This window comes from Castor canadensis, chromosome 7 (assembly GCF_047511655.1).
Source record: "Castor canadensis chromosome 7, mCasCan1.hap1v2, whole genome shotgun sequence".
In the NCBI taxonomy this organism is placed as follows: domain Eukaryota; kingdom Metazoa; phylum Chordata; class Mammalia; order Rodentia; family Castoridae; genus Castor; species Castor canadensis.
This window is the reverse complement of record NC_133392.1, coordinates 30,069,522-31,124,257: the sequence shown is the minus strand read 5'-3', so window position 1 is coordinate 31,124,257 and position 1,054,736 is coordinate 30,069,522. Positions and strand designations below refer to the sequence as shown.

Here is a 1,054,736-nt window from a genome sequence, read left to right as displayed (position 1 = left end):
CAGGAGAGAACGTAAACCCTCCAATACACCTTTCATAATGTCAGGCTCAGGGGAGAGGGTGTGAATGGAGGGAAGCTGGGTTGGTGGGACTGAAGAATAAAACAAATGTGGAAATGGCTGCGAGAGGGGGTGTCCCAGCAGTGGGAGGAGCGCCTAGGTGCCTGAATCCCAGCCCCAGCCCTCTGTTCTTTCCCACAGTCCTGGTCCCCCTCAGTGCATTCATGTTTCTGTCTGTGAAATGGGCACAGGGTTCTTGCCTCCCAGTTTCCTCCCTAGGCCCAGAGCAGCCAGTCCAGGAGGGTTCCCCATCTTGGCCCTGTGCCAGAATGTCCTGCAAAGGCTCATTCATTCAGCAAACCATTATTGATTTTCCCCTATGTGCTAGACAGGGGGCTGGAGTGCTAGACACTGGTAGGGGGCCTTCCCAGTCTGGTGGGAGAGACAGATGTGCAAACAAGTGCACCTCAAGGCAGAGTGTGATAAGGGCAGGGATGGCAGGGTCTACCTTTGTGATCCCTGGGTGAGGGCCAGGGCACACTGAGTCTGGTGCCAAGGACCTGCTGTCTGCCTCTGGCTGCTCATATCTGAGATGTCCCCCTCAGTGGCCCTGCCCCACCCCAGCTGGGCCCAAAACATTCCTAGTGATGAATCAACAGGAAAGAATGCTCCTAGCGTCAGTCAGTGGCCGTAGCAGCAGCCCAGCTCCTCCCCAAGGGACAATGAGGCAGCTGTGGACCAGGGGTGCAAGGTATTCCCGGGCCCCCTCTCCTTGCCTAGCCACCTCTTATGCTGAGCCAGGAGCAACACAGAGGGCTCCGCTTGCTGCCAGTCACCAACTGGGCCTGGCCACCAAGAGCTAAAAATACCCTGGAGCTCAGGGGCTCCTGATGGCCCAGTGAATGAATGTATAGATGTTGCCTGGAAATTCTTAACTTACAAGACAGGGCAGAGACAGAGGCTGGTGAGCAGTGGAGTTGGGGATCTCTGAGGGGCTTGCTGTGAGCCCCTTCCTTGAAAAGTGAGGGGCTTGGGCTCAGGCCCCGCCACATGACTTATTGACCATGGGATTTTCTCAGGTACTGCCGCCTCATCTTTGAATGATGTTGTCATGGGGGTCAGATGGGACAAGTCAGTTCATCTCAGCTGGCTGTGATTTGATTGAGATATTCTGATTTGACTGAGACCACCACTTCCTTCTACGGTACTCTTGGGATCTCAGCCCCAATCCTCTACCGCATCTCCAGGGGCCCCTTGACTTTATTTATCCCTCCACCCAGATTCTGCTACAGGGCTTGGCATGCAGCAAGTGCTATTATTCATGGAACTCATAAACAAATGAGCCTAGTGGGCGCTGGTCCCCGCGTTGGTCCCCTGGAGACACAGACAAGCCAGATGTGACTGATCCTGTCCTGCTGTCAGGGAATTTGCAGGGAGACAGCCTCTCACTCAGGAGAAGGCCTGCTGGGCTCTGGATACCCCCCTCATTCGATCCTCTCAAAAGCCCCATGGGAAATACTTTCATCACTTTGATCCCAGAGGATAAAACTTGGCCCCACAGGGGTTACATGACAAGGCCAAATTCACAGCTATTATCTGTGAATGTATTGACTGATAACCTGTCCATGGAGGTGCAGAGGAGGGAAGAGGGAGAGTGGGAGGCTTCATGGAAGAAGAGCTCATACTTGGACAGATAGGTCTGATTCCCTGGATAGAGAAGGTGGGGTGGTTAGAAGCCCTGATCTGATCCATGTAGTCTTGGGCAAGTCGTTTTACCTGGTCAAAGTACTGCCTCCTGCATCAGTCTGTCTGCCTTCATATCCTACCCTGAGACATCTAGTGCCTCATACCTGTGTCATGACAACAGCTTCCTTTCCTCCTTGCACTTGCTGTCTTTCACTCCATTACAGCCTGCACAGATTGACTTTCCTAAAATGTTGTCATGCCCTAGATCAAGAATCTTCAATAGCTCACTCTTGCCCACAGGACATGGGGAAGGGGAACCTACTATTGCTCCTCCTTTTGCCTCTACTTGGAGCTCCTTTGTTCTTCTGACTTTATTTTTCCTATTCTACCTATTTTGGGCCAACTCAGTTTCCAACTTCTCCATGAATTCTTTCATGAAAATTCCTTGCATGAATGTTCTCAAAGAAGAAGGCTCTGGAAGAGTCACAAAGCTGACCCAGACACAATCTTTGTCCTCAAGTTGCTCACTGTCTAGTGGCAGGGATGGTTCAAAGACATAGGCAGCTGTGTAGAAAGCATTCTGTGATGGCAGAAAGTAGGATGAATGGAGGAGAGCAAGCCATTTTGGCAAGATAGCTGTTTAGCCAGATGTGGGGCTTTCATTCAGCAAGGATGGGACTCCTGGGGGGATTTGCAGAGGTAGCAGGGACAGTGCAGTGAGGAGGAGAGACCAAGCAAGGGAATGAGCGGGCTGTAGGAAGGAGAGAAACTGAGGGGCAGAGGTGGCTAAATAGAACTTTTATGAAGTTTTGCTTTGTGACATGCAATGTTTTCCCCCCTCTTCCTCTGGGATAGCTTCAGAGAAATCTCCATTACTCAGTAAGTGTGGCGTTGGGCAGGCCTGGGACAAGAGTCGAAGGAGTCCTCATACCACACGTGCGTCCAATTATTTAAAAGTCACGGATCAGACTAAATCACTGTTAAGTAGAACGTGGTCTATCTTCCCACCTTGACAAATACCCATTTGGAAAGACCTGGAAGGCCAGGTTGAATTCAGACCTTTTCCACCCTTTAGAGTTCTGTGTGGAACATGTTGTGGCCTCAGGCCCCCACGTGGTCCACCGCCTCCCTCTCCCACCCCTGCTGCATCCCACACAGCAACATAGACAACCACAGAACCCCAAACTCTGTGTAGAGCTCCATCTGAGCACTGTAGGCTCAGGGGAAGGGCTAGAGGGAGGCTCTGGCAAGGAATTCCTAGAGTTTGAAAATGGGATGAGGCTTTGTGGGGGGTTACATCCCCTTGGCCCTGTGGTGTGGGGCATGATTGGACAAGAGCTATGGTGATGTCCTTTGAGGCATAGAGGAGCATAGTGGGACCCCATGCCCAGGTCGAAGGGCAACAGGTGGATTGGATTGTGTGTAGGGCCATGAGGATGTGACATGAAGAGGGATGTGGCTTAGAAATAGGCCCTGGGGGAGGTTGGGGGTGCGGAATCATTCAGCCTCCTTTGGGTCCTACATGATGCTTCGTGGCTAAAAGAGGGAGCAAGATGACTCTAGGTAGAGTAGATAGAGAGACCTTTGATCTACAGTGAAATCCAAGATTTTGGCTGGTAGAGAGGACTGAAGAGGGAATTGCAGAAGTTCAGGATGTAGGAAGGGAACAGGAGCAGCCTAGGATTGGAAGCTGTTGGGCCACCAGCCCCAGAGCCAAGTGGGGGCTATGTCAGATGGGGGCAGCCTGCAGCTTTCTGAGGAGGGTGAGCTGGGATAGGATTGGACTGTGGATCAAGGATTGAATTTCTCACAGGCAAACGTATTGGGGGTGGGCAGGGACTGGTAAATGGGTGGAGAGACAGGAAGGAATATACCTCTGTTTAGGCTGCTAAAGGCTGGGAACGTGATACAGGATCCCCCCCCCCAACACACACACACACACACACTTTCCGCTTCCGCCTCCACATCCGGGATTCCCAGCACAAATCTCATGAGTTCTTACAGATGTTTGGATTTTGAATTTGATTTGCTCCCAGCAGCTTAATGCTCATCTGTCCCCCAGAGCCTTTTTCCAGTCCCTCAGGAAGACACATGTTCTCACTTCACTACCACCCCGCCTCCATTTCCCATATTTAACTCCCCCTTCCCCAAGGAAGGCTGCACCATTCCCTCTCCATCATTACTTCCTCCTCCCTCCTTCCCTTCAGACCTTTCAGTCCCTGCTCACTCTCCTTCTCCCTCTTAGCCACACGCCCTCCTTAACTCCCCTTCAACTCCTCTCCAACTCCTCTCCAGCTCCCACCCACCCCACACACCAGTGCCACCTGCAACCCTCTGACTGTCTTTCTGAGCAGCTAAACACAGGCACAGCACAATGCTGGGGCATTCTTCTGTTCAGGTAAATTAAAGTCGTAAGTTCTGGAGGGAAATGAGAATGAACACAGTGCTCCAGCCTTAAAGCCCCTGAGGCCCCTTCAAAACCTCACCCTAGTCTGTACTGACCTTCTCACCCGTCAGTAATTGAACCCCTTTTTCCTCAAACAGCGCCAGACAAGTTAAATTAAAAGACATTTCTTATTCCATGATGTTTTCCTGGACCGGTTACAGCAACAAGTATAGTAACAGCATTGCTTCCTCCAATCTCTCATGGTAGATGAGCTCAGCAGGCCTTAGTGGGCTAGCCTGGGAACTTCACTGTCTTCATCGTGTCTCTCCGTGCCCAGAGTCTTGCCTCTTCTCCACCCATTTGGGAAAATCATTGACTATTTCTGGGCAGAGTCAAGTGGAATGCAAGGTTTTAGGAGCTACCAGCAGCACTGGGCCAAACGCTTATGAATTACCTCTGGAACTGACTGAGGTATTCCGTAGGAACTATGAGTTCAAGAAGAGAGCTACTGAGTGAAGAGCACTACACCTAATCTCAACGCAAGTATCTGAAGCTTTACCTTCTCTTGCACTGGAGTTTGTTGATCTAGACCTTTGCAAGCATTTTACAGATTCTTTACGAGGAATTGATTTTATCTTCTCAGCTAGAATGTGAGATTATTTAAAGTTGACTCTGAAGTGTTCATTTTTTTTTGGGTAATCAGTCCATATTCAATGTCCAGGAACCAGGAGGGGGCAGCAAGGAGCTGTCCTGGTGGGAATTTCCCTGACCTGGCTTGTTAGGGGCTTAGGTAGAGAACCTGCCAGAACAGAGGTCAAGGGAGACCTTTGGATCAAGCAGGAGCTGAGCCAAGATACCCACCAGAGAGCCCGGGAGAGATACCGAACCATTGGCATTAAAGAGTAATCCAAGACCCATCCAGATATCAGGCCAGAGGCAAAGGAGAGAGAGACAAGCCCCATCAGAAACCAGGACTGAATCCAATAGGCCTGTTCAGACAACACCAGGTAGAGCAGGAGGCACATCTGGAAATTTTATATCCTAGTCCAGCAGTTCTGCAAGGGTGATCCTGGACCAGTAACATCAGCATTTCCTGGGATTGTGTTAGAAATGCCAATTACCAGGCCCCAACCCAGGCACACTGAATCAGACACTCTAGGGATAGAGCTCAGCATTTATGTTTCAGCAAGTCCTCAAGACAATTCAATGCCTGCTGAGATTGGAGAGCCTCTTCTCTAGGCCACACTCTTGGGAAATGTTTGCTCTGGCAGAATCAAGAGGCCTGTGGATGCATTTCCACTGGAGTCCCAGACTTGTTTGGTGGACTCAGTCCCCTCAGGGTCCTCTTGTATTCTGAGAGGTCTTCTTCATATACATATGATGGGCTGAGTCTTTGTGAATCACAGCCTTCTATATCCCAGTATTTCAAATGGATTTCAATCTCTTCTGAGAGTTCTTTAAGGACCTCTGTGTCCCCAAGGTGTTCACTATGTGGTGGTAGTGGTGATTCCTCACTGTTGTCCCCAGAGGCACGATCTTTGCTGAGCCAGGAATGGAGGGGGGGGGTGTCAGGCCAATATCTAGATTCTGACAAAAATCTTCCAGCAATAGGAAATTAAATCTACTCAATACTATAAGAATCAAGGCCACTGTGACCTGCAGGCTGAAGTCTGAGGTCTTCCTGGAGACCGGTTGGCCAACAGGTGTCATTGATACCCACCAGCTGGGCAAGCAGAAGGGACTTGAAGCCTGTTCTAAACTCCCTCCTTCCTGTTGGGGTTGGTCCTGACATTCATAGCTCACAGTTGACCCAAAGTTGTAGAATAATTCTTATTCCAGAAACCCTTATGGCTGAAGAAGAGTTAATAGTTGTGAGAGTGTTACTTTCTCACTGAAGAAAACTGCCCAGAAAGGACAAGAAAAGCTTCCTTTCCCAGCCACTAACTGAAAACCACTTTTCTTAGGACAGTTTGACCTCTAACATGTTGACTGAACTATCCAGAAAAAAATGTAGATAAATGATGTCCCCTTTTAGCATTGAGTGCTAGTAAACAAGGTGGGAGATAGGAATTCCATCAACATATCAGCAGAAATGTAGCTTGTGAGGGGAAATAGTTTCCTTTCTTCATTACCAATTAATGAGTGTAAGCTTCTGCCCACCACAATTTGAATTACTGTCACTGTGGTGAGTGAGGTGGTGTGATGAGAACTTGATACAATGCCTTATGCTTTCGGTAAAGATTTGCAAGTCAGAGCTGATAGGTGAGTGTGTCTCATTCAAGTCAGTGGTTGTCTTGTATTAAGTGCTGGGCATGGATTCATCATTTTTGTAAAGACAGTACTTTGCTAGGCACTGTGGAGACACAAAGAGGTGAAGGCTGTGTTCCTGCCTTCAGTGTAAGGCATGTAAGTCATGAAAAATGTGAGTCATAGCAGTCAGTGGCATCTGTTGGCATAGGTGAGATCATACATTTACTTATTCATTCAGTAGATATTTATTGAACACTATTTTCTTTTAAAAAAGGAGAATAAATTTATTTTGGATCATGGTTTCAGAGGTTTCAGTCCATAGTCACTTGACTCCGTTGTTTCTATGCCTGAGGTGAGGCCGAGCATCATGGCAGGGAGTGCATGGAAGATCAAAACTGCTCATGGCATGGCAACCAGGAAGGAGGCAAGGGGGGGGGAGGAGGAGGGGGGAAGAGGAGTAGGGGGAAGGGGGGGAGGAGGAGGAAGAGAAGAAGAAGAAGAAGAAGAAGAAGAAGAAGAAGAAGAAGAAGAAGAAGAAGAAGAAGAAGAAGAAGAAGAAAAGAGAAAGAAAGAAAGAAAGAGAAAGAAAGAAAGAAAGGAAAAAAAGAAAGAAGTACTATTTTGGGGACCTAAAAAAGAAAATATATCCCTAGTTTCTCAGGTTCCAAGCCTGGGAATAAATGAATGATAATGGCCACACTTTTCTCTGATTCTTGTCTCTGTCATTTAGGTAGCACTTTCAGTCCCTGCCCCCACCCCTAATTAGGTGCTTACCCAGTTTACACCTAGGAGTTTTGGGGGTGGTCAACATACATGTACCATAAATAGGCTGTGAGTAACAGTTCAAATGTAGCACCTTCCCTAATCTTTCTCCACCTCTCCAGCTTTGCACTGTCCCTCTGCCATTGATGTTCAGTTCCTGAGGGGATTCTTGGACAATGTCTTCAGGTCTTTGTGACTAGTATGCACTGCAAAAAAAAAAAAAAATGCCAAGGTCCAGGCCAGAGGGACTAGCTCATGATGATCCTAAAGCTGCAAACTCTCCAGGCACAGAAGTGAGGGAAATGCCTCCTCATTGTGTGCTCATGTGTCACTCCATTCTGTTCCAGGAACCCATGCCTGTCTTTCACCAACCACACTGTGTTGATTAGCATTGTGTGTAGTGAGTCTTACATCACGTAGTGCAAACCCTCCAACGTGGTTCTCTTTCCAAACTGCTTTGATTATTTGTAGTTCTTTTGTATTTCCATACTTTAAAATTTCTTTTTGGTGATCTGGGGTTTGAATTAAGGGCCATGGGCTTGCTAGGTGGGCACTCTCCCAATTGATCCACTCCCCCAGCCCATATATGCTTTAGAATCTGCTTGTTATTTTCCAAAAGTAAAAATATAAAATCTGCTTGTTAATATAAAAATAAAAATATAAAATAAAATATATTTCATAAAAATATTTTTAAAATCCTGCTGGGACTTTAATTGAGATTGCACTAGATTTGTAGATCATCTTGAGGAGAGATGACATTTTAAGAAAATTAGGCCTTCCAATGCATGAACAAAGTGTAGTTCTCCATTTGTTTTGGTCTTCTGTGGTTTATTTTATCAGTGATTTGTAGTTTTCAGCATAAAGATCCCACATCTGACATAATTTTGTTAGATTTATGCCTAAGTATTACATATTTTGGAAAAATTATAAAAGATATTTAAAATTTTGAAAAAAAAATTTACAATTAGTCATTGCTGGTGTATAAAATACAATCAGTTTTTATGTATTGACCTTGTATCCTGTGAAATTGGCCAAGTTCTAGTAACTTGAATATTTCTTGGACTTTTTACATAGAAAAGCATGTCACCCATAAATATACACAACTTTTATTCACCTTTCCAATTTCATGCGTTTCAGTTCTCGTTCTTACTCTATTGTATTTCTTGCATCTCCTGTGTGAGGACGAGGAGGGACAAGGCTGAACATCCTTAACTTGTTCTCGGCCCTCAGGGAAAAGCATTCAGTCCTCCATCCTTAAAACGATGTTGCCTACGGTTCCATTTCATCTCGGTTGTCAAATTTACGTGTGTAGAGCTGATCTTGTATTCCCTCTTGTCCTTTTGATGTCTGTAGGGTCCATAGTGATGGCCCCTCCTTTGTTCCTGATATTGACACTGCATTTTCCCAGTTACAGTGGACTGTAGAAGCCCTGTCTCCCTTTACATCTCTTTCCCCTCCCCAATTTATAATATAATGTCCTATGTATTTATGACTACCTCAGACTGTGCTATAACTTTTGCTTTGACCATCAAACATAATTTAGAAAACTCAAGGACAGAATGAAAATAGATGTTTACCCATCTTTTCAGCTTTCTGCTTCTCTTCCTTCCTTCCTGATATTCCAAAGTTCTTTCTCTTTCTCTTTTCCTTTCTGTTTAGAGAACTTCTGCTAGCCTTTCTTTTACGGTAGATTTCCAAGCGACAAATTCTTAGTTTTCCTTTATCCGAAAATGTCTTCAGCCTCCTTCATTCCTAAAGGATTTCCCCCTGGAGATAGAATTCTGGGTTAACAAAAGTGGCATTTCTTTTGGTCTCTGTGGTTTCTGGAATCTGCTTTTGTTCAAATTGTTTCCCTTTAGTCAAGATGGTGTTTCACTCTTGCTGCTTTCACAGTTCTTCTTGACCTTTGGTTTTCAGAAGTTTGACTACAATGAGTTTGACTAAGAAGAGTTTATCCTGTTCAGGCTTTGTTCATCTTTGTTAATTCATAGGCTTATGCATTTTGTAAAATTTAGAAAAATTTTAGTCATTATTTCTTCAAGTACTTTTTCAATCCTTCCCCCTTTTTTCTCTGCTCTAGGACTCCAGAGACTTGAATGTTACGTTAGATCTTTTTGTTAGTGTCTACAATTCCCTGAGGTTCTGTTCATTCTCAGATCAGATAATCTCCAGTTTTCTATTCTTGAATCTACTTGTTCTTTCCTTTGTCCTCTTTATTCTATTCTTCAGATTATTTATTGAGATTTCAAATTTTGTTTGTTGCCCTTTTCTGTTCTAAGATTTCCTTTTTGTTTTTTATATCTTCTAGGCTTTTTGTTTTTTGTAAATTGTACTTCAACTCCCACTTGAGTGGGATTGGAGAAAGTACTTCTATTTTCTCTTCCTGGAAGCAGAAATTCACATCTTTTCCTGTTTTATTTTGAAGAGTTTGTATAGCTTCCTTAATATTATTGCTTCCTTAAGTGTTTGGTAGAATTTTCCAGTGAAGCCAGAATTTTCCACTTAGCTGGAGGTTTTCTTTGTTGGAAGATTTTCTACTGTGAATTTCTTTAATATATCTAGCATTATTTGGATTATCTATCTCTCATTGAGAGGGCTTGATGGTTTCAAATATATAGGCTAAATATTTTTCCACATTTCTCTCATTTTAGTTTTGGTATCTTAGAGTCTGTAGTGATAACTATTTTTTCATTCTTAATATTGGTAGTTTGTGTGTTCTTTCTTTTTTTCCTGATCAGTCAGTGAAGTTCCAGGAGGACACACATGATCTCGTCTGGAGACTTTGGTATCCATTCAGTGGGCTGGATCTTTTCCATGGGATGCTCTCTTCCCCTAGTAAGGGGCAGAGGATGCTTGTGCCAGCCTAGAGGGTCCAGGTAAATCTGAGGACTCACAGTTCTCATATGCATCCACCTCTGTGCCCCACACCTTGCCTCAGGGTTCTGACTTTAGCGTAAGAAACCTACTGAAACTGTGCATGTATATCCTTTGTTATTTTGTTCCCTTATGATTAAATGCTATGCCTAATTTTTGGCATTCTGCCATGCGGCTACAGGGTATTTGGGTCTCTTTAAATGTTTATAAGGAGGCCCAGAATTTACTGGTTCACACAGCAAAAAGAAATGATCTGGTTCCAGAATCTATCCTGAGGGTGTGTTTTAAGGACCACCTTTGGTACCAATAGAATTAGTTTGGGGTCCCCTGAAAGCAGTGTCTTTGACAAGAATCAAGATGAAAACTGTTTACATGGGACATCCTCTCAGAGAGCAGAAGGAAAGGAACCAAAGATTGATACTGGCAAGAGAGAAGAGCCAGTAGGGCAAGTTGGGCTGTTCCCATGGTGATCAATGAGGGTGCTACCTGATGAGGACCTTCTCTCCATGGATGCATTTAAGAATTCCCTCACGAAGGATGGGAGACTGGGACATCCATTTATCAGCTTTTTCTCCCTTTGTGCCCTATGTTTGCCACAGGGCATCACTCATCCCAGCACACTCTTCATGCTGAGAGTGTGAAGTCTGGATGTTGTGGTAGCCATAACCATAGTTTTGAGCTACAGTGTATTTGACCTTGTGTCATGACCCCTACCATTGTGTCTAGGTTTCTCCTAACCTGACCGTAACTCTGCTGGTCTCATGGTTAACCAAGCTTCTCTAGTGCTGATTCTCTCCTGTAAGGTGGCAGTGTTTTCCTTGTGTTGATGCCCTGCCTCCCTCTGAGAAGGGGTGAAGATGGGAGGGGTAGGCATAAGCTGGTTTTGATTCCACATTCCAGTTGTACCAGTGAGTTAAATAGCAGGCCCAAATAAGATATGTCCAAGTCTCAGCTCCTGGAATCAGTGAAGATTAACTTATTTGATAAAGGCGTTTTTGCAAATGCAATTAGGTTAAGGACTCATCTTGAGATGAGTTCATTCTGTATTTAAGGTGGGACTTAAATTCAATGATTAGTGTATTTGTACGGGACAGAGAGAGAGACTTGAGACACATGAACATAAGGAAGAAGGTCAGGTGGAGATTAGAGTGCTGTTGCCACCAGACAGGGAACTCCTGGAGCCAGTAGAACCTGGAAAAATCAAGGGAGGATTCTCCCCTAGAGCCTTCAGGCAGAGTACAGCCCTACTGACACCTCCATTTTGGACCTCTGGCCTCCAAACTGTGTGAGAATAAATTTCTGTTGTTTTACATTATCTACCCAGTTTGCAGCAATTTCTTGTGGCCACCCTAGGAAACTAGTACAATAGCCATAGCTGGAAGCTTTTGCTGTGAGAGGATCAAGTACCCCCATAACTGCTCCAATGCTGCGTCATCTCTGACTTCGAGGGTGGGGGGACAGCAACTCCTGTGGTCCTTCCTCCACTGACCTCATGGACCTGACCTCTGATACATCTGGAACTTGGTCGTATCTGAGGACTTTCTATCCCTCAGTTTTGCTGTGACCAACATGATGCCTCCACTTAGCCCTAAAATAGCTTTGCTGTTCAGGTCCAGCTTTGCCTGAAAACATGGAGCACAGTCTTCTTACTCCTTACTCTGCAGACCTCCCCTGCTGAGAGTCTTTGGGGTGTCATGGATCAGTTAACTTGGGTTGTTTAGAAACAATAGGATCCAACTTTGGCTAACTGACACAAAAAGGAATTCCTGGGAGGGATCTAGGAAAAGGCGAATAATGTAGTCTGGTGAGGCAGGCTATAAAGTTCAGGAGAACTGGCCATTAGCTGAAACTAAATAAGGCACGTGATTCAGGAGAAATGGCCTTGACTCATCCCACCCTGGTCTAAATTCCCAACAGAGAAGTTCTGATTGGGCCAGCTGACATCCGTGCACAGCGGCAAGACTTCATGGAATAGAAGAGGAGTTCCTCAAAGGGGGCATGAAGTGCAGGTGCCAAGAAAAGGGGAAGAGATGCCAGGCAGAAACACCAGCTGCCCAGCCAAGGATGAGAACTCATTTTGTCACTCCTCTTCTTGCCCCAGGTTCTCTTCCCTGATTACTGTCTTCTCTCTGTTCCTCAAAAGGCTGTGAGGATGCTGAGAGTGTGAGGTCTGGATGTTGTGTGTACACATGTGTGTATATCTATATCTATAGCTACATATGTAGATAGATATATTGTATAACTATCTATCTATCTATCCATCTTAAGAGGATACCTTGAGTCAGCGATAAGCAATAATTAGACTGTGATTGTCCTATTTAAGCGTCTCACTTAATTACAATGGCCCATGCTGTCTCCTAGTATTGATTATAGAGTTCCTCATTCTGAAAATCTTTAAAGTTCTCTCCTGGGATGCAGCCACCGCCACAGAGATTCTGTAGGTCTGTCAGTGCCCTGTGCTGGAGCAGACCTTTCCATGTGGTTGCTTGGGGTCCTTTCTCATCTTAATTGTTTCTGAAGACACTTCAGAATAGCAGCTCCTTCTATGGCTAATCTGAACCTGAGTGGGAAGGAGCAGCTCAGTTAATGGGGCATACAGCTGCTCCCAGGTGGGAAGGATGGGGATGGCTGCACCAGATGCCCTCTGAGAGAGGACATGGGATTCAGTCTAGGGACTGCCTGTGGACCCTTTCGAGGATGATAATTGAGGAGAGGTGACCCTGGACAGACATCACGCCACCCCATCTACCTGTAATCACCATGGTGGCAACAGTGGCTCGGACCTGGCCAGGAGACCAAGGAGGTGGAAATGGCCGTGAGCTATCTCAGTCTAAGCAATGTGGAAAGGAAGAAGGGGCTGGATGTCAAAGATAAGGAGGCAAGGTGTAGTGGTCTTCAACCTTCTGTCTTACCCCCTCACCTGTGGTATCAGAATCTCTGTGGTTGGAGCTCTGGGCATCTGTATTATTTAAATTCCCAGGTAATCTTGTCACATGGTAAGGTTGGGAATAACCAAGTGAAAGCAGGCTTCTTAAACAGAGAGCTTGGGCCTTGGGAGAACTTTGATGTCCCCTGAAATTATTCTTATATACCTTTACAGCGAGAGGATCATCAAATCCAGAGAGGTCCATGACTCTCCACAGTATACACAGCTCTGACGTCAAGGGGACAAAGGGTCTTGCACTGGAGCCAGTGGTCCCTGAATCACTCCTGTTGCAACTCCATAAATCTGCCCCTTCCCCCTGCACTCAGCAGCCAGATGACCTACTACCAGCCTTGCTGGGGAAGTAGGTAGGCACCTCTCCTGTGAGCTGCATGAAACCATCTGCATGGGGGAGGGGAGAGAGAGAGGAGATTTGGATGTGAGGGAACTAGGAATGAGACTCGTCTCATCCCAAATTTGGGCAGTAGGAGCTACTTCCAAATCCTGCAAAGCGTATGGTTTCTAGACTACCATCACCTGAGAACTTTCTAGAAATGGTAGCTAACAGGTTCTACCCCAGACCTCCTGAATCAGAGTCTCTGATGGAACCCAGTCAATATCTGTGTTCTAACTGACTCCCTGTATGAATATATCTCGTACTTGCTGAAATATAGAATCACAGCTCTAAGAGAGTGGGCACCTCCTTATTATGGACAGGTTTGTTCTAGGTTAGCTGAGGGACTGTGTGAGCTTATCCAGCAGATAGATCTTACTCTACACTGACAGCTGGGAATAGCCCAGCAAAGTCTGAGAGTTGAAGATGCTTCAGAGGCATGTGACCAGGGTGAGAGGAAGGATCCAATGGTCACTTTCCATTGCTGGATTAGGCTGAACTCTTCTTTTTTGGCAGTACTAGGGTTTGAACTTAGGGTCTCATGCTTGCTAGACAGGCGCTTTGCCACTTGAGCCACTCTGCCAGCCCTCATGGCTGGATTAGAGAGCACAAAGGCTAGGGCAGAGACAGGCTTTCTATTCTGTTTCAGATCTACAGAGACCTCAGCATGGATAGTTCAAGCACTCAGCTAAGAGGTGTCCTCTGGACTTTGGGGGAAGGGGTGGACCAGATTTGTAACAATCAGTAAGCAAGTTGTCACCTGGGGAAGTACAAAAGGGTAAAGAAGGGAGCTGAGGACAGAATCTGTGTCCTTGAGTGTGCTCTACACAGAGGCGGTACATATTGTGGCCTCTGATGTCCACAGCATATGGGGAGGGGGCCTCAAGGAGCTGAACTCCCCCACCCCCCATAGGGAGGTGTAGCCCTGCATGAGAGAAGAACTTCAGCATGTGGATGCTTTGGGGGAGCAGAGCACTGAAGAAGGCTTGCATCAGAGGTGAGCACTGAGGGGGTTCACTGAGGGGTGGTTGTGCATGGGGCTTCAAGGAGCAGGCAGGAAACTTCATGGAGAAGGATCCCCAATAATAGCAGCCTGCCCATAGAACTCATCCAAGGAGGGGGGAATCCTGCTAGTTGGGGCAAAAGACCAATGAAAGGACCAAAGGACCTGCTAGGGCCATCACTGCTGGATGGAGGGAGCAGTGATGCTGGGAGAAGGAGCTGGGCCCTGCCTAATTTGATTTGTTCCTAATCAAATGGTGGGTTAGGAACAGCAGGCTGATAGTGAAGAACTGAGACACCTGGGAGATTATCCCAGGTGTGAAGTGATGAAGCCCCTCAATTAAAGTGTAGGCAAGTTAGGAGAAATGCTAATGTCTGATCGCATGACCTAGTAATTGTTTAAAGTACAGTGGGCCTGAGAAGAGCTGCCTACCCCATTATGAATCACCTTCAGGACTGTTTGCTTTCTTCTCTCAGCCCTTAGCCCAGTTCCTGGGCATAGAAGTGCCTGACAGATGGTAAATGAACACAAGGACCTGTGCAAAAAAAAAAAAAGCCCAATACTAGGGATTTAAATGTTTCTTAGTAGGGGAGTGATTGAATAACCCATGGTATGGCCCTGTTATGGTGTATGTTATAACAGAGAAAAAGAATAAAGAAAATATGGAATGGTTTCCAAGAATTTTAGGAAGTTTTTAAAAAAAAAAAAAAAGAAAAAGAAAGACCAGGTTGGGGATATGGCCCAATGGTAGAGCACTTGCCTAGCATGTGTGAGGCCTTGGGTTCCATCCCTACCCACAAAAAGAAAAAAAAACAAAACAAAGCAAGCACCACCCTAATACAAGTACAAGAACACCATTTATGTTAACAATGAGAAGTTCAAATTACATATGAGTGTGCAAGTGCATTTTAGAAAGATGAACAAGCAACAGCTGATAAGCCATCCCTCCTTGGGAGAGAGAGTGAGGATCGAGAAGGGGAAAAGAAGGGAGCACATTCACCTGGTAGGCTCTGCACTTTGGTTTTTGTTCTGCTTATTTTTTGGACAACTAATGTGCATGCTTATGTTACTTGTGTAATTAAGACAACTTTTACAAATTAGAAGGAAGGCCATAATACTTAGTTTTGTTGTGCAGTTGAGGGAATGGTGGTAGCTGGTCACATATGGCCCGGAGTGGGTAAGATGAGAATTAACTCCACTGCGGGGATTCTCAACCCTGGTGTGCACCAGAATTACCAAGGGGCTGGTTACAATGCAGGTTTCCTCAGCCCTGTGGCAGTCATACTGAAGTGGGATGGATGACAGAGTGTGGTCCAGGCTTCAATATGGTTGCCAACTTCCCATGATTCTGATGCCACAGCATCTTTAAAGTACTTCTGTAACAACTCATAAAACTGCCTCTCTCCCTTGGCTTGGTGTGGAGTTGGGCCAGCACCAGCTCTGCTGGGTAACTGGGCAGGTAACTTCCCTCCATTTGTGTAAAGCAAACACAATGGGAGAGGTGACGGGAGCATTGCATGGGCAGCTCCCAAACGTGCTGTACTGTGGGTTAACATCGTCCATAACAACCACTAGTTGCTGCACTGAACCTAAAGCCTCTACTCCTCTCTGGGACCTTCATTTACTGAGGGACAAAGGTGGCAACTCAGATCTCCCTGGGAAGTTTTAAAAAGAGACCTGACTACCCTAAGCATCCATCCCAAATTCGTTTTGAATTCTAAGCAAGTAGGGAAACCAGACGTTAATTAAATATTTAATTCACATCCATTAAGTCTAGGATATTGGTTTTAGTTCAAATTTATGACATGGTTGTATTTTTTATAGCTGCTCATGTATTGCCTGTAGGCCATTGGCTCCTCACATGTCATAAAGTGTTCAGTGTATTTATGCCCACTTTATGGGATTTGGAGCATAACTTGGGTATTCTAAGTGATTATAGAGACATCCAGAATTTGTTTTTATGGCATTGTTGGTTGTAAATCATGATAAATTTGCTGTTGAGTCACTACTGATCAGCCTGTGACCATAATTATAACCCTGGGTTTGTGGAAAATCCATTTTATTATGCAGTTTTCAAAAATCTATGGAGGCAAATGTGAGGCCATTTGTACATTGACAAGGTGGGGGTGGAGGTCAGGAGTCACATGACCAAGGCAACATCCAGGAGCAAAGTTCTGTGATTTCAGATACAAGTTTAGAGATTCCTTGTAGGAACAAGGGGCTGTGAGTGATGATTTATGCAGGTGGGGGGAGGAACACGCAGGTTTCTTCTTGTTCCTTTGCAGGAAGCAGACCTTTGATGTGATTCTTTCATCAACTTGGGGAAACTCTAGAACTTCAGGTCATTTACCATCAACAAAACTGATGTTGGTTCAGTGGTAGAACTTGAGCAAAAGTCTACTTCTTCCATGGTAGTCCTTGCTTCCAGTAAGTCAGCTTTGCATAACTTTAAATTTCTAGAAAGGATGAGGTAGACCCCACTCTATTTTACGTAATGACAGATCTGGGCGAGAGCTGAGGGATCTGAGGTCCAGTGTTGTTTGAAGATTAAAAACAAACACACCCAGCAACAAACAAAACTGACTTTCCTGAAAACATACCATGTGCCAATCTGCCTGCAGAAGAGCCAATGAAGGGTACATTTTTATTATCCCCATTTATAGATGAGAAAAAGCGAGGCCCAATTAAACTGGGTAACTTGTCCATGGTCACCAACGCAGAAAGTAGCTCAGCTTTGAGCAAGGTTTCCCTGATTCAAAGCCCAGGCTCTTGGGTTGGGGACTCTCTGAGTGGGAAGCTGAGGGTTAGCTCCTACAGATGCAAACTTAGGAAGATGAGGAAGAACAGATGGCACAGGAATGGTCTTTAGAGAAAGCTCAGAGATACCCACAAATTCATTTGGCCATCTTTGCCAGAATGGACGTCTATCCTCTGGGTCAGAGTTGTTTCCTGGCCTTTAAGTCTGAAAACAGTTCCCATGCAACTGGAAACTTCTCTACTGTGAAGCAAAGCATTTTCTAATTTTTCATGACTATAAATAAGGTGTGTTCTCAATATTTCTGGAAGGCTTCTTCTGTGGCCACACATGGGTCCTAAGCTTTTATTTAGAGCTTTTTCTGATGTTCTACATAGACTGACCGTGTAATAATTGAGATACCACAAATTGTAGCCTCATCAAACTTATAGGAATCAATCCCAGTAGGGTCTTGAGGTTCAGAGAAGCAGAGAAGCCTGCCACAGGCACACAGCAGAGTCCCGATAAGCCCAGTTCTCCTTTGGCCCAGCCTGCGATCCTCTCCCAGTGTATGTGTTCCAGGGCATTCCTCTGAAGCCTTGCCGAGGTGTTGTCAGCCTTAGGCACACCTGGTGTTTGGAGAAAGCCTGGGGTTTGGGTTTTATTTTAGTTTCTTGGGTTCCTTTCCTCCTCCTTGGCAGGGAAGATGACTTTCTTTTCAGGTGAAAGTCAAAAAGAAAGGATGTACACTGCTGGTGAGAATGCAAAACAGTAAAGTCACTCTGGAAACAGTTTGGCTATTCGTTATAGAATTAAACATCTTAGTACCAGAAGACCCAACTCATTCCTGGGTATTTTCCCTAAAGAAATAAAAATTTATGTTCACACAAAAGCCTATATATGAAAAAAAAAGGAAAAACCTCTGTGTAGGAATGTTTCCAGACGTTCTATTCATAATCACCAAAACCCCTCAAAACAGCCCAAACCTTGGCACATCCATGGGGTGAAATGCTGCTTAGCCCCACAGATATGTGAATGGCCCAGGTGAATCTGAAGGTACTAGGCAGGGTGAAGAAGCTGGTCCCAAAGGCTGCAGTCTAATCTGTTTATAGAACATTGTGGAAAAGGCGAGGGGGTTTATGGGTAGGGGAGAGTGTGACTTCAAAGTACAGCATGAAATTCTGGGGTGATGGGACCAACGGCATCCTAATTGTGGGGGACATGAATCTCTTCAATTTGTAGCCTGCTAGCTACAAATAAACTATTAGTGAAGAGCAAAAAGAGATACAATTATTATACGGTAATCAAAATAACAGTAGGACAAGGGGTGTAGGTCAGCAGTAGAGGCTTGCCTAGCATGATTAAGGCCTTGGGTTCCATTGCCAGCACAGCAAAGGAAAAAAAAAATCTACCTTCCCCATAAATATGTATACATCAAATAAAATAAAATAAGATAAAAACCAAAAAGGATCTGTGTTTGCTAGAACAATCCAGTTCTGGCTGCCAGAGAAGGGCTTCCAGGGGAGGAGGGCCAGACGCTGAAGACAGTGCCTCTGTTCTGCAGAGCTGCGAAACAAAGTCTGCCTAAGCAGTCTGTGTGCTGGTCTCTGGACAGCAGTTCCCTCACTCTGAAGGAAGGCCCACCTGCTGACAGCCTACCTCTTCCTCCGGTAAGCTGGGAAAGGGAACCAGCTCCAAGCCTTTCTCTGCATTCCTCTGAGACTTAACAGGAGGTTTCAAACCCCTTTTCCCTTTGTTGCTGGGGAGCAGCTGGCTGGCTCTGGGGACAGAGTTATGACACATGGTTTTTCCTTGGACCTGTGCTCTACCCCCTGGGATTCCAGAGAAAGGAAGCCCACCCTCCACTTCCGCCCCAAATCATACCCTAGCCAGTAGTCACTCCACCCTGTTACTAGGAAAGTCTCTGGAAGGATTTAGCTTGAGGTGGTCAAGCTAGCCAGGAGCCCAGGGCATGCAGGCAGGAATAATCCAAGGATGCTGGGAAGAGGAACAGGATGACAGCTGATACTGGCAGTGCTTCTGCCCCTCTCTGGAATGCAGCCTATGGCTGAGGCTGGGGCTTTGTGATGATCCACATGCCACAGGATTGTATCAGGAGGCAGGAGGAGAAAAGGTATGAGTCATGGCTTTAGCCGTTTGTGGTTCTGAGGGGGAGTTCTCGGTGTGGCCTCTCATAGCACGAGTGACTGGCAAGGTGTTGGGCAGAATTGGGCCATCCTGGGCACGTCTAGGGCTGCCAGTACTTTTCCCCACTTACTCATCTGGCTCAAAACAACTCCACCCACTTGCGGTGGAGGCTGCCCTGCATTTTTCACCTTTGGGCTATCATACCAAGCAAGAAATATCAGCCTAGGAGGAAGGTATTGGCCAAGTTTAAAGGGAAGGGCTCAAGGAATGGAAAGTCCTTTGAAACCTGGCTTGGATGATGACTGCCTGACCCAAATTTTCCCTTTTCAAAAATATGCTCAGAACTCAAAGGCCCTGGTGTCAGCAGACATGGGTGTGACAGAGTTGCAGGGAAAACACAAACCAAAACCCAGCTGAAGCTTTGCTCAGAAAAACCTCAAGTCTGAGGTAGGCCAGATTCCATAGGTCAGTGTGCCATGGCACGTTCCTGTGGGGCCTCTGGGAACACCTGCAGGAAGTGACACTGAGCCCACCCAGTGTACCTGGCTGGCTCTTCTTATGAGGCTCCCCTGCCTGGTTCCCACATCCTGGGTTTTTAGTTCTCCAGACACGGAAGCTGAGAGACAAGTGGTAACCCCAGAGCTACTCAGTGAGACTGCTCCACTGGGCTATGTCTGCAGCCTGGTCTATGCAGGCAGGTGCTTCCTACACTCTGTAGTCCTAGGCTTTGGAGCTAGCGAAAGTGGCAAATGCATTTTGTATGTTCTTATCCCATGCACGGCACTTTGCTGGCATCTCTATGACAAGTGAAAGAGCTCCCATCCTTCCTCCTTGCAGCAGGGTAAGTGGGTTTGACCCAGCAGGGACAATCCTTGGTTCCATCCACATCGGATGGCTCCCATTCCCCTATAGAAGGAGAGTGGGAGGAAATGCTGAGGCTGAGAGGGCAGGCAGCTCTCACAGCAGCCTTTTCTTGGTTTCAGGTCGAGTGGGGTTCTTGAGTCCAGAATTACTTGGGTACCCAATCCCACCGCCACAACAAGTTTGGGTGTCACCCCAAACCCAGCTCCCAGAGCCCTTGCGGTTCTGTGAGTCCCAAAGCATCACATCAAAGCAAGCTCCAGCCCAGATTTCCCATGACACCCCAGACTTCCTTGACTCTCCCCCACCTGCCATGAACCCTGTGGCTACAGACTGCCTGAGGGTTTCTTTCAGTCCAACCACTGCTCTATATTTTGCTTTGTGATGCCACCCGGACTCTGCAAACCACATGTTCCCTGTGCCAGCTACTTCTGGTTAGGTTCTGCCAATGGAGGAGACTACAGGAGATTAGAAGGCAGGAGGAGGGAGCTGGACTTTGCTTGACTCCTTGATTCATTTCTTGCTCCTCACCAAAGATGCTTCCCCATCCTGTTAGAAGAAGCTAGTTCCAGTGTCTAGCTTTTATGCATACTTCTAGAATCAGCCTTTCCATGTCCCTCAGTTATGCCAGCCAGGCAGCACCCTCCTCAGAAGCTTGAATCCCAGACTGCTCTCCCCAGTTTCTAGGATCTTGGAACCCCGGCCCTTACACTGATTCCCACCCTGCAGCTGACATCTGCTTTAGTTACCTACTGTATTATCTCAATGTATCTTCCCCTTTTTCCCCTTTCAGTCATCCAATACCAGTTTAATCAAGTCTCTAGATTAAATTCTCTCTGTTGAAATAACTACTGTGGTTTCTGTTTTCCTGACTAGACACTGGCTGACACACACCCCACAGCTGCCAACCAGACTGAATAAGGAAGCTGTAATTTACCATCTGTTTTTCATCCATTTAAGGACTAGGTGGCTGTTAGCTACCCAGTTACCACACTGTTTCGAGGCCATTTCAGCCCAAAGCAGTAACCTGATCAGTTACTGATAAGGACTTCTGTCTTTAGAAGTAGCAAGAGGTTTGAGCAGTCTTTTGAGCTCACTGGAGGAGGAGGAGCCATTGTCTGGCTTCAGGTCTCCTTAGGCTTGCAGACATGAACCCCACCCCACAAGGGTGTGAGATAGGTTCCTAACTTCTATGGCTATCTCCCAGGTTGCCACCCTGTCCTCAGTGTCCATTTCTCTGCTCCTAGCTGGTTGTCAGGAGATAGTCCCCATAGTGTCATTGGATCCCTCAGTGTCCAAACAGAGTGAGAAAGAGGTACCAGCACACAGAAGCCACAGTTGAGCTTTGCCCAGTGCAGGGGCAACAGAGACTCAGAGTTGGAAGAGAACCCAGGGATCTACAGTCTCCGGGCTGCCATTTTATTAATGGAGAAACCAAGACTCAGAGAGGTTGTGTAGATTGTCCAAGGTTACATAGCTGTTAGAAGAAAGCCATGGCTAAGGTGAAATTTTCTGCTTCTGGAGCTCTCTCAGCAACTCCCACAGGCCACACTGAAGTTACTCAGTCTCCAAATTGCAGGTCAGCTGAGGTCAGCCTGTTTCTGCCCAGTGTCCTCTTCTCTGAGGTTTCCTGTGAAGTCAGAAGTGCTCTCTGCTAAATGTTGATGTAACCTGCGCTTCCTCGGAGCTCCTTGCCCCCCTCAAGTTCTTTCTTCCTCTCTACTTCTGGTCTAGTTCCCTTGGTTCTCTCTGCCCATCCCCACCTGCTGGTGGGGACCAGCTCCAAAGCCTTTCTGTTCATCTAAGGGGGGCCAAGGGCTCTCACTTTTCCATTACCAATGAGCTCTTAACAATTAGTCCTGGCTGGGGTTCTGTAAACAGTGGCTTTCAAAACATACCCCAGGAATACAGGAAGTCCCTGCTCCACGGCTTCATGGGCATCCATTTAGCTGCCTTTCAGTAAAACAGTATTTTTCTTAAACTGCAGGCTTGTGGTTATTCTTCTAAGCATCTATCAGTCAGTCCAGGTTACTTTCCAAGGCATTTTCTTTGGGGGCTTGCAGAAAAGAAAGGTGTTGCTTCCCTCTGAGCCATGAAAGTACAGGCTGCTCTTAAAAAAATCACATCTAGACTTTGTCCCCAGTCATGAAGTCATGGAACCTCAGTTTTATGTTTGTGGTATAAGACTTTTAACCCTATTTCAGGGGCTTTTAATTCTAATGGAAATCAAAACCACCTATGAAGCTGTTTAAAAACATGCTTCTAACCCTTCCCCCACTGAACTTGCAGAACAGTCCCTGGAGGTGGATTCTAAGTATCTTCCTATTTTAAATCACTCTCTAAATGATTTTGATGCTTGACCAAGTTAAGAAGCACTGCCTAGACAGATGACAACCTCCAGGCTGTCAGCGCGTTTTGGTGGAAAAAGAGGATACAGAGGTGTCTGAAGTGCATGGAGAAAAGAGAAAACTTCCTCAACTTCCATGATGAGGGAGAGAATTAAGATTCAAACCCAAATCTGTGTGACCTCAATATCTATTTTCTTTCAACTAGGCCACACTGCCTTCTCATGTGATGTAAGATTGGAGAGGCTGCAGCAAGCATCTCATGTTAGATGTAGCTGGTGTATGGAGAGAAAAATCTAGGAAAGAAGAGGCGGACCCAGCTTAAGGCCTGAGGGTCTACTGGGTCAGAGTTCCAAATAGAGGCTGTCCAGTACCCTGGAGAGCTCCCCGGGAGCAACAAGATGGAATCCATTTGCTCCTGTAGACAGGTTCCACCTGACAGTTCAGTCCGTTGGGATGTTGAAGGCTGCTCATTGGTATAGGTGGTGAGAGTTTACCCCCAGGGGATCCTGGATCATCCTCTGCACCTCCATCTGTAAGCTTTCCTCTGCACCAGCTTTGGAAAGGAATGCTGACTGAGGGTGCCCATAACTCCATGTCCAAAGAGTTGAAAATAAACAATCTCTTTTGAGCTAGCCCACCTTTTCATAGGTGAAGAGACTGGCAAGTGTGACTGGTTAATCATGCCAAGCCTCCTTTGGCGATATAAAACCAAACTGGCTGTTTTGCATAATAAAAGGTTGAAATTATGAGCCGTACAGGGAACAAATAAAGCTTGATCATTCAGGCTCAAAATTTGTGACTGAACATCTTGCACTTGCCTTTCACATTTGCTCCATCATCAACACGTCCGCCCTCCACTACAGCTGTTTATTTTAATCCACATTTCCCCAAAATAGATACTAATAATTTTCCTGCAGCTTCTTTGGCAGTACCCCCCGAATCGACCAAGAGCAGCAATATTTCCTTGACTGTGCACATGTGGGGTTTTATTTGATGCTGTAAATGGATCTTTTGCTTGGTATTTAAGTTGGTTCTTTGTGGGAAGCTCTGGCCAGTTCAGATTTCCTTAATAAGTTCTTCATGACTGCATTTGTGATGACATTAATGAGATCATTCTGAATATTAGTGGGCAGATAAAGAGCCCAGAGGCAGGGATCAGGGTGAGGGGCCAGGTGGAGGGAGGGGCAGGTGACTGATGGAGAGTGTGGGCAAAACTGTCTTTCTGACTCTTAAAGGAAGGGGAAGGGGGATTTTTAAGAACGCCAGCATCTGCCTTTCTCCCTCCATTTAGAGAGAATGGGAAGCATCCAGGAGTTGAATGGTTCTGTCCTTTTATGGTTTGCATAGGAAATGTCCCCCACAGGCACATGTGTTGAACATTTGGTCATCAGCTGCCGGCGTTCTTCTGGGAAGCTCTGAAAACTTTAGGAGGTGGGCCTAGTTAAAGGAAGTAGGTCACTGGGAACATACCTTTGAAGATTATACCTGGTCCTCAGTCCCTTCCTTTCTCTCTGCCTCCTGTCCACCATGAGGTGAAGAACCTCTTCCACCATAACTCCTGCTGCCATGATGGCCTGCTCAAGAGCCTGGGACAAGCAACCATGGACTGAACCCTCTGAGTTCATGAGTCAAAATAAGTCTTTCCTCCTTTAAGTCATTCTGTGGTACAGAGTTGCAAAAGTAACTAATAGGTGTCCCCAGATACCTGGGTAGAACAATGAGATGCAGAACCTACTCTTCTGAAAGAAGAGTAAGCTAGGGTTTTCCTTTCTGGGCTTGGAGAGAGACTGGAGGCAGGATCTTGATGCTTCTGGGATGCATTTGGCTTCACATCCCTCCTTACTGCTCTCCCTACAGACCCCATCTCCTAGCATCCCACATCCCCTAGCATCCCACATCTACGCTGCTGGGAGCAGCTCCCGATCCCTTGGCCCGCTTCCTTTTCCAATTGGAGGTTAGCCTGGGCTCTGATCTCTACCCTGGGGCTATTTTCTTGGGCTGGGGCTGGTGGAGGAGGCTCTGGAGGACCAGCTCAGGGCTCCATCAGTTTCCTTCCTGAGCTAATGGATCATCATGGGCTGTCAGTTCTAGGCTAAGCCAACAATTCAGAGAACAGGAAAGGAGTACCAAAAGTCTCAATGGAACCATATCTAAGATGAAGCAGAAGGAAGTGGTGCCATCAGTCCAGGCCACATACCACTGTGGGGATTGTGCAGATGACACTTTGCAGAGTTCTGGAGGTCCTATCCATGTCTTATATATTGCGTATTTGTAGACAAAGTACAACAAGGTTCTGGAAATCAGGTATCTTACACTAACAAAATCAATATATTCCAACATTGTTTCAACAACTGGCAGTAAAATGTGCTGTGCAGGGGAGGGGGAACTTCTCACCTTGCACTAAGATGCTGAATAGACATTGTGAGGGACTTTCGATATCGTGCCTGAAGTAAATCTCATTCTGCTAGTTGTGCTGTGCCCCAGGAATGTCAGACTAAACTGGTTACTAAAACTTCCATTGGGAATAAAAGCATGGAGGCTATTGACAGGGCAGCTGGGTGCTCTGGAAAGGCCCAGGTGACTCCTCAAATACCAGCTGATCCTCTGTGGACTGTGGTAGCTGTAAAGCCAAGTCCTTACATCTCAGCACGTCAGGGGGTGCGGGCTTGAAAATGACGCACACGTGTTTTGGAATCTGGGACTTGGAGTTGTTTAAAAACTCTGACCCCATAATATACACAGGACTGGGGCAGAGGCCAGATCTCTCCATCCACCCTTGCAAACAGACGTTCTGTTTCATCCCTCTAGACATTCCAGAGCTGCTGAAATAACAGTTGCCCTTCAGAAGGGCCATTCAATAGCTATGGCCCTGCCTGGCCCCTCTAGCTCTTCCCGTAAGAAAACAAGCAGAGAGGCAATGCTGGCAGTAGCAGAATGGGACCAAGGCCCAACCAGGCAGCTGCAGAGGGCATAAGGTGAGCCAGCTATGGAACTCTTACTCTGGGCAAAAGATGTTCCAGGTGAACAGCCAGCCAGCAAGTCCCTCAGGGAGGTCACTGAGAGGCCAGGAGCTGTGGTTTTGTCTCACCCTGGACTCAGAGAGCGCCTTTTTTTGGGGCCTCAGTTTCCAGCAGATCAATGCAAGGGATGAGACAGATGATCTCTGAGTGCCCCGTCAACTCAGATAGCTGCGGTTCTGAGCATCTCACCTCCTAACATGGCTTGTAGGTGCCTGGGAACAAGATGGTTGACATGTGGGCTTGTGGACACAAGCTACCTTGGCCTTGTTCCTAGAGCCTGGATCTCAGACCACCCCCAGTCAGCATGGTTGGAGGAAAATACTTTCCTTTCCCATCTGGGAGCCCACTCTGCCCCAGCCTAGGTCTGTGGCCCCAGCTTCTAGACAGCTGGTCTCCCAGCTGGAGCACACAGAAGTGCCAGAGCAGCAGAACCACTCATGCAATTGATTTTGCAGAGAGACTTGGAGGTTATGTGTGTGTTCCCTTTCCCTGGAGAAGAGCTGTAGCCAAACAGCTCAGGGGAGTGCAAAGCTGGTGAAAACAGATTTTAACCAACAGAAATGGGAAGAGGGGCAAGGCTCAGTCCCACTCCTTCTTGAAAAATCAGCATAGACCATGAGCTCTAGCTAAAGAAGAGGGTATTGCTCCTTCCCTCTCTGAGTCCCTGAATGGCAGTTTGGACCATGTTCTCACTCAGGAAAGGACACCAGGGTTCAGATCAGGAGGAAGCTCTATGTCATCATTAAATAGAGAAGTGGGAGCTTGGTTATCAGCAAATCACACTTGACCAGGTATACTAACCAGGTTAGTATATTACCAGGTGATCATGGCAATGACAGTAATAACAACTAACCCCTATTGAGCCTTGCCTATACACTGGGCACTGCAACTTGTATTATTTTGCTTAGTTCTCAGACCAAAAGTATAAGACATCTAGTGTTACAGTCAGTGTGTGCTGCTGTAACAAAATACCATAGACCGGGAGGTGAGTGGGTTATAAATAACAGAAATTTATTTCTTACCGTTCTAGAGACTGAAAGTTCAAGATTAGAGTGCCGTAGCATGGCTGGGTCTGGTAAGGGCCCTCTTCCATTTTGCAGACTTCTGACTGCATCCCTATTGATGGACAGAGAGACAGAGAGAGAGAGAGAGAGAGAACTCTGGGATCTCTTTTATAAGTCACTAATCCCACTCATGAGAGCTCTGCCCTTGTGACCCTCATGTTCACTCCCTGAAGGCCCCACCTCTTAATGCCATCACATGGGGGGTTAGGATTTCAGCAGATGCATTTTGGGGGAATGTAAAATTCAGTCCATTGCATATTATTATTTCCACTTTCAAGATAGGAAACTGGATCTCTAAGAGAGTACGTAACTTGCCTAAAGCCACCCAGCAGCTCTGTAGCCATGCCAGGATTCCTGCTGATGCCTGTCCAGTTATAAAGCTCAGGTGCTTAGCCATAGGATGGTGTGGGCTGGACACCTGCCTACGGGGCTTGTGGAGCCAAGCTAATAGGATATGAAGTGGCCCAGCTAGGAATTCTTGGGAGACAGACACACTGGCAGGCAGAAGTTGGTGGCTTAGACAGATGTTTAGTAACTCAAGATGTTCTAGGTAAGAGATAGCTAGGGCATGGACCTGGCAGATGGGCCAAAGCTTCCAGGAGCCTGGGTGGTTAGGGAACACTGGGCATGTGGTCTCTGTCTGGATGTCTAGCAAAAGGGCAGAAGAAGTGACTCAGAAAGCAGGTAGTCATTCTGGGGGAGAGATGCCAGTGAGAAGACCCTAGCCCCATACTCAAGGGTTCTTCTGAGGTCTTCAGTAACTTCACAGGCTTAGCACCCCTGGCCTGCCCATGAGTCTCTCTGGGGAAGAGCTCAGGAGCTGATCTTATAGGCTCCCTGGGTGATTCTGAGTCAGATGCTCCAAGGACTGCACTGCAGGAACCTTCAGCCCAGGAGGTACCAGGGGGGCAAGGCAGACTCCAATCTCAGAGAAAATGAGCTGTGAGGTGAGTGGTCCAGGCTGGAGACTGTGCACCAGGACATGAGATGAAGGCCAGCTGCCACCAGGACAGACACTGTCCCCCTCCAAAGGAGTCCCCAGTCCCTCCAAAGGAGTCCCCAGTTGGTAGAGTGAGGTCCTCAGATCCCTCCATGTGGGGTTGATGGAGCAGGAGTTAAGATTCAGACTTGAAGTGATGGGAATGGAAATGACCTTACCAGTCCCCTGCTTAAAACTTCATAGGGCCTCCCACGCCCTTAGAATAACCCCAAACTCCCTCCATGGCCCACCAGACCCTGTGCGATGGAGCCCTTGGTTACTCTTCTGGCCCTGCCTCCATCCTTATTTTGCCCTATCCATATTGTCCTTCCTTCCATTTCCATAATGTCCGAGCCCCTCCCACCTCTGAGTATCTGAGTACACAGGTTCTTCTGCCCTGAGGACGTTGTTGTTGCTTTTGGCACTCTCTTTCCTCTCCAGTTCTTAGAGAAGGCCTCTTCTTCAAACAGGTATTGGACACCCTCATTTCTGTTCCCAGTCACTGTGGCCTTCTTTCACAGCTCACCCTACTGTTTGTGATGTCTGATCTTGTGCTGCCAATGGATCATTGACTCCTTGAGGTCAGGGGAACCATCACTTACCTGTATATCCCCAGGACCTACCACCCTGTTGGCATCTGATCAGTATTTGGAGGTGGTGAGGAATGTGAGGAAACTGCAGACTTGCAGAAAAATCTCTATGGAAACTTTCAGAAATGTTTTCTTTAACATTAATTTCATCTTCAGATATGGCAAAGTAGGGAAAATCCACATTACCTTCTGACTTTGATTTCCCAGTCTGAAGAGGTAGGTGTGGGGAAAGTATATATGTCTATTCTGGTTGGTGCCTGGAAAGGTAAAATAAATAAGTACAACAGTCACTGACAGGTTGTTCCCCCTCAAGGCTTTGCTTCTAATGCTACCTCCCCCAGGAAGCCCTTCCTGATCACTGCCTGCCTTAGCCAGTCCGTCATGATTGCTCTCTCAGTGTATTTCTGCTGCTTTGGCATACATCTTTGAGGTGTTAATCAAATGCCTAGATTGTACCAAAGCTGGGTGTGCATGTCTGTGTTAACTGTGCACATCTGGATTCATCAGGATGCTTTTGATTGCTATGATGGAAAATGAACTCAAGGAATTTATTGGTTCACGTTTCTAAGAGGAAAGAGGTGGTACTAGTGTTGGAGAAGACTGGGTGAAACAACATCCAAAGCCTGTGATGAACTCCTCCCTCTCTGTCTTTTCTCCTGACTCCCTTCTGGTCATCCCATCTCCTGGCTCTTCTCTTTCTGTAGGGACTTTATTATCTTCCATTGAACTTTCCTCTACATGATAGGGCACATGTCCACTGCCAGCTCCAGGTTTATGGCATCTCTGGTCACTACCCATGGATGATGAGCCTCTCCCTATTGTCCTTATAGCAAATCCCACAGAAGCATCCTGACTTGCCTGCCTGCAGGATATGCCCAGCCTTTTGACCAGTCCTTGTGAGTAGGACAGGAATTGATGAGCCTTTGTTTCCATGCCCACCCTTCATCTAGGGCACAGGCAACCTTGCTTAGAGTAGAAAGGGAGAGGATTAGGTTACCAAAAGCAAGGACATGAGAAAGCCCAGAAGACAGAATTTTGCCAGCTATCTTATGTGGCTTGTGTTTTAAAATGTCCATGTGTCAGATATGGTGTAATACCTTTTTCATACGCTAGTTCGAATTCTTTTAATAGCCAATCAAGGTGGGTGTTATGCATGTAATTTTTCAAGATGAAGCAACTAAGTCCAGAGGGGGTAAGTAATTTGTCCAAATCACATAGCTACTAAGTGCCTACTCCAGGATTCAACATAGGTCTGTTTATCACAAGGTTCAACCTTGTCCCATGATACTATACTTCTGGTGAAAGAGATAATCTGTGTAGATTTAATTCACTAAGACTTAGGGACTATTTGTTACTGCATCTTAACCAAGCCTGTCCTGACTGATACAATTCCCAAGTGAGAATATGTGAGTTTATCTATCAGTTTATTCCTAGTCAGGAACCAGGCTGGTTAAGATACAGAAACAAATATATCAGTGGCTTAAACCTACAAGGTTTTCTTTCTTTCTTGCCCTCAACATGTCCATGATGGGTCAGCAAGAGAGCTGTGTTCATTATAGCGACTCAGGGCACTGGACTGTGTTGTAGCCACCATCTCAAATGTTGTCAGCCACTATGAGAGGGAAAAGTTACTCTCCAGGGTCTACAAACTTCCATGTACAACTCTTTGGCCAGAAGTAGTTGTTCACAATCTCATCCAAGCACAGTGATCCAAAACGTGCAACTCCACCACAGTGTCTACAAAGAGGAAACCGGAATGTTTATAGAGCAGCACTAATGAATTTTAAAAATTACTTTGCAATTTTTTTGAGACAGGGTCTGACTATGTAGCCCAGTCTGACCTCAAACTTGTGATTCTCCTGACTCAGTCTCTTGAGCACTGGGATTATAGGTGAGTACCTTCGTGCCCAGCTCATTTTGTAATTTCTATGTAGTCTATAAAGAGGTTTTAAAATATAATAATTTTATTTTATATCAATATATTATTGAAAAGTATATCATAAAGTTTATTTTAATCACTCTATAGTCATAATGTATAAAAATGAATTTGGGCATTTTCCTCATTTAGTAAGTGATAAATGTTTAATTTGCTTTAATTATGCAGACTGGCAACTTGCTGACAAATTTTAATTTGATATATGCTTCATTTGAGTATGAAATGTGTTTTAAAACACAGATTGTAATTATAAGTTACAGCATAAAAAGCTGCTTTTAGGACCTCGTATTTGGAATTACTGAAATTTTTGTTTTGAAAAATCAACTTTTTTAAATGGAAAGGATTTTCTTCTATTAGATATTGAGATTAAAGGAACAGTTTAAGGCTGCTACTTGCAAGCACTTCTTATAAACCATTATAGGAATGGATCATTTTTATTCTTAATAAATAAAAAAGCCAAATTGACTCTAATTGCTGCTGTGTTTTCCCTTTCTAGTATTGGTTTATGGAGTACTAGGAAAAAATTTAAAATTATTCTATTTTTTATGGACCTATTAACTTGATATTGTATTTCCATCTCATTGTTCCTTATGTTTCTTGTCTTAAACCAATAGCCCATGCTGGGTGTAAATTAAACTGAGAATGACTAAACATAAGAAGAACTTAATATGGCGCGATGGCGAAGTCCCTGAGATGGTTAGGGATGCTCCATTGAGAGATGAGCCAGTGGACTGGAAACTGAGTCACCACCAAACCTGATCTCCAGCCCAGACGGGGCAGTGCAGCTCTGGCTGCCTGCCTCTGGAGAGATCATGGCCTTCAGTTCAAAAAGGTAACTATTTCATTACTGATTTAGAAAAGAAATGGAAACATGCTATCATTTTGAGCAAGACTATCAGAAGCCTTTGGGAAATGTCTCCCGGCACAACTTTCTACCAGACTGCCAGTGTCTGGGCCACATCCGGGTTTCAGGTTGTTCTGCAGGGTGCAACTTCCTATTTCCATCCAATATAGGCCTAGAGGGTTGCTATTTGCAGGTAATTGTTGATATTTCCATGATTTCTGGAGGAAGTGAAAGAAAGAAAGAAAGAAAGAAAGGAAGGAAGGAAGGAAGGAAGAAAGAGAAAGAAGAAAAAGGAATACCCCTTCTTGAGTATATTCTGCTTTCCAGTTTATAAGGGGTTCAACCACAGTGCTCAGGTCTAGGTTATGTCACAGTCCAGGGCAGGAAAGGGGTGGTTGGGCAGAAGGACCAGGCAGCTGGAGAAAGGCAGGCATCAGTAACCAGTGTGTGAACTCCTAGGCCGTGCCCTCCCTGCCAAGAAGGGCTGAGATAATGAAGATGGAGCAAGTTCAGAGAAGGACGGCAGAAGCCAGGCAGCAGACATGACTTACGGGAGGAGAGTTTAATTGGTTTAGCCTAAAAAGCCCATTACGCTCTCTGGTGGACACGATAATGCTATAAATACCCACAAGGTGACAACAAGGGAGAGAGGGTGAAATCTGTCTTGCTGGGTATGACTGTTAAGACCGGCTCAGAGGGAACACAAAACCTGCTGAGGGTTAGAGCCCATCTCAGATGCTAGGGAACTTTTTAACAGTCAGAATTCTGGATTCCATGAAAGCATACATGGAACTCTGCTTTGCGAAACAGAACCACAGCTGAGTGTCTCTAGTCCAAGTGCAAGATGTGCTCAGGACCTCTCTCCGCACCCTCCCCAGGAGACCAGCCAGGCCACCCCAGGTACCTTGGCAGGGCTTGGTTGGAAACCTCCATGTTGAGGTCCCCAGCTCTGACATCCCATGAGGAGGAGTGGCTGGGTACCAGCAGGAGCTGGAGAGAGGGGCACAGGAAAAGACTGGGCAGGTCAGTGGAATGTGGCTCGAAACAGGGCTGTGGGTGGAATGGCATTTGGATGAGCTCTTGGTGCTGTGAGATAGGCCCAGTCAAGCCTTGGAAGAACTGAGCTCACTAAATCCTGAGCACACAGCTGCCATCTTGGAGGCAGGAGTTGGAGAAGTTGCTGATGACCTTGTGTGTATGTGGGAGCCCATGGAGTTATCTTGGCAGATAATTAGAGACGGCAGGACAGAATTGGGAGACACTTCAGCGGAAGAACAAAAATGTCTTTGTGATGGAGTGGAGACTAGGGAGGAACCTGGGCTTCCAACCTGTGTAGCCGTGGTATTCCTAGAGACAGGGAATTTGGGAGACTGGGGAATGGGGCCAGGGATACTGTCCTTTGATGTTTTAGATGAGATGCTCGGGCTCTCTTCAAGGTTAGGGACTGCACAGCTCCCAAAGTCTAGAAGGGAGGTGGACTCTCAGACACCTAAATTTTATGCTTCTGATTTGCATACTTACCCACTTGATCCTAAAACAGTTTAATAATTCAGCTAGATGTGATAGTGCACACCTGTAATCCCAGCTACTCTGGAGGCTAGCCCAGCTAAAGTTAGCAAAAGCTTATCTCAGAAACAAAATACAAAAGAAAGGGCTGGGGGTGAGCTCAAGTGCTAGGCCTCTTGCTTAGCCCAGGGGTCCCCTAAGGCTAAGGGGATTCAGGAAGGGTTGCCCATACCTGGTGAACTGCAGGTCAGAGGCTAGATTCCTAGTGTTCAAGAGATGGGGTTGGAGTTTCAAGTGTTGCTGGGAAAATGATAGAAATAGGGGAGAGAAGAGGGGGAGGGGAGTTTGGTCCACCAGCAGACAGCGTCCCTGCCTCCCACCTGTGTTCCTATACAGGCGAGAGAAGCTCCCCTCCCTGGTCACACTAACACCTGGGTTGATGCAAATATACTCACTGGCTGGGCCATGGGGCCAATATGGGACTGTTTCTTGCCTTCTTTTGTGTGAACAGTACCATAGGTTTGCTATTGACATCTCCCACTTTGACAAGGGGAATATTAGACACAGGTCAATTAACCCACTCCATCTCTCACAGCCAGGAAGAAGCTGAGCTGGGAATCTCACTCACCATTCAATTTGCATCATGGCAGAGGCGTTTATTCCCAAGGACAGTGTTAGTCTCACAGCTCATCCCTCTTCCTTCCTCCTACCCGCTCTCTAGCTAAACATAGGCTCCTTTCAGGGGGCCTTTTAAAACCACCATTGGCTGCTCTGCGTGCCGCACATTGGCAAAGCTTCTGTGGCCCATTACCAGCCCTCTCCTGCCCTCTTCTGGCCACCCCTGAACCAGCCTCTGCTGGCCTTTCGTGCCTGTGGCAGGGTATTCTGGGCCTGGATCCTGAGTGAGAGACAGAAGGTGGGATTCCACTCTGAGTAAAGCTGAGAGAGCTACTTTCCCAAGGTCCACCCTGCAGGCCATGCTTGTGTTCTACCAGGAAAAAAGACAGCTCCACAGGTCATCCTCTGCTCAGAAACACAGCTCTCAGCTGCTGGGCAATCAGAGATACCGAGTGTTGGACTCTTCTATGCTCTGGTGACTTCCACCTCTTTCTTCCCAATTTCTCTTTTCAAACTCTTCTTAACCTCATGCTCTCCTTCCGCATGCTCCATTTACCTCTCTGGACTTGGCAGTCCACACATCTCTGCTCTGTTAGTCCCCTTCCCTGAAATGCTGGTCTCTGCAGGGGGCACTTCCTTAGCAGGGGCCTTGCTTGGGTTTTCATCTTTCTATAGTCATCTTATTCTGCGCCTCATAATCCTTGTGATAATTTAGCAGCTGTGGGAACCATTTCATATATGCTGGGGGTTCTTCGTGTGAGTGCGGGGCCATCCAGGGGATGATATCAACTGCCATTCGACCACAGGGACTGTATTCCGTATTCCACTCTTACTTTTCTCACAGTCTCATTATTGCTATTGTAAGACAGTGGGGGTTTTAGGAAAGACTTTATTTGGAAAAAAATTCTGTATTTATTTTATTTAAGTGACCTTGAATTTACAATCTTCCTTGTCTCAGCCTCCTGAGTGTACACCACCATGCCTGGCTCTGTACTTTAAAACACTTAAAAAAATCACGAGATAAGTTCTCAAATACACCCATAACCAAATGTGCTATTTTGAAGAATGATTTTGTGCACATAGGCTTTTCTTCTTTTAAAAGTGTTTCCTTCTCCATGTTTCTCTCCTTCTGCCTGATGCTATTGTTCTCTGAAGATGCACTTGCCTGGTCTGTGTATTAGAATGGGGCTTCCCAAGAGTCAGAGGCTGGATCCTGCCAATCTCCAAATCTGCCAAGGTGTCTTGTCCACAGTCGGTGCTCACTTGTGGAACTGAATGTAAAGATTGTTCCGCAGGGGAACTGGGATGTGTCTGGGTTGGATGGGCGAGTTCAAGTTCAGAAATCCTCAGCACATCAGGGAATGGCAGACGTTCTCCAAATAAGTTTTGTTGGCCGGGCAGGGCTGAGACCTCCTCCCTGGCCCAGGTCTGAGGGCTCAGAGAGTGGTTGCCTTGGGCAGGGCTTTGTAATGAGCACCAGGATGAAGCAGGCCATGGCTGCCCTCCCTCCAAGTCTCAGTGGAATGGGGTAGATGGTCCTTTCCCACAGCCCCCACTGCCACTGTCACCGACGATCCCCACTGCTGAGAAAACTCCCATCAGAACCTTGAGTTTTTATGGCGATGTACGGTAAGGGCCCCCAGGCATGGTGCCAGCACATGGTGACTTCTGAAGAGGAAGGCTGGGTAGTGTTCATGAAAGAACTCTGCACTTGGAATCAAGGGACTTGGACTTGAATCCTAGTCTTCTCATTTCTGAGATGTGTGACTTTGGACAGATCACTTAGCTTCTCTATCTCACTCTTTTCTGGGTGATAAAATGAAGATACTACAAGTCACTCCTCCGAGATCAGCGACACTGCAGTCCAAGCATGCTAGGGTCAGCAGATATTGATTTTTTTTACACTCAGAATTTTTATTTCAAAACAAAGAACCACAGTAATATTAACAGAAAACCCATATGCAGATATTCACATCTGGTCACTGAGAAATGGGGAAAAATTCCACCTTGCATTACTGTCAACTCACTAAGGAGCCACAAGAGTGGTTAGGAGAAAGTCACCTTCCAGCAAAGCCCCCTCTATAGCTATGTGAGTTTTTATCAAAGGTTCAATACCAGAGGGAATGGTGACAATTGAGGACTAAAATACTATTGTATGCGAGGGCTTGGCTAAAGTGTCTGAAATGTGTAAGCACCAAGGAGGAATAGGGAGATCAGGCAACCTCTGGAAAAGTGAGGGGAGGAGAGAGTGTCTTAAGGGTCCAATCTCCATTTATAAAAGACCCTGGAACGAAGAGATGGCTGTGGAGGTGTCTGTGACCTGCAGAAGGAGTAAGTCTTGTCATTTCCTCTAACCTCTCTTTCTTCTCAGTGAGAAGAAAGTCTTCATGTGTTTCTTATCCCCTTTAACAAAAAGACTCTGTCTTCCTACATCAGGGTTTCCAAAAGCCACATGCCCTCATAGGGTCTGCTAATATTGATTGGAAAGTCTAACTGTTTCCATCTCTCTTCTTTCCTCTTTCCCTCCCATGGCAATTTTCTGGCTCAGCTTCATTTCCAAATAGTCATTGACCCTTCTGGAAAACTGATGACTTTTCTTTTCTTTTTTTTTTTTTTTGCCTCTTTCACTCACTTTCCAACATGGTCTCTACAACTTTGCCTTCTTCATGATAGAGACTATAGTGTAACTCATAGGACTTTGTGAAGACAGGGATGATGAATAGTACCTGGTGTCAGGCTCAAAAGAGGGCATTTTTGTTCAAAGAAGGGTTGTAAGAGTGCTGGTCTGGAGATCAGCCAAATCTCAGAGAGGAGGTAACAGTTGAGCTTCCCCATAAAGAGTGGCCAGAACTGGGTGATGGGGACTAGAGAAAGGACTTTATTCTGCATGAGCAGCTTGACTCCATGATGCCTGCTCTGTGCTAGTGCCTGCCTGGTCCCTGGTCCCTGTCTGTTGTCAGAGTCCTGGCAAGGTTCACTCAAGTCTATTCGAATCTCCCAGGCATGCTCACATGCTCGGTGCTCTTCATTGCCTTGAATGACCTGCTGGTGAGGCACTTCTGGCTGTGCGACACGGTTCAACTTGGAGCCTGACCCCATCTCAGGTGTGTGGTGACCCTCTACACCTGCCTCAAGTGATGCCCACAGGAGGAGACCACTGGCCAGTCCCCAGCAAGGGAGGCAGTGAATCAGAGCACAGAGGGGCTTTAGGAGCTGTCCATGCCCCATTTATTAATGAGATGGAGCAGGATCCAAGGTCACAAGCCCCTCACCAGCATCATGGAACCCATAGTTCAGGAACGCTTGATTGGGTGTGACTTGAGTCCCTGTGGGCTCTTGTCACCTTTGTGTCTCCCACTAGACAGAACACATAGGAGGGAAACACCAGTGTAGGAATCTGGAGACTTGTTTCTGGGGCTCACTGGCTGGAGAACTTGGGGAGGGGAGCTGTGCCTCTCCAGCCTTAGTTGGTTTGACTGCAAGACTGGTGAGTTGCAGAGAGACTGGCAAGGGTCCTCCAGGTGTGACAGATGATCTTTTCCTGTAGGAGCAGGATTGGGAGGTAGCTGTATTTCCTTTGCTGTGGCCCTAGGAAAATGTCCTAAGTCAGGGGACTATATAAGTTACCATCTAAACTGGGAACTTCTGAGAGGAAAAGGGAACTTTGTTTCTAACTGTGTGGGGACAACAGGTTTAACCCATGCAAACTGGAGTCAAGGTTTCCTGAGCCTGAAGCTGTGGGTGAAGACTGTTGACATGGGGTCTAGGTAAGCCACAGACACTCACGGTCAGCCCCTCCCAAGCACCCTGCACACTGGCTGGCAGGTACAATGCCGTGAAGCAGCAGCACTAGTGATGCCAATGACCACACCGTGCCTCCCTCCCCCCTTTCAAGCTGTCCACACTGCAGGATCCATCACGGAGAGATGAGCTTTGGTCCACAGGGGATTCCATGTGACACTGGTTGCCTGAGGACATCCTTGGGCTTCTTCCAAGAAACCGCATTGGACTGGCTATTTGAATAGAGAGCGCTATGTTTATAAAGCCCTTTGCTCTAGCTCGTTTGATCTTCCTGACCTTCTCAGGAGGTGGGCATCAGCATTACCATTTCAGAGATGAGGAAACAGATTCAAAGACATTAGCTTGTCTTAAATCCCACACCAATTAAATAGCCGACCTGGGACTCCATGCTGGCATGTCCCCAAGTGTCCACCCTTCTCTGCTGGCTGGAGCTGCGAGCTGTGCAGCCTGAGCTGAGTGCTCTGAACGGAAGCAGAGTTTGGTGGTGAGGGTTATGAATTATTTGCTGAAACCTCAGGCTATGTACAAGGTGCACTGTGGTTTGACTCAGTGCAAATACCTCCCCTCAAGGAGAGGGCCTCTGTGCACTGGGTTGGCTCCGCCATAAATTCACACCTAGGATTCCCAAGGGAAGTGAACTAAATTTACTGTCACCAGAGCCACGTTCATGAATCTTGGCATGTGTCATGATTGTCTGTTAAAGGTTTACATTGTCCCCCCTCTGCAAGGATTCTTCCCCAATGTTTTAGGTTGAACCTGTCTCTACCTTGTCCAGGTTTTTGCAGGTGTTACAAGGAAAGGGATTATACTCTTCAACACGAGTCCAGGAAATTGAAGCTCATGTTCCAGGTGAGGAAACACAGTCTGTGACTTGCTTAGGCCACACACACGCAAGGGAGGACAAGGGTCCTGAGCTCAGTGTGACTGTTTTTCCCTTGCCTCTGAGTGGAAGGATCCCAGGAAGCCATTCTCAGGGCAGCTACATCCAGGGCAGGAATTTAAGCCATGTATAATTGAGGCAAAGATAGAAACTGTCCCCAGAAATGAGGAACACTTGGGAGCATTAAAATCTTCTAGCTGGGGGTGCCAGTACTCAAGCCTAGAATCCTAGCTACTCAGTAGGCAGAGATCAGGAGGATCACTGTTGGAAGCCAGTGTGGACAAATAGTTCACAAGACCCTATCTCGAAAACATCCAACACAAAAACGGCTGGCAGAGTGGCTCAAGTGGTAGAGTGCCTGCTTAGCAAGTGTGAGGCCCTGAGTTCAAGCCCCAGTACTGAAAAAAAACCACAAAACCGAAAAACCTCTTTCTAGCCAGTGGTGTGTGTGACTCAAGTAGTGGAGTGTTTGTTTAGCATGCACAAGGGCCTATCCCCAATGCCACAAAAAAGATAAGTAAGGCAGCTCCTGTCTTTGTGGAACTCTCTGGATGGAACTAGGGCATTTCTGGTGGTCACCACCCTGAATTGCTTCTTGCCACCATGTGAGAGAAAGGAGAGTCCCCTGGTGAAGTTGCCAAACACACCTGGGAAGCATTGCTTCTGGACCTGCTTTTGTAGCTCACCTGCACCAGCATTTTTCAGTCTTGAGAAAGAAGGATGCTGGCTTCACTTTTTGAACTTGTTTGGCAATGGGTTTCCCTCCCCCAACACCATCTGGCCCCCAGTGGAATATTTAATAACATCCTTGGAGTAGTTCAAGTCCATTTTGGCCAGGAGGCAGCTCCATGGTGGGCCTGGCAGGCTAAGGAACATTCTCTTCTTTTAGTAAACCGTCAGGTCCACTGTCGCGGAGATGGTATTTCTCAATGTGTTTGCTAGCGCTAGGATTTAGCATGGCTGCTTTCTAAAAGGGTGTCTTTCCAAATTGGGGAATTACTCAGGCCTTTCAGGCTTTGAACCAGAGGGATCCCTTGGGTCAGCAAACAAGTGTTCAGGGCACGTGAGTCCAGTCACAGCTTCCCTAACATATGCGAGAACACAGGTTCCAGCAGGAGTCTCACGCAGCCTGAATTTTAATAGGAAGAACACACCGGAAAACATCAGAGGAGGGGCTCTGTGTCTCCACTTGGGGAGTTTGATGCATAGGGCCCTGCTTTCATCTCTGCTGAGGTCACCCTGCCACGCGCCAGTCTCCAGGCATTTATTTACTGAATGAAGGGAGTGGGCAACTGTTTATAGCATCACAACATCCAAGCCCAGGCCTCATGACTGTGGCCTCTTTTCAGAGGTGACACGTAGCCAGGGTTGTTTACCCAGCAGAGCCAGTGTGAGGAAGTCACTTGGCCTGCCAGGACTGTGGTAAAATTAAATGTTTTCATGGGTGTGGTGACATTTTTCCATGGTTGGGAAATAGCCTGGCACTGTGACGAAGAGGATGCTGTCTTGTGTTCTGCAGGTCTGGCCTTGCCTTGGGCCTATCGCATCAGCTTTCTGAGCCTTGGGCTCTTCTGTGAGACAGGGCTAATTCCTACCTTGGAATGTCTTGATTATGTAAAGTCCTCCTGGGTTCTGCTTTTAGAATTTCATTGTTAAGAATATGTGAGAATGCTTTGTTAACTGTAAAGTGTTGTACAAATGGAAAGGGTTGTAGATAAACTGTAACAAGAGGTCACTACCAGTCTGTTCTGAGTTACGAGCATCGTCTTATTTAAGTCTCACACCACTGTGAGGTAGGATACTAGGATTCTCCCCATCTTACAGATGAGGAAAGCGAGGCTCAGAGAGGTGAAGTAGCTTGTCTGGGGTTTCTGTGACTGAAGTGAGATTTCTGCAGAGTCCCAGACCTTGGTTCCTTATTCCCTGCTAAAGCACTTTCCATTGGAGGAAGCCGAAGGGAGGGTGTTAGGCTCTAGGGGTTCTGAATTCTTTCCTGGGGTGTTTCTATTAGGTGCTTGAGTGAGAGGTATGAGGAAGGAGGAGTGGACATTGGCCCTGCAGGAGACCTGTCCTCCCTTCTGTCCCAGTGATGAGGCTAGGAGGTAGGGGGTTCTTGGTAAAGGTCTAGCCACTCTGCTACTGTGATATTACTATTGCTAGTGACATTTATCATACCCTCTATCAAATTTCATCCTTACAATAGCTATCAGGGAGGGACAGCCAAACACCTCATTTCACAGTTGAAGAAATCAAGGCACAGGGAAAATTGTGGAAAGTTATACAGTCAGTAAGTTTCAGAGCTGAGGCCCAGATCCAGAATGGCTGGCCTGGAAGACTCGCTACTGTGTGTCCTGCTGATGTTTCAGGTCCTAAAGGGCCGAAGGGGGAATGGTGGGCCTTTCATAAGCTTGCATCTTATGAATCCTCATAATCTAGAGAGGCCTCACCCTCCTGCTTTTATAGCTGGAGAAAGTCGGATTGAGAGGGTTGAGAAAGACCTGCCCCAGTCACCAGCTGGGAAGGAGCTCTCTGAGGTTCTGGTTTTTGGAACAATCCTGCCACACTGTGTCCTTCTCAAGATGGGAAGGGGACAGGACTCTGCTTATCTTAGGCCTCTTTCTTCCATAACCCAACCCCAAAGACAGGTGGTAGGAAGAGTAGGATGTGTTAATGGAGTGAATCGACTCACCTGTCTCTCCAAGGTGTGGCCACACCTGCATGAGTCTCTGCAGAGAACTTTGGCCTCTGGCCACTGCTCTGTTTAGAAGCCAGTGCTGCTTGTCTTTGCCCAGACTCTCATACTCGTAGCTGCTCAAGAGGTACCAGGACCAGGATTTTGGGGCAGACGGGCCACAAGCTCTGGGCATGGCTGGAAAGAGGGACAGAGCCAAGATGTTTGCACAGTCAGGCTGGGGCAGCAGGGAGAAGGTATCCATTTATCTGCTGGTTTCTTTAGGCTCATTTTATTAGCACCTGCGGTGTGCCAGGCACTGCAGTTGGTGTTAGGGTTAAGAACAGAGGCTTTGGAGCTCATTGGACTGAATTCAAATTTCACCACCATCCCCAGGCTAGTCACTGAACCTCTGCACATTAGTGTCCCTTTCTCCAAAGTGAAGTTGGAGGTGGCACCCGGCTGCCAAGCTGTGATGATGACTCGATGAGGTCATGTATATTAAATACTTAGGATAGTGCAGGAACATAGTAAGGGCTGAATAAACGAAGGCTATTAGTGCTATTGTTATCTCTGTCCTTGGGAGTTCACTGTGTGGTAAGACACAGACATTAAAAGAAGCAGATGATTTCCTAATGACTCGGACCGAGAATTGATGCTGAGTTACCCCAAGTAATAGGGTCAGCATTCCTGCCTCCCTGTTCTCTATGAAATGTCCTGAGGTCAATTCTCTTTGCTCAGGAGCTGGGGTACATCCACACTCGCTCCACCCTGGGCCTGTAAAGGGCCCGGACCCCAACAAGACAGGAACCCTCACCACTTCTCTCCTGTTCTCTTTCACCTTCCGAGAGGAGAGAAACACTGCTGGGATTGGGTAGAGCAGTCCAGGCTACTTTGCAATTCTGTGCTGTAAACAGCAGACAATGAGATGGAAAATCCAAAACGTCCCAGATGAATATAGAAGAGCAGGACGTTTCATGGCATGATGACAAGCCACACATGAACTGATCATCCCCAGCAGGTGATAAGTATTGCTGAAGCAACAAAGCAGGAAAGGACTAGTGGGGGGGTGGGATCTTGTCAGCTATGGAGACTGGGTTGGAGCGGGGTTCATCCCCTGAAAGAATCACGGAGTCAGTACTCTGTTCCCATGTAAGTAAGCCTGTTTTATTGTATTCATGGTCTTAGGGACAATATTTACCCAGGGGTGGAGGGGACTGTAGTTTCCAGTGGCTCAAGAAATTCTCAGCTTTCACCAACCTGTGGTCATTTTTTACCCTCTGATCTTACTTGTAGAAAATAAACAATATGAATTTTAACTTTAGTATTGTCAATTTCATACCCCAAAGATCACCTTCAGGAGCTACCTTTGGAAAGATTAAAAAGAAAAATTGAGAGCCAGATGTGGTGGTGCATGCCTATAATCAGCAGCTACTCGGGAAGTGGAGGTAGGAAGATCTCAGTCCGAGACCCTATCTGAAACAGCAAACTGGTCCTATCTGAAAAAAAACCTTAAAAAAAGCAAAAGAACTGGGGGCGTGGCTCAAGTGCCAAGCAAGCACAAGATGAGTTCTATCTCCAATACTGCCAAAACAAACAAAAACATTGAAGAATCATCTTGGAGTAATGACAGTCTGTTTGGAAAACCCTCCCTTCTGGACAGAACTTCAACCCAGCTTTCAGGCTTCAAGACAGTGCTGATGGCTCTAGGAAATTGTCCAAGACCCCTGTGGCACTTCTGACACCAGAGCCCAATGCCTGGGCAGCAGGAAAGGTCTTTCTGAATCCCTAAGGACTGACTCCTAGTCACAACTGCTCGGTCATCTCACCTTCGACCCGATTTTCTCATAAAGCTCTGACATGCACTGGTGGCCTTAGACGTTAACAGTACAAGCGAACAGCAGCAAACAAATTCCAGCGAGGTTTGCCATGGTCTCTTTAGCTCGGGGGCTTTTTTTCTTTTCTAGAACATGTGTGTTTGTGGTTGTGATATTATATTGCACATATTAATATAGTCATATTTTCTGCTAGCAAAATTGTTCCTGGCTCCCTAATGGGATTAAATATATCAGTATTTCATGGTGTTCCGCAAAGAGCCCCATGACTTCCAGGTGCTCAGCCACACATACAAGTTTGAGAACCACTGATCTATAATGAAGGGTAAAATCATCGAACACAGGAGTAAGCAGGAAGTTTGAAAGAAGCCATTTGGTACTAATCCATCAGCATTCTGGGAGGTTGTAACTGCAAGTGTACAGGCAATCTGATAAATGTAAATTATTTGAATTTTTCAAAAAGTATTTCCTTATACTTCACATCTAATAGAGTTGACACAAGACTCTCCCAAGAATCTCTGTTGGCCTTCAGAGACAGAAAATCAACCTCCTTACATCACGAGCCAAACATAGCCTCATTACTTCAATGACCACCCTTTGATTTGTCTGCCTCAGCTTCTCTATGCAAACAGATGCTGGGCGTGTGAAAGCCCCGGACCCCGGATTTCATGTGACCTGCCTCTCATCAGCTGACTTGGGAGGATCTCAGCAGAAGAGAGCATCCCGGACCATTGTCTCCCTAACATGCACTGCATCTTACTGAGCAATCCCATGAAGCCCAGGAGGGAACCTTGAGGCCCTGCCAACTCTTCTCTGTAGTTATTAACATTCTGCAAAGGGCAAGAAGCCTGAACATTGGCCTCCTGACAAAAAACCTTGTTCTGCCTCTCAACTCAGCGATGGGCTCGCCATAGCTGGAGGCCAACATGCTTCTTGGCCAACTGGACATTCCCAAATTGAGGACAATTCAGAGAAGTTTGCTGGAGACCAACAGGGTGGTGATTTGGGATAAGAAAAAGAGAACTAAAGAATCTATAGAACTCTTTTAATAATAACATAATACTGTCTTAAGATGAGGACTACAAAGAAAAAGTAAGCAAGGAAGGATACGCCCTAGACCTGGAAAGGTGACCTCAAATCAATCATAAAGAAATGTCTCTGTAAATGGAATATATTATAGAAAAGCACACATGGAACACTGAGCTAGACAGAGAATAAAAAAGATTTTGCAGAATTCCTTTTTGATGGCTCTTAAGAAAATGGTGTACTTGGGGGCCTAGGACCCATTCGGCAACAATTTATCCAGTTCCCACCAGGTATCAGGCTCTGTTCTAGGCCCTGCAGAAACAGCTGCTCTGAAGATAGGCCCTGTCTTGTTCTTTGAGGATGGAGTGGAGCTCTTTGGGTGCAGAATGCAGGCAGCAGGTGGAAATCAGAATATTGGGTGATAACACAGGCTGGGTTGGGAAATCCAGATGAGGGGAGGAGAAGAAGAGGGATGGACATCCTTGTGGTCATTGGAGAGAAGGGACCCTGGCTCACTCAGCCCTGGGCAGTGGATCCCATGCTAGGACACCCCCTCCTCTGTCCCTGAGAGGAACTATCAGGAGCACAAATGGTTTTGAAAGCATTTTAATGACTGGGCCCATTGATAATGCAGAGGCTGCAGCCCCAGAAACTCAGACACGGGCAATACGATGGAGTCAACCCTGTTATAAATATTTGATCTTCTGAAACAGCATGCCCGTAAATATTATTTGCTGCCCTGAAAAGTTTTGAGCTCATAATTTTAATTTCCCACATTAGGAGCGTAATAAAGTGGATATGGGAGCATGCTCTCTGGTGATAGTGTTACCAGCAGGTTAAGGGCAGAGCCCTGGGGGAAAGGGTGAATACAGATCAGGTGGTGGAGGCTCAGGGAGCAAGTCAGGCAGCAGGAAGCAGGAGTGCTTAGATGCAGGCAGAAAGAGACTCTTTTGGGAGTTCCCAGGAGACAGAGTGAGGAGTCTGCACTTCATGAGGGCTCCCAGAGAGGTGGGAGACCACTTAGGTGAACATCAGGGATCTGGAACCAGCTCTGCTTCTGATTCATTGACTGGCCTAGGGTTTGGTACAAAGTTGGTCTCACTTGCAAAGGGAACCTACCTTCCAGCAAGTGTGTGGCAGGAGCTGCATAGTGGGTGCAGGGCCTGGGCATGAGGATGCTCAGAAAAGGCTGACTGTGAGCCCATGTGGGCTCTTGCCATAGCAGAAGGGGCTGCTGCTGCCAACTGCCCCCCCACCCACATCCCTCAGCAAGCCCTCCAGATTTTCTAAGGCTGGCTCTTATCCTCCTCCATCCTGACCTGTCCACTGCTGGTACAGACCTCAGCGGAAGCTTACAGTAGCCCATCATAGCCATGCGGTCCTCCTTATTCCTCCCCAATAAGGGGAGTAATGTCTCCCTCAATTTTGACCTGGCTGGCTCCTTCAGGTCTGTTCTGGCCTCTGCCTTGGCGCCCCCCAGCACTCTGAAGCCCTGTCCCTTCCCAGAGATGCTTGTTGGCACCTCCTTCTCCAGGAACCTGGGGATCAGAAATGATGCCTCACTCTTCTCCCTGCCCCCAGAGCCTGGAGAGTGCTTGGGATTTAGTAAAGCACTTTGTTGCTTGTTGAATGAGTAAATGTATCAGAATGAGATTTAAAATTACTAGAGGATTTTCAAATCTGATGTGCAATTCATTCCACTGAAGTCTCTAGGAGCTGTGTGATATGTCTCAGAGGCTCAGGGAGGATGGATGACTTGTTCAGAGTCACTCAGCAAGTTAGGAGCTGAAGCTCACCTACCATTCCCTGGGCCCAAGGATTACAGAGTATTCTGGATCTGGGTTGTCTGAGCTGACTCGGAGCATCTCTTTCTGACTCTGGCTGATTCACCAGCTGAGGGCTTCTACAGAAACATGAGTCCTGGTCTCCTGCAGTCTGGAGTCACTGGGGATGAGGTGGGAGTGGGAGTGGGGGGCTTCCTGGAGCTAAAAGCCGTAGGGAGCCCCCAGGAGCATTGGATCCTATAACAGATCTCTTGAACATCTTGAGTTGTCCTTCCTTCCTTCCGTCCTTCCTTCTTTCCTCCCTTCCTCCCTGCCTCCCCTTCCCACACTCCATCACATGAGCCACACACTCAGCCCAAGGCATTCTCTTTGGATTGCTGACAACCCTTTGTACAAAAGAGGGGACTGAGATACAGAGACATTGGGTCACCTGTTCAAGGTCACATAGCCACTCAGTGGCAGAACTTGGCAAGGAACTCAACACTGCTCATCTCCCTGGGTCTTTGACACAGATATCATGGCAGAGCCTAAACAAATCTATCCCCAGGATGATTGGCGCTGATGATTTAGAGGGCCTGACAGTGCTAAATCTTCCTGCTGGGCTCCCTCATTTTAGAAAATGTTGAGATTTAAGGGCCCATAAAACGGAACCATAACATGTCCTGCCAAGAGCTGTGCATGGGGCACTCCAGCTTGGGCTGGCCCAGGAGTCCCAGTCTTGTCCCAAATCACCCTGGGACATTTCTGCAGTTGATTAAAGCTGCTGGGCTCCTAGCATCCTCAAGGGGCCTGTGAGGCTGTCATGTCCTCACCAGGGCTGTGATGATGGGTGGAGCGGCAATGTGCAGTCTCTGGTAGAATTCCCACAGTGTTCAGAATTCTGGCAGTAGCCACAATGCTTGGCATCAGGGTACAGCCTGGTCACAAAACCAAATGAGCACTGATGAGTCTCTGCACAGAGATTATCTTCCTGTGGCCACTGCAGACACTGATGCCCATGGAAGTAGTTCTGTAGCCACCAGAACTCTCCTAATCTGTTTGAACTGTATCTTTCTTCTGGTCAGAGCCCCCATCCAAAATCAAGAGCTCACGTCCCACTCACACATTGTCCAAGCCATACCCCAAACCTAGCATGGCCTTATCCTGTAGTAGGTATCAGTTCATTGTGTATTAGATGGAAGGATGAATGAATAGATGGACTGATGAGAGGAAGAAGGGGAGGAGAGGAGGAAAATGGACAGGGTATATTGACTATTAAATGACCCATTTCCATTTCTTCATTTCTCCCTGGATCCACAATCCACACCTTTTCTTCCCTCCCTCCCTCCCTCCCTTCCTTCTCAATGTGACTTTTCAGCTCCTTGCATAAAGAGGTGGAATTCTGTTTCCTGCCTCTCCCTTAAACCTAGGTTGTGCTTGTGACTTGCTTTGGCTGATGGAGTAGAGAGGAAGTGACAATGTGCCAATTCTGAGCCAAGGCACAAGATCTTTTGGAAATTCTGCTTTTTCTCTTGGGTCTATGTTGAATTGCCAAGTGAATAAGCCTGAGCTGGTTTGATGATGGTGACCGATACATGGCCTTATCACCCCACTACTCTTCCTGCAGCCAGCCAACACTACACATGTGATGTGACATGCCTCAAGCTGTCCCCAGTTGACCTGTAGATTCAGAGTGAGCTCAGTCCAGTTGGTCCACACTTAACTTAAATCTTCCCCAGGGAACTCCAGTCTTATGTAGTAGTGATACCTAACTGACACAGAGTAGAAATCATGAGAAGCCATGTCCTGCAGCACAGCCTGGCCCCAACACCTCATCTTTAGAGGCCCCTTCCTTGTCCCCCTGCCCTCTTCCTGCCACACCCTTCCTTGAACCTTCCACCTCACATTTGAACTTTCTCCAAGTCCATACCCACAATGTTGTTTCAGCCCCTTCAAATAAGTTCAGCCAACACTTAAGGAGAACCTGCTGTGTAAAAGACATCACACCTAGGTTCTACATAGGTAGACAAAAAGAACACGACTCTAGCCTTCAGTCCACTTGGTAATAATAATAATTAACAATAATTGATGTCTTCACAGTATTTAAAGAGATTTCACATGCATCATGTATTTGAATTTTGATGTAGGGTTGAGGCAGCAGTTCAGATGCAACTATTCCTGAGTACCTGCTGTGTACATAGCATCACAGTAGATGCTGGGGAAGCATAAATAACAGTCACAGGGTCCCAGCAAAGATTCACACTTCACCAAGTGCTGTGGGGTTACGTCCACGCCCTTTAGTCTCTTTCCCTGTTTCGTAGAGGAAGTGGAAGTGTTGAACCAAAGGCTGCAAAGGACAAAGGTAAAGTTTCACTTTCAGGTTCAAAAGTGAGATCTGTAAGAGTGGGTGAGGATAGCTCAGTACCCAAGAGAGCCTGTGGTTATCAGAGCTACTGCACAGCCAGTTCTGTTCTAGGTTACAGAGTGAGCACTCTGGTTTCATGTCAGGGATGTGAGATCCTGGGCTGATGGAACAGGTCCAGGCCAAGGTCTTCCAGGCCCAGTTCCAGGTTCTGAGGAGCAGATTCCAGACCAGGTAGTATTCAGGGAAAGCACTGGAGTGGTGAGGAGCTGGGGAACAGACCCGTGTGTCTGAGGAAATTTGAGAGGTCTTGAAGAAGAAGAGGCTAAAGAGAGCTGGAAAAGTGACTGGGATGTCCGAGAAACCCACTGGGGTTACTTTGTCACCATTGACTGAGAGACAAGAATGAACAGGGCAAGGGGTGGAGAAGCTGGAAAGCGATTACCTTCTGCCCTACTTAAGAAGTGGCTTTCTAGCACCTGAGCCCCATGGCGGAACAGGCTTGTCCTCCACAGCCTCGGGCTGCTGCGACAACCTCAATTGCTGGGCTGGGGATGAGTGATTTCTTTGGTCTCTTCTTAAGGAGAGCTCTGCAAAAGTGGCTTCTGAGCCTTGGGTCCTGCCACAGTCTTTTGGAAAGAGTTGAAAGGAAAGGTAGTTGTAAGAATGGTGCTTCCTGGGAAGGAGAGGGAGGGGGTGGAGGGCGTGGGTAAGGGGGGGGGAGAAATGACCCAAACATTGTATGCACATATGAATAAAATAAAATTAAATTAAAAAAAAAGAATGGTGCTTCCTGGTGGCTGCTGAGAACACTAAGTGGTCCATGCTGAGGGTGGGGGGTGCACATCAGCCTGCCTATTGGGATGTATATAAAGGTTTTATTTATATAAACACCCACAGGTCTGTGTTATAAAGATGTTGCTATAATTATATGCCTCCATGGAATCTATAGAAATATACTGTGTAATTTATAATTTACAATTCTGCTCCTTAAGATGAGAGGCTCTTCCTTCCCAATGAAAGGGTGCAAGAGTATGAAGCCCCTGCATCAACCCGAGCGAGCCGCCATGGCAGGCAAGCAAGGGAGGGGACTAAGGAGGAACACAAGCCAAAGAAGTGGTCAGAAGACAGTGCCATAGCACAGAGAGACATGACCAGGAGAGAGAGGAAGGACCATGATGTTGCTGGTGGTTATAGTGACCATGATTGATGTTTACTGAGTGCTTAGTATATGCTGGAGACTAGGGTTTGCATATATTACCTCATTTAAACTTCTCGTTAGCTCTGTTTTATAGAACAATTAAATGAGTTCAGAGAGAATAAGTAACTTGGCCAAGGTCACATAGCCAGCAAGTGGCAGAGCTTGCATTTGAGCCTAGATCATCTGACACAAGCCTGTACTTTTAGCCTCTTCTCAGCCACATGTTGTCTGTCTTTTTTGTAGTGCCCATGGAGGGCCGTCTGTTTGTCTTTCAGTCATCTGTAGTCCCTAGGGGTGATCGTGTCAAGAAACATTTCAAGAAAACTGAGTGGTCCCACTACCTCAATATATTGATTCCTCCTCTGGAAGGAGACAGGAGAGAAAGATGAGTTCTGTCTGGTGGCATAAATTAGCTCTGTGCCCTTGGCTTTTGTATCACCGTGCTACCTCCTAGCCATTCAGGTGGCAGGCCTGCCTGCAGAAGAGCTGCTGTTTTGGAGCGATTCATGACTAGCACATGGCAAGTGTGGGGACAACAGCTTCCACGCTGAGCCTGGACAAATGGCAGAACAGAGCAGAGGGCAAGGCAATTTACAAGGAATCTTAGCAACTAGGCAACAGGCAATAAACCAGAAAATCGCCGAGGAAACTCAGTGGAGCATGAGCTAAATGAATTGCAGGATTTGTGAGCCAATTTACACCGGCGGCTCCAAAAGCCTGGGCCAGACAACCATGGGACTGTCACCTCCAGCAGACTTGTTGAAGGACAGTGAGGACACACAGTCTCTGCCGAGGGACAGATGGGCATCAGTTTCTGAGGCATTACTGAGTGAAGACCCTTTCTGCGAGGGTCTGGGGCATCCACCCATTCCGCTCCCAGGGAATCAGTAAGAGATAAATGACACATTGTTGACCAGAACTGGAGCCCATCTTTGGTGTTCATTCCAAGAAGACAACCTCTTAAGAAGTGGACACCATTGCTCACGTGAGGTACCTTATCAGGCGGCAGAAGGGGCTCATGAGGACATGGAAAACAAGCAGAAATGAGATGACACAGGCACATGTTCCCCTCTTGGGAACCTCTGGGAAGGACTGATTCACCTGTCCCAGGGACACTGTAGAAAGTGTGGGGACAGGTTTTCACAACATAAACACATGTACCTTGTTGAACAAAAGCTCCACAAGGGAAACTTGTCACTTTCAGTCTCCCAGCCTCTAGAACAGTGTCTGCCTCACTGTTAATTCATTAACACATGTGCAAGACACATCTCAAGTTAAGTTAAACAAACACTGTATAAACATTTTTAATAAGGGCACTGTGAGAGATACTTTTACATCACTACCTCAGACACTTAAATTAGAAGGGCTTTATTTTGACGTCCATGCTTGGGACGCCTCTTGCTTTTAGGCGTCTGGTGGGGTTGCTGCATGGCAAGGGCAGGGAGCACATGGCAGAGAAACTGCTCACCTCATAGCCAGGAATCAAAAAAGTGAGAGGAAGGAGCTGGGGTCCCACAATCCCCTGTCACCTCAGAAGCCTTTCCTCCTAAAGGCTCCGCCGCTGCCCAACCTGGGGACTGAGCCCTTAACACTTGGCCTTTGGGAGACATTCAACATCCAAATGATAGCAGCGACTGATGTGCTGCTGTCCTAGCAGTGTCACTCTTGCTGATACTCCTGAAAAGTGGTGAGCAATGGGCCTCAGTTTCCCCATCTGAAAAAGGAGGGATTCAGAACCAAAGTTCTCTAGGGCCAAATACAGCTCTTCCTTGCTGGTTCAGTGATTTTTGGCAGTACTGGGAAGCTCAGACTTTGCCTTAGAGAAACAGTGTTACTAAATTTCCCACAAGCCACACAGAGTTCCTCACAGAGGCTTCTGGAAGGCCTCCCTGATGATTTCATTGCTCCCTCGTCTTTGAGTTCTCCAGTTCCCCAGTGCTTCACTTCTACTCTACAGGACATACCACAGGGAACCTGGCCTCTGCAGCAGCTCTTGCCACAAGTCTTGTCTAGGAAGCCACCTGCAATGGGGGGCTGAGGTGAGGGTGGGAGCAATGGCAGAGCTCAGCTTCCTGGCCCTGAGTACAGAAATGGAGAGACCCTAGCTGTTATTGGAATCCCTTTGTTTGCCACCCTCGTTGGTGAGGGTCAGAGTGATTCCTACAGTTGAGAAAAACAAAAGGGTGGAACTATGGTACAGTCTTTGGAGTTGAACAGCTGAGCTCAAGTTCTCCTTCCACACAGCAGTGAGACTTGGGTAAATCCTTTGAGTGTATCAGTCCCCTTGTACATATAGCAAAGGTAACAAGAACACCTGCCACATAATTCTGGGGAGTCCCTGCAATAACACATATAATGTAAGCACTTAGTTCAAGGCCTGGAGTGTCATTGGCTCATGCTCAGTAAGTGCTGGCTATTTTTAGTATCAAGAACTCAAATTCCAGGCACTCAGGGTGTACACAGTCTACACCTACCCATTATTAGGACATCCTGGATATTCTAGTCCTATGTGACAAGCTAGAGGCCCAGGACTGTCCTAAACTGGGGTCCTTTGGACAGTCTGGGAATGCAACAAGAGTGGATTCTAATTTCTAGGGGACTTGGGAGTTAGCTGAGTGCTCTGAAGAATCAAGGCCAAAAGGACAAGGACAGCATAAGAAGCAGCTCTTCCAGGTGAGCTGTTTTAGAGTATCAGCCAGCTTTTTCTGCCTAACAAAGAGCCATAACATCTCAGGGGCCGGCAACACTAAGCATTTGTTTTACTCATGAATCTATATGAGTCATCAGGGGTCATTCTGCTTCACAATGGATGCAGGGTGAAAGAGAAGCCGCTCTCAGGAAAGGCTGTGCTCATGGCCTAGGCAGACGCACAAGGGAGAAGCAGAAGCTCACCAGACCTCTTAAGGCTGAGGCTCGTGGCTGGTCCATGGTCTCTTTTGTCCCATTCTACAGAGCAATTCACAGAGCCAAGCTTCGGGTGAAGAAGCAGGGACGTCTGCTTTGCCCAGGGTGAGGCCACAGCAAGCATGTAGCTGCAGGGAGCGGTGGAGAACTGTGGTCTTTAATTTGATCTGTTGCTTAAAGAGTAGGCTCTTTGGATTGTTCTGGGTGAGGTTAGGAGGAAGAGAGATGCCCAAGGGGACACACATTGAAGTGGGGAGGCACACAACAAAGGAGATCCAGATGGGGCTGAAGGAGGAAGGAAATGTTCAGGGAAAACCTGCTTCAGCAAGAAGCAGTGGTATCCACTCCTGTGGGTTCCAGGACACTGTCAGAAAACCTCACTGGGCCAGGTGTAGTGGTATGTACCTGTCATCCCAGCTACATGTGAGATGGAGATGGGGAGGATCACCATTCAAGGCTAGTGGGGCAAACAGTAAGACCCTCATCTCAATCACTAAACTGGGCGTGGAGGTGTCCGTTTATCATCCCAACTACATGGGAGGCCCTAGGAAAGGGAACTGTGGTCCAAGTTGGCCTGTGCAAGAATTGAGATCCTATTTTAAAAAATAACAAATGTAAAGGAATGGCTCAAGTGATAGAGTGCCTGCCTAGCAATGTCAGGCCCTGAGTTCAACCCTCAGTACTGCTCCCCACTCCATCAAAAGCCCTACTGGTCAAACCCTCTCCATTTGACTTTATCAATTACCAAACATACTGGCTGTAAGGAAATATAGGCCCGAAAGTGACCACGTGGAGAGGAGTGATCTGGTCAAGAGATTCTTTATTGCCGGGTGGGAGAGGGAGAGAGCAGAGAGAGCCAAGAGAGAGAAACAGGAGGGGCAAGGGCTTAAATACCCCTCAGTGGGACTCAGCATGATCTGATTGGTTAGGATCTTATGGTTCATGCTGATTGGAGGTTGGGGCAGAAGGAGGATTCAAGCTAGACTTGAGGCAGGACTGTGACCCTGGGAGGCAGGACTGTGACCCTGGAAAACAGAAGCTTAAGGGTGCAGTAAGAACTGAAACCTATTGGCGCCATTATTGCCAACATTCCTCCCTTTTTTGTTTGTTAAGGAAGGGGGGTGTTGTGTTCGCTCTGGCTTCTTTGAGCTGGCAAGGGGCAGCATAGGGGAAGGGAGGGTTAGTTGGCAAATGGCGTTGGGGTAGTGAGTCTCAGGCTCCAAAAATGATTTCCTCTTCCCTGAAGTTGGTGAAGGTCCCTTGTAGCCATAGGTCGTAAAGACTCTCGAGCCAATCCTCTGATCTCCGCATGATGGGTACCAGCCAACTATCCTCGCGTTTGGAGAGGTTGGTATCCCTGGAGGTGCAACTGGTTAAAGTTTTGATTAGCAAGAGCAGACATGTGGTATGATACAAGGGAGGAAGCTTAAGAATAGGAGAGCAGAACATAGGCATTAGGATGGGCATTGGCCAGGAGAACCACTGTGAAATGTTGTTCCCTAGACAATTTCAAGAGTCCTCCAACTACAGAGAGAGAAATGGGTGGCCATACATTATCTAAGACCCAAATAGGAATATTAGGAGGAGCATAAAAAGATCTGCTCAGGGACTGCATACCTAGGAATCTAAATTCTGCAAAATCCCGTAACTGCCAGGAAAGCTGTAAGCTGTCTTATGGTATGGGGTCGGGAAACGGAAGATTGGGTTGATGTATTTATGACTCAGGGAGTGAGTCTGTCCCTTTAAGGCCACACCTAGGTAGGTGACCTGTGGGAGGCAGGGACTGTCAGGATTTAAAATGTAACACTCTTGGATAAAAGAGAGCTTTAGCTCATTATTTTATAAAGATTGACACCTTTAACTTTTAAGTGTTTGTACCATATTTAGATAAAGTATAATATAACACTGTTTCAAGGTGGTCATTTAAGACACATAAGCAAATATGTAAATGAACTCTGATTTAGTAGTACTTAAAAGCTTGACAAGATCAGCAGAAAACACGAATAATTTCTTTGATAAAATCTTTCTCTGTAATGGTTTTTTGTAGATGTTACTCAGAGCAGAACAATATTAAGATAACCTTGTTATTTTATAGACATAGAGGATTTGATTTTAGTTTGACATGACCCTAAAAATCTTTTAGGCAACTCTTAGATTATATTCAACTTTAACTTTATCACACACTGAAGCTTTTATTATACACTTTTCAAACTTACTCAGACCTTCATACAACATACTAAACCTTTGATGGTTTGTCCTTATCCTTCCTATTTGAAACAATCTTTAGGACAAACCCTTCTTTACAAAATCCCTTCTCATCCAAAAAACCATTCCTTTTTCCTTTAACTTCTCAAAAATACATTTATTACCTATCTATATCCTTTCCAGTTGTTTACTTTGTAACTTGTATTTTAAAATTAACTTTTATAAGAATTTTAAATTTATTATATTATAGGGGCTGGAGCAACTAATTAGTAGCCCTTGTTGTTTTTAGGAATAGGCATAAAGCCTCATCTCCCTCAGGCTTGAGGGGATTTTGTTTTAGGTGTGGAAACTGTGAGGGATTTTTGAGTTTTATTTGAATAGGGAGGGCCATCCTGGCTCACCCTACACTTGTCTCATCAGTCCACACTGTGGAATCTCTTTGTTCCTGAAGGAGGGGGCAGCAGAAATGGCTGCCTGGGGGGAGGAGAATTTGAGCTTTTAATTGAGATAGTAAATCCCATCCCAGCAGGGACACTGGAGTTTTAGGTACTATGAGGAAAGAGTGACAGAAGAGCAGGTCTCCCCAAGAGCAGGCCAGAGGCCAAGTAAACTAGCGCTCTAGCGGCTAGCCAGATTTTCCCTGAACGATAACTTTTGTCATTGGACCGGGGACCAGGAGAAAAAGGTAAAACAGAGAAACGGGCTCCACTGTCTAGGAAGAAAATGACCTTTTGTTTTCCTGCCATTATGGCTCCTTAACATTGATGCCAAGAAGTGGAGTGTGGACAGGAGGCTTGGACCCATCAATCCATAGAAGGTGGCACCTCGTCTTCCATCTGGTGATGGGGGGCACTTAGACCTCCAGTGGTTACCCTTGCAGAGGGGAGGGTCCTGATTGGGGGTGGGGCTGTCTCCTGGGCTGTCCCCCTTAAGCACTCTCTGCAGAAGTGCCCCTCCTGTCCACCATGGTAGCAGGTTCAGGATACAGGCCCCAGTCGAGTGGGGCCCTCTCTGAGAGCAGCAATGAGGCCATGGTCTCTTATCTTTTTCTCTCCTGTTAGGAAGGTCCCGGACATACAGACTTAGCCGTAAATACAGACATGGCTAGCTGTATTACTTGCTTCAATGACTTTTCCCTTCAGCCACAGTCTGAGTTTTGACGAATATCTGGGACTGACTTAAATTTATCTTTGAGGAGAACCTCTCTCACCTGTGACTCTGAGTCCATCGTGGTATGCTTTCTGCTAGGTTGTTGCTGTAAAGTAAAACTGTTATTTTACATTGACACCTGACACTCTGGAGAGCAAATCTCTGAACTGTTCTGGGCCTCAGTTTCCTCGCTTGAAGAATAGGGGATCTGGTCTAGGTTAAACTACGTTTTTCTACTATGAGATGGCTGAAGTGACATTAATGCCACTTACCTTCTTTACCATTTTTCATTTTTATTTTTTAGTAATGCTGGGGAATTGAACCCAGGGCTTTGCACATGCTGGGCAGACATTCTCCCACTGAGCTACTTCCACAGCCCCAAATATTATTATTATTATTTCTTACTTTGGCTGTACTGGGCTTGAACTCAGGACTTTATGCGTGTAAGTGGCACTCTACTGCTTGAGCCATGTAATCATTTCCAACCTGAGTGGCCTGGGCCCAAACCCATTGCTTTTCTAATGAGAGAAATTTGTATAGGGGACCTCAGTTTACTTTTTTTTTTTTTCCCCTTTTGTAAAAAAGGTCTAATTGGAGTATGGTATTGTAATTTAAGGAACCCTGTGAAGGCCACTTCTCTTGGTCACCCAAGGCATACTGAGGCCAACCTCAGTACAAAGCTTCCAACATCTACCAGCCAAAGACTGGAAGGTGCAGGTCCCATCCAGAAAGAACAAAACGTTAGGATCCTGTCGTTTAGCTAACAGCAGGCGGCCTCTTTAATAAAGGCTACTTTTTAACAAGGAAATCATTTGTAAAGTTACAGAAGGGCATTCAGAGGGCATTTCAGGCAATAACAGTGCCATACGGGACAACTAGTGTTAATATTTGGAGGGAAAAATTTATGCTGAGGCCAAAGGTATAGAAAATTCTAAATGAGAAATTTAGAGACCACAGTAATGTCTATTTAGTTATTTCTGGAACTATAAGCTTTGCTAACAATTGACTTACAAGGGTCTGATGCCCTGAGGTGTGAGGTAGGGCTAGGAGCAGGACTTGTGCAAGGCCACTCCCTCCACACACACCTGGGACAAATGACCCTGACTGCCTAGGCCTGATCCTGCAGCCTGTCACCCCTCCCCCCTTCCAGTGTACTCTGCGCGCATTTATTCTAGGGGAAGTGGCGGTGGGCCGCAGCCATCACCACATGTGGCTGGTGGCCTGGGATTTGCTGGGTCCTCTGTATGGATTTTCTTAGCTATGGCAGGCGTTTTTGCTGTGTCCAGAAGCCGGCATCCTGTGCACAGGTGCACCTGTTTGCTTTCCCTCCTCCCCTTGTGGGGGTGGAGTTACAGCGTAAGCATGGCAGCTGCAGGTTTTTGCAAGCGCTTTTGTAAAGCAGCTGATTTAAAGTTACATTAGACTGAGAGGCCTGGCAAACTAGTTGGAATAGCTGAAGTCATAAGGTACCATGCTACAGGTTTTTCATGGGAGGCAGGGTCCCAGTAAGCCCAGGGAAGGGAAGGCAGACAGAGACAGAGGACACGTGGGAGGAGATAGGTATGGTAAGCAGTGCAAGAAGTCTGTTTACATGGGGAAGGAGGAGGTTTGGAGAGGAATTGGCTGATTTAGAAACTGGTTTACAGGCTGATAGAATCTGCGCAGGGGAACAGAAAGTACAGAGGGAGGATTTGAAGTCAGAGAGCCGGATTTAGACGGAGGTATGAAAAGGTTTGGACATAATGGAATCTCTCCCCATTGTCCCGATCGCTCACAGTAGTTATATGTCCCGTAAAAGGTTGGGATTTAAAGACCTGAAAAGGGGCCAGTGATTTTGGTTGTCTAAAGGATAAGTGAGCCATATTTGAGTGCAAAAGCAGATCATATTTTTGGTTTTATATCTGGGGTCAAACCCAAGGTGTCTAAATTATTGAGGAGGCATCTCAATGGGGAGTCAGACGGCAGAGAAGACATAGAAGCACCCATTATGAGGGACCTGGTCCCGGAATGGGAGAGGAGGATATTATGTACTGTGGAGTGTCCTTGCGCAGCACAAATATCCGAGAAAATGCAAAGTGCACGAGAATCGGCCGTTGCTGAGTTCAGGTGGTTTGCAGGCCAGAGGCCAGCGGCTTGGATTACCTACGCCTAGGTTTTGTAGGGTCCCGGACCCTGTAAAATCCAAACCCTGCAGAGAAGGGGATCCCTCTACCGTCTGAGCTGCCCAGAGATAGCCCAAAGCATGGGAAGTGTTCTAAAACCCAGAGACACCGAAGGGAGAGATGGTAAAGGGAGCCCAAGAAGGGTAGGTGGACTCACCAAAGAATGTCCGGTGTTGGATGCGAGCAAGGGCGATTGGGAGGATGAGTCCTGGCCAGTCACGTCCTCAGGGTGGTTGTGGGGCAAGTAGGAATGGGGGTCCCACCAGGATTAGTGGGGAGCCTCCATCCGAGTCATGGTACCAAATGTAAGGAAATATAGGCCCCAAAGTGACCCCGTGGAGAGGAGTGATCTGGCCAAGAGATTCTTTATTGCCAGGTGGGAGAGGGAGAGAGCAGAGAGAGCCAAGAGAGAGAAGCAGGAAGGGCAGGGGCTTAAATACCCCTCAGTGGGACTCAGCATGATCTGATTGGTTAGGATCTTATGGTTCATGCTGATTGGAGGTTGGGGCAGAAAGAGGATTCAAGCTAGACTTGAGGCAGGACTGTGACCCTGGGAGGCAGGACCGTGACCCTGGAAAACAGAAGCTTAAGGGTGCAGTAAGAACTGAAACCTATCAGCACCATTATTGCCAACACTGGCATGAACATAAGGTGGCTATCATCCTTGGAGGGAAATAGCCCACTGTCACATCAGAAAGAGTACATTTGGCCAGAAAGATTTACAGGAAAATGACAAAATGACACTAATCTATGACAGTTCATTCCTAAAAATCCCATCCTTCCCTGTCAATCCTGATGTCCCCAGTGTATCTTACAATGGCTCCTTGAGGGCAGTTGCCTGGAAATGGCTGGAGGGACTATGGAGTTAATAATAAAGGGAATTATTAGTTAACAAGGCAGGCATGACTTTAAAGAGATGGTCGAGGGGATCAAGATGAGTGTTCATGATTTGTGTTTCTGCTCATTTCCAAACAACTTTGAGATGACTAGCAATTAAAAATATAGTTAGATTAAAGGTAAAATATCCAAAGTACTACGGATGAAGGGAGGAAATGATTAAACCAGAAACCTAGCAGAAGATGGTTATTGCAATTGCACATTAAATTGAGCTAAAGCGAAAGGGGAAATACGATGAGTTACTGGATAAAAGAAAGCATAGCCATTTGTCAGGCAAGCGAAACTTTTCCCGTCCACTCCATGTGAGCACAAATTTATCATAAGAATCTTGATGGAAGAGACAGAGAATCACGTAATAGGCACCCTCTGCAAAGACTTTTGCAGAAGATGCAGAAACATTCTTCAGACAGTCGTTTATTATATCGACCCTGGATAAAAGCTGAGGACTAAGGGATGAATCCTTCTGGATTTAATATAGCCCCAGCTAATGGCTTATAGATTGTCACAGAGCAGACCTTGTCTGGAAGGTTCAGAAGTCCAGCACTGGAGCCACCAGTTAGCACCTTGAGAAAGGTGTGTGTGGCTCTTCTCCTGGGAGCCAAGCTGAGTGTGGACTCCCCAGCCATACACCATGTGGCTTGTGTCCTGTCAAAATGAGAGCCAAGCAAGGTAGCATCCCAAGTGAGCGGAGGGCAGGAAAGCCCTCTGTGTAGGAAGAGATGTGAAAAATCAAAGTGCAGAGTGGACTGTTGCTGTATTTTGCTCATTTATATGAACAAAACATACGTCCCAGGAAAGAAGCAAAGGCAATCAGCTATGTTCATAGAGGTTATATGTCTGGGTTGGGGCAAATTTGGAGGATTCTTTTCGTGTATTTAAATGGGAAGTAAAATTGATCAATATAAAAAATTTAAATCTTTCTTTTCTAAGTCCTGACTTCTGAATCTTTAGGTTGCATAGCAGAATTACAATGGCAGCCCATATTTTCCTGAAACTTTCCAAGGTGGAAAGACTTTCAGATGCCCCTCTTTGTTCCTGTTCCTGCTTCTTTTATAAGCTTCTAAACCTAACCCAATTTACACAATTTTCCAAATTGTGTAAATAAGTCATGTCATTCATTTCACAGAGGAATAAAGATAATAATGGCAGATCGTGGCAGGTGTGACCAGCCAAATATAACCCCTCATTATTGCATTGGTACAACTTCTCTGGCAGAAAACTGCCATTTTTTGGGCAAAGTCTTAAAAATGCTCATCTTCTTACAACATGAGCTTTACTAGCAGGGACTTATTCTAAAGACATAATCGTGGCTATATGGAAGGACTGAGCTATAAAGCGTTCCTCACAGTGTGATCCATGGGATAAAATGGGGAACGAGCTAAGTATTCACCATCGCAGATGTGCTTAATAAACTGAGTCCTACAGAAGACGATATGACCACCCCAAAAGACAGCATGGAAGGCTTCTTAGGGTGAGGGGCCAGGCTTTATGCTCTTCTACTAAATGAAAAGTATGGATTGAAAAAGTTCATGCATAGGAACACTCTATTTTTGGGAAAAGAAAGAATGCATAAATCGGTAAGATTATAGATGATTTCCCTCTTATTTTGGCTTCTTGGTGTTTACTAAAGCTGCTGACTATGAATTTCTTTGGTAATAAGAAAAAAAGAGCATTTTTCCTAAAGCAGTAAGCAGTATTCACATCTCTGCCTTCTGGAGGACACCCTTAGTGTGGAGGATCATTAAGGAGCTTTTTCTGTTTGTTTTGTTTTGTTTTGGGGACAGGGTCTTGCTATTTAGCCCAGGCTGGCCTTGAACTCACAATCCTCTTGCTTCAGTCTCCCAAGTGCTGGGATTATAGGTATGCACCATCATACCTGGCTCTAAGTAGCCTATTTAGAATAGGCTTGACTTGGTTTCAGGACAGAAAGTAGAGCTAAATAGAATAAGGACACCTCTAGGCCATTTGTCTCCTCTGTCCTTTCCTTCCTGTCCTTCCCTGGGTATGAAGCAATTCATGAAAGAGCCCAAAGCCCCAGCGATCCATCCTTCTCCTTCTCTCCTGTGCCAATGGGCATGGTAGTGCAGGATTAGCTATGGGTGATTATAGGGCTTTCTCTGAAACAATGGCTCATGGTGACGCACCCCACTGGATGTGAGAAATGATGAAGGTAAGAGTGAGAATTGCTGGCCTGACATCAGGCTGGCTTTTAAAAGATGACGCATGCTTCTCAGGATAAACCAGCCTCTAAGCGACATGGCCCCAAAGTAGTGCCCTGTGCCTTGTGTATACACTCCGTGAGATTTATTTGGCTTTTTTGCTATTAAGCTCAGCCCTTCAAAAATTCATCTCAGTCCAATTTCTTCCTGTGTTGCTCCTCTTTGCAGACAGGCTGAGACAGAAGAACATTTTTTCTCCTGGTTTCCCTAGCTTATAAAGCCCCGAGAAGTGAAGGGACATGTCTTCAAAGGGGAAGAATAAATTTGGACATGTCACAAATGTTGCCTGGACTTTGTGCTATGAGATTAAGGGGTGGCTGGTTGAAATGAAGACAGGCAGAAAAAAATGTCATTAGAGCAAAGGAGAGAAACTTCAGACTCTAGGAGTCCTGGGCTTGGAGATGCCCAAACAAAGCTGGCAAAGTGCCTCATCATTAGAGTGGTTCTTACAGAAGAACCACTGCAAATTCTTGCGGGCAGAATTTTAAGGTTCTCCATGTTCACAGAAAGCAAGAAGACAGGTATAGACTGAGGACTCCAAAAGCTGGATTATCTGTGGATGATGTACTAGCAAGCCTCACACAACCATAAGAAGTAGCTGTCTTTATTCACCTCCTATAGGTAAAGAGATCAAAGTTCAGAGGAGTTGAGTAAGTTGCCTAAAGCCACACTGCTGGAAAGCAGAGGAGTTGAATTTGAGCCTAGGACTGTCTGATCTGATTTTTTTTTGGTGGTAGCAGTACTAAGGATTCAACTTAGGACCTCATGCTTGTGAGGCAATGGCTCTACCATTTGAGCCACATTTTTAGTCCTTTTCCTTTTAGTTTGTTTTTCAGATGGGGTCTTGAGCTAACTTTGCATGACCCTTCTACTTCCACTTCCTAAGTAGCTGAGACTACAAGTGTATGTCACTATGCCCATCCCCAAGAATGACCTCTTAATATTCTACCGTGCCAATCTCATTCAGTGTCAGTTTCATTATTAATAAATTAAGTAAATTATAAGGACAGTGCTTTTGCCTTGGCACTGATCAAACAGCACCAACTGTTTGCCAGAGACATTTAATTTAAAATATTAAATGCTTTCTGATTCTGGCAGGAGTCAGTTGGCTTTGGAGGGTGTGAACAAAGGGTTACTTCTAGTGTCTTATCAAAGCAGTACCAGTTGCTCTTTGTTCTCATGAGAGATTTTAAATTTTATTTTATTTTGCTTCGGTGTTTTGCAGTGGTCAGCAGAAGATGCACTTGGCTTGCTGAAGTGGATAATGGAAGGAACTTTTTAAGAGGTGCTGCTTCAATGGGGAAAAAGAGCTCCCTCCCCTGCGCCAAGTCTGGGGGCACGGAGAGCAATTTCAGCACGTGGTTGTTTTATAAACAAACTTTAATAATTTATTTTGAAGTACTTTCACACTTACAGGAATGTTGCAAGAACTCCCATTATCCCTCTACCCACATTCCCCAAAGGTCAACATTTTGCTTTCTTTGCTTCATTACCTTCTCTCTCAGTATATCCAGCTATCCATTATCATTCTTCTTTTTCTGGACTATTTGAAGACAAGTTGCAGGCCTGATACCCCATAATCCCTAAATACTTCAGTGAGCCTGCTTTCCCAAATCAAGGACGTTGTTCTACACAACCACAAATCCTGCAATGAGGAAATGGCATTGATACAATTACTCAATTCACAGGCCTCCTCCAAACTTACCAATTGTCCCCAATCCTCCCTCCCTCTCTCCCTCCCATTTTCTTCCTGGTTGAAGATCCAATGCAAGATCTCTTGTTGCTTTTCGTTATCATGTTTCCCTATTTCTTTTCAGATGGAACAGTTTCTCACTCTTTCCTTGGACCATTCTCATTGTCTTCTTTGACCGTTTATGAAGAGTACATATCCCTCACTGGGTTTGTCCAGTGCTTCTTTGGCCATGCATATTGACAGGAAAACCACAGAAATGAGGCTGAGCTCTTTTCAGTACATCTCATCAGGGGCACATGAGTCAGACCTTTCCACCCCTAGTGATGTGAACCTTGATTATCTGCCTGGTTAAGGTGTCTGCTAGAATTCTGAAGTATAAACTCACCATTTCTTCCTTGGTGACTAACAAGGAGGAGATTTTGTGGGGAGCTATCCAAAGGTTCTGGCACCATTACCTTCCTCTCCCCAGCCTTAGTGTTCATCATTGTCTTTATTCATACCCCCTACAATGGTTGTCAAATGCTGATAATTGATTTCCATCATTTCTTCTTCATGTATTTATTGACATTTTATGGTAGAAAGGACCTATCTCTTCTGACTCACTTACACACCTACTTTTTACCTGTCTATTCATGCCATTATAGACATTGAGTTATAAACCATTTATATTACAGTTTTTTTAAACTCTACATTTGGTTAGTGAATCTATTCAGGTTAGCTCCTGTGTCCTTTTTACAGGTCTATATTGTACTTTCGCACAAAGGATATCAAACAGTTTTCTGGAACAACAAGACATTTCACCCTTGTCTGTCCTTCTCTTGCTTCAGGACTCAGCCATTTCTCCAGGAAGCCCTGGTTCCTTTAGTGGAGGGTGGTGTTCAGAAACCAAACATGTGGTGTCTTCCTCCTGAGGTGGAGCATTTTCTAGGCCCTCTTGGCAGACAAAGCTAGAAATGATATGTATGTGTGTGTACATATCCACTATATATTTATATCTACATGTGTATATATTGAGACACACATCTATCCATCACCATCTATTTGCTCACAGTTCATTCTGACTCTTCTAATTATAATCTGTCACCTCTGAATTCTATCTTTCCCTCTCCAGCAGCGAAACACCTGCCTCCAATTAGCATTAATTTATTTAGTCCCCTTATATAACAATGTTCTGACAATGCCAACTGACTCCAAGGTCTCAGACCTGACACTCCCATCTTGGCCCACTGCAACTTCCTGGGCCCTGGTCACGTATGACCTCCTTGCTGCCTTTGAGCCCCTCATGACCACCTCCAAAGGAAGGAAAGAGAAAAGAAGGGGAGACACAGAGGAAAAACAACTTAAGGATTTGATCATTTTCTTCAGGGTCTTTCTGCCTTGCTTTCTGCTGTAGTTAACCCGATCTGGATCCAGCCTTGCTCACAGGCTGGTAAAAGGAGGGCCCTGTTTTTATAGCAGAGGATTTCCTTCCCTCCACTCCTGCAGGTCACTGGGTGGGGTCACCAAGGGTACTGACTGCCCAGCAACTGCTGTGATTCTTTCTTTCAAGCGCCTGAGCAGAAGGTGACAGGAACTCAGGCAATGAAGCTGGGACTGGAGTGGCATGGGGCTGGAGTGTAGAACCTGGCCTGTGACAACTCCTGCAGCACACTGGTGGTGTTGAGGGTGGGGGTGGGGGAAAAGATTGGTCAGCAGGGGCCAGTCTGCAGAGAGAAGAGCAGGGGATGGATCCAGCTTTATTGTTTGGGGTCCAGAGCTTGTACAACTTGGGGATCTTCTTTAAGAAAAATAATGTGACTGCAAGTGTCTTAGCTTTATTTTATTCTGCTATAATATAACTGAACATTGCAGACTGGGAAGTTCATAAAGAATAAAAGTTTACCAGCACATGTTTCTGAAGGCTGTGAGGTTGAAGGCCTGTATCTGGTGGGGACTTTACAGAGACTCAGGTACTACAGGATATATAATGGCAAAAGACCAGCTAAACTGGCTGACTGACTGTCTTCAGATAACCCATTAACCTACTAATCCATTGGTTCATGAGTGACTTCTTCAAGGCCACAACTATTCTCATCTCCTAGTACCTCAAAACGGGCATTAAATTTTAACATGAGTTGATATTGGGGACAGTAATGCCATAGCAATGAGTATATAAACCTGCCCCTTGCCCTTGGACCAGGCATAGTGGCTCGTATCTGCAATCCCAGCTATTCAGGAAGCAGAGATTGGGAGAATTGAGTTTCCAGGCCAGCCCCTCCACGCCCCGCCCCAAAAAATTAGCAAGACCTCATCTCAACAAATAAGCCAGGTATGGTGGTCGTTGTGGTCTGAGGCCAGCTCAGGCAAAAACTCGAGGCCCTTTCTGAAAAATAACGTAAAGCAAAAAGGTCTGGGGGTGCGGCTTAAGAACTCCTGCCTTGCACTCGTGAGGTCATAAGTTCAAACTCCAGTAACACCAAAAAGAAAACAAGAAGTCCCTTGCTCTTTTCTTCACTGTTTTATTTAAATTAGCCCACATGGCTATACACTGCTTGCACTAAGAAGCCAGCACTCTGAGTATCAAGGCCCAGAGGACACTAGTTTTCCTCCTTTTTATTCTGAAGTCAAACTCGGTTCAACATTTTTGTCCCTGAAAAATGTCTCATAATCAGACCACTGGATTGCTAGACAAGGTTTGGGGTTTTGCAGCAGTAAATAAGAAAAGATGAGAAGTTATTGTTTTGGTATTGCCGTCCCAGGGTTTTTGTCTAACTGCTCAGCTGCCCTCTAAATCAAGAGTTCCAGGTGTCCTTCAGGCCTGCTGTTGAGTCAATGTTGCTGGAGACAGTTTTCATCCATATCCAGAGCATTTCGGAGTTCAAGTCTGAAGTTTGTACAGCTCCCTGGACTTGTACTGGGGATACATTGTGGCATTTACATATGTGCTTACACATATCTTAATTAGATTCACCCCCTCTATCCTTGTTCTCCCTCTTCCCCACTCCCCACTTCTTAGAACAACTTCAACAGGTTTTATTATTCTATTTTCATACATGAATACAAAATACATCTACCATATTCACACTCTTTCACCTTTTCTTATGCCCTCCTCCCTCCCTCTGTTTCCCATTCCTGGAAAGGATCTGTTTTACCTTCCTGTCCTTCATTTTTTAAAAAAGTGTATGTTGATAGTCCAAGGGGTTTCACCTTGACATTTCAGACATGTATATATCATGTTTTAATCAGATTAAACCCCACCCCATTACTTACTCTCTATCACCCTGCTCCCCTATTATTCAACATCTTACAACAGGTACTTTTGAAAGTGAAAGTGAACCCTTCTGTAGGGGATGGTGGGTACCAGGTGAGCAAAGACTCTGAGTAGGGGATTAGTGGGTTTGCCAGCAAGAGGCGGTGTGCACTGGGGGCCACCTCTGCACACCCACCTCCTCAGCCTTGTCAACAGGGAAGAGTGGCAGAAGAGTACTCCCTGCCTCCTCCCCTGTCCCCTCCACTTGACAATCCAAGGGATGTAAATGACTTTGGGGGCCTTTTATAACGAATGTTACAACAGTGCACTCAAAAAGGAGAAAATTCACAGAGTTCTAGGGAGGGAGGGACCTTTTACCAACCAGTCAGTTCCTGGTTGGTAAATATAATACAACTTCTATGTATTCTCTAAGCAAGTTACTTAGTTTTCTTGAACATCGGGTTCCTCTTCTGTAAAATGGGTGCAAAACACCTAAAGCTCTTTGCAACAATACAATGATGACACAAGGACAGTTAATAAGACACAAGGATAGCTGGTGTTGTCTTCTGAGCAGTTACTCCATTCTTCCACTTAGACCTTTCAGCAACCACGTGAAATTAGGTACTATTTTTATCTCATTTTACAGAAGGGTTAGGTGATTTGTCCAATGCCACAAAACAAATTATTATTTTTGTTACATCTGAAGAACTTCACAGCAAGTTCTTTTCTCTTTAACTGGGGAAAGCAGAGAGTTGGAGAGACTGGAGACTTGGGCATTGTGGGTAACACAAGCTCATGCTAAGAGAAGATTCTTGATCCTCAGACAGGGCAAGAACACCTGGACATGATACTGGTGAAGGGCTCTAAGATTCTGCCACCTTCTCTGGTGGGACAGGAGTGCCCATGGGCTCAGGTCAGCCTCTGCAGCTATGACCTTGTGGGCAGCCTGTGACCTCAGTGGTGATGAGAGATGGCCCCACAAACTCACTGGAAAGGGCTGGGCTGCCCAGACACAAGTAACCCCACAGCCTTTGGGTCAAACGTACTTTACGTTTCAAGCCTAGCAGTGACTCTGAAATTCAAACTGGGGGGTGATCAGGACCCTAGAAGAAAATTTGTTTGACTCAGACTCAAGGCCATTGAGTGGCAGAGGCAGAAGTAAATACCTCACTGGATTTGAAAGCTGTGGCTGAGGAGTCATTTTGAAGTGGGGCCCATCCCAGATCACTGCCTACTCACAGGGGGAGTGAGTCCCACACCTCCTGTCTTCTTAGGGTCTCATGAGGGTTAGACGAGGTAACGTGGATGCAGGCCTAGCACTCTGGCATAGCATGAAGATGAACTGTTAGTGCAGGCCAGCACTCAGGACTATTACTGCCTAGTCAATTCTTTGGAATCCTGCTCCCGACTTTGCTAAGATATAGCTGGTGTACGATGCCCTGCACACTTTTGACTCATGTGCACACCTGTGAAGCTACCATCACAATCAGGATGATGGACAGATCCGTCACCTGCAATGTTCCCTCCTGCTTTTTTATACTGACCCTCGGTTGCCCTCTTCTCCCCCACAAACCCTGATCAGCTTTTTGTCACAGTAGAGGAGCTTGCGTTTTTTGAGAACTTTTATAAATGGAATCATATGCACTTGGTTTGGGTCTGGAGTCTTTGACTCAACATAATTATTTTGAGATTCACCCATTCTATCTACTATTGATGTAGCTTTTAAAAAAATAATGTCCTTTTTCTGCACATGGTGGACAGAGTATTTCCAAGTGAGCACCACACAGGCCAGCAGGTGCTTCTCCAGGCTCTTGCTGGGCTTTCTAGGCACAATCACGGCTGTCTGGGTGCACTGTGACTGCTCCAACACTCTCGTGTCCCAGAATGTGCAAGTAGAGCTGCAGGACTTAGCAGGGTGCCTGGTAGGAGCTTGCCACAGTGTTTCCACATTGTACATGCACAGCTCCTTCCCTAGGGGTTCAAAGGCCTGAGGTGTGGCCTGGTTGAAGATCGCTATTCCGAAGTCATATCACTAACTTTCAAAAGACACCTGGCAGTGACACTAAAGCAAAAGAAAAGGAATTCCTACAGCATCAGATGGTAAGAGGTACAGTTGAGCAGGGTACTCCGTGGTCTGAGCACCTTGAAAGACATCTGTGGCCTGGTGTGTGAGGTTAAGCCTCCTTAATCCAAAAATCCAAACCTGAAACACTTTGAGTGCCAATATGACACCACAAGTGGAAAATTCCACACCTAACTTCATGTAATGAACAGGTTATTACACGAACCAAACACTGGTGTGTGAAAAATATTGTGTAAAATTCTCTTCAGGTCATGTCTATAAGGTGTATATGAAACATAAATGAATTTCATGGGTAGATTTGTGCCCCATTCCCAAGATATCTCATGTATATGCAAAGATTCCAAAATCTGAAAAAATCCGAAATCTGAAACACCTCTGGTCCCAAGCACATTGAATTAGTGATACCTGATCCATATCCACAGCCTTAATGACCACACATGACAATAAGCCTGATCCCTGGGTTTATTTCAGCCTTCTAAACCCACATGACCAGACAGTCCCCACATGTTGTGCATCAGGAAATACACAAGGGCGGTGCCGTCACCTGCCTCCAGAAAACCACACTGAAGAGGGCGCGGAAATCAATATCAAAAATGAGACACTCAGGTTACCACAAAGAGCTATTTTTGCTTATTCCAAATTGCTCTGTTTCTCTAAGTAGCTATTTTCAGTTGGTCGCTTCCCTGGCTATGTATAGGGATGGCTCAGCAATTTAAACACCAGTGGGAAGAGAAAAGAAAATCTGCAAATAGGCTCGCACCCCAGGGGTAAATCTGGGGCAATTGGAACGGTGGTGGGAGTCAGTTATTTTCGCAAATATCTGGCCTCTTCAAATTCCACTCATGGGTTGGAAACCGTCAAGAAATGAATTTCCATGGATGCTGGAGGGTCACTTTCCAGTAAGCGCTCAGGGTTTAAAAATAGGGATTTCAAAGGCAGCATCTCCTCTGTACTTGGGGGCTGTCTTCTTGCTCTGCCACCCAGGGACATGTTTAGATGGCAGGTGAAGGGAAGCTGGGTCTATTTTTAAAGCTTTCTGGTTTTCCGGTTGTTGCAAGGGAGCATGGACAGAAAAGGAGTACAGAGCTGGGGAGGTGGCCTCACACATTGGCCCAGTGAGTCACTCAGTAATTATTTACTGGTCCTACTGCCCCCAAATACACTGAACCTGCCCACTTGGCTCCATCCCCTCTGTGCCACCTTGTCTCAGCTGCCCTTATTTTTCATATTAGCCAGGGACTTCCTGTTTTCGCTCATGGCTCCTCTAGTTCACCCTCCCACCCTCCAGCCAGAGAGCCTTTTAAGAGTATAAATTGGACTGACCCACGGCCCTGATTAACATAAATGCATAATAAAAAAAACTCCGAAGCTATTAGTAGTGGGTGTCTCTGGGGAAAGGGTGAAGAGAGACCCCAGTGGTTTGTTATGGTTGTTGTTGTTGTTTTGCTGTGCCTGTTTCCCTGTGGTTTGAGTTTTACACAGTGAGCTTATATTTCTTTCATAATTTTAAAAGGCTGTCAAACATTCAATTTGATCCCTACACTGCAGGAGCTCTTCATCTTGCATTACAGTCCCAGGCAGTAAAAATTCTAGTAATTATGGTTGTCATGAGGTCCTCAAGGGGCTGTGGCCATTTGCTGGGAGTCGTTGGAGGAAGGAATATTCAGGAAGAGGCTGCTGGTGGGCACAGATGCCCAAAGATTGGGTTGGAGGACTAGCATTGGCAGCGACCGATGGTCAGTGCAGGTGCCCAGGCTTGGGTTGGGTGTCATTTGCTGGGAACTGGTGTCAAAGACTTAGGACTCCTGTGCAGTTTTGTGAGTCCATGTGATGTTCCAGCAGGAGCATGTTTTTAGTGGAATGGCTGAAGTGATACTCTGGAGGAGGCTAAGACACTCTGCTCTCTTTCTTTTCTACCTCTAACTTCAATCAGAAGGATACAGTCTGAAAAGTCTTGCACAAATTTCCTACTTTCATGTGGCCAGAACATCTGAATAGAAAGTTCTGTGAGAAAAAAAGAACACATGAGATATACGTGGGGTCAAATTCAGTATTAAAAGTAGAAGAAGGAAGAGACACAGGTAAGGTGGCCAAGGAACAACAACCAGCCCAGGCCTTCCCAGCTAACCTTGACCTTGGGGCTTCACCCCTGGATGTCAATTCACTTGGAACTCAGCCCTAGGATACACCTGCCAGTCCATCTGCTGGTGGCTTGCTTTCTCCCCACCCAGCTCATTCCCTCCGGCACAGTGCCACTTCTTGATATAGCTCATCGTTTGGCTTCGGGAAGAGAAGTCATATTACTGTCCAGGGAGATGACATATCCTTCAAGTTACCATTATTCTTATTGTGAAATAAATAGAGATATTGGTCTGATTGGACACACACTTTATGGAGCCTACCTTGTTCCAAGCTCTCTCTCAGACACTTACAAATTGGTTGGACCATGTTTTTATTTTTTCCACCACCTCAAGGCCCTACCATTTCTCTTTTTAATATATAGACCATGCCTCACACAGAGTAAGTGCTGATAAATATTTGTTGAATTGATTTTCCTGTTCAGAGACATGGCAGAAAGACCCTCCTGCCTTATGAGCCTAATTCTTTTGTGTGGCTGTTGTTGAATTCCTTCCTCATGGATACCGGACACATCAGCCAGTACTGGTAAGTCTCAGGGTCTGAACTGAGCATCACCTGGGTCAAGGAAAACAAATGCAGACTCAAGCTGAGTGCTGATTGTGATGGGGAAGGAAACCCAGAGGTCTGATTACAGTTCTGATCTAAAATGCCCCCCAAAGGCCAAACACTAAAGGCTTGTTTGCCAGCCGATGGGCTTTTGGGAAGTGGTCAAGAGGTGGGACCTAGTTGGAGGAAGTAGGTCACTGTAGGGGAGGGGTGCTCTGGAAAGGCATATCTTCTTCTGGGTGCTCTCTCTCTCTTGCTTTCTGCTTCCCAGCTGGCATGAAGGTGAGTAGATTTGCTCTACCTCATGCTCCCTTGCTGATATTCTACCTCAGTAGACCCAGAAATGTCATTGACAAAAATAAATCTTTCCTCCTTTAGGTTGATTTTTCTCAGGGATCTTGTTACAGTGATGAAAAGCAATTAACACAGATGGTAAAGGAGCAAGTCTAGACCCATGTGGATGAAGTAGAATATGAGCCAGAGGCAGGCATCAAGGTTAAGATGAAGAAGTGATAAAGGAATGGAGAACAAAGTGGGATGATGTGACAGGTTCAAGACCTAGCTGGTGAAAAACCAGGGCAGCCTCGTCGGTCATCCTGGGCTTTCATCCTGGTGTTATGTAAGATGCCATGCCACCTTGGATAGTTCAACTCCACTCAGCCACATGAGAAACCAGGTGGCTCATAGTCGCTGTGAGGATTAAACGAGGGAACTAATATTGGTGAAACTTTGTAAACTGGGAAATGGAAGGCAAAAAAGAAGGCAAATTAGCAGTCTTGGAAATCCCGAGTAGCCTATGAAATTCTTCACAAGTTTTCCTTGGCCTTCTTGCTCCTCCTGCAGGTTTGTTCACCAAGCCCAGTGTCTCTAAGGTCGGTGGGAAGGCTTATTTGGCCCATCCTAGTCATTCTATGGACTAGAAAGCAGGCTCAGAGGGCTAGCTAAAGTCACACAAATGCTAGTTAAAGTGCAAATCAAGTGCCACCCAGCAAATCAAAGGTTATCTGAATTCGACACCCTAGTTTACATTTTTACTGTTGTACTCCCTTGGTTTTTATTTACTTTCATCCCATGTGTCCTTTTAACGGCAACTCACGCTGGTCACTGTAGAAAATTGTCCAACTATTGAGTGTGTGGCAGATGCTCACTCAGCTGTCCCCAGACTGTAATATCACTAATTACCACAGCTCAGATCCCTTGAGTCTCTGCTTCTGTGATCACGCTGCTGTGGAAAGGATGACCTTCCACAGGTGAAGGTGGGAGGGATAAAGATTAACAGGCTCTGCTCTCCATCTTGGTGCAGCATCTATCTCCTTTCCCTTGATAACTTAGCTGCCTTTGATTCCATGTGGTTGCCTGTGTAGAGCTTGCTTCCTGCCACTCCTCCATTTTATCTGCTGAATTAACAGAGCCCTTCACCATGTCAGTGGCAGTCCACTGAGCTTCCCTGGTTGGCCCTGGTTTAGGTACCTGAACAGAACCTGCAAATACAAGGGATTGATACAGATCCATGTGCGTGCACGGCATAAAGAAGTTACCTAGCAGAATGATTAAAAGAACAGACTGGAGAAAGAATACACCATGTTCTATGCAGAAACTTCAAAAAGGATTAATAATGAGAAATCCTATGAAAAGTGGGTGCATTCCTTTTGGGCTTGTCCCTTCATGAGTGAGCAGAGGAGGAAGCAAAGGCCCAGAGTCCCAGCAAGGGCTAAGCAGCCAGGGGAGGTTGCTCAGCAAATAAAGGAAGCTTTATTTGCCACCTCATTAACAGACTTCCAAACACTACCACCTCCTCAATTGCTGAGAGACCACTTCCCCAAATCCCCCATGATCTGCTGGTCCAGTATGGTTATTCCCCCACAGCTGTGCCCTGTGACCTCCTGCTGAGGTTCCCTGCCTGCGCCTGGCCATATCTTCCCACCACCAAATCCTAGCTATTAACTGAGGGGCCCACTTGACCTCCCCAGGTGTCTCCCTTGCACCTCCTGATGGGAAAACCAGCCTGTGCTCTGCGGTGGTCTCCTGATGCTGGTCAGACTCTTCCTGCCTCCCCACAGTAAGGTCCTCCTTACAAATCTGATGATGACAGCAAGTTGCAAGATATGTTTTCCAAACCACCAAAGGCATCACATAAATCTATGAATGCTCCCATATGTTAAAAACTGACAGACAACACTGCTAATGACTGGACTAGAGCTGGCTTGGGAAACAAGGATAAGCCAGCAGTAGTCTTGTTAATTTGAGCAGTGGCTCCATGAACAGAGTGCTGCTGTCAGAGGGTTGCGAATTCCTGCACACTCACTTGCTCACTGGCTGTGTCATTATTAAATAAGTCTCAGTTTCCTCATTTGCAAAATGGGCTCAATACTCAAAATAATGCCTGTCCTATTTACTTAATGAGTTTCTTGTGTGGATTAGAGAACACAAAGCCCTGTGAAACCTATTAGGAAAAAAAAATGTATACTTGCCTACAAGATTATTAGTTTCATAATTAGTGATTGCTTTGCTCAAAACAAATGCTCATTAGACTTTAGAACTGTAGTTAGATTGTGAAAAGAAATGTTATTATTTCATGGCATTTCCTATGTGGCATTCTTATTTGTTTGCCTGTCCGTTACCTGTCTCTCCCATTAGACTGTAAACCCTAAGTGATCAGCAACTCTGTCCGTGTTCCTCAGAACTGGGCTCCTTGTGATCTTGGTACAAACACCATGCTCGTTAAGTAGTTTGTGAGGATAGGAACGGCAGCTTTGTGCCTCAGAAGAAAGCAATGTAAGTATGGGCTTCATTCTGGTGAATGCAAACTTAATTTAATCAGTATTTGCTGCTGGTATGGAAATAAAATATATGATAGAAAGTGGCCGGGTCATCTTAGAGATAGAAGTATGGAAGGGAATATGGGAAAAGGGATCTGTGAATTTTGAGTAGGGAGAGATTTGTTCTCAGACAGCTGTTTGTGTTACCCCACAATATGGAACTAGGACGAGGTGGGGTTTGTGTCAAAGATATTTGAAAACAGAACGGACTGGCTCAGGAGGTGATGTTTCTTGACAGAGGAGGTGTTCAAGAAGAGGTGTTTAAATTCACTAGATGAATTTGTGACACTAATGTTGTAGGCAGCTGAGAAACTATGGTGTTAGATGAGATAGGCGATGGTCTCCATGGTCCCATTTAATCCTAACCTGTAGGGCTCTGGAGACAAGGTCCAAAATAAAGAAAGACATAAGGAGAAGAGAAAGAATGGGAAGGGGGAAGGGAAAGGAAAGAGGAGATTTGAGAACCTCTGCCATTTTGCTCCTTCGAGAATTCTTTTCATCAAATCCAAGTCCCCTGTTGAGAACCTCAACTATAGACTGCTCTTAACTCAGAACATCTTGTGACCCACATGATCCTCCAGTCAGACCTAGACCTCCCAGTGGACACATGGCCTGGGCCTAGCCCTCTACTTGTCACCTCCCTTCAGCCAGCTATTCTCCTATAAGGAAGACAACTGCTTACATCATGCTGAGCTGCTTACTAGGGGCTCTTCATGTATGACCTCAAAATATCCACACCAAATAGGAATGGGGAGCTCTCTGTTGTGTCTTCCCTCACACAAGTCATATGTTGAAATCCTACCCTCAGAGTGACTGTATTTGGGGATGGGGCCTCTAAGCATGAAACTAAGCTTAAATGATCTCAAAGAGTATGGCCCTGACCTAGTAGGATTAGAGGCACCAGATTACCAGGTCTCTCTCTCTTTTTTTTTTCTTTTATTCATATGTGCATACAATGTTTGGGTCATTTCTCCCCGCTTTCCCCCCACTTCCCTTACCTCCCCTGCCCCCTCCCTCTGTCCCCCTACCCCTCCTCACTACCAGGCAGAAACTATTTTGCCCTTATCTCTTATTTTGTGGAAGAAAGAGTATAAGCAATAATAGGAAGGACCAAGGGTTTTTGCTAGTTGAGATAAGGATAGCTATACAGGGAGTTAACTTGCATTGTTTTCCTGTACATGTGTGTTACTTTCTAAATTAATTCTTCTCAAACTAACCTTTTCTCTAGTTCACCAGGTCTCTCTTCTCTCTAGTTCTCTCTCTCCTCCCTCCCTGTCCCTCCTTGACCATACACTAAGGAAAGGTCATGTGAGGACATAACAAGAAGCTAGCCATGTAAGCCAGGAAAAGACCCTCACTGGGAGCAGAACTGACCAGCACCTTGATCTTGGACTTCCAGCTTCCAGAATTATGAGAAAGTAAGTGTCTGTCCATTCAGACCCAGTCTGTGGTATTTTGCTGTGTAGCTCAAGCATACTTGACTAAGACACCTTCTACAGGAAAGGTATAGCCAGGAGAAGGAAAAATTTCAACTTCCATTCTGTTATGTACTAGCTCAGGGGTCTTGAACATGTTATTTTTTTCTCTCTGAGCCTATGCAGAGCCATTAGTAAAATGTGGATCATAGCACCTACATAGAAGCTATGAGAGGAACAAGTGAGAAGTATAGGGTGTCTGGGCACAGTGAAACATTTAGGAAATAGATTTAAAGGGAGATAACCTCCCTCATCTCGAGACCAGACCATTTCTGGGTGTGATCGCTTAAAAACACTGTTAATAGCTCCTAACATAACCTTGCCCTACATCAAGGCCACCTCCTCTGTACATTGCAATTGAAGTTCCTGCTGGTTTATCAATTACCTTTTGGCTCGGCAGCAAAATGCTCATCTACCAACACCAGTGTCTCCTAGGTCGCCAGCATTTACATACAAGAACTTCTGTGTTCTTTTTCTGTCAAGTTTTGGGATCATAGCTAAGCAGATCAACCAGTTTGCTGAAGATTGAATTCTTCTGCTTCCCTGGGACTGGTAGACATAGGTAATAATTCCACGTGCAAAATTCCAAGTAAGGATGGATTCCATAACACTATAATTCGTGCCCTGTGGTCACCCCCCTGAAGGGTAGCTGGAGCCACCCCACAGAGGAGCCAACCTACTGGCTAATCCCATGAATGTGACCAGCTTGTTAGATCAAATCAGAGGCAGGAGAGATTTACGGCTTATCTCAAAACATCCTGAAGAGCAATGTCAATTCCAGATGAACAGCAGGAGAGGGTACTTGGTGCCAAATTACAGGCCTTGTTTCTAAAGAGCAGCTGCCCCGGTGTTTGCCTTGAACACCTCGCAGCATGCTGCCTGTTTCCTGTGTGCACATCTGCAATTGCAACTCAGAGTGAGAACCATACATTTTTCTTGCTGTTGAAATGTGGCTCCCCGGGACCCAGCAGGTTGGGCCAACACAGACACTTCCCGCATCCTCACCTCAGAAAGCCCACATTCTCGAGGATAACAGAAGGGAAAGCTTCCAAGTTTGCAAGCTGCTGTCAACTAAGAATTCAGGCATCCTTGCTTCGTGCTGAGCAGGGAACAGAACCACTGCCTGGCTGAGCTTAGCTGAGAAGGAATTAGGAAATGTGATAAACATGTAACTATCAAATGCTGCAGCCATAAATGGCATGAATGGTCACATCAAGCCACTTCTCAAAGCCCCGTCTCACTAAACAGCAGTCATCTTGCTCCATTGCCTAAGACATTTCAAAATTAGTGACATTCTCCAAACGGCCATGCTAATTGCACTAGAGATCCTGACCAGGATCAACCTGCCCCAGTCTCAAACAACCGCCGGGGTAGGGGACGGAGTGGGGGCGGGCTGGTTCTCAGGGGCAGGGTAGACATCAGGTGCGATTGTGTTACAATTAATTTGTTTCTAAGGTTAAAAAGTCATACTTTGAAGAAAAGGAAAACAGGAGATTATTTCTACAATAAACATTATCTCTCCTGTCATCTCATTGGGAGAGAAAAAGATTGTTAAAGAAAAGACAAAGATCACACATTGATCCATCCAAGAGCTGAGATCACCTGCTCACTTTGCCTTGCTGGGAAGTCACACCAGAGAACAGACTCAGAAAGCAGCACTGGGGTGGCAATGAGCTGTGGATTTTATGTTCTAGAAAGAAGAGTTTCACTGTGGTTGTGCTAAAGACTGAAGCTTACAGCCTGGGTAGAGTGGAATGAATCCATAAGTCTGTCCATTATGAGTTAAAACAAATCCCAAGTTTCAGTGTTGCAGAGAATTTTCATTAGATTCAGCAGGCCTGGATTGCTCATAGTTCATGGTCCTTTCTCAGCTTGGGCTGATTGGAATTAGCAGGTGTGATGCACAATATCCAGTTTTGATATCTCTGAGGCAAATTCTGCTGCGAGTGGAAAGTTCTTCTATAGCATGGAACAGGTGAGGCAGGAATGGAGGCAGGTACCCCAAAAGTCTGCTCTGAACAGCATCGTCACTGTTCCTTCCTACACCTGTGTTCCAGGTGCTTCGACTCTTCCATACTCCTCAGAAATTATTTTGGTAATGCTCTTTCCAAGCTTGGTACTGTGTGGCACTTAGGCTTTTCCTTCTTCTATACGTGTTTCTGGCTCACGCTATCCTGGAGAGAATGTTCTTGCTCGATTTTGTTCTCTTACAGATTCATCTTCTTGTTTGGGGTTGCCACTCCAGCCTTCTCCACAAAAAATTATGAACCAGAAGAGCCTTCAAGTTGCAAGGATGATGCTCTCCTGAGAGTATCGAGCCCAACTCGATCCAACCAACCTAGACTAACTAAAGGGGTCTCTAGACCCACACCTGGCAGTATGCTTGGCTATGTGATGGAGTCCCCAAGACTTCGAGTCCTCTGTTACTTACTAACTGCGAGACGTGGCTGAGAACTGTGGCATCTGGAGCATCCATCTTCTGGTGTGTAGAGACGATTGTAGAACCTGCTTGGGAAGGTGTAGAAAATGAAAACAATCACATTTAACTTAGTACTTGGAACACTTTTAGGACCCAATAAAAAGAGCAGCTATATTCTTTGTAGTAATGGGATAGTTCTGTGTCTGTATTGCAGTGGTGACTACACAGATCTACACGTGTGAGGAAATGGTGTAGAACACACACTGACCTAATGTCAGTTTCCTGGTTCTGATTTGTACCATAGTTATAGCCTTAACTATTGGGTGAAGGGTGCAAGGGACATTTTTGTCTTATCTTTTCAACTTCCTGTAAACCTGTAATTATTTCAAGATTGAAAAAGAAGTCTGGCACTGGTGGCTAATGCCTGTAATCCTATTTACTTGGGAGGTTGAGATTAGGAGGATCATGGTTCTAGGCCAATCCAGGCAAATAGTCTGTGAGACCCCCATCTCCAAAAGAACCAGAGCAAAATGGACTGGAGGTGTGACTCAAGCAGTAGAGTACCGGTTTTCCACTTGCAAACCCTAGTCCAGCCAAAAAAAAAAAACAAGACCTTGCTGAGCGCAGTGGCTCATGCCTGTAATCCTAGCTATTCAGAAAGCAGAGATTGCAAGGATCATGGTTTGAAGCCAGCCTGGGCAAAAAGTTCATGAGACCCTAGGTTCAGGGGTCTCAGGAAGCAACCATTAAAGCTTGCAAAGATCAAAGTGGAAAACCAGAAATTGTGCAAGCCAGGCTATAGGGACTGTGATTAAGTGGATTAAATCAGAATGAAAGTTTTGTTTGTTTGTTTGTTTTATTGGTACTAGGGTTTGAACTCAGGGCCTTGTGCTTGCTAGGCAAGCCCTCTACAACTTAAGCCATACTCCAGCCTTTTTGCTTTAGTTTAGTTTCTAAGCTAGGGTCTCAAACTTTTGCCTGGTCTGGTTGAACTAAGACTGTGATCCTCCTACCTCTGCTTCTGACATAGCTAAGATTATAGGTGTCCACCACCATGCTGGGCAAGAAAATGAAAGTTGAAGGAGCAAGACCAGGTCTCCCTGAAAGTCCCTTTCTCACTAGGGAGGCAGCAGTTAGCATACAGAGCTAGGGGGATTTAAATCAACACCAATCTCTAGGACTGGTGGTGTTGTTCAGGGGTAGAGTGCTCACTAAGCTTGCACAAGGGCCTGGGTTCAATCGCCAATGCTGCAAAATGAAACAACAAAAACCACCAAGTCACTCAGGAGATAAAGAGAGGGAAAGAAGAGCAATTTCCACATCTGTCAGTGAACACAGATATGACTAAGACTACAACACAATTTGGGGAGGGGGTTCCCTCTAACATGCTATAGACAGAAGGGGAAATGGGGGATTTCAGAATTAGAAACACTGCCCAGGGACACACAAGCCCTGGAGGGAACTGCCAGTTCCTAAAGGGGTGAGTCAATTCAACAACTTTGTTAGTGATTGCCTCATAGTCCAGAGAGGAACAGAGCTGCAGAGAGAGCAAATGCTGCCCAAGTAGCAGTGGTAGGTGTGACCCCGTATTCCCCTCCTGCGATGGGTTACCTGCCTGTCAAGTCCGGGTCCCCTGTCCACACTATATTATATTTGCAAGAATTTTTATTTGACACCAGGGCAGGTGTCTGAGCTGCATTACTGTTAGTGGTGAGAGCCGATAGAATGATTCAAGGCACAAAGATGTCATTTGAGGAAGATAGGAGACTAATTGCTTTAAGGAGGGAGTGAAAGATGAGACATATGGTCGTATTTGTTCCTGGGCTTCTCAGCAAGTCAGACCTGGCTTCTGAGCCCAGGACCGCTTACCTGCCAAGCATGTCTCCTTAGGACAAGGGACTTGCCTACCCTTAGTATACTCGCTGCGTCTCAACAGTCTCAGTTATTAAACCAGAGCAGTGTTACCTTGGAGGATGATAATGAAGGTCACCTGAGAGAGCAGGGGAGTACTGGGGTCAGACCTAGGACTGCCCTCAGGAAGCTTTTCCTCAATGGTGTGTGAAGGATGAGCAAGGTTTCCAGATGGGCAAGTGCAATTGTCCTTTCCAGCTGCCCAAACCATCCCTGCCATTGTCATTTAGATTTCAGAGTAAGCTCAGGAAAACTGCCCTGTTCACTTTTATCCTTCTCTCATCTTGTCAAGCCCAAGGGTGCCTTTTAAAAAAAACAGGAAAGGCCAAACCCTTTAAAGGAAATACCAAGTGAAGGAAAATGCTGAGGTGCATGGGTGGGGGACTAGCAGCCTCTTCTGGTCCTGTCATTGTTCCTGATTGAGCCTGTGTTCTCTCCTCTGGGGCCTGGAAGCTTCTTCCCTGGTTTCAGCCATTCTGTTTGCCCTTGACCTCCTGGGCAGGGCCTTCCCTTTTGTCGTTTTTCTGTAGTCTCTTGGGCTGTCTCCTGGATATCTGAAGTCCCCCATCTCACACTAGCCAATAGGCTGCACTAATTCACACTGAGGGGTGACTGAGGCTTCACCCAGGGGACTATGTTTATTGCCCTGGAGCACAGAAAGAGTAAAGGTGGCGGGCTATGGTGGGGAGTAGCTGTGGGTGTGTAGGCCAGCTCATATCTTCAGGAGCAGGACTATTGCCACTTACCCATGAGGATACCCACCCCACCCTACAGGCACATTCCCTGGGGCTGTCAGGGGAGAAAATAAAATACCAGATGTGAGAGTCAAAGGGCTCCCATTCTGTCAGCCTTCACTTATTAGCTGAGGCCAAGGACGGAGTCCCTGTGGGCTGAGGTTGTTTAGGCTACTGACCTGGCAGTGGCCCCACCTCCAGCTCTGCCACCCCGGGGCACAGACTCCTCATCTAACAAATGTGACCAAAGACCTAGCTGTGGTGAGCTCAGCATTTTGTTCCCCTGTGCTGATATATTGGGAATATTAGTATTTGAGCTGCAAGATTCCATTAGCTCTCCCCTGACCCTGGGGCTTTAAATTTTCCATTGAATTCATTTTAAACAACATTTATTGGCTGTGTATAATTCTTTGGGCTCAGCATAGAAAACAGTGACTAGGTCTCATGGATACTTGTGATGTAACAGGAGCAAACTTGCAAGGCTGGGCTTTTAGTACCCATGGGACAGGCCCGGCTGGTTAATAAACTGGTGTGTGTGGGGGGGGTCATTCCTGGGGTTGAGGACCAGGACTATGGGTGTGCTGCTGGCTAGGGAGAATATAAAGTGGAGGTGACATTTAGTGTGGCCTTAGGAAAGGTCTTCAGACAGAGGGACCCTCATGAGTGGAGGTGCAGGTGTGGGCTGAGTCTGATGTGGGTAGTGGAGAAAAAATGGGGAGGTGATTGGCCCAGACCACAAAAGGCATTGGCTCTCAAGGCCAGAGGTCTGAGGGTGTGTATGTAAATACTGACTGTATGTGAGTTTTTAAGGGAAGGGTCTATGTATTTCACTGAGGTATCAATAAGATCCAGAACCATCACTGCTGATACAGACCATTGTAGACCCGTCAGAACATTGGTTTTCATTAAGAAATCAGGTATTGTAGAGATTTTCCAATCATATCAAGAGTAGAATAGAAATAATGAAAGATATAATGGACTCAGTGTCCTACTCTTGGCTACTCTTATTTTTTCTTCGCCTCTTCCCACCACTCCTGTATTAATCTGATGCTGGTCTCAGAGAGCATATAATTCAACTGGAAATATTCTGCATGTTTCTGATGAAATAGGCATAGGTTTTTTTGGGGGCTGGAGCATGGCTCAATTGGTACAGTGCCTGCCTAGAAACCTGAGTTTAAACCTCAGTATGGCCAAAAAATAAAAACAGATAAAGGCTTTTAAGAAAATATCCATACTTCCCTAATTGTCTTTCCTTCTCCTCCTCTCCTCTTCCTATCCCTCCTCCTCCCTCTCTCCATTCTTTTTCTATAGTTTGTTAATTTGATTTAGGATATACACAAAGTACAACCTCTTAATTCACAGGTTCCTCTCTCTCTAAAATCTCTTAACTCCTCTCTCTCTCTCTCTCCTGGTCATTTGTCCTGTAGAGTTTCCCATGTCTGGACGTGGTAGAGTGTATGCTCATTGTGCAATTCAACACATGCCTCTATCTGTGAGTTTCCTGTAAATTGGGAGTTTGAGCTACAGAAGTCATTAGATTCAGATTTGATTTTTCTTTTTTTACCCAAGACTACTTCAGGAGGTTTGCAATGCCTGTTGCCTCCCTGTGTTGCCCCATTTGAGTGGTTTTAAGCTGGACATAGAAGTGTGGGCATTTCAGAAAAGCCTGCCTGTGGTGTGGACTCAGAGTGGAAGCACGGTGACTTGGAGGCAGGAAAGCCAGTAAGGAAGATCCTGCTGTTCCGCCGATGCCTCACTACGCCCTTCCAGCCTGTATAAACCCTGGTGGCCCTGTGCTCGAATTTGAAGAAGGCCCCTGGAGCTGCAGGCATCCTCTGACTCTAGAGCTTGTTTTTGTGACCTGGAGGAACTTGACAGTCAAGTGAAGGCTAATGAAGTAGCTAAATACGGCAAAGTAAATGAGGTACTTTCACGGATCTATTTGCTTTTTCTGTGTCTGCCCAACACTTTGCTAGGCGAATTGGGTTTGCAATGTGTTGCTCCTCCCTAGAAACATAACATCCCCAGGGTTAGGAGGTGGGTTGCAAATGAGGACAGCACAAGGAGAACTCCTGGCCTGTGTGGTTTTCTATGTGTGTTTAAAGGAGAATAACAGTAGCTTTTAATGCTTAAATTATGAAAAAAAAAAAAAAAAGACCCAGACTGCAAAAATCTCACTCTCTCCAAAAGATACAAAGAATTTAATGTTTGAAAATGCCTTTAAGTTTCTTTGAGGGCCAAAAATATTTCCTCCTTGTCTGTTTGCCCATCAGCTAGTGTGTAACTCTCCTTGAAATTCAGGGGGTGGGGGGGTGGGACAGGAATTACACTTCTTTTTGGAATGAGTACACATAAAAGTATCCAATAATGTAATTTTCGAATGTGTAACCAGGTTTATTTTCTGAGATTTGAGTCAAAAAATTGACATTAATTTCAGAAAGCATTTTGATTCCATGATGTAATAAAATATGTTTGAAGCTGTGAAACATTTTAAAATGTGTTTTTAAAGGAAAATGATACATTTTGGGCAACTATTAAGGAGCTTAGCTATTCAAAATGAACTACAAAATGCAAATAAAAACATTCCTGGGTTTTATTTTGAGCTTTGGTACAATGCCTTAGAAATGTACTGTAGCAGTAATGATAACTGAACAGCACAGGTCCCTCACAGGCCAGCCACTGTCATGGAGTCTGCTCCTCAAATACTGCAGCTGGACCCAATGCAAGTTCACACCCATGACTCCTCAGTACATGTTTCTCAGTGTTTTCAGGAAGCTGATTTTAAGAGCAAGCAGGTTGATGTGGCATAGAGAGCAGGGGAGGCCCAGCACCAATGTGCATTTCGAGAACATTGTTGGATGGCAGTTGGGGAAGGAAAGGTAGACTCTGAGTTCTGATGAACCAAAAGTTTTTAGCTTGACTATCCCTTCTTGAAGAATGACCTTGGGTGGGCTGAGTGAGGCTTTGTCTGATATGCCCCAGTGCTTCCTGGGAGTAAATTAAGTTAATTGGGATGGTGGTCTCTAAGGTAATGTCACCATGTGCTTTCCTAAGGGAATTGAAGGTATAGAAGCCTGAGATGAACATCTTCTAAAGGGAAAAGTCACAAATGCCTAGTTTCTGGGAGTCCTAGGTCCCAGGTTAGTCATTTGTATAGGGACAAAAGATGTGTTGACAATCTCCAGAGAAGGAAGTCCCTTCTTTGATAGCCCAAGGTGGCTGAAGACAAAGCTTCTGTTGAGAAAGCAGCTCCCTGGTTCGATCAGAAAAAGAAAAATCAGTCTTCATCTGATGACTGTCATACCAGAAACTTTGAAGTAAACTGGACATCAGGAGGCTTGAAGAATGCACAGGAGTCACTGAAGCACATCATTGGAGTCTTAGAGATAGTGGTCATAACCCATGTGGGAAACCATTATAAAATACAGAACTTTCTAGAACATTGGCATTCATCATCACCTTTTATCCTCATGCCAAAACTTTAATAAGGTAGGCAATTTCTACCCCCATTTTATAGATGAGAATACAATAACATCAACTTAAATACAATGTGGCATAGCTAGTGAGTAGCAAAGCAGGTCTTCCAACTCCAAGCCTGGGGTTGTCACCACCACATAGCAACAGAAGTACTAGATTCACTTAGTGAACAGGTTGTTCAACCAGTAACTAGGTGTGCTGAGGCTCTGGAGGAACAGGGTTGATTTAGACATACCTGATGTCAGATATTGTGTGTGACTAGTCTGTTTCTCTTATTTGACTTAATAATTTGTGTGTGTATGTCTGTGCTTGCGTGTGTGTCTATGTATATCTAAAATATACATTAAAAGGTGACTATCAGGTGGGTGCTCGTAACTCACGCCTGTAATCCTAGCTACTCAGGAGCAGCGATCAGGAGGATCACAGTTTGAAGACAGCCTGGGAAAATAATTCACAAGGCCCTATCTTGAAAAAACCCATCACAAAAAAGGGCTGGTGGAGTGGCTCAAGGTGTAGGCCCTGAGTTCAAGCATCAGTACCTTAAAAAAAAAAAAAAAGGTGAGTATGAAGTTTATACAAAATAAAAGGATTGGCGGAATGGCTCAGGTGGTAAGAGTGCCTGCCTGGCAAGCATGAGGTGCTGAGTTCAAAAACAAAATAAACACTCAAATACTTACCAACCAGCTTTAAAAAAAACCCCGAATATTATCAGTAATTTAGCCTCTCTTATAAGCCCTTCTTAGTGGAATTCTGCTTCCTAAAGCAATTCTGAATTTTATGTTGATCATTTCCTTACTTTTTGGTACTGGAGGTTTGAACTCAGTGCCTCCTGTTTGCTATTGTTTTGTAAGGTTTCTGTTTGTTTCTTTGCTCATAGTGTCTAGCATGTTTGCAATTGGGAAAATTCTAGACCAAACTAACAAAGTTTCCCAGTTTTCTGGGTGAGAAATCCAGACAAGAAAAGTGTAAATACCAGACTGAGAATGTAGCTCAGTGGCAGAGTGCCTTACACATGTGCTAGGCCCTAAGTTTGATCTTTAGCACATAAAACAAAACAAAATAAAATAAAACAAAACAAAAAGGCAATAGCCCACCTCTCCCCTTCCCTGACCACTGGAAGTAACTTGGACTCAGGTTGTATGGCTGTACCTAAAAACAAATGTCATTAGTCATGGACTATTAAAGATTAAAAGGACTGTAAATATCACCTAAGCAATAGATGGTGAGTCGACAGCCTGCACTCATACAGACATGACTGATCAGTCATGGTACTTTCATGCTGAGTTGTCTTGATCCAGGTCAGAAAGGTTTTGTTCTTGTTGTTCAATTCTAGCCATTCTTCTTGGACTAACTTAAGCATTTCTCCTCCAGAAATCTACACACAGTTATTTAGCTCCCACTTATTTCTTCATTTATTGCACTGTTCTTACTTCTTTGGGTCTGGTTGGCAGGGTTTCTAAGAGATAGTTCATAAGCCACTTGAGGATAAGAGTCCTAGCCCGCTCTTATGTCTGTCATAGGGCCTAGTCCAGTCTTGGATGTATAGTTGGTGTTTCATTAGAACACAATGACTGAGGGGAATGCTGAGATGATATTCAGCCAAGCCTAGAGGAGATCTCTGGTTATTTGGAAGCCAATAATCAACTGTTCCAGCACCACACGGTGAGGCTGCATCAAGAGAAGCCTCTAATGCACTCACAGTGTCTACAGTTCTTGTTTTAAAACCATTTATTCTGATCTACATGGTTCTTTATATCTCAAGTAATTTTCCCATTTGCTACTGTCCCATTGACTAAAGAAAGCCACATGGTAAAGCTCAGAACCAGCATGGAAGGGTACTATCAAAGGGGTGGCAGCAAGGAATCGACTGTGGCCATTACTATCACCAATCAACCCTGGAAAGGGTGTAGCAGGGAGGAGGGGAACAGCATAGCAGGGAGATAAAACTTAGAGAGAATGTGAACGTGAGGAAGTTCACATAGCACTGAGGGTAAAGTAGGCAATAGAGAGGCCTACAACCATATATGGGTTAAACCTTGCTTCTTGCTTCTGTAACCTGCTTGCAAAGGTATATAAGGCAAAGCCCCTTTGTTCTCAGGGCTCAGCCTTTGGCTGGGACTCCTCTGAGCCGCTGCCGGCATGCTAATAAATATTGCTTCCTGAAAAGCCTTGGTGTTCTGAGTCCCTGCTTGAATATCCCGCAACAAGGGTACTAATGCTAGTTAGGACCTACTAGGGACTGTACCATAGGCTTTAATTTTTTTCTTCTTTCGTCTTCACACCCACTCTCTGAAGCATTAGCTCCCCCACTTACATACTCGAGACACTGAATCCCTTGCCTATGCAATTAGCCGATGTTGGAGGGGAAGTCAAACCTATGGAGTTTGGGAGCTGGGGAGACCCTGATTCCCTGACAGAAATGTATGTGCTAATTAGCCATGAGACAAGCAGAAGTCCATCTGAAAGGAGCCACCAAGTGGCTCCTGCTCTTTACTTAAGAGTACACAGTCCTTTTGGGGGCAGATATCACTAGCCATGATATCCAAGGGTCCCCATGGTTCCCTGTTCTTATCATTGAGAATGAAGAGAGAAAGGAGGGGAGAAGGGAAGCCACTTGTCCTATGGGACCAGCATCACAGATGCTGATGGCCTCTGTAACAGGGCATCTGGAGATGAGCGTATCACTTTTTTTTTTCCTTTTACAATGCTGCGCTTTGCTGTCTGAGAACTCATAGGGCATCAAAACTCTTTTTTGTTATTGTTTTGGAAGCACTGGACTCATGCTTTTTAGGCAGGCGCTCTACCACTTGAACCACTCCACCAGTCAGCCCAAACTCTTTCCCACACATTTGGACATAGGTTTCTAACAATTCTGAAAGTGCTAGGTTAGACATAACTCTGGAAGGGCCACACCAAGGGCTCAGAAAGCCTATTGGCATGGCCCAAGCTGCAGGGCTCACTTGGCACATGCATCCAAACAGCACCAAATCACTTGATGAAGAGTTAGCTGAACAGAATTCTGGCTCCGAACACAGGAGGAGGTCAGGCCAACCCTCATTAGAACTCTTACATTCTGGCATAAAAGCCTCCTGCTTCCAAGGCTGTGGGAAGCTGTATGGAGCCAAGTCAAAGGCTAATTATCATTTTTTTTTAAATGCTGTTTTCAAGTTCAGTAAAAAGGGACTCAGATGGAAGGAGGTGGAAGTAGAGATCACAGAGCCAGGATGCTCACAGCAACCAAAACAGTGAGGACCAAATCCAACACAACCTTGGAATTTGTCTCCACATTTCAAATGCCAGTGGCAAGGCTTACAACTACCTGCTTATGTTCTGAGGCCTGATCACAGCCCAGATACCCAAGTCCCTCTGGGTAACACAGAGCAGCCTGCACACAGTCCTGATGACCTTTGATACTCACCTTGGAATGGGGGACAGATACACAACAGGGAAGGCTTGTTCAGCCCCAAACATGTCAGCTGACTCAGAGCCAGCCTGATGTAGCTGGGGTTTCCGACTTTACCTCAACCCACCTTCAGCCTAGTCACAAACTCAGTGCCCTCTTTATTCTCAGATGAAAGGGGGTGGTTGTCTTGCTTGGGGCCAGTGTGTCCGGGTGTTTATTCTTTGCAAGGTATATTTCTGAGCACAAAGAACCCAGCAATCTCCCTCATAGGTCATGAAGGACCATAAATCCTGCTCTAGTTCTGTCTTATTCCCCCTAGAACAAGCAGCTTTACCCCAGCTTTATGAATTCCTTCCTTCTTCTTATTTGCTTAGAAGCTATTTATAACTGACCTGATGTCTCATGGTCCACTCATGAAACAACTATTAAAAATGTCTTGTGTGAGCCAGGAGCACTGGCTCATGCTTGTAATCCTAACTACTTAGGAGACAGAGATTGAGAGGATCGTGGTTCAAGATGAAACTGGGCAAAAATTTCATGAGACCCTCATCTCAACCAATAAAAGCTGGGTGTGGTGTGTGCCTGTCGTCCCAGATAGGTAAGAACTGCAAACAGGAGAATCCTGGTCCAGGCATAAACGTGAGGCCCTATTTGTAAAATATCAAAGGAAAAAGGGTATGGCTCAAGTGGTAGAGCACCTGCACAGCAAGTCCAAGGCCCTGAGTTCAAACCTTAATTTGAACTCAGGGCCTTGAGTGTCCTCCCGAAATGTGTCCTGTACTCTGTGTGCATGTAACTTGTTGTTAACTTGCTGTTAAGTCAGGGCCTTGCCCCCAGTGTTACCATTGTGCTGGTAACTTAGTGAGAACAGGAGAGGGAAGAGAAGAGTTGGAGACCAATGATGAGAAAGATGGAGGGGAGGAGATGGATGAAGGGGTTGGTTTAGCAGAGGAAGGAGATGCAGAAGAAGACAAATGAGGATAGGAGACAGAAGGTAGAGAAGGAGGAAGTTGTTGGTGGAAGCAATTAGGAAGGAAATGGAACTGAAAGGAGGGAAGAAGAAAAGTACCTACTGTGTGTCAGGCACTACACTAGGGCCTTTACATGTTTTCTCATGCAGTCCTTACAACAAACAGATGAAATGCTTACCATTCATATTTATTTTTTGTGAGAAGACTGAGGTTTCGGAGAGGGTAAATGGCTTGCCTGATATTCAGCTATGAGGTGGCAGTAGGAAAGATCTGACCCTCCTTAAGGATACTTAGGTGGGAGTGAGGCATTGTTGGATGAAGGTTTACTGGAGGAGAAGGTTAATTTCATGCTGGATCTTTATGCAAGCACTCCTTATATATTTTTTTCCTTTTAGATGACTGAAGCTGTCAGGCCTGAGCAGTTTGACTACTTGATGACAGCTGTCAAAAAACTTACCTGTGTTCAGCCATAATGGCAGCTGCTCCAGAGCAGAATGGCACAACTTCTCCAGGCTGAACAGGAAGGAAGGCTTGTCTCTGCTGTTGCTGAGTCTGGTGGTGGGGCTGTGAATGATATTGCAGCTGCTCTTGAAGGTCCAACTTAGTCGTGGCAACCACAACTTCAGCCCTGCCATTTTCACAGAGACCTTGGGAACTGTCAATCAAACAGCTGCTTCTCCAGCAATTCCTGGAACTGCCATCACGACATTGGTGGCTGTGGCTACTTTTAGTATCTCCCTGCTGCTTTGGGAGATTTCCATCCAGGTATCAACATCCAGCGGACACTTCAAAACAGCCGGGGATGCCTGGAAGAGACTGAGTTCCAGTCTCGGAACACCACGACTCTCACAGCCATCCCTGACCACAGCTTTGCTTTGGGAGACTGCCACTCCAGATGCCCCACCATGGCTCTGGGAGTCTTCGTTTCGGCTATGACAGCTTCAGATAACCCTTGGATAGCCCTGCCTACTGCTGTTCCAGGAGACTCTGCCCACAGCTTCTCTGTCCGTCCTTGAAGCTATCCTCAGTCTGGTCTGGGAGGAGCACTTCCCCCACACATAACAGCTAGTGCACATGTGTGACTGTCTATATAAGCAGCCCTCCCTCCCTCTCCTCTGGGGGAACTCCCTGCTGTGCACTATGCCCTGTGCCACAATACAAAGCTCCAATAAAGCCTCCTCTGAATGGCCTTATTGTCTACTTGTGGTTTTTATCACAGGTAGAGTGGGCTGATTGTTACACAAAGAGCAGATAACTCCCAGGGCTGCTAGCCTCAGGCACATCCAGCAGCAGCTAGGAAGCTCTGAAGAGTTTCAGAGAGCAAGACTATGGAGAACTGAGACTATGCAGGAATGTGAAAGTACTGAGAAGGCAAAAGATAGTGGAAAGCCAAGAATGCAGAAGGCAAAGAGATGTGAACAGCCAACAAGAGGAAGGCAAAAGTTGCAAAGAGGTGAGAGTTGCAAGCCTTCCACTGGAAAAGTTCCAGAAAGCCACTGAGAATTACTAGCTTTGGCTGCTGAGGAACTGTAACCCTAAGCTCAGATCTGTAGCACTAGCTGCTGGGTGTTGGGCAACTGGCACTTAAAGCCCAGAGCTGTAACACTAAAGAACAGATGGTTTTGACACCCTAAGCATGGAGTTGCTGACACTAAAGGAGCTGCACGATGCCTGTTTGCAATTTTCATCCAAACCGAGCAAAAAGAGCCCTTAGCTAACTGGTGACAGCAGAGACTGGATTCTCACAGATTTTTGGCTTCAACCTAGGGCTCTTTCTTTCTACTCTTCTGCTTTCCATTAAAGAAGGAAGATAAAGGAAATAGAAGAAAGATGATGATGACCAACTTTTCTCTGGTTGCAAGCAACACAAATGGATTCTAACTAGCTGGGAGAGTTTTACTAAGAGGACACCAGGTGGCTTTCAGAATCCAATGCATGAAGAAGAAAAAGGCTTCAAGAAGGACAAGAACCAGAGTGTTCTGGAGTCTGGGCAGGAGAAACTAACTAACAGCCTCCTTGGGTTTCTGCCCCTGGAATAAATATGCCCCAAACATTTCCCTCCACTCTGTGCAAGAGTCAAAGTTCCAGGAAGGTATGTGATTGGTTGCCCAGGTGTCACATGTGTACTTTAAGCCAGAGAGATAACAGCACCAAGATGACATCAATGGAGGACAAAGCACTGACTCTCCAAATGCTGTTAAAAATGGAGGGAAAAATGTGTTGAATGCCCCAAAACAAGTGACTTCTATGCCAGAGCTTTTTAGGTGCTGGTATCAGGGGTTAAGATTCTGGTCTGGGGCACAAAGTCTGGGGCAGAGTCTGGCAGGTTGAGTTTTACTCATGCCATCAGGGTTACCACCATCATTACCTCCATCCCAATCTTGCCAGGATAGGCAGGATCACCACATTCTCCAAATCTGGGGCTGGGATGGAACATTTCCTGTCAGGAATTAGTCCTCATGCAGTCAGGTTGCAGCTTGCAATCCACTATGTGGACACACTGCTTATGAAGAACACTCATCGTGCACTGACTGAAAATACCCATTATCTGTGCTTGGGTCCTCACTGTGTTCTGCTGGAAAAAATGTGTGTGTGTGTGTGTGTGTGTGTGTGTGTGTGTGTGTGTGTGTGTGTGTAATAATGGTACTGTGCCTCTATCCCCATGTTCTAGCAAATGAAATAAAAATTGTTAACAAGCATGTACACTGAGATTGATTCTGACACAAGGAGGCATCGTTACAATTTTCATGGTCATCAAGGGAGGCCAGGCTGCTGGTGATAAGTAGAAGGGAGGATAGGGCTGCTGCAATCTTTAGTAACAAGGTGGGAGGTGGGAGGTGGGAGTCTAGGAAATACAATCATTGGGACTTCCTGCTTGTTTTTCACTTACAGCCTTGGGAAGAAACAAGGCACCCTCAACTCACATCCCTTCATATACCTCAAGGCCAAATGGCCAGAGGGCAGTATAAATTCAACAAGCACCTTTAAAGGCTCTGATTAGTCATGTCTGAGCTGTCTTCTTTACTGAGGACCCAACTGCTCAGCCCTTCCTGGGAATTATGCTTCCTGAGGCTGAGCGCTCACAAAGCTGGGCTGTCTCCATGTTTTCCCCTCACTGGTTAGCTGCACGCAGGGTGGAGCCTGATGAAATGCTCCTTTCCTATTGCCACCTGCATCTTGTTGGCTGTGCTTCATGCAGCTGTGCATTTCAGTCATCACTCTCTAATAGCTGCATCATGCCCTAGTCCCAGAGGACGTGATTTCTTCCCCTTGCTCACATGCCCTACTTCAAGCCATCTGCACACACTACAGGTTACTTCCTAATATCCCAATAGTCAGACCCATCCAGGTCCTCCAGAATCTCATTTTTTGCACTGTTTATGCCCTCCGAGTATGAAACAGAAAGATCAGCACTCTCATCTTTTTGTTCTAAATGTTTCATACAGAGCCCAGGGACCCGAACTGTAGCAATATGGCTTGGGTTTATATCAGCCCTTTTACTAATCTCTCACGGTCTTCCTCATCCATGTCCTTTAGTAATGATTCCTGACCATTTCCTCTTAAGATCCTAGTCCCACTCACATCTTCCTTGCTTATTTACTTCCAGGAGCCTCATGAGGTTATGGACTTTATTTTCTGCTGTATCCCTGACACCCAGCGCAGTGCCTGCTGAATTGTAAGTTCTCAATAAATGCTTGTGAAATGATGAATTGCTGCATAGAGGAGTCTTCTAATGGCTGCTGTAACATATAGGACCCCAATCAAAAATAAGCATTACTTTTTTTTTTTTTTTGCTTTTTAAAAATTTTTTATTATTCATTTATTCACATGTGCATACATTGTTTGGGTCATTTCTCCTCCCTCCCCGACCCTCTCCCCCCCTCTCCCTCGCTTCCAGGAAGAACCTGTTCTGCTCTTATCTCTAATTTTGTTGAAGAGAAGACATAAGCATAATAAGGAAGACAAAGCATTTTTGCTAGTTGAGTTAAGGAGAACTATACAGAGATATTCCTAGCATTGCTTTCATGTATAAATGTGTTATAAGCCAAGTTGATTCATCTGTAACTGATCTTTATACTGGTTCCTGATCCCCTTCTCCTATTGACCTCTGTCGCTTTAAGGTTTCTGTATTAGTTTTTCTGGAGTGGGGACATTAAACGCTTTCATGTTTTGGGTTTCCTACCTATCCCTGCACCTCCCGTATGTGCTCTCCCCGTGTCATGTGATCCAAGTCCAACCACATTGCTGCATTTGCCTTAGATCTAAAGTACACATATGAGGGACAATTTTTGGTCTTCTGAGCCTGCTCAGGATGGTGTTCTCCAGTTCCATCCATTTACCTGCAAATAATAGATTTTGTTCTTCTTCATGGCTCCATAAAATTCCATTGTGTATAGATACCACATTTTCTTGATCCATTCATCAGTGGTGGGGCATCTTGGCTGTTTCCATAACTTAGCTATTGTGAATAGTGCTGCAATAACGTAAGTATTATTAAAGCAAAATTCTGGAAAGGGTTTTATTTACCTGCCCACCCACTATGGGAATGGATATCTTATTTCTCCCACTCACTTGGGGAACTTCCAGTACAGATTTACCATTATTATAATATCCAGTGAGGTTTTTTAAACCTAGGACTTCTAAGAACAATAGTAGACTTATTTAAGCTGATCTGATTCTACTCTATAGAGCAGAATGATACACATTTTACTATAAACTTAACACACTTCTATTTTTTTTGTTTTGTTTTGTTTTTTTGCAGAGGTCGGAAAGATTTTATTTGTAGAGAATTTAGTTGGAGAAAAGAGAAGAGAAAGACTGCATATTGGAGAATGCAGGGGGACCCGGAAACGGGTGATCCCCTTAACACACTTCTATATTTGAACTACAGATACACAGTAGCGTTCTGGTGTTGGTTTCTAATTATTCCTCACTAAAGACTGGGGAAAATTCTTAGCCAGTGTGGTTAAAGAAGAGTCTCTGTTGCCACCTGGTTGGATTCATCATCTCTGTGTTGCTGGTGTCTGCCTCCCCCCTTAGGCTGTTCCTGCCCTACACTGGTCAGTACCAGGATGTTCTGGGATTCTTCTGTTAGTCATTGCAGAAACTTCTTAGGCTCTGTTTGGAATCAAACATAATTCAGACTTTAAATTAAAAAGATGAAAATAGAAAGATTTGAACAAAGGTACATAATATCAGAGTTAGAAGAGATATTAAACATTATTGAGTTTAATGGAACACAAATGGTTTTCCATCTCAGGTGGCAACACCACTCAATGCTGTGTCCAGGCTTTGCCAGAAAGAATGCAGTCATCATGTGGTGATGGCCACAAGCAAGGGACGAGGAGTCTGCGGCACAGGCCACGTGTTTGTCCTTCTTGAAGAGAGGCATGGGGATGTCTTACAGGTAAAGGGTAGGCAGAATTCAAGTTGAAAATAGCACTGGTATTTTAGGAAAATGGAAGCATAGTTACATAAACAGTGTTTCTTTTTCTCAATATCAACTGATATTCAACATCACTTTTGAAACAACAAGGCTGGTAGCAAACTGGAAAACAGAAATAAGAATGCTTACTGCAGGCACAGCTCAATGGTAGAGCAACCACTTAGCAAGCAGGACACCCTGAGTTCTAATCCTAGTACTGCCAATTTTAAAAAATGCCTGGCTATGACATGACTGGTTTGAGGCAAAACAGGTCTAAATCCAACCATCAGCAAAACAACCAACTGGGATTCTAGTTGATTTCTGTCCTGTGATGTCAGCTGGAGCAATGGAGCCAGAAAAGTGATAAACCACCCTTTCCCCTCCCTTGGACCACGTACAGTGAAATTTCTGGTCATACATGTTACTAGAATCTTGCTCAAGACAGATTTCTGCAAACCCTCTCTCCACTTCAGCAGAAGGGAAATTGCTGTCTCGTGAAGACAAATCAAATTGGATCCTGGGACACAAAATATTGGAGTCACGTAAAAAACTATAATTTAAAGAAAAATTGTAATGAAGAAAAGAACGCTGTGATGACATAGATATACACATACATGTACACTACAGAGAGTTACAAAGTAAGTCACTGTTCATTAATCAGAATAAACCAATGGTTTAAAAGAGATAATACAACTTGCAAATTGCCTGGCCCTCTAAATTTTAATGTTCAAAGTAAAACAAAACTTCTAACTTTAAAATTCCAAATCTAAGACTAAAGTGTCCAATTATAGGAATTATTTTCGTACATGAAGGCTTTTATGCCTAATGGGCCACTGTACACCTGTTAGAGTTGATTGTTGTGAATGGAGTATCTAGAACAACATGGGAAAAGCTTGTCATGACGGCAAGTGACGCTATAGCATTGTAAACACAGGATAATCAAAACTAGAGGACAAAGTGTCTCATTGGAAAAAGCCACTTTCCTTTCTGTAGTATGAAAGGGTAAATATATATTTTATGTAGTTACATCCCCTCTCTTTTGTGCTTTTACTTATCCACCAGGCATCAGAATACTATCATTTGTGCTCAAGAGCTGTAACCATCAGTGATTTGATTTTTTTTCTTTTGTTAGTTTTTTTTTAATTGCATCAGTCCTTCTTGTTTATTATAACAAAAGTAAAGTAAAATAACATTCATAATTCTACCCTGGATAGAAAACATTTTTGGTGTTTTCTTTCAAGATATTTTAATATGTAGACAGACGTGTGGCTATATTGATTTTGTAAAATTGGGGTCACACTCTGTTCCTGGTGACTATGAGCATTGCACTGCTGGCACATCCTGTCCTAGGGAGGCTGCCCTCTCCTCTGGATGCAAGTCTATGTGCAGTTAAACCACGGAGTACTTTGTAACCCAACCTAGTCTCTCTGTTGCATCTGTAGGAAGATGCTGGAGGTGAAAGCCAGGTAATGTGGCCAGGTGCTGGTGGCTCACCCCTGTAATCCTAGCTACTCAGGAGGCCAAGATCAGGATGAATGCAGTTCGAAGCCTGCCCGGGGCAAACAGTTTATGAGAACCTATCTCAAAAATATCCAACATGAAACAGGGCTGGTGGAGTGGCTCAAGTGGAAGAGTGCCTGCCTAGCAAGTGTGAGACCCCGAGTTCAAACTCCAATACTACCCCCACCCCCAACAAAAAAGCAAGCTACGTATTGTAACCCAGTTTCTGCAGAGGCAGGCCTTCCCTGTCACCTGATGAGCTCTGTTCTTTTGTCCTAGAACAAAAGAATGAAGGAGGACAGCTCATTGAAGTCCCTGACCTTTCCAAATGGCGTGTGGATCCACAAATGTCAAGTAGTCCTGTAGGAAGCACTTGAGTGGGAGCAGGTGCTCATCTTCCCAGCACCCATCCCGGGAGAGGGGGTTTCCCACCCCCTGAACATGATATAAACACTGATACCATGCCACCCACACCAGCCAGGAGTCCTTCCATGGGAGGGAAGCCCCAAAGCTGTGGATGTGGCTAGACTGGGACAGGAGAGACTCAGTGAGGACAAGCAGTGAGGACCCTCTTCCCCTTCCTCCAAGCTTTTTTGTTGTTCTCAACCAGCTGCAGAGAGTGTGAGAGGGAGAAACAGCCAGGGGCTGTGAGCCACTTAGAGACTCTATGCATTTTCTGAGCTATTGTAAGCCGCCCACCGCAAGCTGGGTGGCTTAAAACAACACAAATTTATTCTCTCACAGTTTTGAAAGCCAGAAGTCCAAAATTAAGGTGTCAGCAGGGCCAGGCTTCTTCTGCAACCTCTGGGGGAGAATCCTTCCATGCCTCTTGCAGCTTCTGGTAATCCTGGGCATCAGCACTGCTCCTTTCTCTGCCTCCATCTCCACATGGCTGGCTTTCCTCTGGGTCTGTGTCTTCACATGGCAGTATGTGTGTGTCTCTCTTCTTGTTAAGACAGCAATCATTAGTGCATCAGGGCCCACCTGCACAACTCCATTTAAACGTGATTACCAGTGCAAAGATCCTATTTCTCAAGAAGGTCCCATTCACAGGTACTGGGGCTTAAAACTTCAATGTGTCCTTTTAGGGAACACAATTCAACCCATAACAGGACCAACAAGGAGCCAACAGAACTGATCCTCTTTCATTATTTCAGATGTAATCTGGAGGGATTAACTAAACAGGACAGACGAGATATCTGAAAATCTTACAAATTTCCTCCCCAACACAGCTCTGGAGTCCTCAGAAAATCTTTTTTTCTTTTCTTCTGAGACATGTAGCCCAGGTTGGCCTCAAACTCACTATCCTCCTACCTCAGCCTCCTGAGTGCTGGGATAACAGGTGCGTATCAGCATGCCAAGCTAGAAAATCTTTTTCTTTTTTTGGGGGGAGGAGGGTGTTTGTCCATGACAACTATAGCTCTGGACAAGTCACTTTCCTGGGCCCTGTGAGTGAATCACACACACTGTCCACGGACTCTCCCTCTTAGACACAATTACAGGCGACTTGCCAGTAATCCATTAAAAAATGGTATTCATAAACTAAAATTAGTGTTCCCAGAGCTTATTAAGGACTCAAATTTGTTTTCCTACATTATACTTTACATAGGTGTAATGTTTTTGCTTTTTAGTTGGCTCTTCAGCAGTTGTTTTGAAGTGCTGTGGTTTTGGTAGCTGTTACTCACACTTTTTATTTATAAATTGCTATTGGTTTTGTGCCCTCATTATCCATTCAGCCCGATGAAAGTTGTTAGTTTGTCCTAGAGTAGATAGTAGTGAGGATTTACTCCAAGAGAATTTTGGCCTATAAAATTGTCCAATATTTAGATATTATATGTAAATAGATAGAAGTGTAATAATTCACCACTCTGCTGTCTATTGCTGAGGAGATGTTATTGCATATAATCCCTTTGTGGTTTCCTTGGGGGCGGGATGACCATGGGTCTCAGTTTGCCCAGTCTGAAGGGTTTGCCGGGTTGTGGAACTTTCAGTGCTAAAACCAGGAAAGTTCTGGGCAAACTGCCATGTTTAGTCACCCTATTATATAGGGACATTTCACTGATGGCTTGCTTGCCTGTGGATGTGAGCTATTTTAATAACTTTCATCTTACAATCAAGGTTAGCATAATAAAATGAATAGAGTTATTTTTGAGATCAGAGGGAATTCATCTACAGTAGAAAACCAAGTGCAAATTGTATGCTCAATGAATTTAGTGCAATATCTTCTTTTGGTTTCTCTGAAGTTCTCATCTGCTTCCTCTAAGACTCTCCTTATTTCCAAACTCAGGAGAGACAGGTAATAGAGGGGTTACTGGTATTCTTTGACCCCACATGAGTGGATGTAGTCAAAAAAGTTTAGGAACCCTGGTTAAAGCAACAGGAGTGTTCTTTCCTCCTCACCCCCCTGCAGACCCACATTGACCTAGCTCAAGATTCTATGCAGAAGCAGAGAGTAAGAAATCAGCCTCCTGCGGCATCCTTGGAGGTCCTTACTGAGAGTGAGCTAAAGGGTAGGCAGCCCTTCCTGCCTGAGGAAGATTTCAAGTAGGGCCTCCGTTGGGTGGTGCGCTGACCTGGGTCCATTGTCTTATAGGAAGGAGGGAGAGGAGATAATTATTTACACGTGTATCTTCAGCATGTCAGAACTTGAACTAGGGGATTTTTGCTTTTGAGTTCATTTAACTTAGTCCTCACAACCATGCTATGAAGTATTCCTGACCCCACTTTGTAGGTCAGGAGCCTTAGCTGAATCCAGCCTCAGTTTTCCTAACCTGGCTTATCTCAAGTCCTGGTCTCCCCACTGTGCTCAGCCACCTCTGATCCTAAGGAACCCAGGACTGCACTCACCTGAGCAGGAAGGTCACTTTCAAACTGAGAAAGGGACAGAAGCCTAAACAAATAAGCAAACAAACAAGAGGTTGACAAATTAAAAATAAAACCAACACATACTCAGCCTGGAATGGAAGTTCCTGACAGACCCACCCTTAGAATTGTTGCCCCCAATTTACCTCAAATTCTGGGTGGCCCCAAGCCCACAGTTTAGTCTGCTCTTAAGGCAGAGCATGCCGGTCACCATAAAAGGTGGCGCCATCAGTGGGAGGCAGCTTATCCACTTACCATCTCCTCTTCCCAACTTGCAATGTCTGTTTTAACATAAGAATGTTTCTCCTTAGCTGTGGGTAGGTGACCCTGTTGCGACCTGACTCCTGCTCAGCCAAAAGAGCTTTTTCTGTCCCCTGGCAGGGGACAGACACAGCATTCCAGACAGGGTCTGCCGTTTATTAGCATTGGGACTGCCGTTTATTTAACTGCTAATCCCACTTATGTGAAATTAATTTACTCCATCATTATAACTCACCGAGCTTCCTGTCCTGACGGGATCCTATAATTCACACCTGACTGCTCCATTATGCTCCTGCTTCCTGGGCTAAGGGGCAGCGGCTGAAAACCGAGTCTCGGGGTGACTCACATTAGGAGTCTGCTCTATAGAGAAGAGAGGTTTTCTCATTATAGGAGGAGGAGGGTTATTATAAAAACAGTGCTGGTTTTTCCCCTCCTAATAGCCAGTTCCCCTGTATGCCCTCCCTTTCCAAGGAAGTCTGTGTCCTATTATTAAACTTCTTTCCAACTCCAAATATGGGCTGCCCCAGTTTCTGCAGCGTGCAGATGAGTCTCTGGTTTCTGTAGTAGAAACCCAGCCTCTGGGTCCATCTGCCCCAGTCCTGGATGACATGTTGGTGGGCCACACAGTCCCAATGCGGGCACTCACTGTAGAGGTGGCAGTTGCTCTAGGCAGCATTACTCACAAGGTGCTACAACCTCTCTAACAAAAAGTAGGGGCCGCCAACTACACCTTCCCAAAGCCAGACCCTAGGCTAGAGTCGCTCACCTGTTTTGGGCAGAAGCAAACAAGGAACTGCTTGCATGGAGCTGCTGGTGGCAGGACTCTTACAGCAATGACACTGAGCCCTCTGGCCACCTGTGACGCCCTTACGTTCAGCTCCTGGCTGGGGCAGACGGTGGTGGGAGTGATAGGCCAAAGGTCGGTTCTAGTGTCCTGGTGACATGCTTCCATTCCTAAAGTTCACTTCTTCCTCTGGGCAGTTCATTTGGGTTCTCGGCCTCTGCCAACACTAAATAGGACACTTAAACCTGTCAAGGGACTGGACATCATCCAACACATGTAAAATCCCCAAATTCCCAACCTCTTTTCCAGCAAACTGCATGTTGTCTGTACAACGAAGCCCCGTGTCAGTCAGGCTCAGGTTCTCCAGAGCTTGGCCCTCTTGCCTGGCCATTTCTCTCTCCATGCTGTTTCATCCAACTGTGTGCTCCTGAGTTTTTGCTCATTCCCACCTTCCTGACTTTCTCACAGCCCCAGCTGAGTTCAATGCCCTCCATGATGAGTGCTTTAAATGCATCAACCCTCACTTTCCACCCCTGAGCTCCTTCCAGCTCCATCCTTTCTGCCATAAGAAACAACTTCCTGGCCCTGCCAACTGATGGGCAGCTCCGTCTGGTCCCACGAGTGTGTCTATACAGATGCACACGGCACTGGAGTCCTTCATAATCCTTATATCTGTGCTCTTTGTCTTCCCCAATATACTGTAAATAAATGCTCTGAGCCTCAGGACCACTGCTTCACAGCCATGGTCAGCCCCACACAGATGGCAGTCAACAACCATGGGACCACCTTGGTGACCACACAACCAGTTGTCTCCTATTTGGATCATACAGTAGCTTCTTGCTTTGAACATGGATTTTGGTGCCAGAAAAACCTTGGTTCAAATCTTGACTGTGTCAACGAGCAGCTCTTTGAATAGACAATTTAATCTCATTGTGCTGCTTTCTCATCTGTGACACTGACACATTGTTAAAGGACCCTGGTTTGTTGTGGAATTTAGTGAAGTAACACAAGTGACATGCTTGGTTGGTGCTGTGCCTGGCAGACAATCAGTCTTGAACTAGCAGCCACTATTAGATTCTTTTGTGGCTGGTGTCTCTGCTATATGGATCAACCAATAGCAAGTGAATGGACATGCTGGCTTCAGGGGAGGCATCCCTGGGATAAGATCAAAGAGAGTTTTGGAAATCCACCAAGGAGAACAATCAAGAGGTTAACCACATCTCATTTCTCCCAGCCTCTCAACAGCTCACTCAACAGACATACTTGTCTGTAGCTGTTCTCCACATAGTACAGAGCAGTGCCTGGGGGTGGGTGAAGAGTGACTGTACTCAACTCAGAAAACCAGTGCTTGTCTCCTGACCTTGAACGTGAAAAACAGCCCCTGAGGAAGGTAGTTCCAATTACAGTCACAGAGTTGGAGGAGTCCTTCCAAGCCAGATTGATTTATTGGACCAGAAATATAGCACAACAGCTCACACAGATGTCTGTCTTTGGCAAACTGCTGTGCCTGCTTCCCTCTCTCCTGACCTGGCGTATTGATCTGTGTGTGTGAGTCAGTGTAGTTTACTGAAGAGGTGCCCGTGTGTATGTGCATGTGTGTGTGTGTACTGAGGTCCCACACCAGAAGCTCCCAGCGTGGGGAACTCTCACATGGAAAGATGTCCAGTGCCTTTCATGGAAGGGAACCTTGCTCATTTTTTCTTATTATGATGGTTTTAATTTCATTCTCCTGCTCTAGCTGGGTCCAGAATGTTCCAAAATGTCTCTCACTCTATCTGAATCCCTCTGAGTTCGTAATATGTTATTTTGTAAGGAAGGAAGAAAACTCAAATTTGTTGTGTGCCTTATGCCTGACTAAATATCACCATCTCCATTAATCATAGAAGAAATGGAGACACAGAAGAGCAAAGGAACTCATCCAAGGTCCAATGATGGGCCTATGATCCAACCCAGATGGTCTGACTGGTGCTCTTGGTGGTGGCTTCACCCTTCTGGGGAACAGATGGTCAGCCACCATGAGGGCAAAGTCCACATCACAGGGTCATTGTAAATGGGAGTACTTTAGAATTTGGGGCACAATTTCAATTCTCATCATAAGATATTTTACACCCATTGTGTGCATGGCTGTGTGGCCTTCTCCCTTGTGTTAGTTATTTAGTGCTATGGTGTCAGACAACACATGTTTGTTATCTCACAGTTTCCCTGGCTCAAGAATCCAGAGATTAGCTGAACTCTCTGGAGTCTCTCAGCCCGTCACCAAGGAGCTGGCCAGGCTGTGTTCCCATCTGGAGTGTCTGCTGGAGAAGTGTCCATGTCCCTGCTCACATGGTTGTTGGCAGCATTCGGGTCTCTGAGGCTGCAGGACTGAGAACTTCAGTCATCTGGAGGCGGATACAGCTACTTGCACAAGGGGTTTTCCATTGTGGCAACTTGCTTCCTCACAAAAAAACCAGAGAAAGAGCAAGAGCGAGAGAGAGAGAGAGAGAGAGAGAGAGAGAGAGACAGAGACAGAGACAGAGAGACAGAGACTGCTGCAAGATAGGTGCTATCATCTTATGTGACATAGGAGAGATCACACAAGGACAAGAACTCAGTGGGGATCGTGGGTCGGAGGCACAAAGGGTCCCTCCACCGTGTCCTTCTTTCTCCTTTCCTTTCTTCTCTCTTAAGCTCCTCCTTTGTTTTTCCTTCTGAGTCTAGCACAGTGATTTGCTAGTAGCCAAGAGCTCTGCAGTAAGGATGCTAATAAGTAATATTGCCGTGCTTCAGACACCAGGTTGATTTTTTTCTTTATTAACTTTCTGTTGAAGAGTAATGTACATTCACAAAGCTGCAATGTCCTGTACAGAAAGCTCAATCATTTTTTTCAGAAACTGAACATACCCTGGTTAACTACCACACAGGCCAAACTGCAGACATCACAGCACCTAGAAGCTCTCCTCAGGCTGTGTCCTGGGCCCTAGCACCCACAAAGGTGAACTTCTAACAGATTAGATTTCTGTAACCTGTCTTTGTCTGTTTTATAATGAACTATTTTGTGTATGGCTTCTTTGACTCAGTGTAGTATGGTTACATGTGGTTCTAGATTGTTTGTTCTCATTGCCAAGTGCTATTTTACCATGTAAATACACCACAATTTACTTAGCTACTCTACAGTTGATGAGCACTTGGGTGGTTTTCCAGCTTAGAGATGTTACAAATAGTGCTACTATAGGAGCTAAAATTTAAAGTACTCTGAAACCTTTTTCTTTTTGGTTTTTTGTTTGTTTGAGACATGGTATCATGCTATGTTTCTCAGGCTACCCCGGAACTCTCTATGTATCTCAGTTGGCTTGAGGCGATCCTCCTGTCTCAGTCTCCAGAGTGCTAGAATTATAGGCATAGACCACTATCCCTGGCTTGAAATCCAACATTTTTGAGTGCTGATGCTCAAGGTTTCAGATTTGAGAAAATTTGGATTTTCAGATTAGGGATGCTCAGCCAGTATAGTCTACACACATATTCCAAAATCCAAAACACTCTGAAATCTGAAACACTTTAGTCCTGTGCATTTCCCAAAAGGGATACTCAAGCCCTATGTGTCTTCTGGTGAACACACATAGCATTTCCACTGGAGACCTGTCTGGAAGTGAAACTGCTGGGTCATATAGTCATATGGTATGCACATTGTGGTGAGTTATGTTAGGCATATCCCCTCACATCCCCTCTGCAAGGAAGGGACCATCATCCCTTTCCACACAACAACATCTGAACCACCTACACTTTCTTTGGAGGTCCTGAAAGATCCATCAGGAGGAAAAGCCAAATGGCTCAGAAGATCGAAGAGAGGTCTGGCTCAAACTTCTTGCTACTGAGGCCTCCTTTGCTGCTTTTTCTTAAGGGAAGCACTGTTTTGGAAGATGTCTGTATACTAAGCAAATGCCCTTTGCTCAGTATCATTTAATTCATCTTCCAATTCTCTTATTAGTCAAAAACCTATCTAAACAGCTGTAAAGCTGCTGATCTGACAACTTGCATTAAAGAGCTGATAAAATTCAAATAAAACCAGAGGAGTCTGTTTGTTGGTTCACCTCTGCAGGTGAACACAGGATTCCTGCTTGACATCCAAACTCCGCCAGCTTCCCTTTTGTGGTGTTATGGGAACTTCCCGTGATTAAGATTCCACACTCCACTGAGGGTCTCAAAGGCCTGTCTGAAATCCTCTGGTTTATGACCAATAAATAGACATCAAGGCACGCAGAATTCACAAAAATCATTTGGAACATGTCTAGATACTCATTTAAACAAAGTGTTGGAGCCCCATCCATTTACTTTGGGTTTGTTTTTAAGCCAAGAGAGTAGTGAGGACCATTTTCCAAACTCCACCAAGTGGCCAGAAAGACTTCAGGCTACTGCTGACACTGGGTGTGCTTGGCTGTCTCCCAGATTCTTCTCTGTTTCTGTTCTTTTTTTGTCTTTGTCAGGCTTGCTCCTTGTTTCTGTCTTTTCCTCTGTGTACTCGATATGTATATTTTATATGTATATAAATTACGTTACGAGACATCTATCTCTATCATGTCAGTCAATAACATAAGATCCCACTCCATCTTTCTTTTTATTAGCATTTTCCCATGTGATTAAAAAAGCATTTTCAAAAATCTAACTTTTAAGTTGCTGTTTGATATTCTATCACCTTCAGACATCATTATTAATTTAACTAGTTCTCTATTTTGGGGCAGTTAGACTGCTTCCAAAACTTTGGCATTGCAAATAACACTGCATGCATATCCTTGTATCTAAATTCTTGGGGCCATCACTGGTATTTTCTTTAGGCAAAGTGGTAAGATGCAGAATAGCCCATCAAAGCACATGGTTGCTGGCTTTTAAGTCCAGTTGCCAAATACAAACTTGTGCCACTATTAACACCACCTAAGAGTGCTTTTTTTTTTTTTTTTTTGCCCACACTGGTAATTTTCTATTATTTCTCGGTTTATTATTTCTCAGTTTTATAGGTCAAATATAACCAAAGTTGTATTTGCATTCCGTGTGAGGTTAAGTATTTTTTTCAGACTGTTCATGTGCATTTCTCTTTCTCTCTCTTTTTCAAATTTGTGTTTCTTATAACTTTCCATGCTCTACCCCCACCCCCCATGCCATCCTGTGCTCAGTTGGTGTCACTATGCATCCCAATCTTCATTGTGAGAGAGGTACCATGTCCCACAGAGGAACTCAACAGTTGTCAACTGCTTTGCAACTCAGAAAGCCCACAGCTGCTCAGCCTCACTCCCCCACTAGGACAGCCAAATTCCTGGTAGAACTGCAAACCTCAGTGTTACTAAGCCACTGGTCACCATCACCCAGGGCCTTCACGGCAGGAGTGCCACTGCACGACATAATGACTTAGCCAGGTGAAGTTCCTGCACACTTGAGGCTCTTCCAGGACTGCACCTCCAAGGAAGTGTTCCCTCCCGTCTGGGGAAACCGGAGACTGTAAATCAGCTAAGGACAGGGCCCTGACTTGTTTATCTTGGTAAGAGTTTTGTGTTGGAGTCAGCGAGGGACCTGTTTGCCTGATTCATGGCCAATTTGTGGAGTCATCACTTTGGGTAAGACTAACCTGCCTTGCTCAGTGGGTTGGCATGAGCTGGGACCTTGTAGGGGCTCAGGCCCCCCATAGTGCTGAGGCTTTATCTGCTCTCTCCATCTGGACCAAATGTTACCTTTCAGAGATGGAGACATCCTGTGGGAAGTCTCTGAACAGTGGGAAGTTCTTCCTCCCAGTGCTAAACCTACTCTCTTCCTCTCCCCGCCTCCTCCACATTCCTCCTCTGTTAGAAGGAATGTTTGCCCTGACAGCAGCTCCATCTTGTCTTCCAAGATAGGCAGAGAAGCTTTATGGGGGGAGGGGGACAATCGTCCTAAAGTGGCTGTTAGGCCTCTGGGTGTGCTAATTAGTAATCGAGGCTGAGGCAGGGCCCAAGGTCCCATAATAAATTGTGGTTTATTGTTATAAGAGAATATTAGGAGGGCTGGTGGAGTGGCTCAAGTGGTAGAGCACCTGCCTAGCAATCCTGAGGCCCTGAGTTCAAACCCCAGTACCACCAAAAAGAAAAAAAAAATGTTTTCAAAGAATTTTTATGACTGAAAAGTTTATGACATGAAATAAAATAAAAGAAAGACAGATGTATAGCCCACATATAGAATAGCCCAACTATGCAAAAGACTAACTGAAAATATTGTAAAATGGTAACCATGATTATCTCTGTGGGTAAGATCAGGTGTAAGTTGTATGTCTCTTTCTTGTTATATTTAAGAAATTTCCTACATTAGGTGTTTGTGACATTTGTTCATTAGAAAAAAAAAAAATCACTAACCTTTTTAAAGACCTGGTTTGATATGAGCTCTCCCAGCCCCTACGGATTTCCCAAGTTCCTATTTGTTATTCACTTCTACCTAATTCTATGGGGAGGGTCAGAGACTCATCTGCTGTCAAGGCCAAGGGCGATATGAATGAGGTGAAGCTGGAATGTGAAGACACATCTAATTAGCAATATTTGTCAGCTTGTGGACCTTGGAATTCCTCAGGCTTGCCTTCTCTCCCTGCCTCCCTCCCTCCTCTTTTTTCTTCTCTCTTCCTTCTTTGCCTTGCTCCTACCCCTCTTTCTCCCTCCTTCCTTCTAAGCATTTGTTTCTTTTGGCCCTGGGAAGTCTTCTGAGAAAAACTCAATTTTCAAAAACTCAGGAAGCCAGTTGCATCTGTGCGGAATGGGGGGAGGGCCCTGGTTTGGAAAAAGCCTGGTGGCCCCACTGTTTTGCACAGTGCTGCAGGTGGGCAGGTTTCAATGCAGAATGCCTGCCTTCTGCAGAATACAAAGATGGTCACACCTTCACCATTGGGATCAGCAGCAACACCTCCACTGTGGGCTGGATGCTCCTTATCTTCCAGATGCTGGACTGAAACATGACCTGTTATGTTATTTGATCTTTAAAACAACTCCAGGCTTATCAACATCAAGCATGGCTATAGCTCCCCTTTGTCAGTTTGCCTGGGGAAAGAAAGGAGGTGATGCCCAGGGAAGGTCCTACTTCATCTGCAGAGGGGTCTACTCCACACAGTGGCCTTGGCTTGGAGAAGCTCGTTGGGAAGGTGGCATTGCCAAGAAAATATTTCTGTGACCACCCAACCCACTTTAGATTAACAGAGGTTTATGCTGACGGGTTTCACTGTCTCAGCAGGTTTAGCCCATGGGTGGTAGCATGCAGGATGCTCTGGAATCGGGAGGTGGCTCTCAACAGCCTCATTTGAGCCCACTTTGCAGTTCCCTTTGGCTGGTGTGTCCTGACTGGAGATTTTTTTGTTTTGTTTTGTATTTTTAGATAGCCCAGGCTGGCATGGAACTTGTGATCCCTCTGACTTTGCTTCCCGAGTGCTAGGATTACAGGCATGTATCACCATGCCTCTTGACTGGAGGTTTTGATGGCTTGAGATGCCAAACCTTGTTCAGGTCTATGATCCTACTAGTGACTTTGTGGGTCACTGGGAATGTAGGGTCATTCTTATAGTGACAAGTATGTTACAACAGTTGGCTGGGTCTCAGCAGGGCAGCCCAATCAGCTGGTAGTGGGGGGCAGGGCAGCCAATGAGAAGGGGGGGCTTGCACCAGACTCTTCTGTTGATTATATGGACTGCTCCAAGATGATATGAGAATATAGACAATTCCAGATAAGTTCCTCCCCCCAGTATGATACAGTCCTACTAATACATAGAAAAAATACAAGCAAACTATCTATATAAAACATTGTTTTTAATAAAGCAAACCCGGGGTCCTTCATGGAGGCCTGTGACACAGGTTAACTTGTGCTAAACGTAACTCGAACCCTGCTTCAAATAATAGCTTGAGCCTTGGAACATGGTTGCCTCAAGCAGCATCCTTTGGAGCACAGCAGAACGTCCTGGGCTGCTGACCCTGTGGGGGACTTAGAAGCTCAGGGGTGAGATCTCTTTCCTCAGTCAGAGTTGGTCCAGCTTCACAGGCTCTTGAGGTCCCTAAAGACCACGTGGGCTGCATTACGTCCAGCAGCACCCATGACACCTCCTCCTAGAATCAAAACTCTACTCAGAAACAGGTCAGCAAGGGACAGGAGTGCAGCTTACAACTAGAACAGCTGCCAAAGAGATCTGGGCCTTCTGCAGGATTCCACCCACAGCTGAGGGACGGCAGGCCACAGTACACGTTGGCCTTCAGAGTCCCAATCTGCGAGCCCATCTACTACAAGGGAAGACACTCAGCAGGAGAAGCTGAAATGCAAGAGTAAGGGTTAGTGAGGAAGACGGGGAGGCCTACAGCTCAGAGAGGGTGTCTATAGGAAACGTGGCCCCAGGGAGGTCACTTAGGCCTGGAGTCAGCATAGGGAAGACATTTAATGTTGAGAAACTTTACTGATCCTTTCTGATCTCAAATGTGCATGTGGATTTAGGGATGTGCATTTCCCCCAACCCCAAAGTGAAATTGAGAGAGCTCTCTCCGCAGGATGTAGTCCTCACACCAGTGGAGAGGAGGTGTCTGCTAAGCTGAAGCTTTGGAGCCTGGCAGAGGTGCCCTGCACTTGCCGTGCACTAAGGCTGCTCAGGGATGGCTCATTGCAGGAAGGTCCACACCCTGACCAGTGAGTATCCTTCTCCTCTGTCTCCAGACCTCTACCCTCCTCCAAGCCCTCACAGCCCCTGCAAGAAGTAAAACCACGGGTCACTTACCAGGATGGGCCCCACTTCCACAGAGGTACAGGCCTGGGAGAGGGCAGCGGTAGCTGGAGTGCAGTGGCACTGGGCGGGCAAAATAGAGCTGGTCCAGAGACATGGCACAGTGGAATATGTTCTGGGGAGGCAGGGTCACAATCATCAACATAGGAGTGCTATAGTCTTTACTGCCTAGGAGGGTTTTTCCCATTCCCTGGTCTCTATAGGAGGCCCTTCTCCTTCCAGGTTATTTTCTTGGGTTCTTAAAATGCAGAAAAGGAAGAGGATGAGAAAGAATAGGAACATGTCCTGGGTTGAGGTGAAGTTTTCAGAAAGAAAGAAGGATGGGGCATCTTCAGACAGCAGGGAGACAGAGTAGGGAAGATAAGAGGGCATTGTGGGGGTTTTGCTGTGGACTGAGTAGCCCTCTCAGTCTGTTTGAAAAGCAGGAGAGTTGGCCTTGCTCTGGCTGCCTGTGCACACGTCTGCAGGAATGTGTGCACTGGCCAAGCAGTCCACCTGAGTGTGGCCTCTGGAGTCCAAGGTCCAGTGGGATCATGGTCAATGGTGGGACTCTGTCAATGGCAGAGACCTGAGTGTGGTTCTGCTCCACGGGCCTAGGTCAGACCACTCCAGGCTGAGCCAGGAGGCAGGGTGGGATGAGGGAAGGTCAGATCTGGGAGGGTGTCCTGGACAAGGAGAACAGCATCTCTCCATCTGTCCCCTCACCAGGTCCCAAACTGAGCCACCTCTTCCCCAAACCTGTTCTTCTCCACCCTCCTAGCTCCATGATGACACCGCAATCCTGTCATCTACCTCTGGGCTCATTCTGTTCATCACCTCCATTGGCCTTCATGTGCACTCTGCGCCAAGATTTCTTACTCCCACCACCCTCTTCCTTCCTGTTGCTGGCCTTCCTCTCTCTGTCTGGACCAGCCCTGTCCAATAAAAATGACCAGAGCTACACAGGCAATTTTAAGTTTACTAAAAACTAAAAATTTTACAGTATACTGAACAAGTAAAAGCAAACTGGCAAAATTAAAGTTAATAATATATTTTATATAACCCACTAGACCCATGGGATAGTAATCTCAACATGTAATCAACAGAAAATTACTAATGTGACGGGTCACACTTGTCTCTGGGCCTTTTCCCACTGTGGTGAATTGCACATCTGTGACTCGTTCCATGCTTGCCCCCTTCCCTTGTCAGGGCTCAGTAGCCACTGAGGCTGGTAGCTGCTAGGCTGGAGCTGCCTCTTAACTGGGTGCCTGGCCTCTGGTGTCCTGTGTTTGATAAAGTGAGGAGCAGTGTGGGTGGAAAGCACTCCCTTTGGGAGAGGCTAAGAGGGATATGGAGAAGATACCACAGGCCTGGTGACCTTCTCCCCCCATCCCCTGCCCCCCAGAGTCTCTATGTCTGGGTTTCTATGTCTCGTCTCCTCTTCTGTTCCCTGGATTTGACCACTGCTCTGTCCCCTCTCAGTTCTGGTTTCTGCCACTGTCAAAAGCCAAGTAAAGCTGGAACGCTCAGCCAGGGAAGGGGGTGAAGAAGAATGTGAGGAGTGACCCCAAGTCTATACTCACCCCTCCAGGAAGCCCAAAGATTCTCTCCAGGTCAGGTGGTGTGAGGATATCTCTGCCCACTACAGAGCCCTTGAAGCCGGGGGCATAGGCTTCGATGCAGTCAAACACTGGGTGTCCCGGACAGGGAAAGGAGATGGTATTGGGAAGAAGAGGAGGTGTTATTGTTGTACAACTTGTAAATTTACCAGAATTCATTAGGGTATATGCCTAAAAGGGTTGATTTTACCCTATGCAAATTATGACTCAATACATAAAAAACAAACAAACAAAACTAACAGTCCACATTCAAATAAACAATTCATCATAGAGGCCTGTGGGTCTTAGGTCAGCCCAGGCCCCACTCTTTGCCAATCTTAAACACACAACAACTGGTCTCCTCCTTTTCTCCTCATTGCTTTGTTCAAGCTATTTCTTTTGCTTAGAATGCCCTTTGCTGTCTGGCCAACTCCTATTTATCCTTTAAAGCCCAACTCAAATGCCACTTCCTATGAAAGCCTTCCTTATCTCTCTGATTTATGGCTTCCTTCTTCGGTTCCATAAAATATGTCGTGGGGTAGTGACTGGTTTCCCCCTTTAGACTGTGAACAACGTGAGGATAGGAATGGGGTCTTTAGCCCAGTGCCTGATCCTAGCAGAAGTTGTCCTGTTGACCTAAGTTTCCCTTGGGCACTTCTTTCCCCTTGGGATAGCACCTGTGGGTGCCCATCCTGTGTGTATGTGGGGTGGTCCCCCACAGGTCACATGGCCAGCTGTCACCCTGGAGATCAGACAGTGTAGCATTCTTTACCTTTGTCTGCATAGGCATTTCTCTCCTGCTCATCCCAGGCCTTGCCTCCTGCCAGCGTGTAGGGGGTGTACTGAGTGAAGAGGGAGACCACATGGCAGCCAGGGGGAGCCAGGGTGGGGTCCAGTGAGGAAGGGATGCAGAGCTCAATCATAGGCCTGAGGTACACAGGGAATAGAGAGGGTCAGGTCTGAAGGGAAGGGACTGGGAGCCACTCTGAGATGACCTGGAACGAAAGGAAGGCCCTGAGATGGCATCAACACTGGGCTAGTTGTCACTGTGAGGCCATGTGATTATTTACCTGCATGGGCTTAGCCTCCATGCAGACCACCTGAAGACAGTCCAGACCACCCTGAGCAGTTCCCCTCACCCCTAACCTCAGCCTCTCTGGTCCAGTCCTTCCCTACACACTTCTTTCCCCATGTTCTAGACAGGTCTCCCAACTCAAAAGTCCCTAGGGTCCAGACACTTAACCTAGGACAGCAGGTACTCAGGTGCTCAGGTTTCAACCAACCTTGTCCCTCCAAGCCTGGGCACCTTCTCCTGAGCAGACCAAACAACAGAGAGATGCCTGACACCCAGTAGAACTGTGCACTGTGTCTAGCCTCTGCCACCTTTGTCTATAACCAACACCTTTTTACCTCTGATCTCCAGATACAGTCAGCCCTCCAAGTCTGGGGGTTCTGTGCACTCACCAACCTCAGACTGAAAATATTACAAAGTTCAGTACAGAAATAGCATCTGTACTGAACACGTACAGACTTTTCTCCTTGTAATTATTCTATGAACAGTACAGCATGGCAATTATTTACATAGCATTGACATTGTGTTGGATGTGATAAGTTATCTAGAGATGATTTAAACTATGTGGAAGAATGTGTGTAGGTTACTTGCAAATACCATTCTGTTTTTAAGGCACTTGAGCCTCTGTGGGTTTTTGTAACCACAGGGTTTGAGGGGTCCTAGGACCAATCCCCACAAATACCTAAACTATATGAGTGTCCTTCAAGGCCATGTGAAATGCCCCTGCTCCTACATCCCTCAGTTGCAACTTTCCCTCTGAACTTGGATGTCAGTTCTCTAAATCTCAGCGCCTGATATTCTCTAAAACTTACTTTCCCCTCAAAGCTTCTTCCTCTTCTCAACAAATGCATCCATCATTTTCCTCGTACTGCTCTCCTTCACTCAACTCCACTTCCTGTCCAACAGCAAATCTCCTTAGCTTTGAATTATGCCCTTCTGCTGCCTCTACTCTGGTCTAAGCCACCTGGTCCTCTCTCCCATAGATTCTGCCTCAGTATCCAATTGCAACGGATGCCCCAAATTTTTCTCCACAGTGGCCAGGGAGGTCTTTCTAAAGGATAAGGCCCTGCAAGAATTTCTCTGGAGTGAAAGCCAGGAACAGTGGCTGTTGGGGACCAGGCATGACCCTGGACTGGGAATAATGGAGTTTGCACAGCCTCTCCATGTAGAAGTTTGCACAGCCTCTTCTACCATAATTTTCCCAATACCTAGGTGTCTTGACCTTTGTTCTCACTTCTCCTTGAAGAATACAACCTGCTGTGTCTGCATACCAGCCCCTTGATGCAAAACTAGATAAAGTACCAGAACTGTTAGGAGACTCCCTGATGCCAGATTAATCAATACTTTAGAAAGGTGTCCTGGGTGCCTTGATGATTCCAGAACTGATGTGTTGTAATTAAGCTTCATTAGCCTTAGGAAAATTAGCCCACCAAACCTCATTCCTTTCACCTTGCATCAAGAATTGTTAAAGTTTGATTTTTACCTGAGTCTTTTCCTTGTACTGACCTAATAAAATAAACACTCTGACTTAGGTAGACACTCATGTCTTTCCACTAGGAACATGTAGTCCTCCCGACACCAGTGTTCTGTTTTATGTTCTATGTCTGTATATGTGTGTGTGTTTTATTTCTCATTCCCCATTGCTCTTAGTCAGGCTCACGTAGCAAACCCATGCAGGCCAGGGCAAGTGGCCAAGCACCCAGCGGGATCTGGCTGCTGTGGTTCTTAGAACCTTCACTCCAGGCTCACTTTCTTCAGCCATTCTGGCCTCGTCCCTCTGCCTCCAATACAACAGAACACTCTTTCCCCAGGGCCTTTGCACCTGACCTTTCCTGTGCCTGGATGTTCTTTCCCAGATTTCCCAGCTCTGTGTTTTTGCTCCCTTCTCTTCTCTGCTCAAATGAAACATTATCAGAGAGGACTTTCCTGATCTTCTTTCAAACAGAAAACTCCTGTCCTTGCCTTATTTTTCTCCTTAGTGCTTATCAGCAGGGCCTGCTTGTTGACTGTCTTGTCTCTCCCACCTAAGAAAGGAAGGTCAGTGACTGTGGAAGAGGCCTTGCTGACTTTGCTTGCCGCTCTGTAACTGGGTCCCTGAACCAATCCTGACACAGAGTAAGGGCCCAAAACATTTGTAAATGGCTAAATAAACTTTGCCCTGTCCCCTTCTCTCTAGACTGCCATCTTCTTTACCTTATGCTATGAGTGTTTGTGTGCCTGACTTATCATAAGCTTTGTGTCTGTTTCACACCCCACGTTCTCCAATCCATGGCCAGTGCAGAGCCTGGCTGGATAGGTTTTCAGTGTCTGTTGAATAATGGACAGGATGGAAAGGGGTGGCCCCACTGTGTTCTGCATGCTCTCAAAAGACAGAGGCCCAGCTGTGCAGGAGGTGGGAAGGCACGAAGGGGCTTGTCAGACATGAGAGAGAATACGGACTGGGGCTCCATGAGCATGCGCCCTCTGTGGCTGCTGACTTAGAGAACCTCCTCTCTCCCAGATAGCATTTTCTACTCTTCTTCCAATACCAGCGCTGTCCTCTGCAGGGCCCTGCCCTTCCTCTCATCCATGACCCTTCCTGTTCATCCCCCCTCTGCATCTCTGACTTCCCTGGCCCACAGATTTCTTACCTGGGATGCACTTCCTGTTCTTGGAATAGAAGTGTGAATTTAGGCAGATTCCAGGTCACTATGAAGGTTTAGTGCCAGGTGGAAGATGCTGGTCCCTGCTATGTCTGGACAGCCACCACTTCCCCTGCGTCAGAACATCCATGGGATACAAAGCCCAGGATCCACCCACCTGTGGGACGGCAGGCCACCCATGGAGTCTTCAAAGGCCTGATGGAGGAGGAAGGTGTCTTCGCAGTTCAGGTGGATGGAGCACTGGTGATGAGGCAGTGGCTGGCCCCTGGGAGCATTGGGGGCTGCCAGGAAGTTGGGGAGCCTGTCCACAGCCACTGAAGGACCAAAGGGAAGGGTAAGGTCCCAGCCCTCCATGGTCCTCTCTCTATAATCCTCACCCTACTCACTCAGATGGTGGACTAGGGGTCTGAAAGCACTGGGGGGTAGGCTGGAGGCCAGGTGATGGAGGGGATGGTGTGGGCAGGTTTTCCCAGACACAGCTCTGCAAGCAGACACCTCATACCATTGATCTTGGTAACAGGAGACTGGGTGTCCAGCAGGGAGATTCTCTTCACGAAGGCCTCTGGAAGCCATTCCTGGAAGGAGAAGCCTTTGTGAAAGCCTAGTGTGGCTAAAGCCCCAAGGAAGTTGCTTAGGCAGGTCTTCTAACTTCTGCCTCCAGAAATTCTCAGCCCAAACTGTCTCTGCTGGGAAGCCTTCCTAGTCTTCCCACTCCAGACTAACCACTCTTTCCTCTGTACTCTGCAGCTGTCCTGACTGTAAAGCACCCTGCAGCTCATTCTGCTTGGGACAGGGCCAGAAGTTCACATGCCTTGTTTCTCTCCTGGTTTCTAAGCTCTTGGGAATCTTACTGTCTCAGAATCTAATGCTTTGCACTGATATGTGTTAAGTTTCATTAGTGGAAACATTTAGGGAAAGTGGTGCTTTGCCCCCAAGAATGGAGGGGAGCCAGTGCTTATACACACATTATCTTATCATCTGGGAACAGAAAGATGTAGTCAATGAAATAATTGTCCCATATCCTCAGCCTTCCATGAGTGTATACCCCTTTCCAAGCACCTCTGTAGTGCTCTCCCACTCTGTCCTTTGGCTTGGCCTTCAGACTTATTTTCGCCAATGTTGGCAGATACGATGCAAACCGATCCAACAATATGACTTGCATGATTGGGCTTGCTGGCTTTTGCCCTCTGCCAGACCCTGAGAATGTGCCAGGACCACTGTGCTGGAGGCTGAAAGGGACATAGAATAGGGACCAGTCACTCTGGTCTTCCCAGCAGGAACTGCCCTGGACCACCTACAGCCGGCCAACTCCCAGACACACGAATATGACCAGCCAAGACCAGCAGAACCCCTTTGCTGCCTCACAGCTGACCTTAGGTGAAGTGCAAGCCCAGAGTAGCCAAATTCAGAAGTTTTGTGCTTGTTTTGCGGTATTAATACAGCAACAGTTTCTTGACCCCTGATCTCCCCATTTTTCAGCCCATGTCTTGGCAGACATCTCATCTCTATACCCTGCTTACCTGTGGTACCAGCTTCAGGAAGGTGACCTGTGGAGATGCACTGGACAGCACCACTCTGCTCCTGACCTCCAGGCTATCTTCTAGCACGACTCCTTGAACATGGCCTTCTCTGCTCACCTGCACCTTAGCCACTGGCTGGAGCCACCAGTGAGAGGCCCCAGAATACCCCGGAAGAAAAGTCCATGTTGAATCTGGTGGCTCTCCCACTGTCTGCACTGCTTCTAGCCACCCCCACTTCCTCGTCCCAAACCCAGTCTCCAAACTCTGCAGCTTCTCAGGGAAGCCTTGTCCCAGCCCCTCTATCTTGAAGCCTCGGCTCAAATGTAGCTTAGCACCTGGCAAATTCAAAGGGGGTGGTCAGAAGAACTGGCCTTGCTGATAATTGCTCAGCCACCAACAGGCTGTCCCTGGATTCTAAGCCCTGTCTTGTTCATCAGTTATACATGGAACCTCCCAAATCTGACACCAAATTCTATCCTGGATCTTAGCCAATAATCAGGGTAGGGAGAAAGGGTCCTCACCTTTTCAGTGAAGATACTTGCTCCGTGGGCAGTGGCTGAGCTTGCGATGGCATCCGACAGGGCACCCATGCCACCCTGGACATAGCCCCAGGCACCCTGAGTCCCCTCCAGCCCCCCCATCACATGATGCAGCAGCACGTACCTGAGGGCAGAGCATAGCATGATTGGTTGGGGTGGACTCCATCTCTGCCTTGTGCCTCCAGCCTCTCCCTTCCCCATCCAGCCCTCTCCATAAGCCTTTATATGAGCTCAAGGCTCTTGTAGAGCCCTTTGCCTTCTCATTCTACACTCTCCCTATGCAAACATATCTGTGCAGAGTTTGTTACCAACACGGTGGAGGCCATGCTCACACCTGCTGAGCGCTCTCCTGAGCTCCAGTCCAGCTGCCCATAGGCACCTCTATTTAGAGGCTTTTTTTTGACAGACAACTTACACCCATCACCTTTCACCATTCACCAAGCTGTTTCTTCTTCAACTTTCCCCATCCTCTTGAATGGTATTTTAAGTTTCCAATAGAAACCCAGGTATCAACCTTGACCTAGACCACCTACGTCCAATCTAGCCTGTCCGCTCTACCTTCTAAGGAATACTCAGCTGTACTGTTTCTGCTGCCCATCTTCTCTCTTCCTTACACTGCCAGAGGAGGCCTCTCCCCCAGAGCCACCTTCTCTGCACTTGACCCAAAGGTGATTGTTCTTCCATGAGCCCCAGAGCCTGAATCTCAGAACCCAGCAAGCTCCTGCCACCTTCCTCCTTCCAAAGCCTTCACCAGTTCAGTGTTACTCTCTGTCTTATCAGTATCAGGTAGCCTCAGAGTCCCACCTCCAGAGTGTCAGCCTCGTCCCATGCTCCCCTCATGTGCCATACTGCTAATGAACTGAGCATCTTTTGGTTTCTTGAATGGCACACTCACCCGTGCTCTCTATTCCAGCCTTTGCACCCACTGTGCTGCCAGCCTGGAGCCTCTTTCTCCCTCATCTTTTTGTTCAGCAAATTTCTCTTCTTCCTCAGGTCTCAGATCAAGCATCTCTTCCTTTGAGGCCTTCTTTAGATCAGTGTAAGCTTCCCTACTGGGCCTGCTATCATAACATTCTTGGCACTTCCATATCACTACTTGCTCCGGCTTTGTCCTTCCTGCTAGGATTTCTGGTCTATTCAGTACAGCATCCCAAGCACCTAGCACAGGCTAGTGTTCATCAGTAGTTGTTGAAAGAGTGAAGAAACAAATTCCCTAAAGACACATTTCATAAACTGAGCAGTAGTGTGGCTTCCCAGAGACCCAAAGAGAAAAGGACTGGGGCCCCAGCTGGAAGATCCAGATTGGCTGGTTGATCACAGAGCTTGGCCAAGGTGCAGGAACCATAGCCAACCCTTCTCCACAGCCCTGGGGAATTCGGGGTTCCCTCAATATGTGCTGAAAAGCCACTTCCAAGGGGAGCTCTCATCCCTTCAGAGACGAGTCACACTGTCAGCTTCTTACTGCATTTCCCAAGTACACTGGCAGTACCTTCCATCCCAACACACACACACGCCCCTCCATTGCTACAAGTGGCTCATCGACCTCACTGTGCCTGACTGTTCCTCTTGGATTGAGTTGTAAGCACACAGCCTGCCCACAGAGAAAGGCAGCTTCCTTTCCATAGGAGGCATCTGTATGAGTCTGTGCTGGGGCCCAGGAAAAGGAGAGTGGGACAGGAGAGACCTGGGTTCTTTGCAGGAACAGGGGAGGGAAAGGGTGGGACTCTGATGGGAGGGCAGAAGGGGAGAGGGGAGAGGAGGGAGGAAAGAGGACATGGATGGTGGGGAGTTTTTCACAGTGAAGCATGAGTATTAGCTAAGAAGCAAGATTTGGAGGGTTCAGAAAACTTGGGCTGGAAACTCTGCTATTTACTAGCTGTGTAACTTTGGGCTAGACACTTTTCTTCTCCGAACTCTAGCTCTCAGATGTGGCTCTGTGAGTTCACTGTGTATCACGTGCTGGCTTGGTACTCAGCATGTTGGGTGAGCTCAATAAATGACAGTTTTGTGGTTCCTGTCTTTGTTCTCCTTGGGGAATATGCCCCACTCCAGCTGCCCCTCCTTGGTGCCCTCACTCACCCACTCCCTGGAGTGAAGGGACTTGTCATAGCTCCAATCACAGCATCTGTTGCTAGAGTGGCTTTTAGAGGCTCAGACTCAAACCAGTGGTCCAGCACCTGGAAAACAAGGCCACAGGAGCAGGGCTCAGGGGCCTGGGTGGCTGGAGAGGTTCCAGGTTACCCTAGGCTGGGACTGGGCATCACTTACTTTGGTAATCGGGGCTGTGAGGACCTGGTAGTACTGGGGAAGCTGGGCTCCGAGGGTGTGACCTGCAAGAGAACAACAAGCATCAATGGAAACAGGCTGTGAGCAAATACACTGTTGTGGTCCCTGGGGATGAAAGAGTGGGAGGGGGTGGGGACCTTCTAGTGTGGCATGGCAGGGGCAAACTATGATTCTCACACCTTCCTAGGTTTTGGGCATATGTTTAACACCTCTGAACCTGGTTCTTTGTAAAATGGGAGACATCTTTCATACCCTCAAGACAATAACCTTTGAGGATTAAATGAGATATGTCAGCATTTGCAAGTTCATGGGCACTGATTCTATTTTGCCATTAGCATGATTTGGGGAAAATTTTAACTTGCACTTTACACTCTTATTTTCAACTCTGTAAAGTCCACCTCCTGGAGGGGTCCATTGCTTTGACACTGATGCAGACCACTGCAGAGGGTAACTGGGCAGTAGACTGAGAGGGCAGAGATCGTGGTCTCTGGTCATTGGGGCCCCTGGGTACCTTGATATTTGGCAATAGTAGTTGCCCAGTAAATGTTTCTCATATGAATGTTTATTGCACAAAGCTCCTGGAACTGATAATCTGAAAGGCAGTGTCTGTTTTTGATGTTCATGATGGAGTCCACTGGCTCTGATTTTTCACCCTCCCCCATATTCACACTGTTTGCCCGATAACTCTGAAGTGCTTCCCACCCGCTGTAGCTGGATTGACCTGCTCTGCTCCTTGACTCTAGGCTCATCCATGTGACTTGTTTGGCCAACAGAATGTTTGCAAATGTGACACAAACAGAGGCTTGTAATAGGCCTGGACATGAAGGACTGCCCTCTGGACTTCCTCCACTGATGTTAGAAGCACATGTTTAGACCGCATACTGCTCCCAAGAGGAGGAGGAGAGACACCTGGAGTAGAGCTGCTCCTACTCATCTCCCCAGCCACAATGTGTATGGGAGGCCAGATCAGATCAGCCAAGCCAGCTTGGATTGGTTGAACCACATAGACTCATAGGAAATAAATGTTCGTTTTTAGATGCTATGGAGTTTTGTGGTGTTTTTTCTTATGAACATAGCTAACTGATTCAGTAATTTTCTAGAATTTAGAAACTAAATTGATCTGTACACCCGAGGGTGGTAGAAAATAATAGCATGCTTCATGAAATTTCCCTTCTCACGCCCATGGCACACATCACTAATTGATCACAGGACTTTTCCTGGATGAGACCAAACCTACCATCTTTGTATGGAGGTAGTTCTTCAAATTCTCTTGTTTTCTATATCTTGTTTTAGCTGTGGCCATGGTGATGAGCTCAATGCAGGTCTCCCACACCGAAATTCTGACAGTGTCACACTTTAGCCCTGTAAAATGTGCCTCTTCCTTTCTTCCCTGGCCTTCCTTTGCTGGCACAATGACAGGTTACTCACAGATGCATGGCCCATTAGTGTGAGAGCTAATACCCTATGGAGAAACCCTTGACCAGCAGGGGACAGGGCCTAATGGATAAATCTCTCTCTTCCTTTTCCTGGGAATGGTCCTTAAGTGCACTTCATAAGACTTCTCAGAGAGTCCAAGCAAGATCTGGTACCTTGTCACCCAAGTGGTGGCCAGTGCAGTCATACACCCCGGCACTAGCTCTCCTCCATCTGATTTTTCAACTCCTTTCCCCTGCTTCCCTAGTTTGGTGCCCTGGAGGTTGTTCTCCTCCTTCTCTTCCTCTTTTTCCTCCTTCTTCTTTTCCACTTGAGCCATGCCCCCATCCCTTTCTGCTTTAGCTCACTTTTTCAGATAGGGTCTTGAGTTTTTGCCCAGAGCCAGTGTTTGACCTGGATCCTCCTACCTCTACCTCCCAAGTAACAGATTATAGGCATGTACAGTATGGGTAAGCTCTCTGGGTTTACCCTTTCAAATAAATTACTTATCCACAAGTCTTTGTCTCAGGTTCTATTTTTAGGGCAGGCCAGGCCGAGACCTTCTCAGTGCAGTGCCCCAGAAGTCTGAAGGGAACATATTTAATAAACTGACCACATCTGGCAGCTGCCTTGGAGCTTTAGGCTTGGATTCAGGCATTGAGAAAATGGTTCACCTCTTTGAAGGTCACTCTTTGAGCTCTCACAATTGCCCTTGGGACTCACCTGCCTTCAGCAGGGGCTTGAGGGTGGACAGCAGCTTGAATCTTTGCAGTAGGGAGCCACGTTGGAAGGCTGCCATATCCACTGGGGCTGCATCCAGCAGGGGGTCGATGGCTAACACCAAGCGTTTCATGAACACCTCATACCTGGGGAAGGCCTGGAACACAAGGCCCCATTGTCCAGAATCCCACAAGGACACTGTTCCCATTCCCTGACCCCCAATGCTGTCCCCATGGCTGCTATACCCCACAGTGCAGTCCTAATAGTTCCTTAGGCCTCATCCCTGGTCTTGGTTCAGCTTAGCTCTTCTGAGTCCTCCCCATTCAGCATTTGTGTGTCTCCATCAGCAGCAGGAAGAGAGCATGCGGAGAGTCCTGGGCAACAGGACAGCCACCAGGGACGAGGGAATCTATGTAGGCCAACACCAGCCACAGGAAATTGGCAAGTATTTGAGGGTGTGGGCTCTGCGATAAATCTACCTACAAGTTTCTCTCTGGGTCCTTCTATATATGACTGGTAGAAATTATATCTCTTCCCTAAAGCCCCAGCATGCTGACTGCTCTTTCTTGGTCTATCTGTCTGATGTGTGGCCTCGTCACATGCAGTGACAGAAATCTGTATCCTCTCACCCTGCCAGTGTCCACAGTACAGCCAATTTTCCACAGCCAGTTTCTAATACCTGCCATCCCTTCATGGGACAGGTAACAGGGTCAGGGATGGAAGCCTGCACCACTGGAGGCCCTCATTTCATTCTCAGCCCACAGCATTTAATCTGGGCTCAGCTTCACCCATAGATATATCTAGGAGATTACAATAAGTATTACATAAAATTCTGTGTTAAAGGACATTCGAGAAGTCTTATGTAAAAATAAAATTCAATAGCTTTCTCTAGAGCAGGCCTGTAAAGTGACAACCTGCAAAGACAAAACCAGAGATCAGGCTCCTTAGGTTCTACAATGGACCCAGGACTATGGTTGTTGTTCATAGGTGCAGGGTTCTGGCTTTGAGCTGACTCCCATCTGGTGTGTCTGAGACAGGCAGGATTGTGGGGAGGGAGAAGGCAGTGGTCCCTAGACCACTACAGAAGACAATCTATGAGAATCATTTGGAAAAACCTCAACTCTCAGGTGATACTGCTCACTAGACAGGCTTGTAAAGTTCCAGGTGAAGAGACGAATGCATGTGACTGTGGTTCTCTTGGTTTCGCCTAATGTTAGGTAAAACAACATGCACAGATGCATTAATCTCAGTTCTTGTAAAAATGTCTCCACCAGGATATGATTCAATGCTGTTTCTTCAGCTGTTCAAGCTTGGTACAAAAATGGTCTTTCAAAGAATCCTTCCATATCTACAGAACCCACCACACCAGGCCTACTTCACCACTCAGGGTCTCATCCGGACAAAGCTACCCAGAAACAAATTTCTGGACTGCAGTCCCAAGAAAACAGCATGGACTCTCCACTCTGCATGTGTGTTCTTCCTTTCTCAGGCCTGCATGTTATCACGACACTTTCTTGACTTGGGTGTCAGGGGAACATGCCAAATTCAATGAATGAATATTTTCTCCTCCTAAGTTCTGGATCCAGTTCATTCTGTCCTTGTCTTTGATCTGCACTTTGCTCTCTTTTGGGCTTTCATGTGGATGACCACTTGGGATTCTGTCTGAAGGCAGGAGGGATAGAAGACACACAGTACAAGTGCAGAATGAAGATTCCTTTTGAAACTCATGTGGAGACTTCTGGACAGAGGCCTCACGTGAACACACACAGGCTTGGGGCCTCCATTGTCCACTGGTCTTAACCACCCTTGCCATCCCTTTTCCTCAGAGTGCCTATGGTCAAAGGCTAGAGAAGGTTGGAGCCCTCCAGGGAGGGACTGGGCCTGTGCAATGTGGACATTGCAGTTCCCACCAGGCCCATTTCCCTTCAAGAGCCCCTCCAGGCTGGTGAGGGAGGAAGAGCTCAGTCCACAGTCACTTTCCCTACCTGGGCATCCTTCTGTGAGAACTGGGCAATTTGCTCCTGGTTTTCTGCCATGTCTGTGCCTAGCAGAAGTGACCTGGGCACCTTGCCACCTGTGCCCTCTTCCAGCATGGGGGTGAAGGAGTAGGGGTTCCGGAGATGAAGCCTCAGCCCATGTTTCTGCAGAACACAAACAGCACAGACAATGTGTTAGGATCTGTACTGTCTGCCCTGGCCCTTTTCTCAGTTGTGCTCATGTGACCTGTTAGGTACCTGTGTGCAGGTTCCTAAGGTGTATGATCCTGGTTTATAAAACGTTGTCTTGTCCAGGCACTCAATGATAGACCATACTGTATTATATCATACCACACATACCAAGTCACACCATGCCATGTCATGTAACAACATACTGTATCATGCCATGTCACACCATAACACACCATGCATGCCATGCTTATCCTGTGCCAGAGATGGTACTAGGGATTACAATCACTCACAATTGCCCTACAAGTATCATTATCCTCTCTGTACGAATGCCATAATGGAGGTCAAAAGAAGTTAAATGGCTTATTGCATGGCACTTTAGGAGCTGGATATGGGTTTCAAAACCACATTTCTGTGACTCCCAGGCCTTGGTTCACAGCCCTAATCTATAATTGCCCCACTTCAGAAAATAAATAATTAATCTTTAGAAAGACACAATAAAGCAACGGTTATGTGAAAATCCATATATACAAGAAAGATAAATTATTTGTATCAAAAAATTTTATTTACTTTGTAGACTCATTTACTCCAGGGTCACTTTAAATGGAAGTTCCCTTGATATATTTAAAATGTGATTCAATTTACAGATGTTTGGCCAGCACACAGGACTTTACAAGAGCATGTATACTTCTCCAAAGGAGCACAGATCCAACAGAGGGGCCTGTGCTACCAATACCAGTAAGGCTTACAGTGGCCACTTTCTATAGATTTCTCCCAACTCCTGGCCTGAGGTCTCTTCTTGAATGCAGAAAGGCCTTCCTGATCACACCAGCACTTGCTGCCCACTGCCCTGCATTATTTTTCCCCGAAGTACTTGTCACTATATAGCTAACTACATCTTTAGTTTTAACTTCACCTCATTCCAGTAGAAGGAAAGCTTTGTGAGGTCAGTGACATCAGGGCTTGTTCTGCTCAATGATGTGCCTACATATACATTCAGCACCATCACTAAGCACTCTGTTGGCTGCACAGATGAATGCTACCTTGCAAGCAAGGTATGACTCCAGAGCACAGAAAGGAGATCTGTGACTAGAAGAATTAGGACAGCAAATGGAAACCAAAACCAGACCTTTCCAACAATTACAGCCAGAGTTGTCCCAAACCAGAGACATTCCAGACAGGCAGAATCACCAGGACAACAGGCATATGACAGAGGAGATTCTAAACATGGTAGTGATGGTGGGGGGTCTGGGCTGGGAGACCTTTGGGTCCTTTCTAACATTAAGATGGAGAAATCAGGTAGGCTGGTGGAGTGGCTTAAGTAGTAGTTACCTACCTAGCAAGCACAAGGCCCTAAGTTCAAACCCCAGTATTGCCAAAAAAAAGAGATGGAGAAATCTAATTGCAAGTTGGAGGAGCTTCCAGATTGATTCCTTTTAATACAATGAACTTCAACTTTATGGGGCATCCTTAGTTCTTCTATTCTCTCACCCTTGACACCTTGACATCTCTTCTACTGTGAACTCCTGTCAGCTCTGTCTGTAGAAGTTGTCCACTGCCCTCAGTCCAGGCTACCATCTTGTGATCCACTGTAGCAGTTGCCACACGAATGTATCTGTAACCATTCTTTCCTCCACCATGATCCAGGAGGACTGATCTTTCCTGAAGCCATGAATCCCACATCCCACTTCCTGATTAAATATCTCTGTTGGTTTTCCACTGCACTGGGATAAAGTGCAATCCCTTCATCGTGGCTTGCAAAGCCTGACACTAAGCTGACACTGTCCCCTTGCCCATCATCTGTGGCTCCTTTGCCTGTCACCTGTCTGCTCTAGTCATACTGACCTGCCTTCTGCTCATGTCTGCCTCTGCCTGTTCACCTCTACTTCCCCCTGACTGGAACTCTCTGCTCAGATGTCCACCTGGCTGGTGACTTCTTCACATTTCAACATCAGCTCACATGGCACCTCAAGGGGGATTTCTTGGTTACCAGTCTAGGCTGGGACTGTAGTCTCTTTCTATCATATTTCCTTGCTTTCTTTTTTTCCTGCCACTTCCCTCTACCTCAAGTTCTCTTACTGCTTCCTTGTTCACTGCCTACCCCCCAAGGGTTTTGTCCCAGGGTCTGGCAAAGAGTAAGTGCTCAGGAACATTGACTGAATGCAGAAGTCAAGTCAATAAGCAGTAGAGAGGAACCTAAGAGGTATTTCAAGTATAACTAATTGAACATGAATCAGTTTTTGATTGATTCCGAGGACTTTCTCTTATAAATGGCACCTTTGTCATTCTTGCTGGTTTAATTAGGAGGAGTCAGAAGAACGTAAATGTTAAAACAGCCACTAGATCCTCTCCAGGAGGTCTGTCAGAGCATGAAGTTCTCTTTAAAAACAAAACAAAGCAGTCTTTCCTCTCATTGCCTGTGAGACTTCTTAGCTGCACAGCCATCCAAGGTGGAAGTTGTTGGGAAGGGATGAGGTGTGTTTGAAGGACCAGAAACATGGGGGTTTTAAGGAGTGTGGTTTTCAAAGTTATGACTGGAGCCGCCTGTTTCAGAATGACCAAGAATGCCATAAAATGCTGCTGCCAGACCAAACCACTCCTACAGAATCACATCTCCATGCAAGAACCTTGGAAATCTCTGCTTCCCCGCCTGGTCCCAGGTTACTCTTATAGTCCTACAGGTTTGTGAGCCCCACTTCAGGGAGATTTCCCCAGTAAAGCATGAGTGGAAGGACTACAGCTGAGACCCGGAAGATCATTGTGGGAGGCAAGGGGGCTAGGGGTGAGCAGGGGCTGCCTCTGGCCACCAACATCTACCACTGTGAACTGGTGCTTTACCAATTGCCTTCAGCTATAGTGTGGTATGAACCGAAAACCACAGACCCACTCTAAATTCTATCCAGTCCTATACCAGGATCTCTTTTTGTCTCTGTCTCTCTTAAATAATAATTTTCTAACTTGAGCTTCTGTAGTCATTTACTTTAGGAAATCCCTATACATGAACCTGCTGGCACATCCAAAGAACTGTAAACAGTGGACAAACAGCTTATTCATTTCAGACTTTGAATTAAGAGCAAGGTGCACACTTGTATAAGGGTGCTTATACAGGTGGCACCAGGAACCTTTTTTCTGAGAGGGAGTGACAGAGGCACCAGTGGGTAGGAAGTAAGTCAGCCTTGGGAATGAAGTAGCAGTTTGTGAAAAAATCACAGGTAAGGCAATGTGGCAGGTGCAGGGTAGAGGTGAGCAAGCCAGTGGACAGAGGTTAGTGGACAAAGAAGAGAACAGGGGCAGATGGAGAGTTCTCATGATCCTCTCAAAACAGCCCTGGAGCTGGAGGAGGTAAAAGTCTGGGTCTAGCTTTCTGTTTGGGCTTCCAAGAATGGCAATAGGCTTCAAAGTTTAATGAGGGCAGATTTGCCTTGTGTCTAAGGCAGCTTTGCAAACTCAGGTGCTCAAGGTTCTAGACAGGTATCCTATGAGGGCCAGATAAGATGTCAGAAGGTAATGGGGACAGGGAATAGCATGGAGCCCTGCCCATGCAAGGCACCAGTCAGGTGCCACTATGTGAAATGAGGGTTGATGCTGATTAAGCTCAATGTTCAAAAGGGCTATGATTTTTATGCAACTTCCTAGTTTTTAAGACACTGGGTGGGCAGGAGGAAATCAATCTGTGAAATGCAGATAGAAATCCATGAATGAAGGAAAGACGGGAAGGGAGGGGCATTTGCCTTGGACACAGTAAAGGTGCCTTCACTCACATCGGAAGGATGGAACTGCTGTCCCACCTAACCACAGGGCCATGGGGACTGCTCTACCTTCAGCTCCAGGTCCGTGTAAATCTGCGGCCTCAGCAGGCTGAGGAGGTAGGATGCACGGGAGAACTTAAACCCTGGAACAGAATCAGAGGAATCAGTTGCCAGTGATCATTGCCTTACTCTCCCTGCCCAACCTCTTATAACTCACCTGGGATGATCTCCTCAGTGACAGCTGCACCCCCGATCACGTGGCGTTTCTCAAAGACCACTGTATTCACCCCCAGTCTCTGCAGGTAGGCCGCCTGGGGAACATAGGGCCCTCCCTTTATCTCTGGGGACTGGCCTCCTGACTTAGGGCCTTCACTGCAGGGTCAGTGGGCATCCTTGGCTCATGAGTCCAGATGTCTTCCAAGATCAACATGTCTGCTCCTGCCCCTCCACCTCCCCACTGAAGGTGACCTTCCCTCCTTAGAGGCCTGGTGCCCAAGGGACTCATATTGCACTCTGCCCACTGTGCCCTAGCTGTCCCTCTCCTCCTGATGTCCCTCTCCTCCAGGCAGGAGCAGTCTCAAGTCTTATAAGCACAATGAAGCGGTAGCATGGTGAGGTGGAACTTGAGAATGCAGGGCCAGACTCCCCAGGTTCAACTCCTCAATCTCTCTTTTTTCTGGTACTTGATACATCCAGCCTCAGTTTCCTCATGGAAAAAAACAAGACCCACAATAACATGCCTGTTTTATCTACTACCTAGGATTGCTGTGAGGGTCATCTGAGCTGGTCCCTAGCAAGGACTTACATACCATGAATGTGGCTCTGACAGAACTTCATTTTGGGGAACAATTGATTCAGGGGGTTCTATTTATTTTTCTGCAGCAATCAGTAGGAGAAATCAATACATATTTATTGAATTGAACTAGTCTTGAGACTACAGTCCCACAAGGAGGGTCTTCCCACCACCACTGTACATCAATGTGATAACAGGGATGGTGAAAATTCAGATGGCACTTTTTAAAAAGTCGACAATTTCTACCATGGAATATTACTCAGCCACAAAGAAAAATGGATTCATGTCATTTATAGGAAAATGGATGGAACTGGAGATCATCATGTTGAATGAGATAAGCCAAGTTCAAAAAATATGATCTTCCTCATTTGTGGATCCTAGACCTAAAATGATGACGATAAGGGGAAAAGAATGTGAAAGGACTGGGAGGTCAAAAGGAGGGGGAGGGGAAAAGGGAATGATATTGAGGGGTAAAGAGGATAGAAGTATGCTACATATGTATATGCATATGTACATACATATATGTGTATACTTATGTTTATATGAAGACTGCAAATGAAACCCACCAAACACTGTTTGAAAAGGGGAGGAGAGACAGAGGGAATGGGAGTATAATGGAGGGAGTGAACTTGTTCAAAGTACACTGTTCTCATGTATGGAATTATCACAATGGAATCCCCTTGTATTATTCATGTACACAAATACAAAAATATAATAAAACTATTTTAAATAAAAGCACTGTTATGTGCCAGACACTGTGGGTATATCTCATTTAATCCACCCCACTATCCTAGAGCTAGGTGTCATGTTTCCCCCCATTTTGCAGATGGAAAAAGTGAGGCTCAATGAGAGTAACAGCTTGTCTTAGGCTTCCAGAGCTGATGAGTAGAGGCTGGGAATTGAACCCAGCCTGTTTGAACACAGGATCTAGCTCCCTAACATATCCTACAGACACACACAGATACACACACACACACACACACACACAGCCGTAAACTGTATAATATTTGTAAACTGGCATGATATTTGTAAACTGGCATGATATGAAGAGGTAAGCCATATTGCTCTCCCATGAGTCATAAACTACGTCATGGAGTGACAACCTCAAACAAGGGTACTGTGAGACAGTGATAAAATGACACCAAGCAAGCCCACTGCACAATTCTAAGTACACAAAAAAAGACAGTTTCTGTGTCATCTACAAAATACCAAACACTCCTCTTGATCAGAAAAAGTGGCTTCTACTTCTTTACCAGTCCTCAGTGGTCCTCATTTTAGTCTCCACTCCCTACAGATAAGATTTACTGCTTCTCAGGTTGTCCTTACTTTCTGGAAGTGTCTAATCTAAAGCAAATTCCTGTCTTCTCAGGCACTCTCCAGATCCTCCCACCAAAGCTCAGACCCTACATTAGTTTCTTTCTCACACGTTCTTATCAGATACCCCACCATGGCACGTGTTCTTGTTTGCTGCAATGAGCAACAAACCCAATGTGGCCAACCCTGCCATGCTCTTGGTGGTCTTTGGCTGAAGGGCATTGATGGTGGCCTTCCCTGAGCTGGCACTTGAAATCGTAAGAGCCACTGGTGTGTCAAGCTGTACGTGCCAGGTCCTTGTGGTATGTTATTTTTTACCACATCGCAGTGAGGGTGGACACTTGCTCTTACTTTACTGTGGCTCAGAGAGGCAGGGTGACTTCATCTTAGCCTTTAAGATAGACAGATGATGGCGGAGATGGAACACTAATCTGCATTTACATTAATAAAAAATCAGTGTTTAAATCACCAATTGAATGAGTCACAAGATTCCCTTATAGAATGATCAGTAAAACCAATGTGTCAGGTGAGGTACTAAGGTTTAACAGGAGCTCCTTCGCACTCCGTGTTTCCCTAAGCCCCCTATATTGATACCCTTGAGTTGCTACTGCTTCAATATGTTCCTTGTTTGTTTTGTGGCCTTGAAGAGCCTCAGTGGCCTAGAGGTAGAGGGACTCAGGACCATGAAGCACAGTCTGCGGGTGCCTCTGCCTGGCTCAGCTTCGGATCTAGAAGCCAGCTGTGCTGGGGATAGGAGTCCTGGCCCCTCTGATAGGGGAGATGCCTCAGGGTCACCAGAGAATACTCTGGACATATAGCAGCTGTGCCCTCCAGGTGGTACATCAGTGGCCTGAACCTCACTGGAGAGTATGAGGCTCTCTACATAGCACTGGCCCTAAGCTGGAGTCAGAGCCCAACCCAACTCCAGGCACCTGACCCCCAGGTTCCAACCTGCTCCTTCTATGACAATGACATGCTTTCCCACTTTCTCAGAGGCTTGCTTCTGTACACTTCTGACTCTCCCACAGGCCATGGAGGACCCTGTGCACGAGGGAAGACAGTCCGTTTTATCCAACCTAACTGGCTACAGGTACACATTCAACCCAGCCCTTGGTCAGCACTGGGAGAGTGAACAGTCTGCCTTTTTCTTCTCTTCTGTGACCTTTATCCTGCCAGCTCCCTTAAGCTCCTCCCCACAGCTGCTGAGAGCCACTTGCCCAGGGGCCGAGAGGTGGGGCCGCAGGGGGAGGTACTCACAGCCACCAGCCCATTGTGTCCTGCAATGAGACAGGAAGAGGGAAGAAAGCATCACTGGCCAGCAGACAAACACAAATTCCTTGAGGAATGAGGTCTCCATCCCTATCCCCCTCCCCTGTTCACACTTGGATACGGAAATAGCATCTCAAGCAGGAGTCAGAAAACCCCAGTTCTTGCCCTGGCTTCAGTGAAGAGCTGTCAACTTTGTTCCATGCTGGAGCGAGGAGCAGGGTCCATGGTCACTGGGGCTTCAATCACTCACGAGGAGCAGGTGACTGATCACAGTTTACGTGGCAGGGGATGGAAGGTGGCCATCTGAGTGCTGCTCAGATGGCTTGCTTGGCCCAAGGGTGGCTCACACTGGGCACGACAATGCCTGAGAAGGCTTTATCTAAAGAGGGGTGTCTCTATCAAACTGCAGTGCTCCAAGAACGAAATAGGAGTACTTCAAAATGAAGTAATCAAACACGAAGAGCTTCAAGGTATGTTAGAGTGACCAGGTGTGCTTTAAGGGTGAGCTGATGGGGCAAGTGTATCAGGAGGGTTGCCCCTGGGCTGGGATCCCTAAATCAGGCTTTGGGGCACCAAGCTTGTGAGTAGCAAGAACCTTTCCCCTGCGACAAGCTTGGAATCACTGGGGAAGGCAGGCGAATGGTGAAGCCCAGACACGTCCCCAGAGGGTCCGTCTGGTGGGTTGGGGGTGTGTGCTGGAACCGACTCCTCACAAGCTCTGAGTAATTCTCATGCAGGTGGTCTCAAAGCCACATGCTGATCTCCAGGCTCCAGGGCCACGCCAGTCTTCTCTGTTTCTCACTCTCAGGAGGAAATGCAGCTGATGTGGAGAAGCATGTCAGCCAGTCCTAGAGACCTGGGTCCTTTTTCTCCTTGGTGACAGATGCCCTGCTGAGTATTTTAGAAGTCACTAGATGGCCTTGATCTCTGAGCACTGACCTGAACCCAGTGTTGACTCAAATGAAATGCTTAACTGTTAATTTGACAAATTATAGTGGAACAGCGATGACCCTGTGATGAATTTCTTCATGGCTGAGTTGGTTTTGTTTTAAATTTCCTACATGGAGACGTTCCAGAAAAAAGAGGTCACTGAGCCAACTTCTCATCCATTAATTGAATCTCTCAAAGTGGGGTTTTCAACCCCCTTTGCCCACGATCCACAGGGAGAAATGCATCTTACACTGTGACCTGGCACACACCATATGAATAAATGTATTTCACAGAAAAAAGTTTCATGAACTAACATTAATTCTTACCATGTGATAATATATTTGGTTCTATTTCATTTAAAAAGTGCTTAAGATTTTTCATAAGAAAGTTTTAAAAATATGGTGTTAGGGACTCATGACCAACTTGAACCTGCAGTTTGAGAAGTGCTACTCTGAATACAAATCCCAGGCAGGCATTTCTGGGCTCCACCTGGCTCTGTTATTTACCTGACTTGGCTCTCAGAGAGCTATTTAACAGCCATGAACCTCTATATGTAAGGCAGAGAGGATGCTGGGACCTTGCATGTTGCAGGGGGAACCAGTGGTAATCTGTAGAGCACCTGACCCTTTGCAAGGATAGAATAAACATGGTGGACATTTGTCTTAATTAGTGGTGCTCATCAGTCTTGGAAAATGAATGCAGTCTTCCAGGCAACAGGATGCAGTTCAGTCACAAAGCCCATAAATGTGCAAATGGATCTCAAGTGACAAAAGTTGACGATCCAATACCCCCAAGTCCTGGCTGCCTCTCCTGTGGCTTCTGGTGACTTGCCCCCTTGTAGGGTCTTCTGCTGCAGGCTCCACTAATCCCCAGGTGGCCTCCAGGGATCCTCAAGCAGCAGCACATGGTCTGAGAGGTGCTCTCAGCCACCGCCAGCCTCAGATTCACTGCAGTGCTGGTTGCAGGGTAGATGTAACTCCCTCAAAATCCTGATTCCAGGGTCAGGACCCAGGAATCTGCATCTTAACAAGCTCTTTAGGTCTTTCTTAGCATATTTAGTGAAATGACAAAATCAGGGTCTCCTCAGGTGGCTGTCAGGTACTGGTGTGACTCCAGGGACAGTTTTAACTTTTACCTTGGAGGATGCCACTCTGTTCCTCATTCAGGCTTGGATGCCTCTAACCCAGGCTGTAGTCATGTTGGTAACAGAAGCCATGAGTGGCTAAAGCGCAGGCTGAGGCACACACAACCCTGTGGGCAACTCTCACCAAGGCAGCCGGTGGCCCGGCAGCAGGTGGCTGTGGCCAAGAGTGGAGACAGGCAGATGTGTCTATGAGGCTGAGGCCTGTGTGCTTCCATTTCCGAGGCCAGTCAGTGGTGTTCCCACTGCCACTTGTCAAACACAGCCGTCGTTAACAACTAAATTATATAACCTTCCCACTAAGTAAATTACACTTAAACCAAAGGTATTAAGAACTCAAAGTAGGCTGCTTTCTACTTACTTTACAACATTTGCCTTTTACCTGTGCTCTTGTGGTCACCTGCCTCTAGGTACCTGCATGGGGGACACAGTAATATGACACCGTGTCTCTCCCAGATCCCATTCTGTGACCTTACTGCTATGGGACAGCCGCGGTGGGAGTCAGCACAGGAAACCTCAGTGCTTCGCCTACTGTTCTGCTGTTAGACTTGAAAAAGTGAGGGAACACACAAACAACATGGATTACATTTAACCCAGTACCTGGAGTATGGAGATGTGAATACACAGTACCAAAAATAGAGAAAATATTCTTCCAATATCACAAAAATACTATCTCACTGAGCAGTCATTGCTGTCATTGGAGAAGGAATGAAGTTGGGACATAAATCTTTTTTTCACTCTTGTCCTATTCTTTAAAGTGAATGAAAATTCTAAGCATTCCTTCTGAACTTATGCACACTGGTGAACTGCAACCACAGGTTGGCTACTGAGTTTGGCAAAAACCCAAGAAAGCATGGCATAAGTATCAACTGGTGACATGGAATTTAAATTAATAGTAGTATATATTTGATTTGTAAGATCATGTTGTACACCTTTAATATTGATAATGTGTGTGTCTATGCACACATTTGTTCCAGCTCATGACGGCACACAAAAAATGAAAAAGCTAAGCCAGGGTGGCATCTGAAGCTGTGTGAGGAGCATTATCTTTAAGGCCTGTCACCTATGTGTGAGCCCAGTTGGGTGCTCTGAGTGTGGATGGAGGGCTGGAGTGGAGTGAACGGCCCTGGACTGGCTGTCTCACCCAGGCACCCTGAAGACTTGTGTGCTCTGAGCTTGGGGTTCAACAAAGAGTTGCAGGACCCCTGTAGCAGATCCTAATATCTGAGAGGACCACCACCCTTTGAGAACACACAGTAGGGTTTCTGGGACTCAGATCTATTATTTCCCAACTCCTATGTATGAAAAGATTCTGGTTTCCTTTGGGGATGGGTGACCTCAGTGGTGGTGATCAGAACTCGGGGCACAGGGTGGGTGGAATTCATTTCTGTTGTCCCAGGGTTCTCTTTCCAACCCTTCCGTACTATATGCTTTCCAAGAACATGGAAGGAACTAGCTTATTTTGCAAGAGAAACAGAGCAGCCCCTGGGCTCTCCTAGTCCTTTCTTCCTGTTCTAGAGGGGGAGACTCAGATTCAGAGAAGGCAAGAATTTGCCCACATAGCAATCCAGATGGCAGAAATAGCACCAGAAACACGGCTCCTGATGCCCAAACCAGAATACCTTCTGTACCAACCCCTGTTCCCACCCAAACTCCTGGCCAAGTTGTGCTGAGTACAGGGAGCAGTGGGGCTCAGTGAACCGCCCCTCCAGGCCTCTCAGCAGGGCTACCTTCCTGCCCTGGGCTCTGGCTCCCGGGTTTACCTGCTCCTATCACCACAGCATCGTACTCATTCTTCAGGCGTGCCCCAGCTTCTGAGGAAGCCCGTTTCCAAGCAGGGCTGGAAGAGGAGCCCAAGGCCCTGCTGAGCCCTAGGCCGCGGGCAGCCATTGCTGCCCCCAGGAATTTGCTTACAGTCAGCGTTTTGTGCTGCCCCAGCAGGGGGAGGGGCTGGGAGGACGCAGGGAGGGGGTGGAGCTGCTGCCCAGACGCAGCTTTGGCCTTGGGCCAAGACTAGCCAGGGTGTGTGTGCAAGCCTGCAGAGGGCCCTATTAACCAGCAGCGCCATGCCACCTCCAGGACTGTGAGTAAGGGCCAAACTGACAGTTCACTGGGTGTGAGCAGGTGGCAGAGCCAGAGCAGGGGGCCTTCTTCCCCATGGGGCTTATTCTCATTAAAGGGTCAGTGCCTGGGATGTGCTGTGCTGGGTGGGAATCCTGTCAAGTGGGAGAGGGACTGCCAAGTCAGGCCCTGCTCTGGCTTGCAGAGTGGAGTCTGATAGTCCAAGATGGTCACTGCTCCTTACCACAGGAGGCTCACACAGCCACAGCAGAAGTCTCCAGAGTCACCCTTCAGCATGACCAAGGCCAGGGCCTTCAGTCACCTGCAGAGAGGACCATGTTTGTCACTGGGAGCCCTGTGTTCTCTCCTGAACACTGCCCGCTTACCAGGAGACTGTGCTTAGGGATTAGTTCATTGTCTCTAATTCTTGGGATTCACTCTTTTCTTTGAAAACCTGGATATTTCTGTCTTTTGGTACCATTCCCATTTTCCAAGAATCTTCAAGGATTACAAATCACACCTGTAAGTAACCTTAGCTAATGTGCTTCCTTACTGTCGCTATGGCCTATCTGGACCCAGGAGTCTCTGTTCCTGCCCACTCCCCAGCAGCCAATCAGTCCTCCATAGAAGAAAGGTGCCAGGAGTGGAAAGGACAGTGCAGCTCAGAACCTGCCAGTGTCCTAGGAGAGGACTCAGAAAAGATGGCTCTGAGAGGGCTGAGTGAGGACCCTCTACTCTGGATGCAGGCATCCCTCTACACACCAGGCAAGACTCACACCATGCATGACATCTCCACTAAAATCTGACTCAGGGTTTTCACCTATGTCATCTGTAACAGCCGCAGGTTACACATCTGTGGATTCAATCAACTGCAGATCAAAATATTTTTAAAATACTGTGTCTGTACTCAGCATGTACGTACTACCTTTCTCTGGGGGTCCTAGAATCAACCCTACTGATACACAGGGATGATTGGATAGGAAAGTGAGGAGGACTGGTTAGACACCTCACATCATAAAGCTACTAAGAATTAAGGGAAAACATTAATTTTTTAAAAAGTGGGTGTCCTGAACAGTAGTAAGCTTAAAGGCCTACTTTTTTCCTTTGTGCTTTTCTGTATTTTCTACACTAGGTATTTGTCTTTTTAATTTCTACCCATAAAATCATGATAGTAAGGAGGAACACAGATCTGGTCATCTCCAGGGACATATGCCTCACTGCCACCTTCTGAGGACTCTAGCCCTCAGGACCTGCTTTCTCCATAGCCAGCCCCTGCAGGGGAGACCAGTCTTCTCTCTCTCTCTTTTTGTGGTACTGGGGTTTGAACTCAGGGTCTCATACTTGCGACGCACTCTACCACTTCAGCCACTTTGCCAGCTCAAGAGACCAGTCTCTTCACGTGAATTTCAGCCCAAGACAGACACAGATGGCCAGGCTCTGGTACGCTGGCCAGGGCACTCATTTCTTTTTTTGATGGATGTACATTTCTGGCACACTACTTCCCTCCACCCCAGTATCACGTCTTGATCTGAGAGGAGCAGACAATGTTCCAGTGCTTTGGCAGTCTCTTGTCCTTACGTCCATTCTGGGATAGGAACCTCTTGGTTAGGAGAGAGGAGCTGTACCCTTGCAAGTACACACCAGGTGGCATGGGAGCCTTTTAAAAACATAGAATCTGGGCTGCCATCCACATGAATCTGAATCTTTGGGCTAGGGTTTGAGCTCAGAACCACAGCCCTAGGGCAGAGGTAGGGGCTAGGATCTAGCTAGGCTTCTTAGGGCCAAAAAAAAGATCCAGAAGGACAGGCACTTTGGGCTTGATGACAACCGGTATTTACTGAGTACCTACTATGCTTGCTAATCCTCCTGACCACTCTGAGAGGTCATCAGTTTAAATGTGGGGAAACAGATTTATCAATTAATAAGTGACCAGAGCTGCAGAGAGGAAATGTCAGTGCTGGAATTCAAAGCAGCCAGAGAAGCACCTTTCATCTGGGGTAGGAAAATTGCTTTCTCCACTCAGAACAGCAGGAAAGGGGTATCTTTGGACAGTCTGAGCACTAAGGACTTCCTCCCTCTCTCCTGGGGACCAACAGAAATAGCTCTCAAAGAGGAGCCTCTGCCATCTCCAACCTCACAGCCACTGCTGTTTTAAGGAGACCAACAGAAGACCATGGTATCCCATTGTCTCCAGAGGTCAAGATCTGGGGGGACTTACTTATCACCCCATGTGAAGGGTGGTCCAGGTGGGCTTTGAGAAACCCCGGGGCTGCCTTAGGACTCCTGTGCATCCTCAGGAGGCCACCAGGGACAGGAAGAAGCTCTTGCTGTGGGGAACTTTTGCAAGTAGAGGTTGGAGATCAGGTACCGAGGCCGGCACATCCTGGCCTAGGGCAAGGGCACACGGGAGGCCTCCCCCAGGCGCCGTGCCAGCTGGCTGGCCTGATGCACCAGCAGGTCAGTGGGAATGACTGAGAGATGCAGGGTCAGTAGCTCATAGCACCTGACAGCCTCAGCAGGGCGGCTTTTGCTGTAGTAGCGTAGGAGCTTCCTGGGGACACAGAAGGACAGGTCTCAGGTGCAAGACCACAGTACCCCTCCCAGGCCAGAGGCCTCTCTGGCTTTGCAGGCACCCAAAGACCCATCCTGCGGTCTTCTCACTAGTTATCTCCTGCACCTTACTGCCCTAAGCTCTGGGTTCAGTCCCTCCCATGGGGCTCTCCCACTTCCCAGATGAAGAAACAAGATAAAAAGAGGTGCATGCCTTTTCCCCAGCACCAAGTACCCTCTAGGGACATGCCCTGTGCATCTGCCATGGGGTCACAGTCCCTCCCATGGGGCTCTCATTCTCATACAGTGGTGTCCTAGCTAAGAGGCGCTAGCAGGGAAGTTCTGGGCCTCGCAGAGGTCTCCCCATACTACCAAGACCATGTTGACTGCTTCCCCTACATGCTCGGCCAGCCTGTGAGGGGCTCACAGAAGCGAGGGACAGCACTTAAATTTCTAGCTTCTCTTTCCTGGAGGAGCTGCTCTCCATGGTGATGCTGGCCCTTGTCACTGACATCTGGGGAGTATGGGGCTTCTGTGAGTCAGCATCACCTGTAGTAGTCACCTCCCAGCACACCGATGGGGACTGAGTCATCGGAGAGGACAGGCACTTCAATCATCTGGAGTTTGCAGCCCTTTGGGAAGAGGAGAGGGGTCTTAAGAACAGGGAGGCAGGGGCAAAGACCCATACGCTTGAGGCACATGCACAGGGCATGTCCCTGGAGTGTGCTTGGTGCTGGGGAAAAGGGATGCACCTCTTTTTATCTTGTTTCTTCATCTGGGAAGTGGGAGAGAATGTCCACAAGGTTTCGAGCATGGTGCCAGGCCTGCAAGAGCTCTTACAAGTGGGCCTGGGTCAGCGAAGCACTTGGAGGGTAGAGGGAAGGCAACATGGAAGTGGGGTGGGATGTCAGGTAGGATCTTAGTAAGCAAAGTATTCCCAAAGGTCCCACATCTCTGCTTTGAAAGAAAGGTGAATTCTCAGAGTAGGATAAAATGAGGATGGGAACTGAGATCCACTGGACATGTACAGCATGCCAGGCATGATTGTGGTGTTCCTATAGATGTGCTCACCTGATGCTCAGGTAGCACCAACAGGCCTGCCCTGTGGGGAGGATGTGGACTCGGTAGTATTAAGGGACCAACCACCTCTGAAAGGGCTGAAGTGCTGTGGCCAGTATTCAAACCTAGGTTTCCTACCCCACGGCTTTGCTGCATTGGGCCATTCACATGCACAAGTTCGTGACTCTCCCTAGAAGTTCAGGTAAAGGTCAAAGGAACTTTGTAGCACTTTGGAGGGCAAAGAGCAAAGATGGGAGCCTGCAGGTGAGCAGAACTGAGCTTGGGTTCTGGCTCTATCACATGGACCTATATGGCCCTTGCCACAGTGTTTGAGTTCTAGACCGTTGGCATTCCTACCTGCAAAATGGAGTCAATAAAACCTGCCCCAACTACTACATGGGGTTGTGAGGGATGAATGAGGGAACCGTGGCAAAGGAACTGATAACTACACTGCACAATGGAAAGGGTGGGGTGCTACCCTCAATGAGCAGAAAGTGCAGGGCAGGAGCTAGGGAGGGCACAGGAGCAAAAAGGCAAAAGACCAAGGTGCTGTGGAGCAGAGGGAATAACCCTTAGAGCTGGAATAATGGTAACAGACAACAAGCAAGGAAAAGACATTAAGAGAAACAGAAGAAAGGAAAAGATAGAAGGGACACAGAAGAAGAGAGGGAGAGAGGCAGTAGACAGTGGATTCTCATGACCTGTAACACTGCAGTGACAGGAGACTTGAGTCCTGCTGGCAGCTTCTCCCAGGCAGGCTGGTTAACCTCTTTGAACCTGGGTTCATCTGCCCAAAGTGAATGACCACACAACCACTTTATTCAGGTGACAACACTGCAGTACTAAAGATGAAAAAGGACATCTGAGGATCAGGCTCTGTGCTCACCTGTTCACATCTTCCTGGGCACCGTCTGAACAACTGCATGAGTTTGTCAGGCAGTGAGCAGAGGAAAAGCAAAGTTAGATGATGGTCTGACAATATGACCTATGTTCTAGGTTCCCGTACTGTGCTCACCTATTGATCCACCAGGGACAAGAGATGACAGACAGACAGACTGAAGACAGAGCAGAAGAAATGAATCCGAGGGTTACAGGAGTGGCCAGTGCTCAGAACAGTCTTGCCTAGGGACTTGGAACACCTACCGTGTCATTCTCAAACCATAGGAAGTAGGAGCAACGGAAGTCTCCTTCCTGGAACAGCAGCGTGGTACAGCCCTTCTGCAGGTATCTGCGTGCCAGGTGGACCAGAGCCCAAACCTGGGGAAAGAGAGAGCACTTAGAGCCGCTCTTGCAGCTGGAGCTTGCCAGACAACCCCTCTGAGCTACCAAGGAAGCAAAGCACTGGGTTGTGGAGCTCCCAGGAGTCCAAGGACTCTCCTTAGATTGTACTATGCTTGGGTTCAGAGCAGGAGCTCAGGAACAAATCATTACTGAATGGATGGATGGATAGGTGGGCTGCTCCTCCAGTCACTGTGGGGGATATATGTAAAAATACTTAGACAATTTCACTTTTTTTTTTTTTTTGCGGTACTGATGTTTGAACTCAGGACCTCAGGCATGCTAGGCAGGTGCTCTATCACTTGAGACACTCCTATACAAATTTATCAGCCCTATACAAGTTTACTATACCCATAAACCAAATTAGGACACTGCTCATTCAGACCAGGAGTTCAAGGTATGGCCACCTGGAAACCCTCTCTCACCCAAGTCCCCTCCAGGGCTGGGAGGTGATGGTATAGGTTCCAACCTAGGGGGTGCTGGCAAACATTTGAAGGTACAGTATTCCCTGAGCTGGGCACATTATCCTGTGGTCAAGACCAAACAAAGGCTCAGCGTGGGGTGGATGACAAAAGGGGGACCTGCCTTAGCTCCCTCTCCTGATGGGATGTTCTGCCTAAAGCAGTGGCTGTCATTAAGGATGTCTTAGGAAAAGTGGCTGTACCGCTGGACCACGTAGCCCTCCTACTTCATGCCAGGTCTGGGAAAGACCCTGTTGCTAAGAGCTGTAGTAGAAGGGATGCAGGACTCACTCCACACCAAATCACGTACTACCTAATTCAATCTGCAAAGAGATACATAGGTTGGCTACACTTTCCACAAAGGCAACTTGACAACACGCATCAATAACCTTAATAACATTCCTCCTATCTGACTCAGTATTTCCATTTCTAGGAATCCATATTGAGGAAACAATCAAAGATGAGGACTCAGATGTGTGCACCAAAGATGTGTACTGCAGAACTGTTTATAACAGTGAATGTCCCGAAACAATCTAAAAGTTCAAACAGTGGGAAATGGTTACGTGAACGATGTTACATTCACACGACAGAGTATTACGGAGTTAAAATCATCACGTGTATGAAGAACAGCATGAGGAAAGGCATCCAGCACAATGTGAAAGTAAAAATGAGGCAGGCACACCTGCACACGCAGTGAGCTCAACACCAGCAAAACAATGAAGAACAACATGCCAGAGCCCCGGCTGTCCAGAGGCTCGGTGGAGGAAGCTGGCGGTGAAGAGCGCAGCAGCCGGGTCCTGTCCTGGGTTCTGTCTGTGTTCTGTGCTACATGCTGTGCTGAGTAATTTACACGTATCATTTCTCCCGCTCCTTACAGGAAGCCTGTGAGCTAAATTGTGTTGTTTCCTCCTTTTACAGAAGGGGAAACAGAATCTTGGACCGTGTCACACCCCAGGCCACACAGCTAGTGGCAGCAGAGCTGGGGTCTCTAACAACAGGCCTTTTGTCACCCAGCTTATTTCATCCATTACAATAACTTTATTTGGCGAGAAGTTTCCCTTCCCCACCAAAAAAAAAAAAAAAAAAAAAAAAAGGATTGTCAGTTATATTAGGAGAATGAAAGAACTCCCAGACTCCCAGAGAATACATCCATAGTCAAAACCACCTACTTCCAAATTCTGATTGGGCTGGGGGTGTAGTTCAGTGACATGTGTGAGGTCCTCAGTTCTATCCCTAGCGTGGCACAAAATTTAAAAAAAAAAATAAATAAAATTCTTATGCTCAAATTGGCCCCACATTTCTTTCCATTTCAGCTCATTTAACAAATTCTTGTTGAGTGTTCACACACGTTGGGCACTGGCTGTCTCCTCCTCTGACCTGGCCCCCCAGCATTCGGGAAAGCCAGGCACGTAACACACCAGGAGGTGTGCCCACCATGCACTGGGCCCTGCGCCCCTCAGGTCTGGGGGACAAGTTGCTTTTCCTAAGATGCTTGGCAGTGAGCGTTATCTGGCGTGGACACTGGCAGACCAACACACTAAGGGTCAGGGCAGGGGTGACCAGAGCCTCACAGAGCCAGAGAGGCCTATTCTTCCTGGGCAGAGGTCAGGCCTCAGTACACCCCACTCAACTGGCAGTAAAGAGTACCCAGGGTCAGAGAAGCTGTTACCTTGGCTTTGACGAAGGCAGCCAGGGGACCTTTGCCCAACTCAGATGAAGTCTTTTCACTGCTGCTGAGGGAAGGAGCCACCATCTGTCCGGTCGTGCGGTCCACGTAGATGAAATGCACCAGGCCTGGGAAATCCTCCAGATAGGTGAGGGCTTGCGTTAAGGGGCTTACAGAGCCAGGCACTAGGGAGGGCACCTCTTTTGCCTTGGAAGCCTAGGGACTTCCTGCTCTGCTGAGTAGAGGGCTGGGGAGGACCACACTGCCTCTCCCCACAGACTTTTTCTTCAGCCAAGTCCCAGGATTCCTAATTCCTAGAGAGCTCTCCACTTCCCACCTCCCCAGTCTTAAGAAGCTCTAAAAGCCACACATTTAAGACAGGCACTTCTGGCCATATAGGAGGGAATAAGGATTATTCACAATTGGTCACTTTTGGGGATGAATTTAGACACACACGCTTCCAGGCTGGTGTGTAAGTAGAACCATTAAGCAAACAAGTGCATATGGCCAGCTGCCCATCCTCACCACAATCTTGCTTACTACTCACGGGGACACTGTGGGGCTCCCATCCGAGAGAGGAACAGATTCCCATGGAAGGGCAGTAGCTGCTGGATGAGAGGCCCCTAGTCTCCCTCTCACCTGTATCTACTGAAGACCAAAGTTCCGGGAGACCGAGGCCTGAAACTTGGGATATTCTAATATAGGAAAAGCTGCTTGAAGTACCCTGAAAAAAATCAGTATTCAATAAAACTTGTCCTCCATAACGTAAGAGCCAAATAAGTCTTGGAAATGGTTCTCTAAATGGGGCTATACCTTTATGGCAGACCTCCTCGGAGGCTTTATACACCACGGCGCACTGTGAGAATCTAAGGATGGTGACTAACACTTCCCAAAGCAATCGACTCCAGGACTCTGTTGAAGCAGTATTACCATTCTGCTACCTGGACAAAACTGTTACAATGGATCTTTAAGGCTTCTGAGTTAACTTTGGGAAGCAGGAATTTCTGAAATTTCACCCTTGGGGTGGTCCTATCGATGGGGCACAGGGGACACCTCTTGTAGTATTTTTCTGCAGAGGAAAGAAGCCAAGGCAGTGGAATAGTGGAATACAAGTCTGCTCTTCCCCAGGGCCTGCAGTATAGAAAGCTTAGGCTTTCCAGTGTTGGCAGGCCAAGTACCAGGATATGATACCATGGTGACATTCCTTCTGCTCTTCACCAATAGGAACTCCTTCCAGTCCAGCAGCTTCTCCCTGCCAAAAGAAACCCAGGAGCATGGGATGCTGTGAGTGGACCCTGTCCTCCAGCCCCCAGGCCATCTGCCCCTACATACATGCACACTCACCGCATGAGCCTCTGGACTTGGTCCTGCAAGCGCTGGGGCAGGTGCGGGCCTCCCCTGCTGGGCGCAGTGGCCAAGAAGCTGAGACGGTAGATGGCACAGAGCTGCTGCTTCAGCCTCCCACACACCTGGAGCAGCCTGGGTGTGGGAAGTGAGAGCATCACCTTGGGAAAGGCAGAGGGACTGTGCCCATGAAGCACAACATGCATCCTCGCTGTAGCAGGAGGCAGCTCTGGTTTTCTGTATGCGGTACTCCTTGCTACACCTCATTTTGCTAATTCTCGTAGGGAAGTGACTTGCCTGAGTGGTACACAGTCAGTGCTGCAGCTATGCCCAGGCTTTTGGATCCCTGCTGTTGAATCCCAGAGCCCCTGGCTTCCACTCCTGCCACCCTCCTATGGGCCTCCCCCCACTTCCCTGGGATGCTGGTCTCTATGACTCCCCTGTATTCTAGGACCCCACTTACTCCCAGGATGATCCGGGTTCACTTCTGGAGAAGGCCTTGGTTTTAAATTCCAGCCAGGTGCTCTGTAAGGACAGGTGTCAGGTCAGTTTTCAGACTACGCTCTGCAGTGAGGTTTCATGTCAGACCCGGCGAGGGCAGCAAGCCTCAAGCACACCTGCTGGCTTCCCTGGCAGCACCCTCCCTCAGCACTCTGTGCATTGCATTCTAGTCATTTTTTATTTTTTGGCAGTGCTGGGGATGGAAACCACGGTTTTGCACATGCTAGGCAAGCACTCTACCTGCCCTTGAATTCTAGCCACTCAGCAAGTGTTGGTGTAAACAGTGGTTTCTGCGGGCCACATGTGGGACTCCCGGCGTTGATGGGTACAGACGCTGACACTAATGCCATTCAGGTGACTAGGCGAGTCCCTCCAGGGGCACACATAGGGCTAGGGGGTTAGGTTGAGGAGCAGTGGCTGCTGCAGGCGGCTGGGGGATGGCATTGGGGTGGCCTTGTGGGGGACCTTGGGTGGCTCTCCCTAAACACAATGCCTGAGGCATTGTCAGATGCTGTGCTTTCTGATGACTCTACCATGATGCATTTGGAGCTTTGGCTGCTTGCTCTGCCTTCTGCAATCCTTCTGCTTCTTTCTAGACCAACATGCATTCTAGCCATGATGAATCTCAGCTCTTAACGGACCCAGGCACAGCCAGCTGCACCAGCAGCCCCCAGCTGCTAAACTCAGAAACCCCTCCTCCATCTACCCTTCAACTCTGCACTGGATGTGCTGAGCTGCACTGTGATAGCCTGCTCGCTGCTGCTCACGTGCTGTCCCCACAGTTGGTCTTGGCCCCCATTTGACTCTACGCTCCATGAGGCAGAAGTAGAACCATGACCTGTGTTTCTCTGCTGTGTCTGTGCCCAGGTGACTGGTCACTCTGTACGGAGGATGCCCTGTAATGGGCAGGTCACTGGCCTTCACTGAGTCACTGGCTCTGGCTCTGGCTCAGCTGTCCATGAGGCAGCTAGTTTTGGCTATGTCAGGACTTATCCAAACTCCAGTTTCTTCGTCTAAAATATGCAAATTACAATTTGTGTTCTGCCAAACTCACAGAAAAAGGTGCTGAAAACACAAAGTGCAGCCATTCAGTTTTTGTTATCATTTCATACTGGGGAAAACAAGGATCACAGATCCAAGTAGTAGCATGCACAGGGACCAGAACTGCCAGCCCCTCATCTGCTGGAGATGACCCAGCACTGTCACCCCAGCCCTGCCTCTTCTCCTGGGAGGCCAAGTACAGGCGGGTCCGGGTCCCACCTGAATCTCCTGGCCCCCTCGATTCTTGACGAACTTGTCCATCCTCTGACGCAGGTCTCCCATGAGGGGCTGGGATCGCAGGGAGCTCCCGGCTTCCTGGCCCTCCTTTAGCTTCTTCTCCAGCAGGGAGAAGCCGTCGAGCAGCTGGTATAGGACCAGGGCCAGTGGGGTGTTAGGGCACTACAGGAAAGAGGAGAGGCCAGGGTGAAATAGTGCAGGCAGTGAGAAGCTGTGCAGGCCCCAAGATTGCCCGGGCAGGAGGAGGGGCTCCATACCTTGGTTAGGAGGACCATGTTGATACCTGGCCACAGGGGCAGGCAGTACATGGTATGGGGCACCAAGGGGCAATAGCTTTCCTTTACATTGGCATCCAGAAAGATCCTTCTGGGGCTGGAAGATGCTGGTGAGTGAGGAACCAGTGCCTGAAGGGTATCCTTGCCTATCTGCAGAGGAAGAAGAGCTGTCAGAGAGGGAGGGGAGAACCCCCTAGACTCCTCTCCAGCTCAGATACACCCATGGTTGTCCATTCCCTGCCCTAACTGTGAAAACAAAGGATGAAAATATTTAGCTCTGAGAAATCCCAGTCCTCAGGTCCCTGTATGGTTGGAACTGCCCTAGCTGCCCCTGTCCTCTGCTGTCTGTATGTCCATCTCTCAGCTTCTCAGCTAGGCCTTTCTGCCCAGACTCAGAACTAGATGCTGTGCAGGGCAGTGGAAAGGGTGTGGGAGGCAGGGCGGGTGTTCAAGGAGTAACCAAGAAGGCAGGACAGACAGACACCAGGGATGGGTGAAGAGGCTCCTGCCTGCTTGCAATTAAGAGGAAGGTATTTAGTGTTCAATCACTCTCAAAATGTCCTGGCAGCTCTCCATTCTGAGGAAACTGAGGCCTAAAATGACTCAATCAGCAAGTCTCCAGTCTTAGGCTGGGACTCTGAGTAAAAAAAGCTTTTAGTGGAAAAAATGAGAGAATGAAGAAAATCATTAGAGATGTCATAAAACTCTCTTTATAAGGATGTCACTCCAGTTATATGTAACGGTCAAAAAAACTGGAAACAATGCACTGCTTGTTCTGGGGATTTGCTAAATAAATAGTAACATATGCACCGGATGGATTGTGGAATAATTCTTAAAATCCATACTGTTGGAGAGTGCTTGGTAAATGGAAAAATGCCTAAGTAGGAAAGTATAACGAAATCCATTAGAATCCAAACGTGATACAAGAAAAAAACCATACAGTGTGTGCACAAATATGCAGTGTGTGTAAAATCACAGAATGACGAGAAGGAAACACCCAAAAACATTAATCTCACTTTGAGGATGGGATCGGGAATTCTACTCCATTTTCTATACTTGACTTTTTTATGTTTCATTTTTGTTGTACTAAATGCTTATTCTTTTTTTTTTTTTTAATATCAAAACTTAAGTTGGATTTTCACTCCTGAGAGCACCTGAGGGACAGATTACCTCTTCACCCTTCCTCCTTAAGGCTCAACTCTGCCCTGACCAGTATTAAGGAGGCCCAGCAGGGCTGGTGCTGGTGCAGAGTCACTCTGGGGGGAACCCCTGGAGCCCCCAGATCTCAGATCAGCGGTGCCAGGCAGACCCAGGGACTCACCTGAGGAACATCAGTAGGAGGTGTGCCCCCGTCCAGCCAGATGATGCTACCTGCAGGCCACATGTGAAAACACAATATGTCAGCACAGCAAGAATGTAAGTAATTGCCAGACAGCATGTCAGAGGGGCTGAGGCCCAGGGGACATATCCCATGGACGGCTCAGCTCCAAGCAGGAAGCTGTGATAAAAGGTGCTTTACCATGGTTGCAGCCCCACCTTCCCCAAGGCGACCAGTGCCAGGTGAGCCCTGCTGTACCACAGCTGAGCTGTGTTTGGGGGAACAGGAGTTTTCCACAGAGCAGAACCAGCTTCTGGGAATGGAGCCCTGAAGCACGCATCTGATGTTTTCCTCAGACCCCTCCCTTTCCCCCTTGTTTCTGTCCTCGCTATTCCTTTAGGTCCCCCCTTCTGAGCAATCAGCCTACACATCCTACATTTCCCCCTTCAGTTATTCAATCAACAATCTTACTGTGTACCTACTATGAGCTGGGAAGTGAGCTGGATTTCCTTTCTGGTATAGCTCACAAAAGCCTATAGAACTCACTACATTTTTTTCCTTACAAGTTCTGCTTCTCTTACGACTAGATTTCTGATTATATTATGTGTTTATCTTTGGCAACCTGGACTTCTCAACACATATTTGAAATATTACATGTTTGTAATAATTCTGTTCTCTTATATTTCATTGCGAATAGCCCTCATTTATAATCACTTTTCCCTGGGGAAGTGTGTTCCTAGGTTTCAAATACCTGATTTACAAATGGATGAGTGCAAATCAAGCCATTTGTAAGTGCGAGTTTTGTACACACTGGAACAACACTGTTTACAGCTGAGGCATGAAAAACTAAGCCAGCACCAGAGAGAAGGGCCAGGGGCAGGGTTGTGATGAATGAGGACAGGATGTAAGAAGGAACGTCGGTGATCATCCAAACACCTTGCTTCACACTGTGCCTTAGAGAGCTTAGAGATCTGAAGGTGGTTTTGGACTTTCACCCCAGAAAAAGGCATGAGCACATGCATCAGTACACAATCTTAGGACTCCCAGACACCCTGAAGTCCACACATAGACCTAAAGTTAAGAACATCTAACCCAGTGCATTCAACCTTGGCTGCCATAAAAATTATTTGGAGACTTTTAAAAAAGTACCTGTAATGTAGTTACTTGGGAAGCTGAGATTGGGGGGACTGAGGTGGAGGCCAGACTGGGCAAATAGTTTGAGAGACTTCATCTCCAAAATAACTACAAGAAAATGAGCTATAGGTATTGCTCAAGAGGTAGAGCATCTGCTTTGTACGCATGAAACCCCAGTCCTATCCCCATCAAGAAAAAAAAATCTGGGGCTATGGCCCCAGCCATAGCTAAGCCTAATTAAGTTAGAATCTCTGGAGCAGGCTCAGCTTCAGGGTATGTAAAGATTTCCGGGCGACTTCTACTGCAGCAGGGGCAAGAATTACTGCTCTTGGCACAGCAATGGGCCCCACGTGAGGCACAATGGACTCACCTGGACCCAAGGACTAATTAAGGTGGTCTGGCTAAAGCTGCCCAGGCATACTACGTGCAGCCCAGCCTGAGAGCCCCTGCTATAAGGAAGCCACATGGCAAACTTCTTCCAAAACACAGTCCCAACACCTTTCTCCTTCTGCAAGGCTGGACTTCTCTCTTCTATCAGATGAGGGAACCAAAGGACCCTTCCTTTTACCCTAAGATCTTCTGAATTCATTCATGGTGCTAGATTTTGATTAATATGCTTCTATAATCAATGCTGTATATTTTAAAGTAACATTTTGACTATTAATTTATTGCTTACCCACATAACTTTGGAAAAACAGGTAAGATATAAACTACAGAGTGAATATATTTTAAAATGTACTTGAAATCAAATAACTATTACTTAATTTTACTTAATGACTTAATTATTAATTATGAAGAAGAAAGTTGAGGCTAAGAGTACATCTGCAGGTGAATTTTTGAATGAAATAAACTTGTCATGAAAAGCTTTGGGGGTCATTTGAGTGGTCTTAGCAGTCCTTGAATTCAAGCTGGGGCTGTCAGGGAAGTGAGGGGGTTACAGCCAGCATCCTGCTCCCTAGGAATCTGAGGATCCACACTTGGGCCCTTACAATGCATGGGGCCCACTGACCCTAGGACAGACTCCCAGGGCACTGGGTTGGCATTTGCTACTTTTGACCATTATGACTCCACCCCCAGGTCTCACCTGAGCTCCTTTCAGCAGGGGAAGGAGCTGGTGTGAAGTACTCCTCAGGGAGGGAGAAGCTATCAGTGTCCTGGAGGAGAAGAGCATGGCTCAGAACCCAGACCAACGGTCAAGAAAATGAGCCTCTCCCAGCTAGCTCAGCTGCAGCCCTCCTCTCCTTCACGCAGGGACCGCCACACACCGTCTCTGCAGAACTCCCTCCAGAGGGGCCCACAGTACACAGACTCCAGGCCTGCTGCACAGGGATGTTCTCGCTGCTCTGGGGTGTTCTCCTTGGGGAAGGCTGTGAAAGGGTGGGGGAGACACTCATTAGCGCACATCCAACTCAGTCCCTCTCCATCCATTCCCCAGCACTTCACAGAGAAGTCATCCATCTCTCCACCCTGCTCCCACATGCTACCTGGGTGTAAGGTCCCTAGACTTTCCAGGGATGTTTAAATTCTCCAGAACCACTGAAATTCCAGAAAACCAACACACCAGTATCCAGACCAGCACAACACTACCATCAGTGACAACCACAATGTTCATGGGGAGGCTGACACTGGCTGAGTGCGCATTGTGCCCAGGCACTGTTGGGTCTTAGGTGACCTGTTTCCTTTAACCCTTGTAACACCCCTGTAAGGACAACACCATCACACCCGTTTTACAGATAAGGGTGCGAGGCTCAGAGGGGGCAAGCACTGGATCGGCTCATACAACTAAGTGAGAAGCTGTGTTTCAAAACTTGATTCCACAAATCTTCACTTTTAAGCCCCCCAGCTCCCGTGCATTCCAGAACTCCCTTCCAGCTGAAGCAGCAGGAAAAACGCCATATGCAACCTCATGCCCAGATGTGACCTGGGGAGCACCTGCCACTCTCTAGGCAGGTTTCCTGAGCCATTTCGCTGATGATCTCTCACTGCCCCCAAGACCTGGGCATCATTGTCCTCCTCGTCTGCTGTGCTCTGGCAGGGGTGGAGGTCCTGAACCAGGAGGATGAGAGCCAGGAGGTCAGCAGGGCGCAGGGAGCTGGTGCCATGGCTGTAGAGATAGGAGCAGGCAGCTCATTAGCTTGTGACTTAATCTCTCCTGGAGATACACAAGGTTTACAAAAAATAAACTGATCAGTTTTTAAGATAAAACCTGTTTGTGTAAAAAGAATTACTATTGGGAAAGTTTCAGGGACCAGTAACAGTATAAAAGGAGGTTCTCTCTCCTCAGTGCAGACTCTAAGAAGAGCTCAGTTGAAATAACTCATAGAAATGATTGGGTTCGGAGGGCTTCGAAATAAGAGATGGGTCTGGAAGGGTTTCTTGTCCAGGACCCCAAGCTTTTCAGGTAGAGGGAATAAGAAGGGTGAGGGCAGGACGCAACCACACTGGCCCTAAGGCTCACCTGGAGTAGAAAGCCAGCAACTTGGAATGCACAAGCAGGAAAGCATGCAGGGCCTCCTCGCCACCCCGCTCTGAGCTGGAGTTGACAGCCTGGACAACGTGCCGCTCCAGGGTCTCTATGCACAACTCGCAGAGCTGGGGGTGAATCAGTCGTTCCACAGCCTGGCCAGGGGTGGGCAGGGGAAGAAGCACATTAGCCACTACCCTCCTGCTCCAGGCTCTGGGGTGCTGGGCACACTCTTGTAGCCCAAATGGAGCTCACACTAGACACCAGGTGCTGGAGAGTAGACAGACTAATGCAGGTACAGGGGCTTTGGGTCTGGTCACAGCTCTAGGGGATAAGGCAGATGATACACAAGGAAACAGATAAAAATCAGTGCCAACCACAAAGGTGCAGAGTAGGAAACACATGGGACGAGACTAGAGAGTAAGAGCAGAGTCCTACCTGGGCAGTGTGCTCAAAGAAATGTCCCTGAGGAGGTGACTTTGAAACTGGTATCTAAGGAACTGGAAAGTCTGCCAGAGAAAGAGGAAGAGGGAGAACACGGCAAGCCAAGGAAGGAGTGAATGCAAAGGCCCTGAGGTGTGGAGAGTTAGAGCGGTGCTCTCCAACTGAAACAGAAGACGAGTCCCATGAATGAAAACATTTTATGGTAAAAAAAAGAAACAAGTAAAATCAACTTTATGTTTTATTTTACCCAGTTTCTCTAAAATACTACTAGTATATAATCCAAAAGTATTATTAATTGGATGTTTTTACACGTACAGCAGAATTCCATCTGGACTAGTCAAATCTCAAGTGTTCAAAGGTCAAATGCAACTAGTGAGTGGTGTACTGGCACAGGATTCCTGAGATTGGAAGGCCCGGTCACCATGGCATGAGTGAGGACAAGAGAAGTAGCAAGGGAGCATTCAGGACTTGGTGGGCTGGGGGAGAGGGGAAGCGAGTCTGAATCTCAACTGCATCAGGTCACCTCCTTCAGAAGCCTTTCTAATGTCCCAGAAAGAGACAACCACTCTATCTTTTGCCACCATGAATTTTGATGAGGAACCTAGTATGGCAGCCAGAATGTTTTCTTGTACTTTTAGTCTAGCTGTATGGCTAATTTCTTCTCCAGGGCAGGGAGTGTGTTTTTATGCATTAGTCCAAGTTCACATCCTAGTGTACGGCAGGTATTTACTACACATTTATTGGAAGAGAAAGTAGGGGTGAGTGAGCAAATTCCTTCAGATCCATTTCCAAGTTCATTAATTCTCTCTTTAGCTACATCTTGTGTGCTATTTAACCCATCTCTTGAGTTTTCACCTTATCAATTATGCTTTTATTTCTAAAATATCTACATGAGTTCTTTTCCAAATCTACCTGGTCATTTTTGAGTCTTTTTCTATTTGTTCATTTTTGTGATACGATCTTTTATGTCTTTAAATATTTCAGTTATTTTATACTCTATACCTAATAATTCTAATAAATCAAGTGCCTCAGGATCTAAATATGTTGGTAATTGATTCCTTGACTTCCCCCGACTCTCACTCATGGTGACTTACTTTCTTGTGCATCTGACCTTCTTTAACTATGAACTCACTTCTGCTTTACAATGTCCTCTAATGGAGTGGTTTTCAAAGTGTGGTTCTTAGATCAGCTCACTCAGCATCACCTAGGCCCTAATGCCAGGATCCAGTGAATGGAAAACCGAGGGTGAGGCCCAGCAACCTGTATGTAACATGCCCTCCAGATGATTTGGATGTGCAGTGAGTGTGAGATCCACTGCTGAGAAAGAGTCTGTGTTTGCCTCCAAAAGAGCCAGGGAGAGTTACAGTCCAAAGCCCCCTTGACTACATGGGCCTGGGCTTAACCTAGGAGGGGCAGGTTCAGCTCATGCTGGTGCTGCTGGCTGACGGCTGTTTGCTTGTTTTGTTTGTATCATTTGTACAGGGTATCCTGCGATAAATGCCACTTTTGTTCACTGTTTTCCCCTCTAGTTTTAGCCCAATTACGTTTTTATTTGTGGGGGGAGCAGTATGAAGAGGCAGATTCCTGTAATTTACAATGAGCTCCAAAGCTGCACTGAAAAATCTCTTCTGCCCAGAATCCAAATATCTGCTATGGGAAGGCCCATTAAAGTACCAGCTCACCATGTGGCCAGAAAGAACAGTGGAAAAGCGCTTGGCCTTCAGGGTTGGCCTGTCCCTTACTCATCAGGGTCAAAACATGGTCTTACAGCTGGAAGCCCTCTGATTCGATGCCCCAAAGCCTCCCATGCTCCTTAAGTCACCTCTACAGCGAAGCTCTGTTCTTGCTCCCGCAGGCGGCTGTAGGTCCTCAGCAGGCCCTGGAAGTACTCCCACACCCGGACACGCCGCTCCAGGTCAGGGGGTCGCAGCCTACGGGGCAGAGTCGGTGTAGGGGTGTAGGGACTGTGAAAAAGTCAGTCATCTCTAGTCAACCCAAGGGCCCTGCCTCAGGTTAGCACCAGAGACCTACCTAACTGGAAGGGCCCACAGAGCACAGACAGGGTGTTTTTGGCAAAGCCCTGGCTGCTGAATGGTGTGGCAAGGGCAGGGAATCAGGAGTCAGTCCCCTGAGCAAATGACTTTGCTCCTAGTCTTTTTCACACAGAGGTATGAAAGACAGCTAGGAGGAATCAGGAAGGTGTCTGTTTCTTATGCCCCTACACAGGCCCCTAAAAACAGACAGTCTGGTCTATTATCAGGGGTGTGGCTCTCGAATGATGATCAGATCTGCACTGCAACCATGGCTGTGACACAGGCATTCATGGCCTGCATCCTGTGCCAACATTGTGACCACCAGGGCTAAAACAACCCATGCAATGGTGCCTGTGGATGTAGCAATCACCTCAATATGGGCACTTGGTCACTTGACTTCAAAACTCAAATGATCCAGGGTTTCAAACTCTGATTTCCCAATCCATGATGGAAAAGCAGGGGTGATCCACTCTGAACCTCTCTCATTTGGGTCCACTCTTTCCTGGTGCCCTTCCTACCTTCATGCACTCTGAACCACCATTCTCATTCACTGAGCTCTTTTCCTGCAGGCCCAGAAGCAGGCTTTGGGGCCTCACCTCTCGGACACACAGATGTGCACAAGTACACATTTATTTGGAGGGAGAGGTGAAAGCTTCTTTGAGGATCCAGAGAGGTTAAGCTCAGGCCAGGTTGGAAAAGATAAACCACTGATGGTGAGGAAGTAAGCTAGGAGTGTGGAGTTGAGAGTTCTAGGCTGGATGCTGCCACCAATAACCGGGTTAGCTCTGGCTAGGTTTCTGCCCTCAGTTTCCCCATATGTAAAACAAGAGGGTCAGACCAGATGGTCTTCAAGGTTCTTCTGAGCTCCTTGTGTCTGACCCAGAGATCCATTCAGGGAGGAGTGAAGAACAGCAGAACTCTTCATGAAAGACGGGCATATTCTTCTGGCCCTGTGAGAGTGCTTAGCAGAGGACACAGAGGGGACCAGCTGCAAGGACTTACTCCTTTCGGATGAGCTGGCTGTCCACAGTAACCAGCCCGAAGTGCACCTCGAACAGGTACTTGAGCACGCATAGCTTCCGCCGAAGGTCCCCTTCGCTCTCGGTGTGGTCTCCATTGATGGCAATGAACAGGCATTCTCCAAACTGTAGGTACAGCCATGTGGTGTCAGCCAGCTCTCAGGACACTCCTATCACCTGCCCTTATCTTGGCAAACAAGTGAAGAGAGGCCCAGGCCCCAAGGGGATTCTGACAGGATACAGTTTCTGCCTTCCTAATGAGGCTACATGGGAGAAGCTGTGAACTCTCGATGGAGCAGAGGGAAGAGGACAGGGCCATAGGACCACATACTTACCAAGTGAAGGACATACAAGTGGTTGTTATTTTCTGTGGAGAAGCAAGTGTATGTGTCTGACAGCTTCTCCAGCATGGTCACAGAAGAGATGATGATTGGGGCCAGGAGAGTGCTCAGCTGGTCCTCCAGCGCAGGGAGCTGCAAGAGGGGAGAAAACAGCACTGCTTAGTATGTGTCAGGTGCTGGATTTCACAGCAAGGGCTCCATGGTGTTACACCTGCCTGGGAGACTGCCCCCACCGTTGGGTTATGGCGAGGAAGGCAGAGTTCAGGCTGGTAACTGTGTGGCTCGGGTCCTGAATTTGGAAGGAATGCCGGGGGCAATTAATAAGAATTTGCTAATTCTAAGGAATTCTGCTATACAGACCATGTTGTTCATTGGCACAGACTTCTTTGGGGGAATTGATCCTGAAGAAAATGATCAGAGATGGAAATAAAGATATGTACACAAAGATGTTTATGACAGCAAAAGGTATAGTTTCAAGTAACTGGAAAAAGTGTAAATGTCCTACGCCATGGAAATAATTAAATAAGTAAATAACAGTACATGTAGGGGCTGGTGGTGTGGCTCAAGTGGTAAAGGGCCTCCCTAGCAAGTGCTAGTTCAAAGCCTAGTACTGCCCAAAAAACAATACTAAAGAAAATGAAAACCCCAGTACATCTAAGTAATAGAAGAATCTATATAGCTCCTTAAAACATTAGTGCTTTAGTGCTATGGGAAATTTCTCTGACACAATGTTTCTTTTTAAAAATATGCATAAAGTAAGTGAACATTCTGTATTTGAGAATGCATAGAATAAGCATGATGTTGCTTGCACACCTGTAATTTCAGCTACTTGGGAAGTGGGGGTCAGGAGGCTAGAAGATCAAGGCCAGTCTGGGCAAAATGACAGAGATACTCCTATCTCAACCAACAAGCCAGGTGTGGTGACATGCCTCTGTAATCCCAGCTACTGAAAGGTCCAAGGCCAGCCCAGGCAACAATGCAAGACCCTATCTGAAAAATGAAAGCAAAAAAAGGGCAGAGGGTGTGGCTTAAGTGGTAGAGCACCTGCCTAGCAAGTGTAAGGCCGTGAGTTCAAAACCCAGTACTGCCAAAAAAAAAAAAAAAAAAGCATAGAACAAAGTATTGAAAAATATTAAGAAAGCCAACATTGTTCAAATTATTAATTCTAGACAGAAGATTTATGAGTACACTTCTCTATTTTTGTTTCTGTACTTTCCCTATTTTTTGTAACAAGCATGCATTGACTTTGATACTTTTCCCCCATCCATTCTTGCTGCACTCCAAAAGAAGGAATAACTAAGCAAAAACAAAAGGGAGCTGTGCAAAAGCACTGAGAACCTGTGAGAGCAGACACGGGAGAAAGCTGTGAACAGCTACAATTCCAACTCTCATAATGGAGTGGAAAGAGAGGAGACCACAGCTGATCTTCCCAGACTAGTTGCAGGAGACTCGAATGGAACATGGGGAAACTGAGTCCATGTTGGGAGCTGGTGAAATCCACAAGGAGCTGAGTAAGCCCTTGGCTTGAAGAGAGAACCAGCTGGTTGGTTAAGAACATGAGAGGGACACAGCAGAGCAGCGCACGTGCTCTTGCCAACATTCTCCACGCTCAGGAAGCCGGGTCTGTGTCCAGCCCTGCGGTCAGTCTGTCAGTCCTGCTCTCATAGTGGTTCTATTATTCTTGCCCCAGCTCAGAAGGCTCATTTCCCAACCACTCCCATCCCATGGTCTCCAGCCCATGTGTTGTGGCTGAGCTCAGGGATTTTACTTGCCAATGGGGTCACAGTACATTGTCCCTCCTTGGACTCTAAGTTTCACAAGAACAGGGTCACAATGCTGTGCTCAGAGCTTTACCCTCAGAGACCAGTGCATAAGAGGTTCTTGGTTAGTGTCTGTCAAATGAATATCCCCCACACAGGCAAGAGCCAATGCTTGTGGAATGTTCTATGGTTTCCTTGAATGGTCACAAATTCTATTAATTGAAAAGTTACTTTAAAAATCTAGATTTTGTACAGCAACTCAGGTTAAAGTAGTAGTCTTTTCTGCAAGCAGAGTGAGAATCTTCTGGTGGGGTAGATGACGACAGTGTTTGGTATATGAAGAGTATAAAGGGGCCTTCTTACATATTTCCTGGTGAAATTATCTATCTTTGAATGGCTTTTGACTCAGTTCTATTTTTAGGAATAATTATAATATCAAATAATTATGAGGGCTAAAATTCAAGCACAAATGTTCCCTAGAGCAATAGTGATAGCTAACTAGAAGCAATATTATCTGTCCAGTATTAGGGAAATGGTTAAAGGATGGCACATTTATTAATAAACTCGAATGTAACAATGCCATTAAGAATTACGCTTTTGAGAATGTTTAACAAAATGGAGGAATGATTTTCATAGAATGGTAACTGAAAAATCAGGAAATAAAGCTGTAAATATGGTGTGATCCCCACTATATAAAAGATGAAGACCCAAAGCAAGTACACTAAAGAACTAATAGCTCTGGGTAGTGGAATTATGAGTCTCTTAAAAACTCTTTCTCTGCATTTCCAAATTTCCTACAATTACCTTATGTTATTTATGTGATTACAGAAAAGTGAGTGTGGCATATATCAAAAGTACAACTTCAAGAGCCTCTCTGCGTGAGGGAGGGGGTGCTCTTTTCTCCCTGATTTGCCTTGCTTTCCTCCCCTTTGTCCTCCCTCCACTTCCCTGCTCCCTACACAGGAAATGGGAATAGACTCCAAAGCTTTCAATAAATAAATCTTCAAAGACTTTTTCCCCTTTATCCTAGTTATTTCAGAGCCAAAAAAGTCAGGAGTTTATTCCTATACCTTTTTTTTTTAAATCTAAGCTGTTTTTTTAAAAAATATTTTTATTAGTATATAATAGTTATACTAATTGTGACATTTCCATATATGTGTACAATGTACCCCAATTAGGTTTATCCCCTCTGTTATTCTCCTTCCTTCCCCCTTTCTTAAAATGACTTTGGCAGGTTTCAGTGCTTCATATCCATACATGTATAGAAAGTACACTGACCACATTCACCCTCCTTTACCCTCCCCTCCCCCTGCAACCCTCTCCTGAACATGACCTGCTTCACATTCCTGTCTTTCATTGTTTTTTTTTTTTTTTTTTTAGAGGCATAAGACACTTGAGTTTGACTTGTATGGTACTGGGATTTGAACTCAGGGTCTGCACCTTGAGCTGCTCCACCAGCCCTTTTTTTGGTGGGTTTTTTTGAGATAGGGTCTTTTTTTTTTGTTTGTTTTATTATTCATATGTGTATACAAGGCTTGGGTCATTTCTCCCCCCTGCCCCCTCCCTCACCCCCCCACCCCCTCAGTACTGGGCAGAAACTATTTCATTGTTTAAGTGTCTGTTCATTGTTCAGTGGGGTCTTGCCTGCAGCTTAATAAAGAGGACAGCAAAGGCAGCCAAATAGTTTGCTTCTTCCTCTTTTTTCCCTGCCTTTGGCAGTATGGGGGTTTGAACTCAGGGCCTTGAGCTTAATAGGAAGGTGTGCTACCACTTGAGCCACACCGCCAGTTCTTTCTGCTTTAGTTATTTTTCAGACAGGGTCTTGTGCTATTAACTTGGGCCAGCCTTGAACTGCTTTTTAAATTACCCTAGTTGAATCAGTAATTTTAGAACTGAAATACTTACTACAAATTCTTAATTTAAAAATTAGATGTACTGACTGCTAAAAAATAAAAGTGCTCAAGTGATAGACCTGATTTTTAGCTTAAATAAAATCACTTGAATATCTATGATCTTAGATAGCTTGTTTTCTCTTATATTAGTGATGGTGACAGTGAATTAACTGATGAAGGGGAGCAGGTTCAGCTGAGGGTTAGGCACATTACAGCAGGAAGAACATGAGGCAGCTAGCCTGTACTGTGGTGGAAATGCAAGAACTCCCATTACTGCATCCCTAATTTTAAAATAATTTAACTCTTTTGATGATTTTGAAACACCTAATTCCCCTTACTAAATCTTCCTAATAAAAAATTTTAACAGAAAATGATCTAGAAAAAAAATTCAAAATAAATTACTCTTTTAGAATGTAGAGTGGAAATTACAAGTGAAAATGACAACTATTTCTACGTAATAGTAAAGTAGCAAACTGAATGTCCCTGTGCAAAAGGAAAATAACTTCAATCCATATTTCTCACCATATTCAAAAGTTCAAAGTGGATCTTTAGGCCTAATACAAAACTTAAAACTAAACCAGGAGTGGTGGCACATCCCTGTGCTCCAAGCACTTGGGAGGCAGAGGCAGGAGGTCATGAGTTTGAGGCCATCCTGGGCTACATAATGAGACCACTGTCTCAAAGAACCAAAACCACAACCCCCCCCCACCTCCTTGCCTTTTAGTAATTTTACATTATTCCCTCCGGATGGCCTCCGATGCACTCACCTCCTCTTCCTCATTTTCTGATGGCCCAAACTTTAGCCGGAGATTCTCTTCAAACTCCTCATCTGTCCAGTAGAAGAGGACCTCTGCACTTTTAGTGGCCACCAAAACACACTTCATCTGCCAGGGAAAAGGCCAAGGTCACTCCTAGCTCCCATATTCATGAGCTCAGCCCAAGGAACAAAGAGGATCCTCACCCCTGTTGCATGCTAGCCACCAAACAAGGGCTTTCCTGGTTATTTCTCTGCACCCTAACGAAGTTCACCTTCAGTAACTTTTACAGAGCAGGACACAGGCACAACCTGATATGATAGAGTTGTCTGATGCCCAGGCTGGGGCTCTTTCCTGTTGTATCCAGGAAACCCTCTCCTTATAGTGTCAGGCCCATCACAGGGCTACTGGAACCGACTTGACCCAGTTCTTTGCATGGACACAGAGCGGATGCCCAAGGGGGCCACGCTGCTTGCAGCAGATCATCGGTGCCAGGTCTGGAGTGGAGGCAGCCAGGGTACCTGCAGCTCTGAGCAGCCCAGACATGGCTTTCCCTTCTATAAAATGGCTCACAAGTGGAGCCTCAAAGCCCATGAGGAGTTTATTTCAACACTAGACACTTCATTCAGAAGTTCCTGCTGTTGGTGACAGTTTGCCTGAGGACCCTGGCCACAGTTCCTACTCAAATGTGTTCAGCTGTAGCTTCTTCAGCCACGCCCATTACTGTCTTGACCCCTTCTGAACCCCATTCCCTATCACCCACACTTGTACCCTCTGTGCCACACATTTTAATGCCCGAGTATGGGAACTAGGTTTTATTATTCACCAACTCTGTTGGCACAGAGCTCCCCACACTGTGGCCTAGCCCCAGGGTGCTGTGAGACATTGATTCTCTCAACCCTTAGGGCAGGATGACCAACACTGGTGTGGTCAGAGCTCCGGGCCAGCTGCCTGCAGCCAGAGAGGCCTCGTGGACCTTAGTGCACTCTGCACATGCTAAGCCATGATAACAACTAGAAAGTTCTGCTCTAACTCTTGCACAGGAGGGTGTCCAGCTTCCCAGGGGGCTCACAGCATCTCAGGCACGTTCTCCAGAATCCCCTATTGGACCTGCTGAGTGGTTCTCATTGAGTTCCTCCCAAAGCTTCAGAGGGCTTATCAACTAGAACACAGAGCACAGGCCCTAAGGCCTTTACAGAGTACTGTGGGGAGCATGGCCTATTCCACAGGCTTGCCAGATACCACGCCAGAGACTAGGGGAGGAAAGAGGTATGCAGAAGAGGTTGCTGGGAATGGGTGGAAGGCCCAGAAGCGCCACTCTAGGACTTCCAGGTAAGTGTGACAAAGTTGGAGGTTTGTGGAGTCAACCTCAGCAGAGTCTGAGCTATATGGATGGAGGCTATGGTTGTCAGCAGGGGAGCCCTTTAGGGCCTTGATGACACCTGGATGCAGAGGATAAAGCAGAGGTGGCACCAGGAGGGCTTAGTCCACTGATCACTTTATTTTGTCTGTTTCCCATAGCTGCAGAGTGGGTGCTGCCCACCTTCCCATCTGTCCTAGGAAGGGAAAATCATCTACCTTGGCAAAAAGCACAGCAGGGCTTCCAGGGAGCCAGACTCAGTGATCAGCTCAGGGTACAACAGCACAGCATCCTGGCTCCTGCAAATGCTTAAGACAGAGAGAGCATGAGGGCATGCAGAACCTCTGGCCCCCAATGCCGAGAGGGGACAACTGGGGAGGGGCTGAGAGGTCACAAGTCTTCCCTGATTCCCCCCCGCCAACCAGGGAAACCATGAACCCAACCAGCAGGGCCTTTTGTGCAGAACAGGTGCTCACACACTTTAGTTCCCACCTCCTCTGTTTCCTCCAGACAGCTCATCGCACTGTGAGTCCTTCAGGCAAGGTGTGGTCAGCAAACTGGCCCTGAGCCGTCCCAAGGAGCTTGCTGTGTCTGACAGGAGACAGCACAGCACACCTCGTCCCAGGCTGGTGTGAAGCAGTCTCACAAGAAGGGAAAAAAGTAGGTATCCTGGGAGGATGCCATAAACGGCAAATTAACAGAAAAGGCATCGGAGACCTGGTTCTAGTACTACCTTTGCCAGGTCACTTGAACTTTTCTTAACCTCACACTGGGAAAGGAGGGAATTTATCTCTATTCTGCCTCAGAGCAAGCAGCCAAGCTGCTACCTAAGCTTAGCAAACAGCTTTCTACATAAACGGAGGCGGGAAAGGCATTATTATTCTTATATCCCAGCTTCCCTTCTTCAAATAACAGGACAAACTAAACTTGTCCCCTGATCTTTCTTATTTCCATAAACTCCACAAAGAGTCTGAAGCTTAATAGGAAAACAAACACTGAAGGCAAGAGATCCTAGCAAAGAGGAAGGGGCTCTTGGGGGCTCAGTATCTTTAGCAACTGAACTCTGAGACTGGCTACAGCAGCAGAGGCCACAATCCTGAAAACCTGCATGCTTTTCAGTGGGCATTAAGTTTTTAACTTTTTCTTCCCCAAAGCTCACTTTGTGATTTCCGGGTTCTCCTCTAGCAAAGAGAGCTCCAGATGGCGCGGGGCCAACTTGGGAGCTCCCCAGTACCCTCTTTCACCATCTGGATCCCGGTGCTCCTCCCCTCCCCAGCAAACTGCCCCTATGGCCTGTCCTGTCTTCCAGCAGCTCGGTCCCAGGGCCCCGCCTCGGAGCCAGCCTGCTGGGGACCGTGAGGCCCGCAGAGCACGTCAGCAGCCGCGCGGCCCGAGCCCAGTGGCAACCTCCCTGTCTGTACGGCAGTCCACTTTACATAGCGGCGTTACCCCAAATCCTCAGGTCCCCCTCGAACCTCATAGCGACCAGGGAAGGAGGCCTGGCTTATGGCAACCGCCCCCGGGTAGGTGAGTCTTGGGCTTGCACCTGGGGACCCCAAGGCTTCCTTCATTCCCGGGAGGGCTGCGCCCCACAAGAGTGGGGCAAGGAAGGGCGGCGTTCACACGGCCGCGATACCCACGTACCGGATCGTAGTTCACAACATCCAGCCTGCTGCGAGCTGGCCGGATAGTTCCGGGTGGTCCACGTGACCGCGCATGTGACCGCTCCGCAAGTTCGAGCCCCGCCCCTGCCTGGCGCCGGCCGCTGCACGAGTGCCCCGGCTCTTCCTGCCACACTAGATGTGGGTCCTGCTATGCCCCGCCACCTTCCTCCTGACTGTAAAGGGGACCGAAGCCCACAGCGCCAGAGGCACCTGCTGCATTTCCCGCACTGTGCTAGGCCCTCTCACTTACCTTTGCGCCCCCCAGGGCACTCAGACCGCCCATTTTGGCCCAATTTTTACAGAAGGGGAAACTAAAGGCTCACAGTGAACTAACTTGCTTGAGGAACCAAACTAGAAACCACCCAGATTTCCTGGCTCTGGCTGGGGCCTTTTCTACCTTTGGTTTTGCCAGAACCCCAAATCTGGCTGGGGGTGAGAGCTGCCCCTTTGTGACTTCGGTCCCTGACCTCCTGGGGAGGGGACAGCCTGCAGAAGAGCCAAGTGCCCAGGGTGCCAATGCTGGAATTTCTTTACAAAGGTTCTCAATCCATTTTGGCTGTGGGGTGCACATTATAGGGCTTTTGTCTTGAACCTGTGTTTGCAACTTAAGTTTTATGTATATTTGGGAGGTTGAAAGGGTGAGGGGAGCTGATGTAGACCATGGAAGAGACTCAATTCCCAGCCAAAACACCTTTCTGTGTCTTGGTGCCACCAGGGAGCATTGAGTCCAGCCCAGCAGTAAGGGGGTGCAAGCAGATTGGGAGTCCTTTGGGGGAAAGGCAGAGACCAAGAGTGAATACCTCCATCACCTCCAGATTTGGTTCTATCAAAGAAAACATCACCCCTCCTCTCCCAGCCAGGCGGGCTTCACTACCCACCTCCCCTCCCAGCCTGCATGAGGAGGGGGCTGTAGCGGAGTCCTCCAGCTACCACTGGCTCTCTCTCTCAAGAGCTGCCTGTCTGTACACTCCTTATCCTGCTCTGTTCACTCACCATGTTTCTTTGTTACCTTGAATACTTTTTACTGTTCACTTTTTAAAATTACAGCCTTCCTAGTGAGTGTGGAGTGGTGTCTTGTGAATTTGACTTGCTTTTCCCTAATGACTAATGATACCAGTATTTCTTCATGTGATTTTTTTTTTTTGGCCATTTGTACATCTTCTTTGGTAAAGTATCTATTCAAGTCCTTTATCCATTTTTAAATTGCATTTTATTATTGGGTTGTAAGAATTCTTTATGTTCTATGAGTAAGTCTCTTAATAGATATATGACTTGTAAAAGGTTTTTTTTCCCCCCCATTATATGGCTTTTCTTCTCTCTCTTTTCTTTTCCTTCTTTTTTGGTGGTCTTGCTTGGCACTCTACTACTTGAGCCCCCTCCCCCCATTCCTTTTTGCTTTGGTTGTTTTTGAGAGCGGTCTCACGTTTATGTCCAGGACAGTCTGGACTCCAGTCTTTCTATTTATGTTTCCCACTGAGCTGGGATGACAGGTTTGAGCCTCCATGCCCAGTTTTTATTGCTTGAGATGGGGGGGCAGGGGGGCGGGTGGGTCTCTGGAACTTTTTGCAGATGATGACCTTAAACAGAGAACTTCCTGATCGCTGCTTCTCAAGCAAGGATTACTAGCCTGAGCCACCACACAAGACTTCTTCCACTTTCTTAATGGTGTCATTTGCAGCACCAAAGAGTTAAATTTTGATGTAATCCAGTATGATCTGTTTTTAGATACTTAAGAGATTTTTGTGTCAACATAAATTCCATTTTCCTTGTTGTGGTAAAATACACATATAACAAAATTTTACATCTTAACCATTTTTTTTTCCTTACAGTACTAGGGTTTGAATTCAGGGCCTCACACTTGCTAGGTAGGCTCTCTACCACTTGAGCCACTCCCACAGCCCCATTTTAACCATTTTTAAGTGTACAGTTCAGTGGTATTGAATAAACCCATAATGTGTAACCATCACCACCGTCTGTCTGTCTGCATACTCTTTTCCTCTTGTAAAATTGGAACCCTGTACCCATTAAACAATAATTCCCCATTCCCTGGCCAGGAAGCCCTGAGTTCAAAACTCAAGTACCACCAAAAATTTATTAAAATAAATTTCCCATTTCCTCCTCTCCCTAGCCCTAGGCAACCACTCTGCATCTTTCTGTGTCTGTGATCTTGACTAAGTACCTGATATAAGTGAACACACGCACTATTTGTCTTTTTGTGACTGGCTTATTTCATTATGTGTAATATCCTCAAAGTTCATTCTTGTTGCACATGTCAGAATATCTCTTTCAAAACCTAAGTCGTATTCATTGTATGTGTATATCACATTTTGTTCATCTAGTCATATTGTGAACATGGGTATACCAGTATCTCTTTGAGGCCTGTGTTACAGTGGTTGTATTTTTAGGTTTTTGAGGACCCTCCATGCCATTTTCCTCAGCAGTAGCATCATTTTACATCCCCATCAACAGTGCACAGAGGATCACATTTCTCCACATACTCAACACTCATTTTCTGTTTTCTTATTTTTACAATAGCCCTCCTAATGGGTATGAGTAGTTCTGTTTAAGATTTTATTTCATTTGGGTAAGTGTGTAGGAGTGGAATTACTGCGCTATATGGTAAGTCTCTGCTTAAATTTATACTCAGCTGTAGAACCATTTTTCAAAGTGGCTCTGCCCTCTCCCCCGGCAACACTGGGAGTTTCAGTTGCTCTGAGTCTCTGAGGCCCTGTGTCACCCATTTTACCGTTAGCTGGTCTCACTGTGCTTTTACCCATTTTCCTAATGCTTAATGACACTGACGTCTTTTCATGTGCTTATGTGTCACATGTATCTCTTCCCCAGTAACGTGTTTGAATCTTTTGCCCACTTTAAACATAGGATTCTTTCCTTTTTAAAGAATTTATGTATTTGGATACAAGATCCTTTGTCAGATATGTTTTTCTTTTTTTTTTGCCATTCTGCAGCTTTCTTTTCATTTTTATACAGTGACTTACTTTATATATAACATATAGATACAAACACGGAGGAGGAAATAGAAAAACATCTGCAGCCCAAGCAGGGATCATCTGACCTAGAACTGGACAACAGGGAGGCTCAGGTGACCTTGAGTTCACTTAATCCAAAGTCCTTATTTTACAAATGAGGACAATGAGGTCCAGAAAGGCCGAGGGACTTTTCTTCTGAGGTGGACAGGCTAGCAGGATAGCATTGCTGTGATAGTGGGGTGTACGTGCTCATTTGTTTTGGAGTTGTGGCCTCTGATTCTCCAGTGACCCTTTAATCCCCTTTGCTATTTGAGGTTTAGATAGTTTTTGACATGTCCAGTAGAGGGCGCAACATTAAGTACTAGGTGCATCCTAACAGGATAGCATTGAGTGACAGAGATGGTTTTCTGATAAAATTCAGCCAGGTAAGTAGAGGAGAGACAGGACTTAAAAGCATGTGAGAGATGGAAAAGAAAGATCTTTTCAGGACGTTAGGAATGTGCTGATAGTCCTGTGGATTTAGATATCACTACATACAAACTGTTTCTAGAAGTCACTTGATGTCAACAGACCTAGACATTGATTCATTCTTCAGCCTCCCAGCATCCATCAGTGTTGTGCTCCTATGAAATGTTGTTGTGGTTGGAAAGTGGCTACCCAGCTAAAGACTTCATTCAGACCCATAGTATAGAGGTGGACCCACGTGACTGATTTCTGGCCAATGGAATTGCATGGAAGGGATTTATTTACAGATCCAGTTTAGGCTCCTAGCTATTCCCATTGCAACCCACTCATTTTCTCTTATTGTCTCCTTGTTGCATGTTGATGCCCACAGCAGCCTTGGAGGAAAGTGTCAAAGATGGCAGAGTGTCTAGATCTAGATCCATCTAAATCCCTAAGTGATTATATGGCCCCTTCCCCATTACCACCAACTGAGCTTTATATGATTTATGAGCAAGAAATAAACTGCAATTGTGTTAAGCTGTTGAAACTCTGGGGTTTACCCATTACCTTGTTAACAGTTACCAACATAATCAAGGACATCTAGATTGAATTATAAAATTTAATTTCTCCTTAGAAGAGTTGAAGCAAAGATTGTGGGGAAAAGAGGAGGATAACACACCACAAAATCAAAGATCCTTAGCAAGTATTGATTCATCAAGCAATCAACATTAAGGTCAAGGTGTAGTGTGGACAACAGTTGCCTCCCTCTCCCCACAGAACACTCTGAGAGCAGAAAGTTAGAGTAGTCATATTGTATTATTTACAAAATATTACCTTGAAATATAAACTATCTCATGGGTCCAAATTCTCTGCAATTACCAAGTTCATGTAAATCATAATCTAATCTGTTTTCTGAAAGGAAACATTAACACCTGCAAAAATCCCCTTCTCAGAGACAAAACTTTTCCTGGGAGGTATTCCTGAATTCATTTTGCCAACTTCCAGATAAATAAAACTAAAGTTTCTTTTTGCTTCTTCCAAAAATATAATTTATTATACAACATTTACAACTTGAACCCTAGGACATTTTCCTGAACAATAATTAAAAGACATGGGCTTAATAATACTTCCTGATGTGGGCTGTGAGAAGGGCCTCTCTGCTGGCTCACGGACTGCAGACTGATTCAGTCTTATGGAACTTTATCAGCTCCTTCCAAGTGCTTCCTGCAGGGAGCTGCCGGGGCTGCTCTGGGGTATGGACGGAAGGATGCAGTTGGTTTGTTGTATTTTTACTTTCTCATTTTGGAGTGGATACTTATGAAAACTACCTCTAGGATGATGGCTTGTGGATTTGTTGTTTGGTAAGTGAAGATGAAGAGACTTCCAAATCTCTGAGTGGCCATGAAGGGGAGAGGTACTGGTTGGCGTTTCCCCTTAACTTCTAGAACCTAGAAGTACCGAAATCATCACTATGGTGGTGGGAGTGGGCCTAGATTATTCTAAAAACATAGAGAAGCAGAACAGAGGTCACTGGTGGGCCAGTGACAGCCTCAGCTGTCACAGCCCTACTTATACTCATCAGAGTTGCTAGTTGGCTTCCTCAAACCAGAAATTGTGTGGTGGGTGCAGGTATGGTGGATACTGTCAGTCAGATGAAAGGTAACACAGTGTAATCAGAAAATTTGGAATTTAATGGACCTTGGTCCATATTCCAGTTCTGCCATTCTGTTTTGTCTGGAAGGCTGTAGACAGGTTCCCTTTCTAATCTTCCCCATCTGTAATAGGGTCTAACATTCACTGCACCACTTAGAACAGCCTCGAGGATTAAATAAGATGTTTGATGAGAAGCCTGGAGGGCAGTTACACAAACATTCATGTCATTGTTATTGGAACTTAGAGAAGGCATAGTCTAAGTGCTTCAGCTGTTTGAGCCTTCTAATAAGGATAAAATTCTTCATCTTAGCATTGTTTCTGTTTGGAGTGCTTTTTGCAATCTTCTTTTAGATTCTTGTACATCCTAAGAAAAGAGTGCAAGCAATCCTAAAATTGAAGGTTTGCTCTACCTCAGTACAGCGGATTTCCCTGGACTCCCTGTTGGAGCTAGAGTGATTGGCAGAGGGCAGGCTGTGGAACCGGAGAGTAAGTTAGTGGGAAGGAGCAATCAGCAGTGTCCAGATGGGGTCAGTGGAGCTGAGGCTGGAGAGAGATGGATGTGGAGGAAGATGTGATAGATAAGTATGTATGCCCTACCTTCCCTTGCCTTCTCAGAACATACATATAGCTATTATTTTTGTTTGCTCTGTTGGTATTCCAATACATTAAAGTCCTTCCCTGTCCTGGTGGGTTGTTTTTTTTTTAATTATCACAGGGATCTACCTAGTTTGCTGTTGCTTCTGTAAAGATTAAACATTGACCTTTTATTTTCAGAAAGAAAGCCACTTTCAATGGATTTCCAAGGTGAAGCCTGCAGTCTGATCCATTCCAGACATGGGGGCCTGAGCTCATATGGGGCACACCTGCAGATGCTGGCCTGGCTGACCCCACTGCTTGCAGCTACTCAGTGGTGCTGGGAGTGGATGGAGGACCTTCAAGTAGAGCCCATTGGCGACCTCTAACCTGCCTGAGAGTGCAGGGGTCTGGGCCCACCTGCTTGGGGGTTGCCCAAATGCTTTGGGGGTGGGGGTAGGGGGAGACTGGAACTGCAGAAGGAATTGTGGCTCTGAGAGTCCAAGGCCTTAGACTCTTAATAGTCTAGTTGTGGTATGTTCCAGCCTTTCTCCAGCCAGAGATAATGCTAATATTCCACAGTGGCAGCTTTTGTCAGGGAACTAGAAGAATGGAGACTTTCTCTCCAAATAACAATGAGAATTTATTCTGAGCCTTTGTGATAAGAAATGAGAAAGAAAATCATTCCTAGAGACAAGAGGAATAGAAAACCATCTCAACAAAAGGCACAGACTTCTTATTATGTGTTATTACTCTTTCAATAAGCATCTCCACGAGCCCATTCTTTGGTTTAAAATAAAGCAGTGCTTAAGTCTCAGATGTTTTGGCTGTGTGAGGAAGGAAAACTGACCTGGATGAGCTCTTTGCTCTTTCTTCTCTGGCCAGCTGAGCCAACTGTTCCCCTTCTCTGGGTTCTGATGCTTTGTTTGTCACAGGCTGTCTTTTGGGGTGAATGTGACAGGTGAATCCCTACAAAAAGCAATCCCCACTGGTTTAGTAACTGCTTCTATCCTCCCCCCTGCACCCCCTCCCCCAAAGGGCATCAGGGAAGATTCCCTATGCTAAAATTGCTATGGGGTGTGAGGTTATAGTGGGTGTTTTGGTGTCCTTTGAGCAATGTAAATACTTCCATGAGATAGTTGTGAAGTTAGAACTGCAAGACTTCAAAGATAAATTTCAGTGCTTCCCTCTTCTCCTTTTATTAACTAAAAATAAACAAAACTTAAGCCTCTTAGGTGTAGCATTTAATACACAAAGACAAAAGAAGCAGGAATTACCTATATTCTATAAGGCTTAGTGAAGAATCAACACTTATTTACAGAAAGTGTGTTTTAAATGGAGCTCTGGAAGTTCTGACTGTGCTGAGTGAGCAGCCTTCCAGGGCGTAAAGGGGTGAGTCTGTGACTTGGGGTAGCCACTGCTCTTAGTGGTTAAGTTTGGCAGTTTCTGGATTATTCCTCAACCAGCAACCCATTCCCTTGGGCATGCTAAAGACCCTCTCCATGACTCACAGGAAAAAAAAGTGGGATGACAACAGTAACTCAATCGTGGATCTTGTATGTATGAAAAGCAAACTAGTCCAGAACCTGGCTGCCTCTGGTACTCTCAGGGTCCTACAGCTGTACCTGTGCTAGTATAGAGACAAAGCTTTGGCATCTGTACCAAGTTTGAGAAACAATCTTTTTGTTTCCTTTCTCTTTTCTGCATTTTTCCTCACCTTGGCCTGTCTACTTGTCTCTTCTTTTCCCCTCCTTCTTATCTCTGGTGATGGCACTTCTCTCTCCTGTCCTCTTATAGCTGAAGCTTCCGCAGGAGGAGCCTAGTTCCTGAAAAGGAACACCCTCTGGGAAACCTTGCTGGGAGGGGGAAACCTTGGGGGCTACTCCGCTCTCTTCAGATGCTTTCATGCTGAGCACAGCCACTGACCAGGTCTAGCCCAGCTTCGGTCTCCCTTTTTCTTGCGCTCTTTAGGACACAACTGCATGCTGCTCCTCTGTATCTAATAAGTATGCCAAACCCACCGTTCTTATACATAAAATTAGCTAGTTGGTGTTCCTCTCTCAAATTCCCAGTTCTCCAAGCTGAGAATCCTTTACCGCCTTGCCTAACTTCCTCCCATCATGCCTCTCACTTTGCAGACTTGGCCCAAATCCTCTGTCCTTGAGCATCTTCCCTGGTGGCTGTCTTCAGCAACTCTAACCCCTTTCCTCAGTTCTGTTCTTTCATAACAACAAGGTTGTGGAACCCAGCATAGTTAAGTATCTCCTCCTTTGCAAGTAAAATCATTCATGTCATTTATCCTGTGAAGAACAATCACATCACAGACAAGAAAGTCATTGCAGTTATAGCTTATTTGCAAAGACCCTCCTCCCTCTTGAATCATAGAAAGGTCCTTGTCCTGAACCTTAAATCATTCCACTCTCAGAAGATTCCCATCTACCAGTCTGTCTCCAGATTCCCCGTTGTTTCCCAGTAGGGCTAACTGAAAGCTCCGTTTTATGCTCACATAAGCTGGTCTGGGATTGGATGAACCCGGTCATCTTTAATGACAGATTGGATTTCTGCCTAATAAATGAGAGGCTCTGCTACATAGGAAGAGGCAGAAAGGTTAGATTCAAAGTGATGACCTTTGATTCACTCCTTCTTCTAAATGCTTTTGGTCAGCCTCAAGCCCTTAGTTGGTGTGTGTGTGTGTGTTTGTGTGTGTGTGTGTGTGCACTTGGTGTTTCCATGTGCTTACTCTTTGTACTACAACTCTCTTCCTTCTGGCAACATGAAGGATGATGATTGCTTTTTTGTGGTGCCTAATACATTGCTCTCCACTCAATGAATGTTGTTACCTGACTCCCATTCGAAGCCTCAGGGAATCTGGATTCACAGAGGAATAGAACCTTCTTAAAAAATCTGGAGTATGATTGTAATTCTACTTTTGAAGCACCCGCGTCCCAGAGGAATAGCTGTGATGGATGCCACTGTCAGAAACCCAGATGCACACACTCATACATCAGCCAGGAAATTACATAAACAGCTCACCCAGCAGGCCAGAGCTGACTCACCCATTTGCTCCCCTATGGGAAGAGAGGTGTCAGGAAACCCAGGGCAGCAGCAGGAAACAGACAAAGGAGAGGGAGTTAGAAGATTGGGTTCTTGCAGGTCCTCCCAGGTTTCTCTTTCCTCTTCTGTGGAGAGCAGCAACACCGGGCTAAGGTGTGGGGTTTGCAGTTACACTGCTGTGTGACCGGGACAGTGGGGAGCATGTGCTGTCAGCCTGTTTTCATGGTGCACGTAAATGGACACATACAGCTCTAGACACATACTTTTTATCCTATACAGGTACAGCTGATGTCCTACATTTTCCTTAGGGACCTACCTAGGCTAAGCTCACACTATGACATTCAGCCTCTTTGGAGAGAAAGTCTATGTTGACTCCAGCAGGATGGGGAAGCAGAGGCTGGTGCTAAGATGTCTGCAGAACAAGGGTACCATTAGGGTGGAAGAGTAGAGGGCAGTCCGGCAGGCTCGCCAGTGGCTTGTGAGTGGAGGGTGACTTATCGGTAGCGGCAGGCCAAAGCGTTGACATTCTTAACCACATAAAAGCCCATGGTGACTGGAGGGATGACCAATGTCCGGCCGGCCCGCAGGGGGCGAGGCTTCAATTCTGGGAGGGTCCCGTCGTCCACCATCACTAAGGGCTGGCCATTCAGCTGCACTGACCTACAGTGGGGGGAAAAACCAGTTTGGGGTTCATTAAAGCATTCTCCAGGTGCCAAGGCAACAAAGCCCAGCTGGCCCTGGCTTGCCTGCATCTGTCTGATGTATGCCTAGTTAGCACTTCTTGACACTGGCTCTGCCCAGGTGCTGACCTATGTGCCTTACTGTCATAGCCCAACAAACATCATGCCAGCCCTCTGAGGATTATTTTACCCTGAGTAGCTAAGTGACTTGCCCAAGGTTATACAGCCTACAGGGCCAGGATACAGGCTTTGAACCCAAAGAATCAGCTCTATAGGTGTGTAGTTTAGATCAGTAGAAAGACTGACATAGAAACTGGAAATGTTTGATGCTGTTTTTAAAAATCATAATTGCAGCTCAGCTTGACTTTTCTACCTAAAGAGTTTTCTCTTGTGGAATGATGCATAGGTTTAAGATGATTTCAGAAGTCTTTCATTTACTTGCATCTTTCATTGATTTATTTGACAGATTAGAGACCTGGCATCATGTAACCTGTCTAGGGTTATTCTGAAGAGGGGACAGAGACATATCTAACAAGTCTACTTTTTCAAATCTAACAGTGAGTTTCATATTCAATATTTAACAGATGTTTCCATTTTAGCAACATAACATAGTAGAAGTAGGTATTTCTGATCACAATTCACCCACCCTTCTTGCTTTCATTCGTTTTGTATAACTAGACATTTTCAGCCAAGAGAGGGGTAACCAAACCCATAGCAAACAGAGATAGAGGACAGAGAAACAGTTAGGCTGGATGGAAGGGAAATGTCACCTATCATTGGCCTATGGTACAGAATCCAGGTGATTTGTACTCAGATGAAAGCTGTTTTATGGGTCAGTAGAAAAGGCCAGAATCAAGCCACCCCCTGGAAATAAGGTCATGAGTCACCCTCAGAAAATTAGCATTGCATAATGATGATTGTCTTTGGGCCTTGCCCAACCTCCAAGTTGATAACATTACAATGATGTAATTTGAGGTGTAAGGAGAGTAAAATGTCATAGATTGATAAAGAGGCCTTTGTTTTGTATTCCTTCTGTGCTATGAATGATTGACAGGTTTAGAGAGAGATAATCAGACCTATACTCAATAGAGCAGTGAATTCCCAGAGATAAGTGTGTTGTAAATTGTTCCCAACGGAGAGCTAGTCAGAGAAGAGCTCCACATGGATGTTTGGGCTGGGTCCAGATCTGACAGGCTAGAGGTAGCAGCCCTCCTCTTGCTGGAATGATTGAGGAATGAATGAGCAAGCAGGAGACTTCCTGGATGAGTACACAGGCTTGCCTCTGGAAGTGTGGGGGGTGGGAGAATTGACCTCATCAAATATTCAAGGAACTTTTGCTTCCAAATGTCAGGAAGCTTTTGCTGTTTCGTTGTGAGGATAGCCTGCTTATTGGAGCGGGAGACAGGGGGAAGAGAGGAGTTTAGTTGCGAGAAAAGCCCCAGGCAGGTTGTGTCTTCATAGTGTATTTTTCATTATGTTGCTTCAGATGATGTGAGTCTCCAAAAACCAAACATAAGCACGATCAAATAGAAGTTCAAGAATACTAATTAACCTTTCCAAAACATACTTGAATTTGTATCATTCCTCTGCTTGCAAACCTTCAAGCAGAATTAGGAGCAAGGGATAGGTAATGTCCTTTTGACTCAGATGGCCCTGAACTCTTTGGGTTCTGGGGAGTGCAAAACAAAGCATGATAATCAATCCTTTAAAAATTTATGCTAACAACAAATAGCTATTTTGGAACAGGCCCCACTCTGATTTTCTCATTGGTTGGTTAAAAAGCTAATTGGAGTGTCAGTGGAGCCAGAGTAAAGTCAAGACCCTGGGCTGAAACCTCTAATTCCAGGAGCCAGGTCACTAACTTCCTAGGTGCTTTGGCAAATCCCTTAACCTCACTGCCCTACAGCTTTTGCATCTGTAAGAATGTTACATAGGCTACATGTAATGAAATGAGCCAAAAAAATATGAAAGTGCTTTGCAAGCTTTAAGAGCCAGGTAAGCAAGAGACAATGTTTTTGTCATTCTTTTCATTGTGTGGACAGATACACTTTGGGTCCTTATCATATTTGACTGCTCTGTGGAACTGATGCTTTTCATGGCTCCCTTCTGAAAACCTCTCCTCTTGGCTCTCGTGACCATTTTTCTCTTCAGGTTTGCCTCCATTCTGGATGTGGTTTTTCTACCTGTGTCTCAGATGCAGGGATTCCCATGTTTGTCCTTGGATTCTCCTTACTATTGAAAGGAATAGGAGGTCTCAGCGGGCCCCAACCCCCTTGTTGGAGAAACCAGTACCAAACATCCCATGTAGATAAGATAAGCAACGCGGCAGGGCTCAGTTAGGGCATATAGAATGTGGGGAATGTGAGTGGGGGTACATGCAAGATGTGAAGTACGTGCAAGATGTGAGGTACGCGCAAGATGTGCTCTGCCTGCTTGCCCAATGTTGATAACGAAAATATGCATGCCACCGCAGTCTATATAAGATTTCCCCTAAAGAGGCTCAGGGTCGTGTTTTCCTAACCGGTCCTGCGTGTCCGTGTGGGAGCTCGACCCTGGCTAGCCAGCCCAATAAACTCTGCTTTGTTGATTGCATTCTCGCCTGGCTCTCTGTCTCTCGGGGGAATAGGATTCCGGGTCCTAACATTTGGAGGTCCCACCGAGATTTCATTTTCTCGAGAGACAGAACCTGCCTGCGAGAAAGCAGGGGCGATCCCAAGTCCTAGGCGTTGGGAGGGGATCCCAGACCCTCATTTGGAGGAACTTGAGTGTTCCATTTGGGCTGCGGCGGGGATTCGGCCAATCCCCAGGGAGATTCATTCTGGGAATCTCGCAAGGAGGACCACAGGGTCCTATTGGGAGAGGCTTTCCTCTCATTTGGGCTCGAGCATTTTAGGAACCCTGGCGCCAGGTGAAGAACTAATTGAGCTAGTCGACCGACCACCCGTCAAGTGGACGCCTTTCGGCCTGATATCCCAGTTGGACGGTGAGGAGGTTGAATGGGGTGCGCACCAGTGTGAGAGAAGGACCGGTCCGAGCGAGTGCTGGAGAGTGTTGTGTGTGTGTGGAATTATTGTTGCCTTTACCCTTTTTGTTCTATCTCTCTTGGTGTTTGAGTCTCCTTCCACAATGGGACAGGGACAAACAACCCCAAAGTCTCTGATCCTTTCTCACTTTCCAGAAGTTAAAGAAAGGGCCTTAAATGCGGGTCTGGTCATCAAGAAAGGTAAGTTCGACACCTTTTGTTCTGCAGAGTGGCCCACCTTTGGAGTCGGGTGGCCCATTCAAGGTTCCCTCTCCCTAGACCTGATCACTAAGGTTAAAGCAGTCATTTTTCAGCCAGACAATCGAGGCCATCCAGACCAAGTTCCTTACATTTTGGTTTGGGAGGATCTGGTGAGGAACCCTCCCCCTTGGTTAACAGTTTTTCTGACCCACCCCTCCAGTTCGGCCCCCGGGGCTAAAACCCCAGTCACGCCCGCCTTGGTCATAAAGGAGGAGGAAAAACTTCCTCTTCCCACCTTGACCGGTCCTCAAATTAGGGCATCTCCTTCACCATCTCCGGTCTTACCAGAGAGTTCCCCCCTTTACCCATCCCTCGCAGGGGCAGAGGAAGATCGGCCGCCTCCATACGTGACTCCCCCTGGCCAAGCCAGTGCCCCGGAGGAGGAAATTTCCTCATCCTCCTCAACAGGACTGGCAGCAGGAGGAGGAATGGGTCGAAGACTTCGCCCCCGAGGGATCCAGGAAAGGGAGGGGGAAGACGGGCCCCCCTCATCAACACAGGGGGAGGAAACTGTCCCTACACTTCCAGTCCGGATGGTGGGCCAAGGGGGACTGGGAGGAGGGCAACAGTTTCAGTACTGGCCCTTCTCCTCCAGTGATCTATATAACTGGAGGACGCAGAACCCGCCCTTTTCTGAAGACCCCAAGTGTCTCATAGATCTCCTGGAGTCCATCATGCATACACACCGTCCCACTTGGGATGACTGTCATCAGCTGCTCAATACTCTTTTTACGACGGAGGAACGAGAGTGCATCCTCAACGAAGCGAGGAAGAACGTCTTGGGGGATAATGGGAGACCCACAACTCTCCAACCGGCCATAGACGAGGCTTTTCCCCTACGCCGCCCTAATTGGGATTTCGGGACCGCAGAAGGTAGGGAGCGTCTTCGGATCTACCGCCAGACTCTTAAGGCCGGTCTCCGAGCGGCCGCCAGAAGGCCCACCAATTTTGCAAAAGTGAAAGCAGTCGTTCAAAGGGAAAACGAAAGCCCAGCCGGTTTCTTAGAGCGCCTCTATGAGGCATACCGTCAGTACACCCCTATTGACCCTGAGGCGGACCTCCACCGGTCTGCTGTGGTACTCTCATTCATTAATCAGGCAGCTCCAGACATTAGGAGAAAACTCAATAAACAGGAAAACTTAGGGGAGATGACTATAAGGGAAATGCTGCAGGTAGCAGAAAAGGTCTTTACCGCTAGGGAAACTCCAGAAGAAAGGGAGGAAAGACAGAGAAAGGAAGACAGGGAGGCCCAGGAGAAATTGAGAAAGGAGGACCGGGAGTTCCAGGCTAAGGAAAACCGAAAGCAACAGAGAGAAATGGCTCGTATTTTCCTAGCGGGTGTCCGGGACCAACCCAGGGGAGGGGGCCACGCCAGGACCCCGGATAAGGAACACTGTTTTTACTGTAAGGAAACGGGGCATTGGAAGAGAGAATGTCCTAAGTTAAAGGGAAGAAGAGGGTTTGGAAGGAGACCGGGGGAAAACAGGGAAAGGGAACGAGCAGTAGAGCAGGCCAGAGTCCTCCTAGCCGGAGAAGAGGACTGAAGGAGACGGGGCTCAGACCCCCTCCCCGAGTCCTGGGTAACAATGCATGTGGAGGGGAAGCCGATGGGGTTCATGGTGGATACCGGCGCCCAATATTCGGTTTTAAACAAGGCACATGGACCTTTGAACAAGGCACGAACAAGTGTTGTTCAGGGGGCCACCGGTACGCAGTTATGTACATGGACTACCAAAAGAAAGGTGAACTTAGGAAAACACCAGGTCACACACTCCTTCTTGGTCGTCCCTGAGAGCCCCGCTCCCCTGCTCGGACGGGACCTACTCACCAAAATAGGGGCCCATATCCATTTTGAACCAGATGGAATAATTGTGACTGATCGAGAAGGGAGCCCGATTCATGTCTTGTCCCTATCATTGGCTGACGAGCATCGTCTGTTTGAGAGTCAACAGGAACCAGGAGGGGACATGACTCATTGGGTAAAAAGATTTCCCACGGCCTGGGCGGAGACTGCGGGAACCGGCCTCGCCAAACACCTCCCGCCCGTAGTTATACAATTGAAGGCTTCTGCTCTCCCCATTCGGGTGAAACAGTATCCTATGCCTGAGGAGGCCCGAAGAGGCATAGCCCCTCATATCCACAGGCTAATAAAGGAAGGAGTACTGCGACCTTGTTAGTCCGCCTGGAATACTCCTCTGCTCCCCGTCCGAAAGCCGGGAAGCGGGGACTATAGGCCTGTGCAAGACCTACGAAAGGTAAACGAGTGGACGGAGGACATTCATCCCACCGTTCCGAATCCCTATACCTTGCTCAGCCACCTACCCCCCTCGCAAGTATGGTATACAACCCTTGATTTGAAAGATGCTTTCTTCAGCATTCCATTGTCAGAAATTAGTCAGCCGCTATTTGCTTTCGAATGGCAAGAAGATGGGGGCCAATCCGGACAGCTCACTTGGACCAGACTGCCGCAAGGATTTAAAAACTCTCCCACCCTGTTTAATGAGGCCCTGAGCCAGGACCTGGAACCTTTTCGTCGGAGCCACCCACGAGTCACTCTATTACAGTATGTTGATGACTTACTGTTAGCGGCAGAAACCCGAGAGGAGTGCATCAAGGCTACTGAACACCTGCTAACGGAATTAGGTGAGCTGGGGTATCGGGCAAGTGCCAAGAAAACTCACATCTGTAAAAGGTCAGTGACATATTTGGGTTATCGGATTGCAGATGGGGCAAGATGGCTGACTGATGCCATGAAACAGACTATTCTGGCTATCCCATCCCCGACATCCACTAGGGGGGTGAGAGAATTCCTGGGCTCCGCGGGGTTCTGTAGACTCTGGATTCCAGGATTTGCGGAAATAGCCAGACCCCTATATGAGGCCACCAAAGAAGCTCCAGATTGGAGTTGGGGAGAGAGAGAACAACAGGCCTTTGATCAGCTAAAAGACGCTCTTTTGCAGGCCCCTGCCTTAGCCTTGCCAGATCCTACAAGACCATTCACTCTGTTTGTAGATGAGAAAAAGGGGGTAGCCAAAGGAGTCTTGACCCAACAGCTAGGTCCCTGGAAGAGACCAGTGGCATACTTTTCCAAGAAATTAGACGCAGTAGCGGCAGGATGGCCCCCCTGCCTCCGCATCATAGCGGCCATTGCCGTGCTGGTGAGAGAAGCCGATAAACTAACCTTTGGACAGGCCCTCTGGGTAACGGCCCCTCACCCGGTGGAGGGAATCCTTAAACAACCCCCTGGGAAATGGATGACGAATGCCAGGCTCACCCACTACCAGGGGCTCTTGTTGGATTCCCCTCGGATCACATTCACAGATCCCGTAATCCTGAACCCTGCCACCTTGTTGCCTAACCCGGAACTGCAGACACCTGTCCATAACTGCAAAGAATTCCTCTCCGAAGTTACACAGGTACGGGCTGACCTAAAGGATACCCCCCTGTCCGGCTGCAAATTAAACTGGTACACGGATGGAAGCAGTTTTTTCCAAGATGGAGCCCGAAGGGCAGGGGCAGCTGTAGTCGACCAAGAAGGAAATACGGTATGGAGCAGCGCCCTCCCACCCGGAACATCAGCCCAAAAAGCGGAATTAATTGCCTTGGCAGAGGCCCTGGAGAGGGCAAAAGGAAAGCGAGTCAATATCTACACCGATAGCCGCTATGCTTTCGGTACCATCCATGTCCACGGGGCCATCTATCGCGAAAGAGGATTCCGCACAGCAGAAGGAAAACATCTAAAGAACCTAGCCGAAGTCCAGCGTCTATTAATGGCAGTGGAAAAACCGAAGGCAGTGGCAGTGATGTATGTCCCAGGCCACCAGTCTGCCAAGACGCCGGAAGCTGTCGGTAACAACAGAGCAGATCAAGAAGCAAAGAGAGTAGCAATGGTGAGTCCTCCCATGGAGACAGGGCAACCTTCCACGGTTGCGGCGATAGACGTGCTGGTCCCAGAGCTCCCTCCGCTACCCCCCCCCCCACCAGAGTACTCCACAGAGGATTTCACTTGGATGAGAGCCCACTCCCCCTTTAGAGAAGGGGAAGACAGATGGAAAAGCGACTTGGAAGGCAAGTTAATTCTGCCTGAAAAACTCGGACGATTCCTGTTGGCTAACTTACATAAGTCCACCCATTTGGGGCGGAGAAAATTACTAGACTTGTTGACATCTGCGCAGCTCCGATTTCCGAACCAGACCATAGCAGTCCGCCAAATTGTGGAAGATTGTGCCAGCTGCACAATCATGAAACCAGGACGAAGGGAGGGGCACCATACAGGTACTCGGGAACGGGGGAGGGCTCCGGGAAGAAGTTGGGAAGTGGATTTTACTGAGGTAAAACCGGGAAAGTTTGGGTACAAATATTTGCTGGTATTCATAGATACCTTTTCAGGCTGGGTGGAGGCTTTTCCTACAAAGAAGGAGACGAGTCAGGTAGTGGCAAAGGCTTTGCTAGAGGAAATCATACCCAGATATGGGGTGCCCGAGGCAATTGGGTCAGATAACGGTCCGGCTTTTGTTAGTAAAGTCCTGCAGGGACTAGCCCAGATTATGGGGGCCAATTGGAAGCTACATTGTGAATATAACCCCCAGAGCTCAGGGCAAGTAGAAAGGATGAATAGGACACTAAAGGAGACTTTAGCCAAATTGGCCCTGGAGACTGGCGGTGATTGGGTGACGCTCCTTCCCTTGGCCATCTTCCGAGTCTGGAACTCCCCCTATGTCCATGGGCTAACTCCCTTTGAGATCCTGTATGGGGCTCCACCCCCCATCATTCAGAGGACCTTAAGCCCAGAACTAGGTGATCTGGCCCCAAATTACCTGACCATGTTGCAGGCTTTAGCTAAAGTGCAACAACGGATTTGGCCCTTAATTCAAGCATACCACGCTGTTAAGAGGGACCCGGCTCTGGAACATGGCATAGTCCCAGGTGACATGGTATGGGTTAAAAGGCATCAGTCCAAAACCCTAGAGCCTAGATGGAAAGGACCTTATGTTGTACTGTTTACTACCCCTACCGCCCTCAAGGTCGACGGGATTGCAGCATGGGTACACCATTCCCATGTAAGACGGGCTCACCCTCCAGAGAAAAAACAGGAAAATTGGTCCGCACGGAAGCATCCAACAAACCCACTCAAGCTCCGGCTGATACGGGATGCTCCGAAAAACGAGAACACTCCAGATGCTCCGCAGCCCTCCTAGAATGGGATTATCACCTGGGTCCACTACACCCACATCAGACCGGCAGATCCGGTAGCTATGAAGAAAGGCTTCCTGCCAACAAGAAGGGTGTCCCACCACAAGGAAAATTTTTTCAAACTCAAACTTCATACTGGACCTCGGTAACTTTATTCCTTTTTCTAACCCTGTCCACCACTTGCTGGGGGCATACAAATCCACATCAACCTTTTAACCTGACCTGGATGATTGTAGATGTGTCCACAGGAGACATTCTTAACCAGACCTCCAAGGTGACCCCTCCCAGCACCTGGTTCCCAGAATTATACTTTGACTTAAGGGCCTTATTCACTGGCAGGGGACAATGGGATTTGCGCCAAAGTTACTTCTATGTCTGCCCCGCTCCCCAACCCAACCACAGAAAAAAAATGTGGAGGAATCGCAGACTATTATTGTAAGTCATGGGGTTGTGAGAGCTCAGGGGATATATGGTGGCCACCCCCCGAACAGGGGGACCTTATTCAATTAAGTAGAGTCTCTCAATCTGGCATTACATACCACCAACCTAGACCTATAAATAAGGGATGCCCAACTCCCCCCAATTGTAATCCCATTATGATAAATTTCACTGATTTAGGAAAAAAGGCAACGAATTGGGAATTGGGTAAATCCTGGGGAGTCAGACTCTACAAAACAAATCATCCAGGAGCCCTTTTTACTTTGCGGCGTGTGCAACAACCAGTCTCTACTCTAACAATAGGCCCTAATAAGGTACTTAGGCCACCCTATGTAAAGCCACCTCCCCGACCTTCCACAGCTCATCACCTTCCCTCAACCATAGCCCGGGCTAATGTTACAACTCCAAGACCATCAGAAACCAGCCCTCCCCTGGTGAGGCCCAGTCTCATGACCGCATCTAAAGACCCCCTCTGGGAGCTAGTGGGTGCTGCCTTCCTGACGTTAAACCACACCAACCCTAACATGACTAACTCCTGTTGGTTATGTTATGATGTGAGGCCCCCATTCTATGAGGCAATAGGGCTAAACACCACTCACGATACCTCATCTGAGGAAAACCCTACTCAATGTTCCTGGGGAGACCGTAAGAGAGGTCTGACCATACAGCAGGTAAGCGGCCAAGGAACCTGCTTAGGAAAAGTGCCAAAGAACAGACGGGACTTATGTACTGTTATTAACGCCAGTTCTACCTGGGAAAATGCTATTAAATGGATAATTCCAAAGGACAATGGGTGGTGGCTATGCTCGCGGTCTGGACTCACCCCGTGCCTATCAACTAAGGTGTTTAACAGCTCTAAAGAATTCTGTGTTATAGTGACTGTGCTGCCCCGCATCCTCTATCATTCGGAAGAGAGTCTATATTCATACTGGAATACAAAAATGGTTGAAAAAAGGAAAAAGAGAGAACCTATTTCCACAGTAACTATTGCTACCCTACTCAGCCTAGGGTTAGCGGGAGCAGGAACCGGCATAGCTTCTTTGGCCACCCAGCAGAAAGGGATGTCTTCGCTGCGTGCAGCCATAGACGAAGATATAGAGAGAATAGAAACCTCCATTAGCCACCTAGAAAAATCCCTCACTTCCCTGTCTGAGGTAGTACTTCAAAACCGACGAGGTCTGGACTTGTTGTTCCTCCAAAAGGGGGGACTATGTGTTGCTCTAGGGGAAGAATGTTGTTTTTACGCTGACCATACCGGAGTTGTTCGTGACTCCACGTCTAAACTTCGAAAGAGCCTGGAACAAAGAAAACGAGAAAGAGAGGCCGGGGAAAGCTGGTTCGAGTCTTGGTTTAACCAGTCCCCATGGTTGGCTACCCTTTTATCTGCATTGGCAGGGCCAATAATAATCATCCTATTACTTGTTACCATAGGACTCTGGATTCTAAACTGACTTATGACTTTTGTCAAAAGTCGAATTAATACTATCCAACTTCTGGTCCTCCGCCAACAATATCAGGCTCTTCATCCCCTTGAGAATGATTCCTCAATTTAGGCCGTAAGAAAAGGGGGGAATGAAAGGAATAGGAGGTCTCAGCGGGCCCCAACCCCCTTGTTGGAGAAACCAGTACCAAACATCCCATGTAGATAAGATAAGCAATGCGGCAGGGCTCAGTTAGGGCATATAGAATGTGGGGAATGTGAGTGGGGGTACATGCAAGATGTGAAGTACGTGCAAGATGTGAGGTGCGCAAGATGTGCTCTGCCTGCTTGCCCAATGTTGATAACGAAAATATGCATGCCACCGCAGTCTATATAAGATTTCCCCTAAAGAGGCTCAGGGTCGTGTTTTCCTAACCGGTCCTGCGTGTCCGTGTGGGAGCTCGACCCTGGCTAGCCAGCCCAATAAACTCTGCTTTGTTGATTGCATTCTCGCCTGGCTCTCTGTCTCTCGGGGGAATAGGATTCCGGGTCCTAACATTATGTAATCTCCCTGGGTGCTGTAACTCACATCTGACTGATTACTACCCACATGTCGATGTGTCTAAGCTATATATCTAGCCTAGATCCTTCTGGACTTATGTATATCGACTTGGCAGCCCCGTGGGGACTTCAAAGTCTCATGGTCCAATTCAAAATCGTCTCCTTAAACCCTGTCCAATTATCTCTGCTTTAAAAAAAGAAAAAAATCTGTGATGGTTCCACCATTTACCCAGTCACTCGAGCTAGAAAGCTGGACATCTTCTGAAACTTCTCCCCCATTGCCATGTGTAGGGTTACTAAATCAAATCAACTCTATCTGTGAATATTTGTCAGGTCTGCTCAGCTTTCTCCTCTCCCATCTATCACTATAATTCAGAATCCTCCTCTGAGCCTATCTTTGTGCCACCTCACTGACAGTGACTTCTTGTCATTGCACTGCAATTTTCCTTCCCTTTCACTTCACTGTGGACCATGAAGCTGGTTCCAGCCACCTCTCCAGTCCCTGGGCTCCAACCCCACTGACCTCAGGAGTGGATGTGGGATGAGTTGGGAGTTATTGTAAGGAGTTTATTGATAAACACATGCACAAAGATTATTTCAGGCTAAAAAAAGGTCTTTTACATAGATAGTGTAAATATTTCTCAAATTAAAATGTTAAGTAGCTGTATACAGTGGAATTAAAATACAAAAGTTCATTTAAAAGTATAGTAGATTTTTTTCCAACATAAATGTCATTTGATATTGATAAAATACAAGTTCACTTAAAAATTATAAAATTATTAATATATTTTTGGGGAGAAGGGGTTATGATGTACTTTTTTCTTTTTTGGCAGTACTGGGGTTTGGACTCAGGGCTTCACATTTGCTAGGTAGGTGTTCCTTCACTTGAGCCATGCCTCCACTCCTTTTTGCTCTGGTTATTTTTGAGATTGGGTCTTGCTTATTGTCCAGGCTGGCCTGGACTTCATTGTTTTCCCCTATTTTACACTCTTCACCATAGCTGGAATGACAGATGTGTGCCGCTGTACCCAGCTATTAGTAGAGACAGGGTCTCGCAAACTATTTGCTGGAGCTGGCCTCAAATCATGACCTTCCCAATCAGAGTCACCCAAGTAGCTAGGATTATGGCATGATCTACCAGTTTCTGGCTCATGTGCTTTTTTAAAAGACAGAGATTTTTTAAAAGATAGTTGCTCTGATGTGGGAAGATCATGACATTTGTTGACATTTCAAAGGATCCCTCATTCTTGAGGAAGCTGGGCACCCTTGCCCTAGTATGACCAAATTAAATGGCTTGCAATTTTGCTTCTGGGTCATTTTGGGAGGTGCTACCTCCACCTAGAAGACAGCCACTCCTCCTCTGTCATACTAGCTGCAAAGGATTCTTACAGAGTCTGCGCAGGTGTTGCCTGCTCTGGACAACCTCCTCTTACCCTTGGGTTGGAAACTTACCCATGACCCAGGCCCTTCTCTTGTTTCAGTGCAGTGACTTACTTGCTCTGTCCCTCGCTGGGCTCTGAATCCTCAGTTCCCAAAGGTACAGAGCAGGAACTAAATATTCAGGCTCTTTGCATATTTTCTGAGCTTCCTGGTTTAGTCTCTAAAGAGGCTCCCCAGAGGCTCCATGAATGTCTTTACAGATTCTATTAACATACCAATTACTCTGGCTCTCAGTGGAGAGATGTTAGATAAAATCTGAATTATCACTGTTTCTCACAGTCACTCAGTAGACACCAGGCCATTGATCATTGCTAGTGTTTTTCAGCCTTTAAAAAGATCTATATGACCATCTGTTACCTAAGCTAGCATGAGTTAATTTTGTGAGTAAGATTTTGTGAGACCTTGAGTCTGCATACATCCTTATCTCCACACCTCTTCATTTTAAAGATGGACAGTGTGCTGTAACACCTCCATTCTTTTCTTCTTGCTTGTATTTCTCTTTCAATACTTATCTTGTTACCCAGTGAAATCATATCAGGCTAAATATAACAATAATCTTTCACTTATATGTATTTTGTAAGTTTGCAAACAATCATGTTAGTAGTTAAAAAAAAATCACCGATTCTGGAACACTATTAATGTGAAAGGCATGATGCCGTGACTCACTGTGTCTCATTTATTCCAGGTGTTAGCATATGTATATTGCAGATGAGGAAATCAAAGTTTAGAGGGGTCTAAAACTGGCCGGAGTCATGGCAGGGCTGAGATTTGCACTGATGCCCTTACCCTAGTCCTATCTGGCTTCCACTGTCACACATAATTGCTAAAGAGCCCTGTGAGACATGAAGGACATTGTTATTATTTTTGTAACTTCACTATTGAGTCAAGGTCAGAGAGGTTAAGTAGCCTAGGCAAGGTCACAGAGCTATAAGTGGCTAAGCTAGGTCTCAAATTCTGGCCTCCTTTCTACTATTTCATGTTCAATTCTAGGTGGTGCTCACCAGGATCATGTTTCTTTCTTTGAAAATCTTTCTTATCACATTCTCATCTGCTGGGACCTCCTTACTGAGTTATGCCTTTTCAAGCCAAATGCTAAATGATCCGGCATAGGTTGAACTATTTCTCTTAATTCCCTAGCTTGGCTGAACTATGGAGGGTATTTAAATTATCCAAATATTAGGACAACTGTATTTTATCACCATCTGTTTTTACAAAGTTTGGGTTACTTTCCAATTTCTAAACTTGCTTTCTTAGTTTTGCATGTTATTTAAAATGAAATTCAATGTGTCAATGTGGGATCAAGCCCTTTGCTGCCCAGGTCTCCGTGGGAGCCTCTTGACTGGGTCACGCTTCCTCTCTCATTAGTTGTCTACACTCTCTGGTCTTCATGTCTTATCATGGCTTTTGATAACCGTGGGTGTTTTAGCAAGGGTTCAACTGTTCAGAAGCTTCAGGCAAGCAAGTCTAATGGGCATGTCATTTTCCAAACTTGAAGATAATCCGCTGGACTGGGATAGGGGTGGGACTTTTGTGGGGATTGTATGTGTTATCAAGAGCTGTCTGGAAGCTGGTATCTGGTTCAGGCTGGCATATTTGTGGGTCTTGAAGGGAAGGGAAGGAAAACCACTTCTATCATGGCGATTTAGAGAAAGTTATTTACCCCCTCTGAGCCTAGGTTTCCCTATCTATAAGAGGAGGAGTGATAGACCAGATGAACCAACTCTAAGATCCGTTTTGGCTTGACCACTTTTCAGCCAGGTTGTCCATGCCTAATAGCTAACCTAAGGCAAAGCTTAAACCTGATCATTGGCATTCACTTGTCTAAACGTCCAGTGATTTTGGGCTGCTCTTAGAACATTGTCCAAAGTCCCCATGAGCAAGCCCTTTTACCTACTTCTCTAGCCCCTAGAGAAGTATATAGCTTCTACCCATTCTAGCTCTCCACTACCCCTTCATCCTGCTCTGCAGGTTCTCCAGTCACAGTCTGTCTAATCACAGGGTTCTGTCTATTTTGTTCTCTCTGCCCAGAACCTTCTCCATACTCTCCCCTCTGCACCTCTTTTCCTTCCCCGGCTATCTCTTATTTGTCCTTCAGGTCAGGTCCTCCAAAGTGCTCCCAGATTACTCAATACTTCTTGGGCTTCACAGGTAATCACAGAATGGTGACTGCTATTAGCCTCTCCCTCAGATCAGAGAGCATATGACTGTCTCATCCTTCAGATCCTGTCCACCCACTTACACAGCAGGTAGTTAATAAAAGATAGGTGTAACAACTTAGAAGGGGAAGACAATGGATGATTGCAAGGGCAGAAACTGAATTTTAGTCCTAATTGGACATTAACTATGCAGGTCTAGATAGATTACGAGCCAATTCTGGTTTGCTTCTGAAATGTTAAACCATGCAAGAGAGGGAAAGAGGAGGAAGCAAGAAGAGGAGACAGAATGAAGTGTGTGTGTGTATGTGTGTATGGAAGGGCACTCCTCAAACACCAGCACACCCGCCTAGCTCCGGCTCAAGTTCCCGTGGGCTCTCCTGTGCGCCACTAGAGGTCACTCTTGTCTTACACAAAGGCGCCGAGACAGCGGGACTCGTCGCTGCTGCCAGGCACCCTGGTCCCTGCTGCTTCCAGTCTAGGGATGGCCAGGAGGTGTGTCCTGTGCTTGGCTCCTCTGAGGAACAAATCACAGTATCAAACAAATACCATCAAAACTGCATTGCGGTCCACTTAGCAGAGGCCCCGCCTGGAATGAGGCAATTCCTGGCGGGGTGCGGACTTCTTGTCTAGTGAGTGGAGAAGGGGTCCCTTCGCAGGTGCGGGGTCAGTGGCGTTCACACGACTCCGCGCCGGAGTCTCCCAGGTCTGGGTTCCCCTGCCGCCGTCCGGTGCACCTGTTTGTGCTTTGTGATCCCGAGGTCGAGCTGCCTCCTGCAGGCCCCTGGCTGGGTGAGGAAGCTGGTGTATGCAGCTGTCCTGCCCCAGGTCAGGGCCAGTTAGAACTGCCAGGGGCCCAGCCAGATTTCAGGTCGAAGGGGAGGGGCTTGTTCCTTTCAAACTGTCCTGGGCAATTGTCACCATGTCCAGGAGGGCTGCTCAGGAATGTTACTGGCACCGCAGGCAGGCAGGCTCCAAGCTCGCGACCCCCTGTGGGGCGCTCCCTCTTCTCAAGGGTCACAGAAAAGGTTACTTCCTTTTAGGTGGGCTCTGAAGCTTTTTCTCCTATGACTCTACCTGGAACCTGGTAGAATGTACCAAAAAGCCTGTTCTTCCAGGCAGGCCTCCATGAGGTCCTACAGCCCAGCCGGAAGAGAGAGGAGTGCGTTCTTTGCACCTCCTACTAGCAGAGCCCCTTTCAGCCTTATTTTATCAGTGTGCTTGTGACATGTCTGCTAAACTGACTTGTTTTCACTTCTTCCTTTTCAAGAAAATTAAGTACTTGGCTCAGTGCCTTCTTGACTATGACAGTAGTTCAATTAACACTTGAGTTCCACGTAATCAACCCTCCTAGGAGTGCCAACGTGGCTGGCTGGACACTCCAACGTCTTCCTCTACTGCTGTTACAGAAGGGAGACTAAAAGAGAGGAAAGACAGGAAGAAAAGCTTCCTGTTTTCCTCGCCTGTCCGACAGCCTCGACTCTATTTGAAGTTCCAGGCCACCAAGGCTTTTTGAGGCTGATGAAATCATTTGCCCTTCATTCCACCCTCTGAGGGGCATACCTAATGGGTGGAGTTTTGATCTAGCCTCTGTATCACTGTCCAGAGAACACTCTCGCCCTCCTTTGCACAGGCAGAGCTGGGGATTTTATCAGGCACATCGTTAGTGATATAGGCTTTTCCTGCAGGTAGTTAGATTTGGAGGTCATGATTTGATCTGTGTTCTCTCAAATCTGCGCAATAATGGTCCAAGCCATAATGGAATTCTACCATGTGCTCCTAATGGCTTAAAATAACTTAGCACACTCAGCAGACAAGATGAGAGCCTAGCTAAGAAACCTGAACTTCCAACAGACGACAGACTCATCTGGGGGAAGTTTGGGAAGAAAATTTGATTCTACAACCATCCTAAAGCTCCATGTCATAAGCATATCACAATCAAACCACAGGACACAATAGGAACCAGCTCTACAAACCAGGGAGACTTTAGTAGTGGTTAACTATTCTTCCTCCCATTGTAAAGAATTGGTGCCATGATCACAAACATTCACAAATGGTACTTAAGGGGCATTTCTCATATCTCCACTGTTGCTTGTGTTGTACAAATTCAATGATAACGGACTTAGTCTGTTGCCTTCTAAGACAGAAAACACTGAAACATGCAAATGTGTGGCCAAACACACCATAATAAACACATTACACAAAAAATATAGGAATAGAAAGAAAATTGAATTTAGCTTGGATTTCAAGGCCTTCTGTGGTCTGGCCCCAATGTATCTTTGTGGCCTTTCCCCTTACCCCACAAAAGTATCCGATATTCCAGTCTTAGGAGATGATTTGCCACCTCCAAGACAAAATGAGCCTTAAATGTTTGTACTACCAAACCTTTATTAAGTTTACCCTGTGGCCTCAAATGGCTCCCGACAGCATTTCCTAAAAGTATAGTTCATCCTTGCAGCTCTGCTCAGTGACCCCAAGAGCTTCCCAGATTCCCAAGTCAGAATTGGCCTCGCCCTTCCTTGCACTCCCACAAGCCTGTGTTTACCCTCATGTGCTCTGCTTTGTATTAGAGTGAATGTGTCTGCTGTGCAGAGGGACCGGGTTTCCCCAGCTCTACTTGTGAGGAGCAGGAGGGAGTGAGCAGGGGGTGAAAAGCATTCTCCTTACAGGTGGGGTGGAAAGTTGTGTGCATTGCGCAGAGAGGTTTTCCATATGTAAGTATGTGAGCTTGTCTGCAAGACACACCCAGAACTAGTTCCTTTATGTTATCATCATGGCTCCCTGGATACCTATTGAAATCTATTAAAACAAAGAGATAAATTTCTCAGTTTTATTGGCTTTTGACAAAGTGTTCCCTATAACATCAGGTGCTCTGGGTTACCCTCCAAGGTGAAAAATAAGATGTCACAGGCTCTGTTCCAAGACCCACAGATGTCAAAGGGCGAAGTGAGGAGTGATTCTGAATCATTCTTACAAAAGGAGTCAGGGAAAGGGTGGTCTGCAAAGTGACAGCTAGTGTTTGGGAGCCCACACTTCTGTGTTCCAGACCCATTATCTGGAAGGAGCTACTTCCTGCCTGGGCCTCCTGATGCCTGGCAGCCAAAGAAACGCTGATCTGGGGACAAGGCCTTGCCACAGAGATGAACTGGGTTAGAACTTTTCACTTCCTTGAGGCTTACATCTTTCCATCACCAAATCACAGTTTCTGGATGGTGTAGAGAAAGAGAAAGAAGGTCATTTCCTCTCAGTCTACAAAAACTGCCTACACAGTTGCCTTACCTGGCCCTCAGTTTAGAATCAACTGTTCAGAAATATGTTAACTATACCTACAGAGCTCATTTGCCAGTGTCTGCGTCAGCAGGGACAGAATGGAAATCTGCTGAAAAGAAGGTCCCCAGGTGAGTGAGGGTGGGGACAGGAGACCACAGCCTCGATAGACAGCTATGCAGAGACTTTCCAGCTGCTACAAGTGAGCTGGAAGAAAATACATTCTGGAGCTGAGAACAAACGGAAAACTCGGAAAATAGCTGTGAAAACCCTGGATTCCTAAGCATCTTGGTTTAAGATGTCAAGTCACTTTATAAAATATAAAAGCATTTTATAATCTTCTAATCTGCACAGTGATCTGCACATTGCTAATCTGGGAGTTAAACCAAAACAAACAATAAAGCCTTTGGGAAGCCTGCACTCATCTTTCCACTCAGCCATAGAAGGCTCCCAGGGGCTCATGGCATGTTCATATCTTGAGCAAAATGGCTTGGTGCTTGAACGAAAAGTTCAATCTGAGGAAAGTCAAAGATGCAAACCATGTGGGACCTTGTTCTAGGGGTTCACAGAGGGCCAGTGGTTCTCAACCTTGGCCTCATATTTGAATCACCCAGGGAGCTTTAAGAAATAGTGATGCCTGGGTCCCATCCCAGAGATTTTGGGTTAATTGGTTGGGGTGTGGTGTGGGCATTGGTGTTTTAAAGCCCCCAGGTTATTCAAAGTGCAGCCAAAATTGAGCAGCAAGGGTGGAAGAAGAGGTAGAAACATATTTGCAGCTGGGGGTGGGCGGAGGAGAATCAAATAACTTTCTAGCCATTGCATTCTGAATTTATTTTGAATAAAAAGGGCTCTTTTTAAAAAAACTCTTTTGGAGTACCAGGTCAGGACACCACTTTTTTAATCCATAAGAAAGCTGTGAATTTTTCAAAGGCTATTTTTTGTTGTTGTTGTTGAACGAACCTAAGTGAGCATTTTTGTTCTTTCAGTAGAACTGTTTCATTGAATGCCTGTACACTGTGAGATGAGTAAGTTCCTCCACATCTCTCAGGGCGATAGGTGGGCAGGACTTTGTAGGGTGAATTGAGAACCCAGAGAGAGCATTAACTCCAATAACAAACTGAGTTTCTTTAACACTGAAAAGAAAAAAGTTCTTTTTTGACAGGCAAGTTTCATAGTCTTTTAGATTTTCCCAAGTCCTGGGCTGTGCCATAGACCTTTGTACAGAAAGAGAGTGGTTCGAAGTTTCTTCAGGCAGAGGAAGACCATAAAGGGTGAAGGAGTATTCCATTCAGTACCCTCTGTGTATTTTTAGATGAATACGTAAGTATTTACTTAGACAATATCATAGATGCTGTTTCAGCTGTTATCTTTGTGAGAGCCATAGCACAGTCTCAAATGAGCACAGGGGTTAAAAGGATCCAGGTTCCTCTAAGTTCTGGTGAGTGAGCTTGTGCTAGCTGAAGATTTTTAAGGCTCATTTCTTTACATATTTACCCCCCTTTCTTTTTTCCTATAGACTGCCTCAGAACCTTAGGTATAAGCATTTTAAAAAATATACATGCTCACAGTGTCTATTTCAGACTTTCTGAACTGGAACGTGAACATTAGTGTGCAGAGTAAGTACCACTTTCCTGTTCCTTGCAGCCAGCTCATAAATCTCCCCAGGCACAGGCACCTTTCCTGTAGCTGGTCTTTCCTTTGAGGGACTCTAAGTGGCCTTTCAAAAGGACTGCAGCTGACAGGGTTGCATCTACCCCAAGAGGGCTTTTTCCTCCAGGTAAAAGAGATCTCATCCTAGGCTTTGCTTTTTAAAAGAGGAGTCTTGTTTTCCCCTTGATATTTAAAAACCAACACCCAAAGCCCTATATGGGTTAACAGGGTTCTCACACAATTTCAACAGGAGCCTCACACTGTTGAGGTTCCTTATCTCTTATTGTACATCAAACAATTTCCAAATGGATTAAAGAAATGAGTATAAGGGCTGGGATATAGCTCAGTGGTGTAACACTTGCCTATCACATGAAAGCCTGGATTCAACCTCAAGATCCAAGAAAAGAAAAGAAAGGTGGGCGGGGGGATGGAGAGGAGAAGAGAGAAAAGTAAAATAAAAATGAAATTAGAAGGAAAAAAAAATGCATATTTATCTGACTTCAGGGATATAAATGCATATACATATAAGTGGAAAGGAAGAAACTACAAAGCAAAAGAAAAATAGATTTAACCATACTAAAAAGGAACACTTTTTGTGTCAAGATAACAGTTTAAAAATGAAAATGTTGAAGAAACAGCAAATAAAATACTGGAGAAAAATAGTTCAATGTAATAGATGGCAAAGAGGGAAAGTGTCTTATGTCAGAGCAAACTTAAAAATCATTACTCAAACAGACTACCACCTAAGTAGAAAAATAAGCAAAGTTCCCAGAAAATTCATAAAAGCAGTAAGGTTCTAATAGTCATGAAAGAACTTAAATCTCATGACTACTGAAAGAAATTTAATTAAAACAAGACTATCATTTTTCATTATGAAGTTGAAAAAGATATAAATGTTACAGTATTACTTTGGTGATGTGAATTATAATAAAATGTTCACATTTCCTACTCCTTCTCAGGCCCCTTCACTTAAACTTGGCTGAGATAAGCAAATTGAGAAACTAATTCTGTGAGCTAAGATCCTGTAACTTGTTGAATTCCAAGGTCATCAGGAATCCAACAGGAACAAGGTTTGAAATTAGGCCATTTGAGGAATGGTTGAAGGATTAGCTTGGAGTCTAGAACTCTAAGGGGAGATATATTGAAAAATTGTTATAAAGGAGAATTTTTCTAAAGCAAAGGTGTGGGGGGAGGGGAGGTGGCCCGAATGATGTATACATATGTGAGTAGGTGTAAAAACAATAAAAAAAAAGAAAAAGAAAGCAGAGGTAGAAATGATAAGAAAATGCCCTTTGGCCTCATGCAAGGATGACCTTCCTCCAATCAGAGCTGTCTAGATTTTTGGAGTGAGCCGACTCAGGAGCCGAGCAGCAGCATCTTAAGAAGCCGAAAGGCTTTTTGGCAGGGACATTATAGAAGAAACTTCTTGACCCTTGAGAATCCTCTGAAATTTTTCCTTTAGAAGGTCATCTTTTAATAATTATAGAACTTGCACAGAGAGGCTTATTTTGAAAAGAAATTAATTAGAATAATCTCGGACAAGTAAAGATCATGGAAACCTGCAGGGAATACATCTGGTTGGTCATAGTCCCCAAAACCCAGGTACCAATTACTATCAGCAGTGCAGAATGGACACACTTAGATGTCTTGAGTCTGCTCAGATAAATGGACTAATGGCCTATCAGCCACACTGATTTTACCAAGTCTGTTGGTACCCCAAATGAAATGCAGTACTTCCTCTTGTCATTGGTGTAAGATTGTCATGGGTCAGGAGGTGCCAGTTTGGGAATCAGGACTTTTAAGGATTATCAAGCTCTGAATCCAGAGATGAAATGTCATAATATAGGCTGTTCTGACAGGAAAACGAAGATACTTTAAAGCTTTATCACCTGGGATTTACTTGAGTATTTTCAGAACCATTCTGTTTGGCTAACATCAAATTACACCTCTCTAATGACATGCAGTTAGATGGCAAAGCTTTTCTTTGATACAGGATTTAATGAGGGTACAATCAAAGGAAAAGTAATATCTCAGATGGAAAAAATGTGGAGAAAGAAGAAAAAAAAGATGGTATTTCTTCAGAGGGTGGGTAATAAGAGTCTTGATTCCTAGGGCCTCGAGAGTCTTTCAGCTAAAATTATGGCAGTTGAAGGAGAAACTCATGGAATCTATCAGCCCCAAAGCACTGCTGCCGTTTATTTGTGTGATCAAACTTCAGATTCTTTACCTAACAAATGGAATTATTGTGAGAATCATGTTAGTGGTTGTAGTAACATAAAGCCTTCTACAAATGTAGCTGCACCCACAGGTTGCTTCCTGTTAAATATTTGTTTCTAATAACAGAGATGAACTCTTTGAGGGCAGGGAGCTCAGAGTACCCCCCCTCACCAAACTTACCCCTAAATACCCCACAGTCAATAGCTCTTGAAGGCCAGGTGATGATAGGGCCTAGTATTATGAAGATCAAGAGACATTTTCATCTGAAGAATTACACCTTATATCCAGACTTTCCTCCTAATTTGTCTCTTTGTAATTCTTGATCAATTACAGTTACAAGATGACCATTCTTTAAAAATTATAACCAGATTAACTGTTACTACAAGTTAGCTTGCTGAAGAGGAATGTCATGGCTGGCATGAAGTATGATCTCAATAAAAACTGATGAGTGGATGAATATATGTACTTTTCTGTTTCCTTGGGAAGCCTCCCCTGTTGGTGACTTTCCTTCAGAAATAAATCTCTGAGCTGGGGGCCTGTGGCTCACACCCGTCATTGTAGCCACTTGGGAGGCTGTGCTTGGGAGGATTGTGGTTCTGGGCCATCCCAGGCAAAAAAATTCTGTGAGACCCAATCTCAAGAGGAAAAAAGCTGGATGTGGTGGTGTGTGTCTGTCATCTCAGGGACAGCATGAAACTTAAAATAGGAGACTCATGGTTCATGCTAGCTTGGGCAAAAAAGTGAGACCTTATCTCCAAAATAACCAGAGCAAAAGGGCTGGAGGCAGGACTCAAGCAGTAGAATGCTTGCTTAGCAAGTGTAAAACCCTGAGTTCAAACCTCGGTACCATCAAAAAACAAAACAACAACAACAAAAAAGTACTTCTAAGAGTTGGTTCCATGTGATGCAGGGGAGCTTGCTGTGCCTGTGGGGGGGGGGTTGGGGACATAATATATTGAAATTGATTTTTCTAGACCTTAAATGAAACTGGTTTTCAGTCTTTCTTGGTATTTAATTATCCCATTGTTTAAGAGAATAGAAGAAGCTGAAGGGAATTACCTAATTTTGCTGAGAAAAAAGTTTGCTCTTTCTAGAATTCCATGGCTTGGACAGAGTTTTAGAAGTAGCTCAGAGAGAACTTCTAAGAAAGGACTGAAACTAGGACTTGTGAAGAAAATTTAATGGAACTAGGATAAATTAGCCTGAAGTAGAGAAATGCTAGATCACCTAATACTTTTCAAATATATTTACTCTGTGGAGCAGAATGAAGTGATCTCAGATAGTATCATGACAGAGTTCAGTTATCTACACTATATTTTCCTCTTCTGTAATTATATTTTTATATTACTGGACTGTTGAAGTAGCACATTATTGAAGACAGCGCTCTGGTTTAGGAGTCAGGATGAGAGGTTCTTCCTCGCTTCGTCATTTGCTGGTGATGGTCTAAAACTCAGTTTCTTTAAAGTGGCAGAGGCAATAATGACTCCATGTGCTTCACAGTGTTGTTCAGAAGGTTAAATGAGATAAAGGCTACTAAAACTATTACAGTGGGCCCTAGTGTTACTATAAAATGAGTGTTCACACAGAGGTCTCTAAACATGGGACAACCTCTGGTCCAGATGGCTTAGTCACAGACTAGATGAGAGTAGAGGACTGAACTAGATCACCCCAATGTGTCATTCCACCCCGAATTCTTAGAATCTGACAGTTCTCTAAGGCTACTATGTCAGAACAGCCAATGTGAAGAAAGCTGTTTCCTTTTCTAAGTTTTGAATCCCCCACACCCAAATGGAATTGAAGAAGACATACAAGGAAGGACCCTAAAATGGAACCTAACACTTGTTCTGGTTTAACTTTTACTTGAACAAGTGAGCCCTCTTATTTCTGGATATAAATTTTTTTTTTGGCCCAGCTTCATGTTGCTTCTGTTTCTTGAAAGACATTGGATATATTTATGCCTCAGGTAGAACTGATTCCCTAGAGGAGAATGAATCTGGATTTGCAATCACATGAGGCCATGGGCAGATTTCTCTCTTTTGTAGATGATGTAGCTGCCCCAAAGGAACTCCACTCCTCTGACTTATCCCAGAAAGCTGAGGAACCGGGGAATACGGCCAGGGAGCAATCCACTTTTTCTGGGGGAAAACTAGCCAGATATTACCACCATTTACTCTTATAGCACAGTTTCCTTGTGTGGTCTTTTAGTGGCTTGAAGAAGCTACTTTGCTGGTGACCACAGACACCACAGGCTCTGGGAGTAGGGAGAAAGGGAATAGAAGGGAAAGGTAGAATTTTAGAGCTCCATAGCAATCAGCATTCTCTTACCAGCTTCCAACTGAGTAAGAAATCAGAGCACCTCTGTGATGCTGCCCACCTCTCCCTAACAGGCTACCTGAGAAAGCACAGTCTATCCTTCATCAGACCAGGTGAGTCTTTAGAAAATGCACCTTTAAATTGAGCACCTTGTTTTTCCTGTCATTTTGGAGTACTAGGCCAGATCTATTTAATTTTGCTTGGCAGTTCTGTGACTATCTGAAGAAAGTCCTCATGACTTAGCTTGTTTTCTTCTCTGACTTATTTCTCCCCATTTCCTGTAGCCATTCCTTGAAGAATACATATTCCAGATGCATAATAGCCTTCTCGTGAACATGATGCAGTTTCTAAAACTCCTACCCAGTAGGGTAGAGAGTACCTACCTTTTGTCTGGTTCTGAGAATGAAACAATCATTCTACAATGATTCCTATAATCTCTTATTTAAGAAGTCGAGATTTGTGTGTGGGCCTTAGGATTGGCTCACCACTGAGATGGGCTACCGGAACTTTTGCAGTGGACCAGGATTCCTGGATTGTCTGACTAGTGGCCCCGGGGTGCCTCCCATGTGAGAGCTGGCAAGCCTTAGCTCCAAGTTCACACGGAGATACCCTTTCAGACACTTCAAATATTCCCAGTCTTGATGGCAATTCTAACAGAATGAGAATATCCCATATGCTTAACCAGTCAAAAACATTATATGTCATCTCTCTACTCCTGAAACTCAATACTCAATGCCTGACTGGTGGCTTGATGGTGACACTAGCTTTCTCTATATCCTCTTTTTGGTTCCTCCAGATAGGCGCAAATTACATGTTCCCTTGTCCCAAGTACTTTCCATCCTTTTCTGAGCTAATATAGCTTCAGGCTATAGCAAGGAATTAGCAGACACAGAACACAGAGTGTGGCCCCTGAGGCTTATAAAAGAAAGAAAGAGACTGAGATCACTTCCTAGTATTTCCTTTCATCCTTTTCTGCATTGTCTGCTTCAGTGACACTATACCCTTTCTGGGAGACCCTCAGCCAGAACCACTGAGGGCTTTTGCTCTTTAGTAGTTACAAGCAGAGCACTGTGGTAATGAACGTGTACTTGGCAGTCCCTGCCTAGCAGTTTATAGTTCAAGATGGCACAGCACAGAGTCAGAGACACTGGGGTCTAGAATAGGAGAGGTGATAAACTTGCAGTAGTATATAGGTGAGGAATAAACTTAGAGACGTGGGTTTATGGCCCAAAGTTTCATAGTGAACTAGTGGTACAGAGACTTAAGTCTAGTTCACTTTACTTCAGATCCTAAATTCTCTAATACCACATGTATAAACTCTTCTGTGTATATCTGGGTTTATATTTATAGACACATGTGTATGCATGGATATGAGGGATTTACATTTATAGAAGGCTTTATGTTACTACAACCATTTGACAGGTAAAGAATCTAAGGGTTGATCACAAATAATTGGCAGCACCAGGATTCAGATCCAATGTTCTACTAGTTATAATAATGTTTGATCACAGTATTAGCAAGTCCTTCTCCAGGAGCCCTGAAGAATGACGTTCCCAGGGTCCTTTTCTCTCTCCTACATTCTTAACAAAGTTGTAACATAGCTGTAAGCTCACTAATGTTGGTGACAAGGTAAAGTATAGGGAATCAAAGTATGAACACCCAGCATATCTATCACCAGGGCTTGATGTGACCACATTCAAGTGGCAGGGGAATAAGCTTTCAGGGAGGGACATAGGTCTGGAGTAAATAGGTTAGAGGTCTATGCCCTTGGCTGGTGGGGAAATGAACTCACAAAAAGAGATGCTGCCCTCTGACTACCATCTCTTCTTGTTATACAGTTTTGTTTTCATGGAGTTCTCAGCATGCCTTTTAATCACAATCTTAACAAATATCTTGTTAACACGTTATCTTCAAAATCTGAGATGACTCCTCCTAAATAACTTTCTTCAGGAGAGTAACTGATCCCCCTTTCCCAATAGGTTAGAGTTCTGAGTTGAGGAAAAGGAACGCAATGAACATTTGTTGGGCATTTATGAAGTGTCAGAATGTTACATGAATTACCTCAATTACTCTCTCCATGTCAGAGGAAACTGAGGCTCGTGGAGGTTACACAACTTGTCTTGTGCAGAGCAGAAATTGACATCTTGGCATGTTGGACTAAAGCATTTGGCCAGTCCTTTCCCACAGAGCCCATGGTCTTTTCACACTGGGCAGGCTCAGTTCTTAAGCTCTGTGGTTTCAGGGGACTTAACTGGTCACAATCACTGCTGAGGAGTCAGTCTTGCTTTTTTGATGTTAGAAATGGCTTTTAAAGGAGAATGATGAAGGGGGTGAATTCAACTACAATATAATGTAAGAACTTTTGTAAATGTCACAATGTGCCCTCAGCACAATAATAATAAAAAAAATTAAAAAAGAAATGACTTTGCAGATCATTTTTGAATGGCATCCGACTTAATGTATTCATGGTCCTCAGATAACTGACCCAGACTGAGAATTTTAGGGCTACAGGGGACCTTACCAAATATGCAGCAACACTTGAATTCTGTGGACATGGAAACTAGGTCAAAAGATTAGGATTAATGGATTTTCCCTGGTCATACAATAATTTAGTGGTGGGTTTGGGACTAGAAAGCGGTCTTCTGCTTAGGGTGAAGGCAAGGAATGCAGCATACCGATCATGAATTACAGGGAAGTAGAGAGAAAAAGGATAAAACACTAAGGAGAGTCCTACTGAGATAGAGAAGAGAGCAAAGTAGAAGCCATGAATATGTAGCCAGCACAAAAGAGCCGTAAGTTAAAATACAGATCAAGGGTGGGCCAAAGAAACTTAGTAAGTGACTTTCCACATTGTTTTGTTCCCATCACACATACAGTTGGAAACCAAATGCAAGCCACCAAGGTTGCAGTGAAACAGTGAACAATTATAGCACAAATATTTGCGGGCAGCTGTGGGAGTGCAAGCCACCTGCTCCAAGTTTACAGCTTTGTTAAACTTGGTAAACATTAAAAATGGAATGGGAACGCCCCCAGTCTGCAGAGCATCCCATACCCTTCCTGAGAGGCCTTGCTCGGGGAGCTGGGGTGGCTTGCCCTTGACCAGGTCCTTCTCCCTGTGACTCAGAGCTGTTTTCTCTTGGTAGATGAATGGTGCCAATAGTCTCTCATAGAGACTGAGGGTGGTAGGGAGCATCACAGAATCATATATTTACATTTTGAAAAGGCCACAGAGCCCCCAGAATATAATCTCCCTTCTATTGTTCACATGAGGAAACTGAGGCAAAGCAGTGATGTTACAGAGGTAGCAGCAAAACTGACTCTTGATCTCTGAACTTTTGACCTTTTTTTTTCAGTGCTTCTTCCTGTAAGCTCATGAGCTTTGCAGACAATGAAGAAGAAGGAGTCATAACATTACAGGATGTTACAGCTGGTAGGGACAAGGTTCTCAAGTACCAGAATTTTTGGTTGTCACATGACCAGGGGCACTATTGGCATTTAGTGGGTAGGTCCCAAGGATACTAAATAGCTTGCAATGTTGTAATCCATCATCATGAAGAATTGTCTTGCTCAAATACCAAGAGCACCCTTGTTGAGAAAGAGTATGTGCACTGATTGACTTTATAGCTGAGGGATCTAAACCTGGAGATACAGAGAGGCTTGACTAGGATCCCAAAGGGAATCCAAAGTCCCCTCATTCCAAACCACTTTTGTCATACTTCATCCCACTGAACCCCAGAGCGAGTCAGAAGCCACTGTGGTATGGTGCCTTCAGTAGGAGGGTGACTCCCACTCCCTCTTCACTCAGCTCCTGCATACTTGCTCCTGAGCTATGTCCAGGTCGGCACTTACTTGGACTTTAGGCCCTCCTGTCCATAGGGCTGCAGCAGATACTGGTGCACAAGCTTGTCCCTGAGAGTCCCAGCCAGTTTGATTTTCTTTCTTGATCGATGCAGGTTGATGATAAAAAGTGTAATGGAGCCACGAACGTAGTTGTGGCTGAGACCAAGAGAGAGAAGGGAAAAGATGGAAACAAAGTGGTCAGTTAGATGCTCCTAAATAATTTATAGGCTGAACAAAACAGGACCAGAAAAGGGCATTTGTTCTATGGATCTTGACCACAATAGACCTTCAAGACAAGAAGGCCTTGTTATTTTGGCTTCTGAAAAGAAGATACCTACTTCCCACCACATTCCTTCTGTTTTTGTTTAAATTTATTGTAATGATTTTAGAAAATGTAATTCATATAGTTTTCTGAGTGTGGAAGTAAACCATGATGATCGCCAAAAAACAAAAACATAGAAAAAACAAAAAAACCAAAAGGAAAAATATAGCGAGATATAAAGAAGGAAAAGAAAATACCCTAAACTCACAGCATCTTGACATATGATAATATTTTGGTAAACATCCAATATTTGGTTATTAATTTAATAAATATTTTTAAGTTGTTTGACACATAGAAATATATTACTCAGTTTTCACATATTTGAGAATCACACTATTCACACATGTTTTTGCAGTTAATGAGCATCTTAAATTTGTCCTCATGTTATTATATATTCTTCTACTTGTAGAAGAATGCTACATTTTTTCAATCATAGAAATGTAACGTAATTTATTTAGCTAATCCCTTACTTGTGCAGATTTATGGTGTTTTCAATTATTTGTCATTGTAGATCACATCATGAAAGGCTTCATTATACATAATTTGTTTTGCACATCCTGATTATTTTTACATTTTTTTTTGAGACAGGGTCTTGCTATGTAGCCAAGCCTGGCTCAAACTCATGTTCCTCCTTCTCAACCTCACCTAGCACTGGGATTACATCATGTTTATTTTTCATAAAGCCTCAGAAGTTGGAATCATTAAGTCAAGTGGAATGTACAATGTATGATTCCTCACCAAAATTTCAAATTAATTCCTGGTGGTGCCCCTCCCTGCAAGAAGATTTTATGTTCCTGTTTTCCTGAACCCCAAGGTGACCACACATGATTATCTCATCCAGTGAAATGTTAGTGGACATGTGAAGACCTCTTGTCAGATGGTTTGGGAACCAGCCCATGTTTTTCCACGTTTCTTTTCCTTTTGTCATTGCGTTGGCATTGCTTTGTTTCTGAGATAGGGTCTTGCTCTTTTGCTCAGGCTGGTCTCAAACTTGCAATCCTCCTCCCTTGGCTTCCTGAGTGTCTGATGTTTTTGACAGAAGTTGTGCTATGGACCAGGGTGTTGAAATGAAAATGATGCAGAGTAGAGCTTCAGCTGAGCCATGGTGGACAAGTAGTATGAATAAGAAATTAACTTTTTAGTGGAAGTTGTAAAGATTTTGGGGTTCTTTGTTGTCACAGCGTAACATCACCTATCCTAGCAGATATATGCATTTTCATAATATTGATGTTAACTCTCTAGAAAGCTTATAGCAGTTTGCTTCCACCAACTCTGCATGAGAGCACCCATTTCCTCATACCTTAAGAACATTGGATATCAACCTTTTAAAACACCCTTGTCAACCTGGGAGGTAAAAATGGGATCTTGATGATATATTAATTTATACTTTTTCCAATTCATACTGAGGCACAGCATTTTTTCATTAGCCCATTTTCCATTTCATTTCTTCTTTTGTAAACTGCCTAGTCATGTCCTTTGCCCATTTTTCTACTGACCTATACAAACTGTTTATTTATAAAAGGTGGCAAGCCTTTGTCTACATGTGTGTTGCAAAATTTTCCCCAGTTCTTGGACCATTTCAATTTGTTTCCATTGTATTTTGATATATCAAAGTTCTTGTAGTCAAATTTATTTATCTTTTTTGCTTCTTGCTTTTGCCAGTTTGCCTATCCCAAGATTATAAACCTATTCACCATTTTGGAATCACTTTAAACCAGCACAAGATATCCAGAACCTTGAGAGAACTATATGCCTACATGCAAGAGCTTTTCAGCATATATCAACAAAACTATAATGAGTTCCTTCTCTCAGTAGGAAAAAAGACCTTGTTTCTAAGGGGTCCCTTAGGGCCCCATCTGGATGGGTTAATGAGAGGAAACAGAAAAAATGACCCATTCCAGCCTTCAAAGGAGGAGTTTGGAGAAACTCTAAGTCAACTTTGCCCAGAGGAAAACACTGTTCCTTGCAGACACAGCACCCTTTGATCCCTGGGTCACTCAACTTTGCTTCTAAAGGTGCTAATTAAGAGTTGAGTGGCCAAGGGCAGGTCAGTATGATAATTTGGGAGTTTTAAAAAGAAGTACAGTTTCCAGGGATCTTCCCTAGAGATTCTGATTCAATCCATTTAGGTTTTGAGGCCTGGGAACCTGTATTTAAAAAATCTTTCTGAGACATTTGGCCAATGAATTGGGTTTGGGAACCACTTACTTAGAGCAATCCGTTGAGGTTATGAGATGAACTCCCATAATATCCCATTGGCTCTGCATCAGGTGGTTTTTATTGCATCTATAGGAGGGTACATTATTTTGTTCAAGGCTTTTTGGAGGCCTGAATTTCTGTTCTGATAAATTATTAAATGACTTCCTATGCAGTCCCTCCTAATCCTCTGTAACATGTGAACTAACTTTTGTAGCCAAATGAGTCAGAAAAGAGTAGCAAATGATTTGAGCTCTTGTGTCACCAGAGCTCTAAAGAAACACACTGGCAGTTTTGTTGGCATTGACCACTGCTGGAGAAGAAAGACAAGTAAACTCCACTGGGGGACTTTCAGCTTAGCTTAATTATGTGCAAAACCAAGGAAGGCACCATTAAGTACAGGTACCCTGGGCTTCAGAGTGTGAGGTACCAATTTTGCCAGAATGCAGAAAAGCAAGCTACTATATCAAACAGCACTCTCAAAGGCCCGCAGAGGAGGAGAGAGCTACATGCTTGCATTTATGAGTTTGTTCTCGGTAGAGTTGGGGCAGAATGAGCCCTTGGAGACTACAGAGGGAAGTAGTGGGTGGAAGGGAGACCTGAAATCACAGCATTGCTGCAGGGAAAACTGCCTTTCCAAGCTGTTTGGCAGTGGTCTGATTTCCATTTACATGGTTCCCTTGGGAGAGACAAACCAGTACAGCCCAGGGACCAGCATGCATAGGCTCTCACAGCACTCACAGAGCTTCTTCAAGTAGAATTTGGCACTAAAGACTACCCCAGCCATCCCTTGCCCTGTTTGATGGGCAAGGACATGAAGCAGAGGACTTTTGGCTGTGAAGACAGTCTTGGCTGGGGATTCCAGCATCAAACTGAGAACGCTGTGTTGAGAGTACAGATTTCTAAAGAATGTCTAGTCTCTGACCACAGAAAACTAGTCCTGGAGGAGTATCTGTTCCTTAAGAAAATGGTGAGCGAAGGCTTGGTCAGCAGGCCATTTTTGATTCTTGATGTTGGCAAGTCCAGGTGACTTTTGGTTATCTTCATGAATGTCTGTTGATGGAGAGAAGTTGTCTTTGTAGAACATCTATCATGCTCTATGTCTCACTCTTGGTGGGACTTTCTCACTAGCAGCCAATCCATGTGTCTGGAGTTCATCTTTTCTAGCCCTTCATTTCCTACTTGACATCTTCTCTGTGAGGAGGAGGATGTGAGTCAGAGAAGAGAGGCTGGAATGGGAACAACCTAACTATAAGAGGTGGGAGATGTCATATGGAGGTGCATCTTGAGTTCCAGATAGAAAACAGTCGTGTTCTAGAAACATCTTCAGTGAAGCTGGGGTTTTGGGAAAAGGAAGGGAGGACAATATGTTGTAGTCCATGATCAATCCCAGTGAAAGTCAATGTGCTTGAAAATTCAGTTGGTCCACTGTCTCCAAATCTAATTCAAAGGTTTTGAGTTCGGTAAAAGTCAGGCCCTGTTTTGCCAAACATTTTTTCCCCTTAATTTCAAAGCCCCTGTGTATTTTAAGGGAAATTTAATCCACATGTTTCTGATTCATTTACACTTAACTCATCAAAATATTGTTTTGTAAGAGCCATTTGATGTCCAAGAAGCCTCAGGAACCATTTTTATGAGTCTTAGAAAAAAACTTCCCCTGAAAAACAGGAAGTCATGTTTTGCCAATAATAAACGAACTTGAACCCCAAAAGGCTCAGTTTTGCTTCAACATCCACCAGGTTCCAATTGGTTCTGAACGTGGTTAAGGACCTCAGATCCACCCCAGAAGCATATATTGTCTCAGCAGAATGACTCATAAAAATAAGGTCTCTGGTCAAAACTTGATTGTTCTCTGAACAAGATCTAGGGTGAGGACTGTGATTCTACCAGTGTCCTACTTTTTAACCCCAGAACAGAAAGCAGAAAAGCATCTGAATATTGTTATGAGTACCTCACTTTTTCTCCTAAAGCAATCTTAAGAGACTAGGCTCTTCTAGGTCAGAAATGACCCACAATGCAAGAAGCTGCCATGAGAGGCTGACAGGTATCAAAGCAGTAGTTGTATGACTAGCAGGGAGCTCTGAAAGGAATTCCCATGTTTAATAGAACACTGGGCTAAATGGCCTTGAAGAGCTCCTTTCAAATGAAAAACTTCTTGCATCATTAGTGCTATTATTTTCATGTAGGTGTGATACTATAAAATCTTCAGAATTAAAAAAGATGACATAAAAGCAAGTATCTGGTAAGATGCTTGTTACACAATGTGTTCAATACACACTGGAGCGGAGGAGTTGCTGTTTTGATACTCTTTTTTTTTTTTTTTTTTGCCTTATTCAAGCAGTAAGTTTACACTTTTTCATCTGGTCCCTGTTTCAATCCTGGACATTTACTTTCAAACAATTGGTTAGGGCTGATTAGCATGAAGCCAACATGCTCAATCTGGGACAATTCTGTGACATTAGCCTCTTTGGCCACAAGTAAACTAAATGAATAAGCCGTGTTTCCTTTTGGCTGTTGTGGAACATGGCTTCCCAGAGAGAAGAGTGGATGCTTCTTCTACCCTTGTGCCAACCCCTCTGGGCACCTGACACCTGTGGCATGGAAGAGACTTGCAACTTCACCTGACTTAGTGGAGTCGCTGTAGCTTTATTTACAGACCGAATGTGAACAATTTTTATGAATAGGTTCATGTGGGGTATGGATTATGAAGGTATTTCCTTCTTTCTTTTTAGTGTGGGGGGGGTGGAACTAACAGAGGCCAGGTAGAACTACTTCCCTAGAAGGGTTCCATAGCGGCTTCTCATAGAAAGTGGAGGAGAGCTGCTGATGTGGAGAGAGAGTTCAGCTTCAAATGCTTTTAGCAACCTGCTTTGTTACTGGAGGAAGGGAAGGAGGAAGGGGAGGATGAGGAGGCCCCTCAGCATCCCAGTTTCCACGCAACTCACAGGAACTTGAGATCCATGATGAAAAAACATTTTGAGGGGTCTCACAAAAAGGAGACTCTCAAGAAAGAAGTTTAGCAAGGATTTTAGTAAAACAAGATGAAGTAGGGAGAAATAGGAAAGGGAGAAACATTTCCTGCTTTCCACACAGGAAACAGGAATGAAGACTCAAAATGGCAGTTCTTATTTGGTGCCTTTATACTTTCTGAGCTGGGGGGCTACATATGTCCTCTGACAACCCCTAATCATTCTTCTAAGTTTCCAAGCATTGAGACAATAGGTTTGGGTGGGGGGAGCTTATTACCCAAAACATGGCTAAGATGGGTCTTATTATTATTCAAAACCATGGAGGTATAGGCTTATCAAAACACAGGGAGACAGGTGTATGTTTCAGGACTTTCATTTGCGAGACATGTCCTTTAATTTTCTGTCTCTCTACCTATTTAAAGAGTTTGCAGCTTCTTAACATCTACAAGGAATAGACTTGCCCTTTGTTCTATGTCTCCCTAGTCTGTTAACGTCTTTAATGTTTAAGAGGAGAAGGTGATGGGATGGGAACTTGCTGCTCTGATTTTTCAGTTTTGCTTCATGGTTCTGATTTAATTCCTGAATTTGGCCCTTTCAGTATTTATTGTTTTTAATTTTCATGTTGCCTCTTCTATCTATTCTTCCCCAGTTGCAGGTATCATGGCAGTGAATGGTAGAGTTCCTCACCACTCTACAATACTATCTCCTCTGCCTGATGTGATCACAGAGAAAAGAGCTATAGCTATGATCATTAGTAACATCTGGATGCCCTGTTTCTGCCTTCATTCAGTCATTCATTCATCTATTACATATTTATGAGACTGTCTTCATGCCAGCCATTATTCTAGACACACAGAATATAAAAATGAGACACTGGCCCTGAGTTCATGAGTCCTTAGAATGTTAGTGACAACTTCCTATGAGAATATCAAAGAACGATAGGACAAACATTGAAATGAGCCTGTGAGGAGCCCTCTGTGGGGACATACAAGTCCTTCAGCCCATATAGAGACTAACATTTTTTTCCTGGGTTACACCAGGGCTTTATAAAAGCTCAGAGAACTTGTTTTACAAGAGGGACAGAGGTGCCAACAGCAATTTTTCTCTCTTGAGGCTGGAGGTCCACCTTTTGGGTGGTTGCCTCAGGGCCTGGCAGAGACAAGGAATACAATGTTGCCTTGTGTGATGATCAGATAATTCCAGGGCAAGGCCATAAAGCAGTTGATCTCTGTCAGGTATGGTACTGAGCTTCCTGCTGAGCCAGAGATGTTGAAAGCTTCTGGCCTCTGCCCAAGCCAGACTCCCCTCCCCTACAATGGGCACTTGTATCTTCAGGCAAGGCAACTGGCCCCTAGCCCCGCTCTGCTCAGAAGGAGTCTTTGAAAATTATCGGGAGGAATTAACTGACTTTGGCTCCTGTGTCATCAAGGACAGAGAAGGAGCATCTGGTGTAATCTGACCACAGCAGCTCTTTGTGCTTCCCTTCCCCTTGATCATCCATGATAGGCCCTAAGTGGAGGTCTAGCAGGAGGAACTCAATTACCTATCCCTACCCCCAGGTTTTCTCTGCAGTGAGAAAAAGAATTCTCTTTTCCAAGGCAACCTACTCCACCTTAAACAGGAAGTGATGTCAGAAAGATATATTTGGCCAGATGGATTTTTACTTTAGGCCCATTTAAAAATTTTTCCCTTATGGTCTTTATGTTTTAAAATTCTTCATCTGCCAAACTTTATTTATTGATACATAATTTTTCTGTTTGTTTTAAAGACAGCTTTAATGAAAACCAGTGCTTTAGGTGAAAAACAGGATAAACATACATTTCTACACTGGATTATTATACATCTAACCCCCAAGCCCCCGAACCCCAAAGGGAAGCCTACATTTAATTTAGCCTCTTAATTTTTTTGAAATACTGACAATGACTCTAAAGGTAGCATGATTAACCTTCGCTCTCCTTTAGTTTTTGGACCCCAGTTTGAGATACACTAGCCTAGTGCTAGGTTTCTAGCTGTGCAGCTGTCCAGCACATATCTCTGAGATGAACATTCTTTCCCTCAAGCTCTGCTGGTGGATCATGGGGTGAGTCGTGGCCTCTCGCCTTGGCTCACACACACAAAAACTAAGGCACACAGGCTAAGGCACACACAAAAACTTTGTGGGCATTACATCAACTGGCATGGATAACATGCCCAATAAAAATTTGTTGGATGAGTAAGCAAATGAACAAATAGCATGTATTTTATGAACTTTTTATGAGTAAATTCTGTAAGTATGAGAAGAGAGGTTTACTTGGAGGAAAAGACTATTCATCAGACATCAGTTGAAACCTGCAGAGAGACTGGTGAATCCAGAGGCAGCTTTCAACTAAGATGAGAGAACAGAGCCAAGCCTTGAAGAGGGTCTCCAGGGCATGGAATTCTAAGAGGGACTGCAGCCTGTCAGGGTTGGCCTTTGTGTTTCATCTTGGTGAAGACTTACTTGTGGTGGTTTGTGCAGTGAGCATAAATCCTTAGCTTGTCCCGGATGACTCTTCCTGGCCGTGGCTTCCTCTGGAGCCCAGCCACGTGCACTGCCAAGACTTTGGGGCCAATCAGGCGCTTGTAAAGGAGAGAGAGCCAGTAGTCCTGAGGAAGATAGAAAAGCAGAGAGTCAGGGACAGAACTCACATTATGTGTCCTGATTGTGACTGCTTCCAAAGGAATACAGCATGGCTGCCCCAGCGAAGTGCTTGCTCTGTGAGGATAATACAGTGGCCATTGTCTAACATGGCCTTTTCCGCTGACTAAATGGTGATGGGTAAATGGAGTTCACCTAGAGCAACACAAGGACAAATGAATCAAAGTTTTTTACAAATGATTTTTTCAACTTTGTTTCCTATCACTTCATTGTCATGTTGGTTTATGGCTTCCATTTAATTGTAGAATGGAAAATTTCCAATCCTTAGGATTGTTGCCAATATGAGAATCTAGAATATCATTCTCCAGACTTTGTCACTGGGATGACTAGAAAGGGGGAGGGAGACAAAGCTTCTCCAGACAAGAGTCCAGAGTCCTCCATTCCAGAGCTAGAAAGGCAACAGAAAAATGATTGTACACCATGGTGCTAATTCTTAGTCATCTTCTGTATTCTATAATAAAAAGAATAGTGTAAAACTAGAAAGAAAATATTTCAACCATTCTAGGTACCATTCATAACTGATTAATAAATATTCAATTTGTCACCTACGCATGTCTGAGCTTACAAAAGACTATCTACCACCACCTTAATTTCTGGTGTATTTGTTATTATCACATCTGTTTTTGTATTTGATACAAAATTTACGTTTCTATTATTCAGGCTCTTAACTTTTTCTATGGGTTAATTAATTCAGTGTTTGTAATTCCTAATTTGTTTTTCCACACCCCACCTCAAATTCTGAAATCAGTGAAGGACTATTCAGTGCATACTCCATAGTGTTGAAGACACCTACCGTGTCTTAGCTGCCCTCACCTTTCTGGGCAGTTGCCTCCTGGTGATCTTTGTTTACTTCTTGGGAGATCATCTCTAATACCAGCTGCCTAAAACTGGTGAATTGCCTAAGTCAGAGCAAATTCTCAAAGCTCTTTTGCTACCAGAATAGCTCCAAATATTCCCTAAATAGTGGGTTTTAAGCATTGCCCAACTGTTTATCTAATTTAAAGTGGCTCAAAGATAGCTGTTAAATATGGCATAATATTTGAAATGGCAAATCACTGTCAATCACCTAAATGGAAAAATGTCATTGGCTCAATTTACTCTTATTTGATTATAATTTCTGTGTATTTTATTACTTTGTGAGCTGTCTATCACATTCTAATGGGATTTCTACCTTTTCCTTACTGATTTATAACATACCTTTTAAAAATAGTAAGTTTAATAAACTTAATGTTTAAGTAGACAACACTGTTAGCTGGTATGGTATAATCCCCCTTTAGTTAGGGATTATTATTTCTACTTCACAGATATGAAAATAGTTTCAGAATGTTCAAAGATACAATTCAGGTCACAAAACTAGTCAGTGGTAGCCCATGAAATTAAATAGAAATCTATTTGCCTCCAACATCTGTGTAATAACTTCATTCATATTATATAAAGGCAAGGGAACTGCGTGCAAAGAGGCATGCCTATAATCTTGGCTACTCAGGAGTTAGAGATGGGCCAGCCCAGGAAAAAAATTAGCCAGACCCCAATCTTAACAAACAAGCTGGGTGTGGTGGTACCTACTGGCAATCCCAGCTATGTAGGAAGCATACATAGGAAGATCACAGTCCCAGGCCAGCTGGACACGAAGAAAGATCCTATCTGAAACACAACCTAAAGCATAAAGGGTTGGAGGCATGGGTCAATTGGTAGAGTGCCTGCCTAGCAAACATAAGGCCCTGTGTTCAAATTCTAGGACCACCCAAAACAAAAATATGGCAGGCAGCTGACAAGAATTTTATGGGTATAGAATATGGAAGGGACCCTTACTTATAGTCCAGGGAGTTACTGTGATTTAAGTTCTGATTTCTGCCTTCTCAGAGCATTCAGAAGACAGGAAAGGTGAAAACACAAAACACTTTTATTTCTCCAATTATAGCTCACAACTTGTGCTTCTTATCACAAAACACCTGGTTGTTATTTAGGAAATCTGGAAATGCTAAATAGGCTTGCTCTCAAATTTGCATTTCAGCAGGGCCATGATCTTTGTGTCATGGCAATTTTTCACTTAAGGTAAGACACATTTGCAGCAAGCCATTCACCTTTAGGACAAAAGAAATGCTTTTTATGTTTATTTCTCAATAATTATATAAAGACAAAAATATACTTCAGAGATAGCAACATAAATCATCGCTATTACTAAGTAATAAAGCTGAACTTAAACTCAGATTTATTAACTTGAAATCAGCCTGTTATCCTCCACAGGGTAGCTAAATGCCAAACCATCCTCTAAGAAAGGAGATGAGGATACTTGGGTAAGGCTCTAAACACATTTACATAAAATAAGTTGAGGAAGTTAATTCCTTTGACCAAATATTTTCCCCCAGCTTTTCTTATTACGGTAAAATCCACATAAAACAAGATTATCATCTCAACCATTTAAAAGTGCATAATTCAGTAGCACTAAATGTATTCACAGCGTTACATAACCACAGGCATCATCCATTGCCATAACTCTTCATGTTGTAAAACTGGAGCTCTGTAGCCATTAAACTTAAACTCCCCATTTTGAACTTTTCCCCAATCCTCTGGTAATTGCCATCATACAGTATTTTCCCTTTTGTGACTGGCTTATTTGACTGATCATGGTATTCTCAAGATTCATCCATGTTGTGCATATCCAAATTCCCATTCTTTTTAAAGCTGATTTGTACTTCATTGTTTGTATATATAGCATGTGATTTAATTTGTGGCCTTACATGTAGTCGATTGTGAAAAATGTCACATGTACAATGCAAACAATGTGTCTGCAGTTGATGTTGGGTAGTGTTCTATTTGATCCAGTTGTTTTATTGTGTTGTTCATGTCCTCTGTTTCCTTCCTTATCCTCTCTCTGGTTGTTTCATCCATTATTGAGAGTGGGATATTGAAGTCTTCAACTATTATTGTAGTACTATTTCTCCTTTCAACTGTCAGTTTTTGTCTCATATTTTTATGGTTGGGTATTAAGGATATAAATGCTTATAATTGTTAAATCTTATAGTATTGAAACTTTTTATTAGTGTATTATTTTCTTGAATATTCTGTCATCCCCTTTCTTTCTTCTCTTTCTGGAATTCCCATAATGCATATGCTTGTACATCTAATGGTGTCCCACAGATCCCTGAAGCTCTGTTAATATTTCTTTGAAATGTTTTTCCTTCTTGTTCCTCAGAATTGATAATTTCTAATATCCTATCTTCAAGTTCACTGATTCTTTCTTCTGCTTGCTCAAATCTCCTTCAAATCCCTTTACTGAAATTTTCATTTCAGTTATTGCACTTTTCAACTCCAGCATTTCTTTTTGGTTTCTTTTGAGGCTTTCTCTTTATGGATATACCCATTTTGCTCATACATCATTTTCTTGACTTTCTCCACATCCTCATTTAGAAGCTTTCAAACAATTATTTTAAAGCCTTTGTCTAGACGATCTGGCATCAGTGTTGTGTTTTTTTATGGAAAATTTCTATTGATTTATTTTTTTCTTTCAATGGGCCATACTTTCCTTTCTTTGCATGCTTCATGATTTTTTTTTGTTTTTATTAAAAACTAGACATTTGAATCTAACTTCTAGAAATCATATTCTCTCCTCCCCACAGTTTGTTATTTCTTGTTTTTGTTTATTATTTCATTAAATTACTGTAGGCTATCTCTGTGCAAAGGATCAGCCTGAAATGTAAACTTACAGTTTTCTCAATGCTTTTCTGAGCCTATACCTTTCCCTGGGCATGCTTGGTTACTTTCTAATTTTATCAACATATAGCAGTTGCTTTTGAAAGTTCCTGTCTTTGATATCTGGCTCCCAGAAAAGGAAAAAAATGAAAAAGGTAAACAAAAAGGTTACAACCCTGTAAATCCCTTGACATCACTTCATCTGGGAGGGAGAGGCTTGCAACAATAGCACAAAAGGCTGCTTTCTTTGTACGTCTGTGATAGTCATCAGCAATCAACATCAGAGCAGAGATCCCTCATATGTGGAGGACAGGATATTATTTGCCTACCCTGTCTCCTGTGAGCTGGTTGTAAGCAACTGCATATCAGATGTATTTGATATTAGCTTTATAAAAACTAATATGCATTAAATATATGTAGTTTTATTTTTTTCACTCATTCACATTGTTATCTGTGCTTACAGTTCATTCCTTTGCAATATTATTTTATTGTGTGAACATACCACAATTTATTTATTCATTCTTCTGTTGATGGGATGTGAATTGTGTCCAGATTTTTTAAGTAATGTGGTTTCGAAATTCTCATTTCTGTTTCCTAATACACAGGTAAAGAAACATAGAGGAGTGTTATTCTAACAGTGATTGGAGAGCAGTAGAAATCTCATTCCTTGGGAACTTCAAAGAAATGCAAATTCTCAAACTTCACCTGGGTCTACTGAATTAGAACCACCAAGAGATGAGTGTCAAAATTGCATGGCTCTCTAATGAATTGCAATGCATATGGAAGTTTGAGGGGCACTATTCTAGAGTATATACCTGAGTCTAATTTCTGTGTTATATACAGGTATGTAAGTATTCAACTCTACAAGGTCATGCCTGACTGTTTTCCAAAGTGATATCAATTACTGAAACTTTCACTCCTTCCAGAAATATCTTTATACTTGCTAATATCTATCATTTTTAGACTTCCTAACTTTGCCAAAATAGTGGGTATAAAACATCTAGCTCCTTTTGTGTGTTTTTAAAGAAATCCTTCCATGTCTAGTTCATAAAAATATTCTATACTTTTTTTTAAAACTGCTAAAGTCTTTTTCTTTCATGATTAAGTTTTTTAATCAATATAAAATTGATCTGAGGGGTATGGTGTGAGGCATATATCTTACTTCATATTTTTCATATGATAGCCAGTTGAATAAACATCATCTATTTGTCTCTCTATTCTTTAGTGATCTGTAATGCCCTCTGTATCTTATGTTAAACTTCTATATATTCCTAGGTCTGTTTCCAGGATGTCTATTCTGCCCAAATTTTTGGTCCTGCAGCTACACATGCTATTTCAATTGCTACTGTTTTTGACTATATCTCAAAATGTGATAGAGCAAATCCTCCTGTTCTATTCTTCAGGAATGGTCTTGTTAATCTTGGGCCTTTCTCAGCCAGTCACATTTCAGAATTATATTGTTCAGTATCTAAACAAAATCTGTTGGGACTTTGGAGTTGCATTAAATTTATAACTCAAATGAGACAATTTAAGTTTTTATGATATTAAAACTTTCATATCCACAAAATGAAAGAAACTAACAACGAACTTCTGGCAGGGGGAGATCTCTCTCTCTCTCTCTTTCCCTCCCTCCATTCTCTTCTCCCCTTCTCTCAGTTTTGATAGAGAGAGAAGCTCATAGTCATATTTTTATTTCTATAAAGAAATTATCATAGACCTTTTATGTTGGGATTGGAACTAAGAGCCTTCCACTTGCTAGGCAGGCAGTCTAGTACTTGAGCCACTCCTTCAACCCTTTTTTGCTTTAGTTTATTTTTCAGATAGGGTCTCATGCTTTTGCCAGGAGCCAGCCTCAAACCATGATCCCCTACCTGCACCATGTGAGTTGCTGGGATTACAAGCATGCCACAATGTCCAGCTTACTAACTTTTTTCCCCTGACTAGCCTCAAACTACTATCCTTCTATTTCTGCCTCTCAAGTAGCTGGGATTATAGGCATTAACCACCATGCATACTTCAGAATAAATCTTCAATGAAAAAAATGAGAACTTTTCCAGTTCAAAGCATGAAATCAGAAAAAAAATTTATTTCTGGAGTTTTCTTAATAAACATTTGGTAGTAAGCATAGCAATAAGGAGAATCCAGTGTTAAGCCTCAAACTTGCTGTTGACAGATTCACTGATTTTCCATCTCTACAGAAATTGCTTTCAAAGTGCTTCTGAATTCCTTTTCTCTCTGTCTATCCATTTGACATTCTATGAAAACTATTTGTGAAGAATCTCTCCACTTCCATTTCCAAAAGTGCACTTCATTGTACAAAAGGCTTCATTTTCCACCTCCCTCCCAATTCAAGGGCAATGTGTCCAGGTACAGTCTGTGATCTAGGTAATGGCTATCAATTTGTTGCATACTTAAGCCAAATATTTCTTTTTGTTTTTCAAAACATCAATTTACAATGAGCTCAAATGTACTTTTTAAGCACTGATACATTTTTAATAAAATTGTGTATACTGTGTATGTGTATATATAACAGATTGATAAAGATAAAATTTATGATAATGGTTACCTGGTAGGACAGGAGGAATCTGGGGAGTGGGACAGCAAAGGAACTCCTAGGTAGGTGGAGATTATTGCTATGTTTTAGTTTTGAGGTTGGTGGTGAGTTCACAAGGACTGATTGTACTGTTTTACTTTAAAAGTAATATGTAGGCCAAATAATGTATTAAAAAGATAATGAAAAATAAGGTCTGATTTGTTTATCAGAGATGCCTTTAGGCAGATAATATCATTGACCCACCTATAGGTTGGCATCTTTTTGAACTTTGAAGAGAGATGAGTTTGTGGTGATTCACTCACCACTTATCATCTTCTCCTTGGGGACCGGGCGATTGTGGTTGGAAAGTCTGTTGATGGGAATTTTCATCTTTTCTTAGCTCCATGGACCATTATGAGTCTCCTTTTTTGTCCTTGCTTTTCACTGTTCCATATTTATCCTTCTTCTTAAAAACAAACAAACTTCATCCTTTCTCTGTCTGTCCTCCCTCATCTCTCCTTCAGGAAAACCAACTGTCAGCAGGATCAACTTATGTTTCCTCTCTCCCTCCCTTCTTTCCTTCTTTCTTTTCTTTCTTCTTTCCCTCCCCTTTGTTCTTCTTTCTTTTAATTATGAATATATTCCATTTCCATAATCATAAATAAAATTAAACAAATGAAATGACTCCTGAGTATTTCTTAGAAGAATTACATGAAAAAATAGAAAAATATATTTATGCATAGAACAGATAGGAAAAAAAACCACACACCTCTAACAACAGCAACAAAAGACATTGGATGAAAAATAGAACATAATGAAAAGTTTTCAAACAATAAGAGTCACTTAATAGGGAGGGCAAAATAATGACTTTTTATGTCAATAATAAAAAATTACCAAAGGAAGAAATGTGTTGAAATTTTTAAGGGACAAAGAAAGACACAGACATTCTTTAAATGTATCAGACATAAGAGATTGAAGAATAGTGTCCATTTATTATTTGGAGGGGAAAAAGTAATAGCAGGTGACACTAAAATGACAGAGGTTTTAAATCTTTTCTTTTTCTTCAATATTTGTCAAAGAGTCAATTGTTTGAAAGCTAGACAAGCAATGCAGAGAGTGAATTAATCCAAAGTAAATAGGAAAAGTGAAACTGACAAAGAGTTGTAGAATTTACAGGATTAATTGCTAAATTGTATGTTCCTTGAGTTCTGAAACTATCCTACCAATTCCTGTAGCCCAGTTCCTGTTAGGAGGTACTGGAATTCAATTATGGGATATCTATTATGTTTACGGCTCTGTGATAGACATTCAGGGTGTAGTGGTGAATAAGACAAATATAGTTCTTGCCATCATGTAGTTCATAACCTAGTGAGAAAGTCCCTAAGCCATGAGTTAGACAACTAGTTAATGCTAATGGTAGGACGGGAGTCTATGAGGTCCTATAACAGGGGGTCTGATCCAGGCTCGGCCGGGAATGCAATCTCTCAGAGTGACATTTAAGATTTGAGGAAAAGAGGGAGGATACAGAAAGTGCTTTGGGTAAGCAAAAGAGCATCTGTTATAAAGGCTCTTGGATGGGAAGGAGTTTGGAGCGTCTGGAAATATGATTGCAGGCCAATTTAACTTCACCTACCTTGTAAGCAAAGGCCAGAGTGTGACAAGAAGAGGACGGTAGGGCCAGGTCATGTGGACTGAGGATTTTAGAATTCATCTTAAAAATAAGTGGGAAGTCATTATGGAATTTTAGCAGAGAAAGTGACATTATTCAATTTACATTTAGCAAGTTAACTGTCACAGCTGTGCAGAAAATAGATGGCGAGAATTAATTAAGAGGTTAATTTAGAAAAAAGGTTAGAAGAAGGACTTGAGAGATACTTAGGACATAACACTGATAGGACTGGGTGAATGACTAGATATAAAGAATGAGCATGGAACAGGATTCACCATTTTTAAATGCTCTAATCCTAGATTCTGGAAGATGGGGTGACAACTGGCTGCCCAGCAGCAGTGTTTTCCTTCTACCTTCAATCCCACCTCCTTCTAACAGCCCAGCCCATAAAGCTTAGAGATATAAAATTCTGTCAGGGATAAATAAGAGAAGAACACATGTAAAAGAAAAAAAAGTGTCAAACAGAATACTAGTAATGACTGAAAAATGTGTATGATATACCCCTAAAATTTGGTTCTGATTTCTTTGTATTATTTTCAGTGCATACGAATCCACTGCTTATCTGTGAAATGTTTGTTTTTATCCATGCACTTCAATATTTCTCACACTTACTATGCTCAACAAGATAGAGCTAGCCAAGGAGAGCCCTCTTCCAGAAGGCCAATCTTTGCCCTCCTTCAGTTTCACCCTCTCCATGAGGCACGAGGCCTACAGGGTCAAAGATGCATAACCCACTTGAGCTCGTGCTCCTTCTAGACCATGCTCTGAGTACTCAGGTCCCAGACTCAGATACACTGGCTTGTTGTTGGACCTGCTTGGGGTGGAACCTGGAGTCTGGCTTCCAGACATGAAAGTCTGCTAGATCACCAGGAGTGTGACCAGCAGGTCAGAAAGCAGCAAGGGGAACCTGCTTATGGAGACGTGAACAGGGCTTGCACTTTGGACTTGAGGCCCAGGTTGTCTACATTGCATACTCCTGAGATCCTTGATTAACAGAGCTAGGCATGAGGAAGACAGGCTGGGCTGACCCTAGGCTTTGACCAACCCAGTGAGATCTGTGAATCTTTCATAAGCTTTTTCTGAGTATAAATTAGTGGTGTGCAATTATCTTGTTCAGCTTGGGGGATGCGAAGATGAGCAAGACATCTTTCCGTTCTCAAGGGACTTAGGGACAAAAATACATGCAAACAACCATAAAATGAGGCTGATGAAAGAAAACCCCTCATGAGCCAAGACCACTTATAGACCTTTAGGAATTCAGAAAAGGAAACAATATTTTTTATGACTGGAGGAATTCAGGGAAACCTTCACAGAGAAAAAAGAGTGGACAAGTAATTTGCTTGGAGCTGAAAGATAGATACTCTAATCCTGAAAGTTATTTATTGCCTCTAAACCTCAGTGTCCTCATAGGAATTTAATGAGATAATACATCTAGAAGCATCTATCATAGTGCCCAATATACAAAAGCATTTAATAAATGTGACTTGTTTTTGTCTTTATTCTCAGATAAAAGTATTTAATAAAAGTTGCTTGTTCTTGTCTTTATTCAGAAGGATTTTCCTTTAGCTGCATGAAAATATTCTACAACATACACAGTTGTGTTTCAGGTTGCGTGGAAAACATACTGCGTGCGTGTATGCGTGTGCTTGTGTGTGTGTGTGTGTGTGCATGTGTGTGTGTTGGGAAGGTTAAAAATGGTTAGAAGAAGGAAACTCCTTGACATCAGCACTTGTCTTTGCATCCCTAGCATCCTATACATTGGTATTCAACAAATGTTCTTTGATGGCATGAATCATCAAACTAAAATTCACCTGAATGTGATGGGAGGGCTTCCGGTTGAATGGGAGTGAAATGGTAACTTTGCAAGGTTAGAGATTGTAGTTTTCTGAGCACTGGCAGGCCTTACAGCAGGTGCCTCAGCTTGTTTAGTCTCAGTATTTTATGCTTCTAGGAAGTACACATGCACTGATATATGACAACAAAGTACAAATATTTTTCTTCATGGAGCCTCTTGTGTGACTTGCAAGGTCACAAAACCTAGTGTGGGCAGATGCTACTCCAGTGGTTACTCTTTATCTAGACATCTGGTCTTAGCCAAGAAAAAAAATGAAGAGAAATATCACTGTTGGCTTGGCACCAAATGTGGTGTGATACCAGGGCTGACCTGAAGGGGAAAGAACGCCACTGTTCTGCTCCACCTCCTCTACAGAGAGGAAGCTGCAAGCCAGATCCAGAAAGTTTGTCCCTGATGGAAGCATATTTGGAAATTCTAAAGCCTACAATTTTCTCTGCTTCCCTTTCTAGAGGAAAGAAACTCTCTTTTTCACTACTTAAGACTCTAATGGCTTCCCATTTCTTATAGAATAAAGATAGAGAAGGAAGACCTGTAGTTTTAGTATGAATTGGCCCTTCTCACCTTGCCTTTCAGTCTAACTGGCCTTTTATGTTCAAGGACAGTGTTTTTTTTCCTCCTTCCCACCATGGACAGGGCCTTTCTATTCTCTAATTACTTCCTACTTCCAAACCCTGACCCACCACACCCGCACCATGTTTTTTTAAGCCAACTCAGATATTAGCTCAAAGGCCACTTTCCGTGGGAAGCCTTCTTGGATCACCATCACCCCCTAACTTGAGCTAAGTCACATTTCTGTGTGAAATACTCTTAAAGAATCGTTTCTTTCTTTTAGAATACTTGATTCAGTTTATATTTAGACATAGGATTATCTAATTTGTATGTACCATTTCCTTCTGGACTAGAATTCCATGGTACGGGACCACATTTTCTTACAGCTCTATCCGCAGAGCCTAACACAATGTTTAGAACATTAAAAAGTGCTCAGCAAATGGGTGGAACCAGGAGTGCCCAGAGGTACCCATTTTTCCCTTTGGTCTGGTCTCTTGCCCCTTTTTTCTCTCATCCAGTCTTATCTACAGCCGGGTTTTAGGAATACAGTTTGAGAGAAATTGTAGACTTTTTCAGTATCCAGCCTCACCAATCCCAGAGGAAGGGTGAAAGGAGGTTTTGCTGGGGCTCTGTGGTGCAACCAAGGGCAATAGTGAGAAACTTCTAACCCAATACAATGGGATGTCCAAACTATGGAGACCCATGCTAGCGGTTAGAAGCCACCATTCTAGAACGACAGTCTAGAGAGTCACTACACAGGGCCACCAGAAGTACTGGGGTAGAAAGTCAGACTTCCAAGCATTCTGCAAGGGAGAACAATAGTGAACTTGCAAAATGACCTGCCTTCATGGGAGAGGGTAGGTGATGTTGCCTGGGCTCAAAGAGCCAAGGACAGAAGTGTTAAGTTTGTTGTAAAAATGCCAAACCGTATGCTTTCAGTGAGTTATTTTGGGCAAAAAATGTGTCTAAACTTGTTTCAGCAACTTGGAGAGTCACTTTATGAAGGTCTAGAACACCAATGAAACATTTCCTGGTGTTTAAAAGAAGGAACTGTCAACTTGGCAATATGTATTAAAGCCTTAAATTGATGGTTACATTTGATCCAATAATTTCACTTATCATAATTTATTCAATAGAAACAATCATAGATATATTTAAAGATTTATCTGTAAGATGGTTATAGTGGCTATTGTTGGTTTTGTGCTCTAGTATTAATTCCTCCTCCTTCTGGTTACAGGATCTGGGTTTTCTTTCAGGAAATTATTCAGCCGTGATTGTATGCTGTTTACTAATCTGATTCCTCTTGCAGAAAGTGATAATATTAGGACATTTGGACTTTTCCTTCAGGGAATCTGAAAAGCCATTGTGTGACCAAGTGGCTGGAGGGGATTTGTCCTATGCATGACACTGTTTGTTGGTGCTGCCATCTAGATTCTATATATTTCCTTGACTCCCATCCCAAGCTGAATGCTTCCGTGTTTCTTCTCTGCTTGTTACCTAGATATCCTCCCCTTTCCCTCTTATGATCAAATAACCTTAGTTGGCTCAATAGTCACCAGCATTATTTTTAGTGGGGATAAACCCTGAAAATAATATGAAAGAAATCAACTAATAGGTAAATAAATTATGGCAGATTCATCAATGAATACTTCATAGTCACTAAAATTATAATTTAGAACATTCAATGGTGTCAAGATATGTTCACTACTATGTGTAGAAAGAGTAGATTCTAAGCAGGATGGCCCTCTGAAGGGAAATTAAGTATCTCTCTGTGTCGTTAAACCTGAAGGATACTCATCTAAATGAAAACAGAAGTTCTCTCTGGTAGTAGGATCATGGATCATTTTTCTTTTTGAGAATATTTTCTAGGGGCTGGAGATGGGGCTCAAGATGTAGAACACCTGCTTTGTAAGCATGAAAACTTGACTTTAAACTCAAGCCCCACACAATAAAAGAACATTTTATAAACTTTTGAATGAACATTTAAAATGGAAGAACAGTTTTTATTTTTTAAAGAATGCATGCTCATATTTCTGTTGATAACTTTCTTAGGCTTAAAAATTGGAGTTTCTTATATTTTCCTCTTCTAAGAGTGTATTTAAAAATGGTTCAGTGTTCCTAATTGGCTTTTCAACATCTCTGTAGCACTTCAAACTCAGTGTGTAAAATGTCCAGTATATCAGTTCCTCTCCCATACCAGCTCCCAAATAGCTTCTTTCTCATGTTTGTAGCCCCTGTGACTGGTTCCATAGTTACCCAATGACTCAAATCGGACACCTCAGTGTCACTCTTGACTCCTCCTCACCTTGTACTCAGCACCTGAAATCAAAACTCATGTCCTATCCATCTCATCCCTAAAATTTCTCTAATCTTCCTACTTATCCCCACTCCTATTTAAATATGGTGTCATTCAAAGTGCCACATTCCTCCTATTGGGTCTCCTTGCTTCTTGCAACTAGAGAGAACTTTCCAAAACACAAGTAGACACTGTCCCTCCATTATTCAACAGTGCTCCAGTGGCTCCCACCACTGTCAGGGTAGTGTCTTCTCCATCTACGACCACTGAAGTCTTCTTTAGACTCCTTTCTCCCTGTGCCCTCCAGACATCCTCAACTGCTTTTCTTCTTTTAGCTCCCTGAATGGGAATCTCCCACTCCTCTCCAGACTTGCAGCTTCCTTGCTCTGGTGCATTTCTTTCTTCCACTCCCTGCCCCCACCACCCTTAACTCCTCCTCCTTTGTGTTTCTGCCTAAATGAAATCACCTGGAGGAAAACTTCCTCAACTCCCCTGCTCAGGTTAGGGTTTCTCTTGTATCACAACCTGTGGAACGTTGCAGTTCTCCCTTATAGCAATGCCAACGAATATTTCTTGAATGCTCAAGATGTGCTCAGCTCTTTGCATGTATTATCCCACTGAATTCAGGAAACAGTCTTAGGAGGAGGCACTACTGTTTTTTTTTTTCTTTTATGGACGGGGACACCAGGGTCCAAGGTTTAGTGATATCAAGCAGTTTACCCAAGTGATAGATTTGTAGCCACAACCAATGCTTAGCTATATATTAGCTGCTTAATAAATATTTGTGGCCTGACTGAATAAATGTATTAGAATTATGTAAGCAAACCTCACTATTAGCAGTTCTCTGGATTTATAAATAAAAAGTGTTGCTGAGCTAGGTGCAGTGGCTCAAGCCTGTAATCCTTGCTGCTTGGGGGGTAGAGATCAGAAGGAGATTAGCAGTATCTTTGTTTGAGACCAGCCTGGGCAAAAAATTCGCAAGACCCCATCTCAGTCAATAAAAGTTGGTGCCTGTTATCCCAGGCTGTGGGGGGGAAGCACAAATAGGAGAATCTTGTTCAGGCTAGCCTGGGCATAAAGCGAGACCCTCTCTCAAAGATAGCCAATGCACAGAGGGCTAACAGAGTGGCTCAAGTGTTAGAGCACCAACCTAGCAAGCCCAAGGCCTTGCCTCCCACCCCCACCCCCCCCCCCGCAAAAAAAAAGTGTTGCTAGAATTAAAAGGACCAGCTTGACCAAAGGGTAAGATGTAAGGATGAATCCAAAGGGGAAAACATCTTATCTTACTAGTGATTTCACTGTGAAGCTGCCTTAAAATTCAGAGCCACTGTTCCTTGGAAATAAAAATCAGCATCATCCTTTTTCCTCCACTGAATGTTTCTGTGAAATCAGTAAAATAGGAGGGCACACTTCACTGACTGAATCTTACAAGGGAATGAAAGAGGTAAAGCATTCCTTCTCACCCAAACTGCCCCAGAGATGCGCTGTACTCCTCTTTGCTGCCCTCTGCATAACTGTTCTCTTAAGGTCATTGTCTACACCTTTACATTGTGCAGAGAGGATTGAAATACAAAGAACCAACACAGGAAAAATTCATTAATCTAGTGAAGAGAAAAGGAGCAGACTGCCAAAACCTCAACTCTTAGGTGGGATTCAGCAAGCAGAGAAACAAGTCATAAGGACTCTCTTGTATTGTACTAGGATCACCAAATTTCTTAAATTCAGCAATTTTCCTGGTTTCTTAGAGATTTCTAGTTCTAGGCACAATTATAAAGAAGAAAGGAGAATTAGCCAGGTCTGTATTCCCAGCACTACAGAGTTTGAAGGCAGGAGAACTGTGAGTTCAAGTCCTGCCTGGGCTACATAGCAAGATCCCGACCAAAAAACCACCCCCCAAAAAAGAAAATCAAACCTCCTAAGCCAAACTAAATCAAACCAGAATAAAAAAAATATGTAGGTGAATATACTAGGAATAATTCCTTCTCTAAAATCACAGGGGCCTGTGAGATGTTCCATTTTTCCTGATTCTAAGACCTAGGGCAGGTCTTTCATCTTTGGTGCTGGCAATGCTCTGTCATGGGAGGCTGTCCTGTGCACTGCAGGTTACTTGGAAGCATTCTCGTCTTATACTGAGTAGTCACCAGCAGCACTCCTCTCCCATAGTTGTAACAACCCAAAATGTCCTCTGGGAAGCAAAAGTCACACCCTTACCTACTCATTCAGAGAGCCACTGACCTAGAGTGTGACCAAGAGGAAACACTGGTACACCTCCTACCCACACAGCGTCAGAGTATGTCGTAAGTAGACATACAGATATACTCAAGATACTTGTTTTTATCTGGGGTGGGGAGGGAGAAATAATTGTTCCCTTAGTCTAACATTTTATGATTGATGGTGATATGTAAGACTGCCTAATATTTTATTAATGATCATTTAAGAATGTTTCCTTCCATTTATCACAGCCAATTAAAGTTCCAAGCATAGAATATAGGTATTGCAGTCTTTGCCTTTGCAATGTAGTTGGTTTCCTGGATCATTTTGGATTTCTAGGTATTTGTGTTCATTCTTAGTAGAGACAGAAAAGCATTGTCTCTGGAGTCAGGAACCTTGGATTTAAATTGCAGTTAAAACTCCTTTTAACTTGTGTTCATTGTAAATCACACAATTGTGATAAGCTGTGAGTTCCTCAACCATAAAAACCTTCCTTGCTTGGTCATGGTGAACACTGGAAGAGAAGAGGCTGGGGAAACATGGCTGGCCCATTCTGGGCAGTAGAACCAGTTTCTTGCTCATAAATATTTTCTCCTTACAGTGTTTATACTCACGAAGCAGGAGTGAGGGAGAACTTTCCTCCTAGTGTCTAGTACCCCAGGATATTCCTTCAGCTCCCCTCCATAGTGAGGGCAGCTGGCTAAGAAATGCTAGGATAATAAATTAGGGGAAGGCTCTTGAATGTGACTCACAGCTTTCTCTCCCTTGGGAAGCAACAGAGAAAGACTGGGTTTAGGGGAGGTCAGGGCTTTTTCAGGGACAGTGTCCTTACACAGATGAGAGGGCAGCAGGTGGTGAGGTTTTTCCCAGTCAGAAGATCTCTTCTAAGTCTTTTTGCAGGACATACTCTGGGTGGTAGTAAACAAAGTTAGACTTGTATTCTAGTTCAACGTCAACACCTTCTAGGAAGTCGACCAGCCTGGCTGGTACTTTTCCTGCCAGAGTGCCTGAAGTTCAGAGTCCTCATCAGTAAAATTCAGTAACGCACCTGTCTACCCTCATAAGGTTGAATAACGATTAACAAGGTAAAGTGTGTAAAAGTGGTAGCCTAGTGCCTGGTCAGAGTGAGACACTTGAAGAATTCAGTGATGTTACCATTAATGGTCATTTTCTATAAATGCCTGTGCATGTGTATCATTTCTGAATATATTCTTGAAAGGATCAATGATATGGAAAACGAGTTTCAAGACAAGTAAGACAGAGCTCAAACAGATAAGCAATGAAAAGAGAGTAAGCAGAGGATAATGGGAAAAATGCAGGGAAAGGATAAAGTGGCAGAGAAAACAAAGGTCAAAAGTGAATAGTGGTACTTTTTATGAAAGCTGGGGACCAACTGGTTTCCAAGACCTTAGCATCAGGCCAGGGGCAAAGTCCTGTTCTGACTACAAATGAATGAATAACATCTTAAAAGAACTTTCTGGGTAGTTATCATCATCATTGTCATTATTGTTGTCATCTGTCAACATTTGCTGAGCAACTGTGATGCACTGAACCAACAGAGATAACTAAGACATAGTCTCATACTTTAAAAAAAACTCATAGTTTAGTTTGGCCAAAAGCCAATGAGGTTTTCTAAGCAGTTTTTGAGCTCTGACAATCCATGTTTTCTTCCTTAATTGGCTCTTTGGATGTTGGTTGGCAAAGGAGGATAAGCCCCTGTGGCTAAGTGGATCATTTCTCTCTCCAAATACCTTTGCCCTCTTTTACCACCTAAGTTTTCCTGTACCAAAAGCAGTCGAGTAAGGTAGAAAAATTAAAGTGCGTTTAAGGTGCTTGGAGAAGAGGTTTTACAATCGCTGCCTTCTGAGAGGCCATCGAAACTGAGCCAGTGGAGAAACCTTTGGAAGGGCAGTTGGCAAGAGGTTGGCTGACTTTGTCCAGGGTGGCATCACGTTAATACCTTCCACAGTACTGAGTTTGTGAAGTCATCTGCAGCCTTAACTACAGCGTCACCAGGCCAACGCCAAGGCCAGCTGGCCCTCAGAGGAGATATTTTCTTGACAGCCACTCTGACAAGCTCAAGGGATTCAGAACACACAAGTGAAGGTGGTCTCTGCCCAGACAGCTCCAGGAAAGCCTGTGGAACAGTGTGTTGTCCACAAACTATTTTGCAGCTGCTTCAATTAAAGAATTAAACTATATCTGAGCAGCAGTAACATCCTAAGAGCCAAATTGGATTCTTCCTTGGAAAACAAGCTACAGACCACATCTTTATTGTGCAGACACTCATTAACAAATATGTAAAAAAAAAAAAAGTCAGGAAAAGATGTTTTCCTGCTTTGGAGACTTAAAAAAAGCATTTAATTCAATCTAGTATGCATTGCTAAATCTGAAATGGCTACAGTGTGTAACTGATGGGAATTCATGACTGGGGTAGCTCTGTATGTCAACCTGTCCTCTGCAGGACAAGTACACCTAGAGCTCAGCCAGAGGGAGATGGGGCTATCTGAACATCAGAAGAGGGTTTTCTTTCTTTCTTTGTGAGAAGTACTGGGGATTGAAATGAAGGCCTTGTGTTTGCTAGGCAGGTGCTCCACTACTTGATTCATACTGTTCTAGCCGTTTTTGGTTGTTTTTGAGACAGGGTCTTGCTTTATGCCTGGGTCGGCCTGGACAGACATCCTCCTAGTTGTACTTCCCTGCATAGCTGGGATGACAAGTGTGTACCACTGTACTCAGCTGTTGGTTGAGATGGGATCTTGTGAACTTCCTCCCACCGCCCTGGGCTGGCCTCAAACCATGATCCTCCTGATATGTACCTTCCTAGTAGCTAGAATTACAGGCTTGAGCCACCAGCACTCGGCTAGAGGAGGGTTTTCCACATTTGAGGCACTTCTGAGTTCAGTGTCTTTCCTAAGGAAAAGAAAGGCTAGCTTGCAAATGAGTAGGCCAATCCTTTCATCTCTCCCCTCACTTCTGAGCAGAGAAGGCCACAACTTGCAGCCCCTAGGGCCATCTATAGAGAGAAATGTAGAACATGTTATCTATTATCTTATAGGATCCAGTAAGGTTGGACTTTAGATGCTGCTCTACTAAGGCCCAAACTCAAGTGGATCCAGGCCTCAGAGGGCTTCAAGGTACAAGGTAAGATCATCCTTTAAGAAGAGATTGTTATATCTAATAGATTTTAGGACATTTTCATTGATACCAGGCTTTTTTTTTCTCTTTTGGTGGGATTTGGGTTTGAACTCAGAGCTTTGCACTTGAGTCACATCTCCAGTCCATTTTGCTTTGATTGTTTTGGAGACCAGGGTATCATGATCTATTTCCCCAGGCTGGCCCTGAACTGCAATCCTCCCCATTTCAGCATCCTAAGTAGTTAGGATTACAGGTGTAAGCCTCTGGCATCGAGCTCGGGCTCTATGTGTTAAAAAAAAGTTAACTTTGTAATCTCCAAGGTGCATTACTGCACCCCAAAGCCAAGGCATGAGTGTAGGAATATGAGTAAGAAAATAATCTAGAGAGAGAGACAGAAAATGTTTGCTTCTCCTCATCTTCTGTAAGGGAAGCCAATGTGCACTTTGCTGGTTATGAAGAACAAAGAGGTAGATGAGGTGTGTGAGGTAGTTGTTAGATGAGAGAAAACAGGCCTTGTGGGATAAAGCCTGCCTCCACCAGGGAATTCTGACAGGAAACAAAAGGGAGCAGAGAGAAAGGCAGAAGGCTGGGATCTTATCCTGTTCCTCACACATAGTTATCAATATGGGTGACCACGTTTGTTGACACCAAGTGAAAAAAAAGTAATTAACTGGCAAACCCACCCTGCAAAACTAGACCATTTCCAATAGAAAATACACTAGAAACCAAATTAACCAAAGTGGTTATCCTGCTAGCAGGATTTCCAGGTTGGGGCTCACTTCTTCCTAAATGGATGCTGACTTACGACCAGGGATAAAAATAGTTCTCTTAGTTGAGCATAACACACAACCATTGGAAGGATTTGTTAAACTTTTGGTTATCACCTTGTTCTTACCATTCAGGGTGTGGTTGTGGGTTAGGGACAGAAACATTTTGGAGTAGGTACTTTGCCAATACACATTTTTAGTCTTAATAAGTACAATTGGGAAGGTACAGTAGTAACTCACTACTTTTGATATTTCATATACAACTATCCAAATATTGAAAATCAATCATAAACAGCCTAAAGCACTTCATCTATGGGGTTTTTACAGACTTTGTATAAAGCGATATTAGGTGATGGAGAAGTTAGAAAGAGAAACAACCTTGTCACAGAAATGCAATATGAAATAGTCTGTGGACTCTTTAAAATGTGTGAAAATTCAAAGAAGAGTCTAATTTCAGAAGCCTGCAGACTGGAAAATAGCTTATTGGATCCAAAATGAAGATATTACTACAAATCCATTATATAAGTTGATAATTTTGACAGTTACAAAAGCATAATGACACAAGTCAAATTACACAAAGTCAAGCTCTCCACAAAAGCTGGATAGAGACTTTTATCCTGATTTTTCTCTCATCACCATTCTGCAGTTGTAAGTACCAGCAGTTGTTTTAAACAAGAAATGGGGTATTGAAAATGCATTTAAAATTTTCCTGTATGATTAGGAATTAATCATATAAGGTATAGGTTCCACAACCTGGTCTCTCACTTTTGCCTCAGAGAAGTTTCCTTATCAACTGTAACAAAAAAAATGGCAGAGTCCCCTCCTATATTCTCTACCTCCTTAGCCAGGTCAGGTGCTTTTGACAGAAATTGGATCAGAAAGTCTTACTTATCAGGGTCCTTTCAGAACATAACATTGGCAGAGACAATGGTTTCCTCTCCTTCTACTTTCTTTCTCCAAGCTATCCAGTTCTATAATTCTTTCTCAGTCCCAGGACTGGCTTCATGACATGCAACTTATACAGGTCCTCAGGGCCCTATACTCGGAAGGGTCCTGTGCTCCAAAGAACCTTGCACTTACTTAATGCTTTGCTATTGCTGCTGTGAAATTATCAATAATTTTATCATCAAATTTCTGTCTTGCAAGTGCAATCCAGTGGGACAATGAAGCATGCATGTGAGTAGAGGAGATCTGCATAATACGCACTTCTCAAGTTGTTTGTTACCCGTTTCACATGCCCCATTAGCACAGAGTGCTTTGGAGTCACAATACACAGAAGTTCAATGACACTCAAGTAAGTGAGTGTAAGGTAAGGTGTGTAAGTAGGAATGGAGAGGCTGATGGTCCCAAGAGGCCATACTTTCTGTTCTCATGGTAACTTTTCAAGAATGCAGAAAGAAGGCAATGACACGCTAGGAAGCAAACAATCAAAGAACCCTATTATTCACATCCTTTCTTACACATGCTACTTCTGTGAATTAACCAGACACTTCTGCTGACAGTGGGGACTTGGAAGAAAAAGGGAAGCTAGGGCAGTACATCATTCCTTTCTCTGCCAGTACTTTTGCACAATAATCTGATGATAAAGAATACTGGTAGAAAATGCATATATCAGGGAGTGAAATTAGAACCATTGAGTTAGTTTTGTGCAGTGTTTCTACTGTTCTGGTAAGAACAAAATACATACGTGTATATAATGCAAATTGTGTAATTTTGGTAATTCTGCATATAAGTTAAATACTCTTATATTAGCATTTAAAAATTAAATACACATAATAAAGATGAATGGTGAAATTCATGCCAATTATTTAAAATCTCAAGGGCCAGGCATAGCATGCCTATGATCCCAGGTATGTGGAGGTGTAAGGTAGAATAACATTAAATAGGAAATAATAAATAACATCATAAATCAGGAAAGCATTACAGTTTAATACCTATAATGTCACTTTTTTAAGCAGGGGCTCTATATTTTCTTTTTTTTTTCCTACATTTTCTTTTTTTAATTTCTTTTATTCATATGTGGATACAATGTTTGGGTCATTCCTCTTCCCTTCCCCCTGCACCCTCTTTCCCACGCTCCCTCCCTCTCCCCCTGACCCCCTTGCTTCCAAGCAGAAACTCTACATTTTCATGGTTGTTCAGTCCTCACTTCTCTTAATCCCATGCCACCAGCCTTAGTTTTTGAGATAGGGTCTCATGAACTATTTGCCCAGGCTGGCTTTGAACTGTGATCCTCCTGATCTCTGCCTCCTGAGTAGCTAGGACTATAGGTGTGAGCCACTGGCGCCCAGAGATATTCCCTTTTTGTTATATTTTTCATGGGCATATGCCATCAAATGAAATAGGAGTCCAAGAACCAGAAGAGAGACTCATGGACTACCTGCTGGGAAACAGGCCTAAGAGACCCAAAGTGGCTTTCTCCTGTTACAGGGAAAGCCTTTCACTGGAGAGAAGATGGCAACTGATAGTAAAAAGAAGCAGAGGATTTGCTGTGGTGAAAATTGAGTTTGAGGAATGAGACCACCAGTTCCCAAGGAAGCAAAGTGGACTGGACCATGGGCTGTGGTGTGACCAACATCTAAGCATGTAGTCTCTGGCTCTCAGAGGCAGGAAGTGAAACATGAGAGTGGGGTTGGGTGCATGTGGATTCAGAAGGGTGAGACTAGTAGAAAAATTCTGCAATATTTTACCTCCATAAAAGATTTCAGTAATTTGGTAGCATGAGGATAGTATTGTTTGGCAGCTTTTAACCCTAACCATGAATAATGCTTCAACCTACACTTTTGATGTAATGCCCCATTAACCATGCCTATCCTGTGTATTAAATGCTTCTATAAATGCAAGGCAAACTTACATAAAGAGTTACCTAAGAGTGCATTGGCTATGATATACTTCCCCATCCTACACACACCCTAATTATCCCATAGAACAGGGATATTACAACTGCCAAAATTCTTTAGACAAAAAGTCCACAGCCTCAGAAGCTAGAATTTTGCCATTTCTAGACTTCTGGGAGGGTTAGATATGGAAAATAATAATATGTGCTACTTAAGGACCTGTATGTGGGAGGAATGTGTATGTAGGAGGAGACAGATCACAACCATAGAAATCTCAGCTCTCTGGGCATAATGGTTAGAAGTCCAGATAGAATTGATGTCTTTTACTGTGAGTTCGTGCTCGCATAGTTACAAGGAAAAACTAGAACTTTGGTGTGGTTATGAAATAGAAATACATGTAAGTCACTTTCACAAATGTAATTCTCTCATAGCGTAATAGTGATCTTATAAGATGTGTCAGAACGACGTTGACGTAGGTTCTGTTTCGATTATAACACCAATTCCTACAGTAAACGAAAATCTGATAGCATAAAATCTACCACTAGTCATGGGGAACCAAGTTCATTCACATTTGTTTTGTTCAAATTTCAGTGCTTGCATTCATGCAGCGTGGCCGTCGGCTCACAGCTTCAAGAATAAATGCAGAGAACATTGCTCCCAAGTACCTGGAGGCTAAGATGCAAGCTGGTCATCATTACCTTTACAGTAGCCACTACTAGGAAGAAGGCTGAGGTGGGAATTCCAAATAGGAACAAATGCAGGGTAGAGGCAAGGGGAGGACATCTTCATCATAAAATAAATGAGGAGGAAAGACTGCCTTTGTGTGCTCATGAGTAGATTAAGATCAGGACCCATGGGGGTTGGGGGAAACGAAGACGGTATAAATTTCTGGGACATAGCATTCTGGGTTCAGCTGTGCTAATATCAAATCAAATCCCTTGCAGAGGTTTTTAGCTTAGCCCACCATTGCTTGGAGAGAGGAGGAAAATTTCTCCCACTAGGGGAGCTGAGATACATTTTGGGATTTGAATAGTGTTGAGATGATTTAGGATAATACTGTCCTGGGGTTTACATCACAGGGAGCAGAAGGTTAAAAAAAAATCCTTTGGTTCCCCTCTAACTCTTAACCCTTCATGTCTAATCCTTCCACATCCTTCATTTCTATCTTCTAATGTATCTTTCACCTGTCCCTTTCTGTTCTGTTCATTGCCATTACCCCAGTCAAACCAACAGCTGCCCATCCAGGCTCTTTGCTTCTACCCTTGACTCTCTACACCATTTTCTACAGAGCAGCTAGAGTCATCCTCCTAAACTTGAACGTGATTGTAGCAGTTCCTTGTCAAAATCCCTTCTCTGGCTGCTAATGAGCCAGCTTGACTGAAGTCCAAGCTCCTCATGGCGATGTGCATGTTCTGTATGATTTGGTTCCTGCTTAGCTCTCCAGTTCCATTTCAGATCACTCTATTGCCTCAGCACATCTAGCTCTCCTCTCTGTTCCGTGACTCCTTCAGACCTTCTCTCTTCTAAAGTCCTTGCATAAGACAGTGACTCCTCTGGCTAATCTTACGCTACATCATTCGCATCCTGTCCCTCTCAGAGACCAACCATTACTATTTTACCTAAAATAGACACATCCCCCAAATCTCCATCCCTACGTTACATCTTCCATGATCTGTAGTCATTAACTTAATGATTTGGTTACTTATTTTCATTTGTCTTTGCCCTAGATCAACTCTGAATTCTTTGAGAGTTAGAGGCTATGTCTGCTCCCTTCAGGGCTATATTCCAGAATGCAGCAGTGTAGGCACACTTCTGAATCCCAAAGACGATGAAAGAGACAATAGTGAGAGGGTTCCCCATCCCTGACAGCCTTCCAGCAGGCACCTCCTCTCAGCCAGAAACATTTACCATTCTCCCATGTTTGCTTTCCCCCAGCCAGCTTTCCATTCATTTGACTGGCTTAGATTCAAAGACACTTTAGTTTTGAAAGTTGAGCTTTATAATTCACGATGCTTACATTCCTTGAGTCAAGTCATTTTATCGAAAACGCAAATGATGCAAGTTTTACAAGGCATTTCTGGAGGCAGAGAAGGAATTCCAGAAAAGAGTAGAAAGCAAGAAGATGGCTTGCTCTTTGATCAACACTCATTCCCCAGGTCACATGGTAATACCACCAATGAAGTGAAGTGTGTGCAGATCAAACCATGGGGGCCAATGGAGAGCACACACCCGATTAATTATAATAACCTTCGACTGTTAAGCAAAAGGAAAGAACTACAGGAACATGGGCACCCAGAACAAATTTTGGGATTAAACCACTCTGAGTTTCCTGTATATCTGACGTGTCAGCAGGAGGGCAGCCCTCCTGAGAGATGTGTTGTGCGTTCTCTAGAACACAGGGGACAAGTGACTGGGAAGCCATGACCCCAAATGGACTTCACAGTTACTACAAATGAAACACTGAAGGCCATATAAATCGGACAACTCCACCCTACTCATAGCAAATTCCAGTCATCTCTAGCCAAACTACTCTATTTTTCTGACAGACACTTGCACAGTGGGAAGGCATTGTGAAAAATCAGTGGTTAATAACTGCGAACCACTGTGTTACCCCATTGGCTCAGTTGTGATGTTTTTGGGTTCATTTTGGGCAAAGTAGGCCACCCTCAATTTACACACACACATATACACACATGCACACTCCCTAAGTCACTTACTCAACTCACACATCCAGTAATAGCTTCACACAAGACAAATTACTTAAAAATTTCTGTATTCCTCCTTAGGTTGCATTAAACTTTTTGTTTTGAAACTTTGGAGTTATTGGCTAATGATAATATTATTAGGTTAATGTTTTTATTTCTGTTGTGTTGAGGTAGACTAACAGGGATGAAAACAGTATTTTTAAAAACTCCAGTTAAATCTGCAATATTGATAGTGATATCTGTCACATTTATGCACATACCATGCTATGGTTTATCCCTCAAAGGTTCATGTGCCAGAGGCTTGGTCCTCAACGTGGTAGTGTTGAGGTGGTGGAACCTTTAAGAGATAGGGAAGAGTGGAAGGTAATTAGGTCATGGAGACCCCACCTTTATGAATGGATTAATGCTGTCTCTCAGGAGTGGGTCAAGTCTTGCGGGACTGGATTAGTTCTCGAGAGAGCAGCTTGTTATAAAGGAAGGCCATTCCACATGCTTGGCCCCTCTGTGTGACACTGGTATTGTTTTTAACTTTACTTCTCTGCCATACAGTGATGCAGCCAAGTGTCTCTCACCAGGATGCTGTGCCATACTGTTAAGATGCTCCAGTTACCAGAGTCATGAGTCAAAACCTCCTTATCTCATATATTACCTGTCCTTAGCTATTCTGCTAGAGCAACATAAAATAGACTAACACATACCCTTTTAGTCAAGAGTTCTATTTTTTGGTAGTTTTACTATAGACTTGCAAAAATACACAGAGATATTGTACCCATCCATTTTCTCCACTTTTGTGGAATGTAGCTGGAGAAAAGAACACAATTGAGCAGAAAGATTTTACATTGACACGATCTCAAACTTTAAATGTGCTCTCTGTCTCTCTAGTTTCTTTACCAAGCTTGCTTTTCTACTCTCTGGATGTTTTGTACAGTTCTTTCCTCCTCAAAACTTCTTCTCCACTCATTTCCCTTCCTTTCAATGACAACCGGACCTTTCAAGCAGTACCATACACCATGGTTTGGGAAATCCCTTTGCTTCCCACCACCCAGTATATGCATGGCTGCCTGTGTACCATCTCTTTCTTCCCATGTAAGTTGGATGCACTCCTTCTCCTTAGCAAAATTAGTCTCTGTTGTCTCTCACCCTGTTTCACTCTTGCATCATCCCTTCTCTTACTTACACTGAGATTAAGATATTCTGACACATTTGTATTTTCAACCTGAACATCTCCTTTGACCTCTAGACTTGTGCATTCTTGATATTAAACATAGATGTTTCATAAGTATCTCAAACTTAACATGTTCAAAGGAACCCCTGATTCATCCTTCCTCCAAAACTTATTCTCTTCCTTCATTGCAGTCTTCCTCATGATAATAAACAGGCTACACCATTCAGTAGTTATTCAGGTCTTTCTTCTTCAATCCTCACAGCTATTCCTGCTATACATGTTAGTTTTTACATCCTAAATATATCTTGCCCAAGGCATCATCATCATCTTAACTGGACTACTGAAATAGTTCCCTGCCTGGTCTGACATCAACCCTTGCTCTATTCCCATTTTTTTCTTCACAGAATAGTTGAATAATCTTCAATATATATGATTGCATTACTCTTCTGGTTAAAAAATTTCCAGTGGTTTCTCAGAGTATTTCAGATAACCCCCAAATTCCTGACAAGATCTTGTATATTTGGCCTCTTCCTATCTCTCCATTGTCATTTCATGCTACTGTCCCTCATCTGTCATCTTTCAGCTACATTGGCATCTTTTCAGTTCCTTGAAAATGCCAAGTGTTTCCCATCTAGGGATTTGCAGACTCTATCCCATATGACTGGAATGCCCTACAGTCCTCTTGATCCATTTCTTAGCTGGCTCTGGTGTCCAGCTAAGTATTCCCTGTCACATTTCCATGATACACTTGATTTTCCCTTATAGCACTTACTACAATGTAGAATCATATGTTCACTTCCTCATTTATTGTATATATGTCTGTTGATAGATTGAAAGCTCCATAAATCAATGATCATTATTCAGATATGTATATATATATACATATATACATATGTATATATATATGTACATATATACATATATATATATATATATATATATATATATATATATCTGGTCCTTCCCATGGTACATGATATATAGAAGGAGGTGAATAAATATTGATGAGCATTTGAGTAAATGAATGAATAAGTAAACACAACAATGACTCCTATAGTATTACTATGACAGCAAACAATGTAAACAGCTAAAATGTCTCTTAGTAAGTGAAAGGTTACATGAATCATCACATAGCCTTAGAATACTAAAAGGTGGATCTATTTGCACAGATACTGAAAGCTGCCCAAATTATATTAAATGAAAAAAGGAAAGCTGCAGAACATGATATTTTCTTATGCCATGCATAAACAGTTACAGAGTGCTCTGTACAGAGTGCTGAGATGGCTGCAGTTATCCTGGGGCCTCTGGCACCGATTACCTGGATCCTCACCAGTGCCAGTGCTTTGTCTGATTGGAAAAATTCTGCAACTCCACTTGGTGCCCACTGACTCCTTTTGGTTTCCTTCTGACTGCTTCATTTGTGTTTATAGACAGACATAATGGAATTTATGTAGGTGGGGATGAGGGTGGGGTGGGGTTTAGGCTGTTTCTTGCTCAGAGGTACTAAGCCCAGCCACATTTACTTCAGCTCACTTGTGTGTTCTGTTCACTTACCTAGAGGCTTTTAAATCCTGTAGTGATGCTCAAACTTCAGCAATGATAAAGGATCACCTGGAGGGCTCGTTAAAAACCCAGATTTCTGGGCTCCATTCTCATAGATTCTGATTCAGTGAACCTGGGGTAGGCATGACAGTTTTCACTTCTATCAAGTTCTTATGTGAAGCTATGGGTTTGTGGCTACACTTTGAGAACCGACACTTTAATGGAGTAACCTTGATCTTCCTTTCTCCATATACAAGGGATCCCATGACAAGTGCCGTGAGATTATCAAGGAGAATTCTGTTCCTTTTGTTGGCTCTCAGTCCAAAAGCCTTTGATTTTGCTGCCTGATAAGCTCCCAAAAATCTCTACTTTAGAGAGGTAGGGGGTGCTGTGTGGAATGTCTCTACTCTGTCTCAGATGGCTCCAGGGTTCCAGTCTCCCCTGTGTAGTGTGCACACAAAATCCCATACCTAACTTCTGGCGGGACTATGGAGTGTCAGGTGTGGGAGAGGAGACATCCCTGTATTCGCATTCCCTCACCACCATGTCCTTGTTCCAGCAGTTTACACCCCAGTTGAAGAGACAGACATCTAAGTGGGTACTATAGACGATCAAAAGCAAACAGGTGCTCACATGCAAATATTTGGCAGGACAGAAAGCATAGAGATAGGAAAAGTGAATTCTGACTAGAGAAATTAGGGCCAACATCAGCAAGAGGTGCCATTTCAGAGGCCACATGAGGAGAAGGGAAAAAACAAAGATTGTGCTTTGGGGAACAGCAAATACTAGACTCCCTCTTGTAGGACACCCTCTGTGCTGTGGGAGTTAGGGAAGGGGACATGGGGAAACAGCATGTTTTCAATCTTTCACTCAGTACCACAAAGAGCATCAAAGCTTTCCAATTGCAGCTTGCTTCCTGGGACATTGCCACCTTCCTAAGTTTGGAATTGTTGCTGTGATTTACTTTTCTCTGGGCCTGACATTCAAATAACCTTAGTGCTCATGCACGGCAACAATGTGAGGAGGCCTTGACTGATATTCATGGTTAAAAATCTCAGAAAGGGCCTTTCTAGGGGAAGATGTCTAGTTGTCAAACGTAGGGTAGGGCAGCAAGCTCAGTCTCACAACCTCACCTTCCTACATGTACCCACACTTCAGCCTCAACAGGTGGGATTTTTTTTTTTCTGTCATGGTTTTCTTTAATTGTACTCTGTGACACAGGAAATGGAACCATTGTTTTTCTGAGTATCTAAGGTGAAAGTGTAACACAGAAGGCCTCTGTGACTCTGAGCTGCTATCTGACACCTAATTGTGTGACCATCAGCAAATTTCTTTATCTCCCTGTACCTCGATTTTTCTCCACTATGAATGAGGATCATACTACTTCCTAAAGTCACAGGGTTGTTGTGAGAATTAAATGAATCACTATACATAAATATTCGATAACTATTAGGATTTTTACTATTGACATATAAATCAATACGTGCATTTTTTGGGGAATCGGCCCTCAAAGGTTCTTATTTCTATTTTTTCATGTCTTTAATTTAAAACTCTTTATTTCGATTTCATGAGGGGCCTTTTAAATTTTTTTCAATTTTTTTTTTTTTAGTTTAAAGGATTTTTACTATCATATTATTGTCATATTGGGGGGTACATTGTGGTGTTTACAAAAGTTCTTACACTATATCGTAGTTGAATTCACCCCTCCATCATTCTTTATACCCTATCCTACCATTCCTGGGATAGTTTCATCAGTCCCATTTTTCTATTTTCATATATGAGTACATAGTATTTCCACTACATTCACCCTTGCACACCCTTTTCTTATATTCTCACCCTCCCACTGGTAACAACCCCCCAGACAGGACCTGTTTTACTTTCCTGTTCTCCATTTTTGTTTGTTTAAGATAGCTATATAGGGAATTTCATTGTGACATTTCCATGTATACATGTATTATAACCTGAATTTGTCCATTCCCTCTATTTTTCTCCTTTCTACTTTAGTATGAGGGGGCCTTTTTTTTTTTAAAGAAAATTTTAAGTAATTTCATTCATCAGTTTAACTGTTTTCCTAAGGCTACTTGAGTAAAATTTAATGAAAAGATATGGATTAGTTTTTCAGGTTAGTTTGTTCTAAATGACTAATTGTTGAAGAAAATATTTTCCAGCATAAACCCAAAAGTTAAACACCCTAGCCCTGTGACACCCAGAGAAATAGGAGTACATTTCTGTAGATGCATGGCTTAGACTTAAAACTAGTGCTTAGTTTTAAATAAAAATAACAGCTAGCTCAGGTCTTAATAAATAGCAGGTATAGAAATTTAGGCAGGGATAAAATCCCTTGAAAAATTTCACTGAGTCATAAGAATAGTTTCAAATACACAGATCAAGAGTGCAGATTTAGAAAAGACTTAGTTAAAAGCAGGTCACTGATGACTTTAGAAGGAACGGGAATAGTGTGATTGGAACCAGATTGTAAGGAGCAGAGGGGAGCTGAAATCACTTTAAGACACTTGACTACAAAAGGACAAAAAAATTTTCTTAGAAAAATGAAAAAAGGAAGGAGGAGCAGTATGGCTCTATCTCTCAAAAAGAGCATATGTCTACATGTCCTGGGTATAATGGTGCAGACTTGCAATCCTAGCACTTGGGAAGTAGAGACAAAGGATATCAAATTCAAGGCCAGCCTGGGCTACATAGCAAGTCCATGTATAAAAGAAAAATGAAAACAGAATACATGTGAAGCAGAAAGACAGAGGAGAACAGAATGAGGATACTGGAGTAAGAGGAGGAAAGAGAGGAGAAAAGCCAGGACGGGAGGCAGGAGAGGACTCATTGATTATCTCTTTCAACACTGACTGTTTGCTACCCAGGTGCCAGGCATGACCTTGTATGCACCAAGATAATTCTGCCAGTCCTGTGCCTCAAAGAACTCAATCCAGTACAGGAATCAAAGCAATGAACAGTTATTATCATGGCAGTGAGAGGAACTTTTCTTGCTTTTGTTATTCTTTCAACTTTTTTTTTTTTTGTGGTACAGGGGTTGAACTCAGGGCCTTCACCTTGAGCCACTCTTCCAGTCCTTTTTTTGTGATTTTTTTTTTGAGATAGAATCTTGCAAACTATTTGCCCAGGCTGGCTTCGAACCACGATCCTCCTGATCTCTGCCTCCTGAGTAGCTAGAATTACAGGCGTGAGCCACTGGTGCCCGGATTTGTTGTTCTTAAAGACAGTATCTTGCTGTGTTGTCCAGGCTGATCTCAAATTTTTGGGCTCAAGAGATCCTTCTGTCTCAGCCTCCCAAACAGCTGGGAGGAGTGTACCATGGCGCCCTGCTATTCTTTTAGTTTTTAGGTCATCTTTCCAAGTTCACTCATGTAGCACCTTAATGACTTACTAGCATTTATCACATCTTGGTTTGTATATTTATTTTGTGCTTGAAGGTTGTAAACTGCCCATGGTAGGCACCCACAAATAAATTGGGCCCTATGGATTTAAGATAAAGTCACTCACTACCTTAGAAGATTGATTCTGTGGGCAAACCAAGAATGTTCACCAGTAATTCAACAAACGTTATACATAGTAACAAAGAGGCACTATATATTTTATCCTGGATGTTAAACAGTTGGTAATATAACAAATTCCCTGGGATACATTCAGTTCATCTGCTATAGTGATAGAAACTTAAAATATACCATTGTTCCATTTTCCTTATATCCCTCACATTCCTCATAATCTTTTCTCAGAACTTACTTTCTAGAGGGCCACCTCCCACGGTCTTCAATCAGAATGTGTTCTACTCAGCCTCTTCAGTGTTTGATAGTATGAATACTCAAATATCTGCACTCCTTTATGGCTTCTGGAACATGGAACCCTCTGGGTTTTCCTTTCATCTTCAACTATTTCTCTGTCTTTTTTATAGGCTCTCTTTTCTCCTGAACTGTAATTAAGGGTTTCTCTATAGCCTCATTCCAGCTTTCTACTTCTTGTAATTGCATCTATTTTCACAGCTTTAACCAGCCCCATGAAGATGACATCTAAATTTCCTCCTTTAGTTTAGGAACATTCTCCTCCACATTCCAGAACCATTTAGCTATACCACTGGAACCTCAAACTCAAAATATTGAAAAAGAATCTCCTATTTTCCCTCCAAAATGCTCTCCCTTCTTCCTTTCCAAGTTCTGTTAATAACACCATCCATATTCCCACTTACTCAGGCTTAAGAATTTGGGAGTAATCTGACTTTTTCTCCTGTATTTCTAAATTTTGTTCAAGTCTCACAGGTACTTTGTTCTCATGACTATCAATCTACTATCAGATTTCAATACCAAGAAAACGACAATAGTTTCCTATGTTCACTTCCTTAGTTCTTGAGCCTTTCTAATGCATTATTCATTTTCCAAAGAAATAGTATGTCATATCTGGTCTAAATGATAGAGATACAATGGGGGAAGTAGTTGTTTACAGTTTTCTTACTATTGACTGTCTCCCTTGCCTTCTTGCAGCTTATGTGAGGAGTGTTTTTAAGATATACCATGTGCAACGTTTGCTGATTCAACAAGGCAGATCCTTGATCTGTTTCTATGGTGAGCAGCTTAGCAGGTATTTGAGAGCTTGGGGAAGAAAACTCTCCTCTTTCTTGCACATTGGGAGTCTCCAGTATTTCTCTGATACCTCCCCACAATTGTTATAAGGCACAAAGCTTCACAAAAGAGGAGAAAGTACATCAGATCCCAAGGGACAATTTACAACAGAAGCCCTGAGCCGTCTCTTTCTCTAAAAGGATTTGGAATGGCAAACTCATGGACTCTAGTCAGCCTGGATCTGAATTCTGCCTCTGCTTTGTGATCCTAGGCAGCGGTGATTTTAGTTGCTCTCTATCTCACTTTACTTATCAGAACAAATGGAGACATAAAAGTGCCTATCAAGGGGATGTTGACATAAAATTTGACAAACAAATACAATATTAGCATATGCCAGGCAAGGCTCAGGCACATTTGCCCTATTCCTCTTCTCACTGGCATTACTGATCATGCAGATCAGAGTACCACTGTGCTAAGATACTGTATGTAGATATTTGAGTGCTTTTTTATATGTCACGAATGCTTCTTTTCTGACATTAGAGAGAGAATGAAAGTGATTTGTAGATATCGTGATTCAAATTTAAAATAAAATGGCTACTATTCCTCTTTCAAAAATGAAGGGTGTCAAGAGGACTACATGATATACTTTGGCTACAGCATTATTAGTATAGGGCCTGGTGCATAGTAAGTGCTTAATATCAGCTCTTAAGCATAATGGAAAGATCAGACTGAAAGTTGGAACAACAGTTTTAGTTCAAGTGTGTCACTAATAATCTTGGAGCCTCAGTTTCCTTTTCTGTGAGATAAAGAGGTAGGAGAAGATGATTTCCAAAGATTCTTTCCAGGTCTAATTTTAATCTATCATCTTTCCTTTCAGAGGACTGGACAATACAACGTCTCTCTGTGCCTCTGTCATTTCTCCTCCTCCTCCTCCTCCTCCTCTTCTTCCTCCTCCTCCTTCTTCTCTCTCTCCCTCTGTCTCTTTCATTCAGAGCATGGATTGTAGATTCTGGAAACGCTTCCTTTTGTTTGTCTGTTTTGGCCTTCATTTGCTTCTGGTCTTATTGATTCTCAGGGATTTATTCTCATCCATGGGCCTGAGCCTGTTTCCATTTCAGCAGCTGCTCTGGGCTTACTCTGATTCCTTGCATCTCAATAGCCATTGAGAATGAGGACCAGGTATGCTCCTTCTTGGAACCTCGATATTCTCAGTCATAGGGACTGGATGATTCCTGAGGTCCCTTCTAGTTCAGTGTCCTATGGGTTGTACTTCTTACCTGACAAGCTTTCCAGCTGAAGTTTGGCTTTGACTGCAACAAAGCTGGATACATTCAAGGGCAGTGTGGGCAACAGACATTTCAGTCAATGGCTAGGTCTGCAGATGAAGCAGCTGTGATGTCAAGAAGCATCACCATAATTTGAGGCTCAAACAGCGTAAAATAGAATTTTATAGAAGGTAGGCTTTTGGAGGTATTTATGGGAGTCACAATGGGACATTCTGAAGGTATAATAATGCCTTAATACCAAATTTCCTGGCTGTCTTTTGAGTCACTGGAACACAGTGTTTATGTTTCGTAATGTTAATCACATGCAATTCTTCTAAATCTGGGATCTAATGGATGCAAAAATGGGTCCAAATGTCAATTTTAAACATATGTTTTTTATACTGAATAGACCTATATGGTTCCAAACACCAGTTAACTCTTTGATGAAATTAGGATCTGATATTTTTCAGAGGTGGTTCCAATTGGTATTGAAGATGGGGAGAAAACCTAAGATCTCTCCAACAATGGGGTCAGCAGAAGAACAGGAAGACTACTTGCAGAAGCAAGGCATGAAGGCCTGGGATTGCTCAGTGAATACTGCTCACGAAGGAATGGATGGAGTTAGGAAGCTTTCTGGCAGACTGTGGTAGGATCTGGAAATTTGAAAATTGTACAAAACAATGAAAGCCAATGTGAGAACTCTTTTGTGGGGACTTTAAATGCAGATGGAGAACATATTGATTTTGTTGGTCATTAATAGTCATTTTGAATTTCAAAATGACCATCTTCATTTTTTTATAATGATGTGAAACAGTTTCACTTGGTCCTCAGAGAGCAATTAACCAGATTTTTTGTTGGTATCCAACAATTATGCTTATTGTTTTGTCTGAAGAAAAGGAGACTGGAAGATGACAGCCTTTCAGGGCAAGAAGAAATTTATAGTTTAAAAAGTAACAGAAATAAGGGTTAGACATAAAGCTTTAAATGCAGAACATCACAACTAGAACTGGCAAAAGCCATAGCCCTTAGGGACAGGTGGCATCTGCTCGGAAGATCTAACACCTGCCACCTGCTTATCCTACCAAGACTGAGGACCAGTTGATTCTTAAAGTTCATTCTCACTTGATGTTTAAAATAACTCATGACCATTTGGATATTTAAATTGAAATTGCCTTTTGAGCCAGTAAAAGTCATGGAAGAAATCCACTTGATAGTCATAACCAAATTTTTTTTTGTTGTTGTTGTTTTCTGAGACACATAGCCCAGGCTGTCCTGCCTGAGGCTCCTGAGTCTGAGCTTACATAGCCGAGCCACTATGCCCAGCTATAACCTAGGATCTTTTTTATCCCAAGAAAAAATGTTCAGTTTAATTATCTGCTCTGTTTATTAATTTGGGCTCCAGATAACTTCTGGCTATTTAAAAAAAAATTCAACTTACCACTAGAGGCTAAAGATTAGTGATGTGCCATAAACTCAGAAAGCAATTCCTAAAGAGATATTTCCCAGGTATTTTGAGCAAAGGCAACACCAATAAAAAACTGCAGAGCCTTCTCCCTCTCCTCCTTCTTCTTTTACAGTCCTGAAGACCAAACTTATGGACTCATGCATGCTTGGTAAGTGCTCTACAACTGGGCTACAACCCCAGTCACATACTGTTTCTTCAGGCAGGCTGTTTGATTACTCTTTGGCTGACCACTTAAAACTCTCCCAGGCTTATATTGATGTATATCTCTCACAGCCTCTTTCTGTTTGGGTGTGATTTTTATTTTAAGACAACTGATGTTCACCTACCTTCTGTGGAATCCATGGTAGCCCAAGAGAAATTGGAACCTTTGCTCTGCCCTAATTATTCAATTTCTAGGGACAGCTCCAGTCTGACTCTTCAGTATACCTTTCCAGGAGAGGACTTAAGAGGTCCAGTACTCTGTCAAACTTCAGGGGATGCATGTCACATCCTCCCCAAAACTCTCTATACACTTTCTTATTGTGCTTTTTTTGGGTCAAAGAACCTATCACTGGGCCTGGGGAGAACAAGTCTTTCCTCTGCTCCCACATCAGGTGGACACAACTCTCCTCAGAAACAGATATGATCTCTCCCATCAACCTCTCAGCCCTGTCTTACACTCAGATAGGAGGTGGGCAAGGGGTCCCATTTTGTTTGTGTTCAGAGTTGGTTCCAAGCTACCCCTTCTGAAGTTATGAATGGATGATCTAGCTCTAATCGCAACTTAAGGTGCATGGGAATTTTACACTCATTTACCTCAACTTTGGGGCTTTGGTGGAAATGGAGAAAAGAAGTCCTATTAATTACAAAAGCAATTGCTCAATGAGAATCAGACCCAAAGCAGAGCAGAAAGAATCTTATAGTCTGTTAGAAAAACAATTTCAGACACAATTATTTCTTTATCATTTGATTCTGGGTTGGTGGAGAACCCAAAGAAAACCGCTAATGAAGCAAGTCAGGTGGAAACAATTGAGGTGATTCTGGGCAGAGACAACACTTCTGACTTGAACAGAGATACTGATGGTCTTTCCTATTGAATTATGAAGGCAGAATCAAGTGGAGATGAATCTGGAAACCAGAGAAAGGGAAAAGGGGGCAGTTCAGGGTTGATGGTGAAACGTCAGGAAGTGAAGTTTAATATAGGGGTCCGGAGGCAGATTTGCATTTAAAGGCTGAGAAAAAACAGAGAGCAGAGTCAGGCGAGGCAAGAGAAGCATTATAGCTCTGAATCAATAGATAGGTGCTGGGAAACCAGTCATTAGAAGGCAGGAGACACCCAAGGCTTTCTGTGCCTGAAAACATTCACTTTCTCACCCATGTCCACACATGCCACAAGGACTTCCTGGGTGATAACTCTGCACCAGAGAGTATGATAGATCCTGGAATTGTAGCAACTAACACAATCAAGGTTACCCAAAGAAAAATAAACCACATCCAAGGGACTAGAATAAATTCAGCTTGGCTACAGAACTTAGAAGAAGGATGACAAAAATGGGGGTAGAAATATAGGTGATGGGAAAATCACGTGGGTCCCTGTGGACCATTTTAAAGAATACGAATTTTATTCCAGAGGCAATGAATTAAGGATTTTAAGCTAGTGTTACAAAGCATTTGTGTTAGAAAATCAATTTGGCTGCAGGACTGCAGGAGAGAAATAGATTAAAGAGAGGCACAGCAGAAGGGCAGAAACAAGGAGGCCTGGGGAGTGAGATGAAGGGATAGGTAAGCTCAAACAATTAGGTGGATAGTGGTGCCATTTGTTTAGACATGGACCCTAGGGGAGATGCAAACTAAAGGCAGGGAATGTAGGGGTAGGTGATGGAGATCTCAAGCTTACATTTAGACATTTCTGTGAAATACCCAATCTGGTATGTCCAGTAGGAAGCAAGGTCAGAAGAGATATGGGGGCTGGTTGTAGTAGCACACAGATATAATTCCAGCTACTTGGGAGGTGGAGGTAGAAGGACCACAATCTCAGACAAGGCTGGGCAAGAAGGAGAAGAAGGAGAAGAAGAAGGAGAAGAGAAAAGAGGAGAGATGTTATCTGGAGGTCTGCGAGTAGAGGAGGTAAATATAAAATAGGAAAGGAAGTAAGTCTAAGAACCTGGGGAATATTGATATTTACGGGCTGAGTAGAGGACGATAGGTTTACAAAGGGAAATAAAGAGTGACTAGAAAGGTTTTCAACCTTGGCTGTACACTGGAATCATTTGGGGAACTTTAAAAATACTGATATTTAAATGGATCCTGTCCCTCAAGAAATTCTGATTTAATTGATCTAGAATGATGACAGGGAATTAGATATTTTTAAAGCTCCCTGGATGATTCTAAACAGGTAGTAAAGCTTGAGAACAATTTCCCTATATCCTACTTAATTAGGGCAGCTTTTGATTTTATATCAGTGTTTCTTGATAAAGGACACAGATTAATCTCTAGAGAACTACTTTGTTTAGCTTAATGGAAAAAGTGAGAAGCTTGAGCAGGCTCTTGAGGGATGCAGGTGACAGAGGTATAAGCATATTCATTTGTGGGGACAGTGAAGACACAAGTGTGTCTTCACACAGAAGATGGGTTTACATGTACTGTCAAGCATTTTGGTACATCTCTTATAAATCATCCATAGGTGGCCATCAACATAGGCTGGCTCTCTAATGGCAGTACCAGACAGATACAATATACTGCTCTCCAGAATTATCTACCCCACTACATAGGGGAAGCAATAAATGACTGCTTAATATTAAACTAAAAGAGTGATGAAGAGGTTGAAATTTGTTTTTGGTCCTCTTGTCAAACCATTTTATCAATAAATCAACTCCATGATATTTAACAGCCTGGTAACTACAATGCATGATGTTTACCCTTCCTTAAAATGTCCACAGTTTGTGTGGACAAGGCGTGGTGGTGCGTGCCTGAATTCCCAGCTACTCAGGAGGTAGTGAAGCAGGAAGATCATGGTTTGGGGTTGCTTTTGCCAGCCCAGGCAAAAGTTAGTGAGACCCTATCCGAAAAAAACAACTAAAAAAGCAAAAGGGTTTGGGGGTATGGCTCAAGTTGTAGAGTGGTTGCCTAGTAAGGGCAGAGGCCCCGAGTTCAATCCTCAGTACCACAAAAACAAAACAACAAAAAAAGTGACCTATTTTTAACATTTTATTATATTATTAGAAGACTGTGGGTGTTATTCTAGTTCTGTGACTTTTCCACGAACCTCTTTCTTATCCCCTCGATATATTTTATTTCTTTGTTTCTGACTGCCTTGCTCTGCTCCATACTGCCTTGCTTCACTCTTTCCCTCTACTTCCTTCTCTTTTCTCTTTCTCACACATATCTGCCTCTTTCAGTTTCTTAGCACGTTGTCCCAAGAGTGTTCCTTCTTTGAATCTCCATATCCATTCTTGGTTTTACTCACCCTACAGCACATCTTTTCTAGCTCTGACTTCCACCATTCTCCATGAACCCTTCAACAGTCTTCCTTCATCTTTTGGAGAGGTGTTATGGGAGAAAAAGCCCTTGAATAGAGAATTATGGAACCTGGATTTCAAGCTCTGCCCTGACAGCTGTAGTGACTAGGATAAGCCACCTACATATTCTGGGCCTCTGTTTCTTCATAAGAAACTTTATTTGTTGTATGGATCGGTGATTTACAACACTGATTGCATAGGGTTTACTTGCTCAGAAAGTTTTAAAAAAAATTCTAATGGAAGGATTCCATTGCATCAAGGGAGTCAGAGTGTGTGGCAATGGGACCATCAGCACATCCACTTTTCTCTGCCAATAAAGAGAGGCTCTGGGGACTCCAATATGCTATCTCATCTTCTTTTGCCCATAGCAGCAGGGGTGGTTCTACTTTGGAGAAACTTCAATAGTTCCAAGGTTCTAGGTTTTTAAGGTCTGAATGAAAATAAATGGGAATGGAGAAGGAATTGGAAAAGATTGGAGGTCACATCTAATTGAATCATATCAATAATAACTTGCATGGGACCAAGGACACAGAAATATCAATGAGAGAAGGTAAAGCTCTAGTCTAAGTGCCAATCAGAATTGTTAACATGGATAAAAAGCTAAAAATGTTGAACAAAGCTAACGACTTCAGTTTTAAAGAACTGTTGATACACATCCCTGTTAAGAGTCACCTAGACTCATCTGGCAGATTTCAAAGGATGGTTCACAGATCCACAGGGATCCTTGAGGTCCTTTAAAGTGTTCTTTAAACTCAAAACTATTTCCACAATGGCATAAACCCAATGTCACTTCTAATTTTTTGGGGGGTGGTATTGAGGTTTGAACTCAGATCTTTGCATTTGGTAGGCAGATGCTCTACTTGAGCCTTGCCTCCAGCCTTGGTTTTTTTTGAGGCAGGTTCTCACTATGTAACCCAAGCTAACCTGAAACTCATGATACTTCTGCCTCAGCCTCCTGAGTACTAGGATTATGTATGCCACACCTGGTTCAGAATGTTCTTTATGAAGTGGTAAAAACAAAATTTTATTTTCTTAATTTTGCCTCCTGAGTACACATCTCTTTAACATTCCATGTAACCAAATGGGAAGTACTCATGGGTACTTCTATTGCATCCTGAAATACAGTGGTTATCTTGGAAAGTGCTGATGAATTTGGGTTGTAAGCTAAATAGCTGCTTTCTTCATGGAATGTCACCTTTTCTGGAATAAATTATTGGCAGATAAGCTATGGTTATTTCTACTTGGACATTTTGGCAAACATTTTCCCAAGATGAATTAATTGAGACTGTCAGTTTGTTACTACTAATAAAAATTTAAGCTTTCAAGTGAAAATTAGAATCTTGGAAAAGTTATTTCTCCCTCTGTGAACCTAAAAACTTTCCAATAATTAGTGAATTTTCTGATGAGATTGGGGCTGTTATTAATGAAATGATTTTTTGATATTTTATGAGATTACACACTTTGACGATCCATATCACTAAATCAGTACTTTCCAAATGATCAGTAAAGATCAGTATTAAGATCCATTTAAATGACAAGCCAAACTATTGAATTTTAGTGTATTGAATATAAAAAGTTCACTGGTAGATTTTGGATTCCACATTGTAATTACCTTTGAAAAATCACCACTGAGTTTTGATGTAGAATCAAATAAGAATAGCTGAGTTATTTGAAAGGACTTTTAAATATTCTTCCTTTTTTCAACAACATGTATGTAAGTAGAGATTTTTTTCATATAGTTCAACCAAAACAACATTTTGAAACAAATTGAATGCAGAAGGAGATGAGATTTTAGTTGTCATCTGTTAGGCCAGACACGGAAGAGAGTCCCAAAAATGTAAAACAACACCCACTTCTAATTAATTTTTGTTTGGAAATATAGCCATTTTTCAAATGATGTTTTATTTATGTTAACGTGGAATGGGATTTATTGCTATTTTTGATTGAATTACTACATAAAATTTAAAATTTTTATCAGTTTTAACTTCTATAAGATAAATATAGATAATGTAAGGCAGATTTTGACATATCTTTGGGTTCTTTAATAATTACTATTATTACACTTCAGTAAGAGTGCAAAGGCACCCTGAGACCAAAATCTTTTAGATTCTCTGCTTGAATGTCATAAAGAGAGGACAGTTGACTCTCTGCCTAACATCACACATCACACTCAGACCTGAGTGCCCAGCACATCTTTCTGATATATATGAGCCTTATGAAAGAGTGAAGGAAAAAAAAAAAGACACTGAAGAGCCAGTCAGGCAGTTCATCCATTCTTAATACATTTCACATTTATGGTTGTAGGCATTAACACTATAGTAGTGAAGAAAACATAAAAATCCCAATCCTGTGAAGCTTTTGTTTGATATTCTGGTCATAATCCTGTCTCTAACTCATTGTGAAACTTGGGCAAATCATTTATTCTTCCTAGGGCTTGATTTTCCTATATGTAAAATGGGGCATTTGGAAAGACTAATGGCTAAGGGTTCCTTGAATTCTACAATTCTATACCTTTGACTGGGGCTTCTAGAGATGTACCTACTGGTTTACCTGAAATGCTGCCCCTCAATGTTACCTTGCTAACTCATCACCCACTAGGGCTCATTTTAAGCACTTCTTCAGGGAAGTTTTCCCTGGCCCTCAGGTTAGCACTGATTGTACTTTCTCCTTTTAGGCAAGGATGTTTATTGGACTGGTAATTGCCTGTTCACTACCTGTTTTCCTTACTGGACTGTCAGATCCCTGAAGCCAGGAACTGTGTCTACCTTTTTACACATTGGATCTATGGGATAGAGCAGGGTTCTGATAGATGTTCTCAGGGATGTCTTTCTAGTCATCCTACTCAGAGTTTTACCCCTTCTTCTGGTGCTTCTAATCATCCTATTTGATTTTTTAAACCTTAGTATTTATCTCTAGATAACATATGAATATCTTATTTAGCGTGTTCATTATCTATGGCAGGGAAAAAGAGGTTTATAGTGAAGAAAATTCCATGAGGGCTAGATAATAGTCTCTTTTGTTCACCATGTACCCCAAGTAACTAAAAGAGTGCCAGGAACATAGGAGGGAGTCAATAATTTTTGTTGAATAAATTTATTGCTTGAATAAACTACTAGCAGCAGAAGACATACACATTTTTTTTAACAGAGGGTTTGGATTTGGGTTTATTCATACATATGTTTTCCCCTAGTTTCTCTTGAGTATAAAAATATACATTTGTGTGAATTTTGAACAAGGTCATGAGCAAGGTCTGTCATCTGTAAATGATGTGACATAAATTGGCCCATGTGGTAAAGGGCTTATGACCTTGACCATCATTGGACCATGAAGATGTAGTAGGCCAAATATAATTATGGTTGGCTTGACCATTTTCTAATACCATTTACAAGTGTGACTTAAACACATTTTTGAGAAAATCAAGAGCATATGAACAAAGCAAAAGAATAATTTTTTTAAAAGACTACATGAATAGAGAACAGAACCCAAAAGATCTTGGAACAATACACCAAAGACATAAAACACAAACTCCTTCAAAAGCACATAAGTAATTTAAATAGATAATGTTCATTGTCTGGAAAGATAGTTTGCAAGATGGAGGGAAAAATTAAACAGCAAGTAAATTAAGTAAACAAATGCAACTAATCTACAGCATATTAAGACTTATAATCTAGTTAGGAAACAGCAAGTTTGAAATACATAGCCATTTCAAATGCGTCCACCATGATATAATTGGATTCTCGATGTAAAAAGGAAATATCAGGATAATTTAATTTAATGTTGTATGAACTTAAGGACTATAATATAAACTGTATTGAATTAAAAAGGAGAAGCAAGAAAATGTAAGGAAGAGAAATAGCTTTTTTTTAAAAAAAATATAATCATTATTTAGGATTCAGATGACTCATCAGATAGAGAATTATTCATTAGTTACCTTTTTATAACGTAATAACGTAGTGTGGGGAAAATGCTCACAATCCATGTAGTTATAAAATAGTTTACTTTTTTCCAATTATAATTAAGACTTTAACATTAGAATATCCTTATAGTATGACACTAAGGTTTAATTGTTAAAATTTCATTTTTCAAAGCTGAAATTTGCTACTTTGAAATGTGCTTCATCAGTTAAATTCTGAACCATAAGAAGCATTATCCTTATTGGAGCATAGCAATTGTCTCCACAAATTACTTAAATAAAAACTAAAGTGAAAATATATAAACCAACTGGTCTATGTCCAACCATTCATTTAAATTCAGAAATATTTGAATTAGACATAATTCCCAAGAAGTTGGGCATATATAGTTCCCTACAATGACTCAATTTAAAGACTTATTGTGCACTTATGATAGTCTAGGCACTACCTAGACTACCTTGGAAATACAAATGTGAACAGCGCAGAGTCCAAAGCTGATGACCTCATGGGGTAAAAGATGTTCACAAATAACTAATATAATGATAGCTATATACTTAGCAAGAGTTCAAAACGCTATGACCACAGAGAAGTTTTTTTTTTTTTTAAATTGTATTACTGGCTTCTAATAGCTCTTGTAAAACTTTGGCTGTAAGCTTGATTTTCTGGTGACTTAGAGAATGGTGCTAGACAGAATAAAGTATATTGCTAGCAACAGGCTGTCAAATTTCCTTTCCCTCTCTATTTCCTTGTATAAAACAGAGAATCAGATGTGGATGCTTACTGTTATCAACCTTCGGGCAAGGGGAGTGACAGTTCCTTTAAACACTGACATAGGCATATCATGGTAAGAATCCTATTTGAGTACACTGTGAAGCTGAGATGTCAGACCCATTCCCCCTACCCAAAATTCTACATCTAAGCACTTCAGCATCTGGACCCATATTGAAAGGGTCAAGGAAAATAAGCACATTAACCTCACTGGGATGCTCATGTTTCTCTCACTGTGGCAGGCAAGAATCCATAGATTCAATCCTTCGATTTGTCTTTTATCGGACCTCTATTGAATTTCTTACACAATTGTTGCATTCCCAAAGCCTCATTCTTTTGCCCACTTGTAGTGTATGCCCTTAAATCCTATTTTCCTACAAAGTTTCAGGCCATCTGATACACATTTTCATTCTAGAAACCTCAGCGTCTTTATCATTACAGTACAATGGATAAGAGTAGAGATTCTGACCTGGAATTTAAATCTTATATACCCTTATTGGCTTTGAGAGCCTGTGTAAGTTGTTTGAAACTCTGAGCCTCAGTTTTCTCATCTATAAATTGAAGATAACAATGATACTTACCTAACAGTGTTGTTATAAGATTAAATTAAGTACTTTTAAACTCATACAATGGTTTCTGTTACTTAGCAAAGGTGACAAATAATGATAACTGTTATTACTGTAATTACCCCGCCATTGCTGAGAATGAAGAGTTTACTTGTAAAGGATTCCCCTTCCTTGGTCTCTGCTTGAGGAATTCACTCCACTAATGATTACATCTTCTACCTTGACTAATGTCCATTAAGTCTAGTCCCTCATTACTTCAAAATTCCATTTAAAACACCTGTTTCCTCATCCCTGTTATCGTACTGTGGCCTCCCTGGCAGAACTGATGGATGTCTTGAAAAAAAAATCTATCTAAAACCCTTGCCTCCTTTTGAGATCACCTACCCACTAGTTTCCATCTAATCCATCTGAGGCAAGTGTTTGTTTTCATTACCAGTGAGCTTCTATCTACCAAATGTGAGGGCTTTTCCTGATCACTCTTCTTTACCTCCACATTTAATATTAGAGCAACTGACCAACAACTTCCTGCTTCTTGAAACTGTCTTCCTTTTCTTTCTGTGACCCTCACTTGTTTGAGTTCTCTTCCTACCTCTCAGTCTTCTCTGCTCAAGAGAAGACTGTGGTCTTTTCTCAAGTTCCCCTTTGTCTGCTTCTACCTGATCTATTACTCATCGGTATCATCTACTCCTGCAGTGTGGCTCTGCTTCTGACTCCCAAATCTATATCTTTGCCCAGATATAGATGTTCTCTGGTATTTCCTGCTGAGAAGAGGTCTTTTGCACTTGCATTTCTTTCTGCACTTAAAAAGTCAACTTGTCCAAGTTCGAACATTGTCCTTCTAAAGGAAATGCTCTTGTTTGATTTACTTATTCATGTTGGACACACTTCTTTCATACTGTTCCCTCTTTCCCTAAGTTCCAGTCATGCTGGCCTTTTTTTTTTTTCTTTCCTTTAAAATGCCTCTTCCCAGCCTGTGGTACCTCTCTTGGAAACTTCTCCTTTCTCAGCCCAGTTCAACTTTTTCAGCTCAAATGTCACTTCTTCAGGGAATCCCTTAATGTCCCCCATCCCATTCTTTTAATGATTTCTTAGGGTAGGATTTACATTTCTTTCAAAGTCCTTAAAACAGATGGTAATTATATATTTTCCTGTGATTATTTAACATCTATATCTCCCTCCCCATCCCCTGCGTGAACTAGTTTGTTCTGACCACAGGTGTACCTCCAGTATCTAGTTTATGTTAAGTCTTCAGTAACTATTCATTGATAAGCAAAATAATAAATGAATGCAAAGCCATGCAACAGTACAGTATTTTAAAAATAACTATAAATACAGTAGGCCCTCCATATCCAAAATTTCCACATCTGTGGATTCAACCACCTGTGGATTACTTTGTTACAAAACTTGATCTTTAACCTGCAAGTGGGAGTGGGCCCACTAAGTTTTAATCAGGAAAGTAAGCCAATTAGATGTATGCTTTAGAAAAGATCTCACTGATGGTGCCAAAGAAAGAGAGGTTAGAGAGGGTATATGCTTCTCTAGAGGAGAGGGCATGAAGACTTGGACTGCACGTTTTGAGTTTGTACTCAACACCTCCTGGTTGTGCCTGCCCAACATCAATTCCTATTTTTTCTGGCAACAACATTCCCATTTTCTGCTTGGAAAATTATCCCTTCAGTGGATGCTATTCTATTGAGACCATCAGTAGAAATGCCCTCCCACCAAAGGGAGCCCATCAAACATTCTCTGGAATCGGAGATTTGAACTAAGTCACACAGACTGGAGCTAATTCATCCCAATTGTGACTTCTAAAGAGATTTATTTCTGGGTCCCCCAAAATATCCAATCTCCTACCCTTTCTTGGTTGCTTCAGTTTTTAAAATAGTCTGTGTGCTCTTCATGTCTTTCCAATGAGCTCATTTGTTTGTTTTACTTAAGTTAGCTAGAGTTGCTTTCTGTTGCCTACAACTAAAGAACCTTAACTGGTATAACACTGTGTCCCAAATTTGCCTGAACATAAAGATCTGCCAACATGATCATCAAAAATACACATGCTTGGATCCTACCCCAGCCAAAATCTCTGAATCAGAAACTCCAGAGAAAGGGCCTTGGAATCTTTACCATTAAGAAATTTTCTTTAATAATAATAGGTTTTAGAAACCAGGCAAATTTGTCAACCACTGAGTTAGGGCAAAGATGGTGGGGAAAGAAAAAGGAGGAAATGGATAGAGTAATAAGTTGGATATGGTATATGAGGAAAAGAGAGCTGACTGGAGCGACCATGAGGACAATGTTACAAACCTGAGGAGCAGCATGTTAGCGGGGAACAGTGAATCAGTTTTGATAAGATGATTGTCAGACATTACAGGACATTCAAGGGAACACGAGTGACTAATAAGTTCTGTTCTGCCTATTAGGCAAGTTATTTAGCTTCTCTGTATAATGGGGATAATGATAATAATACCTATTTATAGGGGTTTTGGGACATTGAATATAAGACACTTAGAAGTGTGACTAACATGTACTCTATAAGTGTTAAGGAAATTAGTGAAATACAGTTGAATACAAGGGGCTGCATTTTAGGGGAGGAATTCTGGCAGGAGATGAAGACTTAGAGTTATGATTCCAGAGAGAGTGTTTGAAGTCATGGAAATGAATGATCAAAGAATGTATGTAGTATATAAAAAACCCAGAAGGACCCCTACTTGGTGGCTTTTTTCTCTAATTTCAGCCCATCAAAATTCCTCAATAGAATTTCAGCAATTCTACAATGACTTTTCCCCACATTTTCAATATCTCTGGAAAAGAGGTTCCTCTTACCATTAGTGACATGTCAGAGTCTTTTTTTTTTTTTTCAAATCAGAGTTCTTTCTTTTTAAGGGTGCATGAAATAATGTATCTTTCATTTGACAGCATCTTAGATTTGATGAGATATATGAGAAATGTGATCTCTTCTTTGAACCTTCAAGACACCTTACATGAGTATGTCTTTTAATATTTCTTTTAGTATGCCCTATATTAAAGTTGTCCACCAACTACTAGACTGCAAGACCCCCAAAGGTCAAGAAATTCCTGACTCCTTTTTGTTTTTCTAAAGAAACATTCAATGGTTCTGTCTATAGAAGAAGCTCAACAAAATTTGCTTGGATTAAATTGAATTACAAAGCAGGGTATAAATTATTTTTAGAATTTCTAATATTTTGTAATTTACCTGATTGTCCTTCCTATCCCTTAGTTAATTCAACATGTGTGAGCACACACTTGCATTCAGACTACTAATGTTACATCTGATCTGTCATGAGGATGCCTCAGGTAGTGGTTACATGAACTATTTCAAGAAAACACATTCAACATTTCTGGGAATATTTAAGATAGGACCGACCAGAAATCTTACCACAAGGTTACATTGAGAACAGAGAACAACACTCACCCATGTTTCAATCATCAATTGTGTAACTGCAATAAATCCAATTCTGAGTGACCTCTTTGCACCTCGTGTTCTTTCTACTTGTTAATGAAGCACTGCTCCTTTTCCTGGCTTACAGGTGGGACTGTGAGTGGCAATTACTTGGGTATTCAGGTTTCCACCATCTCCAGGGGTCAACTATATGCCTGGATATGCATCATTATTGATGTAAAGGACTCACCTCCTCCCTAAGCCTACGCTCTACCCATAACATGCCTCAAACCCTGGCAATGGCCAGGTAAATCCTTTTGGTCTGTTTCAGCTGAACTTTCTACCATCCTTCCTTCCATCACCTCTGGTCTTGCCATCTCATTGCTAGTGACCTGATCTTCCCTCTCACCTCTTGGGTCTTATGATCACCTGAAGTCATTAGTCACCCCTCTTTTCCAAGGCCACGGGTCATTGAAGTTTCTCCAGTGTCAAAAAAGGAAAGAGGAACTTCATTGCTGTCACTGATGATTGTTATTTTGTTTCTCTCTTTTCTCTCCATAGGTCTTCTTGGGCTGGGTGGGAAGTTGCTTTTTATCCCTACTGGTTTTTTCCAACTGTCCTGACGTCAGATCTCCAACTCCTATTTCTTTCTACGATACAATCTGGAATTGTGGTCTTGTTCATTAAGTACTTTCCCCTCCACAGAATTTACCACAGATCCCAGGGAACTTTGAGTACTCACAGTGCTAGTTAAATAGGGACATAAGCATGGAATGGTCACTGTGGGGATCCATAGCTCATCAATCCCATCTACTTCCTTCTGTAATCTTGAGAGAAATGTGCTGTGCACACCAAAACTCAGACTCATCCTGTCCTCCAAGCCTTTTCTCTCTGCATTCTACACACTGACTCTCCCTGGGCTTCCACTCAACCCAGACTCTTCACCATAATCCAACTCCCTAGGTATTCAGGCATCTCTCAGCCTTTGTTCCTACTGTTTACCTAAATAAGGAATTTTCTTCATTCCTTTTGGCCCACTGAATCCCACTCTTTCATCTAAGCCTGACTCAAGTAGCACCCCCTCCATGAAGTCTTTCAGTCTCCACCCCAAAGTAATTCTCATTCGTGTGTGTCCTAAAGTACTTTTCTTGTGTTGTTGTATCTGTACTTAATTTACTGTGACTTGAATAATTAATTATTTGTACTTAAATTTCTAATTCTCCATAAAAATTCTTTGTGGTCAGGTTTCCCATTTTATTCCTTATTACTCAACTGCTTTGGAATGTTTACTAAGTAGATAATTATATGAAGGTAGAGAGCTTGTCTATAATGATATCACTATCACAAGGTAAGCAGCATTTGTACAATACCTGTTTTATTTGTTTAAATTACCCTAGGCCTTATATTACTACCAACATTAGTCTCATCCTAAATAAAGATATCTATGACATTGTGGTCTCATTGCAATAGCTATAATTTTTTTTGTTAACACCATTAAAATAAATATAATATTAAAGTGACAAAAATCTGTGTAACTTTAAAATAACTTCCTGTGTTACTAATGGCACATGGACCGTGCTTTGGGAAGTACTGGCCTAGACTCCCTTGAAGTCCTTCCAGTCTTAAGGGCTCAAAAATCTTCCCTGGGGAAAGCACAGACCTTCTTGAGCCATTTAGAGAAACTTAGTAAATGAATATGTTTAATGGAGAATGATTCAGCTTTAGCCCCGGGGATCCGAGAGTAACTTAACAAGCCTTCCAGCACCTCTAATGACTGGGATTTCACCTTCTTTATGCCTCTCCTCTGAGCATGCTGCTGTATGCACACTGCCTTTCTGCAGCCTCCACTTTCCTGCAGGGCTCTGTATGTGTTTGCCTGCTCAGAACTCCCCTCTTGAGGGCTGTATATGTTTGCACACTTGGCTTGTCCTGTCTAATGAAATTCCCCTTTGAGGGTTGTATATTTTGGCATGGCCTGACTCTCTAAGGGGTTCTTTTGTCCATTAACACCTTTTGCCTTGCAATTTATACACAGTCTTTGCTGTCCTTGCCTCAAGCAAATACATCCATACTATTCTGTTCTTCACTGTTCTGTGAACTTCCATTTGGTTTCTATACTTTCTATAATGAACATGTATAAAATCTGCACTAAAACACTATACATTTCAGTTTTCTAAGATGTAAAGAGGACATCTGGTCACAGATGATGGGATAAAAGCATTTAAGCTTTATTCTCCTTTTTCAAGTCATTTTGACACCAAAAAAAGAATGAAAGTGACATTAAGAAGGGGATTGTCAATGAAACAAAAGACATAGTTACGATATCAAGCATTATTAGTAGAGAGCATACTTACCAAGTGTTAGACTTCTTTCTTGAGGTAGAACAGAGTCCTGAGCAGTGTCATAGTCTTGGGAGCATACTCCTGTTAGCACTTAGAAATCTAAGGGCATAGTTGAGCCACCAGAGAAGCAGATAGTGTCCCTATAAAGTCTTAGCTCCTCACCTCAGAAAAGACTGAGTTGAAGAAGAAAACATGTTGATCTCCCATTTTAATATTCACTGCATGCACTTGTAGTCAAGAAAGACTGGTGGCAATGAAGAGAGGAGTGAGTTCACTAAACAGCAACACAGAGAGGATAGGTCTAGGGGAAATTGCTATGAATGACACTAACTCTGGAATGCAGAGAACCAAGGTGTGTGGGGTGCTACTCCTGGAGCACAGGAAATAAAAACTTGGTGAAAGGAGTATGAAGAACAATCTTAGTAGAAATGGTACACTGATCCTGTATCCATACAGGATATCTTGTTCTTCAGCAAATAGATAGCCCCATTCATATTTCCCCTATTGGAGAAATAAAGCTGTCATTATTTGCCAGTGATATTATTGCGTATCTAGAAAATTCAAAAGAATTTTTAAACAATTAGAATTATATTAATTTAGCAAGGTCACTGGATGTTAAATCAATTTGATTATCATATACTAGCAACAACTACATTGAAAACAAAACCTTAAGAAAGATAAAACTTCAACATATATCACATACCTAGGAATGTAGATGATGAATGGTGGGTAAGACCTCTATCCTGAAAATTATAAATTATTGTTGAGAGGAACTGAGAAATCCAAACAAAGATTCACCATAATGATGGAATGGAAGACAATATTGTAAAGGTGTCAATTCTCTCTAAATTACATTACAGATTCAACATAGTCTGTCAAAATTTCAGCAAGTTCTTTTGCAGAGGTTAATAAATTGATTCTAAAATTTATGGAAATGCAAAAGGCCAAAAATATCCAAGTTAATCCTGAAGAAGAAAAACAAGGCTGGGAGAAACTTCTACCACCAGATTATAAAGACATTGAGATTTTGGTGTCAGAATAGACAAACTAACAAATAAAACAATGCAGCATCCAGAAATAGGTATGACCAACTGATTTATGATGAAGGCACCATGGAGTACATTGGGCACCATGTAGTTCAATAAATGGTGTTCAGCCAATTGAAAATCTTTATATTGACACCCACCTTACTATATAATAAGATGATTCAAGATGCATTACAGATATAAATATGAAAAGTAAAACCAGAGCACTTGCAGGGAAAACATAACATCTTTCTAACAGTAGATATGCAATTATTTATTAAACAAGATCAATAAGGCAGTTCATAAAGAGAAAACTGATAAACTGGATGATATTAAAACTAAGAATGTATGTTTAGGGAAAGACACTGTGGAAAGAGTGAAAAGGCAAGTGACTGAAGGGAATAAGATATTCATAATACAGGTATCTGTCAAAAGATTCACATCCAGAATACATAGAGACAAAGAGACAAATTGATCAGAAACTTGAACAGATACCTCATAAGAGTGGCTATCCAAATAGCCAAAAAACATAGCAAATGGTGCTCAGCTTTATTTGTTATCAGAATAAATCAAAACAGATGCGACTACATATCCCTAAAAGTAGCTAAAATTAAAAAAAAAATAAATGTTGAGTAGAGAAACTAGAACTTTCACACACTGCTGGTCATAATATAAATCTGTACAGACACACTGGCAATACCTAAAGCTGAGCATATAAATGTTCTATGATCCTGCTACTTCCTTCTTAGAACACACTTGATAGAAATATGCACAAGTTACTAAAAAACATCTTGTAGCTAATCCTACCAGCAGCATATATAATAATTAAAACACTGACATTATGAATGTCCATACCCAATAAAATGGATAAACTGTGGCATATTCATATAGTGGGATACTATGTAGCAGTGAGAATGAGCAATTCATAGCTATACCTAACATAAGGATGTTAAACAAACATAATGTTGAATGGAAAAACCTGGACACATGAAAATAAAATGCCCTATGATTCTATTTATATAGAACATAAAAATGACAAGGCTGTCCATAATATACGAGGTCAGTGATTGCTACTGAGATAGTAATGACTGAAAGGGAGCAAGTGCTTGGAGGACTTCTGAGCGCCTCATTTGTGAAACTTGGTCAAGGTACTTACATGGGTATGTTCAGTTTGTGAAAATTTACTTAGGATTTCGGCTTGTATGTTACCTTTTAATAAAAAGTTTTTTTAAAAAGAACCCCAACTGTCAAGTATGATACATATGATATATTGTAAGAATTTTTTCAAATGCCACAATGTACCCCCACCCAGCACAACAATAATAAAAAAAAAAAACCCTGTTTCTAATATTTTGCAGGTCGGAGATTTCACCAAAAATATGTATTTTTGGCTTTTCTTTAGAAAAAAATCTGAGGGTCTGTCCATGGTGGCCTACCTCCAAGAATCCTCTAGCACTAAGTAGATGCTGTACCCTTCAGATAGGTGTGCAGCACTCTCTACCTTCTCTGCTCACTAATATTCCTGTTTAGCCCTTCTGGGCATCCTTGGGAATCAAAGTTCTGACTATTGGTTTTTAGCTCAAGTTCCATACCCTAAGATGGAGCTCACTCTTTGCCCTGTATTCTCCCACCCTCTACCCACTGTTGCTCTTCACCCTCAAAATCTACTCCCACCATGACTGTACCTCTCCAGTCATCTTAACTGTGAAGGTTTCTCTACTGTCTGTGATGGTGGTCATTTGATTATCTCTGTTCCCTAATAACCCAAATTCCTTTTCTTTTTTTCTCTATCCACATTCACAGTCTACTAATTCATCCACCCACTGATTCAGTGAACATTTGTTGAGTACCTGTTTTTTGCCAGACTATATATTAGGGGCAGGTGAATTAAGGGACAAACTTTGCACTTGAGGAGCCTGTCCTCTGATGAGAAAGACAACCTGTGTGAGTCATTATGTGGATAAAATATTATAAGAATCTGACAAGTCTCAGATTAATTTTGTCTGAGAGGAGGATGTGGTGGTTCTAGAGAGTTCTCATGGAAGAGATGGTTTGTGAGCTTCACTTTGAAGAATTGGCAGTTATTTGTTTTTTTGTTCTTTTTTTCATTTTTCTTTTATTATTCATATGTGCATACAAGGATTGGTTCATTTCTCCCCCCTGCCCCCACCCCCTCCCTTACCATCCCCTCCGCCCCCTCTCTCTCCCCCCCCAATACCCAGCAGAAACTATTTTGCCCTTATTTCTAATTTTGTTGTAGAGAGAGTATAAGCAATAATAGGAAGGAACAAGGGTTTTTGCTGGTTGAGATAAGGATAGCTATACAGGGCATTGACTCACATTAATTTCCTGTGCGTGTGTGTTACCTTCTAGGTTAATTCTTTTTGATCTAACCTTTTCTCTAGTTCCTGTTCCCCTTTTCCTGTTGGCCTCAGTTGCTTTTAAGGTATCTGCTTTAGTTTCTCTGCGTTAAGGACAACAAATGCTAGCTAGTTTTTTAGGTGTCTTACCTATCCTCACCCCTTCCTTGTGTGCTCTCGCTTTTATCATGTGCTCAAAGTCCAATCCCATTGTTGTGTTTGCCCTTGATCTAATGTCCACATATGAGGAAGAACATACGATTTTTGGTCTTTTGGGCCAGGCTAACCTCACTCAGAATGATGTTCTTCAATTCCATCCATTTACCAGTGAATGATAACATTTCGTTCTTCTTCATGGCTGCATAAAATTCCATTGTGTATAGATACCACATTTTCTTAATCCATTCGTCAGTGCTGGGGCATCTTGGCTGTTTCCATAACTTGGCTATTGTGAATAGTGCCGCAATAAACATGGATAAGATTCCACCTCACCCCTGTTAGAATAGCCATCATCAGCAACACCACCAACAACAGGTGTTGGCGAGGATGCGGGGAAAAAGGAACCCTCTTACACTGTTGGTGGGAATGTAGACTAGTACAACCACTCTGGAAAAAAATTTGGAGGCTACTTAAAAACCTGGACATCGATCTACCGTTTGATCCAGCAATACCACTCTTGGGGATATACCCAAAAGACTGTTACTCCAGAGGCACCTGCACATCCATGTTTATTGTGGCAGTTATTTGGATTTGGATATGTAGACAGAAAAGGAGATAATTCCAGACAAAGGCTGGATTCTGTTTCATGTGGAAGAAAGTACTTCAGTGTGGCTGGATGTACTGAAGACAAGCCGCAGGAAGTAGGAGAATTAAGCTGGGTGTCATGAACACCTTACTAAGGACTTCATCATATACGTGTTGCAGATTGTTAAAACAGAGGGCAGAGCTGGGATGATAGAGTCTATTTCATCCATGCTCATCTCTCCACTCGCTCGGACTCCCTTAAACTCTAGCTGCCATTATTACCAACATCATCCCTGGATCTCCTTGAAAATCTCCTCCATCAATAAGCACAGCAGATCCTAGGTCCTGGGGATGATAGCAACCACCTACCAGTTTCTCCCTCCTCCTTTGCTAATGAGCCATGGTTCTCCTCAAAGTGTGACCAGATATGGACTGCCTCTTCTCTCAACTGCATTTCACTGTGATAAACAGCTGGAGGAAGGGACAAAGTCACTCTGCACTTGTTCCACCCCTGTGATGCACATAACATATGGTCCTGTGCCCTGTCTTCCTTCTGAATTCTGAACCCTGAGCAGTCTGAGTACAGAGCCCAGTCCTGTGCTCACATAGGCCCACCTTCTCTTTTTCCTTCTCAGTCTTGTTTCTCCACCTCTCTTAGCTTGCTCCTACTGAATTCCTTCACAGTTGAATAGCCACTTACAATACACAAAGATCCTGCTGAATTCTCATAGGCCCCATCAGGCTTCAAGGCCACTGGCTCATTATTGCATACAATAGATACCAAAAAGTATTTGTGGTATGAGAAAATGGTTCAATGTGCATCCCAATCTGTCTTGAGGATCGGTTTCTTATTTTTATTATATTTCTCTCCTTCTTATTTGAATGATTTGATTCTACATAAGGCTTGATATGAAATCTCTAATTTTTAAATAATCTTTTCTGATTCAACCATCACACAAAAGGTTCCTGAGGCCCTGGACATAAAAAAGTAACTTTAAAAACAAAACATATGCTCCTCAAAGGGTTACACATAGAGCTACTATATGGTCAGCAATTTTACTCTTAAGTATATGCAAAAGAGAAATGAAAACATCTGTCCACATGAAAACAAGTATACCAACCCAATGTTCAGGACAGCCAAAAGTGGACACAACTCAAATCTATCAACATCTGATGGATGGATAAATAAAATATAGCATATCTATGTAATGGAATATTATTCTGCAATAAAAATAAATGAAGTATAATACATGTTACAACATGGATAAATACTAAAAACATTGTGCTAAGTGAAAGAAGCCACTAATGATCATATATTATATGAGTCAATTAATACAAACTGCCCAGATAGGTAATTCTATAGAGGCAGTATATTAGTGGTTATCTAGGGCAGGGATGGTTGGGACCAAGTAAGCAGTGAGTTTTAATGATTGTATGGTTTCTTTTTCTTGGGTGATGAAAATGTTCTAAAAATGATTATCACACAACTCAGGGAATATACTAAAAACCACTAATTGTATACTTCAAATGGTAAATTGTATGTCATGCAAATTATATCTCAAATAAAGCTGTTATAGAAGTGACACATGTTGCTAAGAAAAATGTAGAAAATAAAGAAATATACAGAGAAGAAACAAATTACACATTGTTCTACTACCCAGAAATAACCACTGTTCACACACACACACACACACACACACACTTGTGTATACATACACACACACATGTGCACACACACAACTAGGGTTGTTTTCTAAACTCAAGATTTTTTTTTGGTTTCTTAGATATATTTTAAAATTTTCATTATCATATAATAGTTGTACAGGGGGATACATTGTGAAATTTCCATATGTGCTTATATTTTCATTAGATTTACCCTCTCCATTGTCCTCCCTCTTCCCTTCTCTCCCTTTCTTAGAGCAATTTCAACAGGCTTCATTCTTCTATTTTCATATATGGATACAAAATACATCCACCATATTCATCCTCATTACCCCTTTCTTTGTGCTCACCCACCTCTCACTGGTACCTCCCCTAAAAAAGATCTATTTTTCCTTTCTGCCCTTCATTTTTTAAAGAAGTATATATTAATAGTTTAAGGGATTTCACCTTGCTACTTCAGGCCTTTATATATGATGCTTTAATCAAATTGTCCCCCTCTCCCCATTACTTATACATTCTCTATCACCATGCTCTTTTAATATTCAAAAACTTATACTATAGTGCATTATATTATATTCATATATAGATGGGTTGTTTCAATATTTTTCATTCTCTAATGTTTTCTTTACATCTCCTGCCTTCTGTATTCCCCTCAGACTTACTACTACAATTTTGTTCTCCTTCATTACATATATATATGATCATATATGTATCGACATATACATTTAACTTAAAGGTCTATCTTCCACATATGAGGGAAAACATGTGACCTTTGTCTTTCTATACCTGGCTAATTTCATTTAACATGAAGTTCTCCAGTTCCATCCATTTACCAGAGCCATAGTAACAAAACCAGCATGGTACTGGTACAAAAACAACCATGAAGACCAATAGAACAGAACAGAAGACCCTGACACAAACCCATGCAACTACAAAGCTGCCCAAAATATGCATTGGGGTAAAGATAGCATCTTCAACAAATGATGTTGGGAAAACTGGATATCCACCTATGGAAGACTAAAAGTAGATCCCAGTCTCTCATCTTGTACTAGCATCAATTCAAGATTAAAGATCTTAATGTAAGATCTGAATAGTGAAATTAATCCAGAGAAAAACAGGGAACACATTGGAACACATAGGCATGGGTAATAACTTTATTAACAGAACTCCAATAGCTCAGCAATTAAGAGAAAGTATTGACAAATGGGACTGCATGAAACTAAAAGCTTCTGCACAGAAAATGAAACAGTCACTAAACTGAAGAGACAACCTACAAAATGGGAGAAAATCTTTGCCAGCTATACATTTGACAAGGGTTCAATAAGCAGAACATACAGGGATCCAAAAAAACCTAACCTCTCAAAGAATCAACAACTTACTGAATAAATGGGCAAATAAACTGAACAGACATTTCTCAAAAGAAGGACAAATGGCCAATACACATATGAAGAAATACTCGACATCCTTGGCCACACAGGAAATGCAAGTCAAAACTACACTGAGCTTCCATCTCACCTCAGTCAAAATGGCCATCATCAATAACACAACAACAAATGCTGGCAAGGGTGTGGATACGGAGGTCCCTCAAAAAATTAAAAATAGAACTACCATATAATCCAGTGATACCACTCTTAGGCATATATCCAAAGGAATGTGCTCCAGGATATGATAGAGCCACTTGCACACTCATGTTTATTGCAGCACTATTTACAATAGCTAGGCTTTGGAAGCAGCCCAGATACCCCACTATTGATGAATGGATTAAGAAAATGTGGTATATATATACAATGGAGTTTTATTCAGCCATAAAGAAGTTCATTCAAGTCTTAACATGCTTGGTTGGTTTAATATTAATCACAGGCACTTTCTGAGATGCTATGAGCAGGGGTTCTGGTGTCAGATAGGATATTTTTTGCTTCTTCCCCTGACTTAGTATGAGACCTGGACAAACTCCTTTAACTTCTCAAATCCCTTTTTTCCTTAAGTGTAAAATGGAAATAATGAAACCTATCTTCCATGGATATCATTAAATATCCATTTAATGAGTTAATATCATTAAATGCTAAATTGAATAAATATTATTTTTCTTTGTTCCTTAGTAAGGACCGGTTTGTTTTCCTCAGTTGCAAGTCAGACTGCTCCCACCAGGAGTCAGCTAACATGGATTAAACACTAGCTGGTGCTTTCCTCCCCCACCCTCCATTTAAACTAAAGAGTTCTCTCTTTCTCAGGAGTGCAGAGCACTCCCAGTGGGTGAGAGTGTAGGTTCCAGAGCCAAACTACCTGGGACAAATATTCTGACTCGGCTGTTAACTCGAGTAAGTTCCTTAACTCTGTATGAATCAGTTTTCTCATCTGTAAACATGTTTAATAGCAGTTCTAAATTTACAGGATTTTTTGAGGGTGAAATGTATTAACATATTTGTAGAACCTGGCACATTTGCTAATATTATTTTAATTTCTTTATGTAGTATTCTATATTCTTCTTTCAAATGTATAATTGTCCAAGAATTTGTTAACTTCCAAACTCACAGTATTTCTTTCCTACAGTCTGAAGCAGACTTGTCATGGCTCCAAACTCATAAGGGTTGCCTATCCACATCAGAGCCCACAAGACAAAGCAATTTTTGTTTGGCAAATTGGGTAGTTAAGAATGTTGTTTCCATTAATTTTACTACCTACATACCTCCTGGAGGCAGGGCAAGGCAGTTTAGTTAAACCAAACCAAACAAAGCATTTTAAGGGTTTATAAATGAGTGCTTATTTGCAGTTGTTTTAAATCATCTCATCCAGATGGACATTTTAAATATTTCCAAGGAAAAAAATTTGCAAACTCTCTCAATAACCTGTCTTAATGTTTCCAACCCTTATTGGAAGTTCTTCTGACAATCTAATGTCTGGAGTGACTCTACCATCTATCATCCAAATGAGGACATTTAATAATGACCACTGGAATAAACTAGGACAATTCTGGGCAAACTGGAGCTTAAGTCACCCTCCTGTGTGGCAGTCCCTCCTATTATGAGTGTTGTCTACATCATTTTTACTTAGTATGCAGCAGAAAAGAACAACTGGCTCCAATAGTCTACATAACAACTTTATATTCTTAAGCTTTTACTTTTTTTTCTTTTGTCAATTTGTGGAGTGGAGGAAGAAGAAGCAAAAGCCCAACCAGGCAAAACTTTAAGATTTTTTTTCTTTGTCCTTTTCCCATTCAATGATGCTGCTGCTGATACTTACAAAGCACTTAATATGTACCAGACACTGGGGAGTGCTTTGCATGTATTATTTCATTTATTTGTTTATATTTTTATTTTTTAGCATCACTGAGGGTTGAACTCAGGGCCTCGAACTAATTAGGCAAGTGTTCTACCACTTGAGCCTGCCCCCCAGCCCTTTTCATGTTGGTTGCTTCTGATATAGGGTCTCAACTTTATGCTCTGCCAGCCCAGACAGGTATATTCCTATTTGCGCCTCCATTCATAACTGGAATGACAGGCATCTATCACCATGTCCAGTCACTGGTTGAGATGGGGGCTCATAATTTTTTTTTTGCCCTGTCTGGCCTCAAACTCCTATACTCCCAATACCCACCTCCCTAGTAGCTAGGATTACAGGATTGAGCCACCATTCCTGGCCTATATCTCTCTGTATTCTGCATCATCACCATCACCATATCCTTGTTTTACAGGAGCGAGAAGGGGAGGAAAAGGAAGAGAGAGAGGGAGAGAGAGAGAGAGAGAGAGACCATGCTAACAACTGAGGTAAACAGAAGCAACAACACTTTTAGACAAATCTTCTCCAAGCCTTTGTGCAGAGGCAGAGCAATATCAGGTGACTAATGACCTGTCTACCAGGCTAGGAAGGCTGTGAGGGAGAGCACAAGCCAGCGAGCTGTGGGAAAAACTTGCTTCAGGAGACACTATACTTATGTCCATCAGGTGGGCTCAGTTTTCTGTTTCCTGAGATAGGACATGGAAGGTTCTGAGTTAGAGGCTTTCCCATGGAAGGAAAGGTGACTAAGCCTCTGTGACTCCAAAAGGGAAGTAAAAAAAAAATGGAAAAGATGTACAGAAGGTCAAATTCAACTCAATAAAAGATATCTTTCCCCTCATTACCATCATCTTTCACTAGACTTATCTGCCCAAGAAAGTAGGGAGCTTTGTATGAATAAATGTATTCCAACAGGAATAGGTGGCTAGATTTTTAGGGAAGGAATAAGGTCATTTGTAGTGCACAAAAAATCACTGGTAAGTAAGTGACATGGAAATTTCTAAGTCACAGAAGCAATGATTCCTAGGAATCGGCATTTCTTGCAAGCTTCCCTGCTGACTGTGATGCAGGTAGTCTAAGCCACACTGCTGCAAAGGGATTCTTGTTCCTGAGACAGGATGAGGTATAAGGCAGGGGTGAAGGGCTAGGGAGAAGGGCTCACACACATCCCTTCTGAGCTGAACCATATGGTTGGGTGAACTTTACTCTTTTAGTCTTTCTAATATTAATCTTCTTTTGGGATGTTTATTCCTTGGTTTCCTGACAGAGAATGCTTGAGTGACATATGAGGTGAGAGATCTGGGGTGTAATAATACCATGTCATGGAAACACTCATAAAGCCATGACCCTGTGGCATATGAATTCTACGTGGGGTTTGCACAGGTATTAAATGTTCTGTGGTTGGCTTTTGGAAGTTTGCTCTATCCTGACAATAGGATTTCTAAGCTGGCCTGGAGGGAAGCAGGCCTGCAGCTTCCTGGTGTTTGGAGCAGATGGGGAAAGAGTCGAAATATTCCTTGTCATCACCTCCAGCTGACAGACCACAGGCAAAGGAGGCAGCAGGGAGAAGTCAGACCAGTTGATCTGGGAGAAAAGAGAAATCAATGATGATGCCTTGAGATGCATCTTTCTTCGTGTTCCTCGCCAAATGAATAGGGTGTGTGTGTGTGTGTGTGTGTGTGTGTGTGTACCAAATTGTGTAGCACTTGTCTCTGGCTAGAGACAGTAATAAATCAATGGTTACAAAACCACCACTAGCCACCTCCTGCAGGTCCTGTCAAAGAAACAGGCCTCCAAGAGCACAGCTGAGCCGGCAGGATCCCCAGTACTGTGGCCCCACCCCATGGGATAAAAATCACACATCTGGGATCAAGCATGCCAGATGTGCAAAGGGCTAACACAGAAAAGACACTGCTGGAAGACCATATAGTTCTCAACAACATTAGTGTCGGGTTCAAAGGGTTTTTTTTTTTTTTTTAAATATATATAGAACCTTAGTTACCATACTGCTTTTGTCAGACTTTTATCAGCCATGCTGAGCTCACTGAGGCAGTGACAGTAAAGATCCAGAAGCTAAATGAGTCCTGGTTAAGTCCTTGGTTTGAAAACCATTCTGGCACATATCGAGTATATCATCCTCAGTGAGCTACTTTAAATTCTATGAACTGAAGTTTGTTAATCTATAAGAAGGGGTACAATCATGTCTCCTGCAGAGGTCTGCGTGGGAATTCAATGAGATGCCACAGAGAAAGCCCTTAGATCAGGACCAAGCACAAGATTAAGAACTATGCCCAGATTCAGCAGCTGGGTAGGAAAACGGAAGTAACTTCCTGTTCAGGGAAGCCCCCAGAGGCCTGTGGACAGAGATTAGAGGCAAGATTGTCTTTAAGACTCTCAGGTTACTGGGGATGCTGGAAAAAGTTCTCTGCAATGTCGGTTGGCTTCTCTTTCTTTTTGGGCCCAACAACTCCTTCGTTTCCCTTGATGTCTCTTGCACATTCTTCCTTTCTGGGGTCCAGGTCCTTCTCTTACTGCACCCTCATACCCCCCTAGTCCCCAGCCTAGCTGCATCAGGATGCTTTCCTTAGAGCAGCAGTGCTATGGGACTTGAAGATTAATGAGAGTCATTCAGGGTTTCTACCCAGCTAAGGAAGACAGAATTTCTGGCAATCAGAGCCTCAGTAATCATTGTGCTTGTGAGTTTTAAATTAAAAATAGGTCAGACTAATGGGTATGGGAATTTCTTTCTCGGGGTGATGAAAATATCCTAAAAGTAGATCATAGTAATGGTGGCATAGGTCTGTGAATATACCAAAACCTACTGAATTGTGTACCTTAAAAAGGTGAACTTTATGGGATGTGAGTTATATCTCAATAAAACTACTATACAAATTAGGTCAGTTAGCTTTCCATTCTTCTGTTCTCAAGCTTTAATTAAAATGTAAACTATAATTTAATTTTAATTTTAAACCATGAATATAAAATATAAATTTAATGAGAATATTAAGGACCATAACATACCATTCAGCATCTCAACAAGATTAAATATCACCTCTCTCTCTCTCCCTCCAAGTCCACATTCATTCTCATTTTCTCTCTCTTTTCCTCTTCTTCCCTCTCCTCCTCTTCTTTATCTATTCAAATTCAATTCATCTTTCTTGATTTATTTCATACAGCCTTTCCTGGTGTCCTCTGTCTAATTACTTACCAAACCTGTGCTTGTCCTGCATGGGACAGGACTCTACAGTGTAGAGATGGGGGAGGTGAAGGAGGATATTAACAGTACCACTCTCAGGGGCTTCTCCACCCAGAAACTCTCTCATTCAGCTTTTCCAAGACAGCTCTTTAGTCTCCATCTCAGACAATGACCAATGCCTAGGCAGTATTCCTGCCTCCTGGATCATCCCTGTCCAGGGACTCCCAAACAGCTGTCACAAAAGCAGCTTCCTCCTGCATCACTTCCATTTACTTTATTACCCTAATAAAGAACCTAACATATCTCCAATTTCTTATGGAGTTTATCTATGTTAAGAACGAGTGGTTTTCTATCTCACTGACAACTCTGGCAACCTCACACCATGCTTGCTGTCTCTGGGTCGGTCTCTTCAAGGGTTTTTCCTGCAGGTGGAATTCTCATCCAAAGCACTGCTTCCTTATTCCTTGCCTCTTTCCAAAGCCAGCTCTGAAAAGTCCTTCTCCTTGATGGCAGACTTTCCTTAAAGATCCTATTCCATTGACCTGATCTTTCTGTGTTCAGCTTGTGGTCTATTATTTTAGCCCTTATTGGAACTATCTGCAGAACATGGCTGCACAGTGTGATACTCAGTACCCAGTAGGTACTCAAGTGGATATCTGCTGGCTTGACTTTACTTCTTTGAGAAAAACCCCTTGCCTGATTCAGAGCTCTCTCTCTAGACCAAAAGGAAGGTTTTTATGTTTTGTCTTGTTTTCCTTGTTTTTAGCAATAAACTGATAAATAATTAGCTCTGAATTGTCTATATGTTAGACAATATGGGTATTACTTTCCTTGTTTTTTATTCTTTTTTTGCATCTGGTCATCAGAATAGAAAAATCAGCAATTAGCACTGACTTGATAGTTAGATGCACTGCTTTGTCTGCTCAGCCCCCATCTACTGATTCCCTTGAGTTTTCACATACAGCAGAGCCACCCAGGCAGCCTCCAGTGGAGCAGCCATAGTCTACAATGTGACCATGGCCACATCACAGATGAAGGATCCAGGGGTAGAGAGCTAGCCAGGACAGGTCAACTGGAATTCCTTTTTTAAAACTGCACCTTGTGTCTTAAATTCAAAGCTTGAAACAATCCATCCTATCCAATTTAAAACATACTGTTCCTTTCCAGATTGTTTTCAACCATACAGTGTTAATTACTGATGTTTAAAGTTCTTAGTACTGTACTGTGTAAAATTTCAAGTGTATAAACTTTGTGACTTATGCTTGCCATGGTCTCACAGAGGGCAGTGGAACTGTACAACTTTCTTTTAAAAATATAATTCAGGCAAATAAAGGCATTAAGTTATATTAGTGCAATGGGAGATTTATTATCTAAACTTTGAAAAGTCAGGAAATTCCAGGAGAGCTATTTCTAGAAAAGAAAGTAGAAAGACCTAATGTATGTCAGTGCTTGGTCCATTTGCTGCCTGGTACAATAAGCCTCTGGATTAAGGATGAGGATCATATTGCACAGACTCTAACCTTGCTCCTTGCAGAAAGGGAACCAATATTTAATGAATGATTGTTGAGTGGTTTCAAAAGAGTAAAATAATTTTGCATTTTAAAAAAGCATTTATCTTGAGGTAACTGGCCAATAAAACTATATTATCTGTGTTATACAAGGAGAAAATGAAGAATAAAAAATAAAAAATAAACAAAAGCAACTGACTCATGTCTCCAACATGTCCACAGTAGACCTAGGATTTAATTTATTTCCTATTCCAAAGACTGACTCCAATTCTGAAGTTACAGAGTTCATGGCTTGCTGACATATTTCATGAGATTAAGAAATTGTGAGCAGAAGCAAAGATGCCTTCAAGAGGAAGCTCCATCAACATCTCACACAAAGTAATTGCTAGGTGCGGGAGGGTCTCTAGACCCAGCCTGATTCAGCTAGACCAGGCTTGATTTCGTGGCTGTTTGTCTCACTGCAGCTACTGGACTTCTGGAACACTAAATCCTTGGGATTCTAATTCAAAGCAAGAGGAGTCCCTCACTCATTTCCTCTCTTATCTGACCTTAACTTTTAATTTCAAACAAAATCTTCCCGCATGTAGTATCTCCTTTCCATTGAGGTGAGAGGATATGATTGACGATTTATTTTTTCTCTAGAGATAGCATCTGCCTGTTGCAGAGGTCAGTTTTCTTTTTTATGAACATATAGTCATATCTCAATGTGCATCTTTCTGCTTTGGCGACTTGTTCTAATTTTCTCTTTCCTAATCTGATCCACACATACTCAAGTGCATTGGGATGGTGGGATCAAGTTCTTCCTTCTGAAGATACCTTGTGAACTCCTGTACCTGTCATTTGCATCCTGCTAACTGCATCCTCTCCATTGCTCTACTTTCCTGCTTTCTCAAGAGTGAACTCACCTTCCATGACTAATGCAATCCGTAAGCAGCCTTCATGCTGACTCCATAGATTTTAATTTCCTAACATTTCCCTTTAGACTCTTCCTAACATCCTCTTTTTAAAAAAGAAAATCCCTTTCTGGAGTTAGAGGCTCCATGTGGCCTGCTGTGTGAACCCCCCTCAAGGCACAGACGTCTCAGGTGGTACATGGCCACGCTCAGGCCAGGCCACACAGAGGAAGTAATGCAGAGGAAGTAAGATGGATGGTTCTGACACATGCTTCTTCAGAAAACATACTAGAAAACAATCGTGTGCTGAGCACCCTTCTGGAAATGGTGAGTATGACATTACAACAGTAAAGGCTCCTGACCTCAACAAGCTCTAAGGTCCTTAGCATGATATTCAAGGCTTAAACACAAAGATAGCTTGGTGTAGGGTACAGCTGAAAGGGCACTGACCTTTGGCCAGTTATTAAACATTATGTTCCTCATTGGTGAAAGGAGATATCTATCTCACAGGGATTCTAGTGCTGTGCTGTGTGTAGTATATACATAGACACTAAGCAACGAGTAAATGACATTTCATTATTTATTGTTACTATATTTTAAAACACAACAGCAATATTTAATGTTAGTTCCTAGAGTTGGTCATACAAAATCTGGAACTCACTTCTATTGTAGAAAAACTTTCAGAGATGTCTTTAGAATGTATGAGAAAGAAATCATTTTTGGCTTGTTGGTCAATCTGACTCTTGAGACCAGAAAGTAGAGTATCATCTAACTCCCCTTAAAAGAAGCTATTTTTATCATGAAGCAATTGAAGAAGGACTCTTTGGAGCATGGTTCTGGAATAGGTTGCTTATTGCTTCAGGATGCAGAATAGGACATTGGGTTTTCTGCTCTTCATTCTAGAACACAGGAAATAGGGTGAGAGCATTTCCTGTTTGACTCTTGTTTAGGATAGAAAATGGAAACCAATTGGAATTCAGTCCCTGTCTGTTTTTCTTCTTACATTTTTCACAAGGGGCATGGATCATATAGGTTGTGTTTCAAATCTATAAAGACTCTGTCTGCTAAGGAGATCAGGCTTGTCCCAGAACAAGTAGCTATGTAGATTAACTGAGGTTAAAAGCCACCAGCACTATTAGGCTGGAGATGGCCTTTAATTTAATTAGGTCTGATGAAGCACACCTAATGAGATTACTACTATATTTCTTTTTCTCTATATAGCTTGATTGAGATATAATTCACACACCATACAAATCATGCATTAGAGTATATAATTCAATAGCTTTTAGTATATTCAGAGTTGTGCATCCATCACCACACTCAATTTTAGAACATTTTTGTTAACCCCAAAAGAAACTCTGAGCCCCTCAGTTATCATTCTCCAACCTCACCCCAACTCCCAATCCTAGGAAACCACTAATCTTCTTCTGTCTCTGTAGCTTTACCTATTCTGACATTTTGTATAAATGGAATCATGCAATACTTGGTCCTTTGTGACTGGCTTCTTTCACTTAGTACTACTATATTTCCTAAAGACAGATGTGTGGTAAATGTTTGACAAAAAGGGGAATTGCTAAATACAGCAAAGTGCAGCCATTCTGTGGATTAATTCAACACTTAAACATTAGGTAGATCTATAAGGGTTGATAAGGGTCTCCAAAATATGCACACAGATATGAAACTGAGAGGAATACACATCACAATTACAAAAGTAAAGAGCTTTAAGAAGAGAGAGAGAGGTGTGTTTAGGAATAGGATATAAAAGACTCTATTTAGGATATATTTGTTTTTTCAAGAATCATTATTGATATATCACTTTTGTAACTAAAAATAAATTAAAAAGAGAATACTAGAAATGAGAGAAAGAGAAGCAGGAGTTTTCCTTGGAAAGCTCCAGAGGGAGGTTGGTCAGGAAGTCCCAGGTGGCCTGAGGCTGCTGAACAACTTGAAGCCATTCTGATACCACAGATTCATCCAATCTATCCAATTTGCAGAAACAAAAAAGTCCTTGGATAGGATTCAGGCCTGGAGCAAAGCCCAGGGAAGGAGGATCCCATTTGTGCCCTGGAGTCAGGCATAAGGTCTCCTTTAACCACAGGATAATCTGAGCTTGTTCTCAGTTTCCTACTAATTTAAAGGGAAGTGGGAAGAGCGACTGGGGACTATGAGAAGTGACAGACTGTCAAGATCCAGGGAAATATAAGAAGGGCAAGAACTCACTGCCCAGGGTGATTTACACTGAGATGAGGATTCCATTTCTAGAAGCTTGGGAGCCACCTCCGCCTCAGTGGTCTCTACAGAGGTTCATGGAATAGTTCTTAAAACAAAAGGGAGGAAAAGGACATTTTTTCCTTTTCCTTTTAATTTTTTTCTTTTATTTTTGGTGTTTTCTGGAATAGTAGGGCAGCTGGGTAGGCAGATTTTTCTACCACTCATTGGAGGACAGGATCCTTAAGAAAACACTGTGGGCAACATTGGAAAAGAAAAGACATCAGGTTTTATCCTGGGTGTCAGTGACTAATTAACTATGAAGTATGAGAAGTACTTGAGTTTCTTTTAAATAGACTCTGATGTCACAAGACCTGGGCACAATTGAAATTGCTCATACAATAATATTAGAAGGAATGCTACCTACCTCTGTACTCAAATAGAAGTACTCATTCCCAAGGTACCTACTTTCCACAGTTGTGGTAAATGGTGGATTTCAGGTTGAAGAGAGCTGAGTTGGAGTGTCACAAAACACAGGTAAGAAAGTTAGAACTCACCGTTTCTAGCGATACCCAATTCACTTATACGAAGGCAAATAATGAATTTATAGTAGTAGTGATCACAGTGATATTGATGATAAAATAAATATTAGGTGCTAGTATATGACAAGTATTTGCTAAGTAGTTCATATTTATTATTTGAATTAATCTTTACAACAGCCTTTTAATGTACAATCTATCATTATCCTGATTTTATGGATAAAGAAATGGAAGAACAGAGAGATTAAATAGTTTGTTTACAGTCACTCAGCTAGTGTGGGCGTAGAACTAGACCTCATGTCCTCTGCTTCTGGTCTGATATTGCTGCCATGTCATAACAGCAATTCTTGACTTATCTTTTTCTGGGCATCCTAAAACCACTGAAATTTTTAATTTCCCATAGCTTCCAATTTGAGGACAGACTGCTTAATATTTTCTTGTCATTAGTTGTGTACTTCAGCTAAAGTTATCTGACAAAGACTAAAGGTTATATTAGTCATTAATTACCTTCTAGAATTTCACCCAGTTAGTGTATTTTCACATGTTGATATTTATAATTCAGATGTTTATCATCACTATTTAGCTAAAGATTGAAATTGTTTCCGTAATTTCTAAGCAGAATGAAGCCCCTGTCACTCTTTATTGGAATAAATGTAAAGATAAAAAAATTAGTTCAGAAGCAAAGTGAATAATACATACTAAGTTACAAAGTGACCACCTTATGATATCACAGATAAAACCTAGAATAGGTTAAAATAATCAAAGGTGTCATACAAGAGCACAAATCACCAGGGACACTATAAAAATTCTGGCATATGAGAAGGTGGATTACATTTACCTTAGGGAATAGTGTAGGCTGGGGGAAGGGCAAGGGAGAGTCTTTGAAGGCCACTCACCCACAGAATGAAGTGAACTGAAGACCACAGAGAAATAAAAAGCAACTCAATTTGGTTTAATAATTTTTTTTCATGAGAAACAGAAAATGTTGAACTCATCTGCTTTTTCAATTATGAACAGGAAACATAAAACTATATTCAATAAATGCACCAAAAACTGTAATAAAAATTACTTTGGGCTCATATTAGAGTCAGTGAAAGAAGAAAAGAAGTTGAGAGAAGGGGGTGGAGAGAAAGAGAAAGCTCAGCAGGATCCAAGGCACCCATTTGCATCTGTCATGTCAGACCCCCCTCCCTTCCAAGAGTGCTCTCCTCAGGACTATCCTGTTTCTTGCCTTCTTCTCCAGTGGCCTTTGCTTCTACTTTCTCGCCCTCCCCCATGTGCTCTCTAAATACCTCCCCCAACCACTCCTGAGAAAACAGGTCAGTGACTAACTCTAGAATCACAGCCTTTATTCTCTACAGTCTTTCTATGGATTTTTCAATAGTTTATCAGCCCTTCCTTCTTTATTTTTTCATTGCCCAAATAATATATTCACATGGCTAAAAGATACCAAAAGGTATCTACAATGAAAAGTGCTGCCTCTCTCACCAAACATTTTACTATTTCTTGAATACTCTGGAAATTGTCCCTGAATTTCTAGTGTGAAAGATGAGGATTTAGTTCTTAAAAGGCTTCACCTTCTATAATATGATCATAGCACTTCATGAATGAAAATAGAATAATGAAATAGTTTAAAAAGTTTAAGGGGGAGAGGAGATAAGGAGTAAAAGGGGGTGAATTTGATTAAAGTATATTATATACACATTTGTAAATTTCACAATGAAGTCTCTTTGTACAGTTAACATACACTAATAAAAAAGAAAAACATGAAAGTCACTACCTTCTCTCTTTCCTTCTCTCAATATGATAAAATTATACTCTCGCTTTCTCCTCTGTTCACCTTGCAATTTCAAACACATATTCAAACCTATAATTCTTTTGTCAGCAACCACCCAGAGTTGTCCGTAATAATCCACTGAGAACTGGCACCCACATATCTATAGGCAAGCAGCTTATTGACTTTTATTATTTCTCTGTCTTCATGCCAGGAAACTCTTGCCTAGGAAGACACAACCTGAAAATATGTTTATTGTTTGTTTCAGAAAGTCCCAGTTAAATGACTATCAGACTGACCAGACTTCCAATAGATGGTATCAAGTGACTATTGGTTCTCCAAGACTCTTTGAAACCCTTACCTCAAAATTCTTGCTTTTCTGGGTGCACCAATCTACACTATTACATCGTGGTACTTACCCAGTCCTAATCATGATATCCCTACATTGAAAGACTGATTTTAAACCATAGCTTTAAAAAAAGCCTCAAAAACTCAAAAATAGCCGGACTTTGTCTTTGCTATTCTGAGATGCTACTAAAATTCTATAAAGGACTTTTTCTTTTTCATGTTACAGGAAGCCATAAACCCAATTTGGCCTTATCAAGAGGTTAGTTGGGTGATACTTTAGAGGTCACTACCAAATTGATGTATATGTCCTGCATCAGGCCTGACTCTCATTTCTCTTTTATTTCATTTCTTTGAGCTTTCCAAATCTTAAATTTGTTCTATATTCAAGGATTAAGAAACCCTTTTTAGGCATCCTTTGATTATTAGTCAGATTGGAAAGACTTTTGTCCTTGATAGGACTCTGCCTTATTATTAAGAGTACTTTTTGTTTCTGTCTGTTCTTGCCATTTCTTATACATCTTTAAGAGAAAAGTTCAAAGGGAGAGGACAGAGACTCAGAGTCTGTTCCTAAAGGCACCCCATTTCCCATGCTGACTAGTATCCTTTGGACAAACCACTTTGTGTCATTTTTCAAAATCTTTTAAGAACTTTTCTCACTCTGGCTGATCTATAAGACTCTGACTCGGGAAGAGATCTCTCCAAACCTTCTGTCCCATGGGAACTAAAAATTTATCAAGGTTTCCATTGGAGATGGTCCAGCCATTTGGATGGGAACCCATCATGAGGTGCACAGCAATACCTAAAACGAAGTATTTCCACGCTCACGTGGGTTTGTCTTATTCTAATTCTAAAGCCCCAACCTTTCCAACCACATTCATGCTTCTTACACAAAATCCAGATTCATGAGCTTACTTTCTGAACTGCATAATTGCACTGAGGACAATTTAGAATGACATTTTTGATTTGAACAAAAAAAAATGTTCACTTGAGAAATACCTTAGAATGAAAAAGTGAGTAAATATCAAATAGTCTACCTTTTTACAATTAGCATATAGTATCTGTACAGGGAGAAATGTTGTGACCTTCATATATGTGCTTACAATATATCTTAATTAGATTCATCCCCTCCATCGTTCTCCACGATTCCGTCCCTTCTTACAACAATTTCAATAGGTTTCATTGCTCTATTTTCACACATGAATACAAAATACATCACCATATTCACCCTCTGTCACCCTTTCTTTATGCCTTCCCTCCTCCCATTGGCACCCACCCCTGGACAGTACCTGTTTTACCTTCCTGTCCTTCATTTTTTAAAGTGTATATTGATAGTTTAAGGGGCAGAGTTTGTCTTGGTATTTCAGACATGTATATATCATGTGTTAATCAGATTAACCTCCTTTACTTACTCTTCCTCTGTTGCCTGCTCCCCTATTAAATAGCTCACAGTGCATTGCGTTATATTCTCTCCATACACAGATTCAATGTTCCAATATTTTTCACTCTCTACCACTCTCTTTCTCTCTCCTACCTCCTGGTAATCCCTCAGACAGACCCACTAAATACAATCATGTTCTCTCCCTGTCTCCTTTCCTTTTTCTCTCTCTCTATGTATATAAGATCATTTATCTTGAGGTCTAACCTCCACAGATGAAAGAAAACATGTGACCTTTGACCTTTTGACCCTGGCTTACTTTGCTTAACATGTTCCATTTATTTACTGATAAACAATATAATTTCATTTTTCTTTGTGTTCCACATTTTCTTAATTCATTCATCAGTTGTGGGGCATCTGGTCTGCTTCCAAAGTTTGTGAATAGTGCTGCAATAAATAAGGGTGTGCAAGTGGTGCTATTGTATTCTGACATACATTCCTTTGGATATATGCCCAATATGCCCAGGAGTGGTATTGCTGGACCATATGGGAGTTCTGGTTTTAGTTTTTTGAGGAACCTCCATATTGCTTTCCATAGTGGTTGCACTAATACAACCACTAGTGTATTCCCACCAATAGTGTATAAGTGTTCCTGTTCCCCTGCATTCTCACCAGCATTTGTTGTTGTGTGTGTTATTGATGATAGCCATTCTGACTGAGGTGAGGTGGAATCTCAATGCTGCCATTGTCAAAAATCAAATGGCTGTAGTTGAATGGGCTTGTGCCTGGGTGCTCTATTCTGTTCTATTGGTCTTCATGTCTGTTTTGTGCCAGTACCACACTGTTTTTATTGCTCTGGTTCTGGTATTGTGACACCCGCAGCAATGCTCTTTTTTTTTCCTTTTTTTTTTTTTTCGGTGCTGGGGACCGAACTCAGGGCCTTACACTTGCCAGGCAAGCGCTCTTCCACTGAGCTAAATCCCCAACCCCAGCAATGCTCTTTTTGCTTTGGCTATTTGAGGTCTTTGTGTTTCTATATGAACTTTAGGATGACTTTTCTATCTTGGTGAAGAATGTCATTGGAATTTTGATAATGATTGCATTGAACCTACAGATTGATGATATTAACTTATACCTGAAATACCCTTAAAACTCTACCAAAAACTCTTAGAGCTCATAAATACGTTCAGCAAAGTAATGGGATACAAAATCAATACACACAAGTCAACAGCATTTCTATGCACAAACAATGAAGAGTCTCAGAAAGAATCAGGAAAATAATACCACTCACAATAGCTTCAAAAAAATTAAAATACCTAGGAATAAATTTAATGAATGAGGTGGAAGATCTATACAATGAAAATTATAAATCACTAAAGAAACAAATCAATAAAGACATTAGAAGATGGAGCCATCCATGCTCATGGATTGACAAAATCAATATTGCAAAAATGGCTGAATGTAATCCATATAGTCTTCACGTCTTAATTGGAATGAGGAAACATCTAAAATAAATTGAACTCCAAAATCATTTTTTAAAGAGACTGCCTGGCCAAAGAAAAGGAAAAGGGTTAACCACTTGAAATTATCTTTCTTTTAGATACCCCTCTCATCTCATAACTTATTCCTGTGCTCTCCCATTTCCTTCTGCTTCTATTTCTTCTTCAGACACACACCTATTCTTCTCCTGACTAGCCAGAAACTCTCAGAAATCAACTATTCCTTAAGTTAAATTCCTCTTAGAACAGGAACAAAATCTTTACTTTTAATTCCTGGTCTCAATCTGAGCTGAGAGCCATTGAAAAGACTTTCCACAGCCCAGATGAGATACTGCAAAATTTGTAGAGAAGTTTACAATAGTTTTAACCTTATACAATGTGGCACTTCCAGATCTACACCCATGAACTTATTTATTAGTGGGACGCTTCGATACAAAAAATTGGATAGAAAAGACAAAATGAGAAGACCCTGAGGATGACTTAAAAGATGCAGAATTGCATTGGAAGATCTAGTTCAGTCCTGGAGGTAAAGAAAGGATGAATCCATTTCAGATATAAGAACAAGCTCTTTTACACTGGTAGCCTTCAGGAGAGGGTCCCAAAGCAGAAGGACTCTAGTTCTTGCTTCACTTTTTTTGGTTGTTTATTTTTGTTTTTCTTATTTTTTGAGACAGAGTTGTCCTATATGGCCCATGCTGACTTCAAACTCCCAATCTTCCTGCCTCAGTTTCCTGAGTGCTGGAATTACAGTTGTGTACCACCATTCCTGGCTTTCTCTCCTTACTTTTTGTGAATAGACTTAGACCAGAAATAGGGAACTTAATAGGCAAATAAAATCTAGAATGGGGAAGAGTCCTATTGCTAGATCTTCAAGGTCTCATTGAATATTTGAAGAGTTTTAGAAAAAAACAGAATGAGAATTGCCAAAGTGCGCTCCCATTACTGTGACAAGCAATCTATTCAGCATTGCCTGATTGGCAGGTTGTTTTGGTTGCGTTTTCAGGGAGCTGGTACTCAACTCCACTTTGTAAGAGAATGCCATTAGTTCTTTCATTTTGCTTACTATCTCTCCTCCCACCTTCCGTTTTTCTCACAGCTTCTGTGAGCTACACGTTCTTTTTATGTTTATGCAAGGCTGATAATAGTTATGATGTATCCTGTAATAGTGGCTGTCCACAGTTCTTAGTTGAAAGGTACATTCTATGTGCTGAAAACCACCCAGAGAAAGTCATATCAACTTTTAGTTTGCTTGTATTTGAATCGTGACTTTCTCATTTGGTTTTTACCCCTCGACTTGACAGTTTCCAAAAGGTCATTCTGTGTAAGTTCACCTAGTTTCCCACAATGTTTATATCCTAATGTAACTAGAATACATTAACATCAGAAATTTGACAGTAGTTCAACGGATGTATAGCTATGCGCCATTTCAGCACAAGCATACATTTGTATAACCACCACAATCAAGATAGAAAAGTATTCCACTATGAGGATCTCTCTCAAGCTATCTCTGAATAGGCATACCCATTTTATAAACTCCCACAGTCCCTAATCCTTGGCATCTGTTCTCTTTCTAAAATTTTGTCAAGATTGTTATCTAAATGGAATCATACATTATCCAGCCTTTTGAGATTAGTTTTTAGCATTTAGTATTCTGCTCTTGAGGTCTGCTGTGGTTTGACTGCGCCTCTTTCAAAAATCAGGTGTTGCTAATGTGATAGTATTAGGGTCTTAAGGAAGTGATTAAAGCACAAGGGCACTGAAGCCTTTAGAAAAGTCTACGTGCAGCAGTCAGTTCACTTGTCCTCTGCCTTCTGCCCTGTGAGGACATGGTGTTCCTCTCCTCTGGAGGATGCTGCCCTATCAGACAACCAGATCTGCCAGTGCCTTGATCTTGGACTTTGCAGTCACCAGAACTGTGAGAAATAAATTTCTGCTCTTCATAAATTACCATGTCTTTGGTATGCTGTTATAGCAGTGTATAAATCAGCCTAAAAAAGATTCATCCAAGTTGTTGTAGATGCCAGCAGCTCATTCCTTTCCATTGCTGAATGATATTCCATGGTATGGATGGATCATAGTTTAACAATTTAATGATTCAAAGACATTTTGGTTGTTAGCAGTTTTAGTTATTATTAATAAGGCAGCTATGAACAAGAGTGTGTATATTTTTACATAGATATAAATTTAAATTTTTCTGGGACAAATGCCTAGGACTATGACTGCTAAATTATATGGGTGTATTTTGTTTTAAAAAACTGCTAAACTTTTCTCCAGAGTGGCTGTACTGTTTCACCATCCCCATTAGCAATCTGACACCAAGCTTCTCTGTACCCTTATTGCAGTATAAGGCATTGGAAACTACCAATCTCAAAAGGTAGGCAAATCTGTGGTAGGTGGTTATTGTGTCTAAAGCCACAGAAATGTCCATTTTTCTCTTTCTTCTATGTACCTGAAACTTCTAACCATTGGGCTGTTCTATTAGGCTGATCATCAGGGCAAAAGAACTACAGGAGACTGTGGTTATGTTGAAGCCAGGTGGAGAATAGGGTGACTCATCCTGCTGAGTATCAGGAGGAAGCAGGCAGTGTGGAGGAATGTCCAGTTTCAATCCTGAACTGAGAGTCTAACAGATGGGGTTGCCTTAAATCATTCACACTGGATTCCATTGAAGCTCTCAGACTCTGAGCCATGATGAAAGTATTACAGTCTCAGAAGGGGGCAGAATTGCTAGACTATTTTTTTTTCCTCCTTCAGATGTGAACAGGGAAGACACAAAGAAAGGAATTTTCCTTAAAAAAGATCTATGTGACATTTCCTACTATACTGCATATTACTTCACCTAACACAAACTTAGAAGCATAATATTTTTCAAGGTAGATCCATATCCTAAGTTATTTTAGTGTACTAGGTCATACAGAGTTATAGACTAATAGTATGAAGTCAATGTAGAAAATAAAATGTTAAGAACATAATTACAGGTACTCATCTGCTATATATGAAGAATCTTCTAGAGGCATTTTTACTCTTGCAGCTGGTGGTTGGATTTTGGCTCTTGGCTGGGACCTTATTCAGCTGGGCTACTGGTTGGACCCTTACATGTGGCCTCGCCATGAGATCTCTCTGTTAGGCTGTTTGGGCTTCCTCACAGCATGGAAATTGGAATACAAGAGTAAGAAGTGTCCTTGGAGAACAAGGTCCAGTTGTAGAAGTCACACAGTGTGTCTTGCACTGACTCTCTAAGTGAAGACAGCCACAGTAGTCTGCTCAGATTTAAGGGCTGGAGGAGGAAGTGGGGACAGAGCCTTCCACAGTACGGGCGGAGGGTTAAGATCACAGTGTAAGAAGCACCTGGGATGGAAGATACTGTTTGGGTCATTTGGAAAACAGTAGATACAAGCATACATCTAGGGTTTGGTTGAGTAAATGTTGATTGATGTGAGTCCAGGTGAGAGCAGCTGTTGCTAAGCAATAACTCCTTTTCTCAGCTGTCTCATTTTGCTGTGGTTGGGGGCTTAGGCATGTGGTGGGGGGAGTAGCCTAGGATGGGCCTTGTGGTGCTTCTTCCAATGAGGCTGAGCAGGCCCCTCACCCTGAAACAGCGTTCTAAGGAAAGGAAGAGCTGTGGCGGCTTTTGACTTCGCTAATGTGGCCTTTTGGGGCTAATCAACCACAGGAACCAGGTTTTGGACCCCAGAAATATGGGTGATAGAGACGTTAAAAAAAAGTATAAACAAATGCTTACCCAAAACTCACCCTTGTGTATAGTGGTGAACAGACAGGAAAGCAGGTTTTAGGGTAAGAGTTCAAATTTGTGAAGATCGCATTTAAGTGAGATTGACAACCTGTTCTACAAAATTAAATTAATGACTTGTAAACTGACAACAATTCAAGAATTTCCTCTTAATTTAATGTTGCCTATATGAGATGCTTAGTAAAATGCTGAATACAATGACAGTTTTAAAATTATTTCAATTTAAAATTGAAACAGGTTGGCACGGTGGCTCACACCTATAATTTTTAACTATTCTGGAGGTGGAGATAGAGAGGATCCCAATTCAAGGCCAGTCTGGGCAAAAAAAATTTAGTGAGTCCTCATGTCAACAAACAAATTGGGCATGTATGGTGGTTCATGCCTGTAATTCTAGCTATGTGAGAGGGTTAGGTAGGAGGACTAGAGTCTGAGCCATTTTGCCCTGGGAAAAGAGCAAGACCCTATCTGAAAAACAGCTAAAAGCAAAAAGGTCTGCCAGCATTGCTCAAATGGTAGAATTCTTGCCTAGGAAGCACATGGCCCCAGAACTGCCAAGAAAGAAAGAGAAAGAAAGAAAGAAAGAAAGAAAGAAAAGAAAAGGAAGGAAGGAAGGAAAGAAAAGAAAGAAAGAAAGAAAGAAAGGAAGGAAGGAAGGAAGGAAAGAAAGAAAGAAAGAAAGAAAGAAGAAAGAAAGATAGAAAGAAAGAAAGAAGAAAGAAAGAAAGAAAGAAGAAAGAAAGAAAGAAAGAAAGAAGAAAGAAAGAAAGAAAGAAAGAAAGAAGAAAGAAAGAAAGAAAGAAAGAAAGAGAAAGAAATTTAAAAAATGGAGAAACAACAGAAGAAAAAAGTACAGGACTGCTGGGTGTCTTCCCTCTGTTCCAGGGATACCTTCCCCCAAGCAGACAGCACCTTCTAGAGAACTGCCTTCCAGCCCTTAGCACTCAGTTTGGATGTCAGCTCCCGGATTGGGTTTCTCTCTGCCCATACAGACCTAATTACTCCTGCTTGCATGTTCCTGCAGCTTGCTGTATGTCCTTACGTGACAGCACCAATCACATCGGATTATAACACGTTGTTTATGTGCCTGTCTTTGCCATAAGATGGAGAAATTTTTGAGGGCAAAATGCTATTCATGTTTGTAACCCACCACTTCTTATAGTACCTGGGATATAAGAGAAAAATGAGTAAATGAAGACTGAAAAATGGAAAGCAAGAGGATGGATCAAGGGTGGATGGATAGACTGATGGGATGTTTTTAGTTCTCCTAAAAAACTCTGGATCTCTGCTACATGAATAAGTCATACAAGAAATCTCTAGAATTCTTAATGATTCATGTTATATGATCAGTTGACCTTATTTTCCTTCGATATGTTTTTTTTCATACATTTCTGTTGAAAAAGAGGTTAATCCACATGGTGTCATGACAAGCTACAGTTTCAAATACTCTTACAAAATGGCATTGCTACTCTTGGGGATATACCCAAAAGACTGTGACACAGGTTACTCCAGAGGCACCTGCACACCCATGTTTATTGCAGCACTATTCACAATAGCCAAGTTATGGAAACAGCCAAGATGCCCCACCACTGACGAGTGGATCAAAAAAATGTGGTATCTATACACAATGGAATTTTATGCAGCCATGAAGAAGAACGAATGTTATCATTCGCTGGTAAATGGATGGAATTGGAGAATATCATTCTGAGTGAGGTTAGCCTGGCCCAAAAGACCAAAAATCATATGTTTTCCCTCATATGTGGACATTAGATCAAGGGCAAACACAACAAGGGGATTGGACTTTGAGCACATGATAAAAGCGAGAGCACACAAGGGAGGGGTGAGGATAGGTAAGACACCTAAAAAATTAGTTAGCATTTATTGCCCTCAACGCAGAGAAACTAAAGCAGATACCTTAAAGCAACTGAGGCCAATAGGAGAAGGGGACCAGGAACTAGAGAAAAGGTTAGATCAAAAAGAATTAACCTAGAAGGTAACAGACATACACAGGAAATTATTGTGAGTCAACTCCCTGTATAGCTATCCTTATCTCAACCAGCAAAAACACTTGTTCCTTCCTATTATTGCTTATACTCTCTCTTCAACAAAATTAGAGATACGGGCAAAATAGTTTCTGCTGGGTATTGAGGGGTGGGGGGGAGAGGGAGGGGTGGAGTGGGTGATAAGGGAGGGGATGGGGGCAGGGGGGAGAAATGACCCAAGCCTTGTATGCACATATGAATAATAAAACAATAAAAATTAAAAAAAACCAAAAAACAAAATGGCATTGCTAAAATGATTTTCTTATGATAATTCCTCCTTTCATGTACTATTTATTTTTTTATTGAAATGTTTTCAACATTTGAAAACAACACTTGTGACCCAGGTTTGGCGGTGTACTCCTATATTCCCAGCTGCCCAGGAGGTTGGCAAGGAGGAGCCTTGAGCCCAGCAGTTTAAGGCCAGCTTGGGCAACACATCAGCAGCCCCTCTACAAACACTTATGTTGACTGAGTCTGCAAGCCCAACATCTGACTATAAGTAGTTTGCAACAGTTAGTCTTTTCTGTTTAAATGAACAAAACAAATTTTTACCTTTCTAAATCTAGTTTAACTTACTACAACTTACTGTGGCTATTAGAACCTCTGTGTGGTCAGAAAGTTGATAAAAATTAATCTTTTAATTCCAGGGCTAGAATTTTGCTAACTGATAGCAAAATTCGATTCAAATGATACTTTTTTAAGTTAAAAAATCTTTGAATCACAGTTACTGCAATTGTGTTACATGACGTAAACCATCATTTGCTATAGAGATGGTTAAACTGTGCACTTAGGAGCTCAATGTCTTTGATGTCCCACGTGTAGGGCATGGGAGCAGTCCACCCTGGATAAGGGTACACTATGTGTAAAGATTTCCAAACAATAATAAAACTGACTGAAAGTCAGTCTGCTTTTTATTAGCACCATGTGCCAACAGTTTTAAACATGGCCAGTGATAAAATAGTCTTTTGTTGGTCTAATTTCTAAACAACCCCTGTGGTTACTGTTGAGTTTTAATAATTTATGTGTAAGCTTCAAATTAGCACATTTTAATAATTTATCCTCTAGTAAACATTGTATTCTACATGGAAGTTAATTCTGAGAACTCCCAGCTATTCAATTGTCCCTGACACACATGTTCCTTGTAAGAATAAGTTTGTAACAGTGCAAGCTTTCTTCTAGCCAGGACTTCACTTCTCCAAGCCCAGTAGGAGTCTATATTCCTACACGGAAACAGACGTTCTGAAAAAACAGTGATTGCCTGCTGGTCTTAAAGATGAGAAAACATAGCAGAGTTATTTCAGAACGAGTTAATTCTGCCATGTTAGGTGACACCTGAAGATTTGGTGTTGAAAATGTAAATAGTAAAACAGAATATAAGCTGTGAGTTGTACTATTTCTGTACAAATTTTAATTTATGCTAAAATATTTTACTGAATTTGAATAATATATTTAAATGGAAATATCTTTAAGATAGAAATGCATTCGCTTTTTTAATTGCCAAATGTTTTAATATAGCAACAAGAATTAATAATGCTATAACTTTTCCATATCGAGGAAGAGGATTTTATTTTTTTAATTGTTATTACTGTTATCTTTTTTTTTTTTTTTTACAATATTGAGGATCTAACATACACTGACAAATGCTCTACCACTGAGCTATATCCCTAGCACAGAGGAAGGGATTTATATAAAAAATTCTCCACTGTGTATCAAACTCACCAAGCATGTCATGTATGACTTGGCTGGCTGCTAGGGGAAGGCCAGGCAGTGCAGTGAAGCAGGGGAGGGTGGCCCTAGTGCCTCAGTTCCCTTGGCCTTCTCCCCTCTTTTAGGCCCTTCCCAACCCACCCTAGTCTTTACCCACTCAATATGCCATTTCTGAACCTTTTCCTTAGCAGACAACTAATGAATGCTTTTATAGCATGACCTTCACTAAAGTGTGTTGACATTTTTGTAGGAACCTTTTAAAAAACACAGCATTATACCATATGATTTACCTATTTAAAGTGTGCAATCCAATATTTTTAGTATGTTCATAGAGTTGTAAAACCATCACCACAACCAATTTTAAGATTTTTTTTTTGGCAGCGCTGGGGTTTGAACCTAGGGCCTCATGCTTGCTAGGTAAGTGCCATTCCACTTGAGCCACTCCATCAGCCCCACACAACCACTTTCAGAACATGTTCACCATCAAAATAGAAATTTCATAATCATAAATTGTCATACCCTATTTCTCTCCCCACTTCTTTTCCCACTACCTCCCAACGTAGAACTCAAGCAATCCCTTACTTTCTGTCTCTACACGTTTGCTCACTGTAGGCATTTCATGTAGATGTTTTCAAAATTCATCCTTGCTGTAGCATGCATCAATGTTTTGTTCTTTTCTTGCCAAATAATATTCCATTGCATGGACATACCATATTTTATCAGTTGATGGACATTTGGGTTGTCCCCACTTTTTAACAATCATGAATATGGTTCTATGAAAGTTCATGTCCAAGCTTTTGTGTGGACATGTGTTTTTAATTCTCTTGGGTATATATCTAACAGTGGAAATGGTAGGGCATATGGTAACCATGAAATTGTCTTCCAGAGTGGCTGTACAATTTTACAATCTCACCAGCAACATAGGAGGGTTTCAATTGTTCCAATTGAAACAATTGTTTCAATTGTTAATAAAAGCCATTGAATACAGGGAGAGGAAAAAGAAGGTGATGGGACTAAGCATCACTGGGCACTGGTATAAAACATATATTAAAACCAAAATGTGTGCACTTTTCATTGGGTTACCATGAGGACCAAAAAGCCTTTGCACTGAATCTTCAGCAGAAATGAGAAACTGAGCAGTTGGGTGGTAAGAACTCAGAGCATCTACAGTCATACTGTGTACTGCCCAAGGGAACCTGCCTTTACCTTTACATTTCCCTATCTTCATTGATGAAACTTTATAGCTTTTGCAGGGAATTCTTGCTCAAGAGATTTAAATTGCAAATATTTAACTGTGAATTCTAGGAATTTCCTGATCCCCTCAATAGAGAGCAGCAAATAATATTTTATACCTCAAGACCCTTTGAACCTGGCTGTCCACTAATACATGACCCTAACCAAATGACAGCCAAGCTGCCACAATGAACGACCTACCCTATACCAGATTTCAAGTCTCATAAATATGGTGTTGCCTTGTTCGCTGTGGTAAGGTAGTGTTTCCACTGTAATAAAAACAAACTCAGTTGTTTTGTAGACATTCTGGGAAACTAACATTTGACAGTGATCATTATGTAAAACCTGTCTACAAATGAGTTAGTAGAAGGCTCCTGTATTATAAGGAAAGCATTTTTTAAAGTCACAAAATACTGTTGTAGTAAAATGAAAAAAAGACAGAAAACAATTTGAGTTTTTCTTTAAGAATACAGGGTCTCTGAGATGTTTCCCAACTTAACTACTTAATCCCTCAAAACCAAAACAAAACCCTGCAGTTTGGTTTGCCACTTGCATAACCAAAATAAGTCACATGGTTTACCCTTAACCTGCAGTTGGGTGCTAGGTGAGGTTATCGTCAATGAGAAAGATGCCAAATTAGGCAGCAAACACTTCTTTATTTAAAAAGTTGTTCTACATCATTCTGAGCGAGGTTAGTCAGCCTCAGAAGACCAAAAATTGTATGTTCTCCCTCATATGTGGACTTTAGATCTAGAGCAAGTACAGCAATGTGGTTGGACTTGGATCACATGATAAGTGGTGAATACTCACGGGAAGTATGGGGATAGGTAAGAAACCCAAAACATGAAAGTATTTGATGTCCCTACTATAGAGGACCTAATATAGAAACCTTAAAGCGACAGAGGTCAACATGAGAAGGGGATCAGGAACCAGTGTAAAGATCAGTTAGAGATGAATCAACTTGGAATGTAACACATTGGTACATGGAAGCAATGCTAGGAATCTCTCTGTATAGCTCTCCTTTATCTCAATTAGCAAAAATGCTTTGTCTCTCTTATTATTGCTTTTGTTTCTCTCCAACAAAATTAGAGGTAAGAGCAGAACAGAGTCTGCCTAGAAGTGAGAGGGGTTGGGGGGGAAAGAAAGGGGATGGGGAGTAGGAGGGAGCAATGACACAAACAATGTATGCACATGTGAATAAATGAATATAAATTAAAAAAATAAAAAGTTGTTCCAACATAATGTCATTTTAAAGGAATGTCATTTTAAAGGGTGCTAAATGTTCTATTAAAGAGGTATGTTTTGGCAAATGAAATTAACAATTAAATGAAGAGAGCCAAAGTTGCTGGCATCCTGGAATTAAGCATAATCTCTGCCTTAAGCTTTACTTCTCCTTTTTATCTTCACCCTTGAGTCTGGCTTAGTGGCAGCACCTAGGGATATCATTTTAAGTGAATTAAGTCACGAGAAAGCCACAATTTCCTATCCTTCTCCATTCTTTCTTGTTTATTTTGTTTGTTGTTTTGAGACAGGGTCTCCCTATGTAGGGCTGGCTAGCCTTGAATCTTGATCTTCTTGCCTCAGTTTCCTGAGTGCTGGGCCCACAGGCAAGCATCCCCGTGCTGGCCACGCCACTTGCATTGTTTTATAGATCCTCCTTTCTGTGCGAACCACAGAGGGAAATGTGGCAGTGGAGAGCTTTGCTCCGGGAAACAATGTTCTCCCAGGCTTTGCTCTCTACGGAAGAAGGCTGGACTACTACCAAACAATCACACTTTGTCTTTCTCAGAAATTATTTGAAATTTATTTAGTTATAAGTGAATATATATCTATATAGGTATATGAATACATATTTATATATCATTATCTCTTTCACAGTTATTTTCCTTGAAATAACTGGAGATAAAGGATTGAAAAAAATCAGAAAATTTCCTAAAGATTGATTTCTTCAAGAAGATGGGCATACTTCACTATAAACTCACTCTTTCCCCACATTCCTATCCGTGATAGGGCTTATTGCTTACAAGACCTTCATCTCTTACCTACTTATACAGAGTGAAGTTTTCCTAATATTTGACCAAAGTTATGGACCTTTTTACAATAAAGGGGAGTTCACAGTAGACAACAAAAAAGGCAGGCACGATTGACTGTCTATTAGGAAATTACATGGTAAAGGGCTCAGGTATAACCCTAATATTATCAGGCTCATGTTTCAGTATCACCATACTTTTTCTAAATGTATCCCCTTTCATGTGTTTCTGGTTTTAGAAGTCATTTTACCTCCTTAAACTGCTCTTTGTTTGTAATAATTTCACTTATCTAGTGAAATCTTAGTCGGTCATACAGTGCTTTAGCATCCTCAACTCCTTGGCTGCCATCACAGCTTCATCATACATCTCCACTAGCATTTTCCTAATCATCATTTAAATGTTTCTTTTTTAACTGAGGTAGGGGTATTCATGGGAACTTTCATATTACATTGTGCACTAAATTTTAAAGCATCATTTTCCATAATTTTAGAAAGCAATTGTAAAAATAAATATGAAAACAGACATTATTAAATTCTAGCTAGAAAGCTACCAAATGCTGTGAACCCCAGGCTTTTCATGGAGTGGGAGACTAGCAAGACTAAAGAGGTAAGGGCATGCTCCATCAAGCTGAAATGTCCTCTTGACTTTATCAGAAAGGAAATGCAGTAATCTCCCTGTGGGACTCAGCGTTAGGGAACACTGCCACATTTCTCCTAGTCTCAGTCACGGCCCACTTACACTCCTTCCGCTCTCCTAGCAGTGTGTGCCTCAGACTCAGGGAAACACTGATGGGCTCTGGAGCCATATCACTCTGTGCCCAAATTTGATACCTGCCATTTATTATTTTAACTTCAGATAGGTTACCTGCCCTCTGTGAGCTTCACTTTTCATTTCTTAAGTAAATGAGGCCTATGAGATAGTTGGAGAATTTCAGGCAATATATTTATAAAATGGCTAGCATCTGAGAGGACTTAATGAAAAACAGCTTATATTATCTTTAACGTTGTATCATCATTATCACTTTTCAAGGCATGGATCAAATATTCACAAAATTGCCACTTCCCGGAAATTTCACAATGTCTGAACATACTTTCACTGTGATAATTTGCTGGTGTCTGTGTCACCCATTGTTTGAAGAGGCCAGAGCCTCTTCTCAGCCCAGCACAACAGACATTGATTGAAAACCTCTGGTGTTGGAAGTATTGTAATCCAGATCATAATTTGAAAAAATTTTGCAAACTTATATCAAGAAGCTGAGAACTCAGGCCGGTTATGACCACATCGTTGGAAGGGTTACTCAGGAAATGACCTCATACATGCTGAAGAGAATGACTGGTATATTTTTCCTCTTTGTAAATTAAGAGAGACTTAAGGCCAGAAAATGTTCCACTATGTTCCAAGCAAGTCCTTGTCTCCCACAGCTGCTTCTTCCTACTCCTCTTAATAAAATTCCAGTTGCCCAAACAATGGCTGCTAACTCTTGAGCACAATTTCTCCCTCTTCTGAGAACTGTCTTGATCCAATAATTCCCGAAACTAGCTGAACTTCAGCTAACCTCTGCTGCTGAAGCCCAGAAACAAACGTCTCTCCTTCCCTAAGTTAGGGCACTCCTCTGGAACCTTCTCTTGCCTGACATTTTTGAATTAAGGCTTATGCTAATGTTTTCTGGTTGATTTTCTTCTTTGCAGAAGGCAGTAAACTATGAGAATGATATTTTGGGATTTTAAACTAATGTTTAAAATTTTTATTACAACATATTTTACTGAAACAAAAGAATATGTGAAATAACCAATTCAGTTTTCATTCTTTCTAACTAATTTCAGCTTTCATTCTCTGTAAACTTGCTGCCCTTCAGCTCTTTCTTTATATCTTGAATCAAACACATTCAATCTTCTTCTAAAGGTCAGATATCACTCTTAGAATGAAAATGTCAGTTCAGCTTTGAGTTTCAAATTAGCCAAAAAACAAAACAAAACAAAACAAAGCCCCGCTTAGTTAGGCAAAGAATTGGATACCTCCTGCCAGTAGGTATCCGGTTATGCTTCTATACCATTTAAACACTGTTCCTACTTAAACATAACTTACTTTGCTTTGGAATCCTTCTTTTCATTCAGAATTCAGCACTCACAGTAATGGCTGAGAAAGGAGTTATATGGCTAGGATAAAGCACAAGATGCTTATCTGCTGATTGGTATGTTGGTTCAGATTTTCTCCAGTGTAAAACGTGGTTAACTGAAATCTGTACTCCAAGGTTAGATACACTCAGGATTGAATGCCAACTTCATTTTGATACAGATTTCCTTATGCCAGGAAAAACTATATTTATGACAAACTAGTTTCTAGACATTCTGAACATCAAACGAATCAACATATGTAAAGTTCTTATCCAATTAATCTAATAAACAAGGGTTATGAATTATGTAAAAGATGTAGAACAAGCTATAGTAATCTTCTTCCCTATCCAGTTATACCTATGAGCTAAGAAACTACTTATATATAGGAAGAATACTGAATCAGGGGTTAGAAGAACCAGACACAGTCAGTGCCACTGCCACTAACAAATTATTTGTCATTTCTGTGCTTTGGCTTCTTCATCTGTAAAAATGAAATGGTAATATTCCTAGTAGTTATTGAGAAGATTATGGCACAGTTTATATGGGGGAATGTGAAAATGACACAGCAGTGTACAAATGTAAAAAGACTATTATCATTGATCATAATTTTTTTTTCATATTTCACTGGGTACCCAGAGACTTATATGATCAGGATATTTTGTATCATGAAAACAACAGATGATTTTCTTCAATCCTATTTCCTAGAACCTTTTTGCATTTCCCTGGCATTAGAGCACTTTGATGTACTTGTATACCACAGTCCAAATTCTACAGTCACAGCTTGCCTGTCATGACTATCCTTTGGTTTGTCCTATTTGGATGAATATCTGATCTCTTCAAAAGGTGTTTCCAAATGATAAGAAAGGGCAAAACACTTCTTAGAGGGTCTTCTGTAACTGGGCCTAATGTATTTATGACTTCAAACAAAGGTTGGGTCTTTCTGTAGAGAAAGTATCCTACTTGAACTTGAGTTTCAATTTTCTTGCCTTGGATCTCAAATTCCATTTTGCCTCTGGAATCCACACTCAGAGACTACAGCCTTAACATTGGTCATTTATTCCCTTGAAAAAAAGTAGTTATATTTTAGTAAAACCTGGTAAATCTGGGCAGAAACAAAAATGAAGACCATGTTTACATTCTGTGGACAAAGAGAACCATTTCATATTTGTTTTGTGTTTTCAGGAATAACAGCCAGCTTTCCATCACATGGGCTGTGACAACAAGAAATCACCCTGGATGCCTCATGGTCTTTATAACTTTATTGAGTTCTCCATCAAACAAAATCTCTCTGTTTCTGATTATTTTGCCCCAGATGTACCTGGAGCATATTTTCAAGCCAAATCTCATTTTATTTCCTGTTCATATTTCTAAACTTCCCCAGTCCCACTGCATAATTTATCTATTGCACTAGTATTTGCAGTTAAAGAAGTATAGATCTGTCCCTTCTCAGTCTTTGGGCTCAGGAAATATCTCCAATCATTTTTCAATCACTTGTGGTCCAGACAGAGCCAAAACATGCTTTTTCTGGGGAAATTTAATCTCCGTGTTTGTGATTAATTTATATAAATCACTAAATTGGTGTTTCTAAGATATTTCATTTGGCAAGTTACTTCCACCTCACCCTTCAAATCCCCTACCAAGTCTTATTTGAGTTGGTATGGAACTGCACCCAGGTGCTTTCCTGTTTGGCAAAACACTTGGAAAAGCAGTCCTAAATAACTAAGATGCCATTATTACCATCGATACACAACTGCTTGAACAATGGGTATCTTATAGTAATGAAGATGATTAAAATTTTATGGTCAGTGTCCCTTTAGGCAGCAGTCATTACTGTTCCTTAGAGTGGAGTATGTCTTTTAATGCCTGATTTATCTAAAGTTCAAATTAATTTCAACTTAATCACAGCCAATTTAATAATCTCTCACTCTATACCTATTATGTGCTGTATGATAAGACATAAATTACTTGACTTCAATTTTCTTTATGAAAGGAAAGACTAGTATAACTATGATAGGTAACATCAAATAACAACTGTAACATATAATCAAAGTGCTATAAGAGAGCAAGGGCAAGAGATTTTATTAGGGACATTAAAGAATGTGGCAATGGGGCAGAGCTTTGAAACAAATTGTGAAGTTATGTTGAAGGCAATCATGAGTAGGTGGTTCCAATGGAACACAGATAGGATGGGAGAGTTGAAAATAGGATTAGGAAGGCAGAGAAAATCCAGATTATGAAAAGCCTTAAATGCTACATTTAGGAGTTTGGATTATGGTATAGTAAAAGGGATACAACAAACGTACTTTATGAAAAAATAACCACACAATCATGTCTCTGATACTGTGGAAGAAGGATTGGAAATGGAAAAAACTATAGGTAGGGGATCTTGTAGGAAGGAGGCTGCTGTAAAAATCTGGGAAGAACTAAAGACAATCTGAATGATGACAGAGACCAGAGTAATGACAGTAAATGGCATGGCTTTGAGACATAATGCTGAATGGACTTTTCTGTGCTTAGAAGTGAGCAAGGTATGATGATTAGGCAGGCTGTGAGTAATCTGTGGGTAATTACTTATACTCTCTGGGCCTTCATTTCTTCAACAATAGATGGAGGATTATTATCTCCACTTATCTTAAGGACCAAAAAACAGTATAAAATGACCTAGTTCTTTCCTTGGCTTTCCTTTCATGGTAGCTCGGAAGATGAAGGTGATAATAAGGTATGTGAAGCAGAATTTCTAGAATAATTCAGTATGACCAAGTTGAAATAGATGGTATCAGTAATTACAAACTTACCACTTGTTATGGGACTTTGGATGTGCTGAAAACATTGGCAGTGCATTTGGTTGAACTATCAGCAGTTTGATATATCACTGAAAACAGAAAGCAGTTGCTAAAGTGTCTTAAAAAAGAAGAACATCTTCATTTTTGGTCTCAGATCTTTTAATTTAAAAGTTTACTAAAAAGCTAAAGTAATTAAGAGAGTATGGTACTGGCATAAAGTTATACATATACAGATTAATGGGATAGAATTCAGAGTCCAGAAATAAGCACATTTATAATCAATTTAAGCAATTTTCAACAAGGTGCCAAGATAATTCAGTGGGAAAAGAATAGTGTTTTTGGCAAATGCTACTGGGACAATTGTATCCACAGGCAAAGGAATAAAGTTTACAAAAATTAACTCAAAATGGATTAGAGATCTAAATGTAAAAGCTTAAACTGTAAAACTCTTAGAAGAAAACATAGAGGTAAATATTCATGACTTTGGAATGGGCACCAAAAACATAAGTGACAGAAGAAAAAATAAATAATTTGGATTTCATTAAAATTAAAAAAACTGTTGTGCTTAAAAGGACACCATTAAGAAAATTAAAAGATAACACACAGATTATTGAATATTTGATTTCCAATTTCATATGTAAGGAGAATATGTTAGAGGCCACCATAACTTCCTAACAAAACCTGAACAGACTGAAAAGCAACAGTTCTTCTTGGATCCATAAGAGAAATGAGGTCATGGGGAAAAACTACTGACCCCAAGACTAGAGAGACAGACAGATGAATACAAGGAGTCATGGCTTCCTAGAGCATACACCTTGAACTGAGAGTTAGAGGGTTCAGTCATAAGTGCTGTACACTTTTGTGAGTTTTATCTCCAGGAGCTCTACCAGATTTTCAAAGCAAATATTGGAGAAAAATCCCCTCATCCTTCTGGAAGGGTTGGGGAAAGGAACCATGTAAAAACATGTCAGTGGACTCTTCTGTTTTCTTTTTCTTTCTTTCTTTCCTTTTTTCATTATATCTTTTTTTTTCCAATACTGGGGATTGAATTTAGGGCCTTAAGCTTGCTAGGGCCTCAAGTTTGTACTCTAGCACTTAAACCACACCATTAGTCTGGACTCTGCTCTTCTTAACAAGGTCTGCCCTCAAGAGAAACTAGTTAGCTGCAGTCTAATATAGCTTAACTGACCTGGGAAAGGAAAAGGGAATATCCAACTCTAGTCAGTTCTGTCCTTCCATACTGGAGAAGAAAAATATCTAATTCTAGCTCACTCTAGTTATCCTGTCCCACCTAAGAAAATTACTGAGAAACAGTTGTGAAGTTCATAGTCTAGAAGTATAGACTCACTGAAAGTCTGCAATCTAATCATAGGACTATAGAATGCTTTCCCTCTTCCCATACCTCACCAACATGTTGCTAAAGTCTGATTTAAAATAGTCCTTTTTTTCTACATACATCATTTTATGTCTGTAAAGAAAATTACAAGGCATACTAAAAGGCAAAATCTCAATTTAAAGAGAGAAAACATAAGGCATGACAAGGATGTTGGAATTACTAGACTAAGAATTTAAAACAACTAAAATTAATATGCAAAGGGCTCTAATGGCTAATGCAGACAGTATGCCAAAACAAATAAGTAATATAATCAGAGAGATGTAAATCTTAAGAAAGTGCTAAGAGAAATGTCAAAGATTATAAACACTGTAACTGAAATGAAGAATACCTTTGATGGGCTTAATAAGAGACTTGACATGGCTAAGGAAAAGATCTCTGAGTTGAGAATATATCTCTATCAACCTCTGAAGCTGAAAATCACAGACAATAAGGACTAAGGAAAAATAGTGAATATTCAAGGAGTGTGAGACAACTAAAAAAGGTGCAATTTACATGTAATGGGAGTACTAGAAAGAGAATAGAGAAAGGAGCAGAAGAAATAATTGAAAAAACAAAGACTGAGAATTTCTCCCAATTAATGTTAGAAGCTAAATCACAGATCCTGGAAGCCCAGAGAACACCAAACTGGACAAATGGACCTGCTTCTTGTCCTCCTTCCCCAGACTATACTCAGGCATATCATTTTCAAAGTATAGAAAATCAAATATAAAGAAAAAATTCTAAAAGAACATGAGGGAAAATGTCATATTATCTAGGCAGAAATAAGGTTAGTATTACATCTGACCTCTCCTCAGAAACCATGCAGGCAAGCAAGAGTAAAATAATTTTAATGAGAGAGAGAGAGAGAGAGCGCACGCATGAGAGAGAGAGAGAGTACCAATCTATAATCTAGTAATACCCTGCAAAACTTTCCTTTAATAATTGAGAACTACTTTCTCAGAAAAACAAAAATTTAGGGAATTGTTACCAATAGACTTCCTTGTAGTAAATCTTAAAAGACATTCTTGAGAGATAAGGAAAATAACATAAGCCAGAGACTTAGATCCACATATAGAAAGCAAAGGTATCAACAAAGGAATAAATGAAGATAAAATTAAAAAAATGTTTTCTTATTACTAATTGCCTGATAACACTTTATTTAAAGTGATAATAGCAATACTTATGCTTATGTAAATATATACATGCTTATGTATGTTTATATGTAAGTGAAGTGAATGACAGCAATGATACAAGGAATAAGAGGGAGAATTATTTTACTCTACCATGAAGACATTGTGTTATTTGAAAGTGAAGTTGATTAATTGTAAATATATATTATTAAGCCTAGGTAAATGATTAAAAGAAGTATATATATTCTAAGAAAAATATTCTAAGAAACTATCCTAGGAAGTAAATATATTCTAAGAAAGATAAAAGGAAACCATATAAAATGCTTAAAGTCAATAGGAAGAAAAGAATGAAAGAAAAAAATTAGGAACAAAAGATAAGGGCAACAAAGCCAGGTATAGTGGAATATACCTGTAATCCCAGCACTTAGGAGGCAGAAGCTGTAGGATTAAAAGTTCAAGACTAGCTGGGTTACACAGCCAGACCCTGCATCAAGAAACAATAGTAACAACAAAAACATAACAAAATAAAGAACAAGGGCAACAAGTAGACAACAGTAGCAAATATGCTCTATATTAATCTAACTATATCAATAATGATTTTCAATATCAATGGTCTAAATGTACCAATTAAAAGACAGATGATCAGATCTGACATATGGGACAAAAAGTAAGGCTTAACTATATGATGTGTTTAAGAAATCCATTTTTAGATATAAAGATACAGATGCATTAAAGTAAATGGAAGGAGAAAAATATACGAGGCTACATGAATCAAGAGAAATCAGGAGTAGCTATACTAATTGCAGATAGAGCATATTTCAAAGCAAAGAAGGTTATCAGGCATAAAGAAGAGCATTACATAATGATAAAAGGCTCAGTTCTCCAAGAAAACAGGCAAGGCAAAAACTGATAGAACTTCAGAGATAAATCCACTATCATAGTTGGAGACTGTTCAACATCCCTCTATTAGAAATGGACAATAGAGCAGACAATGGACAATAGAAAATTAGTAAGGACATAGTTGAACTCAACAACACCATCAATCAACTGAATGTAATTGTTATCTATAGGCTGCTTCATCCAGCAACAGAACATACAATCTTTCAAAGCTCACGTTGTATACTCAGACAGTACAATTGTACAAGACAGACCAAATTCTAGCCCATATAACACATCTTCAAAAATTTAAAAGCCCAGAAGTCATACAAAATCTGCTCTTAGCCTACAATGGAATTAAACTAGAAATCAGTAACAGGAAGGTAACTAGAAAGATCCCAAAATGTGCAGAGATTAAACAACATACCTTTTATTTTTCAGTGTTAGAGACAGAATTCTGGGCTTCATGAATACTAGGTAAGAACTCTAAATGTGAACAGTACCTTAACCCTTAAACAACACACTTCTAAATAAAATGTTTTGGTTAAATGAAAATAAAAACCCAATTTGCCAAAATTTGTGGGGTACATGAGCACAGTGCTTAGAGGGAAATAAATTATACCAAATGCATATATTAGAAAAATGAAGACCTGAATTCAATTGTCTAAGTTTATAACCTAGGAAACTAGAAAAAAAGACAAAATTAAATCCAAAGTAAGCAGAGGAAAGGAAATAATGATAATTAAAGGGGGAAATCAATGAAATTAACAACAGAAAAGCCATAAAAAATAATGAAAAACTGGCTCTTTGGAAAGATCAAGAAAATCAATAAGCTATAGCTGAATTAATTGAGAAAAAAGAATTAGGGTATAAATTACTAACATCAGAAGTGAAAGAAAAGTAACTACAGATCCAATGGACATTAAAAGTATAATAAAGAAATATTATGAACAACCAGATATCTATAGTTTATCACCTAGATGAAATGGACCAATTCCTTCAAAGATACACTCTGCCAAAATACACACAGGAAGAAATAGACAATCCGAAAAGGTCTCTATCTCTTAAAGAAATTAAATAATTAATAACTTTAACAGACAAAAAGTACCAGGCCTAGGTGGTTTCACTGGCGAAGTCTATCAAATATTTAAGGAAGAAGTTATACCACTTTTTTTTACAATCTGTGACAGAAGACAGAAGCAGAGGGAATGGTTTCTAACTCCTTCTATGAGGTATCATTACTCTTATACCAAAATCAGATACAGACATTATATCAAAATTAAACTTCAGACCACCATCTCTCATGAACATAGATGCAAAGATCCTCAGCAAATTCAAATCCAACATGTATAAAAAGAATTATTAACCACAGCCAGTATGCAATCTGGTTCAACATTTGAAAATCAATTCATCTCATCCATTACATCGGTTACATAAAAGAAAAATTTTAATAAATGCAGAAGAAGCATTTGGTAAAGTCCAACATCTGGTAAAAACTTTTGATAAATTAGGAATAGAAGGGAAATTCCTCAACTTGATAAAAAAAAAGTCCATGAAACATCATATTTGATGTGAGAAACTAGAAACTTTCTCACTGGGATTAGGAGCAAGGCAAGGATGTTCCTTCTTGTCACTTCTTTTCAACATCATACTGCACGAACCTCTAGCTAAGGCAATAAGATAAGGAAATAAATGTATAACAATTGGAAAGGAAGAAAAAATGTGTTTGCTTACAGATCACATGATCATCTATGTAAAAAATCCAAAAGAATAAAAAAAAAATCCTGGAACTAATAAGCAATTACAGCAGTTAATATACAAAAGTCAATTGTCTTCCAAATACTAGTAATGAACAAGTGGAATTAAAAAAAACACATATTGTTTAATATTAGCACCCCCAGAATGAAATTCTTGGGTATAAATATAAAAAATGTACAAGGTCTATGTGAGGAAAATGTACAAGATCTATGTGAGGAAAATTAAAAAACTGGTGAAAAACATTGAAGAAGAATTAAATAAATGGAGAGATATTCCATGGTTGTGGACAGGAAGACTAATATTATCAAGACGTCAGTTCTTTCAAAATTGATCTGCAGATTCAATATAATCCCAATCAAAATCCAAGCAGGTCATCTTGTGGGTAACAACAAACTGATTATAAAGTTTATATAGTGAGGTGAAAGGTATGAATTATGCAACATGATCTAGAAGGAGAATAACAACACTGGAGGACCTATGCTACCCATCTTTGAGACTTACTTAACCTGCAGTAATCAAGGCAGTTCGGAATTTGTGAAAGATTGTACAAACAGATTAATAGAACAGAACAGAGAGTCCAAATAGACCCATATAGATATAATATAGTCAGCTGATCTTTGATAAAGGAGCAAAGGCAAAAACTGAGCAAAATAGTCTTTTCCAAAACTGGTGTGTAGCATTTGGACATTCACATACAAAAAAAAAAATCTAGACACAGACCTTATACCCTTCATAAAAATTAAGTAAAAATGAATCATAAATCTAAATGTAAAATATCAAACTATAAAACTTCTAGAAGATAGCAGAGAGGAAAATTTAGATGACCTAGGTATTATACTGACTTTTTAGGCACAATTCACAATTGATAAGCTGTACTTCATTAAAAGTAGAGACATTTGCTTTGCAAAAGACAGTGTTAAGAGAATGAGAGGACGAACCACAGAATGGGAGAAAATATTTGTAAAAGCCACATCTGATAAAAGACCATTATCCAAAAAATACAAGGAACTCTTGAAATTGAACAATAAGAAAACAAACATCTCAATTTAACAATGGGCCAACAATCTTAACAGATATCTCACCTCAGAAAATATAGCAGATAGCATATCAGTGTCTGAAAAATGTTTCATATCACATGGCTTCAGGGAAATGAAAATTAAAACAGCAACGAGATGCCCCTGTACACAATGAGAATGGCCAAAATCTGGAACACTGACATCACTAAATGTTGGCAAGGAGGTAGAATAATAGGAACTCTCCTTCAGTGTTGGTGGGAATGAAAAATGGTACAGCCACTTTGGAAAACAGTTTGGTGGTTTCTTATAAAACTGAATATACTTGTAACACATGATCCAGGAATTATGTTCTTTGGTATTCACTCATGAGTTAAAATTTTATGTCTATACAAGACCCTGTGCACGGATGTTCATAACAACTTTATTCATAATACCAAAGCTTGAAACTAACCAGTATGTCCTTCAGTAGATGCATGAATGAATACATAAGTGATGGGGCATTCAAACAATGGAATATTATTTGCTCTAAAAAGAAGTGAACTATTGTGTCATAAAAAGACAGTAAGGAACCTTAAATGTATATCACTAAGGGAAAGAAGCCAATCTGAAAAGGCTGTACACTGAATGATCATAATTATATGACATTCTGGAAAAGGTAAAATTATGGAGACAAAAGATTAGAGTCTGCCAGGGAGTGGTAATGGGAAAGGATACACAGGCAAAGCAGAGGTTTTTTAGGGTAGTGAAAATACTCAACATAGCACTACAGTGATAGATACTTGTCATTATACATTTGTCTAAACACATATGATGAACAACACCAAGTGTGAACCCTAAAGTCAGTATAGGTTCATCAACTGTAACACATACTTTACTCTAGTGGGGATGTTGAAAATGGAGGCTATGCATTGTGTGAGGGCAGGGGATGTATGGGAAATCTCTGTGCCTTTCTCTTAATTTTGCTATCATTCTAAATTTACTCTAAAAAAATAAGGTCCTTTAAAAATAAAGACAACATGCATAATTGGAAAACATATTCACAAATCATTTATCTATAAGGGGACTTGTATTATAAAGAATGCTTACAAATCAACAAGACAAAGAGCTTCCTCAAAAATGGCAAAGAATTCAAATACATAGGTCTCCAAAGAAGAGTCACAAACAGCTGATGATAAGCACACAAAAAGATGTCCAACAGCATCAGTCATTATGGAAATTCAAACTAAAACCATGATCCCATGTTGCTTTCATTGGGCTATCTATAATTAAAAGGCATACAATATTAAGTGTTGGTGAGAATGTGGAGAAATCTGAACTCTCATCCATTGCTAGCAGGAATATAAAATGATGAAACTGCTAAACATAGACTTTCACATGACCTACTAATTCCATTCCCAGAGATATTAGTCTATTTGTGCTGGTATAGCAAACTACCTTAGATTGCATAGTTTGTAAAGGACAGAAATTTATTTCTCGTGGATTTGGAATCTGGGAAGTCTCCAAATCCAGGCACCAGTAGGACTGGTTCTGTCCTTCACTTCCAAGATAGTGCCTTATTGCTGTTTCTTCCAGAGGGCAGGTATGCTGGGTCCTCACATGATGGAAAGGATGGAGGGGCAAGAGAACACCCCCTGCAATTTCGTGTATAAGGATATTATAAGGATACTAAGACCATGTATGATGGAGGAGTCCTCATAACTCAGTGCCTGCCAAAGGTCACATATCTTAATACTATTGCCTTGGGGATTAAATTTCAGCAGGAAATTTAGGTATATACCCAACAGAAATGAAAACACACTGCACATTATCCAGCAGTATTTTTCATAATAGCTGAAAAGTTGAAATAGCCCTAATGTCTATCAGTTGACGAACAGATAAATACAATATGGCATATCCATATAATGGAATATTATTGTATAAAAATAGACAGGAAAGAATGTTGATAAGTGCTACAACACGAATGAAACATGAGATATGCTAAGTAAAAGATGCCAGATATGAAAGGCTACATTTTGTATGATCCCATTTATATGAAATGTCCAGAAGAGGCAAATCCATAGAGATAGAGAATAGGTTAGTAGTCTTCCAGGGCCTGGGGAAAGGAAGAAAGGGGAATAAATAATAGCTGGTAGGAATGGGATTTCCTTCTCAGGTGATGTTCTAAAATAGATCGTGGTGATGGTGGAATATCTCCATGAACATACTGCAAATGACTGAACTGTTTACTTTTAAAGAGTGATTTTGCAATATAGGAATTATATTTGAACAGAGCTGTTATTTAAAAATTAATGTAACTGCAAAGCCTTTTCCTCTTTCTCTCTACCCTAACTAGCTGTTTTAAGGAGAAAGACAACTAGGAGTGGGGCTGAAGATTTCCTGTCTCTAGGGAAGACCCAAAGGTATATACATCCTTTTGAATAGCTGGGAAACTTCAAGAAGGAAAGAATTCATTTTTTTTCTCTGTACTAGGAGTTGAACTCAAGGCCTTGCACTTGCTATGCAAGTGCTCTACTGCTTGAGCCACTCCTCCATCTCTTTTTCTTTTTTTTTTTTTTTCATTTTTCTTTTATTATTCATATGTGCATACAAGGCTTGGTTCATTTCTCCACCCTGCCCCCACCCCCTCCCTTACCACCCACTCCACCCCCTCCCGCTCCCCCCCCCAATACCCAGCAGAAACTATTTTGCCCTTATCTCTAATTTTGTTGTAGAGAGAGTATAAGCAATAATAGGAAGGAACAAGGGGTTTTGCTGGTTGAGATAAGGATAGCTATACAGGGCATTGACTCACATTGATTTCCTGTGCGTGGGTGTTACCTTCTAGGTTAATTCTTTTTGATCTAACCTTTTCTCTAGTTCCTGGTCCCCTTTTCCTATTGGCCTCAGTTGCTCCATCTCTTTTTCTTTTGTTCTTTTTTTGCAATAGGGTCTCACTTTTATGCCTGGGCCAGCCTGGACCACAATCCTTCTATTTTTGTTTCTCTGCTTAGCTGGGATGACAGGGTTGGCACCATCTCCAGCTTTTTATTGGTTGAGATAGGATCTCACTAACTGTTTGCCTGGTCTGGCCTCAAACCATGATTCTCCCATTCTCTGCCTCCCGAGTAGCTGGGATAAAGGCTCTGTTGGATAAAGGTGACCAAGTCACTGTTCTACCTGTTTTTCTGTGGAGAAGAGTTTGTGAATTCAGCTTATGAAATTTGGCCCAGGTTCCCAGCAAGGAAAATTATGGGTAAGACCTTTGAACCAATTCAATGTCCTGGAGTAGCTAGCTTTCACTGCTGAATGTATATTGGTGATGATGTTTTATAGGTTTTGCTGAGAATGCTAATATCAGGAACTGGGGACTCTCCTGATTGAGAAGAGTCATATGTAGAGAAGTAGTGGGACATGTAGTGAGGATATCCACAAGAAGTAAGCCATCTAAATCACTCCACAAACTACCTTCACATCTTGTCCTAAGTGGTCTCAGAGGAGAAAAGGCACATCATTGGCTAAGTTGTAAAAGACAGCAGGGATAGTAAGACATGCAATAGCTCAATCCACAGCTCTGTATTTGCAGAGGAAGGGAACTGGAGACCCACAGGAATTCAGTTGTTATTCCTGTAGTCCAGCTGTTCCAACATGGTAACCATAACAGAATCCACTGCACAGACTGAGAGCACTTGCATGCTGGCCTCACCACACTTTCTAAAGAAGTTCCCTTCCTCTTATTCAACTTACAACCTTTTGTTTACAGTGCCAATTATGAATTTTATAATTACTTGTTAGTTTACTGGTTTGTTTTTCATTTCTTCTTCTGTACTGTAAACTCCGATGAAGGCAGGGATCTTGTCTTTCTCCTTCACCTCTACTTCTTCTGAAACTAGAAGTGATTGGCACATATTAGATAATAAATATTGTCAAATGAATGAATGATAGACAGCACTAAATATTTTCCTAATATCTCAATAACTGAAACAAGAGTTGAACACAGAAGAGAAGAGGAAATGGAAAAGATAATTTACAATTCCATCAGGGTAAATGAAAGCCTCTATTTCTGTTCTCATTTCTAGCTGTACATTAGAATTGTTTGCAGAGTTTAAAAAATACCAACACCTGGGAATCCTCTATGGCCCAACTGAATCAGAACCTCTGGGGCTGATGCCTGGCCATAGTTATTTTTTAAAAAGCTCTGTAGGTGACTACAATGTGCAGCCAGGCTTGAGAACCACTGTTGGCATGCAGAAAAACTTAATATTGAGATGAGGACAGCAAATTCTAAAGTAGACAGCAGATCTTCCAGGTTACGTTTAGACAGTATGCTCTATTCAATCCTTTCATGCTTAAAACCAAATCAGAGATGAAAGAAGCAGAGATTGGTAATAGTTGAAAGTAAGTGACTCAGGTACCTAATGACTGATAGATTTTTAAAAAATTTATAAATTGTGGAGTGCATTTAAATAAGAATTTAAAAACAGAATTTATGTTTACTTGTTCTGTTTCTATTTCCAAAAGACTTTTTAAATAGCCACAAAAACATAATGTGGTTAGAAATAAACACAGTATCTTTGCTTCTCATGATCATTGATCAGACCTTCTTAAAGGTCATAACTGGAATCACTGTGTCTTTAACATTTGCAAATATAGTATCTAAGATGAAACAACCCTAAATTTGTCCTATTTTGGCATTGACAATAAAGTCTTCCAATCCATCTTCCTTTCTTTTTCTTTTCCTCTTCCCTCCATCCCTTCTTCTCTTTCTTTCTAGATAATTTTTAGTGGTATAGTGTGCTGATGAGGTCGGTGAGGTATAGCACCTTTCATTCCAGAGCTGACCTTGCTTTTCCTCACCTGCAGGTTACTTCAAGGATAGCTCACACTCCTAAACTCAGGCCCCATGAGCCTGTAATTGCTTCTTCTCCCTAATTTATTTAGGTTGCTACACAATTTGCTGTAGCTGTGATCCCTCAGCATTGCAATCTGGGAACAATATAAATGGTTGATGGCAGAGTGAGATTTTCAATTGTTGCTTCTCAGTGATCCATATAATGTGCTGTCATTAGCACTTTGATGTGACATATCATGCTTTCCAGGGCTTATTGAGCCATTTATAAATACCAAATGAAGGTGTTAGAGCTAGCATTACAGCCCCTTACTGCTTTAATTGCCTTCCCTGGGAAAGGCTGGCTGGCTACTTCTCTAGAGGGAAATAAAATGTAATTTTTAGTTTGCCTTTAACCATTTGCAGTCAACTTCTCTCAAGTGCAGGAATCACAGTTTCCCCTTTTTGTTCTCCTAATTTTCTAGCAATTTAACTTTTACCAAAAAATCTACTTTTAGTTATTATTACTTGAATTGATTTTCAGGTACTTGTACAAATACCTAAATATATATTATCTCACAACAGTTATGTTCTGGTTATGACTGATAATTATTATTGTTATTTACAGAACTTCACATTTTACAAAGGGACTTTATAAATAATAATACTAGTTAACATTTATTGAATATTTACTATGGGGTGAGAGATATATATGAATTAGCTCATTTAATCTATTTCAATAACCCTCTGAGATAGATGCTATTATTGTCTGCATTTTATAAGACAGGAAATTGATGTTCATTGAGGCTTTGCAGTAAATCCAAGGACATACAGCTCTCCAATGGTAGAGCTTGGTTTGAAATGCTGGCCACTCTGATTCCAAAGTCAGTATTTTCAGCAGTACATTCAATACTCCCTGCTCTCCATCCCCAGCACAGGTAGCTGCCCCTCCATATGCCTTTTACAGAAGAGAAAGTAAAGATTCACAGGACTAGAAAATTATGGTACTGCATTTTGAGCTTGAATCTTCTGATTTAAGGTCCAGAGCTCTCTCTTCTTCCCAAAGCAGCTATAATCGAGGTGAGCTGTTACAACTACTAGTGTGTTGCTGACATACTGTGTACACTTCTCAGGTTGATAAATAAACCAGCGATGAGAACTGTTTGTAAAAAATCAGAGGAGCTTCTATGTAGAAGCATTAGGAATAAAAGAGCTGCCTGCCTGGTGAGATGGTGCGGAGCCAGAATTAGAGACGCAGTGGAGAAAAGAAGCAAGTCATGCCCACTGGGCATGCAGCCCAGGCACTCTGGCCACTGATGGAGCCAGCCTGAGTCTCAGTGATTGATCCTGCAGCGAAGGATGCCCCTCTCTCAGCAGCCACGGGCTCCCACAAAGGAAGGCTGCACATGGAGAAGTCTTTGTCAGGGCCCCTAATGACAGGGTAGGGTTTCACATCACAGTTACCCCTAAACAGGTATACTCTGCTTCTTTCATCTTCCTGATGGCTCCCACGGGAAAGAAAAGAAAAAGAAGAAAAGGCTACACCAAGAAACAGGTCATAGGGTAGTTTGACTGGGTTTTGTACCTCCCCCGCCATACCACCTCCAGATTTATTGTTTTGGAATTCTTTAATTTTCACACACCCTGTGTGGCCACTGGGTAGCAATGGAAAAACCTTTCCTAAATAATTTTTCATAACTCATCTACCATGACTCACTGGAAAATTAATGCCTCTGTATCTCTGCATATGTTACTGCCTGTGTTTAGAAGATGCTTCTGAGATCCCAATTTTCCCATGTGTAGCTAATTTGTCCTTCTTCAGGATCCAGCTCAGGCTGTCTCCTCCAGAAAGCCTTCCTGGCTGCCCCATACTGCCCTGCACCCAGTCTAGCTTCTGCATTCCTTTTCCATCCTTTTAAAGGACTTCTGCCATAGTCCCTGCTAACTCACTGTCTCTCTAGCTGTGCTGTAAGTGACACAAAGGCAGAGACAGTGCCTCCAAAGTTCAGTACAGTATCTAGCATACAGGCTGAGTGGAACAAGTGGCTATGAATGAATGAACATGGGTGAGAAATGAGACTGAAACACATTTGCCTAACTATTTAAAGTACTTAGTCCCTTCAAAAAACCTATTTTTTCTTTTAAAAAATATCTTTTATTTTTCAGATTTGAAGAGGAATATAACAGATTGCAACAATCTTACACACAAAAAAATTCAAAAGAAAAAAATAACTGTCAGTAATCCCACTACCAAAGGAAACCACTTTTAACATATAGATATCATCCTTTCCAATAATTTTCTATATTTACATGTAAATACAAAAATCAGAGTCTTATTGCCATAACTGATTTTCTCCAGGACAGAATGATGACTTTTGGAGGCAGATAGAGGAGGAAGTTTTTATCCCAATTCAAACAATGGGAAACTGGACCCTCAGACATGCAGTTGACTAAAGGGAGCTAGGACTAGAACCCACAAGTCTCTGCATAGTTCCTGGATCCTGCTGCTCCCTGTGATGCCTCCTGCTTAGGAGGAGCACTTCTTGCATCAGCCCATACATCAGTAGGACATGGCTTTGTTACTGGGTATTCTTAAAGAAAGGGACAGCGTTAAGCTGATTCCTGTGTCTATATCCCACGGGGTACTGTATCTAATATTTTGAAGGGAAACAAGGATGGAACATCCAGGATCTTGTCCTAGAATCTTGTGAAAGGCTAACGAAGTGAGCCAGACAAGCAATAGTGAAAGAGTTTCTTTTCAAAGGTCACATGGCATCTGAATGTGATGGCTTGGCTCAGAATGTGTTGCTATGGGAACTACAACCATAGGTTAATCTCTCTATAGACTACTGAGCTCCAAGTCATGACCAATGACTGTATTCTGGAACAATATACACAGAAGGTGCTCCATGGATGTTCATTGGGCACAAAAGTACGCTGACAACAATTGTCCATGCTACAATACTCAGTATAGAAAAGGTAACACAGTGTGATTGACCTTTTTATTTTACTCTAAATAGAGGACTACACACAATAGATTATTAGCTTTGCAGATGTTGGGAGCATATCTTATTTATGTGCATATCTGTATAATGCCTAGCACAGAGGCAGACATAGTTGAGGTGTGGATGTTTTCTGAATTGAATTATATTTGTGTGAAGACTCCTTTTCCTAGCTTGGCGTGGGAGTTAAGAAGATGTTGACTAGTAATTCACCATTCCTTTCCCCGAAAGCTCTGTAAATCAAGTTCTTAAAAAAAGCAGCAAGCTAAATTCCAAAACCTTCTCTGAGGAGAAATGCCCACGGCTGGTGGGGTCTGGACTATGTCCATCGAATGTGCAGATCTCTTCTGCACAAACATTGCCTACTCCCAAGGGAGCCCATGACTGACTGACTGGCTGTGGAGACTCATGTATCCCCTCTTTCCCAATGATGGGGCGGGGTGGGGGGGTTGGGAAAAGGGTGGGAGTTGAGTGATGAAGCACGGCTTAACTAAATGCTCTCCTCTTCCCAAGAGAAGAAAAGTCTTACAAGAGGAGGGCTGGCACTTTTCTGGAAGAACAACTATGAAGAACAGGAAATGTTGAAAAAAAATTTTTTTTTCTGAGTAGAACACAAGTTTCACTCTCTCTTGATTCCCTCCCTCCCCTTTAAGGATTTATTTTAAAGAGAAGTTTTAGGTTGACAGTAAAGTTGAAAGGAAGGTACAGAGATGTCCCACATACTTCCGGTTTCCTTGGTCTCCTCCATTATCAACAACTCCCACCAGAATGGAACATTTGTTACATTTGATGAACCTACATCATTAATACTAAAAGTCCATAGTTTACAATAGGGTTCACCCATGGTGTTGTCCATTGTATAGTTTTGGATGAATGTATGTTTTCACAATTACAATTATTTTCCAGAGTAGTTTCATTGCCTTAGATATTCTCTGTGCTCCACCATCCATCCCTGCTAACTCCTGATCCACTGATCATTTATTTTTTTCTCCCTTACAGGCCCATTTCTTACACTCTCTTACCTGGGACTGGTGCTATTGGAACGGCCCTTCCAAAGCTGAGTTGGAGTCCCATGAACTGGGACCAAAGCTGGCTAGGCAGGGAGAAGAGTAACACAAGATGCGGCTTGAGGAGCTATAAGGCCAAGATGCTCACTTTTTCTGGATTTACTCAAGATACTAACAAAAACAAAAACAAGACAATATTTGCTAATAAGATCCTTTCCTGAATTGTACTGAGCTGAGTTTGAAGTAACTGGAATAGAAAATAATGTTTTTTCTGAGACTCAAACACAACTCACAAATCCCCTAAGCTCTTAAACTCCTGAAGGTCTAATCACAATGTAAAATCCACAAGTTTTTATTGGCAGTGTTTGATTATCCGTTGCACAACTCTCTGAAATGGCAACCAATTCAATTCCCAGGTCTGTCTCCATTTTCCATTGCAGGGACCTGCTGGCAATGTCTGTCAGTTTGGTGCCCTGGTCTAGCCTTGTAAATTCTTTCCAGGGGAGACATTAGGACACAGTGTCCCAGCTGCCAAGTTCCCTACTTATAAGGCACAGAATTTATCACTACAAGGAAAGATAGAAAAAGAAAGCCTGCTACCTTTTAAAATAATTTTACATACAGTTTCTTTATTACAGCTGCCCAGCTTATTTAAGCCTCTGTGCTAAATCAATGGAACTTGTTTTAGCTTCATATGGACTTCTGTGATCTCTGCTACCACCATGCATCACCTGAGATATTTTGTGCCATGCTTTTAAAGGAAGTCACTGGCAATAACTCTCATTTGGAGAGAACAAAGTCATGAGAATTCATGTCTTTAACTTATACATGGTTGTACAAAGGTACATGTAGGGTTGGTAAGGTATCCAGACTTGTTCAGCTCTGGAAATGAAGCCTGTCTAGTCTTTCAAAAATCAACTTTGTCAGGCCTGTTTTCTTCTCTCCAGTTCCCCAACAGTCCTGTTTTTATCTTCAGACTCAACTCTAAGGTAGAATTTGCCTTGGGCCACTGTAATGACACCTAAGAGACTATTCTAAGAAATAATGAAGTACAAGTTTAGGAAAATAGGATTTAGAGCTGCAAAACTGAGATTTCCAGCTCTTACTGCTCATCTGGCATTGGATATTCACTTGATAACCTCCTAGAACCTTAGTTTCTCCTCAGCAAAATAAATAAAGTCATTTATCTCACCAGACTTTCTTCAGCAGTTATGACCAACTACAATTATCTTGTTCCAATGTTTATTTGTTTTCCATTTCTCTGTATTCTGCACTACGTTATAGGCTCCAAGAGATCAGGAACCACAGTGGCCCATTGCCAGGAATAGCAACCAGCACACAGTATATGATTAAGAAGAGTGAATGAACCTTGAGTGAAGAAAGGAAAGAATAACGGAAAGAAGAGAAGAAAAGAAAAAGGATGGAAAGAGGGAAGGGAGGATAGAGTTTTGGGGAAATTGTTGATGTACCATTTATAGAAGTAGTCTGTAAATTGTTAAAGGCAATCTATATTATTAAAAATGGCAACTAGAGGGAGAAGAGAAGATGGTGGCTAGAGGGAGGAAGCAGAAAGTGAGCCTCTTATAGTGAAATCTTGGAGAGGTGCTGGAGACACACTTTGCAGGCATGATCACTGAGAAGAGGCATAACTTTGACCCCTCCACACCTCCAGCCAGTGCAGAGAATCTCCACTTCACATTAAACGGGGAAACTAGGAGGGCCCCCGGGCCACCAGTCGCCCGTGCCCAGACGGCTTGGGAAGATGTGGACCAGGTGAGCTTTGCGGTACCGCGGTACTCCCACAGACAAGCCTGGGCCAGAGCAGCATAGCCCCCTGGACAGACCAACCTCCACCCGGGGAAAAAAGAGAAACTGAGTAATAAGCAATAAGAACAATAAAGGCACGCGGGAAAGAGGGTGGGGTGCACTGAGCACCAAAGATTAAGGAAGGGAATCCTTCCCGGAACTGTGAATAAACAAGCTGGGTGGGCAGAAGAGGCTCCAGCGGAAGCAGGGGCGCGCGCCCAGCAACCAGGAGCAGGAAACTTGTGAGAGTGGTAGAGGGAGGAAAACTCCACAGGAGAGGAGGGACGACCCACTTCCCACGTGAGCTGTAAACAAACATGGCGGCTGGCAGGCACAGCAGCACTGCCCAGTAATCAGAAGCAGGACAGCTTGTAAAAGTGGCAGTGGGAGGAAAACTGCACAGGAGAGGGGGGAAGACCCACTTCCCACATGAACTGTAAATAAACACGCAGGCCTGAGAAAGTGGGTGCAGTGTCACCTTCTCCAGTGTGCTTGGAAAGGGGAAACTTGTAGCAGAGGCTCACACACAGGAGAACTCTGAGTAAACAAAGTCTGCAGGGCCAGGTGAGTACAAAGCTCACCCCAGAGATCTGCATAAATAACACCTCTAGCAACAGCAGGCTGACAGCAGTGGGCAGGCAAGCCACAGCCGCATTCTCAGAACTGTCTCCAGACTCTTTTTTTTTTTATTCTCTTTTTCTCCCTACATTTGATGAGAGAACAACCGAATTACACCTGCATGCTGAAAAACTTACTGAAACTGTATTGCATTTGAACTTGGGACACTTGGTGGGATTTGTGTGTGTGTGTGTGTGTGTGAGTGTAGTTTTGTTCCACTTTATGCATTCCCTTTGATGAGACAACTACAGAACAACATCTGAGGCACCATCTCCAGGAATGGAGACTGAGATGGACACCCAAATTATTAAGACTGAAACTTTATTGCATTTGAACTTGGAAGTTTTTTGGTTTTTTGGGTTTTTGGGTTTTTTTTAATTTTCTATTTTTCATTTTATTTTATTTTTATATATAGATATTTCTTTCATTTACTTGTTTTTTATTTGTATTCTTATCTTTTTTTTTATTTTCAATAAGAAAAAATTCAAATGGCCAAAAAACACATGAAAAAATGCTAACCATCTCTAGCAATAAAGGAAATGCAAATTAAAACCACACTAAGATTCCACCCCACCCCTGTTAGAATAGCCATCATTAGCAACACCACCAACAACAGGTGTTGGCGAGGATGCGGGGAAAAAGGAACCCTCTTACACTGTTGGTGGGAATGTAAACTAGTACAACCACTCTGGAAAAAAATTTGGAGGCTACTTAAAAAGCTAAACATTAATCTACCATTTGATCCAGCAATACCATTCTTGGGGATATACCCAAAAAACTGTGACACAGTTTACTCCAGAGGCACCTGCACACCCATGTTTATTGCAGCACTGTTCACAATAGCCAAGTTATGGAAACAGCCAAGATGCCCCACCACCGATGAATGGATTAAGAAAATGTGGTATCTATACACAATGGAATTTTATACAGCCATGAAGAATGAAATGTTATCATTTGCTGGTAAATGGATGGAATTGGAGAACATCATTCTGAGTGAGGTTAGCCTGGCCCAAAAGACCAAAAATCGTATGTTCTCCCTCATATGCGGACATTAGATCAAGGGCAAACACAACAAGGGGATTGGACTTTGAGCACATGATAAAAGCGAGAGCACACAAGGGAGGGGTGAGGATAGGTAAGACACCTAAAAAATTAGCTGGCATTTGTTGCCCTCAACGCAGAGACACTAAAGCAGATACCTTAAAGCAACTGAGGCCAATAGGAGAAGGGGACCAGGAACTAGAGAAAAGGTGAGATCAAAAAGAATTAACCTAGAAGGTAACACACACGCACAGGAAATTAATGTGAGTCAACTCCCTGTATAGCTATCCTTATCTCAACCAGCAAAAACCCTTATTCCTTCCTATTATTGCTTATACTTTCTCTATAACAAAATTAGAAATAAGGGCAAAATAGTTTCTGCTGGGTATTGAGGGGGTAGGGGGAGAGGGAGGGGTGGAGTGGGTGGTAAGGGAGGGGATGGGGGCAGGGGGGAGAAATGACCCAAGCCTTGTATGCACATATGAATAAGAAAATTAAAAAAATGGCAACTAACACTCAATGCATTAATCATACTAGGGTGATCTTTTAAAAATGTAAGTTAGATGGCGTTACTTCCCTGATGAAAGCCCTCCAATGGCTTTTCAGACTCCTCACCATACAAACCAAACTGCCCTTGTGTCATCTGGCCCCTACCTACCTCATTTCTAATGTGTCTCCTGCCTCCCTGCCATGCCCCAGGCACTCTGGTCTTCTAGGGTTTTTATGAACATACCAAGTTTGCTTTTGTCCTGGAGGCTTTGGTTAGCATCTTTGCTGCTTGGAAAGTTCTCTGAAGTTGGCATAGTTGGCTTCTTACTGTCATTGGGCCCTGTCTACCCTGTCACCTTTTCAGGGAGACCCTTCCTGCACATGCATCTAGAGGAGCCCACACAGAATTATTTATTCATTCACTTATCTATTACAGTTTCCTCCCCAGTACCTGATGTTCAATAAATGTTTACTTATGTTTATTTCAAATAGATGTTATCTCATATTTGTTTAATGATGAAATTTCATAGATACTTTTCTAATTATTTTGTTTTACTTACACAGATATATGAGATAAAACAATATAAAACAAACCCCTGTGGTTCCCAACTGAAAACTCCTTCCCTAAGTCTAAGACTGGCTCTAATCCCCTCTTCCCTATCCTGCTTCAGACTCTAAGTCCCTTAGATTAAAAGAGGCAGAATTGGATCGCTTCAAAGGGGAGCCCCAGCTCTGAAATCCTACGAGTTGTTGAGAGGAGTCTGACCTTTCATCATGGCTATGATAAAAAAAAAAACCCACTAAAACATGTAGTATTTGTGAAATACATAGCTTTTTTGGAATAAGTTGGTGTTCTCAGATTAGTCAATAAAGTCACTAGACAAACTAAGAACTCCATGCTTGCCATTTTCCTTTATTTTTCTCTTCATTTTTCTTTCCTAGAGAAGGTGGTGTTTTGGGCAAATTGTCCCCTCATTGTCACATAGGAGTCAACATCTAACTGTAAGTGCATTTCAGCCACTCCCCAAGAGATGGACTCCTACTGTATCTAATCTTGGCTAACACTCCCCCCATCTGCTTTCAACATGCTACATTTGACGTTAACTAATGCCTCCTATTAGCATTAAAAGAAAACAAGCTGGGAAAATTCACTCTCAAGCAGAGTTCAAACAGGCCACAAGTAGATGTGGAATCTCAATTGCACAAGGTTTCTTAAAATAATAGTAATAAATATATAAATATTTGCACATAAATGTCCATATATGTATATGCATGCATGCATATGTATATGTAGATGTGTGTCTACAAAATAGGGGTGTGTGTGTATGGTGAAGCCCAAAGTCTGTGAAATGGGTCAAGGAAACAAATGCAAGATGCTTCTGCTTGGTTTATGAAATTAGTTGGAAACACAAAAAGGAGACAAATTTTCCTAGAGTGGAAAAAGGCATGATCAACAGAACTGGACGATACAGAAAAGGAGTTAGGAGTCTTCGTCCCACACTTACTGGTAACGGGTTAAAGTTCTGGTCCACCAGGTGATTGTATCCATGGTCAAAAAATGAATGCCGTATAACAACATCAATGCCCCGATTGGCCAGCATTCCTAAAGTGTTCAGCCATCTAAAAGGCAGAGAAAAAAGCTACATCAGGATAGTTTTTAAATGGTATCTAATAAACTCTAAACAGATCAATTATGACATACAAACACTAATCTTCTACCATCAAATTTACCTAAAGACTTTAAAGGAGAAAATTATTTTAAGTATTGAATACACAAGTATAAGAGATTTCAAAGATTATCAAACTTAATCTATTTTATAGGAAAAGAAACTGAGGTCTGGGAAGTAAAATGAAGTATCCTTGGTCACAAAATCATTGTTGTTAATAACATGTTTTGTGATAGAATACAAACAAGTGAACCTCCTAGCCACTTGTAAGTCTAATGCTCTCTACCCTGGCCACAGACATACATACTATCTAGAATGTACTCTGTACAGCTCATCCTCAAATTTCTCTGCTTGCACTTCTGTCAACGGACATGTATCTTCCTTGGGACTTTAACCTATGACCTATATGAGGGTAGTCCAGTCATTTGCATTTCATATATAAGACTGTCAATAGTCAGAAACAATAATTTTCCTGGGCACTATAATAAGCTATTCAGGAGTTCAAGTATACCACCATCACACATATGTTGCAATGGATGACCTGCACTGGTCACACACCCCACTAGGCCAAATAGCTACTTTCCAGAGCATGTTGTCCTTTGAAACTATTGTCCTCTTGGTTCTTCCAACACTCACTGTTGACTCTGCCTTTGCAATTTATGCCTACAATTCATTCATCATTCATTTTTTTCTCTCTCTGTATTCCCACCTCTGAATCTTAGGAAAACTTGTAATAATATAGTACATGTATAATAAATGTGATTTAGAGATTCAATGTCTACATGAAAGATAAGGCATTTTACAGTCTGTCCCAAGAATATGTATGTCTAGTTTTATCTATCGCCTCATCTCCCCTCTCTTCTTACCTTAAACCTTATTCTCCACAGGCTCTAAGCTACATAAAACTACTGTTGAGTAGCCAAATACACAATACTTTCTTGACTTAGCTGAATCTTCATACATGTTTTAACTTCTGCTAGAATTTCCTTCCTATCCTTCTCTACCCATCTCTTTTCCTTTAGCAAATTTCTTATTTATTAATCTCCAAGTCAGGTATCCACTTCTAATCTCTGCAGCACCTTCCTCTCCACTTCCTCAGAACTTTTATTTATTTATGTCCTCTGCTAGCCCACTGGATCAGAGTCACTTATTTTTCTACCTTCTCCCATTAGTTATGAGCTCATCAAGCACAGACGCATTTGAACTTATACCCCAAACACCCCTCACAGTTCCTAGTACAGTGGAGGTGCTCAGTATTCTTTAGGTTGAGGTTTATCTGGATAAAATTAGATTCTAAGAACTTTGAGAATCACCATTCAGCACATGGGAAAAATTACACACAGTTATGATTTCCCAAATCTGAAACCATATGGAGCTCCAAACTCGTGACTTGTAGAAGAATTAAGTTTTTTTCCTTGTTGGAATAAAGAGCATTGTTAATTCTTATTTTATGAATAAATATTGTTCAGATTTTCAAATCTTTTTCACATTTACAATTTTATTTTATTCTCATGAAAACTAACACATTTAGTGACAATTAGAGTTACAAAAACACAGTGAAAAGCAAAGTAAAGCCAAACACAAAAACAAAAGTTTTAAATCAAAAGGAAAATCTGGCTATAATATAGCAGAACCTTTTAGTGTTTGTTTTTGTCCAGATTGGGACATTGTGACCCAGAGAATGGAAATTACTTTTGGAACATCACATGGCTAAGCTACTTGCCTTTATTATTTTTATGAATTTGGCAACCCTATGAAATCAGGATAACAGGTTAAGCTTTTCCTTTAGTACTGAGGCACAATAGTAAGTAACTTGTCAAACAATGCCCTGTGGTAGAAATAAATCATGAATCCTAGGCTAATGCATCCTAAATCAGTGTTCTCATGTTGAAAAAGCAAAAATACAATTGGATATATAGCTAACAATAATTTATTTGTAAAAATAAATATGGCTTTTTACCTCCTATTCTTATACTTGTTCAATGAAAAAAGAAGCAAAACATTTGAGTAAATAGCCAATAACACGTATGTGAGTCCTTCGATTTAGCAACCTCTGTATATCAATACAGGACTGTATCTTGGTATTTTTGTATTTGAAATGATCCCATTTGTTTAGGCATTTATTATTTATTTAATAATGTTAATTAATCAGGTGTAAATCCTATTCATTATTCTTGGCATTGGGGATACATACAAAATGCTTGTGCGACAATGTAAGTCATTGCTAAACACTGGACATGTAAATATCTGTGTGTATACATTTATAAGAACACTATCAGAGTCTTATTTGTGACCTCTACACAGTCTAACACAATGACATGCAGAATATATACACAACAAATAAATGTTAATTAGTAAACCTGAATAATGGTAGCATATGGGCAGGTTTTGAAGGAACTAGGAAGTGAGAGGGAAGAATATGCACTGTTTTTCCAAAACCCACATCCCTGCAGCACCTCAGTACAGCAATTCAAAAATGACTAAGGCCAGGACCACTGCTACATCATCACTTTTAGAGGAGAATGGTTAGTATTGAAGTTAACTTCATCTTCTTCCTGTTATAATAAGCCCCCAGGGAGAGGGAAAGAGTTTTTCAAGACTCCCTTCTATGCTCAGGTAGAGACAGTTGGTAAAAATAGCTGGTGTTCCCCCATTGCTACCTTAATTACTATCTTTCATGCCACAATTATTTATTGAATGTCTACTATATCCCAGAAACTGCTAGGTGTTGGAGACACAGCAGCATACCAAGGGTTTATTTGCAGGATGCCAAAGAATCTCAAAGTCCTGACTGGGAAAAATTACTTTTAAATCCCTGGTAGTGGAGAATTCTGATTCATGTGTGCCTGTGTCCTAGTGAGCTCATAGTTATTTGATGTTGGAAAACACTGGGAAAATGCCATCTTATTTATTGCTTACTAGTCTCTTGGAGGTTCCTAGAATGCTTTACTTTTTTTTTTTTTCCAGGAACCAGCTTATACCCCTTAGAACTAGACTCATAGGGTACATTTCAGTGTGCTGCCAGTGGAGTTGAGATCAAACAGATGACAAGGAGGAAGGGAGAAGACCAGGAGCAGAACAAACTAGTTTTATCTGATTTCTGTCAACTAAACATTGAGAATTTCAACTACAGCCCAAATCTAAACTATGTTTATCTGTGTGCTGTGAAGTGAATGCAGAGATCTATGGATATTTGGTTGGTGCTCATGAAAAGGCAGGTCTCTGTTCCAGTTGCCTTCATGAAGGTCTATGGTATTTCTCATTTCACATCTTTCCTTAAAGTAAAGAATGTTCATGAAATCACTCAGAGCAACTGGGCTGCTCTCTGGACCTCAGAGCAGTCATCTGGTGATACCTGAGCAAAGAACATTTTGGGGCTGATTCCAAAGGGCCCAACCTGGCCTCTCACCTTTGCACTGGGGCTCATATCAAACCAGAAGGGGAATGTATTTTTGAAAGAAGACTTTCCACAGCATTACATTGTATGCTGATTTACTTCATTTCATTCATTTGAATCATGCTTATTAGACAACTTCTCTATACTACATGTTAGATGCTAAAGATACAGATATGGAAGACGCAAGGTATCACCATGAATTACACCGACTGGAATCTTCATCTGCATTTGCCAGGACTCCATCTGTAAAGGCAAACTACTTGGCTGGCCTGAATTGTCCTTCATGAATGTATTAAAGAGGCTGTTTCAGTGGAGGGGATAATTAGGAACAGCTGTTAGGAGCAAAACTCATAGTTGAGGGCAAAGCTACAGTTCTAAGGAGAACACTGCTCATCCAGAAAGCCAGGGCCAAAGGACTCGGGTAGACCAGGAGAAAGTCATACTGTTAGTCTGTGGTTGTGAGACGTTTGTCCCTACCATGTGACACTGGCAGGTCAGAAACAGGCCCTATTCTGCTGGCTTAAGTCATTCTCCAGACAACTACACCAGTCTTCACGTTCATTTCTCATGCCTTCCAAATTCCTGTGCATACTATTGCTGAAGCCACTGTTTCAAAAACACAAGTCATATTGTATCTCTCTTCTCCTCCAAAATTGTCAGTAGCTTGATGTAGAACAAGAGCCACATTTCTTCTACTTGGTTTTCAAGACCTTCTATGATCTGGTAGTAAGCCCTCTTTCTAAACCTCAGCCATCATTATATTCCTACAGATAACAAAGCTTTAGTCACTTAATCATTGCCCCCTTTCCTGTGCCTGTAATGTTTTTGGCATGAAATACTTCCCTCTGCTGTCACTACTATTCTTCACCTATGAAATTAGAGTAATCCTTCTGTGTCCCATTTAAATATCACTTCCTCCACAAAGCCTTTCCTGATAGTCCCAGTCAGAGAAATTCCTTATTCCTTTGCATGTCTGTCACTTTCTTTCTATGGAAAGACCATGTGGGACAGAAGAAAGGTACTTTATTGTAGAGAAATTGAAGCCACTTGACTCTGGAGCAGACTGCCTGCATTTAAATCTGGGCTCTGCTTCTAACCAAGAGTGGCTTTGGGTAAGTTACTTTGCCTCTATCTTTCAATTTCTTTATCTAGATTATGAGCATAATACTAGCATTGATCTCACTGTCTCATTATAAAAATAATAGCATCAATCTCACTGGTCGTTAAATTATTAAACATATAGAAAGTACTTGGCCTTGCCCCACAATGCCACAGTTTCACTCTCCTCCCTTTCTGAAAGCCCCTGGGAGAGAAATTTCAGGTGTTACTTACAAGAATCCTGCAGCATAGGAATCTGATAGATTGTTTGTGCCTCCTGCGGAGGTGGTCACAACACCTTCCAGCCAAATCTTCTTTCCAGGAGTGTATGCATTAACCACCTGTTCACACAACAAAAGCAGAAGGGGATGATGAGATTTTAGAAGCTATTCCCAAATGAGAAACAACATCATTCCTTACAGGAAGTGTCTCCAATTCTCTGTTCCTACATGGTCATGATGTGTGCTTTGTTTCATGATGACACATCTAGTAAAGAGATTTGGCATACACACAGACAAAAGCATTATCATTGACACTTGTCCACACTTGTCCACTAAAAGTGATTATCATTTTCTCCCAAGTAAACCCAAGTGACAATGTGATAGAACAAGTGGATATTCTAGGTTGTAAGGAGTCTTTAGAGATGCAACACCCTTCACTGGCAAGCAGAAATCATGTTTCCGTGTTAACAAGTATTGAGAAGCAAACTTTTTTTCAGTACTCTGTTATGGCAGTTTTATGACAACCTGCACTGTCAAGCATTAGAAATCAGGAATCATGAGACGGTAGAGAGAAATGTTTTGGAGAGGTATTTTATAATAAGTATAGCATGTTTGTTGCAACTGCATTTTGAGAAACTGCAGTAGGTGTTAAAAAAATAAAAAGGCACTGATCTACAGATCATCTCCTATACAGGGAGCAACACTAGCTACATGTGTGTTTTCCAAGCAGATGCAAAGCCTCTTGTCAACAATGTGGCCTTCTGAAGTTTGGAGACGGCCCAGGCTCTGATCCACATTCTACCATGATTGGGGTGTGGATACTCTGGAAAGCAATCTGGCAGTTCTTAGGGGTAATGTTGTAACAAGTATTATTAGCCCCTGAAAGTAGAGTCCAAGTCAAACCTACAGGTTGTTTATTCAAAAAATAATAAGGAACAGGATGCCAGACTAAGGGATTAAAACAGGGAAGAAGGGAAAAACCAACAGAAGAATGTTTCTCAAGTTGGTAACTAATGCTGGCAACTTTCACCACACTGTACAGGGATTTTGGTAAGAGCCTTAGACACTATCTCAAAACTGTTCCCTGGGATAGAATGGAAATCCCCTTGGTTCCTATCTCTCAAAAGTTAAGAGTAAGCCTGTAACTGTTACCCCTTTTCCCCATTTCATGCAGACCTGAGTTCTGAGCAGGTTCCCCGAGTATTTGATGTTTCTGTACACAGAAGTCCCAGGCCAAGAAATGAAGGTTAGAGACCATTGTGCTACACTACCATCAAGCTGCTTGCAGCCTGTTACTGGCCTAGTTTTGGTCTCTGCAGCAATGGCTAGAGTAGGAAGTGGGATTGGGTAGATTCTGCTAATACGCAAGAGAGGTTGATAAAGAACACAGGGCATTTAGGTCCTGTGGACCCCCAATTCCTCTCCTAGACATACACACCAAAGCTATTATTCCTCAGGCTTCTAAAAAGATAAGTATGAAGGTATTCTTTATGGTGGGTGTCCATTGTTAGAGGAATGGAAAAATAAAATGTGGCTGAAACATACTATAAAATATTATGCAGTAGTTGGAACAATACATCCAATGTAAATCCAGTAACATGAGTATGTTTTAAATCTTTAGTGGTAAGTTTTTTAAAAAGTAACAGTAAGATTTATGGCAAAATACTATTTATATAATCATTTATTCATACCTAACAATAAATAGCATATAAAGACATGTGTTTCTTAAGGACATATATCACACACTCACATACATAAGGAAAACATGCAATAGAAAGTAGAAAATTAAAAGGAAAAGAGGACCTTTCATGAATTGATGATACTTTCCCATGAGTTGAGGAGTATAATTTCATTTTAATTTTTTACATATATGTATTTACATACATGTAAATGTATACATGTATATGGCTAAACCTTTAGGTAGACATCAGCAAATGACCATTCCTCTTTATTTCTACTTAGATACAGCTCTCCACTCTCTCTCCTCCCATTTAGTAGAGAATTGCATTATTTGGAAACTAGTTTAAAATCTGTGTTGGTAAGTTCTCGACACTTTCATAAGTGAAGCTATAAAAAAATCACATGAATCCCTTGTGACCTGGGATGTAGCCCCGTGATTAGCATGTGCAAGGCACCCCAAACAAAGCAACCTCCCCAAAACAATCCTTGTGCATAGAAGGAGAAGAGGCATCAGAGGCTGCACAAGGCATTCCTCTTGCTCTGCTCAGCATGGCTCAGAATGTCTGACCCAAGGGAAGCTGGCCATCGTGAAAATAAGAGAGCAAGGAAAACACTGTGTATGTGATAAACTTTGTGCTGCCTTTATAACTAACTAGAGCTGAGTAGTAGATTTGTGCTTTTCTTTTTTGACTTTGGCTTTCAGGATGTTCACAGTTTAATTTGTGCCCAGACACATATACTAGGGCAAGGTAGTTGGAGAAAGGGGTTTGGTTAAACAAAACAAAATAACAAATAGTACAACAGGGATGAACCTTGAAAACATTGAAAGAAGTCAGACATAAAAAGACATATACTGTATGATTCCATTTATGTAAAACATTCAGAATAGGAAAATCCATAGAGATAGAAAGTAGATTAATGGTTTCTAGTGTCGAAGAAGAGGAGGGGGTTTGGAGTAGGGGACTGTAGGGAGTGACTACTATGAGGGTTTTTTGGGAGCATTGAACATGCCCTAAAATTAAAAAGTGATGATGACTTCAAAATGCTATGAATACTCTAAAAGCACTGCATTTCATACTTTTAAATGATGTATGATGGTCTGTGAATTATCTCTCTATACAGATATGGAGATATATACATACACACACATACACATATATTAGCAAAAGGTGAGGTAGAGTCTAAGTAGGCAAATAGCAATAATGTAGAAAGAAGAATGTCCCTGGGAATTTAGGGTTCTACTGTATGCTAGCTCTGAGACTTTTGGCAGTCATTATCTTTTTTCTTTCTCCTTTTATTTTATCGTTTTTGTGCCACCTCCCTCTTCCACCCCCCTGCTTCCAGACAAATCCTTTTCCACGCTCCTCTTCTCCCATTTTGTTGAAGAGTAAACATAGGAGATAATAAGAAAGACATAGTGTTCTTGCTAGTTTGAAATAAAGATAGCTATACAGAGAGATTCCTAGCATTGCTTCAAGGCACTTGTGTATTGCAACCCACATTGGTTCATTTCTACCAGACCTCTTTGCTACTTCTTCGTTCCCGTCGCATAGTGGCTTCTGCTGTATTAAGATTACTTTATTCACTCCTCAACAGGGAGCACATCAACCACATTCAAGTTGTAGGTTTCCTTTCCTTTCCCTATTCCTCCCGTGCACATTCTCCCCTTAGTGTGGGACCCATGTGCGATAGCATTACTGCATTTGTTTTGGGTCTATAATCCGCATAGGCAGTCATTATCTTGAACTTCAAATTCTTCATCACATTTCAAGTCATGCATTTGGAATAGATGACTCTAAGACCCTTCTAAATACAAAATGTTAAAATGTATCAGTATTTTATAATATTAATGCAGGTTTCTTTGGCTTTTATTATTCAAAGATTAAAAAATCTTTTATTTTGGAAGTCAAAGTTAAACAATAATAGGAAACAAAAATAAGTCAGATACAGCTGTGAGCTGGTCATTTCAGAAACAAACATCTAATGTGGAGAGAAATAATGAGAGTGGTAGAATAAGCCACAGGAGTAGATGAAATTGTGTAGGGAGGATACATAAAAATGAGGTGAAAAAAGGGTTAAGGATTTCCATCCAAAAATATTCAGGCATCAAATGCATTAATTCTCTCACTCAACAAATATTTATTAAGCACTTTCTAAATGTCAAGCAGAGTTCTGGGGGCAGGTATACAGCAATGAAACATATTGTTTCTGCTCTTGGCTTACATTGTAGTCAAAAGGGGAGACTAAGAATAAATAAGTAACCAAAAAAGGAACTCAGGTAATAATAAGAACCAAGAAGAAAATGAAGCAGATTAATGTGCTAGAATGTGAGTAGGCAGGAGGGGGGATGGTACTTCAGACAGGTCAGGGAAGATCCCTCTGGAAGGTGGTGTCTGAGCTGAGACATGGTGAAGAAGCTTGATTAGGTACACCCCTCCATCATTCTTCCTTCTCTCTCCCCCAACTTAGAACAATTCAACAGGTTTTATTGTTCTATTTTCATACATGTATAAAAATACAAGGACTATATTCACCCTCTCTGTTTACCCTCCCGCTTCCTACTAGTGCTTACCTACTAGTGCAGGCAGGACCTGTTTTACTTTTCTGTCCTTCATTTTTTAAGTGTCTATTAATTGTTAAAAGGGTTTCACCATGCATGAGATGGTTTGATTTCAAGAAGAGTTCAAAGTCTAACTCCTTTAAATTAGAGCTTGACTCCAAAAAATAGTTGGGTTTATAAACTACTGTGTACAGAGGACCCTGAAAGGACATTGAATTCTCTTCTGACTCCCAGGAAGATTTGGAAGGAAACAATCTAACAGTTGTTGTTATTAGGACTTAGGGTGCAGAGCACGGACTTTGCATGGGTTCAATCTCCACTACCCATACCCCCAATTGTGACTGGTGAGGTAGAACTGAGTAGTGGTCAGGAGCATGGCCTCTAGAGACAGATTTCCTGTATTTGAACCTTCTGATTGCATATGCACTGTGTGACCTTGAATATGTTGCATTACCTTTCTGTGTTCCTATGTGAAATTAGAATCATAAGAATATCTGCCTCATAGGATTTTTATGATGTTTAAGTGGCTTAATATATTTGCAAAGCACTTATAATAGCATGTGGTGCATAGTAAGCATTTAAACCAAAATGTTTCCTAGGTCACTCTCCTTGTCCAAGGTACAGAGATTATGTTTGAATGAATCTAACATTAGTGTTGGTTGGACACACCACTTGAAATTGATGGGTAATAGCCCAGATATATGCTAAGATGCAAGAAAGTTCAGCTTAGAATTTAAAATGCATATTGATAATACACTTAAACATAGCTAGCATTCAGAATAGGACATTTATCTACGCTCAGCAGAGGCAATTCCTTATCAAGCAATGTGAACAAAGACACACTGCGGGGAAAAACTTTGATAAAAAACCTGAATCAGTTATCTGAAAATGTCTTCTGGGGAACTATTCCTAGAAAGTATTAATGTTTAAGGTTTTAGGAGTATTCAGTACAAATAAATGCATGTTTTCTGAGCATTTTCTCTCTGGGACATGGTGGGAGGCATGGTGAATTGCATGTCTTTCAAGAGTAGAGAAGACATATGATACTGTGTGGCAGAGGTTTGGATACTGAGGCTGGGTGCCACTTGGTCCTGAGGAGGAGAGCAGGATGGGTAGAAGATGAGAGAAAAAATCGGAAAAAGCAGATGGAACCAACTACAAAATTCCCTTAGAAAGCGAAACTTTCTGTAGGGCTATAGGTCAACATTGTGGTTTTCTGAGGAAATATGATTCTCCCTGTGCTAGAAGAGAGAAACTCAGAGAACTTTGGAAAGAAAAAAAGAGTTCCTGGTGAGAAATGATGTGCCAGTGAAGGTTATTTTAAGAGATTGTCTGGGGGAGGGGAAAGCCAAATGCGGGGATTACTTAAGTGAGGGTAGAGAGAAGCTGGCTGGTTAGCTCCCTTCCAGTTCTTGAGTCCTTATGGTCAAGGGAGCTTCGAGGCTCCCACAGAACTGTTCAGTAAGTGGTCAATGGTTGCTCCTAGTTCCTGGGCCTGCTAGAGGTAGTGTTACAAGGAATAACCTTTCTAGCTCCCTTCAAATTTTAGGGTCAGGGACTATGAAGACTGTTTTATTCAGATATTCTAAGGGAGAAAGAGAGAGAGAGAGAGAGAGAGAGAGAGAGAGAGAGAGAGACTACGTAGGAAAAACATCCCTGATTTTTGAAAAAAAATTTTTTTAAAGGTTTTATTTTCCTACTGCTTTGAATTTTAAAAAGAAAAAGAAAAACAATAAAAACAGGGAAATAGCCATTTATGTGGCACATTTTCAAACCTGAGTTTCCTTTTCCTGTGCTTCCTTGATATCCTGCCTCCAAAACTGCGATCTGTCTTTAAAAGACTCCTGACAGCCTGGCTGCAGCCACTGGCTATGCAAGAGATGGTAGCACTGTAGCAGCAGACATGTTGTTTATGGTTATCCAAACCAACACCTTCCTTAATGAGAAAGGAAGCAATAAAACAAGAATAGTGGACAGGCCAGCTGGGCTAATCAGCCCTGGCAGGAGGCCCATCCTCCAAAAGAAGCTGGAGTCCATTAATCCCAGCATCTCATCTACTTGGAAATCACCCTTCCCAGGACTTCAGAAAAGCAGTAGTGCTTTAAGTGACCAGAACTGGCCTTCTATAACTGGTTGCAAAGAGCTAGATAAGTTTGAGAAACTTCTTAAAACTCATCTCACACAGAGCTCTTCCTTGTCTTTCAATAGTCTTAATTCCTTACTGTGTTTATAAATGGTCAAGATGAGAGCTCTGTACTGTTTCTATGTTTCTTTCCAAACTTCTTGTGTGGTTTTTAACTTTATGCTTGCATACTATATTAGAAGAGGAGGTTCCAGGCATCGTGGTACATTCCTGTAATCCCAGTACTTGGGAGGCTGAGGCTGGAGAATTGGAAGTTTGAGGTCAGCGTGGGCTACCTAGTGAGACCCAGCCTAAAAAGAAGAAGGATGAGGATGAGGAGGAATAGATCATATTGATTCTCAGGACTTTTTTGGGGGGCTGGTATAAGGGTTTGAATATAGGGCCAAGTGTTAGGCAGGCACTCTACCACTTGGACCACACCACTAGCCCCTGCCTGAATTTGGGATCTTACCATTTCTTCCTTGGTTTTCCTGCCTCTAATCTCTCCAATATCCTTCCTGTAGTCTTTCTTCCACTCTACTGCCACTCATTAACTTCAGAGATTCCTCCTCAGTTTAAGAACTTTCAATGGTGCCTCATTAGAGCAGCTGTACTCAAGCATTTGGATTCATTGAGAAGTCTATTTGATGGGCTAGAAATGAGCTGCAAGTAACTTGTTTTCTTTCTTTTTTTTTCTTTTCAAAAATTAGTGTGTATCAATTGTATAAGTGAGAGTTTTCAGTGCAATATTTCCATGCATATATATATATATATATATACAACATACTTTGACCACATTCACCCAGTAACTTGTTTCTGACAATACCGAAAGCATTGATTGGTGACCTACAGGTTAAAATGCTAACTGTTTTATTTTAGCTTCATAACCACCCTCTGCACCCCTTCTTCCATCCCCCCAACAAGAGCTATGGTTCACTACTCAGAATGGACTCAGTACTTATGAACTATAGTTATACAGTGTTGTTTCAGATTTTTACTGGTTACTTTCTCCTCTCCCTTTTTCTCACACAGTTTGACACTGTTTACAAAGCTTATTTCGAATGTTACTTCCTCTGTGGAGCATTCTCCAAACCCTCAAGGAAAGTTACCTCTTCTCTCCTTTGGGTTCCAAAGGTCTTAGAACTTACCTCTGACCTTGATCTTATTATACTCAACGGTAACTTTCTGTTTGTACCTTTTATCATGCCCAATAGAATTCTTGACAATTACTTATTGCATACATAAAAGATAAAATATTTTACTGATGAAAAGTTACATTTCAGAGAAGATAACTGAAAGTCTCAAGATAGCAAGGACAAATACCAAATGCTCACAGATCCACGTTAGGGCCCTGTTATTTTCTGATTTGAATTTCCCTGCATAAGGAGAACCACAAGCTTCTGGTTGCCTAAACTGCCTCCATTTTTAACATGGCTTAGATGAGCTGGGTTTTTCTGAGCTCAGCCATTCCAATATCTGACTTCCTGTCAGTTTCATTAATCTTTTTCTTAGTAAATTCTTTTTATCATTTCTCTGTTCCTGAGTGCCGTATTTGTTCATTTTCTTTTGGTATCAGATCAATTTTTAATTTGTGGCTTCTGTTTCTGTGAAGTTTTTAGGATTTAAAGTTGTACTCTTGGTTCTTGTTATCTCAAACCACAGAAAAACAACTGAATGTAATTGGCAACAAAACATAAAATTAAAATAAGAACATATATAAACAAGATAAAGTCACCCAGGAGGCAAGGAAATTATGAGCATATGTCATAAGGAAGAAAGTTTCACAAAGTCCCAAGGCAATGACTACATTCAAGGATAAGCGCTGGCAGAAAGAGAGACAAGAAAACTGCTATTTGCACTGAAATCACTGTTCCTTCCTTTTCTATCCCTATTCTGTGATTAACCAATTCTTCAGGCTTACCAGACGGACACTTTACCCACATACAAGACATAGTCTCCACCAGCCATAGGGGTAATTTTACTCTTGCACAGGATAAACTTCATGTTAAAATATTGAAAGGTCACCCCAAGTTGCCTCTTCTTCCTGGTGAAACTTTTTACCCCTAAACAGTATCTGTCCTCAGAGCCATTCTCCAAGGGTCCATGGGTAGTATATTTCTTCACATTGTCATTCCCTTACACATAATAGGACTCACTCATTACACATTGGCCAAGAGCCTGTACACAGGAAATGTAAGAATGGGGTTTAGTGTATGAAAATCAGACCTTGAAAAGCTTTGTCCTCTTCTACCATCACTTGTCATGTATTGTGATGGATATTCAACTTTCTTCAAACCCTCACTTACAGAGTCTCAGATTATTAATTGATTATTGGGTCAAATTGATGTTTTTTTCACCAAGAACATTCAGTACTCTTCCTTGAAAGTCTTCCTAATCCTGGGTTGGTCAGAAATATAAATATTACATGGATTACAAAATAAATGGTTCATGAGAGATGCAGAATAGTGTGATGGATGAGGGTTGGTTCTGGAGTTAAGTGGGCCTTAGTTTGGATTCTAATTTTGTTATTTAGCAAGCTGTTTCCTTGAGCAAATTATTGGCTTCTCCAATAGATTAATAGTATATGATGCACTCAATAAATACCATCTGTAACCCAAAAGGCAATACAGTTGCTATAACTTCGTAAGTTAATGATTTATTTTTCGTAATTTAATACTTTCAAAATCAGAATGTTTTTCATAACCATTATCTGTTGAAACTTGCTGGCTGTTTACCTTCTTTCCTGCCAACTGTTATTAAATTGGTAGAGTGTTCTATAACAATTTGTGTCTAAGATCAAAGACATTAAGGTTCATGAAATGACAATGATTCAAGTTTTGTATTTTCTGTGATAAACATACCTTTGGACTAGATCCTTGTGTTATACTATTAGTGTCCTGCATGTGAAAGTGCCAGTTTGTCTCAGGTCACACTCTATCATTTGCACATAAATAGCAAAGCTGAGACATAGAGGCTAATTTACGGGAATCTCATGGAACTTAAACTTGCAGTTTCCCATTTTCCCAGGCTCTACTAATATATTCATATGGTCAGATATCTCTAAAATTTGCAAATTTGCTTTGCTTTCTTTTTCTTAAAGAGGTCCCTATTATATAAGCCTCAAGCTCCATAAAACTTGAATCATCCATCCATGGATGTCATCTTGAGGTATTAATGTGGTGCAGTTTGTATTTGGGGTCCTCTGCCTACTCTGGCCACTGGCATACTTCCTTGGCCTGTGTTTCTCTTTCCCTTCATTGAAATCTGCTTTTGGGGAAGGATCTTCTATTTGACATTACCACCTCAGCATGAATTTCAATCAGTGTGGTCGACCTCTTCCTGGTTGTTTACAGTTTGCATTATCTTCCTAATGCAGAATGAGAGATTCTTTTTCTTTTTTTTTATATGTATTTTTTTTCTTTTATTCATATGTGCATACAATGTTTAGGTCATTTCTCCCCCTTTCCCCCCACCCCCTCCCTTACCTACCCTGCCTCCTCCCTCTCCCCCCCCCGCCCCCTCGCTACCAGGCAGAAACTATTTTGCCCTTATGAGAGATTATTTTTCTAAAATGAAATGTCTGGCATTCACAACTAACTGAAATGTTATTTTGAACCACAATGAGAAGTCTCCTTCATCCAAACACATACATGGAAGACATTTTACAACTATGCCCGTGTGTATGGTAGTTGCCTACAGGGCTGTCTTAATTTCTTTCTTTCAATTCACCACTACACTATAAAGTTAGAGCATCTTAAGTTCTTTCTGTGCACAGCAGAGACAGCATGTACATATGTGCATGAGACAAGATATTACTTCCTTAATACTTTTATTTTATTCCTCTCATTCACCTATCCCTTCCTTTGTGCCTCCCTCCCTGTAACATTTATTGAGTACCTGACAAATGATAGCACTGCAACATTGAAATTAGCTTTCAACATTGTTGAATGAGTGAGCAAATTAGTGAATAAATCAACCAGAACTGATTTTTGTGATGGGAACTGCTGTTCTTACCCTAATGATGTGTGTTTTCTTCACTAGAGAAGGTTAACATTACTATGGTCCCCTTTTCCTTTAATTTTGCTTCTAGTTATTCTATGATGTTCAACAATAACTGTTATTTTTATCCTTATACCTTTTGAAATGCTAAAAAAGCTCTGGTAAGTGAATAATCTGGTAAACTGGAAGGTTGGTTGAGAATGATGGCTTCTTTTTTAATCTGTTATTACTTCAAAAGAACGATGTATCTTTCTCTCTTACTTCCATGGTCCTGCAACTAAAATATTTTGAAAGAATTGGCATTTATTGAGACTTCTAAACATAATTTAAATAATAAAGGAAATTAATGGTCATATTATGAACTACATAAGTTATTCCCTCTACCCATATACATCTACAAGTGGTATAAACTAGGAGGATCTTTCCTTAGATATTAGCATGCACATGGCTTCCTCAGAACACTTTCCTGACTTTTCTTCCTTTGCTTCATAAGATGGGTCCCTCTCACCATGGGTTCCTATAGCACGCCATGGCAAGAATCATACCATTTTATTATTATTGCTTGGTTCATTATCTATTTTTTCCATAGAAGATTATAAGGTCTATAAGGATAAGTATCACATCAGTTTTGCTCACCATTTTATTCTGAGGGGTCTGGAAAATGTTAAGAATGTTATAAATATTTGAAAAATGAAGGGAAGAAGGACAGAAGGACGGAAGGAAAACACTTCAAATATTGAGGACAGTAATTGTTCCGTTTATTTAGTATTCAAAATGCAATCATACAGACAATACTTTTGGAAATATTTCCCTTATGACTAGGATTTCACCAACTCCTTCCTGTGCTTATTGAATTATTGAAAATAATATTGAAAAGTGTTATTTCCCGTTCTGATTCCTCTAGGAGATGAAGACACAAATCATAGAGTTCAAATGACTTAAACCAAAGTGGTTCTTCTGGTTCTTATGTCATTCTTTTGGAGTCAGCCCAGCTCTCTACACTATACCATCTGCACTATGTCCTAAACATCTTTCACTTTCCCATACCACTCTTCCCTGCACTCTTACATTCTCAGCTCTTTCCTTCGACTCATCTCCCAATGTATAGATGCTTAGACATATTCTAATAGAAGGCAGAGAGAGGGTAGATCACCCAAAGGTATGGGTTGTCCAAACATATCTCTATTTGGCTTCTAAAAGTATCATACAGATTTTCATATAATCAGATAATTTGTTCACTGCTTGGAAAACTAAGAATTCTTCTTTAAGTGGCAGTCCAAATTTGGAAACCACAGCTGTTTTTAGCAATTGAGTCATTGCTTTTTGGGTGCCAAAAATATCACCTACCATATTCTCCAGGGTTTGAAGTAAAAGGAAGGAGGAAATAAAGCAAAGGACAAGTGAAGAATAAAGATAGCATGAAGTATCTCTAGTCACAGATATTACTATTAAAAATAACTATAATAACTAATAGTAATAACAGCAATAATAGCTAGCATTCAATAAGAATTTATAAAACAAAGCCTCATGTGACTTTCCTGATCTCCCTAAGAAGGAGGGAGCATCTTCATTTTATAGATAAAGAAACAAAATCAGGGAATTCAAGTGACTGGCCTAAGGCCACACAGCTGAGTTCCAGCACAGGCCATCAGACTTGACACCCTGTGCTCCATCTTTCATTCAAACAGCCTCACCACAGATTTATCAAAATACTGCCACATGGCTCTATTTTGGCTGGAAATATGTACTTTTCCCATCACCATGGGCCTAAGGGGGTGTGGGAGTGGTCATTAGGACTTTTCTACTAATAGAGAAGAAAGATTCCACTCCCAGCTTTTAGGTGGGGGTTTCAGGTATATCCATTAAAACCTTACTTGGTTCATCTCTGGACTGGTTTTGTGACCTTGCAAGAAAGACATTGGGCCAGTGCACCTCAGTTTGCACTTTGAACTCCCATTCTTCAGAACTCCCGCTTCTCCATCCTGAGGACACGAGGAACAGCTAAAGCAAGTTTTTGACAATCAGAGTTGAATTAAGCAATTGCAACTCCCAACATCTTTGTCTTAGTTCTAACCTAGAACCACCTGTTATGTTTAACTAATAACATGAGGACAGCTAGTACTTTCACTCTCGGTGCTGTGGTAACAGATCTAATGACAGCTCTTTAATGAGCTCAAAACTGCAAGAGCCACAAACATGGGACTTGACTTCTTGTACACTGTTGTAATATAAACATTTAGAGCAGTTCCTGAAACATAGTAAGTACTCAGTAAATATTTACTGGATGAAAGAATGAACAAGTGATTGAATGAAAGAAAATTCCTCCTTCTTTCCAGAGAGCATCGCCCAAGATTAGGTTAGCGTAGTGAGCTTAGAAAACTGTAGTATTCAATAGGTTGACATTTTATTGCATTAGATACTATGTTTAATTCTGCTCAAAGTAAGTAATAAAACTTAAAACTGAGTTCCTGGAGGCCACATCTTATTCCATTTTGTGTTTGTAGCATCTGGCACTTTGCCTGGTACTTGCTAAGTGCTCATTTAATAGTTCTCACTAACAACATTAAATAGAGACTGGCAGAAATATTCTGAGTCTATTCTTCTTTCCTAGTGGAAGGCAGTGACATAAGAGTGCTGGCTAAGGCACCTGGTTTCAGGAGGGATCAGACTAGGATGCAGAAGTTCAGAATTCCCAAAGGTTCTGAGGCTCTAAAACCCCTTGAGAACAAGGGAACTCAAAAGGCTGTTTGTCACCTGAGTATGACATTGGTATACATAAAGGTAAAGACTTCCACTTCAGTTTTTCAAAGTGCTTTTCTATGATGGCTGCAAGTAGGATTTTCCTTTCAGAACGAATTTTATACATGATCCATTCATTCATTTGTCCATTTATTTATTCATTCCATATTTACTGAGGGCATACCTACTGATAGCTTAGTATCCAAAGAGTCCATATTTCTGAAAATAACTTGATTGGGCAACAAAAGCTGTGATATCTTTTTTTTTTTTTTCATTTTTCTTTTATTATTCATATGTGCATACAAGGCTTGGTTTATTTCTCCCCCCTGCCCCCACCCCCTCCCTTACCACCCACTCCACCCCCTCCCGCTCCCCCCCTCAATACCCAGCAGAAACTATTTTGCCCTTATCTCTAATTTTGTTGTAGAGAGAGTATAAGCAATAATAGGAAGGAACAAGGGGTTTTGCTGGTTGAGATAAGGATAGCTATACAGGGCATTGACTCACATTGATTTCCTGTGCGTGGGTGTTACCTTCTAGGTTAATTCTTTTTAATCTAACCTTTTCTCTAGTCCTGGTCCCCTTTTCCTATTGGCCTCAGTTGCTTTAAGGTATCTGCTTTAGTTTCTCTGCATTAAGGGCAACAAATGCTAGCTAGTTTTTTAGGTGTCTTACCTATCCTCACCCCTCCCTTGTGTGCTCTCGCTTTTATCATGTGCTCATAGTCCAATTCCCTTGTTGTGTTTGCCCTTGATCTAATGTCCACATATGAGGGAGAACATACGATTTTTGGTCTTTTGAGCCAGGCTAACCTCACTTAGAATGATGTTCTCCAATTCCATCCATTTACCAGCGAATGATAACATTTCGTTCTTCTTCATGGCTGCATAAAATTCCATTGTGTATAGATACCACATTTTCTTAATCCATTCGTCAGTGCTGGGGCATCTTGGCTGTTTCCATAACTTGGCTATTGTGAATAGTGCCGCAATAAACATGGGTGTGCAGGTGCCTCTGGAGTAACAGTCTTTTGGGTATATCCCCAAGAGTGGTATTGCTGGATCAAATGGTAGATCGATGTCCAGCTTTTTAAGTAGCCTCCAAATTTTTTTCCAGAGTGGTTGTACTAGTCTACATTCCCACCAACAGTGTAAGAGGGTTCCTTTTTCCCCGCATCCTCGCCAACACCTGTTGTTGGTGGTGTTGCTGATGATGGCTATTCTAACAGGGGTGAGGTGGAATCTTAGTGTGGTTTTAATTTGCATTTCCTTTATTGCTAGAGATGGTGAGCATTTTTTCATGTGTTTTCTGGCCATTTGAATTTCTTCTTTTGAGAAAGTTCTGTTTAGTTCACATGCCCATTTCTTTATTGGTTCATTAGTTTTGGGAGAATTTAGTTTTTTAAGTTCCCTGTATATTCTGGTTATCAGTCCTTTGTCTGATGTATAATTGGCAAATATTTTCTCCCACTCTGTGGGTGTTCTCTTCAGTTTAGAGACCATTTCTTTTGATGAACAGAAGCTTTTTAGTTTTATGAGGTCCCATTTATCTATGCTATCTCTTAGTTGCTGTGCTGCTGGGGTTTCATTGAGAAAGTTCTTACCTATACCTACTAACTCCAGAGTATTTCCTACTCTTTCTTGTATCAACTTAAGAGTTTGGGGTCTGATATTAAGATCCTTGATCCATTTTGAGTTAATCTTGGTATAGGGTGATATACATGGATCTAGTTTCAGTTTTTTGCAGACTGCTAACCAGTTTTCCCAGCAGTTTTTGTTGAAGAGGCTGCTATTTCTCCATCGTATATTTTTAGCTCCTTTGTCAAAGATAAGTTGCTTATAGTTGTGTGGCTTCATATCTGGATCCTCTATTCTGTTCCACTGGTCTTCATGTCTGTTTTTGTGCCAGTACCATGCTGTTTTTATTATTATTGCTTTGTAATATAGTTTGAAGTCAGGTATTGTGATACCTCCTGCATTGTTCTTTTGACTGAGTATTGCCTTGGCTATTCGTGGCCTCTTGTGTTTCCATATAAATTTAACAGTAGATTTTTCAATCTCTTTGATGAATGTCATTGGAATTTTGATGGGAATTGCATTAAACATGTAGATTACTTTTGGGAGTATAGACATTTTTACTCTGTTGATTCTACCAATCCATGAGCATGGGAGATCTCTCCACTTTCTATAGTCTTCCTCATTCTCTTTCTTCAGAAGTGTATAGTTTTCCTTGTAGAGGTCTTTCACATCTTTTGTTAGGTTTACACCTAGGTATTTGATTTTTTTTGAGGCTATTGTAAATGGAATTGTTTTCATACATTCTTTTTCCGTTTGCTCATTGTTAGTGTATAGAAATGCTAATGATTTTTCTATGTTGATTTTATATCCTGCTACCTTGCTATAGCTATTGATGATGTCTAGAAAAAAGCTGTGATATCTTGAGGAGGCATATGGAAATTGTAAACCTAAGATCCTCACAATTCAGAATGAACTAATCCAGTATGTCTCAAATTGTGATTCTAGGACCATCTGCAGTACCTAAAATCACAAGACTGATGATCATTAAAAATAGAGATCTGTGGGATCCACTCCAGCCATACTAAGTCAGAACACTAGGAATGAGATTGAAAATTAATGAGCATCACTGGTCATTTGATTTTCCTCAAGTCTGAGAACCATCCCCCAAAGAGGTCTTGCTGATAGGACCTGCATGCAATCGCTTAAAATGAAATAGTTTCCCCTTTCTCTTCACACAAGCCAGACCTTACTTGGCTGATTCTAAGTTACGGAGGAATACTGTAAATAGGGCTCAGAATTGTCAATATGCTCAAGACAAGAATTTCACTGAATGAATGTGAACTTTCTCACTCTCTCTGTTTAAATTTTATTTTATCAATTTTTACATTTACTCACATGTATATACATTGCTTGGGCTGCCCCTGCTCTCCTCACTTCTGGGCAGAACCTGTTCTGCCCTCTTATTCTCCAACTTTGTTGAAGAAAAGCATAGGAGGTAATAAGAAAGACAGCGTTTTTGCTAGTTTGAGAAAAAGGATAGCTATACAGAGAGATTCCTAGCATTGCTTCCATGCACATGTATATTGTAACCCACACTGGTTCATCTGTATCAGACCTCTTCACTACTTCCTGGTCACCTTCCCATAGTGGCCTGTCAGTTTAAGATTACTATATTCACTCCTATACAGTGAATTACTATATTCACTCCTATTCCCCCTGTGCGCATTCTCCCCTTTGTGTGTGACCCATGTCTAATAATGTTACTACATTTGTTTTGGGTCTATAATCTGCATTTGAGGAAGAACATGTGATTTTTGGCCTTCTGAGGCTGGCTAATTTTGCTTAAGATGATGGTCTCAAGTTCCATCCATTTACTTGCAAATGACAAGATTTCATTTGTCTTTGTGGCTGAGTAAAATGTGTGTATAAATACCACATTTTCTTAGTCCATTCATCAGTAGTGGGGCATCTTGGCTGTTTCCATACCTTGGCTGTTATGAATAGTGTTGCAGTAAACATGGGTGTGCAGGTGCCTTTGTAATAACCTGAGTTGCATTCCTTTGGGTTTATCCCTAGGAGTGGTATTGCTGGATCATATGTCAGGTCTATGTTTAGTTTTTAAAGAAGCCTCCATATTGTTTCCCAAAGTGGTTGTACTAGCTTACATTCCTACCAGCAGTGTATGAGGGTTCCTTTTTCCCCTGCATCCTTGCCAACATTTGTTATTGGTGGTGTTTTTGATGCTAGCTATTCTAACGGGGTGAGGGGGAATCTTAGTGTGGTTTTGATTTGCATTTCCTTTATGGCCAGGGATGGTGAGCATTTTTTCATGTGTTTTTTGGACATGTGGACTTCTTCCTTAGAAAAAGTTCTGTTTAGTTCTGATGAACTGTTCTCTCTTTGACCCAAAATAAACTCTTTTCCTTACTAAACTCACCATTTAGAAACAATTAAAAGTATGTTATTTAAATAAAGAAACTTTTGAAAACACAGCTCATAGTTGTATTTCATTTTGAGTGGAGGGCAAAGTTGGAGAGATGAAAGAAATTATTTTTTAAAACTTTGATATGTTTTTTGATGTAGAGTTTTATTTCTCATTTTAATTAACTTGTGATAATTGTATATATTTGTAGGGTGTCATGTTAATTTTCAATATTTGTGCAAATGAGGGCAACTGGCATTTTCATCTCTATTATTTATGTTTGGAGACTTTGAGCTCCTCTCCTCTAGCTTTCCATAAAACATGCAATTGGTTATTGTGACTTACAGTCACCCTGCTGTGCTGTAGTACCGCAGAACTTGTTCCTACTATTTAACTATGTTTTGATACCTACTATCCAACTTCTCTCTGTCCCTGATCCTTTCTTCTCTTTCTAGCCGTTAGCAGTTACTATTCTATTCTTTTCTGGTTTGAGATAAACCTTTTTAGCTATCACATATGAGAGGGAACATAGAGCATTTGTCTTTCTGTGTCTGGCTTATTTCATTTAATATAATTTTTCTCAGATTCCATCCATTTTGCCACGAATGGCAGGATTTCACTCTTTTTTATGACTGAATATTCCATTGTGTAAGAAATGTTACACAATTTTTTTTTGTCAATTCATCTATCCATGGACAGATGAGCACCCAGGTAGATTTCATATCTTGGCTATTGCAAAGAATGTTGCCATAATAAGCATAGGCATACAGGTGATTCTTTGACATGCTGATTTCATGAACCTCCACTCCACACTGTTCTTCAAAATGGCCATACTAATTTGCATTCCCAGTGAAGTATGTAAGAGTTCCCTTTTTTCCACATCCCCACGAACATTTGTTAAAATAGAGTTTTTAAGCCTTGATATGTCACATACAAACCCTTCTGAATTTGAAAAACAATAAATAGCAATCATCAGTTGTGAGAAGGATTTCTTGACCATGCCCATCTGAACTGTGCTATTTCATTCTTTTTCTACCCTGGTTCCCACAGCACTGAAGTCCAGCTGGGACTCTGTGACCTTTTCTTTGTTTTACCCCCAAATTCACTCCTCTTCCTCCCCCAGATAATTTTACTCACTTTCTGAATTTTCCTAATCTGGTCAGACAGTGTATCTAACAGGCGAGTTTTCAGGAAGTCCATCACCTTGACCACCCGGCCATCAATGTAGCAACTGGAATAAAAATAAAACAAGAATAAGATAAAACTTTAAGCAGGGGACTACATATATACTTCTCTAGCCAGAGATTAATCTCTCTGTTGCCTGAGGAAACAGCCCAGGGTTCTACCTGGGTTTTTATATCCAGAAAGTTTTTGATCCTGAGTACTTTTCAAACAAATAATATACTTTAGGTCTTCTCTATTTCCATTTCCATTTGTGGGATAGGATTTTTTTCTATGTTTGTCATGTGAAATTCCATTGCTTGCTTGATGGGAACTGACATGAATTCCACAATACAAATTATCCAATGGGGGGAAGGCTTACTTTTTTCTCTTGGGAGAAGTAACTTAGCCCTCATCTTATGCTCATCTTTATCCCTACCTTGGAGTAATAAAGGTGTGTAAGACTTTCAAAGGAAAACTCAAGCATTTAGATAGAGTTCTATACCTTGAAATAAGAAAGTAAACATCAAAGCAAAAATCAGATGTACTGCAGTAAGCGAGTCTCAAATGCTTCTAGTCTTCAGCTTACTCCCTGGAAAATTCCTTATAGTCAAACTTCTTCCACTACCTCTGGGATGGATGAATGAATGAGTGAGTACATGAACAAACAAGTAAATAAATGGTACAAATCAACATCCAAGAGCTCTCTCCTGAAATAGTAAAGAGTTGGTGCTCATTGCTTTTGATTTGGGTCTGGTTTTCATTAGGTAGTCTAGGTGAAATATCAAGTCAAGGTGACACTATGTTGGGAACATTTGACTAAAACAGGCCCATATAGTTTTATGGGGACTTCCTTTGTGAATCACTTATTCTGAAACTTAAGCTGAGACTGGGCTGGGTTTAGGTGATTTTTATTAACCTCCATCTTTGCAAAATTCTGAATTGAATTAATTTTCAAATGCTTATGATTGCTGGGCACCTAGTCTAACCCTCTAAGGTCTCTTTGTTGATGGCTAATATATTTTAATAAAATGTTCACCAATCAGTACATATTATAGAATTCCATGAAAATTCTTTTTAGTGTTAAATGTCTACGTCAACATGCGATGTGTTGGAGTGGTTAGGTTTTTAAAACTTTGTTAACAAGTGCTTGGGTTGAAGGAGGGAAGAAGATGAATCTCACTGACTCAGCCTCCTGTTAGCCCCCCTTACCATCTCAATACATTTCCACAGTTCCAATGTATAAATTACTGTTATGTTGGGAAGACAATGGTTTTGGAGCCTGAGACATCTAAGGTGAAATTTCTGCTCTGGCATTTACATGATCTTGGGCAGTACTTTAGTCTCCACGGACTTCAGTTTTCTTATTCTTAAAAGAAGGATAACAGATCTACTCTTCAGGATTAATTGCAAATTAAGAAGAAAATGATCCTAAAGTGTCTGGCACACAGTTGGTACCTGGCAACTTTAATTCATTTCTAATTCTCAGCTCACAAATATGGGGTGAAAAACAATAGAGGACTGATTAGTGAAATTTTGTATGAGTACAGAATCCTAAAAAAGTGGAAATGCTGACAGAGGGTACATATTTTTAATTTTGCTTATATTAGGGAATAAAATAACGATGGCAATTTACCTCATCCCTGGTAGAGATGCTAGACTCAGATTCAATGAACATTTTTGTATGTGAAACACACAGTGTCAAGCATGTCCGTTACGTTGTGATCTCTTTCAACCTCTTTCTGTAAGTATGTCACTATTAGCACCTCAGAATTTTTTTAAAGTTGACGAGATGTTCCATTACATGAAAGTTAGGCCTATTAGAACAGAGTAGTCAAAGTTAATTTGTGTAATGTTAATCTAACACACATTTGAAGACACAAATACTTGTTGTCATATTATACGAAGTATATGACAAACAATGCCCAGTAATCATTCTCTTATTAATTAATCAAACATATTATAGTTTCCTTTTTCTCTTTGTTAGTTCCCCAGTAACTATATCAAAGACCACTGTTTAATGGAAATACAATAGATGGGGTGAACTTGTTCAAAATATACTGTACACATGTATGGAATTATCACAATTAAATCTCGTATTTTTAATATATGCTGATTTAAAAATAAGATAAAATTAAAAAATAAAGACCAGTGTTTATAATGTTTGCTGGCAACACATAAAACTTAAAGCTTCTTAAGATAAAGATGGCAGATGTAATTTTTCAGTGTGTAGAATTCCCTGTGAACTATCCACCCAACTTATGACTCAGGGTTGAAGAACACGCTTTCCCTCCTTTCTTTTGTCTCTTAAGTTATAGAGAACCTGGAGCTAAAAAGCCCTGGTTCAATGTTTTGCCTCTTACTACCCATGTGATACTGGATTTCCTTTACTTTAATCCCATCTTTAAGACAGTATTTTTTAAAAATTCGAAATGATAGCCTGCAAATAAGGAAAAGTGGTGGCTATAGCACGTGGCACATAAAAAGTACTCAATAGCTAAATCTACTCTGTCAGATTACTTAAAGACCTAAGGTAGCAGGAACTTGGAGTGAAAGGCTATGGGATAGGGTGGGCAGGGGTAGGTTCTGACCAGAGGAGAGCACATTTATTCACTACAGGATTTGAAGGAGGGAAGTACAGAGCACCAAGACTAAATTCTGAATTTCCAGCAGGTAGAAGGCAGAGGAAGTCTGCTCCCTGTTACTGTCTACTCAGTTACTAACATTCATTTTTTCTGGCCCCAGAAATAGTCCATTTCCTCTTTCATGTGACATATGGGAGAGAAACTCCAATAGAAACTCTGGCCTATGCTTTTTAGAGCCTATTCTTTTTGTTGTTGTTGTTGTTGTGTTGGGTAGGGTACATTGTGGCATTTACAACAGTTCTTACAATATATCATACTTGAATTCCCCCTTCCTCCATTCTCCTTCATTCCCCCTCCCCTCATTCCTGGAATAGTCTCAACCGATACCATTTTTCCATTTACATATATGTGTAAACAGTATTTGCACCATATTCACCCTCCTTCACCATTTCCCCACCTCCCCCCTCTCCCATTGGTAGAGCTTATTTCATTTTTAACTTAACAAGCTGGATTCAATTACTCTTAGTTGATCTTGGGCTATTTTTGAAGGCTGTGAATTGGATTGGAGGAAGAAGAGATACAGGCAGGGAAAGTAGTGGGTAAAGTTATCCTAATAGTACAGGTAAGAGTGATCTGGGTCTAAGTAAAGGAGGGCACAAAAGAAGTAAATGTGAGAGACTGAAGGAAGAGCTCATAAAACTTCTGTGAATGGGAATGAATGATGACCATAAACTTAAAGGGAGAGAATGTTTTAGAGGACACTGGTGCCAAGAACACTTAGGCTGGTGAGACTGAGGTGCAGATTTTCAAGGAGATGAAGGATTCAGTTTGATATATCAAACATATAATATATATATATATATATATATATATATATATATATATATATATATCTTCAAGGAGGAAATATAAGATAGGTAGTTGGTGATATGAGAAGGAGTTAAAGAGAAAAATCAAGATGGATAATGATGACCTAGGGATCTTCAGCTTATGAGTAATGGATGAAGCCATGGCTATAGATGAGTTCTCTAATCAAATAAGGGAAGTTCACAGAGATGTGAGGGACCCTTTAAAATCCTTCTCAAATGTGGCTCTGGCACTGCCTCCATTTTTGACCCAGCTGAGGATCCCATCCTACCCTTGCCTGACCACCACACCATTGTTCTAACAACCTCAGTTGGAGTCCAATTCACATTTGGGTGTCAAAGAATGAATTTCTGTATTATCCTGAGAAGTTTCACCAACTTTCATTTGCAACCTCAAACTCACGTTTACTTTATATTATGGAAACAGGAATTTTGGTCATCAGAATTTGGCATCACTTTTAAGAAGGGCTCATTTAACCATACGGTATGAGTCTGTTAAATCCTAAGCCTCTTTCTTGAATACTCTTGGACAATAAGCTTGCTGCACTTACCCTTTGTAAATGTGAAGCTTCTAAGAAAACATTCTGCACTGATGATCTGTGGCTATTTGAAAAATTCCTTCCTATTACTGAGTTTAGGGTCTGATAGGGCTTCTCTGTAGTGATGGGCCCAATAGATCAAGTAGATTTGGGCATGAAGGATGTGAAGCAGTCTGTGGTGACCATTTGACAACAATAAATTGCTAAACATGACAATGATGGTGATATTTTTGGGGGAGATGTGGATTACTTGGAATTGAAACCAGGCCTTCCTTGTGCATGCTGGGTGTGCTCTACCATTCAGCTACACCTCCAGTGATGGTGACTGCTTAACAGAGCCTGGATAAAAGGAAGTAGGACTAGATTCCAAATGATTGTTCAGTGATCTGGGGGCAATTCTCCTTTACTGACCTTCTCACTGGAAAGTTAAGGATGATTCTGTGCTACTCACCAGTCCCCACAAGTTAATTAATTTAGTAATGGCTAAATAAATCAAACTCTGAAGGCCAAATAAATCAAAAGAAAAGAAAGAAAGTAGGGTGGGAGGTGGAAGGAAATTAATCAATTAGAGTTGCTCTAGCAACTTCTACATAAACCCTAGAAGAATGGTTTTAGAATCACTTAGACAGACATTTTCAAGCAAACCTTAGTCTTCCTCCAAGCTTTCTTCAAACTTCACCATTTCCTAGAATCATATCACAAGCGACAAAAGGGCTCATCCACAAGCTGAAGTCGAGAAAGGCTCTGCTGTAATAATCTTTTTTTTTTTTTTTGTAATTATTACAAATGAAATGAGATTGAAACCTTTAAGCATGGTTAAAAATAGTTTGTCTTGCTCAATGACAGCAGCCATCATTCTCTCTCCCAGAGAGACTGGCAGTTCAAGCATATACATCAGGAAGGTGGCAAAGATGGCCGAGCATACAAAGTAAATGAAACCATTTATCAGTTTATTCATCAACTTTCTTGTCTACCTGAGTTTAAAATTTTATTCACGGTATAGTATACTTCATTTAATTTTGTTTAAAATGTTGCCTTTATTTTGTTTTAAAAGAAATAAATACTCATTGTAGACAAATTAAAAAATGAACACAAAATTGAACTATAGGATGAAAAATCACCTACAAAATCAGCACTTAAGAGAGCCCCACTGTTAACATTTTGCTGTATATCCTTCCAGAGTTTTTCATCATTAGTACACATAAAATTTCCTATAATTAGCTATTTAAAATCTATTCCAGATCCTATTCTACTGGCATATAAACTTAAAACTTCTCCATCTGAGACATCCAAGCCCATCTCACAGAGATGCTGGTGGAACACTAGAGACTCCAGGTCAAAGCATCTTATTCTATTTTAATTCCATTCTGGACATTTAGCCATTCAGGCTTTAATCCCAGTGCTATCCCACGCACCAGCCCCTTCTCTAAGCCTCTAGATTCAGTCTTTAAGATTGTGCTACAATTATGCTCATTAGCCTCTTAAAACATTTAACGAGGAGAGGTTGTTGGCTCCAGGGGCAGCTGGTTTTGTTTACCTGGCCTTTTACTTTAAGAGGAAAAACCTTTGCCCCTTATTATCTGACCCCTTCTTTTATTTCGGGTAATTGCATTAGTGCTTGCTTCCCAATGCTCAGGAATTTCCGGACCTATTTTGCTGCCTGCTGCTTTCAAGGAGGAGGGGCAGTCTGCTCAGAATTCTAACACCCAGCCTTCTGAGTAGGCTGGTAATTCCATAAAATCTGGGCCTTCCCCACTGAAGGGGAGAAGCTTGGATAATCATTAGAACAACACTGTTGACCTATAAAACCTATTCTGACACCTTAAAGCCAAACCCTGGAGAAGGCTGACTGGAGATTCTATGAAGCTGTGTAAATTGCACTTGCCCCTCCTCCTCTGGCCCTCACTCTAGGCTCCTGCTGAGCACAGTCCTCATCACACTTGCAGTGGGCTTTGCATCTGAGGCTATACTAGTCTATCATCTTTTGCAGTGGGTCAACCTTCCCATCTTCTGTTCAGATCTTGTGGGAAGGAAAGCTGAAGTGAACACCATTACAAAGAAAGATCCTGGACAGTAACAGGATCTTAAACTGGTTTTGTAATACTGGTTTTCTTAAACTGATTTGTGTAAACCCATGCAGGAGTCATCCAATAAACCAAGTCTTGTATGTAGTTCAGGAATTTGACAGAGTTTGTAGCCTGAAAAAATGTTCCACAAAAGTAGTACAAGTAGAGGTCAGAGTTATGTATATCCCACAGGCAAATAATGGGTGCTCAAATACATTTAATGAAAAAATGAATGCCTGTATAATTTAACCCACAATGAGCCAAAGGAATGGCTTTGAGACCAAGTATCTCACTGTGCTGAGGACCCCACCTCTCATCTCTCTCTCCTAACTCCTTGTATGCTTTGGGTTCTGAGCCTCAAGCCCAGACCATTTCCCCCATGAACCAAAAGCTGTGTGTGGAGAGGCACTGTGTCTTGTGTATTGGCAAAGGCTCAAACAGTTGGATCTTGATCCCAGCAGGGCTCTACAGGAAGCTGGGAAAGGAAAGGGTGGGAAAGTCCTGTTCTCCCCACCAGCAGGATGCGCTCTGAGGAGTGCACCTCTGACAATTTTCAGAGGAGTAGTAAGTGATGGTACCAGAATCAAGGGCAGTAGCAGATCTGTGTGTTTTGGGTCTGAAACTTGCACAATTTGAGAGACCCTCTTTAAGGATAGCTCATATGTGCAAAACACAAAATTAGGCTCAAAAGTAAATATTTATATAGCATAACAAAATAAATCACAACAAAATCTCAGAAACTTAGAGAATCAAGTCTTTCTTTTTTTCCTCTGAGAGCTCATTAGGTAATTTACCAGAAATGCTTCCTGATAGCTACCTGCCCCCTACCTGCTTACATCCTAAACTGTCACATCCAGCAGCACCCAGGGGAATCAATACCAGAGAGGGTCTGAAGCTGGATTCCTTGGCTTCCTGTTAAACCTAACTGTGGGGGAGGGGCATCAGTAACAGGAATGGTAGGGCCTAAGTTGCCAGAACCCAACTATTTATCTGCAGAATTTTAAAAAAATTTAGCATTTGTAAATTGGTAGTTGCTTATACAATGACCATATCCTTCCTCTGGCCTCTTTTCATTGTCATTGTTTGTAGTAGTGTATCAACAATTTAACTATAATGAAGTTAGTGCACCACTAACAGGAGCACACATTAAGGAGTAGAAGTGAGGAATCTTCTATGTATTAAGTTCCTTCTTATTTGCTATTTTACATGTAGTGTCATTTAATCCTCGTGAATACTCCCTGTTTTGCAGATCAGAAACTATGACCCATAGAGACTTGAGTAGGAAATCAGAGATTATGTAGGTACTAGGTACCAGACATCAGAAACCCTGTCCTCTGTACTCTGATCTGCCAAGCTTCTGAGCTATGGAACATTGTGCTCACTTTGTGTGTAATTAAGTTTAATTGCTTTTCAACTGCCTTTAGTCTTGCCTATTTCAACTATCTTGACTTTTAAACAATAATGAACTAACTCAAATTTCTCAAGAAAGCAAAATAATTACAAGACAAAAGCAAAACTGAAACGATAACAAAAGCAAAAATGAGGGAAGATAAGTAGAGGCATGGAGGTGGAATAACTACTCTTTTCTTTGCAAATATGTTTTCCAAAGTATTTTTAGTTATTGTTACATGAAGGAAAAGGGTCAAATATGTTTAGGAAATGCTGGGTTAAACCAAATTAAGTAGTACTTTCTGTTCTAGCCATGATAGAATAGATAGTATCAGAATTACCTGTGTGTCACAGCAATTAGAAATTCAAGACAAAATACATAAAACAACTATTTGCAGGAATTATGCAGCAACCAACTCAGGCTGTGATTACTAAGAGAGGGAGGCACATGAGGTGAGCCCTACATTCACCTAGGCTTACTCCCTTGGATAGGGTGGAGATAGTTTACTGACTGTCAAACATTTGTGCTTCCTTTCCTTAGTGAAGAACTGTTGTCAGGAAACAGCTACCCAGCCAGAACCTATATTTCTCTGTCCCTCTCACATGAGGGACCCATGCCAAAGCAATGTGAGCCTAGTTCATGTGTCACGTCAGGGTTGAAGTGACTGCAGATTTGTGTGACGTCTGAGTAGAAATTAAGAAGCTTTATCTTTTTTCTAGTATCTTTCTGCATTTTGCCAAAGGAACCATGAGAAGGAGAAGCCACAAGACGTTAAATCCTTGGATCTTGGAACGGCCACTTACAAGGTCCTCTCCAGGCACATCGACATTGAACTGTCTTATTAGTGAGAAGCAAACTTCCACTTTAGGCCACAGAAATTTGGGAATATATTTGTAAAAATGATTATTGTCCTATTAAATAGTAAGCATTCATTACAACAAAATTCTATTCACCAACAGTTTATAAAAAAAAATAGAGGTTTTTCCTTTGAGAAAACATGGTATTTGGTGTGAATATTTTAAAAATTTAACCTGGAGAACTTGCTGATAAGTCTAGTTTGAATGAATGAGTGTCTCTCAGAGATCGTCTGAATAACAGCATTCATTCTAATACCATGCTTACTTCTCTATGTCTAGACACACTGAGCATCAGGTAAAAACAGAGACCGAGGTGATTACTAAGGTCCATAGAGGACATGCAACCTAGAATGCTGGAAGGAAGGTCAATTAATAAAAGTCACATATCTGTAGGTGGCAGCTTTTTGACATCTAATATTCTCCAGAAGGCTTTTAGAGACCTCAGTTCTCACTCTGAGGACAGCACATAGTTTGAGGTAGATTTATTGAGGTATTGTCACTGAGGGCATGAAATCACATGTCCTAACTTGCATGGGTCATAGATGAAGGAAAACCAGTGGTTCAACACTGTCCTTCATGACAGAGTTAATTACAGATACCCAGCGTTCATAAAGGCATGTAGACTCACCAACAGCTCATATCTTTTATTATTATTATTTTTTGAGACAGGGTCTTAATATGCAGTAAAGCTGGCCTTGACCTTAGTATCCTCCTGTATCTGGAGGATTACAGGTGTGCACCACCATGTCTGAGTTGTACCTGATTTACTCTCAGAAAATTCAATGTCACAGAGCTTTAACTTTTTTTTTTTTTTATTTACTTATTTATTTATTCATATGTGCATACAATGTTTGGGTCATTTCTCCCCCCTTCCCCCCCATCCTCTCCCTTACCCCACGCCCCTGTTCCCTCCCTTATCCCACCCCACGCTCCCTACCTTACCCCCCATCCCCTCCCTCTCCCCCCCACCCCCTTGCTACGGCAGAAACTATTTTGCCCTTATCTCTAATTTTGTTGAAGAGAGAGTATAAGCAATAATAGGAAGGAACAAGGGTTTTTGCTGGTTGAGATAAGAATAGCTATACAGGGAGTGGACTTGCATTGATTTCCTGTGCGTGTGTGTTACTTCTAGGTTAATTCTTCTTGATCTAACCTTTTCTCTAGTTTCTGGTCCCCTTCTCCTATTGGCCTCAGTTGCTTTAAGGTATCTGCTTTAGTGTCTCTGCATTGAGAGCAACAAATGTTATCTAGTTTTTTTAGGTGTCTTACCTATCCTCACACCTCGCTTGTGTGCTCTCCTTTTTCTTGTGATCAAAGTCCAATCCCCTTGTTGTGTTTGATCTAATGTCCGCATATGAGGGAGAACATATGATTTTTGGTCTTTTGGGTCAGGCTAACCTCACTCAGAATGATGTTCTCCAATTCCATCCATTTACCAGTGAATGATAACATTTCGTTCTTCTTCATGGCTGCATAAAATTCCATGGTGTATAAATACCACATTTTCTTAATCCATTCATCAGTGGTGGGGCATCTTGACTGTTTCCATAACTTGGCTATTGTGAATTGTGCTGCAATAAACATGGGTGTGCAGGTGCCTCTGGAATAACCTGTGTCACATTCTTTTGCGTATATCCCCAAGAGTGGTACTGCTGGATCATATGGTAGATCAATGTTTAGCTTTTTAAGTAGCCTCCAAATTTTTTTCCAGAGTGGTTGTACTAGTTTACATTCCCACCAGCAGTGTAAGAGGGTTCCTTTTTCCCTGTATCCTTGCCAATACCTCTTGTTAGTGGTGTTGTTAATGATGGTTATTCTAACAGGGGTGAGGTGGAATCTTAGTGTGGTTTTAATTTACATTTCCTCTATTGCTAGAGATGGTGAGCATTTTTTCATGTGTTTTTTGGCCATTTGAATTTCTTCTTTTGAGAAAGTTCTGTTTAGTTCACTTGCCCATTTCTTTATTGGTTCATTAGTTTTGGGAGAATTTAGTTTTTTAAGTTCCCTATATATTCTGGTTATCAGTCCTTTGTCTGATGTGTAGCTGGCAAATATTCTCTCCCACTCTGTGGGTGGTCTCTTCAGTTTAGAGACCATTTCTTTTGTTGAGCAGAAGCTTTTTAGTTTTATGAGGTCCCATTTATCTATGCTATTTCTTAGTTGCTGTGCTCTGGGATTCCATTGAGAAAGTTCTTGCCTATACCTATTAATTCCAGAGTATTTCCTACTCTTTCCTGTACTAACTTTAGAGTCTGTGGTCTGATATTAAGATCCTTGATCCATTTTGAGTTAATATTGGTATAGGGTGATATACATGGATCTAGTTTCAGTTTTTTGCAGACTGCTAACCCGTTTTCCCAGCAGTTTTTGTTGAAGAGGCTGTCTTTTCTCCATCGTATGTTTTTAGCGCCTTTGTCAAAGACAAGTTGGTTATAGTTGTGTGGCTTCATATCTGGGTCCTCTATTCTGTTCCGCTGGTCTTCATGTCTGTTTTTGTGCCAGTACCATGCTGTTTTTATTGTTATTGCTTTGTAATATAGTTTGAAGTCAGGTATTGTGATACCTCCAGCATTGTTCTTTTGACTGAGTATTGCCTTGGCTATTAGTGGCCTCTGGTGTTTCCATATAAATTTCATGGTAGATTTTTCAATCTCTTTAATGAATGTCATTGGAATTTTGATGGGAATTGCATTAAACATGTAGATTGCTTTTGGGAGTATAGACATTTTTACTATGTTGATTCTACCAATCCATGAGCATGGGAGATCTCTCCACTTTCTATAGTCTTCCTCAATCTCTTTCTTCAGAAGTTTATAGTTTTCCTTGTAGAGGTCATTCACATCCTTTGTTAAGTTTACACCTAGATATTTGATTTTTTTTGAGGCTATTGTAAATGGAATTGTTTTCATATATTCTTTCTCAGTTTGTTCATTGTTAGTGTATAGAAATGCTAATGATTTTTCTATGTTGATTTTATATCCTGCTACCTTGCTATAGCTATTGCTGGTGTCTAGGAGCTTTTGAGTAGAGTTTTTTGGGTCTTTAAGGTATAGGATCATATTGTCTGCAAGTAGGGATATTTTGACAGTTTCTTTACCTATTTGTATTCCTTTTATTCCTTCTTCTTGCCTAATTGCTCTGGCTAGGAATTCCAGTACTATGTTGAATGAGCTTTAACTTCTTAAAGGATGTTCACTGTGTGGAATATTGCACCCAAAGAAAATCTTATATCAATATTATAATTTTCATGACAATTACCACTTCTCTGTTTAAAAAGAACACCTATCTCTGACCATATAAAGTCTTTTAAAGAGATTATTTTCTATGAATGTAAACATAGGTATATACATGCATGTGTATATGTGTGTTAACAGAGATAAAAAAAGACTGACAGGGAGAGAGATATCCATCTGCAAGTTAGATTTCAAGACAATGGTAAATATAAAGTTGTTTTTTGTGTCGTATAGAATGTGAATTCACTCTCCTCTCAAAAGGAAACTATTTTGGGTAGGATATTTAAAATTTTAGAATTTGCCTTTTTGTTTAATTCAATTTGAGAATTATAAATACTTTCAAATAAAATGATAATTTTCTTTCACCTAGATTATTTTAATTGATGTATTCTTTTGATTTACGATTTAAAATAGAATAACCTGAATATTCTATAATAAAAATACTTATTTTAAAATTTTAACAAAATAAAAAGTACAAAGAATTTAAGAATCATAGCAAATCCCAGTGTGCTACTTTTATTCAGTAAAATCATGCCAGGCAGTCCTGTATGAATAAATACATATATATATCTACATATGCACATTTATATACATAATGAAAATATATATAATAATTTTAGAGCAATGTTATCGCCCTATAAGCTACATTAAGATAGATCAAATCTAATGGTATTTGAATGTGATAGATGTTAAATAAGTAATTGATGAATATCAGACATAAGTTCCTTCAAATGTTTTTTATGAAAAAATTTAAAGGATGGAGTCACTAGCATCTGCTTTAATTCTTCCAACTTCAGACCATATTTACCAACTCCTTCTTGTAAAGTTGGTGGTTTTATTCCTTGTTCCCTACAACACAGACAACCACATTAGTTGGTGTGGTTTTTACTTCAACTATCAAACATAATTTTGAAAACTCAAGAGAAGTAGGTCATTGTATTTGCCCATCTTTTACTTTTCCTTCCACCAGATATTCAAGTTTCCTTCTTTTTATCATTTTGTTTCCTTTGAGAAAACTGTCAGCCACTCTTTTAGGTAGGTTTTCTGTTAACAAATTCTCTTAGCTTTCCTTCACCTCAAAAGTTTTGCTTTCCTCTTCATTGCTGTAGGATGTTTTCACTGGACACAGAATTCTGGATGGATAACTTTTTTTCCCAAAAGCACCTAAAAAACTGTTGTGCCACTCTCTTCCTGTCTCCATGGTTTCTGATGCAAAAAATGTGCCTTTATTTGAACTGTTTTTACCTATCGGTATAGTGGCATTTTCTCTCACAGCTTTCACGATTTTCCTTTGTCTTTAGTTTTCACAAGTTTGATATGGATTTCACAAGTTTTCACATGTGCCTTAGGATGAATTTGTTTGAGTTTATCTGTTTGAGATTTGTTCAGCTTCTTGAATTTGTAAGTTTATATTGCTTGCTAAACGTGGAAAATTTCAGCCATTATTTCTTACTTCTTCTGTGTAGATTGATTTTGGCAGTATTGGGGGTAGAGCTCTGGATTTTGTGCCCTTGCTTGGCAATTGTTCTACCAATTGAGCCATCCCCTAGCCCTTTTTGCTTTAGTTTATTTTAGATAGGGCCTCAGTGTGTTTTGCCTGAATAGTCTGGAATCAAGATCTTTCCTCTTGCTACCTCCTGAGATGACCCAAATTTCAGCCAGTATTTCTTAGTACATTTTTTTTTCAGTTTTGCTTATTTCTCTTTCCTGAGATTCCAATAATACAAATGTTAGCTCTTTTGTTTAAATCTTATAGTGCCCTGAGATTTTCTATTTATTTTCTCAGTTTCTGTTCAGATGTCAATGTTGCCAGTCTATTTGCTCAGATGGCTAATTTCTATTACTTAATCTTCAGTTTCACTGACTTCCCTCCTCCGCCCCATTTTCTCCAGTCTGCTGGGAGTTCCTCCACTGAGTTTCCTCTTTCAGTTTTCTTATTTTTCATTACAAAATTTCTATTTAGTGCTTCTTTATATTTTTTATTTCTTTGTGAGACTTCCTACTTCTTTGCCGAGTTTTCCTGTTTTTTTCATTTATTTCATGAGTATTTGTAATTGCTCAGTGAAACATTTTATAGTGACTGTTTTAAAATCCTTAGATAATTCAAACACATTTATTATTTCAATATTATCATTTGTTGATTGTCTTTTCTCACTTAAGTTGATATTTTCTGATTCTTAGTATGACAAATGATTTTTAGATGATATCTGGACAGTTTGGGTATTGTGTTACCAGACTCTAGATCTGTTAAAATCTTCTGTTTCAAATGCCTTATCTGACACCATGCTGGCAGGAGAAGGGGAGACACACCCTCATGACTGCTGGGTCTGAGAAGTCAAGTTCCCATCTTGTCCTCCACTGACACTCAAGGATTAGGGGACCACATTAGTTAAGGCAGGCATGGAAATTCCTGCTCCCCACTGGGCTTCCACTGATAGCACCTTAACTGTGTGGGGCAGGAGTTCCTTGCTACTGCTCCCCACCTGGCCTTACTGTCATGAGGGTGGGAGGCAAGGAGTGGCCTCATTATCCCTGGGTGATAGTGAAAGTACTGATTCTCCATTAGGCCTCTTCTGACACCATCCCAGTGTGGAGGGGAAGAGGCACTTTATTACCATCAGCTGGGAGTGGGAACCCAGGCTCCCCACCTGGTTTTCTCTGATGCTGACTGGGGAATATGGGGAGTCTTTGTTGCTACCTTGCAGGAATAAAAATCTCAGTACTTCCCATCAGCCTTCACTGATACTATCCTGGCAGGGACACAGAAGTAACTTATTGCAGCCTGGTGAGGGTGGAAATTGAGGCCCCCTGCTTAGTCTTTGCTGATGGGGGGTGGGGTTGGAGTCGGACCTCAGTTTTTTTTTTGTCTGGTGTTTGACTGGAGTAGTGCAGGTATTGTCTAAAAGTTTTCTGTTTTGCTTGGTTGCCTTTGTCCTTTGGAAAGGACCAGGCCTTTGTTGGGGTTATTTTTTTCTGTGCTCCTGTGTAGCCAGCTTCTCTATCACCAAATCTGGGATATATGAGACTAAACAACAAACCTGAGACCATGAAACTTGCTACCATGTTGTTTCCTGGGTTCTCTCCATCTTTCGGAATCCTTTTCAGTTTGTCTTATATGTAACATCCAGGACTCCATGTACTACTTACTCAGAGGAATAGGGAAAAATGCTTGTAGTATATTTTTCCTAAAACCAAATTTTATTTTAAACTTTAACCAGAGCAATTTTAATCTTTAAATACAGAAATACTTAAATCCATTTTATATTTACCACCAATCATTTACTACCGTTTACCCCTCATGATTCCTTTTCTGATTCATGTTTTGGCTGGCTGCATCATCTTTAAGTAAATTTTTCAACAAAGCCTAGTGCATACTTAAATTCTTCCTAAGCTTTTATATGGTCGATAACTTCTGATGCTTCTGTACATGAAAGTCAAATGTATATAACTAGCTGAAACAATAGTCATTTATAATAAATGAGGGAGCTTAATATATCAGATTTTCAAGCATAATATTCATGAGTACAGTAAAGGATATAAGTACATTTGTGCAGAAGACAGCTAGTTTTGATTGCTTAGAAGAAATGCTTAGACATTGTCATGCTGCTAGAAACAATGAAATTCCCTCTTAAGTAGGGAAGTTAAGGATAAAGCTAATGATGAACTATAAAACTAAGTTAACATTGATGGAATGCCTAGTGTGTGTCACGAATCATAAAATCTGCACATAATATATTACGAGACAATCATTTGTTCAATATACACTTATGGAGTATCTAACTACATGCCAGGTATGTCCTGGATTCTAGGTAGCATCTGTTAGTGTGTATGTCTTAAATACAGAGAAACTGATTCTCAGAGAAGTTAAATACCTTGCTAGGAAATGCCAGAGGGCAATATTTAATTCAGTTCTGTATGACGCTTACTCATAACATAAACTGCCTTTCTAGCTGGGTAAATGTAGCAACCTGTATCAGTACAAGGGCATAAAGTTTAAATTTCTTTGGGCTAATGCTCAGAATTTATATTATTTGTAACTGATAGATGATTCAATTAGATTTATGTAGTTAATAGGAATTTGAATGTCATAATTTCAAGGTAAAATTTCACATGTCCCTCCAGAGTCGACCATTTCATTACCATCTTTAAAGAAATTTTCAAAGGATTTCAAAGAATGGTATTCTAAAGCATCCTATTCTTTTCCTCCAGTACCCTACAAATTCTCTCAGAGTTAGTGAACCACAAAAGGCCCAGGAATCAGAGAAATCATCAGCATATTGTTTTCTCTGTGGTTAAGGAAAAATTTTGTTTGAACACAAACAGAAAGCAAGCTGGCTGCTATCATTTCACAGTACTTTAGGAAGAAGAGTAGCCCTTCCCTTTAAAGAATTATTTGTAGTTTTCAAAGTTACTCAAAGACATAAACAAAATACAAAGAAATCCAGTCTCTTTTTTCCCTTGAGAGAGAAAATGAATCGTTTACTTCCTAAACAAAACAGGTAAAACTTCATTTAATATATTGCAGGTAGATTTTGGATAAGTAGAAGGAAGTATATAGAGAAAACAAGAAGGAAATGAAATAGAGTATAAAAAAGTTAGGGCCGGATGAGAAGAGAAATATCAAAACTGTACTTTGGTGATTTTTTTTTGTTCTCCCCAAACCCAACTCACCCTCCTTGCCTCTGTTTTTTTTACATCTGTGCAGTGCACTAAGTCTTATCATCCAAAAACTACCCACAAAACACTCTTCCAGATATCACCTTCTTCCCATCCTTGAGTCCCTAAACTGACCTCTGCTCTTCTAATCTCATATCAGTACTGTCAAATGCTATCTCCATTGAAGAAACCCAACAGAGCAGTTTTAGCCCCTACTCCCCATTGAACTTCTGCTTCCATTCCCCAGCCACTGCATCTCTTCTTGGTGAAATCACAAGGGTCTACATGATTTGTCTTTGGTGACTTTCTCCTGATCAGTCTTCTTCACACAAAGCCCAGGTGTAACTGAATGCTGTCTTGGACAAAATGTGTCCTGGATTCTATTCTTATCTAGTCATTCTTCATCCTGTCTGTATTTACACTAGTGAAGATAATAGCTCTTCATATTGTTCACTTATTAGATTCTAATCTGAACAAGAAGCTAGGAGTCCTGGGTTCAGCCAGGTCTTGGGACCTTCAATGAGTCACTTAAGCTATTTTGTCTTCTTTTATCTAGCAACATATTTTTGTGGGTTGTGCTTTTTTTTTTTTTAAGCCAAGATCAAGGATAGCTAATAGATAATACTATTCTATTGGTTTTTGCCTCATATATTGTGGCACTTTGTTGTTAGAGGTATACATGTTTAAGATGATTATGTCCTGATCCATTTACAATTATGTAATAACTCTCTTTTTCTCTAATAATGCTTTTTTGTTTTGAAGTCTCCTTATCCAAAATTCATACAACTGCTTCCATTTTTTTAATTTGTGTTAGCATGGACTTTCTCCATCCTTTTATTTTTATTTTATTGTTGTTGGTGGTACTGGGGGATTGAACTCAGGGCCTTGAGACACTCCTCCAGCCCTTGTCACTTGAGGATCTCACACTTTTTGCCTGGATCTGGCCTTGGACCATAATCCTCCTACTTCGGCCTCCCACTTAGCTGGGTACACATGTGTATCACTATGTGTTTGTTGAGATGGGAGCTTGCAAACTTTTTGCTCAGGGTGGCCTCAAACTGCCATCCTCCAAATAGCCACCTCCCAAGTAGCTGGGATTACAGGTATGAGCCACCATACTCAGTTTTCATTCTTTTACTTTTAATCTGAGTCTTTACATTTGAATTGGGTTTCTTACAGATAACATATGAATGACTGTTGTTTTTGTAATCTCTATGACAATCTTTGTCTTTTAATTGGTATATTTAGACCATTCTTATATAGAGTGATGGTTGATATAGTTGGGATTAATATCTACCATTTCGTGTTTTCTACTCCTTACATTTGTTGAATTCTTTATTTCCTCTTTTATTATTTTATGTGGTTTTAATTGAGAATTTCATATGATTACATTTTATAATGTTTATATATAATATAAACAAATTATATTTCTTTCTAAAAAATGTTAAGTGTTTTCCCTAGAGTTTCTAATATACATTTTAAACTAAGTGTATCTTCAAGTAACACTATACCGCTTTACAGGTAGCACAGTTACTTAGATTATCCTCAGTTTTTTTTATCCATTCTTTCATTGGTTTCTTCATCTATCTATATCTAAGATTATCCAACTCACTATTGCTATTATTACTTTAAACAAATATTTGTCTTTTGGATAAATTAAACATAGAAAAGTAAAATATTTTCACTTTGTCTTCAGTTATTCTTTCTCTTCTTTATGGAGACTTGAATTTCTGACCTACATCATACTCTATCTGAAAAAGCTTTCATTTTTTTTTTCTGCTTTCAGATCTGCTGGGATAAATTTCTTCAGTTTTTGTTTGCCTGCAGAAGTCTTGTTTCTCCTTCACTTTTCAAGGATAGTTTTGCTGGGTATAGAACTAGGTTGATATTTTTCTTTCAACATTGTAATTATTTAACTCCACTGTCTTCAAGTTTGCATGGCTTCTTCTAATATTTCATATCCTTGCTCCTCTGTAGATAAGGTATTGTTTTTCCTCTGGCTTCTAAAAAAGGTTTCCTTTTGATTTTCTGCAGTTTAGAATATGATATGCCTAGCTGTAGTTTCTACGTATCTATCTTCCTTGTTTTTCTCTGAGTTTCCTGGATCTGTGATCCTGGATGTGTCATTAACTTTGGAAAGTTTTCAGCCATTATTACTATAATACTTGAATAACCTCAAGCCATTATTATTGTATTATTCTTTTGTTCCTTTCTCATCCTTCTTGTATTTTGACTATGCATATGTTGTACATTTTGAATCTGTCCCACATTTCTTGGATGTTCTGTTTTATTGGCTTCATCATCTTTCCTTTTTGTTTATGTAATTTCTTTTTGCATTTTAGTTGGGGGAATTTCTATTGATTTATCCTCAAACTCACTGATTCTTTCTTCAGCCATATCTAGTCTCCTGATAACCCCACCAAAGGAATTCTTCATTTCTGTTATAGTGGTTTTGATTTCTAGCATTTCCCTTTGATTCCTTCAATTCCACCTCTCTATTTACATTACCCATCTATTTTGGGGATGCAATCTACTTTTTCCACTAGAGCCCTTAGTATATTAATCATAGTTATTTAAACTTCCCTGCCTAATAATTCCAATAATTGTGTCATAGCCAAGTCTGGTTCTGATGCATTCTTTGTTCAGATTGTGTTTTTTTCTTATCTTTTGGCATTCTTTGTAACTTTTTTGTTAAAAAATGACATTGGGTAACATGAACTGAGTTAAAGAAACCATTAGTATGAGGGTTTGATGCTAGAAGTTGGGCTGTTTTTAACATTGGCTGTATCTGTAGCTACCAGAGGCATCAACCTCCTAATTCATGTCTTGATGTTAGGCTTCCCTAATTGCTTCTCCTCAGAAAGGAGTGTGGTAGTCCAGTGAAGAGGAAGCATTCTTTTGGGAATGACAAATCATTCATAGACCATGTCCTTACTTCTAGGACATTGTCACTGCCTATAAAGATCAGGTCTTCTGGAACATCACCTGTAAGATAAGGGTGCTTATTAGAGCTCCTCAACATTGCTAGAACTTGAACTTTAATCTCTATCTGTCCATCACCATATGGCCACTGAAATTTTTGCTCAGTATTTTAGCCTTTCACCAGCTATTTTCTACTTGATCTCTTAGGGTTTCCTCATGTATACACAGCTCAGAAGCTGGCCAATAACTTATGGTCAATTCCCATTCAGACTTTTGAGTTCCTTCTCTGCAATTTCCTTTTCTCTAGGATTTTCACTTTTTAACACCTCGTCATTTTTGGCAGCCTTAAATATTGACTGTCTCTCTAGACCAATAATCATGCTATTTCTGCTTAGACTTTATTCTCCATTGTATATAATCTGAAAAATACATTTTTTTAAATTTTCTAGTCAATCAGAGGGGAGAATTCTGGGGTGAGGTAAGCATGGTTTATATTACAAACTTCCATTCTTCCAAGCATCTTTGTCCTTCAGTCTGCTAGCACTGGTTGTACTCCAGTACCTTCAAAAGGTTGTTTTATGTATTTGGCCAGCCTTTAGAATTGTTTTTGGTGGGAGGATCAACTGATGCAAGCTATTCCATCACCACCAAAAACACCTCCTCTCTCAAACAGATTAAAGAAACTATTTAAAGAGCAAATAATCCCTATCCAGGCATACCTCAGAGATATTGTAGGTTCAGTTCCAAATCACCACACTAAAGCAAATATCACAATAAAGTGAGTCAAAGGAAAATTTTGTTCTCCAGTGCATATAAGAGTTATGTTTGCACTAAACTGTAATCTGTTAACTGTGCAGTAGCATTATGTCTAAGAAAGCAATGTACACCCCTTAATTAAAAAATACCTTATTTTTTAATAAGGATCATATGAGCTATGATCATATGAGCTAAGGATCATATGAGCTATGATCAACAAGTTGCTATCTTTTTGCTAGTGAAGGTCTTGCCTCTTTATTGATGGCTGCTGACTGCTCAGGGTGGTGCTTGCTAAAGGTTGGGGTGGCTTTGGCAATTTCTTAAAACAAGATAACATAAACTTTACTGCATTAGTTGACCTTCACTTCCTTGGGTGATTTCTCTTTAGCATGTTATGTTGTGTGAGAACATCTTATCCACAGTAGAACTTCTTCCACTGAAGGCTTTGATCCCTCAAAGCTATCCATGAGGTTTGGAACCAATTCTTCCAAACTGCTGTTAGTATTGATAATTTGACCTCCTCTTATGAGTTACAAATGTTCACAATGGCATCTGGAAGAGTAAATTACTCTGCCCAAAGCCATCAGTGGAATAACTATCTATAGAAGTCACCAGCTATTTCTTAAATGATAGTTTTTGATAGTCAAAACGCCTTCTTGAATGATGGGCTACAGATTAGATGTTGTGCTAGCAGGCATGAAATCATTGTACATCTCTCTGTACATTGACTTTAGTGTTTTTGAGCAAGCAGGTGCATTGTCAATGACCAGTAATATTTTGAAAGGAATCTTTTTTTTTTCTGAGTAGTAGTTCTTAACAGTAAATATTCAGTAAACCATCTTGTAAAAAGATGTAATGTCATCCAGGTTTTGTTGTATCTACAGGGTGCACTAAGTATAATTTTTTAAAGGTCTTTTGATTTTCCAAATAGTAAATGAGCATTGGCTTCAACTTTAGGTCATACCTACATTAGACCCTAAAAAGTCCTTTGAAGGCAGGCATTGGCTTCTCCTCTCTAGCACTGAAAGTCCAAAATGGCATTTCCTTTCAATGTAAGGCTATTTTACCTACATTGAAAATTTGTTGTTTAGGGCAGCCATCTTCAATGATCCTAACTAGAGCTTCTGGGTAGCTTGCTCTAGCTTCTACATCAGCACTTGTTTCTCCTTGCACGTCATGTTATGGATATGTCTTCTTTCCTTAAATCTCATGAACTTTTCTTCTGCCAGTTCCTCTCCTCTCTTGCCTTCATAGAATTGAAGAGAATTAGGGCCTTCCTCTGGATTAGGCTTTGGTTTAAGGGAATGTTATAGCTGATTTTATTTTCTATCCAGACCACTGACACTTTCTCCATATCCACAACAAGGCTGTTTTGTTTTCTTATCCTCTGTGTGTTCACTGGAATAACACTTTTAATTTCCTTCAAGAACTTTTCCTTAGTATTTACAACCTATCTAACTTTGATGTCAGAAGCCTGCTTTTTGTTTATCTCAGCTTTCAACATGCCTTCTTCACTAAGCTTAATCATTTCTAGCTTTTGATTTGAAGTGAGAGATGGGACTCTTCACTTAAATACTCAGAGACCACTGTAAGGCAATTAGTTGGCCTCAACTCAATATTGTTGTTTCAAGGTACAGGGAGGTCCGAGGGAAGGGATATTGAGAGGGCCAGGAGAATGGCTTATTGGTGGAGAAGTTAGAACACACAAAACATGTATCAGTTGAGTTTGTCATCTTATGTAGATATGGTTCGTGGTGCCCGAAGACAAGAGCATCAAAGATCACTGATCTCAGATTACCATAACACACAACAAAAAACTTTGAAATGTGCACATTATCAAAATGTGACAGAGATACAAAGTAAGGGTATATTGTTACACACATGGTATTGATTGATAAAACACTTTGATGCAGAGTGACCACAAAAACTTCAATTTGTAAAAAAATACAATAACTACTAAGTGCAATCAATTAAAGTGCAATAAAGTGGAGTATAGCTGGGGGAGTGGTTCAAACGGTAGAGGGCTTACCTAGCATGCATGAAACCTTTGGTTCAATTCCCAGTACTGTAAAGTGAGCTATGGCTGTATTTTATATATATAATATATAACCACATCATATATTAATATTATAATATATCATATATAGAATAATATGTTTATATAGTATAGCATATGTAACTATATATAGTTGCAAAGAATAGACAAATAAAACTACCCAACTCATTTTATGATGGTAGAATCCTATTCTAAAAGCAGTGAATAATAGTATAAGAAAGCAAAATTAGAAAATCATCTCACTTATAAACAAAGAAACAAAAATCTTAAAATATTAGCAAGTAGAATCCAAAAATATTTAAAAGTACTATAGTCTGCAAAAGATCTATCCCATAAATAAAAAGATAGCTCAACATAAAAAACTTTCCAGGTGGGTGGTAAGGGAGGGGGTGGGGGCAGGGGGGAGAAATGAACCAAGCCTTGGATGCACATATGAATAATAAAAGAAAAATGAAAAAAAAAAAAAAAAACTTTCCAGGTAATACACTATCTTAATATATTAAAGAAAAAAAAAAAACTCATAGAGACAGAGAAGAAACTGAATACAATTTGATACTTTCATTATTAAAAGTTAATGAAATAACTCTTTAACAGGCCAGGGGAATAAGAAGATCCCTCCAGCCTGATAAAAGTTATCTACCAAAACTCCAGGACAAATATTGTACTTTATGGTGAAAATTAAATCATTCCCATTTAAGTCAAGAGCAGCCAAGAATGTCCCCTGTCACTCTTGCTACTTAACACTCCACTAAAGATCTTAACTAGTTGAAAAAAATATAAAAGAGACATAAATATTAGATGAAAGAAATAAACATCATAATTTGAAGCAATATGACTATCTATAGAAAATCTAAAAAGAAAAAACCAGGTAAATTTTGGTAACATTAGAGAAATTTTCATGGTAGTTACATAATAGATGAACAGATGACATCTATGGTGGTCTAAAATAGTAAAAATAACTAACTGGAAAATGTATTTAAAAGATGACATTCACAATAGTCACAAAACTACAAGATCCTTAGGAATACATCTATCCAAATGTGCAAGAGCAATATGAAGAAAATTACTAAACCAGATTCTTAACTCACATTTATATAAAACCATATTCCAGATGGAATTAGACTCAAACATGAAAAAAAACCTTTAAAATTCTGAGAAAAACAAATGAGAGAATGAATATTTATATGATATTATTTTCTAATAAAGAAATTATTTTAATTACACTTATTATTGCAGAGAAAATAAATAATAAGAATTATATGTTACAATGTGGCTAAAATCTTAAAATCACGGAATGAAAAAAGCAATGTGCAGAATATGTAGTTTTATATAATTTGTAATTAGGTAACTTATGTAATTCTTCAAGCATCCAAGTAACACTATATATGGTTTATGGATTCTCATGTATGTAGTAAAAATAAATGTGGGCTGGAATGATGGAATTTAAAGTTATGTAAATAGCTCTGGGAAAGTAAGGGAACTAGGTAGAGAAACAAGCATGTTTTAATTTCATATTTAAAATGTTTTGTTTTACATAAAAATCTCATAAAGCTGAAAAAGCCACATTAATACTTACAAACTATAAGTGGTAGATACATGAGTGTTTTCATATAATTCTGCTTCATTTTCTGACTAATAATAAGACTGTAGGAAGATTTTTATGGATGGAAATCATACTCAGAAAAAGGGTCAATATAGAGTCTGCTTACAGAATATTCTACACAAAAATTTGAAAGATAAAGAAAATAAGCCAAAAAAAAAAAATATATATATATCCTGGCCAAAACGAATTGAAAGTATCAGGACAATGATACTTTTGTATCAGTTGTAGAAGTAGAAAGACGAGACAACAATAGATACCAAAAGTATACGGATTTTCTTCTGTAGGAGATTAGGTGTGGCTGAACTTCACTGAGTACTTGTGAAGTATTAATGGGCTATGGACAGGGGAAATAAGTCTTGGATCAGTTAAAATCAGTTAAAATTAGGTTGCAACATCATTAAAACTAACAGTTTTGCCTGCTACTGATTTCATTCTTGGCTACTAGCGTGGTTATTTGTTTGTCTGAATGAAGACAGGAAGCACTGCTGGTGGGGCAGATCAAATTGAAGTACACAGGAGGGGAAAAGAACAGACACATGTTCATGAGTAGAATAGAGCTGATCCTGTAGAGGTTCTCAGCACAATTTTCTCACTGAAAATTTATTTTCTAATTTGATGACAATGTGGGTGCAGAGTTGCACAAATACTTGGGATTTCTTTTTTCCTTTTTCTAGTTGTGTTGAATAGTTTTCCTACCTTAAAACTGGAAAGAACTATATGACCTTAAGGGCCTTCTCATTTATAGATAAACTGATTCCCAGAGAGGTAATATTTGGTCTGAGGTCATAAAATTCATTCCTGAGGCTCTGCTTCTAAAACTACCCCAGCACTTTAGAAAGGCAGACTTTAAAAGGCCCCCTTGGCACACTGTAGCCTTCATCATCACAGGAAGGCATTTGGCAAAGGGATCCCATGTGAACTAGGGAGGCAGTCTTGACAGCAGCTGTATCTGCAAGTTGGCTTCCTTTATGATGTCATTTATGCACTCATATGATATTCCAGAACTTGAAGAAGTTTTCTGTTACTTTTATGATGGCACTTTCTACTACCTTCATGATGGTGATGGTACAACCAGAGACCATGTAACAATGCTATTGTGTAGTTGTATTATTGGCTGCCTCAAGCAATTTTCTTTCTGTGAGGAACCCCTCTCTTCCATATATATGGAACCCACTGTGTTTGATGGGCATCTTTCATCTACCCTTTAATTGATCCTTGAAACATTCCTGCATCTGTTTCCATTATCCCATTTTTCCAGAGAAGAAAGTTGAAACTTTCTACTCAAGAAAGGAGTAGGCCAAACTGGCACTAGAGACCAGGGTTCATCTTAGGACACCCACCTTGAATCTGGGCTGTTCCTTAGCCCCTCCTTGCCCTGACATAGCCTTTTGTGATGCAGACTAACCTGTGCTAGTGCAGGAATCACTAGCCTAATAATCTCAAGCCTGAATGCGTGCTGATAAGCAGGGGAAACAGTTAAGGGAGTGGGAAATGGTTAACTCCTTCAAAGGCGGCAGGAGGAAAGTAAATGGAAGCAGCATGATAACATTTAGACTAATGAAGTCCCAAAGGAGTTGGTCTAGGAGTACAAAATATAGTCCAGTAGTTTCCAAATCTCTATTGCATCAGAATTACTGAGGCTGTTTTTCATTTAAGTAATTTTGATCTAAAGTAACTAATAGATTCACAAGGCTCAAAAAATCAAAAGGAACTAAGGGTATATGATAAAAAGTCTTCCCACTTCCATATCTTGGTGACCTCACTTCCTTCCTTGGAAACAACAAATGTTATCATTTTCTTGTATCTCCGTGATTTTAAGCACATATATGTAGAACATATCTTTCCCCCTACATATTTTTACACAGAATGTTACATTCTATACCCACTGTTCTTGACTCTCCTTCTCCCCTCTAAACAAAATACTGGAGATGGGTTTATACTAGCACAGGAAAAGCTTCCTATCAATTAAATCTGCACTGGTGTTCTATTACATTTCTATATTATGGTTTTCATTTAGCCAATTCCCTATTACTAAACCAGTAAGTTGTTTTTAATCTTTTGCTATTACCAAAAAAGCTGAAATAACCTTGTGTAATGGATGTCTAAGAGAACCCTCACACTATGCTGCCATATAGCCTTGGGCAAATCAGTTAGAATTTTGACCTTCTAGAAATGGGAGGAATTTTAAAGACCATTCAGTGTAGCATTTTCCCAAAGCATGTGCTTGTAACATTCTTCTGAAAGGATGCACTGTGGAAGTTACCAGTACACATTAGATTGAGAAAACTACAGTGAACAAACATCAATTAATACAGAGTTTCACAAATTTGTTTAATAATGGGTTCAGTTTTCACAAAGTCTAAAGTTGATACAGGAAAGAGTAGGAAATACTCTGGAGTTAGTAGGTATAGGTAAGAACTTTCTCAATGGAACCCCAGCAGCACAGCAACTAAGAGATAGCATAGATAAATGGGACCTCATAAAACTAAAAAGCTTCTGTTCATCAAAAGAAATGGTCTCTAAACTGAAGAGACCACCCACAGAGTGGGAGAGAATATTTGCCAGCTACACATCAGACAAAGGACTGATAACCAGAATATATAGGGAACTTAAAAAATTAAATTCTCCCAAAACTAATGAACCAATAAAGAAATGGGCAAGTGAACTAAACAGAACTTTCTCAAAAGAAGAAATTCAAATGGCCAAAAAATACATGAAAAAATGCTCTCCATCTCTAGCAATAGAGGAAATGCAAATTAAAACCACACTAAGATTCCACCTCACCCCTGATGAATGGCCATCATTAGCAACACCACCACCAACAGGTGTTGGCAAGGATGCAGGGAAAAAGGAACCCTCTTACATTGTTGGTGGGAATGTAAACTAGTATAACCACTCTGGAAAAAAATTTGGAGGTTACTTAAAAAGCTAAACATTGATCTACCATATGATCCAGCAGTACCACTCTTGGGGATATACCCAAAAGACTGTAACACAGGTTACTCCAGAGGCACCTGCACACCTATGTTTATTGCAGCACTATTCACAATAGCCAAGTTATGGAAACAGCCAAGATGCCCCACTATTGACGAATGGATCAAGAAAATGTGGTATCTATACACAATGGAATTTTATGCAGCCATGAAGACGAACAAGATGTTATCATTAGCTGGTAAACGGATGGAATTGGAGAACATCATTCTGAGTGAGGTTAGCCTGGCCCAAAAGACCAAACATCGTATGTTCTCCCTCATATGCAGACATTAGATCAAGGGCAAACACAACAAGGGGATTGGACTTTGAGCACATGATAAAAGCGCGAGCACACAAGGGAGGGGTGAGGATAGGTAAGACACCTAAAAAACTAGCTAGCATTTGTTGCCCCTAACGCAGAGAAACTAAAGCAGATACCTTAAAATCAACTGAGGCCAATAGGAGAAGGGGACCAGGAACTAGAGAAAAGGTTAGATCAAAAAGAATTAACCTAGAAGGTAACACACATGCACAGGAAATCAATGTGAGTCAACTCCCTGTATAGCTATCCTTATCTCAACTAGCAAAAACCCTTGTTCCTTCCTATTATTGCTTATACTCTCTCTTCAACAAAATCAGAGATAAGGGCAAAATAGTTTCTGCCAGGTATCGAGGGGGTGGGGGGAGAGGGTGGGGGTGGAGTGGGTGGTAAGGGAGGGGGTGGGGACAGGGGGGAGAAAGGACCCAAGCATTGTATGCACATATGAATAATAAAACGATAAAAAAAAATAATTTAAAATATTTCTTATATGTTGAAATGGCAATATTTTGGCTGTACTGTATTAAAATATACTATAAAATTTAAAAAAAATGGGTTCAGTTTTTGATGCTGAAACTATTTAACATGCTGTGTTAATATTCCTAAAGTAATATTGCTTAGGATGTCTTTGAGAAAGTCTAATCCAGTTCCAACATCTTTGTATTTTACAGCAATGAACTCATAGAGATTTTAGAATCTAACAGGTCCTTGAACACTACAGCTCAATAAATACGATTTGACTTGCTTTAGTCAGTCAGAGATCTGTCTAGAGAGATAGTACAAACTTGAAAAATAAAACACTGATGAGACTGAGATAGGACATGGTAAGACCACTGGAATTTAAACAGATGGGCACTTAACACATATAGAAGAAGTGAGACTTACTATTTATCACAAATGATGAACAGACTCAAGGGCCGAAGTGTGAGGGTTAGACATTCCGAGAAAACATAAAGCACGTTCAGGGCATACTGGAAATGAGTTTAACTAGGTCTCCAGTCTTCACCAATGTTCCTTCGGCTCCCTCATTCAATAATCATTACCAAGCATCTGCTATATACCAGGTACCATTCTAGGTACTAGCGATTACAGCAGTGAATAAGACAGTATCTCTGCTCTCTTTGAAGGGTGAAATAAATAAACTAAGTATCTCATATTAAGAATAAATGCAATGAAGAAAAAAGTAAAGGAGGATAAAGTGAGTATAAATTGTGTTGGGCTGGGGGCAAAAGATTAATCTTTTACAAAAAGTGTCTAGGAATGGCCACTTGGATAGGGTGACATCGGAGGTTAATCCTAAATGGAATCATGCAGATTTCTGGAGGAAAAGTATTCTATACAAAGGGAGAAGCAAATTCAAAGATCAAAGGCCGGAAAATGACTGCCATGTTTCAAGGAACAGGAAACAGGCCAGAGCAGAGCTGGACAGTGGGTAGGAGGGTGGTAGCAGGGAACTACTTCAGGGAACCAGTTAATCTTGGGCTTCCTCGGTCTAGAAATAGACATAGATCAGTAAGGAATCTATTGCACTAGTTTGAGGGAGAATGAAATTTGTTGAATTTTGGCGATAGTAGTGGAAATGGTTAGAAGTGTTTGGGATCTGGGTCTGTTTCAAAGACAGAATTAATGAGATTTGCTAATGGACTGCCTAATGACAGTGCTAGGAAAGTTCTGCACAAGGAAGGTAAAATCCTGAGTTCTGGTTTCTCCTGCTACAGTGTGATTTTTGTCCTCACTTATCTTCTCACCTATAGAATGGGATCATTTTCTTGTCTGGAGTTAGTGGCCAAGTCAAATGGTCTTAACATTTTTTTTTTTTGGTGGTTCTGGGGGTCGAACTGAGGGCCTTACGCTTCCTAGACAGTGCTCTACTACTTGAATCACTCCGCCAGCTCCAGCTCCAAATGGTTTCTTTCTGTGCCTTCGGCTGTAAGATCTACAAATCTGGATTAGTCTGTGCTGAAAAACAGCACTCCGTTACCAAGTAATACATGTAGTAATGCCTTTTTTTTTTTTTTTTTGATGGGATTGGGGTTTGAACTCAGGGTTTCATGCTTGCAAAGGTGCTTGAGCGACACCTCAAGTCCATCTTGCTCTGGTTATTTCGGAGATGGGGTCTTATGAAGTATTTGCCCAGCTGGCCTCAAACTGTAATGTTTTCCTGATCTCAGCCTTGCAAGTAGCTAGGATTATTGGGGTGAACCACTAGTGCCCAGCAAGTAATGTCTTTTGTATTGTTCACCATAGTTCGTGTAAAGAATTGTATCTTCCCAACTATATTTCAAACACCTTGGGGAATGGGATTTTGTCAAATACCTCATATTTATCATCTAATGTATAACAACTGATTGAGAACAACAGATCCTTAAATAATACCTCTAGGTAAATTATAGTGCTGTGTTCAGTGCTGCTAATGGATCTTACAATTCTTATCTACACACACTACTTTTACTTTTCCTATGGATATTTAAATTTAGGGCTGAAGAATAACCCCTAGCTTGGAGGCATGGGTCAAATGGTAGAGCACCTACTTGCAAGCATGAAGTCCTGAGTTTAAACCCCAGTGCCACACACATGAAAGAAAGAAAGGAAGAAAGAAAGAAATAAAGAAAAGAAAGAAAGAAAGAAAAAGCCCCAGTCTCAAAGAACAAGAAAAGGAAGAGAAAGAACAAGGAAATTCTAATCCATAGTTCTGCATTAAGGTACACAGATTAGTTAAGAAAGGCTTGTAGAGAAGTTGAAAGTTTGGCATTGGCGCTCAGCTTTAAAGAAGATATAAGATTTTATAAGATGAAGACGAGAATGAAAGAAATTCCAAGGAGGAAAAACAGCATTAGCATGAAAGTACACACTGTGGAAAAAGAATCCTTGACTAATTGTAGCACAGCATGCCTAGGGGGAAGGAGGTGGAAGAAGGAAGAGAGATAAAGTTGGAAAAATGAGTGATCTCCAGATCACAACAGACCTTACATGTTGTTGTAAAGAGTTGATCTTACCAGATAAAATGGAAATTGTCTCTAGGATATAATCCGCATGACAGTAGGTCCTTATGTCAGTCTTAGTGCCTACTACATGCCTGATACATAGTCGGTCTTCTATAAAGAGCTACTGAAATGATTCATGTTTTTTTAAATAGGAGAATGATAGTTATTTTAAAAAAATAACTAGTGGAGATGAGAAGGTATAGAAGTGAGGTAGACTGGAGACATGAAGACCAGTTAGCTGATTATTGACAATCTACATGAGACTAAATAGACAGGGTATACCATGATTTTTATTATAACCAACAGAAACTTTGTTGACTAGAATTCAGATAATTGAATCCTAATTACATCTGCATTTTCTCAAAAATATTAAAATTCAGGGATTTTAAATAAATATTTAAAAAATTAATGTAGTAAAGGCATTAATTCTACATTTCTAATTGACTTTGATTCTGAGAAGTCAATGATAATACCAAAATTGCTATATCTAATTAATTTACTTCTCTATGATACAAGTAAAACAGTTATCACTCTTTTGCAGTAGTGGTTAGTTTACATAAATTACTAGATGATACCAAAGTCAAAAAATTGAAAAAGACAAGAAGGTAAAGATGATATTTGCTGAAGATGTGAAGGATGTGGAGTGGAGGAATTTCTTTTTTCTCTCTCTCCCCCTCTCTCTCTCTCTTTTGTTTTGTCTTGGTTCTTATTTTGAGACAGGGTCTCACTGCGTAGCCCAGGCTGGCCTAAAACTCACAAACATCCTCCTGCCTCAGCCTCCTACGTGGTGGAGTTACAGGTGAGTGCTACTATTCTTAGTGTGGAGGGATTTCATTACAACAAAACAGAATTTTCAATAGGGCTAGACAATGAATAAGAAAGGGGTCTAGAAGGAGTAAAGGAGTATGAACCTCTAAAAAAAAAAGAATGAGAATAAGAGGAAAGATAAGAGGTAGAAAAAAGGGAAGAAAATGGGTCAAGATTGAGAGGTAGACAGAAAGGACTCAAATGGAACTAAATACTGGTCTTACACATAAAAAATGTCTTTGTGTAACTGGTGCCCCCTACCAAAAAAACCAGACCTCGATTTAAATCCTGGACACATTAGCAAAGCACTCTGAGTCTTGCCTCCCTCGCCTGTATCCTTTACTTCATTGATTTAGACAGATCGTATATTATCTTTCCATCATTTTCATGAAAATCTTTAAACAGAGGAGAGAAAAAAAAAGCTTAAATGTGATAACCAGGAATTTTAGGACTAGCTACATAAATTATGGAGCCAAATGTAAAATGAAATGTGGGACACTTGTTAAAAATTAAGACTGTCAGGACCATGGGCATAGAACATTAAGCCAAGTGTAGGCCCCCTATCAGCCCAAGTCCTGAATGATTTATCAGCCATAAGCCCATGAAGTTGGCCCTGCAAGGAAAATACCATATTGGCATTCAGATGCTAAGGCTCTAAAAATACAAGCATGGATCCTGGCAGCGAGTGTTCTAGGACCGTGTCACCCAGATTGGAAGGTTTTGGGGTCTTGAGATACTTGGCATAGAGGTGCTAGCCACAGTGCCAGCTGGCCCTGAAATTATGATCGATAGTCAATTGACATTAGAAGGGTTGGCACAAACTGCTTTTGAGATCTACACGAAGTGTAATTTTTTCCTGGCTCTTTGATTTTTCACATTTTGGTTAATCAAGTTACTACTTGAAGACAGAAAGCAACCACATTACTCAATCTGTTAAAAATCCTTTTAGGATCCATAAAATGTTTATTCTTGACTATTTGAGGTAGATGCATGTCATGTAATTTGATGGAGGTGACAATTCCTCCTCATATCCAACATGTCATAGCAAAGACAGCCCCAGCCTTGGGAAAACCAGTTGCACTTGAAAGGATGTTTGTTTTAGCAGTCCCAGTTTACATCTCTCAACTGTCCATGTAAGAAAAAGGAAATCTCTCTCAGAAACAGCATCACAAATGATCATATTTTTTTGATAATCTTAACCTACCAGAGACAAAAGGTACAGACGGCAAGTTTCTATGGCCATTGTTCTCTTCCCCATTGTCTTCACTTTCCTATCTTTTTCCTGTTTCTATTTTCCTTCTTTATTCTCTTTTTACTTCACCTTCTTATTTACTTATATCCAATGTACCTGATTACAGAGTGACACATTCTGCCACTACAAAATTGGATCAATGGACCAATCTTTTCTTCAGTCTATTTATGGATGATTAATTCACTCTATAAAAAGAAGCACCGGCACCTTATTATGGTGAATCTTTTTTCTGTAGGTTGAGATTTAATTTTATGTTTTATAAAGTGGTGGTGAAGATGAGACTGACTTGTTTCCTCAATGAATTATATGTTTTTGGAGGCATGGGGTTTGAACTCAGGACCTCACATTTGCTGGGCAGGTGCTCTACCACTTGAGTCACTCCACCAGCCCCTTAATTTTATTTTTAGATTATTATTTTAATTATGCAATTTTTTGGAATAGTGTGATAGTTAATTTTCTATCTCCTTAGACATTTCTCATTTTTGAGTAACCTAATAACTATACATATTCATGAGATACAGTGTAATATTTTAATACATCTATGCAGAAAATAGACCTCAATGAGAAGGTAACAGTTGATCAAAAACTCAAAAGAGGAAGTGGGATTAACATCATAGAGCAATTTGACAGTTATTTTTCTTGTTCTCATTAATAATTAAATAGAATTGGTTCAGAGTGATATCAGCAAGATGTCAACCTTTAATTACCATTGCTCCACTTTTCTCCCAAAGGAAGCAATTAAAGATTCAACCTATCTATGATGGTTAGTGTTTGGTATTAGCATATGAAATTGCTTTTTGTGGGTTAAAATAGTTAGACATCATCAACTGCATATGGTTCAACCTTTAACATATGTTAGCTCCCTTTTCTATCGCTGAACATAGCTCTTGGAAAGCTGAAGTTGAATACAGAAGCAAGTGATCAGGAAGAAACTGTTAACTGTTGAAAATACTCTGCAGAATGATGTGTGACAGAATATTCAGTGGCTTTTGCCATCTGTCCTCTAAATGTCTAATATATAGGCCATGCAGTCGTTTTTATTAAAAAATTTCTTAGTGTAATTGTAGTAAAAAATGTTTTGTCCTACAGATGTTCCCAGAAGTTCTGGGGAGGAGAATATGTCATCCAGCAATATTCCATGAGAGAGGAATTGGTAAAAACCGTATAGATCATGACATTATTCAAACATCTCACTGCCTATTTTTCCTCTCATACCCAAACTTTGGCAAATATCAGTCCAAGACAGAACACACAATTTAAGGGAAGTTGGTCTTCAGGCAGTCATGTGTCTTTTCCGTGTTTTTTCTCCAATTCTTTCTACAGTGATTTTTGAGTAATACTCATAAACAAAACATTGACCAAAGCAATGCAGAGGGGGACTAAGAAAGACATTTCTTTGTCCTGGCACTCATACCCCTTTCTTGTCTCTATTATTCCACAGGAACAAATTAACTTATATTAATACTGTTGAACCTTTATGTGTTCTACTTCAAAGGCATTTTCCAAAGGAGCACTTGGGGCCTGGGAGTTAGTATTTTGGTATGAAGGTATGAGGATAGGAGGAAGCAATGCTCAAGCTTAGGTCTAAGATCCTTAGATTCCTTGTGAGATCCATGGATGGGCTCCAGAGAATTCATAAAGTCCATAAAATTATATGTGTTTGTGTGTGTCTTTCTGCACATACACATATATATTTCTTCTATGATCAAGAGTTTCCATCAGAATTGAAAAAGTGTTTTAAATCCAAAGTAGTAGCACTAAGTAAGAGATATGGATCTGAGAATTCTCTTATGATTTCTCATTAGGCTGAGTCAGTTGGTTTCTCAAGCATTCAGTTTGCTGCTCGGGGTAATCTCCTGGTTGTGCCCTGCTTGGAACAGAAGTTTGTGTCTTCCTTGTAGCAAACCTCAGCTCTTTATGAAATGAAACGTCCTCCATGCTATGGAGAAATCACTATCCCTTCATTCAGGTCACGCTAAATATCCAAAAAGGAAGGACATTTTCTAAACTCAGTTAGCTTCTCCTTGCCTGTCTCTAAGCCTATTAGACTAACCTCAAATTCACAAAATTATCCACACAGAACAGGAAATGCAAATGTTAAAGTGCTCACATTTGGCCACATTTTTCATGTGATTCACATTAAAGCATCTTATGTGAAAGTTGTACACACACTGGAAAAGTATTCTGATCACACACAATGTAAGTGAATTTTTGTAAAAATTACAGAAAATTTTGAATTTCTAGACTTCTATAGAAAAACATAGAATTTTAACAGAAATGTTTGTTGTTGGTTCTTTTATGTTACCCTTAATTTTGGTTCCTTTTATTTATGTAAAATGAAGTGGGAAGGGGAAAAAAATGACAGGAAACAGCTATCTACCTCCACACCAAAATGCCAGAAGAAAACCACAGTTATGTTGCCATCTAACAACAGTATATTCTGTTTAGGAAACTGCCTGACCTCAGACACAGCTATGTAACTCCAGACAATAATGAAAATACATTTTGCACATGCTCAAAAACACCCTCCATCGTTTCCAATGACTTTTTTTTTTCTTGAACTCTCAGGAGATTTTGTTCCTCAGAAAGAAGCTATGAGTTTCAGAAAAGATGGTGGTGGTGATGGTAGGCAGAAGCATGGTAATGCAAGTTTATCAGGACTTCTAATTCTTGTTGCCATACATTTGGAAGATGGGATAAGAGTGTTTGGCCATTTCTCCTCGAAGAGAGGAAAAAATGCATGCTTTTCCTAAAGAGAATAAATGTCTGTCAGGATGAATGATTCACAGAATGCATTCAGTCCTTTTTCTAAAGATAGCAGCTATGCTACTCTCGTCAGTCATTTCTAAGTTTCTTAAGAGGAAAAAGTTAAGTTGTTTTTGATATCACACAAGAGCATTCAATTTTACTTTGCAAACTCTCAAATGGTGTCTCTTGCTTGTTTTTTTTCTAAGTAAAAGTTAAGTGTAACTATTAACACTAACTTGTACTGAAAATAAATTTGAAAAGTGTTGCTCACAAAGTTTGTCTGAGATGAGAAAGTAGAATATATTAGCAAACTTGAGATTTTTGGGGTGACTTTGAATACTTCATGATTTTCCCAGATGCTATTAGGTGTGGTTTGCCCTTGGAAATCAGAGTTCGGAGGGTTATAAATATAATGATGGTTCCATTAGACCCTGGATTCCAGTCACATATGAGGCTCCTGTGTTCTGTAATCCTAGAATCCAAACTCCTAAATGAATAGAATCAACACTGCATGTAATCTGAGGATATGATCAAACAGACATGCTTATGGAGTTAGCCTGAAAATCAAGCATCCACACCGGGGCACTGCTGCTCTTACAGGGATCAAATGACACCAGAGACAAATGTATCAAGTTGATGTGGCAACTGATCCGAAGTGTGCGCCAGCTGTTCCCAGTCTGCCTTCCTAACATCAGAGGCTCTGCACTCAAGGCAAACCATAAAAATACCTCCTTGCTCATAAAAAAGACATTCCCTGTCTTGTAGGCCAGATTGCTCATCTCAGGCCATGCTCTGCCCTTCCCATTCACTCTTGTCTTCTGCTCATTGGAGTAGGGTTGTGGGAAAATCCTGCCAACAATTACACTTGGGTTCCCTAACTCAACAGAAAGGAAGGTTCCCTCAAAGAGCAAGGGAGTGTGTGACTCCTCCACCCACAGCCGCACACAAACTCAGTTATCATCCTTCCAGCCCATGTCTTTGGACCAGGTGTTTACACTCAGCCTGTCTGGGAAAATGCTTTCAAAGTACATTTTCAAGTGGAAGCTGAGCTATTTCTTTTATTTTTTCTATAAGATAGGTTATGAAGTATGCCTATTAAAAAGAACTAGAGAGAGAACTAGTGTCATGGAAAGAGCTTGGACTCTGCTCTGGGAACAGACCTCAGCTAAATCCAGGACCACCACCATTTAATAGCTGTGAGTACATGGTCACTGAAGCTTACTTACTTCATTTGAGGGAAATGGTGTTAGTGATATTTGTATTGTCAGGGCAGTACTTTTCAGATATCAATGTGCATATGAAACTCTTGGAGGTCTTATTAAAATACAGACTCCAACTCAGAAGGCCTGGGATGGGACCCAGGAGTCTCCCTCTCTAAAAATTCTAATTTGATGCTGCTGCTACTGATGGAAACCTCTTTTTACTACCAAGGTAGCAGGGGATTTCCAGGATTTAGGTTTATATAAAGAAGCTACAACAATATTTGGCACATGGAAGGCTTTTAGTGAATGTTAGTTCTTACCTTTTATTTTCATCATCCTCACCTCTACACATTAGGTTACACAAAACACTAACTGAATGTAAGAGTATCATGTGTTGTGGAGATAGCAAAACAGAATTCTCATAACATCAAATCTCCCATTCATTTCATCTAAAATGAAAAGAGGAATGGAACAGCAAGGTGGTTAGTTGGAAATGTTGGAAAGTCCTCACTAGAATGGGGCTGTGCTTGTGACAGTAGCAGCTTTCGTGCAAAATCCAACGAGATCTTGGTAAAAGCAACTGAAGACGTGGGCACATCAATCACATCATCCATTCGGCTCCCTAAACATTCTTAATACAACATAGTTTACATGTTTTTCATGGCTCTTGCCAAGGAAGGAAATTATTCAGAAATAATAAACATATTTTTTCCATCTCAAAGTATTTTGTTTAAAAGCCAAGAATATATATATGTATGTACACACACACATATATAAGAATATATATACATATATATGTATATATGTATACTTATATACATATATGTATATATACATATATATAAGTATGTATATATATATGTAGATATGAAAATAGAAATTTCAAAAAGCTAACCACTGCACAAATGTGCTATGTGGATCATCTTAAAAGATTCTACAACTTATAGAACATTTAGAAATGTGACTTCCAAATTAAAGATAACTAATACTCATAGTCAAACCTTATTAAACACGATTACAGGTGCCATGCTGGGTGCTTTCCATGTATCACCTCATTTGTCCTCACAACCACCCTATGTAGTAGAAAATATCTAGACCCCTTCCATATTAGAGCTTTCAATCTAGGTGCTCCCTCTGACTGGAACACAGTTCTCCCAGGATGTCTGCTTAGCTAATTTCCTCACTTCTCTTATATCTCAGCTCAGATCTCACCTTCAGATCAATCTATTAATATTGCAGTCTGCCTTCTTCCTTTTAGCACTTCCTGTATTCCAACCTTTGATATCCCAATACACTACATAATTTATCATATTTATTATTGTCTTTCTATTCACCTACTCTCAATTCCCTTTTACCCTACAATGACTTTACAACTCCACAAAGGCAGGTATTGTTTTCTGTTTTGTTCACTGACATATTCCAAGAACCTAAATGAGTGCCTGGTCTAGGAGTACATTCTCAATAATAATTTTTGAATGAATATCTATTTTATAGATGCAAAGGTGAGAGCTACAAGTTCCAGATAAGCGTTAGATGATTCAAAAGCACACAGCCTGACTCTAGACTAGTCTAATACTTACTTAATAGAGGAACAAAGAAAGTGAGGGTCAGTTAGGTCCAAGCTGGGATCCTTTGATTTTCCACAAAGCTGCAGGACAGATAGAGTTAACCATTCAGCATCTCTCACCTGAGCGCCAGGGTGATTGGGTCCTAGCATAAAGACAATAAGGATGATACAGGGATTTCAAGCCTAGAAAGTCTCTAGAAGCAGCCATTTTAATTTTCCTACATTTAACAGATGCCCCTATATGTGTATGGTGTGCTTGGGAAGCTTTAATGAATGGAGGTGTTATTAACTACGCACAAGGCCCTAGACCAGTGTTCCTCAAACTTTCCCTTCTTGAGCAGAGGAGACACCTTGGACAGAGCTAGAGTTTGCCCAAACTCCCTTTCACAGTTTTAAACATTCATGCAGTCTTAAGATCTGCCAGCCTTACTCTTCATTTTCAAGTAGTATACAGAAAGATGAAATCTTGTTTATTCTATGGTTTTGAATGCTTTCTGGCTAACATCTAGGTCTCTGTGAAACACTGTACTCTCTTGGAAAGTAGAGCTTGGGCCCTCTTGAAAGGATCATGACAGTTTCCTAAGGTCACTATGCTACTCAGTGAACAAAAGGACATCAATTAACACATGATGGAGGATCTCTCTCTTTTGGCTAGCTTGAAGACCTGCAGTGAACTGGAGGGTGAGGATCTGAGGGAGGAAAAGAGGTAAAAGGACTGAGATATTCTGTGGGAAATGTGAAGAGGGATCATGTAAGATACTGTCCACCGATTGGCAGGTCACTATGAAGCGACTCTCCAGAATTCTGGGCCATGACACTCCACAGCTTAGGGTCCAAGGGAATGAGAGGATGCAAAGTTCAGTTTTTCACTTCCTTGATTGTGTGGTTTGGGGTTATATTACAGGGAACCTGGAGATAATGCTGTGGAGGTTTCTGTGGGGCTTTGGTAAGCTTTTACCAAAGCTTCTCTTTGGTAAAGGGTGTAATAATGGAGACTACATAGCCTTCCAGTGTTAGGCTGAGAGGAATGTTACAACTGTCCTTTGCACTGATGGTAAGGAGCCTACTGCCTGGGTTACAGATATTATCACATCTAACGTACAAAGGCATGGAGGCTCGATGAGGAGCTGAGCAACTTGCCCAAGGTTACACAGACAGTAGGTGCTAACGAACTTGAACTCAAGTCTGTCTTGTGGCAAAACCCAGGCTTTGGATTATTTCTATCAAGAGCTTAGTATAGAGCTTCACCCCCTAAAATGCTCAAATACTCTTTTTTAAAACAAAGAGATCTTCAATCCTTTTTCTAATTTCTAGTTTAAGATTTATTTTTTAATTGTTTGTACATTTATTACTATGTGTATGCATTGTTTGGGCCATCTCTCCTCCCACCCCTGTCTGCCTCCCCCTCCCCCTCTGCTTCCAGGCAGAACCTGTTCTGCCTTCTTCTTCTCCAATTTTGTTGAAGAGAAAACATAAGAGATAAGAAAGACATAACATTTTTGCTAGTTAGAGATAGAGATATCTATACAGAGAGATTCCTAGCATTGCTTCCATGCACATCTGTATTACAACGCACATTGGTTCATCTGTACCAGACCTCTTCCCTACTTCCCGGTCACCTTCCCAGAGTGGCCTCTGCCAGTTTAACATTACTTTGTTCACTCCTCTATAGTGTGTACATCAACCACTTTCAAGTTTTAATTTTCCTTCCCTTTCCCTATTCCTCCTGTACATGTTCTCCCCTTAGTGTGGGACCCATGTCCAATAATATTACTGCATTTGTTTTAGGTCTATAATCTACATATGAGGGAGAACATGTGATTTTTGGCCTTCTGAGCCTGGCTAACTTCATTTAAGATGATGTTCTCCAGTTCCATCTATTTGCTTGTAAATGACAAAATTTCATTCTTCTTTGTGGCTGAGTAAAATTCCACTGTATATAAATACCACATTTTATTAATCCATTTGTTGGTAGTGGGGCATCTTGGCTGTTTCTATAACTTGGCTATTGTGAACAGTGCTGCAATAAACATGGGTGTGCAGGTGCTTCAGGAGTAATGTGAGTCGCATTCCTTTGTGTATATCCCCAAGAGTGAGATTGCTGGATCATATGGTAGATCTATGTTTAGTTTTTAAAGAAGCCTCCATATTGTTTTCCAAAGTGGTTGTACTAGCTTACATTCCCACCAACAGTGTGTGAGGGTTCCCTTTTCCCCACATCCTTGCCAGCATTTGTTGTTGGTGGTGTTTTTTATGATAGCTATTTTAACAGGGGTGAGGTGGAATCTTAGTGTGGTTTTGATTTGCATTTCCTTTATGGCCAGGGATGGTGAGCATTTTTTCATGTGTTTTTTTGGCCATTTGGATTTCTTCCTTTGAAAAAATTGTTTAGTTCAGTTGCCCACTTCTTTATTGGTTTGTTAATTTTGGGGGAGTTTAGTTTTTTGAGCTCCCTGTACATTCTGGTTATCAGTCCTTTGATGTATAGCCAGCGAATATTTTCTCCCACTCTGTGGGTGGTGTCTTCAGTTTAGAGACTATTTCTTTTGTTGTGCAGAAGCTTTTTAACTTCATGTAGTCCCATTTGTTCATCCTTAGATATCTTCAGTTTTTTAACCTACTTTTAGAAAGTTGTCTCTCTCTACTTTTCATCTCTTTCCCTCCTTTCCCCCTTCCACCTTCCCTCCTTTCTTCCTCCTTTCCTTTCTTCCTACCTTCCTTCCTTCCTTCTTTCCTTCCTTCCTTCTCTTTCTTTCCAGTCAAGTCCCACATGTCATTAAAGGTTCCCTTCCCTGCCTAGCCTCTCCTTTTTAAATACTTTGTGGCAGACACATTTCTGGCAATAGCTCTGTCTGGGGCCCAGAAGAATTCTCTTTCTATTACCGTCCTTGCTTTCTTGGCCAGTAGCACCTCTCCCTTTCTACTTTCTCTTCCTGAAGAAAAAGAATACCCATTGACTGCAGAAGTGGTCACTAGAAGAATAAAGTCCTTGCTAGCTAGAAGCCCTCTAAACTCCCCAAGGGAAAGGATCTTGATTTTTTTTGTCCCTTGTTTATTGAAAGCATCTAGCACAGTGCCTGTACATAGTTGGTATAGGAGAAAAATCTTTTGCATGAATTAATAGTGGGTGACAGGATTACCACAGGACCATACAGTTTCCTTCATAGGCTGAAAAGGCTATAGGCAAAATTCACGAAGCACCTGCAGAGTGGGAGTAAAATACTCAGAGTATCTGCTAAACATCTGTGCATTCTTTGGTGAGATAATTTCATAAATAAATAAATACATAAACATTGAGACCCAATATTGTGTGTTGTGGGCCAAGTGCTCTTCATGTATCACCTCACTTAATCTTCACAGTATTTTGTGTGGTGGGTATTGATCCCACTTTATAGATGAGAAAACTGAGCTCAGAAGGGTTTACTTCTCACCTCTCACCCTGCCAAGCCACAAATCTACTAAGGGTCAGAAAGATTCAGTTTAGATGTGTTTAGATTCCCAGCTCTGTTCTTTCTACCAAACCATGATTCGTTGCTTCCAAAATAGTTTTAAATGTTTTAATACTCCTGAGAATCACTTAGTTAAATCTTTTTGTTCAATTTTTTTCTAAGTAAGGTCCACATTTTGTTAGCATTTTTGCTCTAAAATTGGTTATCTATGTGATGGATTTCTTCAGCTTTTCCTTTTATGCAAAATCTTTGCTTAACAAGTCATTCTAATGTCCCATTACCCCTGGAAATGTTCATGAATTTCCAATAGATGCTATTCTCAGAGTCATTTTGCTCACATTTACTTATATTGAGAGCAAATTCATAGTTGCTCTTGCAATGGCTCTTTAAAATGTTCATTTTTATGCCTTTAAATGTAGCTAAAAATCTAAATTATAAAATTGGTGTCTTAAAATTGATCTCTTTAAGCCTGCGGCTGTAGTACACCCACCATATTTTGTTTCTCGCAATAGCAGAAGTGAAGAATGATGTATATAAGTGCAGACTAAGACCAAAGACAGAAAAGTGCTGACTTTTATAGGAGAGAAAAACTTATTGAAAATGAAATGACTTGAAACTATGATTTTGATGACAAGGGGCAAGAATTTCCTAAAGGCCAATTCCCAGGACTATATTTCTTACATCTTTCCTCCTACCATCATGTCAGAAAATAAGCTACTGAAGAAAGTTTTATGCCAAAAAAATGTGGTGATGGATGTATTCTTAGAAATCTGATCTAGGCAGTCATCTTCTATGGCAGTGGTTCGCAATCTTTTGAGAATGTCAGAATCACCTGGCAGCCTTCTTAAAACAGTTTCTGGTTCCCTGGGTATGGGATAGGGCCTGGAAATCTGCATTTCTAACAAGCACTTGGACAATGCCGATGCTGCTAGTCTTGAAAGCACACTTCAAGTGGCTTTACGGAGTCTCAGCACTGAGGGGTTAGGGGCTCAACCAGGGGGGCTATAGGGAAGTAGGAGTTCCCAATGCTCACCAACCCTCAGACTCATACTATCCACTTCTTAAGAATACTGATGTATGGACCACAGAGTCAGAGATTTGTTTTATTCTTTTGGTAGAGCCTAGGTATTAGAAACACCTGGGTTTTGCTAACTTGACTTAAATTCATGAAAAATGAATTTCATAGTTTTGGAAATTAAAATTTTAATTTGTCTTATTAAAAGTAATCCTAGAAAGGGAAAAGCACAGGTAGTAGGGTTTCAGGTTAAAGATGGTAGAGTAAATGCAGACATTTACTAAAGCTCTCTCCCCGCGCCTCACAAAAACTGTTATAGAATCAAAAAATAAATAAAATAGCACTAGCTCACAAGGTAAGAGAATAGAGAAAAAAACCAGGCAAGACAATAGAGAAAACACACATGCACACACCTAAACAAAACAAAAATACAGTAATTAAAATGTTAAAATTAGAAAACAAAGAAGAGTGTAACTGATGTAGCTGGCCAGAGAAAGATGAACTGCACACCTTTGGTAAGGGAAGCTTAGTCACGTGGATTCTTGCTGTAGAACCCCAGGAAGTCTCAGGAATTGAAAATACCAGGTACCTTTGAGAAAGATGGGATGCCTGAAACAGGAGAACTGAGAACAATGAGATCCTTGGATTTCCCACCCTCACTGTACATCAGCAGTTCCAGGGTATGGTCCAGGGACTCTTGGGTGCTCCCAAGACCCCTTCAGCAGTATTTGAAATTAAAACTGTTTTTTCATAAGTGTAGATTAGCTTTTCCACACTCAATATAACATGTGACAATGTCATTGCTCTGACAATCAATGGAATGTGTGCTTGTATATTTGTGCTTCCTAGTCTTTTCTAAGGTATGGTTCTGGAAATACACATGTATATTTTCAAATATCAACTTAGTTTGTTCTCAATGCTTTCTACTGTGTTCTTGAAAGCTGTTTTCTATTACTGCTTCTGTAACATGTATAACCTCATAATCATCCAATAAGTTGCTATTTTGAAAGCCTAACTTTTTCCTGTGCCTATATGGAAACAAGAACACCTTATTATCTTGTTTTCTAATAACATTTTAAAATTATTTTGAAATTTAATAATTTAGAAAAGCCTCTTGGGGGTAAGTCATTGAACCACATTGACTAGAAAAGTACAGAGGCTTGTTTGGCTAACATTGCTGAATGCTCATTGCATGAAAGATCAGTAAGGAAAATCATACCAGAAGCACTTCCCAATGACACAGTAACCTGTACTTTTGCCACACAAATGCATACATCTATATGCATTCCTTTAAAAAATCTATCCAGTGTTAGCAGCAAGTAATCATTAATGAAGAGCTTTTATGTGAATTTTTGGAAATAAATACAAATGATGGTGAAATGCATAGTGTTAATCATTTACTTGACTTTCTTGGGTTGTACTGGAAAAACTGTGTTGACATGTGGACTGATGGTCTAAAGGGACAGTGGGTAACACTTAGGGTACTTTAGCACAAATCAAGTCAGGAGTCGTTGGTAGTTGTTTTCACACTTACAATAAAACCAAAATACCAACCTCACTTGAAAATGTCTTTGATAAAGTCGTGAAAAATTAAGTTTATTAAATTCCAACCCTCCGATACACATTTTAAAATATTCCATATAACTAAATGGGAAATAGTGACACCTTGTTCCATAGCAAAGTATGGTTGCAATCATGAGAACTAACACTTGTATGATTGAGAGTTTTTTTTTTTTTTTGTTTTGTTTTGTTTTTTTTGTGGAGCAGAATTTTAACTTGAAAGAACAAGTGACAGAAAAAGTATAGTTATTTAGAATTGGGTATTTGGAAAGTGTTTTCTCAAAGATGAACTATGTGAGCTTGTCACATAAAGGAAAATATCTGACAGAATTTGCTGCTGATTATTGGAGCTAAAAAAAATTAAAATTTTACAAGATTTGTATCTGACACCAAGAGCTTCTCAGCTTTCTCATTAGGTCAGTGGTAGTATTAATGAATGAGATTTTTTTGATATTTTTAATGAAATGTGTCAACATTTGGAAGATAAGTATATAAATCATAACTCAGCAAAGCAATATTTTGCAAATGATTAATTCATAATCTTACAAAATCACACAGGCAAAAAGTCTATTTAAAGTACAATACAAATGCAGTTTAAAGCGTCAAAGTCTGAAAGATCATTCCCATAGTTTCATATTACACATTGTCAATAACTTCTAAGTAACTATCACTTGTTAACTTTTATTGTAGTATCTGAGAACAGCCACAATTTTCTCAATTAGGGTATTTAAATACCCTTTCCTCTTCCAGCTACATTTTGCCATAAGACTAAATTTTCTTCATGTCCTCAATCAAACCAAAATAATATGTTTCTACAGAATGCAAAAGATATAGAAATCCACATATCTCCACTGAAGTCAGATAATAAGAGATTTGCAGTAGTATAAAATGATGCATTTTTACTATGTTAACATGAATTAACATTATAATTCATGTTAAAATGCAATAGATTTATTTTTAAATAATTTAAAATTTTGTTTTAAGGCTGCTATAGCAAGTAACTATAAATGTGATCTATACACACAAAAGTGATTTGGAGTCCTAATATTTTCCAAGAGTGAATAGTTTTGAGACAAGAGTTGTTGAATCACTACCTTACATGATTGGGAAACTGCTTCATTTCCAATAAAGCAGAATAAAATTTGAGCCAGAGTCAGGCCACAAGCACCGGGGAGGCAGAGGACAACCATACCTAAAATTAGAGCACTCTAAACAATGAAACACACACCCCCTTTCCTCAATGTGATGATGCTATCAGATTTATACTTCCAAGCTGGAAGGACAGATAACTCTTCTCTGGAAAGACTGAATTACCCAAAGAAAAGACTAACTGATATGGACAGTTAACAGTCTCCTGGTGATCCAGTGACATCACCCATACAGAAGAATACAGAAGATACTCACTGGTTAAGAAGCAAGGTCCATGAAAGATATCATCCAATCTCTCTCTCTCTCTCTCTCTCTCAGCTTCATGCTAGTTAGGCAAGCACTCTACCATTTGGGACATGCTTCTAGCATGGTTATTTCTGATATAGGGCCTCACATTTTGCCCAAGCCAGTGTGGACCACAATCCTCCAACTTTGTTTCCCACCTATAGCTGTGATGACAGCTGCATGCCACCATGGCCAATGTTTTTCATTCAGATGGGCTCTCATGAACTTTTTTGCCTGGGTTGACCTGGAGCCGTGAACCTCCCAGTCACAGCCTCCCAAGTAGCTAGGATTACAGATGTATTTAGGGGAAAGCCAGAAACTAAGAAAAATAGGGAGAGGAAGAAAAGACTTATAGGAAATGACAGTAATGAAGGGACTATTAAAAAAAAAACCCTACTGGAAAAAGAAAAAAAGGGGCTTAATGGAGAAAAGAAAGGAGAGATGGAAACTAAACAAAAATAAAACTGATATTTGCAGAAAGGAGACAGGAGATACTGCATCTAAAAACAAGGAAAGGAGTCATAAAAAGGATGCTTTGAGTAATAGAAAAGAGCCTTTGGAATAGAAGAAATGTAAATTTCAATAAAATTTAATTTCAACACTAAATTTGGGGAATTTATCAGAATACAGACAGAAAAATAAAAGAAAAAAAATTAGAGTACTATTTAAGGAGTTCCAATTCCTGAGGAATAAAAGTTCCAGAGAGAATACAAAAAATGGAAAGATGAATGTTATTAAAGAAAAAAGTTTTGGAAAAATTTTCTTAAATGGAAGGGCACGTATTTCAGACTGGAAATTCTGTCCACATACCACTAGACAGATCAGAAAGAGAGCCACATAAGGATCACCGGGGACAGGGAGATCTTCAAAGTATAAAGGGAGAAAAAATGACAAAGGAACTGGAAATTCAAAATGCCCTGGAGTTTGCTTTTCTTTTAAATTAATTTTTATTAACATAAATTAATTGCATAAAAGGGCCTTCATTGTGATATTTACAACATAATTTTTCAATAGTTACAAGCAAAACTAGAATGAAAAGGAACACACATGTCAAAATCTGAGGGAAATCGATGTGCATTCAAAATATAAATCAAACTCTTATACAAGGTCTCAACATGCTTAGCTCTCATTTATCTTTTCTCAGGAAGTTCTTGGGAGAAATGCTCCACCACATTGAGGGAGTAAACCTCAAAGAAGGGTCTGGATCCAATAAATAACAAAGTCACAAAGAATCCCAAGGATGATGGTGAAGGGAGCTCCCAGGACAACAGCTGCTCAGGAAGCACAGAGATCAACTGGTCCAGGTGGGAACAAGAGGCATGCCTCCAGGAGAGGATCTCCAAGGAGATGAAACTGATGGTTACTGAGGTGTCTGAACTGAGAGGACAGTTACTACTGTGGTACTCTCCTTGGGGATGAATTAGGGATAGAGTAATAGGAAGCTAAGCAAGTGGAAAAAAAAGAGTCATTAACTCTGTAGGAAACAAAAAGTCATGAAAGAAAGAAAATGTAATCATAGCACACCATATGTCTCTGCTGTAAACCAAATTTACATAGTAATAAAATCGTAAACACTGAATTCTGATCTAACCAATGGTTGAGGCCTAAGATGGAAGATGGAGAAAGGCAAGTAAGAATGTTTGGGTGTGTGAGGGAACAGGAAGGTGTGAGAGCTAAATCATCATCATCCATAGTAGGAAGTTAATACAATTGGGGAAAAAATGAAAGCAAATGGCAGAAGTGACTAAAACTGAGCTGCTTCTGGAATGGGGAAATTGAGGGTAGGAAGAATGAAGCTTGGTAGTGGTGATTTCTTTATCATAAATGCATTTCTTTATCATAAAAGGCATTTTACATGCTTATTACAAAAAATGGAAATTACAGAAAAGTAAAAAGAAAACAGGGTCCCCATACTTCCTACCTAACAGAACTAACTCTAATAATCTATTGATGCCTTTTCTTTGGTTTTGTATTTATGTTCATTTTTGTTGTATAGGTATAATTAATGTATTTTATATTTGGCAAAACCATTTTGCCATTTGTGTTTTTCATAAATACTTTCATAGCAACATATTGTTTTATAATCAATAAGGTTATTTTTAGGTATAACAGCTTAGGCACTTCCCCAAATATATGATTAGGAAAAAGCTCAAACCTAGAGACAAGTGGAAAGAATTATACAGTGGATACTGTATATCTACCACCTAAGTCTAAGACCAGGGTCTTGAGAATGCTAGGCAAGTGCTCTACTACTTGGACCAAGCCCCCAGCTCTTTTTTTTTTAAATTTTGTTTTTTGAGACAGCCTCTTTACCTTTGCCTGTACTGATCTCAAACTTGAAGTCCTCCTGCCTCCTCCTCCTCCTCCTGAGTAGCTGGGATTACTAGCATATGCCATCACTCCCAGTTTTTATAATTAACATTTTTCTGTACTTACTTTATCACACAGCTATCAGTCTATCTATCTATCTCTATCCATTATTTGATCTATTTTATGTTTTGAGGTATTTCAAAGAAAATTTCACTTTGATTATTGGGGGGAGGGACTACTTTTCTCCTGGAGGTGCTAAAGGAGAATTCATTTCTTTGCCTTTTCCAGCTTGTAAAAGCTGCCTGTACTCCTTGATTCATTGTCCCATTCCTCCATCTTCAAATCCAACAATGGCAGGTCAAGTCCTTATAATACATCACTGTAACCTCCCTCTTCTGCTCCCCTATCCACTCTTGTGGTTACATTGGGTCCATCTAGATAATCCAGCAAAACCTCCCTACTTTAGGTCAGCTAACTAGCAACCTTAATTCCCCTTTGCCATATAATGTAACATACTTGCAGGTTCCAGAACTTAGAACAATTTTGGGGGGCATTTGCTGCCTATTGTGGGTGCATACATTTATGATTATTATGGATTGCTGATGGAATGACCCTTCTGTCATGGTGACTAATGCTCTTTACTTTGGATATGTTCCTTTTTGATGTCTACTTTGAGTAATATTAATAGAGCTTCCTTAGTTTTTTATTATTATTGTTTGCGTGGCATATCATCTCAAACTTTTAATTTTTAAATTTTTATTAGTGTAAATTAATTGCACAAAAGGATTTCATTGTGATATTTCTATACCTTCAAACAATGGACTTTGGTTAGATTCACTACTTCTATTACTCTTTCTTAACCCTTTCTCACTTCTCCCCCTTTTAAACAGTTTTTAGTGGGTCTCATTATGCTATTTACATTACCCTTTCTTTTCTCCTTCCTCCTCTCTCTGGTTTTCCCCCAAACAGTCATCCTCTTACAATCATGTCATGTTATTATTATTATTTTAGGTCTAGATTTCACATATGAGTGAAAACATGCAGTATATCTTTCTGAACTTGACTTATCTCGCTCAACATGATGATCTCCAGTTTCTCCTTCAAATGACATAATTTCAACACACATAATTTTAAGATAAACATCCATGTTTATTGCAGCACTATTCATAACAGCAAGCTGTGGAGTCAGCCTGGGTGCCCAACAACTGATGAATGGATAAAGAAAATATGATACATGTACACAATGGGATATTATTCAGCCATAAAAATAATGAAATTTCCATCTTTTTATATTCATTTTATCTGTGTCTTTATATTTAAGGTGTCTCTTGTAGGCAGAATTTAGTTGGTCTTCTACAGCAGCTGCTCTGATAATCCTTGCCTTTTAATTATACTGTTCAGAACTATTACACCTAATGGAATTATTGATATGGCTATTTGATATTGCTATTTGATTTCTATTATTCCCATTTACTTTTATATATTCCATTTAGTTTTTGTCCTTCTAGTCCTTATTTCATTCTTTTTTGAGGTTAATTCACTATTTTTTAGTATTCTATTTTAATACCAATATGACTTTTTAATTATAACTTTTGTCAGTATTTTTAAGTGACACCTCTAGAGATATAATTTTCACCCGTGTCACAATCTTCTTAGAGTAAATATTATACTGTTTCTTGTAAATAAACAAACCTTGTAATAGTATGATTCCATTTACTGCCTTCTCCTTTCCTCAGCTTTTGTGGTGTTCCTGCCATATATTTTTACATCTTTGTAGGTTGTAAACCCCACAATATAATTTACACTTTTGCATTAGAGCTTGTTGTTTTTTAAATTAGAGGAAAAATGTGTTTTATATTTAACCACAAATTAACTATTTCCAATGCTCTTTGTTATTTTTAAAAATCCGTATTTGAGGGCCTTTCTGAACGAAGAACATTCTTTAGCATTTCTTGTAGCACAGATCTACTGGCTTTCATTTATCAAAAGGGTCTTTATTTCATTTTTATTTTTACAGAGTATTTTGTTGACAGACTATTTTTCATCCATAAAAATGAACGAAATTCTATCATTTGCAACAGCATGAATGAGCCTGGAGGACAATATGTTAAGTGACATAAATCAGTCACAGAAAGATAAACACTCATAAAACTCATAAAAGTAGAGAATAGAATAGTGATAACAAAACATATTCATAGTTTCTATTTCACTGCTGATGTTTCTCATACGATCACTCAGTGTGGAGATTCTCACACCTTAACTTTTTGAATATTTAGAGTAGCTTCTTGAAATCTTTGTCAGTTAATTCTCATGTCTGGGTCATCTTATTGCTTATTTTCTTGGACATGGGTCACAGTTTCCTCTTTCTTTACATGTCTATTCATGTTTTCATTGTGTACTTTAAAGTGTGGATGATACAATGTAGAAACAGAAGTGTTGGTTCTGGATCTGGCTGGAGGTTGATGGGATGGCAGGCCATCCTGTCCACGTTGGGGTGTCAGTTCACACTTAGGTAAATCTGTTTGGGTTATGCTTTAGTCCTAGGGAAAATCCTTAGTCCTGGGACATAGATCTCTTTGAGGTTCCATTGAAAAGAACAAGGTGTTTTTCAAGTCCCTCTACAAAGATTCAAATTCCAACCTTTCTCATGCGACAGATAGCAGCTCAAATCTCTATTCAACTTTCTCAGGCTCCCAGCTGTTGCTTTCCACCAGGCCCCTGGAGTCTCCTGTTTGTATTTCAGGAACCACAGATTTGAGGGAAGTTTATATGCATATTTGGTATTTTTCTCTCATAGTTTCTTCTTTCTGAGGTTTCCATATGGAAATTTTAGCTTGATTCCTTCTTAGACCCAAAGCCAATACAATCACGTATTTCTGTTTGAGTTCTAGGTACCTCATGAAGCACAGATTGTTAAGTAATCATATAAAAGTAGTTCTCATCCGTTTTCATTCACTTTGTTAAAGGATTGAATATCTTCCTCCAGAGTTTTATGGTTTTTTTTTTTTTTAAATATGTCCCCAGATTTTATCATTGGTCTCTATAGAGGGTCATTCTGATGCAAGCTACCTCCCACTATACTTGTAATTAGAATTTTATCTTACTAATTCTTGCTGGGTTTTCTACATGGGTTGATGGACAGGATCAATGATTAAATCATATATGTTGGCCCTCAAAATATAGCAAATCTAAGAGCATGAGCTTCCAAATCAAAATAACCTAATCCAATTTCCTTTATATTACATTATTAAGAAATCTTCACCTTCTCCATATTAGAGAAACATGGCATTGGACTCTAATTTCTACTGAGTCCTCCTAGCTAGGATTTCCTGGTTTTTTTCCATGACCATCCAACTCTTGACTGGAAAATATGGTTGGGCAAGATAAATGGTAGGTCCCAGGTGCTACTTGTCCCCAAATGAGTGCTAATCCTGAAACACAACCCTTTCCTGCTTTGGGAGGTATTTTTTGGCATAGTTGCAAATATGTGATATTTATCTAGAGACATGACCAGTGTTTTTAGTAGCCAATAAATAAAATGTATTTACTGAAAATGTATTTCTCCATTGTAAACACTACTATGCTTACTTCATTCCATCTGTGCCAGGACGAGTGCCTGAAGAGAGAAGAAAACTTCGCCGATCTTTCACTGTCAGCTCTGGGAATTGAAGCCATATTCTTGGCCAGTAATTTTCTTACTTTGGTCTCATTACCTCTCTCTACAAATCCTATAAATTCTTCAAGCTTCAGCCTCTATATCACATTATTCAGATAGTCTTTGGTGAGGGTGCTGATAGGATTTCAGTAAAGGGACATTGTCTGGCCAACACAGTAAAAGTTAAGGCAAAAGTCCCTGGAGTGAGAGATACCCAATTTCAAGTACATCTGACACTTTCCTTGTTATCTTTGGATTTTCTACAACTTCCTCCACAGTGTAGGAAAATAAATATAAGAATAGTCTTTGCCTTGCTTGATTGTTGTGAGGATCAGATACAGCAAGGCATATTCAGTTTGAGAATAGTTCCTGGAGGTCATTATTATTATTCTCATTGTTTTTCCTCGATAGGAATTGACTAATACACAATTGCTTAAAAAAGTACTTGGTGAATGGAATAAGTGCTACTTTGGAGACAAAGTAACAAATTGCAAAAACAAGTTGTTAAAAAGTAATTGTAGGTTATTTTAAGTGGTATGACCAAAAAACCCAACAAAACAAAGCCCAAATCACCCAAAAGAGCTAGGAGAAAGAGTAAAATGGGATCTATTTTAGATTAGGATCATCAGAGAAGGTATCACTGAGAGGATAACATGTAATGTGAGACTTAAAAGATGACAAGAAGCCAGACACACACGTAATGGGGAGAACAGCATTTCAGGCTGAAGGAATAGCATGTACAGAGTTACTGAGGCAGAAACACAGCTGAGCCTTCAAAGAGCCAAAAAGCCACCAGTGTGTTGGGACAGAATGAATAAGGATTCTCCCATGATGATTAAAGTTATTGATTGCCAACAAACCAAAAGTCCTTTTGGGATATTTAATAAAGATTTCATCTACTCCCCTTTCTTTCACATCTGTCACAGATCCACAATGGATAGCGTGATCCATTTAAAAAAAGAGATCAGATAGGAGAGTACCGGCAAGGTCAGGGTAGCTGAGAAAGACGGCCATGGTCAAGGCCGGTGTAGTCATAGCTAGAGAGGAAGCACAGATGCTTGAGTTGTGAGCACCACATTGGGTGAGAGATGACAGATGCTGTGGATGGAACTCTTATAGAGAAGAAAGGCAGGATTCCAGTATAAAATCAGTAAGACATTGTGACACAATGCTGGACATCAGGGCAAAAACACCATGAAGAGTCTTAAAGAATACTGAAGTTTACATATTAGATAGTTACCCTTACAAGTCAAGCTACCCTTTGGGTAACAGATCTTTGTCACTGTGAGCTTCTTCCTGGAGTGCTGAGGTTTCTCACCTCTCTTGAGCTTCTTCTTCTTTTTTTTTTTTTAACCTGTTTCATATTAGTGAATCGTTTGGCACTAATTAACACCACAGCTGTTAATATAATGAAGTGTTTCTATTTTCACAAGATATACTGAGCAATTAAAACTAGTTCCTCTCTTGAACAAGGAAATTTATTCCCAAAGGAAAAGCCTCTGGGAAATGGTGGTATGCTTAGCTCTCCATTACTTTTCACTCATGACAGATTAATTTAAAAATGTACATAATACCTGAAATCTCCAAAATGTGTCAATTTTTTATGTTTGTGAGGATTTTTTGTTGTTGTTGTTTTGAAAGTAACAACAAAATTATGGTACTCTGAGACAGCATAGGCCATAAAAACAGCTTTGGAATAAATTTTCAATTCTTTACTTGAAAGTTAAAGTACAGCTTATTAAATATCAGCTATGAACTTGGTGACAACTAATTATCTTTCATTTCATAGCAGCTGACAATAAGTAAGAGCAAAAGTGATGAATACCTACTGTTGCCAGGTAACTGCATCCACCGTGCTCCCTGCCACCTTCATGAATCTGTGAGGAATAGAAAAGATTAAGGTAGTGCAACTTAAAGTAAACCACATCCCCTTGTTAAAATAAGACAAGTAGAGACATAAATATAGTCCATCCCTGAGCAGCTATGCTCTTTTAGAGGATCCACAGCCACAATCATGGAAATCAAGACCCCGATACAGCATTCTACCTACCTCTGTCTTTCTAAGCCCAAGCCTGTGTTTCTCACATTGATCTTCCTGTAATCTAAACTTACCCGTACCATTTCCTATTCTCCAAGGACTCTGTTCTTTGCTAAGAAATAAACAATAACATTTCCCAAGGAGGATACCACAAGAGATGCCTTTGAGAAACTTCAGCCCTCTCTCCTGGAAGAAAGCATGGGAAATCCCAATTTACTTATACAACTTATAAGGTACTATCAAATTTGCTTCAGTGAAGGGATGCTATACCTGTCTGAGCACCACAAAGAGAAATGTATCCACTTCTGGAGCAACTGAGTAGCGCACCAAGTGTTTTCTGACAGGGATACTCAGCTCAAAAGGAAACCAGTCCTGGTTCTGGGAAGCTATGCACACAGACAAGCCTTGTTAGCAATTCCCACTGTCCTGTGTTCCTGGGGTCCCAGGAGAACCAAAGGGCCAGGAGGATGCATCTGGGACTCACAGATGCCAGGGTATCGTAAATCTCCTATCTATGAATAACCAATTATCTGCCAACCTCCTTCCCATCCACGTTTGAGACCATGTGTTGGCATGACTATGATTACTCTTTGAGAAAGTTATCACCCAGTACAAGAAATCAAAAGAAACATCTCAATTCTTTAAGATATTCTTTTTCAGTCCTGAGACTCTGGAGGAAGATCTTTTCTTTAAAGGGAAATAATTTTTAATTGTACTTTATAATAAAGACCTCTTCCACCAGAGAGGGAAATGGAGGGTTTTTTTTTTTTTTTTTTCCTGGAAGGCTCTATCTCTGCTATATCCTAGCATAGCTGTGCTAGAAAGATGAATGGGCAAAGGGGTTGCTGTAAGCCTCCCAAACAGACTCTCTTTGCTGTGATGGTGGAAAAGGACTGAGTTTTTCTGTAGAATAGACCAGACAATACATAAGGCTTGGATACCAGGACTTTTGGTTAGCAACAAACTGAAGTTTATAAAAGAAGAAGAAGAGGAGGGGGCTAGGAAGGGACAGGTCATGCAGAACAAGAGGAGAAGGGAGAGGAAGAAAGGTGCAGCCATCACCACAATGGCCCCGGCTGGACACTTGTCTGCTTGGTTTTGCTTCTCCCCCACCCCGCCACAACCCAGCTGTCTAGGAGGAAGAAAGTGGAAAAAGGAGCATGTAATTGTTCTGATGGGCAGAACCAAAATGCCAGTGTGGGTTGGTGGAATTATAACGTCTACCTAGATAGACATTTTATATATATATATATATATATATATATATATATATATATATATATATATCTCATTTCTTAACTTTGCTTTCTTGGTGACGGGGATGTTACTGATTCCATTGTACAGATTACCAGTTCCCTTACTGGCTAGAGAGTAGCATCTCCAGATACCCTACACAGACAGTCTCTCTGGGTCATGCCACCCCTCCTAGCAGCACTCCTTAGGAAACAGTATACTGCTTTTCATTTCATCTCCCCTCCTTTCCCTAGCCAGAAAAATCTCTTTTGGGTTTGGCAGAATAACTTTACTCTTCTCACTGTTTCTTTCCCTTTGCCTAGGATTTCCATTTTGGAATTAAAAAGTCAGAAATGTTTGTGCACTTTTGGCTTTTCCATCCTGCCATGTGCTACCCTGAGTCAAAAAGCACACAACCAGTACTTGTTGGAATACAGAGAGGGAAAACAGAAAAATACAGAGAGAAGGAAAACAGGTTCCTATTGAAGGTACTATCCCAGCCTCATGTACACACTGAACAGCGAAGACTTGGTGATGCTCTTAGAAGTAGGATGGTCTACAAATAAACAGAAGGAGATGAAATTCTGCACCTTCTCCCCAGGATATTGTAAAGTTTAGAAAAATCAAACAATCATAGCTACAATTTTTAAAAGGAAAATAAAAATTTATATACATGTATGCATATATATATATATATATATATTTACATGGTATTTGCTCCTCCAAAATAATTTCTAAAATCACTAAAATAGGAATGTTTTATGTAAAACTATCTTTATATTCATATAAAAACCATAATGAAAGTAACACTGACATGTATAGAGATTTCTCATTATTACATGTTTTGGCTTCATATCTATATATTTAAATCTACATAAATATATTTACATAATTCTCAAAACTGCACCATTAGGTAGATATTCCTATTTTGCAATGGAGGAGGCTGAGTCTCATGAAGGTTGTGTGACTTGCTCATATTCACAGAGCCAGTGTGGATGAAACCCAAGATTGGATTCCAAATCCTCCCCACTTGCTAGCATCCTAGGCTACCTCCAAGTTGTTTTCACTAAGGCTAAGAAGTACAGTGCAACCCTAGAATGAAAATAAATTCAATTTTTGTCTTGAGAAGACACTACCATATTTACCAGAAAAAGATAAATGGCCTGAGCACCTTCTTTCTAGTTGCCTTCCTCTCACAAAGTTGAACTCTTCAAAGCTTATTCATAAGACAATGTGCTGAATGCAGGTATCAAAAGGTGCCTGACTCAGGGTTCCTGGTGTACGAAAACCACAATGAAACCCAGGAGACAGACATGAAGGCAATTAACTACCAAAGTTCTTGTGTGCTATTCTACTGGCATACTATCTTCTATGTTAGTAAAAGGGATAGAGACTGAGAAAAGTTTCATGTCATACATAACATTGAATCTTACCTCAAGTGGAGTACATGATTTTTTGCTATGACGAGCGGCCCAAAGAACAGTACAAGCAAACCAAGGAAGACTCAAGGGTGAGCTGCATTCTCAGGGTCCAGTATGGCTGGATGTCAGGGAACAGATAAGGGAATTGGCAGGAGGTCAGGCCACCCAGATCTCCAGGAGCTGGCTTGCAATGCTAACAAATCTGGCCTTTATCCCCTAGCAACAAGATGCTAGTTCAGGCCCTGTTTACCTTTGTATGACTAAGAGCCAACCAAATACAATGAAATGTTGCTAGCTTCTCCTTCATGTGTGTTTGTTGGATTTATCCTGTGTTTAAACATAACCAAAAGAGCATCAAGATTAAAGTTTTAGGAAGATTACTCTGCCTAGAGTAAAGAGAAAAGGTACTAGTGTAGATAATCTGGCAGGAGACTTGAGGCTTTGAAATGTGGGTATGGAACAACAACAACAAAAAGACACAGTTGAGAAGCCCTGTTGGTATGCTAGAGAAAGAGAGGACTGTCAACATTTTAACAGCAGCAGTGGTACCGAGGAACATTGATGTTGGTGGGTATAGTCTAATCCACCTGAATATGCCTCAAACAACCAGAAGTAAATAGTCATTGATGATAACAGCTGCATATTCACAAGAAAATTAGGATGAAAAAATCATTAATGCTCTGCTTTTGGCCTATTGGAAACTGGAAACTAGCACTTCATGGTAGTGTAATCTAGAGACCTCATGCATTGGGCAGTTTGCTCTACTATAGATGTTCACTAAGTCCTTAAGTAGCCTTCCATGATTAAAAGCAACATTGCCAAAATGGGAAAATTATAGTTAGTGAAACCTAATGTAAACGATATCGCTCTACACCCGTACCCAATGTCTCTCAAAGAAAACTCATAAAATCTATAATAAAACATGAAATAAGCTCAACCCATAAATATGATATTAGGTACTTTACAGAGAAGTATTTTAAAATAAAATCTGTAAAAATTTAAAAAACCCTACCATGATCCTGGAGAGGAAAAATCAATTATTCTCGCTAAACTAATTTATGGGTTTAATGAAATTATAATGAAAAAAATCCTCACAGATATTTTTGAAACTTTACAAAATTATTCTAATCTTTATCCAGAAGAAGCCAAGAAAATTCAGGAAAACTGAAATAAAGGAGCATTTATTTCTTCTATCATATATTAAAATACACCATAAAGCTATAATGACTAAAACAGTCCTAGCTTAGGAATTAGTAAGGAAATCTGCAGAACAGAATTGATTTTTTAAAAATTATATTTAAGAACTTATTGCATGAAAAGAAACTTAGTATATGGAAAACTGAAGGTTTTGTTTTAAGTGGCACTGTGTGATTTGTTGTCTCTTGGAAAAGAAAGCATATCAGATCTTCACCTGATATCTTATTTTGTATAAGAATCAAGGTCTTAAAATATAGCTTGGTGTCATTACAGTTTTAAAGCTATTTTAATCACAAAAATATTTAATATTTTTTAAAAAATCATATTATTATCCATTGTAACTTTAGTACTATATTGAAGCAGTAGCAAAGTTGATTTACCTAACTTTGAGTACACACCATTATTTAATATGTGTTCACGTGACCATTGCTATAAATTCTGTTTTTCTGTTTTCCTCTTCTTCCTTCTTTTTCTTTTGACAGGTTCTTGCTGTGTAGTTCAGGGTGGCATCAAACTCACTATGCAGCCCAGGCTGGCCTCAAACTCATGATCCTCCTGTTTCTGCCTCCCGAGTGCCAGTGCACCACCATGCCTGGCTCCTTTTTCTTTCTTAGCAAAATGATGAGACCAAGCATACATAAGCATTTCTATACTTATTCTGAGGAGGAAAAATCAAATTTACAAATAATGTCAGACAAAATATGCATTTCCAAATACTCTCAGCTTGGACAGACACACCTTGGTTTTTTTGAGAAATGCAAAAGACTCATCATAGGTGTAAATATTTTGTTGTCAGAGAGCTTTAAATATTTTTTAAATAAAGGAAAACCAACCAAATAAATAACACCTAAACGAAACTGGACAAAACCCCCAGGAACAGATACTATAGTCAATGAGTTTGGGCTCTTCTCCCCACCTCCATGCTCCTTCCCTGATAATTAGGGCCTTCAATATGTACTCTGTAGCTGTATCATTTCTAGTCTCTGCTTTTGTATCTATATTGGCACTGTGGAAGACAAGAAATCCAAAAGATCATAGTTTGGTACTTCAGCTTTAACATTGATGGATTCTTCTGCTTTCTAGTTCTGTCTGGTTCTCAGAAACAGGCCCCAGCCACATAAATGAACAATTTTTAAAACAGCTGCAAAATGCTCAGCAACAGTGATATTAGAGGCAGAATAACATGCACACAGAGTAGTGCTCTTAGGAGCGAAATACACCTGGAAAAGTGAATTTCTGTTTAGGCTCTGGTATTACTGAAGATTTCCAACCACCTTCTTCCATTCTAATACCTCAATTTAGTCTGAATGTACAAATTAAAGAAGATCCAGGATGTGAATGTTGACAAGAACAGAAGATTTGGGTTTTCCAAAGTTGGATGTTTCCATACCTGAATTATGATGACAGAAATTTGGATTATGATCTCAGAAGAGGATTGTTTGCCTTCATGCTGACCTCCAGTCATGCTAAGAAGGGTAACAGAGGGAAAGGAACAGGGTCCTGTATCAAAGGAAATTGGCCAGTGCCAGGCAGACATTTCGGTATGGGGGGGATGATGTCTTTCCCATCGGAGCCAAGCTGCTGCTATAGAAAAGAACAAAATATCCCTTTTCATTGTGAGAGTTCCTTTCCTTCCCCAGGGGACTCCAAATCTGGGAGAATTTCTTTCCTTTGTTATCCACCTGCACATATGACGAATCTGAAATATGGTTGAGCCTTCTCTCCCAGGGCATATCACAACTCTCTTATAATAAGGCCCATCTTTAGTCATGGTCTTCAGGGCTTGATTTCTATTTCTGGACCACAAAGAACAACCCTAAAAACTGGATTCTGAAATTTGCTCCCAGGAAAGAGAACAAAACCTTCACAGGGAACTGGATGTCTAAGTGAGTACATACTTCAGTGAGAGTACAACAGCCTGGCCTTTCTTGTCCACAAAGAGAATCTTTGGTTATGTAATTAGCGTGAATAAGACATAACAATCATTTTATGCAAAAGTCTAGGAAAAACACGTGAGAAAACTATCCATTGTGGGTTATAGTAAACTAAGCTGAACTCCAGATAAATAGCAAATTTTGGGACATTTTCCACTTGGTCCAATGCCACTTAACTTTTCCATGCTCATTATCTACTGAGTTACACCAGGTGCTGCATAAACTAATGAAATATTGGTATCTCCTCTCTCTCTCCTTCCCTCCATTTGGTCATCCTTTCCTGAATCTCTCATTCCTTTCTCCCTCTCCCCTTCCCATCCTACTTCTATATACTTCTACACTAGCAGTAGATGGATAAGCTGAAAACCTATATGTTTGTTGACTTTAATGGCTAGTAAGGATCCCTATTTAGGCTCCTCTCTGAGAACTTATATTTCCCTTCATTTAACAAATTGATAGAGACTTTAATAGATAAGATTTGAGATGGACAAGACTCTCTCTCTCTCTTTCTATGATACTGGGGATTAAACTCATGTCCCACCCACTAGCCCTTTTTGTTTTCATTTTGTTTAGAGTCTCACTAACTTTTCCTGGGCTGGCCTCAAATTCTCAATCTTCCTGCATCTGTCTCCCTCACAGCTGGGATTATAGATGTGCCCTGACATGCCCAGATCAACCAATCTCTCTGTTGATAAAAGTTATATCTAGGAGGTTTATTTCAAGGAGGACCATGAATGAAGAAAGAAAAACATATGTTCACTACCATTTACTGAATGACAGGCATATTTTACAAACCTATAAGACTATCACTTTCATTTTATAGGTGAAGAAACTGTACTCAAGGTCACCCAGTTAAAACATTGCCAAGCTGGGATTCAAACCCAGCTCTGAAGTCCTTGTCATAGCCATGCAGAGATGGTAGACTTGTCATCTTTATGGTGCTGTTCCTTTTCTTAAGCCCATGGCAGACACTGGGAGCTTCTTAACACTCCCTCACTTGTCTGGAAATTGGCTTAAGAATCTTTCTCAAGATAGACTGCCAGGCATTGTTACCTGGAACTGGCCCCCAAGATGAAGCCAATTTGCTGCCAATGTGGAGCTGGGAGGAGGGAGGCTACAGGATATCATCTGGAACAAGGCAGAGGCATGTGTGAGGGAATGACACATAGGAGGACCAGTTCTAATCCTTGATTAGAACGAAGGGAAAAGGAGAAGAAGGGGGATAGAGAAAGGATGCTAAAATACATCTGGAAGGCTCTGGCTGGAGCTGGAAGGGGCTGGTTAGAGGAATATTATGATAGACAGTCCAAAATGCTGCTGAGGAAGTTGTAAAGACTTGGATTCAAGTAAAAAGGGCTATAACTGACTCAATATGATTTGCCCTGGCTGTGCAGCCTGGTGGGAAGGAGGAAAAAAATGCATCGGGATGTCATTATGAATTTCACACAGAAAAACAAACATTCCAAAAGCTGAATCCTTGGTAAGAAACTGACTCTATGGGAATGAATGCTCTGGCCTGTGGTGAAGATGGATTATATCTCATTTTGTGTTTTCAACTGTTTGGCTTATGGAAAGGTGAAAATTCAGGCAAACAATACCTCAGAGGAGAAAGAAAGAAAATGAGGGTAGGAGTAAGATAGATATCTGATTTGAGAGCTGGCACCACAGTCCAGTAGCCATGTGACCTTGGATAAGTTATTTAAGCATTTATATTTTGTATTGAGAGACAGCATCTACTCCCCAAGAATGTTGTGACAATTAACAAGAATGTACATAAGGAACAAAAGCAGTGATAACACACTGTTGGCACTTGGTAAATATGAACATCCTTTTCCTGGTTTTGGCTTGTGAGCCTCACATTTGTTTACCTCCACTCCTGATCTGAAGTAAAGGTAAAGTCTGCTGTCTATAACACACGTAGTGATTCTCATACTTTGGGTAACGAGTCTTTGTTCAAAATGACAATATTTGGGTCCCATCCCCACACCTTCTGGTTTGGCAGGTCTAAGATGAATCTTAAGAATCATGCTGCATTTTAACAATCTTTCTAGGTGTTTCAATTACAGGAGGATTCATGAACGACACTTTTGACAAATTTTGGTCTTAGCAGCACCTGTGAGGTAGAACATTCTCAGAGAAGAAAGTAAGGTCATAAGAAAAGAAGAGGGAAAGGAAGAAAAGAATGGAAAAGAAGGTGAGGAAGAATATTGTCCAAGACCATCTGACTTGTAAAGTGTCAGATCTAAGTCTACGTTCCAGCACACCAGCCTCCCTCTCCAACGTTCTTTCCAACTTCCATCCCAAACTGACTTTTCTGATGTTAGAGGCAGAGAGAAATGTTCTGCATAATAGCAGTAACTCATAACCCTGAGCTGGGGTAAGGGATTACGCTATTTTCCAGTGAGCAAAGAAGTCCTTTCTAGGCAAAAAATAAAAATAAAAGAAAGTAAGTTTAGAAGTGTTGGATCATTAACACAGTTCTGAGCTAGGGAGCAGACAGTGCTGGGGCAGTGGCCAGTGCTTCCCTACTAATGAGCATGGAACATCTTTGGTTTCTCTCTAGAGGCTAAAAGGGTAAATTTTCTTCTTATGAACTGGGAGAAATACATTATTCTCTTCTCTTGTCCTGTAGGTTAGTGAAGTCATATAATGCTTTCAGAGTTGAAATAAGACAGAACAATTATTAGGAACAACAATTACTACGTGCACCAAATTGTCCCCAGCTGTGCATCTTCCCACGACAAGCAAGAAGGTGGCATAAGAAAGCAGAATTGTGATTGCTGTTGTTATACTGATTGTTATTGTGGCTAACCTTCCTACTTTCCTTCTTCACTCAGTTTTCTGCACTGCTTAGAAGTCTACATCCAAGTCATATGTAAAAAAAAAAAAGGACTAAAACCTGTCTTTTTCTTCTTACAGTATTGTGGTTTAAACTCGGTTTTGTCCTTGCCAGACACACACTGTACCGTGTGAGCCATGCCTCTAGCACGTTTTTGCTGTAGGCATTTTTCAAATAGGGTCTCCCATTAATGCTTGGGATGGCCTGGACTATGATGCTCCTATTTATGCTTCCCCAGAAGCCGGTATGACAGGTATGCACCACCATGCCCAGCTTTTATTGGTTGAAGTGGTGTCTCACAAGCTTTTTGCCCAATCTGGCCTCAAACTACAAACCTCCCCATCTCTGTCTCCTGAGTAGCTAGGATTACAGGCATGAGCCAGCATGCCTGTCCATCTTTTTATCTTGAAAACACATCTGTTCTTAATGATTGCAGCCATCATTTCTGTGGGTGTCACCATATGTCAGGAGTTGTGCTAAGCACTTTAAATTTATTACATCATTTATCTTCACAACAAACCTAAGAAATAGGTAATCTAATTAGACTCATTTTACAGATGAAGAAACTGAAGCTTTAGAGAGACTAAATGGTTCCTCAGAATGACCCAGACAGTAGACAATCTGGGTTGTATCTGGGTACAAAGTGTGTGCTCCTCACCATCTTGCCATCTTGATCACTACAGGAGAAAACAGCAGGCTGTTGATATATGGTAGATGATTCATTGGGAAGGTTTTGTTTGTTTTGTGCTAATCTAAGTATTTTAAAATTCAAAACGTTAGAGCTGAAAGGTACCTCAGAGAAAGACAAATATGGCAGAATCTAGACCTAAAAACATGACAGGAGTACAAAATGGAGGAACTGTTTGGAGGGTAGGAATCAGCGGGAGGGGGGGGGGTGAGAGGAGAGTGTGAAAGGGGTAGGTAAATATGACTGACGTAATTCACATGCATGTATAAAAAGAGAATGAAACCCATTAAAATTGGTTTTAAAGGGAGGAGGGTTAATGAGAAAGAATAATAAAGGAGGTGAATTTGATCAATGTACGTTATATGAATATATGGAATATCACAATAAAACTCCTTTGTACAATTAATATAGACTAATAAAAAAGAGAAAGAGAGAGAGAGAGGAAAGAAAGATACTTCTGAAATAATTTATTAGTAATCCCCTGTGAGAAGGCTGATGTCCAGGACTGGTGTGGCAGCAAATAAATTTCCAAACTTATCTTTGTCTCCATTTGCATTCTCTTCTTGAGATGTGTAGGAAGGGCTGACTCCACCATCAGGCACAAAAGGCACAGTGTTTAGGACCCACAATACTTCTAGGGGCCTCAGGTTAAAATAAAAAGAAAATAGAGTTTCAAATTCAAGAAAATGTTTTGATGTATTTGTTTTTACACCAGTGAAGTCATGAAACTTAGTATGACTTAAAGGAAGAAGGGGTACATGAAGTCAAAGTGCCTAGGGCCCACAAAAGTAATAATGGAATCCTATGCTAAGTAAAACAGTGAAGTTTCTGTCCTTACCCATCTAAATACAGCCTTCAGAGCCATCTGTCAGCATTTCGCACAGTAAAGTATCAGTACTTACACACAACCAAAGATAGAAATTCTGGATAGAAAAAGACCTTTTTTTCTATTTCTAGTTTGTTGACCATTGAACATATAGCACTTGGCAAAGACCATTATCTGCTTCCTAATTTTGTTCTGTTTGTATCCCGTTTGCTCAAATTTGAATGCTTGCCAAAGCTTTCTGGGTCTCTGTGGGAGTAGAAAGTTCTATCTAGCTTTCTGTTGTAACTCAGGTTCACATTAATATATTCTGCTAGCAACTCTGTAGAACGTGGGGATAGCTTCCATTGTTCATGTGCTCATTCAACAAATGTGAGCACCTACAATGTACTAGGTTTTTGCCAATACTGAATATACAGTAGTAAACACAACAGATATGCTTTTTAACCTCAAAGAGCTTTAACCTATAACTAACAAGTAAACAAAGGACACATTTACAAATTGTGATAAATGTTATAAAAAGAACTAAGAGGATATGTTAACAGAGAATTATTTAGCTAGGTTACTCAAGGAAGGACTCTTAATGTATGAGAAGCAGCCAGCCATGTGTCAAGGACAGAGAAGAACATGACAGGTAGGACTTGAGAATATACCAGACCAGGGAGGCTGGAGTGTAGAAAAAGGCAGAGTGGTAGAAAGAAAAGTGAAGATGGGACCACAGCAAGGTCATTCACAGTAGCGTCTTGTGGGACAGAGTAAGAAGATGAAATTTTATTCTAGGAACAATGAAAAGTCACTAAAGAGCCTTGACACGTGACTGACATAATCTGAATTATGTTTGTAAAAGAATTTTCTGGAAACAGTGGTGACTAGATTGGAGAGGGACAAGAATGAAAAACGAAGTAAAATAAGGCTTCTTGATGTAGTCTTAAATTCTCTGAATTTTCCAAATTGTAATATTTTTTAATGTTGGCTCTACTGCAATCCCTCAACCAAAGCAGCGCTCATATTCTAAGTAAATGTGGTCTAAACATGCCGGTGGAATATTAGTACCTCAGGCGGGTCTCTGGAAATAGGGCTCTGGTAAGGTTCAGGAAATTCTGAATTCTAACTCTCTTTCTTGGAGATTCAGAATTAAATATAATAAAGGTGTCACAAAGTGTTTAAGTAGCTGTTTGGGTCCCAGTATTTCCCAAACTTACTTGACAGTGGAACCTTTTATTTTTTCTTTCCACATGATGTTAATATCTCGTAGAACTGAAATTCCCCAGGAGGTGCTGCCACAGACATTCTGAGAGTTAAGCGAATTCCATGTGTTGAGACACCAAACTTCCTCTTTGCCTCTCCATTTATTATTCTGATGGTTAGACAAGAATTTCTGGACCCCATACTTAACATTAGAACATCAGCCTGTCTATACATATTTTTTTCTGTCCATTTCTATCATCTATTCTCTATCAACTGTTCTTTTATTTCTACATTGTCAAGGTTAGTAAGGTTTTCATTTTTCTGCGTCCTTATTTTTCTTCCTCACTTGTGGATCTGTATCTCCTACAAGACAGCTTTGTAGGAGGTATTGATCCTCTGTATTGGCAAATATTTTATCTCAACTTTTCTATCTCTAACACTATTTGAGACATTTTCTTGGTTTTATCTTCCAGTTATTTTATGAGACCCTTAATAACTTTTGGTGATATGATTTACATACCATACAATTCATCCATATAAGTGTACAATTCAGTAGTTTTTATTATATTTACAGACCTGTGCAACCCTTAACCTAATCTAATTCTATAATACTTATGACTTCAAAAAGAAACCCCCTACCCATTAGCACTAAGCAGCCATTAATATACTCTACAGATTTGCTTATTTTGGACATTTTATATAAAGAGAATCATACAATGTAAGGCCTTTGTGACTGGCTTCTTTCATTGAGTGTGTATTGGTATTTCACTCATTTTTATTGTCTAATAATATTCCATTGTATGGATATACCACATTTTCATGTAAGCACTCATCAGTTAATGGACATTTTCACTGTTTCCATTTTGGAAATTATGAATATTGCCTTTATGCATATTTGTGAACAAGTTTTTGTGTGGACATATGTTTTCATTTCTCTTGGATATATACCTAGGAGTGAAATTGCTGAGTTACATGGTAATTACGTTTAATCTTTTGAGTAACTGCCAGACTGTTTTCCAAAGCAGCTGCTCCAGATTATCTTCCAACCAGCAATATATGAGGGTTTCAGTTTTTCTTTCTGTACTCCAAGACATGTTATAGTATGTCTTTTTGGTTGTGGTTTGATTGCAGTTATCCTGGTGGGTGTGAAGTGGTGTTTTATTGTGGCTTTGATTTGAATTTCTCTAATAATTCACGCTGTTAAGGATCTACTGAGGTGCCGTTTGTATATCTTCTCAGGAAAAATGTCTATTCAAATTGTTTCTACCTGTAACTCAATTAGGTTATTTATTCTATTTATTTCTGAGTTGTAAGAACTCTTTATATACAATCTGGATAAAAGTCTATTATCAGATACACGATTTGCAAATATTTTCTTCCATTCTATGTGTTATCTGCTCACATTTTTTCTTTTTGTGGGACTAGGCTTGAATTTAGGCCTTTGCACTTTCAAAGCACGTGTTCTACTGCTTGAGCCACAACTCCAGTCCATTTTGCTCTGGTTGTTTTTTAGAGATGGGGTCTCATAAACTCTTTTCCTGGGCTGGCCTCAAACCTTGATCCTCCCAATCTCAGCCTCCTAGATAGATTGAATTACAGATTACAGGCATGAGCCTGTTTGGTACCCAGTTGTGTTCACATTTTTGAAAATTTTGTTTGATGCACAAAAGTTCTTAATCTTATAAAGTCCAATTTATCAATGTTTTCTTTGTATCATTTATGCTTTTAGTGTTTACTGTGGCTTAAATGAATTTCCCCAAAAGCATGTGTTAGAGAGTTAGTCTCTAATGCAGTGGTATCGGGAGATGAACCCTCTAAGAGATGGAAGGATTAATGCTCTTAGTAAGGGAGTGGTTCATTGGTCTGGACTAGTTCAGCCCTCTCTTTGATCTTCTGCCATGGGATGACACAGTAAGAAGGCCCTCACCGGATACCAACACCTTGGTCCTGGACTGCCCAGTTTCCAGGGCTATGAGGACATACATCTCTGTTCTCTACAAATGACCCAGTTTTAGCTCTTCTGTTAGAATAGAATAGCCTTAGACAGTGTTACATCTAAGTGAGCATCACCTACCCTTTATAAGACTTTATTTCATCAAGTATATGTTCAGTTTCAAAAACATTTTTGTTCTGACTGTATTTTTTCATAGAGATGTATTTTTACTTTTTAAGTTCAATATCTTACCTACTTTATAAGTGTGTATCTTTATAAGAATTCTAATCATAGATTTTTATTTTTAAAGTGCCGGTCTTGAATTATAGTTCTTGTTAGAGCAATTGTTTAATTTATTTCTGTTAATCTTTGATTCTGTGCCACTGGTTTCTTTCTCATGTCTTTGGCCTTCTTTTACTATTTATAAATTGGGGACTAGGATCTTTTTCTGGGTCACAGGTATAAATTGTTCCTACTTTTGAAATCACAGACTTCTTAGACAAGTTTCTCTTTTGCCTGGGGTCTCTATTTTATGGACAGAGCTTGCTGATCAATGTAAGACAAGAACAATTACAATAAACTTCTACAACAATAAAATATGTTTCAAGGTAAAAGTAAAGCAATGAATTAATATAAAATTGTCATCACATAGAGGATGCATAAAAGTTTATAAAAGAAAAACAGAGAAAATTGATATGACCCTAAAGAACAATTCTTCACATGTTTAGATAAAAATCAATGGCTAGGAATAGCCAGTTCCTGAATGAGGAAATAAAACAATAAAACAAGCATTTTATTAAGCACTTCCCATTTTTCAGGCAACATGCTATCCCTGAAAATACAAACATGAAGATTCTATCTCTGTTCTAATGGCGTTCATATCCTAACTGGGAAGATAGCCCTGTTTATTCCTATAACTTCCTATGTAAAAAAGCTTAAAACCTGGTTTGACTCTATAAAACTCTATAAAAATTATAATGACTTATAAACATCACCATATTTCATTCATAGTACTATATAATGATTTTTGATGCTTCACAGTCACAATTATACATGCTATTTTCATATCTGATAGACTTACAGCCAGTTGTTAAATAAGACAAATATAACTCACTCAACTAACATTTGTAAGATAACTACTCCATTCCTAGGGTCTAAGAATACAGAAAGAATAAGACTGACAGAGTCTCGATCCTAGTCCATGGTCTATGAAGGGAGACAAGTATGTAAAGCAATACATTATCAACATGACAAGTGCTGTAAGAGAAAAATAGTCATAGCCTGGGGAAATCCTATCTGAAATGTAAAAGAAGATCTAGGAAAGGGGAAAAACAAGAGAAGAGGGTGGTGAGTAATCCAAACAAAATGACACAAAATAAAAATGTGTAAGGGTAAAAGAGTATGGCATCTTCCCAAATTCACATACACTTCGATGTAGCTGGAAGGCAGGTTGTATAAGGTGGCAGGGCTGCTTCCTAGATGCAATTTAGGCAGACAGAGACCCTAAAAGGTTTTGGTTTTAAGCAAGATTGATTTGGCCAGATGTTGTATTTAAAGAAAGAAGACTATTCAAAAATCTAGAGCAGATTCTAGAATTACTAGATTCTGAGATTACATACAGAGAAATCATTTAAAAAGAAAAATGAAAGGGTTTTAAATAAAAAGATGGTTCACGAGTGATACTAAGAAGTCTGAAATAGCAATGGTTAATAACTGAGTATATGAACAAAGCAGAGAAGTGGATCTAAACTAGCCTCTCAGGGTGGGAGAGATAAAGTTTTAGAGAATGAAAAATATTGAAACAACCATCTATATTTCAATATAATATAATGCACAGTACAGCAAACTGTTGAATATTAGGGGAGCATTGTGACAAAGAATGAGTAAGTAATGGGGGAGGGGATTAATTTAATTAAAACATGATATATACAGACCTAAAGTACCAAGGAAAAACTCCCTTGGACTATCAATCCACACTTAGTCAAAAAAAAAAAAAAAAAAAAAAAAGGAGGGCAGGAGGGACAAATAAATCTTTTCTGGGGGTGGATACCAGTGGCAGGGATGGGCACAAGGAAAAGAGGAATGATTGTGAATATGGTGGATGTATTTTGTATCCATATATGAAAACAGAAGAATGAGACCTGTTGAAATTGTTCTAAGAAGAAGGGAGAGGGAAGAGTTAGGACAATGGAGGGGGTAAATCCAAGTAAGACATATTTTAAACACATATGTAAATATCACAGTGTACCCCCTTGTACAACTATTATATGCTAATAAAATCGTAAAAAATAGCCTCCCAGTATAGGCCTCAGGCAAATAATTATTGTGTTATTAACCAAACTTGGGTTAAGAGAAACAAAAATGACGTAAGGATTTGGAAAATTTTCAGCTCTTTTTCAAAGTTAACATAATTCAAATATAAACAAGCATGTGACACAATCTTACATTAATTTAAATAGAGTGCATTCATAAAGATGACAATGTTCACTGCAGTGGGATATTGGGAGAAATGACACACTAATTCGCAACTGCCCTACAACCTGGTGAAATTATTCTGAAAAGAAATTTGGCAACAGATACAAAAGCCATAAAAATTATCATATATTTTGACCCAGAAACCCAGATTTTTGGAATATAGCCCAACGACATAATTCAAAAGAAATAAAAATCCTATTTGTATAAAGATGTTTATGGTTGTGCTATATATTACTGACAGAAACTGGAAGTAGTCCAAATGCCCAACAGTGAGAAAATGCTTAGGAGGACTTTGGTACGTTAGTGCAATGGAATATTTTATTGGTATGAAGAATTGCAAATATGAAAACTATGTAGAAATAAGGAAAGAGCCATATGAAACCATGAGTAAGAAATGCAGAACTCAAAATGATGCATATACAATGATCACATCTATGTAAAATTATATCTGTTTAACCACAAGGATTGGAAAGGACTACAGAGCTAGTAATTTAGAGTGCTGACATTTCTGTTACTGTTAGTTCAAGTTTCTGGGGCGGTTTACGTGTTTCTACTTATATTTCACTATCTATTTGGAACATATACATTAAGAAAGTTAAACCTCCATTTTTTTCCTGGCCCATAAAAATGTTCATTAGTATCTTTCCTTACTCTGCGAGATTTTCCATAGTCTTTCGAGTACTGTTTGAATTTCAGGATATGGAGGAAGTGCAGTCCATCCTTTGCCTCCACATCACCCCAGTCACATACTTTTCCTTGATGTGACAAATATCTGAGAGAAACAATTAAAAGGAGGAAGGATTTATTTTGGCTCTTGGATTCAGAAGTTTCAGATCATGGTTGGTTGGCTCAATTGATTGGGCCCTGAGGTGAGGCTAAACATCTAAACATCATGGTAGTGAGAGGATGGTGGGGTAGTGCTGCTCACCTTATAGCAGCCAGGAATGAGAGAGAGAGAAGAGAGAGAGAGAGAGAGAGAGAGAGAGAGAGAGAGAGAGAGAGAGAGAGAGAGAGAGAGATGAAGGGGCCCTGGCAAAATGTATCTCCCAAGAAATTGCCCCCAGTGACCTCTTCCTCCAGTTAGGCCCCATTGCCTAAGGGTCCAGCACTTTCCAAGACAGTGCCACAAGCTGGGACCAAGCTTTCAACGACATGAGCCTGTGGGGGACATTTCATATTCAAACCACAACACATGCTCATTTCTTTTATCTTTGCTTGTTATCATGTTTCTTACTTTTTATGAACCTAGACTTGTTGCTCTCAATTTAATGAAGGTCAATATCTCTGGGTTCTATCTCTTCTAACCTTAAAGGACTCCTTACTTTTGCTATATCCTTCTTTTGTATCTTCTAAGCACTTCTCCTCTCATGGGTATATTCTCTCAATCTACAAATCTGTTCTACTATCTCCCAATTTAAAAAGGGTAAATTGTTATAGCTTTCCTTGACCACACATCTTCATTTTTTCCTGGCTTTCTTCACAATAAAAATTCTAATTTCTTACTCCCCACTCATTCTTCAAGCTTCTACAATCCAACCTCAGTTTCTACCACTCTCCTGAACAGTTGCTCAAGGTCAACAAGAACCTGTATGTTGCCAAACCCAAAGGTACTTTTCTCTCTTCCTATTTGGTGACTTCCTGACCCAGGAGCTCACTCTCCTTATTCAAGGAGAGTGATGTACCTTATTTTCTCCTTTTCCTCTAACCAAGAGGGCATTCCTCTTCTCTTTCCTTTTTAAATATGCTCAGGTTCCACAACGAACTTTCCTAAGTAAGTCTCTATCTCTGCTCTGCCTACACGCTAACTTATATCCTCTATTTTTATGAATTTAAATCCCATTTTCATGACAATCACCCCCAAAATTAATATCTCTAGCTGAGACATTAATCTCCTCACTCACATTCAATGACAGTTTTGACATATATATTTAGATTCAATCATAATAACCATAACATGACAACCAAAGTCATGATTTTATTCCCAGAACTAGTTATTCGCTAGCCTTCTCATCTCAGTGAATGTCCACACCATCTACCTAATTACTTATGAATCCCTCTATCACATCATCATACACTTAATCCAAATACCATCACATCCTGTGGAGTCTACCTCCAACTATACTTTCTACCACCCTAGTCCAGGTTCCCATCATTCTTTCTGTATATTACTGCAGCAACCTCCTCACTGATTTTCCTGCTTTCTCTTCAACCCATTTTCCAGAGTAGACACAACATGCTTTCTATACAATAAATCAAATCATTTCCCTCCCCAGCTTAGAAACATTCTGTATTTTTCTGATTGCACTTAGAAGAAATTGCAAGCCCTTCAATTGTGTCTGTAAGGTTCTATATAACATTACTCCTTGTTACTTCACTGACTATAACTTTCTCTTACCATCCTAGCTATTTTTCATTCTCAGTCTGTGTACATGCTTTCCATTCTTTCAAAAAAAAAAAAAAACAAACAAACATGGATACTGTTTACCTCTTGTTTGTCTAGTTAATTCTCAATCATCCTTCATATTACACCTTAAATACCCTTCTTCTTATAGGTCACTTCTTTGAGGTATTCTTTTCCATGACTTTCCTAATTTAATTAAATCAGAGCCCTTTCATTCATTCATAGAAACATTATTGTCTTAGTTTTAAGCTTAGTTGATTAATGTCTATGTGTCTCCTCCTAACATAGTGAATACTGTATGAGGGCAAAGAATGTGTCTGTTTTTGTTTATTAATTTATTCTCAGTTCCTAACAGTACATAGTAGCTGCTTAAGAAACATCTTCAGAATAAATAAATGACTGATATGGTATGCTATTGAAAGGGGACTATGGGTCATAAGAGAATATATTAATCAAACCATTTAAGAAATGAATAGTCTAAAATAATAACTGTGTGGACTTAAATGATAGAGCGATCAGCTTTGCTTTTTAATGAATCAACAAAATGTAAGTAAAGTTCAATACACGTGATCCTCATTCACTAATTAAAACAGGAAAAATGTAACCAACTTCTTCATCTCATTCTTCCCCATGCTACATACACACAGTAATTTCAGATTTAAGTAACAGTATGCAAAGAAAAGTCCACAGCTGCATTATAAGTAGGGAATAAGGTCATGAAACACTTTTGTATAGCAGAAGGAGAGAAAAGAGTGGGGAAAGAACAGGAATTGAAGAACACGGTGACTTATATAAAAGGAAAAATGCCTAGCATTAAATTTCAGATTATTAATAATATTACAGTATAAGTTCTTCTGTCTTCACAAACCTTCAGTAATGTCTATTATGTTCATAAGCTTAGATCAAGACTAAGTAACAAGAAAAGGAAGGAGTCACAACTACCATCAAGACACGAGGGACATTCAGTAGACAAACATGTATCTCGTACTTACATATCCATTTGTGTATTTCATACTTGCACGGCATTTCTCTAACTTCACTGGAAAATATCTTACTCATCTTTGAGTCTGTAGGAAGAATCACTCCTACTGCAGACTATGACAAAACAAGGCATATAATGTGTGTCTTGGTACACAGTCCTGAATTTCTTAACCTCATTGTTCGTACCCTTCCTGCTCTGATTACATCTCTGCTTTGGACCTTGGATTCTTCATAGATCTATCTTCAGCCTTTCTCATACTACCATGGGTCCCTTTTCTTCAGCCTTCTTCACGCTACCCTGGCTCTCTTTAGCTGTAATTCTACCTCTTTACTGGCAACAAATTCATAGTCAGGCATTTCCTCTGACCCTGTATGACAAGGCTCCTCTGCATGGATGTCTCCATTATCCAGTTTCAGCCTGGTCCACCACTAGGACTGAGTCAGAAAGCATTTAACAGAGTGCCTCATCTGTGCCAAAGCCTAAAAAGTGACTGTCAGATTCAGTCAAAATTTAATAAAACAAGTGGTAGAAACTCTCCAGAATATCTTAACGAATCTATCAGTCCAGTTGTGCTTTAGTCTACAAATATTTGTAGTGTTTCTCAACTTGTGAAAAGTATAAAATGAAGCATGAAATGCTAGAATATTAAATTTTTTTTCCAAGGGGACCAGGAACTACAGAAAAGGTTAGATTAAAAAGAATTAACCTAGAAGGTAACACACACGCACAGGAAATTAATGTGAGTCAACTCCCTGTATAGCTATCCTTATCTCAACCAGCAAAAACCCTTGTTCCTTCCTATTATTGCTTATACTCTCTCTTCAACAAAATTAGAGATAAGGGCAAAATAGTTTCTGCTGGGTATTGAGGGGGTGGGGGGGGAGAGGGAGGGGGTGGGGGCATGGGGGAGAAATGACCCAAGCCTTGTATGCACATATGAATAATAAAACAATAAAAAAAATTTTTTTCCAAATAATGCATCCTTCTCAATCTGAAGATGGTGATCTGCCTTCCCCATCCCACCACCCTCTACCGATAATGAGAAGCCTGAAGAGATGAGTTCTTCCATTGTTTAAAAAAGGATAAGATTCAGACTGGAGTAAGACACTGTGGAAAATGCTCCTCTTTTATTCTTAAGAAAATAAACAGGGAAATGTACAAACATTTAAACAGGAATATATAAAATACATTCACTAGACAATGTCATGTGTACAGCTAAATATTCTGACCTACCCATCTAGAAGAGCAATGACGTTCTTCCTGGGCCGCCCAATATTAGGGCCATACAAGCTGGCTCTGGAATAAATCCGGATGGGTTGCAACATGCTTTTCAGCTGGATGTAATCCTTTCCCAACTGGCTGCCATTTACTGCCCGGCCATGCATTGTCCGATAGTTGTTTGGCTCTAGATTAAAAACAGGCATGTAAGTTAGAATTGAGAAGAGTGAGGCTCTGCCAACACTTTCTTATCCACAGATCTCTGCCTTTTTTCTTAACAGCATGAATAAAATAACTAAAAAAAGGAGGTGTGAGTTATCTTAAGTTGAGGAACTATCCTAACAAAGCAAGTCAGGCTAGCAGTATTTTCAAATTAATCTTCACAAAAAGATCACCTCATTCACAAAAAAGACCATACTTATTTTCATGTGATAACTTCATAATGAATGGTATACTGGGCTGAATAATATCCCTCAAAATTTATGTCTACTAGAACCTAAGAATGTGACCTCATTTGGAAATAGTGTCCTTAGTGATGTAATCAGTTAAGATGAGGTCATACTGGATTAGGGTGAACCCTAAATCCAACACCGCTCTTTTATAACAGAAAGGGGAAGGAAGTCCAGCTACACAGTCACATAGGAAAAAATACTATGTAATGAGAAATACAAAGACTGGAGGGAAGCTTCAATGCTAAGTATTTTGGCAGTTGCCAGAAGCAAGGAGAGAGACATGGAATAGATTCTCCTTCAAAGCTTCCAGTAGGAACCAACCCTGCTGATGTTTTGATTTCAGACTTGGGCTTCTTGAACTGTGAGAATACATTTTTAATGTTTTAAGCTACAAGGTTTATGATAATTTGGTATGGAAAGACTTAGGAAACTAATACACATGGTCAAAAGGAAAACCTTCATAAGATGGTCATTGTACGAAAAATCAGAGAAAATCTTAATGTTCACTAATAGAAAAGTAGTTGAGTGAACTAATTTTGAGCAAAACCTTCTCGCCCCACTTTAGTTCTAAAAGTGAACAAAAATTCCTAAAAACCAGCAGCTCCACTACTGGGGCTAGCAAACTAGAATTGGAATGGAGCACATGCCCAGGAAGGCCAACGTCTCAGACAGCTTAAGGCTGTGATTCTGGTAGGGGAAGACACAGACTAACAGGCATATAAGAAATTTAAACGGAGACCTAGGGAATGAGACAGTTATAGTGAGCCTTGATAATCTCACACATCCCCTTTTCATTCAGAAGGCTGTACACACTCAGGAGACACTGGAGAACAAGACACTGGAGAGTGCTCTAGCTACCCATGTATTCTCCCATGAATGAGAAACCAAGGATATTCATAGATCAGACATGAGAAGGCATGTCAAAAAGTAAAATCTAGTCAGACCTGTGGACTGCAAAATGTAGAGTGTGTTCTGCAGCTCACTAGTAGATCCACTGGCAAAGATGGAAGCCTTCCTGGCTTAAGGTAAGCACAACCTCTCATCAATCATTGGCTCACCATTAAGCTACATTGACTTAAGAGCAACCCCTAGAGAGTACCAGTGGGAGCAAGGAAGGCATAAGGAAAGAGTGAAGGAGGGTGAATATAGTGGAAGTACTATGTATTCATGTTGAAAGTGGAACAATGAGACCTGTTGAAATTGTTCTGGGAAGGGGGAGGGAGTGGGAGGATGAAGGAGGACAGAAGAGATGAATCTAACTAAGATACATTGTAAGCATTTTTGTAAATGTCCCTGTGTACCCCTAGTACAACTATTATATTCTAATAAATAAACAAAACAAAAAAAATTGAAACAATTAAAATTTTTTTTTTAAATTAGGTATTAGTAGCTACATGATGCAAGGGAGGCAGAATTAGTCCAGTTAAGTAACTAAACAAACAAACAATAAATAATAAAAATAACCTCTGGGATGGACAATGAAGAATTCACAATTTGTCTTACATATTGTCTAAAATATCTTATTTTATACTCTGATTTCTCTTAAGGTCATATAAATCTCTCACTTTTTATATATATTATTTTTCCACAACAAAAATATGAGGTATGCAAAGAAACACAAAAGTGTAATCCATACACAGTGGGAGAAAAAGCAGTCGATAAAAACTGTCTCTTCGGAGGCTTTCATGTTGGACTTGGCAGACAAAGACTTCAAAACTGCTACTATAAATATGTAAGAAATAAAGGGAATAATGAAGAATTAAAGGAGGTATAATGTTATTGATTTATCACATAAGAATTTCAGTAAAGAGAAAGAAGCTAAAAGAAAGAATCAAAGTGAAATTGTTGAACAGGAAAGAACTTATTATATGCAGGAGAACATAATGAGATTAATAGCTGAATTTTCATCAGAAACAATGGAGGCCAGTAAGATGCTAAAGAATTATATTAGAGAAAATATTCTACATTAAGCTGGAATTCAGTTAGTATTATTCTAAAATAGATTGCGATAAGTTAAGATTTTTTTATAATAAAATTGCAAAAACAATTCTAAAATTTGTATGGAAATACAAAAATCTTCAAATAGCCAATGTAATCCTGAGCAAAGACACCAATACTGGAGATATCACAATTCCAGATTTCAAATTGCACTGCAGAGCCAAAGAAACAGACAGAAAGAACAACAGAATAGACTAGAGGATCCAGAAATCATGCAGTTACAGCCACCTGATTCTCAACAAAGCCACCAGAAGCACACATTGTAGAAAAGACAGCCTCTTCAACAAATGGTGTTGGGAAAACTGGATAACCACATGTACAAGACTGAAACTGTATCACTGTCTCTCACTTTGTACAAAAATTGATGTAAAGCTCATGAAAGACCTTGAAATAAGACCTGAAACTTTGAAACTACTAGGGGAAAACTTCAAAATATAGGGAATGGCTTTCTGAATAGGACTCCACTAGCTAAGGAAATAATAGCCATTGACAAATGGGATCGCATCAAATTAAAGATTCTGCTCATTAAAGGAAACAATTCATAGTGAAGAGACAGCAAACAGAGGGGAGAAAAGCACTGCCAGCTATGTATTTAACAGGGAATTAATATCCAGAATAGAGAGGATTCCAAGATGGTAGCTAGAGGGAGGAAGCAGAAAGCGAGCCTCCTATAGTGAAATCTTGGAGAGATGCGGGAGACACACTTTGCAGCATAATCATTGAGAAAAGGCATAACTTTGACCCCTCCACACCTCTAGCCAGCACAGAGAATCTCCACTTCACGTTAAAGGGAGAAACAAGGAGGGCCCCCGGGCCGCCAGTCGCCGGCGCCCAGACGGCTTGGGAAGACGCAGACCAGGTGAGCTTTGCCATACGGTGGTACTCCCACAGACAAGCCTGGGCCAGAGCAGCATAGCTCCCTGGACAGACTGACCTCCACCCAGGGAAAAAAGAGAAACTGAGTAATAAGCAATAAGAACAATAAAGACACACTGGAAAGAGGGTGGGGCACCCTGAGCGCTGAAGATTGGGGGAAGGGAATCCTTCCCAGGACTGTAAATAAACAAGCCGGGCAGGCCGGAGAGCCTCTGGCAGGAGCAGGGGCGGGGCGTGCGCCCAGCAAACAGGAGCGGGGAAGCTTGTGAGAGTGGCAGAGGGAGGAAAACTCCATAGGAGAGGAGGGAAGACCCACTTCCCACATGAGCTGTAAACAAACATGGCAGCTGGCAGGAGCAGCAGCACCGCCCAGTAAGCAGGAGCAGGAAAGATTGTGAAAGTGGCAGTGGGAGGAAAACTTCACAGGAGAGGGGGGAAGACCCACCTCCCACATGAACTGTAAATAAACACGCAGGCCTGAGAATGTGGGTGCAGTGTCACCTTTCCCAGTGCTTGGAAAGGGGAAAGTCGGTAGCAGAAGCTCTCGCACAGGAGAACTCTGAGCAAACAAAGCCTGCGGGGGGGCCAGGTGAGTGCTAAGCTCACCCCAGAGATCTGCATAAATAATGCCTCCAGCAACAGCAGGCTGACAGCAGCAGGCAGGCAAGCCACAGCTGCAGATACCATTCACAGAACTGTCTCCAGACTCTATTTTTTCCTTTTCTCTCCACCTTCGATGAGAGAACAACCAAATTACACCCACAAGTGGAAAAACTTACTGAAACTGTATTGCATTTGAACTTGGGACACAAGGTGGGGTTTTTGTGTGTGTGTGTGTGTGTGTGTGTGTGTGTGTGTGTGTGTGTAGTTTTGTTCTACTTTATGCATCCCCTTTGATAAGACAACTACAGAACAACATCTGAGGCACCATCTCCAGGATTGGAGACTGAGACAGACACCCAAATTATTAAGACAGAAACTTCATTGCATTTGAACCTGGAGGGTTTTTTTGTTTTTAATTTTCTATTTTCCATTTTATTTTAATTCATTTTTAATATATAGATATTTCTTTCATTTACTTATTTTTAATTTTTATTCCTATCTTAATTTTTTTTTTATTTTTGATTTTCAATCTTATCTCTGTCCCTCTAATGTCTGTTCAGCTTACTGTCAATTATTACACTAATGCTCCCTGTTTATACCTTTGAGACTTTCTTGTCTGAAATGTTGTTCTGCTTTCTCCCTCTTGTCTGTGTATTTGTTTTCCCCTTTTCCTTAACTTCTTGCTTTCCATCTCAGCTCACCCTTCCAATCTAAATATTACCATTGTTATTATTACAAGCTAGAAAATACTTAATTGCACACAGTACAGGGACAGTAACAACACCAAAGACAATGACGGGAAGACAGAAAAAACAGGGAAATCAGTTTCCCCACAACAAAAAATTAGTACAGGAACCAGAGGGGAATGAAGAAAACAGAAACTCAGATCCAGACTCCAACAAAATGAAGATAAACTATGCCAAAGGACCCAATGAAGCCCAAAGAATAATTTAAAAGAAGACATACTACAAGTACTCAATGAGAATTTTATAGAGATGATACTGGATAGGGTCAACCAAAATGTACAGGAGACACTCAAGAAATTCCAAGATAACAAAAATAGAGAATTTGAAAAAGCAAAAGAAGAAATAAAGGAAACCATAGAAGCACTGTATAAACACCAAAGTGAAACACAGAACACGATGAATAAACAGATCAATGAACTCAGGACAGAAATAGACAACATTAAAGAGGAAAACAGCCAGGATATGGAAAACCTCAGAAAAAAGAACGAAACAGAACTGCAAAACAAAATGGAAGGCCAATCCAGCAGAATAGAACAAACAGAAGACAGAATCTCAGAACTTGAAGATGAAATGGTAATTAAAGGAAAAACTGAAGAACTATTAATTAAACAACTCAAGACCTGTGAAAAGAAAATGCAAGAACTCACTGACTCCATCAAAAGACCAAACTTGAGAATCATGGGCATCAAAGAAGGAGAAGAGGTGCAAGTGAAGGGAATGCGTAATCTATTCAACAAAATAATAATGGAAAATTTCCCAAATCTAGAGAAAGATATTCCCATACAGATGCAAGAGGCCTCCAGGACACCAAACAGACCAGATCAAAATAGAACTACTCCACAACATATCATCATTAAAACAACAAGTTCAGAAACTAAGGAAAGAATATTGAAGGCTGTAAGAGAGAAAAAACAAGTAACATACAAAGGTAAACCCATCAAAATCACAGCAGACTTCTCAACAGAAACATTAAAAGCAAGAAGAGTGTGGGGTGAGATCTTCCGGGCACTGAATGAAAATAACTTCAACCCCAGGATACTCTACCCAGCAAAACAATCATTTGAAATAGATGGATCAATAAAAGTCTTCCATGATAAGCAGAAACTAAAACAATATGTGACCACAAAGCCACCACTACAAAAGATTCTTCAAGGGATTCTGCACACAGAAAGGGAAACCCAACTTAACCATGAAAAGACAGGCAGCACCAAACCACATAAAAGAAAAAGCAAGACAGTAGAGAGTAACCTCAACTTAGGTACACACAATCAAACCTTCAAACAACTAAGACAACTAAATGTCAGAAATACCACATACCTATCAGTACTAACGCTTAATGTTACCGGACTTAATTCACCCATCAAAAGGCACCGCTTGATGAAATGGATTAAAAAGGAAGATCCAACAATTTGTTGCTTACAGGAGACCCATCTCACTGACAGAAATAAGCATAGGCTTAGGATGAAAGGCTGGAAGAAGATTTACCAAGCCAATGGCCCCCGAAAACAGGCAGGAGTAGCAATACTTATCTCTGACAAAGTAGAATTCAAACCTACATTGATCAAACGAGATAAAGAAGGACATTCCATACTAATAAAAGGGGAAATAGACCAAAAGGAAATAATAATCATCAACCTGTATGCACCCAATGTCAACGCACCCAATTTCATCAAACATACCCTGAAAGACCTAAAAGCATATATAATCACCAACACAGTGGTTGTGGGAGACTTTAACACCCCATTATCATCAATAGATAGGTCATCCAAACAAAAAATCAGTAAAGAAATTCAAGATCTAAAATATGCAATAGATCAAATGGACCTAGTAGATGTCTACAGAACATTTCATCCAACTTCTACACAATATACATTCTTCTCAGCAGCCCATGGAACCTTCTCCAAAATAGATCATATCCTAGGGCACAAAGCAAGTCTCAGCAAATATAAGAAAATAGAAATTATACTGTGCATACTATCTGATCGCAATGCAGTAAAAGTAGAACTCAACAACAAAAGTAAAGACAAAAAACATGCAAACAACTGGAAACTAAATAACTCATTACTTAATGGAGAATGGATAATCGATGAAATAAAAGAGGAAATTAAAAAGTTCCTGGAAGTTAATGAAAATGAAAACACAACCAACTGGAACCTATGGGACACAGCTAAGGCAGTCCTGAGAGGAAAGTTTATAGCCATGAGTGCATGTATTAAAAAGACTGAAAGATCCCAAATCAATGACCTAATGATACATCTCAAACTCCTAGAAAAACAAGAACAAGCAAATCCCAAAACAAATAGAAGGAGAGAGATAATAAAAATAAGAGCTGAAATCAATGAAATAGAAACCAAAAAAACCATACAAAGAATTAATGAAACAAAAAGTTGGTTCTTTGAAAAAATAAACAAGATCGATAGACCCCTCGCAAACCTGACTAAAATGAGGAGAGAAAAAACCCAAATTAGTAGAATCAGGAATGCAAAAGGGGACATAACAACAAATACCATGGAAGTCCAGGAAATCATCAGAGACTACTTTGAGAACCTATATTCAAATAAATTTGAAAATTTTAAAGAAATGGACAGATTTCTAGATACATATGATCATCCAAAACTGAACCAAGAGGAAATTAATCACCTGAATAGACCTATAACACAAAATGAAATTGAAGCAGCAATGGAATTTTATGCAGCCATGAAGAAGAACGAAATGTTATCATTCTCTGGTAAATGGATGGAATTGGAGAACATCATTCTGAGTGAGGTTAGCCTGGCCCAAAAGGCCAAAAATCGCATGTTCTCCCTCATATGTGGACATTAGATCAAGGGCAAACACAACAATGGGATTGGACTTTGAGCACATGATAAAAGCAAGAGCACACAAGGAAGGGGTGAGGATAGGTAAGACACCTAAAAAATTAGCTAGCATTTGTTGCCCTTAATGCAGAGAAACTAAAGCAGATACCTTAAAAGCAACCGTGGGCAATAGGAAAAGGGGACCAGGAACTAGAGAAAAGGTTAGATCAAAAAGAATTAACCTAGAAGGTAACACACACGCACAGGAAATTAATGTGAGTCAACTCCCTGCATAGCTATCCTTATCTCAACCAGCAAAAACACTTGTTCCTTCCTATTATTGCTTATACTCTCTCTACAACAAAATTAGAGATAAGGGCAAAATAGTTTCTGCTGGGTATTGAGGGGATGGGGGGGGAGAGGGAGGGGGGTGGAGTGGGTGTAAGGGAGGGGGTGGGGGCAGGGGGGAGAAATGACCCAAGCCTTGTATGCACAAATGAATAATAAAAGAAAAAAAAAGTTCAGAATATAGAAAGAACTAAAAAAACTGGACATCAAAAGAACAATTCAATTAATAATCCAATCAGTTGATTGGACAGACAGTTCTCAAAAGCAGAGGTACAAATGACCAACACATGAAAAAAAAGCACATCTTTAGCCACAGGGAAATGCAAACCAAAACCACATTGAGAGTCCATCTCATCTCAGTCACAGCTGCTATCATCCAGTAAACATAAGTCAAATTCTGGCTAGGATGTGGGGAATAGAGGCACTTATACACTGTTGTGTGCTTGTACGTTAGTCCACCCCTTGTGGAAATCAGTATGGAGGCTCACAGAAACTGATAATAAAATTACTACATGATCCAGCTATACCACTCCTGGGTATATACCCAAAGGAATCCAAGTCAGCATACAATAGATACATATGTATACATATATTTACTGCAGTACTAGTCACAATCGTAAGTTATGGAATCACCCTGCATGTCCATCAACAAATGAATGAACAAATAAAACACAGTAAATATCACAATGGAATATTATTCAGCCATAAGGAAGAATGGAATTATGTTCTTTGAAGGAAAATGGATGGAACTGCAGGTCATCATATTAAGTGAAATAAGCCAGACTCATAAAAACAACTATTGCATGCTTTTCTCCTATGTGGAGTTTAGATTTTAAAAAAAGACATGAAAGTAGAAGGGGGACTATTTGGGTACAAGAAGGTGGCCAGTGGGAGGGGAAAGGGAGACAAAAGAAAGTAATAGGAAAGTGAATGTGATCAAAAGTACGTTACGTAGTGGTATAAAAATGTCATAATGAAGCCATTTAAAAAGCACAAAAATTATTATAATAAGAAACTACTGAAAATAACAATAAAAGAGATGAAAATGGGACTTTGGCATAAGAAAATTAGTAAAGGAGAGAGATCAACAAAAAGAGACAAGAAATGCAAAAGATACAGCAAGGCAGCATACATAAAAGTGCATATATAAATGGAAACTCATTAAACACCCCAATAAAAAGCCAAAAACCCAAGTAAAGGACACATTTTTAGATTCAAAGACACAATATGTTGAGAACAAAAGTATGAAAAAAAAGATAAATCAGGCAACCAGTCACCATAAAGAGAAGTGGAATTGGTATGAGACAAAAATCTTACTAGAGACAATATAGGACACTTTATAATGATTAAAGAAAATATTTAGAATGGAGTGAATTGAAAATATAATGAAGCCTAAGCAATGTTTACTGGAAAATATATAGCTTTAGACTCCTATATTAGCAATGGAAAAATATATCAACTCAATCTAAAGTTCTTCCTTAAGAAATGAGAAAAAGAAGAGAAAACTAAAGCGAAATCAAGAAGAAGGAATGAAATAATTAAAAAAATTAGAATGGAAATCAATAGCATTCAAAAATAGAGAAAAATCAGTGAAGAAAAAGTCAGTTCTTTGAAAGGACCTAAACTGACACAGCTTTAGGTCGTCTGACTACGGAAAAAAAGAGAGAAGTCACTGACTATCAAACTAGAAATGAAAGAGGAAACGCCACAAAGGACCTCAGAGTAATTAAATTGATAAGGGACTACTATGAACAACTTTATGCTAATGATTGAGACAACTAAGCTCAAATGGAAACCATTCAAGAAAGACGTAAATTATTACAAGTGACTCAGATGGATGAGTAGCACATGCTTGTACCCTCAGCACTTGAAAGGCTGAGGTGAATTGTAGTTCAAGGCCAGATGGAGCCACATGGAGAACTCTCTCTGTCTCTGTCTGTCTGTCTCTCTCACTCCATATACGCACACAAAACCTTGACTCCCTAAAACCGCAAATGAACAGAAGGGCTCGGGGCACTGGCTTAAGTGATAAAGTGCCTGTAAGCATGAGGCCCTTCATTCAAACCCCAGTGCCACTAACATATACATATACTTGAGACAGATAAATATCAAGAAAAGACAATGAATTAGGAATTTAAAGATCTTTTTACAGAGAAGACCCAGCTGGATTAATTGGCAAATTCTATGAAATATTTAAGAAGAAATAGCAAACCTTCACAAACTCTTCTGGAAAATGAAGGAAGAGGTACATTTTCCAACTCATTGTATGAGGTCAATATTCCCCTGATAATAAATCCAGACAAAGACATAAATAGAAAGGTACAGATGAACATCCTTCAGAAATATAGATCCCAAAAACCTCTACAAAAATACCTATAAGCAATTCCAACAACATATAAAAGGGAAGATATACCATATGCAAGAGGTATTTAGGTCAGTGAGGTTGATTTAGTATCAAGGTTGATTTAATATCAAAATCCAACTAATGTAAAATACCATACTAATAGATTAAATAACCCAAACTACATTACCATTTCAATAGATGCAAACAACATTGATGCCATAAAAAGATATCTCACAAAAATCAAACACCTAGTCCTGATAAATACTCCCAACAAACTATGTATAAGAGAAGAAGCCTCCTCAACTTGATAAGGGTTGGCTAAGAAAAGCAAATCGTTAACATTACACTTAGTGGTGAAATACTGAACATTTTTCCTCTAAGTTAGGGAACAAGGCTTTGGCCACTTACAATGAATTGTACTACGTGTTCTAGCCAGAGCAATTAGGAAAAGAAAAGAAATTTAAAAAATAATATAACTGGAAGGGAAGAAATAAAAATGTCACTATTCACAAACAACATGATACCATATACAGAAAATTCTAAGTGACCCATACACCTGGAGAAAAAAAAAGCAAGTTATAAAAACCATGTTCAACAGGGTTGGAAGACATACGATCAATTTATAAAGTCAATTGTATTTTTAAATATTGTCAATATGCAATTCATAAGTGAAATTAAGAAAATGATTCCATATAGCCAAAAAAGAAAGAATATTATTCCATTCACAATAGCATGAAAATATAGCATAATTAAGAATAAACTTAACAAAAGAAATGTAGTATGTACATGCTTAAAAACTACAAAACACTGCTTACAGCAATTACAATTTTAAAAATGGGGAGATACTCTAGGCTCATATACAGGAAGACCCAATATTGTTAAGATTGCAATTCTCCTCAAAGTGATCAATCTACTGAATAGACTTATAGGTGTAGATTCTATAGAATCTACAGATTTTTATAAGATTCAATGCTATCTCTTAAAATTCCAGCAGGCTTCATTGAAGAAGTTAACAAGATAAACCTAAAATTTGCATAGAAATACAAATTTTGCCAAGAAGGCAAAACAATTTTGAAAAAGAACAAAGCTGGTTTCCCAATGCCAACACTTGTAAAAATATTGTAATAAGACAATGCTGTCCTAGCAGCAGGACAGACATGCAGGTCATGGAACAGAATTAAGAGTCTAGAAATAAAACCATTTGTTTTGGACAAAAGTGCTCTGATAACTTGGGAACAGAAAAGTCATTTAAAGTACTGGGAAACTTGATACTCCACATGCATAAAAATGAATTTACAGACCTACTTCATATCACATGCAAAAATTAACTCCTAATTATAAAGTATAAAACTATAAAACTTTAAAAATAAAGCATGGAGAAAAACACTTTGTGATCTTTGGTTAGGCAAAGATATGGCATCAAAAGCATGAAACAAAACTTTTTTAAAATGATAAATCAAATTGTATCAAAATTCAAAACCTTGCTGGTGGAATGGCTCAAGAGATAGATCACCTGACTAGCATGCATGGGGCCCATAGTTCAAACCACAGGACACATATCATTTGGCTTTTCTAAGGTATCACACAGGCATAAGAATGGCTCAGTGTTTTAAATGAGATGTGTTTGGCCTCACTTCCTGTGAACTGTCATTGCTGGTGTATGTTCAATATGCTAAATCAAAAAAAAAAAGAGAAAAGAAAAACATAGTCAAATTATGTTTTCTGTCCCTTGTCAACCTCATCTAGAGAAATCATTAATATGTCATTGAGGTCACTTATGTGTTGATAGATTCAGCCTTCACTTTTACAGGCTACTGAAGTGGTTAAAAATATTTAGGAATAACAACCAAGAGTTCTATTGGACTCTGTTTATTATGTTCCTTAAAGTGTCCGTTGCATGGTAATAGTGGCTCATATCAATGAGAACAAAATAAATGAAGACTTTCGTCAGATCAATGTTTCACCCAACTTCCACACACACATAGCAGCTATGCCTCAATTACTTTCCTTAGCTCTCTCTGATGCTAAGCAGAATTGAAATGAGATAATGTGGTTCTGTACTATAATAATGAACTCAAATAAATAACTGATGTAATTCAAGTCTCACTGACTTCCCTTAAAAATCAAATGACTTAAGTGCTTACAAAAATAAGCTATGAATTTATCAGTAATTTTGTTCACTAATTTATAATTCAGCCTATGTTTTTATTGGTTTAACAAATTCCATGATTTAAAATTTATTCCTTTCAAATGGTAAAGACTCTCCAGTGCTAACACAGGAGGGCTTCATGGTTCAATAGTTTTAAGTTTAGCCCACCTTTATGTTGGAGACTAGGAATTAAGTTTATCCTGCCTTTACCATTAGAGAATAGAAATTATTTGTCCTATACATTCACTTTGTCACAGTTGACTTTATGAAGCCACACAGTGGGCAGAGAAGGAGCCCTATTAATCAGTTTCTTGTCACTGTGACATACACCTGAGAGAAACAAGTTAAAAGGAGGAAAGACTTATTTTGGCTCGGTTTCAGAGGTTACAGTTTATGGTCAGCTGGCTCCATTACCTTGGGCCTGAAGTGAGGCAAAATGTCATGGCAGTGGGAGCACGAAGCAGAGCTGCTCACCTCATGGCAGCCAGGAAGTACCAAAAGAGAATGTCTGCTGTTGTGGGCTTCTTCTTTCTTATCCTTTTATTCTGCTTGGGACCCCTGCCTGTTGGATGACACCACCCACATTCAGAGTGGGTTTCTCCTCTTAGTTCATCCTCTCTGGAAATGCCTTCACAGACACATCCAGAAGTGTCCTTAGCTAATCTAGTAATGTTGATAATCAACATTAACCATCGTTAAGTCTACCCTTTGTCAACTTGACATCTAAAAACATCTCTTTAGACCACACTTAATCTCCAAATAAATACAGTAACCAAGTCATTGTTCCATAGAACATGGTATAACTATCCTGCATAAAACTTAGAACACATCAATTCCTTTCCCAAAGTCTCAACAGTTTCAACATTGTTCCAAAGTTCAAGTCTAAATTTTATTCTGAGTCTATAGGCAGAGTCTTATCTGTGAACTCTTGTAAAATCAAAAACAAGCAACATACTCCCAAGATATAGGCACACTGTAAATATTCTCATTTCAAAAGGGAAGAATGGGTGTATAGTAAGAAGGGATGGGACCAAGACAAAACTGAAATCCACCAGGACAAACAACAAATACCATAGGTGCATGGGTGGTATGATGTGAGCTCCAAAGAACTAAGACATTCCTGCTCCTAAGGCCTTCCCACTGATAGTCCATATGGCCTGTCTCCTGGGCTGGTTCTGCTCACAGCCCATGACTTTCCTTGGTAGATATTTCTGGTGTCTCCAACCTTCTGAGGTTTCCATTGCATCTTTTGTTTCACTCTCACAGATTCACACATCACCCTCTCATGGACTCCTTGTAGGATTCCAATCCTGCTATACATTGCCTGGCCTCTCAGGCTTTCCTTTGAAATATGGGTAGAAGCCTCTAGGAGTCCATAACTCTTGCATTCTGCTTGCCTGCAAAACCAGCCTCATGTGGAAAATGCCAAGGTTTGCTGCCAGCTCAAGCAGTAGCTATGCCAACCATGGCTGAAGCAGCCTCTGAATGCCTGGATGATTGAATGATTGGAAACACTTTGTTTGGTAGCCCTGTGTCAGCAGGAAGCCCTGGGGCTCTCTTCTCTAAGCAAAGTCTTTTAAATTCGTTTAGTCCTTTACACCCTTGAGCCTGCAATGAGTGGGATGCTGCCAAAATCCTGAGATGTCCTCAAAGTGTCTTTCCTGTTGTCCTGGTACAAAGTACATGGTTTCTTTTTTAGTGGGGCTAATTTCCTCAGCAATCACACTTTCCTTGGCCCTAACTTTATGTATGTCTCTATTGTGACCAAACTGCCAGCTTTTCAAATACTTCTGATTTGGTTTTTTGCTCCCAGTTCTCACTATTAACCTGGCTAAAAGCAGCCAGAAAAACACATAATCCAGCCTGAAAGTTAGACTGCCTTGAAATTTCCTCCACCAGATTAACTCACCACCTTTAAACTCAGCCTCCCACAAAGTCTCAGAGCATGAACAAAATGTAGACAAGTTCTTTACGTCAATGTAACATGAACAGCTTCTTGTCTAATTCCCAACAGAGTCCTTGTTCCCATCTGAAACTTCATGAGCACAGCCTTTATTACATTTCTATCAGCATTCTGGCCTTCTGAACTCCTACCAGAATCCCCCATGAAGCTCTGCTTTAGCTTCCTAAGTTTTTCTACCTGGTTTCTCCAAACCTTTCAAGTTCCTTCTACAAACGAATTCCAAAGGTTTTCAAATCACATCATCAGGTAACAGTAATAATAACAACCCTATCTCTTGGTACTAATTTTTTCTGTTAGTCAGAATTCCTGTCACTGCGACAAATACTTGAGAGAAACAACTGAAGAGAGAAACAATTGAAGGGAGAAAGGACTGATTTGGCTCATCGTTTCAGACGTTTCAGTCCATGTTTGGGCCTGAGGTGAGGTAGAATCCCATGCCAATGGGAGCATGTGACCCATGGTGCTCATCTCATGGTGGCCTGGAGCAGAGAGAGAGAATGCAGGCTTCCTCCTTCCTCTTGGATTCCATTTGGGCCTGCCGCCTACTGGGTGGTGCCACCCATATTCAGGATAGGTCAGCCCATTAAGTCAAACTTGGAAACACCCTCACATACACACCCAGAGTTTCCTAATCTCCTAAGCATCTCTCAATCAAGCTGGCAATCAAGATTAATCATCACAGAGCTCAAAGATATCCTCCAACTTCCACCTCATATTTGGCATAATATTTTGCACATGAGGTGCTCAACACACACGCATGTGTATGTATATGTATGTAGATGTGTTTGTGAGTATAACTTGAGAATGACTAAGAGAAGAAGACAAGAAAAGGGACAGGAAAAAGCAAGCAGATAAACTGTATGGCTTTTCATTTCCACTCCCCCTCCTCTCCTTGCCTAACCATCAAAACTCAATGCAGTTCTCTCAAGCTTGGAATTGTAACCTATCCTCATAAATAACTAAGTGTTTGATGACTGTGGGTCAACCTGTGTTTGGGTTTCACAAGACTATTATTGTTATATGTACACAAAAAATCCAGTCTCAAAATGTGTGAATGTATATTTATACATTACATGGTTATCCACACAATTGTAAACTAAAAAGCTTAATAAATCTTGAGTGAATGAATGAATGAGTAAAACTAGGCTGCCAGAATAATCAGAATCATTGTTGTGAAAAAAACTAAACTTTCTAAGGTCAGAAATTTGATTTCATTAAATCACTCAATAGGCTCCAGAGAACTGCATCCTATGACTAAAATCAGAGGATAATGGCTAAATGCCTTTAGGTTAGGTGTAGATATGACACTGATTGAATAATTACAGTAGCTTTTTATGTAAATGGGGAAATCTACTTGGAAAGCACATTTATAATCTATAATGTAGTGTAGTACTCTTTCAGTTAGAGGTACTGCATTATCTTAAGGTAATTTTTATTACTAAATATAGCATTCTGAAGAACAAATACCACTTTTCTGGAACAGAGTTGGGTTATAACTGCAATTCTTATACATTTCCACATTTTGAGTTCCAGCTTCAAAATTCTCTGTTTTCCTTTACTTTCGGTTTACCAATAGTTAATAGAAATACAAAAAATTACAGTCATCACCCAGCATTAATTAGTTATATAGTTAACAATTTGTGGACATTTAAGGAAACATTTTATATCAGAGATTAAAACTGTCAAAAGTCTTCTATCAAGGAAGTCTTTCTTTCATAGACTTGGACATCCTAAACCTTCCTAATCTTTATCTCTTGATATTAGGTATGTCTTGCTTTGGTGGTCTGTAACCTACACTATTCACCAATTTCAAAGAGAAAAAGATAAGTTAGTCACTTGACATTTGGCCACTAGAGGAGAAGCAACCAAGAGAATGTCTACTTTGGTTTTTCAAATACCAGATTTGCTCTAGAGATAAAATGCTTGTTAACAGGGTATGGGTAAATGGGAGGATGAGTGATGAGGACTGACCAGTTCTATTGTCCTTCTCTAAGAGTGGATTTGATAATTAAACTATTACCTCTGCACAAAAAGATAAGGTTACAAAGAAGAAAATGGAAAGAAGACTGGAGAAACAAATGTAGGATGATCACACAGTTAACTTTTGAGGAGAAGGGGCTGAATATACAATGCAGAAAAATTGTGAGAAAAATACACTAGCTATCTTAAGGGATATAGCTCAAGAAAAACTATCAGTAGCTGTAAAAATTTTTTTTAAAAACCAGCAAAATAAATTTCCTCAAATCCTAAAGTACAAGTTGAGATGGGCAGCTAATTTATTAAAGTGACATCAAAAAACAGAGCTGCACTTCTTAAAAGCAAAGTTGGGTGGGGTAACACTAACTGTAGCCTTTCTGACTAGAGTCTCAAAAATTATCTGTAGAAATGCTCACAAAAACCTTATTGATACTTTCCATTTTATTGAATTTCTAAGTTCATGAATTTGGTTATTTTCCTATGTGTTCTTATCTATATTCATATTTCCTTATCGTGACAGTGCCTTTTTTCCTCTTCATAAATGATTCTTTGCTTTTGTGAAGTCCTGAACAGACACTTCAAAGGATATGGTGATGGAAATCATGTGTTGTTTGGCTAGGATGAGTAAACAACATCAGTTATTATTAGCTCCTTCTCTGAACTATTTACAATAGTTGAAGGGAAGGAGGTGTGTAGAAGAGGCAAGCTCTCAGTTGACCAGAATAGATAATTATATGTAGAAATATGTCTTTACTTTCTCCCCTACCCATTCTCACTACATCAAATCAGTTCAATTATATCAACTGAAGATATGTTTAGTTTAACAAGCCGCCACACTCAGAGATCCCCAAAACTCAGGAGGAATTATCCCCATCAATCACTTGTAGGTAAGTTTTAATTGTTTCAGGCTTATTTATAACTAGTTGAATTTTTTTATAAGACACTTTTAGTTAGGTAGCACAACATAGTACAAAGAAAACAATTAAAACCAGAACAATGACAGACCATTTATTCACAAGTTCAGCAGAAGCCCTACCACTTTTCACCCTAACTCTCCCCAAATTGTCTCACTCTAGGGATGGAAGGGAGAAAAAAAAAAGAGTGAGAAGAAAGAAAATGAAAGCTACATTCCTACTAATGACAATTGGTAAGAAAATAGGACTTTTCTTCTTATAAGACCCTCCTTTTCCATCTTATTATGAAAACTTAAAATTCCAGAATGCAATACTTTTATGAGTGAGTAGACATGTACATGCTCCAAAACCAAGTTTGACCAAAGCTCTTCTGAATTATTTTATAAAGATCATCTTGTAGGACCAAAGACCTCTTGAACATACACTATACAATGAAGCTCACGCTGTGCAGAGAGGTTGTATCTGGTTTAACAGCAACTTATTGGTCATAAATCACTATATATTTCTCCATTTTGTGGCGTTTCCACCATCGTTGGAAGGAGGTAGCTAGCTATAACTACAAATACAAATGATGTGAATTAGGCAGATCTACTGCCCTTCACTGTTTGGTCTTTACACGTTACGGACTGTCAACTCGGTGGCCAAACATCTCAACTGCTTTCTGTGCCAGTCCACTGGAAATTATCATGACTGAAACTATATCCCAAGCCAACTTATTTTCATTTCATCCTTTATCTTGTCAATTCAAAGGAAGTAACAGCCTTACTTACCATTACCCAGTTCCCAAGAAATGTTGTACTTTTTGCTGGCGCTGTACTTCAACAGACTCAGGGCGCTAGAGCTGTTCCAGGAGTTATTGGGATTACGACGCAGTGCATTTAGAGCAAATATCAGGTGGAGTCCAGAGCAATCAGCAAAGTTATAAAGTTTGTCTAGAGACCTGGCTGGGAAGAAGCAGAGAAAGGCTTGTAACTTTCAAATCAACACTTCAACAAAATGAAAACATTAGGCACTACAAAAAGGCTTTCTATGAGCTTCCTATGAATAAGAAATTACATAGATTCTAAACAGGATTATTACCTTTTGGTCTGGGATGCCTTTCAAGATTATTTTAGAAAGCAGAACATATAGTTTCAGAGGGAGGTAGCAAATAGGCAATCAAGTCTGGTGCACAATGCATGTCACGTGCTAACAAAAAACTGAATTATTGATGTTTAAAAACAACAAAATCTTACAAGGTAGCTGGATTTCTAACTTCTTTTGGAAAAATCAGAAGATTTGGCAATGTGAGGTCTATGTTCTTGCATGACGTGACATAAATAGTGTCATGATACAAAGCCAGGAATTATAACGGGCTGGTTAGTCTTATTTAGAAAACAACTCAGCCTTGGACCAGAAGTCTCAAAACCTTTCATTCCAGTCCATATTTCTAATATTTATAAGAATGGAAATACCATAACTGTCAACTAACTCTATAGCCATGTGTCTCCTATTCATCCCATTCCCTTGTTTCTATTGCCACAATTCTTGTCTGGCTCTCTTTTCCATTTATGTGAATTATTATGTCTGTACTTCCTATCTACTTCTAGATTCTTCCCATCCTGTCAGTTTGTTTTTCTCAATCACTGTCATCGGTTTCATTCCTGAAAACCTTAGTGAATTCTTCAAAGAAACTTTCCTCCTTAGTTCAAGGTCTGTACAATGCACTCATATTTGCCCCCCTCAACTTTGGACCTCTTTGTTTCTCTCAGAGTTCCTTGTTGATGTCAGTTAGCGCTATTGATTATAGAACTCTTTGCCCTATTGACTTTTTCTCTAACTATTCTCATTTGGCATACTCTTACTCCTCTTTTTAACATATTTGGATTTTACTTGTCCTTTGGGACAGTGTTTCCTAATGTATGATACATGACTTTAGGTGATACATAGAGGTAAAAGGTAATTTAGGTTAATAATTATGTTCAGAGGTTAACATTGTCCTACTATTCATTTTGCCAGCTCCTAGAGCAGAGTTTCTCTATGAAACCCTTAAGTTCCACAAGAGGTCCCCAGATATTCTGCAACAGATGGTGCAGTGTTACCAAAGCTGCCCCATTAGCAATTTTGTTCTAGGTCTTTTGGTCCTGTAAAGTAGAACCATGATTACTGAATAGAGTCCATTATCAGTCTCTGAAGTGAGATACAGAAAAGATATCATCTTCTTACATGTATGAGAAAGCATTTTTTATGAAGCATCAGCAACAAGGACAAAAATTTCTCATTTTAGTTGAAAGTAAGTCCATCCAAACTATCTCACATTCTACATAGAATTAATTATCTGGGCAAAAACAACAAAGGCATAGGTTTCATCTTAAAGAGAAAAACATATTTATTTTTAGCTTAAAAATAACAATTAAATTGGATTCAATCTCCGGCACACACACAAAAATTAAGTAAATACTCTTTTGCAGATAATTTAACTGGCTGTTTTGGTTGAATATAATATTTATATTATCCATACATTAAATAAATAAATCAAATTTCCACTAAAAAAATAACAATTAAAATGAAAATGAATTTATATCCTGTTAAAGTGATCATAAAACCAATGTATGAGTGTAATGCCATTCAGTAAGAAAATGGAATTTTAAAAATACTGCATGTAATAATTTATCTCCTAGGGCTGGGGTGTGTGGCTCAAGTAGTAGAGCACCTGCCTAGAAAGCACAAGGTCCTGAGTTCAAACCCCAGTACAATCAATAAAACCTTGTACTACTTTATTGTGTAGTTCTGGATGCTTTATTATCCAGCACCTTTAATACATGTTTTCATATCCAAAGTAACAGTAAAGTTAATTATAATTTTTACTTAAATTAAAAGCTTACCTTTATAAAAATCACATTCCCATTTTTTGCTTAAATCAGTTGCTCAACAAAAACTAGGTATGTTTTTCTTGTAAGTTTTTAAAATCCATGCAAAGGGAAGAATTAGATTAATTCCAAGAAAGAAAGCTAACTAATCTTTTTTTTAATTTTCAAGCATCGCTGTCCAGGCTGGGGATATAGGTTAGTGATCAAGGACTTGCCTAGCATGCATGAGGTCCTGAGTTTAATCCTGGCACCACAAAGAAAAAGGGCTGTTCAAAAGTCATTTTTAATTTTAAACAAGAGAGGAAAAACTTATCTTTGCAGTTAGCACATACCACGTTATACCTTAATAATGTTTGTACAACAGATATTTGTGATAAGAATTTCAGGCCTACTTGGGTTTTATTTATATTTATATATATATAAATTTTTATATATGCATAATTATGTAAATAAGTAGGAAATTTTTAAAAAGGAAAAAATATCTGAGGTTTGTTCTACCTATGCCATTAGAGTTGGCATCCTTTATGGTGAGGGTGAAACTATTCAAAAGAACAGGTTAAGAAACGGGTCAAGCTAAACATATTTTCAGGAAAATAGCACTATTTAAAAGATCATTGGATTATTCTATCTACAACTAAATAATTGCACTAATATGCTATGAGCTTTAGATACAATAAGTTTTATTCTTCCTCTTTTGTGAGGTCTCTTAAGTCTGGCATTGTATCCTGCAAAACATCTAACACATCGATTTTCTGCTAGAAATCATCTTGAAGAGGTCTCTCAGCCCAAATCTTTTCCAATGCATCAAAGTGAATTGAAAGGAACCAAATGGGCTCTGTCTAAAATAATTATTGGTGGAATAATAGATGTGCTCTAGAGCATATTTGAGAATACAGAATATATATTTGTAGATGCTCAACAAATGTAATCTTCCTTGGAATATTTGCTATCAGGCTCCATCCACGCCAGTAGATACTTAGAGATAATTTTCTGTTCCACCAGAGGGTGCCAGTGCCTCTGTGTCACCTAGTCAGACTGTCTTGGCATTTCGCAGGAATAGAACTCTAAGGAACATTGTTTAGCAGGCAGGTGACGGGGAGGAGCTAGAGTTGGAGGGAGAGGTAAGGGAGCCTAGCTTGGAAGTCACCTGTATAGTGCTGGTAGCTGATGCTATGAAAGTTATTGAGACTTCTGAAGGAAAAAAAGGTAGAATGATGGGTGAAGGCAAAATCTTTAAAAATGTCAACATACAAGGGTCAGAAGAAGAAAAGAAGGTGGTGTGGGGGGGATCTCAAAGAAGAGAGTTTTTAAAGAGTTGCTGATGAATAATAGTAGAGGTTAGTGACTAATAAAGGAGAAAATAGATGGAGGTGGGGCAAAAGCCATTAGACTAATCAAACAGTGAGCTTGGAGACTAGATTTAAGGCAAGGATGAAAAATATAAAGAATAAGTGGATGGAGAACAAGGAATAGACTCTGCTTCATTCAACTCACTTGTTGAGATTCTGTGGCAATCAAAGGAAGAAAAGAAACAAAACAGTGTCTAGAAAAGCACCCAATACTGATTTTTAAAAATCCATGACTCAAGACTTCATTTTGTCAAAAAACCATTTTGAGGCTAACCTCAGCTTTGTATTGGGAAGGCATTGATAAGGATCAATAATTGCACACTGAGATATAAATGATGGATTATTTCTCTGAGTTTCCTCAGAATTTGATACTTGAGAAACACAACAGATAAACAACAATTGAATAAATTAGAATTAGGATAGACATTAACTCATTAATTTATCCAACAAATGTCTACTGAGCACTTACTGTGTGTCAGGCACTCTATCTATCTATCTATCTATCTATCCATCCATCCATCTATCTATGCATATATATGTGTATATATAAACCCTAAACAAACTCTGTAGCTAGCTATCTAGTTAACTAGCTATAGTATGTTCATATAGCTATGAGGAAAACAGGCCCTGCCCTCATGGGGATCATATTAAGTCTGGCTGGTGGGAGAGGCAGAATAGATTAGAGGACAGGCAGAAGCAATAGAGGTGGATGCTATTTTAAATAAGCATCGTTGATAAGGTAACTTAAGCAGAAACCTAATACAGGTAAGGGAGTAAGTCAAGTAGATAACTAAAGAAATAATTCCAGATAGGCGCTATATCAAAAACAAAGGCCCACAAATGTGTGAAACACTCCTACTGAGTGACTGTCTCAGTAGGACCAGATCTTACAGGGCCTTACTGGTTATTGTAAGAACTTTGGCTTTTACACTGAATGACATAGGAAACTACCAGATGGTTTTGAAATGTGGCCTGATTTACATTTTATGGGTATCACTCTCACTGCTGAGATGAAAGAGACTAGGAGGGATAGGGAGAGCAAGTTTATTTATTTATTTATGTACATATTTTGTCTTTTAAAAGTTTTTATTATCATGTTATTGTTTTACCTGGGGTATACTTTGACATTTGCAAAAGTGTTTACAATATATCATAGTTAAATTCACTCTCTCCATCATTCTCTTTTATTACCCTCCCCCCATTCCTGGAATAGTTTCAACAGGTCTCATTTTTCCATTTTCATACAGGAGTATACAACATTTCCACCACATTCACCCTCCTACACCCTTTCCTTCTATCCTCCTGAGAGTAAGTTTTAAAGCAAGGGAATTAGTTAGGAGTCTACAGCAATAATTCAAGCAGAGGATTATCATGGCTTGGACTGGGATGGTTGCAGCAGAATGGTAGAAGTAATTGGGTTCTGGGGATGTTTTAAATTCAGAGACAATAAGATTTACTGAAAGGTTGATGTGAATATGAGAGAAAAAAAGGAGTCAAGGAAAACTGAAGTTTTTGGCATGAGCAATAGAATAACAGAAAGATGACCTGATGTTTATGAAAGGAATTACGGATGATTTGGAGAAGGGAAGAAGAAAAGGCAAAGATCAGAATTTTGGTTAGGAGGCATGTAAAGTGTGAGATGGTGTTAGACATTTAGACTCAAAGAATTTGAGTGTGCAGGACATGCAAATCCAAAGGTGAGGGAAGACTTTTCAACTAAAGATACAACACTGACTGAGTAAAACTTTTTGAAATATTGGAAGAGGGAGAGAGCTTTACATTGCAATGAAGGCAGATAGAAGTTATTGCAGTGCTCTTTCAGTTTACAGAAGCCAACATCCTCAAGGGAGTTTATTTCCTATCCCAGATCCCTACTCCCCTTTCAACCAAGCATCTAAATATTTCTTAATTACCATCTACCCTGACTCTCTATCTAGGATTAGCTTTCTACCCTTTCATCCTGTTTTTGTTTAATTATTTCTCCAAAAGTAATCATCAAAGAAACTGACCTTTTCTCCTTCTTATGGAAAATACTGTGCAAACAAAGCGTATGGACACAGACCTATCTCTTGTTTTTTAAATTAATGACAACCTTTAAGTTCTTTTCCTGTCAAAAAATTATAGGGCCACAAGTGTCCCCTGGGAAACCAAACTACAATTTTCTCAGTAATTTTGGCTTCAAAATTCTACCAAGATAAGGAATTAAAGTCTCTCACAACTTAATAATTTATCCCAGTATTAACCCTACCCCAAACATGCTTTTATTCTTTGGGGGTCAGGAGGCAGCTGACTTCATGTATTGAGGACTGCTCAAGTATGTCTAGAGTCTATATTTTATTTTCATATGATTTGATAATCTCTTTAAACTCTCATGTGCTCACAGTTAGAATAAGCTGACACCATTGCAAACCATTTCTCTTTTTGAAATCATCAGAACTGTCCTCTAAGAGCTAGCAAAGGGTAGGGATCATCTTCCCAGTACTTAGCCATACAGAAAAAGACCTCTCCTATTATGTGAAGGTTTCAACAACAAAAAATAGTCAGTCACAGAACAGTATTATATACATTTTTATCAGTTAAGAAAAGAACAGGATTGAACTAAATTTTCTGTGTGATACATGCTTATGCTTGGTCCAAAGGGTTTCTTAGACACTAGAGTCTGATGAAATTTGTGCCACATTAGAACTGTCCATTTTTTGACAATCAACATTATCCCACCACCCCACGCTGTTATACACTTGTTACCTCTGCCTAGGATGTCCTTTCTCCTCTTTTTTTCCACTCTTCTGAGCCTAGATCAATGGATTCCTCGGTGAGAGCTTCCCTGATGAAGATATTGGAAGGTCTTCCTGTGGTCTCCCCAAGCTTTTTCTCTGTTCCTATTATAGTAATAGCTATTTACATTCATTGTTCAGCTCTGCCTTTCTCTCTTAAGGCAGATTGGAGTGTTTGCCAAAGAGAAAACATGCTATCTGCTTTTTTTATGTGCCAGAAGGTACACAATAAACCTTAATGAATGTCTGACTCATACAGGTATTATTTAGGCTCATTCAATGTCAGTTACAATTTGTCTTTATGCTAAGTATCCAGCTCAATTATCATTATTCACTGTCACAAATTCCCTTTAGATTATGTCTATTACTGCATGCTATTACATGCATTCAAATAATATACTTGTTTTAAGTGTTCAATTTAGAGTTAATAATACTGGTAAGGCATGGGTGACCAGCCAGTAGTGGCTGTAAGTACAGAGGAAACCAGAAAAGTGGAAGCTGAGTAAGGCAAACTCTTAACCAATTCTGTCTATTGAAATTCGGAGAGGAACCATCAGTTAAATTAGGAACCATTTGAATTAGTGAGTATAACAAGTGTGGAAGCCTTTAATTATAGCTATTATAAGAGAACAGTTTTGAAAATTGCAAGGAGAACACAGTCATTTTAGGAGTAAAGATATCTCTAAACTGAGAGATAATTTCAATAGGAAGGGAAATATCTCTAGGTTAGTCAGGGCAATGAAACCTTCACTAGGTTATAAAGAAATTGGCATAAATGTCTGTAATTTAACAACCTACTGAAGGAGAATGAGATTTGGAAAATGTCTGTGAATAAAAATTACAACACAATCAGAAGATTCAGGACAAAAGAGTAATTGTTGCATTCATCAATTTAACTAGACTAAAGGGAAAAACGGAGGGCCAGCAGTATAACGGGTCCTTTGGATTTCATTAGGACTCCATGTAAATATGGACAGGAAGAAAGTACAAGACACTGACATTAGTAAAGAGGCTAACACTGCTTTTAAGAAATTCACCCTTAAGAAACAAGGTTTTGAAAATGTGAAAAGTAGTTCTAGAGGGTATTTTTGAAATAGCTATCAAAATTTTAAGTGCATAGTCTTTTAGACCAGTAAGCTCACTCACTTTCATTTTTTTCAACATAAATACTTAGAAAGCTCTCGAAGATATGTCTGTACAAAGAATATCATTGAAGTATTCCTTTTAACAGCCAATTACTAAAAAAATCAAATGCCTATTAAATGGGAATTGGTTAAATAAAGTATAGAAAATCTATGTTACAGAATATTTGTAATGTCTATTACAAACAAGGAAAGAGAAAAGACTAGCATAAATTCTGTAAAGCTGGATTAGAATTGAAGATATCAAGAGTTTTTACGTGTATTTGTGTATATATAGACACACACAGAAAGATGACAGAATGACAGATACAAAAATATAGATGTTTATATGCACGAATTTAATATAAACATATACTTCCTAATATTCCTAACATCTATATACATACCTCTATTTACACACACACACGTAGAGAGAGAGAAAATATTAGGGACAGATCTAGAAGTAATGGCTTTCTAGTATCAATGAGCATATATAACACCTAGGTCTGCGTTTATAAACACTATTTTCTAATAAGAGAAACTAGGGCTCCTTGGAGAAATGCCTGATGCCAGTGCTAGGTCAGAGAAAATATAAGACGTAACTAGGACATTTTGTGATACCAGAAAGTAAACTAGAAAGCTCCTGCACAGCAAAGGAAATAGTCACTAAAATGAAGAGACAGCCTACACAATAAAAGAAAATCTGCCAGCTAAACATCTTATAAGGGATTAATAACCAGAATATACAAGGAGCTCAACAAACCATCCTCTCAGAAAACCAACAATCCATTGAATAAATGAGCAAATGAACTGAACAGACAATGCTCAAAAGAAGTACAAATGCCCAATGAATGTATAAAGAAATGCTCGATATCCTTGGCCATAAAGGAAATGCTAATCAAAATGACATTGAGATTCTTACCTCATTCCAGTAAAAATGGTTATCATCAATAACACAAACAACAACAAATGCTGGAGAGAATGTGGGGGAAAAAAGAACTTCTACACTGTTGGTGGGAAAGTAAATCAGTGCAACTGCTACAGAAAGTACTATGGAGAGCCCTCAAAAACCTAAAAATATTACTACCATAAGATCCAGCAATACCATTCCTGAGCATATATCCAAAGGAAAGTGCTCCAGGATACAATAGAGCCACTTGCACATGCATGCTTATTGCAGCACTATTCGTAATAGCCAAGCTTTGGAAACAGCCCAGATGCTCCACAACTGATAAATGGATTCAGTAAATGTGGTATATATACACAATGGAGTTTTATTCGGTCATAAATAAGAATGAAATTATGTTGTTTGCAGGTAAATGGATGGACCTGGAAAACATCATGGTAAGTGAAGTAAGCCAGGCTCAAAAAGTCAAAGGTCGCTTATATTCCCTCATATGTGGAAGCTAGACCTATAGACCTGTAAGATAAATGATAGAGAGAACAAGATTGTATTAGTGGGTCTGTCTGAGGAGTCTATAGAGGTGGGAGAGGGAAAGAAAATGTTAGAAAATGAAAAATATTAAAAATTTCCATCTAAATATGAACATAGCATAACATAATAAAGGAGCATGGTGATAGAGAAAGAGTAAGTAATGGGGGTTTAATGTGATTAAAGCATGATATATGCATGTCTGAAATGCCAAGGTGAAAGAAATCCCCTTGGACTATCAAAATACATTTTTTTTAAAAATGAGGGACAGGAGGGTAAAACAGGTCTTTTCCAGGGGTGAGTGGAAGGCCATAAGGAAAGGGTGAATGTGTTGGATATATTTTGTATTCATATATGAAAACAGAAAAATGAAACCTGTTGAAATTGTTTAAGAAGGGGGAAAGGGAGAAGGAGGGAGAACGATGGAGAGGGTAAATCTAACTAAGATATATTATAAGCCCATACGTAAATATCATAATGTATCCCCCTGTACAACTGTTATACTCTAATAAAATGATAGAGGTATGTTAAAAGGACATAGGAGCCAATCTGTACAACAACCCTGTGGCCAAAGCTCAGACAATTTTAACAAAAAAATAAACAATATGTCTGAGTGCATGATTTTTGTCAAGGAAGAAAACTAGCACCACAGTTTCCTCCCCTACACACACACACACACACACACACACACACACACACACACACACACACACACTTTATCTAGGTGCACACTGCTGTCAGGGATGGGTGTGAACACTAGAGTGGGCTCTGGAGTTTACCCCTCCACCTCTCCCCTTGCAATTGGTGGACTCATGCAACTGCCTAGCCTGAGGGCAGGTGATTTATTCCTCTCCACCCTGCCCCCCTCACTGTTTGGTCTGCCAGTGACAGAGTCTTTTGCCAGTAACAGAGCTTGTCTCAGCAGGGCCTGAGGAAATGTCCATCACCCAATTGGTGCCAACACTCCCATTATCAGAGTGACAACACAGTGGGCACCAAACACTCACTGTTATGTGCACCACACTTGCCTGAACCATTAGCGTGTCTCTATCCCTACACAGTCCCTGGAGAGAGTGGGTCTCTTCAACTCCACTGCAGCACATGCTGTGTATGGCCATAGTCATAAATTATAGGCAGAGAAACTACAGGCAGACTGCACTGCAATGCCCAGCTGATTTTCTGAAGGAAAGTAAATGTCACCCAAGAATAATATAGCCAGCAAGGTCTCCTTCAAAAAATAAAGGAGAAATAAAGACTTCAAAGCAAACAAAAAATGAAGGAATTTATCACCACCAGACCAACTTTACAAAAGTTACTAAAGGGAGTCTACATTTGAAAGCAAACGAAAGATAACTACCATCAAGAAACACATGAAAGTGTAAGACCCAGTTAGAGTAGGCACACAAAAGAGAAATAGGAAAGAATCAAGCTTTATTAATACAATAAACTACCAAACCACAAAAATAGACAGTGAGAGGAAGAATAGAAAACAATGTTCAAAATGAATAGAAGAAACAAATGCCAGAAATAAGTTCTTATATATCTATAATAACCTTAAATGGAAAAAGACTAAATTCATCAAATAAAAGATACAGACTGGCTGAATAGATACAGTCATATGCTTTCTACAAAAAATTCATTTCATCACTAAACACACACATAAACTTAGTGAGAGGACAGAAAAAGATATTCCAGGCAAATTGAAAGCGAAAGTTAGCAGGTATATTGTCATAGAAAACAAAATAGATTTAAAGGAAAATCTGTAAAAAGAGACAAAGAAAGTCATTATATAATGATCAAGGGTTCAGTTCAATGTGAAGACATAACAGTCATAAATACATATGCATCTAACGTAGCACCCTATTTTATAAAACAAATACTATTAGACCCAAAGGTAGAGAAAAGCTCTAATACAGGAATAGATGGGGATTTCAACACCACACTTTCATTGATGGACAGGTCATCTAAATAAAAAATCAACAAGAAGTCAAAAAAGTTAAATAATAATACTATAGACCAAATGCACCCAATAGACATTTACAGAACATTATTCTGTGACCATAATGGAATTAACCTAGAAATTAATAATAGAAATGTTTGAAAAAGTCTCTTTCCCTAAATATCTGAAAGTTAAGCCATACTTATAAATAACTTTTATATAAAAGAGGAAGTTGAAGGGAAAATTAGGAAATACACTGAACATACTAAAAATTAAAATAGATCATACAAAATTTGTGGAATGTAGCCAAAACAGTAATGAGAGGGAAATTGATGACAGTAAATATCTTTATTGAAAATGAAGTTTTACACAATTAATCTAATCTTCCATTTTAAGAAGCTATAAAAAGAAAACAAATAAAATTGAAAAAATAGTCAATTAAACCAAAACCCAGTTCTTTGAAAAGATCGATAAAATAGATAAAACTGACTAAGAAAAGATAGGAAGACGCAAATTACCAATATTTAGCACATAAGATAGAATTCATTACAAGGCATACAAATACTGTAAGAAAAATAGGATCTCATGAACAACTTGTTACTGTCCACAAATTCTGGAGCTTATTTAAAATGGAATAATGCCTTGAAAGACAGGAACTATTAAAGCTCACTTGAGAAAAAAGAAACAGGAATAGCCAAATATCTGTTAAGGAATTTGATTCATAGTTTAAACCTTCCAACAAAGAAAATCATAGGAAACAGGTCGGTATGATTTCACCGGTGAAACCAACTCTACATCAGTGACTATTTAAGGAAGAACTAATAGCAATTCTACCAGTGTCTTCCAGAAAGAGGGCAAAGGTCTCAACTCATTTTGAGAACTGAATTGTTTGATACCAAAATGAAGCAAAGACATTATAAGACATAAAAGATATAAGCTAAAACCCCTCATGAATACATAAGCAAAAAGTCTCCAGCAAAACAATAACAAACTCAATCCATAAAAATAGAATAACACTACCACGTGGAGTTTATTCCAATAATAAAAGGCTGATTTGGTGTTAAAATTTCAATCAAATATACTTTGACTTTATTAATAGACTAAAGAAAAATGACATCATCATTTCAGTAAATCTTGGGAAAGCATTTAACAAAATTCAGTGTCCATTTATGATTTTTATACAATTTACTTTTACTTCCTTTCTTAGCATATTCATTGAAATTTTTTTAAAGTTGAGTGTTTCCTCTAGAGTTTCTAATGTACATTTTTTAAACTTAATTTGCTGTCATGAAGGCATACTGCACACATATTTTAACATCAGGATTAGAACAACAACAAACCTCACAATTCACTAACAACAGACTTCCTTAACTTGAAAAAGAGCATCTATAAAAAGTTTCCACCTAATATCATACTTGATGGTAAAAGACTGCTTTCTCTCTCTGGAAAAGCTTTTTCATTTGTGCACAATAGACAAGAAAATTGATTGAAATGTTGTTTGCAATAAAAATAAATTAGAAACAAGCCAAATGTCCTCAGACGAGAATTGATAAGTAATTTTTAAACTTTATTTATTTTCTTTCTTTCTTTATTCATATATGCATACATTGTTTGGGCCATTTCTCTTCCCTGCTCCCCACAACTTCCCTCGCTTCTGATAAGTAATTTAATAGGAATGAACCAGACCTACATGTATTAGCTGAGAAAAATCTCAAAAACATAGTATCTGGTGAAAAAACAGTGTGTAGATGATGATACTAGATACATGGATGGTTAAAACATACAAAATAATGCTATACTTACCAAGAAAGTACATTATGTTTTTGTAATACATGTACATTGTACTATATTAATATAAAAATACATATTATGTATTACTATTTATGTTTTATGTTTATTTTATATAAAATAGACTTATATAGTATATGTAAATGTAAATAATATGTGTTTAATATATTTATATATATCTTTTATGTTATATAGTTGTAAGCATATTTATAAATATATTCCTGTTACATAAAATATATATGTATAATGTCTGATGTATAATACATTTATCTGTAATATATAATTTATGAAAATATAATTACATAATATATTATAAAAAATACATATATTTTCATAGTATAAATTAATGAAAATGAGAAGAAATATAAACTAAAAATTCAATATATTGGCTGGGCACAGTGGCTCATGATTGTAACACGAACTCTTTGGAAAGCAGAAATTGGGAATATAGTAGTTTTAGGGCAGCCTTGACAAAAATTCATGAGACCATCCCATCTCTACCAATAAAAACTAGGCATGGTATCATGAGCTTGTCATCTCAGCTATGTGGGAAATGTAGCTATGAGGATCCTGGTCCAGGTCAGCCTGGGTATAAAAGTGATTCCCTATTTGAAAAATACCTAAAGCAAAAAGGGCTGGGAGCATGGTATAGCACCTGTCCAGCAAGCACAAGCACAAGGCACTGAGTTCAAACCCCAGTACCACCACAAAAAGAAAAAAAAAATACAGTGATTAACTCTCTCCTGGGATGGAATGCAGTGAGAATACTGATGGAATGCAGAAGAATATTGAGATGGATTTGAAACTATGGCTACAAAGCTTTATTCTTTTCAAAAATTAAAGAAAATAAATGACACAATTTTAGATCTTCACAAAATTAGTTATTGGTGGGTGATGGCTATTTATTACATTATCCTTTATATGTTTCATATAGCTTATTTTTCCTTAATGAAAATACTTTAAAAAGCAAAGTGGTTCAACATACTCATTTTAATGACAAAAGCTGCCTATGGAGAAAGGGGTTAGGAGACATGTTGGTGGGAAGTGAAAGTGCACCAAGTGCTCCTCTGTAACATTTGATGTGTTATGTCATCCATTTATAATTATAATAAAATATTTTAATTTTCTTCAATGAAAATGATCTTATACTAGAAAAGTTTGAGGACCATTTCACAGATGCTAAATTCTTTGATGTCTTAACCTTATTTGACTTTGTGTTCTTAAGTCTAGCTGTAGTGAAGAGGACACAGGGTATACTAAATACAAATTTATTGTTTATTCCTGAAAAATTCTAGTTAATCTGGTCTTTCTGTTTTCTAATCATTAGCTACAGATTTACTCTGTGCTTTTGGTCAAATTATTTCACTCTATGGTACTTTATAGATCCCTTGTTTTTTTTTTCTGTTTTTGGTGGTACTGGGGTTTGAACTCAGGGTATGATGCTTGCTAGGCAGGTGCTCTGAATGCCCCTTGAGTCACTCCACTAGCCCTTTTTTTGTGTTGGGTATTTTCAAGATAGGGTCTCACAAACTATTTGCCCAGGGTGGACTTGAACCACAATTCTCCTGATTTCTGATTCCTGGGTAGCTAGAATTACAGGAGTGACCTACTGGTGCTCCCCAACTCCTTATTTTCTAAATGTCAATAATACTTGTCTTGCCTGCTTCCCAAAGCTATTTTAAATTGCAAAAAGGAAAATGGATATCAGTATACTATTCTCTAAAATTATAAAGTATACGCAAATTAAAGAAATGTCAGGGACCATAGGAAGATTTGGAAGAATTCTCAAGAGATCATATCATCAACTAAACACCCACACTCCATTGTTTTTCAGTACATGTTAATAACTATAAAAACCATCTTATTTCTTGAATAAGAAAAAAGTCAGTCTTGAAGCCTCTGAATATGGTTTGCTGTTCTGGTTGGGGTGGAGGTGAGGGTGGGCGTGCTGACATTTTTGGTAGAGATATTATGGAAACTGGTCTCTTTTGTCATAGTTAAAGATATTTTCTTAGGAAGAAATTTTTTAAGATGCCATGATGATATACTAACAAGTTTTTTTGGCAAAGGCCCCACTGAGCCAGTGATAAATCCTACCATAGAGCAGTAAGAAGTCCTATACTTTTTACTTGACTTAAATCCATTTTGGCTCTAGGACAGACCTCGCTCTCCCATGAGTGTATGCTAAATAATGCAGGGAAGAGTACTGGCCATAGTGAGATATGGGACATTGTTCCAAAGATTGTGATTTTGATACAAAACTATAAAGAGCTGGCCCAGGGAAGGAAGAAGAGGGTTAAGGAAAGAGGTCACCATATACTTTTTGCCACTGAATTAGTCACTTGGGTACTGAGTGTAATCGAAGATAAGACATGGTTCTTGCATTTGAGGAATTTATAGGCTGAGACATAGTAACTTAGACACAACCAGCACTTATCAATCTGAGATAGAATAATGGGACAGAAATGTATGCACTGGTCATGTTGGTCACTTTAAAAAGCCACACCATTATATTATTTTTCCTTTGGATGTAAAGGTAGAATGTTATTGCTAAGCCTGAAGAATCTCTGTCCAGAAAGGGCCTAGAAAGATAAGCCCCTCACTTAAGCTGCTGAAATAGTGCACTTGCTTGGTGATTTACATCTCACAGTGGCCAGAAATAGTCCAAGTGGCTTTTTGTGGCTATGGGAAGTACTGTGTTTTTAAGTTTGTTGTGTTCTAATATCTCACTTTTCAGTCACCTGTTGGAAACTTGGTACACTGACCATCCTATTTAAAAAAAAAAACTACAAACAGGAGTTATTTCTTTAGAATGGCTAAGAGATATTTATACATACTCACTCTGAGTAAGAAATGATAATAGTAAGGGTATGATAGAATCGGATCCTCAGATATGACTATCTATGCTATATACATACATATATATGTGTATGTATATAGTGTGTGTGTGTGTGTATATGTGTGTGTGTGCATGCGCATATGGCAGCCATAATAATGTACCACTTGGATCTCCTTCTACAAAGATCATAAATGATTAATGGCTTCAGCAGCTGCTCTTCTGCCTTTACCACTGTGTTCATATGAAGGTCATATTTCCCATGAGCTGCTCTCTATCAATGATTGGACATGTTGACCACAGATACTAGGGTAAACCCATTTCAGTAAATTGTAAGACTCTTACTATTGACGACTGTGACTTGAGTACTCCACATGGGACTGACTGAACCTGCTTTTGGAACTGTGCTATTCTGACTCCTCCATCATATCCTCCTTCCTCTCCCCACTCCACTGATGTTAGACTGGTCTGAAGGTTTTCTTCACTTTCACCAACTCCCCACTGCCACCAATCAATCTCTGGCACATCTAATACTATTATGTTGTCTCCTTCTTGGGACACCAAAAATACTATAGCTGATTGTGATAATGATCCAATAAAATAAGCAATAAGATGGGAATTTGAGACTGGCTCACAGACCATCCAGCAGATAAAAAGAAAGCCATCCTGAATGGAAAATATGGGCATAGATAATTCCTGAGAAAAGGCGACAACTTATTTGCAAAGGATTTTACCAGAGGTGATCGGAGAACACAGCCAGGTAGAGGGATGCAGCTGAAGTAATTCAGGGATCTAAGAGATGTAGGAAAAATGTCAACAAAGATAGCAGAATTTTGGGTTATTCAAAATTATATTGGGGCCTTGAAAAAGACAGCAAGAAACTGAGGGCAGTTAACAAGTAACTAATGACTAAAGATAAAAGCCAAATACTTCTTTGTAAGTAAGGGGCCCTTATATATGAGGTAGAAGAATAGACATAGCTAAGCAGAAACCTGGAGATCTGATTATTACAGGGCTTTGGAGATGTTTGAATGTTCAATCAAGGTTGGTCTGTTAGGTATCAGGGGTCTGTTGCAATAACCTAGTACTCTCAAAAATGGGATAGGAATATTTGAATGGATGTCACAGGTATTGGAGCTAAAGGGTCCCCCTGAACTCCAAAAGCTTACAAGGTGCCTTATCCTTCTCAAGTAAGAGGTAGGACCCATGCTATGCTAAAAAACACTGTAGAAGCAAGCCTCTCCAGTACAGGGTAACAGGTGACCCCTCAGTAGTATCCTGTACTGCCTCTCCTGGTTACCAGGCTGGTAATTAGGATTAAGCCTAGCATAATTTAACTAAGGAAATTAAGAGAATATGCAGGCAAGTTGTTGAGAGAATTACCAGTAGGAGTCAGGGAAATACTCTTGAGATTGGATTTCAAAGGCACTTGATCAAGCAAGTCAGGGTGCCGCACTGATTTTAGGTTTCTTTCTTGGATATGGGGTTTAATACCTGGCAAAGATCCCTGATATGGGGTTTAATACCTGGAAAAGATCCCTGAGGATGGGGCAAAAGTACCACAAAGGTGACTTTTAGAAGCTTGGGAAAAACAATGGCCACAATGAGCAAAGTAGAGGTGCCTCAGTTCTGCCCTGAGGGAGGTATAAAAAAGACTGAGAGAAGTGGCCATTTTAGAATTGATATAATAAGACCAGAAGAACCATCGGAGAATCATGCTTCTGGGGAGAATCAAAGGACACCATTCACAAAGGATTCTATGGGTATCTGGTGAGGGGAGCATAGAATCACTAAGAAATCTGGTGATGGTGTCTATCTGCAGGTCAAATTTGGGCTTGTCAATAACCATGAGGATGATTTGGGAAGGAAGGTGCAAAAGAGTAGATTTAGAAGCCAAAAATTTGCCATAATCAGAATAGCAGGGTAAGAGGAGCAGCCAAGGGGGCTTGACTATAGGGAGCGGTGGAGATGGTTATTGGAGCATGACATCCCTAGAAGCAAATAGGTGGGCAGCCAACATGAGTTACTTAACATTTACGGTCACAAAAAGACAAAAATAGATGAACAGGAGTATAAGGATGGTTGCCTCAATGAAAATTCCTGATCTCTTGCTAGTTCCTGGCCCTGAAACAATTGGCAGATACAGACGCTTTGATTGAAGACACCACGAGGTCTTTAGGACTAAGGTCTGTAGGTCATTACAGACTACAATAATTCTTCCCCAAAGGGGTCTATGACCATCTACTCAGGTGACTTAACCTGAGCTAAGGGAGACTGTCCCTTAACGGTGAGGGAAAGGGACTGTCTAGACATTCTAAAGAATATTTAACACAGGATCTGAGTAGACAGTGATACCCTGAGACCCAAAGTATTAACACACTGTGCTCATGTTGGAGCAGAAATGATAGACGTCACATAGTAAATGGAATCCTACAGTTGTGCACAATGCAAATTAGATGCCTACCAGTTGTTGGCTGATTTGATTCACTGCAAAAATGGGTATGGAAAAGAAACAGAAATGTTTTATTCCTTGGACATAGCTACAAAAATTAATCTTCAACTTAAAAATTCTAGACACAAAAATATCATTAGCAAAAACTGAAGGGTGGACCTCTGAACAGGGATTTATTAGACACCAGAGGGTTCCAGTAAAGACAAAATTGCAAGGACAGTTGCTGAAGTAAATTCATGAGACCAAGAAAGATTTTGATTAATTGGATGCTCTATTTTCTCTTCTTGTGGAAGTCCTTAACTTCTATTTTGCCTGACTTCCCTTTAAAAACTCACTTATGATGGTTCATTATAAGATCCCAACCAGCGGCAATGAACCTTTACCCAGTAATCAAGGACATTCTATGTATCACAAATATTTAATTCAGTAAAGGTCTATGTAAGAATTTATTGCATTAAAATTTAATTGTTTTTCTACTATAACATTATCTCCTTATAAATTCCTAGATTTTAGTGTTCTGCATCTCATATCCTGTGGATTTATTTAGAGACAAGCACTACTTATGTAAAAATTAGTACCCATCAATAATCAGAAGTGCAATTCTTAGAATATGCAGACTATTGGCTAGGACTTATTCTTGCATAGTTTTCAATGATAACTACCCCAACTATCTAGGCACTTGGGTATCTAGTAATGATCTCCGTGTGATTTGTAATGCCCTGCTTTTACTCCAACTGGAAAATGCATTGTAAATTGAATAATTCTCATGGGACTTCCAAAACCAACTCAGGAAAGGAACATTCCGGAAATATGTATCAAAACCTTTAAAAATGCCTAGACCTAATGCTGGGGACTTAAATCTGTAATGCTAGCCACTCAGGAAGTGGAGATCAGTAGGATCACAGTTCGTTGGAGGCCAGCCCTGGCAAACAGTTAGTACAATCCCATCTCAACCAATGACTAGGCGCTGTGGTGTGTGTGTGTGTGTGTGTGTGCGTCATCCCAGCTACACAGGAAGCATGAACAGCCAAAGTCCACCTGTGCATAAAGTAAGACCCTATCTCAAAAATAACCAAAGCAAAAAAGAGCAGGCAGCATGGCTCAAGTGACAGGGTGCCTGTAAGTAGGAGACCCTAAGTTCAACCTCCAGTACTAAAAAAAAGCCACAGACCTTTTGACTCAAAAACATCCCTTTAAAATTTTTTCTCTCAGTAATATAAAGAACTGAGTGCAAAAGGACATAAGAGTGTTCATTTTGTTTAATGGCAGAGAAAAAGAAAGAGAGAGAGAGAGACTGTTTTCTACAATAAGGGAGTGGAGAACAAATAAATCTTCTATAGAAGAGTCAATGGGATTTGATGAAAGCACTACAGAAAATATTTTTTGACATGAAAAAATACTGATATATTACTAAGTGAAATACAGGAGACTGCAAAACAACAAACATATGCTTTAATAGTGTTAGTTTCTTTTTTATTACACTTTTCAAAGTTTGTATCCTCTTTTAATATACTCATACATATACCTTTTAATATTTTCATATGATCCTACATAAACAATACATGTGTGTATATATATATCTACATATACACAGTGAAAGCAGAGGAGACAGTAAGGACCAGAATGTGAAAGAACAAAATCATTGAACATTAGTGCTCTGATCATCTTTTACAGTTCTCCTTGGCAAGGCTAGTATAATATTCAAGAAAAACATTCCTATCTGTTCCCCACATTCAGCTTGTTGGTGATTCAAGAAAGCAACAGCTAGCAAGCCATGACTATTAAAAAAAAAAAAGCCATCAAAATAATTCTAGATTTTTTTTTTTTTTTTTTTTTGCGGTATTAGGGTTTGAACTCAGGGCCTCATGCTTGCTAGGTAGGCACTTTACCACCGGAGCCACTCCACCAGCCCAAAAACCATCAAAATAAAAAAAACACATTATGCTGAAATGTTTGTGCTTCTTGGCACTTGTCTATGTTCGTTAGTGTTACTTTCATGGAAGAAACCCCCAAAGTCAGCAACACTATCGAATCTGAACTCTGGTGTTGGCCTGCAAGAGGTTGCCCTCATCCCAACCCCCATTCACCCACCAATTGCATCCTCCTTTCTTCTAGCCCTCATAGTGTTGGCGAGTAAGGCACGGGGCTGGTCAGAGGAAAGCAGTGGGACAGATGCTTCAGTTTTAAGTGAAATCAGGTGTTGTCTTTCCTGAAGTGAGATCTGGAAAATGTCAGCTGTTAAGTAACAGGTGTTGGCAGCTGAACACAGCCTGCCCCACTGGGCACAGCCTCCCCTTTCCCTACTTCAGTATTTAGGTTTTCCCTTTGTCTCTTACATCGCCCCACTTCCTTCATCTCTTCTTTAGAGTTTACTGAATAAGAATTTCCATCTTGTAGATATTCATCTGACATGATTCTAAGCATGCTGAAAATGGGAACGGTTTTGGTAACAGAATCCACAAATGTCAAATAAAACACTCTCTAGTGTTTTGGGTAACCTAGGTTTCCACCTGTAGCGGGAATACAAAAGATTTTTGGAGTGGGGAGAAACAATTGAATCCTGACTGTTTTCTCCATAGCTGAGCGCTATCTGCAGAAACACAGCACACAAATTTGATAAAGTCAAAGTATTGTGTGGAGCTGAGAGAACATTCTTCCTTTCTTTTTCTTTTGCTAGGTCAATCTGGAACTATTCCATCACAGAATTGCAATCCAGATTGAAGAAACACACATGTGCACACACACAGCTGAAGTATGACCATGATCATCTTTAGTGTGTTTGGTTGATTTGCCTAATGTGCCTCAGCACCTTCTAGGAATGAACCAAGTAACAATGGGGGAGGTATGGCTGTCCCATCTTAGCTAGACTGTGGCTTCCTTCAGGAGAAATGGCCTCACAGTTATGAAACATGGATGCTTGCTAATGTGAGCACGGGGTCACAGCCAGTGATTTTCTAGTTTACTTCAGACAAATGCAATCTGTAATAAAGCCCAGCAAGTCTGTCTTTAGTTTATGCCTAAAGAGCATGTTAGTGAAACAACTTCAGAGCTTAAAATTCTGAAAAACTAAGGAACAACTATAGGGGAAGAACAGTGTACTAGGAACTACAGTTAATCTTAAGAATTATTACCGATCTGTCTTCACCTAATACTCTGTCTAGGAAATCTCATCTATCCTGATTGCCTTACCTCCTAGCTATATGGTAATATTTTAATCCCAAATTGAAATTTGAAGCGTCCAGGGCTCTTGTGAACCCTAGATCAGTTGTATCAATTATCTCGATGTGAATGACTCACAAGCTTTTCAAACAGTACATGTGAAAAACAAACTCACTAGCCATTCCAATAAACTGATCTTTTCTGATATTTTCTGAATTATAGTCATTTCTTAGTAATCTTGGAGTTATCACAGGCTCTTTTCTATAACCTACCATAACCAAAGCTGGTCATCAAGTTTGTCTTTTAAATCTTTTTTTTTAAAGATGTGATCTGTGTCTTCACCACCACTACTCAGATTCGAGCCACTGTATTATTAACCTGAATAGCTTCCATGACCTCTCCACTTAGCACCCTTCAATCATTCTCCACACCACAGCCTGTGGAAACTTCTGAAAAGCATATATACACATCACCTATGTAGTATTCTTGCCAAACGTATTTAAATAGAATGAAACCATAAGGAGACAACCACATGAATCCAGATTTGGGTACATTCTATAAGAAAACTGATCTGGAAACCTCAAAAATAGCAAAAAAATTGTCAAAAATGCCAATGTCACCAAAGAAAAATATAATGGGGAGAACTATTCTAAACTAAAGTTGACTAAAGAGACAGGAAAATGAAATGTAAGTATGATCCCTGTTTGGATTCAGGATTGGCAGGGACATTAATGGGATAATTGTGAAAAATTATGATGCCAACTGTGTATTATGATATTGAATCAGTAAATCTTAGATATGGCAATGAATGGTATCATCATTATTTAGGAGATGCTCTTGTTGCTAGAGGATACATGCTGAGGTATTCAGGAGTAAAACTGTCACGATGTCTGCTGCTTACTCTCAAACAATTTAGCAAAATATTACATAGAGAGATGATAGAGAAACAAATGTGGCAAAATGTAAGCAATGAATCTAGTCTTCCAATTTTCCAAAATAAAAAATTATGGAGAGAGGGAGTGGGAAAGAGAGAGAGAGAGAGAGTCAGAGAGAGAGCACTGCTAAACTGTTCTTTTAGTAGACAGCTTCCATTTTTCAAAACAATTTGAATTTCTTGGGAACTAAAAAATGAGTGGTGAAGCAGATATCTTAAAGCAACTGAGGCCAATAGGAAAAGGGGAACAGGTACTAGAGAAAAGGTTAGATCAAAAAGAATTAACCTAGAAGGTAACACCCACGCACAGGAAATCAATGTGAGTCAATGCCCTGTATAGCTATCCTTATCTCAACCAGCAAAAACCCTTGTTCCTTCCTATTATTGCTTATACTCTCTCTACAACAAAATTAGAAATAAGGGCAAAATAGTTTCTGCTGGGTATTGAGGGGGTGGGGGGGAGAGGGAGGGGGCAGAGTGGGTGGTAAGGGAGGGGGTGGGGGCAGGGGGGAGAAATGACCCAAGCCTTGTATGCACATATGAATAATAAAAGAAAAATGAAAAAAAAAATGAGTGGTGAGGAGGTCATTAAGGTTGAGTTATCAAATCCATTTCCTCTCATCCCCAGCACCTTGGGCATAAGCAAACTCTCACTGAATCATTATAACCAACTTTGGTATTTAGCTTCATTTTAGAGATGGAAAAAAGGAATATCGAGCTGATTCGTGCTCTAGTTTTTATAACAAAGCCAATAAAGTACATTATCATGTGATAGTAGAGCTTTTCAAAAAGCAACATGCTAACCATTTAAAAACAAGATGACTGAGTGTTTTCTTCTAATAGTATTACTAATTTGCTGTTTGTACTCTATAATTTCCTTTTGCGCTATAGTGGAAAGGTGGCACCCGCAGCACATATGCACAGTCCATGGGGGTTGGGCCTCATTGGGCTGGGTCAAGTATGTTGTAGTGAGCTATCCCACAGGGAGGTGGTCACAAGGAGGTCATTGTACAAGGTAGACAATTGGCTGAACCATAGTGAAAAACAGGGAGGTGTAGAAATTGAAACTGTATCAAGGTTGACTAGCCCTGCTTCATATGGGAAAGTTAAATTTACATTCAAAAATTGACTATACTAGCTCCACGTTGAATGCTGAAGCAAGTCTCTTCTCCTCGTTGAACCTTGTTTTGCTTATCTATAAAGGAGCTGGCCAACTGAAATAATCTGTAACGTTTATCTACTCTCTGCTCTCGGTGTCCATGAATCTATAAATCACAAGAGACTTTCAAATTCTGGTATAGAAAAGAGTTCATTTCTTAAACGAATCATCTTAAAGAACCCATGAAAGTCAAATAAAGGAAAAGGGAGAGCCTTATGCACTGTTGGTGGGAATGTAAATTATTGTAGCCACTATCTAAATTAGTATGAAGGTTCCTCAAGAAACAAAAATAGAACTACCTTATGATCCTGCTATACCACTCTTGGGCATATATCTGAGAGAATGTAAGTCAGCATACAATAGAGATACCTGCACACCCATGTTTATAGCAGCACTATTCATAATAGCCAAAAATATGGAATCAGCCTAGGTGCCCATCAACTGATGAATGAAAAAGTTTGTTCTTTATTTAAAATTCAAATTTAACTGGACATCCTGTAAGTATCTAGCCACTCTACTAAGGGCTGAGTCAGAGTAGAGCCATAGTGGTCAGGTGGGAAGTAAATGGAATTGCTAACAAAGAAGAAGTCATACCCAAGTATCAAGATGAAATAATAACAGTGAAATTTAAGGTCAGAGGCTTTCAAATACTTAATTTTGATATAATACTTAATCTTGGAAAATGAAGAAGATAGAAGATAAAATACCAAAATTACTGCAGTGGCTCAGAGACTAGGGTGATCTTCAGTGTCAAATGACACAGAGACAGGCAGGACACAGGTAAAAATATTTGGGTGTTGGGGGCCGAGGTATTCCAAATCAGATGTGGTAGAGCATGCCTCGCCACAAGATGGCACTCATAGTTCCTTCTTTTCTGAGTTTCAATCAATAAACATTCTGTAAGTTTTTTTTATTGTCATAGAACAAAGAGATTATTTTATGTTTCCCAACTTACATATCGCACTGCTTCATGTTCTAGCATTTTTGTACAATGTATCATTGTTTTTCCTTTAGGACATAAAGATACAATAAATGCTGAAACTGACTGGGGTAGGCATGGATGTTAGGACCTGGAACAGGGAGCAAATGTCATGCTATTGCAGTATAAAGCCTTAACAAAAGGCTGCTGGATTTGACCATCCCATCATGACTAATGAACTTCAAGAAAACTGGAAACAATGCTGGAAGTAGAAGCCAGACTGCTGGGTGTTGAGGACTGAGAACATGCTGAAAAAGTCAGAGCAGTGGATACAGACGATATGTTTAGCAGTCTGCTATGACAGAAAGGAGGAAAAATAGTTGGACTTTCCTGATATGGAATCATTTTCCAAATAAGGGCTTGTTGGCCTTTGGCATGTCTCAAATGTTTGACCTAACACCTGTTAAATGGCAGTTGCCTCACAGGAACATGACCTTATAAAACAAGTACAGTCGTGTTGCAGATACTGCTACTTAGCTAAATAATGCTTTAGTCCCTCAACATTGTAGAACTTACTTCATTTCAAAATACCTTCAGGTCTATTTTTCTTTTTCTTATGGAATATGTAAACTTTTTACATTTTTATTAGTGTATATTAGTTGTCCAACGGATTTTCATTGTGATATTTCCATACATGCATACAACCTATCCCAAGCAAATTCACCCTTTCTGCTCTTCTCCTTCAACCTCCCCTCCATACTTCTTAAAATAATCTTAACAAACTTCTTATATTTTCATTCATGTATATAAAGTACTTTGACCACATTCCATACTACATTGGTCTTTGAGTGAATGCTTGAATCAAGATCTAGAGAGATTACAAGACATATCTAACATTGCTCAACTAGACAGAGATAGTCATGGACCAAAGTTTTCTTATATCTAACTCCATAGTCCTTGTACTGAATTATTCATCTGTTACTTGATTTCTAGTTCAAGTTTACCAGTTAGAGAAGAAGAACTTTGTTTTTCCACTTCATTTTTCTAGCATAAAATAACTTTGGTGTTTGAAATTACCCTGTTTTGAATATTTTCCCTACTATTTCAAATACATAAAAGGTTAAAACAGGTAAAATTCTGTGCTTATGGTTTTAGGTAGGTAAGTATTTCTTATAGAATACAGTCTCATAAACAACCCAAAATAGTTTTCTTTTCAACAACAACAAAAAAATCTAATCTAGTCATTCATTTTCTCTCTTTTTTGTCATCAAGGTGAAAATAGTATCAGTCTCTGTATTTGTATAAATCTAAGCACCCTCTGATCCCTTTCAATATAAGGAATAGTGAAATGAAGACAATTTTAGCTTTGTTTCCCCTATTTACTCCCCAACCCCAAACATAGAAAAAAGGATGTAGGGCTTCTATAGCTACTTCACCAATAACTCCACATAAACCAAACAAAAGAAAACTTCAAACTTGTGTTGTGGCTAAGCCTCCATGGGGAACAGCCTTCTTACTGAGTTGGAAAGAATAAAGGGTATTTTTGAACTTACAAGTGCCTGAAAACATCATGTCTGCAAAGTGTGGTTGGCATTTTTTATGTATTTAAAAGAGTCTAATGAAGTCCAGCTCCATACAAATTCCTACAAAAAAAAAATGAAGAATGGGAAATGGTTCCTGCCACCCAGGGGTCAGAGCAGTGGTTAGTGCCCCAACCAATTGTACAAAGGAGACCTGTCATTTATAGATAGTTCCAAAGTCTTGCATTAGCAAGAACACTATGAAGACTGGCCCTTACCCAAAGAATTTACTCTGAGAGACATTTAATATGGAATAAATACAGCCTCCAAGAGAACAACTTTGAAGGAAAGCTTTGAAAAGGTTGGAAGAAGAGGAAATAAGGAATGTTGCTATTTAGTGTCTTTATTAAACAAATGCTTGCCTTAGCTCTTCTCCTGCACATCTCAAAATGTGGAAAAGTAATAATGACATGCCTACTTCACAGACAAAATAAGTTGGAATGTGAAATTTTTCATTAGGATCAGCCCTCAGGCCAATGGGTCTCAAAGTATGTGAATACCCTATTTTCATCAGCCTGGAGACCCTTCCTCCCTCAGGGACATCTCTAATGCTCCATGAACATTCCAGGATCATTGAGATTTCAGATGTCCTCCCTTAACGGTCATACCAGTTAAGTTCAGAAAAACTCTATTCTTCCTAATCCTTTTATGTTTTATTCCTTCAGACCCTTGCTGTAGGTAGAAGGTAACAAGTCACTGCTACCATTACAGCAGACAGCACTTTAAATATTGAGTCTTCTGGTGTCACGGACACTTTCTATTGTAAATCAACTGGCTAATAGAGCTAATGTGGGTTTTTTTTTTTTTCAGTTATCCATGACATCACTCTCTAAAACCAATTTGTTTTCTGCTGTTATGCATCTCTAGTCTTTGTAACATAAATACAACCATCCATTGTGCAAATATTACTGAGTACCTGCTCTATGCCAGATATTCTTCTAGACAATGATTTTATAGCAGTCTTCAAGACAGACAACAAGTCCTGTTTTCTAGGCAAGTGCTGTATCACTGAATAGCTTGGAATGGGAGAGTGGGGAGAGGGGGAACCGACAGGAAATAAATAAATAAGATAAATTCAGATAATGATAAATCCCATGAAGACAAGAAAACAGGTTAATGTAATTGGGAACTACTTCTGTTTGAGTAGTAAGAGACTGCTGCCCTGAGGTGAGGTGTTGAAGTGTCACATTTGAGCCAGGGCCCAATGATGACAAGAAGCTAGCCAAGTACAGATCTGAGAGGAGAATGGTGTAGGCAGAGAAAAAAGCAAGCACAAAGGCTTTGAGGCAGAATAAACCTAGAATGTTTGAGATGCAAAAAGAAGGCCAAAGTTGTTGAAACCTAATGAAATGAAGTGGGAAGTAGGGCATGAGTTCTAAGAAATCCCAGAGGCAGGCTGAGGCTACTAGATCATGAAGAAGTTACACTGGGGGATACAAGAACAACTTTTAAGTTGTTGCTTTTTTAGTATATTTTTCATAATATCAAGGATACTTATGAACATACAATTAATCAAAATCAGGAAATTTCACTAACAAACTGTTATACAATGATCAAAATTAGAAAATAATATTAATACTATATTATTATGTAATTTATAGATCTTTCTTAAATTTTGTTAGTGGTCCCAAAAATATCCTTCATAGAAATTTTATTGATCAAACCCAAAATAATATTTTGCATTGAATTTTCATGTCTTCTTAGTACCCTTTAATCTGGAACTCTTCCTCATTCTTTCTTTGCCTTTCATGACATTGATTTGTGTGTGTGTGTGTGTGTGTGTGTGTGTGTGTGTGTGTGGTACTGGGGCTTGAACTCAGAGCTTACATCTTGAGCCATTCTGCCAGTCCTTTTTCTGTGAAGGGTTTTTTGAGATATGGTCTCACCAACTATCTGCCAGAACCTGCTTCAAACCTCGATCCTCCTGATCGCTGCCTCCTGAGTAGCTAGGATTATAGCCATGAGCCTCTGGTGCTCAGAGACATTGATATTTCTTAAAAGCACATTGAAGCCATTTATTTTATAGCATGTCCTTCAATTTGAATTTGTCTGATGTTTCCTTGACATTATAACAGGTTATACAGGTTATAAAAAAGATTATCCTTTGCAGTGCATCAGGAGGTATCCAATGTCAGCTTGTTCCATAATTAATAAGCTAAGGAGGATGGGACTTAAAAATGTATATTTTTCTAGGAAGAGATCTATCTATCTATCTATATGCCTAAGAAGATACCAAAATTATAATGTTAATAGAGTATAATATAGACTAATTTCTATGAATTAAATACAAATATGAGAAGGCTTTCCTTCCGTGTTCAATATCCAGAATATAACCTCAGGAAAAAAAATCTCAAGTCATAAAAAACATAAGAGAGCGTTAAGAAATAAATGATAATGGAAAACATATTAAAAACTCCAAATACATAAAAATAGCTGTGATTTTGAAATATAAAGCTATATTGTTAAATAAAATACACTACATTTTAGCTTCTTTTACTTGGCCAACATGAAAAAGAATTGCTGAGCATTTATGAAATTGAAATTAATTTAAATACCCAGGAGAAATCACAAGGATCTCCAAAAATTATTTTCCTTCACTTGTAATACAGTTTATTATGTCATAAATACCACCTAAAAGCAAACAAACAAACAAGAAAAGTGTGGTTAGAAATTTTGTCACTAGGAAAAATGGAGAAGGAAAAGACCAAAAAAATTTAAAGTCTAGATAGAAAATACAAGGAATAAAGTGGGATAGGACTGAGCAGGAAGTTGTATAACGTGGGTATGACTAGTCCACTGGGGCTTTGAGGACACACTATGGTTGTTTTCCTCCTAAATTTTCTTTATCAATGTCTCTCTTAAAATACAGTCACCAGGACTATATGTTTTATGACACAGTACATACAACAAGCCTCTTGCCTGCCATTCGATCACTATGCCTCTAGTAAGGCCTATGTTACTATCAAGTCTCATCTGCAGAATTCAGAGTCGAAGAGCCAAACCATTCATCTAATCAAGTTCCCTCATTCTCAAATGAGCAAGGTGACGTTCATGAAAGTTAACTGACTTGCGAGCAACACTTCTGATGAGAAAACAGATTATCCCGACAGCCTGAACACTGGTGGTGACATCATAAAGTACCTACCAAAATTACACCACCCAGGGAGTTCACGGGTCAGAGCGCTGGTCTTGGCATCAAAAAACCTCGTATTTGAATACTAGTTTTGTTGTTTACTTCTTATGAGACCATGGGCAAGTCACTGTAGCTCTCTACAAAAGGAGCTACTTCATAAAAATGTTATATATATATATATATATATATATATATATATATATAGTACTCAGTGTAAAACTGCATTGTAAAAACATTGGATATTAAAACAATTAGATGTATTACAATGATGATGACATCCTAGTCACTGCACTTGGTTAAATAGATACACTGTTTCTCAAGTAACTAGAATGTTATGTAGATGTTGGGGAATAGATATTTTATGTCCCTGATTCTCATGCTTCAGAAAATATGTTGTATACATTTAAATTTGCCTTTATTAATTTTTACAGAAAATTGTAGAAAATTTTAAACATAAAATTTCCACATACCCATCACCAAGTTTCAGTATTTTCAGAAATTCTGCCATTATTTTTGTGGGGGGGGTGGTAAAACATAAATGACATAAAATTTGCTATTCTAATAATTTTTAAGTTCAAAGTTCAATGGCATTAAGTAGCACTCGTATTACTGTGTGTGAGGTTCTTACATCACCTAACTTCCACCCACCCTCCACCAATCTAGTCTCTGACTGTGAGAATCTTACTTTTTAAGTCAGATATCTAACACTTCAACTTTCATCCAAATTGGCATATGGCATTTTTCCCTGTAAGCCTCAGTTTCCTCCTTTGAAAAAGGAGATCAAAACACCTCTCAGCTATGAAATTGAAGGGATGCTTTACCATCACACAGAGGTGCTCAGTAGATGTGAGTTCACTTACCCCCATGATTCATAAGGTTCCAAGAACTTCTGCTCATAGCACAGTGGATTCCATTTCACCAATGTGATAGCTCTCAAGTTTTATTTGGAATATTTTCTTGACATTTCTTCATTGTTCCCTTATACTTTATCTAGATGGGACACATAAACCTAACTAAGCTTCCAACAAGCTAATGAATGTCATAGAAGAGTGATGAAGGGTTCCTTAAACTTGGTGACAGTACATAATTACAAAAGTAATATAACAAGTTTCAGTAGCCTAAATTCAGGGTTCCTCAAGTCACTGCAGCCACTTATTCAAGTAGGCAAACCAGCCAGGTGTGGTGGCTCATGACAAGAGTCCTAGCTACTCTAGAGGTGGAGATCAGGAAGATTGCAGTTCAAGGCCAGCCCAGGCCAAAAGTCAGCTAGATCTCATCTCAACAAACAAGCTGGGCATGGTGGTGTCCTTCTGTTATACCAGCTACACGAGAAGCATAGGTAAGAGGATCAAGTCCGAGGCTGGTGCCAGGCAAAAACACAAGAGTCTACCTGAAAAAGAACTAAAGCAAAAAATTGGCTGGAGGAGTGGCTCAAGTGGTCAACTGCATGCCTAGCAATCAGGAGACTAGGAGGTCAAATCCCACTACTCCCACCCTCCCCCCCAAAAGTAAGCAAATAAAAAATACTTTGCCTTCCCTTTAATGATGAGTTAGCATGAAGGACACAGGAAAATGCCGACTGTCCTCTTGTGGGTCTGGAAGTCGTTCTCATTTCTCACAAGTTCTTCTCAGCCTCACTTTATCTTTCTGCATACCAACAGGGAGCTGTGCAGACCTCCTCCTCTGCCTGAGTTCTTTTATAAGCTCCAGAAGGATGACTGACATAAATGGCCTCAACCTACACCTCAATATGATGTACTCTAAAGTCAACAGCTCCATCCAATAGTTCTCTGACTCCAACAGTCTCCTGAATCTCAAAAGGAGAATATTCAACTCTGAACTTGTCATCCCCGCTTCAAACTCATTTTCCCTCTCAGAAATCCTCAGTTTCTGTTGTTGGTACTGTCACCCTCTTTGTTAGCTTTCTTAAACTGTAGCCTCTTCCTTCAATTTTTTTAATCCCCTGACTCCCATATCCAGCTGGACTTTAAGTCATTCTTCCTTGGAAACATCTCTTGTGTTTGAGTTGCTTTTCCTTGACTTCACTAAATAGAACATTACAAGTCATAACCTAATTAATGCAATAGCTCATGTAGTCAATTAAATATACCTCGTAGAATATAATATTTAATAAAAATAAACCTAAATTCTGAACTCTTTTAGAATTAAGTGAGAATTGTGCCTCAGAAGCCTTCAACTAACACTTAGGAGGGTTTAAAAAGACAAAAATCCTTTTTCGAAGCCAGAAAAAAAAAACCCACAAAGTTTTCTTTATTGGTAAAGCATGTTATTTTATAACTAGGTCTGAATAATGCAAACATCTGATAATCTTTAGAGAAATCACACCAACAAATCTGAGAGCAATCTGGGCTCTCTCAAATAGAGATTACAATTCTCTAATTTTTATATTCTCTCTATAAAAACTTATATTCCCATAATTACACTTAGAGCACCCTTCAAAGGTACCATAAAGTTTTCATCTTTATAGTCTCCAATTAGTGTCCTAGCTCTGTAGCTCTGAAGTTCCAGTTTACTGGCTTAACATGCAAGCTCAAGCATATCCTACTGAGGACACTGATCTTAATGACTGGTTTCCATTAAAACCAAGCCCCCAACTCTATGAAACAGCTAAATTCCAGATTTTAGTTTTCTGCCTAGTTTTTCTGTAGTAATCTAGTACATGCCAGACATCTACCTTCCTGGGTGACTCTTCAGGGAATACCTCAGCTGACATTCACTCACTTCATTGATCTTGGGCTCAAGATTCTGATAATAAGCACATAAACATATATTCATAAATATATTTATTATTGTTCTTGTTGCATTTGTTTAGAAAAATTATTAGCTATAATCTGAGTGTCCCTTCATAAGTGGAGAGAAGAGAGCATGCATGAGACAAAATTGCTATAAGTTGATAATTATTTGAGTGATAAATTAATCTCACAAATTCTTTCTGCTTTTTTGCAAATGTTTAAAATGTTTTTCATCATGATTTTTTTTAATTAAGGAAATACTGGTATACTGTAACCACTAAAACAGTCAAACTTGATTAACCTATATTCATGGAAATAATGCTATGACAGACTGTTAAATAAGAAAGCAAGATGAAATCTGTCCATTTCCTCAAGATTTTCAAATTTATTAGAGCCTAGGCTCTCAAAGTAGTCTCTGGTGATTTCCTGGATTTCCGTGGTGTTTGTTGTTATCTCCCCTTTTATGTTTCTGATTTTACTGATTTGAGCTTTTTCTCTCTTCATTTTAGTCAGGTTTGCCAGGGGTCTGTCAATCTTACTTATTTTTTCAAAGAACCCAGCTTTTTGTTTCATTGATTCTTTGTATTTTTTTTTTTTTTTGGTTTCTATTTCATTGATTTCAGCCCTTATCTTAATTATTTCTCTCCTTCTGCTTGTCTTGGGATTTGCTTTTTCTTGTTTTTCTAGGAGTTTGAGTTGTAGAATTAGGTCATTGATTTGAGATCTTTCTGTCCTTTTAATATCTGCACTCATGGCTATAAACTTTTCTCTTAGGACTGCTTTTGCTGTGTCCCATAGGTTCTGGTACGTCATATTTTCATTTTCATTACATTCCAGGAACCTTTTAATTTCCTCTTTTATTTCATCAATGACCCATTCGTCATTGAGCAATGTGTTGTTCAGCTTCCAATTCTTTACATGTTTTTTACTGCTGTTTTTGTTGTTGATTTCTAGTTTTAATGCATTGTGGTTAGATAGAATGCATGGGATTATTTCTATTTTCTTATATTTGTTGAGGCTTGCTTTGTGCCCTAGGATATGATCACTTTTTGAGAAGGTTCCATGGGCTGCTGAGAAGAATGTATATTGTGCAGAAGCTGGATGAAATATTCTGTAGACATCAGCTAGGTCCATTTGATCTATGGTATGGTTTAGTTCTAGAATTTCTTTATTGATTTTTTTTGTTTGAATGACCTATCTATTGGTGATAGGGGAGTATTAAGGTCTCCCACTATCACTGTGTTGGAGTTTATATATGTTTTTAGGTCCTTCAGAGTATGTTTGATGAAATTGGGGACATTGACTTTGGGTGCATATAGGTTGATAACTGTTATTTCCTTTTGGTCTATTTCCCCTTTTATTAGTATGCAGTGTCCTCCTTTATCTTGTTTGATCAATGTAGGTTTGAAGTCTACTTTGTCCAAGATAAGTATGGCTATTCCTGCCTGTTTTCGGGGACCATTGGCTTGGTAAATCTTCTTCCAGCCTTTCACTTTCAGCCAGTGCTTATTTCTGTCGATGAGGTGGGTCTCCTGTAGGCAGCAGATTGTTGGATCTTCCTTTTTATTCCAGTTTGCCAATCATTGTCTTTTGATTGGGGAATTTAATCCATTAACATTCAGTGTTAGTATGGATAAGTACGTGGTGATCCCTGTCATGTAGTTGTCTTTGTTGATTATGAGTTTGATTGTGTGTAGCTGAAATAATGTTACTGTTTACTTTCTTGCCTTTTCTTCTCCTGAGGTTTGGTATTGCCTACCCTTTCATGGTTTTGTTTGCTTTCATTATCTGTGTGCAGGATTCCTTGGAGAATCTTTTGTAGTGGTGGCTTTGTGGTCACATATTGTTTTAGTTTCTGGTTATCATGGAAGACTTTTATTGCTCCATCTATTTTGAATGATAGTTTTGCTGGGTAAAGTATCCTACGATTGAAGTTATTTTCATTCAGTGCTTGGAAGATCTCACCCCATGCTCTTGTTGCTTTTAATGTTTCTGTTGAGAAGTCTGCTGTAATTTTGATGGGTTTCCTTTGTATGTTATTTGTTTTTTCTCTCTTACAGCCTTCAATATTCTTTCTCTAGTCTCTGTATTTGTTGTTTTAATGATGATATGTTGTGGGGTAGCTCTATTTTGGTCTTACAGCCACCCAAAACTGAACCAAGAAGATATCAATCACCTGAATAGATCTGTAACACAAAACGAAATTGAAGCAGCAATCAAGAGTCTCCCAAAAAAGAAATGTCCAGGACCTGATGGATTCACTGCTGAATTCTATCAGATTTTTAAAGAAGAACTAATACCAATTCTCCTTAAACTGTTCCATGAAATAGAAAGGGAAGGAACACTGCCTAACTCATTCTATGAAGCCAATATAACTCTCATCCCAAAACCAGACAAAGACACCTCCAAAAAGGAGAATTATAGGCCAGTTTCCTTAATGAATATCAATGCAAAAATCCTTAATAAAATAATGGCAAACTGAATCCAACAACACATCAGAAAGATCATACACCATGACCAAGTCGGCTTCATCCCTGGGATGCATTGATGGTTCAACATATGCAAATCTATAAATGCAATACAGCACATCAATAGAAGCAAAGACAAACACCACTTGATCATCTCAATAGATGCAGAAAAAGCCTTTGACAAGATCCAACACCACTTCATGATAAAAGCTCTAAGGAAACTAGGAATCGAAGGAATGTACCTCTATTCCTTCTACTGTAAAGGCTATAAATGACAAACCTACAGCCAACATCATACTTGATGGTGAAAAATTGAAACCATTCCCCCTAAAATCAAGAACGAGACAAGGGTGCCCACTATCCCTACTCCTATTCAACATAGTACTGGAATTCCTAGCCAGAGCAATTAGGCAAGAAGAAGAAATAAAAGGAATACAAATAGGTAAAGAAACTGTCAAAATATCCTTATTTGCAGATGATATGATCCTATACCTTAAAGACCCAAAAAATTCCACCCAAAAACTCTTCAACACCATAAACAGGTACAGTAAGGTGGCAGGATACAAAATCAACCTACAAAAATCATTAGCTTTTCTATACACCAACAATGAACAAACTGAGAAGGAATATTAGAAAATATTCCATTTACAATAGCCTCAAAGAAAATCAAATACCTAGGAGTAAATTTAACAAAAGATGTGAATGAACTCCATAAGGAGAACTACAAACTCCTGAAGAAAGAGATCGAGAAAGACTACAGAAGATGAAAAGATCTCCCATGCTCATGGATCGGTAGAATCAACATAGTAAAAATGGCTATACTACCAAAAGCAATCTACATGTTTAATGCAATTCCCATCAAAATCCCAATGACTTTAATCACAGAGATTGAAAAATCTACTCTAAAGTTCATTTGGAAACACAAGAGATGGCGAATAGCCAAGGTAATACTCAGCAAAAAAAGCAATGCTGGAGGTATCACAATACCTGACTTCAAACTATATTACAAAGCAATAGCAATAAAAACAGCATGGTACTGGCATAGAAACAGACCTGAAGAACAGTGGAACAGAATAGAAGATTCAGATATGAATCCACACAACTATACCCACCTCATTTTTGACAAGGGTGCCAAAAACATACGATGGAGAAAAGACAGCCTCTTCAACAAATGTTGCTGGGAAAAGTGGTTATCCATGTGCAAGAAACTGAAACTAGATCCATGTCTATCACCCTGTACTAGTATCAACTCAAAATGGATCAAGGACCTAAATATCAGACCTGAAACTCTGAAGTTACTAAAGGAAGGAGCAGGAAACACTCTGGAACAAATAGGTATAGGCAAGGACTTCCTCAATAGAACCCCAGCAGCCCAGCAACTAAGAGAAAGAATGGACAAATGGGACTTCATAAAATTAAAAAGCTTCTGCACAACAAAAGAAATGGTCTCTAAACTGAAGAGACCACCCACAGAGTGGGAGAAAATATTTACCAACTATACATCAGACAAGGGACTGATAACCAGAATATACAGGGAACTTAAGAAACTAAACTCTCCTAAAATTAATGAACCAATTAAAAAATGGGCAACTGAACTTAACAGAACTTTCTCAAAAGAAGAAATTCAAATGGCCAAAAACCACATGAAAAAATGCTCACCATCTCTAGCCATAAAGGAAATGCAAATCAAAACCACACTAAGATTCCACCTCACCCTTATTAGAATAGTCATCATCAAAAACACCACCAACAACATGTGTTGGTGAGGATGTGGGGAAAAAGGAACCCTAATCCACTGCTGGTGGGAATGCAAGCTGGTGCAACCACTCTGGAAAAAAAATTTGGAGGCTTCTTAAAAATCTAAACATAGTCCTGCCATATGATCCAGCAATCCCACTCCTGGGGATACACCCAAAGAAATACAACACAGATTACTCCAGAGGCACCTGCACACCCATGTTTATTGTGGCGCTATTCACAATAGCCAAGTTATGGAAACAACCAAGATGCCCCACTAGTGATGAATAGATTAAGAAAATGTGGTACTTGTACACAATGGAATTTTACTCAGCCATGAAGAAGAATGAAATCTTATCATTTGCAGGTAAATGGAACTAGAGAACATCATTCTGAGTGAGGTCAGCCAAGCTCAGAAGACCAAAAATTGTATGTTCTCCCTCATATGTGGACTTTAGATCGAGGGCAAATGCAACGTGGTTGGACTTGGATCACATGGTAAGGGGAGAGCACATTTCGGTGATATAGAAATAAGTAGAAAACCCAAAACATGAAAGCATTTGATGTCCCCACTCCAGAGGAACTAATACAGAAACCTTAAAGCAACAGAGGTTATCATGAGAAGGGGATCAGTAACTAGGGTAAAGATCAATTAGAGATGAATCAACTTGGGTCACAACATGTGTACACGAAAGCAATGCTAGGAATATTTCTGTATAGCTATCCTTAACTCAACTCGCAAAAACACTTTGTCTTCCTTATTAGGCTTGCCTCTTTTCCTCAACAAAACTAGTGATAAAGGCAGAACATGACCTGCCTGGAACTGAAGGGGGAAGGGGGCAGAGGGTGGGGGAGGGGGGCAGGGGGGAGAAATGACCCAAATAATGTATGTACATGTGAATAAAATAATAATAATAATAATAATAATAATAAAAAGAAAGCAAGATGAAAAACAGTAAGTGTAGTGTGGCTCAGTTTTGGGGCTTTGAAATCATGTATGTGTGCATGTATTTGTGGATGTATATATACACAGATAAAAAAGTCTGGATAGGGCCCTATTAGACTAACATTTAACTCTGACAATGAATGGGGATAAGAGGTGGTCATGTCTTATTGTATAGGCTGAAATAATCTGAAAAATATTTTTAAGAAATAATAATAACTAAAATTTTTGGTACTGGATTTATCTGGAAAATAAAGTATTTTCTTGGGAGCATTAAATGCTAAGGGACTCTAGAGATATGTTTATGCTTCAAAGTATGCTACATATTGAAGGTGAAATCCATTTATCTGATGTATTCTCTCAAGGCATTGACTTTAATTAAGTGCATTTCCTACAAACCTTATCTGGGACTGCCTTCTGTTACTTTCTGGCAAGGCTTTACTTAATTCTTTGAACTTTCCTGTTAGAGGCAGGATAGATGGAGGAAAACCATAAAAGATTTTCTTGCCCTTTAGTTTAGTTCAAATTCATAATTTTTTGTGAAATCATGATTACAGTTGATTTGTGTTTCCATGGCAACCAATAACTACTAACTTTCTGTTTGGCCTAAAGACACTTCTACTACTCCTATAAAGAGAATCTGCAATTCTCCTTGCTTTTGTACTAGGGAGTCTTATCATCTTCAAGACTCCCAGTTTTCTATCCTTTTCACTACCGTCCCACCCATACCTGAATCAAGTGACTTCCTCTATCATACTTTTCATACCGTCCAGATGATATGATATGATACCCATCATTCTTGTATGCCTCCCCTGAAAGACTGGCAGAGGGCTACAACCAGGGATGCCTCTAGCTTTTGTGGGTCCTGAAACTAAAACAATTTAGAAAGCCTTTCTAAGAAAAGAATATAAAATCACAAATACTAAATTACATATAAACATATATTTATTTAGAACAAGAAAAGAAATCATAACAGATTATTGAAGATTTAGAGATTAAGATACTTTTCTTAGACATCTTTAGATAATTTACCAGAAATGCTTACATAAAAATTTATTCCAATTGCAACCTGTCTTTTCCTTTCCAGGACTAGTACCAATACTAGGATAGCACAAAGACCCATGCTAATGGTGGCTCTTGAAGTCTAAGCTTCAATTACTTCACCATAAAACTGTATCTGTCTTCTTCATTGCTGCATTTCCAGCAATGAAGGAAATAATAGGTTTTATACCTATTAGGTCCTCAAAATATAGCTGTGATGTAGGATAAAGGATGTATGGGTTAATTATCCTTTTACCAAAGCCCTTCAATGGTTTCCTATTGCTCTTTAAGATAAAAGACCACTGCATAACAATCCTTGCTGTGATAGTTAATCTTGGTTGGATTGAGAAATTCCTCAGAGATTAGTAAAGCACACCTTTGGATGTGTCTGTGAGGGTGTTTCCAGAGAGGATTAACTAAAGTGGAAAGACCTGCCTTAAATGTGGGTGGCACCATCCCATAGTCTAAAGGCCTGGATGGAATAGAAGAGGAAAAAGGAGAAAGCCTGTTAGCAAAGGCAATCTTTTGCTCTACTACTGTCACCATGAGGTGAATTGATTTGCTCCACTACAGGCTCCTTGATGTTCAGCCTCACTTGATGCCCTCAGCAATGGAGCCATCCAGCCATGGACAGAACATCTGAAATCATGAACCCAAATGAATCTTTCCTCCCTTAAGTTGTTTAATGTCAGGTGTTTTGTCACAGTGACAAAAAACCAACATACTTGCCTTCCTGTAACTGCACCTTGATCTCTTGTTTACTTTCTGTATTTCACTGCCTCAATACCTGTCTATAAGTGATGCCCTCTGCCTAGATCCTCTTTCCATCCTAACTCTACTCCTAACTCCACTCTCTGTAAGTCAGTTCAAATACATTTTGTCATGGAAAACTTTCAGTCTAGGTTAAAACTTCCAGCCATCTCATTCATGGTATTCCCTACTTCTTCAAAAACACGTTTTTTCACAGTTTTAATTAGTGTTCTGTAAAAGGTAGTTTATTACCTATTTTGTTACTGTAATGAAAACTCCATAAGGTAGGGGTCACAAGGAATTTGTTTATTCATTATCCCTGATTTACCATAATGCTGCATACAGAGTAGGTACCGAAAAATATTTGTAGAATGAATGAAGGAATGAATGAGGATGAGTGTTCAAGAGGACACAGCTCTCCAAAGGCATTGCAAGCAATGTGCTGTTAGGATCAAAGCTATCCACTGGCCAGAGGGAGCAATTAAAGATCTCATAATAATAGCTAATACTCGTTGTTTGTTAAATGCTAGGCTTTGTAGTAAACTCTTTTTATTCTTAGAACAACTTTATAAGCAAGTAAATGCTTAAACAATCTTGTTGGTTTCTAAAAAAACCTTGCTGAATTTTGGCTGGAATTATATTAACTCTGAAGATCAGACTGACAACTTCAAATGAAAATCACAAACCATGAACACAGGAAGTATCTTCATTATTCAGGTATTCTTTGATTAACTTTATAGGTGCTTTATAGGAGACATATCTATTTCGTGGTTTGAGGTAAAATTACAAATGTTATTTCAAAAAAAATTTCAATTGCTGGCTATACAAATACAATTTTTAAAATACTGATATTTTATACTGCAGTTATACTAAACTAACTCACTTATTTGTTCCAGTGTTGTTTTGTGGTTTCTTTGATATTTCCTTGACAACAAGCTGTCTATGTATAGAGACAGTTTTAATTATTCCTGTTAGATCTGAATGCCTTTGTATTTATTTTACTTGACTATTAGGAGTAGCAAATGTGGACATTCTTGCTCTTTTCTTTATTATAGAGAAAACACCCAGTTCCTAAGCATGATTTTGGTTTGGCTAATGCTCTTTATCAAGGGAACTTTCTTATAGTTGTAGCTTGCTGAGAGTCTTCATCATTAATAGCTGTTAAATGTTGTCAACTGCTTCTTCTGCATATATTCAGATGATAATATGGTTTTTCTTCTTCAGTCTGAAGAACAATGATTTTTTTAAAAAACATAGAACTGGTCTTGCGTTCTCAGAATAAATGCCACTTCATGTTATGTTATCTTTTTTATCTATTGTTGCATTCTATTGTTAATATTTCACTAAAGATTTCCAATTCTACGTTTATAAAGGGCATTGGTAATTTATATCTTACTTTCTTTCTTGGTGGGCTTATTAATTATTGATTTTCAAAGAACCAATTATTGCTTCATCAATTTTCCCTTTTCTTATCTGTTCTCAATTTCACTGGTGCTTGTTCTTATCTTCACTATTCCTTTCTTCTGCTTCCTTGGAGTTTAAATTTTTCTTCTTATAGTTCCTTAATGTTGAAACTTAGCTCTTTGATACTTACATAAACATTTAATGTTATAAAGTCCTCCCCAGAACCGTCTTTGCAATTTTCCACAAATTTTAGGGTGGTTCACTTTTGTATTTATTAAATTTAAAATATTTTAAAGTTTCTTTTGTGACTTCCCCTTTCATTTGTAAGCTATTTACATATGTATAGTTTTAATTTACAAATATTTGGGAGTGTTTTACAAATATTTTTCTATTATTATTAGATTTAGATTAATTCTATTATAGTCAGATGGCATGCTTTATTTGATTTCAATCCTTTTCAATGGATCAAGATTTTAGAAGGATTTATGACCTAGAATGTGATCTGTCTTGGTGATGGTTCTCCATGCACTTGAAGAGTATGTATTTTACTTGTGTTGAATCAAGTATTCTATAAATGGCAATCAAGGAAAGTTGGATAATAATATTTCTCAGGTCTTATTGAACCTTATTAATTTCCTGTTCATTTATCCCATCAAATACTCAAGAGAAGTACTGAAGTCACCAGTTAAAATGTGAATTTGTCTATTTCTCCTTCCAATTCTATTAAGACTTGCTTCATGTATTTTGAATCTCTGTGGTTAGATGCTTGAAAATTTAGCATAGTTATGTTCTGTGGGTGAGTCAGTCCCTTTGTCAGTATTAAGTATACCTCTTTATCTGGCAATATCTCTTATTATAAAATCTACTTTGTCTAACAATAATAAAGACACTGCAGCTTTCACTTGAGGAGTGTGGTTCTTCCCTTATAAACCTATTCAACACTAGGCAGGGAAACTGTTAAATTCATGTTGGGCAGGTTTCAACCACAGGATAGTCTTCTTATGGCTAACCCTTTCTTGGAATAGGACTATTGCTCCTAGGAATACTCCAAGGAATATTGCTCAGAGATAATTATGAAAGAATGAAAGTTACCATAGGACATGACCTGGTGGCAGTCCCAAATTAACCTGAATTATCTTGACTCCTATGATTTGGAATAGGAAAGGCAGGAATAAAGGACTTCTTCAAGAATTTTCAAACTTTATTGTGCAGGAATCACCTATGAACAACTGATAAAGAGCAAAGATTTATGAGACCTACTCTCAGAGACTCCTAGGCTGGGAACAAGGAATCTACCATAGTCCATGAATCACACTTGAGAAATGGTTGTCTGTCCATACTCTCTAAGTTAGCACTGTCTAGAGAAACAAGTATCATACAAGGCAAACATGTAATGTAAGAGCTTCAGTAACCCCACTGAGAAAAGTAAAAAACAAATAAATGACAGATGAAAATAATGCAGCCAGGAATGGTGTTATATTTCTGTAATTCCAGAACTCGGGAGGCTGAGGCAGGGGAACGCCCAGTTTGAGACCACCCTGAACTACATGGCAAGTTCAATATCAGCCTGGGCTACATTGGTAGACCCTATCTTGTAGGGAGGAAGGAGGAAAGGATGGAAGGAAGGGAGGGAGGGAGGGAGGGAGGAAAGAGTTAGTTCTACACTTTACTTAGTCCACAATACTGTTCTTACATGTAGCACTGACTATATTTCCAACATCAGTAGCCACATGCAGCTAGTGGTTACCATACCATATGAACAGCACAGATAGAATAGCACAGATTTTAAGTAATATTGTTCAACTTCCTTGAGGATGATAGTAACCTTAAATTTTTCTCTTTTCTTTTGTTTTCTTTAATGCTTGTTAAGCATATTAGAGTAATAAGCTGCTGCCCTGAAAATTTAAATCAGTAGGTTTGGGTGGGAAAACCCAACCATCTGTGTGCTGCTGTGGGTGATTCCTGTTTTCAGAGAAGTTCAGAAGTTACAGCATCAGAGTTGTAGGCTCTCAGGGAAATATTCTGGAATGGCTGGATGGGGCCAACTCAATGATAAAGAGATTCCAGAACATAAAACTGGTAACAGTTTGGGCTTTTTCCAGCCTCCTGATTTTCTTTATTTCCCCTTACCTCAAGGATATTCTATTATTCTTAATGACCTCATTCTCTTCTTTCCAGGAAAACTGCTTTCCAATCTATCATTCTTATCAAAAGATAAACAACTAATAATAAACAGCACTCATAGCAAGACTTGTCTGTCTACTTCAAACCCAGACCCAAGACATGACTAGAACTTCAAATATTTTCATCCTACAAATCATGCAAAGGCCCAGAAATCTTAACACTTTGTTCTAAACTCAATCCCCTAGGTAGAAGCAGGATGTTTCCTTTTTTTTTTTTCCTTAGGATGTCTCCATTTTAAGCAGCATCTCAGTCATGAGCTTAAATACGCCCAATTGGACAAGAACCTTCAATTCATAGGCGTCAAAACATTGTGAAATGGAGTCACTGGTTTTGAAATCCCTAAAATCACTGTCTTCTTTATAAAAGTGGTCCTGCCCTCAAAGGTCAGCTAGAACCAGATCAATTAAAGGAATATTACACAAGAGTAGAATATAATGTTTAAGGACACAGATTCTGGAAAATCAGTCTGGGACTAGGTCCCAACCCCACAGCTAACCAGCCACAGCTTAGGCTAATTTGCTCTACTTCTCTAATCCTCAGTTTTATCAACTGGAAAATGCTTTGCAGGATTATTGTGAGGTAAATTACATACACACACATGCACACACACATACATGGGCTAGTAAGGACTCAGTAAATGGTAGCTATAGTTCTAAGAATGACTGTTTTCTCTTTACAGTTACAACCCTCACATAATCACCAGTCTAGAAAAAGTCAGATGATTTATTGATGTGAGCTCTATTATTTCAGGTCCTGTGCTTATGTTACATTTTTAAATTAGCTTTCCTGAAATCAGTTTCCAACTAACAGTAAGTTATATCTCCAGGAGTGGTGTAGCAGAATTGTATGGTAGCTTTATCTTTAGTTTTTGAGCTTTTCTACTGATTTCTATAGTGTATGCACTAACTTACATTCCCCCAACACTGTGTAATGGTTCCTTTTGCCTACCTCCTCCCCACTCCCCTGCATCCTTGTCAGCATTTGTTGTTTGTTTTCTTGAGGACTGCCATTCTGACTGGGGTTAGAGCAAATCTCAGTGATGTTTTGATTTTATTTATTAGCCATTTGAACTTCTTTTGAGAACTGTCTAATTCATTTGCCCATTTATTAATTGGATTCTTTGGTTTTTGGTGTTTAATTTTTTGAGCTTTTTGTGTATTCTGGATTTTAATCCTTTATTTGACAATAATGGCAAAGATATCCTCCCTTTCTGTAGGTTTTGTTTAAATGCTGGTAATTGTTTCCTTTGCCGTGTAGAAGCTTTTTGATTTGATGCAATCCCATTTGTCAATCCTTGCTGTTATTTCCTAGGCAATCAGGGTTTTATTCAGAAAAACATTACCTCTGTCTATATCTTCAAGGTACAACAGATTTTGTACATTGTCTTTATAGGCTACCATTTAGTTAAATTTACTTATTATTCCCACCAGTATTTTTGTAAATTATACAGATCCAATCTATATAAAGATAATCGTCTGTTTATTTCTCTGTTCAGCATCAAGCAAAAATAACCAGAAGAACTTCCATCTAATTTGAAGTGAATGACTTGTGATTAGGCTACTATATCAAAGAATGACTTTTGGGACCCCTTAAAGGGACATTTTCTACAGCTGAAAGTAAAGCACAATTGCAGACCCATATGACTGGTAATGCAAAGGAAAGACCATATTTACTAAAATACCAGAGGCAGAGAAAACAACCAACAAACAACATATTAAGAGCAGATGCACCAGATTTAATTTATGATCTACTTGTCATTTGGGCAGCTTGGTGTGTTGTGATGCTCCAGGGTGAGATGCAACCAAGATTTAACCCTAGTAATGAACTTTTCAGCAATAGGGAAGTCAGTCATTATTTATTGTTTCTTAATGTTTTCTCTGTCCCTTCCTTTTCATCATCCAATATAATTCGTTATTATGCTCTACACTGAAGCTTATAAATTAAAAATAACTTGGAAATTTCATTCTTGGTTATAAAGAGTCATGCTGTTTCAGATCAATCTTTCTTTTGCGAATAACTAGAAAAATCAGACTTTAAAAATCAGCTGGACAGCATTAGAGAATTATCAAGATACTTAGGATATAAAAGCTAGATCTGTGAGAGAAGGATCCCGTATAGAAGTTAGCTGAATATTCTTTCATTGTGTTCCTTTCAAAGCATTTGGTGGTTATATGCAGTGCAGAGCAAAAAGACTGAATAGTCAAGGAGAAGGTAGGAGTTAAGAGGCTGAGGCATTGAGTGTAGTTTCAACAGTCACATAGTGCTAGAAGATAAATACTTATAGTTCTGGAGAAAATGACCTGATAAATTTTCTAAGCCTTCCACTGAGACTTTGAAAGAAAATAATATAGGAGTAAGTATGAACCAGAAATAAAAGAGTCCTTCCCAAGACTGAAACAAGCTTCAAGACAGCATAGCAACAAATTGGTTGGCCACTACTCTATGCTAGACAAAAGAAAATATTTTCCAGAAGTGTGATAGTTTGTGCTGTGCTAACTTGGTTAAGCTGGAAACTGCATTTCCCTAAATCTCCTTTCCCATATAGTTCTAGGTTGGAGTTGGCTGAAATGGAATTTATGTAAGATTTGAAAGGTAGAATGTAAGTACCTGCCATTTTAACCTAAAGTCTTATTTTGTAATCAAAAGTGGTTATGGGCAGATGCAAAAGAAGCCAGTAGATTCCAGGTTATGCTCACTCCCTTCTGGGAGCATGGGCACCAAAATGTATAAAGCAATGACAGTAACAGCATAAAAGGTGGGAAGTGGATGAATGAATTTAAAATATGTAATGGTCCTTGTATTGTCCAGTAAATTACAACTTACTAATGTATACCATACTCTATTAAGTCAAGAACGTATACTGTAGTTTCAAAAATAATCATTAAATTATGAAATAATGTTTTAAAATGAAATCATAAAAGTTATGAATTTAAAATTCAAGAAAGGAGAGAAAAGGAATGTAAAAGAGGTAGGATGGTTAGAAAATGAATAGTAAGGTGCAGATGCAAACTCCAACGTACCAGTAACAATATTTAACTGAAATGGATTGCAAAATCCATTAAAAGGCAAAGACTGTCAGTTGAACAACAAACAACACTCAGCATGGATTACTAAAAAGAGGCAAACTTTAAATATAGGGATGGGGGAAGGATAAAAGTAACAGGATGGAGAAAGAAATGCCATGCAAATGTTATCCAAAAGAAAGTTGTGCATACCTATATATTTCTATCAGACAATAAAAACTTAAACATGATGTGCTAGAGTGAATAATGGCTCCCCTCCCCTGCCACAATGTCTATGTCCCAAACCCTAGAACATAAAATGCTACTTTATAAGGCAAAGGGAATTATGAAGGTGTGATCAAATGGAGAAGCTTGAGATGGGGAGATTATCGTGGAGTGTCCACGTAGGCCTGTATCACAAGTTTCTTTGTAAAAGGAATGCAAGAGGAGTCAAAGCCAGATAGGAGGCAACAGGACAAAAGCAGCATAGAGATAAAGAGATTTGAGTATGTCATGCTACTGGCTTTGCAAATGGAGACAGAACCATAAACCATTGGACACTGACAGCTTCTGGAACTTGGGAAATTCAAGGAAATGAATTCTCTCCTGGAGCCCCCAGAAGGAACACAACACTGGGAATCCATTTTAGACTTCTGATCTCCAGAAATATATGATAATAAATTTACTCTCAAAATTTATCTGCAGATTTTTAATAATTTTTATGCACATAATTTCACTTCTTAGATCTTTACTTTTAATTCTTAGCTTATTAGATGGTGAAGACCTATAGTACAGACTTGAAAGGAAGTGGTGAGATTTTTTTATGAGAATGTTTTAAATTACAGATTAAATGTATTAAATAAATAAATATAAAAATAAATTGGAAAATGATTCTTTTTGCTATGAAATTGAATTAAGACACATTGTTTCAAATATTTTACATATTGTAAGAACTTTTGTAAATGCCACAATGTACCCCTACTATAATAATAAAACAATAAATAAAATTAACATCCTAACTCAGAAAAACCAACTTAGAAAAAAAAGCAGATGTCAAAAAATTTAATAGATTACTACTCATATTTCTATTTCTTTTTTGTGCCAGTTTTGATAAATTAATGTTTATAGGATTTGACCATTTCATCCATAGTTTCAAATTCACTGAGGCTTATTATAATTTTATCCTCATTATTAATATGTGCAGATCCATAGTGATCACCAGTTTTAACTCCTGATACTGTTATTTGTCTTTTCTCTCTTTTTCATGTTTAGTCTAGTCACAGGTGCATTAAGGTTCTTAATTGTGCCAAAGAACTGACTTTTGACCTTGTTTATGTTATTCTGCTTTATTTCTATTTTCTATTCATCGATTTCTGCTCTTTTATCTATTGTTTTCTTCACTGTACTTCTTCGATTTTAATTTGCTATTCTTTTTCTAAGTTTTTGAGATGGAAGCTTAGGCAATTTCTTTACACTTTCTTAGTCTATCTGTCTGTCTCTCTTTGGTGGGGTTAGGGATCAAAGCCAGGGCCTCACATATCCTAGGCAATTGCTCTAAATTACATCCACAGTTCAATTTTCTTATTTTCTGGTACCTGTATTTAAGGCTAGAAAATTTCCATTTCCTCCATATACTGCTTTAGCTATCTGCATCTTGAGTTTTCATATATTTTTTATTATTACTCAATTCAAGTTACTTTCTAATTTCATTTTTGAAGTATTCATTAACTTGTGGGTTGCTTAAAAATATAGCTTAACTTCTAGTTATCTTTTTTATTTAATTCCATTGTAAAGAATATGTTCAAATTAATTAATCAGGATCACTGGATATATAGTAAATAATAAACTATATTTCTATATCCCACCAACAATTAAAAATGATTATAAAACATGAGACTATTTCCAATATCATACTGCATACAAAATATCTTTGAATACATTTGAATAAATTCAAAGATACACAGCTAGAAAAAGCATAACTATTACTGAAAATTATTACTGACAAACTATGAAACATTGGTGATAAACAAATGAATGGGCATATCATTTTATGGTCAGAAAAATTCAGTGTTAATTCTCCTCAACTGATTTATAGATTGAGTATATGCCAAATCAAGTCATGATCTGGCTTTATGTAGAAAAGGATTAGCTAATGCCAAAACTTATATGGTACTATGAAGGATCAGGTACTTTCAAAGCAATCACGAAGAAGGAAAACAAAGCAGTGAATTTATTCTACTAAGTATCAAGACCTACATCTGCAGTAATTAAGATTGCGTGGTATTGGTAGAAAGACAGGCAAGTGGAACAAATCAGAGTCCAGAAATACATCTACACATACTAGAAAATTTTTTTATGATGAAAGCTACGCTGCTGAAAACTAGGGAAAGAACAATCTTTCAAAAAAAAAAATGATGCTTAGTCAACTGGGTATGCAAAATAGAAAAAGAGTCCGCTCCCCCCAGAAATCACACTTTTCACTACTGCTTCATGTACAAAAAATAAATTCCCTGTGCATTGTAGGTCAAATTATAGAAGGCAAAACAATAAATCTTCTCAAAGATAACAGAGGGGAATATATTTATCAGTTGATTAGGTGATGATTTCCTGAACAGGATACAACAAACACTACCAGAAAGGGAAAAGACCGTAAATTGAGTTAGAATAAAATTAGGAAGAGCTGAGGATTTGGCTCAAGTGGTAAAGCACCTGCTTAGCAAGTATAAGGCCCTGAGTTCAAACCCTAGCACTGCAAAAAAAAAAAGAAAAGAAAAGGATTGGCAGAGTGGCTCAAGTGGTGAACAAACAACCCAAAGAATGTGTAAAGATATTGTAACACATATAACCAATGGAAGAGTTGAACCCAGAGCATATATAAAGATAGAACCCTTAGTCATCCAGAAAAAGACAAGTAATGGAAAATAGGTAGGCATTTCATAAAGGAAATGCCACAGGCCAGAATGGCTACAATGAAAGAGACCATGAATAGTAAGTACTATGGAGACCATGTAGAAAAACACAAAGACCTAATGGGTGTGCAAGTTAGATAACACTTTTGGAAAACTATTGGCAATATCTAAAAGAATACAGTTGTCCTCCCGTATCTGCAGGTAACACATTCCAAGATCCCCAGTGAAGCCTGCAACTGAAAATGAATCCTATATATACAGTGTTTTTTGTTCTTACAGTAGATTTTAATGACTTTAGTATATGCCTTTTTAAATTCATTCCTTATTGAGAACTTTCACATTTCACTTTACAGCTCCTCTTTGGCATGGTCAAATTGTCAGCACTGGTACACTTGTGCTTTTGGGCCATTATTGAGTAAAATAAAGGCTCTCTGAATATCAGCTCTGCAATGCCCTAACAGCCAGTCAGATAACCAAGAGGCCACTGAGTGATGAGTGGGCATGGAACCTGGAAGCATGGATACACTGGACAGAAGGGTAATTCATGTGCTGGACCAGATGGGGTGGGAGAGTGCACTGATTTCACCACAATACTCACAAAAGCACTCAGTTATGAGCTGTTTCTTTCTGAAATTTTCCATTTTATATTTTGGATCATGGGTTAATTGAAACTACACAAAGCAAAATCACAGGTAAAAGTTACCACTATATCTATCTTATGGCCTAAAAGTCTCATTCCTTGGCATGCATCCAACGGAAATGTGAACACATGGGTCAGGCATGGAGGCACATGCCTGCAATTCCAGCTACATGGGAGGTAGAGATTAAAGGATTATGGTTCCAGGCTAGCTAAATAAAAATTTAGTGAGATCCTATCTCAAAAAACAAGCTGGGCATGGTGGTAGATACCTTAGAATCCCACCTAGGTGGGAGGCACAGATAGGAGAATTATGGTCTGAGGCTGGCCCTAGACAGAAATATGAGAACCTACCTGAAAAATCTAAATGTTTCTGTAAAGGTATTCTGAGATGAGATTAACATTTAAATCAGAAAATGTGAGTAAAACAGATTGCCCTCCTTAATGTGGATGGGCCTCATTCAATAAGGCCTCAGTAGGAGAAAAAAGATTGACCTCCCCAGATAAAGGTGGAATTTTATGAGCAGACTACCTTTGGACAGAAACAGCGCCTCTTCCCTAGGTATCCTGCCCGCCAATCTAACACTGTAGATTTTGGAGTTGCTAATCTCTATAATTTCATGAGTCAACTGCTTAAAATTAAATCTTTCTCACTCTCTCTCCCCCTCTATCTTTCTGTATATATATGTACAATATGTATGCACATACATATCCTATTGGTTATGCTCTCTAGAGAACTCTAACTAATATATACTCCTTCCTCTTTGGGTAAGACTTTGTAAATTTTCAAAGAATGTTCATTTATATTGTGTTACTGGACAGTCACAACCTTGACAGGCAAATAGAGTGATAATTTCAAGGATGCTGAAGCTTAGAAAGAATAAATAGCTTTCCACAGTTACAGGACTAAGTAAATGGTAGAGCCTGCGCTAGAACTCATAACCATCTGATTACTGGTACAGATGGTATTTGTGTTATATAACACTGTTTTATATATTACTTTAATGCATTCTCATAAATAAAACCTTATAAACTCCTACACCTCAACAACAACAAAAATTCAATCCAAAAATGGGCAAAAAGCATGTAAAGGTGTTTTCCCAAAGATACACAAATGACCATCAATAAAAAGTTGTTCAACATCACTAACCATTAGAGACCTGCAGATCAAAACCTTAGTGCAGTGAGATATCACCTCACATCAGTTAGGATGGTGAGGATGAGGAGAAGGGAGAAGAGGAAGAGAAGAAGAAGAAGGAGGAGGAGGAGGAGGAAGAGGAGGAGGAGGAAAATGAGAAGGAGGAGGAGTGGTGGAAGGGAGAGGGAGGGAAGGAAAGTGTTGCTTGGCAAGGATGCAGAGAAGAAATTCAAATGTAATCCTTATGTACTTCTAGAAATGTTAAATGTTTTAGCTGCTATGGAAACAGTGTGTGGTTCCTCAAAAAGTAAAAATAGAATTACTGTACAACCCAACAATTCCATTTCTGATTATTTACTCAAAACAATTTAAAGTAGAGATGTGAACAAATATTTAAACATTCATTTAAAGTAGAATTATTTGATAGCTAAAAGATAGAAGCAAACAAGTGTAATAGTTGGATGAATTCATAAACAAAATGTGGTATAGACACGTAATAGAATACTATTTGGCTTTAAAATGGACGAACATTCTTATACATGTTACAAGTGTCAGGATAAACTTTGAATATAGTAAGTGAAATAAGCAAAACACAAAAGATATGATTCTGCCCATATAAGACACTTAAAATGGTGAAATTCATAAAAGCAGAAAACAGAATGGTTAGTTGATGAGGCTGTGGGGAGGGAGGAATAGAGGGTTATTGTTCGAAGAGTACAGAGTTTTAGTTTTCTATTGTGTATTCATTTATTCATATGTGCATACATTGTTTGGGCCATCTCTTCCCCTGCCTCCCACCCCCTATTCTCTCCCCCACAACCCCCTCGCTTCCAGGCAGAACCTGTTCTGCCCTCTTCTCAAATTTTGTTGAAGAGAAAATACAAGAGATAATAAGAAAGACAGCATTTTTGCTAACTTGAGATAAAGATAGCTAAACAGAGAGATTCCTAGCATTGCTTCCATGCACATGTGTATTACAACCTGACTAGATTCATCTCTACCAGACCTCTTCACTACTTCTCAGTCACCTTCCCATAGTGGCTTCTGTCATCTTAAGATTACTTTATTCACTCTTCTACTTGAAACAAACACTTTCAAGTTTTGGGTTTCCTACCTTTCCCAATTCCTCCTGTATGCATTTTCCCCTTAGTGTGTGACCCATGTCCAATAATATTACTGCATTTGTTTTAGGTCTGTAATCCACATATGAGGCAGAACATGTGATTTTTGGCCTTCTGAGCCTGGCTAACTTCGCTTAAGATGATGTTCTCCAGTTCCATCCATTTACTTGCAAATGACAAGATTTCATTCTTCTTTGTGGCTGAGTAAAATTCCACTGTGTATAAATACCACATTTTCTTAATCCATTCGTTGGTAGTGGGGCATCTTGGCTGTTTCCATAACTTGGCTATTGTGAATAGTCCTGCAATAAACATGGGTGTGCAGGTGCCTTTGGAATAATCTGGTTGCATTCCTTTGGGTTTATGCCTAGGAGTGGTACTGCTGGATCGTATGGCAGATCTATGTTTAGATTTTAAAGAAGCCTCCATATTGTTTTCCAAAGTGGTTGTACTAGCTTACATTCCCACCAGCAGTGTATGAGGGTTCCTTTTTCCCTGCATCCTTGCCAGCATTTGTTGGTGGTGGTGTTTTTAATGATAGCTATTCTAACAGGAGTGAGGTAGAATACTAGTGTGGTTTTGATTTGCATTTCCTTTTTGGCCAGGGATGATGAGCAATTTTTTATGTTTGTTTTTTGGTCATTTGGATTTCTTCCTTTGACAAATTTATGTTTAGTTCAGTTTCCCACTTCTTTATTGGCTCATTGATTTTGGGAGGGTTTAGTTTTTTGAGCTCCCTGTATATTCTGGTTACCAGTCCTTTGTTTGATGTATAGCCAGCAAATATTTTCTCCCACTCTGCGGGGTCCTTTCAGCTTAGAGACCATTTCTTTTGTTGTGCAGAAGCTTTTTAATTTCATGTACTTCCACTTGTCCATCCTTTCTCTTAGTTGCTGGGCTGCTGGAGTTCTACTGAGGAAGTCCTAGCCTATACCTATTGCTTCCAGAGTATTCACTACTCTGTACTAACTTCAGAGTTTAGGGTCTGATATTAAGGTCCTTAATTCACTTTGAGTTAATGCTAGTACAAGGTGATAGACATGGACTTAATTTCATTTTTCTGTAGGCAGATAACCACTTTTCCCTGCAACATTTGTTGAAGAGGCTGTCTATTCTCCATCGTATGTTTGTCAAAAATAAGGTGGGCATAGTTGTGTGGATTCATATCCAGACCCTCTATTCTGTTCCACTGATCCTCATATCTGTTTTTGTGCCAGTACCATGCTGTTTTTATTGCTATGGCTCTATAATATAGTTTGAAGTTGGATATTGTGAGTATTGAGTATCGAGTATTGCCTTGGCTGTTCGTGGTCTCTTGTTTCCAAATGAACTTTAGGGCAGATTTTTCAATCTCTGTGATGAATGTCATTCGGATTTTGATGGGAATTGAACTGAACATGTAGATTGCTTTTGACGGTATAGCCATTTTTACTATGTTGATTCTACCAATCCATGAGCATGGGAGATCTTTCCGCCTTCTGTAGTCTTCCTCAATCTCTTTCTTCAGAGGTTTGTAGTTCTCCTTCTAGAGGTCATTCACATCATTTGTTACATTTACCTTTAAATATTTAAGGTTTTTTTGAGGCTATTGTAAATGGAATTGTTTTCATATATTCTTTCTGAATTTGTTCACTGTTGGTGTACAGAAAAGCTACCAATTTTTGAAGGTTGATTTTGTATACTGCCACATTGCTGAAGCTGCTTATGGTGCCTAGGAGTTTTGGGGAAGAGTTTTTTGGGTCTTTGAGGATAGGAGTATGTCATCTGCAAATAAAGACACTTTGACAGTTTATTTACCAATTGCATACCTTTTATTTCTTCTTCTTGCCTTATTGTTCTGGCTAGGAATTCCAGGACTGGGGAGAGTGGGCATCCTTGTCTTGTTCCTGAGTTTAGGGGGAATGGTTTCAGTTTTTCCCCATTAAGTATGATGTTGGCTGTAGGTTTGTCATATATAGCCTTTATAATGAAGTACATTCCTTCTATTCCTGGTTTTCTTAGAGCTTTTATTATGAAGTGGTGTTGGATCTTGTAAAGGGTTTCTCTGCATCTATTGAGATGATCCAGTGGTTTTTGTCTTTGTTTCTATTAATGTGCTGTATTACATTTATAGATTTGCATATGTTGAACCACCCCGCATCCCTGGGATGAAGCCAATGTGGTCATAATGTATGATCTTTTTGATATGTTGTTGGATTCAGTTTGCCATATTTTATTGAGGATTTTTGCATTGATGTTCATTAAGGAGACTGGCCTATAGTTCTCCTTTTTGGATGTGTCATTGTCTGGTTTTGGGATGACTGTAATACTGGCTTCATAGAATGAGTTAGGCAGTATTCCTTTCCTTTCTATTTCATGCAAAAGTTTAAGGAGAGTTGGTATTAGTTCTTCTTTAAAGATCTGATAGAATTCAGCAGAGAATCCATCAGGTTCTGGACTTTTCTTTTTTGGGAAACTCTTTATTGCTGCTTCAATTTAATTTTGTGTTATAGATCTGCTTAGGTAATTAATATTCTCTTGGTTCAATTTTGGATGGTCATAAGTATCTAGAAATTTGTCCATTTCTTCAAGATTCTCAAATTTATTGGGGGACACAGGCTCAAGTAGTCTCTGATGTTTCCCTGGATTTCCTTGGTGTTTGTTTTATCTCCCCTTCTATGTTTCTCATTTTACTGATTTGGGTCTTTTCCCTCCTCATTTTATTCAGATTTTCCAGGGTTTTTTGTTTTTGGTCTCTATTTCATTAATTTCAGCCCTTTTTTTTTATTATTTCTCTCCTTCTGTTTGTTTTGGCATTTGCTTATTCTTGTTTTTCTAGGAATTTGAGATGTAGCATTAGGTCATTTACTTGAGATCTTTCTGTCCTTTTAATATATGCACTCATGGCTATACACTTTCCTCTTAGGACTGCCTTTGCTGTGTTCCATAGGTTCTGGTAGGTCGTGTTTTCATTTTCATTACATTCCAGAAACCTTTTGATTTCCTCTCTTCTACTAACCACTGATCATTGAGCAATGTGTTGTTCAGCTTTCAACTGTTTGCATATTTTCTGCTGTTGTTTTTGTTGTTGAGTTCTAGTTTTAATGCATTGTGAGCAGATAGAATGCATGGGATTATTTCTATTTTCTTAAATTTGCTGAGGCTTGCTTTGTGCCCTAAGATATGATCAATTTTGGAGAAAGTTCCATGACCTGCTGAGAAGAATGTATATTGTGCAGAAGTTGAATGAAATATTCTGTAGACATCAGCTAGGTTCATTTGATTTATGGTGTGATTTAGTTCTAGAATTTCTTTATTGATTTTTTGTTTTGATGACCTAACTATTGGTGATAGGGGGTACTAAAGTCTCCTACTACCACTGTGTTGGAGTCTATAAGACAGTTAAAATGACTAAATTCATAAAAGTAGAAAACAGAATGGTTAGTTGATGAGGCTGTGGGGAGGGAGGATTAGAGGGTTATTGTTCAAAGAGTACAGAGATTCATTTTGTAAGATGAGGAGAGTTCTGGAGATGCAAGGTGGTGATGCTTGCAGAACAGTGTGAATGTACATAATGCTACAAAAGTGTACACTTAAAATGATGAAAATTTAAAGTTACGTATAAAAATATATGCACAAAAAAATTAGGTGTTGCTACTTCTATAATATTGGGAGGGCTAATATCAGGAGGATCACAATTTGAGGCCAGCCCACACCAAAACTTTGAGAGACTCCATCTCAACCAATAGCTGGAGATGGAGGTATGCACCTGTCATCCCAAGCTATGCAGGAGACTGAGCTTGGGAGGATCGTGGTTATAAACCAGCTGGGCAAAAAATTTGCAAGACCCCATTTCAATGGAAAAAAAAAAAAAACTAGGTGTGGTGGATGTGCCTGTCATCCCAGCAACTGTGGGAAGCATAAAACAGGAGGACTGCCATCCTGGCCTGCCTGGGCAAAAAGTGAGACCCTTTTCTAGAATAACCAGAGCAAAAAGGGATGAAGATGGGCTAAGCAGTAGAGTGCCTGCCTAACAAGAGCAAAACCTTGAGTTTGAACCCAGACACTGCCTGAAACAAAAATAAATAAATAAATAAAAATTTAAAACATCAAAAGCAAATACAAAAAAGAAAGCTCACACAAAGATAACCCAACCTTTAATAAAACGGGTGGATTGTATTTTCAAAGTGACTTTTCAAATATGATCTTTCCTAAGGAAATATTTACCTCTCACTTTTCTCCAATACCCCTGACAATTTCAAAAGTTACTTGTTCCTTTTCTGACTCTTCCAGCAGGTAGTAAGACAAGTTAGGCAGTAAATCTTATATGTGTCAGGCCCCAAGAAAACTGCAGAGAATGAGGCAGATGTAGTCCCTATCCCAGTGGAGATTACATTCTGCTGGGGGAAGACAGATAGGTGAGGAAGATGAAGAAAAAAGAAGAAAGCAGGATATGGAAGGAGTATAATGGGAAGGAGGGATTATTTTAAGTCAACAGCATGCTGAAATAAAAGTCCTCAGTCTGAAAACAGTAGGCTCAATGATAGAACTCTGAGCCTCAGGGGTTACATCCTCCTGGAGAGAAGGCAAAGGATTTATAAGAATTATGTTTGATACCTACTAACTCTAATCCTATAGGAAAAGTTTCATGTAGATACCAGTAAGACTTATTAACAAAACTCCTAACATCATGAGAATGTTAGCTTTGCTTTTACCAAGAGATTTTAAAAATAAAAAGAAATGGTCTCTAAACTGCAGAGAACACCCACAGAGTGGGAGAAAATATTTGCCAGCTATACATCAGACAAAGGACTGATAACCAGAATATATAGGGAACTCAAAAAACTAAACTCTCCCAAAATTAATGAACCAATAAAGAAATGGGCACGTGAACTAAACAGAACTTTCTCAAAAGAAGAAATTCAAATGGCCAAAACACACATGAAAAAATGCTCACCATCTCTAGCAATAAAGGAAATGCAAATTGAAACCACACTAAGATTCCACCTCACCCCTGTTAGAATAGCCATCATTAGCAACACCACCAACAACAGGTGTTGGCAAGGATGCGGGGAAAAAGGAACCCTCATACACTGTTGGTGGGAATGTAAACTAGTACAACCACTCTGGAAAAAAATTTGGAGGCTACTTAAAAAGCTAGACATTGATCTACCATTTGATCCAGCAATACTACTCTTGGGGATATACCCAAGAGAATGTGACACAGGTTACTCCAGAGGCACCTGCACACCCATGTTTATTGCAGCACTATTCACAATAACCAAGTTATGGAAACAGCCAAGATGTCCCACTACTGATGAATGGATTAAGAAAATGTGGTATTTATACACAATGGAATTTTATGCAGCCATGAAGAAGAATGAAATCTTATCATTAGCAAGAAAATGGGTGGAACTGGAGGACATCATTCTGAGTGAGGTTAGTCTTGCCCAAAAGACCAAAAATCGTATATTCTACCTCATATGTGGACATTCGATCAAGGGTAAACACAACAAGGGGACTGAATTTTGATCACATGATAAAGCGAGAGCACACAAGGGAGGGGTAAGGATAGGTAAGACACCCAAAAAACTAGATAGCATTTGTTGCCCTCAATGCAGAGAAACTAATGCAGATACTTTAAAGTGACAGAGGCCAATAGGAGAAGGAGACCAGGCACTAGAGAAAAGATTAGTTCGAGAAGAGTTAACTTAGAAGGTAACACACATGTACAGGAAAGCAATGTGAGTCAACTCCCTGTATAGCTATCCTTATCTCAACTAGCAAAAACCCTTGGTCCTTCCTATTATTGCTTATACTCTCTCTTCAGCAAAATTAGAGATAAGGTCAAAATAGTTTCTGCCTGATAGCGAGGGGGTGGGGGAGGAGAGGGAGGGTGTAGGGGGAGTAAAGGAGGGGGTGGGGGAAGGGGGGAGAAATGACCCAAACATTGTATGCATATATGAATAAAAGAAAAAAAAAGCAGAAAGCAAAGCTCAACCCACATAAAAAAATAAAAATAAAAATAAACAGCCATATTGGGTGTGGGAAAGAGACTGTGGTTTAAAATATTCTTTAACTTAACAGCCTTTAGCCAAAAGCAAAGGCATACATTATGGCTCTAGAGAGTATGATTCTCCCCTCAGAATCAATGCGAAAGCAGGGGCATGCATTTTCAATAGTGGACATGAAATTCAATTTGATTCACAATAGTTCATGCAGATTTTTCCCAAGTTATTTTTATATTAAGGAATGCTTGAAAAATTTCAACCCAGATTTAGGTTTAAGTTTCCCAGACTTAGTAAGTAATTGCTACAGTAATGAGTTCTTATGTCTTAATTTAGTCTGCTCCAGATGTTAACATCTAGATTGCTTGTTTTTCATTTTCTACTCCACTGCATTTCTTATAAAATAGTACATTTGTAAATATGTATGTGTGTGTGTGTGTGTGTGTGTGTGTGTGTGTGTGTGTGTGTAGAGGGTTAGATGAAGTGGGATAGGCAAGAAGTTTGGGGCCTCACTTGCTAAGCCAATTTGACCAACTTGTCTTCTGGAGTGAAGGTGGGGGAGAACAGGTTTTTACCTCCATGTTCTATAGATGCAAAAGGGTAAGGTCCTGGGGAACAAGCATTCAGGGCTGCTAATGTGCTTTTCCAAGGCAAGGTACCATGCTGGTGGTCTTCTTTGAGTGGGAAGTAAAATCTCTGTGGCAAAGGTGGTGTGCTGTACGAAAATCAACTTACTCTCTTCCCTCAATGTATACTGAACTGGAGGAATGAGTCCCATCCTATAAACCAGCACAACCAAATAACTGTTAGGAAAAACTTGGCTTATACATCCAAGCTAATAAAATAATTCACTGATAGAATATATTAATAAGAACCTGCATTTTAGACCCAGCTGGTGAGCAGCTGGATGGCAGCTGAGCGATCTGGGATTGTTCTCTGACAGATATGGGAGATCTTGCTCAAGTGCAGTGGTTCTCACATTTTACTGTGCATGGAAATCAGCTAGAAGGCTTGCTAAAAATGCAGGTTCCATGGCCACAGGCCTGGCAATTCTGAGCCAGAAGATCCGGGACAGGGCCCAGAAATCTGCTTTTTAATAAGCAGCCTCAGGTGATTCTAATGCAGGTGGTGGAAAACCACATTTTGAGAGGCACTGCTCCTCAGAGCTACTAATAACATCATTCAAGATCGTTAGCAGCTGAAAAAGATAAATAGGCTTTCAACCAATCTTTCCGCTTGGTTTTTGACAGCCGAGTCCAATTCACAGCTGGTAAAGAGGCTGGATAATGACCAGGGATAGGTTTGACCCCTTGGGATGGAATACTTAAAATGGTTTGGGGACCTCTGTTTCTCCCCCATCAATAAGAGTGTTGGAAGGCAGCCATAGACTGTGCTGGAAATCCAGCTGGCACAAAATTTGGAAGATAGTCCTCAGTGAGGTCTGGGTTCAATATCTTACTGCTAAAGAGCTTGGCTGTCTGCCTTGTGGTGTGCAGTCAATCTCCAATTGATACAATGCTTTGATAACATAAGAGCAGCATGGGTTAAATCCAGAAACTGTAAGGAACGTAGATAAAAGTCCTAAGACCTAAGGTTTGGTCCCCAAATGGCATGGAGCTTGGACGATATTTAGGAATGAGTTTAATCCTCAAATGGTAAGAGTTTTGGATGTCAGGAATGAGGTCTGGGTTCAATCTCTTGTCATTAAAAAGCTTGGAAGACCAGCCTGGGGTCTGGTTTCAATCGTCAGATGGTAAAGAGTTCAAATGACAACAATGGTTTCTAGGTTCAAGTGAAAGCTGACAAACAGCTTGAAATAAACTGCAAGATCTGGGTTCAATCTTGAAATGTTAAGGGTTTAGATAATTGTCATGAGGAATGAGTTCAGCTTGGAGGGTTCTAAAAGTCTAGGTGAGGTAGCTAAGACTCCACACCAGATGATTGGAGACAACTTGTGGTCAGGATCCACGTGGGAAAGGATTTGGATAGTGGCTACTTTTTTTCAGATCAGGAGATAGAGAGGGTGCCCACTATTCCAACGAGCTAACGGTACATATTTAGCTAATGTAAAAAAAAAAGTTTGAATTCCAGTCATGGGGTAAGACACTGTGTATCCAAGTACTAGGTCATAAACGGAATTTTGCAAAAGGATATTATGTGACTTCTCCTATCCACAATATGGAGAGGGGTGTAGGCACCAGGCCTGGGAATGTGATTTCTGAAATAATGGAGCTCTTTTGCCAGGACTTTTGCTGACAGAACGACTGTTTTATACAGCTGAGAGCAGATGTCTGAAAAGCACTGAAATCTATGATGTGTGTTCCTAAGTGAGATGACAGCTGGCACCACTGCATAAAATCTTGTTCTTACTTTTACAATTTCACTAATACTCTTCTTTCTGATTATTCTGATTTATCAACAAACAGCAGTTTCTGGAAATTTTTGAAAGCATTCTCAAATAGTTAAGAAGCAGACAGTTCTCCCAGCATCTAACAATCCATGAGGCCTTTAGAAAGACAAAAATGGAACTGGATTCCTTGGGGAAGGAGAAAAACTTATGCCATGAACTATGAACTAGTTTTCTTCCTGGATGTCTTTTATTCTTTGACTTGACAAAGCAAGGTGAATTTAAAAAGATGGCCTCATTAAAGGTCTGGTTTAGAACACAGATATATCTGCCAAGTTTTCTCGAATCTGATCATGTTCTGAGAGATACCTTTTAAGGAGCAGCCATGCTTAAGGTTTCTGGAACATATTAGGAATTTGTTTTCAAGATGTTACAATTGTAATGTCTTATTGTTAATAGGTAACATTATTGAGCAGTTATAATATGCCAGGTATTACATGAAAAATTTCATATGTACTTCTTTATGTAATCCTGAACACAACTCTACAAAATAGGTATTATTATATCCTCATTTTACAGAGGAGGAAACTGAGATACTGATGTCAATGCATTGCTGTTTTCATCACTTTTCCTAGGATCACAGGAAGACTATATTTCCCAGCACCCTTTGCACTTAAGTGGCAATTATGTCATTATGTATCCAATAGGGAATGTAGATAGAAGTAATTTAAAGCACTTGAGCCTTCTCCTTCAAAACATCTGGTACAATATTCAGATTTTGGTTTTGTTTTTTATGGTGGCACTGGGAATTAAACTCAGAACTCATTCTTAGCAAGCACTCTACTACTTGAGCCATGCATCCAGTTCTTTTACTTTGTTTTTCAGATACGGTCTCATGCATTGTCTTGGTCTAAGATCCTCTACCTCCCAAGTAGCTGGGATCACAGGCATGTGCCACCATATCCAAGCTCAGATTTTTTTTTAAATAGCTCTGTCAACAGTAAGCTTTGAGACCAGTGTTTTAGAGGATATAGCAAGATGGACAAGGAGGAAATCCCCTCTGCTTTAACCCAGAGAGGGACAGCAACTTTGAAACAACCAATCTGGTTTTTCCTTGTTTCTGCTTCCCTCAGCCTTTTCTGCTTATAAAACTCACTCTGTCTGCTCAGCTCAATGGTGCACCTTTCTATCTCATAGATAGGATGCTGTGAAGTTCATGAATTACTAATACAAGCCAAGTAAAACTCAAATTTGTTGAAATTTTGTTCTTTGACAGACTCTGAGACCACCTTCCTTCCCCTTTTTCTTTTTTCTTCTCTCTCTTTGCAGTTCTGTGGTTTGAACTCAGGGCCTTGTGCTTGCTGGACAGCTCTACCAGTTTGTGCCACTCCAGCAGCCCTAAAGCCATCTTTGAAAAGGTAATGTTTCCTATGTTTAGTAACCTGAGTCAGAAAATGATCTCCTCCCTCCTTCAGACCTTTGAAGCCAGCCATCCAAATGTCTGTCTCAGAAACTAGAACCCGTTGTTATCTTTATATATATATATACAGCAACTATACATATTTTAGTTCTAATATTTAGAACTAATGCCTTAGAAATGGAGAGGGATGGCTATAGGGTCTCACGTCAGCAAATGTGTGTGGTGTACCTATTAATGTGCAATATACTGTTAAATACTAGAAGATAAAGGTAGCTTAAAATGAGGGAGAATCAAGAAAAACTCAAATTAATAATTTTTGGATTGTCAAATAATAATAATAGCATCCATAATATTAAGCGAGGAAGGATGTAAGGGAGGGAGGAAGGAAAAAGAAAATAGACACCCTGCCAGAATTTTTGGTAGAGTATATATACTAGTCAGAGTTATCAGAAAAGCAGAGCCAGTGGGAGATAAATATTAAGAGGTTCATTACAAGACTTATGTAATTATAGGATTTGGCTGGCAAGCATGAAATCTGTAGGACAGGCCATTAGTAAGGGCAGGCTGGGTCTCAGGCACTGATGGATGTTGCTGACCAAAAGCAAAATTTCTTATGAACCTTAATCACATCTACAAAATATTTTTTATAGCTTTAGCCTAGTCCAAATTGACACATCAGTGATACCATCAAGTATAGGACAGCATATGATTAATGATCCTAATCTGAAAAAAAATGTTTAATATTTTTGAAAGAAATATAGGGCATATTTCAGAAAAACATCTAACACAAAGATTTCAAATTCTCTCTAAAAACACAAAGTGGGAGTATATTCTCTCTATAATCTTTCATAGTAGTTTGTGACTCTCACCAACGGCTCAACTCCTGCTGATTTACTTTCAGGTCAGACAGGCTGGGCTTGAATCTCAGTTCCATAGCTTGCTGGTTGTGCAACCACAGACAAGTTACTTCAGTTTTCTAACCTGTTTATTAAGGATAGTAGCATGTCTCTCACCCTCTTATTGTAAAGATTGACTACATTAAAATATAATAATACCGTACATAGAACCTGGCATACTGAATGCATTGCACTATTTCTACCCTGTAATATAATTTTCTTTCTACATTTTATCTTCTCTTTAGTGAAGAATCCAGGCATGATTTATTTTTCTATTCTTCACAGCACCTAGCACCATACTAGGCATTCAAATGATTCAAAGAGAATGTAAGAAGATACCCACTTCCCCATCTTATTATGCAACTAGCCTCTGCAGTCCTCAGCTGAACTCTATGAGACACAGCGCTCCTGATGACACACACATGAGGCCATTTTTGGATCCCATACACAGTACACAGTCTTCATGGGACTAAGGGAGTTGGAAATTTATGATCTAGTCTATATTTAAATTTCATAAACCACCAAGAGAAGTTAATATAATGCTATTATAGATTGGTTCTAGAAATAGGCCAGTGAAAAATATGTGATCCACATTTTACTACAGTATGTCTTTACTCATGTGGGTAATGAGCCATATAAAGAACATTCACTTACTCATCTAGATATAATTAAAATATGGAAACTTTATAAATTAAAGCTCAAACATATAGCCATGCAACATTAAGTCTGAAAATTTAAATTCAGAAGTTAGGAGAGATAATTTTCTCAAATTATTGATGACTGGTCACCCAACTCAAGTAGCACAGCTGTTGCATTTTGATATTGTCTATCAAGTTCTAAACTCCTATAAGATTCAGAACCTCTCCATAACCTCACCAGTGTTCTGTTCTTGAAAGATAAGATGGAGATTAGACAAAGAAATGGAGTATTAATAGGCTAATGACATTTTAATCATGAATTTAACTTCATCACTCATTTATTAATTATAATAGAATATCCACAATGTTCATAACATCATATGAAATTGAAGAAGGAGGATTCAAAGATGAAATGCGGGACATAGTCCTCCAAATTCTAATGATACATACACATGAGTAGCATAGTAAATATACATGCTAAGCGACAGGCTTCATTCATTTTTTTATATTCCTCATAGAAATGATTCTAGGTGTTCAAAATTTTGTAAAGGAATGTGGGGAGATTTTCACTTCCCCGTCTTATCCATGTTACTGGCCTCTCAAGCTCTCAGCTGATCCCTATGAGGCAGAGCTCTCCTAAGGATGCACATCTGGGCCCATCACTCAGCCCCACATACAATAAAACACAGTGAAAGTTCTACTGGGATTCAAAAAAGGGAAGACAGGTTCATGTGGAGTAAGAGGAAACAATGGTAAATGAAAATTTCCAAGAGTAGCATTACCTTTGAGAAGCATAAATGGGAAGAACTAAATCCATGTAACAGTATTTTTAAGTGTTGTTTTAATACACATTCTTGTTTAAATCTTATGACAAAATTTTAGTTGGATTTTCTTTTTTTGTAGATAAGGCCATTGGGGCTTGGAAAGTTTAAGTGATTTGTTCAAAATCTTACAACTAGATCTTAAACTCAAGCTGCCATATTTCATGTCTTTCATTCATTCCAGTAAACAAACTATCCTTTAATCAAGAAAACCTTCTATCAGGATGTTGCAGGAATTCACAGGATACTTACAAAAATATGAATTTATAGTTCTATGGCGCATCAAGGAGAAGAGTAGAAATCTAGTTGGAAGTAGGTAAGGGCAGATGGCAGAAGATCTAGAAGAGCAAGCTATTGGATTTGGACTTGATCCACATATATTTTAATCTACTGTACATAGTATTGGATTATTCATAATCTTTGGTTCATGACATTCTCTAACTAACCCCTATAAACTCAATTAATTACCCAATACAAGATATGCAATAATGATAATGACACACATTTTACTTGTGTGTTTCTTCCCTATATGTTTCTTGCTTATACCTTTCTGATAGTAGTTCTCCTGAAGTAACTATTACCCAATTATTGTGTATGATTCCCTTGGGTTTTTTTTTTTTTTGTATAGACTGTAACATATTCCTAAAAGGAATATTTCTTAGTTTTAGTTGTATTTAGCTTTATAAAAATATGCTGACTTTGTATATACATACTGTAAGTAATCTGGAACTTATCTTTTCCTCTCAATAGTATTGCTAAGATTCACTTTACTTTTATGCAGCTACAATACATCTTTGGAATCATATCAGTCTTGCCCAAGAACTATAGGTGTGAGTGAAACAATCACTTTCCCTGAGCATAAGAATGCCTTTCCAACAATTTTAATGTAATATGCTAAGATGAGAGTTACTAAGGATATCACAAAAATATATTGCTTTCTCTAGTAGAATGTAAATTCCATGACTTGTGGCTGAATTAATCTTCTTTGTTTACTGTCCTATCTTTTTTTTTCTGAATATTAACATAGTCCCAAGATATATTTATTTGTATATGTTTGAAGCAATGGAAACTAGTACACAGACAGTGTGGTCTAAAGATAGACAGAGTCTATTTTTAGATAGACTAACGTCAGGTCTTCTGAAGACACTACCATTTTATGTGCGTTCTTACCTAGGAGTGACAACACAGGACAGCCTCCAAGCTTCTCAGGGCTATACTCTCTGCCTCTACTAATCTATTCTTAAATGGAACAGTATCCAACTAGATGATCTGGTTTGGTAGAGTTTGACAAATTATTTTCCTCATTGTTTTACAGTCATGTCAATATGACATGCTGCATGTTAAAAACTCTATATTGTGATTATATAGAAAGTGGTTGGTACCAGAAGGCAGACTCCAATGTAGAACACAAGACATTCTGAATTATTACAACATTGGAGTGAAACAATAATATAGCTAGTTCAAAAGGCATTTTTGTTTGGCTTTGGTTTGGGGGGGGCACTTTTTAAAAATGGAGATGTTTGAGAACTATATAAAATTTCAATAATTAAATTAAACCATAACCTAAAGACTAGAAGAAAAATTCTCTACTTCCTTCTAAAAGCTATTCCCATCCCAATACTCACTGTTGAAAGTAGACATAACATCACTTATCATGGAAAAACTAGTATTTTACAACAAATTTACACACAATAAATCTTTCTTTCTCTATAAATACGTATATTTGTGCATTATTCTCTCCCCAGGTTGGGAAGAGGGTATTGGAATATTTTGGTTCCAAAGCTTCCTAGTGATGAGCTTATTGCTTAGTGAGAAAAAGCAAGTAAAATCTGGAGTCTTCCAACTTAATTTTGGATACACATATATCTCTCAGTTTTAGAAAATGCTGTTATTATTTCAGTTCTAATTCTGGTTAACGACAGATTTTCTTTCATTCCTAGGATGGCAGTTTCATTGGAAGACAGGAACTCCTTGGCGCTTCTGAAGAGTTGCCAGTTGCAAAGGCTCATTTAAACTATACATTCATTGACCTGGTTCTCCATCTAAGCTATATGGCTTTAGGCCAGTTGTTAAGTTGCCTCCCCTGTGAACTGGGAAGTGGGATAGATGATTTCTGATTCCTTTTTCAGCTTTGATAGTCTCTGGATAGATAAATATAAGGAGAGAGTTCCTCAGAAGGGATCTACCTCGCCAGAAGGAATATGAAAGGTTAAAAATTCCAGAAAGAATAACTGGAGGGTATAAGACTCTAGACCATAGAATCTTCATTTAGAATTGCTTGCATTTTCACATTGTGGGCTATGCTTGAATTCATGATATTAAAATACTCATATTCTTGTGCCATTTTGATTACTTAAATGATACTATGATTATTTAAATGATACTAGTATGTCCAACAATAATTTCCTTAGAACTAGACTTTCGTCAACATTTGACATGTACATAGTAATGTTTCAGAGACAAAGGTGAAGAAATATAAATGAAATGAAAAAATCAGCACCAGGGATTAACAGTGATCATAGACTCAACACATTTGTGTCTATGTCCATGCATCAGTCATATGACCTAACAAAGTCACTCAGCCTCTTTGAAGCATTTACGTTTAAAAATAGCTATCACATGTTAAATGTATACTATGTTCCAGGCATTATATTTCTAATATTTAATCTTTACATTAAATCTTGACGAATAGGATTACTAAACACATTTTACAGATGTGGAATCTGTAATTGAGAATACAAAAATTCTAAACTTGGGCTTTTGATTGAAAACTCCAACCTCCTTCAAGTGCACTTCTTCATTAAGAAACTATATCCTATCAAGAATATTTCATCATCTCACCCCAGTTAAGATGGCCATAATCAAGGGTAATAATAACAACAAATACTGGTGAGGATGTGGCAAAACAGGAACCCTTATACACTGCTGGTGGGAATACAAATTACTACAACCACTATGGAACTGCCATATGATCAAGAGATATCACTCATGGGCATCTATGTAAAGGAATGAAAGACAGGACACAGTAGAGACACCTGTACACTGATGTTCATCACAGCACTCATCACAATAGCCAAGCTTTGGAAACAACCCAGATGCCTTACAACTGATGAATGGATCAAGAAATTGCAGCATATATACACAATGGAGAATTACTTAGCTGCAAGCAATAATCATAAGGGTTAGAAGATAAATAGATGCAATTGGAGTACATCATGTTAAGTGAAGTAAGCAGGATCAGAAACACAAAAGTTGCATGTCTTCTCTCATATGTGGAAGATAGATCCAAAGGTAAATATATACACAAAAACAAGCATGATCGTATACAAACTCAGTTGTAGAACATGTTTGTAACAGTGGAACTACTCTATGGAACTTGGGGAAAGAGGGAAAGGAAAAGAAAATGATAGAGTATTAGTACTATCACATACCATAAGATATGAAGGTAGAGGATATAAGGATGTATACTGAAAGCTGTTGAAAAATGGGAGGTGGGAGGTAAAGGGGTAAAGAAGAATAATGGAAGGGGTTGAATTGACCAAAGTACACCCACAGTAGGCATACATTGAGACACCCCTTTGAACATCAACTTAAATATTAATAATGAAAACCAGGACTATAAAATAGGTACTATAAAATATACTATAAAATAGGTACCGTAAAATAGGAGTACTAGTGGGAGGAGGGAGGGTGACAGTATATGGCAGATGGACTTCATATACCTATATGAAACAGAACTAAGAAACCTCTTAAAGTTGCTTAAAGTGGAGTGGGGAGGGGATTGAGGAGGAGAGATGATGGGAGCCATGTAAATAATGTACAATACAAGTCTAATCAGAATTGTCACTTGTGAATCCCCCCTGTATAATGAGTATATCCTAATAAAAATTTTATTTAAAAAAGAATATTTATTTCAGTTATATGCCAGGTAAGGCAACTGTTAAATGCCAGTAAGATTTTAATTTGTGGTTGATGGTACTTCCAAATGTGACACAAGTAAAATGGAGGTATCTCCTAAAGTTGTAGCAGGATGAGCAAAGGTGTTAAGGAATTTCTAGGGACTATAAAGCAGGGATAATACTGAGCCATTTGTCCCTGTTTTGTAGTTAAGCAAGGATGAGAAAGACTTGGGGGAAGGGAAGTCAAAAGCAATTTGTCAAACTAAGTTAAGAACGTGGGGTTAGGGCATGAGAACTCATTCCTTTATTCCTCTCCTTCTACTCAAATCAAGACCATTGTGCTGAAGGACACGCGAGTAGCCCACAAGTGTCTTTCATCATTGGTTTCTCAACTACTTTTATGGTTTACTCCAGGTGATTGGTAGCAATGCTGACATATTTGGTGATACTATTTTTCCTGTCTACCTATGTTCTGAGCACCAGATGAATGGAGAAAATGTGGCTTATATTGGCATATAAGTATAGAAAAAATGAGCTCATTTTCATGAGAAGAGTATAATCTCTAAAAGCCATTCTCAAGGAAACATTCTAACAGTGTTATGAGCAATGGCAGCATTTTTATATTCTCCATGGTGACCACTTTGAGGAACAATTCTCAATTGGATGCATAAATCCTTTTCTTGGTTTGGTTGTCTTGTTTTGTTTGTAAGTGAGCCTCATTACTTTCTAGTCACACCTGGTATGTGTTTCTGATGTGGCTGGGAGCAGACTGGACAGGGGACTTCCCGTCTACTCTCCAGTGTGTCCTGGCCAGTGCACAGGTGTGTCATGCACTAAAATAAGGTTGGGAACTGGGTCGTTTGCAGGCTGAAGGCAGCTGGAGTCTTCAGAGCACAAGCTCCCACTGATTGTCTTGGGACTGCTCAGTAAAGGAATGAGAGCTTTTCATTACCAGTAGTTGTGTTTCCATACCAATAGGAATTCTTTTCTATTGTGAGTATTTCCCCCTTGAACAGATGTAGAATAAGAGGCCTTGGGTCTGGCATGCAGTGTGGAATTTCTGCTTCCTATCAAGAAAGATAACTTTACAGATTCTCTTCAGAGCTAGAGTTTATTCACCATTAGATGGGTTTTTGTCATGACTGATTCTATAGGGGAATATGATTATAAATAAAATAAAGAACTATTATAAAATACTATTATAAACTTTACTGACTTGCCTTTATATAACATAACAAGAAAATAAGCTAGGCCAAAAGCCTATACCAGATTTTGTAACGTTTTAAAAAAGAAGGAGGTGAAAGTTTAATTTTTTGATAACTATGTCATGCCCTGCCTGTCTACGTGCTAGGATCACTATATAGATCTATATAACTAAAAGGGCTTTAAAAAGCAAAATATTCCACTTAGACCCAACATACAATTTCTTGACTATGAGGAAAATTAACCTTAAGTTTTGAGGTTTGTGTTTAGATGAAAAGGAGCTTCAAAGAAACAGCACAGGGCTGCATGTGAACATGATGAACCTTTGCAATGTATCTCCTGCACACATTTTTTCCTTGTTGTCAGGGAAACCCAGGAGTAGGGTAGCATCTGCTGGAACTCTCCCTGGAATAACTGATGCACAATTCAAACAGCTTCATCATTAATGAAAAACTTACAGTAAAACCTGAAAAAATCAAAAAGATACTGAAACTCAGCCAACAAAGAATATTGAAGTAAACAAGTGCTTCTTTCAAGAGAGCTTTGTTACACAGCTGCCAAACTACTAGAGTGGCACCTTGTTTTCTATGATGGAGTTTACACGATGAGTCCAGATGAATTCCACACTGCTGTCCTGTGCAAGTCAGAGAGTGCATCTAAGAGGCAAAACGACCTCAAGACCTCAAAGGAGTTTCAAGCAAATTTAAACTACACAGGATGAGTACTAATGGATAAAGATAGTCCAAATCTCCCCTTATCTGGCACAGTCGTCTGTTCACTTTGCCATTCACCTTCATATTCAGTAACAACATTTGACAAGGGACACTAAATCGGAATTATTAAACATTTTGCCCAGAGCTATGTGACCTAACTTAAGAATATATTCCAGTACCTAAGCAACTGAGTCCTGGAGAACCACAGCTGTTCGACCCATCAGCCAATTCCAGGCTGAAGGCTGCCAAATTATGCCCAAATAAGGCAGTGACAGACTGTACCAGTCAAGCAATCTCTGTACGTTATTTCCTGTCTTTCCGGTTATAGAAGTAGCTCACTACATTCTGAGCCATCTTTAATCAGGAATACTACCCAGTTCTAGAACTTTTTTTTTTCCTCAAGCAAACTTTGTTAAATTGAATTGTTCTCCATTTTCCTTTGAACAACACATACATACACACACGTGTGTGTAAAGAAACTAGACATGTTTGAAAGTACTCCACACTTGCAAAAGCAATATAAGTTAGCACCATTATGTCACAAAATCAGAGTAAATAAGCAAAACAATAAGATTTGAAATATTTGGCAAGCATCCTTATGCTTATAAAAACAATATATTTCTAGGTTCAAGACAAACTATGCAGAAGCCTAGCTAGATTGAAGTTTTTAAAAGTTAGATAAAAGTGTCTACCAGGGACTGGGGAGATAGCTCAGTTGTAGAATGCCTGCCTCATATGTATGAGACCCTGGGTTCAATCCTCAGTACCCTCCCCCCAAAAAAATGAAAAAGAAAAAGAAACAAAGGAGAAAAAAAGAAAAAAGAAAAGAAAGAAAGAGTCCACTAAGGCAAGGAAGTCCTAGAGTCATCATCACAAAGTCAAGGAACAAATCAGAAAAGGCTTTGGAAAAAGAAGTCAAGGCTTTAATATAACCTTAGCCTTTTCTAAAGAGAGGAAAGATAAGAAATGAAGTAGAAGATTCATTCTTCCTTCTCAATATATGAGAAGTCATAATTAGCTATACAATAAAATATTTAAAATTTTTAAGGTAGCACTCTCTAAGATTACCATTTCGTTTTGGAAAAGTAAAAAAAAAAGAATTAATAAATTTTTGTTCTTATTTGGTTTATGTTTTAAGTCAAATACACCAATGGCATCCCTGTGATATGAAGGGTTAGTTGTATACATGCAAATATGTTCTAAGTAATTAAATCACTTGGAATCACCTAGACATATTTCTCCACCTTACAAGAGAGCTGGAGAAACAAATGTTAAAATAAGGAGGTAAATCACAGAGGGAGACTAAAAGTGATTCCCCAGTTTAGGTTTTATCTTGAATCCAAAGCAAAGTGGGTGTTCCTCTAGCAATACTGGTGTTCAGCTATGCTATCCCTCACCTTAATTTACATTCAAATAACTAATCCTCTTTCAACAAAGGTTTTGCAAACCTTAATACCATACACTTATTTCTAGCAATCTCTACAGACTGAAGAAAAACTGAAAAAAGAAGTTGGGAAAAGCAGAATGAGGCTTGTTGCCCTCCTTGAACTAGAGCTGGGAAGTCATCTATATGCATATTACATTTGCTGGATAATTTATTTATTTTCTTATCACTCATTTGTTTGTTTCAGGGCTCTCTTCTAGGCTCTCTGCTACTTGGATAGCTCCAAAATAAAAGTTTTAAAATATAAATTAAATATACATGGCAAGAACCATATATTGAAAAGCTGCAAATGTAAGTCAGAGAATTTTCCATAAATATCCATGTCATTAATTCTCTTTGATAAATTCTTACGTGGTGGGCAAATGACGGGAAGCCAAGCTATTTTGTTGTCACAGCTAAATGAGAAGGAATAGCAAAAATTCCTGTGAAATGCTGAGCACTTGTGGAGTGCTTCTAAAGAAAACACAATAAGCAGAAGCTTCTCTCTTATTTGCCTTAACGCCAAATAAGGCATGGAGAGAATTTCTCTAGTCCTCGCCAGAGAAGCAAGGTGCTTCAGCAAACCAAGCTCCCTCAGATCTGAGCTCTGATTCTAGTTCTCCAGCCAACATTACCGCCTTTGACACTACCAGTAGTCAAAAAAAAAAAAACAAAAAAAAAAAAAAAACTTTGTATCTCTTCCTTATTCTCATTCGCTTTTTTTCCTCTGCTTTTTCTGTCATCTCCTTATTACCTCCCTTTCTTTTCAAACTTCCCATTCCACGTGTCATTAGGAAAAATGTCTTAGCAGGTGAAGTTTAGATGTAATGGCAAAGAAAAAATTGAAGTTCTGTCTTCCCCATGATCCTGCCTGCCCACAGTAGTCTCTTTTTCAGCACCAACTATTTCATCCACTTGAAACATTAATATATCTGTGAATATAGAGATGAGTCCTAACAAAAACATGGCAGTTAGAAAGAACCAATTTATGAAGGTAAGCCAGGTGGACCAAACCCTTCTTACTAACTGTGATTTTGGACCAGTTGTGTATCATTCTGAGCTATGGACCCTTGAATTGTTAGATGGAACAAAAGGTCCTAACCTCATGTACCTTTTGTTTCATGAGTTATGTGAAATCATTTTATAAGTTGTAAAGTGCTAGACATGTGAAAGAAAATGTTATCTTTTTCATCTTTCCTCTAGTCCTTTTTCTAGGTAGATTTATCAATAATACTAAAACAATAAGCAAGACTTATGTATCTCAATAATTTAAAAATTTACATTAAGACAAGTGACTGAATAGTATAACAAGAAAAAGTTGTATCTTTTCCTTTATTCTGGGAATTGAAGATCTTACAGGCAAGAATGAGAATTTAAAAGTGAAAATTTCTTGAATGTCTCTCTGTTAACAGAAACCGAATTTCCTCTAGACTGCTTTCCTTATAATGCATGTTTCATGCACACTTTGCATCATAATGACTATTTTATGAGTTGATGATGTTTTATGAGAAATGCTTTACTGTGTAATCAAGCAGAAAGAGAATTGTCTCAAGGTTCACTTACAAGAAATTCAATTATGAATTGCTAAATGTGTTGTCACACAGAGAAGACTGAAATGTGTTTCTTTCCTTTTCTTTTTGAAATGTATCATTAGCATAATGGGTCAGCGTTTCTTTGCTTTTCAAGGCCAAATCATGACTTTTCAACTTTCCATTCAGGAAATACAATGACACTTTAAAGACCCAGTGGTGCAAAGACCTGTAATTGGAATTCAGCAAACCTACATGAACTTATTGTTACCCTCAAGGCAATATGCTAGGAAGAGCTGAGGAAGAATATGAATAGCAGATATAACTATTTCCCTCAAGGAGACAAGATTATAGTATAGATAAAAGAAAAGTACCTATAACTTGAAAGGGAAATACTGAAAACTACATGAAAACCAGGACCCACGACATTACAAAGGAAGGAAACACTACAAGTTAAGGGATGAGAAAACCAGGCTTTCTACACTTGCAGACTTAGTTTTATGGGAAATTATTCTAAATTATTCTCTTTATACATCACATTTATCCATAAACCAATAAAACAAGCAAAGGGGAAGAAATCAATGTATTCAATATCTTTAATCAATTCACTGGATTTCCAGTGTCCAATGCCTAGGTATAGGAAGCTGAAAAGACCCTTACTCCTGCCTATCTCCAAAGTTTATTTCAAAGTCAATTATTTAGAATGCAGAATTCACTTTGCTATAGGAATAATGCTATAAATGAGGGAACACCACTTTGGCTCAGAGACCAAATCCAGCCTGTTTTTTGTTTGTATGTTTTTTGTATTGGCCCACAAATTAAGAAAGATTTGTATACTTTTAAATGGTTGAAGAACATTTAAATGACTAATATTTCATAGCACATAAAAATAACAAGAAATTCAACTTCTAGTGCCTGCTGGTACAGCTTTATTGTAATACATCCATGCTTATTCATTTATGTATAGTCTATGGCTGCTTTCTCATATAACAGCAGGCCTAAAAACAGACACATGTATACACTCTATCTGGCCCTTTACTAAAAAGTTTGTTGATTGTGATGGTTAATTTTATGGGTCAGCTTCACTGGGCTAAGGGATGCTCAGATAGGTGATGAAAGATTATTTCTGGGTATGTCAGTGCAGGAGTTTCTGGAAGAGATTATCATTGAAATGCAGTTGTGCAGTGGCATTAATAGAATCCTGAAGTCTATGCCTTGAACTGATTTGAGAACTCCAGTGGCACTTCCAGCTATGGAAGCTCTGCATATCAGATCCAAGTCATACTTTCCTATGATTTCAGTCAACTTAGACTATACTTCCTACACAATAAAAACCACAAAATCGCTAATGTTTGTGAGTTAAAAAAATTGAGCATTTTGTACATGCTTTAAGATTACATGAAGCCTTCTTGTGATTAAAGAAGTAGAAGGGATAGGAAGGGAAGGGAAGGGAAGAGAAGGGAAGGGGAACTCTAGAAGCCATCCACCTCTAAAGAACCCTTTGGGTACCACCATAGAACTTGTAGGAATAATTTAGAATAATTTCCCATAAAACTAAGTCTGCAAGTGTAGAAAGCCTGGTTTTCTCATCCCTTAACTTGTAGTGAGTTTCCTTCCTTCTTAATGTCGTGGGTCCTGGTTTTCATGTAGTTTTCAGTATTTCCCTTTCAAGTTATAAACAGAGCACAATGTGGTGTAGAAAAACATATTGGAAAGAACATTAGCATGTCAACTCATTTCCATCCATTATTACTGTATTACTTACTATATCATTGGTTATCCCTCGGATCTTGACACCATTCAATCCTCACCTGTTGATATAATGTAAAGATAAATTTTGATAGATTTGAGATCAGAAAAGGATCTAGTGGAATCCAGGAGAGAACAGACATGAGAGGGCAGCCATTCTAGAAGTCACTGGGCAGCCAAAAGATAACCCTGGGCCCTGGGGCACAATCCAGAGGAGGTGCAGAAAGTAGGACTCAGAGGGCCACACCTCAGCATTGCAGCAGGCTGATCTTACATCACCAGAGAAAAGGAATGTGGTGATTGGTAACTATTACTCCAAGATTTTCCATGATTTAAATATCACCTGGAGGAAGTAGATCCTTGAAATACGTGCTTTCTAATACAGTTTGCAGTAATGGTGAATTGTCCATTATAATATCAACATGAAAAATAGATGCTTTAACTGAAAAAATTATGAGCTCTTACTTTTATTTTGGTTCAAAGAATGCTTCCACTAACCCAAAACAAGGGTAGTGGCTAGGTTGGAACTGAGGATCAGTTATATCATAGTGTGGAGCTAGATGATATCTTCAGCACTCTGGCTCTTATGAAACCTGCAAACCCAGGGGCACTGAAGGTCAGGCCACAACATGGGAGTCCAAGAAGCAAGGCATCTTTTTTAAGGTGAGAAAATAGAGAGGGAGAGAATTAAAGGGTTTTTTTCTATGATCTTCTCATTGGTAGGAGCTTGAGGTCCTATACATCCCAAATGTCCATTCTCAGAATTTTTAAAGTTATTTCTAGTTTTAGATTCAGAAAATATGCTTTGAACTCCTGCCACTTCTGCTTATTAGACCTAATTTAATTATGGTGGAACTCATAATAACCTGATATTGAAATATGGATAGCAAATTAAAAATTTTCAGTGCTTTAAGTTTATTGAATCATCAGTAATTCTCTCCTGTGCCTATGGGAGAGCAATCATGAATGGATACACCAGCATTCTGAAAGCAGAGCAGAATCCCTAGAGAAAATTTTGAAATAAAACTCTGGAATTGTGCATGAAATCCCAAAAGAGTAGCAAAAGATAGCTATCAAGGAGGCTCAATTAGGATTCCTGGGACCAAAGTGGAAACTGTTTTTTTAAGTGGAAAGGAAAATTCTTAATTCTCCCAGGAGCAAAACATGACAGTAGTTGAAAAGGGATAGAGACAAGGGAATCTTCATTGATCACCGGTTCCCCAAAAAAGTCACAGGCAATGAGACCCAAGCCTTGGAAAGTATTTGGGAAAGAAACTGCAAAGCAATTGATAGAATCTAGGAAATTCCAATGCCCCATTGCTTCTGACAGATTTGTCAGTAATCCTGTGGCTAGGAATCAGGAATAGTACCAGCAGAAAAGCAAGTGTAGTGTGAGTACATCCCGGTTTAGAAACATTTGCCCTTTGAACCAACATAAACATAAAGCAGCTGCCTGGCTGCTTCTTGGCTCCTCCTACTCACCCTGTTCAATGCCACTGAAGAGTAGTCAGTAGAGAGAACCTAAAGCCAGCCTCCACTTCTCCTATAGCCTTGTATTTCAAGTTTAGCAGGGGTGCATCTCAGAGGTGCTCAAGCCTGCAATTGGTAAAATAGCCTAGTCAACTTGAATGGCTGGCCTAAAAACCTTAGCTCTCATTTATGAGTGTGTCTACTAACCTTAGACTAAGTCCAAGGAGCACTTTCTAATAAAAAAGACTTTAGACTCAAGTTCTCAAATCATAGTAGCTAGATTTTTTTAAAAATCCTGCATTGAGAAAATATATAATGAAAAAAGCTACTGTGAACTCAAAAACTTTTAAGTGAATTTCATTTTTATTCATTATAGTAGGACAATATATACTTGAGAGTTGTACATAAGATATGTACATAAATATTAGCACATGCTATACATTCTATGAAAAACAAAACTTTTCTAGCCTATAGGTAATGATTTATGTGTAAGTGGATTCAAAGATCTCTTCTGATTCTGAGGGTCCCAGCAACCTGTGGTCTACATGTCTGGAACCACTGATTTATAAAATTAATCTTATACAGAAAATGAGGCTTGGATTTTACTAGATCAACCAAACTAATGAACTGTTTATACTGTTTATACCATTGCCCCTTTGAGGAGCACAAGTATTATAATATCTAAGTTTTTCTCATATATATTCCTCCAAGAACCATTTTTTCACCATCTTGAGGGCTATATATGGCTTTTATTAAGAACTCATGGACTAAAGAACTTTCATTATCTTATTTAATCTTTACACTATAATAGCCATTATTTTTCCATTTTATAGGAGGACACAGAAGCTAAGAGAATCTGCTATGGTTTGGTTGATGAGTGTCCCCCAAAGGTCTGTGTGGTAATGCATTGGTCTCGAGGGTGGTGCCCTTGCAAGGTTCTGTGCAATTTTAGAACACAGAGCCTTGTGAGAGGTCCTTAGGTCACTGGGATCATGTGCTGGAAAGAGATTATAGGACTCTGTCTCAATCTTTTTTGCTGCTCCCTGGCTCAGTTTTTTTTTTTTAGCATGTACTCTCTAACATTGCCATCAGAAACCCTCTCCAGAAGCCCAAAGCAATAGATCGTGGACTATTATCATTATTTATTCAGCTAAATAAAATCATGAGCTCATAGAACCATGAGCTAAATAAAGTTTTTCTCTTCAGGTATTTTGGTGTGGTGATGTGAAGCTGACTAATCCAGAGGTCAAACAAACTTACTGAGCTTGTCAGACCCACCAAGCCCACACAGTGATTGTACAGAAACACTATAATGACACATTTCCCATGCCAGCCAATAAGGTAATCACAAACAAGTTGCCCTGAAAGAATGACAGCATGAAATCATGCAGTCTTCATTAGGAGAATCTGCTACATGTATGGCCGGGTTTTCTTTCTCTGACATCCGTTATCTGATTAAACCTGGAAAGTCTTCACTGGCTTGGCAATAAAATAATTTTCAGCACTATTAATCAAATGTGAATTATTTAACTTAACATTTTAAAATATTTTGAAATATTCATTTCCTAGTAGTCCAAAGAATTCAAAGAAATATGGTTCTCAGATCATTTCCTTCTTTAAGACTGTAGAGGCTATGTAAGAGCAGGTTTTATTCTTAAATAATTTCTTTAAGCAGGCAGTAACTATAAATAATTCTGTCAATTTTTTTGGTTCAGTTTTTTACTGATTTTGTCACGAGAGAAGGATGCTTAAAACATGAGCACTAAAAAAGATTAGTAAGTCCAACAATTATATCTCTAAGTAGGAGAAGAATGAAGACTTGAAGTTGAGAGCCTTTTCATCTCAGCCAGAATTAATTTAATCTAAGTGGCCACAGAAGAATATAAAAAAATAGGGGATATTTTAGGTGGCTAAGATATTTGCAAATTTCTAAGTAACCAAATATATCCAAAGAAAACTTGGGAGAGTTCTGTTTCTAGCCAAGGTGGAGTAACAAGGACCAGATTCACTAAATGAAATAATGGTTTTCAAAACACTGCACGTTAGGCAACAAAGGACAGTGAACTCTAAAAGATGAGAACAAAATAAAGTGAGCACTATAATTTCTTAGAATTTTGCCTTAAGAGAGTTTAGATGTCATGGCACAGGGAAGAATTGAGAGGGAGCCTGATAGACTCCTCAATCTGAGGTGGACCTGAGACTCTGGGAAAATGCAGGACCCTGAAGAGTACCAGGGAGGAAAGGGCTACACAGACACATAACCCTGGTTATCTTCAGAAAGTGCTCAAATATTCAGCAGAGTACAGATTAACACATGGGTTTTAAGAAACTACCTGAGGTCATGGAACAAACTATCCAAACGTGCCTTATGCTCTCTAAAACTGAAAATAATATTTATTTATACCAGCCACAATGGGAAAACTCACAATTCAAAGGGCATTAGAGAAGACGCAGAGAGGTCAAGAGCTCAGTGAAGGAAAATATTAGTATTCTGCTGAGCATTAATCTTAACCATAAAGCTCAAAACAATGCATGAGTGTGCAGAGAGGCAGGAAAACATGACCTGTAATAAGAAAAATAATGATTAATCTAAAACAACATAGAACTGACAGTAATGTTGAAATTAGTAAAGACAGAGATCAAAATAGTTGCTATAATTATATTCCATGTATTCAAAAAGTTAAGTAGAGATAAGAAAGATATATTTTTAAAGACTCAAATAGAATTTCAAGAGCTAAAATTCAAAATGAGATGAAAAATAAACTGGATGGATTAACAGCTAATTGGACAACACACAGAATCATTTTAGTAAGGTATCGGCACTTGCACAATTGAACAGAAATAAACCCACACATATATAGAAAACTGATTTTCACAAAAATGCCAGTGGCCAAGCAGTAGAAAATGAAAAGTCTATTGAACAAATAGAATAGTTACAAAGGAGCATACTGAAATTTTGGGGGGCAATGGAAATATTCCCTATCCTGATTATGGTAATGATTCTATGAATGTATGCAAGTGTCTAAGGTTACTAAATTGGACACTTTAGACACTAGAGTTTATGCCAATTAATGGACATCAATAAAACTGTTTATTGAAAAGAAAAATGTGGACAAACTGATGATCTTGATACAGTAATCTCAGTAAAGGAATATACAATTTAAGAAGCAGATAAACAATTTGCTAATATGCATGGCAATGTGGTTTAATATTTCTTATTTTAGGAAGGCTTGTTCAGTATGAAAACATTCATAGACAGTGTTAAGTAAAAAGGGTTTGTTGTGTATGTGTTCTTCTGATGAAAATAATCAAAAGAAAATTGAAAGCAATGTAATAATGTTCATTTTGCCTTAAGTCTTCAGAACAAAAGTGTGACATCCGATAAGAATTATTTCTTTTCTATAGCTTTATGGTGGGTCATTGGGCTTTCAGGATCATATTTGTTTTTTTCCTCTAAAAAAACAGATTCCATATTTTGAATTGTCATTGACAGGAAGGTCAATTGCTTTTTAATTTCTAATTGGCTTTTATTTCTAAAAAACAAGCCAAAAAGGAGTCATGTCTAGGAAGTATTTCAGAAGGCTAAAGGATCTGGCAGACTTCACCTTGTTTTAATTGGAATTCTATATAAATTGAATTAATGTTTAAGTGGAATTTTAATTTGAAATGCACAAAAGGAACACATTTGTAACACACTGTTCATTATATTTGTTATTTGTCTCACATTTTAAAATATTGTTAAAAAGCAGAAGGTCAAAGTTTTATAAGAAAGATTACCTGAAGGAGAAGTATCTTTTTATAATATATACACGAGAAATACCTCTTTTTCCAGTGGCTAAGGTGACATGGCAGACTATTCTTAGTGTACAACCATGAGATAACTGCAAGAGCACATGGTTCTCAGTAAGTTGGATGTCAACAAATAGAGATATGAGCTCTAGAGGGTGCGTATTGAAGACTGGCTATATGATTAAAAACAATTACTGATATGTTAGAGAATGACAGTATGGGCTCCATGGTAAACATTGTGCATTTAACCCCTCAAAAATGCATGGGGTAGGAATTATTAATCTTATTTTACAGATGAGCTATCTGAGACTTGGAGAAATACACAACTAGTAAATGGCAGATTCAGGCAGCCTTTGTTAACGTTGAATAAAAAATGCTTAATAACATGTGTGTGTGTGTGCATGAGCATGTGTCTTTGGCATCACACCTTTAAGTTCTGTTGATTAAGAAAATGTATAAGAATAAAAAGGTTCTTGGAAAGTAATATGCTTGCAGTAATATATATATATTCAAAATTCACTAGTAAATCTACATAAGAAGAATATTATGTGTTAGTACACAGAAAATATCTATCATTAATATGGATTTGAGGACTTCTTGTAAAAGGGGGAGTGAGGTCTCAAATGAGTCTTAAAATATCTTTATAAAATTACTTTTCTATGTTAACATTGGTAATTGCATACAAATGCTTTCCATTCACCATCCAAAGTGAAGGAAAGATCACTAGTCAAAAAGTCAAGTGTTATGAGAAATTCCATAAAGAGGTAAGAGAGAATGGATACTTGAGGTGAGGCATATCAGGCACATTATGAAAATCATGGTATTTAGACCCAAAGTACCCTTGGTTAATATTTCCCTGCCTAACATTCTCCTTCTCAGTTGTATTATGTTCTTATTATTGTTATAGCAAATTATCACAAACCTGGAGGCTTATAACAACATGACTATGTTATCTAACAGTTCTGAAGGTCAGAAGCTGAAATCAATTTCACTGGGATAAAATCAAGATGTCAGTATAGCTGGCTCCTTTTGGAGTCTCTGAGGATACCTCATTTCATTGCCTTTTCTAGCTTCTAGAGATCACCTTCATTTCTGGGTTCATGATCCCTTCCTCAAAATGTCACATTTCTTACTTCCTCTTATGTGTCAAATTCCCCTCTGCCACCTTCTTTGAAGGTCACTGTGATTACATTTAGGGTTTACGCAGGATAGTCTTCTCATCTCAGGGTCCTTAGCTTATCTGCAAATTCCCTTTTGCCGTATTAGTTCACAGCCACAGGATCTGGGGATTCTTAGAGTGTGTATATGTTTGGGGTTCATTATTTAACCACCTCATCATTGACTAGTGCCCATGGTGTCTTAGAGACATTTGTCTTTACCTTCCTCTTAGTTCACTATCCTCCCTAACGTAATCCTTGGTATCCCAGTTTTGCAGAATACTAAGGTAGTGTGTAGGAAAAATAATAACTTTTCTTATCATTAAATGTAACTTCAGTGGCCAAAATATGTTGAGAAAGACAGAATAAAGAAAAAGTTAAAATTTATTACTACAAGACTTCTCAGAACCTTTAATATATAAACTAGCATTGGAAGTTTCCAAGAGGAGAATATAATTTAGAGCAAGTATAATTTTTCTTGATCATAGAACCTCTTTCTCTGTGGAGAATTTCATGGAGTGAGTGTTCCACTGCACACATTTTCAGAGATTTTGATTTAGTTGATATGTAGGATTTATATATAATTTTGCTATATTTGTGACTTATGTATGTGTCATTCTTGATGCCAAGGAAATGCCATATGAAAATGGGATTCTTTTCAGTTCCCATATGTGGGTGTATCATAAGATCCCAAAACGTCACAAGAAGATTAACTACATAGAGCCTACAAAGGCGAACATTCCAAACTGATAGGGCAGGTCATGACAGTGGGGTTGTGCGTCCCTTTTCTCTAATAATAATGATGCAGTTACCACTTATGGGATGTGAGTCGATACACAGTAGAACAAGGGTAAAGTTAGAGGGGATTATTATATTCAAAGAGATGTTTTTAATCACATAACTTTTTAATTTATAAAAGGGATTTTTAATTCATATAATTTTTAATTTGTGAAAACAATGTTAGCCTTTTAGATGTCATCTTTCTTATTCCCCAAATGTCGAGGCTAATAATATTCCTAAGATGCTGTAAACCACACTGGTCTCTATCTGACCTACATTACCCCAAAGCCTATAGATAAAGATGAAAATGATTTCATAGTAGAAACATCTGTATCTAGTCTTGATTCTGCAAGTTTTTACATTTATATAATGAAAAAGTACATCAGTAAGGTCACTTACATTATAGTTTTCTGTGATTCCATTATCCCAAACAAGAAGTCTGCCATGATCCACCCAACTGCCTCTGGTAAACCCAGAGCCAAAGAGTCACCAGAAGTTGTACCAAAAAATATCTGTGGCTCCTCTCGTATAGGGTATAGTTTTGTATATGAATGTGCTTGTATTCACATGACATTGCTATAATGAAGTACCCCAAGCAATTAACTTATAAGGAGAAAACAGTTATTTTGACTCATTGTTCTGGGGGTTCCAGTCTAAAATTGGGTGTCCCCATTGTTTTGGGCCTCTGGAGAGGGCAGCAAAACATGGCAGAAGCACACAAGGTAGAGCAAACTACTTGCATCTTGAGCCAGGAAGCAGAGAGAGAGGACAGGCCAGGGTCACATAATCCCATTCAAGGTCATGCCCTTAATGACCTATAAATCTCCCACTAGGCCCCACCTCTCAAAGGTTCACAAAACCTCCTAATAGCACCACCCTGGGGACCAAGCCTTTAACATGGATCTTAGGGAGGACACTGCCCATATTCAAACCATAGCTGTGGTATTTCCAAAACTTTCACTTCTGCAAAATAGGTTCAGTTCTAACTCAGGGCTTAAAGGCTAGATTCAGAAATGGAAAAGTTTTCAGAACTAATTTTTATGTGGAAACTTGTGACTAAAATAGACATGAAAGATGTTTTTGCCTCGGTAGAAACAGGACAACATTACAACATGATACATAAATCAGGGAACCCACTCTTTTTCATAGAATATAGCTGGAAAATATATATAAAAGAACACCAGATTTGAAGTCAGACAGTCTGAGTTTGAGGCACAAGACTGTAACTAATAAGCTGTGTGCCTGAGAACCCAGACAAGCCTTTGTTTCCTCATCTCCAAATTAGGAAAGAAAAATAACATCTATAATATCAATTTCACAAGGCTACTGAGAAACTTTAATGCAGTAATGCATGAGAAGTAGGCTTTGCAAAGTGAAAAACTGTGAGGAAATGTAAGAACTTTCCACCTAAGAAAGCCTGAATTGCTTTGTTTCCTATGAAAGTCTGCTGTGTCCCTAGGAAACAAGATTAAGGAGGCAAAGAAATAAAATTAACGACGAGTTAGAAGAAAACAGACACTTAATGAGAACACTTGACAAAGAAAATGGATTAAATCTAGAAAGAGGTGTTGAATGTTAACGTTGATGTGCAAATGTTATGTTAGGCTGGTGCAATTATAAGAGTAGATGTAGAGTGAGAGAAGAATATTGTATATGGAAGGACTGATTTACCATGGTTATAAAATAGTTTTATAAATGTATTCTAGGAAAGAAAAAAGGAACCACAGGAAAGAAAAATATAGTGTAAAATTTAAGTTATTGATACATTGTACATGTAAAAGAGGTATCAATAAGTGGTAGGTAAGACAAAATGTACTGGAGAGATAAGCTCTGGTATTTTGATAAGTAGCAGAGACTTGACAGTTGATTCTGCATGTTACATTGTTCTTACTACACAATAATAGGGGGAGGCCTGTAACAAATTAATTTATATATCAGTAGACTTGAGGCACTTCAAAATACTGCCATGTCCTTCAAGATCAGAAAATAAATGGAGTAAGACTGCTTTTCTAGAGTTAAAAAGAGGGAATGAAAGAATAACATCATCCATGAAAATATAACTGAGAGCTACCAAAATGAACTAATGTTTTCCAACTTAAAAAGATTTCCAACTTTTTGACAGTGCAAAACTAATACTGAATGAGTATCCAAAAGAAGAAATAATTTAAATTTTGAATTTATCTTTTCCCAGACTAATTATATACAATAATAACATTCTCCTGATATGTTTGTTGGGTGGCAGCAGCTGTGGGGAGCAGATTATAAGAAGCCTATGAGAACTTGACATAAGCACAGCTATGCCCAATCATCTGCAGGCTGAGTTGGCATGCCCCAGCCTCAGAAGGTGGTGAGGGCAAAATGCAACACAGCTGCTTTTCCTAAGATGTTTACGTTCAGAGAGTAGCAGTGTCACGCCTCCCCACCCCCCAAGAACTGTTGCTCCACCTCCTTGCTTGCCACTAAACTCTTTGGAGGTGGAGGAGACTTCTGGCTGTTGGCTGCTTGTGAGGTTGGCTGCTGCTGATGCTGATGACGGTGGTTGTGTGTCTCCATCCCAGCTTTCTGCATCAAGAACTATATATTTAGGCTTTAAAAAGCTATGCTAAAGAAAAGCTAGAGGAAACATGGGACAGTGCGAGTCAAAGGATATACAGGCTTTAAAAAAGCTATGCTAAAGAAAACATGGGACAGTGCAAGTCTAAGGACCAAGACTTTAAGAGTTATGCTAATGCAGTTTTTAGATTTTGTACAGGAACTCAAAAAGAAGTAAAGGATTAGGAAACAATAGAAAAGAAGTAAATGCTGCTGTTGTGTGTCTCCATCCCAGCACCCAGCGCACCTGACCCCTGCTTTCTGCATGTTTGTCTTCTATCTTTTGTCCTTTCTGCATCTCCAGTCACCCCCAATTAGGTTTCTAGGACAAGCTCATTCAGATCACAAGAAGCAGCAAATTGCAAATCTCAGTCAGTCACTGGATTACTCAGTAAGCAACAGTTACCCTACAGTGCACTGTACTGAGTGAATGAGTTATTTGTTAAAGACATTGAGTATTTCTCTTCTTTGGGTCTCATCCTTCTCATCTATGAAATGACAAGCTATATTACCCAGTTTCTGGCACATTGCATGCATTCAGGAAATGGAATATGGTACTGTTTCTCTTATAGCACTTAAAGAGAAAAGGGAAAGACTCATATGCTTCACCTCTCCTGATATTTTTTAGTCAATCCCCAGTATTATCAGGACCTCCCTAAAGGTACAGAAACCTGTAATTGCTCACATCTCTTGTATAAAATGGTGTAGTATTTACATATAACCTATGCATGTCTTCCCACATACTTAAATGATCTATAAATTACATGTAATATCTAACATCATGTAAATGATACATTGTTCCAATGTAAATTCTAAGGTGTTTGTTGCACTAGATTAGTTAGGGAATAACGAAAAGGGAAATTCTGTACATATTCAGTAAAGATGTAATTTTTAATCAAATATTTCTGTCCCTGGTTAATTGAATCCATGGATGCAGAACCTGTGGATATAAAAGGTTGACTGTATATCTTTCTTCTGGGCAGATGTTACAGTACAGGGACAGATAAATATATAGATAGATATAGATATACATATACATATGAATATTAAGGATTCTACTTTAAAAATTATTGAGTTAAACATTCTCAATTTTTTACTACCAGGAAAAATGTGCCTTAACTCCAAGATGTAGATTAACATGTAACAGGACATTTGGGGTCTACACTATAGTATTCATCCTATGCAAGCAATAACACCTCATAACACCTCTCCATGACTTCTTTCTCATATCTCTTTGTCACTGTTGCCCACCTCCACTGCTAAAATTTCAGCAAATATTCTCTATAAACATTCAAAAAGTGATTAAGGTAAGACAACTATGGCAACTGATGTTTTTAGTCCCCTCTCTCATTATAACATCCTCCAACGAAATGAAACTACTTTGTTTCCTTTAAAAGGATAGAAAATTCCCCTTTTATATTTTTTCAGTCACAATGGGTCTGTGCCTTGTGCTAATGAAGTTTTCTGCTCTCCACCCAGTGGCTAGGGCTTCTCTTGCTTAGGGGAAAGGGATTCACCTGGGAATTTTGTTTTTGCTAAAGTGGTAGCTGTTCCTCTCTTTCAATCAAGGGGGACTCCTCAGTCTCCCCTTCATCAGTCTTTCTTGTAAGCACCCAGTGGAGAAAAGCTAGCATCTGAGCGTGAACTTTCCTTGTGTCTGAAGCTCTCAGAGCACTCATGCCTAGCCCACATTCAGTATTTAGAAATTTGTTAAAATTTTTACCTGTATTTATCTTGCCTGTTTATATGATAGCCCCATCTTCCTGAGCTCTGCCACAGGTAAGCCTGTGTCCTCTTGGAGCACCTGTCTTTCCATAGATTTTAGACTCTATGGTTTCCTTACGATCTCAGTTCATTGATGGGTTAAACTTGTTACTTTCTGTATTACCTAGCTATTTCTTATTGTTAGAGCACAAGTGACACTCTTTACAGCTTTGTATATCATAGATGGATTTGTGGTCTCCAGATTTAACTTGTAGGACAGGGTTCCTCACTATTCGATTTCAGCTAGAATCAGGTGTACACATTTGCTTGAGCTTTTGTTTCTCTGGGCAGGATGATCAAGTGAATATGCTTTTTGATTATGAGAATTCAATTTCTGTGCCATTCTGTCTTTAGATCCAAATGGATTTACCTTCAACCTAACACTGGTATCTACTATGAGAAATAAAGAGTTAGAAAACTCCCTGACCCTGAAGCACCTATGAAAACCTCAAGTGCCTTTTCTGACACTTTAAAAGACCTTTCTAGCCAGGCATGATGGCTCACACCTGTAATCCCAACTATATGGGAGGAAGAAATCTGGAGGATAGCAGTTCTAGTTGGTCTGGGAGGAAAATAAGGTTAGCAAAACTCCATATTAACAAATATGCTGGGAGTGATGAGCATGCTTATAGTTACAACTGTGTAGGAGGCACAGGTAGGATGACTGTGGTGGTCTGAGGCCAGTTGTTGGCAAAAACGCAAGACCCTATCCAAACAATAACTAAAAGTAAAAAGGGGTGGGGGCATGGCTCCTAGTGGTTGAACACCTGTTTAGCAAGTAGGAGGCCCAGAGTTCAAACCTCAGCACTGCCAAAAAAAAAAGATCTTGCAAAAAATAAACTGAACCTGACTGCTCATCCATTTCTGAGTATCTTACATTAATATGAGCTATTTTTCAAATTTGGAAAAGTTTGACATAAAAAGAGAAATTAAATTCCAGTTTATGTGCAAAATATTTTTTAAGTTGTCAAGAAATATCATTTCAATGCTGGCAGGTCACATGAATTGTAAACAGTTTATAATTTGCTTCATAGTGATTCCGCTGGTAAACAGAAAAACCAGACATTGATGCCAGTAAGCTAAAAACTCTGTTCATGCTCACTACAGCTCTGGCTTCCAGCTGACAGCTTTTGTTATAAGCAAATGTAAAAGACTGCAACAGGGAAAGGTCATGTAGCATCAACACAGAAGGACCTCGTCAACAAAAGAAAACTTATCACATCACAGAGGGTTTGACAGGGCAAGAATTTTATAAGAATTTGGAATTTGCTATCAGACACTGTTTTAACATATTTTCCTGTTTTAAATTTTTTTTAATTTGAAGCAGTTAAGTAGAATCTTTAAATGGTACCTTTATTGCAGTTTTTGTCTTTATTATCAACTTTAAAATTCAAAGTTTATCACAAAATACTGTGGAGAAGAGGAATGACTAGAGAAAGAGAAAAAGAGAAGGAAAGTTTCCTGTGTATTACCTAGAAGACACACAAACACATTTTGTTTTGCAGGCTTGCTGTTCTCCTAGACGGTTGTGTATAGATAACGCTATTTTTAAAAAGGAAAAGGAGAAGGAGGAGGAGGAATTTGAGATGCATTAAGTTGCTTTTACTTTTTAAATTGTTACATTCTTTATATTTATTATGTAGAATCACAGGCTGTCAGAGGCAGGTTGAAAGTCCTTAAAGAGTATCTTATCTAACACTATCCATGTTACATGAGAGGAAATTGACCTCCAGAATGGGGCAAGGAGATAAGGTAGTGGCTTCTAGTTCAATGAATTGTCTTTATACTTTCCCGCCATAAATAACCTGTGTCTAAATTACCTACTCCACAGATACAGTGGAATGGCACATAGCTGACTCAGAGTATGATGTAAGATTCTTAATTAATAACTACCTCTAAAAAATTTCTATCCATTATGAACATCAGAAAACTCTCTACATTGCCACTTTAATAAAAACTTTTATTAACAAGAATGAATGTCTACTTTTAAAGCAACTTACATTTTCATAGAATTATAGAATTTCTTGGATGAAAGAATTCTTAAAGTTTGAGCCCTCTCTGAAGGTGACCTGATTCTCCATATGATGCTGGAATCTTCTCTGTAACACCCATGCCTAGTGGTCACCTAGGTATCTGCTTGGAAATATTCCCATCTTTGAATTTTGACTATTAAATGTTTTTTTAAATTGTACCAAAATTTATATGCCTTTGATCTCTTTCCCCACTACCTCTACACCAAGGGTACTATAGTTTTATGACACATAAAACAAACCTCATCACTGTTCCATATAATAGCCCTTCAGAAGTAAGAGGACGGTCAACACATGGCTTCTCCTCTCCAAGCAAAACAGTTGTGATTGCTATAACATTCATAGGACATGTTCGGGAGGAGGTAAGTCATTGTAATAGGTAGTCAGTGTTTAGGATCATGCTCTGAAAGTTCAGACCCCACAACCACAACCTTCTGACTGCATGCTATTTGAATGCTAATCATATCTGTATCTGTTTCTACCATCCCTAACAGATAAACAGTAATGGCATAGATTCCACAGTACTATTGTTAATATTCAGAAAAAAAAATCTGTGTACAATTCTGGGTTGGATTGGCTAATCATTGATCCAAACCCTTCATATCCTCCCTGTGTTAAAATTATACCTTCATGCTCTCCAACATCTACCCAATGGCTACCACTGTGGGTGGAGCATACTTCTCTGTCTCAATGATGTTGGATTCAGTCAGATGACTTGCTGTAGCCAACGGGATGTTGGCAGAAGTAATATTATCAGAGACTTTAAAATACTTCCACAGTTTGCTTGCTGTTGGTGATCTTCTATAAGAATTTGCCACAGAGAGCCACTAGACCAAGGAAAATGAGACAAAAAATAAAAAAGGCACACAAAGCTGACATGAATCCAATCTGCAGTCTGAAGCCAAACTTAGCCATGTCTAGTAGGGTCAGAAGTGACTCACAGTCTTTGGAGAATGAAAAGATTTTTATTGTAAGGTCATTGAGACTTTGAGGTTGCCTATTTCTATACTGATCAATTATAGCCACAATAGTGCTGCATAACAAATTACCCCCAAAAAACTCAATGGTGTACAACAATAAGCATTTGTTTCTAGCTCCCTTGTGTTCAGGTCAGCTAAGATTCAACTGATCTAAGCTGGTCCTGACTGGAATTCACTCCAAAAGCTGCAGATTGGTTCTGAGTCTGCTCCAAATATGTTCCATCATCTGCAGACTGGCAGTTACCCAAAGAATGTTCATCTCATTATGAAAGGCAGAACTGCAAAAGGACAAACCCAACCAAAAACACCACAAAAAAGGCTGTTTTGCCTATTATATCTGCTGGCTTAACACTGGTCAAAAGTCATGTGCACAAGTCCAAAATCAAGAGGAGGGAAGTGAAGTCTGCAAACCATGAGTCCAAAAAAAGTCCCATCACCACATTTAATATCAACAAGTTGGAAAAGTGTACCTTTCCAACAGACATGGGCCAGTGGAGGTGTGGAAATTTGCTAAATAATTTAATCCACCACTGCTAAGTAGCAAAAATATGCACCCAATAGCATTTTGGGTACATAAATACTGGTAAACAATTGCTAACTATCAGAAATATTCATTATTGTAATGATTCAAAGTTCTTCTCCATTTTGATTACTTTCCTATAAGTGTATTTTTAGAACTTTTTCCTTTAAAACATGTTGACAGAGAAATTAAAAGTTCATCTATGGCTTGATTTGATGAAATCATTGCATCATCTATGTATTCTTATTTTAAAACACCCTAAGCATTAATGGGTTTGTTAGCTCCATCATAGCCATCTAAAACCCTGTTCATATAGACTGATACCCAAACATCTCTTCCCATCAAGGAACAGAACATTTGGCTATATGTATATTTAAGTCTATCTTCATATAGGGATTGAACTGAGGGCCTTGCACTTGCTACTTTTATCACTTGGGTCATGCCCCCAAGTGATCTTGCTTTTGCCCCAGCCCAGCCTTGGACCACCATTCTTCTACTTCTGCCTTCTACCATAGCTGAGATAGACATCCACCACTATACTCGGCTTGCTTAAGAGTCTCACTAAACTTTTTCACTCAAGTTGGCCTCAGACCTTGATTCCCCCCTCTCTGCCTTTCAAATAGCTGACATTTTAAGCATGACCACCACACCTGGCCCCATCTTGCTATATTCAATTCAGTTGCAGCTTGTTCACATAGTTTTGGATTCTGATTTTATCACTTAGTACAGCCCTTCCACCTTCCTGTCACACACACATTCTCTACCTTCATCCATGTCATTGACTGAAATGTTATTGCCAGCACAGCAGAGAACGACTTGACTGGATGGTATCCACCAAGGGAAGGTGTAGAATCCTGCCTCCTAAAAACAGAGCTGATGGCTTCCAACAAGAGTAGACCTCCTGAAAACCCTGGAAATTCTATGAGTTCATCATTCTTGTGTTCTTACTGAACAGCTGCTATGTACTGAGACCCAGAGAGTATAGGAAGAGGAGGGCAAACCCAAATCTGAGAGCAAACAAAGCTTTGTTTCCAAGAAGGAACTCAGGGATCCTAAAACCGTTCTCAACAAAGGAGCCACATGGCGTGGTAGGGCAGAAACAGCAGCGGGTACTATCTTTCGTCAACATGGCAGGCTTCCCACTGATGCTTCAGAGAACTGACTACACTTAGGCCCGAGAGGACAATATCAGGAATACCTGAAAAGAAAAACTCCAAGAGAGTTTCACCAGGTAGGTGCTGATAGTCATATTGATTTTTCCTTATTATTTTTTAAAGTGATATTTAAAGATGGGGGCAAATCCAATGGTATAGAAGGATATATAGTGAAAATTAAGTCTCCCTCTTATCTCTGGCTAACTTCTAGAGACAACTTGGTTACTGTAATATCTCTGCAGCATTATTTCCATGTAAAAAACAAGAATATTCATTTATATATGTTTAATAATCAAAAGGAAGCAGACATATGGAGTCATCTAATTCTGCATATTCATTTTGCACCTGGTAAGAGCAGGACATCCTGAGGTTCACAAAGACTAACTGACATGTCAAGGTCATGAGCCTGTAAGAAGAAAAGCCAGGCTTGGGATAAGAATTATCCATAACAGGCATGAGTTTACATAAAGGAAAACACACCCATCATATGATATAGGCAAGGTTTTCCAAATCTGCAAATCAGTTGTGGTTATTTAAAGGGGGCAGAAATGAGTTGCAGAATTACTTAGTTGTGACTATGACCCAAATCCACACTATGGATCCACACTATGGCAGCTTACAGGAGTGACTGATGATATGTATGTGTGTATATATTTACAAACATACACATGTGTACACAAGTGCACATGCATGCACACACACATTTACACAAATATATTTGCATTTTGTGGGTTGGGTATCTGGTATTTCTCAAAAACCCTAAAATATTCTAACTGAAAACTGTCCTAAGAAAAGGAAATGTTTCAATTTGAAATCCTTAATTAAAACCACATTCATAATTCTAAGTATTTAAAGAGAAAGTTAAAGAAGAAAGTTACTTTTGCACATCACAGAGATTATAATAAACATAGAACCTTGCCAAAAGACATGCCTCCAGCTGCACTGAAGAAACATCAGAGTAGACCAGCATTGCAGCTTCAGCAAGAGAAAGACTAAAGGCAAAAGTCATGTACAGAAAGGCAAACAACCATAATGTAAAACTCATGTTTCCTGTTGGAGTTGAATTCTGCAAAAAATGCATCTTACACACACACACATACACACACGGAGTGTCAGTTGTTCCCCAGTATTAACTCACAAACTGTCAGCTACAAGTCTATTCTCTTGAGGTCCACCAGGGCCATAGATGTTGCTCCATAAGATTACTGCCAATTTAGGGACAAACTCAATTAATCTGTGCCCAAAAATAATTCACATGGGTCTTTACACTATAGAGCTCATTATTTCAGGGATTTCCCAAAGTTCTACATTGCAGGCTGCCTACTCCAAGAAAAGAATGCATATTTATTTTGCCACATCATGATAGGGAAAAATGTCCTTCATAATTCCTGTAATTTCTAAGACATCCATTGCCTCAAATGTGGAATGGTAAACCTGTGAAAGAGAAAAAAGTATGTCTTCAACATTTACTAGCTGGAATGGGAAAATGCTTCTTGGTTTCTCTATCAAAAATGTTGATGATTCCTGCCCTATGTATATCAAAAGCTAGGAAGATATAGATGTACTCTAAAGGAAGTCAAAGACTAGAAGCATCTCTGGCAGAATACAGATGCGGTTAAACACTTTAACAGAACAGAGAAGTAAACAAACAAGTATAGTTAGACATATCATGACATATCTATATCCATGACCTCTATTACCACCCATATGGTAAACCATCCCATAACTTGATGGCTGAGCTCTAGACCTGTGTATTCAGCATCTTGAAAATTTACTTGAGTACTTCAAAGGCATCTCAAGTGTAATACATTCAAATTTGGTCTCATTTTGTCTGCCAAGTATGATCCTTCTTCAGTTATCTCTTTGATAAAGATCATTTTTCCAGTTGCTAAAGACAGAAACAGAGTAGTCAACTATTGACTTATCTCTCTTCTCTCCCTTTCTCCTCTTTAAGTAATCTATTAGCCAGTTTCTCTCACTCATCTACTTCTTTCCATTCCACTTCTAAGACTGTAGTCCAGTCTCTACAACCATTCCTCTGCATTAGCTTCCTAACTAATCACCTTGCCTCCAGTCCATCCCAGTTCATTCCTGACTAGGAACCAGAGTGATCTTTTAATAATGTAAAACTGATTCATGCTTCTCTTATTTAAAGAGTATCAGTGACTTCCCATTACCCCTAGGTTCTTAACATGGCCTGTAATCCTCTGCACACTCTGATCTGTGCACCATTCTTCAGCCTCATTATTGCTCTTCAAACACCAGTTCCTTCTATTTCCATTCTAATCAAACTAGATGTTTAGTTTGAGAAGAATTAATTTAGAAGGTAACACACATGCATAGGAAAGCAATGCAAGTCAACTCCCTGTATAGCTATCCTTATCTCAATTAGCAAAAACCCTTGGTCCTTCCTATTATTGCTTATACTCTCTCTTCAACAAAATTAGAGATAAGGGCAAAATAGTTTCTGCCTGGTAGCGAGGGGGTAGGGGAGGGGGGGTAAGGGAGAGGGAGGGGGGAAGGGGGGAGAAATGACCCAAACATTGTATGCACATATAAATAAAAGAAAATAAATAAATAAATAAAACCTAGATGTTTAATTAACAGTATACATTAGAATGTCTCTAATTTCTAGGTCATTAAACCTCTTCACTGGAACATTCTTTTACTCCTAAATCCTCTTGTCTGCCAAAAAATAAACTTCACAAGAGCAAATACCTACAGTCTGTCTTCCTCAGTTCTGCCATCTTAGAGCCTGGAAGGATGTATGCACACGATAGATTCTCAATAAATATTTACTGAATGAATTAATGAGTCATGTCTCAGCATAAACATCACTTCCTCAAGGAGGCATTTTATCACTCCAAGCAGTCCTTTTTATTATATACTCTATACATACAATCTAGAAACTACTTCTAAATAATAAGTTGGAGATGTTTGTTTCCCTTTTCACAATGATCACAGTCCTGTGCCGTCTGAAACCTAGCTCATATATTTTGTTCAGCCTTTTAGTTATTTAAGTGAGGAGGGCAATTCTGGCTCTGGCTGTTCCATCATGGCTGGAAGTGGAAGTTCTAGGTCAGCTTTAAAGATAAAAATTCATTTACTTCCCTTGGAATTAGTATATATTAGAATTCTCTGTGGTTTGGATTCTATTTCTCCCTAAAGCTAGCCTTCTTTCCTTAGTAACCCCTTAAATTTAGAAGGTAATTTCTACTGGGCTTGGACTTTATTGTATTTCTGTATCCCCAGAGCCCAGAGCAATGTGTGGAAAACATGGTAGACATTGAATAAATTAAAAGTAAATGAAACATGCCCTTGCTTATTGCATATCTGCTATCTAACCTATGGTAGGGCACAGGCCTTTGTAAATGACAATCCTATTAAAATTGGTGCATTATACATTGGTACATTTTCAGTTTACTATTCATAGTAATTAAATACTATTTAATATATCACATTGCTGACTTTTAAAAATAGGTAACATTTATTTTCAGTAATGATTTTCTAGGAGCTATACTAAAGCTTAACTGATTTAATCCTCTCAACAAACTTATAAAACAGATCTATTATTATTCCCATTTTGCTGATTAGAAAAATGAGGTACAGAAAGATTAAGCAATATGTCAAACCATCAACAATTGTTGCTAGCATCTTAGCTGAGACCATTTGTAGAAGATCTTGAAGGCATGCTCTCTTGTAGCTTTCCTATCAATCCCAAATTCTATCCTCAGATTATAGAAACAGAGCTCGGATTTCAACACAGACACCTTATATTCTACTTTGAAATGTATGCTTTATCCAATAAGCTACCTAAGCTGCCTTCCTACTTCCTAACAAAACTATAAGTAAGTGGCTTATAGCAAAAGATAACTATAAAATTTTTTATTAAAATAGAAATTTAAAATGAAAGTTATAGCAACAGGAAGCATATATTTCCTTAAAAACCTAGGTTAGCACTCTGGAAAAAATTTGGAGGCTACTTAAAAAGCTAAACACTGATCTACCATTTGATCTAGCAATACCACTCTTGGGGATATACCCAAAAGACTGTGACATAGGTTACTCCAGAGGCACCTGCACACCCATGTTTATTGCAGCACTATTCACAATAGCCAAGTTATGGAAACAGCCAAGATGCCCTACCACTGACGAATGGATTAAGAAAATGTGGTATCTATACACAATGAAATTTTATGTAGCCATGAAGAAGAACGAAATGTTATCATTCGCTGGTAAATGGATGGAATTGGAGAACATCATTCTGAGTGAGGTTAGCCTGGCCCAAAAGACCAAAAATCCTATGTTCTCCCTCATATGCAGACATTAGATCAAGGGCAAACATAACAATGGGATTGGACTTTGAGCACATGATAAAAGCGAGAGCACACAAGGGAGGGGTGAGGATAGGTAAGACACCTAAAAAATTAGCTAGCATTTGTTGCCCTTAACTCAGAGAAACTAAAGCAGATACCTTAAAAGCAACAGAGGCCAATAAGAAAAGGGGACCAGGAACTAGAGAAAAGGTAGAAGGTAACACACACGCACAGGAAATTAATGTGAGTCAACTCCCTATATAGCTATCCTTATCTCAACCAGCAAAAACCCTTGTTCCTTCCTATTATTGCTTATACTCTCTCTTCAACAAAATTAGAGATAAGGGCAAAATAGTTTCTGCTGGGTATTGAGGGGGTGAGGGGGAGAGGGAGGGGGCGGAGTGGGTGGTAAGGGAGGGGGTGGGGGCGGGGGAAGAAATGACCCAAGCCTTCTATGCACATAATGAATAATAAAATAAAAACAAACAAAGAAACAAAAAACCTAGGTTAATATTTATTACTATAAAAGACATAGATTTTATTGCCATGTTTCTTATTGCTTAGAAGTAAAAGGGAAATTCAAATGGTCAAATAAAATTCATTTTATAATAAAATAATGCTAATTCAAATTAAAAAGGAATGCATACAATAGGTTCTTACAAAAGAGATAATTCACCATAAAATAAATCATGTTTTTGAGCATGGGTTCTTACAAAACATTCAATAGTACTTCCAATACTATTAGTAAAATTCAAAGGTATAACAACAACGGCACCAAAAAAAAAAAAGCCTCAACGAAAGCATACATGCCAAATAATAAAATAATGAGATCCAGGGAACAGTCATCTGTTGGTTTTATCTGGCCTGAGAATAGAATTTGGAATTCACAGAAAAGTACCAAGAGAGCATGTCTTCAACATCTACTACTGCAAATGACCTCAGCTAAGACACTGGCAACAATCGTGTCAGTGACATTTCAGGACAAGCTCTTAGTGAAAGCCTACGCTGAAGATGTTCTCTTGCTGCTGTTGCTTGCAAGAAAATCCATAAGCTCGGAATATTAATGTACAGTTGGCAAAGTTGCCATTTTATTATGATTATAACTAGAAAAATCTGCACTAACCCTTTGAGAGGAGGCAGGCTACAGGATGGCTAGAAATAGGCTCAAGATTTTCCTCAAAAAGTAAAATATAAAGAAAATTCTGTTAGCCTATGCAGTTAAGTTCATGTATTCAGCATTCAACAAATATTTACAGAGTGCTTACTGTGTGCCAGGCTATGTACTAAGGTCACTGGGTCCCAAATAAACTTTGGAATATTTCCATGGAATAGTGATTCAGGAGGTACTGTTTCTGGATGACCCTACAAGAAGTGGTTAACTTACTTGTAACTAGTACCTTAGCATAGCACTTTCCAAAATTGGCATCACCTTCATGATTTCATCTATAGTCTCCTATGATTATCTATTTGATATTCTGTCTCCACATTGATCATGTTTTTTACTTCTCAACTTTTAACATAAATTTGATTCCCTATTATAAGGGAAAGCCATTATCACTAGCCAAAATAGTTACAATAACTGGTACTTACCACTACTTCTAGTGATTAGCACTATAATAGGTGCTTTGCATTTTGATCTCTGTCCCACCATTAGAGTCATAACATGTTTCAGAAAGGAGATGCAGAGAAGCTAAGAAACCTGCCATTACAGACAAATTATAGACAATACCAGGTAGCAGACCTGGCATTTTTAATTCAGTCTAAGTAACTGCAAGTTAACTGCAATGAACTCCTCTGTAAACATAGATGTTAATTTAAAACCAAATACTACTAAAATATAATTATATAGTGTTGTCTAGTCCCAAACTAACAAAGTTTACTTGATGCAAAATGAATTAAAGGATTGTAATGAGAACAAATTTCTCACTATTCCATTCCAGTGTTACTTAATGCTATGCCCATGAGTTATGTGAAGTCAAGTCATAAACCACCTAAAATCAGATGTCCCATGCTTTGGGAAACAAAATCTCAACATTAAAGGAATATTAAACAGGGGATCTTGTGACCATGATGGCTCGAAGATAATCAAGTGTGATTAAATTTACTCTTCTCTGGTTTACTTTCTCATGGAACAAGCAGATGCTGCTTATTAACCCTTGAAAGGAAGTCATATTTTGAAATTTGCTGAGTAAAAAGATAAGACATAAACAAATCTTTATGTCTTCAATTTCCTCAGTGTTCATTCAAAGTTAATTAAAAATCTACCATTAGCCAGAAACTGTTCTAGGCACTGAAAGATAGTGATGAACAAGACAGCTTCATATTCTAGAATATCAAGAAATAATGTGTGTGGTGGTATGGCTCAACTGCCTAGCAAGCACAGGACCCTGAGTTCAAATCCCTATATCACCCAAAATATATGTACCTGTAACTTGCTGTTGTTTTCCCAGCATTTTTCAGGTATTATTTTCTTAGCTATTCCAGTTAGCAGTGTAAAGAGGTTGTGATTAATTGAAATTATCACTTATAAAATGTATGCTACAAGGGTGGCTAATGAGATGATTGAGGGTGATAATGGGCAAACTTTAATTTCACTATGGATTATAATCTATAACTAGCACATAAAAACTAAGGTTTTTTTATATATTTTACTTTAGGCAAGGTAAATAAAAGTATTTACATTAAGAAATACTTATGTATACTCATGATTCAAAGCCAAGTTGGGCAGCAAGTTCGTGAGACCCAATCTCAACCAGTAAAAGCTAGGCAAGGTGGCACACACCTGTCATCCCAGTTAGGTGGTAAATATAAACAGAAGGATTGAAGTCAGTCTGGCCAGGTCATAAAAGTGAGACCCTATTAGAAAAATAACTAAATCAAAAAGGACTGGGGCCATGGCTCAAGTGATAGAGCACCTGCCTAACAAGAACAAGGCCCTGAGTTCAAACTCCAGTAATACCAAAAAAAAAAGTGCAAGGTTCTTATTTATACTTTGTTACTGTAATGAAAAATATTAAGTCAACAATAGAACAGATGGTAAGTGGAGACAAAAACTCATAAAGATGACTTGAAGTCTGAGAAACTCTGCCTCAGGCTAATGTCAATTCTACCAAAGCCAGACAGCATTTTACCTGCTTGCCTACAGCAGTTTCCCAGAATCCTTTGCTGTACTAAGTCTGATGTCTACATCTTTCCTTCAAGGTACCGTGTTTTCAGTGAGAATTTAATAAATACCTGTTTATAAATAAGTGGTTTTAAACAAAAATAAAAGTCTGTAACATAAATTACCTTGGTTTTAAATATTTGTTATTACATACTATTACATTATAATAACACTAAATACTATTAAATTATTTTCACCATGCCTAAGAATCTAAGTTACATTAGCTTAAAAAAGTGCAGGTTGTTTTTCTCTCAACAACCAATAGCAACTGAATAGCAACTTTTATGGAATGTAGGGAAAAAAAGCATCCAGTTCTGTCTTGCATCCCTGTAAGAGAGTGAGGACCACATTTCCCTGCAGCTCCTAACTGTGATTTTCATATCAAGTGTGATGAAATGTAGCCAAGAGAATTCTGCTTATCTGTCTATAAGTGGGAATATACAGACTACAACTACATTTCCACGAGCCCTAACACATAAAGTAGAGTCTGTAATCAAAACATGCAGGAGAGAGGCTAATAAATACAAAGTGTTTCATATGGGTGGATGAATTGGGGAATGCTGACTCAGTTCTGCAAGGTATGCTGGATTAAAGCTACCTATAGGTTTTGTTTGTTTTTGCTCTTGCTTTAGTTTTGACATTCAATGATTCCAAGTTACCTTTGTAGCCATGGAGAAACACTGGAGATAAAGTATAAAACTTGAAAAGTGCTAGAAGTTTAGATGAAGAACCAACTATAGAAAAACAAACATTCTTTTAGTATCCTTATTATCTGTAAAAAGCATAAGCAATTTATGAGCATCTTGTTAAAATTTTAGGATGATAAGAACCTGAAAAGTATCTTTTAAGGTATCAACATTAAGGTATACAAAGTAACTTTATGAAGATATTTATGGATAAGGTAAGTCATCATAAGATTTTTTTTGCCATGAATTCTTACATTTCTGTCATAAATGTCCCACCACATGGTGTTTCAAATACACTAAAGATAAAATAGTGTGAATATTCATATACTGTACACATATTCAGTACATGTATTATATATACAACTATATCATACACATATAAGGTAAAAACACATATGCTTAAATAAAAGGCATGCCAATCTAATAAACAGCATATTTTAAAAAGATAATTTTGTTAATTTCTCACTTACCCAACTACACATAAATAACAGAGCCTCTATAATGTTTAATGCCCTAACAATGACAATACATAGTTGCTAGCTCTGACTCAAAGGTTACTAAGGGACAGAAGAGACACTTTGTGTATGCTAATGACACATACACAAAGCCTAGTAAGGAAGAGTACCATAGGGAAAGCTTACACAAAAAGTTAATAAGTTTCAAAAAGAAAAAAACATTCTCCTGGAATATTAAGATTCTCACTCAGTAAAGAGTTATGGAGCTCCTACCAGTTGGCAGAGGTATTGCTAGGGACTGGCATGGCCTAATGGGTTAGCTAATCAGAACTGGAGCTAAGGGTCAAAAAGATCAGAAAAGAGTGAACTCTAGGAGTGCTTCCTTCCTTCAGCTGAGAATGGGGAGTCATATGATTCATGGATTTGTTAGAATTAATAGTATAGCTGACTTTAAGAATAGTTTCCAAATTTCTGTGGGTTTTATTTGCAATTGTTCAATATGCATAAAGAGAAAAATGTGGTAAGATTTTTCTGTCTTATGGTTTCTAGAGAAGATAGCAGAGATTTGAGGGTTTTGCATCCTCTGTAAATTTATAGAAAAAGCAAAGGAGCACCTCAGTGCTGACTGTTAAAATATCACAAGTTTCAAGTGATTAAGCATAAGTTCTCCTAGATCACTAAATCTACATCATCAACTCTGGTTAAGGCTCTACAGAACAAAAGCATACACGATAAATTAATTCTTTTTCAGGTTAAGGGTAAGGATCATAATGTCAGTTTTAATGTCATGAGAATTCCAGGGTTGGATATCAGTTTACCACTATTTCCTCAAATTATTAGTTCCCTGTTTCTATAAGAGGACAAAATTGATATTACCTACTAGTTCGATTGCTGTGTGAGAACTAAATCACATGACTAAAGAAGTCTAAGACATGAAAAGTGCTAACTCTAATTATTTATTATTATCATCTCCTCCCCATGCAGATGTTTCTGGTTTAAAAAAATGTGAACCATGTGGCTAACACAGGATCACTGAGTTTAGTAAATGGGGAAGCAAGAAGGGTAAACTGACAAAGATGACAGCCATGAGGTCAGGAAAGAAAGAACATCTGAATAGGGAACTCAAACTAAATTCTCCCAAAATTAATGAACCAATAAAGAAATGGGCAAGTGAACTAAACAGAACTTTCTCAAAAGAAGAAATTCAAATGGTCAAAAAAACACATGAAAAAATGCTCACCATCTCTAGCAATAAAGGAAATGCAAATTAAAACCACACTAAGATTCCACCTCACCCCTGTTAGAATAGCCATCATTCGCAACACCACTAACAACAGGTGTTGGTGGGGATGCAGGGAAAAAGGAGCCCTCTTACACTATTGGTGGGAATGTAAACTAATACAATCACTCTAGAAAAAAATTTGGAGGCTTCTTAAAAATCTAAACATAGATCTACCATATGATCCAGCAATACCACTCTTGGGGATATACCCAAAAGACTGTGACACAGGTTACTCCAGAAGCACCTGCACACTCATGTTTATTGCGGCACTATTCACAATAGCCAAGTTATGGAAATAGCCAAGATGCCCCACTACTGACGAATGGATTAAGAAAATGTGGTACTTGTACACAATGGAATTTTATGCAGCCATGAAGAAGAACGAAATGTTATCATTCGCTGGTAAATGGATGGAATTGGAGAACATCATTCTGAATGAGGTTAGCCTGGCCTAAAAGACCAAAAATCGTCCTTCGTATGCGGACATTCAATCAAGGGCAAACACAACAAGGGAATTGGACTTTGATCACATGATAAAGCGAGAGCACACAAGGGAGGGGTGAGGATAGGTAAGACACCTAAAAAACTAGATAGCATTTGTTGCCCTAAATGCAGAGAAACTAATGCAGAGACCAATAGGAGGCCAATAGGAGAAGGGGACCAGGAACTAGACAAAAGGTTAGTTCGAGATGAATTAACTTAGAAGGTAACACACATGTACAGGAAAGCAATGCAAGTCAACTCCCTGTATAGCTTACCTTATCTCAACTAGCAAAAACCCTTGTTCCTTCCTATTATTGCTTATACTCTCTCTACAACAAAATCAGAAATAAGGGCAAAATAGTTTTTGCCTGGTAGTGAGGGGGTAGGGGAGGAGAGGGAGGGGGAGGGGGATTAAGGGATGGGGTGGGGGAAAAGGGGGAGAAATGACCCAAACATTGTATGTACAGATGAATAAAAGAAAAAAATTTAAAGATTAAAAAAAAGAACATCTGAGGTGTGGGGGAGGGTGCTCAAAAGTAAAGTACAACTACTCAAAGAATTGCTCACAAGGATGTCTTTTAAAGAGAAACAACTCATCAGGTCAGACACTGACATAAAAAGCAACATATGAAAAGGGGTAGAAATGATGCAGTGTTGAAGAAAAGTAAGAAGCTGCATGAAGAAGAGAAGACAAGCATTTGCCAAACTTGGTTCAAATATATCCTTTGGAAAACAGGAAATGTAAGCCTTAGTAAAAACAATATGACACAAGAAAATATAATTAAAGCTATTTAAAATGGAAACACACACACACTCACACACCAGGTGATAAGATCTACAGAGCCCTGCAGTACATGGCAATCAGCCCATAAGGAAATGCATTAAGCAGACCTTTCCTTTACCTTCATATTCACTTTCCATAGAAATCTGCCCGCGGGATCTAATGACTTGTAGCCTCATTCTTAAAAAAAGGTTCTTAGAGTAACTCGTAGGGTCACTATTCAAAAATCCCCTTTCTGAACGCAGGAAAGAATACATATTCTTTCCTACTTATGTAACGCAATTATAATTACCTATCACAAACTTTGTGCTCTGAAATTAAAGGAAAACGCCAGTAAGTTTCTGTAGATAACAAGCTGTAGTGGAATCAGATAGATAGCAACTCACCTCCTAGTTATCTGTTGGGACCTTGAACAAATCAGTTAAGTTCTCTGGGATTCAATTTTCTGATCTGTAAGATGGGGATAATAATATCTTCTGTTTGGAGATTGTAGAAATGAAAGTATGTCAAGCATAAATAGCCCACATAAGTGCTTACTTACTCTCTCTTTTTTTCTCCTCAAACTGGCTAGCATAAACACATGGAATACACATCTTCTATTTATCTACCAAAAGTGTTTCTCTATAGTCCACAAGCCTTGATAAGTAAATCTCTTGTTAACTATAAACACAAATTTTCCCATACACAAAAAAAGGAATTGTGAGAAGCCAATTAAGTTTGAGATTCCTTTCAGTCTGGAATTCCTTAAAAGATTTGTGAAAACTCATAATTTAGCTTCAAGTCCTCAGAATTAGTAATCATGTCAGTTATGGCAGTATTAGGTCATCTTTCAAAAAGCATGGATTTTTGTTTTAGAATTTTTCTCTTGCTCTTTCCCCAGTGAATATGAACTGAAAACAAGATTGATCCAGTTTTATAGATGGGGTTTTGTTTTGATTTTTAAACTATTATTCTTGCTCTCACTCAGCAAAATTTATGGTTGGTTATCTATGAACAAGGACCAAGAGAGCATAGAAGGAAGACACAAAGAGTGGGTGGCAGCAAAGTGTACTCGAAGAGCACTGGCTCGGTGAATGTGGCAATCCTGGCTGAGTACTGAACAAATTACTTCACTCCTCTGAATCTCAGTTTGTTAACTGGTAAGATGATATTCCAGGAGCTCCTGCTTGGCTCCAAAATTCTGTATTGCTATGGGGTAACCTTTGCTTCCATTATAAAAACCAAACTAAGCAGAGGATAAGAGAAACGCATAAAGTTTTTCTAAGGTTCCTGAGATTCTATACTGTTATTCACAGCTCTGGAGGAAAGGACAGGGCACAGAACTGCTGTACATTAATATAACTAAAAGCAATTTGGGAAAATATATCCAAAATACAAGATTCACATAGTGGTTCCAAGTCTCTAATTTTCACAGTGGCTGGGTTCCAACACCCAGTTAGTTGTTTAACATAGTTATCTCATCTGTAAAATAAAGATAATAATGCAGCTATCTGAAACAGTTATGGTGAAGTTTAAATTAAATTCAGGTTAAGGCCTATCCTACTGACAACCTGGAGCTTGGTAAGTAAGTACCAAAAATGTGTAAACTATTATTTTTTATTATGTTTTGACCTGATAACTGATCTCCTGGGAACTTATCTTTAAGATATAATTGTAAACAAACTTACTTGATGAGGTAATTTGTGTTATCAATGATTGTAGTAGCAAAAAAAATTGTAAAACCCCAAATATTCAACAACCAAAAAGTGGTAAAAACCTGAGAGAATTAAGAAGCTATTGAAGTGATTACTATCAATGATATTTGATATTATGGGAAAATAGGTACGATACAATTCTAAATAAAGAAAGCATGATCCAAATTGTTTGTATCTTATGAAATTTCAACTACATAAAATATGCATGCATGTAAATAAGGACAAGAAAAGAGCAAAAAAAACTGAAATTAGCTGATGTTTGGATAAATCAAATTGCCATGGTTATTTTTAACCTTTTAAAGTTTTTTTCAAGATTTTTGAGGTATTGTTATATATTTTTAAAAACTAACTGGGTAGATAAAAACTTCAAAAGTGACAGTTTTAGCCCTGTTGGGGCTAGAAAAAGGTCACAATTTCCAAGCATAATAGCTAGATAGAACCTTACATATCCCAACTCTGTGTGCACAGAGTGACTGAGGGAATGCTATTGATGCAGCTATTCTAGGGTCAGTACTGAATTTTAAACCTTTTGGACATTCTACCAAAGCATTTACTCTACATAGCAATCTCAGAAAGAATTAAAAGTTAGTAGCTTTCTTGATGGTAATGCACTGCAGAAATGCATGTTTATACATCATTCTGCTTTTTCATAGGTTATTTTAAAATTGATGAATTTCAGAAAAACCTCCTGTTGTTTTAAAAAACCTACTAACCTCAAACATTTTAAGCAATGATCTAAGTTCTGGGGGGCATTCAAAATGTTTCTATTTCTCACAAGTTTGCCAAAATGTGAAGAAATATACCCAAATTAGTAGCAATATCTAATTAAGACAATTTGAGTAGCAAGTCATTAAAGCTTCAAATCGATCCCATGCCACAAAAGGGTTAAGAATAAACCGAATAATAATTCAAACCACATAGAATACTTTTGGCTGAACAACTATGGTGTGGAACATTTATTTCTAACTGATTCATGGAGTGTAACGGGATTACATTAGCAGTTGTTAATTCTTAACAATTTAACAGTTACATTCTTGAGCGTGTGAGAGAATTATTTATATTTCTAACATTTGCTCACAGATCTTTCCGACACAAAACTAGGGGTGAAGAACATCTAAAACGATGAGCAAAAAACAGAAAACTCTTGTCAAAACTAAGTTAAAGGAAAAGAAAAAAAGTTAAGGAAACAACACTATGTAAAGGGAAGAGGACCCCCAGGTTAAGTGCACTACACCTCTGTTGTTTGATCTAAATCCTCAGGTGCCAAAGGTCAAGGCTTACTATGACAACAAAGGCCCATTACAATTTTAAATACCCCAAATGAGCTTTGTAATAAATTTGGAGTCACAGTTCTTCCATATATCCTAATACTACCATGTCCATCTTCCATGTAATTCAACAAATACTTATTGGGAGTTTGTCCTGCATGGGAGTAGGTAAAGGAAAACAATCCAAAAATGAACAAATATGAACTTTCCTCTCCAGAGCTCCCAATCTATGAACTTCAGACATTTTCTGAGAATACCCTATTACTCTTTGGAGATAGCTTGAAGAACAAGTAAGATACAAGTGGGCCAGTGTCCTTCCTGCTGAGTTGATTTTCAGTTCCAGCTTCCTAAAACCACAAACTAATTCATAACCAGTTAACTGACAACTAAAATAAATTGCCTTATGACAAGTCTCTCATTCTTCTGCATGATTCTAATTATCCCTGTAGCCAAGAATTGTGACTAACTTCTGTGACAGAAATGAGTAGTACATTATTGAAAAAGCCATCAACACTGTTTCATTTTCAGTATTAAACCTTTGAAAAGTTGTCTTCTCTTCTAAGAGAGGTGGTGTGGTTAGGGTAGAAGCTAACTTGACTAATTACCAAATGCCATGCACTGGTCTAACTGCTGTATGTACACTAACTCATTTGGCCCTTGCAAACAATATACTGAAGAAGGTATCATTAACACCTTCATTTTTTAGAATGAAATTAAAAGGCTAAGTAATTGGTAAATACAAAGCTAGGAAAGCTATCCCTTTTTCCTGAAGATAAAAGTGTATGAATTCCATGTAAGCATCTGCCTTTCTAGTGAAGATATAATAAGAAAACAATCTGCTTGAAGACCAAATGTTAGAAGAAAATGCTTGCACCCCAGTTCTAGACAGGTATCAAGTTAGATACTCTGAACACTACTTGACCTGCATAAGAATAAAAGGTCTTGTAAAAGGAATCACTGAAGTAGCAAGTAAGAGAAAGAAAGGAGGGCAAAAATTAGGAAACAACACAAAAAGCAAGCACTAAAGACAAAATCCCTGGGTACATCCACCAATGGCTTAAAACTTTGAGCACTGATATTAGAATACTACTAAATATAAGGACAGAGGGAAATGTCTAGAACTTTTCAAGAAAGGAATCATACAGAAGATCTGCATAAAGCCAGGATGTCAGAAATTATATCCTAGAAAAATGTTAAACTAGAAAAAAATTAAAATAGCAAACAAAATTCCATTAAAATGTTACAACAAAGAAAAGTGCCTTTCTTGGCCTTGTCAAGAGTTATATAGATGGAGGGGAAAATATTTTTGGGGAAAACATGGAACAAATTGGCATTCATATGCATATGTAATCTAAATTCACACTAGTGGTGAAACTAAATTCACACTAGTGCTGAAAAAAATCCTCCGTCTTAGAATTTATATTGAAGTGCTTATGGATTGCTGCTGCCCAGAGGTACCTGGCAAAACAACATCCTTCAATTCAAGACAGAATCTTCCCAAATAAGTACCAATAGAAAACAAGCAGCAAGAACAAAAGCAGATACACTCACAAAGATTTCAGATATTGAAATTGTGAAAAATTTATGTTTTCTTTGTTTAGATTTACAATAGAGGATATTGAAAAAGGGGGCAAATTTGCAGAAGAATCAAACAAAACTTCTAGTAATGAAATATGTTACCATTTTAATATTCAAAAATTATTGAAAGGTTGAATAATAAAAAGCAAAAAAGAATAAGTGAAATGGAAGACATCCAAAGAAATTGCCTATGACCATGCAAATAAAGTCGAAGGGACAGAAAATACAAGAGAAGGTGAGACACTGTAGTTAGCCTGAAAAGGTTGACATGAGTCTAAACAAAATTCCAGAGGAAACAGATGGACATTCAGGGTGAGAGGCAACATTTAAAACATAACACTGAAGCTGGATGTATTGGCTCCCAACTGTAATTCCAGCTACTCACAAGACTGAGATCAGAAAGATTGTGGTTCAAAACCAACTCAAGCAAAAAGTTAGTAAAATCCCCATTTCAACAAATAAGCTGGGCATAATGGTACCCTCCTGTCATCCTAGCCGTACAGAGGCTGTAAGTAGAAAGATAATAATCTTAGGTTGACCCCAGGCAAAAATGGGAGATTGTATCTGAAAAACAACAAAGCAAAAAGGGGGTGCGGCTCAAATAAGTGGTAGAGAGCCTACTTAGCAAGGTTGAGGACCTGAGTTCAAATTGCAGAGCCACCAAAAATAAATAAATAAATAATGCAACACTGACATAGAGTGAGTAGAAGATGGAAGACTACAACAAGCTACTTCTCTGTGAGTTGGAATAAACGATTAGACAACAGCTGCTCAAGGAGGGACGTGACTCTGGGAACACACTGAAGTTCAATAGTGGAAAGAATTGTGGAAACCCAGAGACCGAACAGAAGAGCAGAGTGTGGGAGAGGGCTCATCAGCACCCACATGTGGAGGTATGGGGGTGAAAGAACGGAGAAAGAAGGAGAGACCCAGTTTGGCCCAAGAGAAGCACCACTGAATCAATTGCCTGAAATCTCTATGCATAATGGGTAAAGGGTGTAAGACCCAGACAGAAGAGACTGGAACTCACGTTCTCTTTAAGACTAGGAGCTTAAAAGCTAGCTCCTGGGACTGATTAGCATGGGAGCTGGGTCTTGGAACACCAGAGTCATGGGTGGTGGATCATATGGGCCACTCCCCAAATACCCATCCCTACCACCATTGCCCCTCTCTTGCTAAAACTTAAAAAAAAAAAAAGAATAGTGAAATACTGTCATTTGCAAGAAAACAAATGGAGCTAGAGGATATCATGTTAGGTAAAATTAGCCAGACACAGCAGGAAACATATATTATGTTTTCCCTCATATGTGAAGATAGAGAATGGACTTTCAGGGAACGAGCATGGGAAAGCAGGTGAGAGGGAGGAGAGCAGAGCAGGCAAGATAGAGAGGATGGATACAATCAAAGCATTACATATGTATGGAGACATCATGGAAATGCATAAATTTGCACAATTAGTACAACTAAATAATTAAAACAAAATAATAAAATGTAAAACTGAGAATTTTCCAGAATTGGTCAATATTAAAATTATTGGATTAAAGAATAACAATATTGCCAAGTAAGGTAAAGAAAAAGAAATATATACCAAAAAACATCATAGTAAAACTGCAAAACATCTAAGATATGACCTTAGAAGAAGCTTCAGAGAAAAGAAAGTATATATACAGGAACAGCAATTAGATTGACATCTACCTTCTCAGAAGCAATACTGGATGCAAAAAATGAAATAATACCTTAAAGTGACAAGAAAAAAAACAATTTTACAAATATGAGAATGAAAGAAAGACATCTAAAATTAAATAGAAATTTAGAAGAATTTACCATTCATAGACCATCATGATTTCTTATAGTAAAAAACTGAAATTAGGAATAAGAAAAAAAGTTAATTAGAAAAGCTTCATACAAAAACACACTAAATATTAAAAACATTAAAATATGTTACTTCTAAATAGCCATGAGTCAACTGGATTTTGTGATGGGGTCTTGCTATGTAGCTTAGACTGGCTTCAGTCCTCCCTCATCCTCTCTAGTGCTTGGATTGCAGGCAGTGTCACTTCAGCCAGCTCTAGGTTTGTTGCTATTGCTGTTTTTTTATGTTGTTGTGGTGGTGGTAGATCTTTTAATAAATTGGCAGAGAGGGAGACAGGGAGAGAGAGAGAGAAAGGGAGACAGAGGAAAAGAGAGAGAGAGAGAGACAGAGACAGAGACAGAGAGAGAGACCACAGATCAGAAGAAAAGATTTGTAACACATTTTTGTGATAAAATACTTAGATAAAACATGTGCCAAAATCTCTTAAAAGCAATAAGAATAATAAACCAACCTAAAAAGAGAAAATATGAAAAAAAAACAAAGAAGGAAGATATATAGGTGGCAAATAAAGATTCAGGAAGATACTCAACATTATTGGTTATTAGGTATCACAAATGGGATCAAAGAGTGCCAACACTTTGAAAGACATTTTGCCAGAAGCCTTCTGAATTTGAGTGTAGTGTTACTATTCAGTCCAACAACTATACTCATAGATATTTACCCCACTGATTTGGGCATTTCTGTCTATAAAATACCTTCATGTAAAGGCGGGTTTCATTCATAATTGCCTCAAACTGGAAGTAACCACGGTGTCCTTCAGTAGTTGAATGTATAAAGAGATGTGGTACATCTAAACAGTGAAATGTGATTCAGTTATAAAATAAAAATGTTACCAACCACGAGAGACATGAATGGATTTTAAATACAAACTGCTATGTTAAAGAAGCCAGTCAGTGTGACACAGGTTGCTACAGAGGCACCTGCACACTCATGTTTATTGCAGCACTATTCACAATAGCCAAGTTATGGAAACAGCCAAGATGCCCCACTACTGATGAGTGGATCAAGAAAATGTGGTATCTATACACAATGGAATTTTATGCAGCCATGAAGAAGAACGAAATGTTATCATTCGCTGATAAATGGATGAAATTGGAGAACATCATTCTGAGTGAGTTTAGCCTGGCCCAAAAGACCAAAAATCGTATGTTCTCCCTCATATGCGGACATTAGATCAAGGGCAAACACAACAAGGGGATTGAACTTTGATCACAAGATAAAAGCGAGTGCATACAAGGGAGATATGAGGATAGGTAAGACACCTAAAAAATTAGCTAGCATTTGTTGCCCTCAACGCAGAGAAACTAAAGCAGATACCTTAAAAGCAACTGAGCCCAATAGGAGAAGGAGACCAGCAACTGGAGAAAAGGTTAGATCAAAAAGAATTAACCTAGAAGGTAACACACATGCACAGCAATGTGAGTCAACTCCCTGTATAGCTATCCTTATCTCAACTAGCAAAAACCCTTGTTCCTTCCTATTATTGCTTATACTCTCTCTTCAACAAAATTAGAGATAAGGGCAAAATAGTTTCTGCTGGGTATCGAGGGGGTGGGGGAGAGAGGAAGGGGGAGGAGTGGGTGGTAAGGGAGGGGGTGGGGACAGGGAGAAGAAATGACCCAAGCATGTATGCACATATGAATAACAAGAAAATAAAAATTAAAAAAAAGAAGCCAGTCAGAAAATGCTATGCATCAAATTATTCCAAATATGTCATGCTCTGAAAAAGGACAGACTATCAAGATAGCAAAAGATAATTGGTTTCTATAGGCTTAGAAGAGGAAGGGAGAGTTGAATAGGTATAGGACAGAAGAACATTTAGGATCATAAAACTATTCTGTACAGTACCATAATAGTGGGTGCACACCCTACCCATTTGACAAAAAATTAGAACTTAACACCACAATGAGTAAGCCTTGATGAATGTAAATGTTTTGAAAATTACTTAGGAGATCAAGGGATTCCAGAATGGAATGAAGGATGTAACAGTACAATCTAACTATATTACAAATTTATTAAACAGCCTCACCAAAAAGAGTAGGGAAGGAAATGCTTCTAAGTAACTCAAAATGAGTGTAGTCTGTAAGAGTGAAAGCAAAATAAACTGTATTTCAGCAGCGAGCCCTAGCTGATGAAGTTGTTCCCTGTTTTCCATAAGTATTTAGTTAACAGGTCTGGTATCACTGTACAATCTCCAACTTACAATGGTTCAGCTTAAATTTTTTGACTTTAGAATTAGTTTATAAAAGTAGGAAATGGATTTTTGACTTATGATAGTTTTATTGGGGTGTGACCTCATGGTAAGTCCAGGAGCATCAATCTGTACATAGACACTAAAATTGAACATTTAGGGAGCAATACTTCTCAAATGCAGAACTGAAGGTTATGTTTAAGTAAGAAAAGGAGGTTAGAATGGTAATAGATTAGAGCCGGAAATATTGGTCTGAGTACATGTTTAGATTACAATGAATAAAGATGGCTACATATGAAATATTTATAGATATGTATATTCTCATTGTTTAGTGTATATATATATATATATATGTTTCTTTATTCTGTCAGTTTCTAAGAATTACAAACAACACATTCCAGTAGCAATGAGTACACCTGGCACCCAGATTTGGATCCTAATACCATTATCCAATAAAAGAAACCAGGACTTCTTAGAGAAATGCTGAGGCAGGAAATATGTAAGATGGTCCTGGAGCATCTTGTAATGTCAGAATATAAGAAAGTGCTTTTTAAAAACAGCACATTGACAGTGAAATGTAAAAGGACATAGAAGGTAACTGAATGAGCTCCCAATTGCCAAAGTTGAAGTCAACTAACCAAATAAATAAAAAAAGACTTGAATTCTAAAATAAATATCTAATATTTCATACAAGCATAAATAAATTATTGAAAAAAAGTGAGATTAATCCCAGGAGTGCAATGTTTGTTCAGCTGTTGAAAGGCAATCAGAGTAATTAGTCATGTTAAGTGACCAAAAAGATAAATCATAAAATCTTCTCAATTAATGCAAATAAACTTGACAAAGTTAAAAACCCATGCGTACTAAACACTCTGAGCAAACTAGGAATAACCAGAGACATTCTCAATTTGATAAAGGGTATCTAACATCATGCCTACTGATAAAAGTCTGAACACTTTTCCACAGGACTCAAAACAAGAGAAGTTTGTCCATTCTTACCATTCCATTCAAGCTTGAATTAGAGATCCTAGCCGTTACAACAACCAATAAAAGAAACAGAAGACGTGCATAAGAGAAAAAGAGGACAAAACTATTTATTTCTCAGAGTATAAAATCTGACAGAATCTACCAAAATGCTACTAGGTTACAAGATCCAAGATCAATATTCAACAATCAATAGTATTCTACATCTTAGCAAAACAAAACAAAAAAGTTAAATTTAAAACTACAGTTTATAATACTGGCAAAATACTGAAACCTGATAAAAGAAAGATTTAAAAACTGAAAATTATTAAACATTACTGGGAATTATTAAAGACTTAAATTATGAAAATACACCATGTTTATTAATTTTAAAATTTTTGGAGAATTTAAATGCTCCAAAAATGATCACTATAATAGGCAAATTTTAGAACAGGCACACATTTGAATAATCTTTATAGCAAAAATTTCAGCAAAAAATGCAACAAAAAGACAAGAAAAAAGTATATTTTGTAGTATTCTATTTATATACAACTCTAGAAAATGCAAACTAATCTATAGTGATTAAAAACAAATCTAAATTACCTGGGGACCGAGTGGAGGATGGGAGGGAAAGAGGAAAGAGCTACAAAGGGGTATGAGAAAACTTTTGGGGGATGATGGATAACTATGCTCAGTATCTTAGTTGTGGTGGTGTTTTTGAAGGTGTACACATATATTAAAATTTACCAAACAGTATTTTTACATGTGCAATTTATTATAGTCAATTATACTGCAATAAAGCTGCTATTAAAACACATATGATGAGATGCTACTACATACCCCCCAAAATAGATAAGATGAAAAAGACTGATTAGACTGAATACTGATGAAGGTCTGGAATAAACAGAACTCTCATACGCTGCTGATGAGAATGTGAAATGGGACAGCCACTTTGGAAAACACTTTGGCAATTTCTTTCACTTAACATGAACTCTACTCCTAGGCATTAAAGAAATGAACACATATGTCCATACAAAATGGATCCATGAATATTCATAGCTGTTTTATTTATAGTAGCTACAAGCAGGAAACAATCCAAATGTTCACCAACAGGCATAGAAATAAAGAAATCGTGATATAATCATACAATTCTACTCAACAGTGAAAAGAGATGAAGACTTGAAACCCACAATTATATGAATGAATCTCAGAATCACTGTGCTGAGCAAAGAAAAAAGCAAACACAAAGATTTCACACAGTATGGTTCCACTTCTGTGGAACTCTAGGAACGACCAATCTAATCTAAGGTGACATACAGCAGATTAATGGTTTCTGCTAGGTTTCTATGTGAGATTGCTTGGGTCAAGGGTGGAAATGGTAGTAACTAGAGAGCAGTACAAGGCCACTTGGGGAGCTTATCAAAATTCTTTATATCTTGACCCTGGTTGTAGTTATATTAATTGTTTAAATCTGTCAAAATGTACAATTAAAATGGGGTACAACTTATTATAAGTTAGTTTTAGTGGGGGGAATCTCTGAGAAAATCCCATCTCCAACTTCATTCAAATACCTGGTTATTTCTTATGTCTGAAGCTGGCTGCTGAACGGTGCTACATTGTTCACTTACTGGCAGCTCTTGTAAAAAAAAAACAAAAAAACAAAAAGTGAAGACACCACATGGGTTGAAGGTAAATGGATGCATTTGGAGGACATCATGTTAAATGAAGTCAGCCAGGTTCAGAAACACAAAGGCCATGTGTTTATTCTCATATGTGGAAGATAGATACAGAAGATATACATGTGCACAAAAACAAAAGTGATCATATGCAAACTCATATATAGAACATCTTTGTAATAGTGGAACAACTCTATGGAACTCGGGGAAGGAGGGAAAAGAAAAAAGAATGATAGCCAACAATATTAAAATACATTACATCTGTGCAGGTAGAGGATATAACAATATGTATTAAAGATGTTGAATAATGAGGGTGGGAGTGAAGGGGTAAGGGAGAGCAGTGGAAGGGTTTGAACTGACTAAAGTATACTCACAGAGAGGATACATCAAGAAGCCCCTTTAAACATTGACTTTGGAATTAATAATGAAAGACAGGACTGTAAAATTGGTACAGTGTATGTGGAGGGAGGTTCTTGTGAGAGAGGGGAGGGTGAATGGAGGAGATGAAGGTGAGGGAATATGGTTGATGGGCTTCATATACATACATGAAATAGAATGATGAAACCTCTTGCAATTGCTTTAAGTGAGGTAGAAAGGGGCTTGGGGGAAGATAGTGAGGGTGATCTAACCAATGTAAGGCTTTTTGGAATTGTCTCAATGAATCTCCCCTGTATAATAGATATATCCTAATAAAAATGGGAAAATAATAAAAAATAAATTAAAGTAAAAAAGAAAACTTACTTTGCTGCAACTAAAAATGCTTCCCTCTAATGGCCATATTTCATCCAAGTCCTTCCTTCTGAGCTGTCCTAACATAATCTTTCTTGCTAGCCTAATGTATTAAAAGACACCTATTTTGGAGACAGACTTGCAGAGAGAGCTGTAGCATGGACTGTGGGATCTGACATTCCTAGAATTAATTCTGGCTCTATCACTGATGCATAATCTTGAGCAAGTTACTTAACCTCTGAAAGACTCAGTTTCCTTGGTGGTTAAATATCCTTCATAGCACCATGGGGATTGGGAGGATTAAGGGGATAATCATGGAATGCCTGCCACATGACACGTGCTTTATTATCAACTCCCCTTATCGCTCTTGCCCAGTCTAACTAATACCAAGGACCTCAGCCTCTAAGATTTTAATTCCAGAACATATTGCCCGAAGATGCTATAATTTGTTGATGTAACCACAACTCACACAGTCATCATTATTTCTTTCAGCATAAAAATGTCTTATGATTGGAATCCACAGTCACAAAATGCTGATTAAGAGGTATGTGAGACAAACAGTAAGGATGGAAGGATTAGAAAAGAGAGATTTAGAATAAAGTTGTTAGTGAAAGTAGTATATCAATGTGGTTTCGCAAACTGGGTAGTGTATGAATAAAGCTGTTCTTAGTTAAAGAAGTAAGTATATAACTTGTGACCTTGGCTAGATTCCCCAGTGTCTGAATTCATTTTGTTTCATGAGGTGCTCTGAAAGGACACTTTATTACTTGACATATAAAATCCTACTTTAAGTCTATGTATAATACACAAGATCTCGGTTGACTTTATTGCTATTTTGGGTACTGCCTATGAATCATAGTAACCTCACTGCCTATCGTCTAGATGATGTAGATGTTTTGTTCCTTGAATAATTTTGAACAAGTTACTTCCCCTCTTTGGACACCAGTTTTCCTCTGTAAAATAGGAGGAGTTTTCTAGTACCTCCAAGGTCCTTTCTAACTTAAAATCCTAAAGTTATGTTATACATGTATATGAATTTATCAAAACACAGTGAAAATATACTTATTATTTTCATATTTCCTTGTATGCAAACTTTATGTGAAATGTTTAAAAATGATATACAAACAATAATGATATGAATACTGAAATGTTTAGGACTGAAGTATAATTATTTCCACACTTATGTTAAAATGCACCAAAAATAAGATGGATTAATGAGTAGATAGATAGACAGGTGATTATCATCCTCAAATCATTAAAAACAGTTACTATGTGATCTATATGTGTGTATAAATATATATATATATATACTCTTAGATATATAACCAAGAAAAATAAAACTTATGCCCATACACGAATATGTTCATACCAGCATTATTAAAGATTGCTAAAGACAGGAATATCTATCAGGAGCTGGTAGATTAAAAATGTGACATATTACACACATTGGAATCTTGTATTATTCAACCATAAAAAGAAATTGTGCATTTTATATGCTACAACATAGATGAAATTTGAATACATTATGTTAAGTGAATGAAGACAGCCACAAAAGAATGCATCTTATATAATTCCATTTATATGAAATGTCCAGAATAAGCAAATCTACAAAGATGACAATAAGGTCACTGCTTGCCTAAGGCTAGAGGGGATGAGGGCTTGGAGGTTGATGGTCAATGAATGAAAGTTTTCCTTTGGGAGTAAGTGAAAATTTTCTAAAATTGATTGTGGTATAAATGCACAGCTTTACTAGAAAAAAATCCACTGAATTGTATACTTTAAATGAATAAATTGTATGAGATGTGATTATATCTCAAGAAAGTCATGGGAAAAAATTAAAAATAAAGAAAGAATTTATCTGATCTCTCTAGTTTCTTCTTTATCCTATAGCTCTTTAGTGCTGATTAAGAAGTTGTCTCACTGACTTTTTTTCTTGTTTCTTGTTTTGTGGCACTTAAAACTTTCTTATATATTCTTAGAAAATTACTTCTCAGATTTTATTTTGGGATTCTATTTTACTTTTGTTCTTAGACTTTAATAATTTTTGAGGCTTTCCTGATTTCATTCATTCACTTGACAAATATATAATATCAAGTATATATTACATCATGTCAGACACTCTGTCAAACACCTGAGGTACAAAGTCAAATAAGACTTAGTGCCATCAAAAAGTTTACAGTCTAGGAAGACAGATATGTAAACATTTAAGATATAAATTGGCACATGCCATAATTGAAGCAAGTACAAGTGTTAAGTGAGAACAGACTTTGCAACTACACTTAAAAGGCAGAAAACCTGGGTTAAATGCAATAGGCTTAATAGCTTTGTGATGTTGACCCAGTCACTCAAGTACCTTGAGTCCTAGGTTATTAACTGCAAAATGCAGTAAATGCCACCTACCTCACAAAGCTATTGCTATAGTTAAATGCAAACATGATTATGAAAGTATTTGTGAAGTATATTTTACAATATACTAGGACCTATCAATATTTTGATGTAATTATTGCTCTACCTAACTTTATTTGTAAGTCAGTGGAGATAGTGGTGCACTCTTAGATCTGAGACAAATAATAAGTATAACATTTTTTCTATAACTGAGAATAAGAGATGGAAATTTAATAGTTTCTTGGGGGAAAAAAGGAAATAGCTTGAAGTGTAATGCTTTCAAGGTTGACAGAGGAAATGGAAAATAACATGGAAGAGGGGATAGGTCATGGTTGGAAGAGACAAAGACGACTAGGTAGTAAGATTGAACAGAACACGGGTGAGAGAGAAAACTTATTGAAGGCAAAGCTTTGAAACTAAATAAAAATTTTAATGAGAACTGTAAGTTTGCCATATAAACTTATTGATCTCATGCATTTTCTTTTAAAAGCTGACAAGGAAGGTAATTCAGTGAGGATAATATCCTGTCCTTTAATAATTTAAACACAAAATACTATTGTAGTTCAGATTTGCCACAAATTATGACCTAAATAGCTACATGCTTCAAGAAGAGAACAGTCTATTTTCTGATTTATTTACTATTTGTTCATCTGCACAATGGTGGCTTCCAGGAAAAAAAAATATGGAATCTCTCCATACTTCCTACACTTCTCCTATTCATGAACAAACCATTGAGGAACTTAAAAACTAAAGAACAAACTTATCAATAAATCCATGTTATTATGTCAAAAAATTTTTAAATTAATATTAAAAGTAAGTTAGCCCTACTGTACAGATATTCTATTTTAAACACAGATAATTTAAAACATAATATCAAATAATGTAATATAGCAGAGTCAATAATATTATTTGACATTTCATAGTTCAATGTCTTGCCATTATATACATATACATATATACATATATATATATATATATATATCACAAGCTTAATAATATATAAATGTAAGGTATTTTCAAAAAGGGTTTAACATTTAATGCATTATTGTCAGTTCTCACTTATCTTGATATAATAAAAATCAAGAGGAAAACAGAGACCACATATAACACCCATCACATACAAAGGCTAAATGTTTGCATTTGTCCCTGTATAATACTTACCATGATTACTAACAATTACTTCTGACAAACTAAACTTGGGAAAAGAGGCACCTTTTACATGTTAGGACCCTGTGATTCCCACCCACTGAGCGATAGCTCTGGAGGTGTAGTACTGTCACCATTCTGGTGACCCTCTCTCTCAGACCAACGTTAGAAGCATGTGGTGCTACAGATTTTCTCAATGAGTTTCTGTTAATGATACTGATATGGCCACTATTCCAAAAAAGAAGGAAAGGAGTAGATTAAAATTTCCTTTGTTGTATTCATATGCCCTCTCAACTGTCTTGAGGCTAGACAAGAAGAATAAAAGGTAAAGAAAGAATTGGCAGCTAAAAACAGTGATATTCTCCAGAAACAATAGAAGACATCTTTCAGGGTCAGGGAAGACAACTGTCAAAAACAAACTCTGGTGGTTACTATGCTGCACTTGAAGGGCCCAGATCTCCCTTCAAGACTGAAGGACTTACTTCCCCAGCTGGTAGAAATGTTACCAGCTAACAACTCACAGATGACAGCCCTCTCCAGAAACTGACTTTCCCTGAAAAGAGCCACCTCTTCCAAAGTCATGCAGCCTCCATCCAATGACCAGTCAATGTGGAGATCTGAGGATCTGACCCCTTGCCTCCACTCTGAAAGGCCATCTTGGCTCCAGAGCTTGCTGTGAAGTTCACTGAGCTCTTGTCTGGAATGCATCACAGACTAAAACTCGCTCTGCCCAATTCTTTCTCCTTCTCCCCCCAAAAGTGTTGCACCAAAGAGCGCTTTCCAGCAAATTCCCTTTGTGTCAATCAGCATCTCAGAATTTGCTTTATGGGAAGCCAAGGAGATACTGAATCACTGTACTATAGTTTAATTGTGAAGTATTTATGGTATTAGGAACGCTGTAGGGCTCTAGAATTCTAGGCAATTGATCAGGGTCTTGCCTGGTTGTGGTGATCAACCCAATAATTGACAACTAAATAAGCCATGGAAAATCTGGACAGAAGCTAGAACTGCCAAATGAACACAAGAGGAAATGTAGAAGGAACTGGAATTATTGATTTCAGAGGGTGCTTTCAACAGCCACCATGATTATTCTGACAATGTGTGGACTAATTAGGGAAAAGATCAACAGTATAATAATATGGAGTAAAACATAGTATAAAGGATATGGGTTAAACATAAATTTTTCTAATATTTAAAAATGTTAGAATATTAGACCAACTTGTTAATTAAGCTCACTTATTCCTTTAAGATTGTTTATAATAATAATGATTTGCATTTACTCCATGTCAAGAGGTATGCTAAATTAGTTATCTTAATTTTCATAAATGCTATGAAGAAGTACTATTTTATGCCCATTTTGCAGATAAAAAAATTAAGGCTTACAAAGAAAAAGTGATTTTTCTACAGTTACACCGTTAGGAGGTGATGATGTCAAGTCTCGAACCCAGGTCTTTCTGACTCTAACACTTAAATCTAAATCACTGCTTCTGTGTGTGTATACATTATTCACCACATTCGAACCTGAGAAGAAAGGACCTCCTTAATCCAAAGGAAGTCCTCTGATTTGTCCATAGCAAATAGTAATAATGATGCTTGTTTTTTGCTAAAGGGCACTCAGGCAAACAAATGATTACCTGAGGCCCCTCTTAGCAATAAAATCTAGGATTCTATACTTTTTGTTCAATGGAATAAAATATTTCAGAATGTTATATGCCTTTAAGAACTAAACAGTATTATTCCTCTATTTTGGATCAGAATGATTAGGGATGGAAATAATATCCATATAGGCAAGTTTTTGGGTGCTTTCAATAGCCACCATGATTATTCTGACAATGTGTGGGTTAAAAAATACATCATGTTCCAAATGCAATAGGAAAACAGGGTAAGTAGGAGGAAAGGTAGACTTTGATGGAAGACAATTCTAGGTTTAGATTCTGCTACTTATTAGCATTTTTTACCTTGGATTAATTACCTCAACCTCACTTTCCTTATCTGGTTCATCTGAATAATAATAGTTGTTGTTCAGGGTGACTAAGAGAAGTGTATAAAATGTGGTTTAAAAGTACAAAAATAGTGTCTGGCATGCAGTGGGTACTCAAAACACAGTAATGTCCTTTCCCTTCTTGTATTCCCAACAACCACTTATAATTACTGAAAAATCTGTTTCACCACTGTACTTAAGCTCATTTGGCAGAAATTGCCTCATTTTGTGAATAAAAAATTATCTACAAAAGTGTTCAGAACAGTCAGTATCAAGCACAAAAGGATGCAAAGTATGCCCAAGGTATCAAAGTAAAAGCATAGACTTGGGGAGAACTGGGTCCAGGTCTCTTCATAGAATAATGACATGTAATAGATGATAGATAGATAGATAATAGATAATGCTTGCTGAGCACTTATTCTGTGAGGCACTACTCTAACCTCTTTACCTGGACTAAATTGTTAATTAGTCACAATAGCCATATAAAGTAGATAGAGGAAACCAAGACCCAAAAAAGTTAAGCAAGATGGGAAACAATAAAGAGCTATTCAAGTCACTCTTACACAATGCTGGCACCACATTTTGGAAAAACAATTTGTCATTAAGTATCAAGAGCTTCAAAATACTCAAAATTAGAATATTTAATAACAGATAATGTTCTTAAAATGTTAGGCAATACATTGTGTATATAGATGGTATATACAAAGTAATTACTGCTTTGCTTAATTTTTTTTCATATACTTATATAAAGGTATTAAAAGGAAATATACCAGCATATTAACAGGGGCATTTCTGGCAAACAGGATTGTGTGGGTGATATGTAAAAAACCAATGCTAAATAATCTCCAAGTCATTTCATTTTTCTCCTGGCATATGAGGACAAATTTCCTCCTTTATACACTCTCCCACTTACAGCTTTGTAGGTCCTTTGGCCAAGTAACTGAGTTCATGCAATGGAAATTGGGTAAGAGTGATATATATGTGAATTCTAGACTTAGATCTGTGTGTGATCTTCAACGCTTTTCCTTTTTCCTGTTAGTCAGGTGTGACATCAAGTGTCCTGAAGGCCATGGTGGGTGGAGCCATAAAGCAACGTGGGTCCCAGTGCTTGGAGGAGAGTCAGAAGGTCTGCTCCTCACTTACTCCAAGAGACAAATGAACACCAGCATGTGAAGACACTGATATTTAGTATTTATTTGTTATATTGGTAAATGACAACTTTGGTACAGTAATCTTTATTCTTTTTCTTTTATTTCCCAAAATGTCAATAAAGAATATGTAATACTTCTACAATAGGTTTTAAATGATATTTCTTGAAATTCATATTTTTAACTTAGTAATTTCAGTTTAGTCTAAGCCAATCAAAGGGAATTGCAGGCAAAAATCTATGCACAAAGATATTATTGCAAGGTTACTTACAAATGTAAAAAACAGAAAACAACTTAAATGTCATTCGTATAAAAATGTTTAGTGAACTATATCCAAGTGACAGAATTTTAGGCAACCACTCAAATTATTTTAATGAGGAATTTTGATGGTGTGAGCAAAGATCTATTATATCTTGATATGTGAACAGCAAGATTAAAAGCTGTTCAACTATAACAAAGACAGAAATATAAGCTATCTCTGTATGACTTCTTAATACTCACTTATACTTTCTACTGTTTCCCAAACTTTCTAAAAGGACAGCATAATGCTATTATACAAAGAAAAATTCATCCATAAAAATAATATCTAATTGTGCTGTGACAGGCACTAGCAATATTGTTGATGCCCCATCTCTTAAAAGGGTAACTTAGACACCCTTTGCTTACCTTTCCCAGCAGGAGGCAAGAAGCTGATAGCTCTGGGGGAGGGAGTGGCAGTCCTAGTGTGAAGGGGATGGGGTCTGAGGTGGAACTGCTTTGTTAGCTAAGCCTTTTCCTGTTCAGAAACACAACCTTGAACTTGGGAAGGATTCTGAATCACCAGCAAAGAAAAGAGGTCAGTGCTAAAAATTTGAAAAGAACACAGGAGGGACATCAGGGGGTGTCAGCAGTATTCTACTCCTTGATAGTCCATGGTTTCCTTTGTTAAATTCTACATATATGTTTTGTGTGTTTTTCAGTTTTCACGGTATATTTAATAACAAAGTGTAAATGTTTTAACAATCTCAGCAACCGTACTTTCCTAGCTGAGACAAAAGAAAGGAGGGCAGGAAGAGGTAATGCAGGGCTGAGACTGGCCCAGAGAACCAGTAAGCACTCAATGTTTCTGTTCTGCTTTACAGCTTGCAAAGTACTCATGTTACCAACAAAAAAGCAAATAACCCACTGGCTATAAATGATACCTCTGGTCAAAGCTGTGTAACAAGTTAAAAACTGTTCTCCAGAGAATACTATCTTCCCTTATTGTCCAGGGGAAAATTGCACTTCTCTGTCTTTCCTGGCCTCCAGGAAAAGTAGCCTTTCACTTTCTTGCCTTGTCCCTTGCTTCCTCCAAAAAGTAAAGGGACTACAATATAACATACAGAAATAATTCAAAGCCCTTTTATAAGAACAGAACTTGAGCTCTGCTAAAGTTTTATATTGCATGAGGACATCTACAACACCAATGCATGGAACAGGTGATTCTTTCTTCTTCTATCCAGTTATGTAATAATTTTCGTGGATTTCTGGCCAAGTGTCAGCCAATAGGTTGTCTAAGACTTTATCCTTGTTCTGCTGGCTGGAAGATGGTCATCATCCTGGATCTCTTTCTCAGCTTCAGTGCTGCAACTGTCAGTGCCACAGTTTCCTTGGCTTTGAACTTTCTTTCTCTACAGGTGGTACTGTTCAATTTCAGCCTAAGCTTCTTTGGCCTGCTTCAGTTTCTGTTTCTTTTGCTTGGGATCATCAGACACTCCTCTGTGGCCCCACTTCTCAACCTGCAGAAATTGCTGGATTTCTTGCAACTGGCTGGCTGGCCACAGCAGTGGTGTCTCAGAGCTGGTAACATCTTGTATAGTATCTAGCCACATTCTAGGCAATAAATGTTAGTAACAAATGCTTTAGTAGTACGTACACTGGCATTGAGGATAAGGAGGCAGGTTCAAGGGGCACTTATGAAATAATTAACATCCACAGAATTTGGAAACTAACTGGATATGTGACCTAAAGAAGATGCAGAGAGAGGGAAAATCCCATATTCAACACCTACTTTGATCTTTGCAATAAACACCTCTAATACCAACCCACTGAACTGCTAACATATATTTCTGATAGTCAACATGCCAAATAGACTGGAACCCTCTAGCAATGCCATCCAAAACACATGGCTCATAAAGCATGGCAATGTCATAAATAAAATTTATTTCCTAAATAACAACCAAATGACAAGGGCTACTCAAGGTTTCACAATCATGAGATAGAGTTCTTTTAGCATTTTGCAACTGATGTTGCTATTTAAACTGTAACACTACCTTGGATCTAAGTTACTTAATACAGTTCTTTAGTATATGTCTTTTGAAGATCTGAAATCTTTGAACTGAGAATCTTAACTGTAGTAAGAGAATTAGAGAGAAATATAAGAAGAAAGAGAGGTCTAAACTTATACCAAATAGCCCAGAAAACACCAATGTCATTGAAAATGCCCATGGATGTAGACCACTGACTATGCACCATGGCTTGAAGATTCCTGAATCACAGTGAATAAAATAAAATTAAAGAACTCACTGGGGGCATCTGACATGGATCCTCAAAATATTTTAAACAGATTTCTTGAAAGGGTAGTAGTTAAGAACTTAAAAGGAAGGGGAAGATTCTTTAATAAAAGAAATGTATCATCTGAATGACTGGTAGGGCTCAAATCCACAAATAACTGAGGGGAATAAAGTAAATAGTTAATTTTTATTTTGCTTTCACATTAGATCATTGAGGGGAATGAAATTTTAGAAGGTGAAAATGGAAGATTTAAGCACTATAAGTCCCAATATTATTTCTTCAACAAAAATAAGAGGCAAAAGAAAACAAAAAACCCTATGAATTTCTCAAGCCCACACAACTTAGAATCAGTGAGGGCATGTATGTTGCTAAAAAGAACCATAAAATAAAAACTAAGATTGCTCCAAGATGTTGCCCAAAGGCCAAATAGCAAACACTTCTTAATCCAGGACAGCCATACTTAGGAACTTGCTGTAACATCAGATGTATGTCTGATCCAGGATCTTCTTACATACAGAATGAACATATAATAAGAAAAGTTACCAAGTCCTATGAAAAATCACTCAGTGGAAGCTGAGAAATCGGAACCATGGCAGATTTCTACCCTCTAAACTCAAGGACAAATGGAAAATAGAAGATGGACATCCACTGGCTGCCAAACCTCACTCAATCTTATCACATTCCAGGTGTCCTCCTAACTGAACATTCAGTCAGAGAATCATGGCAGGAAGGTATGTGGTAGGCTTCACTCCCAAGGCTAAGTCCCTCATCAAAGATCAGTTTGAGAGAAATCTATTATAAAACACAAAGATAAAGCAATATCTAAAAGTAAATGTACCGTATAATCTCAAAAATGTAGAAAGTAGTATGTTCTAAAAACCAACAAAGCTAAAACGTAAAAGAAGCACTAGATGGAAATGTGTCAAATCATTAATTGCTTCTGTCTTTGATAGTAAGATTATTTTGTCGTCTACAGACTTTTTTTTAAGACAGGATCTCACTATGTAATCTAGCCTGGCCTTGAACTCATATCCCCCTGCTTCCACCTCCTGAGTCCTGGGATTACAGGCATGCACCACCAACACCAGGCTTGTCTACTCCATACTTAGATGGACTTCAATATACTTGTATACAAGTTATGTATTATTCTATGTACTTTTCTGTATTGTCCACATTTTCTATAACAAATAAACATCACTCTTACAGTAAGAAAAAATAAGGAGAAAAAAACTTCATTCTAAGACATCAATTCTAGAATCTTCTATTAGTATGCCATCATCTACTCTGAAAGTTAACGTCACCAAAAGTATGTGATTATGCTTTAACAACATGATCAACAACCTAACACTTCACTTGCCTATCTCTGGTCTTTTCTGGGTTTTCTTTTCCTCTCTGCAAACTTGATAAAATGTTCACAATAATTTTATTTCATGAAAGGTGTGAGGGAGAAGGAAAAAGGAGCAATTTACAGTAAAAGAAAGGAAGATTATTTGGAAAGGGTGACCTGAGGAATGATTGAAACTTTCAGAGAAATAGGTATGTGTATAAAACTCCAAAGGAGAAACAATCGAGGTCATCTTGTCTCTACCCACAAGGAAAAGGGCATGGAAAGAGCGCAATGGACAGAGAAAGCAGAGTACAAAGAAAGCACAGCAAGAAACTACAAACTTTGAATGTTTCTCTTTTTTTTTTCACATAGGATTCACAACATTCCTTAGAAAATTCAATTTAGTTGCCTTCTTCTAGCTTGCTAACCAGAACCAATTTAATTTTAAATCTACAGGCAGAGCCAAGGGGGACGAAATATTTTGCAATTACTTTTAGCTCCCTGTCGGAAGGCAGAATAGGATTTAACCAGTTCTGCTCCAGTTGTGATAGTCATCCAGGTTTGTTAGGTCTATGTGGTGTCCTTTGGCTAAAGAGTAAAGAATAGAAAACTCTGTATCAAAATTATTTGCTTTGTTTAACAACTTAATGGGAGTAAATTTTGAGAATGTGACAAATTGTTTTTGATTTATCTGCATAGGGCATGAAATACTGGTGCAAGAGAGCAATTTGTTACACAGACAATGTCTACCCCTTGCTGTAAATCTGTCCACTGTCACATTCTATTTGACATAGAGTTAGGTGATTTTCAAAGAACTAGTTTATTACTGCATTTAACAAAGAACAGAAAACTGATATATGGCTCTCTTGTTGCTTCTCAGCTACCAGAAACACATTTTTCAGATATGAGTGCATGCAAGGTTTTTTTTGGTATTTTTTTTTGGGGGGGTGTTTATGCTCTATTGTGACAGATAGGTAAACAAGCTGATAAAATCAAGTGCTTTCAAAAAGGAAAAGATATCATACTCATGTATGCCTCTGGCTTGTCACAAAACTTCAAACAGTATCTGGTTCTGCTTGCCATCTGTTCAGATTTATTCCAAATAACATAACAAAGTTTGTTTCTTGATATCTTTCAACATAAATAGAACCATTAAGTTTTGGGGATGTTTATCATCTGGGAGATAGTCAAATCATCTATTCTGATTAACCTTAACACGTAGGTCCCTCTGTCAACACATAGCTCAGCCTCAGCTACCTTCGTCCAAATTTCTCCTCAGTCAGCCTTTTCTACATTAGTATTGCTATGAATATCTCTAGAGCATCCATTCTCAGAACCATGTCTTCCTTGCCATGCCTCCTACTGGGAAGAAATGAAGCTGCTAGAGTTTCCCTTGAGCTATATTGTGGTCTGTCTTTATTAAAAACAAAATTAGGCTTCACCTGAGAGGATGTGGCAACTATTCCAGATTATGCCAGGTTTTCAATTTCTGCTGTTTTGGTGGGAGAGGTGGGGAAGGAGGAGAACATTTATAAATGTTATAGAAATAGACATACCCAATCAGGTATTTTATCACTGTCAATTTAAGCGCAGATACCCTCCCCCCTCCAATTCACTATTAGTCTAGTGAAAATTGGAGGAATTTCATGAAGAAACACTAACATTTTAATAGAAGCAATTCTTAGACAAAATAAGACCTAAACTACAATGGTCCTAACTATATATCATTAGGTCTTCAATAAATATGATAGCTATTACAGAATTTTATTTCAAATGTCTCCATCTAATTTAGAAGTTGGTATCAACAGATTCTTGGATTAAATTAAAAAAAACCTCAACATTATACATTATATGAATAATCTTCAGGGGCGTAGGTGGGAATGATTTTGAAATAGATGATTCTGCAGTCAATTGTGGAAAATAGGACTATTCAAAAGCACTAACTCCTGCCCTCAAATCCTAGTCCTACCACCTAACTTCTCTGAGTATCCAATTCTTCATCTTTGAAGAGGGAATAATATTTTCTCCCTCATAGACCTGTTATGAAAATTAAGTCAAGTAGTGTGGTGTTATCAGGGACATTCAATACTGGACAGTTTTACTTACTATTACTGTTAGCATTTTTCCCATAGATTATTTTTACTTACCACCGTAAGCTGAACAATGAAGGAACAGGTAGTTGTCTAGCAACCCTTGTAAAGGAGAAACTAGCGACATCTAGCAAGAAAATTTCATTTCTTTGTTAGTCTTTATCATGGCCACACCCACAGGGAGCTTTAATGCAAAATAGTCACACATCACTAGGGACATTTTCCTGCAGATACAACCTATGTTAATTCTTCAAGAAAAATTATGTAGATATGAAATGATACCAGTGCTAGATCATTCTTGACAGATAACTCAGGCCTTCAGGTCTTGTCTACTGCATCAGCACATTCATGTATACATATGGGGCACATACGTTTATGGTGTTGACCCAATACCAAGGCAAATAAGGTAACTCCTCTCAAGTAATAAAAATAGTAATATTCAAATGTCAACATCAACAACAACAAATCTACTTATTAAATACTGAAATTGAGGGTTTGTTTATGATTTCTTGCATATATTTTCATTTTATTCCTTTATATATCATTATATAACTAATTTGTTCATCAAGACTCTATGGAAGATATTTTAGAGAAATACAAAGAATGAAATTCAATTTTGATTCATTTCAGTCAGTGTTTTTATCAAGCACTTCTCACAGTACCAACCACTGTGCTAGATACAAGGGGTACAAAGTATAAGATACCAACAAGGACTTTGAGGAAAGAGTACTAATAATTATACAACAAGAAATGGAATTTGCAATTATAAACTGGCAGGTGATTCAACAAAATATGAAAGCTGAAGTGATGAATTCTGACCAGAAATCAGGAAAAAGTTCAAAGAGAATGTGTTATCTGACTAAATTTTTAGTAGTAACATGTCAGGATGACAAAGAAGACATTCTAAGAATGAAATGTATACAGGTGAGCAGCGCATAGAACTATAGTCGATTCCATAGCACTTTAAGAGAGGGCATGAGAGAGAAAATAAAGGGGAGATAGAGTTAGCAGGTGGGTAGGGGTAAGTTCATGAATTGCCTCATATGGCATGATGGAAAGCTTGGGTGGTTTCCCCCCTTTTAATGCTAGTCAGACAATGGTCAGATTTGTGTTTGGTAGCTGTACGAAAGGTGAACTGAACATCAACAAGCTTAGCGGTAAGGAGAACTGATAGAAAGATACTAAAATAATCCAAGAAAGTGAGGATGACGGAATTGAGCTAATCTAACAGTATAAGGAACAGAGAGACTATATTTAAAAGACAAAATTAACAATCATTTCAGCTTAATCAATGTTTATGGGAAAAAGAAAAGTATGAACAAGAGTATTCTTTCTGCTCACACACATACAAAAACATGGAGCATATGTATTGAGGGGGGGAGCGGGAGGGGGTGGAGTGGGTGGTAAGGGAGGGGGTGGGGGCAGGGGGGAGAAATAAACCAAGCCTTGTATGCACATATGAATAATAAAAGAAAAATGAAAAAACAAACAAACAAACAAAAAAAAAAAGCACAGGCTTATTTGTCAGATTGAAACTTTGAAAAAAAAAAAAAAAACATGGAGCATTCAGAAAAGTTATTAGATAATGGCAAGCCTTTCATAGATTCCAAAGAAAAGGAGTCATTTGTTGCCCTTAACGCAGAGAAACTAAAGCAGATACCTTAAAGCAACTGAGGCCAATAGGAAAAGGGGAACAGGAACTAGAGAAAAGGTTAGATCAAAAAGAATTAACCTAGAAGGTAACACACATGCACAGGAAATCAATGTGAGTCAATGCCCTGTGTAGCTATCCTTATCTCAACCAGCAAAAACCCTTGTTCCTTCCTATTATTGCTTATACTCTCTCTACAACAAAATTAGAAATAAGGGCAAAATAGTTTCTGCTGGGTATTGAGGGGGGGGGAGCGGGAGGGGGTGGAGTGGGTGGTAAGGGAGGGGGTGGGGGCATGGGGGAGAAATGAACCAATCCTTGTATGCACATATGAATAATAAAAGAAAAATGAAAAAAACAAAAAAAAGAGTCCAGATAGTTGGATACAGTGTCTAGGAAGGAAAGGATGAAGGGATTTTTATAGACAATGCACTTTGATGCTGGGGCATTACTTTTAGGAAAAAATACTACTGAAATTGAAAGTCTGTTTCTTGGTTCACTTGACACTAGCAGTAAATTTTAAGAAAGTACCCCAGTTTTGCAAGGCAATATGTAACTGTGGTTGACATGAAGGTGCTCTGCCTAGGTCTCCCTTCAAGAGAACCTGCTGGAAGAAACATAGCTGTCTGATGGTCTCCAGCTGCTGTACCTTTAGAGTCACTGCAGAGTTCACCACCCCAACCCCTCCCCTCTAGTCTCTGTGCTGCTTCCAGGCAATGACTAAGCAATGAAGGGGCCTTAGAGCGAGGCCAGCTCCCCCATACATGAGATTTCTCTAATGGGAACTTCTTAAAGACCCCACACCACAGCCTGGACAGGCCTTTGTAAAAACTGCATTGCAGCATGAGGCTCTTCCTGCCCAAATCTCTTTCCTTCTCCCATTCCTTTCACAGGGATCAGACCTGTATCACCCACTGAAGTCTCTCGCTACCTACTCCTGCTCCTTTCTTTCCTCTTGGGTGCTTCTCTAAATAAAACTTGTACAAGCCCAACTCCTTTTAGGTGTTGTTTTTCAGAGGGCCTGAATCAACACAACAGTTTAAGCTTATTAAGAACAAGAATCATAAGGAAATGTGAATTCCGCCCCCAGAGAATCTCGCACCTCAGCCACCTCTGGGATGCAGAATGTAGCTGTCCCGCAGGCGTTTCCGAGATTATACAACACAGCACAGCATTTAGCAGCCCTCAAAGTCAGACATTTTATTCCTGACTTACCCACCTCCCTTGGGTCATATGTTCCATTCTAACTTCCAGAACATCTTTTACTAACATTTCATATAATTGAATTAAATTAGATTAAACTTCCCATAAAAACTGGATTGAACTAAAAATAGTGAAAACTCTATCCATAAGAATTTTATTTTGAACTGAGTGAATTCTCAACTTAAATAATCATAGACTCCTCTTTGAGCCCCAGGGGCACAAGCAAATTCAGGCAGACAACGCCATGTTCTCTAGAGTACAACGTTCATCTACCCTCTCAGGAGATTTTGCCTTTCCTGCTGCAAGCAGCTTCATCCAGCTGTCAGTAGAATATTTGGGTGACATTGCCTCAAAGTCAACACATAAGAATTCTAGTCCAGGGAGGCAGTCTGGCATAATAGTTAAGATACAAGCTCTGTACTCCTACATACTCAGGTCTAATCCTGGCTCCAATAGGTGCTCAAACTGGATGACCTTTGGAATATTTTTTTTCTCTCTTGAATCTTAGGTTTCCTTATTTGTAAATTGAATATAATAATAGTACTTATCTTGTATGCTTGATGGAAGGATGAAATGAGCCAAACAGATAAAGCATTTAGTACAGATCCTGGCATGTACTGAGTCCTCAGTAACTGGGAATTATTTATTTATGTCATCATTATTAGTGGGAGCATCTGCTCTGGAAGTGGACAGAGTCACTTATCCACACTTGGAGAAGCCAGCGATCATATAAAATGATCCGGCCTCTTTTTTGACTAGAAAGCTGAGAAGCTATGTAAGTGGCCACACATTAAGACTCAGTCTTCACTCAGAGCACCAAAGAAGAAGCTGGCCTCTCTCTGAATAAGGGACAGACAGCTGGAGAGAGCCAAAAGAGGGATTACCAGAAGATTACGATGGTCAGGGGAAAGCTGAAATAACTATTTTAACAGACGATTTGTGCTCCAATTACCATCTAAATGTTCATGGTAAATAAGGATCCATAAAAACACATCTGTAAACCCCCAACGTTAGTGACTGGAGCTTTGCATGGTTCATTAGCACATGCTTCTTTGCCCAACTGTGACGTCACTTATCAGCACAGACACTCTTTTCAAAGCTTATTCCCCAGGAGTTGGGACTTGTGCCCTGTGACGAAATTTAGACCTCCTCCCATGGGCACAGGGAAATCTTATCAAGTGAATATCTTTCACAGTGTTCTGTCACCTCTCGTCATGTCCCCTTTTAAGGTAAAGGTTGGAAACTATAAATTAGTAAGTGACAATTCATGAGGAAAGACTGGTGTGCTGGATGCAACTCATCAGCTGTCAGGAAGGGCTAAATCCTGGATGTGCACTCCAGACTTGTGCTGTCCATTAGGATGACAATGTGAGTCACAAATGCAAACAGCATTTGTCATTTTAAATCTCTAATAACCACAAGAGGAAAAAGTGAACAGGCAAAGACAATTTTAATAATATAAATTATTGAATTGATTTCCAAGATATCTAAAATTTATTATTTCAACATGTAATCGATATAAAATTATGAATGAAGATTTTACTTTTTAATACTAAGTTTCAAAATCCTATGTGTATTTTTACACCTGCAGCACATCTTGATTCAGACTGGCCACACTTCAAGGGCCAGTTTCTGTTTCTAGTGGCTTTCATGTTGCTAATGGCTTTACAACGAGGTGGTATACTTCATGGAGGTTGAAACAGTAGGATCATGTAAAAGACAAGGGTACTGCTATGCATGTTTGTAACTTTGGGGTGCTTAGTATCTGAACATTCTTTCTGTGTTAAGGGAATTTTACATTGTGTGTCTCATTTCATGAAGCTGGATGAGAAAATTCACTTTCCCAGATTCTCCTTCATTTAATGCACTGGGAGGTAGTGACCAATCAGAAACAACCGGTGAGATTTGAAATACGAAGAGAAAAGCATGAAGAAGATGGCACTGCATATGTGAAATCAACTTTCTGGCAAGGGCGATGGTGATGAAGGTCCCAGCTCCCATGGGCACCACGTGTAGTGATCTGATGTCCAGCACTCAGAATCCATGGATGGATCCTATGATTTGCATTAACCGTAGCCAGCAGCAGAGAGAGTGGGGGCCTTACTGGAGATGTTCCAATTTGGGATGATGTTTCCATTTATTCTCCCAACCTGACTCTCTGGCATTTCCAGAACTTCTGTAAGCTACCTAATGTCCTTGAACAAATTCATTTTGTACTTTAACTAATGCCATAGTGGGGATCAGGACTATTCCCCAAAGGCATTACAGGCTTGGTTCCCACCTGTAGTGTCACTGGGAGGTATAAAACCACTAAGAGGTAGGACCTAATGGAAGGAAATTAGGCCACTTGGGATGTACATTGAGTTGCCAGTCTCTTCCTTTCTCTGTGCTTCCCAGCCACCATGGAGTGAGCAACTTTGGTCCACTGCACACTCCCCATGATGTTCTGTTTCACCACAGGTCCAAAATCAACAAGCCAACCCACCATGGACTGAAACCTCTAAAACCATGAGCCAAAGTAAAAGTTTTCTCCTTGTAAATTGATTATCTCAGGCATTTTGTCACAGTAACAGAAAAGTGACTAAGACAACCAGGCAAGGTTGTGGTCCCTCAACCTTGGACCTGAGATCCATAATAAACCTCTTTTATTTTCCCAGTCTGATATTATGTTATTAGCCACAGAAAATGGACTATGACAGTCTTTGCTCATATGTTGTTATCTCAATTAGGTATTTTGAGCACTCAAATCCTACTCACTCCCTGTAAATACAGAATTCCCAGTTCCCTTTTCCCTGCTCTACTTTGTCTTTTACCATAATATTTACTTTAAATTAAACTTTTAATTGAAATTATTGCAGATTTACATATAGTTGAAAGGATCCTATGTGCTCTTTACTCAGTTTCCCCCAGGATAACAACTTCTATAACTATACACATGATTACAACCAGACGTTTACAATGACACAGTGAAGACACAAGACATTTCCATCATCTCAAAAATCCTTTGGGTTCTCCTTTTATAGTCACACACATTTTCCTTCTATATACTGCACCAGAAACTTCACCCCTCTTGGCAACCACTAACCTGTTCTCTAGTTCTATAATTTTGTAACTTTGAGAATCTATGCAACTAGAATCATAAAATGTGTCATCATCAAGGGATTAGCTATTTTGTGTTCAGAATAATTTTCTGGAGATTCAACCAAGCTTTTGTGTGTATCAACAGTCCATTCAGTTCCATTGCTGAGTACTAGCCCATGGATGGGAAACACCACAGCTGTTCAACCATTAACCCACTGAATGACATCTATACTATTTCAGGGTTTGGGCTTTTACAAATAGCTACTGAGAACAACTATGTGCAGGTTTTTGTGTAAACACATTTCCATTTCTCCGAGATAATGTCCAGGATATATTATTGGTTCCAATGGTGGTAGCATGTTTTGTTTTTTAAGAAAGTGCCAAACTATTTTCTAGAGTGGCTGTACCATTTTGTTTTACATATACAAACAGTATGTTTTCTGCATCCTCACCAGCATTTATTGTTGTCACTGTTTTTTATTTCAGTCAATCTGATAGGTATGCATATCCCACTAATTCCTCATTGTGGTTTTAATTTGCATTTCTGTCTTGGTAAACAATATTGAATATCTTTTCATGGCTTATTTGACATCTATATACCCTTTTCATTGAAATAAATGTTCATGTTGCTTGTTAGTTTTCTAATAGGGTTGTTTGGTTTTTTTACTGTTGAGTTTTGAGTGTTCTTTTTATATTCTAAAATCTAGTCTAGTCTTTTTGCCACATATGTAGTTCTCAAATATTTTCACCCAGCCTATAAGTTCTCTTTTTAGCCTCTCAAGTAGGCCCCTCAAAGGGAAAGCTTTTTATTTTGACAAACTCCAATATATCAATTTTCCTTTTAATAGATTATGGTTTTAATATTGAGTCTAAGAATCTTTGGCCTCAGCTAGGTCCTAGGAATTTTCTATTTGTTTCTGGCTTACTGCTTTCTGTCTTTCATTTTAACTCAGTGATTCACTGTGAGTTAACTCTTGTATAAGGTATATGATGGAGGTTGAGGTACTTTTGTTTTGTTTTGTTTTCCTATGATGCTCAATTACTCGAACACTATTTGTTGAAAAGCCTGTCTTTCCTTTGTTGAATTGCTTTTACATATTTATCAAAATTCAAGTTGGCATACTTGTGTTGAGCAATTTCTAGGTTCTCTGTTCTGTTTCATTGCCCTGTGTGCCTCTGCCAGTATACATTCTTTATTACTATAGCTACCTAACACATCTTAAAGCCAGGAGTCTGACTCCTCCTTTTTTATTTTTCATTTTCAGAATTGATTTAACTAGTCTACTTTCTTAGCCTTTTCATATAACTCTTGGAATAATTTTATAGCTATCTACCAAAAGGTTTCTAAACTTTTGGTAGGAATTGTTTTAAACTTGTTATCAGTTTTTGGAGAATTGGCATCTTTACTGTTTACTCTTCTAATCAGTGAACACAGTGTTTCTGTATTATTCAGATATTTGTTTTCTTTCACCTGCATTTTATAGTTTTCAGTATTCAAGTCTTATACATATTTTACATAGTTGGCTAGATTTACACCAAAATTTGACTTTTTTTGATCAATTGTAAATGGAATTCTATTTTTCATTTTGATTTTCACATGCTTATTGTTATGTGTGTAAATACAATAGTTTCTTACTTGTTGATTTTGTATCTTACCACTTTGATGAGATCATTTTTTAGTTCTGTGTTTTGTTTTGTTCATAAACTCCACAGATTTTCTACATAGACAAGCATGTCACCTGCAAATAGGGACAGTTTTACTTCTTCCTTTCTGTTCTACAGGGCTTTCATTTTTTTCACTTGCCTCATGGCAGAGGCTAGAATTTCCAGGATTATATTGAATAAGATGGTAAGAGCAGACATCTTTTGTCTTGTTCCTAATCTTAGGAAGCCTTATTTAGTTGTTCATCACTAATTATATGTTAGCTTTAGGTTTTATGCAAATGTCCTTTATCAAATTGAGAAAGTTTTCCTCTCTTCTTATTTTTTCTGAGTTTTTATCACAAACAGGTATTGAATTTTTAAAATGTATTTGCCATCAAGTGACATAATATATCAAATTTTTTCTTTGGTCTGTTAATATAGCAGATTGCATTGAGTGCTTTTCAAATATTGAAATAGCTTTATATCCCTGGAATAAACACTATTTGATTATGATGCTTAATTCTCTTAATAAATTTCTGAATTCTATATGCTCATATTTTAGTAAGGATTTTAATAATCTATAGTAATGATAGGTGTTTGTCTATAGTTTTCTTTATTTGTAATGTGTTTTTCTGGTTTAGAGTACTAGCATAATACTAGTTTCATAAAATAAAATTTGAAATTTCTCTCCTTTATTTTCTGAAGAAATGACATAGAAATAGTGTTAATTAAATGTAGTTCTCTAATGAAACCATCTCAGAGTGGAAATTTCTTTTGGGGGAGTTTTAAATTACAAATTCAGTTATCTTCATAGTTATACAGCTACTCAAATTTCCTATGTTGCAATAGCTTACCTGTTTTGAGAAATCGGTCCACTTATTCTGTCAAATTTATGTATGTGGAGTTGTTTGTAGTATTCCCTTATACTTTTGATGTCTGAAAGGGCTACCATAGCACTTTATTTCATTGCTGATACAGTAATTTGTCTTCTGTTTTCTTTTTCTGTACTGCTAGTCTGTCAATTTTATTGCTCTTCTCAAAGATTCAGTTTTGTTTCATAATAGTCCATTATTTTTCTGCTTTCAATGTCATCAATTTCTGCTCTTATTTCTATTATGTCTACCCTTTTTATAACTTTGAGCTTATATTGCTCTTTCTCTAGGTTTCTCTAAGCTTTTTTCTCAAGCTTAAATTATTGAAGATTCTTTGAATGTATGTATTTTAGTGCTATAAGTTTTCCTCACAGTACTGCTTTAGCTGTATCTCAAACATTTCAATGTTGTTTTATTTCTTACCAGTTTGAGGCCCTTTTATTTCCCTCCAAACTTCATCTTTGACTCATGAATTATGTAAAGCATATTTTTTGTTTCTAAAATTTGAGATACTTTCTTGATATTTTTCTCCTATTGATACCTTGTTACCACTATGCTTAAATAACACACTCTGTATGGTTTCAATTTCTTTAAATTTGTTATTTGTTTCATGACCAAGAATATGCATTCTATTGTTGTTTAGTGAAATGCTCTATAAATGTCAACTAGATCCTCTTGGTTGAGGCATTGTTGAATTCTGTATTTTGCTGATTTTCTGTCTAGTTGTTCTATCAATTGTTGAGAAGAGGGTATTGAAGTCTCAAGCTATAATTGTGAATTAATCTATGCTCCTTACAATTCTATCAGTTTTGACTTCATATATTTAAGCTCTACTATTTTGTGTATATACATTTAGAATTGTTATATTTTCTTGGTATATCAAACATGTATAATTATGTGATGACCCTCTCTTTGAAGTCTATTTTATCTGATATTATTTATAGCTAATCCTGATTTCCTTTGATTAATTTTTGTATGGTATGCTTTTTTATCCTTTTACTTTCCACCTGTGAATATCATTGCATTTGATGTGAGTTTCCTGGAGACAGCATACTGTTTGTTGATCATCTTTTAGGATCCACTTCTCTAATCTCTATCTTGTAATTAGTTTATTTATTAAGCATTCCATTTTATCTTTTAATTTCTATTTATTCTACTTTTTTGTTTTTCTGTTTTCTGTTTACTTCCTTTGGGTTAAACACTTTTTTAGAATTCTATTTTATCAATTTTTTTGAAAGTATATCATCATACTGTTTTTTGAGTGGTTACTCTACATATCACAATGTACATACATAACTTATCACATCTGCCATTATCATCCTCCAATATAACATAATTGTTTTGAATATTTTTCTAACTATATTTAGAACCACATCAGACTTGTTATGAATTTTGCTTCAACTGCGAAACACAAGTTAGAAACTCAAGAGAGCAAAAGCCTATTTTATTTACCCAAATTTCTGCTTTTAATGTTCTTCCTTCCTAATGTTTCAAGTTCCTTGTCTCACCATTCTTTCTAATTAGACAATTTCCATTTTCCTTATTTTATTTACTTTTATTGTTGTGCTGGGTGGGGGTACATTGTGGCATTTACAAAAGTTCTTACTCCATTAGTTTTTCTTCTAGAAAAGGTTTATTTGTGACACATTCTCTTCATTTGCCTTGATCTGAGAACATCTTGGTTTCTCCTTTATTCCTAAATGGTATTTTCACTGAATATAGGATTCTGGGCTGATAATTCTTTTCTTTCAGTACTTGTAAAGTATTTATGCCTCTTCCTTCTGGCCTCTCTGGTGTCCAGTGAGAAATCTGCTGTCATTTGAGTTGTTTTTCTTTATAGGAAAGGGGTCACTTTTCCAGTTGCTTTTAAGACTTTTCTTTATTTTTAGTTTTCAGAGGTTTAATTATGATGTGTATGTAGCTTCCTTTCTACTAGCCCTGTTTGCCATTCACTTAGCTTTTTGAATCTATAGGTTTATATCTCTTACCAAGTTTCCAACCATTGTATCTTCAAATACTTAATCATCCTCCACTTCTCTCTTTCCAGGACTCTAATGACAAGAATATTAGCTTATTTTGTTAGTCACACAGGTCCTCAAAGCTTCCCCCTCCTCTTCTTCTTCTATCTTTTTCTCCTCCTCCTATCTTTTCCTCCTCTTTCTACTATCTTTTGAGGTTATTTTCTGCTGTTATATTTTTCAGTTCACTGATTCTTTCCTTGATTCCCTCCATGTTGCTTTTAAGCATATGCACCAAGCTTTTTATTTAGGTTATTGTATTGTTCTGTGTAGAAATTTCTATTTGGTTCTTCTTTATGCCTTCCATTTTTTGCAGGGACTTTATAATTTTCCTTTGTTACAAGATTGTTTGTAATTTCTCACTGAAACATTTCTGTCATGACTACTTTAAATTTTTTGGCTGGGTGAGGTGGTCCATGCCTATAGTCCCAACTACTTGGGAGGCTAAGGCAGAATGATCATTTGAGCTCAGGAGTTCAGGACCAGCCCACCAACAAAGAAAGATCCCATCTCAAAAACAGAAACTTATGGATCAGGATGTAGCTCAGTAACAGAGAGATTGCCAAGCATGCACAAGGCCCTGGGTTCAACTTTCCAGCACTGCAAAAAATAAATAAATAAAATTAAAACTTTGTCAAGTGATTCTAATATTTCTTTCATTTTAGTGTTGGTCACTACTGATTGTCTTTTTTCATTCAGTTCAAGATCTTTCTTGTTCTTTTTTTTTTCTTTTTGACACAGTGACCACTTTATAGAAAACAAGAAACATACAGAATGATGCTTTGTTTATCTAAGCTCTCAGAATTAAAGCAATGTAGCAAACACGCATATTCGGGTACAAAAACACAAATATACTTCCAGCAGTTCATAGAAAAACACAAGCACGCTAAAGGGAGATCGAAAGATGGGGGAAACAAAAGATGGAAAAAAAAAAAAAAACAACCAAACAACCCACCATAGAACATTACAAACACTGACAATTACCACCTTAAGAATAGTCAACACAACGATTGTCAGAAGAATTCTTGTTCTTGATATGACAATTTTCTATTGAAGCGTGGATATTTTCATATTGTATTATATATTCTGGATATTATTTAAACTTCCGTTTCTGTTATTGTTATTTGTTCATTTGTTTTGCTCATTTTTTATATTTATTTTTATTATTCTTGTACTGGGGGTACATTTTGACATTTACAAAATTTCTTACAATATATCATGGTTGAATTCATGATGGGGTCTTACTCTGTTGCCCAAACTGGTCTTGAACTCCAGTGCTCAAGTAATCCTCCTCTTTATCCTCCTGACTAGCTAGGACTATAGGCACGTGCCACTTTGCCTGCAGAGTTAGTTACTGCATAAGCACTTACTGTCAAACTAGGTTATTCCTTTATAGGTCCTTTAGCTAGAGAAAACTGGCTTTTGTTGGAGCCTCTTTGTTCTGTATTCATTGGTGCTTCCAGGTTGCTAGCTTATTTATCCACAGGACTGTTATGCATGAGGCAACTTGCCATCATGCCATTCCTTGGGTTTTGGTCTGACAACTATGCTCCACCTTCCAGAGTCTTCTTATATTATTATTAAATACATAGTATCTGGGTTTTAGTTGTATTTAGCAAGAGGAATAGGGAAAACTACTTCCATTCTATCATCTTGGAAGTGGGCATATGAGACATTATCTTTCAAAATACTATATTTATTCAGTTATAATGTTTATTCTCTAATGTCTGTCCTCCCCTGCTAGAAAGTGAGCCTCAAAAGGGCATGCTATTAGCAGCTTGCTGAGTGAACTTATGAAGCCACAAAGTGTTAAAACTAAATAATATAAGGATTTTTTAATTGGCACTAAGCCACTGGCAGGAGGTCTGAAGGTGACTAGAAGGAGTGAAGAAAGCTCTATATACAAATTAAAAATAGGAAGCAAAATTAAAATTTTATCAGAGAATTTTTTTAAAAAATATATACAGTACATAGAGCTGAACAGAGGGAGGGAGGTGGCATAATTTAGCCACAGTTACCGCTCTTGGAGATGGTCTTGATAGAATCTACTCCTCCTGCCTCCATGTTCAGCAAGTACTACATGAAGCATGAGAAAAAAGGGGAAGCTTCATAGCCACTGTGTAAGTAATAGAAATGTTTAAACCTCCTATAATTGTCACCAACCTAGCTTAAATACCACCTCCTTGTCTTTTCTTCTAGCCACCTTCTTTCCAGCATTGACAATAATGGTCATGACCAACAAAACATCAACATACCTTCAAGGCACTATTAAATATAAGGCATGCTTTTCCCACCAAAACCACAAGGTGGAAAGAAAGACAGTAATTAGGATGCATAAAATGAAGAGTTATAATACATCTTGTCCCTTACTTATCATTAGTTCCATGCCACTAAAACTCTGCCCCAAGCTATAAATTTTTAAAAAGAAGAGAAAAAAAACAGACATACAATTGTAAGCTTTTATTTATCTAGTTGCCACCAAATCCTGTAATTCTACCACAAACCCATCCCTCCTCTGGGCCCTGTCTGGTTTCCAATACCCCCTAGCACTATCAATTTTGTCACATTCCTATTAACACTCATGGTACACCAAATATGCTCCGGTAAACACAAATTGCAGACACAAAGTTCTAGAAACACACTGTCAGTTTGCCAGACAAGGGAACAGAGAGATTTGAAGCTTCAATGGCAGTGGACACTGCAGGATCCTACAATTTTTCATTTTTCTACTGTTTTTGACCTACAGCAAAGCAAGACTTTCTTTAGCTAGAGTTGTGGTAATACCTCTATCCTGAATAAAATTTAAACATTTAAAGTATAAATTTCAGATTCATTCTCTATAGAGAAAAAAGTAGGAAGATGAACAAAATGACATCTAAGACATACTCTAGCTCTATTGATCCCAATATTACACACTTAAGATTTCCTTATTCTGAAAAGGTAAGGAGGAGAAGCCCAGTTTTGTAAAGAAACATATATTGAATGATTGATAGATACCAATGGTAGTTGCCAGAAGATTTTCCAAAAACCAAAGATTAAAGACTATAGATAGGAGGCTTGCTTTGGAGTTGCCAGAATCACTTAGTACTCCTAATGAAAAAACAGAGCATATATGTGTGTGTGTGTGTGTGTGTGTGTGTGTGTGTGTGTGTGTGTGTGTGTGTATGTATATAAATGAAATGAATATATATGAGTATATACACATTTGGGGGGACAGGGGGAAGCAGGGTGCAGGCCTCAGATCAGGTTCCTCCTCTCTATGCCCCCTGTGTAGCTGGGATCACAGGCATATGCCTGTGCTTATTGGTTAAGATAAAGGGGTCTCACTAACATTTTGCCCAGGCTGGCCTCAAACTGTAGTCCTCCTGATCAACACTGCTTATGTAGCCGAGATTCAAGGTGTGAGCCTCTTTGCCTGGCTTGAATGAAATCTTATGAGAACGCTTAAACTGTTTTCACTTAACTAACCAGCTCCCAGATTTTTTCCCCTTGGAAACTGAGATGATAAAGGTTTTCACTTCAATCACATTAGTTCTGGAGTCGTTCAGTCACAGTAATAAATAATAGTAATACATAATGAAACCAACATCCTTGGCTTTTTAAGAAAAAAATTAAAATCCAAGAAAATGAGGGGTACAGGAATGATGCTGATAGGCCAAATAGGTATAATAATAAGAATGCAATTCAATTTGGAAAGGAAAGGGCGGTGACAGAGATTAACATGAATTCATTGGCATCAAGTCTCTGAAGCAGCTGAGGCAGAAAACAAGGAGGCAGGGGAAAAGCTCTGGGGCCCAAGGAATCAACATTTCCTAAACCAACTGCATTTCTAATTAGCTGTGGAATCCTGGACAAGCCTCTTGGTCTTTCTGGGGTTTCCATTTGCTTATCTACAAGGAGAAGAGCTGAAAGGAATGGCCATCCTCTTTATACAATGCCATGATCAGTGAGTTACTTCATACTGTTTTAGTCACCCTAGGGGACAAAAGTATTGGCAGAACATCTTCTCAGCCTGAAAGGCAAACTAATTCATGATATACATTTATCACTTATTCTCTAACTGTTTACTGAGTATTTCCTCTGATCTAGGCAAAATATGCTAGGCTTTAGGAATGAGAAGAGATCAGAAAGGTCAATAAACTCAATAACATTCCTCAGAAAACCTATAACATACTAATTCTGCTTCATCTGACACTACCACAATGGCCATCAATTGGCTTGAAGTGTCCTTTTCCCTTCATCTATATCTGAAATCCTTTGTTAGCTTTAAGTTTCTTCATCTTTGACCTTTTAAAGTTTGCTCATCTATTCTTTTATCTTCTTCACAGTGCTGACTTTGGGAAGAAAGGGTACCTGACAGCCAGGACCTTCCTGAGCACTATTAATTTTAATAACCAGGGGACCATTATGTCTCTTTTTATGGACATTACATGTCTATTAATGGTGTTTAAGATTGTTTTAGATTGTTTTGCTGTCATACCACAGTGGTTGCTCAATCAACTGCAAGCTTACTTGGTGGAAATTCATCATTTTAGCTACAAGATGTATGATACAAAAGGCTTTGTAAATTGCTGTACTGAAATCAATATGCACTTTGTATATGGAATTTCTCAATAAATCAAGCCATTATCCCCACCCAAAAAGGAAGCAAATTTAGTTTGGCAGGAGTTTTTTCTTAGTGAACACAAATTGGCTTAGTAATCTTTCCTTTTTGTTCTAAATGATCACAAAGCACAAACTTTATAATTCTCCAAGTCATTCTTACAGTTATGAGAACATGAAAATCACTCTATGGTTTCCAGGATTAACTTTTTCCCTTGAAAATGATCTTTTCCTTACATTTGATTGGCTGGTAGCTTTTATTACATCTGTAGATGATGCAGAGAGATTCTCTCATTGCTGTCTTCCCTTTTCTTCTTAATCCAACCAATGAAAGGGAAATGCAGCACAAATTATGAACCATCAATGTGACAGAATAATATATTGCCATCTAGTTATTCTGATTGCCAAACAGAAAGTCAGGAAATATTTCTTGCTTACTATTTAAAGTATAATAGAAAGTAATAGTTAAATATAATTATAACCCTTTAAATATTTTGAAGATGCAGACAGCCCAGAAGGGAACCTGCAAAAATGAGATTGTGGGTAATTGTTTTCTCTATTGAAAGTTTTTCTTTAACCTTATAGCAATTGTTTTCTGTGTCAAAACCCTTTTTAGAGAAAACAAAAGGATACCTAAAGAGAGATAACTAGCTGATACCAATGCCTTGTCTTGTATTTATCATTCACACTGTAATATTTCATCAATGTCCAATCCTCAAAATTGGCTAGTGATAAAGATAGAAGAGGGATTATAGTTTCTATTTTAGGGATAGTCAAATGAGAACCCACATCCATAGAATAAATGACAACAGCAACAACTATAATATAACGAAATTCCTGAAAAGAGTTTTTTATAACCTTAATAATAATTGAGATGTAAGAAGTAGGAGCTGCTGACAACCAAGTTTTCAGCCATGCAAAAGAAGAAAGTTAAAGAAAATGAAGCTGACCAGACAATGGCAGAATTTATGGATGGAAAAGGATGGTACCTATGATATTTCTGCCCTGGTGTCAGTAATCCTGCAGGCTCAATTCCACCCCTTTTCTAAAGTTATCTGAATCAATAAATTTCCACTTTCATCATTTGCCTATGATGGTCTGAGATGGATTTCTTTCACTTGAAATAAAAAGGTCATGCCTGAAATAGCAGATACTATTATTCCTGTTTTACACAAAGGAAACCTAAAGTTCAGAAAAATTAAGTAAAATTACAAAGTCAGTAAAGTTTGCCTTCAATGCACATGTATTCTCTTATCAAGACAATTTACAGCCCATTGCAGGAAAAAAGCAGCTAAAGGAAAAAGGTATAAAATAGGGAAATCATAGAACAAGAAAGAAAAAGTATGGTAAATGGAGAAAACAATGCTGTAAAAATACTAAATAGATAGATATAGTACTCATGTCTAGTTGAAACTGAGGAAAGATCTAGTTTTCTATATTAACTTGGGAAACAAAACTATTGAGGACCTTTAGGAACAATTGATTACATCTTAGTGTTTTCTGTTTTCTTTACATGGTATCCAGGTGTAGCTTAAGTGGGTCATGTGCTTCAGGGTCTCTCATATGGGTCTCTCCTGACAGCATGACACAAAGTGACATCTTGCTTCATCAGAAAAAGCATGCAAAAAGACAAATAAGAATGCCAGAGGGGAGGGGAGAAGGAGAGGGAAGGGGAGAAGGGGAGAGAAAGAGAGAGATTAAAGTTACAGTCTTTGTAGTCTATATATGAAGTGACTTCCCATATGTTTTGCCATATTCTGTCCTTTATGAGCAAGTCACTAGGTCCAGCCAACACTTAAGGATTACCCCAAAGCATGAATACTAGAAGGCAGACATCAATGCAAGCCATGTCATATGCTGCCTGACACACTAGTGCTGCCCAAAATGACACATCTCACAGTTGAAGTCAAATTCAATGAAATACATAAGAGGTGCTTAGTAAATAAATAGGAATGCTTAAAATGAATGAAAAAGGTAAGATGATGCTATCCTTTATGACACAATCAATTATAATTTCCCTGCTATATTATCAATATTTCTAAATGTTTCTGACCCTATGGCTGTTCCAACTTCCCTCACATTGATTTTCTTAAAGTACACACTAATAGAAATAATATAATTAACCTAGCATTTTATTGTGATATTATATGATGGCAGAAAATACCAGCCCCTTTTTTTCATTGCAATATTGATATGTGAGTCCTCAATAAATAAATCATCATTCCCATCTCAAATAATTCCTCCAAACAGATGAGCAATTCAAATGTTGATCTATGAGCCTACAGCATGCTACCTCTTCAAAAGCCACATAGTGCCATCGCAATGCTTAGCCAATTAAGAATGGCAAGGATGCCAATCCCCTTTACAGGTGCTAAGTATGGGCATCCCTGTTTATATATGCATTGGCCTCTGTCTATTCTTCAGTGCCACTCTAAAAAGCAGAGACTGTAATGACAGAAAGTTGATGTGATGGTTGTGCAAGACAGATCTGTAAGCACAAGTGACAAGAAGTAGTAGTTAGACCCTTTCTCATACTACTAGTTTAACTAGAGTAGGAAGAGGGGGGTGCAAGGATGGGGGAGAAGATGAAAGATCCATTATGTCAGTATGAGGAGATAAATCCTGGCCCCTTTTCTTTTTTAAAACCAAAAGAAAAGAACAGTGCAATAACCCTGTCTGGGTGAAAACAGTTTGGCTACAGAAATATTGCTGACCTGCCTTAATGGAGGATAAAGCAAACATCTTTTTATCCTGATTGGTACCATTATGATAATCTGATCAGTCTTACAGAGCTGTTTTATTTTGGTTTTACAAGAAAATATACTGTCTTTGTGAAGAAATGACAAAGCCAGCATGTGTTATATGTGGAGCCTCTGGACTGCATGTTCTTCCAAGGAAGTCTTCTTTCTTTATATGCAAGAAAAGGATCTGTTTTGGAGAAGCACCAGAGAAGTGACAAAAAAAATAATACATGAGGTATAATATTTGGCCATGTTGTGCACAGGGCCAAGAGGAGAGATAAAAAAAGAGCCTAGTGTAACTGACTTCAAAAGGCTTAAGAAGACAGATAAACTGTGTGTGCGGGAAAATGTGACAGTGGCTTTACTGGGAAACAGGAATTTTGAAAATGTTTTTAAAGACCTGATATCTATGAAGTCCTCTTAATTTCATAGGAATCCTGCTTGCTGTTTTTCATACATGAAAGCTCCCTGAGGGCAGGAAGGAACCATTGTTTTTCCTTATATTTCCTAGTGTAGTGCCCTTTACAGAAGGTGATTGGTAAAACATAATAAAGCTGACATCTATTCACCATTTAGCTAGAGTCTCTGCTACAAGTTTAACATGGATTATTCAACTAATTCCTACAGCCCTTTGAATACGTATTATCATAAACTCCATCTTAAAGATGAGCTTGGAGACATAAAATGATTTGCCCAAATTCAAACAGCTACACTGCGGAACCAAGCTTCAAACCCAATTAGTTGACTCCAACACCATAACCACTTTTAACCCTGCACCAAATGATTGCTGATTTGAATTCCTATTCTTAGGTATCTGTTTCATAGGATTTTGTTTTTCATTTATCATACCATAAAAGAATAATCTGCTGTTAAGATGTAGAAACTCTTTCACAAGTGAGGTACCAAGCAGATCACCTTTTTCTTGTCCCACCACTCTTATGTGTGTAAAAAGAACATGGATTTCCTAATCCAAAGCATGTGCATGCGTGCGTGCATGTGTGTGTGAGTGCGCGCACATAATGTTGGGAGGGTGTTTATAAAAAATCACTTTAAAACAAGGAATGCTTCCTTTCCCAGGTTGAACTTATCAATCATTCACGATGTGAATTGGTTTTATTCATTTGCTTTCCTTTTGGGAACAGTAAGAATTCCTGGTGCTCTCATCGAAGAAAATTATAGTCACTGTAGAGAAAGGCTCTAATGATAAAAAGGTTGTAATAGCCTGTTTATCATAGACTGAGTGATCTAACAACAGAAATTAGTTTTCTCACACCGATAGAGGCCACAAGTCCAAGATTGGGATGCCAGTGTGATAGGGTTCTGGTGAGGACTGTCTTTCCAGCTCACAGCTGCCCATCTTTGTGCTACATCAGGACATGGCCTTTACTTTGGGCACATGTATGAGATCTCTCTTTCTCTCTCTCTCTCTCTCTCTCTCTCTCTCTCTCTCTCTCTCTCTCTCTCTCTCTCTCTCCCTCTCTCTCCATTTTCTCTCTTTCTTCATATGCTTTTGTGGGAGGAGGGTATTGACATAGATTCCACAGGCTCCTGATAGACAAAATCTTGACATCTGGTAGCAAAGCTTACCTGGCAACTCTGAGATGTCCAATAAAAGGCTTCAGAGGTAAGATTTCTGTAGAAGCTATAATTCATTTGGTGACTTGTTTAGAAGCCTCAGGATAGGAATCTCCTCACATAACTGGAACCTTGATGGCTTGGCCATCACTAGACATGTCTAACCCAGTTCTGCTACTGTGATTGTGACCTTCTGGCTTTATCAATGCTGACTTCTCTTACCATACTTCTGTCCAACACAGCAGGCACCTGGGCAGGCATGGCCATGTCACTGCACAGGACTGTAATCACTTTGCCTAGTCCAATCTTCCCTACCCCTAAACCAGGTCTGTGTACAATTATAGTCTATATTATCTACCCAGACTAGCTTTAGGCCTGTGGGCTCACTTGGTGAGTAGTAAAAGGATATAGCTGCACATTGAGTGAGTGGAAGAAACAGACTTTTCAAAAACTGTTATTTGTTAGCACATTATAGTTGTGTGTTGTGACATTTACAAAAATGCTTACAATACATCTTTCTTCCTTATCCTCCCCCTTCTTAAAACAATTTCAGCAGGTCTTATTGTTCCATTTTCATACATGAATGCATGCATAATACTTCTATCGCATTCACCCTCCTTCACCCTTTCCTTATGTTCTCCCTCCTTTTACTGGTAACAACACCTGGATAGGATTGGTTTTACATCCTTGCCCTTATTTAAAAAAACAAAAACAAAAAAACCTGACATTTTGTTTGTTTATAATGGTTATACAGGGAGTTTCACTGTGACATTTCTGTATACATATGTATTACATCCCAAACTCGTTAGTCCCTCCATTATTCTCATTTCTACCTTAGTCCCCTTCTTATGTTGATTTCAACAGGTTTGAATGTTCCGTATTCATATGTGTATAGAAAGTATATCAACCATGTTCACCTTCTTTACTTTCCTCATTTATCCTTCTCTTCCCTGCTAGTGCCTTCCCCTTAGCATGACCTGTTTTACATTCATGTCCTTCATTGCTTAGGTGTCTGTTCATTGTTCAATGGAATTTTTGCCTTAGTATTTTAGCTGGAAATGTATTGTGCTTAAGTCAGTGTAACCCTCCTCCACTGCACTTCCCCACCCTATCTTGGGTTGTTCAACAGTTTTTAGTGTGTTTCATTGTGTCTTGTTTCAGATGTGTTTCATTATCATTCAATATCTTTCTTTCCTTCTTTAGCTCCTCTCTTGATCTCTCTATCAGTCCCACTTTTGGGTACATGTTCTGTATATATTTATATGCACATATTTCTATTGGGCCTGAATCCCACATATGAGGAAGAACATGCAGCCTTTGGCTTTGGAACTTGAAGAATTCAGGGAGATGATTCAGACAAATCTGAATTATTTATGGAAACGAGGAAGTGAAAAACAGTCATCATGGAGGCCATATAACATGGCCACAGGACAGGGCAATAAGTTAAGAACATAGTCTTTGGAACCCAATCAGAGCCGGGTTTCATCTCATCTCTGCCTAAAGACAATTATGCAACACTGAACATTTCCCTCAACATCTCCAGGCCTCAGACTCTTCATCTGTAAACCAGAAATAGTGCTCCCAAACCTATACATTTTTTCCAGGATTAAAAAGACAGCTTAAGCAAAGTGCCAAATTTATAATAAGCATTCAACAGTATTAGGGAGATCATAATGAACTCCAAGCTTTACAAGGCACCATTTAATGGAAATTATTTTCTAACTTTTCTTAAGGTTCTATATTTTGTCTGCTTTTATTTTTTTAATAGAAAGGAAATCTAGGTTGGTTTTTATATAGGCATTTTTATATGGCTTTTTAATCTTTGGTGTAGAAAGTCTGTTGATTCCTATAAAGGAATATAATGAAAGATGTTGCTTCCTCTTTTGAAAGGAGGATAAGGTATAGCATTGATGGTGTCCACACAGAAGAGATGAGCTTTGCTTTTCCTTCTCAATTCAATGTCTTCTGAGTATCCTTCAATGCAGTCTTATGTGAAAGCTCAGGGCACTGAAAGAAGTAGAGCCAATCCTTTGTGGGGAGAGCCAAGCTCTCCCCTCTGCACTTGGAATAATATCCTCTTACATTCTCTCTACATTTCTTTCTATTCTGTGATCCTCCTTGTCCCCCTTCTCTCCAAAAAACCTCGAACTCTCTTTTACAATCCTCTCTTGCTCTTACGGGCTTAGGAGTCTCATTCTTGCCTTTATGGGCACATGGTGTCATATTTTATCACCAATTTCTGAGATTCCCTAAGTAGTCCTTATTTCCCTCCCTTAAATTCTTAAGAATATTTAAAAGTTAATGAATACTCTTTGCAAAGTATTTTAAATCAATATTTTTCTCATATCAGCTGTGGTTGCCTCTGCACCACTTTTAAGTATATCTGATGTGCTTTTCTGCATGGGCTCAAAAGAGCAGGCAAGATGAACATCAGAAAGCATCACAGAGCCACTGGGATTCTGGGAGCATAGCTCTACAAAGCACCAACCTTGTTCAATTTAGCATCTCAGCAATAAATGAAGGGGAAAAAAACTCTTTCAATCTATTTGAGGCAGCAGTTATGAGTACAAGATTGGTACAGCATGAACCAGCATTTTCCATCTTTTTTCTCTCTATTGTAGTATAATTTAGGTCATATTCTAGTGAAAAACACAATGAATTCAATTTGATCATTGTAAAGTGCTCAGGGCTGGGTCTGTCAGTATATACTTGTAATTCTAGCTGTGCAAGAAAGATAGGTGGAAGGATCACAATGGGAGGCTGGCCCTGGACAAAAGGACAAGAGCTTAGCTGAAAAAAATAACTAAAGCAAAAAAGGGCTGGGGATGTGGTTTAGTGATAGAACATCTACCTAGCAAACATGAGACTTTGAGTTCAAACCTTGTACTGTAAAATACATAAATAAAGAGTTTAGAGGTGACAATGTTGGCCCCCTAAAGAACTTGGAAATGAAGCTTAACTTGACTGTTAAATATTCAATGGATCAAAGCATCAATAATTATAAAACTTTAAGACTAGAATGGATCAAAGCATCAAATAATTATAAAACTTTAAGACTAGAAAGACCTATTTATACACATTACTCTATCCAAAGAGTCAGCCAGTGAAACAGAATCACAAAAACAAATACTCATAGAGACATTAGCAAAAAAAAATCCTGTTTTCATTCACCCAGCAAGTTTTTACTGAGTACCAACTAGACATTGTTTTCTCTCTGAGGACACCTCAATGAACAAGAAAGATGAGGTCTTTTCCCCAGAGCTTACATTCTATAACTGGAGGGACAAGTAATAAAGTAATGAGAAATTTGAGTTATTGAAAGTACCGTGTTAAAAAAAAAAAAAACAGAATAATGATATGACAGAATGTGGTGTGTTCAGGCTGAAGAGGAGTACTTTAAACCAGTTTTTTTAAGTAGGCTTGACTGAATATATAGAATATACAAAAGAAGCTGGGTGTTGGTAGCTCATACCTGTAATCCTAGCTACTTGGGAGGCAGAGATCAGGAGGACCACAGTTCAAAGCCAGTATGGGCAAACAGTTCATGAGCCCCTATCTGGAAAACATCCAATACAAAAAAGAGCTGGAGGAGTCGCTCAAGTGGTAGAGCATCTGCTTAGCAAGTGTGAGGCCCTAAGTTCAAACTCTAGTACTTAAAAAAAGAAAGAATATACACAAGAATCCACGTTCTAAGTGGAACAAAATTTGTTTCTCTGCCATTTAAGAGAATCCTGGAAGTAGACAGCCCAAGGATACTTTAGAGACTCCAAAATTCATCAAGGACTCAGGATTTCCAAACCTGCTCAACCTAGTGAGTGTCCTTTCCCCAATGGTCCAAGGGCTGTTAGAGCCAGTCACCACATCAGGTGTTACAGGGGATAGGACAAAGAGGAGGGGAAAGAAGGAGGAACCTCTTTTGTTCCAAGGGTACTTTTCAAAGTACCACATTACACTTTGGTTCACATTTCATTGGCCAGAACTTAGTCATAGGGCAATACCCAGTTTAAGGGAGACTGGAGAATATAGTTGTTCAGTTATGTGAAAATGTACCTAACAAATGAAGAAAAGAAGAAGAACATTAGGAGGCAATCTAGCATTCATGCTGAAGGGGGTCAGGGAAGACCTCTCTGACGAGTTAACACAAGACATGAAGCTTCTATGACAAGCAGGAGGCAGCCATGAAAAGCTCTGGAGGTAGAAGATTTCAAGAGTAAAGAGCAGATTATGAACTCTGTGTTTCTTTTGAATCAAAAGACAGCTAGGTCACTGGCATAAATCAAATGAAGAGAACTATGCTACAGCTAAAGTCAGGATATTGGCATGCTAGATCTTCTAATGGGTCATGGTAATGCCAAATTAGAGTTTTCCAGTCCTCTGAATATGGATGGATAAGACAATCTTAGCCTGAGACCATCAAACATGCGATTTTCCTAAGTCCCCTTGCTGTGACCACATGCCCACACAATAGTCTTCTGATTTCTCATGCATCATCAATAAAGCAGCTCTGGTTCTTGAGTCTCTCATCCCCTCCCTTGACTTCCATAGCAGCTTTTCCCAATTGTTCCATTGCAATGCTTAGGTTTTAAGAAGATCATGTAGGCATGTCATGAACAGAGTTACAATTCAAAGTAGTTAAATCTTAAATTCCCACAAAATAAATGTATCAGTCAAGTAATATTAGATTTCATTCTTGGCTTCCAAGAAAAATATTCAGAAAAGACTCTCTTAACCTTTGTTTGCAATAAAATAAGCAGCTCAACAGTTTCCTTTCTGCTTCCCCTAGATTCCATACAGGGGCTTAAAGGGAGTGTACACATCTGTGGAGCGAAGAAAGGGAACAGCTGGAAAGCTTGTCTCTACTTCCAGCATTCGCTCTCTGAAAGCTCTGACAATCTGAGTCGCTGATCTTCCAGAAAGTTCAGCTGTTTAAAAATGAATCTGGATTCCCAAGAGGAGATCAGCAGTGTTGTTAACAAAATAATGCCCTATAAGGCCAGTTGTGTCTCAGAGGACTTTATTGTCTCTCCATATATCACTCACTTGCACACTCAAAGACATACACACAATGTTTATATACATATACAAAAGTTATACCAGGGCAAGTAATTTGCATATGACACATTTCTAATACAAGTGTAGAACCTGGCAGGGAAGGTTGTGAAGACCATGTAAGTAATCAAACAGATAATTTTTTTAATGCAAGGAAAAAGTTCACACACAGACTTGTGGAACAAAAGAGAATCTAAGAGAAAAAAAGAAAAAAGAGAAAAGAATGTGTATTAAATTAATAAATGACGACGATAATTATTCATACTATTTATTATTCAACACATTATATGTTAGGAAATGTACTAAACACTTTACTTAACAGTATCTCACTTAATAATAACAACTTGCAAGATAGCTACTCCTATTATATACCTGACTTACATAAAGAAACTGAGTATAAGAGATTGAATTTCTTGCCAATGTAAAGGAGCTGGGCTCAAATCAAATCTGTCTAATGCTAAACCGTGTGCACCAACAGCTTCTTGTTCTTATGAGAATTCACGTGCCACCAGGGATAGAAAGAAAGGGAGAGGAAAATGTAAACTTGTCATGTTAAAATTAAAAGTTTATATTTCCACTAGTTCATATTCCTATCACACTTTACCTGTAACATCATGTCAAATTAGGAGACAAATGTAAAGACACAGACTTTTAGAGTTAGAGAGTTCTGGCTCTTACTAGTTCTAGCTATGTGACTATGGCCAGTTCCATAAAAGCCTCAATTTCCCCGTCTGAAAGTGGGAAAAATATCTACTTTACAGCATAGGTGTGAAGAATAGAGATATTGTGCATAAAATTAAAACAGCATTTGGCATATAGCAAACATAGAATACAACATATTTACTAGTGTTGCTCCAAGAAGAGGGTGACTAGGATATTGATCATGTTTTGTAAACATTAGCATGAGGCACAAATTTATGCCTTCTAAAAGAGTGCTTTCATTATTGCTTTATATTCTCTATAAATTATAGTTCTTAACAAGTTTAAAGTTGGACTCTTATAAGGCAAACAAAACAGATTTTATAAATCTAATAATTTCACATTCCTCACAGAAGTGTGTAAGTGATTCTAATCTCTTGTCAAAATTATCTCTGGGGTGGGGGTTGGGGGTGGAGGCTAGTGGGAAAGGAGTCCCAGTGGCTGCTGACATCCTGCCAAATGCAAACACCTACTCTTTAAAGGTCTAGCCATAAAGAAATCACACTTTCTGTCTTGACTGACAGCATTTATCTGGATTACAAAGCCTCAAAGTGCTGTTTGTGCCCAAGAGATTTTGTGAAATGAAATTCATGTGTTCCATGATCCATCTTTGAGAGGTTGCTATTCTGAAATGATAAATTCACCAGCCAAGCTCACTGGTGAAGTCCATTTCAGTAGTAAACTTTGTCTGCATTTGAAAAGGCACTCACCTATTCACATCTGCACAGGCATTTCTAGTCTACAGCAGACACAATGAGGGATTAGAGGGGAAGTCCTTCATCAAGATGGAGAAAACAAGGAAGACGGCATCATATCAGAAATATGCTCAGTTCACTCTTACTTTTTTGAACAAAATAAACTATGGGAGCAGAAAAATAAGACTGCAAAACAGAAGCAAGCTTTCCTTCTCTTTTTTCTCCTCTTTCTATCCATCGTAGAAGCCAGTAAGCTTCTGTTTGGTTTTTCAGCAAGAATATACTCGCCTCAGAGTCTGCCAAACAAAAAATACTTCCTCTATGAACTCTGTCTTTTCTGCTGGGTTACATCCATCAAAGCTAAAACCTGGACTGTTGGCTCACCAGTCTTCCAAAGAAGAGAGGCTGCTAACACAGTGGTAGGGAATGGCAGTAAATAACATTGGATCACATAGGGAGAAAGCATTCCGGTTTTGGTATGTCTTTCTGAATTTCTGATTTCTTTCATGCCTCAGTGTCATGCCAACCTGTCATTAACACATCTCCAACACCTGCCAAGCTTTCTTTTTATAAGGATTTCATCCCAGAGCCAAGGAACAGGCAACAGTACCTAGATAGAATTTAATAACATCATTTTATTTATACTGTCTTTATTTTTAGTTACTGTCTATTTATGGTGAGTGAACTGTTATTCCATTTATAGAAGTAAAATATAGTTTACTTTCTAAATTCATTTATTTAAACTATTAAAGTTAAAATATTAGCCTAAAGCATAGATCAAGTACAAAATGCTATGCAAATATAGAAAAATTATGACGGTGGGTTGAGAATGATTAAATTGGGGGGGGGGGGCTAAAATTATTATATAATCTGAAAACAGAAAAATTTTAAGTGTATGATTATTCCATTCCATGACAGAGCTGATTGCTCCCTCCTTTGTAGTACTTACGGCTGTCTTGGTGTCTTGAAAGGAGACAGAGAGAGTTTCAAAAGAGATGTGCCAGAATGTTTCTAAAGGTAGAGATTATCAATGGTGGCTATTATTAATTAAGAATTAGCCACATACCATAGACAGTGTGGACTGGAAAGGACTTTAGAGATGTCTTCACAACATGGGGACCAAGTTTATAAAAGTCAAGATAAAGTCAACGTTGCAAACACTCACGTGGATCAGCATGTCTACTGTGTAGATAGAGATAGTTCATATTATAATGTAAGTCAATGGAAACTGGCAAGTGTCATGCACCCAAGGTAAGGAACAACACATGAGGAGCACTTGCCTAATTCAATGAGTCCACACAATATTTTCCCATCCCAGTGCCCATCCAGGGACTTATGACCATCCTATTCCTGAATTTTGGTTTTGCTCTTCACTCAACTGCCTACTCTTGCCTACCACTGTGCATTTTATTTTTTGTTGTTTTCTATTTTCCTTCTCATCAAGGCATAATGTAAGAAATTCCTATTTTGAGTTTTCTGTAAAGTGTGATCTTTGAAGGAAAATACCAGTTTACACCATAAATGAAGGAGTTAATGGAATTAGTTTGAGCTACTTGGTATTCATCAGCATTACTTTCTTTTTAGCCCTTTTCCCAGATAATAGCATGACTATCAATAGTATCTTAGAAACCATATTATCTATACATATTAAGCATCTGATATGGCTACACTATTGATTACATTTGATTTCTTAAAGCACTTTCCTTCCTTTCTCTAGTCTCGTTCTCACACCCTCCAATCACTCCATTTATACCTTTTCTCCCTTCTTCCTTGTAGATGACAGCATTCCCCAAAGGTCTCTTTTTGGTCCTCTATTCTCAGAGCTCTTTTTTCCACCAAAGCCCTCCATTCCCTAGAGGTTTCATCTGAATTCATAGCACTTGTTGCCCTTTTATTATTCAACCATTAAATAAATCTCTCAAGCCCTGATTTATCTCCCAAGTTCCAATGATAGCATAACATGAATGCAGAACGTCTTTTATTAATTCTTCTTGCTATCATCATGTGAATAAACCAGTTTTATTATGTCACCCCCACAAAAAAAATACTAGTGACTATTTCTGGTTTCTTTTTCTTTTTTAATAGAAGTAAATCATTGCCTTAAATAACCCAAAACCTTGAAATCATTTTTTATTTCTCTCTCTTGCCCATTAGATGATATCCTTACCAAGTACTATGTACTATTAATTCTCCCTTAATCTTCTTAATGAGCTCTCTCTCTCTCTCTCTCTCTCTCTCTCTCTGTGTGTTTGTGTGTGTGTGTGTGTATATGTGTGTGTGTGTTACTGAGACCTGGACCCAGGGACTCTACCACTGACCTACACCCCCAGTTTTTCTAACATTTATAACTTCTTCCCATGTTTCCATTTTTCCATAGGGTTATTTATTACTTCAGGCACAGAAACTACTATGCCTTCCTTACCAGTCTCTTTGTCCCACTTCTAGCCTATCGTACACATGCCTACCAGAATAATCTTCCTAAAACATTACTTTCATAATATAATTCCCCTCATCAAAGAAATCTTTAATAGATAATGTTGTCTAAAAAGAAAATTGCAATTTCACATGAAGTTTTTCAAAATTCATTTCCAATCCAAGACTTTTAATTTGGCATTGTTTGTAAGAGTGACATGCGAAAGTACAAAGAATACTAGACTCCAAGTAAGAAGAAAAAGGGTACAAATATCATTTTCTGCTACTTACCATGTAAATCTCAGCAAAGTCACAACCTCTATGAATCTCAATTTTTCTTTTTACATAACATAAAGACAAATAACAATGTTTTCATATAATTGGAGTAAATATAAATTAAGTAAAAATATTAACCTGTATGATATACATAGGCATCCATTCAAGGTCACTGAATCTGAATATAAAGCATCTTCTACCTTTTCTATCTCCAATCCAATTCACGGATTTGCTCCTCTCAAATGGGAAATCTTCCACTTGCTTGTACCCCTCCTCTATGCCCATACAAATATTACCATCAAGTCCTCTTCAAAAACTACCTACTCCATGAAGCCTACAATGCAATCCTTAGTTAAAAGTGGTCACTGACTCTTCTAAGCACTCAAATTTCTTAACTTATTACCTATCTTGTATTCTGAACTTTTCACATATTCAAAATATATCATCTTAGCAACACTACATATTTCTTGGTGGCCCCATTTTTTGCATTGCTCTTGTATGACCCATTTATCCACTTACTCATTCATTCATTCATTTGAAGTCTTCTTTGATAAGGGCTGCATTACATTCAGTTCTAAAAGATGAGTAGAAGTTGTCCAAAGAGTAGGAGAGAGGAAATGTCTGGCAGAAGGAACACTTTGGGTGAAGGTCCTGATGCCAGAAATAACTTGACAAATTAAAGAAACTAAAAAGAAAAAAAGTAGGTGAGGTGGATAAACAGAAAAGCAGCAGCAGATAAAAGCAAAGTCTGGCAGCCGAGAAGGGAACAACTTCATTCTCCCAAGCATGGTCTCCCAAAGTGCCACCTTGCCTTTATAAAGGTCCCAGTCATAACATAGAATAAGAGCAGCTAGTACTATAAAGATCAAAACTTCAGAGATACTAATGTGGAAGCTGCCAGGGTGACAAAAAGAAAAGAGCGTTATTTTGATTGTTGCTTGTCTACCAACCAATGGCCATTTCCATTATCTCTCTGGCTCTCCTCTTCAACTCAGCTGACATGAAAACCCTTCTAGGCTTGGGTTTAGATCATGCCAGTTTCTTCCAAGCCATTTAAAAAAGCTAGGAAGCTTATTGTCTGCTTTACTTTCTAAGATTACCCTTTGCATCTGAACAACGATTTAGAAGAGAGAGCATCTAGACAATGGTGGGAGACTCCAGTCTTTTTTTTTTTTTCCTGAGCAGATAGCTAGCAGTTTCCATGAAGACTTAAGCTCAAAAAGCTGATATGGATACTAAAGCTGGGTGTAAGTTCTGAAACAACAGAATATTCCAGAAATGGCTTAGCACAGCTTAGACCCACCTAAGCCATACTAACAATACATTTTTCTGTTGGGTTTTATGATACTGTGCAGTGCTATGACACACACAAAGAGTTATGTTTTCTTCTCCACGCTTAAACCAGGGGAAGTTCTCTTTCTCAGGTTTACTCTTATCCAACCCTTCAAATGTTGAAATGTAAACTGTCTCTAAAGCATCTGAGATTGAAACTTGTCTGTGATTTATCTCATTGCAAGTACAAACTTTTTCTGGGGAAGTATAAGGAAATCTCATGAGGTATTTGTGTGTATGCTTTATTTAATTTTTCAAGTGGAAAAAACAATAGATAGCTCCCTGTTTAAAGTGAAAATAAATCTGTTGACTCTTACATACAAATAACTCAAACCAGCTGACCTTTAAAATGTCAAACTTCACATGTGGTCAAGCCTTAGACAGACTCTAAGCTAAGTTTAGAAAAAAAAAAACTTCAATAATGAACTGGGAGAACAAATAAAGTAAAATACTTGGATAATGATTCAGTTGAGTGACCACTAGTGACCCTTAACTGCCACTTGTCACGGGTAGATGCCTCCTAAGATCTTAACTGGAAAGAACTCAGAAACAATCCAGTTATGGTGGGTGGCCTTCCAAATTGACCAGGGGCTAGAAACAAGATGGGAGTATCTGACCTAGTCAAGATTAAAATTCTAAGACCCTGGGGAATAGTGGTTTGTTTTTTTTTTAAAAAAGTCTATCACAGATGAATCATTTACTCCTGGCTTGAATGATGAATTTTTCAGATTAAGGATTTAAGACTTTTATATAACTAAAAAATATTGATTTTCCCCTCTCTAAACCCCACCATGTAATTAAACAAAAACAATATGAACCTGTAAAAAAAAATAGCATAAGGAAACATAACAAATTTCTGATTTCCCCCATGGTTGTCATTTTCATGATTTTAAAAAAATTTAGGGAGGTGGAAATCAGGAGGATCACAATTCTATGCCAGCCTGGGTAAAAAGTTATGAGACCTCCACCTCAACAAATAAGCCAGTTGTTGTGATATATGTCTGTTGTCCCAGCTATGCAGAAGGAGGACTGTGGATCAAAGCCAGCCCCCAGCAAAAACACAAGACCCTATCTGAAAAATAACTAAAGCAAAATATTGCTGAGGGAGTAACTCAAGTGTTAGAGCACCTGCCTAGCAAGCATGAGTTCAAACCCCTGTAATGCCAATTTTTTTTAATTTTTTAAATTAAAATCTTTTTAAAAGAATCTGGCACTCTAAACATAGGCATGTGCTTATCTTGTCTTTTGGGTAATTAGCACTGTCAATGTATGTTGCAGCATTGTTCAGAATCTTTAACCATTCTATCCCCTGAATCTCAAAAGTTCCTATTGTGGAAACTCTTAGCTAATTTTTTTTTTATGTAACTCAAAGTTATTTTACATTACTAGGTAATTAAATGAATACCTGAAATTTCAAAAACTGAAAGAGAATATGACATCCAAATGAGACGCCTATCTGGTTTCTCATTCCTAACATAACAAACACTTCAACAGAAGCTATGATGTATATATGTTTATACACCAAGAAAAATTTATCTTCACTTAAAAACTATGTAAAGTCAAGTTTGTGTAAGTTAGGTCTTAGCAACCCAGTAATTTTCTGCACTAACCTTTCCTTTTCCACTTGCTCTGCAGCATCAGAAAGGAAATGCCCACAGCTCATTCAGAGAAAGACCAGTTACCAATGCTTTCGTCTGAAGTTCAATGCCAACACTGGTTTTTGGTGGTATTGGGTTTGAACTCAGGACTTTGAACTTGAGAGGAAGGCTCTCCACCTCTTGGGCCACATCTCCTACCCTTTTGGTTCCCAATATTTTGGGAGGGTCTCATTTTTTGCCCAGGCTGGTCTGAACCTCTTACTATTTTAAGCTTCCTGATATTGCCAGGATGACAAGTACACACTACCATGCCCAGATTTTTCCATTTAGATTAGGGTCTTGTAAACTTTTTCCCCTCTGGCTAGCCTAAAACTGTAATCCTCTGTATCTTAGCCTCCCAGGTAGCTTGGTATGACAGGTGTGTGCCACCACATCCAACTATTGCAAGGGTTGACCTCAAACCAGAATCCTCCCAATCTCAGCCTCCTGAGTGGCTAGGATTACCGGTATGAGCCACCAGTGCCCAGCTTCTCTAGCTCAATGAAGTCAAGGGTTAGATTAGGAGCAGTGGAAAAGTAATGTTTCAGTAACATTGCTCAGAGTAAGTTGGCACTAAAAAAGCACAAGTGACTTAAGTTATTAACCCTGTTTTATCATTGCATCCCTTAAAGCTAAGACAGTGCTAATCACAAATAATTGGACTCAAAAAGATTGTTTATTGTACCAAGTATCTGTGAGTGAAAGAGCATTATTGCAAGATCAAATGTGGAAAGGCAAAGGGTCATCAAACAGCATGTCATATTTGTGAAATGAAAGAAGTTCCCTTGGCAAGGGGCTGGCTCAGGATGACTGAGGAAAGAGATGAGACACAAAGAAAAGATGTAGTCAGAAGCCAAATCATGTGCATGCTGAATTTTAAAAACTTGTTCTCCCTGAAAGCTTAAATGGAACCAATAAAGCATTTAGTCATGGGAGTAATCAAATCATATTTCAGAAAGAAGTCCCTTGATTTCATTCAAACAGTTGGATACAATGCAGCAAGCCCCAAACTGAGAGGTTATATTTATTTCCTTGACTCACAGCAGTTTAAAACTTGACAATAACAATGATCAGAAATACAAAATTCCTGAAAAACAATTTGTTGAATTCATTCATCCATTCATCGTATTAATTTCATTAACAAAAATCTGCATAACACTTACCACTATGCACCAGGCATCAGAGTTACAAAGACTAAAAAAGTAACAAAACCCATTCTTTCAAACAACTTAGAATTTGTAGAGGAACTGAGTATTTTTAAATTGTTCTGTTATCACTTTAACATTTTTTTGATATTGTTTTGTTTGCTTATGATCTCAAATCCAGAGGATTAAATTAATGATACTCACCTCATGACACATTATTGTCATTGATCCTTGCAAAGTCCTCTTGTCTTGCATTAGTTTTTATTTCCTTTTTGTACACATGCCTCACCCTTAAGACAGATAACCATTTAAATGTTTTTAATATGTTTTTCCTTTCATGTGCTTTTATAAGTGTGTGTTATTCTACGAGCATGCATTTTTTTTGTGAGCATGCATTTTTTAATTCTTATAAATAGTGCTGTATTTATATCACTGTTTCTTTTATACTGTTTTCATGACCCAGCTATATTGCTCTGCACCACAGCAAGTTGGTTACTTTTTGATGATTCCCTAATATTCCTTGTTGTGTGATTAGCACATTTTAGCTATGCATCCACTGGGTAAAGGACACCTAGATTGCTCCAACTCCCCCCACCACAAGTAAAGCTGCAATAAGCACTCTTGCATGTGTCCCTTTATAGGTATAGATATAGAATGGCTGTATCACTATACAATCCCACCAGCAGTGCACAAGGGTTCTTACATCCCCTCACTAGTACTCCCTTGCCATACATTTTATATATACTATATATATAATTATATGTTACATAATTATATATGCTATATATATTACATATTTTATATATTATTTATTTATTTATGTTCTTGTGGTCTGAACTCAGGACCTCACACTTGCTAGGCAGGTGCTCTACCACTTTTGCCATGTCCCCAGCCCTTTTTACCTATAGTTATATTTGGGATAAGATAGCATGCTTTTGCCAGGACCATTCTACCTATGCTTCTCACATAGCTGGGATTACAGGGACGTGCCACACACTCAACTTATTTGTTCAGATGAAGGTGTCGCTAACTTTTTGCCAGGGCTGGTCTCAAAGTGGAATCCTGATATCTGCCTCCCAAGCAGCTGTGATTACAAGCATGTACCACTACACATACCCCATGTTTTATATTTTTGATGTCATAATTTATGTCTTTTTATATTATGTATCCCTTGGCAAACTGTTGTAGCTATTAGCTATTTTCAGTAGTTTAAAAATAATATCCCCCATGCCTGCCAACACTTGGTTATCAAACTTTTTAGCTTCGCTAGTCTAATAGGTAGAAACTAGTATCTCATTGGTTTTATAATTTGCATCTTCAAAATGACTAAAGATTTTGGGCATGTGTTAGATTTAGGGTTTTGTCCTAAGTAAATTTTCTGCTCTTATCCTGTACCACCTATTTTTCCCACCTTCTTGTTATCTTCTTGTTGACTCCAGGAGTTCATAAATCTAAAATATTAATCTCTAGTTACTATAGATATGATTATGAATACATATTCTCTCCTTTGCAAATACAGTCTCTCCTTTTGTCAACTGCCTTTTATTTTTGTCTTTGGAGCCTTACTTACAAAAGTCCTTAATTTTAACTTACCAGCATTTCCCTTATGGACTGTGCTTTTGAATTTTTGTTGGGAAGTCTTTTCTTGAGCCTTTAAATCTCATGGATATTCACTTACTCATTCTTCTATTAATTTTGTACTTATTTTTCATATATAGGTCCATTGATTCACCATATATGAGGAAAACAGACACATGAATCTTTCTTTGGAGTCTCCTTTCTGCTTCATTGGGCTATTTATCTGACGTTATATTATTAGGTTATGCATGCAGTAAGTAAAAACAACTTTACTACTGTCTTTCCTTTCCCCTCTCTTCTTCTCCTTAGCTTAAGCCATCTTCTCAGTCTTCCTCCCTAAAAGCTTAAGACTCCAAATAGAAGAAAAAGAAAGACATCCATAGTAATTCTATTTTCTTTATTTCAATCAGCAATGTAGAAAGCATTTTAGTTCCCAGAAACATTTGGGGGGATGCAGCTCTCTTGCAGTGTATATAAGACATGTATTTTGGAGGATAACTTCACGTGGGCATGTTCCTTGTCTAGAAATCAAAATACTTTTGATCCAGATAATCAGGCTTTTTCTTAGATTATGAATTTTATGCATCGATTCCTGAATCATGTAATAGTAACACTGTTGAACTGTTTGAATATTCTTCTAGATTGCACTAAGCAACCAAAAAAAATTCCGTGAATTTTTATTTCTATAAGGAACACAGTGGCTTCTACTGTACAATTTAATTTCATTTAATTTGCACAAGAAGAAATGATAACAGACAACATAGTGAGCTATAAATTTAAGGTTCATTGTGTCTTCCATCAGAGACTATACAATCCTTGCCAAGAAATTCAACAAAATAGTAACACAATATTGATAGTGTTGGCTATTTCCTATATTTGAGCTATATACCTGTGATTGCAAGTATGTTAAAAATTACTTGGATAAATAAGCAATCTTCTGTCCATATGAACTGCAAGTCACAACTCTGACCCAAAGAAAGAAGCATCTTGCAGAAGAAGGCTGCTACTCAAGAAGAAGCTGCAAGCTGATCTCCCAGTTTCAGAACCTCCCTTCCATCTGAGAGTGATCAGAGAATTTCCTGTCCACAAACACTTTCATCTCTAAACAAATTCTCTTGGGTAGTGAAGGCACTGCCTCCAAAGTAACTCACCTACACCTACAAAACTGAAAATGCACCTGATATGTAAACAGTTCTTCTGAACTAGGAGGGCTAAATGATCACCTGGTAGTAGTTAAAACAAAAGGTACATTTTTAGTTTGCTTTAGCATATGAAATAACTTCTTAGAATAAGAATATACTATTTTTGTCAAGGGAAAAATAGGAGGCCCAAAGGTTTTTTAATTGAAATTTTCTAGAAGTGTATCTGTGTGATACTTTTTAACCTTCCTTTCTACTAGTCTGTCTTTTCCAAATTGCCTACAGGGAGTAAAATGGGAAAAAAATGAAATAGTTCTTTTTAAAAAGACTATAAAAGGGAATATAGTTTTTTAAAAAATTATTTCAATTTTTTCTCCCATTTCATTCCCTGAAGAACATAATGGAGGTTGTGAACTTGTTCGAATTATATTGTATGCATTTATGGAACTTTCAAAAATGTAACTCCCTTGTACCGTAATGATTTAAAAAAAATACTCATCCACTAAACCCTCCACCACCACCACACACATACACAGTGACATAAAAGGTCTTCAAAATACAGGGGAGATGGAATGAGCAAAAAGAATGGTTTGTAATGCCAATCATTTTAATCTTAATGAACTTTAATAGGATTTGAAAAGGCTGCAACACCTTTATAAAGAAAAGGATTGACTCGTAATTATATAAAAAGATTGTGGAAAGTCCTGACCTGTATGTTAGGCATAGTAATTCAACTTTAGGGACCAATATATTTATCATAAAATATTCATTAGATTAATGGATGGTATAATACATTCATTATAAAAATTGTATTGCCTCGTTCCCTTTGGCCATTAATAGATAACGCTTTATCTGTTGTCACTAATTAAAGACAGACTTCAGATGTACTAATATTTTGGAAGCAGACCCAATGTTGGATAGAGACAACATTAAATCTTTATTAGTGGGAAAAGTTAATGCTCTTAGTTTTGTTATTCTAATCTTCAGCATAGCAGTTGTGTTATTCTGATGTTCAGTTATATCAGATGAAACATTAGACTTCCCTTCTTTGCATGAATAACTACTATATGAAGGTTAAGCTGTGAAAGTAAAGTCAGAATGCTCTTCTTTATCTTATTCCACATTATTTCCTAAGTGGAGTCCTGTTTCACTTTTACTTGGCTGATCACTTCCTATGAAACTTTATCAGCTTTAACAGAGAAACTGAGTGCCTGAGATCATGATGTTGGTATATTTAGCCAAATCTGTGGACATTTTCTGCATGACATTCAGCTAAACATACCCAGAAATGTGTCCCCCATCTTTCCTTGTGGAACTATGATTTTACACTGAGCATGCTCAGTAATGTACATCTTAAACTGAGCTTGCTCAGAAATATGCCCATTCCCAAAGTGTTTTCTATGAATATGTGCAGGCTCCCACAATAAACCCCCATGCTTCCATTGTTGGAGGAGGGCACTGCTTTTGGAATCACTCCAGTACTCTCCTTCCTTGCTGCCAGTGGTAAATCTTTCCCCATTCTTTTATCTTCTGGTCATTCTTTTTTTAGTTTTGCGCTCACCAAGAGGAGAATTCATCGTGTTCAATTACACAACCAGGAACCAAAATGAAAACAAACATGATCCCTCCATGTTTTCCAAGTGTCATTCCAAGTGATTTATTGCCTCATGTTGTAATTACCACTCCAACAGTAGAGAAATAAGATTCTTTCTAAATTCATAAAAGGGACAGCTGACCCAGACTTAATGGTAGTTGAGTTTGGGATCAAGTCACTTAACTTCTCTGGGACTTCATTATAAAACAACTAATAAGTAAAAAGCAATAAATAAAAAGAAATTCTGCCTGCTATAGGAAATCACTACATTCTCCTTTATTCTAATCATAATATATGCTGTTATAACATGTTTATATTTACTTGGCATTGTGCTATATGCATTTTATACAGATTAACTTGCACAATTGAAAACTTATTTGCTTTATGAATTATATGTTCTGTAAATAAATGAAATCTAGATGCCATATATTTTATATATTTCATAACTGATACTTACATCTTATATTCTTATAGTATATATAAAATAAATACTATTATTTTATAAGTTTTACAAATGGAGAAATAGACTCAATGATAATAAATATCTGGCCTAAACCTAAATAACTAAAAGGCAGACCTGGGCCAGCTTAATTCCATGGCTTGAGGTTACATCAGTCTTGTGCAAGTGTTAAATTTTGCAAGTACTGTTTGATAAAATATTTTAGATAAGTATTTGTTAAATAAGCATGTACCATTTAGTAGGCCCAAGGGAAAGAGCTATAAGTCTCAAAGGAATCATTTTCCACCAGCAGGTCTTCAAAACAAACAAGCAAAAAAGAGGTACAGGCTAGTACCAAAATAAATGAAAAGTAACCTAGCAATCTGGAGCTATTTTGCTACAGTTGCATTTTGACCAACAAGGAACTTCAGTTATTTGAAAATAATCACTTTAGTTACTTCAGCTTCTGTTCAGCTAATAGCAAACTGATAATAAATTCAAAAGTGTCCTTTATGGGTTATTCTGAGAAATATACAGTAATAAAGCAACTTTAAGACAATATTTATTCTTCCTAATTCACTGAAAGCATCATAAAAAGTTTGAAAATTGCAAGGCATAAAAAAATAAAACTGTGGTTTGCAATGAATCCTATTAGAGTTGATCCTTATTTTCCACAAATCTATATTTGCGAATTTGTCGGCTTGATAAAAATTACTTGAAACTCCAAGGTCAATACTTGTGGTGCTTTCTTGATTATTTTCCAGCATTTGCAGAATTGCAAAGTACTGGAGCCGCCTGACAAGCATATTCCCATCTGAGGTCAAACTAGGGGATACTCTGCCTTCTTGTCTCAGCTCTTAAAATGTAAACAAGTGGCCTTTTCTTGGCCTATTTACTGCTACATCTTTCACGTTTTTGTGCTTCACTTGGTGATTTCACTGTTTAAAATGGCTCCCAGGCAGAATGCTTAAGTGTTGTCTAGTGTTCCCATGTACAAGATAGTTATGATGGGGCTCATGGAGAAAATATTCATGAATTAGAGTTCTGTTGACCATGAATGCAGTGGTGAGGAATCAACAATATACATCCAGAGAATGGAAGAAGAAATTCATTGATCTTTTCTTGAGGTCACTCCAGGTAGTGAACTACATGTATAGTTTGCTGAAAAGTAGCTCTATATGTGGGTCAAGAGATGATGACCTGTTTTTAAAAAGCGTATTAAACTGCATTACTCTAAGGATGAAAGCCAAAGAAATTTTCAGTCACATTAACCACAGTACTCAGAGTCAGGAAAATATTATATCCTTCTAAGTAGATATTTTATTATTAAAAAATAATGTATATGATTATTTCATGAAATTATTTGTATTACTGAATATTAAATAAGATTATAAAGCAAAGTCATGCATCCATACATTGATAAAAAATGTGACCAGAAGCTCACAGAAACTTAAACCTGTATCTCCCCAAGTAACGGCTCAGTATCGACTAATTCAGGTTTTGTGCAGCTTTATAGCGCGTAGTTACTATGGTAACTCATTTAAAAAGAAATAACAAATAGAAAAAAAAGAAATCCTTTTTTTTTATTAATACACGATTTCAAACATTATTCCTGTTTTGCGAAAGGATATTTAAACACAAACACAGATGTCAAGAGAAGGAGTTTGCAAGGAAAAGAAAGAGGACTGCCACATTGAATAGGCCTCAGAAAGGATATAGAAGGTAATTCTAAGCCTGACGCCACAGGTGCCTTACCTGCAGCTAGAAAGGCAATTAATCCATTTTTACATGACTTAGTTAACATGAAAATAACATTTCATGTGAGATGAATACCACAGACAGTTAATTTTTACTCAACTATGTCCATTTTTCTAGTTCTCCACAAGCAATCAGCCTTAAAAACTGAAAGGGAGGACAGTTAGAGGTAGAGAGAGCTTGGCTCAGATATGAACTAAGAACCTTCCAAACCATGTCCATGGAAATGGACAATTCTTTTGTTTGTTTGTTTGTTTTGTTTTGTTTTTTGTTGTTTTATTATTCATATGTGCATACAAGGCTTGGGTCATTTCTCCCCCCTGCCCCCACCCCCTCCCTTACCACCCACTCCGCCCCCTCCCTTTCCCCCCCACCCCCTCAATAGCCAGCATAAACTATTTTGCCCTTATCTCTAATTTTGTTGAAGAGAGACTACAGGCAACAATAGGAAGGAACAAGTGTTCCTGGTTGAGATAAGGATTGCTATACAGGGAGTTGACTCACATTAATTTCCTGTACGTGTGTGTTAACTTCTAGGTTAATTCTTTTTGATCTAACCTTTTCTCTAGTTCCTGGTCCCCTTTTCCTATTGGCCTCAGTTGCTTTTAAGGTATCTGCTTTAGTTTCTCTGCATTAAGGGCAACAAATGCTAACTAATTTTTTAGGTGTCTTACCTATCCTCACCCCTCCCTTGTGTGCTCTCGCTTTTATCATGTGCTCAAAGTCCAATCCCCTTGTTGTGTTTGCCCTTGATCTAATGTCCACATATGAGGGAGAACATACGATTTTTGGTCTTTTGGGGCAGGCTAACCTCACTCAGAATGATGTTCTCCAATTCTATCCAGAAATGGACAATTCTTAACATTTCTTGGCTTTTTATGTCTAAAAGGCAGACATAGTATCTATCTCAGAGTTTTGCTTCAAGAATTAAGTGAGATAATTATGTTAATCACTTAGCACATCATTAAGATTTAATGATTTCAATTAAGTTATTGTTTTTATTATTTTGTTATAGTTGTTGAAAATTGCGGTATATTAACAACATCCTATGATCAAGTGTAAGGTTATTGAAAAGGTCAGTGTTTAATGTTAGATAAACAGTTAAAATAGCATTTATGTTTAGTAAATACATATTCTGGTTGGCAAGTCAGTTGTTTTCCCTTTCTGGCTCAATCCTGCTGTGGTTTGGCTACATCTAGAACAAAGGGATATTATAATTAGAACCGTTCCAAATTCTAACAATTCCAGTAGCTGTTCCTCATGGAATATCTTGCCAAAGACGGAGTATGTTTATGTTAGGTGGCAACTTTCCAATATATTGAGTATTTTAAATATTAAGAGAAAAATTCAACCACACAAGCCACCAAAAAACTAAAAAAAAAAAAAAAAAAAACTCAAGTAGAATCAACTTCACACTTACATAACCTGGTCTTGAACAAAATATTACTGACCTGTCAGATTCTTACAAGGCATAAGCTATGTCATTTTCTTTTCAGACTACTTAATTTTTTCATGCTCTCCATTTGACCTATATCTCTATATTTCTTCATCTCTGTCTCTAAAGTCCTTTACCAGTGTTCCTTTTTCTAGGTGTCAGAATCACTGTGATATAAATGAGAAGAATGCAGACTAACTCTGGCTCTTCCAAGTACTAATGTAAGACCTTAGGCAAGTCTCTTAGCTAGAAATCCTCATCTGGAAAGTGGGGCTCTTATCCTCACAGAGTTACTGTAAGAGTCATTGTAATAGCAATTATGAAAAATTAGCATGGCATGTGATTTATTGACAGGCTCAAAACAATGTTCCTTTCTCCTGTTTACTCTTGTTCTGGCTTTACCAGGGGATCTAGTCTCTAGGTTAAAGATCACCAGACAACTGAAAGTTACAAGTTCTGTTTCCCATATTGATACCTCTTCTAATTTCTTGTCCAATTCATTACCTGCTTAGTGGTTATTTCCACCTCTGTGCTCTTTTTTCCAGTATTTCTGAAATTAATGGCCATCCTGAATGCCTTATTTCCATAACTGTTTTTATTTGCCACTCACTGCTTTTTTCAAAAAGTCAACCCTATTCTTGCATTCAGATCTTCTTTTCTACTTCCCTAAAACTTCCTTAATCCTAATACTTGAGTCTTAGATTATAGTGACACACTCCTTACAAGCCTCCCTTCTTCAAACTTTCCCCCTGACTAGTGACTAATTGTATGCTAATCATAAATCACTGCTCCCACATTATCACTGTGAGGAAATAGCTCAAAAATTAAGCTTTATTTCATCTTTTTCAACACACATTTAAAAATGTCTTCAGAAGAAAAAAGTTTAGCCTCCATCAGAAATGTAAATAAAGAGATAAAAGATCATCTGTTTAAAAAAATATAATGCCCACTGATCTGAATGGTATCAAGAGCTGTCTTCCAATAGCTGTGGAGTAAATCCACAAAGATCCTGCTTGTGAGGAACCTGGATTAGGAAAAATAAAAATGAATCTAATGCTGCCACCTTAGAAGATATTTAAGTTAATCACAAAATAACAACAGCACAGATGAACTATTTAGGGATAGGGGGACACCCTAGGAAGAAACTTTTATATATGAACTCAATGGATTTCCTACGACAAAATTCTCATAAAGTCAAATGAAAACACGGCACAGTTTGAGAATAAAGTCACTGAATGTTTGATACCTAAATACAAAGGAAACAAATTTTGATAAGAAGGAAAAAAGAAAATCAGTAATCAGGAGAAAACAGATTTTTAAGCAGCTAAAAACAGATGATACTGATGATGTGGCTTTCTAAGTCAAGGTTTCCAGGAACCAACTAAGAGTCTCAAAGTTAGCTAGGGCAAAGAAAATTCATTGTGCCTTCTAGATAAGATTAGAATCCTAATAAGCAATCAATTTGAAACAGGAAACTGGTCAGCACAAAAATGGATTATGCTTGCAGTTCTATTGTATTTCATTTTAATCCAAAGTATATGAGGTATAGTTATTTACATCAAATACTGGTGTATTTTTGCTAGTTAATAATTTAAGGGGAAAACCCTCTGAGTTTTGAGTATGAATTATGTGGCTAAATGCTTGGATCACTTGCTAGTTTGGGAAACACTCTGCTGGTTGAGCACAAGGTAAGCCATTCACATTTTTTGAAACTTGTTTTCACTCAATAAATAGCATTCACACAACCAGTATTTATGGACTACTACTAAACAGCAGACAATGTGCTAAACCATGACCCTTACCATGGAGAGATTGTCAGCTTGCATGGAATATGTCCAACAGATTGTGTTCTATTTAGTAACAGGAAAGACACACTATTCTTCTGCAATCATTTCACATTATCTACACATGCACACAATATAGCTTAGTCTGAGTAGGGACCATTAGTTTATATAGGTGGCTAGGACAAGCCTCTTTATCATTTGAACTAAGACCTGAATGAAGTAAGAGAGTAGTCAACACAGCACCTAAAGGAAGAAATTTTCAAGAAGACCAGCTAATGCAAAGTCCCTTTCACAAGAGGACGCTCTGTTTTCAAGGAAGAGCAAGGAGGCTGGTGAGGGTAACAAGTGAGAGAGTGATAGAAGGAAGGTCAGAGAGCGAGTAGGCAGTGGAGATTGACAGAGGCAGTAGGTGGCAGTTGTAGGCCATTGTAAGAAAGGTGACTTTAATCTAAAAGACATGAGAAGCCACTGGGGGGTGTTGAGCAGAAAAGGCACATGGGTTGAGTTAGGTTAAAGAATCCCTGTTCTTATGCCAATGAAAGTAAAGAACACCTGGGTGTGAGGGGTGGAGGAATATTTCAGGTTTTGAGAAGAGAATGTGAATGGACAAGAAAAGCAGTGAGATTTGTGCTCATCACTGAGGCCTATTTCAGACTAACGATCATGAAATTAAAGTGAGACCACTTAGCAAGGTTGTATTTTATCTTCAGCAACATAAAACTGCTTGGGAACAGTTCCAAAGAAGACTGCCTCTAGGTGACTCCACTGTCCCCAAAGTTCTCTCTGACCATCCCAGGCTTCAACTACATCTTTTTCACGGTCAGTTCCACATATATTTCTCTCAACCCAGATAGTACTGATGCCTTGCCACTCAGATAAAAAATAAATCAGTTACATCGCTAATCTTTCTTTCTCTTTGACTACTTAAAAGACTCAGACAACATTTTACTGCACATTTCTAGACACAGAATAAACTCATGTATAAAACAAGATTGATTTCCCAAAAGAAATGCAAAAAAATTACAAAAATATACCTTACTGTTTCAAATACTCCATTGTTTCCTTGGGCTTTATGGGGTTACGACGACTTTCCCCTCAGCTTTCTGCCTTCTTTAGGACTGATTCTATAAATTAAACAGTTGGGTTTTTTTTTTTTCCCACAGTAACTAGTTTGGAGGGTTTTTTTTTTTTTTCAACAGAACTTCTTAGTAATAACACTCTAAAAAGGCCAAAATAAGACATTTTAAAATAGAAAAATGTTAATGCATTCCAGAAGACAGGCATGAGATTATGTTGCTGCCAGTCATCTCTGGGGACACTTACAGGGATGATGAGGCGAGGAGAATTTTATTTCCAAGTCATAGCCTAGCCTCTGCATTAAGTCACTGCAACACTGTAGGGCTTCGTTCAATAAATTTTCACTGAGTACCTACTGTGTACAAGGCATTGTGCTAGAACTATGAGGGAAAAAATGCAGAATGAGAAAAGCCTTATAAGAAACTTCCTCTTGTTTTTGTGTTTTATTTCTTGATTATTTTTTTGAGAAACAATCTTGTAGGTACCTCAGACTGGCTTCAAACTCACTTGAGCTGCAGCTCTCAGCTGCAAGATCACCAGGGTAAACAACTAAAACCCTACAATGTACTATGTTGCCAAGCTATGATTTTTACTAGGTTAGTTGTATCAAACTCCCCTACTGGCATTCTCAATGTTAGACAAGTGTCATGTAAGAATCAAAATATCTTCATATTGTACTGGCTAGATACACGGGTTTGAAGTTAAATGGTACTGGAATCCAATCCTGGCTATATTTCTTAGCAGTTTGACCTTATATAAACTGTTTAACTTCTCTAAGCTTCAGTTCACAATTGGGATAAAGTTGTGAGAATCACTACAGTTAACCAATACTCAGTTTCTAGTTTGGGGCACATAGGAAGATTGTACTTTCTTGTTTCATCTCTGATCCCTTTAACTTCTAGGAAGATTTCTCAAATTGAGTTAGAGCCATGGTGTCTCTATCCAGTTATTCACAAGCGAAAATTTAGGCAGTATATTACTTAGATATTGTGATCAGTGATAAAATTGAGGAAATTGCAAGGAGCACAAAGCAGGGAGTAAGTAACTTCCGAGAAATGTTGCACAAGGTTCTCACCAAACTTTTCCAGCCCAGTCTTAAAGGATGAAGAGAGACCTGGTAGAGCGCCTGCCTAGCAAGCACAAGGCTTTGAGTTCAAACCCTAGGACTGCCAAAAACAAAACAAAACAAAACAACAACAACCAAAAAAAAAACAGAGGTGAAGAGAGGTGGGAGTATCTGAGCCAGAGAGAGCTGCCTACACTAAAATATAAATATATAATTTCATATTCTGGAAAAGACAAGTTGCTCAGGCATATAAAATGCCCTAAATTTTTACAATGGAATTTCTTAAAATTGAATATAGCTGTCCTCAACTTCAAAGTTTAGGAATGTCCTTGTCTCCCTGTCATAACGTCGCTCCTCTAAATGACTCATAGAACTGCCATTCATTAAAAGTTTCAAACTTTCCTCTGAATATATTATTTTTACTCTCCACTACCGCTTCAGTTAATAAGTTCCAGAAATTGTATAGAGAAGTCTTTATTTACTTTTACTCAAACTTCCATCTATGAAAGAGGCTTCAGTGACAGTTCTCTTCTGCCACATACTAGGATTCTGTGAGTAAGACCGTGTTCACGCTGTCCATGCTCTGAATACCTTTATATTGTGGTTATATTCCTGCCCCCAGCTTTTAACCTATAATATTTGCTCCCAAACAAGATCTCCATTATCATCACTCCTCTTCACTCTTTTGTTTTAGTTTGTTTTTCTGACTCCATCATTTTCAAGTATAGCGAACAAAATTTATGCACAATATCCTAGGTAAATGGGCAATGGTATCAGGAACATATTTCACAGTTCTTGGTTTCCAGATCTGCAGCCACACTGAGGTTCACTGATTATCTTTCATTGTGCCAGAATAACACAGAAATTAAATATGCAAGGTCTAAAGTCAGAGTGCCTGTATTTAAAGCTCGAGTTCACCATTTTTTAGCCATAATTTGAACAAATTCTTAACCTTCTTAAGAAGTCTTCCCCTTTAAATGTATATTAAATAATCCTACCTCACAGGATTGTTGTGAGACTAAAATTAAATAATGCCTCTAAGTCATAATCATAGAGCACCTACCTCACAAGCACAATGCTGTGAGTTCAACCCCCACTACCACCAAAACAACAAAAACTAAAAACAGAGCAATAAACCGAGTCTGCTACATAGTAAACACTTAATAATGTATTAAGAATCACTGTAGCTATTAATGTTATCATCATTATTATTAGGCCCATTCCTGATATATCACTCCCCATGTTTGTATTTCAAAGTCCAGACAAACATATGTAACTTAGATCTTTGAAGAAGTCACTGTATGTTCTCTCCAGATTATTTTTTTAAATATTAAATTTGAGTCCTCTTTCTGATCCATGGGAACTCAAATATACTTCCCTATTAAGTAGTCCCTTCCATTTATCTTACACCATTAAGAAAATAGACAGCATAGACTAGAAATAAAACATTCAAACACATATGTCTGACAATGGACCGCTATTCAGAATCAATAATAAATCCTTAAAAGTTAACAATAAAAAGGCAAGTAACCCCTACCTCCTCAACCACCAAAGCAAAGCAAATCCAGGAAAGACACCTCAATAGATACTTTGCAAAAAGAAATCTATAAATGGCAAATGAGCACATGAAAAGTTGATCATCGTTAGTCACCAGATAAGTACAAATTAAAACCATAATGGAATTAAATGCAATATCGTGCCCTAGATTGGATCTTGAAACAAACAAACAAAAAAGAAAATTAGCAGAAAAACTGAGAGAATTCTAATAGAATCTGTAGACTGGATAATGTTATTGTGACTATGTTAATTTCTTAGTTTTGATCAATGAATCAATGTGTTAATTTTGATCAATGTAAGATGTCAACATGATGGAATATATGTGGAGGATTTGTGGAAACTTGGAACTTTTCTGTAAATCCCAAATTATTTGAAAATAAACAGCTAAGTCATAATGAGGTATCACTATACACTCACTAGAATTAGTGAAATGAAAAAGAATTTATGTCATAAAGGATGTGGAACAACCAGAATGCTCAGAAATTGTTAAAAGAGTGTAACAATAGTTTGGCAATTTATTCAAACTTTAAACATACCTCTGCCTTCTCTATGACTCAGCATTTCTACCCTTAGATTTTTATTAATTTGTATACTATTTAATTAAAATATGTAAGTATGATAATCAATACATTGGTGCAGAATGTTTAAGAATAAGCATAGATGATTCTTGGCTGGCATATGACTCAACCTAAAGGAGCAGAACTGTATGGGCCTATATAAGAATAGCCGCCTGGCTGTGAGCATTCTACCTGCTGTGAACATCAGCCATGATGTTTTTCAGAGAGCAAGAGAGCATCATTTAACCTAACAGGCTGGTAAATGGAGGCCAGTTAAAAGAGCTTGAAAAATCTATGTTTAAATAAAAATCTTGATAATGTTCATAGAAGTTTTACTCATTGTGGCAAAGAGGGTAAACAAATCAGATGTCCAGGATTGTGGATGAATAAACTATGACATATTCATAGGTTGAAATAGTACTCAGCAACAATAAAGGAATAAATAACATATAGACAACATATGAGCCTCAGAAGTAATTTCACTGTGTGAAAGACACAGAATGCCTGACTATGAGTAGTTTGAGAATAATCATATTTAATCTATAATGATAGAAATCAAGCCTGTGGTTGTTTGAGGGTGGGTTTGGGTGGGCACTGACTGGAAAGGAGCATCAAGGAACTTTCTGGGGGCAATGGTATTATATAGGTACTCACAGGGTTGGGATAACATAAGCATTTTATAAAATGAATCACACTGTTACTTAAGATTTTAAAAAATTAAGCCTTAACAAAAGCTTTTAATAATACAAATATGCATTTATTCCTTCCTTTTGTTTTCTATTCCTAAACAATGTTCCTACTTCAATCAAAGTAGATTCTTCCCACTCTAAACTCAATGCAATGACTACATTTTAAAGGCCTTTGATTAGAACCCTTGTTAGAGATTTTTGAAAGTCTAATTGGATTATATCCACTTGTTCCCCTCAAAGTAGCCGCCAACTTATATTGTATAAACAAGAGAGTAAAGGAACTAAAATATTTCCACCATTTGTATTTTATACTGTGGCACATTTTTCACACACAATTTAAGAATATACAAATAGCCCTCTTATCTGAAGGAATTCTAAGTGTTTTACAAACCTTCCAAACAGATTTTTAAACTATCTAATATTTTATAGGAGGAGCATTTCAGGCACACTAAAGTACACTAAAGTACAGCCACATCTGGCCTGCAACATGGCAGCTGTTTAACAGTCATGACACCTCACAAAAGTTTAGGACAGGAAGTGAAGAATTCTACAGCCAACTGAGGCGAAGATGAGGAAGGCTGCAGCAGGAGAAGGCTGCAATGGCTGGGGCTGGAACGTAGCCAGCACGATGTGGTTAACACATCTATTGTAATGAAAAGCACAAGTGTCATTAGTGGTCAGAGCCTCCTCTCACAAAAGGCGTGTCACACAGCCTAGTGACCTTTCTCTTCCATCAGGTGCAGTAGTTTTCCAACAGGAAAAACGGTTCCATCAATCATACTCAAACTGTTCCTTCCTGAGGCATCCATTCCAGGTACTACACCACACATAAGCTTAACAGTGCTACAATGTGACAAGGTCTTTATCCTGATGTCAGAAGGTCAAGCTGGCACTTAGTTGGATATGTTTCATCACAGGCAAATAGAACAGAGAAAGCTGAGAGTTGAGTTAAGGGACTACAGGCAAACATACTGTCACCCAAGCACTCTCCCTTTAGTTACTTTTTGAAAACTTTTGTTTTGACAAATTAAAGGAGAAGGTTTTGAGTATTTTTTTTTCCTTCTGTGATAGCTTTAAAGTATCTTCCTAATGTAAACTTAGCTAGCTTTCATTGAGCCTACGGGAGAATTCTAACTGTAGAGCAGATGAAAGAAGACCACAGATTCTTCACGTGATTTTGGCTAGTATTATCTGCCTACGAAAGGATTTTGTAAGAAAGGCATGAACATGCCTGTAAATAATCATCACACCTTGGCTTCAGCTCCCTGGAAACACAGATATTTCTTCATTTAGCTCTAAATTGTCCTGGATGCTAGACCTCAAATCATTTTTTCCCAAACAAAGCAATTGAAAGAGATCACTCCGTCTTCCAGTAATTCCCCCTTGACTCTCAGGATTACATAAGGATCTGTGCCTTGAATTTCAATATGTCCTCTTTGATAGTCATGTGCTGACTATATGAAAGGCCAAGTAAGGATAACCCAGTACTCAGACTTCTGTACCACAGCAAAAGGTGCACCAGTGCAAAAGGTATAATCTGCCCTTTCACAAGGCATATAAGGCTGTAGTGACATCTCCTTGATACCATAGGCTACTAAAGAAATTTCAATCTTGAAAACTAATTCATCATTATCAAATAAAAAGGTCTTATTCCTCTTCTTCTTCTTCTTTTTTTTTTTTTGGCAATACGGGGTATTGAACTCAGGAACTCACACAAGCTAGGCAGACACTCTACTACTTGAGCCACATCTACTTATTCCACTTTAGTTCTGCCCAAAAGGAAAGGCAAGTCAGAGATAGAATTCCAGCTAAGTTTGAAACTAAATTTATCTGTTATTACCTGGATCCAAATATATAGATGTGTAGATATAGGTGACAGAGAATTTGGGGATGACGGAGGTGGGGGAAAAGGTGACAAGTTATTATACTTAAACCTGTATCCTTAAGTAAAAAAAAAAAAAAATCAGACACGAGTTCCATGCTATACCCAAAGTACTCTTCTTGGCGATACAGAGTGTAGGAAAAGGAATAGGAGAGATCATGAAGAGATAATTCACCACTATAGGGGTTAAATATATAGAGGGAAAAATGAGTTGTGCAAACAATTTGGCTTTAGGGACTCAGATACAACAAATATTTGTAGATAACTACCAGGTGCTAGATCTGTGTCTGCAGAGTTCTCTTATTTCTATTTATTTGATCTTTCCCACATCCTTGTGAAGATAATTTTATACTCTTAACTTTTATAGATGAGAAAACAAAGATAGGACAGGCAAAGTGATTCATCCAAACTCACGCAGATGATAAACAGCATAGGTAAGTCCCCTGAGCTCAAACCTCTTGATTTTCTTTCTGTTTACTATGCTGCCTTCTCATGTTGTCACTGGACTGAAGTAATTGTGTTGGAAGTGAGATGGGAGCTGGGACTTGAAGGATGTGCCATGGAAGGAAAGGGGGAAGGCATTTTAGGAAACCAAACTAAACTCTATCATGATTTTCAAGCAGAACAACCCAAACAAAAGGTAAGTTCAGTGAGAAAAAAGGAATTATGAGAACAGAAGAAGAGGGAGCTAACACTCCAAAGACAGGCCTGGGTCAAAACATAGAAATGAGCTTACGAATCTCTCTCTCTCTCTCTCTCTCTCTCTCTCTCTCTCTCTCTCTCTCTCTCTCTCTCTCTCTCCTCTCCTCTCCTTGCCTCTCAAATGCTTGTATTATAGACATACACAACTACCTTATTCTCTTGATAGTGAGGAACAATTATTGTTCTTTGTATACCATTATGGAATTTGTTCTTAAGAAGTATCATCTGGCATAGGGTATGATAGCTGGATTAATGGAGAAAGAATAAAGCAAAGAAACCAATCTGTGGTGGTTTTGTAGCAGTGCACTTGTAGGATGGTAAGTAGGATATAATGGAGACTCAATGTACATTCATAAGAAGGCAGAGTATGAAGTCAGCAGAAGAAAGGACTTGTTAGCACGTGTTAAGTTACTGGCTACGGAAAACAAGAGAAAAAGTGTTATCAAATGTCAATCCAATGTCAAACTCCAGACAATCCTGACAATAGTGGAATCATTAATAGAAATAAGAAATTTAGGGTACAGTAACCAAATTTAAGAAAGACAAATACATTAAGATTAGTTTAAGATAATTCAAGCCACCTCATGAAAATGTTTGATGGAGACAATTACCCGTGAAAGAAATCAGTATGGAAATTTAGATTTGACCATTATCTACCTAGAGTTAAAACCAAAGTAGAGAACAAATCACCAAGGAAAATTGCTCAGAGTGACAAGAGCTTCATACTAAGAACTAGATAAAATACAAAGCAAAATATACACTCAGAGGTGTAAAACAGTATCAAATGTTACATGGAAATCAAGAAAAATATGGCTGGGAAAGGACAACTGGATTTGGCAATCAGGAGGTCACAGTGACTTTCAAGAGTTCAGGTTCATGAACGTAATGGGGACCCATATCTGAAAGAGCTAATGACAGTGTGAATTGAAAAGGGAGACTGTGGGACAGAGTACTAATTTGAAAGATTGGCAGTGTAAGAAGAAAGAAATGAGACTTTATATTATGTGATAAACTTAATGTACCTGAGAGAACTTTAACTTTCTCAGTCCATTATTTTAACTTTTATTTTATAGTAAAATTTGTTATGCTGCACCACTATGCTATAACCTGAATTAAGCTATACTGTGGGTCAAATCCTGTCCCTGTGTGTATGGCATTATATAGGCTATTGGTCTCAATACACCAGAGAAAGCATATGGGTATTAGCCTTGTCCACACCATTCCTACCTATGTTATTATAGGCATGAACTATAATTTGAATTTATAAAAGTAATGTTGCTTCATTGGGACTTTAATATATTTATTATTTGAAATAAATCACCTCATTTCCCTAATCACTCTCTATTGACAATTTTACTAATTTGGTGAGATGAAAATGTTGGAGTGTGAAAAGCATATTGAAATAAGATTTATGTCAAAACGCAGATGTTCAGACATATTAAACCACTATGGAGACAGATGATTTATTTTCTCTCACTACAGGTCACAGGATATGCTTTAAAGAACACTTTGGAGAAATGGGCTTGTGTACTCACATTTCACTACTGGACCCTTTGGCTCTAATTTGACTAAATTTACCAATGAAAGAAGCTTGAAGGACTTGTACAAAACTCTACTCAATATTGCTTAAACTTTCCACCTACTTAGTACTATCAACAAGAAATTTCTTATAAATATTGCCATCTAAGCTTCAGCCATAATTACATGAACTTTTTAGTCCAAGTTAGTAAAATAAAGACATAGTAGACCAGATTTTTAAAATTTTCCTTTCAATGAAAAAACTGTTGACAGAAAAGGCACTTTGCAATTAAGCAGGCAAGGAAACAGTCATAGCCAAAGAAATACAGTAACCCGAAATCTTAAGTGTTACTAGAAGCTTGTTGATGGTACTATTGGTGACTATACTTCAGGGTCAAGATCAAGGTCTGAATAAAAAAATATGACATAAAATTAAATCTGAAAATCCTAACAGTTCTACTCAATCAAGTTGTACCTATAGTACCTTTTACTGGAAAGCATTTAGAATGGTCTAGAACACAAGTCAGCAAACTTTTTCCTGTAAAAGGTAAGAAAGCAAATATCTCAGGCTTTAAAAGTCATATGGTTTCTGTTGCAGTGACTAAACTTTACCATTGTAGTGTAAAAGTAGCCATGAAGAATACATAAAAGGATGAATGTGGCTGTGTTCCAATAAAATTTTATTTCCAAACAATGGCAAAAGCAATTATTCAACAATAGCAAAAATGCAAAATGATGAAGTATGTTAAAAAGACATGGGAACTGACTGAAAGAATCCCACTTAATCAAAGCTGAAACAATTTGAACAATGAAATACATAAAGAAATATTGATTAAAATTCAAAATATAAAACAAATCTCTCTAGTCCATAATGATACTACCAAGTGATTGAATAAATCTTAAAATTAGAGGAGACAAATACCTCATTCAGAAAAATGCAAGTAATTTATGTAGATAATCCAACCTCAAGGAAGTGTAGCATAACTTTCTATTGCTTAAGTGTGGAGTGCACATAGCAACTGCTTTCCAAAAAGTACAGTCTATGAAGAAGAAGAAAAAGAGTAACTTTGCAACTTTGATCAGCAGTCCCACAGCCCAGGTGGTCAAGGTCAACAACAGGATAAGCCACGTTAAGCACATGTAGTTTCCATATGGTATGATGATATGGTCTTTATCATCCCCAAATTTAACACTGCCATTTAAACATAAGAAAAATATCAGAACAATACCAATAGAAAGATATTCTATAAAATAAATAACCAGTATTCAAAATTTTCAAGGTCATCAAAAACAAGAGACGTAGGAGAGACTATCACAGTCAAGAAAAGCCTGAGGCAGCATGGCCACCCAATGCAATGTGTTATGCTAGACATAATCCTGAACAGAAAAAGAACTCAGGCAAAAATGAAGAAAATATGAAAAAAAGTATAGACTTCAATTTTTCAGGTCAGAATTTTTTAGTGAAAAATAGAATTAGTATACATTATCATGTGCAATATGTTTTGAATTATATATACATTATGGAATGGTTAAATCCAGCTACTTAAAATATGCTTTATACCACATACTTATTTTCTGTGGTAAGGACACTTAATATCTCCTTCATTAGCCATTTTCAATATATAATACATTATTATTAACTACTGTAACCATATTACAAATTAGATCTCTTGAACTATTCCTACTATCTAAATGAAATGTTGTATCATTTGACCAACATCTTCCCACCACCCTTTGCCCCTGGTAACTATCATTCTACTTTCTACATCCCTGAGCTCAACATTTTTAGGTCCCACATACATTAGACCATGTGACTTGCCATTCTGTGTCTGGTTTGTTTTACTTAATATAATATTCTCCAAATTCATCCATGTGGCTGCAAAGGAAAAGACATTCTTCCCTTTTTAAGACTGAATAGGATATCATTGTGTATATATAAAACATTTTCTTTATCCATTCACCCAGAGGTAAACACTTTGGTTGAATCTGTATCTTGGCTATATGTTGAGTAGTGTTACAATGAATACAATGAATATGTCTCCCTTTCATGCTTATTTCATTTTCTTTGTATATGTACTCAGTAGCGGATCTGATGGATCATATGGTAGTTTTGGTTTTAATTTTTTGGGGAACCTCCATATTGTTTTCCATACTGGGTTTACTGTACTAATTTACATGCTTACCAAACTGTACAAGAATTCCCTTGTCTCTACATCCTTGCTAACACTTGTTGCCTTTACTTTTTGAAAATATTCATTCTAACAGGTATGAGATGATATTTCATAGTGGTTTTGATTTGCATTTCCCTGATTAGTGATGTTAAGCAATTTTTTGTTTACCTGTTAGACATTTGTATGTCTTCTTTTAAGAAATGTTTATTCAGAACCTTTTCTCATTTTTAATCTTTAGTTAATTTAACTTTGATCAATTTGAATTGATTTTTGCATATGGTATGAGAAAAGGATCTAATTTTGCTCTTCTGCAGTTGACTATCCAGTTTTTCCAATCCCATTTATTGAGAAAAAATGTTGTTTCCTCATTGTATGTTCTGGACACCTTTGTCAAAAATCAATTGATCATAAATACATGATTTATTTCTGGGCTTTATATTCCAATCCTTTGTTCTATATATCTGCTTTTATAGTAGCATCATGATGCTTTGATTGCTATAGCTTCATACTCTTTCAATTCAGGTAGTGTGATATCTGTAGCTTTCTTCTTTTTACTCAAGATTTCTTGGCTATTTAGGATCTTTGTGATTGTATATGAACTTTAGGATTTTTTTTCTCTATTTCTGTGAAAAATTTCACTGGAATCTTGATAGAAATTTCACTGACTCTGCATCACTTTGGGTGGTATGGACATTTTAACAATACTAGTTCTTCCAATCTATGAACATGGGATAGTTTTCCATTTATTTGTGTCTTCTTCACTTTCTTTCATCAGTGTTTTATAGTTTTGGTGTACAGATCTTTTGCCTCCATGGTTAAATTTACTCTTAAATATTTTAGACACTATTGTGAGTGGGATTGTTTTCTTAATTTCCATTTCAGTTATTTTTGGGGGGGGGAGGTTGCTAGAGTTTGAACTCAGGGCCTTGTGCTTGCTAGACAGATGCTGTACCACTTGAGCCACATCTCCAGCCCTTTACTTTAGGTTATTTTTCAGATAGGGTCTTGTGGCTTTACCCAGGCAGGCCTTGAACCATAATTCTTCTGCCTATGCCTCTGTCCCATGCAGCTAGGGTTATGGAACATGCCACCATGCCCAACTCATTTGTTGAGATAGGGTCTGAACAAATAAATGTGGCATCAAACTACAATCCTCCTGATCTCTGCCTCTCGAGTAAATGAAACTGTGGGCATGAGCCACCACACCCAGCTATTTCCAGTAAATTTTGTTAGTATATTGTTGCACTCCTGATCTTTATATGTTGATTTTATATCCTGTGACTTTACTAAACTCGTTTATTAGTTCAGATGACTTTTTGCGTCATCTTTAGGGTTTTCTATATGCAAGATTATGTTTTCCAAAAATAATGATAATTTAACTTCTTCCTCTCTGATTAGATTTTTAAATTTTTTTCTCTCATTTAATTGTTCTAGCTAGAAATTCCAATACAATGTTGAAAAGAAGTGGCAAGAGTAGGCATCTTTGTCTAATTCCTGATTACAAAGGAGTGACTTTCAACTTTTCACTACTTGTTTTATTAGCTGTGGGCTTGTCATATATGGTCTTCATTGTGTTGAACTATATTCCTCTGTACCTACTGTGTTGTGAGTTTTATCATGAAAGGATGTTGAATTTTGCCAAATGCTTTTTGTGCATCTATTCAAATAATTATGGCTTTGACCTCCATTCCATTAATATGGTAATGTGACATTTATAGGTTAGCATATGGGAGAACAATCTTGTACCTCTCAAATAAATCCATTAGATCACAGAGAATGAACCTTTCAATGTGCTGTCAGATTTGGTTTTCTAGTATTTCACTAAGGGTATTTGCATCTATGTTCATCAAGGATATTGACCCTTAACTTTCTTTTCTTACAGTGACCTTGTCTGGCTTTGATAGGCCTCCTAAAATGAACATGTAACTATCTTTTCTTCAGTTTTTTGGAAGATTTTTGAGAAGGGTTGGTATTAGTTCCTCTTTGAATGTTTGAAAGAATTCAGTAACGAAGCCACCAAATCCTGGGCATTTCTTTAATAGGAGACTTTTAATTTGTGATTCAACTTCTTTACTAATTACTCACATTTCTATTTCTTTATGATTACAACAAAATCTTTATGTGTTGAATGTATTTAGGAATTTGTCCATTTCTTGTAGGTTATCCAATTTTTGGTGTACGTTTATAGTAGTTGCTAAAGTCCTTTTATTCTGTGGAATTGGTTGTAATGTCTTCTCTGTCATTTATGATTTTGTTTGAGTCTTCTCTTATTTTGTCTTAGTCTAGCTATAGGTTTGCCTATTTTTTTATCTTTTAAAAAACCCAACTTTTACTTTTGTTTGATATTTTCTATTGTTTTCCTAGCCTTGATTGCATCTATTGTTGTTCAACTTTTTATTATTTTCTTCCTTCTGCTAATTTTGGGCTTATTTTTAGATTTTCAACTTCCCTGAGATGTCACATTGTCATTTGAGGGATATTTTTGGCTATGTGTTAATTGCTACAAACCTCCCTCTAGCCCGGCTTCATTCATCTCATGAGTTTCCATACTATGTGTGTCTGTTTTCATTAAATTCAAGTGATTTTTTTAATTCCTCAAATTTGTTTGACTCTGTTGTTCAGAAACATGTCTGATATTTGTGTATTCATGAATTCCTGAAATTCCTTGTCATTGATTTCTAGCATCATGCCATACGTCTGAAAAAGATACTTCATATAATTTTAATCTTGTGATTCAATCTTCAGTTAAGACTGGTTTTTCATCCTAACAAGTGATTTATAATTGAGAATGTTCCACGTGCACTTAAGAAAAAACTCGTTTAATGCTGCTTTAGACAGAATATTCTGTGTATGTCTGTTAGATCCATTTGTTCCACAGTGTCATTCAAGTTCAATGTTTCCTTATTGATTTTTCTATCTTGATGATCTGCCCATTACTATAAGTGAGGATACTGAAGTCCCCTATTCTTATTGCATTACAGTCTATGTCTCCCTTTAGATCCTTTAATATTTGATTTATATATTTAGTTGTTACATACATATTTCTAATCGCTACATACTCTTAATATAATTATACAATTATTATGTCCTCTTGACTCCTTTACCATTATACAATGATTTTCTTTGTCTCTTTTTAAAGCAATTTTGAATTTTTAAAACAAATTTTATCAGATAAAAGAATACCTACCCCTGCCTTCTTTGGTTTCTATTTGCATAGAATATCTTTTCCATCCCTTCACTTAAAAGTGACTTCACTTAAAGTCTATGAGTGTTCTGAAGTGAAATAACTGTCCTGTAGACAGCATATTTTTGGGTCTTGTTTTCTTTTGTTTTTTTGTTTGTTTGTTTTAATCCATGCAGTCACTGTATGTCTTTGCACATTCTAGGTAATTATTGCTAGGTTAAGAATTACTACTGCCATTTTGTCAACTATTTTTCTGGTTGTTTTGAAGATCCTTTGTCTCTTTCCTTTCTAGTTATCTTCCTTTGTGATTAAGTGATTTTCCCTAATGGTATGCTTTGATTCCTTACTTTTTATCTTTTGTGTATTTACTATAAGTTTTTGTTTTGTGAGGTGTACATAAAACAGCTATAACAGATTAGGTTAAGCTAATAGCTTAATTTTGAGCACCTAGAAACAATCAACACATTTTACCCTCCCCGTCTAAAGTGTTTGATGTTATAATATTTTTAGATTTTGTATCACTTTACAAACTATTGTAGCTATTGCTATTTTTAAATAGTTCTGTCTTTTAAGCTTCCTATCAAAAATATAAAGTGACTTATAAACCATCTTTACAATTGTATTTGGAATTTCAATGTGTACTTACTTTTACAAGTAAGTTTTATACTTTCATATGTTTCTGTGTCATTAATTAGTATGCTTTTCTTTCAGCTTGAATAATTCCCATGAAGCCTTTCTTTTAAGAGAAATTTGGTGGAGACAAACTCCCTCAGCTTTTGTTTGTCTACAAAAGTTTTTATCACTCCCTAATTTCTGAAAGACAGCTTTACCAGATACAGTATTCTCGGTTCATGGGGTTTTTTCCCCCTCTAATATTTTAAACATGAAATCCCAGTCTTCCCTGTCCTGTAAGGTTTTTGCTGAGTAGCCAGTTGTCCTGTATTGGAACTCTCTCACATGTGATCTGCTTCTTTCTTCTCATACTTTCAGGGTCCCTCTTCGTTATTGATTTTTAACATTTTGGTTATGTCTTAGTGCAATCTTGCTTAAATTCATTCTAATTGAAGACCTTTGAGCTTCCTATACTCAGATAGTTGTATCTTTCCCCAATTTTGGAAAGTTTTCTGCTGCTATTTGTTTAAGCTTTTTACACCTTTGTCTCTCTCTTCTCCTTTCTGAATTCTTCTAACTTGAAAATTTGTTCTTTGGGTGCTGTTCCATAAATCTCAGAAACAATCTCCATCCTTTTTCATTCTTTTTTCATTTCTGACTATATTTTTTTTAAATAACCTTGTTTCAAATTTACAGACTCTTATGTGTGATCTTGTCTCATTTTATTCATCATATTTTTCAGCTCTGGAATTTCTGTTTACTTTTTAAATAATTTTGATCTCTCTGTTAAACTTCTCTTTTCTTTATTGTTTTACCAATTTTACTGAATTATTTCTATATTTTCTTGAGGTTTATTGAACTTCCTTAAAACAATTACTTTAAATCATTTTCAGTCTATTTGTAATCATTCCTTTGGGGTCAGCTACTGGGAGAATTTTTTAAATTGTTTTGGTGGTGTTAAATCTCCTCAGGCTTTTATGTTGTTACTGAATGTTACCATGTGTGGACTTGGAGAGCTAGGGACTTATTCCATCCAGTCTTTGCAAACTGACTTTGTATGGGAAACTTTTCCCAGTTAGCCGGTCCTGGGCAGGCTGTCTCATATGGTCTGAGTGCAGTTGCTGCTCAAGTCTTTGAACAAGCTGGCCTGGTGTCTGGGTTGTGGTTCCACAGGATTGGGCCTGGATCCACTGTTGATTAGACCTATTGATTGGACCTGCAATCTAGGTGAGCCCGAAGTCCTCATCCTTGTGAACTGATCTGAAGCCTAGGTCCACAGGGGATGACCTGGATAAGGATAGGCCTCGAGTGTGAGTCAGCAGGGATCAGCAAGGTACTGTAGGATGGACATGGTATCTGCATCCACTTGGATAGGCCTAGATCATGAGTCCACAGGGACTGGTCTGTCCTGGGGTGAGGCCAAGATCTGAGTCCACAGGGCAGGCCTGGTTTCTGAGTCTACAGGGTAGTCCTGATGCCTTGGTCAATTGGGGTAGCCTGGCACGAAGACTCTCTGGAGTACTCCTAAGCTCTGGATCTGCTGGAATGTGGGCACACACGAGGCTGGCCTAGAAGGTGGGGTCACAGGGAGTGCTTTGGCACCAGACAAGCCAGTAGCTGTGTCCCCAAGTGCTGGCCTGATGTCTGAGGCTGAGGGGCTGACCTGATGCTGGAGCCTGACAATTGGATGGGCCTAGAATCTATATCTATAGGGGCCATCTTGGAGGCTGGTCTAGAGTGCCAGTTGATCTTTAGAATTTTAGGGGGCTAGCCCGATGTTGGAGAAGACTTGAAGCATGGAGCAGGTCTAGAATCTGAGCCTGTGGCTACTGGCCTGGTGCTGACTCAGAACATGAAACCTGACACCACTGGAGTTGGCTTCATGCTTATTCAAGTGTGAAGCCTGGGACTGCTAGGGTCAGCCTGGCATTGGGGCCACCCAGAGACCTAGTGTGCTGTGCAGGTCTAGAGCCTGGGCTGCAGGATTCTGTCTGATATCAGGATCAGCTGAGAGACTCAGTCAGTGGGTATCAGTCTGGCAGCAGACAGAGCCCAGTAGCTTCGTCTGTGCATACCAGCCTGGAATATGAGACTGTAAGGATCTGCCCTGGAAATGGTATAGGCATGGTCTAAGAGATGGTGTGATACTCACTTCCCACTTCTTCCCCCAAGGGGAGGCCATCTTTCTCCACATTGTATTGCCTAGAGTTTGGACTGGAGTTACTTGGGTAATGTAAAACTGTCCTTTCTTCCTCTTCAATGCATCTTTTCTTATTTCTGTGCTATTTCCTTAGCTTCTGTGAAGGCATTTTCATCCATGGATAGTAGTTCAATTTGATGTTTTCTGTGGGATCATGAGCACTGGAAAGTCTTATTCTGCCCTCTTGCTGTTATCAGTCTGGACTTTAGTTCATTTTTAAAGAAAAAATAATAGATGGCAAGCTAAGATTTTGTCCAGGGGCCACAGTTTTCTCATTCCAGCCTAGGTTCACTGCCATTTTCATTATAGGACATGATGGTTTCCCACAGGCACAAAACAAAATGGAAATAGATGAAAACATGTGAACAGGGTCTTTTGAGACCGTTTGTCTATCCCTTATTTTACAGCTGAGAAAGCAGAAGCAGTGAAGTATCTTACCCAAGGCCAGACAGCTTATAAATGGTGAACCTAAAGTTGGGATTCAGTGTCTAACTTTCACTCTTTACACTACACTCTAGTGCTGTCTTCTCCCCTTTCTCTATATGCATAATTCCAAGTCATTCCAGAAACAAAGAGGCACACTGGCAATTCAACTCATTTATGCCCTCCAAAAACAAAAATTTTAGTGTGCCTTCCTATTTTCTTCCCACATAAGATTTTTTTCTCCTGAGTTTCTGCAATGGAAAACCAAACGCTTGAAGCACTTGTGCCCAGAAGAACTCACTCCTCACTGCTTTCCATCTCCTGGTTTTGTTTACATGTGTTTGTCTGCAAAAGTTTTAATGGAATAAGGGAAAATGAGTGCTTTAATTTCTCAATAAAATCTGTACTGCAGTATGAGTCATTGTTTTCTTTTTTTACACTAGCAAGGGTAAAGCCTTCTGGTTTTAATAACTAATACTGCTGAGTTCAATAAAAAGCACTTAATTTAATTTAATCCAAACCTTGATCAATGCCAGCTTCCCCTGGAATTTTATCTTTGTTTTAATTTGAGTTTCTATGTTCAGAAAAATGAGAGGCCAAAAGGAAAGGAACAGAAGTCAATTAGCTTGTAGGCTTGTTTCTAGACAAAGGACATGAAAATATAAGATTGACAGGTGACCTCCAAGACTAATGTTTCTGCCCTACCAGACAATCTTTTCTTGGCAGAATTTGTGTTTTCTTTAGTTCTGGATAAAGAAACTGAACAATTCACAGCCGCATTTGGAAAAAGTTTTTAAATAAAATATTTGAAAGCCAATTAGCATCAGATTTCTAAGCTAGAAGGATATTGCTTTTAATGTGTTAATAATCAAGAGATATGCTACTGTAAAATTAGATACAGAAAGCCTCTTGACAGCCTCATTCTGTTTGAAAACTAAAGCAGCCGGACTCTGCACCAGGGGAACTGGAATTCATATAGAGACTGAAACAGAGACCGGATGGGGCAATCTTCAGACAGTTTTGATAAACTTTTCTTAAGTGGTTCCTTTATTGTTGCAATAGAGTTCAATCCTGTATCAGAAAATATGCACCATTTTAGAATTGCCATTTACTATGAACTGACACCATTTGCTTAACTCATACCTGAGAGGTCCTATTGCCCTGTCAAGTGTGAACCAAAACTTTGCAAGGGTTTTGCAGAATTATTTTGGTTCATTTATGTTGTTTTTCAGTGCAAATGCTTTTAGAGCTGTTTTGCAGGCTCTTAAAAGAAAACTGAGCCCCAGGGCCAGTTTTGAATCTCTACTCATAGCAGAGTTACTGGCAGCCACATGGCTTTCCACTCTGCAGGAACACAGTGGACCAGAGAGGCAAGGAAGTCAGTCTCTTATAGAACTCTATACTTCGGTTTCAGTAGCATCTGTTTCTCCACAGGGGTTTCATCTCTAAGCTTGACTGAACTACAGTTCACAGACGATAGGCTGTTAACCCTAGGAGGAGACTTAGATGCACCAAAGCCAGTGATTCACATACTTATGGACGTCATGGACCAGTATTATTTTTAAATATACACATTGGGGGGGCACCAAAATGTGATTACTCATCTTTTCTAGCCATTTAATTTTGCAAAGTAAAGACATCTAAAATGGCAACTGCCATTAATTATTATAATGTTATAGATATTTTAAGAGTAAAATTGTTGGGAGAACATTAACTTAGAACTAAAAAACTAAATAAATTTAACTGCATTTAGCTTCACTCTTATTTTCTTATTTCATCCCAAGTTGCTAAAAATTTTATCACTGAATGGCAATCATTTGACTATTGTTTGGGAATAATTACAAATTCCACTCCTTTACTTTATTGATGAAAACATTGACTTTCTTAGGAAGAGACTTTAAAAAGTCAAACTGACTTAAGACAGAGCTGAGAACAGAGCCCAGATCTCGAAATTTTTAGTATATTGACTTTCTATCCATAACAAATTACTTCATTTGCTTAAGAAACATTTTTTGACCTCTGACTACATGCTTATGGAAAGGTTAAGGAAAAGAACACTTCTTAGGAATTGCTGTGAGGGCCTAGTAACATAGCTCAGTGGAAGAGTTCACGCCTTGTATGCACAAGGCCCTGCTTTTTATACCCAGTGCCACAAAGAAAAAAAAACTGTATAGTCAGAATGGAGTAGGGACATGAGTGGAGGTTTGGAGAAAAGCAACAACTCTAAAGATAAATACAATATACAGGGAGATACAAATGTCATGACAGTTCTAGAAAAAGGAGGAGTCACTTATAGCTGGGGACCTCATGATGTCTTTATAGATGTGGCCATAGATGAACTGAGTCTTAAGAGAAAAAATCGGTAAGGGTATTCATAATACAGTGAAGTATGTGAGCAAAACTTAGAAAAGTAAGTTGAGAAACTCTGATAGGACAGAAAGTATTTGAATTTGGACAACAATAAAGAGTAAATAATCAAGAAAGGGTAAGAAAAGCTGTTAAGCATTTCAGTGAATGTAAACGTCAGACATTTATACCAATGCATCTCAAATTTGAGGATGCCTTAGAATCACCTTAAAAGTTATGAGAAAACAGATTCTTGGGATCAGCCTCAGAAGATTGGATCTAATAGGTCTTGGATGGGTCATGGAATTCACTTCTAATTAAGTGCCTAGGTGATGCTGATTCTGCCCTTCTGTGGACCACACTCTGAATAGCATCATACCATATAGAAGTGAATAGTGGACAGTTATGAAAACTGAAGCTTTTTGAGCAAGGAAGGAGTACTCTATATTGTTATCTATTTGCTTATTTTAAAACTGAACAATTGAATTACCCTATGACCAAGTATTAATAGTAGACCCTTAAAATCCCCTCTGTTGTGACTACAGATGCTGTCCAATAAAGAAATACTCCCAGCTCAGTGAGACTCTATAGGGAATGAGACTCTTTACTTGAAGAGGACATCAAATGAATCTTATCTATAATTCAAAGTAGCAAACAAAAATAGAAAGCAACCATTGTCTTGTAATGTCAAAAGACCAGGAAGGATATCAAATGTGTTTACTGACTCCCTTTTGAAAATCTTTTAGCACAAAATATTTTAAAAAGTAAATAAATATTTGGAAAGAAAAATGAATGTGGATTTAGCCAGTTTAGAAATCTTCATCTGCCCTTAGAAACAGTAATAATGTTAACAATATACCCTTCCAAACTTGGGGAAAAAAACAGGCTTATGAACTGCAATCTTGTAGAAAAAGGATTAGACTTGACTCCTGTGATTCCAGTGTTCACAACTGCCATAAATGGGTAGAAATTTCAAGGCAAGCAGTATATAGCTAAAGATAAGAACTTGTTTTTAAAAGCATAACTTTCCATGTCTGTTCAAAGATGACCAGGCAGCTGCATAGTGGTGCGTGCCTGTAATCCCAATATCTAGGAGGCTGAGGCAGAAAGATCATGAGTTCAAAGTCACCCTGTGCAACACAGTAAGACTCCAACTCAAAAAAACAGGTGGGGGAGTGGGGGTTGGGCAACTTCATAGGATGGAAGGCTAATCTAACCAGGAGTTGCTTAAGGACAACCTGGCTAACCTTTTCACAGTATTACTGCAGAGGAAAATCAAGACAGGTTCAGAGAGTAAATAGGCCAAGACAACCTCTAAGAAGCCATTAACTAAAAAATCTAGGATTTGTTTCCCATTTTAGCCTGTGCCAGACAACAGTCAGCAAAATATTAGTCAAGTACTTCAGGACACAAAGCCCTGTGAGAATGAGTATTAATTACCCAACAACATAATAGTGACATATTAGCAATCATTGCACTTTACTAAGGTACCATGAGGGATTGGGAATCTGGACTCCTATGTATAACGTTCTTTCAATAGAATGCTACTTTTCATTGTCTCGAAGTCTTTAAAGCCACTTTGGTATATGCTTCTGATGAACTTTCTAAGTACCTACTTCATGCCAGACTGTGTGCATAGGTACTGTCCTGAAATAAACACACCTTGACATAATGTGGAATGAAGCCTCTTTAAGTTTACAATCTACCCAAGCAGAGGACTTAATACTAGACATAAAGAAAAACAGAAGAAATGGGCACCTAATTAAGAGTTTCCTAGTCTAGGAATAGCTCCTCTCCCCTCAACAGTTAGGAAAAGACATCATAGTTATCTTTTCGCTTGTTTCTTTAAAGCCTTTGTGTTAGAAGATTCCTATTAAAAAGTACACACTGCCTGGGAAGATAAATAACTAAACACTGTAACAGCTTGATCATTTCCTCTCTTTGGACTTCAGTTTCCCCACCTGTAAAATAAGAGGGTTTGACCAGAAGATCTCTGTGGTCCTCTCTAGCTTTGAATATCTAGGACTTATCTACTGGCTAGGGAATGGAGACAGCTATGGCTGGGTTTTCAAGGCTGCATAGAAACAGAGGTTGGAGACATAAGCCAGCCCAAAGTACTTCCAGTGATCAAACTCAGTCCTAACCCTGCAGTTATAAGAAAAGATTTAAACATGCCTCCAATCCTCATGGGCAAATCACTCCCTTAGAGCTCTTGGGTAATCGTTGGCTAATAAAGATTAAACAAATAAATATAAGAAATGGTTCTGTCCGGCATCCTGAGAGGCCAATTTGCCGTTAATGGTAGTGGTTAGGCCCTAAAAGGGTATTAACTTACAGAGTAGTAAAGCCTCCAAACACAGCCCAAAACTTTAAAAGATGTACAGGTGCCAAAATTAAGGGCCAAATTACCAATCTGTTTTAAATGATGGTCTGGGAATACTCAGTATGACAAGGAAAATGTATGACAAATAATATCTTCAATACAAAGAAAAAGTTGTTTGAATTTATTAGAGGAAATGTGCTGCCTCCTGGGACTTCTTTTTTGCCCACTCCCCAAAGTGGTGATTTTTCACAATCGACTTGAAGACACAGCTAATGCAAAATGACCCTTTAAACATAAAATAAGCTCATTTTTAACTAAAACTGTTTCCATGTCAGCATTTGCCAAAACCTTTGGGAACTTAGAAGTCTCAAGGAAATGCACATTCCATTAGTATCAAAACTAGGTGCTTCTATAATATGCTAAACGCTGCAATACTCAACATGTGCAAAAGTTTTACAGCCCCTCTCTCCTCACCAGCAACGTTAAAGAACTGCATTGGCAGCCCTGCTGGATGACAGCAGAATGACTTCCTGTCAAGTAACCTCCATCCTCTAAGGTGACAGGAAATGGGTTTAAACACTGGTAATATCACTAATCAATTTGAGGGAGCACATGTTCCCAGGCTGCAATTGTGAAATTTGGTTGCAATGTGTTAGCTGCTTGCTGGGCCATGGGATTCCGCATAATGACAGATGAAAGGAAAGGTCAGATTTACTAAGTGTTGAAGAGGTGTCATCAAGAGTTGCATATTACTTCAAGATGTCCTCTGCATCTGAGGCATCTCAAATATAGGAGTCAATTTCTCCTGCAGAATCCTTCAGTTTCCCAATATCCCTCAGTGGAAACCCCAAATTTATCTAACCACAAGAAGAATTAGGTTTTTTCTTATTCCAGATTGAGACCAAATAGGCTAGGTTATGAACCTTGCCTTTCTATGATCCTGCTTTGGTCTTTAGGAGAAATGCATGGATACACATACTTTCAAGCTTTGCCAAATCTACTGTTGTCAAGTCATAATAGCTAGATTTGTGTCAAAAGTTCCTTCTAGTCCCTCTAATAGCTTAAGGTGGTTTTCCCCCTTCTCAAATATAATGACATCAGTATCCTTCTCAAGAAATTACTTTTTTTCAGTTTTATATAAGGAGGGCATGAGGAAATACACTTTTTCATTTATAGAATGGGATCCTCTCCAGAGCCCATTCATATTACATATTTATTACTTCAGTCATCTTTTTTCATAATTATTTTTTAAGCACTTGCTCTATATCAGTCATTGCAGTAAGTAGTTACAATAGCAAGTAGAACTAAACTTGGTCCCTGATCTCTTAGGGATATTTAAATCATCAAACATTAACTAAATAATTATTCAAGTGAATTATAATTCCTAAATTAGATTTTGAAAATTATTAAATGAATTAAATAATTAATCAATGAATGTATAGTCATTAACTGGGAGTGAGTAAATAGAAACAGAAGGTAAAGTGATTTCTAAGGTCCCACAGTAAATCTGTTAGTGAATACTGGTCACCTGGCTCCCAGCCCAGTTCTCTTTTCTGCTATACGCCAGTGCGTTTCACTATGTCTTCCCTAGACTGAAAGATGATCTGATATTCTGTTTCCAAGGTGGTCTGACAGAAGGTCCTCCATACCAGGGTTTTTCAAAGTTTTTACCTCCTATTGCAACTATAAAATGTTTGCTCTTTGTTAATGTATACATGAGGAAAGGTGAGGGTGTGTGTATATTTGTATTTGCATTTTGGGAGAGGAACTGTTACTTAAAGAGGGACATGGTAAAGAAGATCTAAGCTTTTGTGAAGAACACATAGGACTATACAAGTGAGATACACAGCAGTGCCCCCTTGGACTTTTATGATCCCTAACCTCTAAGTGATTTTCTACAATCACTATAAGCTTTTGTCTTAAGTACTGCCTTAAAATGATCAATCAGCAGCTTAAAGGGTCAGGGAACACAGAAACTATGGATCTAACCTGCCAAACTAGAATAGTCAACTATGGCAGAGGAAAGTGATTCATGGCTACAAGAGTAGATCCAAGGCCCTCTAAGCATGGTCTCAAAAGTCAGAGATGCAGAACCAGGTAGGCTGTTTCCTCCTCCTTAGACATTAGAGGAGACAGAAGTAAAGAACTCTCAATTATGTGATCCTTCCACTAAAAGCTTTACAGTTTCTTATAAGCTATACAACTTTCTCCCATAAATACAACTTATCTCACAGCTTAGATTTCTTTCTCCACAGGAGAAAAGCAAGCTATCCTTAGTACTCAATCTACAAACTATGTGCCTAAGCAATATTTACCAAATGCATAAATGATTTGGACAGTGGCATCAATCAGCATTTGTGAACATTGATAATAAGAATTTATGGGGCTCTTAACCTGTGAGAGATAGCATTAAGGCTGTGATGCATTGTTGTATTTAATCTTAATAGCACTGTAAGATATCTAATGTCATTATTCCCGTTTCATAGGTAAGAGAAAAGGAAACTAAGAGAAGATTAAATAACTTATCCAAGGATATAAAGCTAATAAAAGACAAGAACATTGGAATTCCAAATGGCAGCTAGAGGGAAGAAGCAGAAAGCATGCCTCCTAAAGTAAAATCATGGAGAGATGCTGGAGATACACCTTACAGGAAAAATAACCCAGAAGAGGCAAAATTTTGACTCCTCCACACCTCCAGCCTGCACATAGCATCTTGACTTCATGTTAAACGGAGAAACCAGGAGGGCTCTCCCACCACTGCCAGACGCCAGCACCCAGACAGCTTGGGAAGACGTGGACCACAAGGTGAGCTAAGTGGTACATGGTACTCCCACAAACAATCCTGGGCCAGATCATCATAGCCCCCTGGACAGACCAATCCCCACCCAGGGAAAAAAGAGAAACTGAGTAATAAGCAATAACAACAAAAAAGACATGTAGCAAAGAAGGTGGGGTGCCCTGAGACCAAAGAGGGAGGGAGGGGAAATCCCTCACAAGCCGGCTGGAGAAGGCAGGAGCGGCAGCACATACCCAGCAACCAGGAACAGAAAAGCTTGTAAAAGTGACGGTGGGAGGAAAACTCCACAGGAAGGGGGTAAGACCCACTTCCCATGTGAACAGTAAATAAACACGCAGGCCTGAGAAAGCTGGTGCAGTGTCACCTCCTCCAGTGTGCTTGGAAAAGGGAAAACTTGTAGCAGTGGCATTGCGCACAGGAGAACTCTGAGTAAACAAAGCTTGCAGGGCCAGGTGAGTGTTAAGCTCACTCCTGAGATCTGCACAAATAAAGCCTCCAGCAACAGCAGGCTGACAGCAACAGGCAGGTGAGCCACAGCCTCAGATAGCCATACACAGAACTGTCTCCAGACTCTTTTTTTTCTCTTTTCCTTTGAGGAGACAATAACCAAACTACACCTGCATGCTGAAAAACTTACTGAAACTGTATTGCATTTGAACTTGGGATACTTTGTGGGGTTTTTTGTTTGTTTGTTTTGTGCTATTTTGTTTTGTTTTGCTTTGTTTTTTTCCCCTTTGATGAGAAAATGACAGAACTACTTCTGAGACACCATCTCCAGGATAAGAGGCTGAGGGACTAATACCAAAATTATTAAGACTGAAACTTTACTGCATTTGAACTTGGAGATTTTTTAATATTTTTTTTATTAATTTATTTTCATTTATTTTTTTTTAATTTTTATTTTCAATCCTCTCTCTATCTCTCTAATGCCTATTCAGCTTACTGTTGATTAGTACACTATCTCTCATTGTTTATATCTTTGAAACTTTTTTTGTTGTTTGTTTGTTTGATTTTACTTGTTTTCTATTTGTTTGTTTTCCCCTTTTTCGTTAACTTCTTTGCTTTCCATCTCCTCTCACCCTTCCATTCTAAATATCACTATTGTTATTATTGCAAGCTAGAAAATATTTAATTGCACACAGTACAGGGACAATAACAACAACAAGGACAATGACAGGAAGACAGAAAAAACAGGGAAACCAGTTTCCCCACAGCAAAAAATTAGTACAGGAACCAGAGGGGAATGAAGAATACAGATACTCAGATCCACACTCCAACAAAATGAAGATAAACTATGCCAAAGAACCCAATGAAGCCCACAAGAACAATCAAAAAGAAGAAATACCACAGGTAATCAATGAGAATTTTATAGGGATGATACTGGATATGGTCAACCAAAATGTACAGGAGACACTCAAGAAATTCCAAGACAACAAAAATAGAGAATTTGAAAAAGCACAAGAAGAAATAAAAGAAACCATAGAAGCACTGTATAAACACCAAAGTGAAACAAGGAACACGATTAATAAACAGATAAATGAACTTAGGACAAAAATAGACAACATTAAAGAGGAAGGGATCAGGATATGGAAAACCTCAGAAAAAAGAACAAAACAGAATTGCAAAACAAAATGGAAGGCCAATCCAGCAGAATAGAAAAAACAGAAGACAGAATCTCAGAACTCAAAGATGAAATGGTAATTAAAGGAAAAACCAAAGAACTATCAGTTAAACAACACAAGACCTGTGAAAAGAAAATGCAAGAACTCACCAACTCCATCAAAAGACCAAACCTGAGAATCATAAGTATTGAAGAAAGAGAAGAGGTGCAAGCAAAGGGAATGCGTAATATATTCAACAAAATAATAACAAAAAATTTCCCAAATCTAGAGAAATCTATTCCCATACAGATGCAAGAGGCCTCCAGAAAACCAAACAGACCAGATCAAAATAGAACTACCCCTCAGCATATCATCATTAAAAGAACAAGTACAGAAACTAGGGAAAGAATATTGAAGGCTGTAAGAGAGAAAAAACATATAACATACAAAGGTAAACCCATCAAAATCACAGCACACTTCTCAACAGAAACATTAAAAGCAAGAAGAGCGTGGGGTGAGATCTTCTGGGCACTGAATGAAAATAACTTCAACCCTAGGATACTCTACCCAGCAAAACTATCATTCAAATTAGATGGAGCAATAAAAGTCTTCCATGATAAGCAGAAACTAAAACAATATGTGACCACAAAGCCACCACTACAAAAGATTCTGCAAGGGATTCTGCACACAGAAAGGGAAACCCAACATAACCATGAAAGGGCAGGCAGCACCAAACTATAGGAAAAGAAAAAGCAAGAAAGTAGAGAGTAACCTCAACTTAGGTACACACAATCAAACCTTCAAACAACTAAGACAACTAAATGACAGGTATCACCACATATCTATCAGTACTAACACTTAATGTTAATGGACTTAATTCCCCCACCAAAAGCCACCATTTGACAAAATGGATTAAAAAGGAAGATTCAACAATTTGTTGCTTACAGGAGACCCATCTCACCTACAGAAATAAGCATAGGCTTAGGATGAAAGGCTGGAAGAAGATTTACCAAGCCAATGGCCCCCAAAAACAGACAGGAGTAGCAATAATTATCTCTGACAAAGTAGACTTCAAACCTACATTGATCAAACAAGATAAAGAAGGACATTCCATACTAATAAAAGGGGAAATAGACCAAAAGGAAATAACAATTATCAACCTATATGCACCCAATGTCAACGTACCCAATTTCATCAAACATACCCTGAAAGACCTAAAAGCATATATTAACTTCAACACAGTGGTCATGGGAGACTTTAACACCCCATTATCATCAATAGATAGGTCATCCAAACAAAAAATCAATAAAGAAATCCAAGATCTAAAACATACCATAGATCAAATGGACCTACTTGATGTCTATAGAACATTTCATCCAACTTCTACACAATATACATTCTTCTCAGCAGCCCATGAAACCTTCTCCAAAATAGATTATATCCTGGGTCACAAAGCAAGCTTCAGCAAATAAAAAAAAATAGAAATTATACCATGCATACTATCTGATCACAATGCAATAAAACTAGAACTCAACAACAAAAGTAAAGACAAAAAACATGCAAACAGCTGGAAACTGAATAACACATTACTGAATGAAAAATGGGTCATTGATGAAATAAAAGAGAAATTTAAAAAGTTCCTGGAAGTCAATGAAAATGAAAACACAACCTACCGGAACTTATGGGACTCAGCAAAGGCAGTCCTGAGAGTAGAGTTTATAGCCATGAGTGCATATATTAAAAAGACTGAAAGATCCCAAATCAATGACCTAATGATATATCTCAAACTCCTAGAAAAACAAGAACAAGCAAATCCCAAAACAAATAGCAGGAGAGAAATAATAAATAAGAGCTGAAATCAACGAAATAGAAACCAAAAAAACCATACAAAGAATCAATGAAACAAAAAGTTGGTTCTTTGAAAAAATAAACAAGATCAACAGACCTCTGGCAAACCTGACTAAAATGAGAAGAAAAAACCCAAATTAGTAGAATCAGGAATGCAAAATGGGAGATAACAACAAACATCATGGAAGTCCAGGAAATCATCAGAGACTACTTTGAGAACTTATATTCAAATAAATTTGAAAATCTTAAAGAAATGGACAGATTTCTAGATACATATGATCATCTAAATCTGAACCAAGAGGATATTAATCACCTGAATAGATCTATAACACAAAATGAAATTGAAGCAGCAATCAAGAGTCTCCCCAAAAAGAAAAGTCCAGGACCTGATGGATTCTCTGCTGAATTCTATCAGACCTTTAAAGAAGAACTGACACCAACCCTCCTTAAACTGTTCCACGAAATAGAAAGGGAAGGAAAACTGCCAAACACATTTTATGAAGCCAGTATTACACTTATCCCAAAACCAGGCAAAGACACCTCCAAAAAGGAGAACTATAGGCCAATCTCCTTAATGAACATTGATGCAAAAATCCTCAATAAAATAATGGCAAACTGAATTCAACAACACATCAAAAAGATCATTCACCACGACCAAGTAGGCTTCATCCCAGGAATGCAGGGGTGGTTCAACATATGAAAATCAATAAACGTAATAAACACATTATCAGAAACAAAGACAAAAAAATACATGACCATCTCAATAGATGCAGAAAAAGCCTTTGATAAGATCCAACACCATTTCATGATAAAAGCTCTAAGAAAACTAGGAATAGAAGGAAAGTACCTCAGCATTATAAAAGCTATATATGACAAACCTACAGCCAGCATTGTACTTAACAGAGAAAAACTGAAACCATTCCCTCTAAAATCAGGAACTAGACAAGGATGCCCACTATCTCCTCTCCTATTCCACATAGTACTGGAATTCCTAGCCAGAGAAATTAGGCAAGAAGAAGAAATAAAAGGAATACAAATAGGTAAAGAAACTGTCAAAATATCCCTATTTGCAGACAACATGATCCTAAAAACTGGTTTCCTTTTGGGGGGGAAGTCAATTCACATTCCATACAACACAAAAAACAACTTTATATTTACTATTGTCTTGAAATCTAACTTGCAGATGTCTATCTCTCTCCCTGTCAGTCTTTTTTTCATGTCTGTTAACACACATATACACATGCATGTATATACATACGTTTATATTCATAGAAAATAATCTCTTTAAAAGACTTTATATGGTCAGAGATAGGTGTTCTTTTTAAACAGAGAAGTGGTAATTGTCATGAAAATAATAATATTGATATAAGATTTTCTTTGGGTGCAATATTCCACACAGTGAACATCCTTTAAGAAGTTAAAGCTCATTCAACATAGTACTGGAATTCCTAGCCAGAGCAATTAGGCAAGAAGAAGGAATAAAGGGAATATAAATAGGTAAAGAAACTGTCAAAATATCCCTATTTGCAGACAATATGATCCTATACATTAAAGACCCAAAAAACTCTACTCAAAAGCTCCTAGATACCATCAATAGCTATATCAATGTAGCAGGATATAAAATCAACATAGAAAAATCATTAGCATTTCTATACACTAATAATGAACAAACTGAGAAAGAATATATGAAAACAATTCCATTTATAATAGCCTCAAAAAAATCAAATACCTAGGTGTAAACCTAACAAAGGATGTGAATGACCTCTGCAAGGATAACTATAAACTTCTGAAGAAAGAGATTGAGGAAGACTATAGAAAGTGGAGAGATCTCCCATGCTCATGGATTGGTAGAATCAACATAGTAAAAATGTCCATACTCCCAAAAGTAATCTACATGTTTAATGCAATTCCCATCAAAATTCCAATGACATTCATTAAAGAGATTGAAAAATCTACCATGAAATTTATATGGAAACACAAGAGGCCACGAATAGCCAAGGCAATACTCAGTCAAAAGAACAATGCTGGAGGTATCACAATACCTGACTTCAAACTATATTACAAAGCAATAGCAATAAAAACAGCATGGTACTGGCACAAAAACAGACATGAAGACCAGTGGAACAAAATAGAGTACCCAGATATGAAGCCACACAAGTATAACCAACTTGTTTTTGACAAAGGCGCTAAAAATATACAATGGAGAAATAGCAGCCTCTTCAACAGAAACTGCTTGGAAAACTGGTTAGCAGTCTGCAAAAAACTGAAACTAGATCCATGTATATCACCCTATACCAATATTAACTCAAAATGGATCAAAGATCTTAATATCAGATCCCAAACTCTAAAGTTGATACAAGAAAGAGTAGGAAATATTCTGGAATTAGTAGGTATAGGTGAGAACATTCTCAATGAAACCCCAGCAGCACAGCAACTAAGAGATAGCATAGATAAATGGGACTTCATAAAACTAAAAAGCTTCTGCTCAACAAAAGAAATGGTCTCTAAACTGAAGAGAACACCCACAGAGTAGGAGAAAATAATTTGCCAGCTACACATCAGACAAAGGACTGATAACCAGAATATATGGGGAACTTAAAAAACTAAATTCTCCCAAAATTAATGAACCAATAAAGAAATGGGCAAGTGAACTAAACAGAACTTTCTCAAAAGAAGAAATTCAAGTGGCCAAAAAAACACATGAAAAAATGCTCACCATCTCTAGCAATACAGGAAATGTAAATAAAACCACACAAAGATTCCACCTCACCCCTGTTAGAATAGCCATCATTAGCAGCACCACTAACAACAGGTGTTGGCGAGGATGTGGGGGAAAAAAGGAACCCTCTTATATTGCTGGTGGGAATGTAAACTAGTACAACCAGTCTGGAAAAAAGTTTGGAGGCTACTTAAAAAGCTAAACATTGATGTACCATATGATCCAGCAATACCACTCTTGGGGATATACCCAAAAGACTGTGACACAGGTTACTCCAGAGGCACCTGCACACCCATGTTTATTGCAGCACTATTCACAATAGCCAAGTTATGGAAACAGCCAAGATACCCCACCACTGACGAATGGATTAAGAAAATGTGGTATTTATACACAATGGAATTTTATGCAGCCATGAAGAAGAATGAAATGTTATCATTTGCTGGTAAATGGATAGAATTGGAGAACATCATTCTGAGTGAGGTTAGCCTAGCCCAAAAGACCAAAAATCATATGTTCTCCCTCATATGCAGACATTAGATCAAGGGCAAACACAACAAGGGGATTGGACTTTGATCACATGATAAAAGCGAGCACACACAAGAGAGGTGTGAGAATAGGGAAGACACTAAAAAACTAGACAGCATTTGTTGCCCTCAATTCAGAGAAACTAAAGCAGATACTTTAAAGCAACTGAGGCCAATAGGAGAAGGGGACCAGGAACTAGAGAAAAGGTGAGATCTAAAAGAATTAACCTAGAAGGTAACACACATGCACAGAAAATCAATGTGAGTCAACTTCCTGTATAGCTACCCTTATCTCAACTAGCAAAAACCCTTGTTCCTTCCTATTATTGCTTATACTCTCTCTAAAACAAAATTAGAGATAAGGGCAAAACAGTTTCTGCCGGGTATCGAAGAGGGTGGGGCCGGGGGGTAAGGGGGGGGAGGGGATGGGGGAAGAAATGACCCAAGCCTTGTATGCGCATATGAATAATAAACAAATAAATAAAAGACAAGAACAAAGATTTAAACATAGGTCTGCTTCGCCTCAACACTCATATCCCTGATCACCATATTTATTGTCATCATGAGAGTCTTGACATGGTAAGATATATAGTGACTCACAATAGGGTCCTATTCTGAATTAATTAGGAACTTTCCATGAGAAAAGAAAAACTAATATAACAACACATAAATGTATTATCTTACATAATAAGAAAAGACTTTTTAAGGATCATTAAGTGACTCAGTGATATCTTTAATAATAACCTTTCTGACATCTGTTCTGCTTTTCTTAGAGTGCTCCTTAATAGTAGCAGGACAGATGGAGACATCATCTCTTTACGTGGTGTGTCTGGATGTAGACAAAGGACTGTTTATACCAATGTATTTCTTTTTAAAAGTAAAGAAACCTTTTCCAGAAGCCCCACAGCAGTCTTCCATTTTACTTCTTTGGCCATTCCCAAACTAATCACTGACAATGATATGGGAATTAACCATGACTGACTTAAAGTAATCAAGATCTACCTACCTAAGATTGAAAAGGAACAACCATCCCCTAAAACATATAGCTGCTTGTTCCTAAACCAAACTGAGGCCCTTTTAGAAAGCACAAAGGGCAAGAATGGCTGATGGGTAGAAAGCTAAAAGTAACTGCTACATACCCAAACCAAATCATAAGTAAAACTAGAAGTTTATCAATGGAACCATTTTCTGACCACTGCCAAATACTAGATGAAGCTGTAATCAATTCCAGTCTTCTAGGCTTTGAGAGTAAGATAAACTGTAGAAGCAGCCAGAATAATCAGTTTTCTACTGATTATCTGAAGGCAAAGGAAGAAAACCATAGCTTCTCTCTGATTCTAGACAAAGAGAAAGAAATATGTAGAAGCCATTCTCCCATCCTTCCTGCCTGTGGACAGAGGACAAAGACCGCTTACTGAAACAAGAGGCCAAGATGGCTCTTGAATACACACTTGTGTTTCCAAGGTGGAAGCCATTCCTGACTATTCATCCATAAGGTTATTAACCTTGGATTACCATTTCATCTCTCTGGTTTCAATTCCAGAAAATATGCTATCTTACCACTTTTCTGATTACTCAGGAATAGAAATCTTTGCTCTCTCATTCTTCTAAGACCTATTATTTAGTTCAGATCAGGAAGAACTTCCTGTAGTCCTAGTATCTATTCATGGAACCTTCCCTGGATAATCCCTTCTTTCCCCCATGTCTTTTCTGTCTGCTTAAAGGTATTCTCTGTGACTTTCCATATTCAACTGCCAAATATTTTCTAAAAGATTTTCTGCTACCAATGTGCATAATCATTTTCTTCAGCATTTTAATGTTAATGGCTAGTGTTTATAAATTCCTTACTGGATTGGGTCTGATGTTAATTTATATGTATGATCTTTTTTCATCCTCAGAGAAGCTATTTGAGATAGATACTATTATTATCTCTATTTTATAGATGAGAAAACATAAGCTTAGAATAACATATCCAAGGTTCACAAAGTTAAAGATTGAAGACTCATTCAGATCAGTGAGTTCACGTTTCCCCAGTAGCTTTTTTTCTTTATATATCTGACATCATAATAGACATTAACTCTACACATCCTGTCTATTCCAGAGCCCCAAGTTGTCTATTTCAGAATTACTTTCATTGTGCAATATTCCTGGTCTTCAAAACAATATTTCTTTTTCTTTTTTTTTTTTTCATCCCAAAAGTGGTTTTGGGGGCAGAAGCAAGTATTTGCTTTGGATTTCAAAAGTTCTAAGAGAGATACCAGTCAGATATCTGAATAAAGGTACCCAGTAATCATCTCTCCTCCTCCACAAAGAAAAACCAGGAAAAAAAATGAATAGCTGCATTTTTAGGCAGAAGCGGGTAGAATCCTGACAAGAAGAGAGTTCTGGGATAGTAGCACAGAGGGGGGATAAAGAACCCTGCAAACCACAGTCCTAATTCCCCAGCTAAGGAGATTCTCAGGGCTTCGTACTCGCTAGGTAGGCATAGTACTGCTTGAGCCACATCTCCATCTTTGCTCTGGTAACTTTGAAGATAGGATCTTGCTTTGTGTCCAGACCACCTGGCCCACGATCCTCCTGTTCTATACTTCCCACTGTCATCAGGATGACAGGTGCATGCCGAGCTTTCTTCCATTGAGATTGGGTTTCAGAAACCTTTTCCCCAGGCTACCCTTGAACCATGATCCTCCTGATCTCAGACTCCAAAGTAGCTAGGATTACAGGCATGAGCCACCAACACACAAACTGCCCTTTTATCATTATGCAACATCTCTCTTAACACTGAATAATTTTCTTTACTCTTTAGTCTATTTTGATATTAGTGTAATCTCTCCAGTTTGGGTTAATGTTTGCACATGATAACTTTTTCCATTCTTTTACTTTTTTATTGTAGTAAAAAGAAAGAAAACCACAATATTTTTATTTTCCTTTTGGTATCATTTCCCTGCTGTCTAAAGAATCTCCATTAGCAATTCTTTTAGAACAGTTCTCTCAGCAGTGAATTGTTTTCATTAGTCTGGGAATGTCTTTATTTCACCTTAATTCTGAAGGATATTTTCATCTAATATAGGATTTTTCAGTTGACAGTTCTTGTCTTTCAGCACTTGAAAAATGTTCAATTTTTGCTTGGCCACCATGGTTTCTGATGAGGAATCTTCAGTTGTTGAATTATAGTTCTCCTATAAAAATGCATCATTTTTATCTGGCTGCTTTCAATATTTTTCATTGTTTTAAATATCCAGCAAATTGATTATGATATATCTGGTATATATTTCTTTTAGTTTATACTGTTGGGGTTCTCTAAGCTTTATGAACCCCCAGGTTTATGTCTTCAGCAAATTTGATAAGGTTTAGCCATTAGTCCTTTAAATATTTCTCTGCACTAAACTCTTCCTCCTCTCCTTCTGGGACTCCAGTGACACAAGTGTTACACCTCTCAATGTTGAACCTCAGGTCCCTGAGGATCTGTTAAATTGTTTTTTCTCTGTTGTTTAGAATGGATGGGCTTCTCTTTATTTATCTTCACATTCACTAATGCTTCATAATGTCATCACCTATGTCATCTTCACTCTGCTACTAAGTCTCTGTAATATATTTTTATTTCAGTTATTACATTTTTCAGTTCTAAAAATTTCTAGTTGTTTCTGATTTGTATTTTCCACTTGTTTACTAAGCCAGTCCAAATTTGCATTTGCCTTAAGAATGTTCACATTAATTCTTGCAACATTACTATAATGACTACTTTATAATCTTTATCAAATAAGACTTTGTGCTTTGATTTGTCATTTGCATTTGTCGATTTTTTTTTCAACACAAGTTGAGATTATCTTATTTCTTTGTATGCCACATATTTTGAGATAACATTCTGAACATTTTGGATAGTGTGAAGAATCAGAATCTTGTTTAATCTTATGGAAAATATTAATATTTTTGTTCTAGTAGGCAATCTACACTGATGAGTTCAGGCCACAAGTTCAAACCAGCTCTCCTTGAGTTATGGTTTCAATGACAGTTCTGTTATCAGAGCATTCATAGTGCTATTTTAATATGTTCTGTGTTTTTGTTCCCCACCCACTGTCACTGGATCAGTGATCTGCCTCTTAGGTGGATCCTCAAAGTTTTTCATACAGTATTTATGACCCAATTCATGCACACCCAGCTCAAGAATGAGCCCCAGAGTATTTAAACAACTGAGCCACTTTCACAATCTCCTCCCTCTTAGACCTAATTCTTTCAAAATTTACCTTTCAGTTTTAAATGGGTCAGAACAACCACTGACCTAATAATGATTTTGACCCACTATAAGGGAACACTCTTCTGAAAAATTTATTCAATGTCCCATTAAGTATGAGGTTTTTGTATCTAGCTGGTGAGACTATAACCTATTTGCAGACTTTTGCAAACCTTGCAGATTGTTCCCTCTGCTTTTTAGAGTGATCTTTTGCTCACCTCAGGCAGTTTCATGGCACACATGTGCTGGTAGTAAGTAGCAAAAGATACAATGGGGACCCTCTGATAACCTCTGAAACTCTATGTGTGTGCATCTATCAACTCTAGCAATTTTGGAACTTCTAGCTCCATCTCCTTATCTCAGGGAAAACACTGGGCTAAACTTTGGTTCCTGTTTCCTCCACCAAAGTTGAAACTCTCCAAGCAGTAAGTTGGCATATATGAAGAGTTTATCTCATTTGTTTCCCCTCTCTTATACATCATTGTCCTATACTGGATGATGTACTTTGTCTTTAAAACCACTATTTCATATAATGTTTCAGGTAGGAAGGTAAATTTAGACCCCCCCAAGACTCCATCTTGGTAGAAGTATCCAATTTCTTTGAGAAGCAAGCTCCAAATTTTGACCATGAAAAATGGTGCTATCTATATACAGATCAAGAATAACATTTAACTGAGGCCAAAATTAGGTGAAGTAACAAATAATAGAAGTAAGTTCAATCAAAACAAATGCAATAGAGTAGCATTAATTTTTTATCCTATTCGGATTTATGACATACTTAGAAAAAAGATTTAAGAATAGAATTAATATGCCAGCAGTATTTAATCTGCTAAAATTAATGTTAACACATTTCAATAAATACATTCATGGAAAACATCTAAATTTGGCCACCCTACTTAATCACAACTCATTATTGATTCTCTTCCTTAGACATAATGATTTCAAATACTTTGTTTATTTGGATACCTGTCCATAGTCTCTCATTTAATACTAGAATCTAAATTAAATGAAGACAAAGGTCTTATCTATTTGTGAGCAATGTTTACTAAAGAAATAATTAATTAATTAATGAGGCAAATTCACTAATTGTATAGGAGATAAAGGAAGGTAGACATCCTTACTAAGAAAAAACCTTAATTATGAAAATATTAAAATTGAATATTAAAATTGTGAAGAAATTAAATGTATCCAGTAGGAAAAGCAGAAGAATATTTACAATTCTCAAACAGTTGAAAAAATTTAAAAAGACAAATTTAGGAAATCAAAAAAGAAGCTAGAAAAGGAAAAATAAGCTAAACATAGTATGAAATCAATTAACAGCTATACCGTAAGTGACTAAGGGTGAGGGGATAGTGCATAGGGAAAATATTCTCTATAGAAGTCAAAACAAGACATGTTAGGTCACCAGGCTATATTCAAGACAGTAATCTCATCTATAAAAAAAGAGACTAAGATAAACTATAGTTTGAGAATCTAAGAAGAATTTCCAAAATTCATCTTTAACATCAGGAAATAGTTTTATATCCTAGATTTTTTGCAAGTCTTTAGTTGTGTATGCTCAGTGCCTCCTTAAAATTTCAGAGTGAATAATAATTGGATGATAGTTCAGATCCAAGATCCATACACTTTACTTCCAACCTCATTACCTAGTTGAATAAATTATTTCTGTATTTCTTCTTCAATGTTCTCTTTAGTTTTACTAACAAATTGAATTTATTTTCATTTTTCTCAAATTAAAAGTTTGAATTATAAAATTCCCTTCCTTGTTTCTTCTAACTCTCAAAATGAAACAATCATTATTTTGTTTCTTATTTTAAAACATTTAATTAAAAATTTATATGTGCAATGTGTATAACATGTTTGATATATTTATACATTGTGAAATGATTACCAGAATCAAATTAATACATCCAACATCACCTATACTTATCATTTGTGTGCATGTGTATGTTGAGAGTACTTAAACTTTATGATAGTCCTAGTAAAAAATGGAGCCTTATTAACCGTAGTCACCATGATACATATTAGATCTACAGAAAATTTTAATCTTATAAGATTTAAAAGAGAATAATCCCTTCTGAGATATTCTTCAATCATCAAATGAGTTCAGAACTAGCACAGTTAAATTTTCTCATTCTTTGTCCTACAGGGAAATTAATGTAATACTTTCATTTAGTCTACTTCTTTGGAAATTAAATCGTGAAACAGTGTATTATGAATAAAAGTACATTCATACAAAATAAAAGGAATACATATGAACACAGAAGCCAAGTCATCAAAAGCTGATTTTCAAATGTGTGGGTCCATATAAACAGTCCCAGTCTTTCTACTCCAACATTAGTCTGATAAAACCCTATGCTATAATCTCCTGAGAACTTAAAATTTATGCTAGATCCTAAATTAATGAAAAGATTAATTCAGAAATTTTCTATCTCAAAAAGTGTGTAAATACTCAAATTTCCATAATACATGGTACAGTCTTCTCCGTGAGACAAATTCCTTCCTATTCAGAGAAAGTAGATGCTTCATGTAAGGAGAAAGACTGGTACTTGGAAAATGCTTGTGCTTTCCAGTGGGTTAAGGTGGAGGTAGGATGGGAGAAAATTGTAAGTAGAGGGAGGTATGGAAAGAAAAAGATATAAGTAGTTGTAAGAATGAGAAAGCAACCAGTTTTGCTAATATTTGGATTATTTACTGGGAAATAATGCAGGGGGTCCATCTCTAAGATCAATGTGACATGCTAGCAAAGAAAAGAATTAGCTCCACAATTTTCAGGGTAATACAAAAAACACCAGTTCAAATATGGCTTTCTATTAGAGATGCCTGTTCCTCAGATTTCCACTACCTTATTAAGTATGAGAGCAATCATGACATTCACAAAATATGCATGAATCAACTAGGATTTTAGTTTTAGTTTGAATATCTGTATCAATCACACCAAATACATCTCGCTCAAGTATAAGCAAAGTAATCTTAAAATCCACTTGCCACATAATAAATATAGCATTTTAAAGGTGTTTTTCAAAGATACTGCTGAATGTTTAGAGCACATCAGTAAGAAAGTGAGAAATAGCTATTTTATCTAGATTTAGCAGACACCTACTTGCGCATAAGGCAATGTTTAGAAAATGTCTTCAACCTGTGCCATTACTTCTTGAGATCATGCAGTCCCTCTGATCACCCACAGCTTAAGGAAATAGGTGAAGAGACAAAGAAATCAACAAATATGAAACTATGGGTCCGAGAAAGCAGAAAAATACTCAACTAATCGTCAAAAGACCGACATCTTCAAGGTGAAGTCTATGGAGCCCTAAGGATTCTGCTACAGTAACTCAGTATGCTCACATACTCCCTCCCTCGTCCCTTTCAAATTTATGTTATCTACCTTAACATTTACTTTGCCTCTGATTTTATAATATTTTTAAAAATCTATAGTAGATAAGCACACTGATGTAGAAGCATTATCTTACACTGGTTTTCTTTTTTATTTTATTATTTTTACAATTACTGTACTGGTTTTCTATAGCTGCTATAACAAATTACCAAAACCTTAGTGGCTTAAACACATTTATTACCTTACACTAATGGAAGTAAGTATGCAATGGTGCTTAGTGAGCTAAAATGAAGATGATAGGGTGACGTCAATTCTTTCTGGATTTTTTTCTTCCTTTTTTTTTTTTTCAGTACTGAGGCTTGAACTCAGGGCCCACAATTTGAGCTACACTCCACCAGCCCTTTTTTGTGTGAAGGGATTTTTTGAGATAGGATCTTGCAAACTATTTGCCTAGGTTGGCTTCAAACCTTGATCCTCGTGATCTCTGCCTCCTGAGTAGCTAGTATTAAAGGCATGAGCCACTGACACCTGGCCTTTCTGGATGTTTTAAGGGAGAATCCATTCTCTGCCATCACCTTCGAGAAGTTGTGTGCATTCCTTGGCTGATACCTACCCTTCCACATCATCAAAGTCAGCAAAAAGCCAAGTCCTCTAATATTATGTGTTATGTACCCAATTTACTCTTCTTCCCTGGTCTTCCACTTTTAACAATCTTTGTGATTACATTGGGTCTACCTGGATGATCTAAAATAATCTCTTTTATGGTCAGCTGATTAAAAGCCTTAATTCCATTCATAATCTAAATTCCTCTTTGCTAAATAAAATGACATACTCACTAGATTCTGCAGATGGAGGTATTATTATACATACCACAACAATTACATTTAAAAAGACATCTTAGAAAACAACAGCCACACAGCATGCAATTGATTAAATACAAACAAATTTCTATAGATGTATAGGAAAAACATGTAAACTATGGCTATTACTATATGGTAGAATAGTGCATTGTATGTCCTTTGGGGGCAGGTTTAATATATTTGCTAATTTTTCTTCAACATATTTGTACTCTTTTTAAATGAATAATAATTTCTAATTTAAAATCCCAAACATGGATAGGAACTTCCCCAAAAAGGATACATGAATGATAAATAAGCATATGAGACAGCCACCATCATTAGTCGTTAGGGATATGCAAATCAAAACAATGATGTACCACTTAATAAAAAGGTTCAAAATTGACAAAAACTAGTGTTGACAAGGATGCAGAGTGACTGGAATTCTCATTCTGCAGGTGGAAATACAAATAGTACAGTTAGTTAAGAAATAGTGTGGCAGTTTCCTGTAAAGTTAAACATACATTGCTATTTGACCTAGAAATCCGACTCCACACTTCTGAATGAGTCAAATACAAGCGAATTTTTTAAATGATCACCAAAAAAATCTGTATGTGCATGTTTATAACAACTTTATTCATAATTGACCAAACTGGAAATGAATGATTAGATAAATAAACTATGATACTTCTATACAATATAATATTATTCAGCAACAAGAATATAACATGGATAAATCATAAATGCATGTTGTTAATGAAGAAACCAGATCTAAAAGACCATGTATGACATAATCCAATTTTATATGACATTCTGGAAAAATTCAAACTGTAGGGATAAAAAACAGATCTGCAATGGCCAGGGATTAAGGCAGAGGAAGGATTAATTACAAACAGCAACCATGAGGAAATTTTGTGGGTAACAGAACTATTCTGTGTTGTGCTGTGGTGGTGAGAACATGACTGCATTCACCAACACCCTTAAAAAATGTGTATCATCAAAGAGCCAATTTTATGATTTCCAAACTTTAAAATAATTAACCAGGATATCAGAGGAAGAGAATGCCAACTGTGAAAAAGAAATCTGACTGCTTTATATGTGTATGTGTGTATGTACACAGGCATAATTACACTCAAATATGGAAAAAAACAGATTTGAGTATGTATGTGTGTGGTAGTAGAAATACATACGATCCTAGCTTTATCTAAGGAAAGAATCTAAAAGCAGTGACACCTCAGTAGCAAAGAGCACACTTAGCATCCAATTAGTGGTCTGTAAATATTATTCTCCAATAAAAGAAACCAGGATTCTTTAGTGTGACACTATAGTTAATTCCAAGGAAATCAAGGTAGGGGAACTAAAGATGAGGCTGGAGTACCTTGACTTGCTAGAAAGTTAGTGCTCAAAGCAAACAGAAGCCAGGCATGGAAAATCACACCTGCAACCCCAGCTGCTCAGGAGGTGGAAATCAATAGGATCATAGTTTGAGTCCAAACTAGGCAAAAAGTTAGTGAAACCCCCATCTCAATAAATTAGCTACATATGGTTGTTCATGCCTGTGATTCCCAGCTACATGAGAAGTGATAGATAAGGATCACAGTCTGAGGTCAGCCCCTTCCTGAAAAATAACTCAAGCAAAAAGAGCTGGGCATGTGGCTTAAGTGGCAGAGCACCTGCTTTGCAAGCTCAAGACCCTGAATTAAAACCCCAGGACTAGAAGAAAGGAGAAGGAGAAGAGAGAAGAAAGAAGGAAAAAAGAAGAAGCAAGAAGGAGAAGGAAGAGTGGGAGGAAGAGAAGAAGGGAGAAGAAGGGAAGGAGGGGGAGGAGAAGAAAGTGCTATCTCAAAAGGATGCAAGAAATCAACCTAAAGGTCTTCCCAGTGACCAAAGCTGGAATGATCTGAGAAATAAGATAAATCATAGTTATTGAATTATAATCTGAAGAATAAGATATTCTCAAATCCATGCTGACATAAATTTAAAAATTGAAAAAAATAATAAATGAAGAAGAGTTCCAAATTATAAATGGAAAATAAATGAAGAAATACAAAACCAGCATTAGAACACCACAGTGATCTTATTTTAGGCAAGATTGACCCATACATGATTAAATTTGTGGGTAAAAGTCTAGAGACATGGGATATTTCCATAGCCTCAAAGGTATCTCTTCCAAAACATTGACTAACAACTATGGGTAGGTTTTTGTAAGCATATGTCCAGAAATTCTTCCATATTCTTCCTTCCAGAAGGTGGAATTTAATTCTCATTCCCTTAAGTGAGTTGAACTTATTTATGTTGCTTATTTCCAATGAATAGAGTATAAAAAGAGAAAAAATACAACTTTAAGGTGGAAAAAATATGGCAGCCACCATACTAACTAAAAGAGCAAGATTAACATCACGAGCGATAAGAAATATTGATATCATGTACCTCTGAAGTGATATGAGGAGAAAGGTACATCACCTTTGTGGTATTCTTTCCCAAAATCCGTAACTCTCATCTAAACGTAAGAAAACATGACACAAATTGAAATTGAGAGATATTCTATGTAACCCCTATGGGTATTCTTCAAAGTATCAAGGCTATGAAAGAAGTGAAAGTCCAACACTGTCACATGTTGAAAGAGACAAAGATGTGACAATACTGTATACTGTAAAGGATTGTGGGAGGACATCAGTGGGAAAAAGGGAAATCTTAATGAAGACTATAATTAATTGTATTCTACAATATTATTTTCTTAGTTTGAGTATTGTGCCATGGTCACACAATATTATATTGGGGAAACTGGAGAAGCAAATATGCAATTCTTATTTAAGTATAAAATTAGTCCTTATTTAAGTATAAAATTAGTTTGATATACAAAGTAAAATGACACTAGGGGTGTAGCCTGTTATATGCAAGACCCTTGGTCCAATTCCCAGCACAGCAAAAAAAAAAAAAAAAAAAAAAAAACAGGTAAAAGTACATAGCAATACACATTAATTTTGGGAACATAGAAACATAGTACATAATTCAAAATACATAGCAAACAAATGCAAAGTATAAAAAACTTATAAGAATACAAGCATATATTTGTATTACATTAAATATATTAGAATGGTTACCTGTGAAGAGGAAAAAGGAATAGGGATGAGGTGTGGGGATTAAAAGGAATAATCCCTATAACCAATTATGGTATCAACCAATTATAGTAATATTCCCAAAGTAAGGTAATTGATTCAGTTTTATGCATATAAGAGAGAAAAAAAAATAAGGCACGAAGAGAGAAGTATCTTAAAACAAAACAATCAAACAAATTTCTCAAAACTCAACAGTAAAATGAGCAAACAATCCAATTAGAAAATGAGCAAAAGACACTAAGAGACATTTAATCAAAAATATGTATGAATGGCAAATAAACACATGGAAAGATCACTAATCACTAGGGAAATGCAAAGACCACAATTTTATTACTATAAACCTATTAGAACAGTTAAAGTAAAAAATGGTAAAAATAAGAAATGCTGGCAAGAATGCAAAGAATCATTGTGGAAAGGGTATAAAAATGGTAAAGTGACTTTGGAAAACCATTCCCAATTTTCTTTTTTACTTTTTTGCCTCATTTAATTTACAAATTAATTTTTAATTTACAGATAAAATGTACATATTTATATGTACAACAGTTTGTTTTGAGTATATTTGCATTCTAAAGTGGTAAATGTGGCTAATTAACATTTGCATTAACTCATGCAGTTACATTTTTATAACACTACTAAAAATTTTCTTGGCTCCTCACACATATTTACTCTTATAAATTAACTTTAAAATCAACTTGTCAAATTCCATCTGCAAAAATTCCTTTGGGATTCAGATTAGTATTGTATGAATAATGGTAGGACAACCAAATATTATGTTCCACCTGATATGATGAAAGATGAAATATACAGCATTTGGAAAGAAAGGACAATTAATTTTCCTCTCCAGAAATATGGCATACTGCTTACTGAGCTTCAGGAAAGCTTTACTATTTTCTTTGTTTAGATTTTGTCTTTCTGATTAAATTTATTTCAATGTTAGACAAAATCCATTTGAATCATCTAAGCAAAAAAACATATATAAAGGGACAGTCATATTTATTCTAACACCAAATGCAAAACAACTACAAATTATAGATCTTAAGGGGAAATAACTATGACCACAAAGTTTTATAACAAGCCAAGCTGTCGAGTTTTCTAGCCTGGCAGGATAAAGAGAACAGCAAATATTCCCTCCTTTAAAAAGCAGTTTGAGTTGGTGCAAATGACAGACTAGCCCGAAACTGAACAGAGAAAACTTTGAAATGAAAGCGTATCAGAAGAGCTGGATAATGTCACCTGGGACCCTGACTGACGAGCATGCACACAAGAGGCCAGAAAGAGCCGAGCAGAAGGAGGTGGAGGCAGACCCATGAACTGGCTGAACTTTATAACACAGGCTCCAAGCCACATACAGATTAATCACCACAAGACGACAAGGGCTCAAGCACAACCTCTTCTCAAATCACTAGTAACCAAGAATGAGGAATGTCAGTATCAATAAGGCATAAGGAATATCCCAGGAAATAAAATTAAAACAAAACCCCATCCAAAAACAACAACAAATCTAAGCAGGTGTTAATAGCCGAACACCACAAATCTAAAGGTTCCTTCTTAAGCAAAAAGCTTAAAAACCAAAAACTAAGCAGACAAAAGTAACTTTGAGTGAGCATAGAAGTTACATTTATAGACAAAGACTTCAAGGATGCTGTTATGAATATACTCAGAGAAGCATCAAGGAAAATACGAGGATGACTCAGCAAACAGGAAATCAAACGTGAGAAAAAGAAACTACAAAAAATGACTAAGTGGAAATTCTAAACTTAAAAAGCACAATAAATAAAATGAATAAAATGATTAAATGGGCCCAACAACAAATTGAAGATCACAGAAGAAAGAACGAGTGACTTTCAAGACAGTCAGTAGATACAATACTATGTGAAGGAGAGAGACAAAAAAAGACTAAAGAAAAATTAACAAAACCTCAGAGACCTACAGGACAATACCGAGCATATGTACAGACTGTAAAGGGGGTCCCTAAAGGAGAGAAAGAAAAGGGGAAAAAAAAGTATTTGAAGAAATAAGGGCTAAAAATGTTCCTAAATGATGAAATACCTGAATAAATATCCAAAAAAATCCCAATAACCCCAAGGAGAATAAACACTAAGGAATCCAAAACTATACTTGCCGTGGTAAAGTATAAGACAAAGAAAATATTTTTGTGTTTGTAAGACAAAGAAAATATTTTGAAAATAAATTGAGGAAAACTATTCACATAGAGAAGAAAAATACTGCCATTAAAGAATGGCTTCAAATCAGAAGTGGTAGAGGGCTGATGGCTGATGCAGTTGAAGTTCTGAGGAGAAACTTGTCAATCACAGACTCTATCTCTGGAAAAACAAGTAAAAAGTGGTAGTGAAATGAAGATACACCATCATAAAAGAAACATAGTTAAAGATTTCATCAAACAATAATCTTTTGCTCTTTAAAAGACATCATTAAAGAATTTTTTTAGAACAAAAGTTGCCAACCAGGAGAAAATATTTTTTGCAAATCACAAATCTGATAATTGACTTGCACTTAGAATATATTTTTAAAAACTCTCACAACTGAATAATAAGATGAAAAATCCAATTAAAAATGGTCAGAGAATTTGAATAGATATTTCACCATATATAATTAGCTAATAAGCACATGAAAAGATGTAAAACATCACAGTCATTAAGGAAATATAAATTACCATATAAAGATAACACTTCTCACCCACAGGGACGTTAATAATTGAAGAGATTCAAAAGAGTAAGTGTTGACAATGATGTGGAAAAATTCTCATACATTCCAATTAAGAATGTGAAATGAGGGGCTGGGGATGGGGCTCAGTGTTTGCCCAACATGGTTTTAATCCCCAGCACTGAAAAAAAATATGAAATGATACACACTGAGGAAAAGTTTGGTAATTTCTCCAAAAGTCAAACATACTCAATATGCCTGAGTAATTCCACTACTAGGTATCTACCCAAGAGACATGAAACGTAATTCTACACAAAGATCTGAGAACAAATGTTTCTGACAGCTATACTCCTAGTCGCCAAACACTGTAAATTGAATACTCATCAATAAATGAATAAATAAATTGTTCAACAGCCATATAATGGAATACTAGCCAGTAATATAAAAAGAATGAAAGACTAATATATGCAACCGAATGGATAAATCTCAAAAAACATCATGCTAAGTGAAAAAAAGCCTCCCTCCCTACTTCTCCCACACACAACCACTTCATTATTCTATTTACTAGAAAAGGCAAAATTCTAGGCATGGATAGGAGAAGAGACTGACTGCAAAGGGAGACAAGAGACCTTCTCAGGGTGATAAAAATCTTTCATATCTTGATGGTGATGGTGGTTATAGACTGCACGATATAATTACATGTCAAAATCATTTTACTTGTAAACTATATCTCATTAAACCTTACTTTATAACATTTTAAATAAATATTCCTTTTGACCCACATATTCCACTTGATAAATCTATAGAAATAAATGTATCTGTAAACCTGGATATGATAGGTAGATAGATAGATGGATAACTTAGACACACAAGAATTTTATTTAAGCTTGATCATAGATGGTTTATAGTGGTAAATTTTAAAATATAATATAGACAATAATCCTTGATAATTTATATTTAAAATATTTCTTTATCAAAAAGCTTAAAAACCAGTGTAGTTCACAATTAACTATTACTTTAGCATCTACAGGACCAAATAATCTTAGTATAAAATTTAATCTCTTCATAGTCCAAACTTGTTTTATAGCTGACATTTTGAGCTAGGAACAACATGTGCATTTTCCTTGCAGTATCTCAAGCCTTTTGTGGTAGCTACTACGATTTTCCTCATTTTAGAGCTAGGGAATCAGTTCTACAGAAGTTAAGTGTCAGTGTCAAAGTTTAAACCATCTGATTTTGAAGCTCATATAATTAGCATGCTATCTCTTCTAAACTGATTTTGTACCATAATTTACAAATTTTGAAATTAAAAAAATCTTTCTAAAATCAGCTGACTGAACAAGTAGCCTCACGGGAGATAATGTGATAGCATTGGTGCTTTCACTTCAGAGCACACTTCACGGAAGAAGAATTTCCTGTGTCCCTGGGTGCTTCGTGCCTTTTAACTTCACTCTCAGGTAAGAGTTCTACATTACATGATGATTTTTAAAAGACCATTCACAGACTCACAATTCACAAAGTATCTAATCCCAGGTACCAAACTTTTATACTTCATTTAAAATTAGATTTATCTCCTGCTCAAGGATCGTGCAAGGATAAGAATAAGGGAAGTAATTAAACTCTGCTTTAGGCAAAACATGATGGCTTACATCTGCAATGCCAGCTACTCAGGAGGTGGTGATCAGGTAGATCAAGGTTAAGGTAGCCCAGCCAAAAAGTTAGTAAGATCCCAAGTCAACAAAGAAGCCTGGTGTGGTGGTGCAAGTCTTTCCAGTTATATAGGAGATGGAGATAGGAGGATCATAGTCCAAGGCCAGCCTGGGCAAAAACATGAGACCCTGTCTGAAAAAATGACTAAATCAAAAAAAGAGCTCAAATGGTAAAACAAGCTTAAGGCCCTAAGTTCAAACCTCAATACTAAAAAAACCTCTTTAATTAGTATTGTTATAATTTTCACTCCATGTTCTTTAAGCCTGGCAGAAGTTTAAAATTCCTTTCTCTTGGGAGCATTTTGACAGGTCCTTCAAAGCACCACCACCCACAAATGCTAGAATCCTGTTACCTTCATTTCCCTTGACTTAGAAGGATGAACTCTATTGTAATTGTCACTTAGTCCTTACTGAGGCTCTGGGGAGCAGCAGGCTACCTCTACTATTTATCCCTATTGCTCTTCACTTATTCAGCCTGCTAGGAATTTCTACTGGACTGTATGTCTGCACAAGAGCTCTGTTTATATGACCTTGCAGATGATCCACTGGAGACAATCACAGATTCTTCCCCCACAGTACTCTGGGAATGCAAGCCAATTCCAATGTAATAACAGTTCTCCTTTGCCCCACCAAGAGTGAGACTGGACCACATACCTTTTATCTTTTATTGTCTAGATTTCCTCGAGAGAAGTCAGGCCAGCATTCCCCTCCCCTGCTACCCAATGGTAGGAACTCCATATCAAGGACTTCAGACAGTCCTTTTCTCTTGACCTTAGGTAGGAAAGAAGCACTCTCACCCCATACTAAGAAAAAGGTGTAGAGACAAATATTCACAGTACTGCTTTTTCTAAATAAAGATTCCTTTTAAAATCTCCTCAAATATTTAAGCCAGACATGGTGATTTATGCCTCTAATTCTAGGTACTTGGGAGGTGAAGATAGGAGACTCATGAATTCAAGGCCAGCCCAGGCAAAATTGCAGGACCTTACCTCAAAAACTTTAGTAGGTTCAATCCCCAGTACCTCAAAAACTTGTGTGTGTGTGTGTGTGTGTGTGTGTGTCTGTGTGTGTCTGTGTTTGTGTAACTTCAGTACCTGATAAGATTATGTGACCAGTTTCCAGATATATCCTTCTACATCTTCAACTGGTACTTTTTTTCATACATGACATGTATTGTATATTGATGCCTTACTAGCAAATTCAAATTTAACATGTTATTTTTCCTTATATTGGAATATAAATGATATCTAGTAATCTTCATATAAATCCAATAAGCCACTGGCTAGGTCTTCTACACAAGCATTTCTTTTTTTTTTTCTACTTACTTGCAGTGTTACAGAATTTTTTTTTAATCTTTTAATCATATGTGCATACAATGTTTGGGTCATTTCTTCACCCTTTCCCCTGCCCCTTCCCTTTCCCCTCATCCCCTCTCTCTCTCCCCCACCCCCTCGCTTCCAGGCAGAAACTGTTTTGCCCTTATCTCTAATTTTGTTGAAGAGAGAGTATAAGCAATAATAGGAAGGACCAAGGGTTTTTGCTAGTTGAAATAAGGATAGCGATACAGGAAGATTCCTCACATTTCTTTCATGTACATATGTGTTACATTCTAAGTTGATTCTTCTATCTACACAACCATTTCTATATAAAACAGCAGTAAGGAACCCTGACCTATTGGGCTCTTCCTTCAAATAGCTTTACCTGAAGGCTAGCTGACTAGAAGTAACTGATAATTGCTTGGTAATGACTGAAGTCGTAAATGAAGAATTTGAAGAAAATTCTGCTTCACACCTCTGTGATAGCATTATGTGTTCTCCTTCCATTTCTGATGAGAATTTTTCAAAAACTTTTCCCCATGGCCTTCCTTCTGATGTCACAGAAAATCCTCTACTGTGTTTTATCTCTAATAACCCAAAACAAAAATTTTGAAATTATATAACCCACCACAGCAATCTAGCCAAGATTTAATATAACAAAATTTCTTCAAATCCTTGAAACAATTGATTTCAAAATGCTTAGCATTAGTTCATAAGGTTTGGAATTTCATGGAAATGATTCTCTTGAAAATGGCAACTGCTTATTTATTTTTTAAAATGGTAATATTATACAACTCCTATTTGATGACAGTCACATTTCTATGAGGAATTAAGCAAACATGTGCAGCAGTGTGGCAAGTGAAAAATGGAAGGGTTGGTTCCAAACAGGTGAAGCCAATTATCATACTGTAGACTCTCCCTTAAAAACAAATAAACAAATAAAGCTTTCATTTTCTCTACAAATTGTAAGACTTTAAAAACATCCAAATAATGGAAATTCTCAGAAGTCTTTGGAATGTGTTTTCGCACCCTGGGTACTTGCTAAAATCGCTGCTTCTTTGCAACCATGGAAAACTGTGAGGTTCCATTGTAAAAATTCAAGTGAAATCTATCATTTTTGATGAGGGAGAGAATAAGTCCTAGGCTTCTCAAATGTCTTCACAGGACAAATATTTGGAAAGGTTTAACCAATCAATGTTAGAATATAGGGAACTATTTAGCCTTCTAAAAACAGTATAGAAAATAAGTTCTTTCTTAGCCTGGTGACAATCTCAGTTTTATCTAATAACTCAGTTGTCAGCAAACACTTCTGGGATCACCCAAGGATCACATTTTTAAAGCTTGAATTAATATGATTTTTAAGAATTGTGCTTTGTAGTTTTATACTAATGAAGTCTGATTTGAAAAATGGATGTTAAGCTGTCCCCTGACCCAATCTGTGAAGTCGAATTTAAAGTAAGAAAAACAGATGGTGATGAGAGCATTTTACTCTGCTGGGAGGCAGACAAATCTTTTCCAAAAAAGGGGGTCTGAGTCTTATTCAGAGACAAGAGCATTAATGGGTTTTGAGTTACATCCTCCTAGAATCACTAAAACTTTGGCGAGAGTATGATAATAAGTCAGATAGTGCTTATCTGGTGTTTTTTAAAAAGGTTTGATGTAGGTGTCTCCTGAGTACACGATTTTCACAATGTTGATCATATTTTGGCTATTGAAATTTTTATGGGAGTAAATTTGAGAATATTCCCAAATTAAGTGTCCATAAGCAATATGGGTATGAACAAAGAATAACTTAAAAATATTTAATCTTAGAAGGGACCTGTCACAATCCTGAACAATTAAAAATATCAGGTCTTTTGAATTTTTGGCGGTGTATCTTAAAATAATGTGCTTCTATCTGTTTCCTAGGTTAATAATATTTGTCCACTGAGATATCTTCATCTTTTACAACTGTTGTTCTTCCTAGAATAATACTAGGCACATACATAACAATCTATACCACTTTATTTGAAATAAATAATCATAAATAAAAAATGATTTATGCTTATAGTAGATATAATGGCTCTTAAAGCAATGAGCACCAAGATTTGAGTCAAATATCAAATAAGCAAATAAGTGCTAAAGATCTTATTGTCTTTTACTAAGGAATATACTACATCAACTTTTAATCCCAATTGTCAATTTTCTCTCTACAAGATGAGAGTAATAATAATCCTACACACATGCATGTGTATGCATGCATACGGTATTTTTGATAATCATACAAGATTGACATATGTGAAATCCCCTGACATAGTATATAAACATTCATGGAGTCTAAATTTATCAACAATGAACTTACTCCAACTTACAAGTGAGTTGTTTTATAAATGTCCACATATAGGCTGCTTAGTTAGAACTTGATAAAAATTCTGTGATCAAACAGTGGTATACATGATAATTAAACTTTCAATTTTCAAGAAATCATATACTTATTTAATTTACAATATGCTTATACCATTTCTCCAAAATTCCTGTCTAGATAATTATTACTCTGAGAGTATCAGTCTGAGTACCTGAAAATGGAAAAAATAAAAATAGGAAAAGGAAACGGTTGTAAAAGTAACAAATACATTCTAACCAGGTGCCCCCATTCTCACTTCAAAATCACTTTCCCCCTGACCAGTCTATGACTGCTCTCCTAATTCACAAATGTTATTTCAGTAACACTAGTGGCACTTCCCTGAAGTTCATGATATTGAAGTGGTATATTTGAGATAGGCATCACTAAAGAGTTTCCTGAGATCTTTGAGATCTTGGGGTAGAGTGGGATAAATTCTTGAGAAACAGATCTAAGATGTGGCTTTGCTGTTCTTCCTCAGTGCGCACATACATGTGTAATGCACACATGTGCACAAACATGTACACATATGTACCTGCTTTAAAAATCCAATTGGAGGAATGTTAGCAACAAAATGGTGAAAGAGGAGAGACTAGCCTTCTTTACCCCACATTAGAAAAATCAGATAATACCATATTGCCAGGATTCCCTGGGGCTTATGATTTCTACAGTGAACAAAGAGAATTATTTGCATAAAGGGAGCTCAAAAAGAGAGAGAAGAAGTGGGCCAGAAACATGTTTAAATAAATAATAGCTAAAAACATTCAGGGTATAGAAATCACAGTGACCTCTAATCAAATTCAATCCAAAGAGTAATTCACCAAGGTGCATAATAATCAAAGTATCAAGTGTCAATGATAAAGAAAAAACTCTAAAAAGCAGCAATACACAAGGAACATATCAAATCCAAGAGAATCTAATTATGATGATTTCTCAGTGAATTGCTCAATTAATATCCAATGGAAAATTTAAAAATGTAACTTGAGGCAAATGATAGTGAAAACACAGCAGAGCAAAATTTATGAAATGGAGCAAAAGCAGTTCTAAGAGGGAAATTCATAGCAGCAAATACCTCCATGAAAAAGAGCTCAAATAAACCATTAAGGCTGTAGAAAAAGAACAAACTAAACACAAAATTAGCAAAAGGAAGGAAATGGCAAAGACAGCAGCAGGAATAAATGAAATAAAGATAAGGAAAACAACAGAAAATCCAGCACTGGTTTTTGAAATGACAAAAAAATAAAAAATTCTAAGCTAGACTAAGAAAAACAAGAGATGACTCTATGAAATAAATTATAGAACTCATTCTATAATTTAAAATAAATTACATAAAAATAAAAATACCATAAAATATAACTATGAACTAAAAAACTGTGTGACCTACAAAAAAGGGGTAAATTCCTAGAAACATGCACTCTAACAAGACTGCCTCTGAAAAAGTAGAAAATAAGGGCGACACTAACGGTGAGTAGACATTGAAGTTTCCCGTCAAAGTAGAGCTCAGGAACTGACAGCTTCAAAGTTGAATTCTATCAAGCATTTTGAAGAGAACTAATACTAATCCTCCTTAAACCCTCCCAACAATCAAACAAGGCAGAATACTTCTAAACCCCTTGACAAGGGCACTGCTATCCTGAGACCAAGGCCAGACAAGGGTACTATAAGAAAAGAAAATTAAAGTCTAATATCTAAAACGAACAAAGAAGCAAAAATCCCTCAACAAAATACTAGCAAGCCAAATTCAGTGACACATTAAAACAGTCACTCACCATGATCAAGTGAGATTCATCTCATGGATGAAAAGATGATTCAACATACAAAAACCCATAAACATGCTACCCCATATTAACAGAATGAAGGACAAAAACCATGCAATCACTACAGTAGGTGAAGAAAAACATTTTAAGAAATTCAACATTCTTTCACAATAGAAACTCAACAGATTAGGTACAGAAGGCACATGCCTTGATATAACAAAACCCATATATGAAAAGTTAATAGCAGCCATTCTGTTCAAAGGGAAAACATTGAAATTTTATCCTCTAAGATGAGGAGCAGACAAGAAAGCCCACTCACCACCTATATTCAATATAGTATTGGAGACCTTGCCAGAGCAATTAGGCAAGAGAAAGAAACAAAAGACATTCAAATAAAAAATAAAGATGTGATATAATCAGTGCTCACTGGTGATACATTTGTATAAAACCCTAAAGATTTTACCCTAAAACTGATAGAGCTAATAAATAAATATGCTAAAGTTGTAGAATACAAAATCAACACACAAAAATTAGAAGCATTTTCATACACTAACAGTGAGTATCCAAAAAAAAAATCAAGAAAATTATCCTTCTGGATGTCGTGGCACTTGCCTGTAATCCCAGCACATGGGAGGCTGAGGCAGGAGGACCACAAGTTTGAGGCCAGCCTGGGCTATATAGCAACACAGGGTGGGGTGGGGGGTGAGGAAGGGAGGAGGGAGGGAGGGAAGTTGGGAGGGAGGAAGGAAGGATAGATGGATCCTCTTTGCAGCAGCTACAAAAATTGCAAAACAAAATGCTTAAAAATAAGTTTAACCAAGGAACTGAATGGCCTGTAGAGTGAAAACTATGAACATTGATAAGAGAAACTGAAGAAGACACAGGAAATGGAAAAAACATCTCATGTTTTTGGAAGAACATTGTGAAAATGTTCATATCAAAGCCATCTACAGATTCAAGACAATCCATATCAAAATACTAATGACATTCTTCAAGGAACTGGAAAAGGAAATCCTAAAATTTGTACAGAACCATGAAAGACCACTAATAGCCAGAAAAATTGTGAGCAAAAAGAAGAAAGCTGCAAGCATCAAAGTACCTGACTTCAAAATACACTGCAAAGCTATAGTAGCCAAAGCAGCCTGGTACTGGCATTTTAAAAAGTACACATAGGCTAATGAAACAGAATAGAGAATCCAGAAATAAATGTTGCTAGAACAACTGGATAAAACAGTCTCTCCTTGAGAAAGTTAATCTGAATTATAGACGTCAGTGTAATTAATGATAAATGGATCATAGACCTCAGTGTGAAAGCTAGTTATGAAATGTCTAGAAGAAAAGAGGAGAAAAATTTTGTGGCCCTGGGAATAAACAAAAATTTCTTAAGTAGAACTCAGAGAGCATCAATCATAAAATTTTGACAAACTAGATTTTATCCTAATTAAAATCTGCTACTCTATGAAACTGTTAATAAGCTAACCTGAGAAAACATACATAAACTATGGGATATTTGTACAATGAAAAACAACTCAGGAAAAATATCTGCTAAATACTGATACATTTAACAAAATCTATACAAGAATGAATATAGAATTTTTAAACCAGTTGAAACCACCATAAGAAAGGGACTAAGGGGAAATGAAAGAAGAGATGAACCAATTGGGGTTATAATACATACATACATGGAAGTGTCACAAGGAAACTCCTTTATCTTAAACAGCAAAAACGTCATTTCTTTCTTTTCTGGTTTTTTTTTTTTTTTCTTTTTTCTTCTAAAACATCAGAGAACAGGAAGGCAGAACAGATCCTGTGGGGGTGGGTACCAGTGGGGAGGTGGCAGGAAAGGGGGTAGGAGGGTGAATATGGTGCAAATACTGTGTGCATACGTATGTAAATGCAAAAATGGTGCCTGTTGAAGGAAGCTATTCCAGGAATGGGGGTGGAGGGTAAAGGAGAGCAGTGAGGGGGTGAATTCAAGTATGATGTATTTGATACATTTTAAGAACTTTTGTAAATGCCAGAGTGTACTCCGACCTAGCACAACAATTAAAAAAATTCAAAAAGTCAGACAAAAGAGTACATATGAAGTCCAAGAGCAGGCAAAATCACATATGTTGATAGAAATAAAATAGCAATTGCCTTTGAAAGTTAAGGATGGACTAAAAGGATAACAGGAGACTTTCTGAGCAATGGAAATAGTCTAGATTTTAATTGAATGGCTACCTGGGTGTACACTTTCATCAAAAGCACATTATACATTTAAGATATTTTCTTTTTTTTTCTTCTTTTTTTAGCAGTTCCAGGGCTTGAACTCAGAGCCTACACCTTGAGCCACTCCACCAGCCCTTTTGTGAGATGGTTTTTTGAGATAGGGTCTTGCGAACTATTTGCCTGGGCTGGCTTCAAACTGTGATCCTCCTGATCGCTGCCTCCTGAGTAGCTAAGGTTACAGGCCTGAGCCATCTTTTCATTTTAATATCTGTAAATTTACTTCAATTTTTTTAAAATAACAATATGGGAAATTTCAGTCCCTACCAATTTATGTAATTTTTCTCTCTCTCTTTCTTTCTTTCCTTCCTTCTTTCTTTCTCTCCTTTTTCTTCTCCTCTTCCTCCTTCTTCTTTCTTCTTCTTCTTTTTTTTTTTTTTGCAGTACAGGGGTTTGACCTCAGGGCCTCCTTCTTGCTAGGCAAGTGTTCTATCACTGGAGCCACACCCACCCCCAGCTCCCATCTAGATTTCAAAAGGTGCCACATACTATGCAAAATGAAACCAAAATAACCCATATGCTTTACCTGAATTTGTCTTCATGAAAAGATAGCCTACAAGGAAAGTGCCAGAATTTGTTTATTTCCTACAGACTAGGAAAGATATATTCACAATTGCAGGCAACCAAGAGCCAATCATATGGGTTTTCATCCTTCATCTACTTCTTCTCTTTATGTCCACAACTGCCAAGGAAAACCCATCTGATCTCTCTAGAGACCAAAAACAAATGCCTACAACCTTTTAGGCCTTGCCCCCATGAGCTACAGATAACTCCAGACAAAGCTGGTCACCAAAACAACAGCCAGAACCAATCCAGAAGCCATCGCTTCCTCGGTAGCATCATTGAGGTCATTCAAATCAGTAAGATTGACCTTTCCCAACATTAACCCAGGATTCTAACCAAACTGTCATGGAGGTGAGCTTATTTTGTCCAGCTGGCTGCAAAAACACATGCATGAATTCTTTCTTGCTCACCCTCATGTTAGCCTTTCCCTCCCCTCTTCCTGTTTCTTTTCTTTTTCACACATGCACAAACAGTCACGTCGTCATATGAGACAAGTGAACACTGAATCTTATGGGTAAAAAACCAGATGTTTTCCAATTTTCCTTCACAAAACTGATTTTATATCGTGTTCTTCTATGGATTTATAGCCAATGAAGAGACGTTACTACATTAGCTCATGGAGGGGGATGATAAAAACTGGAAAGGAAGAGTCAGACAAGGCAAAGAGAAGCTATCCAGAAGGCTGCAATTGGAGAAGCATGACAAATGGGCAGCACAGTTTTTGAGGGTTCCAACAGAAAGGCAGATTGCCTGACTGGGAGAGACTCTCCACAGCTGGAGCATCGCACACACCATCTGGAATTTTTTAAGTCTGCTTTCCCCAGGTGATCTGATTCTCAGAGTGCCAGTGGACATGAGAAAAAAGGGGGATTGTATAGCCCAGAATAGCTTCAAATGCTCCCCAAATTAGTTAACGAAATCTTGTTTGAATCAGTTTCAGCTTCTCCTCCAAACTGAGCCTCTATTTTGTGTTTATTTCCTTACAAACCATTGAATGTTTGGAGTTTAACCCCTAAAGGTTTTTCCGTACAGTGGAACAAAACAGAATTCCCAGCATGGTGGTCAAAAAAAGACACTCAAACTGTCGGATCTGGTCCAAACTCCCCTGTAGAGGCCAACAAAGCTTCATTTTCAGTCTCACTCTTCTTGACTAGTCTTAGCACTACTGTTACCTGTTGCCAAATGCAGAGCCTGCATACTGAGTTCCTCAATGTTCTTCTCCAGATGATCCAAACTCCAGATTTAAAGCAGTAAAAGAAAATATCATTTTAAAACTTAAGGGCAACCACAAACCCTCATAATAGTGAAGACTGGTTTTCTTTCTTTCAAAAACATATATGTGTTTGTGACTATGGAGGTGGAGTTGGGTAGGCATATATGAAAGAGAAAGAAGGAAAAGAATTCTGCCTGTATTGTCATCTCTGCCCTTACCATTTTTTTTTTTTGTCTCCTTCCTCTCTTTTGGTAAAAAGCTAGATAGTAATTGTTTTAGGCTTTGTAGGGCATATGAGTTTTGTTACAACTACTGAAGTCTGCCATTGTAGCATAAAAGCAACCATAGACAATATGTAAATGAATGAGTGTGGCCCTGTTCCAATATATTGAAATTTGGATTCCATGTACTTTTCACATGTCATCAAATATTATCCTCTTTGGGGTTTTTTTTTTTTCAATCATTTAAAAATGTTAAAACCATTGTTAGTTTGCAAACTACACAAAAAGCAGGTAGTTAGGCAGATTTGGGTCACAGTTTACCAATCTGTGTTTTATAACAATGAAGACCATTATCCACGTTTCACTTCCAGAACTGTACAGTCTTTGCAGTAAGAGTCTCACATGGTGCCTTGCTCAGGGTAGATTTTCTTTTAATTAAGGGGCTGTGGTAAACTTTCCGTTCTCAGGATCAACAGACAGATAAAAATCTATACAAACACACTCACACCTATCTATCTACTTAAATATATATTATATATAATCTAAATGTATATTTGAAATAAATTCCTTCCCACTTTAAACTTCCAAGAATTTTCTACTTTCCTATTATTCTAATACACCTTCTTTCATTCTCACTGGTATCAAGAAAGAGTGGTCTCTGCTGACCACGAACATATTCAGGTTCATTGTAGTATTTTACTTTGGTGATAAGAAATGCTAATATGTGTAGCAGTGCCTTTCTTTTCTCTCTCATTGTTTTAAATGAAAACACTAACATATCCACCCAAATAAATTTGCATATCTTAGTAGACTTGTTTTCTGGAAACAATAAATGCATATGTCATTTTAAAGAGGAAAATGAGTTGGGAAAAAATGCAAAAAAAAAAAGAACACTTTAAAATTTATAACTACAAGTTTTAGCACACTTTTCCCAGTTTTCACTAATGGGACATACCTAGACAAAGGTACCAGACTGGAAGCTGGTACTACAGATATGATCCTCCCCTCAAAAACTTTCCCATCAGTTGTGGAGACATAAGAGATGCTTAAAACAGTAATATAGCCACAAATAATTTACATAATTCAACATACATGAAAATTTATGGCATTAAGAAACCCCCAATAGATATAATAACAGTGAAAGCTTAGAGAAATTGAATGAGAAAAACTCCAAGTCCCAGAAACATACTGGGAAAATCCCTCCTAACAAGAATAAAATTAGAAAAATTCTAGAAAAAGCATAATATAATGAAAGATCAGCTACCCCCACCCCAGAAACTCAAAACTATGGATAAAAATGGATCATCCCAAAAGAAAATGAGGACAGCATTTCAAAGATAATAAAATATGTGAAATAAATCACAAAGACATAATAAAGAATAATATAAACATGAATGAATGTCCTTTAGGCATATTTTGAGGATATATTTTATGTTAAAATCAACTGTATGTTAAAAAGTTTAATCAGGTAATGTTTAAAATTCTACCCCAAAAGAATCAAAGTAACTAAGGGTCTTGTGACAGGAAAAGATGACAGTTAATCAAGGAACTCAGAGAAGTCTTAGATAGTGGTTTGCAGAACAATATGAACAATGCATAGAGCACTGCAGAGCAGAAAGCCAGATGCTGGGAGGAAGGCATTGTGCACCAAAGACAGGGCAAAGATGGTAGGGGGAACTTGAGCAAGATAGAAATCTGCCTGCCATTGCAAAAGGAATTCGCCAAGTCAGAAAAGAGTCCAAAAGAGTCCAGTCAGTATAGTGACAGACTGGATACAGGCAAAACCTAACTCCAAGACAATCCAACATCACCTTTATGCAATTGATCTGTAGCAATAATCAACAAACAGCAGAATCAAAAGTTCCTTTGAGGAACCTGAGTCAGGATACAATAAAGACACCTGTATACCGATGTTCACTGCAGCACTATTCATAATAGCCAAGTTATGGAAACAACCCAGATGCCCTATAATGGATGAATGGATCAAAAACAATGTGGTGTATAAACACAATGGAGCTTTATTATGCCATAAGGAATAATGACATCGTGTGATTTGAAGGTAAATGGATGCAACTGGAAGACATTGTGTTGAATGAAGTAAGCCAGACTCAGAATGACAAAGGCCGCATGTTTTCTCTCATATGTGAAAGACAGATCCAAAAGATAAACATATACACAAAAACAAACCTGATCATACACAAACTCATATGTAGAACATGTTCTTAATAGTGGAACTACTCTATGGAACTCAGGGAAGGAGGAAAAGGAAAAGAGAATGATAGAGCGTCGACAATAGTGTAATACATGACATCTATGAAGGTAGAGGAAATAAGGTTATGTATTGAAAGGTGTTGAAAAATGAGGAGTGGAAGGTAAAGGGGTAGGGGAGAGTAATGGAAGGGGTTGAAAAGACCAAAGTAAAGTATACTCACAGCAGGGATACATTGAGACACCCCTTTGAACATCAACTTAGATATTAATAATGAAAGTCAGGAATGTACAATAGGTACAGTGTGTGTGGGTGAGGGGTACTTGTGGGAGGGGAGAGGGTGAACAAGGGAGATTAAGGTGAGGGAATATGATTGATGATCTTCATGTACTTATATGAAATATAACAATGAAACCTCCTGCAATAGTTTTAAGTGGGGTGGGGAAAGGGCTGAGGGGGAGAGATGGTGGGGACGATCTAACCAATGTACAATATAAACCTATATGGAATTGTCACAATGAATCTCCCCTGTGCAACAAACATATCTAATAAAAAAAATTAATGGAAAAAAGTTCCTTTGAGATAATCCTCTACATTAATTTCATAGATATATCTTTGATCCAAAGAAGTGACCACATACAAGGTTATATAACCTTATACAGAGCATATAAATTGATGGTGTAAGAAAAATGATCTTTTCTATCAAAGCATTTGTTACCCTCTTAGATTACTTAAAAATTCCTCAGGTCGCCATCTTAAGTGATTTACATGTTTAAAGGGTCCTTGCTTCTTCTTCCAGATTCCTGTACACCTCCATTGCCTGTCAAACTGCATGCCCTAACCCATCCCCCAAGCCTTTCAGCCAACAGGGAAAGACTGTGAACTTTGACCTGGACAAATCCCAGGTGAGGGGCAGGTACAACTGCGTCAGGGATATAAGGAGGAAACACTGTCAGCCATTTTGTGCCTGAGTGTTGCTTAGCGGGAGTGAGCACAGCTTGCACCCTCTTGATCAAGAGAAATTGCCTTGTCAAGATTTTCTTTCTCTTGTATGTCTGGTTTCGGCATTGGAGGGTTATCAGTTCCAACAATGGTCAGTCTAGGACTCCATCCCTAGTGTGCTAACTCCCACATGACCCACTGCAACCCGCTGCCTCCACACCAAGTGCTCAAGTAATGCATGCTCATTCCTCTTACTCTCTAAGAAATTCCTGAAAATTGCATTTCAAAATCCCAAGTTACAATTGTAAGATTTATTTAGAAGATTAAATATACCCGATTTTGCTGTTGCTGTTTTAATCAGCATAGCAGGATAGTTAAAATAGATTCTGTCATAAGACCAATCTATGCTGAAATTCTAGCACTGCCATTCCTGAGCGTATGGCCTCGAGCAAGTTACTTTACCTGTCTGAACCTCAACTTTAGATAGAGATGATGATGGTGAGGATGACAGCAGCAGCAGCAGCAATAGTCCCTCCCACAAAGGACTGTCATAAATATTAAGTAACATTTTGTAAGTAAAGTATATAGTATACTCAATAACTATTAGCTACAATAAATGTTAGCTATTGTTAAGGAAGACATTCACCTTCTCCCTCATTTTCACCTGAGGATAACACAGCATAATGGTTAAGAAGATTGAGCATATGGATTCTGGAGCCACTTTCTATCTGTCTGAGCTTAGGCAACTTACTTAAGCTCTCTATGACTATGATCCCTATTTACAAATAGAGTTGTTCCCTATATACAAATGAAATATTGTACATAAAAGTGCTTTAAAATCAAAGTGTTTGTGTAAAAATAAACTTGTAAGACAGGGGTTCCTATAAGATAGGAATTTCTATCTGCTAAGAAATACTACAGAGAGAATGTTGGCGTGTTCCCCTGTTTGAGAAGGGACAGTGGTTGCATATTCCTACAGAAAGCTCATGGTGGTGATGGGGAAGATGGAGGGAATATAGATGAGTGAAGAACTGGCAGAAAAAGAAACTACTCCAAGAGTTCTATCAATTTTCCTCAATATCCTTATAAAGAATATTTCTCCTTCAGTTACCTGCTCATGAGTTAGAATACTAATCAGTATAACATTCTATGGTAATGTTTTATTTTATAATAAAGGTATTAGACAATGTAAATGTCCTGTACCTTGCATTTTTTAATTTGATGGTAACTTCCTCACACAAGTCTTGCTTTGCTTTCTAGATTTCAGACTGACTACAAAGTACATGTCTATTTCCTCTAGTCTCCCTTCTCCTCTCCAACCCCAGGTGTCAGAATGATTAAAGACATTTTATGTTACTTCAATCCATGCTAAGAAAGGAATTGCCCAGTGCTAGATCTTTCCAGTCAGAAACAAAACAATAAAAGGTACCACTGTTCTGAACTTTTCCTACTTGCTTACAGATATTTGTTGTCCAATAGCTAAATCTTCTCAGTAAACATTGTGCTAATATTTTAAAATAGTTGGGGGTTTTTAGTGCTTCTGCCTTCCCAATTCTCTGCCTCTCTGACATCCATTTATACAAAGGCTTAAGAGAACAGTATTAGCACCACAACGTCAGCCAGGACTTTAGATCTGGAACCAAGGGATCCACTGAGATTTCAGCCAGTAATCTGTCCATAGGCACAGCCAATGGTCAGAGCCAGAAGTTATGAAGTCAGCAAAGTTTATATCCAAACTCTGAGCCAAGAACTGTAAAACAAAGTTGGCAGGGAGAGGCAAGGAAGGGAAATGGGTGTCAAATCTAAGCCAAATGAGTAACAAACACCTCATATCACCACAAGCACCCAGCGGCCATTGGAAAACTATTACTGCTGCTTCAGACACAGCCTCCTTGAAGACTGCTGACCAACAGCTGGGCCCTGAGGAGCAATCGGTTCTGGACAGTAACAAGGGTGGTATGAACGCCTTCTTTGTTCTGTGGCTTCGTAGGGTATTCACCCTATAGTTTCTGTTAGAGTGTGCATTTCTAACAATGCAGGTCTCCATGTGAGGCCTTCCTCCCTGGGCGAGTCACTGAACCCCTGTGAACCTCAGCCGGCTCATCTGTATGACAAGGATAGTAATTCTTACTCTCAACAGATTGAAGAATTAAAGAGAATACACGTGAAAATCTTGGGTATAAGACAAAAAAACTGATTTTTGATAGAAAATATACTATAGAGTAAAAAGATAAATTTCAGGCTGAGAGAAAACATTTGTAACAAATATCTAACCAAAAAGGTTAATGTCCTTAATAACCTAAAAACATCTACAAATCAATATGAAAAATACAGAAAAAACTTAGAAAATAATGATAAGCACAAACACAGGCAGTTCACTGACGAAACAAAAGATTCTCAGTCTTAGAGATCAGGAAAATGCAAATCAATCAGGGAGATACCATTTTTCAGCCTGGCAGGAATTAAAAAGATTAATAATGCCCATGTTGGAGAGGGTATGGGGAAAATGAAATGTTCACAGTGGGAGGGAACATAAAACATTTAGGGAGGCAATTTGCCTATAACTTTTTCAATGTTAATACCCTTTTTATCATTCTTCTTGTAGTAAATTATCAATCAGAAATACTATCACAAGTTCCTGAAAACATACATACCAGGATATAGATTAAAATAACTAAGTTAAGTATAAATGTGTACATATATAATAATTTATTTTTATATAAGTGCTGTATCTATTATATACACATGAACATGCTTATATATTAGTGAAAAAGTTGTGAAAGTTATATAACTTACTGGTATCCAGTCTAGGTAAGTAAAATGCGAAATGAGCAGAGGATGGAGGATGAATCTTATACTTTAGATATATATAATTATATAGAATGTTTTCAAGATTAGAAAACAAAATATAGATGTTATTAGTCTAAAGTTATGCTTATTAACCAAAAGTAACTTAAGATAATATGCAAACATGATGTGTTATTTCTTACCATAATTTCTGAAGTTTTTTTAAGAGTCCAGAAAATGAAAAAACATCATGGCAATTCTAGGTTTCAAAAACCAGAATTATAGCTGTCAGAGTGGCTCAAGTGGTAGAGTACCTGCTTAGCAAGAGCAAGGCCCTGAGTTCAAATCCCAGTGCCACTAAAAAAGACAGAATTATAGCTCTCTTTAGAAAAAATATTGCTAGTCTCCTTTCCATTATTATAACAAATGCCTGTGACAGGGCTGGTGTGATGGTGTACACCTATAATATCAGCTTCTTGGGATGCAGAAAGAAGGATAATGGTTCTAGGCTAGCCTGAGCAAAAAAGTTAGCGAGACCTTATCTTAAAAAAAAAAAAAGATCATTCTGCAATCCCAGGTACTGGGGAGAAGTAGGTAGGAGGCTTGTGGTCTGAGGTCAACCCCAAGCAAAAGTGCAAGACCCTATCTAAAGAATAAAGTAAAGAAAAAGGGCTAAGGGTGTGTGGCTCAAGTAGTACACGAGATTCTGAGTTCAAAATCCCAGCACTACCAATAAATAAATAAATAACAATATCTGAGATCACTAATTAAAAAGAGAGTCTAATTTTGGCTCCCAGTTTTGGAAGTGTCATTCTATGATCAATTGGCTCAATTGTTTTGGGCCTGTGGCCAGGCAGCATGTCATGGTGAAAGGACATGGCAGAACAAAACCATTACCCTCATGGCCCAAAGCAAAAGAAAGAAAAAGGAAAAGACAATGGTCCCATTATTCCCTATGCTCCCAATTACCTAAAATCCCTATTAGGACTCACCTTGAAAAGGTTCCATCACCTACCAATAGCACAACTAGTTGAGGACCAAGCCTTTTAAAAATGGTCAAGGACATTCCAAATCCCAGCTAGCACAAGTATAATTGGAGAATTTTTTCTTGTAAGACTTGTCCTCTTCTATCCTTACTCTCATGGTTAAGGTATATTATAGACATTAACATTATTCCTAGAACATGAAACCATCCTTGACATCCTTATAAATTTGAAAAAATTTCTCTCAGGTACAAGATCACCAGCTCAATTCTTAAACATACATTCTCTCCCTTTTATCACTGAAGAGCATATAAAATGCTACAATTTTATTAAAAAACAAGAATTATGAAGAACTATGTTGAAACAAATGGAGCAGCACTATTGGAATCTTAGGTCAGTGTGGTTTGCCTGCAGTGTGCCCATTTCCTCTTTCTGTGCCTAATTCACTTTTGGAGTTGCCTTTCAAAGGACCCCTAACTCCCTCCCTACACAGAGAAAAAAACCCTGCTTTCAGGAAAGGATGTGAAAAACAAGTTTACATTGATGGCTAACATACAACATAATAAAGCTAAATTTTAGAAATTAATTGGTTTTTATTTAACAGGAATACCCAAGTATTAGATACAGTGAAAACCATATTGATGGACCCTGTCTCAGAGGACATGAAAAACAGATAAATAAGCAAGCTGTACACTAAAGTGAGGTGATCGTTATGATAGGTTTAAGACAGGGTGTTGTAAGATAAGAACTTTTACCAAGTGTAAAGGTTCAGAGAATTCTGGAAGAAGAAATAGTCAAGCCAAGTTTTGAAGGAGTGGGCATTAGCCAAACAGAGGTGAGTAGGGAAAAAAGAAGTATGAAGAATGACTTCCTTGACACCTCTGAAATAACATCACCTTCTCCATCCAAAATACATGTCTGGTCCTGATGAATCGTGACACTGGGGACTAAATGAAAGTCTTCTAACTTCCAGTTCTTTTCATCACTTGGAATACTATTTCCTTCACTTCTTCACCTCTTTTCAGCTTCAATTGATCATATAAAACAATTGAACTAGTACAACGTGAAATCATAGAAAAACCACAAATGCAGGGCAGAAAGTAGAAAAGTATAGGGAGACAGCTGGGAAATGGTTTTGTAAGATTTTTCTCTAGAGAACAAATGTTCAGGACAAAGCAGAATTCCCAGCAACAGTGTATATTATGCCACTAAAGATTGCAACTTTGGCACGGCAGTAAATATTCAACCCCAATGTCCAAACAGAATAAATATCTGGATAGTTTCTGCCAAACCGAGATTACAAACTACTACTATATCTTCTGAAGTAAAAATAATCAGTAATAAATTTATCCATTTTCAGCTCAGCAATACTTAAAGGGGAATTTATAGCTTAAATGCCTCTATTCAAAAAGGAAAAGAAAATCTCAAATCACTAACCCAAGTTTCCACCTTAGGAACCTAGAAAATGAAGAGTAAATTCAACCCAAAGCAAAAAAAGGAAATAATAAATATTAGAGTGAAGAACAACTAAATAGAAAATAAAAAAGCAAGAGAGAAAAATGAAGCAAAAATACAAAGTACGTTATATGTATGTTGTAAATACAAGGAGACCCCGTTACAACATTAATTTATGCTCATAAATTTTTAATGCTTCAAAACAGTCAAAAAATTTTAATTGTCAATCTTAATATGGCCCACTAAGGAGGGAAGAATGGAGGAAGGACAGAAGGAGAGAAAGAGATTGGGTAGGAGGGAGAGATGAGGAAAGAAAGGAGGGAAGGAGGGGGAGAGACAGAGAGATATCATCAGAATCCAGAATGGAAAATGGTACATCACCACTTACCCTACAGAAAATTTTAAAATTATAAAGGAGTATTCTAAACAATTTACAAAAATAAGTTAGACAACTTGAATAAGACGGACAAATTCCTAGAAAGACACAATTACCAAAAATGACTCAAGAATATATAGAAAATTTGAATACACCTATAATGAGTAAACTCTAAATTACTAATTTAAAATCTTCATTTAAATAAAAGCTCAGATCATGCCTGTGAATTCTGCTAACTATTTAGGAAGAAGTGTTGTCCATACTTCATAAACTCAGTAAATGGGGAAGGAGGCAATGTGTCCCAATTCATTCCATAAGGCCCTAAGAGTACTCTATACCTGGTTCAACAAAACCTAGAACCAGAGATTTCAGTTGATTCTGATACCTCTGGGTTTAAGATGAAATCTTAAGGTCAACTGGGAAGCTAGAAATGCCATCCAAATACACATTGATAAAGTTTAGGACCAATCTGGATCTCAGACATCCTTTAGCTATGTAAAGCCATCTCATAGGGAAATTGAAGATGCTACCTTGAGCAACCATCAGGTAATAGAGCAGAACATTTTTGGCTTACAGGGGAATACTGAAGTCAGGTCATGGAAGATAGACGTCTTGGTTATCAAATCACTTTATGCATTTTGGACATTCTTATTGATTTAGGCAATATTACATATGTGAAGTTACTAGACCTATGAAAAAGAAGTGATCTTCCAGTTTATAAAAACATATTCAACAGTGTATTACAAAAGTAAACATTTTCTTCCCTTTCTTCTTCCTTCTTAAATGTTCAATGTAGTTATATATATAAAATGACAAGACTCAATTTTCTTCCTGGTTGTGACACTAAAAAGTATTTAGCAAAATCTCATAAAATGGTAATGGTAACAATAGCCATATCTAACATTTACTTAATAGTGTTTTTATCCATCACTTCATTTAATGTTCACATTGGTCATGCCTGTTCTTGTCTAAAGAGGTTATATAGACATTATAATTACTGCAAGTACAACAGTTTCTCCTTTAGCAACCTGGAAAAAAAAAACCTGCTCACCTGGATTGGTATATTTCGCTCATGACAAAGAGATGAAAAGTGGAATCAAGGCAGCTAACCAAAAGAGTCTGCATACCTAGGTATCAAAGAGATTTGAAAAAAGTGAAGAGAAAGAGTTTACAGCATTGCTGTCCAGAATAATCTGGAGAAAGATGTCTTTCCGTGAATTAAGGATATAAGAACACCAAAAGATGAGCCACGAAAAATTTTTTGGACAAACTGGACTTCATCAAAGCTCAGAACATATCTTCTTCAAAGATATACTAATGGAAATTAACACATGAGACAGTGCACAACACCATTATTCATTATAGAAATGCAAATCAAAACAACACTGAGATATTACAGCATATCTATCAGAACAGCTAAAATTACAAGGACTGATCACATGAAGTATTTGTGGGCATATGGAACAACTAGAACTCCCATTTATTGCTAGTGGAATGTAAAATAACTTCAAGTACTTTAGAAAACAATTTTTCAGTTTCTTAAAATTTTAAACATACACATACAATATGACCTAGACATTCCAACCCTAAGTATTTACCCAGAAAATTAAAGCGTATGTCCATACAAATACCTATAGGAGAATATGCATAATGATTTAATTTGTGATAGTCAAAAACTAGATATAATCAAATGTTCATTGACAGGAAAATGGACACCAAATTGTAGTTTATTGATACAATAGACTAATATTCACAAACAAAAAGTAATGAACTATTGATAAGAGCAATAATTGGGATAAATATTCTGAATGGAATAGTCTAGCAAAATTCCATTTACATAAAAAACTTTTAACTCTCTTTTTTTGGTGGTACTAGGGTTTGAACTCAGGGTCTTATGCTTGTTAGGCAGGCACTGTAGCACTTGAGCCATGCCCCTCAGCCCTGTATAAAAAACTTTTTGCGCAAACTGAAGCATTAGACAGAAAACTGATCAGTAGTTGTCTAACAATGAGGAAACTTGGGTGGGATGAAAAGAAATTATTACAAAGGTGTATAAGGAAACATTTGGACATCACAAATGTGTTCATTGTCTTGATTGTGGTAAGGATATCATGAGTATATATAAATGTCAAAACACCAAATTTTATACTTTAAATATGTACAGCATATTGTGTGCCGATTATATATCAATAAAGTTCAATTTTTATGACTAAGTATCTTAATCATTTTCAGGCACATTCTTCTGTTAAAATGATGTTTCTGTGAATAAAATTCTATTCAGAGACTGATCATATGGAACTTAATTTATATTTGGTGTCAGTTGTCATTCTCCTGTTACGGATAAAAAAACTGAGGATGATGCTGGGTAAATATTTTGAGAAATACCAGATGATAATGCCAAGATTTGACTCCATATCTTTCTGGTTGCAAAGTCCATGTTCTTTGTACTATCTTATAATCCATGGGAAAATGAAAGACAAAATGGTATGCATAGGATATTGTGGTTACCTAAAGGGAATAAAAATAAAAATACTTGTCTTAGGCTATTGGGATGAAAGATTATTTCTTTTTTATTGTAATAAAAGCATTTAACTTGAAATATGCCTTTTAAAAATGCTTAAGCATATAATACAGTATTGTTACTTATAGACACAATGTTGTATGGCAGATCTCTAGGACTTACTCATCTTACATAATGATATTTTACACTCAGTGAAAAATAAATCCACATTTCCCCTGCTCCATGAGCTTTTGGTGACCACCATCCTATTCTCTACTTCAGTGGGTTAGCTATTTTACATACATCATAATAGTAGAATCATATAGTATTTGTCCTGTGACTGGTTTATTTCACTTTGCATAATTTCCTTCAGGGTCATCCATGTTGTCTCACTTTATAGGGATTCCTTATTTTCTATGATGACATAGTCTACTGTTGTATTTACCACATTTTCTTTATTCATTCATCTGTTGATGGACCTTTATAAAGGTTATTTCCATATCTGATATTGTGAATAATGTGCCAACAAACATGGGAGTAAAAATATGTCTTCAAAATCCTGAGAAAGGACTGGCAGAGTGGCGCAAGTGGTAGAGCACTTGCCTAGCAAGCATGAGGCTCTGAATTCAAAACACAATACCACCAATAAAAAATTCTGATATTCAGAAGGTGGATTACTGAATAATATGGCATTTCTAATGTAAGGAAATATCATGTGATAGTGAGTTACAACTATTTCACCGTCCTACCAACAGAGTCCAAGGTTTTTAATTTCTACACAAACTTACCAATTTTGTTAATGTTTCATTTGATTGGTTTGTTTTAGTTTTCTTATAATGAACATCATAACAGGTATGAGGTTATAATTCACAGTAGTTTGATTTGCATTACCCTGATTTGTGATTTTGAGCATTTTTCATATACCTGTTGGCCATTTGTATGTCTTCTTTTGAAAAGTGTCTACTTGAGTCCTTAATTCACTTTTAATCAAACTTTTTGTTTTTGTTGCTTTGTGTCCTTTGCTTTGTTTTTGCAATTGAGTTGAATTCACTGTATTTTTGTATTTAAACTTCCTATCAAGATATATGGTTTCCATAATCTATATGTTCAATGCAATTCCCATCAAAATCCCAATGACATTCATCACAGAGATTGAAAAATCTACCCTAAAGTTCATTTGGAAACACAGGACACTGCAAATAGCCAAGGCAATACTCAGCAAAAAGACCAATGCTGGAGGTATCACAATACCCAACTTCAAACTATGTTACAAAGCAATAGCAATAAAAACAGCACGGTACTGCACAAAAACAGACATGAAGACCAGCAGAACAGAATAGAGGATCCGGATATGAATCCACGCAGCTATGCCCACCTTATTTTTGACAAAGGCACCAAAAACATACGATGAAGAATAGACAGCCTCTTTAACAAATATTGCTGGGAAAAGTGGTTATCTGCCTGCAGAAAACTGAAATTAGGTCCATGTCTATCATCCTGTGCTAGCATCAACTCAAAGTGAATTAAGAACCTTAATATCACACCTGAAACTCTGAAATTAGTACAGAAAAGAGCAGGGAAAACTCTGGAAGCAATAGGTATAGGCAAGGACTTCCTCAGTAGAACTCCAGCAGCCCAGCAACTAAGAGAAAGGATGGACAAATGGGACTACATGAAATTAAAAGTCTTCTGCACAACAAAAGAAATGGTCTGTAAACTGAAGAGACCACCCACAGAGTGGGAGAAAATATTTGCTGGCTGTACATCAGACAAAGGACTGGTAACCAGAATATACAGGGAGCTCAAAAAACTAAACTCCCTCAAAACCAATGAACCAATAAAGAAGTGGGCAACTGAACTAAACAGAAGTTGTTCAAAGAAAGAAATGAAATGGCCAAAAAACACATGAAAAAAATGTTCACCATCCCTGGCCAAAAAGGAAATGCAAGTCAAAACCACACTAAGATTCTACCTCACTCCTGTTAAAATAGCCATCATCAAAAACACCACCAACAACAAATGTTGGCAAGGATGCCAACATCCTCATACACTGCTGGTGGGAATGCAAGCTGGTGCAACCACTCTGGAAAACAATATGGAGGCTTCTTAAAAACTAAACATAGATCTGCCATATGATCCAGCAATCCCACTCCTGGGGATATAACCAAAGAAATGCAACTCAGGTTACTCCAAAGGCACCTGCACACCCATGTTTATTGCAGCACTATTCACAATAGCCAAGTTATGGAAACAGTCAAGATGCCCCACTACCCATGAATGGATTAAGAAAATGTGGTATTTATACACAATGGAATTTTACTCAGCCACAAAGAATGAAATTTTGTCATTTGCAAGTAAATGGATGGAACTGGAGAACATCATCTCAAGCAAAGTTAACCAGGCTCAGAAGGCCAAAAATCATGTTCTTCCTCATATGTGGACTTTAGACCTAAAACAAATGCAGTAATATTATTGGACATAGGTCATACGCTAAGGGGACAACGCATACAGGAGGAATAGGGAAAGGGAAGAAAACCCAAAACTTGAAAGTGTTTGATGTGCCCACTGTAGAGGAGTGAATAAAGTAGTCTTAAACTGGCAGAGGTCACTATGGGAAGGTGACCAGGAGGTAGTGAAGAGGTCTGGTAAAGATGAACCAATTCAGGATGCAATACACATGTGCATGGAAACAATGCTAGGAATCTCTCTGTATAGCTATCCTTATGTCAAGCTAGCAAAAACGCTATGTTTTTCTTATTATTGCTCATGTCTTCTCTTCAACAAAACTGGAGACGAGAACAGAACAGGTTCTGCCTGGAAGCGAAGGGGGTGGGGTGGCGAGGGAAGGGGCAGGGGGGCAGGGGGGAGAAATGGCCCAAACAATATACACATATGAATAAATGAATAAACAACAAAAAAAAGATAAATGGTTTCCAAAAACTTTCAACCTTTCATAGGTTGCCTTTTCACTCTATTTCTTTTGCTGTGCAGAAGCTTTTTCGTTTGATGTAGTCTTGTTTAATTTTGCTTCCATGCCTCTGTTTTTGGTGCCATGTCCAAGAAATCATTGCCAAGACAATTGTCATGAAATTTGTCATCTTCTACTAGATATAATTTCAGGTCTTCTGCTTAATTCTTCAGTTGCTTTGCACAGATTTTTGTGCATGTAGAAAATGGTCCAATTTTGTTATTCTAGACATGGATATTCAGTTCACCCATCATCATTTGTTAAAGGCTATCCTTTCCCCATCACATATTCTGGGCATACTTGTTGAAGATCAAGGGACTGGACATGGGTCAAATATGTTTATTTGGGGGTTCTCAAATCTGTTAAATTGGCATATATGTGTGTGTGTGTGTGTGTGTGTGTGTGTGTGTGTGTGTGTGAGTATGTCTTTATGCCAGCATTACACTATTTTAATAGCATGGTACGATACACCCCACCTTATTCACAGACTTATTACACGTGGTTTTGACCAAGCAGAATCAAAATAATTACTAATTAATTAATTTAAAAAATTTTAAGATCACATTATGCAGCTCAGTGGAAGCAGAGAAGTTTTTAGTCAGTCCATGTTATCATCGGTTGTGTTTAAATCATGAGATCCATTGGGTGTTTCCCTGCGCTTAATTTTGTGAAAATATGCCTCCCAAAAAGAAAATGGTGACCCCAAAAAGCTAGGTAAACACCTTGGTAATGCTCTCAAGCCAAAAAGGACACATTATATGCTTCATTTAAATGATAAAGTGCAAATTTATATCTGCTGAAAGGCAGCAAGTCTTTAGTAGAAGCTGGGCAGTGTTAAGGGAAAAATTAAGTAACTGCAGTATTCGTGATAGTGAGCATGAAATAAGATCTAGGTTCTGGTGAGCAGTATTACTGTGTACAATGGTAATCTTGCGACAGTAATCTAGCCTACTTCATGTAATTTCAAGTTACAGATGCCCAGACCTACTGCACATACTATATAGGTAAATTTGAGTAATTTTAGACTATTGAAGAACTCTATGAACACCAAGCATTTGTGGTTTTCCCCAACAACAGCCTCCTTTGAACCACATACCCACAGATACTAAGGGTCTGCTGGGATATATTTTGAAATCAGGAAGTGTTGCATCTTCAACTTTGTTTTTCTTCCTTAAGATCATTAAGGCTGTTCAGGATCCCTTGTGGTTACACATATATTTTGGCATTTTCTTCTGTTTCTGTAAAAAAAATGTCATTGAGATTTCAATAGCGATATGATTGAATCTGCAGACTGCTTTGGTTGTATGGACATTTTAATATTGTCTTCTAATGTATGAACATGGGACATCTCCATTTATGTGTGTCTAGTTTTTTTCCATCAATGTTTTTGTAGTTTTTAATGTGTAGTGTACAAGTCTTTTACCTCCTTATTTCAGTTTCTGTTTTTGAGGCAGGGTCTCACCACTACCTTTTCCCAGGCTGTCCCAAAACTTGTGATCCTTCTGCCTCTGCCTCCCATGTAGCTGAGATTACATGCATGCACCACCACACCCGGCTCTATTTTATTATTTTTAATACTATAATAAATGGAATTTTTCTTAATTTCCTTTTCAGATAATTCATTGTTAGTATATAGAAACAAAAGTGATTTTAGTATTTTGATTTTGTATCCTGCAACTTTACTAATTCATTTATTAGTTCTAAAATTTATTGAGGAGTCCTTATAGTTTTCCATTTATAAGAGCACATAATCTGAGAATAGATGGTTTTTAATTATTCCTTACTGGTTTGGATGACTTTTATTTATTTTTCTTTCCTAACTGTTCCAGCTAGGTCTTCCAGTACTGCATGGAGCAGAAGTGATTAGAGTGAGCATAATTCCTTGCCTCCAATCTTAGAGGAAAAACTTGCAGTTTTTCACCATTGAATATTATGTTAGATGTAGGATTTCATATTTAGCATTATTATATAGAGACAGTCTCCTTATTTTCTATTTTCTGAGTGTTTTTATCAGGAAAGGATATTGAATTTTGTCAAATGCTTTTTCTGTGGTTATTGAGATGCTCATGTGATTTTTTTATCCTTCATTCTGTTAAAGTGATGTTTAGCTTTAATTGATTTTTGTATAAATTAATTATCCTTGAATCCCAGCAATAAAGCTCACCTGCTCCTGGTATAAAATCCTGACAATGTGCTATTTAATTTGGTCTACTAGTATTTTGTTGATGATTTTTGCATCTGTGCTCATTAGGGATATTAGCTTGTAGTTTTCTTTTTATGTCATGTCTTTGTGTTGCTTTGGTATCATTGGTAATACTGCCCCACAAAATAGACCTAACAATGATCCTTCCTCAAGTTTTTGGAAGAGTTTAAGAAAAACTGGAGTTGATTCTTCTTTAAATGTTTGGCAGAACTCACAAGTAAAGTTCATTTGATCCTATGGGGTTATTTTGGGGGGAGGCTTTTGACTCCTGATTGAATTCCCTTGTTCTTTATTGTTCTGCTCAGATTTTCTACTTCTTTTTTTTTTTTCTCAATAAAAACTTATTTTTTTTAATCACTCAGTTGTCATTTGTGGTTTAACATAGTATCTTGAAATGACATACAATTGAAATTGCAAGTAGTTGCATCCCCCGTAACACATCATAATGAAATATGGTATAAATGAGTGGCTTTACAGTTCACAGACTCCACAGTAATTTTTTTTTTAATATTTGTCACATTTTTTTTCCTACTTCTTTATGATTGAGCCTTGGTAGTCCGATTTTTCTAAGAATTTATCCATTTCTTCTAGATTATCCAATTTGATGTCATACACTTGTTCACGGTACTCTCAATATCCTTTTTATTTCTTTGGTGTAAGTGAAAATGTCTCTTCATTTACAATATCATTGTTTGTGGTTAGTCTTGCTAATTGTTTGCTAATATTTTATCTTTTTAAAAAGAACACTCATTTGTGTTCATCTTTTCTATTTTTTTAATCTCTATTTCATTTATTTCTGCTCTAATCTTTATTTCTTCTCTTCCAAAGATTGGGCTAGTTTATTCTTCTTTTTTGAATTCCTTGAGATAGGTTGTTTATTTGAGGTCTTTCTTTGTTTTAAACATTAGACATTTATTGCTATAAACTTCCCTTTTAGCATTGCTTTTCCTGCATACTATAGATTTTCTTATGCTGCATTCTCATTTTCATTTATCTCAAGGTATTTTTCTAATTTCCCTTTTGATTTCTTTTTCAATGAACTAGTTACTCAGGGGTGTGTTGTTTAATATCTACATCTTGGTGAATTTTACAATTTTCCTTCAAGTACTAATTTCTAGTTTCACTCCACAGAGGTCAGAAAAGATTTCAGTGTGATTTCAATCTTCCTAAATTTGTAGCAACTTGTTTATGATCTAACATACAATTAATCCTAGATAATGTTTAATGTGCACTTAACAATGTATATTCTTCCACTGTTGGGCTGAATGTTCCATGTATGTGGGTTATGTCTACTTGATCTATTTTTAAGTTGGCTGTTTCCCTCTCTTTCCCTCTTTCTTTCTCTCTCTCTCTCTCTCCTATAAATTATTGACAGTGAAAGATTGAAGTCTCACATATTATACTACAACATATTGCCATCTATTTCTGTCAATTCGGGTGTTCTGATGTTGTATATATATTTATAATTGCATATATATGCATATAAATTTACACTTGTCATATCTTCCTAATGAATTGCCCCTTTTATCATTGCATAACATTATTTTGTCTTGTGACAGTTTATAACTAAGAGTCTACATTATTTGATATGTGTAGCCACTTTTACTCATTTTTAGTTTCCATTCGAGTGGCATATTCCACTTTTAGCCCTATGTATATCCTTAAATCTAAAGTGGGTTTCTTATAAGCAACATATAGTTGAATGCTATTTTTTAATTTATCCATTCAGTCATTCTATATCTTTTGACTGGGGAGTTTAACCCATTTACATATAAAGTAATTGTTTATAGGAAAGGGTTCATTACTGTCAAATCAATCATTGCTTTCTGTCTGTCAGTAGTTCTTTTGTCTCTCTTTCTCGCTGTAGTCCTTTGTGTTTGATTGATTTTTTTTCTCTATTGATATACTCTGGTTTCTTTCTCTTTTTCTTTTGTGTAACTTCTATTGGTGTTCTCTTTGTGATTACAATGGGGTTTACATAGACTAGTTATCAGTCTCCCAGAGAAGCTGAACCAGCACCAAGCAGAGGTGAGGTGAGACACAAAGGCTGAGAGCAGGGATGGGATGACAAGCCAACCTCTCAAAGTGGGGCCCGTGGTAGATCCCTGAGCTGGTCTAGTAAGACTGAGGGCAGTACTCAAAACTGAATTACCCCACCTTGAATGGGAGGAGCCAACCAGACAGAGTTGCAGCTATAGGGCAATGCACCTGCTACCTGGTGAAAACAGCAATAGCTCTGAACACCTTGCACAAACTAACAGTGAGTTATCTCAGGCCCCAACTGCAACCTGCCTGTGGACAGAAGGAATCAAATACTATTCACAAGCCAGTCACCTGGTGAGAACACATCAGAGCTCCCACTTGTAACATAAGGTTCATAAGACCAAAGGAAGCAGGGGAAAAAAGAAGAAAAGAAAAAACCCTCCAGCCATCTCCACCCCAAGCTGTCAGACAAGAGGGGCAGCACCATTCCCCTCAAAGCCCAGAATTCCAAGCACCAATACTAGGATTGGACACCAAAAAAATAACTCCAGAACTTTTACCAAGCAGACTGAACTTTTTGTTGTTGCTGTACCTGGTGGATTTTTATTTGTTTTTATTTTGTTTTGGGTTTTTTTTTTTTGTATTATTAACTTTAACATCACTATTTTCTTATCCCTATTCTTAGCCCCTTCAATCATTCCCCTTTTCTTATAGTACAATCCATTCTTCTCCCTCCCAACTATACTTTCTGCCTCTTCTCATCCACTCTCCCTGTCTTCACCTCCCCCTCATATCCTTCCCCAACCCATAACCACATTACCCCACACACACACACACACTCACCACCCACAGACTAATGTACTGTACCAACTGTATACGTCCTCAACCCCTGCAATCCCTGACAAAAGCAATCTCCACTACAAAAGCAGAAACACTCACTAACACACTAAGGGCCACAAAACACAGCAGCCACCATACCTCTTCCACCACCCACCCCTTCTCCACGGCATGTATCGTTAAAACAACAAGCACAGAAAACAGAAAGAGTACTGAGGGCTTAAGAGAAAAAATACAAATAACATACAAAGGTAAATCCATCAAAATAACAGCTGATTTCTCAACAGAAACCTTAAAAGAAAGAAGGGCATGGGGAGAGGTATATCAGGCACTGAATGAAAATAATTTCAGCTTAGGATACTCTATTCAGCAAAACTATCATTCAAAAGTGACAGAGGAATAAAATTCTTCCATAATAAACAGAAACTAAATTAATGTATGACCACCAAGTCACCACTACAGAAGATTCTACAAGGAATTCTGCACACAAAAGATGAAAGCAAACTAAACCACAAGAGAATGGGAAGTATTAAACCACAGGAGAAGAAAAGACAAGTAATCAGAGAGCAGCATTGATTCAGCTGCATACGAACAACAAAAACAACTAAATAGCAGGAATCACAATATACCTATTAATGCTACCACTGAATGCCAATGGACTCAATGCCCCATCAAAAGACACTCTTTGGCAAACTAGATTAAAAAGGAAGATCTGACAATCTGTTACTCACAGAAATAAACACTGGTTTATGGTGAAAGGCTGAAAGAAGATTTACTAAGCTAATGGCCCCCCAAAACAGACAGGAGTAGCAATACTTATATCAGACAAAGTAGGCTTCAAACTTACATTGGTCAAATGAAACAAAGAAGGACACTTCATACTAATAAAACAGGCAACACATCAAAAGGAAATAACAATTATCAACCTATATACACCCAATTTCATCAAACATACAATAAAGGACTTAAAAGCACATATAGACTCCAACACGGTAGTAGTGGGAGACTTTAATACCCCTCTATCATCAATAGATAGGTCATTCAGACAAAAATCAATAAAGAAATCCTAGACCTAAATGACACCATAGACCAAATGGACTTAACTGGTATCTATAGAATATTTCATCAGGCAAAACAACACAATATACATTCTCCTCAGAAGCCCATGGAATTTTCTCCAAAATAGATCATATTTTAGGACTCAAAGCAAGCCTCAGCAAATGTAAGAAAATAGAAATAACATCCTGCATTCTATCTGATCACAATGCAATAAAACTAGAACTCAACAACAAAAACAACAGCAGAATATATGCAAACAATTGGAAGCTGAACAACACATTGCTCAATGATCAGTGGGTAGTAGAAGAGAGGAAATCAAAAGGTTCCTGGAATTTAATGAAAATGAAAACACAACCTATCAGAACCTGTGGGACACAGCAAGGGCAGTCCTAATAGGAAAGTTTATAGCCATGAGTGCATATATTAAAAGTACAGAAAGATCTCAAGTGAATGACCTAATGCTACATCTGAAACTCCTAGAAAAACAAGAACAAGCAGAATCCAAAACAAGAAGGAGAGAAATAATAAAAAAAAAAAAAGGCCAAAATGAATGAAATAGAGACCAAAAAAAAAAAAATACAAAAAGCTAAACAAAAACTAAATAAGATTGACAAATCTGACTAAAATAAGAAGGGAAAGACCCAAATTAGTAAAATCAGAAAAAAAAGGGTAGATAACAAGAAACACCCTTTGAGCTTTGAGAACCTACATTCCAATAAATCGGAAAATCTTGATGAACTGGACAAATTTTTAGATACTTATGACCATCCAAAACTGAACCAAGAGGATATTAAGCACCTAAACAGATCTATAACACATAATGAAATTTAAGCAGCAATAAAGAGTCTCCCAAAAAAGAAAAGTCTAGGACCTGATGGATTCTCTGTTGAATTCTACCAGATCTTCAAAGAACTAATACCAACACTCCAAACTTTTCCATGAAATAGAAAGGGAAGGAACACTGCCTAACTCATTCTATGAAGCCAGTATTACACTAATCTCAAAACCAGACAAGGATACACCCAAAAATGAGAACTACAAGCTAAAATCCTTACTGAACATCAATGCAAAAATCCTCAATAAAATAATGGCAAACCAAATCCAACAACATATCAGAAAGATCATTCACCATGTCCAAGTTGGCTTCATTCCAGGGATGCATGGATGGTTCAACATACACAAATCAATAAATGTAATACAGCACATTAATAGAAGCAAAGACAAAAAACACTTGATCATCTAAATACATGCAGAAAAAGCCCTCAATAACATTCAACACAATTTCTTGATAAAATCTCTAAGAAAACTAGGAATAGAAGGAATGTACCTCAATGTTATAAAGGCTATAGATGACAAACCTATAGTCAACATCATACTTAGTGGGGAAAAACTGAAACCAATCCCCCTAAACTCAGGAATAAGACAAGGATTCCCACTCTCCCCACTCCTATTTAACATAGTCCTGGAATTCCTAGCCAGAGCAATAAGGCAGGAAGAAGAAATAAAAGGAATACTAATAGGAAAAGAAACAGTCAAAATACCCTATTTGCAGACAACGTGATCCTATACCACAAAAAAACAAAACACTTCACCCAAATATTTCTAGACATCATAAACAGCTTTAGCAATATAGCAGGATACAAAATCAACTTACAAAAATCAGTAGCCTTTCTATACACCAACAATGAACAAATTGAGAAAGAATATAGGAAAACAATTCCATTTACAATAGCCTCAAAAATAACAAATACCTAGGAATAAACTTAACAAAGGATGTAAATGATTCTACATGGAGAACTACCAATGATAAAAGAAAGAGATAGAGGAAGATTACAGAAGGTAGAATGGATTTGCAGAATCAACATAGTAAAAATGGCTAGACTACCAAAGGCAATTTAATGTTCAACACAATTCCTATCAAAATCCCAATGCCATTCATCACAGAGATTGAAAAATCTACCCTAATCATTTGAACACACAAAAGACTCTGAATAGCCAAGGCAATACTAAGCAAAAAGAACAATGCTGGAAGTATCACAATATACGACTTCAAACTAGAGTACAGAGCCATAGCAATAAAAACAGCATGGTACTGGCACAAAGACAGATATGAAGACCAGTGGAACAGAATAGAGGACACGATATGAATCCACACAGCTATGCTCACCTTATTTTTGACAAAAGTGCCAAAAACATACAATGAAGAAAAGACAGCCTCTTCAACAAATGTTGCTGGGAAAAATGGTTATCTGCCTGCAGAAAACTGAAACTAGATCCATGTTTATCACCCTATGCTAGTATCAACTCAGAGTGTATTCAGGACCTAAATATCAGACCACAAACCTTGAGGTTAGTACAAGAAAGTGCAGGGAATACACTGGAAGCAAAAGGTGTAGGCAAGGACTTCCTCAGTAGAAATCACCAACTAAGAAAAAGGATGGACAAACAGAACCACATGAAATTAAAAAGCTTCTGCACAACAAAAGAAATGGTCTCTAAGTTGAAGAGACCACCCACAGAATAGGAGAAAATATTTGCTGGCTATACATCAGACTAGGTAGGGACTAATAACCAGAATATACAGGGAACTCAAAAAACTAAACTCCACAAAAATCAATGAACCAATAAAGAAATAGGCAACTGAAGTAAATAGAACTTTTTCAAAGGAAGAAGTCCAAATGGCCAAAAACACATGAAAAGATGCTCACCATCCCTGGTCATAAAGGAAATGCAAATCAAAACCACACCAAGATTCTACCTCACCCCTGTTAGAATAGCTACCATCAAGAACACCACCAACAAATGTTGGCGAGGATGCAGGGAAAAAGGAACTCTCATACACTGCTGGTGGGAATGTAAGCTAGTACAGCCATTATGGAAAATAATATGGAGGCTTTTTAAAAAGCTGAACATAGATCTGCCATATGATCCAGCAACACCACTCATTCTTAGGGATATACCCAAAGAAATATGACTCAGGTTATTACAAAGGCACCTGCACACTCATGTTTATTGCAGCATTATTCACAATAGCCAAGCTATAGAAACAGCCAAGATGCCCCACTACCAATGATTGGATTAAGAAAGTGTGGTATTTATACACAATGGAATTTTATTTAGCCACAAAGAAAAATGAAATTTTGTCATTCGCAAGTAAATGGATGGAACTGGAGAACATCATCTTAAGCAAAGTTAGCCAGCCTCAGAAGGTCAAAACTCACATGTTCTCTCTCATATACAGATTATAGACCCAAAACAAATGCAGAAATACTGTTGGACTTGGGTCACACACTAAGGGGATTCTACATACAGGAGGAATAGGGAAAGGGAAAGGAACTTAAAACTTGAATGTAGTTTATGTGCTCACTGTATAGAAGCAAATATAGTAATCTTAAACTGGCAGAGGCCACTATGGGAAGGGAACTAAGAAGCAGAGAAGAGGACTGGTAGAGATGAACCAATGTGGGTTGTAATACACAGGTGCATGGAAGCAATACTAGGAATATCTCTGTATAGCTACCTTTATCTCAAACTAGCAAAAATGCTGTGTCTTTCATATTATCTCTTATGCTTTCTCTTCAACAAAGTTGGAGAACAAGAAGGAGGAACAGGTTCTGCCCAGAATGGGGTGGGAAGGGTGGCCCAAATAATATAAGCAAATGTAAACATGTAAGCAGATGTAAAAATGATAAAATTTAAAAAATTAAAGCTGATAAGTTAACTTCAATCTTATATTTAAAAAACTTATTTTCTCTCTTTCCTACACTTTATTAATTTCTAAATTTAAATTTTAAGTTTTTGTGTACCTATCAGTGTATTTTGATATTTATACTTATTTTTATACTTTTGTCTTTAACTTTTATAGTAGAATTGGAAGTTTCATACCACCACTTTTACAGTATAACATTATCCTGTATTTGCCTTATACTTACCTTTAACAAGAAGTTTTATGCCTTTATATGCATTCCTACAACATGGTTTTAACATAAATCACTCCTTTGACATGAATAATTCCCCTCACATTTCTCAAAAGAAATGTGAGAAATGGTGATACATTCTCTAAGCATTTTTTTTAATCAGGGAAAGTCTTTTCCTCTTTCACTTTTGAAGACACATTTGTCAGTTATACTATTGTTGGTTGGCATCATTTTTCAGTACTTTGAATCTATCATCCCATTCCATTGTGGCATGCAGGAGTCTTGCTGATAAAGTCACTAATTGTAATACAGTGGTTCCCTTGCATGTAACAAATTGTTTTTTCTTTTGCTCATTTTGTCTTTTGCTTTCAACAATTATAATAAATTGTGTCTCCTTATGGATTTCTTTGGATTCATCTAATATAGGGCCTATTAGGCTTCCCGAATCTAAATGTCCATTTTTTTCACCCAATTGGGAGGTTTGGTCATTATTTCTTACATAAGCTTTTGGCTCTATTCATTCTCTCTCTCTCTCTCTCTCTCTCTCTCTCTCTCTCTCTCTCTCTCTCTTTCTCTCTCTCTCTCTCTCTCTCTTCTCTCTCTCTCTCTCTCTCTCCCCCCTTGTCTCCCTCCCTCCCTTCTGGGAAACCATAATGTGTATATTATCCTACTTCAAAATGTCCCATAAGTTTCTTAGGTTTAATTCTATCTCATTCATTCACTTTTCTTTTTGTTCCTCTGACTGAATAGTTTCTGATTGAATAATTTCTATCTTCAAGTTTATTGGTCTTTTCTTCTGTGTGCCCCAGTCTGCGGTTGAACCCCTCTAGTAAATTTTCCATTCATCTATAGTATTCTTCAGCTCCAAGATTTCCGGAGTATGGGTGTTATAGTTTAAATATCAAAAGTCCCACATAGGCTTATGTATTGAAGACTTGCTCCCTATCTGGTGTGTTCTATTTTGAACAGAAGCTTTAAGATGTGAGGCCTAGTTAGAGATCACTTGGGTCATGTCTTTGAAGGGAATAATTTCTACTTAGCCCCTTTGTGTCTCTTTGCTTCCTACCCACCAAGAGGTGATCTCTTTGCTCTACCACCCCCCTGCCATGATGTCCAACCTTGCTTCAGGCCCCCAAAAATGCAGCCAACCAACCATGGAATGAAACCATGAGCCAAAATAAATATTTCTCCCTTTATTTTTTTTAGGCATTTGTCACAACAATGAAAAAACTAATGCCATGTGAATGTATGTGTACACATTTAATCTCTGCTGAGATTTTCACTTTGTCCATGTATTGTTCTCTTTACCTCATTCATTCACTTTATGATGACCATTTTGAATTCTCTCTCAGATAAATTATATGTCTCCATTTTATTAGAATTGGTTTAGAGACTTATTTAGTTCCTTTGTTTGGGAAATGTTTACCTGTTTCTTTGTTTTCCTTGATTTTTTGTGATGGTATCTGTGCAGGAGAGAAAATATTTACCTCTTTGGCCATCATGAACTGGCTTTACAAAGAAAAAGGTCCTCACCAATCATCCAAGTTAGAAATTCTGGGGACCTTTACAAACTTCATGCTGATCCAACCTGCTTTCTTTGTTCTTAGAAGCCCTGGGCATCAGGAGTAAGCTGGGTCCAGTCAATACTGCAAGATTGAAGCCAGTCTCTTATGCAACCTCTGGAAAAATAGGATCAGTGGATGCTTTGTCTAACTCTTTCCCTCCCCAGAGAGAAGCTAGGATCTGGGATTTTTGCCTGCTTACTCTGTGCCCACTGAGATGAAGTGCTTATTGTAGCTGCTAATTCAAAGTTCTTTGTTCTGTTTGCCCTGGCCCCCAGGCAGCAGGAGTATGCAAGGTCCCATCAGTGCTCTGAGACAAACAAGAAAGAAGCTAGTCCTTTGGACAGCCTTAAAACAAGTTGGAATGTTGGACATGGGAGCTATTCTTTCTTTCCCCCAGAGAGAAGCTGAAATCTGGGATCTTTCATCCATTTGCTCTGAACTGAGCTAGGGGGAGGAGCTGTGTTAATAGCAGCCTAAAACAACATGCCTTATCTCACTGATCCTGAGAACATCAGAGTATGCCAGGTCCTGTCAACACCCCAATACAAGCAAGACAGAAACTCATTATTTATATAGTGCCAGAGAAGCTAGGGCATTGGATGCAGGATCCAACTCCTTTTCTTCCAGGGAACCTGGGTTTTTTCATCCACTCACTCTATGCTGAATCAAGGGATAGGCTATGGTGACTATCAGCCAAAATTGCCATCTTTGGTCTCACCAGTTCCTAAGTAGTTAGTATCTTTTGCATTCACCAGTACGCTCAAAGAAGCAAAGCAAAAGCCAGTCTTCTTGAGCAGTCCCTTCCCAGAAGCATTTGGGGCATTCGATACATAGTTTAACAGTTTTCCATCCCAGGGAAAAATCTTCCCTGAACACAGAAAGAAGCTGAGATCTTGGGAGAGGGGGTTCCTTCCATTTGTTTGGTTCTATACCATGGTAAGCTTATGGTAAAAGGGTTTCTTGAATTTTCCTACCAATTTAAATGTAACCTTTGCAGGTTATAGGCACCTTTCAACTAGTTTCTAGATGTCTCACAAAAGGAATGTCTTCATCATTTGTTTTTGAATTGGTGAGTTTGTGTGAGAAAGAGAATCCAGAACTTTCTATTTTTCATTCCTAATCATCAATAATTTCTTTTAAAAATATTTTGTTAGAGTTTTAAGTTCTTAGTCTAAAATTAATTGTGAGATACCACTTTAATGTACCTAGTTTGTACTATCTTGTCCAAAAACCCAATAATAGCAATGTAAAATGCTTTGGTTGCTTCTTACCTCGTAAACAATATAACTGGGGTGTTACATGTGGGAAACAGTGACTTTGGGGGCACACACCATAATACATTTCATTCTTTATGTCATATATCCTGTCAGGGTGAAGGTATTTTGACATTGACTCTAAGAAGACTAGAATCTTATAGCCTTAGGTATGTGAGAAAATAACATTTAAAGTTCATATCATTTTATTTGGTATTACCCTGACAGTGTATAATCATTGTATAAATGTGAGTGATTCCAAGTCTACGTGTTTCTGATTTAGTTCCATTTAACAAATCAATGTGCTGTTTTATAAGTACTATTTGAGATTTAGGACAATACTCAAATGGTATCCTTTGAAATTTGGAGACTGAGTCAGAAGCCATCATTCAAGTGATAGATGGGTTAAAGACGTTTTACACAAACCAGTTCTATCAGTTTCCACTAAAGCTATATTCTTGCCAAATACATTCTCTTAGTATATACAATCAGATTTTTTTCACATTTATAGGCTAAAATTCCTCTTGCAGCCACATCTTGGTTCAGTTTATTTGGAATATGTTTCTGTCTCCATATATAAAACTGGCTGTAGAATATTTGAATCTTTGTTGCTTGGATTCTAGAAGACTCAAGAAGTATAGTAAGGTTGGTAGAGAAGTAAAGATCATAAAACATGAGACCAAGGATAGTAGATGTGCTTGTATTCAAAGGCAAGTAATGGCAAACAAACAAGAAGAAAGAGAAATGTATATAAACAAAATCTCTTGAAATGGAGGTGGGGAAGAGCCATGAAGTAACTGGAGACAGCCTAGATGTCTGGAGTGCTTAACTATTGCCTTGAACTCACACAGCAAAATGAAGAGGTGAATACTAATCCCACTTTCTCTTTTCCTCTTTCTAACTCGCTTTCATGTTTCCCTCACAACCTCTAAATACGTTACTCTATTCAACACTGAGAAAAAGTATAATGCAACAAGACAAAGAGGAGGAAGAGGAAGTAGAGGGCAGTGAACAGAGGGAAAGAAAAAGGAATTAGATAAGGAGAAGTGGGAATGGAGAGGAGAGGAAAGAGAAATATGAAAATACAGAATTACCTGATATATTTAGGCACTGAAGCAGTTTTAAGACATTATTACAAATTCTTTGACATTCTTGCCATCAATAATTGAGCTCCATGCCTCAGGCTTTTGACTACCATACTTCCAGTAGAGTGCGACAAAAGTGATGCTATGTGATATGCAAGATTAAGATGTTAAAGGGCAAAAACCTTCCTTCCACCTGGTTTTATTGGAATACTTGCTGTCAGAAAGGTCCCTCCAAGGGCCTTACTACTTGGACTCCAACCACTACATTTGGTAAAGGCTAAATCACACTGAAAGACCACATGTAGGTGCACCACGCAATAGCCCTAGCTAGGTTCATTCAACCTTTCATCCCATTACAGGTAACAAAAATATGTGTGAAGAAACTAAGATAATCTTCACAGCCATGCAACTTGTGCTGTCATGTGGGGCACATGCTTAAAACTGCTTCCTGCTTAGTTTAATTCTCTATTGTTGACACCTTAAAATTCGTAATACTTTTACCTTTTAACTTATGTTTTGTAAATAAAGTCTGAAGGAACAATGAAACACACATGTGAGCAGAAGGATGCACACAATATACATGTCTTCTAGTCTCTTGCTGTCCAATTAGCATATAGCATTTGTAATGCCCATCGCTTCCCTTACACTCAAGGCCCTGTGCAAAACTAGTCTCCATTCTTGGTTTAGTGCTCTGATTTTGTCATCTTCAGAGTCTAAATAACTGTATCTTTGAGCCTGTTTTGTTAGATCTGATGGGACAACAGAGCATGAACATGGGAAGAAACATGCACCATAGGCAAGTCTTCTGTCATGCCTTGCCACCTCTTTTGCATGTGGCCTTCATGGTGTTCTGTGAGCACAAAATCCCAATGGTTCCACACATAAGGAAGTCCAGTACAACTCAAAGCAAGTCCAGGATAAACATGTTAACACTATGACTGATTAAGCACTAGCAGCCTTAAGTGACTACACTTTCCATTCTGATCAGAACTTTTTAAAATGCAGACAGAAGGCAGTGACATTCTAAGAAACATGAAAAATCAAGGAATCCTATCATATCTTTTCTTACTTGTGATCTTTCTTTGTATTAGCCAATCACAACAAAAATGATGACATGAGAAGAAGAGAAAGAGCTTCTGTAGCTCTGTAGCTTCTTTTCCTTTCAGGCCTTCCCTATTCATCAATAAGACAAAAGAAGAGAATGTTGGTAGAATGAGCACAAATCAAAAGATGAAAAACTGTTGAATGAGACTTTCATAGCATTTGCACTTTATTGATAAAATCAAAACACATATTGCATGTGCAAGCTACAAAATACAAGTTATAATTCAGGTGGTTCCACATTTAAATTAAATGTTCTTATATTTGCATTTAAATTTTGCATTGCACAATATAAACATTAATAGTGATCACTTTCATCCATGTGTTGCTTCAATCTTTACAACATAGCCATCTGTCACTTAGTCTAGATGCTGAATTGAGAACTCACACTTTCTCTCAGATTTCCTCACCTGCAAAATAGGGATAACAATACTTCACAGGATGGTGTTGAAGACCAAAAAACAGTGTCTTTAATGTGTCCACAGTACCTGGACACATTAGACACTCAAGTTGCTACTATTCTACTACTATTAACAATAACGATGACAGAAATTTTATATCTACAAACCCCAAAGGCCTTCCCCTCCCAACTGACTGAGCCAGCCAGGAAACTTGTCACATGGACTCAGATTCATGGATACAAATATGTACATGAACTTGGGTAGAAAGGGCAAGTCATACTACAAGGAAAGCTGAGGGCGGATACATTAGAGGACTTGCAGCAGGAATTAGAAGCTTTTGAAGGAGGCATATTGACTCCCTGTTCTTCAATCTCAACAATCAAAGCCTCAATTTGGACAATTCTTTCTATTTTTTTCTGCAGCTCCAGGTACGATTCTTTCCGGGTAGAGATCAGTCAGGAACAGGCTGTTTATGAGAGTCAACTGTCCTAGACCTGATTCACCAACAACCATCAGTGTGAACTCAAAACCCTTTTGTCACTGATTTTCGGTGAACTTGATTGGGAAGAGTTGCAAATACAACATAGCCAGGAGTTTCTGGATTTATAAACTGAGTTGGTTGTTGCTTAAATATCTTTCATGATCTTTATTTGCCAACCTGCCAAAGAACAAACACCAACCAACTGGGCCAGGACCTGCCCCATCCCACCGTATGCAGGCCGATTGCATATTGTTACCACTTTCTGCTTTCTCTTCTATGGTGAGTAGTAGAGATTGTAACCCAATGAGAAAGCTATCCACCAAGATAAATGCCATCAAAAAACTAAAAGAGATAGACATGCCAAAAGATATGCAAATTACAATGTAGAAACACAAGAAATATGAAAAAAGAAGGCAATATGGCTTCTTCAAAAGCTTCTAACTCCTTAGAAATAGAACCCAAAGATACTAAAATGGTTGAAATGTGGGACAAAGAATTCAAAGGTCTAATCTTATGACCAATGACTTCAAAGAGGATTCAATCAGAGGAATGAAATAGAGAAGTCAATCCAATATTTGGACAAAACATGGATGAGAATTTCAGCAAGGAAGTTGAAATTCCATTTTTTTTAAAGCAACAAAAAAAACAAAATAACACAAAAAAATACCACTGAGTAGAAGAAGGAGCTGAGATATAAACTGAGTTATAAATTTAATGCATTGAAGACCCACTCAATGAAAATATAGCAGAAAAGTTGCCAAATCTGGGGAAAGATATGGACAACCAAGTAAAAAGGCATTTAGAACCCCATAATAGGTACTAATTAACCTCTCCATATCACATTATAGTTACAATAGCAATACTACAAAGCTGGATGCTGGTGGCTCCTACCTATAATCCTAGCTACTCAGGAGGCAGAGATCAGGAAGATTGCAGTTTGGAGCCAGCCCAGGCAAATAGTTCACAAGACCTTATTTCAAAAATACCTAACAAACACACAAAAAAAGGGCGGGTGGAGTGGCTCAAGGTGTAGGCCCTGAGTTCAAGCCCCAGTTCTGAAAATATATATATATATAAATTGAAAGCTACAGGGGAAAATGTCAACATACTTAAAAGGCAAATTCATCAGAATTGTATCAGACCTCTCAGCAGAAACCTTAAAAGTCAGGAAATCATGTAATGATATGTTTAAAAAGCTGTAAGTAAACTAAGATTGCTGTATCCAACAAAATTATCATTTTAAATTGATAGAGAAACAAAGATTTCCCAAGATCAGCATAAACTACAGCAATTCATGACCACTAAGCCAGAACTGCAAATGATACTTAAAGGAATCCTATACACAGATGAAAAAAAGACAGTGACAAAAATGAGAGCTTAGGGAAAGGATAAATTTCATAAGAGGAATAAACAAGTTTGAATCAGTAACGGATTAAACATGTTCAATTCAGTAAACCAGCAAACAACTAAGATGAATAAGGGAGAAAGAAAAGAATAAGTAGTACTCAAATCAACCATGAAATAAACAACAAAATTATCGAAATCACCAAATATTTCCCCATAATAACCTTAAGTGTAAATGGTCTTGGCTCTCCCAATTAAAAGATGTAGACTGGCTGTTGGACTCAAAAGCAAGTTCCGATTGTTTCTTGTCTGCAAGAAACATGCCTCACTGAACAAAAACTGACTGAAAATGAAAGGATGGGGATATTATATACCAAGCAAGTAGAAGATGAAAGGAAGCAGGAGACTAGACTCATATCTGACAAAGTACATTTTAATACAAAATTAGTCAGATGAGATAAAGAAGATAATTACTTGTTAATAAAAAGGACTAAGCCATAAAAAGATACGATGAATGTTGGTGCACACAATTTCATAAAACAAACACTACTGGACATAAAGAGACAGACAGGTACAAACACAATACTGTGTGACTTCAATACCCCACTGTTATAAATAGCAAAATACATGTATACATCAACCAAGAACCCCCAGAGTTAAATTGCACCATAGACCAAATGGACATAACACACATCTACAAAACATCCCACCCAACAGCTGCAGAATACATTCTTCTCAGCAAGCCATAGAACTTTTTTCAAAATAGATCATGATTTAGTCCAGAAAGCAAGTCTTAACAAATACAAAATAATCAAAATAATTTCTTGTATGTTATCAGGTCATAATGGAATAAAACTACAAATTAGTAACAAAAGAATTGACAGAAACTATACAAATGCATGGAAATTGAATACATTTGGGAACTAAAGAAATTAGGGAGGAAATTTTAAATTCCTGGAACAAAATAAGAATGAAAGCACAACTTCCCACAACATTTGGGATATAGCAAAGGTACTTCTAATAGGGATTCTTATAGCTATTACAGCCTTCATTAAAAAATTGGATTTCCAATAAATAACCTAATAGTATCACTCAAAGTCTTAGAAAAATAAGAGAAAAGGGACCAGAAATAGGGGAGGTGAAGACATGAAAGTGTCCCATGGGGAGGTATGGATATGATCACAGTGCATTATACACATGTATGAAAATGTAATAATGAAACCCATTGTTTTGTACAGTTGATATATGTTCATTTTTTAAATGATGATGATGACAATTAAAACAATAATGATGGTACAATTTCTTAACCCTACCAGTTCATTTTTAGACAGTTTTATTCAAAACCCTTCCACTCAGTGAACTGAAACTTTTAAATTATACTGGAGTTAATCCTTCTTCTATAGTTCTTCAGATGAGTAGAGGCAGCCGCTGCAGTCTACAAAACTGCTACTGTATGGCCACCATGGTAGTGAGAAGAGAAGTTCATCCTAAACCCAAACCTAACCCTAACTGGCAGGGAAAGAAAAATCTGGAAAATTCTAAAGTGGATCCACATTAGAAAGTCAAATACATTTCAAACATTTGGTTACTGCAGCTAGAAAATTCCCGAAAGACTTGGGACGTAATCACAATGCAGCAATTCATGAGCACAATAATAAGTGAGACACGAAGGTAAAAATGTTGCCTCACAGCCTGTTCCACGTCTTAATAAGATTTGAGCAACCCTAGGCAAACTCCTGAATGTTGGGCATTCGATCTGCTGCTACTCTCAGAAATTCACAGCTAAGGGGTCATTCATGCTGCAGTGGAGCTGAGCAGCTGTGCCGCCAATCCCCACCTAACGTCTTCACCCTTAGCTGCATTCCCAGACTGCCTAAGCGCCAATAGAAAAACCCGGAGAGAAAGAAAGGCCTGACTACAATGTTGGCTGCAGGAGGGCCGAGATCTTGTTCTCTCTCTTTGTTGTTAAATTTCTAAGACCTGGCACATACTACATCTATGGCATCTACTGAACAAATGGAAAACAATAAATTCACAGGGAACACAAACACCATTTGTTATGCTATTATTTCTACCCTCTTTCCTAGGAGTTTACATAAAAAACTTAGAGTCTATATTTACTCAGGTCTAATATAAAACCTAGAGCTTAACATGCAAAATTTTAAAAATATCTCAACATCAAAATCTAAATCATGCCGGGTGCCGAGAGCTCGCACCTGAAATCCTAGCTATGCAGGAGGCAGAGATCAGGAGGCTATCAGTTTGAAGCCAGACCATGCAAATAGAGACCCGATCTCAAAAAAAAACACCCATTACAAACAAAGGGCTAGTGGAGTGGCTCAAGGTATGGCCCAGTATCAAAAAATAAAAAATAAATTAAAAAAAAAAGACTAAGTCATTACATATGGTTCCAAAACAAGCAAAAAAAAAACTTGTCTAGAAACACATGAAATAGCAGACAGTTGCAAATTCACCTTAGAGCCCTAAGCAAGCCTCAAATTAGAGATCTCTACTTTGAGTTCTACAGTAAAACAAGAGTTGGGAATTAAGAAGATATTTGGAGGAATAAGGTTTTAACTAACAGACACAACAAAGAAAATCTAAATAAATCAGGCAAATTTCCTCCAGAGAATCTGAGCCTTCCAGATTCTAAAGGCATATTACATGAATATTGGTAAAAGTCCTGTTTCCACTGAGAATGGAGCAAAAGGAATAGCTTTCAATTACAGCAGGAAGTCCTCGGATCAAATCAGAATTCACATCTCAATGGATCTGAAAACCAGCAAAGGCTGCCAGAAGAGAAATGTATCCTACTACTTTACAGTTTCTTAAAATGAGTTTCCATCTTTCTGAGAAGATTTAAGTGAATATCTGCCCAGAGGAAAGTGTGAACTAGATACCTCAAAGTCAACAGGCTACAAAATTTTTAATCAAAAGCACCTGTGAAAAATAGGGCATTTCCAAGGACCTAAAGTAAATCACATAATAGATCTAGGAAATCTTCTTATACCCTTTACCCCTTTCATTTTATAAAATCTTACCTTTAGACAGTATTTCACAATTTAGAGTGAGCTTTCATGTATTTCACCTCTTTATTTTTTATGACCTGGTATCCCAGATTTCTGCCCAAGCTTGAGGAGTAAAAGGGGGAGAGTGAAGATCAGAAGTCCTGGCTTAAAAAAAAAAGCCAAGTCCTCCATTTTTTTTCAACCATCTTTTATTTTTCTAGGAGTCTGAGTTCTTTTCCTCCAATAAATATACTTCTGAGGTCAGTAGCAAAAAGAAAATGTCTTGAAGGAAGAAGAACAAAGTCAAAGAAGACAACATGAATTTTGCAATGGGTTGAAAATGCATGTGAACCAGAAGGCATTAAAGGCCTAAAAGCATTATGGGAATGTATGGAAGGTTTGTGGGGTTTTGTTGTTTGTTTCTGTTGGGGTTTTTGTTGTCACTGTTGTTGTTAAGTAACTGCTCTAGGTTTTTCTCCCCAGAGTCATTTCAGGCCTACTTACCCCATTTTTAATATGAACTAAAAGATATAGTATTGGAAAAATGCTGCCATTCACAGCCAGGTCAGAAGTCCAAGATTTATTTGGCTTGTGCCCTTTGCAGTGAAGACTATAAAATTTAATTCCTCTCTATCCTGAAATAAATGCTAAGCAGAGTAATGCTTCAGAATGTCAACAGAATGCCACAGAAAAGCATTTGCTTTTCTTGGTAACCAGTGCATTTAAGGGCACTGAAGTCCATATTTTCAATTACAAAACAATGATTTCAGGCTTTTTTTTTTCCCCCTAAGGCAAGTGCTGGGGGAAAAACTAAGATATGAAGTGTTCTCTTGTCTATGCATTATCCCTTTCACTAATAAACCACAAGGTGCACATTAGTTCCAAGGTAAGAAAAGTTCTTCATAGGAGAAAAACCCAAGCATTCTCAGGGTATGGGCTTTCCCTTATACTAAAAGTGTTATTTTTAAAGTTAGACACATCAGCAAACACCACCAGTGCGGAGGTTCCCTTAGGAATCACTTTTGCAGGACAGGCAGGGGCAAACTCTAAAACACAGAAACAGAAACAAATAACAAAAAACTAGTAAGACCAGAAACAGCACAATTATAAATGCATGCTTGTAGTTTCCAGAAAATAGAATGATTGTTCCTACCTTTAACAGTGTAGACCTGCAAAGACAAGCTAATGAGCCAACCTGCCCAGTGTCAGTACAACCTGACACAGCTCCCGCAGTGAGGAGGATCAACTCTTCCTATTTTATAATTCTCCCTCTCCTAACCTGTAGCTTTCATACTCCAGCTCCACCTTCCACCACCCTTCAATCCATTATCTGAACTGTCCCAAACTGCAAATTCAGTAGTTATCTAAATCTCTCTACCAACCCACTCAACAAGCTTAATAAGATTTAAGATGGGCTGAAATTTAGCTCTGATTTCTTTACACATTTTAATGCCTAGACTTAAAAGAACTCTTCATGATAATAAACATATAATTCAATGAAATGGGTATAATACATAATATAAAACTAAAACATTCACAAGGTATCCCAGTTTTAAATTTTACTAGAAGAAGACATATCATTTACCCCCGAAAAGTGTTTTAGTGACTCCTTAAGCCTGGAACCTACTAATCTGAGGACAGGAGTTTATATCAAAAATCGATTCTCAAAACTTGATTGAACTTCAGCATTTATTATCAAAATCAATTTGCAAATAATTTCTTCTACAAGTTCTTAACATAGAGATTCAATCCCAAATCCTATTTCTGACAATTCATCAGAAATAATACTGTGTACACATGTATGTAATTGGAAAAATAATACCTGTTGAAACTATTTCTGGAATGGGAGGAGGAGGGATAATGAAGAACGGTGAAGGGGGTGAATTCAAGTATGACATATTTGATATATTGTAGGAAATTTTGTAAATGCCACAATGTACCCCAGCCCAGCAAAAATATTTTAAAAAAAGAAATGCAGCTCAACGAATTATGTATTAAATGCTTAATCAACAGGGTCTGTACTTTCAAAGAGGAATTAGACATGATCCCTGTCCTCAAAATATGATTTTATTATATGAATACTCTTATTAGAAAGTCTTAATCGGATTATTAAAACCCAACTCAGAATGCTGTGATGCTTTCTGCTAATTTTAGGATCATTATTCTAACTTGGGAAATTACCAGGACCCTCTCGGTCCTCTCCCATCCCCCAGTTCCCAAATCCTCCTGGTCAACTCTCTAAACATATTCTCCTTTGATCATGCCCCTGCAACCACACTGGGCTCTCACATGTCCCTGGATGTTTTCATGGCTCAGAGACTTTGCCCATGATTCTCCATCAGCCTGAAATGCTCTTCCCCTATTACACAGGTGATCTGCTCCCTGACTACTTTCAGTCATCCTCAACCATCATGTCTCCAGTGAGCTCTGTGCTCAACACCCTATTTAAAATTACCCAGCACTTCTCAGTCCTCTTTCCTGCTTTACATTTTCTCCATAGCACTTATCACCATCTAACAGAGTACATGTTTTGTTTAGTTTATTTTCTCTTTCCTTCTAAAGTGGCCATTATTATATTCTGTAGTAATTAAAACAGTGCCTGGCACAGAGTAGACCCCCAGTAAATATGTTCTGAATGAATGAGGGAATGTACCCAAAAAGAACATAGAGAATCTGGGAAGGTTTCCCGAAGCAGTAAGTCATTATCAGAAAATACTCTCCTTCCACAAGTATAAATTTAAACATCTATAAATAGTAAGCCAAGAGCTGGGTGGGTGAGTCACATCTGTAATTCTAGCTACTTGGGAGGCAGAGATCAGAAGGATCTTAGGTTGAGGCCATCCCAAGCAAAAAGTTCATGGCACCTATCTCAACCAATAAAAGCTGGGCATGGTAGTGTACGGCTATCATTCCAGCTACACAGGAAACATAAATAGGAGGACCACGGTTCTAGACTGCATAGGCATAAAAGTGAGACCCTATTTGAAAAACAACTAAAGCAGAGTGGGGAGAACACCTGCCTTGGAAGTACAAAGTCCTGAGTTCAAACTATGATACTACCAAAAAAAAGCTAAGTCTACTTTAATCACAAATACCTAAGTGAGAAATACATGAACCAATAAATAAATGAACAGGATAAGAAAAATAAGGAATTTATTTTATTATGGGGATAAAATATGTAAAACTATTAACACACTTTCTGAAAATCATGCTTTCATCTATATATTATATCATGTACCAATTGTTATGATGATAACTTCATATTGGTTGTAGCTCAATTTTATTTAAATGTGATCAAAGATCTATCTCATAATAGTATCCCATAAAATTAGAAAATTAAATAGAAGTTCTAAAATATCCCAGCATTCTTTTATGTAACAAAACAGACCTACAGCAAAACAGTAACCTCCTACATAACCCAGAGAAGCACACCTACTACTCATTTAACCTGAACCTTGTGAAATAAAAACATCTAACACTATGTTATTTTCCAGAGTCACAGAGCTGGTACCTGCAGAGCAAAAGCTGAGCCCAGGTCTCCAGACTTTATGACTATTTCTAGAATATTCAGAGCTCCATTGGTCTATAAATAACACAGTTCTTTAAATTTGCAGCCACTACTTGCTGGGATTTGGGCCCCGTTTTGTTTCCTTAAAAAGTGGAGTTGTTCTGATAAACACATACAAAGAAACACAAAGTGCACACAGCCACCTAAACATGTTCCAGGCGGTATCCTACACTCCATTCCCTACTGTGATGCTTCTTGATAACTACTCTAGCATATTCTTTTGCCCCTTTTGGTTTACCCATTCATGGGGGTGTGAATGTCATTACTACATCTCTTACTTCAAATGCTCTCAATGACACACTCTCTTTCAATAAAGGATATGTCCCTTTGTTCATTAACTTAAAGTGAATTTGCTATGAGCTTCCCTTTCGAAAACTGTTAACTGAAAAGATGCTGCCATCTGTGTTGCATTCATGAGCTCAAATGCCGAGAACCTTTTTAAACAAATCCTTTTAGATGATGTTCTCAAAGGTACATTCTTCAAATCATCCCAGTCTCAACACTTTCCAGGGATGAATGGAGAAGAAGGGAAGGGAAAGGATTACCAGTCAAAAAAGTTTAGGGAAAAGCTTATCTACAGCTCCCTTGTTGAGATTCACATCTATATAGAAGCACAGATCTGCTAAGTTCTTTGGTGAAAAAAAATTATTTTAACTCAAGTTTCCCAAATCTCCTTCATCATGCAATATGCACAACTCAACTACTAACAAAATCCCATAGAATTTTGCTATATGGTAAACATTAGAAGATGCAACTAATGTGTAGTGTCCCCTAAGTTCTAAGTACTCGATAAGTGATAGCTATTGTTATTATCATTAATAATCAAGTCAATCAGTTCATAACTCAGCTAATCTATTACTCTAAATATGGTCGGCTATGGTCCTAAGATGTGCTGTCCAAGGCACCTCCACTGACCCTTGGAAATAATGTCAGTTTAGAATTTTTGGTGGAAAACTCATTAGGGGAAAATACAAAGGTACCTGATCATTTTTGTTTCTGAGATGCTATGCTTCAAAATACCTGCAAGTACAACCAATTTTAGTTTGAAAACAGCAGGCCTGGACCAAGGATGGGTTTTGGAGTCAAATATTCAAAGCCAAGCCTATGTGACTCTCTGAACCACAGGCTCTTAATATGTAAGTTAATGACACCAAAACTAATTTTTGGAAGGTTGTTGTAAGAATTAGAGATATCCCACCTAGGACAAAGGCAGCATTAAAAAGATAAATTAACAGTGAGATTTGTTGACTTCTTGGAATTTTATACAATATAGATTTAGCCATGTGAACTGACCTACTTCATTCTCCAAAACAAACATTTCTTGAAACATACCTCCCTTTCCACCTCTAAAGAATTCCTCTGTCAGATCTATTAACTAGCTGTCAATCAGAGCTGACTTGTTAAAGTTTTTCCATGAGAATTTTTTCCTGGGGAAAATTAATAGCCCTGACTTTTTAAATTTCTTTAAACTTTTGAGTAAATTACACATTCACAGAATTTTAGAAGCAAAACATCAAAAAAAGGCACCGTCTTGTTCATTTTGTTCTGGAGGCTGGGAGGCCTAAGGACAAGATGCCAAAAAGGTTCAGTGTCTAGTGAGGCTAGTCTCTCATTTCAAAATGGCACTTTGTACGCTGTGTCCTCACATGGCAGAAGGTTAAAGGGCAAGAGCAATTGTTTACTACCCCAAACCTTTGTTACAGCAGCATTAATCATTCATGAGGATGGAGCTCCCAGGATTTACACACCTCACATTAGTCCCATCTCCCAATACTGATGCAAGGAAGATTAAGTTTACAACAAATGAACTTTGGGAAAAACATTCAAACCAAAACAGGCTTATAGAGAAAAAAACCTCCCTCCTCACATACTTTTATTCACCCATACCCCTACCTCTGTCCATCCCTGATCACTTTTGCTTGTTTCTTTGTTTTCCTCTTGAATTTCTTTAGGCAAATACATACTAATATCTGTGTACAGATATATTTTTTCACTTTTTAAAAAACTTTAGTTAAGCATTAGTATATTGATTTAATTCTTTCTTTGCTGAAATAATTGTTTAAGGCTAATAATAATTTTCCTGAGCATTGCTTTAGCTGTATTACATAGCTTCTGCTGTTTAATATTTTCAATATCATTGTTTCCTGGACCTTTTATAATTTCAGATTGTATTGCTATAGAATGGCTCAAAGTGATAGAGTGCCTGCCTTGCAAACCTAGCAAGCATGAGGCCCTGAGTTCAAGTCCCGGTATCACCATAAAAAAACCAAAATATTTATATATATTAGATTATATTTTATTGTAATATACCAAAACATTTTGCTATTGTTTTATTTGTTTGTTTTTTGGGGTTTTTTGTTGTTGTTCTGGGTTGGTTTTTACTGCTGCCATTTTTATTCTTCTTCTTCTTCTCCTCCTTCTCCTCCTCCTCCTCTTCTATTTCCAGGTTGGGGCACAATTTGGTTGTTGTTCTTGATATTAATTTCTAGTTTTCTTGTATTAATACACTGTTTAATTTTTAAGGATGTATTGTGATTTTCTTTGTGAATTGTGAACTTAAAAATCAGGTTCAGAAATGCTCCGTGGGGAACTATTCTATTTCAAAGTAAAAGTGTGTGTTTATGTGCATGTATACACATGTATATTGCAAGCATATGTATTTCTATAGCCATACACATTTTTCGTGTCTACTTGATAAATATTGAACTGAGAGGTAAAGTCATTAATACTAGCATTTCTAATTATTTATCCTTTTATCTTTTAAATCTCTTTTAATGTCCTGTTATGTCTTAAATTTCTGCTTTAGAAAAGCTGTTTCAGATTATGTGGTACATAGATATTCACAACAGTCTGCATATTGTATATACTAGCATGATAAAGCATTTTTTATTTAAAACTTTTAGTTTAATATTTGCTTCTGCAGATATTTCTATTGTGACTCCTACTTTTCTGTTATTTACCAAGTATACTTTTTAAACAGTGTTATTGGGATGTAATTCAGACACAATATAATTCATCCATTTACATTGTATAATTCAATTGTTTTTAGTATATCCATAAGATTGTGGAAAATTACCACATTCAATTTTAGAACATTTTTATCACCTCCAGAAAGAAACCCTATACTCATAAACAGTCATTACCTATTTCCTTCCAAGCCTTCAGTCACTTAGGTAACCACTAGTCTACTTTCTGTTCCTACAGATTTAACTATTCTTTATATTTCATATGGATAGGATCACACTATACGGTGACCATTATCTGGCTTAGCGGGATGCTTTCCAGGTGTATACGTGTTGTAGCATGTATCAATATCTAATTTCATTCTCTTGCAATAATTGTCTGCTGGATGGATGTACCACATATGGCTTATCCAGTCATCAGTTGATGGGTATTTGGGTTGTTTATGTTTTTTGGCTTTTATGACTAATACTATTAGGAAATTTGTATACAAGTTTTTGTGTGGATATTCTGGTTAGTTTCCACATCCTTTTACTTTCAACCTTTCTGAACTGCATTTTAAAATAGTTTTGTGTACAGCATAGTGTTATTTTACCATATCATGCAAACTGAAGCTATTTTTTATTGGCTTAGTGAAATCCATTCACAAAAACAAAGACAAAAATTAAAATCACCCATAATGTACTATCAAGATATAAACAGCTTTTTTAATATATCTTCCTCAAACCTTCATAAAGCTATGATAGTTCTCTTTGAAAAAAAAACTTGAAACCACTTATCAGGTAGTCTTGTACGTGATGTTTTTCTCTTACCATGGTGCCATAAATGTTTTACTTGTCATAAAAATAAGCCCATGATTTTAATACCTGCAGAAAATTCCACTGAAGAATAATAGAATAGTCCATAATTTCAAATTTTTAATTTTGATTTTGTCAACAATGAAAATAATAGTATCTCAAATTTATTAAGTATCATGTGCCAGGTGCTTTTCTATGTGCTTTCTTTACTTAATCTTCACAACAATCCTGTGGAGTAGATAGATGAGAAAAGCTGAGGTCCAGTGTTGTGAAATAACATCAAGTTAAAATTAAAAATGTCCTCAATATGTAGTTCCCTTGTATGAAAACATATTTTCTATATTTTGTACTCTTCTTAGTGTATCTCGTCTGGGTCAATTAAACTTCTGCATTTCAGAAAAACCCATATCATGCAATATTGAAATATCATCCAGAATCTGTTTTCTACACATTGTGCCAATTGGAATGTAGTGTTTTTATTTTTCTTTTTTCCTCACAGAATGGGAAAAAGCCTCACTGAGTGAACCCAAAGATTTCCATATACTCCTGAGAAAAGAACAGGAGGTAATATGGTAGTCATGACACAGGCTTTCTTTGGTGGGAAGCAAGAAGAATCCATAGAAAAAGCCACAGAATGCAGCTGATAGGCTCAGAGCTATCTGCATGGAGTACATGGCAGGGACTTGAGATAACACAGAATCAGTGGGAAGCAAAGGAAAGTCATGCCAGACCGGGGGTCAGACCAGTAGGTCTTAACAGCACTGAATGAAAGCTACACCGGGATTTATATCACTTGCAGACTTTAGGAGTAGGTGCCAATAAATCATCTAGGAATGGATTCCGATGCATCTAGCTCCCAAGTTACCAGTCAGTGTACATCCAAGGATCAACACGAGACCAGGGTATAAAGTGCCCTTCCCCAATACAACACCTCATTTTGTAAAGAAGCAAACACCTCATTTTGCATTTGTTCTTCAAATAAAATACAGAGATCGCTCACTGGCCTACATCTACTATAAGATGATGGGGCAGAGAGGGAGAGAATATTTTTAAGACATCTTTCTTTTGTTAAAGAACTTTTTTTATTTCCAGAATCCATACAAAGCTAAAAAATAAAGCCTCTATTACATAATAAGAGCTGATTGGTCATTTTGATAATATCAGAAAAGCTCATGTCTTTAATCCTTTTATGTTTCTCTAAAAAGCACTGTATAATTACCGATCCGTTCCCACCAGAATTAATCATTAAGCTCTACTTACAGCATTCTGTGGCCTAGAACCTTTCCAAATTTGTCTCACAAACCAGTTCTAAAGGCTTCTGAACCACATCATCAAGTAGTAACAGCAATGACACCACTCTCTGGTACCAATTTTATGTGTTAGTGAGACTTTTCATCACTGTGACAAAATGCTTGCGAAAACAACAGAAAGGAGGAAGTGTTTATTTTGGCTCATATTTCAGAGCTTTTAATTCCAAGGTTGTCTGGATCCATTGTTTGGGGCCTAAGGTGAGACAGAACATCCTGGCAGTGGGAAAGAGACTGCGGCTTCATGGCAGCCACGTAGCAGGGACTGAGAGAATATGCCCATGCTGGTGGGCTTCCTCCTTCTTCCCCTGTTACTGATTTAGGCCTCCAGTCTGTTAGATACTATTGTCCACATCCAAGGCTGGTCATTCTCCCTTGTTAATCCTCCCGGAATTACCCTCACAGACACACCCAGAAGGGTGTTCTAGGCATCTCTGAACTCATCACCAAACCCAAAGTCACCTAGAATTTTTTCTTCTAGAAGTTTTAGCATTCTACACTTAAGTCTGTGACCTGTTTTGAGTTCTTTATGAAAGATCTGTTCCTAGGTTCTTCTTGTTTGTTTGATTTTTTTTTTTTTTTTGGTATATGAAGTTGTCCAGCACTATATGTTGAAAGATCATCCTTTCTTCATTGACTTTGCTCTTTTGGGAAAGATCAACTAATTCTCTGTGTGTGTGTGTGTGCACGCGCATGTGCGTGTGTGTGTGTGTGTGTGTGTGTTTCTGGGAGTCCTAATCTGATCTATTTGTCTATTTTTTTGCACAATGCCACACAATTTTGATTACTGTCATTTTACAAAAAGTCCTAAAGTCAGGAAGTGTCAAGCTTCTTTGTTCTTTCATATTATGTTGGCTATTCTGAGTCATTTGTACTTCTATATAAATTTTGTGTATAATTTTTTCATTGTTTTCTATTCTTTTTCTTAAAGACAGTCTCCAAAATTCTGTAAGCTACAGATCCCACAAAACAGGACCCACTTGTTTGTGACAGTTCAAGTCATAAATAAGTGTTGATTAAGACCTGGTGGGAGGCCCCAGCTGTAGGCAACTGCCTAGACTGCCTTGTACCTAGACAAGTGTTACACTGCTGTGAGAACAGCAGCCAATAGCTGGTTGACATTCTGAGCCTGGTTCATGCCAACTCTGTTGTCAACTATACCAGGATGTCAGCATAGTTGCTTAAAAAAAAAAAGCTGACAGAGAAACTGAGCATGGTTGATCCTACCTATAATCCCAGCTAATTGGGAGGCTGAGGCAGGAGTATCACAAGCTTGAGGCCAGCCTGAGCAACACAGAAAGATATTACCTAAATTTAAAAAAAAATTAGAGGGAGAAAGCAGAGGACTGAGACCCTGTTACATAGTCTCATACAAAGAGAGAAATGAAGAAAAAGAGCAAGAAGAAGGAAGAAAGATAGTTTCTTCTAATTGCTCAACAATTTTAATTCCAAATCACATCTGCGGGTACCTATAAAGTACCTCTAATCCTAGTGTACAAAAAAAGGCAGGTTACTTGCCTGTAAATGACTTTCTTTTACTTGCAAGCATCAGAAGCTACTGATGATTTTTCTTAATTTCCAAAACGGCTGCTAGCCAGAATTTCAATTTAAAAGTACCAAACTTTTAGCACCCTTCTTGAAGACTCCTCTAATTCCCTTAGGCCAATTCAATTTACTATACCTCCAGTACAGGCATAATCACAGAGAGCTACAATTGCTAACTTAATTGGACAATCGCTTCTGTGAAGGAGGAGACTGGATCAAGTCTTATATACATATCCCTAACGTACAGCACAGTGCTAACACCTGACAGGTGCTCATATATGAGCTTCATGAATACCAAAAAAGGAAGATATTATTATTCCAAGCTTATGTATGAAGAAGCTGAGGCTTGCTACAGGACATGTATGAGACAAACAGCAAAGCTGAAATCCAGGTCTCTCAACTCTCCCTGGTAAAAAAAAAAAAATTTCTCCCTAGTAAAGTAATATTGTAATCATTCTTACAAAAATATTTTACAACATAAGCCACAGGCGAATGAAATAGCTATTCCAAAGGAAGAACAAGTTATTTTCCCCTGCTGCATAATACAGTTTATCCCTTCCTACTACAGCCATACCTCCACCCTCACCTAGATTATGTGTGAAGTTTTATCTACAAGATCTGTAAATATTTTTCATACTAAGAAAGGGAATGGGTAACACAGAACAGCTAAAGTCAGTATACTCAAAGGAAGCAGGCAAAAGACTAAAGAAATTTTAGAGTGGCTGCATTTCTGTCTTCAGAATCCCAGCAGAACTGCTCTAGAGAAAGTGTGCACAGCTGTGTTCACATGTCTGCGCTTACACATTCTCTATAATAAACTCTACATCCTCCAAAGCCTAGATCCTTACACAGACGACACACACACACACAATCAGGATGCGTGAAAAACTTAGGTTAGACAGCCATGAAACTTAAAGTCTTAATTTTTGTAACTACTTAGCTCTTTTTCACTTTGTATTGAGATAGTATCTGAGATATAAGCTTATTTATGGAAGATTTCCTAAAAGTTGAGCAACCTCTGTATGAATAATACAATAATTACAACAGATAGCATTCATTGAGTGCATGGCTTTGTACTAAGTCTTTGATAATATTACTTATTCTCATCCTCAAAAGTCCTTTCCCTACCTTAAAGGGACAGATTAAGTAATCTGTCCAAGGTCTATGCAACTAACACATAGTAGGTATAGAATACAAACCCCAATTTTCCTGCTCATATTCAGTCTTCTATACTGCATTGGGAAACAAAGGACCTCACAGGTTATTTTTGGTCTCTGATTTTTATTGCATATACATATCAGCCAAATATTTTTGAGCATTTATTATGCATATGTATGCATATACACACGTATACATACCAACTATTGTAATGTGTATTATAAGCAAGTCAAAGTAAAATTTTTAATCAACTAAAAATTAAGCAATATTTTAAATTTTTGTTTTATTTTCATAGGTTCAAAATCTCTTTTGTTCATGATTTTAAATAGTATTAATGTTCTAGACATTGCTTAAACTTTCAGTAAGACTCATTAAAAACAACATCTATAAACCCAACTTTCAATAGTGTGATAATTTACCATTTCTGGTCAGCATCTCATCAGATTACTTTTACTTCATTATGTGGTTAACAAAGAGCCCATACAAAAAGACAAGCCATCCAGCTTTTCAATTTTTTTCTTACTTCTTTGTACTGGCATTATTAGTAGTATATTTAATCCAATTTCTTTTCAAAATCTCTTTTAATCCATTTATCTGGACAATGTGAACTGCAGTATGTTCAAATACATGGAGGATTAGAAAAGTCCCCACTCTATTCTCAGAATAAATCAGAAATATAAAACTAGTAATCTCTAGCATGTAATTGCACAATTCTTAGCAAAACTCCTCTGCCCGGTATATTTCCTTGCACATCTTCTGGGGTGTTTCTCCACCTTCTCCCTCCCCGTACCCCAGGTTGCACAGCACTAATCTAAATTCACTAAAACTCTCCCATCCTTGGATTAAACCAAACTTGCAGAGAGTTGTCTGCATCTCATTTGCTGCCCCCAAAAAATTGCTTTTTTTCAATTATGATTTGATGTTTTATCACCAGCCTAAATGAAGTAAACTTGTAAGAAACCACTTCTCAACCTGAGAACACAAGCAGCTAAAGTTAAAATTAATTCAAAAGGGTGCTTTCCTATGGCATCTTTTACAAAGTAAGAACGGAGTGCAAGACATACCATCATCCCCTACAAACAAAGCAGCTCACTCTGGGATTCACAGAGACAAAGCTTTCATCAACATGGCAGAGAAACAAGCTCAGGGAAAACTGAGCACGAGCACTTTTTAAAATACATCCTTTAGTGAGTCTCTATGTTAATTGTCAGTGAAATGCTTTTAATGGATAACATGTAGCTTTTGCACTTATATCCTGTGTCCTACTTTATGTTTTTTCTGATCACATTTACAAAATGTGGTTCTACAATGGTATTTTTAATTAAACAGTTGAGCCTTTTAAAAATATCTTATGTGATGGTTTATAAGAGGACTTGCTATGAACAATGTATATATTTTTACTTAAAAATCATAAAGCAGCTGGAAAGGGGGAGGAACGTCTTATCATGCTTTTTAACCTAGCGACTGGTGTGTGGCTATTAACCTACACAGCCATAGGCTCATTCTAAATATGTAAGGAAGCATCTAATTTCTGCTCTTCTCAGCTTCATTTTAGGGGAGTCAAAAGAATTCTAATGCCAATTGATGCTCATATAGTGTCATGCCTTTACAGAATTCAAAATACTTGTCCAAAAGATTAAGAACAAGGTTTCCCACATGGTATATTTTTCAGACCTTTATTTTCCAGGAGACTGGGTGATTCTTTGTGCTTTTGTTTCACCAATCCCTACACGCATCCTAGATAACCGAGAAATCCAAGATTCAGAGGAAATTTATCATGAAGTTATCACAAGTGAACAGCAGAGTTCAAAATGTTTGTGATTTGTTCTATTTTACCACACAGTTGCAATTGTGGTTTTAAAAACAGAAAGATTTCAGTACCAAAAAAGAAACTGAGCTACCCAAGGGTAATACATTTGAAAGCACAGTAAGATTAATCATAATAATAAAACCTAATTTTTATTGAATACTTGCCATGTGCCAAACAATGTGCTAAGTGTATTATCTATAGCTTCATAGGTGTATCATTTATAGCTTCATTTAATCCTCAGACAATTTTCTGGGTAGGTACTGACACAATCACCATTTACTCCTGAGGAAATTAATGCTAAAATGGGAATTAAAAAAAAAAAACTTAACCAAGATAACATAGTGAGCAAGTAACAGATCTAGGTTCAAACTCAGACACTTTGAGTTCAAATCTCACATGTTGAACTGACAGACTAGGTGGAATTAAAACTATGCAACCATTTGCACATTTATGCACAAAGGAATCACAGTGATTCCTTCTATGAAGAGCTGAAGCAGATTTCTTATATTTCTGAAGCATTTCCACATTCATTATCTTATTACATACAAAACCAGATTATTCTTCCAGTTTTTGCACCTCCTAAGATATAATTCCCCAAAACAACACTAAGACAAAAGCAATGAACCTATGCAGGCTGAGGATGCTGGTAACATACAATGGATTACACAGCTGGAAAGTCTCAACCAAGAGAGGCCTTCCCTTACTGCCATATCTAGAGTAGTCCCTGCTCCAAACCTGCCAAACTCATCGTTCTCACAGTGGCAGCCAGTAGTTTGACTGCTAAGAGATAATGCAGATTATAAGTCCCCAGTGAGAGACAAAAGACTAGAGCCAGACTCAGCAATTAGAAAGAAAGAAAAAAATTTATTCCTGGCCTAATTCCAGACTCAACAGTCGATGAGAAGTGTCAGGGAGAAGGGCATAAAAGGACTGCAGGACAAGAGAATAAGTGTACAGCCTTGCCACTGAGTATGCAAGCAGGCCATGTGACTTGGGGACAATGTGCCATATCCTCAAATTATCACCACAGAACAGGAGCTCTGAACGAAGAAAACCAAAGACACAATAGAGAGAATCCCCCAACTGCTGACCTAGCAGAGGTGACAGAGAATAAGAAGAAAAAGAAAAGACAAACAGAACAGAAAGACTAATAAAATGCACCCAAAAACTAAATTTAAAAGAAGAATAATATGTTTTTGCAATAAACATGATGAAAGAGTATTGTCCCTAATATATGAAAAAATCTTATAAGTCAGTAAGACATGACCAATACTCCAATAAAAAAGTAAACTAAAAACAAAAAGACCATTCACAGTAGAAATAAATGTAACAAAAAGGTAAAACATAGTCAATGAACTATAATTAGAAATGATAATGCCATATAAATTATGATCTACCATACTGACAGAGATAAAAGGACAGAAAACAACCAACATTAACAAGAGGCAAGATAAATGAGCTCTCTTGTGCACTGCTGGAGTAAGTGTAAACTGACATGATCTTTATGATTTTAATGTGCATTCTTTTCACATAGCAATCACTGTTGGAGAAATTGTACAAAAATATGTTTGCAATGATGTTCATTGCACATTATTTATAGTCATGAGAAATTAGAGAAACATGGTATCTATCAACACAAGAATAATTAAATAATTATGATATATCCATACAATATAATTCTAATGCAGCCATAAAAATGATAGAAACTTATATTTATTGGTAGTGAAAGATATCCACAAAAGCTTATTAAGAAAATAGTTACAAAATAAAAAGTACATATTGCATTACTTAAGATGTATAAAATTATGTGTAAGGTCACCACTACTTTTCAATATTACTTTAGAGATATTAATAAGTTAAAAGGAAAATAACTGGCAAAAAAAAAAAACAGAAAATAAATAAAACTACCTCTGTCTTTTTGTTTTGATTTGTCTTCTATTGTTTTTATGGCTATACCATACTTTAACACCTGAGCCATGGGGCTTTTAGTTTATCAGACTAACTTTAGCCAGGGTTGGCCTTGAACTGTGACCGTCCTACCTCCAACTCTCAAGTAGCTTGAGATTACAGACATGCCACCTCTGTCTGTGATAGGACTGTACACCTATAAAAAAAAAAAAGAATCTCTGCTGATGAGCTATTAGAAATCAAAGGGATTTTCCAAGATGGCGGCTAGAGGGAGAAAGCAGAAAGTGAGCCTCCTGTAGTGAAATCTTGGAGAGACACTGGAGACACACCTTGCAGGTAAAACCACCGAGGAGATGCAAAAGTTTGACCCCTCCAAACCTCCAGCCGGCGAAGAGCACCTCCAATTCACGTTAATGGAGTCACCAGGAGGGCCCCCGAACCGCCAGACACCCGCGCCCAGACAGCTTGGGAAGATGCACACAAGGTGAGCTTTGCAGTACTGCGGTACTCCCACAGACAAGCCTGGGCCAGAGCAGCATAGCCCCCTGGACAGACCAACCTCCACCCAGGGAAAAAAAGAGAAACTGAGTACTAAGCAATAAGAACAACAAAGACACGTGGGAAAGAGGGTGGGGCGCCCTGAGCGCTGAAGATTGGGGAAAGGGAACCCGGAACTGTAAATAAACAAGCCGGGCGGGCGGAGAGGCTCTGGTAGGAGTGCGCACCCAGCAACCAGGAGCAGGAACACTTGTGAGAGTGGCAGAGGGAGGAAAACTCCACAGGAGAGGGGGGAAGACCTACTTCCCACGTGAGCTGTAAACAAACACGGCAGCTGGCAGGAGCAGCAGCACCGCCCAGTAATCAGAAGCGGGAAAGCTTGTAAAAGTGGCTGTGGGAGGAAAACTCCACAGGAGAGGAGGGAAGACCCACTTCCCACAGGAGTTGTAAACAAACACGCAGGCCTGAGAAAGCGGGTGCAGTGTCACCGCCCCCAGCACAGGAGAACTCTGACTAAACAAAGCCTGTGGGGCCAGGTGAGTGCTAAGCTCACCCCTGAGATCTGCATAAATAACGCCACCAGCTACAGGCTGACAGCAGCAGGAAGGCAAGCCACAGCCGCAGATACCATTCTCAGAACTGTCTCCAGACTCGTCTTTTTTCTCTCTCCCCCTACCTCTGATGAGAAAACAAACGAACTACAGCTACATGCTGAAAAAATAACTGAAACTGTATTGCCTTTGAACTTGGAACCCTTTGTGGGTTTTTGCTTTTTGTTTTTCTTTTTTTTGTGTGTAGTTTTCTTCTACTTTATGTGCCCCCTTTGATGAGACAACTACAGAACATCATCTGAGGCACCATCTCCAGGATTGGAGACTGAGACAGACACCAAAATTATTAAGACTGAAACTTCATTGCAGTTGAACTTGGAGGGTTTTTTTTAATTTACTTTTATATTATCTATTTTTCATTTTGTTTTATTTTATTTATATATATATATTTCTTTCATTTACTTATTTTTCATTTTTATTCTTATCTTTATTCTTTTATTTTTTATTTTCAATCCTCTCTCTGTCTCTCTAATGCCTGTTCAGCTTACTGTAGATTAGTACACTAACGGGTCCCTGTTTATACCTTTGTAATGTCCTTGATTGATTCCTTGTTTTGTTTTCTCCTACTTGTCTATTTATTTGTTTTTCCCTTTTCTTTAACTTCTTGATTTCCATCTCCTCTCACCCTTCCATTCTAAATCTTACCATTGTTATTATCACAAGCTAGAAAATACTTAATTGCACACAGTACAGGGTCAGTAACAACACCAAGGACAATGACGGGAAAACAGAAAAAACAAGGAAACCAGTCTCCCCACAGCAAAAATTAGTACAGAAACCAGAGGAAAATGAAGAAAACAGATACTCAGATCCACACTCCAACAAAATGAAGATAAACTATGCCAAAGGACCCAATGAAGCCCACAAGAATAATTTAAAAGAAGACATACTACAGTACTCAATGAGAATTTTATAGAGATGATACTGGATATGGTCAACCAAAATGTACAGGAGACACTCAAGAAACTCCAAGACAACAAAAATAGAGAATTTGAAAAAGCAAAAGAAGAAATAAAAAACCATAGAAGCACTGTATAAACACCAAAGTGAAACAGAGAACACAATTAATAAACAGATGAATAAACTCAGGACAAAAATAGACAACATTAAAGAGGAAACCACCCAAGATATGGATAACCTCAGAAAAAAGAATGAAACAGAACTGCAAAACAAAATGGAAGGCCAATCCAGCAGAATAGAAAAAACAGAAGACAGAATCTCAGAACTTGAAGATGAAATGGTAATCAAAGGAAAAACCAAACAACTATTAATTAAACAACTCAAGACCTGTGAAAAGAAAATGCAAGAACTCACAACTCCATCAAAAGATCAAACTTGAGAATCATGGGCATCAAAGAAGGAGAAGAGGTACAAGCGAAGGGAATGTGTAATATATTCAACAAAATAATAACGGAAAATTTCCCAAATCTAGTGAAAGATATTCCCATACAAATGCAAGAGGCCTCCAGGACACCAAACAGACCAGATCTAAAAAGAACTACCCCATGGCATATTATCATTAAAACAACAAGCTCAGAAACTAAGGAAAAAATATTGAAGGCTGTAAGAGAGAAAAAACAAATAACATACAAAGGTAAACCCATCAAAATCACAGCAGACTTCTCAACAGAAACATTAAAAGCAAGAAGAGCGTGGGGTGAGATCTTCCGGGCACTGAATGAAAATAACTTCAACCCCAGGATACTCTACCCAGCAAAACTATCATTCAAAATAGATGGAGCAATAAAAGTCTTCCATGATAAGCAGAAACTAAAACAATATGTGACCACAAAGCCACCACTACAAAAGATTCTGCAAGGGATTCTGCACACAGAAAGGGAAACCCAACTTAACCATGAAAGACAGGCAGCACCAAACCACAGGAAAAGAAAAAGCAAGAAAGTAGAGAGTAACCTCAACTTAGGTACACACAATCAAACCTTCAAACAACTAAGACAACTAAATGACAGGAATACCACATACCTATCAGTACTAACACTTAATGTTAACGGACTTAACTCCCCCAACAAATTTGACAAAATGGATTAAAAAGGAATATCCAACAACTTGTTGTTTACAGGAGACCCATCTCACCGACAGAAATAAGCATAGGCTTAGGATGAAAGGTTGGAAGAAGATTTACCAAGCCAATGGCCCCCAAAAACAGACAGGAGTAGCAATACTTATCTCTGACAAAGTAGACTTCAAATCTACATTGATCAAATGAGATAAAAGGGGAAATAGACCAAAAGGAAATAATAATCATTAACCTGTATGCACCCAATTTCAATGCACCCAATTTCATCAAACATACCCTGAAAGACCTAAAAGCATATATTAACGCCAACACAGTGGTTGTGGGAGACTTTAATACCCCATTATCATCAATAGATAGGTCATCTAAACAAAAAATCAATAAAGAAATCCAAGATCTAAAATATACAATAGATCAAATGGACCTACTTGATGTCTACAGAACATTTCACCCAACTTCTACACAATATACATTCTTCTCAGCAGACCAGGGAACCTTCTCCAAAATAGATCATATCCTAGGGCACAAAGCAAGCCTCAGCAAATATAAGAAAATAGAAATTATACTGTGCATACTATCTGATCACAATGCAGTAAAAATAGAACTCAACAACAAAAGTAAAGACAAAAAACATGCAAACAGCTGGAAACTGAAGAATCATTGCTTAATGAACAATGGGTCATTGATGAAATAAAAGAGAAAATTAAAAGGTTCCTGGAAGTCAATGAAAATGAAAACACAACCTACCGGAACCTATGGGACACAGCTAAGGCAGTCCTGAGAGGAAAGTTTATAGCCATGAGTGCATTATTAAAAAGACTGAAAGATCCCAAATTAATGACCTAATAATACATCTCAAACTCCTAGAAAAACAAGAACAAGCAAATCCCAAAACAAATAGAAGGAGAGAAATAATAAAAATAAGAGCTGAAATCAACGAAATAGAAACCAAAAAAACCATACAAAGAATTAATGAAACAAAAAGTTGGTTCTTTGATAAAATAAACAAGATCAACAGACCCCTGGCAAACCTGACTAAAATGAGGAGAGAAAAAACCCAAATTAGTAGAATCAGAAATGCAAAAGAGGAGATAATAACAAACACCATGGAAGTCCAGGAAATCATCAGAGACTACTTTGAGAACCTATATTCAAATAAATTTGAAAATCTTAAAGAAATGGACAGATTTCTAGATACATATGATCATCCAAAACTGAACCAAGAGGAAATTAATCACCTGAATAGACCTATAACACAAAATGAAATTAGAGCAGCAATCAAGAGTCTCCCCAAAAAGAAAAGTCCAGGACCTGATAGATTCTCTGCTGAATTCTATCAGACCTTTAAAGAAGAACTGATACCAACCCTCCTTAAACTGTTCCATGAAATAGAAAGGGAAGGAAAACTGCCAAACACATTTTATGAAGCCAGTATTACACTTATCCCAAAACCAGGCAAAGACACCACCAAAAAGGAGAACTATAGGCTAATCTCCTTAATGAACATTGATGCAAAAATCCTCAACAAAATAATGGCAAACTGAATTCAACAACACATCAAAAAGATTATTCACCACAACCAAGTAGGCTTCATCCCAGGGATGCAGGGGTGGTTCAACATATGAAAATCAATAAACTTAATAAACCACATTAACAGTAGCAAAGACAAAAACCACTTGGTCATCTCAATAGATGCAGAAAAAGCCTTTGATAAGATCCAACACCATTTCATGATAAAAGCTCTAAGAAAACTAGGAATAGAAGGAAAGTACCTCAACAGTATAAAAGCTATATATGACAAACCTACAGCCAGCATTATACTTAACGGAGAAAAACTGAAACCATTCCCTCTAAAATCAGGAACCAGACAAGGATGCCCACTATCTCCACTCCTATTCAACATAGTACTGGAATTCCTAGCCAGAGCAATTAGGCAAGAAGAAGAAATAAAAGGAATACAAATAGGTAAAGAAAGTGTCAAATATCCCTGTTTGCAGATGACATGATCCTATACCTTAAAGACCCAAAAAACTCTACTCAGAAGCTTCTAGACATCATCAATAGCTATAGCAAGGTAGCAGGATATAAAATCAACATAGAAAAATCATTAGCATTTCTATACACTAACAATGAGCAAACTGAAAAAGAATGTATGAAAACAGTTCCATTTTCAATAGCCTCAAAAAAAAATCAAATACCTAGGTGTAAACCTAACAAAAGATGTGAATGACCTCTACAAGGATAACTATAAACTTCTGAAGAAAGAGATTGACGAAGACTATAGAAAGTGGAGAGATCTCCCATGCTCATGGATTGGTAGAATCAACATAGTAAAAATGTCTATACTCCCAAAAGTAATCTACATGTTTAATGCAATTCCCATCAAAATTCCAATGACATTCATTAAAGAGATTGAAAAATCTGTTAAATTTATATGGAAACACAAGAGGCCACGAATAGCCAAGGCAATACTCAGTCAAAAGAACAATGCTGGAGGTATCACGATTCCTGACTTCAAACTATATTACAAAGCAATAACGATAAAAACAGCATGGTACTTGCACAAAAACAGACATGAAGACCAGTGGAACAGAATAGAGGACCCAGATATGAAGCCACACAACTATAACCAACTTGTCTTTGATAAAGGAGCTAAAAATATACAATGGAGAAAAAGTAGCCTCTTCAACAAAAACTGCTGGGAAAACTGGTTAGCAGTCTGCAAAAAACTGAAACTAGATCCATGTATATCACCCTATACCAATATTAACTCAAAATGGATCAAGGATCTTAATATCAGACCACAAACTCTAAAGTTGATACAGGAAAGAGTAGGAAATACTCTGGAGTTAGTAGGTATAGGCAAGAACTTTCTCAACAAAACCCCAGCAGCACAGCAACTAAGAGATAGTACAGATAAATAGGACCTCATAAAACTAAAAAGCTTCTGTTCATCAAAAGAAATGGTCTCTAAACTGAAGAGAACACCCACAGAGTCGGAGAAAATATTTGCCAGCTACACATCAGACAAAGGACTGATAACCAGAATATATAGGGAACGTAAAAAACTAAATTCTCCCAAAATTAATGAACCAATAAAGAAATGTGCAAGTGAACTAAACAGAACTTTCTCAAAAGAAGAAATTCAAATGGCCAAAAAACACATGAAAAAATGCTCACCATCTCTAGCAATAAAGGAAATGCAAATTAAAACCACACTAAGATTCCACCTCACCCCTGTTAGAATAGCCATCATTAGCAACACCACCAACAACAGGTGTTGACGAGGATGTGGGGAAAAAGGAATCCTCATACACTGTTGGTGGGAATGAAAAAAAATTTCATTCTGGAAAAAAATTTGGAGGCTACTCAAAACGCTAAACATTGATCTACCACTTGATCCAGCAATACCACTCTTGGGGATATACCCAAAAGACTGTGACACAGGTTACTCCAGAGGCACCTGCACACCCATGTTTATTGCGGCACTATTCACAATAGTCAAGTTATGGAAACAGCCAAGATGCCCCAGCACTGACGAATGGATTAAGAAAATGTGGTATCTATATAAAATGGAATTTTATGCAGCCATGAAGAAGAACGAAATGTTATCATTCACTGGTAAATGGATAGAATTGGAGAACATCATTCTGAGTGAGGTTAGCCTGGCCCAAAAGACCAAAAATCGTACGTTCTTCTCTCATATGTGGACATTAGATCAAGGGCAAACACAACAAGGGGATTGGACTTTGAGCACATGATAAAAGCGAGAGCACACAAGGGAGGGGTGAGGATAGGTAAGACACCTAAAAAATTAGCTAGCATTTGTTGCCCTTAACACAGAGGAACTAAAGCAGATACCTTAAAAGCAATTGAGGCCAATAGGAAGGGGACCAGGAACTAGAGAAAAGGTGAGATCAAAAAGAATTAACCTAGAAGGTAACACACATGCACAGGAAATTAATGTGAGTCAACTCCCTGTATAGCTATCCTTATCTCAACCAGGAACACTTGTTCCTTCCTATTATTGCTTATACTCTCTCTTCAACAAAATTAGAGTTAAGGGCAAAATAATTTATGCTGGGTATTGAGGGGGCAGGGGGTAGAGGGAGGGGGCGGAGTGGGTGGTAAGGGAGGGGGTGTGGGCAGGAGGGAGAAATGACCTAAGCCTTGTATGTACATATGAATAATAAAACAATATAAAAAAAAAATCAGAAAACATGATTGTAAGCTAAATATATAGTTTTTCTCTATACTAGCAAAAGAAATAAAAAAGAAAGGAATCATGGTCTACCTTAGCAAAACTATAAAATGTTGAAGAATAAATTCAATAAAAAAGGTATAAGAATAAAATTGCAAAAATATTACCAAATAAGATAAAACAAGAATTGAACAAGTAGAAAGATATATTTGTTCTTAAGTGAAAGACTATTCTGAAAAGCATCAACCCTTCCAATCCAAATCAAAATCCAGTGATAATTGTTGTTGAACTAGAGAAGATGAAAAGTTTATTTCAGAAAGTAATTATGTGAGAATAGCTAAGAAAACCTTGAAAAAGGAAAATAAGGGAATAGTGAAACCCAGTCGAAGTAGTGTAGGATTGGTCACTGAAACAAAGGAATAGAAAAAATAACAGATTCAGAGTTCAGAAACAGGAACAGATATATGTGGTAAAATATATAGCCTATATATATGGTATTTCAACTCAGTGGCAAAAGAACGTTTTAAAACAGTGTAAAGTAAACTGGCTGGCCATCTGGGAGAAAACAATGTGGTATACTTCATCACAGTAGGTATAAACATAAATTTTGGGCCACCCTCTCTTGGCACTCTCCCAAAATCTGGAGGTTCTACTCTCCAACTTTACACTTTTCTATTTCAATAAACTCTCTCACTTTACTTGCAAAAAAAAAAAAGATGGAAAGCTCTAAATTGAAAACAGACTCAAAAATGTTATTTAGTGATGAAAATAGTTTGCAATACCTGAGACAAAAGATTAACATTCCTAATTCACAAAGAACAATGCAAACTAGTAAGAAAGAGATCAACACCCAATAAAAAGCAAAGAACCTGAATCAGTAATTCACCAAAGAGGAAAAGCAAATCACCAATAAATATGTGAAACTCTATTCGCCCTGGGTGAAGTCAGAAAACTGCAACATTCACATGGTTTTTACTTGCAGGATTGAAAGAGAGTTTAAAAAACACTAATATCCAGTGAGAACGATAAGTCTGGAAATAACCACTCTCATACGCTGATTGTGGGAATAGGAATAGTTATACTCTTCTCTGAAAATGTCTGGAAAGAAGCATTAAAATTTTAAATGCAAACCATAAAAGAAAAAATCATAAACTTGATCACTGTTAAAATCTGCTCCTCGTAAAAAACTGCTAAGGAAATAAAAAGATAAGTCTCCGACTAGGAAAAAATGTTTGTAAATCACACATCTGATAAAGGACTTATGTCCCAGAATGTATAATGAATTCTCAAAACTCAATAAAAAGGAAACAAACTAATTTTTTTAATGCATAAAAGATTTGAACAAACACTTCAACACTGAAGGTATGTAGGTATCAAGTAAGCACATGAAAGGATATTCATTCTCATTCATCACAAGGGGGAAGTGCTAATTAAAGCTGTAACAACAGGTGGGCATGGTGGCTCACAGCTATAATCCTGTAATCCCAGCATTCTGGATACTGAGGAAGGAGAATTGCAAATTTGATGCCAGCCAGAGCTATATAGCAGGACACTGTCTCAAGGGAAAAAAGAAACAAACACATACTACTCACCCACAAGAACAGCTAAAATTTAAAAGACAATGCCAAGTTCTGATGAGGATGTGGAGAACCTAGAACTAAAACTCAAAAACACACTGCTTCTTGGGCATGCAAGATGGCTCAGCCACTTTGGAAAACAGCCTATGGACTTGTTATAAACAGACAGTGACCAAAAAACTAAGCACTCCCACTCCTAGGTAACTAACTACTCAAGAGAAATGAAAACATGTCAGCACAAAGATTGGGAGCCATATTGATTATTCATAATTGCTGAAAACTACAAACAAGGCAGATGTCCATCAGATGTATGAATAAACAAATTGTAGAAATATAATTCCTTATAATGAAATGCTTCTAAGTAATAAAAAGGAATGAAATGTTGATATATACAACAAATGAATTGTTGGGTCTGGAGACCTAAGGCAGATGAGTAAGTATCCCATCCCCCATGGAGAGCACTGCGTTCCTGCATCCTGAAGAGGAGATACAGGGTCTGATAGATCTGTCACAGGGCTGATGAGCAAAATGCTCTTAAGATTGTCTCTCCTCCCCCAATAAGGGGCAAACAGACCAGTTCATCTAGGAAAGCCTGCGAATCCATGGCCAATGAAAAGAACCCACCTAACCCAGAGTTAAAACATCCACAAAAACTCCAGCCTTTATCTGAGCAGGGAGCTATCAGTTTCCAGGCTCTGCTGCACTGCTCTAGCTGTAGCCTTTCCTTTCTCTCTCCTAAATCCTATTTCATATACCGGCTTAGACTCATCATTCAACTGCCTCACAAGCCAGTTTCCTGGCCTGTGAAGGCACCAGCCTGCAACAGTTCAAACCAGCACATAACAGAATGAACCTCAAAAACCATTATACTCTCCATGGCTCACCTCTATAATCCTACCTATGTGCTGAAATCAGGATTGTGGTTTGAAGCCATCCCCAGCAAAAAGTTTTCAAGGCTCCATCTTAGTGGGAAAAACTGAGTGTAGAGACAAGCTCCTGTCATCCCAGTGATGGTGGAAAGCATAAAATAGGATTGTGGTCCAGGCCAACCTGGGCAAAAAATGAAACCCTATCTCTACAATAACCAGAACAAAAAGGGCAGGACGCATGGCTCAACTAGTAGAGTGTCTGCCTTGTAAATGTGAAGCCCTGAGCTCAAATCCCAATACCTCAAAAAAAAAAACCTAAAAGAGTAAATGCATGGGGTTATTTAAAAATGAGCTGGCGGAGTGGCTGAAGTGGTAGAGCATCTGCCTAGCACACATGAGGCCATGAGTTCAAATCCCTGAGCCACTAAACCTAAATTAATTAATTAATTAATTAATAAAAAATGAAGTTATCATAATAAGAAAGAACAATATGTGGCCTTCAGAAACATTTCCAAAGGATTTTAACAAGATGGAGCATATTCAACATAAGATTTTAATTACAAAAGAAGATAAAGAACTGTATGTATAACATTTTAATTACATTTTAAATATTTTTTAAAATATGTATATAGTTGTCCCTTGGTATCCATAAGAGGTATTGGGTTCCTGGATAGCACAATCCATGGGTACTCAAGTCTTATATAAAATGATGTGCTATTTGCAAATAACCTATGGACAGCCTCCTGTGTACTTTAAATCATCACTAGATTACCCATTGCTATGATTCAAGGGTCTGCTAACTCTCCTTCTGTTTAAAAGATTGCTCTCCAAAGTGGCAATTTGGGGAGGTAGTGGAACCTTTACAAAGTGAAGTCTAGTGGGAGGTTCTTTTTTTTTTTTGACACATAATAAATGTATTTAATTTATGAATACTTTGTCATCAAAAGATTATTGACATGACAATATGGGGCTTGTTGAGAAAAAGATATGTGATACAATCTATTTTAGTCCATTTCTTTATTTTTAAGGTCTGAGTTGTACTTTTTTTTTTTTTCTCCTTTTAGTGGAAGGTTCTTAGGCCATTGGAGGACCATCCCTCAGAAAGGATTGAGGTAGTTCTTGTGAGAGGGTTGTGATAAAGGAAGCCTGACCCCACCTACCCTTCTATCTCTGCTTCCTGGCTTGACATACAATCTTCCTGCTCCCATGTGTGTTCCTGCCATTGCTATTCACCATTAGTGACAGAAGCCCAGTGGTGACCCTTTCCACAGAGCCTGCACAATGCTATTTGGACTTTGACCCTCCAGAGCTAAGAACTAAATAAAGTTTTTCCTTCTTAAGTATCTTGTGTGGGGTATTTTGTTATAGTAATGAAAAGCCAATGCACTTACTAATGCAATACAAATGCAATAATTTAGTAAACAATGACAAGAAAAAAGTCTGTACATATTCAGTATAGACACAAAATTTTAGAATATTTTCAATCTGCAGTTGGTCAAATTTGTGGATTAAGAACCTGTGTATACAGAGGACTGAGTATATTTCTTATCTCTAGGTAAAGAGAATTTCCCAAGTTTTCTTCAATGAGAATTCATTGGGGAGAAAAGTGAATTTCTAAGGGCAAAGCACTCCCTCAGATACAGGCAGAGACATCTGGGCTTGAAAGGATTTTTTTTTCCCATAACAAAAAGAAAGGGAGCAGGAAGATCATCCACATAGTGACATCAGTCACATGCTCAGGATTCTCCATGTTTCATTAAGTATTTAGCAGAGAAGAGTTTGGATGACAGAATTTCAGTTTTCCTTCTGTTACTCATCCTACTTATGAGAAGAAAGGAAATGATAAAGAAGGAATCAGGACTTCAGAGCCAATCAGTCAATTGACAAGGGTACAGCCTCACTGGGGCCTACACTGCTGAGAGGGGACAACTGACCTGGAAATAGCATTAGGAAGTCTAACAATGGGGCACTCAAAAGCTGGCACAGTGTGGTGCTGTGAGAGGTAGCAAAAAAAAAAACATTGACATGCAGCAAGCATGTCAGTACATACTATTGCAAATTAAATCAAGTTATTCTGATTTATTATTCCCCATTATTATTCCCATTCCCCAACCAAGCAGAAAATGAACAGCTTCAAAACCTCTTCATAACATAAATAAGTTCCTTCTCCTGATCCTTAATAAAGAAATCTTTAACCCTCCCAAACCCAAGAATCATTGTTCTGTTTAAAAGACCTAGAAATTCATTGATGTTCAGCCAGACTTTAAAATGAATTCTCTGATTTTGACTCAGTATTCTGAAATCTAGAACCAAAATCATGAATTGAGAGAGGCTGAATGTATGTATACATTACCTCAAAAGCACAAATTCCCATCAAGTATGTGGAATGGCAGAGAAAGACAATTTTGTCTCTCTCTCCTGGAGATGGGACAGTCTTCTTATCCTGCCCTTGGACATCAGAACTCCAGACTCTCTAGCTATTAGATTACCAGCAGTCTTGGGGTTGCAAGTATTCAGTTCCAGAACTGAGAATTATACCACTGGCTTCCCTGGTCCTAAGACTTTCGGACTTGAACTAAGCCATACTACCAGCCTCTCAGGGTCTCCAGCTTGCAGACAGCCTGTTTTGGGATTTCTTTGCCTCTACAATCACATGAGCCACTTCTCCTTATAAATCTTCTCCCATGTATGTATGTATTATACAAATATACACACACATACACATATATAGATACATACATGTACACACATATACATACATTTCTCCTATTAGTTTCTGGCTCTCTGAAGAAGTCCAATACAAAGGTACTAGTCTGGAAATTTTTTATATTGAAAAGTTTTGTATATTGAAAGAAGAATTTCAGTTTAGAATATATATTCATTCCTATGATGCAATCTTTAGCCCTCTAGAAGAATCTTCTAGACAGGCACAGTGACTCAAGTCTATCATCCTAGCTAATTGGGAAACAGAGATGAGGAGGATCACATTTAGAGGCAAAACTGGGGAAAAAAATGGCTGGACAAGGTGGTACATGCCTGTCATCACAGCTATTGGGGGAAGCACAAATTAGGAGGAGGGAACTCCAGGCTGGCCAGAGCATAAAGTGAGACCCTATCTCAAAAGTAGCCAAAGCAAAAAGGGCTGGCAGAATGGCTCAAGTGGCAGAGCACCTGCCTAGCAAGGCCCTGATTTCAAACCTCCTTAACACGAAAAATACCCCAGAGACTTCTCAAATAAACAACCTAATGATGAGTCTGAAGCTCCTAGAAAAAAAAGAACAAACCAAACCCAAAACAACAAATAGAGAGAATAATAAAGATCAGGGCCAAGATCAATGAGATCAAGACCAAAAAAACTATGCAAAGAATGGATGAAACAAAAACTTGGTTCTTTGAAAAGGTAAATAAGATCTACAAACCCTTAGTCAACATGACAAAAGAGAGGAGGGAAAAGACCCAAATTAATAAAATCAGAGATGAAAAAGGGAACATAACCGTAAATACTAATGAAATACAGAGAATCATTAGCGAGTACTTTGAAAACTTACATTCCAGTAAACTGTAAAATCTAGATGAAATGGATGTATTTCTAGATCCATATAACCAACCAAAATTGAACCAAGAACATATTAACCACCTAAATAGACCTATAACAAGCAATGAAATTGAATCAGTAATAAAGAATCTCCCTACAAAGAAGAGCCCAGGCTCAATGGATTCATGGCTGAATTTTATCAAACCTTTAAGGAACTAAAGCCAACACTCCTCAGCCTTTTCAAGGAAATAGAAAGGGAAAGAACACTACCAAACTCATTCTGTGAAGCCAGCATTACACTCATTCCAAAATCCAATAAAGATGCAACAAAAAAAGAGAATTATAAGCCAATATCTTTAATGAATATAGATGCAAAGATTCTCAACAAAATACTGGCAAACAGAATTCAACAACACATCAACAAGATCATACACCATGACCAAGTTGGTTTCATTCCAGGGAAGCAAGGATGGTTCAACATACATAAGTCTGTAAGTGTAATACAGCATATAAACAGAAAGAAGGACAAAAACCTCTTAATATACTCAGAAAAAGCCTTTGACAAATTCAACACCATTTCATAATAAAATCTCTGAAGAAACTAGGAATAGAAGGAATGTTCCTTAACATAATAAAGGCTATGTACAACAAACCTATAGTGAATATTATACTAAATGGAGAACAACTGAAACCTTTCCCACTAAAGTCAGAAATGAGACAGGGATGCTCACTTTCCCCACTCCTATTCAATAGTTTTGGAATTCCTGGCCACAGCAATAAAATAAGAGAAAGAAATAAAAGAGATTCAAGTAGGAAAAGAAGAAATCAAACTATCTCTATTTGCAGATGACACAATCCTATAGCTAAAAGACCCTAAAAGCTCTACCAAAAAAACCATTAGAAATTATAAACTCTTTTGGCAAAGTAGCAGGACATAAAAGTAACATACAGAAAACAGTAGCCTTCCTATATAACAACAACGAACAAACTGAGAAGGAAATCAGGGAAACAATCCCATTTACAATAGCCTCAAAAACAATAAAGTACCATGGAATGTATTTTACGAAGGAAACCAAAGACCTTTTTAATGAAAACTATAATCCACTAAAGAGAGAAACATAGAGACAAAAACAAGCATGATCACATACAAACTCATATGTAGAAAATGTGTGTAACAGTGGAACTACTCACTGGAGCTTGGAAAAAGAGGGAAGGAAAAAGAATGAGAAAGCATTAGTATTATCATAAAAAATAACATTTGTGAAGGTAGAAGATATACAGATGTGTATTGAAAGCTGTTGAAACACTGTGTGGGAGGTAAAGGGGTAAGGGAGAGTAGTAGAACAGGTTGAACGAAACAAGTAAAGCACACCCACAGTGGGGATACATTAAGAAACCCCTTTGACCATCAACTTAAATATTAATAACGAAACACAGGACTGGAAAATAGGTACAGTGCGAGTGCAGGGGCACTAGTGGGATGGGGGAAGGTAAATGAAGGAGATTAAGGTGAGGGTATATGGTTTGATGGACTTCATATGAAATAGAACAAAGAAATCTCTTGCGATTCCTTTTAAGTGGGGCAGGGAGGGGGTTGAGGGGAAGAAATGATGGGAGCAATGTAATAATGTACCACACAAGCATAATTGGAATTGTCACTATGAATTCCCCCGAATAATGAATAAATCCTAATAAAAAATTTATAATAAAAACAACCAAACATCTTTTATGGTGATATAGTTCACATTCCTCTATATGTCAATAAACTTGCAAATAAATATCACACAATGCTAGCCTAATCTGTTGTGGGGGTCATTTTTAAACATTATTTTACTTTCTTTGATAACTGCCATGGGTGGGAGGGGGACCTGTCATTAAAAACTCTGCTATGCAGGGGTTTTGGTGTGGTGTATTCCTAATCACACCAATTCACATAGATAGACAAATGTACTTTTCTACTCCTATGAAGTCAAAAGTCAATAAAGCAAATATTTCCTTGTCCCCTAATACTATGTAAAATGTGGGGCTACTGTATAAAGGGGTTTTGAGAAGGTTTAGGATGAACTAAAAGACCAAGTGGGAGACACAAGGCTGCTCCAAGCATGTGGAACAGAGTAAAAGAAAACATGGAGTATTTAATGATGCAATATGTGCAGATAGGTTTATAAGAGACTTACTCAAGCAAAGACAATAAGGAAATAGGAATGAATAAAATGGGAAGGCAGATGGATCTCTTGGAATCTCAAAAACAACACTAAATGTTCACACTCTACTAAGAAGCTATAGGAGCCATTTAGAAAATGAAATGTTTATTTTTAAACTACTAATAAAATTAATTATGAAACATAATTAAAATCAATAGCTATTGTCAGAGATCATTTCAAATTCCCACTAAACAACCAAATTATGGATAGACAATTATTAAATAATAGTGACAATAAATAAAAGATCTCTTTTAAGTTGGGATGGTCAAGAAAGGTGCTTGGTGTGTTGGGCTAGCTACTATATACTATGCTTAGCTAAAAATAGTCCCCTAAGCATTTGGTTTGTGAAAACTGAAGAAACTGTTCTTACTCCATCGATTTGAGCTCTTTTGTTCAATTGAAGTTAGCACAATGGACCACAACAGAGAAGTATGATCTTTTGCTTGATTCATTTGCAATAGTAGCACAGGAAGGTCAATAACAGGAATCCCTATATGATTTCAAACTGCCTGAATACAGATGATCATCTAGATGACTTCACAGTACAAATAAATGTTTTAACTTCAGGATAATTCACTATGCTCTATATATTATCCAGAATGCTACATAAATAGATATTCCTTGTCCTCTAGGAGCTTGTGTTCTAAATAAAATCCTAGAAAATTTATTTCCTCTTAAGGCTGACTTAACTTTTATGGCTTTCATTTGATTACAGTACAGAGATCCATTACAAACATTCAATGTTCTCCTTCAAAAGGGGAAGAGGATGAGGGAAAGGGAGACAACTGAATCTGAACCTATGAAAATTATTTAAAACATGTCAGTATTATTCTTTAAAAAGCAGTCTTCACATGAATTCATTATGCATATAACAAAACATTTTCAACAAGTTTATACAGTGCTACTAGATTAAGAATCATGAGCGCACAAAAAAAGTGTAAGATATCTGATGCCTGTTCTTTCTTAAAGGCTCCTCCCCAAGCCTCGCTCTCATTTGTCATTCCTTTAGTGACATGCACAGTGACAACTCTCATGCTCAGGGAATTTCAAGACAAGCACACAGACCAATGCCAGCAAGTTAGTATGAAGACTATAGCACACAACTCATCATCACATCACTTAAAACAGTCCATCACTGATGCTCTACCAGAATTACTGCATCACCTTCTAGCAACCTTAGTGTTTATTTCAAAACCCTACAGGCTAGGTGAAGCTAACATTATTTCCAATTCCATGTAAATCATTCACATGAGAACAGTAAGAAAAACTCAAAACCATGCAAAAAATACATGAAAACAATCCACTTTTCTAAAATTACAGTGTAAGGAGAAATTCCTCAATAAGATATATATATTACAGTTTATCTTTTACTTTCCATTAATGGGGACTATCACTAAGATCTATCAAGTTGTTTTCTTTTAGTAAGTGATTAGAAGACTTTCAAAGGTAGAACATTAGTGGCCCTCATCTGAGGGGTGACTTTGAAAGTAATCATTAGCTGAAATATAGAATATAAAGACATTTCTCTCACCTCAATAGCTAACAATCTTACCAGATAGAGGTGGAACACCTGAAAATGAGGATTTGCTTGTGAGATGAAAGATATACTCTTAACCACCTGACATTTTATATTATCTTTTTTTACTATACTGGGATCTTGGTTGCCTCATCTTTAAAAAAAAAGAATATACCACTAACTTATCAGGAAGCAATTATTATACACTCCTATCCATATACATGAAATTATGTAAATATTTTTGAATGGTGGGGAAAGTGCTGAAAAAGTTGCCATTTTCTGAGATTTTAGTGGCCCGCTTTCCTCATCATATTCCCACATAAATACTTTGTTGCAAATATTTCATACATTATGCCAGAGCTATAAAAAAATAAGTTGAATATCTCCAAGCAGAAATCCTATAGTAGGTGTTCTGGATGTGTTGGTAAAGAAGTCACTTCATTTGAGAGGTCTCTGGCCCTTCAACCTCACCCTCCTTACCAACATACATTCATCACTTAAAAGGGAAATATTTACAAAACTTAGTTTAGTTATGTTTAAATATTATGTTTAGCTGTCTGGAGACCATGTTCTCAAGATTTATACAAGAAATCAAGGATTAAACTTCATAACAATTAGAAAACCACACTGTGTAAAATCAAAGACTTAGTTAAAGGACATTAAAATAGTTTTACCATTGGTGCTAAACTGAAATGACTCCATCTCTTCTCAACACCTGGAACCAAAACCTTTTGAACTTTCATCTAAACAAAGCAGGGCACACCAAACGCTCTGTCTGCTGCAAGGTACCACCTCTGCACAGGCATTTGGGTGAAAAATGTGGAAAATGCCTGAGGAGACTTTGAAGCAGCTTGGGAGAAGTGAGAGCAGGAAAGAGGCTCTTCTGTAGGGTAAGTTTGTTTAGCGGAAAGTAAGCAAGTTGTCAGGGTAAAAGTTGACAATGTTGATTCCAACAGTTTGAACTGTGAATAAACATCCAAAGGGATTATGTTACTAAGAATTAGAAAAGATTCCACTGAACTCAATGGAACACTTGTGTTTTTAAAGATAATATGCCTTCAAGCCATACTCTAAATCCACAATTTAGGGTTACAATTACCCTAAGCCCTTTGTATGCCACATTAAGAACTCAGGGTATGACCCCTCTCATACAAGTCTAAAAATATTGAATAAGGATGGGATAAAACTATTTCATTTCCAATAACTGAACTGGATAATGGTAAGTATGTGTGTGTGTGTATATGCACGCAGACACATGCACGCCTGCCTGCTTTTGAGATAGGCTGAAGAAACCTGGAGAAAAATTTCTGTACTTTCAAACATCCAAACATAAATTCACTGTCACTATCCAATTTAGGGAAATTCATGCATTAGCTATAAATCACTTTCTAAGTTTTCCCTCCGTAATGACCTTTCAAAGAGCAAAAATCAGGGCCTGTACTTGTGAAGCTCATGATCCTCTGCTCACCAAAGAACATTTAAATCTGGCTTTCATCTCACTGTTGGGTTATCCACCAGGTACAAGATGAAAAGTTGAAAGAGTCTTGTGCTTTCTCAAAAGCAAAACAATTTGGTTGCCACTCAGCAATTCCTGGTGAAATGCCAGGAAGCCTGTAAAAAAAGTTAAAATTTTCCTAACTTAGAGTTCACAAAAATAAGTATGAGATGTTCATAGCCTGTCAGACATGTCATCTTTTTTTATTTTTTGAAAACTCATAAATAAGGGAAAACACACACATTTGACTCATTAAAAGTTCATTCACATCAATATGCAGACCCACCTTGCATACTCTCAAAAAAAATGGAGATAATGTGGACTGCCTTTCTTAGTTCATCTCAATGCCAAGTGATTCTCAAGTTAGATTCTGCTGTTAGGTCTTTTCCAAACTTAGCAAAGCATGCAAAACTTATATGCTCTTTACCAGCAAAGTTTGAAGGCAGCCCTGCAAAAAGTTGTTTCTCCTTGTGGCTCTGACACACATTTGCTTTCCTCCTAGAACCAAAGATGTAAGGGAGTATGGCTGAGACTTACAATCTCTTTGGTCTCAAAAAGAAAATCAAATTCCCTGGATACTTTCAAACATCATCAGGAGTAGAACATTCTCAGCTCTGCCTGAAGATCATTATCTATTTTACATTGCATCTTTATATTCACTGGGTTCACAGAAAGGGCATACACAGAAAGAGGAAAATAGCAGCTTCTTAAAAGATACCAAATTTAGTAATCCTTTCAAATCTACTGGCACACATCTAGAAAGTTGTATTTTTACAAGACTTCATTAGGTTTTCATTGGTTCTGTCTTGAGAAAACACATGCTGAACTGCCCAAAATTTTGAACCAAAATACATTTGAAAACTAGAAGAAATATTTGTTATAGGAAGACAAGAGTCATCACAATTAAAAACATGATAGAGTGGGTGGAAAAAAACAAATGTTAGTTCATCTGGCTTCCACACTCACGTCCCCTAGCATCAACTTACTCACTAATGGAGTTCACCAATACATGAGGCTCTAAGACTCTGACTCCAGTAGCCTTACCTGTTAATATGAGATTGCTGTAAGTATTGGAGAATTGCTCCTTCAGAAGAACCAGATGCATCTGGGCTGCCTTCTCTCTTTGGAGCTCCAGCATGATATCAGGGTGCTGGGCAATCTTACAGCCTTTCTGTTTATCCAAGGCAACATCACTTCGAACAATATCTACAAAAAGAAAGGAAGAAGGCAGGCAGCAAAAGAAAAATCTAAAACAAAACAAAACAAAAAAACATACAGTCTTGTTCCACCCAAAATGACAATATTTATAAACAACCAGCATTTTTTCATCAAACTGAAGAGATGCTGGGGTAATAATATAGAGGTTATGCAACTCCATGACACATCCTACAAGTTCCTCTGGTTATTTCCAAATTCTTGGCTATTTCCTTGTTTCTTAGCTCTCTCTCTCTGACCTCATTAAAGATTCTACACATACATTCTCCTTCTTAGCTCACCTCACCTCCAGGATTTATTTGCCTCTTGAAGTCTTTTTTTAACATCTTTTTCCTTATACAACTCTGAATACTAGGGAGTACAAAGGTTATTTCCTCTATCTCATGCCTTAGGACCAGGTAATAGCTCCAGTATATATATTCTGGATACTTGGTCTATTTTTAAATTCATCACCACCACCCCCAACCAGGCCTCTCAGCCCAAATTACAGTTGTCATTCTATGAGTTATCTGATCAGTGTTTTTCCTGTTATTTTTAATGTGCTTCTGAGGAAAGAGCTTCATTCTGAAGTGCCAGAAAGACTTTGTGAGTCACTGAAGTGAGCCAGAAGATCTTCCCTAATTATTTTCCCATTGGTGGCAAGCTGCTTTTTACACTTCCATATGATTTTCACTCTAAGCTGATATACTCTCCCAAAAAACAGCCTTCCTCAAAAAGAAACATAGAATGCTTCACAACTAACAGGATACATTCTATTTGCCCTCATGCCTGAAAGTTCTTCATCCATTTTTACAAATTAAAACATAGTTCAATTGATTTTCATAGGAACAAACAGGTAGTAACCAGCAGTAATCTGAATAGTAACTGTAGAAACTTACAAGTTGTTCATAACTAACTAAAGGATTTTAAGAGAAAGAGCTAAAAATAAAATAACAGCTCTGACATTGATGAAACCAATGGTTTGGGGAGGGAAAAAACTAGTGGCCATGTTAGGAAAGATTTGGCTTTTTAAACAATGCTCAACAACACCTAAGAGGAAATGGGGTATGTGGCACAAAAGGTGGAACATTATTCGGGAGAAGTATCCTTTTATTAGAGCCCTAAAAGAAAATCCCAGATATAAATATAGACCCATGACAATGGGATTAAGATGTGTGGCACACAAAGATTAGACAAATGTGGAATGGTCTGTCTAATTCGTAGATGAAAACAAGAGAGCTGGTTAAAAATAATGTCTGCTTAAGCCTAAAGACATTTAAACAAATTTCTAGAATATGGGCAATAAAGATAGCTCATTTAACCTAAGTAATCTCCCAGATTCTCTGAAACTTAAAAACAAACTTAGAATAAATTAAATCAAGGACATACTCTAGTTTTTAAAACTACCTAATAGAAGGAAAGAGGAATAATGTATTTATTTAAATTCTACTCTATAAACCTTTTTAATTAGACAGTCTTATAGGATCCTTCCAACAATCCTATAAAAGTACATAGCAGACATTGTTGACTGGTTAACCCAAATTCTAAACATAGTCTCTTCTCTTTTGCCTTCCTCTATTTTAGAAACTGAAAGCTACACTATATAATTTCTTAGCTTTCCCTAAAATAAAGAGTGCCCATGTATATGGTTCTGACCAATGAGTTACAGAAAGATATCCCAAAGCAGAACTTCTCTTGCTAAATTAAAAGCCAGAGCCTCCCTAAGATAAAACTAGTTTTTTTCCCCTTTTAGTCCTTTTAGTAATTCCTGTTCTTTACACATGAAACACAGACATGAGGCCCAGAGTTATATGAACAATTTTGTGGCCATGAGTTCAAGAAACAAGAGGACAAAATACTACATAGTAAGCATGTTGAACAAAAAAATTGATAGAGCTTAAAGTCTCTAATGTCTTTATTAACTAAACTACCCATCTCTTGATTTAATGTGAGACAAATGAAGTAGTCACATAAGCCACTAATAGTCTGTTTTCAAATCCTAACTTGTGTTTATATTCCTAAATCATAAATTATAATAGAAACTGAGGTCCTCAAAGCTAGAGTATTGTTCAAGTCTACACAGCCCAGTTGTTCCCCAAATCTAAGAATTTTCAAAGTTAAATCCAGTGCTCTTTCCAGAAGTTACTTCTACTTAGAAGCACATGAGCTTATTAGGGCCTAATAGTGGAATTACATTAAGCAATAAAAGTGAGAAACTAAAAAAAAAGGAAAAGCTGAATTATATTGCTATGGTAATATATCACAGACTGTCCATCTGAAGAGAAATATATCTGATTTTTTTTCTTAGAAAATATTACAAACTTGTACTATATATAAGGAGAAGGGGAGTTAGGTATAGTATCTCACATCTGTAATCCCAGCACTCAGGATGCTGAGGTGGGAGGATTGTGAGTTCAAGGGCAGCCTGAGCTATAACACGAGACCCTGTCTCAAAACAAATAAACAAAAAAAATGAAGGGAGTTTCAACTATCTTGATTATCTTCTAACAGAAGTCTAATGGGAAGAATAGAATACTTACTAAACTCACTATTTCCTATCTAATAAATGTATTGTTCAGAACACACAGAAGCAGCAATTGTAACTGATAGCTTCATCATTAATCCAGCTAGTACCTTGAAATAAAGTGCCTATAATGTCATATTAATAATATTAAGAAAATTATTGACATGGGCAAACTTTTATGTTCTAGACTTTAGAAAAGTACTTTTCAAAACTATTAAGGAAAATGGATATTCCATATGGATTCTTTATTTAATCCTTATCTGTTTGTAATTGTATCAATGACTAGATAAACACAAAGTAAAAATATCTGTCAAAGATGCACATGGTGAGGTGGAGAAAGATGATAAGTTGAGACAGCCAGTACTTTCCTGAGCCTCCACAAAGATTGAAACAAAGTAACAGGTGCATAGTTGCAAGAAAAAATGGATGTTGAGGAAAGTTCCTCTTAAGAAGGCATGGTGGGAATAAAATACCAAAACCCAGGTAGAATGAGGAAGTGAGGGCCAAACACAAGAAATGTTCTACATGTAAAATTCAAACCATGATCCAAGGAAGTGACAACCAATCAACAAGGCCCAAGAAGCCTGACCAGGGACCAGGGTATAAAAGCCTGCACTCACTCCTGTCCTGTCTATCTGTCTGCTGTTTCCCTTAGTGAAGTCCTAATAAACCTTTGTTTCTCATACTCTCCCATCTTCCTAAATTCTTTTATGAGCCTGCAGCTATGAAATCCATGACAGTGAGATGTCATGGAAAAGTGCCAGAATACTACAGTAGATAGTCAGTCATCAAGTAAAACCCAGAAATGTTGGATTTTAGTAGTGTTCAAGACACAAACATCCCCAACATTGACAGCTCAGTGACACAGTAAGGAAAGAGGAAAATCCTCCCCAGTGGGGCTAAAAGCAAAAGAAGAGAGGAAAGTCTCTGCAAGCTCCGGAAGTGCAGAATCCAGCACCTCACCAACATACATAGTATATGACAGATCTATGATCCAGGCACCAAGCTGGTGCTGGAGAAAGGGTCTCCTGCACTTCCCTACCTAGTCATAGGTGCCATAAAGGGGAACCATCTCAACAGGGGGTCTTCCATCTGACCTTACTACTGAAGGGATCAGACCCTCTGCATTGTTATATCCCCAAGTCCCAATGGCCTACTCTTTGCTGGCTTAGCTGGTGACCACTCTGAGAGCCAGTGTGGGCTCAGGACTGATTATGACTTGGACACATGCATATAGACATAAGTCTACATGATGGGAAGTACAGTCTGCATTGCAGAGGGAAGGAGAAGACACATCCATTTGAAATAGAAGTGCAACTTCTGAGGAGATGAAGGAGACCAGCTGCATGTGGATTCCTTATACCCAGGGCAGAGCTTCCCCCCAGCTCACCCTCACCCTCAGCCCCACTCTCCATGCAGATTGCTTTGATTTGGTCATCATCTGTGTTCTCAGAGGCTCAAAGAAATTTAGAAAATGTGCTAACAATGCTTGAGCATCTCCCATACCTACATGCACACTGACAGGGAGCCAGCCCCAGATGTATGTGGGACACTCAAGCCAGAGGCCCATCCAGCTCCTATGGTCCTCACTATGTCCACATGTCTATTCACAGAACACACTGTCATGAATATAGCCTTGCAATGGTCACCATCAGCTAGCACCAAAGAACAAAGCTGCCATCTGGCCTAATTTGGTTTGATCTGCTTTATTGGAACTGAGAAGGAACAAGGATGCACTGTCACCCCTCCCCACACCTGGCAAACTTCAAAATCAGAAGTCTGGGAAAGAAGGAAGAAGGGTCACCATTTTCTTAGAAAGGAGGAACTTTTGACTTTATCTTTTCTTGTTTCTTTTTTTTTTTTTTTTGATTGTTTAGTTTTGAACTTTTTTTATTTTGTGTTCCCTATTTTTCTTCATAGCTTTAATAATTTAACTTGATCTTTTCTATCTTCCTCTTTCTCATTTTTATTTCATTTTTAATATTTATTCTACTTTTACTAGTGCATACATTTTAGTCTATTCTATTTTTTCTCCGCCACTTTCTTTTCTTCTGACCACTGGTGTCATAGGTGTTATTTTTAACAGGTTGTACAGTACATCTAGACTTACTTTGCTTTTAAGTTGCTGAGGTTACTGTTGGTTGTGTTCTGCTCCCGAAACAGTACTGGAGATTGAGCCCAGGACTTTGAATACAAAGGGTGGGTGATGTGAAGCTGAGCTATGCCCATATTCCAGTTGAGAGAAATTGCGACTTATTCCATCCATGACGTAGTCCTGCTCAAACGCAGGCAGATACCTCAACATCAAAAAGAGGGAGACAAAAAGCCCCCAGCTGACATCCCTGACCCAGATAGGCACAGATAGAGTATCTTGAAGATGCACTACTAGACATTCACCTACATAGCAACAACAGAGAAAAATCACTGGTGTGGTCACCTCACACTGGAAAGACACTAGCTTAGGTCACTATCACACTTTCAAACCTCACAGTGCAGACAAGTCTGAAGGAGTAGTCACAGAGAATTCAGCTAACATACTCTGCTGTCTACAACACAACTGTTTGAACTGCCACAGGGGCCTCACTCAGTTTGTGCCATAGACAAAGCAGATGCCTTAGGTTCTGACACAATAAGCACATAGTCAGAACCAACAAAACAGCCTGAGAAGTCACAGGGAAATTATAATATATAATCAAATCAGAACTAAGCTTAACACTCTGCAACAAACCAATATGCAAGAAAATATGGTCAAGAGAAGGCTGTCCCATGAGAAAACTTACACTTAAAAGTGGAAGAAATATCCATCCAAACAGATGTGCAAATCTCAACAAAGAAACACAAGACATGTAAGGGAGGAAAAGCAAGGCCACATGACTCCTTCAAAACTTCATAACTCTCTAGTAACTGACTCCAAATACACTGATGTCAATGAACTGCCAGGTAAAAAACTTCCTTTAAATACCAATGACTTCCACGATAACACAGAAAAATAATTAAATGAAATAAAGAAACTAAGGAATTAAAATGAGAAATTCAATGAAGATCTAAAAAATCCTGCAAAAGAATCAAGTAAGTCTTAGGAATGAAAGCTCAAAATATCAAATTTAAAAAATCAGTTGGAACTGGGCATGGTTGCATGTCTCTAGCACATGAAAGGCTGAGGCAGGAAGGTCTCAAGTTCAAGAATATTCTTGGCTACATAGTGAGACCCTGTCTCAAAAAATTAAAAAAAAAAACTTTTAAAAATCATTTGAAAGACCCACCAGGAGTCTTCTTCAAGCAAAAAATATATATATCAGGAATTGAAGACAAGGCTAGAAATTATCACATTCAGTCAATTAAAAAATTATAAATTATGACCAGAACATTAAAGACATTTGGGACACGTGTAAAAGATCAGAATTAAGATAAATAGGTCAAAATGAAGGATAGAGATACAGACTAAAAGCCTAAGAAAGATATGGATATTCAGGTACAGAAAGACATTTAGAATTCCACACAGATGTAAAAAGAAAAGAACCTCTCCACATCACATCATAATTAAACTAGCTCCAAAGACAAGCCTGTCATAATGACAACAAAAGTCTTAGCAAAAACTCTAGAAGCTGAAAGAGCATGGAATGATGAATTTCAAGCCCTGGAAGATAACTGTCAACCTAGACTACTATATCCACCAAAATAATCCTTTAAAATCAATGGAGAAATAAAAGCCTTTCAAGATAAACATAAACTAAAGAAATTCATGACCAGCAAGCCAGCATGCATCCTACACATAGAAGAGAAAGAAAGAGAAGCACAATCACAAGACACAAGCAAGGGAAAGAATAAATATCATGAGAAGAATAGATAAGCAAATGAAAATTGGGAAAGAACTAAAAACTATTAATTTAGTTAACCATCAAAGTTCTAAGATGGACAAGGGAGAAAGAAAAGAACACAGATCATTCAAAACAAGCAGAAGGAAAATAACAAAATAACACGAGTTAGTACATATCTTTTCAAAACAACCATAAATGTCAATGGTCTTAATTCTAAAATTAAAAGATATACTGCCTGATTGAACTACAAAACAAGACACAACTATTACCTCTCTGCAAGGAACTCACATCACAAGCAAAGACACAGAGACTAAAAGGATGAAAAATTATATTCATGTAAATGGAATCCAAATGCAAGTAGGAGTGGCTATATTCATACTCAACAAAGCAGACATAAGCCAAAAGTATTAAGAATAGACAAAGAGGATCACTAAATCATACTGAAGAGAACAATTCACCAAGAAATACTGAGTGACATTTACATGCACTGAAAGTTTCTGGACTGCTTTCATTAAAAGAAAAAACTACAGGACATAAAGGGATAGAAAAGCTCCAATAATAATAATAATAATAACAATAATAATAGTTGACTTCAATTCCACACTCTCACCAACAGGTAGATCATCCAGACAAAAATATCAAAAATGAAACTTCAGATTTCAAGTGAACCATAGATTAAATGGATTTTACAGACATCTACTGAATATTCCATCAAGTGGCAGAAAATATATTCTTCTTAGCAGCTCATGGAACTTTTTTGAAAATAGATTAAATGCTATTCCATAAAGCAAGACTTAACAAATACAAAAAGTTTAAACAAATTCTTCTATATTACTAGAGCATAATGGAATGAAAGTAGAAATAGACATCAAAAGAAACTATACAAATAAATGAAGATTGAACAATACTCTTTAAAATGATCAGTGGGTAACTGAAGAAATGAAGGGGAATTTTTTTCATTCCTAGAATTAAATGAAAATATAACAGACTATAATCTGAAGGATATAACAAAAGCAGTTCTAAGAGGATAGTTTAAAGCTATGAATGATAATATTAAAAAATCAAAGAGATCTTAAAATAACTTAATGATGCACCTCAAGGTTTTATAAAAACAAGCATAATCCAAACCCAAAATAGATAAATAAAGTCCAGGAGATCCAAAATGGTGGCTAGGGTAGAGAATCAGAAATCCTAAGCTCCATGAGTCCAGAAACCTCCTTGAGACATTAGAGCTACACTTGGGTAACTGCCATCACATTAGGTGCAGATAAAATTCAAAGACTGACCCTTAAATCAGCCTTTAATTGCATCTAACAGCTGTGAAAATCCCACAAGGCACAGCCAGCAAGGCATATCCAGCCTCCAGCCCTGGGGAAAAAGCCCCTGGGCCATTTCTCTCTTTCTCTCTCTCTCTCTCTCCTCTCTCTCTCTCTCTCTCTCTCTTTCTCTCTCCTTATCTCTCTCTTTTTCTTCTTCCAACAAGAAGAAAACAGAGCATCAACCAGAATCAAATTCTGCAACATCCTGGACCCCTAGCCTGTGAAAAGCCTCCCTATGCCATGCCACACTGAAAAAGTGGTCCATTTCTCCTCACCACTCAGCTCCAAAGTTGCTTGCATGAAACTGCAGAACAGGCGAGCATCACACACCATGCATGACTCCCCTACACATCCTCCAGGAAAATAATCCAGTGCAACTCCTGGGCAGACTGACCCTCCCCTACAGCAAAACTTAAAAACATTAACAGCAAATGTGATCTAACACTGATAGTGGAGGTGGGGGTGGGAATGCTGAACCTGTCTGGGAGAATGGGGATGGGGCAAGGAGCAGAACTCTCAGTGCTGAACTGTCAGTGATCTAATGCAGGTAAAGCAGCAAAGGCTGAAAGTGAAAATGGGGCAACAAGCCAACCTCCCAAAGGAGCTGATATCACCTATCAGAGATTGGGAAAAACACAAAGTCTGAGAGCAGAGGTGGGCAACAGACCAACCTCCCAAAGCAGGGCAGGTGGTGGATCCTAGAGCTGATCTCTGGGACAGAGGGTAGTACTCAAAACTGAATTGCCCCACCTTGCTGGGGGAGAAGCTGAACAAACAGAGCTGCAGCTGAAGGGCAACCCAGCTGCTGCCTGGTGAAAACATATCTAATCACCCTGCACAAGGTGGCAGTTTTACCTCACCTCACAATTCCAACTAATCTTGTGGACAGAAAGACCCAAATACTACTTACAAGCCAGTCACCTGGTGAGACTACAGCAGAGCTTCCATTTGTATGCCAATACCAGGATTGGACACCTAAGGAAAAACTCCAGAACTATAACCAAAAGACAGAACTTTCTGTGGTTCCTGAACCAGGTGTTCCTTTTTTAAAATTTCTTATTTTTATTATTCCTGTATTATTAATTTCACCATCACTATTCTCTTACCTCTATTCTTATCCTCTTCACTTTCCTTCCTTCTCTTGTGCTACAATCCATTGTTCTCCCTCCCAACTACTCTCTCTGCCCCTTCTCATCCACTCTTTCCCCTGTCCTCACCTTCCCCTTCTATCCTCCCCCAACCTGTCACCACACTACCCCTCCCTCCTACATACTCACCACCCACTGACTAGCCTACTGTACCAACTGTGCACAATCACAGCCCTCTGCAATCACTGACACAAACACCCTCCACTACAACAACAGAAATACACCCAAACACACACAAGAGCCACAAAGCCTCCATGCCTCTTCCTGCACCCACCCCTACCTTTTCCCACTCCCCTTTTACTACCACCTTCACCAATTCCCAAAAATCTATAATGAACCTAATAACCATCACCCACCCAAACTCCCACTGTTTATAGATATTATCATCAAAGGGTTTTCTATATGCTATGAAAACAACTGATCTGGCATTGAACCTATGAATTTGTTATTGCTACATTACACATCCAGGCCAAGGTCAGAAAGAGCACATCAACCTAGCTAACAACCAAGTCAGTCACAACACAAATTTAAATAAGGGAAATAAATCAGGCACTCAAAACCACCAACTAGCCTGTCAAAAACATAGTTGTAGAGCACCAAGTGAAAAGATGGGAGAAGAAGAAGGGATAGATACACCCTCCATCAAAAAAAAACTCAATTCAGGATTCAGTGGGAAATGAATAAAATGGATACCCAGTTCTTGACCTCAACAAAACAATGATAAATGTCACTAAGGAGCCCAGTGACACCCACATAAAAAACCATCAAAGAAGAAAATTTGGAAGATATCACCAAGAAATTCATGAAGAAGATACTAGACATGGTTAAACAGAATGTACAAGATGCACTCAATAAATTTCAAGACACCATGAGAAGACACAGAAACAAATAAAGGAACTCAGAGAGGACTTCAACAAACACCAAAGTGAAACAAAGGACACTATAAAAAGGGAGATATATGAACTAAAGTTGACAACAAAAAACATAAAAGAGGAATTAAACAAAAATATGGAAAACCTCAGAAAAAGGAATCAAACAGAAATCCTGAATTTTTTAACTAAAACATCCCTTTAGTCAAACAAAAAAATACAGTGAAAGGCCACTCCAGCAGACTAGAACAAGTGGAAGACAGAATCTCAGAGATTGAAGATAAAATAGAAATAAAATTTAAAAAAAAACCCAGAAGAAATTTTAGTCAAAGAACTCAAGAGCTGTGAAAGGAATATGCAAGAACTGTGACTCCATCAAAAGACCAAACCTGAGAATCATGGGCACTGAAGAAGGAGAAGAGGTAAAGCTAAAGGGATATGTAATATATTCAATACAATAATAACAGAAAATTTCCCAAATCGCAAGAAAGCTTTGTCCATTCAAGTACAGGAAGCCTCCAGGACACCAAACAGTCTTGACCACAATAGAACCTCCCCACAGCATTAAAACCACAAGCACAGAAAACAGAGAAAGAATATTGAAGGCTATAACAGAGAAAAAACAAATAATGTATAAAGGTAAACCCATCAAAATCACAGCAGATTTCTTTTTTTTTTAAATTTTTATTGTTTTATTACTCATATGTGCATACAATACTTGGGTCATTTCTCCCCCCTGCTCCCACCCCCCTCCCTTACCACCCACTCGCATCCTCCCTCTCCCCCCCACCCCCTCACTACCAGGCAGAAACTATTTTGCCCTTATCTCTAATTTTGTTGTAGAGAGAGTATAAGCAATAATAGGAAGGAACAAGGGTTTTTGCTAGTTGAGATAAGGATAGCTATATAGGGAGTTGACTCACATTGATTTCCTGTGCATGTTACCTTCTAGGTTAATTCTTTTTGATCTAACCTTTTCTCTAGCTCCTGGTCCCCTTCTCCTATTGGCCTCAGTTGCTTTTAAGGTATCTGCTTTAGTTTCTCTGTGTTGAGGGCAACAAATGCTAGCTAATTTTTTAGGTGTCTTACCTATCTTCACACCTCCCTTGGGTGCTCTCACTTTTGTCATGTGCTCAAAGTCCAATCCCATTGTTGTGTTTGCCCTTGATCTAATGTCTGAATATGAGGGAGAACATAGGATTTTTGGTCTTTTGGGCCAGGCTAACCTCACTCAGAATGATGTTCTTCAATTCCATCCATTTACCAGCAAATGATAACATTTCGTTCTACTTCATGGCTGCATAAAATTCCATTCTCACAGCAGATTTCTAAATGAAACCTTAAAAGCAAGGAAGGCATGGAGTGAAGTATTTCAGGCACTGAATGAAAATAACTTCAGCCCTAGGATACTCTACCCAGAAAAACTATCATTCAAAATTGATGGAGCAATAAAAAATCTTTCATGATAAACAGAAACTAAAACAATACATGACCACCAAGCCACCACTACAGAACATTCTACAAGGAATTCTGCACACAGAAGATGAAAGCAAACAAAACCATGAGAGAACAGGAAGTATCAAACAACAGGAGAAGAGAAGACAAGTAATTAGAGAGTAGCACTGAGTCGACTGCACACAATAAAATCCTTAAACAACTAAATGGCAGGAATCACCACATACCTATCAATATTAACACTGAATGTCAATGGACTAAACTACCCCATCAAAAGACACCATTTGGAAAACTGGATTAAAAAGGAAGATCCAACAATCTCTTGTTTACAAGAGACTCACCTTGTTGACAGAAATAAACAATGGCTTAGGTAAAAGGTTAGAAGAAGATTTAACAAGCAAATCGCCCCCAAAACAGGCAGGAGTAGCAATACGTACAGCAGACAAAGTAGTCTTAAACCTACATTGGCTAAACAAGAAATAAAGGAAACTTCATACCAATAAAAGGGGCACTACATCAAAAGGAAACAACAATTAATAACCTATTTGCACCCAATGTCAGTAAACGCAATTTAATAAAACATACACTAAAGGACTAAAAGCACATATAGACTCCAACACAGTGGTAGTGGGAGACTTTAATACCTCTCTATCACCAATAGATAGGTCATCCAAACAAAAAAATCAACAAAGAAATTAATTGAATGACATCATAAACCAAATTGATCAAACTGATGTCTACAGAATATTTTATCCAACAAAGGCAAGATATACATTCTTCTCAGCAATTCATGGAACTTTCTCCAAAATAGATCATATCTTAGGGCAATAAGCAAGCCTCAGCAAATATAAGAAAATAGAAATAACACACTGCATTCTACCCAATCACAATGCAATAAAACTAGGACTCAACAACAAAAGCAACAGCAGGAAAAATTCAAATAATTGGAGGCTGAATAACACATTGATCAATGATCAGTGGATCACAGAAGAAGTAAGAGAGGAAATTAGGAACATGGCAGCTAGAGGGAGGAAGCAGAAAGCGTGCTTCCTAAAGTAAAATCTTGGAGAGACGCTGGAGATATACCTTACAGGAAAAACCACAGAGAAGAAGCAAAACTTTGACTCCTCCACACGTCCAGTCTGTGCATAGCATCTCCACTTCACGTTAAACAGAGAAACCAGGAGGGCTCCCATGCTGCCACCTGATGGCAGCACCCAGACAGCTTGACCACAAGGTGAGCTAAGCAGCACGCAGACCTCCCACAGACAACCCTGGGCCAGATCAGCATAGCCCCCCTGAACAGACCAATCCAGGGATAAAGAAAAAAAACTGAATAATAAGCAATAACAACAAAAAAGACATGTAGCAAAGAGGGTGGGGTGCCCTGAGCACCAAAGGGGGAGGGGAAACCCCTCATATCAAGCCAACTGGAGAAGGCAGGAGCAGCAGCACACATCCAGCAACCAGAAGCAGGAAAGTTTGTAAAAGTGGTGATGGGAGGAAAAATACACAGGAGGGGAGGGGAAGACCCACTTCTCATGTAAACTTTAAATACACACTCAGGCCTGGGAAAGCGGGTGCAGTGTCACCTCCCCCAGTGTGCTTGGAAAGGGGAAAACTTGTAGCAGTGGCAGTCACTCCCAGGAGAAATCTAAGTAAACAAAGCCTGAGGGGCTAGGGGAGTGTTAAGCTCGCTCCTGAGATCTACATAAATAAGCCTCCAGCAACAGCAAGCTGACAGCAGCGGGCAGGTGAGCCACAGCCTCAGATAGCCATTCACAGAACAGTCTCAAGACTCCTTTTTTTTCTTTCTCCCTTTGATGAGACAATAACCAAACTACACCTGCATACTGAAAAACTTACTGAAAGTATATTGCATCTGAACTTCGGTGACTTTGTGGTGGTTTTTTTGTTTGGTTTGGTTTGGCTTGGTTTTTTTCCCCTTTGATGAGACAATGACAGAACTACTTCTGAGACACCATTTATAGGATTGGTGGCTGAGGGACTAACATCAAAATTATTAAGACTGAAATTTTATTGCATTTGAACTTGGAGATTTATTTTTTATTTATTGTTTTTTCAATCCTCTCTCTGTCTCTCTAGTGCCAGTTCAGCTTACTGTTGATTAGTACACTATCTCTCCCTGTTTATCTTTGAAACATTTGTTTTGTTTTTTCTACTTGTTTATTTGTTTTTCTCTTTTTCTTTAACTTCTTTGCCTTCCATCTCCTCTCACCCTTCCATTCTAAATATTACCATTGTTATTATTACAAACTAGAAAATACTTAATTGCACACAGTTCAGGGACAATAACAACAACAAGGGCAATGATGGGAAGACAGAAAAAACAGGGAAACCAGTTTCCCCACAGAAAAAAAATTAGTATAGAAACCAGAGGGAAATGAAGAAAACAGATACTGAGATCCAGAATCCAACAAAATAAAGATAAACTATGCCAAAGAACCCAATGAAGCCAATAAGAATAATATAAAACAAGAACTACTACAGGAAATCAATGAGAATTTCATAGAGATGATACTGGATATGGTCAACCAAAATGTACAGGAGACACTCAAGAAATTCCAAGACAACAAAAATAGAGAATTTGAAAAAGCAAAAGAAGAAATAAAAGAAACCATAGACGCACTGTATAAACACCAAAGTGAAACAGAGAACATGATTAATAAATAGATAAATGAACTCAGGTCAAAAATAGACAACATTAAAGAGGAAATGATTCAGGATATGGAAAACCTCAGAAAAAAGAATGAAACAGAATTGCAAAACAAAATGGAAGGCCAATCCAGCAAAATAGAACAAACAGAAGACAAAATCTCAGAACTCGAAGATGAAATGGTAATTAAAGGAAAAACTGAAGAACTATTACTTAAACAACTCAGAACCTGTGAAAAGAAAATGCAAGAACTCACTGACTCCATCAAAAAACCAACCCTGAGTATCATGGGCATTGAAGAAGGAGAAGAGGTGCAAGCAAAAGGAATACATAATATATTCAACAAAATAATAACAGAAAATTTCCCCAATCTAGAGAAATCTATTCCCATACAGATGCAAGTGGCTTCCTGAACACCAAACAAACCAGACCAAAATAGATTTATCCCACGCCATATTACCATTAAAACAACAAATACAGAGACCCGAGAAAGAATACTGAAGGCTGTAAGAGAGAAAAAACAAATAACATACAAAGGTAAACCCATCAAAATCACTGCAGACTTCTCAAAAGAAACATTAAAAGCAAGAAGAGCTTGGGGTGAGATATTCCGGGCACTGAATGAAAATAACTTCAACCCCAGGATACTCTACCCAGCAAAACTATCATTCAAATTAGATGGAGCAATAAAAGTCTTCCATGATAAGCAGAAACTAAAACAATATGTGGCCACAAAGCCACCACTACAAAAGATTCTTCAAGGGATTCTGCACACAGAAAGGGAAACCCAACTTAACCATGAAAGACAGGCAGCACCAAACCACAGGAAAAGAAAAAGCAAGAAAGAAGAGAGTAACCTCAACTTAGGTACACACAATCAAACCTTCAAACAACTAAGACAACTAAATGACAGGAATCACCACATATCTATCAGTACTAACACTTAATGTTAATGGACATAATTTCCCCATCAAAGGCACGGTTTGATGAAATGGATTAAAAAGGAAGATCCAACAATTTGTTGCTTACTGGAGACCCAACTCACTGACAGAAATAAGCATAGGCTTAGGATGAAAGGCTGGAAGAAGATTTACCAAGCCAATGGCCCCCGAAAACAGGCAGGAGTAACAATACTTATCTCTGACAAAGTAGACTTCAAACCTACATTGATCAAACAAGATAAAAAAGGACATTCCATACTGATAAAAGGGGAAATAGACCAAAAGGAAATAACAATTATCAACCTATATGCACCCAATATCAACAAATATCACCCAATTTCATCAAACATACCCTGAAGGACCTAAAAGCATATATTAACTCCAACACAGTGGTCATGGGAGACTTTAACACCCCATTAACATCAATAGATAGGTCATCCAAACAAAAATGAATAAAGAAATCGTAGATCTAAAATATACAATACATCAAATAGACCTACTTGATGTCTACAGAACATTTCAACCAACTTCTACACAATATACATTCTTCTCAGCAGCCCATGGAACCTTCTCCAAAATAGATCATATCCTGGGGCACAAAGCAAGCTTCAGCAAATATAAGAAAATAGAAATTATATCGTGCATTCTATCTGATCACAATGCAATAAAACTAGAACTAAACAACAAAAGTAAAGACAAAAAACATGCAAACAGCTGGAAACTGAAGAATCATTGCTTAATGAACAATGGGTCATTGATGAAATAAAAGAGAAAATTAAAAAGTTCCTGGAAGTCAACGAAAATGAAAACACAACCTACCGGTACCTATGGGACACAGCTAAGGCAGTCCTGAGAGGAAAGTTTATAGCCATGAGTGCATATATTAAAAAGATTGAAAGATCCCAAATCAATGACCTAATGATACATCTCAAACTCCTAGAAAAACAAGAACAAGCAAATCCCAAAACAAATAGAAGGAGAGAAATAATAAAAATAAGAGCTGAAATCAATGAAATAGAAACCAAAAAAACCATGCGAAGAATTAATGAAACAAAAAGTTGGTTCTTTGAAAAAACAAACAAGATCGATAGACCCCTGGCAAACCTGACTAAAATGAGGAGAGAAAAAACCCAAATTAGTAGAATTAGGAATGCAAAAGGGGAGATAACAACAAACACCATGGAAGTCCAGGAAATCATCAGAGACTACTTTGAGAACCTATATTCAAATAAATTTGAAAATCTTGAAGAAATGGACAGATTTCTAGATACATATGATCATCCAAAACTGAACCAAGAGGAAATTAATCACCTGAATAGACCTGTAACACAAAATGAAATTGAAGCAGCAATCAAGAGTCTCCCCAAAAAGAAAAGTCCAGGACCTGATGGATTCTCTGCTGAATTCTATCAGACCTTTAAAGAAGAACTGATACCAACCCTCCTTAAACTGTTCCACGAAATAGAAAGGGAAGGAAAACTGCGAAACACATTTTATGAAGCCAGTATTACACTTATCCCAAAACAAGGCAAAGACACCTCCAAAAAGGAGAACTATAGGCCAATCTCCTTAATGAACATTGACGCAAAAATCCTCAATAAAATAATGGCAAACTGAATTCAACAACACATCAAAAAGATCATTCACCTCAACCAAGTAGGCTTCATCCAAGGAATGCAGGGTTGGTTCAACATATGAAAATCAATAAATGTAATAAAGCACATTACAGAAGCAAAGACAAAAACCACTTGATCATCTCAATAGATGCAGAAAAAGCCTTTGGTAAGATCCAACACCATTTCATGATAAAAGCTCTAAGAAAACTAGGAATAGAAGAAAAGTACCTCAACATTATAAAAGCTATATATGACAAACCTACAGCCAGCATTATACTTAATGGAGAAAAACTGAAATCTTTCCCTCTAAAATCAGGATCTAGACAAGGATGCCCACTATTTCCACTCCTATTCAACATAGTACTGGAATTCCTAGCCAGAGCAATTAGGCAAGAAGAAGGAATAAAAGGAATACAAATAGGTAAAGAAAGTGTCAAAATATCCCTATTTACAGATGACATGATCCTATACCTTAAAGACCAAAAAACTCTACTCAGAAGCTCCTAGACACCATCAATAACTACAGCAAGGTAGCAGGATATAAAATCAACATAGAAAAATCATTAGCATTTCTATACACTAATAATGAACAAACTAAAAAAGAATATATGAAAACAATTCCATTTACAGTAGCCTCAAAAAAATCAAATACCTAGGTGTAAACCTAACAAAGGATGTGAGTGACCTGTACAAGGAAAACTATAAACTTCTGAAGAAAGAGATTGAGGATGAATATAGAAAGTGGAGAGATCTTCCATGCTCATGGATTGGTAGAATCAACATAGTAAAAATGTCTATACTCCCAAAAGTTATCTACATGTTTAATGCAATTCCCATTAAAATTCCAAGGACATTCATTAAAGAGATTGAAAAATCTACATTAAATTTATATGGAAACACAAAAGGCCACAAATAGCCAAGGCAATACTCAGTCAAAAGAACAACACTGGAGGTATCACAATACCCAACTTCAAACTATATTACAAAGCAATAACAATAAATACAGTATGGTACTGGCACAAAAACAGACATGAAGACCAGTGGAACAGAATAGAGGACCCAGATATGAAGCCACACAACTATAACCAACTTGTCTTTGACAAAGGTGCTAAAAATATATGATGGAGAAAAGACAGCCTCTTCAACAAAAACTGCTGGGAAAACAGCAGTTTTTTGCAGTCTGCAGAAAACTGAAAGTAGATCCGTGTATATCACCCTATACCAATATTAACTCAAAATGGATCAAGGATCTTAATATCAGACCCAAAACTCTAAAGTTGGTACAGGAAAGAGTAGGAAATACTCTGAAATTAATAGGTATAGGTAAGAACTTTCTCAATGGAACCCCAGCAGCACAACAACTAAGAAATAGCATAGATAAATGGGACTTCATAAAACTAAAAAGCTTCTGTTAACCAAAAAAATGGTCTATAAACTGAAGAAAACACCCACAGAGTGGGAGAAAATATTTGCCAGCTACACATCAGACAAAGGACTGATAACCAGAATATAGAGGGAACTTAAAAAACTAAATTCTCCCAAAATTAAGGAACCAATAAAGAAATGGGCAAGTAAACTAAACAGAACTTTCTCAAAAGAAGAAATTCAAATGGCCAGAAAACACATGAAAAAATTCTCACCATCTCTAACAATAAAGGAAATGAAAATTAAAACCACACTAAGATTCCACCTCACCCCTATTAGAATAGCCTTCATTAGAAACACCACTAACAACAGGTGTTGGCGAGGATGCGGGGAAAAAGGAACCCTCTTACACACTGGTGGGAAAGTAAACTAGTACAACCATTCTGGAAAAAAAATTTGGAGGCTACTTAAAAATCTAAACATAGATACCATATGATCCAGCAATACCATTCTTGGGGATATACCCAAAAGACTGTGACACACGTTACTCCAGAGGCACCTGCACACCCATGTTTATTGCAGCACTATTCACAATAGCCAAGTTATGGAAACAGCCAAGATGCCCCAGTACTGACAAATGGATTAAGAAAATGTGGTATTTATACACAATGGAATTTTATGCAGCCATGAAGAAGAACAAAATGTTATCATTCACAAGTAAATGGATGGGACTGGAGAACATCATTCTGAGTGAGGTTAGCCTGGCCCAAAAGACCAAAATCATATGTTCCCCCTCATATGGAGACATTAGATCATGGGCAAACACAACAAGGGGATTGGACTTTGATCACATGAAAAAGCGAGAGCACAGAAGGGAGGTGTGAGGATAGGTAAGACACCTAAAAAACTAGATAGCATTTGTTGCCCTCAACAACTGCTTTAAAGCAGACACTGTAAAGCAACTGAGGCCAATAGGAGAAGGGAACTAGAGATAAGAACTAGAGATAAGGTTAGATCAAAAAGAATTAACCTAGAAGGTAACACACATGCACAAGAAATCAATGTGAGTCAACTCCCTGTATAGCTATCCTTATCTCAACTAGCAAAAACCCTTGGTCTCTCCTATTATTGCTTATACTCTCTCTTCAACAAAATTAGAGATAAGGGCAAAATAGTTTCTGCCAGGTTGCGAGGGGGTGGGGTGAGAGGGAGGGGGTGGGGGAAGGGGGGAGAAATGACCCAAACATTGTATGTACATATGATTTTTAAAAAAAAAAGAGAGAGAGAGGAAATTAGAAGGTTCCTGGAATCTGATAAAAATGAAAACACCACCTACTAGAATCTAGGAGACATAGCAAAGGCAGTCCTAAGAGGAAAGCTGACAGCCATGAGTGCATATATTAAAAGGACAGAAAGATCTCAAGTAACCTAATGCTACATCACAAACTCCTAGAAAAACAAGAACAAGCAGAACCCAAAACAAGCAGAAGGAGAGAAATAATAAAAATAAGGCCTGAAATTAATGAAATAGAGACAAAAAAAAAAAAGCCATACAAAGAATCAACTGAACAAAAAACTGTTTCTTTGAAAACATAAACAAGGTTGACATGCCCCTGGCAAATCTGACTAAAACGAGGAGGGAAAAGACCCAAATTAGTAAAATCAGAAACAAAAAAGGAGAGAGAACAACAAACATTAAGGAAATCCAGGGAACCATCAGAGACTACTTTGAGAACCTTTAATTCCAATAAATTGGAAAATCTTGAAGAAATGGGCAAATTTTTAGATACTTACAACCATCCAAAACTGAACCAAGAGGATATTAAGCACCTAAACATATCTATAACACATAATGAAAGTGAAGCAGTGATAAAGAGACTCCCAAAAAAGAAAAGTCCAGGACCTGATGGATTCTCTGTTGAATTCTACCAGACCTTCAAAGAACTAATACCAACACTCCTTAAACTTTTCCATGAAATAGAATGGGAAGGAACACTGCCTAACTTATTCTATGAAGCCAGTATTACACTCATCTCAAAACCAGACAAGAACACATCCAAAAATGAGAACTACAAGCCAATATCCTTAATGAACATCAATGCAAAAATCCTCAATAAAATAATGGCAAACCAAATCCAACAACATATCAGAAAGATCATTCACCATGTCCAAGTCAGCTTCATCCCAGGGATGCAGGGATGGTTCTGTTAGGTCCCTGGCATTCTTGGGGGGTGGGTGGAAGGTCCCGAGACTAGCACCAAAACCAGACCCCCTGATTTATGACAACTTGTTTCTCCCCTGCTTGTTTCTCTGCCTGATTGTTTCTCAGCTTGCAAAACAACTCAGGAACTTCCAGTTACTCGACTAGCCAGGCATGTTGACCTGTTCCATCTGGTGATCGCAGATAATCAGAGACCAGAGACTCTCTCCCTCCCCCATGGCTTGGACCCTCCTATAAAGCCCACTACCCATTTTCAGCCAAGCCACTGCACTCTGAACCCAGAGTGACAGTCCTGCAGTCTGGTTCCAATAAATCTTTCTTTTCCACACGTGGCATGGTCTTTATTCAGCAGTACCTTACATCTGGTGCCGAAACCTGGGAGAGGTTAACAGCACACTCTGGCCCAGGGTTGTTCCCTTGGCCTTCATGTCCTGCCTTTTCCCAAACCCAGACTGCTGAATGGACTCCATGTGCCTCCAGACTGTGGATTTCAGACTTTACTACCTTGCCAGCTTTCCCATCCATCATTAGCCTCTCTCTTCCACTGCTCTCCACCTGACCTACTCCTCAGACTCTGTAAGTGTCACTCTCCTGCCGGGGCTACCTGCTCTGCCTGGTCCTGAAGTTGTAGCTATACCAGGTACGCCTCTCCTGCCCACTGGGGCACCCACTGCTTAGCACAGGGATGCCTGGCTAACCAGTTGGGACATTTCCTGTTGGACGGCAACCCAGGCCGGGAACACCCACCCTTGGGAACCCATTTGGGTGACACTCCCACTCTCTCTCTTTCTCTCTCTCTTGCTCTCCCTCCCTGTTTTCCTTTCCTCCACCTAGGGTGAGAGCTCAACAGCCCCTCCAGCTTACTTTGACCAAATGGCAACCAGACGATTCTGCTCTCCTTGCCTGAGTCACGAAGGGAGGCTAGATCTTGACCTAGATCTATATTGGCCTGAAGGATAAACTCACCAAGGCACCTGTCTCTCTCTTTCTCTTTCTCTCTCCTTCTTTCTCCTTGGGACCACACACTCTAAATTAGATGCATCCATGCCCCTGGGAAGCTTTCTCCGCTCCCTTGGGAAACTTGGTCTCCAAGACAATATAAAACCTAAGCAACTGACCTATTACTGCAACACCGTTTGGCCTCAGTACAAGCTAGACAATCAATCACAATGGCCTGAAAATGGTACTTTTGATCTTCACACACTTCTTGATCTTGACAATTTCTGCCATTGCAATGGCAGGTGGTCTGAGATTCCATATGTCCAAGCTTTTCTTTCTCTCTGCTCTCAACCCTTCCTGCTCCAATCTTGCAACACTGTTCAAGTATTCCTTGCCAGTGGCAAACCCCCCTCAAAGTCCAAAACTCCTCCTAACCCTTCTCCTGAAGACTCTTCTCTTACTTGTGACCTCATGGGCTCCATCTGCCCACCTGCTAACTCCTCCCACCAGTCCTCTACATCAATCTCCTCTCCCACCCCATCCTCCCATGACTCAGACCCCCCTTATTCCACCCCTGCTGGCTCTCCCAAACATCCGCCACCCTATTCCCCTTCTACAGTGGTCAAAATTGATCCTGAGCCATCAGCTCCTCAGAAGCCAACACCACTGGCCTTGCCCCCAGCCCCTGCTACACATTCACCCTTCTCCTCCCCACCTGCATCCCATACCCACTCCCAAACCTCCTCCCAAACATGCTCAGTCCATCTCTACTCACTCCAGGAGATGGAAGGAGCTGACAGCATTATCAGAGTCCATGTGCCCTTTTCCATGACTGACCTCTCCCAAATTGAAAAGAGACTTGGTTCCTTCTCAAATGACTCAGCCTCCTATATTAAAGAATTTAAATACCTAATCCAAGCATATGACATGACTTGGCATGATATATATGTTATTCTTTCCTCCACTTTAACTCCAGATAAAAAGGAAAGAGTTTGGTTGGCAGCCCAGGCACATGGCGATGGCGTCCACTGCACAGATCTCACTCTCCCAGTGGGATCTACAGCTGTGCCATGCTGTAGATATGTGATAGTCCCACACTGGGACTATCAGGACCTGGCCATGCTAGCCACCTGAAATTATATGCACACCTGCCTCCTTGTGGGCTACAACTGCTTCCAATAGGGCAGTCAATTTTGACAAACTTAGAGAAATTATCCAACACCCAACTGAAAACCCCGCTGACTTCTTAGGGCAACTTATTGAAGCCTTAACTTGCTATACTAAGCTAGACCCATCTTCCAAGGATGGAATAATTATTCCCAACTCTCATTTTATTTCCCAATGCTTCCCTGATATTTGAAGAAAACTTAAACAGGCAGAGGATGGCCCTTAAACCCTCCAGGGAGATCTTGTGAAAATGGCATTTAAGGTATTTAATTGCCGAGATGAGGCCTGATACCAGTGAAAGGCCCAGCTCTTGGCAGCTGCCTTGAGGCCACCTCCTCCAACTTCGAGATGGGCCAGACAACAATGCACACCTCCAGAGGCCTGCTTCAAGTGCAACCAGATGGGACACTGGGAAAAACACAGCCCTTCACCTCACCTGCCATCAGGACCCTGTCCACGATGTGGCCAGAATGGACACTGGGGGATCGACTGCCCCTCTTTGTCTCTGCAAGGTAGGTCAGTCTCCCATTCCCACTCTCAACAGCTCAACAGAATGAAGGCCTCACGGACCTCTTGGGCCTGGTGGCAGAAGACTGATGTGGCCCTGGGACATCAGCTCCCTTCAAGATCACTTTGGAGGAGGCCAGGGTAACCATCCAAGTAGCAGGTAGGCCAATCTCATTCCTGCTGGACACAGGGGCCAGTAATTCAGTGCCACCTATCTTTCTGGGTAAGCTTTATCCCTCACAGATCTCCATGGTGGGAGTAGATGGTGTCCACTGGCCAAAAACTACTGGGCCACTTTCTTGCTACTTATCAGGTGTCCCCTTTATGCACTCATTCCTTATCCTCCCTCTTGCCCCACTCCATTGTTGGGAAGGGATCTTCTCTCCAAAGTTCATTTCACCTTCTCCTTTACACCCCCACTCGCTACTCAAGACCAGTCCCATGTCCTTTTCCTAATGGTACTTACTAATTGCCCTCCCTTGTCTGCTCCAAACTCTCTCCCCTTGCCTCCTGATATAGTAAATCCAATAGTCTGGGATATCTCCTCCCCTTCTGTTGCTTCCCACCACTCACCAATTAAAATATATCTAAAAGACCCTAAATCTCACCCAAACAGGCCACAATATCCCATCTTCCTAAAACATAGGTGGGGACTAAAGCCCCCTCATTGACAAACTCCTAGACAAGAAGATTCTTAAACCCACCCACTCCCCATGTAACACCCCCATTCTACCTGTCCTAAAACCTGATGGCTCATACAGACTGGTTCAGGACCTGAGAGTTGTTAATTCAGCTGTACCTCCCACCCATCCTGTGGTACCAACCCCTATACACTATTATCTCGTATTCCTTCAGATACCTCTTATTTTTCTGTCCATCTTAAGGATGCTTTCTTCACTATCCTACTTCACCCTGATTGTCACAATCACTTTGCATTTACATGGGAGGACCCAGCCTCAGGGCTAGCACAACAACTCACCTGGACAGTCCTTCCCCAGGGCTTCAGGAGTATCCCCCACTTCTTTGGCCAGGCTCTGGCATGGGACTTATCCTCACATGACCTTCAAACCAGTACTCTGCTCCAATATGCTGATGATCTCCTTCTCTGTAGCCCCATCCTTACCTGCTCTCAGGACCACACTGCCTTACTACTCAACTTTCTAGCACAAAAGGGCTATCGAGTTTCACCTTCCAAGGCTCAGCTTTCCCTGCGACAGGTTAAATACCTGGGGTCCTTCTAACACCGACGTCCAGACAGATTACAGTAGACCAGAAGGCCCACATCAGGTCATTAATGGTCCCCTCTACTAAGGGGAAGGACTTTCCTTCCTGGGACTGGCTGGTGACCTCAGGACCTGGATTCCCAACTTTGCACTCTTGGCCCAGCCCCTATATGAGGCTGCAAGGGGCCCTCTAACTGAGCCTATTGATCTGGCCAAACCTATCAAAACTCCCTTTCTCTAGTTTCAGCAAGCCCTCCTCCAGGTCCCTGCTCTCTCTCTCCCAAACTTAGATGACCCAAACAGCTTGACCCTGTTATAAGGGCTGGCAGCCTTGTCTGCGTGCTTTGGCTGTGGCAGCCCTATTAACTCAGGAAGCCTCCAAACTCACTTTTGGGAAGCCCACCACTGTCCTGTCCCCCCACCAGCTGACTGACCTCTTGTCTCACTGCTGCCTTTCCAACCTGTCTCCCTCAAGACTACAACTCTTCCACCTTACTTTTATAGAAAACCCCGATGTTACTTTACAAGCCTGCCCTCCCCTTAATCCTTCCACCCTACCTCCTGATGTCACACCCCTGGAGCACTCTTGCCTGGAATCCTTAGAGACTCTAACTTGCTGTCAACCCCACCTGTCAAGCTCACCTTTGCCCATCCCAGACATTTTTTGGTTTATAGATGGCAGTTCCTCACTGGATGAGCAGGCTATGCCATAGTGTCCCTCACAGATGTTATTGAGTCCAGTCCTCTCCCATGGGGTACCACTTCTCAAAAGGCAGAACTGATTGCCCTAACCAGAGCCCTCACCTTAGCTGATGGTAAGACAGCCAACATCTTTACTGACTGTAAATATGCTTACCACATTATACACCATTATGCTGCTCTCTGGGAGGAAAGGGGCTTTCTCACCACAAAGAGCACACCCAGCACCAACGGGCCTCTAATGCTTAAACTGCTAAGAGCCTCTTACCTTCCCGCAAAAGTAGCAGTAATCCATTGCAAGGAAAACCAACCAGAAACTACAGAGACTGCCCAGGGCAACGCCTTTGCTGACAGAGAGGCAAAAATGGCTAGTGCTCAGACAACCCCATGGCACTTTTCATAACTACCCCTAAGATAAACCCTACCTATACATCAGAAGAGCAAAATAGACTTATAAATCTAGAAGCCATGCCAGGCTCACAAGGATGGTTCCTTTTAAATGGAAAACATGTTCTCCCCAACACTTTTAAATGGAAAACATGTTCTCCCCAACACACAAGCAGAGGGGGTTCTAAGGGCCATTCACAAAACCCTTCATATTGGTGATAAGCCATTCTCCGCTTTCTTCAACCCTTATTCTTTCATCCTTCTCTCCCATCTTTCATAAAAAAGATTACACAAGAGTGCCCCACCTGTGCCCAGGTTTCCTCCCAGGGTGGCCTGAGACCACCCTCTTCCTTTTCTGCTCACCAGCTCCAGGGTTCCATACCAGGAGAAGACTGGCAGATTGATTTTACCCATATGCCAGCTCATAAAAAACTTAAATATTTATTAACCTTGGTTGACACCTTTTCTGGATGGGTTGAGGCTTTTCCTACTACAGGCGAGTCAGCAGACATAGTTGTCTACCCACTTAATCAATGACATTATCCCCCACTTTGGATTGCCTCAGACTTTACAATCTGATAATGGTCCAGCCCTCATTTCAAAGGTGACCCAAATTGTCTCCTCTACCCTGGGAGTGGCCTGGAACCTACATATCCCTTATCACCCTCGATCATCTGGAAAAGTGGAGAGAGTAAACTGAATAATAAAAAAAATCTAAAAAAGCTCTCCATTGAGCTCCACTTACCCTGGACTCAGCTCTTGCCCTTAGCTTTGGCCAGCATCAGAACCACCCCCAAGCCCTCCCTTCCTGAGCCCCTTTGAAATAATGTATGGCTGCCCATTTCTCTTAGGAAACTTGCCTCCAACAGACCCTGCTTCTTTGGCTGGCTATCTGCCTTACCTTAACCTTCTCAGGGAACTTCTCAGGGAGCATATGGACCAGATCCTCCCCCACCCCTCAGAGGGCCCCATACAACCAGGGGATCTTGTTCTCCTCAAGGATCTTTGACCCTCTCTGTTGGGACCCCAGTGGACCAGCCCTCATCTGGTCGTCCTCACAATGCCTACCGCTGTCAAGATCAATGGAATCCCCTAGTGGCAGCACCTCTTAAGGATAAAACATTGCCCACCAACTTCACTTCCACTACAACAAAGTATGAGTACTCTTGCATACCACTGGGCCCCATGCGGCTACGCCTGTCCTGCAAACTCTCTCCCTCTTCCACTCCTACGTAAGTTCTTGGTCCTCATCTGGCTTTCCATTTTGTGCCATAGGTGAACTTACTAACAACTGGCCTTGTCTGCAAATGAAGCCTGGGAAAAACCATCAGCCTCTACTCCTGGGAACCTCACAAATTTCCAAATTCCAGCTGAACCCCCCTTAATGATGCCCCCACTCAGCACAAAGCAGCTAGATCAATTGGCGCCCATAATACCAACAAAAGGCTGGAATGTTAGGTCCCTGGCATTCTTGGGGTGGGTGGAAGGTCCCGAGACTAGCACCAAAACCAGACCCCCTGATTTTATGACCACTTGTTTCTCTCCTGCTTGTTTCCCTGCTTGATTGTTTCTCGGCTTGCAAAACAACTCAGGAACTTCCAGTTACTCAACTAGCCAGGCATGTTGACCTGTTCCATCTGGTGATCGCAGATAACCAGAGACTCTCTCCCTCCCCCATAGGTTGACCCCTCCTATAAAGCCCACTGCCCATTTTCAGCCAAGCCACTGCACTCTGAACCCAAAAGAGTGACAGTCCTGCAGTCTGGTTCCAATAAATCTTTCTTTTCCACATGTGGCGTGGTCTTTATTTGGCAGTACCTTTACAAGTTCAACATATGCAAATCAATATATGCAATACAGCTCATTAATAGAAGCAAAGACAAAAAACACTTGATCCTCTCAATAGATGCAGAAAAAGCCTTTGATAAGGTTAAACACCATTTCATGATAAAAGCTCTAAGAAAACTAGGAATAAAAGGAATGTACCTCAACATTATAAAGGATACATATGACAAACCTATAGCCAACATCATACTTACTGAAGAAAAACTGAAACCACTTCTCCTAAAGTCAGGAATGAGACAAGGGTGCCCACTCTCCCCATTCATATTCAACATAGTCCTGGAATTCCTAGACAGAGCAATAAGGCAAAAAGAAGAAATAAAAGGAATACAAATAGGTAAATAAATAGTCAAAGTATCTCTATTTGCAGATGACATGATCCTATATCTCAATGAGCCCCCAAAAAAAACTCTACCCAAAAATTCCTAGACACCATAAACAGCTTCAGTAATGCAGCAGGATACAAAATCAACTTTAAAAAATAAGTAGCTTTTCTATACACCAACAATGAACAAATTGAGAAAGAATATAGGAAAACAATTCCATTTAAAATAGCCTCAAAAAAATCAAATACCTAGGAATAAAGTCATTCACTGGATGTGAATGACCTCTACAAGGAAAACTAAAAACTACTGAAGAAAGAGATCAAGGAAGACTACAGGAGACAGAAAGATCTCCCGTGCTCATGGATTGGTAGAATCAACATAGAAAAATGGCTATATTACCAAAAGCAATCTACATGTTCAACACAATTCCCATCAAAGTCCCAATGACACTCATCACAGAGACTGAAAAATCTACCCTAAAGTTCATTTGGAAACACAAAGACCACAAATAGCAAAGGCAATACTGGACAAAAAGAGCAATGCTGGAGGTATCACAATACCTGAATTCAAACTATACTACAGAGCCGTAGCAATAAAAACAGCATGGTACTGGCACAAAAACAGATATGAAGACAGAATAGAGGATCCAGATATGAATCCATACAGCTATGCCCACCTTATTTTTCACAAAGGCACCAAAAACATAAAGAAAAGACAGCCTCTTCAACAAATGTTGCTGGGAAAAGTTATCTACCTGCAGAAAACTGCAATTAGATCCATGCCTGTCACCCTGTACTAGTATCAACTCAAAGTGGATTAAGGATCTTAATATCAGACCCAAAACCTTGCAATTAGTACACAAAAGAGAAGGAAATACCCTGGAAACAACAGTGTATAGGCAAGGACTTCCTCAGCAGAACTCTAGCAACCCAGCAACTAAAAGAAAGGACTGACAAATGGGACTACATGAAATTAAAAAAGCTTCTGCACAACAAAAGAAATGGTCTCTAAACTGAAGAGACCACCCACAGAGTAGGAGAAAATATTTGCTAGCTATACATCAGACAAAGGACAGATAACCAGAACAGGGAGCTCAAAAACTAAACTCCCCCAAAATTAAATAACCAATAAAGAAGTGGGAAACTGAACTGAACAGAACTTTTTCAAAGGAAGAAATTTAAATGGCCAAAAAACACATGAAAAAATGCTCACCATCCCTGGCTATAAAGGAAATGCAAATCAAAACCACACTAAGATTCCACCTCACTCCTGTTGGAATAGCTAGCACCAAGAACACCAACAACAACAAATGTTGGTGATGATGTGGGGGGAAAAAAGGAACCCTCATACACTGCTGGTAGGAATATAAGCTAGTATAACCACTTTGGAGAATAATATGGAGGCTTTTAAAAAAACTAAACATAGATCTGCCATATGATCTAGCAATACTACTCCTAGGGATAATCCGAAGGAATGCAACTCAAGTTATTACAAAGGCACCTGCACACCCATGTTTATTGCAGCACTATTCACAATAGCCAAGTTATGAAAACAGCCAAGATGCCCGACTACTGATGAATGAATTAAGAAAATGTGGTATTTATACACAATGGAATTTTACCCAGCCCAAAGAAGAATGAAGTTTCATTATTTGCAAATTAATGGATAGAAATGGAGAACATCATCTTAAGCAAAGTTAGCTAGGCTCAGAAGGCCAAAAATCACATCCTCTCCCTCATATGCAGATTACGGACCCAAAATAAATGCAGTAATATTATTTGACATGGGTCACGCACTAAGTGGAGAATGCACATGGGAGGAATAGGGAAAGGGAAAGAAACCTAAAACTTGAATGTGGTTGATGTGCTCACTGTAGAGGAGTAAATAAAGTAATCTTCAACTGGCAGAGGCCACTATGGGAAGGGGACCAGGAAGTAGTGAAGAGACCTGGCAGAGATGAACCAATGTGTGTTGTAATACAGATGTGCATGGAAGCAATGCTAGGAATCTCTCTGTATAGCTTTCTTTATCTCAAATTAGCAAAAATGCTATGTCTTTCTTATTATCTCCTATGTTTTCTCTTCATCAAAATCAGAGAAGAGGGTGGAACAGATTCTACCCAGAAGTGGGGGGAGAGGGGCCAAACAATGTATACACATGTAAGTAAATGTAAAAATGATAAAAAGAAAGAAAGAAAGAAAAATAATAATAATAAAGTTCAGAGCTGAAATTAGTGAATGGAGTCTAAAATAAAAGATCAAAAAAATAGAATTGGCTTTTTGAAAAGATAAAACAAGATTGACAAGCCCTTATACAAACTAACCAAAAGAAAGAGAAAGGACCCATTAGAGATAAAAAGAGGGATGTTAACAGATACCACTAAAATCACAAGGATCTCTAGGGACTATTTGGAAAATTTATATTCTAACAAACTGGAAACTCCTGAAGAAATGGATAAATTTCTAGATATATACAACCCACCAAAATTGAACCTAATGGATATTTAAAAAAAAAAAAAAAAAACACCTAAGCAGATCAAAAACAAGTAGTGAAACTGAAGCAGTAACAGTCTCCCAAAAAGAAAAGTCCGGGAACAGACCTTTAAAGAAGAGCTAACACTAACACTCCTTAAACTACTCAATAAAATAAAAAAGGAAGGAAGAGTCCCAAACTCATTCTTAAAAGTCAGTCTTACCCTGAAACCAAAACCAGATAAAGACACAACAAAGAAAGAAAACTGTAGACCAATTTCCTTGCTGAACACAGATACAAAAATAAATAAATAAATAAGTAGATAAAATCCTTGAAAACCAAATTCAACAGCACATTAAAAGGTCATTATAACATTGGTTTCATTCCAGGGATGCAAGTGTGTTTCAACATATGCAAAAGAAAACATTTAAGCCAGCATATAAACATAACCAAGGATAAAAATAGGGAAATGCAAATCACAACTACGGAGATTTGATCTCACCACAGTTACAATGGCAATCCTCAAGATAATAACAGCAAACACTGATGAGGATGTGAGGAGGAAAAGAAACTTTATTCACTGCTAGTGGGTAACAATCTCACTGAAAAAGAAGTCATGAAAATAATTCCATTCACAATAGTTTCAAAAAAAATAAAATAAGAAAGAAAGTATCTAGGCATAAATTTAACCAAAGATGTTAAAGACCTTTATAACAGACTGGAGACATAAGACAAGTAGGAGATTACTTGCCTTACAAGTGTGGAAATCTGAGTTCAAATCCCTAGTAGTGTAAAAAAAATAAAACTGTATAATGTAAAGACCCCCCATGTTCAAGGATAGAAAGAATTAATATTGTTAAATGAACATATGCCTGAAAGTAATCTACAGATTCATCACAATCCCCATCAAAATTCCAATGACATTCTTCATGGAAATAGAAAAATCAAACCTAAAATTCAAATGAAAGCATGAAAGATCCTGAATAGCCAAAGAAATCTTGAGCAAAAACAGCACTGCTGATGGTATCATAATACCCGACTTCAAACGATACTACACAGCCATTGTAAGAAAAACAGCCTGGTACTGACATGAGAATGGACATGTAGACCAATGGAGTAGAAGATGACAGATAAACCCATGCAGCAACCATCATCTGATTGTTGACAAAAGTGCCAAAAACATACTTTGGAAAAAAAACAGCCACTTTAGCAAGTGGTGCTAGGAAAAATGGATATCTACATGTAGAAGACTAAAACTAGATTCCTATCTCTCACACTAAAATCAACTGAAAATGGATTGAAGACCTTAATGTAAGAACTGAAACTTTGAAACTACTGGAGGAAAACATACTGGAATCACTTCAAGATCAAGAAACAGGCAATGACTTTCCAGATAGGACAGTAATAGTTCAGGGAAAAAAATAGCCAAAATTGACAAATGGGATTGCATCAAATTATAAAGTTTCCGCACAGCAAAAGAAACAACCAACAGTGTGAAGAAACAGCCTAAAGAATGGGAGCAAATCTCTGCCAGTTATTTATCCAACAGGGGTTCAATATCCTGAATATGTAAAGAACTCAAAATATTAAACACCAAAGACCAAATAATCCAATCAATAAATGGAAAAATGAACTGAGAAGATACTTCTCAAATGAAGAAGGGTAAATAGCCAATAGATAAATGAAAACATGTTCAAAGTTTTTAGCCATCAGGGAATTGAAAATCAAACCTACATTGAGATTCCATCTCACTAAATGTTGGGGAAGATGTGAAGAGAATGAACTCTTATATACTGCTAGTGGAAATGTAAATTAATCCACCCACTATGGAAATCAGTATGATGGCACCGTAAAAACTTAAAAATAAAACCACCAGCCGGGCACTGTGGCTCACGTCTGTAATCCTAGCTACTCAGGATTGCAGTTCAAAGCCAGTCCAGGCAAATAGTTCACAAGACTCCATCTCGAAAAAACCCATCACAAAAATAGGGCCGGTGGAGTGGCTCAAGGTGAAGGCTCTGAGTTCAACGCCCAGTACCACCTAAAAAATAAATAAATAAAATGACCATATGATCCAGTTATACCACTTCTGGACATATAACCCAAAAAAATAAAAGTTAGCTTATTAAAGAAGTACCTAAAAACCCATGTTTCTTACAGCACTATTCACAATTGCCAAGTTACAGAATCAATCAACCTAAGTGTCTGTCAATGGATCAATGGATAAAGAAAATGTGGAGGGAATTCGAAGATGGCGGCTAGAGGGAGGAAGCAGAAAGCGTGCCTCCTATAGTGAAATCTTGGAGAGACACTGGAGACACACCTTGCAGGCAAAACCACCGAGAGGAGGCAAAACCACCGAGAGGAGGCAAGACCACCAAGAAGAGGCAAAACTTTGACCCCTCCACCCCTCCAGCCGGCATGGAGAATCTCCACTTCACGTTAAATGGAGAAACCAGGAGGGCCCCCGGGCCACTAGTCACCCGCGCCCAGATGGCTTGGGTAGACGCGGACAAGTTTTGTTCTACTTTATGCGTCCCCTTTGATGAGACAACTACAGAACAACATCTAAGGCACCATCTTCAGGATTGGAGGCTGAGACGGACACCGAAATTATTAAGACTGAAACTTCATTGCATTTGAACTTGGAGGGTTTTTTTTTAATTTTCTATTTTTCATTTTGTTTTATTTTATTTTTATACATATAATTTTTTTTCTTTCATTTACTTATTTTTTATTTTTATTCTTACCTTTTTCCTTTTTATTTTTTATTTTCAATCCTCTCTGTGTCTCTCTAATGCCTGTTCAGCTTACTGTCGATTAGTACACTAACACTCCCTGTTTATATCTTTGAAACTTTTTTGTTTGATTCTTTGTTTTGTTTTTTCCTACTTGTCTGTTTATTTGTTTTTCCCCTTTTCTTTAATTTCTTTGCCTTCCAACTCCTCTCACCCTTCCATTCTAAATATCACCATTGTTATTATTACAAGCTAGAAAATACTTAATTGCACACAGTACAGGGGCAGTAACAACACCAAGGACAATGACAGGAAGACAGAAAAAACAGGGAAACCAGTTTCCCCACAGCAAAAAATTAGTACAGGAACCACAGGGAAATGAAGAAAACAGATACTCAGATCCACACTCCAACAAAATGAAGATAAACTATGCCAAAGGACCCAATGAAGCCCACAAGAATAATTTAAAAGAAGACATACTACAAGTACTCAATGAGAATTTTATAGAGATGATACTGGATAGGGTCAACCAAAATGTACAGGAGACACTCAAGAAATTCCAAGACAACAAAAATAGAGAATTTGAAAAAGCAAAAGAAATAAAGGAAACCACAGAAACACTGTATAAACACCAAAGTGAAACAGAGAACACAATTAATAAACAGATAAGTGAACTCAGGACAAAAGTAGACAACATGAAAGAGGAAACCACCCAGGATATGGAAAACCTCAGAAAAAAGAACGAAACAGAACTGCAAAACAAAACAGAGGGCCAATCCAGCAGAAGGAACAAACAAAAGACAGAATCTCAGAACTTGAAGATGAAATGGTAATTAAAGGAAAAACCAAAGAAGTATTAATTAAACAACTCAAGGCTTGTGAAAAGAAAATGCAAGAACTCACTGACTCCATCAAAAGATCAAACTTGAGAATCATGGGCATCGAAAAGGAGAAGAGTGGCAAGCAAAGGGAATGTGTAATATATTCAACAAAATAATAACAGAAAATTTCCCAAATCTAGAGAAAGATATTCCCATACAGATGAAAGAGGCCTCCAGGACACCAAACAGACCAAATCAAAATAGAACTACTCCACAACATATCATCATTAAAACAACAAGTTCAGAAACAAGGGAAAGAATATTGAAAGCTGTAAGAGAGAAAAAACAACATACAAACGTAAACCCATCAAAATCACAGCAGACTTCTCAACAGAAACATTAAAAGCAAGAAGAGCGTGGGGTGAGATCTTCCGGGCACTGAATGAAAATAACTTCAACCCCAGGATACTCTACCCAGCAAAGCTATCATTCAAAATAGATGGAGCAATAGAAGTCTTCCATGATAAGCAGAAACTAAAACAATATGTGACCACAAAGCCACCATTACAAAAGATTCTTCAAGGGATTCTGCACACAGAAAGTGAAACCCAACTTAACCATGAAAAGACAGGCAGCACCAAACCACAGGAAAAGAAAAAGCAAGAAAGTACAGAGTAACCTCAACTTAGGTACACAATCAAACCTTCAAACAACTAAGACAACTAAATGACAGGAATCACCACATACCTATCTGTACTAACACTAAATGTTAACGGACTTAATTCACCCATCAAAAGGCACCGCTTGACGAAATGGATTAAAAAGGAAGATCCAACAATTTGTTGCTTACAGGAGACCCATCTCACCAACAGAAATAAGCATATGCTTAGGATGAAAGGCTGGAAGAAGATTTACCAAGCCAATGGCCCCCAAAAACAGGCAGGAGTAGCAATACTTATCTCTGACAAAGTAGACTTCAAACCTACATTGATCAAACGAGACAAAGAAGGACATTCCATACTAATAAAAGGGGAACTAGACCAAAAGGAAACAGTAATCATCAACCTATATGCAACCAATGTCAGTGCACCCAATTTCATCAAACATACCCTGAAAGACCTAAAAGCATATATTAACTCCAACACAGTGGTTGTGGGAGACAAATTGGTTCATCCCCTTCATTATTCTCCTTTCTACCTTAGTCTCCTTCTTTTGGTTATTTCAACAGGTTTGAGAACATTAACCATATTCACCTTTTTTATTTTCTTCATTATCTTCCCCCTCCCATTAGTGCCCTCCTCTTAGTATGTTTTACATTCTTGTCCTTCATCATTCTTGTCTATTAGTTGTTCAGTGAGATTTTTGACTTTTTTACCTGAAAATGTATTGTGCCTAAGTCAATGTAACCCTCCTTCACTGCACTTCCTCACCCTTTTCCTCCATCCTTTGTAGTTCAACAACTTTCAGTGTGTTTCCTTATGTATTGTTCCTATACAGATGTGATGTACTTCATTAGTACTATTTTTCTTTCCTTCTTTTCCTCCTCACTTAGTCTACTCTACCAATCCAACTTTTGAGTATATGTTCTGTAGATATTTATATGTGTATATGGTATTGTTTTTATTTGTATTGGGCCTATATTCCCCATATAAAAGAGAACATGTGGCCTTTGGCTTTCTGAACCTGGCTAATTTCACTTAAGATGATGTTCTCTAGTTCTATACATTTACCTGAAAATCTCATTCTCCTTTATGACTGAAACATTTTATTAACCCATTCATCAGTTGTGGGGCATCTTGGCTGTTTCCATAGCTTAGCTATTGTGAACAATTCTGCAATAATCATGGGTGTGCAGGTGTGTTTATTGTAGCCTGACTTACATTCCTTTGGGTATACACCTAGGAGTGGTATTGCTGGATACCACTCCATATCATATGGATCATATGGTAGATCTAGTTTTAGTTTTTTGAGGAACCTTCATACTGTTTTCCATAGTAATTGTACTACATTCCCACCAACGATATGAGTGTTCCTTTTTCTCCACATCTTCGCCAACATTTGTTGTGTTCTTGATTGTAGCCATCCTACCAGGAATGATGTGGAATCTTAATGAGGTTTTGCTTTACAATTCCTTTATGGCCAGGAATATTGAGCAATTCCTCCTGAGTTTTTTGGTCATTTGTACTTCATCCTTTGAAAAAGCTCTGCTCATTCATTTGCCCATCTCTTCATTGGGTCATTGATTCTTTGGAAATTTAGATTTTTGAGCTCCCTGTATATTCTGGTTATTAATCCCTTGTCAGATGTATGGCTGGCAAAGATTTTCTCCCATTCTTTGGGCTGCCTCTTCAATCTAGCAACCATTTATTTTACTGGGCAGAAGCTTTTTAGTTTCATGTAGTCCTATTTTCTCTTTCTCTTACTTGCTGAGCCATTGGAGTTCAATTTAGGAAGCTATTGCCTGTGTGTATATGTTCCAGGGCATTCCCTACTCTTTCCTGTATTAGCTTCAAAGTTTCAGGTCTTATGTTAAGGTCCTTAACCCACATGGAGTTGATACTTATACAGGGTGAAAAAATAGGAATATAGTTTCAATTTTTTGCATGCAGATATCCAGTTTTCCTAGCAACATTTGTTGAAGAGGCTGTCATTTCTCTATCATATGTTTTGGGAACAAAATCAGGTGGGTATAGCTGCATGGGTTCATATCTGAGTATTTTTTTCTATTGATCTTCATGTCTATTTTTGTGCCAGTACCATGCTGGTTTTATTGCTATGGCTCTGTAGTATAATTTCAAGTAGGGTATTGTGATAACGTCAGTGTTCCTCTTTTTTTGCTCAGTATTGCCTTGGCTATTTGAGGTCTTTCGTGCTTCCATATGAACTTTAGGGTTGATTTTTCAATTTCTGGTGATGAATGTCATTGGAATTTCGATGGGGATTGCATTGAACCTGTAAAATGCTTTTGCTAATATAGCCATTTTCACAATATTGATTCTGCCAATCCATGAGCATGGGAGATCTTTCCATCTTCTGAAGTCTTCTTCAATTTCTTTCTTCAGTGATTTATAGCTTTCATTATAGAGGTCCTTCCCTTCCTTTGTTAAGTTTATTCCTAGGTATTTTTTGAGGCTACTATAAATGGAATTGTTTTCCTGTATTATTTCTCAGTCTGTTTGTTGTTGGTATATAGAAAGGCTACTAATTTTTATAAATTGATTTTGTATCCTGCTACTTTGATGAAGGTATGTATGATGTCTAGGAGTTTTGCAGTGTTGGATCCAGAAAAATGAGGTACAGGTTTGAGAGAGTGTGTTGACCACCCTCACACACTGACAGAAAATGAGACTAAAGTCAGTCCTTTCCCTCCTGGCTTCAATGCAGCCACTCTGACAGCAGCAGATGGAAGGTCCTGAAAATGTCCCAGACCCTTGAGCAATTCACAGACCTTGAGAAGAACTTCTGTGCAGAGGTGGTACAGGTCTACACTGAAGTATACATTACTTACCTTTGCCTCTCTATAATTTCCTTGTTCTTGAATTTCACTGATTTTCTAGCCTCTTGTCACCAGTCATCTATCATTTCTCTGTTTCCCTTTCTCTTCAGGTTCCCAAGTTCATCATTGTTGGCTTCAAAACATCTCTCAGTGTTGTCACCTTCCTTTAATTCCAGTTACTATCTACCTCACATCTGAATGACTAAGACAATTCAAGACAAGGAGCCATACAATCCAGACTCATCAACCCCTAAGGCATATACCATCTTCAGAAAAAAAAATTCTTTCACTTTTATATGGTTTCATTATGAAATGTTGCAAACAGAAAAACGTACAAAGAATACACATCCACAGCCATGTATGTTCACACTCAGCTGTATGTTTTGTAACATTTTGTCATTTTTCTTTCAGTTTTGTTTAAAGAAATAAGACAGCTCAAAACTATCAAAGTCCTCTATTTACCCTTCTAATTCTTTTGTTTGATTTGTAGTGCTGGGGATCAAGCCCAAGGCCTCACACATGCTAGGCAAGCACTCTACCACTAAGTAGGGCTATAGGCACAGCACTGCTCTGTTTATCTCTCTGCAATGGCTTTCTCCCACTCTCCACCCTCTTATAAAGATAACCTCCATCTTAAACCTTTGAAGTAATATCTTTTAATGTCTATATTATTGTTCCAGCTTTGGCTACTGGAAATTCTTTCAGATTGGCTTCTGTGAACTTTTGGCCTATATTTCATTTACTTTTTAAAGTACTTCCTGACACTACAACTGCCCCAGGCTCATCTTGTATTTTTCCTGCCTCTTCTGGAATAAACCACTTCTCTAAGAGTCCCTGGTTTCTTTAGTCAGAGAATGGTATTGAGAAACAAAGATCTAGATACAATATGTACTCGTTACAACTGGAGTGTCACTAGTTCTAGGAGACAGAGATAGGGAAGGTGTACATGTTTACTAACTGCTGTATGCACAAAGTTACTTGGATAACCTGCTTTCTTCTCCAAGTCTTCAATGTGGTTGTGTCATTCATTACAACCACAAATCTGCAGTCCACCTTTTGTTCTCAGATCTTCCTCAACAGCATGTGGTATTTTCAGTTTTGTTTGCTTATAGACACACTAAGAGATTTATAGTGGTATGTCACCATGGTTTTAACTATCATTTCCCTAAGGTCAATGATATTCTACCCAGATATCTTCTTTAGCAAATTATTTGTTCATCTCTTGCCCATTTATATTTGTTTTTTAATTTTCTAATCTTTTTAATTTTAAGAGTTCTTTATATGTTCTACACACAAATCTTTTATCATATTTGTGATTTTAAAATATTTACTCCCTGCCTGTGGCTTTACTTTTTCATTATCTTAACATTCTTTTACAGAGAAAAAAATTTTAATGTTGAGGAAGTCCAATTTATAAATTTTTCTTCTATGGGTCATACTTTTGATATTTTTTCTAAAAACTTTTTGCAAATTCTAGTATCACATGGATTTCTCCCATCTTTCTTTCTAGAAGAAAGAAAGATTTTACATTTGTATTTTACATTTAAGTATATGAACATGCTTAAGTTAATTTGTGTATAAAATTGTTAGGCATGTATCGAAGTTTCTCTTTGCACACAAGAACTTCCAATTGAATTTAGACAGGGGAGTTAAGGCAAGGAAAATAAGACTGCTAGGGAATTAAAATATCATGCCTCTCCTTGCTTGGAATCATGTGCTATGTGCATATTATTCCCTGACAAAGCAAAATAAGCATTGTTTAATAAACAGTTTGTTTTACACACAAATTCCAAAGGTTATAGATGGTCATGCAAGGAATAAAAAAGGGAATTAATTTACCAAATATTGTGTCCCAATTTCATAAAACAAACATTACTGAACATAAAGGGACAGATAAGTCCAGATACAAAAATAGTAGGTGAATGCAACACCCCACTTTAATTATTAAATAGAACACCCAACAAAAAAATCACAAAGATATCTCAGAACTAAACAACACCACTAAAAAAATGAACTTAACAGACATCCATAGAATATTCCACCCAATGGCAGTACATCATACATTCTTCTCAATAGCTTACAGAATTTTCTACAAAATAGACCACATTCTAAGCCATAGAGCAGGTCTCAATGAATGCAAAAATTGAAAAAATTTCTTGTATACTAATAGACCATATTGGAATAAATAGAAATCAATAGCAAGAAAAATTACAAAAACCATTCAAACTCATGGAGACTGAACAGCACACTTTTGAATAATCAGTGGGTAACTGAAAAAACAGGAAAGAAATATAAAAACTCATAAGTTCAAATGAAAATGAAAACACAGTGTAACAGAACCCATGGGACATAGCAAGGAAAGAGGAAATCTTATAGCAATGAGTGCCGCCTACATCAGAAAATCAGAGAGATCTCAAATAAATGACCTCATCATGCACCTCAAACTCAGAAAAACAAGAGCAAGCCAATCCCAAAGCTAGAAGACAGAAAATAATAATAATAATAATAATAATAATAATAATAATAATTGGGGTAGAAATTAATGAAATGGAGACCAAAAGAACAATGCAATGAATCAATCAAACACAGATTTTGTTCTTTGAAAAGTTAAATAAGATTGACAAATCTTTAGCCAAACTAACCAAAAGAAGAAGGGAGAAAACTCTAATAAAATTAGAGGTGAAAAGGGGAATATAACAACAAGTACCAGTGAAATTTTAAATATCATTAGAGAGTATTTTGAAAATGTATACTTGAACAAACAGGGAAATCTACAAGAAATTAATAAATTTATAGGCATGTATGACCAACCAATATTGAACCAAGAGGATAGAAACAACTTTAACAGACCTATAAAGATAAATGAGATTAAAACAGTAACAAAGGATCTCCCAAAAAAGAAAAGCCCAGGATCATATGGATTCACTGATTAATTCTACCAGACCTTAAAAGAATAGCTACCAGAGGAATTCCAAGATGGCAGCTAGAGGTAGGAAGCAGAAAGCGAGCCTCCTATAGTGAAATCTTGGAGAGACGCTGGAGACACACTTTGCAGGCATAATCACTGAGAAAAGGCATAACTTTGACTCCTCCACATCTCCAGCCGGTGCAGAGAATCTCCACTTCACGTTAAACGGAGAACCGAGGAGGCCCCCGGGGCCGCCAGTGGCCGGCGCCCATATGGCTTGGGAAGATGCGGACCAGGTGAGCTTCGTGGTACCGCGGTAGCCCCACAGACAAGCCTGGGCCAGAGCAGCATAGCCCCCTGGACAGACTGACCTCCACCCGGGAAAAAAAGAGAAACTGAGTACTAAGCAATAAGAACAGTTAAGACACGCTGGAAAGAGGGTGGGGCGCCCTGAGCGCTGAAGATTGGGGGAAGGGAACCCTTCCCGGGACTGTAAATAAACAAGCCGGGCAGGCTGGAGAGGCTCTGGCGGGAGCGGGGCGCGCCCAGCAACCAGGAGCGGGGAAGCTTGTGAGAGGAGGGAAGACCCACTTCCCACGTGAACTGTAAATAAACATGCAGGCCTGACAAGCGGGGCAGTGTCACCTTTCCCAGTGCTTGGAAAGGGGAAAGCCTGTAGCAGAGGCCCCCGCACAGGAGAACTCTGAGAAAACAAAGCCTGTGGGACCAGGTGAGTGCTAGCTCACCCCAGAGATCTGCATAAATAACGCCGCCAGCTACAGGCTGAGAGCAGCAGGCAGGCAAGCCACAGTTGCAGATACCACTCTCAGAACTGCCTCCAGACGCTTTTTTTTCTTTTTCTCCCTACCTTTGATGAGAGAACAACCGAATTACACCTGCAAGCCGAAAAACTTACTGAAACTGTATTGCATTTGAACTGGGGACACTTGGTGGGGCTTTTTTTTTTATCTTCTGTGTGTGTGTGAGTGTAGTTTTGCTCTACTTTATGCATCCCCTTTGATGAGACAACTACAGAACAACATCTGAGGCACCAACTCCAGGACTGGAGATTGAGACGGACATCCAGATTATTAAGACTGAAATTGCATTGCATATAAACTTGGAAGTTTTTTGGTTTTTTTTTTTTTTAATTTTCTATTTTCCATTTTATTTTAATTCATTTTTATATATAGATATTACTTTCATATACTTATTTTTTATTTTTTTTATCTTTGATTTTCAATCCTCTCTCTGTCTCTCTATTGTCTGTTCAGCTTACTGTCGATTAGCACACTAACACTCCCTGTTTATACCTTTGAAACTCTCTTGTCTGATACCTTGTTCTGCTTTCTCCCTCTTGTCTGTATATTTGTTTTCCCCTTTTTTTAACCTCTTGCTTTCCATCTCAGCTCACTCTCCCATTCTCAATATTACCATTGTTATTATTACAAGCTAGAAAATACTTAATTACACACAGTACAAGGACAGTAACAACACCAAGGACAATGACAGGAAGACAGAAAAAACAAGGAAACCAGTTTCCCCACAGCAAAAAATTAGTACAGGAACCAGAGGGGAATGAAGAGAACAGAAACTCAGAGCCAGACTCCAACAAAATGAAGATAAACTATGCCAAAGGACCCAATGAAGCCCACAAGAATAATTTAAAAGAAGACATACTACAAGTACTCAATGAGAATTTTATAGAGATGATACTGGATAGGGTCAACCAAAATGTACAGGAGACACTCAAGAAATTCCAAGACAATAAAAATAGAGAATTTGAAAAAGCAAAAGAAGAAATAAAGGAAACCATAGAAGCACTGTATAAACACCAAAGTGAAAGAGAGAACACAATGAATAAATGGATAAATGAACTCAGGACAAAAATAGACAACAATAAAGAAGAAAACAGCCAGGATATGGAAAACTTCAGAAAAAAGAACGAAACAGAACTGCAAAACAAAACGGAAGGCCAATCCAGCAGAATAGAACAAACAGAAGACAGAATCTCAGAACTTGAAGATGAAATGGTAATTAAAGGAAAAACTGAAGAACTATTAATTAAACAACTCAAGACCTGTGAAAAGAAAATGCAAGAACTCACTGACTCCATCAAAAGATCAAACTTAAGAATCATGGGCATTGAAGAAGGAGAAGAGGTGCAAGTGAAGGGAATGTGTAATATATTCAACAAAATAATAACGGAAAATTTCCCAAATCTAGAGAAAAATATTCCCATACAAATGCAAGAGGCCTCCAGGACACCAAACAGACCAGATCAAAATAGAACTACTCCACGACATATCATCATTAAAACAACAAGTTCAGAAACAAGGGAAAGAATATTGAAGGCTGTAAGAGAGAAAAAACAAGTAACATACAAAGGTAAACCCATCAAAATCACAGCAGACTTCTCAACAGAAACATTAAAAGCAAGAAGAGCGTGGGGTGAGATCTTCCGGGCACTGAATGAAAATAACTTCAACCCCAGGATACTCTACCCAGCAAAGCTATCATTCAAAATAGATGGAGCAATAAAAGTCTTCCATGATAAGCAGAAACTAAAACAATATGTGACCACAAAGCCACCATTACAAAAGATTCTGCAAGGGATCCTGCACACAGAAAGTGACACCCAACTTAACCATGAAAAGGCAGGCAGCACCAAACCACAGGATAAGAAAAAGCAAGACAGTAGAGAGTAACATCAAGTTAGGTACACACAATCAAACCTTCAAACAACTAAGATAACTAAATGGCAGGAATCACCACATACCTATCAGTACTAACACTTAATGTTAATGGACTTAATTCACCCATCAAAAGACACCGTTTGACAAAATGGATTAAAAAAGAAGATCCAACAATTTGTTGCTTACAGGAGACTCATCTCACCGACAGAAATAAGCATATGCTTAGGATGAAAGGCTGGAAGAAGATTTACCAAGCCAATGGCCCCCGAAAATAAGCAGGAGTAGCAATACTTATCTCTGACAAAGTAGACTTCAAACCTACATTGATCAAACGAGACAAAGAAGGACATTCCATACTAATAAAAGGGGAAATAGACCAAAAGGAAATAATAATCATCAATCTGTATGCACCAAATGTCAATGCACCCAATTTCATCAAACATACCCTGAAAGACCTAAAAGCATATATAAATGCCAACACAGTGGTTGTGGGAGACTTTAACACTCCATTATCATCAATAGATAGGTCATCCAAACAAAAACTCAATAAAGAAATCCAAGATCTAAACTATGCAATAGATCAAGTGGACCTAGTAGATGTCTACAGAACATTTCATCCAACCTCTACACAATATACATTCTTCTCAGCAGCCCATGGAACCTTCTCCAAAATAGATCATATCCTAGGGCACAAAGCAAGCCTCAGCAAATATAAGAAAATAGAAATAATACCATGCATACTATCTGACCACAATGCAGTAAAAGTAGAACTCAACAACAAAAGTAAAGACAAAAAACATGCAAACAGCTGGAAACTAAATAACTCATTACTTAATGAAGAATGGATCATCGATGCAATAAAAGAGGAAATTAAAATGTTCCTGGAAGTCAATGAAAATGAAAACACAACCTACCGGTACCTATGGGACACAGCTAAGGCAGTCTTGAGAGGAAAGTTTATAGCCATGAGTGCATATATTAAAAAGATTGAAAGATCCCAAATCAATGACCTAATGATACATCTCAAACTCCTAGAAAAACAAGAACAAGCAAATCCCAAAACAAATAGAAAGAGAGAAATAATAAAAATAAGAGCTGAAATCAATGAAATAGAAACCAAAAAAACCATGCAAAGAATTAATGAAATAAAAAGTTGGTTCTTTGAAAAAATAAACAAGATCGATAGACCCCTGGCAAACCTGACTAAAATGAGGAGAGAAAAAACCCAAATTAGTAGAATTAGGAATGCAAAAGGGGAGATAACAACAAACACCATGGAAGTCCAGGAAATCATCAGAGACTACTTTGAGAACCTATATTCAAATAAATTTGAAAATCTAAAAGAAATGGACAGATTTCTAGATACATATGATCATCCAAAACTGAACCAAGAGGAAATTAATCACCTGAATAGACCTATAACACAAAATGAAATTGAAGCAGCAATCAAGAGTCTCCCCAAAAAGAAAAGTCCAGGACCTGATGGATTCTCTGCTGAATTCTTTCAGACCTTTAAAGAAGAACTGATACCAACCCTCCTTAAACTGTTCCATGAAATAGAAAGGGAAGGAAAACTGCCAAACACATTTTATGAAGCCAGTATTACACTTATCCCAAAACCAGGCAAAGACACCTCCAAAAAGGAGAACTATAGGCCAATCTCCTTAATGAACATTGATGCAAAAATCCTCAACAAAATAATGGCAAATCGAATTCAGCAACACATCAAAAAGATTATTCACCACGACCAGGTAGGCTTCATCCCAGGGATGCAGGGGTGGTTCAACATACGAAAATCAATAAACGTAATAAACCACATTAACAGAAGCAAAGACAAAAACCACTTGATAATCTCAATAGATGCAGAAAAAGCCTTTGATAAGATCCAACATCATTTCATGATAAAAGCTCTAAGAAAACTAGGAATAGAAGGAAAGTTCCTCAACATTATAAAAGCTATATATGACAAACCTACAGCCAGCATTATACTTAATGGAGAAAAATTAAAACCATTCCCTCTAAAATCAGGAACCAGACAAGGATGCCCACTATCTCCTCTCCTATTCAACATAGTACTGGAATTCCTAGCCAGAGCAATTAGGCAAGAAGAAGGAATAAAAGGAATACAAATAGGTAAAGAAACTGTCAAAATATCCCTATTTGCAGACGACATGATCCTATACCTTAAAGACCCAAAAAACTCTACTCAGAAGCTTCTAGACATCATCAATAGCTATAGCAAGGTAGCAGGATATAAAATCAACATAGAAAAATCATTAGCATTTCTATACACTAACAATGAGCAAACGGAAAAAGAATGTATGAAAACAATTCCATTTACAATAGCCTCAAAAAAAATCAAATACCTAGGTGTAAACCTAACAAAAGATGTGAAAGACCTCTACAAGGAAAACTATACACTTCTGAAGAAAGAGATTGAGGAAGACTATAGAAAGTGGAGAGATCTCCCATGCTCATGGATTGGTAGAATCAACATAGTAAAAATGTCTATACTCCCCAAAGTAATCTACATGTTTAATGCAATTCCCATTAAAATTCCAATGACATTCATTAAAGAGATTGAAAAATCTACCATGAAATTTATATGGAAACACAAGAGGCCACGAATAGCCAAGGCAATACTCAGTCAAAAGAACAATGCAGGAGGTATCACAATACCTGACTTCAAACTATATTACAAAGCAATAACAATAAAAACAGCATGGTACTGGCACAAAAACAGACATGAAGACCAGTGGAACAGAATAGAGGATCCAGATATGAAGCCACACAACTATGAGCAACTTATCTTTGACAAAGGAGCTAAAAATATACGATGGAGAAATAGCAGCCTCTTCAACAAAAACTGCTGGGAAAACTGGTTAGCAGTCTGCAAAAAACTGAAACTAGATCCATGTATATCACCCTATACCAAGATTAACTCAAAATGGATCAAGGATCTTAATATCAGACCCCAAACTCTTAAGTTGATACAAGAAAGAGTAGGAAATACTCTGGAGTTAGTAGGTATAGGTAAGAACTTTCTCAATGAAACCCCAGCAGCACAGCAACTAAGAGATAGCATAGATAAATGGGACCTCATAAAACTAAAAAGCTTCTGTTCATCAAAAGAAATGGTCTCTAAACTGAAGAGAACACCCACAGAGTGGGAGAAAATATTTGCCAATTATACATCAGACAAAGGACTGATAACCAGAATATACAGGGAACTTAAAAAACTAAATTCTCCCAAAACTAATGAACCAATAAAGAAATGGGCATGTGAACTAAACAGAACTTTCTCAAAAGAAGAAATTCAAATGGCCAGAAAACACATGAAAAAATGCTCACCATCTCTAGCAATAAAGGAAATGCAAATTAAAACCACACTAAGATTCCACCTCACCCCTGTTAGAATAGCCATCATCAGCAACACCACCAACAACAGGTGTTGGCGAGGATGCGGGGAAAAAGGAACCCTCTTACACTGTTGGTGGGAATGTAGACTAGTACAACCACTCTGGAAAAAAATTTGGAGGCTACTTAAGAAGCTGGACATCGATCTACCATTTGATCCAGCAATACCACTCTTGGGGATATACCCAAAAGACTGTTACTCCAGAGGCACCTGCACATCCATGTTTATTGTGGCACTATTCACAATAGCCAAGTTATGGAAACAGCCAAGATGCCCCAGCACAGACGAATGGATTAAGAAAATGTGGTATCTATACACAATGGAATTCTATGCAGCCATGAAGAAGAACGAAATGTTATCATTCGCTGGTAAATGGATGGAACTGGAGAACATCATTCTGAGTGAGGTTAGCCTGGCCCAAAAGACCAAAAATCGTATGTTCTCCCTCATATGTGGACATTAGATCAAGGGCAAACACAACAAGGGGATTGGACTATGAGCACATGATAAAAGCGAGAGCACACAAGGGAGGGGTGAGGATAGGTAAGACACCTAAAAAACTAGCTAGCATTTGTTGCCCTTAATGCAGAGAAACTAAAGCAGATACCTTAAAGCAACTGAGGCCAATAGGAAAAGGGGACCAGGAACTAGAGAAAAGGTTAGATCAAAAAGAATTAACCTAGAAGGTAACACCCATGCACAGGAAATCAATGCGAGTCAATGCCCTGTATAGCTATCCTTATCTCAACCAGCAAAACCCCTTGTTCCTTCCTATTATTGCTTATACTCTCTCTACAACAAAATTAGAGATAAGGGCAAAATAGTTTCTGCTGGGTATTGAGGGGGGGGAGTAGGAGGGGGTGGGGGCAGGGGGGAGAAATGAACCAAGCCTTGTATGCACATATGAATAATAAAAGAAAAATGAAAAAAAAAAAAAGAAGAGCTACCAGCAATGCTTCTCAAACTATTCCAAAAATATAAAGGAAAGGAACACTACCAAATTTGGTTATGGTGTTACCCTAATACCAAACCAGGTTAGGATGCAACAAAAAAGAGTTATAGACCAATTTCCTTTATGAACATAGATATAAAAATTCTCAATAAAATACTTTCAACAACTTCCTGAATAGGACTCCAATAGCTCAGGAGATAAGAGCAAGGACTGACAAATGGAGTTGCATCAAACTAAAAAGCTTCTACACAGTGAAGGAAACAGTCACTAGAATGAAGAGACATCCTGCAGAATAGGAAAAGAACTCTTGCCAGCTATTCACCTGACAAGAAATTAATAAGCAGAATACATAAAGAACTCAAACTAAATGCCAAAGGAACCAATAATTTAATTAATAAATAGGAAAATAAATTAGATAGACAATTCTCAAAAGAAGTAGTAGAAGTAGCCAATAAATTCATGAAGAAATGTTCAACATGCCTGGCCATAAAAGACATGCAAATCAAAATGACATGGAGATTTCATCTCACCCATCACCATGGTTATTCAACATAAATAATAACAAATGCTGGCAAAGATGCAGGGGGAAAGGAACCCTTATACACTGTTGGTATGAATGTAAATCGGTCTAGTCACTATGGAAGTCAGTATGGAGGTTCCTCAAAAACCTAAAAATAGAACTACTACATGCTCTGGTGATGCCACTTTTGGGCACATATCCAAAGGAATGTAAGTCAGGATATAGTAGAGATACTTACACATCCATGTTTATTACAGCACTATTCACAAGAGCCAAACTACGAATTCTGACTAAGTACCCTTCAACAGATGAGTGGGTAAAGAAAACAACTGATAGATGATAGATAGATAGATAGACAGACAGACAGACAATGGGGTGTTATTCAGCCATAAAGAAGAATGAAATTATGTAATTTTCAGGAAATGGGTGGAACTGGAGATCATCATGAATGTAAATGTGGGACTGTTTGAGGGAACCAGCAGGAGGGAGGAGAAGGAAAGAGAATGTTAAGGGGTATATGATATTGAAGTACATTATGACTAAATATGTAGATGACATAATGAAATACACTAAATTTTTTTTAAATAGTAGGGGGTAGGGGTCAGAGAAAAAGAGCAATAAAAGGGGTTAATCTGATCAAAGTATAGTACATGATATCACAGTGAACTCCCTTTGTACAATTAATATATACCAATGTCAAAATAAGAGCTTCCAATCATTCCAGCATCATTTATTGAACACTCTCCTTTCTCCATTGAATTGCCTATGCACCTTTATCAATAAATCAGTTGACATTATTTGCATGGATCCATTTCTAAGCTCCTTATTCAGATCCACTGATGTATTTGCTTATCCTTTTACTAATACTATATTTCCTTAACTAGTGTGGCTTTATATCACCTTGAAATCAAGTTCTAGCCAGGCATGGTGGCACACTTCTATAATCCCAGCATGCAGAAGGCTGAGGCAGGAGGATCACAAGTTTGAAGAAAGCCCAGGTTACATAGTGAGACCCTGTCTCAAAAAAAGAAATCAGATTCTTCTGACATTAGTCAAACTTTGTTCTGCTTCATAACTGTTTTGCCTATCCTAGGTGATTTGCATGTGCATATATATTCTAGTTTATCCATAAAAGCATACATACACATATTTACAGAAAAACTTTCTGTGGATTTGACTGGGATTGACTTGGATCTATATATCAAAGAAGGAAAAATTGATGTCTATCTCAATAGTATTAATCTTCTAATCCATGAACACATTTTATCTCTCTCCACTTACTTGATTTCTCTCACCACTGTTTTGTAGTTTTCAGCATAAATATTCTCTACATATTTTGCTAGATTTATACATTCTGCTGCTATTGTAAATGGCATGTTTTGTAAATTTCAAATTCCACTGTTCATTTTCAGTACATATGTAGACACAGAATTTATTTTAGTATATTTTCATTGTATCCTGCAGTCTTGGAAAACATACTTATTAGTTCTGGTAGCTTTTCTATAGATGCTTTGGGATTTCCAATGTAGATGATAGGTCAATCTGCAAGTAGACTGTTTAATGCCTAGCTTGCCTGATGTATGCCTTTATTTCTTTGTCTTCCCTTATTCCACTAACTACCACATCAAGTATGGGAGAGACAGTCCTGATTTTATCATTAGGAATGATGTTATTTGGGTCCAGACACAGTGGATCATACCTATAATCCCAGCTACTTGTGAGGCAGAGATTAGGAAGACCATGGCTCAAAGATATCCCAAGTTAGCAAACAAGACCCCATCTCAAATCAACAGCTGGACACAGTGGCACATGTCTCTCATCCCCAGCTATGCAAAAAGCATAAATAAGAGGATGATGGTCCAGGTCAGCCTAAGCAAAGACATGAGACCCTACCCCAAAAATAACTAAAGTGAAAGGGCTAGAATGTGGCTCAAGTAGTAGAGTACCTGCCTAGCAATCAGCAGGCCCTGAGTTCAACACCTAGTACAACCCCCTCTCCCAAAAAACAATAATGATGTTGGGCAGAACATGGTGGTACATGCTGTAATCCCAGCTACTCAGGAGGTAGACCTAGGGGGATTGCTCTCCAAGGCATCCTGAGCAAAAGCATGATACCCTGTCTGAAAAACAAATGAAAGCAAAAAGGGCATAGCTCAAGTGGTGGAGCACTTTCCTAGCAAGCACAAGGTCTGATTTCAAACCCCAGTACTGAAAAAGAAAAAACAGTCCTTGTAGGTTTTGGTTTGTTTTCTTTTGTTATTGTTCTTTTGATTGGGTGCAGTGGACTTTATTGATCATGTGTAACAAAGTACTTTCCCTTCTTCAAGGGGTCTAGGATGGAAACAATGGGGGAGATCCTCAGTGGGTTGGGAGACTGAGATGAGACAGACTTTCCAGAAGCTGAGAGCCTCTCTCTTCATCTCATGTTCTTAATAGGATAGTGGCCCATAGTTCTCTTGCTCTTTGAAAGCCTTGTGAACCATAAGTCCACCACCCTGTTGCTACAGCCAAATTCATTGTCATGCCAGGAAATAAATTTAAGAAATCCATCCTTGAGAGCAATGCCAGCTGTAGCACTGAAGATAAAAGAGTAGATGTCACTGTGAAAGTCACAGGAGACAACTTGATCTTTGATGTAGCCTATGATACCCTTTCAAGGGCCTTCAATGCCTGCTTCATCACCTTCTGATACCATCATATCTAGCAGCTTTGTCTAGATGGCAGACCAGATTCCATGACCGACCTGTGGGCTGACACTCAGAGGGCAAGCCAATGGTTGCCCATTCGGCTCAGGGATCACAGCCTTGGAAGTGTTGCTGAATGCAGGGATAATGTTCTGGACAGCTCCATGTCTGTCATACTCCAGCTTCCCACAGTGGCATCATAGCCTTATGGGCAGCAGTGACAGCGTGAACTGAGTAATGAGTTCCTCTATGATACCAAAATTTTCATGGATGACCTAGGCCAGGGGGCTAAGTTGGTGCAGGAGGCATTGCTGAACTCCTTAAGGGAGGTGCCATACTTCTCATGATGCACAGTCACTGCAAACACGGGCACATCAGCAGAAGGGGCAGAGGTGATGTCCCTTTTTGCTCCTTCCTTCCAGTGTGTCCTAGCCTTCTCCATGGTAGAAGCCAGCAGTGTAGTCCACAGTGTTCTCAGCACCAGATCACTGCATGTGATCTGCATATGATGTTGGCAGGCTCCCACTCCTAGAAGATGGAGATGGTGTTCCCATTGATGACAAGCTTCACATTCTCAGCCTTCATTCTGACTTTGATCTTGCCATGAGTGGAATCATACAGGTATACTATGTAGTTGAGCTCAGTGAAGAGACAACAATATCCACTTGAGTTGAGTTAAAAACAACTCGGAAAAAAATCTGGAGGCTTCTTAAAAATCTAAACATAGATCTACCATATGATCCAGCAATACCACTCTTGGGGATATACTCAAAAGAATGTGACACAGGTCACTCCAGAGGCACCTGCACACCCATGTTTATTGCAGCACTATTCATAATAGCCAAGTTATGGAAACAGCCAAGATGCCTCAGTACTGACAAATGGATTAAGAAAATGTGGTATTTATACACAGTGGAATTTTATGCAGCCATGAAGAAGAATGAAATCTTATCATTCACAAGTAAATGGATGGAACTGGAGAACATCATTCTGAGTGAGGTAAGCCTGGCCCAAAAGACCAAAAGCCATATGTTCTCCCTCATATGCAGACATTAGATCAAGGGCAAACACAACAAGGGGACTGGACTTTGATCACATGATAAGGTGAGAGCACACTAGGGAGGAATGAGGATAGGTAAGACACCCACAAAACTAGATAGCATTTGTTACCCTCAATGCAGAGAAACTAATGCAGATACTTTAAAGCAAAAGAGGCCATAGGAGAAGGGAACCAGGAATCTAGAGAAAAGGTTAGTTCAAGAAGAATTAACCTAGAAGGTAATACACATGCACAGGAAAGCAATGCAAGACAACACCCTGTATAGCTATCCTTACCTCAACTAGCAAAAACCCTTGTTCCTTCCTATTATTGCTTATACTCTCTCTTCAACAAAATTAGAGATAAGGGCAAAATAGTTTCTGCCTGGTAGTGAGGGGGTGGGGGGAGAGGGAGAGGGTGAAGGGTAAGGGAGGGGGGAGGGCGTAGCGGGGAGAAATGACCCAAACATTGTATGGACATATGAATAAAAGAAAAAATAAATAAATAAATATTAAAAAAAAAACTCTGATAAGCAGACATTCAATACGGTCAAATTCATTTACTCAAAATTGTACCTTCTGGTCTCAGGGACATAGCTGGCACTGCATGAGAAAACACAGTCTCTTGAACACAGAGAAGGAAAGAACCCTGCAGGATTCTTTTCTTAGATGCTTTTTATCAGGTTTTAAGGGAAGTTCCTTACCCTTTCAGTTTGTTGAGATTTATCATGTGTGGATTTTTTTTATTTTTTGGTGGTACTGGGTTTAGAACTCAGGGCCTTCTGCTTGCTAAGCAGGCATTCTATTGCTTAAGCCACACCCCCGATCCTTGATGTTGAATTTTATGAAATGCTTTCTCTGTATCTATTGAGATGATAATAATTCCCACAAACATACACACAGCTTGTAGGAATTTGAGTTGCACTGAATTTATAAATAAATTTGGAAACAATTTCAAGATATTTAGTCTTCCTATCTATGATATGATGTATTATATCATGTTTTCAATAAAATTTTACAATCGCCTCTGTTAAAACTTGGTGCATCACTAACCAGGAGAAGTCTCACAAGCAATCAACCCTGACGGCACCTTAATCTTGGACTTAACAGCTTCTGAACTGTGAGAAAATACATTGAATTGTTTTAAGCCACCCAGTGTACAGTATCTTGTTATACAAGTCTGAAGTGACTAGCAGCCTCCCAGCTCTAGCATTAAGGAACTTCCTTTATGCCCCTCCCCACCACAGCATTTCCTGTTTTTCTTCTTCCTTTTAAATTACAAAGGCTATTTTTGTACCATATATTTATAACATGAGAAATGCACAGTGCATGGCAAACAGAACTCAATATTTGGTGAATAAAATTAATTTGAGGTTCTCTAAATAGGAGATGGAGCAAAGGTGGAAAATGAGGGGGGATGAGAAATGAGTACTATGAAGGAAAAATGTCTCATTCAATAAGAATGAAGGTAACTTTCACCCAAATAGCTTAGGTAATATACGATTATGATTTTCTTGTTCTACATATTCAGCATTTCACTTGTCTTCTAATTTTCTGTCTATAGTACGTTTGATTATACTAATAAACACTGCTGACATATGAAAAAAAAAAAACTTGGTGCAGGGCCTACCATAGTGGTGCTTGCCTATAATCCCAGCAATTCAGGAGGAAAAGATCAAGAGGATCATGGTCCAAGGCCAGCCCAGACAAAAAGTTAGTGAGAGCCCATCTCAACAAATAGGCCAGATGTGATAGTGTAAATCTGTAATCCTAGCCATGTGGGAGGGATGGGTAGGAAGATTGCAGTTCAAAGCCAAACTCAGGCAAAGAGCACAAGATCCTATCTGAAAAATAACTGAAACATAAAAGGACTGCTCAAGTGGTAGACTACCTATCTAGAAAGCACAGATTGAACTCACACTCAAATAAATAAAACCTTAGTGCAACAGTTGTTAGGTTTACTCTAGGTACTTTTGCTTTTGCTGCTTTTATAAATGGTATAAATGTTATAATATGTTCTAAATTTTTGTCTCTATAAAAATGCAGCTTGTTTTGGTAAATAGAGCTTGAATCCAGCAATCTCAGTGAATTCTCCATTTCTACTTGTCTTCAGATGTTCATGAATTCACTCTGAAAATAATCCTATCATCTGCTAGCAATAACAATTTTGTTTCTTCTTGTCAATTCCCATATATTTTATTTATTTCACTTTTCTTATTTCTTATGAGACATAGGACTCTTATATTTCTGCTTATCTTACAGCCAGAAACACTATTTTATTCCAAATTATCTTTTCAAGTATATTTGTACAGACGGAAGTATTGCAAGATAGACATAATGTCTCCCTCCAGAGTAAAGAGTAGGCATGCTTATGGTCCAACATAATGAAGATAGTATCCCCCTTCAAAGGCAGCTGGCTTACTGCCTGTTATGAAAGATTTGGGGTCTGGTGAAGTGGTTCAAGTAGAATGCCTAACTAGCAAGTGTGAGGCTCTGAGTTCAAACCCTAGGGCCATCAAAAAAATTGAATTAAATGAAACATTAAAAAGTATGAGTTTCAAGGGCAAACACAACAAGGGGATTGGACTTTGATCACATGATAAAGCGAGAGCACACAAGGAAGGTATGAGGATAGGTAAGACACCTAAAAAACTAGATAGCATTTGTTGCCCTCAACGCAAAGAAACTAAAGCAGATACTTTAAAGCAACTGAGGCCAATAGGAGAAGGGGACCAGGAACTAGAGAAAAGGTTAGATCAAGAAGAATTAACCTAGAAGGTAACACCCACGCACAGGAAATCAATGTGAGTCAATGCCCTGTATAGCTATCCTTATCTCAACTAGCAAAAACCCTTGTTCCTTCCTATTATTGCTTATACTCTCTCTTCAACAAAATTAGAGATAAGGGCAAAATAGTTTCTGCTGGGTAGTGAGGAGATGGGGGGGTTAGGGAAAGGGTGGGGGAAGGGGGGAGAAATGACCCAAACATTGTATGTACATATGAATAAAAAAAAAAAGTATGAGTTACAGCTAATGAAAGATTCAGGCTCCCTAAACTCAAGGGTTTCCTCCTTCAATATAATCTATTGCAACAAGTAACACTGCTATGATTTGATGCCTATCCCCTCCAGAACTCATGCTAAAGCTTAAGTGGCACTGCAATGGTATGGCAGGTGGTGGAGTTTAAAGATGTTTAGGTTGTGAGGCCTCCACCTTTATATACTGACTAATGCCATTATCACAGAAGTGAGTTTGCTCCCTCTTACACTATTTCTCTCTAGCCCTCTCTTTGTCATCCTACAATGTGATGACTTTCACCATATTATCATGCAGCAAAACATGTCCTCACCAAATACTGTCACCTTGATATTGGACTTCCCAGCCTCCAGATCTGTGAGTCAACAAATTCATGTTCATTATAAATTATCTAGTATGTGGTATTATCATAGCAACACAAAATGGTCTGCAACAATCACTTGCCCTCTTCTTGTCCCACTGTAATTGAAACTCAGGAAATTAGTGCAAAACAACTGCTGAGGCTTTGGCAACTGCACTTGTGAAAAATAAAGTCCCTTTTCTCTGACAATAGACATCTCATATCTTTTGCCAGCATCAATGAAACTCTGGCAGGCTATCTCTGGTAACTTGCTAGTAAGGTAAAATCTCCAACCCTTCGCAGCTGATTGCATTGTGGTGCTGGCTAGAACCTCAGTATAAAGGTAACCTGCATGCATTGTTGACTTCTTCCTGCTTTTAAATGGAATGCTTATAACATTTCACCATTAAGCATAATAAATGATTAAGTTCCTAGGTGAGTACCATTTTTCAAGGTTAAGAAGAGTGGTTATAAAACTTTCCTAACCCTCTTAAGCTGGGAAACCATTGCCTTAGTGGTCTAAAAATGTTGATGTAGCTTCCAAAAGTGGCTTTCTTTAGAATCAAAAAAGAAAAGGAATCCTTATAAAGGATCTGTTGGGATTTCAGGGAACCCATTTCTTCATATGCCCTGTAGGATAATACCTGTAGCATCCTCAGTCTCAATGGTTGAAATGCCCCCATTTTTTCAAATGTTCTCTAGAGCAGGGATTGGTAGACTTTTTCTACAAAGACCCAAAGAGTACATATTTTAGATTTTATAGGAAATAAAATCCCTGTTGCACTACTCTACTATTGTAAGACAAAAGCAGCCATAGGTGATATATAAGTGAACAGGCATGGCTGTGTTCCAACAAAACTCTTTAGAAACAGATGGTGACAAAATCCGGTCTGCAAGCTATACTTTGTGACTCCTGCTCTAGAGGAACATGTAGAGAGCAGAATACCCTTACATTTCACATATAAGGAAACTAAGGACAGGAATGAAGAGATTTACCAGAGGCTTCAGTGACTTTGTAGCAGGCAATGATTAGAACCCAAACCTCCTGGCTGCTGGTCCTCTTCCCATTACATCATCCAGCAGAATGAATAATACTCTGGCAGAATCTGCTTCAGCAAATATTTTTATCCCCTTCCACTAAATGTATGCAAATATATATGAATACTTGGCAGATGTCCATGAATATTCAAGTCTGGGCTCCAGCTTCCTCCTCTGTGGTCTGCATTATTTCTCTAGTTTTACATCATTCCCAGATGAAGACATCACCATTTCATCCCAAGAATGTTCATGAAAACATGCAATACAATTGGGTTGGAGACTGAACTCAGCAGCAGAGTCTTCCCACAACTAATAAACATAAATCATTCATCTGCTAAATATTTCTAAGGCCTTCCTCACAGTATTGACCACAGCCCTGGTTTTTTATCTATAAACTAGGACTCCTACCCAATCAACTGGAAGCCATTTTCAAATCAAAGTCCCTGCAGAGCTGAATCTAATTCTAATCAAAACAAAGAATCAGAATATATCACATCTACTTCATTTCCTTCATCTGTAATTTCTGAGATTCCATCCACAAAGACATTTTGTTTGGTCTGATGGATTCTCCACAAAAGTGCTAAATAAAAGGACTGAATAACCACAAATAATTGTCATCAGTCATACATAAAACTCAGAGCAAAGCATTAGTTCTTAGAAGAAGATGGGCTCAAACAAGAACAGCTACAAACCAGCCTAGGCCAAAATCAAGACATTTTCTGGTTCATTCAGTGTATCTAGGGCCATTTTAAACCACACTCAATGGAATTTACACATTAGTAGAACTGGATTACATTAACTAAGGTTCTTCCAATTCTAAGATTCAGTTATTCTGAATTTAGAAAAATGAGTGATTGTTGTAGTCTGGAGAAAGAAGATGAACTCCTCCATGAAGACTGTAAATTTCAAAATGGAAAGAAAGACAAAGATGTGTGAAGACATCAGTGTACCTCTGCACGTCCTTCCTTTATTCCTCACCTCTAAATAGTAAAAAACTTCTTAGAAGTTCTAGGGTTATCCCAATATCAAGATCACCCTAAAGAGACCACCTTCTAAGAAATAATTTAAAATTCACTTCACCAAAGCAGCAGCCGTGAATGCCAAATAAAGCCAATAGTTTGGCATATTTGGCCATGGAGCAACAATAATCTTAGATGGGATTTCTACTGGAGTCTAGTATATTAAAATCCTTTGGAAGTTAAATGAATGTTAGGCCAAGCTCAGAGACAACAATTGCCCTTAATATATCCTTTTTTGATAAAGAAAACAAGAAATATTTAGGTGTTGGATTATGGAGTCAGGATCCCTTGTCTTCATACTGTTCCTGAAAAAAAACACCTCATCCTCTTTGAGAAGGCTTTCCCTCCATGCCATGGGCTGATTGACTCGGAGTAGAATGTTCATATTCCTGGTTTATCATTATTTAGGTATAAATTTTCCAAAGAGAAATATGTAACACAAACATGATAATGCACAAGTCAACCAAAAAATAAAAGAGTTCTAAAAAAATTGAATCAAAGGGTTAGACATGTGAACTTTTGATAAGAATTGGTCAAGCATTATCAGTTCCTTGCCTAACCTGGAAGCAAACCAAATTTCTTCATGTGGATGGTTTTGGAGCCTCCTAGTGGCAGCCTCAGGGGACCTACAGATCTAGCTTAGAAAGCATGAGGTTTTCAAGAGGGAGTATTAGTTATATTTGCCAGTGATTAATTCAAACAACCTCATTAGCTCCTACAATGTACTCAACATACTACAGTAGACACTAGAAATACAAATGTGAATAAATGTTGGTCCCTCCCTCATGTAACTCATAGCCTACGACTGAACAAGAGAATGGAAATGACTGAAAAAATGCAGTAAGTGCTTATAATTGCACAAATCGAGAAAGGAAATGATATCAAGGAATATGTACTAAAAGGGGTGACATTTTTGCCTGAAAGAGTAAGCAGTAAGGCTCTCTGATGGGGAAACCAATTTTGGTTCCAAAATATGGAATTCCATACTTTCAAGCTTTTGCTTATTCTGCTTCCTGTTTAGAATACTCCTCTTTCCACTTGTATCTTACTTAGTATACCATGACTAGAGAATAGCTGAGAGGGAAGAAAACTGGAAAAACAGACTGGAACAAACTTAAGATTTGAGCTTGTTCCTCTAAGCTCTGACATTGATGTCAGAGGATCTGAATAAGAGAAGTGGCCTACTGAAGGCTATTCTTTATAATAATTCTATCAGTAGTTTGGGGAACATATTAGGAGAGCTGAGGAGCAAGGAATCCCATTAATCTATCATAATAATTCAGGAAAGGGGTAAGAAGAGTCCTTCTGCTGTAATGTAGCACAGCAATGGAAGGAAAGAGAATTCCAGAAGAACATCTGTACCTGGGGACCAAACAAACATGGAGCTTAGACTCATGGAAGACTCAAAAAACAGTTCAAAGATAAATATGATGCCCTTCCTAGGCAGGGAACCATGGGAGAAGTTGAAACTTGTTATGGATATAATTTGAACTGTCCCCAGAGGGCCTATGTGCTCAGGAATTGTTTATCAGTTGATGGGCTTTTGAGAAGTGATTGTATTCTGAGATCTCTGACCTAGTAAATTGACTAACACCCCCCACAATGGATTCATTACTGTAGGAGTTAGGGGCTACAACATAGGAGGTGGGGCATAGTTGGAGGAAGAAGGTCACTAGAGTATGACCTACAAAGATGTCTCTTGTCCTTTGCCTCTTTACTTTCTGTTTCCTGGTTGCTATGAGGTGGGCAGCTCTTCTCCAACAAACTCCAACCACCATGATATTCTGTCTTACCTGTGGAGCCAAAGAACGGAGGCAGACAACCATGGACTAACATCTCTGAACCTGTGGTCCAAAATAAGTCCTTTCTTATTTAAATTGCTTTTCTTAGGTATTTGTCATAGTGACAAAAATCTGACTAATCCAGAAAATTGGTGCCAGAGAAGTGTCATCACAATGACTGCTTGGCCATGTGGTTTGAAACCTTTGGAACTGGTTGATGGGATTAATTTGGAAAAAGTTGGAGTTGTGGACTAGAGAAATCCCAGAATGTTGTAGGAAGAGCCTAAAGGGCAATTCTGGTGGGAGCTCAGAAAGCCAAAATGCTGATAGGAGTGGAGGTAGCAAAGACTGTATTCAAAAGGCTTCAGATGGGAACAAGAATTCTATTGAGAATTGGACTAGAGGCTATTCACGTCACATTGTAGCAGAAAACTTGTCTACATTTTTTCCATGACTTGGAATTTTGTGGGAGGCTGTGTTTAAAGGTGATGAACTAATTAATTAGTTCTGATGGGTAATTTGAGGCAAACCAGCATTCAAGCCATGTCATGGTTATTACTGGCCATTTTTAGCCAAGTTTATAGCGAGAATTATGAGCAAAAAGCAAAGTGGACAGGTGTGAAAAAGTTGCAGTTTCCCCAGAAAAGAAGTGCACATAAAGTTGGGACTGAAGAGATGAGGGGCATCAAAACAAGCCAAGTACACTGCTATAGGATAACAGGAAAGCTCTTTAAAGGCATCTCAGGGATTGGCCTGACCACCCACAATAGGCTTGAGGAAGTAAACATCATCATATTTTATTTTACGTTTATTGAAAATTTATAATGATCCAAGCACCTTCACTGTTATTAGCATGCATTAATTGTACAAAGTAAGGAGTTACATTATGACATTTCCATACATACATATAACGTATTCACCCTTTTGATTACCCTTTCTTGTGCCATGTCCACCCTCTCCCTTTTCCCCTTCCACATCTTAAATAGTCAGCCCTTTTATTTCATATCCTTTTTTTTTTTTTGCTTTCTGTAGAGTCCACATATGAGAGAATATATAATATTTATCTTTATGATACTGGCTTATTTCACTTAGTATGATAATCTCTCATTCTATCCATTTTCTTGCAAACAATGTAATTTCATTCGTTAGGGCTGAACAAAACTCCATTATGTATATACACTGCATTTTCTTTATCCATTCATCTATTTATTTACACCTAGCTTAATTCCGTAACTTGCTATTGTGAATAGGACAGTGATCAACATGGGTATACAAGTATCTCTGTACTAAGCTGACTTTGATTCTTTGTGGTATATAACCAGAAGTGATATAACTGGATCACATGGTAGTTCTATTTTTAATTTTTTGAACAAACTTCATACTGATTTCCATAGTGGCTGGACTAATTTACATTCCCACCCGCACTGTAAAGGGTTCCTTCATCCACGGCATTCTTGCCAACATTTGTTGGTTTTTATTCTCTTGATGATAGCCATTCTGACCAGAGCAAGATAGAACCTCAATGTCATTTCGATTTGCAATTCCCTGATGGGGAAAGATGTTCAACATTCTTTCATATATTTATTAGCCATATGTATTTCTTCATTTGAAAAGTATTTTTTTAGTTCATTTGCCCATTTATTAGTTGGATTATTTACTCTTTTGGTGTTTAATATTTGAGTTCTTTATTATAAATATTAATATTTATATATTAGTCTGCTTTCAAATGAATAACTGACAAAGATTTTCTCCCATTCTACAGATTGCCTCTTCATCCTGTTGTCTTTTTTGCTGTGCAATCCTATTTGTCAATTCTTGCTCTTATTTCCTGAACTACTGCAGTCTTATTCAGAAAGTCATTGCCCATTCCTTGATCTTGAAATTTCCCCTATGTTTTCCTCCAGTACTTTCAAAGTTCTCAGTCTTACATTCAGGTCTTTGATCCATTTTGAGTTTATTTTCATATATAGAGTGAGAGATAGGAATCTAGTTTTAGTCTTCTACATCTATATATACAGTTTCTCTAGCATCACTTATTAAAGAGATTGTCTTTCAAATGTATATTTTTGGCACCTTCATTAAGAATCAGATAGCTGCTTCTCCATGGGTTTATTTCTGTGTCTTCTATTGCATTGGTCTACATGTCTGCCTTGATCTACCATTTCCAGGCTGTTTTTCTTACAATGGCTCTATAGTATAGATTGAAGTTAGGTATTGATTTGTTTGAAAGATTTCACTTTGAGAAGAGAGCTCTAAGGCTTCCTGTTTACACTTGGTTACCTAGGGAGGTGTTTTCCTGCATCCAGCTATCCAAACACTCAGAGGTTACTGCAGCCACATTCCATTATGACCCAGCTACTGCTCCACATGACACAGGTTTGGCAGGGATGTAAAATGCAAGAGTTATGGGGTCAGGGAGGCTTCCACCAAGATTTCAGAGGAAAGTCTAAGAGCCAAAGCAATGTGTAACAGGACCAGAGTCCCTGTTAGGACCGTCTGAGAGGGCAATGCATAAAGCTGTAAAAGTGAAGTCCAAGACGCAATAGAACCCCCAGAAGTCAGAGACACCAGGAACATGGAACATCTGCCAAGGAAAGTCACAGGCAATGAGCAGAGTCAGCTCAAGTCAGCCAATGAGGACTAGTGGCAATGCCATAAGGGTAAAGCAGCCCAAGGCTTTTGAAGCTCAGATCACATTACCACGTACCCTGGGTATTGAGGTGCTATAGGATTTAATATCCCCCTACTGGGTTTTGGTCTTGATTTGGTCCCATCTCTCCTTTCTATGTCCCCATTCCACCCTTTGTGCCATTGTATACTAGAAGTATGTTACTTGGTTTTGATCCCACAGGGGTTCACAGCTAAAAGTTACTCTTGAGTGTCAGAAAAAAACTTTGGGATTGAACTTTTGAGCAGTGCTAGATCTGTTAAGTTTATGGGAACTATTTCAGAGGAACTAAATGAATTTTGCATTATGAAATGGACATGAGCTTTTTGGGGGCCCAGGAGTAGAATGTTATAGTTGAATATGGGCTTATGTACTGGGAGCTTATGTGTTGGCTGATGGGTTTTGGGGAAGTGACTGGATCCGGAGGGCTCTGATCTAATCAATGGATTAATTCCTGATGGATTCATAATATATTGGCATTACTGCAAGGCAGTGCAATATAGGAGATCAGGCTTAGATGAAGTAAGTCAATGACACATGCTATGGAACTATGTTTCTTGTCCCCAAGCCCCTTCTTTACTCTCTCTGCTTCCCAGCCACCATGAGGTGAGCAGTTCTGCTCCACTACCATCCCACAACCATGATAGTCTGCCTCATTCAGGCCCCAAGCAATAGAACCATAAAACAAAACCTCTGAAACCATGCACAAAAATAAATCCTTCCTCCTTTAAATTGTTTCCATCAGAAATTTGTCACTGTGATTAAGATGCCTGACTAAGGGCACAGGAGAAGAGACCCAGCTTTTTGTGTCTCCAAAAATATGAAACAAAATATCATATATATGGATATAAGAAGAGGTGGGTGGCACTGAAAAGTGAGGGCAACAGTAAATAGTAGGCAGTTACATGCTAGGTGAAATCTAGCAGTATTAAACCTTGAGTTTATAAAAAAACAATAGATCCTAACATATAGCACTAAGCAAAATGATAGGGAAGGGGGAGAATCCCTCCCTCTAGTAAGACTGCAAGCCAAAAAGAAAAGGACAGCTAAAGAAGCACCATGGGCACATGAGGTGGCACTCTGCAAAAATTAAGTTTAAGATAGGAGATTTGTGTGCCATATAGCAAGCAACACCAAAGAAGGAGCCACCTACATGTCCTAGCTTGTTCACTGGTGATGTGGAGGGGAATCATTTTAGGAGATGAATTACAGCAAAACCTTCTGGATGGGGAGAGCAGATGATCCTGTATCCTGAAGACCTTTCCCTTCCACTGGTTAAGTGACAGACCACCACAAGAACCAGTGTGGACACAGAAAACTGGTTGTGACTTAGACTCAGATACACAGACACAGATCTACTTGGGTGGGAAGTGTGAACTGAAAGCCATACTGCAGAGGGAAGCCAAGAGTAAAAACATCAGCAGAGCTGCAGCCTGAACTCTGGTAAGAGAGAGACCAGCTGTTTGTGAATATGAGCAGGAGTGTGAGGCAGAGAACTATGAGGCCAGAGTCCACAGGATAAATCAGAGCACCAGGCCTTGCCAAAACAGAACAGATTGCTTTACTTTGACTGATTTCTACACTCCTAGAAAGTCAAAAAGATTAGTGGAAAGCAGCCGCTGCTCAGGAATGTCCCACACCAAACTCACAGGCAGAGCACATCTGGTGCAAGGAGGCATCCAACCAAGGCTGTTCTTGGGCTCAGCTGGTGGAAGGAGTTTGAGAGCTGCTCTTGCACAGCAATTCAACCCAGCAGGGAAGATAGAACTGAGTTCAGTCTACAAAGGGTCATTGCTGGTCTAACTTGTTTGGACTTCAGAGACAAAAGAGCTACCCCACAAAGTACATTGGGAGGGGGGAACAGACACACTCTTCAGCAAGAAAGAAATATTAATTGGTGGGATTTTAGTGCTTGTTTTGTTTTGTTGTTTTGTCCTTCTCTGTACTTATTTTATTATGTTCCCCCTATTATTTCTTATATCTTCACCTCCCTTTCCAACCTTGGGCCTTTGTCCTTTCCCAGCTCCCTTTTTATTACTTAATTATTAATATCTTTAGATTTAATAATTTTAGACTCCTAGTTCACCCAACAAGTATCTAGTTCCTTTCTTTTCTAATCTTATGGGATGGGGGACTGGTTGATATTTTCAATTGTTTTTTTACTACATTTAAATATATGGTTTGTTTTATTTTGTTTTAGTAGTACTGGGATTTGAAGTCAGGGTCTTGCACTTCCTAGGCAAGTACTCTTATCACTGGAACCACACTCCTACTCTTTTTAGATAGTCTCATGCTTTTTTGTCCAGGGCCAGCCTTGGATCATAGTTCTTACATAGCTAGGACTGCAGGCATGCACCACCAGTCCCAGTTTGTTTTTTGGGATAGAGTCTTGCTAACGTTTTGGCCCCAAAGGACCCTGAACTACAATCCTCCCACATAGCTGAAATGATAGGCATATATTGCAAAATATAGCCATTCCAACAGATCTGCAAATCACAACGTACAAACTCAAGAAATATGAAAAAGGAAGGCAACACGACTCCTCCAAAAGCTCATAACTTTTCAATAACTGAAGCCAAAGATACTAAAATAGTTAAAATGCAGGACAAAGAATTAAAAACTCCAGTCTTAGAAATGAACAATGACCTCAAAAAAAGATTCAAACAAACAGGTAAATAAAGCAAGGTAGTCAATCCAAGACCTAGACAAGAAAGTCAGCAACAAGGATTAGAATTTCTGCAAAGAAATTAAGTTCTAAAAAAAAAAAAGATTGGAAATGAAAATAATAAATGAGATAAACATGCACAGGGAAGAATGACCAAGCAGTAGAAAAGACATCAAGGAGTCAAGAAAAGGTTGAAAAAATACTGCATTCAGACTGCAATAAACAAAAAAATGGAAAGAAAAGCATGAATACAACTTTCAAGAACTCTGTGATATGTTTAAGACACCAGATATAAGAATCCACAGGGTAGTAGAAGGATATAAGATACAAATTAAATGCAAAGAAACCCTATTCAATGAAATTATAGCAGAAAATTTCCAAAATATAGAGAAAAATATAGACATCTAAGTACAGGAGGCATTTAGAACTCAAAATGGACATAGCCACAAGAGAACCCTCCACATCACATTATAATTAAAATGCTGCAACTATAGAACAAAGAAAGAATAATGAAAATTGTAAGAGAAAATGTCAAATGGCTTTACAAAGGAAAGTCATCAGAATTACATCAAACCTCTAATTAGAAACTCTAAAAGCCAAGGAAGCATGGAGTGACAGATTTTTAAGCCCTGAGGATAAATAATTGCTGATTAAGATCACTGCATGCAGAAAAGTCAGCCTTTAAAATGAATGGAGAAATAAAGACCTCCCAAGATAAGCACAAACTAAAGCAATTCATGACCAAATGAGGAAAAAAGAATGTCAAAACATGAAAGCTCAGAAAAAGTAAATTTCAGGAGAGGAATAGATAAACAAAGGAGCATTCAGAATGAATCAAACATATTCAACTCAGTAAGCCAGAAAACCCCAAAGATGAATAAAGAAAACAGAAGCAAATAAATAGTATCCAATTCAACCAGCAACACACAATACAATTATAGGAATCAACAAATATCTCTCAATAATCATCCAAAATACAAATAGTTTTAGTTCACCAATTAAAAGATGCAGACTAGCTGCATGGATTCAAATGAAACACACCTCTGGCAAAGACAGACACAAACCAAAAGTGAAAGGATAGAAAATGATAAGCAAGAGGAAGCCAAAAGCAAACAGAAGTAGCTATACTCATAAAGTAGGCTGCAAGACAAAATTAGTCCAAAAAGATAAAGAAGAGCTCTACATACTACTCAAGGGAACATTCCATTAAGAAGATAAAGGACCACAACCATATGTGCACCAAACACTGGTGTATACAATTTCATAAAATGAATACTACTGGAAATAAAGGTACACATAGCTTCAGACACATTAATAGAGTGTGACTTCAATACCCCACTCTCATAAATAGACAGATCACTCACACCAAAAAAAGTCAAAAAAGATACTGCAGAGTTAAACTGTACCATAGATCAAATGAATATAATAGACATCTCCAGAATACTCCATTCAACAGCTGTGGAATATGCATTCTTCTCAGCAGCCCACAGAACTTTCTCCAAAATAAATCACATTTCAGGCTATTTAGCACATCATAACAAATACAAAAGAAATTGAAAGACTTTTTTGTATCTTTTCAAATCATAATGGAACAAAACTAGAAATCAAAATCAAGAAAAACCAGACAAACACATAGAGATTGAACAATACACTTTTAAATGATCAGTGTGTAATTGAAGAAATCAGGGAGGAAATTTTAAAATTGCTAGGATAAAATGAAAATGACAGCATTACTTACCAGAACCTTTGGGATATAACAAAGGCCATTCTAAAAAGGAAGTTTCTAGCTATGAGTGCCTATATTAAAAATCAGAGTGATAAAAAATAAATAACCTAATCATGTATCTCAAAGTCTTAGACAAAAAAAAAGAACAAGCCATACCCATAATTAGTAAACAGAAAGAAATACAGATCATGACATAAATTAATGCCATGGGGACTAAAAGAACAATTCAAAAAAATCAGTGAAACAAAGAATTGTTTCTTAGAAAAGATAAACAAGATTGACAAACCATTAGACAATTACACTTGAAAACAGGGCTATTACAATAGACTCCAATAAAATCTAGAGGATCATCACAGTGAATATTTTGAAAACTTATATCACATTAAATTATAAAATCTAGGAATAACGGATAAAATTCTAAACATATATTATGCCAAATCCAACCAAGAGGATATAAACAATTTAAACAGATTTATAATGAGGAGCAAGAGAGTGGATACTTACTGGGGAAAACTGAAACCCTTTCCTACAAAATTAGGAACAAGACAAGGGTATCCACTCTCTCCATTCATATTCAATATATATACTGAAAACATAGCCAGAGCAATAAGGCAAGAGAAAGAGATAAAAGGGATTATAAATAGGGAACTAATACAAGTAATTGGTGTTCCTCAAAAAAGAGATGAGAAAATGCAGAGGGGAAAATTGAAAAATTATAACCAAACACTTCTAAATTAGATGAAAACCACAAACCCAGAAAAACACAAGAAAAAACAGGAAGTAAATGATACCAAGGCACATCAAAATCAAACTGCTAAAAACTAGGGGTGAAGAGACCATCTTAAAAGTAGTCAAAGGAAAAAGAAGCACTGACTATAGAAAAGAATATAAAAAGAGGAGTCTTTGCTCCCATTTCCTGCTTGGGGAACAGAAAATGTTTCTTTTTCTCCCCCTCCCCAGTACTTTATACTGTTATACTAAAATAAATCCTTGCTAAAACCTCAAAAAAAAAAAAAAAAAGCAGACATTTTGTCAGAAGCGATGTAACCAAGAGTAGGTTAATAGAGATTACCTAAATGAAATGTAGAGAGAAAAATAAATTTAAGATACAGCAGAAAAATATAAGAGCAGAGGAGCATGATTAAATGCTATATTTTCTGCATAGTTTAAATGAGCCAAAGAAATTATGGCTGAGAATTTTCTAAAATTAACAACAAGCCGTCACCAAATTCAATTAACTCATATAACACTAACCAGGATAAAGAAACACACACACACACACTCCTAAGTACATAATAAAGAAAGAAGAAATCTTGAAAGCAGTCAGACCATGGAAGAAGTGAAAGAAAAAAATATTAGCCCAGAATTCCATACTATGCAAAAATATCCTTCAAAAGTGAAGAAGAAATACTTCCTCAAACAAACTGCTAGCCAGCATACTTACTCTTTAAGAAATAAGAAAAGGTCTTCAAGCTAAAGAAATATGTTAGAAATTTGAACATAAAATAAACTGAAGTGTCCAAAAAGGATAGGTAAGACATCTAAAAAAATTAGCTAGCATTTGTTGCTCTTAACGCAGAGAAACTAAAGCAGATACCTTAAAAGCAACTGAAGCCAATAGGAAAAGGGGAACAGGAACTAGAGAAAAGGTTAGATCAAAAAGAATTAACCTAGAAGGAAATCAATGTGAGTCAATGCCCTGTATAGCTATCCTTATCTCAACCAGCAAAAACCTTTGTTCCTTCCTATTATTGCTTATACTCTCTCTACAACAAAATTAGAAATAAGGGCAAAATAGTTTCTGCTGGGTATTGAGGGGGGGAGCGGGAGGGGGCGCAGTGGGTGGTAAGGGAGGGGATGGGGGCAGGGGGGAGAAATGACCCAAGCCTTGTATGCACATATGAATAATAAAAGAAAAAAAAAAAGAAGGGGCCCTTTACCTATTGTAATAATAATAATAAAGACATTTATAACACTTAAAAAAAAAGGGAATAAATGAAGGTAAAACAAAGTCTTTTTTTAATTATTTATAATTACTCCAAGAGATAAGCAAATGTTCAAAACAAAAATAGGAACAATGAATTTTGTGGGTATCATACATTTAGGTGAAATTAAAACAATAGCATGAGGGGTTGGGAAAGAAATACAGTGCTTACACTATGCCTGAAGCAGAATAATATTTGAAAGTAGACTGATCATGTTTTAATGTATTTTATAAACTCTAGGACACAAAAAGCACAATTTTTCCTGGTACTAGAGACTGAACTCAGGGCCTAGCCCTTGCTAGGTAGGTACTGTACACTTGAGTTATATCCTTTTGGTTTTAGCTTGTTTTTCAGATAGGGGCTTGAGTTAATTTGCCTGTGCTGACCTAGGGCCACAATCCTCCTACTTCTGCTTCCCAAGTAGTCGAGATTGCAGGTGTGCACCGCCACATCTGACCATATGATGATTTTGACTTTGTCAAAATTAAAGGCTTTTACCTGTCAAAAGATACTTTAAGAAAATGAAAAGGGGACTGGCAGAGTGGCTTAAGTGGTAGAGTAAGCATGAGGCCCTGAGGTCAAGTTACAGTGCTATACAAAAAAAAAGAATATGAAAAGGTAAACCACAAACAGGGAAAAAACACTTATAAAACATGTCTAACAAAGGACATGTATCCAGAATACATTAAAACTGTCACAACTAATATTAAAATAAACCACTCAATTTAAATATGAAGAAAGGAATAGTAACATCACCAAATAAAACATATAGATGGAAAATATTCACATAATGCAATATTTAATATCATTATTTATTAGAGAAATGTAAATGAAGATATAAGATACCACTGTACACTCACTAGAGTAGCTATATTTAAAAGACTGACCTCAAAGAGCTTTAATGAGGATATGGAGCAACTAACACTCTCATGCATTGCTGGACAGGTGGCAGGGATGATGCAAAATGGTCCAAGTACTTTGGGGAAAGGCTTGGCAATTTATCAAAAAACTAAACATACACCCACCATAGAATCTAGGAAGTCTACTCCTAGGTTCTTACTCCAAAGAAATAAAAACATATACATGAAAATATATGAATGTTCACAGCAGTTTTACCAATAACTGAAAAGGACCCAAATTTCCATCAAATGGTAAAATGAAGAAGCAAATTGTAATATATTCATTGAATATATTCTTTAATAATAAAAAGGAACAAACTTCTGACAAATACAAAAATACTGAGGAATCTCCAAAACATTACACTAAGTTAAAAAAAGCCCAACTAAAACAGAAAATAGATCAGTAGTTCTCAGGAGTGAGGCACAGAGTTGGGTAGCCAAGGGCAAGGAGAAACTTTTTAAAGACAGAAATATTACCTAACCATGAACCATGATTGGGGTAACAAATGAATATTACCTAACCATGAACCATGATTGGGATAATAAATGAATATATGTGTCAAGACTGAACACTTAACAATTGGCAAATTTTACCTAAATAATGCTGACCAGTAAAAGGGGGCTAGGGAAAAAGAGGAATGTTTTAATTATTTGCAATGGCTGTCACTTATTCCATACACGCACAGATAATTTTTCACCTGAATCTAATTGAGAGACCTACTAGATAACACTTGAAATGACAGCAAATAGCACAACATTCACTACCTCTTAGAGCTCTAGGACTTCAGACAAGAAACAGCCTAGCAAAGCCAATACAATAAGAGAGCATTTGGGAGGAAATGCTGGACTCAAATAGGAGTTGGAAGGCAGAGTAAATCTGGAATAGAAAATGAGCGTTTGGACAAGTGAAATAATTTGTTTAAATAGTTTTAGAATATCGAAATGGAAATTCATTTGCAGAGATGAAAAGCTAGCCTCAGAAAAAGCCCCCGAATTCCTCATGGATCCGTATGGACTAGTTTGTGTGCTCATGGCTTTTGGGTCCTGAGGAAAACTGGAAATTCTACACTCTGTCCTCTCTTCAAGAGTCCTGTTTCCCCATATGACTTTTCCTCCTTTTAACACCACAAGAGACATCTAGTTAACTTTTCTGCCATACACAGGTGGCACCAAAGCAAACCAAGATGTGAGGTGGCTGACCCAGATTTGCTGATGAATGTTTAAAGTAAACACGCTTTCAGCCAATCTGGAATGGTATATTTCTAAGAGGACGGAGAACTCTTAAAGTTAATTAACTCATCAGGACAAACTGTCCATCCAATGGAAGTTTTTCAGTAATGACTCTCAGCCACAGATCTTCCTGCAGCTGGGCTTGTTTATCATTCAAGGAGGCTGCTCCCGCATGTCTCCTGATTTTTATTTTCACTGGCTTCTGGCTTCTTGTATTTATATAAACAAGCCAAGAAAGAAAAACACACATAAGAGCAAATTTAATGGAAGATCCCAGATTTTCCCCCAAAGGCAAAAACACCTACCTTTTTTCCTTTTCCACATGTCAGAGTGGACAATTGAGGAGGAAAAGGCCAAGTTTGGGAGGAGAGGAGAGGGCCTCATTAAAAAACATGAACTGACTTAAGTGATTTTGTCATTGTTTGGAAATTTTAATAAAGTGCTCTCTACTGCAAAGTTTGATGACTGCCTAGTGTGAGCGATACAAAAAATGAAATCAGACCCACATGAAGACTGCAGTTTACCCTAAGTTAGGAAATGCCAAAGTAAATGTCTGGAATGAACTCACTTGACTTCATGGCACAGATAACCAACACCAGGTCAAACAAGGTTTTTTCTATTGTTTTGTTTGCCTCTTTGCTTATTTTTGCTTATGTAATCTATAATCTTCGGGCTCTGACTGTGACTCTGAGGGGAGCAATATATCCTATCGGGTCTTTTATGAGACAGAAACATAAGCCCTTGAAAGACCCTAAAGAATTTTGAAAGACTGTAAAGAGATTCCTAGAGAGTCATTCTGGCCATCTTTGAGGGCAGAGGGGACTAGCCAGGGTAGATGCTTCTGTTGCCCTAGAGGTAGTTCTCCAACTGCCTTTCTCCTTGTGGAGTTTTTCCAACTTTGTGCAGTACAGAGCCATTTGTATCACAGACCACTTTATTGGGCAGCCATGTGGTGACTCATCTAAAAGGACAGAATAACTACCATTTGTTAAGTAACAACAGTACATGGACACTGTCCTAGCTCTTCACATGAATGATATGATGCATTCTGCAATAACACGATGTGGCAGCATAGAGCAGCTGTTCAGATTCTAGCTTCAGACTATCTAACTTAGGTTTATAAGTTGCATGACCTTGGAGAAACTAGTTAACTGCTGTATTCCTTGGTTTCTACATCTACCTATAAAATCAAGATAATTACAGAGCCTACTTTACAGAATTTCTGTGAAAGTGAAATGAAAGGCTCAATAAATGTTAGCTATTAATCATTTCTGTTTTACAGATTTAAAAAAAAAAACCTAATGCCTAGCAATATTAACTGACTCTGTCCAAGGTCACATAGCTGAAGTTCAAATATAGGTCTGTGTGTCTCCACTTAACTGCTATACCACTTTGACCAAAAACTTCTCAGAACCAGGGTTTCTCAAAGCATGTTCCGCAGAACACTGATCTCATGAAATAACTAATTTTATCCTTCACTTGGAGATTTGCACTACATATTAGTATATTAAAAGCTCCTCTAAAAATCTATTTAACTTGGCTTAACCCAATGTGTCACAAACACATATTTGACAATTCCATAGATAGTCACAATTGTAGAAACATCCTTTGCTAAAAAGAAAAAAAAAAATCCAAGACATCAATCCATCACAAACAAGATGTGAGCAACACTGGCAAGAATTATGTCTAAATGTCCTAAATTCTACAATCAATATTTACACCAGTCATTGCCTGCAATTGTAAACTAATTGTGCTTTATGCAATATTTTATTCACTGGATGAAAAGTTTATAAATTTATCACCAGATAAAACATCCATAAAATTCAAGTTTTAAAAGTAAACAGAGACCCGGGGTGGGGCGGGGGGGGGGAGGGAAGGCGGTAGAGCCAGGAACAGAATCTAATCTTCAGACTTAATCTAACTGTCTTCTAAACCAGTGGTGTCCAAAATGGTCTACTTTTTGTACCACAAAATGTGAAGAGAAAGCAATGTAAAATCTATTGATACATTTTAGTCTGTTAACATTTATTTTTTAATAATTATATTAATATAGCATATCATTAATACCCTGATACAAGTACAGAATTTATAAATAAATACACAAACACACTTTGTGGGTGTGCTTGAAATTTTTTTCTAACAGAAAGACTACCAATAAAGTTTAGAGTCCACTATGTCAATCTCTAGACCTAGAAAGTAGCATGCTGGTGTAACAGAAGACAACAGAGAGCAGAGCAGAATAGAGGACTTGTACATTCTCTGACAGTGCCTTCTAAGTCCAAGATTCAGCTCCTCTTTTAAAGACAAGGAAGGAAAATAAATTCTGGTGGACTACCTTCAAAATTGAAATACATTATTTTCATCACCATGTTTCTCTAAAAAAGGTCGAAACAAACTAGAAAAAGCAAAATTTAAATTATCATCATCAATTTAATACGGTAGATAGTGTCATTTCATTGAAATAACAAATCACTACTCATATCCTAACTGTAATTAAGACTTATAAACATAAGTTATGGCCCAATTTCCTCACACAGAACACACAGAAAACAAGGAAATAAGTCAGGCATGGCAGTGTGTACCTGTGATCCCATCTACTTAAGAAGGCTAAGGTAGAAAGATCTCAGTCCAAGATTTTTCCCAGGCAAAAGTGTAAAACTGTACCTGAAAAACAAACTAAAAGCTAAAGGACTGGGGACACCGCTCAAGTGCAAGTGAAAGTGCAAGCCCCTGAATTCAATCCCCAGTACTGACTAAAAGAAGAGGAAGAGGGGGCGGAGGAAATAAAACTGCTTATATCATAGGGTTATCTTGATAACTTAACAAACTTATGCACAGAATAGTGCCTGGTGCATAGTGAGCACCCAATAAATACTAACTTCACCGTCGTCACGCCATCACCATCATCGCCATTCTGAATCTGGCGTGGTACCTATAAATCACTAAAATTCTCCATCGTTTTTCTTTATTTGAACTATGTCTAAACTTTTGCCCCCAGAACCTTCTCTGACATGACTTTACCTTCATACGGCAATATCACAAGTATTCATTTGTATCAAGTACGCCTCTGCTCTGCCTCCATGAACCGAGAACAATTAAAGTAGTGTAACTCCGCCCCAACACAATCCTAAAGACCAGTAAATTTAGATTTAAATTCCCATGGCAGAGGTGTTCATCCTGGTTAATCAGAATGCAGATCTACATAAATATTAGATTATCACTAAGAAGAAACATAAAATTTCAGTAAAAAACATTCCTAGTCCTTTGAGAAGACACTCACAGCCGCACAGAACCCTCCAGGAGTCTTCTGGTTGCAGCCAGGGACACACTACCACACAGATGTATACAAATGTGTAAGGAGACATAAAAACTGGTGTTCTGCATAAGAATGACTTAGTTCTTCATGCCTCCTTCCAACCACACGACTATGTTCACATTTCCAGGTTAACACTGACAGTCTAATCCATAAATAGCACATATCTACTTCCTTACAAGTGGCCATAGTGTTATTTATCTGTGAATCGTCTGCTTTGGAAAACCGCCTTTTCCCCAACTCCTCGGAGAATGCCCTACTAACTTTAATTTAGGAAGATTACTAAACATGGTGATAGAAGTACTGAGTCTAAGTTCTTCCCTGACTCAATTAATAGCAGTGAGGACTTAAGCCATCTGATTTTCAAGTGAGATTTTTCTTCACTGAAATAAGAATATAAGTACACACAAGACAGAACGTTTTGAAGATTAAATATATTCATGAATTCAACCAAAGAACAAAAGTATTCAAAAAATTGCATCTATACTGAACATATTACAGACTTTGTCTCTTGTCATTATACCCTAAGTAATACAGTATAACAGCGAGTTATGTAACATTTTCATTGTATTTTGTATTGAATTATGTGGGAAGATGTGCATACATTTGATGCAAATACTTTACTATTTTTAAGTGACTTGAGCATCTGCAGATTTTATCTTTAGGAGGTCCTAAAATCAATCCCCCGTGGATATGGAGATTGACTATAAATATATATAGTATATAATATACTATACTTATATAATATATACTTATAATACATAAGTATATATATATATATATATATATACTTAGTAAAATGTCATGTAAATGTAATATAGAAATACTCATGTAAAACACAAACATGATGAAAGTAAAAAAGGTAGGAGATAGATAAGGCATCTATGTTTCTTAGGTTGGATACTCCCTGGGCATAACACTACTAAATTATATACTTAAAAATAGTTAAAATGGTAATTTTTTTTCCAGGCTAATAATACTTAGTGGCTAAAGAGATATATTCCTGGAGTAACAAAAAAAAATCAAAACAACAGCAAAGACCTGGTGTCAAATTGTATCAATCACACCATCTCACACAGCTCATTTTTTGTTTCTGAAACTCAGATACCTCATCATAAAAGGGTGAGTACTAATAATTTTCTCAGGGCTATGCAAATATATAAATGAAAGAAATATGCTAAATGTTTAGCAGAGTGTTTGGTACATAGCAAGGGCTAAAAGAAAAAGTCATCTTCCATTCTTTGAGCTGGTAGAGTGGCTCAAGTAGTACAGCACCTGCCTAGCAAGAGTGAGGCCCTGAGTTCAGTACCACAAAAAAGAAGAAAGAAAAAAAGTCAGTTTCCATTCTTTAGTTTTAGTGCTCTTACTCTCTTCATAATTTATAAATCTACAAATTAAAGCACTGACTACCCATTATGTGGCTATGCATTAGTTTAAAGCATGGGTAAGAGAGAAATAAAAGACAAGGACCCCACTTTCATGGTGCTTACGATTTATTTAAGGTGCCAAAAATAATCACAGACAGCAGCACTCTCAAACCTTAATATAAACATATAATAAATGTTAGGGTTTTACAATATTGTTATGATGGAAATCTTTTTATATTATTGTGGTGAGAACTCTTAACATGAGATCTACCTTACTAACAAAAATTTAAGAGTATAATACAGTACTGTCAGCTATGCACAAGGCTGGACAGTAGGTCTCCAGAACTTAATCATTGTGCGTAACCAAAACCTGCTGGATAGCAGCTCTCCATCACCCCTCCCTCCAACTATGAGTTTGACTATTTTATATGCCTCATATCAATAAAGTCATTAATTGTCCTTCTGTGACTGGTTTAATTCACTTAGCATAATGTGCTCCAGATTCATCCATGTTGCCACACATGGTAGGATTGCCTTCTTTTTAAGGCTGAACATTCCATCATTATATATATATTATATATATACGTATCACATTTTCTTTATATGTATGGCCTTGGTATCCAGAAAATGAGGTTTGTTCAATGATGTGAAGCCCCAAATCCAAACTCCAGTCCCACCAAAAAAAATGGTTTAATATTTATAAATAATCCCCACACTTCCTCTCATTTAATTTAAATAAACTCTGGATTGCCTATAATACCTAATACAAATGATATATAAATAGGTGTTATACTGTATGGCTTAGGGAATAATAACAAGAATAAGTCTATACATGTTCAGTACAGATACAAATTTTTTGAACATTTTTCCTCTATGGTTGGTTGAATTCACAGATGCAGAATTCACAGAGGGCCAACTGCATGTCTGACTATGAATAAGAACCTCAGAAAAGGGAAGAAAGGTTAAGGTGGATAAAACAAAAACAAGTATATTCCTTCCTTCATAAGAAAATTTTACATCTCAACCAAGGTCTCAGTTATTTTCAGAACCTTCCCAAATTCCAATAAACCAAGACTTCCAGAAGATGGGCAAGACTACCACGCTCTCCTTAGTAGTAAGTCATCAGCTAGCCAAGGTCATCAGGTCTCCCTCCTCACTTCTACATGATAACCTCAGCCCTCTCCTAAACTAATATTGGAAATGAGATTGCTGAGAGAACAAGCCAGGTGCCAGAAGTAGCAGAATAAATCAACTGCTAGACTGGGAATAGAATCCTGAAATTATACTCCCTACTCATATCCAACTACCAAGAGTTATCCAGTTAGCTCTTGTCTATTTTTTAGTTTTTTCTTGTATTATTTTTTTCCTTCTGAATAAACAGCCCCCAAGACAAGAGTCTCAACATCTGAGAATTCCTTCACCTGCAAGCAAACTCCTCAAGATCCCTGACTTATGCATGAGAATATTTTAACACATTAAGCTTGCAGATTCTCCATAGACTCAAGGCTCTTTTGTCAAGTGGTGATTACATATGGAGATCCAAAAACAGCCAATGGAAGGACAAGTGCACTCAAGTCAAGTAAATTAAATGCTTTTGCTTTCAGTTTTGATTAATTGAAAGCCATCACAACCTAATCTATTCAGTACTCTTCAACAAATAGTTATCAAAAACCTACTATGTGTCAGGCTTTATGCTTGGCAAAGGAAACATACACAAACACACACACACACACACACACAGAGTGATTTTTTTAAAATACCATGACACAGTGAAGAGCAAAATACCAGGAATAGATATTTACTCTAAGGTGAGATGTGATGTATGTTCTTAGGCATCATTATTTTATAGTAAGATTTTAAAATGTTGTAACAGTATGTTGAAACAGGAATTCAGTAAGCAAGCATTTCTAACCACTCACCATGTATTTTTCACTAAAGTAGGTATGATGAAACTCTGAAATCGAGTGGAAGCAACCATATGTTGTTGAAAACACAAATTTTAAAAGCATAAACTTCGACTCTACAAAATCCCAGCTGTAAAGCTGGGACAAATTACTTAACCCCTGCTGACCTTCAGCTTCCTCATCTTAACATTGGCGCTATCTGCAAATCTTAGAAGGTTTGTTGTGAGGATTAAATAAGACACAATAAAGAGTGCCTTGCAGAGTCCTGACCCAGTGTCAGCGAGATGTAGGACTTTCCAGCACTCATTCCCCAAGAGAAATATGAATTTTAACAACTACACACACACACAATTCACAAGCACTCAGGAAACCAGGTGAGAGACTATACACCCTAGATACAGCTGAGAAATAAGAAAATACTTTGAAAGACAATGAAGAGGCTTGGAAGAACAATTTCACATAAACCCTCCTTGAACTCCAGACAGCACAGAAAGAAGAAAGACCCTCTGTTTGGAGGAAGGAGAAATAAACAAGCATCCAACTTTGCCAGAGACCCCAGTACAGATCCAGCTCAACAAAACCCAAAACAGAGCAGGTCTCCACATTCCCAGACTGCATGCCAATCACTGCAGGCTGAACCTCTAATCCCAGTCCAGTGCCAGGCCTAATCCCACAGTCCTAAATTCCCTGCCAGCCCAGCAGGTGGTCTCTGGGCCTATCCCACCACCAGAAGGATCTCAGTAGCTCCAGGCTCAAGACTGGACCCAACAATTGGCTGCCAATAGTGTTCTTTGGTTTTTAGCTGCTTCAGCAGCAGGCTAGCCCCACAGACTACAAGTAGTAACAGGTCCCAGATCACTCTTGACACTAGACCTCTGCTTCTAGGCTGACCCCTGAAAACGCAAGCCTCAGGTCCACTCAGCATTAGGCCAACTATGGCCCCAGGCTCACAATTCACTCCGGATATCAGATCATTACTCATCACAGATGAGTAATGCTGGCCTCAGGCCTCAGGCTGGCACTTGCAGACAAAGATGCACCCAGTGCCAAGCTGATCCCTGCAGCCTTACCTTCCATGTTCGCTTCTGTGGCCTTACACTTCAAACAGACTCAGGGTCCAGGTTCACCCAGTAGACTCCAACATTGTACCTGCCTCCATGGACCTAGGCTTCAAGATAACCTTGCAGACCCATGTTCTAAGCCAGCCTCGTAGTTCCACGACACAGGCCAGACCTCACAAACCTAGCATCAGGCAAGCATCCTCATACCCAGTGTCCATACTGATCTTAGAGGACCTAGGCTCAAGTCAGAACTCCTGCTTCCATGCACCAGACTACCCCTTCACTGGAATCAGGTTCTAAACCTGCTTTAGCATCAAGCCAGCCTCAACTTCCACATCAGTTTTCATAGCCCCAAGACTCCAGTGGACCCAGGGTCCAAGCACAGCCCACCAGACCCAAGGTCCAGGTACACTCCAGTAGACTCCAGGGCCAAGCTAACCCCAATGAAACACAGCTCCAGTCACCCCCACATGCCTAAGCTCCAGGCCAGCACCCAGAGCCTCAGGTTCTAGGCTATCCCAGTGGATTCAGACACCAGGCCCATTCGAGCCCTAGCAGATTTGGGTTCAAGCCCCACCCCAGTGCCATGTCAGTCACTTTGGACCCAGGCTTCAGGTTGGTCCCCATAAATATAAGTTCCAATGCCCTCGATGACCCAGGATATAGGCCCAATACTGTGGAGGCAAGTGCCAGGCCAGCCCACTTGACAACTCAGGTACCAGACTAGCCTGCCTGAGCATTCCAACAGCAAGCCCACCCATGAACGACAACAAACAAGCTTCTGAGAATCTCTGGATGAGCTGAATGATGAAGGTATATCTTAATAAAGTCTGCAAAGACTGGAATAAGGCCAAGTTTTTCAAATGCACAGATATCAATACAAGACAAGAAGGAACACAGAAAAACCTAGGAGATAGCAACACACTGAAAGAACAGAATAATTTCCTAGCAGCTGCCTCTACTGGAGATATATGAACTGCGTGATTGTTAAATGTTCACAAAAAAAGTTTTAAAGAAGTTCAATGCACTTCCAAAAATAGAAGATTTGATGAAGTCAGGAAAACCAAAATGAGAAAGTCAACAGGGAGACTGAACTCATTTTTTTAAATCTCACAAAAATTCTGGAACTGAAACATTCAATGAATGAAATGAAAATGCAACAGAAAGCATCAACAGCAGACTTGATCAAGCAGAAGGACCCAGTGAGCTTAAAGACACAAAAAGAAAATAAAGTCAAAGTCAAATTATTTGACAATGTACAGCCAGAGGAGAAAAAGAAAAAAGAATTAAAAGGAATAAAGAAAGCTTACAGGCTACATGGCTCAAAATCAAAAAAGCAAATATTCAAGTTGTAGGCATTTAAGAAAGAGTAAAGAAAGATGAAGAAGTATAAACCTTATTTAAAGAAATAATAGAAAAATTTCCAAACCTGAGGAATGATATAAATATTCAGGTACAGAAAGATCTCCAATCAAATCCAATCCAAACAAGACTACACCAAGATATTTTATAGTTGTACTGTTTAAAAAAAAAATCAATGACAAAGAGAGGATCCTAAAAGAAGCTAGGAAAAAAAAAAAAAAAAAAACCCAAACCCACAAATAACATATTAGGGAGTTTCAATAGGATTATCAGTGGATTTCTCAGCAGAAATCCTACCATCCAGGAAAGAGTGAATAACATTTTCAAAGTGCTAAAAGGGAAAAAAATAGCCAAGCAAGAATTTTGTATATGACAAAGCTGTCCACTTGGAACAAAGGAGAAATAAAGAATTTCTAAGACAAATGAAATTATAGTTTGAATCTGAAATGCCGCCCGAAGACTCATGTGTTGAAGGCTAGCTAATGGCACTACTGGAAAGATGTGGAAACTTTAGGAGATGGGGCTGTGTTGGAAGAAGTTTGGGAGCATGCCCTTAAATGGTACATTTGGACCCCAGTTCTTTCTTCTGTCTCTGCTTCCTGGTCACCATAAGGCAGCCTTCCTCTATCACATGCTTCTGCCATTATCCTCTGTCTTGCCACAGGCCCAAATCAATGGAGCCAAGTCACCACAAACTGAAATAGCTGAAACCACAAGCCACAATAAATTCTTCCTTTTTTAACTTAATTTCTCTCAAGTAGTTTGTCACAATGATAGAAAGCTGACTAACACAAGAGAAATCACCACAAGATTTCTCTTACAACAAATACTAAAGAGAGTTGTCCACATTTAAAGAGAAGGAACCAGGCGCCAGTGGTACACACCCATAATCCTAGCTACTCAGGAGGCAAAGATCAGGAGGCTCCTGGTTCAAAGCCAGCCCAGGCAAATAGTTCACAAAACCCTATCTCAAAAAAACCCTTCACAAAAATAGGGCTGATGGAGTGGTTCAAGATAAAGGCCCTGAATTCAAACCCCAGTACTGAAAAAAAAAAAAGATTAAAGAGAAGGATATTAATTAATGACACAAAAATTTTTAGAGTATAAAACACTGGTAAAAGAAAGTACAATTTCAAATTTGAAAACACTAATATTGTGAAAGGGGTATTTAAATCACATCTTTACTATGAAGCTTAAAAAACAAAACTATTAAATTAGAATAGCTATTATAATTTGTTAGAGGATGCACAATGTAAAAAAAATACAAATTTTGACATCAAAAACAAAATATAGAGTAAAAGTTTTGTGTTTTTATGCAAAATTATGTTGTTATCAGCTTAAAAATAGCCTGTAATAACTACAAGATGTTTTATATAAGCTTCATGACAACCACAAAGGAAAAATTTATAATCCTTAAATCTTTTTGCCTCAAAGAGGTAAATAAAAGATTTTTTTTAAACAGTAAAAAAAAAAAATTAAAACCCACCACTAGGAAAAAATCACCTAATCTACAAAACTGGTAAACAATTGCCAAACAGTAATGCCTCCAAAAATTACCTTAAATGTAAACAAATAATACTTCCCATCCTCTCATGGTTTTGTTTGCTTTCATCTTCTGTGTGCAGAATTCCTTGGAGAATCTTCTGTAGTGGTGGCTTGGTGGTCATGTATTGTTTTAGTTTCTGCTTATTGTGGAAGATTTTTATTGCTCCATCTATTTTGAATGATAGTTTTGCTGGGTAGAGTATCCTAGGATTGAAGTTATTTTCATTCAGTGCCCGAAATACCTCACTCCATGCCCTTTTTGCTTTTAAGGTTTCCATTGAGAAATCTGCTGTGATTTTGATGGGTTTATCTTTATATGTTATTTGTTTTTTCGCTCTTAAAATCTTCAGTATTCTTCCTCTTTTCTTTGTGCTTGTTGTTTTAATGATAATATGCCATGGGGAGGTTCTATTTTGGTCAAGCCTCTTGGTGTCCTGGAGGCTTCCTGTACCTGAATGGGCAAAACTTTCTCGAGATTTGAGAAATTTTCTGTTATTATTTTATTGAATATACTATAAATCCCTTTTGCTTGGACCTGTTCTCCTTCTTCATGCCCATGATTCTCAGGTTTGGTCTTTTAATGAAATTGGTGAGTTCTTGCATATTCCTTTCACAGCTCTTGAGTTGTTTAACATTTCTTCAGTTTTTTTCTTTAATTTCTATTTTATCTTCGACTTCTGAGATTCTGTCTTCCACTTGTTCTAGTTTGCTGGAGTGGCCTTCCACTGTATTTTGTGTTTCTGTTTGATTCTTTTATCTGAGGTTTTCCATATTTTTGGTCACCTCCTCTTTAATATTTTTTATTTGCATCTTTAATTCATTTCTCTCCCTATAGTGTTCTCTGTTTCACTTTGGTGATTATTTAGGGTGGCTCTGAGTTCATTTATTTGTTTGTGTGTCTTCTCATGTTCTTTATTTTTGGTGTCTTGAAATTTCTTGAGTGCATCTTGTATATTCTGTTTAACCATGTTTAGTATCTTCTTCATGAATTTCTTGGTGATATCTTCCAAAATTTCTTCTTTGAGGGTATTTTTGTGGGTATCACTGAGTTCCATAGTGTCATTTATCATTGTTTTGTTGGGTTTAGGAGCTGGGTATCTGCTTTCTTCATTTCCCTCTGAATCCTGTATCAAATTTTTTTTTTTTTTTGAGGAGAATGGTTTCCATCCCTTCTTCTTCTTCCCATCGCTCCACTTGGTAGTGTGCAACTATGTTCTTGATAGTAGTTGGTGGTTTTAGTCACCTGTTTTCTTTCCCTTGATTTAATTTTTGTGTTGTGACTGTCTTGGTTGTTAGCTAGGTTGTTATGCTATTTCTGTCCCTGGTTTGGAGGTATAATTTAGCAATAACTAATTCACAGGTTCAATACCCAACCAGTTGTTTATATATTATATAGAAGACCCTTGGTGGTATTGTCTATAAACAGTGGGAGTTGGGGGGGGGGTAATGTTTTTTAGGCTAGCTAAGAAATTTGAAAAATTGGTTAGGGTGGCACTAAAAGGGGAGGTAGGAAGTGGGGTGGGTGAGTGGGGGAAGCAATGTGGGGCTGCTGGGTTTTGTGGCCCTTGTGCGTGTTTGTGTGTATTTCTGTTGTAGTGTAGGGTGCTCGTGTCAAGGATTGCAGGGGGCTGGGGTTGTATAAAGTTGGTACAGTAGGTTGGTCAGCAGGTGGTGAGTGTGTAAGAGGGAAGGGTAGTCTGGTGACAGGCTGGAGGAGAATGGGAGTATAAGGAGAAGGTAAGGGGAGAGAGTGGATGAGAAGGAGTAGAAAGAGTAGTTGGGAAGGAGAGCAATGGATTTTAGCACAGGAGAAGGAGGGAGAGTAAAGTGGGTGAGAATAAGGATGAGAAGATAATAATGGTGAAGTTGATAGTACAGAAAGGAAAAAAAGAAAATAGTAATAAAAATAAAAATAAAAAACCCTCAAAAATATAGCAAACAAAAAACACAATTAAAAAACACCAGGCTCAGGAACAATAGAATTTCAGTCTTAGTTTAAGTTTAGGAGTCACTCCTCTGGCATCCAGTTCAACAATAATATATCTTAGTGTAGTCTTGTTTGGACTGAATTTGACTGGAGACCTTTCTGTACCTGAATATTTATATCATTCCTCAGGTTTGGAAATTTTTCTATTATTTCTTTATATAAGGTTTATACTTCTTCATCTCTCTTTGTTCTTTTTTAAACTCTTATAACTTGAATATTTGCTTTTTTGATTTTGAGCCATGTAGCCTGTAAGCGCTCTGTATTACTTTTAATTCTTTTCTCTTTTTTCTCCTCTGGCTGTGCACTGTCAAATAATTTGACTTTGACTTTATTTTCTTTTTGTGTCTTTAAGCTCACTGGTTCATTTTGCTTGATCAAGTCTGCTGTTGATGCTTTCTGTTGTGTTTCATTTATTGAATGAACACACATAGATTGAAAGTGACAGAATATAAAGATAGTGCATGTAAATAGAAACCAAAAGAACAGGGCTAGCTATGCTAATATCAGACATCAACATGACAGACATCAAGTCAAAACTCTTTAAAATGAGACCAAAAAAGTTCTCATTTATGTATTGATAAAAAGGTCAACTCACTGGGTTGGTGGAGTGGCTCAAGTGGTAGAACGTCTGCCTAGCAAGCATGAGGCCCTGAGTTCAAATCCCAGTAGCACCAAAAAAAAAAAAAAGGAACAAAAAGGTCAACTCATTAAGAGGATATAACAAGTGTGTTTATATATTCATTTATATACATATATATCCAACATCAGAGCAAATAAATATATAAGCCAAATATAGAGTGAGCAATTGTAGTAGGGAACTTCAATGCCCCACTCAAACAACAGTATGGACTAAATGGACCTAAACACAACATTCCATCCAACAGTACCGGAATACACATTCTTGTCACATACACACAGATCATTCCCCAAATAGATCATATCTTAAACCACAAAATATGTCTTAAATACTTTTTAATATTTAAACCATATCAAGTATTTTTTCAGGCCACAATAATATGACACTAGAAATTAATATTAGGAGGAATCCTAGAAAATTCACAAAGACACAGATATTAAACATCTGAGGAATAACCAATGGATCAAAGAAGAAATTAAAAGGGAAATTTTTTTAAACTGTGAGACAAATGAAAATCTACACACAACATTCCAAAACTTATGGTACTCAAAGCATTTCTACAGGGAAAGTTTATAGCAATAAACACATAAAAGAGAAAGATCTCCAACAATGTAATATTACAACTCAAGGAACTAGGAAAACAAGAACAAACAAATCCAAAAATTAGTTGAAAGAGGGAAATAATAAAACTAGAGCAGAAACAAAGATTAAAAAAGCAATAGAAAAGATCAATAAAACTAAGAGATATTTCTCTAGAAATTAATAAAGTTTTAGCTGAACTAAAAATTATAAATGAAGGAAGAGACATTACAACTAAAAATTATAAATGGAGGAAACATTACAATTTATATCACAGAAATACAAGGATCATTAGAGATTACTACTAGAAAAACTTATGCATGAACAAATTGGATAATCTAGAAGGAATGGATAAATTTCTAGCCACACAGAACATATTAAACCTGAATCATGAAGAAATAATCTAAACAGAACTATAATGAATAAGGATATTGAATCACTATTTTAAAAAATCTCATCAGGTGCAGTGGCTTACACACTTACACTGTAATCCTAGCTACTCAGGAGGCAGAGATCAAGAGGATTGCAGTTCAAGGCTGGTCTGCACAAAAAAGTTATTCAGACCCCACCTCACCAATAGCTGTCTGGATATGATGGCATGCACTTGGTATTCCATCTAAGTGGTAAGCATAAATAGGAGGATCACAGTCCAGGTCAGCCCAGGCAAAATTCCAAGACCCTATTCCCAAAATAATTAAAGCAAAAAAGGGCTGGGGCATGGCTCCAGTGGTAGAGTGCCTGCCTGGAAGGCATAAGGGTCTGAGTTCAACCCCCAGTACCACCAAAAAAAAAATCTTATCAAAGAAAATCCAAGGGTTTGATAGCTTCACTGTTGAATTCTATCAAACATTGAAAGACTTAATACAATTCTTCTCAAGCTCCTTCAAAACATAAACCGGAAAAAATACTTCCAAACATATTTTATTCTGACACCAAACCAGCATTGCCCTGATACGTATGCCAGAAAAGGATGCTACTGGAAAAGAAAATTACAGGTCAATATTCCTCCTAAGCATAGATGCCAAAACCCTCAACAAAAGAATAGCACAATGAATTCAAGAACACATTAAAAGGATCACTCACCATTACCTAGTGGGATTCAATCCAGGGATACAAGTATGGTTCAATATACACAAGTCTATAGATGCAATACATACCAGATTAACAGAATAAAGGACACAAAATTTATAATTATCTCCATAGAAGTAGGAGCAGCATTTGACAAAATTCAACATCCTTTTATCACAGACATTCTCAGCATGTTGGGGTTAGAAGGAATGTATCTTAACAAAAGTACCTTCATATATGACAAACCCACAGCTAATTATACTAAATGGTGAAAAGCTGAAATTACTTCCTCTAAGATGCAGAAAAAAATAAGGATTCCCATTCTTGCCATTTTCTTTCAACATAACACTGAAAGTCGTAAGCAGAGCAATTAAGCAGGAGAAAGAATAAAAGCCATCCAAATTGGAAAAGAAGAAGTAAAATTGTTCTGATTTGCAAAAACAACATAATCTGATATATAGAAAACTCTAAAGACTCTACCAAAAAAAATCTATTAGAACTAAGAAAGAAGTTTGGTAAAGTTACAGGACATAAAATCAACATATAAAAATCAGTAACATTTCTATATACTACCAATAACCTACCCAAAGAAAAAAGAAAACAATTCTATTTACAGTAACTATGAAATACTATTTAGGAGTAAATATAGCCAAGGAGGTAAAAAACATATACACTGAAAAGTATAAAATATTGATGAAAGAAATTGAAGATACAAATAAAAAGATATCACGTGCTCACGGATTAGAAAAATCAATATTAAAATGTCCATACTACCCAAAAATTCAATGTAAGAATTACCAAAATTCCAATGGCAATTTTCACAAAAATAGAAAAACAAAATTTTAACATTCTTAGGGAACTTTTAAAAAAGACTCCAAACAGCCAAAACAATCCTGAGGGGGGAAATAAAGAAATCTGTAGGAAAAATTGGATATCCACACACAGAAGAATGAAATTAGATCCTTATCTTATGCTTTATATAAAAGTGGATTCAAAATGGATTAAAAAGTTAAAAATAAGACCTAAAACTATGAAACTACCAGAAAAATCTAGGAGAAAGTTCGTGACATTGATCTGGACAATGACATTTTGCATATGAGCTCAAAAGCAAGTTAGACAAATGGGATAATGTCAGACCAAAAGCCTTCTTCACAATCAAGGAGATAATAAGCAGAGTGAAAAGTCAAGCTACAAAATGGGAGAAATTACATATACACCTGATATATAAGGAACTCAATTCAATAGTAAGAAAACAAATAACCTAATTTAAAAATAGGGAAAGGATCTAAATACTTATTTTTCAAAAGAAGGAATTAAATGGCCAATAAGTAAGTACATGGAAAAATGTTAATCATCGAGTAGTGGAAAATAAAACCACAGTGAAATCACACCTGCTAGAATAAGTATTGTCAAAATGATGAAGGTTAAGGGTGTACTTGCCTTGCATGCCCAGGGCCCTGGGTTCAATTCCTAACATTGAGAGAAATAAAGATGATGTGTAAGTATTGGCAAGAGTACGTAAACAAGAAAATCCTTGTACACTGTTGGTAGGAATGCAAATTATACAGCCATTATGGAAAACAATATAAAGTTCCCTCAAAATATTTCAAGTACAATTACCATAAGATCCAACAATCCACTACTGGGTATCTAGCCAAAGGAAATGAAATCAATATGTTGAAAACACAGCTTCACTCCTGTGTTCATTTGTAGCATTATTCACAAGAGTCAAAAATATAGAATCACCCTAAAATACCCATCAATAGACAACTAAAGAAAATGTGGGAGATATCTATGGTTCTATTCAGCCTTTAAAAACAGAAAAGAAAATCCTATTATTTACAACCTGGAGGATATTATATTAAGTGAAATGAGCCAAATATAAAAAAAAACACAAATATCGTGATCTCACTTACATGTACAATCTAAAAAAGTTGAACTCTTAGAAGCAAAAAGCAGAATGGTGGTTACTAGGAGTGAAGTGGGGGTGTGGGCTGGAGAGACGTTGGTCAAAAGATTGTTGAAATGTCATGTTAGGAAGAAGTTTAAAATATTGTACAACAAGGTAATTGTAGTTAATAACTGTATTATATTTAAAATTAGAGTAGATTTTAAGTGTTCTCACCAGATAAAAAAGTACGTGAGATAATATGTGGTAATTAGCTCAAGTGAGCCATTCCACGATGTATCCATATTTTGAAACATGTTGCACATGTTAAATATGCAACTTTTGCCAATTAAAAACAATAACATAAATTATCTTGCTCAACAAGTATTTATTCCTTTCCTGTCAAATAAATTAGTGCCACTGACTCCAATTAGAGACTGACCATTTTAGTAGAACGCCTTGAGTAGGACAGTAACAGACCAAAGGTAAAGTGAGAAGTACCAAAGGCAATTAAACAGGAAGGAAAGACATTTAGCATTGCATTAAAAAAGGCTTCATTGTACTCATGAACTAACTGAAAGAAACGTTCTTTTAGGAAAAAGACTAGCTATCAAAATAAGGATGGATTTGTTTTTCCTATCTTAAGAGAAATGAGACTTCCAAGGAAAATCCAAAAGACAAAAGTGTACATTTGGGGTAAAATCTTTTAGATCATTACACTGCAGTAAGAAAGAGAAAATGTTTTCTTAAGACGTTATTAGTGGTGTAGAGGTGTGACTCAAGTGATAGAGCACTGAGTTCAAACCCCACTACTCCTAAAAAAATTAAAAGTCACTGGTAACGGATGCCTTCAAAAGTAATCTCTGATGAAGAATCTACAGTGATTACATGGGCTCGCTACCTCTGCTGCCTAAGGTCATGAAATTCATGACGAAAGAAAAACATCGTATTTCATTGCGTTTTTGGCAAAGAAAAAAATTCCTTCTAAGACAAAAGGAAAAACAACAGGAATCAAGGAAGTGGAAAAGCAACCCACAGTATGGGAGGAAAATTATGTAAATCATATATATAGGCCTTGAACACCTAGAAATATTTTTAAAAACTCTTACAACTCAATTTTAAAAAGATAACTAACAAAAGCAACTGAGGCCAATAGGAAAAGGGGACCAGGAACTAGAGAAAAGGTTAGATCAAGAAGAATTAACCTAGAAGGTAACACACACGCACAGGAAATTAATGTGAGTCAACTCCGTGTATAGCTATCCTTATCTCAACCAGCAAAAACCCTTGTTCCTTCCTATTATTGCTTATACTCCCTCTTCAACAAAATTAGAGATAAGGGCAAAATAGTTTCTGCTGGGTATTGAGGGGGTGGGGGGGAGAGGGAGGGGGCGGAGTGGGTGGTAAGGGAGGGGGTGGGGGCAGGGGGGAGAAATGACCCAAGCCTTGTATGCACATATGAATAATAAAATAAAAGATAACTAACAATTTAAAATGGGTAAAAATCTGAACAGCCATTGCTCTGAAGACGACATACAAATGACCAAAAAGACAGAAGAGATGTTCAACACTAGTACCCATCTAGGTAATACAAATCGAACCACAATTAGATTTTACCCATTTTACCATTTTACAGTCACTAAGATAGTTAGAATCAAAAAGAGACAATAGCAAATGTTGACAAAGATGTGGAAAAATTGGAACTCTCATAACCTGCTGGTTCAAATGAAAAATGGCACAGGAATTGGGGAAATTTCTGAGTTCCTCAAAAATTAAACATAGAATTACTGTAGGACCCAGCATACATTTCACATTCTAAGAGAAAGGAAAACACACATCTATACAGCTTATAAAAATGTTTATAGCAGCATTATTCATAAAAGCTAAAAAGTTGGAAACCCTCATGTCCATTAAGCTGATAAATGGATAAACAAAATGTGGTCTATACACATGGTAGAATATAATTTAGCCACAGAGAAAACTGAAATTAAAGATGTCAATCTAAAAGGATCACGTATTGTATGATTTCATTCATATGAAATATCCACAGAGACAAAATGTAGATTAGTGTTTGCCTAGTATAGAAGAGGTGGGGCATATGAGGAAATGCCTAATGGTTGCAAGATTTCCTTTTGGGGTGATGAAAATGCTCTAAACTTGTGGTGAAAGGATGCACAGCTCTGCAAATATACTAAGTCACTGAATTGTAAACTTTAAGTGGTATTGAGTTGTACAGAATGTGAATTATATCACAATAAAGCCTTTTTAAAAAAAAAAGATTAACTGAGCCAATGCTTGTAAAGTTTTTAGCAGTGTCAAGTACCTTTAAAGTGCTCAATAAAAGCAGGCTGATGATGTTACAGATATTCCAGAAGATATACATTTGATCTAAAAATATTTTATACATGTAATTGATAAGAATCACCTGGATCCTTAATCTCAAAATTACAAAACCATTCTGAAATATAACGGAAACTTAAAAATCTTACCAATTGCCTAATGATCTAAAGTCTTATAAAAATTTACAGCAACCAGAAACAGCAGTAAATTTGTCTGGTGACACTGTGAAATCTTCATCTATTTCAGGTATTTTCAGTAATTTGTCTGTTCATATTTTCCCCACTAAAATGTAAGTTCTAAAAGGGAAAGGACTATGTCCCATTTTGTATTCCAGAAGTAGAGCATGTTGCCATGTTGGTACATACGAGGTGCTTAACTGAATGAACACTTAGCTGTGAAAATGCCTAGATTTCTTGAAATTGCTCATCTTTCTGAACTCCTGTTGCAATCCCCTTTAAGAAAAGAAAAATGTTTGATAACTGACCAATATCACAATGACAGCCCCATCTTCATTGACAGATGAAAATGTCTCAGCCAATAAAGTCTTTCACTGGTCTTGGCACTCCAAGGGTTTTCAAGAATCACCTGTATCAAAGTATTTAGCCCTGGAAAAGCCTAGGGTAACTCTAAGGAAGCAGAAGTTTATTTAATCGACTTCCCATAATCACTAAAGCAAAATGCAGAAAAATCCCTTGCTTTTCCCAATGTCACTGTTGCCTTTCAGTAAACATTTTCTCCTCTGGCTACCATAACTACTAGTATCAGAATCCAGTAGCGAAGCTTTGCTGCTCCAAGCATGGTCTGGCAGCCAGCAGCATAGATCTCACCTGGATGTTTGTCAGAAATGCAGCATCCCAGTTTTAACTAGATCTCAATGATGAACACGCACGTTAAAAGTTCAGACATCCTGCAACAGTTGGCTACACCTGTGCTCTAACCTGAACTGGGGTGCCTTACACAAATCATCCACAGGTTCTTACCTTTGTATGCACTTTAGAACCTCGTGGGGAGATTTTTTTTCTTTAATTGCAATGCAGACGCTCCACCCTAGAGACTGATTTAACTGGCCTAGTACTCAAATTTTTAAGCTCCTCTAGCTAATTCTAATTAGCTAATTAGTCATAATTGGAAACCACTTATTAACCTCTCTAAGCTTCTATCAAATGGGACATTTAATGTCATTTTTTTCTTTTTTCTTCTACAAAATCAGAGAATAGGGGGGCTGAACAGGTCCTGCCCAGGTTGGGGGTGAGGGACTGGCACTAGTGGGACAGGGGAGGTGATAGACAAATAGAGGTAGTAGGGTGCACACAGTGCAAAAAAAAATGTGTACACATGTATGTAAATGCAAAAATGATACCTGCTGAAACTACTCCAGGAATTGGGGGAGGGGGGGACAAAGGGAATGGTGAAGGGTATTTGATACATTGTAAGGGCCTTTGTAAATGCCATAATGTACCCAGCATAACAATTTAAGAAAACTGTATTCACAAAACAGGTAATGACTGAATTTGGCCCCCAGGGCAGATTTCCTAACTCATGGCCTAGATTGTATAAGGGACTTGTAATATTGTCCACCCTCTGATCATAAGGTTCATGTCTGACATATCCATAATAAAAGATTAAAACAGAAAAGAAACAATACCTGCTTCATGGGGCTGTAAGAACCAAATCTGGTCATCTTTGAAAACCTTTTGGTCCAGTAGTTAGGGCATTTCAGTGTTCAATAAATGGCAATTATTATTATCAGACCTGGGAATCTAGAAATAAATACTTGTACAGCAGGGGTAAAAAGAACAGACTCAAATGTACTAGTTTAACCCCATACCACAGGTAGATACCTGCCACAACAAAACAGATTAGCCCCAAGGATGAGTTTTTCCTAGCTGCAGCTTCAAGGAAACTCAGAGTGTCAAAAAAGGGGCAAACCACCTCTGCAAAGTGTCAGAGAAGCCGACACTTCATTTGGAATTTATTGATGGAAAGTGGAGGAAGACTATTTCAGCAGTCCTGTAACACAGGAAATCCCCCTTACCACACCTTCCTGATTTACACCGGTTCTTGATACACACCACATGTGTCCTCAACTCTCTTTTCCCCTCCCCCAAAAGTTTTCAATCGTTCTGTTCCACATTTAGGTGATGAAAACTTAAAACCTGTGGTTATAACTTCTATGAGAAATTTCATTTTGTAAGCTTTCTAAATTTCAACTTTATTGCCATGAGGAAAACAGAAGAAACAAAAGACCTCAGTCATCCACTAACACAAAAACCCCAGTGAAGACATTTAATAAGTGTAAGTTTTCTGCTGGAAGTTGTTGAAAATCCTGACCTTTGGACTGGGGTGCCATTCATTTGCTTCTACAAATGTTCTATGAAACAATAGCATTTATTTTTCCAATGGTTTTAGGTTACACATTTAGTTTCACCTATGGATTTTAACTTGTCTATGCCTGGTGTGTAGTTCCTTTTGAATCTATATCTCACTGGATTTGCTTTAAGACCACTCTTCCAAGGGGATTCATAATGACCAGGCAAATAAGTCCCAAACTGGTTTTCCAACAATTACAAGAAAATAAACACCCGGCTGAGAACAGCATATCTATCAGACCACTCAGAGCCACGCAAAAGCTTGCCTCAATAGAAAGTACATGCATTTTTGTAAGTGTGCATGGTTTTGTGACTATGTCACCAGAAAGTTCAAGTTCTGTTTCCAGCTCCTCTACTTATTCACGATGGGCCTCCAGTGTAGTAAATGAAATAGACACTGCCTCTCTTATCACTGAGTTGTGATAGCTAACTTAAAAGGCTTTTAAAATCTTTGTTGGAAGTCTCAGCCATGATCCTGGCATCCCACAAAGCACTCTCAAAGTCTTCTCTGTCCATACTCTATTGATCTAACCTCACCTTGGACTTGGGTATCAAAGGGGTCTGGGGTTTGAGTGGTAGGTGTCCAAGAATATCATTCTGCAGCCTATTTAGGAATTTGTCGAAGAATAGAACAATCTGGGACTAAACTGAACCCCAGCACACCCACAAGCAGATGTGGCCTCTAAAGAAAAAAAAAAAAAAAAAACAGAACTAGTCTAGCCTACTAGGTGACCTGTTTAAGATTGGCTCAGTCACCCCAAAATCACAACTACCTTTCCCAGTTCACTTCAGTGGAGTGGAGGGATTATTTTTAGCTGTGTGAGACTTCATTTAAGAGTGTCAAATTTGAAGGGAGAAGTGTTGAGCTCTAATCCTAGCATTGGCACTTAAAGCCATACTACTCATAGTGACTTCCATGAGTCTGTTTTCTCATTTAGAAAATGCAGATGTCTATTTTTTATATAGGTATATCTGGGGCATAAATAAGATTACTCCACACAGTTGCTGTAAGGATCCGAGGAGTTTTTATTGTCGCTAAAGAAGAGTACAAATGTAAAATATGATTCTTTCTCTCCTGCAAATGACTGATTGGGACACCATATTCAAGCGTCTACCTTTTGCTGCCTTTAGTCCGTCTAACTACACGATGCTAGGTCTGTAGAAATCTCTCTTCACAGGCTGACTAGCATCCGAATTCACAAAGCAGCTTTAGTGAAATCAGTGACATTCAAAGAGAATCCAGAAATCCTCAACCAGGATTTCTTTCAAATCACATATGGTAGACCATTTGAACAAAAAAGTCAAAACATTTCTAGTGTCACTTTCTATCTGTATCCAAAACTTTATAAAGCACTTGTTCAATTAAAAGAAACCATATTTTGAGGCATGGTTAGTTATGCTAAGCCATTTTCTTGACATTTGCCCAAGGTGACATTCTAGCACAGCTCTGTTAGAAACGATAGACAAATACAAGCAGGTAAGTTCTTAGAAACAAAAAAAAGTACCAGTGAAAGAGAATGGTTATATAGCTCATCCATATCTAGTTTATTTTTAGCCACTGAAAAACAGACCAAAATTACCAACTGCAAGGTTTTCTAGAAGGGCATGCAACAATATGTTCCTATGTAAAATTTTGTATACTCCTGTATGTATAGCAAAAGATCTGAAAAGACAGCAAACCAGCCTATTAAAAGTGGTTACATCTACAGAGGAGAACAGGGGTAGGACAGGAAGGAAAGTGTTCACTCTGTATTTGATATATGCATTACTGAAGTTGTATTAATAAGCACACATTGCATTGGCCTGCTTCAAATTAGTTCAACCACCACAGAGCACAAGTACCTTTCCCAGCTCCCTTCAGTGGAGTGGAGGGATTAGCTCAACCAATCTGACTGCTTTATTAGTATAAAATCAATAAAAAGTATAACTCTTAAAAAGTAAAGGTACAAATAAAGGTGTTACATCAAACAGAAAAATCCTACAGGTTTATTAAGAAAACAGGAACAATGAATAGAAGAGAGGTTAAGTCCTTTAGCAAGTTAAACTACCAAATAACTGGGAAATCAAAAGTACTTACTAAAGAGCTACTATACAAAAGGCACTATATAGAGATGTTGCAGAAACTGCCATAAATGAAAGAATTGCTGTTCTGTAATGGCCTATACTTGGAGCCAAGTTCCCAAGAACTTTCATATAGAATACCTGAGAATAAAAGGCAGAATAGGAAAATAGCCAAATCAGTGGGGTTTAGACAAAGACAATAAGTACTTTAGAAACTCAGGATCAATAAATATTTTATTAATCAGTGGATTTAAATTACTTTGAAATGAGTATAGACTCCAGAGAAGGAGGACAAACTTTAGAAGGGCTTTGAAAGCAGGCAGAATTCAGAAATATGTAGAAAGTAGCAGAGGAAATGATGAGGTAAGAAATCTAGAGGGCTAGAGATGGAAGGCATTGCAGAGAGTGTAGGAGTGCTATATATAACAGGAAGCCATGCCATCCATTTATGACCAGACTCAGGTTCCTATGGGGAGGACGCTTGGAAATCTGGACAAGAGTTAAGAAGGGCTTGAGCTCAAAGCCTAGAGTTGTATAGCCCTGAAGGTTTCTAGCTAGGCAATGACAGGAGGAAAGTAGAGCTTCAGAAAGATTAATCAGATAGCAAGGTGGAGAGAGGTTGAAGACAGGGAATCCAGATGAGCGGCTGCAGAATAGGTGTGAGGACAGGGGAGTGCAAGCCACACAGAAACAGCCTCCGATGAAACAACAATAATTACCATTCAGCCCTTTTCTCACAGAAATTTTCAAATCAGACTCAAGTTAATATAAAAGCATTTCCCCTAGAGGAAAGGCCTTTCAAGCTGTCTTGGTGGAGGAATGAGGAACAGAGAGCTCTTGTGCTATACTATTATTCTACTCCTTGTGCAGTGAAAATCACAAACTTTGCCGTGAGACTGCAGTGGATTCAAAAACAGCACAGCCAGTTACTAGCAGAATAACTGAAATAGCCCCTGAGACTTTGTACAGAATGTATACCCGCTTTGTTCCTTGGTTTCTTCATTTTAAGTGGCTATAAACAGATCCTCTACTTGAATTTCACAAAATATCAGTTCAAAAAGAAAGATGGGAAGGAGGTCTGAAGGGAGGACTTTCTTGAAATCTCACCCTGACCAGTTCTCTTCTCCCTTCCTGAGACTTCACTAGGCTTAGAACTTACAGGAAGAATAAGGAAGTAAATAAATAGAAAATAATATAAATCTAACATTACGCAGGAGTTTTTCAAATATTTTCTAATTTTCCCAACAATTTTTTCCAAAATTCTTATTTCTCTGCTTTTTTCCTGCCATTTTCCTTACACCAATAACACTGTTGACCTTTTTCTGTCATTCTCTCCAGTGTGTGCTTCCAAAATATGCATCATTCCAAAAGAAACTGTAAGCTTATGTTGGTACTTGTTACTCTGCTCCTTCCATATGTTCTCAAATATAACAGCCACTTCTCTCAATTATTTATGTGTATCCCTATAATTATTCCTTTTTAACATTTTTATTAGCATATAATAGTTATGGGGGGGGTGCCACTGTGACATTTCCATATATGCTTACAATGTACCTTGGTTAGGTTCATCACCACCATCATTCTCTCTCATTCCCTCCCCTTACTTAAAATGATTTCAAGGTTCTATTTTCATACAAATATATAAAGTACATCTACCGTCTTTACCCTCCTTTAACCTCTCCATTCACCCTTCCCACTCCCACTAGTATCCACCCCTCAAAGGATCTGTTTTACATTCCTGTCCTTCACTTGTAAAGTGTATATTCTTTGTTCAAAGGGGTTTTGTCATGGTATTTCACCTGTGAGTATATTGTATGTTAGTCAGATTAACCCCTCCCTGTCCTCTTACCCTTTCCCCCACCTTCTGTTTTTCAGTAGCTTTCAGTGCATTTTGCTACACCTTCTTCCAACACAGATGCAATGTATTTCTATATTATTCACTATCATTCTCTTTTCCTCTTCCTCCTCCCCCAGTCCTCTTAAACTGTCTCAGATTACAAACATTGTCTATCTAGCTATATATATAGCTAGATATATATTTATGTATGTTTATATGATCATGTTTGTGCTTATGTAAACATTTATGTTTTGAATCTGTCTTCCACATATGAGAGAAAACATGAGACCTTTGTCTTTCTGACTCTGACTTACAGTCCTGGGGATTGAACTCAGAGCCTCTTGAGCCACATCCTCTGCTCCCTGTAATTATTCTTTCATTATTTTAATCTAACAACTATTTTGCATCTGAACCAAAGGCCTTTGAGTATGCTCATAGAAAGGCCTATGGCACAAATGTTTTTAATGCCCTGCATGTGTCAGTAAGGGCTTCCAGGCTGCAGATGAAGGAGTGACACGCTAAATGAGAACTAAGCCTAGATCCCTCTCTGAACCAAGCTTGGTATAGTGAGCACAGGGCTGGATTCTAATCCCTGTTCTACCAACTACTCATTTGTATGAGCCTGTAAAACACAGTAAGAGCTCAACAAACAGTGTCATTATTAGCACGTTTTATGAGTCTCATGAGATCTGATGTAACTCACAAAATATTAGAATTTGATACTATATACAACATAGAGTCAATTTCCTTCATTTTACAGCTAAGGACAATTTCAAGAGAGTTAATAACAACTCTAATGGCATTGTTATTAAAAGAACTGAGACTAGTACTGAAAACTCCTTGTGAAGCTCATAGCAGAGACAATATTTATGCTTGCAGATTTAGGCCTGGGTACAGTGGGTCATGTCTGTAATCCCAGCTACTTAGGAAGTAGAAACTGGTAGGATCTTGGCTGGTGGCCAACCCAGGCAAAAAGGTAGCAAGACCCCCATCTCAACAAATAAGTATGGCTGTAATCCCAACTACACAGGAAGATCATGGTCTAAAGCTGGCCCTAGGGAAAAAGTGCAAGACCCTATTTGAGAAATAATTAAAGCAAAAAAGGATGGGGGGGGTGTGGCTCAAGTAGTAGGGCACCTTTAAGAACAAGGCCCTAAGTTCAAACTCCAGTAATACCAAAAAGAAAGAAAGAAAGGAGAGAGGGAAGGAGGGAGGGAGGGAAAGAGAAGGGGGAGGGAGAGAGAAAGAAAGAGAGAGAGGTAGAAAGGAAGGAAGGAAGGAAGGAAGGAGGGAAAGAAGGGAAGAAGAAAGGAAAGAAGAAGAAAAGAAAGCCTGCAGGTTTAATGACTAATATATTGGGTATCTCCTCCATAGCTCATTAACTAGATGGCCTTGTACAATTTACTAACTGCTCTGTGCCTCAATTTGCCCATCTGTCACATGATTTAAACAAGACTTTCCTCAGAGGGTTCATGAGAGAATTAGATGTTTAATGCATGTAAACTGCTTAAAACACCACCTGGCACATAAGCACTCAATAATGTTAGGTAATAGAATTATAATATCATTACTATTATTAGGCTGCAGAGAAATAGCCATTGTCCCATAGTTACTCCAGAAATATTGACCCAAATCTAGGTAATCTACCTTTTCCCAGCTTTCCAACCTCACTTTTTGTTCTTCAAGGCATTTGTCCTTCCAGAGCAAGTGAAAATAAAGCACTAGTTTAGACCCAACTCCTTCTCAACACAAACACACAGATATAGATAGTAGTCTCCCCACCCTTCTCTGCAGGAGATGTACTCCAGTGTCCCAGTGGATAACTGAAACCAAGGGTAGTACAGAACATCTGTCAATGACATTATAGAAAATGCATCCATTTTGTTTACAAAAGGCAGAATAAAGCATACGGATATATTATGTTTTTTCACATACATGCATACCTATGATAAAGTTTTATTTATAAATTAGATATAGTAAGATTAACTAAGACTAATAATAAAATGGAACAAGTATAGCAATACATGATAGTAAAAACTATATGAATATTGACTATCTCAAAAGATACTATATGTGCAACTTGTCTTTTCTAGATACACAGCTTTTATCTTTCACCCTTTATTATTTGCCACACAAAAGCCAAAACACATGCATCTAGTTTTGTTAATAACATATATACTTTAACTCACTGCATCTGATCCATCTAGTGTCTATAGGTATATATGAATTTTTTTGTGCAGATCAAGGCATGTGGGGTTGTTTTTTGTTTTGTTTTGTTTTTCTGGCTGTACTGAGGTTTGAACTCAAGAATTTGTGCTTGGTAGGCAGGTGCTCTACCACTTGAGCCACACCTCCAGCCGCACTGTGTTTTGATTATAAATTTATAAAGATAATAATAATTATCTGCTTAAGTCAATCAAATATAAATTCTGGAACATTCCATTTTGAGAGAAGAATTTCAGGATAATTCAGAGAAAGGCGAGGTTAGTGGCTATTGGTTTTGCAGAAGGCCTTCAAATTGAGCAAAATTATTGTTGTTCTAGAGGAAAGAAAACTGAATGGAATCAAACCCAATTCAATGAGCTCATGAAAGCCAAAGGATGAAGGAGTTCTATAAACCTGTACAAGGTATTTACACCTTGAATGGCACTAGCCTCTAGTTGGGAAATGCGTATTCACTTTGCCTAAATCCACATACAAATGGGTGAAATAAAATGCCTCTCTTCCTTCCTCCCTCTCTTCTCTTCCCCTGTCCCTTGCTTCCTCTCTCTGTCACACATGTACACACACACACACACACACACACTTCCCAAAATTAAATTGACACAACTGAAAGGTTAATAAAGGCATGAAGAAGCATTGAAGTTAAGCTTGTTAGCATCTAATCCATTTTGATGAAGGATTCTCAGAAGTTCCTGACTCCAAGAGCCCAGACTAAGATGCTGGCCGACTAAATAGGCCCAGGAAAATTTGAGAGAAATTAGTTTTCTTTTTTTTTCATTATGTCACCATCTCACAAGGACTTGGGAGAATTTAAATGAATTTCACAGGAGAAGTAATGATATTTGTTATTAGTAATAGTAGCACTGTTTTTGGTGTACAAGAAATTTGGTGGATTGCCTGTGCTTCCAATGACCAGGTGATAAGTTATACAGGAGAGGTTATCATTGAAAGAACTATTTACTGGCTTTTCTGATTCATTAAAATTAATTAAGCCACCTTCACAAGCAAAAGGCCAGTGTTTTCTGACCTCTACCACTTCCCATGCTATGTACAAGGCCACAGGGACTTGCTGTGAGTAAATGACATGATAACAAAATCTTTGAGATAACACATTCAGATTCACAGAAGCACAGTGAGCTGCAGCTTATACTCAGGACCTAAATTTCAACGACATTATGGAAAATAACAGACACAAAACTTTAACCTTAAATATGATATTAATGTGCATAAAATCCCCCAAGGTTACTCGCAAATTGCAAAATGTTATGATGACCTTAGAATGAAAGCTTTTGTTGGGCCTAAAAAAATCTCTAAAAACTACTTTTAACTGGTACTGCTAAAGTGACAAGGGGTGAGTAGTGAATAATTTAACAATGACACCTAGACATTATTCATCTTCTCTGTCTCAGTATCAAACACATCAAACACAGGTCTGAAGCTGGGTGTGGTGCCCCACGCCTATGATCACATCTACCCACTAGAGTGATGCATAAAGTTCACAAATTCAAGGCCAGCAAGGACAACTTACTGAGATCCTATTTTGAAATAAAATTTAAAAGGTCTGAAGCCAGGTGCAGTGGCTCATGCCTATAATCCTAGCTACACGGGATGCTGAGATTGGGAGGATCTCAGTTCAGGACAACCCAGGCGAATAGTTCACAAGACCCCATCTCCAAAAAATAACCAGAGCAAAAAAATGGACTGGAGGTGTGGCTCAAGTGGTAGAGTGCCTGCTTTGCAAGCATGAGGCCCTGAGTTCAAACCCCAATCCCACCTAAATAAATAAATAATTGTTTAATTAAAATTAAAAGGTCTGGGCATGTAGATCAGTGGTAGAATACTTACCTAATTTACATGAGCCCTGGGTTCAATCCCTATTACTGCCAAAAAAATACCAAATCCTGGAACTAGATGCTTTCCCTACGAGTAAGTAAATGAATGAATATTATAAAACACTAGCCTGCTTTTGTGCTACAAAGGAAGGGAAGGGAATATTTTTAAAATATCAAGCAAATTTTAAGAGCTTTATTTTATAAGCCTTGCATTATAAGAATCCAATTACTAATTCTATTTTAAATTATTTGCCTTTTAAAAATGTTTCATACCTCAAATTTTGTCAAGTACAAAACTACAACATACTTTAATTAGAAGATATGAATGGGAGAGGGAGAATGGGGGAAGGCAAGCATCACTGAACATCCTTGCTGAGAATGTGTCCTTGAGCTGGGGATGTGCTCAGTGGTAAAGCCCTTGTCCTAGCACCAGAACCCTGGGTTCTATCCCCAGCACCACAAAGGAGGAGGAGAAGGAGGAGGAGGAGAAGAAGAAGAGGGAGGGAGGGAGGGAGAAAAGGAAGGAAGGAGGGAGAGAACCGAAAGGAAGGAAATGTACTCATTCCTCCTCAGAAAAGGATGTTATAATTTCTTTTTTCCTATAGGACCAATTCTATCTAACTGTGCCTAAAATTCAAGATTCCTATATCTGATCCACATTTTTATTCTCTCACACATTTGCTTTCTTCTTTTTCTCTTTTTCTTCTTCTTTAATTGCATATTTTAGAGGTAACAAAAATACATTACAATACCTTAAAACTCAATTTAGACATAATTCTTAGCAATATAAATTTTGTTTGGAATAATCTCTAAATATCCATTCTATTTTTATATTTTTCCTTAGTTATAAGCATTTCTGAATTAACAAAAATGTACATATATGCTTCTGTAGAAAATAATTTGACATAGTTCTAGTACATGAACTAAGACAATGTCTGACATGTATTTTCTAAGTGGCCAGGCTAGTCTCCTTATTCCCCAGACATTTGCCCCATGCTCTTTCTCTCGTGTTCCATGTCCTTCTTCTTGTCTCTCCCTCTCTAAAATCTGCCCATCTTGCATAGGCCTAACCTAATTCCCACCCAGTCTGACTAGCACTCATCTCTTGTTACACTCTCGTAAATTGGTTTATTCTACTTAAGAACTTTATCCTATATCATCTTTGTGCTACATTTTACAAAGGAAGAGAATTTGCAGACATATATTAAAACCACCACAGCTACTAATTAGTAAGTACTGTGGGGGAGATGCTTTGAGGCTATGCAACTAGGTTGTTTTGCTTTAAAGTTTCACCTATTAATTCCAACACTGATTAGTGGATTTACTGTGGTGTAATGGTGGTTTGGGACAGTATTTTATTTACTTTAGAGTCCTCTATTCCTTGACCGACATGAAATTAAGCACAGAGTAGGCAATTAATATTTGTTAGTGTAACTAAATTTCAAGAAACATTACATTAAATAAAGCAAGATAATGATGAATGATGAATACGTTCAAGGCAAATATGTATTTTGGCAGTGTGCTGTTCTTATGCCATGTATCTTGATTGAGGAAATGGGAATTGAAAGAAAAGGAATTAACTGTCTCACCTCCCTGAAAAGAGAAAAAGCTTCCTGGACAAAATAGAATAATAATTAATAGTTGTATCATGCCTTAGAGTTTACAAAGTATACTCAAACTCATTCAGAATTTCAGAAGCTCTCTGAAACATCTTCAGGAGATGAAGATAGAAGATATTTGAAAGCTGTAAAAAAGCACTATCACATTGGAAACTGAAAAATCGGACAGAAACTACATAAGGTAACAAGGAAAATCAAAAGTAAAGGCAAAAAAAAAAAAAAGCAGAAGCAATAAAAACAAAATGCTGCAGTGCCAATACAAGGCTTTAAACTTAATAATGAAGTTGATTTAAGACATAGTCTGAAACCAGCCAAGACAACTTTGATGACCAAGCAGAAAAGCTACATGATTAAAATAATGAAGAAAGTCAATAAATTAAGCATTAAGAATGAACTTCATGGCATATACAATGAAGGCAAAAAATGAATAGCCTGTGTATGCTTTCACTCATTTCTTCATTGGTTGCTTCCATTTTTCCCAGGGCTTCTCATAGTTCTCTTAAACTACTACACACCCAAGAATATAAGTTGAAGACCTACCATGTGCTATAAATGATGCTAGACAATTACATAATAATCACCTATGGTCCCTTCCTATAACAAATTTGCATCATAGTTGAAAAGGTGAAGCAAACACATACATGAAAAGTTTAAAAATCAAAACAAAGTAGAAGGGGCCAAAAGACGAGCGTCAAGAGTAAAAGCTACAACAGTTCAGAGTAAGATGATATCCCTTAGAACATCCTGTTCAAGGAAGGCTTTGTGCAAACAAGGCACATTGGCAATGGACCTTTAAAAACCAGGTGGAGTGGAGGGTAAGATTTGAACAGAGCCAAGGGAAGGACATTCAAAGCAGAACAAAACAAAAGAATGGGGTTGTGATAACAAAGGTGCTTTAAGGAGATAGTGACTAATGAAGGAAGGCTGTATTAAAAGGTGTGTGGAAACAGGGTAGGAAAGGAAGCTGGAACTGAAATGTGAGAAGTTTTTAATGCCATGTTGAAAAGCCTGAAAATTTTTTATAGGCAATCCAAAGATAATCAAGGATTTCTGGGTAAATGATGAATATGAAATTTTGATGATGATATGAAATTTTACAAGTATCAAGCTGGCTTTTGACATGCATAGTAACTGATACACATCTCCACTGAAGATGTGGGTATGGCCATAAGGAGACTGACACACAAATAAAGAACACTGACAGCATAACAAAAGGGGCAGGCTGGAGCAAAATAAACTTAAGAACAAAAGATTAGCCCAAGATTTCTTTTTTGGGGATCAAGTGAAGATTCACCTCACACAGAACAGAGAGAAAGTTAGGCAAAGGTAAGATGCTGAGGGTTTGAAGAACTAACCTACTTCCTCCATCATGACCATGTTTGTATGGAATTCAAACAACCTAAGCATAGAATGAAACAAGTAACTGTACAAAGGTGATACCTAAATGGTGACTTTACAAAGTTAGACAAGATGCAATTGTTTTACTGTGCTCAAAAAAAATTTGGAAAATGGAAGCCATGATTTATTAATTGCATTATTAATTTAGGAGAAAAATAAATAAATTACATCAGAGTAGAAATATGAATGAATTAGCCAGAAAAGTAATTTTCCCAACTTGGAACTATCAGTTCATCTTAATGTTAGTGTACAATAAAACTAAAGATTAATTCCTTCTCTCATCCCCACACATACAAAAAAAGTCTCACCTCAGTGCCTTAAAGTCTCCCTATATTCTCTCACTCAGCTCAAATGGTTCCTTAAATCAACCTCTTTTGTTCTGTATAAACTTCAGTCTTAACTAATCTTAGTCACTACTTAATCCCACTTTAAAAAGTTAAATATATATGTTATAAATTTCCAGAAGTTGCCTTTAATGAAAGAATACTTAGCCTTAATATAGTACTTTATAGTCAACAAAATATTTTACATGCATAGCCTTTTAGAATCCTCACAGAAGCAATGCAGAGGTATATCCTCACTCATGTGTTACAAGGCCACACATTCTGAAGGGATAGAGCCAGCCTGCAGTGGAAGCTTTCTAAGTCCAAATTCCACATTTTCTTCACTGTATCAATGAGTTTCCTAATGTGCCAGTGGGTGGATCTTATTTCTTGAAATGTACATTGTTATTCAGTACTATGTTTAAGTAAACACATTTTTACTAAGATACCTTGATGGCCAAGCACTTATTACTGGGCCATTTACTAAGAAGGCCTAATTATTTTAAGATGCTCACAATAATAACAATTATCACTAGTTGAAAAGTAACAAAGAAGTATAATGTTTGCAAAATTGTTGAGACTATATCAAAAACATTTTGCCTTGAATTCTGCAATGCAACATGTACAAAGACAATATGAGTGATTTAACGATATGTGAGCATCAAAGGGCAGAAAATAGGACATTCCTACTCTCTTTACTCTGCTAAAGCCTCAAATACTGATATAGTTCAGAGCATCTTATTACCAGGGAGACATAAATCAAAAGGAGTTTAGCTAGAAGCAATAAAACAGATTAGTGTCTGGAAGCACTGACTTTAAAGAAAGTTTTAAAAGAATTAAATCCAGGTAGTCTAAATTAAAAAAAAAAAACTAAGAGGAAACTTTTTTTTAAGCTAACACCCCATGTAAAGGCAGAAATTATTTTGAAGGTAGATATTTTAAAAATACAAGTTATGGAATTAGCCTAGGTACCCATCAACAGATGAATGGATAAAGAAAATGTGGTATTTATACACAATATAACTTTATTCATCCATAAAAAACAAAATTATGTCATTTGCAGGAAAATACATTGAACTGGAGAACACCATGTTAAGCACAGTAAGCCAGACTCAGAAAGACATACATCACATTTTTTTCTCTCATCTGTGAATTTAGACTTAAAAAAAAGACATGAAAGTAGAAGGGGGACTATTGAGGAACAAGAAGGGGAGCAGTAGGAGGGAGTAGGGAAGGCAAGAAAGGCTAGTGGAAGATGAATATGATCAAAGTACATTATATACATGCATGAAAAATGTCATCACGAAACCCATTTTTTGCACCATTAATGTGCACTAATAAAAAATGAATGGGAACAAAAACTATGGGGCAGAAGAACTTTCTCTCCTAGGAGTGGTGAAAAACTAGATTCCTACAGATACTTAATACCAGGTTGAACAAAAAAAGAATTCCATATGGGATGATCTTGAACTAAGTCCTGAAGTGGTGGAAGGACTGAAGATCCCCATATACATCGTTTCCATCTCTGATTTTTTTAAATTCTATAAAGTTTTATGGGGCACAGCCTTCTGCCAATTTCTTTTCTCCCCTTGATGCCCACTTTCTCCTTTTATAAAGGGAAACAAATTGTATCCTTCACTTTGAGCAGTCTTCATTGTGATCTCAATGAATCAGTAATATAGACTTAGAAACAAGGTTAAGAGAAAAAGGCCAATTTCTAGCACTTAAAATGTTCTCTTTTTTCCCCAGAAAATCCTGGGGTTTTTAAAAACCTAAACTAAACTAAAAAGGAAAGCAGTTTAAACGGATTTGAAGAAAAACTCTCATCAGGAAAACCATTACTATATCCCTTCTTTTGTCTGATCACAGAGCTGACAGAGACCCTGGGAGCTCTAAGGCCCTGGGTCAAATTACCATCAGAGCTGCTGTTCAGTACTATCTTTTAACCTTGTAGTATTTTATGCTGAATGACAGCAGAATCTACTTGCAATCCACGTTTTTATGGCAATGACTTTTACCTTTGAAAAGACGTAGCCTTAAACACCTCCATTCTTTGGCAAATGTCATAAAAGAGTAAATTCTAGTCGTGCTTCAAACTCTAGAAGCCACACAGCCTTGCTCTCTGTCTCTATTCTGGCACTTTTTAAAAAAATGTTCCTCAGTCACCTTTGAAATAGATCCCAATACCTCTCAGAAGTCCCATTCCGTGACGTCCCAGAAAATACAAGGATATTTCCTTGTTTAGCTGATTTATAAAGACAAGATGTAACAAAAACCTAGGGGCTCTGAAAACCGGTCCCTGAGCCGTTTAAGACTAAGATTGTGGTTATTTACGAGAAGGGACAGCAGGAGGGAGATGGCTCTTCAAGAATGGACACATGCCTCTTGTAGGCAACATTAACAGCTGAGGATACACCAATTTCCACTAACCTCTTTGAAAGAAATAATGTCCCACTGATCACACAGAAAGTTCATAAATATTAACATCAAATCTTCTACAAAAACTTTAAAGTACCATTTTCATTTTTTTCCTCATAAAAAGGAAACTGCTCAAACCTAAAATGACGACCCACCCAAAGGGTATTATTCCGAAAAACATTAGCGTGGACTTCAAAAAGACTAAATCTCTGGATCCCCTTCCCAGGAAGACAAGGAATAAAAAAAACAAAAAGGCATGTACACATGTTTCAAAAGATCCTCGAACTTTTGGAATGAAATATGAGGGATCTTTTAGCACTATGAATCTGGCTGAATTCTCTCAAGAAACCCGCTACACCTTCTCAGGACTAGCCTACGAGTTTTGCTTTTAAATTCCCGGCCTTGGAAATTCTACCTTCCAGCAAAAAAGCCTTCAAGGAGCACATCCTCGGAAGCCCCTTTGCACAACCACATCAGGGGTCCCAGACTGGGGGTGTCCCCTCGCCTGCAGCTTCAACCAGACTCTTCTCCAAATCTGGCCACACACACACACACACACACACACACACACCGCGCAAGTGCTTTCACCCACCCCACCCCCGAATTTCCTCCCACCCTGCAAGAGCGGGAACCAAGATTCTCACCATCCTCATAGTTTTTGAGATAATAATCCGGGCCCGGGCCCCCGCGGCTTTTCGCCGGGTTCCTCAGGTTCTGGAACTGCAGGAAGTCGGTTCTTTTGCCCCCGAAGCGCAGAAAGGCGGGCGAAAGTCCCCGGGCCAGGGTCACCAGACGCTTGGAGCTGCAGGGGTAGAGAAAAAGAGAGGAAAGGATCCCGGGAGAAGGCTACAGCTCGCAAGGCAGGGAGCAAGGCCCTCTTTTCTTGCGGGGGACCTGGCGGGAAACCCATCTGTGCCGGCCCCAGCCAGCAGTGCGCGCGAGCCCCGGGTTGCTCCAAGGTGTCTAGCGCGCGCCCTCTTCCCCAGCCTGCTTTGCCCTCGGCCTCTGGATTTCCCAGGGCTACGCCTCCTGCGTCCAGCCCCAGTGGCCCCCTCCCACACCTCGATGCCTAAGGTACTGATTTTCAAAAGGTTAGAAATAATGTGAGTCCCGTATGCGCTATGGGGTGGAGGTGCACTTGCGCTGTGAACATGGGCCAAGGCGCAGTGGCCTGGCTTCTGCTACTGCCAGGAAAGGGCTCCTGGCGTAGACAGGCAAAGCGCGGACCGTCGGCCTCCGACCGCTGCCAAACTTCCACGCGGTAAGTCGGTCTTGCCTCCCCGGCCCCAGGGGCATCAGTGGAGGAGGTAAAACCTGCCCTTGGTTCTCTAAAATCAGGCCCGGCACCTGCGGTCAAGTGGATCCCGACTTTTTTTTTTTAATATCAAAATTGATGTTCCTTTTCCAATATAACAACTGCATTGTTTCCCAAACCCCCGGGTAGAGAGATTCTCAGGGTAAGTCCTTGCCTTTCGAGAAACACCCCCTCCCCGTACGCATAGTACAAGCAATGGCTGTTTGGCGCCTGAAATAATTCATCCTGATCTCAAGAAAGATACCAGCTTGCCCTCCCCCTGAGTTGGCCTTTTTTTTTTTTTTTTTTTTTTTTCCCTTCCCACTTGGGACGGTTTGGAAGCGCTGGGGAAAGAGAAGTTTGGCGAAATGTGGAAACTGCGCACCAGGACCACACGGTTCATATCTGTTCAAGTTGAGGATTCCTGGTGATAGGTTGCGAAAAGCTAAAGCTACTACTTTGGGAAAGAATGGGGAAAGGACTGAGCAGAAAGTGTTACTGCTGAGGGAATCAGCTGTTGAATTCCTGGTCTGTAAATTAGTTTTAACGCTTTGCTGGTTCCGGTTCTGAGAACCCAAATCAAAATGGAGAAGTTAGCAGTGGATGCAAAAGAGGGGGAGTGGAAATAAACGGAGATCTCACTTTTAGAAAGTTTTGGAGAAAAGTTGTGGCTACCCGAGAGTTCCGGTGGCCTGAAGAATCGTTTGAGGACTTCAGGACAGAGTTCCAAGGTGGGCTCAGTAGGGACGGCTGGGCTGGCGGAGCGCAGAGGTGACGTCCGCGCGAACCCGGCCCGAGGGAAACGCAGCATTGCCCACCACCTTCCATCCAGAAGTCTACACAGCCGATGCAAATGCGCCCCGCCACGGCTTCTTCCCCTAAAAGCTGCCTTCCAGAATTTTTTTTGCAGCAAGTATTTAGCATGAATAGACTGATATTCAAGGGGAAGAGGGGGAGAAAAAAAAGGAACTCGAGAGAAGTCCGCACAGCTGAAGGACTGCAATGCAAGTGGGGCGCGCATTTCGGAAAACCCCCGTCGCACCCCACTTTCGGACGAGCTAAGAGACGTGCCCTGCTGCACCGCGGAGCTTTGGCGGAGGAAGCCGGGCGGTGCAGAGCTGATCCCGCCCTCCCAGCAGCTGCACCCGCAGGAACCCAAAAGGCCTCCGCGGGCTCCACTCCCTCCACGTGGAAGGAGCGCTCCACGTGGCGGCTTCTGCTACCTGCCGCGTCCGCGACTGGGCAGAGACCGGGGAGACGCTGAGAGCCGAGGGGCGCGCGCATCCAGCGAAGCCAAACTTGAATTTCGCAAAGTGAAAAATACTCACAAAAGACGCGCGTCGGACACGGCCTCCGGGCAGAGCCCTGGAATCTGGAGTGCACAAGGCTCTTTGGGGGAGCCCACAGCTGAGGTTCCAGCTTGGAGGGAATATTTAAAAACTCAACACTTGGATTCGATCTTACGGAGGATTTATTTATTTATTTTCTTTTTCTTTCTTTCTTTTTTTTTTTTACACTGGAACTCTGCCCCAGATGGGAAGGGATCGCGGCTGCCTAACTGCTAAGCAGAGATAACCAGGGAAGAGAGTGACCCCAGTTAAGAGTCCAGGGAGTCACAACTCCCCGTTTGCTAATCTGCGGGTGCCGGTTTCAAACCTCCAAAACGTCCCGTGAGAATTTGTAGGACCCTTACCCCTCCCGTATGTACACTAACACCCCCCCGAGAGGTTTTTTTTTCATTAAAAAAAAACTAAACTATGCAGTTACCGCAGTAGATTTAAGGAAGAGGAACGGGAGGGGGTGCATTCCGTCTATAAAAGGTGCCTTGCAAAGTCCTTAAATCTGGAGATGACAGCGGAGAATATAAAATAAAAATTTTAAACTCCGATCCAGCTTGCCCACCGCTCAAGCCTCTCCTTAAATTCGTTTTCTGTCTGGAAGTGGGAGAGAACTGACGAAAATATCTTCCCGTGGAAAATTCCACTTTCGTGCAATCCCTGTTAAACACTCACAGACACATGCATAGGCACACTTGCTCTAGCTCGCTCTCTCTCGCTTGCTCGCTCTTTCTCGTTCTCTCTGACACACACACACACACACACACCCCCATTCCTCTCCAGTCTTTGTTGCTTTTGTAACTGCCTCTTGTTTCTCTTTCAAAAAAGGGGAGGCTAATTGTGGATATATGTAAGCACAACATTTTTTCAGTCATAACTGATAAGTTTCTGAAATGCCTTCTGCATTGCAAACATGTGCATCTTAATAGAAAACATTGCTTTTCTCAATCACTAGTTACAGCCTCACAGCAAATATTCCAGGAGGAAAGCCTTCTTTTTTCTCTTTGAGAGACAGAGAGAGATCCTCTTGGCATTTCTTCTTCTTCTTCTTCTTCTTCTTCTTCTTCTTCTTCTTCTTCTTCTTCTTCTTCTTCTTCTTCTTCTTCTTCCTTCTTCTTCTTCCTCTTCCTCTTCCTCTTCCTCTTCTTCTTCTTCTTCCCCCTTTGGTAGAGGGGATAGGAAGAGAATGGGGTTGGGGGTACTGAAAAAATGAGAAATGATCCATGGAAGCCCCTGCCTTACCTTAAGAAATCGAGCCAGCCATCATGAATGATGGAGGGATCCAGCTGCAGAGAAAGGAAGTTCTCATTGACTGTTCTGACTGGATTCTTGGTGCTCACATCAAGTAGAATCAGGGTCTTTTCCTTCAGACCTGAAGCTCTGTCTACAGGCAAGGGTCTCCTGTCTCCAGCTTGGGAGGAAAGGGAGAGATGGAGCAACAGAGTCAAGTAGAGAGCCACCGGGGCTAGGCACGCGGGGGGGCGGGAGTTGCTGGAGGGCATGGCTTCGGGGAAGGCACAGAGCACCCTCATTAAATCCCTCTGATTTAAACCTCTCTCCCTACTGGGTCTCGCTGGTGACTAATTGTCCTTATCTAAAGTGTGTGTCTGTCTGCCTTCCCCCCCCCTCTTTTTTCCCCCTTCCTTTTCCCCCCCTCTCTCATTCTCTTTCGCTCGCTCTCTCTCGCGCTCTCTCTTTTTTTTTCCTTTTTTTTTTTTCAGTGTTTTGGTGCTGGTGGAGCGAACTCACGCCCCTAGCCAGCCTTCTTAGCAACTCGTGCCAAGAGTACTGTTCACCAGCACCGCCCCTTTAAGAGATTTGACTGCAGACATTTTTCAACTTTTTAAAGGTAAGGGGGGGGGAGGCGGGAAGTCGGAGGACGGGGTGGCGTCGTACCCTCCTGATTTAACTCTCTAGGGTCAGGAAGCGGACGGTGGGATGGAAACAGTACGGTGGTAACGTCTTGGGTTCGGGGCGGGACGTCTTGTTTTTACTCCCCTCCCCAGGAGGCTCTGGGGAGGGCGGCTGAAGCTCCCACTCCACGCCGCGCAAAGCGTTCGCACCAACCATCACGCGTCTATTTGTCCACACTGCGTCAGGCGGATCGTCCACTCGGGGCTCTTCTCTTTGGGGTGAAGCAGCAAAGCAAGGGTTGTAAGGTTGCAAAGGATCTCGCAGAGGAGACAGTGATTCTTGCCAAAGCACAGAATACAGAGGAGACTCGGTGACTGGGAGCCCGGACATCTGGGACGCGCTGGGCAGCCACACAGACGCATCCTCTGACCTTGACAGGACAAAGGGTGACCAGAAAGAAAACACAGATTGAGCGGGTCAAAGGGCTTCTCTGTCCGGAGGATCAAAAAGGACCAGTCTGCGCCCTGGCTCTCCTGGGCACTTTGTGCCGCTTAGGTGGAGAAGGGTTTGGGGCCTTCAATTCACGCAGGCTGTGGCTAAGTCACCGCGACCTGCACTACGTCTGGACATCAGAAACGGCTCTGTGCACATTTGAGCCACACTTTGGCCACTGCACAGGCAGAACTGCCCTTCCAGCCCCTCTGTAGACAGAGCTTCAGGTCTGAAGGGAAGTCTTTAAGGTGCCAGAGAGGAGCAGAAAGAACTATAGAGGCTTCAAACTGGGCCCCTAGTCAAAGACAGAGTGTGTGGCATGTAGCTCCTGGATTTAGGCCTGGAGCCTCCCAGTGCACCCCCAACCTTTCTCATGGAACACCCACCAGAATAGCTGCAGGTTGCCCTCTGAGTGCCATCCTATGTGGGAGTGGAGGGAGGCCAGGCACAGTTTGAGATGATCACATCCCTGAGCCTCTGCTTCTTTCTAGAACAAATAGGCCTTCTGTTTGGCAGACAAAGAGAAAGTACTTCAAGTAGTGTGGGTGTACAGGAGTATCCCAGGACCTCCTTGGTATCAAACAGACTTAACTGTGGAGCATAGCTTTTTCCCAGGGGTGGGCACACAGGGGACAGTGTCAGAGCTCAACAAACACTGCAATAGCAAGTTATATCCCTTTCCCTCAGCCAGATAGGATTAACAAATCTGAAAAGGGCTGGAGTCCATCACTTTCAGCTGTCTTTCCCTGAGGAGCCTCTACCAACCTAAGCAACCAAGAAATCCAGAGGCTGTTTCCTTAGACTGGAAAGTACCATGAGGATACTTCTAGAAGTATCACTGCATGAAATGAGGCTAAAGGAGAAACTCCAACTTATACTACATAGAGGAACCTTTTTAATCAAGATGCAACACCTTCAGTACCTGAAAATTTGCAACACAGCTACATCCTTTAAAATATGTGTATGGGGGTGAGAGTATGATAAAGTTTAGTATAAATTATTGTAATTTTTAACTGTGTACTGAGCACCTCCTAAGATGGTGACAGACTAGTGAACAGGCTTTTATCTCTGTATTCCCAGACCCAGTCACTTAGGTACTCAGTAATTATCTGGAAATATGTTAATGGTAAATCAAGTCTTGCTCAATACACTGAAATCACGTACTGCTCTCAAGAAGAATATGAAACAATGCTTTTATTTGTCATAGTAAGTTGTGTTCTGGGTTTATGTTCAATAATTTGTTTGCCCAGTATTAGTATTTTCCTGGCCACTTCCTTCAGGAAATACTTATTTTACAAAGCTCTTCTTTCATTTGCTATATTCAGAATTTAAAAAAAATATTTATTTTTTAACAATAAGCTAGATTTTCCTAAGGCTGAAACATTCCCTGGCTTATAAGTGAATGCACATTAATCAAGACCAATGAAAATCACTTGAAATAATTCACTTACCCACTATATGTGTATGCCTAATATTGCTTTCAAAATACTTATTCCAGTGACTGGGCTGGGATGTAGCTCGGTGGTACAGCACTTGCCTAGCATGCGTGAGGCCCTGGGTTCGATCCCAGCACCAAAAAAGAAAAGACAAAAAGACAAAAAAAAAAAAAAAACCTCTTCCCTATGACTAAGGATAAATTTGAATATAATGAGAATCTACTTTTCACAATTTTACTAACTCAACTACACAGTAATAGTTTGATGGCCAGTTGCTTTAACCAGTACTCAATGTTACATCGAAACATGTATATGGTATTAAAAATCAAAACCAACAAAACAATGTGCTTAGTTTCTTAATTGCTTATGGAAACCATCTCCAGTTTAGCCATTGAAATTCTATAGTCATATCCGGCCTCAGGACATCAGGGGAAAGAAAACAGTAACATTTTAAGGAGTTCCAGATAGCCTTGGTTGACTCCAAGATGATGTGATTTTTAAGGCCTTTGGTCTACTTTGAGCATAGATCTCCAAAGTTACAATATAAAAGATATACCACTCCCCCATGAAGGTTTTTGTCTTGCCTCTCATCTTGCCCTAAACTGTATGCTTCAAGTAGCTCATTATTAGTCTATATATTAGGTTGATGTTTCTAGCCTACTTCCTATGTGTTGGGTGACAACCACCTGCACATTTGTACTGTCTTAGATTATCATTTCCTAGGGGACAAGAAATGGACCTCCATATAAAAATACAAAGAAACCGGATGCATTGATGTCTTCTTGGAAAGTCTCTGCTTGGTGTCTATGGTCTGTATAGAATTCTTTGATATCTAGGAGACTGTATTCCCAGAACTGTAAGAAAACTTGATTCAGTGATTTCTAGACTTTGGGGTTCCAAAATAAATATTAGTTATTAGTTAAAGGGAGGAGCAAACATATGTTAGCCAACTTTTTATTTTGTCTAGTAAGGACCTTAAAAAAATCTATCAACTACTTATCACTGTTACTTTCCAAAGAAAAAGAACATTTTAACATCTATTAAAGAAAAAACTGAAACATGTCAAAATAAACAGCAGTGTTTAAACTAAACAAACCTAGCATTGTGAAAAAGCATTGTACTATATTTTCACTTTTATCCTTTTACCTTAGAGAAGTGAAAACATCCCAGTGATCAGCTAGGACTGGTGACTGTGACTACTGACATAGCCTATGTTTATGGCCAAATCCCACTTTGTCACATACACTGTAGCTGCAAGGCGAACATGCTTCTCAATGACACTCGTTTTGACTGTGAGGATGCCTTTTTTCAATTTCAGTCTATCACAAACTCATTGACTCTGTGCCACCTCCCTTTCCTTGTATTAAACATTCAAAACCCAGTTATGGCTATGCCCTTTTTCTGTTTGTGAAAGAATTATAACTACCTGTCTCTCAGCAAGAAAAAAAAATAACCTTCCACTATAATCAGGACTGGAAAGCCTGAAGATACAGCAGTCAGTCCACCGTCTCGTCACTCACAGCCTGTCTTCTTGTCATGACGATCATCACTGTTTACTGAGCTTGTAGGATCCAGGCAAGGTGCTCAGAATTATGCATATGTCATCGTGTTAATTTTCCTGAATAGCTCTGAGAGGCAGATATAATTCCTCATCATATATTGTATACATATGAGAAAAATTGAGACTCAGATGTAAGTAGCTTTTTCATGGCATGTAGCTAGTAAATGGCAATGCAGAATTGAAACCCCGGGATACCTCACTCCGAAGCCTGTGTTCATGCTCTTAATCATCACACTCTACTTACCAGTATATAATGGAAAGCACCGTTGAACTAGGACTAGGACTAGGACTAAGACTAGGACTTAGAAGACCTAGGTTTAAAAGTCATGTCTTTGTCAGCTCTAGTTTTGTGACATTGATAAATTTTTTCCTCAGCCATTTACTCTGTAAAATTAATACAATTTCCAAGAGTAGAGTAAGAATTGAATAAAGTTATGTATGAGGAAAGTGCTTTTTGAATCCTTTTATACAATTGTGTAATTTGTTTCTTGTTTGTTTTCATTCCCTGCCTTCCACCCTTGACACAAATATACCACTGTGATGTCTGGGTTAAGAATAAAGTCATATACAAATCTCTCAGTGGTGAACTTGAAACAAGAGTTCAACTCTATCTAATAAGATGACAATAAATGCAATAATCAAATGAGTTCATACCACATATCTTAACTATGGAGGCTCTTCTACCAATTTGCATCTACAGAAGAAAAAAGTTAAGTGGGTTCAATATGCCTTCTTCAATTTTCAAACAGGAGTAGGGAAAGGAGGGTGCTGGTTACAAAGTGTGTTGTTTTACCATCAATAATTGTGCCTTCATCCTTCCAGACAAGTAGAACTATACCCATGACCCCCATAGGCACTAAGACCTATAACTGGGACTGCTGATGTGTCCTGTGTTTATAGACAAATTCTACTTTGTCACACACTGTGTTGCTACAAATATACATAGGACCATGTACATCTGGAAGAGCAAGGGCTAACAACACTTTCTCTATATGGAAAGTTGAAGGAAAAGGAATCCAGGCAAGCATGTAATCCCAGCACTGAGGAGGTAGAGGTTTTGAAAAATATTAAAGTAATAACTTACATGTATACTATTTCATTTTGTGCTCATAGCACAAAGAGTAGGCTTTATTCTCATGATTCAGGTAAGAAAACAGAGTCAAAAAGTACAAGCTGTTTCTTGAAGAGCTTGAAATGAAAGTTCTTCTACTTGATTACTAGACTATATTTTTGATGTGTTATTGAAAATACCCAAGGATTTTAATATTTAAATGTCCTAGAGAAAGTAATTCAAATTGCCTTTCACATATTCTGTATATCTGTATATAAGTTATATACATATAAATAAGATATATACCACTTTTCAACACATACAATTCTTAAATATTAATTAAGGCTGAAGGGAATTTCTAAGAAAGTAAAAAATAAAAACCATGTGTATTTATCTCTAATATCTAATACACTAGTCTCAACTTTGAGAAATTGAACCTATAATAAAACATTTGCCTAGAACATAATAACTGTGTTTGTTGACCTTTTTGTTCATAGGCTAAGGGTACACTTTGACCTTTTAAAATACATTTAGTGTTCAATTCATAATAATGAAAGTTAAACGAACATTGGTAATAGAAGGCTTGTTCAGTTTACTCCTCAGTAACCAAAATTGGCCAATAAGACATTACTGGTACACATTTGCTTACTTGAATATTTACCCCTGCCTGAATTAATATCTAGATCCCTAATCCTTTGGAATACTTTTGTCCCCACAGAAAGCAAATCCAAGTGCTTCCTTAATTCCAGCTCTGTTCAACCTTAGTAGCCTTAAACTCCCACCAAAATCTTCCAATTCTTTTAGTCCTTTTGGTCCCCTAAAAACAATGAAATGTTAGTGACTCGGAGGAATATGCTTAATTTCCATTAGACATTCAAATTTAAAATTCCTCTTTTGATTTTGTGAAGCCAGGCCAACATAATAAAATAATATTTTCTTCTTTGCTTAAAAATAATCACGTCCCTTTCCAGTAGAAATGAAAATATATAGGTGTTTAGGTCAGTGATTCTCTGCCCTGACTGCGTCATCTAGGTAAATATTTAATAACTGACTTGGAGTGGGGCCTGAGCCACTAAACAACTCTATTTGTTTCGGGTTTCACAGGGCAAGTTTAAATGACAAAGAATACCACATTACTTTAATCTATTTGATTCCTACCTTTCAGATACTTAAAAAGTACTTAAAAAGAATCCAGATTCTAAGGAATATGTGCAGTATTTTGTTCCTAAGTTTAGACAATGAAAGTTCAGATAATGAGGAACCATCCTAAAAGGGGAAAAAAATTACACAGGTAAGTACCATACATCCTATTAGCTTCAATAAATTTTCAATTGATCGCTTTTTTCACTCAAAAAATATTTTCACTTTATACCATCTGGTACAATGTGAAATATTGGATAACAGTAACTGTGGATGGAGGGAGGCATGAAACTTCTTGTATGTTAACAGGACTGTACACTGAATGGGTCATTCTGGAGAGTGATTTGATAATAGTTAATGAAATTAAGTGTGTGTATTTCCTAAGTCCCAGCAATCTCACTACTAGGCATACAGTCCCAAGCCACTCATAAAAGGCTCAGAAAAAAATTTGAATGAAGATGGCTAATAAAGCATTGGGTTTAACAGTGAGGAACTGGAGACACCTAGCTGTCCATCACAAGGGAAACGAGTAGGAAAAATAAGAAAGCAATGAACTTAATGTTCATACAGTGTACATTAAATCTCATGATCTGTGAGGGACACACAAGAAACAATGGTATCTATAGCAAAAAAAACTAGTGGAAATTAAACACATGGCGAACAACGTATTTTACAAAGATACAAAAATATGTAAGGACATACATTAAACACATCAGAGTTGGTGTCCATTAAGTAATTGCTGAAAGGGAAAAAATAAAGTAAAAGGACTTGCATGGAATGAAAGGAAGAAATATTTATTGAGTGCTGACTATGGGCCAGGTACTTTGTCCTCTTCCCCTCCATCCTTAAGATAAATGAGGACATTCTTTCCCTTAACCTCACAATTTGGCTGGAAAAATGAACAGGTTAACAAAAACATATCCATATGAGTAAGTGCTATAATAGAGTTTGATGAAAAGTGCTTTGGAGCAAGGGATTATGAATTAATATCAATCTGTATCTATGGGGGTCTAGTTCTTGATACCTAAGTAGCTTTGCATAATGACTGAAATATTTCATACTTTATGTGTCCAGTTCAGCCTCCTTTCTACTTTGAGAAGTTGAGGTTCCAGCTGAAGAAATGTCAGAGTGCCATCTGCTGGTAGAAATGTTTAAATCCTCTGCTCCTCACCTGCCCTCCACAACCCTCCAATCTACCTCACAATCTGGTTTTCAAAAACAGAAATATAATATCCATTGTAGAATATTTGGGCTTAAAGGAATCTTAAAAATCATCTTGTTCAAGACTCTGGTTTTAGAGAGGAGGAAATAACTCCTTCTGAGACTTCATCTTATTTAAAGAAGGGGAGCAGTCCTCTTCATGAATGCGCATGGTCACTTCTGTCACCACTGGAAGCACGCAGACTCTACACAGTAAAGACTCACAAAGCTAAACTATCTAAATTTTCCCATGTAAATATATAAGCTACTTTAAAGGGTTCCATAAGACAATTGTCCATAAGACAATTTAAAGTCTTAATATAAAGCTAATTTCCCAGGAAAACAATCTTAGAAAGACAGCTTACTTTTGTCTAAAAAGAAACCTTAATATCAGACCTAAACTCATCTCACCCCTTTTATTTATTAAGAAACCTTAGGTTGTTTAAATTTCCTGGATCCCAATTTCTTTATTTATAAAATAGGAAGAATTCTTATAATACTTTTGAGAGGTATGGGTAAAAAGAAAATGCCTAGCAATGTGGAGGAAAAAATAGTAACTAAATTGACTCTTAATAATAATTTAAATGTTTCCTAATCTCTCCTCAATGAAGCTAAAAAAGGAAGAAAAGAAACTTTTCTCATTTAGCTTTGATATTTATATCTAACATGAATAATTTGAAAGATGACAGATATTCTGTAAAAGTAATTTGCATAAAAAGTGATGTGGAAGGCAGCGTTTTTGGTAGGTTACTGTGCATCTGAGTAGACAACACTTTTTGCCTTGCCTTTCCCAGCATGGCAGCATCAGCACCACCAGATACTAAGTAGAACCTAGCTCCATTGTTTTAGAAGATCTTCCAGAACTACCTCAGTTATGCTTTTTTGGCTAAATTTATCTACGTTTTAGCAATTATAGAAATTTCTTCAGTTCTTTGAAATCATGGTGAACTCATTTTTGTTCTCCACATAGAATGTAACACACAGCCCATAGAAAGAAGAAATATGCAGTATCAATATGTTTTAATAAAATGATGCTCCAAACACAAGGGAGGGGTGCGGATAGGTAAGACACCTAAAAAATTAGCTACCATTTGTTGCCCTTAACGCAGAGAAACTAAAGCAGATACCTTAAAAGCAACTGAGGCCAATAGGAAAAGGGGACCAGGAACTAAAGAAAAGGTTAGATCAAGAAGAATTAACCTAGAAGGTAACACCCACGCACAGGAAATTAATGTGAGTCAACTCCCTGTATAGCAATCCTTATCTCAACCAGGAACACTTGTTCCTTCCTATTGTTGCCTGTAGTCTCTCTTCAACAAAATTAGAGATAAGGGCAAAATAGTTTCTGCTGGGTATTGAGGGGGTGGGGAAGAGAGGGAGGGGGCGGAGTGGGTGGTAAGGGAGGGGATGGGGGCAGGGGGGAGAAATGACCCAAGCGTTGTATGAACATATGAATAATAAAACAATAAAAAATAAATAATAAAAAAAAAAAGTAAAAATTTTTCTCATACTGGGAAAAAAATAAAATAAAATAAAATCATGCTCCAAATCCAAAAGCAATAGAAATTGACTGGACAAATACTACAAGCAATACAGAATTATAGAGCTCTTGTTACTGGTGATGAATAAGTCAAAAATATCATGAATATTAATGCTTACAGACATGCCTCTGCATCTTTGTGAGAATACTGATAAATGAAGCAGCAAGCTCAAATCTAGCAAATGCATCGGCTACTTAGATGCTAAAACTCTAAAGGTCCAAGTGATGAAAAGCCTGAGCCTCATGAAGACAAACTTGAGCATGGCCCACCAGACCATTAACCAATTATCTAAAAACATGTAATATGCTACTTATCTTTTGTGAAGACAGCAAACAGTTACCAAATACTTATTTAGTATCCACTGAGTGCAAATCATGATGAAATAAAACAAAGTTATATCATTAAAGAGAAAGAGCACGTGAAAGACTGCAAGCAGGCAAAAAAATATTATTGCTGGAGGACAAGTTAATCTGAAAATAAAGCTGATGTCACTACCAGCCCTTCTTCCACCATCTCAAGTAGGAAAGCTGTCTACTCAACCCTGCAGAACAGTAACACTTAAGTTAACCAACTCTGTGGGCATGGTGCAAAGCATTTTAACACATTACCTCTTTTTGTTCTTGTAATAACTCAAGTAGACAAGTTCTAATTGCCTAATTTCAAAGATTAAGGGGAAAACTAAGAATTGGAGTCATTAAATAACTCACTGGAAGCCGATGTCTACTAGCTCAGGGACTCAAAGCTAGGTCTGTCATTCCAGAGGGTAAGCTCTTAATCACTGGGATATTTTAAATCAATCCATATGACATGTCTGTAGGTCCATATATTTAGTTAGAGTTAATGAACATTCAAATAAATGTAACATGTCTTTTGACAATTTATTAGCCTTCACTCCTCAGTCTGACACTAGCTTCTGCTTAACACAGCATGTATTTTGCACAAATTTTATTTTGTTTTTGAAAAGTAAAATTAATATCTTGATTTTCTCTGTATACTTTAAAACTGTACACAATACTTGCCAATACACACAAACTAAGTCTACACCAGTAGTTATGTTCACTTTCATTAAGCATATAGGATTAGAAAGGAAAGCACAGAGAATCTCACTCCAGGGAATCTTGCCAGAAATCATCTACCATTGTGTGCACATTGTTGTTTGTGTTCATTCTGTCTCTCTCTCTCTGACTCCCTCTCAATCTCACTCTCTCTCTCTCTCTCTCTCTCTCTCTCTCTCTCTCTCACACACACACACACACACACACACACACACACACACACAGCAGGCACACTTGAATCATCAGCAAAAAATTGGCAGGCTTTATATACCCTGCTTTGTGGGTGGTTTCGTGTATCTGTGGGATGTCTGAAAGGCCTGAAGCTCTCTGTGCCCTGTAAACTCACAAAACTGAGCAGCAAAAAAAACTTTCACAAATAAGACCCTATAATGAGAAATATTTAGGCAAAGACTCAATATTAGACAGCACATATACAACTGAGGAAAAGGAAACCAAAACTCAAATAAAATTGTCAATAGGCCATAATTTTTAACAATCACAAACACAGATGAGGGAGCCCTAAAGTTGCAAAGCTGGAAAGGTCTCCTAATCCACCACTCCTTCCTAAAAATTCAGGGAATCTAATTTTGTATGACAATGAAAAAAGAAAAAGAATAATAACCAATTTCACAAAAAAATATTGTAAGAAAAAGTGAAAAGAAGTTGACGATTTCCCTAGAAATGAGAAAATCATATAAGAAAAGATATGTCCGTGAAAACTTTAACCTAATATTTTAAAAACACAGTAAAGGAAATTCAGAAAATGATGGACTATATGAAAAGTATAAATCACAATTAGAAAAACCCTTAAGAGAATGATAGGTAAGACTCAGAAAAGAATCAGAAATAAAGGGAAAATATCTCCAAAATGCAGTCCAAAAAAGCAGAGTGAGCAAATAAACAAAAAATATTGATAAAAGAGGGAAAATAGATTTTAAAAAAGAAAAAGAAAAAACTTAAAAATAAAAAACCATTTCAAAGAAAGTGACAAACATAGAAAATAGGTTTTAAAAATCTCACCTAAGTATAACAGGAGTTCCTGAAGAAAAAAACAAAGTAATGGAACAGAATAGATATGAAAAACTATAATTAAATAAAACTTACTCCCTCAAAATTAAACTGTCTGTTGAAAGGATACCTTGAATCACAAAATTGTCAATAGGTACATATTTTCTAGCAAAATTCTGGATTAAAAGGAAGAGAAAATACTCTTTGCACATAGGCAAGAAGACCAAGTTACTTTTAGGAGAAAAATCAAATTTATCATCATTTTTTGATAGCAACAATTTTATTCTGGGAGATAATAAAACAACAGATTGAAGATACCCAGGGACAAAAAAATGTGAGCCAAGCATTTTATATCAAGACAAAGTGACTTTCAAGTATAAAGCCCATAGAAAAACCATTAAGGATGTTTAAGAACTCAAAGAATGTTCCCATGAGCCCTTCCAGAGAAATCCACTAGAAAATAAACTAGACAACACAAAGGATTGGAGAGACATCTGCGTAAGAAGTAGTTACAAGCATTAATTATATATTTGTCTATAGGATTAAAACTAAATGAGGGAACAAAACATAGTAGGTAAAAGCTATAGTTCTCAGCATGAAAAAACTAATATAATTAAGACAATGCCCAATATCAAAAAATCAAACAGATAAGGTCAAGTAAAAAAATCCTCTAGTTCTGAATTTGAATGGGGAGTATTGCTAAGAATTAAATTCAGGGTACATTTTAACTTTTTAAAAAACCTATATTTTGTAGTTCTATTCACTGAAATAGCCTAAAACAATGACCAGGGTAGTGAATCTTTTATGTGATGTGGTTATATATGTGACACAATTTTGCAGTTTTTTAAAGTTCTTACCTTTTTGATGAATAATAAAATATGTGTGAAAATGCCCTAGCTCTAGACCAATGTTGAGGAGCCCAAAAGAACACTTACTTACAAGTGCAATTAAGCATCATACAGTTAGAGTTTTAATCACCTGATTGATTACCTGTATCTGATGCCCCAGCCTAGGCTGCATAGTGAGACCTTGTCTCAAAAATAAATACACAAATACGTAAATACATAAATCATTTTAAAAGAACAATTAAAATTCCCTTTAGCAATCCGAACTTTACTGATAAATTCCCATTCTCCCATCTACACATCCCAACTTCCTCTTCTTATATTTTTCCTATTGTAGAAGTTCCCTTCAAGCAAACACTAATCATCAAAGATGATTTTGTAAATGCCACAATGTACCCCCACGCAGCACAACAATAAAAAGAATTTTAGAAACTAACAAGAAACATGAAAGAAAACTTGGCTATCATAGTTCCTATATTTAAAAAAAGTCCTAATAAGTTAAGAGATGAATCCTGAAGTATTTACAAATGAAGTTACTTGCGGTTTGTTTTAGAATACTACAGGAAAAAGAAATGAGAAGGAAGAAAAATGAAAAAAGATTCTTGAAATGTTGTAATTATTGAATCTGGATTAAATATATATATTGGATTTATATATGTGTATAAATATTGGATTATATGTATGTATGTATATATACAGGGGATCTTTTGGAAATACTCCATAATAAAAGTATGTTTTAATGTTAAAAAAAAAGTCATAGCTGGCTAATTTGCCTCCTGCCTCTGCCTTTGCGTACATATAAATGATAGACAAGGAAAATGGAATCTTAAAAAATAGAGTTCTAAAAGTAGGCACCAAACTTTGGAAGAATCAGGCCCACAACATAAATCTCCTCTTCAAGTATGGGATTAGTTTCCAAGAGAAGGAGATGTGCCTCTCCTGGAGTTTCGTCATAGGGATATTTAATGAGGACACATATAAAATGGGTAGATGAACAGATGGATGGATGACAGGTGGAGAGAGAGACAAAGGGAAGGAGGGATAGACAAATGATCCAGTAACTGACAGAACCCTCTAAAAAATGAGCCCTACAGGAGGAAGGGAGTGACCACTATCCGCAGTGGGCACTAAAAGCATGCCATGATTCTGTGGCCAGTGAGAGTATGTCACTGTCTCTGCTGCCAGGGACATGATTTCTAAGACAGAATCTGAAGCCAGCCATTTTAGAACACACAGGCAAACAGATCACTGGCCATTCCAGGGCATATAACTTGTCTGGTAACGTTTGTATAAATAAAAAACAGTGAAATGCCAATTGAGGTAGAAAGTCCAGAGTGACAGGGAGAGGAAATAAGGACTAACCTTGGGGATCCTGAGCTGTAACCTATCAATCAATGCACACAAAAATAGAAGGGGGCTTTCCACTCCAGCATCAAAACTGCTTGGCAAGAGATAGTATCTCTAAGGACAAGGACAAGCTGAAAGCTTCCAGAGCTTTCCATCCTGAGATCACTTCCTCCTAACAAACGAGCACGGCTTTGCAGTTATCTGAAGGAAAAAAAAAAAACCAGACTTGTATTTTCAATTTCCACTGAGCAAACTGGAGCAAGTCTTCAAGTTGTATTAAATTAAGCCTCACAATGATCAGCTGAGAAATCCACTTCCCAGGCAGTAGATTCAGCTACTTCACTTGCATTGGTATAACTTATGAAACTAGAACAAAATTCTCCAATGGTACGCTCTTCCAGGCCACTTCTCATGAAAAAAATCATCATTTAATATCAGAACTGGAAAAGACCAAAGAACTCATTTAATTCAATCCTTCGTTTTACAGATGTGCAAACCTGGGCTCTTGCGGGGGCCTGAGAGGAAAGGTCATCCAGCAAGCTCATGATTTAGTTAAATCTAGAAATCAGTTCATCCTAAACCCAGCATTAATTCCATCAAAAACAAAAATATTAGGGAAACTAAAGAAAACAATGGCTCTTGGAGAACTCCTGAGTACCGCTTCTAATTCTGTCCTATCAAGATGATGACAAGTTGTGTGAAGTCTTTGAAGCTTATCTCACTGCTTGTAGTTAACCTGGTCTTTTTTTAACCAGTTCCCCCTTGCATATCCCTGTTCTCTCTGCAAGTGGATATGGAAATAGCACAGGAGCCAGGGGATCTTTCTTGACCCTCCCCCCTTGTAGTGTAAGAACTGGGATAATCATAATTTAGCACCCAACCTGGGACACTTCTGAGAGCTAAATGGAATATTACTAAGTGCACAATGACCAAGGTATAAACTTGACTCTCCGAGATAAACTGGAATATTCTATGGTCACCCTATTTAAGTTGTAATCTGCGTCAGCTCTCTGGGCCAGAAAGGATCCAAGCAACAGCCTTCCCCTTTCCCTGCTTTTGAATTTAGTCCTGAGTCATTTTACTGCATCTTCCAATCTCCAAAACTGTATCTAACCCATTCTCTTTGAATCCTAAACCAAACTAAACCAAATAGAACTGGGGTGTGCCTCAAGTAATAGAGTGCTTGCCTAGCAAGCATGTAGCCCTGAGTTAAAATCCTAGTACCACCAAATATAATTTTTTTTTTCTTCCAGAACTGAGGGCATGGTCAAGTGGTAGAGCACTTGCCTACATGCTCAAGACTGGCTTCAATCCACAGTACCAGGAAAAAAAAAAAAAAAGAATTTTGCTTCCAGAGTTTTTCACCTCGCAGGGATCCCTTTCAAATATGTGTTTCAAATGACCTCTTAACCCCTTCTTTTATCCAGAATGAAGCTCTTATAGCTTCGTTCAGACTATATTTACAATGGTCTTTTTTGCATCCCAGAATTTTTTTTTTAAAAGCTGTGTTATTTTTTAAAAGCTGTGCTTTGAGTCTTAAAAATTCTCATAACTACTAAAGAAGATAAGCTGTTCTTAGTAACAACAGAGAAAAAAATAACAATATTGAGTTCTATTCTTTGCAAAGGTTAAGACTGAAATACAAAGGGAGGCAAATTCACTTTTCTCGAACCACAGGGGTGACATTTAGTTCTATACAAGCGCCCTATTACATCAAATTAGATACCAGGAAGTGACTTAGGTGCCAGAAAGAGTACTATAATACAAAAATATTTCCCTACTATAGCTGTGGGAAGTATTTGTAGATTTAAAGTAAAGCAAAGCCTTCTGACTGTAACCATTTACACTTCTGCCACTTGGTTAGAATAGGAATATTAAATTATGGTGCTGCCCAGCTGTGATCTCTAATTACCTAGTCGATTCTCAAGGAATAGGAGGAAGAAGAGAAAATGGTTAGTGTCTGCCATCTTGTGGGATTTTATCTAATTACAGGGAAAATATTTAAACATCTTGGAAAACTGCTGGGAGTTAATGTAGTCCCATTCATAAAATATAAGCTAAGATATCCCTCAGAGGTAGAAACAGCACAAACACAATCATCTCTATTATTTCATGGTTTTATAAAGACCAAATACACACACACAAACACACACACACACACACACAAAACCCAAGGTGCATACAAAGCAATTTGAGTCATTAAAAAATAAGAACAGATTGCAACAGAAGGAGAAACCATTTCACTAGAATCCTGGCAGAAACAAAATCCTGACTTTCAACCAGTAAAATGTGTTTGTACCTCTCCAGAGAATCTGTTGATCTGCATTTTAAAAGCATGGGTTTGCAAACCGAAACTTGCCAGTATTACGGCCACTGTAGCCATAATTTTTGCATTTTGAGGTGCAACATCAAACGAACACAAATTTCTTGTTTCCTTCTTCACAACTTCATGTAAGGGAGACTTGTTCTTACCATGGCAACCTCAGCGCACAGTTTCTTTTCTTTCTTTCTTAAGTCAAAGACTCTCACGTAAAGGAAGCTCTTCCTGGCTCCTCTGACAGATCTGAATTTCCAGCATCATTACACTTGTGCTTAGGACTAGGGTTACCTGAACACAAGCACTGTGATGCCATGGCCAGTCTGGAAACTCATATTGCTAAGTCACCAACAGGCAGATAATGTGGATAGTGATTGCTGGAAAAAGGGACGCTGTATGTCCCACGTGGAACAGCACAAGATTTCATTATGCTACTCAGAGCAGCCTGCAATTTAAAGTTTATGAATTGTCTAGTTCTAGAATTTTCCATGTAACGTTTTTGGACCTTGGTTGACTATATGTAAGGGAAACCACAGACAAAGCGAAGTTATTATAATGTGCAGGATAAAGAACATTCAGTGCGATGTGAATTTGTTACACAAAATTAGAACAGCAAGAATCAAAGAAAGCAAAATAAAACATATTGCATTTAAGCCACCCAGTTACAAATGACTAAAACAAAATATTAATGCTCAGAAATATAACCAGTTTTTGCCAAGTATATAACAATATGGATATACTCATCTATTTCTAGGAGAGAAAAAAGTGATATAATCTTTTGAGGAGGCAATTTGTGTACATATATATATATGCCATATACACAATATAATGAAATATAAATTCATAAATTCCTAAGAAGAGGATGATGTCTATCATATACTACAATTTAATACGTGTGTCCCTCACTTTTTTTTAACAATATTTTATTATTTTCTTAAGTAATCACAATTATTTTTTTTTCCAGAATACTTCTAATTTATTTTTTTTCTTTTTTTATTCATATGTGCATACAAGGCTTGTTTCATTTCTCCCCCCTGCCCCCATCCCCTCCCTTACCACCCACTCCACCCCCTCCCTCTCTCCCCCACCCCCTCAATACCCAGCAGAAACTATTTTGCCCTTATCTCTAATTTTGTTGAAGAGAGAGCATAAGCAATAATAGGAAGGAACAAGGGTTTTTGCTGGTTGAGATAAGGATAGCTATACAGGGAGTTGACTCACATTAATTTCCTGTGCGTGTGTGTTACCTTCTAGGTTAATTCTTTTTGATCTAACCTTTTCTCTAGTTCCTGGTCCCCTTTTCCTATTGGCCTCAGTTGCTTTTAAGGTATCTGCTTTAGTTTCTCTGCGTTAGGGGCAACAAATGCTAGCTAGTTTTTTAGGTGTCTTACCTATCCTCACTCCTCCCTTGTGTGCTCTCGCTTTTATCATGTGCTCAAAGTCTAATCCCCTTGTTGTGTTTGCCCTTGATCTAATGTCCACATATGAGGGAGAACATACGATTTTTGGTCTTTTGGGCCAGGCTAACCTCACTCAGAATGATGTTCTCCAATTCCATCCATTTACCAGCGAATGATAACATTTCGTTCTTCTTCATGGCTGCATAAAATTCCATTGTGTATAGATACCACATTTTCTTAATCCATTCATCAGTGCTGGGGCATCTTGGCTGTTTCCATAACTTGGCTATTGTGAATAGTGCTGCAATAAACATGGGTATGCAGGTGCCTCTGGAGTGACCTGTGTCACAGTCTTTTGGGTATATCCCCAAGAGTGGTATTGCTGGATCAAATGGTAGATCAATGTTTAGCTTTTTAAGTAGCCTCCAAATTTTTTTCCAGAGTGGTTGTGTCCCTCACTTTAAAATAAAAAGTGATATGCAAAACTCCAAACTTAATAAATCAGGGACAGAGAACTCTTCACAATAATCTGACAATGAATGTTTGTAAAGTAATATGTATGTGAGGAAAATGTTTAAAAAATAGGTATAGTAACTTTCATGCTTACAAACAATTTTAAGTCATTCTTTATACATACTTATATTTCAAAAATTTTCTATAAAAACACATTACTTATATTATGTATCAAATGCTATAAATATAAAAATTCCTGCAACAAGTTTAAAGAATATAGAAATATTCAAGTTTCCCTCATGTTCACAAGGCTGCTTCTGGAACTCCATTCATCACATCTAATTTCTAGACAGAGATAAAGAAAATGAAAAAAACAGGAAAAGACAAATTCTGACTGACTCATTTCTGGATTTGCCATTCAACACTTTCTACTTATAGCTCACAGCCACTCCTAGCTGAAAAAGACGGCTGAGAAATATAGTCTTTTGCTGCCTCATATAAAATGAGAGTTTTGTTTATAAGAAATAGGATAGGATAAAAACTGGGTAGGCAATTGACATTCATGGTGACAGATGTTACAAATCTGAGTTTAAATCCCAGCTCCTGGGGCAGGGATGTAGGTCAGTGGTAGAACACTTACCTACCAAATGGAGGTCCTGGGTTCGATCTCCAACACTACCAGAAAAAAATGAAAATAAATAAATCCCAGCTCCACTACAGTAACTGTGTAACTCTGGGCAAGTTACTTGGACTTTCTGACCCTCTATTACTCCATCAGTAAACATTAATATGAAAATAGCTAGTTCATAAATTTATTGAGATTAAGTACCTGTCGTGCAATAGATAATAAATGAAAGGTTCAGGTCACTGTTTTGCTCAGAGATAGACACAGGAAGGCTTTTGCAGCGATGGATAGGAATAATAATGAAATGCTTAGAAGAGATAATGTTCTAAAGCCAGGGGGCTGGTGGCTCATGCCTGTAATCCTAGCTACTCAGGAGGCAGAGATCAGGAGGATCCAGGTTCAAAGCCAGCCAGAGAAAATAGTTTGCAAGGCCCTATCTTGAAAATACCCATCACAAAAATAGGGCTGGTGGAGTGGCTTAAGGTGAAGGCTATGAGTTCATATCCCAGGACTGCAAAATAAAGAGAGAGAGACACTATGTTCTATGTGCGTAAAATGCCTGTTTACAAACAAAAAAATAAAATGCCTGTTTAGATTCTAGACTTCAAACAACCAACAATAACTGAGTAGTGCATTAAAGTTTAAATTTACACAATTGTATTTCTCTCCTAGTCATTGAGCTTATGTGAAACCAAATATATTTCATTTCAGAACAATAGGCTTGTAATTATTCCTCTGGGATTTGAACTCAGGGCCTTGTACTTGCTAGGCAGGCATACTACCACTTGACCCAGGCGCCCAGCCTGAAATTATTCTTTTTGATCTATGACAGAACCGATTAGGAAAGAGGAAGAAAATAGCTTCTTTTCCTGAAAAAATTGCATTGTCATTTACTGATACCCTGGAAAGTGATAACACCCAAATAAGCTGTCTCAGGGAAGTGCTATAAGAAAATTATGTACAGAAAGACAGGATAGATCTGGATTTGGGATCAAGAATATTCATTCTGATAAAGAACATGTTAGCACAGGAAAAAGAGGTGAAAGAATTCATGGTCCTTGCTAAGAGTCAAAGCTTTTATTCTTTGCCTAAGAGACTACACTTAGCTAAGAAAGACTCCTAATTTGTAAATAAAATCCAGGTTCCAATTTCTTACACTGAAAATAAAAGTCTATCGAGCTTTGATTAAATATTGTAGTTCTTTAGAATACCCAAGAAACCAATTTTTTGAGAGGTAGATTTGGCAAATTCCAAATCCAATACCTGGAGGAACTTCCTAAGTAAATACAAGTGTCCAGTGTACATGAGACAGAGGTGCTTAATAATCTCCAGCTTTGTCCCATGTTGGGCCAGGACTCGTTTCATTATGGGAAATCAAACTATGACAAACAAAACCCATGGGAAACATAAAATGTGCTCCGCCCCCCACAGAGACTGGCAAGTCACCAGGGGAAGCAGACTAAATAAATTCTGTATTTGCATATTGCTGTCAGGGGCCACACAGAGTAAATAAAACAGACGTAACTTTCTTGAAAAATCTCATACTCTGTATATGAAAATCTACCCTGGTGAGCACATATTTTCAAGTTGATGTCAGAGGAGACTCAGAGCCCCCTCTGAGCATGTCCCTTAAAGTCTGCTTCCAGCAACCCAACTAAGGCAGAGCAGGGCTGCACAGAGCCTGTGACCCTGTGCACATCCAAGACAGCAAGGTTCTTAATTGGCTTTAATATTAACTGTGATAGGACTTTGGGCAAGTTTCTCCTTTCTGGGGTAGAAGTGCTCCAAAATTCTTTCCAATTCCAAAATAGTGGTGAAAATTCCAGATTTATCACAAGAGAGAATGGGTGCCTTCTTAGGCAGGAACTCAGGAAAGGGAGAGTGAAAGGAGAGTTAAAGACAGTGAACGGGGCTGAGCATGGTGGCACATGCCTGTAATCGTAACCATGTCAGAGGTACAAATAGGAAGGTTAAGGTCCAACAAAGAAAGGACTGGGGTTGTGGCTCAAGTGGAAGAGTACTTGTCTAGCAAGTGTGAGGCCCTGAGTTCAAGCCTGCATACTGCTCGAGAGAGGAGAGAGGGAGAGAAGGAGGAAATGAAGGAGGGTGGGAGGAGAAAGAGAGAGAGAATAATGCCTCACGATGGGTAAGGATGGGACAAAAGGCTGAATCCAGAACACTAAGGGTTTTAAATGCTACTTGTCTTTTAAACTTACCTATGTTTATCTGACATCTGCAGTACAGAAAAACTGCAATGCCCTCCTTTACACACAGAAAGGGACCACAATGGACACGTGAAAGTCACATGAACCCAGAACCTCAATTGACTGGCAATGACATCAACTTCTCTTTCATATGTTTCATCAGAGCAGTGAAAATGCTTCCCCTTCCTTTCCCCTGGACTCTGGTGGGTGTGAAACAGTCAAACCCTGAAACACAGCAGACCTTTGTCCAGGTTCAGGAACCGTTCACGATCAGCCCTACCTGACTTGCACAGCGACACTGCCATGGCTTCTGCCTCCCTGTGTCACCTTTACTGTGGGCACCTCTGCCTCCTATGGCAAGCGGGGGAAGTGCTGCTCAGGTGTGGATTCAAACCCACACTTCTGATGGAATAGCTCTGTGACCTTGAACAAGATTCTTGAACTTCCTGAGCCTTGGTTTGTTTATTAAGTGGAATTTCATTCACTCAATATTAATTAAGTGCCTATAATGTGTGAGGTACAGTTCTGTATAGTGAGGATACAATACCAAATAATGAAAAATTCAAGGTCCCTGCCATTGAGGGATGACAGGCAATAAAAAAATACAAATACAAATCAATGCTTCCATGATAATGAGGCAAGGTGATTAAAATAAAGGAGAAAGGGCAACTTTAGATGGGATCATGGTGACACAAGGCATCTTTTGAGGAGATGACATTTAAAGGAAGAGCAAAATGTCAAGAAGTAGTAATTGGAAGCAATAGATTTGGGGCAAAAATCAAAGCAAGTGCTAAGGTCCTGAGGCATTCATTATTAGATGTGTTGGGAAGAAACAAAATGCCACAAAGCCCAAGGGCTTAGGAATCCAGAGAGAGGAAAGTACAAGATTAGGTTGGAGAATATTAATGCAAAATACTGCATGCTTCATATGCTTTTCTTTTTTTACCATTACATCCTTTTCTGGGTCAAAAGTTTAAGATTCTCAGATGTGCTCTTTTCTCCTAATTCTAATGGAATTTCAGTGCTTAGTCTGGAAGCTATGGTCCCTAAAAAGCTACCTGAGAAAGAAGTTTCTGAAAGAGAGTAAAGAAAATGTAGTCTCTTATTATATAGCAGCAAGAAAAGAAAACTCCATTCCATAAGAAAAAGCAACATTGTGTAGTATCTTTGAGGAGGAATGGTGTGCTGTGCACCTGGGGACCAGGCTGCTTGGTCAAGTCCCAACCCTGCCACTTACTAATTGTTTTACTTTGGACAGATAACTTAAAATCTTTCTGTACCTCAAGTCACCACCTGTAAAGTGACAATAGTAGTTGTACCTATCTCGTGAATTGTCAGAAGGGTTAAAAGTCAATAAATATAAATTAGAATGATACCACATTATATAAATAGTGTTACTTACAGCTGTTGCTATTTTTATAATGACTATGTTTAATAAAGTATTCTACTGAGGACATTCACAAAATATCCAACTTACTCTGCTACATACTGTAAGAACATTTGAAAACCTGGAATATTGCTCGTTTCCTGTTATTGTAAAAGCATCATCTGTAAAAACACAATAAATCAGTAATTGTTGCTTTGTCCTGTGAAACCTGTCTTTCATTTTTCTTAATATTTAATTTTAATGATTTATTTCTCTTATAGTATTTGTTCTCTTTTCTAAAAAGTATATTAGGAATTTTCTTTGTTAAGTAAAAAGAAGAACTTCATAATTTCTTTTTTCTTTCCTTCATTAATGTGTTTTTTGATTTTTGGTTTTGCTTTTTTTCTTGGTGGTGGTGGTACTGGGAGGTTGGACTCAGGGCCTTGCACTTGCTAGGCAGACTCACTTGCATCACTTCACCAGCCCTTTTCACTTTGGTTATTTTGAGATGGGGTCATGGGCTGGCCTGCACCATGATCCTCCTATTTACACTTCATTCATACCTGATATTATTATATTTTGGCAGTACTGGGGTTTGAACTCAGGGTTTCATACTTACCAGGCAGGTACTCTAGCACTTGAGCCACACCTCCAGGCCTTACTTACTTCTCTTAGTTATTTTTCAGATAGAGCCTTACATTTTTACTGTGGGCTGACCTCCAATGTAACTGGGATGACAGACAGACACCACCACACCTAACCATTGGTTGGGATTGGGGGAGGTCTCAAGAACTTTTTCCCAGACTGCCCTCAAACTGTGATTCTCCTAGTCTCCACCCCCAGATTTTTGCCCCTTGAGTAGCTGGGATTACAGGCATGCACCACCATTCTCAGGACACAATAAAAATCTTTATAAATGAGAAAATCAGTCTGTTAACAAAATATTTAGGGTTGAGTACGTAGCTCAGTAGTATAGTGCTTGCTAAGCATAGTCATGGTCAGTGAGCAATCCTCAGTACCACAAAAAGTAAATTTTTAATAAATTTACTTATATGTACATTTATTTATATATACTGAAGACATCATATTACCCAGCATTTCTTGAGTATTACTAGATGTTTGAAATTGTACAAATTATTTTACTATAATTATCTCATTTAACTCTCTCTATAGCCTTATAAGATAGATACTTTTATCATTCCATTTTTGAAGTAAGCAATAGTCCATGGACTTAAAACTCATTCTTTTAATCACTACCCTATACTTGCATATCATTGATTATCTATCATAAACAACATAAAAGCAGAGATTTTTTTCCTTCTATCTTTATAGCTCTAGCAGCTTATAGAGAGCCTTACCCCAGAACAGAAATTCATGAAATGTTTGTTGAGTTATCTTAGCCAATCTTGTAAATACCAAATGTGTTGGTTCAGGTCATCTAAAAAACAGTTACTAAGATGAAATCAAGCATCCAAAAGATTTACTGGGGGGAGAGGGAGAGGAATGCCTGTGAAAGATTAAGGGAAGAAGAATCAAGTATACACAGGGCTAAACTTCAAACTGCAGTGTGGTACCTGTGAAAGAAGGGCAGAAAGGAAGAACCTCAGCCTAGATCACAGCTCCCAGAAAGTCTTAGCCAGGCCAACATACAGTGTTCAGGAGAATACTGCCTTGCTGAGCTCAGTTACAGAACAGAAGCAGCAGAAGGGGGAGGCGTAATGTGGCCTTGGCATGAACTTGATGGAGAAGCTGGAGGTATAAGCGTACTATGGGATATTAGAAGATTTATAATATTAGCTAGTAGGTGCTCTTAAATGGAGAGCTGAGAAGTGCACCTCAGAAATTGGTTACAACACCAACTTTAAACATTTACCATAAGAAAATGCAGATCCTCTCCCACGGTGATTAACTCTAAAACAGGAGTCTTCTAAGGTTTTAAAATTAGTAGTACTCAAACCTCAGTGCAGAAATTCCTATTTCTGATGCCTCAAGCTCCCTTATCAGCCATTCTTTTGTCTAAGATGCTCATCTTTAACAAGTAGTAAATAATGCCGCTGCTGTAAAGACTTCAGATTAAAAATGGCTCCTAGTGGGTAATCCTATATCCAAGACAAAAAAGAAAGAAACTTTGTACATTACTGCTTTGTCATTGGATAAAGACAGCATGAGATCAGATTCTTCGTGAAGCTGTAGCTAAAGGGGTTAAACCATGTCATATTTCAAATTCCATGGGTGGAGATGACATAATAATTTGAGTTAGAAGAATGTAAGAATAGGGTTCTCATTAACTTGAGAAATTGAACATGAAGGAAGGGTGATGGAAATGAGTTTGAGTTCTTAGTCATTTCTTAGTACCTCATTTTCCCCATTCCCCAAATCTAAAGGATAGATCATATCACATGGGATTCTTTAATTGTGTTCTAGGGGGTCTCTGAGTTAGAAAAATATAGAGTAGAGGTGACATTGCTGGGGTTAGGCTGGATGGTTCTGTTAAATTGTAGATGGCCCATCTCTTCAATCGGGGGACTCATTTTTATGTTTCAATAATTTTATATTGTATACAATTACATACATAATACAAAAGACTTCTGCCAAGTTAATGTATGTTTTAAAACAACGGGGTATTTTGAAGTCCTAAAGTTTTAGAATTCCATGATCCTAGAAAGAGAAGCTATTAAAGCTGAAAAGTACTAAAGGGAAATCAGAGGAGGACAAAGAACACCAAGATAAGACAAACAGCTGTGAAAACTATCTCCTTTCCACCAAAATAAGAGAAAGAGTGAAACAAGGAGAAATACATGGAATCCAAGAGCCTAGGAATTCAATGCAGGAAAGAAGCAAAAGGAACCCCAAGGTAATGGTGCAGGAGCAGCCTAGAAAGCAATCACTGAAGGTTAGTGAGGAAAGGAAAAGGAGTATGGGGAAAGAGAGAGAGAGAGAGAGAGAGGAAACTGGTAAATTGCTTTATGCATTTGAATGAATTGATGAGGTACAGTGGACAGTCTGGGGCGAAATAATGGTAGATATATTAAAAACTTAATCAGGCCATTCTTAACTCCAGGAAAACTAAAATTTGGGTAAGAAAATTTGATAATGTATACTAATATAGATTAACTATGAATATTTTCATAATATTAGTAATCATTAAATAGCACCTAACAAAAAATATGACTTTACTGAAAGAAAGGGCAGTATAAAAGAACTATGTCCTCATCTAGTTCCATCTTAGAAGGAAGCAAATATCTAGCATTAATAAAATAATAATAAATCAAGACAAGACAAAAATATTTGCATCTGATGAGAGAATCAGAAGTGAGGAGAAATGGGACCAAAAGAACAGCATTTTCCCTCTTATAAACCTACAGAATTATAAGTTTTATATTACTATTATATATAATTTTGACTAAATTCGTTTTTAAAGTTCATGCCCTTATAAAATGATAGGAATAGAGGACAGGGGAAGGGAGTCTTCTTAAAGTCTTGATTGTCTTCATTTGGGTTCAAGGCAGATAGAATGGAGAAGTGATTCAAATCCCAAGGTGAAAAAACTTCTGAGCTTCTAAAAGCAGAGCCCGAGGACTTTGTCTCTGTGTCCCTAGGACCTAGCACTATGCCTGACACCTAGTAAAGAGTTCTAAAACTGTTACCAAACTAAGACTGGTAAGGTCTCCTAATGATGTCATGCATAATTTTCTGCATTCCTTCAAGGGCAGAGGTGCCACCCAAGCCCAAATGATAAAACAGCAACACACTATTGCTGGATTCATCTCTTCTCTGGAGAGATGATTATGTGATTTCCTAAAGAGCAGCTCTCAGTGGAGCAACCAGCCTGAATTAATTCCCAACCTCAGACCACAGAGTTCTTGTGTCTCCTTGTAGTCACTGCTCCATATACAGCCTGTTAGCCCAATAAGCTGGGACAGAGTTACAAGAAAAAGAACAGCGGGTTTCTAGTTATGAACCTCCCACAAACTAGCAATGCAGAGAAAACATTTTTCCAAGATTTAGTGTTGATGTTAAAAGAAGGAGCTTATACCAAATAATCTCACAGGTCTGATCCAACTCTAACTTCCTGTGACCCTAGACGAGTCAGACAGCTATTGTTGGAATATAAGGCATGTGTCCTATTGTCCTACAATTTTCTTGAGCTACGACAGCAACAGTCCTGAAGACTTCTGAGAATAATTTGACTTATTCAACATTTTTAATCAAGAAAATTAGTCTTGAAGATGCTTACTTTTAGCAGTCATACGAGAGTTTCCGGCCTGATGCAAGAGAAAAGGCTAAACGTAACTGTTGAACAACCAAAAAGTAATTAGAACTAAGTGAACTCTGATGTCACTCCTTTGCTTATGAGCACTGCGTTTCCAGAAGGAATATTGAGAAGAAAACAATTATGAGTAGGATTAAAGGGTAAGAGAGTTTACAAGATTGATGTTAGAATAACATGAATTAGCATATAGGGTCACAGAGGATGGATCAAAACTTACGGAGTTCCCATCTTGAATTCACAATGGTCTGATCCTCATTTGTTTCTCATTTCTGTTTCTCTCTAGTTAGAGAACCACTGTTAGTGCCAGAAAGGACCACCAAAATCATCTAGTGTCCTATTTACTTGTTTTCCTCTGAAGCCTCAGGAGAAGAGCTTTTCCCCAAATCACACTCTTGTAAGTGTCAGGACTGAGACCACCACTCCAGATCTTCAGCTTGCCGGTGGGTCTGTGTACTTTTTCTTCCCTGGCTTGCATCATCTCTCTTGCTCTCACTGCTATGTAGTTATTTAGTTATAAAAGATAACGGCCTATAGAGCGTTCCAATCTGCCAAGTAAATCTCTCTGTATTGAGCCCCACTAAGGAAGGACTATGCAGCTGTCTGAGCAAATGGACAGCTAGATTCTCCCACTCAGCCACTGGCAAGCTCCACTCCCCTCCGGTGAAATCTAATTGAAATTTGTAAGGATGAACAAAAACCTGGAAGTCAGAGGGGGCTCACTAGATGGCTTTTGAAGGAATAAATAAAAAGTTGTCAGGACCTACCATACCATGTTGTTTGAAGACATCTAAGAAAGAGAAAGGGAAGAGAAGAAAGAAGAAAGAACAGGAGGAAAAAACAGGGGCAAGGAGCCAGACTTGTCAGCTGGGAACTGGCCAATCACAGAGAAAGTGAACAGCTGGGAAGTTGGCTGGAAATTTCCATAAGGAAGCATTTTCCTTTTATTCTTTCATCTAATATGTTCCGACTGCCTACTGTGTGTTTATCACTCTACTAAGCCTTGGGGGGAGATACTCAAAACATTAAAACGCAGTCCCAAGTCATCAGAAACTTGTAATCTAGCTGAAAGGGAAGGCATGATTAAATGAGCAAGCATTTAGAAAGGCTTACCACATTTTTGGTGCTGTGCTGGGTGCTGGGTGCTAGGTTTTACAGAAATGAAGGAGGCAGCCTCTTCACCCATGAAACTGACACCCCAGAGGAGGGCTGACCAAAAGAAATATGAGAACCATAAACAAGAGCCACATGTAGGGGATGGAAGTGTAGCCCAAGTGGTAGAGCACTTGCCTATTAAGTGCAAGGCCTTGAGTTCAAACCTCAGTACTGCCAAAGAAAGAGAGAGAGAGAGAGATGTAATTTAAAATTCCCTAGTGATCATGTTTTGAAAGGTAAAATTAATTTTGGTAATATTTTATTCACCCCAATATATCCATAATACTATTTAAACATATACTTGATATAAGAATAACTGAGATATTTTGTATTCTATGTTCTTTTTTTCCATATAAGTCTGAGATACTATGTGTATTTGCACATCTCATTTCACTCTAGCCACATTCTAAGGGTTCAAAAGGTGCATGTGGCCAGAGGCTACCTTATTGGAGAGTACAGATCAAAGGCAGTATTTCTCAAACTTCTTTTGATAAGCCTAAAGATGACATCCCTGAAGTTTCTGATACATATCTTCCTGCTCCTGCTCCCCTTTCAACCTTTGCTCAAGGAGAAATTCTCTCTCCATTTTCACTTCTCCCTTTCTGTGCCCACCCAGTTGGTAATCTTTAATTTACTGGCCAGGGCTTTGCCAAGGTACAAGTGACTCTCTCCTCCTGTAATGTCTGATATAGTTACCCACACCCCACCACTATCATTCACACATACAATACCTACTTGGAAATCAACATTAAAGGTGAACCAAATAAAAAATAAAATAGTAATGTAAGAAGGAAATAGCAAAAAGGAAAGCAGCCACCTCTACAACTTATTTCACAAAGTGATCACAATCGCATCTCAAATGCTACGAGCTGGGACTGAGAAATTCTGGATCGGTAGAGCAATCAGGGAAGCCTTTACCAAGACCATGGGACCTAAACTGTGTCTTGAAAAACAAAAAGAAAAAAAAGCACATTGAAATAAAATTTCAAATACTTGCATTTGTCATATAAAATGGGAACTTGAAAACTTGAGTAAGCCATGGCTTAAAATACATTTTAAAAAATTCTGAGCTGGGAGCGTGGCTCAAGTGGTAGAGGACTTCCCTCACAAGCTCAAGGACCTGAGCTCAAACGCTAGTGCTGGAAGAAAAAAAAGCTACAAATTTTCTGAGATTGTGCACTCAGTCCTAGAATAAATCTTAGGGAAGGGGATAGGAATTGTTTGTGTTTCCTATAAAAATGAACAGGGCAGTCAACCAAGAGTCATACTCACGTGGAAAATGTGAAAAACAAGTTTGTTCTTTTACAGCTGACAGTTTGAAAAAAAAAATGTAGACATGAGAAGACTGTGATATTTTTAAATCTCAAGACAATTTTAAAATTTAAGCAGTAGATAGCCACAGAAGAGTTAATGGAAAAAATCAATCAAGAAAACAGAACATTACATTCTAATCAATAATATAACAATTATGATTTTTTCAAGAGCTCACTCCCAGATTATAGTCAATTCCAGGAGACAGAGAGGAAAATATGTGCTCAGCAGGACCTACAAATAAAGCTATAACTGTCTTACTCTGTCAGTCCAGTCCCTGGTTATTCCTGTGATGTTCCAAGCCCACCAGGCAAGAGGGTTGTGCAAGTGCCAGGTTCAGAGCTGATGGACAAGATTAACACCTTGAACTCCAAACCAGAGTCAGGTATCCTCTTCAGTCTTCACCTCCCAGCAAAACTACTTAGGGCAAGACTACTCCTTCTTCAGAAACTTTACCTCAAGTGCATACAACAGTATGAGGATCGGTTGATGATGTTTTCAAAAATTATATCAAATAAGACTGCTTCTTAACTAACATTACTTAACTCATCATGGGGTACGGGTACAGTGTGCAGACTTCAGTACTAGAACGCCACAATTTGGATCTGCACTCTGATAAAGATAAAGCTTTGTTATGTTTTGTTTTCCTATTTTTTGGTGTGGTGTGGTGTGTATGTGTGTGTGAGTGTGTGTGTGTGTGTGTGAGTGTGTGTGTGTGCTGGAGATTGAATCTAGGGCTTTGAGCATGTAAAGCACGTGCTTTGCTACCAAGCTACACCTCCAGTTTTAAATCTTCTGGGTTTGGGGGAGTTGGGTGTTTGGGGTTTTTTGGCAGTACTGGGGTTTGAACTCAGGGCCTTGCATTTGCTAGGCAGGTGCCCTACTACTTAAGGCATGCCTCCAACATTTTTTTTTCTTTACTTATTTTTCAGATAGGATCTTGTGGAGTTTTTTGGCTGGGACAAATCCTGGACTGTGATCCTCCCTACCTATGCCTCCCACATGGGAATTATAACATGTACCACCACATCCAACTTATTTGGCAATATGGAGTCTTGCTAACTTTCTCACTGAGCTGGCCTGGAACCTCAATATACTCCCTCCCAAGTAGCTGGGATTACAGGCACATACTACCATTTCTGGCCCTGATTTAAAATATATATAATATATTTATATATTTATAATATATATATATTATATATATATACACACACACACATATATATACATATATATGTTATATATATAATATGCATATCTATGCATATATACATATGTATGTTATATTTACTACATTTTGCCAGCAGCACTCACAGAATACAGCAATACTCACTGTAACACACAGTAAGGGGGAAAGTAAACTATAAATTAGCAACCCACTTGGAAAACAATTAAGAGATGCTTCAAGTGTATTAAAAAAATACACTTTGCCTCAGTAATTCCACTTCTAGAAATCTATTTTAAGTACTTAGTCAAAGCTCGGCAAAATCCATAGAACAGAGATGTTCGTAATAGCACTATTTATCAATTGATTAAATGAAATAAGCTAAGTATTTATCAGTGGAAAATTAATAGTAATATAGCCTTTACGTAAATAGCACTTGCTTCCATTAGGCAGTATTATAAGGGTTTTTCATATGTTGACTCATTTAATCCTCTCATTATAGGAGTACTATACTCTCATTTCAAAATTGAAGAAACTGAGGAACCTAACTTAAACTGTCCTGTGTCATATGGAAAAAAAAGGTGGTAGAAGCAGAATTAGGTCATAAACACTCTAGAGCCTGTGGTCCTAAGAATCATCCTGTAGTGCCTCTTAGCAGAACAGAATTATCTACATAATGATCTATTTTAGCAACTATTAAAATCGGTTCATGAACAATGTATTAAGACATTAAAAATGCTTGTGTTGTAAACTTACATTTTAAAAAGCAAAATCCAAATTAAACATAAGCACGCAGTTATTACTTCAACTATGTAATAACATGAGGGGAAAGCATGGATTAAAGACAATTTTCTTTTCTTTCCTATACTTTCCAAAATCCTTACTATATTTAAATTTTTATATTAAACAAAAGACAACTAGAAAGGACAGCCATACTTTTACTAACAATAGATCTTAATGATATATAAATAAGGTTTTCAAAACCTTATTTACAAATAATAATAATAAGACAGCAAGGTATAGCCAATAAAGATTAAGCCTGTGGAATGAAAAACTTGAGCTGAGGGCTGGTGGAATGGCTCAAGTGGTAGAGCACCTGTCTAACAAATGTGAAGCCCTGAGTTCAAGCCCCAGCACCACCAAAAAAAAAAGAAAGAAAAACTTGAGCTGAAAACCTGAAAGATCCACTTTAACCCCTTGAAGGAAGATACATACTCATCTGCAGAATTCGGATATAAAGGAATCCTACAGTTAATAAGAAGAACAAATAAGATGGCTCAGGTGAAAATAAGACAGAAAGCAACTTGGTATAATTTTCCAGTCTCATGTGTAGGCCAGAAAAATCTTTAGGTTATCCTCTTATACCACACTCTCTCAAAAAAAAATGTCTCCATAGCACCCCAAATCTAGCTTCTTTAACCTTGGCATGCTCTTTACTCCTCTTTAAACATGACACAACACTTCTCACACTACAGGATTATCTGTTTAATTGCTTTTTTTTTGGGGGGGGAGTGGATTTAAAAGTTTGCTCACATCACCTTCCAAAAGACTTTGTGTAAAATACAGGCTACTGAACACTTCTGTTTCCATGCAGGAAAGAGTCTGAAGCAGGTAAACATTACCACTTACAACCAAAGCTGGATAAATAACAAAATTCATATATTTAAAGGCATCAAACAGCTGCAGAGGCAATAAGGAAATAAGGGACAAAAGTCCAGAGAGTAGACAACCCTTCAGAAGTGTTTTTTGGGACCATTTATTATTTCTGAATACAAGCTAGTGACTGAGATCTGGATTTCTAAGCACAGGAGCTCTCTTATAGGTCGGGGAAATGAACAGAACTCTTGACAGGAACCTGGCTGGAGTGACAAAACTGGAGATCTGAGAAGCCTCAAGCACAAGTTTCCTCCTCGGAGTATTTTCTGGATTCTGAAGACAAGCTAAAACTTCAGAAAAGCAGAGTGGAACATCCTAGAATCTGAGACAAACTCTGAGTAGGACAAAGAGCCTTAAATACAGCCAGTGGTAGGGAAAACCTGGAGAGTAACATGTTCTTCTTCTGCCAGCATGGGCACTGCTAGAGGCTGAGATGCCACACTTTTTAGAGGGCCATTCTGGAAAAGAGACAAACCAGGAGAATTCTGGCAGCTGCACATTGAGAGACTTGAGAGACAAAGCCACAGCCATTTCTGCATTAGAAATCTGTGATAAGCAGGTACAGAGGCCATCCTGCAGACCCAGTACTCAGAAGGCAGAGGCAAGATTGCTGGAGCCCAGGGGTTCATAGCCAACCTGGGCAACATAAGACCCTGACGCCAAAAAATTGTAGTGACATAGTATTCAATGGTATTTCTTTCCACCTTAGTCACAGACCACCAGAATTTTAGGGTTAAGAACTCTTCATTTAGGGTTGGCAGAGTGGCTCACATGGTAGACTACCTGCCTAGTTAGTATGAGGCCCTGAACTCAAACCCCAGTACCAGGGGAAAACAAAAAAAAACAACCTCCTGGTATAATGAAAAGATGAAGGGAGTGAGGAAGAAGAGAAGCAGCCAGGAGAGGGAGAAGGGAAGGACAGACAGAAAGAATGAAAACTAATGTCAGTTCCAGCTGAAGCTTGGACATTCATTGTCAGCACAATGGTGACTTTGTAGTAATATTTCACACCAACTCAGCTCTTCAGTTGGACCTACCACTAACCTTTTCCTCAGTTCCACCTGAGTGAAGCACCTGGGACTGCAAGGGGAGCCACCACTTCCATGGTATTCCCAGATGGCCAGGGTAAGTTTGCTGTCTTCTGTTGGGGACCAGGCATGACCCTAGACTGGGATATAATGCAGTTTGGACAGCCTCTCCATGTAGAAGTTTGCACAGCCTCTTCTACCATAATTTTCCCAGTACCTGGTGTCTTGGCCTTTGTTCTCACATCTCCTTAAAGAAAACAACCTGCTGTGTCTGCATACCAGCCCCTTGATGCAAAACTAGGTAAAGTACCAGAACTGTTAGGAGACTCTCTGATGCCAGATTAATCAATACCTCTTAGATAAGGTGTCCTGGGTGCCTTGATGATTCCAGAACTGATGTGCCGTAATTAAACTTCATTAGCCTTAGGAAAATTAGCCTACCAAACCTCATTCCTTCTTCCTTGCATCAAGAATTGTTGAAGCTTGATTTCTCCCTGAGTCTTTTCCTTGTACTGACCTATTAAATAAACACTCTGGCTCAGGTAGGCACTCACATTTCCCAAAAGGAACGTGCAGTCCTCCCGATTCCAGTGTTCTGTTTTATGTCTGTGTGTCTGTGTGTCTTATTTCTCATTCCCTGTTGCTCTTAGTCAGGTTCACGAAGCATGGCCATGCAGACTGGCTCAAGTGGCGCCCATCCTTGAAGCCTGACTACAAGAGAACTCATTGGACAAGGCGAGGGAATGCTCTCCGAAGGACGAATCCACAAGGAAAATAAGGTAAGGGGAGAGCAAAATTCTGAATATAGTCGGGAGTAATAAATATGGGACAAACTAGAGCTATAGAAAGAGATCGCTATGTATGACGTATGTTTAAAACTAAAGGTAAATCTAAAGTCTTCAATGTCTAAGAGTGCACTCGAAATTAATGTAATTGTTTTGTGCTTCATTGTGTAAATTTTGTGTATATAAATGTATTTGTTTTGTGTTTCATTGTGTGAGTTTTGTGTATGTCTATTGTGTGATTAACTTTAATATTAGAGACAAAACAACTGATAGCTATGACAACAGTCTTATTAAAAACTGAGACTGACTCAAAACTATTCCTAAAATTGACTTTTGCCTCAGCTGTTAAAATGAGTCCTAAAAGAACAGAATGGGACACTTCTCAATCTGCTCCTAAAAATTAAAAAAATAATAATAACTTCTCAATGTACTGTGACATGTTCTTGAGTCTTGAATCTATGCACACTTAAATTGACATCTATGGCATGCCTAATTTAAAAACTTTTTTACATACATGTATATTTAAACATCTTTAGGAGGATTTTTATTATAAAATTATTGTAAGGAAATACAATAACTTCTGTTCTCTTCTCTCCCCTACCTCTTCTGCTGCTACTTTTAAGAAAAACCAGTTTTTTAAAGGCTATGTTAATCAGGTCTAACTAATTACAGGCATTATTTTATAGACAGTAACATTAATCTGTTTCATTTTGTCATAGGTATAATTTACATTCAATTCTTTTATAATTAGATCTATTAACAAAAGGTGTCTTTAAAAATAAGGCTAATTGAAAAAACAATTTTATTTAAATTTAAAATTCTTATAAAAGTTATTTTAAAATACAAGTTACAAAGTGAACAAGTAGAAAGGATATAGATAAGCATTGAGTGTATATTTTAGGGAAAAGTTACAGGAAAAAATAAATGTTTTTAGATGAGAAAGGATTTTGTAAAGAAGGGTTTGTCCTAAAGATTGTTTCAAATATGGAGAGGAGGGATAAGGACAAACCATTAGAGGGTTTAGTTTGTTGTATGAAGGTCTGAGTAAGTTTTTAAAGTATATAATAAAAGCTTCAGTGTGTGATAAAGTTAAAGTTGACTATAATCTAAGAGTTGCCTAAAAGAATTTTTTTTAGGGTCATGTCAAACTAAAATCTAATTCTCCATGCCCATAAAATAACAAGGCTATTTTAATATTGTTCTGCTCCAAGTAACATCTACAAAAAACTGTTATAAGGAAAGATTTTATCAAAGGAATTACTTGTGTTTTCTGTTGATCTTGTCAAGCTTTAAGTACTACTAAATCAAAGTTCATTTACATATTTGCTCATGCAAAGGTCTCTTAACTGACCACCTTATAGCTGTGTTCTGTGTCTAAACTTTAAATATGGTACAAACATTTGCAAAGTTAAAAGTGTCAGTTTATGTAAAATGATGTGCTAAAGCTCTCTTTTATCCAAAAGTGTTACATTTAACTGACGAGCTAAAGTTCTTTATCCAAAAGCATTACATCTAAACCTTTGACATATAAAATGCTTAATGAAACTTTTGGCAGGTGTGCTGCTTGTAATCAGTAACATGCAAAAAGAAAAAAAAACCTTGCCATTTGAGCAATCCTGCTACTTAAAACCTGACCTATATTAGTTTTAGTCAAATAAGTGTTACTGTATATGTATAAAATGTAACTATACATCAAAAACTAAGGCTATTTGGGATCACAGGCATTGGCCTCATAACTTAAAGAGATCTAAAGTTAAGGATGCTAGACTTTTGCAAGCTTATGTCCAGGTGTTCCTAATTATAACAAGGAGCATTAGTGCTGCTGTTTTAATACTACCAGTCATACTTGTTTTCCTAAAAAATACAGCCTGCAATGAAAATAACTAAATGTTTAAAAATTCCCAAACTACTTTTCAGTATTTTAACCATGGCTATTCTAAGTCTTTTCATTCTCAGTCCTTCTTCAGAGCATTTCAATTACCCAATACCTGTTTTTCAATAGAGTCAGCCTTCTAAATATTTACTTTTGTTGGCTTTTCTCAAAACCTTTAACTGTTGTCTGTTGACATTCTGCAGCATTTTCAAGTTGTCAGGATAACATCTATAGTCCAGACAGAACTGAAAATGGATGCTAGGTAAGCCCACTTCTTCTGTTTACAATTTGGCCAAATGGGCCTTATTATAGCTCCAAAAAAGATACAAAAACAATCTCCCTTTTCATATTTGGGACAGTTTAGTGAGGGATGAATTATCCGCCCCCCCAAAAAAGAAATCCATAAAGATAACTTAAAAACTTTAAATGATTTTCAAAAATTATTTGGTGATATAAATTGGCTACATCCTTCCTTAAAACTTTACAATTTTACAGGGAGACACTCAACCATCATCTCCTAGATGTCTCACACCAGAATGTCGTATGGCCCTGGCTAAGGTTGAGCAAGCTATTCATAACACTCAGAGAACCAATACAGCTTCTTATTTTACCTACTGCAAGTCTACCCACAGGAGTTCTTTGGCAGACTCAGGGAGTACTAGAGTGGTTACATTTACCTCACTCCCCTGCTAGAGTCATCACTCCTTACCATAATATGGTAGCAAAATTAATAGCCATGGGATGTTTTGCACTGTACAACTGCTAGGACTAGAACCATCCCATATTATTGTCCCATTTACCAAGGAACGAGAGGCTTGGTTATGGTGTACTGATACCATGTGGCAAAGTGCATTAGCAAACTTTCCAGGACAGCTTGGAGAACATTTGCCTTCCTCTAAACTTCTTAATTTTGCTTCTCAACCTGCTTTTATAGTTCCTCACAATATCTGAGAGGATCCCATGTCTCAGGCTTTTGTGATTTTTACTGATGCTTCAGGTTCTGGAAATGCTGCTTACTTTTCCTCTCAAGGACAAAAGGTTGTCCAAACAGGTTTTTCCACTGCTCAGCATGCTGAGCTTTAGGCAATTATATTGGCTTGTCAGGATTTTGTTCATGTTCCTTTTACTTTGTACACAGATAGTGCATATGTTTATGGTGTACTTAAGACTATTGAAACTGCTTATATAGGACCTGCTAATGATGAACAGCTTTTTCATCTCCTCCATGAGTTAAGGGCTTTATTACAACAATGCCAACATCCCTATTTTGTGAGCCATCTCCGGTCCCACTCTGGCCTTCCTGGGCCTTTGGCAGAGGGCAATAGCCAGGCCAATGCCTTGGTTTCTCCATTAATTTTACAGGTGGATAACTCATCACCAGTAAACCAGGCCATACAAAGTCATTCTCAGTTCCACCAAAACTCCAGAGCTCTTCGCAAACATTTTCATATCACCCGAGAACAAGCTCGTCAGATTGTTAAGTCATGTTCAAAATGTGCTCCTCATTTGCCTGTGCCCAGTGAGGGAGTTAACCATTGTGGTCTTCATCCTCTACCCTTATGGCAGATGGATGTTACATTCCATCTTTTGGACAAGAGCGTTATGTCCATGTTGTCATTGATACTTACTCTAGTTTTGTTTTTGCCTCTCCATGATCAGGGGAAGCAACACACCATGTCATAGATCATTGCTGGCCGCCTTTGCGGTGATGGGCAAGCCGCTCCATATTAAAACTGATAATGGCCCAGGCTATACATCTACTGCCTTCAAGGCTTTTTGTTCCTCCTACAAAATTCTTCATGCTGCAAGCATACCCTACAATCCCCAAGGCCAAGCTATAGTAGAACGGGCTCACCAAACTTTAAAAGTTCAATTACAAAGACAAGAAAGGGGAGAGAGCTCCCTGGCCACTCAAATTAACAAAGCTCTTTTTACTTTAAATTTTTTAAATTGCTCTGAATCTGGCTTTACTCCAGCTGAAAAACATTGGGACCATCATAATAAACAACATTTGCCACAGGTATTGTGGAAAGATGTAATGACTGGGGCCTGGCAAGGCCCTAGCCCAGTCTTGTTATGGGGCCGAGGCCATGCTTGTGTTTTCCCTGAAGGTGCAGAAAGCCCAATTTGGGAACCCTCATGGTTTGTGAAGACCCAGGGAACCCATCAGCCATCAGATGCAGAAGCTCCATCTGATGGAGAAAAGGAGCCGAAGCCCACTGAAAACCAAACCAATGGAGATCCTGTCACTGAAAGCGACAAGGAACCACCCTTACTGGTCCTACAAGAGGCAACATCACCACATTGACAACTGCAGTAAAACAACCTATGGTTCTACCCCCCCAACTTGGGGTCAAACAACATGCTTGGTGGACATGGCCAAGAATGCCATTAAGGGGTGGGGACAGGAAGAAACTGCTGCTGTTCTTCTGCTAGCTGTGATTACCATCATTAGTCAGCAGGTGAATGCTGCAGAAGCCCAGACCTTAGTGCATTGGGCTTTTGTGCCTCATCCACCTCTGCTTCATGCCATTACCTGGAAAAGTCCACCTATATCAGTTTTTACTAATGACTCTGAGCTAGTAGGAGGATGTCACTCCAGTGGACACCTGGTTCCTACTTTCACTAATTATAATTTTACAGGACAAGCTGTTGCTTTACCCATATGTCTGGGGAATTTGCCTTACTGTCTCCCTCTCACACCTATTTGGAAAAGTGCTCTGTTATGGAATGGTACTCAGTTTCTTGATAAAAAAAACTAGAATTTTTTGGCTTTAATGCCACTGGTCCATATAATGCTACACATTGGCTTCACATTCCCCGCTGTCATGACAAATGCATAAGGGAGCCTCATGAGAACAATGCATATTTGCTTCTCCAATGGCTACAAATGTTACAGGCTACAAGCTTGTGTATTGGTCTCATAATGAACTTCTGAAACTAATATTATGGGTATTGGACCACCCCTCTGGTGGGACCTGACAGAGGAATCATTCAATGAGATATATGGAAACTCAGAGATACTACTGCTTATGTCAATCTAACTAGCCATTCAGGCAGCTCTGTTATTAAAGGGTTGCAAGCTTGTGTTCAACATCATTTTGCTTTGTTGGCTGGATCAATTAACATCTCTAAAAATGGAACTACTTTTGATAGCTCTTGTTCTAATTATAATTTAACCTCATGTGTGGACAATTACATAAATGGCAGCCTACTTATATAGAACAAAGCCCCTATATCTTGGTACCTACAAATTTCACGGGATCATGGTACCATGATAGAGGACTACAGGTTGTCAAAGAAATAAAATCATTATTAGTAAGAGAAAAAACATTTGTAGGACTCTTGATAGCAAGCATTGTGGCAGCCATCACTACTATTGCCACCATGACTACCGCTGCAGTAGCCCTCTCCCAAAGCATTCAAAATACTCATTACATTAATACCTTAACACAAACTGTCAGTTATGCCTTTCAACAACAAGTTGCTATAGATGAAAAAATTGATATCTGCTTAAATTCTCTAGAAGCTGCTTTGCTGCCTATGGGAGATGAAGTTCGAATGCTAAATTCCATCAAGATTCACTATGCCATGCAGCTTCCACCATATTTGTGTTACTGCAGCACCTACAATGCCACAGATTTCCCATGGAAACTCGTTAAAGCACATGTCATGGGAGCCTGGGAAAATAACAATGATTCCCTTAACCTACAAGCCTTAAGACGGCAAATTTTAGCCATGCAGTGAGCACACGATCGGTGGCTGCTCCTGCAGATACAGCAAAGACTATATTAGATGAATTGCAAGGATTTAACCCTTTAAATACTCTGAAATATTCCTTTTGGTATTTCATTGGCATTGTGTTATTTTTTTAAATTTATTTATTTTTTATTCATATATGCATACAATGTTTGGGTCATTTCTCCCCCCTCTCCCCACGCCTTCCCTTATCCTCCATCCCCTCCCTCTTCCCCCCACCCCCTCGCTACCCGGCAGAAACCATTTTGCCCTTATCTCTAATTTTGTTGAAGAGAGAGTATAAGCAATAATAGGAAGGACCAAGGGTTTTTGCTGGTTGAGATAAGGATAGCTATACAGGGAGTTGACTCGCATTGATTTCCTATGCATGTGTGTTACCTTCTAGGTTAATTCTTCTTGATCTAAACTTTTCTCTAGTTCCTGGTCCCCTTCTCCTATTGGCCTCAGTTGCTTTAAAGTATCTGCTTTAGTTTCTCTGCATTGAGGGTGACAAATGCTATCTAGTTTTTTAGGTGTCTTACCTATCCTCATATCTCCCTTGTGTGCTCTCACTTTATCATGTGATCAAAGTCCAATCCCCTTGTTGTGTTTGCCCTTGATCTAATGTCTGCATATGAGGGAAAACATAGGATTTTTAGTCTTTGGGGCCAAGCTAACCTCACTCAGAATGATGTTCTCCAGTTCCATCCATTTACCAGCAAATGATAACATTTCATTCTTCTTCATGGCTGCATAAAATTCCATTGTGTATAGATATCACATTTTCTTGATCCATTTGTCAGCAGTGGGTCATCTTGGCTGTTTCCATACTTGGCTATTGTGAATAATGCTGCAATAAACATGGGTGTGCAGGTGCCTCTGGAGTAACCTGTGTCACATTCTTTTGGGTATATCCCAAGAGTGGTATTGCTGGATCATATGGTAGATCAATGTTTAGCTTTTTAAGTAGCCTCCAAATTTTTTTCCAGAGTGGTTGTACTAGTTGTTAGTGGTGTTGCTAATGATGGCTATTCTAACAGGGGTAAGGTGGAATCTTAGTGTGGTTTTAATTTGCATTTCCTTTATTGCTAGAGATGGTGAGCATTTTTTCATGTGTTTTTTGGCCATTTGAATTTCTTCTTTTGAGAAAGTTCTGTTTATAATTCATTTGCCCATTTCTTTATTGGTTCATCAGTTTTAGGAAAATTTAGTTTTTAAGTTCTCTATATATTCTGATTATCAGTCCTTTGTCTGATGTATAGCTGTCAAATATTTTCTCCCACTCTGTGGGTGTTCTCTTCAGTTTAGAGACCATTTCTTTTGTTGAGTAGAAGCTTTTTAGTTTTATGAAGTCCCATTTATCCATGCTATCTCTTAGTTGCTGTGCTGCTGGGGTTTCATTGAGAAAGTTCTTACCTATACCTACTAACTCCAGAGTATTTCCTACTCTTTCTTGTATCAACTTAAGAGTTTGGGGTCTGATATTCAGATCCTTGATCCATTTTGAGTTAATCTTGGTATAGGGTGATATACATGGATCTAGTTTCAGTTTTTTGCAGACTGCTAACCAGTTTTCCCAGCAGTTTTTGTTGAAGAGGCTGTCTTTTCTCCATCGTATATTTTTAGCGCCTTTGTCAAAGACAAGTTGGTTATAGTTGTGTGGCTTCATATCTGGGTCCTCTATTCTGTTCCACTGGTCTTCATGTGTTTTTGTGCCAGTACCATGCTGTTTTTATTGTTATTGCTTTGTAATATAGTTTGAAGTCAGGTATCGTGATACCTCCAGTATTGTTCTCTTGACTGAGTATTGCCTTGACTATTCGTGGCCTCTTGTGTTTCCATATAAATTTCATGGTAGATTTTTCAATCTCTTTAATGAATGTCATTGGAATTTTGATGGGAATTGCATTAAACATGTAGATTACTTTTGGGAGTACAGACATTTTTACTATGTTGATTCTACCAATCCATGAGCATGGGAGATCTCTCCACTTTCTATAGTCTTCCTCAATCTCTTTCTTCAGAAGTTTATGGTTTTCCTTGTAGAGGTTATTCACATCCTTTGTTAGGGTTACACCTAGGTATTTGATTATTTTTTTAGGCTATTGTAAATGGAATTGTTTTCATACATTCTTTTTCAGTTTGTTCATTATTAGTGTATAGAAATGCTAATGATTTTTCTATGTTGATTTTATATCCTGCTACCTTGCTGTAGTTATTGATGGTGTCTAGGAGCTTTTGAGTAGTTTTTTTGGGTCTTTAAGGTATAGGATCATTGTCTGCAAATAAGGATATTTTGACAGTTTCTTTACCTATTTGTATTCCTTTTATTCCTTCTTCTTGCCTAATTGCTCTGGCTAGGAATTCCAGTACTATGTTGATAGGAGTGGAGATAGTGGGCATCCTTGTCTAGTTCCTGATTTTCGAGGCATTGTGTTATTAATAATTTGTTGTTTTTGCTTACTTTCAGTTGGAACTTGAAAGATCAAAAGGCAGTTTCTCAAATTAAACATAGAAATGCATCGGGAGTTTTTAAGAAATAGAGTAGGGGGAGTTGTTGGGGACCAGGCATGAACCCTGGACTGGGATATAACGGAGTTTGCACAGCCTCTCCATGTAGAAGTTTGCACAGCCTCTTCGACCATAATTTTCCCAGTACCTGGTGTCTTGGCCTTTGTTCTCACATCTCCTTGAAGAATACAACCTGCTGTGTCGGCATACCAGCCCCCTGATGCAAAACTAGGTAAAGTACCAGAACTGTTAGGAGACTCTCTGATGCCAAATTAATCAATACCTCTTAGATAAGGTGTCCTGGGTGCCTTGATGATTCCAGAACTGATGTGTTGTCATTAAGCTTCATGAGCCTTGGGAAAATTAGCTCACCAAGCCTCATTCCTCTTACCTTAGATCAAAGAATTGTTGAAGCTTGATTTTTACCTGAGTCTTTTCCTTGTACTGACCTATTAAATAAACACTCTGGCTCAGGTAGGCGCTTACGTTTCCCATCAGGAACGTGCAGTCCTTCCAATTCCAGCGTTCTATGTTTTATATCTGTATGTCTGTGTGTTTGTGTGTTTTATTTCTCATTCCCTTTTACTCTTAGTCAGTTTCAGCAGCATACCCACGCAGGCAGGGGCAGTCTTCACTGCATAGAGTCCTGTGCACCAGGCCCACAGCCTCTTAACGAGCAGGAAGTCCAAATTTCGTAGGAATACTGTCCCAATTCATCCCCCTAAGAGTCATCCAAGCGGTGGTACTCACCTGCCTTCTCAGCCGCCACCTGGGGTCTGACCCTCCACCCCAGGCAGCGGCAGCTGGCACTGCCCTGGCTCCATACCGTTCCCAGTCGCCTCTCGCTTGGCATGGCGCTTTCTGCCGCTCCGTCATTTATCGGTCCTCAGTTTCTCCTTTGTCCTCTTAGAGGCTCAGGGCAGCTCTTCTTCACTAGAGAGCTCCCCCTTTCTTTCTCTTGTGGGTTCAAGTCTGGAGGTCTTGCCCTGGGAAGTTGGGGCAGAGGCCAGGCACATGTTGGAGGATCACTGCCAATGCGTGGTCCAAGAGGAGCTGCCCGACCTTCCCACGCAGAAACCCACGCCCTTGGGAAGCTCTGGTCTGTCTGCCTTCTCAGGGTTCCCCAGGACCCTAAGGATGATGTGCCACAACCAAAGTGCTGTCCCACCAGCAAAGAAGGGCCATTGAGGGGAGACTCTAAGAACATGTCTAATGGTAGTAGAACAGGGCTTGGCATGGCCTCCACCAGCGATCCAGACCTCTCATCTCCCAGTGTTCACCTTCTAAAGAGTCCCAGAATAGAAGGCCCTATTAAGAGGTTTTAAATCTTCTCTCTTTTTATACAATAAATGTATTCCCAGGGCCTACTGCCGAGTATGTAATGATGCATAAGATAATCACAGTCCCTGAAATCACAAAATTCAGATTCTTGTCAGGGAGGTAGAAAAATGAACTGGCAATTATAACACAGATGCTCCTCGATTTACCATGGGGTTGTATCTGGATTGACCCATTTCATCAACAGAACCTAAGAACATCATAGTTTAGCAATATAGATAGATAGTCTGCAGGAGAATGTCAGTGTCTTCCCTTGTGATCACGTGGCTGGCTGGGAGCTGCAGCTGCTCAGCACAGAGAGAGATAATTATCTGCATATTGCTAGCCCAGAAAAATCAAAATTTGAAAGGCCCTAATCCAGCACAGTGGTGCACACCTTTGATCCCCAGGTAGAGGCCAGCCTGGGTTAAATAGTGAGACCCAGCTTAAAATGAAAAAAAAAAAAAAAAAAGCCCTACAATCCCTTCTACTTAGAAGATGGAGATGGGGAGGATCACGATTTGAGGCCATCCCAGGCAAAAAAATAGCAAGACCCCATCTCAACTAACAAGCCTAACATGGTGGCACTTCTGTCATCTCAGCTACAGGGAAGTCACATAGGTAGGAGGACTGAAGTCTAAGGCCTGCCCTGAAAAAACACAAGATCCTACCTGAAAAATAACTAAAGCAAAAGGGACTGGTGGCATGGCTCAAGTGGTAGAGCACCTGCCTAGCAAGCACTAGGCTCTGAGTTCAAACCTCACTACCTCAAAAAAAGGGAAAAAAATTTTTTTCCCTTTCAGTTTTCCCATTCAGTTTTTACTGAATGTGTTTCACTTCTCCTAATCACAAATTGAACCATAATAACTTTGGGGATCATCAGTATAATGGATAAGTTATATGCAGGCGAGCAAGAATCCAAGCAGACATAGACACCAGCTTCTGACCCAGACTTAAGAGTGTCATGGAAAGCTTCTTGGAGAGACCTCAAAGCTGAGATCTGAAATAGGGAGTTATTTTCTAAGCCAAGAAAGCAAACAGGAAACTCCAGGCAGAGGCGGCAGCATGTAAGAAAGCCTGAAGACAAGAGAAAACATGACTCATGGAAGGAGCTGGGAAAAATTCAAGACAGCTGAATGCTGGGGAAATGCAGGAAGTAGTCAAGAATATTGGGACTAGGGGTGGCCTGTCTGGGTTCAAGTCCCAGCTCTGCCACAAACTACCATTGAGAAGCAGAGAGATGAAGCAAAAAGCTGGGAAGTAGCTTGTGAAGGACTTTGATAACTCCTGGTAAGTGGTGTGCACTTGATCCTAAGAGCAATGGAAAATCTATGGAAATCTTATTTCTGCATATGTTTTACCTCCTGGTTTTGGTCCTATTGCTCTATCTAAATTGTCTCCTTTTCCTCATTATCCCCAAAAGAAATGACTTAAGATCACACATTCTCAAATATGGAGGCAAAGTTTTACTTGTGAGAATTCCTCATAGGAGATAAAATAGCACATAATTATCCAAGTAATTAATCCATTGCCTGTTCTTCAGACCCTGGGCAACTCACACTGCTGAGATTGACATGACTGGATTTATGTTTTACAGAAAAACTCAGCATTATGAAGAGAAACCAAACCTTGAAGAAGGTAAGGCCACTATGAGTGAACTACAAGATTCCTTAAAGATATGCTTTGATTCCTGCTAGTAAAAGGGAAAGGCAGTTAATGTTACTATTCGCCCACATGAATAATAGTGGTATGTCCAAACAATTTCAATTTGTCATCCCTTTCTTGTTAAAAAAAAGCAAACTTAGTTTTGACAAGGTACTTAGAAATTAATTTTGCTTGGTTGTAAATAACATGCAAATAAGATGGAATCCCATTGGCTCCTCCACCCAAACATACCTTTCTGATTATATACCAGGGTTGTCACTGACTCCTACATCTTTGATTCCAGATTCACAGACACAAAGTCACTTGGATGCTCAATAAAGACATAAAGAAAGGCCTTAGAGTTGCTGAGGGTGTATCTCAGTGGTAGAGCACATACCAAGCATGCTCAAAACTTTGGGTTCAATTCCCAAGACAAAAAAAAAAAAAAAAAAACCCTTGGAAACACTTTAATCTGTTTTGTCTAGCTAAACAGATATTTCTCAATCCCTAAAAATACAGATTTGCAGGTTGTATTTCAACCCCTGCTAAATAAATTCATACCAAGGGTCACTCCTCTTATAGCAGCCCAATTCCTACTAGACCAAAAAATAAGCTCTGGTTTGCTTTCTCTTAGCTTTCTTTACCTTTCCCAAGACCATATCACAAAAAGCTCAATTCTTATTTCTGCATATGTTTTACCTCCTGGTTTTGGTCCTATTGCTCTATCTAAATTGTCTCCTTTTCCTCATTATCCCCAAAAGAAATGACTTAAGATCACACATTCTCAAATATGGAGGCAAAGTTTTACTTGTGAGAATTCCTCATAGGAGATAAAATAGCACATAATTATCCAAGTAATTAATCCATTGCCTGTTCTTCAGACCCTGGGCAACTCACACTGTTGAGATTAGATCCTGTCTCTACCACTTCCTTGCTATATATTATTGCGATAATTATACTTAGTCTCTTTTCACTTCAACTTCCCCATATTGTTTCTTGCAAGGTGAAGATAATAACAATCCTATTGCATAGGATTTCTACGAAGATTAAATAATTGATACACATAAAACACTGAATAGGGCCAGGAATATAGTAAGGAATATATATATATATATATATATATATATATATATATATATATATATATATATATATAAAATCTATTACTACATTCTAAACCCTGGAATCATAGGAATGAGTAAGATAGAAAAGGTCTTTGCCAAAAGCTGGGCATAGTAGTGCATGCTATAATCTCACCACCCAGGAGGTTAAGGTAAAAGGGTCTTGAGTTCAAGACCAGCCTAGTAGGCTACTTGGTGAGTTCCAGGTCAGCCCTGGCTACATAGCATGACCTTGTCTCAAAAAAAAAAAAAAAAAGGAGAGAGAGAGGATGGAAGGAAGGAAGAAAGAAAGAAAGAGGGTCTTTCCAACCTGAATTTTATAACCTAATTGAGATAAAGATAATAAAGTAGTAAATAAGATAATTATAGCTTCTGATAATGCTATAAACAGGATGATGGGATGGGGAAAGAGACATTAGATAACCTGGTCATTAAAGTAAGAAAGATGAAAAGGAATCAACAATGCAAAGAGCTGGAGGAACAAATAGCAGGTGCAAAGACCATGAGGCTGGAAAAAGCTAGGAAGGTTTTAGAAACAGAAAGGAGGCTGGTGTGGCTAAAGAATGGTGAGCTTGGGGGTGGATGATAGAAGCCAAAAGCAAGATTCAGTAGGACCTTGTGGGTCCCTGATAAGAGGCTAGATTTGTTCTAAATGCAATAGGAAGCCACTGAAGTTTTTAAGCAGGTAAATAATGTTATCAAGTCTATGTTTTAAGAAGGCCCTTTATAGATTCTTGTTCAATGCCTACCCAAAAAGCAACCTGCCCAGCTAACAAAACATTAGCTCTACCTAGGAATTTAAAGTCCTGAACCTTCAATCTCCAAAGTCCCTCCCAGCTTCAAAATCAGTGGTTCTGTGCTAAATTGAAGAGATATTTCTCAGCAACACAATTGACTTCATTATTCCTTTGCTTCTCTGCACCATTGGTTTTGAATGGGTGAGTCATGCCAAATAAATGCTTTTAATTGTTCTTGTTTCTTGCTTCCAAATTCCCATATGCTAATCAACAATTGTCCCTTAATGAAGAGTCCAAAACTAAAAACAGCATCCCAGGTGCTACCTGTCACTAGAGCCAAACAGAAAGAGCCATTATCTCCCTGCTTTATGACAAGGGGCCAGTGTCATATTTTTCTTGCAATATTATACAATAGACACGTATCTAATTTGCTGTTTAGCATCACCCTTGGGCCTCTTACAGCCATTACTATTTTCCAGGTGTTACCCTCCCCATGAAAAATTTTCTTTCCAATTACTTTTCCCCAGGCACCTGTACTTGAATTTTCTCCAAGTTGAGTGTCATTCTCTTTGCCATATTGCTAATGTTTTCTGTAATTCCTTTGACTTTCCTGGTGTTTACAGCATGTCTTCTTTTAGAGTCATCTGAAAATTTCATTAGCGTGTTTGTGGACAGGATGTAGCTAGAAGGGAATTGCTGAGGGACCCAGCTTCTGTTTGTTTATTACTTAGGTACAGGTTCTAGAAATGGAAAATGAATCCTTTAATCAGAAGTAGAATTCACCTCTGCTTTTTTCTTACACACACTTAAAACTCAATTCTCTGAGCTGCCCTCTTAAATTTTTTTAACTTGAGATAAACAGAACCTTTATATCAGGAATCCCTAATGCAAAAGTCAAAAATATGAGGCCACTGGGGTTCCCTTAAAACTTCTGTAATTGTGCTCACAATATATTCACACTATTGTGTCCTTAAGTAAATGTTCAGATTTTTAGGGAAAAAAAGCCCAGTGCTTTCATTAGACTCTCTAGGGAGCGCATAAGCCCCCCCAAAAGGTTAAGAAACTGTTTTATATCATATTTCTTCAAGAGTGAGCCAATAACCAGGTCTATCAGAATCACATGAGATGCTTATTAAAAGACAAGTTCTTGAGTCCTATTCCAGACACACAAAATGGAAATGGAGATGGGAAGGTGTATTTTAAAATTAAACATTACTTATTTTTAATAGAAAATATATGTTAATTATGCAATTTAAAAGGACAAAAAGGTGAAATGTCTCTCCTATCCCTGTTCTCTAACTACCAGTTTTTCTTCAGAAACAAAACCATTGTTGCCAGTTTTCTGTGGATTCTTCTAGAACCTGTAAAGAAAAAAAATGAAAATCAATATTCTGTAGGGAAAAAAAAGATTGAATACTTACCTGCCTAAAATGCTGCCTTAAATGACTTTTCTCCCCTGCTCATCTGATTAACCTAATGCCAGCACCCAAATCAATTGCATAAGAACGACTTTCAGTTTTCCATCTTTTTTTTTTTTTTGATTGTACTGGGGTTTGAACTTAGGGTCTCATACTTCCTAAGCAGGTGCTGTACGACTTGAGTCATGCCCCAGTATTTTCCATCATCTCTTAGTAAAGAAAACGTCTGTTAGGCTGGAGGTTATCAGATATGCTTCCAACTCTCTGTGACCCAGTCTGGGCTCCCACCCTGGATCACTGATTCAGATGTTGAATACACTGATCACAAAGTGGCCAAAGCAGGGGTTGATCTTCTGACTGCCCAGATACCAAGTATTAATCATCTCTCTTCCAACCCCCCTCCAAAAAAAATCTCTTGACTTTTGAGGAAAAAACAAAAACTTCTCCCTCCCTAGCCAGGGGCCTCTGTATTAACTAATAGAAATACTTGTGTCTCAGAAATGCAGTACACACAATGAATTGTTTGTTGTCAATATTAACAAGTCCAGACTTTTTACACCTGCTCTGTTTACAGGTATAGAAGCAGCCCTCTCTACAGCATGGGATGGAAGTGTTCTCTCTCTCTCTCTCTCTCTCTCTCTCTCTCTCTCTCTCTTGCTCTCATTTTTCATCTGATTTGGATCCAGTTCTTCAAGCAGAATTAAACAAAGATTTGTGTTTTTAGATACAAAGCACTGTCAAATGTCGAATGTTCTGTAAAGAGACCAGGTGTATTTGAAATGCTATCCCAAAACCACCTTCAATTTCATATATGAAAGGCTAACAAATATGAACAGATATGAATTCAGAGACATTCATCAGCTTAGCCAAATTTGGAAAATGAATAATACCAAGAATAGGCTAGGATGTAGGAAAACAGGAAACCTTAAGCACTAGTGGTGAAGACTAATCCAGCAGTACTAAGTGACTGCTCTCTGACCTAACAGTCCCACAGCAAATAGGTCCTGGAGGAATTCCCCCACAAGTCTGGTAAGATCACTGTCAAGAATTTCACTGTTTGTAGTAGTGGGAAGTTGATGGTGTCTGTGTGCCTTTTTAAGATAATGGATAAAAATAATGTTATTGACTATTTACTACAGTATAGCATGCAACAGTTGGAAACACCAAACCAATAATGAAAGAAACAAAATAAGAAAAAAAGAAAACACCAAACCAAGAGAAACATAAACAGATCCTACACAGTGTTGAGTGAACATGTAAGAAAAGGACAGGTTCTATGGCACATTTTGTGAAAATTTACAATACACACAGCCAGAGAGTAGATAAGTGGTTGCTGGAGGCTGGAGCAGAGGATAGGACAAGTGACTGTTAATGGATATAGGATTTCTTTTAGGGGTGATGAAAATGTTCTGGAACTAGGTAGTAGTGATGGTTGCACAATTTTGTGAATATGCTTTAAAAAACACTTTAAAAAGATAGATTTTATAGTATACAAATTCCATCACAATAATAAAAAAACACTTGGAGACTAACGCTAAGTATTGTACAGTGATACATACACACATGCTTGAGGACATATTTTAATACTGGAATGGCTGCCTAAAAGAGGAAGAGACAGAACGAGGGATCTGGATGATTTGGGGCAGGCCTCTTACAACCACTGGTATACCATCAACTCTCAGCTGAGGAAAATGATCAACTCAATCCTCTGTGTCTGTGATAAAAGCCAGCAGAAAAACAATAATGACAACAGGGTGGGGAGGAGGAAAAGCATGTTTATAAATTTTTTGTGTTTGGTTTCCTATTTTGGTGGTGGTGGTTTGGGGACTTATGGTTGTTTTTTACAATGCTTGGGATTGAACTCAAGGCCTCAAACTTGCAAGGTAAGCATTTTACCACTGAGGTAAATCACCAGCCCTAAAAAATTGTTTTGATGAGGCAAAATACTTACACTATAATGATGAATAAAAAGAAACAAGGCTGGGGTTGTAGCTCAGTGGTAGAGAATGTACCTTGCAAGCACAAGGTCTTGGTTAGATCCCCAGTACTGGGGGCGGGGAAAGCTACAATTATGGGAATAGTTTAAGTGCAACTATGTTAAACGATGCATGTAAATGAACAAAAGTACAACAGATAGCTACAATGTAGTAGAGAATAGACTAGCATAGTGGCAGCACCTCTGCAACTGGGTGTATCAATCTTGACCACCAAGGAATTTTGCTGTAGCTGAACTTCCTCACGGAAAATGGAAATGATAATACCGATTTCTAAAGATTTCTCTGAGAATTAAATGAGTTAGTTTATGCTTGATTCATAATAAGCCTTCCATAAAAGTTACTTGGTATTATTATATTCCTAAATTTTATTTCGTATTTACTTACTTATTGTGGTACTGGGAATTGAATCCAGGGCCTCGTGCTTCTGTTTTACCACTTGAACTACACCCCCAGCCTATATTCCTAATTTTTTAAATTATAGGCTCTGGATTCAGATGTGTACCTACTTGAGCTCCATTAATCATGTAACTTTCACAAGGTTATGCAATCAGAGCCTCGGTTCTCTCAACTATTGTGAGGGATATAAGGAATAATGTACCTGGCACAGAATAAGCACCCAGTGCACACTGACAGATAATAGTATTAGGAATATTTTTAATATGTTACCATAGCTTTAATAGAGATGTCAAAAAGAACAGAAGACATAAAATAGATTGCATGTTCTTCCTAATGTATAAACTCTTCTATTTCCATTACATTTCATTTGGGGGGATAGATTTGCCAAACCTTCCCCTCTAGATGGGTCCCAACCAGAGTAATTAATTAGGCCAGCAAGCAATTTCTGGTTCATGGCTGTCTTACTTAGTAAAATCTAAGCTCCAGGATGCCAAGAATGGTGACAGATATGCCAGTATCTAGCACAGGGCTTAGCACTTGGCCAATTAACAAATATTTATTGTATGGATGAACAAGTAATGCCATAAATAAAAGCATTCTGACATCTGCATTCCGAGACAGCATAGTTATGGTATTAGAGCCTCCATTTCTCTGAGAAATGACAACTTGCCCTTCTTACAAAGCAGGAAAACAGTGGGCTTTCAGATTCTGGGGAGCTATTTTTGGCAGCTGTTCCTGAGGAGAATCACACTGGCTGAACCTGTCCCCAGGAATCCTGCAGTTACAGCAGAGCTCTGGAAACCCAGTACTTTTCCAGCATCTCCTGTTCAATAAAAGGAAAGGTACTCAGACTCTCTAGATTATCTTCATTAGTAAGGGCTGGGTATACATTAGCCCTTAACACCAATTTATGAAAACTGGCTTTCATTTCGAAGATGAGGATCTGGGCTTAGAAAAGCAAATTGATTCTCCTAAGTCTAACACTCCTTAATAATAGAGCTGATACAACCGGGAACAGGATCACTGTTATACCTCCTCTTCTTCTCCTTCTCCTCCTCATTATAAAATTACATCTATGAGGACTGGGTTTGTAGCTCAATGTTAGAGCTTGTGCAATGCATGCTCAAGGCACTGGATTTGATAGCCTGAACTACAAAACAAATTTTTTTTTATAAAGGACAAAAAAGGCTGGTGGCATGGCTCAAGTGTAGAGTGCCTGTCTAGCAAGCACAAGTCCCTGAGTTCAAAACCTCGGTACCACCAAAAAAAAAAAAAAAAACAGGATACCTAAGCAGGCACCAGTGGTTTATGTCTGTGATCCTAGCTATGTGGGAGGCTAAGATTGGGGGGGATCACAGTTCCAGGTGAGCCTGGGCAAAAAACTTTGCAAGATCCCATCTCAACTGAAAAAAAAACTAGACAAGGTGACTTTGATACAGCAGAAATCATAAAATTGGAGGATTGAGATCCAGGCAAGCCAGGGCAAAAAGAGGCCTGGAGGCTCAAGTGGTAGAGTGGTTGCCTAGTAAGCTAGAAGCCCTGAGTTCTAACCCCAAGTCCTACCAAAAGAAAAGGAAAAAGAAATAATGTTTATGAAAGAATTTTTTACTACATTAGAAAAAAAAAAGAATTGAATTGTATATAATATATTCAATTATAAAATATATAAATCTGCAGAGAGCACGTGTATGTGTGTATTTCATAAAAAGAAGTGTGCCAAAATATTATGCATTTATCTCTGGCTCCTAGTGTTATAGTTTATGTTTTTCTGCACTAAAATTTTATTTTTAATGAGCATGTAATACTTTAATCAGAAAGTCAGGCTTTTAATTTCCTGATCCAATATTTTTGAAAGGATTTATTTTCCTTCTGCTAAGCGCTGCAGCTGAGGAGCATGGACCTAGAGTTCAGTCATTTAACCTGACCTATAAGATAAGTGTAATTACAGTGATTTCACAGGATTCTGTGTGTATGAAATAACAGATATGAAATTCTGTTGTAACTCTAAAGTTTGATTTAAAAAAAATGTCAGGTGGTATTTGTAGGGATGAAAAGATCGTATGGCCTAAGAGAGGTATGAGAACCCTTACATAACCAGTGTCTTTGTGCTGAAGAGTTTGAGTTGGGAGGGGAGAGAAATCTGAGTATCAGAAGAGACATGAGAGCTTTGAGTGAGAGTGTGACTGGGGACCATCTAGAGAGGACAGTCTGGCACACTACCTCCAAAACTGAGATATAATGAAAACAGAAGAGTTTACACATTAAGATGAAAAATACTTTATTTTGTCTTCTAGTCTTTTTTATACTACTTTAAAAACTATGATAGTGTATTAATATTATTCCTAATACAGTCTATTAATATATATTACACTATTCCTCAAAACAACAGAGAGGACTGAGGCTCTGATTTGGTGGCTTTGAAAGTCACATAATTAAGGGGTAGTGCAGCCTGACTAGAAGAGAGAACACTTAAGAGACACAATCAAATGCTCACCCACTGCTGTCTTCCCTATGCTTCCAATGTTCCTCTTTGTTGTTGTTATTGGCTGTACTGGGGTTTGAACTCAGGGCCTCACGCTTGCTATGCAGGTGCTCTATCACTTGAGTCACTCCACCATCCCTTTTTTGTGTTGAGTATTTTCAAGATAGAGTCTTGCAAACTATTTGCCCAGACTGGCTTCAAACTGCGATCCTCCTGATCTCTGCTTCCTGAGTATCTGGGATTACAGGCATGGGCCACTGGTGCCTGGCTCAATGTTCCCTCTTGAGGTTAAATCTTCTTCCATCTCTGAAGAACTCCACCAAGAAGCAGCTTGTAATGGACAGGATCCACTTCATTGTGAGGCCAGGGCAGGCTTGTTTCACATTCTCTGCAGAACATAAAAAGCAACCTATGTAGAATTTGGCCAATAAACTGAAAGCCAAGCTAGTCCCAAACCAGAGAGAAGCTGTTTCCACTCTGGGTTAGAAGAGTTGATTATGGAAAAGGTAACTTGTATCTGGGATTGTGTGTATTAGCTTTATCCTTTGAAAGGCTTTCTCAGCCCACACCCATGGGTTCCCACAAATGCCATGGAAAATAAGATTTCTTTCGCACAGAGCAATTACTTTTTTTTTTCTTTTTTTTTCTTTAGTCTGAGTTGCCAAAGGTACTATGTGAAATTGCTATTACTTTTTGGATTTTAAAAAGTAATACATGTAAATTAGTATAGCCATTTTAGAAAATGGTATGGAGGTTTCTTAAAAAACTAAACAAAGAATTGCCATATGATCCAGCAATCCCATCACTGGGTATATACCCAAAGGAATTGAAATTTGAATGTTGAAGAGATGGACAGGAAAGAAAGTGAGGATGTTTGATGCACTTTCTATACAAGAATGAATATACAATTTTTGCACCTGTTGCAATCACAAGAAGGGGGCTAAAGTAGAAAGGAAAAAAATTAGAGGGATGAATCAATTAAAGATATAATACACATATACATGGAAATGCCACAATGAAACTTCCTGTACAAATATCTTAAACAAAAATGTCTTTTTTCCAAAATGGAGGACAGGAAGGTAAAACAAGTCCTGCCTGGGAGGTTGGTACCAGTGGGAGGGGGAGGATATAAGGAAAGGGTGTAGGAGGGTGAATATGGTGGAAATATTGTATACTTGTGTATGAAAATAGAAAAATAAGACCTGTTGAAACTATTCTAAGAATGGGGAAGGGGATAAAGGAGAGTGATGGAGGGGATGAATTTAACTATGATATATTGTAAGCACTTTTGTAAATGCCACAGTGTACCCACCACCAGTACAACGATATGTTGAAGAAAAAGAAGGAGAAGAAGAAAAAAAAGAAGAAGGAGAATGTCAAAGAGATCTCTGCACTTTCATGTCCACTGCAGCCTGTGTCCATCAACAGACAAATGGAGTTTTAAAATATAGCACATAAGAGCTGACTGAGTGGCTCAAGTGGTAGAGCGCCTGCCTTGCAAGTATAAGGCCCTAAGTTTAAATCCCAGTTTTATTTATTTTATTTATTTACTTAATCTCCCAAATGAAACAAATAAGTACATAAATAAAATGTGGTATATAAACAACAGGAAATTCTATCATTTGTGGTAATGTGGATAAATCTGGGGACATTTTGTTAAGTGAAATATGGGTGAAATATGGCAGGCAGATTCCACGTTATATGTGGAACCTAAAAAAGAATGCATGAAGTAGAGGGTGGAGTGATGTTGATCAGAGGCTGGGAAGGATGGACAGGGAAAAGGGGAGGAGTGGTCAATGGCTACAGAGTTATAGCTAGGTAGGAGGAATAAGCACTGGTGTCGTATTGCACAGCAAGGTACTTACAGTTAATAGTAATAACTGAAAGAAAGGATTTTAAGTGTTTTCACCACAAGAATATTGGGGGCAATAGATCCGGTACTTAGAATGTGACACTATTCTAAGAACAGGGGAAGAGTATATATATGTACTCTTCCTGTATATATCTATATCAGTTTAAAATAAAATAAGGGCTGGGGTGTAGCTCAGTGGTAGTGTGTGTGCTAAGCATGTGTGAGATACCCAAGTTAAATCTCCATCACCAAAATAAATTTAGAAATAAAGAAAAAATTTTTAAAATCTGTGACTTCAATATAACATTTATTAATTAATGTAATAGAAATCTATGATAAATTCACTCAAGAGAAATGAAAACATGTTCACACAAAACCTACACGCAAATGTTTATAGCTCTTTATTCATAATTGCCAAAAATGGGAAATAGCCAGAAAGTTCTTTAACTACATCAACAAACTGTGACAAATCATATAATGGAATACTGCTCAGCCATAGGAAGGGATGACCTGTTGATTAAACACACGACATGGATGAATCTTAAATGTGTTACTCTAATTGAATACGAATGCTAGATACAAAAAGGCTACACACTTATTATTCTGTTTATATGACGTTATGGAAAAGGGGATAAGGAAGATGGAAATTTTGTTTTCTTCTTTTTCTCTTTTTTACTTTTGCCTACTGGGGATTGACCCCAGGGCTTTTTGCATGCTACCACTGAGTGCCCCGATGGAACTATTTTTATTGTGATGGTTACATGAATATGCATTCATCAAAACTCATACAACAATATACTAAAAAGTAAATGTTACTAGATAAAAAATAAATGCATAATCCTGGCCTATGACTAGCACAAGTAATTCTAAAAATTGAGTTATAAAGTTTCCCAGACCTTTATGCTGGTAGATCTGTAGTTTGTGGTGATGGTTACATAAATTTACACATGTGATGAAACGATACAGAACTGTACACACACATTATACCAACGTCAATTTCCTGCTTTTGATACTACAGTATACATAGTTTCAATGTCACCAGTGGAGGAAAAGGAGTGGAGGGTAGAGGAACCTCTGTGTGTTATTTTGCAAATTCCTGTTAATCTATAACTTTTTAAAAGTCTCTCTCAATCAGACTTTCAGAGCCTAAAAATTCCTGCTCCCTAGAAATAAGCACTATTACATTTCTCCTATAGGCTCTGCATTTTAAGTCTAATGTTTAAGTATATGTGTGTAGATGTACATATATAAGTTTATTCATAAATACTTTTAACAGAAAGGTAGCATACTATACACATTGTTCTACACCTTGCTATTTTGCTACTATTACTTTTGAGACTTGTCCATATCACAAGTACAGGGCATCCATCACGTTCTTTTTCCTGATGCATAGTATTCTGTTGTATAGTGGTACCATAATTTATTTCAAATTACTTATTGATGGACATACGGATCCAGCTGGAAGGTCAGCTGGCGTTGAGATAGAACGCTAGGAGTTTTCACAGAGTCAAGACTGACCTCCAGAATATCTTTTAACTAGAAGGAAGAATGCAAGTGGCAGTGAAAGAGAAAGGCTGAGAAATTTCCTGGCCAATGAGGAAGCAGTGGGGCAGGCAGGGAATTACTGCCGGGTAGGAGTCCGCTGCCTGGGGCGGGGGAGGGGAGGGCAGGGGAGTGGGGGGGGGAGGTGGGACGGCGGCAGTAGCTGCTGGAGTAGGAGGCCATGCTCCAAACAAAACCTTGCCCGGGCTGCAGCTCAGATACCCTGAAGTGTGTCCAGCCTATGCAGCGTGCAGTGGCGCACGACCATCTCTAGCCTCCAGCGGGTACCCCCTTCCCAGGCAGGTTCTGAACACACACCCCCACCCCAGCCTCCAGCCCACGCGTGCAGCTGGGAGCACACGTGGTGACCTGCCTGGGGCCGGCTCCCCAGCTCCGGCTCCTCCTCCCTCCAGCTCTCGCTCGGCTTTCTGCAGTATCACGTGTAGCCGCGCCGGGTGCAGGATGGCGGCGGCGGCCGCGGCGGCAGCAGCGGTGGGTGTCAGGCTCCGGGATTGCTGCAGCCGGGGCGCCGTACTTCTGCTCTTCTTTTCGCTGTCCCCTCGGCCCCCGGCCGCTGCTGCCTGGCTGCTGGGTCTGCGGCCTGAAGACACTGCTGGAGGCCGCGTGTCGCTGGAGGGGGGCACCCTGCGTGCGGCCGAAGGCACCAGCTTCCTCCTGCGCGTCTATTTCCAGCCGGGGCCCGCGGCCCCCGCCACGCCAGTGCCCGCACCCACTGTGTCCCCGGGGGAGAACAGCACTGGCGACTGGGCCCCGCGGCTCGTGTTCATCGAGGAGCCCCCGGGCGGGAGCGGAGCGGCGCCCAGCGCGGTCCCCACGCGCCCCCCGGGCCCGCAGCGCTGCCGGGAACAGAGCGACTGGGCATCGGACGTGGAGGTCCTGGGGCCCCTGCGGCCCGGGGGCGTGGCAGGCTCGGCCCTGGTCCAGGTGCGGGTGCGAGAGCTGCGCAAGGGCGAGGCGGAGCGCAGCCGCGCGGGCGGTGGCGGGAAGCTCTTCTCGCTGTGCGCCTGGGATGGGCGCGCTTGGCACCACCACGGCGCTGCCGGTGGCTTCCTGCTGCGCGTCCGCCCGCGGCCCTACGGCCCGGGTGGGGACCTGCTGCCGCCCGCGTGGCTGCGGGCGCTCGGAGCGCTCCTGCTGCTGGCCCTGTCCGCCCTGTTCAGCGGCTTGCGCCTGAGCCTGCTGTCGCTGGACCCGGTGGAGTTACGGGTGCTGCGGAACAGTGGCTCGGCCGCCGAGCAGGAGCAGGCACGCCGCGTGCAGGCCGTGCGCGGCAGGGGGACCCATCTGCTCTGCACCCTGCTCCTGGGCCAAGCCGGAGCCAATGCCGCCCTGGCCGGCTGGCTGTATGCCTCTCTGCCGCCCGGCGTCGGGGGCACCGGGGAGGACTACAGCGAGGCGGGCATCCACTTCCCGTGGCTGCCAGCGCTCGTGTGCACAGGCGCCGTGTTCCTGGGAGCCGAGATCTGCCCCTACTCGGTGTGTTCGCGACACGGGCTGGCCATCGCCTCCCACAGCGTGTGTCTGACCCGGCTCTTGATGGCGGCCGCCTTCCCCGTGTGCTACCCACTGGGCCGCCTGCTGGACTGGGCACTGCGCCAGGAGATCAGCACCTTCTACACGCGGGAGAAACTGCTGGAGACGCTGCGGGCTGCGGACCCTTACAGCGACCTGGTGAAGGAGGAGCTCAACATCATCCAGGGCGCCCTGGAGCTGCGCACCAAGGTGGTGGAGGAGGTGCTGACCCCTCTTGGGGACTGCTTCATGCTGCGTTCGGACGCGGTGCTCGACTTCGCCACTGTATCCGAGATCCTTCGCAGTGGCTACACTCGCATCCCAGTGTACGAGGGCGACCAGCGGCACAATATTGTGGACATTCTGTTTGTCAAGGACTTGGCCTTCGTAGACCCTGACGACTGCACCCCACTCCTCACTGTCACCCGCTTCTACAACCGGCCCCTGCACTGCGTCTTCAATGATACTCGGCTGGACACGGTGCTGGAGGAGTTTAAAAAGGGTGCGTAGTGATCCTTCTCCTTCCCCAACTCCTATCCTTACAAGGTATTGGTTGCCCTTTCACAGCCAGCCATCTGAGGCTTCAGGTACCCAAAGTAAATTCTCTGATCTATCATGCCAAAATCTCAAGGAAGGTTCTACCGGTTGGCTTCCTGGGTATGTCCTTCCCACTTCTTCCTTCCTTGCATCTTGACCAAGCCATTGGTCTCTTCCACTCTACCTGGCTTACAGATACACCATATTCCTCATTGATCTTCCCCAACCAGTAACTTCTTCTGGGGCTACCAAGTGCCAGTAATTGTGTAGGCTGGACTGGGGATAACCCTTGGAAGTTACTGCATAGCTCCCCACCTATTACAGGGGCGCCTCTACAGGTTCCCATAACAAGCAGCCTTTGCTTCTAACCCCTCCAAGCGCTGGAAGCTCACCGTTTCCAGAACAAACAAACTCTAGTTGCTGGACAGCTCCAACTGCTGACAATGCCTTCCTTCCAGGGAGAGGAAATGAATGCCTGGAGAGCCCGCTAGTTCTGCCCTTTGAGTCAGGTAGCATAAGCACTAGATTCATTAGACATTCATCCCTACATATAACTTACCATATGCTAATTGTTTGACACACAAAATACCCATGTTGATGACTAAAAGTTGGATAAGACAGTGGAGTCCTTGTACTTCTGAAATAGGGTGTATCTGGACTGGAGGAACTATTTCTGCAGAGAGGAGACTCTAAAAAAACAAGCATATCCAAATGAATGGGGTTTCCTTCTGCACAGTCACCGTATGTTCTGGACCCCCATCCCTCAAGCTTGATGTCATTAACAAGCTACATGACCTGTTGACTTCATGTCTGGGGTTTGTCTTTGAAAATGACCTTCTGGGGCTGAATACAAATCCACTCAAGATAAATCAGCCTGGATACTTTAGAGTCAACCCTTTTGCATCTAGTTTGACTGTACCTCTAGTTCACCATACCGGGCCCAGAGCAGCCCTGGTTGTTCTTGAAAATAAAAATCTACCTCTGAGAGTCACCATTGAGAGCGTGGAAAAGACTCTCACAGACCCAAAAGCAATTCCAGACATAGTTTGAGAACAGTGATGTGGTTAGAATAAGTGCAGATCTTTCCAGAATGGCTATAGTCAAGGAGGCACTCATCTGTACATATGAGTTGACATGTTTATGAAGAACAAACAAAAATCAATGTCCTAACTTTAGAATTAGGCTTCAAGCATAAGTTTCCCTGTGATGAACAGGACTCTTATTTGATTGTGCATTTTTGTTAGTCAAAAATTCAATCTACAGGCTGGTGGAGTGGCTCAAGTGGTAGAGGACCTGCTTAGCAAGCATGAGGCCCTGAGTTCAAAGGCCAGTACCACCAAAAAAAAAAAACCTCATTAACTTATCACCATAGATGCTCTTTAGGACGTGGGATACATGGAGAAATCTGGGGTCTTCCTCCTGACACAGTATTTTGAAGTCATGTTATATATCAAAACATAGCCTGGGAAAGGGGAAAAAAAAATCCCAAAGCTTGGGGATTTTGGAGAGAGAACAGCCTTAGACTTTGTGTTGGTATTATGAGAAGGGGAGGGAAATTGTGAATATGGCACTTATTTTAGCCCAGTTTGGGGTATTGTCTGCCCTTAATCCTTGCACTAATAGTTCCCACTGCTCTCAGGGGTTCATGCATCAATTATTAGCATTATGCTTATGTTGGGTGGACCCTACAGAAGCAGGGTCTTGGATATGTGCATGAAACCCATGAAAAATCTGTGTCAATGTGCTGGGGCTGCCATAACAAAACATCACAGAGTGCGTGGCTTAAACAACAGATATGTGTCTTTTCACAGTTCTGGAGGCTGGAAGTCCACTATCAAGGTGTCAGCATGTTTGGTTTCTTCTAGACCTTTCTACTTGGCTTGCACCTTCTTACTGTGTCTTGCCACGGTCTTGCCTTTGTGCACTGCATCCTCATTGTGTCTTTGTGGGTTCAAATTTTTCCTCCTCTTACGAGGACAGTAGTCAGATTGGAATAGGGACCAATCTAATAGCCTCATTTTAACATAATCATCTCTTACATGTGATAGTTAAAGCAGAGAGTAGTTAAATGTGGCCAGAAAACATTTTAAGGACACTCCTGTGAACTCATTCATTTAGTGTTTTTTGAGCATCTGTAGGTTTTAGGCAACAGTGGAGATGAGAGTGCCACCAAGAAGTTAACAGTTCATAGGGCGAAGAAGCAGGAATTGTTGTATTGACCTCTGTGTCCTCAGTGCCTTGCACAGTGGTCAGCACATAGTATATTGTTCCAAAAAAATGATGTTGATCGGAAATGAGTCCCTGTTCAGACTTCTAAATCTGGTCTGAAACAAGCCTATAAGTGTTCTATTAATAGTCTGTCATTATTAGGTAGATGACTAACAAGAAGTAGGCCTTTACAGTGAACACTATGTCCTTCCAGGCCTTGCCACTTCCTCCATGTGCAGTCCCTGAACCAGCAGCAAAAGTTTCACCTGCTTGGTTATTACCAATTTAAAATTTCTTGTCTAGCCCTAAATCCACTAAATGAAAATCTGCCTTTTTATTTTGTTTTTTTGAGACAAGGTCTCATTATGCAGTGAAGGCTGGCCTCAAACTCCCTATGTAGCCCAGGCCAGCCTTGAACTCACAATCCTGCCTCAGCCTCCTGAGTACTGGGATTATAGGTATGATCTACCACACCTGGTAAAAATCTGCATTTTAACAAGGCCTCAGGTGGCTGGTGTCTATATTAAAATTTGAGAAGTATTACCTTCAGAGAACCATTATTAACAGTGCTTGTTATATCTACTTAGGGTAGACTATAAAGAACAATTAACAAGGAGGTTGTATCAGTCTCCAATTAACAGTGGTTTATTTCCATAAGTTAGGTTTGCATAACTCTTTCTTTCTTTTTTTTCAGTACTGGGGTTTAAACTTGGGGCCTTGCACTTGCTAGGCAGGCATGCTACCACTTGAGCCACATTTCCAGTCCCTTTTACTTTACTTATTTTTCAAATAGGGTCTTGCATTTATGCCTGGGCTGGTTTGGACAGTGATCCTATTTGTACTTCCTGTGTAGTATAGCTAGGATAACAGGTGTATACCTGTTATCTCACCCAGCTATGGGTTGAGATGGGTCTCTCAAACTTTTTGGCTGATCTGGCTTCAAATCATGATCCTCCAGATCTTCCCCCTGAGTATCAGGGATTACAAATGTGAGCCACTGGGCCTGACTTATTTGTATAACTGCTTTTCTTTACCTTTAAAAATAACTTTCTAAGCAAGTCTTTAATAGCTTTTCCATTTTCCTCACTTCCTTGCATCTCAAGTAACCACCTAAACAAACCCCTTAGGAGGTGAAAGAGGAAAATGATTGTATTTATTAATAGGAGCAAAGTTACCATTAGTTGACTGACAGCTCTACCAGGCACCATGCCAAGCTCTCTACATATTCAGAACAACCCTCCTGGGTAGGTATTATTAACTCCATTTTACAGATGAAGAAATAAAAGCTCAGATCAATAACATGACTTCCTCAACTTTCTATAACTAGTAAGTGACGTAAGTGACTGAACTGTGATGGAACTGTAGAACCCCAAAGCCTCATGCCCCAAACCCCTCCTCCAGCCTATTCCTCTGTCCTGGAATTCCTACCACCCACAGGTGTCAAAGCTGACCTTTCATCTTTGACTTGGTGATTCACTTGAGTTTCTGTGGGTTAGAAATGTAGCTATAATAATTATAATAATTGCTAACATGTATCTTGCACTATACAAAACATTTCTATTTACCATTTGTCATCTGATCCTTGAAACAAGTCTGTAGTTGCAGAAGGTGACCCTAAGCCTCAGAAGAGTTCTTTGGCCTGCCTAAGATTATCACCACTCAGGCAGTATATTCCAAGACCCAGGTTCAAATCTGATCACATGCCTCCAAATGCTTCGTCCATACGGAATTTTTTACTTGGTGTATATTAATCATACACAGTAAGGGGTTTCATTATGACATTTCCATACATGCATACAGTGTACTGCATTACTCCCTCCTATCCACCTTCCCTTTACCGTTTCCTTTACCTTTCTAGTAGTCCCCCTGTGTTTTCATGACCTAGGGTTTGGTTTTTTGCTCCCCTTCCCCTAGCTTCCGCAAATGAGAGGAAAAGAAGCAATACTTATCCTTGTGGGACTGACTTATTCCACTTAACACAGTCATCTCCAGTTCCATCCATTTTCCAGCTCCATATGGGATTTTATCTCTATAGCTCTTAAGAGTTGCAAGTGTTTAGCAGTAGGGTAAAGGAAAATGGCCTTTCTGGTTGGAATGCTAGCTTCACAAAAGGGAATAGTATTTCTCCCCACTGGACTGTGAGTTCCTTAAGGGTAGAAAACTAGTCTTATTTAGTTTGTATTCTCAGAACAAGCACAGGGTCCACCATGGTTAGGGGTATAATTAGACACACTTACTGAGTAAGTGGTTTTAAATAGCTAACTGTTCAAGTCAGGTGACTCCTAAATACATAATAATTAATGCTGTTCCACTGACCACAAAAAAAATATCTTGTCTTCTTCCAAGGACGCTATGCCTCTCCTTCCTGTTTCCCAGCCTAAAAACTGCTCTCCTTCATCACTCTCCCCTTATCCTATTAATTGTTACCTTAGTCTGCTCAGGCCAACATAAAAAAAAAAAGTACTGTAGACTGGGTGCCTTAAACAACAAAAATTAATTTTCTCACAGTTCTAGAGGCTGAAAGTCCCAGATCAAGGTTCTGGTACCCCCCCCCCACCCCGCAATTCCTGGCTTTCAAATGGCAGCCTTCTCTCTGTGTCTGAGCATAGCCTTTCCTCAGGGCAAGTGCAGAGAAAACAAGACAGTTGGGTCTGTCCTCTTCTTAAAAGACACAAATTCTGTTGTTTTGGGGCCTATGTTTATTACTTCATTTAACCTTAACTACTTCTTTAAAGGCTCCCTTGGGTGTCAGGGCTTCAGCATATGAATTTTGCAGGAACTCACCCATTCACTCCATAACAATAACCAAAGTCCAGTCATTGAAATCACCAATTATCAATAGTGCATCTAGATTATTTCATGAACCTATGCTTAGTTTATTCCACTATATTCCACTTGGGTTATTCATTGAGTTTATTCAACACACAGTAGAAAATACCACCACCTAGGTCCCTGTCAACATGGAGGTTTCATTCTAATGCAAGAGGAAGAAATTAAACAAGTAAAGGGCAGGGAACAAAGATCAAGTGGAAGAGTGCTTCTCTAGCATGAATAAAACCTTGGGTTCAATCCCCAGTATCACACATACACAAAAGGAAATTAAGAGCACAAACTTGGGTACCATACTACCTGGGTTGATACTGGTCTCACGCAAGTTACTTAACTGTATCTATCTTATCAGCTGTAAAATGAAGGTAATACTATTTACTCATAAGATTTTCAAAATATTAAGACTAGTGCATTATAATGCTTATTCAGTATCTGTCATTATTATAAATGCCAAGTGTTAGCTATGCTTATTAGATATAACCTATTATTTAGTTGTAAAAATTCCTCCTAAGAAGTTATGCTTCTTCAAATCTTTGTCTCCTCAAACCTGTCCTCTCCACTGCCACTAAAATAATCTCCAGTAATGACATCCCTGCTTAAAACTCTTCTGCAGCTTCCACTGTGCACAGGATAAAGTCTAAACTGGGAATGAGGCTGGCAGTGCCATCATGACCCGCTGCCCACAGGCCCCTCCAGCTTCATTGCTCCCCACTTCCTACCCTGGCTTTAGGCACCCCCACTCTTGAACTTCACAGCTGTACCATGCTGTTTCTTATCTTTGTCCCTTTGGTTTGCTGTATTCTTGTCAGAAACATGCGTGGCCTTCCTAATCCAGCACCAGCAACTCTTTTTAACACTCAGCTCAGGGACCACCCCCTGAGCTCTGGAAGCTTTCCCTGTAAACTTCAATTTTGGCCAGTCTCATTGTTCTGTGTATGTAGCTCTATTGTCAAACTAACAAGGTATATGATGGCATTTGTTTAGAAGACCCCCTCATCTAACCCTGCATCTGCAGGGTAAAATTGTCTTTATCTGTCTTTGTAGCCTTAGCACCTGCAGTGAATATGACATTTAGCAAATAATTTTCTTTCTTTCTTTTCTTTTTTTTTGGAGACAAGATCTCACTATGTAGCCTCAGCTGGACTTGAACTCACAATCTTCCTGCCTCAGTCTCCTGAGTGTTAGGATTACAGGTGTGCACCACCATGCCCAGTTTAGTAAATTTTTACTGAATGTTTCTTGAAAGACTGAATGTATGCCTGGAGGCGCTAAACTATAACATCACAGAAGGGATCTACAGAGCTCTAGTAAATGAACCCTTAATTATTGGCAGCCCAATCATTTTGGACTATACAGCAGGATAAATCAAACTTTAAGTGCTAGAGAAAAAGTGCTGCATAAATAGTCTCTCTGCTTCTTTAGGTATGTCTGTTGGTCACAACAATTCCTTGTCAATGTTCATCTGCTTTGAACACAAAAGGAAGTAGAAGAGATACATGCATTGGGTATATAAGATACAAGTCCTCCTAAAAACCTAGAGCTTCGTGCAGGAATAATACTCCCCTCTGCAAGCTAGAAGGGAGGCTAGACTCACCTTTCTCATGACTTCCAGTGATATTACAATTTACAAATCATGCCTCAAAATATATCTACATAAACCATTAAAGCAAAAGTGCTCTAATAGAAATACAAAAATGCAGTGGGAGTGTGGAGGACAGAGTAACTGTGATTAGGTGCTATACTTTGCTTTTATAAAATTTTTGCTGGAGTTTATAAGTTTCTGTACTTCACACAGGAAAGTGTTAAATACAGAACAGTAGAAAAAAGAAAGAATGACAGTCTTTTGAAGATAATCATCTCTCTATCATGAAATAATAGGTCTTAATATTTTATTAAAGTATATTGCAATAATAACAACCTTAATCAAATTCTTTTTTGTTGAGGGGTTGGGGGCAGTTCTGGGGTTTGAACTCAGGGGGCCTCACATTTGCTACATAGGTGTTTTATAACTTGAGCCACTGTGGGGGTACTAGAGTTTAAAGTCAGGGCCTTGCACTTGCTAGGCAAGCACTCTACCACTTGAGCCATGCATCCAGCCCTTGAATTCTTAAAAAGAAAATAAAGAGGGAAAACCCATGGTCCTGCCATCATCCACAAGTCAAATTCTCTATTATATTCCCTAGAGTGATTATCTGATATGATGTTATTATTTTTATCTTTATGATGATATTAGTTTCTTCAGAGTTGAGCTCTGTGATTTGGGAAGCCTAATTTATAAAATGGAGCCTTTTAGACTTATTGCGCTAAACTTCTAAAATTTATTCCTCCAGTAGATTGTTTGTAGGAGAAAACCAGCCCTGTGTAAACAACAAGGGGAAGGAATAAAACTGTTCTGAGTGAAGGGCCTCGGGGCAATACAGTGCTGATAGTTAACTCCATTAAACAATGAGTTAGAAACATCGTCTTCCCAAACGAAAGACATCTCAACCCACGTATACTGGGTCACTCTACCTGTAGACCCGCATGGCTCTAAAATGGCTTATTACAGTTTTTATACTCAGTCTTCACCCATTCATTGATTCATTCAAATATTTTTGAACTCTACTTTGAAGGAGGCACTATATTAGGCCCTGGGTAATACAGTGGTGACCAGGACAGACATTGACCAGCCATTATGGAGTCAAAAAGTACCCTCTTCCATATTGGATCTTCCTGCAAAGCGTCTGTTGCCTAAAGTATCTCCATCCGTCCATATTGTGTCATGGCCAGACACAATATAACTTCATTAATGATAATCTAGTGAAAAAAAAATCAGTGTTTTAATTTACATCCCAAATTCTTCTGTGAGCTATTTTAGCAGGAAGAATAATCCTTCTATTGCTAAATTCTATTTTTAGAAAACCTTCAAAGCATTAATTGTATATTTTTTGCCTCCCAGAAAGGAAAATAAAATGTTCTTTTCACTCAGAGTTACATTTCACTGATAAAATTAGATATCACATGATTTAAAATGTGTTAAACATTGCTAAATAATTAGTAAGATTTAGAATGAGGTATTTACCTTCTAAACAGTAGGCAAAGCACAACCTATGATATACCAGGAGGAAAAAAAAGGAAAGAAGGAAAAATGAAAATAATCACACAAGATGGCAAAATTCTAGGTTTTTTCCTTTCTTGAAATTTTTCATTATGATTATTAAAATTTTGTTCTGCAATATCCTTTTTTTTTTTTTACAGCCCAACAAAAGAAGTTAACAACAGAATCTGTGCTGGAAGGGGCATTAAAAACCTGAGAGAGAATCTAATTCATGCTTTTTTCTTTTTTTAGATTTAGCTTTCCTTGCCAAGCCAGGCTTCATTGTCAGACTATCTTTTTATCTAATCTAAATCCCACAGGCTGCAGTTAAATTCTGTTTCCTCTTTTTATCATCTTTCTTGAGTTCCCTTTTATTTGAAAACTACTGTAGCTCACCTCAATTCCATGTTTTAACCCCATGTATTTGGTTGTGCTTCGAGCTTCCTTAAGGCATTTGGGTTTCTCAGATGAGGGGCTAAGGGCTTTCCTAGCACTGTCCTCAGCTGATTTACCTCCTGGCCACGTTTGAGGACCCCTGAACCTTCCATAACACCTCTCAGTCCTGTTTTATTTTCTACTGTATATTCCTTTCTAGATTGAGATTCTTTTCTCCCTTCCTTCCATGAATTGATGGGGCATTGTTCTATGTCAGGCCTGTGCTATGCACTAGGGATACAGAAGCTAGATGGACATATGACTCCTGGCCTCCTGAGGCTTGCAATCTAATGTGCAACTAACACACAATTACAAACAGGTGATAAGCGGTTTGAAGAAAAAGTATAGGAATTCTGAGAGCAAATACTAGAAGACCCTGACTTGCTCTTGTGGGTAAGGATAGACTCTCCCTCCCCAAGTGGTATTTGAGCTAACCCCTAAAGGATGATGGGAAGGAGTTCATCAGAGCACAAACTGTCTGGAACACAACTGACAAGCAAAGGCTGTGCAGAAGGAGAGCCAGTGGGGGGTACCAGGTGGGGTTTCTGGGCTGTGTTATATCCATGAGGGAAAGCCCTCTGCCAGCTGACCTTCCCTCTGCCCCCTGTGACTGTCAATGTCTAGGCAGCTCAGCTCAGTAGCATTCACTGTGCCACCAGGGCTCTGGTAGGAAGGAAGGGAGGAAGGGCTCTGGTGGAAAGGGTGATGCATGGCAGCCTGGGGCACAGGCAAGGGCATCCAAAAAACATACATCTGTGGGTGAAAAGGGCAAGAAGTAATGCCCTGGATGATCTGGGAAAGCTCTGAGGAAGTCTGGTTTCACCTTGGCCTTGAACAAAGGAGAGGCACTGTAATCAGCAATTAGGAAGCGAAAGAGCAGTTCAGCTGAGGCAGGAAGCCTGAGCTAGAAAAAGAAAGACAGAACTGAAGCTGACACTCCATTTGAGTGCTGCGTAAGCAATTATCATAGTGCTGCTTTTCTTCCAGCAAAATGAGGAACAAGGCAGAATAAAGTATTTCTCAAACATAATTTTTATTCCCTTCAAATGCCAAAGCAGTGTGTTTTAACCATTTTTGACGGTGATATTTCTAAAATGTCTTATACCCATTCCTGCCTCCCTTAGCAAAGGATCCTAAATATATCTTAATCTTCTTGATGACGCAGGATTGTGGTCATGAGAACGTAGTTATTTTATGTTGCATTATAAATCAGCTCTCTGTGCACTTTTTACATTTTTCTCTATCCTCCGGTTGTCAGCTGTTAGGAGTCTGCCTCAGTCAAATCCTGCCCGACCATACTCTTCACAAAACCATTCCTTCTCTGTCCATCTCACTTACAGCTTCTATTTAACTGAGAAACCAAGTTAAAGATGCGTTGTGAGAACCATGTGCCTGCCATACAGCAAGCTGCAGTGCACATCGGTTGAATAAGTGATTAATTAGGCTTTCACTGGGAGCCTAAGGTGTGGGACAAGTGGTGGTGCCCAAGGAACCCAGGACAGTTCCTTCGGGGACCTGATTTAAAGCTGTGCAGAGTCAGACCTCCAGATAACGGGTTGTTCTGCTATTTTTACAGTGTTGCTTAGCAAGCCAGACTGCCAACTGGCTGAGATTCTAGAGACTAACAACTATTTTTCATGCCCTAGTGGTGCTGTTACCATGGCACTCTGCACGACATGGTTGGCTTTTTTATAATTGTCTTTCAGTGGCTTGAGAAATTTTTTGGTGATAAAGGTGTTGATTATTCTTATTTCTGATAAAGTAGAGCAAGACAATGATTAAAAAAAGTGCAGCTCTTTATTTTTTAATTTTTAAGCAGAAAAAGAGATGCTTGTTTTTCCAAGTTAGGGTGGTTGATGCAGGATTATAGGTGTTTGTCTTCCTGATTTGGTGGAAAATGATTGGTTGTATAGATGCAAAACCACCTAGCATGTGTCAGGGTAGCTTTTTATCATTTCATCCCAATGGAGTTCTTCAATTTTAAGATACAAATATTATGAGTTCACAACTCTTTGTAAGTACAAAGAGTTGTAAATACAAAGAGCTGTAATTGTTAGCACTATTACAATGCTAGTATACCATTTATCATTGAAAAAAACTGTAAAATCAAACTTTTCCCTTTTTGGGGGAGGCGGGGTATTTGGTTTCTTGACACAGAGTCTCACTCTGTAGCCCAGGCTGGCATGGTACTCTCAATCCTCCAGCCTCATCCTCCCAAGTGCTGAGATTATAGGTGTACTACCAAACCCAGAAGTCAAACATTTTGCTGCCTGGTACTATTGCATAGAATTTTAGAGCCAGAAAAGGAACCTAGGAGAGCATCTGATCCCAACCTTTAATTTTAAGGTTGAGAAAACTGAATCCAGAAAAAATAAATAATAGAAATAGTAATGAAAATCCCTCAGAGCCACAAAGCCTTTATATTTGTAAAGATCTTTTCAAAACGGTAACTCATTATGCTCTCTGTGACTATGAGGTCAGGATTTTTTTTTAATCCCCATTTTCCTGTATGAGACACCTGGGATCCTGAGACTCGAATGCCCTGCTCAATGTTAGTGACAGAGGTAGAACCAGAACCCACATTTGTGACTCACTGCCTCTGTCTGGGGAGCCACAGAGTCTGGACTTAGGTCTCAGGTTTCTGTTCATTAGCTGTGTGAGTGAGGCAAGTCATGCTGACGATCTTCTTCTTAAAAGGGGAACAGTGATACTGCACTGAAAGATCTCTGTGAAGACTAAAGATAATTTCTGCACAGCAGTTGAGAAAGTCCGCCAATTGCCTTACACCTCCCTGATCTAGTTAAATGAGTTATATCTGGTTAGTCATCTTGTGTATTAAGTCCTTTCTCTGATTCAGCCCATGGCAAGAAGAAAACAAAATTGAGAGCTGTTGACTATTGAATAAAGCTCGAGACCAAAATTGAGGTGGGGAAGGTTTCTTGTCAGTTAGATTTTGGTTTGTTCCCCCATCTCTGTCCTTCCTAGGATATCTTAGGCAAAGTTTTTAAAAATAACATGATCATATAAACAAACATTATAGTCATAAACAAAACTCCTCAAAACTCCAAGCAAGCCACTAAATAAATTCTCAGTCTACACATTGGAAGGGTTGTACTAGAAGGCAGGAGTTTTGTGAGAAAGTGGGATTGTGACTCTGCCTCTCCAGTTCAAAGTCTGTCACTCCCTTATTCACTCACTAGTGAGGTGCTAGGCTCTTGGTGCTTTTCTTGCAAGCTCTGGGCATTTACAAAATTTGTGCCTATTGGTCTTTACACATCAAAGACAGTAAACTTGAAATGTGGAGTTCACATTGCTAAAAAGAGCATAAGCTAAGGAGGCAGACAGACCTAGTGTTGCTTCCTGGCTTCATCGTGTACTAACAGTTGGTCTTGGATAAGTCACTTTATTTTTCTGAGTCTCAGTTTCCTTGTCTACATATTAGTAACAACAATCCCCATTTTGCAGCTATGCCATGAAGACCACAGGTAATGCAGATATTTGCAGTTACCACCATGGCAAAAACTAGAAAATGGAATGAATTGTGGCCTACGCCCACAGGAGTCAGCTTGGCTTAAGTCAGAACCAGTACAGAGAAGATTGGAATCAATGGAGGCTGTTTTCACCTGGGATGAGAACCGTCAAAAGGCTGGGGTTTGGTGTCATCTCAGGTGTCTAGCTTACTTTAGATAGAGCCCTTGAGAACCCACATTTCTCTTCCCATGGACTAGCCTTCTTTGGCATTAGCCTGTAGGCCAGAACTAAGTGATCTGCTAGGTGACCAAAGCCGGTCCTTATTTGCCTTTCAGTGTAATTTCCCCATATCTGAATTTGGCTGTTGGCTCAAGAATGACCCCATCTGCCAAAACTTAGCCAGTCACTCTGGGTCACCATGACAGTTTTTAAACAGGGGTCTTGGTATATTTAGCCTGAGCCTGAAAAGAGTCAAACTGGCCTTACAGGGAGCTTCCAAGACCAGCTCCATGTTTGAAGGGCCATGGGTTAAATGCCCAATTCTGTTTAGTTGAGTTTTGAATTCTTCCACAAATCCTAGCTAAAGTGAGTCTTATTCAGTTCCCTGGATTAAAATTTTGACTCCACCATTTATTAGCTGGTGAATTATTTTCTGAATGGGGGATGAGCACAATATGTTATGATAGAATACTGGAAAACAAGGCAAAAGTATATACCAAAAACTCACGGGATCCGGAATACCAGGAAGAATTCAGAAATGATCCTCCCTGGTAACTGGTACATATTATTGAGACAAGAAGTAACTGCACAAATGCATTATTTGGGGGACAAGTCACCTGGATGTAGTGTATAAAATGGACTAGAGTTAGAAAAAAACAAAAGAGTATTGACCTGGATGTTAGTGCAACCATCCGGGATGGGATAAAGGCATGGGAAAAAGGACTGTGTATGGTTGCAGTTGGAAGGAGGGAAAATCTCCAGCATTTCATTACTTCTGGATGCTCCTTCTCAGTCTCCTTTACTGGTTCACCCTGTATCATATCCACTGGTGTATCCTCAGCACCAGGAATAATGCCTGCCCATATCAGATACTCAAACATTCAGTGCATGTATGTTGCATTTCTCTAACCTCTAAATGTTGAGGTGATCAGGACTCACCAACAGTGAGAGGTCAGTAACAGATCTCTTCTGTGTCTGTTCTCATTCCTTTGGTTATTTCAGTAATTCTCCCAAAGATATCATCAACCTGAACAAGACTTGTTTTTCCACCTGCCACTTGACATCTCCATTGGAAATCTAAATAGCTTTCTATCAAGTCTCTCTGCTTCCACCTCTGCCCACATTGTGTCGGGTGAGACAAAGTCTGGCTGTGTAGCCCACACTAGGTTGGAACTTGAAGCCCTTCTCCCTCAGCCTCCTGAGTGCTGGGATTATAGGCATTTGTCACCATGCCTGGCTACAGTTGCTTTTTTTATGTCACTTAGGGTAAGAGTCAATGTCCTTATAAAGGCCTTCCAGGCTCTATTATATCTACAGCTCCCCACCCTTCACCTCCTTGACCTTGATGCCCCTAACTGTCCTCTTCCTACACTGTACAACCACCACATTGGCCTCCTCGTCATCCTTTGAGAATATCATTTACACTCCAGGCTCAGGGCCTTTGCATCTTGTTCTGCAAAGATATCCTCTACATGTCCATGGGGCTCCCTAATGATAATTCAGATGATAATTCAGACACATTTTCATGAATCACCTTTTCCTGCCTCTCATACCTAAATTATAACATCTGCTCATACCAACACTCCCTCATCACTCTTCCCTGCTTTGCTTTCCCCTAGGGCATTCTGCTGTTTACCTTCAATATTTATTTGGTTTATGGTCTCTTTTTTCCCACTTAACAAGAGGATAGTTTGCAGAAGGAAAATGTTCTTACCCATTGTGTACATGGCTGCATATCTAGCACCTGGAAGAGTGCTTGGCACATAGTAGGCATTCAATAAATACTTATTGAAAGAGTGAAGGAGGAAGAATTGAAAGAGTGGGGACTTTTGCTAAATAGAACCAAAGGAAAAGAAGGTACAAGATGACTTGGGTTCTGACTCTGGGTAGGTGGAAGGTTGATGGTGCCACTTACTGTAGTGAAGAGGAGGAAGAACAGGCATAGTGGGTCTGGAAGATCAGAAGGTCCTAGTTGGGAAAATGATTTTGACAAAACAAAGGGACAGCTCAGACAGATGTCTGAAGATGAAAGTTCAAAATGGACACTGATGTTGAGATAGAAATCTAGTTCTCAGAAAAGAAGTAATAGTGATATTAAAGTGATGGGCTGATAAAAGCGAGAGCACACAAGGGAGGGGTGAGGATAGGTAAGACACCTAAAAAATTAGCTAGCATTTGTTGCCCTTAACGCAGAGAAACTAAAGCAGATACCTTAAAAGCAACTGAGGCCAATAGGAAAAGGGGACCAGGAACTAGAGAAAAGGTGAGATCAAAAAAGAATTAACCTAGAAGGAAATCAATGTGAGTCAATGCCCTGTATAGCTATCCTTATCTCAACCAGCAAAACCCTTGTTCCTTCCTATTATTGCTTATACTCTCTCTACAACAAAATTAGAGTTAAAGGCAAAATAGTTTCTGCTGGGTATTGAGGGGTGGAGGGGAGAGGGAGGGGGCGGAGTGGGTGGTAAGGGAGGGAGTGGAGGCAGGGGGGAGAAATGACCCAAGCCTTGTATGCACATATGAATAATAAAAGAAAAAAATAAATAAAATAAAGTGATGGGCTGTGCTGGGAGCTCTGATGCGAGGAGGAGGAGAGCTGCATCATGGGATGCAGCAGAAGAGCTTACTGCAATAGCCCATTAGAATCACGTTAAGTTTTAACCATCCCATCCCAATGCCTGACCACATCACCCTATGACATCAGAATTTCTGTGGGTGAGACATAGTCATTAATAGATTTTAAAGCTCCCTGGGTAATTCCAACATGCAGCCAGGATTGAGAATCTCTGAGATAATCTTTAAGATATATTTATCTTAAGTGAGGGTAAAATAAAGAATTCACAATGGAATCAGGAAATATCAGTCATTAAGGATAGGAAGAAAACCAAGGAGTCTTGGCCAGTTCTGGATCACCTGGACAGCTTACTATTGTAGGTTGTCTGGATGCTACCTCAGGATCCAAGATCCTGATTCTATAGGTCAGAAGTGGGGACCCACAGCAAGTGCCCAAGGTAAGAAAGGAGAGGTACTCTGGACTGTCTGCCAAATTAATTAAAAAAAGAAAAGCTTCAGGATCACCAGAAAGACCACAGCAAAAGTCACTGTATTTTACAAGATGAAGGTCATAAGTGAGGCAGAAACCATAAAACGATTTCTGCTGTCCTTAGTTCTCTTATTTCCAAGCAATATGCACGTCTAGCTTCTTCTTTTTTTTTTTAACTTGGGAACAATTACCTTACCAGAATGCTGTAGCTATTTTTAAAAGGGAGAAGAATCAAATCAATTATTTGCTTTTTCTTTCAAGGCATAGGAAGTATTGGTAACAGGGTCCTTGAGAGCTCTCTGTGGGATATGCCCAAACCATCTAGAGCAGATGAGAATATATTTACTAAAGACCCTTGAAGGATATTTCAACATCTTCAAATACAAAAATAGAGTATAAATGCCGTCACTGCCTAACTTTCTGTCTCTTTAAACAGGGCTTTCACCTTCAGCAGTATTGAAACTTGGAGCTCAATAAATCTTTTAGAGGGATCAGGAGGCTGTCTTGTGTCTTATGTATTGTAGAATGTTTAGCCTTGTTCCTGGTTTCTACCTACTAAATGTCAACCCTCAAGATGTGACAACCAAAATTGTCTCCAGACATTTCCAAATGTTTCTGGAGGGGTATAAGACACCCCCCCCCAGTGGAGAACCACACTTTAAAAGCAATGTCTGAAAGTAAAGCTATCCTTCTAAGAAGTCTGCCCTCTGCTTCGGGATATGTCAATGCCAGGTGGTGATAGAACCTTACTCAGAGAATTATTAACCAGTACTAAGAGCACCATTTGAATTCTTGGGTCAATAGAAAAACGAGTTTGACTTTCAGGAGTAGGAAATTTAAATGACCTCATCATACATGCCAAGAGCCTAATTGTGTGGTAACTCAAACCTGCCTCAGATGTGATTGGTTTATAAGCCAAAAGAGGCCCCTTCCCAACCCCAGCACTAAAAGTCACCAAGTGCTTTCTGCTCCATGTCACAAAAATACTATTACCACCCATGTCATATAAGAGAAAGCATTACTCAGCTTGCCTCTCCATCTACCCTTTATTTCAGAAGGTTCTTTTCTATCTGTTTGTGAATACTTAATATTTTATGAACCTTTAACTGGGTCCCTTAAAGGACTAGGATTTGCCAGACAAATCAGTACTTGTCTCCCTTCCTTACACATCATCAGACTTATAACTAGAGTGACACCTAAACCAGTGTCTTTAAAACATTAACCAGCATTGAAACAATTCCTAAAGGTTATGAAGCCACAGATCAATGTGCTGCACACCCAGAGATTCTGATTCACCAGATCTGGAATGGGAGTTGAGAATTTGCCTTTCCATCTAGTGATACTGTTGCTGCTGGTCCAGAGATCACACCTTGAGAACCAAAACAATGATGTTCATCTTTGGTCGTACATTAGAATCACCTGGGAACATTTTAAGTTACTGATGCTGTGACCCCACCCCAAACCAATCTCTTGGTGTGGGATCCAGCCTATAGAATGTATTTGAAGCTTCCCTGGTGACTATAATGTACAAGCCAGCATTGAAAGCCTTTGAACTAGGTGAAATGCATTCCAAAGCATTGAAGTGAAGAGTCTTTCTAATGGTGCTATTTTGTAGAGGAAAGATGGATCACCAATAAATATCACTTATGCTAAAGAAGTGTGACTCAAACCCCTGAAGCTTCATTGAGTATTGCTTCTCCAGTTCCAACAGAAAACATCCTAATGTTGTGCTCCAAACGTTGTGGTCAAGCCATAGGTACTTGTTCTCTACTTTGTGTCTCTTTGGGATGTAGGCAGCATTGGTACTAGAGATGGCAAATCAGAGATGGGGGAAGGCTTGAAGGGAGCAAACTTCAAGGAGAGTTAAAGAGCCCACAGCTGCTAGAAATCAAGAAAAACCAAGTGTCAGCAAGCCAATGCATCAGGACAGGGTTGGGCTTCTATGGAGGCTGGACACCAGGAGCATGTCATGGATTCAAAGCAGATGCAGAGAGTCTGTAGTTACCAGTTTAGAAGTAGGACACCAGTGAGCCAGAGTAAAATATGCTTTTTTACAACCTAGAGACAGATGTAGCCTTCAGTTTTAGAAAGTGCATTGCCATAAAATCCACTGTTTCTTTACCTTTCAGTTTAGCCCAGAGGTCTCCCATCTGTTTGGTCAGTGCCATGGTAGTATGCTTAAGGGACATGTGAAAATGCTGCATGAAGTAGCATTTGAGAGTTTTCTATTTAAAGAATTATCTCTTGCTTCTGCTATGACTTAATGTGATACAGAATGCCCTTGGACTTAGCAGGCTTAAAGTTTGTCACTTTGACTATTTTTAGAGACTGGAAGGGCAATTCTGCCAGGGTCCCACTGCTTTGGACATGACTACAGGTGCACAGAGCAAACCACTTAGCTTAGTCTACTCATCTACATCTGCAGCTTGGCATGGCTTTGCTGTTCTGCACATGTCATCTCGTTTCCAGGGATGGCCCCAAAGGAATACTACTCCCCCCACCCCCCAAGGAATATGGAGAGGACAATTTCATTAAAGTTGAAGTTAACTTGTTTAAGAATATGACATGTGTCTCAGATTCTAGAGGAAGCTGGCACCCTACTGAATCACTTCTGATTCACACAGTGAGATTCAAGAAGTTGTCAAGAGCATCTCACCAACTCCAGCACTCTTCAGTACTCTGTATAAAGCCTCTTGACAAACTGGGAAGTTCTACATAAATGGTAGTGATAATCCATCATTACTGACCTAAATTATTTCACAGTCTACTTTTCTAGAGAGTTGAACTGTTTCCAGTTTTCAGCTATCATGAATAATGTTTGCCACAGGTTTTCATTTCTTTAGGAGTGAAATTTGCTGGATCATATAATAATTAATTTTATGTTTAATATTTTGAAGAACTGCCATAATTCCACTAGCAATGACTGAGGGTCCCAGTTTTTCTACATCCTCCCTAACATTTGCTATTTTCTTTTTTATTGTAGCCTCCTCATGGATAGGAAGTGGTATCTCATCCACATTTTTATTTGAATCCCTAATGATGATGATATCTAGCGTCTTCTCACAATTATAAATCTTCCTTGCAGAAATATGTATGAAATCCTTTGTTCACTTTTTTAGTTGAGTTGTCTGTTCATAAGTTGTGATATTTCTTTGATGGATCACACTATTTTCTTCCTTTTTTGGGTTGTCTTTTCAATTTCTTGATATATAGGCATTTCTAATTTTGGCAAAGTCCATTTTATCTATTTTTTTTCTTGATTGATTGTGCTTTTGGTGTCCTAGCTAAGAAATCATTGCTTACTCTAAGGTCACAAGTCTTATTCCCGTATTTTCTTCTGAGAGTTTTATCATTTCCATGCTTGCATTTAGGTGTTTGATCCATTTTAAGTTCCTTTTTATGTGTGTAATGGCAGGTAGAAAGCGAGCTTCATTCTTCTCCATGTAGCTATCCAGTTTTCAGCCACTAGCCATTGAGTTCGTGATGTTGAGTATCTTTTCATGTACAATGAACCATTGTGTATCTTCCCCAGAGAAATGTCCATTCAAATCCTTTGCTCACTTTTTTGTGGGGTATTGGGAATGGGGTCTCACTATATTGCCCAGATTGGTCTTATGTGAGCTCAAGAGATCTTTCTGCCTCAGCCCAATTAGTAGCTGGGACTATGTGCATGAACCACCACACCTCACCATGATGACATGCTGGTATTAGTCTAGATTCGAAGGAAACAGAGATAAATAAGTCATTGCTGTTGCCCCTCAGGGGTCTTATCTTCCTGGTAGAGGAATCACATAGAAATAGAAAATGACAGCCTGGTGAAATAATGTGTGTGTAATACCTGGCATTGTGCCGGGTCACTACAGCATGTGGTAAATGTGACTTCTATAATAGTAATAGTAATAGTCATAGGCATTGCTATGTTCTAATAACTGTCAGCAGAGAGGTGTGCACAAGGTGCTGTGGCAGAAAGGAAGGAGTGACTAACTTTTCCGTGTCTCCAATTGGCTTCACTTGAGCCTATACAACACTCCTGGGGGCCAGGAGGGATGTTGGGATAGGGCTCTGAAAGGCCAGCTTTTTTGAGAGAGGAAGGACCTTAGATATGTGTATCATGAGAGCAACTGGTGTCAGCTTAGAGCAAGGTTATATGATTGCCAATCCCTGACTGTCATCCTCCCGCTCCTGCCTCCCCCATTCCAGGCTACACCTAAAAAAGGCTTGGTTCCTTTTTTTAATTTGTAGAGCTCTACCAGCTGTGAAGAGAATCTTTTTTTCTCACTTTATTTAATTTTTTAATTCCTTTTTTATTGGCAGATATTAATCATACAAAATAATGGATTTCATTGTGACATTTTTATATGCATGCATTACATACCTTGATCATATTCACCCTTTTAGAGGGAAACTTTTTTTTATTAGCACATAACAGTTGTACAGGGGGATACATTACAATATGTGCTCACAATATATCTTAATTAAGTTCACTGCCTCCACTGTTCTCCCTTATCTCCCCTCCCCCACTTCTTTGAAAAATTTCAACAGATTTCATTATTCTATTTGCATACATGAATACAAAATAGATCCATTATATTCACCTTTCTAGAGGGAATCTTAAAGGCTGATTATAAAAGATTTCTAAGTAGATTACATAGGAACTTCGTTTGACTTGAACATCTTATAAGTAGGCCTTAAAATCTCTATTCCTTGGTAATAACATAGTTTGTATCCTCAAATTGGCCTTACAAAGTAGAGAGCTGTGATAGCTTTTTCACGTGGAATTTACTTGGAAAATAGCAAAACCTATTAACTTATTTAATTCTGTCATACAAACTAAGCATATTAGTGATGGAAAGTACGGCAGTATTTCATGTATTCTAGGCTTCACATTACCAAAATGCATTCAATTGTAGAAAACAACTTTAAGAAATCACTTTCCAAGTTTTTCCATGATGTTAGTCATTTGTTTTTCCATCTGCTAGCACATGTTAGAAGAAGAGTGAGAGCAGGTGCCATAAGTTTGAGAAAAACGTGTTGAAAATAAAAAACTGTGTGACATTCTAACAATTCACATAATCTAATTTAAACTACGAAACACTTCAGTCCAGTTGGGTAGGATGCAATTGTATTTTAAAGAGAATAATTTTAGAACCACTGATACAGAATTTAAATTTAAATTTAAATCCATAGTAGTCTATAAAAAAATAAAGGTTTTAGTATTTGGTTTAAATATGAGCTATCATACCAGCTATGTATTTTTTTCAGTCTTCAGCTTAGTTCAGTTCATCAGGTCCTTACTGGCTCTCTGATGAGGGCATCTGTTTATGTTTGTGCTCCTCTGTCCAAAAGGAGCTCATGACCTGAGGAAGAAACACTGTCTAGTATAAGACACATGCATTGCTACTTCTGAGGAGCAGCAAGTTGTGATCAGCGCTGTCAGGGAACTATCAAAGGCTTAGCACCAGACAAGGGAAGTTTGTTCCGATTCCAACTGGGACTGATCTGGGAGAGCTCTCTTGAGGAGCTGGCACCTGAAGGGCCAACAGAGATGAGGTGAGGGAGGGCCACAGTGTGAACAGAGACTTAGAAATGGAACATAGAGGAAGCAGAAAGTGGAGGGAACTTGGAACACCTAGAGAATAGAATGCTGAGCGGACATCACAGGACACACAGTTAGAAAGATAAGAGGAGTCACATTGTGCAATCATGCTTCTACTGAATGAATGAGTGTATACTTGACCTGTAAGCACTAGGAAGCCTTGGAAAGTTTTTGGAGCAAGGATGTAGCATAACCTGATCAGTATAGAAGTAGATCAAAGATGGGGTTAAAAGTGGGGAAGAAATTAGAGACCATTCTTAGGTGATAAATAAAATGCCATCTTTCCAATTTCAGTTCACTTCAAACTCCCACAGGGTAGCTATGTATTTAAATTTTAATAGTTATGCATCCACCAGACTGCTACCCTTCTTGTCTGATACTTTTCACAATAGCCAAGCAAGAGCTGATAAAGCATGAACTTCCTTTGGGGCAGGGGGCAAGAATAACATCTGATTCAGTACCCCAGATCTTCTCCTCACATGGCTCATAACCAAGAAAAAACATACCAGGGTTTGCATTTTAGAAAAGGAACCAGGAAATGCATCTATACTGCAAAAGAAAACAGACTGGCATGAAGCAGGGCTATAAGATAAGACTTCAATCCCTAGGTTTAGACTGAAAATAGTTACCAAGTTTGTAGTAGGCTGTGCAACTTTGGGCATGTTACTGAATCAATCTGTGCCTCAGTTCTTTCATCTGTAAGTGGGAATAATAATAGTTAGTCATCTCAAGGGTTGTTATATGGATTAAATAAATGAACACATGTAAAGTGTTCCAAATAGTGTCTGGTACATAGTAGGATCTCAATAAATGTGAACTGCTATTGGACAATAAAAACATCTGCTCTGTTAGTCAGACTTTCATCACTCTGACATAAACAACTTAAGGGAGGAAAGATTTATTTAAGCTCATGGTTTTATAGGTTTTGGTCCATCATGGCAAGAAGATGTAGCAGAGCAGCTCACATCATGGTGGCCAGGAAGCAGGGAAAGAAGAAGCCTATGCTAGAGGGCTTCTTCCTTCTTTCCCTTTTATTACATCTGGGCCCCCAGACTGTGGGATGGTCCCACCCACATTCAGGGTGGTCTTCCCCTCTTGGTTAATCCTTTCTGGAAATGTCCTCACAGACACACCCAGAGGTGTGCTTTACCAATCTCCTTGTCGTTTCTAAATCCAATCCAGTTGACAATCAAGGTTAATTATTACATCTGCCCATGATGGATTATATTTTGCAAAGATTTTTCACATATCCACTAGGTCATTTGAGCTCCACAGTCAATTTGTGGATAGTTCTTATTGTAGTTACATTGATGCTAACAAAGCACTCCACAACTTAGAGATAGAAAACCACTTCCATTTTATTATGCTCCCAGTTTCTGTGAGCCAGGACTTCTGAAAAGATACAGCAGGAATGTCTTCTCTCTGCTTTACAGTGTCCAAGCCACCACTAGAGATGACTTGAAAGTCTAGGGAGAGAAAGGTGAGGCTGAATCAGCTGAGACTGGTGGGTCCACTTCCAAGGTGGCCTCTCCCGTAACCGTTCTGGTACTTGGTGGATGGCTGAAAGATTGCTAGACTGTCACCCAAGCACCTTTATGTGGCTTCTCATAGTGGCCTCCGGGTAGTCGTCAGACTTCTCACAGTGTTTCTGCGGCAGAAGTTGCATGCCTTTTATGACCTGATCTCAGAAGTACAGAGTGGACTCTTCCCATGCGCTGTTGGTTGAAGCAGTCACACTCTCGGCCAGGCTCAAGGCCGGGGGATTTACACACATCTGTCCCCGGAAGGCCTTTTCGGAGATAGGGACCATGTTATTAAATCAGCACACTGGTATTACTCCCTGATTTTAGATGAGAGATTGCAACTCAGTGGAGATTAAATAATTGGCTCAAGGCTAGTAACTGGTATGTTTTAGGTAGGAAGAGGTTTAGGGAGGAGAATGACTTCTAATTCTTCTTACTCTAAATTGTTGTTCTTTCAGTTAGATTATTCAGCCTCCTTCAGCTAATATATACTTGCTAATATGTGAACGTTCAAAGAAAAAATTGGGGGCTGGAGATATAGCTCACCAGTAGAGTGCTTACCTAGCATGTGCAAGGCCCTGGGTTCCATTCCCAGCACCACAGGAGAAGAAAAAACTTGACTTTGGGTACTTTGAGTATATTAGGTAACTTCTCTAAAAAGAAAGGTACACAAAAGTGTAAGATTTGCACAAGCCAGGAAGTTTGGGAGATAGGGAGAGGAATGAGAGAAGATGGTTAACAGAGACAGAGGTGCAGGTGGATAAAAGAAGTCTCTTCTAATGTTCTATAGCACAGTAGGATTCTATCATTGACAACAATTGTGTATTTCAAAACAGCGAGAAGAGAGGAATTTGGCACAAAGAAACAAGTGTTGACGTGATAGATATGCCAGTTACCCTGATCTGATCATCACACATTGTATAAATGTGTCACAAACCAGATAATGGTGTCCTTCTACTACACGTGGATAGATATCATGGGGTAGGCCTGGCAAATGCTTATAATCTTTAATAGGCAATGGCAGTTTATGACAGCAGGCAGCAGCAGGTGGCACTCTCTAGTGTCACAGGTCCTGTCTTGGGGGTTGGGCTGAGGAACTTGGCAGCTGAGACATGAACAACTGGCAAAGATTTCCTCACATTCTATTGGTTTCCTTTTGATTCTAGTAATATGTAAGCATAGCTAATGCTTCTCTGAATAGAACCCCAATTGTACAGAAAATAAGAACAAGAATTAAAAAATGGATTGCATCAAATTGGAAAGCTTCTGCACAACTGTATTTTTAAGTGTAAGGTTTACATTTGTAAGAGCTTGCACACAAATTTTATATTTTAAAGTGGTCCTGGATGAGTTCAGTCCTAATATTGGTCAGACAGCAACTGTGTATCATTTTCACACAAAGAAACATCTTTGAAAATGTCCAAACACTTAACTATGGCTTCATTTTTTCTCTAGGAAAATCTCACCTGGCTATTGTCCAGCGGGTGAATAATGAGGGAGAGGGGGACCCCTTCTATGAGGTGATGGGCATTGTCACACTGGAGGATGTCATAGAAGAGATCATCAAGTCAGAGATCCTGGATGAAACTGACCTCTACAGTAAGTCGTGGCCTTGGCTGTTCTCCATGGTCATCTTACTTTCCTCCGAGATTCTCAGGGATGCATTAGTTTGATATACAGTGCAAAAGGGTGTCAGGGCAAGCCTGTGCACTGATGTGTGTCATGCCCCTCTGCCCAGTGGTGGTATGGCAACATATCCTAGCTAGAATCACCCTGAGTTACTGGAAGTACGCTAGCCAAGTGTTGTCAAGAGAGAATCTTTGGAAACAGAGCCAAGACTAGGAAAAGGAGACTTCACAGACTTTGGAAGGAAAGGGAACTGAACAAAACACAGTGTGTCCAAGAGGGAGGCCGGAGGCTTCTCTACTCTTGTTTCTGCCCCCCTGTGTTGTCTCTTTATATAGCTGGTTGCAGACCCCAGCGCCCCTCAGAGTCCACTCACAACAAACCATCAGTGACCAAGGGTGACTATCATGACATTGCTGCCTCCACCTAAGCCAAAACCTTAAATGTTCCATCTTGGATTCTGCTCTTTTCTCTTCTACTTTTCAGCAAACTCCCCATTCCCCCTGAACCAAGCCCTTACCTGGCTCCTGTCTTTGCTCCACTCTGTCTGGTCTCCTTCTCCCCACTCACCCTCCAGAACAATATGGACTCCTCTCTGCAGAAGGTGACTGCTTTGGGCCACTGATCCTTATCAAAGCTTTCCTTGTCAATATTTCAAAGGCATGCTTGTCTCTGGGATAGGAATGTTACCTAATTCATGGGAATCCCACAGAGCCAGGAAGTGTTTCTTCCTTAGAATTTCATCTCCAGGAATAGCCATCCCTTTCCCTTCCCTCAGGTATCTTATTTCACACCAATGTCCTTAGTTTACCAAAAGCAACCTTTCAGAAATTGGCTATTGGTAGCAAAAAGCTTTGATGCCATAAAGGAATGAGTGGTGCAAAAGAGTACCTCCCCTTTGGACTAAGAAGAAATCAAATTTAAAAGTTGGGCCAGGCCTTGACAAAAACTAGAGGAGCAGGAGGGTGGGGACATGTAGGAAACATGTCATACAAATCAGAAGGCTGCTCACTAGTGAGAGCAGAAGAAGAAATGTTTGTTACATGTTTGCTGAGTGAGCCCCTATTTACTGGGAGAGGGTCAGGGGTTTTCCACCCTTATAAAGAAGCTTCTGGTATATTCCTTAAAAGCTGTGAAAAGAAAAAAATGAAGAACCTGAATTTTGAGTTTCTTCTTCCATGACCCTGACTTCTTACACAGTCTGCATGCCTGGATCTGGATCTTCCCGACTGTCACACCTGAGCAAAAGAAGTGTTAAAGTAGAGATCAGATGATTGGAAAGGCCCAAAGCTAAAGATGGGCCACAAAAGAGCCACATGGGTGGAAGGAAACACAGAGAGTCTGGAGCAGCAAGTTCCAAATGGAGAGGGAGTGAGCAAGGAAGCAGATTCTGGGGTCCTAGTTGCCCACCCCAGGGGCTCATTCCCTTTCATTTCCTTTGCATATAGTCCACCTGCACTGGAAGTTCCTTGTAGCCCTTATCTGGCCGACTTTGGTGGGAACTCAAATCTCTTTCCTTTTCCCTTTAGTGCTTGTGAGATAGGTTAGCAGTTTCAAAAAGTTTTCACAACTCAGGGAAAGCAAAAGATAAATAACCAAAGAAAACACTACCCCCACTGTGTGTTTATGAAAAAAATTAATTGGAAAATGCAAGTTTCCTCATCTATAACTATATGCCCAAAATATAGGCTATTGGAGGTTCCAGGCCGTACCCAAGTCCCCCACTAAAGAAGCTGCCTTTATAGATTATAGGTCCATTCTTATTTCTTCTCCTGTTTTTAACTCATATTTCCCCTGATTCTGTCCCAGAGGAGGGGCTGGGGTTGAAGTGGGAGAGCTGTGACTGTTAAGTGGGTGGCATGCCTCAGGAGCAAAGTTATTTAAATCAGAGGAAGAGACCAACTGAGCCCAGCTCTGGGGAAAGGAAGGGGACATAAGCAGAAACTCCCTGGGCCCCAACTGACACACCTTTTAAATGCCAAGAATGCCATCCTTCATGTTTGAATGACTTTGTGTGAGGACTTTCAATGTAGCTTCCTGTGGGAGTCTCATACATCTACTTATCCACACGATCTAAGTAGAAGAACTATTATTAATATTGTAGCCCCTTATATAGATGAGAACAAACAAAAACACTGATTCTTATAGAGGTTGCACAACTAGTAGATAGGGAACTGGCGCCATCCCTAGAACCCCGGACTTGGGCACCCCAGCCAGCTTTTCCCCTTTCCTACTGTCTACCACCTAAAAGTAAATAGAATAGGAGGCGATCAGAGCCATCTCCCACCTGCTATCCCTCACCAACTCCTAAAGAGGAATGATTATATCACCTACAGTTGACACCACAGAAATGTGTGTGGTCCCTTGTGACTCTAAAAGAACCTCCAAAGACCAACGGTGATTCTAAGATTGCTACAATCTATCCCCTGTGACCCTGCAGCTGACAATCGGAAAAAGCAGAGGGTCCCACACCGGGAAAGGAAGCGGCATGACTTCTCCCTGTTTAAGCTTTCTGACTCAGAGATCAGAGTGAAGATCTCACCACAGCTTCTGCTGGCCACACACCGTTTCATGGCCACAGGTAAGATCTGCTCCCACCCGAGTCTCTAACCTAGGGCACTTCTAGCAGAATCTAGGATGGCACTAGGCACCACCCATTTTAATACTCTCAAATCCCATTCCAATGTGCAACCTGCACTGAGAACCACTGTTCTAGGAAAAAGACTGCTTTCCATAGGGTGACAGAATGTCACCTACTGCCACAATAAGCCCTAGGCTTATTATCCTCATGGAGAGGTAGTGAGTATGACTCACCTCTCTCATCTGCTCAAGAAAAGAGCTAAAGACACCACTGCTAAATTTTCTCTTCTTCCACTCACTTCCTGGTAGGAGTCTGAGGCCAAACCCCATCCTGTTAGAGTGCCCCCAAAGCATTTGTCCAGGAAGGAAAGAAATTGTCCTTTACAACAAGACCCTAGAGTCCTGTCCCCTCCAAGAGCCACCATATAGGCCTTCGAGTTACAAGATCTTAAAATACAAAGGTGGATTGTGAATCTTGGGATGTTTAGAAAGAAAAAAAAGGTGAGAGAATCTTTCTTGAGAATCTTTTCTTGGGCTCCAGGCCTGCCTAACAGGCGTGAGGTCCTAAGTTTAACCCTCAGTACTGCCCCCTCCCCAAGAAAAAAGAGAGAGAATCTTTTCATGAGGGGAAGGTAAAGTTTGTCTTTGACCTCTCTGACCTTTCCATCCATGCTGGCTATGATACAGTGATCATATCCATCACTAAGTTCAATATTGATGCAACATGTATTTATTGAGTATACAGTGAGTGCTAGCTAGCACTTGTCTACATGCTACAAGGCAGGAAATTTTAAGGTGGAACCTCTTTGAAGATTTTCAACATGTAACCTAGCTCTGAATACAGGTTTTTTTCTTTTCTTTTTCTTTTTTTGTTTTTTGAGACAGGGTCTCGCTCTGTAGCCCAGGCTGGTCTCAAACTTATGTTCCTCTTGCCTCATGTGCTGGGATTACAGCCACCATGCATGGCTCAGATTTCTTTTAACAGCTGGTTAATTTCCCAGAGCAAAGCAGCTGCATCTGCTTAATATAATAAGTATTAGTATATGCTATCCATTAATCCATAAATATGATATAATGATGCATGATATTGACAACTTATTTAAATAATTGTCCACCTACATTAACCTGGGATTTCATTTCATGACAGACATATCTCACAAATAAGCCAAATTAAATTCTCTGTATTTCATTCTATTGTAGCATTAAAGTCTACAGGGCTTAGTTATTTATGCCCAACTTTAAAAAAAATCAAAGAGGTAATTAATAACAAAACTGGCATTTCCAATATGTGACCTGTTTCTCCTGAGATGTCAATGCAGGGCACAGATCCCTGAGATGCACACTTGGGCTTAGGATCCCTCACACCCAAGGAATCACAGAAGCCCCACCACCCTTATGCCCAGGAGCCTGAAGGAGCATGTTCTACACTCAGCCTCAGTTGTCCCCACTCTGACTCCTACCACCTGCCACTGCTGGAGTGGGCAGGGCACAGGAGGTGTTCACCCTCCCACCTCCCTCTGTCCCCTAGAAGTGGAGCCCTTTAAGTCTCTGTACCTCTCGGAGAAGATCCTGCTCCGGCTCCTGAAACATCCAAATGTGATCCAGGAGCTGAAGTTTGATGAGAGGAACAAGAAGGCCCCCGAACATTACCTGTACCAGCGCAACCGGCCTGTGGACTACTTTGTGCTGCTTTTACAGGTGAGTGACAAAAATCAGTGGACTCCTAAGGGCAAGAAGAGAGCACCTGCCCGATGAAGAAGAATGGCTATGCTTCCTTCAGTGCCCAGTGCCAAGACAGCTAGCTGCCTAGGGTCAAGGTCAGTTGGGATGGTCATTTCTGCACAACCCACAGGAGGGGCCTAGGAATGGAAAACTGGTATCCTAGGAGGCATGGGATCTTTGATGGTCTTTAGTCTGACCACTCAGTTGTGGTGGGGTGAGGGGAATGGACTACCTCAGGTAGAGGGGCTCTTTTCTGAACTTCTAGAACTACTGCCCCTTCTCTTCTGCTGAGCTGAAGTCTCACCATCTCTGACTTCCTCACTGGTCCTTGCTGTACTCTCTGGAGGCTGGTGGAACATTCATTCTCTGTGCCGTCCTTCAGACTTTATTGTCCCTTAAGTCTCCCTGCCCCCTTCCAAGGACCAGAAAGCAGCACCTTCCCAATACTCACATAAAGATGATCACATACCTGACTTGGGTGTGTCATTAGGCCTGTCTTAAGTAAGTGTCAGCCTGGTTCCAAAGGAGCAGTGCTGGTGCCCTGTCCTGGCCCTCTGTGAGCTCCATCACTGATTCCATATCTCTTCCCAACAGAATCTTACAGACCGTAAACACAGTGGTGGTTTTAAGATTAACTTAGAAATGATCTCTCTGTTATAGTCCACCTCTTCTCTCTGACACTACATACATCTTCCAGACAGCCTCAATAAAATATCTGTCTTCTCTCTTTACTGTTAGAAGTTGTAATGAGCACATGTAATCCTTCATTTTAAGCTTAATAAAAACTTAGTTTACAAATAAAACTTGAAGGGGGAAAATGTGGTAGAAAAGCATAGGTTCAGAAACTGTAAAGATCTGCTTTAATTACAGTGTTGCCATTTCCCAACTAACAGTGACCGAGATATTTTATGCTCTGAGCCTCAGAACTGATGCATCTGTAAACTAGGTATAAAATGGTATGAATCCCATAGGATCATGGGACTGACTGAATGAGAATCCATGCAGCGCACTTGACACAGTACCAAATTCATAGACACACACTGTACACTCCCTCTACACAATGATGAATTCAACAACTCCACAAGGTTAGACTACCTCAATTAGACTTAGAAATGTTTTAATCTCAGACTAAGCCAGTGAGGGCAGTTTAAGGAGCCATGGCTGGTGCTTAGACCTGTGTACTGGAAAGGCTATTGCTGTGTTCAAGGAGAGCTTAGTTATTCATGACTGAGTGCTGGGAGAAGGAAGCAATGGATTTATTGTAGGGCTGAGGGTGTAGCTCAAATGGTAGAGCATGTGCTTAGTATGTGTAAGTCCTAGGTTCAATTCCCATTACCAACAAAAAGAAGAAGAAGAAGAAGAAAAGAAAGCCTCTATTTCTTAGCTGGGAGTGGCATTCATTAAATGACTATAATCCTAGCACCTGAGAGGCTGAAGCAGGAGGATTGTGAATTAGAGGCCACCCTGCACTACATAGCAAGACCCTGTCTCAAAACTACAACAATCAAAAAGATACCAAACTTGGAGATGCTATTTCTGAAATGTAAATCTGTCCAGAATCAACACTGCTATGTACTAAGAACATGAGTCCACTTGTGACGAAAGCACAAGGGGTCCTGGTCAATAATAGGCCCGGAAGTGCTCAGCACACTCAGGAGGGCTCAGCAGGAAGGTAAGGATAGGGACAGAAGAAAAAAAGTCAGGGGAGTAAAGATCAACTCAAGGTGACGTCTCCAAAGTGATTGTCTATTTAGAAAGGTTAGGGAATGCTGCCAGGAGTAGGAGGTCACAGAATGGGCCAAATGGGGAAAGGGCAACTAGGCGTCCCGAGAAGCCATTTGATTCCCAGTCTACTTACCAGCTGATTGGAATCTCAAGGAATTTACAGATATACCCTCCTTCTCTCCACAGGGTAAAGTGGAGGTGGAGGTGGGTAAGGAAGGCCTTCGCTTCGAGAATGGAGCCTTTACCTACTATGGTGTCCCAGCCATCATGACCACTGCTTGTTCAGGTACTCCAGTTCCCAAGTCATAGCTTATCAGGAAGCAATGGGATCTCACACAAAAAGCATTTGAGCTCAAGTCTTGACTCCTCTTTTGACTTCTCTTATGGACCCTAGACAGGCCACTTAACTTCCATGAATTTAGTTTCCTCCTCTATAAAATGGATCTAAGAATCACTTTTCATTCAGAGTTTGTGCTTTAAAAAAATAAATGAGGAAAACATTGTGTTAGATAAAGCAATCACATTATCAAGTGTTGGGGGTGGAGAATGTATTTTTCAGTATGAAAGGACAAGTTTATTTTGCTTTTTTACACTTGGGTTCTCCCCTTCCATCTGGTCAACTGGTTTTAAAGGGATAATGGATTCCGGGGCGGCGGTTGGGGGGTGGAGTGGAAGTGGAGAGTTCCATAAGAAGATGTGTTTTCTGAATCGTGTCTGAAACCCACTGCATCCTTCTGCCCTTAGATAATGACGTGCGGAAGGTTGGAAGTCTGGCTGGATCCTCTGTCTTTCGTATGTATCTCTCAAACCCCTTCCTCGTCCTCCCCATCGTGGTCCTGCCTCAGCCCTCTCTGGGAATCTGGACCAAGCGCTTTGAACCTGGGCTGGGCTAACACAAATGCTGGTAGCCTCTTTGTAATGCGCTGCCAGGAACAGTGCCTCCTGCCAGGTACAGAGGCTTAGGTTCTGTGTGTCTAGAATGTATTTGTGGCTTCTCTGTTCACTTGCAATTGATTGGTAGGTGTGTGAGTGGAGGTTCCATTAATTGCCACCTGCCAGGGAAAGTAAGCAAGTGACTTGTGTGCTCTGTTGGCAGTTCAACCTTTCCTTCTCTGCAATGATAATCCACTCCTGGCCTTTACCTGAAAACTCTCATGTGCCTTTATTGTGTCTGTGGCGTTTGTCCTCAGGAAAAAGTGACTATGAGGTTCAGCGATGTAAATCTCAAGCTGGTGCAATATATTGCTTTTCTGCTGCTCATTCCTCGCTCACCACCTCACAGCTGGTGACAAGGTGGCTGCCAGCTGGCCATGCATGCTGCTGGTGGGGGCTGGCATGGGGCTAATGGCTGGTTTACTCTGCCCCTTCTGTGCTGTACCTTCTTGCTGTTTTCTGTGTGGTTAGTGCACTTGTGTTTGGAGGGCATGGTGTGGATTATGATCTATATTTGATTCAGAAAGAATTCTTTCTCTAGGTTTCCTTTTGATTCACTTGTCTAAATTTTGCATTGCCTTCAGTTGTTAGTGTTTTCAGTAGCCACTTTAATGACAAATGGGGTGTTTCCTTTCACTAAAAAAATACATATATATTTCACATAGGGCTTTATTTTGAGACTTATCCGAGGGTCCCAGAGCTTGACATTACAGTCCTGGAACATGGCAAGGTAGATACCATTTGAGAACAAAAAAAGGTTAAAAAATGATTTGCATCAAACCACTCAGCAAGCTGGTGACTTGTCCGGATGCACCCCAGTGTCCTGGCATTCATCGTTACACAGCACAATGAATACAGATTTTAGATCTGGAATGCTTTTGCTATCTGGAAACAGTAGAGTAGCTTACCATGTAATTTCATTTCCTAGTTCAGCAGGTGCTGAAGTGAAGGCTAATTACTGCCACACCTACAGGTGCATAGAACTTGAGTTGAAGGAGATCTATGAAATAAAGAACCATGGTAGATTGTGAGACTTGTGTAATCCAACAACTCTTAGCAAGGTTGGTAAAGGAAGCATCAGTGCTGTTTGAGAATGCTGGACAAGTGAGGAGTGGGCTTCAGGACTGGGTGAGCCTTGTTCTCAAAAGGAGATTTCCACCATCCATCACATTAGGGACTGCTTCTGGGGCTCTTACTGTGTTACCTAGAAATGCAGGCCCTGTTTCATCTCTAGACACAAGAGGTAGGAACTCTGAGAAAGAAACAGCTTTATAAGGCATCCAGGCCCACCCAATTTAGATATCCTCCTTTCTTTAAAAAAAAAAATTAAGTAGGAGGAAGGTGTTATCTTCTTTCCTTCCTTCCTGCTTCTAGTTCTATCAAGATCCTTCAGTTTTACCAATGAGACAGGAGTCAATTTTTAACACTGATCTCTCTTTTAAAACTGGTTAACTAAAGGGAAGCATTAAACTGTCTTTTCCTCCCCTTACTTCTAAGCCTTTATAAATGTTCAGGAAGAAAGAGAAATATTAGCCAATAGGAGCGAAGAGATCTCTTCCACCTTCCCCCAAGTCCTCTCTATTTAATGGAGTGGAATAATTACAAAGACTTCGAACACCCCAGGGTTGGCCCCAGGTGTGTGCTCGCTCAAAGTCTCACCACCCAGCAGCATCTTTCACTGCCCAGGCACCTCAGCTTGAAGCCAAGGGAGAGCTTAAGCCTGAACCACGGGGCAGAGCTCACAGACGCTGCCTGCTTCATTGTGCCTGTACATTAGCTTAATTTGGCTTCTTGGAAGGGATCAGATAAGACAGATGGAGACAGATTTCCCTGAGAAACACCACCGGATCAGGGTTAAGATGGGAAAAGGATTGGAGTTGTGCCCACCCAGGCCCAAGTGATAGTACCATTTCCATCTCTGTGGGAGGGAAAGGGGAAAAAAGGAGAGATGCCTCAGAGCGTTCATATTTCCTAAGAAGCGACTGTGATTTAATTCATCAAAGTTGATTCACATTAGAACTTTCTCAATAGCACCCTGCCTTGGTCCCCATCCTGTAGCACTGTGACTACAGAAGGTGTACCTAAGAATCCCAAGCAGAGTCCAGCTTCCTCAAAGTATAGCCCTTGGAGGAACATGCACTTGGTTTCAGGTCTCTCAGTGTCTGCACAGGTGCCCTCCTGCACTTGAATAGGCCTCATGAGGCAGCTGGGGGGAACCTTGAGGAAATGCAGTGCTGGGTTCCCAGCAGATTTGTTAGTTCAAGGTGGGCATATCAGAGAGAATGCTGCTTCAGGATTCTCACTGGGGTACTGCCTGTGCTAGTCATTGACATCTCCAATTCCCTCTGAGATTATTGAAAACCTTCAGCAAAGTCCACTTTATTTTCTTGTCTTTGTAGAGAGTGACTTTATAATAAGCAGATGTGATTCCCATGTTTTCAGAGGCAAGGTTCCTTTTTATAGAAAAATGTAATTTTTGTGAAGATTCAGGAACAGACTGTCTCACCCACTTTGCTCTCTGTGTCTCTCCCTTTGTGTTTTTCTTCCCCTTCACTACTCATATATCTTTGGCCTTTGATTCTTTAGTGCCCGTCTCTGTGTCTCGTACCTTCGCCTTCAGCAGAGGGGACTCTCTGGCAGGCTCCCCAGGTAAACATGCATGCCTGCCTCCAGTCTCCATAGGTCTAATGGGGTTTGCAAGAAGCCTTTGGTCTCTGTCACTGTCCTGCTTGAGAACTAGTATCTCCCAACTGGCACTCCCATGACCAAAGCAAAGTGCATTGCACAAATAACACTTATTTGCACACACTATCCAGGCATTGCAGGCTAGTTCAACAGCATCTTTTCTGAATTTCAATGTGTATATATGGAAAAACGGTGGGAACAGGGATAGTGTGAGTTTTTCCTCATCATTTAACTGCAGAGTGAAGGGATAAGGAGTACAGTAGAAAAAAAAATAGGAAGAAATAACAGAACACTACTTTTCCTTCTATGTGGTCTCTGCCTTTAGCTAACCACTCCATCCTCCCCTTCCTAGTAATGTACTATGTGATGGTCACAGATCCTCCAGCTCTGCACATACAAAAGATACTATATATAAACATTTCAAAGCAACTTTTCATTAGGCTTAACAACTCATGTTAATTAAATAAAATTTTCTGGTTTTCTTTTTAATCAAGTAAAGCCTTATAGAGCTACACAGTGACTCAACAACTGAGTAGAATACAATAAGCCTTAATAATTAAATCGTTGTTCATATTGTATTCATCTCTAGAGATTGATCTCATAGGCCCATAAAATAAGGAATGACCAAAGCAGGAATTTATTTGTTAACTTGCCCTGCAGTTAGAACATGGTTCAATATTCTATAACCTCCACATCTGTGTCCCTTATCCCAAGGAGCCCCACCCTATCCTCAGTCATCAAGAAACCAGTTATGTGTTGCTGTCTGGATGGTAGACCCTCATCATTGGCAAGACTTCATCTTGAGACCTGAAACACCCATATCTGCAACTCAGAAGTATTTATGTTGACCTCTCTTTTCTCCCAAATCACATTTTTCCATCAAAAACCATCTGCTTCCCATGTTGATTTATTCAAGACAAGTTAACCACCTTCTCAAATTTCACCAGTTTTCTCTCTCACTTGATGGTAATTTTCCACTAAAAAACAAAGCCTGTCTTGCTTTACGAGAGCTCGTGCCTTCCTGATGACTACAGAATTGTACAGTTGATGTGAGATGCCAGTCTGGCACCCTCACCAAAACTTCTGCATACCAGCAAAATTAGAAATGATCACATCATGGACCTTCAAGAGCCTTCACACACAGTGAATCTTGGAGAATGCCAAGCATGTGCTGTGAATGTTGCACAGAAAGGGAAGATGCACATCTTTTAAAGATTTCAACTAAAACAATCAAAGCAGTGATATACTTTTTTTAAATTAACCTTCAGTTTACCAAACAACCCAGATAATTTTGTTTTCCCAGTTTGAGGAAGTTAATTCTAGTTTGCCAGTCTTTATTATGAAAAACTTCATGGCAATCCAGTGTTAGACAGAGATGAAAGTGACTCATTCCCGCTATGCAGCTTCTCCCCCAAGGAGAGGCTGAGACTTCTGCTTCACCTCTGGCTGATACCATGGGCCCCTGAATGCTCTTTCAATCTTCCTCTCATTCTCCATAATTTTGGGTGTTCAATCCAATAGAAGACTCTCTGATGAAGAAATGAGAGCAAGGCCAACCTTTTCCTGATCTTGATTCAACTCTGGAGGGTGAAGCAGTGATGGGTACAGGAGGAGAAAGTAAGAGATAGGGAGTCCCTTCCTTCTTCTTTGGCTTTTTCCTCCCTTTCTTTTGCTGGTCTCTGTCTGTAGCCAACTACCTAGCCTTCCTAGTGACTAGGAGACATCCAAGGAACTACACTATGAAATTACTTCTGTCTCTCTTTTTCTGTCCTATTTCACCAAACAAAAAGTCTCAGAGGCCTGGGATTTTTGTGGCAAGAAATTCTGGGCACCTTCTGACCCCATGTTTGACTTCTGGCCCAGAAACATAAACTTGCATATATATTTGTTTTAACCCCACATCATACACAGAGAAAAGATAAACCCTAGAAATTAATAAGACCTTTATGCTGAAAAAGAATTCTGTTCTTATTTCATTTGATCCCTACAGCCACTTTGGGAGATTGGCAGGAGCTATTGTTGAAAAACAATAAGGAAACAGTCTCTGAGAAATTAAGCCATTGGGTCAGTGCTGTATTGTAATAAGTAGATAGGAGAATGAGGCCTGGAATCGAACCCTGCTCTGCTCCCATTGCTGGGGACCTTGCTCTACCTCTACATAGATGCCTTTTACTCCCCGTTGATGGCTGTGACTTATTCACATGAACCATGCTAATGAATATGGTGCTCCCACTGGGTTTAGGCCAAAGGTCCTTAGATCAAACATTGCAAAAATGTTGAGGATGTGATTGTAAATCACTATTGATAGGGAATTTCTTTCCATTTGAACCTTAGTGTGAAGTAAGGAGAGCTGAGCAGTGTGTGGATTACCTCCAGAGTATGGTGTAATTAGGCAACTTTGCAGGTGCTTTTATTTAAAAATGAAGCTTCTGTTTGTCCCACTATAGTTATCATCCCCTCTCCCAGATATAGTTCCTTCTTTCTTCTCCTGACAATGGGGATAATGTTGAGTTCTCCATGACAATCCTTCCAAATCCACACAAGCACAGAGACAGGAGAGAGGTCAGAACCAGGAGTTCTTTTCCAGTGCTCAATTGTCCATCCATAATGTGCTCTGAGATTAAAAAAAAAAAAAGATGGAGTTTTCTCCAAGAATATATAGAGTCCCTAAAAATAATCTTTCTACTTCTAATTTCTATGAAATGTGGCAAGTGGAAATATTCCTTTGGGTTGGCTCTTGCCTAGTAAACATTTGGGAACCATTAAAACTCCGTGTAATGTGAGTGAGTTCATCTGGGATCATAACTGGGGCTGACTTGCAGAGTTCACATTGAGCTTTGACAGAGGGCTGGCTCTTGACATTTGGTTGTCTGATGTTGAATACCAAAGAATGATGAATTTGAACAATCCTAGTTTACACTCCTATAAGCCCATGCAATGAAACTCTCCCATTCAATTTGGAGAACATATATGGTCCATGGCACAGTGACCATGACCAAAAGAAGCTATTTGCCCTCATCCTCACGGATGCTCCAAGAGATACGGACAGGCAGCCACTGAGCTCTCCTTTTCCTCAAATCCCCATTCTCAAAAGGGAAGTAGGGCACTGTCCTTGGTGCATCTGTTTCCTGGATAGGATTATGATGGCTTCCTGGATAAAGGTATCTCAAGTGAAGCAAGAGTCCCACAGCTGTGTGAAAGTTTTGGGGGCCTCAGCATATTAGTGCAGAGTGAGAAGGGATTCCATTCAGCCTCAATTACAGTGTAAAATCCTCTTCCATTCCCTCCTATTCATCCCCCAAATTTTACCCTAGTGTCTTCTCCACTCAAGCTCCACCAAGTGTCTTCTGCTTTCCCAGCTGCCAGCCAGGACATATTTCTCTTGCAGACTGATCACACGATGGCTGCAGAAATGAGGTCTGTCCTACTTCCTCTTGGGGGTCCAGAGCAGAAAATTCTGCTCCCTACCACCCAGTCACATGAGAGCCAACTTGAAGGTATGATGCAAGAGCAAGAGTGGGCTGAGGACATGTGACTGCTTGGCCTACCTCCTTTTGATGGTCCTGTGGTCGGTTTTATGCACCACTGTTTGATCTGCCCCCTTTCAGACCTCCTTAAACTGTACGTGGGATTTTCCTTGTTCCTTTGCTCCCCCCAAGCTGTGCCTCTGTGCTCTTAGGAAATGCCAAAGGGAATTATACAACTTGAACTAGTTTGCCATGCTGCTGGGACACTCGTCTGTTACTGATTTCTTCTCTTTTTTTATTAAAAACGTTTCCATTTCCATTTCCCTTGCTCAGAAACTTCTGAGTGTATGTGCACAATTACCAAAATGCCAAGTCATCAGCATCCCCCCTATTGAGGAATGTCAGGCTCTGGGACACAAAAACATACATCTTACCCAACACTCGGATGATCTGGGACTTTCTTTGTCAAGAAATGGGGATTCCTTTTTCTTTTAAAAAATGCTTTTATTTTCCTGACCTTTGTAAGACAGTTGTATCTTTTGGTGCTGGAAATCCTTTGGGATTTTATGAATAAGCCTTCAATAGTGTATTTACTTTAAAAAAAAAAAAACGTTTCTCCTCCCAACACACCAGTGATATAACTTGTGTTTGACCTGGGAGTCCATGTCCCATGGCAGCAGCGTGACCTATCTGGGTGCCCATGGACAATGAAAGCTTTGTGAGGAACTAGGGTATAGTTGCTGCCTCTGTTTCCAGTAAGGAGTGGAAGTGATTCAGGCAGAAGCTACTGTGTGGGAAGAGTTTAGTAGATAAGATAGGGCTCTGTTTCCCTGTCATCCTCCCTGAACATATCTTGAATTGTGACATAAGGGATGAGAATGTCAAATTGTAGGTGTGGGGAGTGTGACAGTGCTTTCTCAGGGTAAGTGAAGGCACAGGCTGCACTCACACCCTCTCCTCTGGGTTATATGCAAACTGAGATGAGGCTGAGACCCACAGTTTTCCAGACCCTACTCACATGCCAAATAAGCTGGTCTTCTTCAATACTGCCTACCCTTTTCTATAGCAAACCAGCCCAGAGGAAAGAACACTGACTTTCATTGCTGCCACCATCCTACACAGCCACAAATGGGTCTAGCCAAGTCAGAACTCACCAGTTTGTTTTCAAGGGAGCAGGACCAGAATTGAAATGCATCTTTTTCTTCCCAATGCTTTTTACAATTATCTTAGTGCTTCATTGTATTCTCTCTGACACTGACATTGTGCCTGTCAGTTGTCAGTCACTCCAGAGAAGGATCTGGTCCTTCATCACCCAACAAATAACAGACCCTGGATACCTGACTCCAGGGCTCCCTGTTTTGCATGCTGTCTTTGCGTAAACAGAGAAGCTGAGTCTTGGTGCTCCCCATCCTCTCCCTGGAGCTACTGGGCCAAGGCCTGAGGCTTCTTGGTTCCAGTTGCACAGGATTTAAGTCTATCCAGATGCATTTCTGGTGTCCTCCTGCCACCCCTAGCTCCTTGAAGAAGCCACCTTTCCCAGAATGGCTCACTTACAGAGAAAAGACTTTCTGACTTGAGAATTCTGAAACCTTTTTTCAGATTCAGATTCTAAATTTTAAAAAACCTCTTAAAGGATCCTTAGGTGCAGAGTCATTCCCTAAACATTTTTTATTTATTGAGTACCTACCCTATGTCAGGCACTGGACATTGATGATGACCAGAAAAGACACGCTCTCTTGCAACACAAAATTTAGAATTAAGTACACTAATGAATAAGTGCAAACACATAATTAATAGTTGCAAAATGTTCTTTGAAGGAACAGACAGAGGTAGTGACACAGGGAATCTTCTCAGAGTCGCTAGACAAGCTCTGCAGAGAAGGGGGCATCTCTGGCAAGAGGTGGTGACTGAAAGCGAGTGGCCTTGGTGGGAGTGAGGGAGCAGAGGGATGGTGTCTGCTGAGGGACAGATGCTTGTGTGGTTGAGGATGCCCAAGGAGCCCAGAGGCTACAACAAAGTAGGAGACCCAAGAGGCGATCAGACAAGAAAACAGGGTCCAAATCACAGGAGCCTTAGGGGCACAGCATGGAGTCTGGGTTTATTCAGATACAATAGGAAAACTAATTTATATTTGTAAAATGTGATTCTGAGGTTAAAAAAAAAGGATTACAGTGGTCCCCTTTATTCACACTGTCACTTTTCATGGTTTTAGTTACCCATGATCAACCAAGGTCCATAAATGCTAAATGGAAAATTCCAGAAATAAGCAATTCATAAGTTTTAAGTAACTTTCATTATAGTATATTGTTGTAATTATTCTACTTTATTGGTTAAATAGAGATCAATGTTGATTTATCTCTGTACATTATTGCATCTAATTTGTAAATTAAACTTCATCATAGATATGTATCTATAGGGAAAAATGTATTATGTGTAGGGTTTGGTACTATCTGCTATTTCAGGCATGCACTGTGGGTCCTGGAATGTGTCTCCCACAGATAAGGGGGACTGCTATAGTCTGGGGAAACCAGACTATAACCCAGGTGAAGGTGAAGGTAACTGGACTTAATTGGAAAGAGATGTGACAGAGGGCTCATTGTGTTGGAAGTGGAGAGAGAGGACTTGGTGTGTGCTAAAGGAGTGGCAGGAGTCAAGGGTGACTCCCAGGTTTCTAGGCTAAGTAGCAGCAGTAAATAAATAACATTTACTGGGAAAGGAAAAATGGAAGTAAAATCCTTAATTCTGTAATCATATCAAGGCAATGATTATTACTGTTCTAATGAGAAAATAATTCAACCTGTTGTTGTTCTAATCTTTCTGCTGTATGATTTGCCAAACAGTCACAGCTTGGGCAAATAAACAACAGATCATCAACCTCCATGACTCACTCCAATAATCAAATATCTTGATTAACAGTGGTATTATCTCAAGAGACAGAATTAAATCCCCAGGGTTCTACCAGAAAAAAGCAAGACCCCAAATCTACAAAGATTTTGATTCTTCACTTGAACCCCTGAATTAAATCTGTGTTCTGAGAAGCTGGCAGCTTCCTGTTCCCTGTTTTTGGGAGAAGTACAGAGTGGCATCAGTAGGGAAAGAGGGATGGGAGAGCTGTGTATTCTCTCACTGGGGTTGAGCTAAGGCTAGGGTCACCTTTGGCACTCTCTCTTCTATTGATCTTGAGGAGGATAACTCACAAAGTTCATTTTGAAATCAAGCGGCATGATCTTAATTGAATTTTCTCAAAAAACGTTACCTAAGAACATAAAAAGAAATAGTCTGGACATTCAAGTCTTAGAAAACCTGGGGATTTTTCCACTCCCTACTTAGTCCTATGCAAGAGCAAGTCCTGCAGGGACCCATACTTTTGAGGGCCCCACTTTGGTCTTTATCAGTTCTGCCTCTCTAGGGGAGGCAAGGAGTTCACAGAGCCAAAACTATGTGTCCACTCAGAGACTGTGTTCTTCCTGCTCAGCCACATTTCAGACACCCAAGATCCTGGAATTCTCCACCCAAACAGTGCTGGGGGAGAGTGGGTCCAGATGCCTTGGGCCAAGGACTGGCTCACCCTACATAGTCCATTTTCTGGCACAAAACTCCAAGGCGCTGAGCCTGGCCTTATAGATTACTTTGAGCAGTCATCAAGGACAAAATGCATTTTAACAGTTTAGTAATGTGACGTACAACTTATAAATATTTATCCGTATGGCTTGTGGCCTCTGTTTGTACTCTTATCCCAGGCCTTGCCCCCGCTGGGTCAGGTCTGAATTATCTCCACAGTGAGGACTGGTTGTTTGACTGTGACAGGTGACTTTGAGGGCAAACCTAAGCCTTGACCTTTTAAGATAAGGTTGGTTGTGGGTTTGTATATAGTATCTCACCCCAGCAGAGTCCTACCTTCTGGGGTAGCAGATCACACACAGCACTGTCCTCATCCATTCGCAGTTCTCTTGCACCTAATCTGAACACGTAACCAAAAAAGGGAGTGGGCCACATCTGCCTGCTGCCCCAGCTCCTCCCTGGGAGAGGTCACGGGGTGCAGCATTTGCTCCACCGACACCAGCAGCTCCTTCCTGGACCCTGGTGGGAAGGGAAGGCTACCTCTCCACCCCAGTGCTCCCTCTGCCTGATAGTTCCGTGGGACCTCAGTAAACAGCACCTTTCTCTCTCTTCCCCCTTCCATTCCCTCTCCTTTCTCCCCACCTGCTGCTCCTTGTCTTTTCTCTCCCTCTTCCTCACCATCTGCAGTGAACCGGTCCCCTTCTCGCTGCAGCGGGTTGAATCGCTCTGAGTCTCCAAACCGAGAGCGCAGCGACTTTGGTGGGAGCAACACCCAGCTGTACAGCAGCAGCAACAACCTCTACACGCCCGACTACTCCGTCCACATCCTCAGTGATGTGCAGTTCGTGAAGGTAACTCCCAGAGGCCAGAGCTGGCTGAGGGCGCAGGCCGGACCCCCATCCCTCCGCATAGCACGCCTCGCTGTGTGCAGAAGTTTTCGAGGTCCAAGCCCCTGCTGCTGACGGCAGGAAGGTTTCCCTAACTTTTCACGTCTAATGAACTGAAGTCAGAATTCCAAGTCCAGGAGTGATTTCATTTCAACATAAATTCAAAATGAGGTAGAAAAGTGCATCTAATGATTTTCTGGAAAAGGTTTTAAACAAAACCATAGTTAATAATAGTCAATGCGTTATGAAGGTACCACCGAGTCCTTACAATTTTTAAATGTGTTCTGTAAGTATCATTATTAATCTAAGAATATTTGGCAGTCTGAGTTGTGTGACCTTAACCAAGATACCCTATCACCATCTGGTGGCAGAATCGCCACATTGCAAGATCTTGTTTTGAAGGATGAGTAAGCCACCTGAAAGTTGAAAGTTCAAACAGAATAGCATAAAATGACCTCACACAAGCCTAAAGGTTAACCTTCTGAACTCCTAAGTCAGAATGTCCAGAAGGATAATATTACCTTTTGTTAGTGTCAAGGTTACAATTCCTTTGTAATTTAAGGGATGCTTGAATTCTTAACTGTCCAAAGAGAAGACAATTTGAACTCGTTATTGTTAAGAAATGGTTGTATCTACAACAATGAAGAGAAAAGAAAAACATGTATTTTGAAAATTAATTTGATTAGCTCAATCAACCAATCAATAGGTATTTTTTGAGCATTACTAATGGCTCTGGGCACCATGAGATATGACAAAGAAATACAAGATATATTTGTTTTATAAAATATAAAGATATACATATGGTTTTTTATAACATGTATCCTCTGCCTTATAAGTGGGTTAAGTTCTAGTTAGAGAGGGGAAACAAAAGTTAAATGCAAGATAGTATCTAATTGATTACAAAGTAATATGGCTTTTTTTTCCTCAGGTGGTGCTGGGGATTAAACCCAGGGCCTTGTCCTCTACCATTGAACTACATCCCCAGCCCTTGGTTTTTGAGACAGGTTCTCTCTGTGAAGCTCTCGATGGCATTGAACTCAAAACCAGGCAGACCAATTTAGTAGAAAACCAGCTGGACCTTCATTGACCAATGCAGTAGCTACATGTGAACGTCAAAGAGTTAGTACAAAAGGAATATAATATTCTCATTAATAATTTTAAAGTGTTGGCTAGGTATGGGTGCCTCATGCCTATAATCTTAGCTACTCATGAGGCAGAGGCAGAGATTGGGAGGATCATGATTTGAGGCCAGTCCAAGCAAAAAGTTCTCAAGACCCCATCTCAACCAATAAAAGCTGCGTGTTGTGCACATACCTGCCATCCCAGCTTTGCAGGAAGCATAAATAAGAGGATTAAGGTCCAGGACACGGCTGAGGTGTAGCTTAGTGGTAGAGGGCTTGCCTAGCACACACAAGGCACCCCCAAAAAAAATTTAAAAAAAAACAGTTGTCCTATCTACAGGAGGGCGCTCAGTAGAAGTGACACTTGAATCCAGAAATGCAGCTGAGAGAAGCAAAGGTTGCTTCCCCTTTCCAGAGTGGTGCTTTGTTATTTAAAAGAGAATTGTTTTAGGGCTAGCAGAGTGGCTCAGTCTGTAAAAGTGCCTGCCTAGCAAGCGTGAGAGGCCCTGAGTTCAAACCCTAGTGCCACCAAAAAAAAAATATGTTCTAAAGAAAGCAGTGCAAGCAAACAAACTGAGATCTATAAAGAAGATAACCAATGGGTGGTGCCTTTGCTTTTCTACAGCCACCCACCAGTAGTGCTCATCCTCCAGCCCCCACACACCACCATGCTTTATCCCCTGACATTACGTCCTGACTGTAGCTGTCAGAATCTTCTTTTTAGCACCACTGAGGTGGTTTAACATCTGTGCAGGCATCTGTGACAGGGCACTCAGTGACTTAGGAGGGACTCTGTCCTATTTGTTCAGTATTACTACCAGAATTCTTAGTTCCTAGCTCTTTCTTCCCTCCGTAATAATACTTAGAGAGGGTTCAAGTTTCTGGACCCCTGCTTCCAGGTACAGAGAGGGGGATATCACCTTCCCTGAGAACAAGGAGAAAGTGGCACAGCTCACTTCTGGTACAACCTAGGCAGAAACTTTCTAAAACTAAATGATTTAAACAAGATAGAATATTTGCAACAGTTGCCACTCCAGAGTAGCTTGGGGACACAGCCAATCTACCAACTGATAGGAGCCCTAAGCCAACAGATCCTTTCAAAGTCAGTGCAAAATATACCCCTTTCCTTCTGGCTTCTCTTTCCTTCACTTACGGTCTCTTTTCTGTTCCATCTTCCTTTGCCCCATTGTCCCTACTGGAATCTGCTTCCTTCCCCTGCATTCTTTCTTGGTTAAGGATTTACTGTCCCAAGACTTAGTCCTTCCTGCACTACCTGTCACTCTGACACTGGGGGCAGAGGGACACTGCTCTTTCTCACTCCCATCACAGGGTGTGCCATGGACAACTTACACATTTGACCTCTGTCTTTCAAATGTGTACCCATTATAAAGTCTCATTGTGAGACCTCTGTGTGGACATGTACTAAATAATCGCCCCTAACAACTGTGCAACACATTCATTCACATTACCCTCATTATTTCTGGGCCTCTTTTACAAGCTCAAAGAGGTTAGTGATTTGATGAAGGTCACCTTGCTGAAAAGTGGCAAACCCAGTACTGTTGAACTTGGTTATTGAGCAGACATTGTGTTTCCTAACCTTATTTTTGATGCAAAGGGTCATTCTTCCTTCTTTGACTAAATTAGAAGACAAATCTAAACTAATATTTTAAAGGACCCAACTACAGTAAGATCAGCTGCTCTGTAGGGCTTATCAAGTGTAGTACGGGAAATTTTCCTGTCCCTTAATGTTTGGGTCACATTTCCCCATCTTTTGGGAAAATTTTAAATTCTGACTTCTCACTTCCCCACAGAAGCGGGCTGTAAGAGTCAGGTGTTCTCAACAAAAACATTGAATCTGTTGAAGATTTTGGACAAATGCTATATTGAGACCCATGCGCCTATGCCTTAAAGAAGTACAGAATATATAGTTCTGACCTGAAAAAATATCAAAGCCAGTTGCTAACATGCTGATATTTTATTCTTTAGAAATCCTTTGTAGGGAAAGAACAAAAACCTCAGTAGGACCAGTGTCTGGTTTTAACTAGGTCTCAAGTCAGTGGTTTTTAAGTACAATCTCCACCTAGCACTTGCCAGAACAGCAAATTCTGGCTCTACCCCCGACTGAGAGCGTCAGAAACTTTGAGAGCTGACCCAGCAACCTTTACAAGCCCTTTACATAAATTCTGATGTGGGGGCTTGAGAAGCACTGATTTGGAACCCTTGTATAAAACCCATGTGCTGTGATTTGGCTATGGTTTGAGTGTGTTCCCCAAATGTTGCCATGTTGGAAACTTGGTCTTCAATATAACGGTATTGAGAGGTGATGGATCTTTAAGAGGTGGGACCTAGCAGAAAGTGATTCGATCATGGGGCTACTGACCTTAGAAGGGATTAATGTTGGTCTCCCAGGATTGGGTTAGTTCTAGTGAGAACAGGTTGTTATAAAGCAAGGCTGCCCCAAGTGCTTGGTCTCTTCTACACTCAGACATTTCCCTTTGCTTCTCTGCTGTGTTGTGATGCAGCCAGCAAGCTGTCACTGGACACTGACAGGCACCATGCTATTTAGGACTTTTTAGCCACTGGAATTTTGAGCCAAGTAAACCTTTTCTTTACCAAGTACCCAGCCTCAGGTATCTTATAGCAACACAAAATGGACTCAGAAGGCTCCTTGAGGTGCACTATAAAGTCTGGAGCCAATAAAAATGAATAGTGGGAACGAATGGCAGATAAGCTAAGAATCCCTCATTGTCCCTGAGCTGCTAGGCTAGAACAGCTTAGGTAAGGGTCTGGGTTCACAGGTCTCAGGCCTATGTGGCCAGAGGTTCCAGTATGGCTGCTTGTGAGCTCGGGAGCTCCAGAGAGGGCTCTTTCCAGCTCTCCTGAGTTCTGTCTACTTCCTTCCAGATTACACGACAGCAATACCAGAATGCGCTCACCGCCTGCCACATGGACAGCTCGCCCCAGTCCCCAGACATGGAGGCCTTCACTGATGGAGACTCCACTAAGGCACCCACAACCCGGGGCACACCCCAAACTCCCAAAGACCCTGCCCTCACACTTCTGAGCAACAGGACCAGCCTGCCATGTGAGTCAGACTGCTATGGAGGGAGGGGGAAAGCATAGCCCTGCCTTCCTCCCCCAGCCCTGGCCAGGGCCACCATCTTGTGCCTCACAGAGCCCCAGATCACCTCCAACCAGAGAGCTGATGTGCTCACTGTCCTCCCCAGGTAGCCGCTCAGATGGGCTGAGAAGCCCAGGAGAGGTGGTATACCTGAGGATGGAGAAGATGGCCTTCACCCAGGAAGAAATGACCGACTTGGAGGAGCACAGGACACAGCTCTCGCTGTCCCCTGCAACTGTTCCCACAACAGCAGGTCAGGGAGGGACCCAGAAGAGCAAGGGGGAGTCGCCACCCTTGGGCACTGGCATGGCCGGGGCAATCTAAGAATGGGGAGCCCTGGGTCCAAGCCCCCATGTCAGGCTTCACACCTTCTCACACAGCCAGGAAGAGAACATCAGGCCCCATTTAATTCATTTTCTCAGGAAAACCGTTTAGGCCAGTGTTAGGAGCTACATTTTTGCCTTGGTTTGACCATGGCTCCCTCTATAGAGGGAGGAACTATGCAATTTTAAGCAAGTTTAACCTAAGACTCAGTTTCCCTAAATTAGCAGATGTATAATGGTAGCTATCTCATAGGGTAGATTTGGAGTATAAATAAGAGAACATTCACAAAGGGCACACCAGCATTTGGTACCATGCTCTATGGCATCAGACTACCTTACAGATTAAGAAACTGATGTCAAGCCATCACCCTACTGGCAGGGCTCTTCCTTTTCATTGGGCCCCAAAGAGCAAGGGGAGTGTGTAGGATTTTTCCCAAGGTCTCACTTCCCTTTGAGACACTGAGTGCTTCTGCCTTGACAGTAGGGTTACTCCAAGCTTCTGGTGTCCCAGCAGTCCTGAGCAACTCTGTGCTTTGCCTCACTGAGGTGTGCTTCCCCAAGCTTTCACCCACCACCCTCAGGTCAATAGTTCCTCTGCTCAAACTTTCAGACCTACTTTAATCCATAGTAAGTCCAGAGCAATGACCTGCAAAGGCTCACAGGTGTTTTGTTTTGTTTTGGAGGGACTAAGGTTTGAACTCATTCTTTGTGCTTGCAAGCCAGGTGCTCTATCACTTGAACCACACCTCCAGTCCATTTTTGCTCTGATTATTTTGGAGATGGGGTTTTGAGACCTATTTGCCCAGGCTGGCCTCAAACTGTAATCCTCCCTCTCTCAGCATCCCAAGTATGTAGGATTGTAGGCATGAGCCACCGGCACCCAGTGGCTTACAGGTTTTTAAGGTCAATTAGATATGTCTGAATGTGTAGCTAATCCAGAAAATCTGGGATACACATAGTTACTATCCTAGGACCTAAATTTAGAACTGATGTTCTTTTTCTCCTTCACACACCAAAGTTAGTAGCTGAAGCATTTAGCTAAATATGTAGCAAAGGAACAAGAATGGAGGAGATAGGGTTGTGTCTGGAGAATGTCTAGTTCTCCCTCCTCATGTGATACATGAGACCAGGGAAAGGGGAAATGAATCACCATTCTCCAAATACTGCCTTAGACACAGGCCCAGCCTCATGGCTTTCAGTACAGTGCAGTTTTCCAGCACATATTCTGCCTCCCTGGTCATGTTTTGATTGCTTTGTTTGTGAGTCTTGGACCCCTTCCTGACTCTAAGACCCTGTGACTTTCTAAATTCCCACTGGGTCCTAAAGGAGAAGCCAGAGGCATGGGCCTGATTGTTACCGAGCTCTGTGGTTTGTGTAAGTAGAGGAAGGAGACATCCCTACCTATCCTCAAGTGTGCTTTTTGTCTGGCAGAGATACTGGGTAAAGAACATAGTGCCTCTTCCCATCTCTCTTCCCAAAAAGTGTTGAAGGAATTGTTGAAGGAGAGGGAATTATTTCTGATTCTTCATAGACTATTGGATTCCCACTCTTGTTCTCTGTCTGTATCCCTTTTGTGGTACTAAAATGCTTCTTGTTAACTAACAGAGCCTACCCCTTCCTGTCTTGGCTCTTTTCTTAAACTTCTACCCACTAAAAGACATTGCCCAGAATCCCTCTGCCTTGACCCCTGGGCCTGTAGGTTAAAAAGACTTGAGTCTACTCTCCTTTCTCTCAGCATCAGGTAATGAATGCTGTAATATCAACCTGGATCCAGAGACCAGCCCATGTAGTAGTGACTTTGAGGAAACCATGGGCAAGAAGCTGCTGAGGACCTTGAGTGAGTAGCTCCTTACCCAGACCTTAGTCGCTCACCAATTATTAGCAAAATCTCATTAGGATTTGGATCTTCCTGATAGAAGAGAAACCACTGGCTCCTTTTGGGGACCCTAGTGAGGTACAGTTGTGGAAATGCACAACAGGGCTTGGGCCAATACTGCACCCTTTGGTAGTATGGGGGTCTTTCTCATTCAGTGCGGGTCCTTTAGGACAGGAGTCCACAGACATGTCCCTATGTCAGATTCTGACCCTCTCCTCCACCTATTTTTGTTAAGTAAAAACTTACTGGATCATAGACCTGTTTGTTATTTGTGGCCAAAAAGACAGGGTTGAGTAGTTTGACAGAGACCTTATGGCCTCCAAAACCTATAATATTAACCATGTAGTCCTGTGATGAAAAACTTTGTGTCAGGAGATGCCACACAAAGGAAAGCAATTGTCCTCCTACGGTAGAAGTCAATGGCAGAGAGATCAAGGTGTTTCCTTCCTGAAAACAGCAGAGCTGGAACACATCCTTGGAGTCAATGGTGTAATATCTGTCACCTTCACCATTGTAGAAGAGAGGTTGTTTCAGAGCTAGAGACCCTGGGAATGGCTCCCAACCCTGGCTATGGTGCCCCAAACACTGGGAGATTGGTCCTCCCTCAGGGTGTCTGGCAGCCAAAGGCCTAGGGCCCTCAGGGGAGGGAAAGCCTGATTCATACACATTACATGGGTTTTACTCAGTCCCTTTCAGTAAATTTCTGTTGTAGGCATTATCATGGGTTTGTAGCTTTTCAGAGGTATCATCTTATGCGGGAAGTGTGTATGAATGCTTCAAGATGTAAGTATGCTGGTATCAGCATCAGTGTACACGCAGATGAGTTCCAGCCCAGCTGTCCAAGACTTTGTCTCCATTTCTGCTTCTGTTTTGAAGAGAGCTCAAACCACAGAGAAGGTCTGTCTTCCCAGACCTATAGATTGATCCTTACATACTGTGTTTTTCAGGTGGTAGAAAAAGGAAGAGGTCAGCAGATGGAGAGAGGACCTCTGGGGAAAACTCCAATTTAACACCCCTGATCACATGACCAGCCGAAGACCGCTGGGTGTGTGAGAGTCCAGAGCTTGGGGGAGGACCTGCCCTTCCATCATCTGCTTCCCCCCAAAGCCTCCCACAGGTGACAGAGCATTCTGCCTTCCTCTCCACCTCTTCACCCTTAGCCGTCAGTTTGGCAAACTTTCCCTCATTGCCTCCAGTTTGAGGTAGAGCCTTGCTGTGGCCATGACAGAAGAAGGTGCCTGTAATGGAATGCTAGAAATGGTCCTGTCCATAGCACAGTCTGGGATTGGAAGAGAGATGACCCCAAGCTGACAATACCACTCTGGGATCCCTGATGTTCATCTTTGTTCTTTGGGGGCCCCTGTTCCATAGGAGAACTCACCATTCTTTCTTCCAAACAAAGTGATACCTTTCTACCATACATCATGCTTAGCTTAGCTCAGAAGGTGCCACTGGCAGACATGGGAGGCTGGCATAGCAGGTGTGAAGGTCAGTTCTGGGAATGGACTGAGAATTCCTTCAGAACTTTAGAGTGTGGGACTCACTCGTGATGGCCTGTGATTGATGTCACAGCTCAGAAACTGTCTATGACTGGTTTCCTGTTAGATAAGGGCTTCAGCAGCCTGGGGAAGTGAGACTCAGCTGGAATGGAAAGAATGTGGGATGGAGCCTTCAAGTCACTATTTCTCCCAGGGACACATCCTTTTGGCTCCCAATCAGCAATCATTAACAGATCAATAAATCTGCTCTGGAAGAGAAGTGGAGAACAGAGAGACTCAGTTGGGAGCCAGAGATGGAACTTCAGGTTTAAGTGCAAATCAAAGCAAGGAAAGAAAAAAAGGAAAAAATTTACATGGAAAAATTCTAAACTGTTAAAGTGAATTTAGCCATGACAAACCAAAGAGTGCCCAAGTCAGGAAGAATGCTCTCTCAAGGAACTTCATTTCAGTGTGCATTACAGGAATGTTAAAGAATCTCTCTTCACCCACCTCCCCTTTCCATCCCCCACCCCCCATCTCTTATTACACACGCAGCAGGTTAGTTAACTGTACTATTCAAAGAACCTTTTAAATTTCTCCTGGCTATTAGGGCAGGTGTGATTCCAAGTATAACCACAAGATGGCAGAACTACTGCACATGCCTACTTCTGAGTATAAAATCATTCTGATCCATCACCACAGCCAGCCAATGAGAAAATTTAGAAGTAAACGAAGTTTGTCTTTGAGTTTCTGATTTATTTCCCATGCCTTGAATGCTTCCAGTAGTCAGTACCTAGTGAACAAGGCTGCCTGCTGAAACTCCAAGCCATTTCTAGTCTTTTCCCTGTGGTATACCATCCCAGCCTCCCTTCCCTTCCTCCAAAGCCATTATCACTCCCTTCCCTCATCTGTTCAATCACACGGCAGGTAGGAGACTGATAATTCCTCTGGGCTATTTGCATCTCAAAGGAAGATGCTTACTCACAGGAATCTTTAACTCAGGGGTTGTTGACCTGGGGTCCATCGCCCCAGGGGATCAGATTTGGACTTCAGAGGGTTTATGAAACCCTTAAAACTGTCAGAATTTAGTTAAGTGTTCTTGTGTGTGTTTCCAGAGAGATAAGCTTTCCTATGATTCTCAAAGTCCTCAGCTCCACAAAGGGTCCCTATTTTAACTAGTGGAACTTTCAGACCAGCGTTTCTGCAATGTAGTAAATTCTGAGCAGTTCAAGTGTCAAGTGGTCAAGTGTCCCTCAGTGAATTGGGACGGCTGGCACCCACAGAGAAGGAGGAGTCCTCAGAAATTCTTGAGTACTGTACAACTTACACCCACATAACTTTGGCCCCCTCTCCCAACAAATCAGAACAGGTGTTGCAGTCAGGAGGGCCACAGCACGTGGAAGGAAAGACTTGGAGCTAGAGATGCCTCTTCCAGCAATGTGTCACTGACTTCCACACACCCCTTGCCTGGCCTGACCGACCTGAGGCTTAGCTGTGCATGTGTTCTCCTAGCTAATTCCACAGCCACCCCTCCCCACCTGCTCTTGCCTGGTAGGAACAGAGTCAGCGCCTGGGCACCTCAGACCCAGATGAGTAAGCCATGAGTTCTGAGCAAGTCTTGCACAGCCAGCCACTGGTCTAAGGGGACCTGCCTGGCTAAGTCCCTTTCATTACCCCTCAGGCCCAGGCCCAGGTCACTGCTATTATATTCATCCATCCCTCTGCAGAACCTCTAAGGAGCCTGTCACCACTCCTCTCCCTAAGCCCAGCCCCCAAAGATTTTCTTCAGGTTAAAAGAAAGTTTAAAAAATGATTTTAAAATATAGCATTTATGCAGGCTCAATAAATTATAATTTTTAAATAAAATGAAAAATGCCTTTCCTGGAATGTGGCTGTTTTCCTTGTCCCTGGGATTTTAGCGTTCCATACTAGTTTCACTTGAGACACGGGTTGGACATGCCCACATGTGACTACCTCATCTGTGGCCCACCTGCCTGAAGGGCCCACCTCTCAAGGCCAGGTGCATACCGGAAAGCCCTGGTGTTCCACTTTGGGGTGGTAGTAAGGGGAGGTCAGATTTTGTGGGAATGAATACCAGCAGTGGGGAAAAAAAAAAAAAGGCCTGACAAAAAGCTAAATAAAGTGTGAATGGAGATGAAAATGAGAAGGGCTAGGATTTGGGGATCCCATGTGACAGGCAAGTCACTGTGCTAGGAGCCTTCCAAGTACAAAACCTTGCGGTCCAGATCCAGACAAGTAGTTACACTGGGTCTCTTTTGCAGACCCTTCAGAGAGAAGTTAAGGTGGTTGGAAACCCCAGAAGTTTCCATCCAAAGGCTGGGAAGAACAGGAGAGCCAGGTCTAAAGGTGAGTTGTAAACCAGTGTAGGAGGGCAGGAACAGCCAGCCAGGTGGGAAGGTGTGTTTGGGCACTGAATGTCTTTGTGAGAGAAAAGTTGGAATCTGACACCTACTACTCAGGTCTCAAACCAGCAAACAGGATGAGTGGACTGTGCCGGAACAACTTAAGATTCTTCCCAGGAGTCTTCACTGGAGGCTATTAATTACCACTTAATGGTAATAAAACAGTGGCAACTATTTTGCTGTGGGCTTTATGTACCAAGTATTATACTAAGGATCCATTAGCTCATTTATTTCTCAGAACCACCCTGCAAAGGAGGTATTACTGACAGGCTGGACAACTTGCTCAAGGTTACCAGCCAATGGCAGAGCCTGGAAGTTTGAGTGCCCTACTCCTGAAGAGGGAAAGACTGTGACAGTCCTACCTCTGCAATCTACATACAAAGGCGCATGGTAGAGGTCCTGACAAGTCCTGCAGCTTTTCCCCAAACTTCCAGAGTGGGGGACACACCGACAAAATTCATGTAGACACAATTAAGAAGGCCAAATTCCCAGACTGGAGCTTTTTTTACTGCTAAAACCATTTGAGCGTTTTGGTGCTGAGATTGAGGTTTAAAGCATGGGTTCCTAACAATGTTTTGATGGTTTTAGCACTTCCCCTAGAGAAAAATTTAGTTCTTCCTACCCAGAGCAATTAAACGCTAAGATTTTGTCAAGTAGGACTGCACCTTGGAGGGCCACAGATCATTTTAATATATCAAGACTTTTTTGCCCTGAAGAACCAAGTTTTGCCCCAGTGGAAGTACTGATGTTCCCGTGGAGAATAATGGTTTAAAATAAACTTCTATCATTCTTCTTTAGGAAGAATGATAGATTGTCAGAAGGTAAACTCTTCTATGTTGGCTGCCTTCCCTTACTTAAGCATCTTTAAGTTGGAAGGAGAACAAATGTTGATAAAAGAGGAACTAGGAGGCAGGAAGAGATGAGAGGCTAGCATCTAATCACCTTCATTCCATCCACACGCCCATGCAGTGAGGGCCAGCAGATGGTGAAGGACATGTGCTATACCACTGAAAAATTAGGGGGAGGGGTTCCTATGGGACAGCAAAAACAAGGACTAACGATTGCTACTTTCATCTAGTTGGAAAGTCATCCATTACAAGTGCCAGTGGACCTACTGTCTGTAGTTGCAAAGAAGGGAGGGGAGCACAAACAGAAAGTTCTGGCTCAAGGTTAAAAGAGCTTTTAAGCCAAGGGGCTCTACCAGCAGAACAGTATCCTACGCATTCATCACCACCATCACCCAGGTTGGAAAATGAGTCAGGGCCAATATAGAACTTCTACTTCACTGGGGGACAGAGGCTGGACTTAGTGAATTCTAAGACCCAATCATCCTTTAAGACTAGGATTGACTCTAAAAGAGTCCTAGAAAAGGGCGGATCCTGTTAACTTGCAATATTTTTTGAAACTCCCAAGTAGCAACAAATTCTACAAACCTACCATTTGGAGAGTCCCTGGGACTCTCTGGAAACTGATCTACACTTAAGTGTAGATCACTTGTCTCAATAGACTGGAAGGTCCTCCAACTGCACTGGGGAGGACTGGTATTCTAGAATCTCCCTGAATGACGTTGTCCTTGCTATGAGTATGTGAAGTCCAGCATCATAAGAAATATTAGACCTGTGGCCTCTCAATGACAAGCCTACAAAATTTACAGCCTCAGTACAGTGCTTTCACTAAAGAGTTGTATTTCAAAAATACGTTTAGTTTTTTTCTTTGGCCACTACAGAATCCCTCTGAAGCCTTCACTTTAAACTGTGGGTCATGGCCCATTAGTGGATCAAAAAATCATTTCCACAGGTCTTGATCAGCACTTTTATTTTTTAAGTGAAATTGAACACAATAGACTAGAAAAAATCAGAATGCACTATACATCACAAGAGTAAGTACTGTTTCATGAAACTTTTTATTTAAATATGTGTATCTGTATGTTTGTGCATGTGTGTATGACAATATAAATATTTCTTATTGCAGTCACTCTTAAGAACTAAAGCTTCATGCTAGGGACACAACCATGCAAAAAGAGCAGGAGACAAGACACTCTGGGTGGAGATGATGAGTTTAATGCCACAGCCAACACCCATAGTCACACTTGGCTTCTTTAGCCAACTTGGTCTTTGGGACTAGACTTCATGCAGTGTCCAGCAACACGCAAAAGCATGTAAGCAACGTGGGCAGCACTCCCATTTCTAGCAAGGGGGGCGAGGCACCTACATCTTATGATCAAAATATTTGTTTATTCTTAAATAAAAACCTTGATTTGCTCTGGCTTCCAAAAGCCTCTAAAATCCTAGGCTCCCAATTCATTTCAAGGGATGTTCTCTTCATGTGGGGCCAACTTAAACAGAGCCCACCTTGGCAGGGCAGCTTCTAGTCCTTCAGTTGTCTCTCATCCATCACATGTACAATTAGGTTTGTGCAGGCAGGGAACACAGGTGACAGAGAACTGCTTTGGTGGTGTGGTCTGGATGGTGGTTCCTCACTGGATTTTGATGACTGCTTCATGGATGGAGTTAGCCACATAATCTATGTTCTTGGTGGTTAAGCCACACATGTTGATCCGACCATTTGGCAGCAGGTAGATGTGCTTTTCATTGACCAGGTATTCCACTTGTTTGGCTGTTGAAAATCAAAAGAAGACAGAATCAGAGAAGCAGGGATCCCTAACACAGAGAAGCAAGGCAAAAGGAGCTACTTGGTCCAACTGAAAAACAGAAGAATATGCTCACTTGGATTCTGGAAAGAACTCTTAGTAGCTAGCGTTCTAATTCTCAAGAAGTACAATATGACTAATACTGACAAGCATTTTAACCTGGACCACCCCCAAGCAAATCTTACATTCAAGACACCCCATCAACTGAAAATAACCACCAGACATCAGAACATTCCACTGATAGGAAACACTGGTTGTAGAGTCCTCCCTTTATCTCTTCTCTAACCTGTTTGCTTTTCCTGAGCACCTAGAGGCAACCTCCTTTTGACATTTCATTTTTGCAGTACAATGACAATATCCCAGCGTAAGGTACCTGATAAATGCTGTGTGAACAAACCAATAGTCCAAAAAACTCCACAGATCTTCATTCACTTCTCAGCCCTTCCCTCATATACAGGAGAGGGGCTCCATGTCAATACCACATATGAAACAGGAAAGGGCTGCTTGTACTTCCTTGATGCCACAATCTCTAGAGTAGTTTTGCCTTATGGCAAATCCATGATAGAATTCTAGCAAATTTTTGCCTAATTAGCACCCAGAAGACCATCTCCGAAGGGAATTTGGAATAATAACAAAATCATAATAATCAAAGGCAAACACTACATGCCAGGCAGTGCTCGAAGCACTTCGACTCTACTATTCTTGGGAATAACCTTACCATACCCATTTTATAGACGGGGCCTGGAAAAGTTAAAAGATCATGCCAAGGTCACACAGCTGGTCAGTAGTGGATGTGTGACTTTAAGCCTAGGTGACTTTTCACCATGTTTCTGCACCGCTTTTCCCTGGAAGCAGCAAACCTGGACTCTGGTCTCAGCACTGCCACGTGTCCTTCCAAACAAACAAAGTAAGCTTCCAGAAGTTACCCTGACCAGGTTTAACTGTGTGAATGACAGTCATCCAGGGAGATAAAGCCAACTTCACAGCTACCAGAGCTACAGGCACACCACTGTTTGTAAAAGCCCAGAGGGACTCACTGTTACAGGGCTCCCATCCTGATTTAGTTTTGTTTTTTTAATAAGAGACTTCTCATTGGGCACCAGTGGCTCAGTCTGTAAGCCTAGCTACTTGGGAGGCTGAGATCAGTAGGATTGTGGCTGGAGGCCAGGCCAGGCAGAAGAGTTTGTACAATCCCTCCTATCTCAACAGAAAAAAAGCTGGGCATGGTGGCATGTGGCTATCATACCCAGCTGCAGTGGAAAGCTTAAAATAGGAGGACTGCAGTTCAGGATGGCCTGGGCAAAAGTGAGACCCTATCTCCAAAATAACCAGAGCAAAAAGAACTGGAGGAATGACTCAAGCGGCAGAGCGCCTGCCTGGCAAGCATGAAGCCCTGAGTTTAAACCTCAGTATCGCCACCCCCCGCCCCAAAAAAAAAGACAGAGAGAGAGAAACGCTTCTCTGCTTTTGGGAGGGAGGGAGTGTTACAGTTTGAGACATTAATAAAAGTCATAAACTCTTTCCCTAGAAAAAGGCTAGTACGCACATAAGCTTCACAGAGCTCCTAAAGTGTAGCAGTGGACTCCAGGTTAAAAGCCCCCATCTGATACATAAAGGATGACAAAGGAAGTGCTGTAACATGAGAATTACAGAAACTAGATGGTGGGGACATGGGCTCACTGTACAATTCCTCCAACTTTTCTGTATGTTTTCCTAATAAAATTATGGGGAAAAAACTTTATATAAAAGGTAAATGATGTCGAGTGCTAAGAATATAACTTTAGTGTTATAAGCACAGATGTATTCTTATCACTTTTTAATTCATAATAAAACTAATTCCCTACTCTGGATGGTGGGGTAATAAGGCTTTTTTCTAGAGTGTCATCCCCACCTTGTGAGCTATTAAGAGTATGACTACTAAAGATCAATTTCCATTACACTTAATATTTTTACAACTGTATAATAATTTTTTTTATTCAAGTAAATGAATTCTCCATTCCACAGTCATGAAGACACCTTCAGTTAACTGAGCTAGGCAAGTGCTCTACCACTTGAGTCTCATCTCCAGTCCTCCTTTACTTTCTTGGGTGACCTCATTTTACCCCAAAGAATTTTGAGGTGTCTGCAAAATGACCCTTATCACTTATCACCTCTTTATATTTATTTCCTTTGTTTTTTCTGAGCCCATTTCAAACTAACTCTTTGATGGCCCCAGTTATAACACATCTCAGAGCCCCCAGGATTCCACCTACAACCCAAGCCAGTGCACAACCCTCCGGAGAGCCACTCAGACAGGCAAGTGAGTGGGCAATGCACCATGCTAACAGTGGTGTAGCTAGCAGGTGCTCAGGAATTATTAAACAGATTCTCTATCATCAGAAGGGACCGCTGATCACTGACATGCCCTGCTGACAGCAAACCAAAAGCCTGTAAGGCTGCCCAGTAGATTTTCAATCAGCTTTTCATTCCAACTACCTATTTAAATTCTTATTTATGGAGAGATAACTTTGTAACATATTTTTGAGGACAATACCTAAAGACTAGGAAAGAACTGTTAAGAAATTCAGTCCCTGATAATCATATATAATCTTTACATAGGATTATGGTAAAGCTAGAAGGTACCTGACAATGTGCCTTATGAGAGATCATTCATAAGCCAGGGTTCTAAGCTACAAATCCTGTTACTCCCAGCTGGCTCTGAGCCACTCCCTAGCCCACAAAGATGAAAATATCTTAGTTAAGGATCAGTAGGGCAGACCACAACAATGCTCTTGAGATATAAAGGGCTCAGGAGAGAATGAGCAAACATCACTTGTTCTGGTCCAAAGTAATGGAAACCAATTAAGCAACAGCTGATGTTGGTGAGCTTATGACCAGTGACGGAGGAAAGTGCTATGTCTCTGCACGCGTGCTCAAGGGCATGGGGGCCACTTACGGTTCAACCCAGTGAAGCTGAACATGCCAATCTGTTCAGTGATGTGAGACCAGGTCCCAGGGGTATTGAGGGCTTCTAATCGTGCCCTGAGTTCAGCTCTCATGGTCAGAATCCGGTCGGCCATTGTCTTCACGTTACCTGTCCTGAGGCATAGACAGTCATATAAATACCAGTTCAGACAGGAGACAGAGTTTACGAAAACATGTAGGTTTAAAAACTGTAATTTAACTGCAAGACAAAATAGGATCACAACCTGTCTATTACAGTACATGGACGCCCAGACAGGTGAATGAACAGAGCAGAGAGATAGATTTAGCGGGCAGAAGGCAAGGACTACACTTATTGACAAGGGTCAACTGGTACTCTTAGGTATGCCAGCTGAAATACTACTGACATTTCCACTCAGGTTTCATGAAGTGCTCGTATAGATGGGATAATATATTCTATCAGGCCTTATTAAACAGAGATTATAGATTTAGCTAGTACAGGAAAATTACTCTGTTCTAAATTAAGATAAAATTAATCTGCTCTAAATTAATTTTTTCACATATATCCTCTTATCCACAGTTTTACTTCCTATGGCTTCCATTACCCGGGGTCAACCATGGTCTGAAAATATTAAATGGAAAGTTTCAGAAATAAACAATTCATTAGTTTTAAATAGCTTATTATAGGCTATTAGTATAATTTTCTGTTTTGTTGTTAGTATTGTTTACCTCTTACTATACCTAATTTATAAATCCAATTTTTAATAGGTATTTATGAATAGGAAAAAATAGTATAGGTAGGGTTTGGTGCTATATCTGTGGTTTCAGGAATCCACAAGAGGTCTTGGTACAAATAAAGGGAGGTAAGGGGAGATTACTGTAAATAAATTAGAGACAAGAAGGAAGAACCCAAAAATTGTCATACTGGTGGATATTCTATTCTGTCAGGAATATCTTCCTATGTGTTTTCCAACTTTAGGGATTAGAAGGTTGAGAGGTGGGAGTTACCATTCACTGACTCCTTCCTCCTCTGTTCTAGCTGCTATGCTAAGCACATTATGAGGTAGGCATGAGCCCCATCTCAGAAATATCTGAGATCCAAAGAGATTAAAGCAATTGTGTCCTGCTCCTGCTAAAATGAAAGGAAGAGACCCTAGCTGGATGTAATGGGACAATTACAGTTCTGCATTCCCACCCCTCACCCATCAAGCTTTAAGCTCCTTACCACTCCTTAAAGAGCTCAGGGTTAGAGAGGACGGAGGCCACGATTCGTGCTCCCTGGGCGGGGGGATTGGACCAAGTAATTCGCACAATCTTCTCCATCTGGGAAAGGACCCGCAGGATGCCCTCAGATTCTTTTCCAACCACGGTCAGATTCCCAACTCGCTCATCTAAAGAGAGGGCAAGAATCAGGTTTAGCTGCTAATGGCAGAGTAGGAAAGAGGCAGGGCCACAACTTTGGAGAGCACTCACTATAGAGCCCGAAGTTCTTGGAGAAGGACTGAGCACAGAAGAACTCAAAGCCTTCAGACACAAAATAGCGAATGGCCCAGGCGTCTTTGTCTAGATCTCCAGATGCGAAGCCCTGATAGGCTGAGTCAAAGAAGGGGAACAGAAAGCGGCGCTGCAAGGAAGGAAGGCAAGTCAGTACAAGAAATCCTTCTGGAACCAAACTCAGACTGGCTCTTCCTTCCCCAGTTGATATTTAGAAGGAATTTCTACCACTAAATCTTTCTCCTATTTCTCATCTATGTGCACTCAACCAGCTACCACTTTACATCTGATTCTCTATTCAGCTAAATACCAACCTACAAACATAATAATTTCAGTAAACCTTACTTTTTAACAGAATACTGTCCTAGGGTGTCAAGATGCAGCTTTGTCAGTGGACTTATTTTTGAGGTCAGAAGGGATTGCCCTGTGTTAGTAGATTGTTCTGTGCGAACTACTGGTGTGATATATTAGTTGAATGAGGCACAGCATCCCCAGGTCTACTTTACCAGGTACTCAGATGAACAAGGCTGAGTTCTCTATTCTTGTTGCATTCATCTCCTCAAAGAGCTCCCCCTTCAGAGTCTGTTTCTGCTTCTGGGCATGCACTGAGTGGACAGCACTTCTCTCCCTGAAACTGTCCAAAGCCAGAGACCAGGGGTACTTTTAACTCTGGCTCTGCAGCTCCTTCCCCACATGCAATCATACCTAAGTCCTGTCAATCCTGTCTCTTGGGAGCTCTAGGACTTGTTTGCATGTCACTTTCCCCACTGCCACCTGCTTCATTCAGGTCACCACCAACTCCTACTTGGACACTGGCAACAACCTCCTAACTGCTCTCCCAGCTTGTCCAGTCTTGCCTCCCTGATTCATTCCCTGCTGCATAATCAGAGTGACCTGAAGACAATGCACGTCCACTCCCTGTCATCACAGATTTCAGTGGCTCACTGCTGCCATGAGAATGAAGTCCAATGGTTCGACATAGGGCCCAGCCCTATTTGCTTTCTAGCTGTGTCACTCACATACCCACAACTCCCTCAGAACAAGAATGACCTTCATTTCCTTAAATGGACCATGATCCATGCCTGCCCTCTTCCTCTGCCAGCCTCCACCTGCCAAGGCATTCTGAACTCCTCCCCTTCTTACAAGACATGGAAATCACTCTAGCAGGCAGGCTTCTGCCACCACCAGAACCCACAAACACCCTGTCACACACACACACACACACACACACACACACACACACACACTCCCCAAAGTCCAGGCTATGTAACACTAAGAACCCATTAACACAGCATTTCATCGTATCCTAACCGCCCCAGTACTCCCCACTCTCCTCAAATAGGCTGTGTTCTTTCAGGGTAGGGACCACGTCTGCTTTGTTCACTATGGCACCATACCCAGTGTAAAAAACTATTCCTCTCTGCCTAAGTGGAAAATAAATGCATTTTGAGCTAGAAACTTCAATTTCAGTTAGAAAGTTATCCCACAGACATAAAAAGTTTTAATACAAGATTATTCATAAGATCAAGAAATCTGAAATAAACCTACATGTCCATTAGCTGATTTACCCAGTCTCTAATAAAAAAGAGATATAAAGTATCTATACAAAACATTAAACACCACATATATAAAGAAGTTCAAGCAAAACAAAGTGTGTTAAAAAACACTATAAACAAAATGATCCTTATAAATAAATATGTTTAAAAAACTACACACACAAATACACACACGCATGCCCACACGCAGCCTGACTGTGTGTGACACACCATCTACCAAAATACTAACAATGTCTTTATAGTTAATATTTATAGTTTATTTATTTTCTTCTTTGGATTCTTCTCCATTTTCCAAATTCTTCAGCAAAGGGTTTTGCTTTTGAACACATTGACATACTATTGGTCAGAGATGCTCTGAAGAGGAGTTACCTTCATGACGGAAGCAATCTGTTTCCACTGCTCTGGAGTCGGGTCGGTCCCTGTTGGGTTGTGTGCACAGGCGTGGAGGACAAAGATGGAGAGCTCAGGAGCATTCTGAGGAGAAGAAGCTATGTCAACTGACACAGTGGTGACATTGGGGGACACAGCAGAGTACAGATCAGCAATGAAGGCATAGTGTGTTCTTAGCAGTCTGTCATATCTGCCTTTTGTGCAATCCCTGTCTTACACACCATTTCAGAGTATCTGAAACCACTATCTGGTTTTGGGATGATGTTTCAAACTCTCACTTGTCAGATGATCCAAAGACTCCCTGCTGTTCCTCTTTACTTTTCCTTCTAAACCACCTACCTCCAGATCATTCAGGAAACCCTGGAGGTCAAGGCCTCTCTTCTTTGCATCCCAATAGTGATAGGTCCGAATGTCTTTAAAGCCAGCAGCAGTAAATACAGCATTATGGTTCTCTGCAAGCAAAGGGATAAAATGTTAAGAGCTTTCACAGGCACTGGGAGGCATAACTAGAAAGGATAAAGTCAGCTTGCAGGGCCCTCAAGCTCAAGGTCCACTGGGCGTAACCGAGGCGTAGAGGTTAGGACAAATAATTATATCAAGAACAAGTTCAACCAGTTACATTAATGCCAAACTTACATCCTACTACAGTGGTACTTCCTGGGTCTATGTTTTATGCTTCCTCTGGGGAGTCAACATGGACTAAAATATGAGTTTATCAAGGATCTTGGGAAAAAAGTGTTCTCATTTGACTTTTTCTCATACATGGCCATAACCCACTGCTCAGGGTACTCCCAGAGTCAGCTCTTGGGGACCTTGATTACATTTGCTGTATGACCAACAAGCCTCATGAAGATATCCTCTCTGGCTTTCTGCTTCCTCTCTCCACAGCTAAAAGACTCACCCCAGGTCGGAGAGGATACATAGATGGGAGTGTTCGTGTTGTTCGTTCCATTGTACCATCGCGCTAAGAACTCGGCTCCAATTCGAAGTGCACCCGTTCCCCCCAAACACTGTACACCTCCTACCTGAAAGAGAATACAGGGTCACAGGTTCATAACGGTGAGATCAGATAATACTGGCAAAAATAACAAGTGTTTACTTTGTACTCGCTCTGTACATTTGTATTATTTCATCAAAGCCCCTCAACAACTTCATGACAAAGGTCCTAATATGTTTACAAATGAGGAAACTGAGTCTGAGAGAGATAGAACACTGTGTTCAAAGTCACCAGCCACTGAGCAGGAGGGCCAGGTCTTCAATCCTACAGCTTTGACTCCAGGGGGAGCTGCCCATCTGAACACAGTGGTAGAAGATGGACCTAGGTCATGTCCATGTGTGCCATGACAGGCAAACCCATCTCTTCAGCACCTATCCCAAGATCAAGACTTCCCTCCAGAAGAAGCCTGGAAAACAGTGTTTATAGTTGGCCTTTGACATAGCCTGTGGTACTGCTTCTCATCTCCAGAACTCGGCTTACAAATATTTAGAAATATGATCTAACAAAACAAAGGTGATATGCAGATGCTGCTTTCCCTTCCCTAGCTTCTCACCTTAAAGTAACCTAATATGGGCAATAAATAAAAGTCCTGTGTTTGGACTGCGAACGTGACTCAAACAGCAGAGCACCTGCCTAACAAGCACAAGGTCCTGAGTACAATCTCCAGTACCACCCCTATAAAAGAAAAGTCCTGTTTTACCATTTACAAAATGGTTTCACATCACTTTCATTTGATCCTCACATACCCTGTAGGTTCTATATCCCAACTGACACATGAGGAAATTGAGCCAGAGAAGTAGTTTGCCAAAAGATACACAGCTGTTAAGTGGCAGGGCTAGGCATAAACCTAGGTCTTCCCACTCTGGATGTGGTCACCATGTCCTGCCTGTGTCATTTTGCCCATCTGTCTTGGGTTTTGCTTCTGCACGATTCAAAATTCTAACAAGGCTTCAGAATAACTCTTTGGCCACTCTTGGCAGGGTAGAGGGAGGGAGCCAGGATGTAGAAATAGTGGTCGAAGGAATTTTGACCTAATCTATAAATTGTTTTTTATTAAAAAAAATAAGAATATGTTCAAGTGTTATTTGTAAAATTTTACAATAATTTTTAAAACCTATTCAGATATCTGGGATTTGCTATAAAATAAACCAGGTTTGTCAGTGGTTCAATCTCACATAAGACTGATGTATACAGATGTTGCTGAAGCTAGGTGATGGACACATTTATTATATTATTTTCTTTTTTTTAATGTAGATTTGAAATTTTCCATAACAAAAAGGTAAAAAAATCTTCCTAGATAGAGAAAAAAAGCTTCATAAATTGTTGTTAAAAATCTAACCTAATATTGATGCCAAAACATGCCAAAGGAAAAAGAGTAGAAAAAAGGGAGAGACCAAACTTCTAATTTTTAACCCTACCCTTGGTCCCACTCCAGAAAGCAAATTCATTGGAGTCAGGAAATCAGCAAACGAGATGGGAAATGTGTCTGAAAAAGGTAAACTAACTTCCCTAACATGAACTACACCTTCGTAGGAATCCATAACATCTGTGTCACATATTATCAAAGTTTCAAGGAAGTGTCATTCCCTAAAAGTATATTAAATCTAGATGGCTTTGGTTACTCAAAATATCAGCAATTAACAGAAACAAGTTTTGGATGAATCAGTAATGTAGCAATTTGGTCATTCTGGCAACTGATTTTTAGCAAATTACCTAGGGTCCAAGAAAGTCCTATACTTAACATAAAGGAAAATCATCAATATCAAAGAAAACAAGTCCAGACTTCTCAAGGTAAACAGGGTTATCTAAAACAAGGGAGATCCAGTTAGAGTTGGTATGAAGCCAGACAAGGCAGCCTGAATAACTACTACATATGTCAGTATATAATTGCTGGACTCTAGAACCTGATTTCAGATCACAATTTGCTGATGTTATGACGTCACAGTGAGGAGCAAGAGAGCTGCCCAGGAGCTGCTTGGGGCCAGGGTCACACTGCCTTCACCTGGGTGCCATAGCAACTCTCACAAAATATTACACATGGTACTACAAATGTGCTGAACTGTCTGAAGAAAGAACATGCGGAAAGGACCTGGGCCATAGCAAAAGCCCAAGACTCCTAGAGGCAATGGTCAAAGCAACAAACTGAGGCATCATTACGTGGCAAGGAGCTGTGGTCCATGAGCCCTACAACAGCTTAGTAATTTCAGAACCTGAAACATTACTACATGAGAGATGAAAAATGAATATTTTGTTTGGATCCTAATGTCTGAACATGGAAACATAATAAGCAGTGAGTAGCCAAGAAAATAAGTCATCTTGAAATGAGTGCGGGACCTGGTAGTGTTAAACCTTGAGAAAAATAATCAAAGACACAATTATTGTTTGCTTTCTGGTTCATTCATTCTTTCATTTGTGCCTCATCTTCAAATTCTGGTTGAATAAGCGTTTCTATTTCTACCCTGACCATTTTAGTTAAAACTGACTCCACCCTCCCTCCCACCCACTGCCCTCCTAACATACCTCCTCCTGCTTTACTTTTTATATATTATAGCATCTTTAATATGCTATATAATTTTTACTTAAAAAATGAATTTTAGTCATTTAGTCTGTCTCCACAAAACGGAGAGCAGGGCCAGGGGCTTCTGTGTGTTTGGTCACTGCTGGGCTCTAACATCCCACACCATGCCTGGCCCTCCTAACAAGCATTTGCTGAGTAAATGAATGATGAACACCCAGGAATCCCAGAGGTCCCAAGATTGGAGCTAAATGCTGAACATCTGCAAGGTAAAAAAGCAAGCCATGATTCCTACCTGGGAAGTCATGGACTTCTAGGAGAGAAAGTCTTATAAAATTAGACCTTATAATAAACACAGCAAGTACTGCGAACAGCTTGTCCATGACAACTCAGAGGACTTCAACTGACCCTGCCTGAGAGCTAAGGATTCAGCATACAAGTGACCCTTGACCAGGTCTGGAAGGACTTGGAGGCAGGGACTGGAGAGATGGAGAAGTGAGGGAGGGCATTTCAAGCAGAGGGTAGAGCCCAGCAAAGGCTCTGAGTCATGACAGAGTCCAGTGGGTTTGGAAAACAGCAAGGCTCTTAGAATGGCAAGACACCTAGGGGATGAGGAGGAGTAAGCAAATGGATGCAAAGCACAAAGGCTGGTCTTACTCTGTAGGCAGTGAGAGAGCTACTACGGGGGGGGATAGATCAGGAAGGGGGCACATGTGACACCATTAATTTTTTTTTTCCTAAGAAAGATTTTTCTAGATACAGTATGCAGAATGTAGTGAGGAGGAGGCTAGACCTGAGAAGGTCAAAGAAGCTATAATAAGAATCTCCAAGAGATAGTAGCCTGAGGCTACTCGCTGAGGACTTCCAGGGAAAAAGGAAAAGCTCAGAGCTCAGGAGCAGCTGGTGCCTAGGGGAAAGCAGATGCCAACAGAGTATCCTAAACCAGCCCCAAACAAGTATCTCCAAATATTTGCTGCTATAAAGACTGGCATTTAAATTTGTTCCGCAACCAAAAACACATCACAGAATGAACTAGACTAAGAAGGATAGCTACATTCCCAGGTCAAGGCCACAAGCAACAGGCCAAGTCTTATTGTTCAGAGGTCAAAACAGGGGTCAATAGGCAGAGGAGCATCTGCCAGCATAGCAACCATGTCAGAAATGCAGTGTTAGAGGAAGCATCTCTCCAGCACGAAATCTCTGTTTCCATGTGTCAACAACAGAATTCCAACTAATTTATTTACAGGGTCTATGAAGAGAGGCACCCAGGTGCCAAAGTTCCCCACTTTCAAACTTCATTAGAATTCTTTCCTCTCTCTCCTCTCCTCTCCTTTCCCTCTCTTCTCTCTCTCTCTCTTTGGATTTTCGTAACTTTCCCATGTGACCCCCTACTCCATACTCTTAACATTTCTACCCCATGCCTTCAGTTGCTTGAGGTAAGTCACTGTCTCACATAGCACTCCTGTTCAAATACTAAGTTAAATTACTTGCCTAATCATTGACCTGAGTACAAAGACCTACAGAGAGCCTCCCTGCTTCTGGACACAGGTACCAATATACACATGTACAACCTTTACCTTACCCTGCCCATTCTGCTTATCAGGGCATCTGGGTAAGGTGACACAGAGGAAAGCCTGTTGTAAATAGCATGTGAGGAATTCCTCAGATGACTCCAAGACACAGTCCCTTCAATTCAGGCACTGCTGGCTGCACAAGGTGGCCTGGGGGATAATGAGGTAGTTGTTTTCAATTGCACAATACCTAACTGGACTATTGCTCTTCCCTTACCCACCCATCCAGTCAGGTTTATCTTGTTCAAATGACACTTTCATTGTGTAACTCCTCTCAAGGGCTCAAGCCCTCAGTTGGCTTCTCCTGCCCTGGCTGCCAAAATTAGCCTACCTCATCCATCCAACAGGTCCCCAGCTCCACTCAGGCAGGTCTCTCTATAACCTAAACTTGCTTAGTGCCCACCTGTCCTGGATCTCCCCCCACTCCGCCACTCAAGAGGAACCCCCACTCTGTTATTCTGTAATTCATGGTTCTCAAACCTGGCTATACTCTGGAATCACTTGGGGAGCTTTTTAAAAATATGTCCATGGCAGGAGGGAAAAGGGAGGAGAAAGGGAGTGAAAGGGAGGGGAGAGGGTGATGCCTCCAAGATTTAATTTAACTGGCTCAGCATGGGCCCATGAGGTCCAGTTTACAAACTCCCCAGATGGTAACAATATACAGCCAGAGTTGAGAGCCAGAGTCCTGGCTGTGTTCACACATTCTTCAAGGCTCAGTTCAAGCCCTGCCCGTGGCCCTCACGGGTCTCCCTCATCTCAGAATTCCTATCACTTCCTACTACACACAGCCTATTTTGCTGTGACTGCTTTCAAACATGTTCTTCTTCCATGTGTCCCTAGTTGCAACATAACTCATTAAATGAGAGATCCTGAGGTCAAGGTTAGAAGTATTACAGAACAGTAGAACTGGTAGGGACTTCAGAGAGCACCTACACAAGTGGCTCTTGAACTTTTGGAGGCCCCAGAAACCTTCTGAAAAGCTTGTAAAAACTATGGAAACTTCTCCCCAGAAATAAGTATCGATAAAATCCTGCATATTTTTCAAGAAATGCCCTTTAAATGATGACTTAGAAAGCACTCCTTATGGAACCATAAGCCACAAATTAGCCTTTTTCTGACATAAAGATACAGGGACCAGAAGGAGTAAGTAAATGACTTGCCTATAGTCAAAAGTTGGGGCAGAGAGGGGTCTAGACCCTTGGTCTCTTATGATTCTATTAAATTCCATCTGCTTGGGCTGGTGGAGTGACTCAAATGGTAGAGTGCCTGCCTTGTAAGTATGAGGCCCTGAGTTCAAACCCCAGTGCCACCAAAAAAAAAAAAAAAAAAAAAAAAAAAATCCATCTGCTTGGCATCTCTACTGACTGCTTCAAACCCAATAGCAGAAATCTGATGATCTACCGGACAAAACTGAACAACTGAAGAAGCTGTGCCTTACATATGGCATGTTCTTTGCACTGCCAGGCTCCTGAACTCACACTACTAAAGCTTTCATTCACTGAGAATTTACTAGACAAACTCTTAATACTTTAAAACAAATTGACCTTACTTTCCTGGTTTCTTCCTGTTGCGATGTTTTTGTTTGTTTGTTTGAGATAAGGTCTCACTATGTACCCTACGGTGACCTCGAACTTGTGATCCTGCTGCCTCAGCCTGCCAATACTTTCATAGATTCTAAAAAGAAAACACACCCTTGCCCAAACTCACCCGCTTCTCCTTGAGAGCTGGACTGTCATCCCCAAGGGCAAGGTGAGACGCACAGGTCCGGAACTCTGCTAGGCCCAGGATGGGCAGATACTCATGGTTGAGGCTGTTATCATTAGCAATCTTCTGCTCCACCTTTCTCACAACCGGTAAAACCCAGGGCTGGCAATCATCGGTGCGATAGGCTGAGCACAGAAAAAAAGACAAAGACAGGAGAGTCTCAGGCTTCATCTAGGTCAGAGTGTGGAACTGGGAACAGGGAGAATTCTACCACCTTCTAGACAAAACAGAACAGTGACAGAAACTGAAGTGCATTCCCTTGCTGAATACCCACTTTGGGCCAAGTCTGGGCTAGGTGTTGGGAAAACAGGACAGACATGGCTTCTCTTCCTATGGAACTTACAGTTGTTAAATATGTGACCTCCAAAACTAGAATGCTGAAATAGAACTGGGATATCACAGAGCCTGATCAAGTGAGAGTGGAAGAGAAAGTACTCTGTAAATTAAAAACCGTCCTATGAATGCTAAGTCTCTCTAGTCATTGGCCCAGCAATCTTCTTCCATCTGCATGTCACCAAAGAGTTCCAGAAAGGTCTAGGTGCTACACAAGAACTCTGTACCCTCAAACATACACATGGCGAGAAAGGAACAGAAGACCCACCTCCTCCTCTTGTCCTAACAAAGCAAAAACAGGACAGGGAGCAAATGCTTATGACTGTACCAGGAACTGGTTACACAATCGCCAAAGGACCCACTTCAAACACATCTTGTCCTTTCTCTGTATTTTGACATAGACCAGCGCTTACCATTTTGACAGTTCATCCATTTAATCTGCCTTACCCATTCATTGATCTAAATTATCATTTCATAGTATTTAATCTTGCTTTATAGTACATTTCTAAGCATTTCTTCCACACTAAATATATTTTTAGGCCACTTCAATTTAGCCTGTCACTGATTTTCCCCTATTCTACTACATGGTGATGCTGCAGCTTTAGAGGGCAGCTGCTTTGGCCTTGCACCCAAACCAATAATCTCTGAGTAGGGTTCCTGACAGGGGTCACCTGCCTCTTTGTGACAAAGTGTAGGTCTCCAACAATCCTACACCTATGCAGGTGACTCTGAGACTGAAATAAATTTTAGAGTAATTTTATTGTACTGATTTCTTCCCAACGTGAATCCCTGACTTAAAAAGAAAATCACATTTTAGGGTGGTAGTTATTGTTTACCAAGCAACACATTAACTGTGGAAATTTAGAAAAGCCCAAGAAAGCAAATAATCAATGTTATAATTAATATGTAATCAGCACTCTGAGAAAAGGGACATGAAAATGTGGTTGTACAACCTTCCGAGCTTTATTTTCTATGGACATACTCTTTTATAAAATATAGATCATACTATACATAGGATTTTCAACATACCTTTTTTCTACTTACATATCTATTATGACTGCCAGCATTAACTATTCTGATAGGTGATATTTGCATGTCCCCATCCTATTATTTTCTTTTATCTAGTTCCCAAGTCCCTCCCTCCAAAAATAACAACTATTGATAGTTTTTTTTATGTATCCTTCAGAATTTCCTTTGAACACACAAGCAAATACAGCTTCTTATATTTGGTAGTATATAACATACTATACTGTTTTGTTCCTTGCTTTTCCCACTTGAATATCTTTTGATATTTGTGCATAGAGTGTCTTTGTTCTTTTTCACAGCTGCTTAACTGATGAACCATATTTTGTTTTGCCAGTCTCTTATTGTACATCTGAGCTGTTAACAATCTTTGGCTATTAAACAATACTTCAGTGAACCACCTAGTACATACATCATCGCACATGTATGCAAATATATCTGTAAGATGCAGGTATAAACATGGAGCAGCTAGCTAAGAAGTATGTGCATGGTAGCTTGGATAGATATTTCCAAATTTCCCTCCACAGAGTTTATATCAATTTACATTCCTACCAGCACTGTAGAGAGAGAGTATCTGCTTTTCCAGTCTCAGCCACTCAGCCACTGAGTGAATTTTTGCTAGTGTGAAGGTGCAAATGGTATCTCAGGGTAGTTTTTAACTTACGTATCTCTTATTACGAATGCAGTGGGCATTTTTCATATATATGAACCAGTCATTTTAATATTGGAATATTACTTTCTATGCATAAGCTATTAATGTTGTTTTCAATTACTTGCTATTATAAACACTGTGACAAATGCTCTTGTATCTCTTTGCATATTCATTACTGTTTTCATAGGGAATAGTTCTAACTGGAAAATTACTAGGTCAAAAGTTATAGAACAAATAGAAGATCATTTTGAATTTTGTGTCTGTCTTCTATTAGCCATCTCTACTACCTCCAGGAATATGACATCTGCAAACCTGAGAAATTATCAGGCTAACAATAAAAACATAGGCAGAGCTCCAGAACGACAACTGTCACTAACCTACCAACTCATACTATCATAACCAGTCATGTTTTACCTCCTGGCCACCAAACAAACTCCCTCTCAATGAGTTCAAAAAGGCCTGCTCTACCAAGTGGGATTTGATCTAGTTTCTTTAAACACACATGAAAATAACTACTTCTGAGTAAGAGCTGCCCCTGAAGCAGATCACCCTGTCTGATCACAATGCTGCCATTGTTCAAAGTATTCTTGGAATCCTTTGGAGTGTTTTGTTTGGTGGTATTGAGGTTTGAACTCAGTTTCACACTTGCCAGGCCAAGTGTTCTACCAGTTGAGTCCCCAGCCATGGGGAATTGTTACAGGCAGCATCTCTCTATTGTGACTATCCTCAAAAGTGCCAAATCTTCAGCCTTTGAAAGTCAATTTAATTTTTGGAAATGGTACTTATACCATCTCCAGCAAATAGGGTTGGTAAATAAATTGAATGATATTCCTGGAGGACAATCACAAAGACACATCTCTTGTGTGGGTTCCCTGCTTTGAAAGCCATTCCAAAAGATTTCTAGAAATCTTTAGCAATAACTGCATGTCTGGAATACAGTAGAAAGTACACTACTTAAATGTGTAATTGCTTGAGTGTTCCTAGAAAAAACCAGTCCTACTACACTTCAGGTCTGTGTTTAGATATTATATACATTATATAATACAATTAGGCTATATGTTTATATAATGATACTGCTACACATAAATATTTTAAATAAAAAGATATGAAGGAAAAAGAGATCACTGTTCTTTTGTTTGTTTTTTGTTTTGTTTATTATATGATTTATTTTTATTAAGTAGATTTTCATTTTTTTTTATTTTTTTTATTGTTTTATTATTCATATGTGCATACAATGCTTGGGTCATTTCTCCCCCCTGCCCCCACACCCTCCCTTACCACCCACTCTCCCCCTCCCCCCCATCCCCTCAATACCCGGCAGAAACTATTTCGCCCTTATCTCTAATTTTGTTGAAGAGAGAGTATAAGCAGTAATAGGAAGGAACAAGCGCTTTTGCTAGTTGAGATAAGGATAGCTATACAGGGAGTTGACTCACATTAATTTCCTGAGTGTGTGTGTGTTACCTTCTAGGTTAATTCTTTTTGATCTAACCTTTTCTCTAGTTCCTGGTCCCCTTTTCCTATTGGCCTCAGTTGCTTTTAAGGTATCTGCTTTAGTTTCTCTGCGTTAAGGGCAACAAATGCTAGCTAATTTTTTAGGTGTCTTACCTATCCTCACCCCTCCCTTGTGTGCTCTCGCTTTTATCATGTGCTCAAAGTCCAATCCCCTTGTTGTGTTTGCCCTTGATCTATGTCCACATATGAGGGAGAACATATGATTTTTGGTCTTTTGGGCCAGGCTAACCTTACTCAGAATGATGTTCTCCAATTCCATCCATTTACCAGCAAATGATAACATTTCATTCTTCTTCATGGCTGCATAAAATTCCATTGTGTATAGATACCACATTTTCTTGACCCATTCGTCAGTAGTGGGGCATCTTGGCTGTTTCCATAACTTGGCTATTGTGAATAGTGCTGCAATAAACATGGGTGTGCAGGTGCCTCTGGAGATCACTGTTCTTAACCATAATTATATACTCTGTGAAACTCTAAACAAATCCTATACATATACATGGGGGTAGGGATGAGGGGAGAGGCATTGATTGTGTCTACACTGTGACAAAAGACAAGTTAGCCAACTCAGATGTCCCCTTCCTTCTTCACCTTGGTCTTTTTCTTTTTTTGGAAGTATTGGGGTTTGAACTCAGGGCTTCACACTTGCTAGGCAGGTGCTATACTGCTTGAGCCATTTTGTCAGCCCTCCTTTCTTCTTCACTACCCAGGTTCTCTCAGGTCTAGTTCTGGACATAGTCCCCAATGCCTGGCTGAACGGCCCTGCTGAGAAACAACTGCATTACTCTTGGGTGTTTGGGGCCAGAAGTCAAACATTATAAACAGCCACTACTTCTTTCTGTTGGACCTAGGAGTCACTCTTTTTTCTCATTCATTCATTAAACAAGGACTTATTAAATCTACCATGAGCCCCTCAATTGGGAGAAGCTACAGAGGTGAATACGATAAAATAACATATCCATGTCTACTTTCCAGGAAACACAGTGTATCAAGCCTTTAATTCTCCTTTACAGAGAATAAAGTATGAAAGATGAATAAGGGTTGAAAGGTAGTGTGTCAGGTTTTATGTCAGTAAGAGAAACAATTTAAAAGAAGGGCTTATTTTGGCTCACAGTTTCAGAGGTTTCGGTCCATGGTCAGGCAGCTCCATTTTAGTTCATGAGGCAGAGTATCATGAGGGCCAGAGCATGGTAGACCAGAATTGCTCACCTCATGGCAGCCAGGAAGCAGAGCAAGAAGGAGCAGGGGATGTCTTTCCAGGGCATGCCCCCAGGGACCTACTTCCTCTAACTAGGCCCCTCCTACTTGCCATCACCTCCAAATAATGTCAGCCTATGAATCCATCAATGGATTGATCCACTGATTAGGTATGAACCTCAGGATGCAATTATGTCCCAAAGGCTCATCAACTGGCAACCAAGCCAACACATGAGCCTTCGGGGGACATCTCAAATTCAAACTAAACCAGGTAGACACGGGAAGAGCACCATTCCAGACAAGAACACCTGTGTAAAGTCCCTGAGGCTGGGAAAGTGCACGGGTTTTGAAGCTGTGCATTCATGGCTTGGAAGTAGGATCCAGAGGGAATAGCAGGGAGCGGCTCAGGATTGGAGTCTCTTCGAAGGATCTTCCATTTTAATAGGGAACCACTAAAAGCACTGAAGCAAGACAGTGACATGGACAGTTGTACATTTTAACAGAATCATTTGTGTGACATCACAGTAAACAAACTGGAGAGGACAGAGGGAGGTAGCTAAACCAAAAGGCTACTGCAACAATCCAGAAGGGAAAAAATGAAGTATGGGATTAAGGCAGTAGCAGTGGGGTTAAATACAAGAAGAGATAGTCAAATGAGTTTATTTAAAGACAGTAAGAAACCACATTGAAAACAACAACTATTCAAGCAAGATTCTAGGTTAGAGGCTGAATGTACATGAAAAAAACTGGACTGGAATCTGAAGAAATTTCTGCAGCATCAGGTTGGACCTGTGGTTTCCCTGCCCTTAATTTCAATCTGAAGCTTTGAGAAGCACTAAAACAATCGGCTTGGAAAGTATTGTGCTTAATAGTGGAAAATGTGGTTGTCTACTCTGTTTAACTTCAAGGAAAGTAATGAGATCAACACAGTAAGAAGAAAACGGGGGAACTCTGCAAGGGTGAACAAGCTAAAGACATTATAGGTGCAGTTTATTGTAAAAATGCCCAATGTCAAGAGAACCTGACTGAGCTCCATTAGATTTAAACTTAACTTGGAGGTGAGAAGGGGAAAAGCATCCTTCCCTAAGTCAGTAATTAATTACATTTCCTTCACAAAGATCTACTTTGTAAGTCTGAGACATTCAAAAGCCAGAAAAAGCCTTTTACTCTACTCTACACTAATTATACCCTTATCTAAGCACCTGTCATCCACAAAAAGATGGGCACAGTGATGATTCAAAAACATTTACACAACTGGATGTGGTGGTGCATGCCTAGAATCCCAACTACTCAAGAGGCAGAGGCAAGAAGATTCAGGCCACCCCAGGCAAAGTTGAGACCCTATCTCAAAAACAAACACAAAACACAAAAGGGCTGGGGGCATGACTCAACTGGTAGAGCACTCACCTAGCATGCCCTGGGTTCAATCTCCAGTACAAAAATAACCACAGCAAAAAACATTTCTACACGACACTTTTCATTCACATATCAGATTTCACACATAATTTTTCATTTAATCCTCAGTCAACTGATGGATGGTTCCATAATATTATCATCATACTTTACAGAAGCATCAAACATTCTAGTAAATCTTGGATTTCTGACAGAACCAAATCTTAAGAGAGGGGTCATTCAGTTCTGGCTCCTCATTTTACAGACTGGTTCTCAAGGATGCCAAAAAACCCTCCCAAGGTTATATTACCAGACCACAGTTTGGGGCCTGTAGCCACTGTCTCTTCCCACTACAGTACACTAGCTGATCCCAGATCATCTGAAAGTACCCCTAAACAGAGGTGTAAGCAGACACCCTGAAACCTGAGAGACCTGGCTGTGGAATCCCAGCTTTCCTACCTAGTGGCCTATGTGATCTGGAGCAAACTGCATCTTCTCTCTAGAGTTCAGCTTCTTTAGCTCCAAATTGTGTAACTGTAATAAACAGCATTCCAGGGTTGCTGTTAGCATTAATGAGATTACATACATAACTCACGTATCTCAGGTTCCTGGAAAACACGACAAAGACACATCACAGCAGAGATGGCCTTCTAAGCTAGAGACTATATGATTCTAGACCAGTCACTTCTGGCCTGGCCCAGCAGAAAGCTTTTTCTCTGCATAAGCAGTTTATTTCTGAATCAATGCCATAAATTATTTCACCTCTCAGTTCTTAAGCTGACATTTTTTTTATTCAACATTTTTGAGACCTACTCAAAGAAATGCGAAAACAACAGAATTAGGTAATACTTCTATAACTCCTACTGAGATGCCAGTCATGGTTCTAAGCAGTATAAATGTATTTAATCCTTCTAAAACCCTATAAGATGGTTCAAAGGTCATTGAGTCAATAAAAAGAGATTTTTAAAAGGTATATTTAGATTGACACTAATATTAGTTTTTCAGTATATATCTGGCCATAATTGAAAGTTCTAGATTGGATTTTCTTTTTTCTTTTTTTCAGTTCTGGGACTTGAATTCAGGGCCCACACCTCGAGCTACTCCACTAGCCCTATTTTTGTGAAGGGCTTTTTCAAGTTAGGGTCTTGCGAACTATTTGCCGGGGCTGGCTTTGAACCGAGATCCTCCTGATCTCTGCCTCCTGAGTAGCTAGGATTACAGGCGTGAGCCACTAACACGTGCCTCCAGATTGGATTTGAATCAAGAGCTTAAGTGGTGCTCAATCCAACTTAATTCAAGACAGTCTTTCAGTCTTCCACTCTGCTACCTGCTAACAACAATACATTCCCTCCACGGGCAAAACAATGTAGCATTGACTTATTTTTTTTCATGCTTTATTATGAAAAAATTTCAAACCTGTACAAAAGTTAAGAGAATAATATCATTGGTGCCCACATTCCATCACCTAGCTTCACCAAACCATCACTTTTTAATGATTCTTACCCCTCTCCCATACGCTTTGGTAGTTTGAGTTTTGTTTTTGTCACAAATGTCCTCTATAGGAATGCTGATTCTAAATCCCCTTCATGTCACCCTGTGCTACAAGATAATTCCGTTTCTTCTTTCCAAGATTTCTAGTTCTTTTATTTTAAGCCTGTTCCCTAGCATATGACAGCATCTTACTCATTTTCATCTCCCTGGCTGGCCTTTGTGTGTGGCAAAACTCCAGTCAAAAAAATTTGAAGCCTCAAACACCCAAATGACCTGATAGGTTGGAGCTAAAAGGGATTTCAGAGACTTTTCAATACAAATCCAGGCCTGGGCTCTTAGCTGTCAAGGCCCAAGAAATACAATCAAGAAGAGAAGACAAAGATGTGTGGAGAGTGAGCTCCATTCCACCCCATCTACCCGCTCCTGCCACATCTGTGAGGGCCAGAAACATCTTCCCAGATCCCTGCAGGCAGCATTAACCCATCTCAGAAGCACTTCAGATCTCTACCTGCTGAATTTTAAATGCTTGCAAACAAAACCAAGCCTCAGTCTTCCCCATAAGGTTTTAAGATTCCTAATTGGAATTTACCAACCCAGACCAGAATTCTAGGGCTAACAGTTCTTTTCCCACTTCGCAGCTGCCAGAGCCCCCAAGCCCATCAGGCTTCCCATCTCCCTCCCGCCGCCCCATTGCTTAGGAGGATGAAGTGTAAAGAACACAGGATGGGGAATCACAGAGGCTGATTTTATGTCCTGGCTGCTATTCCTTTTCTCGTGATCTCGGGCGCATTTCCCCTTTTCAGGGACTCCATATCCCCATCTGTGAAATGGGCAGGTTAAACAGGGCCCTCGTGGCTCCTGTTTTTCTTCCAGGGTCCCCTCTCCAGGTAGCATCCAGCCAGGCCTCAGCCCCCCTTCAATCCCGCCAGCCAGGGTTGGGTCCCCTCCCACGCTGCCCACGTTCCAGGACACAGCATCCTTACCTCCCACCCCCAGGTTGACCTTGCGGGGGTCTGGATCCTCCCGGAAGTCGGCGGTGAGCTTAAAGACCAAGACGGGTTGGGCCTGGGGAACATCAGCGAAGAGTGACGGAGGTGCCATAGCGACAGACAGACCCAGATCTCTCAGCCCGCGCTTGAAGTAGTTCACTCGGATCTGTGCGCAGCAACTGGAGGAGACTCTCACCTTCACCTAGCGGGCGGGGGCAGGCCCGCGGCCTCCAATGGCCGAGACGCGTCCGGAGCTTGGCAACATGATTAACCAATCATGAGCTTCTGACAACGAACAGGACAGGCGGGAGTGAATGCCATTAGCCAATCCAAGAACAGAATCTTATCGGTGCTGGTAAGGATGCAACCAATGAGATTTACTCCGGCGGAGATGTGGGCGGAGGCTAGAATTGATTGGCAAAGCGTAGTCCAATCGCGAAGGCTTTTATTCCTTGGCTGCTGGGAGTAGATCAAGCGGCCGGAGTCTCCAGAGGGCAGCCTTCTTGACCTTCGGGCTTCAAGAGACATCGGGGCGGTGGCCAACGAGAATCCCGGAGGACTGGTCTTCATGTGTCCGCTGAGCAGGTGTTCTTGCTGTCAGCTCCGGCAGCGTGCCTGTCGCTGACCTGACCAGGCGGGCTGGCGGCCGAATACACCCGGCGTTTGTGCTCCACCTGGACTTGCAGTGGGAGGCCACGCGGGCGACCTTGACCATCTCCGCCGCGTGTTTACCGAAGAAGGAAAAGTGGGTGTGATGCCTGCCTTGGTCGCCGGCAGTGGAGATCCTATTAAAAGTAGACGATGACCATGAATTCCTTTCGGCCACTCTGCTAGTTCGAGAGTTTTGCTCCCCACTTTGTTATAGAGGAACCTCGTCCTCAGCGACCTTCAGAATCCAGCTTTCCTCTGCAGGTTTCCTCCCACGCACGCACCCAACGAGATCCTACTGTTATTAGTTGGCTGGTATCCAAACTGCCTCCTTTTTTGTCAAGCTCTTCCTTCCCCTGAGATTCCTTCTACCCAGACCCCTTCTCCACCTGAAGACCCAGAGCAAATGACACTTTCCATAAAGCCTTCCCTGAACCCTTTCTAGTCAAAATCTCTTTCCTGTGCTTCTGTACCTTGTTGACCATATTGCAACTTTAGAAAATGGCCTTGTGTTTAGGAACCTTGCTCCGGAACCAGACTACCTAGGCTTAGGTTCTCGCTGTCACTTACGTAGGCAGGTCTGTTCCTGCACTATAAAGTGGAGATAATAGTGTTTTCCTCGGAGTTGAGGGGATTGTGTGAGTTAGCGCACATACAGGGTTTAGTTGCACACAGTAAGTGCTCCCTAAAAGTTAGCTAGGGTTAGCACTGCACCTCTGCCATACCCCTTGTATATGACATGCTGCTTTTGGTTGGGGATCTGATCCTTCTTATAAGTCTCCCTGGGTATCTTGCACTTACAAACTATTCCACAAATGCTGGAAAGAGTCAGTTCTCTTTAGTGTTACTTAAGAAAACATCATGGCTTCCTTTGGATAATATGACAAATCTTAAAATGAATTTTCCTTTAATAAACAAGCGAGCGAACTTTTGTATCATCTTCTTTTCAGAAACTTTGCCTCTGGTTTTAAAGGTAATGGCCCTCAGTTTTCATTTAACATTTTCCTCCAGGAATTGCAAGTTCACATTGAAGGTCAAATAACTGAACTTTCAGTGCTTCCAGGAGCAAAGACACAGGGTAACTACTGAGAGGTATCCACAGCCCAGCCTTCCCAGTATTTGATTTCGAAGTATGATCTTCACAGTGTCAGCCAACAATGTCACAGTCATTCGCTACGTCACTCCCAGGAAGAAAAACAATGCTAAGTTACCTAAACACTATCGACTCGGCTAAGAGCAAATATTTATTGACGGACTAAGCAGCTATATAATCAAGCCAGTGCTCATAGGGAAAAAGAAATGTCATCTAGTTTTTCTTTGTGTTGCCATATTCTCTGTTCTGAATTTTAGAAAGGCAGTTACAGAGAGTAGGGAGGGAGGCCTAGCTATTACATGGAATTCATGTCTCCACCTATTTTCCTTAAGAATGTGAGGCTTTTAGGGGTCATTAAGCTCAATACCATCAGTATCATTGTCTTGAGTCCTATAGGCTGCCCCCCTAAGTAAAATACCAGTCTTGAAATAAACAGAATGCCTTCCAGGTCATGGCTAATTTTAACACTTTGACTTAGAATTGACTCAACACTGTCTCCTTGTTGAAATGATAAAGCAAGCAAAAGACTCTTAAGAGTGGAACACTGCAGACAAGTAGGCAGCCAGGCAAAGCAAGTGTCCAGGGAAAGGGCAGTCAGGGTCAGAAGAGAAGAGAAAAGGGCTGTATTCTCATGGTTCCTGACTTCCTTGTGACTGTTGAATTCTCCTCCCTGTTATCTCCCTTCTGACTATTTTTCTTCTCTTTTCTTCAGAAGAGCTGGAGAATAGGAACTGGAGACTCATACTGCACTATGATTGGAATGAATTCCTTTAGAATATACTGTCTTAGAAATCTGAAGCCTTCAGGGTCACACACTGCTGTCCCAGAGCATGAGGTAGGACAGCAGTGGGCACTGCCTGGCCTTCTTAAGCAAATCCACACCTGCTTATTTTACTCATTCTTGGCTCCTGAGTTCCCAGGAGGTCAAAACTTAGGAACAAGCACAGGGAGGAAGGAGTTCTCCCCCTTTGCACTCAAGCACAGAATGCTTTGGGATGGTTGTATTTGGATTTATGCTGTCACTGAGGGTAGGGCATTAATTAGAAGCTGAGTTGTGGGCTGAACACATGTTTCTTTAAAAGCCAAAGCTGTAAGAGAATATCTGATCAAGAGTCACTGTGTGGTTGGATGGGTGATAAGCATAGATTCCCCTATGTGGATGAGTGCTGTTCTCCCACTGTAATGAGGATTCCCTTGTGTTTACCAACTTCTCCCCCAAATTAATAACTTGCATCCTAGGTGAGCCTTGGTGGAATCCTACATCCTTGCTTGTATTCCCGTAATTCTCTCCCTCCCTTATGTATGTCTCTCTTTGGTACACACACACACACACACACACAACACACACACACACACACACACACACAGAGATACTGACCCAAACAAGGGTGTCTTTCCTGTCTCATACAAGGGCATATCCAATGGGGTCTGGAGCCAACAGGGTCTGGGATTAGTTCTTGAACTGGGCACCTACATATGCAGATCCTATTTAAAGCTGCTGAGACCTTTGTATAACAAAGATGCCAACAGAGAGCTATGGATGGATTCATCTACTTGTTCACTATAATTAACCTCCACAGCACCACTGTTGTGCTACGTAGTTTTCATACTTGAGAAGCAGTATAACATAATGGTTAAAAGCATGGCTTCTGGAACTGGATTTCCTTCTGTATGTTTCCTCATCTGTAGTGTGAAATAATAATAGTTCCATCTCATGGGGTTGCTATAAAGATTAAATTATTTAATGTGGACCAGGTACCAAGGGCTCACACCTGTAATCCTAGCTATTCTGGAGGCAGAGATGAGGAGGATCATAGTTCAAGACCAGCCCAAGCAAATAGTTCATGAGACCTTATGGCAACACAAAAAAGGGCTAGTAGAGTGCTTCAAGTGGTAGAGCACCTGCCTAGCAAGTGTGAGGCCCTGAGTTCAAACCCCAGTACCACCAAAACACATTATTTAATGTGTTTAATGGTTTCATGTAAAACCTTGAATTATATCTGACAATGCTCAATGAGTGTTCACAGAGATCATCATCACAGATATTGTTTACACCCACTTGGCTATAAGATTTATTTAGGTTTTGTTCATGAAGTGATGAGCAGAATAGTAGAATAAATACATAGGCTTAGATCTGGAATGAAATTCTAGCTTTGCCTCTTACTAGTTTTGAAACTGAGTAAATTACTTAATATGTCTGAGTTTTAGTATTCTCGTCTGTAAATTGTTTTAAAAAATAGAGATAGGTATTTACATTTAACACAGTTGTAGAAGTTATTACTATTATTATTATTATCAAATATATTACACTTTAGTCCCTCGACTGCTGTAAGCTAATGGTTAGGCCAACTCTCTTTGAAGTCTGACAAATCTGGCCTCTTGCAAGTTTATACTCAAAAACATTTTTAAAATGGAAAATAAAACAGAACACAATTTTTTCAAATATAAAGAGCCCTCCAAGAAGTCTCTGTAGAAATCTGTAAATTCACAAAAACAATTTAAAGGAAACATTACAACATATGTAATAACTAAAATGCAAATGTTAGTAATAGCCCTTTATATTTCTATATTACCTTTTCCTGAAGCATAGAAACTATCTTAGAAACACCTTTCCACTATTCTGTCAACATCTGGGAGCAAGTGTCATCTGCACCCAGGAAGTGTTGCCTTAGCCAAGAACAAATGACACTGAAAATGACAGAAGAATGGGAAGGCACAGACATTAAAGTCAGAAGAAATTTTTCACTCTCTTCTCTGTTTCCCTGTAAATGCATTGCACAGTGTCTGACCTCTAAGGCTGTGTCTTTAGCTTTATCTCCCCAAGTTGTGAGGTCCCTTTTTGGGGAAGGGAGGTCAAGTCCTAAAATCCTGCACCTCGGTACAACAGGAATATAAATGGATAATTAAAGAAGTAAATTCGATGTGTTTGCCAAGAACACAGTGTCTTTTAAGCAACTCCTGTAAAAATAGTTTAAGATAGTATAACAGATTCCCCTTAATCTAGTGCCCAAAGCTAGCAGTGATGTAGTTGTAACATCTCATCATCCATCAGTAGAGGGCAGCACTGCCCTTCTTTTGCAAAATGTTAGGCACAGGAGAAGAAAAATAGAAGCAAAGCTCCTGGACTTCACTCACTGTGTCAGTGTGTTTACTTTTACCATATATGTTCTTTTAAGAATTAAGAGCATTATTATTGTTTAGGTGATTTTGTGAAAATGACGTCACAGTTGTATTTCCTTGAAGTGGAAGACTATTTGGTGAAGAACACCAAAGATGTTAGTTGTCCTGCTTTAGGTACAGGTTCTGACTAGCAAAAATAAACAGTAGCTTGACCCTGGGTAATCGAATAGGGTTATTGAATGAACAGGACTAATGCTCCTGCACTTTCTGGATAGAAGTCAATCTAGGAAAGAACAGGATGTAGTTTTTTAAAGTGTGTGTGTCACTTGGTCTTAGCCCTGACGACCACTTCTAAATCTTACTCACAGCATTCATTCTTCTATATTAGTGTTCCTTGTTGTCATGCTTGGGTCAGATCAGGACAATATCAAATATAGCACATGGATTATGGCGTTAAAGAATGGTGTTCCGCGTGGTGGGGAAGAATGTCTTCCGTGGAACTGCAGTTGGCTGCATTGCCGTGTATATCTGTCTTATGCTGGTCTTCATTCTGTCACAGTATGATTTGAGTTTCCCTTAATAGCAACAATAATAATGATAATAATATGATTTCAAACTAAAAGTTACTTGATGCTCTTTGTCAGGAAGACAGAGAGAAGGAAATAATTCTAATTTTAGGAAGAACATAACCACGATAGTCCTAACACATTTGAGTTCTGCTCTACCCCTAAAAACAGTTTTGGAAGCAAATCTTTAATGCCGATTTAAACAAATCTCATAAAATGAGAGCGGGAAGACATTGGGTCTAGTCATCAACTCTGCCATGTGAACTTGGGCCATTACAGCCTCTGATTTCCTCATGTGTCAAATGGAGATACTGCCAAGGTTTATGAAAAGAGTCAGTTTAGAAAGTGTATATTCAAATGCTTGGAGAACTATTTTTATTACCTAACAAATATTTCTATCACTGTAGCCTAAAGAGATTCCAGCCTCTTCTAAACTCCTGTAAGACTCTGTGTCTCTTCTCCTTACTTGATGTCATTCTGTTGCCTGAGGTTGTTAGTTAACTGTGGTGTGTACTTAACTTTTCCCCTCAACTTGATTGCTAGCTTCATAAGAGCCAAAACCATTACGCATACTTGTCTGCATGTTCCACAGCAACATGGTATTTGGTACATAATAGGAACTCAAACATTTGTTGATTGATTAAAAGCAAACTACAATGCAAAATTTACTCTTTTTTTCAAATTGTGGTTAAAAGAAACATGTAGCACAATATTTACCATCTTAACCATTTGTAAGTATACACAGTAGTGTAATCATACGCACATGGTTGTATAATAGATTCCCAGAACGTTCCATCCAGAATTAACTCTTTGATATGTGTGTATATGTATGTGAACATATATGTGTTCATGTATGTGTGTATGTGTGTGTGTGTGTAACTTTCCACATAATTAAAGCAATAGGTCTCCAACTTTTCCAATCAGAAATCTTTCTTCTATTCCTGTTTTATAAACTTCTTGAGAGCTTGCTTTAAGTTTAATTTTAGTTTAACTTCATCCTGTAACCTAGTGTTTATCTTCATGATTTATTCGTTTATTCCATAATTATTTATTAACAATTTAATTCCTATAATTAATTAAATTAAATTAATTATTGGGCATTAATTGCCAGCATTACAGTAGGTGCTAAGAATAAAATAGTGAACAAAAAGACAAAACTTCTGTCCTTATGGAGTCTGTAATTTACTGGGGAAGACAGATAACAAAAGCATCGCACAAATAAAATGACTACATATAGTCATAATGCATGCTACATATTTTCCCAGAAAAGGTAGAGGAAGCACATAATAAGGAGAATTAATCAAATTGATACCAGTTTTCTCCCCTCAGAATGTTTCCTGCAGCAGAGAGAGCATGCCAGTTTTGATTATGACCCCGGCAGCATCTCTTAGCCCCTTCTGCTTGCACTATTAATCCTAAATTTCTGGAGTCCATTTTAGCAGCTAATGTTTTCAAAAGAAAATGGCTCATTAAAAATAATATCTTGATGATTGAGGGAGTGGCACAAGTGGTAGAGCACCTGCCTAGCAAGCATGAGACCCTGAGTTCAAATCCCAGTACTGCCACAAAATTAAAAATAATACCTTTAATTTGTTATTTTATTTTAGTATTGCTTCTAGCTCTTTAGTTCCAAAAGACAAAAACTCACAAACATTGCTTTAAAAAAATCTAATTTGCAGTAGTGAGATACAAACATTTTTATCCATTTGAGAAATGTGAAGAGAATAAGAAATTTACTGTAAGAGTAACGTAGATATAACTGGGCAAAGTGGCTCAAGCCCATAATCATAGATACTCAGGAAGTGGAGATCAGAAGGATCTTGGTTCAAGGCCAGCCCAGCCAAAAAGATTGTGAGACTCCCATCTCAACCAATGGCTGGGTGCAGTGGTGGATGCCTATATCCCAGGCACACGGGAAAGCACAAATAGACAAATGGCAGTTTAGGCCAGCCAGGCATAAAGTGAAATCCTCTCTGAAAAATAAAGGAGGAAGGAAGGAACAAACAAAGAAACAAAAGAATGTATCTTTATTAGAGAAGGGAAAATCAGAGAATTTTGTTTGTATTTATTATTCTTACTCTACATAGGACAAGAATCCCTGAAAATTGAAAGGAAAACTGATGAGTGGCACTGCCTAAAGAGGACAGCCCTGTCACTGATGTAAGTGGACGTCACAAGAGATGCACAGCATCTCCGCCATCTGTGATGGGCATGAGAGCCAAGCTGGTCTGCATAATCTTCTCTGGAAGGCCATTGTAGCAAAAGAGTAGATGATGGCAGAGGTAAGTCAAGTTCAGAGTTGGGGCCTCTGACTCCCCAGGGGAGGGCTGGGCTGGAACTGAAGCAGGGAAGGCAGTGGGGTGAGCACTAAGGGATCCATAGGCTTCCATCAACATCCCCCAGAGGCAAGAAAAATACTGGGAAATGTCTAGATGATAAATAGATAGCGTAAGAGTCAACAGCCTTGAATACTCTTACTGCCCTTTCAGGATGTGCCCTTGCTTGGGGTGTGGAGCTGGAGGATGAAGGGCCACCCACTGTACTGATGTATAGAAAGGGCCTCTTTGCTCTCCATCCTCCATCCTCCCCACCCTGTATTGCCTTCTCCTTTCACTCCTTTGTCATACAAAGTCTTCATCTTCCCATGACACCTACTTTCTTCTGTGGACTTTGGCTCTCCATTGTCCTGAGCTCACTATTTTTTCTCTCGGGTGCATACTGCTCAGTGTGGTTCTCAGGCCAGCAGCCAACAGCTCAAGGCCACCTAGGTGCTTGTTAGAAATGCAATGTCTCAGGCCCCTCTCCAGCCCTACTAAATTAGAACCTGAATTTTAAGAAGATCCTCAGGTTTCTCTTAAGAACAAAAAATCAAGAAGCATAATTTCCACAATTAGCTTCTTAGACTCTCAAGTGGGCAGGGATATTCCTGGCTCGCAGCTTTAAACTAAAGATGCTCTGATACTAAATCTTTTTTAAAAAAAATTGCTGGTGCCAGTGGCTCATGCCTATAATCCTAGCTACTCAGGAGGCAGAAATCAGGCGAATCACTATTTGAAGCCAACCCAGGCAAGTAGTTCACAAGACCCTATCTCAAAAAAACCCATCACAGAAAAGTGCTAGTGAAGTGGCTCAAGGTGAAGGCCCTGAGTTCAAATCCCGGTACTGGAAAAAAATAATTAAAAATTAAGGAAAGCATTTTCAAGAGATAAAAGTGCATACAATAAACATCACATTTATTTTCCCCTTGGACTATTTCCACAAGTTCAGTTTTAATTTGGTTTATGTTTAGAGCAATAAATCTTAATCTTGATGAACGTTAGAATTTTCAGAATTTTTCTGAAAGTTCAAAGCCTGAGTCCTATCCTAAATGTCCTTATTCAGTGAGTCTGGGTGCAGCTTAGGCATATGTTTTTTGTTGTATGCTTTTTTTTTTTTTTTGGTGGGACTGTGGTTTGAACTCGTGCTTCAAAGGAGGCACTGGCAAAGCAGGCACTCTACCACTTGAGCCACACCTCCAATCCATTTTGCTCTGGTTATTTTGGAGATGCGATCTCAGGAACCATTTGCCTGGGCTGGCCTCAAAACTTGATCCTGCCAATCTCATCCTCTCAAGTAGCTAGGATTACAGGCATGAGCCTTGGCATATATAATTTTTTTTTAAGTTCCTCAGGTAAATCTAACATACTGCCAGGACTGAGAACCATTAGCAGAGATGAATCAGGAAATGAGCAGAGTTAGACACTTGTGTAATAAGCAAATGTAGAAACAATAATGAACTAAAAGATAGCTTGAGCTTTGTCATATACCCCACAATTCGACCTCTAAGAATCTATCCTAGCAAAATACATGTACAAAGATGTAGTACACGGAGGCTTATTGCAATGTTGTTATGACAAAATATTGTAAACAGTTTTAATGTCTACCCACTATTTAAACAGTTTTAATGTCATTACACAGGTAAGGGCAATATTATATAACGCTGACTAATGTCAGAAGGAATGAGGCAGAACTATATGTACCACCATGGAAATATCTCCAAGATATATACTGTTAAGCAAAACAAAGCAATAACAATAAGTGACATGTGATCTCACTTATGCAAAAGAGCTGTGTGTATATATATACACGCATGGGTATGTAGATGTTTAGAAAGCTCACTGAAGGGTACTCATCAAACTGTTGACAGTGGTTATCTCTGAGAATCAGAATGGGAAGAAAAGGGACATTTTGCTGTGCAAACTTCTAAATATTTTACAAGAACAAATTCATGTGCTAGCAGTGTAACTATTTAAAACACAGTCCAGGGATGTTGGCTTGTCATACCATGGAAAATCCTGGATAATAAGACTATTTAAACTAATTATTATTTTAATATTATAACCTTGAATGCATAATTGCATCTTGTATATAGTGGGTTGACAAAAATAAAAGAAATCTATAGTAGCTACTCAAAACAGAAGCTGCCAGGGCACCCATGGCTTTTGTTATTAAACTGTTGCTTCTGGATCTGGAAGAACCAGAGTTGTGTTGCTCTGGCTTCTCTAGACACCCTCCCTATGCACAATCTGCTGGGCGTTGACCCTGACATCTTCTCTGGTTCCCCGGATAACTCGCCCATGCCAGTAGACTCCACTTCTAGAATGATCTCTGCATTTATACTTTGTCAGTTCTCTGGGGAAAGAAAGGCACCGACTCAGGTGTCTCCCATTTCATCAGGCAAGGACAGCACGTGGATTAAGCTGTAGTGCCAGGGATCTGGATCCTGTCTAGGGAAGTTCTAATTATCTGCTGCCACAGCTCTTCCTCTGTGAATCCAAGATTAAGCACTGGAAGCGTATAATGAGAGACATTACTTAGGAGTCTGTGCCTCTCGGCCCCAGGCCCTGTCTTTTTCTCTGAGAGAAAGCAGCTCATGGATTTTACCCTAATAACATTGAAACAAAGTCAAAACTGAGGCAGACGGGCAGAGAGGGAGGCTCCAACCCTTGAGGGGCAGCTCATTGGACACTGTCCCTCTGCCTCTTTGGCTTGCCTTTCATTTCTTCGAGTTACAGCACCCAACACAGTTTGACTAGAAAACCAAGGCCTCGACTTCCCCTGAGGCAGCTGAGTCTCTGCCCATCTCTGTTTGACAAGATGAGAGGAGTAGTGTTACCTACAAAATGCTTCACTTACCTGGACCAAGTGTGCCGGGACAGCCCTGTCACCCCCAAAGAAAAAAGCCAGACTAAGGCTCATCCACCACAATTGAGATTCCTTGAAAAAAAAAAAAATTATTTTTAAACAGACAGCTCCTGAAAACCAAGTTCCCATTGTAGCAGTCCTCAGAAAAAAGCCTACAATATCAAATAACTCAGTGAGATTTTGAGTTTTGGAAATTTTTAACAAAGGTGCAGACACCCTTCAGATGGTCTTTGAGGGTTGGTGGCCATTTAAGATCTGAGAAGTCAGTCTGAGATTTCACACAGAGGGTCTGGACCTCTAATTTTGCCACACTACCTGGAAAGGGAGTGTAACAAAACACAAAGGCCAGTCTGCCAGACAACCTTCTCTTGTTCTCTGATTTTAACATACCTTAGAAAAATTGGGGAAGCCTGTTGAAAATGCAGATCCTGATTCAGAAGGTCTGGGGGAGGGTCACAGAATCTGCATTTGACAATTCTGGAAGAAGGCCCCACTCCTGAGCCTCCAACAAGACTCCTAATGGCACCTGCAACAATACCTCTTGCCTGCCAAGCCCAGAGCTCTATTCCCATTTACAGTGGAGCCAGTTCTCTCCAGGATTCTCCTGAAGGTAACAGTCCCCAGAGGCCACATCTCCCAGACACCGCTGGGAGCCAGTCTCTCAGAGCCCCTGTAGAAGGCAGTAAAGCCCCTGCTAAGCCAGTCCTGCCCCATGGCTTCGTTAGGATGTTGCTCATGTCAACCAATTTCTAAAATTAGCTCCCAGGCTCTCAAAGCTTGGTGTGCATCAGGGTCATCAGGAATGAGGCAAATGTTCGCAGACCCAGTCCCCAGTCCAGAACCACTCCCAGGACAGAAATACTGATCAGTAGTTTAATAAGCTCCCAGAGGAAGCTCCTGCATGCCAAAGTTTGAGAACTGCCATCTAAAGCAAAAGCAAAAATCGTAGAAACATTATTTCCAAAGTCCAGCCACTGCACTGCAGAAACTGAACTCTGAAGCATTATCAACATAAAAGCAATTGCTTGCTCTTTGTGTGTGTGTACATGTGTGTGTCAGTACTAGAATTTGAACACAGAGCCTCACATTTGCTAAACAAGTGCTCTACACCCTGATCCATGCCCCTACCCCTTATTGCTTTACTTATTCTTCAGGTAGGGTCTCAAATTTTTGCCCTGACCAACCTGGATCTCACTCTCACCTACACCTCCTGTGTAGCTGGGATTACAGGTATACCCCACCTAGCTTATTGTTTTAGATGAAGTCTTGTTAACTTTTTGCCCGGGCTGGCCTCAAACCTTGATCCAATTTCTTCATCCCAAGTATCTGGGATTATACATGTGTACCACCACTCCTGGCTGCTTGCTCTTTTAATGTGCTCAATAATTTTTCACCCAAGTATTCATATACTTTCCTAGAGAGAAAAGTTACTGGACTGACTACCTGACTACCAAATATAAATATGCTGTTGCTTAAGAAAATCTATACTCAAAAATCTAAACTTTCAAAGGCTAATTAGAGATTATTTTTACCCCTATTAAAAATTATAATGATAATAACAACAAATATGTTTATTAAATTAACAGATGCTGTTGTGAGCACTTTATGCAGATTAACAGATGAGGAAACTGAAGCATACAGCAGTTAATTTACTTGCGAAGGTCTACACAGCTATTAAGCAGGAGTTAAAATTCAAACCCAGAGTCCAATTCTAACCAATATGTTACCTTGCTCATATCAGTAATAATAGTACTTCATTCAACAAATATCTATTATGAGACTTTGTGCCCATATTAGGGGGTTGTGCTATAAATATACAGTGACAAGACTATACTGTCCCTGGCTCCATGGGGCCCCCAATGTAGTGAGCAAATCAAATGAGCAAACAAGCTGTCTGATGCAGTGTGAAGGTGTACACAGTTCTAGGAAACTTCTGGGTTAGATGAGGATCAAGGGAAGTGTAGCACAAAAAGTGAAGTCTATGCTGGAACAGAGGATGTTTGCTAGTTAGCCAAGAGCACAAAAGGACAAGGGAGCCTCAAGGCTGAGCAGGCGGTAGTTTCAAAAACCCAGCGTGAAGAGAATGGAAGGGTGGGTGTGGTATGACAGGAGCACTGCAGAAAGGGGATAGGAGTGAGCCATGAGACTGGAAAGATACACTGGATCCAGGTCTGCAGAAACCCTGAGCAGCATGCTAAAGGAGTTTACTGTGTGGCGAGGGAGAGCCACTCAGGTGTTAGACAAAGCATGGAGTTGAGGAGATCTGGCATGACCCCAAAACTTGTGTGTTCCAGGCATGCAGTGGTGACAGAAGCCATCAGAAGATCACATGACCCAGAGAAGAGAGCCTGGGACAGCAGCCTGAGGAACACCAGCATTTTAGAGATGCAAAGGGAAGAAGGAACCCCCCCAAAATACCAGAAGAGACAGGAGGAAAACAACAACAGGTGGCCCAAGTTCCAGAAGTTCCCCAAGGTCACACAAAATTCAAACTAAAAGTCACACTCTTGACCTCAGCATCTCTTAAATATTGTTTTCTCTTAGTATTTAAATTTACAGCTGATATGTAAATGTTGCTTATATTTTTTTTTCAAGGCATTCATTTATGCAAGAAAAAAAATTGTCAAGGAATTTGTTCAATGCATCCTTGAATTGCATTAAAGAAGCAAACTCAGGAGTTTGAGGGAGTGGCTTAAGTGGCAGAGTGCCTGCCTAGCAAATACAAGGCCCTGAGTTCAAACCCCAGTACTGCCAAAAAAAAAAAATCAAGTGTTAAACATAATCCAAGGATCATTGAGAAGCAAACTCAGGAAATGTGCTCTAGCTGCCTCCTGTCTCTCCCTGCACATGAGAGTCCTCTAGGGGATACAGTCCACTGACAAATGCCAAGATTTCTCTTCACAAGTCTTCCCATATGGCACAAGGGCATCTAGGCAAATCCAGGAACCACCATGGGTATCCACAATTCTCCAAGGAGCAAACCAAGCATTAGCAATGATCTTACTCCCTACTTCAATGTGTGTGTCTTCTCCAAAAGACAGATTAACCAGCACTCTGTTAAAACAATAAATGCCCACTCTAAGCCAGGTACCAGTGACCGATGCCTATACCTATAATCCTAGCTACTCAGGAGGCCAAGATGGGGAGGATCAAGATTCGAGGCCAGCTCAGGCAAATAGTTAGCAAGACCCCATTTCCAAAAAATAACCAAAGCAAAATGGACTGGAGATGTGTCTCAAGTGGTAGAGTACCTGCTTTGTGAGTGCCTGCTTTGCAAGCAGAAAGCCCTGATTTCAAACCCCAGTCCCACCAAAAAAAAAAAAAAAAAAAGCCCACTCTAAATATATATACATACACACACATGATTAAATGCAGGATAAATCATTTCAGAACTGTATTAAGTGGAAATAATTTATTACCTATAACTTTATTACCCACCCCATTTTATTACCTATAAGTTTATTACCAGAAATATCCATTGCTAACAATTTGTTATATAACCTTATCTGCATTTTTCTACACATCTAAATTAAATTTTTTAATGAAAAGGGTCATATCATCTGTATTGTTCCGAGACCTTTTTTTCCTCCCATGCTGGAGATCAATCCCATACTCTTGCACATTCTAGGCAGGTGCTCTACCACTGAGTTACATCCCCAGCCTGGGACTTGCTTTTTAAACTACACAGTGGCTGATCTTTTTATGTCAGTACATATGCTTTAACTTTTTTCAAATACCAGAGCATGATATGGAGAAGCCATGATTGCAAATCCATTTGTATCGTTTCTGGATTTTCTTGGTCTGCTTTTGTTCTGCAGAGTGTAAGGAGCCCAGAAAAATGTCACTTGTGCTACATTTTGGAATAAGCATCTTTCTGAATTTGTTCTTATTTTTCCTTACCATTCCTCCCTCCTGGAGCTTACTGGATGTTTCCCTTCTGCCGCTCCTCTAATCTTGCTACTGCTCAGTTTAAGGGATGTTTGTTGTTTTAAAGATCTCCTTACACAGCCTAGGACTCTTTGGAGGATGTAAGCTCAATAAATAAACAAACTATTGTCCTGACTTCACATTCTTATTCCAGAGGATTTTGGAGGCATTGGGAGAAGTTTTCTTGTTATCTGGGAATCAGCTTAAAACCTCAAGTCATGTTTGAATTGTGCTTTTCATTTCCCTTTAAAGAGCATCCTAGCTAGAGACTGACTGAATATATTTAAACTGAAGGCATCACCTCAAAGGGCTAACAGTCTCCTGCAGTCTGTTGGGGAGACAAAATTAGCATTAGGGAAGCAATTAGAGAGCAGCTGAGTACTCAATTACATGCTACAAGCCCCTGAGCAAGAAGCAAGGGGAAGGCAGCCCCAGAGTAGCTTTCTGCCTCCAAGGGGGAAGTGGATCTGGAGCTGGGTTAGGGAGCAGGAGGTGTAAGCAAAAAGTGGGAAGCTTTTCAAGAACCTGGTAACCAGGGTAGAATTTTCCTGCCTTCTTATTATTAAAAGTTTTTGTTTAAGGTCTGCCTGCCCCCCATGGGAAGATAAACTTGAGGCAGGGAATGCCCAGTTTCTGGAATAATGCCTGGCACACAGTGGGCATTCAATGGCTAAATGAATGATGAATGAATGAGGAGCAGGAGAAGACTGACCTATTTAGGCAGAGGTGTCCCTCCTTGTTAGTGGGTGACTCTCTAACTGACCACCCCAGGGGCAGCTAAGTGAACCAAATGACATGTGTACACGGGAAGTGGGAGCAAGTACAGGCTATGGGAGCTACCCACTGCCCTGTATAAGTTACAATGGGGCACTTGAACCTGAAATTAAGTTAAAACACAAACAAATAAAGCAAAGTTGTTCTATTCAGACTGCTGGACTGTGTGTGTGCCTGGTCAGCCAACAGTTAGACTTTAAAAAAAAATTCATTTAGCCCTAACCCCACTCTTGTTAAGAACATAGAGGATTAACATGATCACAATACTTTTATTAATGCCCCCTGTGATTTTCTTTGCTGTTTAAGCAGGTTGATCATTGCTGTTTCATACTGAACCAATAGTCAACCCCAGACAGTTTTGTTTTCACCTGAACTTGTCTTACAGGTTTCCCCCTCTATGCTCCTGTAATTGATCAGCTTTCCATTAACTCCCCTGTGAATCCCCTCTTATTGATTTGAGACCATACTTTAGCTTATGGGGTTCATTTTAAGCCTTGATCCTGTCATCAATCATAGCAGTTATTGGTCTTAGCCTGGTACAAAACACACAGATGATCTGCAAACCCCGCAAGCCTTTGGAGGCTACGAGCAAATTTGGTGACTTCTAAGGACAAGGAGCTAGTTTACCAGCAAACACAACACCAACCATGTGTTAAAAAAAAAAAAAGAAGAAGAAAGGATATTTGGCCCTAAATCATTGATACATGGGGCAAAACTTGTTGGGAATGGAAGATCTGTGACAATTCTACGTTGAGGCAGCAAAAGTCAGAATTGAACCTAGAAAGGCTTATCTAGGAAGCCACAGATTTGGAAGAAAAGAGGGGAAAAAGCTTGACAAATTTTGAGGCAGGCAGGGAGGGGAAAGAGAATGGAGTTCAGTTTAGAAGGAAAGCTAGAGCAGGAAAAGGATGACCAGTCAACTTGGACTGTTAGAACTTGGGTCTCTTAACAGACAGTTAATATCAGGCAGGCAGACATCAAATTGTCTTAGAATCATGGGCCCACTGTAATTATCTTTCCTTCTGGCTCTCAGAAATAAGTGAACAGTCTACCCTTCTGGCTCTCAGAAATAAGTCCTTTCCCTGGTGTTTTAAGCTGGTTCTCTCAGTCACTCCCCAGCCTTTTCACTCAAATCCTGTGCATCAATCTCTTTTGAACCTTCCTTTCACTCTGTCTCTGTTGCAAAATCAATTACAATTCACTTACATCTCCAGTGATGGGTCCATTTTCCATCTGCTCCAAACGGCACCATCCCTGGCTCCCCCTCCCCTTTCCCCTCTCCTTGCCTCCCCCACCCTGCCTTCGCCTGATTAACTTTATCTTCCTACACACAGCACAGGAACACAGATGTTTTCACCCTGTTGCTCCAGCACAAGGGTATTTTCCCAGTGTCTCTCTGTGTGTATGCTCCAGGCACCGTCTCTCTGGGGAGGGAGAGAGTAAATGTTTTCATTCCAAACCCTCAGGGTCAGGTCTTGTTTGTCTAAACTGTGTTTGTTGCCGTAATTATCAGATTAGCTGATCTCTGGCAGCAAGTTGGGGGCAGCATGGGGGGATATTAACCCTATGGAGGATGGTCGCTGTGCTTTGTCATGGGAATACCTCTGGGAGGAGCTGTCATGTCTCTTCATTTGGTTAGAATTCTTTCTGCCAACCCCAACAGGCCTTCCTAATAGTCTCTTCTAAGTAATTTCAGCCATGCAGTGGCCTCTGCTGCTGGGACCCAACAGGCATTCAGCAGAGATGGAAGGTTGAAAGGTCATCTCTCTAGGGATCTGGTGGGGAAAGAAAGAAAGGGAGCTTAAGGAGGATCTGGGTAAGTAACTCCACAAAGGGTATGGGTGTCTCTCAGGCCCAGTATGGAAACCAGGAACATGCACTGGATGACTTGAGCCTGTTCAGCCATCCCTCCCCCTTGGCGAAGGCACAGCACACAGAGAGACTACCCAACCTCATTTAGCTTTGTTTGGGGGATTTTCTGTTGATTCCCAGAATGTTAAGATAATTTTTCACTACTGCTGTTCCAACAATCTCCCCTTGTGTGGGCATTCACAAGCCTTTGTCATCAGGCTCAGATAGCTGGTCCTTTCAATTTCCAGATGTTCTCAACAGCCCTGTCCCCCTACCCAAAAGATACAATCAACACCTATTGCTCTCTTTGCCCAATTACAACAATAACAATGCCTTTGCATTTTAATCACCTTGTCTGCTGCTCTTTGAGAACAAGAACTATCCTTGAGTCCTATACAGGGTTACTCTGCAGAGAACACCAGATGCATAAACAGGAGCTTAATAAGTATTTATTGGTGATAACATTTTTCTAAACCTCTTTTTCTGTTCCTCACCTCTGTTCCTTTCTGAGTTTTTGTTAGTGGTGCTATTTTGGGGGAGGAAAGGGGATAGGGTCTCCCTCTGTACTCCAGTTGACCTCCAACTCATGATCCTCCTGCCTCAGCCTCTAAGTGCTGCAATTTCAGCATGTGCCACCACGCCTGGCTCCTTTCTGGTTTTGTAGTTGGTTCTTAGTATAATTGTCTTATAGACCCTTAACTTGTGAAACAGTCCTCCAATTCATAATTACCAACTCAATTCCTCCTCTTCACTCCAAACAAACAGAGAGAGAGAAGAAAAAGAGAAGGAAGAAAAGGGGGAGGGAGAGGAGGAGAGAGAAGAAGAAGAAAAAGAAAACTGACATTTACAGAGAGCCAATATACCTAGCACTGTGAAAACTTATTCCAGGTCAATATCTTATTTGAAACCCACCATGACATGTGAGGTAAGTACTACCACGTGTAGAGGAGAGACACAGTGCATAAACAAGCTCCCATAATTGTAAGTAATAAAGATTGAGTCAGGTGTGTGTGACTCTAAATCTCATACAAGTCCCATCTTCCTAGTTACTAACATGGAGAAAAGTTGAGATAATTAGAGAAATCATGCTTTTTTTTGTCCTAAACTAAATTAAAACTCAATCCATCTCTCTCCAGTACTTTTTCCCAACAAATACAGCTGTGATCATTTCTACATTAGAAATCTTAAAAAAGCTCAAACCCAATAAACACATTCTGAGCAGTATTTCATGCAGTCAGATGGTTTTGATTGTGTGCTAGCATTAGTTTTAAACTGAATTTGACTCATTTGTCCATGGTAATGCTGTTTAAAAATCATCACTGACAAAAGTAGTTTTCAAATATTTGATGCAGCCCACACACTGATCCATCAAATCCCTATTGAAAAGCTGCTGCTGAATATTCAAAGTTCTGAGAAAACCTTTCCTCTCTGGGTCTGGGTTGCCAGATCCAGTTCCAAACAAGAATGGCATAGACATTCTTGAGAAGAAATGTTTAGAACCAGAACTGGGCAGAGTGTTTCCATATGGTGCTCCTGCATTGTCCCAGAGCAGAACTCTAAGAGACTTCCATGGAAGCCAACAGCCATGGGGCCAGCTCTTCTCTGTGCTGGAGAGGTGTTCAGCCTATAGCCAGCCAGGGAGCTATCCACATCCCTGTTCTTCCCCAAGTTTCCTGTCCTAGAACCTACCCTCCTTTTACTTCTTACATACCTTGCCACAAGCCACACAGGAATGAGACCTTACTCATCTCAAATAGGTCAACTGAACCATGTTTGTCATTTGTTCTGATAAGAGAGTCAATAGTAGAGAAGTTTCAATGACAGTCTTGTTTCCAATCCAGAAACCCTGCCTCAATTTGAAGAAACATACACTTTGCTGCATGGAAGGTTTGTAAAGAGACTGGAAGCCAGATGAGGTGTTAGCACCTGTGGTTTTAGCTATTAAAGAGGTAGATGTAGAAGGATAGTAGTCTGAACACCCCAGGACTCCCCAGGCAAAAGTATGAAACCCTGTCAAAAGCAAACTAAAGAAGGGCTGAGGCACGGCTCAGGTGGAGGTCCTGAGTTCAGTCCCCCGTACTAAACAAACAAACAAACAAAAAAATAGAGCCTGGGAAATGGAAAGAGAGATGATGATGATACAAGTACCTAAAAGGAAATTCAAAGAAGGGCTTTTATTGTTAAACATTAAAAAGTAGGGAAAAGTTATTTTGGCACCTTCATGGCAACTATTATCCACATATAGAGGAAAATGGATTTTGGGTTCTTAGAATACCTTGCTTGATCCTGGTTATGAGTGGTCAGCTTGTTCTTTTTAAGATGCTTGAAGTGCTCAGGATGCCTTCTGGGCCAGAGCCCAGGAGATCTGACTAATAGCTGTGTGACTTTCAGTAAAGCACATATCCTCTCTGGGACTTATCTGGAAAGTTGGGGATTAGACTAGATGACATCTTGATTCCTTCTTTTACAATGTGTCATCATGTTCCATGCCCCCATTGGGATGCAAATAGGAAAAGTTGTTTAGAGCAATGACATTTTCTTGATTATATGCAAAATGCCCAGAATAATGCCTAGTATATAAAGAAATATAAGCTGTTATTATCATTGAGATGATAAAAGGCTATCCTCCACATATAGAAAATTTAAAAAGAAAGTAATCCAGCATTCTGATAACTTTAAAGCCTTTCTTCTTAATGCCCTTGATAGGAAGGAAATGAGCTGTGGCTAGTGACACTTGAGAATAACTATCACTCAGGGGAGCTTGCTAGGCAAACAACCACCATGACCAAACATAGGAATGTTTCCTTTGAAAACTTAGCTTATTATTTGGTCATGGAATGGATTGGACTGGCTTGGCAAGTAGTGAGTTTCTCTTCCCCAGATTTGCAGATTCAAGCATCAGATGGCTAGATGGGCTGTGTGACCTTAAAGCATTTTTCTTCCAAAGTCTCTGATTCCAAAGGGAATCAGAGCAGCAGAGAGTGGGCTATAGCCAGAACACACAGGCCTGCTTGAGCATCATATCCACCTGCCATAATATCATTGGCATTGTTTCAACCTGGACCATCTTGCACCTTAAATGGTGAAGCTATGTCTTCTAAGCCTTCAGTGGAAAGGTGATTCATGGAGTGCATTACTGAGTAATACCCTAATTCCTTCTCTCTTCAATTCTGAAACCCAAGAATTGAAAACACTAAGGGAATAACAGAAACACACATATAAGGAAAGGGCCAGAATCCAGAACTCTGCTTTCTAGTCCAACACTGAACCTCTGGCTTTTCCTTCCTATGAAGAGATGGAGTTATCTTGGGCTGAAGATGGAGACCTGAATATGAATAGAAAGTCATGTACAGCGTTAGAGGAAGATAAATGAGGAGTAAGACAGAAGAGGAAACCAATAATAAAAAGACCCGAACAGAAGGGCAAAAGGGCAGAAGATAGAGGTTGGAAAGGCAATTGGAGAAAAAAATAAGAAAATGAAGGAACTTAAAAAAAAAAGTTCATACTCTGAAAAGCAAGAGAGATGCACTGATACTTAACACTAAACAAAAGGAGAGGATGGCAAAGAAAAGAAGATGGGAACACGTATCAAGTACTAAGAAAGCTACATAGAAAAGAGTTAAGTAGAGTGAAAAAAGAAGTCTATTATAACTTAACCAGAGTTATCTGATGAGAATATCCACAAGAGACGATAGTTGCCTCTTTGCCAAAAAAAGATTCTCAGCCAGAGACTTTGGTATCTGGGGAAGAGACTCCCATCTAGTACCCTGGGCTCTCAGACATCCAAATTAAAGGACAGTCAACAACACTGTAATCAGAAGCAAAGCTTCTGTTGAAACACTGTGGGGCCTTTCCTGGAAGGGCTCCCTTCCTTTCTCCTTCACTTTTCTCCATGCCCTTCTTTATTATTATTATTATTACGTTTTGTGGTACTGGGGTTTGAACTCAGGCCTCATGCTTGCTAGGCAGGTGCTCTACCACTTAAGCCACTCTGCCAGTCCCTTTTTTGTGTTGGTTATTTTTGAGATAGGGTCTTGCAAACTATTTGCCTGGGGTTGGCTTCAAACTGCAGTCTTCCTGATCTCTCTCTCCTGAGCAGCTAGGATTACAGTCATGAGCCACCAGTGCCTGGCTTATTAATATAATTTCTGATGGTACTGTATATTTGAACTCAGGGCTTCACGCTTGCTAGCAAGTGCTCTGCATTTACTTATTTTTGAGACAGGGTCTCACTGTATAGCCCAGGCTAGTCTTGAACTCTGTTTCCTGAGTGCTAATTACAGGCATGTGCTATCATGCCTGGCTCCATGTTGTTCTTGACATCACTTTTAATGTTACTGTGGGCTGGCTGGTCTGAAGGACCTTCCAGATCCCTTCTAACCCTCTGAGTTAACAATCCTTGTCTACTGCTCTCGTATTTCTTTCTTCTTCCTTTCTTTTCTGTCTCATTTACTGGGATGTGAGGTGCATGGACTAGTGTTCCTATGCAATGGATATAAGGGTGACTTACTTGATGGCTTAATAGCTGAGCTATCTCCTTGCTGGTAGAAAAAGCCTAGAAATGTTGGTTACAGGTCCACAAAGAAGTTGCTTGGCATCAGGTATTAGTCACCACTGGAAACAGAGGCCATAATTTCAAAATAGCTGAGAGATGTTTTATTAACAACATCTAAATATGATGGACTAAGTACTTAAAACCATAGATCCTTGAGCTCACAAATTCAGTATGGCAGCCCTAGATCTGACATGCTCAATAATAATCATCACTGCCTGGTATTGAGCACATGCTCCGTGTTGGCAGAATGTGAAGCTTAGATGTTCATTGAGTCATTTAACACTCATAACATCCCAATGAGGCACGTACTGTTGTCATCTTCACTGTGCAGATGGGGCAGTGGAAGTCAAGACTAACTACTTACCAACTTCAACCTGCTTCTGAGAGACTAGAATCCAAATCTACTTGGGAGGCACCTTGCCTTTGCACCTGCCTTTGTAAGTCCCCTCTCTGCATCAATCAGGATCCATGTAATGACTCAAGATTGACTGCAAGAGGAGTGAGGTCCCCAGGTTTTAACACTAATTTTGAGGGTTCCTGCTCAGGAGTTGCTCCTATGAGCCCTTTCTCACCATGTCATCTGTGACCCAACTTGCTTTAACCTGTCTGTTTTCTTATCTGTCTCCATACACAGATGCCCATAGTGAGAGATTATTGTGCTAGGATTCTCTGCCTCTACCCTCTCCACCAATCTATCCACAGCCCTGACTGCATCAGGCCTTTCCAGCAATGGTGGTGTCACCTGCAACTAATGCCACAGGCCCTGACCTTTAGGATTCCTACTATGCAGCTTGTCTTCTTAAGTCAAACGAATAACTGAATCAAGGTGCATAAACCATCTTTGAGATGGGAAGTCTGCTCTCTGGAATCTTTCCCTCCAATTCTATGCATGTCAACTTCTTTTGAATTACTTTCTGCCATAACAACAATTCACTAACTCCCCACTAAATAAGAATTTAAAATCATTAGCTTTGTGAGATTATGCAAAGTATTTGTGTAACCAGGATTTGGGAATAGATATGTTTTCACATACCAATAATATTTTAAACACATTATATTACCATTTTTACTTAATCTTAATAATACTTTTTATCCAAGTTTGAGGATAATAATTATCTGAACATAATAAGCTAATATTAAAAATTAAAATTCAGACTTTTTAAAGAGTACCTTCCTCATTCCTACAGTGGCCCCCTCCCTGCCTTCCCAGCTCCCTCCAGGCATCCCAAAATGGTGAAATCTGTATGAATAGGTACTTTGTGAATACTCACTCAGTAAATATTAACTAACCAACTGTCTAAATAAATTAATTTGTTAGCCTCTGGTATAGTACTTTTGCTGTCTCTCAAATTCAAATCATTTCCTTTCCTTTTACTAACATAGGCATTCATGCATTCAATTCAAACAGTCATTTACCTAGGGCTGTTAGGGCCTCCACAAATGCATGGCCTGGTAGCCGTGCAAGACAAGTGCTCTGGTGAGCACCAAAGCAATGGAGAAATGGAAAGTGGGTGGCCTTGACTTTCGCAGACCTGGCTTCAAAGTTGCCTCATTGGTAAAATGAGTATAATGCTCTGAGAGGCATTAATAACAGTGAACACTTTAGGGGCTTGTGGAGTACTGTGCACACTGATCTCACCCTCTGTGCTCCACTATATAAGAGGGAAGCAGGACTTGGAGAGGCTGAACAATTTGCCCAGCATGAGGTGTCATAGCTCGTAATGGGGCAGTGCTGGAATCTAAACACATTCTAAAATCTTTCTTACAATGCTTTGTTTGTGGGAGCAGCACTGAGAGTTAAACTTCTGTCTATTTTCTGCTATACTAAGTGCCCAGTATGTGTTTCCCTTGACCCCTCCCATGGAGAAAGGAACACTGGGTTTCAAGCATGGAATCTGTCATGTTATTTTAACTCTGGAGAAATGTGAAGGTTACCTCCTGAGAACAATGGCCAATCCAGTCCCTCAGATCTACTGGATGGCCAGGAAGGATGAAGGAATGGGTATTCTACTTCCTTCTTCCCATGAGGGAACTCGGGGAGTGCAGATGGGAACAGAACCACAGCCAAGTCTTTAGCCACCCTGAAAGGGTGGCAGTTAAATGAAGAAGTCCCTCCCTCTATGGAGAGGGGATATCTACTCTGATGCTTTTGTCTTTTCTATTTGCAGCTTGGATGGTTTCATCTTATTTTTTAGTAAATGTTCCTTTACTTTTGAAAAGTGTTATCCTTATTTCTAAAGAACAAAGGAAAGAAAGGGATTTATCTTTACCCAAGTTGGCTCAAAAAGAGAATCAAAGTGTCCTTTAGCGATGTCAGCTGGAGAACTGGGAGAAACAGAGGAACCAGGCAGATGGAGATGGGAGAAGTGGAGGTGAGTCAGAAAGCTGTGGTGACTCATCCCTTACCACAAGGGATTCTCCCACCAGCTCTTCCCAGCAGGTTTTGTTACTCAGGAGGTCAGAGATGGGATGTCCTAATGCCTTGGAAAAGACTAGGTGGAGGCAAAGTAGTGTAGGAAGATATTCCCAAGCTTTGGAGCCAAGGATACCAGCTGTGAGATCTGAACATATTACTTAACCTCTCTGGGTGCCCCCATTTATGGTGTGATGTTATACAGCTCTCAGGGGGCAGCTGTGACCACCGATGAACTCATATTCATAGAGGGCCTGGCATAGTAGGCGACTTGAATGCTTGGGGAAGGAGTATGTTATACTTAGGCTGCAGCCTGAGTGGTAGAATTTGGATTTTGCTGTATCATACCCAAAAGTTGGCTGGGCAATTTTGACCTTCCAAAGAAAACTAATTGCCACCAAAGTCAGTCCTTTTTGGGGAAAGAAAAAGAAGCTGCCATAGAATTCCATTATCAGAGAGGGTAAAAATGGAAAGGAAGACTTATAAGAAAAATAACATGCTGGGCACCAGAGACTCATGCCTGTAATCCTAGCTACTCAGGAGGCAGACATCAGGAGGATCATGGTTCAAAGCCAGCCAGGGAAAATAGTTTGTGAGAACCTATCTCAGAAAAACCTTCACAAAAAAAATAGGACTGGTGGAGTGACTCAAGGCAAAGGCCCTGAGTTCAAGCCCTAGTACCGTAAAAAAAAAAAAAAGAGAAAAGAAATATAACACACAGTAAATCTAGGAAACAATCTTGAGTACCATAATAGAAGATCTAAATTTAATCTTTAAAACAATCTTAATGTCTGGGATGGAAAAAAAATCATCATTTGCTGATGTTTATAATAGGAATAGAAAAGAGCTTTAAAAGAGACAATGGTAAAAGTAAGGTAAAAAAGGAAACCCCACTTATCTAGTTCTTTTGTAATTGTGGTAAAATACACATAACAAAAAATTTATCATCTCAGCAATTTTTAAGTGTACAGTTCAGTAGCATTAAATACATTCACATTGTTGTGCAGCCATCACCACCATCCATCTCCAGAACCCTTCTCATTTTGCAAAATTGTAGCTCTGCACCCATTCAACACTAACTCCCCATTCTCCAGCCTCTCCCTCCAGCCCCTGCTAAGCACCATGCTTAAGCACTTTCTTTCTCCATGAACTTAAGTGCTCTGGGTACTTCATAGAAGTGGAATCATATCATATTTGGTTTATGTGTGTGTGTGACTGGCTTATTTCACTAGCATAGAGAACTCCCAGCTTTTAAACTAGTTATATTCCAAAGGTATTTATGGATATAAGTCATAGTAAACATTTGAAGTAAATATCCAGAGAACACCAGGCTGGTGTACCCCAGTGCCAATTTCCATTCGGAAAAAGATTGAGGACAACTTGTTCCAGATCTGGAAAAGGAGAGGGTGCAGATGTTTTTGTCCCAACAAAAACCCAAATGCAGCTTTGGATCCGGGGACTTCTGTTCTAGTCTTGAAGTGTTGCCACAACTTAAGAGTGCAAAGTAGAATTGACCTTAGGATGGGCAGCATTTCGCTTTATGTTTTCTGTGGCCTGTGCCATTATTACCTCTTCCCAGAACATTCACAGTAGCTCATGACACACAGACTGGTGGGCAGTTAGATAATTCATATTTACTGAGAAGTCACCATGTGCCAGACACAGTCAACAATTTAAAGTTTTAAAGAGGAAATTTTAGTGGCCAACAAAGTCACCTCCCACCATCTCTATTCTTTTCTTTCCCAGATTATGAAGCAGTTACAGAATTCAAATGGGTTGATCTGTTAGTTCTCCCAATGAACTCTGACTGTTCTAAGTGAATCAGCAAAGCCCATCACTTTGGCTACAGTGATTGATTTGGGAATGACATAATTCTAACTAATGAGACATGTCTGCTGGACATGAACTAGGAAGCACAAAATCTCTTATTATTAAAGAATAAACTATCTCAGAATGAAGGCCATGCTGTGGACATCAGAGTCTTTATGATATGATTCAGACTGTGCCTGATCCTATTAGGATCAACTGTTCCTGACACCCACCTTAATTTACCTCCAGCAGTCTGGACCAACAGATGCCCTTTATTGTTTAAGCCCCTTTGAGATGGAGAGATGGGTCTTCTGTTACTTACACCTTAAATTATTCTGATTACTATGTGATGAATTGTGTCCCCCCTCAAAAAAAAATTCTTATGTTGAAGCCCTAACCCATAATTTGGAGATGGGGTCTTTGGGATGCAGTTAGGTGAGGTGAGGTTATGAGAGCAGGGCTTTCATGATGGAGTTTGTATACTTATAAGAAGAAACACAAGAAAGCCTCTGTCTGCCATGTAAAGACATAGCAAGAAGGTAGCTGTCTACAAGCCAGGAAGAGAGCCCTCACCAGAATCTGACCATGAGGACACCCTGATCTAGACTTCTAGGCTCCAGAACTGAGAAAAAATAATTTCTATTGTTTAAACCACCAAATCTATGGTATTTTGTTATAGCAACCTGAGCTATAATACACTGACATGGACATCTTGGGATGCATACTATGACAAATTCACTCTGGATAAAGCTGCAGGTCCACATTTCCCCAATGAGAGTGACTGAGCCAAGAGTCAAACTCAGTCTCTTCCCAACCCTTTTTGAATCATTGAGGACAGTCAGTTTCTCTCATAAGTGCAGTCCTGATGACAGCCCTAGGTCTCTGAAATAGTCTCCCAGGCAAGCTGCCTTTGGGTTCTAGGAGAGTGGCCACAACACCAAAATAAAGGAAGGCAAAGAACAAGGAGAAGGAGGAGAAGGAAAGAAGGGGTGGGGTGGGGCACTCATCCAAGATGAGTCAACTATAAAAAATGCAGCAAGTATCCGAAGCTGCAAGGTTTTCAGAAAAATCTCAAATATAAGCCTTCCCATCTTTGGGGGCTTGGGCTTCTGAAGCATTTACAAAGTCAGGTCAGTTAATAATGGCTTATGTCTTATTTTTGGTAATGTGAAGGCCCAACTCCTTATCTGTAATAAGGTTGGCTAGGTTAACTAAATGTCAAGCCTCTTTCCTTTTGGATAGAATAGCATCAACTCCATTTGCTGACCTTGAGTGTATCATGCTAGTCACTATGATTTACATTTGTTGAAATCGCAGAAATTTCTGGAATGTGATTGGTTGGCCTGAGAGTCCAGCATGCCAGTTGATTCCATGAACAAATGTGGACATGAACACAGAGTGGTGACCTAAGATAAGTGACTTATTATAGGGAGTAACACTTAAAAACACAATCTTACTGAGTAGGAGGTTGGGAATCATTGGTCTAATGAAATACAATGTCAACCTTAATGTAACTGCTTCAAACCCAACCTCATATTTCTGAAACTTCTGCAGGTTCCAGTCTGGGTGAATGTGCAAGAGCTTATTTCAAAATGCCTATTTCTATTTCAGCATGAGTCACTTGAGACTTTGTTAAAAAAATAAGTAGCTAAAAAAAATAAGTAGCTTCTATTAAATAATTAAATGTCTTTTTGGTGTGGAAGTCTAAAGGCTTTATGCACCATTGTGGAATTCTAAAGGGTCCACACACTGCATTTAAGTTTTTGGGAATTTATTTTGCCACTTTGAAGCATTCAGTTTGCTGGAAAGCAGACCCTCAGATGAAAGTCCCAGCTGGCATTCAAAGCTGTCCATTGCCCTGTTGTTCTTAGAGAAAGAGGCTTCCTGGCTGAGTGGAGGGTGGGTGTAATTTCAGTCATACCTTATTATGCCTCAGCATAACAATGAAAGACCTAGTTATTAAATATTTCTGGAGTTGCTTACTCTATGTTTCGTGTTTCTGGAGTTTCTTTAGGACCTACTCTTTATTTCTCTGTTCTGTGCCTCTCTTACAAATGAATTCTTATATTTTAAGTAATAGCCATTGAGGAGAAGCCTGTGAGGTGGGAACATTTCATGTAAAAAAATAAACAAAAAACACTTTGGAGAGTGACACTGAAGTTTGAGGTGGGGTCAGAGGAGCATAGGCCCTTTGGTCTCCCCTAAAAGCAACAGGGAGGAGGTCAGTAATAAGAGGCCTCTACAGGGATGTGTTTCCTGCTCCCTGCTTTCTTTTCCTTGTCTTAAAATTTTCCTCCTTCTCTTTGTATCTCTCTCCTTTCCTTTATCTCTAGTGTTTTTCTCCTGTGCCTTTTTTTCAAATTTCCCTTCCATTCTTCAGCCCCTCCTCGTATTTTCCTCTCCCCCTCCCTTCTTTTCTGTACTACCTTCCATTTTCTGCTCTTTCTGTGCAAAAATACACGGCATCAGATTGTGTTTCCCAAAATGTGTTCCACCAAGCATTAGGTTTATGAGATGCTTTGTGGGAAATAAAAAGGGCGCTGGGCTTATGATGAAATAAACTCAAGAAACGCTGAAGACCACATTCCCCTCTTGGAGCCCCAGCGTGCCCATTAATATCCCACAGGTTTTGAGAAATTCTGTTGCGAAAAAAATGGTTCAACTTGGCTTATTCCAGTGTTCCCAAAACCTGCTTCACCTCAGTGTCTGTTCTCTCCAAATTAATGAGTGTCACTGAGGTCACATTGTGGAAACTCCATGGTAGAGCTTCCTGTCTTGGCTCACTTTGGGGCTTCTGCACACTTACTTCATCCAGCACAGCCTGGTGTCAAAAGGTCTTATCTCCTGAGCCTTTCTGAAGCTCCCACAGCCAGTCTCTCCTTTTTGGTCTCTGCCTCCACTGCCTGATACCATACCTTCCTGTCATTTACAAATTACCTCTCCCATTAAGTATGGGAGGTTGGGTGCTCTTTTTTTTTCTTCCTAACAAATTACCAAAGATAGTTTTTTAAAATAATACACAGTGTAGCAGAGGTACAGTGTGGGAATATTTAGATACCCTGATGGGGTTGATGTAAATTGCTACAACCATTCCAGAAAGCAATTTGGCTCTCTGTGGCCAAAGCCTTACAATTCTGCCCTTGGAACTTTATCCTAAGAAAATAATTAAGGAGGTAAGCAAAGATTTAGCCACAAGGGATTTTTTTATTGGGCTCTTATTTATAATAGCAAAAATTTGGGGAAAAAATCCCTTAATATCCACCAAGGGTAGACAGGTGGAACACATGGTGGCACACTCATATGATAGGTTATTGTGCAGCCCTTAAAAGTAGAATTTTAGAAGAGTATTGGCATAAAATAGATGCCCCAAATTAATTCTATGTAAAAAATACACATGTGCAATATGGGCTCATTTTCATAAAATCAGCATACATGAGTATGAAATACTCATATTAAAGTAAAAGCTGGGAAGAATATTCACCAAAATTTGGCAATAATTATTGCTGACTAGATAGCTCATTTCAACTGCTTGTTTATTTGTGCTTTCTGATTTTTATATAAAGAGCATATGTTTTTTGTATAATGAAAGGAAACAGAAAAATTAACAGAAATGGTTGGTGATCCTTCACAAGCTTTGTTAGCATTTGAAGTCCCTGCTTACTCCAAATAGGGTCCTGTCAACACCAACTGGGACTTCTCTGTCTCTTGGGGATAAGTGCTCCATGAGGAAGGTCAAAGAGAATGTCAGCCTTCCTTCTGCTATCTGAGGAACTCTGGCTACAAGAGCTGACTTCTGGATTGTGATGCTGCAATTTTAGTGAGGAAAAAAAAAGATCAACACACCCCACCACTATTTATTTAATATTAAAAATAATATTTCACTGAGTTTGGCTGGCGTCAGCTTGAGCAGTTACTCATACAGGAATTCAAACAAAAGCAACCTTGGCCCTGGGCCAGTGGGCTGGTGCTGGGTGGTCCATGTCCGTCCTTAGCTCAGAGTAGCTCCTAGGCTGTTTGCAGACCTGTTTGGGGATGGGATGATGATGTATTCATTTATTTATTAGAAATGTTTTAACAGGAAATGCTAATCGTTTGCATTTAGAGAGAACTGCCCAGAGACAGCTGGAAGAACCCAGCAGACATTGCTGGAGAGTTTGCTGCTCTTGGCCTTGGAGTCAAATCAGGGTCTGTCCTAAGAGTCTACATTAGAACTCAGCACACCAAGTTAGCTCAAAAGATCCTGGTTTCTATGCTTCAGAACAAAAGGAAAGAACAGGTTCATTCTCTCAGCTGCCCTGGTTACCCTCACTGTTGCCATTTGTTTCTTAGGAAGCTAAAGGTGGGTTATAAATACAGATGCTGGCTCCACTAGGAGTGAACTGGCTTATGCACACCAACTTCCTGGTGGGATTGTGGGAGCCAAGGTGTAAACAATATATGTGTAACTCGAACCCCTTTTAGTGTGACTATGGGCTGGTAGAGTGATGTGTGAATTCACAGCTTATACATACATAGCCTTTATGTGTGTGAGAGTGAGTGAAACACAAGTGTTTGCAGGAGATTCCAGGTGTGTCCCCAAGCTGTAGGTGCATTCCAATACTACATTCATAGATAATTTTGTGGTGTCAGAGAGAATCTGAACTACATAGGAGAGGAAAAATCAGGACAAACGATGGGTATGAGAGGAATGCAAGCAGGTTTGTGTTTTAAAAAACCTTCCAGTTGCTTTGAAAAAGTGTAGAACTTTCCTTGTGGGGGAAGGGTGTGGGGCAGTGGGGTGCAATGTCTAACCCGGTCTGGCACGACAAAAGCACTGTTCCTGTGTTTCCAGATAACAATGGAGGTGAAGCCTGGCCCTGGCATCCAGTCAAGATTCACAGAGATAAACCCTCAGGCAGCAAGAACACTGTCAATGAAAAGAAACTGACCTTTCGCCTCTTGAGTCACAGAATTCCCACAAATGCTGTGTCCTCCTCAGCTCTGGCAGGACTCGCCACCACAGCCCAGACTTAGACGCCACTTTGTAAACAGTGTGGAGGGTGCTGCTGGAGTCTCTGGGAGGGGATTGTGCTAGAAGTCACAGCATCATCACCTCTAGCACCTCAAAATACAGGATGCCCCCTCCCTTTTTCTTGTAGAGGCCACCGTTCCTCCTGGGCTCACCAAGACAGAAGAGAGCCCTTTAAATGGTTTTCCTCTGCCAGTGTGGTCTGCAATTGACGCTCAAGGTACCTCAAGTGAGCCTTTAACCTGACACAAATACAGTACTCCAAAACCTGAGCTAAGGGCCTTTGGAGGGACCACAATTCCTTGAACATGAAGCAGGAAGTCTCAGGGCCAGGGCAGTACAGGACTTGAGTCAAGGCAGAGAAAAGTGGAGTGAGAGGAGTGGTTTGAATGTGGTTTGTCCCCTCTGAAAGTCATGTTGGAGTTTAATCCCCATTACGAGGTATTAAGAGGGTGAAAATTTAATCTGACCATGGGTTAGAAGTAGGACCTTTGGAATGTAATTAGGATTAGATAAAGTCATCAGGGTGGAGCCCCCATGATTTAATACAATGCATTTGTAAGAACAGGAAGAAAGACCGCAGGATACAGCACAGCACATGCTCCCTGCCCCCGTCCCTCCCCGTGTGATGCCTGTATCACCTCAGGACTGCCAGCAAGACCATCACCACACACAGCCCCTGGACCGTGGACCAGACCTATGAGCCAAAATAAACTTCTTTTCTTTATTATACGTTACCAAATCTGTGGGATTGTGTTATGAGCAACAGAAAATGGACTAAGACAGAAAACGTTTGTATTGATACCAATGAGTAAGTTAAATAGAGGTTGGAAATTCATTAAACATCTTGTTTAAGGTCCAAAATTCATCAATCTCTTTGCATGTGAGGTACTTCAGCAAAATGAGAATATTGGATCTTCTGGTCTTTAAGTCATAAACTAGGACTTTATTCCCTGGCAACTGTTTTTTCATACAACCCAAAAAACCATTTAACATCACATAAGCCTCTAGAACAAGGGCTTTCAACCCCGGCTGCCCACTGAGTGGGGACATAAACAATGCTAAGACTACCTCCCTCCAGGGATTGACAGAATTGGTCTGGATAAGACCTGGACCCAAGGATTTCTCTCTCCTTTTATGAATCCTAACCTAAAAAGTAGGTATCTTCTAAAGTTCTGTCCGCAACCCTCATATTTCTCTATATTTTTCTTGCAGTTCATTCCTACGTCATTAACTGTCACTTCTTTGGGGATGATGATCCATGTGTCCAGCTTTCTTTTGTCTATCTACACCTGGAATTCCAATTCATGCTTAGTTCCAAACTCAACATCTTTCTCCCAAATCTCTTCCATGTCTTGGCTTCCTTATTTCTTTAATGGTGTACCTTCCACTACCCTATTAGAAACATGTAAAACCTTAGTGTTATCTCTGTGTGGTAAATTTTTTAATGCATTAATATAACAGTGTTTCCAACCTCCCTACCACCCGTGCATAAGGAGAATATTGTCTTTGATAGCCTGGCTGAGCCTTCCCTAGCAGAGTTCCTCTTCAAAACCAGGAGACTGCATTAGCAAAGGCAAGACTGAAGAGGCAAAAGGAAAAGAGAAAGACCACAAGGGCACTGGGGACTCAGGCTCCAGGGAGAACTTTGGCACAGAAGCGGGAGTGAGAGGTTAAGAGAAGCTTTAGAGCTGATGAGATCTGAGTTGCTGAGGGGAGACAAAGGAAGTTTAAGAATTGTTCCTTTAGGGGCTGGAGGCATGGCTCAAGGGGCAAAGCACAAGCCCTGAGTTCAAACTCTAGTACCACGAAAAAACAAAAGTGTTTGAAATGTATGCTTTTTCCTGTTCTTACAGAATGGCAATTAAAATTTTGAATTAGTTTTAAAATACTTATGTTTGTTAGACTGATTTTTAGTTCATTATTGCTTTGAGACTGAGCCATGTACATGTCCAGCTTATATTTGGGTTATACACATTACTTCCTCCTCCTTCATTTGCAATATCAACATATTGCCCAACTCTGTAATATCTTTCCTTCTAGCCTTACCACTCTTTACCGCCCAGCAACATCATACACTCCAGCTACTTTTACCCAAATCACACCTCAAACTTTTTTCTCTGGACTTGACTCATTTTGTTTCCTACACCCAGACCTGCTGCTCATTTCCATCATTTAAAATTCTTTCCCTGCTTCAAAGCCCTGCTTAGATTCCGCCTTCTCAAGGAGCCTTCCCTGTCGATGGGCCACACGTTCTCCACCCCCCCCTTGCACATGCATTCTCCATAACAACTGCAAGACCGATGGTGACGCTCCAATGGCTAACGCTCATACTGAGCTCGCTCTGTCCAGGCACTCTTCTAATGTTTTGCAGACATAATTGTATTTAATTCTTGCAGCAACCATGTGGGAAACTAAGACAGGAAAGTAAAGTGACTTCTCCAGGGTTTCACATGACTGTCACAGATAAGGTTTGAACCCAGGCTCCAAAAATCTGCATTATTTCTGCAGGGCACTTATACTTTAATACCTCAGTACCTGACACTCCCTTGTCATTCCTCTATGTCTATAGGAAGTTTCTATTTGTTACTGTTTCCCCTTTTGCACCTCCCCCCACTTAACACTATCAAATAAATGCTTGTGCTTTGCTATCGTCAGATTTACATCGTCACTTCGTGGTTCCCACTGGTGCCCAAACAGAAGACATTAGCACGCGCACGATCGGGATTTTGTCATGGAGAGAACCACTTCAGGTTGAAGTCTTCGGGGACACTTAATCTAAGAGTGGGGAGCACATATTTATAAATCTTACCTTTGAATTTCATCATCTTCCTCATAATGGCTTTGTGGTGTCAGCTGTAAAGCAAACCTCAGGATGGGCACACTTGAGCAAGGCAAAGATTTAGTGCCGCTACTCTGGTTCAAGTGGCTATACCTAGAACTGCAGTTGTGTTTTAGCAGTCATTGTGAAGTACACACTCAGTGATTTAATGCAGCTTGGTTTATATTCAGATGCGGCTGTAAGATGTGTTTATTCACATCTTACAGTGAGCAGTGGGGTTGCTACTAAAGAGAAAGGCAATCCACTCGGTCAGGAATAGTTTCTGGTGAATAAAACCATGATTTTATTAGGTAAATACATAAATCTGTTATTTTTTAATTCTACAAAATACACAAATGACTTTTAGGATAGAAGCATGTTTTAAAGTTTAATTGAAGACTTCTACTTCTGGCTAAGCTGAAATAACAGGGATTGATTGACTCTCCCACCTGAAACAACCAACAACTAAATTGATTCTATATATTAAACTACAGTTTAAAAGACACTTGCGTTGGCAGAGTGGCCCAAGTGGTAGAGTGCCTGCTTAGCAAGTGTGAGGCCCTGAGTTCAAATTCCAGTACTGCCAAAAAGAAAAAGAAAAAAAGACACTGGCTATCTGAAAGACAGTGATCCCTAAAACTGTGAAATAAAATGAAGTACTACAATTTTCCCAGTTTACTGCCTTGAAAATCTTCAGGCTACAGCACAAAGAGAGGGGATCCTGGCAGAGAAAGGCAAACCCCATGAGTTGAGTAGAAAGAGCTGAGAGTCTGGGAAAGTAGGGCTACTAGGATTCTTAGGACAGAGTACAAGAAAGGAGAAACATCCACAGAGAGAAGTTCTGGAGGCTTGCAGAGAGGTTCCACTCAAATATTCAGTTGAGGAGCGATCAGCACATACATAAAAGGAAACTGAGGCAAGAGACAGACCATCCAAAAGGATTGCAGGTGACTGATACCCTCACACACTGGGAATAGTGTCTACCTCTATCAGCCAGATTTAGAAATTGCACGTTCACGAGGGTGAAGTACACACATGTGTACAGCTCCAATAATAAGAACTACTTAGTTCTAGACTGAATATTGTTCCGGTCCTGGCTAATAAATCTTTAAAAACAAGGCCAAAAGGTTCAACTTGTTTCCAAATGATTTAATCAACTCATTTAGAAAAAGAATATTTATAAGGAGAAAGAAACACACAGTTTCCAACTAAATAAAATTCAAATGCTTAGAATCAATTAAAAAATTACCAGGCATCCAAAAATCAAGAAAGGATAATCTATAGATAGGAGATAAAACAATCTTTTGAAACTGACACAGAACAGAAACAGATGTTAGATTTGGCAGAGAAAGACTTAATATAGTTACTATAACTATTATGTATGTGCCAATGCGTAAGTAGAGACAGAAGATATCTATCTTGTAAGTACTTTTTTTTTTTTCTAATTGTATAGTTAGAAAGAATATGTTTGAAAAATGGACTTTCTGGAGGGAGGAACAATATGTTTCTTCTCCCAAATATATTTTGCCTTTATGTTAATAATTTTCTTATTTATTATCGTCTTGCTTTATTATCTATTTTGTGTTTTGTTACAGTTTTTTATTGTTGTAAAAATGTATAACATAAAACTTAAAATCTTAACCCTTTCTAACTTTACGATTCAGAAGTGATAAATGTTACGTAACTAAGCTCCAGAACTTTTTTTATCTTGTAAAACCGAAACTCTGTATCCATTAAACAAGCATTCTCTACTCCCTTTTCTTCCCTGGTAGACCATTCTACTTTCTGTTTCTATGAATTGGACTGTTCTGGATATTTCACATAAATGGAATCATTCTTATTTTTTATGACTGGCTTATTTCACTTAGCATAATACCCTCAAGTTTAATCCACGCTGCAGAGTGTGTCACAACTTTCTTCCCTTTAAAAGCTGGATAACATGCCATTGAATGTGTGTATATAACACATTTTGCCCATTCATTCATCACTCAATGGACACTTGAGTTGCTTCCACCTCTTGGTAATCGAGACTATTGCTGCTCTGAGTGAGGATGTGCAAATACCTCTTTGAGACCCTCCTTTTAATCCTTTTAGATATATATATCCTGAAGTGAAATTTCTGTATCATATGGTAATTGTACTTTAAATTTTTGAAGAATAACCACAATATTTCCCATAGTGACTGCACACAGCTAACACTTGCTATTACTTGTTGCTTGCTTGCCTCTTGGTTCTTACAGTGTCCATCCTAATGAGCGTGCAACGGTAGCTCACTGTGGTTTGGGTTCTGTTGATTGCATTACCCTGATTAGTGATGTGAAATTTCTTGTATGTGCTTTTTGCCATTTGTGTATCATCTTTGGAGAAATACCCACTCAGGTTTTTTGCCCTCTTTTAAAACGGGTTTTTTTTTTCTCATTGTTGAGTTGTAGGGGGAATGTGTATGTTTCTTATAAGATCAAAGTCATATTTGCTGATGTGAAAACAATGTGTGAAAGGAAAATTAAGTGGTTGAAATTAATGGCAAATTTTTCACAAACATAAGAAAAGATTAATGACCTTGAAGCTATACCAATAGAACTATCCAATATGACACAGAAAGAAAACACAGAAATTTAAAGAAATAGAATATCAGTGATGTCTGTGGCATGTTCAAGAAGCCTAGTAAACATGTAACTGGAGTCCTAAAAGGAAATAAGGAAAGGCCAGAAATATATTAAGTAAACAGTGATCAAAATTTTCCATATATTATGAAAACCCTAGATTCAAGCATCTCAATAAACCCCAAACACAAAGTACATGGAAAACAACACCAAAACACATCACAAGCAAATTGATCAAAAGATAGCCAGGTAGTATATCCCTGTAATCCCAGCCACTCAGAAGGCTGAGATAGGAGGATCCTGTGTTCAAGGCCAGCCCAAACAAGTTAGTGTAAGACACTATCTCAAAAACAAAACACCCAAAAAAGGGCCAGGGTTATCATTCAAGTGGTAAAGCACTTGCTCAGTGGACAAGGGGATAAAAAGAAAAATGTTAAAAGTAGCCAGAAAAAGCAGACCATATAAAGATCAAGGTTGAATTAACATTGAGACTGGGCTTCCTGCTTTACTAAAACACAGTAACATATATTTCAAACATGCTTTTGGTATAAATTCTGAAATAAAATAGTTTTTATATACTTTTTTTGAGTAGTCAGAAAAAAGGGAGTAAGGGAGGAGGAGAAAGAGAGAAAAGAAAGAATGGAAAAGAGAAAGAGGGAGGGAAGGAAGGGAGGAAAGAGGGAAGAAGAGAAAGGAAGACACTGCAAACAAAGGAGCAAAGATAGCAAATTTGTTTTTGGAAATAATACAAATAAGAAAACAGGAGAACAATGTCATTGAATTGCTGGGAAAATAAAGCATCAACCAAGAATTCTATCCCCTGTGAAAATATCTTTCTAAAGCAAAGGCTGAAAGAATTTACCACCAGCAGATCTACATTGAAAGAATTATTTTTAAAAGTCAGAGGAAAAAATGACAACAAATAGAAATATGGAAACCCATAGATTCCTTTCTCCAGAAGGGAATAAAGAAAACTGAAAATGCTAACTAAATAAGTAAATATATGTTTTATTATTTTTAATCTTTCTGAAAGCTCATTGACTGAATGAAGATAATAACAGTGGGTTTGTAACATAGGTACAAGTAAAATATATGGCAACAATAGCACAAAGGCTAGAGGAAAGAAAAGAAAGTATACTATTATAATTCTTTTTTTGGAGGTACTTGGGTTTTAACTCAGGGCCTCATACTTGCTATTCAAGTACTTTACCACTTGAGCTTCTCCACCAGCCTTTTTTTGTGTTTAGCATTTTCGAGATAGGGTCTCTCAAACTATTTGCCCAGACTGGCTTCAAACTGTGATCCTCCTGATCTCTTCCTTACATGTAGCTAGGATTACAGATGTGAGATACTGGTGCTGGGTTATTATAAGGTTCTTATACTGCAAATGAAAAGGCATAGCACCACTTGAAGATGAACTTTGACATATCAGAGGTGCACAATTCTAAACACTAAAGCAACCACTAAAACAGTATTATAGGTAACAAGCCAATGAGAGAGAAAATAGAATCATAAAAAATTAAATCTAAACAAAGGAAAAAGGTACAAAGAACAAATGGGACAAACAGATAATCCATAGCAAGATGATAGTCTTAAACCTAACCATATAAATGACAATATTAACTATAACTATTCTAACTCCATTAAAAATCAGAGACTGTTAAGAGTGGATTTAAAAAAGCAAGACCCAACTGTATGTTGTCTATAATAAGTGCACTTCAAATATAAAGAAATATAAAGAAAGGATATGCCATGCTAACAGTTAGCAATAGAAGCCTGGAGTGTTTATGTTGATTTAAGACAGGATAGATTTTAGAACAAAGAATATTATTAGAGATGAAGATATTCAGTTATCAAAAAACAGCAATTTTAAACATTTATGTACCTAATAACAGAGCTTCAAAGTACATGAAGCAAGAAGTGATAGAACTGCAAGAAGAAATGGGCAAATCCACAATATAATTGACATTTAAATATCCCTCTCTCAAAGTAAGACCTGTTGAAACTATTCCAGGATTAGGGGGAGAGAGGATAAAGGAGAGTGATGGAAGGGGTGAATTCAAATATGATATATTGTAAGAACTTTTGTATATGTCGCAATGTGCCCCCAGTACAACAATAAGTAAAAATAAACAAACAAATAAATACCCTCCTCAACAATTCATAGAATAAGAAGAAAGCAAATCAGGACATGAAGAGTTAAACAACACTGTCAACCAACCCGACCTAATCGATATTTATAAAACACTACACAAAGAGCAAAATCCACACACTTGTCATGTGCACACGGAATATTTACCAAGTTTGTTCACCCACACAACAGTTTAAATAAATTTTTAAAAATTCAAGTCATACAAAGTATGTTCTCTGCCCCCAATGGAATTAAGGTAAAACACACACACACATACACACACACACAAGATCATTCCTGGAAAATCCTTACGCATTTGGAAATTAAATAATAACTTGTAAATAACCAATGAATCAAAAGGGAAATTAGAAAATATTATTTTGGGGGTTGTTTGGTTTAGTTGGTTAGTTGGGGTTTTTTTCTCTGTTTTTTTTTTTTTTTGAGACAATGTCTAACTGTGCAGCCCAGGCTGGCCTCAAGCTTGTGATCCTCCTGCCTCAGTCTCCTGCGTACTGGGATTACAGGTATGTTACACCATACTTGGCTCAAGAAAATATTTTTAACTGAAAGAAAATAAAAATAGCTATCAAAATTTGTGGGATAGTGCTAAATCAGTACTTAGGATAAACTTATAGCTCTAAATGTTTATATTAAACAAGCCTCAAGTCAGTAAGTGGAATTGCTGGTGTACTTTAGCTTAAACTCAAGAAACTAGAAAAAGAAATAGAAAACCAAATCTAAAGAAAGCAGAAGTTATGAAATAGTAGAGAATAAATATATAAAGTAGAAAACGGAAAAATAGAGAAAAATCAATGAAACTAAAACTGGTTGGTTGTTTGAAAAGATCAATATAACTAATAAAACTCTACCCACACTGTTCAGAAAAAAGAGCAGATAAAAATGCTAACATAAGAAATGAAACTGTAACATTACTACAGATGTGACATATATTGAAAAAATAATGAGAGAATGTGATGAAAAATTAAGGCTGATAAATTTAATAATTTATATGAAATGAACAAATTCCTCAAAGGATTTAAACTACCAAAACTCACTTAGAAGAGATAAGCTGAATAGCTCTTTTTCTACCAAAGACATTGAGTTTGCAGTTGATAATCTTTCCACAAGAAAACTCAGAAGGCCTCATTGGTGAATTCTGTCAAAAATTTTAGGAAGAAATAATACCAATTCTATACTAACTCTCCAGAAAGGGGAAAAATTAGGACTACTTCCCAACTCATTCTGTGAGGCCAGAATTATCTGGAAACCAAACCAGATAAAGACATTCTAAATAAACTACAGGGGTAGGGGTGTAGCTGAGTGTAGAGAGCTTGCCTAGCATCTATAGCTAACATTATACTAGTGATGAAAGGCACTGAAGGAAAAAAGAAAAAGACAAACAAAAAAACGTTTACGAATGTAGGTACAAAAATTTTAAAGAAAATTTTATCAAAATGAATACAACAGGAGTCTTTGCTCCATTTCCTGCATAGGGAACAGGAAATGTTTCTCCCCCTCCCCACCTTGTCTATATTTTATCCTGTTATACTAAAATAAATCCTTGCTAAAACTTAAAAAAAAGAATCCAACAATATCTGAAAAAGAATAATATACTATGAACAAGTGGGGTTCAACTTACAAATGCAAGGTTGGTCTAACATTAAAAAACCTGACGTAATTCAGCGTATTAATAAAAGGAGAAGGAAAACCCATACAATCATCTCAACAAATGCAGAGAAATCATTTAACAAAATAAATATCCATTTCTGATTGTTTTTAAGTCATCAAAGTTGGAATAGTCAGGAACATTTTCGACCTGATTTCTTTAAAAGTCTGAAAAATCTATGGCTAACATTATACTAGTGATGAAAGGCTGAATGCTTTCTCCCTGCAATCAGCGACGTGACAAGAATCCACACTCTTGTTACCCTACTCAACATTGCTAGGAGGATCTAGCCAATCCAACTTTTAAAAAGCTTCCAAATCAGATAGGAAGTAAAATTGCCTTTATTCACAAATCAGGATTCCATGTTTTGAAAATCCTACACAATCTACAAAAAACCCTCCTTAGAACTAATAAGTTCAGCAAAATTATGACACAAAATCAATATGCGAAAGTTAATGGCATTTCTACATGACAGTGACAACTGGAACTTGAAATTAAACATTACTGTTTACAAAAGTATCAAAAGAAACGCGACGTTTTCGTGTAAATCTGACAAAACACGTGAAAGAACCATACACTGTAAACTACAAAACAATTTTTAGAGAAAGAGCCAAAAAAAAAAAAAAGTTCTTTCTTCCTGGTGCCCCAAGACTATTGTCCATACACACCTGGGTTCCACTTTCTCCTGCAACTACGAGAAAAGGCCTCCAGGTGGCGCGCGTTCATTCAATTGTTTTTCTATTGTCAGACACGCCCATCGCATGTTTCCTACCTAATTTCCTCTCCACTGAATTTCCCTCCCACAAACCTCAGAAATGGAACTAAAATCATCTTGAATGAGAGGAAGAGGATAACAGGAAGCATGTTCAATACACCAATCAGTTCAGATGGGCACTTTGCGTTTTTCCCTTAACTCAAATAACCCATAGTTCCTTCTTAGCTTTCTCCTAGTCTCTCCACCTCTCCTTAAAGTTCATTGGGCTCCTGCCTAGAAGAGTTCCCAAATTCCACTACGCCACAGTTTCCCAACTATACTATAGTTTAGATATTCTGCACCCATCAACGAAGATTTCGTTTCATCCAGGCAATGCATTCTTAAAGAATTGTTTTCTGGGTTACTTGGCATCTGGACACAGAAGATTTCTTAGGGAAGAAAGTCAGGATCTAGCATGCTAACCCTCATTCCCTGCTCTCTTCTGAGAACCAGAAGGGATGCTTCCCTGCAAAAGGGTCATAAAGAAGCTGCTGCTGGGGAAAACATTACTGACTCCCTCTTGGAATAACCACACAAAACTTTGCCAACAATAGTTGTGACAATTGCTTCTCCTGACCATTCCCCTCACCACCTAAGGCCTCTCCATTTTTCCAGTCATGCTTAATAGTCTATAAAATAATAACCTAGCAGAAAGGTGGGAAGGAGTTGTCATCAGTGTTCCCGACAGCAGGAACCTTACTTAAGCCATCTTGGTATTCCACATAGCACCATGCATTATCTATTCCTTTGTAACAGACACAAATACAGCAATTAAAAAAAAAATGATGGATTCCTGCCTACTTGGAGAATGGAAGTTACAGCAATGTGAGGTAAATTCCATGGTTTACTCTAAACTCCACAGAGATAGTCACTACTTTACTACTCATTTCTGCTTACTACATATAGGTAGAGAATGTGATTCATTTTGTTGGGTGAGACATACAGCCTTCTGGTACTGTAACACTGTGACCAGATGAAAATTCTCACAGGGCCAATCAAACATAAGGACTTCCTAATACTGACATTTGGCATAGCTCTAATGACCCCACCCTTGGCATGCTTGTCCACTCACTTGGTGACCAACAAACTATAGAGCAGTGACAGTAGATTGCAGTTGTTTTCTTCTCCTGTTTTGATGTAGACTCTCATTTCTCTTTCCTTAAATCTGGCTGGCCTTAATTTGACCAATAGAATGTGACAAAAGTAATGTTTTGAGACTCCCAAAACTAGATCATGAGAAACCTTGCAGCTCCCACCCAGGCATTCTGGGGCAATTGCTCGTGAGTAAGCCAGCTACCAGATAAGATATCTCTGATCATGCTAAGACAGCCCTGCTGTTGGGAAGCCTGAGCTGCCTACTTGGAGAGGTCACATGGACAAAGAAATGTCTCATCAGCCCAGCTTCACATGAATGAGGAAACCAACCAATGACTCCACTGCCATCTGATAGAACCGAGGCATCTCATAGACTCCATGTGCGAATGACCCAAGAGAGGTCATAAGAGGTCATTTTAAAAGTGTATTTGTTCTCAACTACAACACTAAAACCCAACAATTATGGTTAGGTAAGATATTATCTTTGGGGGAAACCGGGTAAGGAGGACACAGGAATTCTCTGAATAATTCTACAACTTCTTGTAGATTCTAATTTTTTCAAGTTACTGAAGAATAAAACCCCATTCCATCTGACCTGCAGAAGATTCATTTTGAAAAAACTGAAGGCAGCTGCAGATCCTCCCTCAGCTATGTCCCAAATGCTGACAATACTAGCACTGGCTGCCGTCAACAGGTGTGTGTAACTATGGCCCCAAGTGCATTTTCTGGCTTTGAAAGCTGGGCAGAAAGCTCTGACCCCCACCCCATGCCAGTGACTCAGCTTCAATCCTAATGCTTCACTCATCACATTCGGGTCTCCTACTAGGGAAACACCCAGTTCTTCCTTTTGTCTAATGAGAAAAGTCTGCTTTAGTTCTTTATTTTTCAAAGACTGACATAACGATATGAACAGACATGAAATGTCACTCAGCCAAAGGAGAGAGATTTTCTCTACTACTGTGTTTTTAAATACCATTTTTTTGGTTCTAAGAAAAAAAAAACCTCTCATAACAAACAAGTGAAATCATGCCCTCATTCTGCTGTGCTTTAGATTCCTCTTTAGCCCTTCAGAGAAACCATGCCCTTCCCAGACAGCATCCCTAGAATAGACCCTAGTCCCACCCCCCAACTACAACCACAGCTTTCATCACTTGATGGGGCCTGAAGAAGCAGACTCTCCCTCACACATGTTCATGGTTCATGACAAGTAGAGCAGGTTGGGAGAGGTGGCATATAGGAAGTCAGATGAAGATCTGACAAGGTCAACAGAGCAACCTGTTTTTGGAGCATCCAATTTTTTCCCAACACTGAGCGAGACACTGTTGAGGTATAAGAGTTTGAGATAGAGACAAAAGACTATAGTGGAAAAGCTTTGGACTTCAAGGGCCTCGGCTGATGTCTCAGTTTTGCCATGTACTTGCAATATGGCCTTGGGCTAGTTTTTTATTCTCCTTACCAACCTCAGGAGCTTGTGAAAGTCAAAACTGAGTGCAGCTCTCTGTCAGTCACTGGGCAATGAAGGCTATTATTATCACGTTCCATTGTGTGCTAGGAGGTCAGAAAAGGAGGAGGGAACTGGGCAGGAGCTGTCAGGGAGGGCTTGATGGAGGACGCTGGTCTAAAGTGGACTGTGGAGGAAGGAAAGGATTGGGAAAGGCAGAAAAGCCATTCCTCCCAAGGGGAACTGAGGGAGGGATTTGTATCCTGTGGGGGAGAGACAAAAGTAAGGAAACTTGACCTAACCTGTGAGAAGGTTTGGATTGAGGAACCATATGGAAAATAAGCTTAGGGAGATAAGGTAACCCCAATTATAAAGGATGGAGGAAAAAAAATAAAGATGTAGGAAAGAGTAAAGATACTGGGTAGCCAGGTGCTGGTGGTTCACGCCTGAAATCCTAGTTACTCAGGAGAATCACGGTTTGAGGCCAGCAAAAAAGTGAGACCCTATCTCGAAAACATCCAACACACAAAAAAAGGGCTGATGGAGTGGCTCAAGTGGTAAAGCCACCTGCCTAGCAAGCATGAGTCCCTGAGTTCAAACCCCACTACCACTTAAAAAAAAAAAGATACTGGTTAAAGGATGTGAACAGGTGAACAGACTTCTTTTTCTGCTCTGTACCATAGAATACACTCAGTGCTCTCCTTCTTAAATATATATGGGTCTGGTGTATACGTAAAACCACTAGAGTGAACTACATTGCACAATGGAAATGACAATGGTAATATTGTTATCACTTACACAGATTTGATGTGTAAGGAAGGGACACTTTGAAATTCCTCATGCTCTCGAAGCAAAATGATGTTAACCCAATTGGATGTTTCCTAAAAGATGCAACAAAGCACCTTCCTAGTTAGAAGGTGCTGAAAGGAGAAACTCTCTTTCACATACTGATCTGCCCCCGTTCTAAATCAGCACACTGAGAAGAAAGGGCACCTGCGTCTCTACACAGTTCTTCAGCAAGATCCAATCTGGCAGGAATGCCATGACCTCCCGTCTGTCATATCCCCCAACCACAGGCATCTTGCAGCTACCTGTGGCTGGGGTATTCCAAAGCAGTAAATCAATCCTATCAGGCCATGAGTCATGAAAGCTTCTCCTTTTTCTTTCTTTCTGTACAGTTGATCCTAATCTTTCTTTGGCACCTTACTTACTACTTTGGGGGCCTTTTTTTATTTAGCCTAAACTTCCTTCTCATGAAAAGGAAACAGAGGATCCTGGGTAAATGGTAGAAAACTGAAAAATGTGCTAAGTATAAGAGCAAATTCATCCCACATTGTGGCTAAAGGATCATTTGATCTTTAGACCTCCAAAGCTTCTGTCTCTCCTAGTTCTTTCAAGAAGAATCCAACAAATTTTCACAAAAATTATGGCTATTCTTTATGATTTTGCAAAACAACTACAAAGCCAAAATAAATAAATAAAATACATTCAAACTGGGAAAATTTTAGTTGGTGCCACTGGACTTAAGTCTGAGATTGTGTCTTATTCTCTCTGTATTCCTATTAGCTAGCATGATAAATGTTTGTTGAGTGAATAAGTGAATCATTGACTAAAATCTAATGGTAATAGTAAACAGTGTATCTTGCAAATAAGAAAAGGTTATGAACTTCTAGATTCAAAACAAAAAGCAAATGAAAATGGTTAGTGAATAAATCTTGTGTATGCGGTGTGAATGTAATCACATAAATTAACTTTCCACCATGCAAAAATAACTATGCTAGGTTCTTAACCTAGAGAATAAAGTATAGCCATAATTCCTATCCTAAGGAGGCTTACAAATTAATGGCAAAAACAACACCCAAGATTATTTAACAGAAATATTTTAAAACAATAATGTACAAACTGATGTGAAAAATTGTGCCGACAGGTAAAATAGGTGGGGTTACTCAGGAAACGTGAAATTCCTTATCATCAAATATTATGTACTGAGACTGATTCTATCTGATCTTGTAAGAAGAAGATGAAAACTAAGAATGAGGTTGGGAGTAAAGTTGAAGATGGAGTGAAAGTGAAGCTTGATGATGGTGGAGGCTGAGAAGGAAGTGGAGGCTAACACCAAGGTTAAGGAATGTCTAGGACTTGGTCATCTGTACATTCTGTGATTTTTTATAAAATATACAATGGTCAACAGAATAAAGAGACAACAAATGGGATGGGAGGAAATATTTGCAAGCAATAAATCTGGTGAAAAGTTAATACCAAAAATACATAAAGTATCCAAACAATTCAATAGCAAGAAAACAAATAACTCACTTTAAAAACAGGCAAAGAACCAACATAGACATTTCTCAAAAGAAGACATACAGATGGACAACTGGCACATGAAAAAATAGTCAACACTGTTAATAATCAGATATGAAAAGTAAAGAGATGCCACCTCACACATGTTAAATGAGTCCTCCAAAAGACGAAGTACAAGTGAGGATGTGGAGAAAAGGGAACTCTCCCAGACTGCAGACAACAGCATGGACATGCCTCAAAAAACCCTAAAAATAAAAGTAACTTATGCTACAGTAATCCCACAATCAGTATTTATCAAAAGGAAGTGAAATCAATGTGTTAGAGAAATTTGCACTGTTATGTTTATTACAGCACTATTCATGATAATCAATAAATGGAATCACCCTAGGTGGCCGTTAACAAACGAATGGATACAGAAAATGTGAGGCATATATATACATGTATATGCAATAGAATGCTATTCAACCTTCAAAAAGAAGGAAATCCTATCGCTGTGACAACGTGGGTGAACCCGGAGATCATTATGATAAGTGAAACAAGTCAATGGAGAAAGAAACACCAAGTGACCTCACTTATACACGGGATCTTTATCTCACAGAATTAGAGAGTAGAATGGTGGCAAAATCACAGTGAAAGGGTACAAAGCCAGCTGTAGAGATGAACAAATGCTGTACTATACAACGTGGTGAGTATAATTAACATGTACACTTGAAACTTGTTTTAGGAGTAGATTTTAAGTGTTCTACCCACAAAAACAAATAATCCAACTTAAAATGGGCAAATGATCTGAATAGATACTTCTCAAAAAAGAACCACAATGGCCAATAAATACATGAAAAAATGCTCAATATCATTAGCCAGAAGGAAATGCAAGTCAAAACATCATCGAGGTGCCATCTCATCCCAGTTAGAATGGCTATTATCAAAATGCAAAAATAGCAACCAGTATGGAAGTTCTTCAAAAAATTAACCTTATGATCAGCGTTCCCACTCCTGTGTACATATCCAAAGGAAATGAAGCTACCATGCAAAAGCGATACCTCCATGCTTATTGCCCATGTTTATTGCAGCAATAATCATAATAGCTAAGATATAAAATCAGTCTTGGTGCCCAACAAAGGAATGAAAAAAGAAAAAATGGTATTTGTACACAGTGGGATATTATTCAGAATAATGAATAAAGAATAATGAAACGTGTTCATTTTCAGGAAAATGGATGGTTCTTTCTCATATATAGAAACTAAAAAAAAAAAAAAACTGACCTAAACGTGGAAGAGAAATTATGAGGTTTGGGAAGGGTGCCAGGGGAAGAGAAAGAGGGGCAGCAAGGGTATAAGAAAGATGGATGGATGGACATGATCAATGCACATGTATGTATGTATGGAAATATCACAGTGAATCCCACTACTTTGTGCAATTAATGTGTGTTAATAATTATAATAATACAAAAGTGTTCTCACAAAAATAGTAAGTCTTTGAAGAAATGAATATGTTAAGTAGCTTGATTTGTTATACCACAATGTATACATACATCATGTCGTTGGGTATGGTGGTGCATACTTGTAATCCCAGCACTTGGGAGGTGGAGGCAGGAGGATCACAAGTTCAAGGCCAGCCTGGGCTGCATAGCATAACCCTATCTCAGAACAAACCAAAAATATCATGTTGTATACCACAAATATATATATGTAATTATATATGTATGTATATACATAATTTGTCAATTAAATAAAGGGATGATGAATGAATTTCCTTCCATTACTTTGAGCAAGTTATTCATCCTTTGGGACCCCTAATTTCCTTTTTGTAAAATGGGCTAATAAAAGTCATTTTTCCCACATAATCAAAATCTTGCCTCTTTTTTTTTTTTTTTTTTTTTGATGGTCCTGGGATTTGAACTGGGAGCTTTGTACTTGGGAGGCAGGCACTCTACACTTTGAGCCATACCTTCAGCCCTACCCTGCCCATTTTTATGACCTTGAATATGATAGTATACATGAAGCACCTCTTTTAATGCCTGCACATAGTAGGTACTGAATAAATTGTGACTGCCCTGCTCATATGTTTATATGATAATTCTAAAGGTTTTCTATTCTGCTCTTGTCTAGTTAATCACCCCTGGCTGTTGGTCCTCATTCCAGTTCTGCTGCTGACTCACCATATGACCTTGGGCGAATCCCATGTCTTCCCTGAGCCTGGGCTTTTCACCTCTAGAATGGGGATAACATCTGTCCAATATATTTCCAGGCTGGTTACAAGGATAATGAATGTGAAAGTACCATGAAATGCATAAAGGGCCTAGCAAATCTAAGGAATTATTAGGATTATGTCCTATATGAATCATTCCCCAAATGGAATGTCCATCACCCCAAGGCTGGGGTGAGGCTGGAGAGAAACTGAATAACTTCAATGAGCTAATTATTGCTTGGACCCCCCTGGAATGATTTCACCAATTCTGTGGTGCTCCCATGGGGGGATTTGAATTTGCATACCAAGGGTGCTTAACTGAGCCCCTTAAACATGGAGTTGCAATTGTAATTTGAGGTTAGAAAAAGGAAAAGGAAACAAGTGGCCCACAAGTATTTATCTGACAACCACAGCCACCATTGTACACACACGTACTATTGTAAAAATAAACATAATCTCTCATTTCCAGGAGTCTGAAGATGCTCCTAAGTTGGTAGAAGAGATGAGGAGGCCACCAACTGTAACACACACACACACACACACACACACACACACACACACACACGGGTGTGCAGATGCCTGTACTCAGAGACATGGAGAGGGCCAGACTTATTTGCAGTTGATAAACTGAGTTAAGAAAACAGGAAAAACTGGGCACTGGTGGCTCATGCCTGTAATCCTAGTTACTTGTGAGGCTGAGATTAGAAGGATTGTGGTTCTAGGGCAGTCCAGGCAAATAGTTAGTGAGACCCCCAGCTCCAAAATAACCAGAGCAAAATGTATTGGAGGTGTGGCTCGAGCTGTAGAGCACCTGCTTTATAAGCGTGAAGCCCTTCATCCCACCAAAATAAAAATAAAAAGGGAAAATATTCTCTCAAAGTGTTAGAGTGTCCTTTAGCTCCACCCCACTCCCACCCCAACCATGCTGAAAACAGTGGAGCTGATTTTCACATGGAATAGTTAAGTTTTAAAGACAGTTTAGATGACAAAAATCCTATGTATTAACCATACTTTTAAAGCCCTGAAATCAGCTTATGTTAGAACTAAGTTGCCCATATGGACCTGTCTCTCTGGACGTCTCCATAAGTCATCTAGCCACTTTTCCTCTAGGACAAGAGCTCATACATTGAGTACTGGATGGAGTGTTTGTCATATTCAAAGACCATGCTGTTCTCTGTCCCATGCCACTCTCCCTTTCTAGCAAACAAACAATAGCCCTTTAAACACTAGAATCATATTCAGTGCAGCAAAATGCTACATCGTAACAGGCACACATGAGCAGAGTAGATTCACCTCCCCAGTCTCATTTGCTCTCCAGATAGTCACTCAGGTTGGTTAAATCTTTGCATTTTAAGCCCTGACTCAGTACTCATTCAACCCTGTTTGTCACTTTTAAGAGAGACAAGTCTTCTTCAAAAGTTCCCTTTTCTTAGAACCATTACTTTATTGGTGTGTAAACTACAAACAATAAGACACATCCATGTTAAGTGTGCAGTCTGACAAATGTGTATACCCATGTAACCACCACAGTCAAAAGACAAAATACTCCCATCACTCTAAAAAGTCCCACTGTGCCACTTTGCAGTGAATTCCCACCTTGGACACCAGACAACTATTGACAAATTTCCCTTTCCTAGAATGTTCTAGAATTTCCTATGAATGCAAGTTCCCTTTCTGAGAATTTCATATAAACGGAGTCACACAACAAGTACTCTTGTATTTACAATTAACCCATTTAGACAAGGATGGAATCCACTGATATAAATGTAAATTGCAGAAAGTGGTGAAGCCTTTGAGTGTAACTTAAAGGGAGGAAGAAACATGAGGTAGCCATAAGGGAGCGAAGCTGCTCTGTAAATACAGGATGAATTAGCCGAGTGCCAGTGACTCACACCTGGAATCCTAGCTCGGGAGGCAGAGATCGGGAGGATCATGGTTTAAAACCAGACTCAGGCAAGTAGTTCTCAAGACTCTGTTTTAGAAAAATCCACCACAAAAAAACGGCTGGTAGAGTGGCTCAAGCCAAGTATGAGGCCCTGAGTTCAAACCCCAGTGCCACCAAAAAAAATTTTTTTTAATTTTATATATATATATATGGGATGAATTGCTTGATCCTCAAGAATAAGAGAATTGATAGATCCAAGCTCAGAGGACCTCAGGAAGGTCAACTTCAGTAGAAGGGTGGCTTGAGATCGGTCACTGTGGAGATGAAAACAGGTAAGAACCTTCAGGATTAGAAGGTAAGAAGGAAAGAGGAAGCAGGAAAAGCCTGGGAATCAGTGTCCAACCTCATTTTCAGTCCTGATTTTGTCACTTACAAGCTCTATGTGACCAATCTGACCCTAGTTTCCTTGTCTATGGAATAAAGACATTGAACTACTTCATCGATTGATATTTACTTTTTTGAGACAGAGTCTTACTATGTAGCCTAGGCTGGCCTAGAACTCACAGTCCTCCTGTCTCAGCCTCCTGAGTACTGGGATTTCAGTACTTGAATAGTTGCATTATTAGATATCAGTTTCATGAGGGACTATGTCATTTACTGCTGCGACTCCACCGTGTAGTGAAATGTTAGCACTCAATAAATATTTGTTGAATGAATGAATAAGTGTAAGCACTCTTCTTGCTCTAATATCTGATCACTTTGAGCAGAATCATTTGATGTGACAGTACTGGTTCCTCAAGCCCTGGCAATCCCCAGTGAGTTTTGACCCAAACCGCCCTCTCTGTCACACAACGCACATCCACATGGAGGCTAAAGGTCAATCTTGCCCACCCATTAAAAGCAAAAGGAGAAATAGCCTCCAGCTTCCCAGGAGAGCCAAGGGTGGATGACGAAATGGGAAATATTCTGCCCTTATAATTTGTGGCAGTAAAATTCATGACATACCCCTGATGGGGTACACTTAGTAGACAACTGAGACTGAAAGATCAGGTGTGTGACTTTCTAGAGTTACTCAGATGATCATAAGCAGTGCTGTCCTTTATGTAACAACTTTCATTCTGAAAGTCTGGTGGCCTCTATTTCATGGCAGAAGACCCTACCCCAAAGGTTGCAAGCTTAAATGAGTTGAGGGCTGGATGAGCAATGAATGAAGTGCATTGGGATACAGACTGTAATAAGCGTGATGAGTTGGAGAGTACATGCTGAAGCTAAAAAAAAAAATTACAATTCAATTTAAAAAGTTGTAAAATTGTGTGACAAAAATACTCTTCCACAATTAGGTCCTTGGGTTGCCAGTTTGAGACTGGAACATTCCATCATGATTGTTCTCATGATGGTAAGAGCCTTTTCATTGGTAGCTCTTAAAAAAGTTCTAAGCACACAGTAGTTTACTGAATACTCCTTGAATTAATAAATTGTGGTAATAAATGTGGGTCCAATTGGGCTGGAAAACCTGATGGCATGAGTTCCTTGCATCATCTTTTCTCCTTATCTTGCTTCCCAGGTAAGTGTCTGCTCCAATATCTGTTTGTTCATTCATGTCCACACTTTCAGCTTGGTTAACTTAAAGCAAACTTGACTTCAGTAGGTTCTAAAGACTCCAGTCTTCATTTGTCAAACTGTCTTCTTTCTTTTCCCTCTCCATTTTCACTATGACCTCTTCCTCCCAGAGCAGAATCTGAGCTGTTTAATTCCCCAAACTTCCACCCTCTTAATGATTTTTGGCCCTTGCATCCCAGATCCTTTTTAATTCTCCAATTTTATACTTCTCTTTCTATTACAATAAAAATTACCCAGGAAATGTATTTACAAAATGATATTAACAACAATATGTTGTTTCTCTAAAACTGTTTAGTCTCAAAGGGCAATGCTAGCTGGGGAGTGTAGCTTAAGTAGAGTAGAGTACTTGCCTGGCAAGTATGAGGCCTTGGGTTTGATCCCCAGTGTTCCCCAAAAAAGGGGGAGGGAGGGTAATGCTGAGTGCAAAGGAACATATCCAGGCAATGGAAAGAAACTAGTATTTGCCCACTGACCTTCTAGATGATCCTTAGATCACAGTACCACTTTCACCTTATCTGTGGAATAAGATAACCAAGAGTCAAGGTAAACTTTCTCATGTTCTGAAGAAGGAAGAGCACAGCTAGACTGTTAGAGAGCTCAGTAGCTATGTGCTTGAGCCCGCATTCCATTTTTTGCTTTTTACTAGATCTTCAGCAAGTTACTTAACCTATCTATGTCTCAGTTTTCCCATATCTAAGATGGAGATAACAATAGCACCTACTAAATACAGCAAAATTCCAAGGTGAGAAGTTAGCACTAAGAATGAATTGAGGGTTATCTGCTATTGTCTGCAAATTAGAGGCAGTACCTACTTCATAGGGTTGGAGAAATAAAAGGGTACCTGCATTAAGGCATTTAGCATGGTACTTAGTACACAATAAGTGCTCAAAAAATTCCTATCACACTTGAGGGTATAGTAAGCTAAATAATGGCTCCTGTACTAATCAAAGTTCTCTAGAGAAACAAAACCAGTAGGAGATGGATAGATAGATAGATAGATAGATAGATAGATAGATAGATAGATAGATAGATAGATAAATGAGATTTATTACATCTATTGGCTCATACAGTTGTGGGGTTAAGACCCAAAATCTTCTGTCTGCAAACTAGAGATCCAGGAAAACCACTGGTATAATTTGGTCCAAGTCAGAAAGTCTGTGAATCAAGGGTGCAAATGATGAAAGTGTTGATCTGAGCCCAAAAGCCTGAACCAGTCCCAGGGCAGAAGAGCAATGTTTCAGCTGAAGCAGAGACTGAACACGCCCTTCTACCTTTTTGTTCTATTCAGGCCCCCAACAGATTGGAATGCCCATTCACATTGGTGAGGTGGACCTTCTTCATTCAGTCTACCAATTCAAATGCTAAGCTCATCCAGAAACACCCTTACAGACACATCCATAAATATTGTGCCAGCTATCTGGGCATTTCTTAGCCCAGTCAAGTTGATTCATGTAATTAAATATCACAGCTCTCAAAGATATCCAGGTCTTACTTCTGGAACTCGTGAACATGAACTTAAAAAAAAAAAAAGGAGATCTCAGGATGGAGAAATTAGTCTGGATTATCCAGGTGGGCCCTAAATTAAACACAAATATCCTGTAACAGGGAAGCAGGAGATTAGACTATAAAAAAGATGGCCACATGACAGAAGTAGAGGGAAGCAGATTCAGTTAGAGGACACTGTGCTGCTCAGTTTGAAAACCCAAGGAGGCTGGAGGCATGGCTCAAGGAGTAGGGAGCCTACCTAGCAAGTGTGAAGCCCTGAGTTCGAATCCAAATACCACCAAAAGAAATTTTGAAAAAAGGGGAAGGAAGAGGAATGGAAATACAACAGAGGGGGTAAAATTGTTCAAGATATACTATATATATGAATGGAATTATCACAATGAAATTCCCTTGTATTATTAATGTATGCTAATTCAAAAATAAAGTTGAAAAAATAGAAAAGAAAATGGAAGAAGGAATCACAATGGCAGCAACTACCAAGAGCTAAAGAGGTAAGGAGCAGGGCTGGAGGTGGTACCATTTCAAATAGTAGAGTACTTGCCTAGCACGTACAGGTCATGTACTGGGTGGGTGGGTGGGGGGAAGGCAATGAGTGGTCTCCATCCTGGAGGGACTTCTCACTTCCAGAATTGTAAGCGAATAAGTTTCTGCTGTGTAAAGCCACAAGTTTGTGATATTTGTCACAGCAGCCATAGGAAGCTAATACCCAGTGCTCATTTTATCCTGGGTCCCCTTTATAACATAGCAGAACCTTCAAGGAATGCACAAGATCAAGAACCTGTAAGGATAAACACTCTGGGAAAAAACACATCTTGGTGTCTCTCTCCACCCCTGTGAGAATCCAGTTAAACTTTCTTTGTCCCTGGGTTGGGAGGGAAGGAAAGGAGCTCTAACAGTCTCAATCTATTTGCTGCAATGCAAGAGTCAACAGCTGAAATTGTTGTTTTTGCAGATTTTAAAACAATAGAGTTTATTTCTTTTCTAAATGCATCAGCAAGACCAATGGAGAAGGCCTGGAAAGCAACAGCTAAGATTAGCTTCCAAGCTCCCACTGAGACCTTGAGTGGCTGTCAGCTCTGCAGGGAACAGCAGCAAAGCCTCACGCAAATGGCCTATAAAAAAGGCCTTGTCAGAGGCACCTTGACCTGCCGGGGTTTCTCTGGTACTCAGATTCCCAGTGGCCCTCCCAGGGTTATGCTCCCTTGCATGATGTATTTCCCATGCCTTTTTTAGAGCTGCATTATGCTTGCTCCAGGAAACAGCTTCTTCCTTCTCATAAACACAGCCTTGGGTTCCTGACCAAGCACCGTGCCACTCCGTGGCTCCTTATCCATCCATCACACCTTGCTGTCACTCTGGCTGTGATTATGGAGAACTGGTCCAGCTCCAGAGGTGAACTCAGGGTGGGGAGAAGGAAGGGGCAAGCCCCGGGAGCAGCTGAGGGTCACACACACCCCAATTCCAGCCCACTGATGAATTTCTTGGAAGCTGGCTGGCCTGTACAGTGAGCAACTGTTTTCAATGCCTGGTAAGCGCGGTGGAAAAGTCTTGATAAAGTCACCACCAGAGCTAGACTTAGCCTTTCCTCTCCTCTGCTGTTTGTGCTGAAGAGAAGGGAGATGTCATGGGAAGACTGGATTCTGAATGGTTGAGAGAGAAGGAGAGCTCTGGCTCCTTGTAAGCAAGATAGAAATGCTGAGGATGGGATTTGAAGGATTTGTATGACCCAGCCCCAAATATGAGCTCCATTGGCTCTAGCAGTGCACTGGGATGTCCACTAACGCTTAAAAAGAGAAACATTTATTGAGTGCTTATTTGCCAAACACTATTCTCAGTATCTCATTCAATATTTTCCATTCTATCAAGCAAGTCCATGTATTGCCCCCATTTTATAGATGCAGAAATTGAGGTATAGAAACAGTAAGTAAATTATAAAAAGTCACAAAGTCAGTTAAGTGGTAGAACCAAGATTCAAACACATCTCCTGCCATGGTCTCTCCCCACATCACCTCTGCTTTAATGATTCCTAACTCTACAGCCTTACAGATTCCTTTTCTGAGCTGTAATCCTGAATCTCCAAATGAATACTCAACACCTTTTATCTAGATTTTTTTCTCTAAAGGCAGTATGTCAAAGTGGATGGATATTGTCACTCTTTCCTAACCAGCTCCAAGCCTGAATTCCTTCATCCAAGCTCAAACCTTGGCATCTTCCCTGATTCCTCTTCCTCATTCTGGAATCCAAAACCTTTAAATCTCATTAGCAATCCCCTTGCAAAATCTCCCCAATTCGTTCTATCGCCAAAGCAAACCCTCATCACTTCACCCTAAACTCTCAGCCAGCTGGCAGAGACTGGAGTTTCTGGAAATGTATTTCTTCCCTGAATATTTTCCTCCAAAGCCCAAGTCTCATACCATGGTTTCATCACTTTACATAAAGCCTCGCTGTCTCCTGCAGTCATTTTTGAACATGCAAAATTCCTGGGAAGAAGACTTCATTTTAAAGTAAGAAGACAAATTTAAATTCCCTGTCTATTCACCACTAGGTGGTCGATTGCAAATCCTTAACTTCAAGGAACCTTGGTTTTTCCTTTAAAACAAGGGATGTCTTCCCCAGCCACCTCATAGCTAAGGTTATTTTTTGTATTTTGGTTTGGTTTTTTGTTTTTTGAGATGTGGTCTTAGGCTGGGGGGACGTAGCTCAAGGGGTAGAGCACCTGGCTAGCAAGCATGAGGCCCTAAATTCAATCCCTGGTACACCAGAGAGAGAGAGAGAGAGAGAGAGAGAGAGAGACTTGTTAGATTGCCCAAACTTGAGATCCTCCTGCCTCGGCCTCTGAAGCACTGGGATTTCAGATGTGCACCACCACATCCAGTGCTAATAGTGCTTTAAAGAGAGATTTTAAAAGACTTAGGTGCTATTCAAGATGTGTTTTTTTATATTCTCAGCAACTTTGTGTAAATGGTTTGGCTAGGTTTTGTAAGAAAAATGACAAGAGTACTAACTAAATGCCTAAGGGTATGGAGCCTGCTGGTCCCACTTCACCAGGCCTTTAATTTGATCACATAAACACGTATTTGTACAATTATATATTGTATCACATAATTTTATACATATAAAATCACTTGTAATAAACCAGGGTAGAAGGGAACTGAGGAAGAGTGATTTTACTAAAAATCTAGAAAAAAAGATACTTAGGATAAATGTCATGAAAGCCCAAAAGTATGTTAACATAGAAAGCAAAAGAAATGGATGAAGATGGGCAAATGTCAATAAATCTAGGCAGTGTGTTTACAGGTGTTCATTATTACATTCTATCTCCTTTTACATATGTTTCAACATTTTATGATTAAAAATTATAGATCAATAAATTAGAGAAGTAATTAATAATATATAAAGTGTCCATCATATGCTATTAGCTTTTAAAATGAGTTATCCATAATAAATATGGCCTGTTACTACATTTGTATCCAAAAAAGAGAAGAAAAAGGATATAAATGTGGCAATGAAAATAAATACCCCCAAATCATTACTGCTCCCAAATAAGTTATATTTGTTTTTAAAAATCATGTCATTTGCTTTCAAGTATTTTGTAAATTTTGCCAAATAGCATTCATTTACCAAGGGCAAATTACTTATATAATTAGATTATAGAAAGTAGTATTTAAAAACAAATGTCTCCTAGACCCCCAAAATATAATTAAATAAGTTGAAAATAATATATGTTGGTGAAGGTGTGAAAAATACAAGTGCTGTCATATTTACTTATTGAAACTATAAAGCTGCTGCAACCTTTTAAATCTGTAATTTGGCAATATCAAAAGTCTATTTTTTTACAGTTTTTTTTTTTTTTTTGGTGGTACTGGAGTTTGAACTTAGGGATTCACATTTGCTAGGCAGGTGCTCTACCACTTGAGCCCCTCCATCAGCTCTTTTTTTTATATTGGATATTTTTGAGATAGGGTCTCATGAAGCCATCCCCAGGCTGGCTTCAAACCAGGATCCTCCTGACCTCTGCCTCCTGAGTTGCTAGGATTATAGGCGTGAACCACAGGCACCCAGCTTCTCATTTTTTTCAATTGAAAAAGAAACTTAAAAAATGAAGAAGAGTGGAAGAAAGGGGGAGGGATGAAATGAGCTAAGGGTTCATCAATAGTGGACTGCTTAGATGCATGGTGACTTCAACCATACAAGAGAGTGCTACCTAGAGCTGTGCTCCACATCACCAAATGTAAAAACCTTGTATGAGATGCTACCCTCTCTGCAGAAAGCTAAGAGGAAGAGAAAGGGGATATGTACTTATTTAGTTGCATGTGCAAAAAAATGCTTCTGAAAGACACTTTTAAAAACTGTTAACACTGGTTGCCTCTGGAAGGAACCTAAGGACTGGACATCCAGGAAATGAGAACATTGGTACCTCTTGAAATTCAAAAAACATGAATTTAATACCTATTCAAAGCCATGGTAATGGAATCACGGTTAAATACAAAATACAATTAAAAAGGAAGGAGGTAGAATCAAGTCACTATATTTCTAGGTGAGAGAAATTGCAAGATGAACAACAGCCAACAAGGTCATTTTAAAAGCCTCTGGCTCCTGCTTTACTATGATGCTACCAATTAGCTGAGAATAGCAATACTTTTGCAGACTTGCCCATGGCACAGATTTTACTGATGGGTTTGGCAATTACGGTTCTTGCCCTGCATTGCCGGTGGTAGGAAAGCAGGAAACAAGGCATTCCTTCACCATTCTTCTCCATAATCATTCTTTGTCTCTCTCGTCCAATTCCAAGCCCTTTCCAAATGTTCAAACCTTTATCAAAGGGGGCAAAACCTAAGGACGCAACTTTTACAGTTTGCTTCGGTGTGTCTGTGAGTGCATAATCTGCTGGGCAAATGCCTCTAAAGTTTCCTTTCCCTCCAGATCCAGACTTCTGGGCTCCCTCCTTCCCCCGGGGAGACTTGTGCTCAGTTTGCTGGAGCCCAGCTGTGTATTAGAATGGCAAACACAGAGCTCAGAGAAAGCTTTCTGGAGCAGATGCAAGAAGACTGGCTTGGTGCACGTGTATCAGGCTTGAATTAGCTCCACGCTGCCTTCCAATTTTTACATTCTACTCTTCTAGGAATCCAGGAATTCTGTGTGATTAAAGATTTAGCTGCAGCCCTATTATAGTGGTACATGCCTGTAATCCCAGCACTCAAGAGGCTGAGGCAGAAGGATCTAGAGTCTAAGGGCAGCCTGGGCTACCCAGGCTACAGAGGAGGAGGAGGAAAGAGTTTCTTGAACAGCTAGGATTTTTTCATCCTCTTATTCGGAACGGACTCCTTTCTTAAATAAAAGTTTGACATTGGGATCCAGAATTTAACCTCTCATGACAGTGGTGCCTTGGTCTATTTTTCTCATCGTTCTTTTACCTCCTAGTTACAGAGTAAGGACAGATGGCAGAATGATGAAAGCTGAATCCCAAACTAGTAGTGGGGAAAGCGAAGAACCAATACAATTTTTATCTCAGAATCCTCAAAATCTCACAATGGGCAGTACCTGGAAGATTCTTCCCTGAGATTTGACTGGCTGGGGAGGAAATATCTAAAGATTCTCACATCAGCAGCCGAGAGCGCTGGTGGCTCATGCCTATAATCCTAGCTACTCAGGACGCAGAGATCAGGAGGACCGCAGTTCAAAGCCAGCCCAGGCAAATAGTGCGACCTTATCTAGAAAAAACCCATCACAAAAAAGTGCTGGTGGAGTGGCTCAAGAGGTAAGCCCTGAGTTCAAGCCCCAGTACCGCAAAAAAGAAAAAAATTCTGACATTGGAGATTATGAAACACAGTTCACCCAAATCACAAAGTGACGAAGGGTAGAGTCAGAAGCATCATTCCTGCTCTCAGGTCACTCCCCATCTCAGCATTCAGGTCACATCTTAATTAGACATCTGCAGAAAGCCATTATCATGAAATGTGATGATCAAAAAAAGGGAAAGTGTTGGGAAAAACATCAGACAAGTCTTTCTTCCTTCTCTCCTCTCCCTCCTCCTTCTCTTCTTCCTCTACCTCCTCTCTACCTTATCCTCCTTCTCCTTCTCTCCTTCTCTCTCTCTCTCCTTCTGCATATCTGGGATTCTGTCCTTACTGACTAGTGTAGGTGACTGCTGTATGCTTGCTCCTTATATACCCTCAAACTCCACAGAGACCACCTCAATGACGATAGCAAGTTCTCTAGGACTCAACCTTCAGATGTTCAAATCTATGATTGTATTGTTGTTCTTCATGTTTTCAATTTTCATGAGCTCCTTTTTATTTTGTCTTCTGACTGCTATTCTGCTCTTGCTTCATGATTATAATATTTTTTCTTCTCTCTCTACAGGCAATAGTGATAGTTATGCAAATTTTTTCTATCTCTTTCTTTTGTTCTCTTTTGTTCTCTTTCTTTCTCTTTCTCCTCATTTTCTTCCTTTCTTCCTTCCTTCCCCCCACTCTCCCCAGAAAATCAAGCAAAAAGTCAAAAAAGTAAAGAAAAATGAAAAATAAAGAAAAATAAGAATTCAGTCCAAAAGAGCCAATATCCAAATAATAGAACAGAGAGAAAAGAAAATGAAGGAGACAAAAATCAAAGAAGTAATCCAAGAAAATTTTCCATACTAAAGAACATGGATTGAGAGACCAAAGGGTCCACTGAGTGCTTAGTACAATGGATGAAACAGCCCACAGTTAGGCATGGTATTGTGTAACCTCACAGCATTGGAATAGAGGAACTTCTGCAAGATTCCACAGAAAACAAGTGACTTACAGAGGATTAAGGCTTCACAGCACTAATATAGGAAGCTAGACAATGGAGTAATGTTTTCCAAATTCTGAATACAAAATATATTTTCCAAACAAGAATTTCAGATCCACACAAGCCACCAATAACACATGAGGATACAATAATTTTCAGACATTCAAGGTCTCAAATTGTTGACCTCCCACATACCTTTCCTTTCTCAAATGTCCTCAGAAGTAGTGCTTCTACAAAATAAGTCAGTACACCAGAAACACATGGGATATGGGAAACCAGTAAGCTGACATGGGAGAGGATGAAGGCAATCCTTGTGACAATGATGGAGACCCTCGCAACAGTTTTGTTCCCCGTGAAGAGGATGGTCCATTCAGACAGGGGCGGTAAGATTTAACACCTAGACATCTTGAACACTATCACCATGAGGATTTTCTGTACCTTTGTGCCATCTTTTCACCTGAGGACAGAGTGCCCAGGCAAGCCTGTTCTAGATTCTTGCCTACACTTGCTTGTCCCTGACAATGTATGGATCAAATGCTAGCTCTCCCTTCCATGTCAGCTGACTGGGTAAGCTAGCGACATTCATTTCACCCTAAAGAAGTCCTTGATCTACCTTGAGAGGAGTCTGCATATACTCAGAAACCAGCTGGGCAAAGCAGCTTACTCTCTGTACTCATGTAGCTACTGTCATCAATCCCTCTCCTCTCCGCATCCCTGCTAGGTCCCTGGTCCTGAGCCTTAGTTTCAGGCTTTAACTATGGTTTTGCCCATTGACTTCTCCAAGATGGTTCAGGTAAACTCTCAGGAAAGCTACAGTAAGGCTAGGACCAGAGGCTGTCCCTTTGCCTCCTACTGGAAGCCTTCATCTCATAGTGGCAGCATTGTCCTATTCTTACACAGTTAGATCTGTGTTTGGCACTCAGTGTTTTTTTCCTCCTAAAACTAAGCAATGGTTTAGGGAGACACACATAGGGTGAAAAAATTCTAAGAAAAAAAAAGGAAATGGTTACAATAATATCTGGGGAAAAGGAAGGCATTTGATAGGGGAAGGGAACTGTAAGTCCCGTGAATGTTTTATTTCTTTACCTGGGTGGTGAGTTCATAGGTGTTTGTATTACTATTGTCATTAGAACTGAATATAGTTGGGTGCAGGTGTCTCACACCTGTAATCCTAGCTACTTGGGAGGCTGAGATCAGGAGGATTGAGGTTTAAGCCCATCCCAGACAAATAGCTCAGAAGATACTCCATGTCCAAAACAAACAAGGCAAAATGGGCTGGAGGTGTAGCTCAAGTGGTAGAGTGTCTGTTTTGCAAGCATGAAGCCCTGAGTTCAAACCCAGTTCCAACAACAACAAAAACTGAATTTTTTTCTGAGTAGTTTGTACACACACAATAACTATGTAGAAGAAAAAACTGTAATCCTAACAACTAGACACAAGAAGTATTAATGTTTCAAGTACTTCTTTCCATCTTTTTTCTATGCACTTTATATAATTGAGCTCATATTATGCATACATTTTTGATATATTCCTTTTTTGAGACACTGTTTAGCATAAGTATCTATGTTATTAAATTCTTGGCATATCAAACTGGATGTGTGGTGCATGTCTGTAATCTCAGTTACTTAGGAGGCAAGAAGGAAGGACGATAGAGTGTTCAAGTCAGCCTTGGCAAACTTAGTGAGACCCTATCGCAAAAACAAAACACAAAATTCTGGGGGCATGATTCAAGTGGTAGACTGCTTACTCAAGACCGTGGGTTTGATCCCCAGTATCACAAACAAACATACAAACAAAAACTTCTTTGCTTATTTGCCAGTTTAGGAGCCATGTAAGATTCACTGAAGCTATTCCTGTTTCAAAGAGCGTAGCTCTTGAGCATACCATGAGCTGAATCTTCGCGCTGGTGGAAGCTAGTACCTGCAAATGCTTATGGAGTAATTTAGAATGTCCTCCCTCTGTCCCATTCCCCTAGCCAAACCCCACCCTCCTTTGAGGTCCAGCTCAAATCCTGTCTCCTCCTATGAATCCTTCCCAGAGAAATCCTTTCTTCAGCTTTTTAGAGCACTCGTTATCTATTTGGCTTCTTTTTAGAGCTATTTGTGTTCATTTCTTTTCTATGCTGTAAGTTCTCAGGGACAGAGATTTGTCTCTAGAGAGCCTAGAAAATACTAAATGCTCCTTAAGTAGTAACTAAATAAATTTGAAAGACTGCCTTTTTTATTCTGTGCTTTAATATTCTGCATTACAAATAGCTTGTCTATATAAGATGGTTCTCAAATGAAAACACATTCTGTTTGTTTGTAATTGTCACATTCAGAAATTGGGAACATGACCATCCCTGCTGCTCCTGATAATGGATTTGATATTTGTTTGGAGGACTGGATTAAGGAATGTTTGAGCTATAAAAATAATACTTATGTTTAGTAAGGGCCTATCATGTGCCAGACATCAACCCAAAAGTCTTGCGAGCATGTGTAATTTAATTCCCACAGAGACACTATTTGGTTTCTTCATTTTACAGCTGAAAAGACTAAGTCACTTGCTGAGAGTCAATCAGGTTGTATATGGGGACAGGTACATCTGTCCCCAGATGTACCTAATTCTATACTCCTCACTTGTGAGCCAGGAGGCTTCCTCAGAGACAAAAGCCTAAAATCTAACACTGTCAGTCCCATGTTGCACAACTAATTCTTCACAAAGTGACTAGCACTTGTGACTAGACATTTTTCTTGATTACAACAAAACATTAGGTAGTGTGGCTGATGGAGTGACTCAAGTGGTAGAGCACCTGGTTGGCAAGAGTGAGGTAGAGAAACAAGAAAAAAAGTTCCACAATTTCACCACCTAACAAATACTGTCATTTCAGAATACTCTCCTCCACTATGTCCCTAGATGTACCTTTAAAAAGACAAAAAAAAAAAAAAAAAAAAGCTGTATCCCTGGACAGTTGTGCGTATGCTCTTAAGCCGAGCAGTCTGCTTAAGACTACTCTTACTCTGGTAGGGTAAAGACAGAGACAGCCTGAAGGCAAACTTCAGCTATCTGTCAGCTTGGCCTGGGGCTCATCTTGCATCAGATGGAAACCTGAAAATATAACAAAGATTAAAGTGCAATTAACGAGGAGCTGATTTCCTGCCCACTGGAAGATAGCATGCCTGCAGCAGGAGACTGGGATGAGAAGAGGGGCAGAAGTTAATAGCGCTGGCTTGTGCCCTGAGTGTCATGTGTTATGTCTACAGCTGCTGAATGTGTAGCAAAGAGTAAATGTAATTTACTAGAAAATGTTGACTTTTAGCTGCGTTCTCTATTCTGAATTGTTTAGTTATTGGAAGTCCATTTTTCTAGGAAAAACATCACAGGTATTTCTCCTCTCTCCTCTTCCTCTTCCTCTCCCTCCTCTCTACTTTCTCCTTCTCTCCTTCTCTCTCTCAGTAAGGATTCTTTCCTTACTGACTAGTGTAGGTGACTGCTGTATGCTTGTATGTATGTATTTGTATACCAGCTCTTTATATACCCTCAAACTACTCAGAGACCACCTCAATGATTGGCAGCAAGTTCTCTGGGATTCAACCTTTAGATGTTCAGATCTATGAAAGGAAGGAAAAAATGAAGGAAGGAAGGGAGAAAGAAAGGAAGAAATAAAAAAGAAGAAAAAGAGGGAAGAGAGGGAGGGAAGGAGGGTGGAAGAGAGAGACAAAGAAAGAAAGGAAGAAAGGAAGGAAGAAAGAAAGGAAAAAACTCTAGGAGTCATTCTCTGTATAGCTAAAATAATTGGTGACAAAAATTTTGTCTATCTTATTGAATAGTGCTTTATACACAGTCATTACTCAATAAACATTTGTTGACTGACTGCTTGATTGATGAATGGTACTTTGGAAACTCATACCTTTTTCCTAAGCCAATATGCTGGAGCCCTTTGCCGTTACTGACTCTCTGAGTCTCATCATGGCTCCATAGTCCTCCAAGGAAACGAATGAATGTAATGGACCTCTGGGTAAACAGTTGTAATCAACTCAGGAATAGCTCTTCTTGGCCAGTAGGACTTTTGTGAGCATTCCTTATACTGCACAGGGCATAAGTATACAAAATTTCCTTAGTCTTTCATTCCACAGAACTTAAGAGCCTACTACATGCAGCAGTCTTGGCCATGTTCTAAGGACATAGTCATCACCATCCCAACACAGACAACCTAGAAATGGCTGTTGTCTGCCTTTCAATGTGCTGGAGACTCCTGCATTTAACAAACCTGCTTCAACTTTAGAATAGTGATCTAGAAACAAATAGGTATTCTTAGTCCCATTTTATAGATGATGAAACTGAACCCTGAGAAGTTAAATAACTCAAATGGAAAGGAAATAGTCCACAGCAAGCTTAGAATCCAGGTTTATGCAAAAGCATATAATAACCACTTATGCTGTATAATGCCTTATGGTTTATGGTTTCTGAAGCACCTATTGTCCTATATTCTCCCACTCCAATCAACAAGTTTCTGAAATAGGTATTATTACTGTACTCATTTTCCCAAAGAGAAAACTCAAACAACTTATCTGCTCAAGTACCCAAATTCTTAAGTGACAAAAACAGACTTCATATCAGCTCTAACTAGATCCTGTTTCCTGTCCACTCTTCCATGGCTTTTTTTTTTGGCAGTACTGGAGTTTGAACTAAGGACTTCAAGCTTTCTAGGCAGGTGCTCTATGACTTGAGCCACACTCCAGCCGTGTGTGTGTGTGTGTGTGTGTGTGTGTGTGTGTGTGTGTGTGTGTGTTGGAGTTTTTCAAGACAGGGTGTCATGAACCATTGGGTTGGCTTCAAACCTCCATCCTCCTGATCTTTGCCTCCCAAGTAGCTAGGATTACAGGTGTGAGCCACTGGCGCCCAGCTTCCAAGACTTTCTTTTTGTTTTGGATTCGGGTGTTTTGGGTGTGTGTGTTTTAAAAAGGGTCTTACTTTGTAGCCCAGACTGGCCTCCAACTCAAAATCTTCCTGTCTCAACCTTCCAGTGCTGGGATTAGACATGTACCACCATACCTACTTTTTCCCATGGATTTCCCCCACATTTTTATTAGCACATATTAACTGTACAATGTGGAGAATTTCTTTGTGATGTTTTCTTGCATGCATATAAAATACTTGGATCACACTGACCTCCCTATTACTCTTTCTTCTCCTCTCCTCCCACCCCTCTTTTTATATTTTTTGCCATTTTTAAATGGGTTTCATTTTGCCCTTTTCATACATGCCTATAGTGTCCTTTGATCATATTCTTTTGCTCCTCTCACCATTTCCCATGGTTTTATTAAATGGCTTCTGGGCACAGACCAACCTGCTGTCTTTGAGAGTGTGATCTAAGACCTTGGTGAAGGTATGTGGGAGATCACAAAGTAAGGCAAACAGTGCTGCTACAGTTGAAGCTCACGCCAGGTGAAAATTTATTAGTTAGAGCTATGTTTACGCTGTGCTGTCAATTATAATCACTTGCTTAATTTAGGAGTAGCAACTTAATGTTGGGTTTTTCTCGTATATTTCTTGACATTTGGAACAAGCTCCATTCTGGCACTTAACATTGTAATCAGGCTTACCAACATTCATGATCTAACCAGTTACCTGTTACAAAAGGAAAGACAGAAGACAAATCCCCAATTAATATGCTGAAGTTCCCTTCCAATAATTTGGTAATTACATAAACATCAAATCAAGCCTTTGTCAAAAGAAGTTTGATGGCTGGGCACCAGTGGCTCATGCCTGTAATCCTAGCTACTCAGGAGGCAGAGTTCAGGTGGATCACAGTTCAAAGTCAGCCTGGGCAAATGGTTCATGAGACTATCTCGAAAATACCCAACATACAACAAAATTAGAGATAAGGGCAAAATAGTTTCTGCCAGGTAGCAAGGGGATGGGGCAGAAAGGGAGGGGGCGGGGGGGTAAGGGAGGGGGTAGGGGAAGGAGGGAGAAATGACCCAAACATTGTATGCACATATGAATAAAATAAAAAAAACACACACACACATACACACACACACACACACACACACACACACACACACACACACACAAAATACCCACCATAAAAACAGGTCTGGCAGAGTGGCTCAAGTGGCAGGGTACCTGCCTAGCAAGCACAATGCCCTGAGTTCAAACTCCACCACAGCCAAAAATTGGTTTGAAGGATATCAGGATTATCAGCCTGGACTACACAGAGAAACACTGCCTTACAAACAAAAAGATTGGTAGAGATGAGAAAGGATTTTTGTGAAAATTCTTAAGGGTAGGAATCATTTATTCATTTCTATATCTTGTCAATGCTTCCATGGCAAGCAGTTACTCACTGGTAAGTGAGTGAGTGAGTAAGGGAATATATGAAAGCTCCAAAGGTGCTCATTCAGGAAAATTCTGTAGAGAATCTTAGGACTCAGAGGCAAAAAAGGCAGTCAATGCTTAGAGTTCAGGGAGAAGTTACAAAGGGATGTGGCTTGCCAGTGACCATGTGATTGCAACCTGAACTCAGCACCTGCATGCAGGTATGAGAATTTGACATTTCAGTATAGAGTGAGCTTCCTCTGCCGCAAACAGTGTGGTCTTCAAAAAGTTTCCTTTTTCACAAGTAAATACAGGATCGAGATGAGGATGGGGACCAGCTAATTTCTGAAGCGTCAAAAGTTCAAGAGCCTCTGCCAGCACTTTGTGTCCCTTCACCAAAACACTGCATTTCAGCTTCCTTTCCTGTTATTTTCACATGTCCCTGTCCACTGTGCCCACCAAGTTTATGTACACCACTTCCACGCACCCTCCAGAGAAGAGCCCTGCTTTTTCCACCCCCCACTTAGCTCTCAATGGGAGCAGCGACCCAAATGCCTGTGCTAATTGGTAAAGTTCACATGCTAATTGGTGAAGGTCACATGTTATGCACTGTGTGAAAACAATTTTGAATGCCTTTTGACACATTTTTTTGGGCAGTACTAGCGTTTTGAACCCAGGGCTTTGAGCTTGCTAGGCAGGCACTCTGCAGCTTGAGCCATGCCCCCAGCCCTTGAGTGTCTGTTAATGTAAGCAACAATTCCAGGACTGTTAGTAGCACTTATAACTCTGTTACCAATAGAAACCGCTGAATTGTTACAGCACAATATTGCTGCTAGGGATGACTTGAAATTCCATTTATACCCATCACTGCTTTTAGGGTTGTTGGTAGACCTGCCACTAGGTCTTGTGATTTAGTCAATCAATAAAGAAGCACATATATGTCTAGTTTTTTTAATTTTTGAAATTTGAATTTAAATATTATTGGTTTCCTTCATAATTGTAAGTATAACAGTTAGTACATTTAAAAATATACTCCTGGGCTGGCAGAGTGGCTCACATGATAGAGCACCTCCCTAGCAAGCACAAGGTCCTGAGTTCAATCTCTAGTACCGCCAAAAAAAAGAAAACATTTTTTTCATAGATGGTGGTTCCAGTGGAGTGGCTCAAGTGGTAGAGCGTCTGCCTAGAAAGTGTGAGGCCCTGAGTTCAAACTCCAGTACAACCAAAAAAAAAAAAAAAGAAATTTCATAGATGGTGGTTCCAAGTTGCCCTGGCAGAACAGTTTGTGAGACCCCATTTCAACTGAAAAAAAGATGGGGGGTGATGGCATGTGCCTACCATCCCAGCCACAGTGGGGAAGCTTAAAATAGGAGGAAGGGGGCTCAAGCCAGCCTGGACAAAAAAAGTGATACCCTATCTCTAAAATAACCAGAAGGGAAAAGGCGGGAAGTGTGGCTCAAGCACAAGAGAGGCTGCCTAGCAAGCATCAAGCCCTGAGTTCAAACCCAATACCTCCAAAAATAAATAAATAAATAAATTAAATTAAAATATTCTCCTGAAAAGGGGGATCTATAGTTCTGCCCAACGGGTCCTTGGTAGACACACACACACACACACACACATACACACATACACACACAAGGTTGAAGAGTCTCTGCTCTAGACAGAAACAGTGCCTCCACTCATTCTGCTGGGTGGTGCCGTCTCCCCCCAAAATTGCTAAATTCTGGAGGCTAAAGAGCCACGTCCTGGCATGGCCTGTATCCTGAAAGTGACCTTGGCAAGGATTAGGAGAGGCTGGTTTCTCCTTCAGCTTCCCTTGGCCAGGAGAACTCCTCCCTTTGTTTTCCCAATCAAGCTGTGCCACCCTTCCTAGTTCAAAAATTCACTGTTTGATAAACATATATATATATTGACTTGAGGGGTTAAGAAAACCACACTCTACATGAGCAGAAACTTCCTGGCATAAGGTCACTCAATACTCATCAGAAACAGAAACTGACAGAGGTGGACTGGGACTGCCGAGGTGGACTGGGACTGCCCAGCTGTCCTGTGCCAGCGTCATCATCCCTAACTTGATTTCATATTTATAGGCTGGCCCCAGAGTAAATAGGGTGGGCATATCCTTTTGGAAAGAGATGTAAAAGAAGCAAGGCCATCCAAACTGGCCAGATGCCTGCCGGAGGTTACAGGGCGCTCGGGCAGTGCCCACCGATTACAAGTTCCGTGTGCTTTAATAGACGCTTAAGTAGCTGCTGAAAGTCCCATCTAGTTTACAAATGAGGAAGGAGGCTGGGACACAGGCATCCTGGCCGCTGGGCTGCAGCGGGGGTGGGGGCGGAGGGGCATCATCTGCACTGGCTGCTCCCAGCTAAGAGTTTATCTACTCATCCACAGCCGGAAAGGAATCAGCATTCCTGAGCTTGTGACTTAGAGAAAATTAATGACTAGGCCAGCCGTTCCTGAGGACTCCCCACCCTCGCAGTCCTGACACCCGCGGCGGGATTTCTAGGCCAGTGGGAATGCCCCACCTTCTGGCTCTGGCTAAGACTGGGATTTCTTAGAAGGTTGGGGGGCCAATCAACGGCCATAAATCTTAAAGAACGTTCGCCGTTTTACAAGGGAGTTGGCGGGGGCTGCTCTTCTCCCTTTCGCGGTCTATTTACAACGCCGAAATCTCCGTGTTAATGGACCTGGGATAATGGTGTTTACTTGACCGCGATAAAGCGCTCAGCTTCTTGGGGGAGCGGCTGTAAAGTGTTCTGGGGGTAGCGGTGGAAGGGTGCGCCATAAAAGCGGGCACTGGAAGGGCGGGAGCACCAGGTTGTCTTCCAGGCCTCCCCTGCCCTTCCTCCACCTCCTGGGCCAGGCTGTGCAGCCCAGGCCTCACCGGCGAGAACGGTTCCCACATAAATCACCAGCGCCAGTCTCGGGAAAAGGCGCATTTTTCATTGCTGGCTGCAGGGCAACTCCAGACAGCGAACGAGAAACAGAAGTTGTCTTTAGATAAACGGTTTACCGGAGCGCGCGTCCTGGCAGCACCGTCCTCAGAGCACAGGGCAACTCGGTCTGGCGCTGCAGCGCCACCCGCAAGCAGAGCACCTCCCAGAGGCCCCCCAAGAAACACCCAGGTCCGCCAAGCGCTGGTCCCACATCCTGTCTCAGAAGGAGAGAGAGGGGGAAATTTCAGGATCTGAGGACACTGGAGAAAGTGGTACCTGGAGAAAGCTGGAGTGCGCAGACCTCCACATTTACCAGCTGTGTGATTTTGCCTCCCTGAGCTTCGAGAATCTACAGCTGCAAAACGGATATTTTAAAAAGTACTACCTTCCTCGTCTGTTCCCCATTAACAGTAAAATCAGAGGCCATTTGTATAACTTATAAAGGCAAAGTTATTAATCAGAGATCTGTGAATGGCTTTGGGGGTTTCATGAAGCCCTAGGAATTGCTAGCACAGGAATTCATCTGCTCCTGTTTTCATCCTTTGGGGGAGAAGGCCCATACATTACTGGCAGAATCCCAAAAGAAGACTCCAACCCAAAACGTTGAGTGGTTGTGCAGACAGATTTCATGGTTAGAGTTCTGGCCCTACAACTTACTGGCTGCTAGGTATTGCCCAAGTTACTGAAGCCTCCTGTTTTTTCCTGTGTAGAAGGAGTGAGTAACAGTGCCTAGGACTGTAAAGACAGTACAATCACAATACGCTTCGTCTGACACACGGTAAATGTGAACTAAATGTTAGCTGTTCCTATGATTCAGCCCCTAGCCCCGTAGCAAAGATGTTTGGCTCCAACCAGGAATTCCAGGCCTAGATTTCTGAGGGCTGCCAAGATCTCCCCCCACCCCCGCACCCCGCAACCCTCCTGAGCACCAATGACCCCCCATCTCCGCCCCGACGGCGGCCTTTCCACTGCATCTGCCAGTGCACTGGCAGCGTTTTGCTCCAGGGCGTGCCGTGGGTGTGCGGAAGCGCACCTGAGCCCGGAGCCACCAAACCTCCCTAACTTGGGGAGCTGCGAGCTGTCCGGGCATCAGTCCTTTAAAAGGGAGTTTTAACCCCGCGGCCGCCAGGCGCCCCGGGGCTCGGCCATAATCCGGATTTGGAGGCCGAAGCACTAAACCGACCTCCACCAACCGGAGGGAATCAAAGCCGCCGCCATCCTAGTAGCTCCCAGTCTTGTTTACTTGTTGACGTGTGCGCACCCGAGCGGGACGACCTCACGTTTGGAATCGGTCTTCGGAGAAGAGGGGTAGGGGGCCCAGGAGCAGCCACCTCCAGCCTCCACCCGGCTTCCTATCGCGGGCAGACACGTTTCCTTCCCTTCTAAGGCCAGAGGTCGAGCCCGGGAGAGGCCTGCTCCCCCTTCCCCCAGCCCACCCTGCGCGGCGTCCCGGAGCCCCCTTTCCAGCCGCGCCTCCTTCTCTCCTCCCAGCTCGCCATCCATTAGTGTAATCCCCTGTCCAAACACTGCGGCCGGGACGACCAGACTTTGGTGTAAACAGACCCGGGGGGGACAATTCTAACGATATAAATAAAATAACCATTAATAGCGCAAATCGTTCGATGAGCCGGAGGCCGAGCAACTGGGACTCCAGCCTCGCTCGGGTTTGTGTACACAGCGTGGACACCGCGCATCAGTCAGGTGAACCAGAGGTTCTTGTCCCAGCCAAACTCTAAACCCAGCGCAGGTGAGGTCCCCACAAGCGAGTCAACTCGGCTCCAGCTCCTGACACGCGGAGGCCGCAACACGTACGCAGCTCGGGACAGACGCACACCCCGAGGTCGCCGTGCGGCCACAGCTCGCGTTCATGTAACCGCCTGATCCTGCCCCAAACACAGCACAACCCGGGTTAACCCGGCTCTTAAAAAACTTCCTCTTCGGGCGCCACCGGGTCCCATCCACAGCCTCGGTGCGCACAGGGATCCAGAGCTCACACCCAAACGGAAAAAGTCAGCCTCCACTTGTCCAGGAGTTAATAATAATAAACTAACATTCATTGAGCTTATTGTACCAGGCACCGCGCTAAGTGCTTCACGGAAGTAATCTTTAATCTCCAGGCAACCTATAAGGTGGCTACTTTCAGTATTCCAAGTTCTAAAAATCAGAAAAGCAGGACTCCAAAGAGGTTAAGGACTCGCCCGCAGAGCGAGTGGAGACAGAATTTGAACTCCTAACTCTGATCCATGAATCGCATGGCACCAACCCCAGGTGCCCGCACTAGCGCGGATGCCGACATGTCGGGTTCCCAAGGGCTGGGGCCTGGCGCCAGCTCATCCCCACCCCTCCGGCCTGGGTGGTTTGATTTCCAGTGGGAAGTTCCTACTTCTCTCAAGGGCGTGGGCAGAGTGGTCTGAGGGACCCGGGCAGAGGGAGGACAGCCGCCTCGAAAAGCCCTGTGGCCTACCCCAGGGAACCGGCTTTGCGACTTGAGATGCCCGCAGACACCTCCGCAGCCCTGCGGTAGCGTGAAGGCTGCAGACGAAGCTCCCAGAGCAGGGAAGCCAGGTTCTGGCACAGGGGCAGCGAGCCCTCCAATGTAGGGATCAGACGCAGGCCCCACGCAGAGGAAAATGGGTCCTTGCGCAGGATGGCTGTGAGTCCTGCTTCCTAGAGTCCGGCTGGGGCAAGATGGTCTCTCCAGCCCAATCAAAGGTGGAGCGGGTGGAAGAAGTCTTGCACCAATCCCTTGCCTCTGCTGCTTGACCTTGGACAAGCAATTTCACTTCTCGGGCCCAGGACTCCATGGCTCTGAAAAGCAGGGGGAGCAATGATACTTATCTAATAGGGATGATGTAACAATCGGAAAAGGTCACGAGTGTGGAACGCTTTGTTCACTTAGTGGGAAGCTTATTATCATGATTAATATTAATCCGACGGTAGGCAGCCCCCAACAGAAGAAGGTGAAGAAGAACCGGGGTGGGGAGAAAGCCAGCAGTTCTGGGACTTACTGGTGGGGAAAAGCGTGGAGAGGGGTTCGGGAGGCTCCGCCCACCGCCCAGCCTTGTTTATTCTTCAAGGCAACCTCCAGTCAATCCTATCCTCAGACCACATTCTTCTTGGGGACTGTGAACCACAACCGGCTGGATGGAAGATTTGAGGAAGGGGAGTGGTGTCAATTACTGAATACCGAGGAGGAATCCGAAGAAGCAGAAGGAATGATGCCTGGACAATCAGTCCCAGAGTGGGGCACAGCCTGATCATCACTGTCTGCCCAGGGCAGGGAGACAAGGGGAGAGAGGAAGCTGAGTGTGCAAAGCAAGGAACTTTAACATCCTTGGACAACTTAACTTCACCCGTCCAATCCTGTTTCTCTTCTGTGACAGTTACATCAATAGGGCAAAGTATGCAGTTGCAAGGAGAAACACTAATTGTTTCCAAAGAGTTTGCAGCAGCCTGGTGCTGTTCTAGGGTCCTCATGCCCGTGAGCCAGTTAATTCTCCCAGCCTTATGCAGGTGACTTGCCCCCCCAAAGAATCTGTGAATTTATCTTGAGAAAGAGGGAAGAAGTGCCTCTTAACCACTGGGATATGGTAGCTTATAGGACAGCCATGAACAGCAGCTAATATTTATGTGGTCACTGATGGTGGGAATATTATTGTTGTCAAGTGCATTATTTCTACTATTACTGCTATTCACTACCAATCCTAAGAGGTGTCATCATTAACTCCTTTATGGAGAAGGCTCAGAGAGGGTAAGAGACGGCCTAAAGTCACACAGCTAGTGTGGAGAAGTTAAAAACCAAGATGATTTCAAGGCCAAATATTGGTGCCCCAAACTAGAGAGAAAAGGAGAAAAAGAAGAAGGGAGATGCCTACTTCCCTCCAGTGTAGGTCCAGGGCAGCTGATTTATTTGCATTCCAGTGAGGACATTAATTGGCCAGATCTTTATCTAAACATGATAACAATGACATGAGACTTTGGGGATTTGTTTACAGCAGCTGAAAATGATGCATTTGTGGGAGCAGGAAGCTCAGTTGGAGTTTGGGATTTGTTTGTGGGGTTGGGAGGGAAGTGGTGAGGGTGAGGGGTGAGAGCAGTGGGGTGGGGGGAGACCAAGTAGGGTGTTGATGTCTAATGATTAAGAGAACAATCCCACACAAAGCAATTAATAATTGAATAATGCTTTTTCCCCAGGTTGGAAAACAGAGGGCCTGGGATCCTGATCCCTGCTGGCTGCTCAGCCCAGAAGAGGTCCAGTGCTGCCTGTGCCCAACAACCATGCCTGGCACTCCCCGCACCATATCCTAGTGTTTTCTGTGGCGTTTCTTCTGTCATTTCTTTAATTCTTACTGCAGGCCTGTAAGCCTTCTTTCATAGGTGAGAAAGCTGCTGCTTGGTGAGGTTGCAGAACTAGATCAAGGTCACAGACTATAAAATCAGCAGGATTCAAACCTAGATCCAATCCTGGGGTCAGGCACTATCCAGGACAGAAGCATTCAGAGGCCTGCAGTATGGTTATGACTCCCAGAAAGCCTAGTCTGCCTGGGCCCCACCCATGCTCAGCCTCCTCACTTTGGGGCTCTCTTTGCAGAGGTAGGAGTCACAGGTGCCAACTCTTACACAGACATGCATATGGGCATACACGTCCACATCTGTCCACAGACATGTTTAACACTTACCAGTTGCGAGAGATGTAAAACATTCACACAGCCCACTACATGTTGGCTCAAGGCGGGGGCGTGACATACACACACACACACACACATAGGCCATGCTCTAGACTGTATGAATGCTGGGTATTGCATGTGGAGTAGAGTATTTCCATGAGGATTTTTCATTATTATTTTCAAGAGCTCACACAGTTATTATAACTCTGGCAATAAAATCTATTCACCTTCTCTGACTACAGCTTAGACAGTTCCTTATTGGAACCACTTTGAAGGAGCCTAATGGTAAGGATCCCGTAAGTTATCTGTATGGAAGTAATGCATCTGATAGTCATGGAAGCTAGTTGTCATCTTGAATCACATAAAAATTTCTATCCAATTCACATGTCATCACCAGTGATTCACATTACTGTGAAGGGAAAAAGAAAGGAGGGGGATTCAGAAGGAGCATTGGCCCAGCCCTCCTGTAATGGCCAAGTGATCTATAAGAGCAAAGCTTTAACATACAGTCTTAGGACTCTTAACAGGAGTCCTTAGTGCCTTTGTCCCCATGCATGTCCATATGTGCATACACTGTTCACATAGGAAAATACTTTTCTTTTTATTCAAGGAGAAAGACAAGTACACAGAAACACATGTCAGGTCAGCATCCATCTGTTGAAAACCCATGTTTCTCAGAGTGATGGAACTGTCACCAATCTCAGAAACATGGTTATAGAGGAAAGATAAAAGGGTGGGGAAGAGGGTGGCCAGCTGGATGCCATGCAGCTGGGGAGCCCACCTCACTGGGGAGAAGCCCTGAAGCCCTTTCTCCTCTCATAAGGCCAGTGATTCCTTGGCTCCCTGGGCCCCCAAGTAAGGTGGAGGTAAGTAGGAGGTTATGGTTCTGCTTGGAACAGCTACAGAGTGAAAAGCTGAATTGGTCCCCATATTCAAGGTAGTCTTGGAAACACCTCCCACCTGGAGTGATCTAAAAGTGGGACTGCAGGACAGTAGGGAAGGTCAGTCTGCTCTCACCTGAGTGGTAGGGGAGGAGGGTGGTCCCTGGTCTTGGAGCCCCCATCTACTTTCAAGGGATGCTTGGGGCAGGAGCCTCATGCTCACCCCAGCTCTGGCCCCTGTTGGGACTGCCACAATAGAAGGAAATGGAGGCTCCTCTGGATCTGCCTGGAGGGGATTTCCAAGAGGAGGTAGGCTTAAGCCTGCCACCTGGAGTCCCCCACCTACATACACACAGGCTGGGGGCCCTGCTGAGGCTGCTGAGGGTCGGGATAGCTAGGAGGTGGGAGAAGTCCAAGGAACTCCAGCAGGCTAGAAGTTGCATCCAAAATTGCTTGGGCATTTTCAAGAACCCCTGAGTGCAGGGGTGGAACAGGGATTAGGAGTTTGGGGCTCAACAGTGTCTTGTTCAACTATCCTGACCACATCCACACTTTGCAAGCCCAGTGGGGACCTCCATAAAAACAAACAAACAAAAAATCCTGAGAGCATCAAAGTGGAGGAGATAAGACAGGAGAGAATGAAATAAGATGGGGATGGGGTAGGACAAGAATAAGCAAATGAGAAACCAGCAGGTGGGAAGGAGTAGAGACCCAGTGAAAAAGGAATCTGCATAGGTGGAGAGGAGGCCTGGGAGAAAGGAAGTGGGGGAGGGCAGTGAGGACACTGGGGGAGTGAGGAAGGGAAGGAGTAAGAGATGGGCTCTGTGATGGAGGAAGGGGCCTCTAGGGGGAGAAGACTGAGCTTGCCTGGGAGAAGGACGATTTCGTGAAGAGGAAGGCCACGGGAAATCTGGAGTCCAGCACGCAAGCTCTACGGGGTCTCTGGACGAGGCCAGCCAGGAGGGACAAGAAGGTCCTTCCCTCGGGTTGGCAGGACTACCGAGAGGTCGCGGCGGGGTGGTGGTGGTGGTGGTGGGGTGTGTGTGTGTGTGTGTGTGTGTGTGTGTGTGTGTGTGTGTGTGTGTGTGTGTGTGTGTGTGTGTGTTTGGGTTGGTGGGGAGAACCCACACGCGGGTTCAAGGACAAAGAGCAGCCTACATGGGCCAGCCAGGTCTCTTCGCTAGCATCTCGGACCCAGGGCAGGCAGATGCTAGGGGGAGAAAGCCCCGCACTCCTGACTGCAGTCGTCGGGGACAAAGTGCATGGGTTTCAAGAGGCAGCCCCTGAGGGAGCAGAACCAAGCGAGGCCCGGTAACCTTCAGTTCTGCAACCTGGAGCCCCCAAACCCTTGACCTTTCACCAGACACCGGAATCTCTGCCGGGCGAGGATGAGCAGTCCAGAGGCTCCAGTTGCCCGCCAGGACCTGGCTCGTGGGGCGAATCACGCCTTCTGACCTGTGGCCAGACCGCGCGGGTCTGGGGCGTGGGTGTTTTCTCTATACGTAGGGTCTCTAGTCAATTCCGAGAAAAGCCGACGACTCGGGGCCTCACCCACTCCCACATCCCCGCGCTGTCAAGACTGCCTCCCCGCAGTGGTAAGCTTTGGGTGCCCCAGAGTTTCAAGAGCCAAGCACCAAGGTGGCCAGGCCTGTAGAATAGGCTGTCTACTGGCGGAGCACAGGTCCCACCTGACCTTGGGCATTGCTCTCCCGGAGCGGATCAAAGACGCAGACCTCCTGGTTGGACGCATACAGAAATAGGTATAGTGTTATTTAAACCACAAAACTCTGGCAAGCTTTCTTTCCAAAAGAGAAAGTTTTTTTTCGTTCTCAAATGTTTGAAAGGTGTTCTCCTCAACACGACCTCGAAGATCTGGGGAAGCATTTTCTACGCCCTTGAAGACCGAGGTCTTTCAGAGCTGGTTTGCGGTTGAGAGCAGGCAATTCCGAAAAGATGGCACCAAGGAAGCGACACGAAGAATCGCTGACCCTTGGAACACACAACCACATTCTTTCTCTTCCCCCTCTGGCTCAGCGAACCGCACAGAGCAAGCAGACGCTCTAGTTTAAGTGAATTAATTCACCAAAGACTGCAGCCGCTCTTCTGAAGTTAGATCATATTTTAAAAGGTCTACAGACGTCGAAATTTCCCTACAGGAAGTTAAACTCACAGTGAAAAAAAAAAAAGTTGCGGAATGCATTCAGAATTCCGGTGTAATCCCCAAGTTAACACTGCTCTCTGCGCGCCGAAATAGCATAAACACCACTACAAATAAATGCCTGGATACAGGCGGCCTTTATTTAGATATTTTTGTTTGAAAAAATATTGATTTTCATTCGACAAAGATAGTCTTTTTTTATTTCAGTGTTTTATTATATTTTGTGAAGAAATCTTAATTTACATTTTATCTTTAAAAAATTTTGGAGGGGTGCAGACGCACAAAGATAGCTGTGGAAAATCCTCTCAGGAGAAACTGAAACTCACTTTGTTAGCAAGAGCCTCTAATTTACCAAGAACCAATTTGGACAGATTTTCCCCCTGGGAAGAGAAATGATGGATTATTTAGAAATTTCAATTCCAAACAAAATCTAGCAAAAAAAACTGAACATGTATGCAAACAAACATATGCAACACAAGCCACATGCTCACAACAGGCATTTTAAAATTCCTCGTATAAAATTATTTCAACAAGGAAACAAATGTCTTAAGAAATCAGATCAGTTTTGTGCTTTCTAGAATTGACCAACCCACTGACATTTCTTTAAAAGTAGAAAATGTATTCACCCTTCTCACAATGAAAGTGCCATTGTCTCTAGATTGCTCAGAAATTCTGGATCGCTTTCTAACATCCTCCTAAAACCCAAGCCCACCATACACACACCACTGCCACCACCAACACATTAATAAAAATCCATTTAGTACTGCTGTCAAAAAGGAAGCCTTTCTTTCTCATTTTTTTGTAAGGTGGTACTGAAAATGAAATTTCTAGGATAGCAGTAAAATAAATAAATGAACAATTCGCTTGAAATGTGATACTGGTTTGGCTGGCTGAGTTCAGCCCAGAATGATTTTTCATACTTTAATAGAAAATCACTTCTGACTGACTGAAATTAGAAAGCCAACTTCCAGATTTTGGGGGGGGGGCTTGGCTACATAATTAAGCAAGATATAGTAGCATATATAACAAAAACTATCGATTATCTGCCTATTTATGTGTACATGAATTAAGCAATGTTTTGTAGAGAATAACACACGAACCCTTCGCAGTTTACTTTTTCTTTTCCCCCTTTCTTCTTCTTCATTTTTTTTTTTGGCAGTACTGAGGTTTGAACTCAGGACTCAGGACTTTGCTAGTGCTAGGCAGGTGCACTTCACAGTTTTCAAAAAATGATCACATTTTCACCTGATAATGTATTTATCGTAATGGTTAGCCCGCGACTTCTTAAAAAAGATACAATTTTATTTATTATTTATGCACCTACATAACACTCCCTCTCACAGAATTTGCTACCAATTAACCATGATCTTTAATCAAATAGCCGATGGGAGGGGCTTATGTAAATGTATGTGATGAAGGCGTACCAAGGCAGATACTTTCGATTAAAATAAAATCAAACGCTTCTATGGATGCAACCATATTTACTTTATCTGACAGTAATTAGCTAAACTGTCTGGAACGAAAACCTCTTCTTAATCGAGCACAGCTCCAAGATATCAAAGACCTTGGCAAACAAGAGACTGCAAATGCCCCAGAACGCTGTAGTAACTGGATACTTGTTGGAACCAGATCCTACATTCTGATAAGCATCTCCAAAGCAGCAACCGGCTGAGTAAAACTGCGGCACTTGAGTTTTCCTCCCCGACAGCGGCGTGCACAGCTGGCGGCGCACAGGCAGAAGGTCGTGGTGGAGTGTAGGCTGCAGGCTTGGGATTGGCCTGGCTGGTACCCACACTAGGAAACTCCACTACCCAGAACCAGAAAGACTAAAGGGAGCCTGAGTAATCCCACAAGGGCAGTTGGTGTTGACAAGAACCCCTGCTCTGGGGACAAAACAAAGATTTACCCCCAAGGACACAGTAACAAGTCTCCCTTGAGCTGGATCAGCCCTGCGCGGGGCTGAAGATGGGGAGAAAAAAGCGAGATAAGTCATAGAAGTTTCATGTTAGGCAACCTTGGCCTGGGATCCCGAAATCGAAATTGGAGTCCTCACAGGCCTCCAGCCGGGTAGGCCTGAGCTGCGATTGAATAAGGAAGTCTGTGGCCAGCGTCCCACCGCGGCCTGCGGAGGAGCAATTAGATCAGGGTCCTCAAGAGAGCACCGCTCAGATCTCACTGGAGGATTCTTGGTAACAGGGTGGCGGCAGCGGGATTTGGGGGCCTGAACCTGCGGATGGCGGAGAAGACAGCCCTTTACGCTTACACAGAGGGTAACCTGGTGGGCTCACAGCGGGTGTGTGGGCGTGTCACCAGGTTCAGGGGGCTGGAGCCGCGCTTTGTCCTGGACATGGTTCTAAGATTTGGGGTGTAGATGAGACCAGCAGAGAAGAGTCTCTGCAAAGCAAGGAATGTAGCAAGGAGAAATTCAGGCTTCTGTTGGAAACTGAGGGGAAAAAGGAAAATCCTTTCGGTAGCTTTTGTCTTTTGCTTTATCCAAATCTTGAAATCACTAAGAAACTAAGAAACTTGGGGACCAGAAGGGAGCAGAAACAGTTCCCCGCGATGCTTTTGCCTGGGGGTGGGAGTAGGATTGGGGGACGGAGACTGACGCGCAGCTTCCTTCTTGCACGCTCGCCGGCCACGGTGACGCACCCACAGTCAAGGCCCCACACACTCAAGTGCCGCGCACTCACCCCCACCTCTGTCTGGATGCTTGAGCCCGAGCGCTCGGGATCCGCAGCAAAACCTAGGCGCATTCTTCCCTTTGCAGATTGCCGGCCTAGTTTAAGAGCCTAAGGACTCCGCTTGGGGCGTGAAGAGTAGCAGGATTTACAGCAGAAAGGCACCGTGCGCCTCTAAAGCTGAGGAAGCTAGGCTCGGCCCACGACGCTCTTTCCCCACAGCCGGGGACCGCTGCTCCCTGGGCGCACGTGGTCCCAGCCGCATCTCAGCTCCCCCGGCGGCCCAAGGCTCTGGCTCTCCGCAACATTTCCGCTCTCTCCAGAAGAGCCCCGCCTCTTTCCCCTCCCAATAGATTGTTCTCTTCTGGGCCTTGGGGACCAACTCCTCTAGCAGTTGCGGGGGGCGGGGGGGGGGGTCGCGCATGGCAGTTCGCCACTTTGGTCCCCACTCGCATATTGTCTGGCCCTTCCCCCGAGCGCTATCCCAGTCCCTACACCTTCTAACCACCCGTTCCAGCTGAGGCCAGTATCTCCCAACTCTGCTATCCTGGCCGTGAAAAAAAAAAAAAAAGAAAAAAAAAAAGCTTGGGGTCGCCGTCTGAGAGACGCCACAGTAGGACAGGAACGGATCCCTACTTTTTCAAGGCCAGTGCTGCCCACACGTCTTTCTGTAAGCTTCAGCAGCTCCGGCTTGCTACTCACGGGGCTAGGTAGGTGGGCAAATGCCTACTGTACAGGAAGAAGACGGTCCCCACCAGGTGGAGTTTCCAGGATCTCAGAGGATCCCATGGATTCCCCCAGAACACACCCAAGGTCTCACGAGGGCTCAGGGGGCGTATGGGTAGAGAAATTAGGCGTGCCAGAGAGTCAAGGCCTTAGACTCAGGCTCCCAATTTCAATAGGCGGAAGAGGCTGAAGCTAGGCTGGGTCACCTCCCTTCTGAGAACAGATCCTGCTCTCAAAACCCTATGAAGCTATCCGCTGTGTGCAGCACTCCAGCCACATCACTACCAATGCAGTCAATAAACACTGCATTTACCTGTGATACAGATTAGCGGTAATTGACTGTAGTGACTTAAACAAGCAGAGAATACTGAACTAAGTCCCTGAGCTAACGTTTGGCCCTATTTAACAGACCCTGAAAAGGGTATTATTGTCTCTTTTTGAACAGACCAGGAAACTAAGAAATGGCCAAGAGCAAATACTGATTTAGGCCATGATTCAAAGCAAGAGCAACCAGACACAAGTGTAGTAAGCACTCCGTCATCTTGTCTTTCACGTACCTGGTGTGCAGCCGCTGCAAGGCTACAAGGGCAAGTGTACCCTGGACCCTGCCCTCATGGGGCTCACAATCTAACCAGGACAACCCGGCAGGCACATACAGCTATGGAACTAAGTGGGGAGTGAAAAGTGACACGAATGCCCATTGCTAAAGCGTTGCAAGTTCACAGGCTGGAAAAAGTACTTCCGGCCAGGCCATCAGGGAGAGCTTCCTTGGAGGAGGTAGTATTTGAGTAAGGCCTTGGAGAACAGCTTTCTTCTCGTGGAGACGAGGACGAGAAACACATTCCACGTGGAGAGAGCAGCTTGAGCAAAAGCAACAATGCGGAAATTGACACGTCGCTCAGACATAGGTAAAACACTCCGTTTCCTCGTGGATCCATCTGCCGGTGTTTACCAGCCAGGAAGTTTTCCTGCCCCTGCAGCAGGTGGAAAAAAAACCACTCATGTGGTATCCTTTCCAGGCGTTGATTCGTGGACAGTAAGCCTCCTAGAACTGGCCCAGGTCAAGAAGGCGCATCCAGGAGGAGCAGGAATCTGTAGTTCGGTTAATCGGATCAGTGTAGCCTCTTCCGCAGCAACTTGGACTTCGAGATCCTATACTAATCCTTGTCTATTTCTGGTAGCGCCGCAACATCCCACTCGCAGGACGCGGAGGCGTGGTCCACAGGAGCCAGAGCCAATAAAAAGGGAGGCCAAGATGCTGGCCCCGCCCCCTGACGTGACGCAAGGCCTCCGGACAGAGGCTTCGCAACCCGGGCCCCAGTCCCTGCAGTGGCTGTAACAAAACCCAGACCCCCAGGTCCGGGCCAATGGAGGCGATTTAGACTGGAGCGGGACCGCGTCTGTCAAAAGCCCGACTCTGCAGCACTGCGGACTCCAGAAGGGGAGCTGGGGCCGCCGCGCTGCCTCCCCGCCCCCGCCGGGATTTATTGAGTATTTGGACTGGACAATTAAGTGGCCCTGATGATGTTACCAAGCCCGGTCACCTCCACCCCTTTCTCAGTCAAAGACATTTTGAATCTGGAGCAGCAGCAGCACTTCCACGGCGCTCACTTGCAGACTGACTTGGAGCACCACTTCCACTCGGCTCCCTGTATGCTGGCCGCAGCTGAGGGGACACAATTTTCTGATGGAGGGGAGGAGGATGAGGAAGAAGAGGGAGAGAAACTGCCCTATTTGAACTCACTAGCCGCAGCCGACAGCCACGGGGATCCAGGTCTCTGTTCCCAGAGCTATGTCCACACAATCCTGCGAGACTCGTGCAGCGGCCCCAAGGAACATGAAGAGGAGGTCGTGAGGGACCGGAGCCAAAGTGAGTACAGGGTAAAAGGAAACGCACCCGCACACCTGGAGCAATGGCTCGGCGCCCGAATACAACCCACAAATCTTGCCTGCAGGGCTACCCGCCCCTTTATAACCTTTGGCTAGGGTCATGCCTCCACCCGGCGAACCACAGCTCTGCAAAACGCAGGTACCTGCGAAGGAGCTGGGGCGGAGGAAGGAGGACGAAGTGACCCTGACAACTACTCCCCCAAGAGGGGGGAGAGACCATGCAGCCCCCAGGGAAGGGAAAGTGGTTATTGTTGTCCTGATGCTGACAAAAGACATGGGTTCAGCTACTGGATCCTAACATCTCGCAGTATTTTTGCTCTTCTCGCCCCCCATAAAAGGGCAGGAGCTCGACCGTTTTTTCACTTTCCCTCTAACGTGAGGTGAGTTATCTGAGGCCAGGGCAGACACCCCCTCTTCTCTGAAAAGGCAGCGCAAGCAGATTGTGCCTCTAGCGTCCTTGGGGCACAGAAACTTTGGTAGAGACCAGCTGGGTGGATTCCTTACTTATCCGCTTGGAGGTCAGCGTTCCTGCACCCATCGCACCCCACAGAGGGGAGGGGAGGAGATGGACGGAGAGTGCGTGGGAACACGGTCCTTTCTGGGTAACTGTAACTCACATACTTCTGAGACGCAGGCATTTTTTGAAAATTCGTAATGTTTTGCTTTGTGTCTCAGGCTGCAGGCCAACAGAGAACGCGCCGAACTTAGTGCGAGATCTCGGCCGCTCCCAGAGAACCGGAGGTGAATTAGGTAGGGAGATCGGATAGCTGAATACAACCCCCAAGGAAGTGTTTCAAAGAGAACAGAGTCAGAATCTCCTTCCCCAGGAGAAGGTTTGATGTGGCGAAAGCCAAGGCCTGTCCTCTGACAGCTCCTCGGGCCTAAAATCGACATGAAACTGTCTAAAATAAAACTTCTTTTTCTAAGATAATGTAGACATCGTCACGCACACATTTTCATGTAGTCTTTCAAAAGCAAAACAGTCCTTGGGCCACGCACAGGCGTTGCACTCCGACATTTCCGAACAGAACATTTTCGAGCAACTCATGCACATCGCTCCTCCCCATACCAACACGTCTCACACCTTCAGTTATCCGCGTGGAGTGAAAGGCAAACGAGTTTGCAAATACTGTAGTTGTTAAGTAGTCGCAAGCTTTCATCCTGAAAATAGTCATTACCACGTCGAGCCGCGCATTTAATACACGGTAATCTCTTCTCTCGCAGATGCTCAAGGTTTAATAAACGCACGCTAACTACTCCTCCCCACCGAACATGCCTCCGCCCGCTGAGAGCGTTCTTTGGGTGCTCAGGCTATAGCAGGGTCCCAGGCCCCGAGGACCAACAAACTCTCCCAGAGTTCCGCCCTTCTACCAAAATGAGGGGCTACGGTGTGGCTGCGAACAGCTAAAGGACGCTGTTATTTTGCTTCTCCCACAGAAGGCTGTCAGCTGAAGAAGACTCTAGAGGCGGCGGGAGACTGTAAGGCGGTGGAGGAGAGTGAGAGGCCAAAGCCGCGCAGCCGCCGGAAGCCCCGGGTCCTCTTCTCGCAAGCCCAGGTCTTCGAGCTGGAACGCAGGTTCAAGCAGCAGCGGTACCTGTCGGCGCCCGAGCGCGAGCATCTCGCCAGCAGCTTGAAGCTCACGTCCACACAGGTGAAGATCTGGTTCCAGAATCGCAGGTACAAGTGCAAGAGACAGCGGCAGGACAAGTCTCTGGAGCTGGGCGCACACGCCCCGCCACCGCCACCCCGCCGTGTGGCAGTGCCAGTGCTGGTGCGGGATGGCAAGCCCTGCGTCACGCCCAGTGCGCAGGCCTACGGCGCGCCCTACAGCGTGGGTGCGGGCGCCTACTCGTACAACAGCTTCCCTGCCTACGGCTACGGGAACTCGGCCGCCGCCGCCGCCGCAGCCGCCGCTGCTGCCGCTGCTGCCGCGGCCTACAGCGGCAGCTATGGCTGTGCGTACCCCGCAAGCGGTGGCGGTGGCGGCGGCGGCGGGGCCTCCGCGGCGGCCACCGCCATGCAGCCCGCCTGCAGCGCGACCGGAGGCGGTCCCTTTGTGAACGTGAGCAACCTGGGAGGCTTCGGCGGCGGTGGCGGCGCACAGCCGTTGCACCAGGGTGCAGCCGCAGGGGCCACATGTGCACAGGGCACCTTGCAGGGCATTCGGGCCTGGTAGGGACCGGGCGGGTCACGCGGCGGGCGTTCCACCGCAGCTTGGCGCCGCAGGTATGAAGCACGAAAAAAGGCCAGCTCTAGGGCCCAGGTCCCCTCGTTAAAAAATAAAATAAAATAAAACACACAGGGCTTGCTCCCCAGGATCCCGAATCGCAGCTCACTTCGAGGCCTGGAGAGGAGGATCCCAGGTCGGGTTGCTATAACTGTCTGAGACAGAAACCCAGGCTTGGCGCCAAGGACGATGGCCCGTCCCCGGCCCCGAGGGGAGTGCGGGAGGCTGGGACTCCGGCTGCCACTTGTTCTCACTGCAAGAAGGGCTTCTCTCTCTCTCTCTCTCTCTCTCTCTCTCTCTCTCTCTCTCGCTCTCTCGTCTCTCCCTCTCCTGTCTCCCTCTCCTCCTACATCCCTCCCTCCCTCCCTCCCTCTCCCTCTTTCTGTCTTCCCGTGGCCTCCGCAAAGCGTTGGCGGGGAACCCGGACCAAAAGAAAAGAAAAAGAAGGAAAGAAAAAAGCATGAAGGAGAGAAGCATGGGGGTCGTGGCTTGAGAAATCCAGGTTCTACGGATCCTCTGCTCCCTTTGCTGGCCAGGAGCGCTACGCCACAGTCGATTTTCGTTGTCTAACCGCTTCCCCTCCGCAGCAGAGACTGGTCCCGGGTCTCTGGATTGTCTGGGGACTCGGGACTCTTCGAAGAAAACCAGCCCAGTGAAAGCAAAAGGGAGAAGGGGGAAGACGCTGAGCAAATCCAGGACCTGGTGGCCCACCGGAGGTGTTACCAGGTTTCCTTTCTGTTTCTGTATTCAGCACATATTATCTCTCTATATAACTATATCCACACGCCGTGTACACACCCGCTGCCACACACTACAGGAGTCAATAAACAAGGTGCAATATTTCCAAACTTGGCATCTGCGAACTTTGTTTGGCCTGAAAGAGTAGGGAGGGCTCCCTTAAACAGGGGGGTAAGAATAGGAAGAGGTGCGTAAGGGGAAGCACCCTTCCCTGCTGTGGGGGTGTCACAGGCCCCCAAACTAGGCCCCAAGATGAAGTTCTGCTCTCTTCACGGCTTTCTTTATTAATTTCTCTTTACTGTTGTGAAGAGGACAGGCCGGAGTCTCCGGGCCGTTTGAGTTCCTGGACTTTTTGTAATTACCCCCCAAATTTTACCAAGATGCTTGGACTAGGTGTCTGGACCTGCCTGGGTCGAGGGTTAGACTGCCCCACTGCGACGATCGGCTGAGAAGAGGAAACCTCACCCCCAGCCCAGCCGTAGGCGGCGCGAAGGTGGCTCCATCCTGGGCCGCCGCCGGGGCTTCCAGCGCGCCCGGAGGCGCTGCGCCCCGCCGCGGCCGAGCTCTCCCCCTCGGCCGCCCTCCCTTCTCCCCCGGCGGCCGCGGCTTTATGCGGCTCCTTGTCACTTGCGGAGAATGCCTGTGCGAGGCCTGTGCTGCCACACGGCCGATTGTGAGCGTGCCAAGGCGGGTGAATGGGGAGGCCTCAGAGCGCCGCGCCATTGTGGGGCCGGGCCTCGCTGAAAGGCGGCTCCGGGCCGGGAAGGTGCGGAAAGAATGGCTTTTTATTGGAGTCCCGAACAAAAGGTGTGGTAGGAAGGCGAAGTCCCCTAAGCGAACAAAAACCCCAGAGCGTCGGATTGACGTCCCCCCCGAGCTCCCCATTGCTTCTCAGAGCGGGGGCTTTGTCCAGCAGTCTGCTCAACAGAGGGACGGAGAAATGCGCGGGGGTTTTGTACCCCCCCCTTTTTTTTGTGAGCTGGGGGAAGGGGCGGCAAGAGGGACGGGGGCTGGGCGGGCAGCAGGGAGGGGCGCGCTGATTAGGCCTGGCCGGCCGGGGCGCGGAGACGTTCAGCGGGAGTCGGCGGCCTGAATGCCGGGTCATTATTGCTACAAGTTTAGCAATTTCGCCCTTACAGGAGGGGGTGGGGGCTGCTGGCTGCCGCGGGGCCGCAGGGCTGGGGAGCTGGAGAGACGAGAGGATCTGGAAGAAAAAGGAGGAGGGAAGAGAGGGAAGGAGGCAAGGCGACGCAGCCCTTGGAAATCCTCTGACCGCCCAGGACGCGACTTGGACACATCCAAAAGGGCCTAGTGGGAGGCTGGAGAAAAGGTTCTTGGGGGGCCCATCTTCCCCATCTCTGGAGGCTGGAAGACCCCCAGAGCTGGGCGTGAGTTAGTGTACCAGAATGCAGGTCTCTGCTACTTGCTGCCAGTTTCCTCCTCTTTGACGCTGCCCTTGCCTGGGACACCACCTCTTTTCATCCTATCACCACCTAGAAGCCCAAGCCCCTTCTTACCAAGCACCCCCTCCTGGACTTCCTATGGTTTGTATGGAGGGAATTCTCACTGCCTTACCAGCTTGGAGCAACCCTTCATTTATTCATCCATTCATTCAACTCTATATATCGAACACCTACTATATATTTACTTGCACTGTTCTGGATGCTGCGATACCTGGAGATGAAACTCCACCGTCCACAGAACCGTGTTCATTTTCAGGTGTGTGTGTGTGTGTGTGTGTGTGTGTGTGTGTGTGTGAAGGAGGTGATAACAACCAAATAAATGTAAAAAAAAGAAAAGTAGATGATTTCTAAAGAGGAAACAGAACCCAAATGCTGAGCATTGGGATCCCCTGAGAGGAGATGGTCCAGAAAAGTCTGTGGAGACCATATTTAAGTGTCTTCCTAAGGAACAAAAGGGAAGCCAGTCCAAACAGCGGTGCTTTCTCAGCCTCCATGTCTGTACTGTGGTCTCTCTTGATCTGGGATGCCCTTCCACCCTCATCTTTCTGGTGAACTCCTTGCTTCAAGGCTAAGCTTCTTTCCAGAACCATCAAGTAGAGGTAATCACCACCTTTTTTGTGCCACTAGAGTCTTAGGTACTTTCCAATAACATAACATGACATGGTGCAAAGATTTATTTGTCTCTCTTCCTCCACAGAAAGTCATGGAGGGCCATGCTGGCATCTTTTTGCTGTAGGAAAATAGATGTCATAATAGGAAGGAGATCTGGGGGCTGGGAAGGCTGGGAATGCCCTCCAGGCTCCTTCATGGGCTTCTTCCCTGGTGCTCTGGAGCCATGCAGATGATTCAGTGGTGGTGTACAGCTGTGGCTTTTGGTGCTGGCTATGAAGGAGATGCAGAGGGGGATTCTGGGCTCACCTGGACCTAGACAAGACATCTGTCAACCCAGCCCAATCCCACAGCCAGGTGCTTACTGCTCAAAATCTAGGCAAGGAAGGTGACTGAGAACTTGGTGAAGACCTTGACATCACGGCTCAAAGATTGGAGGACAGCAGCTGGGAGTTGGTGGCTTACACCTGTAATCCTCAGAAGGCAGAAATCAGGAGAATCTCAGTTTGAAGCCAGCCCTGGGCAAATAGTTTGTTCCCTATCTCAAAAATACCCAACACAAAAAGGGCTGGTGGAGTGGCTTAAGTGGAAGAGCACCTGCCTAGCAAGCATGAAGCCCTGAGCTCAAGCCCCAGTACTGACAAAAAGAAAAAGGAAAGTTTGGAGGATGGAGATAAGGCAAAGAGCAAGGCCTGGTGGACATTTTACTTCCCCTACATTCACGAGGTGCTGAAAATGGCAGGTGAGCAAGACAAGACACAGCCAGCTTACTACTATGACTGGATTTCAGTGCCTGTGTTCCAGGGGCAGCTAGCTCTGAAAGCAACCACCCTTGCTCTCCAAGTGTTACCTAAATAAGCAGCTACTGCTCTTTCAATCCAGTCATGCATCCTGCTGGGTCATGGCCTCTCAGTGCTCCCAGCACCAGATTCTCACCTTCCCTGCCCAGCTTCCTCCTGGTCCTTCATTCTGCTTCCTCTCCTATTCTGGAAGAGACATGTGACCCTCACAGAGGAAATGCATCTGCTCCTATGGACTGGCTCCCTGTCGTTTGCGTGTCTTCAAATACTTAAAATCAGCCTGTACCAGCCCTTCTCCACTCTCTACCCTACTCTGGAGCCTACAGGCTCAAAATATAAATAGCTACCATCATTTGTTGAAGGATTTCCTACTGGTCATTGCTGGGGTTCCAGGGCCATGGACATTGGAGGATGAAAACCTTGTACTCTGGAGGAGGAGGGGGACAGACCTCTCCCAGGCCCAAACTGCTGCTTTATGGGAGGAATCATAAAATTCAGGCAGGCCTTCTAACAACCCATGATTTTGAGTAAGTTGTCCTTCTGGGTCTTGCTTTCTGAGCTTTAAGGCAGAGAGAAGGGTGCCGTCTATGATTTCAGGGGTCAGTTCTGGCCGGAACCCTCCTTGCTTCCCTGAATCTGTGTATAACCCTGGCACACCTCCCCCAGTGACTTGTGCCACCCGGTGTTCAGAAGGTGGGAGAGGCCAAATAGATTTTAGATAGCCAGTGTTCCCCCCTCCCCATAGATCCTGAAGAGTTAGGAAGATGGATTTAGATACCTCCATTGTAATCTCAGAGTCATCACCAGCAGCAGTAGTATCGACCTAGAGTAAGTTAGGACCACTCTGAACCTCAGTTTCCTCCTCTATAAAATGGGTGTGCTTACAGAACCTCTCTTCTATTTTTTACATCTGCGATGTAAATATTAAGTAAACAGTTGAGTGAATGCTTATAAACACTCAGGTACAAATCACCTTGACTTTGAAAATTTCAATTAGATGATTCATATAACAAGTAGCTTAGCTCAGGTCTGGCACTGGTCACTCAGGTCTAGGCACCAATCAGGTGGTAGGTGGAGTGCATACTGAGAACCAGGTCCTGAAGTTTCAGAACCCCAACACTGCGGGCACAGAGACCCAACGGTGCGTTCAGTCTTGTCTGCTCCTGAGGAATTCAACCCACCGACCAAAGGAAAAGGTGAAAGGAGGAGTCTTGAGCCTCTAGCCCTTCACTGCAAGGAGGAAAAGGTAGGGAAGGGAAACCGGGCTTCCTCGGAACCTGCGGGCACACGGGAGTGACCTGGGGCCACGCATCCCCGCCAGGGTGGAGCCGGGTGGGCGGGCGCTTCCCTGGAGAAATGCGCGTGCTGGAGGCCGGGTGCCTCAAGGCCTCGGTCTCTGCTGCTCCTTCTTTGCTTTAATGTTCAGGGCCCGAGGGGACTTCCCGGGCGCCTTCACCCAACTCCAGAGGTTCGAGTCCTGGAATGACGGAGACTGCCTGTGCTGGACAGAGTTCAGTCACCAGCCACAGCCTGGCTCCGCACGAGGGGGCAGAACCTCGAACCGCCAGGGACAGCGCAGAGGCCGCAGGTCAGGCAGCCGAGGGACCGGGCGCTGCTTCCCAGGCGGGTCCCGGGCCAGGCGATCAGAGCTGGCTGAGGAGGGAGCACTCCAGCAAGCCAAGGGAGAGCCTGGCCAAATGTCCGGGTGACCACCCCAACTGGAAGAGCCAGATGTCCTGACCGTCACAAGCCGGGTGCGGAGCCAGGCCAGCGCAGCGCCGAGGTAGGGTGTCGGGGTGCGGTTTGGAGCGCCCACCCGGCCTGTCTGTAGGATGTCCTGGGGAGCGTCTCGGCCAGGGAGCGCTGATCGCAAAACCTTGTTTGCTGTGTTGAAAGGACGCCTCCCCGCCTCCCCAACCTACACTGGAGGTACCAGATTAATAACAGTAATATTTCCTGAAGGAGCGTTTAGAAAATTTACTGAAGTATGAGATACGTACAGAAAAGCTACCAAAATAGAGATGAAGAAACTGTGTTACCAGCCCCACAACCTCTCCTCCTGCTCCTTTCTTGTCACTGTGGTTACTGCCTCCGAGGGTAACATCGTCCTGGCTTCTAACAGTATAGATTGGTTTTACCTATGGGGGAACATTATATAAATGTAGTTGGCTTCTTTCGTCTGTGAGATTTATCCATATCACTGTGCATAGTTGTAGGCAGTTCATTTTAATTTCTTTACAGGACTCTATTGTGTGAATATATCACAATTAATTTGACCATTCAGCTGCTGATAGGTGTTTGGATAGTTTCTAGTTTGGGGCTGTTGCAAAGAGAGCAGCTAGGAACTTTCTACAATATCCCCCAGAACTTTCTATGATAATGAAAATGGTCATTGTCTGACACACGTGATCACATGTGACTTTTGAGCACCGGCAATGTGAGAGGTGTGACTTAAGAACTGAGTTTTTTATTTTCTAAAATTATACTTATGGTAATTCAGATTTAAAATAGCTACCTGTGGCTAGGGTGATTGTGTCAGATAGCACAGTTCTAGTCCATCTTTTGGTGATTGTAATACACATTTCAGAATGTAAATATCAGCTTTAGTCAATTCTACCAAGAACTGCTCCCACTCCTCCTCTTCCTCCTCCTTTCTCTCTCTCTCTTCCTCCCTCTCTTCTTGAGATAAGAGCTCACTATGTAATCCAAGCTGGCTTCATCTCAAGATCCTCTTGCCTCAGTCCCTCAAGTACTGGGATTGCAGGCATGCAGCACCATGCCCTACTACCAAGCAGTTTCCTATAGCTAGTGGTACCAGTTTACACTTCCACCAGCAGTGATACTACCTGGTCTCCAATACTTAGTATTGGTGTTTAACTTCTTTTATTGTAGTCGTTTAGGTGAGCATGGAGTCAAAAGAGGCTTTTGTTGACTATAATGGAAAGTTCATCTGGGCTGGTAATACTTGGAGGTTATCCATCCGCACAGCTCTTTTTACTTTATGCCCTCCTAAAGCCACCATCCTGTCTTCCTTTGCTGTTACTTATTTGACTATCTCAGCAGAAGAGATGGCGAGACTGCCTGGCAGGCCTGAAATCAGGGCAGAGATGCCAGATTTTGTTCTGTCTACTCTATTTTAGTTTGCCGCTTTGCTCTGCCATTTATAAAACACTATTAACAGTTCTTGGGTAGACTACTTCACTGACATGTTGAAGAGCAAAGTCAGCTGGGGTAGCAAAGAGACATCCTACTATGTGTCAGGCTGTGTGTGTGTGTGTGTGTGTGTGTGTGTGTGTGTGTGTGCGTGTGTTGCTTTATAGACATTCTCTCCTATTCTCAGACTAACCATGGGTTGTGTATCCCTCATTGGGTTGAGGTCAATGGTAGAGCACTTGCCTAGCATGTGGGAGGTCCTGAGTTTGATCCCGAGCACCAAAAAAGAAAAAAGACCCCCCCCAAAAAAAGTATCCCTTGTTTATAAGTGAAAAAACTGAGGCTCAGAAGGTTGAGTTGCTCCCCTCAAGACCCACAGCTAGTATAAACAATAGCAGCAATCTAGTAGTACTGTTTACCCAACGTCACAGAGCACAGTCCTTACATTTTCTACTTTTCTTACCTGGGTAAACAGAGCCCTGACTAGTGAAGATGTTGACATTCAAGACCAAATTAGATGCTCTCTAAGCCTCCCTTTGGATGGAACTAGACTGATAATTGACCATTTGTATGTTGGCAAGTGAGCAAAAGAAGTGTTTGTTATGTTATAATACCATGGAATTCATTTTGTATGACACATAAATCTTTGGAAGGTTGTGGGCAAACAACCTCTTTGCCTGGGGGTAGAGAGGAAAACTGGGTACACTTTAGAGCTCATCACTGGAATGTGTTACTTAAATTATTTTATAAAGTGAAGGATCCCTTTGAAATATGAATAGTAACCCAGAATTTGTTTTGTAAATTTAGGGTTTCAAGTCATAAATAAGAGTGATGAGCAATTCAAAGTTATATAAAAGATTCATCAATATTTCATGTATATTTCCTCATTCACTGAGAAAGATTCTGATATTTCCCCTGGACCATCTTGTGAATGAGTTCATCAGGGAAGGTATGCAGATTCTTTCTCTGGAGACATGCAGATTAGTTCTCGATCCAGATGATAAATAACTAGAAACTCCTTCCCCTGGTGCCTACTGATGGATTCAGATTAAGCTTGGGTATGTCTTATAGTCCCTGGTCACTTGGTAAGAGTCTCATAGAGAAGGCACAAGAGTCAAATGGATTAATAGATTAGATAACCTTAAATTACTTAAATTTCTTATGTGCCTAGAGATTATGTTGTAGATTTCAGGAGAGAATCACAAAAGTTCAGCTCTTCTCTGATGCAAAATTCTGTGTCTTTCATCCAGCTCTCTTTCAGCACCCAAGGATGGTGCCCAGCACATTCTAGATGTTTGGTTTACTTTCGATGAAAGAGTGAACAGCTGGAGATATGACTTGGAGCAGAGGTTGACATGGTCCTACATTTCTGATACCTTTGGGTTTCTTTGGCTAGAGAGAAGGTCAATGTGCCAACCCCATTTTGAAGACAAGAAAATGATCTAAGAGAGAACATCTGTCTCTGGGTCTCCTGACCTCTTGGTAGCCCTTTATTTCTGAAGTCCAATTTAGTGTTTTCTCCCCTACTATATTTCACTCCCTCTTTCCTTTTTTTCAAATTTCTGTCATTGCATCTATCTCCAACACATCTTACTCTCTGCAAAGTTCCCTCACCCACCTTCCCTCTCTCAACTGTATACTCTGTGTGCCACCAACTTGTGGTTGATGTTGTACATGGTGTGTGGGAATATAAACAAAAAAATACCCTGAGGTTTTGAACATACACACTTTAAAATGTAGCTCCATTTTTCAGATGAGACAACTGAGGCTCAAGGTCTCATAGTTAGTATCAGAGTAGGAGACTGAACTGATCTATTTTGTCTTCTCAAAAAAATTCTTTGAGACATGCTGACCTGATGTTGGTCGCTTCAACTGGATGCCCATTTCCTCCTCAATAGCCACTCTCGGTGAAACCCCTCAGCTAAGATCTCCATCCATATCCTGGCTATCAATAGTCCCATCTGTTTAGCATCTGCCATGTGATACGAAGCAGATCCCTTCCTGCACCCTCTAGTGGTGCAAGGGGGATGCACAACTCTTGCTGTCCCAGTGTCAGGATGTCAGCACCCTCTGGTGTTGGCCAGGGACCCAAATCAGTATAGATCCAGATG

General features: G+C 39.9%; 6 protein-coding genes and 1 long non-coding RNA gene across 20 annotated transcripts; 3 read left to right on the top strand and 4 right to left on the bottom strand.

Moving 5' to 3' along the window:
• Positions 1-18,925: 18,925 nt before the first annotated feature.
• On the top strand, positions 18,926-43,334 carry LOC141424618 (uncharacterized). The gene is made up of 3 exons (XR_012449492.1): positions 18,926-19,143; positions 30,570-30,787; positions 41,625-43,334. It is a non-coding gene; the product is annotated as an uncharacterized lncRNA (long non-coding RNA).
• A 62,158-nt stretch (positions 43,335-105,492) lies between these two features.
• Positions 105,493-131,496, bottom strand: Pyroxd2 (pyridine nucleotide-disulphide oxidoreductase domain 2). The gene is made up of 16 exons (XM_020184785.2): positions 131,363-131,496; positions 127,517-127,536; positions 124,370-124,463; positions 124,222-124,295; positions 120,224-120,379; positions 118,242-118,395; positions 116,088-116,149; positions 115,899-115,996; positions 113,802-113,943; positions 113,281-113,415; positions 112,263-112,335; positions 111,918-112,074; positions 108,819-108,973; positions 108,032-108,138; positions 106,464-106,584; positions 105,493-105,807 (listed from the first exon to the last, which is right to left on the bottom strand). Exons 1-16 carry the CDS (start codon positions 131,487-131,489, stop codon positions 105,737-105,739), a joined length of 1,746 nt encoding a protein of 581 aa, XP_020040374.2. The 5' UTR covers positions 131,490-131,496; the 3' UTR covers positions 105,493-105,736.
• Hps1 (HPS1 biogenesis of lysosomal organelles complex 3 subunit 1) lies at positions 128,774-158,333 on the bottom strand. 12 transcript variants are annotated; one of them, XR_012449664.1, is made up of 22 exons: positions 158,237-158,333; positions 157,085-157,261; positions 156,811-156,900; positions 155,245-155,361; positions 150,820-150,957; positions 150,468-150,610; positions 149,255-149,396; positions 146,983-147,143; positions 146,457-146,628; positions 145,790-145,891; positions 145,609-145,678; positions 143,394-143,443; positions 142,055-142,222; positions 141,780-141,959; positions 140,482-140,543; positions 140,019-140,153; positions 139,862-139,926; positions 138,678-138,823; positions 136,413-136,526; positions 134,760-134,842; positions 133,879-134,211; positions 128,774-131,982 (listed from the first exon to the last, which is right to left on the bottom strand). XR_012449664.1 is itself a non-coding variant. In XM_074078557.1 (21 exons), the coding sequence occupies exons 4-21, from the start codon at positions 155,359-155,361 to the stop codon at positions 134,049-134,051; spliced, it is 2,211 nt and encodes a 736-aa protein (XP_073934658.1). In that variant the 5' UTR covers positions 156,811-156,900; positions 157,073-157,261; positions 158,237-158,333; the 3' UTR covers positions 133,471-134,048. The 12 variants fall into 12 exon arrangements, 11 of the variants coding, with proteins under 11 accessions (XP_073934658.1, XP_073934654.1, XP_073934663.1 ...); XM_074078557.1 differs by lacking the exon at positions 128,774-131,982 and having other exon boundaries at positions 133,471-134,211; positions 157,073-157,261; XM_074078553.1 differs by lacking the exon at positions 128,774-131,982 and having other exon boundaries at positions 133,471-134,211.
• Positions 158,334-164,769: 6,436 nt separating this feature from the next.
• Positions 164,770-827,957, bottom strand: Hpse2 (heparanase 2 (inactive)). Its single transcript, XM_074078564.1, has 12 exons — positions 827,555-827,957; positions 824,326-824,483; positions 719,228-719,389; positions 425,019-425,192; positions 407,096-407,267; positions 386,540-386,587; positions 333,883-333,976; positions 315,720-315,826; positions 310,829-310,943; positions 203,389-203,534; positions 195,432-195,578; positions 164,770-167,627 (listed from the first exon to the last, which is right to left on the bottom strand). The coding sequence occupies exons 1-12, from the start codon at positions 827,842-827,844 to the stop codon at positions 167,462-167,464; spliced, it is 1,779 nt and encodes a 592-aa protein (XP_073934665.1). The 5' UTR covers positions 827,845-827,957; the 3' UTR covers positions 164,770-167,461.
• A 55,428-nt stretch (positions 827,958-883,385) lies between these two features.
• Cnnm1 (cyclin and CBS domain divalent metal cation transport mediator 1) lies at positions 883,386-936,667 on the top strand. Of its 3 annotated transcripts, none has more exons than XM_074078552.1 (12): positions 883,386-885,240; positions 909,131-909,274; positions 911,742-911,882; positions 913,410-913,579; positions 915,515-915,614; positions 916,073-916,120; positions 918,848-918,910; positions 926,662-926,825; positions 930,887-931,067; positions 931,210-931,356; positions 933,168-933,263; positions 934,250-936,667. In XM_074078552.1, the coding sequence occupies exons 1-12, from the start codon at positions 883,668-883,670 to the stop codon at positions 934,327-934,329; spliced, it is 2,907 nt and encodes a 968-aa protein (XP_073934653.1). In that variant the 5' UTR covers positions 883,386-883,667; the 3' UTR covers positions 934,330-936,667. The 3 variants fall into 3 exon arrangements, with proteins under 3 accessions (XP_073934653.1, XP_020036776.1, XP_020036777.1); XM_020181187.2 differs by having other exon boundaries at positions 883,388-885,240; positions 933,162-933,263; XM_020181188.2 differs by lacking the exon at positions 918,848-918,910 and having other exon boundaries at positions 883,388-885,240; positions 933,162-933,263.
• Positions 936,668-939,001: 2,334 nt separating this feature from the next.
• On the bottom strand, positions 939,002-961,867 carry Got1 (glutamic-oxaloacetic transaminase 1). The gene is made up of 9 exons (XM_020181192.2): positions 961,649-961,867; positions 953,006-953,187; positions 947,117-947,240; positions 946,555-946,667; positions 946,195-946,299; positions 944,249-944,399; positions 944,001-944,166; positions 942,789-942,931; positions 939,002-939,819 (listed from the first exon to the last, which is right to left on the bottom strand). The coding sequence occupies exons 1-9, from the start codon at positions 961,764-961,766 to the stop codon at positions 939,680-939,682; spliced, it is 1,242 nt and encodes a 413-aa protein (XP_020036781.1). The 5' UTR covers positions 961,767-961,867; the 3' UTR covers positions 939,002-939,679.
• Positions 961,868-1,043,082: 81,215 nt separating this feature from the next.
• Positions 1,043,083-1,046,692, top strand: Nkx2-3 (NK2 homeobox 3). The gene is made up of 2 exons (XM_020153848.2): positions 1,043,083-1,043,614; positions 1,045,072-1,046,692. Exons 1-2 carry the CDS (start codon positions 1,043,266-1,043,268, stop codon positions 1,045,809-1,045,811), a joined length of 1,089 nt encoding a protein of 362 aa, XP_020009437.1. The 5' UTR covers positions 1,043,083-1,043,265; the 3' UTR covers positions 1,045,812-1,046,692.
• The last annotated feature ends 8,044 nt before the right edge of the window (positions 1,046,693-1,054,736 follow it).

Excerpts from the sequence above, each read along its gene's own strand:
- Hps1 (XM_074078557.1), bottom strand. The coding sequence starts at position 155,361 with ATGAAGTGTGTTTTGGTGGCCACTAAAAGTGCAGAGGTCCTCTTCTAC. Across the intron at positions 142,223-143,393 it reads CTCCTACTGATGTTCCTCAG|ATAGGCAAGGATACCCTTCA; the intron begins GTGAGTCCCTGG and ends CTTCCTCTGCAG. Across the intron at positions 134,212-134,759 it reads CTGGGAGGTGACTACTACAG|GAAGCTCCTACGCTACTACA; the intron begins GTGATGCTGACT and ends CTGTGTCCCCAG.
- Cnnm1 (XM_020181187.2), top strand. The coding sequence starts at position 883,668 with ATGGCGGCGGCGGCCGCGGCGGCAGCAGCGGTGGGTGTCAGGCTCCGG. Across the intron at positions 913,580-915,514 it reads ACTTTGTGCTGCTTTTACAG|GGTAAAGTGGAGGTGGAGGT; the intron begins GTGAGTGACAAA and ends TTCTCTCCACAG. Across the intron at positions 931,357-933,161 it reads AACTGTTCCCACAACAGCAG|CATCAGGTAATGAATGCTGT; the intron begins GTCAGGGAGGGA and ends CCTTTCTCTCAG.
- Got1 (XM_020181192.2), bottom strand. The coding sequence starts at position 961,766 with ATGGCACCTCCGTCACTCTTCGCTGATGTTCCCCAGGCCCAACCCGTC. Across the intron at positions 946,668-947,116 it reads TGTATCCTCTCCGACCTGGG|AGAACCATAATGCTGTATTT; the intron begins GTGAGTCTTTTA and ends CTTTGCTTGCAG. Across the intron at positions 942,932-944,000 it reads CCTGAGCTCTTTAAGGAGTG|GACAGGTAACGTGAAGACAA; the intron begins GTAAGGAGCTTA and ends TCTATGCCTCAG.
- Nkx2-3 (XM_020153848.2), top strand. The coding sequence starts at position 1,043,266 with ATGATGTTACCAAGCCCGGTCACCTCCACCCCTTTCTCAGTCAAAGAC. Across the intron at positions 1,043,615-1,045,071 it reads CGTGAGGGACCGGAGCCAAA|AAGGCTGTCAGCTGAAGAAG; the intron begins GTGAGTACAGGG and ends CTTCTCCCACAG.
- Hpse2 (XM_074078564.1), bottom strand. The coding sequence starts at position 827,844 with ATGAGGGTGCTCTGTGCCTTCCCCGAAGCCATGCCCTCCAGCAACTCC. Across the intron at positions 315,827-333,882 it reads AGATTAGGAAAATTCAGAAA|GTGGTTAATGCATACACTCC; the intron begins GTGAGTAAAATT and ends TTGTGTGAACAG. Across the intron at positions 195,579-203,388 it reads CACTGCACAAACCACCACAA|CCACAACTACGTTCGTGGCT; the intron begins GTAAGTCTTCAC and ends TCTTGGTCTCAG.
- Pyroxd2 (XM_020184785.2), bottom strand. The coding sequence starts at position 131,489 with ATGGCTGCCCGCGGCCTAGGGCTCAGCAGGGCCTTGGGCTCCTCTTCC. Across the intron at positions 118,396-120,223 it reads TCTCACAGAAGGATGCCCAG|GCCTTCCCCAGGTATGAGGT; the intron begins GTAGGGAAAGTG and ends CTTGTGTTCCAG. Across the intron at positions 112,075-112,262 it reads TCCTGTTACCAAGATCAATG|TGGCTGTGGACAGGCTCCCC; the intron begins GTATGAGGTGTC and ends TTGGTCCTTCAG.